This window comes from Dermacentor variabilis, chromosome 7 (genome assembly GCF_050947875.1).
Source record: "Dermacentor variabilis isolate Ectoservices chromosome 7, ASM5094787v1, whole genome shotgun sequence".
NCBI lineage: Eukaryota > Metazoa > Arthropoda > Arachnida > Ixodida > Ixodidae > Dermacentor > Dermacentor variabilis.
This window is the reverse complement of record NC_134574.1, coordinates 39,828,175-40,981,607: the sequence shown is the minus strand read 5'-3', so window position 1 is coordinate 40,981,607 and position 1,153,433 is coordinate 39,828,175. Positions and strand designations below refer to the sequence as shown.

At 45.5% G+C, this 1,153,433-nt stretch overlaps 1 pseudogene; it reads left to right on the top strand.

Moving 5' to 3' along the window:
• Positions 1-712,696: 712,696 nt before the first annotated feature.
• Positions 712,697-712,762, top strand: LOC142589139 (U6 spliceosomal RNA; annotated as a pseudogene).
• The last annotated feature ends 440,671 nt before the right edge of the window (positions 712,763-1,153,433 follow it).

Here is a 1,153,433-nt window from a genome sequence, read left to right as displayed (position 1 = left end):
ACGAAATTGCTCACGCGTTTTCGGACTACTTTTCTTCTGTTTACACTAATAACAACGTACATGCGCAGTTTCATAATACTTTGAGCCGTACGACACAATCATTCTTCTTGTTACCAGCTACACCAAATGAAGTGTGCTCCACGATTGCTAACCTTAAAAATACAGGGCCTGGCTTAGACAATATTTGTGTCAGGCATTTAAAACTGGTTGCGCATTTAGTTTGCGACACGCTCTGTAATATTATCAACCTTATGTTCAAAGAAGGTGCATTCCCTTCATTTTTAAAAAAATGCCAAGATTATTCCTGTTTTTAAAACAGGCGACAAACATACAGCTAATAATTACCGACCAATTGCAATCATATCCTGCCTTAGTAAACTCATTGAGAAATTATTTGTTAAACGTCCTAATAACTATTTAACAAAGTTTAAATTGATAAAGAAGAATCAATTTGGTTTCCGCCCAGGAAGTTCCACGAATTTACCTGTTCTATCTCTAACTGACTACACAAAAAAATCTATTGACTCGGGAAACTTAGTCGTATCTGTATTTTTAGACTTCATTAAAGCTGATGACACGGTTAACCATCAAGCCCTGTTTAATAAACTTGACTCTTATGGTATAACCGGTCCTGCGCTAACATTCATAAAAAATTATTTACGTGAGCGACCATACACAGTACATGCAGCAAATACTTTCTCAGTAACAAAATGTATTAACCAAGGTGTACCACAGGGATCAGTTTTGGGCCCTTTGCTTTTTCTTTTATATATTAATGATCTTCCGGATTCTCTTAACTCTACCAACTGCGTTCATTGCATTTTATACGCAGATGACGCAACCATAGCTTCATCTGACAAATCTGTTACTACTCTTACTTCTAGGTTAAATATTGCACTAAGTAACATTATAAAATGGTATAGCAACAATTACTTAGTCCTTAATCCTTTAAGAACTAAATTTATGTTATTCAAAAGCGCTCAAAGGGCCTTAACTTCTATTCCTGAAGTAAAGCTTGGAAGTCATTCAATTCCCGTTAGCACCGATGTCACTTTTCTTGGCATACATCTGGACCCTAACCTTACATTTCGCTCTCACTTCCAACATCTCAAGCACAAGACTGCGTTTGGAATACGTGCATTAATTAAAGCTCGCCCTTTCTTTTCTCGTGAGGCTCTGCTAGCGTTGTATTATGCGTTCATTCTTGGCACATTAATTACGGCATTGTTTCATGGAGCAACACGTACGCTTGTCACTTATCATCAATCCAACATATCCAAAATCAGTCAATACGCATTATCACTTCTAGCTCCATGCAATCCAATGCCTCTTTGTTACTTCGCGCGTATAATATCTTGTCTATGAATAATTAGTTCCAGTTTAACATACTCGTCTTACTCCACAAGTTGCTTCATGATAACCTTAGGTATCAGTTCATTGCAACTGACCTTTTGCAGAATAAAAATATGACCAGATTTGCGGCTAACAACAATTTCTTGTCACCATGGTTCATACCAATTACGGCAAAAAAACATCTTCCTTCGCTGCAATTTCTCTTTGGAATGAATTACCATCAACCATAAAATCCTGTACTTTTCTTGCAATTTTTAAACATCACCTTAAGCATCATTTACTGCGATTACTTAACTACGATCTAGCGGTGTACCTCTGACATTTATCTCACATGTGATTTGTTGTATTTCATCCATGCTTTTTTCCGACTTTCTGTTATAACTTGCTTTTTCGTGTTTGATTGTAAATGACATGTATAATGATGTATTTGATCTGTAGATGTTGTTTATAATACGCTAATTTGCTGACTATTGATATCACCATCAATGTTGTTATTATTAATCGAGAGTCCCACTACAGTTATTTCACTTTGGGACCCTCGTCTGTATATTTCTCATGTAATTACTTCTTTTTTTTTGGAACGAATAAATCTGAATCTGAAAAAAAAAGTGCTCACTTTCCAAGCTCGCCTTTGTTGGCAGCATCGGTGTGAGCGAAGCAATGATGAGATCGAAGTGGTCAGCGTCGCTAACCGTTCTTTCAAGTGGCGTCCTCGAAAGGTATTCTGCGTCAGCGTACCTTCAGCTGCTCTACTACAGCACAGGAAAGTATTATTCTGGCACGTGGAGAGCCCAACATACAAGACGGCCACGTGTATCTCCAAGGTTTTCAAGTCCGCACAAGTAATGATGGCCTGTGACCACGTGGAACGGACGGCCATACAGATACGGGTTGCATCGTTGCTCAGCAAACATTTGTACCAGAAATTTTTGCTCAGTCCCGATATATTGATTTTCCAGCTCACTCAAAGCAGAGCTGGAATATGCGCTGACGTACACTTTCTCAACACTGTACTGCACTAGAAGCATGCCCATGCCAATGCCACTGGCGTCGGTATGAGCATTTGTCAGTGCACAAATTCCCAAGTGTCGAAGGATGTCCGCACGTGAGCATGTAATTTAATTGTCAGAAGAAATTCTTGCAATCATGGGTTCATAAAAAATGTGATGCTTTCGGCTAGGCGACAGGTCTGGCAAAAAGCAATGTGTACAAATACGGGATGGTTTACAGAACAGAGGCATAGGGAGCTGCGTAACTCATGAACGGAATTAGATGGCGAAAAAGCGCCAACTGCCAATGTCTTCGTTAGACCACATCTGATGCCGCCTGGTGCCGAACACGAGAGTTCTTCGCATTGAGAACTAGGCCTGTATTTGAATATTTTGCAAAGCGTTCCATTTGAATAATTTGTTAATGAAGTGAGCGCAAGTAAGTTTCGACATCAGCGAGATATACGTAAACGTTCCAACTTAAGAAACAAAAATAAGTACCCTTGAATGGTTTCAATGACGCGGGCGCATTACAGGAACTGAATGGTGTTCAGTTGATCCAGGGTTCTGAGTGCCATCTTTTCCTTGTGCACTTTATAAACAGGAATTTACGAGGAACGTGATGGTAACTCGCCTTCAATTCCAGGTAATGCATAAAAATTCCGCAGGTACAGTAAATTGCAAAATGGCGACTGCAAACTAAGGCATAAAAAAACGTCCGTTTTATAGCATTGCGTCTACCTACCTTGCATTGAGCCGCTCTGAGTTGGTATTTTTTTTAGTAGGAAACAATTATTTTTTACACTGAGTACAATTTGGTACAATTGTAACCTGCATGTTCATTTGAGTGCACTTGCTATTCAGAAAAGGTGCGCGTTAGAATCGCGGAAGCACGCCATTGTCGCTGCCTCAAAAACGCGCGCGTGGCATCCGAAACAAGAAGCGCTGAGTGTCGGTGCCTGAGAACACGGGACGTTGTTCGTTCATTTGCAGCACAATCAGTGGCACATACTCAGTGACCGAAGATGGCGACATATTCATCGAAGGGCGACACGTACACCATTCATTCCTTGCGCCCAGTGGCTTCCAGACAAACCCCTTTGACGACCATGCGATTTCGCTTAGAATTGGATAAATTTTCGTATCTGCTTTGTCATTTTAGATCGCCACACTCCCAGTAGCCTATTATGCTGTGGACCCACGTTTTCTTCAAGGAAGCTCACTGTAAAAAGGCATTCATCCACTGTTACATACCCAGCGGCCCAAGTTTCCATACATTTTGTTTCATTCAAGACCAGCACAGACCTAATGGCACATTCGGAGGGCTCAGAGTGGGTGTCGAAGGGTCTCATTGAAAAGCGGCACCTTCAGAGCTCCCATTTACAATGACTCACGAAGGCGGGGAAACCGTTACGTATAGACGATTATGCATGGACAGACAACTGGCCACTAGACAGTGCGTGAAGTGCCTTAACAAAGATAACGAATTAAAATTAATTGTATATAACGAATCGCTTAAAATTACGTCTTTAAGACCTTCATTTGTTTGATGATTATGTGACAATGAACATTTTTTACGCCAACGTTACTCGCTCGGTACTTACTACTAGGTATGAGCTGCTCTTAATTGTAGCTGTTTCCTGCGATTTTGGTTGACTGCGTACGTGTCGTTCACGAGTGAAACTACAACACCGACTTCGGTCGTTGAGCTTGGGTCACTGTACATAGTCCGCTCTTCAAATGTAGGAATCGCAATCTTTTGCCAATGCTAGGTGGAAGCTAATCTGCATCCTATGTGCAGCCAATCTTGTATGAACATATGTGCACCTACGCGTGACACGTGTGGGCACATATTTTTTACGCAGGCACAGCTCAATCAGGCAGTGTGTCTGGAGGAAAGTGCGATAGAAAAGCGCTGCCGCACAAACACTTCACGTAAGAAGAGCTTGTACAGTGGTAATACGTCGTGTCACTACATTGCTTGTACACTATCTTTATAATCGCCCACAATAATTTCAATATGGGTTCTGCCGTATTTCACATTCTCCAAATTATACTAATTACACGGGCGTGCATTCTTTGTGTACATTCATGATTTGCATGATTAAGTTGATAACTGGTTAAGGATGGGGTGCATCTATACGCTGACGCGCAATGAAAGTTCAATTCCTCCTTTGCTCCATTTGAGGGGGGGGGACTCTCAGAACGAACGTGTGATGGTTTTGTAATCTGATGACTAGTTCTATCTTTTCGAAACTTCAAAATTACGGTGTACACGACGTGACATTACTTTCACATTTTTCTTTTAGCCAATTTCAAAGCTGTATATGGTAAGTACATATTTTTCATTACAACGTTTTATCGATGGTCTAGTCTGTGTGATTCATAAACAATTTTCCTAGCTTTCACATTCTGCACTATATTGTCCTTAGCATTCCTTGTAAGCAAGCACAACTGTGTAATTCGCATGAGATTCATCATTGCGCAGAACCGAATGATTTAAGCTTATAAGTAGGCGTAGAACATACAATTAAATGGTATTTATTAGATCTTTGCCAAAGAAAAAAATATTCTGAAATATACGACCATAAAAACGATCTGTTTTGATACCATTATATGAATCACAACATGTAATAAATGCCAAGAACAAGAAAGGGGCTGACAGATGGAGTAGCACACTGTGATATAAAGTTTGTAAACAGGGGTAAGGTGCCTCAGAAATGCTGGCCAACGTTTCGATAGGAGGACCTATCTTCGTCCTCGTCGGCCTCGTCGTCCTCGGCGTGTTAGTCTTAAAGGGTTAGTGCAGTGACGTCACGTGCGGGTGTTGTCGCTGGCGGCTGGTTTTAAAGAGAGAGATTACCAGAGGAAACAAGCGCTGTCCACCGTCGTCTGCGAGCATGATTCCCAAGACGAGGGGACAAGAGCGTGAGAGTGGACACGCGGGGAGAAAAGAAAAGAAATAGAAGCAGAAAAAAAAGGGGGGGGGGGAATCCATGGCGGCACCAAGACAGACAAAAAATAGGGGCGGGGAGAGTGAAAGAAAAAGAAAGAGAAAAATGAATTTTTTTTAGGAAATACGGGAGCGTGTTGGGGATGCGAAAGGTTAGCAGGTATTCAGGAGGAGTCGTTGGCGGCATGTTTTTGAGGCATTAGAATGGCCGGTCAAGCTGTCAGTGCACGAGTAACACAAAAGACAAAAAAAGAAAGACAGACACTAAAAAAAAACCATGAGTTGAAAGTGACTTGAGTAGCATAGCAGCAATACGTCGAGTAATTTTGAAATAGTTAAGACGGCGACGAGGAGTCTGCGGTGCAATGTATGAGGTTACGGAAAGGCAGCGGCATGGTCTTTCAAGGGGCACTGCCCCAGTCGCTCATCGTAGGTGTCGTTACGGCGGCATCCAGAAATGGCGATACTCTGGGTTGAGGCACCGAAAAAGGCATATTGACTTCGGAATGTGTTGATTAGGGGGTTTAAAAAAAATATAGATTTAAAAAAAGGGGGGGGATGGGAAGGGAGAGGGGGAGGGGGACCGAAATCGGAATAACAAACAGGAGGGTGACGCGCGCAGAAGCGGGCGGGGGCAAGTGTACATGGAAGAACGGGGTTGTACAGTTGGTATAGACGTAAAAACCTCAAAGAGTACAATAAATTGAGTAGTGGGCAGGAAAAAAAAATTTTTCCGAAATGGAAGAGTAGGTGAGGTTAGGAATTAAAGTTAGCTGGTGGCCCAATGTGTTTTGTGTCTTGGTTGATAATATGAGAGTTTCAGATTTAAGTTACCGCTTTTAAAGATTCTAAGTTGCCGCGTGCAAAATTAATTCCTGTCGGGTGTAGGCAATTAAACTTGTGTATGAGGTATGATTCCGTATACTTCCTTTCGCGAGGGGAACGGAAATTTGTTTGTACTATATAGAGCCTTGCTTTGTCAAATATATTACCATGTTCATTAAAGTGGCTGGCTACTGCTTTGGGTAAATTTTGTTTTGTGTCCGCGCGGTGAACATTGAGTCTTGTATTAATTTGTTGGCCAGTCTCACGTATGTATTGTTTGCTACAAGCGGCGCATTCTAGACAGTAGACTACGTTGCTGGATGTGCAGGTGAAAGCCGAAGTTACCTTGTGCGTGTAATTCGACGCTGTACTTTTTACTGCAGTAGTAGATTGAATGTGTTTGCATGTAGAGCACCTGGGGCGGCCACAAGGATTGGTTCCCAACTTCCTATTTTTCTGTAGTTTGCCGTGCACAAGAACATCTTTAAAATTAGTGTTGCGTCTGTAGGCTACTCTGGGAGGGTCGGGAAAAATCTTCTTAAGTTTCTGGTTGCTGGTGAGAATTTGGTAATATTTACTTAGGATGTTATGCACGTTTGGAAGTGCGTTTGGGAATTTAGTAGTAAGAAGAGGTGTTGTTGTTCTTGTGATCCTCGGGCGGGGCTTGAGGACCTCGGCTCGATCAAGCTTGGTTGCAGCAATGTAGGCTGTTTGAAGGTCACTGTTTGGGTGGTTCCTGTTTGATAGCGTTTCTTTAAGGTGATCGAGTCTATCCATGTAATCTTGGTTTTCAACGCAAATGCGACGTAGTCGTGTGGCTTGGCCTTTAATGATGCCTTGTTTGCAATGTCTGGTATGGTGGCTGGTATATTCTAGGTACTGTTGTATGTCGAAAGGTTTCCTATGCAGCGTTGTCTTTAGCTCATCATCGTCAATGTATATTGTTGTGTCCAGAAAGTTTATGCGCTCAGTTGAGGATTCGGATATGAATATTATTGTTGGGTGAACAGAATTTAGAAAGGCTACATCTTTATCTAGACTGTCTTGACCACGTCCCCAGAATATGAGTATGTCGTTTATGTATTGTAGGTATGTGTGGGGCTTGGTAGTGCAGCGCAATAGGAAATCTGCTTCTAGAATCCCCATAAATATTTTCGCGTAGGTTGGTGCAAAAGGCGTACCCATGCTTGTACCATGTTTCTGTAGGTAGTAACTCTCTTCAAATTCAAAGTAGTTATGTGTTAGAACTAATTCAAGGAGAGACAAGTAGACTTCAGTAGAGTGTTGTGCATTGTGTTTAGACACCGTTTGTTTTATCGAAGATAAACCATCAGGGATTGGAATGTTGGTGTACAGCGCCGTATCGTCTAGTGTTGCGAGAATTGTGTTGTGGGGTAGTGTGCCTTTAGTATTAATGTCCTCTATAATTCTGAGCAGTTGGGGCGTATCTTGCACAAATGGCGAAAGTGCTTTTGGCAAGTCACCAAGGTAGTGGTTGAGGAATGTGGAGATGCTCTCTGTCGGGGTGTTGTTGTTTGATACTATCGGGCGGCCTGGGATAATAGCAGTGTATAGTTCAGCGGATGGAATTTCATGAATTTTCGGAAGGAGGCAAAAACGCCCGGCAGTTTTGTTGCTTGGTTTAAGAAATTAGTATTCTGACGGTGTTATCAATTCATCAGCCAAAAGTGATTTCAGCCAGTTGGTAATTGTCACTGTGTAGGACAAATGTCGGATCGTTATCTAGTTTGCGGTAATGTTCTGGGTTGTTTAGTTGTCTGTAAGCCTCGTGCTTGTATTTTTCTATTGGCCAAATAACTATACTTCCACCCTTATCTGCTTCCTTAATAACAATGGCATTCCGGCAACTCAGATTTGAAATGATATGACTCTCCGACGCAGTTATGTTTTTAGGTCGCTTAGGTGTCTTGGATTGGCTTATAATTTCTTTAGTGACAGTTTTAAGGTATATGTCAAGTTCTATGGCTTCTTCTGGTTCGGGAGTCCAAGTGGATTGGGCTCTAAGTGGGGTCGTCCCGGTGTCCCGGTGAGAAAAGTGTATAACAGCTGTGTCTTACCAGTACTTACGCACGGGGCTGAGACCTAGAGGCTTACGAAAAGGGTTCTATTTAAATTGAGGACGACGCAACGAGCTATGGAAAGAAGAATGATGGGTGTAACCTTAAGGCACAAGATAAGAGCAGATTGGGTGAGGGAACAAACCCGAGTTCATGACATCTTAGTTGAAATCAAGAATAGGAAATGGGGGGGGGGGCATGGGCAGGACATGTAACGAGGAGGGAAGATAACCGATGATCATTATGGGTTACAGATTGTATTCCAAGGGAAGGGAAGCGTAGCAGGGGGCGGCAGAAAGTTAGGTGGGCGGATGAGATTAAGAAGTTTGCAGGGATGACGTGCCCACAATTAGTACATGATCGGGGTAGTTGGCGAAGTGGGGGAGAGGCCTTTGCCCTGCAGAGGGCGTAGTCTGGCTACTGCTGCGGCTGCTGCTGATGATGATGATGTCGATGATGATGATGTCGATGATGATGATGATGGTGACAGCAGTCTAGAATACCTCAGAGGCCCATCCACTACCAGGAGCATTGACGTAACCTTCGTAACAAGTTCTGTTCACCGAAACTTTGCCTCGTGTACCGAAATTGAAAGCATGCAAGCGTGACGATTAGACAATTCTTTTATCAGTTGTCTGTGTGCAGGTGTTACCAAGGAAATTCCTTACAAAATCTACAGATGACGATGCATACAATTACTCTGCAGGCAGGGGAACTACTGCTGCAACCCAGGACGAGGTATTACTTACTACAACGGCTCGTTTTTGAGCAAACGCACTAGAGTTTCAACTAAAAAGACAGCTTACCCCCAAGTGACCAGAAATTTAAAAGTCTGTGTGTCATTCGCAGACGAGCTGGAAGGAAAGTATTACGCATAAATCGGCCAAGACGGTGCGACTTTTGTTCCACGTTGCATGTGCGTCAACGCGTAGCCCAAATCTGGCGCATCCTTGGAGGTATGCGCACGCCGCCCCAACAGATTCACCCCTCTGCTACACTCTCTCTTTGCATGAACAACATTCTGTCAAATAAATCTTGCATGAATACTGCAGACTATTATCAGCGGGTTCAAGGCCTTCGATTCTCTCGACAGATAGTCAGTCTGGCATCCCATAGGCGGCAGTGCCAGCTTCACATCTGCCTTTCACAATTAATCTCACTACTACTACCACTGAATCAATCATACATCTCGGGCCATGAGAAAATAAGCTTTGAAGCCATCGCAACGCCCCCCCCCCCGCACCTCCCGACTTCAACATATAGAATTTTGACAGCTGTACTTATTTATCGTTATTGGGTGACCAGGTTTCACCGCCTAACACATGCTATCGCACAGCGCCGGATGCTACGGCATTCTTCGGAAGTTTCTGAACTCTGATCGATGGTTCCATCCGCTGTGTCACCGGACCTTGTGTAATCTGATTTCCTGTATGCGAGACGCGAAAGGTGTAGAACTTTGTGCAAGACACGCGGGTCTGAGCGATTATTCTGGTACATTCGACAACTGATGTATAAAAACTGACGCGCTTGACCCGCTGATCAGATTTTCGACACCGTCGATTGTGTTCCCCGCTATTGCTATCCTTTGAGTGTAACTTGCTTTTCTGGGCACAAGTTCGCCCATTAAAACGCTAGTTTCGCTATTCAACGTTTTGCTTTCTTCACCGTCACTACCACGTGACATCTGGTGGAGGTGCTTGTTCGTTCGTTTACCGGACGCCCACGACAAGCCGTATTCCAAGCCCGGACCGCAAAGACAAAACCAACGTCGTCCCAGATCATCGAGCAAACCGTCGACTACAACAGCTGTCCCCGGTGCACAGACTACGTCAAACGATCAAGAAGTTCGGGGCCAAGACAACCGCAATGGCCACGCAAGTGGCCCCCATTCTCTTGCAACAACCTCGGGACCCTCCAATCTTCCTTGGATCAGCGACTGAAGACCGGAATTCTGGCTGGAGACCTACGAACGAATCGTCACTTTCAACAACTGGGATTCCGACGACAACCTCTGTATTGTATATTTCGTCTTTGAATACGCCGCGAGCACGTGGTTTGAGAACCGAGAGTCGACCTGGAACACGTGGTACATATTCCGTAGCGAGTTCCTGCGGGCCTTTACGAGCGTAGTGGGGATGGAAAGGATCGAATCTATGCTAAAAACCCGAGTGCAGGTGCCAAATGAAACTGTTACCATCTTTAAGCAGAAATGAACCGCCTAATCCGCCACGCCCACCGGGAAATGTCCGAGCAGAATAAAGTCCGCCTACTCATGCGTGGTATGAAGGAGGAACTTTTCGCCGAAATGGTACCAAGCCCACCGAAGACCGTCCACGAGTTTCTTCACGAGGCCACCAGAATCGAGACGACGCTGGAAATGCACAAACGGAAATTCAACCGCCGCACGAACTCAACAAGCCACGCCGGGGTTCAGTCATTAACCACCGACGACCTGCGCGGGACTATACGTGTGGTCGTGCGGGTCGAGCTACAGAGGTTGTTCCCTTCACCATAGCCTCAAGTTGCTTCGATTGCCGACGTCTTACGTGCGGAGCTCCAACAACAACTCAGAGTAGCCCCTGAATCGCCGCAGCCTCAGCCGCAAGCGATCACGCACGCCACTGTAGCCCACCGTCACGTTGCACCTCCGCGCCCACGGCAGGGCGCAGTGACGACGCAGTTCCGTGGTCCGCCACCTCCCCGCCGCCAGCACGCCAAATCACCACCCACGCAGCATTCCAAGGAAGACTAACGTTTGGCGCGCCCCCGACCTCGGTCCACTTTTCTATTATTGCGGAGAAGCCGGGAAAAATCTACCGCCGATGCCCTTACTGCGGGATGGGACTGCTAGGGTTCGCCATCAACGCACCGCACCCACAGCAAAGTGAACGCCCAGATGGTATCGCCTACTATCTCGCTGCCACACAGTGGAACCCTCGACGACCGTCCTGTTCGCCGTCGCCAGGGCACTACCTGTCGTCGCAGCACCGTCGCTACACTGACCCAGCCCGGCGCCGGTCGGTCAGCCCATATCCTGAAAATAAAGGCAGCAACTGTGGAGGTGTGGTTTCTGTTCATCGAACTGACGAAAATCTTCCGCCGCCGACCAAGACGCCGAAAAGACGATCTCAATGATATATCAACGAAACGCCGCCTTGCCGACGAAGCCATTATGTAAATATTAGGCCGAAGAAAGACAACTTAAAGACGCGGCCTTTCAGCTTCAGTTCAATATGACGCACCCCTGATCCGACGCCAAGACCTAACTACAACGCACGACAAAGAACCACCGATCTGGACGTGCTTGCTGGCACCGCGTTAGTCGATACAGGAGCGCACTACTCCGCCATAAGTGGACCCTTCACCGCCCAGTTGAAGAAGGTGAAGACTGCATGGGAAGGCACTGAAATTCGGACCGCTGGAGGACACATCATAACGCCGGCTGGAATCTGCACCGCAAGAATTAGACATCAAGACCGGACCTACCCAGCCACCTTCCTTAACCTCCAGCATTATTGACGAGACGTTATTATCGGCAAGGGCTTCCTGAACCAACACGGCGCAATAATCGACCCAAAGTCGAAGTCGATAACGCTGACAGAAGATGAAGCGATACCGCCGGAGAGCTGTCGTAGTCACCGCGCCTAGAACGTGCTCGAATATCAAGTCAGCATCCCACCCCGCTCCAACATTCTCATTTCCGTCAGCACCAAAACACTTCCATTCGTAGAAGGCGTCATCGAAGGCGACCAACGTCTACTACTCGACCGTGAAATTAGGGAGGTAAGAGGGATCGCGCGACTGTACGGAAGAAAGACGAAAGTGTTGCTGACAAACTTCAGCCAGGAGCTCAAGCACATCAAAAAGCAGAACTTTTTGTTGGACTAGTTGGTGCATGTTACGGAAGTACTAAAGCGCCAAACAGATGACACAAGAAGAGACACGGACAACCATCGTGTCCCTTCTTCTGTCGTCTGTTTACTTTAGTACTTCACTAGCATCAACAAGGGAACAACGATTGCATACATCGAGGAAATCCTGGAAACAAGCAATGTGTTTGTACTCCCGCATTCTGCCTCATCTACACAAACGACCGTAGTTCTCGAGCCAGGCTTCCACATAAATCCAAGTCTCCTCGTGATTAAGCAGCAACAGCTCAGAAATCTGCTTCGATGATACAAAGACTGATTTTCGACGTCATCGTGGATTCGACAAACACCAGCCACAAAGCATCGCACGATAACCGAAGAGTGCGCTCTACCACACCGCTAGAGCCCTTAGCGACTTTCCAAGCGAGAGCGTGAAGCCATAAGACAACAAGTCGATAAAGTGCTGCCCGACGACGTCGTCCAGCCATCTAAAAGCCTGTGGGCATCCCCTGTTTTACTAAAGAAAAAGGACGGAAGCGTACGCTTTCGTGTCGATTATCGTCCACTGAACAAGAAGGACGTATACCCCCTCCCATGGATAGATGATAGATTTGATCGGCTCTGCAGCGCTAAATATTTCTCGTTGATGGATCTCGTGTCTCGTTACTGGCAAATAGAAGTCGACGAGAAAGATCGCGATAAGGCCTCCTTCATTACGACAGCTGGCCTCTACGAGTTCAAGGTCATGTCATTCGGACTTTCCTCGGGGCCTGCAACGTTCCGGCGCGTCATGGACACGGTGTTAGAAGGGCTGAACTGGTAGACCGGTCTTGTTTATTTGGCCGACGTCTTCTTCATCGCCGGAAATTTCAACGATCACCTTAGGTGGCTTCCGACAGTGCTGGAGGCCATCAAGTCATCAGGGCTGACTCTGAAGCCGGAAAAGTGCCGCTTCGCTTACGATAAGCTTCTGTTCCGGGCCAAGTCATCAGCAAATCTGGAGTCATCTCCGACCCACAGAAGACAGACGCCTTCGCAAAGTTCCAGCAGCCCATCGAAAAGAAGACAATGCGCAGATTCCTTGGCATGTGTGCGTACTACATGCACTTTGTCAAGAAATTTTCAGGCATCGCTGAGCCATTGACACATCTAACTAAATGTGATGTCGAGTTCAAGTGGGAAACGCCGCAGGCCAACGCATTTTAAAAACTCAAATGGGGCATGCAGTCGCCACCGGTACTTGCGCACTTCGACGAGTACGCCGATACAGTGACCCATACCGACGCCAGTAGCATAGGACTCAGTGCCGTTCTAGTCCAAAGGAAAGACGGATTCGAACGGGTGACAGCTTACGCCAGCCGCTCACTGTCAAAAGCGAAAGGCAATTACTCTACGACCGAAAACGAATGCCTCGCCATCGCTTAGGCTACATGAAATGTTCCCCGTTGCCTATATGGCAGGTCATTGAAGGTCGTCACAGACCACCACGCGTTGTGTTGGCAAGCGAATTTAGAGGATCCTTCAGGACGGCTGGCGCGGTGGAGCCTCAGGCTGAAATAATACATCACTGCAGCCTACCAGTCCGGGCGAAAACACTCTGATGCCGATTGCATATCACCCGCGCCCATTGACTCGCCCATTGACTGGAATAATAAGCGGGGACGGCTTCACTGAACAGCAACGAGCCGACCCGGAGTTAAAAAGCCTCGTAGAGTATTTCGAAGAGCGCACCGACGGTGTCCCCAAGGCATTCAAGTGAGGGTTGTCTTCTTTCTCGCTTCAAAACAACATACTAGTAAAGCAGAGCGTCTCAGCAGTCTGCTACAACTACCTTCTTATTGATCTCCTAGTGCTGCGTCCGCATGTAGTTCGCGCCCTCCATGACGATCCAACTGCTCGACACCTTGGTTTCTCCCGAACGCTATCTAGGATACAGGAATAGTATTACTGGCCGCGCCTGAACGCCGACGTCACCCGTTACTTCAATAGATGCGGAGACTTATAGCGCCCCAAGAAAACACCCAGAAGGCCTGCGGGATTGCTACAGCTGATCAAGCCTTCTTGCTGACCGTTTCAGTAGATCGGGATGGGCTTGTTGGGACCCTTTCCGACGTCAACAACCGAAAGTAAGTGCATTGTCCTGGCGACGGACTACCTCACTCGCTTAGCTGAAACAAAACCTCTGCCGAAACGTAGCGCAGCCGAAGTGGCGAAATTCGTCGTCGAGAACATCCTGCTGCGACATGGTTCCCCAGAAATCCTCATCACCAACAGAGGAGCGGCGTCTACAGCAGCGCTCGTGCAAGCCATTCTGCATTACAGTCAGACAAGGCACAGGAGGGCAATGGCCTACTTCCCACAGAGGTCTCACGTAGCGCCTGAATAAGACCCTCGCCGGCATTCTAGCATTGTACGTCGACGCCGAACCAATCACCTGGAATGTCATCCTGCCGTACGTAACCTTGGCTTACAACACCGGGGGGCAAGAAATAACACAGATCACGACGTTCAAGCTGGTTTGCGGCAGGAACCCGACGACGACTCTCGACGTCATCCTGCCGCACGTCACCAATGAAGATAATCTTGACGTGGTCACCTATCTCAAGCGTGCAGAAGAAGCGCGACGGCTTGCTCGCCTTCGGATCAAGAACCAGCACCGTACCGAGAGCCGACACTACAACCTCCGACGACGGTACGTCAAGTACCAGGCCTGCTACCTTGTTTGGGCTTGGACCACGATACGCCGACGAGGACTCAGTGAGAAACTATTCTGACGCTATTTTCTACGCTACACGATCATCCGACGAATTGGCGAACTGGACTATGAGGTCGTGCCAGACGGCATTTCGCATTCACTGCGGCGCCGCGCGCGATATGAAATTGTCCACGTTTTACGTCTTAAGCCCTTTACGCACCCTGGTGAACTTCCTTACTTTGTTGTTTTTTGATACAGGTGTTTTTGTTCATTACTATCGTTTGTTTGCAGCATCGGGTCGATGCTTTTAAAGAGGGGGTATCACGATCTACCCGGGGTCGTGAACAAGGGAGGGCTTGTGGCACCCTCCGTTAGACAGACGCTCCGCAGCGTGGTGGTGCTGAATGATGACTGACCGGCGAGCAGCCGTGCTCGTCGGTGTTTATTGTAGTGCGGTGACCAATGTTGCCTGCCGAGCTTTAGCAGGCCACCGAGCTTGGCGGGCGAACCAAGATTATGCCCGAGGGGGCGTCACATACTTGCTACACCCCCTTACCCCAAGTTTGTTTGTTAAATGGAAAAGAAACGTCCATGTTCACACTATGAAGCTCTGCCTCCACCCGGGTTGACTGTGCCTGCTACCCAGGCGAATAACGGCATGTTGGCCTCCACCGTCGAGTACTCCGCCTGGGCACCGGTGTTGACGGGTCGGGTTTGGCAACGCCGGATGCTGCCTGAGCCAGCCCTGCTCCCATCCGGAGGTTTCGTAGTGGTCGGCCTTGCAAGTGGTGCTGGGCTCGACACCGGTACAACGGGCGCTGCACCACTGGCTTCGGTTGCCGCCTCCGAGGTGGGTGGTACTCTGCTGGCAGCGACTGACGCCGCCGCTAGTCTTCCTGCGGGCTGGAACTCGGTGGCAGTCTAGGGTGCTGGCCAGGTCCCGAGGCGAGGCCTGACATGGTCGGCGTGTCTGTGCCAAATCGCCCCATCTGGCCTGCGGACGAGCAGCGATGAGGCGCTGGCAGGAGACACCACCTGTCCCGCAGACCAGTGTGGGCCAGGACGGAAGTTCCTGGCGAAAACGGGAGCTCCCGACTCTGGCAAAGGCCCAGGACGGCATCCTTGGTCAGCAGCCAGCTTCTGCTTCAGCTGCTTGAAAAGCACTGTGGATCGGAGGTCCCGATGCAAGATGTCCTAGGGTGCCTTGACCATCCGACCCAGCAGGAGCTCACAGGTGGCACGGCAGTGACATCGTGAGGCGCGTTCCGGTAGTGAAATAGTATCCGGGCAATCTGCGTCCGGAAATCCCCAGTCTAGCTCTTCTTGAGCTTGTATTTGATGGTTTGCTACACCCACTCAGCTGCACCATTTGAAGCCGGGTGGTACGGCGGAACCATCATCCGGCAGATTCCGTTTTTCGTCAGCGAGGCCATGTACTCTGCGCTGGCGAAAGCAGGACCGTTGTAGGACACGATGAGATCCGGCAACCCCTGGTCGGCGAAGACCTGTCGTAGCTCTGCAATGGTCGCCCCTGCTGATGGAGTGGTGACAGGTATAACCTTCACCCACTTTGAAAAGGCGTCCACCACCACCAGGAAGTAATGGCCCTTGAATTGTACCCCAATATCCACATGTAGGCGGGACCAGGGTCTCTGTGGGAACGACCAGGGGGTGATTTCCATACGACGCGTGGCTCGCTGATTCTCCTGGCAAATTTGGCAGCTCTGCACCAAATGAGCGATGTCTTGGTCCAGGCCAGGCCACCAAACATGGGACCGGGCCACCATCATGGTCTTTTCTATCCCTGCATGACCCGCTGCAGCAACTGCAGAACCCTGGACAGGATACTTTGCGGGATCACCACCCTCGAACCCCACAGTACGCAGCCCTGCTGCAAGCTCAGCTCAGCGGCCTCGTGGCTATAGGCCTGCTGCACCAATTCCTCTCCATGGGACACCGCCTTGACCACCTGAGACACGACTGGGTCTCGGCTTGTCGCTTCAGATACCGCAGATCTGGAGAGCACCTCCGGGTACGTGTGTTCCAGCATGAACCCTTCAGCAGGTTCTGGAACAGCATCAGGCACCTGTGGTAGAGGCAGGCGGCTCAGGGCATCAGCAGGTCCCAGGTCCTTTCCCGGACGGTAAACCAGCTGGTAGCTGTAAGCTGCCAGCCTGAAGGCCCAGCATACCGCTCGAGGCGATGCATGCACAGGAACTGCCTTGTCAGGCCCCAGCAGCCCCAACAGCGGCTTGTGGTCCGTGACCGCCTCGAACTTCCGGCCCCACAGGTACTGGTGGAAGCGTTCGACACCGAACACGAGGTCCAAACCTTCCTTGTCCAGGTGGCTGTAACGTTTCTCTGCAGCATGAAGCCGTCGAAAAGCAAACGACACAGGGTGTTCCTGGCCATCTTTGTCCCGGTGTGCCAGGACGGCTCCCACACGGTACGGCGACGCATCTACGGTAAGGACAACAGGCTTAGCAGGATCGAAGTGCACAAGCACTGGAGCCTTGGTTATTAGCTCATTGCTGCGCTGGAAGGCCTGGTCCTGCTCCTTCTTGCAGACCCATTGTTGACCATCTCGAAGCAGAAGATGGAGCGGCTGTAGATGCTGCGACAGGTTAGGCAGAAAACTTCTGTAGAAGTTGGTGAGGCCCAGGTAGCTCTGAAGCTACTTCTTGTTCTGGGGCCTAGGTGCCTTGAGCACCGCATCAACTTTGCGGGTAGCCGGGGCTAGGCCAGCCTGGGAAATGAAATCTCCCAAGTACTCAACGCTGGCAGCTAGGAAAACACACTTTTCCAGCTTGAGCTTGAGGCCGGCTTCGTGTAGTCGTGCCAAGACGTTGTGCAGGTTCTGCAGGTGGTCTCCGTCGTCACTGTCAGTAACCAGGATGTCGTCCAAGTACACCGCCACGTGCCTCATGCCCCTGAAGAGGTTGTCCATCTCCCTGTGGAATATGGCAGGGGGCCGAGGCCACGCCAAACGGTAAGAGCGTGTACTGAAAGAGTCCGAAAGTTGTCGATATGGTGACATACTTCCGGGAGGCATCCTGGAGCACCAGCTGCTGGTTAAGAATCTCTGACGTTGAACTTGGTAAACTTCTGTCCACCGGACAATGCTGACCAGAGATCTTCAATCCGGGGCAGCGGGTACTTCTCGACGGTAGCGACGGGGTTGATGGTAACTTTGATATCCCCGCAGATCCTGACACTGCCATCACGCTTGAGGACTGGCACGTAGGGAGCGGCCAATTCAGATGTCTTTACGGGCACCAGGATGCCCTCTCGCTGCAAGCGTTGCAGCTGCTGGGTGACCCCGTCCTTCAGGGCGAACGGCAGGGGCGAGGCTTGAGAAAACGTGGCCGGGATCCCTCAGGTACATAGATGCCAGCCGTCGTGCCGGCAAATGTGCCCACCCCTGGCTGGAACAGGGACTTGAACTGGGTCAGGAGGCTGGGGACGTCTTGCACCACATGCAGGCTGGCTTCCTGGTACTGTGGCAGACGAACGCCCAGTGCATGAATCCAGTTTCAGCCCAGCAGCGTCGGCGACGACCCCTTCGTTATGTAAAGGGGAAGGGTTGCCTCCCTGTCGCCAAAGCGAACGCTGACCTGTGTCTGACCCTGGACCTGGGAGAGTTGCCCGGAGTAGCGGCGCAGCATCACGCTCGAAGCCTCGACGGACACGCCGGGGAAGGTACGCTTGAAGAGCTTGCTTGTCATTACAGAAACGCTGGCCCCTGTGTCCAGCCCCATGAAAATGGGGTGCCTGCAGATTTTGATGGTCAGCGTGTATGGCTGCACAGACGACATTAGAAAACTTGTGTGCCACATGCCGAAAATCGGTGTGTCCTCGGCCACGACGTCGAGCCTGGCCACAAAAGAATTTGAGCGTGCTGCCGCATGCCTCCGCCGCGCACCCTTGCGGCGGCTACCCTGGCTGCGGGCTTGGCTGGTACCTGGGCTTGAATCAGGCTGCTGCTGCTGTTTGCTGTTCGTCTTCCCCCTTCGGCATACACTTGCCAGGTGCCCAGTTTTCCCGCCCGTAAAGCATTGTGCTTGAGAGAACTGGCACTGTGAAGGAGAGTGGGCACCACCACAGCGACCGTAGGTACTGCCCTTTGTCGCGAACTGTTGACCACCGCTTCCGCTGACGGTGAGCCAGTCGCACGGGAAATCTCGCCGGCGTCCTTGGCGGCAGCTTCCATTGCCAGCGCTGCCTTCACGGCGTCGTCCAGCGACGGGTAGGGAAGCTCCAGGAATCGCGTTTGCATGGCGGGGTTGTTGATTCCGCAGCTGAAACGGTCCCGGAGCAGCGAGTCCAGTTTGTCCCCGAAGGCGCAGGCACTCGCTAACCCTCGTAGCGGAGCAACGAATTGTGCGAGGGTCTCTCCTTCCCGGCAGCTCCGGTTGTTGAAGCGGAACCACTCCATTAATGTGGACGGTGCTGGATTAAAATGCGAGCGCAGTATGGCAAGCAGCTCACCCAGCGTATTAACATGCGGCGTGGCTGGCTTGAGAAGGTCTAGCAGGACGCTGAAGACGCGGGACCCGCAGCTGGCCAGGAAAATGTCCCGCTGTTTGGCCTCGGGTGTGTCGTTTGCCCGGAAGAACACGTGGACTTGCTCCTCGTAAATTTTCCAGGCGGACCCATCTCCCTCGAAAGGCTGGAGCCTTCCGCGCAGCGGCATGGCGACAGCAACGGGGGGCGGTGTTTCGCCGTTCGCGGCGGCGTGGGACGCTCCGTAGGTACTCGTTGTCAGCCTCGTCAGTGTCACGAGCATCCCATCCTCGTCGCCAGTGTCACGATCCACCGGGGTCGTGAACAAGGGAGGGCTTGTGGCACCCTCCGTTAGAGACACGCTCCGCAGCATGGTGGTGCTGCACGATTACTGACCGGCGAGCAGCCATGCTCGTCGGTGTTTATTGTGGTGCGGTGATCAATGTTGCCTGCCGAGCTTTAGCAGGCCACCGAGCTTGGCGGGCGAACCAAGATTATGCCCGAGGGGGCGTCACATACTTGCTACAGGAGGGTATAGACACGTGTACTTGTTTATCTTTATTGGGCGGCCACATTTCGCCGCTTAACAAATGTTTTCGCACTGAACAGCACACGCCTACATGTATCGGAAGTTTCAGGAATGTTACCGATGGTTTCATCCGCTGTCTGTCAGCGAACCTTGTGTAATCTGATTCCATGTATGCGGGGCGCGAACAGTGTAGAAATCTGTGGCCGACATGAGGGTCCCAGCGATTACTCTGGAACGTTCGACAACTGATGTTTATATTAAGAGTCGACGCGCTTGACCCACTGATAAGATTTTAGACTACCGCCAATCGTGTTCGCCGCTATTGCTATTCTTTAGTGTAACTTGCTTTTGTTGGCAAAATTTCGCCATATAAAACGCTAGCTGCTCCATTCACCGTTTTGCTTTCTTCACCGTCACTACCACGTTACAATATTATGCTCCTTCATGGATGTCTGTCGATGTCCTAACAGGAAGGTCAGGTGGCAAAGATCCTGCCGATTTGGAAGCCTTTTAAACAGCCAACAAGCTAGGCGTCTTTCTGGCGCGTCGCTCTACTGAGCTGTGTTTGCAAGCTTATGGAGCAGATGGTGTGCCAGCGTATTACATGGTTCCTCGAAAGCCAGAACAGGTTTCACCAAGAAATGAACTGCCTCCCCCAAAAGCAGGTCTACTACCGATTATTCCAGCGCCCTCGTGTCCTCACTTGAAGAGAACGTTCACACTGGGCTCATCCCGATTGCCGTTTTTCTTAACATCAAGGCAGCTCTTGTCTACGCTTTTCACGACGCCAATCTCGTAATTTTGGCTGGTCTCGGCATCGGCGAAAAGCTATACAAGTAGATAGAAAACTACTTAGAGGAACGGAACATTGTTATGAGTACTCCAAACGGACCTACACAGTCCTACACTGTAGGGAAGGGCGTACACGAGGGGGCTGTGCTCAGTCTGCTCATACTCAATCTCACCCTGATGCACATAACAAGGAACCTGCCGGCATGAGTACACATCACAATCTAAGTCAATATGTGCATCCGGGATGCATAAAGTTTCGCGCTATATCACCCAACAACCACTTCAAAAAGCTATATTGAACCACTCCTTGTATTTGGCTCTCTGAGGTCCTCACTTCTCGCCAGAAAAAAGCACACTCAAGGTTTTATAAGAACGGAGATAACCAAGTATCCGCTTTTACTCAGTAGACGACCGCTCCCGTATGTACGGTCTCAGCGATTCCCTGGAGTTGTGACAGACAAAAATCTCTCTTGGTGACCCCAGTTAAAAAATACTACGTGCCAGTATCACTACATCATCACAAATTTTCAAATTTATGGCGGGTATACGATGGGGCTACCACTGCCGCTCAATGGTACTACTTGAAAACGCCTATATTGAAGGCGCATTATGCTATTGCCTACCGGTGTTCCAGAGGTTATCACCAGCTAAGAAGAGGATTCTGGAAGCCACGCGGAACAATTGCCTGCCGATTAGCTTTGGCCTTCCGATGGACTCTTCATCCTCAGGAACAGCGGAAGCAGGGTGTCTACCGCTAGATGTCACCGCTTCCCAAGAAACAATCAGGAAATATGTACGGCATGTGCTCTAAGGGAGGGAGCACTTCATGTACCAAGTCCACATGACCCACAGTATGTCTTGCTTCGGCCAAGCTGTGCAAATTCTGCGCCTTCTTCCGATGTTCAGCAACAGAAATTAATGCCTCCAACTTTTCCTCCCCGGACACTTTTGCATCTACATATAAACCAGTTTGTACTCAGTATAAATGGGACACAGAATCGTATGTCACGGGCCGCGCTGCTTCAGACGACTCGCCTCTACTTATACTAAGCATCCCCACATCTACACTGATGCCTCAACCATTTGAAATACTTCATCCTGTGGATTTTATGTGGCCTTTTTTATGTTCCGCAGCACACCGCCGTCTTCGCGTAGACATCGTCCGTGAACTCGGGAAAGGTGAGGCGCCTCTCCAGTGGGACGTTAATTCCAGCGTGTGGGCACACCGAAGACGCAATGGGACTTGAGAGAAGCAAATTTTAGCGTTTGTAATCCCGAGAACTGTATTGCGACAACGGCGGCAACACAGCCGCCAATTGTTTGCGAGCGTGAAATTATCGAACCCTGTCTGGCTGACCGAAGAAGGCGCCACTGAGGGTTAAAGGAGGCATACAATTCCCAACCTACCACCGTTCCGGGCTGCAGGTTAACTCTACGCGTTCAATTACCTCTTCCCTATTTCCTCCTTCTCATGAGCTCTATTATAAGCGCTGTCCAAAGCTGAATAAAGGGTGGAGACGCCATTGGGAGCTTTCAAGGTCGCTCCCTTCGCGCGAGACTCAAAGCGGTAACAATACGGCGACAAAACTCACCATTCTGGATACCCGGGAGCGCTTACCCTTCGGACTCCAAGAGACACGCAGACGCAACGAAGGAATGGCACGCGGCTCGGGGTCTCACTGTAAGCGCTGAAAACGTTTCCCTTTTTATTTTTACAAGCAAATAATAAGCGCTGTTCAATTTTAGCGAACCTATATCGTGTACCTAGACGTGTTCAAGACCGCATGCATGCGTGAGATTTGGGACAAAAGATGCTCGCACCAGGAAGAATGGACACTACATTGTGCAACCTAGGAAAACACGCAAAGGGCGGACAAATCAGCGGATCCCATAGGCACGTAGGCTCCTCTGGCCCTCACTTCTAGGACACAAGGTTGCCTAGCCGTTTGCGGCATTATCTCACTGAGCTATGTCTTATGATTGGTTATGCTACTCGGAAGTTCAAATCCTGCCCCTCCCCTTTTCTTTTTTTTACGATGTTGCATCTGCGTATGACTTACAGCAGTGTACTACATCTGCAGGCTTTGAGTGGCGCCTGACACCGGCGAAATTTGCCGAGAGCGAGTGGCGCTATAATAATACTGGCAAAACCAAATTAAGAAGGCCTACTAAGCTTGAAAAAAAAACACTCCCTGATCAGAACAGGAATTGGCCTCCCTGGTGCAGTATTCGGCCACAACCTCCCCAATGGTATCTACAATTAACTCACGGCCCTCAGTCCCCAGCAGCTGGGGAGCAGCTGTCCAAGGCGACAGTCAGACCTGTAACGCAGCAAAGGGTGCTAAGAATCTCTGGGTCCGGACAAGCCGCCAATGGAAACTGACCCTGACAACTTTTAATTGCCAAGCTCTGTCGAGCAAGGATAGCTTAGCAGTACCGCTAGGGGAACTATCGCACATTGTTTAGGATATCATGGGCTTTCGTGAGGTTACAAGAACTGGTGAGGCCTATATGTGTCGGAATAAAGGCCATATCATCTTCTATAAGGTCTCCTAGATGAGAACTAATATGTGGTTGGATTCATAATCCATAAGGACATAGCAGGCAAGGTTGACGAATTCTTTAGCGTTAATGAGAGGGTGGCCAGCGTCGTACCGAAACTTAAAAAGAAGTACAGATTAAAGGTAACACAAGCCTACGCTCCAACATCAAGCCACGACAATCAGGAAGTAGATAACCTTTATAAAGATGTTGAATTAGCGATGAGAAAAGTGCAAACGAAATACACAGTAGTGATGGATGACTTCAACGCAAAAGTGGGGAAAACGCAGGTGGGTGAACAAGCAAAGCAATTGGCAACTAAGGCGTCGATTTTAGAAACGCTAGAGGAGAAGTGCTGGTATAATTCGCACAAGGGAATAAGATCAGATTAATGAACACCTCTTTCAGGAAGTGTAGCAACAGAAAGTGGACCTGGAAAAGCCCTAATGGAGAAATATAGAATAAAATTGATTTCATATTTTGCGCCGATCGCAGCATAGTGCAGAATGTAGAAGTGATAGGTAGGGCAAGTGCAGTGACTGTAGGTTAGCGAAGGCTAGGATTCTCCTAAATTTGAAGAGAGAAAGAGAAAAACTGGTCAAAAAGAAACAGGTCAACTTAGAGGCAGTAGGTTTAAAGCAAGACAAATTTAGGCTGGTACTTGCAAACAAATTTGCAGCCTTAGAACAGAGAGATGATTTTGATGATGACATATAGCTAAGCAATGAAGGCACAACGAGGCTGGCTTCAAAGGCAGCAATTGAAGTAGAAGGCAAGGCACCAAGGGAAGCAGTAGGCGTGCTCTCCCAAATAACAAAGGACCAAATAAAAACGACAAAGAATGAAAGTGTCCAACGGAAGAGATAAGATAGAATTCGCGGAAGTGTCAGAACTGTTCAACAAGGCGAAAATAAGTGATATTCCAAATTATAACGTGAGAAAGACTGAGGAAGCCGTAAACAGGGTCGCAGCCTCAAATCAGTGAGAAGGAAACTTGGAATAGGAAAAACCAAGATGTATGCACTGAAAGATGAGCAATCTCGAATGTATAATAAATGAAGCGGAAGAATTTTATGCAGATCTGTATAGTACCCAGATGACTCAGGAGAACTCCATTCGGAACGATAATGAACAAGACACAGAAACTCCTCCTATAAGCAAAGATGAGGTCAGAAGGGCCTTGCAAGACATGAAATGGGGGAAGGCGTCAGTAGACGATGTAATGAAGTCGATTTATTAAAAGATTGAGGGGACGTGATGCTTGAAAAACTGGCGGCTCTCTATACGAAATGTCTATCAGCTGCAGGGGTCCCCGAAAACTGTAAGGATGCAAACAATATACGAATCCACATAAAGGGAGACAGTAAAGAACTGAAAAATTATAGGCCTATTAGCTTACTGCCAGCATAACATAAAATATTTCCCAATATAATCTCCAATAGGATAAGGGCAACACTAGACCTTAATCAACCAAGGGAACAGACGGGCTCCCGGAAAGGATTCTCTAGAATGGATCACTCCATGTCATTTATCAGGCTATCGAGAAATCCGCAGAGTACAATAAGTCTCTGTATATGCCTTTCATAGATCACGAAAAAGCATTTGATTCAGTAGAGATAAGAGCAGTCATAGAGGCATTGCGTAATCAAGGGGTACAGACCGCTTACGTAAATACCTTGGAAAATATCTACACAGATTCCATAGCCACCTTATTTCTACCCAGAAAATGTAGGAATATGCTTTTAAACGAAGGAGTCAGACAAGGTGACACAATCTCTCCAATGCGATTCACTGCGTGCTTGGAAGAAAACTTCCGGCAATTAAACTGACGAGCTTTGGGAGTAAGGATCAACGGCGAATACCTCAGCGACCTTCGCTTTGGCGATGACATTGCTCTATTGAACAACGCCGCAGACGACTAACAACGCATGATTGAGGACCTTAACAGAGAGTGTAAGAGTGGGTTGAAGATTAATATGCAGAAGACAATGATAAAGATGAATAACTGGGCAAGGAAATAAGTATTCAGGATCGTCAGTCAGCCTCCAGAGTCTGTAAAGCAGTACCTTTACCTAGGTCAACTAATCACAGGAAACCCTGACCACGAGAATGTAATTCACAGAAGTATAAAAATGAGTTCCATCGCATACGACAGACATGTCGCACTCTTGCACAGACATGTCGCACAGACATGTCGCACTTCTTGCACTCGATGCACTCTCTCTCTCTCTCTCTCTCTCTCGGTCCGTTATGGGAGCGAGAGAGAGAGAGTAAACGTTTATTGTAATAGAGGTTGTTTGGTTATGGTAGGTGGAGCCCCTCCTCCAGAGCACCGGTGGTTAATGCGGCTCGCCGGGCCAGCTCAAGGGTCGCCAGTTGGCTTCCTAATTTCATTTCCGCGAGTCGCGCCTCCCACGACCAGTTATGTAGAGTGTTGTCTAGCAGCGGCGAGGTGGCAGCCGCCGGACGTAATGCGCTGGAATGTCATGTGTTCCAATGTCGGTGTTCCTGTGCACCACGGGCCTTTGTTGCTGTGTTTGTCTGGGTACATATTGTGTAGCCTTTATAAATGTGGGAAATAGTTTGTTTGCAGGCAGCGCCAGTCCCGTGCTTGCCTCTTTCTTACTTCGTGGGCGAGGGGTATGGCCACAGCTTTGGCCGTTGCAACCGATTTCGTGTGTATACATGCTGCTACGGTTGTTCTTTCTTGGCTAGTCACGACTGCTGCAAATGTATTGAAGGTGCCTGTATTCTTTTGATACGAACTCGCGTCTATAAAATAAGTATCCGGATCGCTTCACCGCCTTAGTAAGGTGGCTTACCGCACGCGTCTCCGTGCCGCAGATGAACTGGGTGCGTGTGGCGGGGGATTGGCGCCACGTGGATCCGCTCTCGGATTTCAGATGGCATTAGTTTTGTTTCGTAGCCGCAATATTGTGGTTTCAGTGGATAGTGAAGTCTTTGTAAAACCGAGCGTCTCTGAGGTGTCGTGTTTAGGCGTTCACGCTGCGCCATTAGAGTGGCCGCTGCATATTCTTCGAAAGTGTTCATCATTCCTAATTCGTTCAGTGGGATCGTGCTTGTGCTTTCAGGCAGGTCGAGTGCTGCTTTACAGGCGATTCTTATATGCTTATCCGCATGTTCGATGTCGTTACGCAGCGTGGTTTGGAAAGGCCTGCAAAGGTTTCCGTAGGAACCTTTGCAGGCCCAGAGTGTGATGTCGTCTGCATATATGGCGCAGCCAAGGTCGCGGTTCTTCTGTAAGTCCAGGGCCATTATACGTAAGCCGATGTTAAAAAGAAGTGATGACAATATGGATCCTTGAGGAGTGCCCTTTTCTGGTAGCCGATACAGGGCAGAATGTGCGAAACCCAGTCCAATTTTCGCGGAAAGGCTGCTCGGGCAGTCTTGAACGTAATGAAATACTCTTTCTCCACACTCGACATCTCGTAGTCTATCTAGTATTGTAGTGTGTGACATGTTATCAAATGCCTTATGGACGTCGAGGGCTAGCATGATTCTGTCCATACTGCCCGGAGGAGGATCGAGCACCTCATCCCTTAATAGAAGAAAGGCGTCCTGCGCACAGATTCCCCTGCGGAAACCGAACACGGATTCAGGGAAGAGTGAGTTTCGTTCGATGTGCGCTTCGAGCCGGGTTAGAATCACTCGCTCTAAGAGCTTGTCCATGCAAGAAGTGAGCGATATGGGCCTGAGATGGTTGAGCTCGCGCGGCTTGCCCGGTTTTGGTATGAGCACGAAGTCTGCCTCCTTCCATTCTCGCGGTAGTCTTCCGTCCGGTCGCCAGACCTGCTCACTGAAGAAGTCGACTAAGTGGTGTAGGGCTACGTCACTAAGGTTGCTCAGCATTGCGTTGGTGATTTGGTCGGGTCCAGGAGCCATGTTCTTCTTGAAGGTTTGTGCCGCTGCGTAGAGCTCTCAGAAGGTGAGAGGGGCGTCCAAGCTCGAGTTATCCTGTCCTTGGGTGTCCTGTCCTCTCATAACGCGTGAAGATGTCTGGGCAGCGCCGGTGTCGGTTTGTTTGAGGTGCTCGAGTAGTTCTTGTTCTGAGCCCTTGTATTCTCCTAAGAGCCGTCGCATGACGTTAGACGTCTCTGTGCGCGTGCTAGTTGGGTCTAACATGCACCGAAAAATGGCCCAGGTCTTCTTGGTGCTTAGGGTGCCTCTAAGAGAGTCACAGTAGCTGCGCCAATTTTGATTATTCAGCTCCTTTGCACAGGTGTTAGCTTCGTTTGCCAGCAAGGCTATTGGGCGCCTAAGTTTGCGAATACGCCGCTGCCACTTCCAGTGTTAGGTGAGGCTTCTGTGGGCCCACCGAGGTGGGCGAGATGGCTGTCTAGTGCTGGTGCTTCCGTTGTGGTCTTGATCTCTCTGGTGGTGGCAGCATGGGCATCCTTGTTGTCCAACCTGCGGCCGCGGCTGGAAATGAGGAAGCAGCCTGTTGTCGTTCTCTATACCTTTTCCAATCAGTGAGCCTGGCCACCCCTAGGCGCTGTCGAACTTTAGCTGTGTTACCATTGGCGCACAATAGACAGTGATCACTACCTAGCGTTTCGTTCAGGTTACACCAGGTGACCCCCGTCTCATTGTTGACTAACGTAAGGTCCGGCGTGGTGTCCCCGACAACGCTGTTTCCTATCCTTTTAGGAGCGCCCGGCTGCGTAATCAGTACAAGTTCGTGGGGCTTAGTTTCTCGTAGTAGATTGAAGCCCTTGGCGGTGTCGCGTTGATAACCCCATGCGGAGTGCCAAGCGTTAAAGTCTCCGAGAAAGATTAGTCGGTCTTTCGTTGAGAGCAAGGTAGATACGTAGGTATATACCTCGCCTCTTGTTTGGTAGTCGCAGCCCGTGACGATAGCTTTGGCGAGGGCCGGCCTGCTCATAGTCTTCAAAGGCAGTCCCTGGTGTGGTCGGATAACTAGCTTGAAGTCATCGTGAGGAAGAGGTGAAGGTTTGGGTATGCCTCTTCGTCGTTTCCTTAGTTTCGCGGGGTTAGTGCTGCCCGTTGAGTCCACTTGTCGCTTGTGCTTTCGAGCCTGCTGCTTCTTTTGTTGTAGTGTCAGGACTGTCTGCGAGTCGTGGTCCGTCCGCTTGCGTCCCCCGGCGTTGTGGTGAACGGAGCCTGTTATTCCGTGTTTTTGTTGTGTCTACATTTGTTAGATCCTTGTTCTCTGCTGGTGTGGTCTCACTTTGCCTTGTCGTCGTCGTCGACTGAAGTTCACTAAGCGTTCCTGTAGCCATGCCTAGGCAGAACGGTTGCGGCCGTTCGCGCGTTCCTCACGCGTCGCAGCAGCACCGGCTGTAGCGCCGAGCTGGCGTCGGGGTTATCGACGAAGCCCCGTAGTCCGGGTTTGTAGGATTGCTGGGCTCTACGAGCTTCCCCAAGGGCCACATGAGTAGCACACCCGTGTTCTTTGTATCCTCGTGAGTCGACTGGTATCTCGGTACCGTGGGTGGAAGCACTAGTCTACCAAAAAACACATCGAAACGCAGAGCACGATGCCAGCAGTACTGCACTGCTCGGCGCTCCCTTGCGGCAAATGGGAGCGAAGGCCGTGATCTGAGGCCATATTCTGAAATAATCAACTTCGGCGATACTATCGCCTCGGTGACAGTTCATCGTCAGGCGCGTGCTGATTGGCAGTTGGGTAAAGTCATATAACGTAGCTAATCCAGTATTGCTCAACAACCAATCAGCGCGTGCTTGACGGCTAACTGTCGCCGAGACGATAGTATCGCCGAAGTGGATTGTTTGAAAATACGGCCCCGGTGTGCAACAGTAGCTGCACGTCTTTGCAGCCTTACTTCTTCGAATAGCGATATTTGACGCGCACTATCTTCAGCTTGCATCGTCCTTCACTGGAACAACAAGAGAAGCACTTCGGCTGGAGCAAGCTTCGTCTATGCCTGTTACCCATTTGACGCAGATTGATTTGATGTTCAACTGGAAAGACGCGAGGGGTATAACGGCGGATGAGACCACCCGCACCGGAATGAATACGGCGAGCCTTCAGCATAGTTTTTCCTAATGATAGTCCTCCAAATCGAAGATGTTTGTATATGTTACTAGAAGGTCAGCAGCGCTGAGCAACTTAGTGCGCCAGAAGTTGAGGAACTTGTCGGTAAGCAAACTAGATGAGCTAGATGCAGCAAAGGTGAATGAATGTCAGCTTGAAAAACGGATATGCGTCATGCATGAGAGTGCATGTACACTTGTAATAAAAATGCCTTGCGCTCTAAATTGACTCGAGAAGCTGTATGGGACGAACGGAGTGTGTTCCTGGTTTTCAGTGAGAGTCATGAGAGTGTCTGGTGCCACGACATATCGAGCGAGTAAAACTACACCAATGGTCGACGCTGTGTGTTCATCGCCCTGAACGGATGGTGACGCGAACAAGGAGACACCCGTTAAAGCTCCTGGCTGCAACTGCAGACAACCAATTGCGAGCAAGTTAATCGGCCTTACAACTGGAATACCGGCAAGACGAACAAGCTCAAGTTGAAGTAGGTTGGTTGCAGAGTCGATGAGGGCTGAATGTGCTGACGAAAATACTAAGAAAGAATGAAGACGACAGAAAAACGTTCGAGGACGGCAAATATCACAGTAGTATCGGGACCGGTCATTGTTTCACGGGTGTCGTACATTGACAAGGCTGCAAGGCTTCTTCAGTCTGCGACGCGGATAAAACTAAAAGTAACAGGCATTCATATCTTTTTCATTTGTCCAGTAGAGCAAGAAATGAGCACGCTGGTAATTATGATGGTTCATACAGTTGGAGATCGCGCAGAAGGCGAAACATATCTTCGTGCGTTCCTGCCGTACATCACCTGAACGAGGAGAAATGAAGAAGAAGAACAAAACTTTATTGGTAGGAAGAACTTTGTTGCCCCTAAAACGGAGTAACGCCGTGTAGCGGCATGTAACGCCGGGTAACGCCCTCCCGACGAGCTCGAGCTGATCCCCGAGGACGGAGCTGGATGGCAATGCCTCCCACCTTGCTCTCGTATTATTATTTTCTCGTTGTTCTGTGTGAGCTGTGCACTCCCATGTGATGTGGTAGAGTGTTGGCGAGCTCCCATACCACGGGCATATCTCCTTATATGCTGTTTGGTAGTATATGTGCAATTTATGTAGCTTTATGTATGTGTCCGTTTGGAGCCTGCGTAATGTCGCTGAGTCCACAGCTGAAAGGTTCCTATGCGGGGCTGGGTAGAGCCTTCTGAATTCCCTTTAGTGTCGCAAGATCGCTTTATAACTCGGATCGATGGGTGTCGGGTCCTCCACCATGTTGCCATGTACAGCCCGGCAATTAGTGAAACCTCGAGCCGCGTCATCTGCATGGAGGTTCCCAGTAACACCCTCGTGTACCGGGGCCCATGTTATCGTTTGGCTAAACCTGACGTCAATGTCTGTGCTGATATCAGTAAGTATCCGGCGTGCCCTCGCGCCGATTTGTCCCCTCTGATAGATCCTACATACGGCCTGAGAATCTGTGATTATTGTTAGTGGAGCCTTGCGTCCTATGCCTTCTCTTATAGCTAAGGCGATGGCTATCGCTTCGCCTTCTAAAATGGTTGCTCGGGAAACCGAAGCACAGGCCGTTATTTTCCCTTTACGGTTTACAACTGCCACCACGTTCTTTGCGTTGGCCTGATATGGTGAAGCATTCGTGAATCGTGCAGTGTCCGAGTATTTTGTTGTTTCGTCTATGTATTCCGCTCTAGCTTTTCTCCTTCCTGCGTGTAATGTCGGATCCATGTTTTTTGGTATTGGTGATACCCCTTTCAAAGCTCTAATCTGGCAGGGTAGACCTTTGGCGTTTTGGTATATTTGTATGCATTCTCCAAGGCCGACTCTTTGAAGAAGAGCTCTGCCGCCTGTCGTTGGCACCAATCGACTCCTCTGCGCTATGAGTTGGGCCTCAGTCAGCTCATGAAATATATTGTGGAGGGCGAGGGCTAGAAGCTTCTCATTTAAAGTGTTGCGCGGCAACCTCTGGGCTGTCTTATATGCCATCCTTATTATTTTATAAGCCTTTTCTTCTTCCTCCCTGTTCCTGGTATGGTAAGGTAGGTGTACACTCGTGCGCTAATGACCAGGCTTTTCACCAATATGAGGGTGTCTTGTTCCCCCATACCTGTCCGATCATGAGCCACACGGGCTATCATCCGGTTAAACTGTTGCGTTGTTTCTCTGATCGTGTTTTAAGTGTTTAAACATCTGACATTTGACTGCAGCCACATCCCCAACACTCTTACTATTCACCTCTCAGGAATAATTTCCCTTCCAGCCTTATCTCGAGTTTGAGTCTCGGGTCAGTTCTTTGTTTTTTTGGTTTTTGTGAGGTGAATGAGTTCTGACTTCTCCGCAGAGCACTGGAGTCCTTTTTGTTGCGTATAGTTTTTCGATTATGTTGGCTGCCCGTTGAAGCTTCTCCTCCTTCTCTCCCAAGTTGCCTTTGGTTATCCATATCGTTATATCATCCGCGTATAGGGAATGACGGACGTCGGGTAATTCTTGAAGTTTTTTAGCTAGTCTAATCATGGCTATGTTCAAGAGTGTAGGCGAAATCACCGCACCCTGTAGCGTTCCTTTGTTAGGAGGAAGGATGACTTCAGAATCATCGTTTCGTACTTTGATAACTGCTGTTCTCTGGTTGAGGAAGCTTCGGATGTACTGGGACGTCCTTTGACCCCAGCTGGTCTCTGCAAGTCCATCCAGTATATCTTTGTGACTTACGTTGTCAAGGCCCCTCTTATGTCGACAGCCATGACAATGTGTTCTCCTGCCTTGGGGACGTTCGTTATTACTTCCTCTTTTAAAAGCAGGAGTATGTTATGTGTTGAAAGATGTGGTCTGAAACCAAACACGGTGTCAGGCAGTAAGTTGTTTTCTTCAAGATGACGTTGGAGTCTAGTGTTTACTAATGTTTCGAGCACTTTTCCTAGAAATGAAGGCATAGATGAAATTCCGAGACATTATAGCAGCAGGCGTGATCACTTCCATTTCTCGACGCATGATCCCTACAAGCAGATCTTCAGGCGAGAGCCGTCTTTGTTGTAGGAGGCCTCAGAGGAGCTCAGTGGCCGGGAGAATTGCAATTTATTAGAGTGGCTCTTGAGCAGCTCAAAGCGTCGACATTGCTCAAGGAAGATGTCCACGACCGAGAACAGCAAGAAAATAAAGGCGTCAACTGTTATGCCCTTCAAGGCGTGCCTAACCTTGTCATAATCGCACATATCAGTATCAACTTTCAAACATAGGGCCAATGCGTCCAGAACGTAGCATATATGCAGTTCGGTGTATTTATGTGCAAGGCCCTTTGTGATAGATTTGCGCAGTTTTCTTCCTTGCCGGCATCACCGTTTCCCAGTTCCACCTCGTTGTTGTTAAATTATACATTCGCCTCTTCTTTGTGGTAAAAGAGCGTACTCGCAAGCATGAATATCTGCTTCATGAAGTTTTGCAGACTTACATGTTCATTCAGCAACATAGGAGGTAATTTGCAAAACACCATTGAGGGCCTTAACAGAATGGCTATGCCTCGAACATTGTGCCTTGAGGGGCCAGTCAAGCGGCAACTTAGTGTGTATTCGCTGGCTGCTTTCACACTCGAGAAAAGACTTTTAATATGCGCGTATCAACGAACAGAAAATTGTGTGAGGAATCTTTCTTCCTGCTCTACAATTTTCTCACTGACATTTTTTATCTAAGTAGCTTTTAGAGTACTAATAATTATTACTAATTACGTAAATTGGCGGATTGTTAAACATATTCATAGCATCTCCAAGCCACCAAGGCAAACAACAATATTTTGTTTCGGTCCAGATACAAGGCATTTTCATATTTTTAAATCTTGGTGCGTGATACCTAGAACATCCTGTGTAAAAAAAATGAGAAGCGCAACTTTGCCGTAACATATAGTTTATTTGCTCAGGAGTTTTGGTCTGTGAAGTGACCTTCTTGAAAACATACAGTGAATTCCCTTGGCATTCTCTTTATACATTTACCAAGAGAGATAAAGAGATGGTCGCGAGAATTTACTGCATCTCTTGCAAAAGTTTGGTCCGCCTACCGGAACTGTTGGGTTATATGTCATTGGTGTCTCCTTCCGTCCTGATTCGCTTAGCGCTGTAACCTTCGTTTTTTGAGAAATGTTGGGGTATACAAACCAAGAATAGCCGCGGAGTTGTACTCCTCATAATTCTAAATAAGCTTTGCCATTGAAAAATCATGTCGCTGCATAAACGTTGTGTGCCAGCTAACTTTAGCCAGAGTTTAAAAATAGGCCAATGTGACGTAGCTGGATAGAACAAAGGTAATTTTCTTTGCCCTCGCTTGGAGGTACTGAAATACAATTTTTACCCCGTTTATTTGATATCTAGGCTTAAATAATTATTCAGCTTCACAAATGTTATAATTAGGAGAAAAGTGTCAAGGAGAGAATTGCAAAGCGACATGAAATACTCCTGCTAGAGTTGTCTGTTGCTCAATACGTGCTCCATAAAAGTTTTTCCGAGCGTGAAAGAAGCTCGCAAATACTTGCAAAATGGCTCGAGCGGTCAGTCGCGCGGCGATTTTGCGTCCACATTCGGGATTCTCCCACTAGTCCCCACAGCGTCGTGCCTCAATATCAGACCGTGGGTTCGATACGTATAAACGAATAATTTGATGTAATATAAATGAATATATATATATATATATATATATATATATGTATATATAAATATATATTAATACGGACGAGGCCTGGAGTATCGCTCTTCCCACTTCGCAAGTGATAAGAAATAAAGCCCCTGCGTAGGAGCTTGCGCTCAACTGGAACTGCTAGGGTGCTTTGCAGAGGACCTTACGTTTCTGGCCTTTGCAATAACGGTCCGTACACCCTATAATTTATATATATATATATATATATATATATATATATATATATATATATATATATATATATATATATATATGTGTGTGTGTGTGTGTGTGTGTGTATGTGTGTGTGTGTGTGTGTGTGTGTGTGTGTGTGTGTATAATGCAGGAAGGAACATGTTGCATGTATTCTAACTCGGCATTTAACGTTATGCTGTTACACACCAGCGCTTGTGTGTAATAGCATGGTACAAGAAGGCGCCGGTATGTAATAGCATCACGTTCAATGCCGAGTTAGAAGACATGCAACATTTTCCCTCCTACATTATTTTACATTGCTTTTTCTCGTGCCGCGACCGAATCACGACTGGATCTTTTAATCTTCCCTCAGTTAATAACCTAAGATTGTTTCTGTCGGTTTCACAAGATATACCAACATAAATCACATGTTCATTCTCGCCTCATTTCTGCACATACTTTTATATCGCAGCGACTTGACGAAGTGCCTCAAGTTCATACTCCCCAATAGAAAAAATATCATGAGAAGCGAACTGAATTAAGAAATGCATTCCAATACATTTCCATGCAATACACGTACACGCAGGCAGTGATGCATTTTAATTCATTTTTATCGATTGGCTACAGTGAATGGAATGACCCTGCAAATGACACCATAACCATCAATGATAACTCCGCGTTAAGGCAAACTATGAGAAATATTCTTAGTTTTCTGAAGCCTAAGTGTTGTTTGTAGTTTCACATAACCGATGCTCGTGGCTCATGAGTCAGTACTTCTGTTGAACTTTGTTTCTTTGTCCCCTTTTTCAAACAGTTGTAACCTTGCGTGAATGCTGTTATTACAGATGTCTCAGTATTTCTCATTCTGTACTTTTGTCATCCCTCGGTGTTGAGGTCGCACTATTTTCTTGAAATTTAGTTTCATTCTGTCTTTTTTCTTACTTCAAAAGTGCCTACCAGTGCTACGTACTGATTTGTATTGTGTGACTTGCACGCCCCCTTCTAAAATGCCGTGAGACTCTGACAGTAGAATAATTCAAACTAAATGAATTGTGAATTGTGGATTGTGAAACTGTAGATTTGTGAACCATTTCTTAGCGAAATTTTCACTTCAGACAAAAGTGTTGATTTATTCAATCTATGACTTGTGCCATATGATCTTTGTTAAATTCTGTTCAGAAGAATAAAATATAGATAAAAGACACATTCCCTCTCTTTCAATTTCAGAAGAAAAATGCAAAAGAAACAACTACACGTGTAAGTTGATATTGCATGATTTTCAATATTATTTACATAACAATGTATATCTAGTGGGCATGTTGCTTCTCTGCGCAATGTTCTCCGTCTGTGAGTTTCTTAAAATCAATATTTGACGGTTCAATTTCCAAACACATTGCTACTTGCAAATAAACTAAGGAAGAACTCTTCGCATACTACATTTATAAGCACTTGGGCTAGATGGAAGCTAATGCATGTAAAAATCATGAGCCATTGCACTAAGGGATGGCGGATGTGCAGCGAAGCTATATTGCAAAGTATACAAATGCGACACCGACTTTTGGACAAAGTTATTCGCTCTGGTACCGTCATTTAAATATATATAAATATATATATATATATATATATATATATATATATATATATATATATATATATATATATATATATATATTACGGCATGAGCTGGGCGACGAGAAGACGAGGCTAGCTAGCGCAGCCTCGGGACGCCATCTTTACTTCACCATCAACCTCTTCCTTTAAATACAGCCGGTTCAACATTACCCGCAACCGGTTTCTGGTGGGGGCGCTGAGTACTTCGACAAAGACGACGGAGCAGCTGTAGCAAGTGGCACGCCGGAGCCGACGTCTCGCTCTACTGCCTCCGACACCACTTGAGATCCCTATGTCCCACAGCGGCGACCAACAGCCTTCTCTGGCGGCTCCAGTGCGAACAACCGGGGCCTGGAGGCATCAGATGGAACCGCACCCTTTCTCTGTCGAGCTGAACTCCACGGTTCAGCTCGACACTGTCTTTCTGTTCTTCACAGACACTGTGCTAGTGTGGTTCGAGAACCATGAATATACCTTCACAACGTGGGACAGCTTCGTTAGTGACCTCACAGATGGTTTTCGCGATTCCACCACGAAAAGGAAGCGAGCGGAGGAGACATTGCTTCAGTGTGCTCAAGTCCCAGGTGAGACCTGTACTACTACATAGATGCGATCCAGAAGCTTTGCAAAACGGTCAATCCTCGAATGTTCGAAGAGGAGAAAGTTGAACACCTTCTAAGAGGCATTGCCGAGGATATTTACAATTATTGAATCGGAAAGGACAGTGCCGCCTCGGTCGCCGACCTTCGCAAGCATTGCCGCACATTTAATATCTTGAAGCTGCGCCGTATCACGCCCAAGTTCGGCAGGTTAGGGAATGCAATAACGGTGACAAGCACTGACAATAACGACAACTACAGTTTTCAATTTGACTTTACGGGAACTACAAGGCAAAGTGTCTGCAAAGAACTTGGACGACACACCAAAGGGGCGGATGTCGAACAGCTTGGTTGCGCTTCAAAGCAACCTCAAGAACATGCATCTGCGGTGTCCGCATTATCTGCCTAGCCAGGAATTGGAAACTGTCGAGTCGATCAGCTGCGACAGCACCGGCGAACCTTTGTCGACGACATGACGCATGATCAATGCACTCGTCGAGCTACCAACATGAATCGAGATTCGGAAAACCGCATTTAATTTTCACAGCGTCCTAGGGTTGTTAATATTCACAGCGTCCTCCGGCGCTTACAACGTCGGTCGCGCATCGCCTGTGTTACAGCTGTGGCACCTCAGGCCACATTGCTCGTTTTCGTCGCCGGCGTCGACAGACAACAACATATGGCCCAACACCAGCTTCATCATCATCATCATCAGCCTGGTTACGCCCATTGTAGGGCAAAGGCGTCTGCCACACTTCTCCAACAACCCCGGTCATGTACATATTGTGGCCATGCCATGCCTGCAAATTTCTTAATCTCATCCGCCCACCTAACTTTCTGCCGCCCCCTGCTAAGCTTCCCTTCCCTTGGGATCCAGCCCGTAACCCTTAATGACCATCGGTTATCTTCCCTTCTCATTACATGTCCTGCCCATGTGCATTTCTTTTTCTTGATTTCAACTAAGATGTCATTCACTCGCGTTCGTTCCCTCACCCAATCTGCTATTTTCTAATCCCTTAACGTTACACCTATCATTCTTCTTTCCATAGCTCGTTGCGTCGTCCTCGATTTGAGTAGCCTTTTCGTAAGCCTCCAGGTTTCTGCGTCGTAGGTGAGTACTGGTAACACACAGCTATTATATACTTTTCTCTTGAGGGATACCAGCTTGGCCTAACTTTAAACGTGACCGTTATGGCGACCATTGTCCCACTGACCCTGATACTGAAAACACCACAGGCGCGCCACCCCAGAATACCTTGCGACAATATAGTAGAAGAAGGGGCTCGCCACCTTTAGACGGCAGCCTGACGCCCCCAACCAGTCGCCAACGCCGTTCACCGTCACCACGGCGACGTGCACGTCACCAGCGCCGTCGGGAAACTATCCGGCGCGGCCGATGGAGGTAAGGTTGTCGAATAGTTGACGTCGCTACGAAATACTCCTTTGTCTATTATGATGGTGAAGAACAAAGTGCGTGCGTTCATTGATAGTATACCTGCAACAGCATTAGTGGATACTGGCGCAACCGGTCTTTCATGAGTGTGACTTTCAAAGAGAGGCTGTTATGTTCCTGTGGAATGATGTTGTGACGTTTCCTGGTGTCAGTAAAGAGTGTCTAGTTCCCCTTGGTATTTGTGCTGAAAGTGTTTTACTCGGAGGAGAAGATCCTAAAACAGAATTTCTCGTACTACCGCGGTGCACTCATGACATATTTTCGGGATTTATTTTCCTGAGAATTGTCGTGCATCTGTTAACTGTGGCAAAGGCTAAAATACTTTCAATAGCGCGCTTCTCGCCACCCTTGCCGATACATCCTTACCAGAGAAAAACTATTTTGTTTTTCGAACGATTTGCTGCTAACACCTTGGCCGCTGTCACGTATGCCTGTCAATTTCGCTGCTGCCGACCTTTCATCGTTTGACGCGCAAGTCCAGCTACTTAAGTCGAGCGGCACAAAGAAAGATATACCCCGCTCTCTCGTGAGAGAAGTGAATGGCGCCTCAAATTTGCGGGCTTTCAATTGTTCTTGCATCCCTGCTGTTCTCCCGCGTGATATGAAGCTCGCTGAATTTGACGCGATTACTTACAGCTTCATTACATTTATAGGCGAGGAGTAACAGTTTCATAATAGCGATCCCCACCGAAGCACTTCTGAAGAGCAGATCCTACGGATTATGAACAAGGTGCTGCCCTAACATGAGTGCCATGTTCTCGCACAAATTTTGTGGGCACATCTTTCTGTTTCGATTTCACACACGGTGACAAGAAGGGTTCATTCCCGCGTTCTCGTGATCGCCACAGAATTGACAACGGATCTGCGCACCCCATTCTTCAACAGCCTTACCGCGTTTCTTCAACAGGGAGGACAGTTGTCGCGGAACAGGTGAAATACATGCTACGGAAAAGTGTTGTTCAAGAGCCCTCTAGTCCGTGGCAGCACCACTAATCTTAGTAAAGAAGAGGGATGCATCGTGGCGGTTCCGCATGGATTACTGGAAACTGAACAAGGTCAACAAAAGGATCTGTATCCGCTTCCTAAAATTGAAGATGTCATCTATTGTCGACATTGCCCTGCCTACTTTTCATCCCTGGATTTCCGATTCGGGTGTTGGCAGATACCCATGCACCCACACGATAAGGAGGAAACGGCCTTCGTGACACCAGACGGCCTTTATGAAATTAACGTTATGCAGTTCGAGTTGTGTAACACGCCCGCAACTTTCGAATAATTCATGGACGCTACTCTCCGAGGACCTAACTAGGAAATTTGTTTGTGCTACCTCGATCATGTGGTGATTTTTGACACCACATTCAGTGAGCATAACAGCCATCTCAGTCTTGTTCTGGGTTGTATCAAGCAAGCCGGCTTGCTCCTAAATTGTTTCGGAGAAACCGAGACGTTAGTGGTTCGGCATCTGGTCGACAAAGACGGACTGAGGCCAGATTCACGGAAGATTGAGGCACTCAGCTCCTTCGAAGCACCGAAGTCAGTGCGGGAGTTGAAAAGTTTCTTGTGCCTGTGCTCGTATTTTCGTCATTCGTCCCAAGATTCGCCGACGTGGTGTGTGCCATAACATGTCTTTTCCAAAAAGCCGTCCCTTTTAATTGGACATCGGCTTGCTACGACGCGTTCCGCCAGCTAAAATTTCTACTAACATCAAGGCATATATTGCGTCACTTCGATACATCCTCACCTACGTAAGTGCACGCGGATGCTAGTGGCATCGGCATCGGTGCTGTATTAGAGCAACGTCATGAAGGAGCTTAACACGTTGTCGCTTATGTTAGTCGCTCTTTGACTAGGGTGGAACGCAATTACACTGTGACCGAGCTAGAATGCTTGACAGCTGTTTTCGCTGACCACAAATTTCGGTCCTGTATCTACGGATGCCCGTTCACTATCGCTACTGACCACCTCGCGTTATGCTGGCTGGTGAATCTCCGTGGTCAGAGTGGACGAGTGGCACGTTGGGCTCTTCGACTGCAGGAGTACCACTTCGTTATTTCCTACAATACTGGGCGTCGCCACGCAGATGCAGACTGTCTCTCCCGCCTTCCTCTGATGACGACGGAGTGTGACGAAGAATATTTTGATGACAGTTCTGCCCTCATTTCTTCTACATTCCCCGACTCGATGACTTTCAAGGCAGAGCAGGAAAATGATATTTGTTTGGAACCTGTATTTGGAGCCGCGTCGCATCCTGGAGCCACCGGTCAGTTTTCTGTCCGTGACGGCCTGCTTTATAAAACCAATTATTCGGCTAAAGACGCGCGCTTACTTCTGGTTGTGCCACAGAGTCTGCGATCGGACATACTGAGAGCCATGCACGACAATGCGACCTCTTCATCAGAACTTAGAACCGGACACAGGAGCGTTTTTACTGGCCCGGAATGCGGGACACAGTCAAGCGCTACGTCGCCAGTTGCGAACAATGTCAATGCTACAAGCGCTCTACGACCGCGCCGGCAGGTCTTCTCCAACCTCTGCCGCCGCCTCGCCTCCAATTTCAACAAGTGGGCTTCGATCTTCTGGGCCCATTTCCCCGATAATCTAATGACAACCGATGGGTTATCGTATGTGCCGACCATCTGACGCGGAAACGGCAGCCGTGCCATCTCCAGAGGCTGCGTCCGTTGCAACGTTTTAGCTTCGATTCATTGTTCTTCGGCATGTTCCCCCCCCCCCCCGTGTATTCATTACGGATCTCGATTGTCAGTTCATTGCGGACGCCGTAGAAGAAATGCTTCGTCTCTGCAGTTGCAGTTTCGCCATTGAACGCCTTATCACCCTCAGACAATTGGGCTTGTAGATCGTAGGAACAGAACTATAACATGCTGGCCGTGTACGTATCTTCCGATCACAGAGACTAGGATGACGTACTCCCCTTCATCACCTATACTTATAATACTGCATGGCATGAGACGACCGATTACATTCCTTTTTATCTCTTTTACGCACGTCCACCGCTAAGCTGCATTGACACTATACTACTGTTTGACTTTCACATCGAGTACTATTTTGCCAAACCGCTTTGTATTACCGAAGAAGCCCGGCGTATTGCTCGTTTTCCGTACTGTGGCATCGCAACACTGGTGGAAAGAGTGCTATCACAGCCGACACCAGTCTGTCTCGTACTCGAAAGGAGACCTTGTGTGGTTGTGGACTCTGGAACGTAAACATGGCTTATGCGAAAAGCTGTTACCCCAGTTGACGGGCCCATTCATCGTTGTGGATTGCTTGAGTGACTGGATGTACGCGGTGGCACGCTTGACGTCCGCTGGCTGTCGCTCTAGCAGGCCCAGTTAGTACATGTTGCTCAGGCGTTTGTCAGACAGGTGTTTGTCATCGCAATTAGCCCAGGTATAGTGCGTAGTCATGAAACGTTCGGGGCTATGAGCCATTGCATTTTTGCTTGCTTATGGAGGCATGAGCCTTTGATGATATAAGCTTTAATCATGTTTTTGTATGTTCTATGGGTGATTAGAAAGAATGGAAGCCCGGTTAGCTTCATTTGGCTAAGTGACTGTTGGCCTTGCTTTGTGGTAATGTGGGCGATTGTAGTTTTTGTTTGTTTAAGGGGGATTCAGTACTTACGGGGATATGAGCCATTGATGGTGATAGCTTTTGTTCACGGAAAACGAAAATGCACCGAACCCTAGCCATATACATCCTCGCTGTAAAACTCAGGGCATGTCGTTGTCTTCATCTCGAAACCGCTCTCTTTTACACCGAGTGTTAAGTGGTACAAGCACCAGGAGGCAGAAGCGGCGTCTAGGTGTGTTTGAGGAGCTGCACTTGACGAAGGGCAGTAAATTTTGGGCCATGAAACGTAGACGACATCTCAGGGCAACCAGTCAGAAGACGTAGTCAGAAGACATCGTTCGCTACGTCAGTAACTTCTCGAAGGACGCGATGTAAGCCAGCGCTTCGAGAAAGCAGCTTTGAAAAAGCTCCACGTGATGGGACGGGGAGCACTATTGTTTTCTCTTTGCAGCCAAGAAGCTATGATCAAAAGAAAGGAAGAGATGGCACTTGCAAGGTACCGTACTTAGCGCTACTCTGAGGGCCTGGCAGCCGGCGCTTTTACTTCCTTGCGGTTGGGAAAACCAAGACGATGCATTATGCAAGACAACGTTACTGAAAACCTTTGTAACACGTCGTGGCCGCACTTGCGAAACAGCAATTACCCATCGTGTGTACGTGGTGGAAGAAGCACTGGTCACAACGTGGTCCGGTTATCGCGTTTGAATGTCTCAGCATTGTGGGTACTTAAAACATAGAAAGAGGCTGTAAAATAATTAACAACATACATATACACAAAATTCTAAACATGTTAGTCGCAGAAAATTCTCCTTGGCATTGTGTGGAAATGCTCAAATTTAACTCGGCATATATAGGTCACTGTTTTCTCAGTATTAAACAACAATATCCAATCTTCTCAGACTCAAAATCATCATTCATAGTCTTTTCACGAAAATCGTAAGTTAAGCACCTAAATCTACATATCATACCTTCACCATGTAATATCTAATGCTGGGCATGTTATAGCATTCCAGTTGCTTCCCTTTTAACGCGATAGTCTTAAGGGCACAGTGCCGCAAAATATCCGGTGTCCGCGTCCGGCATCGGCGAGGCCTATTCGCTAGTAAAAATTGCCGTATATAATTACGTTTATTCATTTACGATATTTTGATATATGACGTGGGCTAAATGCGGGTTATGCTGCCACATCACTCTAACACTCAAGCTGCTGATACCCTGTCTTACACTCTTTAGAACGTTATTGCTCGGAATTTGGATGATAGCCCACAAAGAAACGCCATGAAGCAAAACACCAACAGCGCATGCCTTATATATTAAATCTTCTCAGCCTGAAATATTAAAAGAGCGAAAAAATAAAGGAAAGCTGCAAATTATGTTAATACATTGGCGCGGCTGTTCACTATCTCCGTTATCGGCCAGAGATTGACAACGGAGAGAGGTCGCTTTTCCAATGGAATGGTCGCCTTCACGCTTCGCCTTCACTGCCAGCGGTTCTCGGTAAACATCACGGTTACATTAGCTGCAACAGCCGGGAAGCTTGAGGAACCATCAGGGATCTCCGAACGCGTTCGCGATCCAATCATAAAGGAGAAGCTTAAGCCATTTTCAATTGTTTTTCCTACTTCAGCCATTTTCATGCTATCTATCTATCTATCTATCTATCTATCTATCTATCTATCTATCCGTCTATCTATCTATCTATCTATCTATCTATCTATCTATCTATCTATCTATCTATCTATCTATCTATCTATCTATCTATCTATCTATCTATCTATCTATCTATCTCATCATCATAAGCCTGGCTATGCCCACTACAGGGAAAACGCATCTCCCATACTTCTGCAACTACACGGTCATAGACTACTTGTGGCCATGTTATCCATGCAAACTTCCTAATCTCATCTGTCCACCCAAGTCTCTGCCGCCACCTGCTATGCTTCCCCTCCCTTGGAATCCAGTCCGTAACCCTTAAAGACCATCGGTTATGTTCCCTCCTCATTACAAGCCTGCCCATGCCCCCGTTTATTTTTCTTGATTTCAGCGACGATGCAATTACCTCGCATTTGTTCATTCACCCAATCTGCTCTCTTCTTATTCCTTAACGTTACACCCACCATTCTTTTTTCCATGGCACGTTGTGTCGTCCTCAATTTAAGTACAACCATTGTCGTAAGCTTCCAGGTTTCTGCCCCATACGTGTCTACTGGTAAGACACAGCTGTTATAAACTTTTCTCTTGAGGGATAATGGCAGTGTGCTGTTCATGATCTGAGCAGGCCCGCGAAGCGCACCCCCAGCCTATTCTTATTATTCTGATTATTTCAGTCTCATGCTCTGGATCCGCAGTAAATTCCTGGCCTAAGTAGATGTATTCCTTTAGCAGTTCCAGTGCCTCGATACCTTTCGTAATTCGTTGTTCTCTTCCGACACTGTTAAACATTACTTTAGTCTTGTGTAGATTATTTTATAAACCCACCCTTCTGCCTTGCCAATTCCAGGTCAGTGAGCATGCATTGCAATTGTTTCCCTTAGTTACTAAGCCAGGCAATATCATCAGCGAATTGCAAGTTAGTAAGGTATTCTCCATGAACTTTTATCCCAGATTCTTCGCATTCCAGGTCTCTGAATACCTCCGGTAATCACGCCGCGAATAGCATTGGCGAGATCGTATCATGCTGCCTGACGCCCTTCCTTATTGGGATTTTGTTGCTTTCTTTATGAAGGACTACGATGGCTGTGGTGCCACTATATTTATCTTTCAGTACTTTTACATACGGCTCGTCTACACACTGATTCTGTAACGCGTGCATGACTGCTGAGGTTTCGAATGGATCAAACTCTTTCTCGTATTCAATGAAAGTAATATATACAGGTTGGTTATTTTCCGCACATTTCTCTATGACCTGAATGATAGTGTCAATATGATCTATTGTTGAGTAGCCTTTACGGAATTCTGTCTTGTCCTTTGGTTGACAGGAGTCTTTCCTGATTCTATTGGCGAGTACCTCAGTAAATACTTTGTAGGCAATGGACAGTAAGCTGATCGGTGCGTAACTTTTCAAGTCTTTGGCGTCCGCTTTCTTGAAGATTAAGATTATGTTTGCGTTCTTCCACGATTCCGGTGTGCTCAAGGTCATGAGGCATTGCGTATACAGGGTGGCCAGTTTTTCTAGAACAACCAGCCCACCATCCTTCAAGAAATCTGCTGTTACCTGATGCCCACAGCTGCCTTCCCCCTTTGCATAGCTCCCAAGATTTTCTTTACTTCTTCCGGCGTCACTTGTACGATTTCGAATTATTCTACACTGGTACTATATACATCTCTATAGAACTCATCAGTCACTTGAACGATCTCATCTATATAAGTAATATTATTGCCAGCTTTGTCTTTTAACGGATATATCTGATTCTTTGCTATCCGTAGTTTCTTGATCACTGATTTGAGACTTCCTCCATCTTGAGAGCATGTTCAATTCTATCCATATTATACTTCATTATGTCATCTGTATTACGCATGTTGATTAATTTGTAAATTTCATTCAGTTCTATTGTAGCTGTAAGGTTAGAGGGCTTTATATATTGGCGTTTCCTAATCAGATCTTTCGTCTGCTGTGATAGCTTAGCGGTATCCTGTACAACTAAGTTACCACCGATTTCTATTGCACACTTCCTAAAAATGCCCATATGATGGTCGTTCATTGCTTCAACACTATGATCCTCTTCCATGGTTAAACACGAATAGCTCTTCTGTAGCTTGATCCGGAATTCCTCTATTTTCCCTCTTACCACTAACTCATTGATCGGCCTCATATGTACAAGTTTCTTCCGTTCACTCCCCAAATCTAGGCTAATTCGAGATCTTACCGTCCTACCTTGCCGAGCGCACCTTGCCGAGAAGGTTCAGATGTTGTATATGGGCAGGGTAAACGCAGACTATGAGGTCCATTTCATTTCTAGTCTTGCCATTTCTGCTCCTCCACGATCACTTTCGGTTATCCCGCTTGCCGAAGAAGGTATTCATTATCCGCAAGTTATTCCGTTCTGCAGGCTCTGCTAACAACTCACCCCTGTTGTTCCTATAACCTATGCCATATTCCTCCACTCACTTGTCTTCAGCCTGCTTCTTGCCTATCCTGTCCTTCAAGTCGCCCATCAGTATAGTGTATTTTGTTTTGCCTTTACCCATCGCCGAGTCCACGTGTTCATAGAAGCTTTCGAGTTCCTGGTCGTCCTGACCGGATGTGGGCGCGTAGATCTGTACGACCTCCAATTTTACCTCTTAGTTTCACAACAAAACCTACGACCCTGTCGTTAACGCCATAGCGTTCCTGTATGTTACCGGCTATATCCTTATTGACCAGGAATCCGACTCCTGGTTCTCGTCTCTCCGCTTTTTAACGCTGTATATGCTTCTTTTGTCCTCTTAACCTCACTGAGCCCTATTATATCCCGTTAGAGGTCTGCCCGCCGCCTTGGTCAGACACTCCACAGCTGCTGGGGACTGAAGGCCATGGGTAATTGCAGGAATCATTCATGAGGTAGTGGCCGAATGCTGCACTATGGTGGCCAATGCCTGTTTAGGTAACGGCCTTAATTGATGCTTAGTGGGCCTTCCTAATTTGGTAGTACCTGGAATAGTATAGCCCCAGTGGCTCTCGGCACTTTGTGCCGGTGTCAGGGGTCACTCTAAGCCAGCAGACGTAACATTTTAACTTGGCGGCGTACCACTTGGCTGGTCGCAAGACGCGTAGAGGCGTTACTAACTGGCCTATTTCCCCTAGAAAGCAGCAAATTCACGCGCACACGTTGCTGAAACACCAATAAAGTGTGTTCATTGTGCATTATCCTGAGGTCACGGAAATGAATCTGCGGTGAAGCTTGGGCTGAGCGCTAGTGCAACGTACTGAGTTGTATTGGCTAGGGGCGTTTATATTAGTGGAGCAACATCAAACCGGTTTTGCGGCAAAACCGGTTATCCGGTTATTCGATTCACCGGTTATTTGAATTTGAAAAGCGGATAACCGGAGTAACCGGAGTAATAACCGGAGTAACGCCTACAGTACTGCTCCGCTCGTCATCTCTGTCTTCTGCGCAATATCCAAGTCCACGATGACGTCACCAACCACAGTTGATATAAGAAGCCGCCACCGCGATGGTTTCTTCAGTGGGCACGGGACTATCATTGTCAACATGTCTCACGCTCCGCGCTTTTGCGCATTACAGGTGCGTAATGTACGTTTTTACTATGTACGCCAGAAGGAGCAACGACCGTTTACTATTATTGTTCCCGCGCCCACGAGTGCTCCATGATATTGCTGTTGATTGTTTTTCAATTGTTTTTTTACTACTATGCTCTGGAGACATGGAGTCGAAACCAGGACCCGCGACTTGTACTCAGTCCTTCGCTGAACTACAGTCCTTGCCGTGCAAGCAGCAACAAGCCAGTCTAAGATGGTCACTGACACTGAAGCCATCAAAGCCACTCAAAAAAATATTGAAATCAAAATTGGCGCCTTCACAAAAAGACTAGATCACCTAGAAGATAAAATGAATTCACTTTACGAAATTGATCACACAATAGCCACCATCCAGACCTCAGTACAGTCGCTGTATACCAATTTTGCTTCTTTGCAATCACGGTAGACCGAACTTTAAAATTAATCGAGACGCTGCAACCAAATTTTTTTATGGATTAGATGACAACCGGGAACCCTTTTATTTTTTCTTCCGACTCAGCCCCCGACCAATTGGGGGCTGAGTCGGAAGAAAAAGTAAAAGTAGTTTTGACATACGCACTTGACACTCTTCCGGATACAGCCATTCAACGTGCCCATCGCCTAGGTCAGAATTCGCCAGGAAAACAACGTCCAATCAATGTAACATTTACCACCTTTAAGATAAAGAAGATAGTCTTCTCTGCCCGAAAAAAGCTAAAGGACAAAAACGTCACAGTCAACGAAGATTGCTGACCTGCTACACGTCACACTCGAAAGAAATTCACCGAGTTTGCCAAAACTGAATCCGACGGAGGTCCGTATCAGCTTCGATATAACAAATTACTAATGAATAAGAAATACAGCATGTATGATCCCGAATCTAACTGCGTCAACGAGCATAGGAAGCAACAGCCGTCAGCTGATGATCATCCTACTAAATCTGGTAAACAGCACGCGCAGAAACCGCCCTCAACAGATAATCCCATCAGTTCAGCTCACAGCAGTCCGTAGGTATGCGCGAGGGGATGTGGACGTTCTTTTTTGCAGATATTCATTCTTTTTACTAAGACCCGCAGTATCACCACCAAACGTGACTGCCTTAACTCCGCCATCGACACCTGCAGCGCTGATATCATAGTACTAACTGAAACATGGTTGCGTCCTGAAATTCGAGACCACGAACTTTTTCTTATCGCAAATAATTTCTCTATCTCTCGCTGCGATCGCATTGGGTGACAAGGACGAGGTGTACTGCTCGCTATCACGAAAAATTTCGCTTCACAGTCCTTCCATGTCAACACCCTATTAGAAACTCTCTGGGCATGCGTCGCCCTAAATCATAAGAAATTTATTATTGGGATCTGTTAGCGGCCCCTTACATATACAGAGAACTTCGTAAATGAATTACACGGTGTTGTAAACATCATTTCATCCCGTTACCCCAACTGCCTATCACTTTTGCTTGGGGATTTTAATATGCCAAACATAACTTGGTCGAACACGGTCCCCACGATACATCAACCTTCCATGCTAGCTAAAGAATTTTCAGGAATGTGCTCAGTTTTTTTCTCTAGAGCAGCTTCTAACTGAACCGACTAGAACCACACACTCTTTTCCTAATACCCTTGACCTCGTTCTCGCTTCACAACCCGACCTAGTTTCCAACATCACTCACGTTCCCGGAATGAGTCTCCACTCTTTACTCTTTTTTGACTTAAATCTCGCACAACCTAAACATGTCAAAAGATCTGTAACCATCCGTAATTACAATAAAGCCCACTTTGACGCAATTAATATAGAATTATGTTCATTCATTGATGTTTTCCTCCAGGACTTCGACTACCGTACAGTAGAAACTCACTGGGCAATCTGCGTAGAAAAGGTTACTTACCTAACCAACAAGTACATTCCCGTTCGCAGTGTAACTAGGAAACCAGACGCTCCCTGGTTTAATGTTCATATCAGACGCGTATAAAATAAAAAGAGTCCATTGTACAGGTCGGCAAAGTTTTCCTCGAGTGAAGCTCATTAGAGTGCCTACCGATTGGCTTCAAGCTAATATGTATCAGGACTAAGAAACGCCTATCAGACAGTCAATAACTTTATTGAAGTCCTTAGCAGTTTCAAGCCGTTGGAGATCCCACACGGGAACTCCTCCGGCCGAAACGGTAGGCGACGCCCAAGTTGGGAGGGGAACTTGGTGACACTCCGCTAGTTCTTGGGCCCTCTGGACGGCCTTGAGTAGGAATTTGAGGCCCGGGCTTTTCAGGGATTCTTCCCATTCGGGCTCACTGGTGACAGGGCCCTTTGGTAACGCAGTACATTGCCATAGCATGCGCGAGAGTAAGCAGTAACGTTCTGGGCAGTCTGGGTAATTTGCCGGGATTTCTGAGTTGTAGTGGCTTGGTGGGCCTCGTGCCGGCTACGAGTCCGTTCGTAGCATTCGAAACGCGGGCGCCTGCACGCTTTCGAGTTTAGCGTGTGGGAGCGGGAATTTCGTTCTACCTTTTCAATAGTGTCTGGTGATTTCTTGGTATGTTAGCAGCGGGTCATTAAATTGAAAGTTCAGCCCCTCGGAGGCCGTCGGACCGTCGCGGCGGGCAAGTTCTCGCGCACGGTCGTGGGCCGTTTCATTTAGGTTAGCTTTCTTCGGGTGAATGTCTTTCCACATCTGAGCGGGGAACCAGGAGATGCACCGTTTGCTCTCTTTCGAGCTCGTTAGTAGTATGCGCGCTACTTCTTTAGATATGCTGCCCCATTCGTAGGCCCGAATTGCGGCACGCGAGTCCGTGAAGACGTGAGTAAATGTGGAGTCTGCCATGGCGATGGCGACGGCTATTTTTTCTGCTTTAGTGGTGGTGCTTGTTTTAACCGATGCGGATGATCCTAGCGTTCCGTTGCCGTCTACGACTGCTATTGCGAAAGTGGATGTGTTCCCTTACTGGGCCGGTCCACAAATGCGGTGGCTTCGCGATCCCCGTCGATGCGGTCGAGAATCGCGCGGGCGATGGCCCGGCGCCTACCACGTTGTGTTGTGGGTGGACGTTTCTGGGAAACGGTGAGACATTGTAGTTGGGGTGTCTAATTTCGCTCTGTAGGCTAACCGCGTGCTCAAGATACGGAGAAGGGGAGACATTGGCTTCGTTTAGAATTAGCCTACCGGTTTATATGCTGTGATCCAGCACGGGTCGTTCGCGTCTTCCGGTGATATTGTCTCACCGGTGACGATTGCAATGGTGGTTAGGAATGACTTGCGGCGTTAGCCCTAGCCCTACCCGCCTTGGCACGCCGAGGATGAAACTTCGAACTCAGAAAATGTTGAGAAAGGGTCCTACCACCGAAAAAAATCCGGTATCCAGGGAATCCGTGTAACTTGCTGTTTTCATTGGTGCGCAATTCAATTCGATTTAGGGTGAAAAACCTCGGGAAATCATTGATAATATTGGGAGCCGATGTTTCCTTGTCCGCCCTAGTCGGCGCCCCTCTACCGGCTTCCTAAGAAACGCCAGAAAGAATTCATGTCGCGCGCCGCCGTCTAGGGTAACAAATCATGCCATGAAATTCTGGCTTGTTATAAACCAAAAAGATGACGACACCATACCTCTTGTAAATAACACTGGGAATGCCATACCCTGTGATCATATCGCGTCTGTCCTCAATGAAACATTTATGTAAAACTTGTCTCTAAACTGCAATGTTTCCCCACCCACTGCACCTTTTTACCAGGCTGCACCGTTTACCAGGCTATGTTTCCAATTACAATTGAACCATGTGGCGTCGAAACGGAGAATAAATCATTGCGCCTCTCCTGTGCTCCTGGCCATGACCTAATTTCCGTGAAATTTTTGCACAGCACTGTTGTTTATTGATCTATTTTACTAGCAAAACTTTTTCAACAATCGCTCGACACAGGACACCTGCCCCTTGATTGAAAAGTCGGTAAGGTGATTCCACTTTATAAATCAGGTGACAAGCATTCTCCTCTCAATTATCGGCCTAATTCACTAACCAGTATCCCATGCAAAATATTAGAACATATCCTATATATACAGCTTGCTAACTTTCTTGAGTCAAACTCATTTTTTTAGGTTCAGAGCATGGCTTTCGAAAATCATATTCTTGTGAAACGCAGCTGGCTTCCTTCATACATAAGCTAAACCTTATTCTTGATACGTGTTCAATGGCAGATTGCATTTTGCTGAATTATTCCAAAGCCTTAGATAAAGTGTGTCACAAATTGCTACTTCACAATCTACCGAGCTCATGAACATAGACTCCAAATTCTTGCTTAGATTGTGTGTTTCCTTAATAACCGTTCGCAATACCTGTCAGCTAATAATCTTAACTCTCACTCAAAACATGTTCATTCCGGCGTCCCAGAAGGCTCTGTCCCCGGGCCTCTTCTTTTTCTAATTTACATAAATGATTTGCCTTCTGTTTCCTCTCATATCCATTTATTTGCGGATGACTGCGCAATTTTCCGAGAAATAACAAGCAGTGACGATGCAACCGCTCTTCAGTCTGACCTGAGCGCTATATCATTGTATTGTAAATCATGGTTAATAGAACTTATCACAAAATGTAAATCTATTCGCGTATCGAGAACTTGCAACAGTATCCCCCCTTTATTCCTTAGATCATGTCCTCTTATAACTGGTAGGCTCGTACATGTACATTGGTGTACACATCACTTCCACTCTCACTTGGTCTGTACATATCACATTAATTATATCATATTAATTAACAATGCTAATCGAATGCTTTGTTAAATCCACCGCAACTTTTCTCAAGCCCCTTCAAACCTGAACCTTTACAGTACCTGTTGTAAAAACGGTAATACGCCCGAAACTAGAATACGCCGCATCTATCTGGGACACTCATCATGAAAACCTAATACATTCACTAAAAATGGTCCAAAATAACTCGGTTCGCTTCATTCTTTCCAACTATAACAGGACCGCTATCACATCTTCAATGAAATCAAGATTTAATCTACCAGCCCTAGCCTCACGTCGCAAAGCGTTTCCTATCTGTCTGTTCCATAAGATGTTTGATCATCCACACTTGCGTAGCGAATTAAACCCCCCCTCCCATGTCACCTATCATCCCGAATAGGTCATGCTTACAACGTCGGTGTCCCATTTTGCAGAACTAACGCTATCTTTCAGTCATTTATACCTCGTACAGCAGCAGAGTGGAATCACCCTCCCGCACTTACCGCCACCATCAAAGATTACTAGCTTTTCAAGAATGCCTTAGCTAATATTGTATGAGTAGACAAACCTGATAACATTTTATTGCAATACTCCTATTCCTTGTATCACATTTCCTATTTTTTTGTTTTCTATGCCTGTAACCACACCCCTCTCCAATGCCAATAGCCCTGAGGGTACATGAAATAAATAAATAACCAAAATAAATATTAATCAATTAATAAATAATTATTCGGGTATTCGCTTGGTTTTGTGATCTATTCGTATTCGTGATCTGAGATCACGTGGAAGAGGGTGTTACGGGATCTCACGTCATATTCGTCAGCATATTCCTGTCATCCATATTGACATGAATATTAAGCGATCAGGATAGGAAGCAGCTGTGTCATGTACCCGTGAAGGGCACGCTAGACCACGTGGTGCAGATTGTCACGTGACCTTGCGTAACTTTCGCAAGCTCACATGTAATTCACAAACGCAGTGAGATGCGTGTCAAACGAACGGGAATCGCAAGAGCTATGCGATGCTACGCACGTGGCAAACGTCAAATCTTTGAAGTAGTAACTTAGCGCGAATAAAACCATGCAAACAAGAAAGACGGACAAGGACAAGCGCTACTTTAAATGTGGACGACGAACAAGCCCAACATTCAACTCTTCTAAATGTCAAATCACGTGGGAGACGCTGTCCAGTGACCTCACGTATATTTCGCTGCCCGGTACGAGATTCCCAATCAGACTGACGGGGATATAAAACGATCGGGCTTCGAACAATGCCTGCGATGGCGCACTCTTCACGTACGTAATACCACGCGAAAAAGAGTCACGTGACATCACGTAACTTAAGCCAGGCCATGGGTAATTACGAACCATCCCGGCATGGATATCAAACGATCGGGAATATCAAAAGCTGTGCGATGGTGTACACGTAGTTAATGTGAAATCACGTGGTAAATTGTCACCCGATCTAACGTACATTTTGTTAGACCATGCATGATCCCCAACCATACTGGCATGGATATCAAACGATCGGGCTTCGGACAAGGTCTGCGATGGCACACTCTTCGCATACGTAATACCACGCGAAAAAGAGCCACGTGACATCACGTAACTTAAGCCAGGCCATGGGTAATTATGAACCATGCCTGCATGGATATCAAACGATCGGGAATATCAAAAGCAATGCGATGGTGTACACGTAGTTAATGTGAAATCACGTGGTAAAGTGTCACCCGATCTACCGTGCATTTTGTTAGACCATGCATGATCCCCAACCATACTGGCATGGATATCAAACGATCGGGCTTCGAACAAGGTCTGCGATGACGCACTCTTCCCGTACGTAATACCACGCGAAAAGGAGTCACGTGACATCACGTAACTTAAGCCAGGCCATGGGTAATTACCAACCATGCCGGCATGGATATCAAACGATCGGGAATATCAAAAGCTATCCCATGGTGTACATGTAATTAATGTGAAATCCCCTGGTAAAGTTTCACCTCATCCCACCTAGATTTCGCTAGACCATGCATGATCCCCAACCATACTGGCATGGATATCAAACGATCGGGCTTTGAACAAGGTCTGTGATGGTACGCGCTTCGCACACTTCAGACGAGGTGGAAAAGAGTGTTATGTGACCTCACGGGACTTTCTTCTGTCACTGGGTGATTCACAGACGTACTGGTATGTAAACAAAAGGAATGTGAATGAAACAGGCAGGGTTACTTGTGCCACACAATACCACGAAAACAGAGGTAAAACGCGCATCACGTGACTTCACATGAATCTGTGTTGAAAATGATTAACTGCTGAATCGGTGGCCGTGAATATCACGGTGACCGGAATTTACATTGAAAGTGATGTGGTACTGATGGAAAACATGAATTGGTAATGCTTGCCATAATTTTTTTCTTGCACACGCACAGCACGACTAAAATACTTGCAAATTCTGGTTTCGGTAGTTGCTGTTCACACATTAGCGATGTTATAAAATTGATGTAATGGCCTCTTTCATCCGGATGCTGTGCTACATTGTGCGTAATTACTGCAAACTCAGTCCGGATATTCAGGGGACATGTTTGCAAACATCGCGAATGCATTGAGTGCTAATAAAATTTATTTTGTCTGCCACTTCAACTCGAAAAGGTAACGTTTACCCCAGAAATGGATTTTCGGTGTTGGGAAATGTAGCTGTTAGGAAGCTGAGGCAGTCGTCGTAAGCGATAATTTGATATAGACATGTTACCTAAACAAATTTGCTAAAGGTCGGTGGTGCCTGCTACGTAGATCATTGTGTAAATGGCACTCTGTCTAGATTTTTTTCTTTGTGCGCACCTTGGCTAACTTAGCAAGTTGCCCCAAATGAGCCGCATGTGCTCTGGAGAAATCTCGAAAAAGTTGTCACGAGAAAGCGCATAGATACAGGTGAGAAAATTATCTGACTTGTATTCTTTCGATGTACATGGAGTATGGTATGACACCTTCTTGCTATTTTCGTACCTCAGTGCGTCGCGAAGCGCGCATATATATTAAGATGGCGAACTGAAATATTAGAAAAAAAATTAGAAAAGATATAGTACAGCGTTACATGAGTTCAAGCATTGCGTTGGTTGAAGTAGAGAAATAATACCAAGACAATTCTCGCAGAGTTTATTCTGTTCACATATTCCATCCCGTCGAGTGCGAATTCCAGTGAAAGTTGGCGCTCAACTTGTTCTAGCCAAAGTCAAATGGCGAGTACTCGAAAAATACATAGAAATGATCGTTATTATCTATTACGCCTAGTCATGTTTTTGCTCACCCAGGGTTCGGAAAGGTGCGTATCTCTCTTCACATATTAAGGAATTTCGTTCAGTGATAACGTACAAAGCAGCCGAGTATTCCCAACCACGAGTCCATAACAGTTTTTCCATAGCATCGTTAATGGGTAGAGGGAGAGAAACTACCGAAGCAAGAATTGACAAGTATTTCAGGCTTCTTGCGTGTGTGCGAGGAAAGCAAAAAATATGGCAAGGTTTACCAATTCATTTCTTCTATCAGTACCACATGGCTTTAAAGGTAAATTCATCTAACTGTGACATCTACGTCAATCCCTTCAGGAGTCATTTCAATGCATAATTACGTAAAATCACGTGACGCGCTTTTCACGTCTGTTTCCGTGGTTTTGCGTGGCAAAAGACGCACTGGCTGTTTATTTGCGTTTGTTTAGTACGCATGTTGTCACGGTTCACTGTATGCGGCTATAAATGAAATAGATGCCAAGAACCTGAGATCACGTGCCTCATCGTCACGATCCTCAGCATGAAAATATTTGTCCGTTGGGGGTGTGTGACGGGATTATGCAGCAGTGCAAACCCCACTTTTCTTCGTTCTACGTTCTCTCTCTCCACGCCAGGAAGTGGTATCGCTTCGAATTCCTATGTGTGGGTTGGCCAGTTGGTTGACCAATGTGTTGACACGACGTGACCAATGCTCTCCACCACTACATCACTGAGTTGTATCTCCCCGTATTCCTCTGTGTTGATTGCCAGTAAGTGGTTTTTCCTTGCATTCCTCTGTTTTCCGTGTCTCTGCCACTTGTTTCTTTCGCATTTTCTTTCCTATTTCTTCGCTTCCTATCTTCTTCTCCTCCTCCCCTTTCATTCCCTCGTCCACAAGGAGTTGGCGGGCGATGTGCCCCTCTCGGTAGCAGTTGTCAGCTTGCTTCCGCCCTGTTTCTTTTGTGTGTATGCATGTTTCCATGACTAATAATAATGATGTTAATACTGTGTGGGCTAGCTAATGTGCTGACAACGCCCTCTACCAGGGAAAAAGAGAGAGTGAAGTTTCTGGGATAGTGCAGCGTATAAGAAGGTAAGCGAAACGCCAAGAACAGATCTTCTCTGTCCATGCGTGCAGGAGCACGCACGCAGAACGTTCGCTCACCCGTAATGATGCATTAAACTTCTGATAATTATTTTTACATCATATCGTATTTGCTCCCGGCCCTCTCCGACGCTCATTCCGGTTCGAACTCTAAGCATACACTGTTGAACCTAACCGACACTCTGTCCACGTGACGTCTTTGTCTGTGAATCACCCGTCCCGTGAGTGTACGTGACACTCTTTATAACGTGGTATGACGTGTTATGAAGTGCAGCGGTGACGTAGAGGTAGACCACGCGCCTCGCGTGCAAGAGGTCCATGGTTCGAATACTGGTGCCGCGCAATTTTCCACCGGATAAAAAAAAATCGGCGTGTTGATAAAATTGCATAAAGAGGCCTGGAGTGTGGCCTGATGCCGGTGACCAGAACCGGTAATGCACTGCCTCACCAGAGCAGGATTGGCCACACTGGTGCAGTAATTGGCCACAACCTCCTATATGAACAATACAATAAAACCCCGGCACTCAGTCCCCAGCAGCTGCGAAGCAACTGACCACGGCGGCGGTCAGACCTGCGACGTAGCAGAGGGTGCTAAAGATCTCTGGATCGGGACAGGCCGCCATTGAAATGTGAACCTGGCAACGTTTAATGCTAGAACGTAATCTAGTGAGGCGAGTCTAGCAGTGCTATTCGAGGAATTAGAAGGCAGTAAATTGGATATATTAGGGCTCAGTGAACTTAGCAGGCCAAAAGAAGCATATACAGTGTTAAAAAGCGGGCACGTCCTGTGCTACTGGGGCTTAGCGGAGGGACGAGATCTACCAGTCGAATTCCTGATTAATAATGATATATCTGGTAACATACAGGGATTCTATAGCATTAACGAGAGGGTAGCAGGTCTTGTTGTGAAACCTAATAATAGGTAATTATTGAAGGTCGTACAGGTTTACGCGCCTACATCCAGTCATGATGACCAGGCAGTCGAAAGCTTCTATGAAGACGTGGAATCGGCGATAGGTAGAGTGAAAACAAAATACACTATACTGATGGGCGACTTCAATGCCAAGGTAGGCAAGAAGCAGGCTGGAGACAAGGCAGGGGGGGAATATGGCATAGGCACTAGGAATAGCAGGGGAGAGTTATTAGTAGAGTTTGCGGAGCAGAATAATATGCGGAAAATGAATACCTTCTTCCGCAAGCGGGATAGCCGAAAGTGGACGTGGAAGAGCCCGAACGGTGAGACTAGAAATGAAATAGACTTCGTACTTTGCGCTAACCCTGGCATCATACAAGATGTGGATGCGCTCAGTAAGGTGCACTGCAGTGACCACAGGATGGTAAGTACTCGAATTAGCCTAGACCTGAGGGAGAAAGGAAGAAACTGGTACATAAGAAGCCGACCAATGAGTTAGCGGCAAGAGGGAAAATAGAGGAATTCCAGATCAAGCTACAGAACAGGTATTCGGCTTTAACTAATGAAGAGGACCTTAGTGTTGAAGCAATGAACGACAATTTGTGGGCATCATTAAGGAGTGTGCAACAGAAGTCTGTGGTAACTCCGTTAGACAGGATACCAGTAAGCTATCGCAGGAGACGAAAGATCTGATCAAGAAACGCCAATGTATGACAGCCTCTAACCCTACAGCTACAATAGAACTGGCGGAACTTTTGAAGTTAATCAACAAGCGTAAGAATGCTGGCACAAGGAAGTGTAATATGGATAGAATTGAACATGCTCTCAGGAACGGAGGAAGCCTAAAAGCAGTGAAGAAGAAACTAGGAATTGGCAAGAATCAGATGTATTCGTTAAGAGACGAAGCCGGAAATGTCATTACTAATATGGATGAAATAGTTCAAGTGGCTGAGGAGTTCTATAGGGATTTATACAGTACCAGGGGCACCCACGACGATAATAGAAGCGATCAGTCTAGAGGAATTTGAAATCCCACAGGTAACGCTGGAAGAAGTAAAGAAAGCCTTGGGAGCTATGCAAAAGGGGAAGGCCGCTGGGGAAGATCTGGCAACAGCAGATTTGTTGAAGGATGGTGGGCAGATTCTTCTAGAGAAACTGGCTACCCTGTATATGCAATGCCTCATGACGTCGAGCGTACCGGAATCTCGGAAGAACGCTAACACAATCCTAATCCATAAGAAAAGGGACGCCAAAGACATGAAGAATTATAGACCAATCAGCTTACTGTCCGTTGCCTACAAAGTATTTACGAAGGTAATCGCAAACACCAATCAGGAACACCTTAGACTTCTGTCAACCAAAGGACCAGGCAGGATTCCGTAAAGGGTACTCAACCATAGACCATATTCACACTATCAATTAGGTGATAGAGAAATGTGCCGAATATAACGAACCCTTATATATAGCTTTCATTGATTACCAGAAAGCGTTTCATTCTGCTGAAAGCTCAGCAGTCACGAAGGCATTAAGGAATCATGGCGTAGACGAGCAGTATGTAAAAATACTGAAAGATATCTATATCGGTTCCACAGCCACCGTAGTCCTTCCTAAAGAAAGCAACAAAATCTCAGTAAAGAAAGGCGTCAGGCAGGGCGATGCGATCTCTCCAATTCTATTCACAGCGTGTTTACAGGAGGTATTCAGAGACCTGGATTGGGAAGAATTGGGGATAAAATTTAATGAAGAATACCTTAGTAACTTGCGGTTCGCAGATGAGATTACCTTGCTTAGTAACTCAGGGGACCCATTGCAATGCATGCTCAATGACCTGGGGAGGCAAAGCAGACGAGTGGGTCTAAAAATTAATCTTAAGAAACCTAAAGTAATGCTTTATAGTCTCGGGAGAGAACAGCAATTTACAATAGGTAACGAGGCACGGGAAGTGGTAAGGGATTACATCCACTTAGGACAGGTAGCGACGGCGGATCCGGATCATGAGATGGAAATGATCAGAATAAGAATGGGCTGCGGTGCGTTTGGCAGGCATTCTCAGATCATGAACAGCAGTTTGCCATCATCCCTCAAGAGAAAAGTGTATAATAGCTGTGTCTTACCAGTACTCACCAACAGGGCAGAAACCTGGAGGCTTGAGAAAAGGGTTCTATTTAAATTGAGCACGACGCTACGAGCTATGGAAAGAAAAATGATGGGTGTAACGTTAAGGGATAAGAAAAGAGCAGATTGGGTGAGGGAACAGACGCGAGGTAATGACATCTCAGTTGAAGTCAAGAAAAAGAAATGGGGGGCGGGGGCATGGGCAGGACATGTAATGCAGAGGGAAGACAACCGACAGTCATTAAGGGTTACGGACTGGATACCAAGGGGAGGGAAGCGTAACAGGGGGCGGCAGAAAGTTAGGTGGGCGGATGAGATTAGGAAGTTTGCAGGGACGACATATTGTCACTTGTACTTCTTTATCTTTATCGGGTGAACCACATTTCACCAGCTAATATATTTTATCGCACAGTGAAGAACGCGCCTGCATGTAAAAGAAGTCTGGAATGTTATCGACGGTTCCATCCGCTGTCTTTCCCCGCAACTTGTGTAATCTGATTGCGTGTATGCGCAACACGAATAGTGCAGAACTTTGTAGAAGACACGCGGGTACCTGCCGTTCCTCTGGAACATTCGACGACTGATCTATAAAAGCCGACGCGCTTGTAGAGCTGATCAGATTTTCCACGATCGCCGACCGTGTTCGCCGCTATCATGGTGCTATAAGTGTAGTTTGTTTTTGTGGGCACAGGTTCGCCCAAGAAAAGTTGGTTTTGTTGTTCACATTATTGCTACTGTGTTCTTCAACGTCCCCACAACGTGGGATCTGGTGGAGGTGCTTTACATGCATGTACCGGACGCCCCCGACAAGCCGTAATCCAAGGCCGGACCCCAAAAACAACACCAACGTCGTCCCGGAACACCGAACAAGCCGCCCGGTACAGCAGCTGCCCCCGGAACACGGTCTTCTACCAGATATGACCAACAAGACAGTCCTAGAAGATCCTCCAGAAACGACCAAGAAGACATCCCCGATGGCAGCCTCAACGGCCCCAATAATTATTCAGCAGCCCAGGGAACTATCAACGTCCCGTGGTTCCACATTTGTGGACCCGGAAAGCTTGCTGGAAACGCATGAGAGGGTCGCTACGTTTAACTGCTGGGAAAGCGATGACAAGCTGCGACATGTCTATTTCGCATTGGACGCCGCCGCCAGGACGTGGTTCAAGAATGGAGAAGCCACCTTGACGATGTGGGACCTGTTCCGAAGCGGCTTCCTGCAAACATTTACAAGCGTCATCCGAAAAGAGCTACCCCACGTTTTACAGGAGACCAGAGCGCAGCTGCCGAATGAGACGATCGCGATCTTACTGAGGAAATGAGCCTTCCGTTCCGCCACGCCGACCCGGAAATGTCCTAGGAGAAGAAACTCCGCCTACTGATGCGTGGTGTAGAGGAGGAACTTTTCGCCAGAATGGTAAGAAGCCCACCGAAGACCATGAACGAGTTTCTTCATAAGGCGAAGAGCACCGAGAAGACACTGGAATTGCGGAATCGGCAAATCGACGGCCGCACCAAGCCAACAAGCTACGCCGGAGTTCCATCAATGGCCACCGACCACCTCCAAGAGACCATCAGGGCCATGTGCGCGAAGAAATGCGCAAGTTCTTGCCTTCGTCACAGCCTTTAGTTGCTTCGATAGCTGACATCGTGAAAGATGAGGTTCAGCGATCACTGGGAGTTTCTGAGGTGCAACCTCAATCACCGCATCCCCAGCCAGAAGCGATGACCTACGACGCCGTCGCACGCCGTCAAGGTCCCCCTCCGCGACCGCGCCAGGGCCCTGTAACGCCGCAATTCTGTCGTCCGCCGCCACCAGCACGGCCACTCTTCGCCCACCGCACCTACCTGAGGAAGACAGACATTTGGCGCGCCCCTGACCACCACCCACTCTGCTACCACTGCGGCGAAGCTGGCCAGGTACTGCCGATAACCATACCGCGACCAGGGGTTGCGAGGCTTCGTCGTCAACGCATAGCGCCCTAGCGAAGGTGAACGCCATCGTTACACAGCCGACGACTTTGCTGCTACTCAGTGGAGCCCTCGACGACCTTCCCGTTCGCCGTCACCCGGCCGCTACCTGTCGCCACAGCGCCATCCATACACTGGCGCAGCCTGAGGCCGGTCAGCGAGCTCATATCCGGAAAACTAAAAGCAGCAACCGATGGTTCGTCGGTTGCTGCTTCATCGTACTGTTCGTCGAACTGACGAACAGCAACCAACAACCAACCAACAGCAAGACGCCGAAGAAACTACCCCGACGACATAACGACAAGCCGCCGTCCCGACGAAGTGTGGAAGCAAAGACTACGGCGACGAAAGACGATCTGACGACGTCCCATACCAGCCACAGGTCAACGCGACACAGCCGTGATCCGACGCCAAGACCTAACTGTAATGCAAGACAATGATCGACCGACTTCAACGTGCTTCACCACGGCCACGCAGTCACTGCCTTAGTCGAAACAGGTGCCGATTACTCCGTCATGAGTGCACACATCGCCGCCCAGTTGAAGAAGGTTAAGACTTCGTGGGAGGGCCCTCAAATTATGACCGCTGGAGGAGACCTCATTACGCCGACTGGAATCTGCACAGCAAGAATTACCGTTCATGACTGGACTTACCCTGCCACCTTCGTTACCCTCCAACAGTGTTCCGGAGACGTCATTCTCAGCATGGGCTTCCTGAAACAACACGGTTCAGGAAGAACGAGCAGGTATAGTGACGTAGACTGTCGTCTATGTCACGCCTTGCGTGAGAAAGCCGTGAATTCCTGTACCCATTTCCAAAGATATCAACTTCTGAGCATCGATAGGGAGCCCTACGAATGGCAACATTGTTACCGAGAGGAATGTGATGCACTTCACTAGTGATGTACCAAATTTCACTCCATGATTTGGGAACAATCTTGTCGTACTTGTGGACAGGCTCTTCCAATGCCAACTTCTCGGTATATTTTAGATGCACTAAGCCACTAACTTCAACTTTCTGCAAACAAGCACACATGTCAGCCATGTAATGGCTTTGTGGGCAACGGTGGAGGATTTCGTTCCCTTAGCATAGAGTGAGGGTATCAAGATACAGAGACTAGGTAAAGAGACCGGCATTGTTCAAACGAAGAAGTATGTTGCTCTTCATGACTTGTAGAAGATGCGCCTGTACTTCCTTTGTGATTTTTTTATCAGCTTCTTTAGATTAGGCGTAATAAAACTTTGATAGAAGATGTAAATTGTTGAACATTGATGCATGAATGTATCATTATTTGTAGGTGAAGAGCCACCCATACTGCCTCGCTGATTCAAGTAATCGTGGCCCACCGTATCAAGAGAGGTCTAACAGAATACCCGGTTCTGAATGCATCAAATTGAACAGAACTTTGGGTCACCCTTACCGTTTCCTTAGTTGGTAGCGAGGGCAGAAATGCTTCAGTGTGCCAGTGCATTCGTCTAAATATGTCACTCATTGCGCTGTGTCTGTATACGGGCGTGGGTCTTTGTTTCGATTTACTAGGTCGCCGCTGATGGGCACTGCCCCTTGCTGCGTTGATCTACGTGTTTTAATATGGTGGACCACGCTGTGACTAAACTCGTTTCAGCGCCGCTGAATGCCACGTGCGTGTCATAGGTGGGATTATCCCAGAAAGAGCCGTCTCCATATTTGTGGGAAGGCGGTCGATGAGCACTGATATAAGGTGCACGTCCTTTAAGTCGTCAAAGTGTCACAGATATTTTTGTTTCATTGTACTAGTCCTTCAGACTCTGGCCAGGCTTCAGTCAACAATTGGCGGACAACTGGTGGAAAGGATCCCCTTTCAGCCGACAACTGACGAAAAAGATCCGCGAAGGCACTTGTAAAGCACTGCGTCATGCATAAATTGAAGCTCTTCCAAAATGCGTCAGTGTCAACACCTCGGTAAGGTACTATCGGAAGGACTCAGCTTCAAAGTAATCGTAGAAATTGCACACCTTGTCTCCTGCCGTCCATACAGCGGCCGCAGTCTTCACCCTCAAGAGCCTGAGCCAGCTTTGAAAGGGCACGTTCTCGGGTGCTCCTGAGAATATATATATATATATATATATGTATATATATATATATATATATATATATATGCATATATATATATATATATATATATATATATATATATATATATATATATATATATTGCTACGGCACAGTATGTGCGATCACGAAAGGCGAGCAGTGTGAAGACGACGACGACGATTAGAAGCTAGCGCGGGCTGTTGCCTCTTGGCCAAGCGCAGCGTATTGCCTTGTAGCCTTGTAAATATACTTGTAAATAGCTTTTCGTCGGTGTCTTCCTACGTAACATATCTGGTGGAGGTGGACGTTCCCTGTACCTCGTCACGGAGCTTCGCAGTGGCCGGTACGTCGTGCCTTCCTTCATGGCTCCCGGCGACGACAACCCGACCCCGCCGGCTCCGACACCTGCTGCCACTTCGACGACCTACATCACTCTCCCCGCTCCTTGTGATCCTGGCGTATTCTCAGGCAAAGATGGGGAAGACGTCGATGACTGGATCAGCCTGTATGAACACGTCAGCCGCAATAACCGGTGGGACCCTACTATTATGCTCGCCAACGTAGTCTTTTACCTCGGTGGCACACCTCGAGTTTGGTATCGCACGCACGAAGATGAGCTCACCAGTTGGGATTCACTTAAGACACAGCTTCGAGACTTGTTCGGCAACCCCTACGGTCACCAACTTGCCGCGAAGAAGGCGCTTTCCGGCCGTGTGCAGACGTCAACAGAGCCCTATGTCACGTACATTCAGGACGTCTTGGCTCTGTGCCGCAAAGTTGACACCCACATGACTGAGTCAGACAAGGTTTCCCACATCCTCAAAGGCATTGCCGATGACGCCTTCAACTTGCTCGTGTGCAACAACGTAGCGACGGTGGATGCTGTTATAAAAGAGTGCCGCCGCCTGGAACTCGCCAAAAGCCGACGTATTGACCCGAAGTTTGCCCGTCTGCCCAACACCCCAGCGACATCTTTCTGTGCCGACGCTCCTCGTCCCAACCACACTGCTGATGTTACCAGGATCGTCCGGCGTGAGATCGAGGCCGCCTATCCGGCTGCCTTCGACTCCAGTCCCACCAACACATCTGCAGTCACGGTCTCACTGATCCAGGCAGTTGTCCGCCAGGAGTTCGAAAACATTGGTCTTCACACCATCTGCTCGGCCCATCGCCCTGATACCCGCCCGGCTTCTTCCATTCCGCCCCGTCCCGCATCTTCTTACCCACCACGTTTCCGCAACCCATCTGAATGGCGCACTGCTGACGACAAGCCCATTTGTTTCTACTGCCATCGAATCGGGCACATTTCTCGGCACTGTCGCAGTCGCTGGAGTTCCCCGATCCGATCTACTTACACTGCCTACTCTCGCTCCCCAGGTGGCCCTTCTCGTCCCTATGCCGCACCTTCCGATAATGCCGCCACTGATTCTCCTGCAACGACCCGCCCCTATTCTCGTTCGCCTTCGCCCCAACGACGACAATCTCGCTCTCCCCAGCCCCGTCGCTCCTATTCGCCAACTCCCTTCGGACGCCGCTCCCAGCCGGAAAACTAGACGATGCAGCGCCTCGAGGTGACGCTGCATTGTACCCTACGCCGCCAAATCCTCTACTGACCTTGCCCACTCATCTGAACCTTCTTGACGTGCAAGTCGACGGTGTTTCTGTGTCTGCACTCACAGACACTGGGGCGCATTTGTCCGTAATGAGCGCTGACCTTCGTAACCGGCTCAAGAAAATTATCACGCCCGCCACGACGCCTGTTGTCCGTGTCGCCGATGGCGGAACAGCCCCCGTTATTGGTATGTGTACCGCCCGCGTCTCCTTCGCCCATCGCTCAACAATCGTGCTATTCACAGTCATCGCCCACTGTCCCCACGACATCATCCTCGGCTTAGACTTGCTCTTCGCACATTCTGCTCTCATCGATTGTTCCGCCAGTACTCTCCGCCTTGACCTGCCTGTTCTCGATCCTGCTGAACCACACCCCAGTCGCCTCAGTTCCGCCGACTTCGTTCGCTTGCCACCTTCGGCACTGACCTACGTTGACCTAGTGTCATCCCCACCAGTCCCCGACGGTCACTACATCGCGGCTCCTATGGAAGACGTCCTCCTTACACACGGGATCACAGTACCTCATACAGTTTTATCTATTACGGCGAATTGCGTCTGCCTGCCAGTGGTCAACTTTGGCTTGACGACACAAGTGCTGCCGCGTGGGCTGTCTCTGGCCCACCTTTGCTCATTCGAGGATCACTCAGTAGCATCCATTGCAGTTGACGACACTTCATCCGATACTCCTCTACCATCGCAGTCGGCAAATTGTACCATCGCTGACTTCCAGAAAATGATTGCCCCCGACTTGCCGTCCGAGCACGCTCGTGAACTCTACCGCGTTCTGTTTTCCTACCACGATATTTTTGACTTTAACGATCGTCCTTTGGCCCAAACTATAGCTGTCAAACATCGCATTAATACCGGCGATGCCCCACCTATTCATCGCCGCCCGTATCGAGTGTCACCAGCTGAGCGTCAAGTTATTCACGCAGAAGTTCGCAAAATGCTTGCCAAGAACATTATTGAACCATCACATAGTCCATGGGCGTCACCTGTAGTACTGGTCAAAAAGAAGGATGGCTCATGGCGCTTTTGCGTGGATTATCGGCACCTTAATAGGGTTACCAAAAAGGACGTGTATCCCCTACCTCGGATTGATGACGCCCTTGACTGCCTCCACGGTGCTCGCTATTTCTCCTCTATTGACCTTCGCTCCGGCTACTGGCAGATTGCCGTGGAGGATCTCGACCGCGAGAAGACTGCTTTTGTCACACCCGACGGTCTTTATCAATTCAAAGTGATGCCGTTCGGTCTATGTAACGCCCCTGCCACTTTTGAACGCATGATCGACTCCCTTCTTCACGGATTCAAATGGTCCACGTGCCTGTGCTACCTGGACGACGTTATCGTATTCTCCCCAACGTTCGCTACGCACCTCGAGCGCCTCTCAGCAGTCCTGGACGTTTTTCGTCGAGCCGGTCTGGAACTCAACGCATCGAAGTGCCAATTCGGCCGTCTCCAGATTACCGTCCTTGGACATCTCGTTGACGCGAACGGAGTGCAACCGGACCCAGGCGAGATCCATGCTGTTGCGCACTTCCCTGTTCCGAAGTGTGTCAAGGATGTGCGCAGCTTCATCGGCCTTTGTTCGTACTTCCGCCGTTTCGTGAGCAATTTCGCCGCCATAGCACGACCACTAACCGAGCTTTTGAGAAAAGACGCCCCTTTCCAGTGGGGCGATAACGAGGCCTCTGCATTCTCCCATCTAATCGACATTCTCACAACGCCTCCCGTTCTGGCCCATTTCGATCCTTCTGCGCCTACCGAAGTCCGTACTGATGCCAGCGGTCACGGAATTGGCGCGGTACTGGCACAACGTCAGCGTGGCCACGACCGGGTTATCGCTTATGCCAGCAGGCTCCTCTCACCCGCGGAGCACAACTATTCCATCACTGAGCGTGAGTGTCTGGCCCTAGTTTGGGCGGTTGCGAAATTCCGCCCATACTTATATGGCCGATTCTTTTCTGTTGTCACAGACCATCACGCGCTTTGCTGGTTATGCTCACTGAAAGATCCTACTGGCAGACTTGGTCGCTGGGCCTTACGCCTCCAAGAATATTCGTATACTGTCACCTATAAATCTGGCCTACTACACAAGGACGCTGACTGCCTGTCTCGCTACCCGGTCGACGAGCCTGACGACGCCGACAGTAGTAGCGCCAACGGCATTTTCTCTGTGTCTGCCTTCGCTTACATCGCCGATGAGCAGTACCGAGACCTCTCGCTGCGAGCACTTATCGAGCGTCTGCGTTCTACACCTACCGACGCATCCGTTCGCCGATATGTCCTCCAGGGCGGCATTCTGTATCGAAGGAACTTCCTCCCTGACGGCTCTGACCTTCTTCTTGTCGTGCCAAAACAACTACGACTGACTGTGCTCTTTGAGATGCATGACGCACCCACAGCAGGACATCTTGGAGTAACCCGCACGTACGACCGCGTCCGCCGCCGCTTCTATTGGCCTGGTCTCGCTCGCTCCGTTCGACGCTATGTTGCTGCCTGTGATCCCTGCCAGCGTCGGAAAACACCTCAGGTGCTACCTGCCGGTCATCTCCAGCCGATCACCATCCCTGTGGAACCGTTCTTTCGTGTTGGATTAGACCTGCTCGGTCCCTTTCCCACGTCATCCTCTGGGAACAAATGGGTAGCCCTCGCGACTGATTACGCCACCCGATACGCTATCACTCGGGCTCTCCCTACCAGTTGCGCCACTGACGTCGCGGACCTTCTCTTGCGTGACATTATCTTGCTTCATGGCGCCCCGCGACAGCTCCTTACTGACCGTGGTCGAAACTTTCTCTCGAAAGTTATCGCTGACATTGTGCGTTCCTGCTCCATTCAACACAAACTGACTACCTCATACCATCCTCAAACCAATGGCCTGACAGAGCGGTTAAACCGTACTCTTACCGATATGCTGGCCAAGTACGTTTCCAAGGACCACCACGACTGGGACATTGCCCTTCCTTACGTAACATTTGCGTACAATTCTTCCCGGCACGACACCGCTGGATTTTCTCCCTTTTATCTACTGTACGGTCGCGAACCTACGTTGCCCTTAGACACGGCACTTCCTCCTGCTTCGGTCTCAACAAGCGAGTATGCGCGCGACGCCATCGCCCTCGCCGACCATGCACGCCAGCTTGCCCGTGCTCGACTGACGGCCTCACAAACCACTCAGCAGTGCCAGTACAACGCCCGCCATCGTGACGTACAGTTTTCGCCTGGGGCGCTCGTGCTCCTGTGGTCGCCCACTCGTCACGTCGGACTTTCAGAGAAGCTCATTTCGCGATACACAGGGCCCTACCGCGTGCTGCGCCAGGTGACGCCTGTGACTTACGAAATTGTTCCTGTGGGTTCAACCTCGTCCACTCCTCTGGCACCTAGTGATGTCGTACACGTCAGTAGGCTCAAGGCCTACTACACTGCTTCCGAGTCCGATCTTTAGTCGCTCCGGGACGGCGCTTTTGCCGCCGGGGGTAGTGCTACGGCACAGTCTGTGCGATCACGAAAGGCGAGCAGTGTGAAGACGACGACGACGATTAGAAGCTAGCGCGGGCTGTTGCCTCTTGGCCAAGCGCAGCGTATTGCCTTGTAGCCTTGTAAATAGCTTTTCGTCGGTGTCTTCCTACGCAACAATATATATATATATATATATATATATATATATATATATATATATATATATATATATATATATATATATATATATATATATATATATTTATATAGTTTAAAGAAAAGTGATGTGGGTCCGGCTCATAGGTAGTTGAAGAAACGAAGGGGCCCACTCACGAACACTCCAAGTTTCATGTTTTCACGTTTCGGCTATAGCACGGGCTTCGTCTGAATAAAAGCAGATGCAAGCGCGCACCGGTTTTATGGGCATGCACACCTGGGCATAATCAGATGTTCATGCATGTGTAGACTTGCAAATAGTAAAAGAAAATGTTGTACCTGCAAGTACAACTTAAGCACAAGAAATGTACGATAGATTATTACGGTGCCACGATGATTGTACAAGAAGTTACAGAATGATATCGATTGCGACATGGCAAAACTAGGAAAAAATTGATTTCACATGCTTTCTCAATTCTGTACAAGAATATACACTTCAACATCTGGCAGAAAGACACGACAGTTTTACTTCGTTCTCGTTGATACCAGACGACAAAGTGTTAAATTTATGAATGAGGAAGGATTCTCGTACTGCTCATTATGCCTACGTGAACATGCCCATAAAAGCGACTGCGTGCTTGTATTTCTGCTTATTCTGATGAAGGCCGTACCACGGCCGAACCGTTAAAACACTGACCCTGCGATTTTCGTAGTTGTGCCCCTTCGTTTCATCAACAATATATATATATATATATATATATATATATATATATATATATATATATAGAAGGTCAGTTGTTCTATTGAAGGACATGGTGCAATTAGGCATTGACAAACAGTGGGAATAATGGAATTGCGGCATTTATTACTCATTTTAGAGTTAAATTTTAATAAAAGAAGTGACTTATTTCTTGAAAATTTGACTGGTTCCCATTCGAAAATTATTTAGGAATAACAATATAGCAGAAACTAATATGACGTCCCTCTTTTTGTTTAGGGTGTAACTTTACCTGCACTGGAGGTAAGTAGAAATATTTCTCGAAATTTTCTGTATATGATGTATGTTTCAGTGTTATTATTTATCTCTATGTTTGTGGTTTTTTGCGATTGTTGTGCTCCTGGGATGTACCATCATAGCACATATCTCCCAACAGTCTCACCGTAATTTGTAGTCAAAACACGTAACCTGAAAAAGTATTAAAATGTGCACGCGTTCGTACAACCTACTACATATAGCTTTCGTTTGTGATAAATTAGACTAGCCGAAAAAAAAACGTTATTTCTAATTAAAGATATTTTCTGCCTTTAATCATGCTATTACATAAAAAAACAGACACCATCTTCAGTATTACCCTCGGGTATCGCACATAGTCCACAATTCACTTTCTACGGAAGCCAATACGGGGCTTGCAGATCCTTTCTCGTGCAGTTGCCATAGCGACGATTGCGCTACGCTACGCACCTGCGCATCCATCTACCAAACTGCCGAGAGAGCCAAAAAAAAAAAGATATCACTTTTAGAACGGTAAATATAGCACTGAATTCGGTTGATGACGGTTAGGTTAGGATTGTTCTTGTAGGTGAAAGAACGAAAGCACGAGTATTACTAAGCAGACAGAAGAAAGCTGGAGTTCCATAAACGTTTTTAATGTCAAAAACAATTCGACGGATTGCTGCCGCGCATGCGCGAAGAACATGTGCAAACTGAAAAGAAAAAAAGAGGCTTAGGAAAAAAAATTACGCTAATAAAGCCGCTCAATTTTTTGCAGTAAAAGTGGTGAGTTACCATGTCCTATTTTACTGCCTCATTTCCTAGGCAACTGCGAAGCGCTTTGAAAGGAAACGTAAGGGGGCAGCTCGTGCCCTATGAAGCTCGCAACCTCGCGGCTGCTTATATCATTGGCGTTTGAAGGCGATGATGCTGGTTGTTGGACAAGTTCAGTTCGCATGCCCTGTTTTGCGTAGAGTGTCACGTGCGCTAGCAGAGGCCAATGCGCAGCCGTGATACACGAGGCGCAAGGCGCTGGCACAAAGCCATTTAAAGTCGACAGCGTGACCTGGGAAACGAAAAGAGGAGCTTGTTTATCGTGACTTCGCCCATGCCCTTAAATGTCGCGCAAAACCATCCGCGCAAACGCAAAAAGTTTGCGCAATTTCTGTTCTGCATATGCATTGTCTGCAGCTTCGCTTTTTTCGCAGCACGTGCTAAACATTGGTGAGGAAATGTCACTGAACTCAAAAGCGAAGTTTAGCGCATCAGAACGTGGTCTAAAAAGCTGTAGTTTTATCGCTTGCTACGACATAATACTGTGAGGGAACCATAACATTGCCTATATAGGAAGCCCATGAAAAGATTGACACACTTTTTTTTCTAGGGCTTGATCTAGGCACAGGGTTAGCATAAGCGGTGTATAATTATCAATCTTGTAGCGTGCACCACCTTTACTTGGGCGAGTTTTTTCTGGCATTCTTTAATACTAGTTGAAATATGCCACTTTAAAAAGCCGTGTTCATAAGTGTTAACAAATTAATCTTTAATAATTCGAAATTATTTCTTATATCAACAACGTCAACACATGAACTCTCGGGAACACTATTAGAATAAATGAAAATAAATGTTGGCCAAACTTCGTCTTCTTACAGAAAAGCAACGATGCCGGCATGTCAACACCTGCTACCCTAGAAAAAAATATTCTTCAGCTATGCTTTTATCGCTCCTGCGAGCCTCTGTTAGCAAGGATGGCTCAATATTGGTGACAAAGACTAACTTTTCCGAATGTCAAGTTGTATAGTTGAGAACTTAAACCGAAAGTGAATGTGTTTACCCGATCATATCAGTGCATTTTCTTCATTCCTAGCCTCTTCATATTTCAACCTTAGCGCCACGCAACGAGAGGCACGCTTGCATTGGTCTCCTGCTGAGTATTTATTTATTTAATTTCGACGAGAATTTTTTGAGACATCCACTTTAGTTATAATTTATGCTGCTGAAATATAAAAGTTCGAGTCGCTTGTCCACTTTTATTTCGGCTTGCTAAGGATGAACATGGCGCTAAGGTGCCCCACACCCACGTGAGCTGAAAAATAAACGAAGCGAGTGATCTAGGCACGAATGCATTGCAGAAAATGCAACAAGCCAGCAATATATATTATCTCAATCGACCCTTGCACGTCAGCGTCAATTTGTGTGACTAGACGTAATTACAGCAAACACGGGGAAGGCGCGAGATGGAAATTCAAGACGGTGAGCTAGACGAGAACAAGGTGAAAGCAGGAGCCAACGTTTCGACAAGTGGACATGTCTTCGTCAAGGCGACATATGCTTTAGTCGCCACAGTATATACAGGGGGGGGGGGGGTTCTTCTGAAGTGGAGAGCGTGTATGGCGGTTGGGTGCGGCAGCGAATGAAGGTGTGTTAGCATGTCGAATTGAGAAAAAAGCAGCGCTGTCGAAAAGCCAATGACCCGGCCGTCTGTGAATCACGTGTCAACACCCGAGTTCTTCTGCAGTATGCGTTAGGGCTGTGCACTAACGTACACTGCACTGTTGTTGCTGCTATTGTTTTTCTCTGTTTCTGTGCTCATATTGTGTTCAGTATTTAGCCATCCTCTTAATGCCAACGAATGCTGAACTTTGTATGCGGATGGGCGAGCTAGGAGCTACATTACATCGGTTGAATGAATTATTCCACCGGCTTGTGATTAGCATACAAACTAAGCTTCAGGACACAGGTTTAGACTTCGGTGCGATGAGAACTGAAGTTGGTCGCATGGATGACAGCCTAAAGCTTCTAAACGAAGTAGTCTAGTCAACCTGATCTCAACAGCTTGAGTTATCTGCGGCAAACCACGCTCTGAAAACAGAATACGAGGCCCTTAAAAAAAGTCGCTGACCTTGAGCAATACTCAAGATGATACAACTTGGAAATAAAGGGGATGCCCTGTGTCCAGGGGGAGGATTTTTCCGCAATCCTGATCCCCATCGGCGACAAAATCAGCTGCGCAGTCTGAGCCGCAGATGTTTACACAGTTCATCGCGTACCAGCAATGTCTGGTCAAAAGAATATAATCGTGCGGTTTTGCTCTCGTGCAAAGAAAAAAAATTAATTCTTGAAGAAGGCGCGAAAGGCCCGACTGAATACCTGAAGTTTAGGGTTTTCACAAGAGCAGTCGCAGGCGATATTCGTCAATCAGCATCTATCGCCAGACAATAAGCGTTTGCTCTCCAGGACGCTTGTCTTAAAGGAGGAAAAAGGTTGGCATTTCATCTGCACGGAAAATAGTCAGATCAAAGTGCGGAAATCTCCCGATAGTCGGGTATATCGCATCGCTTCTGATTCTGATCTATCTATCATTACCTAACTTTGCATAAGCCTTCGATCTTTCAATGTTTAAGTAATGTTCAACGGCTACTTACTTTTTAGCTGAAGAACTTGAGGCTTATTTTTCATCGCACTGCCGTTCACTAATCCATTTCAATGCGCGAAGTCTTAAAAAAGAAACATGGATGGAATCACAATTTTTTTATCTACCCGCCATAATTTCTCTGTTGTTTGCGTTATTGAAACCTGGCTCTCCGCATCCCACAATAACTTGTATTGCTTTCCTTCGTACTCATCCCAATACTGCCACCCTGATAACAGTAATCAGGGTGTCGCTGCTATTTTTGTACCCTCAGAGCTGCGTTTTCATAGGCGATCTGACTTGACACTCAACGTGGCGAACTGTAAATTTGTCTGGGTCGAATTTGATGACACGTTCCTTTCACAAGATAAGAAAAACCTAATATTTGGCTGCATCTATCGTTCACCGAAATTATAGACCGATCAGCTTACTGTCCGTTGCCTACAAAGTATTTACTAAGGTAATCGCAAATAGAATCAGGAACACCTTAGACTTCTGTCAACCAAAGGACCAGGCAGGATTCCGTAAAGGCTACTCAACAATAGACCATATTCACACTATCAATCAAGTGATAGAGAAATGTGCAGAATATAACCAACCCTTATATATAGCTTTCATTGATTACGAGAAAGCGTTTGATTCAGTCGAAACCTCAGCAGTCATGGAGGCATTACGGAATCAGGGTGTAGATGAGCCATATGTAATGATAATGGATGATATCTATAGCGGCTCCACAGCCACCGTAGTCCTCCACAAAGAAAGCAACAAAATCCCTATAAAGAAAGGCGTCAGACAGGGATATACGATATCTCCAATGCTATTCACAGCATGTTTACAGGAGGTATTCAGAGGCCTGGAGTGGGAAGAATTGGGGATAAAAGTTGATGGAGAATACCTTAGCAACTTGCGATTCGCTGATGATATTGCCTTGCTTAGTAACTCATGAGACCAATTGCAATGCATGCTCACTGACCTGGAGAGGCAAAGCAGAAGAGTGGGTCTGAAAATTATTCTACAGAAAACTAAAGTATTGTTTAACAGTCTCGGAAGAGAACAGCAGTTTACGATATGTACCGAAGCACTGGAAGTGGTAAGGGAATACATCTACTTAGGGCAGGTAGTGACCACGGATCCGGATCATGAGACTGAAATAACCAGAAGAATAAGAATGGGCTGGGGTGCGTTTGGCAGGCATTCTCAAATCATGAACAGCAGGTTGCCACTATCCCTCAGAAGGAAAGTGTATAACAGCTGTGTGTTACCAGTACTCACATATGGGGCAGAAACCTGGAGGCTTACGAAAAGGGTTCTGCTGAAATTGAGGACGACGCAACGAGCTATGGAAAGAAGAATGATGGGTGTGACGTTAAGGGATAAGAAAAGAGCAGAGTGGGGGAGGCAACAAACGCGGGTAAACGACATCTTAGTTGAAATCAAGAAAAAGAAATGGGCATGGGCCGTACATGTAATGAGGAGGGAAGATAACCGATGGTCACTAAGGGTTACGGACTGGATTCCAAGGGAAGGGATGCGTAGCAGGGGGCGGCAGAAAGTTAGGTGGGCGGATGACATTAAGACGTTTGCAGGGACAACATGGCCACAATTAGTACATGACCGGGGTAGTTGGAGAAGTATGGGAGAGGCCTTTGCCCTGCAGTGGGCGTAACTAGGCTGATGATGATGATGATGATCGTTCACCCTCATCATCTGGAAGCGCGTTTTGCTCAGCCCTAGGTAATTTGCTACATAATTTAATATTCGAACAGAAAAATGACATTATCATGGGCGATATTAATATTAACCTTTTAGATACAACCAACACACTACATAATGATTAGGTTAGCTGCCAAAATTGGTTTGGATATGAAAACCTAATTACTCTTCCAACTCGTTGTCCCATAGATAAATAGGGCACGCTTGTCGATCACATGGTATACAATCTTCTTACTAACCCTGACTGTGGTGTTGTCGAAGCTTGAATAACCAATTATTACCCAACATTCATGCGCTTAGCTTCTACTGCTGGCACTACCAATGCTAGCTTCACCAGAAAGAAGTTTAATTCGTCAATCTTTATTGAAATATAGACCCCGCTTTAGACTGGTCCCCAGTAATGGTATGTGATAAGCCTGAGACCGCCTATAATGCATTCTCACAAATATTTTCTAATACTATCTCAGATTCCACGATAATAATGAGTTCTAAAAAACGTTTTCAGCTCCTCGTAACCCATGGTTATCCACTAGTTCGCTAAATTGCTTAAGGAAAAAAGATAACCTTTACCGGAAAACGAAAAAACAGGCATTTAACACAGTACTTCAGGAAAGGTATAATAAATATTCTAACTTACTAGGAAAACTACTCAGAGGGAAACTACTCGAAACGACGTATTATGAAAATGAAATTAAGTCTGCAGCTAATGATTCCAGAAAGCAATAGAAAGTATTAAACTCTTTTTTAGGTCGATCGAATCATAATTTTGAAATAACTGTGATACAATTGGGGCATCTTCTCCTTGGTAATCCCTTGGACATTGCAAACTCATTCATTAATTCCTTCTGTGCAGATACTGAAGAGTGCGAAGATTCATTGACCGAGACTTACCCCCGTGTGCCGCATAGCTTTTTCGTTCATCCCGCAACACCTGAAGACATAGTCACAGTTATTTCCAGTCTAAAAAATACAGGTTCTGGTCTCGACAACTTCAGCCCCTCTCTCATAAGAATGATAGCGTACCTAATATCCGATATATTCTGTCACATAGTGACCCTTATCTTTAAAATAGGAGTGTATCCAAATTCTTTGAAGAAAGCCAAATTATCCCTGTTTTCAAGAAGGGAGATAAGCATCTAAAATCTAACTACCGCTCTATTTCCACACTTTCATTCTTCAGTAAAATTATCGAAAAACTTATCGTAACACGCTTATCAAGCTATTTATCAAAATTCTGTATCCTATCACCGAATTGCGTGCAGAATCAATTTGGGTTTCGGGAAGGTTACTCAACTCATCTCACACTAATATTTCTAGCAGGCAAGATTCGGCAGGCAATTGATACTGGAAATTTCGCTGGCGCATTATTTATTGACCTTTCTTAAGCATTCGATTTACTTGTTCATAACTTTCTTTTTGCTAAATTAGACTCTATTGGTATAACCGACCTGGCACGTAACTATTTGAAAGATAACTATTTGAAAGTATATTTGAATATACTGTATCGATCTCCAGCACTTACTCGCACCGTAAACCAACTAGCATTGGTGTACCACAAGAATCTATATTAAGACCTCTCTTGTTTTTTAATATACAATAATGACCTCCCAAAGTACCTAAAGTCCTCCGACTGTATCCTTTACGGTGACGACACTACCACCTTCTCCTCAGACAAAATTCTTGATTCATTGATATGTAAGCTTAATCACGACGTGGCTAATATTGTAACCTGGTACGGCTTAACAGAATACACATTAATACTGCCAAATCTAATTTCTTTATCTTCTCAGCTAAACAAAAGCATATTTCAGTGTATCCATCGCCAACCTTTGCTTCCAGTGCACTTTATCCTACTGATAGTGTACTGTTTCTTGGCGTCATTTTAGATAAACACCTAAAATTTGACGAGCATGTTTTATCGTTAAGAAAGAAGGCAGCATATGGAATTACAATATTAATTAATTTTCGCAATTTCTTTAGTATAAAGAAACTCTTCTCCCTCTACTACGTTTTTATTCACACGCATAATAATTATTCCATATCATCATGGGGAAACACGTATCCCACACATTTGTCTCCACTACAGCAAAACGCCGATGGGAACGTGACATACACTTTTACACATTGCGACGGAAAGCGCTACAGTCGCGGCCTCAGATCTGATGTCATTGCGATAGCAAGTGGAACATTCATAACGCCACGACCGAAGGTGTGTTTCATCGCGACACAGAGCTCCTGTTGCCACGTATGAATCGCTGTCGGAATGGAAAGTTGTTGCGATTGCAGAACTTTTGTTGTCGCGACAGAACGTTTCCGTTGCGACTGTCTAACTCTTGGTTGTCGCAACAGAATGTTTCTGTTACGAAGTCAGAATTTCTGTTGTAATGTCAGAATTGCTGTCGCAATCGAAAATTGTTGCGACTTCAGAACTCTTGTCGCGACAGAACGTTTCTATGGTGACTCTCTAACTCTTTGTCTTCGCTATAGAATGGTTCTCTTCCGACGTCGGAATTTTTGTCTTAACGTCAGAAATGGACCTCTAAACTACAGAAACGCCAGGAAGATTTGTTCTGCGACAGAAAATTCTCTAATCGCAAGAGAAATGTTTGTGTTTGCGACAGAAATTTCTGTTGCCATTATCAACTGGGTATCCATCAACATATTATTGTGCTTGGCCTTTTGTTATGTTTCGGAAGAAATTTTGAAACCGTGAGACACGAACTTATGTTACACCTATGAGAAAGTATAGATTGCCGAAGTCCTCACTAGGAATATTTAAATGAATTGCACCTAGGCTCTATAAAGAAGATATATATTTTCGAATAACGTATGTTAAATAGGTGTACCTAAGAGGTTGGTTCTCATAAACCCTCATAACACTGGTAGCCCAGAGATATGCACGGTTGTCAGTGGTTTGGCCGCCTATGCACGTACAACGCTATCCCCTTCCGTTAACTACCTTGAACTTTTTCTTTATCGCCATATGTGTGGCATGTTCACATTTAGTAGGTAAATAAACGTTTACGAATGGTAGCAGTGCATTTACACACACCTAAATTTAATAGCCCCGGTCAGTTGTGTAAGCTAGCTTTAAATGCCCTGGGCCAATCTGTACTCTGATATGGTAACTTGCTTTCGTGTCCCTTGCGCACAAAGGAAAGTAGATCCAGTGGGTAATCTGCTGCATAGAATAACTGCAAACCCACTCTACGTGCTGCTTTTGATTGCTCAGACGCTAACGCCATAATTGTTATTGCAGGTCTTTAATCTTTACCACTCTGTTTGTATAAGTAATACTTCGCGATATTGTCTCGCATCACCACCACAAAAAAGCAGCCAGAGATAATCTACAGTTCTAAGAAAAACATACCTTTATAAGTTACTGCGTATACGTACGTACTACGGTACAAGTGTCGTGATTGTTATGTTTCATATTTTTTATCTCGTTCCTCAAAAATAATAATAGTATGCTGTCAAGCATTATGCTTGACAATTATCTCCTATTCTTCTACCAAAGATAAATCATGATTGCTTTAGCGTTAAAATAAATGCTTTTGTATTGTGTTCTCTTTAAGTTGTTGCTATTACTATTTAACTACTGTCCTGTAAAAACACACATTGTGCTATATTCTAATTTTACTAGTTTCCGCCATAAATACACCGACAGCATAGAAGAAAAGAAACGAAATCAATGTTTATTTGGTTGAAATATTTATAGGTATTGTTCTCTTGAAACCCACCGTGGTTGCTCCGCGGCTATTGGGTTAGGCTGCTGAGCACGAGGTCGCGGGATCGAATCCCGGCCACGGCTGCCGCATTTAGATGGTGGCGACATGCGAATACACCCGTGTGTTTAGATTCAGGTGCACGTTAAAGAATCCCAGGCAGTCAAAATTTCCGAAGTCCTCCACTACGGCGTGCCTCATATTCAGAAAAGGTTTTGGCACGTCAAACCCCATTATTTAATTAATTTTATTCTGTTCTCTTGAAGCAGTTGTTATATGTTTAATATAAATTGTAGCCATCTCTTGTAAGCGGCGAGCTGGCGCCTCATGTCAGCCGCGACCAATCTTCAAACGACTCGCGCTTAGCGAGCACGAAAAGCGAATATGGTATGAGCCGCGGAATTTAAGATGTATCTATCCCTAAAAGTGCGTGTGCGTGTGACTAACATTTGGTGTTAAGATATAAATTTGTGCATTCCTTGTCCATATTTTGTGATAGACTAGCCCCCCCCCCTTATGGCCTTCCTTGGTAATGTAGTGAAATGAGTAAAAATAAATTTTACATCGCCACGAAAATACACAGCAGGCTTGCTCTCAGAAGGTGACGAAAGAAGAAAGTCGGCAAATCTGAAAGTGGTTCCGAAAAAAATGTCATCAGAAGAGCGCGGGTAGATTACCGGCTGGAGCTAATCGAGCGAGCACTGTGCATTTCCGTGTTTTTGTGGGGCTGGGCAGACGGCATGACAATTAGTTTAGTCAATGCTTACCGCACGCTTCAAATGGGATGACAAGTGCCAAGGTGAACGATAGCTTTCTTTAGATTGTTAGCAGTCGTAACAATATATATTAGCTTTAATTAACTAGGTCCAAACTAATATATATATATATATATATATATATATATATATATATATATATATATATATATATATATATATATATATATATATATATATATATATATATATATATATATATATATATATATGTGTGTGTGTGTTTTATGGCGCAGCATTTTTTCTGCTTTCTGTAGAAGCGAGTGTGTGCGCGAATATTTAGCGCTTTAATGTCCTCTCCATGTAAAAAAAAGAAAATTTGTGTGACATGTTCTCATTACTCGTTCCATCATCAAAATGTTAGATGCAAGCTCAGCGCATGTTAAAAAAAATATAAATTGAACCTAACCACTAGTGTACAACTGAATTTTTCACGCACAACGATTGACAGCCGAAACATTGGGTTTTGGCGAAAACGAGAACATCGTCGTTTTCAGACGTGCTAAAAATAAATATGTGGTTTTGCGTGCCAAAACCACGATCTCATTATAAGGCACGCCCTATTGCCGGACCCCGGATCATATTTGACTACCTGGGGTTCTTTACCAAGCACCTAAATCTATGTACACGGGTGTTCTCGCCTTTCCTCCACATCGATACGCGACCGCCGTTGCCGGGACGCAATCCCGCGATATGGTGCTTTGCAGCCCAACACAAAATCACTAAGCAACCGCGGCGAATTAAGGCTATCCGTGGCTCGACAAATTGTGTACCAGCGCAGTTTTCCTCAGATTTTTTCGCTGCAAGAGCTAGCACGATGTCTCTTGTTCCGAGACCAAAGTAATTTGTGACAATCATAGTAGCCACGCGCAAATTCGAGTTGCCCAATGAGGGCCCACAAGGTGGCGTCGCGGCGTTGCCTACTAGCCATGTCGCGAAATTTGGGAGATGGAGAAAACACTGTCGGCAGCTCTGGTGTCATCGATCTTTTACCACGCACACGCCTTCACGCGCGCACAAGTTGACGTCTGCACACGTTGCGCCTTCCTCACCTATTGAGGAATCTCTGTTTCTATATGTGCGTGCGCTAACTCTGCTCATTCTTAGACGCCTTGGATGGATGGATGGATGGATGCAAAACTTTAATGAAGGTCCTGAGGTACGCGACTCTGCGCGCTGCGGGCCGCTCCCACGTTGGGACAGTCAGGCCATGCCCGACCACCGCATCGTGGGCCCTCTGGAAAGCCCATAGTTTCGCCCCGGCATCGGGGCTCTTGATAGCGGAGAGCCACTTGTCCTACTATTGTGTCACGTGGCAGTAAGCAGCTCATCCGAGAAATAACTGAAGCGCATATGATTGCAATATTGGGCGATAAGTGCGTTAATGTGCCTTCACTGGCTCTCACAGAAGAAGTTTTTTGTCGGCGGCATCACATGACTCGTAATTATGCTACACGAATGCGGAGTTCGCTTTCATATGGATGCATGCGCAGTCTACACTGCTTCACATGTATAAAACCGATTCAGTGGTACAATAAACTTTGTTGACAGTTTGCGCTTGGTGTGTTTTCTACTCTTACGTCCGTGTTGTTTTTTGTTGCGCAGTATTGCTTGAATAATGAATTATCAACTTGCCCGGACTGCTGATCTCATTATGTATGAATGGCACTCGCAATTTATATAAACCAAAACGGAGTGTATGTGTGTTTTCAATGACCCACATTGAAAAAGAATGGTTTGGTTCTTTAGTTTCAAAGTCACAAAACAACCCTGGGTGCTATCAAGTACGCTGAAGTGAATGTCCTAGGAAAGATTTGACCGAATGTGGTTTAGCAGTGTTCAACACATCACATGCAAATTTCAAAGAAAAAGCACATTTTATAATGAAGGGTGTTCGCGCATTGCGAATTGGGTATGAGTATTGCATTGCAATTGGGTATTGGGTATTTGCCAGTCGTAAAAAGCTTTATTTCCTTGGGGAGGGAGGTTGATCGTTTCTACTACCTGTGTTTTCTAGTGAAAAATACTTTAACAAGTACAATCGAAAGTTAAACATTGCTTCTTTGTTGCTTATATTCTAGAGGGGGGCCCCAAGCCTTGCCGTGCTCTTAGTAAGTATACCCTCTTGTAATAAATGTTGAGGTAACGAGGCAATTCTTTCTGAATATTATCAAATATCTTAATAGATTACTGACAATTTAGGTGAAATAATATGTCAATGTCTCTGTAGTGGGCACCATATGTGTGTCATAATGTCTTCATGAAATGTTCTGCACTAGACACCATCACAACATCCCACTTCACGTTCATCCCTTTTTTTGAGGACGTGACGAGCTTTAGGCGAATAGATAAATGAAAATAATGGCAGCACTGATCTATCTAGTTCCCACTAACACCAAAATATATGGCAAACAAACATAATCTTTCTTTATATCTGCCATTATATACAGACAAGTATCCTAGAAATTACCCTGTGATTACATATAGAGGAACTGAACTAGTTCTTGCATGTTGGTGCATTACACGGGATCAGTTTGGACCAGTGACGCTTTCAGTAGGCTTTCGCGCAAATGTACCGGCATGTGACATCCGGGCACGGCGAAACAGGTACAGCCGCTAGCTACGTTGGTCGCATATGTTCCATTGCTTCTTCAGTTTTTGTTGGACAAATCCCATGTAGACATACAGCTCCACTTTTAGAGTGCGTATTTCCGGTGCAAGGTCAAAATCTCAATAATAATTGACGCTGGTGAGGCCAGTCAGTTCCATAGCATTTCACCACGGCCTAGCCAGATCGAACGCCTAAATAACAGATGTTGTGGTATGTACATTTCTGACGCTGCATTCCTTTCCTCGATTTTATCATCATCATCATCATCATCATCATCATCATCATCATCATCATCATCATCATCATCATCATCATTATTATTATTATTATTATCATCGTCATCATCATCATCCCATTTTATGTCCACTGAAGGACCAACGCCTCTCCCTGCCCTCTCCAATTACCTCTGTCCTGGGGCAACCGATTACAACTAGCACATGCAAATTTCCAATTTCGTCGCACCACCTATTCTTCAGCTATACACTACTGCGCTTTCCTTCTCTTGGTACCCTTACTCTCACCCTAGTGCTCCAACGGTTATCTATTCTGCGCATTGCCTGACCGGCCCAGCGCCATTTTCTTCTCTTATTGTCAATTAGAGTACTGTCTATACCCGTTTGCTGTCTGATCCAAGCCGCTGTCTTTTTATCTATTCAAGTTATGCCTAAAATTCTTCGTTCCATCGCTCATTGTGCGGTCCTTAACATGTTATCAAGCTTCTTTGTCAGTCTCCAAGTCTCTGCCACATATGTCAGCACCGGCACAATGCGCTGATTGTATGCCTTCCTTTTTAACGATAACGGTAAGCTTCCAGTAGGGAGCTCACGATGTCTGCCGTATGCGATCCAACCCATTTTTGTTTTTCTTTGAATTTCCTTCTCATGTTGAGGGTTCCCTGTGATTGGTTGACCTAGGAAAACGTACTCCTGCACAGACTCTAGATGCTGAGTGGCGATCCTGAACTCTTGTTCGCTTGCCTGGCGATTCATAATTATCTTTGTCGTGTGCATATTAATCTTCCACCCCACTTTTACACTCGCTACTAAGGTCCTCAATCACTTGTTGTAACTTGTCTGCAGTGTTGCTGAATAGAACAATGTCGTCGTCCAACCGAAGGCTGCTGAGATATTCGCCGTCGATCCTAAGCCCTCCCAATCTAATAGCTTGAATACTTCTTGCAAGCACGCAGTGAATAGCATTGGAGAGATTATTTCTCCTTGTCTTACCCCTTTCTTTATTCTTATCTTCCTCCTTTTCTTGTATGGAATTAGGGTGGCTGTGGAATCTCTAGATATTTTCCAATGTATTTACTTAAGTGGTCTGTACTCTTAATACGCAGTGTCTCCATGACTGCTGGTATCTCTACTGAATCAAATGCCTTTTCGTAATCTAATAAATCCATAAAGAGAGGCTAATCGGACTCTGGGGAATTTTCGATTACCTGATTGATGACATGGGTGTGCTCCACTGTAGAGCATCCCTTCCTAACTTGCATGTTCTCTTGGTTGACTGAACTGTTGCCATTATTCTATTCGAGATTATTTTTACCAATATTTTATATAATACTTTGAGTAAGCTAATGGGCCTATAATTTTTCCGTTCTTTAACGTCTCCCTTTTTGTCAATTACTAAATGTTTGCATTCTTCCAGTTTTCTGTGGCGCTTGCAGTCAAAAGATACTTCGTATGGGGAGCCGTCAGTTATTCATGCTCTATGTATCCTCCGTCTTTCAGTAAATCGACTGTTATTCGATCGCCTCCTGCCGCTTTTCGCTGTTTCACGTGTTGCAAGCCTTTATGAACTCACCTCTAGTTCTAGGAGGAGGTTCTGTAGCCTGTTCATCATTGTTTTGAATGGAGTTTTCCGGAGCCCTCTGGGCGCTGTACAGTTCAATATAGAATTCTGCCGCTGCTTCTACTATACCTTCGAGATTACTTGCTTATCTTCCAGTACATACAGCTTGGTTTCTCCCCTGCTAAGTTTCCTTCTCACTGATTTCAGGCTACGCCCATTTTTTTACGACTTCTTCAGTCTTTCCCACGTTATAATTTCGAATATTACTTATTTTCGCTTTGTTGATCAGTTTTGACAGTTCCGCGAATTCTATCTTATCTCTTGAGTTGGACATTTGTATTCTTTGATGCTTCTTTATTAAGTCATTTGTTACTTGAGAGAGCTTGCCTAATGGTTCCCTTTTGCCTTGCCTCCCACTTCAATTGCTGCCTCTGAAGCCAGCCTCTTGACGGTTCCGTTCATTACCTCTATGTAATCATCATCATCATCATCATCATCATCATCATCTCGATGTTCTAAGGCTGCATATATGTTCTAAGGCTGCAAATTTGTCGGCTTTTAACCTTACTGCTTCTAAGTTGACTTGTACTTTCTTGACCACTTTTACTATTTCTCTCTTCAGATTCAGGTGAATCACAGCACTCACTAACCTATGATCACTGCACTTTACCCTACCTAGCACTTCTACATCCTACACTATGCTGGGATAGGCAGAAAGCATGAAATCTATGTCATTTCTTGTTTCATTACTACGGCTTTTCCAGGTCCATTTTCTGTTGCAAGGTTTCCTGAAAAAGGTGTTCATTATTCACAGCTTATTCCTTTCTGCGAATTCTACCAGCATGTCTCCTCTAGCGTTTCTAGAATCGACGCTGTAGCTGCCAGTTGCCTGTTCACCCGCCGGCGTTCTCGCCCCTATTGCAATGAAGTCACCGAATACAACTGTATACCGAATTTCCACTAGTATCATAGCTAATTCAGCATCTTCATGAAACTGATTCACTTCCTCATTGTCGTAACTAAATTAGGAACGTAGGCTTGTACAACCTTTAATCTATAGCTCTTACTAGGTTTGATAACAACTACAGCTACCCTCTCATTATTGCTGTAGAATTCGTCAATGTTGTCCACTATGTTCTTATGGATTAGGAATCCTGCCCCATATTGCTTCGTGTCAGGGAGACTTCTATAGCATATGACATGGCTGCTATTCAGCAATGGGCAAGACTCGCCAGTTCTGCTTATCTCGGTAAGGCCGATGATATCCCAAACAATGTCTGATAGTTCCTCTAACAGTACTGCTAAGCTAGACTCAGTCGACAGAGTTCAGCTGCCAAAGGTAGACAGGGTCAGTTTCCATTGGCGGCCTGTCCGGACACTGAGATTCTTAGCACCCTCTGCTGCATTACAGGTATGACCGCCGTCTTGGTCAGGTACTCCACAGCTGCTGGAGACAGAGGGCCGCAGGTTATTTGTAGGTATCATCAGGCAGGCTGTGGCCGAATGCTGCACCAAGGAGGCAAATTCCTGTTGTGGTGAGGATGCGTCTTCGTTCAAGTTCAGTGGACCTTCCTAAATTGGTTGTACCTGGATTAGTGTAGCCCCACTCGCTCTCGGCATCTTTCATAGCTGTCAGGAGTCATTCCCAGCGTGCAGATGTGGTAAATAAACGTAAATAAAGGAGCTGTTCATTCCGAACATCGAGTTCAAGGTAAATTGTGTCTTCACATCTGGCAATGTGACAGCACAGGAACTTGGTCACTTATGTCGCACGCGCGCATTCATCGTCGTATTTTGTACTCCTGTCAGTGGCCCACTCTTGTTTTACAGCGGAGTTGTTATACGCTAGGTTCGTGCTGTTTGTCTGCGTAGGCAAAAAGTGGGCGGCCACTCCAGAGGCGAAATAGCTAAAGCATCCAACAAATGCGTGTCTCTGAGTATGCCACTGCTGCATTTGATCACGAGGAGTATCCAAACGTACTGTCATAAAAATAACACGATAAAGAAAGTAATACGGAAATCTACACTTATCATTATGAAATGGGGCTTGACATTAGGGCTCTCTAGGCAAACGATGCAACTTATCGCAGTTCCCTTCCACCCGTGCAATGGGTAGGCCGGGCGCGGTGTGGACTGCGTAAAAGCAACGCGCCTACGATTGCACCGTCGTGAACAGTAGCGGGATTGCGCGTGACGACGGTGGGCAGCACGTATTACGGACCAAGATGGTGCTGCAAACGTGAAGCATATGTACTTTTGGTTAGATTGCCCTAACGACTCCACTGCCATCGTAATTGTGGCTGATGTCAACATAGACGTGTCTCAGCCAGACGGAAAGTGGTTCGGCGTGTTTCCCTTGGCAACTCTCAACATTCATTGTTACAAAACATCAGTGGGTCCACAACACAACATCGGTCATGTATAGGCCTCACATTTGCGAAGAGCCTTTCCAGTGCCGCCACAGAACCGCTATTCATACATTGTATTGATAATAAAGCGATGGACAAATTAATAAGTCCAAAAAAGCAAACAAGAGAAGGTTAAAATAAAGAAAATCAGTACGCATTTATTATACGACAAAAATCGTAAAGAAGAACGAACTTCATGGTGGTATGCGTCTTATTTTCAGTCAAGATATTTACTATCACCATATTTACCACGCTACATACCACTCGCTATCATCCACCTTCACATGTGCAATGGCTTTGGACTTTTTAGGCTATGTTTTTCTTCTTCGCGCTCCAGAGCTCTGGGCCCGCCACTTAACCGATTCTGCCTGCTCTCCATCGACGGCGAACGCCAACACATTGAGTGGCGCTCTCACAGTCGCGGGGAACGCCAGTCTTACGCCTGCTCCGGCCTGGACTGAATATTTGGCGAGATATTGATACATTAAACTGGTGATAGTCCAAAATGGGGCTAAAAAATGGGCGCGCACCGACACATTTGTGATTGGCGAACAGTCCGAAAAGCAAACAGAAACGAGCTTTACGTCTCTATTCGTATGTATTTCTTGTTCTTCTTCGCCAGCCATTATTAATGGTCACGCATTGAGCAAAACAGCGTCGGCAAAATAACTTCTCGAGTTGTGCGTTTCAGTGTGCCGAACTGAGGTTTGTTTTCGGGGTGCATTTGCATCGCAGTTTGCGGTCATTATCTGCTTCATATGCCACCTGATACCGTGAATCTACCTTGTGTCATATCAGCGCGTAAGTTTTTCATAAACCGGCGCACGAAAAAGATTTTTATGGCTAGTCAGGCATTATGAACTGCACACGAAATCACTTATAAGGTCGTGTGCGCCTTGGCCTCATCGCCTGCATGGCACTGCTCCTAGCGGCGCTGTTCACGGTACTCATTGCCAGCGTACTGCTACCACCTTAAGACTGGCGCCCTGTTCATGTGACGTAATTTGCTGTTTTCCCCGCCTGTCTGGAAATTTTGAATATTTATACAGAGATTTTCTTGTTATGGTATATAGGGAAAACGCAGGCTAACTTCTTTTTCGCTAAACATATAGTACATGGTGTAATCTAGTAAAACATAGCAAATCGATATACTAGTCAAGCGGCTCATGATATTTCTTTCATAATAGTACAAAATCTGTGAATGCGAAAATTCTGTGATTTCCTTCGTGTACAAAGCAAAAATATGCTTCAAGTCGCATTTTTGTGTAGCGCATTTGAATATTTTATAACTTGGTTATGCTCATGTAGGTAACCCTATTAGAAAACTTACACAAAGCTTGCAATCATGTGCCCCTGAAACGCCCCTATATTTTTGACACATATTGTCACGGCTAATAAAAAAGGAGGATCAAGCATGCGGCTGCCGGCCCTGGTGTGTTATCTTTATTTATACGTTTATTCCCCTATGTTCGGTTCCCAATGTCGGTCCTGAATGCATGTGATAGCAGTGAATATCACAGATGAAACAAAAGTTGGTGCACTGGTGGATAAGTAAGGGCTTGTGTTACAAGGTACGCATAAGTATAAGTGAATAAATAGATTCGATACTATTTATCCCCAGAAACGGTAAAAAAAAGAAAATAAAATAATTTGGGTCATAACATCAGAGCACACCCCCCAAAACGACCTGAAGCTTCAAAGAATGTTCTGGCCGTTTCTAATTCGACATATGGTTGGGCTTCCATTTCCAAGGTTTTTTTTTTCTCGTTGAAGAAAATTTCGTTGACACAGTCATTACGCGTTATTGGAGAGGGTATGCATACGCTGTGTCGGCATCATGTGCCTCTAGAGGTCTGATATGAAACTGGAGGGTGTGCGTAAAATCTTAAGCACCAAATTACAGATTTGAAGCAAAGTGCCATCCCCCACCTTGTCCAGATGCCACAGGAGCGCTTTAGCATTCCATATTGCAGGTCTGCTTGTCTTAATAAGTCGAAAGCCTTTAGTGCCTCATTGGTAGAAAAACTTGTTCTCTGGTGTTGTCAAAAAATTTCCCCTCTGGTGTTAGGGCACAAAAACTCAATTGCACCAAAATTGATTGCGCCACCCACGACCATTGGTGGCACTCGATTCAACGACCTTCGATGAGAGTTCAACCCACGAGCATAGGTTGGGTTTTAACTAATGACCTTTCGTGTTGTAAGGCAAAGTTAAGGCACTCCAACCTTCTAGCTTTGCCAGAAATCAAACCCCCTGCTATTGTTGGGACCGAAATTCAATGGTATGAAAAGTAGTGGTGCTACCATTGACGGTCGAGCCCTCGACCTTAAGTGGTTTTCGACCCCGCATCCTTTGGTGCTAATTATTTCAAAGTTATTTAGGCGCCAATAATTTATAGGGTTAAATATGGCTCTGGAGCCCACAACTATAGGTGGCAGTCGAACCCATGATCTTCAAGGTTAACTAAGGTAATGTTTTTAAGGTACGCGAAACTACGACTTTTGGTGACAGTCGAAGCATCGATATTTGGTGTGACCAAAATTCAATGACACAATAATTGATGATGCCACCATTGATGGTGGAACTCACGGTCTTTCGTGGGAGTCGTACCCTGGCCCTTTGGCGGAAGTCAAATCTACCTCCTTTGGTGTTAATTTAGTGGAAGTTATTGAAGGCAGGGTAATTTATATCGCGTAATTTAGCGCAATTTATAGGTGAGCAAGGTAATTTTTATGAACCCGCTTGAACCCTCTACTATTGGTGGGAGTCAAGCCTTGGACCTTTGATGAGAGTGAAACCGAGGACCATCGTGGTTCAATAAGGTGAAGTTAATTATGGTAAGTTAATATAGATTTATTAGGGCACTCGAACCCAGGATCATTGGTGGATGTCGAATTCGCCACCTTTCATGTTAATTAGGCAAGTTAAGACACAGTAACTAAGGTAGAGGTAAATAATAGACTCCAACACACCACCTTTAGAGGGAAATAACAAGTAATTGGAAGTCATGACGCATTCAGTGAGAATTTCAGGTAATATTACAAAATAGCTCGGAAGCTCAGGTTTTCTTCTTCATCCTCTTGAGGATATGGCAAAGTGACTGTCAACATTCTGCACTTTGCTTGACGCCAGTAGATCTGCGAACAACGAAATCTTAAAATTAACCCAAGCAGTGCACGAAACGCTAGTGAGGGAAAGCACACGAAACGCCCTTATCTCGTGTGGTAGTGTTGCAACCTGAGCGGTTGCAGCGCAGCGCCATAACCGGATCACCAGCGCAGCAGGCTCTTAGAACAGACTACCGTGTGCAATGCTTGCGCCGCGAGCCTGCGCCACCAAACTTGATAGTCATCGTATTTTGTACTGCCGACCGAAAACGCCAACCTTTAGTTTCCACGTGTAGTGACATCAGTGGGCATACAGGGCCCCCGTCAAACGGAACGGCGAAATGTACTCGTCGACGAAGTGGATATGTTGCTGTCTCGGTTACAAGTAGATCCCCAGATACGACGGCGACATCCGCGGGGAGCTCCGTGGGAGGCGCCTCGAGCTAGGGTAGCTTGACGCGGTCTAAGGAGACTACATCTTCGCGACCATTTAATAGTATGGTGACGGACTTCGGTCTCTTGTCGAGGACGCGGTGTGGTCTATCGTAGGAAGGTATAAGAGGTGCTTTTACAGAGTTTCATCAGAGAAAACGTGTGCCGAATGGGCCAGGTCTGAAGGCACAAAGATGTTATCGTTCGAAGATCCAGGCGGGATGGGACGCAGTTGCTTAATGGAGTTCTGTAGGTACTGAAGGTACTACAGCGGCTGGGGCGAGGGGTCCGATGAAAGTAAGTCACCAAGAAGCCGCAGAGGTGCACCATAGGTGAGTTCGACGTGGGAACCGCCAAGGTCGTGACGTAGGACAGCGTGTAGGCCGAGAAACACTATAGAAAGATGGCCAACCCAGTGCTCCCAACCAGGCGCACAGAGAGGGCAGCCTTCAGGTATTGGTGGAGCCGCTAAACCATACTCTTTGCACAGGGATGACATGCACTGGTACGGCAGTGTTTGGCGTCAGACAGGCGAATGAGGGAAGTGAAGAGGGTCAGTTGAATTGCCGGCCCCGATCAGTGGTCACGAGGCTGGGGCAGCCGAATCAGAAAACGCAAGCTCGAGCGAAGGCTTTCGCGAGCGTTTCCGCAGTGATATCAAGAATGGGCACAGCTTCGGGCCAACGATTGAAGTGGCCATTGTTATAATGTACCGGCAGTCGTGAGAGGATGCAAGTGGTCCAAACAAATCCATAAAGACGTGGTCAAAGCGAAGACCACGTGTAAAGGAAGGCTGCGTTTGGGTCTTCGCGTGGTGGGTCATTTTGGTGGTCTGGCACGTGAGGTACGAACGTGACTACTGGCGAACGTTGCTGTTTATAGAGAGGTAAAGCTCAGCGAGCCAACGGGCCCGCGTAGTGGCACTATGCGCACTGGCACCTAGGTTAGCCCGCTAGGCCCACTGGCTCGCTGTGCTGTAGCTGTCCTATGCATGGACAGGTTTCGCGCTGCGTCACGAGCCGTTGTGTGACTCGGATGCTGGGATGACAGATGTCGAGAAAGGATGAGAGCACAGCATGACGGAAAGCTGCAACAAAGCCACAATGAAGGAGCGAGGTGCAGCCATTGGCATGTCACACAAGAATGAGCCAGGCACAATCGAGTAAAGAACGAGTGTCAGGTAGAAGAGGTGCAGGAAATGCATGCTAGAAATTGGTGGTCTGTTGGTGGCACAGACTCATCCCATCCCTTCCTGTAAAGATAAAGCAATCAAAGGGTGGTGTGAAGGTGGTAGGCCTAGTACCTGACCCAAAGAGACAAGTTTTATTAGCGGCTCGCGTTAGCATTACGGAAGCAAAGACTAATTGTTTATGCAAAACAAGTCTTTTATGTGTGTGATATGTGGCGAAGTCATTTCGCTTTCAATTTCAAGTGTCATCTGACACCAAAATTCATGAACTTACGTGGCGCAAGACATAATGAAGAGAAACTATGGTTTTCCTTCAACATAATCCAATAATAGGTAGTTTCCGCTAACCTGCATTCGCAAATTTAGCCCCGTCGACTAGATTTCTTTTATCGAGCATATACACTCTCATTCTAAGCATCCGCTAAGGCAACGTGGCCACCAGACTTTTTATAAGCCTAAGCCATAAAACTGCACCTGTGTAATGTGAAAACTCTCCTTACTTAGGTATAACCTAACCAACACTCTGGAGCAATGGGAGGCACAACTCGCCAGCTCAGACCCGAAGGTGCAGAAGGCCTTCTTGGTCACGTTCGGCTAGCGGCAGAAGCCAGTGGAGCCCTGGACTTGGGGCACCACCCATCAAGCTCCTAATCTCCTATCCCCATTTCCCTAATTCAATACAGTTATTCTCTCTCTCTCTCTCTCCTTACAGTATACAGCCGAGTCTTATCCAAACTTTGTGATTTCGTGGAATCCCTTTTAGTGTACCAGAGCCCTTCTGTAGCTACTAGGGAAGGAAAGATACCAGTACTGCTTGTGCTATATCGCAAAGATGCATAATCACAAATATTTTTCCGCATTTTACCGCCGACTTGTAGTCTTTGATGAGAAGTCATATCCCAGTTTATATCACATTGACTGTATCCTTGCACTTTTTCTTTTCCGGGCGAGTATCAGGTAAGTTCTCCTTGTTGGCTGATTTGATGCGCTCGTCGTGTTTTGACTTATCTGTTCCTGTCGAGATTTTCATACAGCTTTATTTCGATCCAATCTGTCCTGTTCCTCGTAAGATCTGTCAAGGTTCAGTTCCTAATACACCACGTGGAATTGAGTTATCACTGGTTAATAAATATTTCTAATATTTATTGGGACATTTAACGCTTGTTCTATTTAGTTATTTATTGAAAGTGTCGTATTTGTTCTTCAGTGGCAGGTTTCTGTTTACCTGACAACCATTTTTGTTTACGTATTCAGGTAACCATACACCTGTATATCCAGGGGACGTTAGGTTAATTAATTCCACTGAAACGTACATAAAGGAGGTACCAGTACATGAAGGGAACAAAACTCTATATGGTACTATCTATACTTTTATATCTTCACTATGCAATTTATTTTCTAAGAAAAATGCCGGCTAATCTTCACATGCAGCAAGCTCTTCGATAAATTCAGGATGTCTTTTTGTGTCCATGTGAAACTTCTGAATTTTTTTGGTGGCTGTAATGCAAACAACTAGGCATACACTAGTATTTTGCTAAATTCACATCCACTTGTAGTTGCAAGCACTTAACGTATAAGCCTAATTGCTGAGAAAACTCAATACACAGAATACCAAATTTAAGTTGAATGATATTTGCCATACGCTCGCTCCATGGTGAAGCTTGGGAACGATATGAAAGTGTGACCAGGAACTTACCTTCATTTAGTCCATTCATTTTCAGACACACATGAGGGCATTTTACGTTTATATAAAAAATGTTTTGCACCGATCATTACTTTTTTTCAGATGGCCCGTCATACGAGGTGCGTGTCGATGATACTCACAAGGAAAATGTGTCGCAAGATTGTAAAGACTATTATGACAATCAAAGAAAACTGTTTGAAATAGATCGTGACTACGAGGTTTACAAAGACTCATGTAAAACACCAGCAGCAGCGAATAGTCAATGAAATGTCGTCGATTTATTAACAAAGATATTAGGCTTTTTTGAGCATGAATAATGGACTGTAGAAGATCTTTTCTAAGGTTATTTTAGGAAATGGATCATATAGCTACCATAATAAAAAGATGTTGTAAATATGTAGTTTGCAATTGTCTCTGTGTTGGGAACATTTATTTATTCTTAATTAAGAATCTCAAGGAAATCTGTGCAAAGGTGCAGTGAGGAGAAATCCCTAAGTGTGAAATTATTTTTTTAAACCTTCATTGATGCATTCTTTAGAAATAAAAGTCATAGCAATAATCATCCGCACATATCCGCCATGTCATGTAAAACCACAAATACCACAACAAAAATAATTTTTATGTACGGAAAAAGAATATCTCATACAATAGAGGCGTTCCAAATTGAATAGGGAATTTGCGCGCCCGAATCATGGCATGTCTGCATTTTTAGGGGTGAATCATTTCGAGTTGCTCTATCTCGGCGCTTTTTCAATACATACTACTTAGTATTCAGAGGAATTTTCACCGTGGTATAACGTCGTCAAAAGCAGAAAACGTTTTAACTCTAAAAAGAATGTTGAGCAAAAGATATGTTACGTTTCATAGGTGGATAGTCAACAAGAAAGTAGAGCATGGGAGCGGATTACAAATAAACTCGTTTGTGACTTATGCCACGACTGCTTCGTTATAGTATGCCGGCAGGATGAGCATCTCTAAAAAGATGATCAACCTGTCCAAGTGCCCCAGAGAAGGAGACGATGTCCCTGCGTAGAAAAACTTCGCCTGTTTGATATAAAACTGGCCATCACGACATCGACGGAGCGAGATCGCATGAACCTCATCACCAAGCATATGTAAGGTGAGGCGTTCCGCTGCTACCTGACCGATATTTGCACGCATTTGCCTGTGGGAATGCATAAAAAAAGATGGGGTTAGAGCGCGTTGCTATGAGCATCGGATACTCATTCCTTCAGTGCGCACACTGGTGGCTGTACAAAGAGCAACAAATCAAGAACTTCTATGAAGAATAGACGCGTCTTGGTCGCCTCACTGACCTCAAGAATGCTCATATACCATCAAGTCTAACCGATGGTCTGACTGAGAAAATTGAAACGCGTCTCAGTGGATTCTACGCCAGAAGTCCGCTTGCTGCTGCGCTTCAAGCAGAATCGTATTTCGAAAGCTGCGCTTTTCAGTGCTCCTCACGGCGAGAAATGGTACTAAGGCAGTCTCTCCCTACGCGGCCAGGGAATTGCGCAGGATCTACGCGCACTCTTAGCGCTGACTGCCGAAGGTGTGCATAGGCTGGTTTCCCAAACCAGCTTCTCTGGCACAATGATTTCCCTAGTCGTGGAGTTTTTCTCTGTTCTTGGTGAGGACCACGGAAACGAGAAAGGCGATCAAAAGCTGCGTTCATACGGTTAGGTGCTCCGGTGAATGGACACGTAGTGAACGCGGCTGCACATAAAGGAGCAACTATAACCTGCATGGGTGTCGTTGTGTGTATAGCTCTCAAGCTGCCCCTCCCCCTCCCCCAAGTTACTGAAACAACCATGCATCAATATCCTAAAGTAAGCTCAAGAAAGTCAAATTTTCTTCACGTACAAAGGCATTTGGAGATATGAACAGAAGGTAGTCCTAGCACACGTTCTCCAGGGAAGAAAGGCGAAGGTCTGGCTAGGCCTGGACAATGCCTCCTTTTAAATCTTTCTTGGAACATGAACACCATGACGTTGCTTCAATTCAACGAAGTTCTTCACACCTCCTCTGCATACTGAAATATCGCTCTCAGTGCGGCCGAGTCCACGCTACAGTTCATTGTCGTTACGCAAATTGCGGCTCCACAGGGAATGGCTTTGAGGGACGTGCACCGCAATAACGAGGACACATTTTTCATTGGCAGACATGGAATTGGCATGTATTGCGAATTAGTAGCATCAAGTCATTCTTCACAACAGCATTTACAGACCGCCGTATCACTGCTCACCGGCAGAAAACGCGGTAATCTTCATGCAGGTGCAATTCCTCATAAAGCAAGCCATAGTGCCACCCTCTTTCTCAGCGTACGCGACACCTGTTATTCATACAGAGAAATGCGCAAGGCGTACACGGTTATGAATTCATTACTACAAGCTCACTCCTGTCACTGTGCCAGGCTCCCCGACTATTATACGCATTGACGACGTGCTTTAATATCGGGGAATATTAAAATATCTTTCAACATTATACATTTCATCATACTTTTTGCACGTAAGAATGCAACCCCCCCCCCCCCGGCGACATTCTGAAAATAGCCTTTTTCACGCCAAATGGCCATAGCGAATGGCTTTTGACGTATTTCAGCATGAGGAATGCCGTAGCTACATTTGAGAAAGCTGTCAAGTCAGCGATTAGGGAACAAAACTTGAAGAATGTCCTTTACTACTGTGAGGACACCGTAGTGCCCTCCTAAACATTTTCTGAACACACTTTCTGCTTTTATTGTAATCCCTGAAAAATTGGAATGCCAAACTAAAGCTGCAAAGCTGTCAAATTCGCCAAAATTCTATTGACTATCTGGATCACATAGTGTCGCAAGGCACCGTGTCACTTAAAAGGAACCAATGCAGAAGGGATATAGCGAATTTGAAAACAAAGGTGTGCCAGAGAGCTGCAGTGAACTTTGGGTACCATCACTATTATCCGAGAATCCATTCTTCCTTTCAATGACATATTTTTCTCCCCTACAAAATTACTCAAGAAACACATACCATGGGATGGCGATTTTGAGTACCATCAAATTTATAGGAAATGTAGGAACGTCTTAGCAAAGAACTCATCCTCATAATATATTCTTGTAAGAAACCTTGTATACATTACTGCCACAGGTCGAACATATCAGTGGCGCAGTCCTAAAAGAAAGACATCATGCAGGCACATATTACCCGGTTGCTGACAGAGGGCGAAAACTGCTGAAACACGAATTGATCTCTGTCCCAATTGAGCTTGAGTAGCTTGTCATAGAGGACGGCGTTGATAAGTGGCACTGCTCCCTCCATGGCAAAGCGTTTACTATCGTGTCCAAACACATGGCCCTATAGCCGATGAAAAACAGGAAACACCAACAGGATTACATTTTTCGACGAATCTTGTAGCTTTCCATGTATAACGTAAACATTCAACACCTCAAGACCGCCGAGAACATCGAAGCAGACGCATGTTCTCAAAGCACAGTGATTCAACGCTTCTCTTTAACAGAACCTCAATGTCACCGCAATGATGCCACACAAGTCAAACACTTGTACACTACTTAAAACGCCGTCACTTCATCACAAAGAAAGTAATCCGCAAAATTTACGTTTCTCCCAATTTTTCACTGGCCATTTGCAGGAAGCACACCATCAGTTAAGATATGTTGGGGTAAAGACATTTCTGAGGTTGTTTTCACCTCATCCATAATCGCCAGAATTCATCGACTGCGTTTTGCCTTGCATCCTGCACATTGAAATATGCCAAAGCTGCAAGAAACCTAGAACCAAGAGATTGAGATCGCTGGAACTGCCAACATCCACAGAGTAGCCATTCGACGTTCCCGCAATGGACACAACGAGTTTCATTTCTGGGTACGGCTCCTCAAAGAGACTTACTTAATTGGCGAGGAATCTTGCTGTGCTGTCTCTATGGGCACTTGCCCATAAAAACGAAACTTGGGACGCATACATCTTTGTCACAACACCACCCTCGCTGCAGGGAACCCAAACAAATTCTTTGCCGATCGTGGAGCAGCACTAACTGGAGGCAAGCTCTAGCACCTCCAAACAAAATATCCACTAGCTATTCACATTCTCCTAACACCCCGGCGCAAATGCATGAATGAACACATGAATCAAACAATTTCAACCCGAACCAAGTGCATAATTAATGAAGAACCACAGAAGTCCTGGCTAAAACATCCTTCAGATTTTCATCAGAAGTACAGCAGAACCTCACACGAGGTGACCAGGTATCAACCATCATATCAAACGTATGGTATAGGTTCTTACACACCGTTGTTAGATACCACGTGTAAAGCGTGGACGAAGCAAGGAAGACTGGAGTACGAAATACCTTGGCACCCAAAGGCAAGCTATGTTAGAATATAAAATGACCACCTTCAGTTAAATTCGAGCGCGATCGATGTGTGAAATCGTTAAACACAACTACTAATATTGTGCACGTCAGCAGACTCCGCCGGTACTATTGTGCCTACAAGCAGTCCCACTCTAAGAGAGGGGGAGCGTCTTGGTTTGTTATGGAGAGCGACTTAAAATAATATCGCTATCCACGTTTTCTATTCAAATGAAGGATGAGAGCGTCTGATTTCAGAAGTGAAATTAGAACGTATGTTTACATATTGCAAGTAGAAAGAAAACATAATAAAGAAATGATAGAAAAATAAAAGATAAAGAGCACTCTACACTGCCTATAACAAACACAGTTCTCATTAATCTAAGTTACAATCATATAGTTAATTCTGTCCCAATACACAATGACAATACATTGAAATTGGGGTCATCATCATCATCAGCAGCAGCAGCCTGGTGATGCCCACTGCAGGGCAAAGGCCTCTCCCATACTTCTCCAACAACCCCGGTCATGTACTAATTGTGGCCATGCCGTCCCTGCAAACTTCTTAATCTCTTCTGCCCACCTGACTTTCTGCCGCCTCCTGCTACGCTTTCCTTCCCTTGCGATCCAGTCCGTAACCCTTAATGACCATCGGTTATCTTCCCTCCTTATTACATGTCCTTCCCATGCCCATTTCTTTTTCTTGATTTCAACTAAGATGTCATTAACTCGCGTTTGTTCCCTCACACAATCTGCTCTTTTCTTATCCCTTAACGTTACACCTATCATTCTTCTTTCCATAGCTTGTTGCGTCGTCCTCAATTTGAGTAGAACCCTTTTCGTACGCCTCCAGGTTTCTGCCCCGTAGGTGAGTACTGTTAAGACACAGCTATTATATACTTTTCTCTAGAGGAATAATGGCAACCTGCTGTTCATGATCGATCTGATAATGCCTGCCAAACGCACCCCAGCCCATTCTTATTCTTCTGATTATTTCCGTGTCATGATCCGGATCCGCCGTCACTCCCTGCCCTAAGTAGATGTATTCCCTTACGACTTCCAGTGCCTCGCTGCCTATTGTAAATTGCTGTTCTCTTCCGAGATTGCTAAACATTACTTTAGTTTTCTGCAGATTAATTTTTAGACCCACTCTTCTGCTTTGCCTCGCCAGGTCAGTGAGCATGCATTGCAATTGGTCCCCTGAGTTACTAAGCAAGGTAATATCATCAGCGAATCGCAAGTTAATAAGGTATTCTCCATTAAATTTTATTCTCAATTCTTCCCAATCCAGGTCTCTGAATATCAGGTCTCTGATTGAGGTGCGGCTCACCAACAGTTCTGGCTAATGGTCGCTTAGGCGAAGATTGCCGTGCCATCGTCGACGGAAGGCACTGGTCGCTCCTTGGGCGAATTCCAGATTGTCACGTGATGGGACTTTGTACTGGCTCAGGTGGTGACGCCGCCCAGGTTCTGCCTGTGAAAATCTGCAAGCTCGAGCCCGTGGACCGACAGCTCACTCTAGTCACGCGTCGGAACCTTGTCCTAGTTCCGGAGGCTAGGAAGACCAGGTTCTGCTGGTAGGAGTCTGGAAGCTGGGGCCAACAGCCGGTCGTCTTACTCCCACTCCCGGCGGACGCTGACTTCTTCGGCACTCACTTGTGTCCGAACACCACGATGCAGTTCTAAGGTCTCGTCCTCATCTCTCCTTCGGCCATTTTCTTATGCGTCATCCATCGTGTACTGCACTTCACGGTTCCTTTCTACTTATTATTTTGTTTTGAGGACGCGTCAGATATCACGCGAGTCAATTCTTCGTGGACTTCTTCCACCCACCCTTTCGCTCACGAGGTTAGGTTGTCTTCGCCGCACCGCTCCCTTTATCGACGACACACTGGCTTCGCGCACTGTCACACACTAACACAAAACAGGGAAAAAGCATGTGCCGATTCACGAAAGTATGAGGGAAGATAACTGGCGGGGATTGTAAATAAACTGCTGTTCTAACGGACGCCATGACTGATTCGTCACAAATTTACAAGTTTATGGAGAGCTGCATTGGAGCATGGCATTTGGGGAGAAAAAAGAGGCAATATTAGGACCATGCAAATGAGACCAGAAAGCAATGTTTCCAGGTCAATGCATATTTTAGGAATTGAATGCGTCATGAAATTCTATTAGTTACGAACTAAAGAGACACTGACATTTTGGCCACACACACTTTGTCGGCAGTGAGGCTATCTCCGCCCCCCCCCCCCGCGGCTGCAGCTAGCGCTGCTACGCCACCCGAAAAGAAGGGACCATCGACCTGCGGGTCGGTGGCCTCAAAGTCTCGTCCGCTGTGGCGAAGCCTTCGCGTCAAATTCAGCACTCAGAAGAGCGCGAGGTCAGCGCCTCGCAAGAGGGGATGCATACAACAACCAGCCAGACGCCGCCACCAGGCCCTAAGAAGCGGCGGTCCTCTCTCGACAGGTGCCAAAAAGAGAAAAGTCGAGTCACGGGGCCTGCAAAGACCCGTGAGCTAAGCTTCTTCTCTTAAACACTCAGCACTAAACACATTTATCATAATGGGTGCAGAAATAATACAGTGGAATGTTAGAGATGTCTTTGATAACCTCAACGACACAACAGAACGAATTATCGACAAAGCTCACAATATCACTACTAATATGGATACGTTAGTTGTAGTGGCTTAGGAGTTCTACAGAGATTTATACAGCACAAGTGACACCCACGAAGATAATGAAACACGGAACAGTCTAGACGAATTTTAGATCCCACAAGTAACGCCGGAAGAAGTAAAGAAAGCGTTGGGAGCTATGCAGAGGGGGAAGGCAGCTGGGAAGGATCAGGCAACACCAGATTTGTTCAAAAATGGTGCGCAGATTGTTCTAGGAAAACTAGTCACCCGTTGTACGCGATGCCTCATGACCTCGAACATACTGGAATTTAGGAGGAGCGCCAACATAATCTTAATCCATAACAAAGGGGACGCCAAAGACATGAAAAAGTATGTACTGATCAGCTTACTGTTCGTTGCTTACAAAATAATTACTAAGGTGGTCGCAATTAGAATCAGGAAGACCTTAGACTTCTGTCAACCAAAGGACCAAGCAGGATTTTTTAAAGGCTACTCAATGGTAGACCATATTTACACTATCAATCAGGTGATAGAGAAATGTGCAGAATATAACCAAGCCTTAGATATAGCTTTCATTGATTGCGAGAAAGCACTCGATTAAGTTGGAACCTCAGCAGTTATGCAGGCATTACGGAATCATGGTGTAGTCGAGCCGTATGTAAATATACTGAAAAGTATCTATGGCAGCTTCACCGCCACTGTAGTTCACCCTAAAGAAAGCAACAAAATACCAATAAAGAAGGTCGTCAGGCAGAGAAATACGATCTCTCCAGTGCTATTCATAGCGTGTTTACAGGAGGTGTTCAGAGACCTGGATTGGTAAGAATTCGCGATAAGAGTTAATGGAGAATACCTTAGTAAGTTGCGATTCGCTGATGATATTGCCTTGCTTAGTAACTCAGGGGACAAACTGCAATGCATGGTCACTGGATTGGACAGGCAAAGCAGAAGGGTCGGTCTAAATGTTCTTCTGCAGAAAACTAATGTTTAACAGTCTCGGAAGAGAACCGCAGTTTGCGATAGGTAGCGAGGCACTGGAAGTGGTAAATGAATATATCTACTTAGGGCACGTTGTCACGGTCTCAGGGTGGTAAACACGACGCAAGGAACGTTTGTATTAGGAAAAAGCCTTCATGGAGCATGATCATAGTAAAAATACAAATATCCAGAAAGCACGCGTTGCCTGCCCAGTGGCATAACCCTAACATGCGACAAACTATATAAAAATGTAGTTAATTGAAAATATTGTCTTAAGTCCTCGCACACGACGTATTATTAAGTTGAAAATATGAACATAAAGTCTATCGACGTGGCCACGTCACCTCGTCATCGCTACTTCCGACGACACGTCGTTAGGCCCGCCAATGCATCGTAGACTCGACGTCGCTGTATTGGACATTCGGTCCACGGTTGGCAGGGTCAGGGGGTCAGGAGAGTGAAGTGACCTAGGCGCCTAGATCGCCCGGTCAACTCCGCAAGCTGTGGATCGTAGCCGCAGGGAATCCGGGAAGCAACGCCGTCAGCCTCTAGCTACGGCTTTCGGTGGGAAGTCCACTCGGCTGTCGGGTCGTGGCCACGGCAGCTGAAGAACTTCTTCCATTGGTCTACCGCCGCGTCCGCGATCCGCCCGTCCTGCTCGGCCTCCAGCACCTTCTCCCCTCTTTCATCCCATTGCGTAGCTGCGCCGCTCTCCTCGGCTACGTGTCCTTTTTCACATTGGCCACATAGCTGCACGTGCACTTGTGCGCTTCTTCTGCTTTCATATTGTATTCTTTTTTATTCGTACGCTCTTATTTTCTATCTTCTTTTTTTATTTCTGCCATCGATTCCTCGTTTCTTCCTGTTTTCTTTTTATCTTCGGCTTTTTCTTCTTTCTTTCGTCCTTTATTGGATCATGACACATGTAGTCACCGCGCATCCGGATCGTGAGATTGTAATTATCCGAATCAGAAGAATGGACTGGGGTGCGCTTGGCAGGCATTCTCAAATCATGAGCAGCAGGTTGTCATTATTCCTCAAGAGAAAAGTTTATAATACCTGTGTCTTACCAGTACCCATCTACGGGGCAGAATCCTGGAGGCTTACGAAATTGAGGACGATGAAATGAGCTATGGAAAGAAGAATGATGGGTGTAGCATTAAGGGATAACAAAATAGCAGATTGGGTGAGGGAACAAACGCGAGTTAATGACATCTTAGTTGAAATCAGGAAAAAGAAATGGGCATGGGCAGGACATGTAATGAGGAGGGAAGATAACCGATGGTCATTAAGGGTTTCGGACTGGATCCCAAGGGAAGGGAAGCGTAGCAGGGGGCGGCAGAAAGTTAGGTGGGCGGACGAGATTAAGAAGTTTGCAGGGACGGCATGGCCACAATTAGTACATGACCGGGTTTGTTGGAGAAGTATGGGAGAGGCCTTTGCCCGGCAGTGGGCGTAGCCAGGCTGATGATGATGATGCTGATGATGATTAGGATGACACACAATCCAACGTTGCCGTGTGTTCTAGAGACACATCTGAAACCTACGAACACTAAATTTCTTCGTAAGTACGCCATCTTTCGGAAATACCATGACGAGCCTAACGCATCTGTCGCTGAAGCAATAGCAGCCGACAGGTCTCTCGGTTGCCGACCCGTCGCCCTTCAGACGCCCCTCGAAGCATTGTCAGTTCGCGCCATTCTTTTTAAGAAATTACTAACTGTGTGTTCCATTTATATACCCTCGAAGTATTATCTCGACAAAGCGGTCCTTTACAACCTCAGTGGTTAGCTTCCATAGCCTTACATTTTCGTGGGAGATTTTACCGCTCATAACACGATATGGGGAGACTCACGATGGGAAGCGAGAAGACGATTCATTGACAACTTCCTTTTAAACTCCGGTGTGTGCCTCTTCATTAAGAAGGAACCAACGCTCTATCATCTTCACTATAATTCATACGCTTTAGTAGACCTGTCGATCGGCTCCCCTACTATCTTCCATGATTTATAATGGTGTCTAGCAAAAATCCTTTCGGAAGTTATCACCTTACAGTAACTCTAAACCTAGTAAAACAACATGACTTCCCTCCACAGGTAGCTGGCCTTAGCTTACTTGGACCTTTTCAAGGAATGCAGCTACTTGTCACGAGATTTTATAAATATTTATACTCTACCTTATGCCGTGTCATATTTTACCGCTTTCACCATTGCCACATCAGAAAAGTTGATCCCTTAAACAAAGGGTCGTTCACGTCGAAGACGCGTTCCCTTGTAGAACGATGACTGCAGACAAGCGCGGGAAAAGCGAAACAAAGTATGGGATATTCTGTGCCGATACCCAACGGCAGAAAACCTTGTTCAATTACAATAAGTTTAAGACATTGCAACCAATAGGCACAAACGCTTTTTTTCTCCTAGCATCGGTTTCTCCCGCTCCTTCTATTATCTGTTCCAGACACACGATAGCGTACGACCACCAGTGAAACATGCAATAGAGGGCTGCTGTGCACACCGTTCACACGCCGGCTGGCACATGGGCGTTGACACGTGACTGACAGAAGGCCGATTGACATACCTTGGCTCGCTGCCGCACGCACCCCCCTTACGCCCTCTCCCCTTTAGAAGAACCCCACCTATATATACTGTAGAGAGGAAAGCATATGTCGTCTTGAAGAAGACAAGTCCGCTTGTAGAAACGTTGGCTCCTGCTTTCAGCTTGTTCTCGTTTTGCTCATCGTCTTGAATCGCCATCTCCCGCCTTCCCGGCGTTTTCCTTGGATTTCTACCGCCGGTATGATGAAGGAACAAGGTGGGCGCCTTTTGCTTTCCTTGTAACACGTAGCAATAATTGGAGACAGTCACTACAAGTACACGCACGAACACTTGCCACCACGGCAACACTTACCATACATTAGCTTTAAGGGCGGCGCCACAACAGACACTATCCAAAACCTAATTGAGACGGCATCACAGCACATCATACATTTTGTCATTCCCTGCGGGACTAATGACTTTAATCACGACGCAGGTGACAACACAGTTACGGCCATGAAAACGCTCATAAACAATTTGCACACCAACACATCAAACGCAGAAATCACCCTGACAGCAGTACTACCCAGGATGGCAAAGAAACAGAAGTCTCTTGCTCAACAATCACTGACACTCCTAGCTCACGCTCTAAGGAAACGAAAGCTCACTGATTTTCTTCTGGACATTGGAAACCAACACGAGAACGTCGATGTAATCCACCACGCTGAAATACACCAGGAACCCAACATTCTGCTCGCCCTGGACGGATTATACGGCAATTTTTTTGGCGTCAAGGTAATGGTTAACAACATCAAGTACAGGCTCATAAACTCTTTTAAATTGGCGCTACAAACAACACCAATAAATCCTGCGTCCCAGTTAGCTTCAGTACAGAAGCACATGCCAGAAATTTTCAACACCAGCTCACACGCACTGTTGCGCCAAAGCTAGAACGCAAGAAGCATCCACACAGACAGTGGACGCGGAATTAACACCACCCTTGACATACCCGCTCATACAGAAGCCCACAACCACCCACGAAGCCTTCATGCAAGCAGCTCCGTACACTAATAAGCAGACCGATACACAGGCAGACATCAGGGCAGGCCTCGACAGGAAAATTAAACGTAAAAAGACACCACCTGAAGATTTTGCGCCCGAAGGTCTGCCCGAACCAAACAGAAGTGTGACTACCACGCACGACGGATACCAGACGCAACAACAAATCCCACCCTATCCTCCAATCCTGAAAACTAGCCGCCAAACAAAGAAATTACAGATTCCACCTACAAACTTACGCTAGCTGCATTAAGGAAAGGAAAATCCCAAAAGTTCTCAGAATTAAGGTTAGGTGTGCCCTCGGTTCTTTGCCCTCCATGCTAGTAGTGAAGAGGAATGCTGACCTTGAAAATGAATCGCTCTCTTTTATTGATATTCTCGAAGAACACTGCAAGGAACAACTTACGATAATTGCTGGTCAACTCGGCAGCATAAATTTACCTCAACAGGAAAGAAGAGAAATTGAACAATTCATTCAAACTAAGCAGGAAAAATTACTAGATAAATAACCAGTGCAAGAATGTTAGAGCTGCTGATCCACCCAAAGAACTACTGTCACCACTGCGGTACGTAGCTCCACTTATAGCCCTATAGGCGAGCATCCAAAGCACTGCAGCAATGTAATAGACGTATCCCAGAATCTGAGCCCCGAGGAAGTTCATCTTCTGAAACGTGGTCCAACGTTTTGTCCGACGAACAACGGAGTAAACGAATACGAACTCCACAAAGATATAACAGAGTTTTCAAGATTCATGAATTGAATTGAATTGAATTGAATTGAAGTTTATTCAAAATGAAAAGTACACAGGAAATGTTGTACAGGACATCTGGATCCCTAGCTCAAGGCTAGTTGGGATCCATGCTAGTTATTAATTCACAATCATAACATCAATACGAAGAAGTATAAGTAAGTCAAATATACATAAACATTCAATTAGAACACAAGGCAGGGTACGTGTATTAGCTACGAGAAACCGACAGAAAGGAATTTGTATTTAGTAAATTATACACTGCAAGTGAAAAGGGTAAACATGTGTACACAATCCAGATGAAAACTATGCAGATAATAGTAGTGAGTGATAATGGGTTTTCACTGATAGTGAAAAACATTTTGCTTGTTTCACTTCTGTTGGTAAGTTGTTCCATAGGAGTGCTCCAGTGTTGCTTAACCTTCGCCTTCCATATACATTATTCATTTTTGGCAAGAGAAAATTTCCCTTAAGTGCGCTGCATGTATTGCTTCTGGAATGTAAAAAATGTGATACCCTCAAAGGACAGTTAGTGGTTATGCTGTTATGAGTATGCAATATAGTTTTAAGATTCAGTAATAAATTAAAAGGCAGTATATTTAAACTTTGAAACAGCGGCATTGATTTAGCATTGTAGTCCGAAAAAGTCAGAAATCGCAAGGCCCTTTTTTGAAGAAGTATGATAGGTTCAACGTATGAAACGTACGTATTACCCCAAGATGCAATACAGTAGGATAGATGGCTATGGAATATGCTAAAGTAAATTGTTCTCAGAGTGGCAGTGTCGAAGTAATAACGGCATTTATACAGCATAAAACAAGCCTTGCTCAACTTTTTACACAGCAATGCAATGTGAGGCTTCCAATGAAGATGCTCGTCTAGTGTGACACCCAAATATAGAATTGAACTCACCCGCTCAAGGATATTATGGTTTAGAGAAAGCGAATGACAGTCTTTTAGTGGTGCTTTCCACGAAGAAGTAAAGAGAATATATTTAGTTTTCTTGATATTCAGAGTTAGCTTATTTGACGCGAACCACTGGTTAACACTCCGAAGTTCATTATTAGCCACTTGAAATGTTTTGTCCAAGGAGTCTAGCGCACAAAGTAGAACAGTGTCGTCTGCATACATCACAGCAGAAAAGTTTTCTAAGGTATCAGGAAGATCGTTTACAAATAAAGAAAAAAATATTGGTCCTAGTACTGACCCTTGTGGGACCCCTGTAACAATGCCAGAAACGTCGGATTTGGTATCTGCAATGGAAACTAGTTGTTTTCTGTTATTGAGATAGCTGCGGAAAAATTGAAGAGTTAGACCTCGGAAACCATAGCATTCTAACTTATTTAGTAGTATGTCATGATCCACAGTGTCAAACGCTTTCCTCACATCTAGAAATATGCCTAGGACACTTTTGTTGTTGTTCAAGTTAGAATTTATGTAGTCAGACAGAGCTAATACCGCTGTGCTTGTCGATCGTTTAGCTCGAAAACCGTGCTGGCAATAAGATAAAATGGATTCACGTTCAAGAAATGAAGTGATTCGTTGGACGATAAGTTTTTCAAAGACGGTGTTTAAGCAACTTAAGACGGATATAGGACGGTAGTTTTCTAATAAGTTATGGTCCCCATTTTTGTAAATTGGAATAACCTTAGCGATCTTTAGTAAATCTGGATATGTAGCAGTATAGAAAGAGAGATTGAATATTTTTTCTAATGGCATGCACAATATATCAATGCAATGCTTTAAGGCCACTGTGGATATTCCATCGTGACCAGTAGAATGTTTGAATGGCATGCCGTTAACTACAGACACTATCTCCTCCGCTGTAATGTCCACAAAACCAAATGAGTTTGTCGACCTTTCTGGGTAAGTAATGGCTGAAACAAGAGGTACGTTATTAGATATTGCTTGGCCAATCGTACAGAAGTATGAGTTAAACGACGAGACTAAGGATTCCATAGATATTCCTAAGATTTTCAAGTCTGGCATTGTATATTCTGTAACCGATGGCTTAATTACCGAGTTGATAATGCGCCATGTTGCCTTTGAATTACCAGAATTACGGAGTATTAAATTTGTGTAATACTCTTTTTTACGAATACGTATAGCGCTAGTTACTACATTTCGAGCTATACGAAATTTTTGTTCATAATATTTGTTACCCCTATGCGACTTTACTTTAGTGTGCCAAAAGTCTTTATCTTTAATTAATTTTAGCAGTCCTTTCGTCATCCAGGGACAGATAGGAGTGCTATAATATCTTTTTTCGAAGGTGCTTGACGATTGCGCTAATGCACCACACAACGCTTTGCTAAAACTGTCAAATTGCTGATTTGAATTTGTCTGCGCATCTATAGTTAAAGAGCAAAGGCATTCACGTAATACTGGGTAGTTAACTCGATGAGAGATATGAGAATGGCCCTGAGCATGAGTGGATCGATGAAAAAAGATGGCAGCAGCAGAGTGATCTGTTACAGCCGAATGATAAACATTACACCAGCTTGAATCGGTGTTAAAGTTGCACAATATATGATCGATCAGTGTCGATGTCAGTGAAGTTATACGTGTTGGGGTTTTAATGACGTTATGGAACCCATATGATCTAACAAGATTAAAATAATCGCTGTCATGTTCCTTTATAGCATCAATGTTAAAGTCTCCACATATTATTATTCGTTTATTTATATGGGTTAAATAAACTAATAAATGTTCAAAATGTTGCATGAAAGCTGATTTGTTCTTGTTAGGAGCACGATAAATTACCGCTGCAACGAAGCATTGAGAATTCACAACAAGCATATCAAATTCATTCGCGTATGAGTAAGAGTACTCTTTAACGACTGAGCACGGTAAAGAAGACCTCACAAATAAGGCAACGCCGCCACCCCTAGTTCCCGTACTTCGAGGAGTGGAGAAGAATGCATATCCGGGTATATGGTACAGTTCGTCTGAACGCAGCCATGTTTCGGAGGTAGCAATAACATCAAACGGGAAATTATGTAATGACAGAAGAGAGCAAAGATTGTCAATATTTTTGAGCAAGCTACGCACATTACAATGAATTAAAGTATAACAGGAGGAACTGTTCAGGAAGTCATTAGCAGACTGAACTATGGTAGCCATGTTAATGCAAAAAACTAACAAATAAGTGATAGGTCGTTGTCATTACGAATATTGACAACCCGTGCATTCTCAGCCTTTCGGGCGAGAATTTTTCCGTTTGCTACCCAGACAAATTTCCAGTTGTTTGTCTTTTTCCTGGTGATAGCTTTCCCTAATAGTGTTTTCATTTCGGGGCAGAGGTGCTCGTTAATGTACACATTCGCTGAGCCATCGTATCCAAAATCCTGAGGGCTTATCTTTTTCTTTTTGAAACCTTTAATTATGCGTTCACGAATAGAACGAGACATGCACTTAACTACAACATTTGGTCGATCCTTATCTTTACTTGGAACACGATGAATCACATCAAAGTCTGTTTCACTAACAGAAATGTCATGCTTTTGACAAACAGACGTCAATACTTCGACGAGGTTTTCGTTTCGTTTTAAGGGAAGTCCCTTGATTTCCAAATTTTGTTGTCGTGTATATTGCTTCAGCTCAATTATTTCATACCGGGTGCTTTCAAGCTTACTTCGTAGTTCAGTATTTTCTTTTTTTAGCAACGCTTGTTCTTTCTTCATAGCATCAACTGCTGCCTTGAAACTTTCAAAGTGAGAGTTCAAGAAATGAGAGGATTCCCTTATCTGTTGCATCTCATCTCTCAGAGTAGATCCATGCGAGTCAACCTTGCCTGATAGATCAGTAAGCAACTTTGCCAATTCCTTAATTGTAGCCGGTGGCTTGTCCGTCATTATCAAAGGCAATTTGCACTGGACAGACAGTCAAAGAAACGCGCTAAAAGAGCAGTCACGGAGCGATCCAGGCACTTCTGGTGGTTTATTATGAAAAGATCCAAGTTGATTTACCTGCACGATTTGAAGAAAACGATTAACGTTTGCCGATGCTTCCAGTTGCCTGGACCGCTCCGTACTGACAATTTTCGCACTTGTTACAGCTCCTTTTATAGCTGATGCGAGGGGGCGTCCATGATTTGACGATCAGAGCGCCATTCCATGACGCAGGCGCAGTCGGTAGCTACCATGGTGGCAATCTTGAAGATGAGGTCTGGTATAGTTGATCGGATGAAACAGCTGGTCGTTTTATGACTGTACAACCAGCAGCGAATTGGCCCCGGAATCTGCACGATTTGAAGAAAACGATTAACGTTTGCCGATGCTTCCAGTTGCCTGGACCGCTCCGTACTGACGATTTTCGCACTAGTTACAGCTCCTTTTATAGCTGATGCGAGGGGGCGTCCATGATTTGACGATCAGAGCGCCATTCCATGACGCAGGCGCAGTCGGTAGCTACCATGGTGGCAATCTTGAAGATGAGGTCTGGTATAGTTGATCGGATGAAACAGCTGGTCGTTTTATGACTGTACAACCAGCAGCGAATTGGCCCCGGAATCTGCACGATTTGAAGAAAACGATTAACGTTTGCCGATGCTTCCAGTTGCCTGGACCGCTCCGTACTCCGTACTATGCACATCATGACTTTCTTTTTCGGTAAGCCAGACGTAGGAAAACAAGATAGATACTCTCTTAGGCCACCTAGCACGCGGAAACCGGAAACCGAACAGTGCACAGACCTGGATTTATACATAAAGCTGATATCAAAGGAAATTCTAGAGTCCGCTCGACATTGCCGGAAACGCAAAAATTTGTTCCCCTCTCAACATCAAATCCTTAGAGAACTTGAGAAAAGGAATGATATTGTCATAAAACCAGCAGACAAAGGCGACAGTATCGTAATTTGGCCTATAGAACAGTACAAGAATGAGACCTCCAAACAACTCAGCAACCATTCCCATTACAGAATACTCGACTCTAACTCAACTTTAGATTACAGCAATGCTAAGAAAAACACAATGGCGAAGGTACTGCGCTGGAAACTAATCACGCGATCTGAGTACCGCTTCATGACTCCCACGAAAAGAAAGCAGGCTCCCATTATCTTCTTCCTGAAATACATAAAATTACGCTTGAGGAAATATTTACAGCAGGAATCGCAGGTCGGCCTATTGTGTCTTATAACAATACACCTACTGTGTCACTATCTAAATTCTTAGATCACCACCTGTCAAACATCCCAACCACCCTCCCATCTTTTGTTCAACACAGGCCGCAATTCCTTCGAATTATCGACGGCGTCAACGCCAACTAAATGGTTTCCGACCGCACTATTCTAGACACTTTGGTTGTTTCTGCCATTTACACCAACAAACCCATGAGTGAAGGAATTAAAGCCGTTTCTAAATTCCCCGCAATTAATCCCCAAGCGCACGCTCGTGAAGTTTACGTGTGGCTCCTTACGTTAGTTCTCACGCTCAACTATTTCGAATTCCATTCTATTCAAAACCTGCAACCTTTCGTCAGTAGCATGGGAACACCACTTGGTTCCACGTATGCGAACATTTGGTGGGGCAGCTTTAAGCAGAAATCGTACCCTTTAAAACCCCCCACCTATCTTCGTTACATTCACGACATATAATACGGCAACACGGCACAAGCCAAGCGCGTAACAGACGTACTCAACCGTTTCAATCTTTTTCACCCGAGTATTAAATTTACTTCTCACCGCTCTCCTAGTAAGATCAACTTCCCGGACGCGAGGTTCTACATAGAAGACGGAAACCTGAGGACGACACTTTACCGGAAGCCAAAGGACAGCCAGCCATATTTCACTACAACAGTCATCACTCGCGACACTGCGAGCAAGGAATATTTGTCGGACAAGCAAAACAAATACGAAGAATCTGCAGTGATGACCACGATTATATCCATCACCTAAATGATGCTAAAACAACGCTAGCAGAAAGGAACTATCCTCACGTTGTCTTCGATAGAGCTTAAGATGTCGTGTCCAGATTGGAGAGACTGTCGGAATTGGCGAATAAACAGCCTACACCAGAATGTGAGACACCGCCGCCATTTATAACAGGATATTCTGATGCACTCCCAAACAGAAACAACATCCTACGAAAAGACCACCCAATATTATCATGTAACGAGCGTGTGAGAAAAGCGTTAACAGGTGTAACTAGAGTTACCTATTGCCGCAACAGGAACATTCAAGACATCTCAGTGCACGCAAAACTCCGCCAACAGCATCCCGCGTAAAAAAGTCATGTTGTCGCCACCGGTGCAAACCCTGCAGGCACCTCCAAAGTGACATTAAAATTGAAAGCACCGCAATAGCTATCTACATAAAGTCAAATCTAGCTTCACTTGTACAAGTTCGGGTGTGATTTATAAGCTTGAATGTTCCTTCTGTAAGAAACAATATATCCGTGAAATAGGACATTTAATGAACATCAGATTAAACGGACGTCGCTCGGACACACCTAAAAAGCTCCCAAAGAAGGTCAGAACATCTGATGAACTTAAACTCTACATGTTACCGGCAAATTTCTTTTCTGAAAGAAAAAAAATACAAAGAATTATACGTTTTCAATAACTTCAAGACATTGCAACCAATAGGCATAAACGTTTCAATGGGAGCTTTAGAATTTATTCGCTACGCAAAATTTCATGCTATAGGCAACAACACTTAGTTTGGTCTTATAGTGTTTTTTTCTTTTGTTTGTTTCCTTCTCTTTCTCTTTTTTTCTTCATCTTCTTTCCGTTTCTTTTTTCTCCATTACTGATTTATTCATGCCATTTCAGTATTTCCTCTTTTTTTTACAAGCACCGATTTGTGCCGCTCCTTCTATTATCTCTTCCAGAGACACGATAGCCTACGACCACCAGTGAAATAGGTAATAGAGGGCTGCTGCGCCCGCCGTTGCCATGCAGGCTGACACACCGGCGTTGACATGTGATTGACAGACGGCCGTGTCCCTGGGCTTGTGCGCCGCACTCCTTCATTTAGATTCGACACATTGACACTCCTTCGCTCGTTGCCGCACCCACCCACCTTACGCCCTCTCCCATTTCGAAGACCCCACCTATATATACCGTGGCGAGAAAAGCATATGCCGCCTTGAAGAAGACAAGTCCACTTCTCGAAACGTTGGCTCCTGCTTTCACCTTGTTCTCGTTTTGCCCATCGTCTTGTCCAATTCCGGAAGTTTAAAGCACAGTGAAGGCGCACGCGACGACAGACTAAGAGAGAAAGCTCGGAGAAGTTTCTTTCGGGAATCAACTCGCATACCCAGGAGACAAAAGTATGGAAGGCGCTCAGAGAGCTAACAGGGCAGCAAATTGATCAGTTGGTTCTGTTGAGCGACCAAGAGAATACCTCGCAAGACCAAGGAGACTTTCTTAGGGAACACATTGAGCGTGTGTCAAACCCAGTCCACTATTCTCAATCCTTCCTTAAACCCAAACAAATAGAAAAACTTAAGCCAGTCGTACGTAAATGCAGACAGAATGAACCGCATAACCGGCCTTTCAGTATTTTGAGTTGGGAGCTGCCTTGAACGCATGCAAGAGCTCTGCGCCGGGATGTGACAGAGTCATGTATGACGGGATCATAAACTTATACGACGACACAGAAGCTACACTACCCTCACTTTTCAAGACTATTCGGGCTGCGGAATACATTCATCCACATGGAAAGAAGCGATTGTGGTCCCTGTTCTTATGCAGGGTAAAGATCATTCCTTGGCAGCAAGTTATCATCTCATTGCTTTTACAAATTGTCTGCGTATTTTTTTTTGAATAAGTGATGAATCGTAGACTCATATATTTCCTTGATCTCAACAATATGCTCGATCCCTATCAGTGTGGCTTCAGAGAAGGGTGGTCCACCACCGACCATCTTGCGAGTAATCAAGAATATATCCGCAATGCACTTATACATAAACATTTCTTGGGATTGATATTGCTCGACATTCAGAAGGCATACGACACAGCGTGGCGTTTCGGGATCCTGCAAGACTTATAGGGAATTCGCATACGTGGAAGTATGCCAACCGTAAGAGAAAGTTATTCGTCGAATTGTATCTTGCTCATAAAAATCAGCAACGTATTATTGCGACCTTTTGTAAAAGAAACTGGTGAACCCCAGGGAGGCGTACTCAGTTACACACTCTTTATCGCTATGATGAACACACTTCGTGCTTCCCTATCACCGGTCAATTTTTATTCCATCTACGTGGACGACCTTCAAATAGGCTTGAAATCGTGCAACCTTGCAGTATGCGAGACAGGTGCATCAGGGCTTGAACAAGGTGTCGAAGTAGGCAGATATTAATGAATATAAAATCAACTCCCAGAAAAGTTATTGTATTCTTTTTACCAGAAAGAGATGGCTGGTTCCAGATCCGCGCGTAGAATTGTGTGCACAACAAATATCTGTCTACAAAAAGCATAAATTTCTAGGTGTAATAGTTGACTCCAGGCTCACTTTCATTCCACACATTAAATATCTTAAAGCAAAATGTCTAAACAGAATGAACTTACTGAACATCCTACCCCCTTACAACATGGGGTAGAGACAGGAAGTGTTTATATATTCCTCACAGGAGCCTTATTCAATCACGGTTGGACTATGGTGCTGTCGTATATCACTCTGCTGCCTGAGTGCGCTAAAGATGTTGGACCCCGTTGATGATCTGGGTGGTCGCCTGGCCATTGGCGCATTTAGAACAAGCCCTGTAGAATGTAAATACGTAGAGTCAGATGAGTGGTCACTCCATTTTCAGAGAACATACATCAGTTTCACCTATTTTCTCAACGTGCGCTCTAATAAGGAGCATTCGTGTTTCACAACCAATAATGACTTTACGCGTGAAGCGATTTTTCGAAATATACCCTCTATGGAACTTCCTTTGTTACAGCGTGCCAGAGAACATCGCGAAAAAATAGATGTCCCGATTCTCGAACGTCGCGTCAAGCCTCCAGCTAAGCTATTATCGCCCTGAGAGTGGCACGTGATATATTGTGATGTATACTTTGTAGAGGTCCCAAAGCACGCTCCTGACTTCGAAATCGCTATGCATTTCCGTGAACTTCAATTGAAGTACGCCTGCTCCGAATTCTACACAGACACGTCAAAACCACATGCTGGCGTATATTATGCTGCTGTTGTTCACTCTTTTTCTAAATCTGACGTATTGAACCCCCTAACAAGTTTCTTCACTGCAGAAGCCTATGCAGCACTGTGTGCAGCAAAACATATTAAAGAAAAATAAAACTTCACAGAGAAATATTATTCACAGACTCGTTAGGTCTTGTAAAAGCATTAATTTTTTTAGAAAAGCATACAAATACTGTATGCATTGAACTTTGCTCCCTCTTATGCAACGTTTCTATATCACATAGAGATGTAGTAATATACTAGATACCTGGCCATAGAGGCATCGGGGATAAAGAACTAGCTGACGAAGTGGCCACATCATTCACATCACTAGCTATTATTCCTATGGCTGCTATCTTTGTCCCAGATCTGAAGCCTTTCTTGCGTAAGAAACTGCGAAACCACTGGCAACGCATGTGGGACACAGAAAGAAATTATAAACTGCACGTTATAAAGCTACAGTGAGGCTTCTTTGGCCCTCCGCAACAAAATCGCGGCGAACAGATGTCCTGAACGACAGAAAGCTGAGCTAGTTGGTTAGGATTCATTATGCAAAATAGAAGTGAGTCGTGCAGACAGGACACAAGAGTAGAGAAGTGGACAACACGAACGCCGACTATCAACTGAAGGGAGCACTGGGGCGAAAAAAGAAAGAAGACACAAAACTCATCTGCGCATGCTCAGGAATGGTAACACCACGTGTCGATCGAGTACACGTGCCGGTCTACGTGAGAGATAACTGCTAAGGCACTTAATCTCTTCCTTATTTAAAGTAATCAAAGGCTGACTCACGCACGCACTTCCACTATTATAGATATGCCATGCCTCCACCATAGGACGCGTATCTTCATTCTTATGCCTCTACAATAACACGCAGTCATCTAACTCTGGCGTGCAGTTACAATCTCGGCAATGTAGCGAAAGATTAGAAGGCGATCCACCGGTTAACGACCTTTTATGTTCTATTAGCCTCTGATTGATACACCGTGCCGTTTGTCCTCGTAGAACTGGCCACAGCTAAGGGGAATTTTAAACACCACGCCCATACGACAGTCAGTAAAACTGTTGTTCTTATTGTGCTTTACTGGACAAATATCTCTTCGTTTTCACCGTCGAATATCGCCGTCGAAAATATCGTTCACCGTCGAATAACGTACTAGTTCTTGGAGACGCCATTGTAAGTGATAACTATAGAAAAACTTTTGCTTTAGGTTCTAAGCACTGTTTTAATCCTAACATAAAACCTGTGGACGTTTTAAGCATACCGCGCTGCATAACCAGGTTCGTCCCGGAAGAAGAACGCTCACAATGTATTTCGGATTGCATTGCTAGCATTAAACAATGAAATTCTCATTTTAGGAAGCCTGACCCTGTACGACAGTTAGTTGATTACCTTGTTGAGCATAAACTTAGACCAGTAACATCTGACAAGGAAGGTTATTTCGTAATCATGCCAGATGACATGTTTTAAGAAAAAGCGATTTCAGCCACAAAAAAGAATTTGCAGCCAGTAAAGCTCAAGCCTTCGGTAGTTAAGCAACGTGCGGTTGACCTCTTGTCAAAGCATAATCTTGATAGGCTTCTCAGTAATGTCAAAAAAGCTAAATCCCTCACCTTAGCACTGTTTTTCTCGGCCAAGCCCCATAAACAAGAAATTCCTTTTCGTGCTATAGTGTCAGAGAAAGGGGCGTGGCAGGTCTGTGTCGCTAGTTAAATACAGAACTGCCTAGCTTCACTAGTTTTTTCAGACCCCTGTTGCCTACGTAATTCTCAGGCATTAGTTCAGTATTTTAGAGAGGAAAATCCTGGTGATTGTAAAGCTTTTAGTATCGATATCGAGGACCTGTATTAATCCTTGCCGCATGACGGGTTGCTAAATTCCGTAAATGAGTGCATTAAAGAACAAGTGCAAGAGTCGGCTTTTATTGGCAGATGCGGTGTTTCCTCGGGAGCTTTTCTAGAAATTCTTTCAATGTACTTGAAGTCGACGCTGATTGGGTGGCGAGATGGCGTTTTTCTGCAGAAATCAGGCATATGTATTGGCTCAAAGGTTGCCCCTATTCTTAGCAACATTTACCTGAGTAAGGTTGACAACTGCTTAGAGAAAGCCTTAGGTGATAGCGTTATCAAGATATTTCGTTACGTTGATGATTACCTGATTTTCTGCAATAGGGAAGAATTCGATTCCGCTGCTACCTCAGTAAGTGAGCAATTTAATCTTTATGGGGGAGGATTAAAGTTTACCAAGGAATTTCCTCAGCGACGCGTAATTCATTTTCTCGACATTTCCTTGATCTTCGAACAAAATCATGTTTGTTGGCAGTACCCCCCAAGATCTTCGAAGCCGTTGCTAAACTTTCAATTCAAGCATTCTAAATTAGTAAAAAAACGGAATTGCCATGTCGTGCCTTAAGTCTTCCCTCACCAGAACCTCCATGCAAAAAATGAGCGCCAGTTTTAATGCGCAGGTCCGGCGCCTATTAGGAGCAGGTTATCCTATTGTAGCGGTGGCCACTGTGGCTGAGCGCCTAAAGAAGTCGGTTTCGAGAGGGACGGAAGTGATTACAGAAAGCAGTAATAGCAAAAGAAGAGTAGTGGCTATTCTGTATATTTATTCAGTGTCGCACAGGCTTAAAAAAGTTGCTAGTAGATATGATGTTAGTTTTGCTTTCACTGCTTCCAATAAGCTAGGTAAGATATGCGCTGCCGTACAGAATAAAAAGGAGCGGGTAAAAGGCAAAAAACGAACAGATATTTGTCCAGTAAAGCACAATAAGAACAACCATTTTACTGACTGTCGTATGGGTGTGGTGTATAAAATTTCCCTTAGCTGTGACCAGTTCTACGTAGGGCAAACGGATGCCTCCACCATAAGACGTGTATCAGTCAGAGGCTAATGGTACATAAAAGGTCGTTAACGGGTGTTTCGCCTTGTAATCTTTCGCTACATTGCCGAGATTGTAACTGCACGCCAGAGTTAGATGAATGCGCGATATTGTACAGGCATAAGAATGAAGATACGCGTCTTATGGTGGAGGCATGGCATATCCATAATGGTGGAAGTGCATGCGTGAGTCAGCCTTCAATTACTTTACATAAGAAAGAGATTAAGTGCCCTAACAGTTGTCTCTCACGTAGACCGGCACGTGTACCCGATTGACAAGCGGTGTTACCATTCCTGAGCATGCGCAGATGAGTTTTTTGTCTTCTTTTTTTTTTCGCTTCAGTGCTCCCTTCAGTTGATAGTCGGCGTTCGTGTTGTCCACATCTCTACTCTTGTGTCCTGTCTGCACGCCTGACTTCTATTTTGCAGATGTCCTGTTCTGTCGTCACAGAATATGACACACATTTGGCACCGACAACTTTCTGCTTACTGGAAATGAACCTCCAACCGGTGGTTGATGCGCTGAGAGGCTGACCCTTCTCCACGTGCTCCTTCAGTGTCTGAAAGCCGAAGCTAAGGGTACGAAATATTTTCTTTTTGCATACCACTATTGCGTCCCTCTTTACCCATGTATGTTTCTTGTTAAGGAACCGTTTTTTAACACCAAAGCAGGCCTCGATTTCTTGAATGATGTTGTCCTACGTGTTAAAAGCCCACTAAGTTCATACCGCATCGTCTTTCCAGAGGATGCCGCTGCGATAGCTGTGTTGCATTGCACATGCCTCCAGGTGGTTGTTCTAAAGGGCAGTGGTGCTCTTAACATGTGTAATATTTTGTATGTCTTATCATTTGTTCACAACGCATCTTAATGCTGATAGTACACGTCATTTGCCCTCGCAATAATCTAATTGGCATAGACTTTAGGCAGTTTAGAGCGACCATGTTCAAGGCCCCTTTAGGCCACGTCACATCAATTTCATATAACTCTTATCTACACTGCGAACTCATTACCACGTACATGATGCTCTGTGGCTATACCTGGTCATATCGCCATTACACATCAAACATTCGCGTGCTCTTATTTCATAGTATCCCAGGGGATGCTGCACTGTCCAGCACTTTTGTAGTTTTAGCTTCCAGGGAATGACAATGAATGTCGTAATCGAGTGGGAGTCATAGGCAGCCAAGATGAATAGTTACACTTGAACTATGTTTCTTGTTCTGACCAGGAATGCAGACCATATATGCTGAAACTTTATCAAAGCAATTATTTATAGCGCTCTACAAAACTGCATTTTTTTTGAAAAAATGAAAAACAAAATAATTTTTTTACAAAGAACATTTGCAGAAACTACATAAACACTTGACATGCGCATTGTGTAACCTTGAGAAGAAAAAAAAAACAAAGGGAAAGGACAATTCAATGCCATTTCACTCTTATAAATGCTATTTTGCTCATCTCAATAAACATTCTTGTGAAACTCACACTGGTAAGTAAATGCCCACAGACATATATCATATGAGCTAACCAATTATTCCTAATTTGTAACACCGAAAGAGACCAGCTTTTTCCTAACTCACTGAGTAACAGCCATATTACAGCGCAAGCAACTTTTTACAACCACTAGCAGTAGGCATGTCAGTTGCCTGTGAAAAACACACATCTAAATTTGCACTCGATCATTTCAAGCGATGACCACATGTATCCCTTTCAAACACATTCTGAAAATGATTGATCGAATGGTCCCATCACGCGCAGCATTTTACCGGCACATCAATGATTGTAATGAGTGCAGTGCTGCACATCAGTGCGAATGATGCGTAATAGGCGCATCACCCGTAATGTTGATTCATCATACCTATATATATTTTTAGTTCCTATAATATAGTATTCCCAGAGCCGCAAGCTAATCCGTTCTCTAAACACATGTACAGTTAAGCACGATTTCCAAACTTTAGTCCTACAAATGGCCTAATACATCCAAAAAGCGTGAAATTTGCATACATATCATTCAAAGCCTGATTTATATTTCTTCGTAATATATTCAAGTAAATTTGTTTGCGTCACCTAGGATATTACCAGCGCCTCGTAAAGTGAATATTAAGATGAAGCAAACAAGGACAGAAGAATTATTTTAACAAATTTTAACCAATTGCCGCGAGTATTGGCATGTCACTGGTGTACACTTAATAAGAACTCTGTCACCCAGAGTTCTGACAGGACAATGCTAACCGTAGCGGACAACGGTCGTCTATCACATTCGACGAAGAATTTTACAAGTGCTGTAATGCATTCACACATATATCTGTTTTCATGCTAATGCAAGTGGCCATAGTTTGCCAATATTATCACCGAAATTGGCCATGGTGGCAGTGTAATTTTTATCCAGTTTTTTTGGCAGACGCACACAATATTACTGCCCTTTTGAATGCGCAATTTGCAAGAAATTTTGTAATTAGTCGACATAATTTTAAATTACTCATTCTGTTTGTACTGAATATAAAAAGGGCCTGCACTTGCCACAGGAGATACAGAGGGTAACCTACCGAGCCACTTGTATTCTGAGTGAAAATATAGAGATATATTTGTGAAACTTTTAGGTCATTTCAAACATTTTTACCACATATCGCAATTTATTTAACCATTCATTTATTAAAAAGAAGCACGATTTGAAGAGTCGTTTTAATAGCGGCAGTCGAAAATAGCGAATAACGTCGACTGAACACTTTCAGTCATTCGGGTAAAGACGCGTCCAAACCAGCCCTTTCGACGATGAATTTATCAGTTTCGGTCGATATTTCTTGCGTCGCCTATTTAGTGTGATGCAGCTGTGAACGGCATGATACAACAAGAAAAATATTTATTTGGTATTTGTACAAAATTACAGGTATGGTTTCAAATGACACAATCGGGGCTCAAAGGTTGTGAATGAACACGTATTATGTGGATTGAAAGCGCAGAATTTTCTTTTATTTCATATTGCAGGAGCTTGTAAAGCTGGGTTCTATGTGCGCCAAACGTAATATTGATTCTTGTAATATTAAAACAAGAAAACAGCACTCTGCCAAATGAAAACAATGTTGTCACAGGTGCCGCGCACCATTAGCTTTCAAGTGAACCAGAAATATTCAAGGAACGTATGTGGCACCACCGAGCGATCAGCGGCAATGGCAGATTGATAACTGCGCGGTCGCTAATTTCCCACTTCGCTGTACACCAACCGCACAATTGGTGCCGGTATCATCCTCTGTATGGCCGGGAAATATCGCCATTCGCGAGGAAAACCGCCGTTGAAAGTGAACCTCCAGCGGCAAACGGCGTGCGGCGCGTTGCCGCGCTGTTATCATGTACGCCTTTTTGGACCTTTCTTCAAGGCCTCTTAATAACTCGCACTCTAAACTTCCCTCCGATTTACACCGTATAAAGTGACCTTTAGTGGTGCAAATTGATTTGTGCCGCACGATGCCGTCTTCAAGTTAATTGGGCACACTTCTTATGCTGTTTATAATATCAATGTCAATGTTTCGCTATGTCTATTCTGTACTTTATTCATGTTTGAAACAACGCGTCAAAATACAATTATAGAGTAATAACAACTAATAGAGATGTTGTATTGTATTTTCGTACCAAAGATCCAAGAAATATAAATCTGCAAGCATACCAGAAAGCCTCAAAGCATCGTATGCAATATTATGCAACATGTCTACGGCCCGCTTTACTTTCACTACCAGGGCGCCTCTGTGTCACGACAAAGCAATGGGATGGGCTGTAACGCCGACGCAGGCTAACGCGACGCTAAAGACAATCCAAGCAGGGGCAACCTAGGTTATAAAGAACGGAATTGTGCCCAACGCGGTGGTACGAATTAACACTAGTCTGTCGTACATGTTCCGTTGACTAGTTACTACAACATACGGGCATAATAAGCATGCAAAGAAGAAATAGGTTTTGCAGTGACCATTCCGCTGATGTATTTCGCATCCTCGACATTCCATTTCTTCCACCGAAGTCGCCTCATCATTCAGCCGTTCCACTCATGTTTTACTTGACACTTCACATCATCCACGGTATTGGTGCACGAATCTCCTGAAGTAATATATAACGATGTTTTTATGGCATTGGTGTGAAGCTAATTTGCTTGGCTTACGTAATATCCGGTGTATGCCAGCTAACATTAGCCATGCTATTTCCGAAAAGCAAACGCAAGGAAAGAAACATGTGGCGTTCTGTCAATATATGTGCGATAACCGAACACTTCAGGACCTATGAATACTTCTTTCACCGTATTTTTTAAATATTTTTTACTGAGCTTTGCTAAAGCTCGCTGGGGTGCCCTACATAGTCAGAATGACACCTCGTTGCTTATATAAGCTGCTTGGCCATGAAATGACCAGGATATGGTCATTTGAAGTCTCGTAATATGTTGCCTTGTAATAATGAGTTTCCTCGTTCAATGTAAGAAACTTTGATGGAAAATGCAGTACTGGTGAAGTTTCTCCTCAGTTTTCGTTCATTCCTGAATAGCTATTTTGTCTAATAACTCAATAACATTATCACATTGTAGAGACGTGGTGTTTCAGGAAACCACCAAATATACGAGAAGCCAAACAAAGGCGAGTGCTGTTAGTGCGGTTGTGCTGCTTCACAGAACCTTCTACAGCAAACTTCATGCAGCTTGATGGGGTGACACAAGCGTGCATACAGTTTCACTTTCCTGAAAAGACGCTCACCTAAAGTATAGCCTTTGTAATTACAAAACGTGGGAAATCTCTGTACGCTAACCTACATTTCCTTCTCACTCATGCTCTCAACATTGTATTCTAAAATGATGTTCATAGTCGCGTACCATGAATATATGTGTTGGAGGATATATCGCTTTTAGAGGTAAATAAAGACATGGAATCTTCTTTTTGTGACCTAATGTTGGTGATCCTGTAGCATTAGTCAATTGGAACTGGATGCGCGTGTGCCCTAATTTGATTGTCATACTTCGGAAACTCTATTTACCGTTTTTCCGCCAGAAGGAGTCAGTCATTTTCTATGGTCAGTTGGGCACAATACAGGACTGTTGCCCTGACACAAGTGTGAAACCTACCATCGGGCAAGGCTGGGTAATTAGGTACCTTCCGCTTTTCAAGTAAAACCTTTCAAGCTGACTTCAGTCCATTTCTATGTACCACTGAGTATCAGTCTCTCATCTGTGAGCCTATCTGATGTGAACTTTTATAACTAGGTGTGTACCATCCCTGATTGAACTCCTTTGAAGACAACTTGCTTATGTGCCGCTCCTCAATGATAATGAAACGCTAAAACATGATCTGGTTCGACGCAGGTTAAAATGCATGTCATATATACTTAGCGAACTTTGTACTGAGTATGCGGGCTGTATTTAGAACTTATGAATTTTCTATAGTTTGCCTTTGGCCGATTTATTTCTAGCCATTGAGCTGAAATACTCAAGGAAGGGGACTATTTCTTCACAAGAAATCAACATGCTCAGTGGAGTAATTCACATTTGTTAACCAATTAATTTTTAATGCGCTAGCATACTTAAGCAACTTCAGGCTCGTCTCGGGGCTATGCATCTATCTTTGTATCCTTGTGTCTATATACCGGTACCTATGTATCTATACATTATATCTAAGTATATATTCGAAAGCGAACACTTGTGAACGGGCTTGGCGCGGCCGAGGGTAAAGAACAAGCAGAGGGTGACGCTGAAGTCATCGACCTGCTGACCACTCTTGCACTCACCTTCGCAACCTCAACTAAACGGCCCCTTCATGCGTAAGGGTCACAAACGGTTCCCTTTGCGCGTAACAAAGTTATGAAGAGACGGGGTAGCGCTAACAACAACGGAACCATCACTTCGGCAGCTGCGTCGAAGCCGTCGAATTGCCGGCACCTCGTCATCAGCCATGACCGTCGTCGATATGCCAGAAGTAGGAGCGGCTCCGAGGGCGGCGCCTAGCAGTCCACTGCCATACTACCTAGTTCCACCCACCTTCGCGGGCAAAGCGAGGGAAGATGCCGACGAGTGCCTCGTCCACTACAAACGAGTGAGCTAGTCGAACGGCTGCGATGCAACCACTCCCCACTGTGCTGTTCTCCCTGACCGATACCGCACTAGTGTGGTAGGAGAACTAAAAGGACGCGCTTACGACGCGGGAACTTTCTGTTGATGAGGTAAATGGTTTTTTTTGGGACACAGTCGCCAAAAAGAAAGCGTAGGCAGCAGACACTGTCGCAACGGGTGCAGCTACCAGGTGAGACATGCGCGAGATATAGTGAAGAAGTGTTAAAGCCACGCAAGGTGGGCAGTGCTCACATGTCGGAAAAAGATAAAATTGGACATTTCGTGAACGGAGTGGCTGATGTGTAAAATGTTCAAATCAGAAAGAAAAGCCTCAGTTCTGTGTCCGACGTCATTCGGTATTGCAGAATTTTTGAAACGCACAAGATGCGTTGGATTACGTAAAGGTTTGACTGGCTGGCAAACGTTGCGACGGTTAGCAGCCCTTGCCTCGACCTTGCTTCTCTTAACCGACAGATTGTCCGCGAGGAACTTTCCCGCCGCGAAGAGATGTTGCATTCAACTGAAAAAAAAAATTATGGGGTTTTACGTGCCAAAACCTCTTTCTGATTATGAGGCACGCCGTAGTAGGGGACTCCGGAAATTTCGACCACCTGGGGTTCTTTAACGTGCACCTAAATCTAAGCACACGGGTGTTTTCGCATTTCGCCCCCATCGAAATGCAGCCGCCGTGGCCGGGATTCGATCCCGCGACCTCGTGCTCAGCAGCCCAACACCATAGCCACTGAGCAACCACGGCGGGTTGCATTCAACTGATGACCTCCATGGCGTGTACGTGTCACGTGAGGCTATGACTGCGCCACATTGGGCCCCGTTGCAAGCGATGGTTAGTGGAGCGGCTGTAGAGTACAGCGCAGCCCCACAGTCGAGGATGAGAATGCGCCCTGCGACTCCGCGCTATGGCCAACGCACTAAGCGCACGCCTTCTCGACGCCCGATGTGTTTTTGTGGCACACGCCACAAGCCAACCCACTACACGAGGGAAAATATTATTAATATTCGGTTCATCGAAGAACAACCAAGGTTTCGACCTTTCCTGGTCTGTTATTCTTGCGGTGTCCCGGGCCATATAACGCGGTTTGGCAATGAGCATATGACCACGTAGTATGGCCAGCCGCTAGAGGTCTCACGGTACTCTGAACGGCCCCACGGTGCCCCGTGGCCAGCACAAATATTATCTGGGAACGAGTGTGGGCCAAGCAGCTCGCGGAATCGCTCCGCAGCATCTGAGAGGAGTTTGATAGCCCCACCGCCCGCAACGTCCTGCTCCCCGTTCTCCCTCACCGCTGCGTCGCACCGCGTCCCCTTGGTCACCGAAAAACTAGCTAGCGCGGCCTATGGAGGTGAGGTCACTGGGGACGTGCTACTGACAGAAAAGCCTCATGTTTTGATGCTTAAAAACAAAGTGCACGTTCTTGTAGATAACGTGCCTGTGATGCCTCTGGGGGACACAGGCGCAGCAATTTTGGTCATGAGTGTCTCTTTTATACACTTGTTAGGGCGAAAGGTTTTGTTTAAACGGGATGAAGATTAAAAGTTCTGTGGAGTGAGTAGCGAGCCGTTGCGACCTATTGGTGTGTGTGGTGCTGACGGGTTTTGGGGATGCCATCTTATCAAGACACAGTTTGTAATCATTCCGTGGTCGACCCATGATGTTATTCTCGGCATGGACTTCTTGCGGAAGTGTGGTGCTACTGTCAACTGCTGCACACAGAAGGTATTCATAAGCGGTAGAATTCCGTCGAGCCTCAAGGAGAACGCTGCAAGTCGCGAACCTACACTCTGTGTTTAATGCGATGCGGTCCTACCTGCAACATCTACCGTTTCTGTTCCCGTTTTCTGTTGCGGCGCCAATTCCGACAGCTTCGATGCTATCGTAGAGGCGATGTACATTACCTGTGAAGAACAACGTGTTGGTGCTACATTGGGTGGTGTCAATCAAAGGCGGACGCACGGGCTTTTGGACCATAAACTGTTCTAAGGAGCTCGTTGTGCTTCGCCAGGGAACATGCGTCCTTATCAGTGGTTGTACTCGCAGATATGCCGGAAAAGCCTGATGACTATAGTGCCGAAATGGCCAATTTCTCAATGTTAAATAAATCGCTCAGCACGATTGAACGCCGAACGTTAGTGGGTGTGCTTTCGAAGCACGTTTCGGTATTCGACTTTTCGCAGAAGGACAAAATACCTGCAATCCCTACGTCTGGAACACGGCATACCATCAACACGAGTTCGGCAAATTCGATTAGACAAAAGCCATATCGCGTTTAACAATCAGATTGTGACATTTTCACCGAACAAGTGCACGAAATTATAAAAAAGGGAGTCGTACAAGAGTAAGCTAGTCCGAGGACAGCTCCAGTGATTCTTCTTAAAAGAGAGATGGATCTTTGAAAATTTGCGTCGACTAACGCCGTTTAACTGCTGTAACAAAAAGACGTGTACCCACTCCCACGTATTGATGACGCAATAGACAGCCTTCATTCCGCCTGTTCTTTTCCTGAGTAGATTTACGATCCGCCTATTGACAAATTCCGACGCATCTTGAGGACAATGATAGAGACTCTTTTGTAACCCCTGACGGGGTCCTTGAATTTAACGTGATGCTATTTGGACTGCGGAGTCCTACGGCAGCTTTTGAGAGAATATTGAACGCTTTTCTGCGCGGCTTGAAGTGGAACATTTGAATATGATTCCCCGACGAATTTGTCGACTTTAGCCGCACCTTCAGCGAAAACAACTCGACTCTGAATATTGTTCTCAACTGCATCAGAAACGCTGGCCTAGCTTTAAACCCCTATAAATTTCACTTTGGATACCATGAAACCCATGTGCTTGAGCACCTTGTTAATTAGGATGGCATCCACTCTGATCCCCAGAAAACAGCAGCTCTAGGAGCGTTCAGTGCACCGGGCTCTGTCAAGGGACTCCCAAGTTTTCCGAGGCTTTGTTCCTATTTCCGTTGCTTTAAGCCTAAATTCCCCGACGTCGAGTATCTGCAGACATGCCTGCTACGAAAGGACATCCCCTTTGTGTAGGTTCCCGAATGCGACTCTACGTTTTCTCAGTTCAAGCTTCTACTGACCTCACGACCGATTCCTCAACACTTCTGTCGTTCAGCTCCGACGGAACTCAATACAGATGCCAGTGGCACAGGTATTCGTGCTTTCCTAGTTCAACGCTACGGTTACCGTGAACATGTGACCGCATATGCAAGTCGCTCATTAAGTAGGCGCGAGCATAATTACACTTTTAAGGAACAACAATGCCTCGTGGTAATATTTGCGGATCAGCGGTTTCGTTCTCACTTGTATGGACACCCTTGTACAGTTGTCGCCAAGCACCACTCATTGTGTTAGCTTGTGAATATTCGTGATCCTTTGTGATCCCCTCGGCGCTCCGACTGCAAGAATACAGCTTCACCGTCTCTTAGAAAAGGGGCCGAGGACACGCTGAGGTGGACGGCCTCTCGCGTATGCCACCTAGCTCTACGGACTGTGACGCCGACGGCTACGATCATCTCGCTCCTGCTGTGTCGCCGCGACTTCCACACTTCGACTGTTTCAAAGCCGAACAGCGAAAAGACGCTAAATTAACACCGCTCTTCACCGCTACGACCGCCTAGACGACATCAAACCACTTCTGTGTACGTAATGGACTCCTGTGTAAACAGAAGGTTACCAGCCCAGGCGCACGTTTTCTCCTAGTGGTACCGGAGAGCCTTCTCACAGCGATTCTGAGTGCTGCGCACGACGACCCGACGTCTGGCCATTTATGTTCGACGAGGACGCTCTACCCGATTCACGAACGCTCTTATTCGCGTTGAATGCGACAGTCTTTTGAGATGTATGTGGCCCGCTGCATGCAGTGTCGGCACCGAAAATGCCCATTTACTGCACCAGCTGGTCCGATCCGCCTCCAAGCACGCCTTTCCAACAAGTCGGCATTGACTTCGTGGGCTTTTTATCCAAAATTAGCCAAGGGAAATCATTCGATAGTTGTTTGCGTCGGCTGCCTCACACGCTACTGCGAGACAGTGGCCACGCCCTCCGCAAATGCCAGTCAGGTTTCAACATTCTTGCTTCAATATGGCATCCTCCAAAATGATCAGGCTCGCGTGAACATCAGAGACCGTGGACGGTAACTCACAGCGGATGTCGTAGAGCAGCTACTTCGCTTGTGTGAATCTCACTTGCGTCACTCGACGCTAAACCACACAAAAATGAATGGGCTTACGAAAGCACCAACCGAACAATTGTAAACATGCTATCCATGTATGTTTGATCCGACCACAAGAACTGGGATGGCGTACTGCCTCTTAACTGAAGCACAACCACGAGGAAGGTTTACAAACCAGTTTGCCATGCAAAGAGAATTAACGTGGCATGGATCATGCGCAATGTGCAAACACCACAAAATAATATGGCAAATAAAAAGCGAAGCACAACCAGGCACAGTATTGCAATCTGTTACAAAATGGGAATGGAATAAAAAAGCAAGCAAGTGATAGTACACGAACAAAATTATCTTCTATAGCATAAGCCATCCCTTAGACCAAGACAACTGGCGCACATTTCAACGGTTATTGCCAGCAAATATTAGGAAAGGAAATACATTGTAGAAGTGCAGGAATCTAAGAAAAGGGAACTAGCGTTCAAATGAGAGAGGATGCGTGGCAATGGGGATGGTACTAGAGGTTGGATGCACGTTCTAGCTGTGCATTAAAAGCGGACACTGTTTCGGCGTCCATGACATCGGGATTTAAAGGGAAGCTGAAGAGGCTATCGATTTCAATAAGACGCTCATATACGGATTCGGGAACCTTATAAACCACGAAGGTTACATTTTGGGGGCGATTTTTCACTTAGGAGCGACGCAATCGCCGGTTAAAATTGCGTTGTAGCTCCGCTCCCCGTCGAGCGCAGCGCGCTGCTGCTGACGCTGACGATGCGAGCGGAGACCGGAAACCGCGGCTTAGTGACGTCAACACTGGTGTTCCGCTCCTTCGCAGTCTCCGCGACCATGCCTGACCGGGCTTATTTCTGCGTGCGTGCCGTCCTAATCTGCTTTGCTCGACCCTACATTGCTTTATTTGTGTGTATATAGAAGCGGTAAGTGTCGTGCGCAGCATCAATTGAACTTTTAGGTTGATCATACCGGCGTTCTGTGCATCCTACGCTTGCACCAACACCAGCGACCGCGACGATGTTCCAGTGTTCCATTAGTTCCTGCAAGACAAGAAGCTTTCAGCTAAACAGGAGGCTGCTGTGAAGCGAAACAACTTCAAGCGCTCAAGAACAACTGTTGTGCTCTAACCACTTCCGTGACGATTTCTACCGGAGTTTGTCAATAATGCGTGCTTTGCTTTCTCCTAAGAAAGTGCTAGCTCGCTGAACGGAAGGTGCATGTTTATCGCCAACCCTTGACGCAGGTCTCATCGCCAAGAGCCACGAATTTTCTATTCGCACGTGTGTTGTGAAACAGCCTGCATGCAGCTACCATAACGCTGTGCAAGCGTAAAATGTGCATGTGTTGGAAAGCCTGTTCACCCCAAGACGCTACGCTCCCCCTTCTCTCGCACACATAAGGAACCGACCATCTCACGTTGCCGACGGAATTCGCCGGTTACGGGTAGAGTGCGGATGGCGCGCTGATGAAGGTTCTATACTACACGTGCTACAACAGCCGGTAAACTTTTCCCGCGTTTAAACCGTCTGTGTAGATTGCCGACAGCTTAGGGGCAGCGCACAAATGCTGAAGATCGCATCCCCGCTTACGTTCTACGAGGAGCCATGCAGGAACATAACACTACAGTTGTTTGCCCGGAAACGTACTCACTGGAACGCTGAATGCAGCTTAGCAAAAAACATACTGGCCAAAGAACATTTCCAACACGAGGAGATGCGAACAATTCGCCTTCGTTCGCGTGGAAAGCAGTGCTTGCACCACCATATTTTGCTTCTTTGAGAGGCCGGCTTTTCGTAATCGGCTCGTACATGTAGTATTAACAAGTATGTACATTCAACAGCAAAAGTTTGCGGGATGTGCGAGCGCGTGGCAAAGCGACCCTCCTCCCCTTCTAGCGGTGACCCCTGGTGTCGAGACCGACGCTTACACGCATGCGCTTCCCTCCCAGACTGCAAGCGTGCATATTTCCGCGCTTCCTCCTTGCGCGCCGGCGATATACGAATGTAGCCGCGAGGTAGTCCTCTTGCGATATGCGCTGTGGTGGCTTCGACAAGCGAAACTGTGTGAAACGTGTTTAGAAGCATGAACTTGCGGCCGCTTTTTGTCGAGTCACGAGCGCTGACGCATAGGGCAGGCCCGGTGGCGAATGCAACAAGTCATTTTTCTTTTCCTGGGCTGCACATTCTCGTGGCCAATTTTCGTTGTTTATTTCTTTTTACGAACGGTGCGTTCTACCGCAGAAGAGCGTGGCAGAAGACGCGCTATATAGAAGTAGACCGGCAAGACAAAAATGAACAATTGATTTCCGTTGTATGCTAAACGAAGTTCTGCCCGTCGAACCCGCCACGGCGCATAACGCAAGTGGGCTACCTCGTGGCTACATTCGGATATCGCCGGCGCGCAAAGAGGAAGCGCGGAAACATTCACGCTTGCAGTATCGGAGGGACGCGCATGCGTGCAGGCGTTGGTCTCGGCACCAGGGGTTCACCGCTAGAAGGGGAGGAGGGTAGCTTTGCCACGCGCTCGCACATCCCGCAAACTTTTGCTGTTGACTGTACGTACGTGTAGTATGTACAAGTATAAACCCCTTACAAGTGATCTTGCACGCACAGCGACAGCGCTACAAGCGAGGCGATGGCTGTCGCGTTCACTCGTCGTCTGCAAGCCGAAATCCACGCGAGCGACGCCTTTTAGCGATGACTTCGCGGTATGAGGGCAGCAATATACGCGCCGAAACTAGCGTGACGCATGCTTTATCAATTGAAGTTGATGTATTTTACTGAAGAAGGTGCATAAAGTATTTCTGAAAGTCTTGCACTAGGTTCTTATTCTTGCACGTGTAAAATTCAATAGTTTGCTCGTTCCGTGCGACAAACAGCAGTATTTGAGTTATGTACATCCAGTTTCGGCTTCACACAATTGGCTAGTCGCTCATAGCATTTCTGGGTGACGAGTTTTAGATTTCTAGAATCGAGCGATCGAGCGAGAACACCGAGCGATTTCTTCAAGCGACGGCCCGTTTTGTCGTTCGAAGCCGTCGACCGTCTCCGTCGCGCGCAAAATCGCTCTCGTAGAGTTTGGACTTAACGCCGAACGCCTAAGAGAAACGCAAGCTCTCGAAAACTTCCATGACCGTCTCAGCAAAACACCACCAAACTATTTTGCGCCGTGCTTCGCGTGTAGCGGCAGCAGTCGGTCCGGACAAACACCATTGTTGACGTCAAGAGGCGCCCGAGCAATCACAGGCGGAAACGAGGCGCGCGAGCTGGGCGTTTCTGCTGCTGCACTTTTCGTAGAAATAAAATATGTTTGCGTTTTCTTTCGTTCAATTTCGATGCGATATTCGAATTCAGAGGGTTGAGAACCTCGGCGTACTGCTTTTCACTCATTTTCTCTGCAAAAGCTTTCAGCTTCCCTTTAACCGATTATATTCGCGTATCGCAAGTGGAAAAAACGATTGCCCGAACGACTCGTTGTTGAAAGAATATTCCGTTAATGTTTATTGATTCTTATGACGAATCGAGCGCGACTGTGAAAACGCGATATACTTAGACGCATCTATCTTATGGATGTCATGCAGCAGTTGGTACAAAAACTTGAGACGTGCCTGCTTTGCCCTTGTGGATAGAGCCCTAATGCCAGAAGAAGCTCGAAGGTACTGTTTCTGATTTAACACCTTCGAAAAACACGAACCGTCAGCGGTTTGTTAAGAAATGTTGTATCCATGAAAGAACGGGTCTCTGTCTGATTACACTTTATAGTTTTGCGATTAATTTACAGTGAAATACGCAATGAAAGACCTTTGATAAATCAACTGAAATTATGTCCATTGGGCCGCGAATATTGTTGTTAAGTGCGAGGTCATTAACTACCTCGGTTAGCTGGGTAACTGTGAACAAACCGATACGAAATATATGCTGATTAGGGGTATAAGGACTTCAGTTTCTCAAGAAAAAGACGGTTATGTATTTTAGGATAATGTGTTCGAATAACTTACACCAAATGCTAGTAAGAGATAACAGACAGTAATTTGGTACTGAAGACGTATCTCCAGATTTGCGAATGGGTATTATTTTTACAATTTTCCAGTCGTCTGGTAGTTGAGACAAAGCAAGTGATTCACGGAAGATTAACCGAATATGCCTACTACAAAATTCCGCATATTTTCTGAAGAACTCGTTTAGAATATCGCCTGTCCGCTGGATTTTTTACGATCGAAATTAAGCAGTAGGTTGAGTATTCCTGCGTTTGTGACTTCAAGGCAATCTATGCTTGATTGACCAAACGACAAAATGGGAGGGATGATATCGTAATCTGTGGTGAAAACTGAGCGGAGAAAATTGCTGTATGAATTAGCTTTGTCCTCTCTTTCCTCAGGACTCGTCTTTGACACCGTGCTACTATTAGTATGAAGGTGCGTCCAAAACCTGTTAGGATTGCTTTTAATAAAACTACGAAGGGTGACGCTGAAGCAGTATTGTTTGGTATTTCTTGCCTTCTGTCGGAACTCTGGTATGGCGCAGTCTAGTTTATGCCAAATGGAAGGCTGACAGTTAGTGTTTTTCACCACCCTGCGCAGCCTTCTTATTCTTCGTTTTGCCTGAATCACTTCACGTGTTATCCAAGGATTGTTATCACTGTTGATTTCCTCAGTTTCGTTGGTATGAAGTTAGTAATACAGTGGATAACAGAACATTTGAACCTGAGCCAATGTAGATTAGTATTTACTGGTTGCGTCGGAAGCTAGATTTGAAAAAAAGTTCAAGCTCGTAGGCGAGATAGGTTAGCACACTGTTGTCGTTTGCCCTCTTAAAATCTATTACAGTTGATCCGCGCTGTTGATCTGCTAATCTAAAGCCGAGCGGCAGCAAGCAGATAGGTATGCTATGGACAGATATGCCCTCAACTACATCAGTTTGAACCTGGTCTATTGAAAAGTGCTCATTTATAGGTATGAAGTCAAGTATATTTTTAGTTCTATTTATCTGTCGCAGATGAAACGGAATGACGGTGAGGAGCTCGGACCCGTCGGGGTGCATGTTGCGGTGATACAGGATGCCATTTTGTAGTGCGAACAGGCGAAGGTATGGGTCAGACGGATCACAGAGCAGGCGTTCTATAATGGGGTGTAAGGACTCATCGAGTCATTGTTCAGCGCCAATGTCTTGCAAGGCAGAGAGCGAAAGAACGCAGATCGGTGCGACATACACAAAACCGTCCGGTGCATCGACGGGATGACGAGACAGGCAGTCGGCGTCCTGATGTAGACGACCTGACTCGTAGACCGCAGTGTATCTGTATTCCTGCAGCCATAGGGACCAGCGACTGAGGCGCCCGGTGGGACCTTTGAGAGAGCAAAGCCAACAAAGGGCGTGGTGGTCCGTTGTAACTAAATGGTCGACCAGATATGTAGGGACGGAACTTGCCCACCACCCAAATGAGGTCGAGACGCTCGCGCACTGTAATCGAGTGATTGCGCTCTGCGGAAGAGAGGAGGCGGCTGGCGTAGGCGGGGCAGTGGAAGGGATGGGCGGTTGTGCCCACATTATGCTTTGAGCTAAAACTGCGCCGATGCCATAGCCACTGGCGTCAGCGCGGATTTCTGTCGGAGCGGAGGCGTCGAAATGGGTGAGAACAGGAGGTCTGGTGAGCAGCGTGATGAGCTGCGAGAAAGCCGACGCTTCTTCAGAGCCCCAACAGGAAGGAACGTCTTTCTTCAGGAGGTCAGTTAGGGGACGGGCAACATGGGCGAAATTTCCCACAAACCTGAGGAAGTAAGAGCAAAGGCCACTAAAACTACGAACATCTTTGGCACAGGTTGGAACGGACAAATTTCGCACTGCAGGAATTTTAGCGGGGTCGGGGCGAATCCCTGACGAATGAACGAGGTGCCCAAGCATGGTTATATGGCCGTGAACAATGTGGCACTTGGATGAGTTGAGCTGCAAGCCAGCGGTGCGAAAAGAAAGAACAGGTGAAAGTCTTTCAAGATGAGTAGCAAAAGTTGAAGAGAATACGATGACACCATCCAGGTAGCACGAACAGATGGACCATTTCAAACCACGCAAGATCATCTGTATCATACATTGAAAGGTCGCCGGGTCATTGGCCAAGCCAAAAGGCATTAGTCGGAGCTGATATAGGCCGTCTGAAGAGACTAATGCGGTCTTTTAACGGTCCATTTCATCCACGGCAATTTCCCAATATCCCGAGGGAAGGTCTATAGATGAAAAATAAGTACCACTGTGGAGAAAATCAAGAGCATCGTCACTGCGGGGAAGTGGATATACATCTTTCTTGGTGAGCGTGTTTAGATGACGATAGTCAACGCATAATCGCCAGCTGTTATTCTTCTTTTGGACGATACCAAGAGGTGACGCCCAAGGGCAGGAAAAGTGTTCGATAATTTCTTTGGCAAGCACCTTGTCAACCTCGCTCTGGATAACTTGTCGCTCAGAGGGCGACACCCGGTAAGAGCGACGGCGAACAGGTGCTGCATCGCCAGTATATATACAATGCTTCACGGCCGTAGTTTGACACAAACAGTGCTCGTTCAGGTAGAAAATGTCGGAGTTGGACTCGAGGAGGCCTCGGAGCTCTGCGGCTGGTTGGGTTGAGAGGTCCGGGGTAAGCATCCTTGTACAGTCGTCGGTCGGGGCGGATGCAGAAGGCATAGAATGATCATTGGTCGAGGACGGCGCTACAGATAGAGCGGAAATGTGGCAGGTGTGCGTCGGTAACAACCTGGCAAGAGACATGCCTCGAGGAAGTACTTGTGGCCACTGTCCCATATTTAGGATGGGAAGACATGTCTGATTGTCCGCAACAGAAACGATGGTGTGTGGGAAAGAGACATTGTGAGAAAGTAGGACGGAAGTCGCGGGAGTAAGGACATAGTCTCCGCCAGGTACAGGTGGGCAGGCTAAAACAGGGATGCAGGTTACTGCAAGAGATGGCAGGCGTATAAAATCCGCGGAACGAAGCTGAGTTGGAGCTTGAGCAGGAAGGTCAAGGAACAGGATTCGGGTAGGTCAAGTTGTACAACACCGGCGGAACAGTCAATCAGAGCAGAATGGGAGGTCAAAAAGTCGAGTCCGAGGATCACGTTGTAAGCACACCGTTCGAGCACACTAAACAAAACGGACGTGTGGCGACCGGCGACACTGACACGAGTAGTACGCATTCCAAGCACAGCCGGAGTACCACCATGGGCGACCTGGAGCAGTCTAGTCGGAGCAGGAGTACTTTCTTCAAGCGCGTTCGAAGCTCCCCACTCATGATGGAAATTTGGGCTCCCGTGCCGATGAGTGCTGTAACGGGCAAATCATCCACGTCCACGTCGAGCCGGTTCCGATTAGTACGCAGGGTCAGCAGAGGAATTTCAAGCCGGGGTTCTAGAGCAGCGTCACCTCGAGGAGCTGCCCCAGTTAGTTTCCCGTCGGGGAGCGGCGACGGTAAGCTGGGGATGGAGAGCGACGCAGCTGGGGTGAACGGGATCGGCGACTATCTGGTGATGACGAGCGGCTGGTCGCTGTGGCTCGAACGTTGTCCAGCGCCTCTTCAACCTTGATGGAGAGTGATGGCGGGCGCGGTTTCAGTGTGGAGCGGCGGTAGGCGGGAAAGCTTGGTCGAGTGTGGGCTGTCCAGGAACGTCGACAGTGGAGAGAGAAGTAGCCCACACGTCCACAGTAAAAGCAGATGGGTCTATCGTCATGTGTGCGCCATTCGGCCGGGTTGCGATAGCTCGGATATGGACCGTATTGTCTCCGGTGAACAGGGGCAGAGGCAGCAGATGTAGCAAAGACAGGTCGGCTGGCGGAGCAGGTGGACGGAAGACCCCCATTGGCAAGCACATTGGCATGGGTCAGGATGACCGTTGGTGGCGACAACGGAGCCGTGGTAGAGCTCTCTCCTTCGGATGATATGGCGGCCAGGTTAAGTCCGCTGCGGAGCTCCGTCTTGCGCAAGTGATTACCCGCACTTCCACCAATGATGTTACGGGAAGGAATAAGCGGGAAGGAAGAAGCGGGAAGGAATCCGTCTATTTACAGATGGCTTTTAATGGCTGAGCCAACAAGCGTTGAACTCTTTTTCGTCGTCTCCAAGGACACCATCAGCGTCCTCTTCTTCCCACATTAGTGGGCGCGGGAGTGGCAACAGCATCATGGCTCACCTCCCGCCGTTTGGCACTTCGCAGGCATTCCTGGCATCCTTTCTTCTGTGGTCGGCGCTTGCCTCTGATGACTTAGCTTAGACCAACCCGTCGGCCATCACTTCCCAGACAACTACTCCCTACTGAACACATCCGGACTGCCCTGCCCAATCTACTGCGCATTTACGTCATCAACGGTGACGTCAACCCTGGTGCCTACCTATACTCCCGGCCGTTCGACACCGTCTTCAATGGGCGCGGGACTGGCAACAGCATCATGGCTCACCTCCCGCCTTTTGGCACTTCGCAGGTGTGTAAGAGTTTTTCCCTGTACGCTAGAAAAAGCGATGATCTCTGCTTGCTGTTACTTCCACGCCCACACGTGCTTTGTGATACTATTTGCGAATGTTTCCATATGTCTCTGTTATTACTTTGCTGTGGCGACATCGAATCTAATCCTGGGCCTGCCACGCGTTAAGAGCATTTTCTTGATACACAGGCTTTACCTGATGAACCCTCGGAACAAATGGCCGTCCTCTTCCAGCTTCTGAAAGACGTTCAATTGCGAGCGGTTCAGTCCTCAAAGCATCAGACAGAATTGGTTGCTGATGTTATAGCAATCAAAGGCAGCCGAAAAAAATATTGAAAGCAAGATTGGCTGCATCCAAGAAAGACTGGATGCTCTTGAAGATAAAGCTAATTCACTAGATCAGCTTAAGGAACACGTCACAGCCCTCCAGAAATCTGTAACGACGTGCAACACTCAGCTTATTTCTTTGCTATCTGGGTTCAACGACCTAGACGACAGATCGCGAAGAAACAATTTAATTTTTCATGGCATCCCTGATTCTCGTGAATCATGGGAAGAATCTGAGGCGCACATCATTAACACGCTAGCAACTATCATCGGCAGTTTACCCGACATGGCAATTGAACGCGCTCATCGTCTCGGTTCCTATTCACCTGATAAAAGCCGCCGCATTCTAGCGAAATTCAGCAACTACAAAGTAAAGGAAAACGGGCAAATCATCCACGTCCACGTCGAGCCGGTTCCGATTAGTACGCAGGGTCAGCAGAGGAATTTCAAGCCGGGGTTCCAGAGCAGCGTCACCTCGAGGAGCTGCCCCAGTTAGTTTCCCTTCGGCGAGCGGCGACGGTAAGCTGGGGATGGAGAGCGACGCTGCTGGGGTGAACGGGATCGGCGACTATGTGGTGATGACGAGCGGCTGGTCGCTGTGGCTCGAACGTTGTCCGGCGCCTCTTCAACCTTGATGGAGAGTGATGGCGGGCGCGGTTTCAGTGTGGAGCGGCTGTAGGCGGGAAAGCTTGGTCGAGTGTGGGCTGTCCAGGAACGTCGACAGTGGAGAGAGAAGTAGCCCACACGTCCACAGTAAAAGCAGATGGGTCTATCGTCATGTGTGCGTCATTCGGCCGGGTTGCGATAGCTCGGATATGGACCGTATTGTCTCCGGTGAACAGGGGCAGAGGCAGCAGATGTAGCAAAGACAGGTCGGCTGGCGGAGCAGGTGGACGGAAGACCCCCATTGGCAAGCACATTGGCATGGGTCAGGATGACCGTTGGTGGCGACAACGGAGCCGTGGTAGAGCTCTCTCCTTCGGATGATATGGCGGCCAGGTTAAGTCCGCTGCGGAGCTCCGTCTTGCGCAAGTGATTACCCCGCACTTCCACCAATGATGTTACGGGAAGGAAGAAGCGGGAAGGAATCCGTCTATTTACAGATGGCTTTTAATGGCTGAGCCAACAAGCGTTGAGCAGGAAAACACTAAACTCTTTTTCGTCGTCTCCAAGGCCACCATCAGCGTCTTCTTCTTCCCACATTAAGGGGCGCGGGAGTGGCAACAGCATCATGGCTCCCCTCCCGCCTTTTGGCACTTCGCAGGCATTCGTGGCATCCTTTCTTCTGTGGTCGGCGCTTGCCTCTGATGACTTAGCTGACCGTTCCAAATATGCTGCACCACCAGACCAACCCGTCGGCCATCACTTCCCAGACAACTACTCCCTACTGAACCCATCCGGACTGCCCTGCCCAATCTACTGCGCATTTACGTCATCAACGGTGACGTCAACCCTGGTGCCTACTTATACTACCGGCCGTTCGACACCGTCTTCAGTGGGCGCGGGAGTGGCAACAGCCTCATGGCTCACCTCCCGCCTTTTGGCACGTCGCAGGCATTCCTGGCATCGTTTTTTCTGTGGTCGGCGCTTGCCTCTGATGACTTAGCTGACCGTTCCAAATATGCTGCACCACCAGACCAACCCGTCGTCCATCACTTCCCAGACAACTACTCCCTACTGAACCCATCCGGACTGCCCTACCCAATCTACTGCGCATTTACGTCATCAACGGTGACGTCAACCCCTGGTGCCTACTTATACTCCCGGCCGTTCGTCACCGTCTTCAGTGGGCGCGGGAGTGGCAACAGCATCATGGCTCACCTCCCGCCTTTTGGCACTTCGCAGGTGTGTAAGCGTTTTTCCCTGTACGCTAGAAAAAGCGATGATCTCTGCTTGCTGTTACTTCCACGCCCACACGTGCTTTGTGATACTATTTGCGAATGTTTCCATATGTCTGTGTTATTACTTTGCTCTGGCGACATCGAATCTAATCCTGGGCCTACCACGCGTTCAGAGCATTTTCTTGATACACAGACGTTACCTGATGAACCCTCGGAACAAATGGCCGTCCTCTTCCAGCTTCTGAAAGACGTTCAATTGCGAGCGGTTCAGTCCTCAAAGCATCAGACAGAATTGGTTGCTGATGTTAAAGCAATCAAAGGCAGCCGAAAAAATATTGAAAGCAAGATTGGCTGCATCCAAGAAAGACTGGATGCTCTTGAAGATAAAGCTAATTCACTAGATCAGCTTAAGGAACACGTCACAGCTCTCCAGAAATCTGTAGCGACGTGCAACACTCAGCTTGTTTCTTTGCGATCTGGGTTCAACGACCTAGACGACAGATCGCGAAGAAACAATTTTATTTTTCATGGCATCCCTGATTCTCGTGAATCATGGGAAGAATCTCAGGCCCACATCATTAACACGGTAGCAACTATCATCGGCAGTTTACCCGACATGGCAATTGAACGCGCTCATCGTCTCGGTTCCTATTCACCTGATAAAAGCCGCCCCATTATAGCGAAATTCAGCAACTACAAAGTAAAGGAAAAGGTGCTTTCCGCGCGTAAGCTCCTAAAATATAAAGACATCACGATCTGTGATGACTACTCACCTGCCACCCGCCATATCCGAAGTAAACTGATTTCCTTTGCAAAACAGTTACCGGGCAAACCCCTGTTTCATCTTCGATACAACAAATTAGTTGTAAACAAGAAGCAGTACACGTACGATCCCGTTACAGACAGCGTGACAGAGTGTACCTCACAACACACGCGTGCTAACACCGAGCCGCGCACTGCGAACACTGAAGATCAATTTCGCTCTTCGAATTTCCCTTTTGACTTTGCGGATAGCTACATCCTTGAACAAAATAACGTTAAGGATGATCGCGCCTAGTTTTCCAGTACTTCTGCGGAACCGATGACTACGAGTTATGAGCATTGTTGAGGAGCCGACACGAAATAAACAAGCGCAATAGTAATTCTGATGGGATCGTGTGGAGCCGACTTAGAAACTTGTCGCGGTCTGATATATTCCTACGGATAAAAAAGTTATGCAATTCCTGTGCTATGATTTTCGATTTCATACTTGAAAATAACAGATAAATTGTTCTGAGGCTCAAACAGAAACATTTTTGCATTGGGCATGTGCCCGCCCCGAGATCGTTTGCTTCCTACCGAGTTCGGCTGCGTGCTATCCTCCCGTCTGTAGTCAGGAATCAACTTGTGTACCGAGGTCAAATACCTCTGAATTTCAGCTTTCGTAGGGGTGTCTTTTAACCAAACGATATTTTGTGTGTCTCTACAGTGTCAGCACAAAAAGCGATGAGCGCCCATATGATTTGTTATACATATGCTTTTATTTGCTGTCGCCGAAAGCTGCCATCCACATTGACTGACGCTTCCCTGGCGCATATGTGCGACTACAAAGACCTTTGGATTCGAACGAATTCTTGAGATAAGAAATCTTGTAATACGCTCGCGCGCAAAGAAATAGCGGCTTTATATCGGCTGTAACAGCCCTAAGAGCGTCCTCGAGCGGTGTTTTCATTATCACTTTATTCGAAGTTAAAAGGTCAAAATACCAATGTTTAAAGCAAAGAGGTGTGGCACTTCTAGGTATACTATTGCATATAGAAAACTTTTTGCTTTCTGACAGAGACGTAAGATTTATTTTTGGGGCAATAGCGCGTCTACCATGTCCTTACGAGTCATTTTTTGTGAAAGTGAAACTGCGCCGGGATATTCACGTGTCTAGTTATTCACATCCTGCCACGTAGCGACATGGGAAAGCTGTAAATTAAGGCCTTTGGCGTCGATAGGCCAGAAGACGGTAAGACCATTGTGATCAGAGACCTTCTCCGGGAGCCCGTGATGTCAAGATAACTAAACATCATTTGTTCAGGTTAAAAATGGTAAACTTGTGCTTTCGCTTGAAAGAATGCTATGCAGATTATGGACTAGTGCGAATCTTTTAAGGTGTAGTGAGCATCTCTACTGCGCATATAATTTCGTTAGAATGAAATTAAGTGGTAATGTTGCATATGAAACTATTGGTAACAATTTTGGTATGAGCCAGTTTGGCTCCAACTATCTGACGATTTCTCCATTCAGAAAGTAGGAAATGTTGCTTAATGTAGCTGTCGTCCGATGATTCTTTAAGAGCATTTATTCTAATGAATATGTACATTATTGTACCTTATTTTTGCATTTCGCCAAACTGCAAATGCGGCGCTCTGGCCGGGATTTTTTCCAGTGCCATTCGGCTTAACACTTCGATGCCAAAACCACTTCGCCACCACGGTATTTGCTTGCAGAAGGGTAGTTTCCAAGTAATTTAGTTGGCTCGACTTGTTCCTGCGGTTTCTTTAGGTACATTTCAGGCTTATTACTTCTGTTGCTTCAATACTCCTAATTACCCTTAATAAAAGAGTGTGTGCATTTGTTTTTACTGTGATAACAGTTGTTTCAGTCTGCGCTAAGGGGAAAGTTACTCCAACACAGTAATAAATTTTTCTATAGGAGTCACAAGCATTACAGGAAAGCACTTATTTCTGAAGAATTTCTTCCGTATCCTATATGTTCTCAATTTTGAAGCGTTCTTACCTGTATTATTGTTGGGCAAACTGTTTTTGCTTTCGTGGTGCCCTTTTTGTGGTGCGCTACAAGATCCCACTCAAGCAACACATTGCTGGGGCCTTTTGTCAGCAGATTGGGTGTATCGAAGCACCATCAGAAAGTTCTGTAAAGATACCTTGCGAGATGCATCACTTGCTCTTGCTTAAAAATGCGAGGACTTCTTTGCTCAAGAAAGCTTGAATTAGGATACAGAGATGTATCCTAACGTATGCTCTCTTATTTACAAGTACAAGCTATTTTCCCATTAATATGAATCTTTACTGTAGAATTGCGATCAAACGATTATAGTGACACACCACTGCAGTAAGGTGAGCCCAAGTGATCGTGCATGTTGTACACTTACAATAATGGTGCGTGGATTATTATAGCAAATTTGAAAATGATGTGCCCGTCTTTTTCCGGGTGCATACTCTCGCGAATTCTTTTCCCCGTATGCGCTTATTGCGCTGACGATGTGTGAGAATCTCGTTGAGCGACAAAACACAGTATCCTAAACACGTGTAGGACGAGAACTTGTTTGGTCTACGTGAATTCGTACAGTCTACTAAGCAATTGTCGTGTGCATCATTTCAACAGTTTTGCTGGAATATTCTTTCAAATTTTGTACCTAAACAGAACATCCGCTAAATGCCGTAGCTGAGATCTCATTTTCGTTTTTGTATTTAGCAGAGGTAGTCAAAATAGACCTTACAGCCTACAAAACGCTTTTGCAAGTCAATCATTTGCATCGTTCTAAAATTACCCTAGGCATTGGGCATTAATTTCTATCACACTGACCTCACAGTTATGGCTATCAAAATGATGGGTAGTGGCTCCCTGTTTCCTAAGGCTTCCACTTGAAAGCGAAATACCGCAGGAGAATACATGCATCGCTTTAGGTTGATGCGCAGAAGCCCCCAGCTACTATTTAAAGCGAGAATGTAGCAGTTGGCATACAAAAGAGCGGATTCCAGCGCCGCCGACAGCTTCTCTCGAGCACATGTCTTCCCACGTATGCAGAATAAAGAATGCGTAGATTTGAGAAACGGCATCGACCAGATTATGACGCTTGTTTCTCCGCATTAAAGCATTAAAGCATTTCTCCGCATTAAAGCATTAAACCTCCCATACACGAGATGGTAACGTCGTGTGCGTAATGGTATGACTGATTCCGTCGATAGCAGAGAGTGTCCTGGATTGACCAATCATGACGAGGTTAGAGGGGGTTGGGGATATGGCTGCCCTTTGTGGCGTCCCCTTAGACCCCAGCTTGATCATGTCTCAAGTCAGGTCCCTGATCTTAAGGGTGGCTTGTTTGTCTGACAGGAAACATCTCGTGTAGGAACGAAAGTGCATCCGCAGGTTAAGGCTCGAGATTGTGTCTAAAAGGAATGAGTGAAGAATGCTATCAAAGGCCTTTTCCAGATCTAGACCTAGTATGGCTCCCGTGTCCCGCGTATTACAGTCAATAATGTGATGCTTGATGAGCTTCATCGCGTCTTACGTCGAGAGTGCGACCCTGAAGGCAATCATGTGTGGGTAAATGTCTTGGTCCTCCAGGTAGCGCGAAAGCCTGTTTAGGATTGCGTGCTCAGCAAGCTTCCCCTCGCACGATGTGAGCGAAATTGGGCGGAGGTTATCGAGGCTGGGTGGCTTGCCTGGCTTGCGCATGAGAATGGTGAATACCTTGTCTAGCGCAAAACAACAGGCACAAGAAAGGCGACCAGGACAAGGCGCTGCTCTCAACTGACATCATTTTATTGCGTCACTCCTTTAAAGAACAGCTGAAACGAGAGGAACATGCGCAGTGACCACCAAGCGTTGGAGCCACCAACATCCGATCCCAAGAGCGCAATCATGCGACATGAGAATGGTGTTGGCCGATTTTCACATTTCCGGGACTTTACCACTGCTCCATGATTGGTTAATGATGTCCGTTAGGTACTCGGTGGACTTCTCCCCGGGTTCCGTAGAGCTTTGTTTGTGATCTTGTGCGAACCCACCCAGGCGGCACGTCAGGTTGGGCCAACGTTGGAAACATATTGGCACATCTTGGCCCAATGACGGCCTAAGATTAACAGCGTGGTTCCAATATTGGCAGTGCCATTCTGATTCCTGGCCCAATGATGGCCTAAGGTTAACAGCGTGGCGCGAATATTGGCTGTGCCATTCTGATAGAGATCCAACGTTGGCCCACATTACCCAGTCAGTAAACAATATGGGCTGTGCCATTCTGATAGAGATCCAATGTTGGCCCACATTACACTGTCAGTAAACAATATTGGCACTGCCGTTCAACAAGGCGGGAATTATTGGACCGACTGTCGTATGGATTTGCCAATATGGGATACTAGTTGGCTTTCTTTGGAGGACATTGGTCCGTAATAAGCCAATTTTCGCCTTGTCGGTTTTTAGTGCTCTGCGACTTGCTGAGATTGAACAACGTGTTTTCAAAACTAACGCACTGATCACAGGCACACTGCGCAGGAACCGGAAATATGTTCTCCCATGTCAACTCCATGCATGGTACACCACCATTTTCGCACTTCTACTTTGCCGAAATGCGTCCCCTAAACAGAAAAGCCAGTGTACCACGTAGCAAGCAGGGGAAGTCGCATAAATTGAGCCGCTGCTTTATTGATTGTGAATAAGAACATGAGCTTTCCATAAGAAGCAACGGTATGACGAATTTGCTTGCGCATTGTATATTTTGCATGCACGCTGCGCGACTTTGGTGGGTCAGGATTCTGAGGAGAATCGAGAATTACAGTGCCTCAGAGCTGATGTGACCGTTTTATATTGCATCGAGATGGAGCGCATATGTATTAGTGAAACTTTTGTTTGTTTGTTTAGCATGCATGGCACGTTGCGGCGACATGATCATCATGCTCCTATTCTAATATATTTGTTTGTTCGTGCATGTGTAGTAAGCTCCTTGTAAGAATGCCCCAGACAGAAAAAAAAAATTAATTGCACGTTTTGGCATTTGCGTGTCAACAACCTCTTGTCTTTGCCTTTAGTAAGCACGGCGCATTGCGGATTTTTTTTTCGGCCTAGCTTTCCGTCCTTCAGCCCCTACTTGACTCTCCCCCACGCACCCACGTGAGCCTGGTCAATGCTATCAGTCAAGCGTTCAGACAGCCATAAGCTGCTGTGTCGAATTGGGTGCTCTCGGAAGCGTGGGGGACAGCGGCGGGGTCACTATTGTCCTCCTTGTCGCCCTCCGTCGCTGCCACTTCAAAACGCGGTCGGGCTAGGTCCAGCGGGGGAAAGTGGTGTTTACGCCATATTCTTCGTTCACCCTTTCCTTTCACTCTTTCCTTCTATGCGTCGCTAGCACGCCGACTGGGTGCCACACCGCCTGAGTGCTTGCCGTCTTGTCCGTTCTTGCCAGCGCACTCCTCTCGTGAAAAATGCTCGCTTGCGGTCGTCAATCCTACTGAGAAGCCTACATATTGAAATACGCAGTAATGTGGCCAAGAATTTTTGTGAGTGTTAGAATTAATATAGGCGAAACAACAATTAGAAAAAAAGTCGGCGCTCATGGCCACCGTCTTCGATGTGGGATGAACTCGGATACACAAAAGCATGGATCTTACAATGGTGAGTGCATTTGTTTTGCGCATGCTATAAGTTTTATAAGGAGCAATATCACCCGAGCAATATCACGCGGTATATTTATTACTAAAACAGGCCTGGCTAATGTAGAGTGCCTATAATTACATATCCCTTTTTATTTGCAGCCTTTGAATAGTGCCCGGAGTAGAACCACGTGTAAATCTCTGTGAATTTCACCCAAATTCCCGGACTACGATTTTATCAAGCCCCGTGTGCGGCCTGATCCTGCTAGTGATACCGAGGAACCACGCTTCTTCTCACTGTTATAGGTCAAGCATCATTTCCAGCCGACAGTATTTCTTTCTTTTCGTGTAATAAATGTATCCTGTACTAGCGTTTCCTGACGGAACTTTTCGGTTTCCACATAAAAATTTCGCACGAAGGCCGCATTGTGTCTACACAGTGTGAAACTAGGCTTTTCATGCTGTAGCAGGTTTTGCTGCAATTTCTTTATTTATAAAGTGCTACGCTGACTAGGTGTGGGCTGTAAACAAGGCGGACGGATCCTGCGCATTTTATGTCTGTTCTAAATATAACGTTACACCTTGTACAAGATATGCCATATATGTCGAAATATTAAGAAGTGTTACCTGACAAATCTCTTGCAAGAAAGTTTCTTGATTAACCCCTTCGAACTCTCTGCTCAGATTGATAATATTGTTGCAGTATGGCGATTTTTCAAACGAAAACGCTGCCACATACATTTGTCATACCAACATCTCTGATAATGTTTCTTTTTATTTTACAGTGCAAGCATTTCCTCCAAGTAATGGTGAAGTCGCTATGGGATATCGTAGCATTATCAACGAAACCACCGTGTTATCGTGGTCCTCGGGGGCCTGATCAGTCCGCCGTCATCCAAGCACTGACCAACTGCCTACCGACGCCAGCTTCCTGCCCTGAAACCCCTGGCCAGCCCACCGTCCTCGGCACCTTGCCCAATTCCTATCCTGAGGGCAGTGTCTGTAAATAAACTGTTTGAAGATAACCGAGCGTCACCCATCTAGGTCCACGCAAAATGCCTGTTTGTGAAAATTTATTCGCAAATAAACTGTCATAAACGTCAATTTCAGTATTCTTTTATTATTATTTGCAAGCATATATGACTTCTGCTTCTTGACACCTTTTTGTCGAGCTTTCCTAGCTACTATTGAGGAAGACGGTAAGGGGACAATTGCTACAAAAAATGCCGCTAGCAAAAGGTTTGCGGAAAGAATATGTGCGTGCTGTAAAGCCAGCGTATCTAGAATATTCGTCATGCAAAGGGCATTGGCTCAAAGCTGGCATTAATAATGGCAACGATATGGCTGAACGCTGGTCCTACGCTGGCAGCACGATGGCTGCTGCATTGGCATAACATTGGTCCAATCTTGGCTTTAACGCTGGTCCTACGATGGCTGCTGCATTGGCATAACATTGGTCCAATCTTGGCTTTAACGCTGGTCCTACGCTGGCAGCACAATGGCTGCTACATTGGCATAACATTGGTCCAATCTTGGCTTTAACGCTGGGCCAGCATTGGATTGGGTTGCACTTTGCCAATATGCCAACATTGGTCCAGCATTGGTACCAATTTCTGCCAGCATTGTGCCATGGTTAGACCAATGCTGGTGTGCTGCCTGGGCAGAGCCGATCTGCCGTTGAGGGCGTGAAGCGCCTGCCTGATCTCCTCAATCCCTAATTTTACGTCAAGCTCAGTGTTCTCAGAGCCTTCGTAGTCAGGGGAACTGGTGTAGGGCCGTATGCCAATGATAGGTACTTCTTCACGAGTTTGGATAAAATCTCCTTTCAAGAATATTCTCGCTTGGCTGTGTGTAGAGTGCGCGCCAGTGTGTTGCGTTGGTTGGTTTTAGTGTTTGTCTCGTCGCGGAGATGTTTTACGAGGTTCCGGGTGCCCTCGTTGTGCATCTGCCCGTCGATCGAGTTACACATCTCATCCCTTTGCTGTTTAGAGAGGGCTCTGCAGTGTTCCTCTATAAATATAACCTCGAAAAATTTAGAGCCCCTCTTTGGAGTTTAAAAACCACATGAGCAACCAAACGTGAGATGGTGCTACATCTGTGCTCATTTGAAAAACCTGTGCGTTTCTGGCGGCTCCTATATTTCAACCGACTCGTACCACATTAGTGGCAGGACGCTCTACTGTTCTACTATCGCGACAATATAGAGGCTTCAGGTGACAACCACCTTTTGGGACGCTGGCAGCACAGGGCTGCCAGGTTCGTTTTATGAGGTGGAGTTTGCACAGCGCTCTCTCCGTGCGCCACTTGGGGAAAGTTCAGCGTCGCGGCCAAATGAAGAATGTGTGAACTCTCGCTTGAACGGACTATGTACGTTTGTTCCCTGTTGGACGCCGTGGCACTTGGATTGTGCGTTCTTGTTCATAACAGCTTTCGTTAGTGTGTGCCCTACGCGGACCAAGTGGCATGGACGTGTGTGTGCGCCGCACGACGGCGGCCGTAGCCTTGTGCAGGCGTGCCAGCAGTAACAATGAGGCCGGCAGAGCTTGTCCCAAGCAAGCACATATGTAGAGATTCGAATGCTTAGCTGAGGGACACTTGGGCCCGATTTCAATTCCTTTGCATTCAGTCTTTATTTTCTCTTAGACAGAGAAGGACACAGAACAAAAAGATTGCAAGCTTGGCAGAGGTCCGGCCCCCTTCATCAACTTGGCAGTACACTGCAGAGGCAGATATTTTCATTCTTTCAAATAAACACTGAAACTAGATAACAAAAATGCTTTGTAAAAAACAGCGCTATTCATTGTAGCACAAACACAGGCATTAGAAAAGCAAGTACAACTTTATGGGGAAAAGAAACAAAAGAAAACAGCTTTAAACTGAGTGCAATATCATCATGTAATTTTGCTAAGAGAAAATTGCTCAAGAGCTTCACTTGAAAGCTGACAAGAGTGAATCAATCCTTTGTTTATTTATTGAATAATACTGCAAAATTATATGAAGAGGAACTGCTCGGTACAATATGCCCTAAGTGTCGGCACTAACCAGATTTCTTTATGTCTACTCTATGTAATATGCGTATTTTTCTGAACTTTTGCCAGATAACAAATATAATTTTCATCACTTCTTGAGGAGCATTTAGAGCTCAATATATGTCTAGAATTGCAGAAAGCATAGAATGGCAGGATTTTAAATTTTTAAAACAATTAATGTTTGGGGGAGCAGTAAGGCAGACCAGCATTACATATTACTGCTCTTTTTTGAAGAACCTGAAGCTTGGATAAATTTGTGACAACCGTAGTGCCCCAAGCGATACAACAATATTGGAAGAGAGAGAACTAATGAGTTATGAAGCAACAGCCTAAATTTGACAAAAATAATGTCGCACCGGCGCAACATAACGCCCACAGCCGAATACTCTAGATCTAACATAGCCAATATGATCATTCCAAGTTAAACGCTTTAAGAATGTAACATAGAACCTACTACTTCAACAGTATCAGAGGTTAATAACACATTCAATGGCCTTGAAATTACCTTCCGTTTGGCAAAGTACAATATTATTGTCGTCCTTTCAGAATTATTTTCATACAATTTCATTTTTTCCATGTACCTAACGCATTTAGTGTTCTGATTGCTTTCTCTGCAATGTCACTTTCTGATCTCCCGGATATGAACACCGAAGTGTAATCAGCGTTGGATCCAATCTTGCCATCACTTACACATTGAACAATGTCATCTATGTAAATTAAAAATAGCAGCAGTGGCAATATCCTTCCTTGGGAACTGCTGCTGTAATATTTTGTGTTGAAGACAATAAATTTTAAGCACGATATATCGCTCTCTGTTTGACGAATAGGATTTTAAAAGGTCTTGAACTTTTACTCTGGCACCACAGTTTGCCAGTTTATGCAGTAAAAGTATATGGTTTAAACAGTTAAACGCCTTAGTCATACATATATATATATATATATATATATATATATATATATATATATATATATATATATAAAGAGAGAGAGATAGTTCCGTCCGCGAAAGACGCTTATTGATAAGCCAGGAAACAGACGCGATTGCCTTGATCAGCTGAAAGCCTATTCAGATTCAGCTAGCCAGCCGCACGCCGTCTTCCTCGTTCACCTCTCTTGGATGCCTCCCATATTGTTAAGGCGTAAACCCACTAGGCACGTAATGGTGCCACAATACATACAAGCATATATATATATATATATATATATATATATATATATATATATATATATATATATATATATATATATATATATATATATATATATAGATGTCAGCAGCTGTCTCCCTACATTAAAGCATATCTGTCATGATTGCTTCTTAAGTCAATAATTTGGTTGCGTTGGCTGATTCTGTCGCAACCCGTCCTGAAAGTCAAGGAGCAGGTTAAGTTTTTTTATACCCTTCGAGAATACCGGCAGTATAGAAATTGAACGATAGTTACTAATCAAATTCTTGTCGACAATTTAAAAAACCGGTGTTACTCGAGCTAATTGCAGTGCCTTTAGAAATACAGCGGCAGATAACATGATTGTAAAGTAAGGTAACAACCAGGCATATTAGGGGAAGAATATGTTTAATCAGCGCTATTTGGGCACCAGTTGCATCTACTGACTAACTATGTTTAATACTACTTATGTACGTGAAAACTTCTGTGTAGTTGGTGGGCGCAACGAAAACAGATGATAGACAGCTGCTTGCCTTCATGGATTCATTGTAATTTTGGCTGCACTTTACATGACTCTGAGATGCCTGTAAAATAATGAAATTGTTGAATGTCTGAGCTAAGCAGATAATGCGTCAGCTAAACTACGGACGAGCTCTCGAAGCCGAAACACTTGTCCTAACCACTCGCGAATGGCAACGGTTCTGCTGAAGGTACTTGATCTAACAACTCCTCGGTTTCTATTAAGCAGTTACATATGTACCCTAGTGGGAGTAAATAAAGCGGTAATTAGCACATCTTAAGTATCAAGCAGTAACATGATTGAAATCATCAAACCTCTCGATGATATGTGCCACTTAGACACGTACCTATTGAAAATATCTAATCATAAATATGACAGGCTTTTTTATATAAGCTGTTTATCATAAAAATAAACAATTGCGAAATTTAACTTATTAGTTGAAGATTTCGTTCAAAAATGACGTTATGCTTATGCGCAATGACCAGCAATATACGCACATCATTTGTTGAAAAGCTGACAATAAAAAACAAATAGTGCGTTCATTGTCCTGCGCTGACAAGACGACGTCGCTGTAGCCAAATTCCTAGAACTCCATGTGTGATGTGGGTTGCTGTGTGGGCTTTTAGATAGATCATGTTCTATGATGTAGCACGGACAGAACGGAACGGGTATAGAAGGTACATGAGACAAGATTCAGCGCAGAATGACCAGCTGCGAACAGCTGCGAGCGGCTGCCATGAGTGCTCGCTTTAGGAACCACTGTTGTGCACTGCAAAACAAATTAGACTACGAAGCGTTCTACAACTGCAATACACACGTATTATTTGCTCCTATTTAACACAGGCCAATAGTAACATAATGCCAGGTACATTCTCATTATATTTAGAAGATTAGCCTGTGTATGCCACAAAACCTGGCACCAAACAACATCAGTCTTGGTACTAGGCGCACAGTTAAAACCGCAGCTGCATGAAATGAATGCTCTAAAGAACATTGCGACGGCTGCGGCTGCACCGCAGTTCTTCGTACCAATTGCTGCATCTTCAGCACCCTTTACGCGTTTCTGATCGTTCTCCCTCAACAGCGCGCCATACACTTCGCAGGTCTCGTGCAGGCTTTTCGGCGGGTCGTATAATGAAGTCACCTATTCTTTACGAAGCAGGAAGGAGGAGTCGCACTGCAGTACACGCTTCACAACTCGTATGAAAGCTTGCAATAGATTTTTTCTCGGTGTTGATTCTATGCTAAACACATTAGCGAATACAGTCCTCGTGAGTTGTGTTCTGCAGATTTTTGGAAAGGTGAAATGTTGACTGCTCTATTCCGTGATTACCGCCTGGGTTCTGTTGTTGAGCCATTGCGTTTAGTACAGTATACAGTGGGTGCAATATTTCAATTATTATATAATGTGCGACTAGGAGGAATACTCTGCTTGCGTTTTCATGTGTCAGCAGCCTATTTACAGAGGCTGCCCGCGTGTCGAGGAAACAGTTTACAGGCACATAAAAACATTTCCTTATTGTCGCAAGCTTCTGAAATGCAGAAAGAACCAAAGCTCACCATGCGCTTTCATCAAAATTGCAGCGCCTTTCTGCTCAGCTTGGTTTGTAAGATATGCACATGAGTGCGTCTAAACAGCTGCATTTATACAGGAAGGTAAGTGTCACGTATAAGGTCACAAGCTGGAAGCGACTAGCATCCGGCATCCCACATTTATTGTAGGCCTGAGCACTCTGATCTTAACAAGCAACGTAGGTTTCGGTACACTGATTCGTCTTACGGCGCCACGTAGCGTGATGGAAAATCAGTTGCTGCGTTTGTTCTCTGCGTCGTAAAAATACCAGTATGTGCACTTAGTGCATCAGACAAATAAAAAGCGGCCCCAGAGCTATGTATACAACGCCAGTAACTTATTTGTAGGCCTCCGTCTAATATTATGCACAAGAGTACCTCGCATGGAGTATAATTAGTAATATTCCTTGGGTTTTACGTGCCAAAGCCACGATTGGATTATGAGGTACGCCATACTGATTGGCATAATTTATTTTTCCCTAACAGGGGACCCCTAACGTGCCCCTACTGCACGGGACAGGGTCATTTTCGCATTTTGTCCCTCATCGAAAGGCTGCCGCTGCGGCTTGAATTTCATCCCACGAATCCGTGCTTAGCCGCGCAAAATGATAGCCGGTAACCGGTTCCGAGACATTTCGCGTGCGATCGTATATGAGTCTCAGGTCTACGTTCATGAAATTGGTATAAAAGAGGCATGCCACTCGATAGCCTACCAATCCCTTGGCGGTGGAAGCCGACTGGGAATAATTACAACATATTCTTAAAGTAGCAAGCCTGTTTCTTCAGCCGACAGTTCTCCCGCAGGGACAGAGGATTCCTTACAGATGTTCGCTTTTCATAAAGCCTGGCAGCGGATATGTCACTCAAAGCAGATTGTCATGGGTGTTCCACATCTATTTTTACCATAAATGCTTCATTCCGCTTCTGTATTCGCGGCCACGTTGCCCGATTCTGTCCCCATCGCAATAGCACGTGATTACCGTCCTATGAGTGACCTCTTACTTTTTGTCGGCGTCGCAACCAACATGATCACGGGAGACGCTGGCCTCCTTACTGCAATAACAGAACGAACCAACAGGCAAATTGCCTCAGCGACTTGCCAGCTGTTGTGTGGAGCCATATGTATTTGAGGTAGTGCGGAACTCGAATATAGCTTGGAACACCTGGGATTCTTTATTGTGCACCCAATGCACCCTACGGGTGGGTTTTTGCGTTTCCCTGCAAACCAAATTCCCCTACTGGCTAAGGAGTGCAATGGTAAAGCCACTACGCCATCACAGTTTTTACTTTGGTCGCAGAAGGGTAGTTACCAAGTAATTTAGTTACCTCGGCCTGTCCGGGCGTTTTTACGGATCATATTTGATTGTTGTTACTTCTCTTGCTTCAATACTAGTATTAATTGTTAATCAAATATTGTAGGTGTCTATTTTTTTACTCTGAAGACACTTGCTTCAGTGGTCTGTTAATTTGACAAGAAAGAAAAAAATCAGTCACAAAAGACAAAATAGAAGAAGAGAGGCTCACGCGGCCATGACTGTTTTCTGCGCCTTGCATGCTTTCGGGCCTGTGCTACCGCATTTCTCGAGGCAGGGCTAGGCACCACGTTTCCACAACGCAGCACGAAAACCATACATGTGTCGCACGGCTTCTGTCTAAGTTCCCTCTCACATGCGAGAGAATTAGGCCAAACCAGTCGATGTAATAATGACCGCCTGCGTGAGCACCACTCCTCCTTGGGGTCCGACAATGGTGCAAACTTGCCTCGCCATTGCCATGAATTTGGCTGTCACTCATTGCGCAGCAGTGCGACGATTCTTCGTAGGTACAAGGTCGAAGAGGAGCCAGAAATCCTAGAAGCATACTGCCTCAGTTTATTAGGTGACGACTGCATTAGTACAACCTCGGCGAGCTTACTTGAAAAAGAATTTGCTCTTTTAGGTCGGTCAGGGTAAATGTGACAACTTCTCTTGTCATACTCTGTGATTAGTGATGCTGTTGTAGCGCATGGTCTGCTGGCCTTGCTGGGAATACACCGTTTCTAATAAAGCTCAGTTGATAAGCAGTCGTTGTGGTGTGAACCTCTCTTCTTGTCTTTTGTGTTTTGTGACGGGGTTTCTTTCCTTCAGCTATGTACCAACTGGGCAGGGTCTCAACCTTTCTGTAATTTGCCAACTTATTCTACCACAGTAATGAATGTTCCTTTAGGAGTCATCCGCATTGCTTCAAACCGCTGATTATTAATAAAGTTTGTTCTGTATCTCATATCTTCTGAGAACTGAACCATACTTATCAATGTGAATATATGCCAGACTGCTAAACTGTTTTCTTCCGTGTTATATAATTGCTAGAGTGAAAAGAAATTGTCGACATTTCCTTGTTTTCAGGTGCCCTCCAAGCTCTCACTGAAGCAACACATTGTAATAGTGTTCTGCAAGCAGACTGGGTGTATAAAAGTAGCATTAAAAGGTCCGCAGAAGAAGGCTTGTATGATGTATGCCTTGCCTTTGCGAAAAGTTCGAGGAATTACTCATATTGAAATCTTTATTGAGTATAGGAAAGAATGTGCGCAAACTATGTACTTTTATTTGCAAGTACAAGCGATTTCCTCACCTCATATTTTCACCTCAAAGTTACGTTTTACTGTCGATTTTCGAATAAAGCAATACAACTACACAACACTGCACTAAGGTCAGTACAAGTGATCATGCATGCACTTCACTTACACGAATTGTATTTGCACTATCATAGTAAACAGAATCAGAAGGAGCCAATCTTCTTTCAAAGTTCGTGCTGTGACAGGTGGTACCAAATCGTTATTAATGGTTGTGAATCCCGTGCAGTGACGAAACCGCAATCTCATACACACGTTTAGCACGACAACTCGTTTAATGTACGAGAAATCATTGAGTGCCCAAGAAATCGAAGTGTGAGAGAATTCGTGAAGTCTACGCGAATTGTTTGTCTTTGAACTAATAATCGCGTAAAAAATGTTTCGCACGTTCTCATAATTTTTTTTCAGTATCATTACGATGATCCCGTTTTTAATCTAAGAATAACAAATTTATTTTTGCTTCCAGAAGCAAGTAAATAGCCAACGAAGCACTAATTAATAGCGCATGCTGCATTTGGCATACCCAATAAAAGTGCCCCTTATCTTTCAGTGCAAGCTCTAACGATTTTTCCTGACTTTACCGACCCTTCCAATGGAGATTGTCTGTCTGACTCAATTTTATCTTAATTAGACTAATATAATCAGCCTTAAAACCTTCTAGAAGGCTATCAGGACGTATTGCATGTTTTAGCGTAGAAAACGAACTTGTATTGCTGGCTGGATATAGAAAGAGAACACATTAACATACCTCAATACTCGGTTTCCTACCAATGCCATAGGGAGGGAGAGGACTTCGTCCTGCAGTGAACCTAATATAGGTTGTTGTTGATGATAATGACGATTATGATGATATTGATAGCTAAGAAGGAGGAGGCAGATATGCTGAGCCTTCCCAATGTTGAATTTTTCCATTCGCGCTACAGCTCTCCTGTCACACCCGTCAAGAAACAGATATATATGGTTTGCATCATTTTTCGAAGGATCAACAATGTGGTGTTTTTTTACGCACAATGAATACCAAGGAGATGTGTGGTGCTTGGAGAGCGTAAAAATGACAGCAAAAAATTCACCTTTTGGAGATAACTTCAGAAGAGATTTCCCTATACATAAAGGTGCCATTTAAAAAACCCATACAATAACGCTTACATTTACAACACTCAGAATAAAGACGGCGTCAGAAATTTGGGGTCGACTAATGTGATGACTGCTCATTGGCGTGACCACAGTGACATGGAGCGAGCATACGCAGAAGCTCCTATGACTGTTCGACGTTATTTGGTCATTGCGACTCATCAGAAAGCCGCCAAAATGTGATACTAGAGACGCAATAGCCACTTTTTTGGAGCATGCCCCAAATATTAAAAGTTTCAAGCTGCGGAAACCAACGTGGAAAAAAATTATCCATGCCCCAAAGGTCCAGCGAAAGATGGAAGTACGCTCGTTCCCAACAGCCGCCACTTGTTGTGCCGTCATTGTCAATCCACGGTTGTCATATAGTCGCCGTTCACTTATCTGTTCGCTATAGTGATTACTTCGTGGTCGTCCAATCGTTGTCGCTCCAGCTTCGCCATATGACTTTCATCAGTTGGTGGTCGTCACACCTTGCATTCCTACCCAGTGCTTTATTCCCTACGCATGCGTTCAATGTCGTCATAACATTGTGGTCGCTTCATCGTCCTCATTCTAGCTTTGTCATCAGACCCTCGTCACGTCACTACATCGCCATTCAACGTTCGTCACCATGCTGCCTTCTTAATTTCATCAACATTAACCTTTATTCACGATTGAATTGCAATCCCAATGTCGCCATTTTATTGTCATTACTCTGCCCTTGCCATAGCCGCAATCGTCACACAGTCAGTATCAGGCCTCCGTTGGCAAGCGGTCATCGAAACGCTATCGTATCCGTTTCATTGTCGTCACTTCAGCTATATTGGCCTACTCCACTCGTGCCATTGTCGTCATGCGCTCATTGTCAGGCCAATGTGAGCATACACCAATCGTCGTCTCATTACCCTCAAACAGGGACTATCATCATTCGTTGTCATACCATCATCGTCATGCTATCTTGCTTACGTCTTCACTTCCGCTGCGTCATCGGATTGCCGTTACACTGTCGTAGTCACTCCACCGTTCTCATACAGTCGACACCGTCTCAGTTATTTATTGTGTTGGACTGCACGTTGTGGTCAATATACCGTTGTCTTTATTTAAGAATCAATGCCGGATGGACCGTCATATCGTCATGTTGTACGCCTTAATACTTCTAGCGATATCATTACCTATTCTTCAGCATGTCGTCACTGCGTCGGCGTCACACTGTCCTCGTCATGCATCTGTGCTCGGTGGTGAACAGGGAACGTGAACGTCATAGCACACTGAGACGATACCGGAGTACGTTGCAGCCGAAGCTACAAAAGTATCCGGCTTACAACTCATAGTTTTTAAACGTGACTTGAGGAGAACACTCTCTCACTAGATTGCTGCACTGCTATTTGTATTACTATGTACAGTAATACGGGGATTCGTGCTGCCACAATTTTTTTAGTAAATTGATATTTGGTGCAGTCTACAGCCACCGTGAGCTACCATCCATATATTTTTCTGATATTCTAATACGTTGCTATCATTGCTAGTGTTTCAACGATCAGGCAATATTGCAAATTTTTCAACTCTCCCCATGTCGGAAATGATCGTTCCTTATTGTATACCTCCAATGATTCATTCGTTTCTTTCCCTATGCGCTTGACGATGCATAAAAGTCGCTGCAGGTGCCTCGAAGGAATAGGTTCTTTATCTTGTTAGTGCATATCCACTTGACAAGAGGGATGATGACGCCTAGAAGAACGCAAGAGTGATATTTAGAACTAGCAAGAAAAAATTGAGAAAAGCATCGCTGATAAGGCTGAGAAGGATATATAAGGTGGTGCTTTCGGATTTTACAGCAAAGCGTCTGCGGCTTGAAAAGCTACAATTGGCTCGTGTGCCTAGAATTGTAGTTGTTGTTGTGGCCATTATTGCAGTGGGACAATCACAAACTCCATGCGCTGAAAACCAAGAGAATCCGTGGAAAACGGTAAGATTTTTTGCGAAAGCAGCTCCAAGAAAGCGGTAATGTTGAATGTGTCAAGTTTCTGTTTTCCATGTGTGCAAATTGCTTATCAATTGGTGTTTAGCGAATAAAAGCGGTGGGCGCTGAAGAATGAGTTGTTCATATCTAAAGCCCTTCAGATTGTATATGAACGAAAAATAAATTCAAATAACCAATATTTAAGGTTATAATTGCTTCTCCTTCCGCCAAATTTCTATTGTTTTAAGGAAATTTAAAACAAATAAGTAATGCGTGCTCGGCATTCAATATTAATTTTTTTTCCGCTGCCCACCAACGCCATTCGATAGATTTAAGAACCCACACACGTTCAATAACATTGCATGTTCTCAACTGATGGAGCGCCAAACATCAAAATATGTATCATAACGTACATTAGCCACTATATGAGCTGGGGTCCTAAACGTAAAACTATTCCTAATGTTTTTATTCCAATCTCCTGACGTCAAACTTGCGGAACCGCCAGCGCAATCATCCGACGCTGACCTGCAGCGCTGCCTCAACAGTCCAATCAAACGCCCTTTAGCTTAGAGTAGGTTACTTGCGTTCAAAACGAATATCATTCCATAGAATGAGAGGTTTTTTGTTTCTAATCGGCTGCCCAGAGTCGAGGAGCATGCTCACGTGAACAGGGTTTCGGTAGGGCCGAGCCAGCGCATTGAATTGACATAACTGAATGAAGTGGGTGGTGCCGCCGTCTACGATTGGTCGACTTTCCCTTAGGTTGGGGGGGGGGGCTGGCCGAAATTCGCGGCGCCGTGCAACGGAAGTAAAAGAATTCCACTAAAATGTATTCTGATCAAGGAAGAGTTGGCAGAGCGAGGTCGTAATTGTGATGATATTGCTCGCAAGCGTTACACGGCCACGCACTAAGTTATATTACGCGCAAGTATACCCATGCTCTCGGCAGGTGCGAGTAGCCAGTGCCTGAGCGATCGACGGCAGCAATGTTTTATTCCTTTTGGAACTGCGCAGCCCGCGGCTATTTAGAAAGAAAAATAGTTTTGTTCGGCATATTAATGAATCGTTCACGCGTACACGTCACTTTGACGCGGTGAGTTTTCGTGGTTTTGTGACGTCGCCCGGCGGACGGGTGAAATATCTGCAGCCTGAAAACATTTCACCAATACGCGTGGGGTAATGGCAAAAAAGCATTGAATGAGAAATAACTATTTTTTATTTCTTCTAAACAATCATGCATAATCAGTGTAACACGTCATATCAGACGGGGAGCTACCGTGGTTTTCGTGACGTTGCGTGACAGACAGGCGAAGTAGGCGGTGGGGAAAAAAGTTTTTGATCAATCGAGGAGGGCTCATTGCTGAATTGAAATAGAAAAGTTTTCAATAGCTTAATATTATAGCGCCCCAAGGTTGCACACAGAAGGGTGGCTGTGAGGGCGTGAAAATATTCAAAGTATCAACGAGAAACCAATTGCACATTTACCGTCTGCCCCAGCTATCGTTAGAAAACTAATTAAAAATAACATTTTGAAAATACACGATACAAATATAACTTGAAGGCCTGCATGCTCTGTTGCAAAAGGTCTAATGAACAAACAGTCACGGTCATATAATCGTATACTGCATCGTGTACCTTTGTTGTTTTCTTTAACAGCTTGGTTAACATTATCTGTGGGCACTTGGTATTAATTCTTTTGAGTACACAGTTATCGATATATATTTATCTTTGGTTCGAAGCATGTGCGTGCCACCGGATTTCTTAAAGCACGTGGAGTGGGCGTATCCTAGCAGACGAACTTTACACCACAGCTGCGGACCCTCCCCCCCCGTCCCCTCGTTGCAGGATCAAAAGGCGCTAGGTGTGTGCAGCGAATTTTACTTGCGTACGGCTGCTATAAGCGCCTGCTCTTTGAGGCACTTGAAGCAACACTTGTCACAACTAGGGTTCAGCATTTTCGCCTCGCTGTAGATATCATAACAAAAAATATAAGTCGAAACGCTGCTCTAAGCGGTAGTGCCTGTGAAAACAAATTTACGCGCTGGCAACAATGACGGTAAGCGCATAGCTGCGCGCCTGCACCAGTTCTCATGCAACAGATGCAAATAAGGTTAATGGCACGCGTTACTTTGCCGTCCATGCTATCGATTTACTTAAATTCGGTTATGTATACAATAGCGCACTTAGATACTTAGCGGTCTTAATATATGGCCTAGCTCCTTCTTTTCCCATCACAAGTATACGGTTAGCGGAGACGTATAAGCCCGGTTGGAACCGCCACTTCTACTGTGGTGCCGTTCTTGTATAAAAATTGCATGTATGGGCCCCGCGTAGCGGTTAGAAAGCCAAGAGGGGCGCGTTCTGCGTTATGCTGCAAAAATGACGAAGCCAATTGCACGTCGCATCACGCTCCCCTCAGTGGTCTTTCCCTAAGCCAAGGAAGCGTTCAGCCTTTCGCATCTGGCAGGCGTGGCGTGCGCACACTGATTGTCACACTTGCTAAGGACTGCTGTGCAGATAAGACCGGGAAACATACACAGGTCTGACGGAAACTAACTCTAAACTTCAAACTAAATGAGTGTAGTTCTCTCATTCATTGTTGCCCAACGCCGATGGTTTTCCGTCTATCGTATCTCGTGTACCAATAATGTGATAGACCGCTGGCGGCTGGGTCGTGCCTGTTGGTAATGAACAAAGCAAAGCTAATATTTGCGCTAACGTGCACAATATAGTCAGGTATCGTTGTGTATATTGTTCAGGCGCGCAGGCTCTGCATATTGATATAAAGTCTCATTCAACGTGTGTTTAATAACAAATTTTGGTTGCGTTACACGGCGGTTTGTCGTGGCAAAGGTGTTACCGTCTATTGCACGAGAATGAAGTGTTGTAGGGAAAAATCTGCAGTTGTGAACCACTTAATTGCGTCATCAAATCAATAAACGAGACGTTTCTCCGCACCAGAACGTTATTTTTCTTACATAATTGTATTTTGCCGTATTTTGGATCACATAAGAAACTCAGCAGGTGAATCCGGCGGACGGTAGCAAACACCGATGATGCAGGTAATAAAATCACGCAGTCACAATGCAAGCCACAAGATTTCAATACATGAAGGGCTGTCTAGTAAGGTGGCTTTGAAATTAGTTTTTACAGGAATTAAAATTCCACCACCACGTGAGGTGCACCTGTGTTTCCTAAACACAGAAAAGTTACGAAACAAACGAAGTTCGCCATTGTCGATATCAGGGTGCAACCATGTCTCAGTTCCCAGCACGATATCCGCTTCACAGCATTCAATGAGTGCGTTGAGGGTGTCTTGCTTGCTAAGTAAACTCCGAAAATTACACATGATGAGTGAAAGTTTTTTATCTGTGCCATGTTTCTTGCGTCAGTCTGAACTAGCATCCGCCTGGTCTCCTGGAAGAAGAATAACTTGCTGAGTTGCAGCATCGAAGGCATATATTTCTTGATTGAAAACAAGTTTATTGAACAGCAATTTGTACTTTTCAACGACGGACTACCGCTCACTGCGTGCAAAATCTCTGAGATTTTTCCTAATTAGTTGAATTCGAGGTGAGAAGTCTTCCTCGATCCAGACACGAGGCGAATCCAAGTCCTTTAATCTAAAGGCATTTTTCAAAACAGTGCTCTTATCCTTAATGTTCAGAAACTTCACAACAATAGGGCGCACATAATCTGTTTTCTTTCGGCCCATTCGTTGAGCGCGTTCGATTTCACCTGTTTGGACACCAAGGTTTTTTGCCACAAATTCGCTTACCAATTTCTCTGTGTCTTTCCATGTCTCTGCTTCCTGTTCAGGGATGTTCAGGGATTCCTGTTCAGGGATTTGTTCAGAGACCTTCGTATGCCGTAGTTTCACGGCAGGGGGAAGTGGCACTAAGAGGTGAATGGAGGACTGGTGGAAGAAAAGTAGGGAACGACAAAAAACGGAGACGTACAAAAGCATACTTCGCAATAGGGGATCAGAAAGTTTGGTTATGGGAGTTTATATTGTTTTTTTTTTCTTTTTTATTGTTTAACCTAGGCAGGACATTAGGCAGTATAATAGCAAGAGCATGGTGGCGCAATACACCGCCCCATTCCAAAGGGGACGCTCATAACATCCATACATCCACCCGGCGAGCATTCGGACCACACAGAGTGGACCAGTGGTAGTTTACAGGTTATGAAATGAGCTGGAAGAAGTATTTCCCTTTCGGCTGGTGACGTTCACAGGCCTGGAGTTTACTAATGCCTCTACCTCATAAAATACCGCCGTTGGTTCTTCTGGCATAATCTTTGCCTTGCCAATATTCTTGCGGAGGCTAGTTCTCACAGTCTTATCAATCTTTCCCAGGATCTGCCCTACCATGCAGCTCTTTCTGCGATGAGCTTCCATTCTATTCTTCTTCGAGAGAAATAGTCTTGTAGCTCACCACTGATCAATGCTCTTACCAAGGAAGCGATTTCCTTTGATGCTTTCTTGAAAGCCTGCGCATCCTCTGTGGATATCACATCAGGAAATCCACGACGCGACACAAGTCGACGAAACGTTAGCAGAAAACTTTCGGCTGACAGTCCGGTGGTTACTTTAAAGTGTACTGCTCTTGTGACGGCACAAGTAAATAACACAATGTAGCCCTTCGACGTACTGTGTTTCATGTAGAAAGGTCAAACAAAATTGATCACTCGGTACTGGAGCAAAAGGCGCGCTGCTGAGCTTTAGGCATGTCTTGATGCAAGCGTTGCATCCTCTGATGACTATCTTTACACTTTCTCTTCCGCGGGGTTCCCGAAATTTTTCTCTAAGCTCGGTAAGGGTATCTTGCACGCCACAGTGAAGTGTACGCTTATTGCAGTCTTTTATGACAAATTTGTCAGTTGATGAAGCGCAGGCCAAAAAATGGGATGTTTAACTTCTGCTTCCTGTGAATAATTGCATTCGTCCACTCACACGCAACCGTCCTTCCTTGTCAAAGAATGGCTTCCATTTATTCGCAGACCCTCTAATCCAATGCAGTGTGGCCTCGGGATCCGTGCAAAAGAATGTTTCTAACGTGTACCTCTCAAGGGCAGTCATCAGAAATTTCGCTAACCTTGCTCTGAGCAAAGCGCCAAGTCGCTCTAGTCTTTGCAAAGTCACTTTCTGGATAGTAGCTACTTGTGACTTTGCCATAATGAGGGGCTGTGGGCACAATTCTCTTTGTCAAGGAATTTAAATTAAGCACAAGTTCTATATGCCCCTTGAGTTGCATCACAACACATATGAAACTGTATGGCGTGACTTTCGATCCCAGTCTTGCAATAACGTGGGATAGTGGTGGAAGTAAGGTGCTGCAGATTTGAGCACTAATTTTCCCAATGTAAGGCAAGGTCCAAAGCCAAATCTGCATCCCAATAACTCCTAAAACAGTATCTTGGCTTGAATGCTGAAGGGTGCAACCATTGCGAGCAGGTAAAAAATCATTTACGCTGCTTGCAGAACATATCTCTTAAACGGCTCTTCATCTTTTCCCAAGAAGGATAACGCTGATTTTGCGGCTACTGACATCTTGTCTGTTAAAGCATCCCACAAGAGTCCCAATACCTTGACAGCTCCCGATGGGGCGATATCTCTTTTGGTTGTGGCAATAAGATCTCTCAGAAGTTTAGAAGTTGATGACTTTTTCTTAGTCGCATTCCAGCGTCTTCCATTATGGCATTTGCTTCTCTGCATACTTTTTGAGCTTAATCCTCACTATCAGCTCCTGGTAGAAGGTCATCGACGTCGAAACAAGCAGCAAGCAACTTGGCCGTTTCTTTTGTTTGAACCTTTACTCTCTTGCGGTGTTGAGTAGGAATGGACTTGCTACTGTTTAAAAAGCTTCCTTGCCATGCCCCTTTCCTCTATATTTTGATTGGGTTCTCTCTTAGTGGGTATATATTTGAACCACAATAATCACAACACATCTCTGTCTTCCATTTTTACACTAATCTACATAAAGGCTTTTTCAATTTCAGTCGTCAGAGCAAAACGATTCATACGAAAACGTCAAGAACAACCAAGTCGGCTAGTATCTTTTGTTCTTTCTCGTCATGGTCTTTGAGGGACGAGGAATAAGGATCCTGTACGGATGCGTCAAAAACTACTCGTAATCGAGTCATTGTCGACTCGCTTCGCACAAAAGCGTGATGCGGCACGTAGTAGAGCATAGAGGGTTGCACATCAATTTGGCTAGGTACTCTTTCGGCGTGACCCATGTTCAAATAGTTCCTGATGGTGGTATCATATTCTACGGCGAACTCTGGATTGCTCTTAATTTTCCTTCCGAGACACATCAGTCACTTCCGTGCTGGCAATTGGTTATCTTCTTGTTGTCCACAGCTTTTTTTCCACGGAAGGGCTACTTGGTAGCGACTATTGACAAAGGCGATAGTGTGTTCAAATTCTTCTAGCACCACATTAGGTTCCTTATTTGAAGTATTGTCGACTGACACAATCCTGATGCTCTTTAACTCCCAGAACCCCCGACGAAGATTTTCGATAGATTCGGTAGACGCACTTACTCGCAATCCACATGCGTTGAGGGCTGCTTCCAAAAAGGTGTTAAAAGAAAGTCGTCTTAGTAACATCCAGCCAAATGCAGAGCCCAGCGCCACCATGTCTGTCTGGCCGTGGTATTGTTTCATTTCTCCGGACACGAATTGCCATAGCTAGTCAGCACCAATTAAAATGCTAATACCAGGAAAAGCAGCCATGCCTGGTAACAAGAGGTTATCTGCAAGAAGGCGTCCGTCGCTTTCAATAGTTTTTACAAAGTCATGCTCGAGTGGTGCTTGAACAACATCCTTGCAGATGAACCGTACGGCCTGTATCAAGTGCTCCCAATTCTCATACTGACTGCAAAATTTTAGTTTGACAACGCGTTGTTGGATTGTAACCGAGTTTGTCATTGCAAAAATATTTAGCCGTAAATTAACAGATCCAAGTTATTTGGAGCAAAATGTCCTGAATATGTCTTCACGAATGGACGCGCGCTGGCTTCTGCTGTCTACAGTACGACGAATGTAAACACTTTGCTTTTTGCCGATTGTCCGCGCCCGAAATGTCTGCAATAAAACATCAGCACCCATGTACGAATGCGATGGGTTATGAAGACTGTTCGCGGCTACGGGACTTTTTTGTTCCGTCTTCTTACGTTTTCACTTGGGATCACACATTGAGGACACGTGTCTTCCTCTGCATGTTCCACATTCGATAACAGTCTTTGGCAAGATGTCCTCTCACGGTGCTTCGATAACATCGGTTCTCTGTGGCTAATTTTTTGAACTTTTCTTCATTGTTAACTCTGCTGTCACAAACGGCAGTTGAGTGCTTTGGAGGCCCACAGAAGAGACGGTCCTTATCTCTGACTTTGGAGGAAAACTGCGGGACAGCTGCTGTTGGTAAGGGGGCGTGCAAATTTCTTCTCTCAGCAGGCGGTTTAGCACATTTCTTTCTTTTAGAGACATGAACTCTACTTGTTTCTCGGCTTTCAGCTTCCAAGCAAAGATAGGTCAAGATTTCTTGCAACTCCTCATCGGCCGTCACTGTAGTTGAGTCTTGCGGTTGTACAGAGCCTGAACTGTCGATAGCCGATGGCGTTGACTTTGAACTGTGTTCTTTTCGGTAATAGCCAATGACAATATCTGCTGTCATTTCCTTCAACAGAATGCCCGTCATCAAAGATGTGTAGTTGGTGAGGCTGACGTGTACACCTTTCAGTCCCCTGATATGGCACTGCACATTTTTCAATAGCCTTCGAAGATTGTATACCTCTTTTGAGGAAGCAACTGCTGGTAGTGTGTGTAGACGGCGTAGATGCTCCTGCATCATGCGAAGCGTATCGCCAAAACGACTCTTTAGAAGTTTGATGGTGTCGTCATAGCACCCGCCTGTCACTTGTAGACCAGAAATTGAAGCTGTTGCTGTGCCGCTGAGAAGATTCTTCAGATTTGAAAATTGTTCTCCTTTCGTCAGCTTTTTGTTTTCATGCACAGACACCCAAGATTGCTCCGAAAAAGCAGGCCAATGAGAAAGCTCTCTTTCGAATGTCTGCAACTGTAGAATTGGAACCTCGATTGACTTGCGCGAGGTGTGATCATCGAGTGCTTGTGATGAACCTGCAGCTGCGGAAGGGGCAGTAGCACAACACTGATTTTGAAGGAGTAACCACTTTGGGTAACCCATTTGGGAGCCTTCAGCTCCCCAAACATTCCTCGCGCAGCATCTTGATAAATCTGCACAGCTTCAAATCCTGCCCGGAACTCGTCCTCAGGGATAGCTTCATCTACCTCGGCGTTAAGCTTGTTCAAGTCCGCATTATTTGCGTGTTTTCGCTCAATCAAACACGAAATCTTTGCACTGTCAGCGTTTTCAAACACGGTTTTCGCTTCATTTATGAAATGCGTATTCATGCGGCATCGCGCCGTTCGCTTCTCTTTGAGGACATTGAGGTGGTTCATCTTGTGTTTCAAGAATCTGTGACCTTACTCACCTTCTCGTATGGACACTGAGTAGTTGTCTTATCAGGGGGAAGGGTAACGACGGACGGTCCAGTCAGGTCGTACCGTCTCGCTTTTAAGGAACTTTTCTCTGCCCTTATTAAGTGCTGTCTTCGCTTTCAATGTTCCCTATGAGCACTCCAGGCGTGTAGAGTCCCGGCGAGTTCCACCGGCGGTTTTCGGCACCCGAATTTAGAATAATTGGTCATTGTCTATGCTGAAACACAACAGTACTTACATTACTCATAGTAATTAGAGCGAATGCAGTCCATGACGGACGCTGTCTTTTCTTCTACTGTGTCGTCTTCTCCGCCCGTGCGCTCTCTCGCGTGCCGTCCAGTTGACTTCTTTTTCTCTACCTCTTCGAAGAAACGTATATGTTGAATAGTGGTTCACCTAAATGACGGGTTCTCTGGTGGAACCAAGAGTGTAGCGATGCGCAAAAGAGGCAGAATAAACATGGCACAAATTGGGCAGCTCGAAAATGCACGAAATCTCATTTAATTTAAACACATGAATAGCAGGGTAGGCGGAAATGGCATCAGGCAAAGAGAAGAAGCTGGATAATGTCCCGCTCAGGTATAACTTAATGCAGGAGGCGAAACTGTGGAAAGAGGTAAGAAGGCTAAAAGGGCAGCAACTCAATTTGTTGCCTCTGATGAGCCGCCAAGGGAATACCTTGGAAAAGCAGATAGACAATCCTGGGAAGCAATACGAGTGTGTGTGTAGCGGAATCCACAAATCAAAAACCTCCATGAAGTAAAAACAACTATAAAATTTAAGGCGCTTGAGCGTGTATCCCAACAAAACGTACCATATAACAATCCTTTCACCATTGTCGAATTGTAAGCTGCCTTGATCGCATGCATGAGCTCTGAACCAGCACCTGATAGAATCATGTGTGACATCATTAAGAACGTACCCACCGGTACACAACTTACACTACACGCACTTTTCAACACTACACTAGCTGCCGGATATGTTGCGTCTGAATGGAAAGAAGCAAATTGTTGCCCAATTTCAAACAAAGTAAAGATCCTTTGGCAGTGGCTAGTTCACGCTCGATACCTCTCACCCTTTGCCTTTGTAAGCTATTTAATAAATTTGATAATCGGGCGCCTCATACATTTCCTTGAATTGAATAAAATACTTGATCCTTGTCAGTGCGGCTTCAGAGCATTACGGCCCACAGCCGATCATCTTGTGCGCATGGAAGAAAGTATCCCTGACTCGTTTGTGCATAAGTTGTTTTTCTTATCTACATTACCGATATGTAGCAGTCATACGACACAACGTGGCTCTACGGCATCTTGAGATCCTTGGGGCGGATGGCCATCTGTGGCAATATACTAAACCTAAAAGAAAGGAATCTGTAGAACAGTACCTTCCCCGTCAAAATTGCCAATAAATTTTCATGTCCATTTATAGAGGAAACGAGCGTACCCCAGGGAGGGGTGCTCAGCTGCACTATCTTTCTCGTTAGGAGGAGCAAACTCCGTGCTGGGATACCACTAGCTTCTTGTTATTCCGATTACGTAGGCGACATTGAAATAGACTTCAGAACTTGTAACCTGGCAGTGTGTGAGAGAAATGTACAACAGCGCCTGAACAATGCGTCTAAGTTGGCAGACAAAAACGGATTGAAAGTCAATTCCCACCAGAGTTATTTTCTTTTTTCACAAGATAAAGAGGCCTGGCTCAAAATCCTTGTGTATAACTGTGTCGACAACAAATACCTGTCAATCATGAGTTCCAGGTATTACACTTTACTCTAGGTTTACTTTCATGTCACACATACTACATTTCAAAGCGAGATGTGTAAAAACAATGAACTTACTAAAAATTCTATCTCACACAATATGGAGAAGTGAGAGCAACTGTTTAATGATAGGTTTATATAGCCTCAGTCGATCACGTATAAACTATGGCGCTGTATTATAACTCACCCAGCCCAAGCGCACTAAAGATGCTGGATCCCACCGACCATCTGGGTATTTGCTTGGCCACCCGCGCTTTCAAACAAGCCTTATTGACAGCTTATAGTTGGAATCGAATGAGTGGTCACTCCATCTACAGAGATTAAACATCAGCTTCCCATATTTCCCCAAAGTGCACTTTAATTATGAACATCGTGTTCTAAAACCATTAATGATTACACAGGCACTACCCTTTACTATAACCGACCCTCTGTACGATAGCCTTTTTCACTGCGTATGCGGAGCTTACCGTGCAAACGAATTTTCCACTCTTCGAACGTCGCTTAATGCGTCCAGCTAACTTCTACCGCCTTGGGAGTGGCAGTTGATAGAAGGTGAGAGGTCCTTTGTAAAAGTTATTGTATTCACCAGAGTTTGAAAGTTTAATGCATTTCTACGAACTCCAATCGAAGTACCCTTGCTCTTAATTTTACACCGGTGCAAAATTTGCATGCTGGCGCATGTTAGGCGTCGGTTTGTCCCTATTTCTCCTAATCAAACCAGTCAACTGTCATAGAAGTATCTTTACTGCAGGACCCTATACAGTACTTTCTGCTGATAAACACATACTGTAATTAAACCTACAGAAAGCAATCATATTCGCAGACTTTCTACGTATTGTAATAGCACTTAGTAAGTCACAAATATCCTGTTTTATTTAGTTTTATTCTTTCTTGTGCAATATTTATTAATCTCGTAGACATGTAGCAATATGCTGGGTCCCTGGCCATTTATGTATCGAGGGTAATGTGCTAGCAGATAAAATGGCCAAATCATTAGATCGCAAGTGCCTAATACTACCGCTCCTATTTCTTCCGCAGATATAAAGCATTTTCAGCAAACGAAACTGCGAAGCCCTTGACAACGTATGCACCACACCGAAATAAATAACACGCTCCACTTGATTCATCCGTAAGCAAGTAAAGAAACGATGAGAGTAGTGGTATTTCACTGGCGGCCACGAGGACCCCGCCGAAACGAGGCCGTATCCCGTGACCTCCCACTGATGCTACACCTCTCATGTCTCTTCACAGAGTCAGACTAGAGTCAAGCTCAACAGGGTCTTCTTTCCCCGCTGATTTTGCCAAGCCCGTTCCCTTGGCTGTGGTTTCGCTAGATAGTAGATTGGGACAGTGGGAATCTCGTTGATCCATTCATGCGCGTCACTAATTAGATGACGAGGCATTTGGCTAGAAACGACTTTTATTCATTTTCCCCTTTGAGATGGTGAAGGGGTAGCATCCGTCCGCCGGTAGGCAAATCGTGGCAAAAAGCCAACGTAACTTAGGGCTGCAGGGATCCTGACGCCACAATTTTTTTTTCCTTGAAACCTTGGTGGTAGGGCCAGTAAACCGACAGACGGCACGAACAGCCGCTTTAGCAGGACATACTAGAAAAAACAAAACACTTAAACGAGAAAAGACAGAAGGCACCAAAAAGAGAAGCACGTAAAAAAAATTTAAATAGACAACGCTCAGGCGGCTTAAAGGGCTAGGGTCGACTTCCACGCTGTATTTAGCTGGAAGCCTCTGTATACATGTTAATATCCAAGCTATTTCCCCAGTTGGGCCATAAAAATTGGCCAGAAGATAATGCAGCATTGTACTGCAAGAATAATAAAAATAAAGTGATAAAAGAATAATAAGCGTAAAGATAAAAGGCGATAAAAAGAAAAAAGAGAGATAAAAGCGTTAAGAGGAATATAGAATACATGTATAAAGATAAAACACATAAAATTATGGCGTGAAAATGGAACGACATGGAAAAAAAAACATGGAATGGAGATGTACGGTCGTGGATGATCAGATGCAAGCACGCAAACGGGCTGCCAACTCCCCGGTCATCAAGCGACGACTTGTTTTGAGAACCGGTTAAGGCAGAATAAACTGCCCACCAGTGTTCTGGCTGCCAACCAAGCCAGTTCCCCTTCCCGTAGACCAATTCCCTTGGCAGCCCGTTTGGTGCTTGGACAAATTAAACCACCTGCACCGAACGCCAGGCCCAGGACCTTTACCTCCTTCTGAGGCTGACGCTCTCGAAAAAGTGACACAAGGGGCAAATATTTGCGCCTCTTGTGGGTGCACATGGCCTCAAGGGTGTCAGTCCTGGCATCCCAAGCAATCGCCACATACACTATGAATGTTTTATCCCTGAGGTCAACCACGATGTCAGGCTGGAGCCTGACACCGTCATGGGCCACAAGGAGGCGTTCACTTGAGATGTCAGCATCTGGATGACGTGCCTGAAGTTTGTTCGTTATGGCTTTCGCAATGAATTTATGCCGTGAGCAACGCGGCTCGTGGACGGCCTCACACACCTGGAGGATATGATAGGTTGTTTCTTGGGCCTTATGGCATCGTCTGCATAGTTTTGCTGAATCATCACTCCTATGCCGATTAGAGAGTGTCCGCGTAGGGAATAGGTTAGACCTCAGTCGAAAGGCCTTGATGCGGTCCCCGTCACTCATAAACTTTGTATTCGGACTGAGCCACCTATTCCCGATTGGATCACTCTCAAAAGCAAAAAGGCTTTTGTTCGTGTATTTTTTCTTGACAATCTCCAAGTGTGATTTTCGGGCTGTACGCAGTGCCCTATCCAGAGACGCAGACTCGACGATCCCCGACGGCACGCCCACCTTCTCCTCTAGCTGCTGCCGTACACCGCCAAGTGCGCCATCCAGAACGGCATCCACGATCGGAGAACCTAGACGCTGGAGTCTCGCGAAGGACTTGACTTGAGATTCGGCCGATACGCGAGAGAGCTCCAAAACGCCCAGGCCACCTACTCGATGCGGGGCATGAACCATGAAGTCAGGAAATGATGCCGGCAGGTGCAAAATTTGCTTGATCGCCTGCCGGACAGACCTATCAATGTTTGCAGAGATAGGTAGAACTGAGAGGGAGCTTGACCTGGCATATAACAATTTCGGGACCAATAAGGTCGAAATGCAATGTAATTTCTGGAAAGGCTTCAATTTGGCCGAATTAATGAATGCCAATTCTTTCTCGATTAGTGTAATTGAAGCCTTCGGAGCTTTATTAACAAAGAGGTCGAGACCCAGATACCTGATAGGTTCATTTCGGCTCTTTGGGCTGACCACAGCATCCCCCAGATGAAGCTGGGGAACGCCGTTGTGGAACCACTTGAGCCGATGGGCCTCGTACCTCCACCCAAAATACTGGGTTTTCTTAGGGTTTAAAGCCAATCCAATCTTTTTGAAGTGTCGTAAAGCAACGTCGAGGTTCCTCACCAGTTCTTCATAGCTAGAAGCCGTTAAAATTAGGTCGTCGGCATAGGCAAGGGCCGCCACAGTCTCGCCCTCCACTTTATACCCGCATCCGGACGAGTTGAGGCTGTGCAGAAGGGGATCAACGGCCAGATTAAACAAAAGCGGCGACAGGGGATCACCCTGTTTGATCCCCCTCTGCACGAACACTCTGATCCCATCGGACCTGCCTCGGTAAGAAAAGGCAGTGGATTGACCGTAATATTGGTCAGCGATCGACAGTACGTAGTCATCATGCGCCCCTCCCTCTCGCAAGGAAGAGAGAAGCGCATGATGACTGACGGAGTCGAAAGCCTTACGAAGGTCAAGCGAGGCAGCATAAAAGTGACGATTGAAGCGTTTAGCATGCTTCATCAATCCTTGCAACAGCAGAAGGTTCGACTGTGCCGACCGATCGCTGGAGAAGCCACTCTGTAATGGGTGAAATTTGTAAGAATCTTGCAATCTGGCCAGAAGCACACCGGAGTACAAACGTAATAAGGCAGATGAGATTGAGATCGGCCTGAGTTCTGATGCAGGGGACACATCGGGTGCTTTTGGTATAAAAACTATGCGCTAGATTCGGAGCTCATCGGGAATGTTGTCGTGAGTGAGCCAATTAGACATTATTAAAGCTAGGGCCTCCGACGGAATCTTTCGTAGTTCGCGCACAGTAATTCCGTCGGGACCAGGGGCCGACGAAGCAACCATACCTTTAAGTGCCAGAACCACCTCCTCTGCTGAGACTCTAGGACAGCTCCGGGGTAGTCCGCCCTTCACACCGACTTCCTCAACACCAGAAGATTCACAGGGGAAAATCGCATCAAAGGTGCCATGTATATCCTCTAGAGTTACAGGTTGCAGAGTGCCGGCGCCAGAGATTAGCTCTTCCATAAGAACTTTTGGGCCCAAGGCATAAAGGCGCTGATGTTCAGCGTACAGTCGCCGTTTAAATGAGCGCGCACTCTCGCTAGGGCGCCTCAGTACCTTAGCATTTAAATCGTCTAGCCTCCCACCCCGCCTCCAGCCGCGTCGAATTTTTACTCCAAAGTACTCATAAATTGAGCGAAGATCGGTCATTGTAACAGGGGAATTGACAAGATTCACTGCTAGGCCATGGTCATCGATGCCACAGGATAAGAGTAATTCCTCGACCTCATCGGTCGAGAGACTCTGGCCGTCAGAGAGCACATTATCAGTGCTGGTGTCGCTCTGTCCGGCATCGTGCACAGTAGACCCCAACGGCGCTGGAGTGACAGCCCGTGCTGACTCCTCGGCCAGAATCTCCCGATACCTAGTTTGCCTCCGCAGGCACTTTATGGCGTCAAGGGACGGGTGGTATATATTGCGGCCAGAGCCGCGTTATCAAGGCGCTCGCCAGGCGGCAACCCAGCCTCGGCCTGGGCCAGAATGCGGATTTGCTGCTCGGTCCACGGTTGGTATGCGCTTGCAGTAGGAACTGCACGGGACCGCGACTTTCTTATCGGTTCCGCCCGATCGCTGGGACTGGCACTCTCGGGAGACGAGCCAACTGGAACCTCAGGCCCATTGGAGAAATCTCTAGTGTCATTGCTGATGCGAACACCTTGTGGCAGCGCATCCGGATCCACCCGATCCCCCTCAGCAAGCTGTGGCAAGCAAACAGTTTCGTCGTCATGCGGCAGGCTGTCAGCCGTTCCTTTTTCGCCCTCCTGTTCCTGAAATTCTTGAGCTTCATAGAAGCGATCCTCTCCCTCAGGTGCCACAAAAACACCTCCCCCATGAAGCCGGTTTGGGGATCTGGTGAGGCGGGCGACGTTGGCCGGGTCCTAAGTCCACTGCACTCTAGCGCGTCCCTCCCGGCAGAGGGCGGCGAGTGCGTTGTAGTAGCACCGTACCCCGGCGACGTACGGCTAGACCCACCACTCATCCCAGTGGGTGGTGACTGGGGAACCCCCTGGCGATCAGCTATGTCCACCTCTTTAGTTTCGCCCCCTGGTGGCACCCCAGCATCGCCGGCAGGGGAAACAGTTTGGCCCTTAGCTCCACAGTTGTCACTGGGTAGCTGCCCAGGGGTGGGTGGCGGCTCTTCCCTGCCGAAAGAGGAGGAGGATGACGAAGAGGAGGAAAATAACGGCATACGAGCATGTAGAGAAGTTTTAAACTTGCAAGATTGCCTGCCGTGAGAGGCTAAGCCAGCATTATTGTTTGGAGGTTGAGGGGGGTCGGATTTCTCTTTCAACGTGCCTTGGGAATAGTCCGCCGAATGCTTTGATCGCAATTGTTTTTCGACTTCTCCATACTGGGCCGAGGAAAGAAGGGCGTCTATCTCCGCGGCAGTCCTCCCAGCGATCCAGAAACTAATGGCATAACCTGTAGCACCAGCACCCAGCTTAAGCCCAACAGAGGCCACTTTGCGCAACTCCGAGGGCCTCCAGTGCCGAGCAGAGGCGTTCGCCCGGAGAGTGCCATCACCAGTAGCTGCCCGAGTATTCCCAGTGCGACCAGGAGGGATAGTCGTAGTACTCATGGCGTCAGCACGACCGTTGGCACTTTTATTGGCCGATGCCCCCCTTCAACCTCCGCAATGGAGGGGGTCTTTTTTCTTCATTTAGAAAAATGCGCGGAGGCCGAGTGGGAGGTTATATAAGTGGCCCGGGAGCAGGATGAACACATCCAGCGAACCACAACGCCATGCTTTTTCTTATAGTGTACCTCAAGGGCCACTCTGGAGGACAATAGCGTAAGACACCGACTACACTCGTTTCTGAGTGGAGGATAAGCTAGAGTAATGTCATTAACACTGGTATTAGAGCCAGGATCAGCTTGTAGTCTCGAGGTAGATAATTGCACTCCCGTTTTGTCCAAGGAGACCTCGTTAACACTATCAACTTGACTAGAGGTCTCGGCTGCAGAACTCGCTCTACTAGAACAGTGCCAACGATGTGTCGCAACGCTTCGCGAGCTCCGAAAAACGCATGCACACACCGAACACTTCCAGTTAATAATAAGGCCGTGCTTCTGCTCATAGTGACGCTCCAGAGATGCCAGCCGACGATCCGAGTACAAACATAAATGACACTTTATATTTTCCAAGGGATAAACGAGAAAGTGAACGTTGCCGGCCATAATCAAAAATTGGGGACCTGTTACTAAACAGAGGCTTCCAAAACAAACAAACAGCGCCCCCGTGCCATACATCAAGGCCCAGCCGCAGAGCCCAGTCCAAAAAGGAAACTAAAGGAATTAATGAAAGAAAAAAAGGGGTACCGAGCTGCGGGATTCGAACCCTCGACCAGCGGATTAGCGATAGCGCAGTCAGCTAATCGCATACGTCCGTAGGTACTTTGTGGGCGTGTAAAAAGCGTCTAGTGAAGTGTATTGTACAGGAAAGAAGCTAGAAATGTCCGCGATAAGGACGGACGACTATGTTCGGACGGTTACTAAGAGAATGGGATTGTTAGCGCCGCTGGCCACTAACGCATACTTGCATAGCTAGAACCTCTGGGCGCACAGTCGTGAACCAGTTACTCCCGACGTTTACCCGCGCTTTTTTGAATTTCTTCACGTCGACATTCAGAGCACTGGGCAGAAATCACATTGCGTCAGCACCGTCAACGGCCCTCTCAATGCTTTGTTTTAGTTAGACAGTCGGATTCCCCCGGTCCGTGCAAGTTCTGAGTTGGCTGTTTTCTGCCGGCCGAAGCAAGGACCTCACGCGTGAAGCCCACGGAAAATGCACAGCTGTGGCTTTCCACAGGAAAGTCCCGACGCTGGTCCGGGCTCGGCCGCACCGCTGTTTACGGCGGCAAGCCTCGCCCAGTCCCGGTGCAGTGCCGGTCCTGCTTCTGGACCCCAGCCCGACCGGATTGGCCCTCAGAGCCAATCCTTTTCCCAAGGTTACGGATCCGTTTTGCCGACTTCCCTTACCTACATTGGTCTATCGACTAGAGGCTGTTCACCTTGGAGACCTGCTGCGCATGTGGGTACGGTCCGGCACGAAAATCACACTCCCTCACTCGGATTTTCAAGGGCCGACAGGAGCGCACCGGACAGCGCAAGAGCCGCACTGCTCTACGGCGCCACCGTCCCTATCTCGGGGTGAACCTATTCCAGGGACTGACACAGACTGTAAATTTTCTATCTACCTATATCAAACATCCAACCTAAAAATGAAAATATCACTACCTGGAATAGATGGAATCGCTCCTCATTTGCTGAAGCCAGATTGTAATTTATTGCTGTCACTTTTTCGCAGCTTTTGTCACAGTTATTGCAACATGCTTCAATGCCCAGCAATTGGAAGGCGGCGAAGGTGATTCCTTTGCATAAACTCGGTGACTCATCTAATCCTTCAAATTACAGAACCACCACTTTGACTAGTATTCCATGCAAGCTTCTTGGACACATTATCGATTTTCATCTAATCGCATTTCTCGAACAAAATATTTCGTTTCACAATAGTCAGTACCGAGATAGCAAACACTACCCATGCGATACTCAACTACGTGTCTAACGTAACTGCGTAACTATCGACCGATTTTCGGCATTTGACAATGGTTCTATTATTGACTGTATATTTATTGATTTCCTAAAAAGCCTTTGCCACCGTTTCTCACAGTTTGATTTTATTAAAACTAAGCATGCTAAATATTGACTCGAACTTATTGCAATGGATTGAATGCTTCTTATCTAACAGAAGGCAGCATGTAACTGCTAAGGGCCATAACTCGCGCACTTGTTGCGTCACATCCGCTGTCAAGGAAGGCTCAATCCTCGGACCTCATATTGTTTTTAATTTGCATTACCGACGTTTGCACCTGAAGTAAATCAACAATCAGGCTATTTGCTGATGATTGTGTCTTCGAACGCATAATATGATTCTTCTCAACTTCAATCTGATCTTGACAGCATTACTTCTTGGTGTTCACTCGGGTCCATGAAATTGGTTGTTTACATTATTACAGATAATGAGGATTTCCCGAAATACTGCTGACTGTACTATCCCTGTTTATCCCATTACTGATTCTCAGTTGCAAATCGTCAATACTTAGAAATACTGAGGTTTGCACATAAATAAAAATGTATCATGTATTACTCATTTTAACTACATCACTAACAACGCGAATCGCACTATTGTTTTCGCTCCTGTTTCCTTAAAACGTCTTTATAATACATTAGTCAGATCGAAACTCGAGTACGCTTCTTCAATTCGGTTTGCTCACTCCTCTACTCTTGTAAACAAATTAGATGCCATGCAAAATCGTTCAACTCGGTCCATTCTCTCTAGTTACTCTCGCACCACCAGCATTACCGCAATAAAGACTTCTGTGGACTTTTCTAACCTTTCCATCAGAAGGAAGCAGGCCCGCCTATGTCTCTTTCATAAATTATTCTTTACTAAACAAGTACTGAAACGCACATTGTTCTCGCCACCTTGTTATATTTCATTCCACGTCGACAAGTTCAAAGTTCAAGTGCTGTTCTGCCAGACAAACATGTACATCCATTCTTATGTGCCAAAGACATCATCCGAATGGAATCGTCTCCTTACCTCAATCGCCAGCAATTCTGACCAAGCAGCATTCAATACTGCCATTTTGAATATGTATAACCACTCCTCTCTGTACGCCGCAATGGCATTGAGAGTATTTAAATAAATAAACAATAAATATGCCAGCGGTAGATGTGGTGGGAAGCTCACCATCCTCCACGTTCTTGTGGAGTTTCGAAAAGCCCAAACAAAGAGAAAGATAAATTTTCCTCTAGCATGCCCGTATTGTGTCCCTCTAAAATGCGCTATTTTTCTTTGTGAAGAAGCACGTTTTAACGCCAAAACTGTTCTAGGTTTCTTGAACAATGCAGTCTCGCATGTTATTATCCCTATATTTGCGTAGCGTATCGTCTCTCCAGAGGATAGGCTACGCAAATATTGGGATATTAACATTCGAGACGAGAGATATTAACACACGACTTTACGTCCTTGTACTTGAAAGGCTTTCCTAAGGCAGTAGTGTTTTGTTTTTAAATTGTTTGTCTCTAAGAAATTTTAGTATGTCGTAATATTTTCACAGTTTATTTTTTATGCCCATAGCCTAATTCACAGTCATTGTTATAATTATATTACTGTAGCCTTTATTCACTTTAAAGCAACCGTCTTTTACGCCCCTTTACAGCCTCGTCACGTCTACTGCTCGAAATTCATTGCTTCTCATCGAACTCATAAACACTGAACTGGCGCTCTTTGGCAATACTTGGCCCTTGCGCCACAAAACATTACATTGCTCATGATCATCTGTGAAGGCGTGTGATGAGCTGTGAGCGCTGTCTTGAAGTGACGGTGCAAATGGCGAGCGACGCCGTTGGATTCTAGGTGGCAGGCTGTTGTCGCACTCACTCAAAGTTCACAGACGACGAAGCAGTTTTGTTCAAGAGGCTGGCCTGAAATTGTAAACCTTGGTCTGTTAATATAGAAGATGGGCAGCCAAACTGCGAAACCCAAGTGAACAAGCTGCCTTAATGGTAGCATTGTCGAACCGAGCAGTCAGGTGCAAAGAAGCAGAGAGGAATGCACCAAGTCATGAACCTGAGCAATAATTAAGGCCAGGCAAAGCTGCTGGAAAGAAGATTCTGCTTCCTCCAAATGCTGGGATGAGACATATTGTAAACGGTATTGAAAAGGCGACAGTGCAGGCGAAGACAAACTAATGGTCGGAGTGAGCCGGCAGAGGTGTCACTGACAATGGTGAAACCACCGACAAAAAGCCGACGTCCTTGAATTGCAGTGGTGCGGATCACCGACGGATAAGGTCAATTTCGCTGTCGTCGTGCAGCTGGTGAGATAGAAGTTACTTACTGGGACTCTCGATGACCGTCCCCTTTGCCGGAACCAGGCCGCTACCTATCGCCGCTGCGCCGACCATTCACAGGCCTAGTGTGGGGCCGGTCTGTTGCAGGCCAATATTCGGAAAACTAAACGCAACTAGCGAAGCAAGTTCGGTTACTGTACGTCGAAGTGTGGACGACCCTCCGCCGCCGACGATGATGCTTCAAGATCTATCTCGACGACGAAGCAACGACATACCGCCATACCGACGGAGCCTTTAAGCCAAGAATACGCCAACGAAAGAGGACCTGATGACGTGACGTACCAATCATAAATCAACATAACGCAGCCGTGAACCCAGGCCAACACCTAAATGCAATAGAAAATCACAATAGAATTGACGTTGTTACCTATGGCGAAAACTTCAACGCCCTAGTCGACAAAAGAGACGACTACTCCTTTGTCATGTCAAGCTGAGGAAAGTAACAACTGTTCGGTAAGGCCGTCAAATCTTGACCGCTGGCGGACACTTGATGATACTACCTCGAATATGCACAGCAAGAATCACCGTCCTTGACTGGACCTACCTTGCGACCTTCGTTATCCTCCAGGAGGGCTCGCCTTTTGGTCGTACGAAAACTGAAGTGCACAAAAATTTGCGGTTGAACCCGAGACCTTTGTTTTTAATTAGGACAATAAAAAATAAGGCACTAGGACGAATAACCTTTGGTACAGTCCAACCCTAAAACTTATCTACGAATACAATTCGATGACACCAAAATTCATGATGCCACGCTTGATCGTGTAACCCACGACTATTGGTGGAAGTCCAGTGCATGACATATGATGCTAATTAAGGCGGTGTTAATAAGGTACAGATAATTACGACAGAGGTTGTTAGGGCACTCTAATCATTGACCTCTGGTGGGAGGAAACAAGCAATCGTAAATAACAATGCATGCCAATAAAACTGTCAACAAAAGGGATGAATGTCTCGTGACAGTGCAGCCTTTCGCCTTCATCCTCTTTCTCAGTATGTTTAAGTGACTATCATCTCATTACTTCTTTCTGACTCCCTTTCTTTGCCTTGTTATGGCCTGTTCTGCGGCTCCCAATGTATGGCAAAGAACCATGTCAAACCTGCTAACGCCCCTGCATTCCCGCTTTTTTTTCACCATTGGCGTTCCAACCAGTTTTGGAGTTGAGGGACAAATCACCATTCCCCTGCTGCCCTTGCTTTCTCTCTCTCTCTCTCTCTCTCTCTCTCTCTCTCTCTCTCTCTCTCTCTCTCTCTCTCTCTCTCTCTCTCTATATATATATATATATATATATATATATATATATATATATATATATATATATTATTATTATTATTATTATTATTATTATTATTATTATTATTATTATTATTATTATTATTATTATTATTATAGGGAACCGTTTAATCCAGCCGTGCTCGAGCTACGACAAAGAACAGGCTGTGTGGCTGATGATGATGAGTACGCATGACAAATTTGTGCAAGTGATGATGATGTGGGGCGATGAACAAGGGTCAGTCATTCGTCGCGCTCACACTAATTCCCTCCGGCAGTTTAAGTGGCCGCCTGGTCTCGCGGCATTATGATGAAACGCGGGGAGTGTACAGTTTTAAGCGAGATATATGCACAAATCCTGTACCACGGCGACGGTGGTCGGAAGATATTCTAACAGGTGAGACGCGATAATTGACCGGAGATGTCAGCTCAATAAATAATAGGACTGGCGAATTTTTCGCATAAACCTGGAACGCGCAGAGGATTCAATAGAAGACCATGGACACCTGGGATAAAAGTGCGAACGCGGTGAGTCGAGTCGTAGCGATGCTTCCGCACATACAGAGCGATGTGGGTGTTAATGCGGGCTCGTTGGCAGCAGTCTTGGAGGCGACAAAAAATTGTTCTGAGAAGAGCGGGCCTAAGGACTTTGGAGCCGTAAGGAACGATACTCCCAGGACGAAACTAGGTGAACGGTCATAGACGAGTAAAAATAGAGAAAAGTCGATGGCGCGTTGTACAGCCGCATTGTAAGCGATTGTCATTAACGGCATGATTACATCCCAGTTAGTGTAGTGGGGCTGATGTACATTGCAATCATATTCGATAGAGCACGATCAAAACACTCTGTCAAGCCGTTGGTCTGCGGGTGGTAACTCGAAGTGGTCTCGTGAACGCTGTTTAAAGCGTGCAGAACTTCGGCAAGAAATGACGAGAGCAAGTCTTCGACGCGTTCGCTGAGGAGAACGCGCGGAACTCCGTGACGTAACAGGATGTTGCGTAGAAAGAAATTGGTGACTTCAGCTGCACTAGCAGGTTGTATACAGGCTGTCTCAGCGTAGCGTGTCACATGGTTTACGGCCATAACAATCCAGCGATTGCCATTGGAGATCTTGGGAATAGGACCACACAAGTCTATTCCAACGAACTCGAAAGGTGACGTCGGACAAGGAAGAGATTGCAAAAAAAAACAGAAGGAGGAGTCGTAGGTCGTTGGCGGCGTTGACAAAGAGGCCATGATGAGATGTACCTGGCTATGGCAGAAGAGAGGCTAAGCCAAGAGCACTGATTTCGTATTCTGTCGTATGTCTTGTGGTATTCGAGGTGACCTGCCATCGGATCGTCGTGGAAGGCATCAAGCACCTCACCTTGCAGAGAACGTGGTATGATGGGTGCCTATTTGCTACAACAGATATGATAAATATAGCGATGCAAAGCGCCATAGAAAAGCTTGAATTGTATACGTTTTCGATAGAGTCGGGCGTTCGGAGGTGAAGCAGAGCCTGGCACGCGGTCGAACATTGTTTGGCAGTATGGGTCGGCACGTTGGTGGGACACAAGTACAGTTTGATGATTAGGATTCATCCAGTCGAGCGTGGAGACGGACATGGATAAGTGGCTTGAGCTGTACATCAATACGCTTAAGCAATGCTGAGTCATCATCGCTCCGCAAAGGGGAACGAAATAGAGCATCTGCATCTTGTTGACTCTTGCGAGACCTGTAGTTAACATGTAATTATATTCCTGTAAACGGATAACCCAGCGACCAAGGTGACCAGACAGGTACTTTAGTGACCGTAGCCAGGACAGTGAGTTATGGTCGGTGACGACTGTAAAGTGCGGGCCGTGGAGGTATGTCTGAAACGTTTGCATTGTCCAAACAAAAGCGAAGCACTCTTGTTCGGTGAAGGTGTAATTTTTCTGAGCAGCAGTCAGCGCCCTACTGGCGTAAGCAAGGACACGTTCACGCAAGGTGGTGTCACCTTGCAGTAGAACAGCACCGAGACCATGACTGCAGGCGTAATTGTGAATGATAGTAGCTGCACTTTGGTCAAAGAGGCGCAGTACCAGGTCGGACGAGAGCGCCTGCTTGAGCTTCAAAGAGGCACCTTGACCATCGCCGGACCTAATGAAGGGCGCGTTTTTTGAGAGGAGTTGATGAACCGGAGACGCAAGTTCACCTAAGTTGCGTATGAAGGGCTGGAAGTACGAAGCCAGTTCGAGAAAGCTGCGCAGCTATTTTGGGCTCAGAGGACCAGGAAACTCAAGGACGGTAGAGGGTTTCTCAGGATCCGGTCGATTGCCATCCTGGCTGACTATGTGCCCCAGAACATTGATATTCTCTCTTGCGAAAGCACATTTTTTTCGTGTTGAGCTGTAGGCCAGCGTTTGCGATGCAGCTTAGCACCTGTTCAAGATGGTGCAGGCGTTCTGCGAACGAGTTTGAAAACATTACTGTGTCGTCAAGATAGCTAAGACAGGTCTTCCAATTTAAACCACGCAGAAGACTGCCTATCATGCGTTCGAAGGTGGCAGGCGCATTGGAGATACCAAAGTGCATCATGTCGTTACGGTGAAGAGAAGGAAGAATTTGATTTTGAGTAGAGGAAGACGAAGTCTGGCCGTTGCCTGAACGCCATATACACAAGTTGTAAACATACTATATTTCACATTTGTGGAACTGCTTTCTTCCTGCAACAATCTGGTGGAAGGTGCGGGGTACAATCACGGAACTTTGCAGGAGACGTCATCTACCTGCCGCCACTATGGCACACAACCGACAATGCCTCGGCAGCCCGTGCCAACGGTCATCCTCACTCATCCGCGGGACTCAGGCACATATTGTTGCACGGACAACGCCGACGTCAAGGACTGGCTTACGATGTACGAACGAGTGTGCGACAACAACATGTGGGAACCAACAATGATGCTTGCAAACGCTATATATTATCTGAGAGGAACTGCGAAGCAGCGGTACGACACACATGAAGCTAACCTAACGACCTGGGATGTCTGAAAAAAAATGCGACACCTGTTTGGCAGACCTTTTGGTCGTCAGTTGGCAGCAAAAAAATAGAACTTGCGTGCCGCGCTCAGGCGTCCACAGAATCTTGTCTTCTACATACAGGATATGCTGGCCCTCTATTGCAAGGCTAACAAGAGGACTGAGGCAGGCAAGATTGGTCACATATTGGAAGGTATTGCAGACGATGCCTTCAATCTCCTGATGTGTAAGGATTGTGCTACTATGGAAGCAATTATAAAGGAGTGCCGGCGTTTCGAACAAGCGAAAGGCCGCTGCATCACTCAAAGTTTCAAGTGATTTCCGAATACCGCCGGGACATCTATTTGTGAGGACCCGCCGCGGTTCATTCAGCCGACAGGACCGGAAGATATAACGCGCATCGTTCGCTGTGAGCTTGAGGTCATGGCTCCGGCTCCAGTTCGTTCCGACTGTCGGAAAAGCATGCCCGCTATCCTTGTACAACTGGATATGCCGCTTCCTCCCGACGCAACAACTTGTGCTTCACACCACTTATGTTCTGCTGAGTTTGCAAAGATGTCTCCACAACCGACTACAAATGTCCTCCTGACGCTCTGTCCTTCCGTACCTGGTGGCGAGTAGGTCGTGTCGCCGTTTATTGACGTGGTTTCGTCACCCAATATTGCCCTACCAAGCACCTTAATCCAAATCCTCGAAAACTGCGCTCGTGGGCCCATCCTCAATTTTGGATTTTCGTCGCATTTGCTGCCACACGGTATCGCCATAGCGCATATCACTCCTTTGGAAGAATTTCAGATTTCTTCTTTGACCTCTGAATCCTTCCTCAGTACCAACGAACCTTTGTCACCCACTCCTCCGTACTCGACGCTTGCGGACGATGTTTCTATGATGATCGCCCCTGACCTTCCTTCCGAGCAAACAACAGCTCTTCGTCACCTCCGATCATCTTTTCGGGACATCTTTGATTTGGACAACCGTCCACTTGGTCAGACATCTGTTGTCCTGCATCGCATCTACGCCGGTGACGCAGGGCCCATTCATAGGCGGCCATATCGTGTCTTCGTAACAGAAAGGTCCTTTATAAAGACAGAACTCGACAGGATGATGGACAAGGACATCATTGAACCTTCCAGTAGACCATGAGCATCACCGTTTGTCTTAGTAAACAAAAAAGACAACTCGTGGCGCTTCTGCGTAGACTACCGTCACCTCAACAGGTTAACAAAAAAGGATGTTCAACCACTCCCTCGCATTGATGACTCTCTTGACTGCCTTCGCGGATCCCAATACTTCTCATCAATTAACCTCCGCTCCGGGTATTGGCAGATTAGCATCGATGAGATGGACCCTAAAAAACCGACTTCTTCACACCGGATGGTCTGTACCAATTTAATGTTATGCCATTTGCATTATGCAATGCGCCGGCTCCATTCAAGCGCATGAAGGACTCTCTCTTGCGCCGCTTGAAGTTCTCTACGTGCCTCTGTTACCTCGACGATGTGATTGTGTTTTTGCCGAACTGCGATGAGAGCCACCTGCGATGCCTCACTACGATACTCTCCGTGTTCCGCAGGGCTGCCCTTCAGCTGAACTCCTCCAAGTGCCATTTCGGTTGCCGTGAAATTAACATGCTCGGCCATCTTGTAACCGCCGGAATCTGACCTGATCCACAGAAAGTTCACACCGTGCGAAATTTTCCTGTGCCTTGTTGAACAAACAATGTCCGTAGTTTCCTGGGCTTATGCTCTTATTTCCGGCCATTTCTGAAAAATTTTGCCGACATCGCTCACCCTCTCACTAACCTTCTTAAGAAAGACGTCTCTTTCTCCTGGGGACCACTGTAGGAGATAGCCTTCTCTGCCCTGATTGAGCGGCTTGCAACTTCCCCGATTCTGTCACACTTTGCTCCTTCTGCGCCCACTGAAGTACGAAGTGGCACGAGTGGTCATGGTATCGGCACTGTCATCGCACAGCGTCAACAGGGCCAAGAACGTGTCATCACGCCCATTACTTATGAGCGTGATGAAATTACTCAATTATTGACAGAGAATGGCTGGCTCTCTTATGGGCGGTCGGGATATTTCGAACGTAACTTTTAGGTTGGAGCTTCGGCATCGTAACCGATCATCACGTCCTCTGCTGGCTCTCCTCTTTGCAGGACCCGACTGGACGACTTGCACGTTGGGTATTGCGCCTACAAGAATATACATTTTCTATTATGTGTGAGTCAGGGTGCCTGCATAAAGACGCTGACTGCCTTCCCCGTAATCACGTGGATGAACCGGGCGATAGCGATGCAGACTGGGACATCAGTGTTCTATGCCTCTCCGGCTTCCTCCATATTGGCGACGAGCAGCGCAGAGATCCTGTTCTTCGAACACTTATGGAACGCCGAGGCTCCTCGCCCAATGACCAGTCCCTCCGTATGGTCACCTTGCGCGATGGAAATTTATACCGTTGTATCGTTTGTCCTGACGGCCCGGAGCTCTTCCTTGTCGTTCCCAAACACCTTCGATTCGCCGTGTTCAAGCAAATTCACGATGCTCCTACTTTAATTATTCATAATCTCAGCACAAGACAAGCAGGTATTGCGGTTACATTGCTGTTATCAAGCTAGACATAGTAGATGTTTAAAAAATTGAACAGAAAGCAACCAGGATAGGAAGACGCAGCATGTAAACAAATCTACAGCAACAAACAACATGAGTTACAATTATTAGGTTATAGCACTATATGGGTCTAACGAAAACGTAATGCGCCGAAACAACTGCAACCGACAAACAGCTAACAATAAAACGCATTCTCAACCGTTTACAAGAAATTTGTAACAGCCTTTACAAAAGATTGTAAATCAGTGCATCCTACTATATCATGTGGCGAGTTGTTCCAATCGTCTATGCTTCGAACCAGCAACAAATTTTTGAATGATTCTGTTCAATAATTGGTTTAATATGTTTTGACTGCTTTGTTCGGGCGTTAGCAGGTCTCTCTAATGTGATGTGTTTTTCTAAGTCTACTTTATAGTCTCCGCTTTATACGTGAAAAAGAATGTCAGCTTGTTAAACTGCATTCATTGCTTGACAGTAATGAGGCCAGTTCTATTTGTAAGTCCGGGGACGGACTTGGTTCCAGCGTATATGTTAAAAATAACACATACGCTAGAACCCAGTTCTGCTGGACCTCTGGGCATCACTCGTACTTACGACCTTCTGCAGCGCCGCTTCTTCTGGCCCAGCATTTATTGCTCTGTGCGCCATTATGTCGCTTCTTGCGACATGTGTCAGCGCCGGAAGACGCGTGCTATGCCTCCTGCTAGTTTGCTTCAACCAGCTGATACCCCTACAGAGCCCTTCTTCCTTGTGGGGCTCGACCTCTTTGGCCCAGGTCCCATTTCCATCAAAGGAAACATATGGATTGCTGCAGCAACCGATTATGCCACGAGATATGCCATCGAACGAGCGCTGGCAACCAGCAGCGCTACAGATGTCGCCGACTTCTTCTATAGACATCATCCTGCACCACGGCACCCCTCACCAGTTGCGGAGGGATTGCGGCCGCTACTCTCTATCGATGGTCGTCGATGATCTGCTCCGCTCCTGTTCTACAGATTACCAAATTGCTACCGCGTACCAACCTCAAACGAACGGCCTCACCGAGCCGACTCAACCGCACACTAACTGAAATGCTGGCCATGTATGCTTCCGACGATCACCGTGACTGGGACCTCGCTTTCAATACATCACTTTCGCATACAACTCGTCCCGTCAAGACACTGCCGGATTTTCACCATTTTACCTTTTGTAAGGCCGTGACCCCTCCTTGCCCTTTGACACGTTCCTACCTACCGAGTACAATCACCCAACACTGGTTACGCTGGCGATGCTATTGACTTAGCTGCCCAGGCCCGAGATGTCGCCCGTTATCGCCTCACAGTATCGCAGGCTTCGCAAAAGCGACCCTACGACCTTCGGCACCTAGACCACCATTTTTCACCTGGTTCCCTTGTCCTTCTCTAGACGCTTTCACGTTGCGTCGGTTTGTAGGAAAAAGTACTTTCCCGGTATTCTTGTCTGTACTAGATCTTACGCCAATTGACCGACGTGTTTACGAGATCGCCCCAGTCGTTCAGTCATCAGTGCCTACCAACGTCACCAGCAATTTCGTTCACGTCGCCAGGCTCAAGCCCTATGTCCCCCCATTAAGTGGGGCTCTACAACTTGCACCGGGACGTAGCTACCCTGCCGGGAGGGTGATGTTACGGTGACGGGAAGGAACATGTTGATTTGGACTAGAGGAAGACGAAGTCTAGCAGTTTGCTTAACACCATATACACCAGTTGTAACTATACTATATTCTACGCTCGTGGGCCTGCTTTCTTCCGCCAACAATATTGTGACACGCTGACGAAGAAGAGGCTTTCAGCTTGGTCGGAAGAAGACCACGCTCTGGACTTCGCGCGCTGTCTACCATCTTCTCAGCTGCTACAATTATGGTAAATATCCTGTAAATATACGTCTGGTTTTTTTAACCCCGTAACATTTTTCGTGGAGGTTGCACGACTATTATCAAGACTGATTTACACAGCGGGCTGTCCTTGGCTGCATCTACAATGCCAGCTCTAGGCGAGGATGCTTCGGACCCGTCGGCACCCACGCTCACCGCCATTCTAGCACAAACCGGCGATTCTGGCACAGAAGACACTGATGTTGAAGCATGGCTTTAACTATATGAGCGGGTGAGAGCCAGCAGCCACTGGGACCAGACTATCATGCTCGCTAATTTGATATTTTAGCTCGCGTACAAAACACGCGTCTGGTTTCAGACACACGAGGAGGAACTTACCAGCTGGGACACTTGTACACAGAAGCTTAAAGATTTGTTTGGCAAGCCTGTTGGACGTCAGCGCACCAACCAAAAAGACATCGCTTCGCCTGTCCAGACATGCACAGAATGTTACCTCGCGCACATGCAGGACGTGCCCGCTCTGTGCCGCAAAGTGAAACTGAAGATATGCGAACCTGATAAAGTTGCACATGTCATAAAGGCATAGCAGATGATGCCTTCCATCTCTTTGTGTTCAAGAATTCTTCCACTGTGCGATCCATTATTACCGAATGCGAGCGATTAGAAGAAGACAAGAGTCGCCGCATTTCCCAGCCATTTCCCCGCCTTCCCAACACGGCTGTTACGCCCACCTGCAAAGACATCCGCAGTCCGCCCACGCCCAGTCGCTCTGATGACATCCCACATATCATCCGACGTGAAATAGAAGCCGCATCTCCTGTCCCGACCCCAACAGATGGCCCCGACGATTGTTAGGCGACTGTCTCATTTATCCAGTCCCTCGTGCGTCAAGGATTCTCCAACGTTGGCTTGACCAACGTCTGCTCATTTAATCGGCCTGACTATACTCCTACGCACCCGCAGCCTGAATGCCCCAACGTGGTATCGCAACCCTGCCGAATGGGCTACTCTAGACGACAGGCATACATGCATATATGCGTAACTTGTGGCCATATCGGTCACATTTCACGTCACTGCCGGTATTCGTCGAATTCGGCTCCCCTGGCCCTTCCTCCCCATCCCACGGCCCTCATTGTGCTCTTCGGTTCCCCACGCAAACGCCGCCGGTAAATTCTAGCCACACTTCTCTTCCTACCCACTCTAGCCACTCTCCTCCGCCACCTCGCCACTCCTCGCGATCGCCCCGATCTCGTCGATCAACATCCCCTAGCTCCTTCCGGCGCGCTCTTCCGGAAAACTAATGGGTGCAACACCTGGAGGTGATGCTTCCAAATCGACCTGACGCAAAAATTGTGTTGACCTTGCCCACACATCCGAACCTCATTAAAGTGTACGTGAATGGTGTAGCTGCTACGGGTCTGATTGACACTGGCGCACATTTCTATATGATGAATGTTCAGCTTCGGAATCGTCTAAAGTAAGTCCTACCTCCTGCCCCCTCGCCTTTGATCAAAGTCGCCGACGGTGGAACACCAGCCTGTTCTGCTGGTGTTGTGCAACTCGCTCTAACGGCTGCTATTGACCTTCCCGATAGTGCTGTAATAGGGTTGTTTACCGCAGTGTATATTCCCATCCCTCACAGTGCCGTTACCTACATAGGTGTCGCCCCCGTCCCACCTGTACCAGACAATGACTGCATCGTGCCCCTAATCCAGATGTCCTGCTCTCGCATAACGCCGCTTTTCGTCACACCGTCATTACCCTTTCGGACAACATGTCCTGCTTTCTGCTTGTGAACTTTGGACTTTGTAATGAAGTACTCCCGCGCGGAATATCCCTGGCGCAATTAACGCCAGCCAGAGACTACCACATTTCGGCTTTAACTTGTGACGAGTCCTCGTGTTGAACTCTGGCTTCGCCCCCTTTCCCATCAAGCTTGAATGCCCTAACAAAATTATTGCTCCCGACCTTCCACTGCAGCGTGCTCGAGAACTAGGTTGCCACCTTGCCTCATACTGAGACATATTCGATCATGGAGAACGCCCTCTAAGGCAAACATCTGTCGTAAAACATCGAATAAACACCGATGATGCGATCCCGATCCATCGATGACCCTACCGCGTCTCGCCTACTGACCGACATATTATCCCACATGAAGTTCACAAGATGCTTTCTCGAGACATCATCGAACATTCTTGTAGCCCATGGGCATCCCCTGTTGTACTAGGTAAAAAGGAAAACAGTTGGCGATCTTGCGTCGATTATCCTCATCTCAACAAGCTAACAATAAATACGTCTATCCGCTACCACGCATTGCCGATGCCCTGGATTGCCTGCATGGAGCACAATATTTACCGTCCATCGGCCTTCACTCCGGCTACTGGCAAATTGCAGGGCGATAACATGGACCGCGAGAAGACAGCCTTTATTAATCACGATGGCCTGTATCAGTTCAACCCGCCGTGGTTGCTCAGTGGCTATGGTGTTGGGCTGCTGAGCACGAGGTCGCGGGATCGAATCCCGGCCACGGCGGCCGCATTTCGATGGGGGCGAAATGCGAAAACACCCGTGTGCTTAGATTTAGGTGCACGTTAAAGAACCCCAGGTGGTCAAAATTTCCGGAGTCCTCCACTACGGCGTGCCTCATAATCAGAAAGGGGTTTTGGCACGTAAAACCCCAAATATTATTATTATTATGTATCAGTTCAAAGTGATTGCTTCGGTTTATGTAATGCCCCGGCCACATTTAAACGAATGATGGACGCCCTCCTACAGAATTTCAAGGGGTCCATCTGGCTCTGTAACCTGGACGACGTGATCGTTTTTTCTCCGAGTTTTGTGACACGCTTCGAACGCCCATCGACCATCCTAGCTGTTTTCTGTCTGGTGGAGCTACTAAATTCGCCCAAGCGCCACTTCGGTCGTCTTGAAACTTCAGTTCTCGGGCACCCCGTCGGTTCTTCTGATGTATGCCCTGGCGAACGTTGCACGCCCTCTCAATCATATCATCAATAAAGACGCTGTATTCATTTCGGGACCTGAAAAAGCTGGTGCGTTCACCGAGCTGATTGGGCTGCTTACGTCCCCGCCCATTCTCGCTCACTTTATTGCGTCAGCTCAAACAGAAGTCTGTACCGATGCCAGTGGCCGCGGTATTGGAGCTATCTCGGCATAGAAACAACAAGGGTGCGGACGTGTTATTGCTTCGCAAGCCGCCTTTTTTCCTTTTGTGAGCTCAATTATTCTATCGCCGAAGGCGAATGTCTGGCTCTCGTTTGGGCAGTGGGTAAATTACGCCCCTATTTGTACTGCCGCCAATTCATTCTTCCCTGATCACCACGCTCTCTGTTGGCTTTCGTCCCTGAAAAATGCTTCAGGGCGACTTGGCCGCGGGGCACTGCGCCTTCAAGAATACCACTATACAGTTGTATACAAGACCGACCGGTTGCATCAAGATGCGGACTGCTTGTCGCGCCATCCTGTCGACCGTCCTGACGTTTCTGGGGCCGGCATGCCTGTCACCATTCTCTCTCTGGCTGCTTTTCGCGATACTGGAGCAGGATAACGTCGGGATGCTTGCTTGCAACACCCTATTCAACGGCTCACTTCAACAACGCCCGATCATTCCCAAGTTCAAGATGGTATATTTTACCGCTATAGCATGCGCCCAGATAACACTTACCTACTGTTCGTTGTGCCTGAGCCCAACGACGAGTAGTCTTTTGACCTCGACGACGGTTTTTAACCTGGTCGATACCATGGCGTCTGCCGTTATATCGCTGCGTGCGACCTTTTTCAACGACCCAAAAACCTACTCACACCCTGCTGGTCACCTTCAACCACTTGACGTACCATCAGAACCATTCTTCCGTGTAGGTGTTGATCTCTTAGGCCCTTTTCCTACGTCTGCTTGGGGAAACAAGCGGATTGCTGTAGCCACAGACTACGCCACCCAATGTGCAATCACATGGGCTCTTCCGACAAGCTGTGCAACCTATGTCGCCGACTTCCTCCTAGAAAACGTCATCCTTCACCACGGCGCCCCTCGACAGCACCTTACTGACCGAGGCCGTTACTTTCTTTCTAAAGTTGTCAATGACATTCTACGCTCGTGCACGACTAAATACAAACTTGCTAATGCTCACCACCTACAAACGAACGGTCTAACCGAGCACCTTAACCGGACCCTTACTGACGCGATGTCCATGTACGTCTCCGCTGACCATCGAGACTGGGATATTCAGCTGCCGTTCGTTACTTTCGCCTATAATTCGTCTCGCCATGATACCGCAGGCTTCTCCCCATTCTTCCTCTTGTATGGCCGCGACCATACGCTAACTTTTCACACCGTTCTGCCTGCTACTCTGAATTCCCCATGCGAGTGCGCCCATGAAGCCATGCTCAAAACACAAAAAGCACGCCATCTTGCCCGACGTCGACTTGTGGAGTCGCGTGAGAATCAGCGGCGCCTCTATAACGTCCACCATCGTGACGTCCATTACACACCGGGCACCATGGTTCTCCTTGGGTCGCCGTCGTGACGCGTTGTCCTCTCGGAGAAGTTACCGTCACGCTACTCCGGCCCCTACCATGTCTTGCATGAAGTAACTGACGTCACGTACGAATTAGCCGCTCTTGAGCTAACCGTGGCTGAGCATCGTTCCGACGTGGTCCACGTCGCGTGTCTTAAGTAGTATCACTCGCCCGCCTCGTAACCCGCACCGAGCCGGTGCTTCAGCCGCTGGGGGTCATGTAACACGCTGACGAAGAAGATGTTTTCATCTTGATCGGAAGCAGACAACCCTCTGGACTTCGCGCGCTGTCTACGATTTTGTCAGCTGCTACAATTATTTTAAATATCCTGTAAATATAGGGCTGACTGTTTTTAACCCCATAACATCATTAAACTCGTATAGCCCATCTGGGGTGACAAAAGCGAATTTCTTTTTGTCGGACTCAGGCACCGGTATATGCCATTATCCGGATCTAAGATTAAGACTAGAAAAACAATCGGCGCCCTGTAAATTATCTTGTACATCGTCGATCCGTGGCAAAGGGTAAACATCCTTGTGCTTGATTTTGTTCAGGGCATGGTAATCGACACGAAAACGCACTGAACCGCCTTTATTCTGCAATAGAAAAACTGAAGTGGACCCGGGGCTCCAGGCAGATCGTATTATATTCCGACAAAGTACGTCCGATACATTTTCATCGACGTTCTTGCGCGGCTTTTGAGGCAAGTGCTATGCTCGCAAGTAAACAATTCTGGAGCTGTCACTAAGTACGCGATGATTCGCAGCAGCCGTCATACTGAGGGCTGGCGAATTGATGTGGAATTAGGAGCGGTGTTTTCTAATAGGGCGTGCAGATTGCGACTCTGGGCAGGTGCCAGTTCAAGGCTTATGGTTGCTGATAGCGGTGGGAAAGTGGCGACGACGTTGACTCTGGTACCACAGACAAAAGGGCAACCACTCCATTCAGCTGCGTATCAGCAGTGCAAGTGCCGCTTGATTCATGAAGTAACAGTCGAGGTTTAGTAGTTTGGTTCAACGCGTTGAGGAATGGAGGGCCATGAGATAAGCGAACAAGGTGAGGAGTAATAAGAATCCCTCTATATAGCTACGACCATAGGGAAGAATGAGAACGTCGCCATCCTGAATGTCTCTAAAATTTGCACATATAATTTCTTCTCTTGATGGCCGAGGAACATAACTGGAGGAGGTGACGAGGCGCATGCATTCTTCATAATCCGGAAGAGAGGAACGGGTGGGATTCAGGCGTAGGAGTCGCTCACGAGAAGAGATAGCAGCGGACGGAAATGAACACAGCAACAACAATGTGATGACGTATTTCGACAATGAATACTGTAACTGTACATTGCGCGATGTACATTTACATTTATCTTACCTAATTGTATTTTGCCAGATTTTGGAGCATATCATCGGGGAACAGCCACTCACGTTCCCGCGTCAATGTCGCGTATAGTATCACCGGTGGCTATTGTGTCTAGGAAGCGGACGTCGGTCCATGACATCTCTATTTTCAAGACCACCGACTGTAGGATCGACACCTATACAGCAGCCAGTACGATTCCATTTTTACCAGAACTCTCTACCGACAACATATGGCTACTCAACAAACAGTGTTTCTCAGTGATTCTTGAAGTGGTGGTACGAAATTAAGTTTCAGATGGCAGAGGCAACGCACGAAAAATTTTCTTGCATATCCCTCTGGACAGTGGTCCCAAAATTGTTATCTACGACGTGGACGTCTCTATCTCAAGAGCTGACTTGCCAATTCCAGTGAAGCCAGCTGCTCCTGACGCCGGTATAACTAAAGTGTCTCGCTTTGGCACATGATGCCTTTTGAAAATATTTTCAAAGTTGAGTCTATCCATTCACACGTTAGGGTGGGACAATTCAGGGACTCCAGCAGCTCAAACACTGCAGGCCACTCCAGCGGCGCAAGTGCAAAGAGGAACTCGTGAGCGCCGTGTGCCAGAACAGAAAACTTTAAGCACACTGCAGCGAGCCCCGTGCTGAAGGCCCCAGTGTAGTCGTGGTTCTCAAGTGCTCGTTTCTCCTCGGGTCTTATGACGCTTGCTGGAAGGACTGCCACAATTTTCAGGAGGAAGTGGTAGTCTTGAAACAGGTATTGAGAGACCGTTTGTCTCGTCAGGAAGCTGTCAATGCCGTCAAAAAATGACGCTCCCATCGCCATCGAGTTCAAGAAAACATCAACGCTGCTGTTAAGAGCACGGCACGCACAAGGATTCCTCCTCGGCCCCCTAGGTGTGCCGTAATCCAGTACAACTATGACAGCAAGGTATTGCCTGGAACAAAAATACTGAACCTTGACCCCTGTTAGGAAAGCTGCGGAAACAGCCAGCCTATGCCACAGGTGAATCCACAGCGGGTACCACTATAGCTTCAAGGGATACAGCGCACCACGGCAGAGTTTACAGCGCTGACTTCCGACAGCACACATTGGCGGGATTCCTTCCGGCATAATTGCAATTTGTATTTGCTGGGGCCCGTGCTCACGCTAAAAGGTTTGCAACGACGTTTATGAGTTTAAAACCACAGTAATGTACGATGCCGTAACATTGTTGAGCACATCACTGTCTGCCGCTGCCTATGACAACATCAAGAAATCGATGCTGCAATGCAGAATATGTTCAAGTTCTCTCGCATTCAGTAGCTACGGTGATTCAAAAAAGGAGGGGAATACTGCCCTAGTGAACTTTTGTACTTGATACATTTTCTTAGTAAGAACGCACCGTTCCATCGACGTTGCGCTGTTGTGGGAATCGCTCTTGCATAGGCTACCAGCGAGCGTGCAGATGGCCCTGGCGGTAGCTTCTACTATGGATCTAAAGCAGGACTTGCCTCGTTGGCCGGCAAGAATAAGGAAGCAGCCACTGCAAGCATCACAACCTCCATATTGTCTATAGCAGGTAATTCAATCGCGTAGCTTATGCTTTCCCGATCTGCGCCAGCACAATCTTCTCGCTACTCTCTTTATCAACGTTCTAATCTTATCATCTGCAGAGTGGATCGCCATCGCACGGTATGTTGTCATGCGCACAGTTCCTACAGGTTCAGCTATCTGACGTGATTCTAGCGACCACCCAAACGTCTGGCTTTTGTTTATATCACTACCATTTCACGAACCATGTGGTGGCGAGTTGTCCACTCAAACTACAATTCACCATTTAGACACAACGGGCACAACGTCAAGGCAGCAATATATCGTGCGTGTGTGAATCGATCTAAGCATATTTCTTGACCAACACTACGACAGTAAATCAGCGCTTGTTTCTTTATTTCAAGCATTCAAGCGCGCCACATTTCTAATGTTCTCCTCACTCTCCACCATTACCAGTCTTGACCGTAAACGAACATTCGAATTAATTTCTATTGTAACCCATATCCAACGTGCCTTCACTAGAGCGAACTTCCGGCAAAACTACGGACCCCTTGTCTCACTGTGGCCACATACTCATGGTGGCCACAATGTGTGCGCCTGCTTCGTGCTTTGGAACTTCAAGGTTTTGTTGATGTTGTCGCTTAGCCTCGACCGTATGTTCCAGCAGCACCACGTTGGCGCACCTCAGACGCTGAACTGCAGCGTGCGCACACAAACAGCAGCACACTGCTTCTGCATCTGAGCTAACGAAGCTGTCTTTCTGCGTATGCGGACCCAGTTTTGTTTCGCTGTGTTTAACGTTTCGCTGAAACTTCTCGGTCCGCGTTGCAGCAAACAGCGGGGGCATGTTTGCGCGATGTGATGGACGCGAAGCTTCACCAAGAACAGGCATCGCGAGGTACAATTCTAGCCACAATACCTTTGGCTACTACGTATGAGAAAACGATGACACAAGCCGACAGGGTGTGCATCGTCTGCGTAGGCTATGCTACAGTCCGTTACAGCAGGGAGAGTTGTCTTACTGGAGGTGGAAGACTACAGCAGCTTCTGTGTACCAGCCTTTGCTATTGAAAGATAAAGGCCTTGACATATTTCGCCACTGGATGTTCAAAATCTGACGCAGAGGGAAAGTGTACTCTTAATGACAACAGTGTCATTAGAATACATAACAAACCGCCTCACAGGCTTCAGCAGGAGTATTGCGGGAGGGGGGATTAAACAATATAAATCTTCATAAGTCGAAGCATTACCAGGAATGGAAAGAGTTCGCGAGTATATAAGACGCATACTAAGTTAGATAAAACAAGGTGACGCTACGTAACGGTTAGCGGAAGGCAATATACACTATCGGTATCAATGAAAAGAAAAAGAATGTAAGGGTACATTATATAACGCCGTCATATTTTATAGAACTAAGCTCTGACCAAAGAAGCTAGCGAAAAGCGTGTACAACTGAGAAAATAATTGGAAGTAACTGGTAAAGAAAGAAATAGTGCTTACTTCATGACGAAACTTAACAGGGTCGTGAATGTCGACAACATTATCAGAGAGACTATTCCATAGTTCAATTGCTAGTAGCAAGGCTGATGAATTATAGGCGTTTGTTGTCCCAAATATGTGTTTGAAGGTGCCGTTGTGTAAACGGCGAAACCTTCACAATGGTTGGGAGAGAGGGAGAGCGGTTTGGTGCTGAGGTTTTGTTATTTTTCGAAATAAGCAGTTTAGAGGAATCTCTCGGCGTGATTCTAAGCAGGACAAGGACGCAAAAGATTTAATGTTAGTAAGACTGCAATGACTGCTGTAGTCTTTGGAGATGAAAGGCATGGCGCGATTTTGAACACGTTTAGGAGCGTTGATTAGATAGGTTTGATGAGTTTACCAAATTAATGACGCGTATTTAAGTTGAGGATGGACGATTGTTAAATATCAATTTTATTCATTTAGCCTAAAGGCCCTTTTAAAGGCATTACATAGGGGGTTACATAACATCACATAACATATTGCAGTGAAAATAATGAAAACGAGTGTCATATGCTGAGAACAGAACTTGATATAACACACTGAAAAATACACTGCAAATATAAAGAGCATACTAGAAGAAGTAGAACTAAAATGGTAGTGGCAACAATGGAGAATAATACAATTCTAAGCACTCAGCAAAATACAGTTCTAACAGTCGGCCCGCAATAAGCTCTTCAGTATGCAAACAAAAGCGTCCTGGTTATTGACGGAAACGATTTCCGCAGGCAGCTTATTGTAATGGTAAATGGCAAGGAATAATGACGAATGACGCATGAGCTTGGTACGAGTGATCTTGGGTTGTACTTTAAAGCCGTGTTTTAGTCACGGAAAGATGCAATTTATAGTCCATTCCGGAGACGGGCAGTAATTAGCTGCGCCTTCAAAGGATTGTCATAAGTCTTGAGCTCCAGGATGTCCGTGGTTATTGGTGAATACCTTCTGCACCTTCCGCATACCGGCTCAGTGCGTTGCGGCAACGTTAAACAAAACAAATCTTGGAGTTTAACGTGCAAAAAACTAAGAACTGATTATGAGGCATGCCACAATGGGGGAGTAACGTGTACTCAAACCTATGTACACGATCACTTCCGCGTTCCGCTTACACCGAAAGGCGGCCGCCGTGGCAGGGATCCAACCTCGAGCTCAGCAGTGCAACGCCATTGCACACCGCTGCGGGTGCCGGTGCCGCACTCTTGCGTGTTCACAGGCCAATAAACGGGCTTTACATAATTGATGGCAGCAGTGGCACAGCACCGAATGTGTTACGTGGGCCACACGTAATTTTTGCGATAGTCATACCGGCTGTAAAAATGGCGCTTGGTGTGTCGTCTTCGTAACATATCCCATAGCAATTGCTGCTTGTTATCCGCTGTTATTTTGGTGTTTGTATTACAATGAATTCTATAAAGTTGAAGCTTCCAATGCAGACATAGGTACCTTAGTAGTAGCGGCCGCAAGTGTGGTTCTTTTTCGCGCGTACTTCCGAGTTTGCCTTGGGACTTCGTTGCTCGATCCAGGCTGGAGATACTGCCGGTACCATTTTCGCAGATACATTTCCTAGGCTTCCTACGTCGACCAAGGATAGGTGGATGAATGCTATTAGCGCCCCCTTTGGAAAGGGGTATTGGGTTGCCCCACCAAGCTCTTGTACCATACTGTCTGATTCCCTATTGAGAACTTCGTTCTTGTGCACCGCAGTTGTTTGTCGTTTGCCTAATTTTTTTGCACCGATCTGTGAATCGCCTCTTAATAATCTCGATTGCCGACGTGTTTACTCTCCCCTTGCTCTCGCTGAACCGAAGCGCTTCAAGAGGGGGAAGAAAAAAACAGGCAAGTGCCCTCGTATGCAGCGGATGAACTAAAGCCTTCAAAGAAATGTGCGCTTTATTCTTGATGTAAATATGTTTGCTACGAACCGTATTCTTATGCTCGTTGCACTGCAAACATTTTACTGCTATTCTACAAAAAGCTCTTATATCCACGATGGTGCTTGAATATGGATACAAAATATCACTAATAATTTTGGCGTTATCTGTAAACGATGAACACCGGCAAATTTTCTTCGTGTACATCCTGATATGGGCTCCTGGCCTGAAGGTTATCGTAACTCACTCTATCGTAACTTTGGATACCACGTGCGCGCGTGTGTCAATTAAGTATTGACTGCGTTAGGAAGTCATTGGCATTAATAAAAAACATCACATTACAATTTTGATGGCAGCTGTAGTTTCTCAGACAAGCCATAGGTACACGCTTGCTTTTAATCGTTCCTTTAAATACGTATCCATACACTTCAATCGCACACAAGCAAAATTATCGCAATAAACGTCATGTTGCTGCATGACCGCGCAAGCTGCAAGCTTTTGAACTAAGGTGCTGAACGCCTGCCTCTGGATAATGTAGTTTTGTGCATGCTGACACATTTACGGCTGGGATACAAGCCACGACTAAGAGAAGTGGTGCCGTCGAATGCCACCTGCATTCCTCGTTTTATGATGATGTGCTGGTGGAGTAGTTGCGTGGAGGAAAGAAAAGGGGTTTACGACAACGTAGGACACATGGAAGCACGAAAAAAAGGTTAAAAATGGCCAGAATAATGAAAAGGATGAGACAATTAAACGCCCGCGTCTGTCTTGCCCTTTTCGTTACTCATACCTGTGCTTGCACGCCTGCCTTTCAGTGACATGATTCATTACCAACGAGCTCGAATTTATTTCAGTGGTGAAAAGCTTTTCCCTTGTCCTTTTGAGCGGATGGAGAGTGGGGGTCGTGGTGGATGCCGTCAAGGTCGCACAAGAACACGCTATGTAAGCAGCAATGGTTTGTAATGTGTTCCATATATTGCGGCTTGCCCAGCATTCTGCCTTACTGCAACACTCTGCATGTTCGGTCTCTCCAATCCCGAGAACTAAGTCCAGCGTGTAAATGTAAAACAATAAAGTGGTATATGGCTTCTAGTGATGTATGATTACTGCTTTTAAAATACTGAGCTTTTGGTGCGTAAAGTTTCGTTTATACAGATCAACGACCACTAGGAGCGCGATTGTAATGGTTAGGATTTGAACGGTTTCCCGAAGTCGTATCCATAGCTCGACTCTGTATTTGTCTATGGTGGCTTTGTGCGACGTGCACCGTGTACATTTGTGTTTTGTTTGAATTGTCCTCCTCTGCACGAACTTCTATAAAACACATTCGTCACGATCTTGTAGTGTGCTTTCCCCGACAAAACGCTGGTGCCTACTGTACGAGGTCGACTCGACCACTCAGGATTATGAACCCGGTGCCATAAGAGATGTTATTCTGACAAGCGTTGCCGATTTCGATGGCGCCAAATATTACGAAGCATGGTGGACCGGCGATGACTGTGTCTCTGGAGGATACTATAAAGCCAAGGTACTCCACATTTCAGGTAAGCTGTGACACAAACAGCACTGTGTCGGTGTATTGTAATAGAGGGTTGCCGAAAAGGCTAAATAAAAGAAAACATTGACTTCGATGGGAGTTTTCAATGGGACCCAATTGCGCGCAGTTGGAAATCACTGCAGGTATAATTTCGTTGACTTGAACATCATTGGGGTTTATAATGTCAATTGGACAAAATTTTGTAGTCACTGGGTCAGCAACCTTGTGAAACAACAAAATTTGATAATCATAAAAGCGTAATAATAATGTTAGCCTTCAAATTTGGAGAGAAGCATTTGGCCATTTTGGAAGTTAAATATCTACCTTGGAACTTTACCCTCTTCTTTCAATTACTGGCATCATTTGGTCAAGAAATTTCGCTTACATATATAGCATCTGACATAGTGAACCAGTGTTTGGTGGATATGCCATCGAAGGGAATTGCCATTGCGTGTTCATGCATGACTAAGCTTCTCGAATGGAGTTCCAAGTGTACCTGCAGCATGTCAAAGTTAACACCCATCTAGGGCATTTTATCTTTCACATTTCTCCCAACAAGTCCAATACGAGAACAAGTGATCGATCCAATAGATGCAGTTGTGCTAAAAAATATATACAACTGGGCCAATTTCAAATCATAATAATTATTTTTTGATAGTAAAAATGTCACAAATTTCCTGCATGGGCTGTAAAAGTGCGAATGTTGATGCGGTCCTCTGAGAGGAACAGTTGTGATTTACAGAAATGCGATTACAAGCTTCGCACGCCCATTGAAGTGAGACAAAAGAACAAAAAGAGAGCAATAGCTTAGTTGAGGGTGACACCTCGCATAACATAGCGGACATTTATTTAAAGTTGGTATGGCATTACACTTGTCTGTCTAACACACATGCGCAATGCTAGTTATGTTAATATTCTCTTAGGCAGTTCTAGCAGGTAAAAATTGAATGGCCTGCAAATCTTGCCATTGTCTGTAATTCCAATGTTTGTCAATAATTTAATATCATGCCCAACAAGAATTGTGAAAACTTAAGTGCAAGCTTTACTGTAATGTTACATTTGTGTTCGAAGATACCGAAAAGAGAAAAAGTTGTAATCTAAACTGTCAGTGTTGTGTATGCATTATTCAACATTATTTCATTTCTGTGCTCAAACGTCACTGCTTTCTGGTGCCGTGCAGAAGCATTGGAGAAAATGGAATTGTTCCTGAGCAAAAGGCCTAGAAAAACAATGAACCGCAATAAGGAGAAAGGGAAGCAGAGGACAAAAGGGAACGTATGATTACCCAACACTTCTTTTTTGGCACTTATGTATCAGACTACGCTGGGACACATACTACTTGGTCTGCTCGATGAAAGCACATAAATACTGCCAAATGAGTCTATGCATGGAATACACTTGACCATCATCACGTGCCAACTTTGATTGCACATGTTGTACAACCTGCAATTTGCTGTACCGAAAAATATGGTTGAGAAAGTGAAGTGGAGAAGCAAAGCTTCAATAACTGTTCAGTTGAGCTTAGCTATCTTGTTTGCTTATAACTTACAGAGTGCCTCAGTGAAATATTGCCGGCCTGTGTGATTTTTTTTTACTTTGCACTTGCCGCTTCAGTGTTCTGGGAACCGTATGAGTGTTAGCATAGAATTATTATTACGATCTTGAAATTGAAAAGCACAATGTGATGTTAGGAGTTAGTCAAGAAAAACAAAAAGCCATTTTACCTGCTTTCAGTCTTGATAAAATATGTGAGCTCCAATTACAAAATCACAAAGCGTTTAAGGCCTGTTAAAAGACTGACAACCAATTTTTATGGTACGTTTTCTTTAGTGCAACGGAAAGCTTACCGATCAGTGTCTAGTCATGAAAAACACGGGGAAAGTGGGAGATTGAAAGTGAAGAGGTTGAACAAAACGAGAACATGGTAAAATCGGGTGGCAACATTTCGACAAGTAAAGTTGTCTTTTTCTATGCGACATATGCTTTCCTCGACACAATGTACTATCTAGGTAGGGCTCTTCTAAAGGGGAGCGCGGCGACGGTGTAGCATTGAAAATAAAGGGATGAAGTTCAACGTTAGTGAGGGAATGTGCGGCAGCGCCGTGTGTCAGCCAACCGTGTGTTTTTCTGTGGCAGTGGTCTGGACTACATGGCAGAGGGGAAGACTACCGGCCCCGCTGGAGGTCAGTGAGCTATTGTCTATCTGAAAGAGAGAATAGGAGAAGCTTTTCTTATTCTCCCTTTCTGAGAAATGATAGATCACTGACCTGCCGTGGAATAGATAATCACGGCCTTCGTCGTTGTCACAAGCCGTTTCTTTTCTTTCTACTTTTTATAATGAAGAACTCTGAGCTCAGGAATTATGCTGGAGAGTTCTATGTGATATACTCACGGACAACTTTCTGTGGCAGTGTAGGGAAAGCTACGCAGGCAAAGTACGCACAAGTGAGAGCACTTCTGAAAAGAGTCCTGTGTTTTCAGCCACATTAGCTTAAGCTGGGGAAATGAAAACATAAACACAATATTAGGAACTGTTAAATTACATAAACACACCACTGAATGTAAAAGTTCACTTATGTTGCGGCTTTTCCCTTTCGCGTCTGGTCAAACGCGAAACATTCGCATGTGAAGCTGCATTGATTCACCACCTGATCCGGGCAACAAGAAACACTAAAAACCAAACGGTGGTGGACTATTTGGCGCTGTAATAGATGTGCAGCTGCCTCGTGCCCGTAGCGTTCCCCTCATTGCCACAGAAAATTGTCCGCGAGTGTACGGTCTACATGTCCAGAAATGGAATTTGCTTTATTGTCACTTTGACAGCGATAAAGCAATTTATTTCTCATGTTGCTTGCAAGGCATTACATTTATTGTATATTTGCTATATATCATGTTGAAGGTAGTAGAAACGCTGTTGTTGGCACATTATCATTGCAAACTCAGGCCTGCACTCTCGCAGCAGACCGTATTCTCACACGAACTCTGAGAGGAACTCACACCCTGTGGGTAAGGAAATATCTTGTGCGGTTTAAAATTTGCTAGCACATTCAAATTATTTTAACTTTTATAACTGTATCAGTGCTAGCGTTTTTCATCCACACTGGAATAACTTATTGTTAGTATAGTTATCAGGAACCACTGCAGCTTCGGCTTTAGACGACGCTGTGGCGGAGCGTGTATTACAGCATTTTGATGAGAAATATTCTATATGCCACTCCTTGCCTAGGTATTTCTATAAATTGCTTGTCATTTGCTTTTAGAAAGTTTCCATCTGAAGGTGCTTGGATGGAAATATTTACCGGAGTTTAAATTTGTTGCATCATAATAAGGTAAAACTACAGTAAAACTTCTGTAGGGGTGACTTGGTACAGGTCAACCAAAAGAAAATTGCGAGAACCAGGATGACCGAAAAATGAGAGACACAGACACAGAAGTACTACTAACAACTACTTTATTCACTGCCGCAACATACATCTACAGGATGTCCCACATAATTTGAGCCAAGAAGTTAAAACTCAAAGGCGCATCCGAAGCGAATCCAACTAAACGCACAGTATTCGCAATAACCTAAAGTAACTCACACAGTATTTTTGTTTTCCCCATAACTCACTAATTAATTCAGTTTAATTACCCAACTTCTTGATTATTGGCTGAGGGCCCCAAGTATGATACGCAGATTTGTAGAGCAGCTTCCAAAACCACCGATCGAGTTGTTTCCTTTACGATACGTCTCACGTAGTCCTTTTTTCCGGGCTGCAATTTGAGCCCGCGAAATATGAAAAAGCAACGTGACGGAGCACTACTACAGAGATATTGTGCTGCTCTTCAGTATGCGTTTGGTGAACAATGCCGGCTGCATTGTGACTGGCGATGAGGAAGCGGCACGGAGTTCTTTATTTCATCGGCAACGCTCATCCAGCAGCAGGCGTTATTCATCCAGCCGACGTTATTAACCGAACGCACGGTTGAAAGCAGCACGATACACTGCGCAGGTAGTCCGTCATGTGGCTTTTTTCATATTTCGTGGGCTTTCTTTGCAACCCGGAAACAAAGACTATGTGAGACGTATCATAAAGCAAACAACTCGATCAGTGGTTTCTGAAGTTGCTCTACAAATCGGCGTGTCTCGCTTGGGGTCCTCAGCCAATAATAAAAAGTTACGTAATTAAACTTAATTAATTAGTGAGGTACGGGCAAAATAATAAATTGTCTTACATACTATAGGCTGTTGCAAATAGTATGCGTTCGGTTCAGTTCGCTTCAGACGCACCTTTCATTTTTAAATTCTTGACTGAAGTTATGTAGCACACCCTGTATACACCATGGCCACACATGTGCAAAACGTAATCAAAATGAACACATCACTTACGCCAGGCAGTTCACAGATATGCGAGCTTAATAACTGATACTCTGCAGGTAAAGAGATAACGATGTGTCACTGACACAGTCATCTGCGTTTTTATTCATGTGATAAGCTTTAGTACTAGTCGGGCTTGCTTGCTTTTGCTTCGCCCCGGAATCAAGGTCTTATGAAAGCCTGGTGGACAATTGAAGAAGGAAAACTTTTAAAGGTTTTAGATACATCGATAACTATTTAGTATTTTGCGCGTGACTACTCCTAGCTAGATACTGTTAATGAGGTTTTAAGCATTTTTAATCAATGTTGTCAGGAACGAAGATTTACCCACGAAATACACCAGGGTAATCATTCCAGTTCCTCGATCTTAACTTAGAGTTCTGTGAACGTCATGTTTATTGGATTTACCTTCTTCGGACAAAAAAGGAACTTTTATCTTTCAAGTCGGAGCATTCAAGAATTGTCAAAAGAGGCATAGCATATCAATGCATGGAATCATCTCTCAATAATTCGTGTGTTCATAAAATGCAGGCAAGATTTGATAATCAGGTTCGCCGGCTTTCGGCAGCAGGGTTCCCTATGACGTTTTCGACAGCTGTAGCCGCAAGTCTATTACAAATATTGAAAATCAGAAAGCCGAGTACGAGTTTGGCGAAAGAACGCGAAAAGTTCAGACCTGTGGTGGTACCTTCTATACATGAGGTTCCCACAACCTTAAGAAGGTCGCAGGTAGTCACGTCATCCCTCTGGATTTTTCTGCTCCGAATAAGCTCGCAAAATGTGCCTGCACATGCACTGATAACAGGCGAGACTGCCAAATTAGGCATGGGATATCATACGTTCCCTATGCAATCGGAGGGGTTTATGACCTACCTTTATCATGTGGCAAGACGTACGTCGGTCAGAACGGGTGATGCATCAACGAGCGACTGAGGGAAAATGCCAGAAAAGGAAGCAGTAATGCTGACAGAGAGGCACAGTTTGCGTCCCATTTGAATATTTGCCGCAATTGTGCATCGCGCTTTGATGAGTACTTGATTCTGGGGCGAAGCAAAAGTTAGGGAACACGATTATTACTAAAAGCTTATCAAGTAAACAAAAGAAGCAGATGACTGTGTCCGTGACACATAATTATACTCTTACTCTGCAGAGTGTCAGTTATTAAGCTCACATATCTGTTAACGACTGCCTGGCGTAAGTGATGTGTTCATGTTGATTACATTTGTGCAGGTGTGGCTATGGTGCATATATGTGCGTTGTGGTGAGAGAATAAAAGTAGTTGTTAGTAGCGCTTCTGTGTGTGTCCCGCTCATTTTGTGATCATCCTGGTTTGCACTAATCTCTTTTACCTGATAATAAGGTACTTCAGGCCCGTAAATAGGTGCCAGACTGTGTCCAGCAGTGCCCAAAGAAAGTGTGTAGTTCACACGATATCATCGTGGTTGCTTTTTGGCTTTGGCATTGTGCTGCTAAGCATGTGGTTGATAGTTCGATTGCTGGCAATGGCAGCTTCATTTTGAAGGGGCGAAATGTAAGCACACTCATGTTTTTAGATTTAGGTGCACATTAAAGAACTCATGTGACAAAATTATTCCAGAGTTCTCCACTATGGCATCTCTCATAGCTGCAATGTTTCTTTGAGGTGTTGAGCCTCATGAATCAACCCATAGGAACACTGTCATGTTAAAAGCACAAACATGGCCTTTGATGCTCTGTGCTTGCGTCAGGCATTGCCGGATGTAGTGGCCTGCCAACTTGGGTCAGTAGTACCTATTTACCGATAAACACATTTTCCTGACAGTAAATGGCTCACAAGAAGCTCCAGGTTGAGACATTATGAACAAATGCGTACAAGTGAAGATCATGTCTAGAAAATAGTAGATAGGTATGTGCTTAAAACAGGTGAAAATTCAAGCAAAAGCCTGCGCAACACCTAATTAGTATTCAGCACAACTCTTGCTTACCATGGCTTTGTCTGCAGTGCACAAGTTGGCAGAACCCCGCGGGTTTTCTGTGAAATGCACCTGAGCAAATTTGGAAATATTGCATGCAGAAAAAAGGGAAGAAAAAGGTGGTGGAGCTTTTAACATTAACATATCATGTGCTCTTGGCTCTATTATGGGACAAGGCAGGGGAAGAACGTTGTGAATGCTCTTCAAGGCAAACAGAAAGTTTTCTCTGGAGTGGTTTAGTTGTTCAAAGTCCAAAAGAAGGTAATTAGCCATGTCATTGTAAATTGCTGCATCGACATGTTTACCTTGTAATGTATGAAAGTAATATACAGATTTGTCGGTGTGTTATCAGCGGAGAAGCTGGTGACAGGCTATCCGGTGTCAGCAGGTCAAAAGCTTTCCAGCATTCGAGTAAAATAATACTTCATGGACAGGGCCAGTTCTTCTTGTTTGCCATCCTCGTGTGTGACTGTTGTTCAGCCTTAAATATAGTTGAAAGTGAAAAAAAATTGTCTTCCACCCAGCAGCAGGACAAAGCTACAAATTTGCTCTGGTGCTTCATGCTACTGTTGGGAGCATGACATTTTTTTCACTTTCATGAAGCTTCCTCTTGTTCGTGAAGTTTTGCAGCACAGATTTACAATACTATTGCTTGTGCAATATCTTCAGGATGCAGCAATGCTGCCGCGTTCTTGCAGAGGCCCACAGTGTTCCTGCCAGACAAGCTTGGTAAGATTTCTCTGACACCATTGCTTAGTTCACAGGAACCGATTGTGAGACACTTGATCTTTCTAACTAAAATTTTTTGTGCGCACTCGCTAATACTTATCGAGTCACTTTCTCCGAAACGCACCTACATACCTCCAGCACTTTTCAAAGCACTAGTTCACACATTTATAATGTTCGCGCCCATCTGTGTGGAAAACTTGCAGATAAGCGCAGCCTTATCCCAATGTGCCTTGACTATTTCCAAGCCGACCATTTTTTTTCAGGAAACCATCACTAGTCTCCATTTTTATGCCTAATTTTTATAGTTCGCTTTCGTTATTACAATTAGAGCAGTTCATTTGATATTTGCCGTTGTCTGTCTGTGTTTCTAAGTTGCAGATAGGTATTTCCACATAAACTGTCTATTTAAAGTTTGACATTTCTTGGAATAGAGGTAACATACGACACAATATTTTTGGCACTGTGATAATAGGAAACCACAGAGGTGCCAGCGGCAAAGAATTTTCATTGAGCCACATTCAACTAGCCAGGCCAACAGAGATTTGTACTCTTACTCGTAATCGACAGTACTAAGTTGAAGCTCTGAACATGCCCCACTAGAGTTATCTAAGCCTAATTATTGATTTGAAGTCAGGAAACATCGAAATACACAGTGATTTTGACATTGAAAATGGTGGCGGTTGTCAATAGAGTCGCCTAACTCCACACTACAATCTATAAAACCCTAGGGAGCCAGATGTGCAATTAATTTCTGTAAACTGCAGCCAGTGAAAGTTTTTTTTTTGAAGTGAACTCATGGTTCACTTCAGCGAAAGGCACACGATTTGCAGGTTGGCGACCATGTTGCAGGCTTGCTTGGCAAGGGCATCCTATTGGTGAGCGGAGTCCTGCTGCCGAGTCGCTTTGGCGAAGGTATGAGCATTTTGGCCCGACTCTGTGGTGTCTTGGCCAGCCAGTTGCAACGCACTCAGCTTCAATAATGCAAGTGGCAGGGTTCGCAGCTTGCACTGCAAACGTGCGAAGACGTTCTGTTTCATGCTGGCGTGTCTCTAGCCAGACTAAAGCGAGATTCACCCATCAACGTTGTTACCTTTCTGAGCCGCTTAGTGCAGCAGTTTTGCCAGTTTGTGCCATCATGAGCGAATCAGTCGGCGGTGTGTAAGCACTGATTATGCGTGTTGAAGCTGCACTCCATAGGCGACGAGGTGTCGCAGGCTAATCGGACAGGAAAGATAAACCATGTGCGGAAGCTGTGTAGTCACCTAAGCCGAAGGCCTACACTGCCTACATCAAGCTGAAGGAAAAAAACAGAAAAGACCGGAAGAGAGGTTCAAACGACAGCGACTGGACTATCAACTGAGCTTTGTTAGAAAGGCGTAGTCCCAGCAAGGCCAGCGGAGCATACGCAACAACAGCATCGCTAATCACAGCACGAAAAGTGAAGTTATTGCATCTATGGTAACCGATCTAAAGAGGCAAATTCCTTTTCAGGTAAGCGCACAGATGTTGTACAAATACAGCCGTAACCTAATAAACTTATGTAGTAGGCTTCCAGGATGTCTCGCTCTTCTTTGATCTTGCCCCTACCAAGAATCGTTGCATTGCTGAACAAAGGGTAAGAGCCACATGCATTGCAATGGCGAGGCAAGTTTGCACCGTTATTGGACCACGGGAGGAGTGGTGCGCACGCAAGCGGTCATAGATGCATCAACCCGTTTGGCCTATGTATACTCTTTCGCATGTGAGAGGGATCTAATGCAAAACCCTCTGACACATGCCGTAAAACGGTTTTCACGCTGCGTGGTGTAAACGTGCTTCCTTGCCCTGCTTCGATAAATGTGCGAGTACAGGCCCGAATGCTTGCAAAGGGCAAAAAACACTGCATTTACTCCCTGCAATGCGGCAACCTTTTTTATTATCTGGCTCACCTTATGCTCATACGGCATGACCTCAAGTTTCCTAGGTTCTGTTGCCCCAGCTTCTGCCAGCTTCGTACGTTCTTTCTTAAGCCTCTGAAGCAGCGATTCAGCCACCGCTTTCAAAAGGGGCTGAGGGAACCTTGTGGCTTCCAAACGTTGGAATTGTGCGTCAAAGCTACTTTTATTAGCGTGTTGACAGATTCGTTCGAGTGCATTGCGGGAACAATTCACCGCATTCCCTCTTTTTACAATCTTCTGATGTGAAGAACCAAATGCTAAAAGAGCTTTCTTGCCTCTAGGTGAAAACATCCAGCACAAATGCCCGTCATCAAAAAATGTTAATTTCAGTTCCAGAAACCTGATAGAATTGGTGTTAGGAAGTTCATGAGTGAAATTAAGAGTCCGTGAAAAAGCTTTAACACCGGCAATACATCGTCTACTGCTGCGGGAAGAGTGTCATTAGGTAAAAGCTCTAGTATTTAGGTATGTGGACGATCTTGTAGCACTTTTAAAGCTTATGCTCCATGTAGAATAGTAGTCCTTGAAGTCGTAGTAGTGATTTGTGCCCTCGACAATGTCACTGAAATTATTTATTTTGACAAGTAGGTTTTTATGCAGACTTTTTTGTACTGGTCACATTAGTTTCAGGGACTGTGGTCACGAAGTTTCAGTGTTTAAATTGCATTTTATCTATACTGTCAGTGGTTTACGCTCTATGCAGTATGTGCAAGGAAATCTGATCAAAGAACTTACCCTCAACCATTCATCTGGAGATGATGGTGTTGCAATGTATATAGGGCCAAGCACTTCCCAAATGGCCAGGCACACCTCTGAAATAAGGTTGCACGTAGTGCACCTGCTAGCCAAGAAATTAAAGACAGACGACCGCAGGGTGGCGCCAATGGCCAAAAGATGGAAAGAGATGGGACAAACGAATTCAGCTACACTCGCTAAGTAAATCTTCATGTGTACTGCGGTTTCAAAGCGATGGATCCAATCGCCTTTAGTTCCAGCAGCAGGTCTTCACTGTATAAAATGATAACACCAACCGTAATCCACATGAAGCTCAAGAACCAACTCATCAGGCGCCGAAATACTGAAAGAAAATGCGCGGTAAATTCCTGGCATTCCTTCAAGTTATGCTGTATCCATTACGAGCTTCACAGTAACTCTGATATGACTAGTAGTCTGTTTTCAGAGCAAAACAAAAAGCAAAGCAATATTGCAGCATGTGCACAACAGGGCGTGCACTACATCAAAAATATGTTCCCATCACATAACTTGCGCCAGGCGGTTGTCTGAAGGTATATCCTTGCGAAGCTGCGTTTCTTTTTTCGCGATGCGGCGGTCAAGGAGCTCCATCAGTGTGTCAAAGCTGCTGGGTGGCATGCGCTGGAAGCTGCCGAAAGAGAACCGGCAGTTAGAACAAAACACATATAACGCCTTTGTGTGCTCGATCACGAGTGTTGCAACGCCAAACATATACCGTGAAATGCTTCTCTCCTTTAAACCGCTCAATTATTGGCGTTTAAATTTGGCGCAGAGATGGCATACTACAGTCTTGTTTTTTAATACCACACATTGGTGATGTACTTGCCTGATTTCATCAGAATTACTAAGAAATCAGCCCCTGTGCAGCATAGGCGACCTCAAACAGTCAGCTTACGAAAAGGTGATACCGGTAGTGCCATTCGGTGCCTATACATATTGCAGCTTCAAAGGTAAATTGTTCCAGAATAGACAAAACAAGAGTTTCTCGGAAAGCACCACCAGAATACGCGACAGCTGCTCGTTTAAGGTCGCCGATGCTGCAGGCAACAAGGATTTCTAAGTAATTCTCATCGATTCAGGCAAGTACATCTCGCAAACATGGTACTTAAAAAGCAAGACTATCGTATGCCACCTCTGAGTCACATTTCAGCACGAATAAGTAGCGGTATAAACAGAGCGGCATTTTTCAGTGCGTTTAGCGCTGCAACATTCATAGTGAAACTTTGGTAAAACACCATGTACAGACACGTATACTTGCTCTCTGTAGTACTCGACGTCTCGATCGCGAAACAGTGGCAAGAGATCGTTCGCCTGTCCCAACCTGTCACGCTCCTGCAAGGACGGGCTGATCCTCCACCGTCGTCGCCGCCGCCGCCATCTTGGTTGCTCAGCCCGTCGCAGCTCTTGAAGCATAGCCATCATTGAGTTGCAGAGGAGAATCGTGACAATTTCTTCTTCTTCCAATATTTCCTCGTTTTTTGTTAAAGCTCGACATCATGCTGTGCTCAGTATCTCGCAGTTGGAAGCCCAGTAACGGCGCAATACAAGCAGACGCAACAAAAGCCCGCGAACGAGAGGCACTCACGTGAACTCCCGTCTCGTTCGCGAAGTCGCGAAACCAAAAAAGAAACTGCCGCGAGATTTCGCTGTCGTCGCGGAACAGAGAGAAGCGGCGGGGGATCTGCAGATGCGCGCGTCAACAGGTAGGAACACGCTTTTCGTTTCCGGCAAACCAATCCGCTTCGCTCGCCGAATTTTAGTAGTAGGGTGAAGGAGCCTTTAGGCTGCCGCTCCTGCTGCGAGCGTGGGCGTCGGCGGCGTGACGGCGTAACTGGGCTACTGAGCACAGCGAAATATGAAAAATTGAACGCGGAGCGAGGTATGAATGCTGCGATCGCGAAGACCGATGAGAACGGCCCATTCTAGGACGTTTGCGCAAAAAACTGCTGTCATGCAAAGCCGACTGCCCGCACGATGCCAACCAAAATGGCCTGAGCTGGACCGCTCGTGTCGTATTAACATCTTGTTTGCATGGTTAGGACTCGAGCGCGCTTGTTTCAGTTGTCATGGCTTGTAATCGTTTGAAAGCGCAGCTCTTAAGCGGATTTTCCTGTGGCGAGCGTCGGCGGTGCCGGGGACAACGAGTGAACCAGCACATAACCGAGCAAACGAACAAACGGAGAGGAGGGTGTGGCGACGATGGCTACGAGATGGCGCTAGAGTAACGCGCGTCATCAGATTCATTTGTCAGAGGCAGCTGCTTCGAGTCGCGCCCACGCGTCACCGACGCGCAGGCTCTCGCGATTTCCAGATTAGCGAGGCAGTCGCGCCACACTGAACTCAGTATGCAACGCGCTGCACGAGGCAGATTGCCGGCGCTAGCCAATATATCGCGGTATGAAAATTAGCATACATCTGCGCTGTTATCGCGCTTTAGGGTCTAATGAAATGGCCTGTGAATAGAATTTTTCCTAATGCTTTGGCGGCTCAAGATGCTTCACAATAAGCGAAAAATTTTATCAACAAACGGGCGCCCGCAAGCTTTAGCACACCATCCGCGCCATGGGTAACGCATTATAGCACCGAGCTTTGCACTTAGATCTAACTTGCTACCGTTCGTACACCAATCTCTTCGAGAAGGCAGTATCCACGGCCTTCTTCTCTCAGTTTACAGTGCCTCTGCACCAAAGGCTCTGTGAAGTGAAGAATTAAAAAAAATGCTCTCGCGTTCGGCTCGATGGACGAGCCGGAACAAAGCGACTTAAAACGACCCTGAGCCAGAAAACCTGATGTTCCTAGTAGAATTAAACGAGTCAGGCATGAGGAGAACGGCAGGACGGAAACTGATAATGGAATAGTCAGTTGCTAAACCACATACGTAATCGGATTAAAAGAACAATCTTCGTGATACCAACATCGTATTAACTCAATGAAAACTGCATTGAATGATTCGCCGTATCACAGCCCACACGAATACTCGAAGCCGATCTGCTATATTAAGGCGCAGCGCAGAAAACATTGCGAAAAAATACCACGCACCAACAGCCTCTTGAGCGAGTAGAAGACCCCCTAATAAAGTAGGATGCACAGAGCTAATCAAACAAATTATCGAGTTCACTGCTGTCATGAATTTTCCGAACAATGACCAATTGGAGGATGGCCGGGTGCTAACTCCGCATTAATTAAAGCACAACATGCGCATCAAGAACCTAAATTCTCACGCACCTGTATCAATATTTGGCGTGCTGTGCGGTGTGATCTGGCAACTCTGCTCATACCCACACAGTATAAAATGGTGGTAAAAGCAATAAATAAAGGTAGTTCTTCGCGTGCCAATCTAAATGTCGGCGTCCTGTGACTCGACGCATTGTGTCAAAAGTTCGCCGCGTTAAGGCTTAACGACCTAATCTCGCCACAACATTGAACGCGACGCCATAAAACAAAGGCTGGAAGAAAGTACGATGGAAGCGTTTCCGCCTCCTGAACCACTCATCCTCTCGGAGAACGCAGTGAAGAGCGGCAAGAAATTCAACGAGCACGTCGAGCTATATTTGAAGGCAACAACCAAGGAACCCACGAGGGCCGACAAGGCTGCCATGTTTCTTCACATAGCCGGTCAAGAGGATATCGACATGTTCAAGACCGTTGGCCTAGCTCAACACAACAGAAGAACTACGATGCTATTGTCCAGAAGTTAATAATATATGGGGTTTTACGTGCCAAAACCACTTTCTGATTATGGGGCACGCCGTAGTGGAGGACTCCGGAAATTTAGACCACCTGGGGTTCTTTAACGTGCACCTAAATCTAAGTACACGGGTGTTTTCGCATTTCGCCCCATCGAAATGCGGCCGCCGTGGCCGGGATTCGATCCCGCGAACTCGTGCTCAGCAGCCTAACACCATAGCCACTGAGCAACCACGGCGGGTCGTCCAGAAGTTCGAAGACTTTAGCACACCACAGCGCAACGAGATGTTTGAAAGGTCTTGCGTTGTCGAATGCAGCATGAGTATGAACTGTTTGAGAAATTCTTGCGAGATGTTCAGATAAAAGCAGATACATGCAATTTCAGAAGCCTGAGAGACTCGCTAAAATGCGGCCAGCTTTTTTGCCTGGTACAAAAGGCAGAGAGCTGAGAGCTCAACTTCTCAGGGAAAGAAAACTGACCCTTCCGCAAGCCATAAACTTTTGCAAAGCAGCGAATCTTGACGCGAGTCACACGCAAGTCTGGGAGAAAGAGCATGCAGCAAAAGCGGGCGATGTCGAAAAACGCGCTCGCGGAGCGCGAGACACATGCGGTAGAGACGCGCTTGCACGACGAGTTCTGGAGCGTCCTGCACTTTGATGCGCTTTCTGCATGAAACGTCAGCCACCCAGGCGGTACCCGGCGTGCGAAAACTCTGCACAAGTTTCGAAAACATTATTGTTTTGCCATTTGCTGTAAAGCAAGAAACGTAGTGAGAGTTGACCGCCTGATGATTCGTCCCAAGAAGAAAGCGAGCTCAATGTATTGGTAGTGCGAATCTGTGACGTCGACAGCGGTAAGGACATGCCTTGTCAATCGACGCTGCAGTGGAAAGACGCACAGTGACTTTAAAAGTGGACACTAGAGCTGAAGGAAATTTATTCCCGCATTCTCTGTTTGAAAAACTTGCCCCATGCGACGAACATATGCCCAAACAAAATGCTACTGACGAGCTACGAGGGAAATATCATTGTCGTCTTTGGGACCACCTCTTTACCAATTCCGGTAGATGATAGAAAAGTGCTAGCAAATTCTTATCGTGAAAAAAACGCATGCTGGCATTGTTGGAACTCCCGAAGTGTAAGGGTCTCGGTCTCGTATCTAGCGCTCCAGCGTTTTCGATTTAACCAAATCTGAAGCAGCAGATTGCCTTCGAGTTTCCGCACTTGTTCAAGGGTTTTGGATACGTCAAGCATCATTATTTGATAAACCTGGAGGAAACAGCAAGGCCTGTAGCTGCTCCTTCAAGACATATTTCTCACACGAGGCAGGCTGCTCTCCACAAAGAATTGCAACGCTTGGGAACCAAAGGCATAAAGTGAAAATGGAGGTGCGCGTGGAACGGGCGAGTCCGATTGTTATTTTTCTAAAGAAAGGCGGTGGCATTCCCATCTTCACACCTTCAACACATCAATGATGAAATCAAACGCGAGAGGTGCGAGCTTCCTAAAAGCGAGGTTATCGGGTTTGAGTAGGCTGTCGCCACTCATTTCAGCAAACATGACGCCAATAATAGATTTTACCGGATGCCATAAGATGAACAGTCGTCGAAAATCTGCAGATTAGGTGCACCACATGAGTAGCACGGGTTACCGAGATTACCGTTGGCCTTGAGGAAAATCAGTCGAGCACTGCACATACTGCCTTGCGTAACAGCGGCGGGTAAGCATATACACGCACGTAATCATTCGTTGTGTCATGCCACAGACCAAATTAAAAGCATGATTACCCTGCCAAAAGTCCCGAGGCATTAGCCAAAGGAATACCAAGCAGAAAATTCTGCAGATGATTATTGATGGGGTTTTAAGGTGCAATGACCACTGAAGGTCCAAGAGCGCCAGACAAAGTTATCAGAAATTCTATGTAGTGGTCGATTTCAAGTGATGTATGTAACGCGTCTGATGTGGCCTAGAAGCATTTGATGTAAAATGCGTGAAATATGCGTTCATAGAATTAGCCTAAAAGTGATGTATGAAGCGTACACTGGCATGGTGGACGAAAATGAAAAAAAATACGCTACGAAGACGTAATCTACTGAAATCTGTGAGTGGTCAGAAGGAACACTGCCTCATCAGGGCCCTTAGACAGTAAAGAACATGAGGCGTGCGTTGTGCCAAACGCTACCATTGAACAGTGTTTTGTCAAGAGAGGTCGCGTAACGTGTTTCTCGAACTGACAGCGTGTTGGAAGGAGCCTTCATTAGAAAAATCAAATAACCTTTTCCTGTTCAATAGTGCTTCTTTACCAAGAAATTTTGATGGATGCACAGGGAAATGTTTGTATGCCAGAGGGAAGTGGTTTTCCTTCTTTTTCATCCTTTCAGGTTCTGCTTCTTGGCACTCGTGTAAGACGCGGATGAGCGCCTTGCACGAGTGAATGCCAATTTCTTGTATAAACGGGCTGGAGAGATGATCGCCGATTCTGGTACGTGATATGCTAATAGACAAATACCTTTCTATAAATTTAAACAAGTTTCCGCCAATACCCATATCAGACATATCTCGCAATATACCGTAGCGCTACGTCGTGTCGTACGCATTTCCGATGTCGAGAAATATAGATAAAAATTTCCGTTTTTCCGTGAAATATGTGACTCCATTCATACGAGAGGGTTCGCTGTACAATGAGTCTCCCTGAACCCGCCCTGATAGGGCTCAAGGATTTTGTTACTTTCGAGAAAATGTATCAGAAGACGATTTATCATCTCCAATACCTTGCAAAAACCACTTGCAAGTGCCATTGCAAGGTAAATGATAATTCAAGATAGATCTTTACATTGTTTCCATATTTGAACTACAATAGCCTCTCTATAACTTGAAGGTATATATCCAGAATCCCGAATGGTGTCAAAAACTAGAACTGGCGTTACTTGTGTGTCTGCGTGCGGTTCGCGATCATGTCATGCAAGATCCTATATGCTACGGATTCAAAGCTCTGACATGCGTTGAACGACACTCTCAGCTCGGCAATCCTAAAACAAAGCTTATGACTCATTCGGTTTGCATTTCCGACCACGTGCTTCACGTTCCGCTATTTATTTATATGTGGGAAACGACTTGGCATAAACAATTGAGCTAGAGACGCACTCAAAGTGTTCCCCGAGGGTGTCTGTCTGCCTGAACTTTCAAGGTGTTCCCATATTCGCCGCCAATGGCTAGTGGATGGCTTTCCTACGTATGAAGGCTACTAAGCGCATTACAAAATTAGCCACCTGTGTGTAAGAATGTATGCTGGAAACAAAATTCCTCTAGCTCATTCTCGGAGCTTGCAGCTGCATCCGCCTTCACTGGTTATAAATCTGTTTGAAGAATATCAAATGTTCAGCGGTTGGCGATTGTCAGATTATGGCCCTTGCTTTGTTTTTTGTGCACCTGCATGCAATCTTCGTTACGTAAAGCAATTTGTTTGTACAAGTGGCAACGTGTTTAAAGAGTGCATTTCTCTCCTCCGTCAATAATTAAACAGGTAAAATAAGGTACAGAGGTATCTCTAATAAATTTTATGATAGAATCGCTTGATAAACAGTAAATTTTTTGAAAGGTGTCCAGTAGCCAGATGCTAATTTCCAGCTTGGGGCATGAGGAGGGGGGGAGCCTTCTTGTTTTACTCAGTTTAGAGCTAAAGGAAAGTCGTCTCTTACGAAATAATTTTTTGATCACCTTCTACTGTATGTGACGAAATAGGGAAGCGCACCTTATCAACAAGTCTACTGATAAATATGAATTTTTCTTGAGATATTTATTCATTGGCTCCATCTTACTGAAGTTTTCTCTCAGTGGGCCTGTCGCGTCGCGTTCATGAAACTCCCCATATAGTATAGTTGGCGTTATTATCTCCGCAAGAGTATGTAATGCTCGCGAAGCAGATCAATAGGATTATAGAAGCCTGTTTTTGGCATATCATGATTCGACACTATATAAATGGAACATATACTTACCAACTTGCTCTAAAGAATGCTCCGAACTGACGGTGTTTCAAGGGGCATGTGAATGGTAACTTGTTGACAAGCTACTCACTTGTAGGCATATTTTGATACGCCGCCACACGAGGGGCTAACATTGTCACGGTCTTTAGGATAGATGTTATTGTGACACAGAATTTTGTTTTCAGGTTTCAGATGAGTCCCTTGAACACGTAGCAGGTTTATAATACGTTCATGTAGGAGCTCTATAATGTCCTCGAGGCTTTCAAGAAATCCTCTGGTGTTCTATTCTAGCGTTTGTGTTTGCATTACGTGAGAAGTGTTTTCTTCTTTGTGCTTAGTAGATGAATATTCTATAACACGTCTTTTCCAGGCGTCATCTGGTGAGGTTTGTCTTTGTTGGAGCGGTCACGAGAATCTCGCCGGTCCTTACACGCTGGCGGCACCATCGAGCTAACTGTTACATCCATCGCCTCTCGTTAGGCTCTGGGCACACGCTCTTGCGAGAGCTGTGTTTGGAATGCAGGCCTTGACGCGTCGGACGAGACCTTAGATGACACTAGCCCATAGGTCGATGGCCCTTTTCGCTGGGTTGGTGGAGCAGCGCTAGCTGCAGAAACCAAGGCTGCTGATGGCATCACTGGCGGCTCACTGCGTGTGGTCCGGACAGTCGCCGGAAGCCGGTGTGCTTCACCCCCTAGTGCGCCACTTCGGCAAAGTTGCTCTTTCATGGGTATTACAACCACTTGCGTGCCTCTTTGAATAACACTGTGGTATAAAGCTTATCAACAGGGTTAAGGTGCCTCTGAAAGGCTGGCCAGCGTTTCTATACGAGAAGCAATGTTCGTCGAAGGCGGCCTCGTTATCCTCTGCAAGTTGGTTTTAAATGATCAGTATAGTGACATCACGTGTGGTCGTTGTCAGTGGCATCTGGCTGTAAAGCGGAGACTATAAAGAAAATGAGCAATGTCGTCTGACATCTCTAGGCGTGGTTTCTAAGACCAGGGGCAAGAGCGTCAGAGCGTGTAGGGGGAGAAAAAAAAGCAAGAATAAAACACCAAGTAAAAAAGTGCGATTGAAACAAAAAAAGAAAGACTCTATTCCCGCACAGTCCAATACAATATGACTGAGAGCATCATCCGGATCCTTAGCATATGTAGCTAGACTTGAATCCATATAGAAAAGTCAGCATAAATAGCAGCCCAAAGTAAAAGCAAAACAGTTATCTTGTATAAATGATTTGGAACATGGAACAGCATTGGAAAATTTTCTTATGAAGCTGGGTATTTCATTCCAGATTCTTTCACCGATAAATGATAGTGAACGTTGACCGCACACGTGAGTATTTGGCAAGAAGAAGAAGAAGAAACTTTAGTAAAGAATAGTCCGGCAGTTCTTGATGTGGTGGCCTCAGGTGACGGCTCGAAGTTCTTGGACTCGAGCGGCATCTTTGGCTTGCCGGACGGCCCAGAGCTGGTCTGCCAGCTCTGAACTTCTGATAGCCGCCTCCCAGCGGCGGTGACGCCTACGGAGAAGGTCCCCGGCGGCTCCCGCATCCGGGGCGGCGTCGGGAAGAACGGAGCTCGAGCCTTCTCCTACTCTGGCAACAGCCGCTATTCTGGACGCGTCGCCAACGGAGCTGCTTTGATTACCGTTGTTGCCGGCACACTCCCAGAGCATGTGTCGCAGCGTTGCTCTGTGTCCGCATGTTTTACACGCGTCTGTTGGATACAAACTCGGATAGCAGTGGTGTAGGATAGCGGGGCTAGGGTAGGTGTGTGTCTGGAGCAAGCGTAATGTTACGGCCTCGTTCCTGTTCAATTTATCGTGCGGTGGCGGGAATGTGCGTCTTTCGAGTCTGTAGTGTTGGGTGAGGTCTCTGAACGTGGTTAGGCGATCGCCCCACGCCCAGTGTGTTTCTTGTTGCTGTGTTTCTGTTGTAGTGTCCCGATCCGGCAGATCCAATGCCCCGCTCTCGGGGGCGGAGGCGGCCTCATAATCAGCGGCGGCTCGGCGTGTGAGACCTCGAGCCGTGGCGTGGGCCGCCTCGTTTCCCGCGAGCGGAACATCGGTGTGTGCCGGGGTCCAGAGGAGGAAGACCGTAGAATTTTGGGGTTGCGAGGGCGAGTCGCCGTCGTCAGAAATTTGGAGTATGCGGGCCGCTTCCCGCGAGACACGACCACGCGCGAAGCCGCGGATTGCCGCCTGCGAGTCGCTGATCACGATCGCAGCGTTCGGCACCGCGACGAGTGCTAGGGCTATCGCGGCTTCTTCGGCCGCCTCCGTGTGTCCCGTGGTCACCGTGGCGCTCGCGAGGCACCTACCCGAGCGGTCTACAACCGCTATCGCGTGTGCGCTTCTCCCTCCTCCATATCGCGCCGCGTCTACGTACACCGCCTCGTTGCTGTTACCAAACTTCTTCTGAAGGTCGCTTGCTCGTTTGTTGCGCCTCCCGGCGTGGTGCGTCGGGTGCACGTTTTTGGGAAGCGGCGGGATGATCAGGCGGTCGCGAACAGAGGCGGGAACCGCCGTCTTTTCTCCATGCTGAGTGTGGTACGCGATGCTGACCGACTCGAGGATGCATCGACCTGCCTTTGTCCTTGATAATCGTTCGTATTGCGCAATGTCGTGCGCCTCGATTAACTCGTTGAGGGAGTTGTGAACTCCGAGCTCTAGAAACTTGTCGGTGCTCGCGTTGAGTGGAACGCCGACCGCCCTCTTGAAAGCCTTTCGGATCATGCATTCGACTTTGTTTTTTTCGGACCCGATCCACCTCAGGTAGGGGCCAACATACGTTATGCCGCTTATCGCGTACGCCTGCACGAGACGGATCGCGCATTCTTCACGCATACCATTGCGTCTATTCGTGATGCGACGCAAGAGTCGGATCGTGTCATCTATCGAACGACGAAGTATTCGCGCCGTCTCTCCGTTATGGCCATTTGCCTGTAGGTGTAACCCTAGGATTCGAATTTTCTCTACGTGCGGTACGGGAGTACCATCTGCCAATGTAATGCGTATTTTAGAATATTCCCGTTCCTCTTCGCGCAGGGTTTTACGACCTCTCCTTGTGGGTTTGTAGAGTAAGAGCTCGGACTTGGTTGCCGAGCACTCGAGGCCCGTTCCACGCAAGTAATTCTGAACCGCATCTACTCCTGCCTGCAGCGTTCGCTCGACGTGACCGTCACATCCTCCTCCGGGAACCCAGATGGTGATGTCATCCGCGTAGAGACTGTGATGTAATCCTTCTACTTCTGTTAATTTCTCGGGTAGACCGAGTAGAACTAAATTAAATAGTAATGGTGATATGACGGACCCTTGCGGCTTCTCTAGTGTCCGTTGTATGTATGAGGAATATTGATGAGAGATCTAGCTTGCACGTGGTTTATATTCTGCGGAGTAGTATAGCTGCGTTATAGTAGCGAGATTTATATAGTGGCATTAAATTTAACTGTACAAACAACTCTGCAGAGGGTGCGTCCTTTGTGGCCCGTGTGATCATTCCCACAGCGCGTTCTTGAATTTTGATTAACCCATCGATGCACGAGGCGTAGGTGAATCCCCAGGATTCTATGCAATATCTCAATTGGTAATGAAAAATGCTGAAATAAATCATGCATAATGTTTGAGGATAGAAATATCTGCGTACCTTTAATAAGGTTTAACAACCAAAACTATGGAGTTTCTTATTCAATACGTGGTGCCCGGTGTACTGACGAGCCAAGACTTGTTCCTAGGTATTGAGGACTACTAATTTGTTGGATTTCTGCATTTCCGAGGTACAAGTTACACTTTGTAGTAGTAGGAAGTTTGTATACAGGGATAAGGTGCCTCAGGAAGGCTGGCCAAGGTTTCGATAGGAGGACCTATCTGGGGTTAAAAGCAGCCTCGTCATCCTCGACATGTTAGTTTTAAAGGGTTAGTGCGGTCACGTCACGTGAGTTTGTCGGCGGTGGCGGTTGGTTATACAGGGAGAGACCTCATATGTAACGAGCGCTTTCGTCTGAAGTCTGTGAGGGTCATTCCCAAGACGAGGGGACAAGATCGAGGGAGAGGGAAGTAGGGGAGAAAAGAAAAGAAAGAAAAGCAGACAGAAAAAACGGGCGAGGGGACACCAAGAGCAGAAAAAAAGGGGGCCAAAAGAAGAAAAAAAAGGAAGAGGCCATGCGAGTGCATTGGGGAAGGGAGAAGTTAGGGAGCATTCATAGGCGTCGTTGGTGGCATGTTTTTTTGGGATTAGAAGTACAGGTTAGGCGGTCAGTGCGCGAGTTACACAACAGGCAAAAAAACCTGAGTTGAAAGCGTGACTTTAGTAGCATAGCAGCAATGTGGCCTGTAATTTCTAAGTTGTTAAGATGGTGACTAGGTGCCTGGGATGCAATGCATGGCGTAGCTGGAAGTCAGTGGCGTGGTCTTTCAAGGGCCCCAGTAGCTCAACGTAGGTGCCGTTACGGAAGTATACAGAAATGGCGATACCCTCTGTGGCTCAGGCGCCGAAAAAGGTATAATGACGTCTGGGACTTCGCAATTTATTGGTGAGGGTGTTTCAAAAACATATAATAGAAAACAGACAAAAAAAGATAAAGGAAGGGGGAACCGAAACCAGAATAACAAATAGCAGGGTGACGTGCGCGGAAGCAGGTGGGGTCGATGTACATGGAAAAAGGGCTTCGTACAGTTGATATAAACGTAAAAACATGAAAGAGTATATTAACTTGAGTAGTAAGCAGGAAAAATTTTTTGAGATAGAGGAATAGGTGAGGTTAAGAATTAGGGTTAGCTGGTGGCATAGTGTGTTTTGTGTCTTGGTTGATGATATGAGAATTTCAGATTTAAGTTGCTGCTTTTTAAGGTTCTAAGTAGCCACGTGCGAAATTAGTCCCGTCGGGTGTAGGTTGTTAAAGTTGTGTATGAGGTATGATTCCGTATATTTCCTTTCGCGAGTTGAACGGAAATTTGTTTGTAGTGTATAGAGCTTTGCTTTGTAAAATATATGACCATGTTCATTAAAGTAGCTGGCTACTTATTTAGGCAAATTATGTTTTGTGTCCGCGCAGTGACCGTTGACTCTTGTATGAATTTGTTATACAGTCTCACCTATGTGTTGTTTGCTACAAGTGGCACTTTCTAGACAGCAGACTACCTTGCTTGATGTACAAGTGAAAGCCGAAGTTACCGTGTGTGCGTAATTTGACGCTGTACTTTTTACTGTAGTAGTAGATTGAATAAGTTCGCATGTAGAGCGCCTGAGGTGGCCAAAGGGACCGGTTCCTAGCTGCGTCTTTGTTCTTAGTTTGGCATGCACATGAATATCATTGAAATTAATGGTAAACTAAAACGCAATTTACCTAAAGGATAGCCAGCCAAATAAATGAACGCGGTCATATATTTGACAATGCAAGGCTATATATACTACAAACAAATTTCCGTTCACCTCGCGAAGGGAAATATACGGAATAATACATCATACGTAAGTTTAACTGCCTACACCCGACGGGAATTATTTGGCGCGTGGCAACTTTGAATCTTTAAAAGCGGTAACTTAAATCTGAAATTCTCATATCAACCAAGACACAAAACACACTATGCAACCAGCTAACTCTAAAGGGACATTAAAGCGACCCAATAAATCATTTATACTAATGAAGTATTGTTTGAGAACCCTGCAGGCAGTCATTTAAAAAAATAGTTTGATTATTAGATGAGAAAATGAAGGTAAAAATATCATCATTTGCATTTCGCGCCGAAACCCCAGCGCCGGTACCTCATTTTGACGTGAGGCATTCCAAACTATGTTTTCGCATTTGGGCCTCATTGGCTGAATAAAGGTTCCCGAAACTTGGCATGTTTCCTATTCGGTTTCTTTAGAAGACAATGTAGTCAATCTGTACCGCTATATTTAATTAGTGGGCCCTAGGAGATGCCATCAAAATCCAAGACGTCACAGCCCCCAGGTGCGGGAACTTAAGTAGACGTCGCCACCCGTATTTCGTTGTTGCGCTTTTTCTGTCTTACGAAACGTCTTATCGTTGTAAGAGTGTCGTTTTTGGTGTTGTTGAACGGTAATTTACTGATGCGAAACAAACCATTTTTCCCTTCAGCGTCCCTTTAAGTTTTAACCTCCACCTTATTCCTAAATTTCCAAATTTTTTGCCTGCCTAATAGTCAATTTAATATACTCTTTCACATTTTTACATTTATATCAACTGTACGACTACCTTTTGCCTTCTACACCGACCCGTGCCCGCTTCTGCGCACGTTACCCTCCTATTTGTTATACCGGATTCGGTGCCCCACTCCTATTTCTTTTTTTTTTTGTTTTCTATTATATGTTTTTGAAACACCCCCACCAACACATTCCGAAGTCCCAGATGCCATTATACCTTTTTCGGCCCCTGAGCCAAACAGGGTATCGCCATTTCGGTATACTGCCGTAACGACACCTACGTTGAGCTACTGGGGCTAGCGGCACTTGAAAGACCTTGCCGTTGACTTCCAGCTACACCATACATTGCATCCCAGACTCCTTGTCACCATCTTAACTATTTAAAAATAACTCGACGCATTGCTGCTATTCTACTAAAGTCATGCTTTCAACTCAGGTTTTTCTGCCTCTTGCGTTACTCGCGCACTGACCGCCTAACCGGTTCTTCTAGTGCCACAGAAACATGCCATCAACGACACCTTTGAATGTTCCCTAACCTCTCGCTTCCCCAATGCCCTCCTATGCCCCCTTCTATTATTTTCTTGTTCTTTCTCCCCCCTTTTTTCCCTGTTGATGTCCATCCCCGTTTTTTTCTCCTTTTCTTTCTTTTCTTTTTTTTCTCGCCTTCCCACTCCCCCGCTGTTGTCCCCTCGTCTTGGGAAGGACGCTCACAGACGTCAGACGACAGCGCTCATTACATCTGAAGTCTGTCTCTTCATAACCAACCGCCACCGACGACAAACGCAAGTGAAGTCACTGCACTAACCCTTTAAAACTAACGTGCCGAGGATGACGAGGCCGCCTTTGAGCATGATAGGTCCTCCTATCGAAACATTGGCCAGCCTTTCTGAGGCACCTTATCCCTGTTTACAAACATTATACCACAGTGTGCTATTCCTTCTTTCAGCCCCTTTCTTGATTTTGGACTTTGTAGTAGTAGTAGTTTTCTGTTCGAAGCAAATGGACCGTGTTGGGGGAGCCAGACATCATGCTGCCTTCAGGCGTGTTATGGGCAGCTTGCTTTTGTGGCTTTACAAGAGGCGGTCTGTCCATCAATGCGTGAGTAACAAAAAGACATGATTTCAAAGAGTTACTTCTCATTTCCCTTGAGCGTGACAGTTTCGGGTAGGACTTCGAGTACGCTGCGTGCTTGCCCTCACAGTTCAGACAGTGGAAAGTGTTTTCACACGATTCAACAAGGCGCCCATTTGCACTACAATTTCGCATAATTGTCTCGGCCTGGGCAATTTTCTGAACTTTGGCTAAAACAATGGCACCAAGAGCATCACAGAGAGTTCGTGACACGGTCTGACCCCTATCTTGATATACTCGATCTCGAAGGTGTCCGTCAACCAACTTGAGGCAAAGGTGAGAACAAATTGCTTTGTCTAGATTTGTTTTTCTTTGCTCCAAGTCTCAATTATTTTCGCATTGACTACAATTTGCTCTTTCCAACCTTCCAAAAGTTCGACCTCAGTCAATACCACCAAATCGTCATCCGAAATATTGCCACGGATGGTGTTCATTGTTTGATGTGGGGTCACCTTAACTGGAATGCTCCAGTTACCATGACTACCTCTTCATGCTGCTTCTTGTATTGCTGTTCAAAGACAAGGTCACCAGTTCCCACTTTAGTATATTTGTAACCTGGACCTAAGGCTTCGCTGACACAGTTTGTGGCAAGCAAATGCGAGATGACTCTCACTTTCCTGGCTTTTCAGAATGCACCACATGATACGTGGCAAAGTTCACCCTCGTATGGCCAAAAAATTATCGAGGGCCATCAACAACCTTCGAAAAAGAACTGTGCAAGAAAGATTTTCAGTTTTCGGCAGGAATGCTAGCCACGCACCTAGGAGCCCAGAAAGGGGGCGCTGCTGGGAAATGTAAGTCAAATCCTACAAACACGAGCAGTATGTAACTACTGTAACCAAATATGGCATACCAAGGTTGATTTAACCTCACAAGGTTAACCCTTGCTGCAGGCAAAATCGAAAGTAAATAGGAGTGAGTAGAAGACAGGAATTATTGAAAGTAACAGTGAAAGAGGAACATTTTAGAAGAGGACAGCAAAATGCGGCCAATCAGTCCGGGGTTGCTCTCTACATCAACCCAAGGAGGAAGGGGGGGGTTGCCTTCGCGGAGGGGCCTCAAAGCTCAAAACACTCAATGACGGCAAAAAACCGACATGCCCAAGCTACGCTGAGGTAAACAGGGGCTGGGCCAACCCCCATGTGCTCGGGTCCGTGGTGTCGCAACAGAACCAATGCGTGGTGACGCCCTCGCCTCTGCAAGGAAATTCTCCAGAAATACGTACCATGTTTCCCTCCCCGTATGCACTTTCGCACAATAAACCTTTTCCATATGCCAAGAGGCTCTTTCTGGCATCTTGGTGCGATTTTTCGCTGTCAGACATATGCAAATTCCGATCAAAGTAAGTGTAAAGTCTATGCTCAAACTGCTTTCTAGGCTTATTGTCTTTCAGTTTATATTCTAAAACATGAAGTGGCCCTCCGGCAAAACAGGCTCAGTGCTGCTGCGCGCTCTCCTCTAGCCTAGTAGACCTAGGGTAATTATCTGAAATATGTGTATTTATGTATCAAATCCTGTTGTTTTTTCAGAAGATAATATTATTCATTATGTTCCCTAATTATATTGGGCGTGGTACTGGCATTTCTTACGGAGCCGCCTGGCCTCTGTATGGTTTTTGCCGTTTTGAAGGAACCAGTGTGTGCCTGGAGAAAGTGGAAGGTTAACTTTCACGCTTCCGTAGAAGAGGCGACGCTCCACGAGAAGGCCCCGGCTGCGAATTAGCAGATTGTACTTTTCGGTTCGCCAACATGAGGCACACAGTCGAGAAATTCAACCCAGGGCCTATCAGGAAGTGTATCGTGTAGCTGAAGTGGAGCATGTGTAGTTAAGCAAGGAAAATTCATTAACATTAATAACACTATTGCGCCGTCGATTGTGCAAAATGGAATGTATCCATCTTTCTTTTTCACGAGGACGACAGGAGATGACCGTGAACTCCTTGACTTTTCTGTTTCGCCACAGCGAAACACGTCATCAACAACTTGCTTATCTCCTGTGGCCTGCAAAATAACTATGTCGTAGCTGCGAGTGGATGGACGGGAAATCTCAAGTATTAATCCTATCATATAGGACGTCTGTGGATGGTTAAATTTATCAGGATCTCCTTACCGCGTATTCGAAGATGCATCCCAATGTTCTGCTAACGAACGCTTGGGCGTCCTATGAATCACCCTCCTGCAATGCAATCCGCACATTCTTGCCAGGCTGTTAAATGAAGCAACGTTGTATTGCGCAGTTCAGCTTAGGGTCCTATATCTCGAAAGTGTCGCTTTTCTTACGTCACCTGCTATAAAATTACTTCACTATTCCTCAACTATTTTGTTTCACTATAAAAACTGCTCCTCAAAGAGGAAACATTCTTTTTTAGCACTTTCCAGGGGGTTCGTTAAAATAACGTCTCCATTTTTATGCTGATAATGTCCATCCAGCCACGCAATTTCACTGCAAAGGCAGAATGGGCCTGGTGGTGACAGCGTTATTTTTGAAAAATATGATCTGCAAGAAAAAAAGGAAAACCTGGCACATCATGGAACGGAGGTATACCTCGGCTTCCTTAAACGACCGAATCAGAAGCACCATACATCATCTAGAGGCCTTTAGACAAGTCATACGTTCTCAAGCATTTTAAGACCACTGCGGGTGTTTTTTGACTATATGCCTCGATGGCGACCTGAAAATACGCTCACATATTTACCGATCTATATTACCTTGCAGCTTCATAAAATTTCCAACTGACATCAGATGTGCCACGAGATTAGAGCCATCGATAGACATATTTACGTGTGAGCACCCGCTGACATTGTGAAAAAATATTACGAAACAGAATTTGTTGAATTTCGCTGTCGCGCTACACTCACCCATCACGTGTATGCCCACGAAGAATAAATTGCTGCGATATCTTACTTATGACGCATCCTCTGCGCATGTTAATGCTTCGTATCTCGCTTCAAGCTATTTTCGCTGGGATAATTGATAATACAGATTCATTCTCAGTAGCATCGCTGAAAAGTTCAGCTTCTAGAAACGCTATAGATTGGTAGGTAACTTTTTGTCTCCAGCTGCACTAACTCTAGGATCGGCACGCATTATTCAATGATGTTGTAGTTGTACTTAATGCTACTTCGACAATGTGTGAGGTTGCATCGCCTTCGTGACAAGCCCAGGTTCATAAAGTTTTGTCATTTCGTCGCAGAAGTACAAATGATGTCTTTGTTGCAGCTTACGCTATATGAACTAAACACAGATTTGTGCGACTGAATATATAGCTTTGCCACCGATCACATAGAGAAGAAGAGGAAGCGCCGAGCAGTGCAGACGTGGAAGCGTCGGCTCCGTTTCTTTTTCCATGCTCCGCTCGTCCGTTTTGAGAGTGCAACGAAAAGAACACATACCACTGGATCCGCAAAGCGACGGCGGATCTACTGACACCAAGATTCGAGGTGGGGCTTGTTTTTTCACAATCTTACGGAACGTTTTCTGCTCCTTAGTGAGGAGTAGGGCCTTTGTTGGGCCTATTAAGCCCACCTGACCGCAGCCATGCCGGATACAAACATGGAAGATGAAGATTTTACTGGACATGAAGGAAACAATGGTCAGGACGACTACGGCTGGCAAGTTGTGGCTGGCCGAAGATCACGAGCTAGCAGAAAGGCTGTGGATCAGGACAGCACATTGCCGCGTAATCAGCGAGAGCATGCAGTCAAGGGAACCGCTGTTGGTGGAATTGTCAATAATCGGATTATGAAAGGTTCGAGGATGCCTCAACTGCCCGAGGAGCACAGACAAATCATTATACGACCTCGAGGAGGGCTCAATTTGAACAAGGTGAGCACCACCGCGATTGGTTCCGCAGTCATCGAGGCGTCCGGCCTAACGGAAGAGGAGGCCCGTGAAGATGTTGTCTCCCGAACTTCACTCAAAATATCATCGTAGTCAGCACACCTAAGCCCGAACATGCTGCGAAGTACGTTAGAATCAAGTCTTTCAAGATTATGAAAGCGGAATACGAGGCAAATGCACACGAAGCGGCACCACATGCCACATGCAAAGGCGTCATCCGAAGAGAGGACATCAGAGACTCGCAAGCTATAATAACAAGAAACATCGTGGATGACTTGAACCCGCTTGCGCTGGCTGCCAAGCGCATCAAGACGTCGGGATCGGTCACCGTACTTTTCGATGGACTCAAAGTGCCCAATTTTGTCAGGTACGGATCCACACTAGTGAGATGCTACCTTTACAGGAAGTCATTCGACGTCTGCTTAACCTGCGTAAGGGTCAGGCACCGATCTGATGTGTGTCCAACACCTGACTTTGTTCAGTGCAGGGGATGTGGAACTCGCAACCCAGGAGATAACCATGTGTGCGTACCTAAGTGTAAGTTTTGTGAAGGCGATCACCCTAACGGCGACAAGTTTTGCAAGCAAAGATTTCAGATCGCTTACGTCGTACGACTTCGTCGAAGAGAGCGCAACAGCTGGCGCCCAACCATCGCCCCGAGGACACGGAGCACTCCCGCTCCAGGAGACGCGCCAGATCCAGACATCGCTCACTATCCAGGGAGAGAAGACGCTCCAAGTCAAAGGAAGCGCAGGTGCGCTTCGTGCAAAGAGACTCAATACCTGGCGAGAAGACGACGCAAGGAACCACCTGGGCTGACAAAGTCAAATGTATGGCGAGGGTTGTTGGGGGCACCTCGGCGGCTGTGGGTGATGGCAATGATGCCAGAATAGAGCAGTTAATTAAAGAAGTAGCTTCTTTAAGAAAAGCTAATGAAGAATTGACCAGGCAGGTAGTAGAGCTTCGTAAAAAAGACCAGTCGAGCCCTGCTAGAGTAGAGATAGATAGACCTGCAAGCAAAAGCAGCGATCCAGGAGAATCCAGCTCTCCTGCCTCTAAAGAGAGGGCGGTGAGTTCCGAAGATAAGTCAGTCTTCTCAGCCCTCAGTGAAATAAAAGATGCAATTAAAGCGATAAGAGAGACATTGGAAACGACCAACTTTAAAGTGGATAAATTGTGGAAATGGAGACTAACGGCGGCGAAAAGACGTAGGAAAAATGAGACGCGAAGGGATCACGACGATGAGTATCTGCCATCGGCGGCGGATAGTATAAGGTCCATTCCTGGATTGTCGGGGGCCATCACAAAGAGGAAAGTAGTGGGTAATAGAAAGGCAGCCTCACCTAATAGCAATGGACAGTAATCACAGATTTAACGTGTGGCAATGGAATTGTCGCGGGTTCCAACCCAAAAAAGCAGCACTGCGACAGGTTATCAGGTCATCTGAGGCCAGGCCAAAAGTAATTATGCTGCAGGAAGCTTTAGCGGACGAAATTATGCTTACTGGGTACAAAGTTATATGTAGAAACAAAAAACGGGGAGGGGGTTGGCGACCCTCGTTGACGAAAATGTTGCCATACATTGAGCATGATATTCATCTTAGACATTCCAGGTTTTAATTTTTTCTAGTTGAGATAATACTTAAAAGGAACAGAGGTAAGACGCAAAGCATTTTCTGTTTGAATATATACAGCACTCCTAACGACATGAGACAGAGGTTTAGAGCACTCTTCAACAAGGTGCTTTCGGTTGCCAAAAACTCCCCGCTCATTATTGGAGGGGACTTTAATGCTCCCTTTCACACATGGGGATACACTTGGAACAAAAAGAAGGGAGAGGAGCTGTGGAGTCCTGCCATGGATTTGGGGTTATGCTTGATTACTGATCCGGCGTATCGCACCCGTTGTGGTACGTCCACAAGCAGGGACTCCACACCAGATCTTACTTTCGTAAACAACTCAAGAGGAGCGAATTGGGAAAATTCAGACACAGATCTCGGGAGCGATCATTATATCATGCACATAACCATACGCATACCGAGACAGGAAACTAGAATCTTCAAATTCCCTGATTGGGATCAGTTCAGAAAAATCAGGACGAACAGAAGGAAAGTGGGGCCTCTAGATGCCGAGCAGGATCCCCTTCAGACGTGGGTCACCCAGCTCAGAGAGGACGTCAAAGAGGCCACTAAAGAAATCAGGACAGAGGAAAATATGGAGGCTATGGACCGCAGGCTGGCGCATCTGATTGAGGCCAAACAGTCTATATTACATAGATGGAAAACGCAGAGACTTAACAGAAGGCTAAGGAAAAAAATTGCGCAATTAAACAGAGAAATTGATGATCACTCGACGACTCTCGTGAAGCAACAGTGGGATGAGATCTGTAATTCGGCTGATGGTAGACTCAAGCATGGAGGTAGCTGGAACATCCTCAAGCACTTGCTCAACGAGAATGAAACAAGGACAAGCAAGAGAACAGCTATATCTAAGTTGGTTCATCAGGAAAGCCAAGATAAAACACAGAAGGATACCATGGATAGTCTCGCAGCCAAATATCTCCCACTTAAACAACCAAACGAAGAAGACGAGAGCCCCGAATATACGGGAGGCATATGTGAAGAACTTGACCGGGACTTCACTGAGAGTGAAGTGAGGGCGGCTCTTCACAGTCTTAATAGTAGTTCGGCGGCTGGACCTGAAGGAATAACTAACAAGATATTAAGAAATCTGGATGATGAATCAATTTATTATCTAACTGAACCTTTCAATGAGTGTTGGAGAAAGGGGTATACTAAGAGGAATGGAGGGTGGCCAATACTATCCTCATACCAAAGCCAGGAAAACAACTCACTCTGGACAACCTCCGTCCTATTTCCTTAACGTCCTGTCTAGGCAAAGCTATGGAACATGTAATCCTAAATGGACTCACTAAATACGTTGAGCAGAACGACATCCTCCCATACAACTTGATCGGCTTTCGTCCCGGGCTGTCAACTCAGGATGCTATACTGCTGATCAAACACCAACTTATACAGGCCAGCCCAGCGCATACGAAAGCACTTTTGGGATTGGATGTGGAAAAAGCTTTTTGTCGTATAAAGCATAAGGCAATACTCGGCGTCCTCTCGGAGATGGGGTTAGGTAAGAGACTTTTTAACATGATTAAGGACTTTCTTAGAAATCGAACTGCACAACTCATGCTGGGTGAGCTTAAATCAGAAGCTAAGAATTTGGGAAATAGGGGCACTCCACAAGGGGCTGTGCTCTCACCCATGCTATTTAATTTAGCAATGTCCAAGGTTGGAAGAAATCTGGCGAAAATTGAGGGTATACATTATGTGGTATATGCCGACGACATAACCATATGGAGTGCCAAGGGTAATGTAGGACAGACAGAGACCAGATTACAGGAAAGCTTATATGTTGTAGAGAACACACTGAAAGACATGGGGTTGAAATGCTCGGCACCCAAATCAGAACTCTTGGTCAATAAACATCACAGAAAAAGTCGCAAACCAAGAGGTTACATTCCGGAAGGTGAGCCAAGAGTGTGCTTATACACTCATGAAGGATCCGCAGTCAGGCTAGTTGAAACAATCAAGGTTCTTTGGAATCACATAGACGGAAACGATGCTAACTATAGACCAATACGAAATATCTCGAATAAAACAGATGAAGTCATTAGGTTACTAAGGAGAATTACCAATAGACACAGAGGCTTAGGAGAGGACAGCGGTTTGAGGCTAATACACGCCTTTGCTCTCTGTCACTTCACTTATCTGGCTGGATTATTCAAATGGAAGCAGGCAGAACTTAACAAACTCAATCTAATGCTCAGGAAGCTTGTTAAAGTAGCCCTAGGGATACCCAGTAACGCTGCCACTGACAAACTCATGGTCTAGGGGTGCAGAACACAATGGAAGAAATCGCGGAGGCCCAACAGCTAGCGCAACACGAAAGATTGACAAAATCACGAGCTGGCAGGAATATATTACAGGCAATAGGTGCAGAACTGAATACATCAAAGAGTCCAATAGAGGCTGAAGTAGAATTAAGGACAGACGTTAGGAATAAGATCAGAACCAACCCTCTCCCCAGAAACATGCATGCAGAATATAACGTCGAAAGGAGAAAGGGAAGAGCTAAAGCACTCTTGCAGGAAATAGAACAGCAGAACCAATTGGCAGCTATAGTTGATGCAGCCTGGGTGAAAGGTAAAGAAGCATATACAGCAGCAATTGTCTCGAATAATCAAGGGAAGGTGCAAGATGCTATGACTATTTTTACCAAGGACCCCATGGTGGCGGAACAAGTGGCAGTTGCTCTAGCCATCAGGAGTAATAAGAGGGCCTGCATTTACAGTGATTCGAAATCCGTTATAAAGTGTTTTGATAAAGGCTACGTAGCTGGTGTTGCAGCTAAACTTTTTGAAAACATTGGGATTGTGAGAACTGAAATTCGATAGTTTCCTGCGCATATGGAAAAAGTGGACGAGACTCGGATAAACCTCAATAAGGTTGCTCGTGACTTGGCACGAGGACTCGCTAACCGTGACAGTCACAACCGAGCCGTTCACCATCAAGCCAGGGAATCTAGTGATCATTTAATAACATACAATGACATTACCAAACACTACTATTTGGGACGCAGGCAATTCCCATTGCCACATTAAAAACTGAACAGAGTTCAGGCAGTCTCACTGCGCTTATTGCAAACAGGTGCATATCCCACACCGTACACCATTAATAAAATATATCCAGAGAGGGAGATTAAGATGGAGTGCAACGATTGTAATGGCATCATTGGAATCAGACATATGCTGGTGGGGTGCCCCGCGACTCTCCCCAACCTCGTTGAAGAACGGACACAGTGGGAGAAAAGGATTCAAAGCCCATTGTTTCAGGACCAACTAAGGGCTGTCCAGAGGGCCCATGATGTCGCTGAAAGGCCTAGCCTGACAGTGCCAACGTGGGAGCGGCCCGCCTTGACTTAAGAAGTCGAGCCTCCGGACCTCATTCCAATAAATGTTTTCACACAAACACACACCGATCACATAGCAATGAGCTTTCCTCACGCTAACGATTCAACTTTTCTGGCCTATATTAAGGGATGTGGCGGAGAATTTTAATGTATTCGATAAATACTTATTATGTGCAACGATAATTTAACCTTCAAGATTACGTCCTGCGTAAACATGCCGACGCATATAAACGATCCTTGCGCTGTATGCTCGGAGAGGGTGATGTAAATGTTCTTGGCGAAAGTGGTAATGTAATTTATTGTCGCATTCTGGTGAAGGTTGACAATTAACTCCTGGTAAACGGTTCCAGTTAGAAATCTAAATGTTCATTTCACGTACTTGTGAAAAGACACACAAGTAGCACTTAAGCCCAAAGCATGTGTCGCCGAATCTTGCCTCATTCGCTAGCAGCTGCATCTTCTACCTATACAGTCTCATGGTGTATTCCGGAGCGTGTACTGCTCGGCGCCTCGTGATGAGGCAGACCAGTCATCATGAAGAATGGACGACACCCTTGAAACAATTTGAAATAGTGTGCGGTATTCTTCCTTGAACTGACAACGGAATAACAGAGATAGTCTGATGCAACAAACACCGGGAAGAGGCAAGCATAAAACGTCTGGCGAAGCAGTCCCCTATGAAAGCATCTTGCTTATTCTACAAGGGTACATGGAAGCATAAAAAGAACGGAAAAATATGACAAACCAAATAAAAAATAAAAATTATTTTTCCCCACGAACGGGAAGACGTGATACGATGAGGAATTCACTCCCCGCACCGTGGCGCGCTAACAATGCGAACCCGTCTCACACGACATCGTAGTTACGTAGACCAAGCCGGTGTAATATCGTGTAATGCACTACATAACTTGCGAGACTGTCGGTATTTTTGACACAATAATCGCTGGCTATGGTGAAGCAGGCCAATAACAGGTCATTTGCATCCTCGAAAACGTTCGGTAGAATCTGACGTGTGCTGCCGTTGCATTGTCTGTGAGATGTTTCACGACGGACCACCATAGAGACGACATCGCGGGAATGTAATGCCCGCGGGTTGTTGCAAAGTTCTGTGTTTTAGATGCACTGTTTCCGTTATTCAGATGTCAATTCAAACAAAAATCACATGCAGCATTTGAAATTGTTTCAAGGGTACCTCCCATTTGGTAGCAATATTGGTCTTCCTCATCACGTTGAACATGCACGGTGATTAGTGTGAGTCATACTCGAATGTTGGAGCCGATCAACATACGCTCTCTAACACACCGTGAGACAAGTATAGGTAGAAGATACAGCTCGTTAATCAGGCAAGATTCGGCGACAAGTGATTTCGAAGTGAGTGTTGCTTCTTTCTTTACACCCAAGTACGCGAAATAAATATTTAGGTTCCTACGTGAAACATTAAGCAAGGCTTACTTCTTAGTCTTCAACAAAATGCAACCATAATTTACTTGAACAATTTTCCCACGAACATTTATATCGTCCCCTGCAAGGAAGCATGGTTAGCTCAGTTTATGTGCATCGAATGCAGCTGTAGAAAGTTATCTTGGAGGGAAAACTATGGTCGCCTGAGCAAAAATATTTCACCACTAAACGAGAATACTTGACCTTATTCATTAAGATGGGCCAGAAATGCTGAATCATTACCATGAGAAACGAACATTGTGGCGTCATCGGTAAGAACGTATTATAAAATCGTAGAAGCCCACGTTAGCGACATGCGTTGTATGTTAAAACAAAAATAACATGTGTACTCCCGCTTTGAAATGATCAAATCCAATTTACCCGGGCTTATCATCAGAGCGATGAAACGCCTTACAATATTCACGTAGTGTTACTGTTACGACAACAGTTCTGTATAAAGCAGGCTGATCCAAGAGATAGTGCAGCCAAATGAATCGACCGAAGCGCCAGTGTCCCGAATGCAGAAGACGAGAAAGTGACACGAGGAACACGTGCGGATCATCTCAATGACCTTGTCGACTTTGGTATGACTGGAGTATGTGTGCAGTGGTGGCACAGTGGTTAGAGCATTAGGCTGCCCTGCTCGAAGGTGGATGTTAGATGTTCGAAACATACTGAGACAGAAAAAAATGTTACCTACCTGTCTAACGAACTATCACAAAGTACCTTGACTCAGGCAAATAATGGTTCACATTAGCATCTATAGGAGCTGCACAGTTTCTCCCAGACCTCTGATAAAGGAATCTTTGTTATCCATTCTCCCAGGGAAAGTGGTTTCAAGCTATATAAAGAACATGAACATGCGCTAGGGGTGAGTCGCAATAAAAGATCACAGCTGCTGATGGATTCTGCGAATACGCGTGATCGAGGAGTGAAGTAAGACAGCGATATCCTCAAAATTCTTTTCGTTACTTTTTTTCAAGAATGGTAGAAGGTGCTTCTACGTAAATATATCTATCGATTACTCCAATTTCGTGCCGCGTTTGATATACAATGTATATTCTAGGAAGCTGCAAACTAACATGAATCTTTAAATACCTGAGGTGACGTTGAGGTCGTTGGCGTGTGCACTGTAGTGAAAAAACACGCCCGAGCGACTTTAAAATGCTTGAGAAGGTGTGACATGTGTAAAGGAGTCTGAATGATCTATAGAGTTTCTTATTACGTCCATTAAGATAAAACAAGGGCCAGACCTGTGGTATTCAGGTACCAAGGAGTACGAAAGGCTGCCCGTGAGCATACCAGCCGGGCATTCCTGCCATCCACACTAGGCCGGCCACCAACGTTGATTACATCGTCCTCAAGTACTCGATGGCTCTGTAACACCACCGACTCAGCAAAGTAACCTACGCTTCACCACACAAGAAGCTGAGCAAAGGGGAAGAAGTCATTCTGCGCCGCCTATAGCCGAACACCTACGCACACGGAATAATCATGCACCAGACTGTATCCCAAGCAGTACTCGTACAATGCCCCCCATGCTTCGTCCTACACACCCTGCAGCACATGGTCCAGGATTGCCCACTGCGTCACACATCCGCAGACCCTACCTCACAACCTCTACAAGACGACTCCAAAGAATGCCGCCCCATAGAATGCCAAGAACAGCGCCCCAACTCACCGAAGATTCATAGGACAACTGGAACGTGGAGCGGAACTACTCTATTACCGAGCACGAATGTTCGGCCGTTGTGTGGGCGGTGGCCAAATTCTACCCCTATGTATACGGCAGGCCCTTTTGTATTGTAACGGACCACCACTCCCTCTGTTGGCTTTCGTTTTTAAGATATCCCACAGGGAAGCTTGACGAAGGGCTTTGCTGCTACAAGAGTATTCTTATTCGGTGGTGTATAGGTCTGGTCGCCTACACAAGGACGCCGACTGTTTGTCCCGTTACCCAGTACACACGCCCGCCAGTGAGGACATGGACGGTTACGTAAGTGTTCTTACCATTTCCCAGCTTTTGCAAATGGCCAACGAGAAACACCGTGACACTATTTTGAGAGCCTCATTGGCCGAATGGACTCTCCTCCTACTGATCCATCGTTACGGTGGCTCATTCTCAACTACGAGATGTTGTACCTACGCAGTTTTCATCCTGACGGTCCTCCCCTTCTTCTTGTCGTTGATCAACACCTCCGCTCAACCGTGCTTCAGGAGCTTCATGACGCCCCAACTTCCAGACATCTTGGCTTTGCTCGCACTTACGACCGTGTGCGCCGCCGCTTATATTGGCCCCGCCTCGCACGCTCCGTAGGGTGCTTCTGTAGCTACTTGCAAGCCCTTTCCACATCACAAAAAGCCAGCAACACTTCCTGCCGGGTACTTCCAACTGATCGACATTCCACCTGAGCCATTCCATCGCGTGGGTTTGGATGTCCTTGGCCCTTTCCCCGAGTCCAGCTCTGGCAAGAGGTGGATCGCTGTCGCTACTACGGATTACGTGAAGCACTATGCCATCACTCAGGCAATTTCCACGAGCTGCGCAAGCGACATTGCAGATTTCCTACTCTGGGATATTATTTCAATACATGGCGCCTCGCGAGAGCTCCTTAATGACCATGGCCGCACTTTCCTCTGCCAAGTCATTGCCGATATCCGGCGCTCATGTTCTACCAAGCACAACCTGGCCACCTCCTATCATTCCCGGACAAACGGCCTTACTGAGCGACTTAGTCGGACCATTACTGACGTCGTATCGAAATACGTTTCACCCGGCCACAACCCTTACTGTACCCTTACCTAAGGACCCGTCTGAAGCACCAGGACTGCTTTTTTTCTGGCAGGGGTCATGTTACGGTGGGAAAAGAGGACAAGGTCATCGATGGAGAAGACGACGAAGTGGCAACAGCCTCTCGGGATTCTCGGATTCTGTCTATATACGCCTTGTAAATACGTTTCGTAAATAGTTGTGTACCAGCGACAATACTGAAAACAGGAAGCGCCATGCAGGAGGTACGTTGTCACAAAAATGACCGCCCCTCGGAACTGCCTCTGCAACGTAACGACTGCAGTTTGGCATCATCATCATCATCAGCCTTGTTCCGCCCACTGCAGGGCACAGGCCTCTCCCATGCTCGTCCAAGAACCCCGGTTATATATATATATATATATATATATATATATATATATATATATATATATATATATATATATATATATATATATATATATATATAATTATTTTTAGTTACAATTATTCGTTCATTCACCAAAGTAGGCGAAATATATGAGTACTATTATGTTTACCATATATGTAGGCAATCAATATGTGGTTTGTTTCATACAGGTGCATCTAGCTATTTTCGTTTAGTTCTTCGCGTGACACACGATGTCTTCGAGACTAACGTTACGTGAGTGTGGCCACACTTGGGAACCATGATAGAGATTACTTTTACACCAACAACTTGCTTACACCAGTGGGAGAAATGTTGCAAGTACTGCACAGTTGCTTCAAATGGATATTAACATGATGCTTCCTGCTCCGGTTCTAACTGCCACATCCCGAGGCGCCGCAATATTCCGCAAAGTTGGGGTTTAATTGTAATTATTTTTCAAAAACATTTACATTCAAGCAGACGAATTAGTTAATACGCAGATTACCTCATAACCCCAATACATCGTCACGAGAATAGATCTTCTCGTTAAATCATTCTTCTGCGAGCTATTTTGAAAGCGGGACATCAGTTGTAAAATTGTTTCGCTCAAGTAAGGGAAATGTGTTCTCTTGTCTATCCTTTTGAAGCAGCTTCGCTCTAAATCATAGACCAAGGAAACGCACATAAAAATTATTTCTACATAAGGTTGACTGCTTGAGCATTACCGCTTATGCTATATGGCTTCACTAAAGCATGCGACGCAGAGCAAGCTTTGCTACCTGAGAAAATACGTGGTGCAGAGGAAATATGAAAGAAAATGATAAAAAACGAGGTGGGATCAAATTACGAGCATAACGCATTAAACTTACCCACATGAACGCAGCTACATGATGACATGATATTTCAATTAAATTTTCTACTGTAATAGATATTTAAAAATATTTTTGCGTTAGGGTGTTCTTAAAACCGCAACATGGAAGTTACAGTGTATAAAAATATTCTTCGACACCTTGTGGAGATTGTTTAAGGGCCGCTAATCCATACCTAATATTACTATAAACAGTATTGTGATCGTCTTGACGATCTCCTTGTATTCTATAGGAAGAATGACGGAACAGTGGTAGGGTTGCGAACTACCCAATGGATAAAGAATGTACTGGGCAGAGGCGGCTGGCGACAACCGTGTCTGTCTATGCCAAGACCCGCCAGTTTGTACTTGATAGATAATTGAAGTATATCTTTTAGCTATGGCACGTCAAAATTTAGGACATGAATGGCGCAATGATTACCTTACTAGCCCATCTACATATGCGTTAGAGCAACTGTGAACGGTTTGGGCCTATACAGGATCAGAATTGGGGAAAAGGAAACCACCTTCAAGTTTGTCACAATGTACACTCCACAATAAAGACGAATGCGCCAATGAGCTGTCAGGCGTGATAAAAATAAATAAGCTGCTTATATTTAGTCACTAAAACCTGAAGAAAAAGTCGGTATATACGGCTGTCCCGACGGTGTCAGCAGGAGGCACATGATATTTACACCAATATCGAGGCCGTCCGGCTAAATTCGGGACGGTTGGCCACGCCTAACAGTCTGCGCGTCCGTGCGCTCTTATGGTATTTACTTGAACGCTTCATTTGAAATTAAGATGAAATTCTAAGTGTAGCTTCCTTCTTTGTGGACAATCTTTTGTCAGCTACTGGCTTCGACGAATGCACAGTTCTGTCATCGATTCTTGCTGTTAACTGAATAATATGCGCAGAGAAATGTAACAATCTAGTCCCGTGCTTCACGCCGCCACTGAGATCATGTTGACTGTCCAAGAGTAAGGACTTTCCACATCAACAGATTACCCATCCAAAGTAAGATATGTAGATATTCAATTTACCAAGTAGGGTAGAAAGCCATAGTTGCCAATTTCTCGTATCAAAGCAGCACCAGAGAAGGTTCTGGAATCTTCACACAAATAGAGAAATATAGCATTCATCTGATCTCATTTTTAAAGAGCTGAGGGAAATCATGAGCGGTAAAGTATAGCCAAATAGGCGCGTAAAAACGATGACAAAGTATGACGTGGTTATATTCAGTCTACTTAGAAGTTTGAAACATTTTGCCCTAGAAGCTCCCACAATTTCCGGGCTAGTAATATATGATAATATTTTGTTGATAAACCAGTGTCACCTTTTCAAAAACAGAAACGACATGAGAGACACTCCAGTACAAGAGAAAAATGCTGCAAAAAGTTCTTCTGACAACTGCCTAGAACAAAATCGTCTGCCATTCGGCATATCGACAAAGGAAAGGATTAGCAATATTGTCAGGCCCTCTTGCCTTTTCTCATTTCAGATGTCATGGCCCAAAAAAGGCGCCCTAGAGTGTAAAAAAAATGTGCAAACTTTTCCTGCGTTGTCCCCAAGAAGCGGAGATTAGGATTTGATTCAATGAAGCTAGACTAAAATTAGTGAAAAAAATGGGAAACATGTTGCGTATTATGTAGTATCCGTTAATAAATTTTAAAGGGTATATTGTTTAGGGCTGAATTCAGTTCATTTGGCACTATGTATTCGCAGTGCGATTTCAACAGACTGTTCGACATGTAAAACGCACAAACCTACGATCAGATTTGTCATCTTCAGTGGTAATACGCATGCCACTCAAGTATCTGCTGTGAAACATCGTGGCTCGAATAGAAAAGGAATCTATATTGTAGCCACCAGGAAAGCAGGAATCAAATGTACGTCTTTGTTTCTTTGTGAACCCTTGTCCCGGGGTATGGCTTCTAGTTCCGCAGTTTCGTTCACCACAATTTTTGCATCCATGTTTAATGATACAGATTCAGTCATGAAAAGACACGCGGTTGTCAAAAGCTACCTGCCTAAATGTGTACCGCTCAAAACTTTATAAGTCCGTTGTTGTTTTTTGTTCCTTGCGTCAATGCGCAGCTTGTCGTTTATGCTGAACACTTTTTCCACCTGATGTATCACCACGTATTTCGTACAGCAACGAGCGCCGGACCAGAGCGCAGGACCAGAGGGAGTACACTAGAGAGATCGCGGCATAAGAGCTCGGATATATTGCACGAACCATGGTTTTACTGCCATGAAGATGGACGTGCCTTGTCTAGCTGGAGTACCTGGCTGGTAGTGGAAGCTCCACTGGCTACGTTTGTGTGGCACAGGTTCCAGTACGCAAGGATTATAGGCGCCATTGAACATGAAATGCTTGATAGGATTTCACTGACAGATGCTTGGCTCCTGTCATGAAAAACGCTATATTTTGGGATTTTAAAGGTATCTTGTGTTGCCCCTTGAAATGAAGGTTCGCCTACTCTGTTTATGCATGCACTTGTGACACCGAACATCAATTTTCCTCTTCGCATTTTCCCTTTGACTGTGCGTATAGCTGCATCCTTGAACAAAATGACGTTAATTCAGATAGCGCCTAGTATATTAGTACTTTTACGGAACCGATGACTGCGAGTTATAAGTATTCTTGAGGAGCCGACACAAAATAAACAAGCCCATTAGCCATGCTGATGTGCTCTAGCGGACCCTACGAAACCTGTCGCTGTCTGATATAATCCTAGGGATGAAAAAGTTCAGCAAAACGTGCGCTTTGACTTCCCCTTGCGTACTGAAAAAAAAACAGATAAATTGTTCTCAGCCTCAAATAGAAACATTTTCGCATGCACCATGTGCCCGCGACGAGATCGTTTGCTTCCTACCGAGTTCGGCTGCATGCTGTCTGCGCGTCTGCGGTCATGAATCAACATGTGTAGCGAGGTCAAATACCTCTGAATTGCAGTATTTGTGTGGGGGTCTTTTAACCAAACAATTATTTTTTTATCGACAGTGTCAGCGCCAAGTAGCGATGAGCACCCATATGACTCGTTATACACATGCTTTTATGTATCCACATTGACTGAGGCTTCTCTGGCGCATATGTGCGTGTACAAGGAGCTGTGAACTGAAACGAATTTTTGAGATGAGAAATCTTGTAATACACTCGCGCACAAAGAAATCGCGGCTTTAAATCGGCGGTAACAGCCCTAAGAACGTCCTTGATCGGTGGTTTCATTAATAGGTTATTCGAACTTAACAGGTCACAATAGCAATTTTTTAAAGCAAATCACTGCCTTGGCACTTCTAGGCATTGCGTACGGAAAACGTTTGGCTTTGTGACAGCGACGTAAGATTTATTTGTGAGACGATAGCGCGTCTACCATGTCTTTAGGAGCCAGTTTGTGCGAAATTGAAACGGCGATGGGACACTGACATGCCTAGTTATTGGCATTCCACCACGTAGCAACGTGGCGAAGCTGTAATTTACTGGCCTTTGGCGTCTATAGAGCAGACCACTGTCTGATAAGTGTTACCAGATAACTTCTCCACGAGCCAAGATAATTCAAATCATTTGTGTAGGTTAAAAATAGTAAGCTTGTGCTGTCACTTGAACAAAATATGGACTAGTGCGAATTTTTAAGGTGTAGTGAGCTTCTCTTCCACGCGTATAATTTGGTTATAATGAAATTAAAGCATAATGTAGTGTATGAAACTAGTGGCAACAATTTTGGTATGAGCCAATTTTTGCTCAAACTATCCGATAATTTCTCCACTTAGAAAAGAAACATTTTGTTATATATAGCAGCCATCCGACGATTCTTTATAGGCATTTGTCGTTTTGCATATTATATTTGCTTTAAATTATATAAATCCTGTGGTTTTATGTGCCACAAACGCAAAATGATAATGAGAGACGCCGTTGCGGGGGACTCCGGATTGATTTCCTGCACCCGCGCTTCTTCAACGTGCACCCAATTTGCCTTATTTTTCTATTTCGCCAACATCGAAATGCGGGCGCTGTGCCGGGATTTCATCTAGCGCCATTCGGCTTAACAGTTGAAGGCCAAAACCACTGCGCCACCACGGTATTTACTTTGCTCGCAGAAGGGTAGTTTCCAAGTAATTTAGTTGGCTTGACTTGTTCCCGCGGTTTCTTTAGGTACATTTCAGGCTTATTGCTTCTGTTACTTCAATACTCGTAATTACTCTCACTCAAACAGTGTTGTATTTGTTTTTACTGTGATAAGAGTTGTTTCCGTCCCCGCTAATGGGAAATGTTACTCAAACGCAATAATGAATCTTTCCTTGCATTGCAGGAAAGCACTCATTTCTGAAAAATTTCTTCAGTATGTTATATGTTTTCAATGTTGAAACATTCTTACCTGTAATAATGTTGGGCAAACTGCTTTGGCTTCTGTGGTGCCCTTTTTGTGGTGGACTGCAAGATCTCACTCAAGCAAGAGATTGCTGGGGCCTTTTGTCAGCAGAGTGGGTGTATCGAAGCACCATGAGAAGGTCCAGTAAAGACACCTTGCGAGATACATTACTTGTTCTTGCTTAAAATGGGAAGACTTCACTATTGAAGAAAGCTGGAATGGAGATTCATGAAAAGCTGCCTAACGTATACTCTTTTATTCACAAGTGCGAGCTATTTTACGCTCAACATGAATCTTTACCGTAGAAATGTGATCAAACCATTACATCGACACAACACTGCAGTAAGGCGAGCACAAGTGTTCTTGCATGTAGTACAATTACAATAATTGTGCTTGAATTATTATAGCAAATATGAAAAGGCTGTGCCAGTTGTTCTCTGGGTGCATACTCTCGCGAGTTCCTCCACCTCGTATGCGCTCAACTGCGTTCGTGATGTACGAGAATCACGTTGAGTGACGACAACAGATTGGCCTACAGATGTGTAGGCCGGGAACTCTTTGGGTCTACGTGAATTCTTAGAGTGTGCGAAGCAATGATCGCGCGCAACATTTCAACAGTTCTTCTGGAATATTTCTTCAAATTTTTCGCATAAAAAGATCTGCGAAAGGCCGCAACATAGATTTTATTTTCCTTCTTTATTTTTTGCATAGGTAATCAAAATTGACCTTACAGCATACAAAACTCTTTTGCAAGTTAAAAATATGCATCGTTCAAAAATTCCCCTACGCATTGGGCATTGATTCCTCCCACAGTGCCCTCACAGTTATGGCTATGAGAGAGAGAGAGAGAGAGAGAAAGCTCTTTATTAGAAAATCAGAGAATTTTGCCGGCGCATATATAACCGCTGGCATGCTACTCTGTATAGCAATGGGGAATGGGATTAAAAGATTCCAGGACAGAGTGGGAGAAAGAGAGGATAAAAATTATTATGAAATGTTCGAGTGGACTGGATACTAATATTTACAGGTGGCATGGTGGGTAAATTTAGGCTTTTGTATATGAAGGGTGCGAGTGTTGAAGCTTTCCTATTAGACCAATTTCTGATAGGTATTTGAACAATAAATCCAAAACCCGTCGCCGTTTTGAAGGGCCAGTCATTGCACCTAAGATGCTCGGTAGCGTTAACGGTTCGTGGCAAATCATGTCCATTTGTTGCTCAAAAAATTGTATCTCGTCGCGGTTCGCGGGGCATTCTAGTAATATGTGCTCAATTGTCTCTATGTTGCGACAGTTATCATAGTATGGGTTAGTGGTAAGTCCTATGCGGTACAGATAATTGTTCTTGTATGCTACGTTCAGTCGAAGACAATGGTACAATGTCTCTAAGTGTCGAGGAAGTTGTCGTGGAATTTTCGGTCTCATTTCTGGGTCATTGTAACGCAGGAAGTTAGCTTGGTGAAGCAGCAGATTCCAGATGTGGTCTTTTTCTTGATAGGCCACGTTTGAAGCGTCGGCTTTTGTAAAAAAGGTTCTTTTGAACTTGCGGTATTGGAGTCCATTTCTGGCAGCTTCATCCGCTCTTTCATTTCCCAAAATGCCGGCATGGCCAGGCATCCACTGGAACTTTATGCAATGCAGAGCAATCTTAGTCCTGTGGTGAAGATAAGCAATGTCAAATGCTGCAGGTTGATTATTCGAACGCTTGTGCCTGTTCCACATACTTTGTAGGGCTGCTTTTGAATCTGTGAAAATCCCCGACGTCTTTGGTGGCTGCTGTCGAAGGACATACACAAGGGCCTCCTTAATGCCATATAGCTCCGCTGAAGCAGATGATGTCGCTCGCTCAAGGCGAAACGAAAATCGTCGCCATGTAGAGGGAACAAAAAGTCCGCATGATGAACGATTGTGGAGTTGTAGAACCATCTGTGAAAATGCGCGTTGCGGCTACGTATTCTTTGTGCATATATTCCAAAGCTATCTGATAAGTCGCTGCTTGAGGCATTTTCTTTTTCGCACTGACTCCAGGTATATAAGACACGCTTTCCAGTGGGGACAGTGTCCATGGTGAAATGTTTCGTGGCGTTATTTGTGACGCCTGAGCAGGAATCGAAATAGATATGCATTCGACGGCCTGCCCAAAGCTAGATGTAGCACGGGTTCTAGAAATATCCATTAAAAACTGATCCTTCGTATGAATGACGTGGCGGAGGTGAATGTGAAGTGTCTCCTGCGAAGATAGTACTTTGAGAGGCAGGCATCCAGCTTTTGCTACAGTTCCTGAGCGGGACGACCCTTTCGGAAGGCCAACACATACGCGAAGGCAGTTGTTTCGTGCTGCCTCAAGTTTTCTCTTGCTTGTGGGAGACATTTTCTGTGGGATCTGGAGGTAATAACGTATGGTTCCGTCGACGTAGGCCTTATGGAGGAGCACCATTGATCGACAGTTGCTGCCCCACTGTGATCCGGCTCAAAAACGTAATACGTGCGATGCCGAAGAAATCTTCTCACTCAGTTTTTTTTTTTTACTTCGGGCGACCATGTGAGCTTGCTATCGATCGTCACTCCAAGAAACCTTTGCGTTTTGACGTATAGAAGGGCACGACCACCCAACACTAGTGGGTATTTTCCGTACACCTCCGCGTGAAAGCCATGGCAACGCTTTTGTCGGGGGACAATATCAGACCCCTTGGATTTAGGTAGGCCGATATATTTGGTAGCGCTCTCTGGAGACGTTGTTGGGTGGTACTGGGGGAACGCACTGCACTCCAAATGCAGATGTCGTCCGCATACACTGCGATTTTGACGCCGCGGGGCAGGTTTCTTCTCAGATGGATGAGGACTAAATTAAATAATACCGGGCGTAACATAGCTCCTTGTGGCACTCCCTTCTAGACGGCATAAAGAGCCGTGAGGCCATCCGGGGTACACGTGAAAAGTTGGCGTCCTTGAAGATAGTCTTCAATCCATGCGTAAAGCCGTCCTCGAAGACCAAGGGGTTGCAAAGCGTCAAGTATTGCTTTATGAAAGACCGAATCATATTCTGCATTAATGTCTCACAATAATGCAGTAGGTATGTTTCCAGAGACCAGTTCCTCTTCAATTGATGAGACCAAGGCAATGAGGTTATCAATTGCGGACCTATTTTGCCGGAAGCCATTCATTTCCTCCGGGTAAACTTTTGTAGTTTCCAGGAACCAATTTAGTCGTTTGTAGATCATTTTTTTCGAATAGCTTCCCTACGCAGCTAAGCTAAGATATGGGTCTGAAGCAGACGTAATTTGTTGGCTACTTCCCTGGCTTCAATATAACAATAACTTTCGCAAGCTTCCACTCTGTGGGTACCTCCCCAGTTATCCATGAGGCGTTGTAGTACTCCGGAAGGCGTATGCCAGATGTGTGGCATAGATTTGCGAGCGCTTCATAACTTAGGCCGTCATGGCTAGGTGATGATCGCTTGTTTAAGTCGCTGATTGCTGCCGTTAGCTCTTCGATGGTGAATGGTAATTCTAAGTCAGGAAGGGTTGCTCGAGGTGGACTAGGCAGATGACTTGCAATTTGCCGGAAAGGTTGTACCCCGTTGGAAAGCAGCCTGCAGTACTGCTCTGCCACCTCTTTCAGGGATGCGCGCTCATGTAATGAGAGGGCGATAAAAAGATAAAGCTGTTGCGGCTCTTTGCGAATGCCTCTGACGACTCGCCAGATTTTGCTCAGCGGTTGTCGTATGTCCATGGTCCCACAAAAGTCCCTCCACCTTTTTCGGTCCAGTTTGGTGAGGTAACGTCGTATATGTCTTTGTGCCCGTCGACAAGTTCTGAGGTCTTCGATATTCTTAGTACCTAGAGCCTTCCTTTCGGCACGCCTTCGAATGGCACATAACCTTTCAAACTCCTCGTCGTTAGTTGGTAGATTACAATGCTTAGTGGCAGAGCGGGTACTTTGTTTGAGACAATGAGCTATTGTCGGTATTAATTCTGCATTCGTAGTCGAGGCTGTGATCCCTTTGTCTACGGCTTCTGTGTAAGCTTCCCAGTCTAACGACTTCAGTTTCACTTTCTGGGCGACGTCCGAAAATGAAGGACAGAGTTTAGGATCGGGTAGTGATCGCTACCTCGAGTCTCGAAATCTGTACACCATCCGAACATAGGGGTCACTTGACTTGATACGAATGTGACGTCAATGCAGCTAACAGTCTTCGGATTTTTCAGGTATGTTACGCTGCCATCGTTCAAGGGCTGTATGTTGTATTTTGCAAACAGCTTCGCCAGCTTAGCATCCCGAGCACATGTATGTGAACTGCTCCAGATCTCGTTATGTGCGTTGAAATCACCACAAATAATATGTGGAGACTGAGTGTTTGTCATCAAGTTTTCCAATCTTGTCACGTCGAAAGGTGATCGTGGTTCCAAGTAGACGCCGATCAGGGCAAACACTTTGGATGCAATCGCTGTGGTTGCGCAAATATATTCGTTCTTGTCATGTGGTGCTACGTCAATCGCAGAGGCAGGTATGTCGTTGCGAAATCCAATGAGCAATCGGCTAATTCCATTTTTGTTGCCTTGAATGATGAAAATATTTACCCTTTATCCTAAACTGCTCGTCGACGCGAGACTCGGAAATGACCATAAAAGAGAATCGGTACACTCGCGCAAGATGCTTAAAGTCTGCTAACTTCGAGCGCAAGCAGCGAGCGTTCCACTGGAATAGAGTGCATGTGCAGAAGTGTTTGTTTGTGGACCCGCTTGTGAGACGATTGTTGGCGAAGCCATCGCTGCTACTGCGAAGAATCACGGCTTTGCGCCGGGAAGGAAGACGACCCCAGCGGTTCCAAAGCCAGGACGGCCTCTACCTCAGGGATGCCCTTAAACTATGGGCTGGCACGGAGTATAGCGTTGATTGCGGCGAACATCATGGGAATCATTATACTTGATATTTCATTTGCAGTGATACCATCGAACTGCTTTTCTTGGTTCTTCCTGTTCTTCTGCTGCGACCTTAAGGACACTTGTTGCTGTCGTGGGCTTGAGGTTATATCACTTGAGGGCTTTGACGGACTCTGCAGTTGAAGGCCTTGGCTGGTTTTCTTTCACGACTGAGGCGAAGGACTTTTTCAAAGGCGTGTCGCTGCCCTGTACTGCGTCGTGTTGCTTTTGGTTTGTCGATGTATATATCACATCCGGATTCGGTGGTGGTTCTCGTCGTTTCCGCACTTTTTCTTGGATTTGCTCCATCTTCCGTGCAAGAGTGGCTGATTTCTTTTTAGGACACCCTCCGTATGACGCAGCATGCTCAGCTCCACAGTTTGCCCACCGAGGCTGGGAACGTGACGTACACTCCTTATGCGTATGCGGACCAGCGCATATCTTGCAGCGGATGGGGCCTTTACAATATTTCGCTATATGTCCATGTCTTTGACATCTGAAACATTGAGTAGCCGACCCCATGCATTCCGTCACGGGACAACTGCAGAATCTAAACGACACTCGGTTTGGTAAAGGGGTGTCCTCAGAGAATTCTAGGATGACCGAGCGTCTTCGGGTTTCCGTTACTCCGCCATCTTCGTTAGGGACGTACAAAACTCTCTCCTTACATATCTCCTTGTTCGCTCAAATACTCATTGAGGTCGTCATCCGAGTACTCAACAGGAACATCCTGTATCCTCCCGTACGTGGCAGAGTAGGAGTATGCAACTCGAGCTTCTACAGGAATACCCGATAGATCTGTCATTGTGAGAAGACGATTGGCTGCAGGAAGTGTAGACAGTAACCATGAGGCTGCCATCCTTGTTGAGACGGTGGCTGAGTATCTTTTCTTGGGCTGTTGTCACGACCGCAGAAACCAGAAGATTTGGGTTCACTTTCCATAAGGTGCTGACAGGCGGCTTGAATATAACAGGAGCACCTGCGGCTCTTTTCTTTTTGTAAGAGACAACAGTTAAGGCTGTCTGGTCCATCGCTTCGTTGTCTCCTGTAGATTCCCTTGTGTCGATCTCATCTTCACGTAGCCTTTTCCTTGCTTGCTCATCTTCTCTGTGGTCTACAGAAGCAACATGCTGACCTGATTATTGATTGCTTGTGACGGATGCTATCAGGGCATCATGAAGGGCGGTCCGACGGCGGAGGCTCGCCGCGCTGCTTCGGTGCGGTGCGCTTCGGGAGCCGCCTGCTGTGGTTCTCTCGCAGGACGGTGAACCCCAGACAGGCGTTCGGTGAGAGAGAGGCACAAAGAGTAAAAATGAGCCCTACACTTACTAAAAAAGACTTAAAATTACATACGGGCGTTTGGAAGTGTGCGTATCACTTGTTGTCTTCATCCTTTTCTTATGGCTATGAAAATGATGAGTAGTGGCGCGCTGTTTCCAAGGGCTTCCACCTGAAAGCGAAATATTGCAGGAGAAGAAATCTATTGCTTTAGGTTGCTGCGCACAAGCACCAAGCTACTATTTAAAGCGAGAATGTAGCAGTTTCTATGTAAAAGCGCGAATTTCAGCACCACCGGCAGCTTCTCCAAAGCACGTATCTCCTGATATATACAGAAATAAAATGCCTAGATTTGCCAACTGGCATCGACGCGATTATTATGACGCTTGTTTCTCAAGCGTCATAACAAGCGTCATTATGACGCTTGTTTGACAGTTTTATTATTGTAGGCTGAGTGCGATCTTGGAATACATAGTTAAGTATATGTGTGAATATATACACCAAAAATATAAAGTTAACGTGTCACGTCTGTTGGCGGTCCGTGATGTTGTCTGTGATGGTAAAATATTTCTGCGTAAATAATTGTTAAGTAGCGGTGAATGTTAATAAGTACTGTAATATGTCCCAGTTAAACAAAGAAATTACTACAGCTACGTGGGTAACGAAATAGAAGGATAAAGAATTAACAATGATTGCAGGGAGTAGAGTCGTCGGTTGCAGATAGTACTCTACCGGCAATAGACGGCGAGCACTCTCATGGGAACATTCATACATGCGAGAATGTAAACCAGTAATCATGGCACGCGTGCTTTATAATTTCACACGACTGTATTGTTACAGAATGGGCAAAAACATCCAAAAGAAAGAAAAGTGTAAAGCAAGTGTCGTTTTATGAAGAATACAAGCTCGACGAATCTATGTTCAGATTATTTTATGATTGTATCTTGAGTATACTTAACTATTCTGGCTGATTACCGCGTTATTGTTAGCTTGTTTTTGTATTAAACGCGCAATTACAATGATGCCTATCGAGTTTACTTCGCCGTCCTGCAGCGATGGGGACAGGCGTTTTATTCCTACGAATTTGTGTTGGCCGACTCTCTTTTGCAACGGCACCCAATCGCTGATCGGCATCCTGCGGCCCTATCCGTCAACGATAAGAATCAAGCATTTGGCCGAGGCAGGCCTGACGAGCTTCCGCCATAGTCATGGAGCAGCTGGCGCGTGTTTAACGCACGTCGGCAAATCATTGGCCAGTCTTGCAGTTAGCGTCGACGGGTTCCTTCTGACACAGCGGCTATTCGGCGTTAGAAATCCCTCCGGGGCATTTATTATTATGGAGTTTTAAGCGTGAAAGGCTGTGGCCCGGCTCTGATGTGTTGCATTCGCGTGTTGCGGAACGATATGGAGATGGTCTGGCTCCTGCTTGGTGAATTTCGCGTGATGTGAGTTCATACGAAGTTATTGAATAATTGCTGTTTAGCCTTTTGGTGCAGCGGTAACTACAATATGCGGTAATTTTTCTTGCCTGCCTAAGTGACACGCCTCATTAGCTGCGGCACCTGTATGTGTTGTAAACTATTTCGACAGTAGTGACTTTTGTTACTCTGAGCACAGCAGCCTCTTTCGCAATTTCCAACGCCGATGTTAAATTGGTGTCGCTATGATCGGTTGTCGGAAGAACCAAAACATCACAATCAGAATGTCTTTGTATAGGAATATATGAATTCATCATTCTTCTGGTGCTGAGGCGGAACGTGACGAATTGAGACACCTGACTATGCCTCTAGCATCATGCGCCATTTGCACAGAGGCAAAGAAAAAATACAAACACCTTGCACACCAACAGTATTGCAGAAGACTGATTGCAGCACAGGACAAGACAATATAGGCAATGCAATGATGTATACATTTACAGGAAAGTTACCCAATAAATTTGTTAAACAAAGATATTGACACGGGGATGAAAGAAAGGAGGGGGGGCACATATTGTGTGAAAGAACAGAAAAATACAAATATTAGAAAATAAGAACCATTTACAATATAGGAACCACAATGGACGGTAATAAAGATGCAATGAAGCATTGTGCGGGTGGTTTTATGTGTTCGTTTATACATACACAACACGAATGTAAACTGCTTTTGCCCTAAATTATGAAGACAGAAAATTATCTCTCTCCCTCGCTATATATATATATATATATATATATATATATATATATATATATATATATATATATATATATATATATATATATATATATATATATATATAGGGTGCGCGATCAGCGGAATCAGCGGAATCAGGCTTCCGCCTGAATGAGTGGGCTCGTCTAACAAAAATGTAACCTGTGGACATCAGGCACCAGCGCCTCTGTGGTTTTTCTTCATCCTCAAGTCGGTGACTTCGGTTTTCGCGTCATCGATCTCAGCTGCGGATGCCTCATCCGCTTCGCTGGGCTTGCAGCCGCAACGAGCTCGATGCCGCTGTCTTCGCATTCCGCCTTCTCTATCCAGTTATTCATGGTCTAACTGAAACATTTTCCTAACTCAATTATTTCGCAGGAGCCAGCTGTTCATCTTAACAAGAATGTGACAACAGTTTACAGCGAACACTTTGATACCAACATTTATATCACTACAAGCCTGCGAACATAATATGCGTCCTCAGTGTGCGTCTGGATTTAGCCGTAGGCCCTAATCTTGATGCGTAATTTTAATTTCCGTATAAACGTTAATATTACACGAATAAACGAAATTGCATCGTCGCATGCTGCAAAGCCAGCCGGAAAAATTGAATCTCCAGCGCGAGAAACATGAATTTCGACGTTATCGGCGACTAAGTGCTTTACAATGGTAGAAATAAATGTTTATGCCGTGCGTTCTGAGGTAAAACAAAGATAGCATTTGTTCCCCTGCGACAAAATGGCGAAACCTGATGAACCCGTGCTTATCGCAAAAGGGATGCAACGCCGCACCATTTCGACGTAGCGCTATCTACTACAAGAAAAGTAGGAAGCAGGGTGGGGCGATCCCAGAGATGGTAACGGAATGGTCTAACGAATCAACCAAAGCGCGAGCCGTGCGGAGACAGAAGGTGAGCAAGTGGCTCAAGGAACGCTTGCTAACAATCTAAATCAGCTTTCCGGCTTTCGCACGACGCGAGCATGTGTTATGAGTTGGCACCGTGGTTACAGCAATTGATGGTCTGCTTAAGGCAGAGGTTCCATTCCGCTGTTTGTCAAGCATTTTTATTTAAAACGTTCGTAGTGTGGTGACATAGAAAACGAATTACTGCAAAATATCACGAATGAAGCAGATAATGCTTCCCATCAGGAATTATAACAAGGCGCACTATTTGTCAGCTGTATTTTATAAAGAAATCTGGGTTGTATATACTCCTGCGGAAGATGGTTTGAAGCCTTAGAAAATGCATTAGTATGCAATGAGGACGCGTCTTAAATAAACTATCAGATTTGTTGCACCTGCGAACAACATTGATGGGTGAGTGTAGTGCGTCAGCGAAATTCTCAAATTTTTCTGATATATTTTAAATGGTAGCGAGTGCTTCTATGAAAATATGTCTATCCACAGCTCGAGTGTTATGCCATGTCTGATGCCTTAGTTTACTTTGAGATCGTTGTCGTAGGTACCATAGTAGAAAACACGTGTAATGACTTTCAAATACTTGAGAACGGTCGACGTGTATAAAGGTTTCTAAATAATGTATAGCGCTTTTTTATGTTTTTAAAGAACAAAGAGCGAATCCTACGTTTCTTGATGTACAAGGAGTTTTTCCTCCCTTGTGAGCATGCTTGGTAAGCGCCGTTTATATGCGTAGGCATGCCGCTGTAGGAAGCGATTTTGAAGTGTAACTTATTGTTGCAGCTTAACATAAATATGTACCAAATAATCGAATATACTTCGCGTCATCCCTTTATTTAGGTCAGAGAAGCTAAAGCATCAGCCCGAGAAACGCGGATTGGGATGTGATTGGCGACAAAGTATTATACAATCCTGCAAAACAATGTTTGCGTTATCCGCTGTATTATAAGATAACATTATCATTGTACTCCTGCATCGAAATGATCAAACCTGAGTAACCCGGCCTTATCATGAAAATGATGCAACTCCGCACCATTTGGATGCAGCGTTATCTGCTACGATAACAGTTCTGAATAAAGCAGGCTGATCCCACTGATAGTGCAGCCAAATGGATGGGCTGAAGCGCTAGTGTCACGAAGACAGAAGAGGAGAAAGTGACACGGGGAACACGTGGGGATGATCTCAACAGCATTGTCGGCTTTGGCATGACCGGAGTATGTGTGCATGGTTGCCACAGTGGTTAGAGCACTGGCTGCTCTGCTCAAAGCTGGAGGTTCGATTGTGTTGTTTAACAAGCTTTTTTATTAAAATGTTCAATATGCAGTGAAACACACAGAACTGTTACCTGTGCATCTAAGAAACTACCGAGAATCACTCGCAACGAGACAAATAATGGTTCACATAATGAGCTACAGAAGCTGCAACATTTGTTCGGTGCTTCTGATAAAGCAATCTATTTTATCTATTCCCCAAGAGAATGAGGTCTGAAGATAAAGAAAAAGCGTGAACACGCGCTGAGGATGCGTAACAAGTAAAATATCCCAGCTGTTAATTGTTCCTGGGCGTGCACGTGATGGTTGAGTGCAGTGCGACAGCGAAATTCTCGAAATTCTTTTTCGTATTTTTTTTTCAGAATGTCAGCGGATTTTTTGAAGTAAATGTGCCTGTCGATGGCTCTACTCTCGAGCCGCGTCTGAGCTGAAAGGATAAATTCTGGGCAGCTGCAGTGTCAAATGAATCGCTAATGCAAGAGGTGCCCTTCTGATCGATGTCGTAGGTACTTTATTGAAAAAAAAAACACGAGCGGAGCGACATCAGAATGCTTCAGAATGTTTGAGGTCTATAAAGGTCTCTAAACGACCTATGATGCTTCTGATTATGTCCTTTAAGAAAAACAAGAGCCAGACCTCCGTTTGTTGAAGTACCAGATATTTTTTTTTGCGAAGCATATTCAAGACAACCCTGTCCCACCTCCATTCCTCCCCCTTTTGCCAGGAAACTACATGGCCAGATGGATATTGTCGGCAAGAAAATGGAGGAATTTGTGTCGCGAATCACCTGCAAAATGGTAAAAACGATTGTGCTTTCTCTGTTGAGGGCACCTGTCGATATCGGAAGCAAATACCTGGGGAGTAGTGAAGTATTTTCCTAGCAGGTGAGGTAGGACTAGCAGCTCTTTCGATATATATGACCCCAAAATGTTCTGCGTAATACCATGCTGTGTAGAATAAATGTTTCCTAAAAATGAGGGTATTGCATTGCTTTATAATGGTACCTGGGACTCGCAAGCATTTTGAGCTAAGCATGCGGATGGATATGTGGAATGCTCGGCTAGCAGATAATGAAAAAATTACCCAGAAAAGACGTGGTAAGAGACAAATGTAGCATTGTTTTAACGTGTTTCGACAAGTTTATTTTGCCGACTGCCGTAAGTTATGGAGGAAGTCGATGACATGCTTTGCAGGGACGCCATGAAATCGTCATGATATCCATGGTCATCTGCTGCGCTCGTGAAAAAGAAAGATGGATCCATTCGCTTTTGAGTTTACTATGGATGGCGGAACAATATCACTAAGATGTACGCATAATCATCATCAGCCTGTTTACGCCCACTGCAGGGCGAAAGCCTCCCCCCCTAATTATTTAACTGCCCGGGTCATGTACGAATTGTGGCCATGTTGTCCCTGCAAACTTCTTAATCTCATGCGCCCACCTAACTTTCTGCCGCCACCTGCTACTCTTCCCTTCCCTTGGAATCCAGTTCATAACCCTTAATGACCATCGGTTATCTTCCCTCCTCCTTACATGTCCTGCCCATGCTCATTTCTTTTTCTTCATTTCAACTAGGATGTCAATAATTCGCGTTTGTTCCCTTACCCTATCTGCTCTTTTCTTTGAATTATGGTTACACCCATCATTCTTCTTTCCATAGCTCGTTGCGTCGATTTATTTAAGTAGAACCCTTTTCGTAAGCATCCAGCTTCCTGCCCCGTAAGTGAGTACCGGTAAGGCACAGACACCTTTTAAACACTTTTCTCTTCAGGGATAATGGCAAACTTCTGTTTATGAGAATGCCTGCCAGACGCACCCCTGCCCATTCTTATTCTTCTGATTATTTCAGTCTCATGATCCGGATCTGCGGTCACTACCTGTCCTAAGTAGAGTTATTTCCTTACCACTACCAGTGCCTCGCTACATATCGTAAACTGCTGTTCTCTTCCGAGACTGTTAAACATTACTTTAGTTTTCTGCAGAATAATTTTTAGACCCACCCTGCACCTTTGCCTCTCCAGGTCAGTGACCATGCGTTGCAGTTGGTCTCCGGAGTTACTAAGCAAGACAATATCATCCGCGAATCGCAAGTTAAAAGGCATTCTCCGTTACCGCTTATCACCAATTCTTCCCACCCCACGTCTTTGAATACCTCCTGTAAAAACGCTGTGAATAGCATTGGAGAGATCGTATCACCCTGCCTGACGCTTTACGTTTTCGGGATTTTGTTGCTTTCTTTATGGAGGAATACAGTGGCTGTGTCGCTGCTGTAGATGTCTTTTAGCATATTTACATACGGCTCGTCTATAGCCTGATTCCGTAATGCATCCATGACTGCAGAGGTTTCGACTGAATCAAACGCTTTCTCGTAATCAATGAAAGCTATATATAAGGGTTGATTATATTCTGCACTTTACTCTGTCACCTGATTGATAGTTTAAATATGGTCCATAGTTGAGTAGCCTTTAGGGAATCTGCTTGGTAATTTCGTTGACAGAAGTCTATGGTGTTCCTGATTCTATTTGCGATTGCCTTAGTAAATGCTTTGTAGGCAACGGACAGCAAGGTGATCAGTCTATAATTTTTCATGTCTTTGTCGCCCCTTTTTTGTGGATTAGGATTATGTTAGCATTCTTCCAAGATTCCGGTACGCTCCAAGTCATAAGCCATTGCATATAGAGGGTGGCCAGTTTTTCTAGAACAATCTGCCCACCATCCTTCAACAAATCTGCTGTTACCTGATCCTCCCAGGCTGCCTTCCCCCTCTGCATAGCTTCCAAGGCTTTCTTTACCTCTTCCGGCGTTACTTGTGCGATTTCAAATTCCTCTAGACTATTCTCTCTTCCATAATCGTCGTGGGTGCCAATGGTACTGTACAAATGTCTACAGAACTCCTCAGCCACTTGAACTACCTTATCCATATTAGTAATGATATTGCCGGCTTTGTCTCCTAACGCATATAACTGATTCTTGCCTATTCTAAGTTTCTCTTCTTGCCTATTCTGAGCAATCAAGAGCGCGAGCCGAGCCGAGCCACGCTTTGGCGATGCGGCTGTGCCGCGAGGCGTGTCTTCTTCTTCACAATCTCCCTCCGGACAACAAGAGCCATCCTGGTGCCTTAAGAATCGGGAGGCAGAGGGTCGTAGTAGGGCTTGAGACGCGAGACTTGGACAATGTCACGTCCGCACCGGTGCAAGTCTTCAGGTGCTGACAGGGGCTCAACGAGAAAATTCACCGGGTATGTTTGCTCCAAGACTCGGTAAGGCCCTTCGAATTTTGGGACGAGTTTCCAGGAAAGCCCCAGCGTTTGGAAAGGTACGGACAACCACATAAATCGCTTGGAGCGTAGGTGGTGTTTGGAAGCGTGTCGACGCGGTTTTATTTCTGGCGCTGCTGTTGCTCTGCCGCAAAGGAGCGCGCTAGCCTGCGGCATTCTGCGGTTTATCGGGCACAGGTAGACACTCGGGCACAGGGCACAGGTAGAAGTTGGATACAGGTAGACACTCGGAGGCTCAAGACGGTATCGAAGGAGCGTGTGGATGGTATGCGTGGGCTCGCGGCCATACAGGAGGAAGAAAGGTGAAAATCCCGTAGTGGCCTGGATCGCAGTGTTGTACGCGAACGTGATGAAAGGAAGGATGTGGTCCCAGTTACCATGATCAGATGACAAGTACATAGAGAGCGCTCTGTGTGCCCGTTATTCTGTGGGTGTAAGCCGTGCTTGTACGGTGAATAACATGGGATGCCGAAAGCAAACTTTCGACGACTTCGGAGAGGAAGGCGCGACCTCAATCGCTGAGGAGTTCTCAAGGTGCGCCGTGTCGAAGCACGAAGCGATATAGGACGAAAGAGGCTACATCCCGCGCTGTAGCACTTGGTAAAGCAGCATTTTCGGCGTAGTGTGTCAAATGGTCAACAGCAACTACGATCCGGCGATTGCCGACAGGCGTGATAGGAAGCGGGCCATATATCGATGCCTACGTGATCGAAGGGTGTGGCAGGGCCCGGGAGCGGCTGCAAGGCACCAGGCGGGCGTAGAGGCGGCGATGTGCGGCGGTGACAGTAAAGACAGCACCGAACAATCTTGTGTGCAAAATTGAACATGCCGCGCCAGTAGTAGCGGTGTTGAATTCGTGCGTCTTGAAGACTACGGCGTGGCCACACTGCGGATCGTTGTGGAAAGCGGCACATATTTGAGACCTTAAGCTGCGGGGAACAACCAGAAGCCACCGACGACCTTCAGGAGTGTAATAGCATCGGTGCAGCAGCTGGTCACGAATGGCGAAATAAACTGCTTGGCGTCGGAGGGTTCGGAACAGAGGGATGGTCGATGATCCAGATAGATAGTCGAAAAGAGATCCACGGGTCATAAGGTTGTGTGGTGGCAAAGGAGTCCATGTCGAGAGATGACCCGGAGTGTGCGGAAGTTGTACTGCAGGCCGAGTGTGGAGGTAAAGGTGAACGAGACAGGGCGTCTGCGTCTGAGTGTGTGCGCCCGCTGCGTTATAGGCCACGAATATCGTACTCCTGGATGCGTAGTGCTCAATGGGCTAGGCGGCCAGTGGGATCTTTCAAGTTGGCCAGCCAACAAAGCGCCTGGTGATCTGTGACCAAGTTGAATGGGCGCCCGTACAGGTATGGTCGGTACTTGCAAAGTGCCCATACTAAAGCCAAGCACTCCTTTTCGGTCGCGCTGTAATTGGCCTCAGGCTTCGTCAGCGTGGACTCGCATAGGCGACTGCGTATTCGGGGTATTCGGGCTTTCGTAGGGCGAGGATGGCGCCGAGACCGACCCCGGTGGCACCTATATGTACTTCTGTTGCAGCTGACGGGTCGAAATGGCGAAGAATAGGTGGGGAGGTGAGAAGACGACGCAGCGTAGCAAAGGCGGAGTCACATGCAGGGGACCAGCAGGAGAGGGTGGCGTCACCGCGTAGAAGCTGAGTCAATGGCGCCATGATCGATGCGAAATTCCGAACAACGCGCCGGGAATATGAGCATAGGCCCACAAAGCTTCAAAGTTGTTTGATCGTCTGAGGTTTCGGAAACTCAACAACTGCTGGAAGTTTTGCAGGATCAGGTAGAACGCCGTGATTGGACACAACGTGGCCAAAAATGGTAAGCGCTCGCACGGCGATGCGGCGCCTCTTGAGGTTGAGTCGAAGGCCAGGGTTCGTTAGGCAGGTCAAAACATATCTGAGGCGGAGCAGGCGAGTAGGGAAATCAGGCGACAAAACCACGACATTGTCGAGGTAACCATATAGACCACTTGGGGCCACGTGGCATGTTGTCCATGAGTCGTTCAAAGGTGGCAGGGGCGTTCCATAGCCCGAAAGGCATCACCTTAAATTCATATAAGCCGTCAGGCGTACTGAATGCGGTTTTCTGGCGATCGGCTGCAGCCATCGGTCCCTGCCAGTACCGTGAACGCAAGTCAAGGGACGACAAGAATTCTGCTCCCTGAAGACGGTCGAGGGCTTCGTCGATGCGCGGCAAGGGATAGACGTCTTGGCGCGTTACCTTATTTAATCGACGGTAGTCGACGGATAAGCGAATAGACCCGTCCTTCTTGCGAACGAGAACGACAGGAGCTGCCCAGGGAGTTTGCGAAGGTCGAATAACATCATTACCACCCATATCTTCGACATGGGTGGTAATGGCACGACGCTCTTCGGCAGAGACGCGGTACGGTCGTTGGCGTAACGGCTGATGTGAACCGGTGTCAATGTAGTGCTGCACTTCCGACGTGCGACCCAGGTGAGGCTGTGAAACGTTGATTGAACTTCTAAACTTGTGCAGTAGATGAAGAAGGCCGGCGCGTTCGGCAGGTGTGAAGGTATCGGCGATGGCATTCGAGAACGCATCCCTTGACATTTTTTCAAGCGCAAAACTCAAAGATGGTTGGCCGGAGTTGACGTAAAGAAAGTCTCCGGGGACGTCAACCAAAGACGAAGAGTTGAGGAGTTCCACGAAGCCAAGGCATTCACCAACGAGCAAGCTAATAGGCGCACAGAGGGGATTGTAAAAGTATTTATTGCTGCAGCCGCCAGCCATGTCAAGCGTCGCGAAGGGCAGAGGGAGAGATTTACGTCTCATGAAGACGTCGGACGGTGTGAATAGGACCGTTGCATCAGCGACGCCATCGAAAGAGACGGGTACGAGGGCGAAGGAGCCAGGTGTAGTATATGTGTCCTCGCGCATAATAAGTTTAGAAGGGCGGTCACAATCTTCGTCCAAGGGTGCGTCACAAGGGGAAAATTCAACTTCGGCGGGTGCGCAGTCAATCACGGTTTGATGACGGGATAAGAAGTCCCATCCGAGGATGACGTCAAGCGAGCAGGTGGGAAGAAAAATACACTCGACGACGTAAGCAATGCCATAAATAAGCACACGTACAGTACAGGCTACGAGTGTAGTGACGTGCTACGCCCTGGCCGTACGAAGCGACAGTCCAGAAAGCGGCGTTGTCACTTTGCGCAGCGAACGGCACAGTTTGGCGGCTATCACATAAACGGCTGCGCCGGTATACACAAGAGCGAATACCGGAACACCTTCTACACAAATTTTGACCAGGTTAGCAGATGAGGTGCGAGGATGTTCTTGCTTCTTGAACTGCGACATTCAGTTTTCGTGGTCAGGTGGTGCGGGTCGCCGACGCATTGGGGAGAGCGAGCGTCGGCGAGGGGATGGCGAGTGACGCGAAGGAAATTCTGGTATGTGTGCAGGAGCGTACGATTGAGGGGAAGGAGCGGCGTATTGGCGAAATGGCTGGCTGCCGTACTGGAAGGGCCGAGAGGCGTCGCCAAACGCTTGAGGCCGACGACGGCAATATCGGCGACGTGTCCGGGAGTGTAGCAAGAATAACAGATGGGTTGATTGTCAGGTGTTCTCCAAGGATTAGCTCGCGGTGGGGTCGAAGATGCAGCATGGGCTTCCATTGGCACCGATTGGGACTGGGTCTGGAAGCCTGCGTACTGCCTGCGCGTACGTAAAGAGGCGCGGCCACAGGCCGGACTGGCTGCGCATTAGTGAGAGGCGTGGAGACAGGCTGCACTGCCAGCGCAGAGTTGAGATTCGCGGCTGGAGGCGCCTGATGGTAGGCGGAAGGGACAATTTGAGCGACCTGGTCGGAAATGTGAGTCCGGTGCGTGTTTGGAAGACAGGAGGTGGGCTCCTGAGTGAAGGGGACTAAAGAAAGTTGGCGGGCGACTTCCTCACGCACGAAGTCCTTGACCCGCTGAAAGAATGACGATGGGTCGCACATGTTGTCAAGGCTCGCCAACAAGTCGTCGCTTCCGAGAGCCGAGTTGAAGCGCGTTGCTTCCTTAACTCATCGTAACTTTGGCATAGGCTGACGACTTCGGACATAGGGCGCGGATTCCCGGCTAGGAGCACCTGGAATGCCCCGTCATCGATCTTTTTACTATATGGTGAATACACTCAGTTTCGGACATTGCGGCGCTGATTCGTTTAGAAAGGACCACAATGTCTTCGATGTAGCTCGTAAACGTTCCGGCCGTCTGCTGTGCTCGGGCGCGCAAGCGTTGTTTGGCACGCAGCTTGCCAACAGCGGGTAGGCCGAACACTTCCGTAAAGGTTGTCTTGAAGAGTGACCGCGTGGGTACGTCACGTTCGTGGTTGTGGAACCAGAGTTGGGCAACACCAGCCAGATAATAGATGACGTGGGTTAACTTGGATGGATCATCCCACTTGTTGTGTCCCATTTATGACAAATATGTTGTCATAAATGTGACAGGCTTCTACGTCTCCGTCGTCTGCATCGCTGAAAATCTTGGGGTCCCGTTGTCGTGGAACGCCGGTGCAAGTGACGGACTGTGGCGTCGGCGCCGTTTGGGCTGAGCTGTTGGTCATGGCGGGCGGTAGCGTTCTTGATCGCAGCTCCAGGGTTTCAAGCAACGGGGTTTGAGTCCCAGCACGTCCACCAAATGAGAAGAGGTTTATTGGCGGGCCCTAATGCGAATGCACACCGACCGCGAACGGAGAGGCAGCCCGAACCACTGTCCAAAAGCACGCCAGCAATCAACAGCGCGAGTCGAAACGAGCCGGGCGTTGGCTGTGCGGCTGTGCCGCGAAGCGCATCTTCTTCTTCACACTTCCTTATGTCAGCTGTCTTACACTTCTTGATTAATTTGGAAAGCTCTGCCAGCTGTATTCTACCTCTAGGGTCAGAGGCTTTCATACAGTGGCTTTTCTTGATCACATCTTTTATCTCCCGCGATAGCTTACTGGCATCCTGTCTAACGGAGTTACCACCTACTTCTATTGCAAAATTCCTAATGATGCCCATAGTATTATCGATCATATGTTCAACACTAAGGTCATCTTCCTGAGTTAAGGCCGAATACCTGTTCTCTAACTTGATGTTGAATTCCTCTATTTTGCCTCTGACCGCTAACTCATTGTTCGGCTTCATATGTACCAGTTTAATCCGCTCCCTCCACAAGTCTAGGCTAATCCGAGCTCTTACCATCCTATGATCACTGCAGCGCACCATTCCGAATAGGTCCACATCATGTATGATGCCAGGATTAGCCCAGAGTACAAGGTCTATTTCATTTCGAGTCTCGCTATTCGAGCTCCTCCACGTCCACTTTCCGCTATCCCGCTTGCAGTAGTAGGTATTCATTATCCGCATATTATTCTGTTCTGCAAAGTCTACTAATAACTCTCCCCTTTTATTCCTAGTGCCTATGCCGTATTCCCCTACAGACTTGTCTCCAGCCTGTTTCGTGCCTACCTTGGCATTGAAGTCGCCCATCAGTATAGTGTAATTTTTTATTTCCCAATCACCGATTCCACATCTTCATAGAAGCTTTCGACTTCCTGGTCATCATGACTGGATGTAGGGGCGTAGACCTCTACGACCTTCAATCTATACATCTTACTACGTTTCACAACAAAACCTGCCACGCTCTCGTGAATGCTATAGAATTCTTGTATTTTACCAGCTATATCCTTATTAATCAGGAATCCGACTCCCAGTTCTCGTCTCCGCTAAGCCCCGGTAGCACAGGACGTGTCCGCTTTTCAGCACTGTATATGCTTCTTTCGTCCTCCTAACTTCACTGAGCCCTATTATATCCCGTTTACAGCTCTCTAATTTCTCCAACAGTACTGCTAGAGTCGCCTCCCTAGATAACGTTCTAGTGTTAAATGTTGCCAGGTTCAGATTCCAATGGCGGCCTGTCCGGAATACGGAATTCTTAGCACCTTCTGCTGCGTCGCAGGTCTGACCGCTGCCGTGGTCAGTTGCTTCGCAGCTAATGGGGACTCAGGGCCGAGATTTTATTGTTGTGTTCGAATAGGAGGTTGTGGCCAAGTACAGCTCCAGGGTGACCAATCCTGCTCTGGTGAGGGAGTGCGTTACCTGTTCTGGTCACCAGGATCAGGCCTGTTTATGCAATTTTTATCAAGACGCGGATTTTTTTTAATCCGGTGGGAAATTGCGCAGCACAGCGATTCGAACCATATACCTCTTGCACGTGAGGCGCATGTTTTAACTCTACGCCACCGCTGCGTATTTGCGAAATGCGTAATCAATGCAAAACCCATGCGTTTCTGGCGGCACATATGTTTCAATCAGGTCCAACCACATATGTGACGGGGCGCTCTATAATTTCACCCTCGCAATGATCTAGACGCTTCAAAGGACAACCACTGATTTGGAAGCTGACGACATAGCTCCACTAGACTCGTTTATTGAGGTAAAGCCATGCACCGCGCCCACGCGGTATGCCACTTGGGCATGCTTAACAATCGCGGCGAAAGAAAGCTTGTGCGAACTGTCGTAGGATCGTACTACGCACGTTTGTTCCATCTTGCCCACGGCTGCACTTGGATTGTGCATTCTTGTTCAAAACATCTTGCGACTGTGCGTGTCCTACATGGACCAAGTGGCATGGAAGTGTGTGTGCACCGCACGAGGGCTGTTGTAGCCTTTGTGCACGCGTGAAAACTGTGGCGCATAAGGGTCCAGTGTATGCGGAAGCAGGCTCACTGGGCAGTGTGCCGATGTATCACTCCAGTCTGAGCCGTGACGGCCGAGGATAATCCATTTCCAGACAGCGCGGTCGTTCAAAACGTACCCTCGAGTGAAACAACGGGTCCAGCAGAGCTGGTCCCAAGCTAGCACGTATTAAGAAATTCGATCACGTGGTCGAATAACGTGGTCGAATGAACGGCGGTTGTCCAACGAACCACCTCCAGAAGTCGGAGTGCCCGCTCAAGGCACTAGAGATTGGCTGTGGTTCTGCTAAGCATACATGACCTTTCATCCAGTCGGTTTCCATTTAGCAGTTACGTATGTAATCCAACGTGAGTAAATAAGGTGGTAATTTGCATATCCTATCTACTAAGCAGTATTATCGTTGAAATTTTCAAAACGTCTGAAAGGTATGCGCTCCTTAGCCAGGTACCTATGTGAGAAATATGTTGTCATAAATGTGACAGGCTTCTTTTTATATAGGCTGTTTGCCATAGAAGATAAACATCTGCGAAATTGATCTTGTTAGTCGAAGACTAATTTCACAAATTATATTATGCTTATGCGCAATGACCACCAATATACGCACATCATTTCTTCAGAAGCTAACGCTAAAAAAACAGTGCGAACATTGTCCTGCGTTGACAAGACGACGTTACTGGAACCAAATTACGAAAGCTTCACATGTGATGCAGCCAGGTCGGGGGTGGTGTCGTATGACACGCTGTTCCCTTGCTTGGTCGGTGCGAATGGATCTTTGAGGAGTATTAAATTGCACTATATCATGGCGTCCCATAATTCCCTCGCCTTTATCTGGGAGTGGTTGTATCCCCATGCTTGGTTTGGCGCATTAAAATCCCCTTCTATTGCGAGACGCTGCTGCCCTTGTGCCAGTACTTGTGCTTTGGCAAAGAGCTCCCTGAAGCCACATCCTTTCCTTAGTTTAGAAGAGCTGCAGACGCTGAGGACAAGTAGGCTGCGTTTTTTTTTCCTCTTTTGCTGTATAATCGCCGTTAACACATAGTCAATCTGCGTGCATCCTACATCATCCTGCATGACGGTGATATTTCGCATGACCAGGGTAGCAGTCTAAGTGTTTGGCGACCTGCCTGGGTACGTTTTGTATCCGTTCAGTTTAGCATTTTTTCCACACTCTTGCAGCGCGATGATGTCGGGACCATGGCGTTTCGCAAAGTAAGCTTGGAAAACATTTTTTTTTGTGAAGACCCTACAGTTCCGATGCCATATTGTGTTTGCCGTAGTGTTGAGTCTGGCCATGAGTCAACCGCAGAAGGATTTGTTTTTGCTGTTCTGCGAGTTGGTTCCTTCTAGTTCCCATTGCGGTGGCTAATTGGCTGAGCTGGGCTGAGAGTGGGTGCACCCTACCCGCGTTACGCTTGGTAGCTATGACCACCTGTTTTACTACCTCTTTGATTTCCTGCATGTCTACATCAAGTTTCTCTACCCTGCCCTCGGCCTTCTCAAGGCCGCGAATAGGTCTTTTAATCTCGCTTTTTTCTTTGGCGGTGCAGCCGCATCTGGCTCGGTTGCGGACGACTTATCGTCCGTGGCTTCCTGATGCGCTTCCGGTTGTCTGAGTTTAGCTTTGAGCGCATTGTTCTCCCTTTGTAGCTCGATAACGTGATTACACAGCTCTTGCATCTGAGCTTGTTGGCTTGTGCTAAAGCTTCCATTGCCCTGTAAGGAAGAAGAAGTGCGCCGAGCAGAGCTCCGCAGCCGGATCGCCGATGCTACCCAAGTGGGGCTCGGGCTAGACGTTGTTCCTTCTGCGACTGGCTAAGCCTACGCTGTTGCGTCTTCCTGCCGGCGTCTTTCCTGTAGTCCACAGCTGTGTCGGACTTCTTTGCCATAATTGGTGGAGGTGCCGGGGTACGAACCCGGGGCCTTACCCCGGGTGGGTTAGGTGGTTTAACACCACCGGTTGCTCTCCAGTTCTCCGTATGGCCCAGCGCACTCCGTCAGCGGGACACTCCCATCATCAGCTGCACTGAAGACCACGACGTTGATGACTAGCTATCATCTTACGAACGCGTCCGTCTGAACAACAAATGGGATGAAATCACGAAATTGACCACTGACCCTTTTTAGCTCACCGGAATGGCCCACTTGTTCTTTTGGAACCACGAAGTCCCCAGCTGGACGGTGTTCAAGACAACGTTCAGGGTGGTCTTCGGCCGCCCTGCTGTTTAAAAGCTTCGTGCCGAACAGCATCCGCATTCGCGCTCTCAGCAGCCTGTTGATACCTTTACCAGCTGCATCGAAGATGTCATCGATCTTTGTAAATGCGTCGATGCATCCATGACTGAGGGCAATTATATCATGCATATAATGAAGGGTATCGACGAGGATGCATTTCAGATGCTCAATTCAAAGAGCCCCTCTACTGTTGCCGAAGTTATTGAGCTGTGTCAAAGTTATGACGAGTTCCACCGTCAACGCATCCTCACTCGCCGTCCCATTCCCCATCAGGAATCGTTGTTCGGCTTGACCTCCCCTTTTGAACATTCCACCATTCACTCGCACATGAAGGCTTTCGGCTGGCAAGTTGCTCGCCAGCTCTCCCTCATCTCCAACCAGCCGGAGTCAAGTTCGTTCCTTTGTCCAAACCTACGACACGTTATAGAAGAACAAGTGTCCGAGGTCCTTCCTCTGAGACTTGCGCCTCAACTCACCGCCCCATTGACTTACGCCGACGCCGTCGCACGACCACGACTGCCGACCTTCCGGGCTCCGCCTCCAATGCCTAGCCTTGTTTTTGTCCCCACGCCGCCACGACGACCTCCCGCCCATCGAGTAATTAATCCCTGGCGCACACCGCACAATCGGCCCATCTGCTGTTCGTGTGGTATTTCCGGACACGTTTCACGCCTGTGCCGCCGCTGTCTACTTCATCCACGTGACGACTCACACACAGCCGCATACGACCATCCGTTGTCCTACGCTCCAGACCAAGATTTACCCTTTGCCCGCCCAAGCCTTCTCTTAATTTCCGACCGCCGTTGTACTCCTTCTCCTCGTCGTCGCTCGCTCTCCCCGATGAGTCGACGTCCCTCTACCGCTGTCACGGAAAACTGAATGGCTCAGTTCCGAGGAAACAACCGCGTCATCGTCACAACCCTCCAGCCCTCTTCTTTCGCCGCCCATCGTTATTGATGCCGCTATTGAAGGTGTCTGTGCTTGCCCTCATTGACACAGGTGCCGCCATATCTGTAATTGCCGAAAAACTGTGCCGCTCAATGGGAAAGGTCACGACGCCTTTCTTCGGTCCTTTACACCGCACGGCCACAGCACAGGACGTTCAGCCGGTGGCTGCGTGCACCGCCAGACTTGAAATACAAGGAGTGCTCGACGCAGTCGAGTTCGTCGTTCTTCCCCACTGTTCCCACGATATTTTTTAGGTTGCGACTTCCTCTCCCGTCAGCAAGCTGTCATTGATCGCTCCCGTGCAGAAGTCGCCTTCTCTTCGCTTGGCAATGCCCTATCTAATGACGTTTCTTTTTCCTGCACTCAGTGACACTGGCCTCCAGCTAAACCTGAAAAAATGTCACTTCGGGGCACGCAAGCAGACAATTCTCGGACATGTCGCGTCGAAGGACGGCGTTCTCCCTGGTGCCGCTAAGCTCCGAGCTGTTAAAGAATTCCCGAGGCCAACGTCTCTAAAAGACTTGCGCCATTTGATTGGCCTCTGCTTCTACTTCCGCCGCGTTATTGAAAATTTCGCTTCGATTCTCGCACCTCTGACAGAGCTTCCTCGGGGAGACCCCCATATTTCCGCGGGGTCCCCGACTTGCGATGATGCGTGCGTGACGCTACATCGCCTGCTCACAACAACACCGATACTGCGCCATTTCGATCCAACTGCTCCCACGCCAATCCATGCGGATGCTAGCGTTGGTGGTCTTGGTGCGGTGCTCGCCCAGAGAAGGCCCGGCTGTCAAGAATATGTTGTTGCTTACGGGAGCCGCACTCTCATGAAAGCTGAAGCGAACTATTCAGTCACGGAAAAAGAATGTCTAGCGATCATCTGGGCCATCCCAAAATTTCTTCCATACCTGTACGGCCGGCCCTTCGATATCGTTACCGATCACCACGCGGTTTCTGGTTGTTCTCTCTCAAGGATCCCTGCGGCCGCCTAGCCTCGTGGGCACTGTGGCTCCAAGAGTACGATATCCGGGTTTTCTACCGCTCAGGCAAGACACACGCCGATGCCTATGCTCTTTCGCGCTCACCTGTCAACGCCGACATTGTCAGTGTCTCTGTCTTAGACGACCCACTTCTCCAATTCGCTTCTGTCGACATGGCTTTGGAGCAGCGCAAGGACTCCTGGATTTCATCTTTGATAGGTTACGTCTCTGATTCACCTGCGTGCACACCATCCCGGGCATTACGCCGACAAGCTTTGCACTTCGCCATCCACGACGGAATCGTCTATCGCCGTAACTACCTTTCCGACGGCCGCATGCGGCTGCTTTTAATATTCCGGCAGCTCAGCACTCATGTATGCGCCGATTTACACGCCGACTCTCAGTGCGCACACGCTGTTCTCTTCAAGACCTACACCAGACTACGTCACAGGTTTTATTGGCACGGTATCCACACAATTGTGCAAAAGTACATTCGCTCTTGCACAGAATGTCAACGCTGCGAGCCTGATCCTTGCCGCCCTTCTGGACCAACACAACCTTTGCCGTGCCCTTCGCGACACTTGACCGGGTTGGGATAGACCTATACCGACCTCAGCCATACACAGCTGCTGGCAATCGTTGGGTCATTGTAGCTATAGACCATCTCAGGAGGTATGCAGAAACGGCCGCTCTGCCGGCCGCGACGGCTCGTTACGTTGTCTCCTTCCTCCTTCAACGCTTTGTTATAGCTCACGGCGCTCCCCGCAAACTCCTCAGCGAGCGTGGCCGCGTCTTTCTCGCCGATGCCATTCAAGAACTCGTCGCTGAATGCTGCGTTATTCATCGCTGTAGCACCGCATATCACCCGCAAACTAACGGATAGACAGAGCGCTTTAACCGAACCAATGGCACATGCTTTCGATCTATGTCGCCTCCCATCACACCAACTGGGACCTCGTCATGCCTTATGTCACATACGACTGCAATACGGCACCCCAGTCAACGACGCGTTTTTCTCCCTTCTTTCTGCTATATGGCCGTGAACGATCACTTCCCATTGACACCATTCTTCCGTAACGTACGGACTTATCAGAGAGTACACCGGTTTCCGAAGCCGCTCGTTATGCAGAAAAATGTCGGCAACTATCTTGCTCCATACAATGCAAGAACAAGTCGTACAGAAATTTCGTCATGACGACGGGCGCCTCCACCACCAGTTTTCGCCTGACGCGCTCGTTTGGTTGTGGGTGCCTCCTACTTCGATACCTGGTGTCTTTCCAAATTCGTATCCCGATACCACGGACCCTACCGGGTTCTACAGCAACCTTCTCCGGTGAACAACGTCACCGGACCTCTGACGCCCCCTACGGACCTGCGTGGCCAAGGCCGCGAAACTGTGCACTTCAATTGGATCAAGCCGTATCACGAGCCCTTCGTCCTCACGACGCCTTAGGCCTCCTGTGCGGCTCCGTCTTCAGCGAGGGCGCAAGTTGTAAGGAAGAAGTGCGCCGTACAGAGCTCCGCAGCCGGATCGCCAATGCTACTGAAGTGGGGCTCAAGCTAGACGCTGTTCCTGGTGTGACTGGCTAAGTCTACGCTGTTGCATCTTCCTGACGGCGTCCTTCGTGTCGCCCACAGCTATAACGAACTTTTTGTCATAGCTCCTGATGCTGTTTCATCATTTCGAATTGTTGTTTCATTTCCTCTTCGAACTCCCTCACTATGTCCGAGTCATGGGATTTCCCCGCTTCCCAGCCTACCGTTTTGGTGGGTTGTGCTCCTTGCTTCTTGGGTGGGGTGGTGGTGGCCTGCTGCAGTGCCTCGAGAATGATGTGGACTGCAGTCGCACCTTGCTCGTGGCCCAAGTCTTGCTTTCGGCCCGCATGCTGCGATGTTCTGGTAGTTGCTTCTGCTCCTGCTCCTGTTGCTGGAGCTTCTCCCATTGTCGTTTCTTAACCATGTGTGGGGTTCGAAAGATCTCCGGAGGGATGCGGCTGGCGGCACAGCTTACAGGTGGGGTTTGAGTTGTGTCCCTCGATTGGGTTGGGGATGCCGGAGCCCCTGCTCTCCTCCTTGCTCTCGTATACGTCGGATCGGTGCCTCAGGTCTCCGCACTTATAGCATACGTCGCACTTTTTCTTATGCAAGTGAGACTTCAGGATGACACCTAGGCATTTGATTTTCCTCAGTACCTCCTAGCTGGTGAATGTGAGCATGGTGTCTTGCTGTGTCCTAGTTGTCTGACCTTCACTACCTTGGGATTCTCCTGATGTTCTGCTATCGTCTGCTTGATCTTATGCAGTGAGGTATTGAGTCCTCTCCCGTGGATGACTCCTATCTAGAAGTCGTCGGGTACTGCCAGGTGAACGGTCATCCCGTGCACTTTCCCTTCAATGTCCAAGTGTGTGAGCTGTATGAGCTTGTCTCTTGTGTCCGTGCTGGGAGTGAAGACAAAAATTACTTGCTTCTCGTTTTTGACGAGCTGGCACGCCTTGTTCCATTCAATGTTCGCAGTTACATGCATGGCTGCGGTCAGGGTCGGTCTATCGTACTGTTTGACTACCATGCCTCCATTGAGGCGCAAAATGATTCTCCAGCCATTCTCGGGAAGATTGACTTGCTTCGAAGCGATCGATTTCTCCGCTTGCTCTTTACCGTCGCGCTATGGTAATGGTGGTAGGGTGCCTATCACTTTCGCCTCTCCGGAGGCGAGCTTGGCTTTCCGTGCCCATTTCTCCTCGAGTTTGTATTTTTTGAGTACTGTGATCCAATCCGCGGCGCCGAGCTCGCCCTTTTCGGCACTGCGACCTTGCGCGGTGATATTCATACTGCCTGTTGGCTGCCGCATGGCGGACGCGGCGGTAATGGGGCCTCGATGAGCCTCGGCACTCGTATGGCCTAGTGGCCGGCGTTAGGGTTAGCGCGTCGGCACCACGGCTGGCCGACTTTTGGCTTTCAAATGGCGAAAAATCCACCTACGGACAAAGTGCTGGTATCCGCAGCTATTGACAATTTTACGCAGTTATGGCCGATCCGACATTTGCCGCTAGAAATTACTGCAGGAAGAGAGAGCCGACGTGGGGTACGTGGGCTAGCCGTTGTCTTCTTCCTTCTACGCTTTGCTGGAGAAAATCCGGTTGTTCCATGAGGAGACTTTACTGCCCCACACACCACGGGGGGATACTTATATACCAGAGCGAAACAAAGGGACTTGTGTAACGACTCGCATGAATTAGGCCTCACGCTTGTCACAGACCGCGCCGCTACAACCACAGTAGGTACGACACTAAACAAGTACACAATCCCAGACCTAATCTTCTCCAAGGTTAGAGAAAGGTGCCGTTGCACAAAACATAGAAGGACTTGGGTAGCGACCACCGCACACAGGCGCTACATGACCGAGAAGGACCGAATAGAGCCAAGAAACGAAAGATCAATTTAGTGGACTGGGAACTATTTCGTAGAACGGGAGATTCGACACAGCAACGATCAATCGCAAACATAGAACCATGGACTAAGGAGCTCAGCGATGACGTCAAAGCTGCCAAAAAGATAGCACCTCTTTTATCAAACTTCGCGAAATGCAACAGCAGATTTCTCGACATGTGGGAAGCTAAGCAGTCGCTTCAGAATAGAATTGGTGGTCAGAAGCACAGCAGAAAGGTAAGAAAGCGCATAGCGCTCCTCAAAAAAACATAGTACATGGTAAGCTATTGACCAAGCAAAAAAGGGATGAGATATGTAATTCCATCGACGGACAAAACCTGGCACATGATCAGGTTCCCGCTTGACCGGGAGAGTAACAAGAAAAATCACATGGAAGCTACTAAAAAGGTAATACACGCATATGAGGGCACAAAAGAGGAATTTCTCAATGAATTGGAGCAGAGATACTTAAAACAGCTACCACGTTGTAGCTATTGTAACTACAACTGGAATACAAACGCAAAATTATACGAGGAAGTGACCGAGGCAAAAATTCACGCGGTCCTACAAAAGTTAAACAATAAATAAGCCCCAGGCCCGGACAGTGTAACCAACAATACTCTCAGGACCCTCTCTGATGAATCAATCGCCAAACTAACCGGATATATAAAGGAGTGTTGGGTAAAGGGAGAAGTGCCAGCTCAATGGAAGAAAGCGACGATAACGCTCATTCCGAAACCTGACAAGGTGCTTGAGATCGACAACCTCAGACGAGTCTCGCTGACAACCTGCGTCGGAAAATTAATCGAACGTGTAATTTTAAACAGAGTAGATAACTTATTAGAGGATAGTAACATATGCTCATATACAATGGTATGACTTTGCAAGAACCTTTCAAAACAAGATGCGATGCTTCAACTTCAGCATCAGATAATCGATTATAAAAAGCGCTCTACAAAGGCCCCACCTGGGGCCTCGATCTTAAAAAGGCTTTCGATAATGCCAACCACACGACCATATTGGCAAACAATTAACAAATAGGACAAGAACAACGAACGTATAACTACATCTAGAGCTTCCTAGCAGATAGGAAAGCAGTCATCTCCGTCGGAGGGATCCCGTTGCCAGAGATCGACATAGGGGGCGGGGGGCAGGGCACGCTGCAAGGCGCAGTCATCTCGCCGATGCTGTTTAATCTCGTCTTGATGGGACTCCCCGAAAAATAAAATCACATAGAGTCCGTCAATCACGCAATCTACGCGGAGGATATTACTATCTGGACATGTGATGGCAGTAATGAATCAGTATAACGACGCGACATTGCAATTAACACAGTAGAGGAACACCTCATAGGAACAGGCCTCACATGTTCTGCAGAGAAATTTAAGTTCCTGTCGTACCACCCCATACTTAGGGGCAGGCCTCCCAAAGGATACGACAGAAACAATGCTCATGAGGAAATGAACCTACGCACCATGAACGGCTGGAATATCCCAATAGTCAACCAACTCAAGGTGCTGGGTCTGGTAATCGAGAACAAAGGCACAAATGGGGAAACCATAAAGAACTTAGGCACAAAGGTAACAAAGACCTTGAGATTAATCAAACGAATTACTAACAAGCACCTAGGTATGAAGGAAGAAAGTATCATACGTCTCATACAATCATTCGTAATCAGTCAGAGCACATACATAGCAGCCTTCCACAATTGATTCAAACCTGAAACGACTAAAATAGCAACCTGATAAAAAAGGCATACAAACTAGCGCTAGGGATTCTAATCAGTACGAGCATGGATCTCTTGCTAAAGTTAGGACTCCACAGCACAGTGGACGAACTCATAGGAGCCCAACAAATAACCCTGGCGGAAGGCTAAACAAAACCAAAACGGCATGGCGTGTACTAAGCAAACTAGGAATCAATTACCACAATCTATACTGGGAAAAGAGGACGACAACGAATGAAATTCATGACAATCTCCTGGTACCAAATATACCCAGGAACATGCATCCAGGTTACAACGACCGCAGACGGAAGAGTAGAGCCGAGAAAATGATCCGAAGCTTTGAGTCTGACAACAGAGCAACCTTTGTCAAGGCGGCTGAATAGCAGCACAGCAATAGCTACGTAGCAGTAACCGTAGATCACACCCAAAACCCCTTACAAGCGCATCATTAAAAACCAAACATTCCGACACAGCAGAGCAGGTAGCCATTGCACTAGCATTGGTCTCCACGAATGCTCAGTACATCATAAGCGATTCCCAAGTGGCCATTAGAAATTATGCAAAGTGTAGGATCTCTCCTGAGGCATGGCACATCATCAGAGTTAATGGAGAAAAATTCTCCAAAACAGAGAAGAACGGCAGGCAATTGCTCTGGTTCCCAGCGCATAAGGCATTCCCGCAATCAACCTCAACGAGGTAGCACACCGCTAAGCACGAGGTCTTACTAGCCGAACTGAACAAAGAGTGACTTCCATCGGTCAGGAGAACGCGGAGGAGCAGATGAGGAGAGAAAAGGATAGATTACCAAGATTTAGCGATATTACAGATTTCTATCGAAATCGGAGGCGAGCATTACCACCGCCTCACACAAAACTGAACAGAGCTGAGTCTATTACTTGGAGGCTATTACAAACAGAAACCAACAGAAGTCCCATGCAACTACAATACTTTCTACCCGGATACATACAAGATCAATATGTGCAAGCTATGCAAGTCTGTTAAAGCCGCCCTTCAACACACGTTGTGGGGTTGTGAAATATACCAAGATAAAATGGCAGTCTCCCCGGCAAATTTACGAGCGCGGTGGGCGGCCATGCTGCTCAGAACTCCAAGACCAACTTTGGGCCGTCCAGCGACCCAAGGAGGCCGCACGGGAGCAGCAGCTCCCAAGGCCCATCTAGGCGACCCGGGTCTCCTAATCACCGGATTCGAAATAAAGTTATCGCGCGCACGCGCGCGCACACACACACACACACACAAACACACACACACACACACACACACACACACACACACACACACACGCACGCACGCACACACACACAGACACAAACGATATGAGTTGACACCAAAAGCATGAACCACATGCCAGTTGCAAAAGCAGAATCAATTCTAGAATTACCGTTATCTTCGCGCAAGTAGTGCGCAGAATTGAAATGGAACCACGCGTTCGCGATGCCTCAGGCGATAAGTTGGGTGTTTGAAAACATTGTGCGGGGTTGGAGGAAGGGACGCCGTCTTGAGCAGAGAAATGCTTGTGAAAGGGAATACACAAAATGGCTGAACAGACTGGGCGCTTTGGCTGATGAAGTAGATAATGACGATCTGCATTCGAATCACCTTTGAAACAAGGTGCCGACAAATAGCTGCCCTGCTTTGATTTATTAACTTGTGGCGGCATAAATTGGCATGCACAATTTTGCCTATGCTAGATTTGTCTTTACCATCCTCAATAAAAGGTCTTCCAGTTACCTATGCTATACCGCTGCATTTTTCCAGCATTACAGTAAACTCACAGACACCTCGCCTACTGATCAGTTAACTGTCACTTAGTTTTATCCTGACGGTTTTGCAAAACAGGCATTGCCTATGAGGGTAGCCGTGTGCACATGTGGATAGCCGCCTGGATATTACCAAACAATGTACTGAATGCTTTCAGGGATTTAGTTTCACCAAATACCTGACTCATTGTGGGGCACATATTTGTGTAGGAACCTTTTTCTCCAATGGTAGCCATCTCGGGCCTCATATAGCAGCATTATCTCTTTTGTATTATAAAGAGGTGCTTTCTTTATATTTACCGTGTTGCTGCGTTATTCAATTATCCATATGTCCATCCAATTTTAGCTCACTTTCACGCACTTTTGTCTTTGGTGTTTTCTGGATTTCTAATTACACTTGAATTTACCTTATTCTTCGTCACCAAATTTTTTGACTGATCCTCCATTCGCCATTCATAATCTCGAAGAACAAATATTTGCGCCCTTTGACGAGGGCCTATTGTCATCCACCTTGCTGAGTCTTCCTTCAAAATTAAATTTTCTATGTGTTTATCAGACTTCAAAAGAAGTCGTACCCATATAATCCTGCACTGCCTCGCTGGTGGTTGCACCATGGGCCCCCCATTGCGAAACGGCCCAATAATCATTCTAGACTTTTCAATCCCAAGACTGTTTGTTTTATTTACCATATAATAGTATTTGAGAAGGTTAGCCCTAGTGTCACTACATCTGTAAAAATTTCTAGCTCTACCTCATATTTATCTAACCTCAATATAATGGATCTTTCAATAAGGGCTAATTCCACTTCCTATATTTTTTGGTATATTTGTAGCTCCTTGTGTAGATCGTCGTTTCGTTCATGTTTACTCCTAGCCATTTTCCTTGTGGACGGCAAGTATAATTTGTTTTTGAAGTGATACCACGATATTTATTTGAACACACAATCCTCGCTGTATGTTTTGCAAAACATATGACAGAGAAATTCACCCTTTTATGGGCACACGCAGATAATCGTACATACTTGTTCGAAGTCAACGAGCGCTTTCACGTCACCTACGTGCTGAACATAGAACGGCAGCAATTTTTGGCGCAGGAAAGCGGCATCGTTAGCGGTGATGATGTGAAGCATCAACCATTTTCCTACGGTCCGCGGCACGTCCTGACAGGCTTCGTACAATAGTCAAGTCGCCCCTTAGATTGCGCTTCGAAGTCAGCAGCAGAATCATCGGCTAAAGTAATACTGTTATTAGAGTCCTAGATTTCACTACTGTTCTGCTTACAGTGTGTAACCCCAAATGTGCTGATGGATTTTAAAGCCCATGTCGTCTACAGTAACACCTGCCCCTATATTTGTCAGCGCACTCGCTACGTTCAATCGAAAAAAGATGCGCAACACTATAGCGCACGAGCACAGTCAGGTGTATCTAAATTAAATGAGCATTCTTTGTCTACATTACCTTTTTTACCCCTGTCTAACTATCTAGCTGTCTTGCCTCTTACGCCGAACCAGTGGTCCAAGTTGTCTACCAGCTTGGACCATTTGGTATATGCTCGTATTCGTGATGCCACCACTGTCATTGCATTGTGATTATTCTAGCTTCGCGATCTCAGTGTGCTCAAGTATGCAGTAGGCAAACCTTCCGCTTCAAACCTGTGGCGCATATCGCCGATTACCATGTGCCGCAGTGTATGGGCTCATGATCGTTATACTGTTGTGGCCAATTCATTGTTACTCCAGCTTTGTCCTCTGACCCTCCGGAAGCTGTCGTCGTCACGCCATCATCGTCACACTTTCACCGTCAAGCCGTGCTGATGACGCTTTCGCTCGGAAATTATTATCACTTCTGTAACTCAATCTCGTCATGCCGTCCAGATTATACAGCCTTCGTCGTATCATCGAAATCTTTCATACAAATTTATTCGTGATGCAATGTGGTCATCCTACCGTCGTTATGCCATGGTCCTCCTGACATCATTGTCCCCAGCTGAAATAATGCCTCCGCTTTCAAATCGTTTTCGTCATGCAGTCATGGTCATGCGACCGTCGTCACTCCACCTTCATCTCCGATCATGCTGTTATCTTCAGGCCATGGTCCTTACGCTATTGCTGTCATACAGATTTCGAGATACAGTCGCCGTCACCCAGTCGTTGTATACCTACTGTACACTGTACATTGTAGTCAATCCCCCGACCATTTTCATGCTATCAACATCATTGAGTAATGTTCAAGGATACGTTCTTATACCGTCACTGTGATGTGATCGCGGTTGTACGATCGTGACATTCTAACTACATTATCCGACCATCATCATCTCACCTTCCTCACGATATCGCTGTTACAGATTCGACGTTATACTATTGTCGTTGTCGAGATGCTATCATCTTACCATCGTCATCTTTTCAGCCATGCCGTTGTCATGTTCTCGTCATCATACAGCGTTCGCCAGTTTATCCACGTCACGTCTTACTTGTCAGGACATCGCGGTTATGCTGTCTAGATAAAATTGTGATTATGGTGCCGTTGTCAGGGCATCGTTATCATTGCGTCATCGCCAGCGATTCCCCATTATGCACGTTTTGTTATCCTAACTTCGGCAAGCCGTCTTGAGAATGTCATTGTAGTGATCCATCTAGGTTCCGGTTTTCGTCAAACCCTCGTCGTCGGGTCATCTTCATATACTTGTTGTCATCATATAGTCATACTGTCGTCGTCGTCACTGTGAAGTCGTTACGTAGTTATCATTATTTAGGAATCGTCTTTCGATCGTCATCGCATCTTCAACGCAGTACCTAACTATATGTTGCCTCGACGTCATTACTTCGTCGTCCTTCTGTAGTTCTCACTGTGTCTGCGTAGTAGCGGACTGTTGCTGACCTTCGCGAAGGAGAGCAATGGCAAAGCGGAGGTTATCACAGTCCGCCGCACATACCAGAAGCAACAGATGTCGCAGAATAGCCATTAAAGTGAAAGAAACAAGCATTCAGAATAACGACTTGTCCCTGCATTGCTCGTATTCAAATCGCATTACCGCAGACAGCCATTGCGATATTTTTGTTTTGTTTTATGGCCTTTCAGTACATATTAAAGAAAGGAAGCACCATGCAGGAGGTACCTTGCCACAAAAAACACGGCATCTTGGAACCGCCTCTACAACGTCATGACTCAAGTTTGGCATAAAATCAATTAAGATGATTTTTCGATGTATTGTTTCAGTCAAAGTAGGTGAACTATGTAATTAACATGATGGGTGCTATATGAAGGCAAGCAATATGTGGTTGGTTTTAGCCAGCTGCACCTAGCCATTGTCATTTAATTCTTGGCTTAAGATACGTGAAACACACGGTGTTTTCGAGACTATTGTTACGTTAGTGTGGCCGCATTTGTGAAACCCTGGTAGAGATGACTTTTCCACGAACAACTTCCTAACCCCAGCAGGAACGACACGCTTAGTACTGCACAGTTACTTGCAACGACTTTTAACATGACGCTTCCTGCTCCGATTCTAACTACCATGTCTTGAGGCGCCGAAATTTTCCAAGAAGTACGCGTTTTAATGCAAAATTTGAAAAAAGAAGTTATATCCACGCAGACGACTTATTTAGTACGCTGTATACTTGATATCCCCAATAGATCGCCGAAAGCTTGAGCCCCGCTGTCCTCGCAGTCCGCCTTCTATCCAGTAACTCATGGACTCGGATTGTCCCCATCAAATTCTGCCGTTAATGCCACTACCTTGTGATCTCGAGGCATCCGCTCTCTAGCACCTCCAGTTATGGTCGTCGGGCTCGGAGCTTTGGTTTCTTACCTTCGAATCGTTGTTCCGTCGGCACCGGCTCAGTTCGCAGTTGACCACGTTTGAGCACGTCGCTGGAGTGCTTCCACCTACTTCTGCTGCGATTCTACGCGATGTTCTACGATCCCCGGCCATCGGGGAGGTGGGCGGTGAAGTCTTGACAAAGAAAACGGTCGGCACATTCGGATGGCAGCAGCTTCTGCTGTCCATCGCGCTACTTGATGTGCATGCTCCTATTTAGCTTGGAGGAGACGCGCATAGCTGTCGCCAGCAGCTGCACCATGGGACAGAGCGCAAGAAGGGAGATGAACTCTAGCGTCCAGCAGCACCTCTTACGCGCCCCGCAAAATCAGGCAGCTCACCTGAATTTCTGAATACACCAGTGACATTCTTTACGTCATGAGAAAGTTAACACCATTGCCATCGCACTTCCTAGTGCCAGCAACCATGCAACAGACCACCGCCTGCCGGTAATCGACTTCAAGGCGATGGCTACCGCCCGGTGTGTCAACGCCGAGCTCCAGCTGCTTAGAACGAGTGGTACCTTTCTGGTGTTTGAATATCTTGCTTCCACACTGCGACGTCTCCCTGCTTTGTGGTATGTCGACCGGGCGTGCTCGGCCTTACGCGCATCGCCAATGCCACCGGGCCATCTTTAGTGCTCTCCATTCTTCGATCATCCTGGCATTTGCGTAATACAGTGACTCGTCCCTTCTCGTTATGTGGGACCTAGTATTAACGTAGACATCCGTCGCTGTATATGGGCCGGTCTCAAGTGCCAACAGTCTAAAGTGAATCGCCACACTGCAACTCTTCTTGGCATAGTCCTGACCCCGGACGCCAAGTTCAGTCATCTGCACGCTGAAATGGTTGGCCCCCTTTCTCACTGCGCGAAAATCCGTTGGTGCCAAAGGGATCCAATTGGTTCGGCACATAACGTGGGGGAAAGGGGAGATTAGTTCGATTATGCTTCCACCGCCACGGACCACTGAAGAATGACATATTCTTACTAGTAATTCAATTATTTCTAAAATATTCATTCTTGTATAATTTTGCAGCTCTTGTTCATGATTGGGCGACGGATACGCAAGCACGGAGCCTAGACTTGATGTATATCATCGCTGCTGGGCATGGTACTGCGAAGACGCAAACCTCAAATTAGGTGCGCGCTAGTGACAAGAGCCAACTTCTCACGAGGGAGAAATTTTTCTTCGCCACTGCGAACTCCCTAACGGCCGCTATCATCCCGTTCAGCCGTGAGCTTAAGCGGCAGGTAAACACATCAAGATACGTAATCATCCCGTTTGTCTATACAAAGGACCATTTATAAGGAAAATTCTTCGACAAGAAGACCCGAGACATAAGCTAAAGGCCTATTTAGCGGCATAATTGTGCAGATGATGATGAATAATGTAGATTTATGTGCCGACGCCCACGAAAGGACAAAGACCGCAAGACAAAGGTATGCTGTTTCTACTTAGTGGTCAATGTCAGGTGATATACAGTGTCTAACTTCAGCGAAGATTTGAAATCTGAAATTTGAGTCTTAAAGCAAATTTAAGCAAACGCACACATTATGCATTGGGCTATAGTAATTAATTCAGGAAATGCTTTCTTTTCTCCATAACTCAATCATTTGTTTTAGTTATCCAACTTTTTAGGAATAGGCTAAGGACGCCAAGTGTGACAAGCCGATTTGTTGAGAACCTTCATAAACTACCGATCAAGTTATTTCTTGTACGATACGTTTCGCGTATTTCTTCTTTTTGCCTTGCAAATAAAGCTCACGAGATATGAGCAAAGCCACGTGACGGAGCGTTTGCTGAGGGGCATCGCGCTACTCACAAACGCGCGTTCGGTGAACAAGGTCGTCTGCGTTGTGACTGGTGACGGGAAATGGCGACGGCCGACGAGGATGTTGTTCAGAGATAAAAAGGAAATATGCTTCACACCTGTACGAGAACTCGTTGAGTCTCTGAGAAATCGTACAACCAACGAAGCAATATCGCGTACATTTCTGGTACATTATCGTTCACGTTTTTCGATTGCGTCGATATAGCATTCAGGGTGGCTACCCACCGAGAAAGCCGGGAATTCTCAGGGCGTTTCAATAGGCTGTAAATACTCTGGGAAACTTCAGGGAAGTTATGCTTCTTTCAGGACAAATTAGCCTTAGTTTGGTTGAAAGGCAACGAAAGTCGCGCTAATGCAAGCTTGAGTAAAGGAGAGAAATAGTAAAGAATCATCTTTGACGCCGTGTCGTCGGCTAGAGAAGTTGCCAGTGTACACGACTGATTTTCCGGACACCCAATTTTTGTGAAATGCCCGATAATATAGATGGGTTCACGGCACCACCAAGTACGCCATAGAGTCAATGTATAAGAACGTATGCAATTTCGGACGCAACAACCCTTCGCCGTCCGATTTTGCAGACTTTTTACCGTGACCGCATGTCTGAAATGGCATAATTCAGAGCCATCACCGCAGCCAGCTTGATTATCTTGCCGCCTCAAACCTGCGCTGTCGCACGCAGATCAGCTGGCAGCCGAAGCCACCACCGCGGTAACTCTAGGCCTAGCTACTTAGACGTTCGCTATTGTTAGCAATTCGCCGCCGTTAGGAATGGCGGGGACTCAGTCTTTCTAATCCTCGCCAATGGCATCGAAGCGCGCAAAGCGCAACAAGTTGTATTATACAGGTTTTCAGAACTAGGCTCTTTCTCCATACAATATTGTTACGCGGTGACGCATAGGCAAATCATTGAGGTGAAGCTTAACAAGGGTGGGAAGGGCAACTGTCACAGGGCTTAGTATAATTTCCTCATGTTTCTATGGGTGGGCAGCGCAACCCAGATGAAGGATGAGAGGAAGTACACAATACAAGCGCAGACTGACAACTGGTTCAATATTTCAAGCAATGGACCATAATAAACAGAACTTGTAAACACGTGTAAACTGACGTTTCCAAGGGTGTTAGCCTATCTTGCCATTCAAAAATTCAGTTTCGTTATCCTGCAGAGTGATAGAAGTCTGGCTGACGCACGCGCTTGAGTTCACATGCATGAAGTAGGCATCTACAATCTCACGGTCAATTTGATGCATATTTTTATATAATATGTTCGTTTGTTCAAACATGCGTTTGCATGAGCAAACTCTACAATGCGCGACCAGATTAGAAGCTGTTTTATTCCTGATCGCACCTTGGTGTCCCCTAAGGCGGATGTTAAGGCAGCGTCCCGTTTGCCCAAAGTAAATTTTGCCGCACGTAAGTGGAATGACGTAGACCACTCTCACCGAGCATGCCACAAGCTGTCCCGAGTGTTTGACGCGGCATGTAGCTTTGGAGACCGGTTTAGGTCCATTGACAAGATTGCAAATATTGTTTAAGGAGTTCTTTGCTGAAAAGATTACTTGAACACCATATTTCATGGCTGTCTTATTTAACCCATGCCCCATCTGATACACACAAGGGATTTCTGTGTACTTTGTAACTTTTAGATCTATGTTTGGGGTGCATCCGTTTTTTTTATTTTCTTCACTCGCCCTTCACATACTGAAACGATACTAGATTTAGGAAAACCGGCCTTCTCTAGACGATTGAGTTGTAGCGAAAAGCTCAGATTGGCGAGGCGGTGGCCTGGCTTTCTAAGTGCGTTACCCAAACACCTCATAGCAATTCCTCTTGTCACAAGTTTTAGTGTGCCGAGCAGAAGTTTAGAATTGGTTTGCTTGTCCTGGCGTTATATTTCCAACAAATATGTTGTGCTGTTAATGTTTACTGCAAATCCAAAAATTGAATGTCATTGTTACTAGGCAGTTCATGAGTAAATCTTTCTTTCTTTCTTTCATTATTGATTTATTTAAGACAATGAACAGATTGTTTTAGGCAACACGGCTGAAGGCAAACATTTGCCTGACTGCGCCGTGCCACCCGTACATTGGCAGCAAAATGGCAGTGGCAGGCTTTAAGGAAGTCTCACATGAAATTAAAATATTACGCATTTTCCAACACTTGAGTACACAATTCACGTAAGAAGAAAGAAAGAAGGTTAAAGTTTATGCAGTTTTCTAATCACTTGAAGCACAACAACAGCAGAAAAAAACATGTACGCAATTTTCCATGCCTGCATTGAAAGGTTAAAGTTCCCACAGTTTTCTAAAAACAACAACTGAGACCTATTGTGTGACCTACCTGTGACCTATTTGAGACCTATTTCAGACCTATCTGAGACTTATCTGAGACCTATTCTGAGACAAATCTGAGACCTGTTCCTTCTTTATCATATGCTGCGAGAATATCTCCAATATCTTTGGAACTGTGTTAAGAGCGGATAACTACCAGGTAGTTGTCAACACACCTGAAGCACTTGATGAAAGACCTGCCAAGACGCTCTCGAGTGCCCGGTCAACAGTGTCGAGAATGACCTCGCTAAGAATTGGTGCGACCTCAGAGCCAATGCAGACTCCCTTCTTCGGAATCATACTTTCATCATCCCAGATAACGAACGTGGAATTTAAATAGAAAACCAAGAGTTCAAAAAAAGACTGAACCGGGACGCCACAATCATTCCTCAACTTTAACTCGCCGTTTTCCATAATGCAATCTTCGATTGTCTTGATCAGCTGATTTCTAGGAAGGGAATTGTATAAATCAGTGACGTCGATGCTGAACGCTGTACATGCTGGATACACCCCTTCTTGTAAAATCCTAATGACATCTTCCGAATGTTTTACTTTGAATGGGTCTTCTACCTGGAGCCCTGTTAAGTTCTTCTGAGTATAACCAGAAACTACGTTTTCCCATGTGTTTGTTTGAGACACAATTGTACGTAAATGTTGGTCAGGTTCATGCGTTTTTATCGTAAAGAAAACCTTAACGTTCAACCCCTGACTTTTGTTTACTGCACCAGATAGACACTCAAGGTTCCATTCCAGCAACAATTTTTTTGCGTGATATTTGACTTTCTTAGGTTGAACGTGTGTCTTCTTGAAATTTTTTTGTTACAGCAGCTGAGGCTTTCTCAGAAAACTGCCCTTCCGTTAGGAGGATGAAGTACCCTTCTTCATCAGCGGTCAGTACTTTCACTTCGTTTTCTCTTAAAAATTGCACAAGGGGTTGACTCTTTCGCACTCTGCCATTCTGGTTTCCTCTATGTCTGACTAACACGTCAACGCACTCAGAAATGTACCTGAATTTTTCATCTTCTGCATGCTTCACACTGATTTAACGGCGGCTATCTTATTGACAGAGTTTAGGCACGGCTCTAGGCAGAACTTTGGGCCTAATGCAAGAATGTTCGTGTGCTTATCATGGACGACGATATCGGTTAGGTTCAGTTCATTGGTCGTGGGCTTATGTTTCTTCTCCCTGGGGGGTAGGGTGCACCGGACGTTGTTTTAGAGGAATTCCAGCGAAGACTGGCTTGACCTAGACCACTCGTAGTATCGACAGCGCTCTTGTTGTGTTTCATTTCATAACACCCTACACGTACTTGAGGCAGCCTCTCAGCAACCTGGCCTGGCTCGTCCATTTGGACCGCCTGCAAATCCTTCTGGTGTGGCCAAACGAGGGGCAGAAAATTCCGCGTAGAACCATAACTTCTTCTGGACACGTACCATGGCGAAGATGCCAAGACGCCCCCCTTGCACGGCACTCACACATGCAAAGAAATTGTTGCTGGAATTGAACCATGGGCGTCTATCTGGTGTAGTGCACAAAATTCAGGGGTTGAACCTTGCGGTTTTCTTTTCGATAAAAATGCATAAACCCAACCAACTTTCGCGCACAATTGTGTCTGAGAGAAACACAAGGCAACACGTAGTTTCTGGTTATATGCAGAAGAATATTTTTACTTATTTATTTATTTGAATACCCTAAAGGCCCAATGCGGGCATTACATAGGGGGGGGATTCATCAAAGAAAACTTATAAATATACAACACAGGTTATAAGCGGCTGAAGAAACAAAAAAAAAACAAGTTAAGAAGCCAGGTACAAGTTATTAAGAAAGAAATGGCTAGGAACAGGAACTGCAAAATTGCACATGTAGCAAATTCCAGAAGACAAAAAATAAAAAAAGCACCTTCAGTAGTTGCAAAACGTGGCATCTAACATTTCACGGAACGATACGGCCGGAACGCAAAAAAACAAAAGAAAGGAAAAAACAACGACGCACATCATTTTACGTTGCAATTTTCTAAGTATGGGACCAACAAGCCGTTTGAAATAAGGATGTTTCAGCGATAGTCGCGATGCTGGAAGGAAGCGAATTCCACTCTCCGATAGCCAGTACCAAAGGTGAGCATTTGAATCGTTCTGTTCGAGTGAAAATGGGTTTAGTCTTCTTCATATGATCTACACGAGCCGATGTGTGCGTCGCCGAGAAAAGATGTGAACTTGCAAATGGTGTGTTATTGTGGTAGAGAGTGTGGTAAAAGGATAAACGGCTGAATTTTCTGCGCATGACCAGAGGCGGGAGATGGAGCGATATTTTCAGTGATGTTACACTTTGATACCGAGAGTTACGGGAAAGGATGAATCGTGCAGCCTTTGTTTGTATAGATTCCAACATGTTAATAAGATAGGTATAATGAGGGTTCCAGATCACTGACGCGTATTCTATCACAGGCCTTATTAGCATGTTGAATGCGTGAAGTTTTGTATCCTGGTTGGCTTTGTGTACTCGGTGTTTAAGAAGACCAAATTTTTTAAGGCTTTGGTAGTAATCAGTTCAATATGAGTGCTCCAGGATAAATTAGAGGTAAAATTTACGCCGAGGTATTTTACCGACGCTGCAGTTTCAACGATAGTATTATGAACTGTGTAGGCATTAGTACTTGTGTTAGCAGTGGAAGGAAACTTGAGATGTTTACTTTTGTCTGCGTTAATAACCATTTGCCACCTGGCGCACCAATGAGTTAGTTCATCAAGGTCACTCTGGAGAGCAATGATGTCGCAAGGGCTCTATATTGCTCGGTAAACTACGCAGTCATCTGCAAATAGCCGTATTGTTGATTTTATGTTCGACGTGATGTCATTAATATATATTAAGAGAAGCAGTGGACCCAGCACCGAACCCTGGGGTACCCCTGAAGCAACACCTGTACGTCTTTATAAGAAGCTCCCTAACTTAACTGACTGAAAGCGGTTTGTTCGAAATGCGTTGATCCACTGCGTAGTACGTTGGTCCAGCTGCAGGTTGCGTATCTTTATCATCAGGCGGTTATGAGGCACGCGATCAAAGGCTTTAGATAAATCAATAAAGATGGAGTTAATGTAGAAGGAAGAGTCGATTGCTTGATGAAGGTCCGTTATTAACTCAAATCACTGCGTCTGACACAATAAATGTTTGCGGAAGCCATGTTGGTTGTTATGAAGCAAGTTTTTCTGGTTAATATGAGTCATAATGTTAGTGTATAATATGTGTTCGAGTACCTTGCAACATATCGATGTTAGTGAAATTGGCCTGTAATTATTAGGAACGGATCTGTCACCAGATTTAAATACCGGCATTACATAAGCGGATCTCCAATCTTCTGGCACACATGTCGTATCAAGTGACTGTTGGAAAATGAGAGATAGCAGGAAAGCTGTGTGTTGGCAGGTAATTTTTAAGAGTTTCGCGTTGATACCATCGGGTCCTGGGCTAGTGTGGTGAGGTAGGCGTTCAATTGCAGGAGCCACGCCAAGCGCAGATTTGTGAATGGGTGAAAATGAAATCTGTATATCGGCCTCAGGAAGCAGCAGTGGATTGTAAAGGGGCAATTCGTTTGTAAAAACTTGTGAGAAGTGGCTATTTAATTGTTCTGCGTGCTGTTCGTGGGCGTCCAAAAGAACAGGAACCGTACTAGCAGTTTAAGGATTAACAGTGTTCCAGAATTTCTTAGGGCTGGTTTTTATCAAACTAGGAAGTGTAAAATTAAAATATTTGGCTTCAGAAATAATTTTTTCAGCTATTTTGGAAATGCTTTTATAGTTTTCCAAGTCTGTAGCTTCCTTTCATCGAACCGCTTTATTAAATGCTCTTTTTTCCTATTTAGTGCCCTGTTGACACCTGTGATGAACCAAGGATCGTTCGTACGTGTACTTATCATTAGTTCTGGCACACAGGAATCTTCAATTTTTTTTAACTTGTCACGAAACAACTACCAATTTTCATTAGTCGCACGGTTATGAAAATTGGCCGGAAAGCTATTTGTGAAAGTTTCCGGCAACAGGTTCATTTTTTCAACATCCGCACGTGCGTAGTTGTAGATAAGCTTCCTGGTTTTTGTTTTGTCGGTCCGTGGAAGTAGAAGAGAACAGTGCACAACTTTGTGGTCACTTATTTCTTCCAAGACGTGAATGTCTGAGAGCTCAGGACGGGTTGTAAGGATAAGGTCCAGGTTGTGTTTACCGCTAGTGGGCTCGTGAACAATTTGGGTGAGCTGGTGATATTGAAGTAAATGAAGAAGGTAATGCTCTCCTGTCGGTTATTATCGGAGCCAACGGTTAGCGTCGTCTAGTTAATCGCGGCAAAATTAAAGTCGCAAGCTAAAAATAGGAGGCAATTCGGGTGCCTAAGAAGGATCTGCTCGACAGAGTCATTTAACAGTTCAATGAATTCAGGTTGGCTATTTGATGGCCTAGAACAGGCGCTAATAATGCAAAACTTATGACTAAGTTGAGCAGAAACCCAGAGTATTTCTAAGGGAGAGTCGATAGGGTTAAGAGATGCATGGAAGTCTTTATTAATCGCAATGAGCACTCCTCCTCCCCGTCGAGAATCAGCCCTATCCTTCATGAATAAAACGAACGATGATGGAAGCGCGTTGTCGTGCAATGCAACGTCTTCGGTTAGCCACGTTTCCGTACCCATGATGATATCAGCTGAGCAGGTATGTACTATAGCTTTGAGTGCGTCTACTTTGTTATGTATGCTGCGGAAGTTTGCCAAGACCAAGGAGATTGGTTTGGTGTTGTTATGGTTGACTTTCTTTGGGGTAGATTGTCAATTCCTGGGGGGCGAGTGCCTGGAAAAAAGTTTTTCACGCTATCTGTTGCCGAATCATACCGATAAACAAATTTTTTTATGTGAAGCTTATCAAATCTTACGGAATAACGCTCGTTTTCTCTGATATTGGCCTTGGCGAAGTCGCGCAGCTTTTTCCGTGCATGTAGGACCTTCGGGGAGAAGTCTTTGTCTAGCCAAACTTCTGGTTGGGTGAGATGTTTTAGTTTAAGTGCATTTTGAAATGCTTCGAGTTTAGATTTAAAGTTTAGAAATTTAACTATATTTTGTCGAGCTTGATCAGCATGTGGGCGGCCAAGGCGATATGCGCGTTCGATGTCACCACACTGTATCTTAAGATGCTCGCTAAGGAAGTCCTTAACTATTTTTCTCTTTCTGCATAACCTTCGTGTTCTTCTTCAGCGAGTCCTTTGATAATCAAGTTGCTCCTTCTCATTCTGCTGTTCATGTCTTGGACTACACCTGTAAGTTCATCGTTTTTTTTGTGTATATTTGTCTTGACGGCTGCTACAGGAGAAGACACGGTGTCGAAGTTTTTCTTCATATCAAGTACAGCGGACATACTTTTCACTACCCCAGCAACGCGGCCCTGGATGTTGTTTACGTCCTGTATGATTTGTTTTAGCGTGTTTGACGTCTCAGCATGATATTCTTTTAACAGTGCGAGTACTTCATCAACCTTTGATCCAGGGTTTGCTTCGACATCTCCCGCCCAAAGCAAAAGTAGGGTCAGACATGTAGAAAGCAGGAATGAAGTGGGTCTCGGGCAAAGTTCACGGACTAGTCGTGCCCCGGGTCTAAATGGATAGACTTGTTCACACACATGTACGTGAGAGGAAGAAAATGAGCTGCTGCGAGCGCGATACGTGCACAAATCCACACCCATTGAAACGCAGCAATTTGGATCCGCGGCCAAAGGAATATTCTGAAAAGTGATCAATAAGAAAAAAGGCCTACCTAGAAAGCAAAGTGCACAAGTCACCAATATGCTCTCGCGGCCGCGAATCCCAGAAATTCGAAGCCGGAGGGTGGCTTTATAGGCATCGCTGCTTGTGAGTCTGCTCCAGGCGGCGCCGTCTCCGTTAATGACGTCACAGGATGGGTCCCGTTCCGTGGTGTCACGCAACGGAGGCACAAGTAGACAATTAAGGCGCTCGATGATACGATGGGGTGAAGGGACGATGGCGAGAAGCTTGGCGGCGCCCAGTCTTGGTAAGCCGCGGCCGGATATGAGTATCTATAAAGCAAAGTGCACAAGTCAGAAATATGCTCTCGTGGCCGCTAATCCCAGAAATGCGAAGCCGGAGGGTGGCTTTACAGGTGTCCCTGGCGGTGAGTCTGCTCCAGGCGGTGGTGTCTCCGTTTATGACGTCACAAGATAGGTCCCGTTCCGCGGTTTCACGCAACGGAGGCACCAGTATACAGTTAAGGCGCTCGATGATACGATGGGGTGAAGGGACGATGGCGTGGAGCTTGCGCGGCGCCCAGTCTTGGTAAGCACGCGGCAGGATACGAGTATCTAGAAAGCAAAGTGCACAAGTCACCAATACTCTCTCGTGGCCGCGAATGAGGGCTCCAGGTAGAAGACCCATTCAAAGTAAAAAACTCGGAAGATGTGATTAGGTTTTTACAAGAAAGTGTATATCCAGCATGCACAGCGTTCAGCATCGACGTCAGTTACATATACTATTCCCTTCCTGGAAATCAGCTGATCAAGACAATCAAAGATTCCATTATGGAAAACGGCGAGTTAAAGTTGAGGAATGATAGTGGCGTCCCGGTTCAGTCTTTTCTCGAACTCTTGGTTTTCCATTTAAATTTCACGTTCGTTATCTCGGATAATGAAACCAATTCTTAGCGAGGCCATTCTCGGCACCGTTGACCGGGCACTTGACATAGTCTTGGCAGGAACTCTGATCAAGTCCTTCAGGCGTCTTGACGACTACCTGGTAGTTCAGCTCTCAAAACATTTCCAAAGATATTGGAGGTATTCTTGCAGCCTTTGATAAAGTAGGAATGGGTCTCAGAATTTCTCATGAACTGCCCAGTAATAATGAAATTCAGTTTTGGGGTTTGCAGTTAAGATTAACAGCGCAACATATTTGATAGCAATATAACCCCGGGACAAGCAAACCAATTCTAAGCTACGCCTCGGCATCTCAAAACTTGTGAAAAGAGGAATTGCAATGACGTGTTTGGGTTCCGAACTTAGAAAGTGATGCCACCACCTCGTTAATCTGAGCTTTTCGCAGCAACTCAATCGTCTAGAGAACACCGGTTTTCCTAAATCTATTATCGTGTCAATATGTGAAGGGCTAGTGAAGAAAATAAAAAAGGGGAAGCACCCAAAACACAGATCGAACATGTTAAAAAGTACGCAGTCATCCAATAGGTACATAAGATGGGGCATGGTTTAAACGAGACAGCCATGAAATATGGTGTTCATCTAATCTTTTCAGCTAAGAACTTCTTAAACAAAATTTCCAATCTTGTCAATGGACCTAAACCGGTGTCCAAAGCTACATGCCGCGTCAAACACTGGGGCAACTTGTGGGTTGCTCGGTGGGAGTGGTCTACGTCACTCCACTTTCGTGCGGCAAAATGTACTTTGGGCAGACGGGACGCTGCTTTAACATCCACCTTAGAGAGCACCAAGGTGTGATCAGGAATTAAACAGGTTCTAATCTGGCCATGCATTGTAGCGTTTAATCATGCAAACCCGTGTTTGAGCGAACGGAAATATTGTATAAGATGTGAATCAAATTAACCGCCAGATTGTAGAGCCCTACTTTGAGCATCTGAACTCAGACGCATGCGTGAGCCAGACTTCTATCACTCTGCAAATTAAAGAAACTGAATTTTTGAACGGAAAAATAGGCTAACACCCTTGTAAACGTCACTTTACACGTGTTTACATTTTCTATATAATATAGTCCGTTGCTAGAAATAATAAACCAGTTGTTAGTCTGCTCTCGTATTGTGTACTTCCTCTCGTCCTTCGTCCAGGTTGCGCTGCCCACCCACAGAAATATGTTCAATCACCGACTCGCCCAGCTTGCCGTTAGAATTCAATGTATTCCTTAATTATAGACGTGTGCACCCACTGTCTCCTGTCATAGTCCGATCACCGATATGCCTAATAAGTGTACTGGTAGGCCTTCAGAGCATTTTCGGATGTGCCTGTGGCGTCTTGAGCCCTTAAGGACAGTAAGAGACATCCATTCATTATTTCGGACTGCCCGATTTTACGGACGTTTTCACGGCCCCTTGGGAGCCCCAAAAATCGGACGTTGACTATATAAATGACCAAGGGGATGCTTCAAATGGTCCGTGAGGAGAACGTGCAGTGGAAGGCGGACGAGAACAGAAAAGGAAAATGAACAGGAAAGGAAGTGTGCCGCCGCTTCTTCAAAGCAGCTCGAGCTCGAACTATGAAGTGTTGGCTGACGCCGAGATGCAGGTGTCCCGCATTCAAACGAAAATAAACTGTTGAAAGCAGTGAAACGCAACACTGAAGTGGTGTGCGCAGACTGAGACTATGTTAGGACAGTTGAGGTTAAGTTTCATGGTGTTTTGAGATAGTCTCACCTATGGGAAAGTTTGGACTTCATACCATTGAGCTCGCTATCAGTTGATAGAACTAGCTCGTATATGAAAATATTTGTTTCTTTATACATCTAATTTTTGTTTGTATATAAATATGTTCGACTCTATTTGCAACAGGTTTTACCTTTTCTTTCGAAGATATTTTATTCGCTGTGTGTTTTACTAGCCCCTCCCTTGTTTTATTTATTTTTTTAACATGCTTGAGAGTGACAACATCGGGTGGCATGGTGTCAGCCCGTCTTGACATATAACGAAGTTCTGGGTCAGGAAATTTTGCAAAGGCACTCAATGAAATCGTGTAAAACACTGGAAATTTGGAAATGTCAACTTGGTAGACACTCTGGAGAACGTATGATATTTCTGACGCAAGAACACTCTACCGTCCGACCGCTGGTCCGGAATGGCGTTAATCAAAGCCACCACAGCCGCCATCTTTATTTCCTCGCCGACTCGAACCGGCGCTCTCGCACGCATATCTGCTGGCAGCCGCAGCCACCACCGCGGCAACGTTCGTTATTCAGCTTCTTGCCATTCTCTTCCTTGTTTTTTCATTGAAAGGATTCGCCGCTGTCAGCAATGGCGCCGACTCCGTCTTCGTAATTTTCGTGATTAACTTCGAAGTTTGGAAAGCACGGCATATTGCATATAACGCTGGTTTCCGAAAGTCAGCTTGGCGTCAGTAGAACAATGTTACATGGCGACGTGTACGCAAAAGCGTTGCGATGAAGCTTAACAACAGTGGAATTGGGCAATTTTCATGGGACACAATATATGTATTCTTTATTTATACACGCGTGCACGTGCCATCTCCCGTCACAGAAAGCACCGATATGCCTAATAAGTGCACTGGCAGTCCTTCAGAGCCTGTTCGGATGTGTATGTGGTGATTTGAGACCTTATGGACGGTAAACGACACGCATTCATTTTTTCGGACTGCCCAATTTTTCGGGCGTTTTCCCTGCCGATAGGGACTTCAAAAACCGGACGTTGATTGTACAAGTGACCAAAAGGATGCTTCAAATGGTCCATGGGGTGAGCGCGAAGCGAAAGGAGCACGAGAATAGAAAGGACCTAGCATTGCGGAATGACCTGGATAGCAACCTTGCCGCCACTTCTTCAAAGGAACTTGCGCTATAAGAAGAAAGCGTTGGCTGACGTCTAGATGCAGGTGTCCCTAATCGAAATCAAGATAAAACTCTTTAAAGCAGCGAAACGCAACACTGAGGCGTTGTGCGTGTGCTGAGAGTATGTCAGGATAGTTGAGGTTGACATACGAGCTGTTGAGAGAAAATACACTTCCGACAAAGTTCGAGACTCATAGAATGCAATAATGAGCTTGCTATCGCTGTTAAAAAAAATCTCATATTCGAAAATATTTGCTTCTGTATGGATTTCCGTTTTATTCGTATTTCAAAATGTTGGACTCGATTGGCAATGGCTTCTCCTGTCTTTTTTTCGAAGCTATTTCATTCAATGTGCATTTAACTAACGCCTCTCTTCTGTTTCCATTTTTTGTAAACACTCCTCCTTATATTAAAACTGAATTAGGCCGGTTTTTATTTTCTAAAATGCTTAGTAGAAATTGACAGCATTGAGAGACATGGCGTCAGCCCGTGTGCACATAAAACAAAGTTCTTTGTCACGCACGACATTTTGCAAAGGAATTCAGGGAAATTATGGAAGGCTCAGAAAGCTTGCAAATCTCAACTCGGTAGGCACCCTCAACCCAATGCGTTTTCTGAAATTCCCATATTGGAGAAAAATCTCAATATGCCGTAGCGCCACGGCTTGGCGTACGCCTTTTCATTACGATGAATATGAACAAAGTATCCTTTGTGAACGAAAACATCACGGATGCACGATTCTACGAAAAATTGATGGCCGGTTGTAGAGCGACCTTCCCTGAGACTACATTGATACGGGTCAAGCATTGTGTTCGATTCGAGGAAGTGTAAGAAATGGCAATTTATCATCTTTTCAAATAGCTTGCAAAGACAACCTGTAAACCCTATCGTACGGTAGCTATTACTTGAAAATGAATTTTTCCCCTGTTTCAATATTAGAACTATAACAGAATTTCTCCATGATAAGAAGGTGGGCATCAGGAAGCCGAAATTATCTTATAAAGTGCAAGAAGTCATATTTGTGCGTCTTTCTGCAAGTTCTGAACAGATCGTATACGATCCTGTCAGCTTCGGGTGCATAGCCGTGATATGCGGTTAATGAGGCTTTCTGCTCAGCAATGTTCAAAGGACCGTTAAAGCATTCCTTCGTCTGCAATTTCGATCTAGTCTATTATCTTATCCTATTCATTTATGTCAAAGGAATGGCCTAAAATATTTGATGGAGCTAGAAACGTTCTCGAAGTTCTCCCCAAAGGCGTCTGACTGCTCTTCCAAGATATTCGCTTGACCATCGCGATTGTGGAGAAATGGCCACGTTAGAACACATGCTCAAGGCGGTGCGCGCGGTTGCACTCCATTATCGATAACTGCTATTCTGCTTTTCGAGTTTTGCAGTGTTGGTCTTAGTGCGGATGTCCTCGATTGGATAGGAGCGTATTTGAATGATCGACAACAAGCTGTCACAGTGGCATGTGCTATGTCAGAAAATAATGAGGTCTATTCGGGCGTCCCGCAGAGTTTCGTACTGGGGCCACTACTTTTTCTGCTGTACATTGATGATATTTCAGCGGCTGTACAATCACATGAAAAAATTTAGCTTCTCGCAGATGATTGCCTAATTTGTTGTCCGGTAACATGCAGGGAAGATCAATTTGAAATCAACCAGTGCCTTCAAAACTTAAGCTCGTGGTGTCAAAAATGGGATATGGAAATTAAATAAAAAAAGAACTTACACACACATGACACAACGAAGGGAAGTGATGTCGCTCACATATAGTATTGTCGATATTATACTGGTAAAGGTATGTAGTTTCAAATATATTTGTATAAGTATACCAGATAAATTGTACTGATATCCTGCTGTTGAAAATTTTTGTCAATGAACATAGCAGAGGTTGTGCTTCCTGCAAAGTAAATTGAGCCAGGCGACGAAAAAAGTCAAGTTGATTGCATACAAACATATATCCGTCCTAGCCTGAAATACGCTGGTGCTGTGTGCAGCCCCAATCAAGAAGTTTTAAGACATAAACTAGAATGAATTCAGAGAAATGTCAGTTCACTTTATTTGCTCTAAATATCAACGACGTGAGTCGGTAACTGAAATGTTCAATATATGTAACTTGGAACCACCGCAATCAAGAAGGCTGAATCAGCGATTGAAACTGATTTTTTCAAAGATTACACACAGAGGTGAAAATAAACAAGGCTGATTATCTAACGCTCTTTCAAAAAAGGTTCACACGAACAACCCGCAGTAGATTTCTGCAACTAACAAGAGCGCGAACAGATTTATTCCGCTTTTCTTTCTTTCCTGACGCTAATAAACTGTGGAAGGAATTGCCGAATGGTGTGGTACGAAAAATACTGAGTGGGTTTGAGGTTAATCTTGATAAGTATTTCAGATCTAACTTTATAAGGGTTCATAGAGTTTATACAGCTCAATCCGTTCATGTGACTGTGTTTTTTCTACAAATGTTCTATGTGTTACAAATGTTCTCCTACAAATGATCTTCCATGTTTGTTCTATGTACAGTTCAATTACTGACCCTCCCTGTAACGACCCTCAAGTGAGGGTCAAAAGTATGACTAAATAAACAAATAAAAAAAGAACAGCTCGGACAGATGGGAGGTGGTTTTTCGCAGCCCTCTTCTGGCTGACCAACTCTGGGCCCACGATAAGGCCCACGATGTGTCCCAGAGGCTCGGTCCTCCCATTTCTACGTGGGAGAGGCCCGCTTCGTGAAAACTCAAGATCTGCAGGACTTCAATAAAGTTTTACCATTCCAGTGCATCTCGATCACTGGGTTACCTGCGACGTAAACTTTGGAACTCACCTCCACTTATCCGCAAATTGGCATTTCAAACATTTGTTCGCCCTCGACTTGAGTTCGCCGCTCCAGTCTGGTCTCCTCGCCAAAATTACCTAATTACCATGCTGGAATCAATCCAAAATAGAGCCGCACGTTTCATTTCCCGAAATTATGACTACCGTTCTAGCGTAACTCAAATAAAGATTCACCTTTCACTTCAGCTGCTAAGTAATCGTCGCGACATAGCCATTTTGTCATTATTTCATAAATACGCCCACCACTCTAACAAACGTTCCTTACACCTAGAAACGTCATCGCACACGTCGCACCGATTATACAATCATCATAGCTTCACGCGCATTTATGATAAAACAGAAGCATTTAACTCGTGTGCAATTCCACGTGCCACTCGGCTCTGGAACAGCCTCCCCGACAACATAGTTGCGGAAAGTGACCGTGAAAAATTCAAGCAATCACTGAACTCGCTTAACCCATGTTAACCATTATTATCACACTCACTGTTCTGTGTAATCTTTTTCTATCTTTTTTTGCACTCTAATACGTTTGTTACAAACCTATATTGTTCCTTTTTATTGTAATCATATGCATCTTTATGTAGCTAATATGCTTCTCTGACTTTTACGCTGTGCACTTGGCTGCTGATTTCATTTGTTATTGTTGTTAATAGATTGTATGTTACTGATTGTATGCCCCCCTTACTCAATCCCCATGTAGGGGCCTTGTAAGGTATTTTACAAATAAAATGAAATAAAAAATACCATCGACCAAACGTAATTACTGCGTCTGCCACCTGTCAATCCTCCTAAGCCCGTTCTACACTTTCGCCTCATGTGTGCAGGAATAAATGCTTGAGAGATGTCTCTGCCAGATCTTTATCCAGGCCTATCACCTCCTCCGCTTTCCCTGAGCTAAGATGGGCTGAAATTGAGCGCGATTTTCAGCAAATTTTACGAAATTCAACGCGATCAAGGCAGTGTGCTCCGTCCTTACTTTTTCTTTATGCACCTGCTCGCATTCATCATTCTAAAATGGAACGCATAGTCTACGTGGACGACAATTCGTATTGGAACGCAATTTTCTGAGGCGTAAATACTAAAAAAAGATTTAAAGTAGGTTCCATTTGGCCATATGTTGTGAACGTGAAGCTGCTGTACCAACTTAGGTATTGTAGAGAAGTGGTTATTTCCTACTGGATCTTCGATTGCCACCCATTTCAGGTCATTATTTAGTGAAGCGGAGCCAATGCCAAGATCAATGAATGAGTATCGGGTATGTGCGAAGTTAGAATCAGTTTCTTTAATATATATATGAAGGACCTGAACCAGAGTATACAAGAATTTTTTTGACGAGTTGCCCTCCAGTGTGAACCACGCCTGCCGAGAGGCTGATGTGGGTATTGAAATCACCTACGATTATTTAAGGTCCAGAAAGTAGATCCACTAAGCACAGGAAATCTGCTTTTGTTCAGTTGTTCATTAGATGGAAAGTCTAGCGAGCAGATTGTAACTGCCTTGGTAGATGACATTGCTTGTGTGGCGACTGCCCCAAGAGGCGTCCGAAGTTAAAAAGTCCGAAGTGCTACATGCTTATTAACTACGTTGGCTTCACCACCGGACGAGGCGTTAGCATTGTCACAAGCTTTCCGAAAATTGGTGTATTCTCAGAGAAAGCTTGTATGTGTAGCCTCCATGTGGGCCTCTTGGACACAAAGAACTTTCACGTTCTATCTATTGAGGGGTTCTCTGATATCATGTAGGCTATGAAGAATTCCACTGACATTAGATTGTAATATTTCTATTTGCACAATAGGATAAGTATTAGTGCTGCCTGTTGGAAAAAAACAAAAGTAAGCTCACGGGGCACGTTCCAGGTGCCATGAAAGGAAGTTTGTCTTTTTTGGAGTAGTTGAGAGAATTACGCCCCTGCTTAGGCACTCAGTGCTCCATCATGCTTGGTGGCGTGTCCATCGCCTCTTACAAAGCGCTGGACAAACGCTAACTGTGAATGACCAGACGACTTCGTCTCAAGGGACGAGGCCCTGGTTGGCAGCAGCGCGCAGGTCGATGGCCGTTTTCTGGGATGGTGTATCAGTACTGCATGCAGTCGCCAAAGGGGTGGTATGGCGTTACCGCCGGCGCGGTCTGGTTGTGCCGGACAGCTGCCGGGGGCAAGGTGGCGTGGCCCTTCAGCAAACTATTTTTTTGGCAGGTTTGACGGCGGCCTCCATGCCTCTCTATGTGAAATATTCTCTTTTACTATATAGATATAATTTCCTTCTGTTCTTTCAAAAAATGCGCTTGACCACGAGTGTGGGGCACGCTCTCCATCACAGTTCACACAGCTAAGAGAGTTATCACAGCTTTCAGATGTTTGGTTCTACGCACAACACTGCATACGTCAGTGGGCTTCGACAATATTGTGAACTGTGGCCGAATATTTGGCACATCAAGCATCGCAAAGGGTTAGGAGCGCACGGCTTCACACGAATTTTGATGTACGCAACCTCAATGCTCTCGGGTAAAATACCCAAACAGTAAGAGTTACGTAGTTTGTTCTAATCTCTTACTATCGCGCCTCATCTTTATTCGTTTTGCACTCAAAACAATTTGTTATTCTATTCCTTCCTGAAGTGCGCCGTCGACCAGCTCCAACCAGTTTACGTTGAAGATAGCAAATCTTGCAATGACTTAAAGCAGCTGCTGGGTATAATTCAGCGTAAAGCACAAAGGTACACACTGATAACGGGGATTAGATAAACTTCTCGTGTTTGTCCTCACTTTCTCCATGTGTTTGTGCTTCACGCCTAATTCCACTTCATGGTTATAAAGAAGAGCTATCCCAAAATTGTGTACTGTTGAGGGGTGGCTCCCCGAAATGCGGTGTAGTCAGACTTACAAAGAAAGCCTTAAGAACCTCAATCCCAGGATTGCGTTGCAAAAAAGGAGCCGCACGGTCAAGTGGCACAAAAATATCGTAATCACCGATCGCTCATTGTCCCTACGCAACAACAACAACAAAAAAAAAAACAATGGCTCAACCATCTCGTAATGCCTAGGCTACAAGCATTCTAATGACGCATTCAACGTACGCATAGCGGCGTCTAATCGAGTGGTAAAAAAAACCCTGTGACCTACTTAATAGGCAATAACTGTGTAAGCAGTGGCTCATACGCCCGTGAGGATGTGCCTAAAAGCGTTCATATAGGAGAAGCATACGTTTCAGCCCCCTGCCGAGATAACGCACGCAGAATCGAAGAGAATCGTCATTGGTGCGAGTCTGACACGGCTATCCGAGCGTGAGTAGCCCTAGCTAAGACTCGAACACGAACCAAGAAGTCGAACTCGAAAGCGGGAACGCGGCGATGCCAGACCCGTCATTACCAACTGTGCAGCAGGCTTTCACCTTCACATGTTACAGTTGTGTAACATCCTGCCGAACTTTTCGAATTTTTACAGCGCGGCTCTTAGGCGCCCGTTCCTGCGGCGATTGTCGGCGTCGGCGGCGTAACCGAGCGAACGACCCTGGCGAAGGCGTAAAGATTGAACGTGGCACCTCAGACGAAAGGCGCGAATGGTGCACACCAATGACATGGACCCGTCAGGGACGTGCGTGCAGGAAAGTGGCGGGATTCGAACCTGTCCGACCGATCGACGCGTACTCGTACCTGGCCTCAGCAGGACTATTTTTTTCCTACTATCGTCTCCTCACGCCAGATCTCGCTCGCACTTGTTTTGTTTGCTTGGTTTGGTCTCATTCATGATAGTTTCGATTGTCATAAGCTGCGGTTTTTTAAAGAGCAGCTCCTAAGACTCATTCACACTAGGACAACACAACACCGACATCGGTCTTCCAACTGTTGGCGACAGCGTTTTTTTTTCCCTGATTGTAGGCACCTCTGTCACACTGTGCCGTCGCAGAGGTCTCCGGAGACCGTCGACACATTTTCGGAGTTGGTTGAGTGTGGCACAAGCCAAGACACAAAGAAAAAAGAACGTTGTCGCTGATAGTCAAAAGACGGAAATCGGTGACGTCTTGACCTACAGAGAATAAACCTTTAGGCGCCTGTTCCGGCGGCGATCATCGGCGGAGGTGGGGTATCCAAGCGAATAAGCGGAGAGGAGGGCGGGGCGACGATGCCAATGAGATGGCCGCAGAGTAGCGCGCGTCGTCTGGTAGAGTTGTCGGAGGCGGCTGCTTCCAATCGCGCTACGGGTTATCACATGCTGGTTCTCGCAATTTCCAGGTTAGCGAGGCAGTCGCAGCACATTTTACTCGGTTTTCAAGTTTTTTGTCAGCCCCAGCCAATGTATCGCGAAATGAAAACATGTATACAACTACGCTCAAAGTTTGCTTTCGGAGTATGGTAATCGTCGGTGACTATTTTTTTCCTAATACAGAGTAATCAAAGAGCGGGAGCCCGAAACCTTCAGCACACCAACCACGCCACGGCCTCAAGCATTATAGCATCTAGTTTTGCACATGACAACTGACTGGCTGCCGATCATACACCTAGTCTTTCGAGGAAGCAGCAGCCACGGCTTTCTACGCAGAGCCATTCGTGCCTCTGCACCAAATGCTCTGCGAACTGGAAACACCAAACCATGACAAATTGGAAGGTTTTTCTTACAATTCAAAAGATAGCTCTAGCGTTGGGCTCAAACGACGAGCGGAGCGCACCGGAGCAAAGCGGCTTTGAAACTAGCCTGATCCAGCCAAGCTGAAGCTTTGCAGAATCAAACGAAATCAGGCCTCAGAAGAAGGGCCGAACATGGGGACAATGAACCTGGAATATGCATTCGCAAAACCACCATGAAAGCGAGATTAGAAAAAAGGAAACTTCGTGGTAGTTACAATCCTTGTAAATCACTAGAGGCTACGTGAAACTTTCGCCGTCACACAGCCCACTGTCATGCTGCAATACAATCGGCTATATTTCGGCGCAGCACAAAAAACAAATTGCGAAGAAATACCAAGTACGAACAGCCTAGACTTTTTGGGGAGAATCAAAGGGCGGAAAACATCTAATAGAGTAACATGCACAGTGCTAATCACTCAACTTATCGAGTTCACTGCTGCCATGAGTTTGCTGGACGATGACCAGTTGAACTATAACTCACCCGCTAACTTAGGATTAATTAAAACACAACACGCGCGTGTAGGACCCATAATCTTACTCAGTCTTCTCAACTTCTAAATAAGAAAAACATAGCGATAGAATTGCGCGTTGCTCGGCTCATTCAATACATTATGTAAGTAAGTTATTAAGTAAGTAAGTAATTAAGTAAGTAAGTAAGTAACTGCAGTATACAGTAAGCAATTTATGATGCTCACTTAGTTATCAACCTGTTTCTCGACGTCGAGGATACAAAAGGTGACAGCGACGACACAATCTTCTTTGGCCAAACGCCAACCACTGCCTCAACGAGTGCTTACAGATTGGTGGCAGGCATCGTATTTTTGAGGGGATCATATTCCAAAGCGTTCGCAGCCTTGAGCATTCCACAAGAATCTCGTGCTTAGAGCATCTTGGAAAACTTATTCACCTAATTCCGAAGTACATGAAACGTATACCACTTATTCCCACTTCACTAGCAACATCGTGCATACGGATGAGTCACGTAACTAGAATTTATAGGACACTGATAGCTTCAAATGAGTAAAATATTTCAAACTATTTTCGGATGTGCAGTAACACCCAGCACTACCACCATTCACAAAAAGATCCCAACTTTGTGCACTAAACCCATCACATTGCACTTTTTTCGCAAGAAACGAATGAACCCGGTGCTTGGCCCCGTGCATCGCATTTTGCAAGAGTCCACAATTTGGGCCGCTGAACAAACAGTTGTCTTTTGCGTTTAGGAGAAGTAAACGAATGGGGCAGAAACGTTTGATGGCATTTGTTTTATTTATCCTTTTCCATTGTTAAACTCAATTCGCGTTTCCGTAATTATAATTAATCACGGTAATGAATAATCTGGCTCGGTTGTCCTCGTGCGTTTCTGGAAGCATAATATTTATTATACAATAGTACGAACTATTTGGGCTGTATTATTTTGAGGCTTACGAAAACACAGTAGATTGAAATGTTCTGTGTATGAAATTAACTCTTCATATTCCTCTTATGAATTGGTACAGAATCATGACCCAAACCAGGCAAATTCTCATTTGAAGTGGTGGTAAATTTCGTGGTTGTTGTTGCACGAAAATGACATACCATACTCATGAATGAATAATAAACGATGTGGTCGGGGGTCACCTTGCAATATTCCTACAAACCGTCTTTACTTGTGCTTTGTCTGGTGCATGAAAATTCAGCATGCATAACTCGTCTCTATTCAGGTGAATACCAAAATTAAACGATAGACTATATCAACTATAAGGACAATTGTACTTTAAAAACGCTAAGCTAGTTTATATGTATATTTTGATCCTAAGCATAAACTCCGCCGAAAAAGAAAGTGCTCGTTTCATCCGAAAGGTGAAGCACTGATTGCGATAGAAAATAATCGGACAGCTATTCAAATTAAGGTTAGTATTTGTATACGCTGAATAAATTGTTGGAAACGTGCCCGACAAACAGAAGACTACGCAATGAACAGATGTGCCTTGTTTTCCGCAGTGTCTTTCTGCTCGTCGTGGCCTATTTTTACATTCTTTCACCCACGTAACCAATTGCTAAAAAAGAATATTGCACTCTAAACCTCAACGAAGGCATCGATGACGACGTCCATTTCAAAACAAATAAACTAAATTCAATGTGACTCATCTGTGAACAAAATTTATACGCAGACAGATGTGACGGAGGTACAGTTGCACATGACTGAAAGTAAATGATGTGTATATTTGGAAAAAAAGCTCAACGTACTTCAACTGATTTGGGCATATGCGAAATTGTTGTTGTAACTACATAGACATAATACTGTATGCATACCTATAGCAAATCATGAAATCTGAAAATCCAAATTTAAGTCTGCTACCGCAAGACAGCCCTATTTCAAAACATCAGCCTTCTATTGCTCACCAATAAAAAACCAGCCAAATTTTTTTACACTGGATTGCGGTGGACACGCTGACGCTCACTGCGACCCACTGGTACACTTGAGAAATCGCTGGATAAAAGGCTGGTTATACTGCACGAGCCGTGGTTTTACTGTTATGACCCTGGATGCGCCTTTTCTAGCTAGAGTTCCTGGCTGGTATTGGAAACTGCGCTGAGTGCGTGTGCGTGGCAATGGCTCCAGTACGCAATGAGTATGGGCGTTATTGAACATCAAATTCTTGATAAGATTTCATCGGCAGATACTTGGCTCCTGTCACGAACAACGCGATATTTTGGGGTGTTCTGGATGTTAGTTAGTTAGTTAATTCGGGTTTTATGGCGCAAAAGCAACTAAGGCCATGCTGCGCCAGCCACAGGATATTAAGGATTCAAATGTTAAACAGTGGAAGTAGCGTTATTTTAGAGTCTGTGTAAAAAACCGGTTTCTTCTAGAAAGCTGAACAAGTCAGCGAAAGGTACTAGCGGTTCATCTCCGACTATTGAGGCAGGGTGTAAAGGTATGTGTAAGTTATAGAGATTCTGTAAGAGCTTGTGTCTCTGTGTTTGAATACTTGGACATGTCATAATAATGTGCATAACGGTGAGTGGTTCATGGCACTTCTCGCAAGTTGGCGGGTTTTCGTTCTGGAGTAGAAAATTGTGGGTCAGGTGCGTATGCCCGATTCGGAGTCTACATAGGATCACCTCATAGAAGCGTTGCTGGTGACAGCACGACTTCCATTCTCTAAGCACGGGTTTTATTGTGTGTAACTTGTTATTTGTGCATGTGTCCCATTCTAGTTGCCACTTTAATGTCAGGGCCTTATGAATAGCTCGGATACTGTCTTGGTATGGAAGTGTTGTTTGCGTTATACCTTTGTGTGCTGCCATGAACGCGCATCTATCTGCTGCTTCATTCCCTGGAATCCCGACATGGCTTGGGACCCAGCATAATCGTATTGTTCTTCCATATTCGTTTTAAGCCAACATGTTTAGGATGTCACCAAGTAGGGGTTCGGACGCGGAGTTAAGGTTTAGAGCTCTGAGTGCGCTTAACGAATCGGTATATATGATAGCATTCGTCTGCTTGTCACTGGTAATTTTTTTTACTGGCGTCCATATTGCGAAAACTTCGGCGGTAAACACTGAAGAAAAGTTGTTGATCCGAATGCTATTTTGCCAATTTTTCGTAATTATTCCGACACCTACGTATTCTTGTGTTTTGGAGCCGTCGGTGTAAAATTCCGTGTAATGTTTATATTTTTCTTGTATAGCTCGAAACTCTTGTATTATGTGTTCTTGTGGGATGTCTTTTTTCTTTAGATGTGTTAGTGTCCAGTCACATAGCTGTGAAAAGTTGTACCATGGTGGCAATCTTGGTGGCCTTTCAGCAACCTGCAGGACCTCGTGAGGAACATCATAAGCCTGACAGTATTCTTCGTATCGTAAGATTAGTGGTCGAATCATGTTCGGTTTGCTTGTGTAGTGTATCCTTGATATGTACTGTGTAACGATCTTGTAGCATATATGTTGTGGTGATGATCGAACTCGTAGTACATAGGAGAGTGTAAGCAGTGCTCTGCGTTGCTGTAAGGACGGCTCATTGCAGTCAACATATAAACTTTGGACAGGCGATGTTCTGTAGGCACCGCTTGCCAGTCGTAGGCCGAGATTATGAACTGGATCGAGTCGCTTGATGTATGACTTCCTAGCTGCACCATAAACTACACTACCGTAGTCGAGGATGCTACGTACGAGGGACCGGTATATACGTAGTAGACAAGTTCGGTCAGATCCCCAGTGCTTGTGTGATAGCACCTTGAGGATATTTAATGCTTTACTTGCTTTAATTTTAGTTGTGTTAATGTGGGCCAGGAAGTTCAGCTTTGTGTCAAACGTTACGCCTAGAAATTTATAGTGTTCTTTGACCGGCAAGGTTGTACCATGCAATGTGAGAACTGGGTTCAAGTGTAATCCTCGTTTCTGGGAGAAGAGAACTGTAACAGTTTTGTCTGTTGAAAAACGGAATCCATTTTTGTCAGCCCATTGTGTAAGGTTATTTATGGTTATTTGTAGTTGTCTTTCGCAAGTGGACAGATTTGAGGCGCGGCAAGCAACTTGCAGATCGTCGACATATATAGAGTGCATAACAGAGGATGGTATGATCTTATTAACAGAGTTCATTTTGATTATGAAGAGTGTCGTGCTCAGAATACAACCCTGTGGAACGCCATTTTCCTGTGTAAATGTGCGTGAAAGTATTGCGCCGAGACGCACCTGAAATGTTCTATTTGCCATAAAATCAGATAGACAGTTTAGCATTCTGCCACGCACTCCCAATTCAGCCAGGTCTCTTAACATTCCATACCGCCAAGTGGTATCATACGCTTTCTCTAGATCGAAAAATACTGTGAGACAGTGTTGTTTGTGTAGAAACGCGTTACGTATTTCATGTTCTAGTCGTACGAGGTGGTCAGTTGTTGAGCAGCCCTTTCTGTATCCGCACTGGTGCACGTCTATTAGATTCCGTGATTCAAGGATGAATGTGAGCCTTATGTTTATGATACTCTCGTAGGTTTTGGCTAGACAGCTTGTTAAGGCGATGGGTCTGTAGCTGCTTGGGGACGTTGAGGATTTACCTGATTTCAAAAAAGGCACTATTACTGCATTTTTCCAGTCTGTGGGCATTATTCCAGATTCCCAGATCTTGTTGAAAAATTTAAGAAGTGTTTCTGTTGATGCTTGAGAGAGGTGTGCCAACATTGTGTAGTGGACACGGTCAAGGCCTGTTGCTGTTTTTTTACCGGCAGAGAGAACCCTGTTCAATTCTTGCATTGTGAGGGCGTTATTATAAGGTTCAATTGAAGCCCCAGTAGTGGGCAGTCTCTGTTTCTCCGCCGACATTTTATATTTTAAGAAGTCACTTGAGTAGTTTGCTGAGCTTGAGACCTTGTAAAAATGTTCGCCTAATAAGTTCGCCTGGTCCTGCAGTGTTGTTTGTGTGCCTGGACATGTGAGTAGTGGAATTGTGTATGATGTGTACTCTCCTCTAAACTTTCTTACCTGGTCCCACATTCGTTTTGACGTGACCGTATTATTAATTGAGGATACATATTTTTGCCATGACGATTTCTCTGCCTGCCTTCGAATAAATCGTGCTTTGGCTTTGGCCTGTTTGAAATTTAAAAGGTTGCTATAAGTGGGGTACCTACGTAGGATTCCCCAGGCCTTATTTTGTTTCTTTTTGGCTTCGGTACACTCGTTCGTCCACCAGGGATTTAACCTTTTGTGTACAATACCGGATGACTGGGGTATTGCCTTTTCTGCTGCAGAGATTATTACTTCAGTGATTTTTTGATTAAGTTCATCAATGCTTAGTTCTTGTGAAAAGACAACTTCCAGTCTCGCGTTTTCCGTGAAAAGCGGCCAGTCAGCGAGCTGTAATTTCCACTGGCGTGGCCCTGTGATTAAGGTTGGTGGTAATGATAAAAATTTGATGACTGCGGGCAAGTGATCACTGCCATAAGACTTGTCGACGGTTTCCCATTTAAAAGCATTAAAAAGAGATGGTGAGCAAAAAGCTAAATCTAAACAACTAAAAGTGCGGGAAGTTGGTGAAAAGTATGTCGGTGCACCTGAATTTAAAAGGCAGATATCATTGGATAGAATAAAACCCTCGACCATTTGCCCTCTTTGGTCAGTTTTGATACTGCCGCAAAGAGTACCGTGAGCATTAAAATCCCCCACTAAAACAAATGGCTCCGGTAATTGAGCTGTTATATTTTCTAAATGTTTAGTAGTAAAATGGGTGTGGGGTGGGATATACAGCGAGCAAATGGTGATGGTTTTGTGAGTTATAACAGTGACAGCAACGGGTTCTATGTGACTGGTAATCGGAACTTATCTAACTGCAATACCGCCCTGCACAATAATGGCTACACCACCCGAAAGCCGGTTCATCTGAGTGCGGTCGCGCCGTACAACAGTGAAACCTTTTAAAATATGTTTGTGTTTTTCACCTAGGTTTGTTTCCTGTAAGCATAAGGCCACAGGAGAGAAGTTAAATAACAGGTCTTTAATGTCACCTAAGTTATGTAAAAGACCTCTACAGTTCCAGTGAATAATAAAAACCATTATGGAATTGAAGGGTAAAAAATAGCTTTAACAGTTGAATAGGAGGTAGGTAAGATATTAGGTGACGTTGATCTCAGGAAGGGTGATACAAAGGAGCGATAACCTTCAGGTTATCGCTTTCTTATTTTGGGTGGTTATTGGGATCTTGTCCCTCTTACCGCGCTCAAGAGAGCGCTTGTCCTTCGGTGTCAATGACACCGGGTTTTTTGTGTCGACCTCCATCGCTCTCTCTGAGGCGCTGGGGGACCGAGAGTTAGGCGCCGAGACACGTGCCTCGGGCCTTGGGGTTCGTTTGATTTTAGGGCCCTGCGGGGCTGGTGTCTGCAGGGCCGTCGAAGAGGGTGGAGCAGTACTAACTGCTTCCACCACGGGGGCGGGAGGAGTCACTGCGGCACCACTGCGCGTGGGCTCGGAGGACTCCGGAGGCCTCTGTGACGCTGCCCCCGCCTGCGTCACTTCGGCATAACTTCTTCGGGGAAGGTACGACAGTCTTTTCCTGGCTTCGAAGAACGAGATTTTTTCTTTAACAGTTAGTGCAATGACTTCTTTTTCTTTTTTCCAGCAAGGGCAGGACCGCGAATAAGCTGGGTGATCTCCCTTGCAGTTAACACAATGTGGCGAAGAAGTGCAATTCTCTGATTGGTGGTCGTTGGAGCTGCATTTAGCACAAGTTGTTTGTCCTCGGCATGCATGTGAAGCATGTCCAAATCTTTGGCACTTGAAACATCGTCTAGGATTCGGGATATACGGTCTCACATTGACTTTGACATAACCTGCATCGAGTGAAGTAGGCATTGCGCTTGTTCCGAAGGTGATTATAACATGTTTTGTGGGGAATTCTTGATCGTTTCTGCGGATTACTATTCTCTGTACTTTGGTAACATTTTGTTCCTGGAAACCTTCCAGCAGTTCCTCGTCGCTTAATCCAATAAAATCTTCTTCAGATATTACTCCCCTGCTTGTGTTGAGTGTTCTGTGGGCTGAAACAGTCACTGTCGCCTCGCCAATACTGGTAAGTTCAGACAGCTTATCTGCTTGATCTTTACTATTCAATTCTAGGAGGAGGTCCCCGCTAGACATTTTGGAGGCTTTGTATGTCTGTCCGATTTTATCTTTCAGGCATTTGGCGACCAGGAATGGAGAAAGCTTTCTAATAGGCGTGTTACTTTCACTGTGGACTACATAGTATTTGGGGAAAGATGGAGCGTTGCTTCGAAAGGAGAATTGAAATGGTACTTCGGTGCGGCATCTTTTGAGACGCCGATCATGGACAACAGAGATTTCAGCTGCCATAGGAAAGTGTGTGTGTTCGGCAACAGCGCCGACCGCCCACCACGGAGCCCAACGAGGGGACGCGGCAGGGCTTGTGTCCAAGCCTGCACGACGCCAGCCGTACGCCGTCACTATAACCAAATATGGTGTACCCAAGGTAGGATATCCACACAAGGTTAACCCTTGCCGCCATGGAGAAAGGAAGTAAATGGAAGAGAGAAGAAGACAGGAAAGATGTAAAGTGAGAGATAAAGACGAAGGTTTGAGAAGAGAGAGACAGGAAAAGGCGACTACCGATTTCCCCCGGGTGGGTCAGTCCGGGGGTGCCGTCTACGTGAAGCAGAGGCCAAAGAGGCGTGTTGCCTCCGCCGGGGGGCCTTAAAGGTCCGAACACCCGGCATCGGCTCAACCCCCAGGATCTCCCTTTCCCCGGACACGATTAAGCCGCGCACGGCTACACGCGGGAGGGTCCAACCCTCGTGTGCTCGGGTACGTGGTGTCGCAACACTAGCAACTGCGCCATGCACTGTGATTTTACTTGAGTGATAAACGGCACATCTAAACTAAACACACAGAAAGTTTCTTTCATTGACAAAGCACAGCCAACATAGTCAACCTTACACATGCAAGGGGCTTCGTGGTCCAATACTTCAGCATACTGAATTCCTATAATTGATCAACATTGCAAGGTTCAAAAATCTAAATAAATGAACTACCCACTCTTCGGCCACCTCAGTTGAAACAGTAGTTCACTGAATTGAAAGATTTTACTACGTGTCACAGTATAACATATAAATGCACCACATGGCAAACCTTTTAGTGAGGCCACCTACTCGGGGGTAAATGTGGGCCTCGGCTTCATCCGCCCCTTTTCCCCGCTTTTATTGGACAGTATTGCTCTCACGTTGCGGCGCCTCAGTTGATCTGGCATCCAATAGACAGTGGTTGCCATGTAACAAACAGGGGATCCACTGAGGCCCGAAACAGCATGCCCCAGCCTCCTTTTCGAGCCACCGGTTGCACCAAGCATAGATCTGGAATATAAAGAATTGCATTAGGCACTATATTTAAGCATGCACAATCAACACCATTAAGAATATCCTGAAACAGCATGAGCTGCATATGCCTGTGTTAGTGGACATTACATCTGAGAGTTCTGGCAATTGACCCTTCTGTTTTTTCTTAAATGAAAGCCCACCACGGAAATAGCACAAACAATGAATTGTTATGCGAAATCCTCTGTATGACTAAGGCCAGGCAAAAAAAATTGTCTGTGCAGAAAGCCTAGCCTAAAGCAACATAGCCAGGCAAAATTTGGCATGCTAAATACAAGAGAAAAAAAACGCTAGCACGAAAACAAGGTTGATCGCTCTTTCATGGGAATCAGTGGAACACAAAAGTGCAACATGTCACAGAAGCGGTTGCATGTTTATAGTACATGAAGAATTAGGTTGCAAGTTGGCATCAACGGCACCCTACACAGGGTGTCTACCAAGTTAACATTTCCAAATTCCCAGAGTTTTCAAGGTTTTCCCTCAGTGCCTTTGCGAAATTCCGTGAGTGATCCAGAACTATGTTTTATGTAAGGACGGGCTCAAATCATATCGCCCGATGCTGTCACTCTCTAGTAAGCACATGGAAAAAATTAAAAGAGAACAACTTAATCTGATTTCAATACTGAGGAGTAGTGTTTATGTTGCTCAAAACGAGAGTAGAAGGGAGGGGTTGGTAAAATGCGCAGCAAATAAGATGTCTCCGAAAAAAATTGCAAATGCAATTTGACATTCTCAAATACGAATAAAAAGGAGATGCATAATGAAGCAAATATTTTCGTATAAGAGCTATTTCTATCATCTGATAACAAGCTCAGTGGTATGAGGCTCGAAATTTGTCACAATTGAGATTCTCTCTCAGCAGCTCGTAAGTCAACCTCGACTGTCCTGACATACTCTCAGCCTGCGCAAGACGCCTCAGTGTTGAGCTTCACTGCTTTAAAGAGTTTATTTTCGTTTGGATGAGAGACACCTGTATCTGACGCCCATATCTTTGACGCCCGAGTATGCGCCGGCAAACGACTGAAGAATTGCTTTTAATCTTGCCTTGATTTTCTTTGATGCCTGCGGGTGCGCAGTTATATAAATATGAATGTGTGTTCTGAAGTAAAATAGTTGCGAGTGCAGCGAGTGTCGTCTTGTGTGTCTTCTCTGTGTCCGTGTCAGTGCGCTGCTTCACCAGCAAGGTATGATAATCAATCACCAACTAGCCCAACTTTCCAAAACACTTGCGATGCGCTCAGCTTCGAGAATGTAAGTGGCAGAGTTCGTAGCATGCAGCGCAAACCTACAAAGGCGTTCTGCTTCACACTGGCGTGTCTCTCGCAAGACGAACGCGAGATTCGTCCATTGACGTTGTTGCCTTTTTGTGCCGGTTAAAGCCACAGTTTTCTTAGTTGGTGTCATCACAAGCAAAGCTGCAGGGAGCTTGTATTCACTGCTGATACGTGTTAAAGCTGCACTCCGCAGGTGGCGAGACGTCACAGGCTAATCCGACACGAAAGATAAACAATGTGCAAAACTGTTTTAGAAGTGAAAGTGTTTTATGCCGGGGTACACAATCAACCTTGTGTAACTGGTGTGTCGTAGGCGTCAACACGTCAAATATGCTCTCTGGTGACAGGGATGGCTCCGCCATGTAGGAGCGGCGAAACAAAGTACTGCATTATGACACTAACGAGCACCGATAGTGAGCGTTTCAGTAATCTTACGGCAGCAGAGACTTGAACACCGTGTAGCCTGATGTAAGCAGTGTAGGTCTTCAGCTGAGGTTGCCATGCAGCTTCTGCACAAGGTTTGTTTTTCCCGTCTCATTAGCCTGTGACACCTTGTCGCCTATGAATTGCAGCTTCAGCATACATCATCAGTGCATACACACTGCCTAATGCTTCGCTCATGATGGCACCAACTAGGAAAACTGCTGCACTATGCGGCTTAGACAGTTAATGACGTTGACAGGTGAACCTCGGTTTAGTCCGGCTAGAGACCCGCCAGCATGAAACAGAACGCCTTAGAGTGTTTGGAGCACAAGCTGCGAATCCTGCCACTTCCATTTCTGAAGCTGAGTGCGTTGCAACTGGCTGCCCAAGACACTATAATCGGGCCAAAATGCTCATATCTTCGCCAAACCGATTGGGCAGGAGGACTCAGCTCACCAATGGGACGCCCTTGCCAAGCAAGCCAGAAACATGGTCGCCAACCTGCAAATCGTGTGCCTTTCGCTAGAGTGGACCATGAGTTCACATGGCACACATAGAAGAGCTTCTGTGAAGACACACCTAACTTTCGTGTTCTACAAATTCCTACGAATAAGGAATGAACCATATTTGTATACTAAAAGTGAAAATGCCGCCACTACTACTTGTCTAGCATGACCCCTGAGATTAGGCAGTGCCCACGATATGGTATATTATCTTGAAGAACCTGTGTAAGGACTTGTGTCATAGCTGTCAACCCTCAGGTGCATGCATCAGCTGCTTAGGTGGTGTTTTGAGGCTGCTAATACAAAAATTACGCGATCAACAGGGCTCTTGTTTTGTCAAGTAAGCAGACACAAGAGATGAGTGCAATGGAACGCTTTCAAAAATGTAAGCGTACCTCTAAATAGCAGGCTGCATGGCCTAGCTCACAAATTCAGGCTTTCATGCACCCAAATCTCTTGCCACGAAGGAAAAAGGCATACCCCAAGGCATAATGAAATTATTTTCCATTCTCTCTCTCACTGTCGATCAGTCTGGATGCCCTCTGGCAGTTCGCTCATGAGAGCGTCCTCTAGCTCCTGTTAGGTCCAGGTTTCTCCTACAATGACAAGCGTTAATTAAGGACAATAATTGGACACAGATAAAAGCAAAGTACATGTTACGTAGTACCCACTGTAAATCAAAGTAGCTACACTAGTAAAAATTTTAAAAGAAATGAATGCAACTTTGCCAAAATTAGAAAGCCTGACGATACCTCTCAAAGTAATAAAAGCAGTGAAAGTGTATTGCCATGTTTTATCCTGAAGCAATTGTTCGTGCAGTTTTCAACATGCTCTTTATTTTTTGCTTTGCACTCATTGGAGTCACTTTGCTCGAGGCTTCCACTTGCACAGCCTATAATTAAAACCTAGTAGTGGCGCATTAGTTTGAGATCAGACTTCAGTAAAGCGAAAGGAAGTTGTGATGTAGAACAGCTGTACAGACTACTAGAGCTCAAGTACTATGTTCGTAATTTTGCAATGCTGCTAGCTGTGAACACTGATATTTAAGTATTCGAAATAATTTATTACAACCTGCAAGGTGTTGTTGATGTGTGACCATTCATTCTACAGCACTACATTAACTAACAAAGCAACCAATAACCAGGCTACTTCCTAATAATTCAGTATAACGGCAGAACAACCCAACTCTAGACAAGAAAGGAAGTGCGTGGATGCTAACTCTTAATGGTGCTCTGATACACGAGACGTACCTGCAATATCTCTTGTGCATGTGCATAGAAAGAGATTTCAAACAAGAAAGTATAAATGCGTGATTAATAACTACTGGCTTTTACAAGTTACAAGCCACGCTGTAGGTACAGGTTAAACTCTCAAGCTACCTATCATGCAGCAGGGAATAAAATTATGCACACGAGACGGGAAAGGAACGCGGCAAAACTTCCAAGAAAGTTTGTTGAGTGATACTAATAGCGCCATTATCACACAGTGATTTTGTGCCCTTCATGTGACGGAAATGGCATCGAATAGAGGCATTATGATCATTCATAATGCTCAATTTATTCCATGCTCAATTTATGATCGCACAATATTGCTAGTACTGTGAAAAAAGTATCATATGCATGAAAATATATATGCATATAAAGAGCATCCTTAAGAAATCATCTTCCACCGAGCTCATCTGGAACCATCTGCTCACCGCTGTTGCATGGCAGTACATATTGAGGCAACGGAAAATTTATTGAATTAGCTCGTCTGCCGATTCTTAATTGATTAGTCTTATTTAAACAACGGCTTACACACAATCATGCTAATTATTCAAGAAATGCGTCAACTAAGTTATAACAAATGAATTGAGTCTCACTCATCCAACGGCTTTCTTCTATCTACAGAGCACCAAAAATACAAGGCACTAATTTTATCACATTTTGGGTAAATGCTGCGCTCTAGATGGCCCCAGTTTTCCCCAAAAGAAATTTTCTGTGGCTGCAGCTTGTGGAAAATAATTGTAAATCTGGCTCCCCAGGGGTTTAGAGATTGTAGCGTTGATTTGGACATCTGTATTCACAACCGCCTCCTTTTTCAATACCAAATTCGTTGCGCATTTTAATGTTTCCTCACTTCAAATGAACAATTAGGCTTGTATAGCTCTAGTTAGGCATGTTCAGAGCTACAACTTAGTACTGACGATTACGATGAATAGTACAAATCTCCGGTGGCCTCACTAGCTTGAATGGGGTTCAATGAAGATGGTTTTCCACTGGCACCTCTGTGGTTCCCCATATTCACAGTGCCAGAAATAATTTTTCATATGTGACCTCTATTCGAAGAAATGCCAGGCTTCAAATAGACAGTTACTGTGAGAATGTCTATCTGCAAGTTAGGACGATGAGCAAAATGAGAACACGGTGAAAGCAAGAGCTAATGTTTCGACAAGTGGACTTGTCTTCTTCAAGGCGAGGTATGGTTTCCTCACCACAGTATATATAGGTGGGGTTCTTCTAAAGGGGAGAGGGTGTAATGGGGTGGGTGCAGCAAAGAGCGAAGGTGTGTCAGTGTGTAGAATTGAGAAAAAAGGAGCGCTGTGCACAAGGACAGTGACCCGGCCGAATGTTAAGCACGTGTCAATAACACGTGTTATCCGGCGTGTCAACGGCGTCTGACACACCCGCTGGCAAGAAAAAGAAAGAAATCTAAGCAACCAAACTAAGTGATGTTGTCTATAGTTTGAAATTTAGCATAGCGAATAGATTCTAAAGCTCCCTTTGAAATATTTATGCCTATTGGTTGCAATGTCTTGAACTTATGAATAAGTCAAGATTCGCTGTATTTTCTTTCTCCTTCAGAACGACAATTTGTCTGTAAGATGTAAAGTTTAAGTTCATCAAAGTTAAGACCTTGTTGGTTGAAATGCTCGGCGACGGCTTTGGTAAGCTTTTTAGGTGTGTCCGCGCGATGTGTGTTTAATCTGACGTTCATTGATTGTCCTGTTTCACCGATATATTGTTTCTTACAGAAGGAACATTGAAGCATATAAATCACATCTGAACTTGCACTAGTGAAGCTAGATTTTGCTTCGTGTGTATAATTATTTGCGATGCTTTTAATTTTAATGTCACCTTGAAGGTGCCTACAGGTTTTGCACCTGGGGCGACAACATGCTTTTATTACAGGGGAATGCTGTTGGCTGACTTTTGCGTGCACTAACATGTCCCTAATGCTCCTGTTGCGGCGATAGGTAACCCTAGGTACATCCGGGAACGCTTTCCTCAGGCGTTCCCGGATGTATTGATGATTGATAATATAGGGTGGTATTTTGGTAAGATGTTGTTTATGTTTGGGAGTGCATTAGAATATTTTGTTATAAAGGCCGGCGGTCTGTCAGATTCTGGTGTGGCCTGTTTCTTCGACAATTCAGTCTGTTTCACCAATTTTGATGCTGCATCATAAGCTCTATCGAGAGCAAGTTGGGCATAGTTATTTTCCCCAAGTTTTAAGTGACCTTAAAAGAACGCTAGCAGAAAGGAAATATCCCCAAGTTGGTCCCGATGGAGCTTATGGTGCCGCGTAAAAATTGGCGAAGAAACAGGCCACACCAAAATCTGACAGTTCGGCGGCCTTTATAACAAAATATGCTAATGCACTCCCAATCATAAACAACCTCCTATGAAAATACCACCCAATATTATCAAGAAACCAGTGTCTGAGGAAAGTGTTCCCCGATGCACCTTGAGATCTGCATCGCCGCAACAGGAACTTTAACGACATGTTGATGCACGCAGCAGTCAGCCTACAGCATTCACTCGTAAAAAAAACACGATGCCGCCCCAGTTTCAAAACCTTTAGACAAGTTCAAAGTGACATTAAAATTAAAAGCACTGCAAATACTTATACAGTTGCCGACCATCTATTCGGACCTCAGGGAGACTGCGGAAATCTCCGAATAAACAGGTGTCCGAAAAAGCAGATTAAGGAAAGGAAAGAAATCATTTATTTTCAGGCGCTTATTCGGGCTCCACTGTAGGCTTGAACAAATCGCGAATGCACGGCTGCACGTTGTTCCCTTTACGTGCAATCAGATAAGTCTGAATCTCGCAGGTGGTCATACGGTTACTATAGGCGGCTGAAAGCACAGTCACCGCTTGTGTACGTCTCGCATGCGACGGCGGCGTAGCACATGGTGCGTCAGCTTCCGACTCCGAGTCATCGTCTACAGGCCCGAGCGCTAAACTCCCGGGCCAACGAGGAGCAGGCAAGTGGATGGCAACCCATCACAAATTACAGAGATATAGTCAAATATTACAGGGACGGCAGGAAGACATTCCCGCACCCCCACCACTCCTTGACCAGAGCCGAACAAACAATATACAGGCAAATCTAGGCAGGATCCTTTCCCCACCCCTGCCTCCAGAACAAAATATACCCAGAGAGATACAAGAACACATGTCTTCACTGCAATGCATTAGGCACCGTTCAGCACGTCATAGGAGAGTGCAATATTTCCATTGACCACCCCCCCCCTATACCCATAAGTAACCCCCCTGCTATCCCCACCCTTTACGAGCGATGGGAGATCATGATGTCCAGCCCCGCCCTGGAAGATCAGCTCCGACTGATCCACAAGGGCCGGGCGGCCCTGGAAGTATATGGAGCTTGCGAAGAGGGAGCCACCCTATCAGACGCTTAACGCGTTTCATTTCATAATGGACCAGTCAAGTTGTTTCTCTCTCTCTCACTCGTCCGGCGGTGGAGCAGAAACCTGACGAATGGTCTCACCGTCATCAATTACAGCGCATGTCAGTATAGCAGTGTGAGCACTTGTGAAACTGTCAAATGAGAAGGTGTCCGGAACCACTGCACAGGTCTCAGCAGAACACATTCGGCGACAGAAGGGTGCGCATCGGAAGGCGACAAATCCTAGGCCTCCTGGCACCCGCTTGCTGGCATTCCTCAGCGCCGTCTTCGCGGGCACTGTCGGAGCCATTAGACACTTGACGCGATGTTTGCGTATGCCACGTTGCATCACCGTAACCTCGACACAGAACACAAAGCGAACATCACCACGCCGTCATGCCGATATCAGACGCACAAGCGAAAAACGTGGCCTACTCGCAGCGATGAACGATGAAACAAACAAATCAGCTGCTGGATTGTCTTGGCATGGCTCACTAATCGGATACCGGAACTGCTGTAGCCACGAACCAGGCAGAAAAGATGATGATAAGTGGTGAATTGCAGTAGCGTCACATCGAGGGGCAGCAAGGAAGCTCCGTTCAAAACAAAAATGGCGTTCAGCAAGTCGAACCATGCACTGGTTAGAGTGGGTGCATGGTGCTTTCGATCGAGTTCGCTCAAGAAGTGTCCGAAAAAGCCGACGAGAGGTTGCAAGGTGACCGAACTTTCAGCAGTTGTTATACATTATGGTCTATGGGACAATGGCGGTGCAGTAAAACAGACCGAATAATCGAGCATGTCCGAATTTTCGGAGTCCGAATAATCAGTCAGCAACTGTACGCACGAAGTCAAATCTAGCTTCACTTGTACAAGTTCGAATGGGATTTATAGGCTTGAACGTTCCATCTCTAAGAAACAATATATCGGTGAAACAGGACAATCAATGAACGTCAGATTAAACAGACATCGCGCGGACACAGCTAAAGAAAGCTTCCCAAAGCCGTCGCCGAGCCTTTCAAGCAACTGATCATAACTTTGATGAACTTTAACTCTACATCTTACAGAAAAATTTTCGTTCTGAAGGAGAAAGAAGATACAGAGAATCATACCTTATCCATAATTTCAAGTCATTGCTATCAATAGGCATAAACGTTTCAAAGGAAGCTTTAGAATTCATTCGCTATGCTAAATTTCAAGCTATAGACAACAACACTTGGTTTGGTTGCTTCGATTTTTTTTTTTTGCTTTTTCTTTCCAGCCGGCGTGCCAGACGCCGTTGACACGCCGCCTAACACGCGGACGTAAACACGTGCTTGACATTCGGTCGGGTCACTGGCGTTGTGCACTGCGCTTCTTTATTCTCAATTCGACACACTGACACACCTTCTCTCGTTGCCGCACCCACCTGCCTTACACCCTCTCCCCTTTAGAAGAACCCGACCTATATATACTGTGGCGAGGAAAACATAAGTCGCCTTGAAGAAGACAAGTGCACTTGTCGAAACATTAGCTCCTGCTATCACCTTGTTCTCGTTTTACTCATTGTCTTGAATATTATTCTGCCGCCTTCCCCGCGTTTTATCTGCAACTTGGTAACAGTGACAGACAGCAGAAACTATCAAGTGAACTCCTCATATTGCAATTATGAACGATACATACAAATAATAACCATAAAAATGGAGAATAGTGATGCTTTTCTTAAAAAAAGGCTCCCTTAGAAATAGTCAAGGCACATCTGGATAAGACTGCTTATATGAAAGTTTTCCACACTTATGGGTGTGAACATTATAAATGTGTGAGCCAGTGCTTTGAAAAGTGCTAGAGGTATGCTGGAGGGTATCGCTGAAAGTGACCCGATAAATATGAGCGAGTGCACACATACCATATTGGTTTACAAGAGCAAGAGTCTCACAACCTCTTTCTGAAAACTAAGCAATGGTGTCAAAGAAATCTTACCAAGCTGGTCTGGCAGGAACACTGTGGGGCTGTAAAAGAAAGCAGTAGTAGTGCTGCATCCTGAAGATAATGAACAAGCAATGTGATTGCACATCAGTTCTGCAGGAATTCCCGAACTAGAAGATGCTTCATAAAAGTGAAAAAAAAAATGTCATGCAGCCAACAGTAGCATGAAGGTCCGGAGGAAATTTGTAACTTTGTACTGCAGTCGGGTGGAGGACAATTTTTTTTTTACTTTCAACAATAACACTGAACAAGACTCACACACGAGGATCGCAAACAAGAAAAAAAATGGCCCTCTCCATGAAGTATTAAGTTACTCAAAGGCTGGAAAACTTTTGACCCACTGACACCAGATATCCTGTCACTAGGTTCTGCAATAATAACACAAGTCGTTGTATATTGCTTTCTTACATTATAAGGTAAACATATCAATGCAGAAACTTCCATTGACATGGCTAATTAACTTCTTTTGGACATTGAACAAGTAGCCCACACGAGAGCAAACTTTCTCATTGTCTTGAAAAGCATTCACAACGTTTTTCCTCGGCCTTGTCCCATATGGAGCCAAGACCCCACGATATTGTGACACGCTGACGAAGAAGATACTTTAATCCTGATCGGAAGAAGACGACGCTATGGACTTCGCGCGCTGTCTCCCATGTTGTCAGCTGCTACAGTTATTGTAAATATCTTGTAAATAAACAGGTCTGACTGTTTTTAATCCCGCAACATTTTTGGTGGAGGTGCGTGAAGACGCATTCACGCAGGGGGCGCTCCTTGGCTGCATCTACAATGACAGCTCAAGGCGAGGAGGCTCTGGGCCTATCGGCACCCACGCCCACCGTCATTCTAGCGCAACCCCGCGACCCAGGAACCTTTTTTGGCACCGACGACACTGATGTTGAAGACTGGTTTCAACTATATGAGCGAGTGAGCGCCAGCAACCACAGCGGCCAGACCATCATGCTCGCTAATGTGATGTTTTACTTCGAGGGCACGGCACGCGTCTGGTTTCAGACCCACGAGAAGGAACTTACTAGCTGAGACACTTGCAAACTGAAGCTCAAAGATTTGTTTGGCAAGCCTGTTGGACGTCAGCGCGCCGCTCAAAAAGACCTCGCTTCGCGTGTCCATACGTGCACTGAATCCTACCTCACGTACATCCAGGACGTGCTCGCTCTGTGCCGCAAAGGGGATCCGAAGATGTCCGAACCTGATAAGGTTGCACATGTCATTGAGAGCATAGCAGATGATGCCTTCCATCTCCTTGTCTTCAAGAATTCTTCCACTGTACAAGCCATCATTACCGAATGCAGGCGGTTTGAAGAAGCCAATAGTCGCCGCATTGCCTAACCATTTCCCCGCCTTCCCAAAACGGCTGCTACGTCCACCTGCGAAGACCTCCGCAGTTCGTCCACACCCAATCGCTCTGATGACATCCTCCATGTCATCCGACGTGAAATAAAAGCCGCATCTCCTGTCACGACCCCAACCCATGGCCCCAACAATGGCCAGGCGACCGTCTCATTGATACAGTCCGTCGTGCGCCAAGAGTTGGCCAACGTTGGCTTGACCAAAGTCTGCTCAGTTATTCGGCCTGACTACACTCCGTCCAGCACTGTCATACGCACCCGCAGCCTGAATGCCCCAACCTAGTATCGCAACCCGACCGAATGGCCTACTACGCACGACAGACCTATATGCTTCACTTGTGGCCGTATCGGCCATATTTCACGTCACTGCCTGTCTTCGCGGAATTCGACCCCAGGTCCTACCACCCATCCCATGGCGCTCATACTGCTCCTCGGTTCCCCCCGCCAACGCAGCCAGTAAATTCTGGCGACACATCTCTGCCTACCCGCTCTAGAAGCTCTTCTTCGCTACGTCGCCGCTTCTCCCGATCGCCATCATCTCGCCGATCACCATTCCCTAGCTCCTTCCGACGCACCTTTCCAGAAAACTAACGGGTTCAGCACCTGCAGGTGATGCTGCTAAACCGACCCGACACAAAAATCGTCGTCTGACCTTGCCCATACATCGGAACCTCATTGCAGTGAACGTTGGTGCTCTACCTGTTATGGCTCTGATTCACACTGGCGCACACGTATCTGTGATGAATGCTGAGCTTCGGAATCGTTTCAAGGAAGTCCTTACTCCTGCTGCGTCGCCTGTGGTCCAAGTCGCCGACGGTGGAACACCAGCCGTTATTGGCATGTGTCCGGCTCGCGTGAGTGCCGCCAGACATCATACTTCTGTTTTATTTTATGTTCTAGAGTATTGCCCTCACGATCTCATCCTGGGCCTTGACTTTCTGTCTACACATTCCAGTTTGATAGACTGTTCTGCTGGTGTTGTGCAACTCACTCTACCTGCTCCTATTGACCCTCCCGATAGTGCTCCGATACGGCTATGCTCCACAGAGCATACTCGCCTCCCTCACCGTGCCGTTACCTACACAGGTGTCTCCCCCGTTTCACCTGTACTTGACAGTGACTACATCGTATCCCCTAATCCGGGTGTCCTGCCCTCGCATAACGTCGCTTTTCCTCACACCATCATCTTGGACAACACATCTTCCGCCTGTGAACTTTGGACTCTGTACACAAGTACTCCAGCACGGAATATCCCTTACGCAATTAACGCCAGCCAGAGACTAACACATCTCCGCTTTAACTTGTGACAGCTCCTCGTGTTCAACTCTTGCTTCAGCCCCTGTTCCTTCCGACTTGAATGTCCTAACAAATTATTGCTCCCGATCTTCCGCGCCAGCATGCTCAAGAACTACGTTGCCTCGTTGCCTTATACTGGGACATATTCGACCTTGGAGAGCGCCCTCTAGGACAAACATCTGTCGTAAAACATCGAATAAACATTGGTGATGCGAGCCTGATCCATCGGCGACCCTACCGCGTCTCGCCTACTGAGTGGCATATCATGCAACATGAAGTTGAAAAGATGCTTTCTCGAGACGTCATCGAACCTTCTTGCAGCCCATAGGCATCGCCTGTTGTATTAGTGGAAAAGAAAGACAACAGTTGGCAATATTACATTGATTATCGACACCTCAACAAGGTCACAAAGAAAGACGTCTATCCGCTACCACGCATTGATGATGCCCTGTATTGCCTGCATGGAGCACAATATTTTTCGTCCATCGACCTTCGCTCAGGCTACTGGCAAATTGCCGTCGATGACATGGACCGCGAGAAGACAGCTTTCATCACTCCCGATGCTTATATCACTTGAAAGTGATGCATTTCGGTTTATGTGATGCCCCGGCCACACTTGAACGAATGATGGACGCCCTCCTACACGGTTTCAAGCGGTCCATCTGCCTGCGTTACATGGTCGACGTGATCGTTTTTTGGCCGACTTTTGCGACACACCTCGAACGCCTATCGACGATCCTTTCTGCTTGCCGTCAGGAGGGGCTACAATTAAATTCGTCCAAGTGCCACTTGAGCCGTCGGGAAATTTCTGTGCTGGGGCATCTCGTCGATTCTTCTGGTGCACCCCCTGATCATGATAAAATACGGGCCGCGAAAGACTTCCCTGTGCCAACATGTGCCAAGGATGTTCGCAGTTTCTTGGGCCTTTGTCCTACTTCCGTCGGGTTGTCCGCAATTTTGCGAACGTCGCCCGCCCTGTCAATCAGCTGCTCAAGAAAGACGCTGCCTTCATTTGGGGCCCTGAGCGAGCTGGTGCTTTCAGCGAGCTGATTGCGCTGCTTATGGCCCCGCCCATTCTCGCTCACTTTCATGCGTCAGCTCCAACAGAAGTCCGTACCGATGCCAGTGGCCACGGTATTGGCGCTATCTTGGATCAGAAACAACAAGGACGAGAACGTGTTATTGCCTACGCCAGCCGCCTTCTTTCCTCTGCTGAGGGCAATTATTCTATCATCGAACACGAGTGTGTGGCTCTCGTTTGGGCACTGGGTAAATTTCGCCCTTATTTGTACAGCCGCCAATTCACAGTCATCACTGACAACCACGCTCTGTATTGGCTATCGTCCCTCAAAGATCCTTCAGTGCCCCTTGGTCGCTGGGCTCTGCGCCTTCAAGAATGCTACTATTCAGTTGTGTACAAGACCGATCGGTTACATCAAGATGCAGACTGCTTGTCGCGCCATCCTGTCGACCCTCCTGATGTTTCTGCGGCCGGCATGCCTGTCACCGTTCTGTCTCTGGCTGCTTTTCCCTATATTGGAGCCTCCTTACAAGACCTTATTCAACGGCTCCCTTCAACGACGGCCGATCCTTCCCTTCGCATGTTCGAACTTCAAGATGGTATATTGTACCGCTCTAACGTGCGCCCGGACGGCCTTGCCCGACTCTTCGTAGTGCGTGAGCATCTGCTCGCCCAGATCATGGTGTACCGGCTGGAGATTACCTTGGCGTGTGACGGACTTATGACCGCGTTCGTCAGCGCTTCTTTTGGCCTGGTCTGTCCCTCAACGTCTGCCTTTATATCGCTACGTGTCACCTTTGTCAGCGACGCCAAAAAGCCGACCAAACTCCTAGCTGGTCGCCTTCAACCACTTGACGTACCATCAGAACCATTCTTCCGTGTGCGTGTAGATATTTTAGGCCTTTTTCCTACGTCTCCTTCGGGAAACAAGTGCATTGCTGTGGCAACAGACTACGCCACCCGATATGCAATCACACGGGCTCTTTCGACAAGCTGTGGAACCGATGTCACCGACTTCGTCCTAGAGAACGTCATCCTTAACCGCGGCGCCCCTCGACAGCTCCTCGCCGACCGAGGCCGTTACTTTCTAAGGTTGTCAACGACATCGTACAGTCGTGCGCGACTAAACACAAAGTGGCTACTGTTTACCATCCACAAACGAACGGTCTAACCGAGCGCCTTAACCGCACCCTTACTGATAGGCTGTCCATGTATGTCTACGCTGACCATCGCGAATGGGACGTTACGCTCCCATTTGTTACTATCGCCTATAATTCGTCTCGCCATAATACCACAGGCTACTCTCCATTCTTCTTCTTGTGTGGCCGCGACCCTACACTACCTTTCGGCACCACTCTGCCTGCTTGTCTGAATTCCACAACCGACTACGCTCGTGAAGCCGTACTCAAAGCACAAGAAGCACGCCATATTGCCCGACGTCGACTTGTGGAGTCGCAGGTCAATCAGCGGCGCTTATATCGTCTTTTTCTTTCTCTATGCTTATATGACGCCCGCCATCGTGACGTCCATTAAACACCGGGCGCCCTGGTTTTCCTTTAGTCGCCGTCGCGACGCATTGGCCTCTCGGAGAAGTTACTTTCACGCAGCTCTGGCCCTTACCGTGCCTTGCGTCAAGTAACTGACGTCACGTACGAAATCGCCCCTCTTGAGCCAACCATGGCTCAGCAACGCTCCGACGTGGTCCACGTCGTGCGTCTTAAGTCGTATCATTCGCCCGCCTCCTAACCACCACCAAGCCGGTGCTTCAGCCGCCGGGAGTTATGTGACACCCTGACGAAAAAGTTGATTTAATCCTCGTCGGAAGAAGACGACTCAGTGGACTTCGCGCGCTGTCGGCCATGTTGTTAGCTGCTACAATTATTGTAAATATCTTGTAAATATACACGTCTGACTGGTTTTAACCCCGTAACAATATTAATGTTACAAGCTCCAGCACTTTCTATCTTTCCTTTCTTCTGCATGGAATATTTCCAAATTTGCTCGGGCGCATTTCACAGAAAACCCGTGATGTTCTACGAACTAGTGCACTGCGTACAAAACCATGGTAAGTAAGGGCTGTGCTGAGTGCTGACTGAGTGTATTGTAAACTTTTGCTTGAAGTCTCGTCTGTTTTAGTCACATGAGTATGCACTACTTTCCAGACATGATCATCACTTGCACACATTTGTTCACAATGTCTACACCTGGAGCCCTTGGAGCCCCTCGTGAGCTACTTACTGACAAGGAAATGTGTTTATCGATAAACAGGTACTCCTGACCCGAGTTGGCAGGCCACTGCATCCCGCAATGCCTGATGGAAGCACATAGCAAACACAGCACAAAAAGCAAACATCACCACGCCGTCACGCCGATATCAGTCGCACAAACGAAAAACGTGGCCTACTCGCAGCGTCATGAACGAAGAAACAAACAAATCAGCTGCTCGATTGTCTTGGTATGGCTTACTAATCTGAGACCGGAACTGCTGTAGCCACGAAACAGGCAGAAAAGATGATGATAAGCGGGGATTTGCAGTAGCACCACATCGAGGGTCAGCAAGGATGCTCCGTTCAAAACAAAAATGGCGTTCAGGAAGTCGAACCATGCACTGGTCAGTGCATCATGCTTTCGATCGAGTTCACTCAAAAAGTGTCCGAAAAAGCAGACGAGAGGTTGCAAGGTGACCGAAATTCCGGCAGTTGTTGTACATTATAGTCTTAAGGGAGAATGGCAGTACAGTGAAACAAAACGATTAATCGAGCATGTCCGAATTTTTGGAGTCCGAATAATCAGTCAGCGACTGTACGCACGAATCAAATCTAGCTTCACTTGTACAAGTTCAAACGGGATTTATAGGCTTGAACGTTCCTTCTCTAAGAAACAATATATCGGTGAAACAGGACAATCAATGAACGTCTTATTAAACAGACATCGCGCGGACACAGCTAAAAAAAGCTTCCAAAAGCCGTCGCCGAGCATTTCAACCAACTGATCATAATTTTGATGAACTTAAACTCTACATTTTACAGAAAAATTTTCGCTCTGAACGAGAAAGAAAATACAGAGAATCATACCTTATCCATAATTTGAAGACATTGCAACCAATAGGCATAAATGTTTCAAAGGGAGCTTTAGAACCTATTCGCTATGCTAAATTTCAAGCTGTCTGCTCACTGGGTGGATTGTAAACTTTTGCTTGACTTCTCGCCTGTTTTAGGCACATGCCTATATACTATCTGCCAGACATGATCATCACGTGTACATATTTCTTCACACTGTCTAAACCTGTAGCCATTGGAGCGCCTTGTGAGCTATTTACTGACAAGAAAATGTGTTTATTGATAAACAAGTACTCTTGACCCGAGTTGGCAGGCCATTGCATCCCGCAATGCCTGATGCAAGCACATAGCATCCATGGTCATGTTGACGCATTCAACATGACCTTCTTCCAATGTGTTGATTCATGGGCTTCAACACCTCAAAGCAACACTGCACCTATGAGAGATGCCTTAATGGAGGACTCTGGAATAATTTGGCCACATGAGCTCTTCAATGTGCACCTAAATTTAAATACATGCGGGTGCTTGCATTTCACCCCCTTCAAAATGAAGCTGCCATGGGCAGGAATCGAACTATCAACCACATGCTTAGCAGTACAATGCCGAAGCCAAAAAAAGAAACCAAAGTGAATCTCGTGTTAGCTACACACTTTCTTTTGGACAAGGCTGGACACAGTGCGGCACCAATTTACGGGTCTGAAGTTCCTTATTATCCAGAAAAATAATAATAGCGCAAACCAGGACGAGCACAACATGAGACGGACACAAAGAGAAGCGCTAATAACAACTACATTATTCTCCCACCACAACGCACATTTATACACCATGGCCACACATGCGCAGATATAATCGAAATGAACACATCACTGGTGCCAGGCAGTTAACAGATATGTGAGCTTAAAAACTCGGACTCTGCAACTTGAAGAGATAAGGATGTGTCACTGAAACTGTCATCTGCTTTTTTTATGTGATAAGCTTCTAGTACTAATCGCGCTTGTTCGATTTCGCTTCGCCCCAGAATCAATGTCTTATCAAAGCGCGGTGCACAATTGCGGCAAGTATTCAAATGGGACGTAAGATGTGCCCCTATGTCAGCATTAATGTTTGCTTTTCTGGCATGTTCCCTGACTCATTCATTGATGCATCACCCTGTCTGACACACACATGATAAATGTAGGGCATAATCAACTCCGATTGCATATTAAACGTATGATATCCCATGCCTAATTTGGCATCCTCGCCTGTTACCACTGCATGTGCGGGTACAGTTTCGCTAACTTATTCGGAGCAGAAAAATGCAGAGGGGACACTGTGCCTACCTGCAACCTCTTACGGTTGTGGGAAACCTCATGTATATAAGGCACCACCACAGGTCTGAACGCTTCACGTTCTGTCGTCTAATTCGTACTCGGCTTTCTGATTTTCAAACTCTGTAACAGACTTTCGGCTATAGCTGTCAAAAGTGTCATAGGGAAACCTGCTGCTGAAAGCCGGCGAGCCTGATTATCAAAAATTGCCTGCATTTTATTGCACACACGATTTATTGAGAGCTTATTCCATGCATTGGTATGCTATGCCTCTTTTGAAATTCTTGAATGCTCCGACTTGAAAGGCAAAAGTTACATTTGTGCCCGAGGAGGGTTAACCCAACAAACATGACGTTCACCGAACTCTAGGTTAATATCAAGGAACTGCAAATGATTACTGTGGGCTAGTTTGTGGGTAAATCTTAGTCGTTGACCACATTGATTAAAAACTCTTACAACCTCATTAACAGTATCTAGGTAGGAAGAGCCACACGCTAAAAACACTAAAAACTCGTCGACGAGTTTAAAAACCCTTAAAACTGCTCCCTCTTTTATTGTGCACCACGCTTTCATGAGACCTTGATTCTGGGGTGAAGCAAAAGCAAGTAAGCGATATTACCACTAAAGCTTATCACTTAAAGAAAAAAGCATACTACTGTGTCAGTGACACATCCTTATCTCTTTACGCGGTAGATTGTGTTTTGAAGCACACACGTCGGTTAACTGCCTGGCATAAATGATGTGTTCATTTTGATTACGTTTGTGCGTGTGTGGCCATGATGTATACAGGGGGTCCCACATAAATTCGGTATGTGGGACACACAGAGCCAAGATCTTAAAAATGAAAGGCGCGTCGAAGCGAACTGAAATGAACGCATACTATACACAGTAGCCTATAGTAACTCAGACCAGCTTTTGTTTCCCCATAATTCGCCTGGTCATTGCCTCGCCCACCCGCCTTAACCCCTCTCCCCTATAGAATAACCATACCTATATATACCGTGCCGAGGAAAGCATATGTCGCCTTGAAGAAGACAACTCCACTGGTCGAAATACTGCCACCCTCTTTTACCTTCTTCTCATTTAGCTCATCGTGAATTTCCATCTCGCACATTCGCCATATTTTCCATGTTTAGTCACTCTGCTCGGTAAGCTTTCTGTTGCACTGAAAGATAGGCACCAAGAAAATTGCTTGTCAGTCCCTTTAACAGGCCTTATATGCTTTGTGATTTCATAATTAGAGCTCACATACTTTTATCAATACTGAAAGAAGGTAAAATGGCTTTTTGTTTTTTGTGACTACACGAAACACGAAATAAACAAGCCCAGGAGTCGTTCTGGTGTGTTGGGGCGTACCCCAGGAAACCTGTCGCTGACTGATACAGTCGCAGGGATAAGAAAGTTCAGCAAATCGTGAGCTTTGAGGTTCAGTTGCCACACTGGAAATTAATAGATAAATTGTACTGAGGCTCAAATAGATACATTTTCGCATGCGCCATGTGCCCGCGCCGAGATCGTTTGCTTCCTACCGAGTTGGGCTACTTGTTATGCGTGCGTCTGTAGTCAGGAACCAAGATGTGTAACCAGGTCGAATACCTCAGATTTTCAGCTTTCGTGTGGGTGCTTTTAAACAAATTATTATTTTTTGTGTCTGCAGTGTCAGCACAAGAAGCGACGAGCGCCCATGTGATTCGTTATACACATGCTTTTATGTGCTGTCGCCGAAAGCTGCCACCCACACTTACTTAGGGTTTGCTGGCGCAGATGTGCGACTACAAAGACCTGTGGACTTAAACGAATTTTTGACATACGAAATCATGCAATGCGTTCGCGCGCAAAGAAATAGCAGCGTTATATCGGCGGTAACATCCCTACGAGCGTCCTCGATAGCTTGTTTAATAATACTTTATTCGAAGTTAAAGGTCACAATACGAATTTTTAAAGCAAATCAGATTTCAGACACTTCTAGGCATACTATCGCATACGGAAAACATTTTGCTTTCCGACAGAGACGTATGATTTATTTATGGGCCAGTAGCTCGTCTACCATGTCTTTACGAGCCATCTTGTGTGAAACTGAAACTGTGCCGGGACATTCACATGTCTAGTTATCCGCATCCCGCCACGTAGCTACGTTGAAAGCTGTGAATTATTACCTTTGGCGTCTATAGGCCAGACCACGGTCAGACCATTGTGACAAGAGATATCCGAGAGCCCGTGATGAAGTTAAGCCATAATATTGCATATGAAACTAATGGCGACAATTTTCTTGAGCCAATTTTTGCTCAAACTATCTGACGATTCCTCCATTTAGAAAGTTCAAAATCTTGATAAATGTAGTTGCCGTCCGATAATTATTTATAAGCAGTTGTTCTAATGCATAGGCACCTTGTTGTACCTTATTTTTGCATTTCGCCTACATGGAAATGCGGGCGCTGTGGCCGGCATTTTTTCCAGAGCGATGCGGCTTAACAGTTCAATGCCAAAACAACTACGCGACCTCGGTATTTACTTTGCTTGCAGAAGGGTAGTTTCCAAGCAATTTAGTTGGCTCGACCTATTCCTGCCGTTTCTTAAGGTACATTTCACGCTGAATACTCTTGTTGCTACAATACTCGTTATTACCGTTATTGAAACAGTGTGTGTCTGTTTTACTCTGATAACACTTGTTGCAGTCCCCGCTAATGGGAAATGTTGCTCCAACACAGTAATAAATCTTTCCTTAGGAGTCATAAGCATTGCAGAAAAGCATTTATTCCTGAAAAATTTCTTTAGAATGTAATATGTTCTCAATGTTGAAGCGTTCTTACCTGTATTAATGTTGGGCAAACTACTTTGGATTTTGTGGTGCCCTTCTTGTGGTGCACTACAAGATATCACTCGAGCCACACATTGCTGGGGCCTTTTGTCAGCAGAGTGGGTGTTTCGAAGCACCATGAGAAGGTCCAGTAGAGACACCTTGCGAGATGCAGGACTTGTTCTTGCTTAAAATGGGAGGAGTTCGCTGCTAAAGAAAGCTTGTATGGGGATTCAGGAAAAGCTGCCTAACGTATACTCTTGTATTTACAAGTACGAGCTATTTCCCCTCAAAACGAATCTTTACCGTAGAATTGCAATCCAACCATTACAGTGACACAACACTGCAGTAAAATGAGCACAAGTGATTGTGCATGTATACTACACTTGCAAGAATTGTTCTTGCATTATTACACCATATATTAAAAGGATGTGCCAAGATTTCACAGGTTGCATGCTCTCACAGGTAGTACTAGTTCGTTCACCAGGTATGCTCTCACTGCGCTAATGATGTGCGAGAATCTCGTTGAGCGACAAGAACACAATATCCTACACACGCGTAGGACGGAAACTCGTTGAGTCTTCGAGTTCCTAGATTCTAAGAAGCAATTTTCACGTGCAACATTTCAAGCTATGCTGTAATATTTCTTCATTCCCCATATAAATAACATCTACGAAATTCCGTAACTGAGATCTCATTTTCCCTTTTTCTATTCGGCAGAGGTAATCAAAATTGACCTTACAGCATACAAAGCTCTTTTAATGTCACACATTTGCATCGTTCTAAAATTCCGCTCCGCATTGGGCATTATTTCCAACCACAGGGACTTCACAGTTATTGCTATGAAAATGATGATTAGTGGCTCCCTGTTTCCGCGGGCTTTTCACGTGAGAGTGAAATACTGTAGGAGAATACATGCATCGCTTTTAAGTTGCTGCGCAGAAGCCGCCAGCTACTATTTAAAGCGAGAATGTAGCAGATGCTGTAAAACGAGAATTTCAGCGCTGCCAGTAGCTTCTCTCGAACACGTATCTTCCTAGTGTGCAGAATAAAGAATGCGTAGATTTGTCAAATGGCATCGAACCGATTCTATATGACGCTTGTTTCTTCGCATTAAACCGCAGATTTAGAAAGAAGTGCCATCCTGATTGTCGTATGAGAAGGATTTAGTAATGTGTGCAAAATTTATTCATGGCGTTTGCTTTTAGTGGGGACGTTGAGAAGCGAACACGCATTGCTTTTGTTAAGACAATGTTTACGCTTATGACTGGTCTTTTTGTACTTCACTGTATTATTATTGTAGGCTGACTGCGATTTTGAAGTATATAGTTAAGTATATGTGCGAATATATACACACAAAAAATGTACAATCAACATGCCACGTCTGTTGGCGGTCGGTTTTGTTAGCAGTGATGGTAACATATTTCTGCGTAAATTAATGCTAAGTAGCGGTAAAGGTGAATAAGTGCTGTAATAGGTTCCAGTTAAACGGCGAAACTGTTGCACCTACTTGGGTCACGAAATAGACGGAGAAGCAGTAAACACTGATCGCAGGAAGTACAGTCGTCGGCTGCAGAAGGTACTCTACAATTAATCGAAGGCGACGGCTCTCAGGGGAACATTGATACATTCGAGAATGTAAAACACTATTCATCGCACGCGTGCTTTCTAATTTCGCATGACTATATTGTTATGGAACGGGCAACAACTTTCACGACAAAGAAAAAAGCAAAGCAAGTGCCGATTCTAAAGACGACGAGCTCGACGATTCTGTATGTTCAAATGACTTTGTGATTATATGTTGAATATATTTAATATTCTGTCTCATTACCGCGTTATTTTTAGCTTTTTTGTTCTATTTAACGCGCGATTACTATGACGCCCATAGAGTCTTCCTCCCCGTCTTGCAAAGACTTTGGGTCCTATAACGTAAAACTATTCCAATATGGTTCTATTCCAATCTCCTGACGTCAAATTTGCGTAACCACCAACGCAAGCACCGGGCGGTCGCCCGCAGGGTTGTCTGAACAGACCAATCAAACGCTCTTCTCGTTCATAGGAGGTCACTTTTGTTTGCTTGAAAAACGAATAACATTGCCTACACTGAGTGGCTTGTCGTATCTAATTGGCTGACAAGAGGCGAGGAGAAGGCTCAAGTGGAGAGGTATTCGATGGGGCCGAGCCACTGCACTGAAAGTCGATAACCAGATGAAGAGGGTGGTGCCGGCGTCTACGATTGGTCGGCTTTCCCTTACTTAGCTTGCAGTGGCTGGTCGAAAATCGCGGCGGCATGCAACGGAAGCTCAAGAGTGACGCTAAAACGGAGCCTCAGCAAAGAAGAGTTGGCAGAATGAGGGGGTAAACGTGCCGAAAGTGCTCGAAAACGTTACACGGCCACGCGAGATGTTTTATTATACGCAAATACACCCATGCTCTCCGGCAGGTGCGAGTAGCCAGCGTCTGAGTGATCGGCGGCAGCCATCTTCGATTCCTTTCGGAACGGGGCAGCATGCGGCTTTTCCGAAGCAAATTCACTTTTGTTCGGCATATTAATGCATCTTTATCGCGTACACGTCACTTTGACGCGGTGAGTTCTAGCGGTTTTATGACGTCGCGTGACAGGCAGGTGAAGTGGGTGCAGCCCGAAAATTTTTTAACAATAGCCGAGGGCTAATGGCGAAAAAGGGTCGAATCAGAAACATCTGTTTTTCTTTTTTCTGTCAAATCATGCATAATCAATAATTCTAGGGCATTAATTACTATGGAGTTTAATGTGTGAGAGGCTGTGGCCTGGTACTCATGTGTTGCAGTCAAGTGCTACGGAACGATATGGAGATGTTCTGGCTCCTCCTGGGTGAACGAGGTTACCTCTGTGTAAGCGTTCAGTCCAGCGGTAACTAGAGTATGCGGCAATTACTCTTGCCTGCTGAAGCAACACGCGTCGTAAGCTGAGGCACCTGTGTGTGTTGTAAACTATTTTGACAGTGGTGACTTTTTTTACTCTACGAAGAGCAGCCTGTCGGGCAATTTCCAACGCGAATTTTAAATTCGTGTCGCTATGATCGGTTGGCGTAGAAACTAAAACATCACAATCACGATGCGTTTATACAAAAATATATATATTCATCATTCTCCTGGTGCTCAGGCGAAAGGTGACCGCCTGGGACACGTAACTAGGACCCTGGGGTCATGCACCGTTTGTGCAGAGGCCCAAAAAAATACAAAGAACAGGTACACTAACAGTATTATAGAAGACTGATTGCAGCGCAGAACAAGACAATAAAGGTTATGCAATAAAGTATACATTTACAGGAAAGTGCGAGCCTTGCAAAGACAAAAGGCGAGCAAGTGGCTCGAGGAACACGTTCTAATAATTTAAATAACCTTGTTGGCTTTGTCTTGACCCGTCTATGTGTGCTGTGTTCGCACAGTGGTAAGAGCAATAAACTGCTCTACTTAAACGAAGAGGTTCTATTTCACTGTTTTCCAAGGCATTTTATTTGGAATGTTCGAAGTGTAGTGACACATGAAGCGAACAACTGTAAAATACCAGGAATAAAGCAAAGAATGCTTCGCATCTGAAATTATAACAAGGGGCAGTATATGTCAGATGTATTTCATAAAGTAATCTGGGCTTGCTATTCTCCTGAAGAAGATTGTTTGAAGCCAGAGAAAATGCACTAACATGGGCTGAGGATACGTCCTCACTAAAATATTACAGTTGTTGTACCTACGAATAAATTGGTGGGTGAGTGTAGTGAGAAATATTCAATTTTTTGCGATATTTTTTTAGAATGGCAAGGAGTGCTTCTTCGTAAATATGTGCATCAACAGCTCGATTTTCATGTCATGTCTGATACACAAATTTACTTTGACATCGTTGTCGTAGGTGCCATAGTGAAAAAGACGTGGTGCGGCTTTCAAATGCTTGAGAAAGTTCGATGTGTATTAGGGTTTGTAAACAATCTATAGTGCTTTTTTGGTTTATTGACCGAAGAGCGAAGCCTACGTGTATTAACGTTGAAGGAGTATCATTTTTGATGCGGAGCAAACTTTTCAATACCACGCTATCAAAACCAGGCCCCTCCGGACTTTGCCGACAAACTACGTGGCTAACTGCGTGTTGCTTGTGTGTATTAAGACAAGTACGCGAAACAAATATTTAGGCCCCAAACCGAAACAGATAGCAGGCCTAAGTTGTTAATCTACACCAATAAAGCGACCAAATTTACAAAGAACAATTTTGGCACGCCCATTTTACCGCCTCTTTGAGCATTCGTGTTAAGCGCCGTTTATATGCGTCGGCATGTCGCTGTAGGAAAGGATCTTGAAGGGTAAATGATGATTGCGCCTAAACATATATATTTACCGAATGAACGAAAGTACTTCGCCTCATCTCTTCACTTAAGCCAGAAAAACTAAAGCATTAGCCTGAGAAACGCAGATTGTGATGTGATTGGAAACAAACTATTAGACAATCGTACAAACCCATATCTACGTCATGCGATGTTTGTTAAAACAATGATATCATTTCCACTACTGCATCGAAATGATCAAACCTGATTAACCAAGCCTTATCACAGAAGTGACGCAACACCGCACCATTTCGACGCAGCGTTATCTGCTGCGATAAGAGTTCTGAATCAAGTGGGCTGATCCCACTGATCGCTCAGCCAACTCAATCGGCCGAAGCGCTAGATTCAGGAAGACAAAAGACGAGAAAATGACACGAGGAACACGTGGGGATGATCTCAACGACATTGTCGGCTTTGGCTGGACCGAAGTATGTGTGCATTGCTGGCACAGCGGTTAGAGCATTGCGTTGCTCTGCACGAATGTTGATGTTCGATTGTATTGTTTATCAAGCCTATATATTTAAATGATCGATATGCATTGAAACACAAAAAAATTTTACCTGGGTATCTAATGAACTACCATGAATCACCTAGAATGAGGCAAATAATGGTTCACATAACGATATATAGAAGCTGCACTATTTGTATTATGCGTCTCATAATGCAATCTATTTTATCTATTCTCCTGAAGAAAGTGGTTTTAAAATAGAGGTAAAAGATGAGCATGTGCTGAGGATGAGTCCCAAGTAAATATCCCAGCTGTTAATTTTTCCTAGACAGGCAACTAATCGGTGTGTGTAATGTGACAGCGAAATTCTCGAAATCCTTCTTGGTATCTTCTTTTGCACAAAGACCGCGGATGCTTCGACGTAAATGTGCCCATAGATGACGCTAGTCTCTAGCCGCGTCTGAGGAGAAATCGTGAATTCTGGGCAGCTGCAAAGTCAAATGGATCGCTTATGCATGAGGTGACCTTCAGGTAGATGTCGTAGGCTTTTTATTGAAAAAACATGGGTGGATCGACATTAAAATGCTAGAGAACGTTTGACGTCTATAAGGGTCTCTAAACGATGTATGATATTTTTTTATTATGACCTTTAAGAAAAGCAAGAGCCAGACCTCCATGTTTTGAAATACCAGGGATTCCTTTTTTTTTGGGAGGGGGGAGGGACATATTCAAAGCAACCCTGTCACACTTAGATCCCTCCAACGTTTGCCAGGAAACTGCGTGGCCAGATAGACATTATCGGCAAGAAAATGAATGCATTAGTTTCGCGAATCATCTGCAGATTAGTAAACACGATTGTGCTTTCTCTGTTGAAGACACGTGCAGATATTGGAAGCAAATAACTTAGGAATAGTAACGTAATTTGTGAGCAGGGCACGTAAGACTAGCAGCCATTTCGATATATAAGACCCTAAAATGTATTATGTAATATAATGCTGTATGTATTAAAAGTTTCCCGAAAACGAGGGTATTGCCTTGCTTTATAATGGTACCTGGGACGCGCAAGTATTCTTTAGCTTCACATGCCGATGGATATGTGGAATGCTCGGCTACCAGATGATAATAAAATTAACTAAAATAGACTTGGTTAGACACAGATTTATACATATTTCGACATCTTTCGATATGTTTCTTTTGCCGACTGCAGTCAATTTTGGAGAAAGTTGTCGGCATGCTTTGTAGGGACGTAACAAAATCGTCAAGTTATCCATGGTCATCTGCTGTTCTAGAGAAAACGAAAGATGGATTGATTCGCTTTTGGGCAGACTATCGATTTCGAACCAATCACACTAAGATTTACGTATATGAGCTACCTACGTTTACGTGCGCCACCTCGGCTGGACGATAGCCTTGATCGTGTGCATGGAGATGGATGCATCCACTCTGGACCTTATGTCTGCCAACCGGATAGCTGAACTTTATTAAATTACCGCCATGGCCTCATGCGAGTGTGTCCAACTTGACTGTGGCAGGGCAAGAGTTTGCTTTGCATCACCTGCGGGTACCCAGTGGACCGCTAAATACCGACAAAGCTGTACCCCAGCGGGGCGCATGGCTGTCTTTATATGTGCTACGCTTGAAAAGAAACCGGCACCCTGAAGAACAATTGCGCGCAACATATGCACAAAAAAGGATGTCTGGCAGCTCCACGGGCCAAATTCACAATAGGTAGGTATCTTTCCATCGTTTGCAACTTGTGTAGTTGCCGAGAAACAATCTGCCAGCACGTTTGTATCTCTTATTGGTAGTTACGCCACCGCAGCAGCAGCGGATGCTGCACAGCAGGACAGAAGGGCCGCCCAGAGAACCTCAGATACTTTAGAGCCCCTTTGAGAGTTGGAAACCGACATGAACAACCAAACGCCACATGGTGGGAAATGTGCAATCATTGCAAAAACCTATGCGTTTCTGTCGGCACATATATTGCAATCAAGTCCTCTCACATATGTGGCGGCACGCTCTACAATTTCAACATCGCAATGATCTAGCCGCTTCGAAGGACAACCACCGAATTGGAAGCTGGTGACATGGCACCACCGTACTCGTTTTATGTGGTGATGTCATGCACCGTGCCCACTCCATCTGCTACTTGCGGAAGGTTCACCTTCGCGACGAAATGAAGCTTGTGCGAACTCTCGCTACATCGGACTACGCACGTTTGTTCCCTGTTCCCCGCAGTGGCCCTTGGATTGTGCGTTCTTATCCAGAACAGCTTGCGGCAGTGCGTGCCCTACACGGGCCAAGTGGCATGGACGTGGGTGTGCACCGCACGAGGGCGGTTGGCGCCTATCTGCGCGCGTGATAATTGTGGCGCAAAAGAAGCGTCCAGTGCAGGCGGATGCTGGCTCACTGGGGAGTGCTCCGACGTATCAATCCAGTCTGAGGCGTAACGCCGAGGATAATCCATTTCCAGGCAGCTTGGTTGTTGAAAACGTACCCTCGAGGGAAACAACGAGGCCTGCAGAGCTTGTTCCAAGCGAGCACGTATGCGGAAATTCGAACGCCTGGCCGAAGAACCCTTGTGCCCGAGTTCAATTCCTGTTGGTTCCTGATGGTGGGTTTCCAACGAACCACCTCCCAGAGCCAAAGCGCTCACTCTAACCACTACGGATTTGCTGCGATTATGCTAAGCATACATCACCTCTTATCCACTCGGTTTCTATTTACCATTTACGTATGTAACCCAACGTAAGAAAAGCGGTAATTAGTACATCTCAAGTAGTAAACAGTATTATCGTTGAAATTTTCAACACGTCTAGAAGATATGCACCGCTTAGCCATGTACCTATGCAAGAAATATGTTAGTCATAAGTATGACAGACTTCTTTTTATATAGCCTGCTTCTCATAACAGATAAACATGCGCGAAATTGAAGTTGTTAGCTGAAAATTTAGTTAAAAATAAGATAATGCTTATGCGCAATGACCAGAAATATACGCGCATGATTTCTTCAGAAGCTGACGAAAGAGAACGTATAGTACGTGCATAGTGCTCCCTTGACAAGAGGACGTAGCTACAGCCAAATTCTGAAAAATCCATATGTGTGCGGGTAGTTATATGGGCTTTTTGATAGTTATGTTCATTCTTGTCGCGCAGGCATAACGGAACGGATATAGAGGGCGCATCAGAGGAGGTACAGTGCTGAACAATCAGCTGCGAACAGTTGTGAACGCTTGCCATGAGTCCTTGAAATCAACTTCAACAACCACATTTGCGAACTTCAAAACAATTTAGGCCACGAAGCATTCTTCAACTGCAATACACACGTATTTTTGTTCCTAATAAACACAGACTAATAATGTCATATTGCCAGGTACTCCGTCATTATATTTCGAAAATTAGACTGCGTATGCCACAATACCTCGCACTAAGCAATATAAGTCTTGGTGCCAGGCGCAACCTTAAAATTGCAGCCACGTGAAATGAGCACTTTCAAAATTGCTTTGCGATGACTGGGACTGCACCACATTTTTTCGTTCCAGTTGCTGCATGTTCAACAGCCTTTAGGTGGTTCTGATCATTCGCCCAACGGCGCGCCATACACTTCAGACGTCGCGTGTAGGCCTCTCGGCGGCTCCATTGAAGAGGTCACATCTTCTTTAGGAACCAGAAAGGAGGAGTCGCAATGCATTACACACCTCTTAACTCGTATGGAAGATCACAAGACAATTTGTGCCTATATTGATTCAATGCTTAACGCATTACCCAAGGTAGTCATCGTGTGTTGTATTCTGCAAATTTTTGGGCAGAATAAATGTTGACTGGTCTTTCCCGCATACGCCGCCAGGGTTCCCTTGTTGAGCCATTGTCTTCAGCTCAAAACTCACTGGGTGCGAAATTAAAATTATTATGTAAAGTGCCATTAGGAGCAACATTCTGCGAGCATTTTCATGTATATGCGGCCTATATACAAGGGACGCCTGCGTGTCGAGGAGACATGGTACATGCATATGAAAACATTTCTTAAGTTTCCTAAGCTTCTTAAAACAAGTGATAGCCATAGCTCACCATGTGGTTTCGTCAAAATTTTAGGGCCTTTCTGCTCAGCTGGGTGTAAGATATGCGTGTCTGTGTGTCTAAACACCTGCACTTAAAGTGTAAGGTATATGCTACGTGAGAGGCCACAAACGTAAGGCGACTAGTATCCGGCATCCAACGTTTGCTGTAGGTGTGAGCACTCTGGTAATACGCCGCAAGGTAGGTTGCGCTACCCCGATTTTTCTTTTCGTGGCCAGGAAGCTTAATTGAAAAGCAGTTGCAGCGCTGGTTCTCTGTGCTGTGGAAATTCTGGTATGCGGAATTAGCGCATACGACATTGAAATAGCGCCCATAGCTGCGTATACAACACTAGCAAGAAATTGGGAAGCTGGCTTCTAATGGGATTGACTGCTGTTGACAATAATTCTGGGGTTTGACGTGCCGAATTCGTGATTTGGTTATGAGGTCTGCCGTACTGAGGGACCCAAATTTATTTTTTCACTACCAGGGGATTTCTAAGGTGCCCCTACTGCCCGGGACCACATACGTTTTTGCATTTCGCCCCTAATCGAAATGCTGTTGCTGCGGCTAGTATTTGATTTCGGAAACCAGTGCTTACCACCGCAAGGACAATAGCCGTGAAGCAACTGCAGCTGATCGCGTGAAGTTCGAAGTGCGATTGTATATGTGTCAGAGGTTTGTGTTCATTAAATTTCTATAATACTGAGATGACACCCTATTGCCTACCTCTCCCAAGGCGGTAGAAGCCGAATGCAAATCATTGCAATATTTTCTTGAAGTAGCACGCCTCTTTCTTCAGGTGACGCTTCTCACGCAGGGACAAATGAGTCCTTACAGCTGTGTGGTTTTGATGAAGCCGGGCAGTGGATATGTCACTCATAGTCGAATGACACGGGTGTTTCACATCTATTTGTACCTTCAGCGAATAGGATCAACCTGAATGCACTCTTTGGATTTGCAGGGTTCATTCATACGACTCACAATATCTACTTTCTACAAGGCTAGTTCTAAAGGCGCATGTAGCACGACGAATACATATAAGGTGGAAGGGCGCTTGCACCTTTAAAGCAGTCGGAGCTGCAGGCTCATAAACAATTGCACCGTAAGCAAGCCGTGACCGTAAAAGGCTTTTGTATAGTCTAAGGAAGCATCTCCTGTCGCTTCCCCGTAAGAGCTTCAGAAAATTCATAGGTGCCGGGCACTTCCTTTTCGAATACTTCGGTTGGGGGACAAAAGTTAGCTTCCTGAATAAATGTTACGTAAAAATGCGTGTTCTCTGACCACAGATATTTGTTCTCCGTTGATACATATCGCAAGGTCTGGCAGTTTATGTCTTTTGTAACAAAAGAGCACGTACACGCTTTTCGAGGTTTATTTAAATTCATTCTCATCTGCCTATTCAGACAGTTTGGTTATGCCAATCAGTTATCGTCTTTCGCCAACCCGCACACTACAAGATTTCTCACCGATTGGTACATCATACACATCAAGAAAGTAACGTATGGTGCGTGGTATGAGAGTATAAAGAGATTTTATTTTTACAAGTAGAGTACAACTCTGCATACCAGCTTGTGGTACAATAGCGTACTGGGTAAATGAACGAGAGAAGACGATTTCAACTTGTACACAGAATATGCAGTACGGGAGTTCATTTTGAAACTTGTGCAGCGAGTTGCCTCGGACGCCTTTTCCAGCCAGATCACGGATCCCAAAGCGCTAAGCGGTCTTTAATGCTTTGTGCATATATAAATATACCGGTGACAAAACGTGTTTATGCACAAATGCATGACGCAGATTTCTCTCGATGCGGACAAGGTGATGTATGGTGGACCTACTTTGCGAGAACCAGCTTTCTTTTTGTTGCTTTGAAGAAAAGGGACCAGGCGTAGGTTCGTCACTTTCCCAAAGAGATTGCACATAGAGATTGCCCAAAGAGATCAGAGCTATAGGCTTTTACCTGCTGGTTAAAGTCGCGGCTTTGCCGTCTCCTCTGAATAGATATTATTATTGCCATTTTCCAGTCAACTGGCGTGTACAGAATTGTTTTGTAGTTTTGAAGGTGAAGTCTAAGTTCGTCATGTCGTAAGCTATTCTGTCTCTTCCAGGCAAAGACTTATTATAGCTCAGCTGCACGATTAGGTGCGCCATTTTGCATACACAATTATGGGGTTCATTATCTGTTATTTTCTAATCGCGGAGCAATCCCTCTGCGTGCCGCTAGTATCGTATAAATATGTTTGTGCAATGAGCCAAAATTGGAAAGGAACTCAAGAATGGGCACCTTGAATATCAGCCTCTTCTTGAAGAGTATTTCCGTAGGTGTTCCCAACCATTTTCATTCAAGCCCTTCAGTTTCTGTTGACTTACATGTATTTGTGCTGTCAGCAATTTCTTCCTGGCTTGTTAAATCAGCTTTAGGACGCGAGGTCACACTACTGATGTCTGCAAGAGCAGATTTTTCAAGATAAGGTTTTTCACTTTGCTAGTGTGACTGAAGAAATGGTGGTACACAGGTGGCTAATACAGACGTGAGTGAAACGAACCAGCAAATCTTGGTTATATGTTGTCCGTGGTGCTGTAGGAGTTAGTCAAGGGTTTGAAGAAACTCATATCGTTAGTAACATCGTGATAGTCACTGGGTCAGTGACGTAACCTTTCCTACGATGTAAATTTTTGTTGAATCCTTGCGATCTCCTACATAAGATAGAGACCAAAGATTCTAACCAAGACCCACTGCTCTGTCTCACTGGCTTCTTGAATATAAAGATATAAGTGCCACCTTTCCATCTAGCATACTTGTTCAGCAAACAACCTTATCCCGAAAATCCTGTACTTGAAGACATCAGTAGTGTCAGCGTGGTGCCTTTTCCTAAACTTGCCAGAGAGGAAGTAATAATTGGCAGCAAGAACGCTGCAATACCAAGGGTTTGGAAACGGAGGCATTGTTCACAAGGTGCAAACTATAGGAGACCATTTTTGATGTTCTTCTGGAAGTGCGGCTAAATGTCAACATCACGGTAACACTAAGCGACTAGATGTGCACACTGCTGCAATGAAGCTTGATATAATAAAACTGAAACAGCACATTCATACCACCAAGTTATGTTGAGCATGTCTTCCTTAAAACTCCACATCATCATCATCATCATCATCATCATCATTATCATCATCATCATCGTTGCGCCTACCGCAGGTTAAAGACCTCTCCCGTACTTCTCCAACTACCCCAGTCGTGTACTAATTGTGGCCATGTTGTCCCTGCAAACTTCTTAATCTCATCCGCCCACCTAATTTTCTGCCGCCCCTGCTACGCTTCCCTTCCCTTGGAATCCAATCCATAACCCTTACTGACCATCGGTTATTTTCCCTCCTCATTACTTGTCCTGGCCATGCCCATTTATGTTTCTTGATTGAACTATGATTTCTTTACCTCGCGTTTGTTCCCTCACCCAATCTGCTCTTTTCTTATCCCTTAACGTTACACCCATCATTCTTACCCTATCTCGTTGCGTCGTCCTCAATTTAAGTAGAACCCTTTTCATAAGCCTCCAGGTTTCCGCCCCGTACGTGAGTTCTGGTAAGACACAGCTGTTATACTCTTTAGCTCCACATACGTGCATCAGACTGCCATTCTGCGCAAAGGAACTAACTTCACTGCCCCTTCACCCAACCTTGACTAGAATTGCCTGAGCTGCACCGTGAAACGCGGCTGTTTACGCTGCTGAGCAGGAGTTCTTTTTTCTTCACTTGGTCAGTCACAACATAGGTATAATTATTAAACCGTATGTTATAATAGTTGCACATTCAGGGTAATGTCTTTATCTGCATAGTTTACTGACAGAAAACTGATAAAATAGGGCCCCATTTGACTAGTGCTTCTGCCCAGGGGTCTGTGATGCATGGAAGGGTAAAAATAGTTTCCATAGGCTGAGAATAGAGAAGGAAACTAGTGCTGTTGCTTCAAACACTGCCATGCGATAAATTTCGAGATTGCGATTGATATTTAGGCGTAGTCAGAACCTGCACTACATATACATTATTGCGTAAAAAGAAGGTAATCCAGGATGGAGATGTTAAACTGAGGACAATAATAATGGCATTAGTAGGTTCTTGCTCAAACAGAATTACAATTTCTTGCTTGGGGAAGTGTAACATTTTCTAAATGTAGCTGCTGTCACATATTTCCGTAGTAACGTTTGGCCTAATGCATATACTCTTTGGTTTAAATTAATCAATATGGGAGGTTTTATATGCCAAAACTGCAATATTGTTACGTCAAAGCCACCGTAAGGACGGAAGTAGAGGAGAAATCTGCTTGTCCTGGCAGTGGCTCCATGTTGTTGCGGTGAAACTTCCCACCTTTTCCTGGATTTATCTATAAATAAACAGACCCCATTATAAGAGTTTCGATGGAGGTGCGGAGTAAAACAACGGCGTCACCAAAGAATTAGGACGAACAGGTTGCATAGACGCAATCCGAGAAGCTTCATCGAAGTCGCCGCATTGCTGGTCTGCAACGAGAGGTGGTTTCCGAGGGCGACCATCCGACACCGTCTTCTAGCGTCCCGTGGCTGCCCTATGGCAAGCCACGAACATTCGCCCAAAAAGGCGGCGATGATACGGTCGAATGGCCCAGCTTTTATCCAACGAGGACGTCAGATCAATGGCTGGAATTCAAATCGCCAAGTTTAGGATCGTTGTCTTCTTCCTGAGTGCAACCATGTCTTTGTGGTTTGAAAATCACGAAGAAACCAAGAAAACGTAGGAGAAGTTCGTAAAAGAAATCAAGAAGCGGGTCGGAGATCCGGCAGCTAAAAAGATGTCTGCAGAGCAAATGTTAATATGGCGAGCCCGATTACCCGGAGAAATCTGCACGAAGTACATCGAGCATATGGTCAACTTGAGCAAGGCCCTGAACCCTCAGATGATAGAAAAGGAGAAGGTTGATCATCTTCTGAAATGGATAGCTGAGGACGTGGGCCAGTTCCTGATGAGAAAAGGGCAGTCTGGAATTCGTAAGTGACTTTGTTCGGCACAACAGCACATATGAAGCATTCCAAGCACGGCGTATCACACCTAAGTTCGGCTGCCCACCCAATGTAACTTACGTCGCGTGTGTTGGCAGTGGCCAAGCATTATCCGCCCTCGCACTAGTGAATCTTCAAGTGGTGCGCGAAAAGCTTTGACCGGCGTGAGGCGGTTTCGCTCTAAGGTACCCGGAATCTAGAGCTTTTTTTGTGTGTGAAGGTGGTGAGATCACTGCCACCCTCGTAGGCGCCTACAACTTCACGCCTCATTTAAGAGTGCAAATCGTCCTATGAAAGCGCATCGCAGCTATCATTTCCAAGACAGTTGCTTACGAAGATGAGCTGCAGACCTTTAATTGGAGGAAGGCCGTTCTAGCTATCTTTCTGATGGCAATTGGGGTACGGCCAGTAAGTGCCCGATTTTATTCAACTGCTTTATTCGCGACCACGTCAACCGATTCTCTCCACATCACCGTATTGCGGCACCACCGTCTTATGAGCGACCTCGTAATTTAATCGCCGTGGCAATTGGCACGATGACGGGACTCGCTGGACTCCTTACTACGATAACCAGACGAACCAAAAACAAAATTGCCGTAGCGACTCACCAGCTTTTGTGCGGTACTTGACGCCACTGCCTTCACGGCAGCGCAGGTCTCCATCTCAGCGACGACGTCTCGCGCCATATGTTTGTCATGTAGTGCGCTAGTCCAAACTACCTTGGAACATCCAAGAGCCTTTATATGTACCCTATGCAACCTACAGCTGTGTTTTGCATTGTGCAGCCTACAGAGTTAGACCTCCGGCTTAGCGGCGCAATTGAAACGCCAATACGCCATCACAGCTTTTTATTTTGTTGGCAGAGGGTTAGTTACCAAGTAAATTAGTTAGCGCGATCTGTCCGTGCTTCTTTCTAAACGTAGATTTAATTTTTGTTACTTCTGTTTCTTTAGTTCTTGTATTTGTTGTTAATAAAAAAATTTGCGTCTTTTTTTTTACTGTGATGACACATGTTTAAGCTGCTTGCTAACATGACAACTTATTCTACCACAGCAATGCATGTTCCTTTAGCAGTCATATGCATTGCTCGAAAGCAGCCATCTTTAATAAATTTGTTCAGCATTTCATATGTTCTGTTTATTGCGCTGTAGTTATCTATATGACTAAGGCCAAACTCCATAAATGCTTTCGTTTCGAGTTATATTATTGCTTGAGTGAACAGAAATTGTCGATATTTCCTTATTTTCAGGTGCCCTCCAAGCACTCACTCAAGCAACACGTTGTAATGGCCTTTTGCAAGCAAGCTCCATGTATGAAAGTAGCATTTAAATGCACGAGGAAGAACGCTTATATGATTCATGTCAGGTTATTGCTTACAATCGGAGGGTTCCACTAATAATGAAAGCTAGAATAAGTGTGAGGAAGAACGTCTGTACACTATATACTTTTATTTACAAGTACAGGACATTACTTCACCTCATGTTTTTCACGTAAAAATTACGCTTTTGGACCCAAAGCATTACAGCAATACAACACTGTGATAAGCCCAGTACAAGTGGTCGTGCATGTAGTGCACTTACAGGAATTGTATTTGCAGTATCATAGTAAGATTTAAAAAGTGACGCCAATATGTTTCAGGGTGCGTACTGCTACAGGTCATACAAACTCGCTAATGATGTTTGGGAATATCTTGCAATGTCAACACCGCAATCTCATACACACGTTTAGTAAGAGATCTTCTCCAAAGTACGAGACATTGTTGAGTGTACGAGGAATTGAAGTGTGCGAGAATTCGTAAAGTGTGCGCCAAATATTTGTCTTGCAACCAAAATAATTGCGTAGAAAATCTCTCGTACCTTCTCGTTTAGATTCTTTTTCAGTATTGTTACCATGATCATATTTCCAATATATAAATAGGAAATTTATTTTTGCTTCCGGCATCACCTAAATAGCCAACAATGTAGCAAATATTACCACATACTACACTTGGAACACCTAATACAAAAAAAAAAACCTTATCTTCGTGCGCAAGCTCTAACGATTTTTGATGATTTTGACGAGCCTGGACATGTCCCCTGTCAATGAACATTGAATGAACAATCTTATCCTGAATCAACATGATCCTAATTAGGGTAATATATTGAGCTATAGGACTTTTTAGAAAAGATCAGGACGTGTTTTGTGTTTTTGCGGAGAAAACGACCGTGTTGCATTGCCGTCTTGTTGCACCCGTCAATAAACATACACACATTTGGCTTATGTCAAAGGCGTGAGATTTATTTGTGGGGAAATGCTGCGTCTACCAAGTGTTTACGAACCATTTAGTGTGAAACTGAAATTGCGGCGTATAGAAGTTGTAAATTACTGGCCTTTGATGTCTGTAGGCCAGACCGCTGTCAGACCAGTGTGCCCAGAGATCTTCTATAGAAGTTCTTGAGGTCAAGATAATTGAAAATCATTTGCAAAGGTTTAAAATAGTAAATTTGTGCTGTCGCTTCTAAGAATACTAGGCAGATTATGGACTAGTGCGATGTTTTGGGTGTAGTGAGAATTTGTACAGCGCATATCATTTCTTTATAATAAAATTAATGCATAATATTGCATACGAAACTAATGGGAATTATTTTGGTATAAGCCTATTTTGCTCAAACTTTCTGACCGTTTCTCTATGTATAAAGTACGAAATTTTGGTAAATGTAGCTGCCGTCCGATGATTTTTTATAAGCATTTGTCCTAACGCCTATACTATTGGCTCTAAATAATATAAAACCAGGGGTTATATCAACCAAAAGCACAAAATGATTTTGAGAGATGCCGTAGGACGTCTCCGGATTGATTTGATACACCCGCAGCTCTTTAACGTGCACCCAGTGCACCTTGTTTTTGCATTTCACCATCATCGAAATGCGGACCCTCCCGCCGAGATTTTAACCTGCGCCACTCGGCTTAGAAGTGCAATTGCAGGGCCACAGCACCACCACGGTTTTTAGTTTGCTAGAAGAATGGCAGTTTCCAAGTAATTTACTTAGCTCGGACAGTTCGTGCTGCTTTTAAAAGTACATTTTAGGCTTGTTGCTTCTCTTGCTTCAGAAGAATAATTGTTATTCAAATAGGGTGTGTATATTTCTTTTTACTATAATTAGAATGGTTTCAGTGCGCTCCTAATTTGACAGGTTAATCGACCACCTTAATGTCTCTTTCTTTGAGCATTAAGCATAAGCATAAGCATTGCGTTTAAGCATAAGTATTGCAGGAAATCATTATTTCTGAAAATTTCTTCACTATGTCACATCTTCTCAGTGCTAAAGCATTCTTACATGTAATAGTGTTAGCGAAACTGCTTTGGCCCATGTGTTATCCTATTGCATGAGTCGAACGAAATTGTTGGCTTTTATTTTCTTCTTCTCGTGCCTCGCAAGCTCTCACTCAAGCAACACATTCCAATGGGTTACTGTCAGCAGACTGAGTGTGTCGAAGCTCCATGAGAAGGTCCGGTAAGTACACCTTGTGAGATGTATGACTGGCTCTTGCTTAAAATCGGAAGACTTCACTACTAATGAAGCTTGTATATTGACGCTGAAAAAGCTGCCTAACGCATTCTGTGTTTATTACAAGTACAAGCCATTTTCCAATCAAAATTGCTCTTCCACTCTTTGCTCTAGAATTGTTGTCAAACCATTACAGCGTCACAACACTGCAGTATTATCAGCAGAAGTTATCGTGCAGTAAGTACACTTACAAGAATTCTGCTTGCAAAACTAATTTGAGTATGAAAAGAATGTGCGAATCTTATTCAGGGTACATACTTTCGAGAGTTAGTTCACATTGTATGCGATCAACTGTATTCATGATGTGCGAGAATCTTGTTGAGTGACGACAGCACATTAGCCTGCAGATGAATAGGCCGGCGAATTGTTGAGCCAAAATTCCTACAGTGTACGAGTCAATTATCGTGCGTAACATTTTAAAAGGTTGGCTGGAATATTTCTTTAAATTTTCCACATAAAATGAACATGTGCCAAGTGCAGCAACTTTCATTTTAATTTCCTTTCTTTCTCTCAGAGATAATCAAAATTTGCCTTGGAATATACAAAGCTGTTTGACATGTCAAACGTTTGCATCGTTCTAAAATTCCCCGCTCATTGAACATTAGTTCCTGCCAGAGGAACCCCACGGTCGTGGCTATGAAAATGATGGGTAGTGGCTTTCCGTAGCACCCAGTTAGATGGGTAGTAGCATCCAGATGCGTAGTAGCACCCAGCTACCATTTAAAGCGAGAATATTGCAGCTGCTATAGAAAATCGAGAATTCCAGCACCGCGAGCAGCTTTTGCTTAGAACGTATCTTCCCACGTATGCAGAATAAATATTGCGCACATTTGTCCAAAGAAGTCGAGTCGATTCTTTATGACTCTTGTACCGGCGCAATAAATCGCTGGTCTAAAAAGAAGTACTGTTCTGATTCATCTATGAGAAGCGTTGGCAATGTGTGCGGAATTTTCTCGTGGCGCACCGGGTTCGTGCATTGTATTTCTTCTTTTACGTTCGGCCTTTATCAGGTTTTCGCGCTTTATAAGGGGACATTTACAATCGAACACGCATTGCTTTTATTGACAGAATAGTGATGTTTCTAGCTGGCCTTAGTGTACTCCACAGCATTATTCTTCTAGGCTGACCTTGATTTTGAAATATATTGTCAGGTGTACATGCGAATATACACACAAATAAAATTTATAGAATTCACGGGCCACGTCTGTTGGCGGTCTGTGATATTGCCAGTGATGACATGCATTTCTGCGTAAACGTTTGTTAAGTTGCGGTGAAGGTAAAAAAGCACTGTACAATGCCATAGTTAAACCGCAAAATTTTACACCTACTTGAGCCCCACGGCGCTGCACCCCGAACGGTTCCCAAGCCCGGACTTCCCTCTGTGTGGTGATTATGCGGACTTCGAACATGTCCTGTGGGGCTGCGCCTCTGCCGGTCCCCCTTTCACTCTAGAGGAAATGATGAATCTTATTAGGGCCCAGGATCAGGCCTCCCAAATCCTGGCAGTCCAGAGGGCTCGCGAGAGGGCCGTCAGGTTTCACCTGATGGTCCCCGAGTGGGCCTAGCCAGGTGACGTGGAGTTTGCTTACGTCTATAGTGGACCAAATAAAGTTGTTTCACTCACTCACACACCTACTTGGGCAGAGGAATAGGACAAGCAAATAACAGTGACCGCAGGAAGCACCGTCATCCTTTGCAGAAAGTGTATTACAGGCAATGCAAGTCTCACGAACATTCGACGGCTCTCAGGGGAACATTCGAATATTCTACAATCTCAAACAGTATCCATGGCACGCCCGCAATATAATTTCATAGGACTATAATGTTAGAGATTCGGCAACAAAATTCGAAACAAATAAAAGTATAAGTCAAGGGTCGTATAACGTGAAACTTTTCAAACATGTTTTTATTACAATCTCCTGGCGTCAAATTTGTATAACCGCCAACGCAAGCATCGGCTGGTCACCCGAAGGGTTGTATGTACAAACCAATCAAATGATCCCCTCTTTCATTGGAGGTCACTTTTGTTTGCTTGAAAAACGAATAACGTTGCCTGCACTGAGCGGTTTGTCTTATCTAATTGGCTGGCAAGAGGCGAGGAGCATGCTCCGGTGGAGAGGGATTGGATGGGGCCGAGCCACTACACTAAATATAGATAATCGGATGACGAGTGTGGCGGCGGCGTCTGCGATTGGTCTGCTTTCTCTTTCTTAGGTTGCGTTGGCTCGTCGACAATCGCGGCGGCAGGCAGCGGAAGCTTAAGAGTGACGGTAAAGCAGATCCTCAGCAAAGAAGAATTGAGAGAACCAGGTCGTAAACGTGCCGAAAGTTCTCGAAAGCTTCGCACGGCCACGTAAAAAGTTTTATTACGTGCAAATAAACCCATGCTCTCGGCAGGGGCGAGTAGCCTGTGCCGGAGCTATCGGTGGCACCCATCTTTTATTCATTTCGGAACGGCGCCGCCGGCGGCTTTTCAGGAGAAAATTCAGTTTTGTTCGGCATATTATTGCATCTTTAGCCCATACGCGTCACTTGGTCGCGGTACGTTTTTGCGGTGTTGTGACGTCGCGTGAGAAATAGGTGAAATGGGTGCAGCCGGAAAACCTTTGACCAATAGCCGAGTGCTAATGGGAAAAAGGCGATGCATGATAAATAACTATTTTTGTTTTGTTTGGTCAAATTATGCATAACCAGTGTGTAGACGTCATATCAGATAGGGAGCTATCGCAGTTTTCGTGACGTCGCGTGACAGACAGGTGAAATGGGGGTGGTCGAAAAAAGATTTTGACCAATCGCGGTCGGCTGATTGCAGAATTGGAAGAGCAAAGTTTAGAATAGTTTTACGTTAGAGCGCCACAAGTTTAAATTCTAAAGAAGAGAAGCTCGACTGTTCTCAAATGTTCAAAAGTTCAAATGTTCAAAAGACGTTGTCATTTCATGTTCAATATGTTTAACTATTTTGTCTGATTACCACGTTAATTGTTAACCTATTTCTCACATTTCTTATATTGTGTTCAACACGCAATTGCTATGATATCCAATTGGTCTCCTTCGCCGTCCTGAAACGATGATGACGGGTGTTTTAGTCCTCCGAATTTGTGTTGGCCCAGACTCTCCCACTAAGGCACCCAATCCTTGGCCGACATCCTGATGCCCATCACTCTAACGTTAAGAATCAAGCATTTGGGCCAGGAAGGCTTGACGAGCTTCCACCGTCGTCATGGATTGGCGGGCGCGTACTTAACGCACGCCGGCGCTCTCATTGGTCGGTCTTGCATTTAGCGTCGACAGCTTCCTTTTCACGCAGCAGGCATTTGGCGTTAGAAATCCCTCTGGGGCATTAATTATTATGGAGTTTCAAGTGTGACAGACTGTGGCCCGGCTCTGATGTGTTGCAGTCAAGTGCTGCGGAACAATATGGAGATGTTCTAGCATCTCCTGGGTTTACATTACGTAATGTCTGTTTATGCGAGGTTACCGCTGTGTAGGCTTAGAGTAGAGCGGTAACTACAGTATGCGGCAGTTTTTCTTCCCTGCCGAAGTGACACCCGTCATGAGGAGGGGCACCTGTGTGTGTTGTAAACTATTTAGACAGTGCTAGTTTTTTTACTCGAAGCAGAGCAGCCTGTCAGACAATTTCAAACGGGGATTTTAAAATCGTGTCCCTATGATCGGTTCGCGAAAGACCTAAAACATCACAATCACAATGCGTTTATATAAAAATATAGGAATGCATCATTTTACTAGTTGTGAAGAGAAAGGTGGACGACTTCAGACACCTGGCTGGGCCTGTAGCATCATGTGCCATTTGTACACGGGCTGAGAAAAAATACAAATAAGTTGTACACTAACAGAATTGCAGAGCAATGCTTGCTGCTCATCACAACATAATATAAGGTTTGTGATAAGGTATACATTTGCAGGAAGGTTACGCAATATCTGTGTTAAACAATTAGTGTAACAACAGAATGATGAAAAGTGGTGGCAACATATTTCGTGGATAAATAAAGACAAATACAATTTTTAATATACGCAAAATTAGCAACGTAGAAACCGCAATGGTTGGTATTACCCATGCGATCAAATATTGTGAGGTTTGTGTAATGTATTTGTTTATACATATACAACACGAATGTTGACAAGTTTCGCCCGCAACTTTCATGGCAGCATATTATATATATATATATATATATATAGTTCGATGAGAAGGTCTCTAATTCCGGTGCCTAGGTAGTTTTAGAAACCAAGGTGCACACTTGCGAAGCTTGCATCTTTAATGGTTGTAACGTTTCAGCCGTGGCACGGCCTTCGTCGGAAAACTGTATTCTGACGAAGGCCGTGCCACGGCCGCAACGTTAAAACCATAAAGGTGCAATTTTCATAATTGTGCACCATCGTTTCTAAAACGATATATATATATATATATATATATATATATATATATATATATATATATATATATATATATGCGATGCATCAGTCGAACAGAGGTGTCCTTGCACAGCTACTAGCCGACTCTGTAGCCTTAGCTCACAGGCGCACACACGAGCAGGCGACATACAACATCCCTTGGCATCTCCCGTGAGCAAGTAGGGGCGTTAAGCGGTATGGCGCGTTCTCTGGCAAATCGCTTATAATAACACTTCATGCAATTTGCGACATCGTAGACTATTACTCGTAAAAGTACGTAGCACACGACTACGTGCCACTATAGTCCGGTTAAAAAAGGCGACGAAGACACGCCAAGCACGGTAACGGCGCGCGATCAGCGGAATCGGCTGAATCAGGCTTGCGCCTGATTGAGAGGGCTCGCCTAAAAAAATATGATTTGTAGACACCATGAACCAGCGTCTCACTGGTTTTTCTACATGTCAAGTTCCTGACTCTGCACGTCACGTCATCGCTCTTAGCTCCGGATGCCTCATCTGATTACCTGGGCCTACCGCCGCAAAGCGTTTGATCCCCGCTGTATACGTACTCCGCCTTCTATCCTGTGAGTCATGGCCTAAAAAAACATTTTCCTAACTGTAGCATTTAGCAGGATGTAGTTGTTCATCTTGACCAGAATGCGACAATAGTTTACAGCGAACAATTTTGATACAAACATTTACATCACCTCCATCCTGCGAACATTATATGCGCGCTCTATACGTGACGGCATGCCAAAGTAGGACCTAATCTTGACCGGTAATTTTAATTTGCGTATAAGCGTTAATCCTACACGAATAAACAAGAATGTATCTTCGAATTCTTTAAGGGAAGACAGAAAAATTGAATATCGAGGACGAAAAATACGAATTGCGACTTTATCAGCAACTAAGTGCTAATGATTAATGACTATTGACTAGTGACTAATGTCGTGTGTTCGGTGATAAAACAACCATAGCATTTTTACTCCTGTGACGAAATGGGAAAGCCTGATGAACCTGTACTTATTACGAAAGGTATACAATGCCGCGCCGTTTTGACCTAGCGCTAGCTACAACTACACAAGTAGGGAACAGTATGGGCCGATCCCAGAGACGGTGCGCTCTAACGAATCAGCAAAAGCACCAGCCTTGCAAGGACAGAAGCCGAGCCAGTGGCTCAAGGAACACTTGCTAATCATTCAAATCAGCTTTTCGGCTTTCGCTTGACCCCAGTAGGTGTGCTGTATTGGCAGAGTGGTTAGAGCAATGCACTGCTCGGCTTAAGGCAGACGTTCGATTCTGCCGTTTGCATTAGAAATGCTCTAAGTCTAGTGAAACAGAGAACGAAGTACTGTAAATGCCTGGGAATGAGGAAAAGAATGATTCTCCTCAGAACTTATAACAGGCGCACTATTTGTCAGATGTATTTGCTAAAGGGTCTGGGTTGTAAGTTCTCCAGCACAAGATTGTTTGAAGCAAGAGAAAAGACATTAAAATGTGTCGAGGATACGTCGTAAGAAAAATATCGCAGTTGTTGTATTTGGGTATAAAATTGATGGGTGAGTGTAGTGCTGTAGCAAAATCCTGCATTTTTTCTAATATTTTTTAAATGGCAACGAGTGCTTCTGTGTAAATATGTCTAGCGAGAGCTGAAATGCCATACCTTGTCCGATGTACAACTGAAAATTCTAGGAAGTTGCAAAGTGAAATGGATCGTTTAATGGCTTAGTTGACACTGACGTCGTTCTCGTGCGTAAAGCAGTGAAAACACGGGGAGCGACCTTAAAATGCTTGAGAATATTTAATTTGTATAAAAGTTTCTAAGTAATCTATAGAGTACTTTTCACGTTTTTAAAGAACCGAGGGCCAAAGCTACGTTTATTATTCTAACAAGAGTTTCATTTTCTTTTTGCGGATCGTAATTTTAAAAACAAGTCTGTCGCAACCATGCCCCTCCTGGATTTGCGCATAAACTACGCGGTTATCTACGTGTTGCTTGTGTCTCTTGACGCAAGTACACAAAACGAATATTGAGATCCCTAACTGAAACATATAGCAGGTGTTATTTGTTAATCTACACCAAAAAGCGACCAAATTTACAAAGAAATGTTTGACACGACCATTCTGCCTCCCTTGTGTGCATGCTTGGTAAGCGCCGTTTATATGCGTCGGAAACGATCTTCAAGTGTAAATTATGGTTGCGCCTTAACACAAATATTTATCGAATAAACGAAAATCATTCGCCTCATCCTTCAGTTAAGCCAGGAAAGCTAAATCATTAGCCAGAGAAACGCAGAGTGCGACCTGATTGGCGACAAAGTATTATACATTCGTACAAATTCATGTTTACGTCACGCCACGTATGTTCAAACAACGATACCATTAGTGCTCATGCATCGAAATCACCAAACCTTATTAATCCGAGCTCGTCATCAAAGCGATTCAACGACACACCATTTCGACGCAGCGTTATCTCCAACTATAATGATTCTGAATAAAGCGGGTTCATCCCACTGACAGCGCAGCCAAATGAATCGGCCGAAGCGCCAGTGTCAAAAAGACCGAAGACGAGAAAGTGAGACAAGGAACACGTGGGGATCATCTCAACGAGCTTATCAGCTTTGGCATGACCGGAGTATGCGTGCATTGCTGCCACAGTGGTTAGAGCATTCGCTACTCTGCTCGAAGATTGAGGTTCGATTGTATTGTTGATCAAGCTTTTTTTAATAAAATGTTCGATATGTAGCGAAACAGGCAAAAATGTTACCTGTGCATCTAACGAACTGCCACGAATCACCTGGAATGAGGAAATATTGGTTCACATAATGTACATAAACTCCACCATTTGTCCTATGTTTCTGATAAAACAATCTATTTTACCTATTCTCCTAGAGAAACTGGTTTGAAGATAAAGGAAAAGCATGGACGTGCGCTGAGGATGGGTCACAAGTGAAATAGCCAAGCTGTTATTTGTTCCTAGGCATGCACATGATGGGAGAGTGTATTGCGCCGGCGAAATTGTCGAAATGCTTTTTGGTATTTTTTTCCAGAATGCCAGCGGATGCTTCGACATAAATGTGCCTATCGATGGCTCTACTCTCGAGCCGCGTCTGTGTAGAAAGGATAAATTCTGGGCAGCTGCAGTGTCAAATGAATCGCGAATGCAAGAGGTGACCTTCTGGTCAATGTCGTAGGCACTTTATTCAAAAAATACCGGCGGAGCGACCTTAAAATGCTTGAGAACGCTTGACGTCTATGAAGGTCTGTAAACGACCTTTGACGTTTCTGATTATCTCCTTTAGGAAAAACAAGCGCCAGACCTCCGTTTGTTGAAATACCAGGGATTTTTTTTGCGGAGCATATTCGAAACAACCTTTACACCTAGATCCCCCTCCCCCTCCCGTTTGCAAGCAAACTACGTGGCCAGATGGACATTGTCGGGAAGAAAATGGAGACAGTAGTTTCGCGAATCATCTGCAAAATAGTCAAAATGATTGTGCTTTCTCTTTTGAGGACACGTTTCAATATTCGAAGCAAATATCTGGGGAGTGGTGTAGTAGTTTTTTAGCAGGAGAAGTAAGACTAGCTGCGCTTTCGATATATAAGACCCTAATATGTGGTACGTAATACAATGGTGTATAGAATAAAAGTTTCCCAAAAAATAGGGTATTGTAGTTCTGCGTAAGGGTACATGGGACGCCCAACCATTTTTTAGCTAAACATGGGGATAGATATTTGGAACAATCGGTACCAGATGATGAAAAAATTAACCATGCACATACGTGGTAAGTCACACATTTTGACATGTTTGGACATGCTTCTTATGCTGACTGCATTAAATTTGCTTTGCAGGGACGTAATAAAATTGTCAAGTTATCCATGGTCATCTACTGTACTAGTGAAAAAGAAAGATAATTCCATTTGCTTTTGCGTTGACTATTGATGGCGGCAAAACGGCACTAATGTCTAAGCATATCACCTACCTACCTTTACGTGCCCCGCTTCGGCCGGACAATATTTTTGTTAGTGAGCATAGAGTTGGATTTCTCCACTCTGGACCTTGGGTCTGCCAACAGGATAGCTGAACATTAATAAATTACAGCCGCGGCCTCGTGCCAAAGTGTCCGCCTTGACTGTGGGAGGGCGAGATGTTGTTTCGCATTGCCTCCGGGTACCCCATTGTCCGCTAAAAACCTGTGCCCCAGACTGGCGTTTGGCTTTCTTTATGTGTGCTACCCTTGGAAAGCATCCTGCACCGTAAAAAACTATTGCAAACAACATAAGCACAAAAAATGTCTGGCCGCACCGCCGGGTCAAATTCACAATAGGTAGGTATGTTCACATCGTTTGGAACTTCCGTAATTGCCGAGCAACATGCTGCCAGCACGTTTGTACCTCTTACTGGGAGGTACCCCACCGCAGCAGCAGCGGATGCTGGAAAGAAGGACAGAAGGGGGCGCCCAAAGAACCTCGGAAACTTTAGAGCCCCTTTTAGAGTTGGAAACCGGCATGGACAATCAGATGCCATGTGGTGGGAAATGTGAAATCATTGCAAAAACGTATCCGTTTCTGGCGTCCCACAATACATATGGCGGGACACTCTACAATTTCACTATCTCAAGCATCTTTACAATTCAAAGGACCAGCACCGTTTGGCAAGCTGGCGACATGGCACCAACATACTCGCTTTACGGGGTGAAGTCATGCACCGCGCCCTCTCCGTGTGCCACTTGGGGAAAGGTTCACGGTCGCGGCGAAATAAAGCTTGGGCGAACTCTCGCTATATCGGACTAGGCACGTTTGTTCCATGTTGACCGTGGTGGCACTTGGATTGTGCATTCTTGTTATGAACAGCTTGCAGCAGTGTGTACACTACATGGACCAAGTTACATGCACGGGCGGCTGGCGCCTCGTGCAGGCCTGACAATTGTGGCGCATAAGAAGGGCCCAGTGCATGCGGAAGCAGACTGCGGTAGGCAGTGCACCGACCTATCAATCCTGTCTGAGCCGTGACGGTCGAGGGTAATCCATTTCCAGGCAGGATGAATGTTCAAAACGTACCCTCGAAGGGAACAACGGGTCCAGCAGAGCGTGTCCCAAGGGAGCACATCTGAAGAAATTCGAACGCGTGGTCGAGGGACGCTTGTGCCCGACTTGAATTCCTGTGTGTTCCCGACGGAGGGTTTCCAGCAAACCACCTCCTGAAGCAGAAGCGCCCGCTATAACTTCCAGGGGTTGGCTGCGGTTCTGGTAAGCAAACATCACCTCTCGTCTACTCGGTTTCTTTTTGGCAGTTACATATGTGACCTTACGGGAGCGAATAAAGCAGTAAATATCACATCCTAAGTGATAAGCAGTATTTTCGTTGAAGTTTTCAAAACATCCGGGACATCTGCACCGCTGAGTCAAGTACCTATTCAAAAAATATGTAGTCATAAACACGACAGGCTTCTTCATAAATAGGCTGTTTATCATAAAAATAAGCATGTTCGAAAGTGAACTTGTTAGATGACGCTTTAATTCAATACCGATATTATGCTTATGCGCAATGACCCGCAATATACGCACATAATTTCTTCACAAGCTGACGCTAAAGAACTGATAGTGTGAGCTTTGTCATGCGTTGACAAGACGACGTCGCTGCAGCGAAATTCCGAAAGCTCACTGTGGTGATGCGAATGCATTATATAGTTGTATAGTTATACAGTTATATAGCTTATATAGTTTTATGGGTTTGTTGATAGATGAGGTTCATTCTTGTTGTGACGCAGGCAGAACGGAACGGATATAGAAGGCACATAAGAGAAGCTACAGCGCTTAATGACTTGCTCCGAACAGTTGTCAACGCCAGCCATGAGTCCTCGCAATGAACCTCGGGAACCACTTTTTCGCACCGCAAAACAATTTAGGCTACGAAGCGTTCTTGAACTGCAATAGATACGTATTATTTGTTCTTAATAAACACAGGTCAATAATACCATAATGCACAGGTACTTTGTCATTTTATTTAGAAGATTAATCCGCGTAGGCCACAAAACCTGGCACCAAGTAAGGTAGGTCTTGGTACCAGGTCAATCGTTAAAATTGCAGGCGCGTTAAATGAACTCTCTCAAAATCGCTTTCGACTGGTACAACTGCACCGCATGTTTTTTTCTTGCATTAGCTGCATATTCAGCAGCATTTACGCGGTTCTGATCGTTGACCCTGAACAGTGCGCCATGCGACTCGGAGGTGGCGAGCAGGCATTTCGGCTCCTCCATTCATAACGTCACATCTTCTTTAGGAAGCAGAAAGGAGGCTTCCCAATGCATTACACGCCTCTTAACTCTTATGGAAGGTTGCAATACGTTTTTTCCGCATATTCGTTCAATGCTGAACGCATTACTGAAGATAGTCATCGTCATTTGGGTAGCACGCCTCTTTCTTCAGGTGACGCTCCTAGCGCAGGGACAAATGCGTCCTTAGAGATGTGTGGTTTGATAAAGCCTGGCAGCGGATATGTCACTCATAGTGAAATGGCATGGGTGTTTTACATTGGTTTTTACCTTTAGCGAATAAGATAAACCTAAATGCACTCTCCGGAAGAAGCAGGGATCATTCATACGATTTAACATATAGGCATTCTACAAGGGTAGTCCTGAAGGCGCATATAGCAAGACGGATACACAGCTGGTGAAAGGGCCTCGGCTTCTTTATAGCAGTAGGAGCGACAGGCTTATAAACTTTTACACCGTAGGCAAGCGGTGACCGTAAGAGGTTTCTGTGCAAGCAAAGGAACCCTCTCATGTCGGTTCTCCGTTATGTACGGGACAAAGGTTTCGGGAAATTGATAGGCATCAGGCACTTCTTTTCCGAATATTTTAGGTGGTTGACAAAAGTTAACTTTTAGATCATATGTTACCTAAACATGCGGGTTTTCTGTCCACAAATATTTGTTCTCCGTTAATACATATCGCAAGGTCTGGCAGTTTATGCCTTTTGCAACAGAAGAGCCCGCACATGCTTCCCAAAGTTTAGTGTAAATTCATTCTCATCTGCCTACTTAGACAGTTTGGTTATGACAATCAGTTATTATCTCTCGCCAACCACCGCATTACGAGATGGCTCACCGATTGCTACATCATCCACATCAAGAGAGTAACATGTTGTGCGTGGTATGAGAGTGTGGAGAGATTTCAGTTTTACGAGTACAACTATGCACACCAGCTCGTGGTACACTAAACTACTGGCTAAATGTACAAAGGAATACGATTCCAACATTTACACAGAATATGCAGTTCGGGAGTCAACTTTGAAACTTGTGCATCAAGTTGCCCCGGACGCCTATTCCAGCCAGATCGCGGATTCCAAAAGGCTAAGTGGTGTCTAATGCTTTTTTTCCATATATATAAATACAGATAAAAAAACTTGCTTATGCGCGAAGGCATCACGCATATGTGTCTTCATGAAGGCAAGATGACCTATGGTAGACCTACTTTGTCCGAAACACCTTTGTCTTTTGTTTCTTTGAAGAAAAGGGACGAGGCGTAGGTTTGTCTCTTTCCCAAAGAGATTACACATAGAGATTGCCCAAATAGATCAGAGCTATATGCTTTTACCTGCTCGTTAAGGTCGCGGCTTTGCCGTCTCCTCTGAATAGAAATTATTGCCTTTTTGCACTCATCTGAGATGTAGAGAAGTTTATCTTGGTTTTGAAGGTGAAGTGTAATTTCATCATGTCGTCAGCTATTCTGTCTCTTCCTGGCAAAGACTGGTTGCAGCTCAGCTGTGTGATTTGATGCGCCATTTTACATACACAATTGCAAGGGTCACTATCCATACTTTTATAATCGCGGGGCAATCCCTCTGCTATCCGCTAGTATCGTATAAATATATTTCTGCATTAGGCCAAATTAGAAATACACTCAAAACAGGCACCTTGAAAAGTAGCCTCTTCTTCAAGGGTATTTTCGTGGCTGTTTCCAGTCATCAGCATTCAAGCCCTTCAGTTTCTGTTTGCTTACTTGTACTTGTGCTGTCAGTAATTTCTTCTCGGCTTGCTAAATTAGCTTTAGGCCCCGCGCTGACACTGCTGATGTTTTCTAGTGCACACTTTTCAAGACAAGGATTTTCGCTTTGCTAGTGCGGTTGAAGAAATGGTGGTACACAGGTGGCTATTCTAGACGTGAGTGGAAAGAATCGGCGGAGCTTGGTTATATCTTGCCCATAGTGCTGTAGCAGTTAGTCAAGGGTTGCAAGAAAACTCGTCTGGTTGGTAACATAGTGATAGTCACTAGGTCAGTGACGAAATCTTTCCTAAGATGCTACCTTACGAAGTTAATTTTTGTTGAATCATGGACATCTCCTAACTAACGTATGGACAAAACATTGTAACCAAGACCCGCTCCTCTGTCTCACTGGCGTCAGTGACTTCTAGCATACTTGCCCAGCAAAGAACCTTATCACGAGAAGCTTTCACTTGAAGGCATCAGTAGTGTCAGCGTGGCGCCTGTAGATAATGTTGCGAGATAGGAAGTATTTATAAGTCGCAAGAATGCTGACGCAATAAGAAGGTCTTGGAAACGGGGACATTGTTCGCAAGGTGCAAACTATAGGACACCATTTTTGATATTCTCGGAGAAGTGCACCTAAATGTCAACTTCACGGATACACTAAGCGAGTACATGTGCATACTGCTGCAATAAAGCTTGACATATTAAAAGCAAAAGAGCACGTTTAAACCCCGCAGTTATCTTCAGCATGTCAGCATATACATGCATGAGACTGCCATTCTGCGCAAAGAAATGAACTTCACTGCCGCTTCACACAAACTTGACTAGAATTACCGGAGCTGCACCGTGGAACGCGGCGTCAGTAAGGTCCGTCCGAAGTAACAGGAAGGCCTGCGGGCTTAGCACCATGGTGTAGCCCTGCAACCTGTTTCCGCTCCGGAGCAGGAGCTTTTTTAGCTTCAATTGGTCAGTCACAACAAAGTCATAATTATTAAACAGTATGCCTTAAGAGTGGCAAATTCAGGGTAATGTATTTATCTGCATTATTTCCAGGAAGGAAACTGCTGAAAGTGGGCAATTTGACTAGTGCCTTTGCCCCGGGGTCCGCGATGTATAGAAGATTGAACATCATTTCCATAGGCTGACCAGAGCAAAGAAAAGCTGTGCTGTCGCTTGAAACAGGTTACCGGAATTCCGGTTAATATTTAGGTGTAGTGAGCACATGCACTGCACATCTATTATTGCTTAAAAAGAATGTAATTTAGGAGTGACCTTATTAATGTGAGGGCAATATTATGGGCATTTGTAGGTTCTTGCTCAATCCAAATTACAATTTCTTGTTTGGGGAAGTGTAACATTTTCTGAAATGTAGCTGCTGTCAGATAATTCCGTATTGGCACTTGGCCTTATGTATATACTGTTTGTTTTAATTTAATCAAAATGTGGGGTTTTATGTGAAAAAGCGCAATATTGTTACACCAAAGCGACCTCATGTGCGGAAGAAAAGGAAGAAGTCCGCTTGTCCTGGGAGTGGTTCAGTGTTGGCGCGACGACCCTTCCCACCTTTTCCTGGATTCACGAATGAATAAACACACCCCATCCTTACAGTTTCAGTGGAGATACGGGGCAAAACAGCGGCGTCGCCAAAGAATTAAGACGAACTGATTGAAGAGACGCAATCCGAGAAGCTTCGCCGAAGTCACAGTATTGCCGGTCTGCCAACAGAGGTGGCTTCCGACGGCGACAACCCGACACCGTCGTCTAGGGTCCCATGTCAGCCCTACGTCAGGCCACGAACATTCGCCCGAAAACCCGGTGAGGATGTGGACGAATGGCCCAGCTTTTACCAACTAGGAAGTCCACCCAATGGCTGGAATTCCGTCGCCAAGTTTAAGAAGATCGATTTCTTCTTCAAGGCAACCATGTCTGTGTGGCTTGAAAATAACGAAGAAAGCAAGAGAGCGTGGGAGAAGTTCGGAAAAGAAATCAAGAAACATTTCGGAAATACAGCAGCTAAATACATGTGTGCAGAGCAAATGTTAATATGGCAATCGCAATTTCCCGGAGAAACCTGCACCGGGTACACTGAGCATGTGATCAACTTGTGCAATGCCGTGTATGTTCAGATGACAGAAACGGGGGATGTTGATCATCTTCTGAAATTGGTCACCGAGGACGTGTGCAAGTTCCTCATGGGAAAAGGACAGTCTGGAGTCCGTAAGTTACGTTTTTCTGCACTGAAGCGCATTTGCAGCTCTCCAAGCTCGGCGTATCACACCCAAGTTCGGCGGCCTGGCAAATATAACTAACGTCGCTAGTGTTAACACGGGCCCAGCTTCATCCGCCCTGGCCCTAGTGATTCGGCAAGTGGTGCACGAAGAACTAGACCGACGTGAGGCGCTTTCCTTCACTGCTCCCCGCATTCGAGAGCTTTTTTCTTTGTGTGAATGTGGTGCGATTTTCATCACTGCTGCCTTCGTAGGTGCCTACAACTTCGCGCCTCATATAAGAGTGCCAAATCCTCTCATGAACGCGCATTGCAGTTAGCATTTCCAGGACAGTTACCCACGCTGATGTGCTACCGTATTTTGTTAGTGGGAAGGCCGTGATAGTTATCTTTCTGATGATAACTTCAGTACCGCCCGTGAACGCCCGATTTCATTGCTCTGCTTTATTCGCGGCCACGTCACTCACCGTCCCATGAGGGACCTCGTACATTTTATCGCCTTGGCAATCGGTTCGATGATGCGACGCGCTGACCAAAAAGCAAATTATCGTAGAGACTCACCAGCTTTTGTGCAGTGCTTGACGCCATCGCCTTGACGGCAACGCAGGTCGCCATCTCAGCAACGATGTCTCGCGGCATATCTTTTTCAGGTAGTGCGGGGCTACATAGTACCTTGGAACATCCGAGGGTGTTTATGTGCACTCAATGCTACCTACGGGCATGTTATGCCTTTCGCCACCAACACAGTTCAACTTCCAGCTTAGCAGTTCAATTGAAAAAGCACTACGCCGTCACAGTTTTTACTTTGATGGCAGAAAGGTAGTTACCAATTAATTTGACTAGCTCGAAATATCTGTGCTTCTTTTTAAATGTAGACTTTATTCTTATCAGTTCTCTTGCTTCAGTACTAGTATTTGTTGTTATTCAAATAATATGGGTGCCGTTTTTTTTACTGTGGTGACAATTGTTTAAGTGGCTTGCTAACTTGAAAACTTATTCTACCGCAGTAATGCATGTTCCTTTAGCATAGGATAGGATAAGCAATAAACTTTATTCGACCAACGTTTATTCATGTTGGTGCCCGGGTCTAGGCTGCCAGGAGTCCATAGCCCTAGGAAAATCTTTCGAGATCCTCGGCAACGGCCCTGGCCTGCTGGACGGCCCACTCCTTGTCCAAGGTGCCTCGCTCAGGAGGGCGGCTTGCCATATCTCATTGAAGCGCCCCGCTTCAGCAGGTCTTGCTGTTGTCTTCCCCCTTCCTCCTTGTCGTTCTTCCTCATGGCGTTGTCATTCCCAAAGCACATGGGCCATATCGGCTGGTTCGTGCTCCCACCACGGGCAGCCGGGCGACGGGTGCAGCACGGGCCACAGGCGGTGCAGGTGGTAGGGTAGGTGAAAGTGCCCGTCTGCAACCGTCTCAGGTCGACCGCCTGGGACCTGTCCCGGCGCCCATGGGGTTGTGGATATTTTCTTCGTTCTTTCCTGTAGTGGCGAAGCATTTCTCTGTAAGATGCCGGAAGCTCCTTGACATCGCAGTCGGCGTCCGCGTGATCCCCAGCTCCGTCGCCGCGATTTATGTTGTGCTGGTAACGACAGCGGCCGCGCCAGACGGGGTGGCTGCCGCCATCGCTGTCACTCCTCCGCTGGGGTCCCGCACAACAAAGGCAGCTGCTGCCCTCTGGGGGACCGCGCCGCAGTGGGTAAGCTGCCTCGAGACGAGCTGGGCGCGCTCGTTGTGGTTGGGTGGAGTGTCGGCGCGTCTTCGGCCGTTAGCCTTGTTGTTCTCATTATTGTCGCGGCTGTTGGTGTTGTTATTGCCAAGCTTCCCGATGTGCGCGGGGAACAACTTGAGGGACTTCTTTGTAATCGCACCGGATCCGAAGTCCCCAACCCGAGCGTTGAGCATGCGCGCCACATCCGCGGACACCCAACCTTTGGTGTAGTTCCGAGTAGCTGATTAGGAGTCGCTGATGATCAGGTTATCCTAAGCACCTCCATGGAATACCGCGAGGGCTATGGCCATCTCTTCCGCTGCTTCGGCTGATGGCAGCCTCGCTGTTGCCGTGACTTGGATCGTTTCCTTTGTATCTACGACTGCCATGGCGAAGGCGGGCGTCGCCACCGTCGGCCGGCCGTGTGGATGTTGCCATTTTTGTCGTAATAGTAGTAGTGATGGTGGTGCTGGTAACTGCGGTTCGTCTCGCACATTCCCTTGTAGCGGCGGGGGTGGTCTACGTCCCTCGTCGGCATCAGAGTCACCGACTGGCCGCTGGTACCTGGTTGAATCTACGAAGACGACGCCTTCTCGTCTTCCGTGCTTCTCGAGGATTGCTACCGCCCTGCGTATACGTCTTTGCACGCCATGCACCGGGTGCACATTCTTCGGCATGTTTCCGTCTGTATGGCTTCCCTGACTTCCGGTAGCAGTGATTCCTTCAGTCCACGCGCCTCGTGATATCAAATCCCATGCAAGTCTAGGATTCGTCTTCCCGTTACGGTGCTCGACAGCCTCTCCAGCTGCGCGATTTTCTGCGCCTCGGCGATCGCCTCGAACGTGTTGTGTACGGCCAACTCGAGGAGCCTATGGGTTGGCGTGTACTGGGGTACTCCCCAGGCAGCACACCAGCAATCGTCCAACCATGGCCCAACGCTGGCAGAAATTGGTACAAATGTTGGACCAATGTTGGCATTTTGGCAAAGTGCAACCCAATCCAATGCTGGCCCAGCGTTAAAGCCAAGATTGGACCAACGTTATGCCAATGCAGCAGCCATTGTGCTGCCAGCGTAGGACCAGCGTTAAAGCCAAGATTGGACCAATGTTATGCCAATGCAGCCGCCATCGTAGGACCAGCGTTAAAGGTAAGATTGGACCAATGTTATGCCAATGCAGCAGCCATCGTAGGACCAGCGTTAAAGCCAAGATTGGACCAATGTTATGCCAATGTAGTAGCCATCGTGGTGTAAGCGTAGGACCAGTGTTGAGCCATATCGTTGCCATTATTATTGCCAGCTTTGAGCCAATGCCCTTTGCATGACGAATATTTTAGATACGCTGGCTTTAGAGCACGCAGACATTCTTACCGCAAACCTTTTGCTGGCGGCATTTTTTGTAGCAACTTCACCCCCCCCCCCCCATACCGTCTTCCTGAATAGTAGCTAGGAAAGCTCGACAAAAAGATGTCAAGAAGCAGAAGTCATATATGCTTGCAAATAATAATAAAAGAATACTCAAATTGACGTTTGTGACAGTTTAGTTGCGAATAAGTTTTCACAAACAGGCATTTTCCGTGGACCTAGATGGGTGACGCTCGGTTATCTTCAAACAGTTCATTTGCAGGCACTGCCCTCAGGATAGGAATTAGGCAAGGTGCCTAGGACGGTGGGCTGGCCAGGGGTTTCAGGGCAGGGAGCTGACGTCGGTAGGCAGGTTGGTCAGTGCTTGGATGACGGCGGGCTGATCAGGCCCCCGAGGACCGCGATAACGCGGCGGTTTCGTTGAAATTGCTACCATATCCCATAGCGACTTCACTACTTGGAGGAAATGCTTGCACTGTTAAAGAAGAAGAAACATTGTCAGAGATGTTGGTATGACAAATGTATGTGGCAGCGTTTTCATTTGAAAAATCGCCATACTGCAACAATATTATAAGCCTGAGCAGAGGGTTCGAAGGGGTGAATCAAAAAACTTTCTTGGAAGAGCTTTGTCAGGTAACACTTCTTAATATTTCGACATATATATGGCATATCTTGCAGACGGTGTAACCTAATATTTGGAACAGACATAATATGCGCAGGATCCGTCCGCCTGGTTTACAGCCACACATAGTCAGCGTAGCACTTTATAATTTAAAAATTGCAGCAAAACCTGCTACAGCACAAAAAGCCTAGTTTCAGACTGTCTAGACACAATGCGGCCTTCGTGCGAAATATTTAATGCGGAAACCGAGCAGTTCCGTCAGGAAACACTAGTAAAAGAAGCATTTATTATACGAAAAGAAAGAAATACTGCCGGCTGGAAATTATGCTTGACCTAGAACAGTGAGAAGAAGCGTAGTTCCTCGGTATCACTAGCAGGATCGGGCCGCGCCCATGTCTTGATGAAATCATAGTCCTGGAATTTGGGTGAAATTTACAGAGATTTACACGTGTTCTACTCCGGGCACTATTCAAAGGCTGCGAATAAAAAGAGGTATGTAATTACAGGCACTATACATTAGCCAGGCCTGTTTCAGTAATATATATACCGCGTGATATTGCTTTGGTGATATTGCTCCTTATAAAACTTCTAACATGCGCAAAACAAATGCACTTACCATTGTAAGATCCATGCTTCTGTGTATCCGAGTTCATCCCACATCGAAGACGGTGACCACGAGCGCCGACTTTTTTTCTAATTGTTGTTTCGCCTATATTAATTTTAACACTCACAAAAATTCGTGTCCACATTGCTGCGTATTTCGAGATGTAAGCTTCTCAGTAAGAATTACGACCGCAAGCGAGCATTTTTCACGATATGAGTGCGCTGGCAAGAACGGACAAGATGGCAAGCACTCAGGCGGTGTTGCACCGAGTCGGCGTGCTAGCGATGCATAAAAAGAAAGAGTGAAAGGAAAGGGTGAATGAAGAAAATGGCGTAAACACCACTTTCCCCCGCGGGACCTAGCCCGACCGCGTTTTGGGGTGGCAGCGACGGAGGGAGACAAGGAGGACAATAGTGACCCTGCCGCTTTCCCCCATGCTTCCGAGAGCACCCAATTCGACCCAGCAGGTTATGGCTTTGTGAACGCCTGACTGATAGCCTTGACCAGGCTCACGTGAATGCGTGGGGGAGTGGCAAGTGTGGGATGAAGGACGGAAAGCTAGGCCGAAAAAAAATCTGGAATGCGCCATGCCAACTAAAGGCAAAGACAAGAGGTTGTTGACACGCAAAAGCCAAACGTGCAAATAATTTTTTTTCTGTCAGGGCATTCATACAAGGAGCTTATTACACATGCACGAACAAACAAATATATTCGAATAGGAGCATGATGATTATGTCGCCGCAACATGCCGTGCATGCTAAACAAACAAACAAAAGTTTCACGAATACATATGCGCTCCATCTCGATGCAATACAAAGCGGTTCCATCAGCTATGTGGCACTGTAATTCTCGATTCTCCTGAGAATCCTGATCCACCAAAGCCGCGGAGCGTACATGCAAAATATACAATGTGCAGGGAAATTCGCAATACCGTTGCTTCTTATGGAAAGCTCATGTTCTTGTGCACGATCAATAAAGCAGCGGCTAATTTTATGCGACTTCCCCTGCTTGCTACGTGGTACACTGGCTTTTCTCTTTAGGGGACGCATTTCGGTGAAAGAGAAGTGCAAAAATGGCGGTGTACCATGCATGGAGTTAACATGGGAGAACATATTTCTGGTTCCTGCGCAGTGTGCCTGTGATCAGTGCGTTAGTATTCAAAACACGTTGTTCAATCTCAGCAACTCATCATCATCATCATCATCAGCCTGGTTACGCCCACTGCAGGGCAAAGGCCTCTCCCATACTTCTCCAACAACCCCGGTCATGTACTAATTGTGGCCATGCCGTCCCTGCAAACTTCTTAATCTCATCCGCCCACCTAACTTTCTGCCGCCCCCTGCCACGCTTCCCTTCCCTTGGGATCCAGTCCGTAACCCTTAATGACCATCGGTTATCTTCCCTATTCATTACATGTCCTGCCCATGCCCATTTCTTTTTCTTGATTTCAACTAAGATGTCATTAACTCGCGTTTGTTCCCTCACCCAATCTGCTCTTTTCTTATCCCTTAACGTTACACCTATCATTCTTCTTTCCATAGCTTGTTGTGTCGTCCTCAATTTGAGTAGAACCCCTTTAGTAAGCCTCCAGGTTTCTGCGCCGTAGGTGAGTACTGGTAAGACACAGCTATTATATACTTTTCTCTTGAGGGATAACGGCAACCTGCTGTTCATGATTTGGGAATGCCTGCCAAACGCAACCCAGCCCATTCTTATTCTTCTGATTATTTCCGTCTCATGATCCGGATCCGCCGTCACTACCTGCCCTAAGTAGATGTATTCCCTTACGACTTCCAGTGCCTCGCTGCCTATTGTAAATTCCTGTTCTCTCCCGAGACTGTTAAGCATTACTTTAGTTTTCTGCAGATTAATTTTTAGACCCACTCTTCTGCTTTGCCTCTCCAGGTCAGTGAGCATGCATTGCAATCGGTCCCCTGAGTTACTAAGCAAGGCAATATCATCAGCGAATCGCAAGTTACTAAGGTATTCTCCATTAACTTTTATCCCCAATTCTTCCCAATCCAAGTCTGTGAATACCTCCTGTAAACACGCTGTGAATAGCATTGAAGATATCGTATCTCCCTGCCTACGCCTTTCTCAGCAAGTCGTAGAGCACTAAAAGCCGACAAGGCGAAAATTGGCTTATTACGGGCCAATGTCCTCCAATGAAAGCCAACTAGTGACCCATATTGGCAAATCCGTACGAAAGTCGGTCCAATAATTCCCGCCTTGTTGAACGGCAGTGTCAATATTCTTTACTGACTGTGTATTGTGGGCCAACGTTGGATCTCTATCAGAATGGCACAGCCAATATTCGCGCCACGCTGTTAACCTTAGTCCATCATTTGGCAAGGAATCACAATGGCACTGCCAATATTGGAACCACGCTGTTAATCTTAGACCGTCATTGGGCCAAGAAGTTCCAATATGTTTCCAACGTTGGCCCGACCTGACGTGCCGCCTGGGTCCCAGGGCGGTCTTGAAGGCCCTGCGGATCGCCACGTTCAGCTTGTCGGTTTCGCTCCTGTTCCAGTCGGCGTACGCGGCGACATACGCTACGTGGCTCAGCGCGTACGTCTGTTCAGCCTCGAAGCGTTGTGTTCCTTCATTCATTTCCTCCTGTTCGCCACTCGCCGCACGAGATGTGCGGCGGCGGCCACTTTCTTCTGCAGTCGGGAAACCAGCTCGCGGTTGGCACCGTTCTCTTCCAGCCGCGCGCCGATCACTCGCAACTTGGACACCGCCGGTATTCGGGTCCCCTCCCTCGTCATGACGCGGACTCCCAAACGATGGGCGTCTAGCACGCCCTGCAGAAGGGGCCCTTTCTTGCGCGGCATGTGGAGCAGGATATCTGACTTGTCGGGTGAGCCGACAAGTCCCGTTTCTTTGAGGTGCCGCTCCGCCCTCCTGGACGCCCCGCTGCAGTGGGTCTTGCATTTCGCCGATGCTCATGTTCTCCGTGGTCCACCCAGCCACGTCATCTGCGTATATCGTATGATTGATGCCCTCTATCGCGTCAAGGCGCTCCGGAAGGCCGATCATAATGAGATTGAAAAGCATGGGGGAGAGTACGGAGCCCTGCGACGTCCCTCACCACCCATTCAGACAGTTCGTGGTTGGCCCCCGTCGATCTTGACTGTCGCCCGCCGCGCACCCAAACAGGAAGCTTCTCCTTCTCCACCCGGGCGATCCCGGGTGAAGGTGGAACCTCCACCCGGGATCGAGTCGGCTGAGCTTGTCCAGTATGACCATGTGCTTCACAGTGTCGAAGGCGCTCTTGAGGTATAGCCCGAGTAGGGCAGGCACGTGCGTGCTCGCAGCGTTCACGACCTGTTCCTTGATCAGCAGCATCGCTTCTTGCGTGGAAAGTCCCTTCCGGAAACCAATGATGATGTGGGTGCCGAAGGCGTCCTGCTTCTCGATCAGCGTCGTCACCCTGTTAAGGCAGGCATGCTCCATCACTTTCCCTACGCACGACGTGAGGGAGATCGACCTCATGTTTCGGACCGCCAGTGGTTTGCCCGGATTTGGTATGAGTATAACGTGGCTATGGTGTTGGGCTGCTGAGCTCGAGGTCACGGGATCGAATCCCGGCCACGGTGGCTTCATTTCGATGGGGGCGAAATGCGAAAACACTCGTGTACTTAGATTTAGGTGCACGTTAAAGAACCCCAGGTGGTCGAAATTTCCGGAGTCCTCCACTACGGCGTGCCTCATAATTAGAAAGTCATTTTGGCACGTAAAATTCCATAATTTAATTTTTTTATCAGTATAACGTGCGCGGTCTTCCACTCTTGCAGATTTGGGCCCTCCTGCCAGCACGCGTTGATGTACTCGCAGAGCTTCTCGATGGCGTCGTTGTTCAGGTTCCTCAGGATTTTGTTGGTGATCCTGTCAGGAGCGGGCGCCGAGTTGGTCTTCAGTAGCCGGAGGACTCTTCCAATTTACTGCACGGAAAAGTCCGCGTCCAGCTCCTTGTTGGGAGCCCGGTGGTGCTCTGGGTGACTCTGCCCTTCTGGGCGTGCGAGTTGCGTCTGCACGATCTCTTCCGCGAAGGCCTCAGGGTCATCCTTGTACTTGTGTCGCAGGTTTTCCATCTCTGTATGGGTCGCCGCTCTTGTGCTTGCCGGGTCGACCAGGTGCCTGAGAATTTTCCAGGTGCGTCCACCGCTCATGTTCACATTCATCGTGTCGCACAGCTCCTGCCATTCTTGCTCGCACAGGCGGGCGCAATGCGTCTCGATCTCCCGGTCTATTTCGGTGATCTTCTTGCGTATCTCCCTGTTGAGTTTTTGTCTACTCGCTCTCCGTTGCATGGATTTCTTGGCCGCCATGAGATGTGCCAGCCGGCTGTCCACTGTGGACGACTGGGGAGCGCCGTCGTCCACGGCTCCGCGGGATCTGTCTGCCTCTGCTTTGGTTGATACTTGTCGCCAGTCCGTCCATTCGATCTCATCGGTTACTTTCTCTATGTCCGTGAGTAGTACTCTGCAACATTTGATGATGTCTTCAATCGGACCCTCCTTCTTGTCTTGTTCTCTATTTTTCCGGAATCAGTCCCAGCCTACAATTCTGGCCTTTCGGCCGACGTCCTGGTCACTTTCATCCTCTCCCATGGTCGCGCACTGGATCCTGTGGTCACTCCCCTGGTCCTCGAAGGAGTTCGACCAAGTGACCACGCCCGCGCCTGACCAGACGGAGAGGTCGGGGGATGTGTCACGGCACACTCCCTGTCCAATCCTGCTGTGCGAAGCCGGTTCGTTGTGTACAGTCAGGCCGAGCTCGTCCATCAGTCCGTCTAGCCTCTTCCCTTTCGGCGAGTCGGCTCCATATCCCCATTGCGTGTGCGGCGTATTGAAGTCTCCATATATCAGCAAGGGACTGGAGGCGGCCTTGGACATCGCTTCGCGAAAGAGGGCGTCGAAAATGCAGTCCTCTAAACCACTCATTTTTGATAAAGTTTGTTCAGTATTCCGTATGTTCGGTTTGCTGCACTGTATATATCTATATCAATATAAGCAAAACTGTTAAACTGCTTTCCTTTCGTGTTATTGCTTGAGTGAAATAATTTGTCAATATTGCCTTACTTTTCAGGTGCCTCCAAGCTCTGTCTCAAGCAACACGCTGTAATGGCGTTCTGAAAGCAAACTGGGTATATGAAAGTAGCACAAGAAAAAGCCCGAGGAACAATGCTTAGATTATTTATGTCAAGTTTTTCTTAAAATCGGAGGGCATCCCTAGTAATGAAAGCTAAACTTGGGCTATTGAAGAACGTGTGTAAAGTTCTTTACTTTTGTTTCCAAGTACAGGCAATTACTCCACCTGGTGTTTTTGACGCAACAGTTACGCTTTACTGTACATTTTTGCACAAAGCACTAGAGCAATACAACCCTGCAGTAAGGCCAGTACAAGCGAGTGTGCATTTAGTGCACTTACATAAATTGTATTTGCTTAATCATAGCAAACAGAAAAAAGACGGCAATCATTTTTAGGGTGCGTATTGCGACTGGTCATAAGAAATTGCTCATGATGTTTGAGAATCTTGTGCAATAGCAGCATCGTGATCTGATACAGACGTCTAGTAGGAGGATTTGTCCAATGTACGATAAATTTTTGAGTGTACGAATAATCGAAGTATGCCAGAAACCGTAAAGTGTACGCGAATTATTAGTTTTCGACCCAATAAATGCGTGCGAGATGTTTCATACACTTTTGTTTAGATTTTTTCAGTTGTGTTACCATGATCATATTTACAATCTATGAATACAAAATTTTAATTTTGTTTCCGGAACTACATAAATAAAGTAAGCGCTTGTGGTGTCGTCCTCTCCTCTCGTGTCTCATCTACGTTTTTCGCTGTTAACACAAGGATATGCAGATGATCTGGCTCCTTCTGGGTGAACATTAAGTGATGTCAGTTCATACGAGGTCACCGCTGAGTAGGCTTTGAGTGCAGCAATAACTTCAGTAAGCGGTTATTTCTTTTGCCTGTCGAAGCGTCACGCTTCATAAGCTCCAGCACCTGTATGCGTTCTAAACTATTTTGACAGTGGCAGTTCTTTTACTTTTGCAGAACACCCTCTTGGGCACTTTCCAACGTGGATAATAATATGATGTCGCTATGATCGGTTGGCGTAAAAACTGAAACTTCACAATAACAATGAGTTTGTATAAAAATATATTAATGCATCATTGTCCTGGTTGTGAGTGGAAAGGTGACGACTTCAGACACCTGACTAGACCAGTAGTATCGTGTGCCATTAGTACACAGACCGAGTAAAAATACAAATAACTCGTACACTAACAGTATGGCAGAAGATGGATTGCAGCACAGTACAAGACAATATATGTTTTGCAATAAGGTATACATTTGCACGAAGGTAACGCAATAGTGTGTTAAACAATGGGTTTAACAACGAAATGAACAAAGGCGACGCAACATGTTGTGTAAAAAAAACATAAATACAAGTTTATCAACATAGAGATAATTTACTATATAGGTACGGCAACGAATTGTATTATTTCATTTCCTTTCATTTCATTTTACTACTTTAAGACCCCTTGCGGGGTATTACATAAGGGGTGGGTGGTACAAAAATACAGGTGGTTGCCCACAATGTTATTTTATAGACAGAGCACTCGTTACTTCTTCCACGAAGGCAGATGAGGTGGCGATGGCTGCGACGTGGTGGGGAAGGGTGTACCAGTCTTTAGCTCTACGATGAAAGAATGATGACGAGCAGGTTACAGTGCGTGCGCTAAGGCGAGAAACATTTAGTGGCTGTCCTTTGCGCAGCGATATGCGTGAAGGTGGTAAAATGTAAGGTGCAGGGCGAAACGAACTGGTGTAGAATTGATGGAATAATGATAAGCTCGCGATACGGCGACGGTGCACTAGTGTGTCCAAACCAGACTCTGGTGATACACTGATAACATATGAGTATGTCGAGTGAATGTATCTTACGGCCCGGTTCTGTATGGATTCTAATGCATTGCTGAGGTAAATCTGGTGAGGATGCCATATGGGTGATGCGTATTCGAGTTTTCGCCTAGCCAGTGTTTTATAAGCTAGTAGTTTTACCTGTTGATGAGCATTGCGGAGGGTGCGTTTCAGAAATCCCAAGGTTTCGTTAGGATATCATATGATGTTTGGTATATGCGAGCCCCAGTTTAAATCATGCGTGATCGTAATACCCAGGTACTTTATAGAGCTTACAGTGTCGATAGGGATGTCATTAATTGTATAGAGGTAGTCATGCCGATTACGGCTGCGGGAGATTCACATAGATTTACATGTATTATTATTTAGTACAATTAACCAGTTATCACACCAGGCTGTAATGTTGTTCAGGTCATTTTGAAGATAAATGCAGTCATTACTATTAGTGATAGTTTAATAGACAATGCAATCATCAGCAAACATACGAATCTGAGAGGAAACATACAATGGAAGATCGCTAATGTATATTCGGAACAGGAGGGGACCTAAGACTGAACATTGGGGTACGCCTGATGTTATGGGAAGAAATTCTGAGGTAGTATTGTAAACACTGACAGACTGTGATCGGTTACTAAGAAATTCTTTTATCAATGTTAGGACATTGGGGTGGAAGTTCAAGCGAGCAAGTTTTAATAATAAGCATTGATGAGCTACTTAGCCAAACGCCTTTGCAAAGTCAAGAAAATGATATCGGTCACAGTGTTAGTACCGAAATTTAGGTGTAGGTCATTAAGAAATGTAGCTAATTGAGTGTCACAGGACAGCCCTTTACGGAAGCCATTTTGCGACGGATGAAAAAGTTATTACTGTCTAGGAAATTTATTACGTGTGAGTAGATGACATGTTCCATTATTTTGCAGGGAATACTAGTTATGGAGATTGGACGATAATTTAGGGGTGAAATACGGTTACCTGATTTGTTGACTGGAAGGACCTTGCTCTTTTTCCACTCGTTAGGGAGCGTGCCAGATGATAGTGATTGGGAATAAAGCAGTGTTAAATACTTGGCAGAGATGCGCTTTGTGTTCTTAAAAGCTTTGACGTGATATCATCAACACCAGCTGATCAAGATAACTTATGTTTATCAATCAGTGCGGATGTTCTATCTGGTGAAAAAATAATATCCGGCATTGGAGCGATGACAGCAACAGGGAAAACAGGAAGAGGCACGTGTGGTTCGGTAGTGAAAACAGATGAAAATGCTTTGTTAAACACTTTGGCACAGTCAATATCAGGCAAAATTTCACCATCTTTCGAAATTCTGACACCAGGGAATGACTGGGGATTGATAACCTGCCAAAATTTTTTGGAATTACTGCTAAGCATGCGGGGTAGGTCTGAATGAAAAAAATGAGTGCTTCTGTTGCCGCATAGCTATCAGGTAGGCGCGTTCAGATACGTAGTACTTTTCCCAAGAGCTGAGGCTTGGCCTCAGTTTAGTTGAGCGAAATATACATTTCTTTTTGTTTTCTTGTTTTTGCATTGCGTTCGTGAACCATGGTTTATTGCGATTAGAGCGAAGCAAGATAGTTGGTATAAACTGCGCAACGAGGTTAGTCATCCTATTTTGGAAGAGTAACCAGTTTTCTTGTATTGAGCGATTTTCAAAACTAATCCAAATGATTGATATAATGCGACTAGTTCATTGTTTATGGTGGTATAATTCTCTTTTTCGTACAGGTGAATTTTTTTCTGATCCGAATGACGTACTATAGGTGAAAATAAGAAAACAGCGTGGATTACTTTGTCATCACTTATTTCGCGTAGGTACCTAATGGAGGACATGCTTTCAGGATGAGTGGTTAGTATGAGGTCTAGTATGTTAGCCGAGCCATGAGTTGCACGCGTTGGCTCTGTTATCATCTGGGAGAGGTTGAAATTGAGGGAAATATCTAAGAATTCTCTAGCTCCTGACATGCCAGTAACTGTGCTAGAATAATTAGACCAATTGATATATGGGTAATCGAAATCCCCAAACAGCAAGATGCAAGCGTTCGGGAATTTTTTTGTTAAATGGTTCATGGTTTATTGAGGTGCCGGGGGAAGTCAGGATTAGTGTTGGGAGGGCGATAACAGACGCCAAGAAGTAGTAGCTGCGGGTTAGCGCGAATGGTAAGCCATAGAACTTCTAGGTCAGTGGCCACATTGACTGTGGAGCACATTAGATTTTTTTTTACTGTGACAAGAACGCCACCGCCCCGAGTAGCCTGCCTATCTTTACGAAAAAGATTGAAATTCGGTAGGTCACTCAGAACTTCACTGTCAGTGACACCATCGGTAAGCCATGTTTCGGTTAATATAAGTAGGTCACTGCCAGACGAGGACACTAGATCTGATACTTGTTCTCTTTTCGGAAGAAAGCTTCTTATGTTAGTAAAAATAACAGACATTGAAAAAGATTCTCGGGGGCAGGCAAAGCACGTCGGGAAGAATGCTGGTGACAACGCGGTAGCTATAGTTCTTTCTCGGATTGGGATGCTGGATCGAAAATGTAGCGTTTTGAACCTATGAATAATGTTTTAAAGCGAAGTGAAAAAAGGAACTGATTGGCTTCGTGCAAAAGCGACCAGATGTTTTCAAGAGTTCTGTACCGGCTTAGAAAAATCCACACCCATGCTGTACGAAGTGTTTTTAAGCTTGCGGCCATTCGACAAGATGACTTCTTTTGTTTTAAAAGAATGAAAGTTTGACAATGATGGGCCGGTTACGACCAGGGATGTATCTACCAAGGCGATGCGCTAGCTCAATTTTCCTTGCCTCTAGGGAAACATTTAACTGTTCAGAACACAGCCGAATGACCATTTCTTCTCACTAAGCAAATGATTCAGATTGGTTAGTATCAGTAATGCCATAAAAGATCATGTTATTGCGCCGAGAGCGATTATCGGCATCATCAAGGCGAGCTTCAACGTTACATATCCGATGAACCGTCTCAGCGGTGTCGCTTTGCACGGTTCCGAGCTCCTGCCTAAAGGGTACAATTTGCTGGCAGTTTGCTTCAACGCTTGTTAAACGTTTACTCAGTTCGTTCAGGGCGTCATTAGTTGCCAGGAGTTGATGTTAAAGATCATGGACTTCCGAGAGAAGTTTAGACGGCCCAGAAGATAATTTCTTTAGCTCCTCTAAGACTGCCGCTGCATGGGGTCCACGATTCAGCTCAATATCGCCTGATTGCAGGAACAGGAAACGCGCAACAGCAAAGCATTCGCACACATAGAAAAGTTGGCACCCTGAGAGTTTTGTAATGTAGTTGTTTATGCATATACTACACGGATGTCAACTACGCTTACCCACAGCTCGGACGACGCTAAATTATATATATATATATCCAATGCAGGACTCTAACAGAGGTCCCCTTGCACGGCAACCCGACGCTGCATCCACGAGCAAGTGGAAATACAACATCGTTTGGCTATTCCCGCGAGCAAGCAAGCGTGTGGAGAGGCAAGGCACGTTCTTTGTCCAATTACTTAGATGAACATTCCCTGCAGTCTTTCGCCATCCTCGATTATTACTCATCAAAGTCTTTAGCGCTCTACTAAGTTGCACTATGGTCCGGCCACAGAAGACGTCAAGGACACGCCCAGCAGGCTGACGGTGCGCGAGCAGTGGAATCGGAGGAATCAGACTTCCGCTTGAATGAGGGGCTCGGCTAAAAAGAGATTTTGTGGACACCAGACACCACCCTGAGAGTGCCAAAGTGGGAGCGGCCCACCTTGGCTTAAGAAGTCGAGCCTCCGGACCTCAATACAATAAAAGTTTTCACCCACACACACTGTGTCTGGTTTTTCATCACCCGCAGATTAGTGACTCCAGATTTCGCGTCATGCTCTCTAGGTCCAGTTGCCTTAGCCGCCATCACGGCCTACCACCACCGAGAACTTGAGCCCGACTGATTTCGAAATCTGCCTTCTATCCCGCCAGTCATGGACTCCGATTCTCCCGATCAAGTACTGCCCTAAACGCCACTACCGCGCCATCCATAGGTCCTCACTCTCAAGCTCCCGCAGTTCTGGTCTTCGGGTTCGGAACTTTGATTTCTTCTCTTCGAATCGTTCTTTCGTCGGCACCACCTCAGTTCGCAGTTGACCCCGCTCGTGCACGCCACTGGAGCGCTTCCATTTGCTTTTGCTGCAATTCTTCGCGATGTTCTATGCTTCTCGCTCATCAGGGAGATGGGGCGGCAAGGTCGTGACGAAGAAAGTGGCCGGCGTGTTCGGATGGCAGTGGCGTCAGCTGGCAGTCGGGCCAGTTGCCGTGCAGGCTCCTCTTTAGCTTGGAGGTGACCCGCTTAGCTGTCGCGAGCGGCTGTGCCATGGGACAGAGGGTCAGGACGACTGTGAGCTGTGACCACGATAAGAAAGGCGACTACAAACCACTAATTTCTGTCCTAGCGTCCAGTAGCACCTCCTACGAGCCGCGCAAAATCAGACAGCTCGCGTACATTTCCGATTACACCGGCGACATTCGTCCACTCAGCGGAAAATCCAATACCGTTCCCAACGCACTTCCTAGCGCGGCATCCACGCAACAGATCACGGCCGACCTGTGATCGAATTACCGCCGATGGCTACCACCCGGAGTGTCGACGCCGAGCTCCAGCTGCTTCGAACGAGCGCTATATTTCTGGTGTTTCGATATATCTTGCTTCCTCACTGCGACGCACCTCTGGTTTCTGTTCCGTTGACTAGGCGCCTTGGGCATTACGTGCATCGCCCATACCGCAGGATCACCTTTGATGCCCTCCATTCTGTGGCTCATCCTGGCATTCACAAAACGCATCGACTCGTCCCTTCTCGTTATGTGTATCCCAGTATAAGGGCAGACGCCCGTCGTTGGTGATGTGCGTGTGTAAACTGCCAACAGTTTAAAGTGCATCGCGAAACTGCGACTCCTCTTGGCATACACCGGTTCTAGGACGCTTAGTTCAGCATGGGACATATATGGTTGGCCCGCTTCCTCACTGAGGGAAAATAAGTTGCTGTGAAATGAATCGAAGTGGCTCGAAAACATTAGTTAGGTGCTCCCTAGCGACGCGGATGAATGGCTGATGAGAGGAAAATTTCGCTTCGCCATCACGAAATCCGTAATGGCCCCTATTATCCCGTTCACACGGGAGCTCAAGCGTCAGGTAAACACATCAACGCACGTAATCATCTCTTGTGCCTAGGTAAAAGTTAAATGTAAAATTCGTCTGAAAAAATCTCTAGACATTCGCTAAAGACATATTTAGCGGCAAAGCTCTCCAGGTGATGATGAAAAATGTAGTTTTATGGCGCAAGGGCCACGGAAAGACAAAAGCGCAAGACAAAGGTGTTATGTATTCAACGTAGTGGTCAATGTCAGGTGGTATACAGTGTTGAACTTAAGGCAAGATTTGACATATGAAAGTGGAGTGCTGAAGCAAATCTAAACAAACCGATACTATTTGCATTGGGCTATAGTAATTAACTGGGGCAGTGCTTTCTTTTCCCCATAACACACTGATTATGTTCATTTGTCGAACTTTTTAAGTATTGGCTAAGGACCCCAAGTGAGGACCCCAAGTGAAGGCTAAGGACCCTGAGTGAGGATCTTCAGAAACCACAGATTAAGTTGTTTCCTTTAAGACATGTTTCGCGCATTTATTTGTGCGTTGCAAAGAAAGCCCGCCAGAGATGAGCAAAGGCAAGTGACAGAGCGCTTGCCGAGTGGCACGGTGCTTCTCTCAAGCGAGCGTTCGGCGAACGAAGTCGGCTGCGTCGTGACTGGCGACGGGAAAGGGCGACTGGCGACGAGAATGTCGTTCAACGACAAGAACGAACTATCATACAAACGTGTAGTACGAGAACTCCTGAGTGTACCAGAAATCGTACAGCCTATGAAGCAGTAATCGAGTACATTTCTGGTACATTATCGCTCAGATTTTTTTCGATATGGTTGCTATAAGACTACGCATGTTTTCTCAAATACCCATGTTCGAGAAATATCTCAATATCCCCTGGTGACACGTCTTGGCATACGCCTTTCCATGTCGACGAATATCGACGAAGTATTTTTTGTGAACGAAAGCATCAGGGACGTATGGCTCCATGCGTACTTGATGGTCGCTTGTAGAGCGACCTTCCCTGGCACTATACTGATACGGGTCGAGCATTGTGTTCAATTCCAAGAAGCGTACCAAACGCTGATCTATCCTCTTTTCAAATAGCTTGCAACGCAAGCTGCAATCGCTATTGAACGGTTACCTGAAGATGAATCTGTGCCATGTTTCATTGTCTGAACTAAACAGCCTTTCTCTGTGTTGAAGGGGGCATCAGAAAGCCGAAGTATTGTTATAAAGTCCAAGAAGTGATATTTCTTTGTCTTCCTGCAAGTTCTTCAACATATTGTATACGATACTGTCAGCTCCGGGTGCAGAGCTCTGACGTATGTTTAAGTAGGCTTTGAGTTCGACAACGCTGAAAGGACGGTTAAAGGATTCCTTCGTCTGCATTTTCGATCTAGTGTTTTACGTTCTCAAACTTCCTTATGTCATAGGAATGACCTAATATAAGTCATGGAGCTTGGAACACTCTTGAACTATTCTCCAAGAGGCGTCTGGCTGCTCTTACGAGGTATTTGCTTGACTATCGACCAGAGATAACTGCTGTGTCTGCAGCCTTTCAAACCTCCTAAGCCTATTCCATACTTACGCCTCTTGTATGCAGTAATAAATGCATGAGAGAAATCTTTCTCGCCTCGTTCACCAGGTTTGCGGTTTCGTCCACATCCCTTGCAATTACATGAGCTTAAATTTGGCGCGATTTTCGGCGAAATTCGGGAAATGCAACATTTCTACGCATTTTAATATGGCACATTTCCGAAAGCAATGCAGGCAGCTAAAGTACCTCTTATTTTTAAACGTGGTGTAGGAACCTATTGTTATCGAAGCACAAGCCAATATCGATCTTACCCACCTTTCCTAAATGTTTCGAAAAATTATTTATTGTTAGAATGGTTTCGTCCTGTGCAAAAATCACATCCTTACGGACGGCCAATTGGCTTCAGGAAAGGACGCTCTACGGAAATGGCACTCTTGACCAAAAAATAATTTCTACTTAACGCATCTGAAGAGAATTTATTCACACTATGAGAATTCATAGACTCCCGCAAGGCTTTCGATCGGATTAACCATGAAACCTTATTAGGAAAGCTCCAAACCTATGGCTGCAGAGGCGTACTTTTAAGTATTATAAAGCGCTGTCCGAAGTGCCGATGTCAAATGGTTGTAATAGGAAACCATACATCAAATCTTAAATCAGTAACAAGTGCGGTGCCTCAGGGGAGCATTCTTGGGCAGCTATTATTTAATATTTATAGTAGCGATATAACAAACATTACTTCAGCGGCCAATTATATTTTCTATGCTGACGATACCACAATATTATTCAGGTCTCGCAGTTCTACTGAAGTTGTGGCTTGGGCAAGCTCAGCACTAAAGAAGCTTTATAGATGGTGCCGAGTGAACTCATTAACCATTAACGCAAACCAAATAAAAGCCATTCTTTTTCAATCTAGAAATTCGATGGCTTATATTACTGAGCGCATAATTTTAGGAAACTTGCTTGTTGATTTAATCTCCTAGGTTAAAAGCCTTGGCGGCATTATTGACGAACATTTAATCTGGAATAAACATTTAGAGATGCTCAGCGTTAAACTTGCAGGTGTCGTTGGTGCCCTTGCAAATGAACGCTTTTCTCTGCGCACTTCTCTTAAGCTATTTGTCTATAACCCTCTCTTTTCATACCTAAAATATTGTCACCTTGTCTTGGCTAATTACAAGGTGAAACATTACTAAGCTTACTCTACTACAAACTGGCTGTGCGTGCGATTAGCAACTCAGCCTATGACGAACACACTGAACCCCTTCTTAAGAAATTTAAGATTGTTCTTTAAACATACTATTCAATGAATTAATCGTGAAACGGTACCTTACAGAAAGAAAGCGAGGAAGTCACTTTATTGAACACCTATCAAACCTACGCAAAAGCATAAAAATAATGTACTCGTCATAGTGCGACCTCGTTCATATCCCGGACACACACCTATTATGGAACACAACTGCTTTCTTCCTCATTACTGTCCTAGTTAAATTCCCTCGGATTTTGATTACGCAATTCCTTCCTGATGTTTCTGCAACAATGATGAATGTACATTGTATTACGTTGCTTTGATTACAATTATTCACTGCGTATATTAAGATTCATCCCTTGTCATGTTTGAAATGGTGCCTAACAATTCCCGATTGCTGTTGCTAATTCTTGTTTTCCTTTTATTTTGTACACAATCTTGAAATTGGCGCAGATCTTTGTCAAGCTAAATTGATTTTGGCTTTTAGTTTGTGCCGTCTACATCATGTACAGATTTGAAATTAATTTGATTAGATTTGGTGATTTCATTTGATCAGGGCAGTGTGCGCCGGCCTTGATTTTGGTGTTTTTCGCACCTGGTCTGCATTCGTCATTCCACAATGGAACGCGTAGTTAACGTGAATGAGAATTTCTTCTTGGAATTCATTTTTCTGCGGGGTCAATATTAAAAAAAGATCTGAAATAGCTTCCATATGCGCACATGGCGGGATTGTTATGTTGGTCTACTAACTTAGGTAGTGTAGAGAAATGGTCGCTTCACAGTGGGTTATTGATTACCTCCCATTTCAGGCAAGAAGCTATTGAAGCAAAGGCACTGGCCAGAGCAATTATTGAGTATCGCGTATGCGTGAAATTAGAATAGGTTTTTTTCAGACAAGAGGCGTTCAACCAAGCTTACAAGATATTTTTATACAAGCTGACCTTCATTGTCCACCGAGCCTCTCTTCAGAGGCTATTGTGGGCATTCATATAACCTACGATAATATAAGATCGAGCATGTGGATTCATTGAGCAATAGAAATCTGCTTTTGTACAGTTGTTCATTAGGTGGAAATTCTAGCGAGCTGATTGCAACTGCCTCACAAAATAAGATTGCTTGTGGCGTCCGAAGGTCAAAAGAGCGACATGCTACCTTCTTATCAACTACGTTGACTTCACCACCGGACGCGGTGTTAGCGTTTTCACGACCTTTCCAGAAAATGGTGCATTGTCAGAGAAAGTTTGTATGTGTAGCCATCATGTGCGCCTCTTGTACACACAGAATATTCGCATTCTACCAATGGAGGAGTTATCCGATACCCGTAGGCTATGGAGCATCCCACGAACATTGTTTTGTAGAATTGTACTTGCACAATAATATAAGTTTTAGTGCTGCCAGTTGCAGAAACGAAAATAAGCCCACGGGGCGCTTTCCCGGCGCCATGAAAGGAAGTGTCTTCCTTGGAGTGGTTGATAGAATCGAGCTCATCCTTAGGCACTGGATCTGCCGTCAGGCTCGGTGCTGTGTCCATCGCCCCTTACGAGGCGCTAGACACATGCTAACTGTGAATGACCGGACGGCTTCGCCTCAAGGGACGAGACCCTTACTGGCACTATCCCGCAACTCCATGGCCCCTCATCTGGAATGGTGCACCAGCGCTGCATGCAGTCGCCAAGGGGGCGGTACGGCATTACCACCGGGCGAGGTGCTGTTGTGCCGGATAGCCGCGGGGGCAGTGTGGCTCTGCCCCTCGAAGCGCCACTTCAGCAAAGTTTTTCTTTGGCAGGTTTGACACCCGCCTGCTGAGCCCGTTTAAATAAAATATTCTCTTTCACTTTGATAGTACCAATTTCGTTTCCTTTTATTCAAAAATGGGCTAAAGCGTGAGTATGTGGCGTGCTCCCCATCACAGTTCACTCAGCGAATAGAGTTTTCACATGATACAGAGGTTTGTTTTGAGGCACAACAGTTTGCACACGTCAGTGGGCCTCGAAAGTTCTTTGAACAATAGCTGAATCTTTGCCACTTCAAACATAGGAATGGGTTAAGAGCTTACGGCTTGATATGAATTTTGAGGTACCCAGCCTGAATGCTCTCGGGTAGAACACCTAGAGTAAACGTAAGAATTATGTGTTTTGTTTGAATATCTTTAATATAACGTCTGATATCTATTCGTTATAAATTCAAAACTATTTCTTCCTTAATTCCTTACAGAAGTGCATTCATCGACAGCTCGATCTTGTCGTCAATATACAAGACACTGTGGTGCTTGTTCATGTTCCGGTTCGGGGTCGCAGCAACAGCAAAAACTCGAAACGACACCAGATCCTATATTTAACCTGTTTCTCATCACGGAGTTCCTATAGCAGATCAACGTTGGCTATCCTCTGCGGCTTGTACACTGGTCCTATGGTCTGTTTATATGTCTTTGCAGCAGCAAACTGTGAGATCACTCTCACTAGCGTTTCCGATTTTTAACTATGCATCACGTGGTAGCGTGGAAATTTCTGTCTGCGAATACTGCATTGGGAAATATTACCTCTTCGGTGCGGCCGCTCTTTTGGACTTGATGACAATACATGGGAAAAAATAAGCCATGCGAATGTTAATGTTTCTGCTGGAATGGCAGCCACACACCGTGGAGTCAAACATGGGGACGCAGTATGCCGTGCAAACACAAGCCACACAAACTCCAGGTGAATATTTCAGCTTTAACCAAACATGGTATACGAAGGTAGACTGCCCACTCAAGGTTAATCTTCGCTGCATCGAAGATTGGAGGTAACGACAAATAAAGAGAAGACAGGAAAAAATTGAAAGAGAGGAAATTGAAGATTTTGAGAGCAGTACAGCAGAAGGCAACATGGGTGTGTCCGTTTGGGGTGCCGTCTAGGCATACCGAGGACAAAAAAATTGGAGGACGCTTAAGCTTCGCCTTCAAGAGTGGAACGCGACAGCGTTCCCGTCGACCCGCCAAGGGGTGTAAGACAATGGGCTACGGCGCAGCGACTACGCGCCCCGCATGGGACGCGGTGAGCGTCGAGCAACGCATCGTTCGGCGCGACAACGAAATGTGCGCCTGAGCAAGCGACGCACGCCTGAGCCTTAGAAACAGCTCGTTTCTAAGGCAACACCGCGTTCACTAGAGGCGCTTTTGTACCGCTTTGATGCATCGAACTCGTGGCTCAGTGGTAACGTCTCCGTCTCACACTCCGGAGACCCTGGTTCGATTCCCACCCAGCCCATCTTGGAAGTTGCTTTTTATTTATGAAGTTCCTGCCGTGATTTATCGCTCACGGCCAACGCCGCGGACGCCGACGCCGACACCGACACCGACGCCGACGACACCGGCTTTTCTGCGACACGAGCTCCTTAACGCTATCGCGTTAAAAGGTTTGTTGCCTGCGCCGGTTGGCCATTTTGGTCCGGGTGCCCGGTGTGGGCTCCAGCCCCAGAATCACCTTTTCCCCGGACACGGCTAAGCCATGCACGGCTACAAGAGGGTGTTCCAACTGGGTCGTGCTCAGGTGCGTGGTGTGGCACCCCACCAAGCGCCTCTTAACGTAGATACGCCTTTAAGGAGGGTGGGAGGGAGGGCTGGATATTTTTTTCTACAATGGATTACCCAGTTTGGAACTCGTAATCCCAAGAGCATGTTAGAAAAGCCTGATTTTGCGGCTACAACATCACATTTAGGCGACTTTCTCTTGACACCCAAAGGCCGAATTCGATCGAAGAGTCATTGTGGCGTCTACATGTGCTCGTTGGAGGTTATTGCCATGCGGCCACTCAGCGGTCATCGCGTCATTCGGATACACATTGAAGACACAGTCTTTATTCCGAATGTAATACCACTGACTTATTATTTAGTGGTATTATCTTCATTGTTTGAGGACGCCTTCTTAGTTGGGAAATGTGTTTTTTTTTTGGAGGATACGAGGAAATAATTTTTGACTCACGCTTTTACCAACTGCAAACACCAGATACCTCCATCGTGTTCGCTATTCGTCACAATACATCACCTTGTTAGTAGTTCAAAAATTATCACATGCCTGATAATTAAGGATATGATGATTGATGATTAAGGATATGATTAAGGATACGGATATGATGACGGAGTAGTATGGTGAATGGCAAGATTCAATATTGGCAAGCCTGAGCATATCGGGCATCTCCTTCTCTACTATATGGTACTGATTGGGCGTCAGTGTATTCTGTTGTCGTTTTCTCAAGACGGCAATGTAACAACTTCAATTTCACTGTGAATCCAGCGAACACGTCGTCGTATGCTTCTAGAAGGTGTCGGAGTTCACCATGTTGAACTTAGTTAAGATTAAGATCATTCTGTGGAGAATGTTCTTCGCAAGGTTCGACACAATCTTGAAAAATGCTGCAAGTTGCTATAAAGTAAGGGTTGATGTTGTTTTCTGTTTACTGAGAGCGATGTCTACAAAAACGTTGTACGTAGTTCGCTATTTAGGTGTCTTCGGAAACACCCACCGTGGTTGCTCAGTGGCTACGGTGTTGGGCTACTGAGCACGAGGTCGCGGGATCGAATCCCCACCACGGCGGCCGCGTTTCTATGGGGGCGAAACGCGAAAACACCCGTGTACTTAGATTTAGGTGCACGCTAAAGAACCCCAGGCGGTCAAAATTTCTGGAGTTCCCCGCTACGGCGTGCCTCATAATCAGAAAGTGGTTTTGGCAGGTTAAACACCATAATTTATTTTTTTAGGCATCTTCGGAAACAAAAACATATTTTTTATCATAGATTCGTGTGATAATTATGATAAGTGTTGTGCTGCCAGGCCTTTCAACGCAAAATGGTCGAACTTGCTACAAATACAGGTTGTTTATTGTAAATGTAACACAAGCTATAAATTTTCTTGACAATTTGTAACTTCTTATATATTATCCCAAAATTTGGCAGTTATCTCGTCAAAGGTTGAGGAAGTAAAGAGTTACTTGATTATGGATTGTTTTTCCAGATTTTTGCGAACTTGGTAGATCCTGCTGTTCGCTCTAAGCCTCACATTTGCAGCAATAAAGCTTGTGTTATGGCGATGAAATAAAAATAAGCGATAATTTGCAGGTTTTGGTATGCGTTGGATATAAGTTTATTCATACATATGCTGAAAAAAAGTGGTGTGCGACATTTACTCTAACACCTAGGCCTTCAATTAGCGCACGTCTATTTAACGTACGAAATTCGTTTGTTCAGTAATACTCACTCATGATTTCAGGTCTTAAGCCAACTGCGAAATGATTGTGAGATTTCCTTGATAGCACGTGAAAGCTTTATGTATTTTCGTGATCCCTGAACATTCCTCTCAATTCCTCTGAATTCCTCCGTGATCTCTGCAAATTCAGCTTTTCCATAGCAGGTATCTTCCAACGCACGCAGAGTAAAGATGCCGTAGATTTGTCAAATGGCATCGACCCGATTCCTTATGACGCTTATTTCTCCGCACGAAATCCCTGATCTACAAAGAAGTGCCGTTCTTCATATGTTATAAAACATTCGACAGTGTTTGTTGATTTTTTTGTCGTTTGCCGATGTTACAATGTATTTCTACATTAACGTTCGGGCTATATCAATTTTTCTTTCTATCTGCGGGGGGAGGTTTTCAAGTGAACAAGCATTGATTTATTATGACAAAAGTGACGTGTATGGGTGGTCTTAGTGTACTCTAATGTATTATGATGGTATACTGACTTCCATGTTCAAATATACGGTGAAGTATATGTGCGAACATATACAGAAATACAATTTATGAAATGCATGTGGCTCGTCTGTTGGTGGTCTGTGATATCGCAGTCATGTCACATATTTCTGCGTAAATGTTTGTTAAGTTGCGGTGAAAGTGAATAGGCACTGTAATATGTCTCAATTATACAGCAAAATTATTACACCTACTTAACAATGATCTCAGGAAGCGCAGTCGTCGGTTGCAGGCAGCATTCTACAGGTAATACAAGTCTCACGAACCTGCGACGGCTCTCAGGCGAACATTCACACATTCGAGAATGTAAAACAGTATTCATACCACGCGCGCAATCTAATTTCACACAACTATAATGTTACAGAATGGGCAACACTCGAATCAAACAAACGTGTAAAAGAAGATTCAATTGTAAAGAAGAAAATCTCGACGAATCTCTATGTTCAAATAACTTTGTGATTATATGTTGAGTGTATTTGTTGAATATATATTGAATATATGTTGAATATGTGTTGAACCTATTCTGTCTGATTACCACATTTGCTGTTAACCTAATTGTCACGTTTCTTTATTGTATTTAACGCGAAATAATTAGGACGTCCAACAGGTCTCACTCCCCGTACTGCAACGATGATGGCGCGCGTTTTATTCCTCCGAATTTGTGTTGGCCCACTCTTCCGCTAAGGCACGCAGTCGCTGATCGACATCCTGCGACCTTTCCTAGCAACGATAAGAATGATGCATTTGGGTGAGGCAGGCCTGAAGAGCTTCTACCGTCGTTATGGAGTTGCTGGCGCGTGCTCAACGCATGTGAGCACTCTCATTGGTCGGTCTTGCATTTAGCGTCGACAGCTTCCTTTTGACGAGGCAGCCATTTGGTGTTAGAAATCGCTCTGCGGCATTAATTATTGTGGATTTTCAATTGTGACAGGCAGTGGCCTGGCTCTGATGTGTTCGAGTCGCGTGCTGCAGAGCGATTTCGAGATCTTATGGCCCTTTCTGCGTGAACTTTACGCGATGCCATTTCTTACGAGGTTATGGAAGAATTGCTGTGGAGCCTTTGAATTGCAGCGGTAACTACAGTATGCGGTAATTTATCTTGCCTGCTGAAGCGACACGCGTCATAAGTTGCGGCACCTGTATGTGTTGTAAACTATTTTGACAGTGGTAACTTTTTTAAGTCAACACAGAACAGCCTGTCGGGCTCTCTCAAACGTGAATTGGAAAAAAAAATTGTCGCTATGATCGGTTGGCCTGTAAACTAAAACATCATAATCGCAATGCGTTTATATAAAAATATACGAATACATCTTTCTCCTCGTGCTGAGGCAAAAATTAAGAATTTGATACACCTGACTAGGGGCGCTATAAAGTAAAACTATTCCAAACCTTTCTATTCCAATTCTGCAATCAGCCCACCGCGATCGGACACAAACTATTTTTGGACCACTCCCACTTCACCTGTCACACGACGTCACGAAAACCACGATAGCTCCCCATCTTATATGACGTGTAAACACTGATTATGCATAATATGGCCGAACAAAACAAAAATACTATTTTCTGATTCGACGCCTTTTTGTCATTAGCCCTTCGTCTATTGGTCATAAGCTTTCGGGCTGCACACACTTTACCTGCCTCACGTGACGTCCGAAAAAATTCAAAAGTCACCGCGTAGAAGAGACGCGTACGCGTGAAGCATGCAATAATATGTCGAACAAAACTGAATTTACTTATGAATAACCGCAGGCTGCCCCGTTCCGAAATGAATAAAAGATGGCTGCGACCGATCGCTCCGGCACTGGCTGCTCGCTCCTGCCGATAGCATGGGTTTATGTGAGCTTCATAAACTTTTTGCGTGGCCGTGCAATGTTTTAGAGAACTTTCGGCACATTTACGACCTCGTTTTCCCAACTCTTCTTTGCTGAGGATCTGCTTTACCGTCACTCTTAAGCTTCCGTTGCCGGCCGCTGCGATTGTCGACGAGCCACCGCAACCTAAGAGAAAGCAGACCAATCGCAGACGCCGGCACCGCCCTCTTCATCCTGTTATCGGTATTTAATGCAGTGCTCGGCCCCATCGAATCCCTCTCCACTTGAGCATGCTCCTCGCCTCTTGTGAGCCAATTAGATAAGACAAGCCGCTCAATGCAGGCAATGTTATTAGTTTTTCAAGCATACAAAAGTGACCTCCAATCAAAGAGGGGATCATCTGAATGGTTTGTTCAGACACCCCTGCAGGTGACCGCCCGAAGCCTCCGTAGGCGGTTACGGAAATTTGGCGTCAGGAGATTGGAATAATTTTACGTTATACGGCCCTGGGACCCTAGCCTCATGAGCATTTGTACACAGGCCGATAAAAAATACAAATTGCTTGTAGACTAACAGTATTGCAGACCACTTATTGCAGCGCAGAACAAGATAATATAGGTTTCGTAATAAGGTATGCAATTAGAGGAGGTTTACGCAGTTCATGTGTTAAACAATGAGTTTAACAACGGATAAATATACATAAATATACATAAATAAAGACAAATACAGGTTTTAAAGGATAAGGAATATTGACGATAAATAGGAACCGCAATGTATGGAATTAACCATAAAATGAAGCATTGTGAGGTTTGTGTAATGTATTTGTTTATGCATGTACAACACGAATGTAAACAACTTTTACCCACAACTCTAACGACAGAAAATTATAAATACGTATACAAACATACATAAAGCTGTCCTGTGCAGCAGTCGAACATAGATGGACTTGCACAGCAACCCGACGCTGTACCCTAGACCACAACGAACACACGAGGAGGCGGAATATAACGTCTTTTGGCATCTCCCGCGTGCAAGCATGGATGTTCAGGGGTATGACGTGTTCTGTGGCAAATGACTTATAATAACGCCCCCTGCAGTTTTCGACGTCATCGATTATTACTCCTAAACGTAGGTAGCACACCACTACGTGTTACTATGGTCCGGTCAAAAACGACGACGAGGACACGCCCAGCAGTCTGAAGGTGCGCGATCAATGGAATCAGCGGAATCAGGCTTCCGCGACATTTAGCGGGCGAAACTAAAAAAATGTAAATTGTGGACGCCAGGCACCAGCGTCTCTCTGGTATTTCTTCACCCTCAAGTTGGTCAATCCGAATTTCACGTCATCGCTCTTAGCTCCAGATGCCTCATCCGATTCGCTGGGCCTACCGCCGCAAAGAGCTCGATCCTAGCTGTCTTCGTACTCCGCATTGAAACATTTTACGAACTGAAAATGAAACATTTTCCTAACTGAAACGTTTAGCCTGAGGTACTCGTTCATCTTGACCGGAATGCGAGAATAGTTTACAGCGAACAATTTTGATACCAACATTTGTATCACCACCAGCCAGCGAACATTATATGCGCCTTCTAAATGTGCCAGTATGTCAACGTAGGACCTAATCTTGATGGATAACTTTAATTTTCCAATAAACGTGAATGCTACACATATAAACGAGAATGTATCGTCGAATTCCTTAAAGCAGGCCAGAAAAACTGAATCTCTAGCGCGAGAAACACAAATTGCGATGTTATCGACGAGTAAGTGCTATAAACTGGTACAAATTAAAGTTGATGTCGTGCGTTCGCTGTTAAAACAACGATAGCATTTGTACTCCTGCGACGAAATGGCAAAACCTGATAAATCTGTGCCTATCAGGAAAAGGTTGCAATGCATCACGGTTTTTATGTAGCGCTATCTACTACAGGCAAACTAGGGACGAGTGTGGGCCGATCCCGGAGGTGGTGCACTCGAACGAATCGGCCAAAGCGCGAGCCTTGCGAAGACAGAAGGCGAGCAAGTGGCCCGAGCAACACGTACTAATCATTTAAATCAGCTGGTCGGATTTGTCTTGACCGAAGTATGTGTGCTTTGTTGGCCCAGTGGTTAGAGCAACGGACTGCTCTGCTTAAAGGCAGAGGTTCTATTCCGCTGTTGCCCAAGCATTTTTATTTAACATGTTCGCATTGAAGTGACACAGAAAACGAACTACTGTAAAATTTCACGAGTCAGGCAAAGAATGCTTAGCACCATATATTACAACAAGGCACACTATTTGTCAGATGTATTTGATAACGCAAACAGGGTTTTATATTCTCCTGGAAAACATGGTTTGAAGACAGAGAAAAAGCATTAAAATGCGCTGAGGATGCGTCCTAAATAAACTAGCATAATTGAAGCTGTGCATGGCATTGATGGGTGAGTGTAGTGCTATAGCGAAACTCTCCAATATTTTGCATCTTTTTTTAGTATACAACTAGTGGCTTCTACGTAAATATGGCTCTTCATATCTCAAATGTTAAGCCATGTCTGATGTACAACTGGAAGTTCTGGGAAGTTACAAACTTAAATGCATCGTTGAATAATTAGTTCACGTTGACTTCGTTGACGTAGATACCATAGTGAAAAGCACGTGGAGCGACAGTAAAATGCTTGAGAAAGCTTCACCTGTATAAATGTTTCTAAATAATCTATAGCGTTTGTTTTACGTTCTTAAGGAACCAAAAGCCAAATCTACGTTTCTATCACAGGTCTCATTTTCTTGCGGAGCATAATTTTTACAACAACGCTGTCACGTCCAGGCCCTTCCTGGCTTTGCAGGCAAGCTACGTGCCTAACTACGTGTTGCTTGTGTCTGTCGGCAAAAGCATGCGAAACGAAAATTTATATCCCTAACTGAAACATTTAGTGAGCGTTAGTTGTTAACCTACACAAGAAAGCCACGAGATATACATAGCCAGACAATTTTAACACTATCATTTTTCTTCCCTTGTGAGCATGCTTGGTAAGCGCCGTTTATATGCGTCAGCATGTCGCTGTGGGAAACGATCTTGAAGGGTAAATTATGGCTGCGCCTTAACACAAATATTTAGTGAAGAAACGAAAATACTTCGCCTCATCCCCTCAAATACGCCACAAAATCTGAATCGCTAGCCTGAGAAACGCGCATTGTGACGTAATTGGCGACAAAGTGTTATACAACAGTACCAACCTACGTTTACGTCATGCAGTGTGTGTTGTACTCCTACATTCAAATGATCAAACCTGATTATTGAAAGTGATGCAACGCCGCACCATATGGACGTAGCGTTATCTGCTACGATAACAGTTCTGAATGAAGAGGCCTGATCCCAATGATAGTGCGGCCAAATGAATCTGGCGAAGGGGCATGGTTGCGGAGACAGAAGACGAGACAATAACACGAGAAACACGTTCCAATCATCCCACTGAGCTTGTCGGCTTTGGAATGACCAGTGTATGTGTGCAGTGTTGGCACATTAGTTGGAGCATGTGGCTCCTGTGCTTGAAGGTGGATGTTCGATTCTATTGTATATCCAGCTTCTTACTAAAATATTCGAAATGTAGTGAGCAAGACATAAATGTCGTCTGCCTATCTAACGACCTAACTTTAATGTACCTGGAATGAGGCAAATAATAGTTAGCTTAACGATCTATAGAAGCTGCACTATTTGTGCGATGCTTCAGATAAAGGAATATATTTGATCTATTGTCCTCGAGAAAGTGGTTTGAAGCTGGAGAAAAAGCACAAACATGCGCTGAGCAAGCGTCAGAGGTAAAATATCGCAGCTGTTGTTTGTTCGTGGGCGTACTGGTGATGGGTGAATGTAGTGCACCAGAGAAATTCTCAATTTGTGTATTATTTTGTAAGAATGACAACCGATGCTGCTACGTTAATGTACCTATCGACGGCTCTAATTTCGTGCCCCGTCTGGTGTACAAGGGCTCATTCTGGGAAGCTCCCAAGTCAAATGCATCGCTAAAGCATGAGGTCACATTGAAGTAGTTGTCGTGATCACTTTAGTGAAAGGAGCGACTTTAATATGTTTAGGAACGTTTGACATGTATAAGGCATCTAAGCAATTTATGGTGTTTTTGATGATGTCCAATGACAGCATATTTTGACAGCACAACAACGCTGTCACAACCAGGTCCCTCCCACCCTTCGTAGTCAAACTGCGTGGCCAGAAGGACATTATCTGAAAGCAAATGGAGACAGTAGTTTCACGAATCATCTGGAAAGTGGTAAAAGCGATTGTGTTTTCTGTTTTAAGGGCACGTGTCATGATTGGAAGCAAATAACTTGGGAGTAGTGAAGTAGTTTTTTTAGCAGAGGACGTAAGACTGGTAGCAGTTTCGATATATACGACCCTAAAATTTACTACGTAATGTAATGCTGTTTAGGTTAAGAGATTCCCAAAAACGTGGGTATAACATTGCTGAAGAATGGAACATAGGAAGACGAAGTATATTTTAGCTTAACATGGGGATGAATACCTCGAATACTTGGATACTATATGCCGACAAAATTGACCACGCAAAGGCATCGTAATTCAAAGATTTGATACCTGAGACCAATCGCCCATTCAATCGCCACCATGACACGTTTCTTTTGTCGACTGCAGGAATGTACGAGGAAAGTTGATGACATGCTTCGCAGGGGCGTAATAGAATCATCAAGTACTCCATGGTCATCTTCTGCGGTGCTCTTGAAAAAGAAAGATGGATCCATGCCATTTTGCGTTGACTATCCATGGTCGAACAATTGCACTAAGATCTACACCTATCCCTTATTACTTTGCGTGCCCTGCCTCGGCCGGACGGTATCTTTGATCGTATGCATGGAGTTGAATTGCTCCGCTCTTGACCTTATGTCTGCCAAATGGATAGCTGAACTTGAATAAAGTGCCGCCAAGGCTACGTGCCAGAGCCTCCACCTTGACTGTGGGAGGGCGAGGGTTTGATTGCCATCGCATCTGGCCACCCAGTGGTTCGCTTAAAACGGACAAACAAGCCGGGCGCTTGGGTTTCTTCAAGTGTTATATGCTTGGAAAGTAATCGGCACCCTAAAGAACCATTGCAACCTACTTAAGCACAAAAAAGGATGTCTGGCAGCACCATGGCACCAAATTCACAATAGGTACGTATCTTATCGTATGGAACTTCCCTATTTGTCGAGCAACAGGCTGCCAGCCCGTTTGTAACCACAACGCAGCAGCGGCGGATACTGCACAGTTGATCCTGGTGGGATAGGAACAAGGGGCCTCTCTTTAGAGTTTAGGGAATTTAGAGCCTCTTTTTAGAATTAAAAAATTACACCAGCAACCAAACGCAAGATGGTGCTACATCCGTACTGATTTGAAATAACCTGTGCGTCTATGGCGGCTCCTAAGTTTCAACCGACTCCTACCACATAACGGGCAGGAAGCTCTACTATTCTACTATCGCGATGATTTCAGGTGACAACCACCTTTTGGGAAGCTTGCACGGGACCGCCAGCCTCATTTTACGACTGGAAGTTTGCACAGCGCTCTCTCCGTGTGCCACTTGGGGAAGGTTTAGCGTCGCGGCGAAATGAAGCTTGAGCGAACTCTAGCTAGATCAGGCTACGTAAGTTTTTCCGTGATGGCCACCGTGGCACTTGGATTGTGCCTTCTTGTTCAGAACAGCTCGCGATAGTGTGTGCTCTACACAGACCAAGATCGCTATAACGCAAAACTATTCCAAACTTTTCTATTCCAATTTTACAATCAGCCTTCTGCGATTGGACAAAAACATTTTTGGACCACCCCCCTTTCACCTGTTTGTCACGCGACGTCACATAAACCGCGATAGCTCCCCATCTGATATAATGTGTAGACCCGGATTATGCATGATTTGACCGAACAAACGAAAAATAGTTATTTCTGATTCGACGCCTCTACGCAATTAGCCCTCGGCCCTTGGTCAAAAGTTTTGGGCTGCGCCCACTTCACCTGCCTCCCACGCGACGTCACAAAACCGCAAGAACTCACTGCGTCAAAGTGACGTGTACGCGGTAAAGATGCATTAATATGCCGAACAAAACTGAATTTTCTTGTGAATAGCCGCAGGCTGCCCCGTTCCCCAAAGAATAAAAGATGGCGGCCGCGGATCGCTCAGGCACTGGCTACTCGCACCTGTCGAAGGGCATGGGTTAATTTGCGTGTAATAAAACTTTCTACGTGGCCATGTAAGATTTTCGAACAATTTCGGCCCATTTACGACCTCCTCCTGACAACTCTCCTTTGCTGAGGATCCGTTTTAGCGGCATTCTTATGCTTCCTTTGCAAGCCGCCGTGATTGTCGACGGGCCACCGCTAGCTAAATAATGGGAAGTGGACCCATCGCGACGCCGGCACCACCCTCTTCTTCCGGTTATCAATTTTCAGTGCATTGGCTCGGCCCTATCTAATCCCTCTTCACTTGAGCGTGCTCCTCGCCTCTTGTGAGCCAATTATATAAGACAAGCCACTCAGTGTAGACAATGTTATTCGTTTTGCAAGCATACAAACGTGACCTCCTATGAAGGAGGAGAGCGTTTGATTGGTCTGTTCAGTGAACCCGGCGGGTGACCGCCCCTATGCTTGTGTCGGTGGTTACGCAAATTCGACGTCAGGAAATTGGGATAAAAACACATTGCAATAGTTTTACGTTATAGGGCCCCAAATTGCATGGACCTTTGTGTGGGCACCGCATGGCGGCGGCCGTCGCCTTGTGCAGGCGCGACGACTGTAACAATGTGGCCAGCAGAACTTGTCCGAACCAAGCACATATGTATAGATTCGCATGCTTATTTAAGGGACCCTTGGACCCGATTCCCATGGATTCAGTCTTTTTTTTGGTTTAGACAGAGATGTACACATAACTAAAAGTTTGCAAGCTTGGCAGAGGTACAGCCCCTTCATCAACTCGGCTGTACAGTGCACAGGCAGATATTTTCATTCATTCAAATAAACCCTGAAACGAGATAACAGAAATGCTTTGTAAAAAAAACAGCGCTATTCATTGCAGCACAAACACAGGCATTAGAAAAACAAGTAATATCTTATGGGGAAAAGAAAAAAAGGAAATAGCTTTGAACTGAGTGCAATATCATCATGTAATTTCGCTAAGAGAAAATTGCTTGAGAGCTTTATTTGAATGCTGAAAAGAGTCAGTCAATCGTTTGTTTATTTATTTAATAATACTGGAAGACTATAGGAAAGAGACTGCTTGGTGTAATATGTGTTAGGTGTCGGCACTAAGCAAATTTATTTATGTCTACTCTATGTTATAGGCTTGTTTTTCAGAAGTTTTTCCAGATAACAAATATAATTTTTGTCACTGCCTGAGGAGCATTTATAGCTCATTACTACTCTAGAATTGCTGAAAGCATAGATTGGCAGGATTTCATATTTTTCAAACCATTCATGTGTGGGGGAGCAGTAAGGCAGACCAGCATTACATCTTACAGCTCTTCCTTAAGGAATCTGAAACTTGGACAAATTTGTGACAACCGTAGTGCCCCAAGCGGTACAGCGGTACATTGGAAGAGAGAGAGAACTAATGAGCTATGAAGCAACAGCCTAAACTTTACAAAAATAATGTCGCACCGGCGCAACACAACACCCACAGCTGAATACTAAAATCTGACATACTCAATATGATCATTCCAAGCCACACGCTTTAAAAATACAACACAGAATCTACTAATTCAACATTAGGAGAAGTTAACAACACATTCAATGGCCTTAAAATTATGTTCCCTTTTTCAGAGTACAATATTACTGTTGTCTTTTAAAGATTATTCTTCAAACAATTTCATTTTGCCCATGTACCTAACGCATTCAGTGTTCTGATTCCTTTCTCTTCAATGTCACTTTCTGATATCGCGGATATGAACACTGAAGTGCCATCAGCGTAGGATCCAATCTTACCATCACTTACACATTGCACAACGTCATTTATAGAAATCAAAAATAGGAGCGTTCGCAAAATCCTTCCTTGGGGGACTGCTGCCGTAATATTGTCTGTTGAAGACGATAGATGCTAAGGACGACATATGGCTCTCTGTTCGACGAATAGGATTTCAAAAGGTCTTGAGCGTTTCCTCGGACACCATAGTTGGTCAGTTTATGCAGTCAAATTCTGTAGTGTTCTTCTGTCAAAAGCCTTCGTCATATTTATATATATGTATGTATGTATATATATATATACATATATATATATATATATATATATATATATATATATATATATATATATATATATATATATATATGTCCGCGCAATACGTTGATTGATAAGCCAGGTATCATTAGACACGATGGGCTTCATCAGCTGAAAGCCTATTGAGATTCAGCTAGCCAGCCGCATGTCGTCTTCCTCGTTCACCTCTCTTGGTTGGATGCCCCCCATGCTGTTGAGGCGTAAACCCACTACGCACGTAAGCGTGTCACAATATATATATATATATATATATATATATATATATATATATATATATATGCCAGCAGCTCTTTTTTATTCTGTAGAAGGATCGACACTTGGGCGAGTTGGTACTCGTTGAACATATTGAAGGAGCCGCGCAAAACGACGATGACAGAAGGTAGGAACACACAGGACAGCGCTGAACTCACAACTAAGTTTATTCGAAGGCATACTCACACTTAATTGCGTTAAATTTGCATGATAGTGAATTTGAATTTTTAAGCCGCTTCATAGCGTAGTATTAGTCCGCTTAGTCACGTACCTAGGCAAAAATATCGTCATAAATAGGACAGGCTGCTTTTGAAATAGGCTGTTCATCATAAAATTTAACATTTATGAAATTCAACTTGTTACTTGAAGACTTGGTTCAAAAATGAGATTACGCTTATGCGCAATGAACTGAAATTTACGCACGTCAATTCTCACAAGCTTACGTTAAAAACAGATAGTGCGAGCAATGCCCTGCGTTGACAAGACGACGTCGATATAGCCAAATTCAGGAAACTCTATATGGGCTGTGGGTTGCTGTACGGGCTTGTTGATAGATCATGCTGTATCTTGTTGCGCAGATAGACCGGAACGGATACAGAATGTACATCAGAGAAGATACAGCGCTGAACAACTAGCTGTGAACAGTTGTGAACGCCCGCCGTGAGTCCTCGCTTGAGGAACCGCTGTTGGCCACTGCAAACCAATTCAGTCTGCGAAGCCTTCTTGAACTGCGATACACATGTGTTATTTGTTCCTATTAAACGCAGGTCATTAATAACATAATGCCAGGTACATCCTCATTATACTTAGAAGGTTAGCCTATGTATGCCACAAAACCTGGCACCAAGCAAGCCAGGTATTGGTACCAGGCGCATTGTTAAAATTGCCGCCGTATGAAATGAACGCTCTAAAAAACGTTTTGCGACGGCTGCGGCTGCACCACAGTTCTTCGTTCCAATCATTGCATGTTCAGCAGCCTTTACGCGGTTCTGATTGTTCTCCCTCAACAGCGCCCCATACACTTCGCAGGTCTCGTGCAGGCTTTTCAACGGCTCCATTGATGACGTCACCACTTCTTTAGGAAGCAGGCAGGAGGAGTTGCACTGCAGTACACGCTTCATAACTCGTATCAAAGCTTGCAATAGGTGTTTTCCCTGTATTGATTCTATGCTAAACGCATTAGCGAAGACAGTCCTCGTGAGTTGTGTTCTGCAGATTTTTGTAAAGGTGAAATGTCGACTGGTCTTTCCCGTAAGTGCCACCTGGGTTCCGTTGTTGAGCCATTAACTTTAGCTCAATATACATTGGGTGAAATGTTTCAATCGCTATGTAAACTGCGAATAGGGGCAATACTCTGCTTGCGTTTTCATGTATCAGTAGCCTATTTCAAGAGGCTGCCCGCATGTCGAGGAAACAGGTTACAGGCACATGAAAACATTTCATACAAATCGTAAAATTATGCAAAGGTAAATGAAAAATAGCTCAAGATGCGCTTTAATCTAAATTGCAGGTCCTTCCTGCTCAGCTTGGAGTAAGATATGCGAATCGGTGTGTCTAAAGAACTGCATTTATATTTTAGGGTAAGTGCTACCATATAAAGTTCTGAAATATTAAGAAGAATGGGCTGGGGGGTTCGTTTGGCAGGCATTCCCAGATCACGAACAGCACGTTGCCAATATCCCTCAAGGCAAAAGTGTATAACAGCTGTGCTTTACCAGTACTCACCTACATGGCAGAAACTTGGAGGCTTACAAAAATGGTTCTACTTAAATTGAGGACGACGCAATGTGCTATGGAAAAAATAATGATGGGTGTAACGCTAAGGCGATAAGGAGAGAGCCCATTAGGTGAGGAAACAAACGAGAGTTATTGACATAGTTGTTGAAATGAAGAAAAAGAAATGGGCATGGGCAGGACATGTAATGAGGAGGGAAGATAACCGATGGTCATTAAGGGTTACGGACTGGATCCCAAGGGAAGGGAAGCGTAGCAGGGGGCGGCAGAAAGTTAGGTGGGCGGATGAGAAGTTTGCAGGTATGGCATGGCCACAATTAGTACGCGACCGGGGTTGTTGGAGAAGTATGGGAGAGGCCTTTGCCCTGCAGTGCGCGTAACCAGGCTGATGATGATGACTGTGAACGACAAAACTAAATTTTATTGGGCGAAACAGTGCCCACAAAACAGGCTACACTTATAGCACAACGATAGCGGCGAACACGCACGGCGATCGTCGAAAATCTGATCAACGGGTCAAGCGCGTCGGCTTTTTTACAGCAGTCATCGAAACGTTCCAGACTAATCGTTGGGACCCGCATGCCTTTTAGAAAGTTCTACACCATTCGTGTCGAGCGATGGAATCAGATAACACAAGGTTCGGCGACAAGAGACAGCGGATAGAAGCACCGATAACTTTCCAGAAACTTCGGATACATGCGGGCGCGTCCTGCGCTGTCCGATAACATTTCTTAGGCGGAAAAACGTGTCGCCCGATAAAGACAAGTACACGTGTCAGTAAATGTAAGTTCGAGAAGGTTCCCGTTTGCAGCCTCCGCCAACTACCTGCTTCTTGCTGTGTTAAGTCTTTGTGTGGCGGGGATTATCTAATTCTCTTGCCTCTGTGGTAGTTCAGTAACTATGAATAGCCGATCTCCACGGTGAAGTGCTGTTCCAGGGTGTGTGGCAGCTCGACTCGGTACGCCATTTCGCGAGCCAAGCTGTCTGCCCCTTCATTTCCTTTTTCCCCGTGTGTTCCAGAATGCAGATTAGTTTGTGGGTTGCGGTGTGTCTGGGGTGTTCTGCCTTGCGGAGGGTAGCTAAGGCAGCCATGTAGATTCTACCCTTTGTGTAGTTCCTACAAAGTCTCTTTTGAATCCGTTAAAATGATCATTGATTTGTCTTTTCGATAGCCCTCAGTCGCTGCCAGCGCAACAGCGACCTCCTCCGCTTCCACTATCCTGGCGTTACGTGTAGTTGCGCAGGTGATTAGCTTGCCTGCGTTGTCAACCACTACCAGAGCTGCCCTAATGTAATTTGTATGTCTATTTCATCGATACAGCGTTGCATCCGTGCAAACCGTGTTTTCTAGTTTGGCTAAATGCCTTTCCACATAATCTGCCCGCGCCTGGCTTCTGGCCCCGTGGAAATTTTGTTCATGTTTTCGGAATGGGAATGACCAGCAGGGTCTTACGGATCTCGTCGGGTTTATCGGCGTATCGATCGACATGCCTCCCTGGGTCGCAACCTAACCTTGTCAGGTTAGGTCGTGACCCAGGGAATCGAGGGCATCGCGTGCTGGATGCCTTGGATTCTGCTGAGTCTTTCTGCTGGGCCGATCATCGCCAGATTAAAGAGTATGGACGAGATGACCGAGCCGAGGGGTGTGCCTTTGCTTGAGGTGCTGAAGACATCACTCCTCAACTCCCCTAGTCCCACTGGGGCTGTTCTGTTGGTCAGGAAGTCTTTGACATAGTCATGGATTCTTCTCCCACAGTTGGTGTTATTTAGCCCCTCCAATATAGCAGCGTGGCTGACGTTGTCAAAAGCACCTTTTATATCAAGTGTCATAACTATGTTTTCCCCATTCTTGGGCATTGTCTCCAGGACATCTTTAAGTTGCAGAAGCACGTCCTGTGTCGAGAGGTTCGCCCTGAAGCCGAACATGGTGTCTGGGTAGAGCCTTTTGTTTTCTAGGTGTTGGTGGATGCGTTTCTTGACGAACCTCTCGTATAGCTTTCCCACGCAAGAAGTGAGGGAGATTGGTCTGAGATTCTCGATCTGCAGGTTCTTGCCTTGTGTGGGAATCATGACTACCACAGCATGCTTACACTCAGCTGGTATCTTTCCTTCTTCCAAAAGCTTGTTGAGGTAGGCCGTCAGCTGATCTACTGCCTCATCGCTAAATTTGCTTATGAGAGAATTTCTAAGTCGATCTGCTCCTGTCGCTGTGTTTTTCGTGATGGCTCTCATTGCCGCGGTGACTTCCTCTCTGGTGATAGGCTTGTCCATATTTGAGTTTTCTTCTCTGAGATAATCTCCTTCATATCCCTTCGGTTCATCAGAGCCGTAGCATTTGGTTCTGACTTCATCGAGGAGCTGCTCCGCTGTTCCCTGATCTTGCTGCACTAGCCTTTGAATTGCCTTGACGCTTCCTGCTGTAGGCTTGGTAGGGTCCATTAGAGCCTTAAGAAAACGCCGTGTTTTAGCCGTGCTAATTGACCCATCCAGCGAGGTGCTGAACCGTTGCAACCGTTGCCTGGCTAGGTGCGTTGCGTACTCTTCTGCATGGAGTGTTACCGCAGCTATTTTCTCCCGTAACATATTAAATTTCTGCCTTTTCCACCGTCTTGTGAGACCGCGTCTTGCCTCCATAGCTGGAGTAGCCGCTTGCCTACCTCTGGTGTTTCTTCGGTTCTATCTATATCCTTGGTACACATTTCCTGTATTTGTTTAAGTTGTTGGCACCACTCCCCTATCGAGGTGATGTGGCCCTCCAGCTGTCGGCTGTGGTATCTAAAGGCGCCCCAATCCGTGAGGCGAGGTGTGCCGATCTTGCTCTTGACATTTTCAGCTACGGTGCTTATTTTTATAATGTGATGGTCACTACCAAGGTTTTCTAGTAGGTTCTCCCATTCCACTTGCTTTGCTCATTTGACGAAGGTTAGGTCAGGACACGTGTCTGGGCTAACGCTGTTGCCCTGTTTAGTTCGTTGATTCTCATCCGTAAGGAGCTCGCATCTGATGCTCTCTGCAGCTACACAGATATTTCGCCCCTTCTTTTCGTCTTTGGGGTAGCCCGAGCTCGGACTCTTAGCGTTAAAATCTCCCGCTATAATTAGGGTGTTCTGCCCGGCCAGCTTGCTCGCCCCGGTGAAGAGCTTAATTAAATCTGCTCTCTTCTGCCTGGGGGGCTGTATAAGTTTACTATGAAGGTGCTCCTGTCTTTCCTTTTCTTCTTAGGTATAACCTCTGTTATTACATGTTCCATCTGTGTATCCTCAATGTCGTCATGAGATATGGCTATATTTTGTTGCCAACGAGTGTGGCGGTTCGTCCGCTCTCTTGGCACTTGTACCCTTGCAGAATGGGTGTGCAAGTAGTTTCTTGAAGCATATTTATATCTGGTGGTGTGCCTTTGAATAAATTAATTGCTGCACGAGTCCCTGCTTGCACCTGGAACCCCTGCAGTTCCATTGCAATATGTCTAATTGGTTTTGTCCTGCCATGTTGTGGAGTTACTAGCATTTGTCCGTGGGGTTCTGATCCAAATCTTCTTTCGTTATATAGCCTATCTCTTGCATCGTTAATGGTTTTGTGGCCCGAGGCAGGCAGCCAATATCACAGAGGCAGCACCCCGTTTACAAGATTACAGGCAAGATTACAGACGGAAAAAGAAAGCCAGGACTGGGAAATCGCATGTCTAGAAGGCAAAAAAGGCGGCAACGAGATATCGGAAAAAGCGACCGTATGGCGGCAAGGCAATTCAATAGACGAGGCAATGAGCGCAGCTGGCGCGCCAGCTACGCCGAAGCAGCGAGGAGAAGCGTTGTGGAGAACCCTACCTCCGCTCCCGAAGCACAACCTGAAAATTGTACTCTAGCCGAAGGTGCTCATCGTTAGAAATCTACAAGCACACCAAGTCACTCGGGTGGTCGTCGCGGCCACAAGCTCGAGATGCAAGGCAGAAAACTTGATTATAAGACTACGTATAGGATCCAACATCACAATTATTAGCACCGACAGTGAAGAAGCGGCACAGGTCCTACGGCAGATCACCCGGCTGACGTTCGGGGACCGCACCTACAAAGTCAATGCTCACGTTGCGGCGCCGGAAGGCACGCAGCGAGGAGTTATCCATGGGGTGGACCCAGGGACCACGCCGGAGGAGCTCAAAGCAAATCTACGAGTCAGGATGCAGGGAGTCAAGATCCTTGCAGCCCGCATGCTGGGGAAATCAAGTACCGCGGTCTTAACCTTCGACAGGCCCCACCACTCCCAAACAAGTTCTCTACTATGGCGGCGAAATGTGGTGCTACCCATATCGTCCAACAAGACAAGTATGCTATATCTGCTGCCAGCAAGGTCATCGGTCAGATGTCTGCCCGACTCGCGAGACCAAGGCTTGCAAGCAGTGCGGCAAAAAAAAATCCAATGGAGCAGCACCAGTGCAGTTCCAAGTGCCTGATCTGTGGGGGAGACCACGTGACGGGCACCCGGGACTGTAAGCAGCGCGTCAAAACGGCCGAGGAGCTGCGGAGAAGACCGACTAAAAAGGCCAATGGCGCAGCTGGAGCCGAAGTCGGAGCCGAGCACGGAGGCCACGTTAGTCAAGGGGCAAAGCCTCGGACCAGGGCCAGGGCGGCGGTGGCAGCGGACAGAAATCACGGAGCCGAAGCCGCAACTGGAGCAGGAGCTAGAGCAGAGGCGTCATCAGGGACGAATGCTACCCTCCCTTGGCGAAGCAGACTGGCGGCGCGGGCCAGCAGCAGGGGCAGCAGCAGCAACTGCAGAAGAAGAGGAGCGGAGTCAAGGTGAGCTGGGGATCAGGCCCTCCCAAATCGCTAGCGCCGCACTCGGGGAAAAACACCCACAAACAAAACAACAACATGCAGGAAAACTTCGATAGGATCATAGAGGAAAACAAGACGCTAAAGCCAGAGCTAGAGCTCAGCCGTGAGGAGACGCGCCAGCTTAAGAAAAGAAGTGACGACCTAATAAGGGAGATGCAATGGCAAAGGCAGGCAGGGTGTTCGCCCGTAAGGTCGCCGCCGACGGCTGAGCAGACCGCACAACAGCAACAATTAGAGGAGCAGAGCTTCAAAGATGAAGTGCGCAATTTCATGGCAGTTATGCAGAACCAAGCTCAACAAATACAACAGAAGGTAGCGCTGCAAGATCAGAGCTTCCGTAATTACATGAAGAGTCAAAACACCCAGAAAACCTTCTTGGAAGATGCCTCAGGTATTAGAACCTTCAAGCTGTGGAACCCACTGTGCAAAGAATAATGCATGCTCCAGAGCCGACACTCGTGGTGCCGCCATTCACTTGTCTCTTCACTTTAGTGATTACTTCGTTGTCGTCCAATCGTTGTCGTTGCAGATTCGCCGTATGACTTTCATGAATCGGTTGTCTTCACGCCGTCTACTCCTACTCAGCACTTTATCTTGGCTTATATTAAGGCATCTTCACATGCGTTCGATGGCGTTATGCCCCTATGGTCGCTGCATTGTCCGAATTACAGCTTTGACATTAGACCTTCCTCACGCCGTCGTCGTCACTACATCTTCGCTTAACAGTCGTCATCGTGCCGCCTTTTTCATTTCATCGACATTAGCCTTTATTCACCATTGAATTGAAATCATTATGTCTTCATTCTATTGTCATTACGGCGCCCTTGTCACAGCGTAATCATCACACAGTCACTATCAGGCCTCCGCCATCATCGTCAATTCAGCTATATTGCCCTAATCTACTCATGCCACCGTTGTCAACCTTGTTACGTGATGCAGTCATCGTCAGGCCAATGTCAGCATAAACCAATCGTCGTCTCATTCCACTTAAACAGAGACTGTCAGCATACGTTGTCTTACCATCATCGTCATGCCATCTTGCTATCGTCCTCACTTCTGCTTCGACATCCGATTGTCGTCATCCCGTCGTAGTCAGCCTACCGTCCTCGTACAGCGTACACCTGGGTGACTTATTGTCTTGGACTCCACATTGTGGTCGATATACTGTCGTCATTATTTAAGAGAAAATATCGTATGGCCTGCATATCGTCATTGTTATACGCATTGTAGTTCGATCAATATTATTACTTCTTTGTCATCATGTCGTCACTGCCTTGGCGTCATACTGTCATCGTCATGCATCCGCGCTCGGTGGCGAGCCGCCATCCTGAACATCATAGCAGAGGGAAACGATACTGAAGTATGTTGCATATAGCTAAAGCTACGAAAGTCTCGGACCTATGACACGTGGTAATTAAACGTGACTTGTGAAATATACGCTGTCGCTAGATTGCTGGACGGCTATTTGTATTGCTATATTCAGTAATACGGGGACTACTACTGCCGCAATTTCTTTAGTGTATGCATAAGGATTTTGTCTGATATTTTGTGTAGTATTTCAACCATCAGGCGATAGCGAAAATTTTTCAACCCCTCCCATGTCAGGAATGCTCGTTCCTTATTGTTTCCCTCCAAAGATTGATTTGTTTACTTCCCTACGCACTTGACGCTGCATAAAAGTCGCTGCAGGCGCCTCGAACGAGTAGATTTTTTATCCTGTTAGTGCATATCCATTTCACAAGAGAATTAATGACGCCTACAACAACGTAAGTGCGATATGTTAGAACTAACAAGAAAAACAAGAAAAAGCTGCGCTAATCAATCTAAGAAGGATATATAAGCTGGTGCTTTCGGATTTTGCAGCAGAGCGTCTGTGGCTTCAAAAGTGACAAATGTCTTGTGTGGCTAGAATTGCAGTCGTTGTTTTGGCCATTATTGCTGCGGCGCAATCGCAAACTCCATGCCCCGAAGAGAATCCCTGGAAAACGGTAAGATTTTTTGCGAAAGCAGCTCCAACAAAGCGGTCATGCAGAATGTGTTAGGTTTCGGTTTTCCATGTGCGCATATTGCTTATTATTATTTCATCATCATAATCGTTATCATCATCAGCAGCAGCAGCATCATCATCAGCCTGGTTGCGCCCACTGCAGGGCAAAGGCCTCTCCCATACTCCTCCAACAGCTCCGGTCATGTACTAATTGTGGCCATGTCGTCCCTGCAAACTTGTTATTCTCATCCGCCCACCTAACTTTCTGCCGCCCCCTGCTATGCTTCACTACCCTTGGAATCCAGTCCGTAACCCTTAATAACCATCGGTTATCTTCCCTCCTCATTACATGTCCGGCCCATGCCCATTTCTTTTTCTTGATTTCAACTAAGATGTCCTTAACTCGCGTTTGTTTCCTCACCCAATCTGCTCTTTTCTGATCCCTTAACGTTACACCCATCATTCTTCTTTCCATAGCTCGTTGCGTCGTCCTCAATTTGAGTAGAATCCTTTTCGTGAGCCTCCAGTTTTCTGCCCCGTAGGGGAGTACTGGTAAGACATAGCTCAGACATAGCCTGCCAAACGCACCCCAGCCCAGTCTTATTCTTCTGATTGTTTCCGTCTCATGATCCGGATCCGCCGTCACTACCTGCCCTAAGTAGATGTATTCCTTTATACCGAATTCCCTATATTTACCGAATAATAGCGGTAAGCACTGAAGAACTGAGCTGTTGATATACAAACACCTTCAGATTGTGTATGAATGAAAAACAAGTCCAAATAAGCAAAATGTAAGGTTTTATGTCCTTCTCGTGTTCTAGCGAAATTTCGAGTGTTTTAGGAAAATTTTGAACGCAAAATTAATGTGTGCTCGGCACTGAATATTCAATTTTTTTTTTGTCCGGGCCCTCCAATGCCACTCGATAGCTTTAAAAACCCACACAAGTTCAATACCTCTACTCTATCATATCTTGGAACCCGCTTCTTACAAAATATTCTCTGGACTGGAAGGAGCGCAAAACATCATCATATGTATCATAACGTAGATTAGCCACGATATGAGCTGGGGTCCTAAACGTAAAACTATTCCAATCTGTTTTTATTCCAATCTCCTGACGTCAAATTGGCGGAACCGCCGACGAAAGCAGCAGGCGATGACCTGCATCGTTGCCTAAACAGTCCAATTAAACGCCCTCTTAGTTTAGAGCAGGTCACATTGCGTTCAAAACTAAAACAATTGCAAAGATTGAGCGCTTCTTTGTTTGGAATAGGCTGCCAGGAGTCGAGGAGCAAGCTCATGTGCACACGATTTCGATGGGGCCGAGCCAGCGCACTGAAATTACATAACCGAATGAAAAGGGTGGAGCCGCCGTATACGATTCGTCCGCTTTCCCTTACTTAGATTGTGGTGGCTGGGGAAAAATCGTGACGGCGTACAACGGGAATTAACAAAAGCCACAAAAACGGATTCTCATCAAGGCAGAGTTGGCAGAGCGAGATCGTAAACTTGCTGATAGTAATCGAAAACATTACACGTCCACGCATAAAGTTGGGCAATACGGAAATAAGCCATGCTTTCCGCCAGGTTCCAGTAGCCAGTGCCTGGGCGATCGGCGGCAGCAATCTCTTATTACTTTCGGAACAAGGCAGCCGGCAGCTTTTGAGGAAGAAATGTGTTTTGTTCGAGATATTAATGCATCTTTAACACGTACACGCCACATTTACGCACTGTTTTCGTGGTTTTGTGAGGTCTTTTGACAGGCAGGTGAAATCAATACAGCCTGAAAACGTTCGCCGATAGGCACGGGCTTATGGCGAAAAGAGATTAAACGTGAAATAACTACTTTTCTTTTGTTCGGTCCAATCATTCATAATCAGTGTAACACATCATATCTTACGGGAAGTTACCGCGGTTTTTGTAACGTTGCATGACAAACAGGCGAAATGGGCGGTGGTCCAAAATAAGTTTTTAACCAATCGTGGAGGCCTGATTGCAGAATTGGAATATAAAGGTTTGGAATAGCTGTACATTATAGCGCATCAAGGTTGCACACCGAAGGATGCTGTGGGGCCTTGAATATATTTAAAGTTTAAAGTACCAACGAAACGCCATTGCACCTTTACCGTGCCTACCAGCTATCGTTAAAAAACTGTTTAAACAATAAAATTGAAAAAAATGCAGGATAGAAATTTGACTATGAGGCTTACATGCTCTGTTGTAAAAGGTCTAATGAAGAAACAGCCATGGTCGTATAATCGTATACTGCATCGTGTACCTTGAATATTTGGTTTAACAACTTGGTTAACATAATATGTGGGCTCTTGGTAATAATGTTTTTGAGAACGCAGTTATCTATATATATAATTCTTTCGGTTGGAGCATGTGCGTGCCACCGACATTCGGAAATCACACGGAGCGGGCGTATCCTAGCAAACGAACTTCACAACACAGTGGCGTTAACCGTGCCCCCCGCCCTCCATTTGCAGGGTCAAAATGGCTGTAGGGGAATGCAGCGAGTTTTAATTGCGTACGTCTGCTACAAGTACCTGCTCTTCGCGGTGCTCGAAGCAATACTGATCGCAACTAGCGTTTAGCATTTTCATCTCACAGTACAAAACACAACAAACGGTATACGTAGAAAAGCTGCTGCAACCGAAAGTACCAGTGAAAAGAAATTTTCTCGATGGTGACAACGATGGTCAGCGAATAGCTGCGCACCTGCATCAGTTCTCATGCAACAGATGCAAATGAAGTTAATAGCACGAGTTAGTTTGCCGCCCATACTATTGATTTATTTAAATGGGATCTAAGAATGCAATAGCGCATTTTGACAGATAGTGGTCCTAAAACATGTCGTGGAGGCGTATAATTCCGGCCAGAAGCATCACGGCTACTGTCGTGCTGTCCTGGTGTACAAATTGCATGTATGGGCCGCGCATATTTGTTAGAAAGCCAAGAGGGGTGCGCGCTACGGTATACAGAAAAAATGGCGAATACAATTGCACGCAGCCTCACGCTGCGCTCAATGGTCTTTCCTTAAGCCAAGGAAGCATTGAGCCTTTCGCTGCTGGTAGGAGGGTTGGGCGCGCACACATTAGCGCACCGGCTGAGGAATGCGCTGCAGGTCAGACCGGGTAAAATACACAGGCCTGACGGGAACGAACGCTAAACTTCTAACTAAATAAGTGTAATACTCTCACTCGATGTTGCCAAACGCCTATGGTTTTCCGTCTGTCGAATCTCGTGAAGTATTAATGTGATTTACCACTGGCGGCTATGTCGTTCATGATGTTAAGGAACTAGGCAAAGATAAGACTGGCGCCAACGTGTAAGATATATTCATGTATGTTTGTGTATATTGCTCAGGAGCCCAGTCCCTGTGTATTGTTACGCAATACCGTCTCATTCAACGTGTTTTCTATTACAAATTTTTGCTTTTGCACGGCGCTTTGCTGTTGAAGGGGTGTTACCGTGTACTGAATGAGAGTAAAGTGTTGTAGGGAAAAAATCTGCTGCTGTAGACCCGTTAATTGCGTAATCAAGTAAATGAACCAGAAGTTTCTCTGTACGAGAACACTGTTTTTCTTACCTAATTTTATTTTCCCGGACTTAGAGAAGTTCTCCGGGGAACAGTCATTGTTTGTGAACATGGTTGCATGGACGTCCTTCTCGCGTCAATGTCTTGTATGTGACACTGGTAGCTACTATGTCTAGGCAGTATACGTGCGTCCATGGACCTCTCTCTGGTCATGCACACCGAACGTAGGATCAACACGGATACCGCAGTCAGGACGATTCCATTTTTACCAGAACTCTCTGCCGACAACGTACGGCTACTCAACGCACTGCGTCTCAATGCTCCTTGAAGTGGTGGTACAAAATTAAGTTTCACATGGCAGAGGCAGCGCACTAAAATGGTCTTTTCGCATATCCCTCAGGACAGGGATTCTAAAATTGGTGTCATCTACGGCGCGACGTCTCCATCTCTAGAGCTGACTTGTCAATTCTATTGAAGCCAGCTGTTTAGAGCGTCGGCATAACTAAAGTGCCTCGATTTCGCATATGTTGCTTTGTAAAAATATTTTCAAGGGTGAGCCTCCCTTCACACGTTAGGGTGGTACACTTCAGAGAGTCCAGGGGCTCAAGCACTGCAGGCCACTCCTGCGGTGCAAGTTCATAAGACGACCTCGTGAGCGCCGTGTGCCAGAACTAAGCGCATACTTCACAGAGCCCCGTGCTGCAGGCCCCAGTATAGCTGTAGTTCTCAGATGTTTCTTTCTCCTCGGGTCCTATGGCGCTTGCTAGAAGGACTACCCCTATTTTAAGAAGGAAACAGGGGTCTTGACACAGGTAGTGAGAGAGCTTTTGTCTCGTCAGAAAGCTCTTGATGCCGTTAGAAAATAACGCTCCCATCGCCATGGAACTTCAACAAACGTCAATGCGGCTGTTGAAAGTACACCACATGCGGCGATTGCTCCTCCTCTGCCCCTAGGCGTGCCGTAATCCTGTATAACTCTGACAGCCAGACATTTCCCGCAAGAAATATACCGAACCTTCACCCCCGTTAGGAAAGCTGCGGAAACAGCCAGCCTATGCCATAGCTGAATCCACAGCCGGAACTACAAAAGCTTCCAGCGATACAGCGCACCACGGCAGAGTTTACAGCGCCGACTTCCGACAGTACACATTGGCGTGATTTCTTCCGTCATAATTGTAACTGAAACTCGCTGGCGCCCGTGCTCAAGCAAGAAGTTGTGCAGCGATGTTTATGCGTTCTAAACCTGAGTAATCGACGACGCGGTAAGCTTATGGTGCACATCGCTGTCTGCCGCGGCCTATGACAACCTCAACAAATACATGCTGCAGTGCAGAATATCTCCAAGTGTTTTCGCATTCAGTAGCTACGGTCATCTAAAAAAGACGGGGATCACTGTCCACTGCGCTTCTTGGTACATTTGCTTAGGAACAAGGCATGCATCCACCCACGATGGGCTGTTGTGCGAATTGATCTTACATAAGCTGCTGGCTAGCGTGCAGGGGGCCGTGGCGGTAGCTTCCACTATAGATCTAAAGCAGGACTTGCCTCGTTGGCCGGCAAGAATAAGGAAGTAGCCACTTCAAGCATCACAACCACCACATTCTCTTTAGCAAGCAATTGATCCACGTAGCTTAGGCTTTCCTGGTATGCGCCAGCACAAGCTTCTAACTACTCTCTTTATGAGCGTTTTGATCTCATCGTCTGTACAGCGGAATGTCATCGTACGTTATGCTGTCATGCGCACAGTTGCTGCAGGTCCAGACGCTCAGACTCGATTCTAGCGACCACACCAACGTCTTAGATTTTGTTTCTATCACAAACATTTCAAGAACCACGTGGTTGCGAGTGCTTCACTCAAACTACGAATCGCCATTTCGTCACAACGGGCACAGTCTTGAGGCAGCAATACATCGGGCGCATAGGAGTTGATCGAAGCATACTTCTTGACCAACACTCCGACACTTTAACGGTACTTGTGTCTTTATTGCAAGCTGTCAAGACCAACCTATTTCTAATGTTCTCCTCCCGCTCCTTCATTATCCGCCCTGTCCGTCAACGAACATTCGAAATAATATCTAATGTACTACTAATGTACTAATGTACGTACCTTTAGTAGAGCAGACTTCCTGCAAAACTATGGACCCCTTGTTGACTTTAGGTTCTGCAACACGATCACGGTGGACACAATGTTTGTGTCTGCTTCGTGCTTTGGTACTTCAAGGTTTTGTTGACGTTGTCGCTTAGCGTAGACCTTCTCTTACAGCAGCAACACGTTGGGGTGCATCGGGCATTGAATTGGAGCGTGCGCAGCACAAGCAGCATCACACTGCTTCTACATCTTAACTAAAGAGGCTATGTTTCCGCGTATGCAGGCCCACTTTTGCTTCAATGTGTTTATCGTTTCGCTGGAAGTTCTCGGCCTGAGTCCTGGCAACAAGCGGGAGTGTGTTTGCGCAATGTGAGAGACACGAAGCTTCGCCAAAGATAACAGACATCGCGAAGTACAATTCTAGCCACCATACCTTGGCTACTACGTGTGAGAAAACGATGACAGAAGCCGACAGGGTCTGCATGGTCTGGGTAGGCTGTGTTACAGTTCGTTCTAACAGGCAAGGTTGTCTTACTGGAGGTGCAAGAATGCAGCTGCTTCTGTACGGCGGCCTCTGCTATTGAAAGAGAAATGCCTAGACATATTTCGCCACCTGACGTTCAAATTCTGTCGCAGACGGAAAGTGTACTGTTAACGACAACAATATTCATCAGAAAACATAATAAAAGTAAGAAAATCATTATTTATTTATTTATTTATTTATTTATTTATTTATTTATTTATTTATTCAGAAAACCTCGCAGGCTTCAGCAGTAATATTGTGGGAGACGGGATTACACAATATAAATCTTCATTAGTGGAAGCATAAGAAGGAATGGAAAGAGATGACATGCATACGAGACGCATAACTGCGAGTCGGCCTAGTTGGAACATATTCATATTTATACTTTTTGTGCGCAAACAAACAGGGACGAAGAATAGGGGCAACACAAGGACGAGCGCTCGTCCTTGTGTTGCCCCTACTCTTCGTCCCTGTTTGTTTGCGCACAAAAAGTATACATTCGAGGCGTTTACTGAAGTACATAAAATGAGGTGACGTTTCGTAATACTTAGCGGAAGGCAACATACACTGTTGGAATGAATGGCTGCATACACAATGTCAGGATACATTATGTGACACCGTCATATTTTACAAAAGTAAGCTGAGGGCACATCGCTTGACATTGTCAACTACAGAAGTTAGCGAAAAGCGTGTGCCTAGGAGAAAATTGTTGAAAGTAACTGATAACGAAAAAATAGTGGTCACTTCATGACGAAATTTAACAGGGTCATGAATGTCGACAACATTATTAGGGAGAATATTCCATAGTTCAATTGCTAGTAGTAAGGCTGATGAATCGAAGGCGTTTGTGTGCCCAATGATATGTTTGAAGGAGCGGTTGTGCAAACGGCGAGACGTTCGTAATGGTTGGAAGACAGGACAGGCGGTTTGATGACGGTGTTTTGCTATTTTCAGAAATGAGCAGGCTAGAGCAATCTTTCTGCGTCATTCTAAGGAGGATAAGGACAGAGACGATTTAATGTAACCCTGCAATGACGGCTGTTTTCCTTGGCGAGGAAACACGCGTGGCGATTTTGAACACGTTCAAGATCGTTGATTACATAGGTTTGATGAGGTGACATAATAATGCGTATTTATGTGGAGGATTGAGGATTGCTAGATATCTTTTCTTATCCATGTACCCCAAGGGACCTTTTACACGCATTACATAAGGGGTTACATAACATGACATAACATATAACGGTGAATAAATAATGAAAACTAGTGTCAATTGCTGAGAACCGAACTTTGTATAACATACTGAAAAACACTGCAAATATTAAAAACATACTAGAAAAATTAGAACTAATATTGTAATGGCAACAGTACAGAATAATACAATTCTAAACAGTCAGCACAATACAATTCTAACAGTCGGCGCGCAATAAACACTTCAGTTTGCTAAGAAAAGCGTCGTGGTCATTGACAGGAACAATTCCCGCAGGCAGCTTATTCCTATGGTAAATGACAAGTAAAAATGGCGAATAACGCATCTGCTTGGTACGAGTGATCTTGAGTTGTACTTTAGAGCCGTGGCCTAATCGGGGAAAGATACGATGGGCTGGTTTGATATGAAACACTGGTAATGGCGCGTGATTGTAATAATGCCGGTGAAAGTGAGATAGAAGGGTAAAGCATATTAGCCTTTCCAGTGAACATCACTTTAGACGCGATTTGATGTGTGTAATTCTGGAATATCAGAAATGCTGGTTATGCTAGTGATTTGGTCGAATTAGGAGCGTCGTGAAGGTTACGTTTAAGGAAGCAGAGAGTGCATAATGCATGCGCTGTGACTTTAGCTATATGAGTTGTCCATGAAAGTGTGGGTGAAAGATGCACGTCAAGGCACCTTCAAGACGTTGGGCGTGCTACGTAGCAGTGATTAGGTGTGTAGTTAGGCGCTGAACCTGATTTCTTTCGGGTGAAGGTCATTAGTTTATAATTGTTGGTATTAAGAGACATTTGCAGCGTGATCACCGATTACTTACGATATCCTGGTCCTATTGGACAGCTATATGATCAACTGAAGGATAGATTTTTGAGCAGGTTTCGGAATCGTCTGCAAAAAGTCGCATAATAGAGGAAATACCCGCTGGCAGATCGTTTATGTCAATTGAATATAACAAGGAACCCTGAACACTAGCATGGGGGACCGCGGAGTTGGCATCGTTAGGAGTAGAGAGAAGGAATTGGTAACGGTGTATTGTTTACGGAAAGAATGAAAATGTCTCACCTAGAATAATGTTAAAGATTTCAAATTAAGGGACCAAAGTTTAGATGTTAGACCACAACCCGGAATGACATCGAATACTTTAGAAAATTAATTGTTGTCACGCGTCATATTAGATGGGGAGCTATCGTAGTTTTTGTGACGTCCCGTGACAGCCAGGCGAAGTAAGGATGGTCCAAAAAAGCTTTTTTAACCAATTGCGTAGGACATATTGCTCAATTTGAATAGAAAAGTTTGGAATAGCTTTACGTTGTAGCGCCCCTGGTTACATGGATCAGGTCACAAAAGCTTTCCGGCTGTAGAGACTATCTGATCGATTGGATCATGGGGAGACGTCTGATAATGTGAAGCAAATTTCATCTCTAGTAGGGCCCATAAGAAAGAATATTTTGTAGAGAGTTTTCTCTTTCTCGGCTATAAGTTTCCGCCTTACTTCAAATCACATGCAGGCACCATCACCAACTTTTGCTTTTCTCTTCGTGACAAATGTCTGACCATTACACAGGCTACGGACAGTCAAGACAAAGTTCGCCCGGCCCAAATGTACCAACTTCCTGTTTCTCTCATCATCCCAGGCATTCGTGGGGTTTGATTAGCAAGCGGCCCAGCTGTGACTTCATCTCGCTGAATTTTATCGGTCGTTCTGTCGTAGGCTAACTAGCAAGCTTGCTGAGTAACAGCAACTACGTCGGTGCATTAGTTTTTCGCAGAACGTCATTCTTTTCATCGGCCCACTGTAATGAAATCCTGTATTTTTAACGGCAGGGAGTCTATTCTCTGCACGAGCTGGACCGTACAGACAAAACCAATGATGAAAGTCAATCTCATAGCGCCCGGCTTATTCATATCTATGATCTGTATAGCTAAGTTTTTTCGTGTGGTGTTTCCAGATATCGACCAAAACTTTATTGTTCCTGACGGCTTTCTTGATGCTGGTTATAGTATCTTCTCTCGAATGAACGTCATTTCGCTACATTTCCCAGAGAAGGGTAGGCTGCTATGTAACCGCACACGACCACGATAATATCACGCTTTGACCTGGCTGACCCAGTATTTTTTCCAAAACTGCTAGTCAATAGCTCACCATATTTCTTAGTCAGGCGGCTCTTGTACACTTACACGGGAATTTTCTGTATACTCTCTTTTGGTGCCGCCAACGATTCCGCCTCCTCATCTTTGCCTAAGGCTTCAGGTGGATTTCCTGATAAGCGCAAGGTTCCCTGGTTACTGCGTACGTGACGCTTCAAATTTGCCTCCTGCGGATTCAAACGTTTCGGCGGCAGCAGTGCAGGGGCTTCTGCAGTCGACTTCGTTAGTCATTGTTTCCTTTTTGCATGTTCAAAAGTCTACAGTACTTTTGCCACCTCATACGGTTTAAGCTCACTTCCACATTTACGCGAAAGAACATATTTCAAGTGCCTTGAGTTTGGACTTGCTTTGCTTGAGTGAACGAAAATAATCCATGCCACCGCTTCTTCTCTGTTCCCATATTGAAAATGAACGTATTCGGCAGCAGAAGATATCTAACAAGGTTTCTTCGCTGGCAACGTTATGCTCCACCATTAGGGGTCACCACTGTAGAGCTGAGGGCGATAGAAAAGGAATCTTTGTTAAAGTAAAAGTCAATCTACTTTATTTCTGCTGCTCCAAAGTCTTCCTGTCTCCAAGGGCTCTGTCAGCGAAGGTTTACTCAAGTGCCATGCTACAGTCACTTTGGGAAGGTGCACGCTGGAATGATGTCCTACTCAATAAAAAAACTATTTGGTTGTTTAACGCTAGACGAAATAATATAAGCATGATGCAACGTGATTATCCGAATCATATATATTTAAAAGTAAAATCCTGAAACGCCGCAAAGAAAACAAAAGCATAAGCATTTGACTAAACGAATGCGAGGAAAATGTTCTATAGCGTGATGCGTTCCAACTAAAGTAATAATTCCGGCCGAACCATTATCACAATGAATGTCAATGTTGAGCATTAAAGCAATGTATCGATACATCAGATTCCCAGTGCCGAACGTGTGATGCTTCTGTCGTGCATGCCCTCCCCCCGTCCAAACTAGGCTTCTCTCTCTGTCGCGCATCCTAGACTTATTGTATAGGCTTCCTTTGGGAACCCAGAGTTGCTCCACTTCATTCCGCGGGCCGTTCTCACCGCCGCCAGCTATTCAATCGCAGCTATCTTTAGCACCATAACGTGGTTACAACAGCTCCTCTGCATTGCGGTAAGACCAATACTTCGCAGGCGACGCCAACACTTTGCAGGAACAGGCCGATAAAGCGCAATTGGCATCGGCATTTTTATTATAATATCGGATAGCATTCTTTCCCCACTTCAACACTTTTCAGCCTATGTATCGATGTATATTTATAAGTTTATTTCAGGAGTACTGCCGTCCCCTCACATGAGCCCTGAGGCAGGAGTGGGTCACGAATAAAAATCACATATGGTAATACAACAGTACAAGTACTGGATGGCAAGTCCACAGATGCCGGCGTTACCAAGAACTTCATTCATCATGGAGCACCATTGCTTGAAACTTAACAGTGTGTTTCCTAGGAACAATTTCAACTAAAACGCTAGTAATAATTCATTTCTTAAGTATTTTGCATGTGCACACAGGACTAAAAGAAAAGAAACATACGAATATCTCAGTATCTCAGATCAAGTATCTCAGAATGCGGCAAGATCAGTATCCTTTCAAAATACAAACCGCATAAATACGCGCTAATGCAATGGACGCCAATCAAATTATTGAAGCATAAAAAACACAAGAAATTGAAAGACAAATTGAAACGTAGTACTCGTGTGTTATGTGAGCCGAAATGCTGGAAGGAAATAGAATAAAAGCAATGAGCCATTGCACTATGTAAAGGTGAATGGCCGATGAAGCTGTGTGGCACTCGACAAAGAGGTGACACATTGTTTTGCACAAAAGAACAAACGCATTTTATGTCTTGATGCGTGGTGGTCGTGACAAAAGTGCGCATCCATTTCTTTATATACATCCGCTTGCATTTGTCTTATACAATCGGTATATACATTTGTACTTTTTTCATTTCGATATTTATTGCGGCAAAGAACTCGAAACCGCAATCACTGCACCGAGTGGCAGTGTGCCAGTGTCATCCGCACATTCACAGGAGGGGGGGGGGGGCAGTATGGGAACGCTGGCATAATGAATGGCAACACAGCCAGCTGTGGAAGAAGATGAAGGCGCGAGCTAAATATTGATGCAAAGAATTTTATTCCAAAATCAGCCTGCCAACAGATAGTGGGCCCGTGCCGTCAGCGCCTTCTCAGAGGGAGGGGTAGTATGGGAATGCTGGCGTGATTAGCATCAACGGAGCCATCTGAGGAAGAATACGATGACCACGAACGTGCAAGCTGTGGTACGAGGTCAGCATAGCGACACGCACTCCTAATTCTGCCGGCACGTCTTGACACGTGAGCTAGGCGTCGCAATGGCAGACCGCGCTACGAAAGCCGCGTGTGGCAGCGACAACCGCTTCAGAGAATACTCCCACGCGGGAGGGAGCGACACGCGAGGAGGGCATGGAGGCCCCCAGCAAGCGATAGCCTACATGCAAGCTTCAATATATGCTGGGGGCGGCCTTTGTAAGAGCACTTTCCCCCGCTTGCTAGAGTGGCCGGTTAAACTTTCATAAAATTATAAAATGTGGGAGACAGAATCCCGAAAAACCAGACCAGAGACCACGTTTCCCGCAACTCTTGGTGACGTGAAACAATTTTCTAAAATAAACTTTTGCTTCAACAGTTAGATACATATATCATGTGTGAGCGCAGTATGCGGTGCGTCTACGTTTTAGTGAAACACATTGGTAAGCAAAGTCACTGCTACAGCACACTTCGAAGAACACCTTTATGCATTATGTGCAAACAGAAGGCAACAAAAATACTAAATGCAGTTGAAATTCTTGACGTGACATAATACTGACGCGAGCTGCCTACCATGCCTTATAACTTGTTGCTGTATACGTGGCGCCCGACATGCAATCGAAAAAAAAGGTTAATGTGTTCAAACAAAAGGAAAATGTCTTTAGTCTATTAAATATGTATGCTGGTTTCGCCTGCGCATTGGTATAAAACTAGATTAAAGAAATTGTACAGATGGCGTGCCAACATGCGTGTGTGAGAGCCTGACAAAAAGCAACAACAGATACAGAAATAAGCCGTGAATTCTTAGAGACTGGAAGGCCAAAATGCTACTCAACAAGTATGGCGGTAAATATTGGGCAATATTTTGGTGTCGTCATCACATTAAAACATAGCTTGCATATAGGCTCCCTACACGCCGTTAATGTCCCTGAATAAAATTAAATGTGCCGATATTCCTCCTCGCCCGGCCTGTCCTTCTTCTAGCCTTCTTGCGGCTCGCTGTTTCTCTCATAGCTCGCGCTCGCACTTTGATCATCCGCTCGGAAGCCGCCGTAGATTTACAAGAAGTGAGACATCAAAAATTGTTGTTGGGTGTCTGCGCATGAATTTTCACCGTTTTTAAGGTTTCATTATTGTGCGTTGTGCTAGGTGAGATGATGGAACGCTATGAAACTGGCAGAAGCCGATGTGAGTTGCGCTGTTTCGGCGCGAAACTTCGCGCTTGTTTTGTGGCTTCGGGTTGGCTGCCAGCTTCTAGTTAGAAAAAGGCTTTTGAGGCTGGTTCAGTCAACAAATTCTGTTTAGTGTCGAATAATAGTACAAGATCAGAATTTTTTGTCTCGCCAATAATATATACGTCATATACATGTTTATATACACGCCAAAGCTTTGTTTTCGTGTTATGTCGTACACGGCCGCGTATTGTACGCGAACGAAAAAAACACTGTTGCGGCTTGCACAGGTCCACCTACTTCCGGAGTTGTTTCTATTGCATTGATCAGATTCTTCATTTACCTTTCTAAAGACGCCTGCCCGGCGTGAAAGGGCTGCGATGAAGGTGTCGTCGATACACGCAAAAGGCGATGCGCTGGGGTATGTGCAGCACTATGCAGCTGCTGATTCAACAACTCGGACTCGTTTGCGCGGCTCGAAGTGCGTACATGTGTACCTGCGTCTACCCAATCGACTGCCCTTTGTGCAGATTGTGCACTTTCATAATTTAATCATCTTAGTACCATTACGACCGAACGCAAAGCGCATGTACATATTCGCCTGAATAACGTGAAGTTCATGTAGAAACGTGCACGCTGAAAGCGGAGCATCTCAGCTATTCTCGTCGTTTCTTCATGATGCTGCGATCTGTTTATGGAGTGAAACTGGTCCTATGCTTTTATAACAAACAGGTGCTCAATGCAGACATCAGATATCGTCGGCTCTCAAATGCAGACATCACAGAAGAACATATACTGGCCTCGCGGATCGCACTTGACGGGATCAAAGCGTCCGCTGTCCAGCTAGATAATGGGTAGAACGCAGTTGAACATTAAAACAAGCTTTAATTACACTAAGAAGGTCAAAAAGCAAGTGAAAAATATAAAGAAAGTTGTTTTAGCCCGTAAAAAATTGGTCCTGTCTCTAGGGCCGGTGGGGTGAGCATGCCCATCCAGCGCTTTTCCAACTGCAGTTTCCATCCCCGTCGCCATTCCCCAGCCCCGGCAAACATCACCCGACACCTCGAAGCGTCATTACTGGGTCACTTCCAGGAACCAAACAGAGGGAGGGGGTCCTTTCTCTCGCGCACAGCTAGGAGTCCGCCGGAGGCCAGTGAAAGAGAAAGCAATAAAAGTAAGGAAGGCTCGCTTCCCTCTTGAAAGAAAAGTCCGGGAGTGCATTCGTGATGCGCACAGAACACTCCCCGTCTGGTGTCTTTCGTTGTTAAGACGCCACCACTAAATCACGGTGACAGCAAATGCACATCATCTGTCGTAGGTCGGAAGAATGCTTTCACGATCCCGTCTTTGGCTGTTTTCAGCTCGACCTTGCGCACCCTTCCTTCCTCGCTGGGCACTCCGACGGGCCAGTCGTTGCGGGTTGCCTCTGTATCCCTGAGTATCACGACGTCGGCTTATTTGAGGTAGGGTTTTGCTGCTTGCCATTTTCGGCGTTCCTGCAAAGTAGTGACATACGTTGTGCGCAACTGCTTCCAGAACTTGTCAGCCACGTTTTGCACTAGGGGCCAATGCCGTTTGTAGGGGTTTCTTGTGTCTAATTGCTCAGTTGTTATAGATGCGCCTCCGTGTTTTTCGGTTAAGAGTGTCGCAGGAGTTAGGATTGTGAGATCTTCGGTCTCAGACGTAGTGGAAGTTATGGGCCTGATATTAATGGTGGCCGCAACTTCTGCCAAAAAGGTTGCAAGAATGTCATGCCTGAGCCGTTGATGACGGGACTGCATGGGCATTGAGTCAAGAATGCGGGGTGGAATGCCGATCATCCGCTCCCACCCACCGCCCAGATGGGACGCGTGCATAAAACTGAATATCCATTTGCAGCCGTTTCCGCTGAGGAACTTGCCTATTTGTGAGCGATGAAAGCTCTCTCCGCTGATTCCAACTTCTCTGCACGCTCCTATAAAATTGGTCCCGCAGTCAGAGCCCATTACATTGATGGGCCCTCGCACTGCTCGGAACCTTCGTAAGGCATTAGTGAAACTGGACGTATCCATTCATTCGATCAGCTCAATGTGCACTGCGCGAATGCTTAAGCAAGTGAACATGACTGCCAAGCGCTTGCTGTTTGCAGCACCACCTCTCGTTCGGCGAGAGGCAATCAATCCAGGGACAGAAAACAATTCCAACATTCTTGAACGGAGGATCTGTACTGATTCGGTCTGCCGGATGGTAAGCCATCTTCCGGTTGGGCAAGCGCCCTCGTAGTTTCTTGCATCAAATGCATGCTTGCAGCACGGATGAGATGCACCTTTTACGTTCGACGATCCAATACCCAGCAGCTCGTGCGGCTCCTTCTGTGAAGTGTTGGCCCTGGTGTTGCACGCATTCATAGTGGTAGCGCACGAGAAGCGTCGCCACATGGTGCGACTCGGCATCAAGAGAGGGTGTTTCTCATCGTCCGGAAGGTCGCTTCTGTTCAAGCAGCCGCCGATGCGGATCAAGCCCATGGCGTCTAAGAATGGGTCAAGCCTTCGAAGCGAGCTTGTCTTGTGAAGCTGCTCTCCTCTCTGGACACAAAATGTGTACTGCGCGAATGACGAGGAGCCTGGCTTTGGAGAGCGCCTCAATGGGAGCTACCTCTTCTTGTAATGCGTTTTTCGCGTGATGGGCAACCTCGATCAAACTTGCCACAGCACGAGTGAGAGATTTCCAGTTCGAGAACCTATGAAAGCGCTCGGCTCCGAGTCGCTGTCGTTTGCTCATCTCCGTCGCCAGAGTGCAGACTTCAGGGCATTTTTCTTTGTCTTCGTCAGGATTTAGGAGGATGAAGCTCGACGACCGTGTTTCCTCTCCTCATGATTAGAGAAAGTCAGGTCCGGACAACCAGTTCGTGCTCTTAAGCTGTGCCGCTAGAATCGCTCTAGTGGCGTGGTCTGCTGGAATTTCGTCTGTGTGAACGTATTTCCATTGTTCAGGTAGCACACTGCTACGTATCCGCTGCACCCTGTTGGCCACATACACGTAGAACCTTCTTGTTTCGCAGTATATGTAACCCGAAGCCACTTTGCTATCCGTTAGAACGTCACCGAGTTCGGCTGGAAGTCTAATTCTCGTTGTATGGAATTGGCCAACTCTACAGCAAGCACTGCTGCACAAAACTCAAGCTGTTGAAGGGTGTCTTCTGGTTGGGGAGCAAGCTTGGCATTTCCCATGACAAATCCGACTTGTCTGTTTTCTTGCTTGCCAGTCATGCGCAGGTATGCCACCGCTGCAACGGCCCTTCTCGACGCGTCTGAAAATACATGAATGTCCCTACTCTCGGCTTCAAGCCTCGAGACTGGCGCATATGTTCTTCGCACGTGAAGGTGCTGTACCATCTAGAGAGAGTTCTTCCACTCGCCCCATATCTGCTTCTTCTCGTCCGAAACCGGCGTGTCCCAGTCATAACTCTTCGTCACGAGGCCACGGAGAAGGTACTTGCCTTGAACCCTTATTGGAGTCAGAAACCCTAGTGGATCGTAAAGGTGATCGACAGTACTCTTCACCGCGTATATGGCCTGTCCTAAAGAGGAGCCCTGAAGACGAAGCTGTCGTTGCCTATGCCCCACAGTATACCAAGACTACTCTGCGTAAGCGACGCATCTGTGCCGAAGTCGATGTTCTTCCGTCCCTGGGCGTGGTCCTCTCGAGGAAATGAATTCAGAACATTCTGCCTATTCGAAGCTATCTTGTGCAGCCTTATGTTAGCTCTTGCAAGCATTTTCTGTGTTCTTTGCAGCAGACAAATGGCGTCTTCTTCTCTCGGAAGATATTTAGGCGCATCATCGACGTAGAAATCTTTAAACGAGCTTCCTGCATCTTCACCAAATCGTGGGGCAGCTTATTGGGCAGTCCGTCGGAGGCAATAGTTGAAACAGCTGGCGATGGGCTGTTGCCGAAAACGTGAACCTTCATTCGGCACTCTATGATTTCTCTGGAGATATCGTTGCCTTTAAACCAGAGGAACCTTAGGTAGTTCTGATGGTCCTCGTGAACCATAAAACTGTAGAACATTTGCTGGACATCTGCTGTAAACGCCACTGGTTCTTGCCAAAAGCGTGTCATAATCCCCACAAGGTTGTTTACGCCTTGTGCGGATACGCCTTCGTGCTGAGCGCTGGAGTCGAAAACGACTCGAATTTGAACAGGTTTCTGGGGCTGGTGAACGTCGGAGATGGGTAGATACCGGCATTCTTCTTCCACGTGGAGTGGTGAAGCTTCCTCTGCATGACCCTTGATGAAGAGCTCGTTCATGAAGTTTACGAAACGTTCCCTTGTCTCTTGATTTTTTCGCAGGGTGCGACGTACCGAATGCACACGAGACAGAGCTGGTTCTCTGGTGTTCGGAAGCCGACTTCTCGGGGTGCGAAATGGGATAGGGGCGACCCCATTGTTTAATTTGTCGTGGGTGAATTCACTATTCGTTATCTTGAGGAATGTATTGCCTTCGATGGACAGATCACGCTGGTTGTCAAGTTCTGTTGTTTGCAAAAGATTCGGGGCCAGGGTGTCATTCAATGTTGTTGTCAATTGTAAATCTTTAGGGCCCTTCTCCACAGCGTAGAGAATTGGCGCCTCTCTTACAAAGGAATGTCTTGAGCATGGCTCAAAAAGAAATGGTGGTCGACAGTCCACGACATTGGTCTTGAACACATTGGCGCTGGCCGCTTTCCACGTACGGCCAACGCAATCTTCCGAGGTCGAGCTTCTGAACATACGATGCGTCGTGGGGTCCGTTGATTGTCTAGCGAACATTGTGAGCTCTTAGTGTGTCTCGGCCAAGGAGGAGCATTATTCCAGCCTCCTCAAAAGGCGAAATGTGATTTGCTACAGCCTTCAAGTGCGAGTAGTTCCGTGCAGTGTCGTGTGTTAGAATTTCGTCTCTGTTTTCGGGATTTGCCATGGACTCGAGGAGAGGCGGAAGAGGGAACTTGACTTTGCCTGACACGCTTCGCACGAAGAAGCCATGATGGACTCTTCCAAACACTTCGGTACTGCCGGAGCAAGTGCGGAGCGTGTATTGCGTAGGCGTCCCCTTCACATTGGAATCGTTGAAATGTTCTGGCCTAACCAAAAAGCGATTACTCTGGTCATCAAGAATCGCGTACACTCGAGTGTCTTCCGAGGCTGAGTCTCATGGGTCAGCTCTACGAGGCCAATTTTAGCAGACGACTTTGTGTCGTTGCCAGCGTTTGCCACTTCAGTACGTCTAGATGTGACCCTTGTTTCTGAGTGATCTGTGGTACTGTCATCAGGCCCACTAGCCGTTGACGACTCTAAGGTTGGCGATGCAGGGTGAAGCACTGTGGCGTGATCGGCGCTGTTGCATACGAGGCATATCACAAATGCCTAACATCGCCACGGCCTGTGGTTTTTGGAGCAGCATCGTAGGCAGACCCCTTGCTTCTTTATGAAAGATAGCCGCTCTTCTAAGGTTTCTTTCAAGGAAGGCGTGACACCTTTCTAAAGGGTGAAGTTTCTTGTGATGCGGGCACCACCTCTTGGAGCTCTTCGATTCTGGTTGCTGTTCGTTAGTTGTGACCTCTTGATTAATCTTGGCAGAAGGAGGATCCTCTTCTGTTTTTCTCGCTGACACAGATGACCTTTGCCGCGTGGTTTTCGAAGCATTGTCTTCCTTTCTTTGATTGAGTTCAGACGAGGCATTTTGTCGGTGCAAGGTGAAATTCTTTTGGTTCGGCATGCTGGCCTGATCTCCAACAAATTTGCAAAAGAAAGAAAAGGATGGAAATGCAGTGTTGTGATCTTTCTTGTCTTTCCACCCCGCCGGCATTAAGTTTTCTTGAAGTCCAGATGGCAACTTCCAGACAATTTCGTTCACCCCTCTTGCGGTATCCAAAACGCCAAGACCGGCAAGATACGGGTCAGTTTCCGCAGCCTGGAGCTCTAGCAGGAGGTCGCCAATTCTTGGAGTCTCGTATTTTCCTGGTAAGATATGTTCGGGAAGTCTTCCAGCCGCTTCAGTAATGCATCCTCAATTGCCTCAGGGCGCCCGAAGACGTCGTCTAGCCGTTTGCACACAACGTTCAAGCCGGTTGAAAACTTATCGACGTGCACCGATTTCAATCTCCGAGCCTGAAGTGACGATTCAGGACCAATCCATTTGAAGAGAAAGTCGAGCTCTCCCTGGGGAGAGACTCAGATCTCTGACCACACTTTTGAACGATGACTTCCAAGCGCGAAAGTTCTCAGGCCAATCATCAAACTTGATCAGACCGCTTAAAACAAGGTCTTTGCGGCACAGGAATTTAAGGACACCGGCTAGGTCTGAGCTTGAACTGTTCTGGGCGGGGCGTACAGAAGTGGCTGCGGATCAACTCGTAAGTCCCTAGGACGACTCGTAGCTCCAGCATGCTTATAACTTGGGTTGTTAGGGGCAGCATGGTAGTCAGGTGGCCATTCATGAACTCGCAGACACATCGAATTATTCGCAGCTGCGTTAGCCCCCGGCGGCGAGTGATCATTGTTTACGTCGCCACTAGAGCTGGTAACAGCTACCTCAGTAAACACAAGCGCAGAGTTGCGCAGGCTGTTCATCCATATAGCTCTTAGTCTGCTGCGTTCGGTTCATAGAAAGGAGCGTGCCCATGCCCTCCCCGCCATCCTCCTACACGGCTGCCTCGAGCGCATTCGCCTGTGCATTTGCAGCTGCCGCTTCTTTTTTGTGCTGCAAAATATCCAATTCAGCCTCAATCCTTGCCTTCTCAATACGCATCGCGGCCTCTCTACGACCAAACTCTGATCTGGTCCGGGCGGCTTGAGCTTGCGCGCGTGCTTGTACGGCGGCTAGGCAGACGTTGACAAGCCCAATCGTTGTGACATTGGAGAAACGCTTGAGTGGGTCGATAGAGAGTGCTGCGACATTACCTCTTGTAAGCGATCGTGTTTTCGTTCTGTAGCCTCACGTAACTTGTTGCTTAGTCAGATAACGATCTGCGTCGATTGCTTTATGAAGCTCTAATTCCTGCTAGGTTTCATGTGTGCTCATTTTGGTGAGGAAGGTACCGTATCTGGCGGCGACATGCTTGTACCGCTCATAGCTTGCACGAAGCTGCGTTGCGAGGCTGTTAATGTCTTCCTCTTTCGCACATGGCACTTTGGTGATAGCGGTCTGCACGCTCTTCCAAGGAGCGTCTATTTTCCAGCAGTGCCCTTCGCGGCTCGTTTCATACGTTTCTTTAGCTTTCATGGAAAAATGTAGTTGCTCCTTGTGGTCAAATATTTGCCATGGAAGCCTAATGATCTGCTGTCATAACTTGAAAAGTTTCAGGCGTCAGCTTGTCCTGATCCATTTTGTCGTGCGTGCTTCACGACGTATCTCACCCAAAGCGGACCTATGTGGTGTAGCCTACTAAGCTTCGCAATGAAATTTGAAACGAGCCCACCTTGTCGTCGCCCTGTGCGCCGTCAGCTGCTCAACTTCTAGGCGATGCCGTCCGCTTGCAGTAGGCGGATCTCATGGTCAAACCGGAGGTCTTGCCGGGTGACGCATTCCACTAAAGCGCATATTGGTTCACGGCCGATGGCAGTCGACTTCACTTTTTTACTATACTGGCCTCGCGGATCGCACTTGACGGGGTCAAAGCGTACGCTGTCCAGGTAGATAACGGGTCGAATGCAGTATAACATTTAAAAGAAACTTTATTTACACTAAGGATGTCAAAAAAGCAAATCATCATCATCATAATCATTACCATCAGCCTGGTTACGCCCTCTGCAAGGCAAACGCCTCTCCCATACTTCTCCAACAACCCCGGTCATGAACTAATTTTGGCCATGTCGTCCCTGCAAACTTCTTAATCTCATTCGCCCACCTAACTTTCTTTTGCCCCTGCTACGCTCTCCTTCCCTTGGAATCCAGTCCGTAACCATTAATGACTATCGGTTATCTTCCCTCCTCATTACACGTCCTGCCCATGCCCCATTTATTTATCTTGATTTCAACTAAGGCGTCATTAACTCGCGATTGTTCCCTCACCCAATCTGCTCTTTTCTTATCCCTTAACTTTACACCCATCATTCTTCTTTCCATAGCTCGTTGCGTCGTCCTCAATTTCAGCAGAACCCTTTTCGTAAGCCACCTGGTTTCTGCCCCATACGTGAGTACTGGTAAGACACAGCTGTTTTACACTTTTCTCTTGAGGCATAGTGGAAACCTACTGTTCATGATTTGAGAATGCCGGCCAACTCCCCCCGGTCCATTCTTATTCTTCTGGTTATTTGTCTCATGATCCGGATCCGTGTGCACAACCTGCCTTAAGTATATGTATTCCCTTACCATTTCCAGTGCCTCGCTACCTATCGTAAACTGCTGTTCTCTTCCGAGACTGTTAAACATTACTTTACTTTTCTGCAGATTAATTTTCGGACCCACCCTTCTGCTTTGCCTCTGCTGGTCAGTGAGCATGCATTGCAATTGGTCTCCTGCAGGGCAATATCATCAGCGAATCTCAAGTTGCTAAGGTATTCTCCATCTACTTTTATTCCCAATTCATCCCACCCCAGGTCTCTGAATACCTCCTGTAAACATGCTGAGACTAGCATTGGAGAGATCGTATCTCCCTGTCTGATGCCTTTGTTTATTGGGGTTTTGTTGTTTTCTTTATTGAGGTCTACGGTGGCTGCGGAGCCGCTATATATATCTTCCAGTATTTTTACACATGGCTCATCTGCACCCTGGTTCCGTAATGCCCACATGACTGCTAAGGATTCGACTGAATCAAACGCTTTTTCGTAATTAATGAAGGTTATATATAAGGATTGGTTATATTCTGCACATTTCTCTATCACCTGATTGATAGTGTGAATATGGTCTATGGTTGAGTAGCCTTTACAGAATCCTACCTGGTCATTTGGTTGACAGAAATCTGAGGTGTTCCTCATTCTATTTGCGATTACCTTAGTAAATACTTTGTAGGTGACGGACAGTAAGCTGATCGGTCTACAATTTTTGAAGTCTTCGGCGTCCCCTTTTTATGGTTTAGAATTATGTTAGCGTTCTTCCAAGATTCCCGCACGCTCGAGGTCATGAGGCATTGTGTATATTGGGTGGCCAGTCTTTCTAGCACAATGTTCCCACCATCCTTCAACAATTCTGCTGCTACCTGATCCTCCCCAGCTGCCTTCCCCCTTGGCATAGCATCCAAGGCGTTCTTTACTTCTTCCGGCGTTACCTGTGGAAGTTCAAGTTCCTCTAGACTATTCTCTCTCATATACACACAATACACAAAACATTCAGTTTTAGCCCGTAAAAAAGTGGTCTTTTCTCTAGGGCCGGTGGGGCGAGTCTGACCGTGCCGCTTTCCCACCGTTGTTTCAATATCCGCCGCCATCATCCAGGCCCAGGAAACACTCGACACCTCGAAGCGTCGTCACTAGGTCGCTTTGAGGAACCGAAAGGAGGGAGCGGGTCCTTTCTCTAGCGCACAGCTCGGAGTCCGCGGGGGGTCAGTGAAAGCGAAAGCAATAAAAGTAAGGAAGGCTCGCTTCCCTCTTGAAAGAAAATTCCGACCATGCATTTGCGATGCGCAACAGAACATGTATTTCATTTGTGAAAAAAGCGCATGCAAGGACGAAAGTTACTCACAGAAATGGTTTCCATCAATGAGAAGTTTCGTCCTTTTCCTTAATCAGTTCCAAGTGAATATGAGCCAACAAACTCCTGCACCACTTTATCCTTTTGAGACAGCGAAGTGGAGAAAGCCTACTCACAATAGTCAAAACCATTTCCATTGGTAGTGAACAGCTTGCCCTCGCAAAATTTATTTGCAACGCCTAACAAAAGCATGTAGCCCACTCTCACTACTCCAACTATAACACATGTTACGTTTCTAGCATAATACATGACAGAACAAAGCCTACGCACTCTATAGCTACATGCGCCTGCTGACGATGGCGCGATAAGGGCCCTATAACGTAAAGCTACACCAATATGTTTTTATTCCAATCGGCTGACGTCAGATTTGCGTAACCTCCGACGCAAGCATCGGGCGGTCACACGCAGGGCTGTCTCATCAGACCAATCATACGCTCTCCTCGTTCATAGGAGGACACTTTTGTTTGCTTGAAAAACGAATAATATTGCCTACACTGAGCGGCTGGTCTTATCTAATTGGCTCACAAGAGGCGAGGAGCACAGCTCAAGTGGAGAGGGATTCGATGGGACCGCGCCAATGAACTGAAGATAGATAACCAGATGAAGAGGGTGGCACCGGCGTCTGCAATTGGTCCACCTTCTCTTGCTTAACTTGCGGTGGCTCGTCGACAATCGCGGCGGCATGCAGCGGAAGTTCTAGAATCACACTAAAACGGATCCTCAGTAAAGAAGAGTTGGCAGAACGAGGGCATTAACGTGCCGAAAATGCTCGAAAACGTTACACGGCCACGCAAAAAGTTTTATTACACACAAATAATCTTATGCTATCTGGCAGGTGCGAGTAGCCAGTCCTTGAGCAATTGGCGGCAGCCATCTTTTATTACTTTCGGAACGGGGCAGCCTGCGGCTATTCAGAAGAAAATTAAGTTTTGTTCGGCATATTAGTGCATCTTTAACGCGTACACGTCACATGCACGCTGTGAGTTTTTGCGGTTTTGCGATTCGCGTGAGAAGCAGGTGAAATGGGTGCAGCCCGAAAACGCTTCACTAACTGCTGAGGGCTAAAGGCGAAAAGGTGTAAGATCAGAAATAATTTTTCTTCTTTTGTTCGGACAATTCATGCATAATCAGTGTGCACGTCATATCAGATGGGAAGCTATTGCGGTTTTCGGGACGTCGCGTGACAGACAGGTGAAGTGGGGGTGGTCCAAGAAGTTTCTGTCCAATCGCGGAGGTCTGATTTCAGAATTCGAATGGGAAAGTTTGGAATAGTTTGACGTTATAGCGCCCCAGGAAAGCAAATCTGAACGAGCACCGAAAATATTACTCGTGCTTAAGAATACACATGCCTAAGCTCCGTACCTCATCAACAAAGAAAAAGGCTCTGTTCCTACACGCTTGCCCTTTGAGTACTATTAAAATCAATCACTAACATAAAATAAACACTTTTCATTGACACTTTTCATCTAACTATAGTATTTTATTTGATAAGTTGATAAATAATTAAGAATATATTATCTAATTCGACGAAATGAAAAAAAATAGCTTGAGTATCTCCAAGATAAGGCAAACAACTTTACCTTAGTTCTGTCCAGTTACATGGCATTTGCATATTTTTTTTAATTCTGGGCAATATTGGTTCGACGCCCTGTATATGATGCGTGTCCTAGCAGCTCAGCACAGGATACCACTTTTTACAAATGCCTAGTTGCATGAACCCAGTGAGCCCAGCTGGCGTCAAAGAGGTTCGTAAAGTACAGCACATAGCCGGTGGCGCAAACTTAGTAAGCTCATGTTCGCGTCAAAAAAGTTCATTGAAGAGCAGCTTATAAACATGCTGGTGTCAAAGAGGTTCGTAGGAGAGTAGCACTTACGTAGTGTCACATACGCAGTCACCTACTGTAGTTCGACGGTTGGTTTAAAACCCCATTGCCTCACTACAGCAGCCCAATTAGCCACTCATTAGATAATTGATTACCCTGTGAGTTAAGTTGGAGGAAATACAGATAGAGCTCCACACTGACAAAAATGTTACCAGGGAAAAATATAGACACCGCAACGCACGTTATACAATGATAATGAGACAGTATATGAAAGTATATCCTTGAAATTATACACAGGAAACAACACAATAATATCCCTAGCAACAATGAGTGTCTGAAGTGCTCAAACAATCCCTGCGAACGAATCGTTTGGTAAAGACGCCGAGTGGCCTAATCTTGCTTGAAAATATGAAGTGCCAGAGCACTTTGCAACAGACTGCGTTGCACAATTTTTGCCTTACAACAGTTCAGTACCCGCACGCTATACAAATTGTTCACTACGGGTGCTCTACGATGAACACGCGCATTGCCAAAAGATGGAATAAGTAATGGTGGAGGATGCCTCATTCGAGTTCACACGCACTCACAAGGCAACAATTCTTCTAGTGTTTGTATGTACAATCCAAAAATGTTTTTTCTCCTTACGATAACCAGTCGAATATATTGCAACATTTTCCCTCAAACTTATTTTAATACATACTTGTTAATTATCTCAGTGTCAGGGAATCTCAATGTTTGTAAAACCAATGAGTTCAACGCTGCGCGAAAGTAACAATTTATATTTAACTTATAGAATGACTCTTCCGCCAGTAGCTTTGTTGAGAGCACAGAGTTGTGGTGTCGTGTTTTTCAGGAAACAGTTTTGTGGTACACAAGTTGTTTGCAAAACATGAGCTTTCAAAATCAAAGGGATATTGCAAAACCATTAAGCTTTCAAATCGCAGCACCATTGCAAAGTGATAGACAATTCGCAGAAATGTTTCAAATGCCGCTTTCACAGGCAAAAGTGGTAGGTACCGAAATATATCCTTGCTACCTTGTACAAGGAACCGTTCATGCTCACTTGCTCAAGGTTGCTCCTACGTTTAGTCAGAAGTTTGTTAGGGATCTTTCGTTTACTTTGTTTAATTACTGTTATGAGACTGTTTTTTATTTTTCTTGTACTTTTTATTAATTCCGTGATGTTTTGTGATAAGTCTGTTTTTAGTTATGTTGTAAAGTATTCAATGAAGGTCTTTCTGCAAATTGGTAGTCGTAAATTAAAAACTATTTGCACTTTTGTCTCGAAATATCAGACTAGAATGTTACACTAATTTTGTTGCAAGAAGGCCACAATAATGGTTCGTTGATTATTTACGAAAAAGACGTTATACCTTAAGCACAAGAGGCTAATTAGTTACATATCCAAAGAACGTAAACGATCATAACGTATTTGTGCAGTACGCAATATATACCATATTTACTACACCGCTGTAAACTAGTCAGCCAAATAGTAAAAGCCTAAGTACAACAAATCCTGGTCTTTGTCACATTTGATACGGTAGCGAAAATATAGCAAATGTGATCATACGAATGCACTACCAGTACTGGTAAATATGTTTTCAAGAAATGCTTTTAAATTAGGTTTTAACCTAATTAACATAACACCGTGGTTTTCTAATATTTTTGCAGTTTTGGGAGAAACATCATCGTGTGTGGACGGTCCGAACAACTGAATTTTTTTTCCAATATCGATGCAGACGGAATGAATATAAAGATAGAAATACAACTGGTATCTTGCTCACCATGAAATATATGTTTTATAACGAAACGTAAGTTATAGAAGTAAATAATTCTGGACAAGTTGGTATTCAATTCTGAGGAAGAATAGCCCTCGTGTTGTGTTTCTCTATCGTCCCTTGTTAATCGCGCAATTATGTGTCAGTACGCAAGCTATAATACTTTTCACTTTTCGTTAGATTATTATTTTTCTTTGCTTTTTTCGTTTGCAGCAAATCGGAAGACGACTTTTGGAATTTTGATACAGACGGTTCAATATTTACTGTACTCAGAAACCGTGAGTGTGATTGATTATTTTCCCATCCATATGAATCACGCAAAATATATCTTGCAAATGATCTGTATGTGAAGCCCGCTTTTATTTATTTCATATGTGTTTATTTATAAAATCTCTGTCAGCATGCAAAAAATTTGCTTGAATAATATCTCCTTTATAGTTAACATTTGTTGTATAGTTAAAATAGTTGAAGACAGCGATGCGGTCCCAATGCAAATCACACCATTCACAACAGTACGTGCGACAAGTACGTTCGTGGCAATGCCCCGTGCTTTTATTCTTTGAGTCTAGGTCTTTCCAATGAACTTCGTTATTACGCCGTGTAATTTCTTCTCTAGGACCGTCACGTATATTTTGTAATCAACATTGGCGAGGCCTATTAGGCAATAGGAACTCCCCCCCCCCCCCCCACACAACAATGGCTTGCCTGTGTCATCTGGTTTTAGCATCAACATTATGTGTGATGTGGTGAATGGCCGTGGTACTTGGTTTCGTTCATACGCCTCCGCCAACTAGGAGCCTCAGCAACTGAGCGTCTATGTGTTTAAATTCCTAGTAAAACTCGACACCTAGTCCTTGAGGTCCTGGCACTTTACCAGTTTGTAGGTCTTCAATTGCTGGCTCAATTTCGTTTTCAGTTATGAGCATTTAAAGACGCTCCTTTTCAGTGTTCTCAAGCCTTGGCAGGAGAGACAGAAAATCAGAAGAGAAAGCATTACCCATTTCTCTCGCAAGACCAAGAAGGTCGTTGAAGTGCTCTTTATATACGTGGTGAAATAAATTATGATCGCTTGTAATTTATTCACCGTTTCTTATTTTCCTGATTTCATTTTGGCAAGCGTACCGCTTTTTATCTGTTGGTGTTCGCTTCGCTGGCATTCCACTGGCCCACAGTTTCACTGCGCTTGCGCATATTACTGTTGCTTTACACTTGTGACTGTCTATTCTTTTAAGCTGGCTTTTCCCCTCCCTTATATCCTTCGCAAACTTTCCAGGCTCGGTGCTTTCCATGCTTATTAAAAACTGCAGTTGCGCGCCCGCTGCTTATCGTTCTTGTTTTCATTGCCTCGGTTGGAGCAACTCTTTTCTATTGCTTTACTTTTTATCCACTTTTTGAATTCTTTTCACTGAACGGCAAAACGTCTGAACCGCTCCTCGAGCATCTTGTGCATTTCATTTGCGATGTCCTTTACGAATCAGTCGTTCTCCAAGAGTTTTGCATTGAATACCCTGAGATTCCAGTTGAACTGCGTACTCCTTTGTTTTAAACCAAAGCTTCCAATCACCAGGCAATGATCGCTAAAAGCTGCTGGTTCAACTTTATAACCTGTGGAAACAAGTAGAAGTTCAGCGGATGCGTAAATCAAATGCAAAATGTTATGGCTATCACGTTGATTGTGTGCGTATTGAGGCCTATTACCCAAGGTGAATATACTGCCAATACCCTCCAAGTTGTTGTCATGAATCACGAAGCAGATAGTTTAAGAATCACGCACATGCGGACGCTTAGCTTGATCGGCAGCGGCTCACACACGGTTAAAATCGCCCTCGACCAACAAGAGCTTGTCGCAAACAATGAAAGACTCCAAGCAGTCAAGAAATTCCAGGCGTTCAGAGTCAATGTTTGCTGAATACACGCGTACAATGCACCAACATAACTTCGAAAAGGAACAATCAACCACGAGAAGTCGTCCACTTTGACAAGAAAAAATTTGCTCCACAATAATGCTTAAATAATTGCGGAGAGATATGAGGCATCCGCCCGAGGTGCCAACAGAACAGCAAACACAAACAATGAATGATGTACGAAAGGTGGACATCATGAACTACATTCATCGGTTTTGATCTTCATCTCCTGGATGGCTACGATGTCTATCTCTTTGTCAGCGAGAAGGTGATAAACTTGACATTGATGGCTTCAAACTTTAAGGCCATTGACAGTCACTGTTGGTACGCGCAAATCTGCGTCAAGTTTCATCGCCATACGTTCGATAAAAGAACCTGTCATCTACAGTACACACAATAGTTGTGCATCAACGTTTACAGACTCAGAGGGTGCACTATATGGCGTCGCTATTCCTGGAGTCCGTGTGCAGGAGTCGAGAAGAAGCGATGGTCAGTCCTTCGCCAGCAGTTCCAGACCCGTGCACACTGATAGATACGTTCTCCCACAATCGAGGAAAACAAACGCACGCGCACACACACACACAAATGCAAGCAATTTTAAGACTGCGAAGGCGGCTTCTCCGCCTGCCGTTTCCCGACCACGATGTTAGGCTGTGGTCGTAAAGCCGAGCGCCGAATTGCCAGGGTTTTGGCAGCAGCTCGTCACGGCCGCCATGTGGCTGTGGTTTCTTGCCGATGCTCTCCACATTGCAGCGCCTCTTAGTTGTCAGAGCGGCCACCTCCTAGATGAAATTCATGGTCTTGTTGTGCCTAGGCTCACTGTTGTCGAGGGTTTCAGCCGCAGCAGTCATCGCATCCTCTGGCGGGACGTGGGATTCCGGTTGAAATTACTCTGCCCTTGTACGCCCGCCGCTACTCCAGTGGACGCCGTCGCACCGTGCTTTCTTCAGCGGCGTTAATGTAGGCCCATGCTGTGTCACTGGTTGCCCAGTTTCACTGGCCGTTTCCTCCCAATCCGCTTCGTCCCTTAGCAGCTCAGACGAGCCTTCACTACTCCTTTTCAGTTATGAGCAATTAAAGACGCTCCTTTTCATTGTTCTCAAGTCTTGGCAGGAGAGACAGAAAATCAGAAGAGAAAGCATCACCCATTTCTCTCGCATGACCAAGAAGGTTGTTGAAGTGCTCTTTGAATACCTGGTGAAATAAATTATGATCGCTTGTAATTTATTCACCGTTTCTTATTTTCCTGATTTCATTTTGGCAAGCGTACCGCTTTTTATCTGCTGGTGCTCGCTTCGCTGGCATTTCACTGGCCCACAGTTTCACTGCGCTTGCGCGTCTAACTGCTGCTTTACACCTATCACTGTCTATTCTTTTAAGCTGGCTTTTCCCATCCCTTATATCCTTCGCAAACTTTCCAGGCTCGGTGCTTTCCATGCTTATTAAAACTGCAGGTGCGCGCCCGCTGCTTTTCGTTCTTGTTTTCATTGCGTCGGTTGGAGCAACTCTTTTCTATTGCTTTACTTTTTATCCACTTTTTGAATTCTTTTCACTAAATGGCAAAACGTCTAGACCGCTCGTCGAGCATCTCGTGCATTGGCCGTGTTCGTGGCCGAACTGTTGGTACGCTGCGCAGCGTGGGACCCGACACTCTTTTCGGATATTGCCCCTACTCCGACAGCGAAGGCATAAGGGAGGCCTGCCTGGTGCGAAGACAAGTGCCAACTGCCTGGTAACGTTGAGCTGCTGCGAGAAGTCGCCGAGCTTGAGGCCAGCTTTCAACATCAGGGGGACGAGCACCGTGTCGGATTCCTTGTCTGACATACCCCGCACACGCCAATGCTCCCAGGCGACTTCCGTGACTTTTCCGCATGACTCAAAGGCCGCACGTACCTCTTAGTCCGGTACGTCGTGTATCAGCCTGTGAAACTTCAGTTGCACGTCCTGGTTAGCCGGGTCATTCACCAAGCAATAGCTTTCTTTCGCAAGCAGCTCGCTGGCGCTGATAATTTTCGTTACTGCTTCCGAATCCTTGAGAGTGACATGGGTCATCCGGTACGCCCTCACGGCAATAACGTCGGGGAGAGGGTCATGCTGAGCTAACGCGTCTCCGAAATCTTCGACTGGATACGGGAGGGTGCTGATTGCTGAGCCTATTTATAACGAAACACCCTGTAGGCAATCCCGGCAAAACAAATATTTTCCTCGAGTAGCCCTGTTACCACGGCCAGGCATGGCTGCCGAAGCGGTTCCTACAGAGCCCGTCATCGCCGGTCTGTTCGCTGCTGTGTCCAGCCGGTCACTTAGCCACTATAGATTCATCATTCGGCCTCTTTTATGAGGGGGTTTTATATTCATGGAATAGGCGCAGCGCAAGGCCTGAGCCAATCACAGGCATCCCCTCCCTCTGGTGGAGGCAAAGTGTTTGTGATCGTGTGTTCATTCGCTTCGCGCCCGTGGTTTCCTGCCAGTTCAGGACCGGCAGTCAGATGGGAAGGCCACGTTTGGTTCGTTCTGTCGAATAGGAAGCTGTGTTGAAGGAACGCCAGTGGAAGCATGCCACGGGTCGTAAGTTCGGCAGAAGAAAAGGCGGCGTTTCATGAGCGCCACTGGCAAGTCACTTTAGAAAGGGCTCGTCGTCAACGTACCCACCTCGCCGTGAGGGAGCTCGAAGCCGAGGCCTTACGACAACGAAGAGCCGCTGATCCCTAGCTGCGCTTGCAGCCCTTTTCACAGTAGAGGAAGGGCGGTCATTTCTTTTCTTTCTTGCTCTTTTTTACCAATACCACTTTCACGCTTTCGGCCTATTGAGCATCCGTGTCATGTATAACACGTTTACACAAGCGAAAAGTATGCGTAAACTAAGAAACAACGCTATAAATTTCAGGTTGCCACAGGTAAATAGATGGAAGATGTGCGAGTCTCGATTTGGGGTCATTCTGTAACCGTGTGTGTAAGGTATCTGTGGGGATATTATTGGTTTTTTTTAGCGTGTGCGGTTCGTCAGAAACAAAGTTTCGTAGTCCAACATAGAACGGGATATCAAAAGCCAAAAACTCTTCTTTTTCTTTTTAGCGTTTTTCGTGAGCATGCTTACCGGAAACACAACAGAGCATTGTCAGGAATGGGTACACGATCTCAAGCATGCGAAATGAATGAACTACTTCACCGGAGAGAGTGCGATGTTAACATTCCTGATGAGTTTTGCAAACTCATCAGAAATTATTCCTGCTACTCGCAGAAAATTTAAATTCGGTCTGAGAGTCCTTCCAAGGTCTGATTTTTGTGCGTGCCTGATTTGCTGTGAAACATCAAATAAAGAAATAAGTTTAATTAGTAGGCACGCTCACAAAAAGAAAGGTGATTGCGCCTATACTGTCCCCAGCACAAAGAAGTGTTGCGTTGCGTACAGGTGGTTTTATGCCGTGACGCATAGGAAATTTGTAAGTTATCGTCATGGCTTTTCACATTTCGATTCCAATGTAGCAAGAGGTGCACCCTCACACTCAAATCAGAATAACGTACTTGGTATGGTTTTGTTCCTGACCTAGATAAAGCATATGCCTTGTGCGAGAACAGCCACAACTTTCGCTATTTTCTAACAAGCACAACTTCTTAGGCACAGCAAAGCTGGTTTACATATCCTCGGTTAGTTTGTAAAGATCGTAGATAAGCACTGCTAAAGTTGATTCTTGGATTAGCTGGTACGACATGCTTCTTGTTTGATCTCTCGCGCTGTTGAAATTTGAATTACGTCATACATACAACATTTTATCTTGCATCAGCAAAGTTGTTACATTCGTCAATAATTCCATCGATTAGTATTTGGTGTTATTCTAAAAGTCGGTGTACTTTCGAAATATTAACATCGCATTACACATGTACAGATTTTATGCCATAGTTTATTGCTTCATTACCATGAAACGAACAGTGTTTACTTCCATTAATTTGTAACTCTTTAAGCCATTCAGACAAACGAGAAGGTTTTGATGCAGGCTATCCCGATAAACATAATAGAAAAATTTAGGCGCTGCGCCTTTCTTCATAACCCGCGCGCACATGACAAAGCTCGCGTCCCGCTAATGATAAGAGTTTCTACAAAGAATACTACTCAAGCGACGCTTGTATTCGCTCACGAGATTCAGTGGCGAAATAGTCACGCACAAAACCCACTTGCTCAGAGAGTAGAGCAGCTGCGGGAAATGGCAGTTAGATGAGTAGACGGCTACGTTGACGCCGCATCATGAGTCATTAGCGAAGATTCAAGCTGTATACGCGCGTGCTCACGCCACTGCGCAACTCATCAAAGCCGTTTCGCTTCCGCCGGGGAGGGAAAGGGCATGAAAGGGTTTCGCACGCGCTGAGCTGGCTTCGTTTTCGTTTAGTTCAGTCTCGGATAACGAAGGGTTCGGTCACGTGGTGTGGGTTCTCCCGAAGAACGGGCAGCGTTCGATGAGTGGCTGCGAGAACTCGCACGTGAAAGGACTTGCCTTGGGCTGGCCGATCCAGCCGTAAGATCGGCCCGCGCCCTTGAATACGACAAAAGCGAGAAGATCCCGAGCTGAGGGAGAGGGAGGCCGAAAGGACCCGGCACCTTTACTTGTGGGTTACTTAACCGTGACGAAGTTCAGGCGCACGCAGGCCAAGTTTCGCTTACCCTCTTTCTCCGGTAAGCGAAAGGTTGAAAATTTGCTTACAGAATAAGTTTACAAAGCAATGATAGCGCTGACAAATATAGCTAACCGCTAAATCTAGTGGGCCTAATTTGCAGTTTTCTTCTTGAGGGCACTGCGCACATAGTTCAGCGGGCGAACGCGCGTAGGAATATTGCCAAAGGAAGAGCACCGTTCTTCCACGTCTGAATATTTGCGGAAAAGGTAAAAAGCTAAGGTTTGAGGCGTGCGACATTTAAAATGTCACTGCACTATTGTACAGCCTAGGTAGCCGTTTGCACTTAAGGTCTGAAGTACGCGGCATCAGTCTTTTCTGAGAGCCCTACTTCACTTAACATGAACGAAGCCGATGAGTAATAGAGAACTAGGCGAAGAGGCACGCGTCTGGGTGGCCGATTGCACAAATTCTGCTGGTTCTTTTGGGAAGTTGAGGACGGCCCTGGGAAATACGTCGTGTTGGGCAGCCAAGAGAGGGCGCCTTTGCATATTCGCTGGGCAGGTCGGGTACAGATAGAATAGACATGCCCAGTGGTAGCAATGAGTTCTTGTCCGATAAACAGAAAGAATGAGGGGTCACAAGCCGGTACTTGGCACGATGATTTATACACAAATGTGACATAGGATAGGGTGAGATCCAATTCCGGGAGGTCAGATAAGAAATATTTCAAAGACATATCTGCAAGGATCTTTAAAGACGCTCCGTGTTACCATTAGTCAGTGATGCTAACAGCTTGTGGCTAGTTTAAATGGAATGCCGAATATTCGAGTAATTGAGCAGATTGTGGCGAGAGCGAACCACTTGTTGCTAGAAAGTTGTACAGGAAAGGGAAAACTAAGCCCGAGCCATGGGGAACGAAATTTTCATGAAACTAAACAGCGCCCTCACTCGCGTCTCTATACAATCGACGGTATTAAAGTAAAGAGGAACAGGTTTTCTTCGCTTAGAAAGATAGGATCATGAGAAAATTGAAGGGTTGGAGTTTTTATGCTTTATGTCAGAGCGCTGCTCTAGATTTAAGTCAATCTCCATTGCTCAGACATGCCATGCGAGGGGCTGAGTTTTCAACAGACTACATATGGCTTGACCGGATGGAAGTCCTACGCTGGGCAATCCTCGTTTTACGTAGACTTAGGCTGTTCACTTGGAGTATTGCATTCTTTCATTAACTCATCAGTCTTCTGGGAACGCATAGTCATCACTTGGGTGTGACTTGCGCAATGCAGTCATACAGTTCACTACGTAGATGCCCGCCATTGGCAAGGAAACTTCTTGCCGGCCAAAGCGCTGTAGGGCAATGCACGTCTTTTTCGATAGCTTGTAGGCGCGGCGATATGCCTCTATTTTGTACGCGGTCGCCTTTAGGTCCCTGTCACGGTAGCTTTTTTCATTCTTGCAAGGACGCTCCGCTATAGCGAATGCGGCAAAACTGGTCGGAGGTGGCTGCAATGTTAGTACTACAGCTTTTATACTATTATTCCCACAAGCAGGCGTTCTTCATCCGTGACTGGAGACGTACATAAACTTCATTGCAAATAAATTGTCGCTGCGGGTGCAGTGGTATCGAAGAAGTCTGGTGAAAGTGTTATAACACTTTGAGGAGTGCAGAACTGCTGTCTTCGTTTGCATTATGATCTTCTCCATGTCCGCAAACATACCGCGCATAAGGTTCCGCAAGTGGTCCTCTTCTGTCATGGACGGATAAGTTCTTGCGCACAGCTATATTATATTGAAGAAGTAGTGCTCGGTTTATTGTGATGGCAAGTGCGCCAACCTTAACAGTTTCAAATTGAATCTACTTTTATTTTCCTGAAAATTCTGCTATAACCACATGGCCTAATAGCTGCCGTCAGCAGCTTCACAACAACCCAGGAGTCATAGTTATTGTCATCATAATGAAACGGTATCTCAATCCGCATTCTCTCATGTAGTGTAAGGGGCGTTGAAGTCGCCTTGGACCAGGACTACATGGTGTTACAAATAACAATCCAAACGAGGCAAGGCTCTAGCAAAGGCAATGGAGGACGAAAAAATGGCGCTCCTTAATGAACCAGGCGTCGTCACTCGAAAGGGAAACAGCATCAAGAGGGACACCACCCTGACCTGTCGTGGATGGCGGGCTCCCTAGAAGTGGCCTGGCGGAACAAAGACGTAGACCTGGGCTCCGACCACAGCATCATAAGTGTAACGATCAATGGACCAAGGTTCCGGGCGGCCCTCGGCAAAGCCCGGATCACCGACTGGGACCGAATGCGCAATCCCACGGACGAAGAAAACGAGACCTCCGGAGAAAACGCGGAGGAGGGCAGACATCAAACGTACGCAGAATGGGGGCGAAAACAAAAGATCTTGCTCGACAGATTTACTCAATAAGTTGTGGCAACGATGTAGACGCCCTTCGTCGACGCGAAGCTAGCGCACATGTGGGCGGCACGGCACTCGCTCATGCCAAGATGGAAGCGTCAACGTCGAAACAAGAAGCTCGTCAAACGCATCGCGCTCCTCAACAAACCGATCGCTGAATACGCAACTAAGCTGTGCCGAGAGAACTGGATGAGTACGTGTGATGGGCTTCAGGGAAAGCTGTGGTCGCACAAGACCTGGTGCCTGCTCAGACACCTGATCGACCCGTTGAGCAGCAAGACTGCAACCAACCGCAACCTCACCAAAGTTCTTCACGCTTACGATGGCAACGGCGAAACGCTCATTGAAGACCTCAAGGTGATCACCTCAAGACGGAGAGAGCGCGATTTCCGATACCGGAGGAGTACGAGGGACCGGAAAATCCGGTATTGGATGAACCGTTCATCAACACGGAGTTATTTACAGCTATAGACGAAAGTAATAAGGCGAGCGCACCCGGAATGGACGCTATTGCATACAAGCTGCTCAAAACAATAGTGATGCAGTGGCACGGGGGCTCCTGGGTCACATCAACAGAACCTGGGAAAGCTCGAAGTTGCCCGCAGAATGGAAAGAGGCCGAGATACGGTTCATACCTAAACCCGGCGAACCTCGGACGATCAAGAACATACGCCCTATCTCGCTTACGTCCTGTGTGTGCAAGGTCATGGTACGCATGGTTCTCAGAAGACTTCAAGCACACCTGGACGAGACGAATGTATTGATTCCGCCAGCACCCGAGCACCCAAGACATCCTGATCCAATTACATGAACTAGTGATTAAAAGAGTAACGAGGCACGCGCCCCGGGGTATACTGGCTTTAGACCTCAAGGTGGCCTGAGACAACGTGTCCCACGCCAGCGTGCTCGAGAACCTGCGAGAGACAGGGTGTGGCCGCAAGACCTACGGCTATATTAAAGATTTCCTAAAGAATAGAACGGCAGCTATCCGGATAGGAAAGGAACGGTCAGAGCCTGTGGAGCTCGGAGACAGGGGTATCCCACAGGCGTCGGTCCTGTCGCCTCTGTTTTTCAACCTAGCACTCCTGCTCCTGCCCGAACTACTGAACCAGATCGAGGACGTGGACGCGTTCTATGCCGACGATATACCGTGGGAACGAACCGCGCCGGGTCTGATGCCTGGTCGGAGGAAGCCCTGCAGAGAGCGGCACCAACCGTCCACGAGTATGCCACGACCTGCGGCCTGAGCTGCGCTCCACAGAAATCGGAGCTGCTCAAGGTACAGCCCGGAAGACCAAAAGAAAAACAGCCGCCGCCGAACATAATTATCACCATCGACGGCACAGAGATCAAGCCAACGCAGCACATCCGGATACTGGGCCTGCCGTTGCGCAGCGACGGCAAGGCGCACGCAGCTATCAACAAAATCAAGACCACAACAGGGCAGGTCCTGAGCATGATCCGGAGAGTCACCAACCGGAACAGGGGAATGAAAGAAGAAGACGCACTGCGCCTGGAGCAGGCATTCGTCATGTCACGCGTGACGTACTCCGCCCCGTACCTCCAGCTTGCGAAGGTGAACCGCCAGACGCTGAACACGACGATAAGGAAAGCAGTCAAACTCGCCATGGGCATCCCAGTCTACTCGTCAACGCAGAAGCTGCTGGAAATGAGTGCGCACAACATGGTGGAAGAGCTGGTGGAAGCGCACCTATCCCACCAGAGAGTAAGGCTGAGCCGAACAGAGCACGGTCGGGCCGTCCTAACGCAAGATAGGATGAAAAATTGAACAGCAACCGACAACCGAGCCGGTCTCCACAACGTGGAGAGACATTATTAAGACCAAGCCCCTCCCTCGGAACATGCAGCCTGGGAGGAACGACGAGAGATGCTCTGCTCGGGCCAAGGCACTGACTCGACAGCTAGAAGAGGACACCGAGATTCTCTACGCGGACGCCTCGCTTCCCAAGCACGGAACCAGAGCAACGGCGGTCGTCACCACCATCGATAAACTGGTCACAGGTGCGTCGATACGGAAGACGAATACAGCCGAAATAGAAGTGGTCGTGGCCCTTGCACTCGCACAACCGGGAGTGAGGAACGTGGTCACAGACTCCCAGACCGCCTACGCAACCTACCGCAAGGGGAACATCTCTCCCGTGGCACAAGCGATCCTCACCAAATGCCAATCACCGGGATGGGCCGTTGAGCTCGTGTGGGTCCCGGCTCACTCGCAAGTGGAAAGCAACGCACTCACCGACCGCTATGCCCGAGAATTGTCAATCCGGGCCGAGGACGAGCCAGAGTTTCCGCACGCCGTGGCAAGTTACAAAGAAATCACACGAATGTACAGAAGCGGCAGATGTAGGCTTCCCCGTCCGCATCCGCAGCTCAGCCGAGTGCAGCAAACGATCGTGCGACGCAAGCAAGCGGGGTCGCTAGCGCATCCCGTGCAAGATGTTCCCACCAGAGCATGACACTTCATGCCCGTTTTTCAGACGATCAAAAGGCACTCTAGCACACATCATTGCAGAGTGCACTAAGCTCAAGAAATCGCCACCATCCCTACCCCGCCACCCTCCCCAGCCCCAACCCACCCAAGCGATGGGAGACCTTGTTGTCCAGCCCCGACCTACCGACCGTGCTCGCGCTGGCGGCTAGGGGCCAGGAACTGCTGGACGCATATGGTACCTGAGATGAAGGTTCGACCCCATCTGCTGCCAGCGCGCACCAACCGTTACTAAGGGCTCAGTATAAAACTTGATTCTCTCTCTCTCTCTCTCCGCATTCTCTGGTGTCCGGGATGTCCAATGCTGTATTTTATATGGAAGGACAGTCCCAGCAGCCGCCTAGGGGAGCGAGGGAAGCTGCCGCCGGCCATATTGCTAGATGAAAAAGATCATGCGCCTACAGCATATGCGGCAGCGCTGTACGCGTCGCTCTCCCTGCGTTTCCGGTTCCGCTATAAAAATTAAATAATTCACTTTCAGAAATATTTCAGTCGGCGGATGTGTGTCGCTGATGCCGATAAAAAATACGCCTGCACCGATTAATTGCCGCAGGCTTTGAGCACAGTATCAGCAGACGGATTTGCCAATTGCAGTTCCCTCGCTGGGTTATATCATGAACGGTCTCTCCATGCAACCTAAACATGTGTCATGTAACTGCTTAAGATTAACCGCTGTTTACCCACTATTTCACGCGAACGAACGTGAGATACCTTACGCAAAGACTGAATACATTGCCCTTCCGTCCACGTTTGACTAAATGGTGCTACGACGATTTAATCTTTCGTAACCCATGTCACATTATTGTCGACATTTGGAGAAACTACTGAAAATTTCGTATTTATTGCAGGTACGTCCGAAAAGCGTTGCCGCAACTGTAGCCCTTGTACAAATTACAATATTACATTACCGCATTTACGCGAACATAACGGGAGATCGCAGTATATTCGAATTCATAACACATATATAACGCGCCTTTCGTTTCTTTTCTTATTACTATCGCCTGCTCTCCATGCAATGTGATGGGATTACACTGCCGATGATTTTGCCAGGCGTGGAAGTAAAAGAATCGCTTCTTTTGAATTTTCCAATGCAGTTCGCACTTTTGTTTTACAGCGAGGAGGGCTGTCTGTCTTCCGGCGAAGAAAGAAAAATTGAAGGAAACTTATAAATACGTATGAAATCACGCTGTTCGCCCAACAAGCTTCTCTGCACAATGTAGCCTGCACTACAGATTACATGTCTACCACGTTTTCCACTGTTTCTGCTGTGCCAAAGAATGAATCTGCGAACAACTGTGGACATCGCCAACACGGCACAGCTAAGGGTGCAGTTGAACTTAAGACAGAGTGCACCGCTATTTTATGCATTTCATACGTACTGGAACTAAGGCAACAAATGTGAACAATATGCCGGCTTCTATAAGGCTTCTGGTATAGCAATATAATTGGAGTGCTAAAACCAGCCTTTTGAAAGCCGCCAATGCTAATCTTTCTAATCGCAATGTCATATACTATTTTGGATTATTTTAATATTCATTTGTAAATTTGTTTTGTATGAACTGTATATTATTGTTTAACTATATTGAAAATTTTATTACTGTTTGGTTGAGAGGCTTCTGGAAGATCGACGCATAAGTAAAACATGAGGCAATGTCGAAATTGCACTCAAGTGATTTGCACCGGTAAAAGAAACAAACAAACAAAAAAGAAATAACAGACGCGTTTCTGGACCCTGTAGTGCGCATCTATTTACGCTTCAAAGTCGATGGCCATCTTTTTTTGCGATATCTTAAAGTGCGGTTGTTGGTGACCGAGAGCTGCTAAGCGACAAAAACACAAGGGATTCATGTACTCTAGCTGTTCAACTTAGGGGCAAGTGCGAAAGTAATGCCCCAGGTTCACAACACGAACATAGATGCAAGATGCAACTAGGGCAGCTGACAAGCACAACCGGTTCTGGTGACGAGTAGGTGATCGAGGCGTGGCTGCCACATAAAAAGTTTTGGTCCTGCTGTTACGCAGCAGGACCAAAACGACTTAGTTTGCTTGCGTGATCAGTCAGGGCACTTCCCCACGAACATGTAGATTTCTGAGAGATCGCATCTTAAGCTGAAAATATATTCATAGGAAATACGGTATGCTCCTGTCGACAGAAAATGACGGGGTGAATAGGTAGCGGTGTAGAGTGAGGTATGGCACGCGAATTTCACCAAAGAGAGGAGCACGGTCTTATCCCGGAGATAAGCGAAAATCCTAATCGACAGCATGTAGACTATCATGTAATTGATACTTCATTAAGGTCGTTGGGTGATTGTCTTGTGCGTAGCATGTTCGAATAGTATATGCTACAGCATTGGAGAGAAAGTGGTTAGCGATGTCCACGCAAAGTACTCGAGGATCACTGAGCATCAGTGCCGACTTCGAGAAACTGTGCGGCTTCAGTTTCTGTGGAGGCCACGAAGGCTTGACTGGCCTATTTGGTAATCACAGCAATAGGCGCAAATTTTGCAAAAGTAAACAGAGGAAAAATGCCGAGTGAGCTGAGAATGAGAATAATGAAAAAAATTGTAAGGTACATCAAGAGACTGAAGAAGACAGTGAGGATAAATGGATGGCTTTTCAAGCTTTGGCGGATTTATTATGTGGCGACGTAAAGACGCACAGAATGATATTGTCACGTGGTAGTAACGGTTGAGGACACAGAAGCAAAACTGCGAATGGTTAAATATAACTTTATTGGGTGAGGAGGGAAAGAGATAAGAAGAAGGCAGGGAGGTTAACCAGAATCACGACCGGTTGGCTACCCTTCACCGGGAGAATGGGAAAGGGGGAAAACAAAGATAACAGGGAGAGAGAGGAGGGAAGTAAAGAAGAAGATTGCAGCGAGTTCGCTGACGTGTGTGGCCTTACAAAAATTGCATTAATAGGCACACAGATGGTCGCACAAGCCCGTCGTCCTTAAGAAGCACAAAAGTGCCTTCACCGCTTTATGGGCCGACGGGCGATGGAGGCGGTGTTCCAGCAGCACCTCCACAGAAAGCGGCCGATTGTCCAGTTTTTGAAAAGCTTTGGCAAGTTCTTGTCTCTCAGGGGTGTATCGTGGACAGTGGCCCAGCAGGTGGTCGATGTTTTCTTCCGTGCCACAGACCTCGCATGCTCCACTGTCAGTCACTCCAATTAATGTAGAGTATGGCTTTGTGAAGGCAACTCTTAACGAAAGGCGACAGAGAAGCGTAGCTTCACGTCGAGGAAGTCCGAGTGGAGGCCGGAGTTGCAGGGAGGGGTTTAGTCAATGCAGTCGCGTAAGTCGTAAGTTTGGCGAGCTCCACTCGGTCAGTGTGAGACTGCGTGCCAGGTGTCGAAGCTGCCTAGCGGCGTCTGTCTTAGAAAGCGGAATTGGAACGCTCTGCTCTTCATGGTGTGCTGTGCGAGCAGCGTTATCGGCGGAAGTATTGCCACTGATTCCACAATGGCCAGGTACCCGATGAAAAACGACCTCGTGACCTTTTTGTTGGACATGATGGTAAAGTTTCGCGATTTCGTATGTCAGTTGATCATGGCATCCGTGTCGGAAAACTGACTGCGTGCACTGTAATGCCGGTTTTGAATCACAGAACACAGACCATTTTCTAGCTCTTTCATCATCATCATCATCATCAGCCTGGTTAAGCCCACTGCAGGGCAAAGGCCTCTCCCATACTTCTCCAACAACCCCGGTCATGTACTAATTGTGGCACTGCCGTCCCTGGAAACTTCTTAATCTCATCCGCCCACCTAACTTTCTGCCGCCCCCTGCTACGCTTCCCTTCCCTTGGGATCCAGTCCGTAACCCTTAATGACAATCGGTTATCTTCCCTCCTCACAGCATGTCCTGGCCATGCCCATTTCTTTTTCTTGATTTCAACTAAGATGTCATTAACTCGCGTTTGTTCCCTCACCCAATCCGCTCTTTCCTTATCCCTTAACGTTACACGTATCATTCTTCTTTCCATAGCTCGTTGTGTCGTCCTCAATTTGAGTAGAACCCTTTTCGTAAGCCTCCAGGCTTCTGCCCCGTAGGTGAGTACTGGTAAGACACAGCTATTATATACTTTTCTCTTGAGGGATAACGGCAACTTGCTGTTCATGATTTGGGAATGCCTGCCAAACGCACCCCAGCCCATTCTTATTCTTCTGATTATTTCCGTCTCATGATCCGGATCCGCCGTCACTACCTGCCCTAAGTAGATGTATTCCCTTACGACTTCCAGTGCCTCGCTGCCTATTGTAAATTGCTGTTCTCTCCCGAGACTGTTAAGCATTACTTTAGTTTTCTGCATATTAATTTTTAGACCCACTCTTCTGCTTTGCCTCTCCAGGTCAGTGAGCATGCTTTGCAATTGGTCCCCTGAGTTACTAAGCAAGGCAATATCATCAGCGAATCGCAACTTACTAAGGTATTATCCATTAACTTTTATCCCCAATTCTTCCCAATCCAGGTCTCTGAATACCTCCTGTAAACACGCTGTGAATAGAATTGGAGATATCGTATCTCCCTGCCTGACGCCTTTCTTTATTGGGATTTTGTTGCTTGCTTTATGGAGGACTACGGTGGCTGTGGAGCCGCTATAGATATCTTCCAGTATTTTTACATATGGCTCATCTACACCCTGATTCCGTAATGCCTCCATGACTGCTGAGGTTTCGACTGAATCAAACGCTTTCTCGTAATCAATGAAAGCTTTATATAAGGGTTGGTTATATTCTGCACATTTCTCTATCACTTGATTGATAGTGTGAATATGGTCTATTGTTGAGTAGCCTTTACGGAATCCTGCCTGGTCCTTTGGTTGACAGAAGTCTAAGGTGTTCCTGATTCTATTTGCAATTACCTTAGTAAATATTTTGTAGGCAACGGACAGTAAGCTGAGTGGTCTATAATTTTTCAAGTCTTTGGCGTCCCCTTTCTTATGGATGAGGATTATGTTAGCGTTCTTCCAAGATTCCGGTACGCTCGAGGTCATGAGGCATTGCGCATACAGGGTGGCCAGTTTCTCTAGAACAATCTGTCCACCATCCTTCAAAAAATCTGCTGTTTTCTGATCCTCCCCAGCTGGCTTCCCCCTTTGCATATCTCCTAAGGCTTTCTTTACTTCTTCCGGCGTTACCTTCGGGATTTCGAATTCCTCTAGACTATTTTCTCTTCCATTATCGTCGTGGGTGCCACTGGTACTGTATAAATCTCTGTAGAACTCCTCAGCCACTTGAACTATCTCATCCATATTAGTAATGATATTGCCGGCTTTGTCTCTTAACGCATACATCTGATTCTTGCCAATTCCTAGTTTCTTCTTCACTGTTTTTAGGCTTCCTCCGCTCCTGAGAGCATGTTCAATTCTATCCATATTATACTTCCTTATGTCAGCTGTCTTACGCTTGTTGATTAACTTCGAAAGTTCTGCCAGTTCTATTCTAGCTGTAGGGTGAGATGCTTTCATACATTGGCGTTTTTTGATCAGATCTTTCGCCTCCTGCGATAGTTTGCTGGTATCCTGGCTAATGGAGTTAACACCGACTTCCATTGCACACTCCTTAATGATACCCACAAGATTGTCGTTCATTGCTTCAACACTAAGGTCCTCTTCCTGAGCTAAAGCTGAATACCTGTTCTGTAGCTTGATCTGGAATTCCTCTATTCTCCCTCTTACCGCTAACTCATTGATCAGCTTCTTATGTACCAGTTTCTTCCGTTCCCTCCTCAGGTCTAGGCTAATTCGAGTTCTTACCATCCTGTGGTCACTGCAGCGCACCTTGCCGAGCACGTCCACATCATTTATGATGCCAGGGTTAGCGCAGAGTATGAAGTCTATTTCATTTCTAGTCTCGCCGTTCGGGCTCATCCACGTCCACTTTCGGCTATCCCGCTTGCGGAAGAAGGTATTCATTATCCTCATATTATTCTTTTCTGCAAACTCTACTAATAACTCTCCCCTGCTATTCCTAGTGCCTATGCCATATTCCCCCACTGCCTTGTCTCCAGCCTGCTTCTTGCCTACCTTAGCATTAAAGTCGCCCATTAGTATAGTGTATTTAGTTTTCACTCTCCCCACCGCCGATTCCACGTCTTCATAGAAGTTTTCGACTTCCTGGTCACCATGACTGGATGTAGGGGCGTAGACCTGTACAATCTTCATTTTGTACTTCTTATTAAGTTTCACAACAAGACCTGCCACCCTCTCGCTAATGCTATAGAGTTCCTGTATGTTACCAGCTATATTCTTATTAATCAGGAATCCGACTCCTAGTTCTCTTCTATCCGCTAAGCCCCGGTAGCAGAGGACGTGCCCGCTATTTAGTACTGTATATGCTTCTTTCGGCCTCCTAACTTCACTGAGCCCTGTTATATCCCATTTACTTCCCTCTAATTCCTCCAATAGCACTGCTAGACTCGCCTCACTAGATAACGTTCTAGCGTTAAACGTTGCCAGGTTCATATTCCAATGGCGGCCTGTCCGGAGCCAGTGATTCTTAGCACCCTCTGCTGCGTCGCAGGTCTGACCGCCGCCGTGGTCAGTTGCTTCGCAGCTGCTGGAGACTGAGGGCCGGGGTTTGATTGTTTTGTTCATAGGAGGTTGTGGCCAAGTACTGCACCAGGGTGGCCAATCCTGCTCTGGTGAGGGATTGTGTTACCGGTTCTGGTCACCGGGATCAGGCCACACTCCAGGCCTGTTTGTGCAATTTTATCAACACGCGGATTTTTTTTTAATCCGGTGGAAAATTGCCGGCACCGGGATTCGAACCACGGACCTCTTGCCCGCGAGGCGGGTGTTCTACCTCTACGCCACCGCTGCCCCTTTCAGATTCAATGAATTCCAGTGCTCGGCGCAGGGCCGTTAGTTCTGCCGTCGTTGAGGTCGTGACATGCGATGTCTCGAAGCGCAGTGTCATTTCTCGAGTTGGTATCACCACGGCACCACCGGAACTGCACGACGTAGTTGATCCATCGGTATAGATGTGCACGTGGTTGCTGTACTTTTCATGCAAAAGAAGTAAGGTCAACTGTATTAGAGCAGAGGCCGGTAGATCTGTCTTCTTCTGTAGTGCTGGAATCATTAGATGTACTTGTGGAAGGCTCAAACACCACGGAGGAAACGCTGGCTTGGCCGCATGTGAACATTATTGGGTGAACCTGTGCCCAAAAAAAAGCAGACTACTCTCAATGATCAACGAAAGCGGCGATCATCGAAAATATGGTCAGCGGGTCAAGCCGGTCAGCTTTTGTACAACAGTCGTCGAATGTTCCACAGTAATCACTGGGACCCGCATGTCTTTCACAACGTTCCACACCATTCGCGTCGCGCATACATGCAGCAAAATTGCACAGGAGTCGGTGACAGACACCGGATGGAACCATCGATAACATTCCAAAACCTTTCGATACACGGAGGCGCGTCCTGCCCTGTGCGATAACATTTGTTAGGCGGTGAAATATGGTCGCCCGATATAGATAAACAAGTACACATGTCAATACCCTCCCCTTAAAAAGCATCGACTCATGCTGCAAACAAACGGAAGTAAAAAAAAACACCCGTAGCAAAGAAACAACAAAATAAGGAAGTTCGTTAGCGTGAGTGAAAGGTTTCAAGAAGCACCACGTGGACCACTTCACATCGTGCGGGGCGCCGCTGTGAATGCGAAATCCCATCTGGTATGACCTCACAGTCCAGTGCGCCAATACGTCGGATGATCTTGTAGGGCCCTAAATAGCGTCGCAATAGTTTCTCACCGAGTCTTTGTCCGCGTATCGGGGTAAAAACCCAAACACGGTTGCCGAATTGGTACTCGACTTAGCGTCCTCGGAGGTTTTAGTGTCGGCTGTCGGCACGCTGCTGGTTCTTGATGCATAGGCGGGCGAGCTGTCGGGCTTCTTCGGCGCGCTGAAGATAGGTGGCGACGTCAAGATTCTCTTCGAAAGGGACGCATGGCCGCATGGCGTCGAGCGTCGTCGTCGCGTTCCTGCCGTAAACCAGCTTAAACGGCGTGATCTGCGTTGTTTCTTGCACCACCGTCTGGTACGCGATGGTTACGTACGGCAGGACGGCATCCCAGGTTTTTTGTTTGACGTCAACGTACATTGCTAGTATGTCGACGAGGGTCTTACTCAGGCGCTCAATAAGACCGTTCGTCTGTGGGTGGTAGGCAGTTGTCTTCCTGTAGATTGCGCGACTGTACTGCAGAATGGCTAGGGGGAGCTCCGCTGTAAAGGTCGTTCCTCTGTCGGTGACTAGGACTTCAGGGGCGCCATGTCGCAGGACGATGTTCCGGAAAAATAATTTCGGCACTTCGGTTGCGCTACCTTTCGGCAGAGCTTTCGTTTCAGCGAAGCGGGTGAGGTGGTCCGTTGCCACAACGATCCACATATTTGATGTTGTTGGAGTCGGAAAACGTCCCAACAAGTCCGTCCCGCTCTGCTTAAATGGTCGGCAAGAAGGCTCGATTGGCTAAAGTAGTCCCACTGGCCTTGTCACTGCTGTCTCGCATCCCTGAGAATCTCAGCGTATCTTGACGTAACGGGAGACGTCGGCGGTCACGCATGGCCAGCAATACCTTTCCTGTATCCTCTATAGCGTCCGGAAGAATCCGACGTGTCCAGCAGTCGGATCATCATGTAGGGCGTTCAGTACATCCGGACGCAGCGCTGTGGGAACAGCAAGAAGGTAGTGCGTGAACTGGTGATAAGACCTTCTTTACGAGTTGGTTTCCGTTTATGAAGCGAGATTGAAGACAATCCTCGCATAAATACACTAGGCACAACGTCGGTGGGCCCTTCCAAATCATCGGCGAGGCTGTTTAGCTCCGAGTGTGCTCGTTGCTGTTCAACGAAGTCTTCGGCGCTTATTGTTCCAAGGAATGCTTCCTCATGCTCGTCATCTTGTGGCGGCGGCTCAATGGGGGCGCGTGATAGGTAATCGGCATCAGAGTGGTTTCGTCCGCACTTGTAGGTTACAGTGATATAAAATTCTTGCTGTCTTAGGCTCCACCGCGCCAGCCATCCTGACGGTGCTTTAAGTTCGCCAGCCAACGTAAGGCGTGATGGTCACTGACGACTTTGAATGGCCTGCCATAGTGGTAAGTGCGAAATTTTGCTGTAGCCAGAACGACGGTGAGGCATTCTTTCTCGGTTGCAGAATAACTGACTTCCGCTTTTGACAGCGACCGGCTAGCGCAAGCTATCACACGTTCAAGTGCGTCTTTTCTCTGGACTAGGCCGGCGCCGAGCCCTATGGTGTGGCTTAATGACTTTTTGAGCAACATGGAGAGGTGCCGTGCTATTGTTATGAAGTCTATCGAAAATCTCCCAAAATATGAACAGAGGCGGACCAAAAGGGTGGATTAAATCCATTGAAGTTGTATAAGTATTCATAAATGCACACGCCCAAATTTTAGTTAGCCCACCCCATAATTTCAAGTTGCACTACCTTCAAATTTGATATTTCCAGTTCACCACCCTTAAAATTCACGTTCCCGCACCTCTAAATTTCCACATCGCTCATTCCGGAATTCAAGGCGGGCCACGCACAAACTTTGAGTTGGCCCACCCCAAATTTCACTTAGCCCACCCCTAAATTTATGTTGGCCTACCCGCAATGTTGAGTTAGCCCACCCTTAAATTTCAAGTTGATCCAACTCCAAATTTCAGTTGGACCACCCCTAAATATCAAGTTGGGCAACTCCCAAATTTCAGTTTGACGCACCCCCAAATATAAAGTTGACGCACAGCCAAATTTGTGGACCGAAGCCCAAATTTCAAGTTGATTCACCTTCAAGTTTAAATTCGCCCATCCCCCAAGTTGAAGTTTGACCACTCCTAAATTTAATTCGGCCAACTCGCCATTTTCCGTTAGCCTACATCAATAGTTCAGTTGGTCCACCCGAAATTTGACTTACCAACCCCTATTGTAGGCTTTCCTATGCAGATTCTAGGGATCCCTGTCTATCCCTAAGGATATGCTGATATCTCATGATATGGATATTCTCTTTAATCAATTCTTCTTTTTAATGTTCCTTGTTGCTTTCAATGCTACAAATCATTTACATTCACACAACTATAACATTAAAACATCAAAAATTGGCAAATTACGCACTTTTGTACAGTTACAAGGCATTACACTATTTGCGTGGCATATTTTGCTGTGGTACTTGCCAAACAAGGCTTATGAATTAACGTGGGGGCATCTCGGCAAATGTGAAATCGCTGGAAATATCAGGACGGCATTAAAATATAAAAGATACTTTAAGGATAAAAGAACCATAACATTGACAGGGTGGCAAAATTTCGAGACGAATTAAATTGAAGCTGTAGGACTAGTTCAGCTGATACCTAATTGTGCGAAATAAGGTGGGAATTGACGCCAAGGTTGAATAAAGGTCCACTAGGTCTTGTGGCCCTGCGCCAGCGCCCGCTAACTGTGCGGTGACTGCAGATATAAGCTAGCTGCCTGGTATTCAGTCGTTACAGGGTAAGTCAGGTCAGATATTTGACGGCGGACTCCATCACAATATAGATAATGCAATCTGCGGTGCCATCCTTCGAAGGCTGGTAGCGATTCTCGCGCAGTGAGAATGCGGACATAATATCTCATGTGCCAACCGTCGCTTTCCTCGAAGTGCAAACATTCCTAATGATGTCCTTGACAGTCGCACAACCGTTGAACAAAAGTACGCGTGAGGAGTTGTGCGGGAGGCCTTTGCGTGCGTGGGCAGCCAATTTGGCACTCGATATTTGCTAGTCTACAATGTGGCTGCATTATAAATGCGGATGGGCAATCTGGTAGACAATATGGAGAACAGACAATTACCGCGTGTATTACTGTACAATCATCCTAAATACCAGTCTTCTCTCACGCACGTTGACAACCGTGATAGGACAGTACTTTGACAACTAACTGCAAGTATTGTATATGTCATGTCCAAAGTGTGCCTGGTTCGATGGCCAATAAAGGTACGTCACATTGTGAGCACCTTCGAACCTAGCACGTTTACGGAAGACTACTGAGATACAGTTGGCACAATTCTTGTGTCGTGCCTTTTGCCTGAAGGTGCAAAACCAACTTATCCCTGTATCCGTCTGAATACTTAAGCACAGGTCCACTGGATGGCAAAGTCACTAGGGAAATAACTGAAGGCACCTCAATGAAACCGATTGGTCAAAATGAAAAGCAGTCCATGACGGCGTCCTTTGTAGACATTGTGCGAAGTTCGCATCCTAAGACTATTTGCCGACTAAATAAATATGCCACGGAGTGCTACCGGCGAGGCCCTAGCCCCTTTACTGGACAGTATAAAATGAAAAAAATGAGGTTGCCTTCACAAAGCCTCTAAAAAATCCAGAATGAATCATCGCTCATCGTCACTTAAGGTTCCCAGGATGATAAGTCATTTTCAGACCAAAAATGGCTACGCTTTGTCAAGAACACTGATAACCTTGGCGGGGCAAGCTTTGCGATGAATTTCAGGATATAGGGATAGTTTTTACTTTTAATATTCGGCTTTCGCTGACGTCAACAGAATATCATCATGGCAAGGTTGAAAAGTTTGACGTGGTGGCACTTATGGTAGCACGCTAGGCGGTGGCACTCATGCGAACTAATCCGGGATGTCCAGTAAAGCTGGGTACGTTGAGCTGGAGCGAGCCAGCCCGCGTGGTGTGACGTAGGTGACAGCACGTCGCGTGAAGCGAAGGCCTTGTCAAATATATAGGTGTTGGGGTACTACACTTTAACACCGGCGTCTCACGTTTCTGGAATAGGTCGGCAAAATAAACGGAACCCCCGATTATATTATGAACACGGCTAAATTATGTTTCATGTCTCATTATTACCCTTAGGAATCGGGGCTACTGCGTATTTGCCACGGGCAGGCGCGCCTCACTCAGCAGCACATAACATATGAGAGTTAGCTCATTCAAACCCAGACTCAGCAAAATTCTATTTAGCCGGGCTCAATGTGACTCAAGGGGTGGTTCTCAGTTTTAGTTAACCAACTCATCAGCTAGTCCGGTGATGTACGCGCACTTTTAGGCGGAATCTGGCCCATGCTTGTGATTTGAGGTGGAATTCACATTTGCATACCTGTATTTCCTTATGTACGCAGTTCAAGTGACAGAAAGGTTGGAATATGAAAACACTACCGCGAACTGTTCCGTTGTTCGGGTGGAGGAGTGGTATTTTGGCAATGGTAAGCACTTTACATTTCTTTGTTTTATTTCATCAAAGCTGTATAAATAATTATATGTGACGACCTGCAAACTCAGTATGTGCTCAGCGCACAAAACTCTAAAAAGCACAGCAACATTGTGGTTTGCGTGAGAACTGGCAAAGTGTTTTACCGTACCCACTTGGAAAACAACAGAAAATTTCAGTCTGTCGTATTTTGTGACGTTGTTTCTGTCGTTCTGTTGTTTGCCGTTTTGTTGTCTGACACTCTGTTGTCTGTAGTGTGACGTCCTGTAGCCGAATGTTCATTATATCTTGATTATTATTTAATTAAAAATTTACAGAGACTTCTTTAAGGCTATGCAAACTTGTAAGTACAAAAGAGAAAAGTATAAAAGTAAAAAAAGGAACTGCCCCGCCGGGGATTTTATTTTGGACCTGGGTGTCATGAGTCCAGCATCTTAAGTCTGCACCAAGCCGAACATGTCTCCAAGTGTAAGAATCTCTGTCTGCGTTGAAGCTTTCATGTGTATTTTAAGAGCCAAGATGCACTTACACTCCACCGCGTGAACTGCCGCATCTATAGAAGAGAAAAAGTGTTGTTACCATCGACAGGTACATCGTGGAATGCTAGAACATCGATTTTGCTGTACGATATCCAAATAAACTAAGAAATTCAGAAGTAGACAATGGTGACAGGGGACGCTGTTAGGGTTGTTACTGCTAATTTCGACAGCTTTCACTGGCTTTTTACACTTTAGAGCGCGCATATATTTCGTGTGTTCAATGCAAAATAGCTGCATAAACATTCATGGATGAGTCTTCATTCTGACAGCATATTGGCTTCTGACGGCAGCGCTGTACCATAATGATGAGACCCGAACGAGATAGCATTTCACGCAACTTTGCGCCACAACCCAAAGCTTCTTTCTCGCTTCGCAAAAGCTTATGCAATATTTCTAGGAAATTAACTAATGTGTCAGTGTAACGACACATGTGTGTCCACAGGCCGGCATGAGTCATGATGAGCCGGTACGATGGTATAATTTTGATCAACAGCCAACTTTAAGAAGGCCGGTAGGCCGGTAGGCCGTTGCTGGTGCCTCGTCGTCGCGGCACAATTTGAAAAAAATGGGAAGGTTGGCTTTTATACTGGTGTCGATGCTATAAGCATTGCCGGCTTCAGAGAATCACGATTGAATAACGCCCAAGAGAAAAGTACAGTGTACACCACCAATGCGGAACTGACACACAATTTTAAAGCGTCGCGAAGGAAAGCGGTTCTATCACAGCGTCAGAACTTATATCGCTGCTGCAGAAAGTGGCACATTTCTAACAACACAGCAGAATATGTGTAGTCTCGACAGATAATTCCTTGTGCTACGTCTGAGTCGCTGTCGCGATGGACAGCTGTTGTTGCGACTTCAGAATTCTTGTCGCGACAGAACGTTTCTGTTGCCACTTCAGAAGTCTTAGTCTTCGCGACAGAATGTTTCTGTAGCGAAATCATAATTTCTGTCCCAGCGCCCGAAATGTCTGTAGTTGCGACAGGAATTCCAGTTGTCTTTTTCAACTGGGTTGTACGCAATATTAAAATAAAGCCTGCCTTGTTATGTGAAGCAAGTTCGTGAACTAAATAATTTGATCCCCAAATATGCAAAATATCTTAGTTTAATGATCGCATATTTAACCCAGACAACTTAGACTGTCAGAGACCACAGCATGTTTAATTGTAAATGGTGCCTTTTAACTAATTGCCTATATAGCTTGTTTCGTTGAGCCTAGTTGATGTTGAGTTTCTAAGATATCTCCTGGCAATAATAACAGGCACACTAATTCAATAATCTCGTTTTATTTTCTCAGAAGCTAAAATATGTTTTGAACAGTTCTCTGATTTGTTTTCATATGAAACGTGTAGAAGAAATGGTCGTGGTCGGGGAATAAACACAAGGTACTTACAATATTGGAACGGTAACGAAGAACACCACAAGTAAAGGAGAAGAAAAAGAAGGGCAAGCAGAAGGATAGTGCAGCAGGGGGTCAAGGGAATATTTCTGGGCGTGTCGTGAAGTGCTTGGAGCCCATTCAAGGCGCCGGACTTCCGTTACATTTTAGTGGCGGTGGTAATGTTAAACCTCGGCAACACGTACCCCAGTACGTATCGTTACCGCAATATATGTCACCACACTTACCGGACCCTCAACTGGACCACGCCCTTTTCGCGAGCGACACCACCACTACGCAATCGTCGCCGCTATCTCAGGGTTCAGATTCTGGAACGATGCCTTGACACATTCCCCCTGGCAATTCGAATTCCATGCGCCGTCAACCTGCACCTCACTTAGCGGCTCTCCTGGGCGCTTTACAAGGGCGACTTTAGCAGCGACTACTCTCCCTTGAAAACTTATTAGTACAGCGTATGTGTTCCGCGAATAGTCAGATCAAATGTCTCAGCACCTCAATATGCCTTTCCTAATTTCGTCACGCCTCAATATCAGAGTTCCTTCCCAAGTCCACCTGCCTTTCACGGTGCAACGTCATGACCTCCTTTTGGTAAGCTGTTTCAGTGTGTCGCTGCGCTCCACTCCTGGTCACCTCACCACGAAGCTCAACTTCTCGTTGGTCCCAATCGTTTTACTGCCGCCGAATGTTTGGAATTCCTCTTGTCATCCGACCGCTCCAGTGCCCTGTTATGATGATGCCCATCTTACGGAATTACACCACGTGCAACAAGGTCACTGCAGCCTGCAAGAGCTCGCAGCTCATGTCGAGCGCCTGTCGTAGAACTCCCTGGCTGGTTGTACGAATCCACCATCGGCTTCATTGCTGCCAAAGCCTTTATCGACGTCATAACTTACATCAACCTTCAACGCTACATCTACCTCGCGCGCCCGTCTACATTTCACAATGCCTTAGTTCTTATGTTTCAGGCTCACATTGTAGAACTCACTGCTGCAGTGCCCTTCCCTAGCCTTTATCCAAGTCAACAAACGCCAGCAGGCTAAGCCAGTCGCTCCGGCACATACCGTCAGTGCTCGCTAATGATGAGCTGTTATCATTGCAGCGAGATCGGCCATTACAGACGGCACTGTGTGCGTCATACCCTTTCCTCGGAAAAGTTCACCGCTGGCCGCGAGGGGCAGGGTACCAAGTACGTCGCTCAGTTTGTATCCTGTCACTGGGCCCCTTTAAATTTATGTCCACTTTGCCAGTCAAGCTAGGTGAGCCACCGGAAAACAGTGAGCCCTAGTGAACACCGGCGCAGCTGTCAATTTCATGACACCAAATTTGCTTCCCATACAGTAAAATCTGAAGAGGATTACGGTCGCACCAGCTGGCCTCCTCCTAGTTTGCGCAACTCTTCCACCATCGTTTGACGAAATCTCGATCACTGTGACTACTTTCGGAAAAAGTGTGAGTGTCCTGTTTCTTCAGGTGCAAAACCTCTTGTACCGTTAAGCTTGGGGTGCAACTTGTGCTCAACACTGGGCATATGCCGGGTGTATAATAGAATAATTGACGATCTGGCACCTGACCTGGCATGCAAAACAGTCCCGAATAAAGCACTGTCCTCGCTTGTGCACTCTATGATTAAGTTGACCAGGGGCTCGGTTCAGGCGAACGCTCCTTATTGAGCAACGTCACTTCGTCATTGCGTAAGAATTTATCCTACTTTCCTACGAGAGCGCGCGTCCTCTCACCATGAATAGGTGCACTAATGAGCATGCTCCTACCGAAGTGCCTCAAAAATGAACATGTTCGCCCACCACCACAGCTTTCATTTTCTGTACTTGCAACATCTACATCCCCATTCTCGCTTAATGATGAAACTTAGCCGGCTTAACATACATGGTAAAATTATAAATTGGATCTCAAGTTTTTTAACCAATCGCTACCAATTTGTTTCCGTAAATGATCACTTTTCCGCTTTAGCACAAGTTAAATCTGGCGTTCCTCAGGGATCCGTACTTGGCCCAATCTTATTCTTAATTTACATTAATGACATCAGTAACAACCTGACCTCAACAGTTCGATTGTTTGCAGATGACTGCGTTCTTTACAGACAAATTATCACCTCTGAAGACACTAATATTTTACATGCCGACCTAAACAAAATTTCACTTTCGTGCGAGCAATGGCAAATGGAAATTAATGTTTCTAAAACTAAAACAATGACATTTAGCAGAGCCAGTAACGTTCACTTAAGTTCATATTTTATGAACAGCATATGCATAGAGAATGTGTCTACATTAAAATATTTGGGAGTCCATTTAACTTCTAACCTTACATGGAATGATCACATTGATGAAATAATTTCGAAAGCAAATAAAACACTTGGATTCATTAGGCGAAATTTGTATTTAGCAAAGGAGTCAACTAAATTATTAGCTTACACAGCTCTAGTTCGCTCAAAGATTGAATACGCTTCCATAATATGGAATCCAAATCAGACTTACCTAATAAACAAGCTGGAATCTTTACAAAATAAAGCAGCACGCTTCATCACTAAAACATACTCTAGAACATCCAGCATCACGGCTATCAAACAGTCCCTCCAATTACCGTCTCTAGAAACACGACGACTGTTAGCACTGCTTTCCCACTTCCACGGATTGTATCATACCCCGTCATCCTTTACAGCATCCCATATCAAAACCCCACAAAAAATTTTTCCCCGCCTCGACCATTCCTTCAAAGTGCGTCCCATGTTTGCACGTACGAATCTCCTGCGACAATCACCACTCTTTCTAGCTATTCATCACTGGAATAAGCTGCCAAAAGAAATTACTTCTATACGTGATCATTACTCATTTGTTAGTAATTTGAAGCGCAGTTTTACGCATGTTGGGTAAAAGCAGAATTTTATGCCTTTGACGCATTGTAAGTGTATCTACATGCTTTGTACGGAGTGTTGTTGTTGTTGTTGTTGTTTTCATCATGTATGCAATTCTCTTTCCTTTTTTTCTTTTTATATTTTCTTGTTGTATTTGGTGATCTTTACCACGGTGTTCTATATTGCCTTCCCCCCTAATTGTGTTTGACATATCCTGTTGTTAACCCCCCCCCCCCCCCCTATGTAATGCCCATAAGGGCCTTTAGGGTATCTGAATAAAAAAAAAGTACGCCTTCTGCTCCGTGGGTACCAGTTCGGTGAGACATAGGCGCCTGCTCAGATGCAGATATCTTTGTTGACTGAACTATCTGCCACACCCGAGCAATCGATTTGCTTCTCCCTCTTTTAACTGAGCTCCTCCTCTTGTGCATTTGTTGTCTGATAGCTAAACCTATCAGACAGCGCTATGCGCCTGTACACTGTTGAACTTTGTTGGCGTCCAGGGAAGCCTTCTGCCTTCTTAAGTCCTCACAACAGTGCAGCACTCCACTTCAGAGATTGACAATGGCTTCATCGATTAGAATGTGTTCCTGTTCGGGCCAAAAGTAATTTCATCGAAGAAGTCCAATATGCAAGAATTCCTGGTGACATTTGGAAGGTGTTTGCGTTGTGAGCGACTGATCTTCGCTGTCCTGCCCTTGTTCCTTTGAATATCAACACTAGCCCCCATGCGCCCCTTCGAGAACAACCCTCGTCGTTTTTATGCCTGTAAATGGGCTGGCATTACAACTCAAGTAGAAGATATGCCGCAGCCTTGCATCATTTTGCCCTCCTTCAGTCCTTGGTCATCCCCAGGAGCTCTTGTGAGAAAAAAGAAGGCGCCGAGGAAATTGCCTAGCTTCATTCCGCCTAAATAGCATTATCAGCATCAGCATCAGCATTATATGTACTTTGTTTTCTCTATGCACGATAAAGATTGTATTGTATTGTAAAATGTGTACTCCCTTTGTGGCCTTACGCGGAGAAGACTGCTTAATCCACCCCCCGGGCGGCGTGTACCATTTTAATCGCCTTTGTTTGGACTCTTTTGCACCTGCAACTTTCCCACGACTAATGGACTCGATGCTTGGACACTTGAAGTGGTCAGTGGCGTTGGTATATCTCGATGACATCATCGCTTAGGCTGCTCCGTTTTCAACACCAACGGCGTTTGGAGCTCCTCTTGCGCGCTCTAGATGAAGATGGGCTCCGCATGAAGCACACACAGTGTGTCTTCGGTTATTCAGTATTTACCTAACTGCATCATATTGTGAGTGCCCTAAGCATCAGCCCTGGCCCTTCGAAGCTACAAGATCTAGCAAGCATCCCGCCTCCTTCCAGAAGATTAGGGTGCCCTGACGGCTTCACCGACACTCTCACACTATCAAGAGGTAACACAACATCATCCACATCGGCTCCAGTGGCCTTGGCCTTTGGGTGATTTTTCTTTAATCCGACTCCGAAAGGAACGAGAAGCCCATTGCCTAAACCAGCGACCGTCTCAATGAATCCGATAGTCGGTACTGCGCTTCAGATCTATGAGCCATTGAGGAATTGTGATCCTATGTGCACGGCAAGCTTTTTCTTTAATTACTGCCAACGTTGAACTGCGTTGGCTCTTGTAAAAAAGATCATAATGCCAAACATGCCTGATGGGTCATCAAAGTTCAGCACTATTCCTTCATGGTGGTTCATCGCTGTGGTTCTTCTCATCAAGACGCGGGCGACCTATCGCGCACCCCTGTCGTTACTAACTACTCTGCGCGAGAATTTGCAATGCTCGATCTCTGAGCTGCACATTCAAATGATAACGAAATCTGTGACATGATCCGGTGCCTCTCTGGGGATGCCAGTACACGTAAAGGCTACCTCGAGAAGCTTTTATCAATTCATACAGACCGAGATGACAGCCTTTATCATTAACACACAGGAAGTGGACCGTACCTGCCTGCGGTGTCTCTGCTCATGCGTCTATCCATACTTTTTAGGTGTCATGTGGCCGCCCCTGCTGGCCACTTGGGTCAGCAGAAGAATGGCTCGCGTTAAGGAAATATTTTCATGATATGAGCAATGACAATATTACAAAGCTGGACATAGAAGTACTTTTTAAAGCAGCATAGGACGAGATATTCAGTTAGATTGTCAAATGTGATCGTTTAGTATTTGCGGAAAGTTTGTCGGTGACTGCACGTGACTGTATTATCCAGTAGGTTGTTCCATAGGGCTATACCTTGGCGAAATAATCAGTAATTCAATGCTGAACTTCGGCCGTTGATTGGTGCTAACGGGTGACTGGTTTATGCGGGATGAAGTCCGATATCCTAATTGCAGGAGGACGGGTGTCGTGATTGAGGGTTATAGAAAAACCGTGGATAAGGAACAGTCAGGAATCGATACAACGAGATTCAAGTGACGGCAGATGCAGTGCTTCTTTCAGTGCGTCGGTGCTGGTATTGTTTGAATACTGGGACCATATAAAATGGGCGGCGCCGTTTTGGATCCTTTGTTAATTGTTAGTGAGATAAGTGTATGAGGGGTGCCAAATTAAACAAGCATACATTAGTTTCGGTGGCACGAAGGTTTGATAAGCTAGCTTTTTGTCTCCGGTGATGCTAATTTCAAGTTGCGGCGAATGTATCGGAATGTGCGCGAGGTTTCTGCGCAGATGGATTGAATATGAGTTGAGAATGATAGAGAAGGTGACTAATGCGCACCGAGATGTTTGTATGACGATGTACGGCTAACCGGAAATGACCTGATCCTATAAGTGCTATGTCGTGCGCTGGTTTATCGAGTGAAAGACATCATCTTACATTTAGTAATGTTTAATGGCATGAATGATTTTTCACACCAAGTGGCAATTAATCCTAGATCATGTTGAAGTGTAGTGCTGTTGTCTGGATTACGGATGGGAAGATATAAAACGCAATCATCGGCAAAAATCTCAACTTGGTTAGTATTTGAGTGGGCAAGTCATTTACGTATAGTAGGAAGAGAAGCGGGGAGAGACAGGCACCCTGTGGTACTCCTGACGTTACGTACGTCAGAGAGAGGCGACTCAAAGTTATTAGCGTTTGTGAATTGATTTCAGTTTTTTTTAAGAATTCTAAGCAGGAAATTATATAACGAGGGATTCCTAAGTTGCACAGTTTTAGAGAGTAGTTGGTCAGGAGGGACGTGGTCGAATGCCTGAATAAAATCTAAAAATATTGCGTCAATTTCAAGTTTTTCGTCCATGTAATATAGCATATCACGTGTGAATTCTGCCAGTTGAGTTTCACACGACAACTGTTACCTAGAACCTAATTAGCGATGAAAGAAAAAATTTATGGATTCCAGATAGGTCATTAGGTTTGAAGCTATGATATGTTCAAGCATTTTCGATAGTATGCTAGTTAAGGATATATGAGGGTAGTTTGGTGATCGCCAGATGGGGTCCTGTTTTAAGAATGGAGATAACCTGAGCTTACTTCAAATCGTCAGGGATGTTTCCTGTTTGTAATGACTGCCTGAAGGTCAAGTGTAGTATCTGGGCTTGAGACTGATATGATCCGTTTTAGAAATTTGCTGTTAATATTGTCACAGCCGGCTGATGATCAAAATTTGAGATCATTAATCAGTTTAACTATTCCTTCTGGGCAGATTTCAATTCCAGGCATTGCTGTAGAGGCTGAGTCAGACAAAATTTGTTACGGCTTGTTTGAAGTATTCGTGGTGCGTCGTTGGAAAATAATTTGCTTTTTGCAGCTTTAAGATTGTTTAAGTATTATTTAACGCATAAGCGGTACCGCTCGCAAGCAGTTGCCCTTTGGCTTAGGTGAGCCGTTCTGTAGAGGTGCTTCTTGCAGTTGCATAGTATTTTAAACTGTCTGTTAAGCCATTGGCAGTTATAATCGGATATAATGAGTATAGGAGGGGTTATTTGTTCTTGAGGTTGAGCGTTGTAGTCTTCAACAGTTCGAAATTAGCACTGACAATTCGAGTTAGGTATGTATTCCTGAAGTTAACTAAGAAATTGGGGAGTTCAATATTATAGGAAACAAAATTTCCTTGTTTCCAAAAAGCCTTGTACCCATTGTGGACAAGGCGTCTCATTGTGAGCAAGGCTTCCGTTGTGAGGGCGAAACGCCTTTTAGATTTGCTCCTTTTTAGTACCTATTTTTGTCGGTGTCCGTGGTTTATTGCGTCATGCTACATCCCGACAAGACGAGCGTCATTCCAACAACTCGACTTCAAAACCGTAAAGCATGCAGCAACGACCCGATGTACCTGCGTGCTGCGACGCCTAGTTATCGAGATACATCGATATTGAAAGCTAACGTACGCTGTGGGCTGTCTGCATATAGATCGCAAAGTGTAGGCTCATGAAATATTACTTACGTCTGCTTCTCCAAAATGCTCAAAACTGCTTACGGTGAAGCCAATTTAGTGTAATAGCACGTCATTCAATAAAATGCAGTCGTATTGTTTTGCGGAATGTAAGGTTTCTTATTTGTTTAGCAGTCGGCAAATGGGTTACGTCAGTATTTGCATTTTTTCTGGTGATGGATGAAGCGAACCTTTCGCTTGTTCCTACCTTTGACATTCCTAAGCAATAGCCTCGACCGTCGTACATACCTTGAAGACTAGTAGGTTATGCGCGTCATCGGCTATCCTTGAAAATGTGGGATGTCTTCTCACATCCCGTTCTTTTGTGTCAGATATTGAATAAGGACCCAGCACGTCCTTTGTGTAATCAACGTACGATTAGGTGCACGTGTGAACGCGAGTTCTCAGCTCCTATTTAGGGAACTGCTGACGACGAAATGGCCTGCGAACAACTGACAAATGCTTACAAGCATCCCAAGTGACTAAATACATTCTGTGCACCTGGTACGATATGCGTGCCGTTCCTATCATGTACAATGTTACGTTCCGTAAAACAGCCGTTTCAGGTTGCTGACGGGCTCCTATACTCAGATCGAGTCCAGGACATCCAAGCTATCCGCCACAGGAAAAGTTCCCGTGTTCTGTAGGTGCGAAATACTCAAAGGAACCTGTAGCTTCTGCGCGAATGTCACCTGATTGATCATCGCGGAGCAACCAAGGCAGCTTCCGGTTCAAAGTTCCGATCTTGGTTGACAGAGCGGACACGAAGCGCAGGCTTGGTCACCGATGGCAGGAAAAAATAGAGCACAGAAATAGCGTATATTTCAAATGACAACTTCATACAAGGTGACAACTGCCACATGCAGCGGCGATGGATGCAAGGCACTGGACTGCTTCTGGTCACTTCGACTTCGAACGACCGCACAGTTTCTTCACCATCTCTTTATATATATACATATATATATAAACGAGAAGAAAGGGGGTTAACCGAGGGGCCCGACAATAATTAGTCATATCTTGAGAAGGCAACAGCCACTGACACCAAGGACAACATAGGGGAAATTACTTGTGCTTAATAAATGGAATGTAGAAACGAAAGGGTAATGGAAATTAAAGTGGATGACAAAACAACTTGCCGCAGGTGGGAACCGAACCCACAACCTTCGCATGTCGCGTGCGATGCTCTACCAATTGAGCTACCACGGCGCTGTTTTCGCATCCTCTTTCTTGGGTATTTATCTGTACTAGTAAAACCCTGGGAGTGTTAACCAGCGCCACCACTCACAGACCTTGGCGGCGGACGTGGAACGTCCTTGTTGCCGCAGGCGTCACGAGAACGTGATCTTTTTGGGTGAAGGCAACTGTTCAATAAACCCACATATGTTGCCTTCAGGTTCTCGTAATTTCCTCTGTGTTGTCCTTGGTGTCAGTGTTTGTTGGCTTCTCATGATATTACTCTATATAATATATATATATATATATATATATATATATATGTGTGTGTGTGTGTGTGTGTGTGTGTGTGTATAATGTTGATATTCGACGGTTGACCAAGATCACGCTGAAGCACATTTACCCATTGCCACGCATCAATGCTCTGGACTGTTTGCAGGAGCCGAATTCATGGCTGGATTTGCGGTCAGGTTACTGGCAGGTTCCGATGGCAGGAGCAGAACGGCCGAGAACTCTCTTTGTTACACCAGCCGGTTTGTATGAATTCAGCGTCACCGCATTCGGACTTGGCAACGTACCTGCTATGTTCGAAAGAATAATTGATACAGTTCTGCGTGGCCACAAATAGCAAATCTGTCTTTGCTATCTTGATGGCATTGTGGTGTTCGCCCCTGATTTTGCAACGCACCTGCACCGCCTCCAGCACGTACTCACATGCTTGACCAACGCTGGGTTGCAACTCAATCTAAAGAAGAGTCCATTTGCAGTACGTCAGCTCACAATTTTAGGCCATGTCGTGTCAAAGGAGGGCATTCGCCCGGATCCCGAGAAGCTACGTGCTTTTACTGCGTTCCCACAGCCTACCACTATGAAAGAGCTGCGCGGCTTCATCGGCCTCTGCTCTTACTTCCGGTGATTCGTTCGAAACTTCGCGTCAATTATATCGCCTCTTACTCAGCTCCTAGGTGGTACTAGAGATGGCTCATCATGGTCGCCAAGTGTGACGATGTCTTCACAACCTTGCGCCGTCTTCTCACGACGCCTCCCACTCTTCGTCATTTTCACCCTCAAGCGCCAACCGAAATCCATACCTATGGAAGCGCTGTAGGCCTTGGCGCTGTGTTGGCATAGCGTAGACTTGGCCACACAGAATACGTCGTATCATACGCGAGTCGCACGTTAACCAATGCGGAGACCAGTTAAAGCGTAACAGAAAAGCAGTGTTTGGCCATTGTGTGAGCGCTTGGGTAGTTTAGTCCCTATTTATAGGGCCGACCACCACGCACTATGTTCGCTGTTAACGCTAAAATGCCCATCGGACCGTCTTGCCTGCTTAGCACTGCGAATTCGAGAGTATGACATCCCCATGGTTTGCCGCTTCGGGCGAAAGCACTCCGACGCTGACGCGCAATCCCGATCACCGCTTCCTCGGCAGGCCAGTCACGATTCCTCATGCGAGTGCACATTGTCCTCTCGGAACTTTGACACTATCGCCACTGCACAGTGTAATGATCCATAGACTTCATCCCTGTTCGCCTTTCTCTCGCTTACATCGAATGTTCCAGCGTCAGGAACGCTTCGGCGTAAAGTTCCTCATTGTGCTATTCGAGACCACCTGCTGTATCGACTTAACTATGTCCCAGAGCGACGCACCTGGTTACTCGTCATTCCGAGAACTAGAGCTCTGATCCTCTTTCCACGTCGACCCTCAGTGTGGCCACGCAGGAGTCCTCATGACCTACGAAAGACTTAGACACCGCTATTACTGGCGGGGAATGCACAATTTATTTCGAAACTTCGTCCGCTCTTGTCATGAGTGCCAACGCCGCAAAGCGCCACCGCACAACTCCGCCAGTGAACTCCAGCTTTTACAATGCTCATCCCACCCCTTTGATCGCTTGGGCATACATTTCTACGGATAACTTACGTTGACTCGTACCGGTAACAGGTAAATAATTGTTGTGGTAGATCACTTAACACGTTATGCAGAGACGGACTCTCTAACAAATACTACAGCGCAGGAGGTCGCTAATTTTACACTACGCCATTTATCCTTCGTCATGGAGGCCCACGTGAGCTTTTGAGCGACAGAGGCCGCGCATTCTTATCTGGATTCCTTGGACAGCTGCTTGCTGAATGCGCTAATGTTCATCGTAAATTCACAGCTTATCATCCACAGACTAACAGTACCTTGCGTTTGCCACATACGCCTACAACACTGTGACTCAGGCCACTACCGGATTTTCACACTTTTACCTTCTTTACGGCCGCCATCCTTCGCGCGCAATCGACACCATTCTACCCTACCGGCCTGACCCATCCGAATACCTGTCGATCTCGGAAGCCGCCAGACACGCCGAAGAATGTCGCCGGCTGGCCCGCCGATTCACCTCGAACGACTAGAACGGTAAAAAGCCGTTCATGAGGCCCAAAACTCGACTCCCACTTTTCTCCTGGGCGCTGTCGTCTGGTTGTTAGTGCCACACCGCAGGCCTGGGCTCGTTTCAAAATAACTTCCGAAGGACGGCGGGCCATACAGCGTTTTCGAGAGAACATCACCCGGTGATTACCTGGTTGAGCCGCTAGCGCCGCCATCCGACATGCGACGTCGTGCCCGCTAAGTCGTTCACATTTTGCGTCTCAAGCCATATCACCATTCTACCGTTCTTCCAGGAAATGAGTCACCAGGACGGCTCCTTAATTTCGGCGGGGCTGTTGCAAGGAAGAAGGAACGTGAGCGCAGAGTCAGTAGCATCGGCAGCATCAAGCGTGCAGCAGAGGGTCGAGCTAAAGGACTGTGCTCTGTCCTCCCTGGAACGGGCTGTCACTATGAACCTCAATAAATATCTTTTATTATATATATATATATATATATATATATATATATATATATATATATATGTATATATGGGGGCAGATTATGTTACTTTCACGGTAGTTATTTATTTGAAAAGGTAAGACGACGAGTACCACACGTGAAGTTACAGAATCATCTTCACCTTTCACCAGCCCTTAATTCTTCCTCCATCCCGCACACTATGAGATATTGACCTCCTCGCCGACAAAGCAAGGGGGACGAGGAATTATGGTACATTGTGTCAATGAGGACTGAATAGCTTAAGGCGTGCCGTATACGTCAGCCCAGTCTTGGCAGAGCGTTTTCCACTAGCAGTGAGAACGCTAAGCGGTAGTCATCTGAAGTTGGACTGTCAATAAAAACAAATGGTCCCTTACAGTTTCCATACCCACATCAGGTAACCAAGATCATGTGTAATTTACCGATGCTTGATGTAGTAACTTGCATTTGATCGACTTTCCGGTGCCATTGTATCGAGAAGACCAAGAACAAATGCTTCTTCGGTGATACAGAAAGTTTGTGGGGGCGAATGCGAAAGAGAAAAAAAAACTATACGATGTAGTTTCGTTCATGTTGGCCACTAATAAAGCCCCACAATGATTGGTAATACGTCGTCCCAGCTCTTATAGTTAGACGCGGAGTACGCGAAAGCATGTTCACATGTTGTGCTTATTGCACTCCGTGAGGTCATTCCACTTCAGGTGGCAAAGGGTCGAGTGTTAAAATTCTGAAGCAGAGATACGGATGAACTGTTTAACAACATTAGCGGTAAATTGGCATCAAGGGTTGCTTAATAGGACTGGAACAGAGCCGTGACCCCATAGAATGGAATATACCTTGGAAAGGGATACGTGGTTGGCAGTTGCAGATGGCAGGGCCACCATTTCAAATTATCAGCAGGGACTAAGATCCAGCATTTGCATTTAGAAGAGCGCAGGTAAGGGCCGATGAGGTCGATGACGACATGATCGAATGGAGATCTGGGAAGCCTGTAGCGTTTGGCGTATTGCGATATTGCTGTACCTGCCGCAGGATGCAACTAGCCACGCACTGCTCAGTCTACTTGTGAATGCATGGACATTGGAGATTGTGAGGGTACCGGGCCGACGTCAGGTGCCATAGAGTCGCAAACACGAGACATTATCACCTGTGTGGGGCGGGGAGTGACAACGTGGAAGGCGTGTGTGCACGGTCGGCATGCGGGGAGCGCGCGACAACGAACTGAGTGATTAAAGTATTCGGTGGATCAAGCCGCGTGCGGTGCGTCGAGACGCAACGCAGATTGCGTGTGTGTGCGTGCGCCGAGGATTTCCAGAAATAAAGAACGTACACAACAAGTGGGCGCTCGTCCGACCATACCTAACGTGGAGGATCACGAATCGCCTAGTGCCACCCAGCCAGTTGCACAGCCTCCGCAGCCTTCTTAGATCGTACAAGGGCTGTTGACCTCGACCGCCGCGACCACAATGGAAAGGGAGAGACTAGTGGCTGATGCACCTCAGATTCTGCCCTCCACGCCGCTCAACGACACGGTTAGGACTGACGAGACAACCGGCATGACTAGGCCAGAAGAGACATCCGGTGCGGAGCCAGAGCTCAACATCAAAGGTGCGCCCGTCCCACTACCGAAGTTCAGTAGCTACCGGGACCGACACTCGCCGCAAGACTTTCTGGAGAAGTACTCAGAGTACTGCATTATTGCGGAGATCCCTCCTGACCGCCGTTTGCAGTTGCTTCCAGCAGCGTTGGTACGGTTAGCCAAGCAATGGTGGCGCTTCTCAGGTGTGCAGCCTACCTGGTAGTCTTTCGCGTCCGAATATATGACGGAGTTTTCCACGGTCGACTGCAAGTGTAAACCAAAAGCATTCAGCGCACTCAGCATAAGGCACAAAACTTCAAGCGTGTTGTTCACGTCATTGCCGAATAGTATACCCTATAGCGAGACCTGTTTCAGATGCCGAAAAGGTGGAACGAGTGCACACACAAATGCAACCAACATTCCAAGACCTAAGAGCCACCATCAGCTTCGCAAACGGGCAACAAATGGCGAAGGCGGCCAGCCCTTTTATGGAACGCGCTTGGCATCACTTGCGCTACGCGCCACTGCCATCACCGCGTATCACATGAGGAGCAGCTGATTTGGCCTTCTTCTATTCAACTCCACACACTATTGCAACACCCAACCAAACCTTACGGGCCGACGGCTACACGACTTCCCTGTAAATGCTCGCAAAATCTGGACATAAAGAATCACTGCTGGAACTGTTGATTGGTAATAGTGTCCTTTATGCACTCATGGACACTGGGCTGAGCGTGAGCTTAATAGGTAGCCGTGCCATCGCAGCGGCCAAGTGCGCGTATGCCACCTTCAGGGAAGAGGCACGAACCCCGAGGCTTGCTTAGGTCTGGTCACAAACTGTAAATTTGGTTCGCTGTCGTAGTCGTTGGAAAGGTGCGTAGAGGAGTCAGCGTTTTATTCTTCTGCCAGAGCTGTGTCATGATGTTGTCATTCGGTTGGATTTTCTTAAGGTGGCCGGTATTTCTCTCCATATGGGCCTTGGTGAATGGTCACTGCACTATTACCCATATAGCCTCGTCAAATTTAAAAAGGCACCGAAGCGGCCATGTGCGTCGAATGCTGGACACCGACCCCTGTCAGTCTGTAAGACAGTGTTGCAGGGTAATAACCAAGGTCGAGAGCCTGATGAAAGTCTGGCCAGGTCTCTAAGCACTTTTTGCAGATGTGCAGGATGTACGCCACAATACTAGTGAGAGTGGTGAGTGTAGTCTAGAGAACCTTCGGCAGGAGCAGAAGCAGGAACCTAATACCATCCTTGCAGACCATAACCATATTTTTACCACTCTGCCAAGTTTCACGTCCGTAGTTCTTCACAAAATAGACATAGGCAGCCACCCGCCAGTTAGATGCATACTGTGCCCGGTTAGCAGCCAAATTAGGGAAATTCTTGATAGGCATATCAATATGTACTGGACCAAGACGTGCTCCTGGTACAGTTCCTGGTCCAGCGCCCCTGTATTATTAAAGAACGAAACTGGAGGATATTGTCCTGCGGTCGACTACAGATCCTTAAATGCAATCACAGCTTCGTCAGTATATCCCATGCCCTGCACAGACCGGGTACTGGCTGAGCTCGGCCGTGCTAGGTGGTTCATGAGCCTCGACCTTCTTGAGGGCTTCTTTCAAGTGTCGGTTGCTCCTGAAAATAAACTACAGACTGCATGCCTCTGCCATAGAGGAGTGTTTCAATTTAAGTGAGCGCCATTTGGGGCATCAGGTGGCCCTGCAAAATTTCAGTCTCTCATGGAGAAAGTGTTAGAAGGAAAAAACACAACTACTGCATCGCATTTTTTGAAGATGTTCTCATTTATTCAGAAAGTCTTGAGGACCAACTCCAAGATATCGATGAGGTACTGCTAAAGAGTTGGCTCTGCAGGTCTTACAATCAATGTCATCGTAGTTACATGCTGTGAACAGGCATTAAAGTCCCTTGGAGATAATATCTCTAGGCAAATGTCAGCCTGACACAGACTAGGTGCGAGCGGTTGCAGAGATCCCATGCCCTCAAAAAGTCAAGGAGCTCCAAATATTTTTGACCCTGTGGGATATTACAGCAATTTTATAGCCTGGTTTTCGGAAAAAGCCACACCCCTGACAGCTCTCCTGAAGAAATGAGCCAATTCGGTTTGGGCTGCCGAGCAACAGAAAGTATTCAACAGGGAAGCTAACGCTCTCAGGAGAGGTAGCTGTGGTATTGCCTGACCTGAACAGGGCCTTTGTGATTGAAACAAATGCCAGTGTCACTGGCATATCGGCAGTGTTGTTGTTGCAGGAAAGCGAAGGTGAACTCAGGCCTGTGTGATTTATAAGCAGGACCCCACGCACAGTTGAAAAGAACTATATTGCCCATGAATGGCAATGCCTCGCTGTCGTGTGGGATTTGACAGATTCCAACGCTCTGTAGAATTGGTCACCCGTAGTCCAGTAGGCCTTTTCACTACGAACACTACGAATAAGGTACCGAGAGATTTTTTTTTGTCTTTTTTGCAACTGAATTGGATACGTTCCACTGCAGCACCAACAGCGTCGAGGTAAATCTTGGAACAAGCCGCCAGAATGCATACACTTGAGAAGGCCCCGTCAATACTACCTTGTAGTGGAAAGGAACACGCCATCTTACTGACCGACTTCTTAATCAGTAGTTGAAGAACACGCATGCCTAAATACACCTCTTCATTTCTGCAGTAAACACTGCCACCAAACATATTGTCACGTGGTGGTGACGTTGAAGAACACAGTAGCAAATACTGTGAAAGACAAAATTAACTTTTATTGGGCGAAACTGTCCCCACAAAAACACGGTACACTTATAGCACAACGATAGCGGCGAACACGGTCAGCGATCGTGTTCGCCGACAGTGTCGCTCAGGTCAAGCTCGGGTGAGCGGGTCAAGTGCGTCGGCTTTTATACAGCAGTCATCGAATGTTCCAGACTAATCGTTGGGACCCGCATGCCTTCCACAAAGTTTTACAACATTTGAGTCGCGCCATGAAATCAGATAACACAAGGTTCGGCGACAACAGACAGCGGATAGAAGCATCGATAACTTTCCAGAAACTTCGAATACATGCAGACGCGTCCCGCGCTGTGCGATAACATTTGTTAGGCGGCGAAACGTGGTCGTCCGTTAAATATAAGTACACGTGTCAATATGAATATAATCAATGCCTAAAATGACGTCATGAGTGCTTCTTCGAAGAGTCTCAAATTATGTCATTCAATTTAGTGACCTAGCGATGTTTCCGCAGTGGCAAGATCAGTACGCAAAAAGAGCTGCCACCCATGCTACAGAATGCTGTTGCCGTATACAACGGAAACAACGGAGGCCTCCAATGTCAACCAACATATTTGAAACAGTACACTTTCAAACAGGGTCATTCAAGTCACACAACCAACAAGCACATGTACTTTCTCTTTAACCTAGACACTGGCGGAGGTACCTCTGCAGGCAGTCTCCATCAACCTCACCTCCCATTGGCCGCGCTGTCTATTTTTTCCTGGAGTAGTGACAAGGAGAATCGGGTTGCAAAATAGATCAGTGAAAACGAGTTGCTGGAGGTGGCCTCACACTTCTATCAGATAGGGTAGTAGTTGCTGGAGTTGCTGGAGGTGGCCTCACACTTCCATCAGATAGGGTAGTAGTTCTAAGTTTTCGTTCAGAAGCTGGTACTGGGACGTGACTAGGTGAACTATCCTGCTTGGAAAAAAAGGACACTCCCCTGTTTCAACGTCGCCCTTTCTGTGGGGTGTCATGGGTAACATAGAACGTGCCACAAATTGAAATATCTCAATATGTGACCTCTCACATCGCAGCTGTCGCACATTGGAGCGGGACCAACTCATAGCTATTCTTCGACGTGTCCTGGTACGTTAGCCTATAGGTGAGAGTTCACTAAATTGCGAAGTATATTCCCTCGACCATTCCAGGAATGAACGATCAAAAAGGCAATGATAACCGAAGCTGGACCTCGGCCGGTCGGTTAAACCCAACTGCCTTAAGAGTCTGGATTCAACAATATCAGTTGCCAAATGCGCAAGATGCGAGGTTGCTGTATACTTCTGAAAGTTGTTTTCAGAGGCATCTCTTCTGCCAGATGACATTTGTTTCTGTCATAGCGGCACTTCTTGAGGGGAATAGTTTTAAATCGGAGTGGATGTTAAATGGTAGACCCTCCGTATCTAAGGCGGGATGTCCTCGAGCAGAATCGTGTTGATAGGTAGTGCAAGTCTACACTCAAATCTCCAGACATTATAATGTATAAATAGAACAGTTTGAAGAAGATCTATAAGTAGCGAGTAGAAAGGTACAAACTCGGTGTATTGCAGTCAGAGGTGATTTCACTGCATTGATGAGGAAAAACCAGGCTGACGAAAACGCAGTTGCGCAATATAAAAAGCGCATTAACAGGATCTCGAATTGATAAAGCTGTCACGAAGAGACAAAATAATAAATAAATTCCCACTATCTCCCGATTCCAGTATAGTTCAGGATGTAGAAGAGTGAAGTAGGACAAAGGACAGCGATGATACGATAGTGACGTCTAGGATTGATCTCCATTTGACCAGAGAAAGCAGTATTCGTCAGCAAGAAAGAAGCCAACCTAGATGCAGGAATGGTAAAAAACATGTTTATTCAGGCGCGCAAACAAATATACAGCTTTAGAAAAGCAAGATTAGGAAAGCATACATGGAATCGATAGATCCGTGTATAGGCTTATTTCGGAAGAAGGAATTAAAGTAGGACAAAAGGCACCAAACCAACCACTAGATAAGTTTTCCCATGTAGCTAAGGACCAAATAAAGAAATAACAATGGATAAACGTCTCCAACTCAAGAAATGAGATTGAATTCGCTGAACAGTCAAAGCTTATAAAGAAAAGGGAAGTAGGAGATATTCGAAATAATAACGTCGGCTAAATTGCGGAAGCAGTAATGCTGGCAGGTGAATTGCAAGGTATTACGCATTCCACAGCCGTGGTTGCTAAGGCCCCTATGGTTTTTCGCTGGTAAGCATGAGGTCAGGGGATCAAATTTCCGCTCCGGCGGTTCCATTTAAATGGAGGCAAAACTTGAAAACATCCGGGCAAATAAATTAGGTCTGCATTGAAGAAGTCCGGGTGGTTCGAAATACCTTGGAGTCCCCTACTGTGGCTTGCCTGATAATTATACCGTGCTATGGGCCCGTTATACCCAATAATATCACCTATTTACCTGTGTCAGTTATTATACCATTTCAATTTGTGTCTGGATAAGCAAATCTAAAGCACTTACCTGTTTCAGTACGGAATCACATGCCACACACTTCACTTGCAAGAATACCTACTGAACAAAGAATTGCGACTAAGATGCTAATTAAGTAATCAAATGGCTAAACTAGCCTGCATAACGTTTACTTACACTATTTTAAGGAAGCATGTTCGCATAATATAGCATTCGTTGTAGGAAATGAATCGTTATGTACGCTTATGTAGCATCGGTGTGCTTTTAATACTTACACCACCGTAGCATTTGAAAACCTAAAGTGCACATATTCAAATTTGACAATGAAGCTTCTAGTTTTTATTCAGCACTCTTGCGTTAAGGCAATAGAGAAATTTGATCATCGGCTCACCATTTGCCTTCACGGCAGTATGCTGAAGATCTGCAGTACTTGTGGGACACTGCAGAAATTGTTGATCTATTGTAGCCTTATTGGAGGGACACTGGTAAAGACATCGATTCACAGTATGTCCTCTGTGGAAACAACCATGTAAATTCAATCGCGCCTTACCGTGACTGACATAGGTCAGTAGATCAACGATTACACATGCACTCTTAAGTAGCAAAATGATAAGGTATAAACCTCCCAACCTTCTCAGTGCACTGACGTGCCATATCAATTATGTTCACTTCCCCATTCAATCACATAGGTACAAGGACACCAGATATATTACTCGCGATCTTTGACATTGTTACAAATTGCAAATCTATGAAAGAGAATGTTGCCGCCATGATTGACAGCTACAGTGTGGTATATCTCTGATTAAGCTAGTGCTCCTAGATACCTGATTATTAGCTTGTTGTGGGAGTAAATGAGCACGATTGCACTATAGGCAAACGTGACAGGTGTTGTATTTAATATCTCGCTCCCCTCTTTCAATCACCTCATACAAAGCAAGTAGAGTATTTCATATTAAGGAGCTTCTGTGTGGGCCTGAAGGAAGAAAGACTAAGAGTATTTCGCCAACTACAGTGTATGCAAGATGTGGGATGTGTATTGTAGAGTCTTCCATTATAGCAGCAAATGACAAGTGTTTCACAGGCCTTGAAGTCAAGAAATATAGAACAGTAATCCAAAAAAATCGAATGTGTGAGCGAAAAATATTTGTTGTAATCACAATGCAATAGGGTAGCAGGTGCGGAGCAGATCAAGTCAGAAATAATAGTATCCAATAGATCTATACAAACCATTACGTTAAGTGAGTACGTTAAACGCAGATGAAAAATAGGGAACTAATGAAAGGAATCTTCATTACAAACTCTATTGACGCCAAATACTTCAAGCTATCGCTCGGACGGCGGCGACAATTTGGCAGGCAAATACAACACGACCTAGTGCTGAAGCAGCGTTTGGCTCACGATAACATGCCTGAAGAAGACTACTGCTGTGGGCTGGTAACACAGCTGGGCGAGATTATTACGTCTAAGTTGTAATAATAGCCCACAAACAGCACAAGTGAACTATTTCCTCAGCAATCGCTCCAGAGTAGCAGCCGCGACCACCGATGTGTTTTTCAGGTATTCGTGATACAACACCAAAACGGACGTCTTCAACGAAGATAACGTGATAAAATGTAGCACCACAAGTACGATATTACCAGAATTGTTTCCTTCGTTTTTCATTGTCTACGATACGCACCAAACACGCGATCAGTACACGTGGGGGCTGTTCCAAACTTAACGTGTTCGGTAACAATAACTAGCATAGTCTTCTACATAACTTACAAAAAAGCTCTCAAAACGTGGCGGATCGTTTCAATATTTCAAGCGCTCTTAGTTCATGAGTGCGCTATACGCAATGAGCAAAATTTTTCAACGACATCGCGGAAGCTGTGCCTGCCAGGATACTAGATCTTGTTGCCATCTCTAAAGGCTGCAGAGGAAGCGTAGCGCCGCTCCCCTATAAGCGCGAAATAGAAAAAGCGACGTTTACGCCGAACAGTTGTCCAAGGATTATTTTCTGATAACCTTGTCTAATGTAATAAAGAGCCATATCTATTTCACCGGTAATATAGGACTCTAAACTCTCTTAAGTGGTGAAAACTTACGCATAAACTGTCTCACAATGACTGTAGACGGCAATTCGCGTAGCACTGAATCATTCAATACAGCGGTATTTCGTGCTGTCACCTTGTAAAGAAAGATTTCTATAAGGTGCGTACTTCAGCAGGACCCCTCTCGCGCGCTTCCGTAAGAACTGTCGGCGCCATAATGCACTGCCACTGCCAAGCCTGCGCGTTGTCTCCGAAATGCGTGGCGCGTCTTTGCCTATGAACACTTTCCTAAGGCATCATCTGGCAACTAGGCTCCATTCACGCACAACTGTCTGGACGCTGTGCATTGAATACCTTATTTGCACAATTGTGCCGCACCCCGATTGTAACGTGCTGGTATATTAGCAGCCAAAGTATAAAAAATACCTTATTACCGATTTTACATCGCCCATGAAGGAAGGAAACCTGAGTCGGTGCGAACCGTTCAGAATCAACTTTATGGGACAAAAAATGGCATACCGACGCACACACAGCTAAATCTGAGTGGATAGTTGCTATCGGAGTGTGACGCGCACTACCGAGTACAGACAACTATTTTCAGTTCGATCGAATGTATTAGAAATGCCGAACGTATAGGAAACTTTAACATGGCGTCTGCAAGCTGAGGCATAAACAACAGCGTCCGTTCTATGGCACTGTATCTAGCTACCTTGCATTGAGCCGCTCTGGGTTTCTTTTAGTAAGAAGCAATGAGATTTTTTATATTGAGTAGAATTAGTTACGATTCTAACGTGCATGCTTACTTGAATGCACTTGTTATTCAGAAAATGTGTGCGTTAGAATCATGCAAATACGGTAAAGGCGCTGCCTGAACAACCCGCGCGTGGCATCCGAAACGAGAAGCATTGCGCGTCGGTGCCTGAGAGAGCTGAGAATTGTGCTTTGATTTGCCGCACAATTGGCGGCACATACTCAGTGACTGAAAATGGCCACATATTCGCTCAGGAGCGGCTCATACACTGTTCAATACTGGCGTAGCTCGCTAAAGTGTTGGCGTGAAGCACGTTCGCTGAAAAACGGCGCATTCACAGTTCATTTCTCGCACCCGCTGATCGACTATCGAGATATTGTGCCTGAAAAGCCCCTATAACGTGAGTGCGATTCGGCTTAGAATTGGTTAAGTCTATGGTATCTGCTTCGTCATCTTAGAGCGCCACACACTCACTAGCATATTCTCCTGTCGACTAACGTTTTCATCAAGGAAGTTCACTGCAAAACGGCACTCATCCACTGGCACATAAACAGTGACTAAATTTTCCATCAAATTGTTTCACTCAAGACCAGCACACACCGAGTGGAACATTCACAGGGCTTCGAGTCGGTGTCGAAGAGCTTCATTGAATAGCGGTTCCTTCCAAACCCCCATTTACAGTGACTCATGAAGGCGCCAAGAGGGTTCGCTGAAGAGGGACACGTTTGTACACACTGCCACACAGTCAGCGATCCAAATTTGTCCGATGCTTGGTTTCGTACCCTGCTACTTCGGTACAACTGCTAGCTCCGCTACCGATTCGGCCATGCCCCATATAGGAGGGAAACCGTGACCCACAGACAAACATACACGGATAGACAGCTAGCCACTGGACAGTGCGTGAAGTGCCTTAAGAATGATAACGAATTAAAATTACTTTCCTATAACGTATCGCTTAAGCTTACGTCTTTAAAACCTTGATTTCTTTTATGATTATGTGGCAATCAACCTCTTCCACGCCATCTTTGCTCAATCGGCATTTGCCACTGGTTATGTGCCGCTTCTAACTGCAGCTGTTTCCCGCAATTTTTGGTCACTGCGTACGTCTCGTTCACGGATGGAACTATAACGCCGACTTCGGCCACTGGGTTTTGGCCACAGAGCAGAGTCTGCTCTTCAATGGCAAAAATCGCAATGTGTTGCCAGTGCCGCGTTGAATCTAATGCACTTGTTATGTGCAGCCAGTGCTATGTGAACATATGTGCACACACACGTGACGCGTGTGCGCACATATCTTCTTTTATGGCGGGACCACTCAATGACGCAGTGTGTCTAGTGGGAAGTGCTATAGAGAAGCGAGGCCGCACACACGCCTCATGTATGAAGACTTTGTGCAGCGTCAATACAGCGTATCGCTACGTTGCTCGTAGAATATCTTTATTATCATCGACAATAATTGCAAGATGGGTTCTGCCGGAATTCATATTCTCCAATTTATATTTGATAGGCATGCATTCTTTGTGTGCATGCATGGTTTGCATAAATAAGTGCATTGACGAGCTTTTAAATTTCAATACCTTCTTTGAACCATTCGAGGGAGCAACTCTTATAAAGAACGTTTTATGTCTTTGTAATCTGTTGACTCGCTCATTTCTTTCGAACGTTGAAAATGACGGTGTACAACGTTTGTCATTATTTTCTCACTTTTCTTTCAGAGGAAAAAAAGGAGAAAAGCGGTAAGCAGATGTTGCATATTAGAAGCCTTTCTAGTTGTTATATTCTGTGTTATTCATTGACAATTTTCCTAGCTTTCACGTTCTGCAACATATTGCGCTTCGAATTACCTTTCAGTAAGCATAAGTGTGTAATTTGTATGATATTCATCGCTCTTCAGAGCAGAATGATGTATGCTTATAAGTACGCCTAGAGCATTTAAGTAAATGTTATTCATGGGAACTTCACCAAAGAAAACAAAAAAATCCAGAAATATACTACTCAAAAAGCCAATCTGTTTTTATACCATTATGTGAATCCCAACATATGAAGAACGTTTCCTTGATTGCAAGGTGTTACCCTATACAAGGAAGGGATGTTTCTTGCGTTTTGACAGCAGTGCAGGTGTTTCTCGAGGTCACCTTTATTCACCATGCGATAAAAGAACGTCGATACCACGTCTTATTTATCAAAATAAATATAACGAAGTTTTCTCACGGCACACAATAGACAAATGTGGTCTATGGCATATTTTGTCTTTTCATCGCTTGCTGATTTTCTTAAGACGCTAGTAATGATTCAGCAATTGAAATAAAGGTATTTCCTGCTCAGTACATGGTCCTTTACATAGGTCTGCTACTTCGTTTCGAATTTTTTGCAATTTAACTAAGTTACCTTCAATGCGTGATCACCAATAACGTCCTTAACAAATATATGCCAATATTTGTAGTTTGTAATATTTACTGAACCACATCAGACCTTTCATTGTCTGTACCTACAACACATTCAAATATATTAGAACGCTGGATAAAGTGACCGTAGTGAGCCCGCATACCGGGCATGCATGATTCCGATAATGTTGCGTCGAAGAGAGATAACGCTGATTTTTCGCCCCGATTTCGAGGGATTACTAGGACAGGTTCTAACTGCTGGGCGGCTAGTTAACCCTGATTCCAAATCTGTTTTAAAGTGCAGCTTTCTCTACTAACCTTTCCTGTTTTTCCTAAACGCGGCTTAACAAAATTACGGCAGAAACAGTCCTCGATGATTGTTTATTTCGATGCGAATCGTTTTATACAGGTGCGCACAGAAATGCGTGGACAAGGCCACGTGCTCCCGGGTAATCGCTCATTGGGAGACTATGTATTTGCTAAATGCTTGTAACCGTATAAAATAATTTATGCTGCATTAGGAAAATCAGCTCTTGAAGCAGTCTTTATACTATACGCGAAGTAGCGCGTACATACTGCTAAGTGCCTTGACGATTATCGAGGTCTAATGTGAAAGTCTTATGTTGAATTTTTACGTGGTGTTGGACAGAAGTTTTATTCATACTTATACAATTCTATTTTCGGTATCTATAATTTAGACGAGGTTACGTAGTGTTAGGCCAAGGTGAGCATCGCGAAATTATTAAGCACAATTTACACCCAAGTGGGTGCATGAACCGGAATCTCAGCAAGGCACATGGGATGCTCTACTGTGGAGCTACGTCGGGGTATGTCTCCCATTTCAACGTATTAACAATTTGTTTACGTGTAGCAAACCAAGCCTAGGAAGTATTAGTGAGCGTCCATCCAGGCCACTGACGCCAATGCGAAAAATATAATCAATCACCTTTGTAACCCAAATCCTTAATGTGGATGCAGGAAAAAAACAATAACTTTCTCATGGGACCCTAGCGCATCAATCGGCTTAGGGTATAGGTTATTTGTTAGTAGCATTTTGAACAAGCTAACCCAACAAACAATGAGGCAAAGGATAGCAAAGTAGTAAGGTTTTTGCTTTCAAAAGATGAATCGCCAACAGTGACAGCACACTAAGAATGAACAAAGACAGGAATCGCCTTGTACCCTCTTTCTACCTGCTTAGTGTGCTGTCACTGTTGGCGCTTCATCTTTTGAAAGCTATGCCCCAGCTAGTCCCACAACGTGTTTTACAGTAAAGATTTTGTTTCAAGGGAGATGTATTATTTATTATTGATCGTAGGTAAACGAAAGCAGAAAGTAAAGGAGTTTGTCAGCAGGAGCTACCGAAACCAACTCGTCATTCTGCCCGAACACGATAACTTGCATGTGTTTATAACCTTCGCGAAATAGCACGAGTGATTCTTTTTTCGCGAGACCCAAAAATACTAAACAATTTGTCGTTGGTTGTGTAAATATTTGTCTAATTGTTGTGATCGTTGTTGATAGATGATGATCGTTGTAATCGTAGATGATAGTAAGAGACGTGAAAATGGGGGGGGGGTGCATTCACCATGGTTAATATCACGTGCTTACGTTTTTTTACGAAAGAAATAAAATAATCACACGTAAAAAAGATCACGTGGCCACACTCACAGGAGCACGAATATCAGCGCCATCGAACAGATTCGAGGACAATCCATCCGTTCTTAAGGCTTGGCGCTAGGAACTGCGCATTTCATTTAGATTTGTTGCTACAGGAGGCAGAAGTATTGACCTGCCGTAGAAATGACATGTTTGATGTTATATTTGCTAGTCGGGGTAGAAACAAATGAACAGACTTACTTGCCACTGAAGTTGTTTGCCTACTTATCCAAATCCAGCGGCGTTGTCGCATAGTCAGATTCACACGTTCTACACTTCGCATACTGCCCCTTCTTCTAAACAGAATAACCATACGATGACTTTAATACGCATGCGGTGAACATTTATTACATCTAAGAACAAAATAATGATATATTAATGACAACTTTGGCATTAAAACATGGCGTAAGTTCGCAGGAAATTTGAGTTTTGGTAGGATAAGCAGCAGTCGAACAAGGAATCTCATTGGAGCGACAGTTTTGAGAATTGAACTTGTATTCACAAGGGCAGCAGGTGCTTCCCGTAGCAGTGTCCTTATGTATGGCTAGCCATCCCCAATCAGTCAGTGAGTAAGCAGAATAATAGGCCTTAGCGTAGAGTACGAAAACTGGAGTCATATTTCAATGAAAGAATGGGAACAGAAAGGGGGGGAGGGGGGTGACGGTCATTCTTTCTTTGATAGAAAGACCAAATGAAGGTAATGGTGACGAGTCTTTCAAAGAACAGCCGAAAAAACCTACGAGCGAAAAAACTAGAACGCGTATAAGCAGGAGTTGCTAAATAATTGTTCTAATTTTCAATAAAACAGTAAGTATGCATGTAACTGGCCCTAATCTTTAACAGAAAAAGGTGAGAACTGGAGTGAGAAGTAAACCAGGTCTAGGAAACTTTCGTCTAGCAATATGTTCTGGCTAAAAATATAACCGAAAACTGAAATTACACAGCCAGCATACAGAAACCATCGGGGGATAACAGGCATAGTAAGAATTCCGAGGGCATCTAAGGACTACTTATGATTTGAGAATGCAACACCATTATTGTCCTACTGTACGCAGCTGAGCAGGTCTTCGAGTTAGGAACCGCCAGTTGGCAAGCGAGCCTGTTGACACATTTTGATTTCGTATTACCGACGCGCATTTAGAACTGTGGCAAGAGCTTGCGCGGACAAGGAAAGCGCGGATAACAAAGGCTTCCGAGAGGGAGGGTAACGTGGTGTCACGGCGATGCCCTTTCTCCTCATCAATTGCTGCCGCGCTAAGCGGCTACAGGTGTTAATATTCGCCCGCTATGTTCCGTCAAACCGCGATCGTGGCGGGCCGTTGCAGCCAATGGGAAGTTACATGCTGTTTCACTGACACAGACTACAGACGCTGGCTTTTTCACTCAAGGGTGCATTAGACGTTTTCGCATCAAAAAGCCGAGAAAGATAGGCACTGACCTAACACTAAGGGAGTTGCACTCCGTAAAAATTAAAATTGGTTATGATAGTAAAAGAATAAAACGTGGCATAAAACGAAGTAGGATTATTTGAATAGATCGAAAAAGGAATAAATTAGTGAAGGAGGAGTTATAATCATTCAAGATATACCTATCGCTAGAACCGCATAGTTATACTTAAAATAAATTGATAATAACTATCGAAATACTGGTTAGTGTTCTGTTATTAGTTTAGTGAAAATGTTCCTGTGCATTTTCACGCATTTATGTCACCTTGCTAGAGTGTTTTACACATGTTGATTAGATAAGAATCTCTATTTTCGACTTCTCGTTGAACTAAACTTTCACTGTGGAACAAAAAAAAATATATTTTCGTCAATATTGCTACCAGATATATTGAAGTGCTGTACCACTGTTTTTTGAAGTTTAATCTAAATACATTGGGTTTCCTGTATCGTCGATGTATAACTTGCGGTGCACTGAAGATTTCAGCACATAAATATTGTGTAAACAAGTGCAGGCAAATTTCATGCGCCAAATCAACGGCAGTGCTTTGCATTTATGTGCATTTCGAAGGCGTTTGCAGAACTGACCCTTAGAGCGAGAATGCATGGTTAAACTCATGGTAGACTGTAGGTTTACCTTTGCATATACCAACAAGCTTTTAGGGTGCCTACTTTCACGATACACGAATCATCGCGTCTTCGAGAACAATTTTCTAAAGCGCGGATTTTTTGATAAATATTGTATAGGATTTCCGTAGGATGTAATTTCTGTTTGAGAGCATAACGGTTTAGTTTAGCACGAATGATAGGGGCTTGTTACATTGCTTTGTAATTTTCTCCGCATTATAATTGTTGAGACTTTAATGCTCGCAATAGAATGTGGGCAGCTCAAACACATGTGCACGAGGAGCCAAGCCGGAAGAAGTTCTCTCAAACCATTCAATCGAACCTCTAATTACGGCAGTATAACCTTCCGCAGAGGCTTGACGACTGCAAGCAGCATTGACGTAACCTTCGTAACAAGTTGTGTTGCCCCAAACTATGCCTGGTGTACCAGCTTAGAAACACGCAGGAGTGACCAGTACCCAATTCTTATATCAATGTTCTGTATTCAGATGTCACCAAGGAAATACCTTACAAAATCTACAGATTAGGATACATACAAGAACGGTGTAGGCAGGGGAATTACTGCTGCAACTAGGGAGGAGAAATTGCTCACTACAATAGCTCTGTCTGAGAAAATGCACACAACTTTCAACTAAGAAGGACAGACAGCTTACCACCAAATGACGAGGAATTTGAAAGACTGGGTGCCATTTGCAGTCGTAGTCGGCAAAGATTGACATAGTCGGCAGAGATGGCGCGACTTCTGTTCCACTTTGGACGTGCGTCAACCTGTAGCCAAAATTTGGCGGATCTTTAGAGGTAAGCGAGCACCGCCCCAACAGCTTCACTCCCTCGCTGCACTCTCTCTGCATGAACGAAATTGCCTCAAAGAAATCTCAACTTGAATACTGTATACTACTCTAAACAGGTTCAAGGCATTTGATTTTCTCCACAGGTAGTCAGTTTGGTGTTCCACAGGTGGCAGTGCCAGCATTGGATCTGCCTTTCACAATTGAAGAGCTCACAACCGGAACTGCTGAAACAAAGAGGCACACATCTCCGGGTCATGACGAAATAAGTTATGAACCGGTCGCAAAGCTGCCCCGCACCTCCAGCCTGCGGCTCTTGCAATATTATAATTTTTCGTGAAAGTGTGGTGCGGTCCCAAAATAATGGAACCTGGCAAAAATCGTGCCGATTCTGAATACTTTTAAGCAGCCTACAGGCTACGCGTCTTTCCGGCCCATCGTCCTCCTGAGCTGTGTAGGCAAGATTATGGCGCGGATCATCTACAGATGTATTACACTGTTCATTGAAATCCACAATAAGTTTCCCCAAGAAATCAACGGCATCCATCAAAGCAGATCTGCATTCATTATGTAAGCACCCTCGTCTCTTCACTTGAGGGCATTCGTGCATGGCGCATCCCGACCACCGCTTTTCGTGACATCAAGCAAGCTTTTCAATCCGTTTTTCACCAAGCTATTCTCGCAGCGTCGCCTAGTCTTGGCCTCGGAGAAAACCTATACAAGTGCATAGAAAACTTTTTAAGTACCCCGAATGGACCTACACCGTCTACTCAATCTTACCCTGATGCACATAAAAAGAAACCTGCCGCAAGGAGTACAAATCACAATCTATGCCGATGATATATGCATCTCGGGCGCATCAAGTTCGCGCTATATCACCCAACAAGGACATCAAAAAGCAGTACTAAACCTATCCTTGTATTTGGCTCGCCGAGGTCTTCAGCTCTCCTCAGATAAACGCACAGCCATGGTTTTCACAAGAAAGCAAATGAACAAACATCCGCTCTTACTCGGTGGACCGTCGCTGCCTTATGTACGATCTCAGCGATTCCTTGGAATAGTGACAAACAGAAATCTCTCTTCGTGACCTCAATGAAAAAAGAAAAACTACGTGCGTGGATTGCTGCAACGTAGCCAGTTTTCAAATTCATGGCTGGAACACGATGGGGCTGAAACTACTGCTCGATGGTACTACTTGAACGCGCTTATATTGAAGGCACATTGTGCTATTGCCTACCGTTGCTTGAGAGATTATCATCAGCAAATAAGAGGACTCCGGAATCCGCGCGGAACTGCCTGCAGATTTGCCTTGGCCTCCCTAAGGGCTCTCAAGCTTCGGAAACAGTAGCGGAAGCAGTATATCTACCGCTAGATGTCATCGCTTGCCAAAAAAACTATAAGTAACCATTTTCGTCGTGTTCTCCAAGTGTAGCATCACTTCATGTAACATGTTCATGCAACCCATAGTAAGTGTGGATTTGGCAAAGCTGTTCAAATCCTGCACCTTCCTCCAATATTGAGACACAGGAATCACTGCCTCCGACTTTTCCACCATATAGAGTTTGTACCTAGAATAAATGGGACACCCAGTGTAAATGTGTCACAAGCCAAAGGCCGCGCTGTTGTAGACCACTCACGCCTACTTAGCTAAGAAACATACTCAGCACACCCACATCTACACTGATGCCTGCACCACCCGGGACACATCCTCCTGTGGCTTTTATGTACCCTCAACCAGAGAAATACTTTCTTACAGGCTGAAGCCAAGGACATCCTCAACGACTGCAGAGATTCACGGTATCTAAGAAGCTCTGCTCTATGCTCTGCGCCGAGCGCCTGACCATTGGGTGATTTTCCCGGACGCTAAAGGAGCTCTACGAACGTTATGCAGTCTGTTAAAAAAGCAATCATCAGTCGTTTTCTTTCGACATTGCGTATTTACATCACTTGTTCATTGCATTAGGCCAACATATCACATTTCAGTGGATACCGGCTAATTGTGGTATTCTGGCCAACGAAAAAGCAGATGAGGCAGCACGCAAAACTGTTCAGCACCAAAACTATAGGTGGATTTATTTCACTAGATCTGATGCTTGCCAACTGGTTAAAGATTTCCTTCTGAAGAAAACGATTGACTTAGGAGCTTGCCAACCCAACTACTAAAACGACCCAAACCTCAGATCCATACTGCCATCCAGTATTCCTCGCTATTAGGGAACTCTATATCATCGTCTTTCCTGAACACCGCCTATGGCAACGGCATACGGTACCGCTTCGGTCCAGTGACAAGTCCACACTGCAATAACCGGCTCAATTGAAACCGTGGATCATATGATGTTTGAATGTCGAGCCTATGCCGACTAGCGCACGTGTTATGAACATTGCATGCATTGCTTTACAGTTACCTTTTTCATTTGACTGTGTCTTAGGCCCTTTAGCCTGCCTCAAAAAAACGAGGCGTTGGATGAACTTTTTATTCGCATACTTAGAAAACATTGGTCAACCCGACTAACTTTAGTTCCACTCTGTCACCTCCATGAACCTTTCGCTCAGCGAATTCTGTTAGCTCATTGTAGGACGGGGCATACAGTGAAGGGCTTTGCCATTGCACGCCGTCGCTCACGACTCAGAAAACTCGGTATCCAATTTCATTTTTAACTTATTCCTTTTTTTTGCGCCTCTCTCGTTCTATATTTCTCTCTCTAATTCACTTCCCCACGCCGAGGAGATAGCTCGGTTGAGGGTGGCAGGGTACCCGAGCAACCTTCTTGTCTCAGTCTCGGAGAACTTGCGTAGTAAGTTTAGCACCGATCCTCACAGCTTTGAGCTTCAGGTACATGATCGAAGATACAAAACTGCTCTTACCCCGTATGTTCGGGGAATCTCCCACAAACTTAAAAAATAGGACAAATAGCAGGTATCGACGTTGTTTTCTATGCTCCAAAAAAAACTTGCCCAGCTTTGTGTCAGAACCAATTCTGTTTCTAAGCAACGTATTATTTGCAGTAGTAATCATAGGAAAAAGTATACAGTTTGTTCGAACGGTGCTGTGTATAAGATACCACTGAAATACGGTCAGTCTTATATAGGGCTGACAGGTAGATGTCTTAACGTTAGGTTACAAGAACACAGCAATAAATTGCTCAAAGGGCGCGAAAGGTTTCTTGGTGTTCATTGCGCACGATTCGGCTGTATACCGCTTTTTGAAGAAACCACTATCTTAGCTAGGCATTCTAATGAATGCAGACTTACCATTGAAGCAGCAGCGATTGCCGATGGTGACTCAGTAAGGCATAAATGGCATTAACTGACAAGGAACTGGTTTTTCAGAGGTCGCAAATGCGCTGTCGTTCATTTTAATACGAATGTTGAATGCATACTCATGTCGGGTTGATCCTTTGTAGGGGGCGTTTTTGTCGTGGTGTCTCTCTGTATATATATGCTTGTTTCTCAAAATAAAAATCAGTTGGAAGTCAGCGCTTGTCTTCATCGCCGTTTTTTCCCTCGTCTATGTATGCGCTGCAAGTGACCATTGATTCCACTCAGACGCTGGAGTCGGCTCCTTTTCGCCTCCCACTACCGTACACTTCGACGACCGTCGCGCCACGCGCAGTAATCAGCTGTCGACCAGCCAGGAAGGCTAACCACGTCGTCGCTCGCAGTTCCCGTGACCTGTGCGTTATAATTCCCCAGACCGCCAGAGTTTCACCACTGACGTCGGCAGGTGTTTTCGCTCCCATAGTCTGTCCCGGGGAAGCTAACGGTCGCGTCCCCAGGGAGGAAGGTTACCCTGTGTCGAGCGGGCAAAAATACCCCCCACGCTGCCCGAGAAGACGACATGACGACCACGAACGCTAACGCCGACGACCACGATCACGACTAATACTCACGCCGACGAAGTTGCCCGTGCCGATCTCAGCATTTTGGTGGATGGGCATTACGTCACTGCACTTGTTCACACTGGTGTAGACTTCTCGATTATGCGGTAATAGCTGGCCGACCGAATAAGGAAATTGAAGACGCCATGGACAAGGCCCTACATCAGAAATTGCGGGGGTTGGCTAATGACTCCAACGGGAGCATGAACCGCCCGAATCCACTTCGGTAACTCTAGCTTCGTTGCCACTTTCGTTATTCTCCCAGAGTGCTGCAATGACCGGATCTTGAGGATGGATTTACTGCGAGATCACGGTGCAGTCATAAACATTCCGGCACGTATGGTGACATTTTCTGCCAGTCCACACGGCGACACGATGAATGACGGGCAACGTGGAGGTTTGCGAATCGCAGGTGATATAACCATTCAGCCGCGATCCTGCCGCCTTGTATCTGTATCATGCAGGATGGCCTACCATGGGGATGTTATCGCGGAGCAAATCGTTGCAGTATTGCTCACGCAAGGCGTTTCTGTTGCTGGAGGCGTAATCGACATTACTCATGGTCATGCGGAAGTCCTTCTCACGAATTTCAGCAGCGAACCCCATCACCTCCACAAGGGTACCGCAATCGCGTACTGCGATGACATCACCCCAAGTTACACGTTCTTTCTCTCTACAAGCAGCGACAGTTCCGTCCTCGAAGGCTTTGTCCCTCAACGTCAGCTTCACCCTCTCACCTTCCGAGCGGCAGCGCCTATTGGAACTGATACACTAGTTGGAAAATTGCTTTTCGACTTTGTCAAAGGTCACACAAACACCACTGACCAAGCACCGTATCATCACGGTTGACACTACGCGGCCGATTCGACAATATGCCTACCGTGTAGCCCCAAAGTAAGGCGAGGAGATCCAAATAAAGTGCAGAAAATGCTCGAGCATGATGTGATACAGCCTTCGAAAAGTCCCTGGTCGTCATCCGTGGCCTCAGTCAAAAAGAAAGACGGCAGTTTACGATTCAGCACTGATTACCGAAAATTAAACCAGGTCACGAAGAAAGACGTCTATCCGCTGCCACGCATCGACGATTTGCTGGACAGGCTGCTGCCTGCACGTTATTTTTCATCGATGGATCTACGGAGCGGGCATTCGTAGATCCGTGTCAATGAGAGAGATCGTGAGAAAACTACCTTCTTGAACACCAACTATATTTAGGAATTTAAGGTCCTTCCTTTTGGTTTCTGCTCTGCGCCCGCCTCTTTTCAGCGTTTAATGGACACCGCATTATTATGCCAGAACTGGCAAACATGTTTGGTTTATGTAAACGACGTCATAGTGTTCTCAGCTAGATTTGAGAAGCGTCTAAGCCGGTTACTCACTGTTCTCCAAGCTATACGCTCGGCTGGCCTGACGTTAAAGCCCGAGAAATGTTATTTTGGCTTCAGTGAACTGTGCTTCCTCGGCCACGTCTTCAGTCACGAGGCTGTACGATCTGATCCAGCCAAAATAGGCGCTCTGGCAATGTTCCCCAAAAATGCGACAAGAAGGCAGTGAGGCGCTTCTTCGGACAATGCGCGTATTACCGACGCTTTATTGCGAATTTTTCATGCACTGCTGCGCCATTAAAACGCCAGATACGAGACAATGTTCGATTTTTATGGGGGCAAAATTGGCACGTAGCATTTAGCGAACTACGCCAACGCCTGCAAACGGCTCCTATTCTTGTGCACTTCGACCAATATGCCCCTACAGAACTTCACACTGATGCGAGCAATGTTGGTATGGGTGCCGTACAGGTGCAGTGGCAAGACGGTTCCGAAAAAATAATCGCCTACGCTACCCGAACTCTCTCGTACGCAGGAAAACTACTCAACTGCCGAGAAGGAATGCCTCGCCGGGGTGTGGGTCGTTAGCAAATTTCGCCGGTATTTATACGGCCGTTCATTCAATGTTGTCAGTGATCATCATTCTGCATGTTGGCTGACTAACTTGAAAGACCAATCTGGCCGTCTGGTGCGCAGGAATCTTAGACTTCAGAAGTTCAAAATGACTATCATTTACACGCCAGCAAAGAGGCATACCGACGCCGACTGCCTTTCGTTGTCACCCGTCGACTCTGCAGGCAAGGATGACGTGGACTTGGACGGAGCATTTTTGGACATCGTCGGAGCCATCCCACAGGAGCAGCGCCATGACCTAGAGCTGCTCCTACTCATTAATTTCTTGGAAATTCGAAGTAAAGACGTTCCACGACTATGTGCTAAGGGACTACCGTCATTTTGTCTCCGGAACGATGTTCTATATAAGAAGAATTTTCTGCCAGTGGCAAAACGTACCTGCTTGTCGTACCGGCATCACTTCGAAAAGAATTACTAAAATCATGTCACGAAGAAATCACCGCAGGTCATCTAGGTTAGACGAGAACATTGACCCGACTCCGACGGAACTACTACTGGTTGAAGCTACCCGCTGGTGTAAAGAGTCGCGTTCAAACATGTGTGGACTCCCAAAGACGCAAAGCTCCTCCCGGCAAGCCCGCAGATCTCTTACATCCGATCGAGGTATCAGGCCAGCCATTCGCCCAAGTTCGAATGATTTCCTGCGTCCATTTACAACTTCTGCAGCTGCCAACACATGGATCATTGTTGTCGCTGACTATCTGACGCACTATGCGAAAACTGAAGCTAGCCAGCGGGGCACAACAACCGAAGCAGCTCATTTTTAAACGAACACATCGTCCTTAGGCACGGCGCCCCAAAAGTACTCAGGCGAAGTGCCTTCACCCCTGAACTTCTTGACTCGCTTCCCAGACTCAGTGGTGCAAGCCATCGCAAAACAACCGCTTATCATGCCCAGACGAACGGACTAACCGAGTGTCTTAATACGACCCTCGCAGACATGCTCTGCATGTATGTCGACGTAGAACATAGGAACTGCGATCATATTTTGCCTTACGTTATGTTCGCTTACAGTAGCGCCAGACACGAAACTACTGGAATGGCACCGTTCACCTTTGTCTACGGTCGCGAAGATAAGACAACGCTGGATGCCATGCTGCCGCACGAGTTTGATGACCTACCTGTCGACGTTGACGAATTCATCAGCGCACCGAACAAGGCAGACAGCTTGCTTGTATGCGTATCTGCATTCAGCAAGACCAAGATGCAGCACGGTACCATCTTCAACACAGGCCCGTTTTCTACATTCGCGGCGACAAACTATGGCTCTGGATACCCATACGCCGTCGTGGACTCTCCGAAAAACTCCTCAGATGGTACTTCGGGCTGTACAGAGTGATCCGCCGCCTTAGAGACGTGAATTACGAGGTCGTTCCCTACAGTGACAATAGCTCTAGTCATCGGAAGCGGTTGCCCGAAGTGGTACATGTGGTACGCATCAAACCGTACCTGTCCACCTAACTTTCGGTTTTTTGTTGTCGTATTTCTGTGTGTGTGACTCTGTCCTGTTGTACTCTGTCCAATTATGCCGTTGTCACGCTTAAATTACGCATCGGGGCGATGCTTCTATTGGGGGGACGCAAATGCCGCGCCTGTACTCTGACGAAGAAGAGGATGACGTGCATAGGCATGAGCGTTTTGGTCAAGGCGCAGTGAAGAAGAAGGCGCAGTTTCGCTCGGTATTAAAAAGGCGACCCTCCGCTGTGCCTCCTGACTAGCGCTCTAGGTCCCCTGTTTTTGACATTGCGGCACATATGCTAACAAAAAGCTCGGTTTTTTTAAACGCCACATACAAAAAGCTCCTCCCCACGTAAAACTACTAGCATACAAATCCTTCACGAGATCTAAACTTTAATACGCTTCTGCTATCTTGTGGCCGCATGAAATTTACTTTATTAGCGCTTTTGAAGCCGTACAAAATCACACTGCTTGATTCAATACCTCAGCATATTCTTACATCGGCGCATCATTCTTAAAATCAGACTCCTGTTTACAAGCTCTTTCGTATAGCCGTCGCATCGCCAGTTTATCATTATTTCAAAACTTTTGTACAGGCCGCTCGCCATCGCACTATACATTTCACTGCCGGCTCAAAGATCACGTCGTACTGGTCATTCATTAAGTGTCGCTCGCCCCGAAACGCGCGCTATCCCTTTTTCGACCTCGTTTTTCCTTTTTGTAGTTGTAGACTGGAACGACCTTCCGTATGACATCGCTGCCATCACCAGTTCATCTGCATTCAGGGAAGAAGTGTCAGCGATTCTCTCACCCTAACTAATATTGTTTTAACTATTGTTGTAATCCCACCCTTTATGTAATACCCCCGTGTGGGGTCTTTAAGGAAATATAGAAAATGAAATAATGAGATATTTTAGATCATTTTTTCGGCTGTCTACAACAAATAGAATGACGCTGCAAAAGACATCATAACCATCACTGATAAATACAAATTCAGGCAAACTATAGCAAATATTCTTAGTTTTGAGAAGCCGTAGTGTTCTTTGTAGTTTCCCCTCACTGGTGCTCATGATCCTTTAATTAATACTCGTATTGAACTTCGTTTCCCTCGCCCGCCGTGGTTGCTCAGTGGCTATGGTGTTGGGCTGCTTAGCACGAGGTCGCGGGATCGAATCCCGGCCACGGCGGCCGCATTTCGATGGGGGCGAAATGCGAAAACACCCGTGTGCTTAGATTTAGGTGCACGTTAAAGAACCCCAGGTGGTCAAAATTTCCGGAGTCCTCCACTACGGCGTGCCTCATAATCAGAAAGTGGTTTTGGCACGTAAAGCCCCAAATATTATTATTATTATTCGTTTCCCTGTGCCCTATTTTAAACAGTTGTAAACTTGCTTGAACGGTATTATTCCAGATTTCTCAGCATTCTTCATTTTGTACTTCTGTCTTCACTTGAGTTTGGCTTTGCACCCTTTTCTTGACTTTTTGTTTCATTCTGCTGTTTCTTAATTCAAAAGTGCCTACCTGCTCTATGTACCCATTTGTATTGTGTGGCTTGCATGGCCCGTTCTATATAGACGCTAGGCCCTGAGAGTATAATAAATGAGAATAACGAAACTTCAACTTTATATTTGTGACCCATTTCGTAGCGTAATTTTCTCCTCACAAGAAAAGTATTTTATTTATTCATACTATGAGTTGTGTCATGTGCCTTTATTTGTAAATTTCGATAAGGCTAATAAAGTAGAGATTTATAGCATATTGACTTTCTTTGTTTTTCAGAAAAATTCTGCAGTGAGCGGAACCTTACGTGTAAGTTGATATTGCATGGTTTTCAACTTTATTTACTTAACAAAGTATTTCTAGTTGGCACGTTGCTTCTGTGCGTAATGTTCTCTATGAATTTCTCAAAAACAATATATGACGGTTGAATTTCCAAACACATTGCTACGTAGAAGTAAACTGAGGAGAAACTGTTTTCGTACTATATTTACAAAAATCACTAGCACATGGGCTAGATGAAAGCCAATTCATGTAAAAATCATGAGCCATTCCACTCTGTGATGGTGGATGGCCTGCGAAGCTGTTTAGCACGCTACACAAACGTGATACAACGGCTTGAACAAAGGTATCAACTCTTGTATCGCCATCTTTATAAACAATATATATATATATATATATATAAACACCGTACAGGCCCCCCTTGACGAGGCATTGAGTAAAGGAGGGGGTGAAAAAGGGCAAAGTACCTCGCCAGAATACAAACACATGGCTCAAATTTGCGATTTATACAAAGAAATGGAGGAATCGATGAAAAAGTGGTTTCAGGGCAATATAAGGTTTTGCAGGAAAGAGGATAACACGAAAATATGTACTGGCTGGCATTTTGCATACGGCAAAACTGCACACAACCGCTAATAAGTATGCCAATCGCAATGACGACAGTAAAAAGAAAAGAAACTATAACGTAAAATAGACAGCCAAATGTGCGGTTTCCAGGCGCAGAAACAGTTGGCAGTATTTCAAGGACGCACAACGGTAGGCCATAATGAAAAACGAAGGTACTAATCGCGATCATAGTAAAATCAGTTTTCACTATAAAAATATGCAATCGCGCCCAAAGTAGGATACTGGAAAAAAATAAGAACCGAAAACACGTGTAGTGGTACAAAGAATGACGGATGTCTTTGGTCTTAAAACGGTAAAATACCAAATAAAAAATAAATACATAGGTGGGATACAGGACATGGCACAAGAATTAAAACAAAATTCGAAAAACTAGTGGTAAGTTTTTATTGCGAAAAGAAAGAGTTAAGAAGCTGACGGAAACTATTGTTGTCTGGTTCGGATGCGATGTTGTCTAGAAGACCATCCAACGAACGTATGGCGAGAGGAAGAGCAGATGAGTTGAAAGCATGAGTTCACCCATATAATCGTGTTAAACTTAAGTAATTACGCAACCGAGGTTATGTAATGGAAGAAGCATCAAGGTAAAGTGGGAATGGTCTGTTGCTTAATGCTTATTTGTGAAAAAGGCATAAAAGGACAATGTCGCGACGAGCACTAAAGGGTTGAAGTGAAAGATTGAGCTTAATTTGCGCTATGCTCTTATGGTTGTCATAATTCCATGAAATGAAACAGGCGGCCCTATTCTTAACCGCTTCAAGCATGTAAATAAATAGTTATGGTAGGGGGACCAGATAGATGCCCCGAATTCAAGCTGCGCGTGAACGAAGGTGTGATAAGCTAGTTGACGAATATTAGTGGGACAGTTATGTAAATTTCTACGTAAATATCCTCAAGATTTCGAAGCTTTTGCGCATACGGTGGTAATATTGCTACGGCATGAGCCGGGCGAGCAGAAGAGGAAGAAGTCGTTAGCGTGTGCAGCCTTGGGACGCCATCTTGACTTCACCATCAATCTCGTCCCTTAAATAAAGCCGGTTTAACATTAACCGTAACAGTTTTGTGGTGGAGGTGTGGGGTACTTCGACCAAGACGACGGAGCTGCTGCAGCAAGCACCACGCCGGAGCCGACGCCTCGCTCGACTGCCCCCAACACCACTTGAGATCCCGATGTCCCACAGCGGTGACCAACAGCCTTCTCTGGCAGCTGCAGTTGGAACAACCGGCGCCTGGATACATCAGATGGAGCCCCGCCCTTTCTCAGGAAAATTGGGCGAGGACGTGGAGGAATGGCTCACCCACTACAAGCGTGTGAGCAAGTACAACGGCTGGAACTCCACTGCTCAGCTCGACAATGTGGTTCTGTTCCTCACAGACACTGCGCTAGTGTGGTTCGAGAACCATGAAGATATCTGCACAACGTGGGACAGCTTCGTTACTCACTTTACTGATTGCTTCGGCGAGTCCACCACGAAAAGGAAGCGGGCGGAGCAGACATTGCTTCAGCGCGCTCAAGTTCCAGGTGAGACCTGTACTACGTACATTTAGGCAATCCTGAAGCTTTGCAGAACGGTCAATCCTCGAATGTCCGAAGAGGACAAGGTTGGACACCTTCTTAAAGGCATAGCCGAGAATGTGTACAATTATTGAATCGGAAAGGAGAGTCTCGTCTCGGTCGCCGACCTCATCAAGCATTGCCGCACATTTGAGGCCTTGAAGCTGCGCCGTATCACGCCTAAGTTCGGCAGGTTAGCAAATGTGACAACGGTGGCAAGCGTTGAAGACAATGACAACTACAGTTTTCAACTAGACTTTGCGGCAACTATAAGGCAAATTGTTCGCGAAGAACTTGAAAGACACACCAAAGGGGCGGATGTCGACCAGCTTGGGTGGGCTCCCAACCAACCTCAAGAACATGCATTTGCTGTGTCCGCATTGTCTGCCATGCCAGGCGTTGCAGAGTGTCGAGCAGATCAGCTGCGACAGCACCGACGTACCTTCCCGACGACGTGACGCACGATCAACGAACTCGTCGAGCTACCACCACGAATCGGAATTCGGAAGATCGCATTTATTATTCGCAGCGTCCCAGGGTTGACCCCCAGGTTTAGAACGTCGGTCGCGCATCGCCTGTGTGTTACAGCTGTGGCGCCTCGGGACACATTGCTCGTTTTTGTCGCCGGCGCCGACAGACAAGATATGGCCCACCACCAACTTGGCCTACTTTTGAACGTGACAGTTATGACGACCGTTGGCCGACAGACCCTGATAGTGCAAACACCACAGGCGCGCCACCCCGGAATACCTTCCGTCAATATAGTAGAAGGAGTGGCTCGCCAGCTTCAGACCGTAGCCTGACGCCCCAACCAGTCGCCAACGCCGTTCACCGTCACAACGGCGACGTGCTGCGTCACCACCGCCGTCGGGAAACTAGCCGGCGCGACCGAAGGAGGTAAGGTCGCAGGACAGTCTGCGTCTCTGCGAAATACTCCTCTGCCTATTATGATGGTGACGAACAAAGTGCGAGTGTTAATTGATAGTATACCCGCAACAGCATTAGTGGATACTGGTGCTACCGTTTCCGTCATGAGTGTGACATTCAAAGAGAGGCTGGATCGGAAAGTTATGTTCCCGTGGAATGGTGGTGTGACGTTTCGTGGTGTCAGTGGAGAGTGCCTAGTTCCCCTTGGTATTTGTGTTGCAAGTGTTTTGTTCGGAGGAGAAGATCTTATAACAGAATTTCTCGTACTACCGCGGTGCACTCACGACGTGATTCTCGGGATTGACTTTCTTCAGGATTGTGGTGCATCCATTAACTGTGGCACAGGCGAAATTACTTTGAATAGCGCGCTTCTCGCCACCCTTGCCGACACATCCTTACCAGTGAAAAACTATTGTGTTGTTTCGAACGATTTGCTGGTACCGCCTTGGTCGCTGTCACGTATCCATGTCAACTTCGCTGCTGCCGACCTTTCATCGTTTGACGCGCAAGTCCAGCCACTTACGTCGAGCTGCGCAAAGAAAGATGTACTCGTACCACGCTCTGTCGTGAGAGTAGTGAATGGCGCCTCAAATTTGTGGGCTTTCAATTGTTCTTGCGTCCCTGCTGTTCTTCCGCGTGATATGAAGCTCGCTGAATTTGACGAGATTACTTACAGCTCCATTACAGTTCTAAGCGAGGAGGAGCAGTCTCGGACTAGCGATCCTCACCAAAGCACTTCTGAAGAGCAGATCCTATGGATGATCAACAAGGCGCTGCCCTCACATGAGCGCCACGTTCTCGCAGAAGTTTTGTGGGCACATCTTTCTGTATTCGATTTCGCACAAGGCGACAAGCAGGCTTCACTCCCTCGTTCTCGTGCTCGCCAATGAATTGACACCGGATCTGCGCATCCCATTCGGCAAAAGCCTTACCGCGTTTCTGCAACAGAGAGGACAGTTATTGCTGAACAGGTGAAAGACATGCTGCGGAAAAGTGTTGTTCAAGAGTCCTCTAGTCCGTGGGCAGCACCAGTAATCTTAGTAAAGAAGAAGGATGGATCGTGGCGGTTTTGCGTTGATTACTGGAAACTGAATGCACTCACCAAAAAGGATGTCTATCCACTTCCTAGAATTGATGATGTCATCGATTGTTTACATTCCGCTGCCTACTTTTCATCACTGGATTTGCGATCAGGGTATTGGCAGATACCCATGCACCCAGACGATAAGGAGAAAACGGCCTTCGTGACACCAGATGGTCTTTATGAATTTAACGTTATGCCGTTCGGCCTTTGTAACGCGCCAGCAACATTCGAACGATTCATGGATACTATCCTCCGAGGACTTAAATGGAAAATTTGTTTGTGCTACCTCGATGATCTGGTGATTTTTGGCAGCACATTGAGTGAGCATAACAGCCGTCTCAGTCTTGTTCTGGATTGTGTCAAACAAGCCGGCTTGATCCTAAATTCCACGAAATGTCGTTTCGGGGAAACGGAGACGTTAGTACTTGGGCATCTGGTCGACAAAAACGGTGTGAGGCCAGATCCACGCAAGATTGAGGCAGTCAGCTCCTTCGAAGCACCGAAGTCAGTGCGGGAGTTGAGGAGTTTCTTGGGCCTGTGCTCGTATTTTCGGCGCTTCATCCCAAGGTTCGCTGACGTGGTGTACCCCCTAACATGTCTTCTCCAAAAAGCCATCCCCTTCAACTGGACATCGGCTTGCGACAACGCGTTCCGCCAGCTAAAATTTCTACTAACGTCAGGGCCCGTATTGCGTCACTTCGATGCATCCGCACCTACGGAAGTGCACGGTGATGCCAGTGGCATCGGCATCGGTGCCGTACTAGTGCAACGTCATGACGGACCTGAACACGTTGTGGCTTATGCTAGTCGCTCTTTGACTAAGGCGGAACGCAATTACACTGTCACCGAGCAAGAATGCTTGGCAGCTGTTTTCACCGTCCACAAATTTCGGCCCTATATCTACGGACGCCCGTTCGCTATCGTTACTGACCACCACGCGTTGTGCTGGTTGGTGAATCTCCGTGACCCGAGTGGACGACTGGCACGTTGGGCTCTTCGACTGCAGGAGTACGACTTCGTTATTTTCTACAAGTCCGGGCGTCGCCACGCAGATGCGGACTGTCTCTCCCGCCTTCCTCTGACGACGACGGAGTGTGACGCAGACAATTTTGATAACTGTTTTGCTCGCATTTCTTCTACATTCCCAGACTCGACGACTTTCAAAGCAGAGCAGGAAAATGATATTAGTTTGGAACCTCTATTTTTAGCCGCATCGCGTCCTGGAGCCACTGGCCGATTTTGTGTCCGCGACGGCCTGCTTTACAAGACCAATTATTCAGCTAAAGGCACACGCTTCCTTCTGGTGGTGCCGCAGAGTCTGCGAACGGACATACTGCGAGCCATGCACGACGATGTGACCTCTGGCCATCTAGGATTCATCAGCACTTTGAACCAGACACAGGAGCGTTTTTACTGGCCCAAAATGCGGGACACAGTCAAGCACTACGTCGCCAGTTGCGAACAATGTCAACGCTGCAAACGCCCTACGACCGCTCCGACAGGTCTTCTCCAACCTTTGCCGCCGCCTCGCCTGCCATTTGAACAAGTGGGGATCGATCTTCTGGGCCCATTTCCCCGATCATCTAACGACAACCGGTGGGTGATCGTATGTGTCGACCATCTGACCCGTTACGCGGAAACGGCGGCCGTACCATCTTCAACAGCTGTGTCCGTTGCAACGGTTTTGCTTCGATTCATTATTCTTCGACATGGTCCCCCCCGTGTCATCATTAGCGATCGCGGTCGTCAGTTTGTTGCGGACGCCGTAGAAGAACTGCTTCGTCCCTGCCGTTCACAGTTCCGTCATTCAACGCCTTATCACCCTCAGACAAATGGGCTTGTAGAACGTACGAACAGAACTCTAACTAACATGCTGGCCATGTACGTATCTTCCGATCACAAGGACTGGGATGACGTACTCCCCTTCATCACCTATGCTTATAATACTGCAAAGCATGAGACGACCGATTACAGTCCTTTTTATCTCCTTTACGCACGTTCACCGCTAAGCTGCATTCACACTATACTACCGTTTGACTTTCACAGCGAGTACTCTGTTGCCAAGACGCTTTGTCTTGCCGAAGAAGCCCGGCGTATGGCTCGCCTTCGTACTGTGGCATCGCAACACCGACCGAAAGAGCGCTATGACAGCCGACACCTGTCTGTCTCGTACGCTAAAGGAGACTTTGTGTGGTTGTGGACTCCGGAACGTCAACGTGGCTCATGCGAAAAGTTTTTACCCCAGTACACGGGCGCATTCGTCATTGTAGATCGCTTGAGTGACTTGACGTACTTGGTGGCACGCTTGACGTCCGCTGGTCGTCGGTCTAGCCGGACCCAGTTAGTACATGTTGCCCGTCTTAAGCGGTTTCACCCGGCGCTTTCCGAGTGATTTGGACTTGCCCAGCGGGCTTCGTCTGGCAACCGGGGATTGGTACGGCATGAGCCGTGCGAGCAGAAGAGGAAGAAGACGTTAGCGTGTGCAGCCTCGGAACGCCATCTTGACTTCACCATCAATCTCGTCCCTTAATTAAAGCCGGTTTAACATTAACCCAGGAGCCCAGGAGAAGCTATGTGTGAAATGAATATCAAGGCACTTATTAGATGATGCCCGCGACACCTGTGCAGTGTGGACCCCAGTGTGACGTCGTGGACTGTCTGAACAACTTCGCTGCCGATACTTCGGCCCTTACGAAATACTTCGTCCTATAAGCGACGTCACTTAGGAAGTGAAATCCACTGGACACGAGAGCCAAAGATGGCGCAACTCCACAGAAGTTGTGCATGTTGTCCTCATGAAACCCAACCACGAGAGGTCATGAAAAAAAAAAGTGAGAGCCCAGAGGAACCAAGCCTTCCTCTAGCGCATCGGGCCAATGCGGTAAGGAGGGGGATAAGGAGGACACTGTGTGGTGAGGAGGACACTGTGCACTTCGTACACAGTTGGCATGCGAGCCAGTTAAAACCGGCCCGCATGCGCCACGCGCACGAAGTATATCACGCGACAAGAAAGAAGATGGTCCGAGCATAGTTTTAGAACCCGACTAACGGGGATTTCTTCACGACCGCGGTGACTTTTATTGTAGGGACAGGTACCCCTTAATAAATATCAATGTTTTGTTGACCAATGTTGCTCAACATCGTTACAATATTCCGACGCTGCTGTCAATTTCTTTGTATGATCGTATGCGGTCTTTCAGTTTACTGAGTTTACCATGGTTGGGGTGCCATGGTGTTTCGTATAGAACAAATAGCGCCACTTGAAGGTCTAAGGGAAGAAATGTCTTCTCGTTTATGAGCTTGCTTGTCTAATGATACGCTAGAGAAATGCGGACCGCAACATCAAATGCAACAGCAAAGAGGACACACGTCCATGGTCTTGGGGTTCGTCGTTGATGCTGCAGCGGAGGCGAGCTATTATAGACTTAGCGCACTTATTTAAGCCATAACACTGTGGACATTGTAAGCTAGTAAAAAGGCGGTGAGTGTTGTGTTGAGGCAATTGCTCAGATTTTTCGCCGGTCAATACCGTGATCGGGGTCGGAAAGAAACTTCCGAGTCGTACTAGCAATGAAGATTTCCTTCAGGCAGGAATAGTGAGCGTAGCATCTTTCATGTCCTGGTGCAAAAGCGCACGCATAACAGGTGGAAATGTCAACGGTCAAGTGAATAACTCTGTCGTAGCAACCACCGATAGTGTCCTCCGATAGTGTCCATGGTCACTAGATCAAATGGTTGTTGCGGTGGTGGATCCAAAACTCCAAGGATCCAAAACGTTTGGCTTTTGTATTGATGGTGAGCTGGCAAGTATCGTCGTGTCGAAGGTATTAGGAAACGTAGGTGACGATGTCGAGCCAATCATACTGTGGAGAGAGATGTCGGAATGTCTTCTTTATTCCGACAACACCGCAATCATCAAGAGCCTTCCAGTGAAAAGAAGACCGGAGGGCAAATAGAACGTAGACTTTTCGCGTGCATAAGCATGTTAGTATGGTCATTTCATTCTCAATGGCATGTCGTATGTTTGCTCTCGCAGTTGTACAGCAGATGGAAGCAGAATAATAGAAGTGGAAGGATTTGTCGGTGGGCTAGTTAGTGTTTTTAGCCGAGCTAATGTAGCACGGAGGTATTATTACAAAGTAGAGACACCGAACTTCTCACAGGCACTACTGACTACATTATTTGAAAGACAGCGGGAAGAGAAAATACACTGTTCCCAACACGCAGGCCCACATACCACTACCAATGGCGATTATCACTGCTGGCAAACTCACTTGGTACATTGAAGAAAGTAAGCTCCGCCTTCTGCAGAACAACAGAAGTCTAGCTTACACAAGCACTATTTTTATTTTATGTAAAACACTTCTAATATCTCACGGGCAGGTTTATCATTACTTCTTATCAGGATCTTCACATCATTAAATATCTACTTAGAAGGGCAGACGTTGCAATGAGGTGAAAGATGCGCAGTGAAATGCTTCTTCAAATTAATGGCATGAACCCTCACTCGGTAATAGCCGCAGCGGCTTTTTGTCCTATATAGGCTCTTCCACTAGACAGGGGGATTTCATAAACCATCCCAACTCACATTAGTTTTGACGTGTTTTACTAGGCAGCGTATCTTCTAGCTGCTCTTTACGCGGGAAAACAGTTAGATCACCCTGTTTGGAGCGGAGAACACAGCAGGCACTCCGTACTTCTTTGTGCTTTTGTTTTAAATTGCGTCTCCTCTTAGGCACACACGGCACAAGTTCCGGCCTTAAGCGACTACGCTCATCGGCTGTTGCCTTATTTATGGAGTGCCTTCCTTAAGCTTCTGTTGGAGGTATGCAACCACTGGTGTCAACACCAAGCGAGTGTAGCCGGCTTTTGTAAGTCTAATGAACTGCTGGTCAAAACTGTCCTGCATCTTGTGTTCACGGAACCTCTTGCGTGCTGACTCCTGGCACAATGAACATCTATTATGACAAGCTTAGAGAGACTGCAGGCATAACGTAAATGTTCTTGTTCTTTGTTTGCGGTGAATAATAAAAGTAAACATTGTGCTTTGGGAACATGAGGCTTACATTCAAGAACAACAAGGTATTGTCTACAGAGAGTTCAAAAGTGAATGACAGGCCTTACCCGAAATATTTGAAATGATCTAAAATCGTTTTAACATGAAAGCAGATGAAAGCACCTGCTTGGGCTATGACAACTAAAAAAAATATTCAACGTATTTAGAAATTTATAAGCATGCAAACCGTGCAGGCTGTTAACAAAAGCTTTGATTATTTTTGACAGGAATATGAAACGCAGTAAATGTTCTACGCACATTTACTCAAGAGAGATAAAACTATTCTTCAAGTGCACAGTGCGGTGACGTAGACAGTCGTGTCGCGCCTTGCGTGAAAAGTTTGTGAGCTCGTCTGTCCATTTCTAACGCTATCGGCTTCTGAGCATCAATAGGGAAGCCCTGTGAAGGGGAACATTGTTGATGAGTGGAATGTGATGCATTTCGCTATTGATACACCCAATTTCTGTCCGTGATTTGGAAACCATGATGTCGTTTTTATGGACAGGCTGCTTGAATGTCAACTTCTGAGTATAATGTTGATGCACTAAACAGCAAACTTCAACTTCCTGCAAACAAGCATATATGTGAGCCGTGTATTGGCTTTGTGGGTCAAGGTGGAGTGTGGGATTCCCATACCGCAGAGTCAGGTTCTCAAGATACAGAGACAAGTTAAAGAGAAAGGCACTGTCTGAGCCAAAATGTAGGTTGCACATCATGCCTTGTAGTACATGTGCCTGTATTTACTTTGTGAATTTTATCTGTATCATCAGACTGACGCGAAATAATGTTTTGGTAGATGAGACTTGTCGAACATTGGTATATGAAAGGCTCATTATTTGTAGGTGAAGAGCCGCCCGTATTGGCTTGCTGATTAAGGTAATCGTGGCTCCCGCATCAAGAGTAGAGCTGAGAGGGGGCCAGTTTATGAATGCATCAAATTGAACTAACAGAGCTTTGCTTCGTCCTATTCATTTTCCTAATTAGGAGCGAGAGCAGAAACACTTGCTCGCCTTAGATATTCGTTGTGCCAGTGCATTCGTCGAGGTAAGCCACTCATTGCGCAGTGTCTTTATTCGGACGTGCATGTTCATATCAGCTTATTAGGCGGACGCCGATGGGCGCGGCCGCTTGCTGTGTTTATCTGCGTTTTTTCATATGGTAGACCTCGTTGTGACTTTACTTGTTTCAGCGCAGCTGAAAGCCGCGTTGCTGGCATAGGTGGCTTTATCCTAGAAACATCCATCTCTATATTGGTGGGAAGGTGGTCGATAACCACTGATATCAGGTACGCGTCCTTTCCGTCCGCAAAGCGTCAGAGACATTTTTTTCGTGGTACTAGTCCTTCAGGTTCTTGCCCGGCTTCAGCCGACAGTGAATGAACTGATGGAAAGGATCCGTGAAGGCGCTTGTAGACCGTTGTGTCGGGCCTAAAGTGAAGCTCTCCCAAATGCGTCAGTGTCAAACCCTTCAATAAGGTACCAACGGAAGGCCTCACCTTCAGAGTAATCGTAGAAATGACACAGATTCTCTCTTTCTGTCCGTGTTGCTGCCGCAGCCTTCAACCCGAACAGCCGGAGCCATTTGTGAAAGGGGACGTTCTCGGGTGCTCCAGAGAACTTTGGGATGTTGATGGCGTTCTTGGATGTTGTCATGATATCAACTAGTGTAACGCAGCAGACACGGCGGTAGTGCGGAGCACATGGCCTTTGTGTGGTGCGTATATATATGTAGGTATATATATATATATATATATATATATATATATATATATATATATATATATATATATATATATATATATATATATATATATATATATATATATATATATATATATATATATATAGTAGCGATGTTATTAAAACAAGGATATTTATTAAAGGCGAACTTGTGCCCAGAAGTGAAAGTCACTGCGGTCGTGCAGAGATCCGCGGCAGTCGCGTTCTCCAACTGGGATCGAACCGTCTTCCTCTTTCTCCTCGCGTGACACCTCGTGCGCGTGGCGCATGCGAGCCGGGTCCAACTGGCTGCCCGTGCCACGAACATCGCTGCCTGTTGTTGCTGAACAACACCACTGTACGGCGTGCACAGTGCCCAATGCAAAGGGCGCGCAACTTGAATGTCCCCAAGTTTGTCGTGGCATTATCCCCCTCTTTACCGCATCGGCCCGATGCGTGAGAGGAAGTAGCGGTTCCTGTGGGCTCTCACTTTTTTTTGTTGTTGTTCATGACCTCTCCTGGTAGGGTTGCATGCGGACAACATGCATAACTTCCGCGGAGTTGCGCCGTCTTGGGCTCTCGTGTCCAGCGGATTTCACGTCGTAAGTGACGTCGCTTATACGACGAAGTATATCCTAAGGGCCGAAGTATCGGCACAGGAGCTTTTCAGACAGTCCGCGGCGTCGCACTGGGGTCCATACCCACACCTTGTCACCGGGCTGGTAATGAGCTTCACTACGGCGCTGGTTGTACCGGTTGGAGTCGATGCGTTGTTGGCGGCGTATTCGGTACCTTGCCATCTGTCGTGCCTCCTCGGCTCGTTGCAAGAAATCATCTAGGTCAGATGAGTTATGGTTTCCTTCATCTAACGGCAACATAGCATCCAAAGTTGTGGTTACTGCTCGGCCGAATACAAGTTCAAACGGGGTGACGCGTGTTGTTTCCTGAACGGCCGTATTATATGCGAATGTGATGATGAATTTCGTCCCACAGCCTATGTTCAACGTCGACATACATCGAAAGCATGTCGGTCAGTGTTCTGTTAAGGCGTTCAGTTAAACCGTTTGGCTGAGGGTGGTACGCCGTAGTTTTCCTATGATCAGTATGTGTCATTTGCAACAAGGATTTCATTAGGTCCGCAGTAAAGACCGTTCCACGATCGGTAATAACAACTGTGGGAGCGTCATGCCTGAGCACGATATTCTGGAAAAAGAATTTTGCAACTTCGACAGCCGTTGCATTGTACAGGGAATCAGTTTCTGCGTAACGGGTCAGATATTCCGTGGCCACAACAATCCACTTTTTCCCTAAAGATGATGTTGGGAAGCATCCAAGGAGGTCCATACCGACTTGTTAGAATGGGGCTTTTGGTGGCTCTATTGGCTGGAGGAGGCCGGCCGGTTTTACGGATGGAGTCTTGCGCCTTTGACACTCGCGACAAGTCTTGACGTAGTGCTGCACTGATGCTAATAATTTGGGCCAGTAGTATTTCAGACGAATCCTGGCGACTGTACGGCTCACGCCCATGTGTCCAGACGTCGGCTCATCGTGACATGCGTGCAAAATTTCTTCTCGCATAGATGTTGGTACGACAAGTAAGAACTTTGTCTCGCTGTTCTCGAAGTTTCTTTTGTAGAGGACACTTCCTCGGAAACAGAACGAGTATAGCCCCCAAAAGAAAATACGCGGCAGTTGAACGTCGAGTACCACCAGGCGCTGTATAAGTGGAAGCAATTCCGGGTCATCTCGTTGTTTTTGAGCAATTTGTGACGCTTCAACTATGCTACGGAACGGAAAACCCTCTTCTTCTGACACAGTTGTCTCGACGGGTGCGCGCGACAAGCAGTCGGCATCGCTGTGTTTCCCCCCGGATCGGTATACGACAGTAATGTCATACTCTTCAAGCCTAAGGCTCCATCTTGCTAGTCGTCCGGACGGATGCTTGACATTCGCCAGCCAGCAAAGCGAATGGTGATCGCTGACTGCTCTGAATGGTCTACCATAGAGGTAGGGTCGAAATTTACATATTGCCCAAATGACAGCAAGGCACTCTTTCTCGGTTGTGGAGTAGTTTGCCTCTGGTTTCGAGAGCTTACGGCTGGCATAAGCAGTTACTTTCTCCTGGCCGTTATTCCACTGCACTAGATTGGCACCGAGGCCGACGTTACTAGCATCGGTATGAACTTCAGTGTCGGCTGTCTCATCAAAATGGGCAAGGATTGGAGAAGCTTGCAGGCGTTTCCTTAACTTGTCAAAGGCGTCTTGTTGTTCGCTTTTCCACATGAAAGCTTGATCTTCTCTTGTCAGTATTGTAAGGGGCTCAGCAATGTTTCAAAAGTGTTCCACAAATCTTCTGTAGTATGCGCATAAAGCTAAGAAACGTCGCACTGACTTTTTGTCTGTGGGTGTCGGGAACCTCGCAACAGCTGCTGTCTTTTTGGGATCTGGCCGAACGCCTTCAGCACTGATGACGTGTCCGAGAAACCGAGGTTCATCGAAGCCGAATTGACGGTTTTCCGGCTTAATTGTCAAGTCTGCTGTGCGAATAGCTTCTAATAGTAGTCGCAGGCGCTCTAGATGTTGGTCAAATGTAGCGGAAAATACGACCACATCATCCAAATACACTAAGCATGACTGTCATTTCAATCCTGGAAGCACAGAGTCCATCATTCGCTGGAACGTTGCGGGAGCGGAAGAGAGGCCGAATGGAAGTGCTTTAAATTCGTAGAGGCCATCAGGGGTTACGAATGCTGTCTTTTCACGGTCCCGTTCATCCACCTCTATTTGCCAATATCCACTCTTGAGATCCAGGGAGGAGAAAAATTTTGCACATCGGAGCCGATCTAACGAATCGTCGATACGCGGAAGGGGGTACACATCCCGCTTGGTTACGCTGTTCAGTTTACGGTAGCCGACGCAGAATCGAAGTGTGTTATCTTTTTTCTTAACCAGCACTACCGGAGACGCCCATGGACTGCTGGAAGGCTGAATAACGTCATCTGAAAGCATCTCCTCTACTTGCTTCTTGATGATCTCCCTTTCTTTTGGTGACACTCGATACGGGTGCTGGCATACCGGTCTTGTGGCGTCCTCTGTTGTGATTCTGTGCTTCGCAACAGACGTGCACCGTACCTTCGAGGACGTGGAGAAGCAGTCAGAAAAATCCTTCATCAGGGTATATATCTGTTTCTTTTGGGCTTCAGGGAGTCTCGGGTTGACGGTAATTGATCTGTCGACACTGCAGCTTCCTGGCAGGGCAGTTGACGTAGTTGGGCTGCATAATTCGGTCGCTTCACAGAACTCGTGGAAAGAGGCAATAGCTGTTCCTTGTGCGATGTGTTGGAATTCTTTTCCGAAATTTGTAAGTGCGACATTTGCACGGCCATCGCTTAACTGCACAAGGCCCCGAGCCACGCAAATGCCTCTGTTGAAAAGGAGCTCTATGTTTCCATCCGCTATGCCTTCGCGGTCGAAAAATATTTCATTCTCCACAAGAACCATTATACTGCAGCGTGGCGGCACAGTTACGTCATCGTCAACGACGCGCAGTGCAGCGAGACATCGCTCCTCCGATTCTTCCACAGGTATAGCTTGTTTTCTCGAGAAAGATACACTGGACCTACGTAGGTTAATTATGGCGCCGTTAGCTTGTAGGAAATCCATTCCCAATATAAGTTCCCGTGAACGTTCTGGCAGTACAATAAAGTCAGAAACGTAAGTGAAGCCTTTTGTCTTAAGTCTTGCGGTGCATCGGCCAAGGGGCGTAATAAGATGGCCGCCTGCCGCGCCTATCTGCGGACCAGTCCAGTTCGTCACAACTTTTTTAAGGTGCTTCGCCATATTGAAGCTTACTACCGAATAATCAGCGCCGGGGTCGACTAAGGCATTCAGCTCGCATCCGTCTATTATCAACCGCAAATCTGACGTAATCGTTTCGTTCCTGCACCTGTAGACTGGAATTATCTCGTCACCGCACTGGAATCGCGTTGGAGGATCTTCGTAACTCTGGTTATCAGCAGCCTCACCTCCACAGGTCACTTGCTTCAGTTTTCCTGGTGTGGGCTTGGTGAACGACGCCTAGGCAGTCTTGGAGACGCGCGTGGGCTAGGCGATCGGTAGCGCATGTGCGGCGGTGATAGCGGTTGACGTTGGCGAGGAGTAACGGGGCTTTGGCGCGTCGACAAGTATTCTTCGATCTCCGCTGGCCGTTCACCGTTCAGAGGGCATGGTGCGCTTAAGGGAAAACCCCTTAACCCAACTTGACGGTACGGGCAGAACCTATACAGGTGACCCGCTTCTCCGCAGTGGAAACATAGAGGCCTGCGCTGCTGGTCACGCCAGACGTCACTTTTCCGGGGCCTTTGTTCCACAAAACGAGGTGCACTACGTGCTGGAGGCGGATAGGCAGCCGGTGGTTCCAATAGACGAGGTGCACTGTGTACTGTCGACGGGTAGGGAACCGTCGCCGCAAGTACTCCACTACTGTGTACCGCGGGTTGCCTCAGTACGTCGGCGTACGTTGGGGTGCGCCGCGTCGGTAGTGGCTCACGCTCTGGATCCCGTATGACGTTCCTGAGTTCGTCCCGGACAACCTCGACGATAGATAGTGCAGCTGGAGCCTGAGGTATCAGCAACTTGTTGAGCTCTTCCCTGATGACTGAGCGGACAAGCTCCCGTAGGGCTTGCAGGTCGTTTGGCAGGCCTCCAGGGAAGACATGGACAGGTGCTCAGCTTGCCTCACGGTTGTATTCACGAGCCCGCTGTTCCAGCGTCTTTTCGATGGTCGTTGCTTGACATCTGAACTCGGCGACCGTGCGCGGTGGGTTGCGGACGAGAACTGCGAAGAGTTCCTGCTTTACTCCACGCATGAGATGGCGCAGCTTCTTATCTTCACTCATGGTGGGATCAGCACGCTTGAACAGGCGGGACATGTCCTCGATGTACATCGCCACGTTCTCGTTTGAGAGCTGATTCCTGGCTTGAAGTGCGATTTCCGCCTTTTCTTTACGATCCGTGCTGGCGTACGTTGCTAGCAGCTGTCGTCTAAATTCCTCCCAAGAGCTCAAAGAAGGTTCGTGGTTTTCATACCACGTTTCTGCGAAGTCTTCCAACGCGAAATATATGTTACGGAGCTTCTGTCTCTCATTCCATTCATTAAAGCTCGCCACTCTCTCGAACAGTTCCAACCAATCTTCCACGTCTTCGAACGAGTCACCATGGAATGTTGGCGGCTTGCGAGGTCGGCTTACGACTAGCTGTGCCGGTGTTACCTTGGTAGTCATTGTGGCGGCGTCCGTTGTGGGAGTTTCTCTTGGTAAGAAGAGAAGAGGGCCAAATTCGGGTGAGTCACCTCGAAGACGGCGGCTGGTCCGCTGGTGTATAGGTGTCAGTTCCACGGGATGGACTCGTGGGTTGTCGGGGCTACGCTGACTTTCGTTCGTGGGGCTTCGACTCATACCCCGCATCTCCACCAGAAATGTAACGATGTTAGCAAAACAAGGATGTTTATTAAAGGCGAACTTGTACCCACAAGTAAAAGTCACTGCGGTCATGCAGAAATCCGCGGCAGTGGCGTTCTCCAACTGGACTCGAACCGTCTTCCTCTTTCTCCTCGCGTGACACCTCGTGTGTGTGTGTGTGTGTGTGTGTATAGTCATATCATGCGAAGCCAACAAACACTCACACCAAGGACAACATAGGGGAAATTACTTGTGCCTATTAAATGGAATGATGAAACGCTATATAATGGAAATTAAAGTGGATGAAAAAACAACTTGCCGCAAGTGGGAACCGAAACCACAACCTTCGCAATTCGCGTACGATTCTCTACCAATTGAGCTACCGCGGCGCTGTTTCTCCATCCACATTTATGGGTATTTATGTTTACTAGTAAACCCTGGGAGTCGGGCCTCTTGGATAATTTCGCCCGTAACTTACGCTTGCGCGAATACTTCCATGACCGCTCCAATTCAAACGATTTGAAACACGAGTTACCCTCTGGCAAGCGCTGGGTCCCTCCTACACAGCGGAATAGCTTTTTGGACATGTATATCAAAGCAGTACAACGAGACGTTCAAGAATTGTATCAAAAACAAGCGCCCTCCCGCCGTAATTTGTCCGCTAGCGAAATGAAAGCAGTGGATCCCCTGTCCTCTCGCAAAGACATCGTCATTAAGCCTGCTGACAAAGGTGGTGCCGTTGTCGTAATGAATAAGTCCGATTACGCCGCAGAGGCCCACAGACAACTAGCAGACGCAACGTTTTATAAACGCCTTGATCATGCCCCCACTGAGCAATATAAATCTCTGATCAAAAGCACAGTGCTAGATCTCGTCAAGAAGAAAAAGTTGCCTGACAATGCGGTTCATTCTCTAATTCCACTGAGTCCTGTTGCTGGTCGTTTTTACCTTTTAACTAAAATTCATAGGATAAACAACCCAGGTCGCCCCATCATTTCTGGTATAGGTACACTCACAGAAAATTTGTCCAGCTACGTAGATTCTCTGATTAGTCATATCCCAGCTACTTTGCCTCTTACGTAAGAGACACTACCCACTTCCTGTCGGATATATTCGATCTCATTATTCCTCAAAGTTCTCTTTTGGTCACACTTGATGTAGCATCTTTGTATACTAACATTCCATATTCTGATGGCATCACGGCAGTCGTGAATGGCTACGAATGTACATCACCCGAGAAACTCATCGATAGCGACACATTGGCAACTTTGCTAGCCCTTATTTTAGAACGAAGCAACTTCGAATTTCAAGGACAGCACTATGTGCAAGTTAGTGTGACGTCTGTGGGTACGCGAATTGGCCCGAACTACGCCAATATATTTATGGGTCAGCTAGAAGATAAATTTTTGCTAACCAGGACGTTAAAACCTTTTTATTACAAACGTTACATTGACGATGTATTTCTGATTTGGCCTCATGGGGAACAAGAACTGCTTTCTTTCATATCTGACTTTAACAATGCCCATCCATCTATATCATTTTCTCACACGTATTCTGCATCTACTATTAACTTGCTTGACGTCAGCGTTTCAGTGCTAAATGATAAAGTATCTACTGCCCTATACAAAAAGCCGACAGATAGATGTCAATATTTGCACTTCGATAGCAGTCACGTTAAACATTACAAGACTAGCGTTCCTTATAGCCAAGCCTTACGTTTTAAAAGAATTTGTTCTGAGCAATCAGAGTTTCAAAAGAATTGCGGTAGCCTAGAAAACGCTTTAGCCAAACAAAATTACCCACCACAATTAATTGACGATGCAATAAAACGCGCAGACGTGCATGACCGAAGGACGCTTCTTTGCATTAAGAACAAACCGACTCCCTCGCCCCAGACAAATCTTGTGCTAACCCAGAGTGCGTCAGTCGCAAGTGTTTCGCATGTATTAAGGAAACACCACAATATTTTAATGCAAAGTGAAGGCCTCAAAAACATTTTCTCTGAACCGCCTAAAGCAGTATACCTTAAAGCTAGAAATATTCGAGACATACTAGCATCATCATCTAAGACTGACTGCCCTGATGCCAACGGATGCCATCCTTGTCGAAAACCGCGATGTAAAGTATGCCCCTACATGATCACATCGCAACAGGTTAGTAGTACGTCTTCAAACTTTTGTTTAAAAATCAAAAGCAATTTCAACTGCGACACAAAAAACGTAATATACATGCTTGAATGAACGCTCTGCAAAAAAACGGTACATCGGACAAACAGAAGGGCCTTTCAGATTCCGTTTAACAATCATAAATCCCACCCTAACACGTTGTCCAACCTGCCCATCTCAAGACACGTGCATCTTCCTGACCACTCATTTGATAAACTGAGAGTCACGTTGCTTGAATCTGGATTTCGCTCAAATTATGATAGAGAAGCCCGCGAATCCTTCCTTATATATAAGTTTGATACCGTCGCGTGTGGTATGAATGAATGTGTAGGAAAATTGAGTTGCCTGTCTTTGTAGCCCATCACTTGTCCCTTCTGCTACTAATACGTCGCTACTCCCCTTTTTCTGTGTCTGTGTTTGCTTGATAACATAGCACATATTGAGCACACATTGACGTTTTGTTTCACGTGGCGATTGCTTTTTACAATTCATTCCGTTGCGTTTTTATGCTTTGTATTTCAGATGATATGTTTGCAATCGCCATCGGTCTATACACGTGTCAGCAATCCTTTGAACGATTCAGATGCATTTTGTTCGCCCATTTTATTCGTTTTTCATGTAAACGTATCTTCATCTGGTCGATAAGCACATGTATATTAACTGTGCTGACACCATGCAATGTATTCTGATGAAGGCCTGACCCCGGCCGAAACGTCAATAAACCGCTTCATACGCGCGTCTACTTCACTGTGAATATTTACCCGGACCCAGAGCTGCTTTTTTTCTGGTATATATCAAGAAATCGAGAGTTTGACGTCCGTTGAATTAGCACAGTATCTTTCACTGACATTTTGGCTGGTAGACCAGCCTTTGCCTATGTACTTTGACGAGGTTTGGTCCACAAGGCGGAACGTCAATGAAAGACGGTGATAAATGAATGTACATCGTACTCTCTTATCTTCGTGTTACTGCCGCCGCCGGCGTGATTTCCGCGGCTACACACACACGCGCACACTCATATATATATATATATATATATATATATATATATATATATATATATAATTTGTTATTGATTGCTTGTACGTTGAAAACGTCTCTTATTGAATCGCAGGAGGTGATAAAATTGAGCATTGTCGAAAAGCATTTGCGGCATTTATCTTAACTAAATTGTTAGCTACATTTTAGCAAAGGAACTAATTTATTTCTTGAAGATATGAGTCTGGTTTCAATTTGAATATTGCTTATGCATAACAATATAGAATGAACTAATATTACATCCCCATTTTTGTTTAGGGTGTAACTGTTCCACGAGAGCTGGTAAGTAGATATCTATCTCGCAATTTTCTGCAAATGTCTCGGCGTTAATATTTTGCAATATATTTGCGGTTTTGTGCGATAGTGGTGTGCGGTAATTTACGTTCATACTGCATATCTCCCACCGCTCTCTACATCGTTTGTAGTCAAACCGTGTAACCTGAAGTAAGAAATGCAACATGCACGTGTTTGTACACGTACATGTAGAATTTATTTCTAAAAAATTCAGCTAGGCAAAAAATTACGTCTAACGAAAGGTGTTTTCTTGCCTTTAATCTTGCCATTATATGAATGACAACATATTCAGTATTGCCCTTGGGTATCGCACATAGCCGAAAATTCATTTTATACGGAAGCCTATAGGGGACTTTCATTTCATTTATGGAGCAGAGGCCATATGGACGAATCCTTTGGGCGACGAACCTGCATGTCCGTCTAGCAAACTGCCGAGGGAGTCAAAATGAAATATATTCACCTTACAATGGTACAAAATTCCGTTACTTGTGGTTAAGATAGGATTGTTCTAGCAGTTGGTAGAACATGATGACAAGTAAAAGTAAACCCGCCGTGGTTGCTCAGTGGCTATGGTGTTGGGCTGCTGAGCACGAGGTCGCGGGATCGAATCCCGGCCACGGCGGCCGCATTTCGATGGGGGCGAAATGCGAAAACACCCGTGTGCTTAGATTTAGGTGCACGTTAAAGAACCCCAGGTGGTCAAAATTTCCGGAGTCCTCCACTACAGCGTGCCTCATAATCAGAAAGTGGTTTTGGCACGTAAAACCCCAAATATTATTATTAAGTAAAAGTAAGCAGACTGAACAAAGCTTCACTTCCATAAACGTTTTTCAATGGCACAAACTATTCGACGGATTGCTGCCGCGATGCGCAAAAATAATTTTCAAACTGCAAAAATATAAAAGGCCTATAGAAATACATCCACGCTATTGAAGCCACACACATTTTTAAAGTAAATTTGGTAACTTACTATTCCTATTTCACTCCCTCATTTCGTAAGGAACTCTGAAGCCCCCTGAAGGGCAATATAACAGAGCAACTCGTGCCCTGTGAAGCTCGCGACGCTGTGGATATTATATTTTGACGCTTGAAGGCAATGGTGCTAGCTGTTGTACAAGTTCTGTTCGCATGCCCTGTCTGGCGTAGGGTGTCACGTGCGCTAGCAGAGGCCCATGCGCAGCCATGTTGCACGAGGCCTAATATTGTGGCACAAAGTTGTTTATAGACCCCAACGTGACCTGTAAAAAAAGAGGAGCTTGTTCACCGTGACTTCCCCCTCCCCTCAAATGTTGCGCAAAACCATTCGCGCGAATGTGAAAAAAAGTGCGCAAATCCTGTTCTTATATGCATTGTCTGGAGCTTCGCTTTTTCCTCCGCACGCGCTAAACAAAGGAAAGAAATCTTAGTGCGCTTAAAAGCGTACCTTAAAGAGCTGTAGTTTTATAACTTGCTACAACATAATACTGCAAGGGAACCATCATACAGTGCCTATGTAGGAAGCCTATGAAAATTTTGACACGTTTTTCTAGACACAGATCTAAGCACAGGTTTAGCAGAAGCGGGGTGAGAGAGAAGGAGGAAAGCACTTTATTTGCACCCGTCGGTGAGTATGGGTGATGGGGGTGAGACTCAGCTCCCCATTTCAATGTCTACTTCCCCCCTAGACGTCGGCCGGAATTAGTTGGCTTCCAGCGGCGGCCTGTGCTTGACCGATCAGTTGTTTTGGGCTTGTTCTTTTTGGCTACGGAAGGACGATTCCCATGACTCTTTGTTCCCATGTAGACCCTTTAGCGCTGGGCAAGACCAGTGCATGTGATTTAGGGTCGCTATGCCTTTACACTTTTTTGCATTTGAAAGAGTGCGCCTCAGGATGCCATTTGTATAGGATATACGGGTTTTGGAAGGTACCCGTCTACAGTTTTCGCCAGATTACTTCTTCCTTCTTTCGGAAAGATCTATGGGAGGGGGAGGGAGGGTTCTCGTTCTCATTCTATAGTGTTCTAGACGCTCTCGGTCTGTGGTTAAGTCTCGCTGTTTGGACATGCCGTAGTCTGCCTTTGCTGGGGTGCGGTAAGTGAGCCCTTGGGCGACCTCGTTGGCAATCTCGTTCCCTGTGAGTCTACTATAGGCGGGCGCCCATATTGTTCTAATTAGTTCTTTCGGTACGTCCTCCTTGCCTGCCTACAGAATTTCGCCAGCCTCTTTGGACACCTTGCCAGTGTCCTAGGCTTTGATTGCAATTTTAGAATCGGCGATAATTATTCTGGTTGATGTGTTCGTGATTTCTAGGGCAATCGCTGCCATCTCTGACTCCTCTGGTGAAGAGTGTCTTACGCTAGAGCTCGAGATTACCTCATCTTTGACGCTCGCTACTACTGCAGCGTAGTGCCCTTCTGGATACTCTGCCTCATTGGCGTATACTACCCCTTGTTTTTGGAAGAGGGAGCTTTGGAGTCTTTGGACTTCTCCTGCGTTCCTCGTTGTTTAAGGCGTGCATGTTTCTTGAGATGGGGGGGGGGGATACTCTTAATCTGTTAGCAATTTCTTTGGAGATGGCGGTTATCCCCTCCTGCGATTTCGGGCTCTGGTAGCCCAGTTTTCTAAGGATGTAGCTGCGCGTATTGATGCCAGTTAGATTGACATTATGTGCCGCGATTTTCGCCATGAACATTTTCTTTTGGCTGTTTGACACTCCTAGGTTGAGGATCGTCTCGGTTGATGCGCACGGTGGTAAACCTAGGGCTGTTTTGACGCATTTACTGATGAGAATGTCTACCTTGTCTCTCTCTGCTTTAGATTTTTTTTATGTACGGGATAGCGTAGGCGATTCGGCAAATGATGAAAGAGTGGACAAGCCTAAGTAAGTTCGCCTCCTTCATTACTGCATTTTTGCTCGCTATCCTCTTGTGAAGCCTGCAAGTTTGGTTGGTCGTGGCTTCTTGTCTGTTTATCGTTTCAGTGTTTCTCCCATTTTCCTGTATCCACATACACAGTATCCTGATCTTGTCCACACATGGGACTGGGTGTTGTTGACCAGGAGCTTTATATTGACCTGCTGCTTGCCCTTGATTAGCATCTCCCATTTTCCCGCGAGAATTTTAGCCCTATGGGTCTCAGATAGCTTTCTGTTTCCAAGACTGCCCGTTTGTCTTCTATTTGGCCATCGCTTCCGCCTCTGTCGACCCAAAGGGTGAGGCCGTAGCGTAGAGAGTGTCGCAGAGGTCCTCTAGCTTTCTCAGACCGTCTGGCAGCCCGATCATTGCAATGTTAAAAACGGTAGGGGACAGCACCGATCCCTACGGTGTTCCATTGTTGCCTAGCTTAATGTTTTATCCTATTGTGCCCCTAATTTTTATGATCACCGCTTGGTCCGTGAGGAAGCTCTTGATATAGTTGTATAGCTTGCGTCCTACATTTAGGTAATTGAGGTGAGACAGGATCGCTTCGTCTCTAACGTTGTCTAACGCTTTTCTCACGTGCAGTCCCACCATGACTCTCGAGTCACTAGTCTTCCTTTTCAATACATGTTCTTCGATTTGCAGCATGACGTCGTTTGTGTATAGTTGTTCTCTGAATCCAACCATGCTGTCTGAGTAGCATTCCTTACTTTTCAAGTATCCGTTGAGCCTGTTCTGTATGACGTGCTCCACGAACTTGCCCACAGGGTAGCTTAACGATATTGACATAAGGTTCTGTAGTTTGAGTTCCTTCCATCGTTTAGGGATGAGGACTAGATTTGCTTTCTTGCACTCCCCGGATATGTCCCTCCGCTCCCAACACTTTTGCATGAATGCCGTTAGTTACTGGAGGGAGTTGTCATCGAGGATTCTAATAATCTTGTTGTTGACCCCATCTGGGCGAGCCACGGTTTTTCCTCTGACCTTGTTTAAGGCAGCTAGGACCTCTCTTATGATGATTGCTTGGTCTAGCTCCTCTTTGTTTTCTCCGCTATAGTCGGGTAATGTTTCGGTGTTTGTTTCCCCTATGTGCCTCTCCTTTATATGGTTTATCATATTGACAAGTGTACTTATCTTTACCGGGCGACCACGTTTCGCCGCCTAAGAAATGTTATCACACAGCGCGAACGCGCCTGCATGTATCCGAAGTTTCCGGAAAGTTATCGATGCTTCTATCCGCTGTCTGTTGTCGCCGAACCTTGTGTTATCTGATTTCATCGCCTGACGCGAATGGTGTAGAACTCTGTGGAAGGCACGCGGGTCCCAACGATTAGTCTGGAACATTCGATGACTGCTCTATAAAAGCCGACGCGCTTGACCCGCTGATCAGATTTTAGACGATCGCCGACCGTGTTCGGCGCTATCGTTGTGCTATAAGTGTAGCCTGTTTTGTGGGCACATGTTCGCCCAATAAAGGTTAGTTTTGTCGTTCACAGTATTGCTACTGTGTTATTCAACGTCACCACCACGTGACATCAGGTGGAGGTGCTTTACGTTCATGTATCGGACGCCCCGACAAGCCGTAATCCAAGCCCGGACCACAAAGACAACACCAGCGCTGTCCCCGAACATCGAGCAAGCTGCCGGCCAAAGCAGCTGCCCCGGAACACGGAATTCTACCAGAGACGACCAAGAAGATCGACAGAGAAGTTCGTACAAAGACGACCAAGAAGACAGCCCTAATGGCAGCCGGAGCAGCCCCAATAGTTCTGCAGCAGCCCCAGCAGCCACCCACGTTCCGCGGTTCAACATTTGAGGACCCGCAAAGCTGGCTGGAGACGTATGAGAGGGTCGCTACGTTTAACAGTTGGGACAGCGACGACAAGCTGCGGCATGTCTATTTCGCATTGAAAGACACCGCCAGGGCCTGGTTCGACAATCGAGAAACCACCATAACGACGTGGGACCTGTTCGAAGCGGCTTCTTGCAAACATTTAGAAGCGTCGTGCGAAAAGAGCGAGCCCATGCACTACTAGAAACCAGAGTGCAGCAGCCAAACGAGACGATCGCGATCGTCACGGAGGAGATGGCCCGTCTTTTCCGGCATGCCGACCCGGAAATGGCGGAGTAGAAAAAAGTCCGCTTCCTGATGCAGTGTGTCAAGCAAGAACTTTTCGCCAGACGTATTCGTAATCCGCCAAATTCCATAGCTGAGTTTTCTGCAGAGGCATCGATGATCGAGAAAACTCTGGAGTTGCGCACCCGGCAATATAACCGCGAGGGCCTCACGCCGTAGTACGCCATCCAAGGACTAGGTTCCGGCGACCTGCAAGAAACCATCAGGGCCATTGTGCGCGAAGAACTGCGCAAGACCCTGCCTTTGTCGCAGCCTGAAGTGGCCTCGATCGCCGACATCGTGAAAGATGATGTTCAGCGATCGATTAGAGTTCCAGAGGTGCAATCTCAGTTACCGCAGCACCAGCCAGGATTGATGACATACGCCGCCATCGCACGCCGTCAAGGCACCCCTCCGTGGCCGCGCCAGGGCCCTGTAACGTCGCAATTCCGTGGTGCGCCGCCGCCGCCGCTAGCACGCCCACCCGTCGCCCAGCGCCCCTACCCGAGAAGAACGGAAATTTGGCGAGCCCCCGACTACCGCCCGCTCTGCTATCACTGCGAAGAAGCCGGCCATGTGTATCGACGATGCCCATACGGCGACTTGGAACTGAGAGGGTTCGCCGTCAACGCGCCGCGTCCACAGCTTGGAGAGCGCCCACGTGACATCACCGACTACCTCGCCGCTACTCAATGGAGCCCTCGACGACCGTCCCGTTTGCCGTCACCAGGCCGCTACCTGTCGGCGCAGCGCCGACCATACACGGGCCCAGTGTGGGGCCGCTCTGCGAGCCCATATCCAGAAAAAGAACAGCAACCGGTGTAGGTGCGGTTGCTGTTCGTCGAACTGACGAAGATCCTCTGCCGCCGACGAAGACGACGAAGAAACCATCTCGACGACCTAATGACGACACGCTGTCCCGACGAAGTCAGGAAGCGAAGACTACAGCGACGAAAGGCGACTTGACGACGCGACGTTCTAGCTTTAGTTTAACACGACGCAGCCGTGATCCAACGCCAAGACCCAACTGCAACGCCAGACAAAGAACCACCGACCTCGATGTGATTCTCGACGGCCACGCAGTCACTGCCTTAGTCGACACAGGGGCCAATTACTCCGTAACGAGTGGACACATCGCCGCCCAGTTGAAGAAGATTAAGACTGCATGCGAGGGCCCCCAAATTCGAACCGCTGGAGGGCACTTCATTACGCCGACTGGAATCTGCCCGGCAAGAATTACCTTTCATGACGGGGCTTACCCTGCCACCTTCGTTATCCCCCAGCAGTGTTCACGAGACGTCATTCTTGTTATGGACTTCCTGAACCAACACGGCGCAATCACCGACCTGAAGTCGAAATCGATAACGCTTTCGCAAGATCAAGCGATACCATCGGAGAGCTTTCGTGGTCACCACAGCTTGAGTGTGCTCGAAGATCAAGTGAACATCCCGCCGCGCTCCAGCATTGTTATTTCCGTCGGCACTAAAACATCCGCTGGCGTAGGGGGTGTCATCGAGGGCGACCAGCATCCACTACTCGACTGTGAAATTTGCGTCGCAAGAGGCATCGCCCGACTCCACGGTGGGAAAGCGAAATTGATGCTAAAAAACTTCTGCCAAGAGTTCAAGCACATCAGCAAGGGCACGACAATCGCGTACATCTTGGAAATTCTGTAAACGAGCAATGCCTGTGTCCTCTCAGATTCTGCCACATCTACCCCGTTGACCATAGTCCCCGAACGAGATTTCGACGTAAATCCAAGTCTCCCCATGAGCAAGCAGCAACAGCTCAGAAGTCTTCTCCGTCGATACAAAGGCTGCTTTTCGCCGTCATCGAGGATTGCACAAACACCAGTTGCAAAGCATCGCATCATAACGGAAGAGTGCGGTCGACCACTCCGCCAGAGCCCTTACCAAGTTTCGACGCGAGAACGTGAAGCTATTAGGCAACAAGTCGACGAAACGCTGCGCGACGACATCATCCAGCCGTCGAAAAGCCTGTGCGCATCTTTTGTTGTCCTGGTGAAGAAAAAAGAAGAAAAAGTACGGAAACCCACATTTCTGCGTCGATTATCGTCGTCTGAAGAAGTTCACGAAGAAGGACGTATACCCCTTCCGCGAATAGACGATGCATTGGATCGGCTCTGCAACGCTAAATACTTCTCGTCAATGGACCTCAAGTCTGGCTACAGGCAAATAGAAGTCGACAAGAGAGATCGCGAAAAGACCGCCTTCATCACGCCAGACGGCCTCTACGAGTTCAAGGTCATGCCATTCGGACTGTGCTCGGCGCCTGCAACGTTTCAGCGCGTCATTTACACGCTGTTAGCAGGATTGAAGTGGCAGACTTGTCTTGTTTACTTGGATGACGTCGTTGTGTTCGCCGAAAATTTCCACGACCATCTTAGGCGGCTTGCGACAGTATTAGAGGCCATCAAATCATCGGGGCTCACTCTGAAGCCGGAAAAGTACCGCTTCGCTTACGATGAGGTTCTGTTCCTAGGCCACGTCATCAGCAATTCCGCAGTACGCCCCGGTCCGCAGAAAACAGCTGCCATCGCGAAGTTCCCGCAGGCCACCGACAAGAAGGCAGTGCGTAGATTCCTTGGCATGTGTGCCTACTACAGGCGTTTTGTCAAGGACTTTTGACGCAGTGCTAAGGCGCTAACGCATCTAACCAAATCTGATGTCGAGTTCAAGTGGCAAACACCGCAGGCCGACGCATTTCAAGAACTAAAACGAGGCATGCAGTTGCCGCCGGTACTTGCACATTTCGACGAAGATAGCGATACCGTAATCCACACTGAGCCAGTAGCCTAGGTATCGGGGCCGTCCTTGTCCAGTAGAAAGAGAGCCATGAACGGGTCATATCTTATGCTAGCCGGTCGCTGTCAAAAGCGGAAGGCAATTATTCTACGACTCAAAAGGAATGCCTCGCCATCATTTGGGCAACAGCAAGATTCCGCCCTTACATATATGGCAGGCCATTCAAAGTCGTCAGTGACCATTACGCGTTGTGTTGGCTAGCTAACTTAAAGGACCGTTCAGGACGGCTGGTGCGGTGGAGCATCAGACTGCAAAAGTATGACGTCACAGTAATATACAAGACCGGAAGAAAATACTCTGATGCCGACTGCTTATCACGCGCCCCCATCGATCCCCCGTGGCAAAACGACGAGGACGACGACGCCTTCCTTGGAATAATGAGCGCGGAAGACTTTAGTAAACAGCAACGAGCAGACCCGGAGCTAAAAGGTCTCGTTGAGTATTTGGAAGGGCACACCCACGTTGTCCCTAGGGCATTTAGGTGCGGATTATCTTCGTTCACGCTTCGAAACAACCTACTCGTGAAGAACTTCTCACCACTCCGCGCCAACTACCTTCTTGTTGTTCCGTCGGTGCTGCGTCTGGAAGTACTGCATGCCCTACATGACGATGCGACCGCTGGACACCTCGGTTTCTCCCGGAGGATACAGGAAAGGTATTACTGGCCGCGCCTAACCGCCGATGTCGCCCGTTACGTCAAGACATGCCACGACTGTCCGCGACGCAAGACACCAACGACAAGGCCAGCAGGATTACTGCAGGCGATCGAACCTCCTCGACGACCATTCCAGCAGATCGGGATGGATTTGTTTGGGCCGTTTCCGACGTTAACATCCGGGAATAAGCGGATCCTCGTAGCGACGGACTATCTCACCCGCTTCGTTAAAACTAAAGCTCTACCAAAAGGCAGCGCAGCCGAAGTGGCGAAATTTTTAATCGAGAACATCCTGCTGTGACATGGTGCCCCAGAAGTCCTCATCACCGACAGAAGAACGGCTTTCACAGCAGAGCTCACCCAAACCATTCTGCAATATAGGCAGATAAGCGACAGGAGGACAACTGCCTACCTCCCGCAGACCAATCGCCTCAAGGAGCGCCTGAATGAGAACCCCGCTGACATGCTAGCAATCTACGTCGAAGTCGAGCACAAGACGTGGGACGCGGCCCTGCCGTATGTAACCTTCGCTTACAGCACGGCGGTGCAAGAAAACACAGATAACGCCGTTTAAGCTGGTTTACAGCAGGAACCCGACGACGACGCTCGACGCCATGCTGCCGCACGTCACCGACGAAGAGAATCTTGACTTCGCAACCTATCTCCAGCGCGCCGAAGAAGCCCGACAGCTCGCCCGCCTACGGATCGAGAACGAGCAGCGTACCACCAGCTGACACTACAACCTCCGACGACGCTTCGTCGAGTACTAGCCCGGTGACCGTGTTTGGGTTTGGACACCGATACACCGACGAGGACTCAGTGAGAAACTACTTCGACGCCATTTCGGACCCTACAATGTCATCAACATTGTATCAATGGCGCGCTGGACTATGAGGTCGTGCCAGACGGCATTTTCCATTCACAGCGCCGCCGCGCACGATCTTAAGTCGTCCGCGCGGTGCGTCTTAAACCTTTTTTTCGGACGCTGACGAACTTTATATGTTGTTTTCTTTGCTACGAGTGCTTCTTTATTACTTTCGTCGATCCCGGCCACGGCGGCCGCATTTCGATGGGGGCGAAATGCGAAAACACCCGTGTGCTTAGATTTAGGTACACGTTAAAGAACCCCAGGTGGTCGAAATTTCCGGAGTCCTCCACTACGGCGTGCCTCATAATCAGAAAGTGGTTTTGGCACGTAAAACCCCAAACATTATTATTATTACTTTCGTTTGTTTGCAGCATCGGGTTGATTCTTTATCATGAGGGGGGTATTGACACGTGTATTTATCTTTATGGGCGACCTCGTTTCGCCGCCTAACAAATGTTATCGCAGAGCGCGGGACGCGCCTGCATGTATCCGATGTTTCTAGAAAGTTATCGATGCTTCTATCCGGTGTCTGTTGTCGCCGAACCTTGTGTTATCTGATTTCATCGCCCGACGCGAATGGTGCAGAACTCTGTGGAAGGCGCGCGGGTCCCAATAATTAGTCTGGAACATTCGACGACTGCTCTATAAAAGCCGACGCGCTTGACCCGCTGATCAGATTTTCGACGATCGCCGACCGTGTTCGCCGCTATCGTTGTTCTATAAGTGTAGCCTCTTTTGCGGGCACAGGTTCGCCCAATAAAAGTTGGTATTGTCATTCGCAGTATTGCTACTGCGTTATTCAACGTCACCACCACGTGACAATATCTTACTCCAACCCCTGGAAATTTTTAGTTTTTGCATCTTCTCCTAGTCTCAGCTTTGGTGTTGTCTGGGTCCAGGAGGTGTCTCAATAGTTTCCAAGTGGTTGCAGAGCTTAATTGCTCGTCTAGTGAATCGCAGATGTCGTTCCAGTGCTGTCTGTTTAGTGTTTGGGCATGGCGCTCATTTTGCTTGTTGAGAGCTGATATTATCCTTCACAGGTTACGGTTGCCCCTTCTTTTGGCGAGCTCGGTATCTGCCTCTTTATTTCTTTTGCCACAGTTGTCTCAGTCAACCCAGTCTTGTTCCTCATCTAATTATTTTTACTCCTCAGCCTCTTCGCACGCTTGCTTGATGCTATTGGTCCATTCAGCTATGTCGGTGATCTTCCCGCAATCTCCTCCGTTGTCGCGAAAGGATTGCCAATTGATGGATTTGAGTGTTTTCCTTTCGCTTTTGGTTTTCACCCCGTTTCGGACAACGATCTCTTTGATTATGTGATCGCTGCCTAGGTTCTCTCTCGTGTTGTGTCATGAAGTCTCAACGTCCGCTCCGATCATGGCCAGGGTGGGGGTGGTGTCCTATGACACGCTGTTGCCATGCCTCGTCGGTGCAAGTGGATCGTTGAGGAGCGTAAATTGCAGTGTAAAATGGCGTCCCTTAATTCCCTCCCCTTTATCTGGGAGTGGTTGTACCCCATGCTTGGTGTGGCGCATTAAAATCTCCTACTATTACGAGACGCTGCTGCCCTTGTGTCAGTGCTTGCGCTTTGCCAAAAAGCTTCCTGAATCCACAACCTTTCATTAGTTGGAAGAGCTGTAGACGTTCAGGACTACAGGCTGCGTTCTTTCCTCCTCTGCGGTATATACTCTGTTAACACGTAGTCAATCTGCGTGCATCCTACCTCATGATACGTGGCGGTGATATTTCTTGTCACCAGGGTAGCAGTCTGAGTGTTTGGCAACCGGCCTGAGTACGTTTTGTATCCCCTCAGTTTAGCAATTTTTCCACACTATTGCACCACGATGACGTTGGGACCATCGCATCTCGCAAGGTAGGCTTGGAGAATTTTTTTTTGTGAAGCTCCCACAGTTCCGGTGCTATATTGTGCTTAACCTAGTGTTTAGTCTGGCCATCATCAACCAAGGAAGGATTCGCTTTTGCTTCTCTGTCAGTTGGTGCATTCTTCTTCCCGTTTGGCTGACTAGTTCGCTGAGCTCTGCTGGGAGTTGGTCTACCCTCTCCACGTTACGCTGTGTAGCTATGGCCACAAGTTGTGCTACCTCTAAGTTGTTGCATGTCTACTTCAAGTTTGCCTACCCTGCCCTCGGCCTTCTCAAGGCCCGAATCGGCCTTTTAAACTCGCTTTTTGGCGGTACAGCCGCCTCTAGCTCGCTTTCGGTCGACTTATTGTCCATGGCTTCCTAATGCGCTTTCAGTTGTCTGAGTTGAGATTTCAGCTCATTGTTCTCCCTTTGCAGCTCGATAACGTGATTACGGAGCTCCTGCATCTGAGTTTGTGTTTACTCCTGGTAAAGTTTTCACTGCTCCTGTTGCTGTTTCATCATTTCGTGTTCTTGTTTCATTTGCACTTTGAGCTCCCTCACTATGTCTGAGCCATGGAATTTCCCCGCTTCCCAGCCTACCCTTTTGGTGGATGGCGCCCCTTGCTTCTTGGGCAGGGTGGTGGTGGCCTGCTGCGGTAGCCTTGGAAGGATGTGGATCAGAGTCTTGCTCGTGGTCTGCGTCTTGCTTTCGTCCCGCCTGCTGCGATGTTCTGGTAGTTTCTTCCCCTCGTGTTGCTGGAGCTTCCCCCATTGTCGTTTCTCAACAATGTATGGGGTTCTGAAGATCTCCTTCCTGGTTCTGTCCCCGGTGGGGTAAGGCTTGCCGTACAGATTTCAAGTGGGGTTGCAGTCATGTACCTTGTTTGGGTTGGGCATGCCGCAGCCTGCACTTCTCCTCGTTTTTGTCGCATACGTCGGATCAGTGTCCCAGATTACCGCACTTGTAGCATACGGCGTGCTTTTTCTTGTAAAAGTAACAGTTCAGGATGGCACCTAGGCATTTGATTTTCCTCAGTACCTCCTAGCTGGTGAATGTGAGCATGATGCCCTTGCTCTATCCTAGTTGTCTGACCTCCAGTACCTGAGGATTCTCCTCATGTTCTGCTATCCCCTGCTTGATCTTTTGCAGTGAGGTGCTGAGTCCTATTCCATGGATGACTCCTCTCGAGAAGTTCTCGGGCGCTGCCAGGTGGACGGTCAACCCGTGCACTTTCCCTTCAATGTCCAGGTGTGTGAGGCGTAGGAGCTTCTCTGTGGCCTCCGGGCTGGGTGTGAAGAAGACAAAAATTCCTTCTCGTTCTTGACGAGCTGGCACGCCTTGCTCAATTCTGTCTTCGCCGTTACATGTATGGCTTCGGTCAGGGTCTGTCCATCCTACTGTTTGACTACCATGCCTCCCTTAGGGCGGAAAATGATTCTCCAGCCATTCTCGGGAAGCTTGACTTGGTTCGAGGAGATCAATTTCTCCGCTTGCTGTTTGCCGTCGCGCTTCGGTGATTGTGGTAGGGTGTCTATAACTTTCACCTCTTCTGAGGCAAGCTTGGCTTTCCATGCCCATTTGTCCTCGACGTGGCAATTGTTGAGCAGTGTGATCCAATGCGTGGCGTCGAGCTCGCCCTTTTCGGCGCTGCGACTTGCACCACCTATTGGTATATTCATACCGCCTGTTGCCTGCCGCGCGGTTGACGTGGCGGCACCGGGGGCTTCGATAAGCCTTAACCCTCGTTTAACCCTTAACCCTAGTGGCCCATGTTAGGGTTAGCGCGTCGGCACCACGGCTGGCAGATTTTGGCTCTGAAATGGCGAAGAATCCACTTACGGACAAAACGCTGGTGCCTGCAGATTCCTCTCCGCTTCCGATTGACGATTTTAACGTTTTCCGCTAGAAATCGCTGCAGGAAGACAGAGCCGATGAGGGGTGCGTGCGCTCACCGTTGTCTTATTCTCCGAGAGTGATAAGCGGGGTAAATTTTCAATCGTGTAGCGTGGGCCGCCATGATTTGGGCGGTTTCTTTCTCGCATTCTTCATTACCTTTAAAATTATGCAGCTTTAAAAGGTTGTGTTTATAATTTTTAACAAATCAATCTTCAGCGATTCGGAATTCCTTCTTAGATTGAAAAGCGCTAACACCATGAATTAGCTGAAGTGAAAATGAGAATTTTCCTAACTTCGTCCGCTTACGCAAAATTAACAATGGCTCAATCCACAGTTCTGGTGCGTAAAGTGCGCGCATATGATAGCTCAGTGTGAACACATGCTATCATAGAAAAAATTTTCTTCTTCAGCTATGCTTTTATCTCCACTGCGAAACTTTCTAAGCAAGTATGGTTCAACACTGGTGATAACGACCGCCTTTTCTGAGTGTTTTGTACATTTCAGAACTTAGGTCAGAAGTGAGTGTTTTCCCGAATATATCAACGCATATACTCCATAACTAGCCTCTCCATATCTTAACCTTAGCATCTTGCAACAAGAGGCACGCCGGGATTGTTCTCATAAAAAATTTCATGTATTTAATTTTGGCGAGAATTTTTTTAGACACCATCTTTAGTTATAATTCACACTACTGAAATTTGCAAGTTAGAGTCGCTTGTCTATTTATAGTGTGGCTTGCTAAGAATGATCGCGGCGGTAAGGTTCCACCGACCCACATGAGCTCAAAAATAAACGAAGGGAGTGATGTAGGTACGAATGCTTTGAGCAAATACAACAAGCCATCAATACCTACTATCTCTATCGACAGTTTCCTATCACTGTCAATTTGTGTGACTTGACATAACTACAGTAAGTTCAGTTCCACACAATCAAAAGTCCGCCTTTGAAAAAACAATTAAATTGTTGGGTTTTACGTGCCGAAAACCATTTTATGATTATAAGGCCCGCTGTAGTTCACTACTCCGGAATTTTAGACCACCTTGGATTCTTCAACGTGCGCCTAAATCTAAGTATACGGTTGTTTTCGCATCTCGCCCCATTGACATGAGGCTGTCGTGGCCGGAATTCGATCCCGCTACCTGGTGCTCAGCTGCACAACACCATACCCACTAAGCAACCACGGCGCGTTAGTACGCATCTTTAAAGGCATACATGGCACATGGTATACACGTATATACATAGTATACATACATAGTATATATCTTTAAAGGTATACATGCGGTTATTTGGCTAAGAAACAGCAGACGCGCACTTGATCTTCAGCTATTAGGTTCCACATGCAACGAATTAAAGTGACAAATTATATTGGGAAAGGTAAATGACCTTGATCTGCCACCCATGAGCTCTTGGTAATACAAGTTTAAATACACGGGCATAGAAAGTCCTCTAGGCGAACTTATACCATAGTGCGAGTCGTTATTTGAGGCTGCCATGGCAAAGCAGCTCATATTTGGTCTAAAAAGAACTTGGACTTCAATAAAACTACTTAAATACGATGCCGTTAGGAGAGAAACACTACCAGTTTTTTTACTCAGTGATATGAAAGGGCTAAGGAAGTTGTAATATGCACCTCCAGATAAGGGTCCTATAGCATAAAACTATTGTACGTCTTTTTCTTAGAACCTCCTGGCGTCGAATTCACGTAGTTACCAACCCAAGCATCTTGGCGGTGACCAGAAGAAAAGTTTCAATCGTTCAGTCAAACGCTATCCTCGTTTGGAGTAGGTTGCTGGTCTGAGATAGCGCTGTGAATGTAGATAACCATATAAGAAGGGTAGCTTCCAAGTCTATAGTTATTCCGCTTCCCCTTTACTAGCTTGTGGTGGCTGGGCATCCAATGGGAGGCTCAAATTGTCGCTAAACGCATCTTCAATGACCCAAAGTTTGTACAGTGATCTTTTATATGTGCCAGAAAGGCTTGACAACGTAATTATGCCGTGCACGGGAAGTTTATTGCACGCGGAGGAACCCGTTCTCCGCGGCTTCTTGAAGTAGCCAGCGTCAAATCAATTGAGGCGGCGCTATTCCTTACCTTTTTGCAAAATGGGGCAGTAGCCCACTATAAAAACATTCGGTTTTGTTCGGCAAGTTGTGGATTTTATGTTGATGCTTGTCACTTTGACGTGGGGAGTATTGGCCATATTGTGACTAAGGATGATAAAAAGGCAAAGCGGGTGCTGACCGATCAACACTTAGCAATAGCTCCAGGTCAATGACCAAATAATCTCAAAATAGAACATACTTGTTTTCATTATGATTGGCCTAATCATGCATAATCAATGAAGACGCCTCATATGACACGGGGAGTTCTCGCGGCTTTAATGAAGTCGCAACAGAGACACGTGGGATGGAACCCAGCACAACTTCTTGTACAAGTTGGCTGATATGTATTTAAACCATTGTAGTGCAAACAAACGCGCACAAAAAAAGAGAAAAGGACACTACGGGCGCTATATAGCATGGTGGTCTTCGGACTGCAACTACAGCGCTACAACGCTGTAACTGTAGCAACTGTGGTGTCCTGCCCTCGTCTTTGTCCGTGTTTATTGTTTGAGCTAGAGTGGCTATATTAAGTGAAGTGTACGTGGCCCTACAAGTATTTTGCCAACTGTAGAGGGCTAGCGGCACAATAGAATAGAGAGGAATTGGAACAGCTTTCCGAAAAAGCTGTCCTGCTATGTAACATTTGAGTATAAACCGGTTACCTGAAAATGACATATAAAGAATATATATATATATATATATATATATATATATATATATATATATATATATATATATATATATATATATATATATATATATATATATATATATATAGGGGTTTTCTTCAAAGTTCAGCACGCTGGACCCGACGTAAAATACGCAGGAAAGAGACGACGAACTTTTTGGGAGACTTCTTTTTCTTACTTAACGTTTTCGGCTGGTGGACCAGCCTTCGTCAGAGTACAGTCACTGTACTGTACTCTGACGAAGGCTGGTCCACCAGCCGAAAACGTTAAGTAAGAAAAAGAAGTCTCCCAAAAAGTTCGTCGTCTCTTTCCTGCGTATATATATATATATATATATATATATATATATATATATATATATATATATATATATATATATATATATATATACGTATATATGTGTGTGTGTGTGTGTGTGTGTGTAAGTTCGGCGGCGCAAACGCTACGTCAAGAGGTTTCCCGCTCGAAGTGCGCGAATAATGTCTAACTGATCGCAGACAGAAGCTTACGCTGTAGCTTAAAGGAGGCGTCGTATAAGCGCTTTCCTACCACAGAGCAAGGCCGCTTCCAAGGTTGCATATTTTACGCGCCGCTCAGGACTATTGTCGGGTGGCCCGTCTCGCCACTGAGAATTAGCCTCTGAGCGAAAGTCTCAGCCAATGCACCCTCCTCACATTCGACGTCTAAGCCTTGCGCGGCGCATCAAGACCAGGCTGGTTTTGTTCAGAAAGACTTCTCCGATGCATTCGACAGCCAGCCGAGACTGTGAGTTGTTTGGTGTACCGCCTTGAACACAGTACAAGTGAAGTCCAGGGAAGCGCTGAAAATTTTTATTTCTTCTCATTTTCTTTTTTTCCACACTGCATTTAGGTATTATTCAACTTCGCCGAAAATGTATCGTATATCTAGCCGCTTTCATGGCCGCGTGCGTACGGGTGACTCCGAAACCACGATGTTGGCGCCATTGATCAATACTAGGCCGTGTCACCTGCGCACGTGCGACTCCGCGATTATGCGGCTGCAACTGTTTAGAAGTTGTTCTATATTGAGTTACACATCGCGAACAGGAAAATATTTCTATCGCGGGCGTATCAAAGACGTTTTTAGGCTTGTAGGGTCCTCGGGGATCTACTTATCGGCGATAAGGTAGCCTCCCCGCCTGCGCGATTGTCTGACAGAGCTATGGCGAATGCTCGGTTGCCATAATCGAAGTTGGGATCCCACTTTAAGTTTTTTTAAATATGATGGTGAGCTTGAAATTCACCTCCTCCAGTGCACCTCTGCAGGCTTGTAGTGACGCCTGACAGCGGCAAAAGATGCTGAGAGCGAATGGAGCTATACTAATCCAAGTACAATCAAATCAGGAAGGCTCCCAAAGCTTCAACATGACACTTCCTCACCAGATCAGGAATTGGCCTCCCTGGTGCAGTATTCGGCCACCCCCTCCCAAATGGCTAACTCAATTACCCAATGGGCTTCAGTCACCAGCAACTGCGGAACACCTAACCAAGGCGGTGGTCAGACCTGTAACACAGCAGAGGGTGCTAAGAATCTCTACATCCTGACAGGCCACCAATGGAAACTGACACTTGCACCGTTTAACTCAAGAAACCACACAAACACAAAACACAAAAGTGAGGCTAGCATAGCGGGACTCTGAGGAATTATCAGACTTTGAGATATCATCGGCCTTATTGAGACTACAAGAACTGGTGAGGCTTATACATTTCTAAATAACAGACATGCCCTCTGCTACAGAGGTATCCTAGATTAGAAGCAGTACGGGGTAGGATTCATAATCCATAAGGACATAGCGAGCAGCATTGACGAATTCTACAGCAATAATGAGGTTAGCTTCAGTCGTAATAAAACTTAATAAGAGGTATAGATTAAACGTAGCACAAGCTTACGCTCCAATATCCTGTCACGATGATGAGGAAGTAGATCAGTATTATTAAGATGTTGAATTAGCGATGAGAATAGTGAAAACTCAATATAGCGTACTAATGGGTGATCTCAGTGCAACATGGGAAAAAACAGGCTGGTGAACAATCAATTAGCAACTACGGCGTTGATTCTAGGAACGCTAGAGAAGAGATGCTGGTAGAATTCGCAGAAAAGAATGAGCTTCAAATAATGAATACCTTTTTCAGGAAGCGTATCAACAGAAAGTGCACCTGAAAAAGCCCTAACCGTGAAATAAGAAATGTAATTGACTCCACACTTTCTACTGATGCCAGCATAGTGCAGGATGTAGAAGTGATAGGTAGGGTAACGTGCAGTGATCATAGGTTAGTGAGGGCTAGCATTCACTTTACTTTTGAGATAGAAAGATCTAAATTGGTCAAGAAGAAACGGGTAAACTTAGAGGCAGTAAGAGTAAAACCATAGAAATTCGGGCTGGTACTTGAAAACAAATATGCTGCGTTAGAACAGAGAGATGATGATGACATAGAGCTCATGAATGAAACCTTAACTAGATTGGCTTAAGAGGCAGCAATTGAAGTGGTAGGCAATGGATCAAGACAATGAGTAGGCAAGCTCTCCCAAGTAACAAAAGACCTAATAAAGGAAAGACAAACAGTGAAAGTGTCCAACTCTAGATATAGGATAGAATTAAAGGAAATGTCAGATCTGATGAACAATGCGAAAATAAGAGATTTCTGAAACTATAACGTCATAAATCCTTAAGAAGCCGTAAAAAATGGACGCAGCCTGAAATTGACGAGAAAGAAACTTGGCATAGGACAAACCAAGATGTATGCACTGAAAGATAAGCAGGGTAATATCATTATCATTCTCGTAATCTCGTAATCAATGAAAGCTTTATATAAAGGTTGGGGGGTTACAAGAAAGCGTTTGATTCAGTGGAAACCTCAGCACTCCTGGAGGCATTAAGGAATCAGGGTGTAGACGAGCCGTATGTAAAAATACCGAAATATATCCATAGCGGATCCACAGCCACCGTAGTCCTCCATAAAAAAAGCAATGAAATCTCAATAAAGAAAGGCGTCAGGCCGGGAGATACGATCTCTCCATTGGTATTCACAACATGTTTACAGGATGTATTCAGAGACCTAGATTGGTAATAATTGGGGAGAATATTTAGTGGAGGATATCTTAGTAACTTGCGATTCCCTGATGATATTGCCTTGCTTAGTAACTCAGGTAACCAATTGCAATGCATGCTCACTGACCTGGAGAGTTAAAGCAGAAGGTTGGGTCTAAAAGGTATTCTGCAGAAAAATAAAGTAATGTCTGCCAGTCTCGAAAGAGAACAGCAGTTTACGATAGGTAGCGAGCTACTGGAAGTGATAAGGGAATACATTTACTGAGGGAAAGTAGTGACCGCGGACCCGGATTATGAGACTGAAATAATCAGAACAATAAGAGTTGACTGGGGTGCTTTTGGCAGGCATTCTCAGATCATGAACAGCAGGCTGCCGTTATCCCTCAAGAGAAAAGTTTATAACTGCTGTGTCTTAGCAGTACTCAGGTATGGGGTAGAAACCTCGAGGCTTAACAAAAGGGTTGCATTTAAATTGGGGATGACGCAATGAGCAATCGAAGGAAGAATGATGGGTGGAACGCAAAGGGATAAGAAAAGAGCAGATTAGATGAGGGAACACACTCGAGTTATTCACATCTTAGTTGAAAGCATGAAAGAGAAATGGGCATGGGCAGGACACTTAATGTGGATGGAGGATAACCGATGGTTATTAAGGGTTACACACTGGATTGCAGTGGAAGGGAAGCGTAGCAGGGGGCGCCAGAAAGTTGAGTAGGCGGATGAGATGAAGTTTGTAGGGACAACATCGCCACAATTAGTACATAACTGGGGCAGTTGGAGAAGTATGGGAGAGGCCTTTGCCTTGCCGTAGGCATAACCAGGCTGATGATGATGGCGATCATCATCATCAGCAGCAGCAATCTCGAAGATAGTGTAAAAGTAGCGAAAGAATTCTATACTGACCTGTACCGTACCCAGAGGAGTCAGGATACCTCAATTAAAAACACTAATAAACAGGATACAGGAACTGCTCCTATTATTAGCGATGAGGGCAGAAGGGCCTTGCAAGACATGAAACGAGGAAGATTGGCAGGAGAACATGAAATAACTGCCGATTTAACCAGAAATAGAGGAGACGTAATGCTCGAAGTACTGGCGGCTCTTGGTACGAAGTGTTTACTCACTGCAAGAGTCCCAGAAGACAGAAAGAATGCAAACATTATACTAATCCACAAAAAGGGAGACATTAAAGAATTGAAAAAACTGGCCCATTAGCTTACTCCCAGTATTATATAAAATACCTACCGAAATACTCTCCAATATAGTAAGGACAACACTGAACTTTAGTCAGCCAAGGGAAAAGGCTGGCTTCAGGAAGGAATACTCTACACTGAATCACATCCATGTCATCAAGCATGTCATCCAGAAATCCGCAGAGTACAATAGGCCTCTCTATGCAATTTTCATAGACTAAGAAAAGGCATTTCACTAAGTAGATATACCAGCTGTCATTGAGGCATAACGTAATCAAGGAGTACAGAATGCTTACGTAAATACCTTGGAAAATATCTAGCGAAGTTCTGCAGCTACCTTAATTCTACACAAGAAACGCAGGAAATACCTATAAAAAAGGGCTCAGACAGGGTGACACAATCTCTGCAATGCTATTTACTGTGTGCTTAGAGGTATTCAAGCTATTAAACTGGGAAGGCTTAGGAGTAAACATCGACAGCGAATATCTCAGCAACCTTTTGTTTGCCGATGGCATTGTTCTATTCAGCAACAATGCAGACGAGTTACAACAAATGATTGAGGACCTTAACAGAGAGAGCGTAAGAATGGGGTTGAAGATTAATATGCAAGGAGACAAAGATAATGATAAATAGTCAGGCTAAGGCACAAGAGTTCTGGACCGCCAGTCGGCCTCTAGAATCAATGAAGGAGTACGTTTAACTATGTCATTTATTCAGAGGGAACCCTGATCATGGGAAGGAAATTCACGGAAGAATCAAAATGGGTTGTTTCGCATACGGCAGACGTTGCCAGTTCCTGACTGTAAGCTTACCATTGTCATTGAAGAGGAAGGTTCCCAATCTGTACTTTCTACCAGTGCTGACAGATGGGGCAGAAACTTGGAAACTGACAAAGAAGCTTGAGAACAAGTTATGGACCGCGCAAAGAGCAATGGAACGAAGATTGCTAGGCATAATGCTAAGAGACGGAAAGAGAGCGTTTTGGATCAGACCGCAAAAGGGGTATAGGCGATATTCTAATTGACATCAAGAATAAAAGAATAAAAAAATAGAGCTGGGCAGGTCATGTAATGTGCCGGTTATATAACCGTGGCAGTATTAGGGTTACAGAATCTGTACCGAGAGAAGAAAAACGCAATCGCGAACAAGAAAAGACTAGGTCGGGGGAGCTAGTTAGAATGGGTTGGCGCAGGACAGGGGCAATTGGAGATCGCACGGAAAGGCCTTCGTCCTGCAGTGGACATAAAACAGGCTGATGATATATATATATATATATATATATATATATATATATATATATATATATATATATATATATATACATTGTAATGAAGCAGACGCACCCCTTTATATGTGCCGTCTGAAGAGGAAGACGAAGGGCCATGCCGGGATCGCGAGCGAGCCACGCACTACGGACAGCGCTTGATGTGCCTTGATTTACCTAGCGTTCCACAACATTGTGAACGACAATAAACCTCTTCGAGTTGGTAGGAACATCGAGGTCGTCGACGTAATCGACCACCTGGAAATAACCTACGGTCACTCCACGCAGCATGCTGATCGGGTACTGGTAGTAGTTGGTGACCAGCAACACAGTTGACCCAGATGTTAGAGTAAGCACGGCAAAGGAAAGAATAATGCCTTTGCTTTGAGCAAACACATCGTACGCTGTGAACACTGCAGTGGCGTCAGATGCGGCATCAGACGACAAGACAACATTCATCGATGACTCAGGAGGTATGGTTGTTCCGGCATCAACAGTGAGTTTGTCGGCAAAGTGAGGAGAGCTGGTCGGCAGTGATTCACACAGTGGGAAAAGCGACACTTCTGCACGCGAACCGTCAATGACAGCATGATGACGTGACATGAAATCGCAACCAAGGATGAGGTCGTGAGAGCACGATGGTAGCACGAAACACTCGATTATGTACGGAACGTCGTTGATAACGACACGGGCCGTGCATACAGCTGAAGGGTGAATTTGCTGCGCGCTGGCAGTGGCGAGCACATGGCCAGATCGAGCTGTAGTCACTTTTCGCAGCTTGCGGCAAAGGCTCTTGTGAATGACGGAAACGGCTGCTCCGGTATCGACTGGTACGACTGCTGGTACTCCCTCTACAAAAACGCTAATAACATTTTGCGGGAAAGATTGAGGTCTTGAGAACGTCGTTGTATTTGCAGTTCTTGCCTCAGGAACTGCAGCAGTCAGTTTCTCTCTTCAGTGGGAACTCGACGACGCAGGGGTGAAATCGAACGCCGACGAGAGGAAGGGGAGTGCCGAGTTTCCGACCGGCGATCAGAGACATCGCGGTGAAAATGGAGGCGTGGCGGCGTATTGTGGTGCGTAGCTGGGCGTGTCAAAGCTGGTACGCGCAGTTGGGGCGCGGCGGCGACAGAAGTGCGCCACCTGGCCAGCAATGCCGCAGGCGAAGCAGATAGGCCGGTTGTCGAGAGTGCGTCACGTCTCGGTGGGAAGAAAAAACCGTGGTGATGGTGGGGCTACTGGATATGAAGCCGGATGCACGGGCGATAAAAAAGGAGCTGTCGGCGCAGGTGGCCGTGCAACCACGGCTGCATAACTGAGCAGCAGTGACGTAGGGTGAGTGGCAAAATTGGTATGGGCCAGCGGCGCACTCATAGGATTGGGTGGGGGGTCGTAGGAGCTGCAGGAAGCGCTTCGGATATCTGAGTCCGGATTGCTTGCTGCAGCATTGGAGGCAAAGCTGTCGGAGGTGCGTCGCTGTGAGGCAGCAGCGAGAGCTGCCTGGCCACCTCTTCACAAATAAAATCTTTAATATGCCGCGAGAGGGTCGACTTGCTTATGTCAGTAGAAACCGCGATGCTCGAGATGGAATCAACATGCTGAATGTTCTGGCAGGCGATGGAACGTTAGCGGCGCAGCTCGTCAAAGCTCTGGCAGAGGTTACTGAGGACTGACAAGCTAGTTAGGCTTTTGGCCAGCAACATCTGGAATGTGCTGTCCTCGATGCCCTTGAGGATGTGTTTGATCTTGTCATCCTCTGACATGCTGGGATTTACCCGCTTGCACAAATCGAGAACAACCTCGATGTAGCTGGCGAATGTCTCTCCAGGCTGCTGTGCGCTCTGGCGTAGACGCTGTTCAGCGCGTAGCTTACGCACAGCGGGGTGATGAAACACTTCCGCGAACAAAGTTTTAAACGTGGGCCAGCTGGTAAAGTCTGATTCGTGGTTGAAGAACCAAAGTTTGGCTACATCGGTTGGTAAAAGGCACGTGGGTCCGCTTGGACTGGTCATCCCATCTGTTATGGGCACTTACACGTTCGTACGACGACAGCAAGTCTTCCACGTCGTGTTCGGCGGTCCCACTGAAAATGGGTGGGTCGCGTTGACGACGGACGCTGGCGCAGGTGACAGTGGCAGCCGGTGGTGCAGGCAATGAGGTGGCAGGATCAGGCATAGTGCAAAGCGATCTTGGTGGCAGGGTTCGAGTGCGGAGCTCCAGGACGAGGCGAAGGATCTCAGCAACCTCCACCAAATGCGACGTGGTTTATTGTCGAACACAACGTTGTGGAACGCTAGGTAAATCAAGGCACAGCAAGGGCTGTCCATAGCGCGGGGCTCGCTCGCGATCACGGCATGGCCCTTCGTCTTCCTCTTCAGACAGCACATACGCAGGGGCGCGTCTGCTTCATTACAATAAATATATATATATATATATATATATATATATATATATATATATATATATATATATATATATATATATATATATATATATATATATATATGTATGTGTGTGTGTGTGTGTGTGTGTGTGTGTGTGTGTGTGTGTGTGTTTGTAAATATATAACAGATATTAGCCATATCTTAACTAAACACTAGGTTATATTTCTAAAAGTTGTACGTCAAACCTTGATATACAGCAAGAATACTTAGCCGCATTAAGACGTAAACAGCAAAACTAAACGGGACCTTTTCACGACGTCGCAGAGACACAACAAGCACTTGAGGCTTGCCAATTAGTTGGCTAGACAACCTTAACGGAAAAGTCTGTATGATTGCTCGCTGGAAACATTTGCGCCAGCAAAGTGATTGGATATCGCTAACTCGTTTAAACATCCGTTGGAGCTATCACTAATAAAACTTATACAGTATTTTACCGGCACGCCATTTCTAAATTTCATTCCATAAGTCAGGCGATTCCAATCTCGGGTATTCAACTGTCAAGTTACACTAGTGAGCTACGGAAGTAAAATAATTGTCATAAATAAATCTGGCACGGTATGAAACAATAAGGGCGCGAAACATAAATAGACTGTTTTTAACCGGCAACGTGTGTATTGTTGATCATGTAAGAATGTTTTGAAAGAGGCTTATTTCCGCAAGGTTCAAAAATATCAGTAATTAGGCCAATGCCGAAGAAAGGTAGTAAACTCGATGATACCTACTGGCGCATTGCGACCGATAAGGTACTTACACATTCATCGAAGGAGCTTCTTTGATATTGTGATAAATTTGATACTATATTTGATTTGCCATACGGTTTTACATGTGGTCTAACTGCAATTTAGTTGATCATGTAACGATTATGTGAGAGGATATTCACAGTTGAAAAACACAACAGGAAATTTCAGTCTTTCATACTTTGGGACGTTCTGTTTCTGACGTTCTGTTGTTTGACGTCCGGGAGTCAGTCTAGTAGTTCTTGATCAATATTTTCCTGAGAACAGCCATAGACCTCTTTAGGGCTATGTAAATTTGTTAGTGGAAGAACCAAAAAGCGAAAAGTAAAAAAAAAATTACCGCGCGTGAATGGAACTTGGGACGCGGCGATCCTGATCCCAGAATTTTACCACTGCGCCGCGTTGATTTTTTTATACAGAAAACATAACTGAAGCTATATTATACAGCGGACACAGCTACAAACATTAAAAAAATTGGGCAAACACATAAATGCGTCCAAGTGCATCCAGTCTGGCGGCGGTTCCTGTGAAGCGTATACACTTCTCACTTATGCGGCACTTTCGCAATAGAAAGATGTTGTAGATCACGGGCTTTCGGCATGTCGATCACACAGTGTACATCTCCATGGGCGTCTTGCGCTGGAGTTTGAGGTATAGTAGCGGCGCCTGGTGGCGGCGCGCGAAACGTTATCTGGGTAGTACCAGCTTGGGTAGTATTGAGCCCTGGCTGTGGCGAAATACGTTTCTAGCCCGAGTTCTCCGTCGATTCGCACTTTGTTCGGCCCTGTTGCGAGTGCGAGAAGGCTCGTCACTTCTCACAGACCACGCCGACCCCGCTGCGAGCTAGCCACAGCCTACAGTTTAACGAAAACGGACTCTCCGTAGGACGTAATGCTGGAAGAAGAAGGAATCGGCGACGCCGATGTGGAGAGACCGAGCTAAGCGCCGACAAAGCGTCACGGTCGTTCCTGCTGTGTCGTGGGCGGCTATGAACAAGAAGACCTGACTCCCAACAGCAGAGTCTACCGTTTTCCTTCAAGGCCCCGGGAAGCGGAGAGTAGGGCGCGCTGGATAGCTGCAGTTCGTCGCGCTGGGTAAGCAAAACTTCGCGCCAAGCTCACTGCTTCGCCTGTCTTGAAGCTTGCTTGATTATCTGCGTTATAAAATTCGGTATTTGGCACCTACCGCCCGTAACCTGAAACGTTAGTAACCTAACTGAATACGAGGTGATGGCAATGTCTTTGCTAAGCGTCCGTTGGAGACTGTCCCAAAAATACAGCATCCCTGCAATCTATGAAACAAGGAATTATAGTCTCGGCACGTGGACAGAGTCGATAGTTGGTTGACCGCCGCGCAAGTAAGCCCCTCGAATTCAACCACGTTTTAACACGGAGTGTTTCCGGATGTACTTTAAAGAAAAATGTTTTCACTCCAGAAGGCGCACACATTTTTCGGACGCGCTTAAGTACATCCTGATAAGGTCGGCCTAAATAAGGAGCACGATACAAAGGGGCTGGGGAAATAGAGTCCACCAGTGCCGAGGAAATTGCTTTTCGACTCGCAGCGAACACGCACTGCAGGCTGACTCCTACTTGCAAGAAATGAAATGTGTCAACAACCTGCTTAAGGAAGTCCAGCCTGTAGGACATCGGCATTTGATGACACTACTATATTAAGAAGATATAGAACTAAATGGAGTTGCAGAATTTCACGCAAAGACGGATGGTAACAGTCTCGAAAGAAAAACAGGCGAGAAACAATTTGCCTGATGAAGAGATGGAATAATCCTAGAACACGGCGTTCACGTAGTTGCACGTGTACAGTTTAACCATGGGAAAAGTAAGAATCTCCGTCTGCGCTAACGTTTACATTTTTTTTTGTTGAGAGCCAAGGTGCGCTTTCACATCTCCACGTTAACTGGCGCCTCTTTAGAAGAGCAAAAGTGTTGTTACCATTGAGAAGTAGTTCGTGAAGTGCTAAACCATCGATTTTGCTATATGGTATTTCTATCAAATAATAAATTAACAAATGGACAACGGTGACCGGAGCACTGTTAGGGTTATTCCTGCTGACTTCAACTGTGTCTCCCGCTCTTTACACTTTCGAGCTTGCGTATAATTCATGTGTTCAGTAAAGAGCCATATAAACATTCGTGAATAAGGGCTGATTTAGACAGCATACCGGTTTCTCACTGCAACGCTGTGCCAGAAAACTGACGCCCCAGCGAGACAGATTTTCGCGCAACTTTGTGCAACGACTAATTTTTTTTTCCGCTTGGCAAAAGCTTATGCAATGGTTCTGTTAAATGAAGCAATGTGTCAGCGTAACAGCACGTGTAAGTACACAGGCCTGTGTGCCACATCATGCTAAATGAAACAAAATCGATACGCAGCCATTCCAGCAGGTGCCATGATTTTGATGAGCCGACAATCTTAAGGAGGGCAGTAGGGCCAATGCTGGTGCCTCATCGTCACGGTAAAATTACAATTGGCCATGTGGGCTTTAATACTGTTGTGGGTGCTATCAGCACTGCCGAATTCACAGAACGCTCCAGTGAATACAGCGCATGCGAAAAGTACAGTATATACCGCCGACGTAAAACTGACACACAATTTCAAAGCGTTACGACTGGCGCTCTTTGGCCACACTTGGCCCTTGCGCCAATAAACACTACATATCATCAAAGCGTTGCGACTGAAATTGCTTCTGTCGCGGCCTCAGAAGTGATGTGGTTGCGATAGCAAGTGGAGCATTTCTAACGCTACGACGTAACGTGTCTGTCACCGTGACAGATAGTTCCTCTTTCGACGTCAGAATCGCTGTCGCAATCGCCTTCCATAAATTTGTATGAAAGAAATATATGTAACCAAACATAGCTCGTTGGCGTTATGTGTGACTTTCGTGCGAACTCTATGTTTCTACGAAGCTAGTTCTAAACGCTTATTCATGTCGTTTTGAGCCAAATAAATACTGTAGCGTAAATACTGTAGTACTATTTCTGTTTTTGTTTCCTGATTCCTATGTTTGGTACCGAATGTGTACTGTTGCAAATCGTGACGGTAAGAACTGAAATTACAGTACTACAAATATGGTTAATTACCCTTTTTTATTGTTCGCCCAAAGTGTTGTTCATGGTGTGCTTTAGTTACACATCGTGTGCTTGTTTTCCTGCATTGTAGTGTATAATTTTTTTCTCTATCTTGCAACATGAATTCCTTGCTCGAATCGCCCCTCTTCTTTTTTTCTTTCCTCCTAATTCTTACGCTGTCCTGATTGATTCGCTGGACCGCAGATTGTACAGGTGTCAGGGCCTCAGTCAGGTCATGCTAGCGCCTTTAGACCTGATTTTTCCCATTTTCTGTAAGCAAATTAGAAAACTTGGGAATAAAAAAAAAGAATGTTTTTGCGATTCCAGGACAGTTCTTGTCGTGACAGAACGATTCTGTTGCGACTTCCGAGCTCTTGGTTGTCGCAACAGAATGTTTCTTTTGCGAAGCCTGAATTTCTATCGTAACGTCACATTTGCTGTCCGAATCGCAAGTTGTTGTGACTTCAGATTTTCAGAACGTTTCTGTTGCGACTTAAGAACTTTTGCTCTTCGCAACAGAATGTTTGTGTTCCGACGTCAGAATTTCTATCTAAAGGTCACAAATGGCTCTTGCAACTACAGGAACGTCAGGAACTTCTGTCGCACGACAGAAATTTCTATAATCGCAAGAGAAATTTCTGTATTTGCGACACAAATTTATGTTGTCCTTTTAAACTGAGCATCGATGAGCATATTATTGTGCTTTGGCTTCTTTTAGGTTTCCGAAGAGATTTTCAAGCCGTGAGACACAAGAATATGTTACAAATACGAGAACTTATTGGTTGCCGAGGTCCTCAATAGGAATTTTTTAAAATAAATTGCACTTAGTCGCTATAAAAAGATACGTATTTCGGTATTACTGATGTTAGATATGCATACCTCAAGGCTCGGTTCTCATAAACCCCTCCAACACAATTAACGCAGATTTGTCTATTTATTTAAAAGGTTCTCTGGTTTGGGTGCGATGTTTGCAATCAATACGTAATAAAACGTTTACGAACGGTAGCAGTGCCAGTTACAGACACCTAAATTTAATAGCTCTCGTCAGCGCTGTAGGGTAGCTTTAGATGCCCTTTGCCAGTCTGTACTCTGATATGGTAATTTCGTTTCCTGTGCCTGCGCACAAATCAAAGTAGATCCAGTGGATAAGCTATTACATAGAATCTCTGCAAGCGCACTCTATGTACTGCTTGTGTTTGCTCAGACACTAAGGCCAGATTATTATTGCTAGTGCCTAATCGTTTTACACTCTTTTTGTTCAAGTAATACTTCTGCGCAATTTTTTCTCGCATCTCCCTCCCCCCCCCCAAAAAAAAGCACGCACACACACACACACAAACACAGAGATAACCTACAGTGCTTCCAAAAACATACCTTTATAGGTTGCCACGTATATGTGCGAACTACGGTAAATGTGTCGCGATGGTTATGTAGCATATTTTATCTGGTTGCTCAAAAATAATAGGAAAACATTGTCAAGCATTACCCTTCACAATGTTCACCTGTTATTCTCGAAACAAACGTATTAATGCCGGGTTGATTTCCCGTTAAATTATTTTTTGTATATTGTGTTCTGTTTAAGTTGGTGCTTTTATTATTTATTCACTATTGCCCTATAAACAACAAACGTGTTGTGTTCTATTATAATTTTAGTAGTTACCGCCCAATATAGTGGGACAGCCTAGAAGAAAAAAAAATGAAATCGATGTTTGTTTTGTCGAAATATGTAATGACATTGTTGTCTTCAAGCAGTTGCTATATGTCTAATATAAATTATGTTCCTGCATTGTAAGTTGCGAGGTGGCACCTCATGTAAGCCGTGACCAATATAGAAATGGCTCGCGGTTATACGACCACAACATGAGAATATGGTATGAGCCACTGAAATAAAGATGTATGTATGTATGTATGTATGTATGTATGTATGTATGTATGTATGTATGTATGTATGTATGTATGTATGTATGTATGTATGTATGTAAGTTTGTATGTATGTATGTCTTAAAGTATCTGTGCGTGCGCGCGTAACTGACATTCTGCGTTAAGATGTACATTTGCGTAATCCTTGTCCATGTTTTGTGATAGACTTGTCCCCCGTTATTGCCATCCGTGATAATATAGTGATATGAGTAAAAATAAATTTTATGCATTCTTCGTCGACACCACCAAATATGGCTGCGAAGGCAGGTTTGCAATCACGGTTGTTGGCGCGCATAACACTTATCAGCGCCGCATCAATCTACTCTAAACACGCGAACGAGAAGGAGGAAACGGCGATAGCCTTGGCTCTTCAAGCCGCAAAGGGCACGACGACTATTTTCTCCGACTCGCGCACGGCGGTCAGGGCTTTCTCGTCCGCTTTAGTTTGTAAACACGCAGCCAACTTCGTCAACAGATCCTTCCGTATTACTACGCGAGAACACACTAGAGGTCATACCATAGCGTGGTTCCCAGCCCACGCGAACGATGTAACTAACCAAGTGGGTTGCAACCCCAACGAGCGGGCCAACTGCCTGGCGCGTGAATTCATGAACCGCGCCCGAGCTAACGGTCTGGCTCTCCCGCAGGGTTGCCCCTTCTAAGGTAATCTAACGACCTTTCACGAAAATACGTCGCATTACAGACACAGCAGGAGGAAATTCCCTCCCCCCAGCCCGAAACTGAACAGGGTTGAGGCTGTTACTTTCAGGCTTTTACAGGCGAGATCCTACCACACCCCGAGAGCGCTTAGTTGGATAAACCCGAACTTCCCGAAATTGTGCTCCAAGTGCGGCCATGCATGCTGCTCCTTCCACCACATGCTCTGGCTGTGCCCGTACAACGCGGGCTCTGACTTTAATAACAAGTCCAAGTGGGACGCCTTGCTGAAGCACTCGGATTTCACAAACCAACTACAGGCCGTCCACAGGGCCCGCGACGTCGCGAAGAATCGCCACCTACCTGTCTCGTCGTAGGCGAAGCCACAAACTTGATTGGGGAGCGTTCGGTTACCCGAAATCGAGTCCCTCGGGACACTTTAAGAAAGTTCTTGTCACTGTCACTGTCACATAGTAACCACAGCACACAGCACACTTTCACTCAGAAGATGGCGAAAGAAGAAAGACTCAAAATCTGAAAGTGGTTTCCAAAGAAATAGAAGGAAAGGGAGCGAAGGAGTTTAAGGGCTGAACGTAATGGAGCGAGCAGTTTGTATTTCCGTGTTTTTTATGTGGTTGCGCAGACGCCATGAGAACTTGTTTACAGGATGATGAGCGGACGCTTGAAATTGGATGACAAGCGCGAAGCTGAAATATTTATTTCTTTAGATTCGTCATTCGAATAGCCAAACAACCTTAAAGATATATATATAAGTTTTAATTAGGTAGGTCAAAACTAAACAAAGATATGTATTTTATTGTGCTGCATTTTTCTTGCTTTCTATGAATGTGAATGTGTGCGCGAAAATGTACCATTGTTATGCCCTCTCCGTGAAAAAGAAATACTGATAATTTTTGTGACCTGTTCTCGTTACTCTTTTCATCGTTAAAATGTTAGATGCAAGCTCAGCGCATGATAAAAAAATATATAAATTGAACCTAACCAATTGCAAAGAATTTTTCAGGAAGATTTATCCGTGGCCGAAACATAAAATTTGGACCAATACGAAAACATCATCGTTGTCAAAGGTGTTAAAAATTATATAATGGGGTTTTGTGCGTCAAAACCACGATCAGATTATGAGACACATTGTAGTGGGGCACTCTGGATGATATTTCACCACCTAAGATTCTGTAACGTGCACTTAAATCTAAGTAGCCGGGTGCTTTCGCATTTCGCGCTCATTGAAACGCGGCCACCGTGGCCCGGATTCAATCCCACGATCTCGTGCTTTGCAGCCCAACTTGAATGGCACTAAGCAACGGCGGTATGTTTGAAACCAATTATCTGTGGCGCGAAGCATTATATAAGAGCGCAGTTTTCTTCAGATTTGTGCGCTGCCAGAGCTAGCACAACATCTCTTGGTTCCGAAACCAAAGTAATTTGTGACAATTAGGGAAGCCCCCCTCAAATTTGGATCGCTCAATGAGGGCCCACAAAGTGGCATCGTGGCGTTGCTTAATGGCCATGTCTGAAATTGGGGAGATGGTGAAAACACTGTCGGGGGCTTCCCTGTCATCGACCTATTCACCACGCATACGATTTCACTTGCGCGCAAGTTCACGTCTACGCTCGTTGCGCCTCCGTCACCTATCGAGGAATGCCCGTTCTCATGTGCACGAACGACGCGGGAGAGCGCGCGCTAACTCAGCCTATGTGTACACGTCTTGGCCGACACCATTTCTTTCTCGCATTCAAAATACTTTAATATGCTTGAATATTTATAAACGTCATCCTTTGATTACCGCAACTGTCAGAGTAGTGCAAATAGAACAGCAAAAGCACTTTGTCGCATTACAAAAATATGTCTCACTTGGAGTTGATTGTACCAGACCGTAGTTTCGAAGCTAGGTGAGCTGACACGATAGCAGCCCAAGGGCGGGATATCACAGAGATGTCGGTCGCCGGCATCGCGCCGCGACTACAGTAGTATTAAGCTGTCTAGATAAAGCGAACAATATTTTACGTAGGGACTTTAAGCCGTACGAGCTGCTTTGTAACCTCTGCGCCTGTGTGGTTGCGCAGACTCGAGCTTACACGCGTCGGAAAGCGTACGTGTAGTTTGGCCTTAAGAGGACAAGTAGTGGGCGTCACAGTGCAGGCATCTAAGTGGTAGGTCACCGAAAAGTATACCACTGCTGCCGTATAATCTATCGCACAAGCCACCCTGTGGGGCGTTTCAAAGGGAAAGGACATCAGAAAGCATCTTTATATCGTGTTTCATAGTTTCATCGCCAAGTACTTTGAATACTTTGAAAATAAAATAAATATATTCGTCTTTCACACTATACCTGAAACGTGTACATAGGAGGTTTATGGTGATATCCTAATAATCTTAAATTCGACATTCATAAACCTTTTGTGCTTACCTTGTGATGTCTCGCATTGAGAAGGCAATACGCGTATATATGTACAAAATTAACGGTGACGATTGAAAAGAACCAGCCAAATAAGTAGGGAGTGAAGTTTAGACACAACGAGACCAGAACCTGATACATACGCTTGGTAATGGAGAAGTTTCCCTAAAGAGGAGCCGGAAGAGTGCTGCCATCCGCTATTACACGGCCATTATCGAGCTGGACTTGCACCAAAACAGCATCAATTTTTGGCTACTAGCATAGGTGCTCACTCATGTAGGTGACGAAGCATCGAAATACCAAAGAATATTTGAAATGGTGAACAAGTTCATCAGAAGAGAGAAGCTATCGGCTAGAGAGGAACACCAAGAAAAAAGTACACCTTTATAAAAAATGGCTGCGAAAGTAAAATAATTTAACGAAGGAACAAAATACGGGCAAATGCCGACGAAGTTGCCGGCAACGTTTAGTGACGTTGTAACAGGAAAGTGTTAAAGTGCGGGAATTTACCCTGCATCACGTTACATTCCAGAAACGTTGACAATAATACCAAGCACTGTATTCTGAATGTGAACAAAGTAGCATATTTTTTTAGCTAGGTGATAATAAAGCCTCGCGCAAAACACAACTAGCGGCTGAATAGTGCAAAAGGTGTGCGCCGGACGTAGTCGATAAATGTATAACTTCATCAAGCTACAAGGTATTGTTCACCAACTAACCACTAGGAGCAAAGGGTGCATCGTGCGCAAAAGCGTGTCTGATGCGTTGCATAAGTCAAAAACAAAACCTTGATTGGATGGTGTCTCTCAAGCGATATCATGCTCTCTTATTACGGTGGAGATCATTTGCAGCAATTTGCCGATAGGCGGACCAACGATCGGTGCACAAGATGCGCTGGGCACGACAAAGGAAATCGAGCGTGGTGTCATTAAAAGATAGTGGGCAGACATCCTTATTTGCGTTGCGAATAAGGCGACGATAGTGAACTCAGAATCACCACTTGCTATCGTTTGTTTGCACTAACCCTTAGTTGACGCCAAAAGAGCTTAAGATGACCAAATTATTTATTTTGCTAGCATAAAGTCTACTTGTGCTTCTATGCCTTGGTGCTCTGTATTGGCTGAGCGTCGCTGGGGTTGGAGCGAAGTTTAGCAGTCAATATCTCGCCCTAAGGACAGTCATTACGGTCGAAAATCTATCTGCAGGAAAGCTACGAGTAACAGAGAGCTTCATCCTCACCGTGAAGAATATCTGGGACAACTAGATGTGCGATGTCACCGTCAGGACATCTAGCAGATTCAACCAGAATTCATATACGATAAATATCCAATTATGCGAATAGTCGAAAAGCGTTATGTAAGTGGCATACCCGGCTCTTTCCTCATGAGTTTTCTTTTTTGGACACGCTGCGCCTTGCCGTTGCACCACAGTGAAGTCTACGCATACCAAATCACACATACACAGTTAACCAAGATGTACCCGGCAAGCACCTAGTGGTACATACGCAATTTCGCGTCAACGTGCTTATTGGAAGACGGGCACATGCCCAATAGCACATTACCACGTGAATGGCACACATTTTTTTAGAACGCACCACCTTCGGAATTTGCCCGAGCTATCGCCCCTCCCCTTCGCCGGGATCTGCCCAGATTTTTGGTGTAATAACTGGAAACCTACATACGGTAGCTAATGAAGGTAGCATGCTGCTGTCTGTCGACCTGATTGATACCTAGAAAGCGAGCACAGTTTCTGTTTGAACTGGTGAACGAGCTTGTGAACGCATTTTCAAGTGCGCCAAAACCGAAATCGCTGGGTTCCGCCCCTGTAGAAAATGACATCGCCTAACCAGCTGTTCTTCAACATCAATGTTGACAAGGCCACAGAATACGGCGGGTAAACTGGTTAAATAAGGGCAACGTACTGAGGAGCCGACGATGCTGGCGCAGAGAAGCTATCGTATCCGAGACGCGATGTCAAAAGCTGGATGTGGCGACCCCTGCCGCGCTTCTTTGCTAAGGCGACGTGTAGCACAGCACCTCCAATAATTTTTACCCTTATGAAACCCTTTCGGGGTTGTATTTACCCATACATCTCGTCGATTGAGCCGCAACAGAGCCCAGCTAGGCTGTGTTGAAACTTTGTCGCCTTTATTTTAACCCCACACGCTAACAAGCACCAAATGGAAGAGGATGCACGGTGAAGCACAGTGAATCGATGTAAACACGGTCATGGGTACGAATGGCGTTCGCAATATACATAAACAAAAGAAAGTGTGTGTGTGCCTTCAATGACCAACAGTGAAAAAAAAAATTGTTTGGTTGTTTAATTTCATAGTCCCAAAGCAACCCTGAGTGCTATCAGGAACGCTGAATTAGATGCCCTAGCGAAAAATTTTCGGGAATAGGTTTCCATAATGTTCAACACAAAACAGGGTAAATTTCAAAGAAAAAAAAGCCTATTTTGCAATTAAGGGTATTCTCGCCATGAAACTGGGTTTTTAATTTGCTAGTCGTAAAAAGTGTTGTTTTCTTGGGGAGGAACGTTAATTGTTTCTGCGACATATTATTTCTAGAAGAAAACTTCTTAACAAGTTTATTAAAAAATAAACCGTTACTTCTACTTTGCTTGTCTTGTAGATAAGAAATGGCCTTACATCTGCCTTGGTAAGTACATTCTCGTTTTCGAATCTTGAGGCAACGTGCCGATTCTCTCTCGATAATTGTCAAATGTCTTAATAGCTGCCCGAAATGTCAGGGCAAAGAGTGTAGCAATGTCTTTGTAGCGGGCACCATACGTGCGTCATATTGTCTTCATTAAATGTTCTCCACTAGAGGTGACCACGAAATCTGCTTTCGCATTCCTTTTTCCGAAGAGCTGACGAGCTCTGCGTGAATAAATAAATGAAAATAATGGCAGCAGTGATATATGTAGTTCCAACTAACATAAAGATATATGGCCAACAAACATGCACTTTCTTTATATCTGTCATTATATATATAAAATTCTATCATGAATTGCCCTTTGATTACATGTACATGAAGTGAACTAGTTCCAGAATGTTGGTGCCGGGCACGGGATCAGTTTAAACGAGTGATGCTTTCATCCGGTTGTAGAGGAAATGTATTGGCATGTGACGTCCGGGTAGGTAGGTACAACCGCTAGCTACGTTGGCTGAATATATTCCGTAGTTTGTTCCATTTTTCGTTGAACGAACCCTATGTGAAACAACATCCCTACAAACATAGTGCCCATTTTCAATGCGAGGGCAAATTCTCAATCATAACTGAAGCTGGTGAGGCCATTCAGTTTCAAAGGTTTTCATTGCGGCCTCACCAGATCGAACGCATAATTAACAGAATCTTAGGGGTCTCTAAGTTGTGGCATGTATGTACATTTCTGGTGCTGTTTTCCTTTTATCGACTTGTCCTAACGTAAATAAAGGAGCCGTTCCTTCGCAAGAATATCGGCTTCAAGGTAAATTGTGTCCTCACTTGGGGCAGTGTGACAGCTCTGGAGCTTGCGCACTTTTGTCGCACGCGTGGATTCCTCGCCGTATTTTATCTTCTTTTCAGCAGCTCAGTCTTGTTTTACAGTAGATCTGTTACACGATAGGTTCAGGCTGTTGTGTGCGTAGGAAAAAAAGTTGGCGGCTACCCCAGAGGCAAAATAGCTAAAGCATGAATTGAAAGTGTATCGCTGAGTTTCCCCAGGTTCCTTCAAGCGCGAGAAGTGTGAAAACGTATTCTCATAAAAATATCGTGATAAACTAATAAAATGGAAATGAACAATATTTAGTAGGGTTAGCGGTTTGACATCAGGGACTCTCTAGGAAAACCACGTAATATTTTCTCAGTACCTTTGCAAACGGGCAACAAGTAAGCTGTGTATGGTGAGGACTGCGCAAGAGCAGCGTGCCTATGAACAACACCGTCATGAACAGTAGCGGCAATGTGCGCTACGACGACGGGCGACACGCAATACGGGCGAAAATCGTGCCGCAAGCGCCAAGCGTAAGCAACGTCGGTTGGATCACCCCTATCGACTCCGCTGCCATTGTAATTTTGGGTGATTTCAATACACACGTGTCTCGTTCAGGCGTAAAGTGGTTCGGGCGTTTCCCTAGGAAACTTTCGACATTCACTGTTACACAAACACTCAACGACGCGTCATTAGCCCTGTATAGACGTCCAATTGGTCAAGAAGCTTTCCACTGTCGCTACAGAGTCACTGGTTGTATATTACATCAATCAGACAGGGATAGTCCATTTCGTGACCAAACAATAAATAATAAAAAAGAGGGTAAAAAGAAAAATAATTCAGTATGCAGAAAATAACAGTACAAATAAAATCGTCAAAAAACGAAATTCATTGTGGTATACTTTTACAATTAGCATATCTGTTGCATATATATATATATATATATATATATATATATATATATATATATATATATATTTATATAAATATAATGTACAGCTCTGCTGGTCATCCACCTTTACAGAGTGGCATGGCTTTCAACTTCTTTAGTCTGTTTCCCTTCTTCGTGCGTCTCCGATCTAGGCGCGCCGCTTACACGATTCTGCCCGCTCTCCTTTGACGGCCAATGCTAACGCATTGAGCGGCGTGCTCACAGTAGCTGGGAACGCCAGTCTTACGCATGCAGCTTCATAGACTGAAGATTGGGCTAGATAATAAACCAATATTATTGGCGAAGCATCAAAACAGAGACAGAAAAAGACAACCCATTAACCCATGTGCGATACGCGAAACAGTACAAAAAAATGTTTTTCCCTCTTCTTGTCTGTGGTTTATGTGCTACTTCGCCAGTCATGGTGAATAAAGACATGACAATGTTAACGCCGCCCCCCCCCCATACCGTAAAACAACAAATAAAAATCGGTCTAGTATTGACCTCACATTGGCCAATAACCACTCCTAGCTTTGCGCGTTTTAGGTAGCCGAGCTGAGCTTTGTCTGTGTTGTGCATTTTCATTGCAGTTTGCGCTCATTAACTGCTTCAAATGCCACCTCATACCATGAATTTACCTTTTGTCATATTATCGGATAAGTTTTTCTACAGCAGGCACACAAAGATGATCTTATGGTTCGTCAGGCGTTACGAACTGCTGCAGGGAATCACTGAAATCTCCGTGTGCGCCTTCGCCTCATCGCCTGCATCACATTGCACTGCACTTAGTGCTGCTATTCATGGTAATCTTCCCCAGCGCTTTGCTGACAACTTAAGATGGCCGCCCGGATTATATGAGGCCATTTGCAACTTTTTTCCTGTATGTCTAGAAATTATGGATATTTGTCTCTCCAGGTCAGTGAGCATGCATTGCCGTTGGTCCCCTGAGTTACTAAGCAAGGCAATATCATCAACGAATCGCAAGTTGCTAAGGTATTCTCCATTTACTCTAATCCCCAATTCTTCCCAATCCAGGTCTCTGAATACCTCCTGTAAACACGCTGTGAATAGCATTGGAGAGATCGTATCTCCCTGCCTGATGCCTTTCTTTATTGGGATTTTGTTGCTTTCTTTGTGCAGGACTACGGTGGCTGTGGAGCCGCTAGAGATATCTTTCAGTATTTTTTCATACGGCCCGTCAACACCCTGATTACGCAATGCCTCCATGACCGCTGAGGTTTCGACTGAATCAAACGCTTTCTGTAATCAATAAAAGCTATATATAATGGTTGGTTATATTCCGCACATTTGTCTGTCACCTGATTGATAGTGTGAATATGGTCTATTGTTGAGTAGCCTTTACGGAATCCTGCCTGGTCCTTTGCTTGACGGAAGTCTAAGGTGTTCCTGATTCTATTTGGAATTACCTTAGTGAATACTTTGTAGGCAACGGACAGTAAGCTGATCGATCTATAATTATTCAAGTCTTTGGCGTCCCCTTTCTTATAGATTAGGATTATGTTAGCGTTCTTCCAAGGTTCTGGTACGCTCGAGGTCATAAGGCATTGTGTATACCGGGTGGCCAGTTTTTCTAGAGCAATCTGCCTACTGTCCTTCAACAAATCTGCTTTTACCTGATCCTCCCCAGCTGCCTTCCCCCTTTGCATAGCTCCCAAGGCTTTCCTTACTTCATCCGGCGTTACTTGTGGGATTTCGAATTCCTGTACACTATTCTCTCTTCCATTATCATCGTGGGTGCCACTCGTACTGTATAAATCTCTATTGAACTGCTCAGCCACTTGAACAATCTTATCCATATTAGTAATGATATTGCCGCCTTTGTCTATTAACGCATACATCTGATTCTTGCCATTTTCTAGTTTCTTCCTCACTTCTTTTAGGCTTCCTCCGTTCCTTAGAGCTTGTTCAATGCTATCCATATTATACTTCCTTATGTCAGCTGTCTTACGCTTGTTGATTAACTTCGAAAGTTTTACCAGTTTTATTCTAGCTGTAGGGTTAGAGGCTTTCATATATTGGCGTTTCTTGATCAGATCTTTCGTCTCCTGCAAAAGCTTACTGGTATCCTGTCTTACGATGTTACCGCCGACTTCTATTGCACATTCCTTAATGATGCCCTCAAGATTGTCGTTCATTGCTTCAACACTAAGATACTCTTCCTGAGTTAAAGCCGAATACCTATTCTGTAGTTTGATCTGGAATTCCTCTGCTTTCTCTCTTACCGCTAACTCATTGATCGGCTTCTTATGTACCAGTTTCTTCCGTTTCCTCCTCAGGTCTAGGCTAATTCGAGTTCTTACCATCCTGTGGTCACTGCAGCGCACCTTATCGAGCACGGCCACATCTTGTATGATGCCAGGGTTAGCGCAGAGTAGGAAGTCTATTTCATTTCTAGTCTCGCCGTTCAGGCTCCTCCACCTCCACTCTCGGCTATCCCGCTTCGGAAGAAGGTATTCATTATCCGCATATTATTCTGTTCCGCAAACTTTACTAATAACTCTCCCCTGCTATTCCTAGTGTCTATGCCATATTCCCCCACTGCCTTGTCTCCAGCCTGCTTCTTGCTTACCTTGGCATTGAAATCACCCATTAGTATAGTGTATTTTGTTTTCACTCCACACACCGCCAATTCCACGTCTTCATAGAAGCTTTCGACGTCCTGGTCATCATGACTGGATGTAGGGGTTTAGACCTCTGCAACCTTCATTTTCTACCTCTTATTAAGTTTCACAACAAGACATGCCACCCTCTCGTTAATGCTATAGAATTCCTGCATGTTACCAGCTATATTCTTATTAATCAGGAATCCAACTCCTAGCTCTCGTCTCTCCACTAAGCCCCAGTAGCACGGGACGTGCCCACTTCTTAGCACTGTGCCTTCACTGAACCCTATTATATCCCATTTAATGCCCCCTAGTTCTTCCAATAGCACTGCTAGACTCGCCTCACTAGATAACGTTCTAGCCTTAAACGTTGCCAGGTTCATATCCCAATGGCAGCCTGTCAGGAGCCAGGGATTCTTAGCACCCTCTGCTGTGTCGCAGGTCTGACCGCCGCCGTGTTCAGTTGCTTCGCAGCTGCTGGGGACTGAAGGCCGGCGTTTGATTGTTGTGTTCATATAGGAGGTTGTGGCCAAGTACTGCACCAGGGTAACAAATTCTGCTCTGGTGAGGGAGTGCGTTACCGGTTCTGGTCACCGCGATCAGGCCACACTCCAGGCCTGTTTTTGCAATTTTATAAACACGCGGATTTTTTTTTAATTTTATCCGTTGGAAAATTCCGTGGCACCGGGATTTGAACCACGGACCTCTCGCACGCCAGGCGGGTGTTCTACCTCTACGCCACCGCTGCACCTCTGCAAATGTCTTCTGACGTCAAAATTCACGAAATTACGTGGCGCAAGACATAATGAAGAGAAACTATGATTTTCATTCAACAATAATCTATAATAGGCAGCTTTCCATAGCTTGGATTCGCAAGTTTAGCCATGTCAAACGGATCTTTTATTTAGCTGCCATAGAGACTGTAGTTCTAAGCATCCGCTGAGTCAATGTGGCCACCAGATTTTCTGTAGGCGTAGCCCAAAAACCGACACCTGTGACATGCCCAAACTTTTCTTACTCTATACAGCCGAGACTTATCCGAACATTATGATTGTGTGCAGTCCTTTTCAGCGTATCAGAGCCCTTCTCTCCCCACCAGGGAAGGAAAGATACTAGTTCTTCTTGTGCTATATGTCAAAAATACATAATGACCAACTTGCGGTACGCATTTTACTGAATACTTGTAATCTTTCATGGAGGCTTATCGTAGTTGCTATCATACTTGCTGCATCTTTGAATTTTTTCTTTGGGAGAGTACCAGGTAAGTTCTCCTTGTTAATTGGTTTGATGTGTTCATCGTATTTGTGCCTACTTATTCCATTCAATATTTTCATACAGCATTCTTTCGCTATGAAACGTCCTGTATCTCATAAAATTTTTCAAGCTTGAGCTCTAAATTTTCCGCGTCGAATTCAAATATAAGTGGTCAAATATTTTAGGAGAATACCTTACGCTTCTGCTTTTTACAAATATTCATTGAAAGCTTCCATTTGTTCCTGAGCGTCTGGCTACTATTTACCTAACAACCATTCTTGTCCACGAATTCAGATAACCATATACCTTAATATCCTGCGGACATTACGTTTATTAACACCCCTGAAACATGTAGAAACTAGGTGCCAGTACATAATGGGAACGAAATTCCATACGGTGCTATCAACAGATTATCTTCGCTGTGGAATGTATTTGATATGGAAAATTGCAGCCATTCTTCACATGCAAGTTCTTGCAGCAAGCTCTTCAATAACTTCAGGTTTTTCTTTTATTCCATGTGAAATAGCTGAATATATTTAATGCTTTTAATGCAAACAGGTGTGCTCAACCTAGTATTTTGGTATTTTACTAGCACTTGCAATTACAAGCACTTAACGTAATTAAGCCTTATTGTCGACGAACTTCGATACACAGAATATCAAATTCAGCAGTTTAATTACATTTGCAACGTGCTCGTGCAGTGCTGATACTTGGGCACGATGTCAAAGCGCGATCAGGAATTTACCTACATTTACCCATTCATTTTCAGACCCGCTTGAGGGTTTTATACGAGTGCATGAAAAAATATATTTGGAAGACTGATCGATCGTTACTTTTTTCAGAAACGCCGAATTACGAGCTGCGTGTCGATGAGACTCACCTGGAAAATGTGTCGGGAGATTGTCAAAAAATATATGACGAAAAAAGAAAACGGTACAAAGAAAAGGACTACGAGGTCTACAGGAACGAATGTACAAAATTATCGTGACAATTCGATAGTCACAAAATTATCATCTCTTTAATACCATAGATATCAGGTTTTATTCTTTAGCATTATTGAGTGGCTGTACATCTCCCTCCATATTTTTTTTCTAGGAAATGGGCCTTATAGTTACCATGATACAGAGATGTAATAAAGAAGTTTTGCAGTTGTCAACATTGTTTTTTTTCTTAATTAACAATCCCAAGCAAATATGCCGAAATGTGCACTCACGAGAAATCTCTCAAAGCAAAATTTTCTTTTGAAATTTTCATTGACACACTCTTTAGAAGAAAATCATAGTGACGGTCATCCGCACATTTCCGTTATGTGATTTAAACCTACAAATATCCCCACGAATATGAACGCTTATGTACGAAAAAAAGAAGTATCTCTTAAGAATATGGGTGTTCCAAAATAAAATGCGACATTTGCCTGCCCAAATCATGGCATTTCTGTATTTCTTAGGAGCGAATTATTTTTAGTTGTTCTCACACTGTGCTTTCCTTGGTAGATACTACTTAGTTCTAGGCGGAAGTTTAACTGTGGTATAACGTCTTCATTATACGAAAACGTTCTACCTCTAAAAAGAACGTTGAGGGAAAACATATTAAGTTTTATAGGTGGATGGTCAATGAGAATATAGAATATGGTCACGGATTGCGAATAAACAGGTTCCTTACCTATGCATTCACTGCTTCGTCATAGTAAGCCAGCAAGATGAGAATCTCTACAAAGACGATCAACCTGTCCAAGTGCACCAGAAAAGAAGACGATGCCCCTGTATACAAGGACTTGTCCTATTTGACACAAAACCAACCATCACCACATGTACGGAGCAAGATCGCATCGACCTCATAAGCAACGCTGTGGAAATGAAAGCCTATTTAGAGCCAACAAACAAGGACAGAAAGGAGACGACCCCACAATGCGGTAACTTCCACAACGTGATCTTCAAGAAACACGCACCTATTTCCCCCCTTCTATGGGGCGCCACGTCATCCCAATTTTAACCATCCAAAAAGCCGCCTCCTTATCTAACAAGTCGACCGAAGGTACACTAACACACGTATCACTATTCCGGCAGATAGCCTGAGCCTCAATAATCTCTCGCACATCTTTATCTTTGTGCTTTGCCAGAACCCGGAAGGATCCATACACCGGCGCGCAGCCGCCGTCCTGAAATTGAGTGGGCAGATGACCATATTGTTTAATTTTCACGTTTAGGCTATGTTCCCGTAATCGGTCATTAAGACATCTTCCAGTCTGTCGGATGTATTTTTCCCACCGGACAGCGGGAGCTTATAAACAACAGCTTCTACGCAACTCACTGGTGTTTTACGATGATTCGTAGAGCATCCGACACCTGGCTTACGGTACGGGTCCGTCAATCGACATATCTTTGCCAGCTTTTCTGGCGCTGAAAAGACCACATTTGTGTCCACCCGGCTAGCCATTTTCTTAAGACCGTGGGCCGTTCTATGCAGGTAGGACACTACCGCTAACTTCAGTCTGCGTTCCGTCCGTTGATTGGCCGCGTCCCGAATTGTGATATCTGATCCGCACCTTTTTAGCAGGCCCTCTACGGCCGCAACATGCAGTGATTCCAAACACCCTGCTGCTGATAACCTTGCCGACTGATCCGTAAGCCTCGTATAGATCTTATGGTGGCAAGACCTTTTTTATGCATTTCCAAAGCACAAGTTGGCGATGATCCTCTTGACAATCTTCGAGTGGACTGACCGGTACGGCAATAGGGGCTTATTAGCTCTAGGTTTATACTCACAACACGTGTGCTGTTCCATGAACTCGAGCTGAATATCTAAAATACGCAGCACGTTATTCCTAAGCTGTTCCTAAACAGAACAATATCGACCAGCTATTCACATCCTCTCAACACCTCGGCGCAAAGGCATGAATTAAAGCATGAATCAAACAATTGTCGCCAGAATCAAATGCATATTGAATGAAGAACCACAGAAGTCCTGGGTAAAACATGCTTCGGATGTTCTTTATAATTACAGCAGAACCTCACACGATGTGACCAGGTATCCACCATCATATCGAAGGTGTGGGATAGGTTATTACACACCGTTGTTAGATGACACTCTCGAAAGCATGAACGAAGCAAAGATTTCCGTATGAAATGCCATGGAACCAAAACAAAGGAGAGCTAAGTTCGGTTATGAAAGAACCCTTTCATAACCGAACAATGAAAGAAGAATTTCATTGAAATTCGAGAGTGATCGATGTGACACTGTACAGCATAACTACTATTATAATGCACGTTAGCAAACTACGCTGCTACTATTGTGCCAACAAGTTGCCCCTCTACCAGAGAGAGGAACAAAGCACGTATTGATTCACGGAACTGTGAGGGAACCCCCCCCCCCCTCATGATAGGCCGGATTATAAATAAACTGTTTTTCTGACCGACGGCAAGAATGATGCGTCACAAATTTACAAGTTGTGGAGAGCTGCATTGAAGGTTGCATTTGCGGTGAGGAAGGAGACAGTCTGAGGAAAATACAAATGAGAACCAAAGCAATATCTCCTTGTCAATGCATCCTTTAGGTACTCAAGAGGCGATGAAATTCTATTAGTGATGAACTAAAGGAGACAGTGGCATTTTGCCCTGAAAAGTTTCAAGTTGAGCACGTCTTCTGATTTCACAGTAGTCCACGTGATGCTGCACTGCCTAGCACTTTAATAGTTTCAGCTTCCCTGGAATTACAATGAATGTCGTAATACACCGGGAAACATAGGCAGCCAAGAAGAGTAGTTGCACTTGCACTACGCTCTTCATTCGGGCCAGGAATGCAGACGATATATGCGGAAACTTTATCGCAACAAATTTATATTCAGTGCGCTACATAATTACCTCTTGTGAAAAAATAAAACAGATACTAATTTTCTACCAACAGCATTTGCAGAAACAAAATAAACACTTGGAATATACAATGTGTAATATTGCGAGAAAAAAAAACAAAGTGAAACGAAATTGAAGAGCCAGTTCACATTTAAAAAGGCTTTTTTTGCGTTACTCATCTCGAATAACATTTTTGTGGAGCTAACCCTGGCAGGTAAGCGCACACAAAGATATCTCATAGGAGCTAACCACGTAGTCCTAATTTCTAAGAGCGAAAGAGAACAGCCTTATCAGAGCTCGCAGGATAACAGCCATGTTACCGCTCAAGATAGTTATTTTTTCAAGCAGTAGCAGTAGCGCTCTCAGTTGCCTGTGAAAAAAAAATTTAAAAGTGCACTCAGTCATTTTAAGCCTGGCCACATGCAACTAGTTTCCATCACGCGCAGTTCCATCACGCGCAGCATTTTCCCTGCACATCAATGAGGTTAATCAGCGTAGTGTTGCACATCAGTGCGAATGAGGCGCAACAGGCACTCACCCGCAATCTTGATACATGAGACTTATAGTTAATATTGGTTCTTATGATATAGTTCTCCCAGAGCTACAAGCTCATCCGTTCGGAGCGCGCCTGTACAGTTAAGCAGCATTTCCAAGCTTAATTCCTAGAAATGCCTTAACACATCCACAAAGCGTGAAATTTGCCTACGTATAAAGCCTGACATCCATTTTTCGTAATATATATAAGTGAATTTGTTAGCTTCGCCTAGGACATTACGAGCGTCTTGTAAAGTGTATATTAAGAGGAAGCAAACAGCGACAAAGTAAGAATTTTCAACGTGTACAGCCTACAATTGGTAATCAATTGCCACAAGTATTAACATGTCTCCAGTGTACTAAAACCAAGAGCTCTGTGACCTAGAGTTCCAACAGGACAATGCCAACCATACCGGAAACGGGCGTTAATGCATTCGAAGAAATATTTCTTAAAGAATTGCCAATAGCTGTTATGTATTCACAGAATTTTCCGTTTTCATGCCAATGCAAACGGCCATATTTTTGCACTATTACGGCCAAAATTGGTCATGGCGGCAGGGTAATTTACATCAGGTTCTGTGACATACGCACACAATGGTACGGACCTTTTTGAATGCGCAATTTGCAAGAAATATTGTAATTAGTCGGCATAATTTTAATTTCTTATCCTATTTGTACTGAATATAAAAAGGGGTTGCACTCGCTGCAGGAGATACACTGGGCAACGTACCACGCCACTTGAATATTGCGTGAAAATATACAGATATATTTCCCAAACTATTAGGTCAGTTAAAAATTTTGAGTACGTAACGCAATTTAGGTAACCGTCAATTCATTCAATACAAGCACAATGTGAAGAATCGTTTTCATAGGCACGGCTAAAAATAGGAATGACATCGACAAAACACTTTTATTCATTCGGGAAAACACGTGTCCACGCCAGCCCTTTCAGTCCTGAATTTTTCAATTAGGGTTGATATTTCTTGCGTCGCATATTTAGTGGGAAAAAGTTCTGAAAGGAATGATACAAAATGAAAAAAAAACATTTTGATATTTTTACAAGTTTACAGGTAGGGTATCAAATGACATCATCAGGCTGAAAAGGTGTGACAACACGAAATATGTGCCTTGAAAACTCAGTTTTCTTATATTTCATATAGCGGGAGCCTAAAAATTGGGGTTTCACGTCTGCCAAACGTTATTTTCGCTCTTCAAACAAGAAAATTTAATGGCACCAAATAAAAAGAAGGTGATCACAGATGCTGATGAGATATCCGGTTCTAAGCAGCAGTTTGCGCTAAGTTCTTGATATAACAAGGCACAGCTTATCGAAGCTATATTATTTTCTTCTTCATCTCATCAACAGGTTGGGCCCCCATGTTCATTGATTCTTCTCAGTTTATTTTAATGGATTACAGAGATGCAGTAGAAAGTCCTACGGAACATTAAAATATTTTCAGCTAGATAACTATCCTCAACGAGTTATTGTGAAGCAAAACAACATAAATGTCCACTATCAATATATAAACAACTTCGGGAACACGAGTGAAACAAAACAAATTGGCTACACCCTGGTGGCGTCATTGCCGCGCTGGGCGCAGTGGACTATTATATGAGTCGTGATTATCACTTCTCTGATATTTTTTTGAACTGCTATACAAGATATCGGTATTGCACAGTAATATGATCAAACCAGACGATCAATTTGTTTGGCGCTAACCACGTCCTGAAGTGAAATAAAGACTGTGACTGCTACTATTGCTTTTCTTACATTTTTCCACAGAAAGGTGCTTGTCTTGCACCTTTGACCTAAACTTCTGGAAATTGCCTCGATGAAATGATGGTTTTATATCGAGATCTGGACGTTTTCTATTCACATTGTTTGATTAGTTGTGTGGGACGTTTACGAAACTTGAGGCTGAAAGAGCAGAGGCAAACGAACAGTGGCGGCCCGCCGGCCTCCACAGAGGCAGAAGCACTGCCGCGCGAGAGGTGTCCGATGTATACGGCAGTTCGGATGGCCCCGCCTGCCGCATGATCTGCAGGCCTGTCGACGACCGCGAAGCTACATGCCGTCATCACCGTCTTCGTGTCTGGTGCCACAACCATCAGCTGCATTTCCTATTCAAGGCAAAATCCCTACAGCTAGATAAAGTCATACGTAAACTGCACTATTCATGAGAATCAATACCCGATGCCAAGCGTTAAACACCAATCAGATTTCCGGTAATTGTGGAGGTCTTCCCCAGCGCACGGCTACCGATAGCGATCGACAAGCTTGACCGGCTCGGCTGTGCTTGTATCGCTGCGGATGATGCCGTTAGCATTATCCTATAATCCTGTTTTTCCAAATTATTGCAAGAAGCGTCAATGACGGTAACAAAATATTGCGCTTTGTGAGAGTTGTTATTCGTGCCAAAGCGGCGCCTCCTTTAGCTTTGAAGTAAACCAGAAATAGTCAAGCGACGTATATGGCACCACCGAGCGATCAGCGGCTGTGAGGCAGCCGGCTGTGTCATAGTGATATCTCCTCGGTCGCCCATTGACCACTTGGCTTTACAGCAGCCGCACAATTGATCCAGGTATAATCCTCTGAATGGCCGGGAAGTATCGTCGATCGTGAGCGAAATCTCCATCGAAAGCGGCCCACAAATCGCAAACGGCGTGTGGCGAGTTGCCGCGTCGCTAACCTCCAGGAGCCTTGGACCTTTCTTCAGTGCCTCTGCTTTCTTCGCTGCTGACTCTGCTCAAACTTCCACTGTATAAAGGGCCTTTTATTGCTGCAAATTTATTTCTGCGGCCGATGCCTTCTTCGAGAACGTCCGGCCCAGTTATGCGGTTTGTAATATGCGTTTTAAAGCACTTAAACACTCGTATCGCCGCATTCCAAAAATGCGGCACAGAAAGGCGTATTGAAAAAAGAATGTTTGGGGAAGTTGGTGCTTAGCCTTGCAGAACATTTTTGTTTATGGTGCATGAATGAGAACGCGAGAAAAAAGGCAAAGCAGACAGTCCTTCACAGTGTCTCTTCTGTGCCTTATTGGTGTTCGAAAACACGTGCCAAAATAAAATTGTAGAGTAATAACCACTATTAACGATAATATATTGTATTTTGTTACAAAATATTCAAGAACTACAAATCCTAAAGGATACCAGAGAGCATCAAATCATCGTAAGCAATTTTATGCAGCAATTCTACTGCCAGTTTCAATTTCACTACAAGGGTGCGTCTGTGTAATGACAAAGCAATGGAGAGGGTGGTAAAGTGGAAACAGGTCCAGGACCAGCAACCTCACTTATAAAGAAAAAATTGTGCCCAACATGGTGGTGCCAGTCAGCTCTAGTCTGTTGTATAAGTTGCGTTGATTAATGACTACAAAATTCCGGCCTCATGAGCATGCGAACAAGAAATAGACCTGGCAGCGACCATTCCTCTAATTTATTTCGCATCCTCGACATTTCCCTCTCTTGCACTCAAGTCGCCTTATCATTTACAATGTACGGCAATCGCACTAATATTGAACTTGACACTTCACATGCTCCACGGTTTTGATGCACGAATCTTCAAAAATAATATACGTATAATGATGTTTTTATGGCACTGCCATCTAGCTAGTTTGCGTGGCTTACGTAATATACCGTTTTTTGACTTAGTTCTGCGGAAACCCGCAAGGTGGAGAGAAGTATTGAATAAAGGGAAAATCAGACATCCACCCTTTCGTAGAAATTGCTACAAAGGAAACCCATACGGGTTCCTCGAAAGAAAAGCCTCATAGTTGAAGAGAAATTCGTCCTGGTCAGGGACTCGGGACCACCGCCTTTCCGGGGCAGCCGCTGTACCATCTGAGCTATCCAGGCGTCTTGCAGATGGCAGGGCGAAGTCGAATTTGTCGACAACACGAAGCAAAGGCAAGAGTTTGACGTAGTTCTGCGGAAACCCGCGAGGTGGAGGGAAGTAATGAATAAAGGGAAAATCACACATCCACCCGTTCGTAGCAATTGCTACAAAGGAAACCCAGACGGGTTTCCCCTATGGAAACTCCTATGGATTTCATACAAAGGAAACCCCTATGGGTTTCCTTTGTAGCAATTGCTACGAACGAGTGGATGTCTGATTTTCCCTCTATTACAGAAAAAGGGACCAAATCCTGCCAAAGAAATCGGAATGCTTATTCGAGTAATTCAAGTTGTTGACTAATAAAATTTCGATGCGTTAGCATCCTTAGGCAACCTCAGGCATGTCCCGGGGCTATGCATCTATCTTGGTATGTTTGTATCTATATATACTGTGTACTGATGGGGAATGCCCGGCGCTATATATATATACATATATATATATTTATATATATATATATATATATATATATATATATATATATATGTGTGTGTATATAACCGTTTTTACCTGCTAGGGTGCTAGGATCACTGTCTGGCCCGTGGTCGAAACGTTAGCGCATTGGGCTCCTCTCCTGAGGTCACAAGATGCGACACGAACCATTGGAGCAACTTGTGTCATTGAAGATGTGGAAATGTCTGCATATGTGCCGCTCTTCAACTAAGCACTGTCACGCCGACATGCGCCACGCTAGATTCGGGATCGTGTAGGCACCACTATTGCAAGAAACTCTTTGGCGTCGACTTGGAGCACTGAGTATGAGCCACTCAATTTGTGCTGGCCTTCAATTAACCACTTTTCCGCCAGCTTGAGTCACTGGGTAGGTGTCGCTAGGTGTGTGCAACTATTAAATCAACGTCTTTGAGGTAAACCTCGGTAACTAGGTATGTCCCACTGGTACTGTGCCGAATTTCCTGGATGACACCAATTTTGAGATACCATTTCCCGAAGTGTGAGATGAAGTACATGGGCGTTCCAGTTCTTTTGTGCTTCAATGTATGATAGAGCATTTGCTAAGAATGTAAGTGGACCAACAGTGGATTCTTACGGTGATTTTGTTGTCGCATATTCAAAGTGGTGTCATATTGAAAATTCTTTCCAAGTGAATGGGCCTCATAAACGCACCAGGTACTAGATGTACATTGCTATGGCTGGCGAAAAGTTATTATTTAGAAGAAAATTACGAAATTTATGGTAATTTGAATACGTATTTTCCTTTTTTGTGCAAGTAATATCCCCTTATCTGAGAAATCCATCTGAAGGACTACAATTGTGTCAACTTCAACACACGATTTTTAAGAGCTCCATGAAGCCGAAAAACGATAACAATCACCCGTTATTTAGCATTTGGCCATATGTAAATATTGTTTCCCTCAAAAATTGATGACCACAATATCGCTATGGCGCACGCCATAGTGGGGGCTCCGGAAGAATTTTCAATATCTAAGGTTCTTTACGGAGGCATCCAAGCAGTGCTCATTAGCAGTGTCTTTTTGACGCAAAGGCGGCAAATGGTCCATTGATTCATAATTACGGCGTCTGTCATCTGTAGAAACGAAATTACACCAGAACTCGCATCGCCATTGGCTTCGGCGCCATGCGACGAGCACCCGAAAGGGAACACCTGCGGCCGCAATAGCGCACCAGGTGTAGCGTGAAGGGGAGAGGCTATCGCCGCAACGCCATGTGACGCTCGCGATTTCTCGCGGAAGCCTGTGTTATCCATGTGTTCCTTGTGCGGGCAAGCTCTCGCCAGCGTTTTCACTGCGCCTCGGTAAGGGCAAAAAACAAAAAAAAAACGCGCCGAGCGTCTCGACGCGCTGAATTACCAGCGAGGAGCTCATAACTGGAAGGACTTCCCAGCGGTGTTCAATCGGGCAGTAATGCTTTCGCATTCACAATTCATAAAATTGTTTAGGCGTCCTAATATTTTTAGCATTTCGTCTCCCTGTAAGCAGGGCAGTCGTGGCCGCGATGCCATCGCGTACTCTTGGACTTAGCAGCGCAACGACACAGCCACCACGCCACCACAACAGTTGCTTTTTCGCCAGAATGGTGCGATTTTAGTTACCTCCTGATATGCAGGCTTGTTTTGAAAAATAAATTTTAACGCGATAGCATTAAGAGACCCGTGTCGCAGAAAACCCGGCGTCGGCGTCCAGCATCCCTCGTCCATCATCGGAAGTCACTTCGGCAAAAAGAATTTCGAACCACGCATACTGAATCACGCAGGCCCTCAATGTGGCGCCGGGAAATTACGGAGCTAATTTAAATTCTCAAGGAAAATACGTAGGAAGAATTCAAACACGAGATGCACACAACCTGCAAACATGGTAGCGTCGGTTTGTAATTTCAATATACGAGAAAACATAAACCTGCTACGCGCAAAAATCAAACAAGAACCGCTTTTTAACGCTACAGCGTTTTCCAGCTGCCGCTTAAGGCCCATTTTAGTAGAAGCTGCACGGCCCTCTCGGTTCCTTGCGCACCATCAAAAAAAAGGAACCACAAATCCTGCCTTGGTGCACAGCGTTCCCCACAAGCATTTACCGGTGAACATTACGGTTACATAAGTTGCAGTTGCAGGAAAGCGTGAGAAGCACTCGGGCATCTTTGAATGCTATATCGTTCCAGTCTTAAAACCGAAACTTAAGCGTATTCCAATTTCTTGTGCTTGTATTATTCGTGTTTCTTTAATACTAGTAATTCCTGTTGTTCAAGTCATGTGCGCGCATTTTCATTTAAATGACACTTGTTTTAGTGTTCTGGTAATAGTTACAGCTTATTCTATCACAGTCATGCATGTTTCTTTAGGAATCATAAACTTTAAATGAAGTGAAGTATTTTTTCGATTCGATTTATCCAGTATCTCCTATGTTCTGAAGACAGAATCATTTATTAGTTTGAACCGTGGCCAAACTCCTTCGACCTAGTGTAAACTCATAGCGTGAAAGAAAAGAAGGCATTGGTTTTCTTCCCTCTTTACTGGAGCCCTGAAAGCTCTCACCCAAGGGGCGCACACAATGGTTTTCTGTCAGCAGTCTTGGTGTGGTTAAGTACCATGAGAAGCTTATACAGCAATGTTTTTGAGATATTTGGCATGCTTGTGAGCATAGCAAGGATACCTATTACTTCACCTGACAGTTTGGAACCAAAATATTGTTACGGAGGAAGACGCAGACGAAAAGCTATGTACAAGTATATTTACAAGAAAATACGCTGCGCTTGGCCAAGAGGCAACAGCCCGCGCTAGCTTCAAATCGTCGTCGTCGTCTTCTTACTGCTCGGCTCTTCGTCATTGGAAATACTATCCCGTAGAACTACCCCCGGCGGCAAAAGCGACGTCCCGGAGCGACTAAAGGCCGGAGTCTGAAGCAGTGTAGTAGGTCTTCAGCCTACTGACGTGCACAACATCAGTAGATGCCGGAGTAGATGGCGAGCTTGAGCTCACAGGAGCAATTTCGTAAGTCACAGGCGTCACCTGGCGCAGCACGCGGTAGGGCCCTGTGTATTGCGAAAGGAGCTTTTCGGAAAGTCCGACGTGATGAGAGGGCGACCACAGGAGCACGAGTGCACCAGTTGAAAACTGTACCTCACGGTGGAGGGCGTTGTACTGACGCTGCTGCATGGTTTGCGAGTCAGTCAGTCGAGCACGGGCAAGCTGGCGTGCATGGTCGGCGAGGGCGATGACGTCGCGCGCATACTCGGTTGTTGAGATCGCAGCAGGAAGAAGTACCGTATCAAGGGGCAAGGTCGGTTCGCGACCGTAGAGTGGATAAAATGGGGAAAATCCGGCGGTGTCGTGCAGGGTAGAATTATAAGCAAATTTGACATAAGGAAGGGCAACGTCCCAGTCGTGGTGGTCCTTCGAAACGTACTTGGACAGCATGTCGGTATGAGTATGGTTTAACCGCTCTGTCAGGCCATTGGTTTGAGGATGGTATGAGGTAGTCAGCTTGTGTTCAATAGAGCAGGAACGCACAATGTCGGCGATAACTTTCGAGAGGAAGTTACGACCACGGTTAGTAAGCAGCTGTCGCGGAGCGCCATGCACTAAGATGATGTCACGCAAGAGAAAGTCCGCGACGTCAGTGGCGCAACTGGTAGGGAGAGCCCGCGTGATAGCGTATCGGGTGGCGTAATCAGTTGCGACGGCTACCCATTTGTTTCCAGAGGATGACGTGGGAAAGGGACCGAGCAGGTCTAATCCAACACGAAAGAACGGTTCCACAGGGACGGTGATCGGCTGTAAACCGTAAGGTAGCACCCGAGGTGTTTTCCTACGCTGGCAGGGATCACGGCAGCAACATAGCGTCGGATGGAGCGAGCGAGACCAGGCCAATAGATGCGGCGGCGGACGCGGTCGTACGTGCGGGTTACCCCAAGATGTCCTGCAGTGGGTGCATCAGGCATCTCAAAGAGCACAGTCTGTCGTAGATGTTTTGGCACGACAAGAAGAAGATCAGAGCCGTCAGGGAAGAAGTTCCTTCGGTACAGAATGCCGCCCTGGAGGACATATCGGCGAATGGATGCGTCGGTAGGTGTAGAGCGCCGACGCTCGATGAGTACTCGCAGTGATAGGCCTCGGTACTGCTAATCGGTGATGTCAGCGAAGGCAGACACAGAGAAAATGCCGTCAGCGGTACTACTGTCGGCGCCGTCAGGCTCGTCTACCGGGTAGCGAGACAGGCAGTCAGCGTCCTTGTGTAGTCGGCCACATTTGTAGGTGACAGAGAACGAATATTCTTGGAGGCGTAAGGCCCAGCGACCAAGTCTTCCTGTAGGATCTTTCAATGAGCATACCAGCAAAGCGCGTGACGGTCTGTCACAACGGATAAGGGTCGGCCATATAAGTATGGGCGGAAGTTCGCAACCGCCCAAACTAGGACCAGACACTCACGCTCAGTGATGGAATAGTTGCGCTCCGCGGGCGAGAGGAGCCTGCTGGCGTAAGCGATAACACGGTCGTGTCCACGCTGGCGTTTTGCCAGTACTGCGCCAATTCCGTGACCGCTGGCATCAGTACGGACTTCGGTAGGCACAGAAGGATCGAAATGGGCCAGAACGGGAGGCGTTGTGAGAAGGTCGATTAGAAACGAGAATGCGGAGGCCTCGTTATCGTCCCACTGGAAAGGGGCGTCTTTTTTCAAAAGCTCGGTTAGTGGTCGTGCTATGGCCGCGAAATTTTTCACGAAACGGCGGAAGTACGAGCAAAGGCCGATGAAGCTGCGCACATCCTTGACACACTTTGCAACAGGGAGGTGCGTAACAGCATGGATCTTGCCTGGGTGCGGTCGCACTCCGTTCGCGTCAACGAGATGACCAAGAACGGTAATCTGGCGACGGCCGAATTGGCACTTCGATGCGTTGAGTTGCAGACCGGCTCGCCGAAAAACGTCCAGGACTGCTGAGAGGCGCTCGAGGTGCGTTGCGAATGTTGGGGAGTATACTATAACGTCTTCCATGTAGCACAGGCACGTGGAGCATTTGAAACCGTGAAGAAGCGAGTCAATCATGCGTTCAAAAGTGGCAGGAGCGTTACATAGACCGAACGGTCTCACTTTGAATTGATAAAGACCGTCGGGTGTTACAAAGGCAGTCTTCTCGCGGTCGAGATAGTCCACGGCAATCTACCAATAGCCGGAGCGAAGGTCAATAGAGGAGAAAGAACGAGCAGCGTGGAGGCAGTCAAGGGCGTCATCAATCCGAGGTAGGGGATACACGTCCTTTTTGTTAGCCTTGTTAAGGTGCCGATAATCCACACAAAAGCGCCATGAGCCATCCTTCATTTTTACCAGCACAACAGGTGACGCCCGTGGACTACATGACGGTTCAATAATGTTCTTGGCAAGAATTTTGCGAACTTCGATCGGTGTGAATAACTTGACGCTCAGCTGGTGATACTCGATACGGGCGGCGATGAATAGGAGGGGCATCGCCTGTATTAATGCGATGTTTGACAGCTGTTGTTTGGGCCAAAGGACGATCGTTCAAGTCAAAAATAGCTTGGTAGGAAATCGGCACGCGGTAGAGCGCACGAGCGTGCTCGGAGGGCATGTCGGGTGCAATCACTTTCTGTAAGTTGGCGATAGTACAAGTTGCCGACTGCGACGGTAGAGGAGGATCGGTTGAATGGTCGTCTACTGAAATCGATGCTACAGAGTGATCCTCGAATGAGCAAAGTTGGGCCAGAGACACCCCGCGTGGCAGCACTTGCGCCGTCAAGCCAAAATTGACCACTGGCAGGCAGACGCAATTCGCCGTAATAGATAAAACTGTATGAGGTACTGTGATCCCATGTGTAAGGAGGACGTCTTGCATAGAAGCCGCGATGGAGTGACCGTCGGGGACTGGTGGTGATGACACGAATTCAACGTAAGGCAGTGCCGGAGGTGGCAAGCGAACGAAGTCAACGGGACTGGGGCGAGTAGGGTGTTGTTCAGCGGGATCCAGAACAGGCAGGTCGAGGCGGAGAGTACTGGCGGAGCAATCGATGAGAGCAGAATGCGCGGAGAGGAAGTCTAAGCCGAGGATGATGTCGTGGGGACAGTGAGCGATGACTGTGAATAGCACGATGGTTGAGCAATCGGCGAAGGAGACGCGGGTGGCACACATACCAATTACGGGGGCTGTTCCGCCATCGGCGACACGGAGAACAGGCGTCGTGGCGGGCGTGATAATTTTCTTCAGCCGGTTACGAAGGTCAGCGCTCATTACGGACAAATGCGCCCCAGTGTCTATGAGTGCAGACACAGAAACACCGTCGACTTGCACGTCAAGAAGGTTCAGATGAGTGAGCAACGTCAGTAGAGAATTTGGCGGCGTAGGGAGCAATGCAGCTTCACCTCGAGGCGCTGCATCATCTAGTTTTCCGGCTGGGAGCGGCGTCCGAAGGGAGTCGGCGAATAGGAGCGATGGGGCTGGGGAGAGCGAGATTGTCGGTGTTGGGGCGAAGGCGAACGAGAATAGGAGCGGTTCGATGCAGGACAATCTGTCGCGGCATTATCGGAGCGTGCGGCATAGGGACGAGAAGGGCCACATGGGGGGCGAGAGTAGGCAGTATAAGTAGGCCGGGTCGGGGAACTCCAGGGACTGCGACAGTGCCGAGAAATGCGCCTGATTCCATGGCAGTGGAAACAAATAGGCTTGTCGTCAGCAGTGCGCCATTCAGATGGGTTACGGAAACGTGGTGGGTAAGAAGATGCCGGACAGGGCGGAATCGAAGAAGCCGGGCGGGTATCAGGACGATGGGCTGAGCAGATGGTGTGAAGACCCATGTTTTCGAACTCTTGGCGGACAACTGCCTGGATCAGTGAGACCGTGACTGCAGATGTGTTGGTGAGACTGGATTCGAAGGCAGCCATCCGGCTGCCTTCGACTCCATCCGGCCTGAATCTCGCGCCGGACGATCCTGGTAACATCGGCAGTGTTGTTGGGACGAGGAGTGTCGGCACAGGAAGATGTCGCTGGGGTGTTGGGCAGACGGGTATACTGCTGGTCAATACGTCGGCTTTTAGCGAGTTCCAAGCGGCGGCACTCTTTTATAACAGCATCCACCGTCGCTACGTTGTTGCAAACGAGCAAGTTGAAGGCGTCATCGGCAATGCCTTTGAGGATGTGGGCAACCTTGTCGGACTCAGTCATGTGGGTGTCAACTTTGCGGCACAGAGCCATGACGTCCTGAACGTACGTGACATAGCGCTCTGTTGACGTCTGCACACGGCCGGACAGCGCCTTCTGCGCAGCAAGTTGGTGACCGTAGGGGTAGCCGAACAAGTCTCGAAGCTGTGTCTTAAGTGAATCGCAACTGGTGAGCTCATCTTCGTGCGTGCGATACCAAACTCTAGGTGTGCCACCGAGGTAAAAGACTACGTTGGCGAGCATAATAGTAGGGTCCCACCGGTTATTGCGGCTGACGTGTTCATACAGGCTGATCCAGTCATCGACGTCTTCCCCATCTTTGCCCGAGAATACGCCAGGATCACGGGGAGCGGGGAGAGTGATGTAGGTCGTCGAGGTGGCAGCAGGTGTCGGAGCCAGCGGAGTCGGGTTGTCGTCGCCGGGAGCCATGAAGGAAGGCTCGACGTACCGTCCACTGCGAAGCTCCGTGACGAGGTACAGGGAACGTCCACCTCCACCAGATATGTTACGGAGGAAGACGCAGACGAAAAGCTATGTACAATTATATTTACGAGAAAATACGCTGCGCTTGGCGAAGAGGCAACAGCCCGCGCTAACTTCAAATCGTCGTCGTCGTCTTCCTACTGCTCGGCTCTTCGTCATTGGAAATACTATCCCGTAGCAATATTATGCTTTACTGTTGATATGCGCGCATTGACAGCAACACAACAGCGCAGTAAGAACAGTACATGTGATTTTACATGCAGTAAAAAATTCGGCAGATGAATATTGTTAGCACCGCAAGCTGCTATTGCTTTTTTGCACGGGCAGCACGTACCGCCATGCAGCCTCAAGCATCTACATCGTCGGCGGCCATAGCCATCGCAGAAGCGAAACGTGGCCGTCCACGCTGGTACGCCGCACACGAACTAAAGGAGTGAATGAACTACACCAAAGAAGACATCGTCGGCTTGACTCTTCGCAGAGATGTTAGCGAAAGCAGTGCGTAAAAATAAATGCACTTGATTTCACAACAATATCGTCCAAATGATTCCGTTCTAAAGTGAGCATGTTAACCATCAAAATGCAAAAAAATTACCTACACTATGTTATTGGCAAAACTCGATAACATACCCCATAGGAAAAATAGAAAACGGTATTCACATCGCACAACTCGAAGGATGGTTGAGGGGTGTTCAATTGGGTAATAATGTGTTGGCATTCACAGCGCATACAATTGATTAGGCATCCTCGGATTTTTTTTTAAACGCAGGCAGAATACAGTGCAGATGGCCTTCGATTTTATAGATCAATACACAATATACACGACCACACAAAATAGCGGACAAGAATTTACAGCTCTGGCCCACCTAAGCGTCCTTTTATAAGTCATGCAGGACGCTTCCTATATTCTTCTACACAGAAATTCACCATCTTTTACAGTTTGTACCAACTGTACGCGGACCCCACTATTCACATGCTGGTGCCGGCGATGAGGTATGGTGCCGCCACAGCTATGTACCACAACGCAATTCTGGCAGTAGGGCGCACTAAACGGCCCAATCCTCCCTCCTAATTTCATCTAAATTTGCCAGTTCTTTCCCATGATTCTAAATCAGGCCCAGATGTTTTAAAAATTTATACAACGCTCTCCCAATCTCCTGTAAAGATATATAGGCTTTGATTCATTTTTTATCCTGTAAAGGAATACGTTAGGCTTATTTATCTTTACATTCTTTACTTCTTTATATCTGTATCCTCTTGTACATAGCAATAATTAGGTTTTATTTGAGTCCTTTCCTGAATTCGCAAATTGGTATCAGTCTTAAAGTGACTGGTGGCTCTTTCGTTCACATCAAAGCAATTACATCCTGAAGAAAGCGAGCAACAGCGCTTAGCAAAAGGATGTGAATGAGACAGACGAAGCCCTGAGTTACCACCAATATTTTAATGCGCACACAGCAATATACACAGGGGCTTGAATAGGCACGAGGAAGAGCAGAGTATATCATACTAGGAATACATTGTCGACAACATAGCCATGATGTAGAACATAGAAACGGCCCAACTAAATCGTCGACATCATTCACGTGCAAGATATGCAAGCTCATTACGCAAAAAAACGTGAGGCGTGCAGGCAGGACACAACAGAAGAGAAGTGGACAACAATTCTCTTCTCTTGTGTCCATTTCTCGTGTCCACTTCTGTTGTCCTGTGTCCTGTCTGCGCGCCTCACCTTTTTGCATAGTGAATTCATGCCAACTAGCTCAGCTTTCCGTCGTTATACGCGAGTTACTTCTTGAGGAGCGATAACGAAGCCGCACTACGCACATATCGCCTTTGTTGTCGATGCAAAGGGCCTCCTATTTGTGACGTGCACGCTGGTCAGCATAGCGCCTTAGCACTTTGCATCTGTCAAAGAATGCGTGACAACGTAAACTGGAGCCCATACAAAAAGGCTTCTTACTTTCTTTAGAACTGTTATCAACTTTCTTTCAACTTTAGTAACATCCTATAGATTTTATTTTTATTAACGTTTGTCAAAAGAAAGTTGGTTATTTTTTTCCAACTTCAGTATGTTAAAAAGAAGTCACTAGAATGTTAATACACACTATTTTAACTTTTTAGAAACACCATTCAGTAGGAAGTCAATAAAAATAATCATGCTTTTTAAGGTGCGTAACCCAAGTTACAGAACATGCATGAATATTGTCTCCACTGGATGCCACGTTGCCGTCACCTCTCTCTGATATCATCCACGTCAGCCGTCTCAAACCTTACGGTTCTCAGACCGATGAACCGCGCCAATAAGGTGCTTTTTCCGACGGTGTGCTGTCACAGTCGGTAATGTGGGAAGAGGAGGACGATGATGGGGGCCTTGGAGACGACGAAGAAGAGTTTAGCATTATCGCTGCTCTACGCTTGTTTCCTCAGCCATTAAAAGCCATCTGTATATAAACGCACGCTTCTTCCTTTCCGTAACAATATTATTACATAAGCTTATAATTATTCAGTGAACACGGCTGGTGCAAGACAGTCTTGTTTCATGCACAGGTGCAAATTTGCTTCATTTTCAATTAACTTTCTAGTAACACTGGTTATTAGAAAATTTATAAAAATGATTTATTCGAAAATGAACCGATGACATAATCTTAATTATGAATGAATATGCAAAGACTGGCTGCTTTTAAACATCTTTTGTACAGTAACTATTTACCTAATTTTTAATCAACTTCCTAGTAACACATGATAGTAGAATGTTCAGAGAAAAGAATTGCGTCTAATACCGGACGCTCAGAGGAACTATGGTCACACCAATTCAAGATGAGGGCAAATATTCTCGAAAACACGAAAGCTAGCGCCGTAGTAAGCGTGTATATGAGTGGCGATCATGAATTTCTGCTCAGTAGGTGTCAAAGAAGCCCGTATGCCATCCACCATTGCAGGCAGGCGAAGCTGCATGGACGGCGTGCTGATCGGCTCGTGTTCTCCAATTAAAACGGAAGACGCACGGTCCGATTCGGTGTCGGATCCGAAGTCCGACGCGCCTGAACGGCAGCGGGAATCGAGGTGTTTTGCCGTGCCGAAGCGCCAGATCAGACGTCCGGCGTGTGACAAACGGGGCAGATTTTCATCCTCCGACGCGTCCGACCACCGCACCGTCATTTGGCCGCAGCCAATGACAGCGCGGCTGACATGTGACGTTCTCTGATGTTCTCTCCACGGAGGCGCCACTGGCAGGCCGGTTTCTCGCCGTCTCTTTTTTTTTTCTTGCCTGCTTCAGTTTGTTACCTGCGCGAAATTGTTATTAGTTCAATAAAATTATCTATAACGTGTGCTTATTAGGCAAAGCAGCGCCTAGTACACTAGCACTAAACTACTGGCGAAATCGGAAGCCGCGACGCGAGGGCATTTCGCGGACAGACAGCACACACCGACTGTCTGAGCGAGGCTGCTCGCTTCGCTTAGACGTTTGCCCTTCGCAACGACTGCGTCAAGTAAGCCAATTGTATTTAATTGCGGGCAACCTAAGCGTAAAGTCATAATTGTTTTGGCAAAAATAAGCGCTCTTCGACTAGCTCGGGCTGGATCGCAAGCTCCGTCGCCCGCAGCGCCCGCCTAGTTAGGCCTACTGGCCTTATCGCTGGCTGGTATAGGAGCCATCAGTGGAGAACGCGCCGTCGTGAAGTGTTCTGTCACTCGCAGGGGCATAATTGTATTGACAGTGTTCGCGTAAAGCGAAGCAGTGTTGTGCAGAATAGTTCATATTGCGTTTTTCGACGCGGATATGAACTGAACCCGGGGGCTGCATCTGGGTGTAGCTTACATGTCGCTCGATCTTTCGGATGCGCGCACCGTGTGCCCCGAATCGCCGCATGCCACATGCCGGAGCATGCAGTGCCGCACGCCGTACCGTGTGTCTCCTGCTTAAAGCTCGCTCATGGTTCGGCTTAAGTCCATGTATATGCCTCATAGATACGGAAGCCTACCTAGGCACTGTAAACCCAATAATTGGGGCCTAAATGCCTGCCCTCCTCCCAGCCACGGCTTCCTTTGAGTGACAAAGTCTGATCTCGAAGACCGTGGTTTTGCAAACTGCATGCGCCTGAGGCGGTTGCGAATCTTGAAGGCAACATCCGCTTTGTTTTTTTATATACATTTCCTTAAAATTCGTATCACAAAGCACAATGTACATATTTTTACAAAGTACACACTTTTGGACCCAAGAAATTTGTTAAAGGGTCCGTGACGATTGTTATTAGGAAAAAATACGTAATTTTCACAAGGAATTTTTTCTAAAAACTGGAGAGTGGCGCTACTGCAGCATTTGTTTGGTCAACAGCCCACGTTGGTTGTACTGAATGCTGCTTGCAGTAAGGCGGTAGTTGAATTATGTCTCAGAAATACATTGACAAAATATGCTCCTTGTCGTGGGCTTTAACCATCGCGAACCCTCCGGACTCACGTAACGCTATTAGTTCGCCGTTTGTTTCGTGCGATCCACCAGTGCCGACAGTGAGTGTCTTACTACACCGCCCGTCCTAGCTGCCTTTGTTCTGCCGAGCTGCCTGCCCGCACTCTCGTGAAAAGTCTGGTACGAATCTTAGTGTATGGAAGACTGTTGAAGGTTGTGCTTTTGTGGAGCTAGAGTTCATCGGAAGTTCTACAGTGCTTGCGCCAGAAAAACGTCGGTGCCGCGGTACCTACGAGACGAAGGAGCGTTTTCCAGTCTTGAAAGGTAAACAAGTTTGGCGCTTGCGCGCATTCTTGAAGCTTATGGTTAACGTAATGAGCGTTGTGTAACTAGCTAGAGCGAAGGGCTTTCAGATCGTATGTTGGCCATGTTGCTGTGCACATTTAGCAAGCAATTTCATGAAGGCTTGCGCTGGTGCTAGAGCGTACTTGCATTCCGCTGTGAAATATAAGTTACCCGCCTTCATTGCTATACCTGAATGAGCACACAGTTATGAAAACTCTGAAAGTTGCTGTTCGTTCGCTACTTTCCTGGCAAGAAGTTATTCTTTATAGAGGCATTCCCGCAAGTACAGTACATGTTTAATGTATACGACGATGTATCATGGGCTTCGCGCGTTGGCACACGATTGCTATGTTTGACGCTTAAACAGTTCGCTTTGGAGGTCCACGTCGCGAGAACCTGTGTGTATTGTTTATATTCTTGAGTGTCTTCGCATATTTGTCTTCTATGTTGCAGAGGGGATATATGCTGATATTGTCACGTGGTGGTGACGTTGAAGAACACAGGAGCAAATACTGTGAAAGACAAAACTAACTTTTATTGGGCGAACCTGCGCCCACAAAAACAGGCTACACTTATAGCACAACGATAGCGGCGAACACGGTCGGCGATCGTCGAAAATCTGATCAGCGGGTCAAGTGCGTCGGCTTTTATACAGCAGTAATACAATGTTCCAGACTAATCGTTGGGACCCACATGCCTTCCACAAAGTTCTACAACTTTCCAGTCACGCGATGAAATCAGATAACACAAGGTTCGGCGATAACAGACAGCGGATAGAAGCGTCGATAACTTTCCAGAAACTTCGGATACATGCAGACGCGTCCCGCGCTGTTCGATAACATTTGTTAGGCGGCGAAACGTGGTCGCCCATAAAGACAAGTACACGTGTCAATACCCCCCTCTGAAAAAGCATCAACCCGATACTGCAAACAAACGAAAGTAATAAAAGAAGAGCACTGCTAGCGTTTACTGCCAAGGTTACTCACTTGGCAGCAGCAGCCGTAGCAACAAGGACACACCACTGAGCAGTACTTTTTGGTTACGCAGATCGGAGCACAGTAATCGGCAAGCGTTGATTTCCACCGCCGTTGTGCTGACAAGCATACGGCTATCTTGGCACGTGGACTTCACGTCCACCATCCCCGCCAGTCGATATCACCGTGGCCACCTGGTGACATCTCGCAACGCTACCACTGAACTGGAGCGCTCCGTGGCGCCGCCAGCACTACAAAAAAGGGATCCGTTCGGTCCTGCGCTTCACTTGGCAGCAGCAGCCGTAGCAACAAGGACACACCACTGAGCAGTACTTTTTTGGTTACGCAGGTTAGTCTTCTGTTTTATACGGCGTTTACAATTTTGTTCTTAACTTTTGTCGCGCCTGCTGCTGCCAAGGTTACTCTCGCGGTTTTTTAGCAATGCCCAGTAACGCAGAACTTGCTCGCGATATTGACGCCCTTCGGAAAGAAATCGCAGAAATGCGTGAAAGTTTGCGCATGATGAACCACCTGTACGAATAATCGAAGGGAAAATGTGACGCTGTGAATGCAGAGAACAAAACACTCGCAAAGGAAAACGAAAAGCTGGCTAGAAGGGTAGCGGACCTCGAGCAGTATTCTCGTACAAACAATGTCGAGATCCGGGGCGTGCCGTCCACACAGGGCGAGAGTTGTGTCGCTGTTCTCCAAAAAATCGGCGACAAGATTGGCTGCCCTGTGGCACCATCTGACTTAGACATTGTTCACCGCATCCCTGCGAAGAAAGATAAACATATAATTGCACGCTTCTGTTCCCGCACTAAGAACACTGATTTCATAAATAAGGCCCGAAAAGCACGACTAAACACTACTACTCTCGGCTTCCCTCCATCTGCAGAGGCGAAGGTCTTTATTAACGACCACTTAACACAAGAAAACAAACGTCTGTTCGCTCAAGCCCTCGAACTAAAAAAGCAGCACAACTGGAAGTTTCTATGGACGGACAACTGCCGCATCAAAGCACGAAAGACAGAAGGAGGCCGCGTGTACGTTATTTCTAGCACACGCGACCTTTCGCTAATCGCCTCGTAGCTGTCCAAGCCTTCCGTTTTTACATCTAATCAAATAAATATTCTAAACAATGTATTTTTCTTCAGAAGAACTAAAACGTTCACTAAATAACAGCAGGCTCACCCATAAATCCCTGATACACTTCAACATACGTAGCCTCTCAAAGAACTATGATAACATGATAGATTTCTTTTCTAATCTAAATAACCCTTTCACTATCATTTGCCTCTCAGAAGTATGGTTGACAAACGCTGATAGCAAGCTATTTGGTATACCCGGATACACAATGGAAGTATGTGTCCGTAAGGATGTTCGGTATGGTGGTTCAGCAATTCTTGTCCAAGATAACCATCCATATCACCGTCGCCATGATCTATCTTTCTCTTGCCCTAACGTTGAATCTGTATTTTGGAATTCGATAAAACTTTTATTTCAGCTAACAGTAGAAACACAATAATTGGATCAGTATACCGTTCCCCATCATCTTGCTCTGCAAACTTTTGTTCTCAACTAGATGCTATCTTGAACATCATTACAAACGAAAACAAGAATGTCGTCATCCTCGGTGACATAAACATAGATATTACTAACCCCAATGATAGTCACTGCTCTAATTATACCAACTGCTATGCGGGATATGGCCTAGATTCATTAATAACCGTACCCACAAGATGCCCTCCGTCCGGATCTCACTCTTTAATAGATCATGTATTATCAAACTTACACCTAGAGCACTGTGCTGGCGTAGTCACTGTTCCCATAACAGACCACTATCCCATATTCGTTCTATTAAAGTCTATTAACACACCGTACCAACGAAACATAACAACGGCAAAATTTCACACCACTGAGTTCATTAGTCAAATTGCTGAAATCGACTGGAACCCGATTCTTTCTATAACAGACCCAATCCTGGCATTCGAACAATTTTACAACAAAGTTAAAAGCGTGTACTCGCAATGTACTAGCCTAACACAAAATACTCACTGGTACTCCGCGCCTAGAAACCCATGGATAACAGAATCCCTCTTAAAAAGTATTAAAAAACGTGATAACCTCCATAAAAAATTAAAACGCCAACCTTTTAATGTAACTTTAAAGTCTCGGTACATAACTTATTCTAACACACTTACCAGACTCTTGAAAGAAGCCAAGCGTTCCTACTTCGAGAAAACGATTGTTAAACACACAAATAACACACGCAAAACCTGGGATACCATTAGGTCCTTTCTTCATCTGTCTTCACCAAACCACGCACTGAGTCAACTTAATACAGGAACAAGGGTAGTAACGGAAGCCACTGATATCGCAAATGAATTCAATACTTTCTTCTGTCCTACACATGATCATTCACTAGACAGTATACCACAGCCAGTGCTCAGGCAAACCCCTTATTCATTTTACTTGTTCCCTACATCACCCAAAGAAGTATCCGATTCAATCGCTAGTTTACGAACTACAGGACCTGGCTTTGATAATTTACAACCTTCTAAAATCAAATTAGTATCATATCATATCGCCGATGTACTCGCGCACATTGTTAACTGCATGTTCATAACAGGCGTTTTCCCCGATGAATTAAAACACGGTAAAATAACTCCTATATTAAAAAAAGGTAACAAAGAATTAATTTCAAACTACCGTCCTATCTCCATGCTATCTTTTTTTAGCAAAGTCATTGAGAAACTACTTGTAACCCGCTTAACAAACTACTTTCACAAATTTAATCTTCTCTCGCCTGAACAACACGGGTTTCGAAAAGGTTATTCGACTGAAACAGCTATAACATCATTCACTGACAAAATAAAACATGCCCTTGACAACTCCCATATTGTTGGCTCAGTTTTCATTGACTTTAGTAAAGCATTTGACACCATCTGTCATAACATCCTTTCTTACAAGTTAGAAGCTCTGGGCATTCGTGGCCCAGCTCTTACGCTCATCCGCAGTTATTTGACTAACAGAACTCAAGTTGTGAATTTTGGAGGTTCACTTTCACGTGCTAAACCAGTCACTAAGGGTGTCCCACAAGGCTCACTTTTAGGCCCTTTACTCTTCCTAGTGTACATTAATGATCTTCCTCACTGTTTAACCAGTACTTCATCTATTCTATATGCTGACGACACGACTATATTTACTAATAGCAAATGCATAAATACTGTAATAAAACGACTAAATTCTGACCTAAGTAACTTATCTGCGTGGTGCACAAGTAACAAACTTCAGATCAACCCTTCGAAAACTCAGTTTATGCTTTTTCATACACATAAACGCGTCATCGCTCCCGTGCCACCGCTCGTCTTACAAACTCATGTTCTCTCACCTGCACACGAAGTTGTCTTCCTTGGCGTCAAACTTGACCCCAACTTAAATTTAACTTGCATGCTGACATGGTTTCAAAAAAAATTGCCTTTGGAATAAGAGTACTAATCCTAACGCGCTCGTATTTTCCACAAAACGTCAGAACTTCACTTTATCACGCATTTGTTCACTGTCACTTACAATACTGCATCTCAGTTTGGGAAAACACACATCGCTCGCACATAATACATCTACAACATTTACAAAATCAAGCTTTGAGGATCATTAATTTCTCTAGTTACATGTCACATGCTGTACCAATTTTCAGTTCCTTAAAAATACTACAATTACGTTACATACTCCAGCTCAAATTGGTTTTACTAATATACCGCACACTAAATCATGAAATAATTTTAGATGCATTTAATAACTCTGCTCTCACCAACACTAACAACACGAGATTTTCCTCTAACAATTTTTTACTTCCTCGAATAAACACTAATTATGGAATGTTTACTTCCCTTTTTACGGCCAGTAAATACTGGAACAATCTACCATCCCATATTAAAGCCTGCCGCACAACATTAACATTCAGGAGAGAGACGAAGAAATATTTACTAACGACACTACTGGCTACTGATTCGTTACTATAAGTATATATTGTGTACAAATCTATTTCCCAGTTTTCAATGGTTCTGTACTTACCTATTGTATCGACAGCCTTTATTTATTGGTTATTCTATATGTTCCTTTGTCTTCTTTTTTCTCCTTTCTTAGGCATTTCAAAGTTTTTGTCGCATAGTATATATAACATTTGTACTTTGCGTATTGTAAGCATATATTTATTTCTAATTATCTGTTACATTAACCCCGTGTTCTTTGACATGTGTCATTCCTATGTTCCATAACGTGTCAAACACTACATATTTATTTATTCATACGCTGTATCGTTTTCATTTGCTTGTTTTGAACTTCAATTATTGTAAGCAACCTTTTGTAATTGTTTGTTTTTTTCATTAACTTCGCGTTTTCTGATGTCTGTCGCTGCTATGTTGCCAAAATGTATTAATTCATGCAATGTTAAATTACTAATAGGAGGTTCCCCTGACAGTTCTTGTAACTCCGGGACCTCCTTCTGTACTAATGATGAATCACGAAATAAAAAATGAAAACAACAAAATAAGGAAGTTCGTCAGCCTCCGTAAAAGGGTTTAAGACGCACCACGTGGACCACTTCAAATCGCGCGGCGTCGCTGTGAATGCGAAATGCCGTCTGGCACGACCTCATAGTCCAGTGCGCCAGTACGTCGGATGACCTTGTAGGGTCCGAAATATCGTCGCAGTAGTTTTTCACTGAGTCCTCGTCGGCGTATCGGGGTCCACACCCAAACACGGTCGCCGGGATGGTACTCGACGAAGCGTCGTCGGAGGTTGTAGTGTCGGCTGTCGGTCCTCTGCTGGTTCTTGATCCGCAGGCGGGCGAGCTTTCGGGCTTCTTCGGCGCGCTGGAGGTAGGTAGCGACGTCAAGGTTCTCCTCGTCAGTGACGTGCGGCAGCATGGCGTCGAGCGTCGCCGTCGGGTTCCTGCCGCAGACCAGCGTGAACGGCATGATCTGTGTTGTTTCTTGCACTACCGTGTTGTAAGCGAATGTTACGTACGGCAGGACGGCATCCCAGGTCTTGTGTTCGACGTCGACGTACATCGCTAGCATGTCGGCGAGGGTCTTATTCAGCCGCTCCGTAAGACCATTCCTCTGTGGGTGGTAGGCGGTTGTCCTCCTGTGCCTTGTCTGACTGTATTTCAGAATGGCTTGGGTGAGCTCCGCTGTAAAGGCCGTTCCTCTGTCGGTGATGAGGACTTCTGGGGCGCCATGTCGCAGCAGGATGTTTTCGATAAAGAATTTCGCCACTTCGGCTGCGCTACCTTTCGGCAGTGCTTTTGTTTCAGCGAAGCGGGTGAGGTAGTCCGTCGCCACGACGATCCACTTATTTCCGGTTATTGACGTCGGAAAGGGTCCCAGCAAGTGCATCCCGATCAGCTGGAATATTCGGCAAGGAGGCTCGATTGGCTGTAGTAATCCGGCTGGCCTTGTCGGCGGTGTCTTGCGTCGCTGACAGTCTCGGCATGTTCTAACATAACGGGCGACGTCGGCGGTCAGGCGCGGCCAATAATACCTTTCTTGTATCCTCGATAGTGTCCAGGAAAATCCGAGGTGTCCAGTGGTTGGATCGTGATGTAGGGCATGCAATACTTCTGGACGAAGTCCTGACGGGACAACAAGAAGGTAATTGGCGCGGACTGGTGAGAACTTCCTCTTCACGAGTAGATTGTTTTGAAGCGTGAAGGAAGATCATCCGCGCTTAAATGCCCTGGGGACAACGTCGGTGTGCCCTTCCAAATATTCGACGAGGCCTTTTAGCTCCCGGTCTGCCTGTTGCTGTTCAGCGAAGTCTTCCGCGCTTATAATTCTAAGGAAGGCGTCGTCATTCTCGTCATCTTGCGGCGGTGGGTCAATGGGTGCGCGTGATAGGCAATCGGCATCGGAGTGTTTTCGTTCGGACTTGTAGGTTACAGCGATGTCGTATTCTTGTAGTCTGAGGCTCCACCGCGCCAGTCGTCCTGAAGGATCCTTTATATACGCTAGCCAACACAACGCCTGATGGTCACTGACGACTTTGAATGGCCTGCCGTAAAGATAAGGGCGAAACTTAGCTGTAGCCCAAACGATGGCGAGGCATTCCTTTTCGGTCGTAGAATAGCTGCCTTCCGCTTTTGACAGCGACCGGCTAGCGAAAGCTATCACCTGGTCGACTCCGTTTCTTCTCTGGACTAGAACGGCACCGAGGCCTAGGCTACTGGCGTCAGTATGGATTTCTGTATCGGCGTACTCGTCGAAGTGCGCAAGTACCGGCGCCGACTGCATGCGTCGTTTGAGTTCTTCAAATGCGTCAGCCTGCTGCGTTTCCCACTTGAAGTCAACATCACATTTAGTTAGACGTGTGAAAGGCTCGGCGATGCGTGAAAAATTCTCGACAAAGCGCCTGTAGTAGGCACACATTCCAAGGAATCTACTCACTGCCTTCTTGTTGTTAGGGTGCGGGAACGGTGCGATGGCAGCTGTCTTTTGCGGGTCTGGACGGACAACAGATTTGCTGATTACGTGGCCTAGAAACAGAAGCTTATCTTAAGCGAAGCGGCATCTTTCCGGCTTCAGAGTAAGCCCTGACGACTAGATGGCCTCTAGAACTGTCGCAAGCCGCCTGAGGTGATCGTCTAAATTTCCAGTGAAGACGACGTCATCCAAATAAATGAGACAGGTCTGCCACATCAATCCTGCTAACACCGTGTCCATGACGAGCTGGAACGTCGCAGGCGCCGAGCACAGACCGAATGACATAACCTTGAACTCGTAGAGGCCGTCTGGGGTGATGAAGGCCGTCTTTTCGCGATCTCTTTCGTCGACTTCTATTTGCCAATAGCCAGACTTGATGTCCATCGACGAGAAGTATTTAGCGTTGCAGAACCGATCCAATGCGTCGTCTATTCGCGGGAGAGGGTATACGTCCTTCTTCGTGATCTTGTTCAGACGACGATAATCGACGCAAAAGAGTAGGGTTCCGTCCTTTTTCTTTACCAGGACAACAGGGGATGCCCACGGGCTTTTCGACGGCTGGATAATGTCGTTGCGCAGCATTTCGTCCACTTGTTCTCTTATAGCTGCATGTTCTCGCGGCGAAACTCGGTAAGGGCTCTGGCGGAGTGGTCGAGCGCACTTCTCAGTGATTATGCGATGCTTGGCGACTGGTGTTTGTCGAATCGTCGATGTCGTCGAAAATCAGCCTTTGTATCGTCGGAGCAGACTTCTGAGCTGCTGTTGCTTAATCACGGGGAGACTTGGATTAATGTCGTTGTCTGGTTCGGGAACCATCGTCGTCCGGGTAGATGCAGCGGAATCCGAGAGGACAAATGCATTTCCGGTTTCCCGAATTTCCTTGATGTACGCGATCGTCATGCCCTTGTTGACGTGCTTGAACTCTTGGCTGAAGTTTGTCAGCAACCTTCAGTTTTTCCTCCATGCAGTCGAGCGATCCCTCTTGCGACGCAAATTTCACCGTCTAGCAGTAGGCGTTGGTCTCCTTCGATGACGTCTTCTACGTCAGCAGGTGTTTCGGTGCCGACCGAAATAACAATGCTGGAGCGAGGCGGGATGCTAACTTGATCTTCCAGCACACTCAAGGCGTGGTGACTACGAGGGCTCTCCGGCGGCATCGCTTCATTTTCCGACAGCATTATTGACTTCGACTTCAGGTTGACGATTGCGCCGTGTTGATCCAGGAAGTCCATACCGAGAATGACGTCTCGTGAACACTGTTGGAAGATTACGAAGGTAGCAGGGTAAGTCCGGTCAAGAATAGTTATTCTTGCCGTGCAGATTCCAGTCGGCGTGATGAGGTGTCCTCCAGCGGTCCGAATTTGACGGCCTTCCCATGCGGTCTTAACTTTATTCAAATGGGCGGCGATGTGCCCACTCATGACGGAGTAATCAGCCCCTGTGTCGACTAAGGCAGTGACTGCGTGGCCGTCGAGAAGTACGTCGAAGTCGGTGGTTCTTTCTCTGGCGCTGCAGTTGGGTCTTGGCGTCGGATCACGGCTGCGTCGTGTTGAACTAAAGCTGGAACGTCGCGTCGTCAAGTCGTCGTTCGTCGGTGTAGTCTTGGCTTCCTGACTTCGTCGGGACGGCGGCGTGTCATGATTAGGTCGTCGAGATGGTTTCTCCGTCGGCGGCGGAGGATCTTCGTCAGTTCGACGAACAGCAACCGCACCTCCATCGGTTGCTGCTTTTAGTTTTCCGGATATGGTCTCGCTGACCGGCCCAGGGCTGGGCCATTGTATGGTCGGCACTGCGGCGAGAGGTAGTGGCCTGGTGATGGCGAACGCGACGGTCGTCGAGAGCTCCACTGAGTAGCGGCGAGGTAGTCGGCGATATCGCGAGGGCGTTCACCTTGCTGCGGGCGCGGAGCGTTGACGGCGAAACCTCGCAGTCCCATCTCCCGGTATGGGCATCGGCGATAGACATGGCCGGCTTCTCCGCAGTGATAGCAGAGCGGGCGTTGGTCGGGGGCTCACCAAATGTCCGTCTTCCTCGCTTAGGTGCGCTGGGCGACGGGTGGACGTGCTGGCGGCGGCGGCCGCGGACGACGGAATTGCGTCGTTGCAGGACCTTGGCGTGGTCGCGGAGGGGGACCTTGACGGCGTGCGACGGCGGCGCATGTCATCGCTTCTGGCTGGGGCTGCGGTAATTGCGGTTGCAGCTCGGGAACTCCAAGCGATCGGTGCACCTCTTCTTTCACGATGTCGGCGATCGAAGCCACTTGGGGCTGCGACGAAGGCAGGACCTTGCGCAGTTCTTCGCGCAAAATGGCTCTGATGGTCTCCTGAAGTACGCCGGAATCCAGTCCTTTGGTAGCGTACTGCGGCGTGAGATCCTGGCGGTTATATTGCCGGGTGCGCATCTCCAGAGTTTTCTCGATCGTCGATGCCTCTGCAGAAAACTCAGCTACTGTCTTCGGCAAGTTACGAATAAGTCCTGCGAAAAGTTCTTGCTTGACGCCCCGCATCAAGAAGCGGACTTTTTTCTCCTCTGACATTTCCGGGTCGGCGTGCCGGAAAAGACGGGCCATCTCCTCCGTGAAGATTGCGATCGTCTCAATTGGCAGCTGCACTCTGGTTTCTGGTACTGCTTGGGCTTGCTCTTTTCGCACGATGCTTGTAAACGTTTGCAAGAAGCCGCTTCGGAACAGGTCCCACGTCGTTAAGGTGGCTTCTCGATTCTCGAACCAGGTCCTGGCGGCGTCTTCCAGTGCGAAATAGAAATGCCGCAGCTTGTCGTCGCTGTCCCAACTGTTAAACATAGCGACCCTCTCATACGTCTCGAGACAAGTTTCCGGGTCCTCGAATGTTGATCCGCGGAACGTCGGAGGTTCCCTGGGCTGCTGCAGCAAAATGGGGGACGCTGGGGCTGCAATTGGGGTTGCCTTGTCCACGATCTTTTTGGTCTTCTCAGGTAGAAGTCCGTTCTCCGGGGGCAGCTGTTGAAGACGGCGGCTTGCTCGATGCTCCGGAACTACGTTGGTGTTCTCTTTGCGGTCCGGGCTTGGATCACGGCTGGTCGGGGGCGTTCCGTACATGAACAAAAACACCTCCACCAGATTTCACCTGGTGGTGACGTTGAAGAACACAGGAGCAAATACTGTGAAAGACAAAACTAACTTTTATTGGGCGAACCTGTGCCCACAAAAACAGGCTACACTTATAGCACAACGATAGCGGTGAACACGGTCGGCGATCGACGAAAATCCGATCACTGCGTCAAGTGCGTCGGCTTTTATAGAGCAGTCATCGAATGTTCCAGACTAATCGTTGGGACCCACATGCCTTCCAGAAAGTTCTACAACATTCGAGTCACGCGATGAAATCAGATATCACAAGGTTTGGCGACAACAGACAGCGGATAGAAGCGTCGATAACTTCCCAGAAACTTCGGATACATGCAGACGCGTCCAGCATTGTTCGATAACATTTGTTAGGCGGCGAAACGTGGTCGCCCATTAAATGTAAGTACACGTGTCAATTATACAATAACGAGGTTTATTTTTAATCGAGACATTTCAATCAGACGCCGTCCTTTAAGAAAGACATAGAGCAACTAAATCTTAAGAACGGGATGTCAGCTCTTGCAATCGTAGGTTACGGCAGTGCGTAATAAAGTAACGACTGCGATTATATAGCAATACTTACCCCTCGATTCTATACCACTCTTGTCGCCCAGCGCTAATGGTCGTCTGTTCTAGTACGTAGCTCGGGCCTGGGCGTCGGTCAGACCACTAACGAATAGCAATAAGGAGTAGCATCGCTACAAAATCGCGGTGTAGCTTTAAGAATGCTTTTCATGCGCTCAATATTTATTGTTTATTCCAATGTTCTATGTTTTACTACACATTTGTATTTTGTTGTTGATTGTCCAGGTAGTCCGTTGTTGCAGCTGATTTCATTCTTTCCTGAAATTTCACTTGTTACAAAAAAGCAGTGTAACCTCATGAGATATAACAGAGACATTTGTACAACCTGACGCAAACCTGCTGTGGTTGCTCAGTGGCTATGGTGTTGGCCTGCTGAGCACGAGGTCGCGGGATCGAATCCCGGCCGCGGCGGCCACATTTCGATGGGGGCGAAATGCGAAAACACCCGTGTTCTTAGATTTAAGCGCACGTTAAAGAACCCCAGGTGGCCAAAATTTCCGGAGTCCTCCACTACGGCGTGCCTCATAATCAGAAAGTGGTTTTGGCACGTAAAACCCCAAATATTATTATTATTAACCAGACGCAAATTCACGCACCTGGCTGTGAGAGGGTCTCTTTGTAATTCCACATGACACTGGTGAATGACACATTTTCAGGTTCACAGCGCAATAAATTAAACATTTCTTACTTTTGAAGGCTATGCGGATTCTGGAGGCATCCCGACATCCCGCATGAACCTGCTGCAATGCTGGAAGCTGGACAGCATGACGAGAAAGCACCTGATCTGTGTGCTTTCACAAAGGTGCGTACAAAACTGGCACTGCCTTTCGAGATGTAGGATACATTTTTGGAATAGGCAATATGTTTTACTGTATTGCCATTTTCAGGATTTCTAGTGGCTGATCACAAATTTTATGTTTGGTAGAGCGCCCTCAGTTTAATCAATTTACCTAAAGTAGCCTCCACTGAGTTAAATATTATTGGGGCTTGGAGGAATTATGCCAGATATGCTTCATATAAACTCTATATTAATCTAGCCAAATTGCCTTTTTAAAAACACACAAATTGAGGTTTCTTGCTGTGAGTAACGTGCTCAGGAGCGTCTAGAAAAATGTGTTCTGCCACCAAAAGACATGGTTCAGGCAAAAGTACCTTAAGCAAAGCTTTCGCACAAAAGTTGTATCATCAGTAGTCTCACGGAAGCCTGTGTGGTCGGTATGAAACATGACAACGAAAGACATTGAACAACCAATTACAACATTAAAAGCAATACATTTTGACTTCCATGTGGAAGCCTTGTGCACAATGGGGCGAAAAAAGTAGAAGTACATATTTAAGTACGTTTTGGCATAAGACGGGGGTGGGCTCCTTAGTTTCAGATGAGCGTGAGTCATGTTGATTGCATCTCTAGGGAATCCGTGTATAGGCATGGCTCCGAATTTCTTTCCTTGCTGATTATGCTAGGCACTATCCAGTCAATATTGTGTTTAGTCATTGCTGCATGCTCTGCCAAAGCATTTGATGCCGCTCTTTTCTTATCCACATTGTTCTGATGTTGGCGTAGCCAATGTTTATAGTTGCCCATCGCCCTAATGTAGATAGCATTCGCATACACATGTTATGTTTCAAATGTCAGAATTCATGTCAGTAAAATGTTTGATACGGTTTGTTATTGGGATGGCTATCTCGTTGGTTTAGCATGGCTTGTCATTAGGAATTCTCTCTTGTTTGTTTAGCTTCTTGTCGGGTACTTATGGATTTGATTTTGTACGCAATGAGATGTTACAAACACACCTTGCATATACATGAAAAAAAAAGGTTTACCACAGAGATAGCATATATGTACGGGCACAAATATTTGTCAGCAAAATACTGGAGCCTCATTTTTTGCCTACAGAAGAAGAAGCTATTTCTCCTCGAGGGCATGGCAGCTTTCAAAAATGAACCTCCAAGTGAAGGTTTTCTCGAATCTATATTTTTGATATTTAATGTTTATGCGGCATGTTCAAACAGCTTGCATCAATTTATCTTTGGGATGAGCTGCATAGAATGTAATTTTGAGTAATAAAAACAATAATTAACTCATTTCACCTGTCTTCCAATGACTCTAGAATTCTATGCTTCTACCTTGCCAAACCTTTTATGAAATTAGCTTGATGAGGCCCAATATACAGGGCTTTATAAATTGAAGGTATCAGGACATATTAAAGACTATGCTAGCGTTGAAAATGCTGCTTGTGCATGTGGTTTATTCACTTTGTCAGACAAAATGTTTACACCCAAAAGCAGTTAGTAAATTGAAAACTGTGTGTCTGCAAGGGGAAGTCAGACAACTGTATTCGAAGACAATTGCATCTTGTTTGATAGTTCTCAAGCACTTGTGCGTCACTAATCTAGCACAGCTTGACTCTTGGCCCAATACTCAATCAGGCGTGAAGCTTTCGATGTCGGCTAATCGCTAGAACAGCACAATATCTCACTCTGTGTCAAGGAGTGGCACACATTTGCTTAGATCTAGGCAGATGCATGTCTTTATTTCGCATTGTATTTCCCAATACATTATAACCTTAGGTGAAAGCAGACAGCTCAGCACAATACATGTATGGTATAAGTAAGGCTGCTTTGGTCTTTAAACTGAATCAACAAGAAGCAGCTATTTCCTTTTTTGCAAACCTTACCCCATTTCCTAACCATTCCTTGATAAAAACTGTATAAAATGAACCTGTGCTTGTTCTCTTGTTTTACGGGTAGGCCTCGGTGACGTTGTGTATATTGAAAAGGGCCTGCTGAAGAAGCTGCGCCTGGATGCTAACGACTCCGGTTTTCAGTTCATAGGGGTCTCCTTAAAAAGCTCCTTTTACAAAAGAAAAGGTTGAAGGGAGGTCCTTCTTTGGGGGGCCGTCAAATGCCTTCCATAGAAGGATACGTTGGATTGGAAGAAGGTGAACACCATACTCGGTACGTGTTTGACAAAGAAGCATCTTAATGTTCTCTGTGCACTTTTCAACAAAACTCATTTCATGGCAATTTCAGTGTGCTACCTTGGGGTAGTGCTTTCTTTCCTGCTAAAATAGCTATTAACCTGATTATAATAGCCTATAATATTGCAAGCTCTCTCACCATAACTACAGAGTTGTCATTACTGTTGGCACATGTATTTTTGTGATAGAGGCCCTCGTCATATGACTGCACTGATAATATATTATACTGTCTTGTGGAAAGCTAACCTGTTTAGTAACATGCTCACTTTGACAATTTCCGCCTACACAGCAAAGGCATTTTATAATTTTGCTGTAGAACGTCCATAATGCCTGTTCAACTGCTTACATGGTGCTTGTATAAGTTCTTGGTTCCTAAGTGCCACACATAATTCAACTCGTCTCTGTGCCTGTGCCCAAACAAAGCTGCAGCACAGTTTCCACTGGCACCTTGCCTTTCCTAAGACAATTCACACATCAAATTTCCATGTACTCGTCACGATACGAATATCGAACTTCATTAAGCTGAAGTTGATTTACAGCTTTTGTTTGTAGAGGACAATTGGTATGATAGAGCTTATGTGTCGTGCATCTGTTGGGGTTACGCACATACATCACGCTCCCAGCTCTAATGCACTATTTCAGCCATTTCATGCATTCTAGGACTTTGCACAAAACAGGTGATGTTTAGAGCTCACTGGTTTGAAAACTTCTGTCTTGTGCATTCTATTTTTCAGAAGCAGATGCACGGTGTGTTGCATTGTAACTGTAGCAAAACCAATATATTGCCTTTTTTTCTTCTCTTTTCTAGACTACACAACGCAACATTTCAGCGTACTTCCAGGACAGCTGAAGAACTCGTCCTCATTACTAGTGCGGTGATATTAAATGGATGTGTTCAAGCACAAATGTAAACCTGTCTTCTTCTGTTGCATGCCACACCTAGCCACTTCGCCACCGCTATTCGCCACAGACAGATAGTTGACAGGATGTTACTAGCAAGTTGTTAGGGTGTATAAATAGGGTGAATAAATAGTCGCTTCACAGTTTTTATGAAGTACATAAATATGTTATTCAGAGATGAAAGGTTATTTTCGCAACATATAATTGCAAAAAGTATATATCTCTGAATAAAATTTTTATCTACTTCCTAAAAACTGAAGCGACTATTTATTAACCACCTTTATACATACTAACAACTTCCTAGTAACATCCTGTCAACTATCTGTCTGTGGCGAATTGTCGACAGGATGTTACTAGCAAGTTGTTAGGATGTGTAAAGATGGTTAATAAATGGTCGCTCCACAGTTGACACATTCTACCGACATAACGTAATAGGCAGTCGGTAAGAATTCTATCAACATTTTATATCTATATTTTCAATTCAATATCGGTGGCCAATAGTCAGTAGGAGGTTACTAGGGAGTTGTTGCGGTGTCTAGAGACGGTTTATAGAATGTCGATATGTTTTAGTATCATTTGTCTACAGACGCTTTATTCAATGTTACTAAAATTTTTGGAAGGGGGAGCTGTGCACTGCTAGGTGGCTTCCAATGCACCCTTTCATTTAATTGTAATATCCTCTGAGGAGGTCATTACTAAAATGCTCTTTAGCGCTATCACTTGTTTTCTTCAGACATGTACCAACCAGCCCAAGTTAGCACTTTAGCGCAGTTACCTACGTAAGAAACCGAAATTGCATGATTTTCTCAAACACTTCGTTACCGGGACTTAAAATACCTTGTCCAACTACACGCCTTCAAGTTCGAAGTGCGCTCCCATTTCTCCAGCAACCAAGCGCACTTGTGCTGTCGAACGAAAGCTCAAGAAGCAGTAAGATCAGCGACAACATTCGAATGGAAAGGAACAGCGCCTTCCAGAGTCTCCCACCACAAGAAGGTTGAAAGGCAATGAACGGATGCGACTGAAGCGACTCAACAGGTCTCCTTGGACGAAGGCTAAACGGCAGAACACAAGCGACAACAACGCCTTCCGAACAAGCTCCAGCAACAGCAGCAACAAGACCCTTCAAGATGCGTATGCCAGCTCCCAGATTATCCCAACACCAGAAGATTGAAGATCAACGAGAGAAAGCACCTAAAGTAACTCAACGCGTCTCCCGGAACGATCGCTAAAGAGGCAGAACACAAGCGACAAGAGGGGTTGGCAACAGAACCACAACCAAGTACATCATCGGAAAGAGGGGCACCCGTTTCAAAGCGCCATTGTCACACAATTACTGTCTCCGAGACTGCAGTTTGCTGCAGCGACGAACTACTTCAACAAGCATTTCGTTCACAACGCGTTTGGTGCTTCACTGGTCACGAGCGTCAAGAAGACATCTTTCTCTGTGACAACTTTGAAGCAGAGGCGGGATTCACAGAAGAACATTCACCAGTCGAACCAGACAAAAGAGCAAGTACCCGTCGAATTAGCGGCGAATACATGATTTACTCAACATCACAGTGTATTTCAATCGAAGAGGGCAGTTCAGACAACAGCAACAGCGGCAGTCATAGAAATGCTTTCGGCTACCGCAGTTTAGCTCAGCAAAGTGTCCATACTCTTTAAGAGATAATTCTAGCAGTCAACCACACCACTTTTCTTGGGGTCACACCCCGAGAAAGTGGGAAACCCGGCTGCATCCGTGAATTTTCCACACTATGTAGTGCTTTTTTTTTCAATATATGTTCCATTACTCAGCCGCACCATTGCCCTCATGGTGTTCAGACGGATAGAGCCTAAGCGAGCGGCCTAGACATTTATTCACTAACTCTGGCTTTTAAACTGTAAAGTTTCTCCGTTCGTCAGAACAGATCCTTTCCGGTACTCCTCTAAGCCTTAGAGTTTAAACTGAAGTCTCTCGTATGGTCCTCACTGCAAATAATCGCAGCCGCAGTAACTCGGCCCCTCTAATAAACATAAGTCCTAGGGGAAAAAACGTATGTGTGGCTTAATCCATGACGGCCTGTCAATAGTTCCTAATATGTCTACATTCCTGGGCTCAAATGTGCCTTCTGGTGACATGGACGGCGTTAAAGAAACTTTCCAGCTGTGATAAATATCTGATCGATTTGATTGTGGCGAGACGTCGGAGAGGGTGATGCAAATTTCGGCTCTAGTAGGGCCCACACGAAAGAATTGTTTGCAGAGAGTTTTGTCTTTCTCAGCTCTAAATGGCCACCTCACAACAAATCATGTGGAAGCTTCAGCACTAACTTTTGCTTTTCTCTTCGTAAGAAATATCTGACCATCACCCACGCTACGGAAAGTCAATAACACAAAAGTTCGCCTGGCCCAATATTCCAGTTTCCCGTTTCTGGCATTCTCCCACGCATTCGTCAGGCTTTCATTAGCAAGCAGCTCAGCTGGAATTTCATCTGACTGAATTTTATCGGTCCTCCTGTCGTAGGTTAACTTGCAAGCTGGCTGAGTAAGCGCAGCTACTGCCGTGCGTTACTTTTTCAGGGAACCTCATTCTTTTCATCGGACCACTGTAAGGCAATCATGTATCTTTTATGGAAGACAGTTTTTACACTGCACGATCTCCACCGTACAGAAAAAATCGGTCATCAAAGTCAATTTCATAACCCCCGGCCTATTTATATCTATGATCAGTATAGCTAGCTGGTTTCGAGTGGTGTTTCCTGCTATCGACCAACATCTTACTGTTCCTGACGGCTTACTCGATGGTGGTGTATGTATCTTCACATGGATGAACGTAATTTCACTACTTGTGCAAAGAGAAGGTTAGGTTGCTATGTCGACGCACATGACTGGGATAATGTCACGCTTTGACCGGCGTGACCTAGCAATTTATTCTCAAACTGCTAGTGAAAAGTTCAGCAAAATTCCGTTTCTGGAGTCTGTTGTTTACTTACATGCAGCCGACGATTACGCCTTCCGATCTTTGCCTAAAGCTTCAGGTCGATCTTTAGAACAGTGCAAGTTCACGGCGTACGTGATAATTCAAATTGGTCTCCTCTGGGTTCGACCGTTTTGAGCGCAGCAGTGGAGAGGCTTTGGCCGCCGACTTCGTTACTCGTTGTTTTCTTTTCGAAAGAATTAATTTCAGGCGTTTTGAGTTTAGACTTGCTTTCTTTGCGTGAGTGAAAATATTCCATTTCACCGCTTCTTCTGTGTTTGCATGTTGAGATTGAACGTATTCGGCAGCGGAACGTTTCAAACGCGATTTCTCCTCTGGAAACGTTGTGCTCGAAAATTATAAGTCACCACTGTAGAGCTGAGGGTTGTAGAACACGAATCTCTGGCAAAGTAACAGTCAATCCACTTTATTGCGGCTTCTTATTGACAGCGAAGGTTTGCTCAAGTGCCGCGCTACAGTCACTTCAGGAAGGTGCGCGCTGGAACATTCTCTTACCGAATAATAAAAAAAATCGCTTTGGTTCTTTTTTTACGACGAAATAAAAGAGGCATGATGCATCGTGATTAGCCGATTCATATATATCTAAATAGTCAAATGCTGAAGCACCGCAAAGAAAACATATGCATACACTTGTGACGAAACTTCTTCGAGGATATTGTTCTAAAAGGGGACGCATTCCAACTAAAGTAAAAATTCTCTCCCAACCGATATCAGAATAAATGCCAATGTTGAGCATTAATGCAATGCATCGATACATCAGATAGCCAGCGACGAGCGTGTGATGCTTCAGGCGTGCGAGCGCCCGCCCTCCTCCAATAGGCTTCTCTGTTTGTCGCGCATCCTGGAAAGTTACTGTAAAGGCTTCTTTAGGAACCTAGAGTTGCTCCACTTCATTCGGTCTCGGCGCCTGCAGCTATAAATTGCAGCTATTTGATGAGCACCATCACGTGGTTACAACAGCTCCGCTGCATTGCGGAAAAAACAGCACTTCATCTGCGACACCAACACTTTGTAGGAACAGGCCGATCAAGTGCAATTGACAGCGGCATTGCGATTATAATAGTGGATAGCACTCTTTACCCACTTCAGCAGTTTTTAGCCTGTGCACCTATTTGCATTTATTTCTTCATTTCAGGAGTACTGCCGCCTTCTCGCATTAGCCTTTTGGCAGGAGCGGGTCATACATAAAAAATCAGAAATGGTAATACAACACTACAAGTACTGCATGGAGATACACAGGTATAGATGTTACGAAGAACTTCATTCATTATGGAGCACCATTGCTTTAAACTTAACACTGTGTCGCCTTGGAACAATTGCAACTTAAACGCTAATACTTACCCATTCCATAAGTATTTTGCGTATGCACAAAGGACAAAAAGAAAAGAAAAGGAACATAAGAACAATAACCATAACAAATATCTTTTAATGCAGCAAGATCAGAACCATTTCAAAATACAATGCCGTATAAGTACACCATTATGCAATGGCCGCCAATGAAATCCTTTGAGCATACAAAAGCACAAAAGAAGTGAAAGACAAATTGGAACGAAGTACGCGCGCGTTATGTGAGTTGAAATGATGGAACGAAACAGTATAAAAGCAATGAACCATTGCGCTCTTTGAAGGAGGATAACGAACGAAGCAGTGTGGCACACGACAAAGAGGTGACACATTGTTTTGCACAAAATAATGAACACATTGATTTTGCAAAAAAGAGAGCTGAGGTGTGCAGACAGGACACAAGAGTGGCGAAGTGGACAACACGAACGCCGACTATCAGCTGAAGGGAGCAGTGAGGCGAAAAGAGAAAGAAGACACAAAAGTCATCTGCGCGAGCTCAGGAATGGTATCACCACGTGTCAGTCAGGTACATGTGCCAGTCTGCGTGACAGATAACTGTTAAGCCACTCAATCTCTTCCTTATGTAAGGTAATCGTACATTCATTCAGTGTCGCACAGGCTTAAAAAGTTATATGTAGAACAGATATGACATTACTGTTGCTTTCCCTGCTCCCTGTAAGCTAGCTAAGATATGCGCTGCCGTACAGAGGAAAAAGGAGCAGGCAAAAGGCAGAAAAGAACAGATATTTTTTCAGTGAAGCACAATAAGAACAAAAGTTTTACCGACTGTCGTATGGGTGTGGTTTACAAAATTCCCCTTCGCTGAGCCCAGTTCTACATAGGGCAAACGGGACAGTGTATGAATCAGAGACTAATGTAACATAAAAGGTTGTTAACCCGTAGATCGCCTTCCAATCTTTCTCTACATTGGCAAGATTGTAACTGCACGCCAGAGTGAGATGAATGCGCGATATTGTACAGGCATAAGAATGAAGATACGCGTCTTATGGTAGAGGCATGATAGTTGTGGAAGTGCGTGCGTGAGTCATCCTTCCATTAGTTTACGTAAGGAAGAGATTAAGTGCCTTAACCGTTATCTCTCACGTAGACCGGCACATGTACCCGACTGACACGTGGCGATACCATTCCTCAGATTGCGCAGATGAGTTTTGTGTCTTCTTTTTTCGCCTCAGTGCTCCCTTCTATTGATAGTCGGCGTTCGTGTTATCCACTTTTCTACTCTTGTGTCCTGTCTGCACGCCTCACCTCTCTTTTTTGCATAATGGATCCTTACCAACTAGCTCAGCTTTCTGTCGTTGTAAGCTACATTGATTGTCTTGATGAGTGGTGGTCATGACAAAAGTGCGCATCCATTTATTTATATACATCCACATGCATTTGTCTTATACATTCGTTATAACATTTTCTTTGTTTTTGTTTTCCATTTCGCGAACTATTGAGGCAACGAATTTGACACCGAAATCACCTCACCGAGTGGCAGTGGGCCAGTGCCGCAAGCGCATTCACAGATGGCTGGGGAGATCTGTATGGGAACGCTGGAATAATGACCCGCAACGCAGTCAGCTGCGCCTGAAGACGATGAAGGCGCGTGCTAAATGTTGGTGCAAAGAATTTTAAACCAAAATCATGGTGCCGACAGGCAGTGGGCCAGTGCCGTCAGCGCCTTCTCAGAGGGAGGAGCAGTATGGGAAGGCTGGTGTGATTAGCGGCAACGGATCCAGCTGTGGAAGAAGGCGATGACGAGGAACGTGCAAGCTGTGGTATGAGCTCAGCGCAGTGACACATACTGCAAATTCTGCTGGCACGTCCTGACACGCAAGTTGGCTGGGGCAATGGCAGACAGCGCTACGAAAGCCGGGTGTGGCAGGGACAACCGCGCCAAAGAATACCCCCGCGCTGCAGTAAGGGACACGGGAGGAGGACATGGAGGCGCCGAGCAAGAGATTAGGTAGCCTACATGCTAGCTCTATTTTAGGGTGGCGGCCGCCATTGTAAGGGCACTTGACCCAGCCTGCTACAGTGCCCGGTCAACCTTTCAGAAAAATTATAAGATGTGTTGACGTGGTGAACGATGTGGTGAACTCTTCGTGACGTGAAACTCAGTATGTTTAATAAACTTTTGCTTCAGCAGCGAGAGACATATAGCATGTCTGAGCGCAGTATGTGGTACGTCTACGTTTTAGGTGAACACGTTTGCAAGCACAGTCATTACTACAGCACAAGTCGAACACCTTTATGCATTACGTGCAAAGGGAAGGCAACCTCAATTCTCCATGCAGTTCAAATTCTTGACATTAGATAATACTGAAGCGAGCACTCTAGCATGCCTTATAACTGTTGATGTACACGTGGCGCCCGACATGCAAGCGAAAAAAAAGGTTAACGTGTTCACACAAAAGGAATATGCCGTTATTATATTAAAGGTGTAGGCTGGTTTTACGAGCGCCTCGGCATAAAACTAAATTGAAGCAATTTGATAGATGGCGCGCCAACATGAGTATATGAAAGCATGATGAAAAACAACAACAAAAGATACAGAAATGCGCCGCAAATTCTTTAGAGACTGGGTGGCTAAACGCTTACTCAACAAATCTGGCGGTAAATTATGGTGAAAATTTTGGTGCCGTCACGACATTAAAACATATATTGAATGTAGGCTCCCTACACGCGGTTAATGCCCCTGAATAAAACTAAAATGTACCTCCTCCTTCCTCCTCGCCAGGCCTCTCCTTCTTCCAGCCTTCTTGCAGCTCGCTCTTTCCCTCGTAGCTCGCGCTCGTAGTTTGATCGTTCGCTCGATAACCGCCCATAGATTTACATGAAGTTATATATTAAAAATCATTCTTGGGTGTTTGCGCATGAATTTTCAGCTTATTTAAGGCTTGAATATTGTGCGCTGTGCAAGGAGAGATGATGGAACGCTATGAAACTGCCATAAGCAGATGTCATTTGTGCCGTTTCGGCGCGTAACTTCACGCTTGTTTGTTGGTTGCCGGCTTCCAATTAGAAGAAAGTTCTAGAGGCTAGATTGGTGAACGAATTCTTTTTAGTGCCCAATACTAGCGCAACATCAGAATTCTTTGTGTCGCCAATAATGTATAGGTAATGTACACGATATCTATATACATGCCAGAGGTCGCTTTCAGTGTTATGTCGTCTACGGCTGCACATTGTACTCGCACGCAAAAAGACTATTGTGACTTGCACAGATCAGTTTCTTCATTTGGCTTTCTAAAGATGCGATTCCTCAGGACCATCAATAAAGTTCTTTATTTGTCTGACACTTGCCCGGGGTGAACGGGCTGCGATGAAGGGTTCGCCGGCACATCCCAAAAGCGATGTGCTTGCGGATGTCCAGCCCTACGTAGCTGCCGTTTCTACAACTCGGATGAGTAGGCGCTGCTCGAAGCGCGTGCATGCGTACTTGCGCGTACCTAATCAACTGCCGTGTTTTCAGCTTGCGTACCTTCATAATTTAATGATCTTAGTACCATGACGACCGAACGCAAGGCACGTGACATATTCGCCTTTGCCCATTTACTGCCCATTTTACTGAGATTTGTAGCTACAAGTGCCTGAAGTATCGGCGTGCTGTAGAAATGACAAGCTTGATGTTATTTTTGCAACTCGTCGCAGAAACAAATAAACATATTAACTTTTCCACTGATGTGGTTCTTCTAGTGATCCACATCCAGCCGCGTTATCGCATTGTCGGATGTCACATTCTACACTTCGCATACTGCCTCTTCTCCTGAACACAATAACCTCGCGATGACTTTCATAAGCAGGCGGCGAAAAATTATTACATCTAAGAACAAAATATTAATATATGAATGACAACTTTGGCATTGAAACATGGCGCAAGTTCGCAGGAAAGTTGAGTTTTGGTAGGATAAGCAGCAGTCGAACCAGGAATCTTATTGGAGCGAGAGCTTCGAGAATTTAACTTGTATTCGCAAGGGCAGCAGCTGCTTTCTGTAGCAGTATTTTTATGCATGGCGAGCGATCTCCCCCAACACTCAGTGGGTAAGTAGAATATTAAGCCGGAGAGTAGAGTAAGAAAACTGGAGCCATAGTGCCATGAAAAAGTAGGAACAGAAAGGGGGGGGGGGGCATTTCATGCTTTGATAAAAAGAATAAATGAAAGTGCTGGTGACGAGTTTTTGTAAAAAGCAGCCGAAAAACCTACGAGCCAGAAAAGTTGTACGTGTATAAATAGGAGTTGCAAAATAATTGTTCCTATTTTTATTAAAACAGTAACTATGCATGTAATTGGCCCTAATTTTTAACAGAAAAAGGTGATAGAAACAGTGAGAAATGAACCAGGTCTAGAAAACTTTCATCAAGCATTATGTTCTGGCTAAAAATATAACCGAAAATTGAAAGTACACAGCCAGCATAGACAAGCCATCGAAAGATAATAGAAATAATAAGAATTACGAGGACATCTGAGGACTTCTTATGATTTGAGAATGCAATACCATTATTGTCCAACTGTGCGCAACTGAGCAGGCCTTCGAGTTAGGAACCGCCACTTGGCAAGCGAGCCTGTTGAGACCTTTTGATTTGGCCTTAACTTTGGCGAGCGCATGTGCAGACAAGGAAAGCGCGGATAACAAAGGCTTCCGAGATGGAGGGTGACGTGGCGTCGCGGTGATGCTCTTTCTCCTCAAGCAATACCTGCCGCGCATAGGGACTGCGAATGTTCCTATTCGCTCGCTCTGGATCGTCGAAACGCATCGTGACGGGGCGTTGCTGCCAATGGGAATTTACCTGTTGTTTCGCTAATACAGACTACAGACGCTGGATTTATCGCTCAATGGTCCACTTGACGTTTTCGCATCAAAAAGCCGAGACAAATAAGCGCTGGCCTAATACTAAGAGAGTTCCGCTCCGTAAAAATTGAAATTGGTTATTTTAGTAAATTAGTAAAGCGCCGCCTAATGCGAAGTAGGAATATTTGAATAGATCTGAAAAGCAAGAAATTAGCCAAACGGGAATTATGATAATTTCATATTAAATATATATATATATATATATATATATATATATATAAAACCGCGTAATCTTATTCGAAATAACAAGATAAACTCTCTCTAAGATAGTGGTTAGTGCTCCGCTGTTAGTGTGTTGAATATATTCCTGAGTTGTTTCACCCATTTATATCACCTTGTTAGTGTGTCTACAACATGAGGATTACATAAGACTGTATTTTCTACTTTTGGTGCAAGGAAAGTTTGACTATAGAATGAAAAAAAAACATATTCCCTCAATATTGCTACCTGATATGTTGAAGTGCAGTAACAGTGTTGTCGGAAGTTTAATCTAAAATACATTGCCTGTCATGTATCGACGATTTATTCCTTGCGGTACTTACAACATTTCAGCATATAAATATTTTTTGAATAAGTCCAGGTAATTTTGACGAGCCAAATCAACGGCACTGCTTGGTGTTTATATGCCTTTTTCAAGGAGTTTGCAGAACTGACCCTTACAGCGAGAATAGATTGTTAAGCTCATCGTAGGCTGTATGTTTACCTTTGCATGTAAAAACAAGTTTTAGCGCATCTACTTTGGCAATAGATGAATCATGGCGCCTTCGAGAACACTTTTCTATAGTACTGATAGTACCGATAATATTGTATAGGATTTCCGTGGGATGAAATTTCTATTTCAGAGCACAATGGCTTAGTTTGGTGCGAATGCTAGTGGTTAGTGGCGTGGTTTTGTAAGCTTCTTCCCATAATATTTCTGGACACTTTAATGCTCGCAGTGAAAGTTGGGGCAGCTCAAATACATGTGTACGAGGAGCCAAGCTCGTAGAGCTTGTCTCAAGTCATTCAATTGAACCTCTAAATGACGGCAGTGTAACGTACCTCAGAGGCCCGACTACTGCTAGCAGCACTGATGTGACCTTCGTAACAAGTTCTGTTGCCTCAACCTTTGCCTGGTGTACCCACTTGGAAACACGCGGACGTGACCATTACCGAATTCTTATATCAGCTGCCTGTATGTAGATTTCAGCAAGAAAATTCCTCACAATGTCTACCGATTACTATGCATGCATGGATGGTGCAGGCAGGCGAATTACTTCTGAAATCAAGTACGATGAATTAGTTACCAAAATGGCTCATTGTCTGAGGAAATGCACACGAATTTTAACTAAATGTGACAGCTTACCGCCAAATGGCGCGAAATTTGAAATTTCAGGTGAGCTGAAAGAAACTTTTACGCACGAAATGCCTCGAAGACCTTCGTACCTGCCGACGGACAGAACGTCATATCCGTCGATACCTGGATAACCATAGTCGGCAAAGATGGCGCGACTTCTGTTCCACGTTGGATGTGCGTCAATCTGTAGCCGCAATTTGGCACATTGTTAGAGGTATGGGCACGCCGGCGCAACACCTTCCTTCACGTCTTTGCTACACACTCTTTGCATGAATGAAATCCCCTCAAAGAAATATCAGATGAATACGGCGGGTTGAAGGCCTTCGATTTTCTGCATATATAGTCAGCCTACCATCCCACAGACGGCATTGCAAGCGTTGGATCTGCCTTTCACAATTGAAGAGCTCACCAACGTTATCGCTGATTCAAACAGGCACACATCTCCGGCCCATGACGAAATAAGCTATGAAGACATCGCAAAGCTGCCCCACACCTCCCGCCTGCGCCTCCTGGATTATAAATCTTTGTGGATATCCGGTTTCGAACGTTTACAACGAAATGTAAACTGGCGAAAATTGTGCCGATCCTTAAGCCTTTTAAGGAGACAAGCTACGCGTCTTTGCGGCCCGTCTACCTACTGAGCTGTGTAGGCAAGCTTATGGAGCGGATGATCTAGAAACCTATTACATCTTTCCTTGGAAACCACATTAGGTTCCCTAGCTTAATGAACTGCCTCCGACAAAGCATTCTGCTATTCATAATGTAAGCACCCTCGTCTCTTCACATGAGAGCCAGTTTCCAGGCAGTCGTTTCCCTTGACATGAAGGCAGCTTCTGACTCTGATTTTCACCATGCCATTCTCGCAGCTTTGGCTTGCGTTCACCTCGGAAGAACGCTATAGAAGTGGACAGAAAATAATTTAACAGAGTGGTAAATATTTTAGGAAGGGACCTATACAGCCTTACGCAGTGAACAAAGGCCTACCCCATGGTCCTGTGCTCAGCCCGCCCCTACTCTATCTCACCCTGATACACATATCAAGAAACCTTCCGTGAGGAGTACACATCACAATCTATGCCGATGGCATGGGAATCGGGGGTGCATCAAGTTCGCGCTATATCCCCCCACAATGACTTCAAAAAGCATTGCTGAACGTCTCGATGTATTTGGCTGTCCGAGGCCTTCACCTCTCGCCAGAAAAAAGAAACACAACGTGACTTTCACAAGGAAACAAATGACCAAATATCGTCTCTTGTTCGGTAGAAGACCGGTGCCGTATGTACGATCTCAGCGATTACCTGGAATTGTGATAGACTAAAATCTCTCTTAGTGATCACAGTGAATGTATGCAGAGCACTAATACTAGACGGCTTCATTGCATCTAATTGACATCCACGAAGGGAGAGTATTTTTGATGTTAACAATGTTAAGTGGAGATTGCCGGTCGGAAATGCGAGAAGTTTCTCGCGTGTGGAAGAAAAGCAGTGACAGAAACGAAAAGAATTCTATTGCTCCTGTTTTGTTTTAGGAACAGCAGCACTATGCAACAAATGCGCAATAACGTGGCCTTGCAATGTGTCTAAAGGGATTTCCTAGTGTTCCACGAAAGAATTATGCCGCAATAATTCATCATATGAAGCCGGCGACGATCCATAGCGGTTTTCAAATAAAAGAAACCTTTGAATCTTGCTGCTATATAAAACAAAACTTAGAAAGAACATCCAGAATAAGCCATTTTGGATCAACGACGCGAGACAATCGGCAGACATGTTTAGGTGAATTGTGCTGTGTCCTGCCAGCCAGATAAAGCGAACTTCAGTCCACTTATAAAATGGAAAATATACTCAGCAAGTGTGACCGTTTACTGGAAGTAAAATCTTTTGCGACGCAAATTTCGTCTGTGACAAGTATTACTTTAGATTTATGAGAACCCAATTTTCTGATCACCGTGATACTTTCCAGACAATGTGCGACAAATATTGGTGTGTAATCGCTTACGCACTATTTGGATACCCGGATTCGACAAGGAAACTTGGACTCACGTCCCTCCTATAACATTTTGACCACTTCTTAGTTATGGAGAATAGACGTTTGTGAGGTCTCTGGGACGGCCGGTTCGGGACGGCCGGGATTGGCAGCAGTGCATGTGGGTTCTACAACACTCACCAGTCATTTTTTTGTACAGGTGCACTCTTGCTCGGCGCGATCCATCGGCTTTTGCGTGGCTGAAACTGCGCAAGGAAGGCAGTTACCTGACGAGGACAGGCGCCGTTTTCGACGGCTATCTCTGCACTGCTATCCCCCAGGATCAGCTAGTGTACGCCGACGTCCCCGCGCCTGCGCTGTGACCCACCAAGCTACTGGACGCTGCCTATATATACTGACTGCCCTGCGTATTTCCTCCAGTTTGGCAGCAGTGCGTGTGGGTTCTACAACACTCACCAGTCATTTTTTTGTAGAGGTAAGATCGCATTACCTTTTCAAGTCCTGCCATTGTTTCTGCATGCACTGATGCCAAACAGGAGTAACATTGTTTCCCCTGAATATTTTGTCATGGCAAGCGGGAGGGATCTGGGTAAAGCATTCGAGGATTTCAAACGTGAAATCCGTGCTGAACTTCGCTCCTTCAAACAAAGTGTGAAACATTGCAGTGAAAGCTGTGACAGTGTCAATGCGCTCACCTTGGAAATGAAGACTTTACGTGAAGAACTTCTCGCAATGCGAAACAGCAACGAAAGACTCGCTGCTGAAAATAAACAACTACAGACGAAACTTGAAGAATTGGAGCAATACTCACGGGCGAACAACCTTGAAATTAAAGGTGTGCCTGATGAGGGAGAGCCTTTTGACACTGTCCAAGAGATTTGTGCAGCCGTGGGTGAGCCGTTGGCTCGTGATGAGGTTGACATTTGCCACAGAGTTGGAACAACTAAGACTAGCGTAAAGAACATTGTGGTACGTTTTGTGCGGCGGGACAAGCGAAATGCTGTGCTGGCCAAGGCGAAGAAGGCACGCCTGTCTACTACAGTACTTGGCTTTAGAACAACTGGCCCTATATATGTCAACGAGCACCTAACAAGGCAGGGTAAGCAGTTACTGGGAGCCGCAAATGCAAAAAAACGAGAAGTAGGATGGAAATTCGTTTGGCCGCATGGCGGAAAAATCTTCGCAAGGAAATCAGAATCATCAGACATGTTAAACATTGCTGCCGAGAAGATCTGGATAAAATACAACGTTAAGGTTGGCGTTGATATAACATTTGTTTTTTGTACGGTATAATCTAACAGTCATAGCTGCCATGGCAGAATGTAGATACTATGACATCGAAAACTTCAACACTGACGTGTCGTCTACTTACTTCAGTGCATTCCATTTAAACGCTCGTAGCATTAAAGGGAAGCTAAAAGGTTTTCCAGAAAAAAATGAGTGAACATGTGTACATAATGGTTTTCAACCCTCCAAATTCGAATATCGTGTCGAAATTGAGCGAAAGAAAGCGCAAATATATTTTATTTCGACGAAAAGTGCGGCTGCGGACACGCCCAGCTCGCGCGTCTCGTTCCCGCCTGTGATTGGTCGGGCGCCTCGTGACGTCAACTCTAGTGACCGACCGCTGCCGCTACACATGAAGCGAGGTGCCAGGTAGTTTGGTGCTGTAATGGAAAATTAAGAGGTAATGGAAAATTTAGAGAGACGGCATTTTTCTGAGGAGTTCGGCGTTACTCCCTACATGTACGAGCCGAGTGCGAAGAGCCGGCCTCTCGAAGAAGCAAACTATGCTGGTGCGAGCAGTGCTTTCGACGCGAACGAAAGCGAAGTCTTGAGATCTCCTCGTGTTGGAAGTGCTCTTTGGTGAGTATGTTTTTTGCAAAGCGATCTAGTGATCTCGCCGATCTTTCGCCGATCTAGTGAGCTCGTTTCCTGTCAAACAACTGTAGTGTTGTGTTCCTGCACGCCTCCTCGTGTAACGTAAGCGGGGATGCGATCGTCGGCATTTGTGCGCTGTCCAAAGCTGTCGGCAATCTACAAAGACAGTTTAAACGCGTGAAAAGCTTCCCGGTTCATGCAGTACGTGTAGTGACCTTCATCTTTGCGCCATCCACACACTACTCGTAACCGAAGTCGTAAAGCCGGCGAATTCCGTCGACTACGTGAGACGGTCGGTTTCTCGCTGTGCGCGAGAGAAGGGGGGAGCGTAGCGTCCTGGCGTGCGCCGGCTTTCCAGCACATGCAAACTGGCCTTGACAAAAGTTGAAAGCTCGCCTTGGCAGCGGTGACGAGCTCCTTGTGTACGCGAACACTGACGGCACTGCGCCGGGCCTTAGACGAGCCGACTTGACTGGCAAACCCAACGCACGTTTTAATGATAAATTCTCGTGATAATCGTCGTCACGGGAGTGGTTGGAGCACAGCACTGTTGTTCTTGAGGGCTTGAAATTCTTTCGCTTCACAGCAGCCTCCCACTTCGTTAAAACCTTCTTGTCTTGTGGGAAGGAATGGAAACAACATCGTCACGGCCGCTGGTGCTCGTGCAACCGTAGGCTGCACAGAAAGCCGGCATGATCGGCCAACCACTTCAGTTGATGCTGCGCACGTTGACTACCACTCTACATACACGCAGACGCACCAACAAAGGAATGCAGGGTCGGTCGAAGCAGATTATGATGGCACGCACGCAGAAACAGGCACTGTCAGGCACGGTTGCGCAGGCTGCGAAGGAACAAAACACTAGAGTTGACGTCACAACACAGCGGTTTCTGGTCTCCGCTCGCATCGTCAGCGTCAGCAGCAGCGCGCGGCATTGAAAAAAAAAACCAAAATTTTACCTACATGGTTTATAAGGTTCCCGCATCCGTATATGAGCGTCTTATTGAATTCCACAGACTCTTCAGCTTCCCTTTAAAAATAAAATGAACAGCTTACGCATGTTTTTTGATAGCCTATCGATAAAATTTGATGCCAGATTGTTCACAGAATCCTGGCTTCCTGCAAACGATAACCCACCAAATATACCAGGATATAATTATCACGGAATTACGCGGTCCACTAACCGTGGAGGAGGTATATCTCTGTACATCAAAAATTGTATTGCTTGTGATGTTGTTGATGAACTAACTTGTATTACAGCCGATGTAGAGTGTCTAGTAGTAAGACTTACGAATGTTGTTATTGCAGCAGTTTATAGGCCACCATTATGACTTAAGTCCGAATTCTTTGAGCTCATGGAAACTTTGCTGCCTAGTCTACACTCAATGCGCCCATCCTTTTTAGTAATTGGCGATGTGAACATCAATATGCTCAGTGGTGACGCATCCAGTGAACATTTCGAAAATATCGTTCGTACTTTTGCCTGCGCAAATCTGATTACGTTACCTACGCGTATTACTGGAACTAGCGCCACACTTCTTGATATCAGTATCGCCAGCCTTCCTTGCGACAAGTACTTAACAGGTGTTTTTTCCCTTGATATCACTGATCATCTCCCGATTTTCACGTTTACACTAGTAGCTCCCAAATAGCACAAAAATAACAACCCACGTTATCGCCACATTAACTCCGCTTTGCTCAACAATTTTTATTCTGATACTGAAATGATAGCATGGGACAATGTTTATCCCCAAAAGTGATCCCGATCAGGCCTAGCGTATCGTTCTCAAGAAAATCATAGCCTCCTATGAAAAACGTTTCCCTTTGATACATAACACAAAACGAAGCAAAATAATACGCAAGCCTTGGGTTACAAACAGCTTGCATAAAAGAATAAAAGCCAAAAACAAAATGTACTATAGATTCGTTCAATCACGTGATGCTGCCTTGTTCACAGAATTCAAATCATATCGTAATACATTAAACGATGATTTAAAAAAGGCTAACATCTCCTTCTATCAGTTCCTGTTTGCTAAAATATACAACAGTCCAAGAAAATTATGGCAGGAAATCCATAATTTGTCTAATAACTCTAAGGTTCCGTGTTGAATTAATATTGCAGCTTTTGCTCAAGGCAAGACAAATGAAGACGCCCTAACAGAAATGAACGAATTTTTTTCCAACGTTGGCGACTACGTGTCTCCGAATAGCCATAGTGATTGTACTAAAACGCCACAGTTTGCACGTACAGTACTGGCTAGTTCAATTATTCTTTCACCGGTTACTGCACAAGAAGTCACAAATTTCATTTCCAGAAATAAAAACAACGTCGCCACCGGGTTGGATGGCCTGAGTGCTGTCCCTATTAAGCATGTGGCGTCTACTATAGCCTTACCGCTGACATTCATAATTAATCAAATGTTAGAGACTGGTATATTTCCCTCTGACCTTAAACTGGCACGTATAACCCCTGTTCACAAAGGTGGAGCCGTCAGTGATATAGCAAACTACCGACCAATATCTGTTCTGCCCATCTTGTCCAAAGTTTTTCAGAATGTCATTCATACGCGGCTCGAAAACTTTCTTACTGAATACCGCGTTGTCAATGACTCACAATACGGCTTCCAAAAAGGGAAATCTACCGAAATGGCAATATTACTAATCAAGAATGAAATTCTTAGCAACATAGAAAACAGACTTTTTACTGCGGGATTGTTCATTGATTTAAAAAAAGCATTTGATTGTGTAAATCATAATATTCTGCTGTTCAAACTGCATGACTACGGCATACATGGCGTCGCCCATGAACTCGTAAAGAACTATTTTTACAATAGAGAGGAGTGTGGGACAGTCGATGGCTTGTCATTTCCGACTAGTGTGGTAAAACATGGAGTGACTCAGGGGTCGATTCTAGGACCCTCATTGTTTATACTTTATATCAATGACTTATGTGATGTGCCTAATTCGCCCAAACTGGTCATGTATCCTGATGATACTAATATTTTCTTTTCCGCACCAACTTTAGCCCACCTAAACACAACAATAAACAATTACCTAATTAACCTTGAGCAGTGGTTGAACTCTAACAGATTAACCTTAAATATTTAAAAAAACTAAATATATTAATTTCAAACCTCTCGACGAACAAAGCGATTTCGAACTCACCCTAAACTTTCAAGGAATGGCCCTGCAACGCCTTGCATCTGAAAATTTTTGGGGGTTTGGTTCGAAGAAACAAAGTCTTGGAACATGCACGTTACTAAGCTCACGATTGAATTAGGCAAAGCAGTTAGTTGCCTCTACAGACTGAGGGAATTCCAATTAGACTAAAGAATGCAATATATTATGCTAATTTTACTCACGTCTTTCATATTGCACTTTAGTTTGGGGCACTACAACAACCACCAATTATAAAAAACAGGAGCGGCTCCAAAAGAAGGTATTAAGAATCTTTGAGAACTTTAATGAACACCCCAGCCCATTTCCCACTGGTCCCCTATTAATTAAACATAATATGCTTAAAGCGTCTAAGTTATATGGCTATAAGCTATCTCTCTATATGTATAAAAATAAACTCCCACACTACACAGAACATTCCCCGTATGACTACATCATACGTAACAGGCTAATACCAGTGCCGCGTACACGTACAAATTACGGTAGATCTAGGCTGGATTACTGCATACCAACACTATATAACCTCTTAAAAAATCACTTTAATTTCAGTGCCCCACTCGGCACATTTAAATCGGAGGTGCGTGATTACCTGATGAAGCAATGAACTTTTTTCTCTTTTCCCCTGGCTGCTACATTTCCTGCACTGTTTATGCATTCTGTGATAGTGTCCACCTTGTATGCTGCATCTGTATGAAACAAGTTCATTTCTTCTTTATAATGTCTGTATCTGTATGCTGCATCTGTATGCTGCAATGTCATAATCTGTATGGTGCATCTGTATGAAACAAGTTCACTTCTTCTTCATAATGTCTGTATGTATTTACAATTGTTCGAATTTGTGAAATCCACTGCCTGCAGCTCTCTGTAGGCCCCCAGGTCCCTTCAAGCTGTCTGCGACAGCTTTTTGCCTGGGAGCCCCCAACTAATGTGTTGGAAATAAAGTGGATTCTGATTCTGAAAAAAAAAAAATCTCATGCCCAGCGCTATATATGAAACCTGGTTTTAACCTTCTTATGATTTATTTTATTCTACGAGTTAACGCAGGTTCTCTGTGAATTGCTCTAATTTGTTGGTTGTTCTCGAAGGAACGAGCTTTCTACACTGTAATTCATCATGAAAATATTTATTTTCGGAAATGCGAAGCTCTCTGCATTTCGAAATATATCAGGAGCTGGTGTGTAAGTTTGTATATTTGATGCCATAGTGTACATTGTGTGAAGTTCGAAAACATTCCGGTAAATACGAATTGTTTAGGCTCAGTAATAGTGGAGTAGAGTTGGTGCTTTAACGAAACATATTCTCTCTCTCAAACAAACTCTCAGTACGAAAAATGTTCTAGATGTGTTCTTCAGCCTGAAAGTGATGCGTCTCCTGAGTGATTTTTTTGTTCTACAACGAACCTCCATTTTCTTACTAGCGGAGTCGTATAAAAGTATTTAAAGCAGCAAGCTGCGCCGCTAGAAAAAAATAGGCGAGGCAGGCGTACACGCGAAATAGGTAAGCTAAGAAATTATGGGCTCAGCTCAAGGTTTTTCTTGGGCTGATCCCATAATTTCTTAGCTTTCCTTTTCTTTGATTTCTTAGCAAGGAGGACGAAACAGGTTATCAATAACTAGCTTAGGACGCTAGGCAGCCTGTTGACATTCCAGGGAGCTTCACAGAAAAGCCACAGAAGCGCAAACGAAAATTGAGCGCAATGTCAAAGCATTGCGACAGCCTCTTTCGCGTACCCGCAAGGACGTCCGGAGGAGCAGGGCGCTGCTACTAATTGAGAAGTCGAAGGTTAGTTCGTCGGAGCCTGCGACAGAGCTTGCTGAAATCACCGCACCGACTGCGAGCGCCGCGACGCGCGCCGCTATACATGTACCTGCCACCTGTGCAGTCTTTCTTTGCGACCACGTGACTTGTTCGTCCACCAGTGCTCTCTCATTGAAGACAACGCACGTGGCGTCGCGTGCACTTCGAACACTGAAAGCATCTCCTGGTGTGCGCTCTGGTTCTGTGAACGCGGGATCTTTTGTACCATCTCCGCCCACACCGAAGGATTTCCTGCATCATAAGCCATATAATACTTTCCCGTCAAAAAAGGTCAACAGAAAAGCACGGGATACCCTAACTCTACAGTTGCTTCTGCGAACATTGGTGGCGCTGCAAACGTGTCCGGAATGCTGCGTGCATTTATTGTGGTTACCCAGTTCACGGCGTAATCATTATACAAACCGCATAAAGTCAATGCACACTTCAATCTTGACACCATCACGACGCTATCTGCATTAAAATGTCGCCGTTTCCCCGAAAAGCCTAAACACAGCGTCAGAAGAAACGTAGGTAAATAAACAAAGCTTACAGTGTGTGGCATTGCTTCCGCACGTGAAACTAAAACAAGTAAAACACAACCATAATTTTTGGATAACATGTGTTTACTTCACCTGGATTTATTCGCACTCCCGTTATCGCGCAAGCGCAGCTCGATGTGCTCTCTAAGTGCTCAATTCGTTGCCAAATACTATTACGAGGTTTGATGACCGCACTCCTACTCCGGGTCTCATAATACAACGCAGGTACTGTTGAGCAAGACTTTAGGGCGGCTTTTGATTTGCCCCATTCTCCCGATGGAATACACAAATACAATTGGTGGGAGGTGCACTGCAGAACTTCGTGGGAAGAGATGAACTGGTGACGTCGGCATTGAAGTCCTAAGCCGGATGGGGACAGGCATTGCACCGTTCTTTCCTGATCCTCTGCATACCACGGCTGTGCACTATTGTTTCTGACCAATGCTCGGTCTGAAGACAACGGCCCCACTCAGTAATAGGGGGGGGCAACCTCTCCCATGCCCAATAAACGCTAAAACAGCCCTGTGCTACACTATGGTGGTACCGCGGATGCAGCATATGCAAGTGGCATTTACTGCTAAAATGCTATGTTCCATTTGCTCTGAAGATACAGAAAATGCAGTACTGTACTGCGCTCCGGAGGAGGACGAAGTGAGGTTAATCATCTGCTAGCTTTTTTGTTGCTGCCCCACTATACCCTCCTTGTACGTAGTGTAAATAAACACATTTTTCTGCACACCATAACGCCAAGGTGGAGTTGCGGGGTGCATCACCAGCACATTATGAAATTTCGCTGTCGACATCTAGTAAGCTATTCGACCATATCGACTGAGAGACCGGCTAAGTCGGCTTCGGCTACACCTACACCTATTGTCTGAACCCAAGTCCGAGACCACGGCACCTTCTCCCGCACTGACACCATGACATTGGAGACTGGCTAATCCAGTACAAGCTATCCAGCAAGAATAACCGGTAGGGCCCTCCTGTAATGCGGACTAACAATAGTGTAACAATGTTAATAAAACAGCAATAATTATTAAGGGCGAACTTGTGCCCACAAGTAAAAGTCACTGCAGTCGTGAAGAAATCCCCGGCAGCGCGTTCTAAAAACTTGCCTCGAACCATCTTCCTCTTTCTCCTCGCGTGACACCTCGTGCGCGCGGCGCATGCGAGCCGGTCCAACTTTTCGTAAGGGGCCAAGTATCGGCACAGAAGCTTTTCAGACAGTCCACGGCGTCGCACTGGGGTCCATACCCACACCTTGTCACCAGGCTTGTAATGGCCTGATCTATGGCGCTGGTTGTACCGGCTGGAGTCGATGCGTTGTTGGCGGCGTATTCAGTACCTTGCTATCTGTCGTGCCTCATCGGGTCGTTGCAAGAAATTGTCTAGGTCAGATGAGTTATTGTTTTCTTCATATAACGGCAACATAGCATCCAAAGTTTTGGTTAATGCTCGGCCGAATACACGTTCAAACAGGGCGACTCGTGTTGTTTCTTGAGCGGTCGTATTATGGGCGAAGGTGACGTACGGCAAAATTTCGTCCCACAGCCTATGTTCAACGTCAGCATGCATCGAAAGCATGTAAGTCTGTTCTGTTGAGGCATTTTTAAAACGTTTGTGTGAGGGTGGTACGTCGTAGTTCTCCTATGATCAGTATGTGCCATTTGCGACAAGCATTCCATTTGGTCCGCAGTAAAGGCCGTTCCACAATCGGCAATAACAACTGTGGGAGCTCCATGCCTGAGCTCAATATTGTGGACACAGAATTTTGCAACTCTGACAGTCGTTGCCCTCTACAGAGAATCAGTTTCTGCGTAACGGGTCGGATAGTGCGTGGCCACAACTATCCACATTTTGCCTAAAGATGATGTTGGGAAGGGTCCAAGGAGGTACATACCGACTTGTTGGAATGGGGCTTTGGATGGCTTTATTGGCTAGAGGAGGCCTGCCGGTTTTACGGATGGAGTCTTGCGCCTTTGGCAATCGCGACAAGTCTTGACATAGTGCTGCACTGATGCTAATAACTTGGGCCAGTAGTATTTGAGATGAATCCTGGCGACTGTGCGGCTCATGTGTCCAGACTTCGGTTCATCGTAACATGCATGCAAAATTTCTTCTCGCATAGATGTGGGTAGGACAAGTAAAAACTTTTTCTGGCTATTCGCGAAGTTTCTCTTGTAGAGGACGCTTCCTCGAAGACAGAACGAGAATAGCGCTCTAGAGAAAATACGCGGGAGCTGAACGTCGAGTCCCTCCAGGCGCTGTATAAGTGGAAGCAATTTCGGGTCACCTCGTTGTTGTTGAGCAGTTTGTGACGCGTCAACAATGCCAAGGTACGGGAAATCCTCTTCTTCTGACACAGTTGTCTTGACGGGTGCACGTGGCAAGCAGTCGACATCGCTGTGTTTCATCCAGGAACGAAATACGACAGTAATGTCATACTCTTGAAGCCTAAGGCTCGTCTTGCTAGTCGTCCGGACGCATCCTTGAGACTCGCCAGCCAGCCAAGCGAATGATGATCACTGACTGCTCTAAATGGTCTACCACAAAGGTAGGGCCGAAATTTACATATTGGCCAAATGACTGCAAGTCTCCCGTAGTGCTCGTTGCAAGACTGCAACGAGCACTATGGGAGACTTTCTCGGTTGCGGGGTAGTTTGACTCTGCTTTCGAGAGCTTACGACTGGCATAAGCAATTACTTTCTCCTGGCCGTTATTCCACTGCACTAGTATGGCACCGAGGCCGACGTTACTCGCATCGGTATGAACTTCAGTGTCGGCTGTCTCATCAAAATGGCCAAGGATTGGAGAAGCTTGCAGGCGTTTCCCTAACTCGTCAAAGGCGTCTTGTTCGCTTTTGCACATGAAAGGTTGATCTTCCCTTATCAGTATTGTAAGAGACTCAGCAATCTTTGAAAAGCTTTCCACAAATCTTCTGTAGTATGCGCATAAACCCAAGAAACGTCGCACTGAGTTTTTGTCTCTGGGTATCGGGAACCTCGAAACAGCTGCTCTCTTTTCGGGATCTGGCCTAACGCCTTCAGCACTGATGACGTGTCCGAGAAACCGAAGTTCATCGAAGGCTAATCGACATCTTTCTGGCTTAATTGTCAAGTCTGCTGCGCGAATAGCTTCTAATACTAGTCGCAGGCGCTCTAGATGTTGGTAAAATCGGGTAGAAAATACGACCACATCATCCAAGTCCGCTAACGTCAATGCCATTTCAATCCGGCGAGCACAGATTCCATCATTCGCTGGAACGTTGCGGGCGCGGAACAGAGGCGGAATTGAAGTGCTTTAATTTAGTAGAGGCCATAAGGGGTTGCGAATGCTGTCTGTTCGCGGTCTGGTTCATCCACCTCTATTTGCCAGAATCCACTCTTGAGATCCAGGGAGGAGAAAAACTTTGTACATCGGCGCTGATCTAACGTACCGTCGATATGCGTTACACATTGCGCTTAGTTACGCTGTTCAATTTACGGTAGTCAACGCAGAATCGAAGTGTGTTATCTTTTTTCTCAACGAGCAGTACGGGAGACGCCCATGGACTGCTGGAAGGCTGAATAACATCATCAGAAAGTATCTCCTCAAGTTGCTTCTTCATGATCTCCCTTTATTTTGGTGAAACCCGTCTGGTGGCGTCCTCTTCTTTAGTTCTGTGCTTTAGAACAGACGTGCACCGTACCTTCGAGGTAGTGGAGAAGCAGTCGGAAAAATCCTTGATCAGGGCATATATCAGTTTCTTTTCGGCTTCCGGGAGTCTCGGGTTGACGGTAATTGATCTGTCAACACTGCAGGTCCCTGGCAGGGCAGTTGACGTTGTCGTTAGGCTGCATAATTCGGTCGCTGCACAGTATTCGTGGAAATAGGCTATAGCTGTTCCTTTTGCGATACGTTGGAATTCATTTCCGAAATTCGTAAATGCGACATTTGCACGGCCATCGTTTAGGTGAACAAGTCTCCGACTCACGCAAATACCTTTGTTGAAGAGGACCTCTTTGTTTCCATCAGCTATGCCTTCGCGGTGGTAAAATGTTTCATTCTCCACAAGTACTATTACTCTGCAGCGTGGCGGCACTGTCGCATCATCATCAACGATGCGCAGTGCAGCAGGACGTCGTTCCTCCGACGATTCCACAGGTATAGCTTGTTCTCTCGAGAAAGACACACTGGATCTACGTAGGTTAATTATGGCACCGTTAGCTTGTAGAAAATCCATTCCCAATATAAGTTCCCGTGAATATTCTGGCAGCACAATAAAGTCAGGAACGTAAGTGAAGCTTTTTATCGGATGTCTTGCGGTGCATCGGCCAAGGGGCGTAATAAGATGACCGCCTGCCATGCGTATCTGCGCTCCAGTCCACTTTGTCACAACTTTTTCAGGTGTTTCGCCATCTTGAAGCTCATTACCGAATAATCAGAGCTGGTGTCGACTAAGGCATTCAGCTCGCATCCATCTATTATCAACCGCAAATCTGATGTAATCGTTTCGTTCCTGCACCTGTTCACTGGAATTATCTCGTCATCGCACTGGTACCGCGTTGGAGGATCTTCGCAACTCTGGTTATCAGCGGCCTCACCTTCACAGGTCGCTTGCTTCAGTTTTCCTGGTGTGGGCTTGGTGAACGACGCCTAGGCAATCTTGAAGACGCCCGTGGGCTAGGCGATCGGTTGCGCATGGGCGACGGTGACCGTGGTTGATGTTGGCGAGGAGCAGTGGGTCTTTGGCACGTGGACAAGTATTCTTCGATCTCTGCTTGCCGTTCACCGTTTCGGGAGCATGGTGCACTTAATGGAAAATTCCTTTATCCAGCTTGATTTTACGGGCAGAATCTATACAGGTGACCCGCTTCACCGCAGTGAAAGCACAGAGGCCTGCGCTCGTGGTCACGCCACAAGTCACTTTTCCGGGGTCTTTGTTCCACAAAACGAGGTGCACGACGTGCTGAAGGCTGATAGGCAGCCGGTGGTTCAAGTAGACGAGGAGCACTGCGTACTGTAGGCGGGTAGGAAACGGTCGTCGCAACTGCTCCACTACTGTGTACCGCGGGCGTCGGTGTAGGTTGGGGTGCACCGCGTCGGCTGTGGCGCACGCTCTGGATCCCGTATGACGTTCCTCAGTTCGTCCCGGTAACGTCGACGATAGATAATGCAGTTGGAGCCTGAGGTGCCCGAAACTTGTTGAGCTCTTCCCTGATCTCTGACCGGACTAGCTCCCGCAGGGTTTCCATGTCGTTTGGCAGGCCTCCAGGGATGACATGGGCCGGTGCGCATCTTGCCTCCCGGTTGTATTGCCGAGCCCGCTGTTCCAGCGTCTTTTCGATAGTCGTTGCTTCGCATCTGAACTCGGCGCCCATGCTCGCTGGGTTGCGGACGAGGACTGCGAAAAGTTCCTGCTTTACTCCACGCATGAGATGGCGCAGCTTGTTACCTTCACTCATGGTTGGATCAGCACGCTTGAAGAGGCGGGACATGTCCGCGATTTTCATCGCCACGTTCTCGTTTAAGAGCTTCTTCCTGGCTTGAAGTGCAATTTCCGCCTTTTCTTTACGATCCGTGCTGTCGTACGTTACTAGCAGTTGTCGTCGAAATTCATCCCAAGAGGACAAAGAGAGTTCGTGGTTTTCATACCACGTTTTGCTTATGACTCTCATTACATTCATTAAAGCTCGTCACTCACTCGAACAGTTCCAACCAATCGTCCACGTGTTCGAACGAGTCACCATGGAATGTTGGTGGCTTGCGATGCTGGCTTACGACTAGCTGTGCCGGTGCTACCTGGCTAGTCATTGTGGTGGAGTCCGTTGTCTGAGTTTCTCTTGGCATGAAGAGAAGAGGGCCGAATTCGGGCGAGTCACCTCGAAGACGGTGGCTGGTCCGCTGGTGTACAGGTGTCAATTCTACGGGAAGGACTACCTGGTTGTCGGGGCTACGCTGACTTTCGTTCGTTGGGCTTTGACTCATAGCCCGCTCCTCCACCAGAAATGTAACGATGTTAATAAAACAACAAAATTTATTAAGGGCCAACTTGTGCCCACAAGTAAAAGTCACTTGTGAAGTGAAGTGAAGTGGAGAAATCCCGGCAGTCGCGTTCTTAAACTGGCTTCGAACCGTCTTCCTCTTCCTCCTCGCGAAAAGACGGGGAATGCGGGAGATGGGAAATTCCAGACGATGATCAAAACGTGAACAAGTTGAATCCTGGAGCCAACGTTCCAACAAGTGGACTGGTCTTCTTCATGGCGACGTATGCTTTCCTCGCCACAGTATATATAGGTGGGGGTTCTTCTAAACGGGAGAGGGAGTGAGGCGGGAGGATGCGGAAACGAGGGAAAATGTGTTAGCGTGTCGAATTGAGAGTATAGGAACTCTGTGTACAAGGTCAAAGCCAGCCCCCTACCCCGGTCTGTCAACGCACGCGCGTTAGCCGGCGTGTCAAGGCCGTCTGACACGCCGGCTGACAAAAAAAATAAATGAAAAGGAAAGGAAAGGAAAGGGGAAAAAGAAAAAAAAAACAACGGGGGGATACGCCAAGAAATCAAACTAAATGTTGTTGCCTATAGCTTGAAATTTAGCATAGCGAATAGATTCTAAATCTCCCTTTGAAACGTTTAAGCCTATTGGTTGAAATGTCTTGAACTTATGGATACGGTATGATTCTCTGTATTTTCTTTCTCGTTCAGAACGAAAATTTGACTGTAAGATGTGGAGTTTAAGTTCATCAAAGTTATGATCTGGTTGGTTGAAATGCTCGGTGACGGCTTTGGGAAGGTTTTTAGCTGTGTCCGCGCGATGTCCGTTTATTCTGATTTTCATTGATTGTCCTGTTTCACCGATATATTGTTTCTTACAGAAGGAACATTCAAGCACATAAATTACATCCGAACTTGTACAAGGGAAGCTAAATTTGACTTCATGTGTATAAATATTTGCGGTTCTTTTAGTTTTAATGTCACTTTGAAGGTGCCTGCAGATTTTGCACCTAGGGTGATAACATGCTTTTATTGCGGGGGAATGCTATTGGCCGACTTTTACGTGCACTAACATGTCTTAACGTTGTTGTTGCGGCGATAGGTAACCCTGGGTATATCGGGGAACACTTTTCTCAGACGCTGGTTACTTGATAATATTGGGTGGTATTTTCTTAGGATGTTGTTTATGTTTGGGAGTGCATTAGAATATTTTGTTATAAAGGACGGCGGTCTCTCAAATTCCACTGTGGGCTGTCTCTCCTATCTTGACGCGGCATCATAAGCTCTATCGAGAGCAACTTGGGTGTAGTTCCTTTCTGCTAGCGTTGATTTAAGGTCGTGGTCTTCGCTGCAGATTCTTCTTATACGTTTCGCTTGTCCAACAAAAATTCCTTGCTTGCAATGTCGCGGGTGATGACTGTGTAGTCTAAATATTGCTTGCAATCTGTAGGCTTCCGGTAAAGTGTCGTTCTTAGTTATCGTTTTCTATATAGACCTTCGTGTCCATGAAGTTGATCTGACTAGAAATTTGGTTAGCAGTAAATTTAATACTCGGGGGAAAGCGATTGAAATGGCTAATTGAGTCGGCTAAGGCGCTTGTGCCGTGTTCCCATATTATGAATATGTTGTCACTGTAACGAAGATAGGTGTGGGGTTTTAAAGGGTAGGATTTCAGCAGGTCTGCTTCAAGCTGTCCCATGAAAATGTTCGCATACGTGGGAGTGAATGGCGTACCCATACTAGTGCCAAAAATTTGCAGGTAGTGTATAGAATCGAATTCGAAATAGTTGAGCGTTAGAACTAACCTAAGGAGCGATAAGTAAACTACAGGAGCGTGCGCTTGGGGATTGATTGCGAGGGATGTAGAAATGGCTTCAATTCCTTCACTCATGGGAATGTTGGTGTAAAGGGCAGAAACATCGAGAGTGACTAGAATAGCGCGGTCGGAAAGGATTTGGTTGGCGTTGATGCCATCGATAATTCGAAGTAAGTGCGGCGTGTCTTGAACAAAAGATGGGAGGGTGGCGGGCATGTTTGTCAAGAGGTGATTTAATATTTTAGATAGTGACTCACTAGGTGTGTTGTTATTAGACACAATAGGCCGACCTGGGATTTCTGCTGTAAATATTTCTTCGACCGGAACATTATGTATTTTAGGAAGAAGATAAAAGCGGCCTGCTTTTTTGTTCTTGGGCATCACGAAGCGATACTCAGATTGCGTGATTAGTTTCCTGGACAGGAGCTCCGCTATTGTTCTTATCACGATATTGCTGTAATCTAAAGTTGGGTTAGAGTCGAGTTTTCTGTAATGGGTGTGGTTGCTCAGCTGTTCAGAGGCCTCATTCTTGTACTTTTCTATAGGCCAGATTAGGATACTGCCGCCTATGTCTGCTGGTTTTATTACAGTATCATTCCTTTTCGCAAGTTCTTTAAGAATTTGGTGTTGAGCGGGGGTCAAATTTTTGCGTTTCCCACAATGCCGCCTTAACTCTACAACTTTCTTTGATATTAGTTTTTAGTATAAATCGAGGTCTGGTCACTGCTCGGTTTCCGGTGTCTACGTGCTAGGTGGTCTAAGAGAGTCTCTATCTTCTTAGATCTTAGACCCCCTAGCACGTGGACACCGGAAACCGAACAGTGCCCAGACGTCGATTTATACTTAAAACTCATATCAAAGAAATTCTAGAGTCAACGCGGCATTGCCGGAAGCGCAAAAATTTGACCCCCGCTCAAGACCAAATCCTTAAAGAACTTGCGAAAATGAAAGTTCCGGTCGAAGAAATATTGACAGCAGAAACCTCAGGTCGGCCTATTGTGTCTAATAACAACACACCTACTGAGCCACTATCTAAATTCTTAAATCACCACTTTTCAAACATGCCCACCACCCTTCCATCCTTCGTTGAAGACACGCCGCACTTCCTTCGAATTATCGATGGCATCAACGCCAACCAAATCCTTTGCGACCGCGCTATTCTAGTCACTTTCGATGTTTCTGCCCTTTACACCAACATTCTCATGAGTGAAGGAATTGAAGACATCCCTCGCAATCCATCCCCAAGCGCACGCTCCTGAAGTTTACTTATCGCTCCTTAGGTTAGTTCTAACGCTCAACTATTTCGAATTCGATTCTGTACACTACCTGCAAATTCTCGGCATTAGCATGGGTACGCCATTCGCTCCCACGTATGCGAACATTTTCATGGGACAGCTTGAAGCAGACCTGCTGAAATCCTACCCTTTAAAACCCCACACCTATCTTCGTTACAGTGTCAACATATTCATAATATGGGAACACGGCACAAGCGCCTTAGCCGACTCAATTAGCCATTTCAATCGCTTTCCCCCGAGTAATAAATTTACTGCACACCACACTCCTAGTCAGATCAACTTCCTGGACACGAAGGTCTACATAGAAAACGAAAACTGAGAACGACACTTTACCGGACGCCTACAGATAGCAAGCAATATTTAGACTACAACAATCATCACCCGCGACATTGCAAGCAAGGAATTTTTGTCGGACAAGCGAAACGTATAAGAAGAATCTGCAGCGAACACCACGATTATATCCACCAATTAATGACGTTAAATCAACGCTAGCAGAAAGGAACTATCCCCAAGTTGCCCTCGATAGAGCTTATGATGCCGCGTCAAGATTGGAGAGACAGCCCACAGTGGAATTTGACAGACCGCCGGCCTTTATAACAAAATATTCTAATGCACTCCCAAACATAAACAACATCCTAAGAAAATACCACCCACTATTATCAAGTAACCAGCGTCTCAGAAAAGTGTTCCCCGATATACCCAGGGTTACCTATCAACGAAACCACAACTTTAAAGACATGTTAGTGCACGCAAAAGTCAGCCAACATTATTCCCCCGTAATAAAAGCATGTTGTCGCCCTAGGTGGGAAACTTGCAGGCACCTTCAAAGTGACATTAAAATTAATAGAACCGCAAATAGTTATAGACATGAATTAAAATGTAGCTTCACTTTTTCAAGTTCGGATGTGATTTATATGCTTGAATGTTCCTTCTGTAAAAAACAATATATTGGTGAGGGGCGGTGATCTTCCGAAGACTACAGACTGGCACATTCCTGCATGGCACCCTGCTACACGCCATGTATACTACGAGCTGTACTCACAAATGCGCCTTCTGCTCTACGCCCAATACCCTCTACCACATGGTCTGGGAATGTCAACAAAACCCACCGACAACGCACATCACCGGACCAACCGTCGAGCAGTGGGAGGCCCAGCTGACAAGCTCGAGCCCTGAAGACGAGCATCGCCTGGTGAGCAGGGCCAAGCTATCAGCTCAGGCCCACGGCATCCTGGACTAGGGACGCCGCCCACCTCGGACGATCTTACCGTCGGCTCATTTCAACTAATAAAGTTTATTCCTCCTCCTCGGTGAAACAAGACAATCCATGAACATCAGATTAAACGGCCATCGCGCGGACACAGCTAAAAACCTTCCCAAAGCCGTCGCCAAGCATTTCAACCAACCAAGTCATAACTTTGATGAACTTAAACTGTACATCTTACAGTCAAATTTCCGTTCTCAACGAGAAAGAAAATACAGAGAATCATACCTTATCCATAGGCTCAAGACATTGCAACCAATAGGCATAAACGTTTCAAAGGGAGCTTTAGAATCTATTCGCTATGCTAAACTTCAAGCTATAGGCAACAACACTTAGTTCGATTTGTTGGCGTATCCCCCCCCCATTATTTTTCCTTTTTTTCCTTTCCTTTCCTTTCCTTTTCTTTTATTTTTTGTGTCAGCCGGCGTGTCAGACGTGCGTTGACAGACCGGGGTGGGGGGCTGGCTTTGATCTTGTACACAGAGTTCCTTTACTCTCAATTCGACATGCTAACACATCTTCCCTCGTTTCCGTATCCTCCCACCCCACAGCTTCTCCCCTTTAGAAGAACCCCACCTACATGTGCTGTGGCGAGGAAAGCATGCGTCGCCTTGAAGAAAAGTCCACTTGTCGAAACGTTGGCTCCAGCATTCACCTTGTTCACGTTTTGATCATCTTCCTCCTCGCGTGACACCTCGTCCGCATGGCGCATGCGAGCCGGGTCCAACTGGCTGCCCGTTACACGAAGATCGCTGCCTGTTGTTGCTCAGCAATACCACGCTACGGCGTACACACTGACCAATACGAAGGGCACGCAACTTGAATGTCATGAAGTTTGTTGCGGCAATATCTATTACCTCAATTAGGCTTATGTTTTGTTCCAAACACACGAGGAAGAATTGAACACTTGAGATACCTGCAAGCAAGAACGGCAGGAAATATATGGACAGCCCGTCGGAAGTCAGGGAGGCGCTGGAAGGAAGTTTGTTGCCGGCCATAAACATCTACTTAACCATACGTTGTGTACATTAAAAATGTATCAGCACTCTGTCGGCGGTTCGGGGACAAGATTCCAGAAGCTGACAGTCAGTTGCTATCATGTAGGCATCGCCGACGACGCCTTCAATTTACTAACATACAAGGATTGTTGGACCGTCGACGACATTATAAAAGAGTACCAACGCTATCAAATAGCAAAGGTTCATCGTGTCTCAAAACCATTATTTCGGCTCCCAAATACCTCCGCTACTTCATCGTATGAACACGCCCAGCAACCTGGTGCTGGGAAAGCGCTGCATTTGTGGGGCGCTTGATGGTGGCTGCATTTTCATGGGTTCCTCAGGCCTGTTCTTACGTCGAGTCCGGCGTAGCAGTATCTTTGGTTCAAGCTGCCTAACGCAGGCATCCTTGTCGTCTGTGATGCAATTTCTGATGCAATTTCTTTCGACCTTCCGGCCCACGATCGACTTATCTCTGACACCACGACCCAAACGAGGGGTGTCTGACAGAGCTGGTGTTCTCACTCACCGATTCCTATCCTTCGCCGTCGCTATACCCTCGCCAGTTCTCTTTTCGAAACTGACCGGTGGAGCTCCCGGGATGAGGTCGCATTGGCCATCCAATGCGCAAATCCGCTGTTGGCTCTGGCCATTCCGGCAAAATCTTTTGTACATGGAAGTTCACGGTGTGTCTGTTTCGGCGCTAATTGACACGGGTGCAATGATCGGTTATGAGTGCACGTTTTCTTGTCGGCTCCACGAGGTTCTGACACAATCCGCGTCGCCTGTCACCCGTGTAGCCGACGGTGGCACATCAAGCGCTGCTGACCCCTGACCCCTGTTGCATTGGCTTTATGCACCAGTGTCCACATGAATTCATCATCGGGCTTGACTTCTTGAGTATCGAGCACTCGTCCGGCCTTTTACAGTTATAAATCCCTTCTCTAAATGATCACAGCACCGAGTCACCAATGGGTTTGTCTGTTGCCGAGTTTGTTCACATTCGACGAGCTACGGTGGTGGATTACGTTGATCTTAGATCCATTTACTTGTGACGGCGAATAACTGATCTCTCTTTCCCCGTACGCTCTTTCAACAAGGCGTTAGCCCTCCCTTCTGCTACTGCGACTGTTTCTGCAAATAGTGCATGCATGCCTATTCTTAACTTCGAACGCCAGCCACTGTTGCTTTCAGAAGAGATGATGCTAGGAAGCATGGCGCCTTTACAGGCATACGAACCTCTAGACCTTAGTATCGATACTCCGCCGTGTCTTGAAAGCCAGGATACCAACACTTCATTAGGCACACAATTTAAACTACTGTTTGCCCGACAACCGCAGCTCATCCAGACGACCTTCGTCGTTTGTTAGCCGCACACAGGGCTGTTTTCACTTTTGCTTCTTCACAGCTCGGCCAGAGAAAAATTTTTACTCATCGCATTGGCACCAAGAATACCAGGCCCATTCGTAGCCGTCCTTACCGAGTGTCTGTGGCTGAACAGAGCGTAATCAAAACAGAGGTCGGGAAAGTACTCACAAAGGACATCATCGAACGATCTACGAGCCCTTGGGCGACCCTCTAATGCCGCCCCTCCCCAATAAATACGACACGTGGCGGTCTTGCGTCGACTACCGGCACCTGAACAAGACGACAAAGAGGAATCTGTACGCTTTGTCGCAATTTGACGGCGTGCTCCACTCTGTTTACGGCGCACAGTATTTTTATTCGATAAAAGGCAAATCGCCGTTGAGGATGAAGGCCGCCTTTATAAAAGCGAAGGGCTCTAAGTGGTCAAACTTATGCTTATTGGCTTATGAAATGCTCCAGCAACATTGGGACGAATGATGGACTGACTCCCTTCTTCGCGGCTTCAAGTTGTCTACTTCTCTGTGCTATTTCGATCAATTCAAGATTTCCTCGCCTCGGTACTCCAATCATCGACATGGACTCTCGGCTCTTCTGCGCATCCTTTGCAGGGGAAGTCTTCAGCTTTACTCTGCGGAATGCCGCTTCGATCCCTATGAGATTACTTTACTTGGTCACCATGTCAGTGATAAAGGTAGACTGCCTGACTGTGCCAAAGCGATCGTCGTTAGTTACTTTCCGACACGTTGTTCGACTAATAATGTCCGTTCCTTTTTTGGCCCTTGTTCTTGTTTTCCGTGGTTTGTGAATAACTTTTGGAGAAATAGCATCGACCCTAACCTGGCTCTTTAATAAAAAGGTGTCTTTTTATTGGTGTCCTGAACAAGCGTGCGCCTTCTCATAGTTGGGTCCCTTCAACATAAGACTATTGCAATGTGTTTTTATTCCAATCTCTTAACGTCAAATTTACGTAACCTCAGATGCAAGCGTTGGATAAATAACCTATAGCATTGTTTAAAAAGCTCAATCAGTCCTGCGTCTCATTTGTAGGATGTCACTTTCTTTTGCTTTCAAAGGTAGTGCCATTGTATACATTAAGCAGTTTTTTTTGTTGAGAAAAGGTGAGGAGTCCGGGCTACTGAACAGAGTTTCGTTGGGGCCGAGCCAGGGGCCGTAATCTGTAACGTATCGCTTTAGAACCGCTTCGCTATCATGACCGCTTATGGTCGGCGCTTCGATGTCATCATCCCTCGTGGGCTTGACTACAAATTTTGTTGTCGCCACAGAGATTGTCACTCATCTGGATTGGAACACCTCGTCTGCTGCGAGAGGAACCGCGGAGAAGTGGTTCGCTCGATGGTATCGAGGGTCGCGCGCGTCCACGAGCATGATATCGAGGGTTGCGAGGGCAGTCGTGACCGTCTGCTAGTCTTCCACTGGCCTGCGTGACGAGAGGGACGCCAATAGTGGCTTCTTTACTTGTGTTCCGGGCGAGAGTCTGCCAAATGCAACCATTGGACGAGAGGCAAAGGCGCGAAGCATTATACATGACTGATGGCGTGTTCAGAAGCATTTTAGGCATCCCAAAAAAGAATGCGATGAATTTACGACGAGCTAGACTATCGCTGACAACAAGATTTAGTAGCGCTCACACTGGGACATAAGTGCTGTGTGCGCTGTGTTTTCTCTTTTCTTTTTCATACGTCTTGTTTTCAACAGTGCGTCTGAAATGTCGAAGCTATTCGGTTGTCGGAACCGTCTGTTAGCCGCATTATTGCCGCCGTCACTAGGGTGATTATGATTTAGACGAAAAAAATTGTGTGAAATTCCCCACCATGCTCCAGGCCACAGTAAAGAACGTGACCTTGATCACTGGAAGATTCACAGAGTTGTGGGATTTCAGGGCAGAACTCTCATGGCAATCGTCCGCCCTAAGAATCTCAGCCACTGTTAAACGAAATAATATTAGAGCGGCGGACTACGCGCTGAAAACCGCTCTAATTGCGTAACGTATGGCGCTCCACCTAGCCACAATGAAATAAATAAAGCAATGCAGATAAAAAACCCACCAGCTGTCCATGGTGTAAGCTCAGTTATTGCTGGAAATAAAATGTGCAAGTTTTGTATACAAACAATATTTTACCGAAGTAGCAACCTCTTTCAATTACTATCTCGTCATTAATGAACAAACAGAAATGATGACGCCACCTAGCGCCAGAACGCCGCTTGTTCATTGGTCTCCATCGCGCCTCGACGTTCCACTCTTTCTCCGAGTGACATAACGCAAACGCAACATCCAGACCTAACCGGTTCCAAAGGGAACCGTTACAAAACACGGCCCCAGCACAGTGGAAGTAGATACCCCGATGAGGAGGGTGGTGCCGGCGTCTGCGGTTGGTCCACTTCCGGTTACTTAGCTTGTGCTGGCTGATGGAAAATCGTGGCGGCATGGAAGAAAACTTAAGAAATGCCGTTTAAAGAGATCTTCAGCAAAGACGACTTGGCATAATGAATTCGTATACGTGCCGAAAGGTATCGATAATGTTATAGTGCCACCCAACTTTTTTTATTGTGCACAAATACATCCATGCTCCGTGCAGCTTCGAGTAGTTAGTTCCACAGTGATTACTTTCAGGATGGGTCAGTATACGAGAATTCAGAAAATATTTCAGTTTTGATAGGTAGATCAGTGTGCCGTTAAAGCGTACACGTCCCTTTGACGTGGTGAATTTTCGCGTTTTTGTGACACCGCGTGACAGACTGGCGAAATGGGTGAAGCCCAATAACATTTCACCAATAGCAATTAATCAAACGATGTCTTTCTCGCTTATGTCGGAAAAGGCATCGAAAGAGCAACTATTATTTTTGTTGCGCTTGGTCTCAATCATGCATAATCAGTGTTCACATATCATATAAGATTGGGCTTCTACGCGGAATTTCTGACGTCGCGTGACAGACAAGCGCAGGGGTGATGGTTCTAGAATTTTTCGGCCGGTCGTGCAGGGCAGAGTGCATAATTGGAATAGAAAGGTACAGAATCGCTTTACGTTATCGCGACCGTGACTGTGCCACAGATATCACCACTAGTGTTGGCTCACTTCGACAAATCTGTAGACACGGAAATCCGTGCCCACGGCAGTGGCCACGTAATCGGCGCATTTCTAGCCCAACGCCAGCATGGTCAGGATTGCCACTCTGCTTATTCGAAACCCCTCTTTCCCTCTGCTGAACTAAGCTATTCAATCACGGAGAGGGAGCGTTACACTCTTGTGAGGGTCATCGCCAAGTGTCGCCCTTGCCTCAATGGCCGACCCTTAACTATTACTGACCGCCATGCTTTCTGCTGGCTGTCTTCGCTCAAAGATCGCACAGGTCCCGTTGATTGTTGAGCACTGCGACTTAAAGAACACTCATTTACTGTTCCTCTGTCCATTCACTGTCCTAACACTCCGCTCCAATGTCCTGGCGCAGCTTCACTACTCGCCAACGAAGGGACACCTCGTCCTATCACGCACATACGAGCGCGCACACCATCGTTTCTATTGGCTAGCAATGCCCCGCTCAATGCGCCGTTATGAGGGCTCGCGCGAGCTTTGTCAGTGCCGGAAAAAGTTGAAACTACCGCATGCAGGCAATCTTCAGCCTCTTGGCATTCTGTACGAGCCATTTGACCGCGTCGGCCTTGATTTACTTTGTCCGTTTCCCCTTCCGCCTCTTGAAACAAGTGGGTCATCGTTACCACAGATTTTGCGAAGCCGTTTGCCATTACGCATGCACTTCCCCGCTAGCTGTGCTGCTGACGTTGCGAACTTCTTAGTACATAACGTCATATACCAGCACGGAGTTCTTTGGCCACTAATCACTGACTACGGCAGACAGCTCCTCTCGAGGGGAACGATGACATTTTAACTCCTGCTCGATGGAGCATAAATTGACTACTGCCTACTTGGCAGTAGTCATACATTGGCAGAACGCCTGAGCCTACCCGCCGTTTTTGCTTAATGCCTACTATGTTGGGCTCCTGAGCAAACGTTCACGGGATCAAATCGAAAATCGCGGCGAAATGCGAAAATACCCGCGTAGTAGGATATACGCGCACGTTAATATACCCCAGGTGAACCAAATTGATCCGATGTCCCTCACTACGACCTACTTCGTAATTCTATTGTGGTTTTGGTGCATAAAAACCCATGATAATTTTTTTAGAACGCCTGAACCAAACACTTACCGACATGTTAGCAACGTATATGTCTATAAGTCTATGACTATATGTCTATATAGTTCGGCAGCGGTGCTTCGAAAGACGCGCAAGTTAAGGGATCTTGCTGTGCCTTACAGCCATCGCAAGACAAACAGGTGTGGTTCCGTGGCATCGCAAAGCGGAAGGGAGGCTTCTCGTGACCAGTGCCAGGAAATCGTCGCGATACTAGCCTGCGTGCCTGGCGGACCTGCTCGGCGGATCTGCGCAGAGACGACAGCCAGGAAGGCTACCAGGGAACAGACAGCAATATATAGCTGCAACAGCGTGTCTATCGCTTAATTCGGCAGCGGTGCTTCGAAAGACGCAAGTTAAGGGATATTGCTTTGCCTTACAGGTGAGAGATTTGTTTCACAAAAATCTTTTGGTGTTATTTGCTTTCTGCGCACTGCTGCCGAACTTAGCGCAAAGTGTTTGTAAAAGTGTTTGCGATGGCGAAGAGAGTTGCAAAAGAGGCCGGTGGCGATTCTGAAAAAGATGCACTGGATATAAAAGACCTCCGCGAATTAGTGAGAGCATTTGACATTTTTAAGCGAGACTACAGGTCAGATATTCGGGAACTGAAGGACAGCGTATCCTTCTGTACGGACATTTGCAATGACGTAAAGGGCATAGCAGATGACATAAAACCGCTCAGGGAGGAAATGCATGACATTGTAAACCAGAATAGCGCACTGAAAGCGGAGAACGAAAGGCTAGTTCAGAAGTGTGAAGAACTGGAGCAATACCAGCGCCTCAATAATGTAGAAATAGAAGGATCACTGGCGGGAGAAGATCCAGTGAACACAATAAAAGAAATTGGGAAAGCGTGGGTGAGATTGTCCAAGAAGCCGATCTTGATACGTGTCACTGGGTACGTGGCTCGCTGCTGGGTGCACAGAGCATTATTGCTCGTTTTGTGCGACGGAGCAAACGCAACGCGCTCTTGTCTAAATGCAGAAAACAAAGGATAGACAGTTCAGTGCTTGGAAGTACGACGAAGATGCCTGTTGACGTAAACGAGAATCTCACGCATGCTAATAAGGCGCTGCTTTCAGCCGCAATCCAAAAAAAGAAAGCTGCAAACTGGACATTTGTCTGGACAAATGGCGACAAAATTTTGGCAAGAAGAGATGAAGGCGCGCCTGTAATCCGTGTCGCCACACAAGCAGACCTGAGTAAGATATGTGCTGATACGGCTGGGCATTCATAGTGGCTTACTTTCGAGCGTAGCGTCGTCTGAAGATTTCTGGCCCTCATTCTTGTCATGGCCGTGCTAGAAGATGAGATAAATTATTACACGATTGATGCTTTTAATTCTAAATTCTCCCTCTCCAAAAATAATTCTTGCTTTCTGCATGTGAATAGCAGGAGCATCAGCAATAAAGTTGATGACATTACCCACTTTCTAGGCTCCTGTACTGTATCATTTGACGTGCTAACGTTCACAGATACCTGGATTCACGGAAATGAAGTACCCTGTCTCCCTGGGTACCATTCTGAGCATTTGTGCCGTAGCGTAAGGAAGGGAGGGGGCCTTGCTATATATTTTAAGGACACACTTACACGTGAAAACCTGCCTCACCTATCCGTCATGAATGACGATGTGGAATGTTTAACCTTACTCGTTGGCAAGATACTAACAGTAGTTGTCTATACGCCACCGCTAGGTAAAAAAGAAAATTTTCTTCATTTCTTTGAGACACTGTTATGTGACAATGCTTTCCATAGGGGCACATTTGTCATTATGGGCGACATAAATATTGACCTGAAATCCTCAGACCCGTACTCTAGAGAATTTACGACCCTGTTGTCAACGTATGCCTGTCAAAATTATATAGATATACCCACTAGAATCACAACACGTGCTACGTTATTGGATGTCTGTATAACAAACCTCAGTGCAGAATATAAAAAACCGGATGTTTTTTCTTCCGATATTTTCGACCATCTGCCACTGTTTCTACTAACTACTCAATATAAAAATGAGGCTGATGAGCAGCTATCATTTCTACCAAACTTCAATGATAGCTCACGCGAGGCATTCGTTAACCTAGTTCAAGGGCAGAACTGGAGCGTTATATTAGAGCAGAGCGATGTCGACATTGCATAGGATATGTTTTTTCGCATGGTCTATAGCTGTTTTGACAAAGCATTTCCATTCAAGAGAATCGTGGTGCGTAGAAATAAAAAATACAGAAAACCTTGGATAAACAAAAATCTATATCAACGTATACAGGATAAGAATAAATTATACCACGAATTCCTTGGCTGCCGGGATCCTGAAGTGTTTCGTAGATACAAAAAAATCCGAAATTCTCTGAACAATGATTTAGGAAAAGCTAGAAATAATTACTACACATCAAAATTTGAGAACATTTATGACAACCCTAAGAAGGTGTGGGAAATGGTAAATGCATTAACAAATAGAAAATAAAACAGTTTGGTTATATAAAGGAAATGACTATAAATGGTAGAACTACTTGTGGTGAGGATCTGGCTAACTCAATCAATGCCCATTTCATAAATGCAGGATGTTATAAAGAGCCTAATGCCACTGAATGTGAGACTAATATTACAGCTGTACCCATGTTAGAACAAACAATATTCATGCAACCGACATCTCCTACTGAAGTGGAAGCGTCCATAAGGCTGCTGAAAAGTAACATCGCCCCTGGAATTGACGAAATTGGCTCCAAAGAATTAAAACAAATATCTCATTTTGTTTCGGGGACAATTGCTCACATTATTCATCTCATGCTAACAACTGGTGTTCTCCCACATAAACTTAAGATAGCACGAGTAAGAGCTATATTTAAAGGAGGTGATTGAAATAATTTATCAAATTACCGACCGATATCGGTGCTCCCCATTTTCTCCAAAATCTTTGAAAGTGTGATTAACCAAAGGCTAATTTCTTTTTTTTTGACAAACACAAGATCTTGTCTACCAGCCAATCGACGGCTAAAGTTGCAAGGATTCCGCCGATACCAAGTTTTCAACGGTGGGTGAGCATTTTCCCAATCGCTCAAGGACCTTTCTGTGCGACCTCTGCCCGGCAAAGGCTCGGCGGGCGAGCTCAGCGCGGTTCCGCACGCTCAAGCCACGATATTTACAGCTATGCAAATCACCATTGAGGGTGAGGATATCTCTTCCGACGAAGTCAATGAAAGCGCTGGGTGGACCACGGCATTACACAAGCGAAAACCGGTCATCCAGCACCCACTCGGGCAGGGCGGCCGAGTCACCGACATGCGACGCCGCGGGAATAGAAGCCAGGCTGCGGCGAGTGTCAAGACACGGCTAACGACTGCTTCGAGATTGCCTCGCCTACCGAAAGAGCATGTTCGAATCATAATCCGTCCCCGTGGAGGACTGGACATCAAGAAGATGGGCCACTTCAGAGTTGTCCAAGCCCTCACTACCGCTGCTAGACTTACGGAGGCGGATACGGCGGAGGATATTATATGTCCGAACATGGTGCAAAACATATTGGTGGCAAGCACGCCATCAAAACGCAACGCCATGGCCTACGCCGATGTGAAAGCTATACTCATTGGACAAGCAAGCTACGAAGTTAGTACTTATATCGCAGCCCCCCGAAAACTCATGCAAGGGAGTTATTCGTGACATTGATCCTACCATCGATCGAGAGGAGCTCAAACGCCTTATCATTCAACCCAAAAATCCAAGCGCCCTCGAGGTGAGACGAATCAAGAACACAAGCACGGTAGTCATCCTGTTTGATGGACTCAAAGTCCCGGACTACGTAAAATGCGGTCCCAATTTAATCAAATGCTCACACTATCGCAGACAAACTGACGTTTGCTATGCATGTGGAAAGCTTGGCCATAGAGCTGACGTTTGCCCAGCCCCTGAAAATGCCATCTGCCGCGGCTGTGGTGCGAGCGACCCGGACGATAAGCACAAATGTACACCGAAGTGCACCCTCTGCGGAGGCCCTTATCCCACGGCAGACAGAACCTGCAAGCAAAGGTTCCAAATTCCGTTTGTAGTTAGACAACGGAGAAGAGAACGGCGCAACCGCGACCAATCCAAACAACCAACTGGGTCACCAATGCCTCTCAAGCCGGCCCTTAGCAGCTCGCACAGATCCAGGAGCCGATCCCGAGACCCTGGCGGCGAGGATAGCGGCTACCAGGAGCGCGTCCTTTCTAGGGGTCGCTCGACAGAACGCTCGTCTTCCAGAGGCCGCAAGGCCCTCGGGACCCGCTCCCGCTCCAGAGGCCACTCTCGTTCCAGGGGGCCTGCAGTTCAGATCCAGGAGCCTGCTCATCGTGGTACCACATGGGCTGACCGGGTCAAGCAATCGCCGAAAAAGGTAACGGGGGGTCAATCGCCAGAGCACGACAGGCTTGCACAATTAGAAAGAGAAAACGCTTCGTTAAAATGCGCAATGGAGCAGCTAAAAGCAGAAATTGCAGAACTAAAGAAAGCCAGCAAGCGAGAGTCAGTTCAACCCAGTCAGCCCCTGCAGTAGAAACGCCCATGGAGATCCCCGTAGCGGAACCGACTGCCAATGGTTTGCACAAAAAGAGGGCGCTGGCAGTTCAAGCCATAGACAAGAGCGCCAGTGTTCGAAAATTGGGAAAAACGATAGATAAAATTGATGAATCCCTCGAAAAAGTTCAAATTGTTATTAACAAACTTGCGCAGGCGGTCAGAGCACTAGGAATCAGATTCGATGATCTGGAACGCCACGTTTCTACAATGGCTTCAGTTACACCGTTGGAAAAAGTGAATAACACCGACACTGAAAGGCTGGCAGCGGCTGCGCTCCGCAGCACTTTATAATACAAGCTCTTTACTACGTCCCACCATGGCGGCACATCACAGGGTAATTACCATCTGGCAGTGGAACTGTAGGGGATTCCATCGTAAAAAGAACGTCTTCCAACCGTTCATTCAGACCCACTCGGAAAAGCCACATGTAATCTTATTACATGAAACGCTCACGGATAAGGTCACCCTTCCAGGCTATAAATCGCATACCCAATATGCTGATGGGAAGAGGGGAATAAGCACATTAGTCACGAACAAATGTGCGTTCATAGCCCACGATCTGAATCTTGAATCCAATAACGTTGAACATTTGCTTGTTGAAATCATCCCCAGCGGACCATTCAAGCCAAGTATATTTATGCTTAACATATACAGTACACCCAAAGACCTCAGGCAAAGATTCGCGGAAATTATTAACAGGGCTACAAGCAAGGCCAAGACATTTCCACTCCTGGTGGCCGGAGACTTCAACGCCCTGCATCGAGCATGGGGGTACCAACAAGCTACAGTCAATAATAACCTCACGATTATAACAGATCCGGCTTTTCAGACCAGGATCGGCCACTCCTGCTCTATGATACCACACCCGATCTCTTTATCATACGGAATGCGGAATCGGCATCTTGGTCCAACCTCCAAGTTGACCTTGGCACTGATCACAACATCCTGGCCACCTCCGTCAACGTGAGAAGCGGGGACCTCAAAGAGTTCATTATTACAGATTGGGATTACTTTCGCAAGATTCGGGAAGAGCGAGCACAAACGCATGACTCAACACTTAGCCTGGAGCAGTGGGCTGAACAGTTAAAGGAGGACATCAGCGCGGCGACAAAGAAAATCCAGACTGAACTGGGGGTGGACAGGATGGACAGCCGCCTCGCTCATCTTCTAGAAGCTAAAACGTCACTATTGAAACGATGGAAAGGGCAGAAACTCAACCGAAGGCTCCGAAAAAAGATCGCGGAGCTCAACAGAACTATAGAAGATCACTGCCAAACCTTGAGCAGACAACAGTGGGATGAGGTCCGCAATTCTGTGGATGGCCAGATGAGAGTTGGAGCTAAATGGAACCTACTCAAGCATCTGCTCGATGATACCAATATCAAGTCAAACCAAAGACAAGTTATAGCGAAGGTTCTACACCAGGCATCATAATCAGAGACATTGCAGACCATACTCGACAGATTAGCTCGCAAGTATCTGCCACTGGGCAACTCGAGTGACGAAGACTATCCCCCCTACAAAGGCTGATGTTGCCCCGAGCTAGATAACCCCTTCAAGGCATGCGAAGTAAGGGAAGCTCTCCAGAATCTAAATGGCAGGTCTGCCCCTGGTCCTGAAGGCATCCCCAACCGCACCCTCCGAAACCTGTACGACTGCTCTATAGAATGGTTGACAGAGGAGATTAATGGAATATGGTAACGAGGGGTTGTCCCGGAGTCCTGGAAAATGGCCTCGGTCATCCTCATTCCAAAGCCTGGAAGGTCCTCGAGTCTCTCAAACCTCAGACCCATTTCGCTCACGTCCTGCGTGGAGAAAGTTGCGGAACATGTCATACACAATCGAATTTCTAAGCACATCGAGAAACAAGGATTGTTTCCGTACAACATGATCGGCTTTCTTCCGGCCCTGTCAACGCAAGACGTCATGAAACTCATCAAATGTCAAATCATTGACAACACCACAAGATATATAAGAGGCATCATTGGCTTAGACCTAGAGAAAGCCTTTGATAATGTATCCCATGCTCACAATCTGAACTCCATCTCAGAGCTAAATTTGGGAGACGCCTTCCACAGATACATAAGCTCGTTCCTACGCGATCGCAAGGCCACGCTCAAAATCGGTGACCTCAAGTCCCACAATTTCAGTTTGGGCCCCAGATGCACGCCACAAGGAGCGGTAGTCTCACCACTGCTTTTTAACATCGCCATGAAGAAATTATCGCAAAGGCTCTCCAACATAGAAGGGATCAATCATACGCTCTACGCTGGAGGAAGCCATGGAGCTGTTGAATTAGGCTTACAGGAGGCTGTAGATCAAACGGAGATGTACCTGGGAAATACGGGGCTTCGATCCTCCCCGAGCAAGTCTGAGCTCCTCCTCTACAGGCCAGTCAGGAGAGGTCCCAAACATAGAGGATGGAAACCGTTGTCTGAAATAAACATCAAACTCCACACTAAAAGCGGCTGTACCATCCCCAGAGTAGACACCATTCGGGTCCTTGGCATGTTCATCGAATTCAATGGCAGTAATAATACTGCGCTCAACAAGCTCACAGCCAAGACTGAGAACATGAGACTCATCAACAGTGTCTCGAATAGGCGTGGAAGCTCAAAGAAAGACAACCTCCTCCGGTTGTTCCACGCCTTCCTGATGAGTCATATAGTTTATGTAGCAGCCACGCACAACTGGTATAACTCCGAGAAAAAACGATTAAACACTCTCATCAGGAAAAGTATAAAAAAAGTACTAGGCATTTTGTTACGGGCGAGCGCGGACCTTCTTATGCAACTAGGAGTGCACAACACATTGGACGAGATAATCGAGGCCCAGGAGTCAGCCCAACTGGCCCATCTATCCTGTACCCCGGCTGGAAAGAAGATCCTGGCAGTTCTTGGGATCAACCCTATCCTCATTCGAAGAGCGGAAATATAAAATATCAGAAAATCAAAGGAACAACATACGAGTTGCACCGTTTCCCCGTAATGTTTATTCTCGACACAACGTAGGCAGACGCAGGACAAGAGCCCTCGCCCTCCTCAAGCGTACCAAACACGATCCTTACTCGGCATGTTTTGTCGACGCAGCCCAATATGGACAGTCGTCTAACTTCGCCATTGCCCTCGTTGACCACAACGGACAGATAGTGAATGCGGCTTCCCTGAAGTGCTCAACACCAACCAGAGCGGAGCAGGTCGCACGTGCTATAGCACTATTAGACAACAGCACATCACAAATCTTCACTGATTCGAGATTGGCGGTCAGGGCTTTCGCTTCAGGATCCATCGCTGAGGAGGCTCACAAGATTCTCAAGGACAAGATAATCTCTCCGCACACCATCACGTGGTTTCCGGCTCACCTAGACCCCCAGCTTGACTCGTTTCCCAATCTTAATGACATTGCCCCCTCCGAAGCGCGCGCACTAACCCACCGCGCGGGAGCAAGATTGAGCTCAGACTCCAGGGTTCTGGAGTTTCGGGACACTCTCACTACTTTCAGCGAAATTACTACGCACTATCACCTGGGTAGGAGGACTTATCCTCCCCCTCACTGCAAACTGGCTAGACCTCTGGCGTCCACTTTACACATGCTTCAGACGCAGTGCTATCCGAACCTGGCCCTTTTCCACACGATCACTCCACAGGCTTCCAGCTCTACTTGCCCCGACTGTGGGGCTGTTAGCAATCTCGCACACATGCTCTGGCGATGCCGCTCGTTACAGGGACCCAATCGCATCACAGAAGAAGAATGGAGCTCTGCCATCCGGAGCTCAGAATATGCACGTCAAACATGGGCTTTCCAGAGAGCCCACGATGCGGCGGTTAGGCTCGGCCTACCAGTCCCCACGTGGGAGCGGCCCGCAGCTCTGCCCTAGGGCAAAGCTTAATAATAATAATAATGTTTGGGGTTTTACGTGCCAAAACCACTTTCTGATTATGAGGCACGCCGTAGTGGAGGACTCCGGAAATTTTGACCACCTGGGGCTCTTTAACGTGCACCTAAATCTAAGCACACAGGTGTTTTCGCATTTCGCCCCCATCGAAATGCGGCCGCCGTGGCCGGGATTCGATCCCGCGACCTCGTGCTCAGCAGCCCAACACCATAGCCACTGAGCAACCACGGCGGGTTAGGGCAAAGCTTCTCAGGACCTTGTTATTAAAATTCTTTGTCTGTCTGTCTGTACTTACACACATTGACAGTAAAAAATTTACACTTCGTTTATTTCTCGACTTAAAAAAAGCATTTGACTCAATGAAATACGATATCCTACTGCTCGAACTGTCTAGATATGGTGTGCGGGGACTTCTACTAGAGCTCGTTAAAAATAATTTAGTGACCACTATCAAATCGTGCAAATAAGACACCACATCATCACAGCTAAAGTTAACACAAGGAGTTCCACAGGGGTCAATATTAGGACCGTTTTTATTTCTTGTTTACATTAGTGACATTGTAACTATACCCAACTCTCCTGAACCTATTATGTATGCCGATGACACTAATATCTTTTTTAATTCCACAGATTTAACAGATTTAGAAAGAAGGGCCAACACTTACCTTGCGTCCCTCGCGGCCTGGCTCCGGAAAAATACGCTGCAGCTTAACACAGCGAAAACAAAGTACATAATCTTTCGTGCACTTAACAAACCACTAAGTAGAGCAATAGTTTTAACTTTTGAAGGGCAACAGATAACCAGGGTTAAGGAGCAAAAGTTTCGTCGTGTTTGGTTCCAAGAGCACCTTTCATGGAATGTACGCATTAATAAAATTGCTACCGAACTCGCCCGATCTGTTGGATGCTTGTATAAAATTGCGCACTTAATACCTATTTGGCTGAAACAAAACTGATATACTTCACTGTTCTACTGCAAATTATCGTACGGCATATTGGTATGGGGTACCACAACAAAAGCTAACTACAACAGGCTCATTATTCTACAAAATAAAATTTTGCGCATTTATGAAAACTATCAGGGACCATGTCATGAACTAAGCACATTACCATTATTTTTTAAATACCGAATGCTTAAAGCTAACGACGTTTACGATTTTAAAATACTGCAGCAGATATATAAAAATGCACTATATATACACGAAAACATTAATGAAACTCCTTACGATATGAGACTAACAAGAAAACGTACCCTAAACACAAGGACCAAGTATGTTACATAAACAACCAGGTACCAAGTACTAACAATCCTAAACAAGCTAGAAGATAACACTGATTTCAGTGTGACTAGAAACGCCTTCAAAAACCATGTGAAGGAATTGTTACTAACACAGTGTTTGAGAGAGTGATTTTTGCAACATAAATATATTATAACCCGCTTTTTTTCCTGTTTTTCTGTTTTACGTGGATACGTGCATGTTCATGGGTATATGCTGCACTTAAGTGTACTATGGTAATTTACCTGTGTAACCTGTACGTTATTGCCTGTGAACCGGGAGAGGAAAGGGGAAGAGGGGGGAAAAGGGGAACACTTTTTTCTTATTTCACCGTCTATATTAGTAAACAAACTGTAATCCAATAATTTTGTTAATTCTGTTCTCAGTTTGTGTAAACTCGTGTACAATGTGTTAAAATATGTAACGTTATGTGTGTCCGCTCACTACCAATGAACTACCACTAAATAATGTATAATAATAGCGTATATTGGGGGTACAGGGGCCCCTGTCAGGCGCTGTGCGCCTTTTGCCCCTGCACCTTTCTTGAAAGTGTATTCAAGATGAAATAAACATTCATTCATTCATTATTAACCACAAGGACCGCGACCGCCATTGCCTTTATTGACATGCCCGTACAATACTCCCAGTTATGAGACCGTTGGTTATTCGCCGTTGTTTCTCTTATACGGTAGCCACCCTACATTACCCACAGACACCCTGGTGCTTTCTTCTTGGCACTCGCCCACTAAATATGCTCTAGAGATTATTGTCCGTGCTTGCCATGAACGTCAACTTTCTCTCAATTGAGTTTTTGTGTCCGAGATCCACTAGCAGTCTCGATACAACAGCCACCACAGGGCCGCCGACATTGTCCCTATTTATCTCGTCTTGCAGTGCTTCCCAGCACAACATGTCTGACTATCCGAAAAACTTATCTTCCGGCGCTCCATTCCATATAGCGCGTGGCGAGAAGTGACTTATGAAATCGCTCCGGTGTTGTCTTCATTCGCTGCTCAACCTGACTCGGTCATTGTTCACGTTGTCCATCGCAAGCTGTATCCTACCGCAGAAACTCCTTAATACTTTGTGTGCTAGATATTTCATCTAGCGATTGTTCATGTGGAGGAAGATGGTGTTTTCTTGCCGTAGGGTAGTGTTCTTAGCCAGTTATCCTCAGATATAGGAAGGCGATGGCGAAATGTACAGCGTACAAGGGGAGGACGAATGGAGATCTGTCGCCCACAATTTTTATTCTTGCTGGCCCATTTATACCCTCCTTGCGATGGTATAAATGCGAGCACCATGGGCCTGCCTGAGAATACCCTGCCAGTGCAGTGCGCCTATGTTGGATTTTTCACGCATTGCAATGATGTGGCTTTATAGACCTAGCGGTAGATTCCCATTTGAATAGGTTTCACGGTAACACGTGAACACGAAACAAAGAACTTTTTACCTTCCACAACATGCTGGTAGCCAGTGAAATGATTAGAAGGATGCGAATAAACGAAAGCTTTTCCAAAATAACTACTTGACAAGTTTCACGCATTTGCCTCTTCACCCATGAGATGCTCGTGACAAGAAGCCACAGTATCTTGGCTAAGTAGAGAAAAGTAATCATGGCGCCACCTAACTAAGCGATTTGTCGATAACTTTTGCACGCTCCCTGGTTTGGGAAGGGGGCAGCTGGCAGGCAACCCACGCCACGTAGAAATCGTTCTCCGTAATCAAATAATCAGCACCCGTGAAAACATAGCTTCCACAATTGCAAAGGTACATAAATGCGCCTGTGACAATTCACCTTTCGTAGTTGCCTGGCGGTAATCAGCTTGGTCACGCAAATGAAAATGGAAATAGGTACTCGGCTTCGACCTAACGCCACCTCATTCGCCTAACAGGGCGGATCGGGTGGGCGCTGTTAAATTTTTTGAGCGCAACCTAGGAGGCGCGACCGGAAGTTGTCGTTACCTTTAGAAGATATTGAAGCTTTTACAAAAAAATTCTGCTCAGCGGCTCTACGGATATTAGACTGTCTAGGCTGTGCTTGAATGGCAGACAATATTCGGTTATCTTGTAGTGTTCTATCAGTTATTACGAACGGTGTAATAAACGTGTTTTAGTCGCGAGGTTGTCTGCCTACTTATATAAGGAACCTAATCCTATGCGCTACCCAAATATATAGAAAGCTTATGTAATCATTTTGCCATCATTGAAGCATGAGAAGTGCAGTTTTTTCTTTCGCTATATGAAGGATTAGTCACATCAGTGGAAAATAAATGACACGGTCATAACAATAACAGCAGTAAAATCCGGACAATCCCTAACAAAACATAGCTTAAAGAACGCGCTGATACGGGCAGGAAAAAGGGACACCAGAAAAAGAAAAGCCAGATACTGATGAAATTAGGATTCAAAAAGTTCAAAAAAATCGCATTCGTAAACATGGAGAACTGCAACTTTCTTGCCCTCGAGTAGAAGTCACAGTATCCACGCACTTGTTAATGTGTCGCTTGTTAAAAATTTTGCAATAATTTTGTAGTATATTGTATCACGTGCTCTTTCCATAACCCCAATATTATCTAAATGTGCGGAACAGCTGCTGCCCTACTCGCCCTCCCAATCGGAAGCTGCTATCCCCCACCACTGTTAGTTCTTACGGCCACACTGTGCTCTCGTGTGCGGTCATTAACATATGAACATTTTTGTCGTATTTGCGTTTTGCCGTAAGGTAATAGAAAACAGAAAACAGCACCCCTGTCACAACTCGTGAAGTTATTTACATGCCTCTTTGAACATTCCGTCGTCTTTTGACATTTGTGAACATACTCGTATTTGTCTCTACTTGCAAAGAGCTAAGAACATGGCGTTAATCCCGCAAACGTGCCATTGTGGGAGATTGGGCACTCACGCGATAAGTTTTACTGGCCCTTTATTCGATTCTTTCAGCTTATGGTTGCAGTCCTTGGACTTTTCTAGTAGATTCTCACGCGTGGTTGGCACTGCCGCTGCACGCAGTCGATTCACTTGGGCCTTGAAACGTCACTGCATTGGGTATCGAAATACGTTTTTGAGGACTACAGAGCCGGATATGAAGCTCTTATGACCTGTTGTGGCGATTTCGCATCATACCAGTTTTAAGCTGCACCACCAGAAGAAAACATCTGTAGCCGCTACCCCTGTGCTCAGAAGGTATCCACAGATGTCTGGCAACGCCATTTGTTGGGCGTGTTGGTAAATTGAAAGCATAGTTAGCGCCAGCCAACAAGGACGGAAGGGAGACGACAAGCGCATTGTGTTGTCGTCTCCCTTCCGTCCTTGTTTGCTGGCGCTAAAAATGCTTTCTATATCTGGCAACATGTGGAAAAGCAGCGCTATCTACCCTCTATTCAGTAAAGAGCTGACGGCTGCCATTTCCCTAGTTGATGCCGACGAAGAACATTTCTCAGTATCCATCCATTGAGATCCATCTCTATTGAAGGTTTGTAAATATATTGAATATAAGAAGTTGTTGCATAACGGGCACTTAGTTGAAAGAATGCACGCAGATCGCGTGAATAATTTGTTTTTGAAGATTAGATTTTCTTTCAAGCGTGCGTCGTTTTGTCCAGTTTTCGCATGGTCAGGCTGTAACGCCCCGTTTATTGCACAACTTCATCTTCCTTGGGATGGCCTCAAACAACTAGTAATTGTGGTTTTTTGCAGTTTAATGCTTTTCGTCCGTGATTTGCTTCTGAGGATTAGTAGTTTTTTGTTTTCTTTTTCAAACGCGCGTGACTTTGTCGCGTTTACGCTGCAAGATATAGTGTCGCTGTGCGCACAACTCATCTTCCTTGGGTTGTGGTCATAAACCTAGTAATTGATTTTTATCCAGTTATTCAATGCTTTTTGTCGTGATGGACTTCAGAAGGCTCTACGGAATCGGAGTTCCACCCGTTAAAGAAAGCGAAGAGAGCTGCCTTAGCGACATCGATTCAGAACACAGCCCTGATACAGAACATGCTGCCGCAGGAGATCAATCTTGGCAGTCTGGGAATGACACAGGTGTGCAAATGTCGGGGAGGGGGGAGGGTGGCGGAGGCCAGTTGCATTCGGCTACAATGTAAAACGCTGTCAGCGGTCCTTCGTGTTGTATTGCAGCGGCACGTCTTTTCCTTTTTCAAGCCAAACTTGTATGGCTTCTCAAATGTGGTATGCCGGCCTCGCAATAATTTCTTTTTCTTTTTTTTTGCAGATGACTAAAGAGAAACGGAAGATCCGTCAACGTCAAGTACAAGGAGTTTCCTTTGGAAGCAAGTGAACCACCCGCGGACATGCCACCCTCAATGGGAAGACGGTCTTCCACACCCTCTAGATGAGCCGAAAGCTCACATTGAGTACTTGCAGTATTTTTGACGACAAACTTCTTGCCGAGATTACAGACAAGTCCAATCTTTATGCAGTACAGAAGAATGCCAAAAAAGCATTACGCCTAACAGGCGCTGAACTAGGGCAGGTTCTTGGCGCCACAATGTTTGTGTCCATATAGAGGCTTGCGCGATCGCACATGTACTGAAGCTGCGAGATGCGAGTAGAAAAAGTAGCAGAAGTAATGTCACGAGACAGGTGGCAAGCCATAAAGAACAGCCTTCATTTGAACAACAGCAATCTCCTACAAGCGAATGCTGGCAAAGACAGCTTCTTCAAAATTCGACCGTTCATTGACAATCTGCTGCCGAAGTTTTAAATTCTTCCAAAGTCAGAGATGCTGGTGGTCGACGAGCAAATTGCGCCGTTCAAAGGCAGCTCGTCACTCAAGCAATACGTCCCTTGCAAACCTACAAGTGGGGCTAGAAGATTTTTGTACTTTGTGACATCCACGGACTTGTCTATGACTTCTCTATTTTCACAGGGGACACCCGCCCTGTTCCTGGATTACCTCATCATGGAGCAAGCTCTAATCTTCTCAAGCTTTCGCGCTACATCCCACACAAAAAGAGCTACTTGCTCTTTTTTGACAACTGGTTCACGTCCACAAAACTGCTGGTTAATTTGCATCAGCGCGGCATTCCAGCCATGGGAACTGCGCGCGCAAACAGAATTTCTGGATCCCGATTGCCCAGTGATGCAGAAATGAAGAAGAACGGAAGAGGAAGCTACGCGGAGAGCCAGGCTACTATTGAAGGGGTCGAAGTCCGAGTAGTAAATTGGTACGGCAGCCGGGGAGTGAATATTGTCGGCACTTTCGGGAGTGCCGAGCCCCTAGGAAGCTGCCAGCGGTATGACCGCAAGAAGAAAGAAAAATGTGAAGGTCAGCAGCCGGCCGTTGTGAAGACTTACAATGCCTTTATGGGTGGAGTTGACCTTCTAGATGGGGTGATCGCGTACTACATAATTTTTCTAAAGTCGAAGAAATTCTACCTGCAGTTTTTCTTCATTTTGTTTATATAACTGTTGTGAGCAGCTGGCTGCTCTACCGCGGGGATTGTGATGCACTAGCAATGCCAAAGAAAGAGCAACTAGATCTTTTAACATTCAAGGCTTCTCTAGCCAGCTGCCTCTGTAATCAGAACAAGGACATGATGAAGAAGAGGGGCCAGCCCTCCCTTTCCGGGGGAGCAGAGCTTGAGAAGAAGAAAAGAAGAGGACCAACAGCTCCAACACCTAATCCTCAAGTCCGTCATGACAATGTTGGCCACTGGCCTGAAGTGTCGCAGCAACGACAACGGTGCAAAATGCCGAGTTACAAAGGCCAACCTGTTACTTTCTGCACAAAGTGCAAAATTAATCTGTGTATAAAAAAAGTTCAAATTGTTTCGTTTCTTTTCACAAGAACTGACACACAAATGCGCTGAACTCAAGGAAATGAGTTTTGAAGTGTGTTTGAATATAAACATTTTCTGATAAATTACGACCAGGGGTGTAGCCAAGGCGGGGGGCTTATGGGGCTTCAGCCCCCTTCCCCCCCCCCCCCCCCGAAATTTTTTCGTGCTGCCTTGCACCGGCGACCAAAACAACTCCCGGCGCCGGAAAGCATGCTCGATTTTGTCTAGAATGACCTTTTCATTCTCGAATAGACTATTTAGCGCGAACACTGCGAAATCGGGCTGGATTTCGCGGTCACGCCCATTCATTGGGATTCGCGTATCGTTACGCAAGGCGCCCCACTGAGCACAAAGTTCCATGGGCGTTTTAATGGCGAGCGGGCTCCACTCAGTATCTCGCGTCGGCCGTGAAATCTTCGCAGCGCTTGGAATTTAATTTTGAAACTTTATGGGTATAAAATTATCATAACCTTTTGATGGCAAAGGTGCATTGACATTTCCAAAGTCGTGCTTTAGTTTGCGATTCCGGAACATTGTGGGTTTAATGCTGTTATAAACATTTGACGCCAAAGGTGCGATAACGTTTCTAATGTCGTACATCGGACCAACAAAGAGACAAGTCAAATCAACACACTATCAGAGAAGCTCACAAATCACGCAGCGAGGTCCAATGAGGCGAAGCGTTGGGGTGGTTAATTTGTGCGGTCATGTCGCAGAAAAGGATATCAACATTTTTTTTGTTCAGCGCCAAAGCATTCAAGTCAAGACACTAAATCCAGCAAAGGTATCTAAGTTCTTATTTATTTTTCTACTCGGACTTTTATTCGCGAGAGCACATTGAGCCTCTTTTTCTTTTCCTTTCTTTCTGTTTTTTTTGTTCTCGCTAGCGGCGGGCTGCCGATCCAGCCAGAGCGCATGAGTTTTTCTCATGCTGCATCGACCACAACGCGGCACACTTCACTGAGCGTTCGTTTTTCTCTGGCCGACTGGATTTCGCCTGGCAGAGTTTTGGATGCTTTCTAGCTAGCATAGCAGAAAAAGAAACAATGCGCAGTCGCTCGCCGCCAGCACTGCGGAGACTCGACGGATTGCAACGCGATCGCTTGAGCCCAACCTCTCCGCAAAATTTTGTTTCACCGGTGTAGTATACCGAGCAGTATGCGTATGGTTCTCTGTGGATGAAGTGTCTCAAGTTTTCTTCGATATTCCTTCTTTAGCCACACTAGCGTTATTTCATTTCGGAGCCCCCGCACCAACAAACAAAAAAGACATTCTTGCGGCGCAGCGAATTGTCGCATGGTGAAAGTTCGATTTCGTTACGTCTTTTGCGGTATGTAATGGTCCACGGGATGCTTCACTTGCCGGATACTCTCATTATATTATTGGGATAGCAGCTATATGGAGACTCCAGGCACAATAATGCTGCCGCCGTCGCCCTCATGTTCCGTTTAAATAAAGTCCAAGGGCGATAACATCGTGACCGCTCGCCGCATGCTGTATGTGGGAGTGAAAGTGTAAGGGCGGAGTCGGCATGGGTGAGCCGATGATGGTGGTTCGGTCTTGTGTGCGCAAGGGAGAAAAGCGGGGAGGAAGCGCGCCGCCTTTCGTCGCGCGCGATACATAGGGGGAGCGGTGGGAGGAGGGTCTGTGATCTGTGAATCAGTGGTTGCGCAACATGTTTATTGGCCTTGTTTCACGCATCATATATACTGACTTTTTCTTAGCTACGTAGATTTATTCGAACCGTATACGTATATTAAATATTTTGTTGTGAGGTTTTGTGTATATGCGCAGTGAACTTTGTTTCCAGTGACATTTTTTGCCCTTTATCTGGCTGTATCTTCACATGTGTATGTTCTATTCTATCTTCGCATTTCTAATGTAAGAGTGCGAGTGAAATGAAAGTGAGCTAACAAACCCCGCGCAATAATGGTTCCGTACATTATTTGCGAGGCATGGGCAAAGCACATAGACATCTCATCTACAAAAGTAACGTGCAGGGGTGAGAATAAATGTTCTTTAGTGCTCTCATACAGTGGGTTGAGCATGGTTACGTGACATAATGGACACTCCATAAGTTGAACAGCGTGGTGTCGTGAGGTTTTTGACCGATGAAGATGTTTGCCAAAAAGAAATTATTCGCCGTATGGCTGCCGTGTGCGTTGAACATTGCATTTCATTGGCCACTATGACGCGTTGGAACAAACAGTTCAAAGCAAGACGTGAAAGTTGCAAACGTGATCCATGCGGGGCCAAAGCCACCACACAATCACCCTCAACACAATTTTAAAGGCTGGTTAGACAAGAACGGAGGATAAGCATCGATGAATTGGCAGGGCCTGTGAAGATCAGTCACGGTTCGGGTCACACCATAATTCATTACCATCTCGGTTATCGGGTCGTGCGCGCGCAATGGATGCCCATGATTTTGAACCATCGCCAGAAGACGGAGTAGTTCGGCGCTGCCTTGACTCATCTAATCCGTTATTACGTTGATGATGATGACGACTTTTTGTCTGCACTTGTGACTGGTGACGAATCATGGTTCCGCTACTACTAGCTTGAAACACTACGGCGAAGCGTACAATGGAAACATTTGAATTTACCACCGCAACGAAAGCAAATGACATCATTTCTGCCGGAAATATGTTGTTGACATTTTTTCGATGATCAGGGCCCATTATTGATCGAACTCGCTAAACTCGGAAAGACTACCAATTGTTTCTGATATTTTGAAACGTTGGATCGGCTGTGCGTCGCAATCAAGCACAAACGACGTTGAAAATTGAGTAATAAGATCATCTTGCTCCACAACGCTACAACATCCACAATACAGTTCAGACCTGTCGCCTTGCGACTTCCACGTTTGCGAGCATTTTAAATAACTGCTAAAGGCAAGCAGATTCGTGTCGGACGATGACGTAGAGTCAGTTACAGATTTTTGAGGCAGCAACCCAAGGAGTTTTATGAGAGTGGAATTTCGCGACTCGTAAGTCAGTGGGACAAACGTCTAAATGCCCCCGGAGACTACTTTTAAATAATGTACCCCGTTTGTCATACATATTCCCATTGGTTCACTTTGATTTGACTCGTCCTCGTATATTTTGCAGAACTCCTGCTTTTTATGTGTGCTCTCTGTTGCGACTATAATTTCGGAGCAATTACTTACAATACACGAGCAGTGACAGCTGCTCCTGTGCAATACATTTTAACCAAGGACAGCGTCATTGAGATTTTTCCCTGGTCGTTGCATATGTACAATAATGTAAACGAGGTTCCTGAAAGACAGAGAGAGAGAGATAGAACGGGGAGGGAGGTATGCAAATGAGGGAGAGGCTTGGAGGCTAACAAATTTTCATTAAAATATTTGTCCTCAACTTGTACATTTCATGCTTTTACACTTTTCATGTCAGCGGCATCCACTGCTTTGCTGGTTTCAAACTGATATAGTCCTAATGTTCGTGTAACATTTGCTTCACTTAGTAAATATACAGAAAACATGGAAGCATTGATATCAGTTATTTCGGGCACAATTTTGAGACATACGAGTGCATTCTTATATGAAAAAATACATATTTTACTTCTTTTGAAGTCGTTTGCAGCATCTTTGGCAATGGGAACGCAGTTATTATTAATCTTGATTCTATTTTATCCCTCGACTATTTCTATAAGGAGAAGGCCAAGCTGCAAAGTGAGCCCCCCTACCCTTCGCCCCCCCCCCCCCGACCGGAATTTCTGGCTACGCCACTGATTACGTCCTGTTGTTGTGTTTCCGCCACATAGCCGTAGCTTTGTTCCTAAACCCCTGATATGCATAAAGGTTGATGTGTAACTTCCTCATAAACAGACTATAAAAAGCCACAGCAAAAATATTTTTTGTGCCGTACGCTAAATTCAAGGTAGAAGAGGTTAAGACTATAGCACTTTTTATAAGCTGGAATGGGAACTTTTGTATGGCAACAGGCCTCTCATTTATTTTGGCTCCAGTAGATAAAGCTTTCATATTAGACCAACTTCTGACATATCTTTGAACAATACATCCAAGACCCACCTCTGTTTTGAAGGGCCGAGCATTGGACCTAAGATGCTGGGTAATGTAAATGGATTGTGGAAAATCATGTCCATTTGCTTCACAAAAAATTCTCTCGTCGCAGTACGCGGGGCATTCTAGTAATATGTACTCCACTGTCTCTACGTTGCCACAGTTATCACAGTATGGGTTATTGGTAAGCCCTATGCGGTACAGGCAATTGTTCGTGTATGCGACCTTCAGTTGAAGACGATGGTATAATGTCTCTAAGTGTCGAGGAAGTGGTCGTGCAATCTTCGGTCTCATTTCTAGGTCAGTGGAACGCAGGAAGTTATCTTGTTGAAGCGGCAGATTCCTGATACGTCTTTTTCTTAATAGGCATATTTTTTGCCACGTTTGAAGCATCGGCTTTTCTAAAAAAATTTCTTTTGAAATTACGGCATTGGAGTGCATTTCGGGCAGCTTCATCCGCTTTCGTTTCCCGAAATACCGGCATGGCCAGGTATCAACTGGAACTTGATGCAATTCCCAGCAATGTTAGCCTTTTGGTGAATATAAGGTATGTCAAATGCTGCAGGTTGATTATCACAACGCTTGTACCTGCTCCACATACTTTGTAGGGCAGCTTTCTAATCCTGAAAATCGCCCATGTCTTTGGCGGCTGCTGTCAAAGTACATACACAAGGGCCTCCTTAACGTGGTGTAGCTCTGCTGAAGTAGATGATGTCGCTCGCTGAAGACGAAACGAGAATCCTTGCACTGTTGTAGAGCCGTCTGTGAAAATGGGCGTTTCGGCTGCGTGTTCTTTGTGCATATATTTCAAAGCTATCTGTTAAGTCGCTGCTTGAGGCATTTTCTTTTTCGCATTGATTCCAAGGATATACGGGACAATTTAAAGTCTAAATTCACCCGCCATGTTACCTGTAGAGATTAGTGTCAGGTCCACTTGCACATTTCATATTTATTTTTATACTCTTTTTCTCCCACTCTCCTCTGGAGTATTTAATCCCATTCCCCATCCCTATACAGAATAGTATGCCAGCGGTTGTATACTGCCGGCAAAATTCTGTTTTTCTTATAAAAAGCATCTCTCTCTCTCTCTCTCTCTCTCTCTCTCTCCAGGAGATACGTTTCTCGACGAAATGAAAGCTCAAATTCAAGAACTTTATTTTGTTATTGAGAGGTAATTCGGGGGTAAATTTTAGTCAATTTTATTGCCTGATGAAGGGCTTCCAAAAACTTGCCATACCCATCCTTTAATTTGTCGTCAAGTATGATACCCTGCCTGCCCAAGTAGACGTCAGCATACGTGAAAGCTCTGAGAACATTAAAATGAGACGAGTCTTGTCTCGAGCGCTTGTCAAAGGTTGCCAAAAGGTATCGTACAGGAATGGCACAAGACCAGAATTGATAGTAATTTGAGCTTTCTTAGGATAACAGTTGTCTTGTGTCTGATGTCTACTGAGTCGAGATGCGAAACATGAACAGTGAACATGCAAAACCTATCTTGAGCATTCAGCTCCCGAAGTTCCTCAATTGCTTCCCTAGTAGCTTCAAGAAAATTCAGTGCCATTTCCCTCTGTGAAGGTGTATGACTGGCGAAGCAGTGTATGTGGGCAATCCACCTATCAATGGAGGACTGTCCATTGCCGTGCGACAAACGCCGTATGAATATATCGTGCAAAATAGGTTTCACACCTTAGGTACAAATAGAACCCGTATGTTATATTTAGCTGATAAGAGCAGATACTACAATTTGACCCGCGACGTTCTCACTGCCCTCTCGTTGTCAAAGCTCATTTTTGGTAAAATTTGGTGAAACAATGCAAAGCGGTTAATCTGTTTCATGCTGGAAAGGATTGGAGTGAAGTGTTACAGTGAAGTGAATGTCCCGACCGCGCGTCACTGTTTTTCTACCTATCTGACATTCGGCAAGAACGTGGCTAGTCTGCAAGTGCAACAGGTTGCAGTGTATCGCAATGACCACAACACAATGGTCACCGTTGAGACGAAGTAAGAGAAATAAACGACGAGAACAACGAACATATTTGTATGTGTCTTTATTCAACCAAAGTAGTTATCACGCACTACAGCTTTGCCGGTCATCCTTCTTCAGAGTGGAAGGGCACTGAATTTTTTCCCACAAGCTAGCCGTATACAGCTTCACTGTGAAAGTCGCAGTTCAGCTTGCAAGTCGAAACATCGATTGCGATGGCAAATTAGTGTATAGCTATTCGAAGTCAGGAAATTAGTGTTATTGGCCGTATAAGCTTGGAAACATTCACTTAGTAACACAAATAACGAGCTTGATGTCAGCGCGCCCATGCAAAGATGAAGACATCACACTTGATGACAGCCGAAACTGTGTGTCAAAACGCTGACGTGAGAAAGCACGGCAGCAGCACCGTGCGAAGTCAGCTTCACGCTGTCTCTTGCTTCAGCGCAAACTGAGCGGCGGGAACACGCAACGCACAAGGATTTGAGCCGTGTGCACATCACATTAAATATGCGGCGCGCATGAATGCGCGCGGCAGCAAATATACGCTATATGTGTGCTTGCAACATTTACATATAAAACTATCTTGTGTTCACTTGGCGAAAGAAAAAAATACAGCTTCGAAGGGGTAACGTCAGACTTTATTTCATGACATTATTTGCGTGAAACGGCCTTAAGAATTGCATTTTAGTTAACGGTATGTGAAATAAACAAGGTGCCCGCAAATATTGTGAAATGTATGTTTATTTTTTGCAATTAAGATTCAATGCCTTTTTTCAAGTCATTTTACTTTATTGTGCCTGAGCGGAAAGTCTGGCATAATTTACTTTTATGAAGAGCAATACCACTTGTTTTCACTTTATTCACGACATTTGTGAGAGCATTGCGACCGCTGAGGTCGAGCGGCTTGGTGAGATAGTTTTGGGGGGGGTGGGAAGGGACATTTTAGAATGCGAATATAGATGTGCAATAACAATGAGCCCTAATTGTGGTAATGGGAGAGTTATGCAAAAGTTGAATGTAGGATAAATCGCGCACAATACGTAAAATATCTCACTCATCACAATAACTGTCGATTGTAATGCAAATAGCAGTCGTGGAACATAGTGACAGACCCCATTCCTCAAGTTATGATGATTTGTCACAAGTTGTAGTTTTGATATTTTCGTTATTTCGGATTTATGTTACATACTCAGATGTCGCCTCACTTTGCTGTGGCCCTCGCTTGCCGAGGTCACTCATGAACAAGGAAGCATGGCGATGACTGTCTCATGCTGGTGTAGTGACGATGGAAAGAAGAATAATGATATCGACGAAACAACAAAAGGGCACAAGGACGATGGTGTACCGACAATGAAATGTCTATTCCTAATAACGACGATTTTGTAACGACGACGATGGCATGAGGACAACAGGATGAATTCGTATGACAAGTATCGCATGCCTAAGACGGCACAATGACGACAGTATTAAAATCAATATGTGATAGTGTCTGTGTGATCACATAACGATCGCGATACCATGAGAAGAGACTAAAGAAGACACACAACTCCTTCTTCTACACTGTAGAAATGATAATGCTGCCGCAAAAACCTTCCAGAAGAACTACATGGCTTGGAAAAGTTTTAGGCTCATGGCCAACAGAAAAGTTACAAGGCATTGCTGCTCGCTCCTAGGGCAATTTTCGGGAGCCCTAATAAATATCACAAAAATACCAAGTCATACAATAGTTGTTCCTCGCATTGTTTTTTCAAAAGGCACCCTTAATTACTTGTTCATTGTGTCTCCGGATTCATGGAGCATTTGTGTTTGCTGTATTTAGAGTGCGACATTCAGTTGCCCGACATTTTCTGTCTGAATATATTGGTTCTGTTAATATTTGTGCTGTGCGAAATCACGTGTAGCCTGTGAACACTTGGTTTTTTGTGAGTATTTATACTTCGTGAACTCTAGCGGTGCGTGAACATTTATTTATGTTGTAGTACTCAGACGTAATATGTCAATGGTCATGTGTGTGTTTATTAGTGCAGTTTCGTGACTGTTAATAATTTCCTGACGATGACTACCATGCAAGCCAAAATCTGTCGCCAGCATCAAAGATGGACACCAACGTCAGCTTAAACATGTTTAATAAATATGGCATCCGAAATGTGGCATAATCACGTTTGAATGGCAACAGCATGATTACAGTAGAATGACAAGAAGGAATAACGTCGATGGATAAACAAGTGTGTCGACTCGTCGACGTCATCCCTTTTGATCGCTTAACGACTATTGGATGGTTGTACTGAATTGAGCGCAGTGGGGAAAAGGCAGTGTGACGACGAAGGCATGAAGAAACAGCATAACGACAGTAGCATTTCGACGCTATAATCATGACGATGGAATGACCGCGAAGGCATCCTGATGGCGGTATGACGATAACTGTGTGACACTGATGGCACGAGAACGGCATCAATAGGATAACGACGAGTTTACGAACGTGGTCGCTATAACGATACATGTACGGCAACGACGGCGTTACAACTACGACAGGAAGCAAGTTGGATGAAGACACTGTTGCGACGACGATAACATGACGACGAAGTTATGACAACGGTCTTAGAACGGAGACGTGGTATTTAATGCCTAATGCATCGCAAGGACAGCATATTGAAGATTAGATAACACCATTGCGGTTACAACACAATAAAGAAAAAATATTGACGTGAATCGAATTACGAAAGTGCCATGAAAATGATGGCATGACGACAGTAGATATACGTTACTGAAGTGATGACAATAATATGATGTTGGCGTGACGACGAGGAATGACGGCGACTGTGTGAAGATCATGGCGTGATTTCTGCGGGATGATGAGAGTTGTATGACAAAGCTGGAATGATGACGATGAAACGACCACGACGGCAACGCCAGCGTGAACACACACCAAGTCGCCAAAGCTGTTACGAATATTGGATGATTGAGTCCGTGTTGTGACGATGATAGCACGAAAGAACATGATCCCGAGTCCAACATAACGGTTATTGAGCGAACACGTCGGCATCTCTTAGGCGGTGTGACAAGTGCATAACGATTATTTGGCGACAGATGGGCAGACGACGATATCATGATGGGTGACCGATAACATAGCTATAATGACGGTGATGCAACGTACATGATGACATGGGAACACCGATCGCATACATAGTGACCCATACTATTCGACAAGTTGAGCCACTGTATTGGCATAGATGGCCTAAGATGATGAAGCTAGAATGACGACATCAGAACGACCGTGACGGCATCACGACAAGGAGCTCACGCCTAGTCGCCGAAGAAGGCACACATCTTGAGCCACTGGTTCGGCGTAAGAGCCAGTTAATAGATACATAGATACAGATATATATATATAGATAGATAGATAGATAGATAGATAGATAGATAGATAGATAGATAGATAGATAGATAGATAGATAGATAGATAGATAGATAGATAGATAGATAGATAGATAGATAGATAGATAGATAGATAGATAGATAGATAGATAGATAGATAGATAGATAGATAGACAGACAGACAGACAGACAAACAGACAGACAGACAGACAGGCAGACAGACACACAGACAGAGAGACAGACAGACATGTTAAAAAGAGCTGAATTAGGCAAAAAATGCTAATCGCATTAAAAATTGAAAATAGAATTAGGAGAGACCAGTGACCACTCGTACGCGGCATCAAGTCTTGTATATTGTTTGGTATACTGGGAAACAGCTGTGGTCGACATTTGAGTTTTCCTGTGAAAGCGGTCACCGCAGAAAGATAGACAAGTGCACGTGCCATGATGAAAATTGATGGAAAAAACCAACGCGTTAATACATGCCTCTGAAAACGTTGAAATAAATAATATACCGCACAATTATCCCATCTCCCTGTTTATTGAAAGTACTTGATGGAAAGCACAGTGATTTTATGCTGGTACTCTGACTAGACCACGTACAAAATCTCTTAGGCCTATTATAAAGCCCAGAAACCCACTTTACGCATACGCCAGCCATTCTTGTTACTACGTGACTAAGAATTCAATTGCATCCTTCTGCTTGCCCTTTTCTTCCTTCTCTTTTAGTTGCGGTGTTCTTCGTTACTGTTTTTATATTGTAAGCACCCTTGTGTTGATTCCTCGACCATGAACATTTCTTCAACGAGTTTCATCTGAACAGAAATAAGACAACCGTTCAACATATATTTAAGCCAATGAGACAATAAGACTAAAAAAGTTAAAAATTATGGGGTTTTACGTGCCAAAACCACTTACTGATTATGAGGCACGCCGTAGTGGAGGCCTCCGGAAACTTCGACCACCTGGGGATCTTTAACGTGCACCTAAATATAAGTACACAGGTGTTTTCGCATTTGGCCTCCATCGAAATACGGTCGCCATGGCCGGGATACGATCCCGCGACCTCGTGCTCAGTAGCCCAACACCATAGCCACTGCGAATCCGTGGCAGATAAAATAAGACGAGAAGATCATTGAATTAGTTTGCCTTTTACGATTGCCAAGAGATATATTATAATCTCAACATGAATTAGGATCAACGAAAGAAGCTATATCGACAATTAGTCAAATGGCAGCATTTAAAATTAAATATGCAGTGGTCTCTTACAATCTATGTTATCTGGGTTAAAGATGAGATCAGTAAACTAAGATATTCTGTATATATAAGGATCAAACTATTTAGTTCACGAGCTTCGTTTGGATAGCGCCGCAGACATTCTTTTTATATCTGCGTACTACCCAGATGAAAAAGAGAACAGAAATTCCTGTCGCAACTACAAATATTTCTGCCGCGACTACAGAAATCACTGTTGGTTGACAGAAGTTCCAGATGTATCCGTAGTTGCGACAGACATTTCTGACGTTACGACAAAAATTATGATGTCGCAACCGAAACGTTCTGTCCCGAAGATGAAGAGTTCTGATGTCGCAACAGAAACATTCGGTCGCGACAACGAGATTTCTGAAGTCATGACAGCAGCTTTCTATCGTGACAGCGTTCTGACGTTACGACAGAAATTCTGTTGTCGCAACAAAAATATTCCATCGCGACAACGAAGACTTCTAAAGTCGCAACAGAAACGTTCTGTCGCGACTACAAGAGTTCTGAAGTCGCAACAACAGTTTTTTATCGTGACAGCGACTCTGACGTTACAACAGCAATTCTGATGTCGCAGCAGAAACATTCAGTCGCTACGGCTAAAAGTTCCAAGGTCGCAACAGAAACGTTCTCTCTCGACAACAAGAGTTAATGAAGTCGCAACAAGAACTTTCTATTGCAACAGCGATTCTGATGACGCAACAATAAATCTGTGTCGGGACTACACATTTTCTGTCGGGGCGTTAGAAATGTGCCACTGCCTGTCGCAGCGACATAAGTTCTGACACCGCGACAGAAGCGCTTTCCGTCGCGACGATTTAAAATTGCATGTCTGTTTAGCATCCCTGGTGCACACTGTACTTTTCTCTTGCGCGGTATTCAATCATGTTTCTCTGAAGCCAGCAATGCTGATAACACAAACAACGGCATTAAAGTCAACGTGGCCAATTGATATAATTGTGCCGTGACGACGAGGCACCAGCAATGCGCTAACGGCCTCCTCAAAATCAGCCGCTGATCAAAACCATACCATCTGCGGAAATTGTTGCGTATCCGCGTTGTTTTATTTGGTAAGACGTGGCACACAGGCCTGTGGACTTACATGTGCCGTTACACGGACACACTAGTTAATTTCCCAGAAATATTGTGTAAGCTTTGGCCGAGCGAAAAAGCAGTTTTGGATTGTTCCACCAAGTTGAGGAAAATCTGTCTCGCTCGGGTCTTACTATTCTGGTACAGCGCTGCCATGAGATGCCAGTATGCTGTCAGAATGAACACTCATCCACGAATGTTTATGTAGCTATTTTGCATTGAGCACACGAATTATGTGCGTGCTCAAAAGTGTAAAGAGCGAGAGACAACTCTCAAAATTAGCAGTAACAACCTTAACATTGTCTCCGGTCACCGTTGGCTATTTCTGAGTTTCGTATTTATTAAGAATATCATACAGCAAAATAGATGTTCTAGCTCTGCCCGAGGTACCTATCGATGGTAACAACACTTTTGCTCTTCTAAAGATGCGGTAGTTGACGCGGTGGAGTGAAAGCGCACCTTGGCTCTTAAAATTTACACGAAAACATCAACGCAGAGAGAGATTCTTACTGTTGACTTAGCCAAAATGTACACTTACAATCATGTTCGGCGTGGTGCAGTGGTAAGATGCTGAGCTCGGGATACCGAGGTTTCCAAAGTTCGAATCCCTGGCGGGGAAGTTCTTTTATGTTTTTCCTTGTTGTATTAACAAATTCACATAGCCTTAGAGAGGTCTCTGTCAATTTTTCATTAAATATTGATCAAGAACTACAAAACTTTCGACTACAGGACGTCACACTACGGAAAACAGAGCGTCAGACAACGGAACAACGTCCCGAAACACGACAGACTTAAATTTCATGTTGTTTTTTAAGTGGGTATGGTAAGCAACTTTGCCAGTTCACATGCAAACCACTCAGTTGCAGCGCTCTTAGAGTTTTGCGCGCTGAGCACACACTGAGTTTGTAATTTATGCAGCTTTCCATGAAATAAAACAAAACAATTTAAAGTGTTTACCATTGCTAAAATACCATTCCTCCACCCGAACAACGGAACAGTTCGCGGTAGAGTTTTCATATGCCAACCTTTCTGCATCTTGAACTGCTGGCATAAGAAAAGACAAGTATGGAGATGTGAATTCTATCTAAAATCACAAACATTGGCTATAGTCCGCCTGAAAGTGCGCGTAGACCGCCCGACTAGTTGATGAAGTGGTGAACTAAAACTCATACCAACCCTTGAGTCACATTGAGCCCGGCTATATAGAATTTTGATGAGTCTGCGTTTGAATTAGCTGACTCTAATATTTTATGTGCTGCTGGGTGAGCCGCGCCTGTCCGCAGCGCATGCGCAGTAACCCAGTTATCCTAGGAATATTAATGAGACATGAAATATAATTTACGCGATTTCATAATATAATTACGCGTTCCGTTTATTTTCTTGACCTATTCCAGGAACATAAGACACCGATGTTAAAGCGGAGTACGCCAACACCTATATATTTGACAAGGCCTGCGCCTCACGTGACGTGATGTCGCCTACGTCACACCACGTGGGCTGGCTCGCTCCTCCTCAACGCATCCAACTTTTCTGGACATCACGGTGTAGTTCGCATGAGTGCGACAATCTAGCGTAGGGACCCCAAGCTTTTCAAGCTTGCCTTGATGACGTTGTGGTGACGTCAGCGAAACAAAAATAAAAAAAATTAAATCTGTCCTTGCACACCGAAATTCGCCACAAATCGTGCCTACCAGCGTTATCAGTGTTCTTGAGAAAGTGCAGTCACTCATCGGCTGTAAATGACAAATTATCATAAGAACCCTTAGTGACGAGGAGCGATGATTCATTCTGCAGTTTTTAGAGACTTCGTGAAGCGCAACCACATTTTTTTATACTGCGCTGTAAAGGGGCTAGGGCCATCGTCGGTAGCACTCCGTAGCATATTTTCTTCAGTCAGCACACATTCTTAGCATTCGAACTTCGCGCAGTGTCTATGAGAGACGCCGTCAGGGACTGCTTTTGATTTTGACCTATTGGTTTCGTTAAGGCGCGCCAGGTATTACTCCAGCGATTTTGCTATCCAATTGATATGTGCCTAAATATGCTGATGGATACATGGACAAATTGGTTTTGTGCCTTCAGGCAAAAAGCACGACACAACAATTGTGCAAACTGTCTCTCAGTAGTCTTCCGTTAACGTGTAAAGTTCGAAGGTGCTCAAAATATTACGTACCATGTACTGGCCATCGGGCCAGGTACGCTTTGGGCATGACATATACGGTACTTGCATTTTGTTGTCGTCAAATTGCTGTCCTGTCACGGTTGTAAACGCGCGTGAAAGAAGATTGGCATTTAAGATTATTGTACAGTAATACAGGCGATAATTGTCTGTTCTCCATATTGTCTAACATGTTGCCAGTCCGCCTTTATAATATAGCCGTAGTGTAGACTAGCAGAAATCGAGTGCCGAATTGGCTGCCCACATACGCAAAGGCCTTGCACACAACTCCTCACACTTACTTGCGTTCAAGGTTTGTGCGACAGTCAAGGACATATATTAGGAACGTTTTCAAGTCGGGGAAAGCGACAATTCGCAGATGAGATAATATGTTCGCATCCTTATTGCGCGAGAATCGGTACCACTCTTCGTAGGAAGATGACACGGTAGTGTGCATGTATTTATTGTGATGGAGTCCGCTCCCCTCAAATTTGAGACACGGCTCACCCAATAACGACTGAAAACCAGGCAGCTCACTTATATCTACAGTCGCCAGACAGTTCGCGGGCGCAGGCGCAGGTCACGTGAACTAGTGGACCTTTCTTCAATATTTGCCGTCAATCCTCATCTTATTTCGCACTATTAGGTATCAGCTGAACTAGTCATACAGCCCATTTAATTTGTCTCAACATTTTGCCTCCCTGTCAATGTTATGGTTCTTTTAACCGTAAAGAAGTTTTCATACATGAGTGCTGTCCCGGTATTTCCAGCGATTTCACACTTGTCAAGATGCCCGCATGTTGATACATTGATTTAATGCTCAACATTGATATTCATGGTGATATCGGTTCGGCCGGAATTTTTACTTTAGATGGAATGCACCATTCTATATAAAATTTTCCTCACATTTGTTGGGTTTAAAGCTTATCCTTTTGTTTTCTTTGCGGTGTTTCAGCATTTTTCTATTTAAATATATATGATTCGGATATACACAGTGCATTATGCTTATTTTATTCCGTCTAGTAAGACATCATTTCAGCGTGCACCTTCCCGAAGTGACTGTAGCGTGGCACTAGAGTAAACTTCGCTGGCAGAGCACTTGGAGAGAGGAAGATTGTGGAGCAGCAGACATAAAGTAGATTGACTTTTACTTTAACAAAGATTCCTTTTCAATCGCCCTCAGCAGTACAGTTGTGACCCCTAATGCTCGAGCACAACGTTGCCAGCGAAGAAGCCGCGTTAGAGATCTTTTCCTGCCGAATACGTTCAGTCGCAATATGCAAACACAGAAGAAGCGGTGACATGGATAATTTTCGTTCACGCAAAGAAAGCAAGTCCAAGCTCAAAACACTTGACGTATGTTCTTTAGCGTAAATATGGAAGTGAGTTAAACAGTATGAGGTGGCTTAAGTGCGGGAGACTTTTGAGCATGCAAAAAGGATACAACGAGTAATGAAGTCGGCTGCGGAAGCCCTCCAGTGCTGCCCTGGAAACGGTCGAATCCACAGGATACTAATTTGAAGCGTCACGTACACCGTAATGGGGAACCTTGCGCATATCTGGAACTCGACTTGAAGTCTCAGGCAAAGGTGAGGAGGCGGAATCGTCGGCGACACAAAAACAGAGTATACGGAATATTCCCACGTACGTGCACAAGTGTCACCAGACAAAGAAATATCTTGAGCTCTTACTCGCAGATTTGTGGAAAAAAATACTGGATCAGAGAGGTTAAAGCGCAACATTATCAGGGTCATGTGCAGCGACATAGCAACCTAGCCTTCTCTGGGCAAATGTAGCGAAATGACGTTCATCCGTGAGAAGATACTGAAACCAGCATCGAGTGAGCCGTCAAGAACAGTAAAGTTTTGGTCGATATCTGGAAACACCACTCGACACAACCTAGCTACCTAGACCACAGATACGAATAAGCCTGGCGCTATTGGATTGATTTTGATCCTTGATTTTGTCTGTACGGTCCAGCTCGTGGAGAGAATAGACTGTCTGCCTTAAAAAATACAGGATAACGTTACAGTGGGCCGATAAAAAGAATGAGGCTCTGCGAGAAACTAATGCACCGAAGTAGATGCTGTTGCTCAGCGAGCTTGCTAGTTAACGTACGACAAAACTACCTATAAAATTCATCGGGATAAAATTAATGCTGGGCCGCTTCGTAATCAAACCCTGACGAATGCCTGGGATGATGAGAGAAACGGGAAGTTGGAATATTTGGGCCGGACGAACTTTTGTGTTATTGACTTTCTGTAGCCTGTGTAATGGTCAGACATTTCTCACGACGAGAAAATCAAAAGTTCGTGCTGAAGCTTCCACGCGATTTGTTGTAAGGCGGACACTTTATAGCCGAGAAAGACAAACCTCTCTACAAGGTATTCGTTCCTGTGGGCCCTAAAATAGATTAAATTTGCTTCACATTATCAGACGTGTCCCCAGATCAAATCGATCAGATAGTAATTACAGTTGGAAAGTTTTTTGACGCCATCTATGTAACCAGGGGCGCTATAACGTAGAACTATTCCAAAATTTTCTATTCCAATTCTGCAATCAGTTCTACGTAATCGGTTAAAAGCTTTTTTGGACCACCCCGCTTTCACCTGGCTGTCACGGGCCGTCACAAAAACCACGATAGCTCCCCATTTTATATGATGTGTGCACGCTGATTATGCATCATTTGACCAAACAAAAGCAAAATAGGTATTTCTGATTGGAGACTTTTCGCCATTAGGCCTCTGCTATTGGTGAAAGGCTTTCGGGCTGCGCCCACTTCAAGTGACTGTCACGCGACGTCACACAACCGCTAAATATCGCCGCGTCAAAGTAACGCGTACGCGTTAAATATGCATTAATATGCCGAAGAAAACTCTGTTTTCTTCACGATAGCCGGAGGCCGCTCCGTTCCGAAAGGAATGAAAGATGGCTGCCGCCGACCGCCCAGGCACTGGCTGCTTGCACTTACCTGAAAGCATGGGTTTATTTAGGTATAAAAAATTATTTTGCGGGGCCACGTAACGTTTTCGAGCACTTTCGGCACATCTGCGACCTCGTTCTGCCAAAGATTCTTTGCTAAGGATCTATTTTAGCGTCATAATTAAGCTTCCGTTGTATGCCGCCGCGATTTTCGACCAGCCACCGCGATTTAAATAAGGGAAGCGGACCAATCGCAGACGCCGGCACCACCCTCTTCTCCGGTTATCGATTTTCAGTGGAGTCGCTGAGAGCAATGAAATCCCTCTCCACATGAGCCTGCTTCTCGCCTCTTGTCAGCTAATGAGATAAGACAAGCCGCTGAACGTAGGCAATGTTATTCGTTTTTCAAGCAAACAAAAGTGACCGCCTATGAAAGCAGACAGCGTTTGATTGGTCTGTTTAGACAACCTTGCGGGTGACCGCCAGATGCTTGCCTCAGTGGTTACCAAAATTCGACGTCAGGAGTTTGGAATAAAAACACTTTGGAATATTTTTACGTCATAGGGCCCAACAGGACACATTTGAGCCCATGAATGTAGATATAATAGGGAATATTGACAGATCGCGAGGGATTGAGCCACATGAGAGACTTTAGTGGAAACTCTCAGTCTTGCAGGTGTACCGGACATAATCTCTTATGACAAAAATACAAACGTTACATTTTAAAAGCCACAGCTATTTAACAAATGTCTAGGCCATTCCCTAAATCCCTATACGTCTGAGCACCCTGAGAGCAATTGTGCGGCTGTGTAACGGAACATAGATTTGAGAAAAAAAAGCCCTGCATAGTAATGAAACTTCACTGACGCCGCCAGTTTCCCAACTTTCTCTTGGTGTTACGCTGAGACAGATGGTGTGGTTCACATCTAGACTTATGTCTTAAAAATAGTCAGTATACCGAAATATAAATAAATTATGGTGTTTTACGTGCCAAAACAACTTTCTGATTATATGGCGCGCCGTAGTGGAGGACTTCCGAAATTTCGACCACGTGTAGTTGTTTAACGTGCACCTAAATCTAAGCACACGGGTGTTTTCGCATTTCCCCCCATCGAAATGCGGTCGCATCGCCGGGATTAGATCCCGCAACCTCGTTTTCAGCTGCCCAACGCCATAGCCAGTGTGCAACCACGGCGGGTAGTAGGCAGAAATGAAAAAGAACGGAAAGAATTAAAACAAGCTATACCCCCCTTGTTGTGAGCGTTCCGCGAAATTGCGCACTTTAATTCATAGGTGGTTTCATTGATGCTACTGGAACGGAGAATTCTGAGCGTGCCATTATTAATTTTACAGCTAATTTTGACGGGTAGCGTCATGGTGCCAGTGACTGTGAGGGATTAGCTGTGAGAGTTCAGCGTGTTTGAAGGACTTCATGCTAGCTATACATCACAGCTTTCCCCGGGTAGTTCTCCCTTGTGTTGTGCAGCCATATAAGCGATAAGCTTGCAAAACATTTGCAGCAACTAGAACTAGTTGGAACTATTGTTGATGCAGACGAGTTCCGCACGCTGGGATAAATATACTGAATTGTGCAGTAAAAGAGCTCAAACCAAAAAAATTTGGATATGGGGAAAATACCTCCTGTTCCATACAGTCTGCCTGACGAAGATGATGGCCAGGTGGCACGTCATTGAGTAATTCTGAGAGGGTAGGAAATGCCACTTTTATGGGTTGTTTCGCCTTAAAAAATAATAGAGAGTTTGGTGAAATACAATACGCGCTGAGAGCAGTACCCGCTTCTGCGAGTGAGCAAGCAATATTTCAGTAAAGGTAACTCTTTCAGGGTAATATGTTTGCTTGGGAATTGAGATGGTGTTTCGTAAACATTGCTTCTTGAGGGAAAACCTCGAATGACTCAAGAAGATCGACATCGGACCTAGCTGGATGTAAAATATAAAATGAATATAACATTTTCCTACGCTTTCAGACATACGAGGGATAAAAAAATGGCATGGGCAAGGCAAAGTATTTCTTGAGTTGGGTCTTATATTTATGCTAAAAGCATTTTGCGCTCTCCGTCATCTGAGATGGTAACAAAAACGGATGAACGAACATGCGCGTCAATTATACAACGCATTCTGCTGTCCCTAGAGTGGTGCATTTTCGACGACAAATCTACGAGAGTTGATCTTAAGTTCGGCATTCACATTTCATAGCTGTTGCTGATCAGAAATCCGGGTACCGGCGAATAGAGCTGCAGCAGAAGCATCTCACGGCATTTGTTACTAACGACGATCACTTACACATGACAGGTAATGTATTAGTGGTGGAAAACTGTGCTGCGCCCTTTCAAAATATTGTTATTATTTGCAGGCTGCTCGCCGAGCCTACGCGTCAGCTGTCCTTCTCGTGATCGGTGACAGAACCTCCACATGTATAATGAAAGCTCGTGCCGAAGGATTTTACCGCGCGAGTCTGAGGCAGCTACTAGTGTGGTCAATCCGTCATTCAAAAGACGGCATGACAGGAGACGCCAGATCGCGCCAGTTTACTCATATTGAAGAGCGCTAGGAGCGCTTCGCTAGGAGGCTGTGGAAGGCCAGCGCCGCAAACACTTCTGCTTGAGGTGTGTACAGCGCTGAGGTGTACATTGTGCCTATGTGCTTGACGATCATTTTGAACTTTTGTCGAGTGTATGGTATTTTTGAGTTTATGTAAAACTGCTTTTTTATTGTTCGAAGGCCTACGTTACAGGTACTTACCTTTGGCGGTGTACTGCTACATGATCACAAACAGCAGTGATGACGCTTCTATTCGCGCCTTACGCCGTTCATTGTTCGCCAACGGAAGCGCTCACCATTAAAAGACTTCAGTCCTCAGTGCTGCATAAAGGTAGTACCAAGAAAAGATGGAAGTGCTCGAATGCAAAACAAAGTTAACGCAGGCATGTAGTGCCTCCAAGAAGCGTGGGACAGCTCATTTGAGAGCCACCGCATAGAGCGCGAGGCTTACGTCGAAGTACCTGAAGGACTTTGCGGCCAGGAAACCATGAAGTTGACTATGATAAAATACCCAAGGCCGATAAGATAAAAGAAGTGAGCAGTCTAAAGCCGACATTGTTCTATACGTCATAGGAAGGAAGAATATTGAGCGTAACTGAGTTTTTGCGTGCTGGCGGCTTCAGTAATTTGACGCCGACAGTCGCCTGCAGAGAAGTTCGCACAGATCTTATCAGAAGATATCGACTGTCACATCAAAGCAAGTATAGTTATGTATGACGACCGGGAATTAGTGTGTTTAATAGCAACTATTTGTATGTATTTAACACCGTCACCCATAGGTACGCCTGACTAACTTTGTTAGCAACGTCCCCGTGGACAACAAGTTAGACGTCGTTCTTATTGTTTCGGTTAGTGTCCGCAGCAATAACTACGCAACGGAATTGTGCGTTACCACTCATAATGCTAGCCTTCCAACCGCAAATGAATATCGACATGCACTCTCTGACAAGGGTCGCTCAACTTCGTGCTGGGAACCGCCTTCCCAAGGCTTGGGAAAACATAGAAACAGCGTTCGACGAACCCGTACTCTATGGTGGTAAATTGACGCGAGCGTCAAATTAGCGGTATTTTTGACAAGGAAAAAACATTTTGGGGAATGAAATTGTTTGAAACATGAACGCACGTGCGGCAGTATGCATACATCACGGTATAGCCTAACCAGAAGTGAATGTAGCAAAATAATGAGCCATTCCACGCGGTGATGGTGTTTGACCAATGATTATTTTTAGCAAAGGAGACGCAGATGGCACATAATTTTGAACAGAGGTACAAAGTCATTTCTTGTCTTGTGGGCGTCAATCGTGACGAAAGGTGAACCCACTCATTTATTGTCTTGACCGGTGGTGAATAGTTCACTCACTACTGCAATCACATTCTCTGACAATGTCAAATCGACGCACGCACGCCTCTGGGTGGCCGGTTGGGCCGGATCGGTGTGGCATCAAAAGTGATATGTCTGCAAGATGGAACGCGTGAACGGCTCCCTTTTCCATACCAACACATCCACATTGAAATAAAAGGCAATGACAGCAAGGGTAGTGTCATCGCATGTTATTCACGCAAAGTCAGTAGCCATGAACCTTACGGGACTATGAGTCACTGCATGTTTGCTTGCTTACTGGGCTAGGAGCCATTGCTCACGGTGGTATGAGCCACTGCTCACATTGTGGGAAGCATTGATGGAGATGGTTTTCGACATGCTGTTCTTTGTGTTGTATGCGTGATTAGAGAGAATTTCGGCACGTTTCGCTTCACTTTGCTGAGTGCTTGTAGCCTCTGTCTTACAATAGTACTTTTTACATGGTTACGGCAGCATGAATGCTTACGGAGGTATGAACCATTGACGATGATAGTTGTTGTTTGGTAATAACAAGAATGCATGAAACCCTAGCCATATACAGCTTCGCTGCAAAAATCAAAAGAATAAGTCAGTTGTCAGAGTATAGGCAAAGTGAAAATGAGCAAGCCATCATAGCATACACCGAATGCAAAGGTGGCGGAAACATCAAATTCCGGCATCGATGGCAGCACAACAGCACCTCATTGGCTGAGGGTAGTTGCTGTCGCTAGCGCATTATTGTGACGGAGCAACTCGTGTGACTGAACTCGTGAACATGCCGTACCATCGTGCATGTACAGCGGAGAAGTTATATCAAAGTGGCCACACCACAACGCCGAGAAACTGGTGGGCCAGTGCCGCAAATGCGTTTGCCTAATGGTTGTTCCACACCGAAGTTCTGGACAACTGCCTATGTACTTGAACGATTGCTTCTAAACATTTACTGAGTGTCTGATAATTTGAAGTTTAAATATTAAATGTATATTTGTTATTTCAAGGCGTACGTTACTGGTGGTATCAGTTGATGGGGGGCTGTGCCGTGACCCTGAAAAGAAGCGAAGACGTTTTGACTTAGATTATATGGCATTCCTAATATTTTCAGACCCGTGAAATGCCATTTGCACCATGCCTAAGCTTCTAAGCAGTGCTGAGGTGAAGGGCATGTCCAAAAAAATGCCACGTGACGTGAACACGCATCACCTATCTTGAACATCTGTTTGACACTGCATCCCTTTGGAAGTACAGGACATTTGCGAGCTTTTAGACTTCTGTTTGAGCAACACCTATTTCACTTACGGCAAGCAGTTTTACTGGCAGATCAACGGAACTGCCATGGGTGCTTTCATTTTCGTTAGTACCACCAAGTTGGTTATGCAGGTCATTGAAGAAAAGGCCCTCGTTGACTTCGCTCTCGCGGCGAAGGTCTTCATCCGCTACGTCGACCACTGCTTCTGCATTGTACGCAGGCAGGACGCTTCACGCCTCCTACGTCTTCTCAACTCAGCAAACGCAGCCATACAACTTACTGCAGAATACGAGTGCGACAATAGCCTCCCCTTCATTGATGTCCTCGTGCGGCGAAGTGGAACGAGACTCCCTTTTGCCATGCATAGGAAGGCGATTTATACAGTTCAGAAGTTCAGTTCATGTCACCCGGCTTGCCACAAGCAATCCGTTGTCTCATCTCCAGTGACGGGGGCCAGTGACAGTGGCAACAAAATGCAGAACGAACTAAAGAAGATTCGGCACGAATTATACAGGAACGGGTACCCCAAGAAGTTCATTAAGAAAATGGAAGCTCGTGTCCTCCATCCAAAGCCATCTCAAGGCAAGTAGTTTGCAAAACGCGCTGGCGTTCCATATGTGCCTGGCGCCAGCGACGCTCTTAGCCGCGTATTCTCAAGATACGATCTTAGAATAGAACACATATCATCCAACAAGCTGAGAAATCAGCTTGTTCACGTAAACGATTGACTTCAAAGCAAGAATTACCCCGGTGTCATTTACGAGGTACTATGCGCAGACTGGAGCTTCAGTTACATCCGCAAAACCGGCAGTTTGATGAGAAGATTAAAACAACACCAAAGGGACGTCTTCAAGAAGAAATAATCTCGAACGCCCTTGTCGAACACGCCGATAATCATAGTCACCGCATCGATTGAGAAAATGCTGCTGTAATAGCTAAGGAAAAAAATCCGATGACAAGACGCTAGTTAGAATCTTTATTGATTCAAACTGCGGACAACACTATTAACAGGACTGATTGAAATCTGCCTGCCAACTACACACGTTCCCTATGTCACAATTTGGCATAAAAACGACTTGCGGCTCTTTCCCACCTTTAGAGTGATCAAGGAAACCGTACGGGTCCCGAAACGTCTCTGTGTTATTTTCACCTTGACTCGGTCAGTAACCGCAATTTTTTCAATAATCATGTTACCTGACCACACGAGCTTTCGCCGAACTCTTGACTACACTGCAGCCAATAGACCGGGCCCTGAGAAAATACCTGTTATGGAACGCTTTGTGCCACTCACACAGGCATTTTCTCGGAGCAATGGACACTTTTAGGAGAATTATCACGATTATATATGAAACTATGCCGATGGGGTAAACCCCACAGCTTTGAGGAAGCAAGGGGACCCTAAGTGAATTCCTTGAGCTCGTACAGGCCCTTTTTCAAAAGTACCCTTTCGAAAGTCTAAGATGTCTGTATTTTCAGCTGCCAGTATGAAGGCTCGGTTTAACGTGACGCACGTGATACGAGTAACATAACATAACACGACGCAGGCAAACTGATCATCACTTTCAGTAGAGGCCTCTTCTATTATTTGGGCACTCTTGAAATTCCTTTACAGGCTCTTTGTAGCACTGCATTATGCATTGTCATACGTTGTCATATTGTCTACCAGATACATTTTGGGAACCAACTACCTAGGTAGACGTTTACACCACAGCCCTCACATGTCTGTCTTTGTCATCGGAAAGATGTACCCATTGCCAATGATCATGCATTATCAATGCTTTTCAATTCCTCATAAGAGCCAATACAGTAAGGAAAAGCCATGCTAGCTCGAAGAGGTGCGAATATTCCAGTGTACCCAGTAAATGATGCACGCGGAAGATTTGGTGCATGGTATTTTTTATTCTAACACTGTGTGGAAAACAGTTGTATATTGGTTGAAACGTTGTTTTCGACCAATGTTTGAATCTCTTTATACATCCATATAATTTTACCGATTGTATCTTCTGATAAACTCTACCATATGCCCCCCTCACGCTTTGCCTCTTCGTAGGCCCGTGAAGTGTTTCTAAATAAGAAAATAATAAAAATCATCTTAACACTATAAATTTTGCTGCGCTATGGGTATCTTGCCACGCAATTAGTAGAGAGGTGTCTACTGTGCCAACATAAGCTGGCTTGCTTGCATGCAGCCATGAATATTTAGAACTCAGGCCTACTTGTCACTCTGTATTGTAAAGTTGTTTGTCAAAGCTGTCAATACATAAAGGAGCTTCTCAATGAATGAAATAAACGACATACGTTTCATCATCATCATCATCAGCCTGGTTACGCCCACTGCAAGGCAAAGGCCTCTCCCATACTTCTCCAACAACCCCGGTCATGTACTAATTGTGGCCATGCCGTCCCTGCAAACTTCTTAATCTCATCCGCCCACCTAACTTTCTGCCGCCCCCTGCTACGCTTCCCTTCCCTTGGGATCCAGTCCGTAACCCTTAATGACCATCGGTTATCTTCCCTCCTCATTACATGTCCTGCCCATGCCCATTTCTTTTTCTTGATTTCAACTAAGATGTCATTAACTCGCGTTTGTTCTCTCACCCAATCTGCTCTTTTCTTATCCCTTAACGTTACACCTATCATTCTTCTTTCCATAGCTCGTTGTGTCGTCCTCAATTTGAGTAGAACCCTTTTCGTAAGCCTCCAGGTTTCTGCCCCGTAGGTGAGTACTGGTAAGACACAGCTATTATATACTTTTCTCTACGTTTATCCCCGGAATAAACACAGAGAGACGAGACTCTATAATACAGCAACCTTTGGTTGTAGCGTTATAGCTAAGCACCGTTTCTTCCCAGTCTAAACATAATAATGGACACGCAAGACCACATTCGTTATTCGTTCCCCCGTATTCAGAAAGGCCTTTTAACTTGCCGCCCATGATAAAGTTGATTTGAAGCCTCTGGCGAACGTACCAAATGATAATGAATGGGCTTACTCGGCTGGTTCGCGTTAGGCGTCATTTAGATTAAGCAAAGCGTGACGTCAAGTTCAGAAGCATTTTCACAGTTTCACAGCTTCACAAGTAACTCACGTGTGTTGTGTGCGGGGAAAGGGTGAAATCACCTTTGCTTTCGAGCGCTAACCTCATCATCTATTGCGACAGCAATTTTATGGTCGCCCCAAGCGGATTGTTGCCTTTTTAGTCGTAACCATTGTCGTTGCGTGAGGTGCCGCATATCGTTAGCTATATTCATGCGATATTACATCCTACATTTGTGCGATATATGGTCAGATTATCCATCACTAAAATGTCTCATGCGAGGTTTCACATTCTTGAAAAAATAATGCCCCGAATTTCTTTAATGACTGCCGACAACACATTTCATGAAAGATACTACTGGTAGCGCATGCCTTTTACTTAAAATATTTTCAGACTATTAATAATAAAAATGCGAAAAAATAACACAGCGCCTCCCTTGAATAAGGTATTTTACTGGCGCGCGTCTTCTTACGCTGCACTATCTTTTAGATCAGCCCCAGAAAGAGGTTTTAGGCTTTATTAACTGCATAATCGGGCCAGGAAAGTGGTTTGATACATAACCAAATCGAAAAACTAATCGTGTGTCCCTAAGCAAACCATGCCATTATTAAATAAACCTAAATAAATTTATCTGACGGCAGGATTCAAACGCTGTACCCCTAGCACGATCATCTAACCATTATCCCACGGGCGGATGCCACAGTAAAGGGAATAGAACATGCATCATATTTTCCCCCGTTCAAGCCAGTGCGTTGAGAGGCTGGACGCATTTGACGAACACCTCACGCGGCATTTTGTACTTCATCAATATTTACACATAAAAAAGAGTTAGAAGCGCTTCAGATCTGGAAAGCGTCAGTTGAAGTGGAACCTAAACAGCTCTCAGCCAGAGCACGCGCATTCGAAGCCGACGTCATTGCCTTAAAACGAACCCCGTGGCTACATCGTTCGCATCACCAGCATATTACACATAACTTTTTTCGATAACTGAAACCTATTGAACAACGTTCTGATAATGCCGAAAACAGACTACGTCATTCAAATTTGTGATTCTTTGGAATTCCCGATCACCTGTTAGAATCTTGGTCCATGTCTGAGGGCCACGTAATCAATTTATACTCGAAGTACCTTGACATCTCGTTAGCATCACCTCAAATCGACCGAGCGAACCGCCTAGGTCGATACCACGACAAAAATGCAGACCTCTCATCGTCAAGCTTGGATGTTTCAAAGATTAACAGCGCGTGATAAAAAACTGTTTTAAGCTCAAAGATAGCCCACACACAATACGAGAGGATTTCTCTCTGTAAGCACGTGTAGCTAGGAAAAAGCTCCGGGAGTTTGCAAGATCAAAAAACGTCGCATGCATGCGCAGTGTTGACGGAATGCGAATGCTTATACGCACGATGCCGCAACCGATACCGCAAGTAAATTACCCCGATAGCTTGCGCGGCCTTCTAAACAACGTCCTCCCGTTACACCCTTAACCTCATGCGCAGCTGCAGTAACAAAGTTATCCGTGTCATTTACTAATGTACGAAGCCTCTTTCCAAAGAGGATATAACTATGATCCTATTTACATAATAGTGACTGCGATATTCTACTGCTATGAGAAACCCAGCTCCATACAGATATTGCGAACTCTGTAGTAATAGGGGACACAGATGAACACACCATACATCGGAAAGACCGAGATAGTAGATAAGGCGGAGGCGTGGTCATCGCTATAAAAGACTTTTCTTATTTCCTTGTTGATGTCAACAGCGCATTAGAAATTCCTTGGATCCACATTGCTCCATGTGCTTCTCAATCTCTCTTCGGTGTGCGCTAGCAACCGCCAAATATTTCTGTTTCCTTTCTTTTCGATCTTTACAAAAGCCTTGCCTCTATGCGACATATATTGGCACATATTTCCCACAGCTACATTAAACTATTTGGCGACTTGAATTACCATGATGCGGATTAGACCGACCTAACGCCACGCTCAAGTACCACCGACGATTTCATTTATGTTGCCCTTGATTTCTCAGTTACTCAACTTGTTTACGAAGCCACACGTCAAGCGAACTATTTAGATGTTATTTTCACATCTGCGCTCGACAGCGTAACATCTTTACAGTATAGCGGTGGGTTTAGTGACCACCTGCTTCTCTGTGCTGTGCACGAGATACCGGCATGTTGGCGTAACGTTGTACAATAACATATTCTCAACTATAACAAAACAACAAACCTTTGATGCTATTACCCAGGGCCTTGAAATCTTTTGTAAATCCTTCCTTCAATCGTTCTCCTCTCGCTCAGTCACAGAAAGCTGGTTTGGAACTCATTTCGTTGAGGCGCACATACCAAGTATCTCGTTCAAAATGAACCATCGTTCAAAAGATCGCTACGCGCAATGAAAAACAAAAAGAAGCGGCTCCTTAAGAGGGCAATGATCAGGGGTATGCACGAATCTTGTATAAAACAAAAAGCTGTGGAAGAAGTGTGCTGTTGTGCTCTTCTCACCGCAAAACACCAATTTAGGTCATGTGACCTTGAATCGCTTATTCAAAGTAACCCTAGAATGTTTTGGAAATCAATTTCACCTACCGACCAACATTGCCGTTGAGATCATTTCACTGGTGAATAATGACGGGACAAACGTTAAACTGGAGGATTGCGCTGCTTTATTCAATAATTGCTTTACAAGTGTTTTTACAAGGGAAGACCATTCCAGCATGCCATATGCGGAAGAAGTCGAGTATAGATACATGGATCCCACATTCATAACTACTACCGGAATCGCAGCATTGATTAACAACCTTAAAGTATCAACATGCGCAGGAATTGATGATATTATTACCAAAATGCTTAAGTACACAGTCGCAACAACTAGTCTTATACTAGCCCACATCTTTTAAGAATCGTTATGAACGAGTTAAATACAGCATGAATGAAAAATCGAGAGAATCACGACAATATTGAAATCACGCAAGAAATCTAATGTTAGTGGTGATCATCCAGCATCTTTAACGAATGTCCCATGCAAAATACTCGAACATGCCATTGCTTCCAACATCGCTCAGCACCTAGAAGCCAATATTTTTTTCCCTGAACCAATACGGCTTTACAAACGGTTTCTCATGTGACACGCGACTCTTAGAATTTACTAATGATTTAGTTATGCACAAGAATAATAACCAAGGTATCGACTGCAGATTCATCGACTTTTCTAAAGCATTCGAGCGCATCCCGAATTGTGGTCTAATATCTAAACTTTCGTAACTTAATTTGGAAACCTTAACATTATCTTTGGTGAGACATTTTCATTTCTTCCTCAAACAATACACCGTTAACAATTCCTTTTCTCTAATTTTAACGATGTCAACTCCGGCGTCCCCTCGGGTAGTGTTTTGGGTCCCTGTTATTTTAAATTTACATAAACGATCTCCCAGCGGGTATTTACTCTAACATGAGACTTTTCGCAGACGATTCCATAACTTGCTTTAAAATCTCGCGTTCAGCTGATCATCTTGCTCTCCAACAGGTCTTGTATCTCGTAAGTATTCGGTGCTCACGCTGAATATGTCTGTTTATACCAATATATATAAGCTAATGACCTCCACCCGCAATAAATCTGCTACAGCATCTAACTACACTCTTAAGAGCTGCTACGTGGCACGCACAACATCTGGAAAGTACATTGACGTGCATCTTTCACCCAAACTTTCATGGACAACTCGCATAGATGAAGTCACAGCGCAGGCATTATATACTCTCGGCTACCTTAAACGTAACCTTCACGATGCTCCTACTGCTACCAAGTCAATAACATATCCAGCATTACTGATATCAAATCGTGTCGAGATTTAAGTTCACTGGAAACGCGAATACTTGTTACCCTGCAATCCCACATTCGCTGGCTTTGTTACAATTATGCCCCATTCACAGTATCTCATATCAAACCGGCCCATCGTATCGTTCCCCGTTCAGACCACGGCTTTAAAGTACAAACCAAGATCGCTCCTACCAAGCTTACGCGTCATTCGCCATTGTTACTTCCCATGTACCATTGGAATAAGCTGCCTGCGGAAATCGTTCCTGTCAATGACCACGACGCTTTTGTTAGCAAACTGAAGTGCTTCGGCGCGCCGACTGTTAGAATTGCGCTGAGTGCTTAGAATTGCATTATTCTCTATTGTTGCCACTGCTATTTTAGTTATACTTCGTCTAGTATGTTCTTAATATTTGCAGTGTATTTTTCAGTATGTCTTATCAAGTTCTGTTCTTAGCAAATGGAACACGTTTTCGTTATTTATTCACCGTAATATGGTATGTAATGTTATGTAAGCCCCTATGTACTGCCTGTAAAAGGGCCTTTAGGGTGCATGAATAAGGAAAGATATCTAACAATCCTCCATCCTCAACTTGAATATGCGTGAGCTTGAATATTTGGTCACCTCATCAAACCTATCTATTCAACGCTCTTTAACGTGTTCAAAATCGCGCCTCGCGTTTCCTTACCACGGACTACAGCCTTGATTCCAGTGTCACTCACATTAAATCTTCTCTGTCCTTGTCCTCCTTAGAATCACGCAAAAAGATTACTCTAATCTGCTTATTTCGGACAATAACAAAACGTCAGCACCAAACCGCCCGTCTTCTCTTCCAACCAATACGAACGTCTCGCCGTTTGCACAGCTGCTCTTTCAAACATATAATTGGGCACACAAACGCCTTGGATTCATCAGCCTTAATACTAGCAACTGAACAATGGATTAGTCTACCTGATATTGTTGTCGACAGTCACGATACTGTTAAGTTTCGTCACAAAGTAACCACTAGTTTCTTGTTATCAGTTACTTTCCATTATTTTCTCTTATGTACACACTTTTCGCTAACTTCTGTAGTTGGCAAGGACAAGCGATATGCCCTCAGCTTACTTTTGTAAAATATGACGGTGTCACCTAATTTAGCCTTACATTGTGTATGTCGCCATTCATTCCAACAGTGTATATTTTCGTCCTCTTAACTATTATGGAACGTCACCTCGTTTTGTGTACCTTAGTATACGTCTCATATGCTCGTCATTTATTTCCATTCCTTGTTCTGGTTCTACTTATGAAGATTTATATTGTATAATCCCCCCCACAATGTTACTGCTGAAGCCTGAGAGGTTTTCTGAATAAATAAATAAATAAATAAATAAATAAATAAATAAAGGTTGATTTCCTTAGTTCATTGTGTTTTCTGATGAACACTGTTGCCGTTAACAGTACGCTTTCCATCTGCATCACAATTTGGACCTCAGGTGGCGAAATATGTCAAGGCACTTATCTTTGAATAGCTGAGGCTCGTGCACTGAAGCAGCTGTATTTTCGCACTTCCGGCAATAAAACTTTGCCTGCTGGAACGAACTGTAGCATAGCCTACGCGGACGATGAAGACCCTGTCAGCTTCTGGCATCGTTTTCTCACACGTAGTAGCCAAGGTATGGTGGCTAGAATTGTACTTCGCGATGTCTGTTATCTTTGGCGAAGGTTCGTGTCCCTCACATTGCGCAAATACATCCCCGCATCTTGCCAGGACGCAGGCCCAGAAGTTCCAGCGAAACGCTAAACACAGTGAGGCACAAGGGGGCCCGCATACGCGGAAAGACAGCTTCGGTAGTTCAGATGTAGAAGCAGCGTGCTGCTGCTTGTGCTGCGCATGCTCCACTTCAATGCCTGAAGCACCCTAACGTGTTGCCGCTGTAAGAAAAGGTCGAGGTTAAGCGACAACGTGAACGAAACCTTGAAGTGCCAAAGCACAAAGCAGAGGCACACATTGGGCCCACGATGAGCATGTTGCCGAACCTAAAGTCATCAAGGGGTCCATATTTTGTAGAAAGTCTGTTCCAGTGAAGGTACGTTAGATATCTGCTACAACAGAAATTAATTCGAATGTTCGTCGATGGCCAAGACTGATAATGATGGAGCGTGAAGAGAACATTAAAAATATGTGCCCCTTGGCTGCTTGCAATAAAGACACAAGCGCCGATTTACTGTCGGAGTGTTGGTGAAGAAATGTGCTTAGGTAGACTACTATACGCACGGTATATTGCTGCCTGGATACTGGGCCCGTTGTGTCGAAATGGTGATTTGTAGTTTGAGTGGACAACTCGCTGCCTCATTGTTATTGAAAAGGTTGTAATAGAAACAAAATCCAGGACGTTGGTGTGGTTGCTGGAATCGGGTCTCAGCGTGTGAACCTGGAGGAACTGTGCGCATGACAACATAACGTGCGATGACGTTCCACTGTGCAGACGATGACATCAAAACGTTCATAAAGAGAGTAGAGAGAAGATTGTGCCGGCCCAAATAAGGAAAGCATAAGCTACGCAGTTGAATTGCCTGCCGGTTGCCGGTTGTGATGCTTGAAGTGGCTACTTACTTATTCTTGCCGGCCAATGAGGCAAGTGCTGCTTTATATCCATAGTGGGAGCTGCCACCAAGGCCATTGGCACGCTAGCTGGAAGCATGTGCAAGAGCAATTGGCACAAAAGCGCATTGTTGCAGGAACTGTGCGTTATTGCTAAGCAAATGTATCAAGAAGCGTAAAAGCTCACTAGGGCAGCCTTCCTCGTGTTTTTAGATGATTGTAGCTACTGAATGCGAGAACACTTGGAGATATTCTGCGCCGCAGCATGTATTTGTTGAGGTTGTCATAGGCAGCGGCAGACAGTGATGTACACAACAAATTTACCGCATCTTTGATAACTGCGGTTTAGAACGCCTGAACATCGTTGCAGAACTTCTTGCTTTAGCACGTTTCAGTTGTAATTATGCCGGATGGAATCATGCCAATGTGTGCTGCCGGATGTCGGTGCTGTAAACTCTGCCGTGGTGCGATGCATCGCTTGAAGCTGTTATAGTAGTGGCTGTGGAATCACCTGTGGCATAGGCTGTCTGTTTCCGTAGCTTTCCTGACGTGGGTCAAGGTTCATTATTTTTCTTCCAGGAAATACCTTGCTGTCACAGTTATACTGGATTACGGCACGCATAGGGGGTAGAGGAGGAGGAATCGGCGTGTGCGGCGTGCTCTTAACAGCAGAATTGACGTTTTTTGAAGCTCCATGGCGATGGGAGCGTCATTTTCTAACGAAATCAACAGCGTCCTGACGAGACAAATGATCTCTGACTACCTGTTTCAAGACTCCCATTTCTTTCTTAAAATAGGGGCAGTCCTTCGAGCAAGCGTCATAGGACCCAAAGAGACAGGAGCACCTGGGAACTACGCCTACACTGGGGCCAGCAGCATGGGGCTCGGTGCAGCATGAGCAAAGTTTCGTGTCCTGACACAAGGCACTCAAGAGTCTTATGGACATGATCCGCTGAAGTTGCCTGCAGTGTTTGAACCACTGGAGTCTCTGAAGTGTCTCACCCTAATTTGTGAAGGCTGAGACTCACCTTTGAAAATATTTTCACAAAGCAACGTGTGGAAGCGAGACACTTTAGTTATGCCGGCTCCATGAACAGCTGGCTTCACTAGAATTGGCAAAGTCAGCGCTAGAGATTTTGGAATCACTGTGCAGAGCGATATGCGAGAAAACCATTTTTTTGCGTTGCCTGTGCCATGTGAAACTCAATTTCCTACCACCACTTTTAGCAGCACTGAGAAACCGTGTGTTGAGTAGCCGTAGGTTTTCGACAGAGAGTTCTGGTAAAAATGGAATCGTACCGACTGCTGTATTCGTGCTGATCCTGCGTTCGGTCTGCTTCACCATAGAGAGGTCATGGTTGCACGTCATCTTCCTGGACACAGTCGCCACCAGTGTCACCATACAAGACATTCATTCGGGGACGTCCATGCAACCCTGTTCACAAACAATGGCTGTTCTCCGGACGTATTCTCCAAAATCCGGCAAAATACAATTATGTAATAAAAAGGCGTTCTGGTACGAAGAAACGTCTGGTTCATTGACTTGATGACGCAATTGACTGGTCCACAACTGCAAATTTTTCCCTACGACACTTTACTCTCATTAAGTAGGCTTTAGACTTTACTCTCATTAAGTAGGACAAGAAGCAATCTTGTTAACTACTGTGAATTGTTGATGATTCCAAAAAAAAATTACGAAGCCATGATAGAGTGAAGGAGACAACTAAAAGTATAGTTAACTTTGCAATAAGGCGATAATGGACTACAGGATCAAATGTTTTCGAAGAGTAAAGGAAAATGCAGTCGTTCTGCTGATTATTGTTCATTTTAAGGTGCAGGTCAGTCGTGAATTCAAGTACCGGTGTCTGACATGATAATCCCTTCCTGAAACCATGTTGATGGTGAAAATAAGAAATTACTGGACTCTAGGTGATTATAAATACGAGAAGCAATTATATGTTCGAGCATCTTGCAGCAAATGCAGGTCAGTGAAATTGGATGCTAACCTTCCGGGGAGTTCTTGTTCGCAGTTTTAAATATGGGTATGATTTGGACCATTTTACAGTTAGGGGGTAGTCGTTTATCTTCACCAGAATGCGACAATAGTATGCAGCGAACAATTTTGATACCAACATTTATATCACCACCAGTCAGCCAACATAATATGCGCCCTCTATATGCGTCGGCATGTCACCGTAGCAGCTAATCTTGACGGGTAACTTTAATTTGCGTGTAAACTTTTCTCCAACACGAATAATTGAGACTGTATCATCAAGTTCCTTAAAGCAAGCAAGAAAAATTGAATCTCAAGCACGAGAAGCACAAATCGCGAAGCACGGATCAGTGGAATTGGCTGAATCAGGCTTCAACTGGTTGGGAGGGCTCGTTCAAACGAATATAATTTGTCGACACCAGGCGGCAGCGTCTCTGGTTTTTCTTCACCCTCAAGTTGGCTACTCCCGACTTCACCTCATCGCTCTCAGCTCCGGGGGCCTCATCCGCTTTGCTCGGCCTACAGCCGCAAAGAGCTCGAGCCCCGCTCTCTGTGTGCTCCGCTTTCTACCCAGTCAGTCATGGCCTAACTAAAACATTTAGCAGGAGGTACTTGTTCATCTTGACCAGAATGCGAAAATTGTTACAGCGAACAATTTTGATACCAACATTTGTATCACCACCAGTCAGCGAACATAATATGCGCCCTCTATATGCGTCGGCATGTCGCCGTAGGACCTAATCTTGATTGGTAACATTAATTTGCGCATAAACGTTAATCCTACACAAATAAAGGAGAATGTATCGTCGCATTCCTTAAATCAAGCCAAAAAAAATGTATCTCTAGTGCGAGAAACATGAATTGCGACGTTATCGGTGACTAAGTGAAATACAATGGTAAAAATGAATGTTTATGTCGTGCGTTCTGTGTCAAAACAAAGATAGCATTTGTTCTCCTGCGACGAACTGGCAAAACCTGATGACCCTGGGCTTACTACAAAAAAGATGCAGCGCCGCACCGTTTCAGCGTAGTGCTGTCTACTACATGAAAACTAGGGAACAGTGTGGGCCAATCCCAGAGATGGTGCACTCTAACGAATCGGCTGAATCGCGAGCCTTGCCAACTCAGAAGACAATCAAGGGGCACACCACGTGCTAATCATCTGAATAAGCTTGTCATGATTCGCATGACCTGAGCATATGTGCTCTGTTGGCGCAGTGGTTTGAGCAGTGAGCGGCTTGGCTTAAAGGCAGAGCTTCTATTTTGCTGTTTGTAATGCATTTTTACTTAAAATATACGAAGTGCAGTGACACAGAAAACGAACTACTATTAAATACCAGCAATGAGGCAAAGAATGCTTCGCATCAGAAATTATAACAAGGCGCACTATTTGTCAGATGTATATCATAATGGAATGTGGGTTGTATATTCTGTGTATCTGGGTTGTATATTCTATGCAGAAGACGGTTTGAAGCCAGGGAAAAATATTACTATGGGCTGAGGATACGTCCTCACCAAAAAATTACAGTTGTTCCGCCTACGAATAAAATTGATGGGTGAGTGTAGTGCGAAAGCGAAATTCTCCAATTTTTCGGGATATTTTTTCAGACTGGCAACGATTGCTTCTACGTAAATATTTCTCTCGACAGCGCGAGTGTCATGCCATGTCTGATACCCTAGTTTACTTTAACATCGTTCTTGTAGGTGCCATAGTAAACAACACGAGTAGCGACTTTCAAATTCTTGAGAGCGTTCGACGTGTATAAAGGTTTCTAAGTAATCGATATTGCTTTTATTTTTTTAAAGCTCGAAGAGCCAACTTACGCTTATTGATGCACGAGGAGTTTTCCTCCCTTGTGAGCTTGCTTAGAAAGCGCCGTTTATATGCGTCGGCATGTCGCTGTAGGAAGTGATCGTGAAGGATAAATTATGGTTGTGCCTAAAGAAAAATATTTACCGAACAAACGAATAGACTTCGCGTCATCCCTATATTTAAGCCAGAAAAGCTAAAGCATTAGCTCGAGAAATGCGGATTTGGACGTGATTGGCGACAAAGTATTATATAATCGTACAAACCGAAGTTTGCGTGACACGGTGTATGTTAAAACAACTATACCAAATGTACTCCTGCATCGAATTGATCAAACCTGACTAACCCGCGCTAATCATGAAAGCGATGCAACACCGCACCACTTCGACGCAGCCTTATCGGCTACGATAACAGGTCTGAATAAAGCGGGCTGATCCCAGGGATAGTGCAGCCACATGAATTGGCCGAAGCGCCAGTGTCACGAAGGAAGAAGACGAAAATGTGACACGAGGAACACGTGCGGATCATCTCAATGTGCTTGTCGGCTTTGGCATGACAGCAGTTATTGTGCATTGTTGACACAGTTGTTAGAGCATTGAGCAGCTCGGCACGAATGTTCATGTTCGATTGTGTTGTTAATCAAGCTTTCTTTATTATATGTTCGGTATGTAGTGAAAAAGACAAAAATGTAATCTGTGCATCTAATGAACTAATATGAATCACCTGGAGGCAGGCAAATAGTGGTTCACATAATGATCTATAGAAGCTGCACTTTTTGGCCAATGATTCCGATAAAGCAATCTATTTTATCTATTCTCCAAGAGAAAGTGATTTGTAGATCAAGGAAAAGCATCAACACGCGATGAGAATGCGTCAGAAATAAAATACCAGCTGTTAGTTGTTCCTAGGTATACATGTGATGAGTGAGTGTATTCCGGCAGCGAAAATTTTGAAATTCCTTTTGGTATGTCTTTTTTTTTCAGAATGACAGCAGATGCTTCAACGTAAATGTGCCTGTCGAGCCGCATCTGAGGTGAAAGGGTAAATTCTGGGCAGCAGCAAAGTCAAGTGAATCGCTAACGCATGAGCTGACCTTCAGGTCGTTGTCGTAGGATTGAAAAAAAAACATGGGCGGAGCGATAATAAAATGATTGAGAACATTTGACGTCTGTAAAGGTATCTAAACAACCTATGATGTTTCTGAATATGTCCATTAAGAAACACAAGAGCCAGACCTCCGCTTGTTGAAATATCAGAGATCTCTTTTTTTTTTTGCAGAACATATTCAAAACAACCCTGTCACACCTAGATCCCTCATCCCTTTGCCAGCAAACTACGCGGGCAGATGGACATTATCAGCAACAAAATGGACGCAGTAGTTTCGCGAATCATCTCGAAATAGCAAAAACGATTGTATTTTCTCCGTTAAGGACGCGTGTCGATATTGGAAGCAGATAACGGGGCAGTAGTGAAGTAGTTCTTAGCAGGTGACGTAAGATTAGCAGCTCCTTCGACATATAGGACGCTAAAATGTACTGCGTAATACAATGCAGTATAGATTAAAGCTTTCCCAACAACGAAGGTATTGTATTGCTTTATAATATTACCTGGGACGCGCAAGTATTTGATAGCTAAACATGGGGATGGATATCTGGAATGTTCAGCTACCAGATGGTGATAAATTTAACCAAGCGCAGACGTGCTAAGTCACAGATTGCGACATGTTTCGACATGCTTCTTTCGCCGACTGCAGTAAATTTCGAAGAACGTTGACGGCATGATTTGCAGGGACGTAATAAAATTGTTAAGTTTTCAGTCATCTGCTGGTCTATTGAAAAAAGAAAGATGGATCTATTCGCTTTTGCATTTCCTATCGATTGCGGAACAATGGCACTAAGATCTACACATATCACCTACTTAGCTTTTCATGCCCCCCTCGACCGGATGATACCCTTGATCGGGTGCATGGAGTTGGATTTCTCCACACTGGACCTTATGTCTGTTAACCGGATCGCTGAACTTTAATAAATTATCTGCCGCGGCCTCATGCCAGAGCGTTCACCTTCACTGTGGGAGGGCGACTGTTTGTTTGGCATCGCCTCCGGGTTCCCACTGGTCCACTAAACACCGACAAACCTGTACCTCAGCCGGGCACTTTGCTTTCCTTTATGTGTGCTACGTTTGGAAAGGAACTGGTACCCTAAAGAACCATTGCAACCAACATGAGCACAAAAGAGAATGTCTCGCAGCACCACCGGGCCAAATTCACGATAGGTAGGTATCTTTCCATCGTTTTTAGCTTCCGTAGTTGCCGAGCAACAGGCTGCCAGCCCGTTTGCACCGCTTATTGGTAGGTAGCCCACCGCAGCAGCAGCGGATGCTAGACAGGAAAACAGAAGGGGCGCCCAGAGAACGTCGGAAATTTTAGAACCCCGCTTAGAGTTGGAAACCAACATGAACAACTAAACGCCACATTGTGGGAAATATGTAATCATTGCAAAACCTATGCGTTTCTGGGGGCACATATATTTCAATAAAGTCCTACCACATATGTGGTAGACACTCTACAATTTCACCATCGCAATTATCTAGACGCTTCAAAGAACAACTACCGATTTGGAAGCTGGCGACATGGCACCACCAGACACGGTTTATAGGGTGAAGTCATGCACCGTGCCCACTCCGTGTGCCACTTGGGGAAGGTTCACCGTCGCGGCTAAATGAAGCTTGTGCGAGTTGTCGCCAGATCGGATACGCATTTTGGTTCCGTCTTAGCCACATTGGCTTAGAAATAGAGTACAGCTCTGCATACCAGCTTGTGATACACTACCGTACTGAGTAAATGGAGGAGAGAAGATGATTTCAACTTGTACACAGAATATGAATATACAGTTTGGGAGTTCACTTTGAAACTTGTGCAGAAAGTTTCCTCGGACACCTATTCCAGCCAGATCACGGATTCCAAAACGCTAAGCAGTGTCTAACGCTTTTTCAATATATAAACATACCGCTGACAAAGCCTATTTATGATGCCGGACTTTCTCTTGCGTGACATTATCTTAGTGCATGGCGCCCCGCGACAACTGCTTACTGACCGTGGTCGTAACTTCTTCTCGAAAGTTATCGCCGACATTGTGCGTTCCTGCTCTATTCAACACAAGCTGACTACCTCATACCATACGCAAACCAATGGCCTGACAGAGCGGTTAAACCGTACTCTTACCGAAATGCTGTCCAAGTAGGTTTCGAAGGACCACCACGACTGGGACGTTGCCCTTCCTTACGTCACATTTGCTTATAATTCTTCCCGGCACGACACCGCCAGATTTTCTCCATTTTATCTACTCTACGGTCGCGAACCGACCTTGCCCCTTGATACGGTACTTCCTCCTGCTGCGATCTCAACAACCGATCTCAGCAGCCGTCAAACAGAGGTCAACTTGCACAGCACAGGCGCACACACGAGCAGGCAGGAATATAACGTCCTTTGTCATCTCCCGCGTGAAAGTAAGGGCGTTAAGGGGTATGGCGCCTTCGGTGGCAAATCACGTATATGAACACTACCTGCAGTTTTCGTCGTCGTAGATTATGACTTGTATAAAAGTATGCAGCACACCACTACAGGCCACTATGGTCCGGTCAAAAAAGACGACGAGGACAGGTCAAGCAGGCTCACGGTGCGTGATCAGTGGAATCGGCTGAATCAGGCTTCAACTGATTTGTGGACAATATAATATAATATATATTTTTATATAATTGTATAAAAATATAATTTGTGGAAACCACGCAGCAGCGTGTTTGTGTATAAACGTCGTGTATAAACGCTGATCCTCCACGAATAAAAGAGAATGTATCGTCGCATTCCTTGAAGCAAGCCAGAAAAATTGGATCTCTAGCGCGAGAAGCACGAATTGCGCCGTTAGCGGCGACTTAGTCCGATACAATAGTAGAAATCAATGTTTATGTCGTGCGTTCGGTGTTAAAACACCGATAGCATTTTTACTCCTGTCTCGAAATGGCAAAGCCTGATGAACCTGTGCTTGTCGCGAAAGGGATGCAACGCCGCACCCTTTCGGCGTAGCGCTACCTACTACAAAGAAAGTAGGGAACAGTGTGGGCCGACTGAAGCGGCTGAAGCGCGAGCTTGGCGAAAACAGAAGGCGAGCAAGTGGCTCGAGGAACACGTGCTAATCATCTAAATCAGCTTGTCGGCTTTCGCATGGCCCGAGTGTGTGCTGTGTTGGCACCATGGTTAAAGCAACTGATGCTCTCCTTAAGGCAGACGTTCAATTCTGGTGTTTGCCAAGCACTTTTATTTAAAATGTTCGAAGTGTAGCGACAGAGGAAACGAACTATTGCAATATCCCAGGAAATAACCTATAGGTTTCCAAATAACCTATAGAGTATTCTTTTCACGTTTTTAAAGAACCAAGAGGCAAGCAACCTTTGTTACTGTACTAAGAGTTTCATTTTCTGTTTACGTATTATACCTTTCAAAACAACGCTGACACAACCATGCCTCTTCTGGCTTTGCAGAGAAACTACGTAGCTAACTACGTGTTGCTTTTGTATCTTGCAACAAGTACACCAAAGGAATATTTAGACTCCTAACTGAAAGATATAGCAGGTGTTAGTTGTTATTGTACGACAAAAAGCGACCAAATTTACATAGAACAATTTTGTCACGACCATTTTTTTCCTCCCTTGTGAACATGCTTGGTAAGCGCCATTTAGATGCGTCGGCATGTCGCTGTAGGAAACGATCTTGAAGGGCAAATTATGGTTGCGCCATAACATATTTACCGAATAAACGAAAATACTTCGCCTTATCCTTCATTTAAGTCAGCAAACTAAATCTTTAGCCTGAGAAACGCGTATAGGGACGGGATTCGCGACAAAGCGTGCAGTCGTACAAACACAAGTCTTCGTCTCACGACGTATCCTAAAACCACAATCGCACATGTACTCCTGAATTGAAATGATGAAACCGGATTAACATGGACTAATCAAGAAAGCAATGCAATACCGCGTCATTCGGACGCAGCGTTATCTGCTACGATAACAGTAATCAATAAAGCGGGCTGATCCTAGGTATAGAGCAGTCAAATGAATCGGCCGAAGCGCTAGTTTCACGAAGACAGAAGACGAGAAAGCGACACCACGAACACGTGTGAATCGTCTCAACGAGCTTGTCAGCTTTAGCATGACCGTAAGTGTGCGTTGTTGCCACAGTGGTTAGAGCATTGGGTTGCTCTGCATGAATGTTGATGTTCGATTGTATTGTTTATCAAGCTTTTTATTTAACTGTTCTATATGTAGTGAAACAGACAAACATGTTACCTGTGCATCTAATGAAGTAATATGAAACACCTGGAGAGAGGCAAATAATGGTCCACATAATGATCTATACATGCTGCACTTTTTCCTCAATGCTCTTGCTAAAGCAATCTATTTTACCTATTCTCCAAGAGAAAGTGGTTTGAAGATCGAGAAAAAGCATGAACACGCGATGAGAATGCGTCAGAAGTAAAATACCAGCTACTAGCTGTTCCTGGGTATACACGTGATGATTGAGTGTATTCCGACAACGAAAATTTTGAAATTCGTTTTGGTATTTTTTTTCAGAATGGCAGCGGATGCTTCGCAGTAAATACGGCTATCCATGGTTCTAATCCCCATCTGCTTCTGAGGTACAATCGCAAATTCTGGGCAGCTGCAAAGTCGAATGAATCGCTAATGCATGAGTTAACCTTCCGGTCGATGTCGCAGACACTTTGGTGCAAAAACACGCGGATCAACTTCAACATAGTTGAGAACCTCAGACCTCTATAAAGGTCTCTAAACGACCTATGATGTTTCTGAATATGTCCTTTAAGAAAAACAAGAGCCAGGCCTATGTTTGTTGAAATATCAGGAATCTCTTTTTTTGCGGAACATATTCAAAACAACTTTGTCACACCTAGATCCCTCCCGCGTTTGCCAGCAAACTACATGGCCAGATGGACATTGTCGGCTAGAAAATGGATGCAGTAGTTTCGCGAATCATCTGCAAGATAGTATAAACGATTGTGCTTTCTCTGTTGAGGACACGTGTCGTTAGTGGAAGCAAATATCTGGGGAGTAGTGAAGTAGTTTCTTAGAAGGTGACGTACGACTAGCATCTCTTTCGATATATATGACGCTAAATTTACTGCGTAATATAATGGTGTATAGATTAAATGTTTCCCAAAAATGAGGGTATTGCAGTGATTTATAATGGTACCTGGGACGCGCAACTATTTTTCCTAAACATGGGGATGGATATCTGGAATGCTTGGCTACCAGTTGATGATAAAATTGATGATAAACGCCGAAAAGACATGGTAAGACACAAATTTAGACATGTTGCGACAAGTTCCGACATATTTCTTTTGCCGACTGCAGTAAATTACGGAAGAAGTCGATGGCATCCGCTGCAGGGACGCAATAAAATCGTGAAGGTATCCATGGTCACTCACTGTGTTTGTGAAAAAGAAAGATGGATCCATTCGCTTTTGAGTTCCGAATCGATGGCGGAACAGTGGCACCAAGATCTACGCATATCCCCTGCCTACCTTTGCGTGCGGCGCCTCGGCCGGATGATACCCTTGATCGCGTGCATGGAGTTGGATTTCACCACTCGGGACCTTATGTCTGCCAACCGGATAGCTGAACTTTAACAAGTTGGCACCGCGGCCTCGTGCAAGGGCGTCTACCTCGACTGTGGGAGACCGAGAGTTGGTTTCGCATCGCCTCCGGGTTCCCACTGGTCCGCTAAAAACATAAAAACCTGTACCCCAGCCGGGCGCTTTATTTTCTTTACGTGTGCTACGCTTGGAAAGGAACCGGCACCCTAAAGAACCACTGCAACCAACATAAACACAAAAAAGGATGTTTGTTAGCACTATGGGGCCAAATCGACAATAGGCAGGTATCTTCCCCATCGCTTGGAACTTCCGTAGTTCCCGAGCGACAGGATAGCAGAACTGGTATGTACCCCACCGCAGCATCATCGGATGCTGGATAGGAGACAGAAGGGGCGCCCAGAGAACCTCGAAAATTTTTGAACCCCTTCTATAGTTGGAAACTGACATAAACAACCAAGCCCCACATGGTGGGAAATGTGTAATCATTGCAAAAACCTATGCGTTTCTGGCGGCGCATATATTTCAATCAAGTCCTACCACACACATGGCGGGAAGCTCTACAATTTCACCATCGCAATGATCTAGACGCTCCAAAGGACAACCACTGATTTTAGAAACTGGCGACATGGCGCCGCCAGACTGCGTTTATGAGCCGAAGTCACGCACTGCCATGCGCCCCTTGGGCAAGGTTCACCGTCGCGGCGAAAGGTAGCTTGTGCGAACATTCGCTAGATCGGATACACACGTTTGTTGCGTCTTAGCCACAGTGGCACTTGGATTGTGCGTTCTGTTTAAGAACAGCTTGCGACTGTGTGTGCCCTATACAGACCAACGAGAAGGAAGGGGGTTAACCGAGGGGCCCGATTTTTATTATTGATATCATGAGAAGCCGACAAACACTGACGCCAAGCACAAAACAGGGGAAAGTACTTGTGCTTAATAAATGGAATGTAGAAACGATAAGTTAATGGAAATGAAAGTGGGTGAAAAAACAACTTCCCGCAGGGGGGAACCGAACCCACAACCTTCGAATTTCGCGTACGATGCTCTACCAATTGAGCTACCGCGGCGCTGTTTTCCCATACACTTGTTGGGTATTTATGTGTACTAATAGAACACTGGGAGTGTTAGCCAGCGCCACCACTCACAGAACTTGGCGGCGGACGTGGAACGTCCTTGTTGCCGCAGGCGTCACGAGAACGTGATCTTTTTGGGTGAAGGCAACTGGTCAATAAACCCACATATGCTACCTGAAGGCATCAATGTTGCCGGATTCGAGACCCTCGTTATGTAATAAACGAGAAGGAAGGGGGTTAACCGAGGGGCCCGATTTTTATTATTCATATCATCAGAAGCCGACAAACACTGACACCAAGCACAACACAGGGGAAAGTACTTGTGCTTAATAAATGGAATGTAGAAACGATATGTTAATGGAAATGAAAGTGGATGAAAAAACAACTTGCCGCAGGTCTGTACAGTTGGTCTATACAGTCTATAACACTTGGTCTATACAGACCAAGTGGCATGGACGTGTGCGTGCACCGCACGAAAGCGGTTGGCGCTTTTGTGCACGCGTGATAACTGTGGCGCATGAGAAGGGTCCAGTGTTGGTGGAAGCTCGCTCACATTGAAGGGCAACGATGTATCATTCCAGTCTGAGCCGTGACGGCCGAGGATAATCCATTTGCAGGCAGCGTGGTTATTCAAAACGTACCCTCGAGGGAAACAACGAGGCCAGCAGTGCTTGTTCTAAGCGAGCAGATATGAAGAAATTCGAACGCCTGGCCGACGAAAGCTTGTGCCCGAGTTGAATTCCTCTGGCCTCCCGACGGTGGGTTTCCGAGAAACCACCTCCCGGAGCCGGAGCACCCGCTCTAGCTGCTAGAAATTGCCTGCGGTTCTGCTAAGCATACATGACCTCTCATGCACTCCGTTTCTATTTAGCACTTACATATGTAACCCAACGTAAGAAAAGCAGTAATTAGTGCATCTTAAGTCCTAACCATTATTATCGTTCAAATTTTCAAAAATTGTGGAAGATGTGCGCGGCTTAGCCACGTACCGACACCGTAAAAATCGTCCGCTCTTTTTACGAAAATTCAACCGTCAGTTTTGGCTGCCAACTTGTTCCCGTAAAAATTACGGATCTCAGTTATTCTTAGTCACGGGCCTTGCTTGTGAAATTCACACCTTTCCCGTAAATATAACGCAGACCTGTATTTTTTTACGGGTACCGTCAGTAAAATTTACAGCTCCTCCTGAAAATCACTCGTGAGTTGTTTTACTTTGTTATTAAATACCACCGTTACGGCATCGACTTTGCCGGCGAAAATGAAGCTAGACACTGCACAACTGCATCTCTAATTTCAATATTGAACATACTGTCCCTTAAAAACAATTATTTGCGTACTGTACTTTTAATCGCTAGGTTTCACGCGGGCTGACTGTTCCAAATCTGAATGTTCTAGTCAGGGTAGTCGGGATGCGGAACTCTTCCTTTCCTGCGAGAAAATATATGGCACTTGCTCACTGAAGCTGAAATAGGCTGCAACACAACTAAGAACCTATGCAGTGCAAATATCGCATCAGAGAAAATATCCAGTATACTGAGACAGCTGCCAGTAATTTGCAGGTAATGAGGGGCACCATAATCATGGCCACTATTTTGCAGCGATGCCTTATTCTTTCCTATTCTTATATTCCACCACAAAACGGCTGTCTGATCCTATTGATAATGAGTGCAGATGTCGCTCTGACCACTGGCCAAGCACGAAAAGCCCGAAATGTACAGAATCGGAAAAGGCATCGCTACAAACTATCAGCGCTGTCAACGGAACAAATAGAAATAAAGTAAGCGAGCAGCTTAACTCTTTGTAATGGCCAGCTCACTTCTTGAAACACCACTGATCCAGTGATGTTTTATAATGAACAACAAATATTTCAAAACACTTTATTGCACTTTACGTAGCATTAAAATAATTTCTTGTGTAGATGACTTGGTGAAAGGGAACCATTTCTGTAGTTCACATTGCAAGGTTCTGGGCTGCTTCGCAGACGAAAAAGTATCCCTGCGTGTGGTCAACTAGTTCATGCTGTGGGGCAAAGTAAAAAGAATGACTCAATGGGCTTCCAAATGCTATAAAGAGGTGCTTACATAGAATGTGAGTGCTCTTGAAAAGAGTGGTTTGCATTTTATGATAGGTAGAATGACTTAAAACATATTTTCAAAGTTAGCACAAAACAGAGAAGGCAGGTATATGGGGCATATTTAGCTAGATGTCCCATTCACACTCAGTTATGCGCTGCACCAAGGCAAGAAATTTCTTGCTGACCGCCACATTTCCTTTTTTTGACCTTCCTTCCACGGTCTGGGTTTATGCCAAAAATGCCCTAAATGCCCCCCATGAAGAGAAGGCAAGCGTAATTGCAATAAAGCCTATATATAACGGCATTAAAGAAATGATTCCGCTAATGTGGAATTTTTTTGAATGCCACAGCTCACACTGATTTCAAACATGACATAGAAATTATACGATTTTTTGTTTGTTTTAAAGAACACCAGCCTACGACAGGCTTCAAAGTTGGACAAGTTGTTTCATGAGCAAGTTGAATAGGAATCAGCCCAAAAAAAAGCTAGTAACCGACAAAGCCTGCCGTGTACTTCTCGTCTTGTCCCCGATTCTCGTGCACCGTTTCTCCACCAAACACCCAGGAGATGTGACTTTTGACTTTAATCATGTAGGTGCATCTGGTGCAAGGTGCACGTGGGAGGTCTGATTGACTTTCATCATACAAAAAAACCAGAGATGGGTTTTGCTTTTAGATGCAACAAATCTCTAAAGTATGTTTATTCTTTAATGTGAACACATTTTACCTAAGGACATTTTAGATCTGCTTATTACCTTGGGTGCTTGCAAACTGAATATAAATCTCGCTGCTATAAATATGAGAGAGAGCAGCTTGACCTTCCGATTAACTCCAATAAAAAATGGTAGCTCGCAGCAGGAACCGGAACGCATTACTTTTGTGTAATTTGCAACTTAGACCTCAACATTTTTCAGCTTTACAGACGTGTACTGTGAAGCTGAAAAAAAGTGGACTAAGCTTCAAATAGTGCTGTGTTATTTTTGATAACACAGAAGCAATGTCTGCTGGTTTCTGCTGCTAACTACCGTCCATTTCTTGTGTCAAGCAAGGACACTGAATGTACAATGTCCACAGCACTGTTAAAGGTGCTTGTATACAGTTTCTTTGTCTTAAGGGCAGTATAATATGCTATTAATTCGCATGATGCAAAACAAATACAAGCATAAACAGAAAATAAAATATACCTTTGTATGAATTCAAGTGTGCATGACGCCTTCTCTGCTTAACAAATGTGGGAGCAGGAGTAAACTGCAAACAGCATGCAGAATGCTAGCTTAAACATTTTTGCTGCTGCCACAACATGGCCGTCAACAAGCAATAGGTACTCTTAAGGCATCCAGATGTCATCACTTAAGCAAAATGAAGAGTACTTGTCACTTTTACATGATAGGGCTGACTGCTGCATCAACTGTTCTGTACCAGTCATATGCAAAGTATATGCATTCGAAAAGTTACGTTCTAGGGCACTTTCTAATTTTCACTGAGTGTCGTGTGCCACTTGTTCCGAAACCAGCAGGTCTTTAGCTTTCTTTCAACCACAAAATAGTGTTGCAGAAAAGAAACTCTAAATAGCTTTTGAAAACTATTTTGGGCAAAGTTGTGAAGAGTATTTAACTAAATAGATGTGAAACTATAGGCATCCTCGAACAAAAAGAGCGCGTACCATGTGCATAGCCATTCAGACATAAATTTGCGACAAATTTGGCCCGATTTTTTTTACCATTCCTGTATATCTGTGCTTTTAAACTTGACTATGACTCATTTGTATACAGTTAGCGGTTTACAAGCCATTGCTATACAGTTGCTTGTGAAGACTACTGGCACATAAAAATTGCAGATACTGGCTCTCTGGCAGCATACTGAATAACAGAAAATCACCTGAATATGAAGGATATGACCATGTAGTTGGCAGATTGTGTAACCGATGCAACTGCTATATAAAATATAAGGAAGAACATTAAAACTGCAATTCTGGAAAAAAAAGTTTGCATATTTCAAAAGCAACCGGCTCAGTGATCAAATGTATGCTCTTTCACTTGTTTTCAGTCAAATTAACTATATAGCATGCTCATACTTCCCTACGTGGTGCGTACGAAGATCACAGTTTAAAGGGAATTAAAACACATTTTGGGTGCATTTTGTTGTGCTGAAAAGACTGTCCTGAGAAAACTGAGTACTAAATGTTAATTTTCGCTGTTGTGTAGTAAGCTCTGTCGTTAAGATAATGAGATACTAACATACTGGCAGCATAGGATATCCACAGGATGACGTTAGTTATATCTTCAATGGCAGGTTTCATGGGTTATGTGGAAATTATAGGAATGGTGCCAGTGAATGTTTATTGCAAGTCAATATTTGTAAAATTCAAGAGAGAGATCATGCGGTTTAAAACAGTTGTCCTGAAATATCGGCTTCAAGTATACCAATATTCCATATTGGTTTATAAACCCTTGCATATGGAGGTCTTAGTTGCAGAACCATACGGAATGCTAATGTATTTGGCACCAACAGTTCCAGCCAAATATTTCGAACTAGGTGCTTGCCTTAGATATTTCCAAAAATGCGCCAGCCTAAAACAATAACTAGTCCCAATCCTCCGATCACTATACTTGGTGTAAAACAGAAATAAAGTTACATATTTTAGTTTATTACACCGTCTTAACGTTCATTTCGCATTATGTTGACTTTTCTCAATAACTAGACTGTAAACACCAAATTTTAATGGTCTGCTGTTCCGTAAATAAAAGAGGCCGGTACAACGATGCAATCATCACTACTGCCTGCTTTCTGTATTATGGCAGTGTAAAGGACAGCCCATAACTGCAAGTGCCTCATGTAATTCCTTAAGGTAAATCATCAAAACACTCTGGGCTATACGGCTGCTACATTACAACTTCTTTAAGTAATTACGCTATAAAAATTAAGCTTTTTGGCAACATTTATAGTCAACCAAATGCCAAATATACTTTGAATGCACGTACCAGCTGCGATTATGGAGGGAGAAAGCGGTGTGTCCTGGCAGCTTTCTATCTTCTCTGAGCTCATGTGGGCCTGCAAAGAGACAAAATGCATGCGATATATGTAGCACCCAGGGGATGGAGTCAGGACTTCCACTGAGCTGGCCATCACACATAAATTTTGGGGGTAAACATACTTATTTACTCTGAATGAGTCCATCTCGCTCTTCTTGAAACCATGCCATGATGAGCAAGAGAATGCAAAGGAATTCAGCTTCTTCCTGCGTTGAACAAGGCGCTTCTCTCCGTGCACGCATGATGTTTGGTTTGCCATGTTTTTTCTTTGTCGAAGAAGTCTAGGATCACCCTCTTGTTTCGGAGTGAATGATCCAACGTTTCTCTAACATTTACACCAAGAAGAAGTTCAACGTGACTCTCGAGCCCCCTGAGCATAAACAAAAATGGCCAAGCTTTATTCAGCCCCGTAATAGAAATGCCCAGCTTGAAGTGCAGTTGTTGAAGCCGGTGGGTTGATGCCATTAGCACATGTGCGTCTTCAGTGTACGAAGAGTCAGCCTTAAACATCGTTTGTAGTGCTCCCTGCTCCCTTCGCATTTCCGCATCGTCCTTTGTGGACGTTTCTTGTTCTGGGTAGCGTATGCAACTTGACCTTTTTTTCGCACACCGCATCGTGCACATCCTCCCTGTTTACATTTTCAACCCGGCGCAGGAGTTGGTTAAGCAAAGAGTCAAAGCCAGTTCCAATTACAGTGCTATCAAATACAACTTTGAAAGAAGAAGGGTGCAGTTCGACGACTTTCCTAGCAACAACGGCGAGGTGTTTCCGTACTGGTTTTGGGCAGACCTTCTTGACACTATCTATGATTACTCGAACCATCTTCCTACGGTCTCTTGGTGCCGGACGCTTACTTTTCTGCAAAGCCTCCAGCAGGGTTTTTGGCATGCTGTCCCAAGGTATCTCGAACGATTCTACCCAGTTGGAATTCAGGAAAGGATAGCCTTGTTTAATTTGTTCCAGCCCGCCATGTGCTCTCGATGGTGTTTCAGGTTCGCTTTCGTCTGTTTCAGTTAGATCCACAGTGCCTGTGAAAAGAATAAAACACAGATTAAAACTGAAGTATAGTTCGGTTAAAATTTATTCGAGTCGAGAGTGAAATTGCAAAATATAAGTAAGGTCTTGAAATGCCAAACTATTAAGAAAGATTTATTGTAAAGAAATTAAAATACACACCGGAACAACACAGATGATACAAACTGTAGCGATGGGGTGCCGATTATTTGACCCACTAAGTTTGTTCGACGTGTATCCATATTTTGTGGACACGAACATTCTCGTATTTCGCCTGCATCAGAGATTGACAGTCCTCGCAGTCGGGAACCAAACCTGCAAACTCCGGATGAACAGTAGAACGCAACAGCTCCTGCGACATCGCAGAAGTTCATTAATTTTATGGGCGCTTTATGATCTCAATGCACAATATTCTGTAAAAGCCTGTATTTTCAGCCAACAAAAACCCTTGTTCGCACCAACATGCAATTGCGAGTAATAAACATACATTTACTTCATTCACCGCATGAATGAAGAGACGGTTCGCTACTGTAGGTACTTGTAGATTTTGTACAATTGAACTGCATGCATACCTTAAGCGAACCCAATAAATTCGCCTGCAATTTTTCTGATATTTCAGGACCATGTTTTCCATGCAGAAATACACAAGATTTATTTGACTTACTTTTACTTTTGAAGTAGGTGATGTGCTTCCCTGCTTGTATAGGTTTCATCACGTCACACAAGTCTTGTTCAATCAGCAAACAGAGGTCATCACACGACTATACACCGAGGTCCAGCAGCTTGCTCATGACATTCTGTAGAATTTCAGCACTGAAGTTCGGAAGAGCATTCACCACTTGCAGGTGCACTGCCTACATGGTGACCGTGAATCATGTGCTTAAACACGATGATCTGTGCGCGGATATCATAAGCAGGAAGTGGGAAGTAGTCAGCAATGTCACTCATGGGTAATGCACTGCACGTGTTGGTCTCTCGCAGCACATAGTAATGAAGATTCGGCAAAAAGTTGGCTTGAAACACATTAACAGCAACGAACATGCTAGCCCTGTTTTTCACAATAAATAGGGAGATTTCCCCGAAGCATAGCTCTTTGTATAAATTCAATGCTACGAAATCCCCAACTGTGTAGTTCGTGCCGTTTCACACAACTGACCGACTTGCTACAGAAGTACCAGGCTCCAGGTTGAACTGAGCAAGGCAAGCCTGAACATTGGCACTATATTCTCCAGCACAAAACGGAATAGCAGATTTCAAAGAGACATCTGGTCCAAAAAATGCTTCACTATACAAGAATGCTTGCAACAGTTGGCGTTTTTCTGCAAGGGTTTTATCAACTGCCTTAAAATTCTTTGAGGATCGAACACAATTTTTGAAGGAGTGCGTACTCTCAAATCTGAGGGTCCATACATTTATCAAGGGCCCAAAATGAATCTGCATGCTTGCATAGTGAAGCATGTAGTGGTGCTTTGGCTTCAAAGGCTCCGAAGGAAACAGTTCCCATCTGTACTCCAAGTACTCCTGAATAATAATACTCAAGTGCGCTGATTGCCTTTCTGTGATTACAGGTGCACACACAATGTCTACTATTTTCCTCAAGTACAATCTCCACACTGGATCATTGACGTTTTGAATCTTATGGCCAATCATGGCAGGCAGTAGACGAAAAAAGACCCATGTTCTTGCAGCTTCACCACCTAACTTATTGCTGCGTGCGTTCACTTCACAGGGTTTGCTGTGTGCATCTGCTCCTTTGTATTTGAAATTCATTATATGATAGTTGAGGTACTGAAGAGTAAGCCAGCGTTTCTTTTTAGCAAAGTACTTTATAAACAGCAACGTGTCATAAGAAACTACGCCTTCAAAAAGATCGTGACCAATACAGGGTGGAAGGCCTGGGTTAGAAACATAGAAGCTGTCTAGTTAAAAATACTAGCACACTTAACACCTTCGAATGGCAACCCACTGTTCTCAGCCTGAGAAACAGCCTGGTTATAGTTAGCTGGCGTTCTTTTATCCCCAGTTAGGTAAGGCTTTTGTTGAAATTCTAGACATGTGATTAGGCAGTAACGGCAGTAGCAGTTAGACAAGCTAAAATTTTCTTGTATGTGTAGTGACTTTTGAAGGAGAGTAAGGGAGAAGTGCAGTGCCGTAACTGTCTCTCAGAGGAGGACACCTCAACAGCACTGCACAGGGAAAGGGGAGTGGGGCGAAAAAGATCAGGGAGAGAAGGAAAAGAAGGCTGTCCCACAGGGCAGTCCCACACGACGGTATGATGCAAACAGCGCAGTGCGCTCAACATCGAAGGCCGGGCAGCGGAGGAGAAGGTGCTCAAGCGTCTCCTCCTCGCCGCCATCCAAGCACGCGGGGCTGCCTCTTCCGTTCAGTCTGTGCATTCTGGCGGCCGTGTTGCAGCAGCCGACGCGCAGCCGAAGAAGAAAGGAGCGGTCCCAGCGGCAGAGACCCGCGCGGGGAAGGAGGCGAGGGGGCGTACCAGCAGCAACGCGCGGATCTGGATGCTGCGCGCGGAGGATACGCAGTATCTCCGTCTTGGCAACGTCGAAACGGGTGACGGAGCTGGCGAGGGGGAAGCGAGTCGAGAGAGCTTGCTTGGCGAGGCGCCGGCCGCTTCGTTCCCGGGCAGGCCGATGTGCGCGGGGACCCACTGCAGTGCCAAATCGCAGCCCTGATTTACGAGATGGCGCAGTTTTGATCCCACGCGCTGCATAAGCGGAAGACCAGCATTGTCCTCCCTCAGCATGCGCAGAGCAGCACGCGAGTCCGACAGTATCGCGGCAGACGAGACACCGTGCTGCTGAAGAAGTAGGTCAGCCGCGAGGTCAATCGCCGCACCTTCGGCGACTGTCGACGAGGCAGGAAAACGAAGGCGGCACTGTCGAGACGCGGAAATGTCCGGTGCCGTGCACGCGGCAGCAGCGGAACCGTCACTGGACAGGGATCCGTCAGAGTACACTAGGAGTCGGTCGCGTAGATCTTCGAAGATCAATGCAGCCGTCTCCTGTTGCATGGCAGACAGTGGTGTTTGTCGCTTGCTCTTGACGCCAGGGACGGTGATGTTTACGTTGAGGATCGCGGAGGCGTGCGGCGAAGGCGGCAGGGGAAGGAGTTGAAGCAAAGAGGCGATGCGAGTGCTGAACTCGGTGGCACGCTGGGCCATGCCCGAGCCCTCAAGGGTGTGGAGGCGGCACACGAGACGCTGACCCTGTGGCGACCGTTGCAGACGCTCGATGTGGTGAAGCGCTTGTTTCCGCGCCCGAAGTGAGGGCGGCCAATTTACCGCTTCGGCGAGAGTTGCCCCCACTTGCGAGAAGCAGGGAAGCGCGTACATTTGGCGAACTGCGGTGCGGTGCTCGAAGTCGACGGCCTTCCAGTTGGCTGCACTGGCGTTGGTGAGTGGGAGAGCGTAGAGCGCTCGCGACGTTCCGATCGAGTTGTAAACTCGGAGCGCAAGATGCGGTGTGCAGCCGCGGACTTGGGCGAGCAGGGAGCGTGCGCCTGCGACTTTCCTGGGGTCCCTGCAGACTTGTGTGGTGGCCGCGTTAAAGTTGAGGCGGCAGTCGATGAGGAGGCCGAGGTATCGGACTTTCCTCTGCCACGGGAGGGGGCTTCCGCGCAGCGAGAGAGTTGGCATTTTGAAGCGTGCACGGCTCGCACGGGGGTGAATTAGTAGCGCCTCGGTTTTTGACGCCGATAGCTGAAGCCCTATGCTGCCGAGATATTCGTCCACGGCGTTGATCGCCGACTGAAGTGATTGACGCACTTGGTAGCCATGGTCCGTGGGCCCGCAAGCAAAAAGAGCGATGTCATCAGCGTAAATCGCCACACGGACTTCGAAGGCTGTCAGCTTCGGGATGAAATCAGGGAGCCTTGCCAGCGCCAAGTTGAAGAGGAAAGGGCTGAGGACACTGCCCTGAGGAATACCAGAGGTCACGCTACGGGGGGTGCTGAGCGCGTCACCCACGCGCACTCTGAGCGTTCGGTCGTTAAGAAAGCCCGAGACATAGTCCAGTAGGCGGCCGGTGATACGCAGCTCGCGAAGCGCTTGAATGATGGTACCGTGCGGCAGGCCGTCGAACGCGCGTTCCACATCGAGCAGCACCAGGTATCCGGCTTCGTGGCGGCTTGCCGCGTCCTCGAGTGTAGCGACAACGTCCGCGATGGAATCAGCTGTCGAGCGCAGTCGGCGGAAGCCGCTTTATTCAGGGGCAAAGGCGTCTAGGGCGGAGGCAATCCATTCAAGGCGGTGCAAAGCCATGGACTCCATTGTTTTGTCGGGTACCGAGGTTAGCGATACTGGGCGATAGGAGTTGATGTTCGAGGCTGGTTTGCCGCGCTTGAGAATGGGAACGACGATCGCCTCTTTCCAGTCGGCAGGAATGATGCCGATGCACCAGACCGAGTTGAAGACCTCGAGAAGTGACGGAAGCTGAGCTGCGTCAATGTACCTCAGGACTTGATAAGTAACGCCGTCGGAACCGGCAGTGGAGCGACGTTTGCGTCTGTTCAAGACGATGCGCAACTCGCTGAGCGTGAACTCAGCAGAACACAGCACTTCTACATGCTCCAGAATTGCGCTCGTTGGGAAATAGCGCATAGGAGCGGGGCGTTCAACCATGTTGTGTGGCGGAAGTTCGACGGCGGCTGTGACAGGGCACACAGACGGCGGAGCGAACGTATCCGCGAAGAGTTCGGCTAATTGCTCGGCACTCAAGCCCCGGGCCACTGCAATGGAGAGTGCAGGGCGGCGGGGATCTTGGGACTAAGTAGGGCGGCGAGAATGCGCCAGGGGCGTGCTTTGTCGCGAGTGTCCTCCAAGAAGAGGCAGAGACTCTGCCAGCTCTGGTTGCGACGCTGCCTGGCATGACGACGGCACGCGGCATCAAGGCGGTTGTAAAGTGTCCAGTGCTCCACCTTGTCGCTTTTAATGGCGCGGCGTTCAGCGCGTCAGCGTGCCGTGCGTAAGTTCAGAAGTTTGATGTCGGGCGCCGGCGTTTTAGCGGGCACCGTACACGACTTGTTCGAGGCGAAAACGCACCTCGAAATGTGCGTGAGGAAGTCGGTGTTTGCCGGAAGGGGCGTGGCGCAGAGCGTCCGGAACAGAGACCAGTCGGTGATGCGAAAGGTACAGGTCCGGTCGCGGCTCAGACCGAGCGGTTCAAGCGAGATCGGATAATGATCCGACCCCTGAGTGTCAGGGCTGCGTACCCACTCATAGTGGCACCGTTCGCTAACCAGCGATAAGTCTATCACACTCCCGCGTACCTTCCGACGCACGAAAGTGGGACTGCCGGTGTTGATGATCTGCAGACCAGAGGAGTGGATTGAGTTCAGCTGGTTCCTGCCATTAGGCTTACAGCGGCTGCTGCCCCATGCCGTGTGGTGAGAGTTAAAGTCGCCGCACACAACACAGTCACCGTTGATGCGCGCGGTAAGGCTCTCCACGAAGGATGTATCCTGTCGCTGCACGGGTTGCACGTACACGCTGGCGACACAAGTGTCGGCCCCCCCAACGCGCACAGTCACAGCCACACACTCTACGGAGGTGGGAACGATGTCGGCCACACGAACGACGGCTTGGCCAAGGCGCTCACGGACATAAATAGACGCGCGGGAGCGATCGGGTGGATGGAGCGGATCACAGCACTGCACGTTGGCGCAAGTCCGTAACTCGCAGGTGGTCGCACTGTGGTATCCCACGAATCCCGGAAGGTTGCACTCCCTGTCGCGCGTGTATGTCTCTTGCAACGTGAGCACGTCGTACTCGTGCAGGAGTAGGTGTTCGGACAGTTCGGCGTGTCATCGGCGCAGCGAGCGCACGTTGCATTGCAGGATGCGCGGCGACGTTTGGCTGGGCGACTAGCCGTGGTGATTGTGTCGCTGTTGACATGCCACTGCCTGCAGGCAGATGGCCCGGAGCGGATGGTCAGCTGGCAGCATGGTGCTGACTGCTTGCATGGTGAGCAGCAGGTTTTCTACCAGCTGAACCATAGTAGTTTGGACGGGTGGAGCAGCAGTATCCTGCGTCTCCTGGCGTTGAGAGGCACGAGGGGCTGGTACCGGATGCCTGGGTGCAGGGCTGGGGCCTTTCAGCACGCTCGCATAGGACCGCGCCGAAGATGAGGAGGACTGCTGCGGCTGCTTCTCCTCCCGGACTGCTGCCCTGACAGCACGCCTCGACAACGCCGAGGTGGAGGAAGCCATGATGGTGGCCACCTCCCGTTCTTCCTGCCATTTGGGGCAGGCGGGAGTGTCGGCCCTATGAGGACCCCCGCAGTTCCTGCAGCGGACTTTCTGGCAGGAGGCGCCCTCCGCGTGGCTCTTGCCGCATGAGATACAGTCGGTCGGCCATCTGCAGGACTCCAGCACGCGCCCGAAGCGGTCGCACTGCCGACATTGCACCGGTCGGGGCCTGGCGGGCCTCATCCTGAACCCGAGTTTGAAGAGGCGCACGTGTTCAGGGGGGACCCGTGCCGCGAATCGGATGGTGATGGTGCTCTCCTCCCTCGTTGCCGACAGCACGGGAACGCTCGACTCGATGGCTCCCAGCAGGTCTGTGTCCGCCGGTAACCCGACTACACCGTGCAGCAAGCCGGTGCTCTTGCCGCGCTCGGCTGGCAGTCGGGCAGTCACTGGGATTCCGTGCAGCTCAGTGACTCCTAGCAGCTCCTCCAGGCACACCCGGGTGGTAGTATCGGCTGCCACGATGTTGCGTTTATGGTTAACGCGAACCACTGGAACACCGGGCCGCGAAGAGAGAGTTGCAGCGAGTGAGAGGCGCGGTGCTCCTCGGAAGGTTCCACCGGGCGCCGAGGGACAGAAGAGCACCGTACCGACGACTGCAGAGTCAACCGGGAGTGCAGCAGTCTTCAGGGCTCGTGCACGCCGCCGGTCCCTCTTTGACTGCACCAGCGTGAAGTCGTACGTGGTGGACTCGCGGGCGGATGGTGTCGCTCTCTGTACTGCGGCTGTAGGCACGCTGGGCGTGACCAGGGTAGCGGGTGGGCGCCGCGAGTCGTCCGTTGCCCCGGGAGACGAACGGGAGACATGGGCAGGCTCCTTCCTCTTCTGCTTCTTCTTCTTTCCCTCTGGCTTCGGTCGCGAAGAAGGCTGGCATGGTGGGTCCTTCAGAAACCGCGCCGCGGGGTTATCAGGGCCATGATTTGACGAAACAGTGGGTGTTGCGTCCGTAAGCTCCATCTCGTCGGCAGCGCTTTCGTTTGCAGCTGGTTCGCTAGCAGACGCTGGAGTGGACGCGCCGCCATCAGGAGCAGACGGCGCGTCGAGGATGGTACCGGGCGCGCCCTTGCTCGGGGGACGCGGAGGAGGCGGCTGTAGATTCGGCGGGATGTCGGGAGGTGACGCTCACCCTTTTTTGAGGGCCTCCGTCTTGGGCAGCAGGCGGAGAGGGTGTGACGGCTGTTTCGCCCGAGTGTGGCGAAATGGCGCGGCCGTGGTCTGGTTGCTGCGCGTGGCAGCTGGCTGCCGTGTGCTGCTCCGGGCTGGGGGGAGAGCTCGACGACTGCTTACATCGCCCGGTTGGCTCCTCGTTGTCGTTCTCCGTCTCGCGGGCGCGTTTCCGGGAGCTGCACATATCTATGTCCTCGTCGTCGGAGGGCGGGAGTGGGACCGAAGCATGGGGCTCCTGTACTGGGGGGCCGTTCTGGAGAGGCTTCGAAGCGGTAGTAGGCAGGGGGGGAGCCACAGGGACATCGATGGCGGTGGCCCGCTGACTGAGCCACTGGCCCAACGTACGAGTGGCACGAAGTTCCAGGTCCTCCCTTGCCCGCAGTTCGTCGAGGGGTGCAGGGCCGAGTGTCACCAGGCTCAAACTGGCATGGCGACGGTGGCGAACGTGTGGCGGGCGCTCTCCGGGTGAAGCGAAAACCATCTTGGCCCGAGACTTCAGAACGGCACGCCGCCTATCCTATCTTCCGCGAAACAACCCTCGGGCGTTGCACGCGTCGGCTTTGGCTCACAGTGCACGTGCAACACTTGTTGCTCGTGCGGCATCGAGCGGTGTCGGACTCCTTTCACGTGTCGTGTGCCTGCTGCACGTGCGACAGGTGTTCTCCCCGGCCGACCACCGTGGTCTTGCGCGGCGTTAGGCGTAGTAAGGCGCGGGGTGGTCGGCGAAGATGGAGCTCGAAATCTTGACCAAAACGCACTCACATTTAATGTAGGTGGTATCCGCTGGTTCCTTGAATCATGCCGATTCTATCGGTGCGAAATGAAAGGGGTGGGCGGCGTTTCTTGTGTAAATGAGCGCATGACGCAGGAGCCCATGTGAGGCACGTCAGTACTCCACGGCCCCCTAGCGGAGAATGCTAAAGTTTTCTTGAAAGCCGCCAATGAAGTGCGATTCCACATTCTCACCCAGTACTGCTATTACTGTTCCTTTTACACGACTGTCACTGTGGTGAATTCCATCATTTTCCTGGGCTACAAGATCGTTCAGCAGAGGTCCAAAAATTTTCTCAGGACCAAACTGCTTGAGATCGGATTCCAGACACAAAAGCGCTAACTGAATGTGATATCTGCTTGATCGATTGTGAATACTGAAGTTGGCGAGGGTATAGTACTCCCCTGCAAGCTTGTGTTTTTTTGGGCAGAGCCAAGTGGGTTGGCCACCTCGGAGGCATCCTGATACAGCACGATTTGAAGAATATTTTCAGAGGTGAGACATTTGTTAGACTTGCAAATTAGTCCATCAGTTATATCCGCCAGCTCCCCTCTAACTCCTGGAGGCTGCGGGTCGTACAAACACTGTGATACTTTGCTGGTCAATAGCTTTGCTAGTCTCCAAGATCGGAATGTACTGAAAACTTCTCTCCATCCGGTATTTGTCACGACCAAGCCTGACATTTTTGGTTTCAACATATGCAAGTTTTTCGTTAAAGTATGCTTTTCGCCTATCATCATCATCATTATCATCAGCCTAGTTGCGCCCACTGCAGGGCAAAGGCCTCTCCCATACTTCTCCAACTACCCGGTCATGTACTAATTGTGGCCATGTTGTCCCTGCAAACGTCTTAATTTCATCCGCCCACCTAACTTTCTGCCGCCCCCTGCTACGCTTCCCTTCCCTTGGGATCCAGTCCGTAACCCTTAATGACCATCGGTTATCTTTCCTCCTGATTACATGTCCGGCCCATGCCCATTTCTTTTTCTTGATTTCAACTAAGATGTCATTTACCCGCGTTTGTTGTCTCACCCAATCTGCTCTTTTCTTATCCCTTAACGTTACACCCATCATTCTTCTTTCCATAGCTCGTTGCGTCGTCCTCAATTTCAGCAGAACCCTTTTCGTAAGCCTCCAGGTTTCTGCCCCATATGTGAGTACTGGTAACACACAGCTGTTATACACTTTCCTTTTGAGGGATAGTGGCAACCTGCTGTTCATGATTTGAGAATGCCTGCCAAACGCACCCCAGCCCATTCTTATTCTTCTGGTTATTTCAGTCTCATGATCCGGATCCGTGGTCACTACCTGCCCTAAGTAGATGTATTCCCTTACCACTTCCAGTGCTTCGCTACCTATCGTAAACTGCTGTTCTCTTCCGCGACTGTTAAACAATACTTTAGTTTTCTGCAGATTAATTTTCAGACCCACCCTTCTGCTTTGCCTCTCCAGGTCAGTGAGCATACATTGCAATTGGTCTCCTGAGTTACTAAGCAAGGCAATATCATCAGCGAATCGCCCGTTCCTAAGGTATTCTCCATCAACTTTTATCCCCAATTCTTCCCACTCCAGGCCTCTGAATACCTCCTGTAAACATGCTGTGAATAGCATTGGAGATATCGTATCTCCCTGTCTGACGCCTTTCTTTATAGGGATTTTGTTGCTTTCTTTGTGGAGGACTACGGTGGCTGTGGAGCCGCTATAGATATCTTCCAGTATTTTTAAATATGGCTCATCTACACCCTGATTCCGTAATGCCTCCATGACTGCTGAGGTTTCGACTGAATCAAACGCTTTCTCGTAATCAATGAAAGCTATATATAAGGGTTGGTTATGTTCTGCACATTTCTCTATCACTTGATTGACAGTGTGAATATGGTCTATTGTTGAGTAGCCTTTACGGAATCCTGCCTGGTCCTTTGGTTGACAGAAGTCTAAGGTGTTCCTGATTCTATTTGCGATTACCTTAGTAAATACTTTGTAGGCAAGGGACAGTAAGCTGATCGGTCTATAATTTTTCAAGTCTTTGGCGTCCCCTTTCTTATGGATTAGGATTATGTTAGCGTTCTTCCAAGATTCCGGTACGCTCGAGGTTATGAGGCATTGCGTATACAGGGTGGCCAGTTTCTCTAGAACAATCTGACCACCATCCTTCAACAAATCTGCTGTTACCTGATCCTCCCCAGCTGCGTTCCCCCTTTCCATAGCTCCTGAGGCTTTCTTTACTTCTTCTTGCGTTACCTGTGGGATTTTGAATTCCTCTAGGCTATTCTCTCTTCCACTATCGTCGTGGGTGCCACTGGTACTGTATAAATCTCTATAGAACTCCTCAGCCACTTGAACTATCTGATCCATATTAGTAACGATATTGGCGGCTTTGTCTCTTAACGCACACATCTGATTCTCGCCTATTCCTAGTTTCTTCTTCACTGTTTTTAGGCTTCCTCCGTTCCTGAGAGCCTGTTCAATTCTATCCATATTATAGTTTCTTATGTCCGCTGTCTTACGCTTGTTGATTAACTTAGAAAGTTCTGCCAGTTCTATTCTAGCTGTAGGGTTAGAGGCTTTCATACATTGGCGTTTCTTGATCAGATCTTTCGTCTCCTGCGATAGCTTACTGGTTTCCTGTATAACGGCGTTACCACCGACTTCTATTGCGCACTCCTTAATGATGCCCATGAGATTGTCGTTCATTGCTGCAACACTAAGGTCCTCTTCCTGAGTTAAAGCCGAGTACCTGTTCTGTAGCTTGATCCGGAATTCCTCTAGTTTCCCTCTTACCGCTAACTCATTGATTGGCTTCTTGTGTACCAGTTTCTTCCGTTCCCTCCTCAAGTCTAGGCTAATCCGAGATCTTACCATCCTATGGTCACTGCAGCGTACCTTGCCGAGCACGTCTACATCTTGTATGATGCCAGGGTTCGCGCAGAGTATGAAGTCGATTTCATTTCTAGTCTCACCATTCGGGCTCCTCCACGTCCACTTTTGACTAACCCGCTTGCGGAAAAAGGTGTTCATTATCCGCATATTATTCTGTTCTGCAAACTCCACTAATAATTCTCCTCTGCTATTGCTAGAGCCTATGCCATATTCCCCCACTGACTTGTCTCCAGCCTGCTTCTTGCCTACCCTGGCATTGAAGTCGCCCATCAGTATAGTGTATTTTGTTTTGACTTTACTCATCGCCGATTCCACGTCTTCATAAAAGCTTTCGACTTCCTGGTCATCATGACTGCATGTAGGGGCATAGACTTGAACCACCTTCAATTTGTACCTCTTATTAAGTTTCACAACAAGACCTGCCACCCTCTCGTTAATGCTATAGAATTCCTGTATGTTACCAGCTATTTCCTTATTAATCAGGAATCCGACTCCTAGTTCTCGTCTCTCTGCTAAGCCCCGGTAACACAGTACATGCCCGCTTTTTAGCACTGTATATGCTTCTTTTGTCCTCCTAACCTCACTGAGCCCTATTATATCCCATTTACTACCCTCTAATTCCTCCAATAACACTGCTAGACTCGCCTCACTAGATAGCGTTCTAACCTTAAACGTTGCAAGGTTCAGATTACAATGGCGGCCTGTCCGGAGCCAGGTATTCTTAGCACCCTCTGCAGCGTCACAGATCTGACCACCGCCGTGGTCAGTTGCTTCGCGGCTGCTGGGGACTGAGGGCCGGGGTTTGATTGTTGTATTCATATAGGAGGTTGTGGCCAAGTACTGCACCAGGGTGGCCAATCCTGCTCTGGTGAGAGAGTGCGTTACCGGTTCTGGTCACCGGGATCAGGCCGCACTCCAGGCCTGTTTGTGCAATTTTCTCAACACACGGTTTTTTTGTATTTTCCGGTGGAGAATTGCGCGGCACCGGGATTTGAATCACGGTCCTCTTCCACTGGAGACGGATACTCTACCGTCTCCGCAGGAGTTAAATTAAAAATTGAATTGTGGGGTTTTGCGTGACAAAACCACTTTCTGTTTATGCACGCCGTAGTGGAGGACTCCGAAAATTTCGACCACCTGGGGTTCTTTAACGTGCACCTAATTCTAAGTACACGGGTGTTTTCGCATTTCGCCCCCATGGAAATGCGGCCGCCGTGGCCGGGGTCCGATCCCGCGACCTCGTGCTCAGCAGTCTAACACCATAACCACTGAGCAAACACGGCGGGTCCCGCAGGAGTTGTACGCCTCATTTAACCTACAGTGGTGCCCGATTTGATCAGTCAAGGTGGACCAATCTGAGCTCGGTTATACCGCATGGATGGCACTCGGCTAGAGAACCTGGTATTTATGACCTGCACATGTGTGGCCACACATAATTGAGGATATATAATTTTTAGGAGGGTTTCCGTACAGTGATAAAATGAAGGAAAATACATTAAAAAGAAAGAAAAAAAGGGGGGAAAAAGGAACACACATGTGAGTTGAACTCGTGATCCTTCAATATTGCCCGGAAAGGTAGCTCAGTCGGTTGGTTCGTCAAGCCAACGGTTACTTTCAAGCGCCATAGCTACTGCTCCGAGCCTCACACTTATGTTCAAAGGGACTGATGTTGTCCGCGACAGTCGATTCCAAGTGGTTGGAAGGTATACTTTCTTGGAGAGATTGCCGCCCGAGGAAAAGAGCGGACTTGAGCGGCTTTAGAGACTAGGAAAACTGCCTTAAAATATTTAGACTTGAGGGGAAGCTTCATTAACAAACTATAACACGGCAATCAGCACTCGAATACGACGAGAGAAATTATTGAGACGTGGAAAATTCCCTTGAAATAAATCTGGTTTGCGAGACAAATGCTTGTATGTATTGAATCTCTTAAAAGATGAGGGGGGAAATATGCGCTCACCGAGAGGGCATCGTCAGCACGAGACCACCACCAGGCACCTTACTGAGATGTAGAGAGCTTCGCGGCCGGAACGAAGTCTCCCCTCTCCGCCGGCCAAGAGTGGAAAACGCGCGTTCCGATCGCTCAAGGTTGCGCGGACATTGTATAGCTCTAGCGTCTACGAAAAAGCTTAAACAGGTGCGAGGGCGGCACGCATAGCGTGGGAAGCTAGCCGCCGGAATAGATATCTCATGTACTGCTGCTGGCGAGGGCGAAACACCTTCGTGTAATTATAATAACCCTAATAGGACTTCTTTCAAAGAAAAAAAAAGAAAGAAAAAAAAAGGAAACGGCTCAGAAGGCTACACTACGAGAGCTATGACTGATACTTTTCTGTATATATGTATTCATCTCATCTATGGGATCGCATGCGCGCGCTGTTGCTTGGCTCTGCGTGTAGTAGTTAAGAGAGCCAGTTTAAGGGCGGAGAAGAAGGAAGGAGAGGAAAGCGAACTTTCAGCGCCGTGGTCTTAAAGCGCAACCGTAGTAGGGAAACGGAAGGCGGTATAAGCATGCGTGTCCATGATACGCACACGACAAACTGCCTTACATTATTTAGACTTGAGGGGAAGCTTCGTTAACAAACTATAACACTGCAATCAGCACTCGAATATAATTATAACCCTAATAATAATTGTAAATATTCATCTCATCTATAGGATCTAAAGCGCGCGCTGTTGCTTTGTCTGTGCGTGTAGTACTTAAGAGAGCCAGTTTAAGGGCGGAGAAGAGGGAAGGAAAGGAAAGTCTCTGAAGCAAACTTGCAGCGCCGTGGTTTTAAAGCGCAACCGTGGTAGAGAAACGGAAGGCGATATAAGCATGCGTGCGACACAAAGTTACTAATGTATAAATCTCTAATCCGCCCTGTTCTTGATTATGGATGTGTAGTTTGGAGCCCGCATAAGCAGTTAGAGATTAATAAACTAGAAACTATACAGAAAAAAGCTGTGCGATTTATATGTCATCGTTACGATCGCGACTTTTCGCCCTCTCGACACTTTCTTCCTTAAACTAAACACGCTCTTTTCTCGTCGCCGTGTCGAATCATTAAAATTCTTGCATTGCATTGTCAATTCTTTAGTTAGGCTCTCAAATGGTAATTACATTCACTTCGCGCCGGGATCATCAACGAGAAGACATCATGACCTAAACTTGATACCGTACTACTCACGTACAAACATGTTCAAATTCAGCTTTTTTCCCCGCTCAATCGAAGACTGGAATTCATTACCTGGGTCCATTCGCTCATGCTCATCCGAAATTTTTGCAACCGCCATCGCTTATGCATAATCGTGCTCACCCATGTCTGACAGCATTTGTATAACTTCTTGTGTATTTTTCTTTGATCAGTGCTCTTTTTGTAAAAGTGTTCACTTGTGTATTTTCCTTTCATCAGTGCTTTTTAAAGATGTTCACTTGTGTCTACCGCTCTATACTCCAATGTATTTTCAGTACCTTTTATTAACCCACTCCTGCTATAGCGGAAATGGCGCTGCAGTATGTATAAATAAATAAATAAATAAATAAATTAGTATAGCCCCACTTGCACTGGGCATCTTTTGCCGGTGTCAGGCGTCACTCCAAGCCTGCAGATGTTTGCGCTGGAGGAGGTGCATTTTAAGCTCACCAACGTCAATTTGAGGAAAGAGGAGCCAACCATATAGAAGAATTCGAACTTCCGATTATGGCAACAGGGCATTCCACACATCTGCCAGGTAATCCCGTATTTGGCGAGCTACCTTATCACCTGCAAGTACAGCCCAGAGGGACGTACGTGCCTAAAAACTTCTTTGAAATATCTCCAATAGATATCTTTTGGATAATTCAATATAGAGCACTTGTAAACGCTTCTGGTCTTGTAGTTCTGGAATTTCACGTGCGCAGGCGGCCGTTAACTCGGCTAGGCGATCTATACAAGGGTACTCACGACCTTTCGCAGCATCGAATAGATAATCGTGACTGCAGGAGTACAAATGGAAATGCAAGAAAAAGAATATCAGTGCAAATGGTAGAAGAAGAAGTAGAAGAAATGGTATATTAGTCACGTATGGAGGGAGGAACACAAAACAGTTCATGTTCTCGGCTGCCTGTCTCATGCATCGGAGAGCTCTTTCCTAACGAGATGGCACTGGTGCTATTACTAGGTGTTTTGCAGAATAGAGTAAGTATTTGGGGAGATACCTCGAAGAAAGAGATACAAGCCGTATCTATATTACGTTATAGTAGGCGTCCTGGCCCGCATGAGATATGGAAGCCCGATGAATTGTCAAACCAGATTGTCCTCGATTAAACCAGCAGTGGTACTGGTAGCTCTGAGAACGACGAGAACGCACTGGATCAGTTACACCAAAAAAGTGCACTCACTTCTTTATCATAAGCAGTCAGTCCACTCAACCGGCGGAATTCTCCCAATGACGGCTTGCGCGAACGCAGCCTAAACCGCGGTGTGTCTTCAGACAGTGATGACGGTGACGCTACAAGCACGAAAACACAGGACTGCAGTTACGGGAACAGCGAAAAGACCGATGACGCTTACAACGACCAAGGAACGGAGGAAGCTCAACAAGGAGAAAATAAACTGTTTAGTATCTAATCAACTTCAAGTTTGAGTGCCTCACCACGTGTTTCTACTGCCTTTGAGCGTACCACACACGCACGATACACTGTTTTAAAGTGAACAACCTACTTGGCATCGCAGAGCATTGAAGTGTGCACGATAATAAATTCGAGCATATATATGCAAATGGTCGTGTCCTATAACAGTAGCACTTAGCTACTAAACACGCCGCAAATTCATTGGCTGCGGTACTATTGTCAATGTCGGCCGACGAAAACGGATATCAGCACAGATAGCACAATTATTATTGCTATACTTAGTACACTAGAAATTACTATATAAGAAAAATAGCGCAGTTAAAATTCCGAACATTTGCACCTGCCGCGATTCCCTCTATTTAAGTTCTTAATGCATAAAACCTTGCTTATACAGATCTACAAAACGTATTCGGGAAACCTAATAGCGAGTCGATGTTGGTACTACACATTCATAATGCTAAAAACGTCGAAGAACTTGTCCACAACAACTTACGAGGCGCGCTGCCAAAACGGGCTCTCATTGAGGATGCGAAATTTCCGCGCAAGAGGTACAGAGAAAAATGACGGGATGGTTTTTGTTTACAGTACTCACGCAAAAAACAATAGAAAGCAAGTGGAATCGACACCTAGCTGTAAAGTTAACGCAGATTTACAGAACGCCAGAACGATCGTATATGCGTCCATTCTTTTTGTCTACATCTGCAGTTATTCTTTCTTGCTTATTTTTGTGTCTATTCTCGAAAATTGTACTGCGACTACGGCGGTAGCAGAGGCGTCAATTTTAATCAAGCCCGAAATTTTCTAACCATGTCTCACTGACCGAAGGAGGCACCACTGTGGGGTCAAATGAGCTATAGAGTTCTCAACTCCCCAGCGCTTACGCTGCAGCGTTCCCAGAGAACTACGGGGTCAGTTACCCCCACCCCCTATTTTTTCCTTATCAATAGCTCTAGTATAACCGCTACCCAAAGATGTAAAAAGGCTGAAGACAGAACTGGGACCTGTCAAGTGCGCCTGTTTTGTGCTAGGCCCAGAGCGCTATTGAGACGGCGGCGCGACTTACCATTCTGGATAGCCAGACGGGAACACTAGTTTTCGGACGCCAAGGGATACGCGGCCCGGGACCTCCCGGCAAGCGCTGAAAACGTTTCCATTATTTATTTTTACACGCAAGTGTTAAGTGATGTTCAATTTCAGCGAAAATATATTGTGTACCTAGGCGCGCCCAAGAGCGCGTGCGCGCATGAGATTCGGGAAACAAGATGTTAAGACCAGGAAGAATTGATACCATATTGTGCAGCCTTATACCCGAATACATATAACCTGATACCATATAGTGCAAAACTCTCAAAAGGCGCACATATCGGCTGACCTCTTAGGTGTGTAGCGCCCTCTGAGCTGTTCTTTTCGGCCGACGTAGCCTAGCCGCGTGCGGGATTATGTTACTGAGCAATGTCGAATGCTTGGTTGCGGTAGGCAGAAGTTGAAATCACCCCTCTCCCTCTCGTATTTTTTTTACATTCTCCATTGCACTTGTTCTGCAGACTCGCAGTGACGCCTGAATCCGGAGAGAGATGCCGAGAGCGAGTAGGGCTATACTAATCCAGCTACAACGAAATTAGGAAGACACACGAAGCTGAAACTCCCTCAGCAGAACAGGAATTGGCCTCCCTGGTGCAGTATTCAGCCACAACCTCCATTAGGATACCTTCAATTAACCAATGACCCTCAGTACCGAGCAGCTGCGGAACAACTGACCAAGGCGGTGGTTAGACTTGTAACGCAGCAGAAGGTGCAAAGAGTCTCAAGGTCCGGACAGGCTGCCAATGGAAACTAGCCCTTGCAACGTTAAACACCCAAACCCTCTCAAGTAAGGTTAGCTTAGCAGGACTGTTCGAGGAACTATGAGACATTGTTTGTAACGTTATCGGCCTTAGGGAGATTAGAAGGACTGGTGAGGCTTGCACATTGCCGACTATAGGTCATATCATCTGCTATAGCGGTCTGCTTGATAATAAGCAAAACGGGGTAATATTGCTAATGCCTAAGAACATCGTGGGCAACGTTGGCAAATTCTACAGCAATAACGAGAGGGTAGCAGTAGTCGTAATCAAACTTAATAGGAGGCATACTAATAAGAGACCTGAAACCTAACAAGAATAAAGGTAGTACATGGCTACGCTCCAACATCCTGTCACGACGAAGAGGAAGTAGATCACTTTTATGCGCAAGCTCGGTATACAGAAGTGATGGGTGTCTTCAATGGAAAAGTGGGGAAAAAGAAGGCAGGTGAATATGCAATTGGCAACTACGGCGTCGATTCTATAAATGCTAGAAGAGATGCTAGCAGAATGAGAATAATGAAAACCTTTTTCAGGGAATGTAGCAACAGAAAGTGAGCCTTGAACAGCCCTAATGGTAAAAAAAGAAATGAAGTTGGTTTGGTAATTTGTGCCGATCCCAACATAGTGCAGGATGTAGAATTGATAAGAAGGGTAAGGTCATGGGTGAATGAAGGCGAGAATTCATCTCCATTTGAACAGAGAAACCGTAAAATTTGTCAAGAGAAAAACAGGTCAACTTAGAAGCATTAAGGTTAAAATACGACAGATTTAGGCTGGTACTTGCAAACAAATATGCAGCCTTAGAACAGCGAGATGATGATGATCATGACATAGATGTAATGAACGGAACCGTAAAGAGGCTGGCTTCAGAGGCAGCAATTGAAGTCGGAGGCAAGGCACAAAGGCAACCAGTAGGCAAGCTCTCCCAAGTAACAAAGCGCGTAATAAGGAACCGACCAAGAACGAAATTGTCCAACTCAAGCGATAAGGTAGAAGTAGCGGAACCTGTCAAAACGGTTCAAGAAGGCGAACATAAGTGATATTCGAAATTTTAACGTGAAAAAGACTGAGGAAGCCGTAAAACTATACGCAGCCTGAAATCTGTGAAAAGGAAACTTGGCATAGGACAAACCAAGCTGTATGCACTGAAAGATAACCAGGGTTATATGATCAGCAATTTCGAAGGCATACTAAAAACAGCGGAAGACTTCTATATTGACATGTACAGAACCCAGAGGACACATGAGTATTCTATTTAAAACAATAATAAGCAGTATACAGAAACACCTCCTATAACTAGGCATGAGGCCACAAGGGCCTTGCAAGGCATGAAACGGGCGAACGAGGCAGGAGAGGATGGAATCACACTCGATTTAATCAAATTTGGAGGAGAAAAAATGCTAGGAAAACTGGCGGCTCTCTATACGAAGTGTCTATCGACTACAAGGGTTCCAGAAAACTGGAAGAATGTAAGCATTATAGTAATCCACAAAAACGAGACGTTAAAGACTGAAATATTATAGGCCCATTAGTTTACTCCCAGTATTACTCAAAATATTGACCAAAATAATTTACTATAGAATAAGGCGAACACTGGACTTTAGTCAACCAAGGAAACAGGCTGGCTTCAGGATGTGATACTCCATAATGAATCACATCCGTGGCATTATTGACGTTATCGAGAAATCCGTAGAGTACAATCAGCCTCTCTATATGGCTTTCATAGATTACGAAAAAAGCATTTGATTCAGTAGAGATACCAGCAATCGTAGAGGCATTGCCTAATCAAGGAGTACACACCGCTCACGTAAATACCCTGGAAAATATTGTTGCAGGAATTAATTATAACTGCTGTCTATTTACAAAGTGTATTTACAAGGCATAATGCAACGCTGGGCCAGTCCATTGGACAGCTCGGCAGCCGGAGAGCGTTTGTCGTCTTCGTCGGGGCGCCTGCGTGCATTGCCAACAAGAAACACGCAATATGCATGTATCGTTATCCCGGGCGGCGGAAGCACCGTTCCGGTGCGCGTAAATATTGGTGATAACCGGGCGGTAATATGGTTTGAGGCGTGTGACATGCACAACGTCAGTGGAATTCGAGGCAGGTGAATCTGTGTAACTGACTGGGGCGATTTCGTACGTAATTGGAGCCATGGCACGCAGCACTCGATATGGGCCTGTGTACCGAGACAGGAGCTTTTCAGACAGGTCAATGTGTGGACTCAGACCACAGGAGTACCAGATAACCAGGCGAGAAGTGTACGGCTCTGAGTTGGCGGTCGTACAAACGCCGTTGATTCGCTTGCTAGGTCAGGAGGTGAGCGTGGGCAATTTCGCGTGCTTCGGCTGCCCTTGTGATGACGTCAGTTGCCTACTAGATGGTCTCTACTGCGGTGGTTTGGAGGGATACACCCAGTGGCAATGTTCTCCGCCGAACAACAAAAATAACGGGGAATAACCGGTAGTGTCGTGACGCGAAGAATAATACGCAACAGTGACATGGAGTACAGCAAGGTCCAAAGCTGTGTGGTCAGACGAGATATAATTTGTAAGTATGTCTGTTAGGGTACGATTCAGACGCTCCGTGATGCGATCAGTCGGTAGATCGTAAGACGCAGTCAGCTTGTGCTTGGTTGGGGGGGGGGGGAACTGCAGGATTTCGGCGATGACTTTACAAAGAAATCTCCGACCGCGGTCAGTGAGCAATTGGTGTGGAGCGCCATGCTGAATCACTTCGCGTGAAAGAAAATCGACCACATCTGTGTCGCAAATTCCTGGAAGTGTTCTGGCGATGGCGTAGCACGTGGCGTAATCTGTCATCACATTGAGCCACTTGTTGCCAGATCTGGATAGAGGGAAATGGTTAAGTAGGTCCAAGTCCAAGCGAAAGAACGGCTCCGAAGGAATGTCGAGCTGTTGAAGGGAGGGAGCATCGATGGTGCTCACACGCCGCAGCGTTTTTCCGGACGGAGCGGGCAAGGCCCGGCCAAAATAAAGGATCGGCGTATCCGGTCGTAGGTGCGGTAGACGCCAAGGTGACCTGCTGCTGGTAAAGTATGAAGTCTTTGTAGAACAGCTGACCGGTGGTGCTTAGGAATGACGACGAGCATGGCAGGGCTGTTATGGCGTACATTGTGGCTATATAATACACCATCCTGCAGAAGAAACAGCTGAAGGGAAGAATCAGAAGGTCAAGATTCCAAGCATTACATGATGGCGCGCAAGGCGGCATCATGGCGTTGCTCGTCGGCAACCTGTTGCAGGTGAGAAACGGAGAAAACGCTAGCGTCGGCATCGGGGTCAAAGTCTGCAGGTGGTTCATCCACTTGACAGCGTGATAGACAGTCTGCCTGTTCATGTAATCGGGCCTACTTGTATAATACTGCATAGGAATATTCCTGCAGCCGCAGAGCCCAGCGACTGAGCCGGCCGGTAGCATCCATGAATGAGGGAAGCTAGCAGATTGCGTAGTGGTCCGTGATTACAGAGAACTGCGTGCCATACAAGTACGGGCGGAAGTAGTAAACCGCCCGGACGATCTCTAGGCATTCGGGATCTGTAGTCGAATAGTTGCGCTCCGCTGCCGTGAAAAGGTGGCTAGAGCAGCCGTTACCACGATTTTGACCCTGTTGGCGCTGGGCTAAGACGGCTCCGATACCGCGACCACTGGCGTCGGAACCTCCACCGAAATGTTATGCGAACGAAGGCATAAGAACTAGAGACTATTTAAAAAGTGTATTTATAAAGGATAAGATATCTCGATAGCGTTAGTCGTCTTCGTCGGGGCACCCGGATGCGTCGGCCACAATAAACACGCATCATGGACATGTGAATGTATACATAAGAAAAGCAGGAAGATACCTATGAAGGGGTCAGACAAGGAGACATAATCTCTCCAATGCTATTCACTGTCCGCTTGGAAGAAGTGTTCTAGTTATTAAACTGGGAAGGTTTATGAGTAAGGAAAGACGGCTAATATCTCAGCAACCTTTGGTTTGCCGATGACATTACTCTATTCAGCAACAATGTAGGTGAGGTACAACAAATGATTGAGGACCTTAACAGAGAGAGTGCAAGAGTGGGGCTGAAGGTTAATGCGCAGAATACAAAGATAATGATGAATAACCGGGAAAGGAAACAAGAATTCAAGATCGCCGGTCAACCTCTAGAGTCTGTGAAGGAGTACCTTTACCTAGGTCAACTACTCACAGGGAACCTTGACCATGAGAAGGTAATTCACAGAAGAATAAAAACGGCTTCAATCGAATACGACCGACCTCGTGAGCTCCTGAATGGAAGCTTACCGTTATCATCGAAAAGGAAGGTATACTATCAGCGCATTTTATCGGGGTTGACACCGACTTGTGAAGTTAAGGACTGCGTAAAGAGCGATGGAACGAACAATGCTAGGCATAACTTCAAGAAACAGAAAAAGAGCGGTTTGAATCAGCGAGCAGATGGCGATAGACTATATCCTAATTGATATCAGAAGATAAAATGGCGCTTGACAGGTCATGTAATGCGCAGATTAGATGATCGATTAGATTATCTAATCTTCGCATTCTCTAATGCGATTACATTATCGGCATTAGATAATGATCGGCATTAATAGATCGGCATTGATAAGATCGGCATAATGATCGGCATTAGAAAAGATCGGCATTAGATAATCTGCGATTATCTAATGCCGATTAGATAATCGGCAGAAGTCTAGTTGGTGCGACGAAATTAGGAAATTTGCGGGTGCTATTTGGGATCGGCAGGCGCAGGACAGGGGTAACTGGACATCGCAGGGAGACGCCTTCGTCCTGCAGGGGACGTAAAATAGGCTGATGATGATGACCGTGATGATAATGCATTAACCACCAAGAACCGTGTCTAGAAAGCGCCGATTATTTTATTGCACGCCGGAGTAAGAACATTTTAGCTTGCTAATGTGTGTGACCTGTCTGTGAAATTTACGATTTTTGTGTAAAAATTCCAAAAGGCGAGAAACGTGTGCCAACGTTGCCCTAGTAGCTTGTCACTTTCAGTGCTTTTGCCTAATATTCCGAAAGATATTAGCAATTTAAAAGCAATATGAAAATTATGTGGATGACCATGCCTTCTTATAAGAAGCCAACATGTAGTGACACAAAGGAAAGGATAGCTCAAATTATTTGTAGTTTTAGTGGAAGGGAACATATTTTAACTACGTTGTGTAAATGGAAATGAAAATGGATGAAAAGTGCAACTGGCTGCAGGTGGAATACAAACCCTTGTCGTCACGTTTCTCATGCGATGCTTTAACTGAGTTACGCGCTGCCGTTTGTCCATCGACTTTCTTGGATATTTATGTATTTTTATGTATCTATTTTAAAGTTGCAGATCGTGCATTGTTGTTGAAACACCCGAATGACGTCGCCGTCTTCAATACTGTCGTGCACCTCCATGCATAGCTCGGCATACTCACTCACAAGCACAATTGTTTCTCACAAATGAAGGCAGTGCGAAAAAAAGTTATTCTAGCTTTGGTGGCGTCGCACCTTATTTATGAAATTACTCGTGCCTAATAAATGAAATAAGGAAACGGTAAATTATTGCAAATGAAAGTGGAACTTCATTTCTGCCGTAGGCGTCACGGCAAGGTGACGCCGGCGGCAGAACGTGAATGAGATCACGTTTTCGTGACACCTGCGGCAGGAAGGATGTTCCACATCCGCCGTCAAGGTTTTTGAGTGGTAGCACTGGCTACCACTCCCAGGGCTCTACTACGAAACATAAATACCCAAGAAGTGGATGGGAAAACGGCGGCACGGTGGCTCAACTGGTAGAGCATCGCACGCGAAATGCGACTGCTGAGGGATCGTTCCCCATCTGCGCCAACAAGTTTTTTTCACCCCCGTTCATTTCTATTAATTTATAGTTTCTTTATTGCATTTATTAGGCACAAGCTTTTTCCATATGTTGTCCTCGGTTTCTTTGTTTGTTGGCGCTTCTCATGATACCAATAATATAAGTCGAGTCCCTCCGTTGCCTCCCTTTCTTCTCCTTCAAACATATATATATATATATATATATATATATATATATATATATATACATCTAGATATACATATATCTATATATATGGGGTGTTCAAGATTAACCTTTATGCATCTTCTAAAATTAGACACTGAGAGGCATGCGAAGACAACCTGTGCAAATAAGGTATTCACCCGACAGCGTTAAGGCGCTCGTGTCGCAGAAAAGTCGGCGTTGGCGGCCGTGAGCGAAAAATCCTTCAGGCAATTCAAAAAACAACTTGCAATATGGGCTGGGTGGGAATCGAACCAGGGACTCCAGAGTGTGAGACGGAGACGCTACCAATCAGCCAGGCGTTTCTCTTTTTTTTCTTTATTGTCTCGCTTGACACAGAGTTTAAGTGATTTGAAGAACAGATTAACAAAATCATAGTACCGAGAACCGTCAGCTGTTTGCTGACTACAAGTCATCAGTATCTCGGCATCTGCAACAACATTTCTAATCTTGGAAACCACTCTTGTACATACAACTGCACCTTCAGCGCTTCGACAAAATACTACACCGATTCGCGAAAAAATTCGCGTACTGGTCTAGTACTTCCAAAGTACATATACTAAAATTGGAACGATACAGAGAAGATTAGCATGGCTCCTGCTCAATCAGCCACGAGTTCGATGGTTCAAAGCGGGACTAAAGCGCCTCTAGTAAATATGGTGTTACCTTAGAAACGTGCCGTTGGAAGTTACACTGCGTTGTGTATCAGTAATTACGACCATGTAAATTACAGAAGTCGCAGTTACACCAGTAGCGAAGAATGTTTCCGATACATTTCTTCTGCGCTCTGCGCACATGCAGATCCATCTTGCGGCAAACACAGTAAAACCCCTCCTCTCGCAATGTACGGCGCCACCCAGGCACGTGCCGCGCCACTCGCGTGAGCGACGCGGCTCCTCTATGCGGGACGCCTCTGACGTAGACGCTATAGCGCGTCTGGTGGGAAAGCGCCCCTTGCGATGTGTGCCGTGCTGCTGCCGAGGAGGCATGCGTCTGAGTGGTGCTTGCAAGCGAGATGGAGGACGATCCCATCGAGGCGTCAGCCCCATAAGCGCGTCCGCCTTCATGGCGCGTCCCGGTCCGGTTGTCCGTGCCAATTACAAAGTTTGACTCGCGTAGATTGGTATGAGTGGGCGGTGCAAATTGGGTGCGATGACGCTATCGCGTTCCACTCTTGAAGTCGAAGCTTAAGCTGCCTCCAATTTTTTTGGCTAGGGGACACAAAATGACACTTTAATTAGCGCTGTCAGCAGCCCAATAACTTAAAATTGCCTAATTATTTTCAGTGCAGTAAGTGGGCATGTTTGTATTGAAAATTTAGATGCAGTCGTGTTTCGACACAGTATCAATTGGAAGAATTCTTCTAGCGTGTCTGTGCTCCGAGATATGCGACTCGCAATTTTAAGTGTCGTTCGCATGATTACGCATGTAAGAGAGGCTCGACGCAACGTTTATCCCACACGCCGTGGTTGCTTAGTGGCTATGGTGTTAGGCTGCTGAGCACGAAGTCGCTGGATCGAATCCCAGCCGCGGCGGCTGCATTTCGGTGCAGGCGAAACCACCCGTGTACTTAGATTTAGGTGCACGTGGAATAACCCCAGGTAGTCCAAATTTCTTGTGTCCGCTACTACGGTGTGTCTCATAATCAGAAAGTGTTTTCGGCACGTGAAACCTCATAATTTTTCTAATGTTCCTCCCTGATGTGACGCGACAGTTGCGAGTGGTATTTAGTCTGACAACGAGACGAAGAGATCTGCAATGGCGATAACTGTCGCCCTTCCCCTCTCAGCTAGTGAAATAAAGAAACTGAAGAGCTGGGAACCACTGTGGTAACCCTCGACCACTCAGCCTCTAACGATGGGGGCAGTAGCCATGCCGACATAATGACGCGAGCAGAGAAGCCGAAGGGCATTTGGCCTGCGTAATGATAGCTAGATATGTGGGCACTGTCCTTGCCTGCGCTACGCATATCAAGTTAATGCTGATTTCCATCTATTCCAAGGTTTATTTAAAGCAAGAGCAGCAACTGTACAGCACGCCGCACTGTGATATTTTGATTTCGCCAGCCGAGAGCGGAAGGGGAAGACGTATCATATTTGCCTTTGCATCCGCCCTGTTGTCAGGCTAAACGCCGCAGGCAACAGACACGTCAAGTAAGTGCGGACGTATACGCCGATCCTCACACTCTTGCATGCGTCATCATGCGAACGACAATTAAAATTTCGAGCCGGATATGTTGGTGCACCAACACGCTTAACGAATTCTTCCAACTGAGACTGTGTAGCAAGACGACTGCCTATAACCTTTCAATGTGGAGTATAATGTTTTTGTTATACTCTGACTATACTACACTATAATGCTATACTATACTATACTATAATAATACTATATACTTATACTATAATGTATTTGTTATACATACTAATGTGTTATAAAATGGCTCATACCCTTCTCGAGGACAAATTACGGCCATCAAATGGTCGCAAATACCTTGCCACGGCTACTAAATTCTTACCTAGAAGCCGGTATTGATATCCATGCCCTGACACCATCGGAGCTCATCTGTCTGGTGAAAACTACCATTTGAATCGCCATGATTCCGTAAAACCATATGCATTCAATGAAAAAAATGTAATTTATTTGATGTAACCCACTGTTCTTTACTTTTTTCATTTCTGAAAGTGTTCTTTGCCACCGCTCTGCCAATATGTAAAGGGGGCCAGGGACCACTCAAGCTGCCAAAAAGCAGCTTTTACCTTGCCCCCCTCCATTTGCTTGTAAATGGGCACAAATAAAATGGAATAAAATAAATAAAAATAAAATGTGGAGTATAATGTATAGCTTTTCAATGCGGATGTGGAGCATCCTTCCTGCCGCAGGTGTCACGAAAACGTGATCTCATTGACGTTCTGCCGCAGGCGTCACGTTGTCGTGACGCCTACGGCAGAAATGATGTTCCACTTTCATTTCCAATAATTTACCGTTTCTTTATTTCATTTATTAGGCACAAGTAATTTCATAAATAAGGTGCGACGCCACCAGAGCTAGAATAGCTTTTCGCACTGCCTAAATTTGTGAGAAACAATTGTGCTTGTGAGTGAGTATGCCGAGCTATGCATGGAGGTGCACGATAGCATTGAAGACGGCGACGTCATTCGGGTGTTTAAACAACAATACACGATCTTCAACTTTACCATAGATATATACAAATACATAAATATCCAAGAAAGTCGATGGACAAACGGCAGCGCGTAACTCAGAGCATCGCATGTACATGTACGTAGCATCGCACATTCCCACTTACTGCAGTAAAAAAACCTATTATTCAATTTTACCAGAATGGGCTGCCTTTAACTGCCTAATTTCGAGAAAACCATAAAACACAAACTGAAACACCCGGTATATATATATATAAATATAAATATATATATATATATATATATATATATATATATATCTTCAGAGAGAGAGATTGCCTGCCTCCTCACTCGAAAAATATTTGGTATGCCACTGTCGACGGCCTGACTTCCTGCACGTTGTACTCGATAAGCTTTCACGTTCCAGAATAAAGAAGGGAACCTCAAGCGGTCACCCTCAGACAAACGGCCATACCTAACGATTGAATTGACCCATAGCCGCCATGCCTTCCATGTCGGTTTTGAGCGACGACCGCGACTGGGGGGCTGAATTACGCTTTTTATATTGGCCATTTATTCTATCACTCCATGATACTTCAAGCTATCCACTGTTTAATCTTTTTGACCGTAAACCTTTACTACCCATGAATACTTGCATAGCAGCCGTTCTACAAAAAGCATCGAAGGACAGCCAAATTGCCTTCTTTAGGGCAAAATATGCGCGTCTTGTCACGCATAACCGCCTTATGATGTCTCAGGCGTCGAAAAAGTTCCGTTGCTGTGGCTGTCGTAAAGATGTTCTTTACTGTCTTGTCTCCGTAGCTCATCTTATCGCCAATTAGAAGTGTTGGCCTTCAGCGAAACTTGTTTTACGGTCCCTTGCACACATTGCGCGAAGTCACCGAATAGACGAATGATATTGCACAACCCTAGGCAGCACATTGTTAGGTAGTTCACTTTGCCCGGCTGAAGTCGCATGAGTCGTTTGCTGATGTTGTACACTGATTTGCCAGGGTGGTGCGAGTATTATCACCCAGGGGGTAATGCAGCAAGACAGAACATGGAACTAATAGGCAGGGACCGATGCAGAAGAGGTAGAGGCTGCCCCTCGCCATCATGTATGCTGTGACGACTGTTCTTCTCGCCGTATTTGTAAACGTCTCTAAGTATACATTTATATGAAAAATATATCATCTGTTCCACATCTAGAAGTGGTAATGAACGTTTGACATGGCTTACATTTTATTGCGATATGGTTAGTGAATTAGCTCACATTGTGTGCTGCAAAAAGGCCCCACATTTACTGAAGTGTGAAGATCTTGAGGTAAAATAACATTGCGGTTTTTCATGAACATACACCTCCATCAGCACCTCCATGCATGCAGACTTCTAGAATACACATACAGGTAACTGTAATGCAATACCTCGAAATAGTTAAACTAACACCCATACTTCTTTCACTTTATCCTGCTGCTTTTTTTACCAGCTAATGAATGTTACACGTTATCTATCAGCGCAAGACGCCTGCATCATTCGGAACTTACTCGAAGGTTATCGTTGTTTCTCTCTGTTGTGTATGTCCTCACCGAACCTTCTGTAATCAGAATGCATGCGGGACATAAATAGTTTAGTAGTTCTTGGGAGACACGCGGGCCCCTGCGATTAGCCTGGAACGTGCAACGAGTCATGTACTAAAGCTGACGCTCTTAAGCTGCACATGAGATTTTTGACGATCGCCGACTTTGCTCACCCCTATCTATACGATTAGGTGTTACTTTTTGCTGGGCGCAAATATCCCCAATAAATAGTTACATACAGCTTTGACATTGTGCCGTTCTCACCCTAACAACAATGTTACCTCTGGTGCATATGCTTTTGCGTTCATGCACCGGACGCCTCCGCCAAACCCACACTCCAAAGAAAACGCAAGTTTCATTCCGGACCATCGAGCAAGCCGCTGGTTGAAAAACTTGCCCCGGAGCAGGGTCTTCTACACGCGCCCACAAGTACTACCCCCACCAAGAGAGTAGCCACGATCACATGCCCAGCATGGCCTGTTCTGCGGGGGCAACTTCGGGAACCCCCGACCTTCTGTGGATGATCGGCTGAAGTCTAGGAAACCAATATGGAAACCTACTCGATAAACGCGACATTCAACAACTACAACTCCGAAGAGAAGATGTGTCGTATATAATTCGCTTTTGAAAACGCCACCAGGACGTGGTTTGAGAAGCGAGAGTTTTGCCTTGAGGACAAGAGGCCTCTTCCTTAACATTTTTTTTGCAGAACTCTACGGATGTCTTGCGCAAGGAAAGGGATACAGCTTTGCTGGAATCCAGAGCCCAGCTCCCCAAAGAAAATGTGTGCTTGATCGCTGACATCGTAAGAGAAGAAATGCAACCATTATTGAAAGCGCCCGAGGCGCAACCAAAGCACCACAGGCCCAGCATGAAGTGACTACCTACGCCACCATCGCCTGCAGTCAAAGTACCCCTCAGCGCCCGCGCCAAGACCCGGTAACGCCGCATTTCTGTCGTGCGCCACCACCAACTTGCCTAACTGTCGACCAGCGCAACGACCTAAGGAAGAGAGATGTCTGGTGCGCTCCTGACCACCGCTCTGCTACCCTTGCAGAGAAGCGTGCCACATCTACCACCACTGCCCATGCTGAAAAATGGGACTAAAAGGGGTCGCTGTCAACATGCCACCCAAAACAAGGTGAACTATCTGGTGATATCACCGACTCCGTCCATGCACTGCAGTGAAGACCCCGACGACACTCTCGTTCAGCGTAACCAGGATGCTACCTGTCGCTGCAGCGCCGACCATACACTGGCAAAGCCCAGGGCCACTTCATAAGCATATATAGGGAAAACTAAAAGCACCAACCAACGGAAGAGCGTTTGCTGTATGTCGAAATGATGAAGATTCCCCGATGCCGTGGATATAGATATAGATTCCCCGATACCGGCCCACAGCTTCTCGGCCCGTGCACGAATACCCGCCGCTCTGTACATTTCTGCATCAATTCTGTCCAACTGAATTTTTATGTTCCTTAATTCGTTGGTGTAAATACCTGGTTGGGAGCATTCTATACTCTTAAGAAATTCAAGTTGCGCACGAAGCAGTGTTTCGTTTCTTTTTTCTACATTACGCAATGTGCTACTTCTTTCGCTGGCTTTCATTTTTACTAATTGCTTAAACTCCTCCCACTCTACACCAATACATAAAGATTGCACTGCGAATAGCTTCTTTAGTTTCTCATCTACACCCTTAACGAAACCCGGATCCTCCATCAATTTCGCATTAAGTTTCCAAAGTTCCCACTTGAAGTTCTTTTTGTGTTATTTTTTACCAAAGGTTGCAATCACTAGACAGTGGTCACTGAAAGACACTGGCTTAACATCGTACGATGTGCATAGCGGCACAAGTTCAAGCGACACGTATAGCCTGTCCAATCGTGCATGGCTATCGGCTTGAAAACGTGTTAATTGCGGACGCGTACTATTTGTGACAACACTTCCCCTATCTCCTAGGTTGTGGTCGTGAACTAAAACATCCAAGACCTCCGCACTCTTATCTCCCACTGGCAAACATTTTACATGGTCTACCGCGATGTTCGAATGAAGCTGCACTGGCTCCTTCACACCGTACCAGACGAGGACGTGCGTCTTGCTTTCTCGCCATTTGGGAAGGTGACGGACGTCTCAAGAGAGCTATGGCGCACTCAAGGCGTGTCTGATAAGTGGTCAACTACGAGGACGGTGAGCTTGAAGTTGAACGCCGGCGTGAAGCTCGACGACCTGCCGTCCCAGATGAACGTAGCTGGAGAGCTGGCGATTATTGTCGTATAGGGCAGGCCACCTCTGTGCCTTCGCTGCCGTGGTACAGGTCATATTCGGCGTGATTGCCAAATTCCAGCGTGTGGTTCATGCCGTCGCTATGGACACGACGAGGACCAGTGCGCACGGACGTTGGGTAACAAAAATTCTCCACCAAATTAGCGCCCCATCTCATTGACAAGCGCTCCCTACAAGATCATGGAGCGTGTGATCTACTTTCATATTATGAACTTTCTAGACGCTAACAACTCCTTTCATCCTTCGCAGCACGAGTTCCGTAGGGGCCGATTTCTTGAGACCCAGCTTGCACTATTTCTTCATGATATACATGCTAATCTTGACAGTAACATACAAAGAGACGCCATATTTTTGGACTACGCGAAAGCGTTTGACAAAATATCTCATCAACGCCTATTACTAAAACTTTTTCGTTTCCATTTGCATCATCGTATCCTCAGGTTGCTTAAGAAATTTTTAAGTAACCGCTCACACTATGTCTCATTTATTAACCACGCTTCTAACATTCACTCGTCACATAAGGCGCACCACAGGGGTCCGTCCTTAGCCCCCTTCTTTTCTTAATTTACATTAACGGCTTACCCTTGCATTTGTCCTGCCTATCCATATGTTTGCCGATGACTGCGATATTATCCGCAATGTGAATACCATCACTGTCGAAGCAACTCTTTAATGTGGCCTCAACCGGGGGCAAGAATGGTGTGATCTTTGACTGATTCCGATCCACGCGAGGACACTTCAGTTTTTTGGCTGCGCAGACCACGCTTAGAGACACGGGCTCAAGGCTTCGTTGAAAGGTCGCCCTTCATCCTGAACGTCACCTTTCTGATGGAAGTGCGGAGTAACCTCGGCCTACGCAACATACCCCTCATAGCAGAAAGAACATCAGCACCATACCGGAGCTGACAACTGTGCACCGTGTAAGCCGGAGAATTCGGCGACTTGCCACTGAGATCGTACCATCATCATGGAGGACATTGACCACACTGGAAAGTCATGGATGCGACAGCACCTACTCATTACACACTGTAGAACCAGCGAGTGCCAAGTTACTTCCACGGCGACCTTTTTGAAGAAGTTGAAGACTGGCTGGACAACTTTGAGAGAGTAGCAGCTTTGAATGAGTGAGAGGACAACGCCAAGTTAAAGCTTCTGCATTTCAGCCTCGAGGTTAGCGCTCGCGTCTGGTTTCGGAACCGCGAAGTGAACCTGACGTCAAGGCATGAATTACGTCGGCGAGTTTTGTAGTCCTACGTATGCCGTAATCGCCGATAGGGGGCAGAATGGTCCGTACAAATGCGCGCTGAGAAGCCTAATGAAAGTGAAACTATGTACGTGGAACACATTAAACGTTTCTTCAGGCGGGCCATTTTAAGCGCGCCGGAAGAGAAGAAGATCTGTCATTTGATTCGGGGTGTCAATGAGCAGCTTTTCTGTGGGCTTGTTGATACTGCGCCGAGAACGGTGTCCGAGTTCCTCACAGAAGCAGTTGCTACGAAAAAATGCTGCAGGCGTTGTCGATCCAGTACAATCGGCCAGTAAATGCGCTTCGACAACATCGGTCTGGGAGCTTACGCTGCGGCTGCTATGGATGTACTCTTCAAGATAATAATTTTGGTAGGCCGCAATGAACTCCAACAGCTGCACCGGGCGCAGAAGTCTACTGTCAACTACATCGCCGACATCGTTCTTGAGGAAGTGCATGATTCAGTCGGAGCACCTGAACACAACATAGAAAATGCACCACTGGCCAGTGTCTTTCAGCGCACGCCTTACGCTGATGTGTTGAGGTGCAGCGTCCCTACATCGGCAGCATTACTACTCGCGGTGAGCGATATCGAGCGTCTGTCCTATGGAGACACATTGAGGCACTCCATCCGTGCATCAGAGCCGCAATCTCCCGTTACCCTCCACGGTGCCCCACTTCCGGAACCGGCGTATCCTTACTTTCAAGGCAACCACACTGTCATACGTAAACCTGAAATATGGCGCAAGCCCGACCGAAAACCGCTTTGTTATTAGTGTCGTGAGTTGGGTCACGTATATCGTGAGTGCCAGTACCGCCTACTTAGAGTGTAGGGATTCGCTGTCAATTCTCGTGAACCGCGGTTAGGACAGAGGCCGTGCGAAATTGAAGAGATGTTTGCCCAACAGCGTGCGCCACAGTCACCGAGGCACCACTCGCGATCACCAACGCGGCGGCGATCCTATCTAAGGTCAGGCAAGAACATCGAAGATGACGCAAGGACCGTCACCCATGCGTGGCCTGGAAAACTAACGTCATGAAACTTTCGTGGCAAGGCTGCTGATGCGCAACGTGCTGAAGACCTCCAACCGACGTGGTCTCGACCAGGTGATTCCGCGACGCCTGTATCAAGAGATTTGCCATTGCCCCTACCTCAGCCTGGAGACAAGTTCTTAATGGACATAACTGGGCTTGCCGATGGTCGAATTGTCTGCGCTAGTAGACACTGGTGCTCAATACATGATTATTGGCGGAAAATTGGCGCACCTTCTTTACGAAACTTGGACTGACACGCAAATTCGCACAGCTGGTTGTAAACGTTGTCACACCACTTGGTGGAAGCACCGCTAGGGTAAAAATTAGAAATGAAATGTTTCATGCCAGCTGCACTTTTATGCGCCAATGCTCCCACAATCTATTTTTCGAATGACTTTTTCCTCAAGTATGGTGCCATCATTGCCATCATTGACCTAATATATATATATATATATATATATATATATATATGAGAAGAAAGGGGGTTCACATAACTGATGGGCCCCATTTTTATCCGTCATATCGTAAGAAGCCAACAAACACGGACACCCAGGACAACATAGGGAAAATTACTTGTGCTTAATAAACGGAAGAAAGAAAACATACAAAATGTAAATTAAATTGGATGACAAACAATTTGCCGCAGGTGGGAACTGAACCCACAACCTTCGCCTTTCATGTCCGATGCTCTTCCAATTGAGCTACCGCGGTGCCGTTTCCCCATCAACTTTCTTCAGTATTTACGTGTCCTAGTAGAATCCTGGGAGTGTTAGCCAGCGCCTCCAAGGCTGTGGGTTCTGTTCCTACCTGCGGCAAGTTGTTTTTTTCATCCACTTTAATTTCCATTAGTTTATCGTTTCTTTATCTCATTTACTAAGCACAAGCAATTTCCCCTATGTTGTCCTTGGTATCAGTGTTTGTTGACTTCTAATAATATATATATATATATATATATATATATATATATATATATATATATATATTATTAGAAGTTTTTTAAGAGACAGCAGGACAACGGTGTGGATAAAATAGCAAACGGGAATAGCCCGTTTTATTCTAGACATATTTAGAAAAAATGGAGATGGGCAGGCCATCTACTTTGCAGGGTAGATAATCGGTGGGAAAATAGAGTTACAGAATGGTTGCAAAAGGAAGGAAGGAAAGAAGAGATAGGGAAGTACGGTAGAAAATTGCGTGGGGTGATGGAATTATGAAATAGGCAGTGCAAGTTGGAATCAGCTGGCAGAAGGAAGGTGTAGCTTGAGATCTCTGGGAGAGGCAGTCGTCGTGCAGTGCGCATAATGGGCATTATATATATATATATATATATATATATATATATATATATATATATATATATATATATATATATATATATATACATATATTGTAAGTTAGTTAGATCAATGGGGCTTAACGGCGCAAAAGCGGCTCAGGCGATGCTGCGCCAAACACAAGGTGTTTTAAAATTCAGTTTTTGAAGGAAAGGGCTTTGTTAATCCATATTTAATGTACAAAGCCAGTGTCATTCAGAAAATTACGGACGTCACATAATGGTACTAGTGGACCATCACCTCAAATTAGAGCAGGGTGTAAAGGTATGTTTAGTTGATATAATTTGTGCAAAAGAGCTCGTCTGTGTGTTTCAATATGCGTGCATGTCAGTAATATGTGCACAACTGTTAGTGGTTCTTGACATTTCTCGCATGTTGGTGTGTCTTCTTTTGTAAGTAAGTAATTGTGTGTGAGGTGTGTGTGCCCAATGCGTAGTCGGCATAAAACTACTTCGATGAACCGCTCCTGATCATAACATGTCTTCCACTCACCTACTATGGGTTTAGTGAGATGTAGCTTGTTGTCGGCACAACGGTCCCATTCGCGTTACCATTTTGCCGTTAAGGCTTTTTAATTCGCACGGATGCTATCTTTTTATGGAAGTGTTGTGTTTGTTATCTCTTAGTACGCTGCCATCGATGCACATCTATCAGCTGCTTCGTTACCCGGTATCCCAACATGGCTTGGAACCCAGCAGAAACGAATTGACCTCCCGTACTTGTTCAGCGCCAACATGTTCAAAATGTCTGCTATCAGTGGTTCACACTCAGATTTCAGCTGTAGAGCCTTCGGTGTGCTTAAAGAGTCAGTGTATATGACTGCATGTTTGTGTTTATCAGTGATAATCTTTTTAACAACAACCCAGATAGAGTAAACTTCGGCCGTGAGAATACTTGTTTCCCAATATTAAGCTACGGCCCCCACACCCACGTGACCTTTTGTTTTAGAGCCAGCAGTGTAATATTGCATGTTATTTTTATATTTATCCTGAAGAGCATGGAATTCTTGTGTAATGTGTTCGCGTGGAGTGTCTCTTTTCCTTAAATGTGTTAATGTCCAGTCGCACAGCTGTGCGAAATCGTACCACTGGGCCGACCGTTGTGGTGTCTTGGCAACCTGGAGGACTTCACGGGGAATGTCCTAATCCTGATAGTATTGCTCATACCGCAGGACAAGTGGCCAAATCATGTTCGGTTTATTTGTCTAGTGTAAGCGTGAGTTGCATTGTTTGAGGATGTTGCAGCATATGTGTTGCGGCGATGACTGAATTCTGAGTACGTTGGAAAAAGTGAGTAATGATCTGCGCTGCTGGAAGGAGGGTTCGTTACTCTCGACATATAAACTTTGAATAGGTGAAGTTCTGTAGGCACCACTTGCCAGTCGTACTGCAAGTTTATGTACTGGATCAAGTCGTTGGATGTAGGACTATCTGGCTGAGCCGCAAACCATGGAGCCGTAGTCTAAAAGGCTACGCACAAGAGACCGGTAAACACGTGAAATGCAGGTTCGGTCAGAACGCCACTGCTTATGGGACGAAATTTTAAGGATATTTAGAGCTTTCTTTGCTTTAACCTTTAGTGCTTTTATGTGAGTTAGGAAGTTGAGTTTGGTGCCAAAGGCTACTCCTAAAAAATTATGGTCTTGTTTCACCGGCAGTATGGTGTCGTTCAATTTTAGGACTGGATCGATGTGTAGCTCACCTTTCTGAGAGAACAAAACAGTAACTGTTTTCTGTGTGGAGAAACGCAAACCATTTTTGTTAGCCCATTGTGTAAGCTTATTTATTGGCATTGGAAGCTGCCTCTCACAGGTTGGCAAATTTGAGGCGCGGCAAGCCACTTGGAGATCGTCTACGTTGACGTTGCCCAACAGGATGCTCTATGTGGAGTAAAAAAACTACCACAGTCAAAATAGTTTACAACAGATATAGGTGCCGCTGCTAATCAGGAGTGTCGCTTCGGCAGGCAAGAGAAATTACAGCATACTGTAGTTACCGCTTCGCCGAAAGTTTACAAAGCAATTCCTCGTTCACGCAGAAGGAGCCAGAACATCCCTGAATCGTTCTGTAGAACTCGACAGGAACATATTGTAGCCGAGCCACAGCCTGTCACACTTGAAACTATTGTAGCGGCAGCAGCATCGACGTCGCACGAGAGATGACGCAGACGCTCGCGTCTACACTCGGCTCGAGCGGCTGGCACGCTCCGGCACGGGCTAGAGTTCCAAAGGAGATTGATGAAAAGAATGCTACGCTAAGAGATCGAGTGTCGGTTCTTCATCTCCTGCGAGAGCCCGAGACTTTACCGGTCTACGTGGTCGCTCGTCGCCACAGTTTGGTGACTCCGGACGGGATACTGCCATACGCTCCTGTGGTAGAGACGACCATGGGCCAGACCAACGCTACGAGAGCTCAAGGCCAGAACGCTTCCGAGGAACGCGGTGAGCTCTCCTGTTCTGCCATCGCTGTCCGCCTCCTACAGTACTGGGACCAGCATCCTTCGGCGTGGTTTCTTCAGGCCGAAGCGCAATTTCAAGTCGCTGGTATCCGCTCTCAAGACTCGAAGTGCGCCACCACCAACTTGCCTAACTGTCGACCAGCGCAACGACCTAAGGAAGAGAGATGTCTGGTGCGCTCCTGACCACCGTTCTGCTACCCTTGCAGAGAAGCGTGCCACATCTACCACCACTGCCCATGCTGAAAAATGGGACTAAAAGGGGTCGCTGTCAACATGCCACCCAAAACAAGGTGAACTATCTGGTGATATCGCCGACTCCGTCCGTGCACTGCAGTGAAGACTCCGACGACACTCTCGTTCAGCGTAACCAGGATGCTACCTGTCACTGCAGCGCCGACCATACACTGGCACAGCCCAGGGCCACTTCATAAGCATATATAGGGAAAACTAAAAGCACCAACCTACGGAAGAGCGTTTGCTGTATGTCGAAATGATGAAGATTCCCCGATGCCGTGGGATATGCCAAAAAAAAAAACATCTCGACGACGTAGCCACAACACACCGCCATCCTGACGAAGCCCGGAAGCTTAGAATACGCCGACAGAAGAAACCATGATGACTCGACTTACCAGCCGCATGTCAAAGCGACACAACAGTCATCAGACGCCAAGAGGTAACTAGAACACAACACAAAAAATCCACCGACCGCGACGCGCTTCTCGGTGGCCACGCAAACACCGCGTTAGTGGACACTGGAGCCAACTAACACGTTATGGATTAACACATCGCTAACCAGTTGAAATTTAACACCGCATGGGAACGCCCTCAAATTCAGATGGATGGAGGCACCTAATAAACAGAGTGGAACCTGCACGGGAAGAATTACCATTCATGACGGGACCTACGCTGCCATATTCGTAATCCTCCAACAGCGTTGATTCAAATATTGTACTTTTTTGACAGATTGAGAACAAGGAGGGGACTGGCTTTATTCCACAGTAAAATAGGTTTGCCGAGTGGAGGTAGTGGCACCCCTGTCGCGAAGCCACCTATGGTCCCATGAAAGGGCAGGGGCCATGACCAGCACGTGGAGGCCAGGCGAAGTACCTGAATTTCACAGAAGCGGGAGATAAATCACACTAACAGGTGCGTGCCACAAGGCCACCCCCTCCCCCCCTAGAATACCGGAGGCTTATGTGCGAATGGTGGAAGAAATGAAGCGCAAATGTTCACAATAAGGGGGTTGTACGCAGCTGCACGACACTGTCTCTTTGCCGCAAGCGTAAATTTTCATGGTTTTATCTGAACACGAAATGACACGAAAGAGGATTTCATAGGAAGGTGTCAACGGTGGGTGACTTGATAATTTCATAGGAAGGTGTCAACGGTGGGTGACTTGATAAAGCAGCGCCACCGGAAGACGTGTCTGGTAACTTCAATTACCGGAAAACCAAACGCACGCTTCCCGATGGCAATAAATGGGGCGTAGGTCGATGCGGGTCAAGCCAGGAATGTAGCCTCTATAACTTCTGCACTGCCGCTGGCAGAGTGCCTTGCTGAGTGCCGCAAAACTGGCCTAGAACGTGGATTCCTGATCCATATGTCACCCTTGATTGTTGTCCGCAGCTCTACTAGTGTTATGGGGTATTCATTCTACCCAGTGCTGTCTGCCGAACGTGGCCGTCAATGACACCTTCAGTTGTCGGTGGAGACGCTTTCCTATGCCGTTGCTATGTGGGTGGTAAGTCGTGGTTTTATGCAGTTGCGTGCCGGGAATTCTCCACAGTGCAGAAAAAAAGCGAGCTTTGGAATGACCAGCCTCGTTCAGTAGTTATTAGCAAACGGCAACCGTACCGAGATACCAACGTAGCAACAAATTCTTTCGCTACTGTTTCGACCGTGATGTCTGGTAGAGGTGTCGCCTCAGGCCTCTCTGAGTACGGGTCGACACGCGTGAGAAGGTGCCCGAAACCTTGGCAGGGCGCAAGAGGTCCCACAAAGTCTAAATGCGCGTGGTCCAGACCACAATTCCGTGGTCGAAACGGCTGCACGGCTGGCCCTGTATGCCGGGTAACTTTCACAGCTTGAATGATTTGGCAGCTTCTCGCGCAGCTTCGACCATCTTTGTTGATCCCTGGCCAGCCGAAGTGGTCTGTGATAAGCCCTACCCTATGTCACTGTGGCGTATAATTCATCGCGTCACGGCACTACCGGTTATTCCCCATTCTTTTTGCTGTTTGGCCTAAAACATAGATTGCCACTGGACGCATCCATCCAAACCGCCGCGGCAGAGACCATAGAGCAGGCAATTGACGTCATCACCAGGGCATCCGAAGCACGCGAAATTGCCCGCGCTCGCCTCCTGACCTCGCAAGCGAAACAACGACGTTTGTACGACCGCCAACACAGAGCCGTCCACTTCACGCCTGGATATCTGGCACTCCTGTGGTCCATGACTCTACGCGTTGGCCTGTCACATAACCTCCTGTCTCAGTACACGGGCCAAATCGAGTGCTGCGTGCCATGACACCAGTTACGTACGAAATCGCCCCAGTCAGTTACGGCGCCTGATCTGCCTCGAATTCCGCTGACATTGTGGAATACCATATCCCTCTTCTATTATCAGCGATATTTAGACGCACCGGAACGGTGATTCTGCCGCCGGGGGTAATGATACATGCATATTGCGTGTTTTTTCTGGCCAATGCACGCGGACACCCCGCCGAAGACGACAAACGCTCTCCAGTTCTCGAGCTGTCGGAGAGACTGGCCCACCGCTGCACTGTGCTTTGTAAACACACTTTGTCTGCCGTTGTTATTACTTCGTTCGTGTAACAATATTTTCCCGGGTATTTACGGAAGCGGCCTGTACTCCTTGATTACGCAATGCATCTATGACTACTGATATCTCTACTAAATCAAACGCTTTTTCGTAATCTATGAAAGCCATATAGACAAGCTCATTGAACTCTGTGGATTTCACGATAACCTCATTATCCACACGGATGTGATTCATTGTGAAGTATTCTTTTCTGAAGCCAGCCTGTTCTATTGGATGACTAAAGTCCAGTGTTGCCTTATTCTATAGGAGAATATTTTGGTAAATATTTTAAATAATTCTGGGAGTAAGCTAATGGCCCTATAATTTTTCAGTTCTTTATCGTCTTCTTTTTTGTGCATTAGTATAATGTTTGCATTCTTTCAGTTATCTAGGACCCTTGCAGTCGATAGACAGTTCGTATAGAGAGGCGCCAGTTTTCCTAACACTATGTCTCCTCCATCTTTGTTTAAATCGGCTGTTATTCCATCCTCTCCTGCCGCTTTGCCCTGTTTTATGCCTTACAAGGCCCTTCTAAACTTCTCCCCAGATATAGGAGGAGTTTCTGTATATTCTTCATTCTTATTTCAAATAGAATTCTTCTAAGCCCTCTGGTTTCTGTACAGGTCAGTATATAATTCTTCAGCTATTTTTATTACGGCTTGGAAATTGCTAATGATAATACCCTGCTTATTTTTCAGTGCATAAATCTTGGTTTGGTCCTATGCCAAGTTTCCTTGTCACTGATGTCAGGCGGCGTCCATTTTTTACGAATTTTTCAGTCTTTCTCACGTTATAATTTTGAATATCACTTATTTTCGCCGCGTTGATCAGTTTTGACAGTTCCGTGAATTCTATCTTAGCTCTTGAGTTGGACACTTTCCTTCTTTGTCGTTTCTTTATTAGGCCCTTTGATACTTGGGAGAGCTTCACTACCGGTTGCTTTGTGCCTTGCCTCCCACTTGAATTGCTGCCTCTGAAGTAAGCCCCTTTACGGTTCCGTTCATTACCTCTATGTCACCATCATCATCATCGCGCTGTTAAAAGGTTGCGTATTTGTGTGCAAGTACCAGAATAAATTTTGTCGGAGTTTCACCTTAATCTTTATAAGTAGTCCTGGTTCTTTCTTGATGAATTTTACTCTTTCTCGGTTCAAATGGAGATGAATTCTAGCACTTACTAAGCTATGATCACTGCACTTTACCCTACTTATCACTTCTACATCCTGCACTATGCTGGGATCGGCACAAAGTACGAAATCAACTTCAATTCTTGTGTTACCATTGGGGAGATTGAAAGTTTCCTTTCTGTTGATACGTTTCCTGGAAAAGGTGTTTATTATTTTCATTCTGCCAGCATCTCTCCTAGCATTTCTAGAATCGACGCCGTAGTTGCCAATGACCTGTTCAACCACCTGCTTGTTTAAGAAACTGTAGAAACAATGTCTGAAAGTTCCTCGAAGAGACCTGCTTAGCTAACCTCACTTGAGAGGGGGCAGGTGTTTAACGTTGCAACGAACATTTTAAACTGGCAGACTCTCCTGAGCCACAGATTCTTAGCACACTCTGCTGCGTTACAAGACTGACCACCGCCTTACTCAGCTGTTCCGCTGCTGCTGGGGACTGAGGGTCATTTGTTATTTGAAGGTATCATAAGGGAGGTTGTGGCTGAATACTGCACCAGGGAAGCCAATTCCTGTTCTGCTGAGGGAGTTTCAGCTCGGTGTGTCCTCCTAATTTGGTTGTACCTGGATTGGTATTGCTCCACTCGCTCTCGGCATCTTTCGCCGGATTAAGGCGTCACTCCAAGCCTCCAGATTTAGTGTAATGTAGAATGTAAAAAAAATACGGGAGGGGGGTGGGTGATTTGAACTTCCGCCTACCGCAACCAAACATTCGACTTAGCTCAGGGAGGTAATCCCTCAGGCAGCTAGGCTACGTCGTCGGCGAAACGTACTGCCAAGAGGGCGCTACATACTGAAGATATCCGCTGATATGTCCGCCCTTTGCGGGTTTTGCACTATATGCTATCAGGTTATATGTATTCGGGTGTCATGCTGCACAATATCGTATGAATTCTTCCTGGTCTTAACATCCGGTTTCCCGAATCTCGTGCACGCACGCGGTCTTTAACGCGCATAGGTACACGATATATTTTCGATGAAATTGAACAGAACTTAACACGTGCGTGCAAAAATAAAAAAATGGAAAAATTTTCAGCGCTTACTCGGAGGCCCCGGGCCACGTATCATCTGCTCGTCGCATCTGCTTGTCCCATATAGCGTCCGAAAACTAGCGCTCCCGTGTAGCTACTCAGAATGGTAAATCTGCCGCCGTCTCAATGCCACTCAGGGCCTGGCACAAAGGAGGCGAACTTGACAGCTCCCAGTTCTGTCTTCAGCCTTTTTCAACTTTGTGCAGTGGTTATACTAGAGCTAATGATAAGGAGGAAACAGGGGCGGAGGGGGGGGGGTGTAAGTGACCTCGTAGTTCTCTGGGAATGCTGCGGCCTAAGCGCTAGGGAGTTGAGAAATATATGGCGCATTTAACCCACAGTGATGTCTTCTTCCGTCAGTCAGACAAGGCTTGAACATTTTGCGCTTGTAAGAAATCGGTGTCTCTGATACTACTAAAGTCGCGATACAATTTTCGGGAGTACAAACGAAAATAAGCATGAAAGAATACCTGCAGATGTAGACGAAAGGAATGAACGCATATGCGATCATTCTGACGTGTTGATTATCTGTGTTAACTTTACACCTACGTGTCAACGCTACTTTCTTTCCCCTGTTCTTTGCATGCATAATGTAAACAAAAACTGACCCGCCATTTTCTCTGTGCCTTTTGTGCGGAAATGTCGCATCCCCGAAGAAAGCCTGTTTTGGCAGCGTGCCTCGTTAGTTGCTGCGCATCAGTTCTTGGACGTTGTTAGTGTTATGAGCGTGTAGTACCAACATTTACTCGCGTATTAGGTTCCCCGAATACGTTTTAAAGATCTGTATAAGCTAGCTTCAAGGAATTATAGGCTTAAAGAGAGGGATTCGCGGCAGGTGCAGATATTCTGAATTTTCCAGCGGTATTTTACTTGTATAGTAATTTCTAGTATAGTAAGTATAGCTATATTAATATTCGGTTTGGTGTACCGACATTCACAATAGGTGCCACAGCCAATCAATTTTCGGCGTGTTCATTATTTCGATGCTACTGTTATAGGACGCGACCATTTGCATATATGCGCTCGATTATATATCGTGCACACTTCAGTGCTCTGCGATGCCAAACAGGTTGTTCACTTTAAACCAGTGTGCTGTGCGTGACGTGGTATGCTCAGACAAAGTCAATAGGAACGCGTGGTGGGGCACTAAAGCTTGAACTTGCTTAGGTACCAAACAGTTCATTTTCTCCTTGTTGAATTTCCTTCGTTCCTTGGTCGTTGTACTCGTCGTCGGCCTTTGAGCTCTTCCTGTAATACAGTACTCTGTTTCAGTGCTTGCAACGTCACCGTCATCACTGTCTGAACACACACCGCTGTTTAGGCTGCGTTCGCGTAAGCCGTCTTTGTGAGAGTTCAGCCGGTTGAGTGGGCTCACTGCTGATGTTACAGAAGCGACTGCACTTTCTTAGTGCAACTGACCTCATTATTTCTCTTCGCTCTCAGAGCTACTGTTACTGCTGCTGAGTTCATCGGGGACAACCTGGTTTGACAATTCAGCAGCTTTCCTTCTATATCTCATGCGGGCCAGGAAGCCTGCTACAGCGTCATATAGAAAATGCTTGTATGACTTTCTTTAACGTATCTCCCCAAATACGTACTCTCTGCAGCAAAACACTGAATAATAGCACCACTTCTATCTCCTTAGGGAAGACCTCTCCGATACACGAGAGAGACAGCCGAAACCGTGAACTATTTGGTGTAACTCACACCATAGGCGAATAGTGAATTCGCGATAAGCGTGAATATCTTTTCATTTTCATGTTTTCTTCTTTTCCATACTACATCAGGGTGCTGTTCAAATTCACCGAAAATATATCGTATATCTAGCCGCGTTCATGGCCGCTTGTGTACTGAAGGCTGGGAAACCGCAATGTAAGAACCATTGAGAAATACTATGCCATGTCACCTACCACGATCACCGAAACCCGCGTACCGCGGATAATTTAGGCATGTTTTCAGGCATTCGATTTATATTAAATTGAATTAAACTGGCTCTACCGACGTGCCGAAGAGACGAAGAAGAGACATAGCTAAAAGAAGAAGTGATAAAAAGACTTAAAGTATCACGCAAATAAGGAGAACAATTACGTAGCGACAACCGTTGCAACGTTCACATCCACATTTCCATGAAGTAAAAAATCAAGGTTGCAGTTTCCATTCGTATACTTCTTCTACCATTTGCACTTATATTCGTTTTCTTGCATTTCCATTTACACTCTTGTAGATCTCGAGCATGTATTCGCTAATGACAAGGGTCGTTACAACGCTTGTATGGTTCGCCTAGCCGAGTTTACGGCCGCCTGCGCATGTGAGATTCCGGTACTACAAGGCCAGAACCGCTTAGGAGTCCTTCTATTTAGAGTTACCCAAAAGATATCTATTGCGGATAAATCAAATACGCTTTTAGGCACGTACGTCTCTCTGGGCTGTACTTGTCGGTCATACGTCAGCTCGCCAAATACTGGATTATCTGACAGATATGTCGAATTCCCAGTTGCCCTAGTCGGAAATTCGAATCCTTCTATATGGTTTACTCCTTTTTCTTTAAATTGACTTTGGTGAGCTAAGAACGCACCTCCTCCATCGCAAACACCTGCAGGCTTAGCGTGACGCCTGACAACCGCAAAAGATGCCCAGGGCAAATGGGGCTATACTAATCACGGTACAACCAAATTGGGAAGGCCCACTAAGCTTCAACAAAGACACTCCCTCACTAGAACACGAGTTTGCCTCCCTGGTGCAGTATTCGGCCACTACATCCGGAAATATTCCTACAGTTAACACATGGCCGTGAGTCCTCAGCAGCTGCTGATTACCTCACCAAGGCGGCTGTCAGACTTGTAACCCAGCAGATGGTGGTAAGAATCTCTGGTTCCGGCCAGGCCGCCTATGTAAACTGACACTTGCAACGTTTAACACCCGAACCTTCTCAAATGAGGCTAGCTTAGCAGGACTCTTCGAAAAACTGTCAGATATTGTTTGGAACATTATCCGCCTCAGTGAGATAAGAAGAACTGGTGATGCCTCTACATCGCTGAATACCGGACATGTCCTCGGCTATATAGGTCTCCCGGATAAGAAGCAATAAGGGGTAGTATTCCTAATTCATTGGGACATAGCGAGCAACATTGAATTTGGCAGCAGTGGCAACGGAGCCTACATATTTGCTTACTTCGATTATCCTACACACATGTTTTGCTGGCCTCGAGGCGCAACGACTTTGGCTGCCACTTTGAGGGATTCACGGCTGCATCTGCGCAGGATTGTTCCCGTTTTGCTCCATCATTCATCTTCGGTTGGGTGGCATGCGCACATACGGGTGACGTAGCTTTCCGAGTCGCATCAGCGCCCCATGACCTTCGACCGGCACTGCGCTTTGTTATTACGGACTTGCATCTTTTGCCTGACCGGCACTTCAGCGGCAGTGGTGGCGCAGCTGATATATTTACTGATTTTGGACGTCCTGCACACAGGTTTTGCCTGATTCCAGTAGCAGCGACGTCGACTTCCAGTTGGGGGCTTCATGGCTGCGTCTGCGCGGGATTGTTCCCGTTTTGCTCCATCACACCGTCTTCGGTTGGGTGGCATACGCACTAACAGCTGATGTAGCTTTCCAGGTCACATCAGCGCCCCATGACCTTCGACTTGCACTGCCTCTGGCTATAAAGGACGTGCATCTTCAACCTGACCGGCACCTTTGCAGCAGGGGCGGCGGAGCCAACATAGTTATTTATTTTATCGTCCTACACACAGGTTTTACATGCCTCGAGCCGCAACGACGCCAATTGCGACCTGGGGGCTTCAGAGCCGCGTCTGCGCGGGATTGTTCCCGTTTTGCTCCATCATACCCTCTTCGGTTGGGTGTCATGCGCACATACGGGTGATGTAGCTTTCCGAGTCACATCAGCGCCCCATGACCTTCGACTGGCACTGCGCCTGGCTGTAAAGGACCTGCATATACTACCTGACCGGCACTTTGGCAGCAGTGGTGGCGGAGCAGATATATTTACTTACTTTGGCTGTCCTACGCACAGGTTTGTGCGGAATCATGTATATTTCGTCTTCTTACTGCGTCGCTGCTGCCAAACGGGAAGTGTAAATGACCGATACTAACGTGACGCGTGAATTAACGAAGTTCCAAAAAGACATGCAGCATGAAATGCATTGCATGCAAAGCGCCATTGAAGAATACCTCCGAATGGAATTCAAACATATGAACTATTATAGTGATTTATTCAGCACCCAGTTTGATTCAATGATGGCACGGGGTGCTGGAACTGAAAAAGAAAGTTCTTCTTGAAAAAGGAAAAAGAAACTGCTTTGATAGCCAAATGTCCGGAACTTGGAGATCAAATGTCTGGCCTTGAAGTGAGTTTGACAACCGAGGAACAGTACTCCAGAAACAGAAACGTTGAAATTAAAGGTGCGCCATTCATTGAGAATGAAAGTCTTTTTGCAGTTGTTGCGAAGCTCGGCTGCCTCATTAATGAGCCTGTCTGTGACGCAGGCGTCAATGTTTGTCACTGTGTGCCCCTGGAAGACGGTGGCTGTCCGAATATTATGGTTCAGTTTTGTTTGCGTTCAAAGCGTGATGGGCTCATTGAAGAAGCGGGAAAAAAGCGCATATCCGCCACTGATCTGGGTAAATCTGGTCATGCATTGATTTTCCTAAATGAGCACCTGTGTCCCACAGTAAAGAAGCTTCTTAGGCAAGTTGTTGCGCTAAAGAATGGCAAACAGTGGAAGTATGCGTGGACTCGGGATGATAAAATTTTGGCAGGGAAACCTGACGCGCCACGGGCACTACGCATATCTGCAGTTTAAGACCTTGATGAAATGGAGTAAGCGCTTGCAATTTTGCATCCGACGTCGTCCTTACTGCAGCTGTTAAATATGGCTGAAAGACTGCTACACCAAACCAACATTGGTAAAATATTTGTTAAGAGAAATATGCGCACGTCCTTTTTACATTTAAACACGCAATCTGTACGCGATAAGGACTATGATTTCAACGCATTGCTGTCTTCTTTTGGTTTTTTATTTGATATTGTTACGCTGTGCGAAACATGGTTTCGCAACTAAGTATTGGAAATATCACAGTATATCTCTCATTGCCTGAATCGGTGAAATAAAAAAGGCAGAGATGTTTTCTTGCTTACAAGAACCAATTGGCATTGCGAATTGTTGAAAGACTTTACTAAAAATACTGCTGACTTTGAAATTTTGACTGTTCGTCATGGTCACAGCATTTTTTCTGGGGCATATCGCCCACCGGGAGGGAATGTGGTTAATTTTCTTAAATACATCGACAATCTGCTATCCTGGGTTAACGGTAACGACTACAGTTTATTTTTGGGTGGTGATATTATTATTAACTTGTTGCACAATAGCCCACTACGTAGACACATTGCGGGTAGTTGAATCAAATGATTTTAATAATACAATTACTGCTCATACTCATATTCAGGTAAACTGCGAAAGTTTACACGATGTTTTCATTACGAATTTTGACGCACAAAACGTTCAATCAGGCGTCATCACTGCTCACGTGAGTGAGCACTTGCCTATCTTTCTACTTGTTAATTCGCCTGTGTTGACCTCGCGTCTTTCTAAAGATTAAGACTTCGAATTTCAGGATAGTAACCCATTCACACTCGAGAAATTTTGCAACGAAATATTGCCCATAAACTGGCAAGACGTGTATCACGAAAAAGACTGTGACACAGCGTATGAGTTTTTTTATCCTTTATTGAGAGAGCGTAAACAAAGCAATTCAAACGCAAAACAGAAAAGCCACAAAACCAAGAATCATTTCGATTACTGGCAGTACGTTGAAGTTGAACAAACAAAAGATGCGCTTTTCAGACAATTCTTAGGCACAAGCGACGCAACAAATTTAGGAGAGTTTAAAAAATTCCGGGATAAAGTTGATGGTACTCAACGGGTAGCGAAGGCGAAATATTTCGAGAAATTATTTAATGAAGAAGCAATAATGCGAACCGATAGCACATGGAAAATATTATACAGATTACTTCGTGTAAACAATCAGCCAGAAAAGGCAGGTTTAGTAATAAACTATCAGCTGACATCAGGCACGGCATTGGCTGGCGCCTTCAACAATCACTTTGTATCGCTGCTGAATATTTTCTACGTTGCTCGTTGCACAGAATACGTATATTCAAAAGTCGTCGAAAGTGCATTACTAAGTCCCACTAAAACTCATGAAATCTAGAGCACGTTTCTCAGGATTCGAAATAGCAAATGTTGCGATATCGATAATTTGAAGATTCGCCCAGCTAAGCATGTTCTAGACCTAATCTGTCCTGTCTTAGAGCACGTGTAGAATCAGTCGTTTGCGAATAGTATATTTCCTCGGCACATGCAAATAGCGAAGATAACAAAACTTTTCAAATCTTGCGACAGAAACTAGCTCTCAAATTATAGACCAATATCGATCCTGCCTATTTTTTCTAAATGTCCCGAGAAATTGAATAATACAAGAATAACCACTTTTTGTGAAAAACACAATGTAATGACAGGTTACAAGTATGGGTTTATTAAACTTCGTTGAACAGAAATAGTTCACTGATGCAGAAAGAAAAGATAACCTTGCGTGGCTTTGTAGACAATTTAGTTACTCTCAGCGTCTTTATTGATTTTTCGAAAGCTTTTGACACCAATAATCACAATACTCTACTAACAAAACTTGACATTTATGGCTTTAGGGAAACATTCCTGAACTTAATTAAAAGTTATTTGCAATGCAGGTATTAGACCGTTGTCGTAGGTAACAACTGATCAAAAAAGGTTTCCGTTATTCGCTGGAGTTCTTCAAGGAAGCGTACTAGAACCACTATTGTTTCACCTGTATATAAATAAAATAACTAAAATCAATACGAATGCACAACTTGATATCTATGCAAACGCAACAAGTTTATTCATAACTTCTATGAACGTGATAGAATTGCTGTGCTGGTAGTGATACACTAGCCCAAATAAAGAAGTGGAGCTTTTTCAACTCATTACCTATTAATACTACCAAATCAAAAGGCGTGGTTTTTCAGCCAATAAAAAAAAATTTTGCATTGACGGACATCTAAGAATACGTACTTTCTTCATAGACATAGTACGATGGATTAAAAGCTTAGGTGTCATATTCCAAGAGAATATGCTACGTAATGATCCTGTTAACATTATTGGTAACAAACTTGCACGAGCTGTTGGAATACTAGTAAGATTACGCTTCCTTTTACCATTAGGAATGAAGCTCCTACTTTATAATTCTCCTTTTTGTCTCATGTTAACTATGGTCACCTCGTATGGGGCAACAAGACTAGCAATAACAATAACATTCTGTATTTATTGCAAAAGATAGCCATCTGTGCAAATTCAAACTCTTTATTCGGTGCGCATACTGATCGTCTTTTTTGTCAAAAAGATATAGCGCCCATAAAATTAGTCTAAAGTACAATTTTGCTAAAACGCTTTTTAATAGAAAGAAAAGGTACCACTAATTTTCTAGAGCGCTTCTCAAGGCTAACATTACGTACAAGCACTTTCAGTACACGTTACAGAGAAACTTGGCCTATTCCGGACTCAATAACTAACTACAGGAATGAAATGAGGCGCCATGCACTGTCACCTCTACTTAACTCTTTTCATTAATCGGCATACTTATCATTTCTATTAAATGCACAAACTAGACACTCATACTGTCATTCACGTGTATGTTTAGTGCCTTTCTTAGTGTTTTGTTTTGATGAGCGTGCATTCTAAGCTGAAATTGCATAGTGATCTATTTAGTTTTCTCTTTCTGTCATTGTTGCCTGAAAATGAAAAGGTATTTATGTTGTATGCATTTTGTTGTTTTCCTGTTCCTGTTTTTGGCAACTTGTATGACGATAACAATTACTGCATTCATGTCAATTTTTCACCGCTGTGCACAAGTAACTTTGCATAAATAGTGTCATTTTACCACACATTGTTTATTTTTATATTGGTTTTCGAATGCCTGTGTTCTCTTTGCATTTACGCACGCATTGCTCCGTGTTGCCAAAGAAACCAATAAGGCACATAGACCCAGTCAAGCCAATTTTATAACTTTTCCCTGTGCCGATGTCATCTGTAACTTGTAAAGTACGAAATAAAATTTAAAGTTCAATTCTACAGCATCAACGAGAGGGTAGCTGTAGTCGTAATCAAACCTAATAAGAGGTATACAATAAATTTAGTACAAGCCTACGGTCCAATATTCAGCCACGATAATGATAAAGTAGATCATTTTTATGAAGATATTTATTAGCGATGAGAAAAGTCCAAACTCGGTATACTGTAGTAATGAGCGATTTCATTGCAGAAGATGGGGAAAATCAGGCTGGTGAACAAGCAATGGGTCACTACGGCTTTCAATTTAGGAACGATAGACGAGAGATGCTGGTAGATTTCGCCGAAAGGAATAGGCTTCGAATAATGAACACATTGTTCAGGAAGCGCTGCAACAGAAAGTGGACCTGGAATAGCCCTAATCGTGAAACAAGAAACGAAATTGATTTCATGCTACATGCTGATCCCGGCATAGTGCAGGATGTAGAAGTGTTAGGTACGCTAAAGCTCAGTGAGCACAGGCTAGTGAGGGCCAGGATTCACCTCAATTTAACCTTTACTTCACCTTGTTGAATTTACCGAACATTCTGACGAATGACCTTAAAAACAGAAGCAAAATATGTTTCAAGCTGCTGGTACACGCTGTTGCATTTCCGCAACATTTGTCTAAAAAACGCCGCCTTGTACTGACGTCTGGGCTAATCCTTCGTATCTTCTAGCAAACCAAACATGGCAGAGGCTGCACGCGCCCGCGAGCAGTGATACATGTAAGTTTTGCCAATTGTAAATGTATTTCTCCATAATACAAAGCGCAACTTACGCTAAGCTTCACATCTTCCTCACTCTGTAGATTCAAAAAAACTTTTTTATGTCGGAATAGTTTGTTCCTGGCGACGGAACGTTGATACGTTGCGCAAATAGAACAAGGTGTACATGGGTTACTTTCTCCGGTAAAGGGAAATGGCTCCCAAACACTTTTATGGCCAAGCAATTCCTCCTTACCGTTAAGGCAGCGACCTTTCCAGGACTGAAGAACACCAAGAGACTAAGTCCGTTTCGATTCAATACGTGCGCAAAATGTTTTATAGTCGAATTTTCTTTTTTATTTTCAAAAAGATGCGGTGCATCCGCACGTTGCCGTGTCCCGTCGTCACGGGCACAACCTTACGTCTGTGTTTCTATGTTATCAATTTTGATGATGGCGCAAAAACATTGCATTGTTTCCTGGCTGCATGCAAATATGCATGACGTGGGGGAACCACATGTGCTGCAAAAACAAAAGCAATTGCTTCTTTTTGCTCCAAACTAAAACATCAGTGCACCAACGATCGTTACGTGGAAATAAACATCTGAGTATGAACCGCACTAAGTCCTATCTTTCATCTTCAACTTCTTTATTTGCACGTTGTTGCAAATATGCAACATACCTTTTCTGCAAATTCAAACTACAGAAATTCGCAAAATTTTGTTTCCAGGGGAGTGCAACTACTTTTATTCTTCCTTACAACTCCATGAATAATATATTGAGGAAACAAAATATTGGGCAGTAAAGGGTCAAAGAGAGAAAAAGTAAAATTGGTCAAGCGAAAACGTGTCATCCTAGAGGCAGTAAAGGTAAATGCAACCAAATTCAGGCTAGTACTTGCAAACAAATATGCAGCCTTAGAACAGAGATGAAGATGACCTAAGGGGTTTGAATGAAACCGTAACTAGGCTGGCTTCAGAGACAGAAATTGAAGTGTGAGGCAAGGCACCAAGGCAATCAGTAGGCAAGCTCTCCCAAGTAACTAAGTTAAACGTATATGGTATAACCTAGGTGGGATACTCACACAAGGTTAACCAGTGCAGCCTGGAAGAGCGGAAGTGTTACAATAATGACTAGTATACAGCAAGTATGGAAAGTAGGAGAAAGACGGCGATTGGAGAAGGAAATGGCAAAAGGCAACTTCCGATTTCCCCCAGGTTGGTCAGTCCGCAGGAGCGTTCTACGTTAAGCCGAGGACAAAAGGGCGTGTTACCTCAGCCGAAGAGCCCTAAATGTCCTAACACTCAGCGTCAGCTCCACCCGCAGGCGCCCTTTTTTTCCCGGATCCGACTAAACCACGCACGATTAGACGCGGGAGCATTCAACGCTCGCGGGCTCAAGTACGTGGCGTCCCAACACACCACACACCTGCTGGAGCAGATGCCCATCTGGGACTGAAACTTGACATGTATGTCTTATATATCATCCACCAATGACATGCGCACACATTGTGGCCGTCTGCGAAAGTCTGGTTCAGCATTGTTTCGTGGAACCAGTGGTTTCCGAGGTTTTCCCAAAGAGGCGTATGACTGGAATGGAAAGCACGAAAGTTTTGGCAGAACGCCTTCAAGCACCGCATCAGGCTGACTGCATGGCAATTACTTATAACATGTGAGCGCCACCTCCGTTTTCGGCAGCATGAATTGCCTCCACTTTCATGTCCAATGCCTGCTAAACATAGTGCGTGTTTTGATCTCGTTGGGTAAATAATTTGCGGTGCTATTGACTAATCGAAGCATCGCATCCTAATAATGCAGTCGACAGCCCAAAAAGATATTTCATAATGCTTTAGCGTGGTGTAAAGTGCATCAGAGCCACGAATTTGGCACTTCTGAGGAGCATTTCTGGGCGAGACCTGCTGTTGTGGCAAAGTTGTTATGGTGCCATGCTGGTCACATCCTCAATTCCGGTCATGATAGCAGCCCTTCAATGGGGCAAAGTGCGATAATGTTCAAGCACTTAGATTCAGGCACACGTAAAGGAAGCCCTGGTGGCCAAAATAATTTTCCTGTTCCTCACACTAGCGCGCATAGTAGTTATATGTAAATTTTGATACGTAAAACCCCACAGCTTATTCTATAATCCCATTGTGCTGTTTTCGAAGCAGGGCATCATCTTGTCGTTGTCACGTATGAGTTTTTACTAGACTGCTATAGTTCCAGAAGCTCGGAGAAAAGAAATGAAAACCAGTTTGTTAGACAATGTCCATATCTTGCAAAATTTCATACATATCTCTGCATGCACCGCTTTTGCTATTCTATGTAGTTTCGTATACGATGGAAGGTTAGAATCTTAGTATATTTTGGAATTGCTTCTAAAGTTCCCGGGAAAACCACCTTTATGTCTGCTTTTCTCACGACATCACAGCTTTTGGTTATTTTGCATCTCTCTATGCACCAATTGTACATTTTACTGTGTCAAATTCTTTAGAAGTACTTCTTCATTTACATATGCATGCAGAAAGGCCTTGCCGTACCAAATATTATAAACTTAGAAGTGTAGCCTAATGTAAACCCAATAATTGGGCTTGTAGTGTCACATATTGAAATATTCTTCCCTCTGTATCTGCATGCAGCATTCTCAAATATAGAAAAGCTCACAGCTCCAGTCCCTAGACCATGTTCCAGGTATGGGTACTTCTTCAGCAGCTGGAACGTGTCTGGAACGATGAACGCTGTCTGTTTAAAAATCTGCAAACAAAATTTTCTCCTCAATACACTCGCCAGTAAAGACGGCATCCTGCAACATCCTGTGATTGTTAAACCAAGCAGCAGAAGTAATGCGCTACCACACAGAAAAACAATACAACTTCAGTACAATTGCCTTACAGTTGAAGAAAATCTGTGGCTGAAAGTTACTGCTAAAGACCACTACTTTGTGAAGACCGCTATAAAAAAGCAATGAAACTTCATGTAGGCTACACAATGAGAAATGACGGCTTTTCTCAAGATATGCCATACAATTCGACATCAGAAAGAAATGACAGCTGTCAGTATTCTGCTGCAGAGTGAAAATTCCCGCTACGTGCTCTGCTTCATTTTCTGATGTTGATAATCCATTTCGAGGCGCCCAACTGACAGGCTGTATTTTTACTTTGGTGTGCTCACCGAGAGCCGAGTCAAAAATTTAGAAAAGAAGGTCTCATACTTTTAACGTGAAAGCGTTAAGGAGCTCGTGTCGCAGAAAAGCCGGTAGGCGTCGGCGGCCAACGCCGCCGACGCCACCGGCTTTTCGCGGCTGGTGAGAACGGTCAACGCCATGGTCGGCGGCGTGAGCCGCCGACGCCACCCCCACCTTGGAAGATTGGCTGGGTGGGGATCGAACCAGGGTCTCCGGAGTGTGAGACGGAGACGCTACCCCTCAGCCATGAGTTCGTTTTTTTGTATTTATTGCCGGCTTTGACATACACAAACAATACAAAAAAAGCAGACGTGTCAACGAAGATTTTGCTGGCACGACATATTAAAATTTTTTCAATGCTGCAAGCTTATCTAGCATGTCAATCTATATTGGTTGTTCAGGGAGTGCCCGCTGGACATCCCTGAACCTTACTACAGACTCAATGAAGTGATCACGTGTAGGTCGCCAATTGACATCAGCATTCCTGAACTGCGTTCTAGCTTTCGACTAACTGTGGAGGCCCACGAGCATTATAGCGTCATACGGGAAAGCCTTCGTTTCTACCGGTAGGAATCTTATTCCATGTGGATCTAAAGGTAACTCTTTCTTTAAAGTCCTTTGTGGCACATCCCAGAAAGATATGGGGTCCCAGCAATCTAGAAACGCATGCTCTATCGTTTCAGGTTTCTTGCACAAGAAGCAGTTAATAGACCATGGGACAAAAATACCCCTGTTATACATCCATGTTTTAACTGATATTGTGTTAGTCTGTAGTTTAAAGAAAAACATTTTTACCGAAGGGTGTACTAGCATTCTTCTAACCCTTTTGAGGACATCTCCTGGGCCTTCACGGTTTGACAGACGGTAAATCGGTACAGGGAGCATAGTGTCAATAAGGTCCGTATACAGTTTTTTCCTAGTAATATTGGCTAGATATTTCACAGAAAACCGCACATGCAACATTCTGTACGCAAGCACGAATTCTCTCAGGTAACCTTTAACGGCACCATGCATTGCTTCACACGAGCATACAACAAATCCTGGAAGGTGACGGCATAAAAGCACTTGGATGACTGTGCGAAGGAACACATCATTCTGATCGCGGAGGTACATAAAGCGCGACACAACTTGTCGCACAAATAAATGTGCCAACCCAAGGCCCCCTTTCTTTACTGACAAGAACAAGTTTGTGCGGCTGGTCCTTTCCCAAGTCGATGCCCATATGAAAACGGCGAAGATGCGGTGGATTTTTTGGATGCTTATCCGCGAAGCACACAGCACATTCATGACATACCATATCTTGGACGTAAGAAATAGGTTAAAGACTGTGGCGCGTGAGAACATTTACAGTTGTCGCCCCTGCCACGCGTTAGCCTTTTCCTTTGTTCTCGCCACTTGTTCATTCCAATATGGCTCAGGGTCGCGATAAGAGTCGAGAGGCATGCCTAGGTAGGTTGTTGCAGTGGCTGACCACCGAAGTCGAGCGAAGTAATCCGGCGTTTCTTCCCATTCACCATGCCAAAACCCATAACTCTTCTCCCAGTTTATTTGCGCCCCGGTGCACTTGCAAAAGGATTCAACTACCGCCACGGCCTCACAAATACTATTTCTATTTGAACAGAATATGGCGATGTCATCGGTATACGCCAATATTTTCACCTGTGTTGACTGTAACCTGAAGCCAGTTATCCGTTCATTGTTTAGGATGGCCTTGCACAAAGGCTCAAGGTAAGCCGCGAATGGCAGGGGCGACAGCGGACATCCCTGCCTGACAGAAGACAGTACTTGCACACTGACTGTCAGGTCCCCGTTTACAATCACCCGAGTTGAGCAGTTAGCCTATGCCATCCTGACACCGTCGGGTATTACGCGTCCTACGTTGGAGTGCTCTAATATGGCGAAGAGAACATCGTGGGAAACACGGTCGAAGGCTTCAGCGAGATCCAGTTGCATCATAGCCACTCGATCGCCAAATACATCACAACATTCAAGCACACTTCGAGCTACGTGTATGTTCGTGGCGATGCTTCTACCCTTTATACCACAGGTCTGATGCGTGCCAACCAGCCTCGTTATCACACCCTGCAATTGTTGGGCCAACACCTTCATAAATATCTTGTAGTCGACGTTAGTAAGGCTTATCGGGCGATAAGACCCCACCAACTGACGTTTTTCAGGTGCCTCAGTTGTTGGGATGACAACGATGTGCGAAGTTGTGAAGGAGAGTGGTATACGTTTTTCCTGATACCAATCAGCGACAACTTTGAGTGGAATCTCGGCTATAATTGGTTTGAATGTTTTATAAGATGCTACTCCTAGGCCGTCAGGGCCGGGTGCTTTTCCAACAGGTAGTGCATCTATTGCATCATCTATTTCTTTCATGGAAATTGGCTGTTCCAGACGCGTTCTTTCTTCTTCATCCAGCTTTGGCACTAACGACAGAAATTCCGCTTTAAAGCGCCGTATAATGGTGCACGGTTCACCGAGCAATTCTTTGATATGATCAGCGACGACGCGTTTGATTACATTGCGGTCCTACGAAACGTCATTCCCGCTTCTTATTTGCCGTATTTCCTTATTGCAAGCGTGCCGTTTTTCGTCCGATAACGCACGTTTTGTGGGCGTTTCACCGGCCCACAGCTTCTCGGCCCGTGCACGAATACCCGCCGCTCTGTACATTTCTGCATCAATTCTCTCCAACTGAATATTTATGTTCCTTAATTCGTTGGTGTGAATACCTGGTTGGGAGCATTCTATACTCGTAAGAAATTCAAGTTGCGCACGAAGCAGTGTTTCGTTTCGTTTGTCTACATTACGCAATGTGCTGCCTCTTTTGCTGGCTTCCATTTTTACTAATTGCTTAAACTCCTCCCACTCTACACCAATACATAAAGATTGCACTGCGAATAGCTTCTTTAGCTTCTCATCTACACCCTTAACGAAACCCGGATCCTCCATCAATTTCGCATTAAGTTTCCAAAGTTCCCACTTGAAGTTCTTTTTGTGTTCTTTTTTACCAAAGGTTGCAATCACTAGACAGTGGTCACTGAAAGACACTGGCTTAACATCGTACGAGGTGCATAGCTGCACAAGTTCAAGCGACACGTATAGCCTGTCCAATCGTGCATGGCTATCGGCTTGAAAACGTGTTAATTGCGGATGCGTACTATTTGTGACAACACTTCCCCTATCTCCTAGGTTGTGGTCGTGAACTAAAACATCCAAGACCTCCGCACTCTTATCTCGCACTGGCAAACCTTTTACATGGTCTATCGGGATGTTCGAATGAAGCTGCACTGGCTCCTTCACACCGTACCAGACGAGGACGTGCGTCTTGCTTTCTCGCCATTTGGGAAGGTGACGGACGTCTCAAGAGAGCTATGGCGCACTCAAGGCGTGTCTGAGAAGTGGTCAACTACGAGGACGGTGAGCTTGAAGTTGAACGCCGGCGTGAAGCTCGACGACCTGCCGTCCCAGATGAACGTAGCTGGAGAGCTGGCGATTATTGTCGTATAGGGCAGGCCACCTCTGTGCCTTCGCTGCCGTGGTACAGGTCATATTCGGCGTGATTGCCAAATTCCAGCGTGTGGTTCATGCCGTCGCTATGGACACGACGAGGACCAGTGCTCACGGACGTTGGGTAACAAAAATTCTCCACCAAATTAGCGCCCCGTCTCATTGACAAGCGCTCCCTACAAGATCATGGAGCGTGTGATCTACTTTCATATTATGAACTTTCTAGACGCTAACAACTCCTTTCATCCTTCGCAGCACGAGTTCCGTAGGGGCCGATTTCTTGAGACCCAGCTTGCACTATTTCTTCATGATATACATGCTAATCTTGACAGTAACATACAAAGAGACGCCATATTTTTGGACTACGCGAAAGCGTTTGACAAAATATCTCATCAACGCCTATTACTAAAACTTTTTCGTTTCCATTTGCATCATCGTATCCTCAAGTTGCTTAAGAAATTTTTAAGTAACCGCTCACACTATATCTCATTTATTAACCACGCTTCTAACATTCACTCGTCACATAAGGCGCACCACAGGGGTCCGTCCTTAGCCCCCTCCATTTGTTAATTTACATTAACGGCTTACCCTTGCATTTGTCCTGCCTATCCATATGTTTGCCGATGACTGCGATATTATCCGCAAAGTGAATACCATCACTGTCGAAGCAACTCTTTAATGTGGCCTCAACCGGGGGCAAGAATGGTGTGATCTTTGACTGATTCCGATCCACGCGAGGACACTTCAGTTTTTTGGCTGCGCAGACCACGCTTAGAGACACGGGCTCAAGGCTTCGATGAAAGGTCGCCCATCATCCTGAACGTCACCTTTCTGATGGAAGTGCGGAGTAGCCTCGGCCTACGCAACATACCCCTCATAGCAGAAAGAACATCAGCACCATACCGGAGCTGACAGCTGTGCACCGTGTAAGCCGGAGAATTCGGCGACTTGCCACTGAGATCGTACCATCATCATGGAGGACATTGACCACAGTGGAAAGTCATGGATGCGACAGCACCTACTCATTACACACTGTAGAACCAGCGAGTGCCAAGTTACTTCCACGGCGACCTTTTTGAAGAAGTTGAAGACTGGCTGGACAACTTTGAGAGAGTAGCAGCTTTGAATGAGTGACAGGACAACGCCAAATTAAAGCTTGTGCATTTCAGCCTCGAGGTTAGCGCTCGCGTCTGGTTTCGGAACCGCGAAGTGAACCTGACGTCAAGCCATGAATTACGTCGGCGAGTTTTGTAGTCCTACGTATGCCGTAATCGCCGATAGGGGGCAGAATGGTCCGTACAAATGCGCGCTGAGAAGCCTAATGAAAGTGAAACTCTGTACGTGGAACACATTAAACGTCTCTTCAGGCGGGCCATTTTAAGCGCGCCGGAAGAGAAGAAGATCTGTCATTTGATTCGGGGTGTCAATGAGCAGCTTTTCTGTGGGCTTGTTGATACTGCGCCGAGAACGGTGTCCGAGTTCCTCACAGAAGCAGTTGCTACGAAAAAATGCTGCAGGCGTTGTCGATCCAGTACAATCGGCCAGTAAATGCGCTTCGACAACATCGGTCTGGGAGCTTACGCTGCGGCTGCTATGGATGTACTCTTCAAGATAATAATTTTGGTAGGCCGCAATGAACTCCAACAGCTGCACCGGGCGCAGAAGTCTACTGTCAACTACATCGCCGACATCGTTCTTGAGGAAGTGCATGATTCAGTCGGAGCACCTGAACACAACACAGAAAATGCACCACTGGCCAGTGTCTTTCGGCGCACGCCTTACGCTGATGCGTTGAGGTGCAGCGTCCCTACATCGGCAGCATTACTACTCGCGGTGAGCGACATCGAGCGTCTGTCCTATGCAGACACATTGAGGCACTCCATCCTTGCATCAGAGCCGCAATCTCCCGTTACCCTCCACGGTGCCCCACTTCCGGAACCGACGTATCCTTACTTTCAAGGCAACCACACTGTCATACGTAAACCTGAAATATGGCGCAAGCCCGACCGACAACCGCTTTGTTATTAGTGTCGTGAGTTGGGTCACGTATATCGTGAGTGCCAGTACCGCCTACTTAGAGTGTAGGGATTCGCTGTCAATTCTCGTGAACCGCGGTTAGGACAGAGGCCGTGCGAAATTGAAGAGATGTTTGCCCAACAGCGTGCGCCACAGTCACCGAGGCACCACTCGCGATCACCAACGCGGCGGCGATCCTATCTAAGGTCAGGCAAGAACATCGAAGATGACGCAAGGACCGTCACCCATGCGTGGCCTGGAAAACTAACGTCATGAAACTTTCGTGGCAAGGCTGCTGATGCGCAACGTGTTGAAGACCTCCAACCGACGTGGTCTCGACCAGGTGGAGATTCCGCGACGCCTGTATCAAGAGATTTGCCAATGCCCCTACCTCAGCCTGGAGACAAGTTCTTAATGGACATAACTGGGCTTGCCGATGGTCGAATTGTCTGCGCTAGTAGACACTGGTGCTCAATACATGATTATTGGCGGAAAATTGGCGCACCTTCTTTACGAAACTTGGACTGACACGCAAATTCGCACAGCTGGTTGTAAACGTTGTCGCACCACTTGGTGGAAGCACTGCTAGGGTAAAAATTAGAAATGAAATGTTTCATGCCAGCTGCACTTTTATGCGCCAATGCTCCCACAATCTATTTTTCGAATGACTTTTTCCTCAAGTATGGTGCCATCATTGACCTAATATATATATATATATATATATATATATATATATATATATATATATATATATATATATATATATATATATATAGATATGAGAAGAAAGGGGGTTCACATAACTGATGGGCCCCATTTTTATCCGTCATATCGTAAGAAGCCAACAAACACGGACACCCAGGACAACATAGGGAAAATTACTTGTGCTTAATAAATGGAAGAAAGAAAACATACAAAATGTAAATTAAATTGGATGACAAACAATTTGCCGCAGGTGGGAACTGAACCCACAACCTTCGCCTTTCATGTCCGATGCTCTTCCAATTGAGCTACCGCGGTGCCGTTTCCCCATCAACTTTCTTGAGTATTTACGTGTCCTAGTAGAACCCTGGGAGTGTTAGCCAGCGCCTCCAAGGCTGTGGGTTCTGTTCCTACCTGCGGCAAGTTGTTTTTTTCATCCACTTTAATTTCCATTAGTTTATCGTTTCTTTATCTCATTTACTAAGCACAAGCAATTTCCCCTATGTTGTCCTTGGTATCAGTGTTTGTTGACTCCTAATAATATATATATATATATATATATATATATATATATATATATATATATATATATATATATATATATATTAGAAGTTTTTTAAGAGACAGCAGGACAACGGTGTGGATAAAATAGCAAACGGGAATAGCCCGTTTTATTCTAGACATATTTAGAAAAAATGGAGATGGGCAGGCCATCTACTTTGCAGGGTAGATAATCGGTGGGAAAATAGAGTTACAGAATGGTTGCAAAAGGAAGGAAGGAAAGAAGAGATAGGGAAGTACGATAGAAAATTGCGTGGGGTGATGGAATTATGAAATAGGCAGTGCAAGTTGGAATCAGCTGGCAGAAGGAAGGTGTAGCTTGAGATCTCTGGGAGAGGCAGTCGTCGTGCAGTGCGCATAATGGGCATTATATATATATATATATATATATATGTATATATATATATATATATATATATATATATATATATATATATATATATATATATATATATATATATATATATATATATATATATATATATATATATATTGTAAGTTAGTTAGATCAATGGGGCTTAACGGCGCAAAAGCGGCTCAGGCGATGCTGCGCCAAACACGAGGTGTTTTAAAATTCAGTTTTTGAAGGAAAAGGCTTTGTTAATCCATATTTTATGTACAAAGCCAGTGTCATTCAGAAATTTATGGACGCCACATAATGGTACTAGTGGACCATCACCTCAAATTAGAGCAGGGTGTAAAGGTATGTTTAGTTGATATAATTTGTGCAAAAGAGCTCGTCTGTTTGTTTCAATATGCGTGCATGTCAGTAATATGTGCACAACTGTTAGTGGTTCTTGACATTTCTCGCATGTTGGTGTGTCTTCTTTTGTAAGTAAGTAATTGTGTGTGAGGTGTGTGTGCCCAATGCGTAGTCGGCATAAAACTACTTCGATGAACCGCTCCTGATCATAACATGTCTTCCACTCACCTACTATGGGTTTAGTGAGATGTAGCTTGTTGTCGGCACAACGGTCCCATTCGCGTTGCCATTTTGCCGTTAAGGCGTTTTAATTCGCACGGATGCTATCTTTTTATGGAAGTGTTGTGTTTGTTATCTCTTAGTACGCTGCCATCGATGCACATCTATCAGCTGCTTCGTTACCCGGTATCCCAACATGGCTTGGAACCCAGCAGAAATGAATTGACCTTCCGTACTTGTTCCGCACCAACATGTTCAAAATGTCTGCTATCAGTGGTTCACACTCAGATTTCAGCTGTAGAGCCTTCAGTGTGCTTAAAGAGTCAGTGTATATGACTGCATGTTTGTGTTTATCAGTGATAATCTTTTTAACAACAACCCAGATAGAGTAAACTTCGGCCGTGAGAATACTTGTTTCCCAATATTTAGCTACGGCCCCCACACCCACGTGACCATTTGTTTTGGAGCCAGCAGTGTAATATTGCATGTTATTTTTATATTTATCCTGAAGAGCATGGAATTCTTGTGTAATATGTTCGCGTGGAGTGTCTCTCTTCCTTAAATGTGTTAATGTCCAGTCGCACAACTGTGCGAAATCGTACCACTGGGCCGACCGTTGTGGTTTCTTGGCAACCTGGAGGACTTCACGGGGAATGTCCTAATCCTGATAGTATTGCTCATACCGCAGGACAAGTGGCCAAATCATGTTCGGTTTATTTGTCTAGTGTAAGCGTGAGTTGCATTGTTTGAGGATGTTGCAGCATATGTGTTGCGGCGATGACTGAATTCTGAGTACGTTGGAAAAAGTGAGTAATGATCTGCGCTGCTGTAAGGAGGGTTCCTTACACTCGACACATAAACTTTGAATAGGTGAAGTTCTGTAGGCACCCACATGAATCGCCGGAGAAGTCGGTCCTGCATATGCCCCACGTCTTACTTGGCATCAGAGCCGCACTCAAGGGCGACCTAGGTTGCTCCTGTGCTGAGCTAGTTTACGGCACTCACTTACGCCATCCGTGCGATTTCTTTGTCGCCACCCCCAAAACGCCTATGCCATCACCTGCCGAATACGTCACCGAACTGCAAGCCTTCTTCAACCAGATACGCCCCGTGCCTACACGTTCACAAGAAGCAAGGTCCCCGTACGTTTCTCCCGCACTCACCTCTGCTACCCACGTTTTCGTGCGTAACTGTGCCGTGCGGAAGCCTTTGTAGCCGCACTACTCCGGGCGATATTGTGTTCTAGAGCGTCGTCATACGACGTTTGTTGTGAATGTCAACGGCCGATCAGACACGATTGCCCTGGAACGTCTCAAACCCGCCTACATCGAAGCACCCGCGCCATCAGCTCCACCAGTATGCGACACAATCCTGCTGCATCCTTTGCTGCCTCCTGCGCACGTGACACCCTAGACCAGCGCCAAGACACGCCGCGTCTCGTGCACTTTCCATCGTTCGTCGAACATTCCTCCTCCCTAGGGGGTAGCCCTCTGTAGCGGCAGCAGCATCGGCGTCACACGAGAGATGACGTAGACGATCGCGTCTACACTCGGCTAGAGTGGCTGGCACGCTCCAGCACGGGCTAGCGTTCCATAGGAGATTAATTAAAAGAATGCTACGCTAAGAGATCGAGTGTCGGTTCTTCCTCTCCTGCGAGAGCCCGAGACTTTACCCGTCTACGTGGTCGCTCGTCGCCACACTATCTAATAATTAATGCCTCACAGGCATTTCTAACGCCAAATGGCTGCCGTGTCAAAGGAAGCTGTCGACCCTAAATGCAAAACCGGCCAATGAGAGTGCCGTCGTGCATTGAGGACGCGCTAGCCACTCCATGACAACGGTCGAAGGTTGTTCGGCCGGCCTCACTCAAATGCGTCACTCGTATCGTTCCTCGGAAGGGACGCAGGATGCCGACCAGCGATTGCGTGCCTTAGCGGAAGAGAGTGGGCCAACACAAATTCGGAAGAATAAAACGCACGTCATCATCGTTGCAAGACGGGGAAGGAAACTCGACGGGCATTATAGTAATTTTGCGTTAAATACAATAAAAAAGTTGAGAATTAGGTTAACAATAAACGTGGTAATCAGAAAGAATAGTTAAATATATTCAACATATAATCACAATCTCATTTGAACATACAGATTCGTCGAGCTTGTCTTCTTTAGAATTGGTACTACCTTTAAACTTTTCTTTGTTTGGAATATTGTTGTCCATTCTGTAACAATAAAGTCGTGGGAAATTAGATTGTACTCGTGGCATGAATGCGGTCTTACATTCTCCAATGTATAAATGTTCCACTGAGAGCCTTCACATGTTCGTGAGACTTTTATTGGTATTGGCTGCAGAATACTGTCTGCAACCGGCGACTTTGGTTCCTGCAATCATTGTTAATTGCTCGTCCTTGTATATCTTGACCCAAGAGGGAGTAATAATTTTGCTGTTTGACTGGGACACATTACAATAGTCATTCACTTTCACCGCAACCTAACAAACATTTACGCAGAAATGTGTGCCTTCACTGCAGGTATCACAGACCACCAACAGACGTGCCACATGCATTTCATAAATCTTAATTGTGTATAGGTTCGTACATATACTTTAACGTATATCTGAAAATTGAAGTCAGCCTACAATAAGAATACAGTGGAGTACACTAAGACAACACATAAACGTCACTATTGTCTTAATAAATACAATGCGTGTTGGCTTGAAAAGCTCCCCAAGAAAAGGAAAAAAAAACTTGATACAGGCCTAATCTAAAAGTAGAAATGCAATGTACAAAGCGGAAATGCCACGAAGAAATTCCGCAAACATTGCCAAACGCTTCTCATCGGAGAATCGGGGCGGAACTTCTTACACCAGTGATTTATTGCGGAGAAGCAAACGTCATAACGAATAAGGTCGACGTATTTTGACAAATGCACACGTGCTTTATTCTGCGCGCGAAGATACATGCTCGAGAGAAGCTGCCGGTGGCGCTGCAATTCTAGCGTTTTATAGCAGCAGCTACAATTTATTTATTTACGTATTTATTTATTTATTTATTTATTTATTTCAGTACTCTCAGGGCTAGAGACATTACAGAGAGGAGGGGCATCCAAATCGGTGGCAGTTTTCTTAAATTTGTTGACGTGGGTGATGGCAGCCATGAAGGCAGGGAGGTGGTTCCAGTCATTTCCAGTGCGAGGAATAAATGAATTTATACAAAGGCTATTTCGGCATTGCCGTATTCCTACCTTGAAGTCGTGGTCAATGCGTGAAGATATATAAGATGGAGAGAGGAGTAACTTATCTTAGAGAATAGGGTTCGTATAATAAACTCTGTGAAAAAGACATAAGCGAAAATATTTACGGCGCAGAGAAAGAACGGGAAGACCGAGTGCAGATTTTATTGCAGATAGGCTCGCTGTTAGGGAATAATTTGAAACAATAAAACGGGCGGCGCGATTTTGAACAGAATCTATAGCGTTAGTTAAGGTTATCTGATTAGGATCCCAAATGGAGCAAGCATATTCTAGTTTAGGTCTGATTAACGTCCTATATAGTTGAAGCTTAACAGTGCTGTTAGAAGCTATGAAATGGCGCCGTAGGAATCCGAGCGTGCGGTTAGCCTGGTTAGATGTGTAGTTGACGTGCATTTTCCAGGACAGATTGTGTGTTAAGTGAATACCCAGGTATTTGTACGATGAGAAAGATGATCGAGGGGTGTATTCAGGAGGACGGCTGGAGGTACGCAGGTGTTTGCACTTAGTGGTGTTCAGTGCCATGAGCCATTTGATGCACCATGAAGAAATTGCATTGAAGTCCGATTGCAAACATGCTTCATCTGAGGGATAAGTAATTAAACCATAAAGCCCACAGTCATCTGCGAAAAGATTTATATGGGAGATAACGTTATCAGGAAGATCATTATAGTAAATTAAAAACAGTAGAGGACCTATCACGGAACCTTGAAGTACTCCAGAAGCTACGGAAACAAGAGGCGAGTCATAATCATTAACTGAGACATATTGACTATAGTTGGAAAGAAAACATTTAATCCAGCCTATTACCTGATCGTTAATCTCACTTTAAATAGCAGTTGTGTGCTTCTGCGCAGCAACCTGAAGTGAGGCACGTTTTTTCCTGCAATATTTCGCATTCAAGTGGGAGCCTTAGGCAACGGTGAGCCACTACCTATCATCTTCAAAGACATAACGGTGAGGTCACTCTGGTAGAAACTAATGCCCAATGTGCAGGGCAATTTTAGAACGATGCAAACATTTGACCTCTCAAACAGTTTTGTATGCTCTAAGGTCACTTTTGATTATCTCCGTAAAATAAAAAAAATGAGAATGAGATCTCAGTTGCGGCGTTAACACATGTTCTTTTTATGTGGGAAGAAGAAGACGACGGTGATAGGCTCGCTTCTGAACGCCCGTCTGTAATTTTGAGCCCTTTTTAGTAAATTTACAGTTTATTTTTGCTTTTCGTGCCTCTCTCTCACCGAACGCCGGTCTGGGGGTCAACATCCCGCGAGAGAGGAACAGCAAGCGGCTCCCGAAGCGCACTGGTTCGAAGCAGCGCGGCGAGCCTCCGCCGTCGGCGGCCCTTCATGATGCTCTGATGGCACCCTTCGCAAGCGATCAGCAATCAGGTCAGTACGTTCCTTCTGTAGACCACAGAGAAAATGAGCAAGCAAGGAATAGTCTACGTGAAGAAGAGATCGACGCAAGGGAATCTACAGGAGACAACGAAGAGATGGACCAGACAGTTTTCACTGTTGTCTCTTCCAAAAGGAAAGAGCTGCAGGTGTTTTTGTTATATTCAAGCCAACTCAGCCTGAGAGCAGCTTATGGAAAGTAAACCAAAATCTTCTGGCTTCTGCGGTCGTGACAACAGCCCAAAAAATATTCTCAGCCACCTTCTGAACAAGCGTGGTAGCTTCATGGTGACAGTGTCTACACTTCCTGCAGCCCATCGCCTCCTCACAGTGACAGATCTATGTTGTATTTCTGTAGAAGCTCGATTTCCATACTCCTACTCTGCCACGTACGGGAGGAAACAGGACCATCCAGTTGAGTATTTGTTTGACCACATCAAGGAGTGCTTGAGCGAATAAAGCCACATATATGGTAAAAGGCAAGTTTTGTACGTTCCTAACGAAGATGGCGCAGTAACGGAAACTCGCCGACGCTCGTTCATCCCGGAATTCTCTAAGGGCTCCCCTTTACCATATCGAGTGTCGCTTGAATTCTGGAGTTATCCCGTGACGGATTACATGGGGTCTGATACTCAATGTTTCAGATGTCAAAGACATGAGCATATCGCCAAATATTGTAAAGGCCCCATCAGCTGCAAGATATGCGCGGGTGCACATACGCAGATGGAGTGTACGTCACATTCCCAGCCTGAGCTGGGCATGTTGCATCATACGTTGGGTGTCCTAAAAGAAATCATCCACTCTTGCACGGACACTGGAGCAAATTGAAGGAAAAGTGCGGAAACGACGAGAACCGCCACCGAATCCGGATGCGATATATAAATCTACAAACCAAAAGTCTCACGACACGGTGAAGCGCAGTGACACGGCTCTTCGAAAGTCGTTCACCTGAGTCGTGGGAGAAAACCGGCAAAGGAATTCAACTGCAAAGAGTCAATCAAAGCCCTCAAATGATATAACCTCAAACCCACAACAAGTGTCCCCAATGTCGCAGAAGAACAGGAATAGACAAGAAAAACTGCTAGATGGTAGCACTGTAAATGAGAAATCCAGTAGGCTGATTTCCCTGATGTTCGCAGCAATCAAGGCTATTCTTCATGCCAGCCCATCGTTTAAAAGCATTCCTAAAGAAGAGACCGTCCTGGCTTTTGAACCGCTGTTGTCTGTTTTCACGGCGCAACGCCTTGATTCTGCGCAGTAGCAACAATGGCTTCACAAACAATCGTCTCACAAGCAGTGTCCACCAACAAAAATTTACGCACACGCAATATATTCCAATGGAACGCTCGCGGCTTGCACTCGAAGTTAACAGATTTCAAGCACCTTGCGCGAGTGTACCGATTCCCTTTTATGGTCATTTCCGAGTCTCGCGTCGAGGAGCAGTTTAGGATAAAGGGCTATTAGTATCAAGTCCACTTGGACATTTTATATTAATTTTTATTCTCTTTTTATCCCAGTCTCCTCTGGAATCATTTAATCCCATTCCCCATCCATCTACAGAGTAGCATGCCAGTGGTAATATAAACGCCGGCAAAATCCTCTGTTTTTCTAATGAAGAGCCTTCTTTCTCTCTCTCTCTCTCTCTCTTATGTGCAAAATTTAAAGAAATATTCCAGCCAACACTTTGAAATGTTGCGCGCGACAATTTCTTCGTGCACTGTACAAATTCTCTTAGACCCAACGACTTCTCGGTCTACCCAACTGTAGGCTAATGCGTTGTCGTCACTCAACGTTATTCACGTACATCATGAACGCAGTTGAGCGCATACGAGGTGAAAGAACTCGTCAGAGTATGCACCCAGATAATGATTCGCACATTTTTTTTTCACATTCAAAATAATTTTGCAAGCACAATTCGTGTAAGTATATTACATGCACAATCAGTTGGACTGACAATAATGCAGTGTTGTGTCGCTGTAATGGCTTGATCACAATTCTACTGTAAATAGGTATTTTTGTAACTGCTATTTCTGATTCTCATTAAGCATATAACCTTAATGGACTCCTACTACTGTAACATCAAACTGTTTGCTGATAACTGCATTATCTACCAAACAATTAACACCTATGAAGATCATGTTTCGCTTAACAATACACTAGACCAGATTAATTAATGGTGCAAAAAATGGCAAATGACGATAAGCACAACTAAATCAGTTTGCATGACGGCAACAAAAAAAAACAACCTTACGATTTCACGCACTTCATTAATGGGACAATGCTAACAAAATTTCACCAGCATAAATACTTAGGCATCACTCTAAATTATGAGTAGAGATGGGACGCGCACTTTGCCAACATGGCCTCGAAGGCATTACGCAAGCTATTTTATCTCCGAAGATCTCTCCGCCCCGCACCCGCGTCGAATAAGCTTCTCACGCATACTACTTTCGTTAGACCGCTTTTTGGAGTACGCTAACACAGCTTGGGGGGGGGGAGGTTCCCCACTCAGTAACTAATATAATGAAACTGGAAAAAGCACAGCGCAAAGCGCTGCTGTTTATTTACAAGTATGAGCGCACATATTCCCCGACTAATCGTGCGGCTATATTGGGGTTAGCGACACTATCGTCTAGAGCGAAAGAAGCACGGCTCAAATATTTATTTACCTTAATTATGAGAGATACCTAACAAAATAGATATGTTTTTCGCAGTAACAATCATCGAGACACAAACACGTACATGATTGAACATAATATTCATGCCAGAATGTCAAATTCATGTACTCTTATTTCCCCCGTGATAAGGGAATGGAATCGCCTCAATCCTTCAGTCATTTCTGCAGGCTGATTATCTCAGTTCATATCACGGTTATAATCCGTATCAAGCAATCAGTAACGTAGTCTTATTCACATAATATGCTTTGCAACTTTTGTAAGCCATGCTAATCATCCTGAAGGTGTTTACTGTTATTTTTGTTCACGTTCGCTGTGCTTTCATGATGTATTCTCTGTATTGGTGCGCGTGTCTCCTAGACATGTGATATCTATATCTGTTTTCTTTTTATGTATTCTTACCTTGTTTCTTTGAGCTCCTTGTTTGGCCCATTGATACGTTATTTGTACGTGCCGGTTTGTTACCATGTATTTCATTTTTGTATGTCCACTTAGCTGCGGTGGTCCTTGATGGGACTGGCCCCATAACTAATAAATAAATAATTAAATAAATAAATAAATAAATAAATAAATAAATAAAAAAGTAGGTAAATAAATAAATAAATTTTGAGTGGAAAATGGCTTCCACTTGTAAATAACAGAGTATACGTTAAGCAGCCTTTTCTGCATCATTACACAACCTTCATTAGTAGTGAAATACTCCGATTTTAGTCAAGAGCTAGTCATACATCTCACAAGGTTTATTTACTGACCTTTTCATGGAGCTTCCACACACTCAGTATGCTCACAGAAGCCCACTGGAATGTGTTGCTTGAGTGAGAGCTTGCGGGTGCCAGAAGAAGAAAATAAAAGCCAACAATTATTTGACTCATGCAATACCATAACACTGGGGCCTAAGAACTTTAGCGAACATTATTGGAGGGAAGAATGCTTCAGCGGCGACAACAAGTGACATACTAAACATTTTTCAGAAATAATGCTTTCCTGCAATGCTTATTACTTCTAAAGAAAGAGACACTACGGTGGTCGATTAGTCTATCACATTAGGAGGCGACTCAAACAACGCTACTTACAGTAAGAAAAAAGACACACACTGTCTGAAGAACAATTATTACTTGTATTGAAGCAACAAAAGCAACAAGCCCTAAATATAATTTTAAAAGGAGCACGAACAGTCCGACCTAACTAAAATCTTCCGTACTACCATTCTGCTAGCAAAGTAAAAACCGTCGTGGTGTAGGGGCCCGGCAATCGCACTGCTAAGCGGATCGGCGAAGGTTAAAATCTCGGCGAGAGGGCCCGCATTTTGATGATGGCGAAATGCAAAAATAAGGTGCATTGGGCGCAGGTTAAAGAAAAATTTATCCGGAGTCCCCTGCTTCAGCGCCTCTCAAAATTATTTGCTGCATTTGGAAGATAAAACCCTTGATTTTATATTATTTAGAGCCAATAATATTTGCGTTAGGACACATGCTTATAAAGAATAATCGGATGGCAGCTAGATTTACCGAAATTTCGTACTTTCTAAATGGAGAAATGGTCAGATAGTTTGAGCAAAAAGTGGATTTTACCAAAATTATGAACATTAATTTCGTAGGCAGGATTATGTCTCAATCTCATTTTAACCAAAGATATGCGCTGTACAGATGCTCACTGCACCAATTAATCGCACTAGTCCATAATTCACATAGCATTCTTTCAAGCGACAGCCCAAGTTTTCTATTTTAAACCTTTCGAAATAACTTTCAATTATCTTGACCCCCCGGGCTCCTGGAGAAGATATGTGGTCCCACTGGCCTGACGGCGGTCTGGCATAAAGACGCCAAAGGCCAGTAATTTACAGCTTCGACACGCCGCAGTTTCACTTTCACACAAATTGCTTTGCAAAGATATGGTAGACGTGGTGTTGCCCCGCAAATAAATGTTACGCCTCCGAGATAAGACAAATATATCTACGTTTCTTGACGGGTGCGATAGGAGAGCCGTATTGTGGAAGGAAAGATTCAAGCTTGACAAGCGTTAGCATATCGTGCGTCGTGGTCACGGAGTGTTGCGGTGTGTTAATGAGTTCTCCTGTTATCTCCGGACGGCAATGCCACGAGTTCGTTTTCTTCGCGAAAACATCAAACACGTCGTGATAGGATTCTAGAAAGTATTGAAGCTCAATATATTACCCTCAATATATATCAATATAGCCCGTCGGCCTTTTTGTTACTTTGCAAGGACCTTACTCAGCCGCGTTTGACGATGCAGCTCAGGTAACTCTAGTCAAGGTTGGGAGAAGTGGCAGTGAAGGTCGTTCCATTGCGCAAAATAAGAGTCTCATGCAAGTATATGGAGCTTTTAGGAAGACATGCTGAATATGACTGCGCGGTGTAAACGTGCAGTTTTGGTTTTAATACATGAAGCTTTATTGCAGCAGTACGCACATGTAGCCACATAGTGTCTCCGTGAACTTGACATTTAGGTGCACTACTAGGAGAATATCGAAAATGGTCTCCTATAGCTTGCTCTTTAGGAACAATGCGTCCATTTCCAAACCCTTGGCATATCGTCAGCATTCTTGCTACTAATATTTACTTCCTATCTCGCAAAATTATCTACAGGCGCCACGCTGACCCTACTGATGTCTTCAAGTGCCGGCTTTTCGGGATAAGGTTCATTGCTTGGGAAGTATGCTAGAAAAAAAGATGGCATTTACATCTTTATATTCTACAAGCCAGTGAGACAGAGCAGTGGGTCTTGGTTACAATATTTTGTCCATACGTTATGTAAGAGATATCAAGGGCTCAACAAAAATTAACTTCGCAAAGTAACATTGAAGAAAAGTGTTCGTCACTGACCCAGTGACTATCATGATGTTACCAATGAGATGAGTTTTCTTCAAATCCTTGACTAAGCCCTACAGCACTACGGACAAGATATAACCAAGCTTCGCCGGTTCGTTTCACTCACGTCTAGAATAGCCACATGTGCAGCACAATTTCTTAAACTGCACTAGCAAAGCGAAAAATCCTTATATTGAAAAGTCTGCACTTGAAAACATCAGTAGTGTCACCGCGGGGCCTAAAGCTAATTTAGCAAGCCGAGAACAATATACTAACAGCATAAATACTTGTAAGTCAAAAGGATCCCAATGGCTTGAATGCCGATGGGTGGGAGCACCAACGGAAATACTCTTGAAGAAAAGGCCAATTTTCAAGGTACCTTCTTTGCGTACATTTCGTATTTGGCTCAAAGCACAAATATATTTATACGATACTAGCGGCAAGCAGGGGCATTTCCCCGGGATTAGAAAATAATAGATAATGAACTCTGCTTTGGGTATGTAACATGCCGAACCTAATCGCGCAGCTTAGATATAACAAGTCTGTGCCACGAAGATACAGAATAGCTTACGACAGGACGAAATTACACTTCACCTTGAAAACCACAAAGCACTTCTCTACATCCCTGCTGACAGGAAAACGAAATAATAATTTCTATTCAGTGGTGAGGGCAAAACTCACACTTTCACCAGCAGGCAAAGACTACAGCTCTGATTTCTTTGAGAGATATCTATGTGCAATTTCTTTGGAAAAGTGACGAACCTATTTTTTTTTCAAAGCAACAACAAATGCTCTCTCCGGAAAAGTAGGTCCACCATAGATCACCTTGTCTACATCGAGACAAATGTGAGTGATGCTTTTGTACATAACAAAGTTTTGTCATCAGTACATTTGTATATGGACCAAGTATTAGACACCACCGGGCCTTTTGGAATCCGTGATCTTGCTGCAATAGGCGTCTGAGGCGACTTGCTGCAAAAGTTTCAAAGTGAAATACAGAACTGCATATTGTGTGTACAAGTTGGAATCAACTTCTTTCATCCATTTACCCTGTAGGATACTGTACCACAAGCTGGTGTGCAGAGTTGTACACTATTCGTTAAAATGAAATCTCTCCACACTGTCATACCGCACACGATATGTTACTCTCTTGATGTAGATGGTGTACCAAACAGTGAACAACCTGGTAGTGTGGTGGTTGGCGAGAGATAATAACTGATTGGCATAACCAAACTCTCTAAGTAGACAGATGAGAATGAATTTAAACTAAATCTCGGAAAGCATATGTGTCCTCTTCTGATTCAAAAGACATAAAGTGCCGGACCTTGCGATAGGTATCAATGGAGAACGATTATCAGTGGTCAGAGAACATGCATTTTTAGGTAACACTTTTTCTGGATGTTAACTTTTGTCGCCCACCTGAAGTATTCGAAAAGGAAGTGCCTGACGCCTATCAATTTCCTGAAGGTCTTGCCACGCACATTAGAGGTAGCAACAGGAGATGCTTCCTTTACTTATACAAGCGCCATTTACGGTCACGGCTTGCCTACGGTGCAGCACTGTATAAGCCTGCAGCTCCTAATCCTTTAAAGGCGCCACGGTCCTTTCACCAGCCGCGTATCCGTCTTGCTACATGCGCCTTCAGGACTACCTTTGTGGAAGACCTGAATGTTGAATGATATGAATGGTCCCAGAATCTCCAAAGTGTGCATTTATGCTTATCATTTTGCCTCAAGGTAAAAAGGGATGTGAAACACCCATGCCATTCCACTATGAGTGACATCTCTGCTGCCAGGCATTATCAAAACGACAAATCTGTAAGGACTCATTTGACTCTTCGTGAGAAACGTCAGCTGAAGAAAAAGGCTTGCTTCCCAAATAACGATGACTGTCTTCGGTAATGCGTTTAGCATTGAATGTATATAGTGAAAAAACGTATTGCAACCTTCCATACGAGTTATCAGGCGTGCAATGCATTAAGGACTCGTCCTTCCTGCTTCCTGTAGATGTGACGTTATCAATGAAGCAGCCGAAAAGCCGGCGCGGTACCTCCGAAGCGCTTGGCGCACATTGGCTATAATTTAAACGATGCGCCTGGTACCAAGACCTACCTAGCTTGGTGCCAGGTCATGTGGCAAACGCTGGTTAATTTTCTAAATATAACGACTAAGTACCTTGCAATATGACATTATTGACGTATGTTTATAGGAGAAAATAGTACGTGTGTATAGCAGTTCAAGAGCGCTTCGTAGCCTACACTTTTTGCCTTGCGCAAAAGGGGTTCCTGAAGTTCAAGGCAATGAGTCTTGGCAGGCGTTCGCAACTGTTTGCAACTGGTATTTCAGCGCTGTACGTTCTCTGAAGTGCCTTTTATATCCGTTCCGTTCTCCCTGTGCTACTACAAGAATGAACATCATCTAACGACAAGCCCATATAACTATCCGCATCACATGGAGTTTTCAGAATTTGGCTGCAGCTACGTCGTCTTGTCAACGCAGGGCAATGCCGGCAATATCATTTTTTTATCGTCAGATTCTGAAGAAATTATGTGCGTATATTGCTGGTCATTGTGCTTAAGCATAACCAAATTTTTGATCTAAATCTTCAACTAATAATTTAAATTTCGCAGACATTTTTTATGATAAACAGCCTATATAAAAATAAGCCTGTCATATTTATGACTACATATGTTTTGCACAGGTACCTGCCTTAGCGGCGCATATCTTCCAGACGTTTTGAAAATTTCAACGATACACTGCTTAGTACTTGAGATGTGTGCTAATTACCACTTTTCTTACTTTTGGTTACATATGTAACTGTTAAATAGAAACCGAGTGCATGACAGGTCATGTATGCTCAAGCGCAGCCAATCCCTTGTGGTGAGAGCGGGCGCGTCAGCTTCTGGAGGTGGTTCATTGGAAAGCCACCGTCGCGAACCCACAAGAATTCAAGTCGGCCACAAATGTCCTTCGACCGGGCGTCCGAATTTCTTCATATGTGCTCGCTTGGGACAAGCTCTGCTGGACTTGGTATTTCCCTCGAGTATGGGTTTTGAGCATCCACGCTGCCTAGAAATCAATTATCCTTAGCCACGACGGCTCAGACTGGATTGATACGTCGGTGCACTGCCCACCGTAGCCTACTTCCGCGTTCACTGGACCCTTCCTATGCGCCACACCTATCACGAGTGCAGAAGGCGCCGACCACCCTCGTGCGGTGCACACACACGTCCATGCCACTTGTTCCGGGTAGGGCACACAATATCGCAAGCTGCTCTAAACAAGAACTAACAATCCAAGTCCCGTCGCGGCCAACGGGGAACAAACGTGCGTAGTGCGATCTAGCGAGTGTTCGCACAAGCTTAATTTGCAGCGACGGTAAACCTTCTCCAAATTACACACGGAGAGGGCGCGGTGCATCACTTCACCCCATAAAACGAGTCTGTTGGTGCCATGCCTCCACCTTCCCAAATGGTAGTTGTCCTTTGAAGCGTCTAGATCATTGCGATGGTGAAATTGTAGAACGTCCCACCACCTATGTGGTAGGACTTGGTTGAAATATAGGTTAGGTTACGGATAGATTTGTGCAAGGATTCCACATTTCCCACCATGTATGGTTTGTTTGTTCATGTTGGTTTCCAAATTTAAACGGGGCTCTCAAATTTCCGAGGTTCTCTGGGCGCCTCTTGATCCTGCTCCCCCTTTGATCAACTGTGAAGCATCCGCCGTTGCTGCGGTGGGGTACGTACCTGTAAGAGGTACAAACGTGCTGGCAGCCTGTTACTCGACAAACAGCGAAGTTCCACACGATTAGAAGGTACCTACCTATTGAGAATTTTGCCCCATAGTGCTGCCAGACATTCTTTCTTGTGCTTATGATGTTGGCAATGGTTCTATAGGGTGCAGGTTCTTTTCCAATTGCAGCGCACATAAACAACGCCAAGCGCCCAGCTGGGGTACAGGTTTGTCGGTCTTTAACATACCCATGGCTAACTGAAGGTGATGGGAATCAAACCCTCGCCCTCCGACAGTCAAAGTGGACGCCCTGGCACGAGGCCGCGGTAGCAATTTATTAAAGTTCAGCTATCCGGTTAGCGGACATAGGGTCCATAGTGGTGAAAACCTACTCCATGCACACGATCAAGGGTATCATCTGGGGGAGGCGGCTAACGCAAACGTAGGCAGGAGATATGCGTAGATCTTGGCGCCATTGGTCCACCATCGATAGTCAAAGCAAAAGCGAACGGTTCCATTTTTCTTTTTCATGAAAACAGCAGATTACCATGGAAAACTTTATTTTATTCTGCCACTGCAAAGCTAGGCATCATGTTTCCTCGAAATTTACTGCAGTCGGCAAATTAAACACGTGGAAACATGTCGAAATCTGTGCCTTATCATGTCTGTGCATGGTTAATTTTATCATCTCGTAGCCGAGGATCCTAGATATCTATGCCCATGTATAATTAAAAAGTTGCTTGGGCGTCGCATGTGCCATTATACAGCAATGCAATACCCTCGTTTTTGGGAAACTTTTATTCTATACAACAATGTATTTTGTAGTACATTTTACGGTCATATATATCGAAGGCGCTGCTAATCTTACGTCACCTGCTAAGAAAGTACTTCGGTGTTCCCCAGTCATTTGCTTTAAATATTGACACGTGTCCTCAAAAGGGAAAGCCCAATCGTTTTTACTATTTTTCAGATAATTCGCCAAACTACTGTCTTTATTTTCTTGCCGATAATGTTCATCTGGCCACGCTGTCTGTCTGAAATTGGCGGGGGGGGGGAGTTGTGATTGGAGGATATAGGTGGAGGATATAGTTGCGACGAGGTTGTTCTGAATATGCTCCGCAAAAAAAAAGTAATCCCTGGTACTTGAACAAACGCAGGTCTGGCTCGTGTTTTTCTTAGAGGTCATAATCAGGAATATCATAGGTCGTTTGGAGACCTTTATACACGTCAAAAGCTATCAAACAGCTTGATGGCGATCCGCATGTTTTTTGAGTAAGGTGCCTACGACATCGACCTGAAGGTCACCTCATGCATTAGCATTTCATTTTAGTTTGCAACTTCCCAGAATTTACCCTTGTACCTCAGACGCGGCTCGAGATTTGACCCATTAATAGGCACATTTACGTAGAAGCAACCGCTGCCCTTCTGAAGAAAAAGATATCAAAAAGGATTTTGAGAATTTCGCTGTCGCAGTACAGTCACCCTTCACGTGTATGCCCACGACCAATTGACAGCTGGCAATATTTTACTTCTGACGCATCCTCAGCGCGTGTTCATGCTTTTCCTTTATCTTCAAACAACTTTCTCTGGGAGAATAGATAAAACAGACTCATATATCAGTAGCATAGGGCTAATAGTAAAGCTTCTAGAGATCATTATGTGAACCATTATTTGCCTCCTTCTAGGTGAATCATGGTAGTTCGTTAGATGCACAGGCAACATTTTTGTTTGTTTCACTACATATTGAACATTTAAATAAATAAGCTTGGCAAACAATACAATCGAACGTCAACCTTTGAGCAGAGCAGCGATATGATCTAACCACTGTGGCAGCAATGCACGCATACTCCGGTCATGTCAAAGCCCACAATGTCGTTGAGATGATCCCCACGTGTTCCTCGTGTCACTTCCTCGTCTTCTGTATACTTAAACTGGTGCTTCGGCCAATTCATTTTGCTGTACTATACCTTGGATCAGCCGGCTTTATCCAGAACTGTAATCATAGCAGATAACGCTGCGTCGAAATGGTGCGGTATTGCATCGATTTCATGATTAACCCGGGCTAATCAGCTTTCATCATTTCGATGCTGGAGTACATTCGGTATAATTTTTTTTGCATACACCATGTGACGCAAACTTGGGTTGTAGGATAGTTTAATACTTTGTCGCCAATAATGCCACAAGCCGCGTTTCTCAGGCTTATCATTTAGCTTTTCTGGCTTAAATGAAGGATACGGTGAAGTATTTTCGTTTAATCAGTAAATATTTATGTTTACGCGCTACAATGATTAACCCTTCATAATCGTTTCCTACAGTGACATGCAGACGGACACAAAAGGCGCTTACCAAGAGTGCTTTCAAGGGCAAAGTAGCTCTATGGCAAATTTTGTCGCTTTTTGGTGTAGATGAACACCTAGCGCCTGCTATATGTTTCAATTAGGAATCTAAATATACCTTTCGTGTACTTGTGTCAAGAAACGCAAGCAACACGTAGTTAACCACGTAGTTTGTCTGGAAAGCCAGAAGTGGCATGGTTGTCACAGAGTTGTTTTGGAAATTGTGATCGGCAATAAGAAAATGAAACTCTTGGTATAATAATTAACGTAGTTTTGGCTCTAGGTTCTTTACAAACGTGAAAAGAACTCTAGATTATTTAGAAGGCCTTACACACATCAAACATAGCCAAGCATTTTAATGTCGCTCCGCGTGTTATTCACTACGGTACCCACGACATCGATGTCAACGTTAAATAAGGCTCAAAACGATCTATTTCACTTTCCAACTTCCCAGAACTTCCAGTTATACATCAGACATGGCATGATATTTCAGCTGTTGATAGGCATATTTACGTAGGAGCACTCATCGCCATTCTAAAGAATAATAAGAAATTGCAGAATTTCGCTATGTACAGATACAACTGCGATATATTACTTTCGCGTTATCCTCGGCGCATGTTCATACTTATTCTCTGGCTTCAAACCATCTATCCAGGAAAATATAGAACCCAGAATCCTTCATGGAATACATTTGGCAAATAATACGCCTTGTCATATTTTCTGAGGCGAACCATTCTTTGCCTCTTTCCTGGGATTTTACAATACTTCATTTTCTGTGTCCCTAGACTTCGGACATCCTAAATAAGGATGCTTGACAAATAGCGGAAAGGAACCTCTGCCTTTACGCAAAGCAGCCCATTGGTCAAACATTTTGCCAACACAACACACATACTCGAGCCATGCGAAAGCTGACAAGCTGATTTAAATGATTACTACGTGTTTATGTGACACTTGCTCGCCTTCTGTCTTCGCAAGGCTCACGCTTTGGCCGATTCGTCACAGTGCGCCATCTCTGGGATAGGCCCACACTCTTCTCTACATTCCTTGTAGTAGATAGCGCTACGTCGAAATGGTGCAGTTTTGCATCATTTTCGTTATTCGCTCGGGTTAATCAAGTTGTGTCATTTCCTCGCAGGAATAAAAATGCTATTGTTGTTTTAACACCGAACGCACGGCATAAGCATTGATTTGTACGATTGTAAAGCGCTTAGTCGCAGATAACGTCGCAATTAGTGTTTCTCGGGATAGAAATTCAATTTTTCTGGCTTGCCTCAAGGCATTCGACGGAACATTCTCGTTGATTCGTTTAGTATTACCGTTTATACGCAAATAAAGTTACCCATCAAGGTTAAGTCCTACGGCAACATGTCAACGCATATAGAGGGCGCATAATATGTTAGTTGGCTGGTGGTGATACAAATGTTGGTAGCAAAATTGTTCGCTATATATTATTGTCTAATTGTGGTGAAGATGGCGGGCTGCTTCCTGCTAAATATTTCATTTAGGCCACGACTGACAGGACAGAAGGCGGAGTACGAAGACAGTGGGGCTAGAGCTTTTGCGGCTGCAGGCCCAGTGAATCGGATCGGGCACGCGGAGCTGAGAGCGATGACGGGAAGTCCGGAGTCATTTCACCCACAGTTTGTTGGTGAAGAAAAACCAGAGAGACGCTGTTGCCTGGTGTCCACAATTTTTTTTAGACGAGCCCTCTGAATCAGGCCGAAACATGATTTAGCCGATTCCACTTCTCGCGCACCGTCAGCGTGCTGGGCGTGTCCTGGTCGTCTTTTGTCACCGAAACAAAGTGGCAGGTAGTGGTGTGCCACATACGTTTACGAGTAATAATCTACGACGTCAAAACTCCAGGGAGTGTTATTATAAGTGATTTGCCACAGAACGCATCATGCCTCTTAACACACACGCGGGATATGCTAAATGATGTTATATTGGGCCTGCTCGTCTGTGCGCCTGTGGTCCAAGGCTACAGCTACGGGTTGCTTTGCAACTTGCGGCATCGGATATCTTTATGTATATATATATATATATATATATATATTTTATCACCATCACCCTGGTTAAGCTCACTGCAGGGCAAAGGCCTCTCCCATACTTATTTAACAACCGCGGTCATGTACTAATTGTGGCCATGCTGTCCCTGCAAACCTCTTAATCTCATCTGCCACCCCCTGCTACGCTTCCCTTCCCTTGGAATCCAGTCCGTAACCCTTAATGACTATCGGCTAACTTCCCTCCTCACTACATGTCCTGGCCATGCCCATTTCTTTTTCTTGATTTCAACTAAGATATCATTAACTCGCGTTTGTTCCCTCACCCAATCTGCTCTTTTCTTATCCCTTAACGTTACATCTATCATTCTTCTTTCTATAGCTCGTTGCGTCGTCCTCAATTTAAGCAGAACCCTTTTCGTATGCCTCCAGATTTCTGACCAGTACGTGAGCACTGGAAAGACACAGCTGTTATATACTTTTCTCTTGAGGGATTATGGAAACCTGCTGTTCATGATCTTAGAATGCCTGCCAAATGCACCCCAGCCCATTCTTATTCTTCTGACTATTTCAGTGTCATGATCCGGAGCTGCAGTCACTACCTGTCCTAAGTAGATGTAGTCCCTTACCACTTCCAGTGCCTCGCTACCTATCGTAAACTGCTGTTCTCATCCGAGACTGTTAAATATTACTTTAGTTTTCTGCTGATTAATTTTTAGACCCACCCTTCGGCTTTGCCTATGCAGGTCAATGAGCATGCTATGCAGCTGTTCCCCTGAGTTATTAAGCAAGGCAACATCATCAGCGAATGGCAAGGTACTAAGACATTCTTCATTAACTCTCATCCCCAACTCTTCCCAATCTAGGTCTCTGAATACCTCCTGTAAACACGCTGTGAATAGCATTGGAGAGATCGTATCTCCCTGCCTGACGCCATTCTTTATTGGGATTTTGTTGCTTTCTTTATGGAGGACTGCGGTCGCTGTGGAGCCGCTATAAATATATTTCAGTATTTTTGCATACGGCTCGTCAACATCCTGATTCCACAATGCCTCCATGATTGCTGAGGTTTCGATTGAATCAAACGCTTTCTCGTAATCAATGAAAGCTATATATAAGGGTTGGTTATATTCCGCACATTTCTCTATCACCTGATTGATAGTGTATATATGGTGTATAGTTGAGTAGCCTTTACACAATCCTGTCTGGTCTTTGGTTGACCGAAGTCTAAGGTGTTTCTGATTCTATTTGCAATTACTTTAGTAAATACTTTGTAGGCAACGGACAGTAAGCTGAACGGTCTATAATTTTTCAAGTCTTTGGCATCCGCTTTCTTATGGATTAGGATTATGTTAGCGTTTTTCCAAGATTCCAGTATGCTCGAAGTCATGAGGCATTGCGTGTACAGGGTGGCCACTTTTTCTAGAACAATCTGCGCACCGCACTTCAACAAATCTGATGTTGCCTGATCCTCCCCAGCTGCCTCCCACTTTGCATAGCTACCATGGCTTTCTTTACTTCTTCCGGCGTTACTTGTGAAATTTCAAGCTCCTCTAGACAATTCTCTCTTCTATTATCGTCGTGGGTGCCACTGGTACTGTATACATCTCTAAATCCCCAAAACCACTTGAACGATCTCATCCATATTAGTTATGATATTGCCGGCTTTGTCTCATAACACATACATCTGATTCTTCCCTATTCCTAGTTTCTTCTTCACTGTTTTTAGGCTTCCACCGTTCCTGAGGGCATGTTCTATTCTACCCATATTATACTTCCTTACGCCAGCTATCTTACGCTTGTTGAATAACTTGAAAGTTCAGCCAGTTCTGTTCTAGCTCTAGGATTAGTAGCCTTCATACATTGGCGTTTCTTGATCAGATCTTACGACTCCGGCGATAGCTTACTGGTATCCTGTCTAACGGAGTTGCCAGCGACTGCCATTGCAGATGATGCCCATAAGATTGTCGTTCGTTGCTTCAACACTAAGGTCTTCCTCCTGTGTTAAGGCCCAATACTTGTTCTCTAGCTATATATATATATATATATATATATATATATATATATATTCGCCACTAGATTTGTGGGTGAACGTTGTTGACATTCTCATTGTATATGTACCGACAAAGACAATACACAACTCTCACAATGCTTGATTGCATGGTCAATACAAGCCGTTGCGGTTCCTATATTGTAAATTGCCTTTTTGACAATAACTTGTATTTATCTGTTTTTACCCACAAAATAAGATGCCCCCACTTTCGATCATTCCGTTGTTAAATTCATTGTATAACACAGTTATTGCATAACCTTCCTGTCAATGCATACGTTATTACAATGCCCACATTATCTTGTATTGCGCTGCAATCAGTAGTGTGCAATACTGTTAGTTTACAACTTATTTGTAATTTTTTGTCAGCCTGTGAACAAACGGCACACGATGCTACTGGCCTATTCAGGTGTCTCGTGTCGTCACCTTTCCACTCACTACCACAACAATGATGATTTCATATATTTTTCCATAAACGCATTGTAATTGCGATGTGTTAGTTATTTCTCAAACCGATCGTAGCGACGCAATCTGAAAATTCATCTTGGGAATTGCCCGACAGGCTGCCCTGTGTCGAGTAAAATAACAACCACTGTCAACATATTTTACAACTCAAACAGGTGACCCAGCTTATGACGCGTTTCGCTTCGGCAGGGAAGAGAAATTACTGCATACTGCAGTTGCCGCTGCACCCAAATGCTGCTCAGCCACTCTTCGATAACCTCGTATGAACTGACATAACGTAAAGTTCACGCAGAAGGAGCAGAAACATCACCAAATCGTTCTGCAGAACGCCACTTGAACACATAATAGCCGGGCCACAGACAGCCGCACTAGAAACTCCATAATAATTATTGACCCACAGTGATTTTTAACGCTCAATGGCTGCCGCGTCAAAAGGAAGCTGTACACGCTAAATGCAAGACCGGCCGGTGAGAGCGCCGACGTGCATTGAGGACGCGCTAGCCACTCCATGATGACGGTGGAAGGTCGTCAGGCCTGCCTCGCTTAAATGCGTCATTCGTATCGTTGCTCGGAAGGGTCGCAGGATGCCGACCAGCTATGGCGTGTCTTAGCGGAAGAGAGTGGCCGAACATAAATTCGGAAGAATAAAACATCATCATCGTTGCAGGGCGGGGAAGGAGACCTGAGAGGCATCATAGTACTTTCGCGTTAAATACAATATAAGAAAGGTGAGAAATAACAATAAACGTGGCAATCAGACAGAACAGTTAAACATATTGAACATATATTTCCAAAGTCATTTGAACATACACATCAGTCGAGCTTGTCCTCTTTAGCATCTACACTTGCTTTACGCTTGTATTTGTTTCAAATGTTTTTGACGATTCTCTAACAATACAGTCCTGTGAAATTGGAATGTAGGCGAGCCATGAATACTGTTTTACTTCTCGAATATATTAATGTTCCCCTGATAGCCGTCTGATGATCGTGAGACTTGCATTCCCTGTAAAATACTGTTTACAAACGACGACTTTGCTTCCTTCATATATTGTTAACTGTAGTAATTATTATGTAGTAAGAATAATAACAGTATTATTAATAATAATAGTAATCTTAATAATAGTAATATGTTATTGTAGTTAATTGGTCTAGTAGTTTTGCTGCTAAAGTAGAACATTTTGCAATACTTAATCGCCCTTTCCATAAGTTAAGAAAAATTTACGAAGAAATGTGTGCCATCACTGCCACTATCACAGACCGCCAACAGACCTGGAATGTGCATTTTATAAATTTTTGTGTGTATATTCGCCCGTTTATTTAACCGTATGTTTCAAAATCAAGGTCAGCCAAGAATTATAATACAGTGGTGCACGGTAAAACAAGCCATACACGTGACTATTGTCCTAATGAAAGCAATGCGTGTTCGCTTGTCAACCTACCCCCCAAAAGACAGAAATCTTGATAAAGGCCGAATGTAAAAGTATAAATGCAATGTATCAACCGCAAGCGCCACGAAGAACTTCCGCGAACAATGGCAAACGCTTCTCATAGGAGAATTAGGAAGACATTTTTTTAGACCAGCGATTTCTTGCGGAGAAACAAGCGTCATGACAAATCGAGTCGTCTTTTGAGAAATGCACGTATGCTTTATTCTGCGTGAGAAGATACGTGCTCGAGAGAAGCTGCGGGAAGCGGGGAATTCTCACTTCTTATAGCAGCTGCTACATTCTCGCTTTAAATAGTAGCTGGGTGCTTCTGCGCAGCAACGTAATGTGATGCATGTATTCTGCTGCAATATCTTTCTTTAAAGTGGAAGCACTAGGAAACGGCGAGCCACTACCCATCAATTTGATAGCCATAACCGTGAGGTCACTATGGTAGGAATTATTCCCAATGTGGACAGTAATTTTAGAACGATGGACACGTTTGACATGTGAAACTGTTTTGTATCTTCTCAGGTAAAATTGAATTATGTCTGCAAAAAAGGAAACTTAGATCTCAGTTTCGGCATTTAGCGCATGTTCTTTTTATATGAAAAATTTAAAGAAATATTCCAGCCAACCATTTGGAATGTTGCACGTGATAATTGCTTTGCACAATGTGGGAATTCTGACTCAACGATTTGCTGGCCTATACATTAGTAGGCTAATGTGCTGTCGTCACTCAACAATATCATTGTACATGATGAGCGCAGTTGAGCGCATACGAGGTGAAGGAACTCGCGAAAGTATGCACCCTCAAAATGATTCGCACATTCTTTGCATATTCAATATACTTTTGCAAGTGTAAGTGTTCATTCTTGTAAGTGTTCTACATGCACGAGCACTTGTGGTGACAATACTGCAGTGTTGTGTCGCTATAATGGTTTGATCACAGTTCTACAGTAAAAAGTAATTTTGAGTGGAACATGGCTACTACTTGTAAATAACAGAGTATACGTTAGGCAGCTCTTTAAGCATCCATTAGTAGTGATGTCCTCCGATTTTAAGTAAGATCCAGGTATACATCCCACAAGAGGTATTTACTGGACCTTCTCATGAAGCTTCGATACACACACTTCTGCTGACAGAAGCCCACTTGAATCTCTTGCTTGAGTGAGAGCTGGCAGGGCACCAGAAGAAGTAAATAAAAGCAACCAATCTCTTTTGACTCACCCAATAGGATAACACATAGGCCAAAGCACTTTCGCCAGCATTATTATAGATAAGAATGCTTCAACATTAAATACATCTGACATACTGAAGAAATTTTTGAGGAATAATAATTTTCTGCAGTGCTTCTTACGTCTAAAGGAAGAGGCATTACTATGGTCAATTAACCTATCACATTAGGAGGTCACTAAAACAATGGTTATTACAATGAAAAAGAAAGATACACACCCTGTTCGAATAACAATTACTACTTGTATTGAAGCAACAGAAGCAACAAGCCAAAATGTACTTTTCAAAGCAGCACGAAAAGTTCGAGCTAACAGAATTACTTGGAAACTGCCATTCTTCTAGCAAAGTAAAAACCGTGGTGGTGTAGTGGCCCTGCAATTTTTCAGGTTTGGCAGATAAAAACCGTGATTTTCTATTGTTTAGAGCCAATAGTATATGCGTTAGGACAAATGCTTATAAGGAATCATCCGATGGCAGCTACATTTAACAAAATTTCGTACTTTGTAAATGGAGACATGTTCGGAGAGTTTGAGCGAAAATCGGCTTATACCAAAATTACTGCCGTTAGTTTTGTATGCAACATTATGCCTTATTTCATTTGAACCAAATTATATGCGCTGTACAGAATCTCGCTCCACCAAAAAATTGAACTTGTCCATAATCTGCATAGGATTCTTTCAAGCGACAGGACAAATTTACTATTTTAAACCTTTTGCAAATGATTTTCAATTTTCTTCACCTCACGGGCTGCTGGAGAAGTTCTCTGATCACACTGGTCAGACGGTGGTCTGGCCTACAGACACCAAAGGCCAGTAATTTACAGCTTCGACACGCCGCAGTTGCAGTTTAACAAAAAAATGGTTCCTAATGAGTAGGTAAACGCAGTGCTGCCCCACAAATAAATCTTATGCCTCTGATATAAACCAAGTAGATCTATGTTTCTTGACGGGTGCAACAAGACAGCAAAGCAACAAGTTCATTTCTCCGCGAAAACCTAAAACACGTCCTGATATGTTTCTAGAAAGTCCTAAAGCTCAATATGTTACCCTAATTAAAATAAATCTGAGTTAGGATACAGTATCTATTGACAAGGGACATGCCCAGAGGTGTTAAAATCATCAAAAATCGTTGGACCTTGCGCAAAAAGATATGGGGTGTTTTTTGTATAAGGCGTGCCAAGTGTGGTAGGTTCTATTAATTAGTACTTTGTTGGCAATTTAGGTATTCCCGGAAGCAAAGATCAATTTTCTATTCATATATTGTATCTATGATCATGGCAACACTTCGGACAAAATGTAAACGAAAATGTCCGAAGCTTTTTGTAAGCAAATAAAGGTTCGAAGACTAACAATTCGTGTACATTTCACGAATTCTCGCACACTTAGCTTTCTCGTACACTCAACAATTTGTCGTACATTGGACAAGTTCTCATAGTAAATGTCTATATGAGAACGCGGCGCTGTCGTTGCAAGAGATTCTCAAGCATCATGAGCGATTTCATATGGCCTGTCGCAGTACGCATCCTGAAAAAGACTGGCGCCTCTTCTTTATGTTTAGTATGATAGTGCAAATGCAATTCCTGCAAGTGCAGTACATGCATGATCACTTGTACTGACCTTACTTCAGTGTGGTGTTGCTGTAATGCTTCTTGCACAAATGTACAGTAAAGCGTAAGTTTTGCTTGAAAAGCATCAGGTGATGTAATGGCCTGCACTTGTAAATAAAAGTAAATACTTTACACACGTTTCTTTCCGACACCTGTTCTAGCTTTATTTATTAGTGAATCCATTCGAACTTAAACAAAAATTTGACATAAATCATATAAGCGTTCTTCCTCGGGCCTTTTACTGCTACTTTTATACACCCAGTTGGATTGCAAAAGGTCATTGCAATATGTTGGATGAGTGAGAGCTTGGAGGGCACCTCAGAAGTAAGGAAATGTCAATAATTTCACTCACGCAAAAATATAACACGAAAGGAAAGCAGTTTAGTAGTTTGGCATATATTCATATAGATAACTACAGTGCAGTAAACAGATCATATTAGATACTGAAAAAATTTTGTCAAAGATGAGTGCTTTCGAGGAACGCATATGAGTCCTAAAGGAACATGCATTATTGCAGTAGAATAAGCTGTCAAGTTAGCAAGCCACACGGGTGTCATCACGGTAAAAAAACGAACATAAATATTTAATTGATAACAAATGCTTGTACTGAAGCAACAGAAGTAACAAGAATGAAATCTACTTTTTAAGAAGAAGAACGCGTTGGTCGAGCTAACTAAATCACTTTGTAACTACCCTTCTGTCAACAAAATAAAAATTCTAATGGCGTATTGGCGATTGAATTGCACTGCTAAGCCGGATGTCGAACTCTGTTGGTATCGAAATGCAAAACACACCCGTAGGTTGCATTGGGTGCACATGCAGGTGGTCTGGAGTCCCTCAATACCTGAAAAACATATTGCACGAGACGTCATTGCTGAGATGTAGAGCTGCACTGCCGTGAAGGTGGTGGCTTCAAGCACCGCACAAAAGCTAGTGAGTCGCTACGGTAATTTGCTTGTTCGTTCGTCCTGTGATCGTAGTAAGCAGCCCAGCGTGTCCCGTCACCGTGCAGATTGCCACGGCGATAAACACTACGAGGTCGCTGAACGGACGGTGGTGACGCAATATGACGATGGGGAGAGAATTCGGTGACGTGGTGGCAAATAAAGCAGTGGAATGAAATGGGGCGTTAATGGGCCGTTGTGAAATTATCAGTAAGATAACTGGCACAGCCTTGCTACTATTAAATATCTGGAGCTCATCTGCGTGGGTAACCATCGTAGAAATGATAACTGCGATACGCATTCATACGACGATTTGGCACATTTAAACGAGACGCGAAGTTGTAAGCGCTTACAAACACGGCACTGATGGACATTTCACCTCATTCGCACAAAAATAAAGCTCAGTAACCAGGGGAACTTAGAGGGAAACCGCCCCATATCGGTCAAGCTCTTCGTGCACCACTTGCTGAATCACTAGTGCGAGGGCGGATGAAGTAGGGCCCGTGACATCACTGGCGACGTTAATTCCATTGGCCAGGCAGCCGAATTTCGGTGTGATACGCCGAGCTTGGGATGCTTCAAATATGCTGTAGGGCTGAACAACGTTACTTACACTCTCCAGACTGTCTTTTTCCTATGAGCAACTAGCACATGTCTTCGGCTATTCATTTCAGAAGATGACCAACATTCCCATTTTCTGTTATCTGAAGAGTCAGGCCCTTCCACAAGTTGACCACATGCTCGATGTACCTGGTGCAGGTTTCTCCGGGAAATAGCGCTCACCGTAGTAACATTTGGTCTGCACATGTCTTTTAGCTGCCAGATCTCCGAAACGCTTCTTGATTTCTTTTACTAACTATGCCATGTTGTCTTACTTTTTTCGTGATTTTCAAGCCACAGAGACATATACACATATCTGTATATACATATACACATATCCGTTGTTGTGCATATACACATACACACATATGTGTATATACATATACACCTATCCGAAAATTGTTGTGCTACCACAACAATTAACATCCCTTATCAAGAAGCCGCCACAACTACCCGCATCACATATGGAGTTTTCGGGATTTGGCTGCAGCGACGTCGTCTTGTCAACGCAGGGCAATGCTTTGACTAAGAAGTCAAAACTTTAACTAAGAAGTTAAAATTTACAGACATTTCTTTTGTGATAAACAGCCTATATAATAAGAAGCCTGCCATATATATGACTACATATTTTTTTCATAAGTACTTTGCCAAGCGGCGCATCTCTTCCAGACGTTTTGAAAGTTTCAACGATAATACTGCTTCGCACTTCGGATGTACTAATTACCGCTTTATTTACTCACCTGAGGTTGGATTTGTAACTGCAAATAGAAACCGAGTGCATGAGAGGTCATGTATGCTTACCAGAATCATTGCCAATCCCCAGTGGTTGGAGCGTGCGCTTCGGCTCCGGGAGGAGGTTCATTGGAATCCCAGCGTATGGATCACCCAGGGAATTCAAGTCGGGCACAAGCGTCCTTCGGCCAGGTGATCGAACTTCTTTATATGTGCTCGCTTAGAACAAACATTGCTAGTCTCGTTGTTTCACTCGAGGGCACGTTTTCAACAACCACACTGCCTTGAAATGGATTGTCCGCGGCAGTCACGGCTCAGATTGGATCGATACGTTTTTGCACTGCCCAGTCAGCCTGCTTCCGCATACACTGGGCCCTTCTTATGCACCACACTTATCACGCGTGCACAGGGCACCGACCGCCCTCGTGTGGTGCACACACACGTCCATGCCACTTGGTCCGGGTGGCGCACACACTGTCGCAAGCTGTTCTGAATAAGAACGCACAATCCAAGTACCACCGCAGCCAACAGGGAACAAACGTGCGTAGTGCGATCTAGCGAGAGTTCGCACAAGCTTAATATGCCGCGACGGGGATCCTTCCCCAAGTGACACACGGATTGGGCGCGGTGCATGAATTCACCTCATAAAACGAGGCTGTTGATGCCATGTCGCCAGCTTCCAAGTCGGTGGTTGTTCTTTGAAGCGTGTAGATCATTGCGATGTAGAATTTGTAGAGCGCCCCGCCATATATGTGGTGGGAATTTATTGAAATATATGTGCCGCAAGAAACGCATAGGTTTTTGCAAGGATTCCACATTTTCCACCATGTATGGTATGGTTGTTCATGTTGGTTTCGAAATTTAAACGGGGCTCTAAAATTTCTGAGGTTCTCTGGGTGCCCCTTGATCCTGCTCCCCCTTCGATCAACTGTGAAGCATCAGCCGCTGCTGCGGTGGGGTGCCTACCCGTAAGAGGTACAAACGTAAGAGGGCAGCCTGTTGCTCGAAAAATAGGGAAGTTCTATACGTTGAGATGATACCCACCTATGGGGAATTCGGCGCCATAGTGCTGCCAGACATCCTTTTTGTGCTTATGATGTTTGCAATGGTTCTTTATTGGTGCCGGTTCCTTTCCAATCGTAGCACACATAAAGAAAGCAAAGCACCCGGCTGGGGTACACATTTATCAGTTTTTAACATGCCCCTGGGTACCCGGAGGCGATAGGAATCAAACCCTCGCCCTCCCACAGTCAAAGTGGACATTCTAGCATGAGGCCGCGGTGGCAATTTATTAAAGTTCAGCTGTCCGGTTGGCAGACATAGAATCCATATTGGAGAAATCCAACTCCATGCACACGATCAATGGTATGATCCGGCCTAGGGGAGTCACGCAAAGGCAAACAGGGGATATACGTAGATCTTGGTGCCATTGTTCCACCATCGATAGTCAAAGCAAAACCGAATGGTTCCGCCTTTCTTTTTCGAGAGAATAGCCGACTGCCATGGAAAACTTCACGATTTTACTGCGTCCCTGCAAAGCTAGTCGTCAAGTTTCTTCGAAATTTACTGCAGTGGGCAAAAGGAACACGTGGAAACATGTCGGAATCTGTGACTTATCACGATGGTGCATGGTGAATTTTACCATGTGGTAGCCGAGTATTCCTGATATCTATCCCAATGTTTAACAGAAAAAATGCTTGGGCGTCTCATGTACCATTATGCAGAAATCCAGTACCCTCGTTCTTGGGAAACATTTAATCTATACAACACTGTATTACGCAGTAAATTTTAGGGTCTTATATATCAAAAGTGCTGCTAGTCTTACGAAAACTGCTAAGAAAGTACTTCAATGCTCCCCAATTATTTGCTTTCAATATTGACACGTGTCCTCAAAAGGGAAAGCACAATCGTTTTTACTATTTTTCAGATGATTCGCCCAACTACTGTCTTTATTTTCTTGCCGATAATGTCCATCTGGCCACGCAGTCGGTCTGAAATGTGGGGGGCAGTAGTTGTGATTGGGGGATATAGTTGCGACAAGGCTGTTCTGAGTTTACTCGGCAAAAAAAAAGAGTAATCCCTGGTACTTCAACAAACGGAGCTCTGGCTCCTGTTTTTCTTAAAGGTCATAATCAGGAATAACATAGGTCGTTTGGAGACCTTTATACACTTCAAAAGCTATCAAGCAGCTTGATGGCGATCCGCGTGTTTTTTCTTTAGTAGAGTGCCTACGACATCGACCTGAAGGTCACCTCATGCATTAGCATTTCATTTCAATTTGCAGCTTCCCAGAATTTACCCTTGTACCTCAGACGCTGCTCGAGATTAGAGTCATTGATAGGCACATTTACATAGAAGCGACCTCCGTCCTTCTGAAAAAAAAAAGATACTAAAAAGTATTTCGAGAACTTCGCTGTCGCAGTAAACTCACCCTTCACGTGTATGCCCACGACCAATTACCAGCTGGAAATATTTTACTTCTGACGCATCCTCAGCGCGGGTTCATGCTTTTGCTCTATCTTCAAACCACTTTCTCTGGGAGAAAAGATAAAATAGATCTATTTATCAGTAGCACAGGGAAAATAGTGCAGCTTCTATAGATCATAATGTGAACCATTATTTGCCTTCTTCCAGGTGATTCATGGTAGTTCGTTAGATGCACAGGTAACAGTTTTGTCTGCTTCACTACCATATCGAATATATAAATAAAAAGCTTGGCAAACAATACAATCGAGCATAAACCTTCGAGCAAAGCCGCGATATGATCTAACCACTGTTGCAGCAATGCCGCGCATACTCCGGTCATGTGAAAGCCGACAGGCTCATTACTATGATCCGCATGTGTTCCTCGTGTCAGTTTCTAGTCTTCTGTCTTTGTGACACAGGCGCTTCGGCCGATACATTTGACTGCACCATCAATAGGATCAGCCCGCTATATTCAAAACTGTTATCTCATCAGGCAACGCTGCGTTGAAATGGTGCGGCGTTGCGTCGCTTTCATGATAAGCCCGGTTAATCAGGTTTGATCATTTCGACGCAGAAGTACAAATGATACCGTTGTTTTAACACTCATGGGATGTCGTAAACATGTGTTTGTACAATTTTATAACATATTGTCGCCAATCAAATTACAATCCGCATTTCTCAGGCTAATGCTTTAGCTTTTCTGACTTAAATGAAGGAATGAGGCGAAGTATATTCGTTTATTCGATAAATATATGTTTAGGCGCAATTATAATATACCCTTCAAGATCACTTCCTACTGAAACATGCCGACGCATATAGACGGCGCTTACCAAGGATGCTCAAAAGGGAAGTAAAAATAGTGATGGCAAAATTGTTCTTTCTAAGCTTGGTCCCTTTTTGGTGTAGATTAACACATAACGCCTGCTGTATGATTCAGTTAGGCATCTAAACATTCATTTGCTTACTTAGCCACGTTGCTTGTCGGCAAACGCAGCAGGGGCCTGGTTGTGATGGCATTCTTTTGAAAATATTCTAAAAAAATGAAACTCATTGTACATCAATAAACCTAGGTTTCGCACTTCCTTCTTTAAAAAATGAAAAAACACTATAGATTATTTACAAACCTTTATACACGTCGAACGTTCTGAAGCTTTTTAATGTCGCCCCATATGTTTTTCACTATAGTACCTACGACAACGATGTCGAAACTAAGGTATCAGACATGCCATCATATTCGAGCTGTCGATAGACATATTAACGTAGAAGCACTCGTTTCTATTCTAAAAAAATACTACAAAATTTTGAGAATTTTGCTGTCGCACTACACTCTCCTCATATGCGACATCTCAGTCATGCGCGACGCATCAGTACTAGGTCCTTCTCGTTCGGAAAGACTTCTCCAACGCATTGGGCAGGCAGCCGAGACCGTTAGTTGTTTGGTGTACCGCCATGAACACGCTACTAGTAAATTCCCGGGAAGCGCTGAAAGTCTTTATTTCTTCTCATTCCCATTTTCACTACATTTAAGCATTAGTCAAGTTCGACGAAAATGTATCATATATCTAAACGCGTGCATTGGCGCATGCGTACGGGGGACTCCCAAACCACGATGTTGAAACCATTGAGAAATACTATGCCTTGTCACCTGCGCACTAGCGACTCCGGAACTACGCGGCCAGAACCGTTTAGAAATCGTTCTATATTCAAGAAGTTTTTCAAAGAAAGTTTATAAAAGCAGTTTATCAAAGAAATCAAAGAAATTTTTGGGCATGTAGAGCCCTCGGGGCTGTACTTGTGGGCGATAAGGTAGCCTTCCCGCCTGTGGGAATATTTGACTGAGCTATGGCGAATGCTCGGTTGCCGTAGTCAGAAGTTCGAATCCCGCTATAAGTTTTTTATATATGATGGTTAGCTTGAAATTCATCTCCTCCAGTGTAAAACTTCTGCAGGCTTGGAGTGATGCCTGTCATGGCAAAAGACTACGAGAGCGAGTGAAGCTATACTAATTCAGGTACAACCAAATTAGTAAGGCCCTCGAAGTTTCAACAAGACACTCCCTCAGCAGATGGGCCTACCTGGTGCAGTATTCAGCCAAACCATCCCAAATAGTGAACTGAATTGCCAAATGGCCATCAGTCCCCAACAGCTTCGGAGCACCTGATCAACGCGATGGTCAGACCTGCAACGCAGCAAAGGCTGCTAAGAATGTCTGGATCCGGACAGGCCACCAGTGTAAACTGACCCCTGCAACGTTTAGCACACTAACCTTCTCGAGTGAGGCTAGCTTGGCAGGACTCTGTGAGGAATTATCAGACATTGTTTGGGCCTTAGGGAGATTAGAAGGACTGGTGAGGCATCTACGTTGCTGAATAATGGAAATGTCCTCTGGTATAGAAGTCTCCTAGATAAGAAGCAATTGATTGTTGGATTCCTTAACTATAAGAACATAGTAGGCCACATTTACCAATTCTGCTGCGTTAATGAGAGGGTAGCTGTAGTCGTAATCAAATTTATTAAGACGTATATATTAAAGGTAATACATGCCTTCGCTCAAACATCCAGTCACGATGATGAGGCAGTAGATCAGTTTCATGAAGATGTTCAATTAGCGGTGAGAAAAGTGCAAACTCAATATACTGTATTATTGAGCGATTTCAATGCAAAATTGTGGAAAAACAAGCCTGGCGAACAAGCAAGTGGGAACCATGGGACCAATTCTAGGAACGCAAGAGGCCAGATACTGGTAGAAGTCGCAGAAAGGAATAAGCATCGAATAATTAACATCTTTTTCAGGAAGTGTAGCAACAAAAGTGCACCTGGAAAGTCTTAATGGTGAAACAAGAGAAACGACAGTGACCTCATACTTTCTGATGATCCCAGCATAATGCAGGATGTAGAAGCGATAGGAAGGGTAGCGTGCAGTGAGCATAGGTTAGTGAGGGCTAGGATTCAGCTCAATTTGAACAGTTAAAGTGTAAAATTGGTCAAGAAAAAGCAGGTCAACTTGGAGCCAGTAAGGGTAAAAGCTGGCAAAATTATGCCGGTACTTCCAAACAAATATGCAGCCTTAGAACAGAGATATGATGATAACATAGAGGTAGCGAATGAAACCGTTACAAGACTGGCTTCAGAGGCAGCAAGTGAAGTGGGAGGCAAGGCACCAAGGCAAGCAATAGGCAAGCTCTCCTGAGTAACAAAGGACTTAATAAAAATGACAACTAATAAAAGTGTCCAACTCAAGAAATAAAATAGAATTAGCGGAACTGTCAAAACTGATCAACAAAGCGAAAATAGGTGATATTAGAATTCATAACGTGAGGAAGACTGAAGCAGCGGTAAAAAATGAACGCAGCCTGAAATTAGTGAGAAGTAAACTTGTCATAGGACAAACCAAGATGTATGCACTGAAAGATTAGCAGGGTAATATCGTCAGCAATGTCGAAGATATAGTAAAAGCAGCGGACAAATTCTATACTGACCTGTACAGTACCCAGAGGAGTTAGGATACCTCAATTAGAAACGGTAATGAACAGGATACAGGAACTGCACCTGTAACAAGCGATGAGGTCAGAATGGCCTTGCAGACAATCTCCTGGTACCAAATATACCCAGGAACATGCATCCAGGTTACAACGACCGCATACGCAAGAGTAGAGCCGAGAAAATGATCCGAAGCTTTGAGTCAGACAACAGAGCAACCTTGGTCGAGGCGGCTGAATACCCGCACAGAAATAGCTACGTAGCAATAACCATAGATCACACTCAAAACCCCTTACAAGCGTATCATTTAATACCAAACATTCCGTCATAGCAGAGGAGGTAGCCATTGCACTAGCATTGGTCTCCACGAATGCTCAGTACATCATTAGCGATTCCCAAGCGGCCATTAGAAATTATACAAAATGTAGGATCTCTCCTGAGGCATGGCACATCATCAGAGTTAATGGAGCAAAATTCACCAAAACAGAGAAGAACGGCAGGCAAATTCTCTGGCTCCCAACACGTAAGGTTCCAGGCATTCCCGCAATCAACCTCAACGAGGTAGCACACCGCGAAGCACGAGGTCTTACTAGCCGAGCTGAACAAAGAGTGACTTACATCGGTCAGGAGAACGCGGAGGAGGAGAGCTGGAGAGAAAAAGATACATTAACCAGATTTAGCGATATTACGGAATTCTATCGAAATCGGGCGTGAGTATTACCACCGCCTCACACAAAACTGAACAGAGCTGAGTCTGTTACATGGAGGCAATTACAAACAGAAACTAACAGGAGTTCCATGCAAAAAAAAAAACTTTCTACTCGGATTTATACGAGATCAATATGTGCAAGCTATGCAAGTCTGTTAAAGCCGCCCTTCAACGCATGTTGTGGGGTTGTGAAATGTACCAAGATAAAATGGCAGTCTCCCCGGAAAATCTACGGGCGCGGTGGGCGACCATGCTGCTCAGAACTCCAAGACCAACTTTGGGCCATCCAGCGAGCCAAGGAGGCCGCACGGGAGCAGCAGCTCCCAAGGGCCATCTAGGCGGCCCGGGTCTCCTAATCGCCGGATTCCAAATAAAGTTGTCGCGCGCGCGCGCACGCACGCACGCACACACACACACACACACACACACACACACACACACACACACACACACACACACACACACACACACACACACACACACACACAAACGATATGAGTTGACTCCAAATGCATGAACCGCATGCAAGTTGCAAAAGCAGAATAAATTCTACAATTACCGTTCTCTTCGCTCAAGTAGTGCTCAGAATAGAAATGGAACCACGCGTTCGCGATGCCTCAGGCGATAAGTGGGGTGTCTGAAAAAAATTGTACGCGGTTGGAGGAAGGGACGCTGTCTTGGAGCAGAGAAATGCTTGTGAAAAGGGATACACAAAATGGCTGAACAGACTGGGCACTTTGGCTGATGAAGTAGATAATGACGATCTGCATTCGAATCACTTTTGAAACGGGGTGCCGACAAATAGCCGCCCTCCTTGATTTAATAAGGTGTTGCGGCATCAATTGGCATGCACAATTTTGCCTATGCTAGATTTGTCTTTACCATCCCCAATAAAAGGTCTTCCAGTTACCTATGCTATACCACTGCATTTTTCCAGCTATACAGTAAACTCACAGAAACCTCGCCTACTGATCAGTTAACTGTTACTTATGTTTATCCTGACGCTTTTGCAAAGAAGGCGTTGCCTATGAGGGTAGCCGCGTGGATACGTTTTCATTACCAAACAATGTACTGAATGCTTTCAGAGGCTTAGTTACACCAAATACCTGACTCATTGTGGGGCATATATTTGTGTAGGAACCTTTTTCTCCAATGGTAGCCATCTCGGGCATCGTATAGCAGCATTTTCTCTTTTGTAATATAAAGAGGTTCTTTCTTTATATTTATCGTGTTGCTGCGTTCTTCTATTATCCATATGTCCATCCAATTTAAGCTCACTTTTACGCACTTTTGTCTTTGGTGACTTCTGGATTTCTAATTACACTTTATTTACCTTATTCTTGGTCACCAAATTTTTTTTCTGTTCCTCCATTCGTCATTCATGATATCGAACAACAAATATTTGCACCCTTCGCCGAGGGCCTATTGTCATCCACCTTGCTGAGTCTTCCTTCAAAATTAAATTTGCTATGTGTTTATCAGACTTCGAAAGAAGGCGTACCCATATAATCCTACACTGCCTCGCTGGTGGTTGCACCATGGGCCCCCCATTGCGAAACGGCGCATTATTCGCTCTAGTGTTTTCACTCCCAAGAATATTTGTTTTATTTACCATAGATGGGGTTTGAGAAGGTTAGCCCAAGTGTAACTACATCTGTAAAAATTTCTAGCCCTACCTCACATTTATTCTAACCTCAATATAATTGATCTTTCAATAATGGCTAATTCTACTTCCTATATTTTTTGGTATATTTGTAGCTCCTTGTGTAGATCTTCGTTTCGTTCATGTTTACTCCTAGCCATTTTAGTTGTGGATGGCAAGTATAATTTGTTTTTGAAGTGATACCACGATATTTATTTGAACACACAATCCTCGTTGTATGTTTCGCAATACATATGACACCGAAATTCACCCTTTTATGGGCACACGCAGATTATCGTACGTACTTGTTCGAAGTCAACGAGCGCTTTCACGTCGCCTACGTGCTGAACACAGAACGGCAGCAATGTTTGGCGCAGGAAAGCGGCATCGTTAGCGGTGGTGATGTGAAGCATCAACCATTTACCTACCGTGCGCGGCACGTCCTGACAGGCTTCGTGCAATAGTCAAGTCGCCCCTTAGATTGCGCTTCGAAGTCAGCAGCAGAATCATCGGCTAAAGTAATACTGTTATTAGAGTCCTAGATTTCACTACTGCTCTGCTTACAGTGTATAACCCCAAACGTGCTGATGCATTTTAAAGCCAATGTCGTCTACAGTAACACCTGCCCCTATAGTTGTCAGCGCACTCGCTACGTTCAATCGAAAAAAGGTGTGCAACTCTATAGCGCACAAGCACAGTCAGGTGTATCTAAATGAAATGAGCATTCTTTGTCTACATTACCTTTTTTGCCCCTGTCTAACTGTCTAGCTGTCTTGCCTCTTACGCCAAACCAGTGGTCCAAATTGTCTACCAGCTTGGACCATTTGGTATATGCTCGTATTCGTGGTGCCACCACGGTCATTGCATTGTGATTATTCTAGCTTCGCGATCTCAGTGTGCTCAAGCATGCAGTAGGCAAACCTTCCGCTTCAACCTTGTGACGCATATCGCCGATTACCATGTGCCGCAGTGTATGGGCTCATGATCGTTATACTGTTGTGGCCACTTCATTGTTATTCCAGCTTTGTCCTCTGACCCTCCGGAAGCTGTCGTCGTCACGCCATCATCTTCACACTGTAACCGTCAAGCCGTGCTGATGACGCTTTCGCTCGGCAATTATTATCACTTCTGTAACTCAATCTCGTCATGCCGTCCAGATTATACAGCCTTCGTCGTATCATCGAAATCTTTCATACTAATTTATTCGTGATGCAATAGTGGTCATGCTACCGTCGTTATGCCATCGTCGTCCTGACATCATTGTCCCCAGCTGAAATAATGCCTCCGCTTTCAAATCGTTCTCTTCATGCGGTCATGGTCGTGCGACCGTCGTCACTCCACCTTCATCTCTGATCATGCTGTTATCCTCAGGCCATGGTGCTTACGCTATTGCTGCCATACAGATTTCGAGATACAGTCGCCGTCACCTAGTCGTTGTATACCAACTGTACACTGTACTTTGTAGTCAATCGCCCGACCATTTTCATGCTACCGACATCATTGAGTAATGTTCAAGGATACATTCTTATACCGTCACTGTGATGTTATCGCGGTTGTACGATCGTGACATTCTAACTACAACATCCGACCATCATCATCTGATCGTGCTCACGATATCGCTGCTACAGATTCGACGTTATATTATTGTCGTTGTCGAGATGCTATCATCTTACCATCGTCATCTCTTCAGCCATGCCGTTGTCATGTTATCGTCGTCATATGGCGTTCACCAGTTTATCCACGTCATGTCTTATTTGTCAGGACGCCGCGGCTATGCTGTCTAGATAAAATTGTGATTATGGTGCCATTGTCACGGCATCGTTATCATTGCGTCGTCGCCAGCGATTCCCCATTATGCACGTTTTGTCATCCTAACTTCGGCAAGCCGTCTTGAGAATGTCATTGTAGTGATCCATCTAGGTTCCGGTTTTCGTCAAACCCTCGTCGTCGGGTCATCTTCATATACTTGTCGTCATCATATAGGCATACTGTCATCGTCGTCACTGTGAAGTCGTTACGTAGTTATCATTATTTAGGAATCGTCTTTGGATCGTCATCGCATCTTCAACGCAGTACCTAACTATTTGTTGTCTCGACGTCATTACTTCGTCGTCCTTCTGTGTTCTCACTGTGTCTGCGTAGTAGCGGACTGTTACTGACCTTCGCGAAGGAGAGCAATGGCAAAGTGGAAGATATCACAGTCCGCCGCACATACCAGAAGCAACAGATGTCGCAGAATAGCCATTAAAGTGAAAGAAACATGCATTCAGAATTACGACTTGTCCCTGCATTGCTCGTATTCAAATCGCATTACCGCAGACAGCCATTGCGATATTTTTGTTTTGTTTTATGGCCTTTCAGTACATAGTAAAAAAAAAGGAAGCACCATGCAGGAGGTACCTTGCCACAAAAAACGCCGCTTCTTGGAACTACCTCTACAACGTCATGAATCAAGTTCGGCATAAAATCAATTAAAATGATTTTTCCATGTATTGTTTCAGCCAAAGTAGGTGAACTATGTAAGTACTATGATGTGTGCTATATGAAGGCAAGCAATATGTGGTTGGTTTCAGCCAGCTGCGCCCAGCCATTGTCATTTAATTCCTGGTTTAAGATACGTGAAACACAGGGTGTTTTCGAGACTATTGTTACGTTAGTGTGGCCGCATTTGTGAAACTTCGGTAGAGATGACTTTTCCACGAACAACTTCCTGACCCCAGCAGAAACGACACGCTTAGTACTGCACAGTTACTTGGAACGACTTTTAACATGATGCTTCCTGCTCCGATTCCAACCACCATGTCCTGAGGCGCCGCAATTTTCCAAAAAGTACGCGTTTTATTGCAAAATTTGAAAAAAAAGTTATATCCACGCAGACGACTTATTTAGTACGCTGTATACTTGATATCCCCAATACATCGCCGAAAGCTTGAGCCCCGCTGTCCTAGCAGTCCGCCTTCTATCCAGTAACTCATGGACTCGGATTGTCCCCATCAAATTCTGACGTTAAAGCCACTACCCTGTGATCTCGAGGAATCCACTCTCTAGCATTTCCAGTTATGGTCGTCGGGCTCGGAGCTTTGGTTTCTTACCTTCGAATCGTTGTTCCATCGGCACCACCTCAGTTCGCAGTTGACCACGTTTGAGCACGTCGCTGGGGCGCTTCCACCTACTTCTGCTGCGGTTCTACGCGATGTTCTATGATCCCCGGCCATCGGGGAGGTGGGCGGTGAGGTCGCGACAAAGAAAACGGTCGGCATGTTCGGATGACAGCAGCTTCTGCTGTCAATCGCGCTACTTGATGTGCATGCTCCTATTTAGCTTGCAGGAGACGCGCATAGCTGTCGCCAGCAACTGCACCATGGGACAGAGCGCAAGAAGGGAGATGAACTCTAGCGTCCAGCAGCACCTATTACGCGCCCCGCAAAATCAGGCAGCTCACCTGAATTTCTGAATACACCAGTAACATTCTTTATGTCATGAGAAGTTAACACCGTTGCCATCGCACTTCCTAGTGCCAGCATCCATGCAACAGACCACCGCCTGCCGGTAATCGACTTCAGTGCGATTGCTACCGCCGTGTTTGTCAACGCCGAGCTCCAGCTGCTTAGAACGAGCGGTACCTTTCTGGTGTTTTAATATCTTGCTTCCTCACTGCGACGTCCCCCTGCTTTGTGGTATGTTGACCGGGCGTGTTCGGCCTTACGCGCATCGCCAGTGCCACCGGGCCATCTTTAGTGCTCTCCATTCTTCGGATCATCCTGGCATTTGCGTAACACAGTGACTCATCCCTTCTCGTTATGTGGGACCTAGTATTAACGTAGACATCCGTCGCTAGATATGCGCCGGTCTCAAGTGCCAACAGTCTAAAGTGAATCACCACACTGCCGCTCTTCTTGGCATAGTCCTGACCCCGGACGCCCACTTCAGTCATCTGCACGCTGAAATGGTTGGCCCCCTTCCTCACTGCGCGAAAATCGGTTGGTGCCAAAGGGATCCAATTGGTTCGGCACATAACGTGGGGGAAAGGGGAGATTAGGTGGATTATGCTTCCACCGCCACGGACCACTGAATAATGACATATTCTTACTAGTAATTCAGTTGATTCTAAAATATTCATTCTTGTATAATTTTGCATCTCTTGTTCATCATTGGGCGACGGATACGCAAGCATGGAGCCTAGACTTGATATATATCATCGCTGCTGGGCATGGCACTGCGAAGACGCAAACCTCAAATTAGGTGCGTGCTAGTGACGAGAGCCAACTTCTCACGAGAGAGAAATTTTTCTTCGCCACTGCGAACTCCCTAACGGCCGCTGTCATCCCGTTCAGCCGTGAGCTTAAGCGGCATGTAAACACATAAGCATACGTAATCATCCCGTTTGACAATGCAAAGGACCATTTAAAAGGAAAATTCTTCGTCAAGAAGGCGCGAGACATAAGCTAAAGGCCTATTTAGCGGCAAAATTGTCCAGATGATGATGAATAATGTAGATTTATGTGGCGACGCCCACGAAAGGACAAAGACCGCAAGACAATGGTATGCTGTTTCTACTTAGTGGTCAATGTCAGGTGATATACAGTGTCTAACTTCAGCCGAGATTTGAAATCTGGAATTTGAGTCTTAAAGCAAATTTAAGCAAACGCACACATTATGCATTGGGCTATTGTAATTAACTCAGGAAATGCTTTCTTTTCCCCATAACTCAATCATTTGGTTTAGTTATCCAACTTTTTAGGAATAGGCTAAGGGCCCCAAGTAAGACAAGCCGATTTGTTGAGAACATTCATAAACCACCGATCAAGTTATTTCTTGTACGATACGTTACGCGTATTTCTTTTTCTGCGCTGCAAAGAAAGCTCACGAGATATGAGCAAAGCCATGTGACAGAGCGCTTGCTGAGGGGCATCGCGCTACTCACAAAGGTGTGTTCGGTGAACAAGGTCGTCTGCGTTGTGACTGGTGGCGGCAAACGGCGACGGCCGACGAGAATGTTGTTCAGAGATAAAAACGAAATATGCTTCACACCTGTACGAGGACTCGTTGAGTCTCTGAGAAATCGTACAACCAACGAAGCAATATCGCGTATATTCCTGGTACATTATCGCTCACATTTTTCGATAGGGTTGATAAAACATTCAGGGTGGCTACCCACCGGGAATGCCGAGAATTCTCAGGGAGTTTCAATAGGCTAGAAATACTCATGGAAAACTCAGGGAAGTTCTGTTCCTTTCAGGACAAATTAGCCGTAGTTTGGTTGAAAGGCAACGAAAGTCGCGCTAATGCACGCTTGAGTAATGGAGAGAAATTGTAATGAATCATTTTTGACGCCATGTCGAAGGCTAGAGATATTGCCAGTGTACACGATTGATTTTCCGGACGCCCAATTTTTGTGAAATGCCCGATAATACAGATGGGTTCGCGGCACCTCCAAGTACGTCATAGAGTCAATGTTTTTTTATTTGAATATACTGCAGGCCCTTCATGGCCCATGCAGGAGTGGTACATAGATGCAATAAAAAATAATAATTACAAGTCAATAGACTGAATGCAGTTATTAAAAGAGTCGATGTTATTGCAACACACAATATCGTTAGTTAACTTGTTCCACTGGGAAATGGCCGACGGAAAAAGGGAATGCTTGTGAACATTAACACGACTTGGGGGAAGATAGATTGTTTTGGAGTGATTAAGTCTGGTTGAACGTTTTGGAGGACTTTGCAGGTAGTGAGAACGTGCTATTTGGAAATGACCATGGTATAATTGATAGATGAATTTTAGTCGCGAAATTGCTCTTCTCTGCGAGAGGGGTTTTAGGTTAGCCCTTGCTAGCAGACCCGAGACACTGGACTGCCTTTTGTAGTCCGAATATACAAACCTAATTGCTAATTTTTGTATGCGTTCTATTTTATTTATAAGGCATTTTTGATGAGGGCTCCAGATTAGATCAGCGTATTCTAGGCATGGTCTTATTAGTGTTTTATACGCATTTAGTTTGAGGTGTGGTGGTGCAGCGCGCAGTCTCCTTTTTAAAAAGGACAGCTTGCCTATGGCTTTTTGACACATGGTCGAAATATGAGGCTCCGAATTAAGGTTAGGCGTGAGTTTAATGCCTAGGTATTTTACCTGGTTGCTTTTGTTGATTGTTGACCTTCCGATCGAATATGAAATGTTAAGCGAGAGTTTCTTATTTGTGAAAGACATGTAATGTGTTTTTGATGTGTTCAGTTTCATGCCCCAAGTGTTGCACCAAGAGTGAATTGTTTGAAGTGAATTATGAAGTTCTATCTGGTCTTCTTGGTTGTGTACGACTGTGTACACGACACAGTCATCAGCAAACAGGCGCATCTGAATTGAGTTTTTAACGCAAAACTAGATGTCGTTTATGTACATCAAGAACAAAAGTGGTGCCAAAACTGATCCTTGAGGTACTCCGGAGTAGACATCGAGTGGTTGTGAAAGATTATTATCGATTGAAACGCTCTGTTTACGATTGGTTAGAAAACTGTTGATCCAGGATATTATTTTATTACTAATACCGAAAGCCGATAATCTTGTGATTAAATCCTGGTGCGGAACTACGCCAAACGCTTTAGAAAAGTCTAAGAAAACTGCATCTAATTGGCCATCATTATTAAGTACGTTAGCTATGTCATGAGTTAACTCTGCTAGTTGGGTTATGGTTGACAGGCTTGATCTGAAACCATGTTGTTGTTTATATAGGAGTTCGTTTGTTTCTAGGTGAGTTATTATGGCCTTAAATATTACGTGTTCCATTATTTTGCAGCATGAGCTTGTTAATGACACTGGACGGTAGTTATTTAAATCTAAATTCGAGCCCGATTTATGTATTGGAATTATTGCAGCCTTGCGCCAATCGTCTGGTAGCACTGATGTTTGAAGAGAAAGAGTGAATATTTTAAATAGATACTTTGATGTCCAACTTGCGTACCGACTTAAGAATGAGTTAGAAATTTGATCGGGGCCAATAGATTTCTTAAGATTGAGCTTATGCAATAGAGGCAGTATGCCCTCTTCACTTACAGTTAATTCTTCCATTGGTATTTTGACATCGTAAGGTGTTAAAGCAGCATTTGTAGCAAGTTTCGTAAAAACTGTCTGAAAGAAGGTATTCATCTGTTTTGCAATGTGTTCAGGATCCTGAATAACATGATCCAAGATTTTGATTTGCGTTATTTTTTCTCGTTCATCTGACAAATATCGCCAGAATTTGTGAGGGTCATGTGCCATAAACGAAGGTAATGTAGTGTCGAAGAATCGGGCTTTTGCTTCCGATATCTTTTGTTTGAATGTACCGATAAGGTCATCTGACGTGCACGCGGTTCCCTTTTTCCGCCATGTGCCGTATGCCGCCGTATAAGAACGTATGCAATTTCGGACGCAACAACCCTTCGCCGTCTGATTTTGCAGACTTTTTACCGTGACCGCATGTCTGGCATTATTCAGAGCCATCACCGCAGCCAGCTTGATTATCTTGCCGCCTCGAACCGGCGCTCTCGCACGCAGATCCGCTGGCAGCCGTAGCCACCACCGCGGTAACTCTAGGCCTAGCTACTTAGACGTTCGCTATTGTTAGTAATTCGCCTCCGTTAGCAATGGCGGGGACTCAGTCTTTCTAATCCTCGCCAATAGCTTCGAAGCTCGCAAAGCGCAACAAGTTGTATTACGCAGGTTTTGGGAAGTAGGCACTTTCTCAATACAAGATTGTTACGCGGTGACGCATACGCAAAGCATTGAGGTGAAGCTTAACAAGGATGGGAAGGGCAATCGTCACAGGGCTTAGTATATTTTCCTCATGTTTCTATGGGTGGGCAGCGCAACCCAGATGAACGATGACAGGAGGTACACAATACGAGCGCAGACTAACAGCTGCTTTAATATTTCAAGCAATGGACCATAATATACAGAACATGTAAACACGTGTAAAGTGGCATTTCCAAGGGTGTTAGCCTATCTTGCCATTCAAAAGTTCAGTTTCTTTATCCTGCAGAGTGATAGAAGTCTGGCTGACGTACGCGCTTGAGTTCACATGCATGAAGTAGGCATCTACAATCTCACGGTTAATTTGATGCATATTTTATACAATATTTTCGTTTGTTCAAACATGGGTCTGCATGAGCAAACTCTACAATGCGCGACCAGATTAGAACCTGTCTTATTCCTGGTCACACCTTGGTCCTTGGTGCCCCCTAAGGCGGATGTTAAGGCAGAGTCTCGTTTGCCCAAAGTAAATTTTGCCGTACGAAAGTGGAATGACGTAGACCACTCCCATCGAGCATGCCACAAGCTGTCCCGAGTGTTTGACGCGGCATGTAACTTTGGGCACCGGTTTAGGTCCATTGACAAAATTGCAAATTTTGTTTAAGGAGTTCTTTGCCGAAAAGATTACTTGAACACCATATTTCATGGCTGTCTTATTTAACCCATGCCCCATCTGATACACATAAGGGATGGCTGTGTACTTTGTAACTTTTTAGATCTATGTTGGGGTGCTTCCGTTTTTTATTTTCTTCACTAGCCCTTCACATACTGAAACCATACTAGATTTAGGAAAACCGGCTTTCTCTAGACGATTGAGTTGTTGCGAAAAGCTCAGATTGGCGAGGTGGTGGCTTAACCCAAACACGTCATAGCAATTCCTCTTTTCACAAGCTTTAGTGTGCCGAGGAGTAGTTTAGAATTGGTTTGCTAGTCCTGTGTTATATTGCCAAAAATTATGTTGCGCTGTTAATTTTTACTGCAAATCCAAAAATTCAATGTCATTGTTACTAGGCTGTTCATGAGCAAATTTCTCTTTCTTTCTTTTTTTTCTTTCTTTCTTTCTTTATTGATTTACTTAAAACAATGAACAGATTGTTTTAGGGAACACGGCTAAAGGTAAACATTTGCCTGACCACCCCGTGTCACCCGTACATTGGCAGCAAAATGACAGTGGCAAGCTTTAAGGAGGTCACACATGAAATTAGAATAGTAGACATTTTCCAACACTTGAGTACACAATTCGCGTAAGAAGAAAGAAAAAAGGTTAAAGTTTGTGCAGTTTTCTAATCACTTAAAGCACAAGAACAACAGGAATAAAAACATGTGCGAAATTTTCCATGCCTGTAGTTTAAAGGTTAAAGTTCACATAGTTTTCTAAAAACAACAACTGAGACCTATTCTGAGACCTATCTGAGACCTATTTGAACCTATCTGAGGCCTATCTGAGACCTATTCTGATACAAATCTGAGACCTATTCCTTCTTTATCATATGCTTCGAGAATATCTCCAATATCTTTGGAACTGTTTTAAGAGCGGATAACTACCAGGTAGTTGTCAACATACCTGAAGTACTTGATGAAAGTTCCTACCAAGGCACTCTTGATTGCCCGGTCAACAGTGCCGAGAATGACCACGCTAAGAATTGGTGCGACCTGAGAGCCAATGCAGACCCACTGCTTCTGAATCATACTTTCATTATACCAGATTTAAATTTAAGTTTAAATAGAAAACCAAAAGTTCGAGAAAAGACTGAACCGGGACGCCACTATCATTCCTCAACTTTAACTCGCCGTTTTCAATAATGCAATCTTCGATTGTCTTGATCAGCTGATTTCTAGGAAGGAAATAGTATAAATCAGTGACGTCGATGCTGAACGCTGAACATGCTGGATACACCTTCTTGTAAAATTCTAATGACATCTTCCGAGTGTTTTACTTTGAATGGGTCTTCTACCTGGAGCCCTGTTAAGTTCTTCTGAATATAACCAGAAACTACGTGTTCCCATGTGTCTCTTTGAGACACAATTGTACGGAAATGTTGGTCGCGTTTATGAGTTTTTATCGTAAAGAAAACCTCAATGTTCAACCACTGACTTTTGTTTACTGCACGAGATAGACACTCAAGGTTACACTCCAGCAACAATTTTTTTGCTTGATCTGTGACTTTCTTAGGTTGGACGTGTGTCTTCTTGAAGTTTTTTTGCTACAGCAGCTGAGGCTTTCTCAGAAAACTGCCCTTCCGTTAGGAGGATGAAGTACTGTTCTTCATCAGCGGTCAGTACTTTCACTTCGTTTTCTCTGAAAAATAGCAAAAGGGGTGGAATCTTTCGCACTCTGCCATTCTGGTTTCCTTTATGTCTACCTAACACATCAACGCACTCAGAAATGCACCTAAATTTTTCATCTTCTACATGCTTTCACACTGATCTAACGGCGGCAATCTTATTGACAGAGTTTAGGCACAGCTCTAGGCACAACTTCGGGCCTGATTCAAGGATGTTCGTGTGCTTATCATGAACGAGGATATCGGTTAGGTTCAGTTCACTGGTCGTGGGCTTATGTTTCTTCTCTCTGGAGGGTAGGGTGCACCGGACGTTGTTTTAGAGGAATTCCAGCGAAGACTGGCTTGACCTAGACCACTCGTATTATCGACGGCACTCTTGTCTTCATTTCATAACACCCTACACGGACTTGAGGCAGCCTCTCAGCAACCTGGCATGGCTCGTCCATTTGGACCACTTGCAAATCCTTCTGGTGTGGCCAAACGAGGGGCAGCAAATTCCGCATAGAACCATAACTTCTTCTGGACACGTACCATGGCGAAGATGCCAAGACGCCACCCTTGCACGGCACTCACACATGCAAAGAAATTGTTGCTGGAATTGAACATTGGGCGTCTATCTGGTGTAGTGAACAAAATTTAGGGGTAGAACCTTGAGGTTTTCTTCACGATAAAAATGCATAAACCCAACCAACCATTGGGCACATGTGTGTCTGAGAGAAACACGAGGCAATACGTAGGTTCTGGCTATCTTCAGAAGAATATTCTTATTTATTTATTTATTTCAATAACCTAAAGGCCCAAAGCGGGCATTACATAGGGGGGGGGGGATTCATCAAAGAAAACATATATATACAACACAGGTTATAAACGGCTGAAGACAGAAATAAACATGTTAAGAAGCCAGGTACAAGTTATTAAGAAAAAAAATGGCTAGGAACAGGAACTGGCAAATTGCACATGTAGCAAATTCCACAAGACAAAAAATAAAAAAAGCACCTTCAGAAGTTCCAAAACATGGCATCTAACATTTCACGGAACGATACGGCCGGCACGCAAAAAAAAAGAAAGGAAAAAACAACGACGCACATCATTTTGCGATGGAATTTTCTGAGTATGACCAAATTGCTGTCCGAAATGATGATGTTTCAGCAATAGCCGCAATGCTAGAAGGAAGCGAATTCCACTCTCCGATAGCCAGGACCAAAGGTGAGTGTTTGAATCGTTCTGTTCGAGCGAAAATGGGTTTAGTCTTCTACATATGATCTACACGAGCCGATGTGTGCTGCGCCGGGAGGAGATGTGAACTTGCAAATGGTGTGTTATTGTGGTAGAGAGTGTGGAAAAAGGATAAGCCTTGTTTTGCCTTGTTTTGTATAGATTCCAACATGTTAATAAGATAGGAATAATGAGGGTTCCAGATCACTAACGCGTATTCTATCACAAGCCTGATTTGCATGTTGACTGCGTGAAGTTCTGTATCCTGGTTGGCTTGGTGTAGTTGGTGTTTAAGAAGACCAAGTTTTTTTAAGGCTTTGGTAGTAATCAGTTCAATATGGGTGCTCTAGGCTAAATTAGAGGTAAAATTTACGCCGAGGTGTTTTACCGACGCTGCAGTTTCAATGATAGTATTATTAACTGTGTAGGCATTAGGGCTCGTGTTAGCAGCGGAAGTAAACTTGAGATGTTTAGTTTTTTTCTGCGTTAATAACCATTTGCCACCTGGCGCACCAATGAGTTAGTTCATCAAGGTCAATCTGGAGAGCAATGATGTCGCAAGGGCTCGATATTGCTCGGTAAATTACTCAGTCGTCTGCAAATAGCTGTATTGTTGATGTTATGTTCGACGTGATGTCATTAATTAAGAAAAGCTTTAAGAAAAGGAGTGGACCCAGCACCGAACCATGGGGTACTCCTGAAGCAACACCTGTACGTCTTGATAAGAAGCTCCCTAACTTAACTGACTGAAAGTGTTTTGTTCGAAATGTGTTGATCCACTGCGTAGTACGCTGGTCCAGCTGCAGGTTGCGTATCTTTATCATCAGGCGGTTATCAGGCACGCGATCAAAGGCTTTAGAGAAATCAATAAAGATGGAGTCAATGTAGAAAGAAGAGTCGATTGCTTGATGAAGGTCCGTTAGTAATTCAAATAGCTGTATCTGACGCGATAAATATTTCCGCAAGCATGTTGGTTGTTATGAAGCAAGTTGTTCTGTTTAATATGAGCCATAATGTTAGTGCATAATATGTGTTCGAGTACCTTGCAACATATCGATGTTAGTGAAATTGGCCTGTAATTATTAGGAACGTATCTGTCACCAGATTTAAATGCCGGCATCACATAAGCGGATCTCCAACCTTCTGGCACACATGTCGTATCGAGTGACTGTTGGAAGTAATTTTTAAGAGTTTCGCGTTGATGCCATCGGGTCGTGGGCTAGTGTGGTGAGGTAGGCGTTCAATTGCACGAGCCACTCTAAGCGCAGATAAGTGAATGGGTGAAAATGGAATCTGTATATCGGCCTCAGGAAACAGCAGTGGATTGTAAATGGGCAATTAGTTCGTAAAAAATTGTGAGAAGTGTCTATTGAATTGTTCTGCACACTGTTCGTGGGCGTCCAAAACAACAGGAACCGTACTAGATGTTTTATTATTAACAGTGTTGCCGAATTTCTTAGGGTTGGTTTTTATCAAACTAGGAAGTGTACAATTAAAATATTTGTTTTTGGCTTCAGAAATTAGTTTTTCAGCTATTTTAGAAATGTTTTATAGTTTTCCCAGTCTGTAGCTTTCGTTGATCGAACCGCTTTACTAAATACTCTTTTTTTCCCTAATTAGTGCCCTGTTGACATCTGTGGTGAACCAAGGATAGTTGGTACGCGTACTTATCATTAGTTTTGGCACGCAGGAATCTTCAATTTCTTTGAGTTTGTCACGGAACAGCTACCAATTTTCATTAGTCGTACGGTTATGAAAATTGGTCTGAAAGCTATTTGTGAAAGTTTCCAGCAACAGGTTCATTTTTTCAACATCCGCACGTGCGTAGTTGCAGATAAGCTTCCTGGTTTTTGTTTTGTAGGTCAGTGGAAGTAGAAGAGAACAGTGCACAACTTTGTGGTCACTTATTTCTTCCAAGGCGTGAATGTCTGCGAGCTCAGGATGGGTTGTTAGGATGAGGTCCAGGATGTGTTTACCGCGAGTGGGCTAGTGAATAATTTGGGTGAGCTGGTGATATTGAAGTAAATGAAGAAAGTTAATGTTCTCCTGTCGGTTATTATCGGAGCCAACAGTTAGCGTCATCCAGGTAATCGCGGGAAAATTAAATTCGCCAGCTAAAATAGGAGGCAATTCGGGTGCCTAACAAGGATCTGCTCGATAGCGTCATTTAACAGTTCAATGAATTCAGGTTGGCTACTTGGTGGCTTATAACAGGCGCTAATAATGCGAAACTTAAGACCACGTTGAGCAGAAAACCAGACTATTTCTAAGGGAGAGTCGATAGGGGTAAGAGTTTCATGGAAGTATTTGTTAATGCAATGAGCACTCCTCCTCGTCGAGAATCAGCCCCATCTTTCCTAAATAAAACGAACGATGATGGAAGCGCGATGTCGTGACATGCAGCGTCTTCAGTTAGCCACGTTTCCGTACCTACCATGATATCAGCTGAGCAGGTATGTGCTATAGCTTTGAGTGCGTCTAGTTTGTTATGTATGCTGCGGAAGTTTGCCAAGACCAAGGAGATTGGTTTTGTTTTGTTATGGTTGGCTTTCTTTGGGGTAGACTGTCAATTCTCGGGGGGCGAGTGCCTACAAAGGTTTTTTCACGCCATCTGTTGCTGAATCATACCGGTAAACAAAATTTTTTAGGTGAAGCTTATCAAATCTTACAGAATAACGCTAGTTTTCTCCGATATTGGCCTTGACGAAGTTGCGCAGCTTTTTCCGTGCATGTAGGACCTTCGGGGAAAAGTCTTCGTCTAGCAATACTTTTGGTTCCGTGAGATGCTTTAGTTTATGTGCATTTTGAAATGCTTCGAGTTTAGGTTTAAAGTTCAGAAATTTAACAATAATTGGTCGAGCTTGATCAGCACGTGGCCGGCCAAGGCGATGTGCACGTTCGATGTCGCCACACTGTGTCTTAAGATGTTTGCTAAAGAAGTCCTTAACTATTTTTTCTGTTTCTGCATAACCTTCGTGTTCTTCTTCAGCGAGTCCTTTGATAATCAAGTTGCTCTTCTCATTCTGCTCTTCATGTCTTCGACTACACCTGTTAGTTCATCGTTTGTTTTGCGTATATTTGTCTTGACGTCTTCTACAGAAGAAGACACGGTGTCGAAGTTTTTCTTCATATCAAGTATAGCGGACATACTTTTCTCTACCACAGCAACGTGGCTCTGGATGCTGTTTATGTCCTGTTTGATTTGATTTAGCGTGTTTGACGTCTCAGCATGACATTCTTTGAACAGTGGAAGCACTTCATCAGCCTTTGGTCCGGGGTTTGCTTCGACATCTCCCGCACAAAGCAAAAGTAGGGTCAGACATGTAGAAAGCAGGAATGAAGTGGGTCTCGGGCAAAGTTCACGGACTAGTCGCGCCCCTGGTCTAAATGGATAGACTTGTTCACACACATGTGCGTGACAGGAAGAAAATGAGCTGCTGCGAGCGCGATACGTGCACACATCCACACCAATTGAAACGCAGCAATTGGGATCCGCGGCCACAGGAATATTCTGAAAAGTGATCAATAAGGAAAAAGGCCTACCTAAAAAGCAAAGTGCACAAGTCACCAATATGCTCTCGTGGCCGCCAATCCCAGAAAGGCGAAGCCGGAGGGTGGCTTTACAGGCGTCCCTAGCGGTGAGTCTGCTCCAGGCGGCGCTGTCTCCATTTATGACGTCACAGGATGGGTCCCGTTCCGCAATGTCACGCAGCGGAGGCACCAGTAGAGAGTTAAGGCGTTCGACGATACGATGGGGTGAAGGGACGATGGCGAGAAGCTTGTGCGGCGCCCAGTCTTGGTAAGCACGCGGCAGGATACGAGTATCTAGAAAGCAAAGTGCACAAGTCACCAATATTCTCTCGTGGCCGCGAATGAGGGCTCCAGGTAGAAGACCCATTCAAAGTAAAAAACTCGGAAGATGTGATTATGTTTTTACAAGAAAGGGTGCATCCAGCATGCACAGCGTTCAGCATCGACGTCAGTTATTTATACTATTCCCTTCCTGGAAATCAGCTGACCAAGACAATCAAAGATTCCATTACGAAAAACGGCGAGTTAAAGTGGAGGAATGATAGTAGCGTCCCGGTTCAGTCTTTTCTCGAACTCTTGGTTTTCCATTTAAATTTCACGTTCGTTATCTGGGATAATGAAAGCATGACTCAGAAGCAGGGGGTCTGCATTGGCCCTCAGGGCGCACCAATTCTTAGCGAGGCCATTCTCGGCACCGTTGACCAGGCACTTGATAGAGTCTCGGCAGGAACTCTGATCAAGTCCTTCAGGTGTGTTGACGACTACCTGGTAGTTCAGCTCTCAAAACATTTCCAAGGGTATTGGAGATGTTCTCTGCAGTTAAGATTAACAGCGCAACATATTTGCCGGCAATATAACCCCGGGACAAGCAAATCAATTTTAAGCTACGCCTCGGCACCTCAAAACTTGTGAAAACAGGAATTGCAATGACGTGTTTGGGTTCCGAACTTGGAAAGTGATGCCACCACCTCGTCAATCTAAGCTTTTCGCAACAACTCAATGGCCTAGAGAACACCGGTTTTCCTAAAACTACTATCGTCTCAATATGTGAAGGGCTAGTGAAGAAAATAAAAAAGGGGAAGCACCCAAAACACAGATCGAACAGGTTAAAAAGTACGCAGTCATCCAATAGGTACATCAGACGGGGCATGGTTTAAAAAAGACAGCCATGAATTATGGTGTTCAACTAATATTTTGAGCTAAGAACCCCTTAAGCAAAATTTGAAATCTTGCCAATGGACCTAAACCGGTGCCCAAAGCTACATGCCGCGTCAAACACTAGGAGCAACTTGTGGCTTGCTCGGTGGGAGTGGTCTACGTCACTCCACTTTCGTGCGGCAAAATGTACTTTGGGCAGACGGGACGCTGCCTTAACATCAACCTTAGGGAGCACCAAGGTGCGATCGGGAATTAAACAGGTTCTAATCTGGCCGCGCATTATAGCGTTTAATCATGCAAACCCGTGTTTGAACAAACGGAAATATTGTATAAAATGTGAATCAAATTAACCGCCAGATTGTAGAGGCCTTCGTGCATGTGAATTCGGACGCATGCGCCAGCCAGACTTCTATCACTCTGCAGGATAAAGAAACTGAATTTTTGAACAGAAAAATGGGCTAACACCCTTGTAAACGTCACTTTACACGTGTTTACATTTTCTATATATTATAGTCCGTTGCTTGAAATAATAAACCACTTGTTAGTCTGCTCTCGTATTGTGTACTTCCTCTCGTGCTTCGTCCAGTTTGCGCTGCCCACCCACAGAAATATGTTCAATCACCGAATCGCCCAGCTTGCCGTTAGAATTCATTGTTTTCCTTAATTATACACGTGTGCACCCACTGTCTCCTGACGTAGTACGATCACCAATATGCTTAATAAGTGTACTGGTAACCCTTCAGAGCATTTTCGGATGTGTGTGTGGCGTCTTGAGCCCTTAAGGACAGTAAGAGACATCCATTCATTATTTCGGACTGCCCGATTTTACGGACGTTTTCACGGCCCCTTGGGAGACCCAAAAATCGGACGTTGACTATATAAATGACCGAGGGGATGCTTCAAATGGTCCGTGAGGTGAACGTGCAGTGGAAGGCGGACGAGAACAGAAAGGACTGCCGCATTGAGGAATGAACAGGAAAGCAAGTGTGCCGCCGCTTCTTTAAAGGAGCTTGAGCTCGAACCACGAAGTGTTGGCTGACGCCGAGATGCAGCTGTCCCGCATTCAAACGAAAATAAACTATTTAAAGCAGTGAAACGCAACACTGCGGTGGTGTGCGCAGGCTGAGACTATGTTAGGACAGTTGAGGTTGAGTTTCCGGGTGTTTTCAGATAATCTCACCTATGGAAAAGTTTGGAATTCATACCATTGAGCTCGCTATCAGCTGATAGAAGTAGCTCGTATTTGAAAATATTTGTTTCTTTATACATCTAACTTTTGTTCTTATTGAAATATGTTCGACTCTATTTGCAAGAGGTTTTACCTTTTCTTTCGAAGATATTTTATTCGCTATGCGTTTTACTAGCTCCTCCCTTGTTTTTTTATTTTTTAACATGCTTGAGAGTGACAACATCGGGTGGCATGGTGTCAGGAATTTTGCAAAGGCACTCAATGAAATCTTGTAAAACTCTGGTAATTTGGAAATGTCAACTTGTTAGACACTCTGGAGAACGTCTGAAATTTCTGACGCAAGAACACTTCACCGCCCCACCGCTGGTCCGGAAGGGCATTAATCAAAGCCACCACAGCCGCCATCTTTACTTCCTCGCCGCCTCGTACCGGCGCTCTCGCACGCATATCTGCTGGCAGCCGCAGCCACCACCGCGGCAACGTTCGTTATTCAGCTTCTTGCCATTCTCTGCCCTGTTTATTCATTGAAAGAATTCGCCGCAGTTGGCAATGGCAACGATTCCGTCTTCGTAATTTTCATGATTAACTTCGAAGTTTGGAAAGCACGGCATATTGCATATAACGCTGTTTTCCGAAAGTCGGCTTGGTGTCAGTACAACAATGCTACATGGCGACGTGTACGCAAAAGCGTTGCGATGAAGTTTAACAACATTGCAATGGCGCAATTTTCATGGGACACAATATATGTATTCTTTATTTATACACGCGTGCACGTGCCATCTCCCGTCACACTAAGCACCGATATGCCTAATAAGTGCACTGGCAGTCCTTCAGAGCTTGTTCGGATGTGCATGTGGTGATTTGAGACCTTATGGACGGTAAACGACACGCATTCATTTTTTCGAACTGCCCAATTTTTCGGACGTTTTCCCTGCCGATAGGAACTCCAAAAACCGGACGTTGATTGTACACGTGACCAAAATGATGCTTCAAATGGTCCATGGGGCGAGCGCGAAGCGAAAGGAGCACGAGAATAGAAAGGACCTAGCATTGCGGAATGACCGGGATAGCAACCTTGCCGCCACTTTTTCAAAGGAACTTGCGCTATAAAAGAAAGCGTTGGCTGACGTCTAGATGCAGGTGTCCCTTTTCTAAATCAAGTTAAACTCTTTAAAGCAGCGAAACGCTACACTGAGGCGTTGTGCGTGTGCTGAGAGTATGTCAGGATAGTTGAGGTTGACATACCAGCTGTGGAGAGGAAATACACTTTCGACAAAGTTCGAGACTCATAGAATGCAATAATGAGCTTGCTATCGCTGATAAAAAAAGCCCATATTCGAAAATATTTGCTTCTGTATGGATTTCCGTTTTATTCGTATTTCAAAATGTTGGACTCGATTTGAAATGGCTCCTCCTGTCTTTTTTTCGAAGGTATTTCATTCAATGTGCATTTAACTAACGCCTCTCTTCTGCTTCCATTTTTTTTGTAAACACTCCTCCTTATATTCAAACTGAATTAAGCCGCTTTTTATTTTCTAACATGCTTAGTAGAAATTGACAGCATTGAGAGACATGGCGTCAGCCCGTGTGCACATAAAACAAATTTCTTTGTCCCGCAGGACATTTTGCAAAGGAATTCCGGGAAATTATGGAAAACTCAGAAAGCTTGGAAAACTGAACTCGGTAGGCACCCTGAACCTAATGCGTTTCCTGAAATTCCCATATTGGAGAAAAATCTCAATATCCCGTAGCGCCACGGCTTGGCGTACGCCTTTTCATTACGATGAATATGAACAAAGTATCCTTTGTGAACGAAAACATCACGGATGTATGATTCTACGAAAAATTGATGGTTGGTTGTAGAGCGACCTTCCCTGAGACCACATTGATACGGGTCAAGCATTGTGTTCGATTCGAGGAAGTGTAAGAAACGGCAATTTATCATCTTTTCAAATAGCTTGCAAAGACAACCTGTAAACCCTATCGTACGGTAGCTATTACTTGAAAATGAATCTTTCCCCTGTTTCAATATTTGAACTATAACAGCATTTCTCCATGATAAGAAGGTGGGCATCAGGAAGCCGAAATTATCTTATAAAGTGCAAGAAGTCGTATTTGTGCGTATTTCTGCAAGTTCTGAACAGATCGTATACGATCCTGTCAGCTCCGGGTGCATAGCTGTGATATGCGGTTAATGAGGCTTTCTGCTCGGCAATGTTCAAAGGACCGTTAAAGCATTCCTTCGTCTGCAATTTCGATCAAGTCTATTATGTTCTCCTATTCATTTATGTCAAAGGAACAGCTAAAATATTTGATGGAGCTAGAAACGTTCTCGAAGTTCTCCCCAAAGGCGTCTGACTGCTCTTTCAAGATATTCGCTTGACCATCGCGATTGTGCAGAAATGGCCACGTTAGAACACATGCTCAAGGCGGTGCGCGCGGTCGCGCTCCGTTATCGATAACTGCTATTGTGCTTTTCAAGTTTTGCAGTGTTGGTCTTAGTGCGGATGTTCTCGATTGGATAGGAGCGTATTTGAATGATCGACAACAAGCTGTCACAGTGGCATGTGCTATGTCAGAAAATCATGAGGTGTATTCGGGCGTCCCGCAGAGTTCCGTACTGGGGCCACTACTTTTTCTGCTGTACATTGATGATTTTTCAGCGGCTGTTCAATCACCTGAAAAAATTAAGCTTCTCGCAGATGATTGCCTAATTTGTTGTCCGGTAACATGCAGGAAAAATCAATTTAAAATCAACCAGTGCCTTCAAAACTTAAGCTCGTGGTGTCAAAAATGGGATATGGAAATTAATTAAAAAAAGAACTTACGCACACATGACAAAACGAAGGGAAGTGATGTCGCTCACATATAGTATTGTCGATATTATACTGGTAAAAGTATGTAGTTTCAAATATATGGGTATAAGTATATCAGATAAACTGTACTGATATCCTGCTGTTGAAAATTTTTGTCAATGAACATAGCAGATGTTGTGCTTCCTGCAAAGGAAATTGCGCCAGGCGACGAAAGAAGTCAAGTTGATTGCATACAAGACATCTATCCGTCCTAGCCTGGAATACGCTGGTGCTGTGTGCAGCCCCAATCAAGAAGTTTTAAGACATAAACTAGAATGAATTCAGAGAAATGTCAGTTCGCTTTATTTGCTTTATTTATCGACGACGTGAGTCGGTAACTGAAATGTTCAATATATGTAAATTGGAACCACCGCAATCACGAAGGCTGAATCAGCGATTGAAACTTATTTTTTCAAAGATTACACACAGAGGGGAAAATAAACAAGGATGATTATCTAACGCTCTTTCAAAAAAGGTTCACACGAACAACCCGCAGTAGATTTGTGCAACCAACTATAGTGCGAACAGATTTATTCCGCTTTTCTTTCTTTCCTGACGCTAATAAACTGTGGAAGGAATTGCCGAATGATGTGGTACGAAAAATACTGAGTGGTTTTGAGGTTAATCTTGATAAGTATTTCAGATCTAACTGTATAAGGGTTCATAGAGTTTATACACCTCAATCCGTTCATGTGACTGTGTTTTTCATACAAATGTTCTATGTGTTACAAATGTTCTCCTACAAATAATCTTCCATGTTTGTTCTATGTACAGTTCAATTACTGACCCTCCCTGTAACGACCCTCAAGTGAGGGTAAAAAGTATGACTAAATAAACAAATAAAAAGAAGAACAGCTCGGACAGATGGGAGGTGGTTCTTCGCAGCCCTCTTCTGGCTGACCAACTCTGCGCCCACGATCAGGCCCACGATGTGTCCGAGAGGCTCGGTCCTCCCGTTTCTACGTGGGAGAGGCCCGCTTCGTGAAAACTCAAGATCTGCAGGACTTCAATAAAGTTTTACCATACCATACCATCGACCAAACGTAATTACTGCGTCTGCCACCTGTCAATCCTCCTAAGCCCGTTCTATAGTTTCGCCTCATGTGTGCAGGAATAAATGCCTGAGAGATGTCTCTGCCAGCTCTTTATCCAGGCTTATCACCTCCTCCGCTTTCCCTGAGCTAAGATGGGCTGAAATTGAGCGCGAGTTTCAGCGAATTTTACGAAATTCAACGCGATCAAGGCAGTTTGCTCCGTCCTTACTTTCTCTTTATGCACCTGCTCGCATTCATCATTCTAAAATGGAACGCATAGTCTACGTGGACGACAATTCGTATTGGAACGCAATTTTCTGAGGCGTAAATAATAAAAAAGATTTAAAGTAGGTTCCATTTGGCCATATGTTGTGAACGTGAAGGTGCTGTACCAACTTAGGTATTGTAGAGTAGTCGTTACTTCCTACTGGATCTTCGATTGCCACCCATTTCAGGTCATTAATTAGTGAAGCGGAGCCAATGCCAAGATTAACGAATGAGTATCGGGTATGTGCGAAGTTAGAATCAGTTTTTTTAATATATATATGAAGGACCTGAACCAGAGTATACAAGAAATTTTTTGACGAGTTGCCCTCCAGTGTGAACCACGCCTACCGAGAGGCTGATGTGGGTATTGAAATCACCTACGATTATTTAAGGTCCAGAAAGTAGATCCACTAAGCAAAGGAAATCTGCTTTTGTTCAGTTGTTCATTAGATGGAAAGTCTAGCGAGCAGATTGTAACTGCCTTGGTAGATGACATTGCTTGTGTGGCGACTGCCCCAAGAGACGTCCGAAGTTAAAAAGTCCGAAGTGCTACATGCTTATCAACTACGTTGGCTTCACCACCGGACGAGGCGTTAGCATTGTCACAAGCTTTCCGAAAATTGGTGTATTCTCAGAGAAAGCTTGTATGTGTAGGCTCCATGTGGGCCTCTTGGACACAAAGAACTTTCACGTTCTATCTATGGAGGGGTTCTCTGATATCATGTAGGCTATGAAGAATTCCACTGACATTAGATTGTTATATTTCTATTTGCACAATAGGATAAGTATTACTGCTGCCTGTTCGAAAAAACAAAAGTAAGCTTACGGGGCACTTTCCAGGTGCTATGAAACGAAGTTTGTCTTTTTTGGAGTAGTTGAGAGAATTACGCCCCTGCTTAGGCACTCAGTGCACCATCATGCTTGGTGGCGTGCCCATCGCCTCTTGCAAAGCGCTGGACAAACGCTAACTGTGAATGACCAGACGACTTCGTCTCAAGGGACGAGGCCCTGGTTGTCAGCAGCGCGTAGGTGGATGGCCGTTTTCTGGGATGGTGTATCAGTACTGCATGCAGTCGCCAAAGGGGAGGTATGGCGTTACCGCCGGCGCGGTCTGGTTGTGCCGGACAGCTGCCGGGGGCAGTGTGGCGTAGCCCTTCAGCAAACTATTTTTTGGCAGGTTTAACGGCGGCCTTCATGCCTCTCTATATGAAATATTCTCTTTTACTATATAGATATAATTTCCTTCTGTTCTTTCAAAAAATGTGCTTGACCACGAGTGTGGCGCACGCTCTCCATCACAGTTCACACAGCTAAGAGAGTTATCACAGGTTTCAGATGTTTGGTTCTAGGCACAACACTGCATACGTCAGTGGGCCTCGACAATATTGTGAACTGTGGCCGAATCTTTGGCACATCAAGCATCGCAAAGGGTTAGGAGCGCACGGCTTCACACGAATTTTGATGTACGCAACCTCAATGCTCTCGGGTAGAATACCCAAACAAAAAGTAAGAGTTACGTAGTTTGTTTGAATCTCTTACTATCGCGCCTCATCTTTATTCGTTTTGCACTCGAAACAATTTGTTATTCTATTCCTTCCTGAAGTGCACCGTCGACCAGCTCCAACCTGTTTAAGTTGAAGATAGCAAATCTTGCAATGACTTAAAGCAGCTGCTGGGTATAATTCAGCGTAAAGCACAAAGGTACACACTGAAAACGGGGATGAGATAAACTTCTCGTGTTTGTCCTCACTTTCTCCATGTGTTTGTGCTTCACGCCTAATTCCATTCATGGTTATAAAGAAGATCTATCCCAAAATTGTGTACTGTTGAGGGGTGACTCCCCGAAACGCGGTGTAGTCGCACTTACAAAGAAAGCCTTAAGAGCCTCAATCCCAGGTTTGCCTTGCAAAAAAGGAGCTGCACGGTCAAGTGGCACAAAAATATCGTAATCACCGATGGCTCATTGTTCCTACGCAACAACAACAACAACAACAAAAAACAATGGCTCAACCATCTAGTAATGCCTAGGCTACAAGCATTCTAATGACGCATTCAACGTACACATAGCGGCGTCTAATCTAGTGGTAAAAAAAACCCTGTGACCTACTCAATAGGCCATATCTGTGTAAGCAGTGGCTCATACGCCCGTGAGGATGTGCCTAAAAGCGTTTATATAGGAGAAGCATACGTTTCAGCCCCCTGCCGAGATAACGCACGCAGAATCGAAGAGAATCGTCATTGGTGCGAGTCTGACATGGCTATACGAGCGTGAGTAGCCCTAGCTAAGACTCGAACACGAACCAAGAAGTCGAACTCGAAAGCAGGAACGCGGCGATGCCAGACCCGTCATTAACAACTGTGCAGGAGGCTTTCACCTTCACATGTTACAGTAGTGTAACATCCTGCCGAATTTTTCGAATTTTTACAGCGCGGCTCTTAGGCGCCCGTTCCTGCGGCGATTGTCGGCGTCGGCGGCGTAACCAAGCGAACGACCCTGGCGAAGGCGGAAAGATTGAACGTGGCACCTCAGACGAAAGGCGCGAATGGTGCACACCAATGACATGGGCCCGTCAGGGACGTGCGTGCAGTAAAGTGGCGGGATTGGAACCTGTCCGACCGCTCGACGCGTACTCGTACCTGGCCTCAGCAGGACTATTTTTTTCCTACTATCGTCTCCTCACGCTAGATCTCGCTCGCAATTGATTTGTTTGCTTGGTTTGGTCTCATTCATGATAGTTTCGATTGTCATAGGTTGCGGTTTTCTAAAGAGCAGCTCCTAAGACTCATTCACACTAGGACAACACAACACCGACATTGGTCTTCCAACTGTTGGCGACAGCGTTTTTTTTTCCTGATTGTCGGCGCCTCTGTCACACTGTGCCGTCGCTGAGGTCTTCGGAGACCGTCGACACATTTTCGGAGTTAATTGAGTGTGGCACAAGCCAAGACACAAAGAAAAAAAACGTTGTCGCTGATAGTCAAAAGACGGAAATCGGTGACGTCTTGACCTACAGAGAATAAACCTTTAGGCGCCTGTTCCGGCGGCGATCATCGGCGGAGGTGGGGTAACCACGCGAACAAGCGGAGAGGAGGGCGGGGCGACGGTGCCAATGAGATGGCCGCAGAATAGCGCGCGTCGTCTGGTAGAGTTGTCGGAGGCGGCTGCTTCGAATCGCGCTACGCGTTATCACACGCTCGTTCTAGCAATTTCCAGGTTAGCGAGGCAGTCGCGGCACATTCTACTCGGTTTGCAGGTTTTTTGTCGGCGCCAGCCAATGTATCGCGAAATGAAAACATGTATACAACTACGATCAAAGTTTGCTTTTGGAGTATGGTAATCGTCGGTGACTATTTTTTTCCTAATACAGAGTAATCAAAGAGCGGGAGCCCGCAACCTTTAGCACACCAACCACGCCACGGCCTCAAGCACTATAGCATCTAGTTTTGCACAAGACAACTGACTTGCTGCCGATCATACACCTAGTCTTTCGAGGAAGCAACAGCCACGGCTTTCTACACAGAGCCATTAGTGCCTCTGCACCAAATGCTTTGCGAACTGGAAACACCAAACCATGACAAATTGGAAGGTTTTTCCCACAATTCAAAAGATAGCTCTAGCGTTGGGCTCAAACGACGAGCGGAGCGCACCGGAGGAAAGCGGCTTTGAAACTAGCCTGATCCAGCCAAGCTGAAGCTTTGTAGAATCAAACGAAATCAGGCCTCAGAAGAAGGACCGAACAAGGGAACATTGAACCTGGAATATGCATTCGCAACACCACCGTGAAAGCGAGATTAGAAAAAAGGAAACTTCGCGGTAGTTACAATCCTTCTAAATCACTAGAGCCTACGTGAAACTTTCGCCGTCACACAGCCCACTGTCATGCTGCAATACAATCCGCTATATTTCGGCGCAGCACAAAAAGCATATTGCGAAGAAATACCAAGTACCAACAGCCTAGATTTTTTGGGGAGAATCAAAGGGTGTAAAACATCAAATAGAGTAACATGCACAGTGCTAATCACTCAACTTATCGAGTTCACTGCTGCCATGAGTTTGCTGGACGATGACCAGTTGAACTATGGCTCGCCCGCTAACTTAGGATTAATTAAAACACAACACGCGCGTGTAGGACCCATATTCTTGCTCAGTCTTCTCAACTTCTAAATAAGAAAAACATAGCGATACAATTGCGCGTTGCTCAGCTCATTCAATACATTATGTAAGTTATTAAGTAAGTAAGTAAGTAATTAAGTAAGTAAGTAACTGAAGTATACAGTAAGCAATTTATGAAGCTCACTTAGTTATCAACCTCTTTCTCGACGTCGAGGATACAAAAGGTGACAGCGACGACACAATCATCTTTGGCCAAACGAAAACCACTGCCTCAACGAGTGCTTACAGATTGGTGGCAGACATCGTATTTTTGAGGGGATCATATTCCAAAGCGTTCGCAGGCTTGAGCAGTCCACAAGAATCTCGTGCTTAGAACATCTTGGAAAACTTATTCACCTAATTCCGAAGTACATGAAACGTATACCACTTATTCCCCCTTCACTAGCAACATCGTGCATACGGATGAGTCACGTAACTAGAATTTATAGGACATTGATAGCTTCAAATGAGTAAAATATTTCAAACTATTTTCGGATGTGCAGTAACACCCAGCACTACCACCATTCACAAAAAGCTCCCAACTTTGTGCACTAAACCTATCACATTGCATTTTTTTCGCAAGAAAGAAATGAACCCGGTGCTTGCCCCGTGCTTCGCGTTTTGCAAGAGTCCACAATTTGGGCCGCTGAACAAACAGTTGTCTTTTGCGTTTAGGAGAAGTAAACGAATGGGGCAGAAACGTTTGATGGCATTTGTTTTATTTATCCTTTTCCATTGTTAAACTCAATACGCGTTTCCGTAATTATAATTAATCACGGCAATGCATAATCTGGCTTGGTTGTCCTCGTGCGTTTCTGGAAGCATAATATTTATTACACAATAGTACGAACTATTTAGGCTGTAATATTTTGAGGCTTACGAAAACACAGTAGATTGAAATGTTCTGTGTATGAAATTAATTCGTCATATTCCTCTTATGAATTGGTACAGAAGCATGGCCCAAACCAGGCAAATTCTCATTTGAAGTGGTGGTAAATTTCGTGGTTGTTGTTGCACTAAAATGATATACCATACTCATGAATGAATAATGAACAATGCGGTCTGGGATCACCTTGCAATATTCCTACAAGCCGTCTTTACTTGCGCTTTTTCTGGTGCATGAAAATTCAGCATGCATAACTCGTCTCTATTCAGGTGAATACCAAAATTAAACGATAGACTATATCAACATTAAGGACAATTGTACTTTAAAAACGCTAAGCTAGTTTATATGTATATTTTGTTCCTAAGCATAAACTCCGTCGAAGAAGAAAGTGCTCGTTTCATTCGAAAGGTGAAGCACTGATTGCGATAGAAAATAATCGGACAGCTATTCAAATTAAGGTTAGTATTTTTATACGCTGAATAAATTGTTGGAAACATGCCCGACAAACAGAAGACTACGCAAAGAACACATGTGCCTTGTTTTCTGCAGTGTCTTTCTGCTCGTCGTGGCCTATTTTTACATCCTTTCACCCGCTTAACCAATTGCTAAAAAGGAATATTGCACTCTAAACATCAACGAAGGCATCGATGACGACGTCCATTTCAAAACAAATAAACTAAATTCAATGTAACTCATCTGTGAACACAATTAGATACGCAGACAGATGTGACGGAGGTACAGTTGCACATGACTGAATGTAAATGATGTATATATTTGCAAAAAAAGCTCAACGTACTTCAACTGATCTGGGCATATGCGAAATTGTTGTTGTAACTACATAGACATAATACTGTATGCATACCTATAGCAAATCATGAAATCTGAAGGTGCAAATTTAAGTCTGCTACCGCAAGACAGCCCTATTTCGAAACATCAGCCTTCTATTGCTCACCAATGAGGAACCAGCGAAATTTTTTTACACTGGATTGCGGTGGACACGCTGGCGCTCACTGCGACCCACTGGTACACTTGAGAGATCGCTGGATAAAAGGTTGGTTATACTGCACGAGCCATGGTTTTACTGTTATGACGCTGGATGCGCCTTTTCTAGCTGGAGTTCCTGGCTGGTATTGGAAACTGCGCTTATTGCGTTTGCGTGGCAATGGCTCCAGTACGCAATGAGTATGGGCGCCATTGAACATCAAATCCTTGATAAGATTTCAGCGGCAGATACTTGGCTCCTGTCACGAACAACGCGATATTTTGGGGCGTTCTGGATATATATATATATATATATATATATATATATATATATATAGCACAAGGTGCTTTCAAACATTCTTCATCCTTCTTTTCTGGACTTTTTCGCGCGCACATCGCTGCCCATGTATCACTGCCCAAGAGAGCTGCAAGTAAAAAGCAAGGAGCAAATTCAAAAACATGTTTATTAATGCAGTTGGAATGTATATGTATACAGTGACGTGTTCCATAAGTATGCAAAAGGCTGTAGTGCTATAACACGTGTTTGAACGATTTTAGTCAATGCTCGTGCAAAGTGAATTAGGTGGTATGTTGGCAAAGAATGCAATGCAGATGTGAATACAACCAGCATTATAGGGGTTGGAAGAGGCAAGCTGGCTTTCTGCACTATTTTCTTGGGGGCACCCAGCCATTCCTAAGAGGCACAGATGTGACCGTCCACATGGATGCGCCGCCCCACAGACAAATAAGAGCCATTCAGCGATAACGCGCAAGCAGCAGCCACCGTCGGCAAAAGAGGTCCGGGCAGGTTCACTAAGAAAGCTTCACTTGAGAGAATTATGTGGATATCGTACACATCTGTGCGAATCGATGCAACTGCTCATTTGTGTTAAATAGCAACACACGCTTCATTATTCTCTTTTTATGTGGTTACAATCTGTCATCAAGCAGCTCTATATGGTGCAGACTCTACCCTTAATGTCTACACTGGAGCCCAAAAGGTGGCAGACATTGAGTCTTGCATACTAACCCATGGCCACTGAAGTGTTTCAGAGAAGTGTCTCTCTGTTCATTTTGCCAGAGAATGTACATTGTGTGCATACATTTATCGGTAGCGATGCCATGACATGGACAAAATACCGATTGGCCAGGTAGCATGCAAGCGCATGTGCATGAAACAACGTATTCACAAGCATTTTTGGGTACTTCTGGAATATAACTTCCTGGCACATTCATGATTTCAGATTCGTGATTATTGGGACGATTAGGCACCGGCCACCAAGAAATACCAACCCTACGCTCAACGGCAGAAACAATAGCAACTGCGCCATGCACTGTGGTTTTACTTGAGTGATAAACAGCACCTCTAAACTAAACACACAGAAAGTTTCTTTCATTGACAAAGCACAGCCAACATAGTCAACCTTACACATGCAAGGGGCTTCATGGTCCAATACTTCAGCATACTGAATTCCTATGATTTATCAACATTGCAAGGTTCAAAAATCTGAATAAATGAACTACCCACTCGTTGGCCACCTCAGTTGAAACATTAGTTCACTGAATTGAAAGATTTTACTACGTGTCACAGTATAAGACATGAATGCACTACATTGCAAACCTTTTAGTGAAGCCACCTACTCGGGGGTAAAAGTGGGCCTCGGCTTCATCTGCCCCTTTGCCCCGCTTTTATTGGACAGTGTTGCTGTCACGTTGCGGTGCCTCAGTTGATCTGGCATCCAATAGACAGTAGTTGCCATGTAGCAAACAGGGGATCCACTGAGGCCCGAAACAACATGCCCCAGCCTCCTTTTCGAGCCACCGTTTGCACCAAGCATAGATCTGGAATATAAAGAATTGCATTAGGCATTATATTTAGGCATGTCCAATCAACACCATTAAGAATATCCTGAAACAGCATGAGCTGCATATGCTTGTGTTAGTGGACATTACATCTGAGAGTTCTGGCAATTGACCCTTCTGTCTTTTCTTAAATGAGAGCCCACTATGGAAATAGCACAAACAATGAATTGTTATGCGAAATTCTCTGTATGCCTAAGGCCAGCCAAAAAAAATTTGTCTGTGCAGAAAGCCTAGCTTAAAGCAACATAGCCAGACAAAATTTGGCATTCTAAATACAAGAGAAAAAAACACTAGCACAAATACATGGTTGAACCCTCTTTCATGGGAATCAGTGGAACACAAAAGTGCAACATGTCACAGGAGCGGTTGCATGTTTATTGTACATGAAGAATTAGGTTGCAAGTAGTCATCAACGGCACCCTAAACAGGGTGTCAACCAAGTTCACATTTCCAAATTCCCTGAGTTTTCCAGGTTTTACCTCAGTGCCTTTGCAAAATTCCCTGAGTGATGCAGAACTATGTTTTATGTAAGGATGGGCTCAAATCATAGCGCCCGATGCTGTCACTCTCTTGTAAGCATATGAAAAAAATTAAAAGAGAACAACTTAATCTGATTTGAATACTGAGGAGTAGTGTTTATGTTGCTCAAAACGAGAGTAGAAGGGAGGGGTTGGTAAAATGCGCGGCAAATAAAATGTCTCCGAAAAAAATTGCAAATGCAATTTTACATTCTCAAATACGAATAAAAAGGAGATGCATAATGAAGCAAATATTTTCGTATTAGAGCTATTTCTATCATCTGATAGCAAGCTCAGTGGTATGAGGCTCGAAATTTGTCACAATTGAGATTCTCTCTCAACAGCTCGTAAGTCAACCTCGACTGTCCTGACATACTATCAGCCTGCGCAAGACGCCTCAGTGTTGTGCTTCACTGCTTTAAAGAGTTTATTTTCGTTTGGATGAGAGACACCTCTATCTGACGCCCATATCTTTGACGCCCGAGTATGCGCCGGCAAACGACAGAAAAATTGCCTTTAATCTTGCCTTGATTTTCTTTGATGCCTGCGGGTGTGCAGTTATATAAATATGAATGTGTGTTCTGAAATAAAATACTTGCGAGTGCAGCGAGTGTCGTCTTGTGTGTCTTCTCTGTGTCCGTGTCAGTGCGCTGCTTCACCAGCAAGGTATGATAATCAATCACCAACTAGCCCAACTGTCAAAAACACTTGCGATGCGCTCAGCTTCGAGAATGTAAGCGGCAGAGTTCGCAGCATGCACCGCAAACCTACAAAGGCGTTCTGCTTCACACTGGCGTGTCTCTCGCAAGACGAACGCGAGATTCGTCCATTGACGTTGTTGCCGTTTTGTGCCGGCTAAAGCCATAGTTTTCTTAGTTGGTGCCATCACAAGCAAAGCTGCAGGGAGCTTGTATTCACTGCTGATACGTGTTAAAGCTGCACTCCGCAGGTGGCGAGACGTCACAGGCTAATCCGACACGAAAGATAAACAATGCGCAAAACTGTTTTAGAAACGAAAGTGTTTTATGCCGGGGTACACAATCAACATTGTGTAACTGGTGTGACGTAGGCGTGAACACGTCAAATATGTTCTCTGGTGACAGGGATGGCTCCGCCATGTAGGAGCGGCGAAGCAAAGTACTGCATTATGACACTAATGAGCACCGATAGTGAGCGTTTCAGTAATCTTACTGCAGCAGAGACTTGAACACCGTGTAGCCTGATGTAAGCAGTGTAGGTCTTCAGCTGAGGTTGCCATGCAGCTTCTGCACATGGTTTGTTTTTCCCGTCTGATTAGCCTGTGACACCTTGTCGCCTATGAATTGCAGCTTCAACATACATCGTCAGGGCATACACACCGCCTAATGCTTCGCTCATGATGGCACCAACTAGGAAAACTGCTGCACTATGCGGCTTAGACAGTTAATGACGTTGACAGGTGAACCTCGCTTTCGTCCGGCTAGAGACACGCCAGCATGAAACAGAACACCTTCAAGTGTTTGGAGCACAAGCTGCGAATCCTGCCACTTCCATTTCTGAAGCTGAGCGCGTTGCAACTGGCTGCCCAAGACACTATAATCGGGCCAAAATGCTCATATCTTCGCCAAATCGATTCGGCAGCAGGACTCAGCTCACCAATGGGACGCCCTTGCCAAGGAAGCCTGAAACATGGTCGCCAACCTGCAAATCGTGTGCCTTTCGCTAGAGTAGACCATGAGTTCACATGGCACACTTAGAAGAGCTTCTGTGAAGACACACCTAACTTTCGTGTTCTACAAATTCCTCCAAAAGAGGAATGAACCATATTTTTATACTAAAAGTGAAAATGCCGCCACTACCACTTGTCTAGCATGACCCCTGAGATTAGGCATTGCCCACGATATGGTATATCATCTTGAACGACCTGTGTAAGGACTTGTGTCATATCTGTCAACCCTCAGGTGCATGCATCAGCTGCTTAGGTGCTGTTTAGAGGCTGCTAATACAAAAATTATGCGATCAATAGAGCTGTTGTTTTGTCAAGTAAGCAGACACAAGAGATGAGTGCAATGGAACACTTTCAAAAATGTAAGCGTACCTCTAAATAGCAGGCTGCATGGCCAAGCTCACAAATTCAGGCTTTCATGCACCACAACATCTCTTGCCACGAAGGAAAAAGGCATACCCCAAGGAATAATGAAATTATTTTCCATTCTCTCTCCACTGTCGATCAGTCTGGAGGCCCTCTGGCAGTTCGCTCATGAGAGCGTCCTCTAGCTCCTGTTAGGTCCAGGTTTCTCCTACAATGACAAGCGTTAATTAAGGACAGTAATTGGACACAGATACAAGTAAAGTACATGTTACGTAGTACCCACTGTAAATCAAAGTAGCTACACTAGTAAAAATTTTAAAAGAAATGAATGCAACTTTGCCAAAATTAGAAAGCCTGACGATACCTATCAAAGTAATAAAAGCAGTGAAAGTGTATTGCCATGTTTTATCCTGAAGCAATTCTTCGTGCAGTTTTCAACATGCTGTTTATTTTTTGCTTTGCACTCATTGGAGTCACTTTGCCCGAGGCTTCCACTTGCACAGCCTATAAATAAAACCTAGTAGTGGCGCATTAGTTTGAGATCAGACTTCAGTAAAGCGAAAGGAAGTTGTGATGTAGAACAGCTGTACAGACTACTAGAGCTCAAGTACTATGTTCGTAATTTCGCAATGCTGCTAGCTGTGAACACTGATATTTAAGTATTCGCAATAATTTATTACAACCTGTAAAGTGTTGTTGATGTGTGACCATTCATTCTACAGCACTACTTTAACTAACAAAGCAACCAATAACCAGGCTACTTCCTAATAATTCAGTATAATGGCAGAACAACCCAACTCTAGACAAGAAAGGAAGTGCGTGGATGCTAACTCTTAATGGTGCTCTGATACACGAGACGTACCTGCAATATCTCTTGTGCATGTGCATAGAAAGAGACTTCAAACAAAAAAGTATGGATGCGTGATTAATAACTGATGGCTTTTACACGTTACAAGCCACGGTACAGGTTAAACTCTCAAGCTACCTATCATGCAGCAGGGAATAAAATTATGCACACGAGACGTGAAAGGAACGCGGCAAAACTTCCAAGAAAGCTTGTTGAGTGATACTAATAGCGCCATTATCACACAGCGATTTTGGGCCCTTCATGTGACGGAAATGGCATCGAAGAGAGGCATTATGATCATTCATTAAAATTCCATGCTCAATTTATGATCGCACAATATTGCTAGTACCGTGAAAAAAGTATCATATGCATGAAAATATACATGCATAAAAAGAGCATGCTTATGAAATCATCTTCCACCGAGCTCATCTGGAACCATCTGCTCACCGCTGTTGCATGGCAGTACATATTGAGGCAACGGAAAAATTATTCAATTAGCTCGTCTGCCAATTCCTAATTGATTAGTTTTGTTTAAACAACTGCTTACACACAATCATGCTAATTATTCAAGAAATGCGTCAACTAAGTTATAACAAATGTTTTGAGTGTCACTCATCCAACGGCTTTCTTCTATCTACAGAGCACCAAAAATACAAGGCACTCATTTTATCACATTTTGGGTAAATGCTGCGCTCTAGATGGCCCCAGTTTTCCCCCAAAGAAATTTTCTGTGGCTGCAGCTTGCAGAAAATAATTGTAAATCTTGCTTCCCAGGGGTTTAGAGATTGTAGCGTGGATTTGGACATCTGTATTCACAACCGCCGCCTTTTTTATTACCAAATTCGTTGTGCATTTCAATGTTTCCTTACTTCAAATGAACAATTAGGCTTGGATAGCTCTAGTTAGGCTTGTTAAGAGCTTCAACTTAGTAGTGACGATTACGAGGAAGAGTACAAATCTCCGGTGGTCTCACTAGCTTGAATGGGGTTCAATGAAGATGGTTTTCCACTGGCACCTATGTGGTTCCCCATATTCACAGTGCCAGAAATAATTTTTCATATGTGACCTCTATTCGAAGAAATGTCAGGCTTCAAATAGACAGTTACTGTGAGAATGTCTATCTGCAAGTTAGGACGATTAGCAAAATGAGAACAAGGTGAAAGCAGGAGCTAATGTTTCGACAAGTGGACTTGTCTTCTTCAAGGCGAGGTATGGTTTCCTCGCCACAGTATATATAGGTGGGCTTCTTCTAAAGGGGTGAGGGTGTAAGGGTGTGGGTGCAGCAACGAGCGAAGGTGTGTCAGTGTGTCAAATTCAGAATAAAGGAGCGCTGTGCACAAGGACAGTGACCCGGCCGAATGTTAGGTACGTGTCAATAACACGTGTTATCCGGCGTGTCAACGGCGTCTGACACACCCGCTGGCAAGAAAAAGAAAAAAATCTAAGCAACCAAACTAAGTGCTGTTGTCTATAGTTTGAAATTTAGCATAGCGAATAGATTCTAAAGCTCCCTTTGAAATATTTATGCCTATTGGTAGCAAGGTCTTGAACCTATGGATAAGTCATGATTCTCTGTATTTTCTTTCTCGTTCAGAACGACAATTTGTCTGTACGATGTAGAGTTTAAGTTCGTCAAAGTTAAGACCTGGTTGGTTGAAATGCTCGGCGACGGCTTTGGTAAGCTTTTTAGCTGTGTCCGCGCGATGTCTGTTTAATCTGACGTTCATTGATTGTCCTGTTTCACCGATATATTGTTTCTTACAGAAGGAACATTGAAGCATACAAATCACATCTGAACTTGCACTAGTGAAGCTAGATTTTGCTTCGTGTGTATAATTATTTGCGATGCTTTTAATTTTAATGTCACCTTGAAGGTGCCTACAGGTTTTGCACCTGGGGCGACAACATGCTTTTATTACAGGGGAATGCTGTTGGCTGACTTTTGCGTGCACTGACATGTCCCTAATGTTCCTGTTGCGGCGATAGGTAACCCTAGGTACATCCGGGAACGCTTTCCTCAGGCGTTCCCGGATGTATTGATGATTGATAATATAGGGTGGTATTTCCGTAAGATGTTGTTTATGTTTGGGAGTGCATTAGAATATTTTGTTATAAAGGCCGGCGGTCTGTCAGATTCTGGTGTGGCCTGTTTCTTCGATAATTCAGTCTGTTTCACCAATTTTGATGCTGCATCATAAGCTCTATCGAGAGCAACTTGGGCATAGTTATTTTCCCCAAGTTTTAAGTGACCTTAAAAGAGCGCTAGCAGAAAGGAACTATCCCCAAGTTGGTCCCGATGGAGCTTATGGTGCCGCGTAAAAATTGGCGAAGAAACAGGCCACACCAAAATCTGACAGTTCGGCGGCCTTAATAACAAAATATGCTAATGCACTCCCAAACATAAACAACATCCTATGAAAATACCACCCAATATTATCAAGAAACCAGTGTCTGAGGAAAGTGTTCCCCGATGTACCTAGGCATCTCTATCGCCGCAACAGGAACTTTAACGACATGTTGGTGCACGCAGCAGTCAGCCTACAGCATTCGCTCGTAAAAAAACACGATGTCGCCCCAGGTGCAAAACTTTTAGACAAGTTCAAAGTGACATTAAAATTAAAAGCACCGCAAATAGTTATACAGTTGCCGACCGTCTATTCGGACCTCAGGGAGACTGCGGAAATGTCCGAATAAACAGGTGTCCGAAAAAGCAGATTAAGGTAAGACAAGAAATCATTTATTTCCACGCGCTTATTCGGGCTCGACTGTAGGCTTGAACAAATCGCGAATGCGCGGTTGCACGTTGTTCCCTTTGCGTGCAATCAGATAAGCCTGAATCTCTCAGGTGGTCATACGGTCACTATAGGCGGCTGAAACCACAGTCACTGCTTGTGTACGTCTCGCATGCGACGGCGGCGTAGCACATGGTGCGTCACCTTCCGACTCCGAGTCATCGTCTACAGGCCCGAGCGCTAAACTCCCGGGCCAACGAGGAGGAGGCAAGAGGATGGCAACCCATCACAAATTACAGATATATAGTCAAATATTACAGGGACGGCAGGAAGACATTCCCGCACCCCCACCACTGCTTGACCAGAGCCGAACAAACAATATACAGGCAAATCCAGGCAGGATCCTTTCCCCACCCCTGCCTCCAGAACAAAATATACCCAGAGAGATACAAGAACACTTGTCTTCACTGCAATCCATTAGGCACCCTTCGGCACGTTATAGAGGAGTGCAATATTTCCATTGACCCCCCCCCCCCCCTATACCCATAAGTAATCCCCCTGCTGACCCCACCCTTTACGAGCGATGGGAGATCATGATGTCCATCCCCGCCCTGGAAGATCAGCTCCGACTGATCCACAAGGGCCAGGCGGCCCTGGAAGTAAGTAAGTAAGTAAGTTTATTTTCCAGGTTCAACTGGAGGGTTTTCTGGCAAAAAGCTGCATGAGCAGCTTGACTATGTCCAGAAAACCCCTACAAGCAGTAGCACACGAGTGGTACAGAAATCAGACACACATACAATAGTTGTAGTCAATAAAGAGAAAACATTCACCAGTTATACATACAGAGTGTAACAATCTATTGCAAAAAATAAAATTAAACAATAAAATCGTAAATAGAGACGCTCAAATGGTCATACAAATGTTCAGAATAAAATAGGAATAGTCAAGCAAAACATAAAGGACAAAATCACATTTCAACAAAATATTTCCGCAGCTCAGCTTTAGTATATCCTATTGTGTGTTTATATGTGTTTAGTACATGGGGCAGGTTGTAAGACAACATTTGTGATTTATAGTTAGTACGAAAACGTGGAATATTCCAAGTATTAATAGTTCTTGTGTGTATGTTAGCATGACGCATGTCCAAAGATGCCAGAGTCTAATAAAAATCGGCAATGGCTGCCGTCGAAAAATACATTTTTTGTAACAACTTAAAGTGATACAAATGGTTGACCCGGATAATGTTATGTGTTTCAAAAGCATACTTGGAGGTAGTTGTATTATCAATATTGGCAATTATTCGAACAATTTTCTTTTGCAGTACGAGAATCTTATTTAGGTTCGTTTTGGTGATTGTGGCCCAAACTAAATTGCAGTAGTTAAGGTGAGAAAAGAGAAGTGCGTAATAAACCTGTAATTTACATTTTAAAGGTAAAGTTTCACGACATCGCGATAGAACCCCGCAGACGGAAGAGAGTTTCGTGCAGACAAAGTCAGTATGGGCATCCCAGTTTAAATAGCAGGAAAAATGTACTCCAATTATTTTGTGCACTTCAACTATTTCTATCTGGTGATCTTCAAAATGAAGCATGCAATGCGGTAATATCGGTTTGTTTCTGGCGCGAAATATTATAGCCTTGAACTTTGTAGGATTAATTCTTAATTTATTCATCCTTGACCACCTAGACAATTTAATCAGTAGGTCATTACATTTCACCATTAAATCATTAGGGTTAGGGCCTGAAAGAAGTAGTGTGCTATCATCCGCGTATATTACAAAATCAATGGAAGGATCTATGCTTACAATATCATTTATGTACGTATTGAACAAAAGGGGTCCTAATATGCTCCCTTGTGGGACACCACAACTGATAGGCAAAAGAGATAAGAGTTCATTATCTAAAGACACCTACTGGCTTCTGTTTTGGAGATATTCTTCAAGCAATGCGAGTGGTCTACGACGGATTCCGTACATTTTAAGTTTGTTAACAAGAATGGTGTGATTTAAGCAGTCAAAAGCTTTACTAAAATCAAGGAAAAGGCCCATCGTATACAAATTCTTATTATTATTATTCAAAATTATTTCCTTCATTGTTAATAACGCTGTTTCTGTAGATTTACCGGTTCTGAAACCAAACTGTGACTCAGATATTACTTTATGTTTGTCAAAAAACTTACTTATTCTTGAAGAAATGACTTTTTCCAGACCTTTGGAAAACGCAGGAAGTACTGAAATCGGTCTGTAATTTGTTGGTACGTTTTGGTCGCCCCCTTTAAAAATGACTGATACTTTTGCAGTTTTCATTGCATTGGGAAAAACCCCGCACTCAAATGCAAGATTGTAGATGTGTGAAATCAAGGGACAAATTATGGGTAGCACATATTTCACTGGTTTCATCTGCATACTGTTGATATCTAAGGCTTTACTGTTACTAATTCCCATGTACACGTTATAAACTTCATTTGCATCAGTAGGACTATCCTAGCTGACAAGGATAAGTGGTGATTGTAATGTCGCCGAGGTCTTGAGATGAAACGTTATTAAGAAAATGCTTGTTAATGTATTCTGCAAGTGCCCTCCCTTTTATTTTGTTGCCATTTACTAGCATAGATTTTGCGACAGAGTTATTCGCGTGGCGACCTAGGACATCGTTTAAAACTTTCCAGGCAATCTCTGGTCTCCTTGAACTGACGTTACAAAAGAGCTCCTGATAATATGATGTCTTTGCTTTCCGTAGCTCACAGTTCAATCGGTTTCTGAACTTTTTAAAGTTAAGTAGTGTATCCACTGCACGTGTTCGAAGGAACGTTTGATAGAGACGACTTTTGTCCTTTATCATTTTGAAAAGTTCTTTTTTTACCCATGGTTTTCTTATCTTTTTCGTATTTTTCGTGTACGTTTCGACTGGAAAGTGCTTGGAATAGAAACGAAGGAAATGGTGAAGAAAAAGGTCGAACGCATCATTGACATCACTTTTCTGCAGCACACAGGACCAGTCGAAGTTCATGATGTCGTGCTTAAAGGCTTCCAAAGAGGCATCAGTTATGCGCTGCACAGTAACAGATTCTTTAACAGTATTTCGCTTAGCGTGCTCATGCCGAAAAACGACAAATACCGGACAGTGATCGCTCACATCAGAAGCAATTGTACCAGCAGAGAGCACACTCGTTTCAATGTTCGTAATTATTGAATCTAGTGCCGACGCAGTAGCGCATGTCACACGTGTTGCTGTTTCTATTATGTTGACAAAACCACAGGAGAGAATCTTCATGTTGAAATCATGTACAGTGGCGTTATGGTCTAGAATATTAATATTAAAATCACCGCTGCACAAAAACAAACATTTGTTTAGTGACGCATATTCTAGAATCTGGTCAAAATAATCCGTAAAAAGTTTAATGCTACCATTTGGGGGGCGGTATACCACTGAAATGATTTGATTTCGATTTTATATTGTTAGAACTTCATAATCATCGGTAACGTCACTAAGGTTAGGCAGAATGTGGCACCGTTTGCACGCGAGAGTATAAATAGCAACACCGCCACCGCATTTGTTAAATCTGTTAAGGAAAAACATTTCGTAAGCAGGCAGCTGTAGCATCTTGCTATCAGATTGATACCACGTTTCGGTGAGCATAAAAACCGTAAACTCGAAAGAGAATTGTTTTAGAAGTAGAACGATTTCGTCTTGCTTGTTGCCTACCGAGCGGGCGTTAAGGTGCAAAGCGGTTTCACAGTTTGGGTCTATTAGCTTCACCTGTTGTGGTAGGGCTAATTCGTGATAAGTCATTTTTGTTTGTTTGTTTTGTGATCAAAGAGCAGAACGACGACAGATTTCAATTGCCAGGTGAGCCATGATCATCGCCTATTACTGGCTCTGCACGACTGCTTTCCAGCGAGAAGAGCTTGACAAGGTCTCTCTCGCTGGCTATCGGCACAACCGTTGAGCCATCGGATTGCCTCATGAAAATCTTTCCATTCTGTGACCACACAGACTTCCAATGATGCTCATACTTTTTTTTAACAGCGAAAGCAAGCAGTTTCTTTTGTGCCGGGCAGAGGTGCTCATTGACATATTCAGGTTCAGAATTTTCCAGTCCAATGTCAGCGTTTTTCAGCCTCATCTTCTTGGCTTTCTGCAGGACAGCATCGCGTTTGGCTCGAGACCGGAACTGAACTATAATATTTGACTTATCTGCTTTTCGTGTTGGTACCCGATGACAGGATTCGATGTCACATTCTTGAATTGACTCAATGATTGCATTTCCTATCTTTGAGACTATGTCAACCATAGATTCGCTGTCACTTTTGACGACTCCTTGTATTTCAAGGTTCGCCCTTCTTGAATATTGCTCGGACAGAACAAGTCGCTTGTCCAAATCGAGCACCTTTCTTTCCAGACTGATGTGCATCGATCGAAGCGTCTCATTTTCAGCAGCAAGGTTGTTGCTTTTAGCGATTTCCGCGTTTAGTTTTCCCTCAAGCTCTTTAATAGAGTAATGTACAAACTCGAGGCTTTTAACTAAGCCTCGCTTTTCATTCTTTAGTTCTCGAATTTCATTTCGCATTTCCCGCTCTACCCTTTCATGAAATAGCTTGATTTCAGCTTTGGTTTCTTCTTTGAACTTTGCGAAATCAGCTTTGAAATCCTCTTTCATTTTTGCCACTTCCTTGCCAGTCATTTTAGAACTTGTGTCCCCTCCTCCTACAGCCAAAGAAACACACTCAATAAGTTGGCGTACAAAATAACAAAAGTTGGCGAAACACATGGCAGCAGCGACAAGCGACTAATAGCAATGCGTATAATGAACGGGTTCTTTGCACTAACCTGCGATGAAGGCAAGACGATATTAGGGTGCTTCCGACACGCTCGTCGCTACTGCCAAGTGCCGCAAAAGTCGACGAAGGTGCCTCTTTTGTAAGTGTGAAAGGTCACGTGGGAGGCAAAGTAGCAGGTCACTGCGCAGCCGACGGTGGCGCCTTCCCGCACCAGGTGGGTTCAGCGTAGTCCGTGTTTTCGCAGCGGCAGGCTACAGGATGAATCAAGGCTGGCGCCCAGTGCGGCTGCGTGGGTGTTCCCTGCGATGAAGGCAAGACGAGATTAGGGTGCTTCCGACGCGCTCGTCGCTACTGCCAAAAGCCCGGCGTGATATGGAGCCCGCGAAGAGGGAGCCACCCTATCAGACGTTTAACGCGTTTCATTTCATAATAGACCAATAAAGTTGTTTGTCTCTCTCTCAGTCGTCCGGCGGTGCAGCAGAAACCTGACGAATGATCTCACCGTCATCGATTTCAGCGCATGCCAGTATAGCAGTGTGAGCACCTGTGAAACTGTCAAATGAGACGGTGTCCGGAACCACTGCACAGGTCTCAGCAGAACACTTTCGGCATCAGAAGGGTGCGCATCGGAAGGCGACAAATCCTAGGCCTCCTGGCACCAGCTTGCTTGCAGTCACCAGCGCCGTCTTCGCGGGCACTGTCGGTTCCATTAGACACTTGACGCGATGTTTCCGTATGCCACGGTGCATCACGCAACCTCGACACAGAACATAAAGCAAACATCACCACGCCGTCCCGCCGATATCAGACGCACAAGCGAAAAACGTGGCCTACTCGCAGCGATGAACGATGAAGCAAACAAATCAGCTGCTGGATTGTCTTGGCATGGCTCACTAATCTGAGACCGGAACTGCTGTAGCCACGAACCAGCCAGAAAAGATGATAAGTGGGGATTTGCAGTAGCGTCACATCGAGGGGCAGCAAGGATGCTCCGTTCAAAACAAAAATGGCGTTCAGCAAGTCGAACCATGCACTGGTTAGAGTCGGTGCACGGTGCTTTTGATCGAGTTCGCTCAAGAAGTGTCCGAAAAAGTCGACGAGAGGTTGCAAGGTGACCGAACTTTCAGCAGTTGTTATACATTATGGTCTAAGGGACAATGGCGGTGCAGTAAAACAGACCGAATAATCGAGCATGTCCGAATTTTCGGAGTCCGAATAATCAATCAGCAACTGTACGCACGAAGTCAAATCTAGCTTCACTTGTACAAGTTCGAATGGGATTTATAGGCTTGAACGTTCCATCTCTAAGAAACAATATATCGGTGAAACAGGACAATCAATGAACGTCAGATTAAACCAGACATCGCGCGGACACAGCTAAAGAAAGCTTCCCAAAGCCGTCGCCGAGCATTTCAACCAACTGGTCATAACTTTGATGAACTTCAACTCTACATCTCACAGAAAAATTTTCGTTCTGAACGAGAAAGAAAATACAGAGAATCATACCTTATCCATAATTTCAAGTCATTGCTATCAATAGGCATAAACGTTTCCAAGGAAGCTTTAGAATCCATTCACTATGCTAAATTTCAAGCTATATACAGCAACACTTAGTTTGGTTGCTTAGATTTTTTTTGCTTTTTCTTTCGAGCCGGCGTGTCAGACGCCGTTGACACGCCGGCTAACACGCGGGCGTTGACACGTGCTTGACATTCGGCCGGGTAACTAGCCTTGTGCACTGCGCTTCTTTATTCTCAATTCGACACACTGACACACCTTCTCTCGTTGCCGCACCCACCTGCCTTACACCCTCTCCCATTGAGAAGAACCCGACCTATATATACTGTGGCGAGGAAAACATAAGTCGCCACAGTATTGTCTTGAATTCTACTCTCCCGCCTTCCCCGCGTTTTATCTGCAACTTAGAAACAGTGACAGACAACAGAAACTATCAAGTGAATTGCTGATATTGCAATTATGAACGATACATATAAATATTAACCATAAAAATGGAGAATAGTGATGCTTTCCTTAAAAAAATGCTGCCTTAGAAATAGTCAAGGCACATCTGGATAAGACTGCGCTAATCAGAAAGTTTTCCACACTTATGGGTGTGAACATTATAAATGTGTGAGCCAGTGCTTTGAAAAGTGCTAGAGGTATGCAGGAGAGTATTGGTGAAAGTGACCCGATAAATATGAGCGAGTGCACATATACCATATTGGTTTACAAGAGCAAGAGTCTCACAATCTGTTTCTGAAAACTAAGCAATGGGGTAAGAGAAATCTTACCAAGCTAGTCTGGCAGGAACACTGTGGGGCTGTCAAAGAAAGCAGCAGTAGTGCTGAATCCTGAAGATAATGAACAAGCAATGTTATTGCAAATCAGTTCTGCAGGAATTCCCGAACTAGAAGAAGCTTCATAAAAGTGAAAAAAAAATGTCATGCAGCCAACAGTAGCATGAAGCTCCGGAGGAAATTTGTAACTTTGTACTGCAGTCGGGTGGAGGACAATTTTTTTTACTTTCAACAATAACACTGAACAAGAGTAGCACACGAGGATCGCAAACAAGAAAAAAAAATGGCCCTCTCCATGAAGTATTATGTTACTCAAAGGCTGGAAAGCTTTTGATCCACTGGCACCAGATATCCTGTCACTAGGTTCTGCAATAATAACACAACTCGTTGTATATTACTTTCATACATTATAAAGTAAACATATCAATGCAGAAACTTGCATTGACATGGCTGATTAACTTCTTTTGGACTCTGAAGAAGTAGCCCACACGAGAGCAAACTTTCTCATTGTCTTGAACAGAATTCAAAACGTTTTTCCTCGGCCTTGTCCCATATGGAGCCAAGACCCCATGATATTGTGACACGCTGACGAAGAAGATATTTTAATGCTGATCGGAAGAAGACGACGCTATGGACTTCGCGCGCTGTCTCCCATGTTGTCAGTGGCTATAGTTATTGTAAATATCTTGTAAATATACACTTCTGAATGTTTTTAACCCCGCTACATTTTTGGTGGAGGTGCGTGAAGACGCATTCACGCAGGGGGCGCTCCTTGGCTGCATTTACAATGACAGCTCAAGGCGAGGATGCTCCGGGCCCATCGGCACCCACGCCCACCGTCATTCTAGCACAACTCCGCGACCCAGGAACCTTTTTTGGCACGGACGACACTGATGTTGAAGACTGGTGAGCGCCAGCAACCACAGGGGCCAGACAATCATGCTCGCTGATGTGATGTTTTACTTCGAGGGCACGGCACGCGTCTGGTTTCAGACCCATGAGCAGGAACGTAGCGGCTGAGACATTTGCAAACTGAAGCTCAAAGATTTGTTTGGCAAGCCTGTTGGACGTCAGCGCGCCGCCCAAAAAGACCTCGCTTCGCGTGTCCAGACGTGCACTGAATCCTACCTCACGTACATCCAGGACGTGCTCGCTCTGTGCCGCAAAGTGGATCCGAAGATGTCCGAACCTGATAAGGTTGCACATGTCATTAAGAGCATAGCAGATGATGCCTTCCATATCCTTGTCTTCAAGAATTCTTCCACTGTACAAGCCATCGTTACCGAATGCCGGCGGTTTGAAGAAGCCAATAGTCGCTGCATTGCCTAGCCATTTCCCCGCCTTCCCAAAACGGCTGCTACGTCCACCTGCGAAGACCTCCGCAGTTCGTCCACACCCAATCGCTCTGATGACATCCTTCATGTCATCCGACCTGAAATAAAAGCCGCATCTCCTGTCACGACCCCAACCCATGGCCCCAAAAATTGCCAGGCGACCGTCTCATTGATACAGTCCGTCGTGCGCTTAAAGTTGGCCAACGTTGGCTTGACCAATGTCTGCTCAGTTATTCGGCCTGACTACACTCCGTCCAGCACTGTGATACGCACCCGCAGCCTGAATGCCCCAACCTAGTATCGCAACCCGATCGAATGGCCTACTCCAGACGACAGGCCTATATGCTTCACTTGTGGCCGTATCGGCCATATTTCACGTCATTGCCTGTCTTCGTAGAATTCGACCCCAGGTCCTACCACCCATCCCATGGCGCTCATGCTGCTCCTCGGTTCCCCCCGCCAACGCAGCCAGTAAATTCTCGCGACACTTTTCTGCCTACCCGCTCTAGAAGCTCTTCTTCGCTACGTCGCCGCTTCTCCCGATCGCCCTCATCTCGCCGATCACCGTTCCCTAGCTCCTTCCGGCGCACCTTTCCAGAAAACTAACGGGTGCAGCACCTGGAGGTGATGCTGCTAAACCGACCCGACACAAAAATCCTCTTCTGACCTTGCCCATACATCGGAACCTCATTGCAGTGAACGTTGGTGCTCTACCTGTTATGGCTCTGATACACACTAGCGCGCACGTATCTGTGATGAATGCTGAGCTTCGGAATCGTTTTAAGGAAGTCCTTACTCCTGCTGCGTCGCCTGTGGTCCAAGTCGCCGACGGTGGAACACCAGCCGTTATTGGCATGTGTCCGGCTCGCGCGAGTGCCGCTGGACATCATACTTCTGTTTTATTTTATGTTCTAGAGTATTGCCCTCACGACCTCATCCTGGGCCTTGACTTTCTGTCTACACATTCCAGTTTGATAGACTGTTCTGCTGGTGTTGTGCAACTCACTCTACCTGCTGCTATTGACCCTCCCGATAGTGCTCCGATACGGCTATGCTCCACAGAGCATACTCGCCTCCCTCACCTTGCCGTTACCTACACAGGTGTCTCCCCCGTTTCACCTGTACTTGACAGTGACTACATCGTATCCCCTAATCCGGGTGTGCTGCCCTCGCATAACGTCGCTTTTCCTCACACCATCATTATCATCTTGAACAACACGTCTTCCGCTTGTGAACTTTGGACTCTGTACACAAGTACTCCAGCGCGGAATATCCCTGGCGCAAATAACGCCAGCCAGAGACTACCACATTTCCGCATTAACTTGTGACAGCTCCTCGTGTTCAACTCTTGCTTCGCCCCCTGTCCCTTCCGACTTGAATGTCCTAACAAATTATTGCTCCCGTTCTTCCGCCCCAGCATGCTCAAGAACTACGTTGCCTCGTTGCCTTATACTGGGACATATTCGACATTGGAGAGCGCCCTCTAGGACAAACATCTCTCGTAAAACATCCAATCAACATTGGTGATGCGAGCCCGATCCATCGGCGACCCTACCGCGTCTCGCCTACTGAGTGACATATCATCCAACATGAAGTTGAATAGATGCTTTCTCGAGACATCATCGAAACTTCTTGCAGCCCATAGGCATCGCCTGTTGTACTATTGAAAAGAAAGACAACAGTTGGCAATATTGAATCGATTATCGACACCTCAACAAGGTCACAAAGAAAGACGTCTATCCGCTACCACGTATTGATGATGCCCTGTATTGCCTGCATGGAGCACAATATTTTTTGTCCATCGACCTTTGCTCAGGCGGCTGGCAAATCGCCGTCGATGACGTGGACCGCGAGAAGACAGCTTTTATCACTCCCGATGGTTGTATCACTTCAAAGTGATGCCTTTCGGTTTATGTAATGCCCCGGCCACACTTGAACGAATGATGGACGCCCTCCTACACGGTTTCAAGCGGTCCATCTGCCTGTGTTACATGGACGACGTGATCGTTTTTTGGCCGACTTTTGCGACACACCTCGAAGGCCTATCGACGATCCTATCTGCTTGCCATCAGGAGGGGCTACAATTAAATTTGTCCAAGTGCCACTTGAGCTGTCGGGAAATTTCTGTGCTGGGGCATCTCGTCGATTCTTCTGGTGTACCTCCTGATCATGATAAAATACGGGCCGCGAAAGACTTCCCTGTGCCAACATGTGCCAAGGATGTTTGCAGTTTCTTGGGCACTTGTCCTACTTCCGTCGGTTTGTCCGCAATTTTGCGAACGTCGCCCGCCCTGTCAATCAGCTCCTCAAGAAAGACGCTGCCTTCATTTGGGGCCCTGAGCGAGCTGGTGCTTTCAGCGAGCTGATTGGGCTGCTTATGGACCCGTCCATTCTCGCTCACTTTGATGCGTCAACTCCAAAAGAAGTCCGTACCGATGCCAGTGGCCACGGTATTGGCGCTACCTTGGATCAGAAACAAGGGCGAGAACGTGTTATTGCCTACGCCAGCCGCCTTCTTTCCTCTGCTGAGTGCAATTATTCTATCATCGAACGCGAGTGTGTGGCTCTCGTTTGGGCACTGGGTAAATTTCGCCCTTATTTGTACCGGCGCCAATTCACAGTCACCACTGACAACCACGCTCTGTGTTGGCTTTCGTCCCTCAAAGATCCTCCAGGGCCCCTTGGTCGCTGGGCTCTGCGCCTCCAAGAATACTAATATTCAGTTGTGTACAAGACCGGTCGGTTACATCAAGATGCGGACTGCTTGTCGCCATCCTGTCGACCCTCCTGATGTTCCTGCGGACGGCATGCCTGTCACCGTTCTCTCTCTGGCTGCTTTTCCCTATATTGGAGCCTCCTTACAAGACCTTATTCAACGGCTCACTTCAACGAAGCCCGATCCTTCCCTTCGCATGTTCGAACTTCAAGATGGTATATTGTACCGCTCTAACATGCGCCCGGACGGCCTTGCCCGACTGTTCGTTGTGCATGAGCATCTGCTCGTCCAGATCATGGTGTACCGGCTGCAGGTCACCTTGGCGTGTGACGGACTTATGACCGCGTTCGTCGGCGCTTCTTTTGGCCTGGTCCGTCCCGCAACGTCTGCCGTTATGTCGCTACGTGTGAACTTTGTCAGCGACGCCAAAAAGCCAAAACTAGCTGGTCGCCTTCAACCACTTGACGTACCATCAGAAATATTCTTCCGTGTGCGTGTTGATATTTTAGGCCTTTTTCCTACGTCTCCTTCGGGAAACAAGTTCATTGCTGTGGCAACACACTACGCCACCCGATATGCAATCACACGGGCTCTTTCGACAAGCTGTGCAACCGATGTCGCCGACTTCGTCCTAGAGAACGTCATCCTTCACCGCGGCGCCCCTCGACAGCTCCTCACCGACCGAGGTCGTTACTTTCTTTCTAAGGTTGTCAACGACATCCTACACTCGTGCGCGACTAAACACAAAGTTGCTAATGCTTACCATCCACAAACGAACGGCCTAACCGAGCGCCTTAACCGTAGCCTTACTGATAAGCTTTCCATGTATGTCTACGCTGACCATCGCGAATGGGACGTTACGCTCCCATTCGTTACTATCGCCTTAATTCGTCTCACCATAATACCACAGGCTACTCTCCATTCTTTTTCTTGTGTGGCCGCCACCCTACACTACCTTTCGACACCATTCTGCCTGCTAGTCTGAATTCCACAACCGACTACGCCCGTGAAGCCGTACTCAAAGCACAAGTAGCACGCCATATTGCCCGACGTCGACTTGTGGAGTCGCAGGGCAATCAGCGGCGCTTATATCGTCTTTTTCTTTCTCTATGCTTATATGACGCCCGCCATCGTGACGTCCATTACACACCGGGCGCCCTGGTTCTCCTTTAGTCGCCTTCGCGACGCTTTGGCCTCTCGGAGAAGTTACTTTCACGCAACTCTGGCCCTTACCGTGCCTTGCGTCAAGTAACTGACCTCACGTACGAAATCGCCCCTCTTGAGCCAACCATGGCTCAGCAGCGCTCCGACGTGGTCCACGTCGCGCGTCTTAAGTTGTATCATTCGCCCGCCTCCTAACCAGCACCGAGCCGGTGCTTCAGCCGCCGGGAGTTATGTGACACCCTGACGAAGAAGTTGTTTTAATCCTCGTCGGAAAAAGACGACGCTGTAGACTTCGCGCGCTGTCGGCCATGTTCTTAGCTGCTACAATTATTGTAAATATATTGTAAATATACGCGTCTGACTGGTTTTAACCCCGTGACAATATTATTGTTACAAGCTCCACCACTTTCCATCTTTCCTTTCTTCTGCATGGAATATTTCCAAATTTGCTCGGGCGCATTTCACAGAAAACCCGTGATGTTCTGCGAACTAGTGCACTGCGTACAAAGCCATGGTAAGCAAGGGCTGTGCTGACTGCTGACTGAGTGTATTGTAAGCTTTTGCTTGAATTCTCGCCTGTTTTAGTCACATGTCTATGCACTATTTTCCAGACATGATCATCACTTGTACACATTTGTTCACAATGTCTGCACCTGGAGCCCTTGGAGCCCCTCGTGAGCTATTTACTGATAAGAAAATGTGTTTATCGATAAACAGGTACTCCTGACCCGAGTAGGCAGGCCACTGCATCCCGCAATGCCTGATGCAAGCACATAGCAAACACAGCACACAAAGCAACCATCACCACGCCGTCACGGCGATATCAGTCGCACAAACGAAAAACGTGGCCTGCTCGCAGCGTCATGAACGAAGAAACAAACAAATCAGCTGCTCGATTGTCTTGGCATTGCTTACTAATCTGAGACCGGAACTGCTGTAGCCACGACCAAGGCAGAAATGATGATGATAAGTGGGGATTTGCAGTAGCACCACAACGAGGGGCAGCAAGGATGCTCCGTTCAAAATAAAAATGGCGTTCAGCAAGTCGAACCATGCACTGGTTAGTGTCGGTGCATCATGCTTTCAATCGAGTTCGCTCAAAAAGTGTCCGAAAAAGCAGACGAGAGGTTGCAAGGTGACCGAAATTCCGGCAGTTGTTATACATTATGGTCTATGGGGAGGATGACGGTACAGTGAAACAAAACGAATAATCGAGCATGTCCGAATTTTTGGAGTCCGAATGATCAGTCAGCGACTTTACGCACGAATCAAATCTAGCTTCACTTGTACAAGTTCGAATGGGATTTATAGGCTTGAACGTTCCTTCTCTAAGAAACAATATATCGGTGAAACAGGACAGTCAATGAACGTCAGAATAAACAGACATCGCGCGGACACAGCTAAAGAAAGCTTGCCAAAGCCGTCGCCGAGCATTTCAACCAACTGATCATAATTTTGATGAACTTAAACTCTACATTTTACAGAAAAATTTTCGCTCAGAACGAGAAAGAAAATACAAGAGAATCATACCTTATCCATAATTTCAAGTCATTGCAACCAATAGGCATAAACGTTTCAAAGGGAGCTTTAGAACCTATTCGCTATGCTAAATTTCAAGCTGTCTGCTCACTGGGTGTATTGTAAACTTTTGCTTGACTTCTCGCCTGTTTTAGGCACATGCCTATCTACTATCTTCCAGACATGATCATCACGTGTACACATTTCTTCACACTGTCTAAACCTGGAGCCATTGGAGCGCCTTGTGAGCTATTTACTGGCAAGAAAATGTGTTTATTGAAAAACAGGTACTTTTGACCCGAGTTGGCAGGCCATTGCATCCCGCAATGCTTGATGCAAGCACATAGCATCTATGGTCATGTTGACGCATTCAACATGACCTTCTTCCAATGTGTTGATTGATGGGCTTCAACACCTCAAAGCAACAATGCAGCTTTGAGAGATGCCTTAATGGAGGACTCTGGAATAATTTGGCCACATGAGCTCTTCAATGCGCACCTAAATTTAAATACATGCGTGTGCTTGCATTTCACCCCCTTCAAAATGAAGCTGCCATGGGCATGAATCAAACTATCAACCACATGCTTAGCAGCACAATGCCGAAGCCAAAAATAAACCACAGTGGGTCTCGTGTTAGCTACACAATTTCTTTTGGACAATGCTGGACACAGTGCGGCACCAATTTACGGGTCTGAAGTTCCTTATTATCCAGAAAAATAATAATAGCGCAAACCAGGACGAGCACAACATGAGACGGACACACAGAGAAGCGCTAATAACAACTACATTATTCTCCCACCACAACGCACATATATACACCATGGCCACACATGTGCAGATATAGTCCAAATCAACACATCACTGGTGCCAGGCAGTTAATAAAAATGTGAGCTTAAAAACTCGGACTCTGCAACTTCAAGAGATAAGGATGTGTCACTGAAACTGTCATCTGCTTTTTTTTATGTGATAAGCTTCTAGTACTAATCGCGCTTGTTCGATTGCGCTTCGCCCCAGAATCAAGGTCTGATCAACGCGCGGTGCACAATTGCGGCAAGTATTCAAATGCGACGTAAGATGTGCCGCTATGTCAGCAATAATGTTTGCTTTTCTGGCATGTTCCCTGACTCATTCATTGATGCATCGCCCTGTCTGGCACACACATGATAAATGTACGGCATAATCAACTCCGATTGCATAGGGAACGTATGATATCCCATGCCTAATTTGGCATCCTCGCCTGTTATCACTGCATGTGCGGGTACAGTTTCGCTAACTTATTCGGAGCAGAAAAATGCAGAGGGACACTGTGCCTACCTGCAACCTCTTACGGTTGTGGGAAACCGCATGTATATAAGGCACCACCACATGTCTGAACGCTTCACGTTCTGTCGTCTAACTCGTACTCGTCTTTCTGATTTTCAAACTCTGTAACACACTTTCGGCTATAGCTGTCAAAAGTGTCATAGGGAAACCTGCGCCTGAAAGCCGGCGAACCTGATTATCAAAAATTGCCTGCATTTTATTGCACACACGATTTATTGAGAGCTGATTCCATTCATTGGGATGTTATGCCTCTTTTGAAATTCTTGAATGCTCCGACTTGAAAGGCAAAAGTTACTTTTGTGCCCGAGGAGGGTAAACCCAACAAACATGACGTTCACCGAACTCTAGGTTAATATCAAGGAACTGCAAATGATTACTGTGGGGTAGTTTGTGGGTAAATCTTAGTCGTTGACCACATTGATTAAAAACTCTTAAAACCTCATGAACAGTATCTAGGTAGGAAGAGCCACTCGCTAAAAAAACTAAAAAGTCGTTGACGAATTTAAAAACCCTTAAATCCGATCGCTCTTTAATTGTGCACCACGCTTTCATGAGACCTTGATTCTGGGGTGAAGCAAAATCAAGTAAGCGATATTAGCACTAAAGCTTATCACTTAAAGAAAAAAAGCATACTACTGTGGCAGTGACACATCCTTATCTTTTTACGCGGTAGATTGTGTTTTGAAGCACACACGTCGGTTAACTGCCTGGCATAAATGATGTGTTCATTTTGATTACGTTTGTGCGTGTGTGGCCATGGTGTTTACAGGGGGTCCCACATCAATTGAGCCAAGATCTTAAAAATGAAAGGCGCGTCGAAGCGAACTGAAATGAACGCATACTATACACAGTAGCCTATAGTAACGCAGACCAGTTTTTGTTTCCCCATAATTCGCTTGGTCATTGCCTCGCCCACCCGCCTTAACCCCTTGCCCCTATAGAAGAACCATACCTATATATACCGTGCCGAGGAAAGCATATGTCGCCTTGAAGAAGACAACTCCACTGGTCGAAATACTGCCACCCGCTTTTACCTTCTTCTCATTTTGCTCATTGTGAATTTCCATCTCCCACCTTCGCCATATTTTCCATGTTTAGTCACTCTGCTCGGTAAGCTTTCTGTTGCACTAAAAAATAGGCACCATGAAAATTGCTTGTCAGTCCCTTTAACAGGCCTTATATGCTTTGTGATTTCGTAATTAGAGCTCACATACTTTTATCAAGACTGAAAGAAGGTAAAATGGCTTTTTGTTTTTTGTGACTAAGTTATAACATCATATTGCGCTTTTCAATTTCAAGATAGTAATAATAATTCAAAGCTAGCATTCATACTGTTCCCAGAATTTTGGAGCAAGACAAAGAGCAAAATAAAAATAAATTGACAAAGGCCGGCAATATTTCACTCAAACACTCTGTAACCTATAAGCAAACAAAATGGCTATCCTCAAACGAAGAGTTATTGTAGCTTTGCTTCTACACTTCACTCTCTCTACCATGCTTTTCTGTACATCAAATTGCACATTGCATTACATATGCAATGAAAGTTGGCATGTTATGATGATCAAATGTGTCCAATGCACAGACTCAATTGGCAGAAGTTTTGTGATTTCATCGAGCAGACCAAGCAGTAGGTGTCGCAGTGTGGTCCGATACATAAGTGCCGAAAAGGAGTGTTGGGTAATCATACCTTCCCTTTTGTCCTCTTCTTCCCTTTCCCCTCATTGAGTTTTATTTCTTTTCTAGGCCTTTTGGTTAGGAACATATAAATTTCCTCCTATGTTTCTGCACAGCACCAGAAAGCAGCGACCTTTGAGAACAGAAATGAAATAGTATTGCCTTATTATACACAACACTGATAGTATAGATTGCAATTTTATTCTTTTTTGTGTCTTGTAACACAAATGTAACATTACAACAAAACTTCCACCTAAGTCATCCCTAGTCTTGTTAGACCTGATATTCAACCATTTACAAGCATTGGAATTATATACAACGGAAAGATTTGCATGCGATTCAATTTTTACCTGCTAGAACTAACTAAACGAATAATAACCTAACTAGCGTTGCGCATGTGGGATGCCAAGTGATGCCAGTAATTGAAAAATGAGGGTAAAATTGCAAGGCAGATTTTTAACTTCCCAAAAGGCTAAATGCTTCTCTACAAATTTGAAGGCTCACACTATAATTATTTCTAAAATTATCACATTTTTCTCTTTCACGAGATTGGTCATCCAGTGACTTCAAATTTGGTCCAATTGAAATTTTAAAGGCCAAAGGTGTCCATTTGTACTAACTTACACTTGCAGTGATCACCAATTGCGAGCAATTTGGTTCCATTCAAAACTCCAATTGGACTCAAAGTTTTCTTTCATTTAGCCTTTCCGGCAACCGAATATAACTATCCACCAACACAGTTCTGTTTCTGTAACAGCCTACCTGCCATGTGGAGTACCTTGACTTTATAATATCCACCGGAAACACTGTCGTCGCCGGTCCACCATGCTTCGTAAGATTTGGTGCCGCCAAAATCGGAAACGCTGGTCGGAATAATGTCTCTGATGACAGCCAGTCGATAAACCTCAGTTGTTGAGTCAAACTCGTACTGCACGTACCAGCATTTTGTCGGGGAAAGAACACAACAAGTTCGTGACGAATTTGATTAGTAGCAGTTGGTGCAGAGAAACAAAAATACGCACACAGCGTGAGCTGTGGATACGACTTCAGGGCAAGCGATCAAATCCAAACCATTACAATCGCGCTCCTAGTGGTCGTTGATCTGTATACACAAAACTTAACACACCAAAAAGCTCAGTATTATAAACGCAGTTTTCATACACAACTTCAAGCCATACACCTCTTTATTTTTTACATTTATACGCTAGATTTAGTTCTCTGCATCGGAGAGGCCGCACAGATAGAGTGTGGCCGTGAGGCAAATTGCTGGACTAGCTGGAATAAATGGAACATACTACAAAGCACTGCAAATTATATGGTGTGTTGTTGTCCGAGCACGACCCTCGCTCTCCATCCACTCAACATGATAAGAGAAAAGCTTTTCGCCACTGAAATAAATTAGAGCGAGTTGGTATGCATTCATGTCACTGAAATTGCAGGTGTGCAAACCCAGGCATGAATAACGAAAAGGGCAAGACAGACGCAGCCGTTTAATTGCCTTATCCTTTTCATCCTTCTGGCCATTTTTAACCTTTTGTGTTTGCATGTCTGACTTAGGTTGTCTTAAAACTTTTTGCTTTCCTCCATGAAACTAGTTCACCAGCAAATCCTTATGAAACGAGGGATGCAGCTGGCATTAAACGGTTCCCCTTCTTTCACTCCTGGCTAGTATCCCGGCCGTAAATGCGGCAGCATATCATGCAGAGTCAGGTGTTCATCACCTTAGCGCAAAAGCTTGCAGCTTGTGCGGTCATGCAGGAACATGACGTTTATTGCAAGAATATTGCATCTGTGTGATTGAAGTGTATGGATATGTATTTAAAAAAACGATGAAAAACAAGCGTGTGCCTATGGCTTGTGTGAGAAAGTACAGCTGCCAAAAATTGTCATTTGATGTTTTTCTTTAATAATGCATATGACAGCCTAAGATAGTCAATACCTCATTGACACCTGCGCGCGTGTGGAATCCAAAGTTACGATAGAGTGAGTTACGGTAACCTAAAGGACAGGAGCCATATTAGGATGCGTATGAAGAAAATTTGGCGATGTGTAGCGTGCGCAGATAACGCAGAAACTATTAGTGATATTCTGTATCCGTATTCATGCATAATCAAGGATTTATCCCATTTTTGTAGAATACCAGCAAAATGTTTTCACTACAACGAGCATATAAATGCCGTTTGTAGTAAACATATTACCATGAATAATAAAGGCCACATTTCTTTGAAGGCTTTCGTTCATCTGCTGCATGCGAGGGCCTTGCTTGTTGTTTCCTTCGTCCTCTTGAAGCGCTTGGGTTGAACGAGAGCAAGGGGATTGTAAACATGTCTGCAATAGAGATTAGTAAGAGGCGATTTGAGGATTGGTCGAAGAAAACTAGGCAAACGACAAGCAACGGCGGTGCACAAAAACGAAGTTCTCAATAGGGATTCAGAGAGTTTGGTACAAGGACTTCGTGGCGCAACGCATTACCCCGTTTCAAAGGGAACACTCATAGCATTCATCCACTTATCCTTGCTCGACGTAGAAAACCTAGAAAACAATGACATCTATCTGCGCATCAAGCTTGAAATGACCCATCCCGCTGCATGACGGACGCACGTTCGGCCGCTAGACCGAAATATAGTAGTGCATGAAGTGTCGCAAATAATGCGAAAACGTTACCGGCACTATCTGCCTCCTGGATCGAGCAACCAAGTCCCAAGGCAAACTCGGAAGTACGCCGCAAAAAGAACCACACATGCCGCCACTACTACTAAGATACCTATGTGTGCATTGGAAGCTTCAACTTTATAGAACTCATTGTAGTAGAAACACCAAAATAAGAGCGGATAACAAGCAGCAATTGCTATGCGATATGTTACGAAAACGACACACCAAGCGCCATCTTTTCAGCCGGCCTGACTATCGCGAAAATTACGTGTGACCCAAGTAACATTTTTGGTGCTGTGCCACTGCTGCCATCGATTATTTAAAGCCTGTTTATTTGCCTGTGAAGCACGCAAGAGCGTGGCACCGGCGCCCGCAGCGGCAGGCAATGGCGTTGCACTGCTGAGCTCGAGGTTGGATCCCGGCCACGCCGGCCGCATTTCGCTGTAAGCGGAACGCGGAAATGACCGTGTACCTAAGTTTAAGTGCACGTTACTCCCCACTGTGGCATGCCTTATAACCAGATCTTAGCTTTTCCACGTAAAACTCCAAGATTTATTTTGTTTAACGTTGCCGGTACAGCGCTGAGCCGGTAAGCTGAAGGTGCAAAAGGTATTCACCATTAACCACGGGACATTATGGAGCTGAAGACTTATGACATTCCTTTGAATACGCAGCTGATTACTGCCCGTTTCCGGAATCGAATATAAATAGGAATTTAAGGAATCGGACGCAGCCGACTCCGCATGTTTATCATGGTGCTATGCATAAGATTTACCTTGCACAATTTAGTTAGTGTGCGTCAACATTCCTCAAAACATCATTGCAAGCAGCATTTGCAGATAGAACACTTGAGTTTCAAATGATGTCAGTGTGATAATATCCCATTTTTCATTTGCTCCATGTGGTTTCACAGCACGCCAGCGAGCCTCCACAAACCTCCCATAGATGCCGCTTGTGGCATTTGCAGTGAAGACGATCGTGATGATTCAAGGCAAAACAGCTCCACCCTTGCAGGGATATATGCTGTTGGGAATACGGGTGCAACTACCAGTTCTGTGTAAGAAGAGGAAACTAGTCAAGTTACAAGTGAAACAGATGTTCTTTGTGATGACGGTGCAACACGCTTCAGTGGCAGTGAACTCAATTTTGCTTTTGAGTTCAGCTCCGAAGGGATCCTGTTCAAGAAACAGATTAAATAGGCAGCAATGAGGAAGAAAGTGCACAGATGCATGGTGCTGAAGGAAGTGGGTGTGAAGCTGCAGGAGATGATTTTCGTGACTTTTTCGTGATTTTCGTGAAATTCATGACTGCTCTCTTGCAGCAAGCGACTTCAAATAAAAAAATTTTCTATTCCAACAAGGACTGCTTTTCTTCTTGTGGTTTTTACCGCTTTGAGAAGTGTAGGCAGTTAGTTGGCTCCATTTTCATATGAACGTAGATGTTTAGCTAGATGTGACTAAAGCAGCTCACACTTCTGGTATGGAAAAGCAAAAAGTATGAATGAGCAAATTTAACCGAATTATGCAAATTGAATTAATTGGCTTTAAATACATTCACAACATAGTGGGCCAACCAAAAATTTTAGATTTTTTTATTGAACTTAGAGTACGAAATATCAATTTGAATTGTAATGAATTTACAGTTCTGTCAACATGTGTCATATGCCCAGCTGTAGTTTCGTCTCAATACCAGCTGGTTCTGTTTCATCACGCTGATGGTCACAGGGTCCACTTGCCTCCGTGTTTGTGTTCTCTGATGACGGCAGTACACTGCTTGCATAGTTGCTTGCAGCAGTAGGTGGACATGTAAAACTTAAGTGGAGGACCACTTGGAATACGGAGCAAAACATAAAAGCACATGGCAGTGCAGACGACATTTTGACTAGCGCCTGCCCGTGTCTCTCTAGCAACGGCTGCCTAAAACCAGTGTTGCTTGGCAGGGTTGTGGGTTTATGGCTTCAATAGAGACCTAATCGGGCTTGCCACTTCGCTGTGTGATGTGTTCAGTGTGCCAGAAGCAGTAAATAAAATGCTATTTAGGAAGTCTTTTGAACGACATTCATACAAAGATCGTATAGGAGAACCATGAATAATAAAGGTGCATCAAAGATGTAAACAATATTTTGTATCCCAGCCACGGCAGCTGCATTTCAATGGGGGCCAAATGCGAAATTGCCCTTGCCCCGTTCATGGGGGGCACGCTAAAATTTTCCTGGTGGTAAAAATTAATTCGGAGTCCCCCGCTATGGCGTGCCTCATAATCCAATCATGGTTTTGTCACGTCAAAGCACAGAATTCCAGAATTCCAAGTTTCGAGAGGGAATTATCCACTTGAATCTTGATATTGTTATTCGAACTTTCGCACGAAGTGCAAGGATTGATGTAGAAGAAAATTTGCTGTTCTGAGATCAGTGTTTAGTATGTTTCTCTACTCTACACACAGGTGTTATAACTTTTCCGCGAGCGTAGATTACTGACCAAATCAGTAGCCATACTATAACATGACCTAGTCCGACATCATGCTTCTTAGATAATGAGAGGCAAGTCACCCACCTGACAGTAGCATGAAGCTCTTGGTTGCATGACTTATTGGTTTTATAGAATGTTCTCCCCCTTTTCCATTTCTGCTGAACAGATTTGCCACTTTTTGCTCAAGTACATGAAAACAATGGTTTTGGAAATTGTGATGTTGCAGTTCTTATTGTTTACTATATTTTATGAGTAATTAGTGTAGAATTATGTTCCTCAGCATTGCTGCAGTAATAAATGGGAAGTGAAGCTTGTTCATGTGTAATTTTGATTTTCTTGTACCCTTCTCGGAATTAGTCTCGGAGGAAGATTTTGTGCAATGGACTTCACTGTGACTCTGCTTAGTGAATAGCTGTATGATTCCCACATGCGCAGTCATGCTGGCAGCTTTCAATGCCTGAGTTGTGTGTGTATGTGCATATATATATATATATATATATATATATATATATATATATATATATATGTGCCATGATTCATCATCATCATCATCAGCCTAGTTACGCCCACTGCAGGGCAAAGGCCTCTCCCATACTTCTCCAACTACCCCGGTCATGTACTAATTGTGGCCATGTTGTCCCTGCAAACATCTTAATTTCATCCGCCCACCTAACTTTCTGCCGCCCCCTGCTACGCTTCCCTTCCCTTGGAATCCAGTCCGTAACCCTTAATGACCATCGGTTATCTTCCCTCCTCATTACATGTCCTGCCCATGCCCATTTCTTTTTCTTGATTTCAACTAAGATGTCGTTTACCCGCGTTTGTTGCCTCACCCAATCTGCTCTTTTCTTATCCCTTAACGTTACACCCATCATTCTTCTTTCCACAGCTCGTTGAGTCGTCCTCAATTTCAGCAGAACCCTTTTCGTAAGCCTCCAGGTTTCTGCCCCATATGTGAGTACTGGTAACACACAGCTGTTATACACTTTCCTTTTGAGGGATAGTGGCAACCTGCTGTTCATGATTTGAGAATGCCTGCCAAACGCACCCCAGCCCATTCTTATTCTTCTGGTTATTTCAGTCTCGTGATCCGGATCCGTGGTCACTACCTGCCCTAAGTAGATGTATTCCCTTACCACTTCCAGTGCTTCGCTACCTATCGTAAACTGCTGTTCTCTTCCGAGACTGTTAAACAATACTTTAGTTTTCTGCAAATTAATTTTCAGACCCACCCTTCTGCTTTGCCTCTCCAGGTCAGTGAGCATGCATTGCAATTGGTCTCCTGAGTTACTAAGCAAGGCAATATCATCAGCGAATCGCAAGTTGCTAAGGTATTCTCCATCAACTTTTATCCCCAATTCTTCCTACTCCAGGCCTCTGAATACCTCCTGTAAACATGCTGTGAATAGCATTGGGGATGTCGTATCTCCCTCTCTGACGCCTTTCTTTATAGGGATTTTGTTACTTTCTTTGTGGAGGACTACGGTGGCTGTGGAACCGCTATAGATATCTTCCAGTATGTTTACATATGGCTCATCTACACCCTGATTCCGTAATGCCTGCATGACTGTTGAGGTTTCGACTGAATCGAACGCTTTCTCGTAATCAATGAAAGCTATATATAAGGGTTGGTTCTATTCTGCACATTTCTCTATCACTTGATTGACAGTGTGAATATGGTCTATTGTTGAGTAGCCTTTACGGAATCCTGCCTCGTCCTTTGGTTGACAGAAGTCTAAGGTGTTCCTGATTCTATTTGCGCTTACCTTAGTAAATACTTTGTAGGCAACGGACAGTAAGCTGATCGGTCTATAATTTTTCAAGTCTTTGGCATCCCCTTTCTTATGGATTAGGATTATGTTAGCGTTCTTCCAAGATTCCGGTACGCTCGAGGTTATGAGGCATTGCGTATACAGGGTGGCCAGTTTCTCTAGAACAATCTGACCACCATCCTTCAACAAATCTGCTGTTACCTGATCCTCCCCAGCCGCCTTCCCCCTTTGCATAGCTCCTAAGGCATTCTTTACTTCGTCTGGCGTTACCTGTGGGATTTCGAATTCATCTAGGCTATTCTCTCTTCCACTATCGTCGTGGGTACCACTGGTACTGTATAAATCTCTATAGAACTCCTCAGCCACTTGAACTATCTCATCCATATTGGTAACGATATTGCCGGCTTTGTCTCTTAACGCACACGTCTGATTCCTGCCTATTCCTAGTTTCTTCTTCACTGTTTTTAGGCTTCCTCCGTTCCTGAGAGCCTGTTCAATTCTATCCATATTATAGTTTCTGATGTCCGCTGTCTTACGCTTGTTGATTAACTTAGAAAGTTCTGCCAGTTCTATTCTAGCTGTAGGGTTAGAGGCTTTCATACATTGGCGTTTCTTGATCAGATCTTTCGTCTCCTGCGATAGCTTACTGGTTTCCTGTATAACGGCGTTACCACCGACTTCTATTGCGCACTCCTTAATGATGCCCACGAGATTGTCGTGCATTGCTGCAACACTAAGGTCCTCTTCCTGAGTTAAAGCCGAGTACCTGTTCTGTAGCTTGATCCGGAATTCCTCTAGTTTCCCTCTTACCGCTAACTCATTGATTGGCTTCTTGTGTACCAGTTTCTTCCGTTCCCTCCTCAAGTCTAGGCTAATTCGAGTTCTTACCATCCTATGGTCACTGCAGCGTACCTTGCCGAGCACGTCTACATCTTGTATGATGCCAGGGTTCGCGCAGAGTATGAGGTCGATTTCATTTCTAGTCTCACCATTCGGGCTCCTCCACGTCCACTTCGGCTAACCGCTTGCGGAAAAAAGGTGTTCATTATCCGCATATTATTCTGTTCTGCAAACTCTACTAATAATTCTCCTCTGCTATTCCTACAGCCTATGCCATATTCCCCCACTGACTTGTCTCCAGCCTGCTTCTTGCCTACCCTGGCATTGAAGTCGCCCATCAGTATAGTGTATTTTGTTTTGACTTTACCCATCGCCGATTCCACGTCTTCATAAAAGCTTTCGACTTCCTGGTCATCATGACTGCATGTAGGGGCATAGACTTGTACCACCTTCAATTTGTACCTCTTATTAAGCTTCACAACAAGACCTGCCACCCTCTCGTTAATGCTATAGAATTCCTGTATGTTACCAGCTATTTCCTTATTAATCAGGAATCCGACTCCTAGTTCTCGTCTCTCTGCTAAGCCCCGGTAACACAGTACATGCCCGCTTTTTAGCACTGTATATGCTTCTTTGTCCTCCTAACCTCACTGAGCCCTATTATATCCCATTTACTACCCTCTAATTCCTCAATAACACTGCTAGACTCGCCTCGCTAGATAGCGTTCTAACGTTAAACGTTGCCAGGTTCAGATTCCAATGGCGGCCTGTCCGGAGCCAGGTATTCTTAGCACCCTCTGCAGCGTCACAGATCTGACCGCCGCCGTGTCAGTTGCTTCGCGGCTGCTGGGGACTGAGGGCCCGGGTTTGATTGTTGTATTCATATAGGAGGTTGTGGCCCAGTACTGCACCAGGGTGGCCAATCCTGCTCTGGTGAGAGAGTGCGTTACCGGTTCTGGTCACCGGGATCAGGCCGCACTCCAGGCCTGTTTGTGCAATTTTCTCAACACACGTTTTTTTTGTATTTTCCGGTGGAGAATTGCGCTGCACCGGGATTTGAATCACGGTCCTTTTGCACTGGAGACGGATACTCTACCGTCCCCGCAGGAGTTAAATTAAAAATTGGAGAATGGGGTTTTGCGTGACAAAACCACTTTCTGATTATGCACGCCTTAGTGGAGGACTCCGAAAATTTCGACCACCTGGGGTTCTTTAACGTGCACCAAATTCTAAGTACGCGGGTGTTTTCGCATTTCGCCCCCATCGAAATGCGGTCGCCGTGGCCGGGGTCCGATCCCGCGACCTCGTGCTCAGCAGTCTAACACCATGACCACTGAGCAACCACGGCGGGTCCCGCAGGAGTTGTACGCCTCATTTAACCTACAGTGGTGCCCAATTTGATCAGTCAAGGTGGGCCAATCTGAGCTCGGTTATACCGCATGGATGGCACTCGGCTAGAGAACCTGGTATTTATGACCTGCACATGTGTGGCCACACATAATTGAGGATATATAATTTTCTTTTAGGAGAGTTTCCGTACAGTGATAAAATGAAGGAAAAGACATTAAAAAAAGAAAAAAAGGGGGTAAAAAAAGGAACATAACTTATGATTTGAACTCGTGATCCTTCAATGTTGCCCGGAAAGGTAGCTCAGTCGGTTGGTTCGTCAAGCCAGCGGTTACTTTCAAGCGCCATAGCTCCTGCTCCGAGCCTCATACTTATGTGGAAAGGGGCTGGTGTTGTCCGCGACAGTCGATTTTTGCTGAGTGGTTGGAAGGCCTAATTTCTTGGAAAAATGGCCGCCAGAGGAGCAGCGTGAACCCGAGCGGCTTTAGAGACTAGGAAAACTGCCTTAAAATATTTAGACTTGAGGGGAAGCTTCGTTAACAAACTATAACACGGCAATCAGCACTCGAATATAATTATAACCCTAATAATAATTGTAAATATTCATCTCATCTATAGGATCTAAAGCGCGCGCTGTTTCTTGCCTCTGCGTGTAGTAGTTAAGAGAGCCAGTTTAAGGGCGGAGAAGAGGGAAGGAAAAGAAAGCAAACTTGCAGCGCCGTGGTTTTAAGGCGCAACCGTGGTAGAGAAACGGAAAGGCGATATAAGCATGCGTGGCCATGATACGCACACGACAAACTGCCTTACAATATTTAGACTTGAGGGGAAGCTTCGTTAACAAACTATAACACAGCAATGAGCACTCGAATATGACGAGAGAAATAATTGAGACGTGGAAAATTCCCTTGAAATAAATCTGGTTTGCGAGACAAATGCTTGTATGTATTGAATCTCTTAAAAGATGAGGGGGGAAATATGCGCTCACCGAGAGGGCATCGTCAGCACGAGACCACCACCAGGCTCCTTACGGGGATGTGGAGAGCTTCGCGGCCGGAACAAAGTCTCCCCTCTCCGCCGGCCCAGGGTGGAAAACGCGCTTTCCGATCGCTCAAGGTTGCGCGGACATTGTATAGCTCTAGCGTCTAGGAAAAGCTTTAACAGGTGCGAGGACGGCACGCATAGCGTGGGAAGCTAGCCGCCGGAATAGCTATCTTCGAGAGCTATTTTATATTATATTATGTTATACTTCGAGAGCTATGACTGATGCTTTTCTATATATATGTATTCATCTCATCTATGCGATCGCATGCGCGTGCTGTTTCTTTGCCATGATTAGTGGCCGCTGAATGTAAGAAATGATGTCTGCAGCGGTGTTCTTTTTTGCATAATCTCTGTTACATATTGAAAGCGATACTTTTGTGTTAGAATAAAAGATGAAATGACAAAAGTGAAATGCTTGGTTTTGCAGCAGTTTTGATTCACTTACTCTTTTAGACACTACTGCTGGATAGAAATTCACAGTGGCGTTATGGCGAGAAATCTTGTGATATCCAGTGTCATAAACAAATGCATACATATGCACTGTGTTAGGATAATGGAAGAAGGAAAGATCAGGAGAGGCCTCAAAGTTTCTGTATGCTTAAGGAAGTGTGTGGTGGAAGCCAAGTGGTATTTTAGGCTTCTCTGTTTTGGTTTATGCAGCAAATAGCAATATCTAAGGGAGCTAATCATGCTCTCTAAGATCTCCTTGGTGCAGTGCAATGTGTGAGGCAGCAGCGGTTAGCTACGAAATGAGAAAAGGCGGGTAGAGAGGAAGAGCTGCTATAAAAGTTGAAGGTGCTGGTCTGAGAATCAGCTGACACTTGCATCGGACTTTTATTTTTTTAAAGTGGAGCTTTCTTTGCCTCTTCCTTTAACTTTCCCACTGCTGCTGTCTGGCACACGGCATCGGGATATACATCGAAGAAGCGTGGCAGAGAAGAAAGAACTGATGCAGTCGCGAAACGAGCCTTGCCACTCTTTACTCGCGGTTCCCATACAAGGGAATGGGGGTTAGGGAAAAGGTGACGGGAGAACGCAAGGAAACGCTGCTGTAGAAAGAAAATGTGCTAATGCACTTAGATATAGGGACACGTTAAAGAAAGACTACAGTGTCAAAATTAATCCAGAGTCTGACACTACGGCGTGCCTCATAATACAATTGAAATTTTCGCATGTACAGTCCCATAATTTAATTAAAGTTTAATAGTTAAACCATGATGCAATGTGCCACGTGACGCAATGAATAAGTTCAAGTCTGTCTGTGAGGTCATGAAGTACGGTGGAAAAGACCATCTCAAGCAATTGCCTCTCCTTTGTGTTTTCTTTACCATGCAGACAAAGAGCAGTGGTCCATGCAAGGTAATGTTTAACATCAACTAGCCTTCATCATTACTGCTAATTATCGTCGATCAAAGCAAGCTGCACAGAAAGCTTGGCTTACATCGATTCCCACATTGCATGGGATCTGCATTATATGTATTCCTGCATGGATGAAGCTGAAAACTCACGTAAAACCTATTTTGCATATTGATTTCTATGATGCTACTGGCCTAGTTTTGAACATTTGGCTCGGTTTTCAGGCGTTGCATAGCTTTCGAAATCCACAGCGAGAAGATGGCAATTCTTCAGTTACCTGGTAGCTGAGCAGCTTGAAGAGTATGCCAACTTAGTAGTAGAGTAGCACTCTAAAGAGCAATGTAAACGATTTGAGCGGTAAGGTATAAATGATTATTTTCTTGATTTTTCTGTTGCTCAGTAGGATCTCTAAGAGTATAGACAGTTGTGAAACTTTATCCATGATTCTATGATCTGTTGCGTGGATGTTCGTTACTAGGTTATATGTTCGTTACAGGTTATATGTCTTTATGACCACTACGAACTCGGTATCGTGCAAAATATGGCAGACAATTAATAAGATATCATAAATAACTTACGAATTACCAATTATAGAGGAAACATTTCAATTTGGGAACGGAGGACCAAATTCATGTCATAAATTCAACAAAAACTTCTTTTCTAAACAAAATTGTCCTGGGTGCTAGAGCATGCAGTTCTTTGGCACTGTGGGCTGCCCAATATTGCAGTACCGAAAGAAATATGTAATAGTGCACCGCTAGCTTCGATCTCTCTATCCTCTCCCTTGCCAGTGCTGACCAGCAGTAGCACAAGTTTTCTCTGGGAGTGCCATCATAGTGGACTTCAAGCTTTTTGCATGGTGACGCCAAGAATCGGCGCGGAGAGTGTCCTATTGTTTCCGAACTTTTGGCAGTACACCAGCTCGGATAATCACGTTTGCCAATAACAGCAAATAAAGAAAGGCTTTATGGATCAGCATGAAGAGAACTCGTAATTGTCATAGCGTTGACACGTGCTCAGCAAAGCAAGCAGGTCTTCTGTTAAGGTGGGGAGATCAGCGTCACTGACACGCTATACAATTTTCCTTTTGGTTCAGGGTTGGTGACAGCCAAAATAAAGTACGCCGTAGTATAGCTACGATAATTTTTGGGCAGTTAAATTTTAAATAAAGTAAGATATTATATCTAGTCTGCGGTGAAAAGGCAAATATACTACGCGCTTATTCATTCCCGGTATGTTACTGTTTCTTAGTATGGTCAACAACGACTAAGACTAGCGTAGACTGTCTTTTTTTCCTTGCAAAAGCGAGCAGTACGCGCAATGGGAAATTTAGAACTTTCTGAAGGCACGATACCACTTTTTAAATGAAATAAAATACTGCCTATTCGTAAATTGTATGAATATAAACTGGCCCTAGAAATATTGCATCAGCCCCAAACAACACCTTTCCAAACCAAATATCAAGTTAAACCTGGTCGGTACTGCCTACGAAAGAATTTAATACCCAGGCCACGTTCTCGTGCAAAATATGGTGATCAAAATCTAAGTTTTATGATACGAGACCTTCTAAGCGAATATCCGGAAAAAGCTGGGGCACTCGTTACAGCTACCTCAGTGCACATCTTCAGAAAAATGCTCAGCAATTTTATCCTTAACACAGACTAAAAATCGTCCTGGACTGATCCCACTTGGTTTCCGCTTACTCTGTGTCATGGCTTTTCTTTGTGAAAGTCCGATATAATTTCTGTACCCGGACGACTGCTGTTTCGACATACATACCTGTACAATGTATCTGATTGGGTCTGTATTTATGTTATTGATATGAAAAAGAAAATACTTATTTATGTTTAAGTTTTACCGTGTTTCAAATTGCGGCTATTGTATTCTATACTTTTTGTTATTCATTTATGTGCTTGTGTGACCGCAGCTTCCAAGGGTGGCGAGACCCAGTGAGGCCCATTTAGTGCCTTTTGTTGCGTCTCCCAAGGCATTTCTGTAAGGAATGCCTTGAATAAATGAATAAAGAAAAGAAAAGAAACTTGTTGGTCAACATGTGATTGTCTGGCTTTAATTTTGCACATGCAATACTACCTCTAAAATCGCTAATTAAAACTTTATTTGTATTGGCTGCCAAGCCGCACAGTCTGACAGCATATGTCATGACAGCATATGACAGCGTATGCGACTATCACAAGTAATCAGTGCAGAGCCCTAGCTGTGGTATTTGGTGCGGAAAATTCAAGAGCCTGCATAACTGCTACATTACGTGATCTCTGGGAATGAAAGCGAAAAGGGGAGGGTCAAAGGCGCTTCAGGCTGGTGCTGAAACGCCACCCCACACTCCCCGGAAAATTTCGGTATCCTCGCCCTCCTTACTACACCGGGGAAGGGGGGTGAAGGGGAGCTGCAACGTTAGAGGACCTATGGGCGTCGCGTACCAGACGACCTAGGTACACCACTGCCAATTTATTAAGCAAAATTAAGTGTTTTCATGCCTCATTGGCTGTAGTTCGGACGTATAGGGACCGTACGATATATTTATATGGCGTAAGTTTCGAGAACGGTTTACTTCAAAAATCGATATCGCAAAGGTACGATTATCGCGGTAGTATATCGGGCAGTGCACCGAGGGAATGGCACAGCTACCTCGCGCATTTGGCGCCCGCTGAGATCGTCAACGAAGCTGCACATCAGCAGCATTTCGCAATCAGAAAGTGCAAGCAAATTCGCGAATAAAACAAACTGGTTAACATCAGTTTCTTGCATGATAACGTGTAAGAAACATCAAAACAATGCCATCTATAGTAGCTCTGCGCCGTAGAAGTGCGTGCTCGATCGAGTCGAAATCTAACATTCAGATCGAAGTGGTTTTCACGAGCGCACTCATTATTGAAAAGCGAGGCGGCTGTGTCAAATGACCGTCGCTTGCTGACTGTGTCGCGTATATTAAAAAGCAACCACTGTATCTGAAAAGCTAAGTTTGTCAGCATAACATTGCGCAAAAATACAGCCGTCTACACAGCAACATTTCATTCAGCGAAGTCCCGCGGCGATGGAGTGCCACGTGCCACGCCGTGTTGCCGCTCCTCGCTTGCACAGTGCGAAGAAAGATGTCGTCATCATCATCATCGGCGGCGGCGGCGGCTGCGGCAGCGGCAGCAGCGGCGGCAGCAGCGGCGGCGGCGCCAGCGGCAGCAGCAGCCGCCGCCGCCCGTAACCCTTATTGACCATCGGTTATCTTCCCGCCTCATTACATGTCCTGCCCATGCCCGTTTTTTTTCTTGATTTCAGTTAAGATGTTATTAACTCGCCTTTGTTCCCTCACCCCCCAATCTGCTGTTTTCTAATCCCTTAACGTTACACCCTCATTCTTCTTTCCATAGCTCGTTGCCTCGTCTTCAATTTAAGTAGAACCCTTTTCGTAAGCCTCCAGGTTTCTGCCCCGTAGGTGAGTACTGGTAAGACAGCTATTACACACTTTTCTCTTGAGGAATAATGGCAACCTGCTGTTCATGAGCTCAGAATGCCTGCCAAACGCACCCCAGCCCATTCTTGTTCTTCTGATTAATTCAGTCTCATTATCTGGATCGGCGGTCACTACCTGCCCTAAGTAGATGTATTCCCTTGCCACTTCCAGTGCCTCGCTGCCTATTGTAAACTGGTGTCCTCTTCTATGACTCTTAAACATTGCTTTACTTTTCTGCAGATTAATTTTTAGACCCACTTTTCTGTTTTGCCTCTTCAGGTAAGTGAGCATGCATAGAAATTGGTCTGCTGAGTTACTAAGCAAGGCAATATCGCCAGCGAAGCACTAGTTACGAAGGTATTCTCCATTAACTCTTATCCCCAATTTTTCCCCATCCAGGTCTCTGAATACCTCCTGTAAACACGCTGTCAATAGCATTGGAGAGATCGTATCTCCCTGCCTGACGCCTATCTTTATTAGGATTTTGTTGCTTGCTTTATGGAGGACTACGGTGGCTGTGGACCTCCTATAGATATCTTTCAGTATTTTTACATAAGGATCCTCTACACCCTGATTCCGTAATGCCTCCATGACTGCTGAGCTTTCGACAGAATCAAACGCTTTCTCGTAAACAATGAAAGCTATATACAGGGTTTGGATATTTTCCGCACATTTACCTATCACCTGATATATAGTGTGAATATGGTAAATTGTTGAGTAGCCTTTACGGAATCCTGCCTGGTCACTTGCTTGGCAGAAGTCTAAGGCGTTCCTTATTCTATTTGCGATTACCTTAGTAAATACTTTGTAGGTTACGGACAGTAAGCTGATAGGTCTATAATTTTCTAAGTCTTTGGCGTCCCATTTCTTATGGATTAGCGTTCTTCCAAGATTCTGGTACGCTCGAGGTCATGAGGCATTGCGTATTGAGGGTGGCCAGTATCTCTGCAACAATCTGCCCACCATCCTTCAACAATTCTGCTGTTACCTGGTCCTCCCCAGCTGCCTACCCCCTTTGCATAGCTCCCAAGGCTTTCTTTACTTCTTCCGGCGTTACCTGTGGGATTTCGAATTCCTCTAGACTACTCTCTCTTCCATGATCGTAGTGGGTGCCACTGGTACTGCATAAATCTCTATAGAACTCCTCAGCCACTTGGACTATCTCATCCATATATATAATGATATTGCTGACTCTGGCTCTTAATGCATACATCTGATTCTTGGCAATTCCTAGTTTCTTCTTCACTGCTTTCAGGCTTCCTCCGTTCCTGAGAGCATGTTAAAGGAAGACGTGGTCTGTTTCAAATCGCTGCGACTGCCAACTGAATCGTAAAATCAGTTGTCAGTTGAAATCCGCCGGTGGCGTGCGTGTACGAGTTCGTTGACTGCGCTACATACATATACTTTGCTGAACGTAAAAAACCTGATCGAAGTTTGTCCATTCCAACTCTTGAGGAATGGTTTCATTCTTTCGGACCATGAGAAAGTATAAATATAAGCGTAGGCGTTGGGGAAATTGCGCTGTCGATAAACGGTTGATATCTGGTACGGCACTCAATCGGCAGTTTCATCGGCATTGCATAGCTGCTCGCCGAAGCCCGCACATTGCGAGGACTCGCGTTCGTCAGTCACATCGTTGTCGGCCTCTTATGACTACATTAAGTGGTCTGCCTACTCATTTGTTTGTGAAATGTGTTTAACAAGCCCAGGAGTGCTCAGCATATACGAGGCGCATATATGATTCCGCAATCGTATTGTGGTTGGAAGGGGTCCTGAAGCGACATGTTCAAGAATCGTGCTTTTGTTGGAGGATCGCCTACAAGCTTGAGGGACCTTCAGGAATCTTGTTGGTGTGGGAAGCGTTCCCACAGGCTGTCCTGAGGGAGCATGAGGAATCTTGTCGATTTGCAAGGGCGCCAGCAAGAACTCCTAAAGGACCGTCAAGATCTCTGTGGCTCCAACAAGATATATATATATATATATATATATATATATATATATATATATATATATATATATGTATGTATGTATGTATATATATCGCCCCTTGAAATTAAACTTAGTGATCTACTCCAGTTATGCGTGCCTTTGTGACCCTGAACACCAATGTCGTTTTTTGCTGTGCAGATAGCTACATCCTTGAAGAAAATGAAGTTAACGAAGATGGCGCCTAATTTTTTTGTACTTTTGCGCAACCGATGTCAGCGAGTAATAACTATTATTGAGGAGTCAACACAAAATAAACAAGCCCAGGAGTCATTCTGGTGTGTTGGAGCGTACCACAGGAAACCTGTCGCTGACTGATACAGTCCCAGGGATAAGAAAGTTCAGCTAATCGTGAGCTTTGACGTTCGGTTGCATACTGGAAAATAATAGATATATTGTACTGACGCTCAAATAGATACATTTTCACATGCGCCATGTGCCCGCGCCGAGATCGTTTGCTTCCTACCGAGTTCGGCTACTTGTTATGCGCCCGTCTGTAGTCAGGAACGAAGATGTGTAACCAGGTCAAATACCTCAGATATTCAGCTTTCGTGTGGGTGTCTTTTAAACAAATTATTCTTTTTTGTGTCTGCAGTGTCAGCACAAGAAGCGACGAGCGCCCATGTGACTCGTTATACACATGCTTTTATGTGCTGTCGCCGAAAGCTGCCATCCACACTTACTTAGGGTTCGCTGGCGCAGATGTGCGACTACAAAGACCTGTGGATTTAAACAAATTTTTGAGATACGAAATCTTGCAATGCGTTCGCGCGCAAAGAAATAGCAGCGTTATATCGGCGGTAACTGCCCTACGAGCGTCCTCGATAGCTGGTTTAATAATACTTTATTCGAAGTTAAAGGTCACAATACCAATTTTTAAAGCAAATCAGATTTCAGACACTTCTAGGCATACTATCACATACGGAAAACATTTTGCTTTCAGAGAGAGACGTAAGATTTATTTTTGGGCCAGTAGCTCGTCTACCATGTCTTTACGAGCCATCTTGTGTGAAACTGAAACTGTGCCCGGACATTCACATGTCTAGTTATCCGCATCCCGCCACGTAGCTACGTTCAAAGCTGTGAATTATTACCTTCGGCGTCTATAGGCCAGACCACGGTCAGACCATTGTGACAAGAGATATCCGAGAGCCCGTGATGTCATGATAATTAAAAATCATTTGTCCAGGTAAAAAATAGTAAACTTGTGCTTTTGCTTGAAAAAGTGATATGTAGAATTTGGATTAGTGCGAATTTTTAAGGTGTAGTGAGCATCTCTACGGCGCATATATTTTGGTTGTAATGAAATTAAGCCATAATATTGCATATAAAACTGATGGCAACAGTTTTGTTATGAGCCAATTTTTGCTCAAACTATCTGACGATTCCTTCATTTAGAAAGTACCAAATCTCGCTAAATGTAGTTGCCATCCGATAATTATTTATAAGCACTTGTTCTAATGCATAGGTACCTTGTTGTACCTTATTTTTGCATTTCGCCTACATGGAAATGCGGGCGCTGTGGCCGGGACTTCTTCCAGCGCGATGCGGCTTAACAGTTGAATGCCATAACAACTACGCGACCACGGTATTTACTTTGCTTGCAGAAGGGCAGTTTCCAAGCAATTTAGTTGGCTCGACCTATTTCTGCCGTTTCTTAAGGTACATTTGAGGCTGATTACTCTTGTTGCTGCAATACTCGTAATTACCGTTATTGAAACAGTGTGTGTCTTTGTTTTACTCTGATAAAACTTGTTACATTCCCCGCTAATGGGAAATGTTACTCCAACACAGTAATAAATCTTTCCTTAGGAGTCATAAGCATTGCAGAAAAGCATTTATTGCTGAAAAATTTCTCCAGTATGTAATACTTTCTCAATGTTGAAGCGTTCTTACCTGTATTAATGTTGGGCAAACTGCTTTGGCTTTTGTGGCGCCCTTCTTGTGGTGCACTACAACATATCACTCGAGCCACACATTGCTGGGGCCTTTTGTCAGCAGAGTGGGTGTATCGAAGCACCATGAGAAGGTCCAGTAAAGACACCTTGCGAGATGCAGGACTTGTTGTTGCTTAAATAGGGAGGACTTCGCTGCTAAAGAAAGCTTGTATGGGGATTCAGGAAAAGCTGCCTAACGTATACTCTTGTACTTACAAGTACGAGCTATTTCCCCTCAAAATGAATCTTTACCGTAGAATTGCAATCCAACCATTACAGTGACACAACACTGCAGTAAAATGAGCACAAGTGATTGTGAATGTACTACACTTGCAAGCATTGTTCTTGCATTATTACAGCATATATTAAAAGGATGTGCCAAGTTTTCACAGGTTGCATGCTCTCACAGGTAGTACTAGTTCGTTCACCTGGTGTGCTCTCACTGCGCTAATAATGTGCGAGAATCTCGTTGAGCGACAAGAACACAATATCCTACACACGCGTAGGACGGAAACGCGTTGAGTCTTCGAGTTCCTAGATTCTAAGAAGCAACTATCACGTGCAAGATTTCAAGCTATGCTGTAATATTTCTTCATTCCCCATAAAAATAACATCTACGAAATTCCGTAACTGAGATCTCATTTTCCCTTTTTCTATTCTGCAGAGGTAATCAAAATTGACCTTACAGCATACAAAACTCTTTTTATGTCACACATTTGCATCGTTCTAAAATTCCGCTCCGCATTAGGCATTATTTCCAGCCACAGGGACTTCACAGTTATTGCTATGAAAATGATGAGTAGTGGCTCCCTGTTTCCGAGGGCTTTTCACTTGAGAGTGAAATACTGCAGGAGAATACATGCATCGCTTTCAAGTTGCTGAGCAGAAGCCGCCAGCTACTATTTAAAGCGAGAATGTAGCAGATGCTGTAAAAACGAGAATTTCAGCACTGCCAGTAGCTTCTCTCGAACACGTATCTTCCAAGTGTGCAGAATAAAGAATGCGTAGATTTGTCAAATGGCATCGAACCGATTCTTTATGACGCATGTTTCTTCGCATTAAACCGCAGATTTAGAAAGAAGTGCCGTACTGATTGTCGTATGAGAAGGATTTGGTAATGTGTGCGAAATTTATTCATGGCGTTTGCTTTTAGTGGGGACGTTGAGAAGCGAACACGCATTGCTTTTGTTAAGACAATGTTTACGCTTATGACTCGTCTTTGTGTACTCCACTCTATTATTATTGTAGGCTGACTGCGATTTTGAAGTATATAGTTAATTATATGTGCGAATATATACACACAAAAAATGTAAAATCAACATGCCACGTCTGTCGGCGGTCGGTTTTATTAGCAGTGATGGTAACATATTTCTGCGTAAATTAATGTTAAGTAGCGGTAAAGGTGAATAAGTGCTGTAATATGTTCCAGTTAAACGGGGAAACTGTTGCACCTACTTGGGTCACGAAATAGACGGAGAAGCAGTAAACATTGATCGCAGGAAGTACAGTCGTCGGCTGCAGAAGGTACTCTGCAATTAATCGAAGGCAACGGCTCTCAGGGGAACATTGATACATTCGAGAATGTAAAACAGTATTCATCGCACGCGTTCGAATTTCGCATGAATATATTGTTAAGGAACGGGCAACAACTTTCACGACAAAGAAAAAAGCAAAGCAAGTGCCGATTCTAAAGACGTCAAGCTCGACGATTCTGTGTGTTCAAATGACTTTGTGATTATATGTTGAATATATCTAATGTTCTGTCTCATTACCGCTGTATTTTAGCTTTTTTGTTCTATTTAACGCGCGATTACTATGACGCCCATCGAGTCTTCCTCCCCGTCTTGCAAAGACTTTGACACGCGTTTTATTCTTCCGAATTTGTGTTGGCCCACTCTGTTCCGCTAAGGCACCCAATCGCTGGCCGACATGCTGCGGCCCTTTCCGGCAACGATAAGAATCACGCATTTAGGCGAGGCAGGCCTGTCGAGCTTCCACAGTCGCTATGGGGTGCCTGGCGCGTGCTTAACGCACGTCGTCGAAGTCATTGGACGGTCTTGCATTTAGCGGCAACAGCTTCCTTTTGACGCGGTGACTATTTGGCGTAAGAAATCCTTCTAGGGCATTAATTACTATGGAGTTTATTGTGTGACAGGCTGTGGCCTGGCTCTCATGTGTTGCAGTCAAGTGCTACGGAACAATATGGAGATGTTCTGGCTCCTCCTGGGTGAACGAGGTTACCTCTGCGTAAGCGTTGAGTCCAGCGATAACTAGAGTATGCAGCAATTACTCTTGCCTGCTGAAGCGACACGCGTCGTAAGCTGAGGCACCTGTGTGTGTTGTAAACTATTTTGACAGTAGTGACTTTTTTTACTCTACGAAGAGCAGCCTGTCGGGCAATTTCTAACGCGGATTTTAAATTCATGCCGCTATGATCGGTTGGCGTAGAAACTAAAACATCACAATCACGATGCGTTTATACAAATATATATATATATATATATATATATTCATCATTCTCCTGGTGCTGAGGCGAAAGGTGACCGCCTGGGACACCTAACTAGGACCCTAGGGTCATGCACCGTTTGTGCAGAGGCCCAGAAAAAATACAAAGAACAGGTAGACTAACAGTATTACAGAAGACTGATTGCAGCGCAGAACAAGACAATAAAGGTTTTGCAATAAAGTACACATTTACAGGAAAGTTACGCAATAAATTTGTTAAAAGGACTTTGACGCAGGGACGAACGAAAGAGGGGGGGGCACATATTGTGGGAACAAAGGCAAATATAAGTAATTGACAATAAGGACAATTTACAATATAGGTACCGCAATGGATTGTGTTAATCATTCAATCAAGCATCGTGATGGTGGTGTGATGTATTTGGGTATAAATATACAACGCGAATGTTAGCAACTTTAGCCCACAGATCTCATGGCGGAAGTTATATATATATATATATATATACATATATATATATATATATATATATATATATATATATATATATATATATATATATAAGTGTCCAATGTAGCAGTCGAACAGAGGTCAACTCTCACACCACAGGCGCAGACACGAGCAGGCTGAACATAACATCCTTTGGCATCTTCCGCATCCAAGCATGGGTGTTAAAGGTTATGGGCCGTTCTGTGGCAAATCACTTATAACACCGCCTGCAGTTTTCGACGTCGTAGATAACTACTCGTAAAACTATGCAGCATAGCAATTCGTGCCACTATGGTCCGGTCAAAAAAGACGACGAGGACACGCCAAGCCCTTTGACGGTGCATGATCATCGGAATCAGGCGTACGCGTCACTGAGCGGGCTCAGCTAAAAATATGTAATTTGTGGGCACCAGGCATCATCGTCTCTCTGGTTTATCTTCACCCTCAAGCTGGTGACTCCTGACTTCCCGTCATCGCTATCAGCTTCGGGTGCCTCAGCCGCTTCCGTGGACCTACAGCCGCAAAGTGCATCAGTCCCGCTGTTTTCGTACTCCGCCTTCTATCCTAACACTTATGGCATAACTGAAACATTTTCCTAAATGAAATATTTAGCAGGAGGTAGTTGTTCGTCTTCACCAGCATGCAAGAATAGTTTACAGCGAACAATTTTTCTAGAGACATTTATATCAAAATCGGCCAGGGAACATAATATGCGCCCTCTATGTGCATCGGCATGTCGCCGTAGCACCAAATCTTGATGGTAAACTAAATTTGTGTACAAACGTTAACCCAACACGACCAAATGAGAATGTACCGTCAAATTCCTTAAAGCAAGTCGGACAAATTGAATATCAGCGCGAGAAACACGAATTGCGACGTTATCGGCGACTAAGTGCTATACAATGCTAGAAATCGATGTTTATGTCGTGCGCTCAGTGTTAAAACAACGATAGCATTTGTACTCCTGCAACGAAACGGCAAATCCTGGTGACCCTGTGCTTATCACTAAAGGGATACAACGCCGCACCGTTTCGACGTAGCGCTGACTATTACAAGAAAAGTAAGGAAGATTGTGAGCTGATCCCAGAGATGGTGCACTCTAACGAATCGGCCGAAGTGCGAGCCTTGCAAAGACAAAAGGCGAGCAAGTGGCTCGAGGTACACGTTCTAATAATTTAAATAACCTTGTTGGCTTTGTCTTGACCCGTCTATGTGTGCTGTGTTCGCACAGTGGTAAGAGCAATAGACTGCTCTACTTAGACGAAGAGGTTCTATTTTACTGTTTGCCAAGGCATTTTATTTGGAATGTTCGAAGTGTAGTGACACAGAAAACGAACAACTGTAAAATACCAGGAATAAGGCAAAGAATGCTTCGCATCAGAAATTATAACAAGGGGCAGTATATGTCAGATGTATTTCATAAAGTAATCTGGGCTTGCTATTCTCCTGAAGAAGATTGTTTGAAGCCAGAGAAAAATGCACTAACATGGGCTGAGGATACGTCCTCACTAAAATATTACAGTTGTTGTACCTACGAATAAATTGATGGGTGAGTGTAGTGAGAAATATTCAATTTTTTGCGATATTATTTTAGAATGGCAAGGAGTGCTTCTTCGTAAATATGTCCATCAACAGCTCGATTGTCATGTCATGTCTGATACCCAAATTTACTTAGACATCGTTGTCGTAGGTGCCTTAGTGAAAAAGGCGTGGTGCGGCTTTCAAATGCTTGAGAAAGTTCGATATGTATTAGGGTTTGTAAGCAATCTATAGTGCTTTTTTGTTTTAATGACCGAAGAGCGAAGCCTACGTGTATTAACGTTGAAGGAGTATCATTTTTGATGCGGAGCAAAATTTTCAGTACAACGCTATCAAAACCAGGCCCCTCCTGACTTTGCCGACAAAATACGTGGCTAACTACGTGTTGCTCGTGTGTATTAAGACAAGTACGCGAAACGAATATTTAGGCCCCAAACAGAAACAGATAGCAGGCCTAAGTTGTTAATCTACACCAATAAAGCGACCAAATTTACAAAGAACAATTTTGGCACGCCCATTTTACCGCCTTTTTGAGCATTCGTGTTAAGCGCCGTTTATATGCGTCGGCATGTCGCTGTAGGAAAGGATCTTGAAGGGTAAATTATGATTGCGCCTAAACATATATATTTACCGAATGAACGAAAGTACTTCGCCTCATCTCTTCACTTAAGCCAGAAAAACTAAAGCATTAGCCTGAGAAACGTGTATTGTGATGTGATTGGAGACAAACTATTAGACAATCGTACAAACCCATATCTACGTCATGCGATGTTTGTTAAAACAATGATATCATTTCCACTACTGCATCGAAATGATCAAACCTGATTAACCCGGGCTTATCATAGAAGTGACACAACGGCGCACCATTTCGACGCAGCGTTATCTGCTGCGATAACAGTCCTGAATAAAGTGGGCTGATCCCACTGATCGCTCAGCCAACTGAATCGGCCGAAGCGCTAGATTCAAGAAGAATTCAAGGAGCGGCGGTGGCGTAGAGGTAGAACACCCGCCTCGCGTGCAAGAGGTCCGTGGTTCGAATCCCGGTGCCGGCAATTTTCCACCGGATTAAAAAAAATCCGCGTGTTGATAAAATTGCACAAACAGGCCTGGAGTGTGGCCTGATCCCGGTGACCAGAACCGGTAACGCACTCCCTCACCAGAGCAGGATTGGCCACCCTGGTGCAGTACTTGGCCACAACCTCCTATGAACACAACAATCAAGAAGACAAAAGACGAGAAAATGACACGAGGAACACGTGGGGATAATCTCAACGACATCGTCGGCTTTGGCTGGACTGAAGTATGTGTGCATTGTTGGCACAGTGGTTAGAGCATTGCGTTGCTCTGCACGAATGTTGATGTTCGATTGTATTGTTTATCAAGCCTATACATTTAAATGATCGATATGCAGTGAAACACAAAAAATTTCACCTGGGTATCTAATGAACTACCATGAATCACCTGGAATGAGGCAAATAATGGTTCCCATAACGATATATAGAAGCTGCACTATTTGTATTATGCGTCTCATAATGCAATCTATTTTATCTATTCTCCTGGAGAAAGTGGTTTGAAAATAGAGGTAAATGATGAACATGTGCTGAGGATGAGTCACAAGTAAATATCCCAGCTGTTAATTTTTCCTAGGCAAGCACCTAATCGGTGATGTAATCTGACAGCGAAATTCTCGAAATCCTTCTTGGTATCTTTTTTTGCACAAAGACCGCGGATGCTTCGACGTAAATGTGCCCATAGATGACGCTAGTCTCTAGCCGCATCTGAGGAGAAATCGTGAATTCTGGGCAGCTGCAAAGTCAAATGGATCGCTTATGCATGAGGTGACCTTCAGGTAGATGTCGTAGGCACTTTATTGAAAAAACATGGGTGGATCGACATTAAAATGCTAGAGAACGTTTGACGTCTATAACGGTCTCTAAACGATGTATAAAATTTTTTTATTATGACCTTTGAGAAAAGCAAGAGCCAGACCTCCATTTTTTTAAATACCAGGGAGTTCTTTTTTTTTGGGGGGGGGGGGGAGGGACATATTCAAAGCAACCCTGTCACACCTAGATCCCTCCAACGTTTTCCAGCAAACTACGTGGCCAGATGGACATTATCGGCAAGGAAATGAATGCAGTAGTTTCGCGAATCATCTGAAAATTAGTAAACACGATTGTGCTTTCTCTGTTGAAGACACGTGCCGATATTGGAAGCAAATAACTGGGGAATAGTAACGTAGTTTGTGAGCAGGGCACGTAAGACTAGCAGCCATTTCGATATATAAGACCCTAAAATGTACTACGTAATATAATGCTGTATGTATTAAAAGTTTCCCGAAAACGAGGGTATTGCCTTGCTTTATAATGGTACCTGGGACGCGCAAGTATTCTTTAGCTTCACATGCCGATGGATATGTGGAATGCTCGGCTACCAGATGATGATAAAATTAACTAAAATAGACTTGGTTAGACACAGATTTATACATGTTTCGACATCTTTCGATATGTTTCTTTTGCCGACTGCAGTCAATTTTGGAGAAAGTTGTCGACATGCTTTGTAGGGACGTAACAAAATCGTCAAGTTATCCATGGTCATCTGCTGTTCTAGTGAAAACAAAAGATGGATTGATTCGCTTTTGGGCAGACTATCGATTTCGAACCAATGACACTAGGATTTAGGTATATGAGCTACCTACATTTACGTGCGCCTCGGTTGGACGATAGCCTTGATCGTGTGCATGGAGATGGATTCATCCACTCTGGAGCTTATGTCGGCCAACCGGATAGCTGAACTTTAATAAATTACCGCCATGGCCTCATGCGAGTGTGTCCACCTTGACTGTGGGAGGGCAAGAGTTTGCGTTGCATTACCTGCGGGTACCCAGTGGACCGCTAAATACCGACAAAGCTGTACCCCAGCGTGGCGCTTGGCTGTCTTTATATGTGCTACGCTTGAAAAGAAACCGGCGCCCTGAAGAACAATTGCAAGCAATATATGCACAAAAAAGGATGTCTGGCAGCCCCACGGGCCAAATTCACAATAGGTAGGTATCTTGCCATCGTTTGCAACTTGTGTAGTTGCCGAGAAACAAGCTGCCAGCACGTTTGTATCTCTTATTGGTAGTTACGCCACCGCAGCAGCAGCGGATGCTGCACAGCAGGACAGAAGGGCCGCCCAGAGAACCTCAGATAATTTAGAGCCCCTTTGAGAGTTGGAAATCGACATGAACAACCAAACGCCACATGGTGGGAAATGTACAATCATTGCAAAAACCTATGCGTTTCTGTCGGCACATATATTTCAATCAAGTCCTCCCATATATTTGGCGGGACGCTCTACAATTTCAACATCGCAATGATCTAGCCGCTTCGAACGACAACCACCGATTTGGAAGCTGGTGACATGGCACCACCACACTCGTTTTATGTGGTGATGTCATGCACCGTGCCCACTCCATCTGCTACTTGGGGAAGGTTCACCTTCGCGACGAAATGAAGCTTGTGCGAACTCTCGCTACATCGGACTACGCACGTTTGTTCCCTCTTCGCCACAGTGGCCCTTGGATTGTGCGTTCTTATCCAGAACAGCTTGCGGCAGTGTGTGCCCTACACGGGCCAAGTGGCATGGACGTGGGTGTGCACCGCACGAGGGCGGTTGGCGCCTATCTGCGCGCGTGATAATTGTGGCGCAAAAGAAGCGTCCAGTGCAGGCGGATGCTGGCTCACTGGGAAGTGCTCCGACGTATCAATCCAGTCTGAGGCGTAACGCCGAGGATAATCCATTTCCAGGCAGCTTGGTTGTTGAAAACGTACCCTCGAGGGAAACAACGAGGCCTGCAGAGCTTGTTCCAAGCGAGCACGTATGAGGAAATTCGAACGCCTGGCCGAAGAACCCTTGTGCCCGAGTTGAATTCCTGTTGGTTCCTGACGGTGGGTTTCCAACGAACCACCTCCCAGAGCCAAAGCGCTTACTCTAACCACTACGGATTTGCTGCGATTATGCTAAGCATACATCACCTCTTATCCACTCGGTTTCTATTTACCATTTACGTATGTAACCCAACGTAAGAAAAGCGGTAATTAGTACATCTCAAGTAGTAAACATTATTATCGTTGAAATTTTCAACACGTCTAGAAGATATGCACCGCTTAGCCATGTACCTATGCAAGAAATATGTTAGTCATAAGTACGACAGACTTCTTTTTATATAGCCTGCTTCTCATAACAGATAAACATGCGCGAAATATGTTGTTAGCTGAATATTTAGTTAAAAATAAGATAATGCTTATGCGCAATGACCAGAAATATACGCGCATGATTTCTTCAGAAGCTGACGAAAGAGAACGTATAGTACGTGCATAGCCCTGCCTTGACAAGAGGACGTAGCTACAGCCAAATTCTGAAAAATACATATGTGTGCGGGTAGTTATATGGGCTTTTTGATAGTTATGTTCATTCTTGTTGTCGCGCAGGCATAACGGAACGGATATAGAGGGCACATCAGAGGAGGTACAGCGCTGAACAATCAGCTGCGAACAGTTGTGAACGCTTGCCATGAGTCCTTGCAACCAACTTCAGCAACCACTTTTGCGCACTTAAAAACAATTTAGGCCACGAAGCATTCTTGAACTACAAAACACACGTATTTTTGTTCCTAATAAACACAGACTAATAATGTCATAATGCCAGGTACTCCGTCATTATATTTTGAAAATTAGCCTGAGTATGCCACAATACCTCGCACTAAGCAATATAAGTCTTGGTGCCAGGCGCAACCTTAAAATTGAAGCCGCGTGAAATGAACACTTTCAAAATTGCTTTGCGATGACTGGGACTGCACCACATTTTTTCGTTCCAGTTGCTGCATGTTCAACAGCCTTTAGGTTGTTCTGATCATTCGCCCAACGGCGCGCCATACACTTCAGACGTCGCGTGTAGGCCTCTCGGCGGCTCCATTGATGAGGTCTTCTTTATTGATGACATATTCTTTAGGAACGAGAAAAAAGGAGTCGCAATGCATTACACACCTCTTAACTCGTATGGAAGGTCGCAAGACAATTTGTGCCTATATTTATTCCATGCTTAACGCATTACCCAAGGTAGTCATCGTGAGTTGGATTCTGCAAGTTTTTGGGCAGAATAAATGTTGACTGGTCTTTCCCGCATACGCCGCCAGGGTTCCCTTGTTGAGCCATTGTCTGCAGCTCAAAACACACTGGGTGCGAAATTAAAATTAATATGTAAAGTGCCATTAGGAGCAACATTCTGCGTGGATGTTCCTGTAGATGCGGCCTATATACAAAGGACACCTGCGTGTCGAGGAGACATGGTACATGCATATGAAAACATTTCTTAAGTTTCCTAAGTTTCATAAAACAAGTGAGAGCCATAGCTCACGATGTGGTTTCGTCAAAATTTTAGGGCCTTTCTGCTCAGCTGCGTGTAAGATATGCGTGTCTGTGTGTCTAAACACCTGCACTTAAATTGTAAGGTATATGCTACGTGAAAGGCCACAAACGTAAGGCGACTAGTATCCGGCATCCAACGTTTGCTGTAGGTGTGAGCACTCTGGTAATACGCCGCAAGTTAGGTTGCGCTACCCCCATTTTTCTTTTCGTGGCCAGGAAGCTTAATTGAAAAGCAGTTGCAGCGCTGGTTCTCAGTGCTGTGGAAATTCTGGTATGCGGAATTAGCGCATACGACATTGAAATAGCGCGCATAGCTGCGTATACAACACTAGTAAGAGATTTGGAAGCCGGCTTCTAATGTGATTGACTGGTGTTGACAATAATTCTGGGGTTTGACGTGCCGAATTCATGATTTGGTTATGAGGTCTGCCGTACTGAGGGACCCAAATTTATTTTTTCACTACCAGGGGATCTCTAAGGTGCCCTTACTGCACGGGACCACATACGTTTTTGCATTTGGCCCCTAATCGAAATGCTGTTGCTGCGGCTAGTATTTGATTCCGGAAACCAGTGCTTACCACCGCAAAGACAATAGCAGTGAAGCAACTGCAGCTGATCGCGTGAAGTTCGAAGTGCGATTGTATATGTGTCACAGGTTTGTGTTCATTAAATTTCTCTATGACTGAGATGACACCCTATTGCCTACCTCTCCCAAGGCGGTAGAAGCCGAATGCGAATCATTGCAATATTTTCTTGAAGTAGCACGCCTCTTTCTTCAGGTGACGGTTCTCACGCAGGGACAAACGAGTCCTTACAGCTGGGTGGTTTTGATAAAGCCGGGCAGTGGATATGTCACTCCTAGTGGAATGACATGGGTGTTTCACATCTATTTTTACCTTCAGCGAATAGGATCAACCTGAATGCACTTTTTGGATTTGTAGGGTTCATTCATACGACTCACAATATCTACTTTCTACAAGGCTAGTTCTAAAGGCGCATGTTGCACGACGAATACATATAAGGTGGAAGGGCGCTGTCACCTTTAAAGCAGTCGGAGCTGCAGGCTCATAAACAATTGCACCGTAAGCAAGCCGTGACCGTAAAAGGCTTTTGCATAGCCTAAGGAAGCATCTCCTGTCGCTTCCCCGTAAGAGCTTCAGAAAATTGATAGGTGCCAGGCACGTCCTTTTCGAATACTCTGGGTGGGGGACAAAAGTTATCTTCCTGAATAAATGTTACGTAAAAATGCGTGTTCTCTTACCACAGATATTTGTTCTCCGTTGATACATATGGCAAGGTCTGGCAGTTTGTCTTTTGTAACAGAAGAGCACGCACACGCTTTTCGAGGTTTTTTTTTAATTCATTCTGATCTGCCTATTCAGACAGTTTGGCTATGCCAATGAGTTATCGTCTTTCGCCAACCCGCACACTACAAGATTTCCCACCGATTGGTACATCATACACATCAAGAGAGTAACGTATGGTGCGCGGTATGAGAGTATAAAGAGATTTAATTTTTACAAGTAGAGTACCACTCTGCATACCAGCTTGTGGTACACTAGCGTACTGGGTAAATGAACGAGAGAAGACGATTTCAACTTGTACACAGAATATGCAGTTCGGGAGTTCATTTTGAAACTTGTGCAGCGAGTTGCCTCGGACGCCTTTTCCAGCCAGATCACAGATCCCAAAGCGCTAAGCGGTCTTTAATGCTTTGTGCATATATAAATATACCGGTGACAAAACGTGTTTATGCACAAATGCATGACGCAGATTTCCCTCGATGCGGACAAGGTGATGTATGGTGGACCTACTTTGCGAGAACCAGCTTTCTTTTTCGTTGCTTTGAAGAAAAGGGACCAGGCGTAGGTTTGTCACTTTCCCAAAGAGATTGCACATAGAGATTGCCCAAAGAGATCAGGGCTATAGGCTTTTACCTGCTGGTTAAAGTCGCGGCTTCGCCGCCTCCTCGAAATAGATATTATTATTGCCTTTTTCCAGTCAGCTGGCGTGTACAGAAGTGTTTTGTGGTTTTGAAGGTGAAGTCTAAGTTCGTCATGTCGTAAGCTATTCTGTCTCTTCCAGGCAAAGACTTATTATAGCTCAGCTGCACGATTAGGTGCGCCATTTTGCATACACAATTATGGGGTTCATTATCTGTTATTTTCTAATCGCGGGGCAATCCCTCTGCGTGCCGTAGTATCGTATAAATATGTTTGTGCAATGAGCCAAAATTGGAAAGGCACTCAAGAATGGGCACCTTGAAAATCAGCCTCTTCTTGAAGAGTATTTCCGTGGGTCTTCCCAACCATTTTCATTCAAGCCCTTCAGTTTCTGTTGACTTACTTGTATTTGTGCTGTCAGCAATTTCTTCTTGGCTTGTTAACTCAGCTTTAGGACGTGAGGTCACACTACTGAAGTCTGCAAGTGCACATTTTTCAAGATAAGGTTTTTCACTTTGCTAGCGCGGTTGAAGAAATGGTGGTACACACGTGGCTAATACAGACGTGAGTGAAAAGAACCAGCGAATCTTGGTTATATCTTGTCCGTGGTGGTGTAGGAGTTAGTCAAGGGTTTGAAGAAAACTCATATCGTTAGTAACATCGTGATAGTCTCTGGGTCAGCGACGTAACCTTTCCTACGATCTAAATTTTTGTTGAATCCTTACCATCTCCTACATAAGATAGAGACAAAACATTCCAACCAAGACCCACTGCTCTGGCATTTGCAGTCAAGACCATCGTGATGATTCAAGGCAAAACAGCTCCACCCTTGCAGGGATATATGCTGCTGCGAATACGGGTGCAACTACCAGTTCTGTGTAAGCAGAAGAAACTAGTCAAGTTACAAGTGAAACAGATGTTCTTTGTGATGATGGTGCAACACGCTTCAGTGGCAGTGAACTCAATTTTGCTTTTGAGTTGAGCTCCGAAGGGATCCTGTTCAAGAAACAGATGAAATAAGCAGCAATGAGGAAGAAAGTGCACAGATGCATGGTGCGGAAGGAAGTGGGAGTGAAGCTGCAGGAGATGATTTTCGTGACTTTTTCGTAATTATCTTGAAATTCATGACTGCTCTCTTGCAGCAAGCGACTTCAAAAGAAAAATTTTTCTATTCCAACAAGGACTGATTTTCTTCTTGTGGTTTTTACCGCTTTGAGAAGTGTAGGCAGTTAGTTGGCTCCATTTTCATATGAACGTAGATGTTCAGCTAGATGTGACTAAAGCAGTTCACACTTCTGGTATGGACAAGCAAAAAGTATGAATGAGCAGATTTAACCGAATTATGCAAATTGAATTATTGGCTTTATATACATTGACAACATAGTGGTCCAACCAAAAATTTTAGATTTCTTTAAATGAACTTAAAGTACGAAATATCAGTTTGAATTATAATGAATTTACAGTCCTGACAACATGTGTCGTATGCTCAGCTGTAGTTTCGTCTCAATACCAGCTGGTTCTGTTTCATCACGCTGATGGTCACATGGTCCGCTTGCCTCCCTGTTTGTGTTCTCTGATGACGGCAGTGCACTGCTTGCATAGTTGCTTGCAGCAGTAGGTGGACATGTAAAACTTAAGTGGAGGACCGCTAGGAATACGGAGCAAAACATAAAAGCACATGGCAGTGCAGGCGACCTTTTGACTAGCGCCTGCCCGTGTCTCTCTAGCAACTTCTGCCTAAAACCAGTGTTGATTGGCAAGGTTGTGGGTTTATGGCTTCAATACAGACCTAATCGGGGCTTGCCACTTCGCTGTGTGATGAGTGAAGTGTGCCAGAAACAGTAAATAAAATGCTATTTAGGAAGTCTTTTGAACGGCATTCATACAAAGATCGTATAGGAGGACCATGAATATTAAAGGTGCATCAAAGAAGTCAACAATATTTTGTATCCCAGCCACGGCAGCTGCATCTCGATGGGGGCCAAATGCGAAATTGCCCTTGCCCCGTTCATGGGGGGCACACTAAAATTTTCCTGGTGGTCAAAATTAATGCGGAGTCCCCCGCTATAGCGTGCCTCATAATCCAATCATTGTTTTGGCACGTAAAAGCACAGAATTCCAGAATTCCTAGTTCCGAGAGGGAATTATCCACTTGAATCTTGATATTGTTGTTCGAACTTTCGCACGAAGTGCAAGGATTGATGTAGAAGAAAATTTGCTGTTCTGAGATCAGTGTTTAGTATGTTTCCCTACTCTACACCAAGTGGTATATTTTTTCCGCGAGCGTAGATTACTGACCAAATCAGTAGCCATATTATACCATGGCCTAGTGGGACATCATGCCTTTTGGATAATGAGAGGCAAGTCACCCATCTGACAGTAGCATGAAGCTCTTTTTTGCATGACTTATTGCTTTTTTAGAATGTTCTCCCCCTTTTCCATTTCTGCTGAACAGATTTGCCACTTTTTCCTCAAGTACATGAAAACAATGGTTTTGGAAATTGTGATGTTGCAGTTCTTATTGTTTATTATATTTTAAGAGTAATTAGTGTAGATTTATGTTCTTCAGCACTGCTGCAGTAATAAATGGGAAGTGAAGCTTGTTCATGTGTAGTTTTGATTTTCTTTTACCATTCTCGGAATTAGTCTCGGAGGAAGATTTTATGCAATAGACTTCACTGCGACTCTGCTTAGTGTACAGCTGTATGATTCCTACATGCGCTGTCATGCTGGCACTTTTCAATGCCTGAGTTGTGGGTGTGTGTACATATATATATATATATATATATATATATATATATATATATATATATATATGCCATGATTAGTGGCCGCTGCATGCAAGAAATGATGTCTGCAGCAGTGTTCTTTTTTGCATAATCTCTGTTGCATATTGAAAGCGATACTTTTGTGTTAGAATAAACGATGAAATGACAAATGTGAAATGCTTGGTTTTGCAGCAGTTTTGATTCACTTACTCTTTTAGACACTACTGCTGGATAGAGATTCACAGTGGCGTTATGGGGAAATATCTTGTGATATCCTGTCTCATAAACAAATGCATACATGTGCACTGTGTTAGGATAATGGAAGAAGGAAAGATCAGGAGAGGCCTCAAAGTTTCTGTATGCTTAAGCAAGTGTAAGCCAAGTGGTATTTTAGGCTTCTCTGTTTTGGTTTATGGAGCAAATAGCAATATCTAAGGGAGGTAACCATGCTCTCTAAGATCTCCTTGGCGCAGTGCAATGTGTGAGGCAGCAGCGGTTAGCTACGAAATGAGAAAAGGCGGGTAGAGAGGAACAGCTGCTATAAAAGTTGAAGGTGCTGGTCTGAGAATCAGCTGAGACTTGCATCGGACTTTTATTTTTTTAAAGTGAAGCTTTCTTTGACTCTTCCTTTAACTTTCCCACTGCTGCTGTCTGGCACACGGCATCGGGATATACATCGAAGAAGTGTGGCAGAGATGAAAGAACTGATGCAGTCGCGAAACGAGCCTTGCCACTCTTTTCTCGCGGTTCCCATACAAGGGAATGGGGGTTACGGAAAAGGTAAAGTGAGAACGCAAGGAAACACTGCTGTAGACATGGGGGTGTTTGCAGGCTAATGGAATAAACTTAAGTTCAAGGTACGGCTGCTTCCAAGCTGCCTCGACTGCCGAGGGACACTTTTCGCATTATTATCAGACCACGCGACGGCCTAAATGTCAACAAGGTCAGTAAAATACGCTTTGAGCAAGCCTTGGCCATGGCGGCATCCTTGGCTCCGGCCGCAATCGAAGAGGACACGATGTGTCCCAATGGAGTTCAGAACATTTTTGTCGTGTGTACGCCTCACGAGAAAAACGCGGACGCGTACGCCCGAGTGCAGCAAATCATGCTGGGTGAAGGCACGTTTGGGGTGGCGGCGTACCTGGCTCCACCCGAGAATACGTGTAGAGGAGTCATAAGAGGAGTCGACGTGGAAGTCAGCGAGGCTCAACTCAGAGCGAGAATTGTAAACTATCGGAATCCGGGCGCTTTGGAGGCCAGGCGGATCAAGAACACTACAGCGGTGGTGGTACTTTTCGAGGGAATGAGGGTGCCCAACTACGTGGCATGCGGCGCGAGCATGTTTCGCTGCACGCTGTACCAACGCCACACGGAAGTCTGCTACGGTTGCGGAGGACTGGGACACCGGGCTGACGTGTGTCCCAACCCTGGAAGCAAGTGGTGTCGCACCTGCGGCAAACGATCGCCGGCGGAAGATCACCAGTGCGATCCGCAATGCACTTTGTGCGGTGGTCCGCACCCCACAGCGGCCAAAGAGTGTAGGGACAAATTTCAAGTTCCATATGTTGTCAGAAGAAGACGGCGGCAGCGGCGTCGACGCGCCGTGCAGCTGAAGCTGGGAACCGACGTCATCACGGCGGGCGGCAGGAGCCGCTCGCGTACACCAGCTGTGCAGGAGCGCAGCACCGAATGAAGCCGCTCTCGCACGCCAGCTGCGCAGAAGCGCGGTGCAATCAGGCAGCGCTCCAGATCAAGAGGGCGCTCGGTGTCCAGCGTGCGGATCCAGGAGGAGCCTACCTGGGCAGATTGTGTCAAAGGGAAGAAGAAGAAGGAGCTACAGAGACCGACGGAGGTAACGCGGTCGGCTTCGCCAGAGCATGGTAGTAGGTCGCACGTGGACGCATTACTTAAGGAAGTTAAGGAGCTTAGAGAGGAGGTACGCCAACTCAAAGCCGCCAAGGCAAACCTAAAGTCCTTTGAAATAGAGGCGTGCGACCAGACGCCACAGGTAGTCGAACATATACCCCGCGTAGGGCTCACTAAAGCAAAGCGCAAGGCCCCCCTTCCTAACGACGAGAGCGACTCGGAAACGTCTGAGGGAGAAGTCCAGCAAAGAAAGATGTTGGAGGAACTACTTAGGATAAGTAGAGAAAATCAGGAAAGCGTAAAGCTTTTGGTCCAAAGAGTGACCGTACTAGAAAAAAAGGCGGAGATTAAGGCCAAAGCCAAGGTCCGAGCGCAAAGCAAGGCAGTGAATCACTCCGAGGTTGCTCCGGCTGTGGAGCAAGGTATGTTGTTGTAGCATCTTGGCGGGCGATCACAAAGAGCTGGTAATACGGCAGTGGAACTGCGCTAGTTTTCAAAGGCGCAAGGCTCCGCTACGGCAATTTTTGGCGAATGAGGTGGAAAAACGGCAGATTTTGTTATTGCAGGAAACACTATGTGACGACCCTACCCTTTCTGGCTTCAACACTGTGTCGGTCAGGAACGAGGGAGGCAGAGGACTAGCTACGATGATAAAAAAAAATCTAGCCTTTATTGAACATCCAATCCAGTCTGGACGGGGTAAGGTGGAGGCCCTTTTCGTGGAGGTTATACCGCACGGGCGTCTCAAGCCGAGCGTCTTTGTGCTTAATGTCTATAGCCCGGCGTCGGACCAGAGACAGACGTTTAACTCCCTGCTTAGGAAGGCGACTTCGATAGCCAAACACTCTCCTCTGATAGTTGCTGGGGACTTTAACGCCCCTCATAATGCATGGGGCTACGTCAGACGCTCTGTAAAAGGAGAGAACCTGGCGAGGATCCTGGATGATCTTGCGTTTTCGGTAATCACGGACCCAGGGTTCCCCACTAGGCTGGGCACGTCAGTTGCGCGAGACACAATGCCTGATTTGGCCTGTGTAAGGAACGTAGGTAATGTAACGTGGGCCAATAAGCAGGAGAACCTGGGCAGTGACCACTTCATAGTAGCGGTAACATTGACGGTGGAAGCCCGACCGGCCAGGGTATTTCGAGTCAAGGACTGGGAGGAGTTCAGGAAACTTAGGAAGGAGCGAACGAGCACATTTTCCTCGTTTGACGAGGCTATCGAATCGCTAACAGAGGACGTCGAGAGGGCTACTAAGGTAGTACAAACAGAAGCGGAGGTCCCAAGAATGAATCCGCACCTAGCGCATCTGTTGGAGGCGAAATCGTCAATTCTGATGAGGTGGAAAACACAAAGGTTAAATCGTAGGCTGAGGAAAAAGGTTGCGGAGCTTAATAGAGATTGAGAGATATTGTGCGGAGCTCAATAGGCTACAATGGGACGAAGTCTGCGCGGCAGTAGGCGGGTCCATGCGCTCAGGGGGAAAGTGAAACCTCCTCAATTACCTGCTTGGTGACGCGCAGACAAAGCATAATCAAAGGCAAACACTTAGTAGAGTCATACACCGGCACAAACAGGACGGAGGTACTGAAGAGTCACTTTTGAATGCGATCGCGGATAGATACCTTGCTATAGGGCCGACGCAGGAAGAGGATTATCCGCAGATCGAGTGCGCGACGGTAGAGGAACTGGACGCTCCTTTCACAGAATCAGAGATCAGGGCGGCGATCTACAATTTAAACAGCAGATCGGCTCCGGCTCCGGATAAAGTTTCTCACAGGCTATTATGAAACCTGGACGATAAAGCAGTGGAACTACTTACTAAGGAGGTCAACAGGGTATGGGAGACAGGACAGGTGCCTGACGGATGGAGGTCGGCTATAGTGACGCTCATCCCTAAACCAGGAAAACCTCTTCATTTGGACAACATGAGGCCAATATCACTAACCTCTTGCATAGGCAAGGTAGCGGAGCACGCGATCTTGAACAGGGTTTCCGGGTACATAGAGCGCAAAAACCTCTTCCCACATAATATGGTTGGTTTTCGGCCCGGCCTATCGACGCAGGAGGTTATGCTAATGCTAAGGAAGCAAATCTTTGATAGCGGCACCCGGGACGTGAGAGGGATTCTCGCCCTGGATCTCACTAAGGCGTTCGACACAGTGTTTCATAGATACATTCTGCAAGCCACGGCCGGGATAGGCCTGGGAGTCAAATTCCAGGCCTTCGTCAGGTCCTTTCTCATGAATAGAACTGCTACTATTCAGGTGGGGCAGATTCGGTCGAGCGTGTACGAATTGGGAGCTCGGGGTACCCCTCAGGGATCAGTCATCTCGCCACTGCTCTTCAATATAGTCATGAAGGGTCTATCAGATAGGCTGGGCAGCCTCCAGGGCATAGATCACGCACTTTACGCAGATGACTTCACGATCTGGTGCCCAAGGGGCTCCCTAGCTGAAATGGAGCAAGCTCTACAAGCGGCCTTCGATGAGACGGAGGCTTACCTCGCGGACACGGGTCTCAAGCTGTCTACGAGTAAATCGGAGCTGTTGCTTTACAAACCCGCAAGGCAAGGGGTTCGAGGTCTGACACCCCTCAACCAGCTACCCGTGGCATTATACGCGAATAATGGCCAGAAAATTCCTAGAGTCGACTCAGTTAAGATCCTAGGCCTGCTTATAGACGCGAGGGGCTGTAATGCCACAACAATTACCCACGTTACAGCCAAAACAGAGAATATGTTGCGGCTAATTGCTAGGGTGTCCAACCGAAAGAAGGGGTTAGGTGAAGACAATCTCCTTCGGATGTACAACGCGTTCCTCATGAGCCATATTAACTATGTGGCGTCGGCTCTAGTGTGGACAAAAACGGAAAAGACCAAATTAAATACACTCATACGCAAGAGCATCAAGAAAGTGCTAGGCTTGCCTATTTCCACGAGCTCCGACAGGCTAGATCAACTCGGTATGCACAATAGCATAGACGAGTTCATAGAGGCACAGGTGACTGCCCAGGTGGTTAGGCTATCGTCGACCCAAGCTGGCAGGCGAATTCTCGACGAGGTTGGCATGGCTCCTAGGATATTGGAGGACCGGCGTATAACATTGACACGAGAAACGAGGGCAACCTACCTGGTGAGGCCCTTCCCGCGGAACGTACATCCTCAGCATAACGAGGGTAGACGCAAAGCCCGTGCGCGAGCCATATTGAAGAAAGTTAGAGATGACAGAGACTCCGTGCTCTTTCTCGATGCGGCGCAGTACGGGAACAGGGGAGTGCTCGCGCTGTCGGTTGTAGACGGACGGGGGGTGCTTCGGTCCTCGGCCTCGGTCAGAGCGGCCACCGCGAGTATAGCAGAGCAAATTGCGGTTGCGCTGGCCTTGTGTGATACAGAGCGTTCCTACATTTACACCGACTCGAGAGACGCAATCAGAGCTTTCGAGTCGGGTAACCTCGCACGAGAAGCGGCCTCTATTTTAGAGAAAAGGGCTTACCCCGGTTTTCATTATATCACGTGGTTCCCCGCACACGTGGGGACGAACGTTCTCGAGGGATTCCCAAACCTCAACGAGCTTTCCCACGACCGTGCGCGAGAACTAACGCGCCGCGACGGTCTGGAGGCTCCGGAGGGGCAGGAAGGGCCTCAGCAGAACGATCCACTCCTCACATTTAATGAAATCACTAAACATTACCAACTTGGTCGGAGAATTTATCCTCTGCCTCACCCGAAGCTCAGTAGAGGTCAGTCAGCTACACTTAGAATGCTGCAGACGGGATCTTTCCCGTCGCGGGGATTCCTCAGTAGGATGTACTCGGATGTGGACCCTAGTTGTCCCGACTGCACTGAAACCTTTTGCTCATTGGCTCACATGCTCTGGCGATGTCCCGCGTTGCCTAACGACTTCCTCTCCAGCGAAGCCGAATGGGAGGAGGCCATCAGAAGCACGGTACTCCGAAAGCAAGCCCAGGCTATCCAGAGGGCCCAGGAAAGAGCGGAGCGTCATGGCGTTCTTTCCTTTACGTGGGCGCGGCCAGCGGCTACAATGGCCTCCCGTTTGGAGGTCCTGGTAGCTCCTCAGGATTAAATAAAGTTCGTTGTCTGTCTGTCTGTCAAGGTACGGTACGTTTCTGCTATTTCTGGAAAATACGCACGATGCAAATTTGTCAAGTGGACAACTTACTCGGGGTGTGCTGAAGCAGAGCCGTGTTAAAGCACACCTTAAGGGTAAAGGCGACAATACGGAAGTAGTCATACGTCAAATCAACATTTTAGTGCCCGCTGCAGTACCTTTGCGGCTAGGGCAGCGCTTGAGGTCATGGGTTTGATCCTGATCGCGGCAGCTGCATTTCGATAGGGGTGAAATAAAATGTGCTAATGCACTTAGATATAGGGACACGTTAAAGAAAGACTAAAGCGTCAAATTTAATCCAGAGTCTGACACTACGGCGTGTCTCATAATACAATTGAAATTTTCGCATGTACGGTCTCATAATTCAATGAAAGTTTAATAGTTGAACCATGATGCAATGTGCCACGTGACGCAATGAATAAGTTCAGGTCTCTCTGTGAGGTCATGAAGTACGGTGCAAAACAACATCTCAAGCAATTGCCTCTCCTTTGTGTTTTGTGTACCATGCAGACAAACAGCAGTGGTCCATGCAAGGTAATGTTTAACATCGACTAGCCTTCATCGTTACTGCTAATTATCGTCGATTAAAGCAAACTTCACAGAAAGCTTGGCTTACATCGATTCCCACATTGCATGAGATCTGCATTATATGTCTTCCTGCATGGATTAAGCCGAAAACTCACGTAAAACCTATTTTGCATACTGATCTCTATGATGCTTCTGGCCTAGTTTTGAACATTTCGCTTGGTTTTCAGGCATTGCATAGCTTTCGAAATCCACAGCTGGAAGATGGCAATTCTTCAGTTACCTGGTAGCTGAGCAGCTTGAAGAGTATGCCAACTTAGTTGTAGAGTAGCACTCTATAGAGCAATGTAAACGAGTTGAGCAGTAAAGTATAAATGATTATTTTCTTGATTTTTCTGTTGCTCAGTAAGATCTGTAAGGCTATAGACAGTTGTGAAACTTTATCCATGGTTCTATGGTCTGTTGCGTGGATGTTCGTTACTAGGTTATATGTTCGTTACAGGTTATATGTCTTTATGACGACTACGAACTCGGTATCGTGCAAAATATGGCAGACAATTATTAAGATATCATAAATAACTTATGAATTACCATTTATAGAGGAAACATTTCAATTTGGGAACGGAGGACCAAATTCATGTCATAAATTCAACAAAAACTTCTTTTCTAAACAAAATTGTCTTGGGTGCTAGAGCATGCAGTTCTTTGGCACTGTGGGCTGCCCAATATTGCAGTACCGAAAGAAATATGTAATACTGCACCGGTAGCTTCGATCTCTCTATCCTCTCCCTTGCCAGTGCAGACCAGCAGTAGCACAAGTTTTCTCTGGGACTGCCATCATAGTGGACTTCAAGCTTTTTGCATGGTGACGCCAAGAATCGGCACGGAGAGTGTCCTATTGCTTCCGAACTTTTGGCAGTACAGCATCTCAGACGATCACGTTTGCCAATGACAGCAAATAAAGAAAGGCTTTATGGATCAGAACGAAGAGAACTCGTGATTGTCATAGCATTGACACGTGCTCTGCAAAGCAAGCAGGTCTTCTGTTAAGGTGGGGAGATCAGCGTCACTGACACGCTATACAATTTTCCTTTTGGTTCAAGGTTGGTGACAGCCAAAATACTGTACGCCGTAGAATAGCTACGATAATTTTTGGGAAGTTAAATCTTAAATAAAGTAAGATATTATATCCAGTCTGCGGTGAAAAGGCCAACGTAGACTGTCTTTTTTTCCTTAAAAAACCAACAGTAGCGCAATAGGAAATTTAGCACTTTTTGAAGGCGCCATACCACTTTTTAAATCAAATAAAATACTGCCTCTTCGTAAATTGTATAAATATAAACTGGCCCTAGAAATATTGCATCAGCCCCAAACAACACCTTTCCAAACCAAATATAAAGTGAAACCTGGTCGGTACTGCCTACGAAAGAATTTAATACCCAGGCCACGTTCTTGTACAAAATATGGCGATCAAAATCGAAGTTTTATGATACGAGACCTTCTAAACGAATATCCGGAAAAAGCTGGAGCACTCGTTACAGCTACCTCAGTGCACATTTTCAGAAAAATGCTGAGCAATATTTTTCCTTAACACAGACTTAAAATCGTCCTGGACTGATCCCACTTGTTTTCCGCTTACTCTGTGTCTTGGCTTTTCATTGTGAAAGTCCGATATAATTTCTGTACCCGGACGACTGCTGTTTCGACATACCTGTACAATGTATCTGATTGTGTCTGTATTTATGTTATTGATATGAAAAAGAAAAGACTTATTTATGTTTAAGTTTTACCGTGTTTCAAATTGCGGCCATTGTATTCTATACTTTTTGTTATTCATTTATGTGCTTGTGTGACCGCAGCTTCCAAGGGTGGCGAGACCCAGTGAGGCCCATTCAGTGCCTTTCGTCGCGTCGCCCAAGGCATTTCTGTAAGGACTGCCTTGAATAAATGAATAAACAAAAGGAAAGAAAAGGAAGTTGTTGGTCAACATGTGATTGTCTGGCTTTAATTTTGCACATGCAATACTACCTCTAAAATCGCTAATTAAAACTTTATTTGTATTGGCTGCCAAGCCGCACAGTCTGACAGCATATGTCATGACACCATATGACATCGTATGCGACTATCACAAGTAATCAGTGCAGAGCCCTAGCTGTGGTATTTGGTGCGGAAAATAAAAGAGCCTGCATAACTGCTACATTAAGGGATCTCTGGGAATGAAAGCGAAAAGGGGAGGGTCAAAGGCGCTTCAGGCAGGTGCTGAAACGCCACCCCACACTCGCCGGAAAATTTCGATATCCTCGCCCTCCTGACTACACCGGGGAAGGGGGGTGAAGGGGAGCTGCAACGTTAGAGAACCTATAAACCTCGCGTACCAGACGACCTAGGTACACCACTGCCAATTTATTAAGCGAAATTAAGTGTTTTCATGCCTCACTGGCTGCAGTTCAGACGTATAGGGACCGTACGATATATTTATATGGCGTAAGTTTCGAGAACGGTTTACTTGAAAAATCGATGCCGCAAAAGCACGATTATCGCGGTAGTATATCGGGCAGTGCACCCAGGGAATGGCACAGCTACCTCGCGCATTTGGCGCCCGCTGAGATCGTCAACGAAGCTGCACATCAGCAGCGTTTCGCAATCAGAAAGAGCAAGCAAATGCGCGAATAAAACAAACTGGTTAACATCAGTTTCTTGCATGATAACGTGTAAGAAACATCAAAACCATGTCATCTATAGTAGCTCTGCGCCGTAGAAGTGCGTGCTCGATCGAGTCGAAATCTAACATTCAGATCGAAGTGGTTTTCTCGAGCGCACTCATTATCGAAAAGCGAGGCTGCTCTGTCAAATGACCGTCGCTTACTGACTGTGTCGCCTATATTAAAAAGCAACCACTGTATCTGAAAAGCTAAGTTTGTCAGCATAACATTGCGCAAAAATACAGCCGCCTACACAGCCACATTTCATTCAGCGAAGTCCCGCGGCGATGGAGTGCCACGTGCCACGCCGTGTTGCCGCTCCTCGCTTGCACAGTGCGAAGAAAGATGTCGTCATCATCATCATCGGCGGCGGCGGCGGCGGCGGCGGCGGCGGTAGCAGCAGCAGCCGCCGCCGCCGCCGCCGCCCGTAACCCTTATTGACCAGCGGTTATCTTCCCGTCTCATTACATGTCCTGCCCATGCCCGTTTTTTTTTCTTGATTTCAGCTAAGATGTCGTTAACTCGTCTTTGTTCCCTCACCCCCCCAATCTGCTGTTTTCTAATCCCTTAACGTTACACCCATCATTCTTCTTTCCATAGCTCGTTGCCTCGTCTTCAATTTAAGTAGAACCATTTTCGTAAGCCTCCAGGTTTCTGCCCCGTAGGTGAGTACTGGTAAGACACAGCTATTACACACTTTTCTCTTGAGGAATAATCGCAACCTGCTGTTCATGAGCTCAGAATGCCTGCCAAATGCACCCCAGCCCATTCTTGTTCTTCTGATTATTTCAGTCTCATTATCTGGATCGGTGGTCACTACCTGCCCTAAGTAGATGTATTCCCTTGCCACTTCCAGTGCCTCGCTACCTATTGTAAATTGGTGTCCTCTTCCATGACTGTTAAACCATGCTTTACTTTTCCGCAGATTAATTTTTAGTCCCACTCTTCTGTTTTGCCTCTTCAGGTAAGTGAGCATGCATAGAAATTGGTCTCCTGAGTTACTAAGCAAGGCAATATCACCAGCGAAGCGCTAGTTACGAAGGTATTCTGCGTTAACTCCTGTCCCCAATTTTTCCCAATCCAGGTCTCTGAATACCTCCTGTAAACACGCTGTCAATATCATTGGAGAGATCGTATCTCCCTGCCTGACGCCTCTCTTTATTAGGATTTTGATGCTTGCTTTATGGAGGACTACGGTGGCTGTGGAGCTCCTATAGATATCTTTCAGTATTTCTACACAAGGCTCCTCTACACCCTGATTCCGTAATGCCTCCATGACTGCTGAGCTTTCGACGGAATCAAACGCTTTCTCGTAATCAATATTTATATTTTCCGCACATTTCTCTATCACCTGATATATAGTGTGAATATGGTATATTGTTGAGTAGCCTTTACGGAATCCTGCCTGGTCACTTGCTTGGCAGAAGTCTAAGGTGTTCCTGATTCTATTTGCGATTACCTTAGTAAATACTTTGTAGGTCTACTGATAGGTCTATAAATTTTTAAGTCTTTGGCGTCCCCTTTCTTATGGATTAGCGTTCTTCCAAGATTCTGGTACGCTCGAGGTCATGAGGCATTGCGTATTGAGGGTGGCCAGTTTCTCTACAATAATCTGCCCACCATCCTTCAACAATTCTGCTGTTACCTGGTCGTCCACAGCTGCCTCCCCCTTTGCATAGCTCCCAAGGTTTTCTTTACTTCTTCCGGCGTTACCTGTGGGATTTCGAATTCCTCTAGTCTACTCTCTCTTCCATTAACGTAGTGGGTACCACTGGTACTGTATAAATCTCTATATAACTCCTCAGCCACTTGAACTATCTCATCCATATATATATAATGATATTGCTGACTCTGTCTCTTAACGCATACATATGATTCTTGGCAATTCCTAGTTTCTTTTTCACTGCTTTTAGGCTTCCTCCGTTCCTGAGAGCATGTTAAAGGAAGACGTGGTCTGTTTCAAATCGCTGCGACTGCAAACTGAATCGTAAAATCAGTTGGCAGTTGAAATCCGGCGGTGGCGTGCGTGTACGAGTTCGTCGACTGCGCTACATACATATACTTTGCTGAACGTAAAAAGCCTGATCGAAGTTTGTCCAGTCCAACCCTTGAGGAATGGTTTCATTCTTTCGGACCATGAGAAAGTATAAATATAGGCGTTGGCGTTGGGGAAATTGCGCTGTCGATAAACGGTTGATATCTGGTACGGCAGTCGATCGGCAGTTTCGTCGCATTGCATAGATGTTCGCCGAAGCCTGCACAATGCGAGGACTCGGGTTCGTCAGTCACATCATTGTCGGCCTCTTATGACTATATTAAGTGGTCTGCCTACTCATTTGTTTGTGAACTGTGTTTAAGAAGCCCAGGAGTGCTCAGCATATACGAGGCGCATATATGATTCCGCAATCGTATTGTGGTTGGAAGGGGTCCTGAAGCGACATGTTCAAGAATCGTGCTTTTGTTGGAGGATCGCCTACAATCTTGAGGGACCTTCAGGAATCTTGTTGGTGTGGGAAGCGTTCCCACAGGCTGTCCTGAGGGAGCATGAGGAATCTTGTCGATTTGCAAGGGCGCCAGCAAGAACTCCTAAAGGACCGTCAAGATCTCTGTGGCTCCAACAAGATATATATATATATATATATGTATATATATATATATATATGTATGTATATATATCGCCCCTTGAAATTAAACTTAGTGATCTACTCCAGTTATGCGTGCCTTTGTGACCCTGAACACCAATGTCGTTTTTTGCTGTGCAGATAGCTACATCCTTGAAGAAAATGAAGTTAACGAAGATGGCGCCTAATTTTTTTGTACTTTTGCGCAACCGATGTCAGTGAGTAATAACTATTATTGAGGAGTCAACACAAAACAAACAAGCCCAGGAGTCATTCTGGTGTGTTGGAGCGTACCACAGGAAACCTGTCGCTGACTGATACAGTCCCAGGGATAAGAAAGTTCAGCAAATCGTGAGCTTTGACGTTCAGTTGCCATACTGGAAAATAATAGATAAAGTGTACTGAGGCTCAAATAGACACATTTTCACATGCGCCATGTGCCCGCGCCGAGATCGTTTGCTTCCTACCGAGTTCGGCTACTTGTTATGCGTCCGTCTGTAGTCAGGAACCAAGATGTGTAACCAGGTCGAATACCTCAGATTTTCAGCTTTCGTGTGGGTGTCTTTTAACTAAATTATTCTTTTTTGTGTCTGCAGTGTCAGCACAAGAAGCGACGAGCGCCCATGTGACTCGTTATACACATGCTTTTATGTGCTGTCGCCGAAAGCTGCCATCCACACTTGCTTAGGGTTCGCTGGCGCAGATGTGCGACTACAAAGACCTGTGGATTTAAACGAATTTTTGAGATACGAAATCTTCCAATGCATTCGCGCGCAAAGAAATAGCAGCGTTATATCGGCGGTAACTGCCCTACCAGAGTCCTCGATAGCTGGTTTAATAATACTTTATTCGAAGTTAAAGGTCACAATACGAATTTTTAAAGCAAATCAGATTTCAGACACTTCTAGGCATACTATCGCATACGGTAAACATTTTGCTTTCCGACAGAGACGTAAGATTTATTTGTGGGCCAGTAGCTCGTCTACCATGTCTTTACAAGCCATCTTGTGTGAAACTGAAACTGTGCCGGGATATTCACATGTCTAGTTATCCGCATCCCGCCACGTAGCTACGTTGAAAGCTGTGAATTATTACCTTTGGCGTCTATAGGCCAGACCACGGTCAGACCATTGTGAGAAGAGATATCCGAGAGCCCGTGATGTCAAGATAATTAAAAATCATTTGTGCAGGTAAAAAATAGTAAACTTGTGCTTTTGCTTGAAAAAGTTCTATGTAGATTATGGACTAGTGCAAATTTTTAAGGTGTAGTGAGAATCCCTACGGCGCATATAATTTGGTTGTAATGAAATTAAGCCATAGTATTGCATATGAAACTAATGGCAACAATTTTTTGAGCCAATTATTGCTCAAACTATCTGACGATCCCTCCATTTAGAAGGTACAAAATCTTGCTAAATGTAGTTGCCGTCCGATAATTATTTATAAGCATTTGTTGTAATGCATAGGTACCTTGTTGTACCTTATTTTTGCATTTCGCCTACATGGAAATGCGGGCGCTGTGACCGGCATTTTTTCCAGCGCGATGCGGCTTCACAGTTCAATGCCAAAACAACTACGCGACCTCGGTATTCACTTTGCTTGCGGAAGGGTAGTTTCCAAGCAATTTAGTTGGCTCGACCTATTCCTGCCGTTTCTTAAGGTACATTTCAGGCTGATTACTCTTGTTGCTGCAATACTCGTAATTACCGTTATTGAAACAGTGTGTGTCTTTGTTTTACTCTGATAACACATGTTGCAGTCCCCGCTAATGGGAAATGTTACTCCAACACAGTAATAAATCTTTCCTTAGGAGTCATAAGCATTGCGGAAAAGCATTTATTGCTGAAAAATTTCTTTAGTATGTAATATGTTCTCAATGTTGAAGCGTTCTTACCTGTAATAATGTTGGGCAAACTGCTTTGGCTTTTGTGGCGCCCTTCTTGTGGTGCACTACAAGATATCACTCGAGCCACACGTTGCTGGGCCGTTTGTCAGCAGAGTGGGTGTATCGAAGCACCATGAGAAGGTCCAGTAAAGACACCTTGCGAGATGCAGGACTTGTTCTTGCTTAAAATGGGAGGACTTCGCTGCTAAAGAAAGCTTGTATGGGGATTCAGGAAAAGCTGCCTAACGTATACTCTTGTATTTACAAGTACGAGCTATTTCCCCTCAAAATGAATCTTTACCGTAGAATTGCAATAGAACCATTACAGTGACACAACACTGCAGTAAAATGAGCACAAGTGATTGTGCATGTATACTACACTTGCAAGAATTGTTCTTGCATTATTACAGCATATAATAAAAGGATGTGCCAAGTTTTCACAGGTTGCATGCTCTCACAGGTAGTACTAGTTCGTTCACCTGGTATGCTCTCACTGCGCTAATGATGTGCAAGAATCTCGTTGAGCGACAAGAACACAATATCCTACACACGCGTAGGACGGAAACTCGTTGAGTCTTCGAGTTCCTAGATTCTAAGAAGCAATTATCACGCGCAACATCTCAAGCTATGCTGTAATATTTCTTCATTCCCCATAAAAATAACATCTACGAAATTCCCTAACTGAGATCTCATTTTCCCTTTTTCTATCCTGCAGAGGTAATCAAAATTGACCTTACAGCATACAAAACTCTTTTAATGTCACACATTTGCATCGTTCTAAAATTCCGCTCCGCATTGGGCATTATTTCCAACCACAGGGACTTCACAGTTATTGCTATGAAAATGATGAGTAGTGGCTCCCTGTTTCCGAGGGCTTTTCACTTGAGAGTGAAATACTGCAGGAGAATACATGCATCGCTTTTAAGTTGCTGCGCAGAAGCCGCCAGCTACTATTTAAAGCGAGAATGTAGCAGATGCTGTAGAAACGAGAATTTCAGCGCTGCCAGTAGCTTCTCTCGAACACGTATCTTCCAAGTGTGCAGAATAAAGAATGCGTAGATTTGTCAAATGGCATTGAACCGATTCTTTATGACGCTTGTTTCTTCGCATTAAACCGCAGATTTAGAAAGAAGTGCCGTCCTGATTGTCGTATGAGAAGGATTTGGTAATGTGTGCGAAATTTATTCATGGCGTTTGCTTTTAGTGGGGACGTTGAGAAGCGAACACGCATTGCTTTTGTTAAGACAATGTTTACGCTTATGACTGGTCTTTGTGTACTCCACTGTATTATTATTGTAGGCTGACTGCGATTTTGAAGTATATAGTTAAGTATATGTGCGAATATATACATACAAGAAATGTAAAATCAACATGCCACGTCTGTCGGCGGTCGGTTTTATTAGCAGTGATGGTAACATATTTCTGCGTAAATTAATGTTAAGTAGCGGTAAAGGTGAATAAGTGCTGTAATATGTTCCAGTTAAACGGCGAAACTGTTGCACCTACTTGGCGCACGAAATAGACGCAGAAGCAGTAAACATTGATCGCAGGAAGTACAGTCATCGGCTGCAGAAGGTACTCTACAATTAATCGAAGGCGACGGCTCTCAGGGGAACATTGATACATTTGAGAATGTAAAACAGTATTCATCGCACGCGTGCTTTCTAATTTCGTATGACTCTATTGTTATGGAACGGGCAACAACTTTCACGACAAAGAAAAAAGGAAAGCAAGTGCCGATTCTAAAGACGACAAGCTCGACGATTATGTATGTTCAAATGACTTTGTGATTATATGTTGAATATATTTAATATTCTGTCTCATTACCGCGTTATTGCTAGCTTTTTTTGTTCTATTTAACGTGCGATTACTATGACGCCCATCGAGTCTTCCTCCCCGTCTTGCAAAGACTTTGGGCCCTATAACCTAAAACTATTCCAATATGTTTCTATTCCAATCTCCTGACTTCAAATTTGCGTAGTCACCCGCAGGGTTGTCTGAACAGACCAATCAAACGCTCTTCCCGTTCATAGGAGGTCACTTTTGTTTGGTTGAAAAACGGATAACATTGCCTACACTGAGCGGCTTGTCGTATCTAATTGGCTGACAAGAGGCGAGGAGAAGGCTCAAGTGGAGAGGGATACGATGGGGCCGAGCCACTGCACTGAAAGTCGATAACCGGATGAAGAGGGTGGAGCCGGCGTCTACGATTGGTCGGCTTTCCCTTACTTAGCTTGCGGTGGCTGGTCGAAAATCGCGGCGGCATGCAACGGAAGCTCAAGAATGACGCTAAAACGGACCCTCAGCAAAGAAGAGGTGGCAGAATGAGGGGGTAAACGTGCCGAAAGTGCTCGAAAACGTTACACGGCCACGCAAGAAGTTTTATTATACGCCAATACACCCATGCTCTCCGGCAGGTGCGAGTAGGCAGCGTCTGAGTGATCGGCGGCAGCCATCTTCCATTCCTTTCGGAACGGGGCAGCATGCGGCTATTCCGAAGCAAATTCAGTTTTGTTCGGCATATTAATGCATCTTTATCACGTACACGTCACTTTGACGTGGTGAGTTCTTGCGGTTTTATGACGTCGCGTGGCAGGCAGGTGAAGTGGGTGCAGCCCGAAAATTTTTTAACAATAACTGAGGGCTAATGGCGAAAAAGGGTCGAATCAGAAACATCTGTTTTTCTTTTTTCTGTCAAATCATGCATACTCCGTGTGTACACATCATATCAGATGGGGAGGTATCGCGGTTTTCGGGACGTCGCGTGATAGAAAGGTGAAGTGGGGGTGGTCGAAAAAAGTTTTTGACCAATCGTGGATGGCTGATAGCAGAACGGAATACGCTTTGACACGCGTTTTATTCTTCCGAATTTGCGTTGGCCCACTCTCTTCCCAATCGCTGGCCCCAATCGCTGGCACCCAATCGCTGGCCGACATCCTGCTGCCCTTTCCGGCAACGATAAGAATCACGCATTTGGGCGAGGCAGGCCTGTCGAGCTTCCACAGTCGCTATGGGGTGCCTGGCGCGTGCTTAACGCACGTCGTCGAAGTCATTGGCCGGTCTTGCATTTAGCGTCAACAGCTTCCTTTTGACGCGGTGACTATTTGGCGTAAGAAATCCTTCTCGGGCATTAGTTACTGTGGAGTTTAATGTGTGACAGGCTGTGGCCTGGTTCTCATGTGTTACAGTCAAGTGCTACGGTACGATATGGAGATGTTCTGGCTCCTCCTGGGTGAACGAGGTTACCTCTGTGTAAGCGTTGAGTCCAGCGGTAACTAGAGTATGCGGCAATTACTCTTGCCTGCTGAAGCGACACGCGTCGTAAGCTGAGGCACCTGTGTGTGTTGTAAACTATTTTGACAGTGGTGACTTTTTTTACTCTACGAAGAGCAGCCTATCGGGCAATTTCCAACGCGGATTTTAAATTCGTGTCGCTATGATCGGTTGGCGTAGAAACTAAAACATCACAATCACGATGCGTTTATACAAAAATATATATATTCATCATTCTCCTGGTGCTGAGGCGAAAGGTGACCGCCTGGGACACCTAACTAGGACCCTAGGGTCATGCACCGTTTGTGCAGAGGCCCAGAAAAATACAAAGAACAGGTACACTAACAGTATTACAGAAGACTGATTGCAGCGCAGAACAAGACAATAAAGGTTTTGCAATAAAGTATACATTTACAGGAAAGTTACGCAATAAATTCGTTAAAAGGACTTTGACGCAGGGACGAACGAAAGAGGGGGGGCACATATTGTGGGAACAAAGGCAAATATAAGTAATTGACAATAAGGACAATTTACAATATAGAAACCGCAATGGATTGTGTTAATCATTCAATCAAGCATCGTGATGGTGGTGTGATGTATTTGCTTATAAATATACAACGCGAATGTTAGCAACTTTAGCCCACAGATCTCATGACAGAAATAATATATATATATATGCATATATATAAGTGTCCAATGTAGTAGTCGAACAAAGGTCAACTCTCACAGCACAGGCGCAGACATGAGCAGGCTGAACATAACATCCTTTGGCATCTTCCGCATCCAAGCATGGGTGTTAAAGGTTATGGGCCGTTCTGTGGCAAATCACTTATAACACCGCCTGCAGTTTTCGACGTCGTAGATAACTACTTGTAAAACTATGGAGCATAGCAATTCGTGCCACACTTATGGCATAACTGAAACATTTTCCTAAATAAAATATTTAGCAGGAGGTAGTTGTTCGTCTTCACCAGCATGCAAAAATAGTTTACAGCGAACAATTTTTCTAGAGACATTTACATCAAAATCGGCCAGGGAACATAATATGCGCCCTCTATGTGCATCGGCATGTCGCCGTAGCACCAAATCTTGATGGTAAACTAAATTTGTGTACAAACGTTAACCCAACACGACCAAATGAGAATGTACCGTCAAATTCCTTAAAGCAAGTCGGACAAATTGAATATCAGCGCGAGAAACACGAATTGCGACGTTATCGGCGACTAAGTGCTATACAATGCTAGAAATCGATGTTTATGTCGTGCGCTCAGTGTTAAAACAACGATAGCATTTGTACTCCTGCAACGAAACGGCAAATCCTGATGACCCTGTGCTTATCACTAAAGGGATACAACGCCGCACCGTTTCGACGTAGCGCTGACTATTACAAGAAAAGTAAGGAAGATTGTGAGCTGATCCCAGAGATGGTGCACTCTCACGAATCGGCCAAAGTGCGAGCCTTGCAAAGACAAAAGGCGAGCAAGTGGCTCGAGGTACACGTTCTAATAATTTAAATAACCTTTTTGGCTTTCTCTTGACCCGTCTATGTGTGCTGTGTTCGCACAGTGGTAAGAGCAATAGACTGCTCTACTTAGACGAAGAGGTTCTATTTCACTGTTTGCCAAGGCATTTTATTTGGAATGTTCGAAGTGTAGTGACACAGAAAACGAACAACTGTAAAATACCAGGAATAAGGCAAAGAATGCTTCGCATCAGAAATTATAACAAGGGGCAGTATATGTCAGATGTATTTCATAAAGTAATCTGGGCTTGCTATTCTCCTGAAGAAGATTGTTTGAAGCCAGAGAAAATGCACTAACATGGGCTGAGGATACGTCCTCACTAAAATATTACAGTTGTTGTACCTACGAATAAATTGATGGGTGAGTGTAGTGAGAAATATTCAATTTTTTGCGATATTATTTTAGAATGGCAAGGAGTGCTTCTTCGTAAATATGTCCATCAACAGCTCGATTGTCATGTCATGTCTGATACCCAAATTTACTTTGACATCGTTGTCGTAGGTGCCATAGTGAAAAAGACGTGGTGCGGCTTTCAAATGCTTGAGAAAGTTCGATATGTATTAGGGTTTGTAAACAATATATAGTGCTTTTTTGTTTTAATGACCGAAGAGCGAAGCCTACGTGTATTAACGTTGAAGGAGTATCATTTTTGATGCGGAGCAAAATTTTCAGTACAACGCTATCAAAACCAAGCCCCTCCTGACTTTGCCGACAAACTACGTGGCTAACTACGTGTTGCTTGTGTGTATTAAGACAAGTACGCGAAACGAATATTTAGGCCCCAAACCGAAACAGATAGCAGGCCTAAGTTGTTAATGTACACCAATAAAGCGACCAAATTTACGAAGAACAATTTTGGCACGCCCATTTTACCGCCTTTTTGAGCATTCGTGTTAAGCGCCGTTTATATGCGTCGGCATGTCGCTGTAGGAAAGGATCTTGAAGGGTAAATTATGATTGCGCCTAAACATATATATTTACCAAATGAACGAAAGTACTTCGCCTCATCTCTTCACTTAAGCCAGAAAAACTAAAGCATTAGCCTGAGAAACGTGGATTGTGTGTGATTGGAGACAAACTATTAGACAATCGTACAAACCCATATCTACGTCATGCGATGTTTGTTAAAACAATGATATTATTTCCACTACTGCATCGAAATGATCAAACCTGATTAACCCGGGCTTAGCATAGAAGTGACGCAACGGCGCACCATTTCGACGCAGCGTTATCTGCTGCGATAACAGTCCTGAATAAAGTGGGCTGATCCCACTGATCGCTCAGCCAACTTAATCGGCCGAAGCGCTAGATTCAAGGAGAATTCAAGAATCGGCGGTGGCGTAGAGGTAGAACACCCGCCTCGCTATGAACTACCATGAATCACCTGGAATGAGGCAAATAATGGTTCCCATAACGATATATAGAAGCTGCACTATTTGTATTATGCGTCTCATAATGCAATCTATTTATCTATTCTCCTGGAGAAAGTGGTTTGAAAATAGAGGTAAATGATGAACATGTGCTGAGGATGAGTCACAAGTAAATATCCCAGCTGTTAATTTTTCCTAGGCAAGCACCTAATCGGTGTATGTAATCTGACAACGAAATTCTCGAAATCCTTCTTGATATCTTTTTTTGCACAAAGACCGCGGATGCTTCGACGTAAATGTGCCCATAGATGACGCTAGTCTCTAGCCGCGTCTGAGGAGAAATCGTGAATTCTGGGCAGCTGCAAAGTCAAATGGATCGCTTATGCATGAGGTGACCTTCAGGTAGATGTCGTAGGCCCTTTATTGAAAAAACATGGGTGGATCGACATTAAAATGGTAGAGAACGTTTGACGTCTATAACGGTCTCTAAACGATGTATGAAATTTTTTTATTATGACCTTTGAGAAAAGCAAGAGCCAGACCTCCATTTTTTTAAATACCAGGGATTTCTTTTTTTTGGGGGGGGGGGGGTGAGGGACATATTCAAAGCAACCCTGTCACACCTAGATCCCTCCAACGTTTTCCAGCAAACTACGTGGCCAGGTGGACATTATCGGCAAGGAAATGAATGCAGTAGTTTCGCGAATCATCTGCAAATTAGTAAACACGATTGTGCTTTCTCTGTTGAAGACACGTGCCGATATTGGAAGCAAATAACTGGGGAATAGTAACGTAGTTTGTGAGCAGGGCACGTTAGACTAGCAGCCATTTCGATATATAAGACCCTAAAATGTACTACGTAATATAATGCTGTATGTATTAAAAGCTTCCCGAAAACGAGGGTATTGCCTTGCTTTATAATGGTACCTGGGACGCGCAAGTATTCCTTAGCTTCACATGCCGATGGATATGTGGAATGCTCGGCTACCAGATGATGATAAAATTAACTAAAATAGACTTGGTTAGACACAGATTTATACATGTTTCGACATCTTTCGATATGTTTCTTTTGCCGACTGCAGTCAATTTTGGAGAAAGTTGTCGACATGCTTTGTAGGGACGTAACAAAATCGTCAAGTTATCCATGGTCATCTGCTGTTCTAGTGAAAACGAAAGATGGATTGATTCGCTTTTGGGCAGACTATCGATTTCGAACCAATGACACTAGGATTTAGGTATATGAGCTACCTACATTTACGTGCGCCTCGGTTGGACGATAGCCTTGATCGTGTGCATGGAGATGGATTCATCCACTCTGGAGCTTATGTCGGCCAACCGGATAGCTGAACTTTAATAAATTACCGCCATGGCCTCATGCGAGTGTGTCCACCTTGACTGTGGGAGGGCAAGAGTTTGCTTTGCATCACCTGCGGGTACCAAGTGGACCGCTAAATACCGACAAAGCTGTACCCCAGCGTGGCGCTTGGCTGTCTTTATATGTGCTACGCTTGAAAAGAAACCGGCACCCTGAAGAACAATTGCAAGCAATATATGCACAAAAAAGGATGTCTGGCAGCTCCACGGGCCAAATTCACAATAGGTATGTATCTTGCCATCGTTTGCAACTTGTGTAGCTGCCGAGAAACAAGCTGCCAGCACGTTTGTATCTCTTATTGGTAGTTACGCCACCGCAGCAGCAGCGGATGCTGCACAGCAGGACAGAAGGGCCGCCCAGAGAACCTCAGATAATTTAGAGCCCCTTTGAGAGTTGGAAACCGACATGAACAACCAAACGCCACATGTTGGGAAATGTACAATCATTGCAAAAACCTATGCGTTTCTGTCGGCACATATATTTCAATCAAGTCCTCCCATATATGTGGCGGGACGCTCTACAATTTCAACATCGCAATGATCTAGCCGCTTCGAAGGACAACCACCGATTTGGAAGCTGGTGACATGGCACCACCACACTCGTTTTATGTGGTGATGTCATGCACCGTGCCCACTCCATCTGCTACTTGGGGAAGGTTCACCTTCGCGACGAAATGAAGCTTGTGCGAACTCTCGCTACATCGGACTACGCACGTTTGTTCCCTCTTCGCCGCAGTGGCCCTTGGATTGTGCGTTCTTATCCAGAACAGCTTGCGGCAATGTGTGCCCTACACGGGCCAAGTGGCATGGACGTGGGTGTGCACCGCACGAGGGCGGTTGGCGCCTATCTGTGCGCGTGATAATTGTGGCGCAAAAGAAGCGTCCGGTGCAGGCGGATGCTGGCTCACTGGGGAGTGCTCCGACGTATCAATCCAGTCTGAGGCGTAACGCCGAGGATAATCCATTTCCAGGCAGCTTGGTTGTTGAAAACGTACCCTCGAGGGAAACAACGAGGCCTGCAGAGCTTGTTCCAAGCGAACACGTATGAGGAAATTCGAACGCCTGGCCGAAGAACCCTTGTGCCCGAGTTGAATTCCTGTTGGTTCCTGACGGTGGATTTCCAACAAACCACCTCCCAGAGCCAAAGCGCTCATTCTAACCACTACGGATTTGCTGCGATTATGCTAAGCATACATCACCTCTTATCCACTCGGTTTCTATTTATCATTTACGTATGTAACCCAACGTAAGAAAAGCGGTAATTAGTACATCTCAAGTAGTAAACAGTATTATCGTTGAAATTTTCAACACGTCTAGAAGATATGCACCGCTTAGCCATGTACCTATGCAAGAAATATGTTAGTCATAAGTATGACAGACTTCTTTTTATATAGCCTGCTTCTCATAACAGATAAACATGCGCAAAATTGAAGTTGTTAGCTGAATATTTAGTTAAAAATAAGTTAATGCTTATGCGCAATAACCAGAAATATACGCGCATGATTTCTTCAGAAGCTGACGAAAGAGAACGTATAGTACGTGCATAGCCCTGCATTGACAAGAGGACGTAGCTACAGCCAAATTCTGAAAAATACATATGTGTGCGGGTAGTTATATGGGCTTTTTGATAGTTATGTTCATTCTTGTTGTCGCGCAGGCATAACGGAACGGATATAGAGGGCACATCAGAGGAGGTACAGCGCTGAACAATCAGCTGCGAACAGTTGTGAACGCTTGCCATGAGTCCTTGCAATCAACTTCAGCAACCACTTTTGCGCACTTAAAAACAATTTAGGCCACGAAGCATTCTTGAACTACAAAACACACGTATTTTTGTTCCTAATAAACACAGACTAATAATGTCATAATGCAAGGTACTCCGTCATTATATTTTGAAAATTAGCCTGCATATGCCACAATACCTCGCACTAAGCAATATAATCTTGGTGCCAGGCGCAACCTTAACATTGCAGCCGCGTGAAATGAACACTTTCAAAATTGCTTTGCGATGAATGGGACTGCACCACATTTTTTCGTTCCAGTTGCTGCATGTTCAACAGCCTTTAGGTGGTTCTGATCATTCGCCCAACGGCGCGCCATACACTTCAGACGTCGCGTGTAGGCCTCTCGGCGGCTCCATTGATGTGGTCTTCTATATTGATGACATCTTCTTTAGGAACGAGAAAGGAGGAGTCGCAATGCATTACACACCTCTTAACTCGTATGGAAGGTCACAAGACAATTTGTGCCTATATTGATTCCATGCTTAACGCATTACCCAAGGTAGTCATCGTGAGTTGGATTCTGCAAATCTTTGGGCAGAATAAATGTTGACTGGTCTTTCCCGCATACGCCGCCAGGGTTCCCTTGTTGAGCAATTGTCTGCAGCTCAAAACACACTGGGTGTGAAATTAAAATTAATATGTAAAGTGCCATTAGGAGCAACATTCTGCGTGGATGTTCCTGTAGATGCGGCCTATATACAAAGGACACCTGCGTGTCGAGGAGACATGGTACATGCATATGAAAACATTGCATGTCCCTACTGCACGGGACCACATACGTTTTTGCATTTCGCCCATAATCGAAATGCTGTTGCTGCGGCTAGTATTTGATTCCGGAAACCAGTGCATACCACCGCAAAGAGAATAGCAGTGAAGCAACTGCAGCTGATCGCGTGAAGTTCGAAGTGCGATTGTATATGTGTCACAGGTTTGTGTTCATTAAATTTCTCTAAGACTGAGATGACACCCTATTGCCTACCTCTCCCAAGGCGGTAGAAGCCGAATGCGAATCATTGCAATATTTTCTTGAAGTAGCACGCCTCTTTCTTCAGGTGACGGTTCTCACGCAGGGACAAACGAGTCCTTACAGCTGTGTGGTTTTGATAAAGCCGGGCAGTAGATATGTCACTCATAGTGGAATGACATGGGTGTTTCACATCTATTTTTACCTTCAGCGAATAGGATCAACCTGAATGCACTTTTTGGATTTGCAGGGTTCATTCATACGACTCACAATATCTACTTTCTACAAGGCTAGTTCTAAAGGCGCATGTAGCACGACGAATACATATAAGGTGGAAGGGCGCTGGCACCTTTAAAGCAGTCGGAGCTGCAGGCTCATAAACAATTGCACCGTAAGCAAGCCGTGACCGTAAAAGGCTTTTGTATAGCCTAAGGAAGCATCTCCTGTCGCTTCCCCGTAAGAGCTTCAGAAAATTGATAGGTGCCAGGCACGTCCTTTTCGAATACTCTGGGTGGGGGACAAAAGTTATCTTCCTGAATAAATGTTACGTAAAAATGCGTGTTCTCTTACCACAGATATTTGTTCTCCGTTGATACATATGGCAAGGTCTGGCAGTTTGTCTTTTGTAACAGAAGAGCACGCACACGCATTTCGAGGTTTTTTTTTAATTCATTCTGATCTGCCTATTCAGACAGTTTGGCTATGCCAATCAGTTATCGTCTTTCGCCAACCCGCACACTACAAGATTTCCCACCGATTGGTACATCATACACATCAAGAGAGTAACGTATGGTGCGCGGTATGAGAGTATAAAGAGATTTCATTTTTACAAGTAGAGTACCACTCTGCATACCAGCCTGTGGTACACTAGCGTACTGGGTAAATGAACGAGAGAAGACGATTTCAACTTGTACACAGAATATGCAGTTCGGGAGTTCATTTTGAAACTTGTGCAGCGAGTTGCCTCGGACGCCTTTTCCAGCCAGATCACAGATCCCAAAGCGCTAAGCGGTCTTTAATGCTTTGTGCATATATAAATATACCGGTGACAAAACGTGTTTATGCACAAATGCATGACGCAGATTTCCCTCGATGCGGACAAGGTGATGTATGGTGGACCTACTTCGCGAGAACCAGCTTTCTTTTTTGTTGCTTTGAAGAAAAGGGACCAGGCGTAGGTTTGTCACTTTCCCAAAGACATTGCACATAGAGATTGCCCAAAGAGATCAGGGCTATAGGCTTTTACCTGCTGGTTAAAGTCGCGGCTTCGCCGCCTCCTCTGAATAGATATTATTATTGCCTTTTTCCAGTCAGCTGGCTTGTACAGAAGTGTTTTGTGGTTTTGAAGGTGAAGTCTAAGTTCGTCATGTCGTAAGCTATTCTGTCTCTTCCAGGCAAAGACTTATTATAGCTCAGCTGCACGATTAGGTGCGCCATTTTGCATACACAATTATGGGGTTCATTATCTGTTATTTTCTAATCGCGGGGCAATCCCTCTGCGTGCCGCTAGTATCGTATAAATATGTTTGTGCAATGAGCCAAAATTGGAAAGGCACTCAAGAATGGGCACCTTGAAAATCAGCCTCTTCTTGAAGAGTATTTCCGTGGGTCTTCCCAACCATTTTCATTCAAGCCCTTCAGTTTCTGTTGACTTACTTGTATTTGTGCTGTCAGCAATTTCTTCTTGGCTTGTTAAATCAGCTTTAGGACGTGAGGTCACACTACTGATGTCTGCAAGTGCACATTTTTCAAGATAAGGTTTTTCACTTTGCTAGTGCGGTTGAAGAAATGGTGGTACACACGTGGCTAATACAGACGTGAGTGAAAAGAACCAGCGAATCTTGGTTATATCTTGTCCGTGGTGGTGTAGGAGTTAGTCAAGGGTTTGAAGAAAACTCATATCGTTAGTAACATCGTGATAGTCTCTGGGTCAGTGACGTAACCTTTCCTACGATGTAAATTTTTGTTGAATCCTTGCCATCTCCTACATAAGATAGAGACAAAACATTCCAACCAAGACCCACTGCTCTGTCTCACTGGCTTCTTGAATATAAAGATACAAGTGCCACCTTTCCATCTAGCATACTTGTTCAGCAAACAAACTTATCCCGAAAATCCTGTACTTGAAGACATCAGTAGTGTCAGCGTGGTGCCTTTTCGTAAACTTGCCAGAGAGGAAGTAATAATTGGCAGCACGAACGCTGCAATACCAAGGGCTTGGAAACGGAGGCATTGTTCACAAGGTGCAAACTATAGTAGACCATTTTTGATGTTCTTCTGGAAGTGCGGCCAAATGTCAACATCACGGTGACACTAAGCGACTACATGTGCACACTGCTGCAATGAAGCTTGATATAATAAAACTGAAACAGCACATTCATACCGCCCAGTTATGTTGAGCATGTCTTCCTTAAAACTCCATATCATCATCATCATCATCATCGTCGTCGTCGTCGTCGTCGTCGTCGTTGCGCCTACCGCAGGTTAAAGACCTCTCCCGTACTTCTCCAACTACCCCAGTCGTGTACTAATTGTGGCCATGTTGTCCCTGCAAACTTCTTAATCTCATCCGCCCACCTAATTTTCTGCCGCCCCTGCTACGCTTCCCTTCCCTTGGAATCCAGTCCATAACCCTTACTGACCATCGGTTATTTTCCCTCCTCATTACTTGTCCTGGCCATGCCCATTTATGTTTCTTGATTTAACTGTGATTTCATTACCTCGCGTTTGTTCCCTCACCCAATCTGCTCTTTTCTTATCACTTAACGTTACACCCATCATTCTTACCATATCTCGTTGCGTCGTCCTCAATTTAAGTAGAACCCTTTTCATAAGCCTCCAGGTTTCCGCCCCGTACGTGAGTTCTGGTAAGACACAGCTGTTATACACTTTAGCTCCACATACGTGCATCAGACTGCCATTCTGCGCAAAGGAACTAACTTCACTGCCCCTTCACCCAACCTTGACTAGAATTGCCTAAGCTGCACCGTGAAACGCGGCTGTTTCCGCTGCTGAACAGGAATTCTCTTTTCTTTACTTGGTCAGTCACAACATAGGTATAATTATTAAACCGTATGCCATAATAGTTGCACATTCAGGGTAATGTTTTATCTGCATAGTTTGCTGACAAAAAACTGATAAAATAGGGCACCATTTGACTACTGCTTCTGCCCAGGGGTCTGTGATGCATGGAAGGTAAAAAATAATTTCCATAGGCTGAGAATAGGAAAGGAAACTAGTGCTGTCGCTTCAAACACTGCGATGCGATAAATTTGGAGATTGCGATTGATATTTAGGCGTAGTCAGCACCTAAACTACACATACATTATTGCGTAAAAAGAACGTAATCCAGGATGGACATGTTAAACTGAGGACAATAATGATGGCATTAGTAGGTTCTTGCTTAAACAGAATTACAATTTCTTGCTTGGGGAAGTGTAACATTTTCTAAATGTAGCTGCTATCAAATTATTCCGTAGTAACGTTTGGCCTTATGCATATACTCTTTGGTTTAAATTAATCAATATGGGAGGTTTTATATGCCAAAACTGCAATATTGTTACGTCAAAGCCACCGTAAGGACGGAAGTAGAGGACGAATCTGCTTGTCCTGGCAGTGGCTCCATGTTGTTGCGGTGAAACTTCCCACCTTTTCCTGGATTTATCTATAAATAAACAGACACCATTATAAGAGTTTTGATGGAGGTGCGGAGTAAAACAACGGCGTCACCAAAGAATTAGGACGAACAGATTGCATAGACGCAATCCGAGAAGCTTCATCGAAGTCGCCGCATTGCCGGTCTGCAACGAGAGGTGGCTTCCGAGGGCGACAAACCGACACCGTCTTCTAGCGTCCCGTGGCTGCCCTATGGCAAGCCACGAACATTCGCCCAAAAAGACGGCGATGATGCGGTCGAATGGCCCAGCTTTTATCCAACGAGGACGTCAGATGAATGGCTGGAATTCTATCGCCAAGTTTAGGATCGTTGTCTTCTTCCTGAATGCAACCATGTCTTGTGGCTTGAAAATCACGAAGAAAGCAAGAAAACGTTGGAGAAATTCGTAAATGAAATCAAGAAGCGTGTCGGAGATCCGGCAGCTAAGAAGATGTCTGCAGAGCAAATGTTAATATGGCGAGCCCGATTACCCGGAGAAACCTGAACGAAGTACATCGAGCATATGGTCAACTTGAGCAAGGCCCTGAACCCTCAGATGATAGAAAAAGAGAAGGTTGATCATCTTCTGAAATAGATAGCTGAGAACGTGGGCCAGCTCCTCATGAGAAAAAGGCAGTCTGGCATTCGTAAGTGACGATGTTCGGCACAACAGCATATATGAAGCATACCGAGCACGGCGTATCACACCTAAGTTCGGCTGCCCGACCAATGTAACTCACGTCGCGTTTGTTGGCAGGGGCCAAGCTTTATCCGCCCTCGCACTTGTGAATCGTCAAGTGGTGCGCGAAAAGCTTGACCGGCGTGAGGCGGATTCGCTCTAAGCTACCCAGATTCTAGAGCTTTTTTTGTGTGTGAAGGTGGTGAGATCACTGCCACCCTCGTAGGCGCCTACAATTTCACGCCTCATTTAAGAGTGCAAATCTTCCTATGAAAGCGCATCGCAGCTATCATTTCCAAGACAGTTACATACGAAGATGAGCTGCAGACCTTTAATAGGAGGAAGGCCGTTCTAGCCATCTTTCTGATGGCATTTTGGGTACGGCTAGTAAGTGCCCGATTTTATTCAACTGCTTTATTCGCGACCACGTCAACCGATTCTCTCCACATCACCGTATTGCGGCACCACCGTCTTATGAGCGACCTCGTAATTTAATCGCCGTGGCAATTGGCACGATGATGGGACTCGCTGGACTCCTTACTACGATAACCAGACGAACCAAAAAGAAAATTGCCGTAGCGACTCACCAGCTTTTGTGCGGTACTTGACGCCACTGCCTTCACGGCAGCGCAGGTCTCAATCTCAGCGACGACGTCTCGCGCCATATGTTTGTCATGCAGTGCGCTAGTCCAAACTACCTTGGAACATCCAAGAGCCTTTATATGTACCCTATGCAACCTACGGCTGTGTTTTGCATTGTGCAGCCTACAGAGTTAGACCTCCGGCTTAGCGGCGCAATTGAAACGCCAATACGCCATCACAGTTTTTATTTTGTTGGCAGAGGGTTAGTTACCAAGTAAATTAGTTAGCGCGATCTGTCCGTGCTTCTTTCTAAAAGTAGATTTAATTTTTGTTACTTCTGTTTCATTAGTTCTTGTATTTGTTGTTAATCAAAAAATTGCGTCTTTTCTTTACTGTGATGACACATGTTTAAGCGGCTTGCTAACATGACAACTTATTCTACCACAGCAATGCCTGTTCCTTTAGCAGTCATATGCATTGCTCGAAAGCAGCCATCTTTAATAAATTTGTTCAGTATTTCATGTGTTCTGTTTACTGCGCTGTAGTATACTATATGACTAAGGCCAACTGAACAAATGCTTTCGTTTCGAGTTATATTATTGCTTGAGTGAACAGAAATTGTCGATATTTCCTTATTTTCAGGTGCCCTCCAAGCACTCACTCAAGCAACACGTTGTAATGGCCTTTTGCAAGCAAGCTGCATGTATGAAAGTAGCATTTAAATGCACGAGGAAGAACGCTTATATGATTCATGTCAGGTTATTGCTTACAATCGGAGGGTTCCACTAATAATGAAAGCTAGAATAGGTGTGAGATAGAACGTCTGTACAGTATATACTTTTATTTACAAGTACAGGACATTACTTCACCTCATGTTTTTCGCGTAAAAATTACGCTTTTGTACCCAAAGCATTACAGCAATACAACACTGTCATAAGCCCAGTACAAGTGGTCGTGCATGTAGTGCACTTACAGGAATTGTATTTGCAGTATCATAGTAAGATTTAAAAAGCGACGCCAATATGTTTCAGGGTGCGTACTGCTACAGGTCATACAAACTCGCTAATGATGTTTGGGAATATCTTGCAATGTCAACACCGCAATCTCATACACACGTTTAGTAAGAGATCTTCTCCAAAGTACGAGACATTGTTGAGTGCACGAGGAATCGAAGTGTGCGAGAATTCGTAAAGTGTGCGCAAAATAATTGTCTTGGAACCAATAATTGCGTACAAAATGTCTCGTACCTTCTCGTTTAGATTCTTTTTCAGTATTGTTACCATGATCATATTTCCAATATATAAATAGGAAATTTATTTTGCTTCCGGCATCACCTAAATAGCCAACAATGTAGCAAATATTACCACATACTACACTTGGAACACCTAATACAAAAAATAAACCTTATCTTCGTGCGCAAGCTCTAACGATTTTTGATGATTTTGACGAGTCTGGACATGTCCCCTGTCAATGAACATTGAATGAACAATTTTATCCTGAATCAACATGACCCTAATTAGGGTAATATATTGAGCTATAGGACTTTTTAGAAAAGATCAGGACGTGTTTTGTGTTTTTGCGGAGAAAACGACCGTGTTCCATTGCCGTCTTGTTGCACCCGTCAATAAACATAGACACATTTGGCTTATGTCAAAGGCGTGAGATTTATTTGTGGGGCAATGCTGCGTCTACCAAGTGTTTACGAACCATTTAGTGTGAAACTGAAATTGCGGCGTATAGAAGTTGTAAATTACTGGCCTTTGATGTCTGTAGGCCAGACCGCTGTCAGACCAGTGTGCCCAGAGATCTTCTATAGCAGCTCTTGAGGTCAAGATAATTGAAAATCATTTGCAAAGGTTTAAAATAGTAAATTTGTGCTGTCGCTTGTAAGAATACTAGGCAGATTATGGACTAGTGCGATGTTTTGGGTGTAGTGAGCATTTGTACAGCGCATATCATTTCTTTATAATGAAATTAAGGCATAATATTGCATACGAAACTAATGGCAATTATGTTGGTATAAGCCTATTTTGCTCAAACTTTCTGACCGTTTCTCTATGTATAAAGTACGAAATTTTGGTAAATGTAGCTGCCGTCCGATGATTTTTTATAAGCATTTGTCCTAACGCTTATACTATTGGCTCTAAATAATATAAAATCAGGGGTTATATGTGCCAAAACCACAAAATGATTTTGAGAGATGCTGTAGGACGTCTCCGGATTGATTTGATACACCCGCAGCTCTTTAACGTGCGCCCAGTGCACCTTATTTTTGCATTTCACCATCATCGAAATGCGGACCCTCCCGCGGAGATTTTAACCTGCGCCACTCGGCTTAGCAGTGCAATTGCAGGGCCACTACACCACCACGGTTTTTACTTTGCTAGAAGAATGGTAGTTTCCAAGTAATTTACTTAGCTCGGACAGTTCGTGCTGCTTTTAAAAGTACATTTTAGGCTTGTTGCTTCTCTTGCTTCAGAAGAATAATTGTTATTGAAATAGGGTGTGTATATTTCTTTTTACTATAATTAGAATGGTATCAGTGCGCTCCTAATTTGACAGGTTAATCGACCAACTTAATGTCTCTTTCTTTAAGCATTAAGCATAAGCATAAGCATTGCGTTTAAGCATAAGCATTGCAGGAAATCATTATTTCTGAAAATTTCTTCACTATGTCACATGTTCTCAGTGCTAAAGCATTCTTACATGTAATAGTGTTAGCGAAACTGCTTTGGCCCATGTGTTATCCTATTGCATGAGTCGAAAGAAATTGTTGGCTTTTATTTTCTTCTTCTCGTGCCTCGCAAGCTCTCACTTAAGCAACACATTCCAATGGGTTACTGTCAGCAGACTGGTTGTGTTGAAGCTCCATGAGAAGGTCCGGTAAGTACACCTTGTGAGATGTATGACTGGCTCTTGCTTAAAATCGGAAGACTTCACTACTAATGAAGCTTGTATATATTGACGCTGAAAAAGCTGCCTAACGCATACTCTGTTTATTACAAGTACAAGCCATTTTCCAATCAAAATTGCTCTTCCACTCTTTGCTCTAGAATTGTTGTCAAACCATTACAGCGTCACAACACTGCAGTATTATCAGCAGAAGTTATCGTGCAGTAAGTACACTTACAAGAATTCTGCTTGCAAAACTAATTTGAGTATGAAAAGAACGTGCGAATCGTTTTCAGGGTACATACTCTCGAGAGTTAGTTCACATTGTATGCGCTCAACTGCATTCATGATGTGCGAGAATCTTGTTGAGTGACGACAGCACATTAGCCTGCAGATGAATAGGCCGGGGAATTCTTGAGCCAAAATTAATACAGTGTACGAGTCAATTATCGTGCGTAACATTTTAAAAGGTTGGCTGGAATATTTCTTTAAATTTTCCACATAAAATGAACATGTGCCAAGTGCAGCAACTCACATTTTAATTTCCTTTCTTTCTCTCAGAGATAATCAAAATTTGCCTTGGAATATACAAAGCTGTTTGACATGTCAAACGTTTGCATCGTTCTAAAATTCCCCGCTCATTGAACATTAGTTCCTGCCAGAGGAACCCCACGGTTCTGGCTATGAAAATGATGGGTAGTGGCTTGCCGTAGCAACCAGTTAGATGGGTAGTAGCATCCAGATGCGTAGTAGCACCCAGCTACCATTTAAAGCGAGAATATTGCAGCTGTTATAGAAAATCGAGAATTCCAGCACAGCGAGCAGCTTTTGCCTTGAACGTATCTTCCCACGTATGCAGAATAAATAATGCGCACATTTGTCCAAAGACGTCGAGTCGATTCTTTATGACTCTTTTACCGGCGCAATAAATCGCTGGTCTAAAAAGAAGTACTGTTCTGATTCATATATGAGAAGCGTTGGCAATGTGTGCGGAATTTTCTCGTGGCGCACTGGGTTCGTGCATTGTATTTCTTCTTTTACGTTCGGCCTTTATCAAGTTTTCGCGCTTTATAAGGGGACATTTACAATCGAACACGCATTGCTTTTATTGACAGAATAGTGATGTTTCTAGCTGGCCTTAGTGTACTCCACTGCATTATTCTTCTAGGCTGACCTTGATTTTGAAATATATGGTCAGGTGTACATGCGAATATACACACAAATAAAATTTATAGAATTCACGGGCCACGTCTGTTGGCGGTCTGTGATATTGCCAGTGATGACATGCATTTCTGCGTAAACGTTTGTTAAGTTGCGGTGAAGGTAAAAAAGCACTGTACAATGCCATAGTTAAACAGCAAAATTTTACACCTACTTGAGCCCCACGGCGCTGCACCCCGAACGGCTCCCAAGCCCGGACTGCCCTCTGTGTGGTTATTATGCGGACTTCGAACATGTCCGGTGGGGCTGCGCCTCTGCCGGTCCCCCTTTCACTCTAGAGGAAATGATGAAGCTTATTAGGGCCCAGGATCAGGCCTCCCAAATCCTGGCAGTCCAGAGGGCTCGCGAGAGGGCCGTCAGGTTACACCTGATGGTCGCCGAGTGGGCCTAGCCAGGTGACGTGGAGTTTGCTTACGTCTATAGTGGACCAAATAAAGTTGTTTCACTCACACACCTACTTGGGCGAAGGAATAGGACAAGCAAATAACAGTGACCGCAGGAAGCACCGTCATCCTTTGCAGAAAGTGTATTACAGGCAATGCAAGTCTCACGAACATTCGACGGCTCTCAGGGGAACATTCGAATATTCTACAATCTCAAACAGTATCCATGGCACGCCCGCAATATAATTTCACAGGACTATAATGTTAGAGGTTCGGCAACAAAATTCGAAACAAATAAAAGTATAAGTCAAGGGTCGTATAACGTGAAACTTTTCAAACATGTTTTTATTACAATCTCCTGGCGTCAAATTTGTATAACCGCCAACGCAAGCATCGGCTGGTCACCCGAAGGGTTGTGTTAACAAACCAATCAAATGATCCCCTCTTTCATTGGAGGTCACTTTTGTTTGCTTGAAAAACGAATAACGCTGCCTGCACTGAGCGGCTTGTCTTATCTAATTGGCTGGCAAGAGGCGAGGAGCATGCTCAGGTGGAGAGGGATTGGATGGGGCCGAGCCACTACACTAAATATAGATAACCGGATGACGAGGGTGGCGGCGGCGTCTGCGATTGGTCTGCTTTCTCTTACTTAGGTTGCGTTGGCTCGTCGACAATCGCGGCGGCAGGCAGCGGAAGCTTAAGAGTGACGGTAAGGCAGATCCTCAGCAAAGAAGAATTGAAAGAACCAGGTCGTAAACGTGCCGAAAGTTCTCGAAAGCTTCACACGGCCACGTAAAAAGTTTTATTACGTGCAAATAAACCCATGCTCTGCGCAGGGGCGAGTAGCCAGTGCCGGAGCTATCGGTGGCAGCCATCTTTTATTCATTTCGGAACGGGGCCGCCGACGGCTTTTCAGGAGAAAATTCAGTTTTGTTCGGCATATTATTGCATCTTTAGCCCATACGCGTCACTTGGTCGCGGTACGTTTTTGCGGTGTTGTGACGTCGCGTGAGAAACAGGTGATATGGGTGCAGCCGGAACACCTTTGACCAATAGCCGAGTGCTAATGGCAAAAAGGCGATGCATGATAAATAACTATTTTTGTTTTGTTTGGTCAAATTATCCATAACCAGTGTGTACACGTCATATCAGATAGGGAGCTATCGCAGTTTTCGTGACGTCGCGTGACAGACAGGTGAAATGGGGGTGGTCGAAAAAAGATTTTGACCAATCGCGGTCGCCTGATTGCAGAATTGGAATAGAAAAGTTTAGAATAGTTTTACGTTAGAGCGCCACAAGTTTAGATTCTAAAGAAGAGAAGCTCGACTGTTCTCAAATGTTCAAAAGTTCAAATGTTCAAAAGACGTTGTCATTTTATGTTCAATATGTTTAACTATTTTGTCTGATTACCACGTTAATTGTTAACCTATTTCTCACATTTCTTATATTGTGTTCAACACGCAATTGCTATGATATCCAATTTGTCTCCTTCGCCGTCCTGAAACGATGATGACGCGTGTTTTAGTCCTCCGAATTTGTGTTGGCCCAGACTCTTCCACTAAGGCACCCAATCCTTGGCCGACATCCTGATGTCCTTCACTCTAATGTTAACAATCAAGCATTTGGGCCAGGAAGGCTTGACGAGCTTCCACCGTCGTCATGGAGTGACGGGTGCGTGCTTAACGCACGCCGGCACTCTCATTGGTCGGTCTTGCATTTAGCGTCGACAGCTTCCTTTTCACGCAGCAGGCATTTGGCGTTAGAAATCCCTCTGGGGCATTAATTATTATGGAGTTTCAAGTGTGACAGACTGTGGCCCGGCGCTGATGTCTTGCAGTCAAGTGCTGCGGAACAATATGGAGATTGTTCTAGCATCTCCTAGGTTTACATTACGTAATGTCTGTTTATACGAGGTTACCGCTGTGTAGGCTTAGAGTGGAGCGGTAACTACAGTATGCGGCAGTTTTTCTTCCCTGCCGAAGTGACACCCGTCATGAGGAGGGGCACCAGTGTGTGTTGTAAACTATTTAGACAGTGCTAGTTTTTTTACTCGAAGCAGAGCAGCCTGTCAGACAATTTCAAACGGGGATTTTAAAATCGTGTCCCTATGATCGGTTCGCGAAAGACCTAAAACATCACAATCACAATGCGTTTATATAAAAATATAGGAATGCATCATTTTACTAGTGGTGAAGAGAAAGGTGGACGACTTCAGACACCTGGCTGGGCCTGTAGCATCATGTGCCATTTGTACACGGGCTGAGAAAAAATACAAATAAGTTGTACACTAACAGAATTGCAGAGCAATGCTTGCTGCTCATCACAACATAATATAAGGTTTGTGATAAGGTATACATTTGCAGGCAGGTTACGCAATATCTGTGTTAAACAATTAGTGTAACAACAGAATGATTAAAAGTGGTGGCAACATATTTCGTGGATAAATAAAGACAAATACAATTTTTAATATACGCAAAATTAGCAACGTAGAAACCGCAACGGTTGGTATTAATCATGCAATCAAATATTGTGAGGTTTGTGTAATGTATTTTTTTATACATATACAACACGAATGTTAACAAGTTTCGCCCGCAACTTTCATGGCGGCATAATATGCATCAGTCGAACAGAGGTGCCCTTGCACAGCTACTAACCGACTCTGTAGCCTTAGCTCACAGGCGCACACACGAGCAGGCGACATACAACATCCCTTGGCATCTCCCGTGAGCAAGTAGGGGAGTTAAGCGGTATGGCGCGTTCTGTGGCAAATCGCTTACAATAACACTTCATGCAATTTGCGACATCGTAGACTATTAGTCGTAAAAGTACGTAGCACACCACTACGTGCCACTATAGTCCGTTTAAAAAAGGCGACGAAGACACGCCAAGCACGGTAACGGTGCGCGATCAGCGGAATCGGCTGAATCAGGCTTGCGCCTGGTTGAGAGGGCTCGCCTAAAAAAATATGATTTGTAGACACCATGAACCAGCGTCTCACTGGTTTTTCTACACCTCAAGTTCCTGACTCTGCACGTCACGTCATCGCTCTTAGCTCCGGATGCCTCATCTGATTACCTGGGCCTACCGCCGCAAAGCACTTGATCCCCGCTGTATACGTACTCCGCCTTCTATCCTGTGAGTCATGGCCTAAAAAACATTTTCCTAACTGTAGCATTTAGCAAGAGGTAGTTGTTCATCTTGACCAGAATGCGACAATAGTTTACAGCGAACAATTTTGATACCAACATTTACATCACCACCATCCTGCGAACATTATATGCGCGCTCTATACGTGACGGCATGCCAAAGTAGGACCTAATCTTGACCGGTAATCTTAATTTGCGTATAAGCGTTAATCCTACACGAATAAACAAGAATGTATCTTCGAATTCTTTAAGGGAAGACATAAAAATTGAATATCGAGGACAAAAAATACGAATTGCGACTTTATCCGCAACTAAGCGCGAATGATTAATGACTATTGACTAGTGACTAATGTCGTGTGTTCGGTGATAAAACAACCATAGCATTTTTACTCCTGTGACGAAATGGGAAAGCCTGATGAACCTGTACTTATTACGAAAGGTATACAATGCCGCGCCGTTTTGACCTAGCGCTAGCTACAACTACACAAGTAGGGAACAGTATGGGCCGATCCCAGAGACGGTGCGCTCTAACGAATCAGCCAAAGCACCAGCCTTGCAAGGACAGAAGCCGAGCCAGTGGCTCAAGGAACACTTGCTAATCATTCAAATCAGCTTTTCGGCTTGCGCTTGACCCGAGTAGGTGTGCTGTATTGGCAGAGTGGTTAGAGCAATGCACTGCTCGGCTTAAGGCAGACGTTCGATTCTGCCGTTTGCATTAGAAATGCTCTAAGTCTAGTGAAACAGAGAACGAAGTATTGTAAATGCCTGGGAGTGAGGAAAAGAATGCGTCGCCTCAGAACTCATAACAGGCGCACTATTTGTCAGATGTATTTGCTAAAGGGTCTGGGTTGTAAGTTCTCCAGCACAAGATGGTTTGAAGCAAGAGAAAAGACATTAAAATGTGTCGAGGATACGTCGTAAGAAAAATATCACAGTTGTATTTGGGTATAAAATTGATGGGTGAGTGTAGTGCTGTAGCAAAATGCTGCATTTTTTTGTAATATTTTTTTAAATGGCAACGAGTGCTTCTGTGTAAATATGTCTAGCGAGAGCTGAAATGCCATATCTTGTCCGATGTACAACTGAAAATTCTAGGAAGTTGCAAAGTGAAATGGATCGTTTAATGGCTTAGTTGACGTTGACGTCGTTCTCGTGGGTAAAGCAGTGAAAACACGCGGAGCGACCTTAAAATGCTTGAGAATATTTGATTTGTATAAAAGTTTCTAAGTAATCTATAGAGTATTTTTCACGTTTTTAAAGAACCAAGGGCCAAAGCTACGTTTATTATTCTAACAAGAGTTTCATTTTCTTTTTGCGGATCGTAATTTTAAAAACAAGTCTGTCGCAACCATGCCCCTCCTGGATTTGCGGATAAACTACGTCTCTATCTACGTGTTGCTTGTGTCTCTTGACGCAAGTACACAAAACGAATATTGAGATCCCTAACTGAAACATATAGCAGGTGTTATTTGTTAATCTACACCAAAAAGCGACCAAATTTACAAAGAAATGTTTGACACGACCATTCTGCCTCCCTTGCGTGCATGCTTGGTAAGCGCCGTTTATATGCGTCGGAAACGATCTTCAAGTGTAAATTATGGTTGCGCCTTAACACAAATATTTATCGAATAAACGAAAATCGTTCGCCTCATCCTTCAATTAAGCCAGGAAAGCTAAATCATTAGCCAGAGAAACGCAGAGTGCGACCTGATTGGCGACAAAGTATTATACATTCGTACAAATTCATGTTTACGTCACGCGATGTATGTTCAAACAGCGATACCATTAGTGCTCATGCATCGAAATCACCAAACCTTATTAATCCGAGCTCGTCATCAAAGCGATTCAACGCCACACCATTTCGACGCAGCGTTATCTCCAACGATAATGATTCTGAATAAAGCGGGTTCATCCCACTGGCAGCGCAGCCAAATGAATCGGCCGAAGCGCCAGTGTCAAAAAGACCGAAGACGAGAAAGTGAGACAAGGAACACGTGTGGATCATCTCAATGAGCTTATCAGCTTTGGCATGACTGGAGTATGCGTGCATTGCTGCCACAGTGGTTAGAGCATTCGCTGCTGTGCTCGAAAATTGAGGTTCGATTGTATTGCTTATCAAGCTTTTTTAATAAAATGTTCGATATGTAGCGAAACAGGCAAAAATGTTACCTGTGCATCTAACGAACTGCCACGAATCACCTGGAATGAGGAAATATTGGTTCACATAATGTACATAAACTCCACCATTTGTCCTATGTTTCTGATAAAGCAATCTATTTTACCTATTCTCCTAGAGAAACTGGTTTGAAGATAAAGGAAAAGCATGGACTTGCGCTGAGGATGAGTCACAAGTGAAATAGCCAAGCTGTTATTTGTTCCTAGGCATGCACATGATGGGAGAGTGTATTGCAACGGCGAAATTGTCGAAATGCTTTTTGGTATTTTTTTCCAGAATGCCAGCGGATGCTTCCCCATAAATGTGCCTATCGATGGCTCTACTCTCGAGCCGCGTCTGTGTAGAAAGGGTAAATTCTGGGCAGCTGCAGTGTCAAATGAATCGCTAATGCAAGAGGTGACCTTCTGGTCAATCTCGTAGGCACTTTATTCAAAAAATACCGGCGGAGCGACCTTAAAATGCTTGAGAACGCTTGACGTCTATGAAGGTCTGTTAACGACTTATGACGTTTCTGATTATCTCCTATAGGAAAAACAAGAGCCAGACCTCCGTTTGTTGAAATACCAGGGATTTTTTTTGCGGAGCATATTCGAAACAACCTTTACACCTAGATCCCCCTCCCCCTCCCGTTTGCAAGCAAACTACGTGGCCAGATGGACATTATCGGGAAGAAAATGGAGACAGTAGTTTCGCGAATCATCTGCAAAATAGTCAAAACGATTGTGCTTTCTCTTTTGAGGACACGTTTCAATATTCGAAGCAAATATCTGGGGAGTGGTGTAGTAGTTTTTTAGCAGGTGAAGTAAGACTAGCTGCGCTTTCGATATATATGACCCTAATATGTAGTACGTAATACAATGGTGTATAGAATAAAACTTTCCCAAAAATAGGGTATTGTAGTTCTGCATAATGGTACATGGGACGTCCAACCATTTTTTAGCTAAACATGGGGATAGATATTTGGAACAATCGGTACCAGATGATGATAAAATTAACCATGCACAGACGTGGTAAGTCACACATTTTGACATGTTTGGACATGCTTCTTATGCTGACTGCATTAAATTTGCTTTGCTGGGACGTAATAAAATTGTCAAGTTATCCATGGTCATCTGCTGTACTAGTGAGAAAGAAAGATAATTCCATTTGCTTTTGCGTTGACTATTGATAGCGGCAAAACGGCACTAATGTCTACGCATATCACCTACCTACCTTCACGTGCCCCGCTTCGGCCGGACAATATTTTTGTTAGTGAGCATAGAGTTGGATTTCTCCACTCTGGACCTTGGGTCTGCCAACAGGATAGCTGAACATTAATAAATTACAGCCACGGCCTCGTGCCAAAGTGTCCGCCTTGACTGTGGGAGGGCGAGATGTTGTTTCGCATTGCCTCCGGGTACCCCATTGTCCGCTAAAAACCTGTGCCCCAGACTGGCGTTTGGCTTTCTTTATCTGTGCTACCCTTGGAAAGCAACCTGCACCGTAAAAAACTATTGCAAACAACATAAGCACAAAAAATGTCTGGCCGCACCACCGGGTCAAATTCACAATAGGTAGGTATGTTCACATCGTTTGGAACTTCCGTAATTGCCGAGCAACATGCTGCCAGCACGTTTGCACCTCCTACTGGGAGGTACCCCACCGCAGCAGCAGCGGATGCTGGACAGAAGGACAGAAGGGGCGCCCAAAGAACCTCGGAAACTTTAGAGCCCCTTTTAGAGTTGGAAACCGGCATGGACAATCAGACGCCATGTGGTGCGAAATGTGAAATCATTGCAAAAACATACCCGTTTCTGGCGTCCCACAATATAAATGGCGGGACGCTCTACAATTTCACTATCGCAATCATCTTTACAAATCAAAGGACCACCACCGTTTGGCAAGCTGGCGACATGGCACCAACATACTCGCTTTACGGGGTGAAGTCATGCACCGCGCCCTCTCCGTGTGCCACTTGAGGAAAGGTTCACGGTCGCGGCGAAATAAAGCTTGGGCGAACTCTCGCTATATCGGACTAGGCACGTTTGTTCCATGTTGGCCGTGGTGGCACTTGGATTGTGCATTCTTGTTATGAACAGCTTGCAGCAGTGTGTACACTACATGGACCAAGTTACATGCACGGGCGGCTGGCGCCTCGTGCAGGCCTGACAATTGTGGCGCATAAGAAGGGCCCAGTGCATGCGGAAGCAGACTGCGGTAGGCAGTGCACCGACCTATCAATCCTGTCTGAGCCGTTACGGTCGAGGGTAATCCATTTCCAGGCAGGATGAATGTTCAAAACGTACCCTCGAAGGGAACAACGGGTCCAGCAGAGCGTGTCCCAAGGGAGCACATCTGAAGAATTTCGAACGCGTGGTCGAGGGACGCTTGTGCCCGACTTGAATTCCTGTGTGTTCCCGACGGAGGGTTTCCAGCAAACCACCTCCTGAAGCAGAAGCGCCCTCTATAACTTCCAGGGGTTGGCTGCGGTTCTGCTAAGCAGACATCACCTCTCATCTACTCGGTTTCTTTTTGGCAGTTACATATGTGACTGCCAAATAAAGCAGTAAATATCACATCCTAAGTGATAGGCAGTATTTTCGTTGAAGTTTTCAAAACATCCGGGACATCTGCACCGCCGAGTCAAGTACCTATTCAAAAAATATGTAGTCATAAACACGACAGGCTTCTTCATAAATAGGCTGTTTATCATAAAAATAAGCATGTTCGAAAGTGAACTTGTTAGATGACGCTTTAATTCAATATCGATATTATGCTTATGCGCAATGACCCGCAATATACGCACATAATTTCTTCACAAGCTCACGCTAAAGAACTGATAGTGCGAGCTTTGTCATGCGTTGACAAGACGACGTCGCTGCAGCGAAATTCTGAAAGCTCACTATGGTGATGCGAATGCATTATATAGTTGTATAGTTATACAGTTATATAGCTTATATAGTTTTATGAGTTTGTTGATAGATGATGTTCATTCTTGTTGTGGCGCAGGCAGAACGGAACGGATATAGAAGGCACAAAAGAGAAGCTACAGCGCTTAATGACTTGCTGCGAACAGTTGTCAACGCCAGCCATGAGTCCTCGCAATGAACCTCGGGAACCACTTTTTCACACCGCAAAACAATTTAGGCTACGAAGCGTTCTTGAACTGCAATATATACGTATTATTTGTTCTTAATAAACACAGGTCAATAATGCCATAATGCACAGGTACTTCGTCATTTTATTTAGAAGATTAATCCGCGTATCCCAGCAAACCTAGCACCAAGTAAGGTAGGTCTTGGTACCAGGCCAATCTTTAAAATTGCAGGCGCGTTAAATGAACTCTCTCAAAATCGCTTTCGACTGGTAAAACTGCACCGCATGTTTTTTCTTACATTAGTTGCATATTCAGCAGCATTTACGCGGTTCTGATCGTTGACCCTGAACGGTGCGTCATGCGACTCGGAGGTGGCGAGCAGGCATTTCGGCTCCTCCATTCATAACGTCACATATTCTTTAGGAAGGAGAAAGGAGGCTTCCCAATGCATTACACGCCTCTTAACTCTTATCGAAGGTTGCAATACGTTTTGTACGCATATTCGTTCAATGCTAAACGCATTACCGAAGATAGTCATCGTCATTTGGGTAGCACGCCTCTTTCTTCAGGGGATGCTCCTAGCGCAGGGACAAATGCGTCCTTAGATATGTGTGCTTTGATAAAGCCTGCCAGCGGATATGTCACTCATACTGGAATGGCATGGGTGTTTTACATTGGTTTTTACCTTTAGCGAATAAGGTAAACCTAAATGGACTCTCCGGAAGATGCAGGGATCATTCTTACGATTCAACATATAAGCATTCTACAAGGGTAGTCCTGAAGGCGCATATAGCAAGACGGATACACAGCTGGTGAAAGGGCTTCGGCTTCTTTATAGCAGTGGGAGCGACAGGCTTATAAACTTTTGCACCGTAGGCAAGCGGTGACTGTAAGAGGTTTCTGTGCAAGCAAAGGAACCCTCTCCTGTTGGTTCTCCGTTATGTACGGGACAAAGGTTTCGGGAAATTGATAGGCATCAGGCACTTCTTTTTCGAATACTTTAGGTGGTTGACAAAAGTCAACTTTTAGATCATATGTTACCTAAACATGCGTGTTTTCTGTCCACAGATATTTGTTCTCCGTTAATACATATCGCAAGGTCTGGCAGTTTATGCCTTTTGCAGCAGAAGAGACCGCACATGCTTTCTGAGGTTTAGTGTAAATTCATTCTCATCTGCCTACTTAGGCAGTTTGGTTATGACAATCAGTTATTATCTCTCGCCATCCGCCGCATACAATATGGCTCCCCGATTGTAACATCATCCACATCAAGAGAGTAACATGTTGTGCGTGGTATGAGAGTGTGGAGAGATTTCATCTTTACGAGTACAACTATGCACACCAGCTCGTGGTACACTAGACTACTGGCTAAATGGACCAAGGAAGATGATTCCAACATTGACACAGAATATGCAGTTCGTGATTCCACTTTGAAACTTGTGCATGAAGTTGCCTCGGATGCCTATTCCAGCCAGATCGCGGATTCCAAAAGGCTAAGTGGTGTCTAATGCTTTTTTCCATATATATAAATACAGATAAAAAACTTGATTATGCACGAAGGCATCGCGCATATGTGTCTTGATGAAGGCAAGATGACCTATGGTAGACCTACTTTGTCCGAAACACCTTTGTCTTTTGTTTCTTTGAAGAAAAGGGACGAGGCGTAGGTTCGCCACTTTCCCAAAGAGATTACACATAGAGATTGCCCAAATAGATCAGAGCTATATGCTTTTACCAGCTCGTTAAGGTCGTGGCTTTGCTGTCTGCTCTGAATAGAAATTATTATTGCCTTTTTCCACTCATCTGAGATGTAGAGAAGTTTATCTTGGTTTTGAAGGTGAAGTGTAATTTCATCATGTCGTCAGCTATTCTGTCTCTTCCTGGCAAAGACTGGTTGCAGCTCAGCAGTGCGATTTGATGCGCCATTTTACATACACAATTGCAAGGGTCACTATCTATTCTTTTATAATCGCGGGGCAATCCCACTGCTATCCGCTAGTATCGTATAAATATATTTCTGCATTAGGCCAAATTAGAAATACACTCAAAACAGGCACCTTGAAGAGTAGCCTCTTCTTCAAGGGTATTTTCGTGGCTGTTTCCAGTCAACAGCATTCAAGCCCTTCAGTTTCTGTTTACTTACTTGTACTTGTCCTGTCAGTAATTTCTTCTCGGCTTGCTAAATTAGCTTTAGGCCCCGCGCTGACACTACTGATGTTTTCAAGTGCACACTTTTCAAGATAAGGATTTTCGCTTTGCTAGTGCGGTTGAAGAAATGGTGGTACACAGGTGGCTATTCCAGACGTGAGTGGAAAGAATCGGCGGAGCTTGGTTATATCTTCCCCATAGTGCTGTAGGAGTTAGTCAAGGGTGGCAAGAAAAGTCGTCTGGTTGGTAACATCGTGATAGTCACTTTGTCAGTGATGAAATCTTTCCTACGATGCTACCTTACGAAGTTAATTTTTGTTGAATCATGGACATCTCCTACCTAACGTATGGACAGAACATTGTAACGAAGACTCGCTGTTCTGTCTCACTGGCGTCAGTGACTTCTAGCATACTTGCCCAGCAAAGAACCTTATCCGAGAAGCTTTCACTTGAAGGCATCAGTAGTGTCAGCGTGGCGCCTGTAGATAATGTTGCGAGATAGGAATTATTTATTAGTAGCAAGAATGCTGACGCAATAACAAGGTCATGGAAACGGGGGCATTGTTCGCATGGTGCAAGCTATAGGACGCCATTTTTGAAATTCTCGGAGAAGTGCACCTAAATATCAACTTCACGGGGACACTAAGCGAGTACATGTGCATACTGCTCCAATAAAGCTTGATATATTAAAAGCAAAAGAGCACGTTTAAACCCCGCAGTTATCTTCAGCATGTCAGCATATACATGCATGAGACTGCCATTCTGCGCAAAGAAATGAACTTCACTGCCGCTTCACCCAAACTTGACTAGAATTACCTGAGCTGCACCGTGGAACGCGGCGTCAGTAAGGTCCTTCCGAAGTAACTGAAAGCCCTGCGGGCTTAGCTCCATGGTGTAGCCCTGCAACCTGTTTCAGCTCCAGAGCAGGAGCTTTTTTAGCTTCAATTGGTCAGTCACAACAAAGTCATAATTATTAAACAGTATGCCTGAAGAGTGGCAAATTCAGGGTAATGTATTTATCTGCATAATTTCCAGGAAGGAAACTGGTGAAAGTGGGCACCATTTGACTAGTGCCTTTGCCCCCGGGTCCGTGATGTATTGAAGATTGAACATCATTTCCATAGGCTGACCAGAGCAAAGAAAAGCTGTGCTGTCGCTTGAAACCGGTTACCGGAATTCCGGTTAATATTTAGGTGTAGTGAGCACATGCACTGCACATCTATTATTGCTTAAAAAGAATGTAATTTAGGAGTGACCTTATTATTCTGAGGGCAATATTATTGGCATTTGTAGGTTCTTGCTCAATCCAAATTACAATTTCTTGTTTGGAGAAGTGTATCATTTTCTGAAATTTAGCTGCTGTCAGATAATTCCGTATTGGCACTTGGCCTTATGTATATACTGTTTGTTTTAATTTAATCAAAATGTGGGGTTTTATGTGAAAAAGCGCAATATTGTTACACCAAAGCGACCTCATGTGCGGAAGAAGAGGAAGTAGTCCGCTTGTCCTGGGAGTGGTTCAGTGTTGGCGCGACGACCCTTCTCACCTTTTCCTGGATTCACGAATGAATAAACACACCCGATCCTTACAGTTCTAGTGGAGATACGGGGCAAAACAGTGGCGTCCCCAAAGAATTAAGACGAACTGATCGAAGAGACGCAATCCGAGAAGCTTCGCCGAAGTCACAGTATTGCCGGTCTGCCAACAGAGGTGGCTTCCGACGGCGACAACCCGACGCCGTCGTCTAGCGTCCCGTGTCAGCCCTACGTCACGCCACGAACATTCGCCTGAAAACCCGGTGAGGATGTGGACGAATGGCCCAGCTTGTACCAACAAGGAAGTCCACCCAATGGCTGGAATTCCATCGCCGAGTTTAAGAACATCGATTTCTTCCTCAAGGCAACCATGTCTGTGTGGCTTGAAAATAACGAAGAAAGCAAGAGAGCGTGGGAAAAGTTCGGAAAAGAAATCAAGAAACATTTCGGAAATACAGCAGCTAAATACACGTGTGCAGAGCAAATGTTAATATGGCGATCGCAATTTCCCGGAGAAACCTGCACCGGGTACACTGAGCATGTGATCAACTTGTGCAATGCCGTGTATCCTCAGATGACAGAAACGGGGTTGTTGATCATCTTCTGAAATTGGTCACGGAGGACGTCTGCAAGTTCCTCATGGGAAAAGGACAGTCTGGAGTCCGTAAGTTACGTTTTTCTGCACTGTAGCGCATTTGCAGCTCTCCAAGCTCGGCGTATCACACCCAAGTTCGGCGGCCTGGCCAATATAACTAACGTCGCCAGTGTTAACACGGGCCCAGCTTCATCCGCCCTGGCACTAGTGATTCGGCAAGTGGTGCGCGAAGAACTAGACCGACGTGAGGCGCTTTCCTTCAATGCTCCCCGCGTTCGAGAGCTTTTTTCTTTGTGTGAATGTGGTGAGATTTTCATCACTGCTGCCTTCGTAGGCGCCTACAACTTCGCGCCTCATATAAGAGCGCCAAATCCTCTCATGAACGCGCATTACAGTTAGCATTTCCAGGACGGTTACCCACGCTGATGTGCTACCGTATTTTGTTAGTGGGAAGGCCGTGCCAGTTATCGTTCTGATGATAACTTCAGTACCGCCCGCGAACGCCCGATTTCATTGCTCTGCTTTATTCGCGGCCACGTCACTCACCGTCCTATGAGGGACCTCGTACTTTTTATCGCCTTGGCAATCGGTTTGATGATGCGACGCGCTGACCAAAAAGCAAATTATCGTAGAGACTCACCAGCTTTTGTGCAGTGCTTGACGCCATCGCCTTCACGGCAGCGCAGGTCGCCATCTCAGCAACGATGTCTCGCGGCATATCTTTTTCAGGTAGTGCGGGTTACATAGCACCTTGGAACATCCGAGGGTGTTTATGTGCACTCAATGCTACCTACGGGCATGTTACGCCTTTCGCCGCCAACACACTTAAACTTCCAGCTTAGCTGTTCAATTGAAAAAGCACTACGCCGTCACAGTTTTTACTTTGATGGCAGAAAGGTAGTTACCAATTAATTTGATTAGCTCGGAATATCTGTGCTTGTTTTTAAATGTAGACTTTATTCTTGTCAGTTCTGTCGCTTCAGTACTAGTATTTGTAGTTATTCAAATAATTTGGGTGCCTTTTTTTACTGTGATGACAATTGTTTAAGTGACTTGCTAACTTGAAAACTTATTCTATCGCAGTAATGCATGTTCCTTTAGGATAGGATAGGATAAGCAATAAACTTTATTCGACCAACGTTTATTCATGTTGGTTCCCGGGTCTAGGGTGCCAGGGATCCATCGCCCTAGGAAAATCTTTCGAGATCCTCGGCAACGGTCCTGGCCTGCTGGACGGCCCATTCCTTATCCAGGGTGCCTCGCTCAGAAGGGCGGCTTGCCATATCTCATTGAGGCGCCCCGCTTCAGCAGGTCCTGCTGTTGTCTTCCCCCTTCCTCCTTGTCGTTCTTCCTCATGGCGTTGTCATTCCCAAAGCACATGGGCCATATCGGCTGGTTCGCGCTCGCACCACGGGCAGCCGGGCGACGGGTGCAGCACGGGCCACAGGCCGTGCAGGTGGTAGGGTAGGTGAAAGTGCCCGTCTGCAACCGTCTCAGGTCGACCGCCTGGGACCTGTCCAGGCGCCCATGGGGTTTTGGATATTTTCTTCGTTCTTTCCTGTAGTGGCCAAGCACCTCTCTGTAAGATGCCGGAAACTCCTTGACATCGCAGTCGGCGTCCGCGTGATCCCCAGCTCCGTCGCCGCGATTTATGTTGTGCTGGTAACGACAGCGGCCGCGCCAGACGGGGTGGCTGCTGCCATCGCCGTCACTCCTCCGCTGGGGTCCAGCACAACAAAGGCAGCTGCTGCCCTCTGGGGGACCGCGCCGCGGTGGGTAAGCTGCCTCGAGACGAGGTGGGCGCGCTCGTTGTGGTTGGGTGGAGTGTCGGCGCGTCTTCGGCCGTTAGCCTTGTTGTTCTCATTATAGTCGCGGATGTTTGTGTTGTTATTGCCAAGCTCCCCGATGTGCGCGGGGAACAACTTGAGGGACTTCTTTGTAATCGCACCGGATCCGAAGTCCCCAACCCGGGCGTTGAGCATGCGCGCCACATCCGCGGACACCCAACCTTTGGTGTAGTTCCAAATAGCTGATTTGGAGTCGCTGATGATCAGGTTATCCTAAGCACCTCCGCGGAATACCGCGAGGGCTATGGCCATCTCTTCCGCTGCTTCGGCCGATGGCAGCCTCGCTGTTGCCGTGACTTGGATCGTTTCCTTTGTATCTACGACTGCCATGGCGAAGGCGGGCGTCGCCACCGTCGGCCGGCCGTGTCGATGTTGCCATTTTTGTCGTAATAGTAGTAGTGATGGTGGTGCTGGTAACTGCGGTTCGTCTCGCACATTCCCTTGTAGCGGCGGGGTTGGTCTACGTCCCTCGTCGGCATCAGAGTCACCGACTGGCCACGGGTACCTGGTTGAATCTACGAAGACGACGCCTTCTCGTCTTCCGTGCTTCTCGAGGATTGCTACCGCCCTGCGTATACGTCTTTGCACGCCATGCACCGGGTGCATATTCTTCGGCATGTTTCCGTCTGTATGGCGTCCCTGAATTCCGGTAGCAGTGATTCCTTCAATCCATGCGCCTCGTGATATCGAATCACACGCAAGTCTAGGATTCGTCTTCCCGTTACGGTGCTCGACAGCCTCTCCAGCTGCGCGATTCTCTGCGCCTCGGCGATCGCCTCGAGCGTGTTGTGTACGCCCAACTCGAGGAGACTATCGGTTGGCGTGTACTGGGGTACTCCCCAGGCAGCACACCAGCAATCGTCCAACCATGGCCCAACGCTGGCAGAAATTGGTACAAATGTTGGACCAATGTTGGCATTTTGGCAAAGTGCAACCCAATCCAATGCTGGCCCAGCGTTAAAGCCAAGATTGGACCAACGTTATGCCAATGCAGCAGCCATTGTGCTGCCAGCGTAGGACCAGCGTTAAAGCCAAGATTGGACCAATGTTATGCCAATGCAGCAGCCATCGTAGGACCAGCGTTAATGCCAAGATTGGACCAATGTTATGCCAATGCAGCAGCCATCGTAGGACCAGCGTTAAAGCCAAGATTGGACCTATGTTATGCCAATGCAGCAGCCATTGTGCTGCCAGCGTAGGACCAGCGTTAAAGCCAAGATTGGACCGATGTTATGCCAATGCAGCAGCCATCGTAGGACCAGCGTTAAAGCCAAGATTGGACCAATGTTATGCCAATGCAGCAGCCATCGTAGGACCAGCGTTAAAGCCAAGATTGGACCAATGTTATGCCAATGCAGTAGCCATCGTGCTGTAAGCGTAGGACCAGTGTTGAGCCATATCGTTGCCATTATTATTGCCAGCTTTGAGCCAATGCCCTTCGCATGACGAATATTTTAGATACGCTGGCTTTAGACCACGCAGACATTCTTACCGCAAACCTTTTGCTGGCGGCATTTTTTGTAGCAACTTCACCCCCCCCATACCGTCTTCCTCAATAGTAGCTAGGAAAGCTCGACAAAAAGATGTCAAGAAGCAGAAGTCATATATGCTTGCAAATAATAATAAAATAATACTGAAATTGACGTTTCTGACAGTTTAGTTGCGAATAAGTTTTCACAAACAGGCATTTTCCGTGGACCTAGATGGGTGACGCTCGGTTATCTTCAAACAGTTCATTTGCAGGCACTGCCCTCAGGATAGGAATTAGGCAAGGTGCCGAGGACGGTGGGCTGGCTAGGGGTTTCAGGGCAGGGAGCTGACGTCGCTAGGCAGGTTGGTCAGTGCTTGGATGACGGCAGGCTGATCAGGCCCCGAGGACCGCGATAACGCCGCGGTTTCGTTGAAATTGCTACCATATCCCATAGCGACTTCACCACTTGGAGGAAATGCTTGCACTGTTAAAGAAAAAGAAACATTGTCAGAGATGTTGGTATGAAAAATGTATGTGGCAGCGTTTTCATTTGAAAAATCGCCATACTGCAACAATATTATAAGCCTGAGCAGAGAGTTCGAAGGGGTGAATCAAAAAACTTTCTTGGAAGAGATTTGTCAGGTAACACTTCTTAATATTTGGACATATATATGGCATATCTTGTAGACGGTGTAACCTAATATTTGGAACAGACATAATATGCGCAGGATCCGTCCGCCTTGTATACAGCCCACACATAGTCAGCGTAGCGCTTTATAATTTAAAATTGCAGCAAAACCTGCTACAGCAGAAAAAGCCTAGTTTCAGAGTGTCTAGACACAATGCGGCCTTCGTGCGAAATATTTAATGCGGAAACCGAGCAGTTCCATCAGGAAACACTAGTAAAAGAAGCATTTATTATATGAAAAGAAAGAAATACTGCCGGCTGGAAATGATGCTTGACCTAGAACAGTGAGAAGAAGCGTAGTTCCTCGGTATCACTAGCAGGATCAGGCCGCGCCCGTGTCTTGATGAAATCATAGTCCTGGAATTTGGGTAAAATTTACAGAGATTTACACGTGTTCTACTCCGGGCACTATTCAAAGGCTGCGAATAAAAAGAGGTATGTAATTACAGGCACTCTACATTAGCCAGGCCTGTTTCAGTAATATATATACCGCATGATATTACTTTGGTGATATTGCTCCTTATAAAACTTATGACATGCGCAAAACAAATGCACTTACCATTGTAAGATCCACGCTTCTGTGTATCCGAGTTCATCCCACATCGAAGACGGTGTCCACGAGCGCCGACTTTTTTTGTAATTGTTGTTTCACCTATATTAATTTTAACACTCACAAAAATTCATGGCCACATTGCTGCGTATTCCGAGATGTAAGCTTCTCCGTAGGAATTACGACCGCAAGCGAGCATTTTTCACGATAGGAGTGCGCTGGTAAGAACGGACAAGATGGCAAGCACTCAGGTGGTGTTGCACCGAGTCGGCGTCCTAGCGATGCATAAAAGGAAAGAGTGAAAGGAAAGGGTGAATGAAGAAAATGGCGTAAACACCACTTTCCCCCGCTGGACCTAGCCCGACCGCGTTTTGGGGTGGCAGCGACGGAGGGAGACAAGGAGGACAATAGTGACCCTGCCGCTTTCCCCCATGCTTCCGAGAGCACCCAATTCGACCCAGCAGCTTATGGCTTTGTGAACGCCTGACTGATAGCGTTGACCAGGCTCACGTGCATGCGTGGTGGAGTGGCAAGTGTGGGATGAAGGACGGAAAGCTAGGCCGAAAAAAAATCTGGAATGCGCCATGCCAACTAAAGGCAAAGACCAGAGGTTGTTGACACGCAAAAGCCAAACGTGCAAATAATTTTTTTTTCTGTCAGGGGCATTCATACAAGGAGCTTACTACACATGCACGAAAAAACAAATATAGTGGAATAGGAGCATGATGATTATGTCGCCGCAACATGCCGTGCATGGTAAACAAACAAACAAAAGTTTCACGAATACATATGCGCTCCATCTCGATGCAATACAAAGCGGTTCCATCAGCTCTGTGGCACTGTAATTCTCGATTCTCCTGACAATCCTGATCCACCAAAGCCGCGGAGCGTACATGCAAAATATACAATGTGCAGGGAAATTCGCAATACCGTTGCTTCTTATGGAAAGCTCATATTCTTGTGCACGATCAATAAAGCAGCGGCTAATTTTATGCGACTTCCCCTGCTTGCTACGTGGTACACTGGCTTTTCTCTTTAGGGGACGCATTTCGGTGAAAGAGAAGTGCAAAAATGGCGGTGTACCATGCATGGAGTTAACATGGGAGAACATATTTCTGGTTCCTGCGCAGTGTGCCTGTGATCAGTGCGTTAGCATTCAAAACACGTTGTTCAATCTCAGCAAGTCGTAGAGCACTAAAAGCCCACAAGGCGAAAATTGGCTTATTACGGGCCAATGTCCTCCAAAGAAAGCCAACTAGTGACCCATATTGGCAAATCCGTACGAAAGTCGGTCCAATAATTCCCGCCTTGTTGAACGGCAGTGTCAATATTCTTTACTGACTGTGTAATGTGCGCCAACGTTGGATCTCTATCAGAATGGCACAGCCAATATTCGCGCCACGCTGTTAACCTTACGCCATCATTTGGCAAGGAATCAGAATGGCGCTGCCAATATTGGAACCACGCTGTTAATCTTAGGCCGTCATTGGGCCAAGAAGTGCCAATATGTTTCCAACGTTGGCCCGACCTGACGTGCCGCCTGGGTCCCAGAGCGGTCTTGAAGGCCCTGCGGATCGCCACGTTCAGCTTGTCGGTTTCGCTCCTGTTCCAGTCGGCGTACGCGGCGACATACGCTATGTGGCTCAGCGCGTACGTCTGTTCAGCCTCGAGACGTTGTGTTCCTTCATTCATTTCCTCCTGTTCGCCACTCGCCGCACGAGATGTGCGGCGGCGGCCACTTTCTTCTGCAGTCGGGAAACTAGCTCTAGGTTGGCACCGTTCTCTTGCAGCCGCGGGCCGATCACTCGCAACTTGGACACCGCCGGTATTCGGGTCCCCTCCCTCGTCGTGACGCGGACTCCCAAACGATGGGCGTCTAGCACGCCCTGCAGAAGGGGCCCTTTCTTGCGCGGCCTGTGGAGCAGGATATCTGACTTGTCGGGTGAGCCGACAAGTCCCGTGTCTTTGAGGTGCCGCTCCGCCCTCCTGGACGGCCCGCTGCAGTCGGTCTTGCATTTCGCCGATGCTCGTGTTCTCCGTGGTCCACACAGCCACGTCATCTGCGTATATCGTATGATTGATGCCCTCTATCGCGTCAAGGCGCTCCGGTAGGCCGATCATAATGAGATTGAAAAGCATGGGGGAGAGTACGGAGCCCTGCGACGTCCCGCACCACCCATTCAGACCGTTCGTGGTTGAGCCCCGTCGATCTTGACTGTTGCCCGCCGCGCACCCAAACAGGAAGCTTCTCCTTCTCCACCCGGGCGATCCCGGGTGAAGGTGGAACCTCCACCCGGGATCGAGTAGGCTGATCTTGTCCAGTATGGCCATGTGCTTCACAGTGTCGAAGGCGCTCTTGAGGTATAGCCCGAGCAGGGCACGCACGTGCGCGCTCGCAGCGTTCAGGACCTGTTCCTCGATCAGCAGCATGGCTGCTTGCGTGGAAAGTCCCTTCCGGAAACCAATGATGATGTGGGTGCCGAAGGCGTCCTGCTTCTCGATCAGCGTCGTCACCCTGTTAAGGCAGGCATGCTCCATCGCTTTCCCTACGCAGGACGTGAGGCAGATCGACCTTATGTTTCGGACCTCCAGTGGTTTGCCCGGATTTGGTATGAGTATAACGTGGCTATGGTGTTGGGCTGCTGAGCACGAGGTCACGGAATCGAATCCCGGCCACGGTGGCTTCATTTCGATGGGGGCGAAATGCGAAAACACTCGTGTACTTAGATTTAGGTGCACGTTAAAGAACCCCAGGTGGTCGAAATTTCCGGAGTCCTCCACTACGGCGTGCCTCATAGTCAGAAAGTCATTTTGGCACGTAAAATCCCATAATTTAATTTTTTGATCAGTATAACGTCCGCGGTCTTCCACTCTTGCAGATTTCGGCCCTCCTGCCAGCACGCGTTGATGTACTCGCAGAGCTTCTCGATGGCGTCGTTGTTCAGGTTCCTCAGGATTTTGTTGGTGATCCTGTCAGGAGCGGGCGCCGAGTTGGTCTTCAGTAGCTGGAGGACCGTTCCAATTTCCTGCACGGAAAAGTCCGCGTCCAGCTCCTTGTTGGGAGCCCGGTGGTACTCTGGGTGACTCTGCCCTTCTGGCCGTGCGAGTTGCGTCTGCACGATCTCTTCCGCGAAGGCCTCAAGGTCATCCTTGTACTTGTGTCGCAGGTTGGCCATCTCTGTATGGGTCGCCGCTCTTGTGCTTGCCGGGTCGACCAGGTGCCTGAGAATTTTCCAGGTGCGTCCACCGCTCATGTCCACATTCATCGTGTCGCACAGCTCCTGCCATTCTTGCTCGCACAGGCGGGCGCAATGCGTCTCGATCTCCCGGCATATTTCGGTGATCTTCTTGCGTATCTTCCTGTTGAGTTTTTGTCTACTCGCTCTCCGTTGCATGGATTTCTTGACCGCCACGAGATGTGCCAGCCGGCTGTCCACTGTGGACGATTGGGGAGCGCCGTCGTCCACGGCTCCGCGGGATCTGTCTGCCTCGGCTTTGGTTGATACTTGTCGCCAGTCCGTCCATTCGATCTCATCGGTTACTTTCTCTATGTCCGTGAGTAGTACTCTGCAACATTTGATGATGTCTTCAATCGGGCCCCCTTCCTGTCTTGTTCTCTATTTTTCCGGAATCAGTCCCAGCCTACAATTCTGGCCTTTCGGCCGACGTCCTGGTCACTTTCATCCTCTCCCATGGTCGCGCACTGGATCCTGTGGTCACTCCCCTGGTCCTCGAAGGAGTTCGACCAAGTGACCACGCCCGCGCCTTACCAGACGGAGAGGTCGGGGGATGTGTCACGGCACACTCCCTGTCCGATCCTGCTGTGCGAAGCCGGTTCGTTGTGTACAGTCAGGCCGAGCTCGTCCATCAGTCCGTCTAGCCTCTTCCCTTTCGGCGAGTCGGCTCCATATTCCCATTGCGTGTGCGGCGTATTGAAGTCTCCATATATCAGCAAGGGACTGGAGGCGGCCTTGGACATCGCTTCGCGAAAGAGGGCGTCGAAAATGCAGTCCTCAAAACCACTCATTTTTGATAAAGTTTGTTCAGTATTCCGTATGTTCGGTTTGCTGCACTGTATATATCTATATCAATATAAGCAAAACTGCTAAACTGCTTTCCTTTCGTGTTATTGCTTGAGTGAAATAATTTGCCAATATTGCCTTACTTTTCAGGTGCCTCCAAGCTCTGTCTCAAGCAACACGCTGTAATGGCGTTCTGAAAGCAAACTGGGTATATGAAAGTAGCACAAGAAAAAGCCCGAGGAACAACGCTTAGATTATTTATGTCAAGTTTTTCTTAAAATCGGAGGGCATCCCTAGTAATGAAAGCTAAACTTGGGGTATTGAAGAACGTGTGTAAAGTTCTTTACTTTTATTTCCAAGTACAGGCAATTACTCCACCTGGTGTTTTTGACGCAACAGTTACGCTTTACTGTACATTTTTGCACAAAGCACTAGAGCAACACAACACTGCAGTAAGGCCAGTACAAGCGAGTGTGCATGTAGTGCACTTACATAAATTGTATTTGCTTAATCATCGTAAACAGAAAAAAAGACGGCAATCATTTTTAGGGTGCGTATTGCGACAGGTCATAAGAAATTGCTCAAGATGTTTGAGAATATTGTGCAATAGCAGCATCGCGATCTGATACAGACGTCTAGTAGGAGGATTTGTCCAATGTACGATAAATTTTTGAGTGTACGAATAATCGAAGTATGCCAGAAACCGTAAAGTGTACGCAAATTATTAGTCTTTGACCCAATATATGCGTGCGAAATGTTTCATACATTTTTGTTTAGATTTTGTCAGTTGTGTTACCATGATCATATTTACAATCTATGAATACAAAATTTTAATTTTGTTTCCGGAACTACATAAATAAAGTAAGCGCTTGTGGTGTCGTCCTCTCGTCTCGTGTCTCATCTACGTTTTGCGCTGTTAACACAACGATATGCAGATGAACTGGCTCCTTCTGGGTGAACTTTAAGTGATGCCAGTTCATACGAGGTCACCGCTGAGTAGACTTTGAGTGCAGCGATAAATGCAGTAAGCGGTTATTTCTTTTGCCTGCCGAAGCGTCACGCTTCATAAGCTCCAGCACCTGTATGCGTTCTAAACTATTTTGACAGTGGCAGTTCTTTTACTTTTGCAGAACACCGTCTTGGGCACTTTCCAACGTGGATAATAATATGATGTCGCTATGATCGGTTGGCGTAAAAACTGAAACTTCACAATAACAATGAGTTTGTATAAAAATATATTATTGCATCATTGTCCTGGTTGCGAGTGGAAAGGTGACGATTTCAGACACCTGACTAGACCGGTAGTATCGTGTGCCATTTGTACACAGGCCGAGTAAAAATACAAATAACTTGTACACTAACAGTATGGCAGAAGACGGATTGCAGCACAGTACAAGACAATATATGTTTTGCAATAAGGTATACATTTACACGAAGGTAACGCAATAGCGTGTTAAACAATGGGTTTAACAGCGAAATGAACAAAGGCGACGCAACATCTTGTGTAAAAAAAGCATAAATACAAGTTTATCAACATAGAGATAATTTACTATATAGGTACGGCAACGAATTGTATTATTTCATTTCCTTTCATTTCATTTTACTAACTTAAAGACCCCATGGAGGGTATTACATAAGGGGTGGGTGGTACAAAAAAACAGGTGGTTGCCCACAATGTTATTTTATAGACAGAGCACTCGTTAATTCTTCCACGAAGGCAGATGAGGTGCTGATGGCTGCGATGTGGTGGGGAAGGGCGTACCAGTCTTTAGCTCTACGATGAAAGAATGATGACGAGCAGGTTACAGTGTGTACGCTAGGGCGAGAAACATTTAGTGGTTGCCCTTTGCGCAGCGATATGCGTGAAGGTGGTAAAATGTAAGGTGCAGGGCGAAACGAACTGGTGTAGAATTGATGGAATAATGATAAGCTCGCAATACGGCGACGGTGCGCTAGTGTGTCCAAAGCAGACTCTGGTGATACGCTGATAACATATGAGTATGTCGAGTGAATGTATCTTACGGCCCGGTTCTGTATGGATTCTAATGCTTTGCTGAGGTAAATCTGGTGAGGATGCCATATGGGTGATGCGTATTCGAGTTTTATCCTAACCAGTGTTTTATAAGCTAGTAGTTTTACCTGTTGATGAGCATTGCGGAGGGTGCATTTCAGAAATCCCAAGGTTTTGTTAGGATATCATATGATGTTTGCTATATGCGAGCCCCAGTTTAAATCATGCGTGATCGTAATACCTAGGTACTTAATAGAGTTTACAGTGTCGATAGGGATGTCATTAATTGTATAGAGGTAGTCATGCCGATTACGGCTGCGGGAGATTCACATAGATTTACATGTATTATTATTTAGTACCATTAACCAGTGATCACACCAGGCTGTAATATTGTTCAGGTCATTTTGAAGATAAATGCAGTCATTACTATTAGTGATAGTTCAATAGACAATGCAATCATCAGCAAACATATGAATCTGAGAGGAAACATGCAATGGAAGATCGTTAATGTATATTGGGAACAGGAGGGGACCTAAGACTGAACATTGGGGTACGCCTGATGTTATGGGAAGAAATTCTGAGGTAGTATTGTTAACACTGAGAGACTGTGATCGGGTACTAAGAAGTTCTTTTATCAATGTTAGGACATTGGGGTGGAAGTTCAAGCGAGCAAGCTTTAATAATAAGCATTGATGAGCTACTTAGCCAAACGCCTTTGCAAAGTCAAGAAAATGATATTGGTCACAGTGTTAGTACCGAAATTTAAGTGTAGGTCATGAAGAAATGAAGCTGATTGAGTGTCACATGACAGCACTTTACGGAAGCCATTTTGCGACGGATGAAAAAAGTTATTACTGCCTAGGAAATTTATTACGAGTGAGTACATGATGTGTTCCATTATTTTGCACGGGATACTAGTTATGGAGATTGGACGATAATTTAAGGGTGAAATACGGTAACCTGATTTGTTGACTGGAACGACCTTGCTCTTTTTCCACTCTTTAGGGAGCGTGCCAGATGATAGTGATTGGGAATAAAGCAGTGTTAAATACTTGGCAGAGATGCGCTTTGTGTTTTTAAAATCTTTGACGTGATATCATCAACACCAGCTGATCAAGATAACTTATGTTTATCAATCAGTGCGGATGTTCTATCTGGTGAAAAAATAATATCCGGCATTGGAGCGATGACAGCAACAGGGAAAACAGGAAGAGGCACGTGTTGTTCGGTAGTGAAAACAGATGAAAATGCTTTGTTAAACACTTCGGCACAGTCAATATCAGGGAAAATTTCACCATCTTTCGAAATTCCGACACCAGGGAATGACTGGGGATTGATAACCTGCCAAATTTTTTTGGAATTACTGCTAAGCATGCCGGGTAGGTCTGAATAAAAAAAATGAGTGCCTCTGTTGCCGGATAGCTATCAGGTTGGCGCGTTCAAATACGTAGTACTTTTCCCAAGAGCTGAGGCTTGGCCTCAGTTTAGTGGAGCGAAATATACGTTTCTTTTTGTTTTCCAGTTTTTCATTGCGTTCGTGAACCATGGCTTATTGAGATTAGAGCGAAGCAAGATAGTTGGCATAAACTGCGCAACGAGGTTAGTCATTCTATTTTGGAAGAGTAACCAGTTTTCTTGTATTGAGCGATTTTCAAAACCTAATCCAAATGATTGATATAATGCGACTAGTTCATTGTTTATGGTGGTATAATTCTATTTTTCGTACAGGCGAATTGTTTTCTGATCCGAATGGCGTACTATAGGTGAAAATGAGAAAACAGCGTGGATTACTTTGTCATCACTTATTTCGCGTAGGTACCTAATGGAGGACATGCTTTCAGGATGAGTGGTTAGTATGAAGTCTAGTATGTTAGCAGAGCCATGAGTTACACGCGTTGGCTCTGATATCATCTGGGAGAGGTTGAAATTGAGGCAAATATCTGAGAATTTTCTAGCTCCTGACATGCCAGTAACTGTGCTAGAATAATTTGACCAATTGATATGTGGGTAATCGAAATCCCCAAACAGCAAGATGCAAGCGTTCGGGAATTTTTTTGTTAAATTGTTCATGGTTTATTGAGGTGGCGGGGAAGTCAGGATTATTGTTGGGAAGGCGATAACAGACGCCAAGAAGTAGTAGCTACGGATTAGCGGGAATGATAAGCCATAGAACTTCTAGGTCAGTGGCCACATTGACTGTGGAGCACATTAGATGTTTTTTTCTTACTGTGACAAGAACGCCACCGCCCCGAGTACCCTGCCTATCTTTACGAAAAACATTGAAATTCGGTAGGTCACTCAGAACTTCACTGTCAGTGACATCTTCGGTAAGCCATGTTTCGGTTAATATAAGTAGGTCACTGCCAGACGAGGACACTAGATCTGATACTTGTTCTCTTTTCGGAAGAAAGCTTCTTATGTTAGTAAAAATAACAGAGATTGAAAAAGATTCTCGGGGGGCAGGCAAAGCACGTCGGGAAGAATGCTGGTGACAACGCGGTAGCTATAGTTCTTTCACGGATTGGGATGCTGGATCGAAAATGTAGCGTTTTGAACCTATGAATAATGTTTTAAAGCGAAGTGAAAAAAGGAACTGATTGGCTTCGTGCAAAAGCGACCAGATGTTTTCAAGAGTTCTGTACCGGCTTAGAAAAATCCACACCCATGCTGTACGAAGTGTTTTTAAGCTTGCGGCCATTCGACAAGATGGCTTCTTTTGTTTTAAAAGAAGGAAAGTTTGACAATGATGGGCCGGTTACGACCAGGGATGTATCGACCAAGGCGATGCGCTAGCTCAATTTCTCTTGGATCTAGGGAAACATTTAACTGTTCAGAACACAGCCGAATGACCATTTCTTCTCACTAAGCAAATTATTCAGATTTGTTAGTATCAGTAATGCCATAAAAGATCATGTTATTGCGCCGAGAGCGATTATCGGCATCATCAAGGCGAGCTTCAAGGTTACATATCCGATGAACCGTCTCAGCGGTGTCGCTTTGCACGGTTCCGAGCTGCTGCCTCAAGCGCTCAATTTGCTGGAAGTTTGCTTCAACGCTTGTTAAACGTTTACTCAGTTCGTTCAGGGCGTCATTAGTTGCCAGGAGTTGTTGTTAAAGATCATGGACTTCCGAGAGAAGTTTAGACGGCCCAGAAGATAATTTCTTTAGCTCCTCTAAGACTGCCGCTGTATGGGGCGCACGATTCAGCTCAATATCGCCTGCTAGCAGCAACAGGAAACGCGCAACAGCAAAGCATTCACACACATAGAAAAGTTGGCACCCTGAGAGTTTTGTAATGTAGTTGTTTATGCATATACAACGCGGATGTCAACTACGTTTACCCACAGCTCGGATGACACTAAATTATATATATATATATATATATATATATATATATATATATATATATATATATATATATATATATATATATTCAATGCAGGACTCTAACAGAGGTCCCCTTGCACGGCAACCCGACGCTGCATCCACGAGCAAGTGGAAATACAACATCGTTTGGCTATTCCCGCGAGCAAGCAAGCGTGTGGAGAGGCAAGGCCCGTTCTTTGTCCAATTACTTAGATGAACATTCCCTGCAGTCTTTCGCCATCCTCGATTATTACTCATCAAAGTCTTTAGCGCTCCACTAAGTTGCACTATGGTCCGGCCACAGACGACGTCAAGGACACGCCCAGCAGGCTGACGGTGCGCGAGCAGTAGAATCGGCGGAATCAGACTTCCGCTTGAATGAGGGGCTCGGCTAAAAAGAGATTTTGTGGACACCAGACACCACCCTGAGAGTGCCAAAGTGGGAGCGGCCCACCTTGGCTTAAGAAGTCGAGCCTCCGGACCTCAATACAATAAATGTTTTCACGCACAGACACTGTGTCTGGTTTTTCATCACCCACAGATTAGTGACTCCAGATTTCGCGTCATGCTCTCTAGCTCCAGGTGCCTTAGCCGCCATCACGGCCTGCCACCACCGAGAACTTGAGCCCGACTGATTTCGAAATCTGCCTTCTATCCAGCCAGTCATGGACTCCGATTCTCCCGATCAAGTACTGCCCTAAACGCCACTACCGCGCCATCCATAGGTCCTCACTCTCAAGCTCCCGCAGTTCTGGTCTTCGGGTTCGGAACTTTGGTTTCTTCTCTTCGAATCGTTCTTTCGTCGGCAGCACCTGAGTTCGCAGTTGACCCCGCTCGTGCACGCCACTGGAGCGCTTTCATTTGCTTTTGCTGCAATTCTTCGCGATGTTCTATGCTTCTCGCTCATCAGGGAGATGGGGCGGCAAGGTCGTGACGAAGAAAGTGGCCGGCGTGTTCGGATGGCAGTGGCGTCAGCTGGCAGTCGCGCTAGTTGCCGTGCAGGCTCCTCTTTAGCTTGGAGGCGACCCGCTTAGCTGTCGCGAGCGGCTGTGCCATGGGACAGAGGGTCAGGAGGACTGTGAGCTGTGACCACGATAAGAAAGGCGACCACAAACCACTAATTTCTGTCCTAGCGTCCAGCAGCACCTCCTACGAGCCGCGCAAAATCAAACAGCTCGCGTACATTTCCGATTACACCAGCGACATTCGTCCCCTCAGCGGAAAATCCAATACCGTTCCCAACGCACTTCCTAGCGCGGCATCCACGCAACAGACCACGGCCGACCTGTGATCCAATTACCGCCGATGGCTACCACCCGGAGTGTCGACGCCGAGCTCCAGCTGCTTCGAACGAGCGCTATATTTCTGGTGTTTCGATATATCTTGCTTCCTCACTGCGACGCACCTCTGGTTTCTGTTCCGTCGACTAGGCGCCTTGGGCATTACGTGCATCGCCCATACCGCAGGATCACCTTTGATGCCCTCCATTCTGTGGCTCATCCTGGCATTCACGAAACGCATCGACTCGTCGCTTCTCGTTATGTGTATCCCTGTATAAGGGCAGACGCCCGTCGTTGGTCATGTGCGTGTGTAAACTGCCAATAGTTTAAAGTGCATCGCGAAACTGCGACTCCTCTTGGCATACACCGGTTCCAGGACGCTTAGTTCAGCATGGGACATATATGGTTGGCCCGCTTCCTCACTGAGGGAAAATCAGTTGCTGTGAAATGAATCAAAGTGGCTCGAAAACATTAGTTAGGTGCTCCCTAGCGACGCGGACAAATGGCTGATGAGGGGAAAATTTCGCTTCGCCATCAAGAAATCCGTAATGGCCCCTATTTTCCCGTTCACACGGGAGCTGAAGCGTCAGGTAAACACATCAACGCACGTATTTATCGCTTGTGCCTAGGTAAAAGTTAAATGTAAAATTCGTCTGAAAAAAGTCTCTAGACATTCGCTAAAGACATATTTAGCGGCAAAGCTCTCCAGGTTATGATGAATAATGTAGTTTTATGGCGCAAGGGCCCCGGAAGGACAAAAGCGCAAGACAAAGGTGTTATGTATGCAACGTAGTGGTCAATGTCAGGTGGTATACAGTGTGTAACTTAAGGCATGATTTGACATATGAAAGTATAGTGCTGAGGCAAATCTAAACAAACCGATACTATTTGCATTGGGCTATAGTAATTAACTGGGGCAATGCTCTCTTTTCCCCATAACATACTGATTATGTTCATTTGTCGAACTTTTTAAGTATTGGCTAAGGACCCCAAGTAAGGACCCCAAGTGAAGGCTAAGGACCCCGAGTGAGGATCTTCAGAAACCACAGATTAAGTTGTTTCCTTTAAGATATGTTTCGCGCATTTATTTGTGCGTTGCAAAGAAAGCCTGCGAGAGATGAGCAAAGGCGAGTGACAGAGCGCTTGCCGAGTGGCACCGTGCTTCTCTCAAGCGGTGCGTTCGGCGAACGAAGTCGGCTGCGTCGTGACTGGCGACGGGAAAGGGCGACTGGCGACGAGAATGTCGTTCAACGGCAAGAACGCAATATCATACAAACGTGTAGTACAAGAACTCCCGAGTCTACGAGAAATCGTACAGCCTACGAAGCAGTAATCGAGTACATTTCTGGTACATTATCGCTCAGATTTTTTTCCATATGGTTGCTATAAGACTACGCATGTTTTCGCAAATACCCATGTTCGAGAAATATCTCAATATCCCCTGGTGACACGTCTTGGCATACGCCTTTCCATGTCGACGAATATCGACGAAGTATTTTTTGTGAACGAAAGCATCAGGGACGTTTGGCTCCATGCGTACTTGATGGTCGCTTGTAGAGCGACCTTCCCTGGCACTATACTGATACGGGTCGAGCATTGTGTTCAATTCCAAGAAGCGTACCAAACGCTGATCTATCCTCTTTTCAAATAGCTTGCAACGCAAGCTGCAATCGCTATTGAACGGTTACCTGAAGATGAATCTGTGCCGTGTTTCAATGTCTGAACTAAACAGCCTTTCTCTGTGTTGAAGGGGGCATCAGAAAGCCGAAGTGTTGTTATAAAGTCCAAGAAGTGATATTTCTTTGTCTTCCTGCAAGTTCTTCAACATATTGTATACGATACTGTCAGGTCCGGGTGCAGAGCTCTGACGTAAGTTTAAGTAGGCTTTGAGTTCGGCAACGCTGAAAGGACGGTTAAAGGATTCCTTCGTCTGCATTTTCGATCTAGTGTTTTACGTTCTCCAACTTCCTTATGTCAAAGGAATGACCTAATATAAGTCATGGAGCTTGCAACACTCTCGAACTATTCTCCAAGAGGCGTCTGGCAGCTCTTACGAGGTATTTGCTTGACTATCGACCAGGGATAACTGCTGTGCCTGCAGCCTTTGAAACCTCCTAAGCCTATTCCATACTTACGCCTCTTGTATGCAGTAAGAAATGCATGAGAGAAATCTTTCTCGCCTCGTTCACCAGGCTTGCGGTTTCGTCCACATCCCTTGTAATTAGATGAGCTTAAATTTGGCGCGATTTTCGGCGAAATTCGGGAAATGCAGCATTTCTACGCATTTTAATATGGCACATTTCCGAAAGCAATGCAAGCAGCTAAAGTACCTCTTATCTTTAAACGTGGTGTAGGAACCTATTGGTATCGAAGTACAAGCCAATATCGATCTTACCCACCTTTTCTAAATGTTCGAAAAATTATTTATTAGAATGGTTTCGTCCTGTGCAAAAATCACATCCTTACGGACAGCCAATTTGGCTTCAGGAAAGGACGCTCTAGGGAAATGGCACTCTTGACCAAAGAATAATTTCTACTTAACGCATATGAAGAGAATTTATTCACACTATGAGAATTCATAGACTCCTGCAAAAATTTCGATCGGATTAACCATGAAACCTTATTAGGAAAGCTCCAAACCTATGGCTTCAGAGGCGTACTTTTAAGTATAATAAAAGCGCTGTCCGAAGTGCCGATGTCAAATGGTTGTAATAGGAAACCATACATCAAATCTTAAATCAGTAACAAGTGCGGTGCCTCAGGGGAGCATTCTTGGGCAGCTATTATTTAATATTTATAGTAGCGATATAACAAACATTACTTCAGCGGCCAATTATATTTTCTATGCTGACGATACCACAATATTATTCAGGTCTGCCAGCTCTACTGAAGTCGTGGCTTGGGCAAGCTCAGCACTAAAGAAGCTCTATAGATGGTGCCGAGTGAACTCCTTAAACATTAACGCAAACCAAATAAAAGCCATTCTTTTTCAATCTAGAAATTCAATGGCTTATATTACTGAGCGCATAATTTTAGGAAACTTGCTTGTTGATTTAATCTCCTAGGTTAAAAGCCTTGGGGGCATTATTAACGAACATTTAATCTGGAATAAACATTTAAAGATGCTCAGCGGTAAACTTGCAGGTGTCGTTGGTGCCCTTGCAAAGGTACGCTTTTCTCTGCGCACTTCTCTTAAGCTATTAGTCTATAACCCTCTCTTTTCACACCTAAAATATTGTCACCTTGTCTTGGCTAATTACAAGGTGAAACATTACTAAGCTTACTCTACTACAAACTGGCTGTGCGTGCGATTAGCAACTCAGCCTATGACGAACACACTGAACCCCTTCTTAAGAAACTTAAGATTGTTCTTTAAACGTACTATTCAATGAATTATACGTGAAACGGTACCTTACAGAAATAAAGCGAGGAAGTCACTTTATTGAACACCTATTAAACCTACGCAAAAGCATAAAAAAAAATACTCATCATAGTTCGACCTCGTTCATATCCTGGACACACACCTATTATGGAACACAACTGCTTTCTTCCTCACTACTGTCCTAGTTAAATTCCCTCGGATTTTGATTACGCACTTCCTTCCTTATGTTTCTGTAACAATGATGAATGTACATTGTATTACATTGCTTTGATTACAATTATTCACTGCGTATATTAAGATTCATCTCTTGTCATGGTTGAAATGGTGCCTAAAAATTCCCGATTGCTGTTGATAATTCTTGTTTTCATTTTATTTTGTACACAATCTTGAAATTGGCGCAGATCTTTGTCAAGCTAAGTTGATTTTGGCTTTTAGTCTGTGCCGTCTACATCATGTACAGATTTGAAATTAATTTGATTAGATTTGGTGATTTCATTTGATCAGGGCAGTGTGTGCCGGCCTTGATTTTGGTGTTTTTCGCACCTGGTCTGCATTCGTCATTCCACACTGGAACGCGGAGTTAACGTGAATGAGAATTTCGTCTTGGAATTCATTTTTCTGCGGGGTCAATATTAAAAAAGATCTGAAATAGCTTCCATATGCGCACATGGCGGAATTGTTATGTTGGTCTACTAACTTAGGTAGTGTGGAGAAATGGTCACTTCACAGTGGATAATTGATTACCTCCCATTTCAGGCAAGAAGTTATTGAAGCAAAGGCACTGGCCAGAGCAATTATTGAGTATCGCGTATGCGTGATATTAGAATAGGTTTTTTTCAGACAAGAGGCGTTCAACCAAGCTTACAAGATATTTTTATACAAGCTGACCTTCATTGTCCACCGAGCCTCTCCTCAGAGGCTATTGTGGTCATTCATATTACCTACGATAATATAAGATCGAGGATGTGGATTCATTGAGCAATAGAAACCTGCTTTTGTAGAGTTGTTCATTAGGTGGAAATTCTAGCGAGCTGATTGCAACTGCCTCACAAAATAAGATTGCTTGTGGCGTCCGAAGGTCAAAAGAGCGATATGCTACCTGCTTATCAACTACGTTGACTTCACCACCGGACGCGGTGTTAGCGTTTTCACGACCTTTCCAGAAAATGGTGCATTGTCAGAGAAAGTTTGTATGTGTAGCCATCATGTGCGCCTCTTGTACACACAGAATATTCGCATTCTACCAATGGAACAGTTATCCGATACCCGTAGGCTATGGAGAATCCCACTAACATTGTTTTGTAGAATTGTACTTGCCCAATATTATAAGTTTTAGTGATGCCAGTTGCAGAAACGAAAATAAGCTCACAGGGCGCTTTCCCGGCGCCATGAAAGGAAGTGTCTTCCTTGGAGTGGTTGATAGAATCGAGCTCATCCTTAGGCACTGGATCTGCCGTCAGGCTCGGTGCTGTGTACATCGCCCCTTACGAGGCGCTAGACACATGCTAACTGTGTTTGACCGGACGGCTTCGCCTCAAGGGAGGAGACCCTTACTGGCACTATCCCGCAACCCCATGGCCCCTCATCTGGAATGGTGCACCAGCGCTGGATGCAGTCGCCAAGGGGGCGGTATGGCATTACCACCGGGCGAGGTGCGGTTGTGCCGGATAGCCGCGGGGGCAGTGTGGCTCTGCCCCTCGAAGCGCCACTTCAGCAAAGTTTTTCTTTGGCAGGTTTGACACCCGCCTGCTGAGCCCGTTTAAATAAAATATTCTCTTTCACTTTGATAGTACCAATTTCGTTTCCTTTTATTCAAAAAATGGGCTAAAGCGTGAGTATGTGGCGTGCTCCCCATCACAGTTCACTCAGCGAATAGAGTTTTCACATGATACAGAGGTTTGTTTTGAGGCACAACACTTTGCACACGTCAGTGGGCCTCGAAAGTTCTTTGAACAATAGCTGAATCTTTGCCACTTCAAACATAGGAATGGGTTAAGAGCTTACGGCTTGATATGAATTTTGAGGTACCCAGCCTGAATGCTCTCGGGTAGAACACCTAGAGTAAACGTAAGAATTATGTGTTTTGTTTGAATATCTTTAATATAACGTCTGATATCTATTCGTTTTAAATTCAAGACTATTTGTTCCTTAATTCCTTACAGAAGTGCATTCATCGACAGCTCGAACTTGTCGTCAATATACAAGACACTGTGGTGCTTGTTCATGTTCCGGTTCGGGGTCGCAGCAACAGCAAAATCTCGAAACGACACCAGATCCTATATTTAAGCTGTTTCTCATCACGGAGTTCCTATAGCAGGTCAACGTTGGCTATCTTCTGTGACTTGTACACTGGTCCTATGGTCTGTTTCAATGTCTTTGCAGCAGTAAACTGTGAGATCACTCTCACTAGCGTTTCCGATTTTTAACTATGCATCACGTGGTAGCGTGGAAATTTCTGTCTGCGAATACTGCATTGGGAAATGATACCTCTTCGGTGCGGCCGCTCTTTCCGACTTGATGACAATACACGGGAAAAAATAAGCCATGCGAATGTTAATGTTTCTGCCGGAATGGCAGCCCCACACCGTGGAGTCAAACATGGGGACGCAGTATGCCGTGCAAACACAAGCCACACAAACTCCAGGTGAATATTTCAGCTCTAACCATGGTATACGACGGTAGGCTGCCCACTCAAGGTTAAGCTTCGCTGCATCGAAGATTGGAGGTAACGACAAATAAAGAGAAGGCAGGAAAAAATTTCAAGAGAGGAAATTGAAGATTTTGAGACCAGTACAGCACAAGGCAACATGGGCGTGTCCGTTTGGGGTGCCGTCTAGGCATACCGAGGCCGAAAAGGTTTGTTGCCTCCGCCGGTTGGCCATTTTCGTCCGGGTGCCCAGTGTGGGCTCCAGCCCTAGAATCACCTTTTCCCCGGACACGGCTAAGCCATGCACGGCTACAAGAGGGTGTTCCAACTGGGTCGTGCTCAGGTGCGTGGTGTGGCACCCCACCAAGCGCCTCTTAACGTCGATACGCCTTTAAGGAGGGTGGGAGGGAGGGCTGGATATTTTTTTCTACAATGGATTACCCAGTTTGGAACTCGTAATCCCAAGAGCATGTTAGAAAAGCCTGGTTTTGCGGCTACAACATCACATTTAGGCGACTTTCTCTTGACACCCAAAGGCTGAATTCGATCGAAGAGTCATTGTGGCGTCTACATGTGCTCGTTGGACGTTATTGCCATGCGGCCACTCAGCAGACGTCGCGTCATTCGTGTCCACATTAAAGACACAGTCTTTATTCCGAATGTAATACCACTGAATTATTATTTAGTGGTATTATCTTCATTGTTTGAGTACGCCTTCTTAGTTGGGAAATGTGTTTTTTCGGAGGATACGAGGAAATAATTTTTGACTCACGCTTTTACGAACTGCAAACACCGGATACCTCCACCGTGTTCGCTCTTCGTCACAATACATCACCTTGTTGGTAGTTCAAAAATTATCACAAGCCTGATAATTAAGGTTTCTTGACGGATATGATGACGGAGTAGTATGGTGAATGGCAGGATTCAATATTGGCAAGCCTGAGCATATCGGGCATCTCCTTCTCTACTAAATGGTACTGATTGGGCGTCAGTGTATTCTGTTGTCGTTTGCTCAAGACAGCAATGTAACAACTTCAATTTCACTGTGAATCCAGCGAACACGTCGTCGTATGCTTCTAAACGGTGTCAGAGTTCACGATGTTGAACTTAGTTAAGATTAAGATCATTCTGTGGAAAATGTTCTTCGCAAGGTTCGACACAATCTTGAAAAATGCTGAAAGTTGCTATAAAGTAAGGGTTGATGTTGTTTTCTGTTTACCGAGAGCGATGTCTACAAAAACGTTGTAAGTAGTTCGCTATTTAGGTGTCTTCGGAAACACCTGCCGTGGTTGCTCAGTGGCTATGGTGTTGGGCTACTGAGCACGAGGTCGCGGGATCGAATCCCGACCACGGCGGCCGCGTTTCTATAGGGGCGAAACGCGAAAACACCCATGTACTTAGATTTAGGTGCATGCTAAAGAACCCCAGGCGGTCAAAATTTCTGGAGTTCCCCACTACGGCGTGCCTCATAATCAGAAAGTGGTTTTGGCAGGTAAAACACCAGAATTTATTTTTTTAGGTATCTTCGGAAACAAAAACAACTTTTTTATCATAGATTCGTGTGATAATTATGATAAGTGGTGTGCTGCCAGGCCTTTCATCGCAAAATGGTCGAACCTGCTACAAATACAGGTTGTGTATTGTAAATGTAACAGAATCGTTAAATTTTTCTTGACAATTTCTAACTTCTTATATAATATCCCAAAATTTGGCAGTTATCTCGTCAAAGGTTGAGGAAGTAAAGAGTTACTTGATTATGGATTGTTTTTGCGAATTTGGTAGATCCTGCTGTTCGCTCTAAGCCTCACATTTGCAGCAATAAAGCTTGTGTTATGGCGATGAAATAAAAATAAGCGATAATTTGCAGGATTTGGTATGCGTTGGATATAAGTTAATAATACGTACGCTGAAAAAAAGTGGTGTGCGACGTTTACTCTAACACCTAGGCCTTCAATTAGCGCACGTCTATTTAACGTACGAAATTCGTTTGTTCAGTAATACTCACTCATGATTTCAGGTCTTAAGCCAACTGCTAAATGATTGTGAGATTTCCTTGATAGCACGTGAAAGCTTTATGTATTTTCGTGATCCCTGAACATTCCTCTGAATTCCTCTGAATTCCTCCGTGATCTCTGCAAATTCAGCTTTTTCCTAGCACGTATCTTCCAACACATGCAGAGTAAAGATTCCGTAGATTTGTCAAATGGCATCGACCCAATTCCTTATGACGCTTATTTCTCCGCATGAAATCCATGATCTACAAAGAAGTGCCGTTCTTAATCTGTTATAAAACATTCGACAATGTTTGTAGATTTTTTTTTGCCGTTTGCCGATGTTACAATCTATTTCTACATTAACGTTCGGGCTATATCAATTTTTCTTTCTTTCTGCGGGGGAGGTTTTGAAGCGAACAGGCATTGATTTATTATGACAAAAGTGACGTGTATGGGTGTCTTAGTGTATTTTAATGTATTATGATGGTATACTGACTTCCATGTTCAAATATACGGTGAAGTATATGTGCGAATATATACAGAAATACAATTTATGAAATGCATGTGGCTCGTCTGTTGGTGGTCTGTGATATCGCAGTCATGGCACATATTTCTGCGTAAATGTTTGTTAAGTTGCGGTGAAAGTGAATAAGCACTGTAATATGTCTCAATTATACAGCAAAATTATTACACCTACTTAACAATGATCTCAGGAAGCACAGTCGTCGGTTGCAGGCAGCATTCTACAGGTAACACAAGTCTCACGAACCTGCGACGGCTCTCAGGGGAACATACACACATTCGAGAATGTAAAACAGTATTCATACCACGCGCGCAATCTAATTTCACACAACTATAATGTTACAGAATGGCCAACACTCGAAACAAACAAAAGTGTAAAAGAAGATTCAATTGTAAAGAAGAAAATCTCGACGAATCTCTATGTTCAAATAACTTTGTGATGATATGTTGAATATATTAACCTATTCTGTCTGATTACCACATTTGCTGTTAACATAATTGTCACGTTTCTTTATTGTATTTAACGCGAAATAATTAGGACGTCCGACAGGTCTCACTCCCCGTACTGCAACGATGATGGCGCGCGTTTTATTCCTCTGAATTTGTGTTGGCCCACTCTTCCGCTAAGGCACGCAGTCGCTGATCGACATCCTGCGACCCTTCCGAGCAACGATAAGAATGATGCATTTGGGCGAGGCATGCCTGAAGAGCTTCTACCGTCGTTATGGAGTTGCTGGCGCGTGCTTAACGCACGTGAGCACTCTCATTCCTCGGTCTTGCATTTAGCGTCGACAGCTTCCTTTTGACGAGGCAGCCATTTGGTGTTAGAAATCGCTCTGCGACATTAATTATTGTGGATTTTCAATTGTGACAGCCTGTGGCCTGGCTCTGATGTGTTCGAGTCGCGTGCTGCAGAGCGATTTCGAGATCTTATGGCCCTTTCTGCGTGAACTTTACGCGATGCCATTTCTTACGAGGTTATGGAAGAATTGCTGTGGAGCCTTTGAATTGCAGCGGTAACTACAGTATGCGGTAATTTATCTTGCCTGCTGAAGCGACACGCGTCATAAGTTGCGGCACCTGTATGTGTTGTAAGCTATTTTGACAGTGGTAACTTTTTTAAGTCAACACAGAACAGCCTGTCGGGCTCTCTCAAACGTGAATTGGAAAAAAAAATTGTCGCTATGATCGGTTGGCCTGTAAACTAAAACATCATAATCGCAATGCGTTTATATAAAAATATACGAATACATCTTTCTCCTCGTGCTGAGGCAAAAATTAAGAATTTGATACACCTGACTAGGGGCGCTATAAAGTAAAACTATTCCAAATGTTCTATTCCGATTCTGCAATCAGCCCACCGCGATCGGACACAAACTATTTTTGGACCACTCCCACTTCACCTGTCACACGACGTCACGAAAACCATGATAACTCCCCATCTTATATGACGTGTAAACACTGATTATGCATAATATGGCCGAACAAAACAAAAATAGTATTTTCTGATTCGACGCCTTTTTGTCATTAGCCCTTCGTCTATTGGTCATAAGCTTTCGGGCTGCACCCACTTTACCTGCCTTACGTGACGTCCGAAAAAAGTCAAAAGTCACCGCGTAAAAGGGACGCGTACGCGTGAAGCATGCAATAATATGTCGAACAAAACTTAATTTACTTATGAATAACCGCAGGCTGCCCCGTTCCAAAATGAATACAAGATGGCTGCGACCGATCGCTCCGACACTGGCTGCTCGCTCCTGCCGATAGCATGGGTTTATTTGCCCTTCATAAGCTTTTTGCGTGGCCGTGCAAAGTTTTAGAGAACTTTCGGCACGTTTACGACCTCGTTCTCCCAACTCTTCTTTGCTGAGGATCTGCTTTACCGCCACTCTTAAGCTTCCGTTGCCTGCCGCTGCGATTGTCGACGAGCCACCGCAACCTAAGAGAAAGCAGACCAATCGCAGACGCCGGCACCACCCTCTTCATCCTGTTATCGGTATCTAATGCAGTGCTGGGCCCCATCGAATTCCTCTCCACTTGAGCATGCTCCTCGCCTCTTGTGAGCCAATTAGATAAGACAAGCCGCTCAATGCAGGCAATGTTATTAGTTTTTCAAGCATACAAAAGTGACCTCCAATCAAAGAGGGGATCATTTGAATGGTTTGTTCAGACACCCCTGCAGGTGACCGCCCGATGCTTGCGTAGGCGGTTACGAAAATTTGGCGTCAGGAGATTGGAATAAAAAGTTATAGGAATAATTTTACGTTATACGGCGCTGCGACCCTAGCCTCATGAGCATTTGTACACAGGCCGATAAAAAATACAAATTGCTTGTAGACTAACAGTATTGCAGACCACCTATTGCAGCACAGAACAAGATATATATATAGGTTTCGTAATAAGGTATGCAATTACAGGAGGTTTACGCAGTTAGTGTGTTAAACAATGAGTTTAACAACGGATAAATATACATAAATTGTTCTGATAAATAAAGAGAAATACAGGTTTTAAAGGATAAGGAATATTTACGATAAATAGGAACCGCAATGTATGGAATTAACCATAAAATGAAGCTTTGTGAGGTTTGTGTAATGTATTTGTTTATGCATGTACAACACGAATGTAAACAACTTTTACCCACAACTCTAACGATAGAAAATTATATATACATATACAAACATACATAAAGCTGTCCTGTGCAGCAGTCGAACATAGGTGGACTTGCACAGCAACCCGACGCTGTACCCTAGACCACAACGAACACACGAGGAGGCGGAATATAACGTCCTTTGGCATCTACCGCGTGCAAGCATGGATGTTAAGGGGTATGACGTGTTCTGTGGCAAATGACTTATAATAACGCTCCCTGCAGTTTTCGACGTCATCGATTATTACTCCTAAACGCAGGTAGCACACCACTACGTGCTACTATGGTCCGGTCAAAAATGACGACGAGGACACGCCCAAGTCGTCTGAAGGTGCGCGATCAATGGGATCAGCGGAATCAGGCTTCTGTGACATTTAGCGGGCAAAACTAAAAAAAAATGTAAATTGTGGACGCCAGGCACCAGCGTCTCTCTGGTATTTCTTCACCCTCAAGTTGGTCAATCCGAATTTCACGTCATCGCTCTTAGCTCCAGATGCCTCATCGGATTCGCTGGGCCTACCGCCGCAAAGAGCTCGATCTTAGCTGTCTTCGTACTCCGCATTGAAACATTTTACGAACTGAAAATGAAACATTTTACGAACTGAAACGTTTAGCATGAGGTACTCGTTCATCTTGACCGGATTGCGAGAATAGTTTACAACGAACAATTTTGATACCAACATTTGTATCACCACCAGCCAGCGAACATTATATGCGCCTTCTATATGTGCCAGCATGTCAACGTAGGACCTTATCTTGATGGATACGTTTAATTTTCCAATAAACGTGAATGCTACACATATAAATGAGAATTTATCGTCGAATTCCATAAAGCAGGCCAGAAAAACTGAATATCTAGCGCGAGAAACACAAATTGCGATGCTATCGACGAGTAAGTGCAATAAACTGGTACAAATTAAAGTTGATGTCGTGCGTTCGCTGTTAAAACAACGATAGCATTTGTACTCCTGCGACTAAATGACAAAACCTGATGAATCTGTGCCTATCAGGAAAAGGATGCAATGCCTCACGGTTTTGATGTAGCGCTCTCTACTACAAGCAAACTAGGGACGAGTGTGGGCCGATCCCGGAGGTGGTGCACTCGAACGAATTGGCCAAAGCGCGAGCCTTGCGAAGACAGAAGGCGAGCAAGTGGCCCGAGGAACACGTACTAATCATTTAAATCAGCTGGTCGGATTTGTCTTGACCGAAGTATGTGTGCTTTGTTGGCCCAGTGGTTAGAGCAATGGACTGCTTTGCTTAAAGGCAGAGGTTCTATTCCGCTGTTGCCCAAGCATTTTTATTTAACATGTTCGCAGTGAAGTGACACAGAAAACGAACTACTGTAAAATATCACGAGTTAGGCAAAGGATGCTTAGCATCATAAATTACAACGAGGCGCACTATTTGTCAGATGCATTTGATAACGCAAACAGGGTTTTATATTCTCCTGGAAAAGATGGTTTGAAGACAGAGAAAAAGCATTAAAAAGCGCTGAGGATGCGTCCTAAATAAACTAGCATAATTGAAGCTGTGCATGGCATTGATGGGTGAGTGTAGTGCTATAGGGAAACTCTCCAATATTTTGCATCTTTTTTTAGTATACAACTAGTGGCTTCTACGTAAATATGGCTCTTCATATCTGAAATGTTATGCCATGTCTGATGTACAACTGGAAGTTCTGGGAAGTTACAAACTTAAATGCATCGTTGAATAATTAGTTCACGTTGACATCGTTGACGTAGATACCATAGTGAAAAGCACGCGGAGCGACATTAAAATGCTTGAGAAAGCTTCACCTGTATAAATGCTTCTAAATAATGTATAGCGTTTGTTTTATGTTCTTAAGGAACCAAAAGCCAAATCTACGTTTCTATCACAGGTCTCATTTTCTTGCGGAGCATAATTTTTACAACAACGCTGTCATGACCAGGCCCTTCCTGGCTTTGCAGGCAAGCTACGTGGCTAACTACGTGTTGCTTGTGTCTGTTGGCAGAAGCATGCGAAACGAAAATTTATATCCCTAACTGAAACATTTAGTGAGCGTTAGTTGTTAATCTACACAAGAAAGCCACGAGATATACATAGCCAGACAATTTTAACACTATCATTTTTCTTCCCTTGTGAGCATGCTTGGTAAGCGCCGTTTATATGCGTCAGCATGTCGCTGTGGGAAGCGATCTTGAAGGGTAAATTATGGCTGCGCCTTAACACAAATATTTCGCGAAGAAACGAAAATACTTCGCCTCACCCCCTCAAATACGCCACAAAATCTGAATCGCTAGCGTGAGAAACGCGCATTGAGACGTGATTGGCGACAAAGTGTTATACAACAGTACCAACCTACGTTTACGTCATGCAGTGTGCGTTGTACTCCTACATTCAAATGCTCAAACCTGATTAACCCGGGCTTATCATGAAAGTGATGCAACGCCGCACCATTTGGACGTAGCGTTATCTGCTACGATAACAGTTCTGAATGAAGAGGCCTGATGCCAATGATAGTGCAGCCAAATGAATCTGGCGAAGGGGCATTGTTGCGGAGACAGAAGAGGAGAAAATGACACGAGAAACACGTTCCAATCATCCCACTGAGCTTGTCGGCTTTGGAATGACCGGTGTATGTGTGCAGTGTTGGCACATTAGTTGGAGCATGGGGCTCCTGTGCTTGAAGGTGATTGTTCGATTCTATTGTATATCCAGCTTCTGTACTAAAATATTCGAAATGTAGTGAGCAAGACATAAATGTCGTCTGCCTATCTAACGACCTAACTTTAATGTACCTGGAATGAGGCAAATAATAGTTGGCTTAACGATCTATAGAAGCTGCACTATTTGTGCGATGCTTCTGATAAAGGAATATATTTGATCTATTGTCCTCGAGAAAGTGGTTTGAAGCTGGAGAAAAAGCACAAACATGCGCAGAGCAAGCGTCAGAAGTAAAATATCGCAGCTGTTATTTGTTCGTGGGCGTACTGGTGATGGGTGAATGTAGTGCACCAGAGAAATTCTCAATTTTTTGTATTATTTTGTGAGAATGACACCCGATGCTGCTACGTTAATGTACCTATCGACGGCTCTAATTTCGTGCCCCGTGTGATGTACAAGGGCTCATTCTGGGAAGCTCCCAAGTCAAATGAATCGCTAAAGCATGAGGTCACGTTCACGTAGTTGTCGTGATCACTTTAGTGAAAGGAGCGACTTTAATATGTTTAGGAACGTTTGACATGTATAAGGCATCTAAACAATTTATGGTGCTTTTGATGATGTCCAATGACAGCATATTTTGACAGCACAACAACGCTGTCACAACCAGGTCCCTCCCACCCTTCGTAGTCAAACTGCGTGGCCAGAAGGACATTATCTGAAAGAAAATGGAGACAGTAGTTTCACGAATCATCTGGAAAGTGGTAAAAGCGATTGTGTTTTCTGTTTTAAGGGCACGTGTCATGATTGGAAGCAAATAACTTGGGAGTAGTGAAGTAGTTTTTTTAGCAGAGGACGTTAGACTGGTAGCAGTTTCGATATATACGACCCTAAAATTTACTACGTAATGTAATGCTATTTAGGTTTAAAGATTCCCAAAAACATGGGTATAACATTGCTGAAGAATGGAACATAGGAACACTAAGTATATTTTAGCTTAACATGGGGATGAATACCTCGAATACTTGGATACTCTATGCCGACAAAATTAACCATGCAAAGGCATCGTAATTCAAAGATTTGATACCTGAGACCATTCGCCCATTCAATCGCCACCATTACACGTTTCTTTTGTCGGCTGCAGGAATTTACGAGGAAAGTTGATGACATGCTTCGCAGGGGCGTAATAGAATCATCAAGTACTCCATGGTCATCTTCTGCGGTGCTCTTGAAAAAGAAAGATGGATCCATGCCATTTTGCGTTGACTATCCATGGTCGAACAATTGCACTAAGATCTACACCTATCCCCTATTACTTTGCGTGCCCTGCCTCGGCCGGACGATATCTTTGATCGTATGCATGGAGTTTAATTGCTCCACTCTTGACCTTATGTCTGCCAACTGGATAGCTGAACTTGAATAAAGTGCCGCCAAGGCTACGTGCCAGAGCCTCCACCTTCACTGTGGGAGGGCGAGGGTTTGATTACCATCGCATCTGGCCACCCAGTGGTTCGCTTAAAACGGACAAACAAGCCGGGCGCTTGGGTTTCTTCAAGTGTTATATGCTTGGAAAGTAATCGGCACCCTAAATAACCATTGCAACCAACTCAAGCACAAAAGAGGATGTCTGGCAGCACCATGGCGCCAAATTCACAATAGGTAGGTATCTTATCGTATGGAACTTCCCTATTTGTCGAGCAACAGGCTGCCAGCCCGTTTGTAACCACACCGCAGCAGCGGCGGATGCTGCACAGTTGATCCTGGTGGGATGGGAACAAGGGGCCTCTCTTTAGAGTTTAAGGAATTTAGAGCCTCTTTTTAGAATTAAAATATTACACCAGCAACCAAACGCAAGATATTGCGACATCCGTACTCATTTAAAATAACATGTGCGTCTATGGCGGCTCCTAAGTTTCAACCGACTCCTGCCACATAAGGGGCAGGAAGCTCTACTATTCTACTATCGCGATGATATAGACGCTTCAGGTGACAACCACGTTTTGGGAAGCTTGCAGCACGGGACCGCCAGCCTCGTTTTACGACCGGAAGTTTGCACAGCGCTCTCTCCGTGTGCCACTTGGGGAAGGTTTATCGTCGCGGCGAAATGAAGCTTGAGTGAATTCTAGCTAGATCAGACTACGTAAGTTTTTCCGCGATGGCCGCCGTGGCACTTCGATTGTGCCTTCTTGTTCAGAACAGCTTGCGATAGTGTGTGCTCTACGCACACCAAGGGCGCTATAACGCAAAACTATTTCAAACTTTTCTATTCCAATTTTCCAATCAGCCTTCTGCGATTGGACAAAAACATTTTTGGACCACCCCCCTTTCACCTGTTTGTCACGCCACGTCACATAAACCGCGATAGCTCCCCATCTGATATAATGTGTAGACCCGGATTATGCATGATTTGACCGAAAAAACGAAAAATAGCTATTTCTGATTCGACGCCTCTTCGCAATTAGCCCTCGGCCCTTGGTCAAAAGTTTTGTGCTGCGCCCACTTCACCTGCCTCCCACGCGACGTTACAAAACCGCAAAAACTCACTGCGTCAAAGTGACGTGTACGCGATAAAGATGCACTAATATGCCGAACAAAACTGAATTTTCTTCTGAATAGCCGCAGGCTGCCCCGTTCCCCAAGGAATAAAAGATGGCTGCCGCCGATCGCTCAGGCACTGGCTACTCGCACCTGTCGAAGGGCATGGGTTAATTTGCGTGTCATGGAACTTTCTACGTGGCCGTGTAAGATTTTCGAACAATTTCGGCCCATTTACGACCTCCTTCTGACAACTCTCCTTTGCTGAGGATCCGTTTTAGCGGCATTCTTATGCTTTCTTTGCAAGCCGCCGTGATTGTCGACGAGCCACCGCTAGCTAAATAACGGAAAGCGGACCAATCGCAGACGCCGGCACCACCCTCTTCTTCCGGTTATCAATTTTCAGTGCATTGGCTCGGCCCTATCTAATCCCTCTCCACTTGAGCGTGCTCCTCGCCTCTTGTGACCCAATTAGATAAGACAAACCACTCGGTGTAGACAATGTTATTCGTTTTGCAAGCATACAAAAGTGACCTCCTATGAAGGAGGAGAGCGTTTGATTGGTCTGTTCAGAGAACCCGGCGGGTGACCGCCCCTATGCTTGTGTCGGTGGTTACGCAAATTCGACGTCAGGAAATTGGGATAAAAACACATTGCAATAGTTTTACGTTATAGGGCCCTAAATTGCATGGACCTTTGTGTGGGCACCGCACGGCGGCGGCCGTCGCCTTGTGCAGGCGCGACGACTGTAACAATGTGGCCAGCAGAACTTGTCCCAACCAAGCACATATGTATAGATTCGCATGCTTACTTGAGGGACCCTTGGGCCCGATTCCCATGGATTCAGTCTTTTTTTGGTTAGACAGAGAAGTACACATAACTAAAAGTTTGCAAGCTTGGCAGAGATACAGCCCCTTCATCAACTCGGCTGTACAGTGCACAGGCAGATATTTTCATTCATTCAAATAAACCCTGAAACGACATAACAAAAATGCTTTGTAAAAAACAGCGCTATTCATTGCAGCACAAACACAGGCATTAGAAAAACAAGTGATATCTTATGGGGAAAAGAAAAAAAGAAATAGCTTTGAACTGAGTGCAATATAATCATGTAATTTCGCTAAGAGAAAATTGCTTGAGAGGTTTATTTGAATGCTGAAAAGAGTCAGTCAATCGTTTGTTTATTTATTTAATAATACTGGAAGACTATAGGAAAGAGACTGCTTGGTATAATATGCGTTAGGTGTCGGCACTAAGCAAACTTATTTATGTCTACTCTATGTAATATGCGTGTTTTTCAGAAGTTTTTCCAGATAACAAATATAATTTTCGTCACTGCCTGAGGAGCATTTATAGCTCATTACTACTCTAGAATTGCTGAAAGCATAGATTGGCAGGATTTCATATTTTTTAAACCATTCATGTGTGGGGGAGCAGTAAGGCAGACCAGCATTACATCTTACAGCTCTTCTTTAAGGAATCTGAAACTTGGACAAATTTGTGACAACCGTAGTGCCCCAAGCGGTAGAGCGGTACATTGGATGAGAGAGAGAACTAATGAGCTGTGAAGCAACAGCCTAAACTTGACAAAAATAATGTCGCACCGGCGCAACACAACACCAACAGCTGAATACTCCAATCTGACATACTCAATATGATCATTCCTAGCCACACGCTTTAAAAATACAACACAGAATCTACTAATTCAACATTAGGAGAGGTTAACAACACATTCAATGGCCTTAAAATTACGTTCCCTTTTTCAGAGTACAATATGACTGTTGTCTTTTAAAAATTATTCTTCAAACAATTTCACTTTGCCATGTACCTAACGCATTCAGTGTTCTGATTCCTTTCTCTTCAATGTCACTTTCTGATATCGCGGATATGAACACCGAAGTGCCATCAGCGTAGGATCCAATCTTACCATCACTTACACGTTGCACAACGTCATTTATATAAATGAAAAATAGGAGCGTTCGCAAAATCCTTCCTTGGGGGACTGCTGCCGTAATATTGTCTGTTGAAGATGATAGATGCTAAGGACGACATATGGCTCTCTGTTCGACGTATAGGATTTCAAAAGGTCTGGAGCGTTTCCTCGGACACCATAGTTGGTCAGTTTATGCAGTCAAATTCTGTAGTGTTCTGTCAAAAGCCTTCGTCATATATATATATATATATATATATATATATATATATATATATATATATATATATATATATATATATATACGCCCGCGCAGTACGTTGATTAATAAGCCAGGTAGCATTAGACGCGATGGGCTTGATCAGCTGAAAGCCTATTGAGATTCAGCTAGCCAGCCGCATGTTGTCTTCCTCGATCCCCTCTCTTGGTTGGATGCCCCCCATGTTGTTGAGGCGTAAACCCACTACGCACGCAAGCGTGTCACAACATATATATATATATATATATATATATATATATATATATATATATATATATATATATATATATATATATATATATATATATATATATATATATATACATATATATATATATGCCAGCAGCTCTTTTTTATTCTGTAGAAGGATCGACACTTGGGCGAGTTGGATGGATGGATGGAGTAACTTTATAGAAAGGCCCTGCGAGCTTCGGGGCGCAAGGTCCCATAGAGCGGGCTACTCCCACGTTGGGACCGGGAGTTGTAACGCCCTGGCCGCATCGTGGGCTCGCTGGACGGCCCAGAGCTGCTCCGCCAGGTCCGTGCTGCGTAATGCGTCTTGTAGCCTGGAGGAGTCTTGATCCTTGTTTGCGTGGGTCCGACCACACGGCCAGAGCAAGTGATGTACGTCTAGTGTGCTATGGCAATTTTCGCAATATGATGTTTTGTATAGGTCAGGCATGTAGTGGTGTAGTCTGTTCTGCGTGAGGTACGTGTTTGTTTGAAGCATTCGAGTTGGAACTGGTTGAACATATTGAAGGGACCGCGCAAAACGACGATGACAGAACGCAGGAACACACAGGACAGCGCTGAACTCACAACTAACTTTATTCGAAGGCATACACACACTTATTTGCGTTAACGTTGCATGATAGTGAATTTGAATTTTTAAGCCGCTTCATAGCGTAGTATTAGTCCGCTTAGTCACGTACCTAGGCAAAAATATCGTCATAAATATGACAGGCTGCTTTTGAAATAGGCTGTTCATCATAAAATTTAACATTTATGAAATTCAATTTGTTACTTGAAGACTTGGTTCAAAAATGAGATTACGCTTATGCGCAATGAACTGAAATTTACACACGTGAATTCTCACAAGCTTACGCTAAAAACAGATAGTGCGAGCAATGCCCTGCGTTGACAAGACGACGTCGATATAGCCAAATTCAGGAAACTCTATATGGGATGTGGGTTGCTGTACGGGCTTGTTGACAGATCATGCTGTATCTTGTAGCGCAGATAGACCGGAACGGATACAGAATGTACATCAGAGAAGATACAGCGCTGAACAACTAGCTGTGAACGGTTGTGAACGCCCGCCGTGAGTCCTCGCTTGAGGAACCGCTGTTGGGCACTGCAAACCAATTCAGTCTGCGAAGTGTTCTTGAACTGCGATACACAAGTGTTATTTGTTCCTATTAAACGCAGGTCAATAATAACATAATGCCAGGTACATCCTCATTATACTTAGAAGGTTAGCCTATGTATGCCACAAAACCTGGCACCAAGCAAGCTAGGTATTAGTACCAGGCGCATTGTTAAAATTGCCGCCGCATGAAATGAACGCTCTGAAAAACGTTTTGCGACGGCTGCAGCTGCACCACAGTTCTTCGTTCCAATCATTGCATATTCAGCAACCTTTACGCGGTTCTGATTGTTCTCCCTCAACAGCGCCCCATACACTTCGCACGTCTCGTGCAGGCTTTTCAACGGCTCCATTGATGACGTCACCTCTTCTTTAGGAAGCAGGCAGGAGGAGTTGCACCGCAGTATACGCTTCATAACTCGTATCAAAGCTTGCAATAGGTGTTTTCCCTGTATTGATTCTATGCTAAACGCATTAGCGAAGACAGTCCTCGTGAGTTGTGTTCTGCAGATTTTTGTAAAGGTGAAATGTCGACTGGTCTTTCCCGTAAGTGTCGCCTGCGTTCCGTTGTTGAGCCATTAACTTTAGCTCAATATACATTGGGTGAAATGTTTCAATCGCTATGTAAACTGCGAATAGGGGCAATACTCTGCTTGCGTTTTCATGTATCAGTAGCCTATTTCAAGAGGCTGCCCGCATGTCGAGGAAACAGGTTACAGGCACATAAAAACATTTCATAAATATCGTAAAATTATGCAAAGGTTAAAGAAAAATAGCTCAAGATGCGCTTTAATCTAAATTGCAGGTCCTTCCTGCTCAGCTTGGAGTAAGATATGCGGATCGGTGTGTGTAAAGAACTGCATTTATATTTTAGGGCAAGTGCTACATATAAAGTTCTGAAATATTAAGAAGAATGGGCTGGGGGGTGCGTTTGGCAGGCATTCCCAGATCACGAACAGCACGTTGCCAATATCCCTCAAGGGAAAAGTGTATAACAGCTGTGCTTTACCAGTACTCACCTACATGGCAGAAACGTGGAGGCTTACGAAAATGGTTCTACTTAAATTGAGGACGACGCAATGTGCTATGGAAAAAAGAATGATGGGTGTAACGTGAAGGGGATAAGGAGAGAGCCCATTGGGTGAGGAAACAAACGCGAGTTATTGACATAGTTGTTGAATTCAAGAAAAAGAAATGGGCATGGGCAGGGCATGTAATGAGTAGGGAAGATAACCAGTGGTAATTAAGGGTTAGGGACTGGATTCCAAGGCAAGGACAGCGTAGCAGGGGGCTGCACAATGTTAGGCGGACGGACGAGATTAAGAAGTTTGCAGGGACAAACCGGTGTAGTTGCATGACCGGGGTAGTTGAAGAAGTATGAGAGAGGCCTTAGCCTTGCAGTGGGTGTACCAAGGATGAGGATGATGATGATGATGATAAGGTCACAAGATTGAGGCGACCTGTATCCGGCATCCCACTTTAACTGTAGGCCTGAGCACTCTGACCTTAACCAGCAACATAAGGTTCGGTACACTGATTTGTCTTACCGCGCCACGTAGCGTAATTGAAAATTAGTTGCTGCGCTTCTTCTCTGCGTCCTGAAAATGCCACTTTGTGCATTTAGTGCATCAGACATATAAAAAGCGCCCCAGAGCTGCGTATACAACCCCAGTAGCGTATTTGTACGCCTGCGTCTAATATTATGCACAAGAGAACATCGCATGCAGTTGAATTATTAATACTTCTTGGGTTTTACGTGCCAAATCCACGATATGATTATGAGGTACGCCATAGTGAGGGGGCATAATTTATTTTTCACTAACAGGGGAGCCCTAACGCGCCCCAACTACAAGGGACACAGTCATTTTCGCATTTTGCTCCTCATCGAAATGCGGCCGCAGCAACTTGAATTTCATCCCTCGAATCCGTGCTTTAGCAGTGCAAAGATCGTAGCCGCTAAGCGGCTCTGAGACATTTCGCGTGAAGTTCGAAGTGTGATCGTATTTGCGTCTCAGGTGTGCGTTCATGAAATTGCTATAAAAGAGACATGTCACTCGATAGTCTACCACTCCGGAGGTGGTGGAAGCCGAATGGGAATCATTGCAATATATTCTTGAAGTAGCAAGCCTGTTTCTTTAGCCGATACTTCTCCCGCAGGGACAAAGGAGTCCTTAGAGATGCGTGGTTTTGATAAAGCCAGGCAGCGGGTATTTCACTCATAGCAGATAGGCAAGGGTCTTTTACATCTATATTTACCTTGAATGCTTCATTCCACTTCTTCATTCGCGGCCACGTGTCCCGATTCTAACCCTATCGCCATACCACGTCGCCACCGTCCTATGAGTGACCTAGTATTTTTATCGGCGTCGCAATCAACACCATGACGTGAGACGCTGGCCTCCTTATTGCAATAACACCATGAGCCAACAGGCAAATTACCGTATCAACTCCAAAATCCAGTACGCTATCACAGTTTGTACTTTTGTGGCAGATATGTAGTCACGAAGTAATTTTTGTACCTCGACCTGTCCGTGTTCCTCTTTTGAAGCAGATTTTATTTCAGCTATTTTTTGCTTGACTACAAGTATTCTTTGTTAACTAAATATTGTGGTTGTCTATTTTTTTTACTGTGATGACACTTGTTGCAGTGGTCTGCTAATTTGACAGGGAAGAAAAAAAACCAGTCCTAAAAGACAAAACACAAGAGAGGCTTACACCACGGTTACTGTTTTCTGCCACTTACAACCTTACGGGTCTGTGCTCGCGCATTTCTCGAGACAGGGTTTGCACAACGCAGCACGAAAACTATTTCACGGCATTTGTCGCACAGGCTCTGTATAAGTTCCCTCATATATGCGAGAGAGTTTCTTTCCTCCCTGGGGTCCGATAACGGTGCAAGCTTCCTCGCCATTGCAATAAATGCGGCTGTTCCCCATGGTTCAGCAATGTAACGATTCTTTGTATGGCCAAGGTAAAAGAAGAGCGAGAAATCCTGGAAGCGTAATACATAGGTTTATTAGGTGATGACGGCATTAGTACAACCTCGGTGCGCTTAGTTGAAAAAGAATTTTCTTTGTTTGGTTGGTCACTATAGATATGATAACTTGTCTTTTCATGCTCTGTGATTAGTGATGGTGTTGTTACGCGTGCTCTGTTGACCTTGCTAGGACTACGCCGATTCTAATAAAGCTCCGTTGCTGACCTTGCTGACATAGACTGGCCCACAATGCATCATAGGTCAGAAGCCTCAGAAGTGCTAATAGATTTAATGCTAAATTTTAACCTACATCAACTTGTCACTCGTCCTACTTGCGTCAAGGCTCAACGAAAAACATCCTCGACCTCATCTTTCTTAGCAACCATTTTTCTACAAGTCAAGCACAAATGCACATTATTGAAGGGATATCTGATCACAATATACCTATGTGCACATTCCAGCTTGATCATTCTGTTACTACCCTGTCTACAGTAAAAAGTTCTTTTAACTTTCATAAAGCAGATGATGCCAGCATACTAACCTATCTATCGCATGAATTCGATTCTTTTTTGGAAAAGCATCTCAGGAATCTACTGATGCAGATGCATTGTGGCTACATTTTGAGAGCCTTGTCCTGCACTGTATACCTAACTATATTCCAATGCCAAAGAAAAAAACAGCACCTTAGGAATCCATGGATCACATGCGAAGTCATCCATGCTAAATGGCGTGCAAATCAGCTTCGTAAGGCAAACAAAAATAATCCAAAACCATCTACAACATTTAAGTTAAAATCTGCAGTTAAGCATTTCAAGCAGAAGCTAAAAGAATCGAAACAGTACTACCACAGTGTCACTCTTGCTAGCTTACTAAAATAACCCACAAAGATTCTGGAAATATCTGCGCAGTACCGAGCAGACAACAACCAAACTAAAGGAAGAAGAAAAAAATTGCAACGGCAAATAAATATAACGATTTCTTCAAGTCAGGCTTTACGGAAGACAATGGCACACTTCCCCCTGTTCCACCATCTTGTACGTCAGTGCTTGATCCCTTAATAATAAGGGACGCCGGAATCCATAATCTTCTCCTCAACATTGACCCTAAGAATGCAAATGGCCCTCATGAAACTTCAAACGAATTCCTAAAAAAAAATCTGCTGAGTGGTGCAGTAGATATCTGGTACACATTTTTCGTAAGTCACTAGCAACTTCTAATCCTCCACACGACTGGAAAAAGGCTAAAATAATACCGATCCACAAGAAAAGAGACAAAAATAATGTTGCCAATTTCAGACCCATATCTCTAACCAGCACTTCAAGCAGCATAGTAGAACACATCATTCTAAAACACATGACCGTGTTTCTAGAACATGAAAATATCCAATCGCCTCACCAGCACAGTTTTCGATCTGACTTATCAACCATCACTGAACTAACAGAGGTAGTTCATGACCTTGCTCTGAATACTAATAATCGTTCTATAATTGACATGATCTCACTTGACTTATCCAAAGCTTTTGATTGCGTGAGTCACACTAAGCTAATTGCAAAAGTAGAGCAAGCCATAGGGAAGCGAGAAGTTTCTCCTTGGATAACAGCTTTTTTAACACACCGCTCACAATTTGTTATGCTTGACCACATTACATCTGATGTCGTTCCTGTCACATATGGAGTACCACAAGGCTCGGTACTCGGGCCGCTGTTATTTCTGATCTTTATTAACGATATCACCAATAATATAGCGTGCAAAATCAAACTCTTCGCGGATGATTGCGTGATATATAATGAAATTACCAGCCATAAGGACCATCTCGATCTTTCTGATTCCCTTAACACGCTAGCCGAGTGGTTCTCCCAGTGGCAAATGTCTAATAACGTCAATAAATCAGGAGCAATGAGAGCAACAAGAAAGAAGCAATCCTCTCATTTCACCTATATCGTTAATGGCACGCCACATCCGATGGTTGAGCAACAGAAGTATTTCGGGGTAACGCTGACATCAAACATCAATTGCGAAACTCACATAACTAATATTACAACTACTGCACTGTGAAAGCTATTTTAACTAAAAAGACGCCTAAAGATCGCTCCAACGAACACTAAGCTTCTGGCCAACAAAACATTTATGAGACCTATTTTAGCATACGCTAACGCAATTTGGTTTCCTTACACACCAACTAACCTAGCTAAACTTAAAACCGTACAAAGAAAAGCCGCAAGGTTCATTCATAGCAAATATCGTTCTACTGACCCACCTTCACGTCTCAGCTTCCTCAGGCCTCAACACATTATCGACGAGAGCGAAGCAAGGTCGACTAAAATTCCTGTTTCGTATTCTGCACCGTCAGCATAAAATTGATATCACCCAGTACATTTCATATACGCAATCTAGAATAACACGGCATCAACACCAGCGTACGCTAACTGAGTGTTCCTTTTCTATTGACGCATTCAGGTACTCATTCTTTCCTCGGGTAATCAGACAATGGAATGAACTTAGCTCGTCATTAACAGCGACAAACTCTGTATCCCTGTTCATTTCACAGCTGGAACTCATCACAAGAGATTATTAGCGACTTCTCATGTTTGTTCCCGATTCTCTTTATGTTAAACTTACAGTACTTAGAAAAAAAGATTGTATACACTTGTTTGTTCCCATATATTTCACGTTTTTGCTTTGTCTATGATGTGCCCTGGTTGTTGTTCATTTTATTCTGCGTTGTTTATTGTTCTGTTGTATACCTCATCTACTTTATCTTTTGTATTTCGTAGAATATCGTTGCTTTTTTATTCTTTGTGTAGCTCTCACGTGTATTTATGTACGGAAAAGAAAGTGTATATGCCCGTATGCTAGGCTCTCGGCTGAGAACGGCAGTATTGTAAAATAAGTAAATAAATGAGCAGCCTTCGTTGTACGAACTTCTCTTCTTGTCTTTTGTATTTTGTGACAGTTCTTTTCCTTTCCTTCAACTATGTACCAATTGGCCGGGATCTTAACCCTTCTGTAATTTAATAACTTATTCTACCACAGTAATGCATGTTCCTTTAGGAGTCACCCGCACTGCTCGACGCCGCTCAATTTTAATAAAATTTGTTCAGTATCTCATATGTTCTGATTTATATATCGGCCAATATAGGCCAATATAGGCCAAGCTTCTAAACTTTTTTTCTTGGGTCTTCTATATTTGCGTGAGCGAAACGAAATTGTCGACATTATCTTACTTGCAGGCGCCCTCCAAGCTCTCACTGAAGCAATACATTTTAATAGTCTTGGGCAAGCAGACTGGGAGTATCAAAGTAGCATTAATAGGTCCGAGGAACAACGCTTGAAAGTTTTATGCCAAGCATTTGCTCCAAATTCTAGGACTCCCTGATAGTGAAACATTAACGGGTAAAGGGAAGAATGTGCATAAAATATATATCTTTGTTTACAAGGGCTAGCCGACTACCTCACCTGATGTTTTTCACCTCAAAGTTACGCTTTACTGTAGATTTGTGAACAAAGCAATAAAGCTACACAATACTGCAGTAAGAACAGTGCAAGTGATCGTGCATGTACTTCACTTACAGGAATTGTATTTACACTGTCATTGTAAACATCAAAAAGAGGGGCCAATATTTTTTTAGAGTTCTTGCTGTGACAGGTGATGCAAAATCGTTCATGATGTTCGTGAATCTCGTGCAGTGACAAAAGCGCGATCTCATACAGACGTTTAGTGCGATAAGTCCTTTAATGTACGATAAATCGTTCTGTGTAGGAGAAATGGAAGTGTCAGAGAATCCGTGAACTGTACTCGAATGGTTAGTCTTCGAACTAATAATTGCGTACAAAATGTTTCATACATTCTCGTTAAAATTTTTTCAGTAGCGTTACTATAGTCATGTTCTCAATCTATAGATAGGAAACTTGCTTTTATTTCCAGAACCAACTAAATTGCCAACAAAGTACTAATAAATAGCACACGCTGCATTTGCAACACTTAATACAAAATACCCCTTAGAGGGCAAGCTCCAACGATATTTCCTGATTTTGCCGACTCTTCCAATCGACATTGTCGGCTGATTCAGGTTGATCTTAATTAGACTAATATAACCAGTTTAAGACCTTCAATGAATGTATGGTGTTTATTAGCGCAAGGACCATGTATGGCCAAAGAGCGCCACTTTAAGAACTTCTAGAAGGCTACCAGGACCGTGTTTTATGTTCTCGCATGGAAAACGACATGTATTGCTCGCTAGATAAAAAAAGAGAACTAATTAACAAACCTCAATACTTGGTTTGTTTTCAATGCCAAGGGGGGCCACCTTCTTGGAGAGAGAGAGAGAGAGAGAAAAGTTTATTTGGTCCATTAAGGGTTTAGCGTTGGGCCTTCGTCTTCATCGCTGCAGATGCTTGACTTTCTTAGCAGGGTTTGGCCCCTAGTCCAGGACTCCACTGAGCCGCGCTCCGCTGAGCCGTGCTAGCGTTGCACCATTGCCCTTTGGGCAGCGAGCTCTCAGCTGATTAGCCGGCTCTCCCACTGCTCTGCACTCGGGGTTCTTCTGCTGGTGGAATGTGTAGCTACGTTTACACTCCCAGGTTACCTCGTGTGACTGGAACCATCTTCCCGCCGAAGTTGTAGGCCTTATTAATTATGAACAGTTCCGTGAAGCCTTAGCTAATATTGTATATACAGGTTCCATTTAAACACTCATGTAACCAACTGTCTTTGCCTTTTTGTATTCACCACTACCCCTCTGTAATGCCCTTGGCCCTGAGGGGCATAATAAATGAAATGAAATGAAATGAAATATGGAAGCGTAGGGGTTGCCCCGCACCACGGGCATGGGTTCCTAAATTGTGTAGGATACATCTTGGTTAGTATTGACACGTGTAGTTGTCTTTATCGGGCGACACGTTTTGCCGCCTAAGAAATGTTATCCAGATGTCACGTGGTGGTGAACTTGAATAATACAGTAGCAATACTGTATTATTCAATATATGTATTATGTATATAGCAATGTATATTATGGGGACGCCAATACTGTACTGGCGTCCCCATAATAAAGGGGACGCCAAAGACTTGAAAAATTATAGACCGATCATCTTACTGTCCGTTGCCTACAAACTATTTACTAAGGTAATCGCAAATAGAATCAGGAACACCTTAGACTTCTGTCAAGCAAAAGACCAGGCAGGATTCCGTAAAGGCTACTCAACAATAGATCGTATTCACACTATCAATCAGGTGATAGAGAAATGTGCTAAATATAACCAACCCTTATATATAGCTTTCATTGATTACGAGAAAGCGTTTTATTCTGTCGAAACCTCAGCAGTCATAGAGGCATTAAGGAATCAGGGTGTAGACGAGCCGTATGTAAAAATACTGAAAGATATCTATAGCGGCTCCACAGCCACCGTAGTCCTCCATAAAGCAAGCACCAAAATCCCAATTAAGAAAGGCGTCAGGAAGGGAGATACGATATCTCCAATGCTGTTCACAGCGTGTTTACAGGAGGTATTCAGAGACCTGGATTGGGAAGAATTGGGGATAAAAGGTAATGGAGAATACCTTAGTACCTTGCGATTCGCTGGTGATATTGCCTTGCTTAGTAACTCAGGGGACCAATTGCAATGCATGCTCACTGACCTGGAGAGGCAAAGCGGAATAGTGCGTCTAAAAATTAATCTGCCGAAAACTAAAGTAATGCTTAACGGTCTCGGAAGAGAACAGCAATTTACAATTGGCAGCGAGGCACTGGAAGTCGTAAGGGAATACCTCTACTTAGGGCAGGTAGTGACGGCGGATCCGGATCATGAGACGGAAATAATCAGAAGAATAAGAATGGGCTGGGGTGTGTTTGGCAGGCATTCTCAGATCATGAACAGCAGGTTGCCATTATCCCTCAAGAGAAAAGTATATAATAGCTGTGTCTTACCAGTACTCACCTACGGGGCAGAAACCTGGAGGCTTACAAAAAGGGTTCTACTCAAATTGAGGACGACGCAACGAGCTATGGAAAGAAGAATGATAGGTGTAACGTTAAGGGATAAGAAAAGAGCAGATTGGGTGAGGGAACAAACGCGAGTTAATGACATCTGAGTTGAAATCAAGAAAAATAAATTGGCATGGGCAGGACATGTAATGAGGAGGGAAGATAACCGATGGTCATTAAGGGTTACGGACTGGATCCCAAGGGAAGGGAAGCGTTAGGTGGGCGGATGAGATTAAGATCAGAAAGTTAGGTGGGCGGATGAGATTAAGAAGTTTGCAGGTATGGCATGGCCACAATTAGTACATGACCGGGGTTGCTGGAGAAGTATGGGAGAGGCCTTTGCCCTGCAGTGGGCGTAACCAGGCCGATGATGATGATTGTGAACGACAAAACTAACTTTTATTGGGCGAAACAGTGCCCACAAAACAGGCTACACTTATAGCACAACGATAGCGGCGAACACACACGGCGATCGTCGAAATTCTGATCAACTGGTCAAGCGCGCCGGCTTTTATACAGCAGTCATCGAATGTTCCAGACTAATCGTTGGGACCCGCATGCCTTCTACAAAGTTCTACACCATTCGTGTCGAGCGATGAAATCAGATAACACAAGGTTCGGCGACAACAGACAGCGGATAGAAGCACGGATAACTTTCCAGAAACTAACTTTCGATAACTCCAGAAACTAACACCGATAACTTTCCAGATACATGCGGGCGCGTCCCGCGCTGTCCGATAACATTTCTTAGGCGGCAAAACGTGTCGCCCGATAAAGACAAGTACACGTGTCAGTAAATGTAAGTTCGAGAAGGTTCCCGTTTGCAGCCTCCGCCAACTATCTGCTTCTTGCTGCGTTAAGTCTTTGAGTGCCGGGGATTATCTAATTCTCTTGCCTCTGTGGTAGTTCAGTAACTATGAATAGCTGATCTCCACGGTGAAGTGCTGTTCCAGGGTTTGTGGCAGCTCGACTCGGTACGTCATCTCGCGAGCCAAGCTCTCTGCCCTTTCATTTCCTTCTTTCCCCGTGTGTTCCAGAATGCAGATTAGTTTGTGGGTTGCGGTGTGTCTGGGGTGTTCTGCCTTGCGGAGGATAGCTAAGGCAGCCCTGCAGATTCCAGCCTTTGTGTAGTTCCTACAAAGTCTCTTTTGAATCCGTTAAAATGATCATTGATTTGTCTTTTCGATAGCCCTCAGCCGCTGCCAGCGCAACAGCGACCTCCTCCGCTTCCACTATCCTGGCGTTACGTGTAGTTGCGCAGGTGATTAGCTCGCCTGCGTTGTCGACCACTACCGAAGCTGCCTAATGTAATTTTTATGTCTATTTCATGGATACAGTGTTGAATCCGTGCAAACCGTGTTTTCTAGTTTGGCTAAATGCCTTTCCACATAATCTGCCCGCGCCTGGCTTCTGGCCCCGTGGAAATTTTGTTCATGTTTTCGGAATGGGAATGACCTGCAGGGTCTTACGGATCTCGTCGGGTTTATCGGCGTATCGATCGACATGCCTCCCTGGGTCGCAACCTAACCTTGTCAGGTTAGGTCGCGACCCAGCGAATCGAAGCCATCGCGTGTTGAATGCCTTGGATTCTGCTGAGTCTTTCTGCTGGGCCGATCGTCGCCAGATTAAAGAGTATGGACAAGATGACCGAGCCTAGGGGTGTGCCTTTGCTTGAGGTGCTGAAGACATCACTCCTCAACTCGCCTACTCCCACTGGGGCTGTTCTGTTGGTCAGGAAGTCTTTGACATAGTCATGGATTCTTCTCCCGCAGTTGGTGTTATTTAGCCCCTCCAATATAGCAGCGTGGCTGACGTTGTCAAAAGCACCTTTTATATCAAGTGTCATAACTATGTTTTCCCCATTCCTGGGCATTGTCTCCAGGACATCTTTAAGTTGCAGAAGCACGTCCTGCATCGAGAGGTTCGCCCTGAAGCCGAACATGGTGTCTGGGTAGAGCCTTTTGTTTTCTAGGTGTTGGTGGATGCGTTTCTTGACGATCCTCTCGTATAGCTTTCCCACGCAAGAAGTGAGGGAGATTGTTCTGAGATTCTCGATCTGCAGCTTTTTGCCTTGTGTGGGAATCGTGACTACCACAGCATGCTTACACTCAGCTGGTATCTTTCCTTCTTCCCAAAGCTTGTTGAGGTAGGCCGTCAGCTGATCTACTGCCTCATCGCTAAAGTTCCTTATGAGAGAATTTCTAAGTCCATCTGCTCCTGTCGCTGTGTTTTTCGTGATGGCTCTCATTGCAGCGGTGACTTCCTCTCTGGTGATAGGCTTGTCCATATTTGAGTTTTCTTCTCTGAGATAATCTCCTTCATATCCCTTCGGTTCGTCAGAGCCGTAGCATTTGGTTCTGACTTCATCGAGGAGCTGCTCGTCTGTTCCCTGATCTTGCTGCACTAGCCTTTGAATTGCCTTGTCGCTTCCTGCTTTAGCCTTGGTAGGGTCCATTAGAGCCTTAAGAAAACGCCATGTTTTAGCCGTGCTAATTGACCCATCCAGCGTGGTGCTGAACTGTTGCAACCGTTGCCTGGCTAGGTGCGTTGCGTACTCTTCTGCATGGAGTGTTACCGCAGCTATTTTCTCCTGTAACATATTAAATTTATGCCTTTTCCACCGTCTTGTGAGACCGCGTCTTGACTCCCATAGCTGGAGTAGCCGCTTGCCTACCTCTTGTGTTTCTTCGGTTCTATCTATATCCTTGGTATACATTTCCTGTATTTGTTTAAGTTGTTGGCACCACTCCCCTATCCAGGTGATGTGGCCCTCCAGCTGCCGGCTGTAGTGTCTAAAGGCGCCCCAATCCGTGATGTGAGCTGTGCCGATCTTCCTCTTGACATTTTCTGCTAAGGTGCTTATTTTTATAATGGGATGGTCACTACCAAGGTTTTCTAGTAGGTTCTCCCATTCCACTTGCTTTGCTCATCTGACGAAGGTTAGGTCGGGACACGTGTCAGGGCTAACGCTGTTGCCCTGTTTAGTTGGTTGATTCTGATCCGTAAGGAGCTCGCATCTGATGCTCTCTGCAGCTACACAGATATTTCGCCCCTTCTTTTCGTCTTTGGGGTAGCCCCAGCTCGGACTCTTAGCGTTAAAATCTCCCGCTATAATTAGGGTGTTCTGCCCGGCCAGCTTGCTCGCCCCGGTGAATAGCTTAATTAAATCTGCTCTCTTCTGCCTGGGGGCTGTCATCATCATCGTCATCATCAGCCTGGTTACGCCCACTGCAGGGCAAAGGCCTCTCCCTTACTTCTCCAAACACCCCGGTCATGTACTAATTGTGGCCATGCCGTCCCTGCAAACTTCTTAATCTCATCCGCCCACCTAACTTTCTGCCGCCCCCTGCTACGCTTCCCTTCCCTTGGGATCCAGTCCGTAACCCTTAATCACCATCCGTTATCTTCCCTCCTCATTAGATGTCCTGCCCATGCCCATTTCTTTTTCTTGATTTCAACTAAGATGTCATTAACTCGCGTTTGTTCCCTCACCCAATCTGCTCTTTTCTTATCCCTTAACGTTACACTTATCATTCTTCTTTCCATAGCTCTTTGTGTCGTCCTCAATTTGAGTAGAACCCTTTGAGTAAGCCTCCAGGTTTCTGCCCCGTAGGTGAGTACTGGTAAGACACAGCTATTATATACATTTCTCTTGAGGGATAGTGCTAACCTGCTGTTCATGATTTGGGAATGCCTGCAAAACGCACCCCAGCCCATTCTTATTCTTCTGATTATTTCCGTCTCATGATCCGGATCCGCCGTCACTACCTGCCCTAAGTAGATGTATTCCCTTACGAATTCCAGTGCCTCGCTGCATATTGTAAATTGCTGTTCTCTCCCGAGACTGTTAAGCATTACTTTAGTTTTCTGCAGATTAATTTTTAGACCCACTCTTCTGCTTTGCCTCTCCAGGTCAGTGAGCATGCATTGCAGTTGGTCCCCTGAGTTACTAAGAAAGGCAATATCATCAGCGAATCGCAAGTTACTAAGGTATTCTCCATTAACTTTTATCCCCAATTCTTCCCAATCCAGGTCTCTGAATACCTCCTGTAAACACGCTGTGAATAGCATTGGAGATATTGTATCTCCGTGCCTGACGCCTTTCTTTATTGGGATTTTGTTGCTTGCTTTATGCAGGACTACGGTGGCTGTGGAGCCGCTATAGATATCTTTCAGTATTTTTACATATGGCTCATCTACACCCTGATTCCGTAATGCCTCCATGACTGCTGAGGTTTCGACTGAATCAAACGCTTTCTCGGAATCAATGAAAGCTATATATAAGGGTTGGTTATATTCTGCACATTTCTCTATCACTTGATTGATAGTGTGAATATGGTCTATTGTTGAGTAGCCGTTACGGAATCCTGCGTGGTCCTTTGGTTGACAGAAGTCTAAGGTGTTCCTGATTCTATTTGCAATTACCTTAGTAAATACTTTGTAGGCAATGGACAGTAAGCTGATCGGTCTATAATTTTTCAAGTCTTTGGCGTCCCCTTTCTTATGGATTAGGATTATGTCAGCGCTCTTCCAAGATTCCGGTACGCTCGAGGTCATGAGGCATTGCGTATACAGGGTGGCCAGTTTCTCTAGAACAATCTGTCCACCATCCTTCAACAAATCTGCTGTTACCTGATGCTCCTCAGCTGCCTTCCCCCTTTGCATATCTCCCAAGGCTTTCTTTGCTTCTTCCGGCGTTACCTTCGGGATTTCGAATTCCTCTAGACTATTTTCTCTTCCATTATCGTCGTGGATGCCACTGGTACTGTAAAAATCTCTATAGAACTCCTCAGCCACTTGGACTATCTCATCCATATTAGTAATGATATTGCTGGCTTTGTCTCTTAAAGCATACATATGATTCTTGCCAATTCCTAGTTTCTTCTTCACTGTTTTTAGGCTTCCTCCGTTCCTGAGAGCATGTTCAATTCTATTCATATTATACTTCCTTATGTCATCTGTCTTACGCTTGTTGATTAACTTCGAAAGTTCTGCAAGTTCTATTCTAGCTGTAGGGTTAGATGCTTTCATACATTGGCGTTTCTTGATCAGATATTTCGTCTCCTACGATAGTTTGCTGGTATCCTGCCTAACGGAGTTACCACCGACTTCCATTGCACACTCCTTAATGATGCCCACAAGATTGTCGTTTATTGCTTCTACACTAAGGTCCTCTTCCTGAGTTAAAGCTGAATACCTGTTCTGTAGCTTGATCTGGAATTCCTCTATTTTCCCTCTAACCGCTAACTCATTGATCGGCTCCTTATGTACCAGTTTCTTCCGTTCCCTCCTCAGGTCTAGGCTAATTCGAGTACTTACCATCCTGTGGTCACTGCAGCGCACCTTGCCGAGCACGTCCACATCTTGTATGATGCCAGGGTTAGCGCAGAGTATGAAGTCTATTTCTTTTCTAGTCTCGCCGTTCGGGCTCCTCCACGTCCACATTCGGCTTGCGGAAGAAAGTATTCATTATCCTCATATTATTCTGTTCCGCAAACTCCACTAATAACTCTCCCCTGCTATTCCTAGTGCCTATGCCATATTCACCCACTGCCTTGTCTCCAGCCTGCTTCTTGCCTACCTTGGCATTAAAGTCGCCCATTTGTACAGTATATTTAGTTTTCACTCTGCCCATCGCCGATTCCACGTCTTCATAGAAGCTTTCAAATTCCTGGTCATCATGACTGGATGTAGGGGCGTAGACCTGTACAATCTTCATTTTGTACCTCTTATTAAGTTTCACAACAAGACGTCCCACCCTCTCGTTAATGCTATAGAATTCCTGTATGTTACCAGCTATATTCTTATTAACCAGGAATCCGACTCCTAGTTCTCTTCTCTCCGCTAAGCCCCGGTAGCACAGGACGTGCCCGCTATTTAGCACTGTATATGCTTCTTTTGGCCTCCTAACTTCACTGAGCCCTATTACATCTCATTTACTGCCCTCTAATTCCTCCAATAGCACTGCTAGACTCGCCTCACTAGATAACGTTCTAGCGTTAAACGTTGCCAGGTTCATATTCCAATGGCGGCCTGTCCGGAGCCAGTGATTCTTAGCACCCTCTGCTGCGTCGCAGGTCTGACTGCCGCCGTGGTCAGTTGCTTCGCAGCTGCTGGGGACTGAGGGCCGGGGTTTGATTGTTGTGTTCATAGGAGGTTGTGGCCAAGTACTGCACCAGGGTGGCCAATCCTGCTCCGGTGAGGGAGTGCGTTACCGGTTCTGGTCACCGGGATCAGGCCACACTCCAGGCCTGTTTGTGCAATTTTATCAACACGCGGATTTTTTTTTTAAATCCGGTGGAAAATTGCCGGCACCGGGATTCGAACCACTGACCTCTTGCATGCTAGGCGGGTGTTCTACCTCTACGCCACCGCTGCACCCTTATAGCTGTATAGGTTTATATATGAAGGTGCTCCTGTCTTTCCTTTTCTTCTTAGGTATAACCTCTGTTATTACATGTTCAATCTGTGTATCCTCAATGTCGTCATGAGATATGGCTATAATTTTGTTGCTAACGAGTGTTGCGGTTCGTACGCTCTCTTGGCACTTGTACCCTCGCAGAATGGGTGTGCAAGTAGTTTCTTGAAGCATAATTATATCTGGTGGTGTGCCTTTGAATAAATTAATTGCTGCACGAGTCCCTGCTTGCACCTGAAACCCCTGCAGTTCCATTGCAATATGTCTAATTGGTTTTGTCCTGCCATGTTGCGGAGTTGCTAGCATTTGTCCCTTGGGCTTCTGATCCAAATCTTCTTTCGTTAAATAGCCTATCTCTGGCATCGTTAATGGTTTTGTGGCCCGAGGCAGGCAACCAATATCACAGAGACAGCACCCCGTTTACAAGATTACAGACAAGATTACAGACGGAAAAAGAAAGCCAGGACTGGGAAATTGCCATGTCTAGAAGGCAAAAAAGGCGGCAACGAGATATCGGAAAAAGCGACCATATGGCGGCAACGGCAATTCCATAGACGAGGCAATGAGCGCAGCTGGCGCGCCAGCTACGCCGAAGCAGCGAGGAGAAGCGTTGTGGAGAAGACTACCTCCGCTCCCGAAGGACAACCTGAAAATTGTGCTCTAGCCGAAGGTGCTCATCGTTAGAAATCTACAAGCGCACCAAGTCGCTCGGGTGGTCGTCGCGGCCACAAGCTCGAGATGCAAGGCAGAAAACTTGATTATAAGACTACGTAACGGATCCAACATCATAATTATTAGCACCGACAGTGAAGAAGCGGCACAGGTCCTACGGCAGATCACCCGGCTGACGTTCGGGGACCGCACCTACAAAGTCAATGCTCACGTTGCGGCGCCGGAAGGCACGCTGCGAGGAGTTATCCATCGGGTGGACCCAGGGACCACGCCGGAGGAGCTCAAAGTAAATCTACGAGTCAGGATGCAGGGAGTCAAGATCCTTGCAGCCCGCATGCTGGGGAAATTAAGTACCGCGGTCGTAACCTTCGACAGGCCCCACCACTCCCAAACAAGTTCTCTACTATGGCGGCGAAATGTGGTGCTACCCATATCGTCCAACAAGACAAGTATGCTATATCTGCTGCCAGCAAGGTCATCGGTCAGATGTCTGCCCGACTCGCGAGACCAAGGCTTGCAAGCAGTGCGGCAAAAAAAATCCGATGGAGCAGCACCAGTGCAGTTCCAAGTGCCTGATCTGTGGGGGAGACCACGTGACGGGCACCCGGGACTGTAAGCAGCGCGTCAAAACGGCCGAGGAGCTGCGGAGAAGACCGGCTAAAAAGGCCAATGGCGCAGCCGGAGCCGAAGCCGGAGCCGAGCACGGATGCCACGTTAGTCAGGGGGGGAAGCCTCGGACCAGGGCCAGGGCGGCGGTGGCAGCGGAGAGAAATCAGGGAGCCGAAGCCGCAACTGGAGCAGGAGCCAGAGCAGAGGCGTCATCAGGGACGAATCCTACCCTCCCTTGGCGAAGCAGACTGGCGGCCCGGGCCAGCGGCAGGGGCAGCAGCAGCAACTGCAGAAGAAGAGCAGCGGAGTCAAGGTGAGCTGGGGAGCAGGCCCTCCCAAATCGCTAGCGCCGCACTCGGGGAAAAACACCCACAAACAAAACAACAACATGCAGGAAAACTTCGATAGGATCATAGAGGAAAACAAGACGCTAAAGCCAGAGCTAGAGCTCAGCCGTGAGGAGACGCGCCACCTTAAGAAAAGAAGTGACGACCTAATAAGGGAGATGCAATGGCAAAGGCAGGCAGGGTGTTCGCCCGTAAGGTCGCCGCCGACGGCTGAGCATCCCGCACAACAACAACAATTAGAGGAGCAGAGCTTCAAAGATGAAGTGCGCAATTTTATGGCAGTTATGCAGAACCAAGCTCAACAAATACAACAGAAGGTAGCGCTGCAAGATCAGAGCTTCCGTAATTACATGAAGAGTCAAAACACCCAGAAAACCTTCTTGGAAGATGCCTCAGGTATTAGAACCTTCAAGCTGTGGAATCCACTGTGCAAAGAATAATGCATGCTCCAGAGGCGACACCCGTGGTGCCGCCATTGACTTGTCTCTTCACTATAGTGATTACTTCGTTGTCGTCCAATCGTTGTCGTTGCAGATTCGCCGTATGACTTTCATGAATCGGTTGTCTTCACGCCGTCTACTCCTACTCAGCATTTTATCTTGGCTAATATTAAGGCATCTTCACATGCGTTCGATGGCGTTATGCCCCTATGGTCGCTGCATTGTCCGAATTCCAGCTCTGACATTAGACCTTCCTCACGCCATCGTCGTCACTACATCTTCGCTTAACAGTCGTCATCGTGCCGCCTTTTTCATTTCATCGACATTAGCCTTTATTCACCATTGAATTTAAATCATGATGTCTTCATTCTATTGTCATTACGGCGCCCTTGTCACAGCGTAATCATCACACAGTCACTTTCAGGCCTCCGTCATCATCGTCAGTTCAGCTATATTGTCCTACTCTACTCATGCCACCGTTGTCAACCTTGTTACGTGATGCAGTCATCGTCAGGCCAATGTCAGCATAAACCAATCGTCGTCTCATTCCACTTAAACAGAGACTGTCAGCATCCGTTGTCTTACCGTCATCGTCATGCCATCTTGCTATCGTCCTCACTTCTGCTTCGACATCCGATTGTCGTCATCCCGTCGTAGTCAGTCTACCGTCCTCGCACAGCCTACACCTGGATGACTTATTGTCTTGGACTCCACATTGTGGTCGATATACTGTCGTCATTATTTAAGAGAAAATATCGTATGGTCTGCATGTCGTCATTGTTATACGCATTGTAGTTCGATCAATATTATTACTTCTTTGTCATCATGTCGTCACTGCCTTGGCGTCATACTGTCATCGTCATGCATCCGCGCTCGGTGGCGAGCCGCCAACTTGAACATCATAGCAGAGTGAAACGATACTGAAGTATGTTGCATATAGCTAAAGCTACGAAAGTCTCAGACCTATGACACGTGGTAATTAAACGTGGCTTGAGAAATATACTCTGTCGCTAGATAGCTGGACGGCTATTTGTATTGCTATATTCAGTAATACGGGGACTACTCCTGCCGCAATTTCTTTAGTGTATGCATAAGGATTTTGTCTGATATTTTGTAGTATTTGTCGATATTTTGTCTGATATATTGTAGTATTTCAACCATCAGGCGATAGCGAAAATTTTTCAACTCTGCCCATGTCAGGAATGCTCGTTCCTTATTGTTTCCCTCCAAAGATTGATTCGTTTACTTCCCTACGCACTTGACGCTGCATAAAAGTCGCGGCAGGCGCCTCGAACGAGTAGATTTTTTATCTTGTTAGTGCATATGCATATCCATTTAACAAGAGAATTAATGACGCCTACAACAACGTAAGTGCGATATGTTAGAACTAACAAGAAAAACAAGAAAAAGCATCGCTAATCAACCTAAGAAGGATATATAAGCTGGTGCTTTCGGATTTTGCAGCAGAGCGTCTGTGGCTTCAAAAGTGACAAATGGCTTGGGTGGCTAGAATTGCAGTCGTTGTTTTGGCCATTATTGCAGCGGCGCAATCGCAAACTCCATGCCCCGAAGAGAATCCCTGGAAAACGGTAAGATTTTTTTGCGAAAGCAGCTCCAACAAAGCGGTCATGCAGAATGTGTTAGGTTTCGGTTTTCCATGTGCGCATATTGCTTATTATTATTTGATCATCATAATCGTTATCATCATCAGCAGCAGCATCATCATCATCAGCCTGGTTGCGCCCACTGCAGGGCAAAGGCCTCTCCCATACTCCTCCAACAACTCCGGTCATGTACTAATTGTGGCCATGTCGTCCCTGCAAACTTGTTATTCTCATCCGCCCACCTAACTTTCTGCCGCCCACTGCTATGCTTCACTACCCTTGGAATCCAGTCCGTAACCCTTAATAACCATCGGTTATCTTCCCTCCTCATTACATGTCCTGCCCATGCCCATTTCTTTTTCTTGATTTCAACTAAGATGTCCTTAACTCGCGTTTGTTTCCTCACCCAATCTGCTCTTTTCTGATCCCTTAACGTTACACCCATCATTCTTCTTTCCACAGCTCGTTGCGTCGTCCTCAATTTGAGTAAAATCCTTTCCGTGAGCCTCCAGTTTTCTGCCCCGTAGGGGAGTACTGGTAAGACATAGCTATTATACACTTTTCTCTTGAGGGATAATGGCAACCTGCTGTTCATGATATGAGAATGCCTGCCAAACGCACCCCAGCCCAGTCTTATACTTCTGATTGTTTCCGTCTCATGATCCGGATCCGCCGTCACTACCTGCCCTAAGTAGATGTATTCCTTTATACCGAATTCCCTATATTTACCGAATAATAGCTGTAAGCACTGAAGAAGTGAGCTGTTGATATACAAACACCTTCAGATTGTGTATGAATGAAAAACAAGTCCAAATAAGCAAAATGTAAGGTTTTATGTCCTTCTCGTGTTCTAGCGAAATTTCGAGTGTTTTAGGAAAATTTTCAACCCAAAATTAATGCGTGCTCGGCACTGAATATTCAATTTTTTTTTGTCCGGGCCCTCCAATGCCATTCGATAGCTTTAAAAACCCACACAAGTTGAATACCACTACTCTATCATATCTTGGAACCCGCTTCTTACAAAATATTCTCTGGACTGGAAGGAGCGCAAAACATAATCATATGTATCATAACGTACATTAGCCACGATATGAGCTGGGGTCCTAAACGTAAAACTATTCCAATCTGTTTTTATTCCAATCTCCTGACGTCGAATTGGCGGAACCGCCGACGAAAGCAGCAGGCGATGACCTGCATCGTTGCCTAAACAGTCCAATCAAACGCCCTCTTAGTTTAGAGCAGGTCACATTGCGTTCAAAACTAAAACAATTGCAAAGATTGAGCGCTTCTTTGTTTGGAATAGGCTGCCAGGAGTCGAGGAGCAAGCTCATGTGGACACGATTTCAATGGGGCCGAGCCATCGCACTGAAATTACATAACCGAATGAAAAGGGTGGACCCGCCGTATACGATTGGTCCGCTTTCCCTTACTTAGATTGTGGTGGCTGGGGAAAAATCGTGACGGCGTACAACGGGAATTAACGAAAGCTGCAAAAACGGATTCTCATCACGGCAGACTTGGCAGAGCGAGATCGTAAACTTGCTGATAGTAATCGAAAACATTACACGTCCACGCATAAAGTTGGGCAATACGGAAATAGGCCATGCTTTCCGCCAGGTTCCAGTAGCCAGTGCCTGGGCGATCGGCGGCAGCAATCTCTTATTACTTTCGGAACAAGGCAGCCGGCAGCTTTTCAGGAAGAAATGTGTTTTGTTCGAGATATTAATGCATCTTTAACACGTACACGCCACATTTACGCACTGTTTTCGTGGTTTTGTGAGGTCTTGTGACAGGCAGGTGAAATCAATACAGCCTGAAAACGTTCGCCGATAGGCATGGGCTTATGGCGAAAAGAGATTGAACGTGAAATAACTACTTTTCTTTTGTTCGGTCCAATCATTCATAATCAGTGTAACACATAATATCTTACGGGAAGTTACCACGGTTTTTGTGAGGTTGCATGACAAACAGGCGAAATGGGCGGTGGTCCAAAATAAGTTTTTAACCAATCGTGGAGGCCTGATTGCAGAATTGGAATATAAAGGTTTGGAATAGCTGTACATTATAGCGCCTCAAGGTTGCACACCGAAGGATGCTGTGGGGCCTTGAATATATTTAAAGTATAAAGTACCAACGAAACGCCATTGCACATTTACCGCGCCTACCAACTATCGTTAAAAAACTGTTTAAACGATAAAATTGAAAAAAAATGCAGGATAGAAATTTGACTATGAGGCTTACATGCTCTGTTGTAAAAGGTCTAATGAAGAAACAGCCATGGTCGTATAATCGTATACTGCATCGTGTACCTTGAATCTTTTGTTTAACAACTTGGTTAACATAATATGTGGGCTCTTGGTAATAATGTTTTTGAGAACGCAGTTATCTATATATATAATTCTTTCGGTTGGAGCATGTGCGTGCCACCGACATTCGGAAATCACACGGAGTGGGCGTATCCTAGCAAACGAACTTCACAACACAGTGGCGTTAACCGTGCCCCCCGCCCTCCATTTGCAGCGTCAAAATGGCTGTAGGGGAATGCAGCGAGTTTTAATTGCGTACGTCTGCTACAAGTACCTGCTCTTTGCGGTGCTCGAAGCAATACTGATCGCAACTAGCGTTTAGCATTTTCATCTCACAGTACAAAACACAACAAACGGTATACGTAGAAAAGCTGCTGCAACCGAAAGTGCCAGTGAAAAGAAATTTTCTCGATGGTGACAACGATGGTCAGCGAATAGCTGCGCACCTGCATCAGTTCTCATGCAACAGATGCAAATGAAGTTAATAGCACGAGTTAGTTTGCCGCCCATACTATTGATTTATTTAAATGGGATCTAAGAATGCAATAGCGCATTTTGACAGATAGTGGTCCTAAAACATGTCGTGGAGGCGTATAAGCCCGGCCAGAAGCATCACGGCTACTGTCGTGCTGTCCTGGTGTACAAATTGCATGTATGGGCAGCGCATGTTTGTTAGAAAGCCAAGAGGGGTGCGCGCTACGGTATACAGAAAAAATGGCGAATACAATTGCACGCAGCCTCACGCTGCGCTCAATGGTCTTTCCTTAAGCGAAGGAAGCATTGAGCCTTTCGCTGCTGGTAGGAGGGTTGGGCGCGCACACATTAGCGCACCGGCTGAGGAATGCGCTGCAGGTCAGACCGGGTAATATACACAGGCCTGACGGGAACGAACGCTAAACTTCTAACTAAATAAGTGTATTACTCTCACTCGATGTTGCCAAACGCCTATGGTTTTCCGTCTGTCGAATCTCGTGAAGTATTAATGTGATTTACCACTGGCGGCTATGTCGTTCATGATGTTAAGGAACTAGGCAAAGATAAGACTGGCGCCAACGTGTAAGATATATTCATGTATGTTTGTGTATATTGCTCAGGAGCCCAGTCCCTGTGTATTGTTACGCAATACCGTCTCATTCAACGTGTTTTCTATTACAAATTTTTGCTTTTGCACGGCGCTTTGCTGTTGAAGGGGTGTTACCGTGTACTGAATGAGAGTAAAGTGTTGTATGGAAAAAATCGGCTGTTGTAGACCCGTTAATTGCGTAATCAAGTAAATGAACCAGAAGTTTCTCTGTACCAGAACACTGTTTTTCTTACCTAATTGTATTTTCCCGGACTTAGAGAAGTTCTCCGGGAACAGTCATTGTTTGTGAACATGGTTGCATGGACGTCCTTCTCGCGTCAATGTCTTGTATGTGACACTGGTAGCTACTATGTCTAGGCAGTATACGTGCGTCCATGGACCTCTCTCTGGTCATGCACACCGAACGTAGGATCAACACGAATACCGCAGTCAGGACGATTCCATTTTTACCAGAACTCTCTGCCGACAAAGTACGGCTACTCATCGCACTGCGTCTCAATGCTCCTTGAAGTGGTGGTACAAAAGTAAGTTTCACATAGCAGAGGCAGCGCACTAAAATGGTCTTTTCGCATATCCCTAAGGACAGGGATGCTAAAATTGCTGTCATCTACGGTGTCACGTCTCCATCTCCAGAGCTGACTTGTCAATTCTATTGAAGCCAGCTGTTTAGAGCGTCGACATAACTAAAGTGCCTCGATTTCGTATATGTTGCTTTGTAAAAATATTTTCAAGGGTGAGCCTCCCTTCACACGTTAGGGTGGGACACTTCAGAGAGTCCAGGTGCTCAAGCAATGCAGGCCACTCCAGCGGCGCAAGTTCATAAGACGACCTCGTGAGCGCCGTGTGCCAGAACTATGCGCATACTTCACAGAGCCCGTGCTGCAGGCCCCAGTATAGCTGTAGTTCTCAGATGTTTCTTTCTCCTCGGGTCCTATGGCGCTTGCTCGAAGGACTACCCCTATTTTAAGAAGGAAATAGGGGTCTTGACACAGGTAGTGAGAGAGCTTTTGTCTCGTCAGAAAGCTCTCGATGCCGTTAGAAAATAACGCTCCCATCGCCATGGAACTTCAAGAAACGTCAATGCTGCTGTTGAGAGTACACCACATGCGGCGATTGCTCCTCCTCTGCCCCTAGGCGTGCCGTAATCCTGTATAACTTCGACAGCCAGACATTTCCTGCAAGAAATATACCGAACCTTGACCCCCGTTAGGAAAGCTGCGGAAACAGCCAGCCTATGCCATAGCTGAATCCACAGCCGGAACTACAAAAGCTTCCAGCGATACAGCGCACCACGGCAGAGTTTACAGCGCCGACTTCCGACAGTACACATTGGCGTGATTTCTTCCGTCATAATTGTAACTGAAACTTGCTGGCGCCCGTGCTCAAGCAAGAAGTTGTGCAGCGATGTTTATGCGTTCTAAACCTCAGTAATCGACGACGCGGTAAGCTTATGGTGCACATCGCTGTCTGCCGCGGCCAATGGCAACCTCAACAAATACATGCTGCAGTGCAGAATATCTCCAAGTGTTTTCCCATTCAGTAGCTACGGTCATCTAAAAAAGACGGGGATCACTGTCCACTGCGCTTCTTGGTACATTTGCTTAGGAACAAGGCATGCATCCACCCACGATGGGCTGTTGTGCCAATTGATCTTACATAAGCTGCTGGCTAGCGTGCAGGGGGCCGTGGCGGTAGCTTCCACTATAGATCCAAAGCAGGACTTGCCTCGTTGGCCGGCAAGAATAAGGAAGTAGCCACTTCAAGCATCACAACCACCACATTCTCTTTAGCAAGCAATTGATCCGCGTAGCTTAGGCTTTCCTGGTTTGCGCCAGCACAAGCTTCTAACTACTCTCTTTATGAGTGTTTCGATCTCATCGTCTGTACAGCGGAATGTCATCGTACGTTATGCTGTCATGCGCACAGTTGCTGCAGGTCCAGACGCTCAGACTCGATTCTAGCGACCACACCAACGTCTTAGATTTTGTTTCTATCACAAACATTTCAAGAACCACGTGGTTGCGAGTGCTTCACTCAAACTACGAATCGCCATTTCGTCTCAACGGGCACAGTCTTGAGGCAGCAATATATCGGGCGCATAGGAGTTGATCGAAGCATACTTCTTGAACAACACTCCGACACTTTAACGGTACTTGTGTCTTTATTGCAAGCTGTCAAGACCAACCTATTTCTATTGTTCTCCTCCCGCTCCTTCATTATCCGCCCTGTCCATCAACGAACATTCGAATTATTTTCTAATGTAGCCTTCCAACGTACCATTACTAGAGCAGACTTCCTGCAAAACTATGGACCCCTTGTTGACTTTAGGTTCTGCAACACGATCACGCTGGACACAATGTTTGTGTCTGCTTCGTGCTTTGGTACTTCAAGGTTTTGTTGACGTTGTCGCTTAGCGTAGACCTTACAGCAGCAACACGTTGGGGTGCATCGGGCATTGAATTGGAGCGTGCGCAGCACAAGCAGCATCACACTGCTTCTACATCTTAACTAAAGAGGCTATGTTTCCGCGTATGCAGGCCCACTTTTGCTTCAATGTGTTTATCGTTTCGCTGGAAGTTCTCGGCCTGAGTCCTGGCAACAAGCGGGAGTGTGTTTGCGCAATGTGAGAGACACGAAGCTTCGCCAAAGATAACAGACATCGCGAAGTACAATTCTAGCCACCATACCTTGGCTACTACGTGTGAGAAAACGATGACAGAAGCCGACAGGGTCTGCATGGTCTGGGTAGGCTGTGTTACAGTTCGTTCTAACAGGCAAGGTTGTCTTACTGGAGGTGCAAGAATGCAGCTGCTTCTGTACGGCGGCCTCTGCTATTGAAAGAGAAATGCCTAGACATATTTCGCCACCTGACGTTCAAATTCTGACCCAGACGGAAAGTGTACTGTTAACGACAACAATCTTAATCAGAAAACATAATAAAAGTAAGAAAATCAATATTTATTTATTTATTTATTTATTTATTTATTTATTTATTTATTTATTCACAAAACCTGGCAGGCTTCAGCAGTAATATTGTGGGAGACGGGATTACACAATATAAATCTTCATTAGTGGAAGCATAAGAAGGAATGGAAAGAGATGACATGCATACGAGACGCATAACTGCGAGTCGGCCTAGTTGGAACATATTCATATTTATACTTTTTGTGCGCAAACAAACAGGGACGAAGAATAGGGGCAACACAAGGACGAGCGCTCGTCCTTGTGTTGCCCCTATTCTTCGTCCCTGTTTGTTTGCGCACAAAAAGTATACATACGAGACGTTTACTGAAGTACATAAAATGAGGTGACATTTCGTAATACTTAGCGGAAGGCAACATACACTGTTGGAATGAATGGCTGCATACACAATGACAGGCTACATTATGTGACACCGTCATATTTTACAAAAGTAAGCTGAGGGCACATCGCTTGACATTGTCAACTACAGAAGTTAGCGAAAAGCGTGTGCCTAGGAGAAAATTGTTGAATGTAACTGATAACGAAAAAAATAGTGGTCACTTCATGACGAAATTTAACAGGGTCATGAATGTCGACAACATTATTAGGGAGAATATTCCATAGTTCAATTGCTAGTAGTAAGGCTGATGAATCGAAGGCGTTTGTGTGCCCAATGATATGTTTGAAGGAGCGGTTGTGCAAACGGCGAGACGTTCCTAATGGTTGGAAGACAGGACAGGCGGTTTGATGACGGTGTTTTGCTATTTTCAGAAATGAGCAGGCTAGAGCAATCTTTCTGCGTGATTCTAAGGAGGATAAGGACAGAGACGATTTAATGTAACCCTGGAATGACGGCTGTTTTCCTTGGCGAGGAAACACGCGTGGCGATTTTGAACACGTTCAAGATCGTTGATTACATAGGTTTGATGAGGTGACCAAATAATGACGCGTATTCATGTTGAGGATTGAGGATTGCTAGATATCTTTTCTTATCCATGTACCCCAAGGGACCTTTTACAGGCATTACATAAGGGGTTACATAACATGACATAACATATAACGGTGAATAAATAATGAAAACTAGTGTCAATTGCTGAGAACAGAACTTTGTATAACATACTGAAAAACACTGCAAATATTAAAAACATACTAGAAAAATTAGAACTAATATTGTAATGGCAACAGTACAGAATAATACAATTCTAAACAGTCAGCACAATACAATTCTAACAGTCGGCGCGCAATAAACACTTCAGTTTGCGAAGAAAAGCGTCGTGGTCATTGACAGGAACAATTCCCGCAGGCAGCTTATTCCTATGGTAAATGACAAGGAAAAATGGCGAATGACGCATCTGCTTGGTAAGAGTGATCTTGAGTTGTACTTTAGAGCCGTGGCCTAATCGGGGAAAGATACGATGGGCTGGTTTGATATGAAACTCTGTGAATGGCGCGTGATTGTAATAATGCCGGTGAAAGTGAGATAGAAGGGTAAAGCATATTAGCCTTTCCAGTGAACATCACTTTAGACGCGATTTGATGTTTGTAATTCTGGAATATCAGAAATGCTCGATATGCTAGTGATTTGATCAAATTAGGAGCGTCGTGAAGGTTACGTTTAAGGAAGCAGAGAGTGCATAATGCATGCGCTGTGACTTTAGCTATATGAGTTGTCCATGAAAGTGTGGGTGAAAGATGCACGTCAAGGCACCTTAGAGACGTTGTGCGTGCTACGTAGCAGTGATTAGGTGTGTAGTTAGGCGCTGAACCTGATTTCTTTCGGGTGAAGGTCATTAGTTTATATTTGTTGGTATTAAGAGACATTTGCAGCGTGATCACCGATTACTTACGATATCCTGGTCCTATTGGACAGCTATATGATCAACTGAAGGACAGATTTTTGAGCAGGTTGCGGAATCGTCTGCAAAAAGTCGCATGTTAGAGGAAATACCCGCTGGCAGATCGTTTATGTCAATTGAATATAACAAGGAACCCTGAACACTAGCATGGGGGACCGCGGAGTTGGCATCGTTAGGAGTAGAGAGAAGGAATTCGTAACGGTGTATTGTTTACGGAAAGAATGAAAATGTCTCACCTAGAATAATGTTAAAGATTTCAAATTAAGGGACCAAAGTTTAGATGTTAGACCACAACCCGGAATGACATCGAATACTTTAGAAAACTAATTGTTGTCACGCGTCATATTAGATGGGGAGCTATCGTAGTTTTTGTGACGTCCCGTGACAGCCAGGCGAAGTAAGGATGGTCCAAAAAAGCTTTTTTAACCAATTGCGTAGGACATATTGCTCAATTTGAATTGAAAAGTTTGGAATAGCTTTACGTTGTAGCGCCCCTGGTTACATGGATCACGTCACAAAAGCTTTCCGGCTTTAGATGCTATCTGATCGATTGGATCGTGGGGAGACGTCTAATAATGTGAAGCAAATTTCATCTCTAGTAGGGCCCATATGAAAGAATATTTTGTAGAGAGTTTTCTCTTTCTCGGCTATAAGTTTCCGCCTTACTTCAAATCAAATGCAGGCACCATCACCAACTTTTGCTTTTCTCTTTGTGACAAATGTCTGACCATTACACAGGCTACGGACAGTCAAGACAAAGTTCGCCCGGCCCAAATGTACCAACTTCCTGTTTCTCTCATCATCCCAGGCATTCGTGGGGTTTGATTAGCAAGCGGCCCAGCTGTAACTTCATCTCGCTGAATTTTATCGGTCGTTCTGTCGTAGGCTAACTAGCAAGCTTGCTGAGTAACAGCAACTACGTCGGTGCATTAGTTTTAGAGCGCAGCTCTTTGGCGTCCGTTCCTGGGTTTCGCGTCGTCGTCGGCGTTGTCGTCGGCCTCGTAACCAGCTCCGCCCCCCTTTCATCCCCCCAGCGCTAGCAGCGACCGACTGATACCGCTGGATGCCGCTGACGCCGCTAGAGAGTCAAGATAACGTGACTGCATAGAACACCGTCGCCGCCATGCAGAAAGAGGAGGAAAGGGTCCCCCCCCCCTGTTCTTGTGTGGCGGATAGGGTGCTCTTCAGTTGCCGACGCGCCGGTTATTTCACGTAGGCCCCGGCACGTCGACGAATACGTGACCACCTTCCCACGGCTAGACCTGGTTCTTAGCGCTGCGGAAGCGAGGGTATCATATTGTTTGTGTCGGCATCGGCGGCGTTGTCCCTGAAACCAACTCCGCAGCTGGGGTTGACTCACTATCGGCGTCAGCGGCATTAGTCAGTCGCTGCTATCTCTTCCCTCCTCCCTTTATCGTGTTGTCCGCTTGCTGCGCGCGCTTCTGTCCCCATCGTTTGCCGCTGGGAGTACACGCCGCCCCCCTCCCCCCTCTTCCTGCGAGTCTCCGGTTGTCAAAGCGCCGGCTCGAACTTAATTCCTTTCTTCGCTCCTCCTCCAATGCAACCCCTGTGCGGTGGCAATCAGAGAGCCAGATCGGTGGCGGCGGATCTGTATATGTGCACCGCCCGAGCCGAAATTGCCGCTGCCGTTCGCCCTGTGCGGTGGCAATCAGAGAGCCAGATCGGTGGCGGCTTGACATAAAGACAAACAGCAATTTCCTAACACTTATGCGGGAGAACATCCCGTTCCTCTCGTTCGTAACGCGTCCCACGGCTGTGACAACCTCGCGAGGCACTTGTATAGATCTCGTCTTCGAGAATCAAGCATTGGTGTACCAAGTCGAACGTATATCAGTCTATTTCTCCGACCACAAAGCTTCCTTCATGACTGTCAAGAACTGTTAGTGGAGTCTTTGTTAAAGGAATACGTGTGAAAAATAAAAAAAAAATTCTGTGATAGCGCATACATGTGTTGCTCGATTTCTTTGCCTCAATCTATCGAAAAGGTGAAACAGCTTATTTGCTGCGCTCAAATTTCGCATTAGGAAGTAACGTTATCGTCGGTAATTTTTTTTCGCAGAACGTCATTCTTTTCATCGGCCCACTGTAATGAAATCCTGTATTTTTTACGGCAGGAAGTCTATTCTCTGCACGAGCTGGACCGTACAGACAAAAGCAATGATGAAAGTCAATCTCATAGCGCCCGGCTTATTCATATCTATGATCTGTATAGCTAAGTTTTTTTCGTGTGGTGTTTCCAGATATCGACCAAAACTTTACTGTTCCTGACGGCTTTCTTGATGCTGGTTATAGTATCTTCTCTCGAATGAACGTCATTTCGCTACATTTCCCAGAGAAGGGTAGGCTGCTATGTAACCGCACACGACCACGATAATATCACGCTTTGACCTGGCGGACCTAGTATTTTTTCCAAAACTGCTAGTCAATAGCTCACCATATTTCTTAGTCAGGCGGCTCTTGTAGACTTACACGGGAATTTTCTGTATACTCTCTTTTGGTGCCGCCGACAATTCCGCCTCCTCATCTTTGCCTAAGGCTTCAGGTGGATTTCCTGATAAGCGCAAGGTTCCCTGGTTACTGCGTACATGACGCTTCAAATTTGCCTCCTGCGGATTCAAACGTTTCGGCGGCAGCAGTGCAGGGGCTTCTGCAGCCGACTCCGTTACTCATTGTTTCCTTTTTGCATGTTCAAAAGTCTACAGTACTTTTGCCACCTCATACGGTTTAAGCTCACTTCCACATTTACGCGAAAGAACATATTTCAAGTGCCTTGAGTTTGGACTTGCTTTGCTTGAGTGAACGAAAATAATCCATGCCACCGCTTCTTCTCTGTTCCCATATTGAAAATGAACGTATTCGGCAGCAGAAGATATCTAACAAGGTTTCTTCGCTGGCAACGTTATGCTCCAGCATTAGGGGTCACCACTGTAGAGCTGAGGGCGATAGAAAAGGAATCTTTGTTAAAGTAAAAGTCAATCTACTTTATTTCTGCTGCTCCAGAGTCTTCCTCTCTCCAAGGGCTCTGTCAGCGAAGGTTTACTCAAGTGCCATGCTACAGTCACTTCGGGAAGGTGCACGCTGGAATGATGTCCTACTCGATAAAAAAACTATTTGGTTGTTTTACGCTAGACGAAATAATATAAGCATGATGCAACGTGATTATCCGAATCGTATATATTTAAAAGTAAAATCCTGAAAAGCCGCAAAGAAAACAAAAGCATAAGCATTTCACTAAACGAATGCGAGGAAAATGTTCTATAGCGTGATGCGTTCCAACTAAAGTAATAATTCCGGCCGAACCATTATCGCAATGAATGTCAATGTTGCGCATTAAAGCAATGTATCGATACATCAGATTCCCAGCGCCGAACGTGTGATGCTTCTGTCGTGCATGCCCTCCCCCCGTCCAAACTAGGCTTCTCTCTCTGTCGCGCATCCTAGACTTATTGTATAGGCTTCCTTTGGGAACTCAGAGTTGCTCCACTTCATTCCGCGGGCCGTTCTCACCGCCGCCAGCTATTCAATCGCAGCTATCTTTAGCACCATAACGTGGTTACAACTGCTCCTCTGCATTGCGGTAAGACCAATACTTCGCAGGCGACGCCAACACTTTGCAGGAACAGGCCGATAAAGCGCAATTGGCACCGGCATTTTTATTATAATAGCGGATAGCATTCTTTCCCCACTTCAACACTTTTCAGCCTATGTATCGATGTATATTTATAAGTTTATTTCAGGAGTACTGCCATCCCCTCACATGAGCCTTGAGGCAGGAGTGGGTCACGAATAAAAATCAGATATGGTAATACAACAGTACAAGTACTGGATGGCAAGTCCACAGATGTCGGCGTTACCAAGAACTTCATTCATCATGGAGCACCATTGCTTGAAACTTAACAGTTTGTTTCCTTGGAACTATTTCAACTAAAACGATAGTAATAATTCATTTCTTAAGCATTTTGCATGTGCACACAGGACAAAAAGAAAAGGAACATACGAATATCTCAGTATCTCAGATCAAGTATCTCAGAATGCGGCAAGATCAGTATCCTTTCAAAATACAAACCGCATAAATACGCGCTAATGCAATGGACGCCAATCAAATTACTGAAGCATAAAACACACAAGAAATTGAAAGACAAATTGAAACGTAGTACGCGTGTGTTATGTGAGCCGAAATGCTGGAAGGAAATTGAATAAAAGCAATGAGCCATTGCACTATGTAAAGGTGAATGGCCGATGAAGCTGTGTGGCACTCGACAAAGAGGTGACACATTGTTTTGCACAAAAGAACAAACGCATTTTATGTCTTGATGCGTGGTGGTCGTGACAAAAGTGCGCACCCATTTCTTTATATACATCCACTTTCATTTGTCTTATACAATCGGTATATACATTTGTACTGTTTTCATTTCGCTATTTATTGCGGCAAAGAACTCGAAACCGCAATCACTGCACCGAGTGGCAGTGTGCCAGTGTCATCCGCGCATTCACAGGAGGGGGGGCAGTATGGGAACGCTGGCATAATGAATGGCAACGCAGCCAGCTGTGGTAGATGATGAAGGCGCGAGCTAAATATTGATGCAAAGAATTTTAGTCCAAAATCAGCCTGCCAACAAATAGTGGGCCAGTGCCGTCAGGGCCTTCTCAGAGGGAGGGGTAGTATGGGAATGCTGGCGTGATTAGCATCAACGGAGCCATCTGAGGAAGAATAGGATGACCACGAACGTGCAAGCTGTGGTACGAGGTCAGCATAGCGACACCCACTCCAAATTCTGCCGGAACGTCTTGAAACGTGAGCTAGCCGTCGCAATGGCAGACCGCGCTACGAAAGCCGCGTGTGGGAGCGACAACCGCTTCAGAGAATACTCCCACGCTGGAGGGAGCGACACGCGAGGAGGGCATGGAAGCCCCCAGCAAGCGATAGCCTACATGCAAGCTTCATTATATGCTGGGGGCGGGCTTTGTAAGAGCACTTTCCCCCGCCTGCTAGAGTGGCCGCTTAAACTTTCATAAAATTATAAAATGTGGGAGACAGAATCCCGAAAAACCAGACCAGAGACCATGTTTATGCAACTCTTGGTGACGTGAAACAATTTTTTAAAATAAACTTTTGCTTCAACAGTCAGATACATATATCATGTGTGAGCGCAGTATGCGGTGCGTCTACGTTTTAGTGAAACACATTGGTAAGCAAAGTCATTGCTACAGCACACTTCGAAGAACACCTTTAGGCATTATGTGCAAACGGAAGGCAACGAAAATACTTGATGCAGTTGAAATTCTTGACGTGACATAATACTGACGCGAGCTGCCTACCATGCCTTATAACTTGTTGCTGTATACGTGGCGCCCGACATGCAATCGAAAAAAAAAGGTTAATGTGTTCAAACAAAAGGAAAATGCCTCTAGTCTATTAAATATGTGAGCCGGTTTCCCCTGCGCATTGGTATAAAACTAGATTAAAGAAATTGTATAGATGGCGTGCCAACATGCGTGTGTGAGAGCCTGACAAAAAGCAACAAGAGATACAGAAATAAACCGCGAATTCTTAGAGATTGGAAGGCGAAAATGCTACTCAACAAGTATGGCGGTAAATATTGGGCAATATTTTGGTGTCGTCATCACATTAAAACATAGCTTGCATATAGGCTCCCTACACGCCGTTAATGTCCCTGAATAAAATTAAATGTGCCGATATTCCTCCTCGCCCGGCCTGTCCTTCTTCAAGCCTTCTTGCGGCTCGCTCTTTCTCTCATAGCTCGCGCTCGCACTTTGATCATTCGTTCGGAAGCCGCCGTAGATTTACAAGAAGTGAGACATAAAAAATTGTTGTTGGGTGTCTGCGCATGAATTTTCGCCGTTTTTAAGGTTTCATTATTGTGCGTTGTGCTAGGTGAGATGATGGAACGCTATGAAACTGGCAGAAGCCGATGTGAGTTGCGCTGTTTCGGCGCGAAACTTCGCGCTTGTTTTGTTGCTTCGGGTTGGCTGCCAGCTTCTAGTTAGAAGGCTTTTGAGGCTGGTTCAGTGAAAATTCCTTTTAGTGTCGAATAATAGTACAAAATCAGAATTTTTTGTCTCGCCAATAATATATACGTCATATACATGTTTATATACAGCCACAGCTTTGTTTGAGTGTTATGTTGTCCACGGCCGCGCATTGTACGCGCACGCAAAAACACTGTTGCGGCTTGCACAGGTCCACCTACTTCCGGAGTTGTTTCTATTGCATTGATCAGATTCTTCATTTACCTTTCTAAAGACTCCTGCCCGGCGTGAAAGGGCTGCGATGAAGGTGTCGTCGATACACGCAAAAGGCGATGCGCTGGGGTATGTGCAGCACTATGCAGCTGCTGATTCAACAACTCGGACACGTTTGCGCGGCTCGAAGTGCGTACATGTGTACCTCCGTCTACCCAATCGACTGCCCTTTGTCCAGCTTGTGCACTTTCATAATTTAATCATCTTCGTACCATTACGACCGAACGCAAGGCGCGTGTACATATTCGCCTGAATAACGTGAAGTTCATGTAGAAACGTGCACGATAAAAGCGGAGCATCTCAGCTATTCTCGTCGTTTCTTCATGACGCTGCGATCTCTTTATGGAGTGAAACTGGTCCTATGCTTTTATAACAAACAGGTGCTGTTGGCTCTCAAATGCAGACATCACAGAAGAACATATACTGGCCTCGCGGATCGCACTTGACAGGATCAAAGCGTCCGCTGTCCAGCTAGATAATGGGTAGAACGCAGTTGAACATTAAAACAAGCTTTAATTACACTAAGAAGGTCAAAAAGAAAGTCAAAAATAAAAGAATGTTGTTTTAGCGCGTAAAAAATTGGTCCTGTCTCTAGGGCCGGTGGGGTGAGTATGCCCATCCAGCGCTTTTCCAACTGCAGTTTCCATCCCCGTCGCCATTCCCCAGCCCCGGCAAACATCACCCGACACCTCGAAGCATCATTACTGGGTCACTTCCAGGAACCAAACAGAGGGAGGGGGTCCTTTCTCTCGCGCACAGCTAGGAGTCCGCCGGAGGACAGTGAAAGAGAAAGCAATAACAGTAAGGAAGGCTCGCTTCCCTCTTGAAAGAAAAGTCCGGGAGTGCATTCGCGATGCGCACAGAACACTCCCCGTCTGGTGTCTTTCGTTGTTTAGACGCCACCACTAAATCACGGTGACAGCAAACGCACATCATCTGTCGTTGGTCGGAAGAATGCTTTCACGATCCCGCCTTTGGCTGTTTTCAGCTCGACCTTGCGCACCCTTCCATCCTCGCTGGGCACTCCGACGGGCCAGTCGTTGCGGGTTGCCTCTGTATCCCTGAGTATCACGACGTCGGCTTATTTGAGGTAGGGTTTTGCTGCTTGCCATTTTCGGCGTTCCTGCAAAGTAGTGACATACGTTGTGCGCAAGTGCTTCCAGAACTTGTCAGCCGCATTTTGCACTAGGGGCCAATGCCGTTTGTAGGGGTTTCTTGTGTCTAATTGCCCAGTTGTTATAGATGCGCCTCCGTGTTTTTCGGTTAAGAGTGTCGCAGGAGTTAGGATTGTGAGATCTTCGGTCTGAGACGTAGTGGGAGTTATGGGCCTGATATTAATGGTGGCCGCAACTTCTGCCAAAAAGGTTGCAAGAATGCCATGCCTGAGCCGTTGATGACGGGACTGCATGAGCATTGAGTCAAGAATGCGGGGTGGAATGCCGATCATCCGCTCCCACCCACCGCCCAGATGGGACGCGTGCAGAAAACTGAATATTCATTTGCAGCCGTTTCCGCTGAGGAACTTGCCTATTTGTGAGCGATGAAAGCCCTCTCCGCTGATTCCAACTTCTCTGCACGCTCCTATAAAATTGGTCCCGCAGTCACAGTCCATTACATTGATAAGCCCTCGCACTGCTCGGGACCTTCGTAAGGCATTAGTGAAACTGGACGTATCCATTCATTCGATCAGCTCAAAGTGCACTGCGCGAATGCTTAAGCAAGTGAACATGACACCAAGCGCTTGCTGTTTGCAGCACCACCTCTCGTTCGGCGAGAGGCAATCAATCCAGGGACAGAAAACAATTCCAACATTCTTGAACGGAGGATCTATGCTGATTCGGTCTGCCGGATGGTAAGCCATCTTCCGGTTGTGCAAGCGCCCTCGTAGTTTCTTGCATGAAATGCATGCTTGCAGCACCGATGAGATGCACCTTTTACCTCCGACGATCCAATACCCAGCAGCTCGTGCGGCTCCTTCTGTGAAGTGTTGGCCCTGGTGTTGCACGCATTCATGGTAGTGGCGCACGAGAAGCGTCGCCACATGGTGCCCACTCGGCATCAAGAGAGCGTGTTTCTCATCGTCCGGAAGGTCGCTTCTGTTCAAGCAGCCGCCGATGCGGATCAAGCCCATGGCGTCTAAGAATGGGTCAAGCCTTCGAAGCGAGCTTGTCTTGTGAAGCTGCTCTCCTCTCTGGACACAGCATATCTCTTCAAAAATGTGTCCTGCTGTACTGCGCGAATGACGAGGAGCCTGGCTATCGAGAGCGCCTCAATGGGAGCTACCTCTTCTTGTGATGCGTTTTTTGCGTGATGGGCAACCTCGATCAAACTTGCCACAGCACGAGTGAGAGATTTCCAGTTCGAGAACCTATGAAAGCGCTCGGCTCCGAGTCGCTGTCGTTTGCTCATCTCCGTCGCCAGAGTGCAGACTTCAGGGCATATTTATTTGTCTTCGTCAGGGTTTAGGAGGATGAAGCTCGACGACCGTGTTTCCTCTCCTCGTTATTAGAGAAAGTCAGGTCCGGACAACCAGTTCGTGCTCTTAAGCTGTGCCGCTAGAATCGCTCTAGTGGCGTGGTCTGCTGGAATTTCGTCTGTGTGAACGTATTTCCATTGTTCAGGTAGCACACTGCTATGTATGCGCTGTACCCTGTTGGCCACATACACGTAGAACCTTCTTGTTTCGCTGTATATGTAACCCAAAACCACTTTGCTATCCGTGTAGAACGTCACCGAGTTCGGCTGGAAGTCTAATTCTCGTTGTATGGAATTGGCCATCTCTACAGCAAGCACTGCTGCACAAAACTCAAGCTGTTGAAGGGTGTCTTCTGGTTGGGGAGCAAGCTTGGCATTTCCCATGACAAATCCGACTTGTCTGTTTTCTTGCTTGCCAGTCATACGCAGGTATGCCACCGCTGCAACGGCCCTTCTCGACGCGTCTGAAAATACATGAATGTTCCTACTCTCGGCTTCAAGCGTCGAGACTGGCGCATACGTTCTTCGCGCGTGAAGGTGCTGTACCATCTACAGAGAGTTCTTCCACTCGCCCCATATCTGCTTCTTCTCGTCCGAAACCGGCGTGTCCCAGTCATAACTCTTCGTCACGAGGCCACGGAGAAGGTACTTGCCTTGAACCCTTATTGGAGTCACAAACCCTAGTGGATCGTAAAGGCTGTTGGCGATCGACAGTACTCTTCACCGCGTATATGGCCTGTCCTAAAGAGGAGCCCTGAAGACGAAGCTGTCGTTGCCTATGCCCTACAGTAGACCGAGACTACTCTGCGTAAGCGACGCATCTGTGCCGAAGTCGATGTTCTTCCGTCCCTGGCCGTGGTCTTCTCGAGGAAATGGATTCAGAACATTCTGCCTATTCGAAGCTTGTGCAGCCTTATGTTAGCTCCTGCAAGTATTTTCTGTGTTCTTTGCAGCAGACAGATGGCGTCTTCTTCGCTCGGAAGATATTTAAGCGCATCATCGACGTAGAAATCTTTAAACGAACTTCCTGCATCTTCACCAAATCGTGGGGCAGCTTATTGGACAGTCCGTCGAAGGCAATAGTTGAAACAGCTGGCGATGGGCTGTTGCCGAAAACGTGAACCTTCATTCGGCACTCTATGATTTCTCTGGAGATATCCTTGCCCTTAAACCAGGGGAACCTTAGGTAGTTCTGATGGTCCTCGTGAACCATAAAACTGTAGAACATTTGCTGGACATCTGCTGTAAACGCCACTGTTTCTTGCCAAAAGCGTATCATAATCCCCACAAGGTTGTTTGTCAGGTCAGGGCCGGTCCGAAGAAGGCTCTTCAGAGATACGCCTTCGTGCTGAGCGCTGGAGTCGAAAACGACTCGGATTTGAACAGGCTTCTGGGGCTGGTGAACGTCGGAGATGGGTAGATACCGGCATTCTTCTTCCACGTGGAGTGGTGAAGCTTCCTCTGCATGACCCTTGATGAAGAGCTCGTTCATGAAGTTTACGAAACGTTCCCTTGTTTCTTGATTTTTTCGCAGGGTACGACGTAGCGAATGCACACGAGACAGAGCTGGTTCTCTGGCGTTCGGAAGCCGACTTCTCGGGGTGCGAAATGGGATAGGGGCGACTCCATTGTTTAATTTGTCGTGGGTGAATTCACTATTCGTTATCTTGAGGAATGTCTTGCCTTCGATGGACAGATCACGCTGGTTGTCAAGTTCTGTTGTTTGCAAAAGATTCGGGGCCAGGGTGTCATTCAATGTTGTTGTCAATTGTAAATCTTTAGGGACCTTCTCCACAGGGTAGAGAATTCGCGCCTCTCTTACAAAGGAATGCCTTGAGCATGGCTCAAAAAGAAATGGTCGTCGACAGTCCACGACATTGGTCTTGAACACATTGACGCTGGCCGCTTTCCACGTACGGCCAACGCAATCTTCCGAGGTCGAGCTTCTGAACGTACGATGCGTCGTGGGGTCCGTTGATTGTCAAACGAACATTGACAGCTCTTAGTATGCCTAGGACAAGGAGGAGCATTATTCCAGCCTGCTAAAATGGCGGAATGTGATTTGCTACAGCCTTCAAGTGCGAGTAGTTCCGTGCAGTGTCGTGTGTTGGAATTTCGTCTCTGTTTTCGGGATTTGCCTTGGACTCAAGGAGAGGCGGAAGAGGGAACTTGACTTTGTCTGACACGCTTTGCACGAAGAAGCCATGATGGACTCTTCCAAACACTTCGGTACTGCCGGAGCAAGTGCGGAGCGTGTATTGCGTAGGCGTCCCCTTCACATTGGAATCGTTGAAAATTTCTGGCCTAACAAAAAAGCGATTACTCTGGTCATCAAGAATCGCGTACACTCGAGTGTCTTCCGAGGCTGAGTCTCATGGGTCAGCTCTACGAGGCCAATTTTAGCAGACGACTTTGTGTCGTTGCCAGCGTTTGCCACTTCGGTACGTCTAGATGTGACCTTTGTTTCTGAGTGATCTGTGGTACTGTCATCAGGCCCACTAGCCGTTGACGACTCTGAGGTTGGCGATGCAGGGTGAAGCACTGTGGCGTGATCGGCGCTGTTGCATACGAGGCATATCACAAATGCCTGACATCGCCACGGCCTGTGGTTTTTGGATGAGCAGCAACGTAGGCAGACCCTTTGCTTCTTTAGGAAAGATAGCCGCTCTTCTAAGGTTTTTTTCAAGGAAGGCGCGACACCTTTCCAAAGGGTGAAGTTTCTTGTGATGCGGCACCACGTCTTGGAGCTCTTCGATTCTGGTAGCTGTTCGTTAGTTGTGACCTCTTAAATAATCTTGGCAGAAAGAGGATCCTCTTCTGTTTTTCTCGCTGACACAGATGACCTTTGCCGCGTGGTTTTCTAAGCATTGTCTTCCTTTCTTTGATTGAGTTCAGACGAGGCATTTTGTGGGTGCAAGGTGAAATTCTGGTGGTTCGGCATGCTGGCCTAATCTCCGACAAATTTGCAAAAGAAAGAAAAGGACGGAAATGCAGTGTTGTGATGTTTCTTGTCTTTCCACCCCGCCGGCATTAAGTTTTCTTGAAGTCCAGATGCCAACTTCCAGACAATTTCGTTCACCCCTCTTGCGGTAGCCAAAACGCCAAAACCGGCAAGATACGGGTCAGTTTCCGCAGCCTGGAGCTCTAGCAGGAGGTCGCCAATTCTTGGAGTTTCGTATTTTCCTGGTGAGATATGTTCCGGAAGTCTTCCAGCCGCTTCAGTAATGCATCCTCAATTGCCTCAGCGCGCCCGAAGACGTCGTCTGGCCGTTTTCACACAACGTTCAAGCCGGTTGAAAACTTATCGACGTGCACCGATTTCAATCTCCGAGCCTGAAGTGACGATTCAGGACCAAGCCATTTGAAGAGAAAGTCGAGCTCTCCCTGGGGAGAGACTCAGATCTCTGACCACACTTTTGAACGATGACTTCCAAGCGCGAAAGTTCTCAGGCCACTCATCAAACTTGATCAGACCGCTTAAAACAAGGTCTTTGCGGCACAGAAATTTAAGGGCACCGGCTAGGTCTGAGCTTGAACTGTTCTGGGCCGGGGCGTACACAAGTGGCTGCTGATCAACTCGTAAGTCCCTAGGACGACTCGTAGCTCCAGCATGCTTATAACTTGGGTTGTTAGGGGCAGCATGGTAGTCAGGTGGCCATTCATGAACTCTCAGACACATCGAATTATTCGCAGCTGCGTTAGCCCCCGGCGGCGTGTGATCATTGTTTACGTCGCCACTAGAGCTGGTAACAGCTACCTCAGTAAACACAAAACGCAGAGTTGCGCAGGGCTTGCTGTTCATCGATATAGCTCTTAGTCTGCTGCGTTCGGTTCATAGAAAGAAGCGTGCCCATGCCCTCCCCGCCATCCTGCTACACGGCTGCCTCGAGCGCATTCGCCTGTGCATTTGCAGCTGCCGCTTCTTTTTTGTGCTGCAAACTGTCCAATTCAGCCTCAATCCTTGCCTTCTCAATACGCATCGCGGTCTTTCTACGACCACACTCTGATCTGGTCCGGGCGCCTTCAGCTTGCGCGCGTGCTTGTACAGCGGCTAGGCAGACGTTGACAAGCCCAATCGTCGTGACATTGGAGACACGCTTGAGTGGGTCGATAGAGAGTGCTGCGACATTACCTCTTGTAAGCGGTCGTGTTTTCGTTCTGTAGCCTCACGTATCTTGCTGCTTAGTCAGATAACGATCTGCGTCGATTGCTTTATGAAGCTCTAATTCCTGCTAGGTTTTATTTGTGCCCATTTTGGTGAGGAAGGTAGCGTATCTGGCGGCGACATGCTTGTACCGCTCATAGCTTGCACGAAGCTGCGTTGCGAGGCTGTTAATGTCTTCCTCTTTCGCACATGACACTTTGGTGATAGCGGTCTGCACGCTCTTACAAGGAGCGTCTATTTCCCGGCAGTGCCCTTCGCGGCTCGTTTCATACGTTTCTTTAGCTTTCATGGAAAAATGTAGTTGCTCTTTGTGGTCAAATATTTGCCATGGAAGCCTAATGATCTGCTGTCATAACTTGAAAAGTTTCAGGCGTCAGCTTGTCCTGATCCATTTTGTCGTGCGTGCTTCACGACGTATCTCACCCAAAGCGGACCTATGTGGTGTAGCCTGCTAAGCTTCGCGATGAAATTTGAAACGAGCCCACCTTGTCGTCGCCCTGTGTGCCGTCAGCTGCTCAACTTCTAGGCGATGCCGTCCGCTTGCAGTAGGCGGATCTCATGGTCAAACCGGACGTCTTGTCGGGTGACGTATTTCCTCAACCGCATATTGGTTCACGGCCGATGGCAGTCGACTTCACTTTTTTACTATACTGGCCTCGCGGATCGCACTTGACGGGGTCAAAGCGTCCGCTGCCCAGGTAGATAACGGGTCGAATGCAGTTGAACATTTAAAACAAACTTTATTTACACTAAGGAGGTCAAAAAAGCAAATCATCATCATCATAATCATCATCATCAGCCTGGTTACGCCCTCCGCAAGGCAAAGGCCTCTCCCATACTTCTCCAACAACCCCGGTCATGAACTAATTTTGGCCATGTCGTCCCTGCAAACTTCTTAATCTCATTCGCCCACCTAACTTTCTTCTGCCCCCTGCTACGCTCTCCTTCCCTTGGAATCCAGTCCGTAACCATTAATGAGACGCGGTTATCTTCCCTCCTCATTACACGTCCTGCCCATGCCCCATTTATTTATCTTGATTTCAACTTAGGCATCATTAACTCGCGATTGGTCCCTCACCAAATCTGCTCTTTTCTTATCCCTTAACTTTACACCCATCATTCTTCTTTCCATAGCTCGTTGCGTCGTCCTCAATTTCAGCAGAACCCTTTTCGTAAGCCACCACGTTTCTGCCCCATACGTGAGTACTAGTAAGACACAGCTGTTTTACACTTTTCTCTTGAGGCATAGTGGAAACCTACTGTTCATGATTTGAGAATGCCGGCCAAACGCCCCCCCGGTGCATTCTTATTCTTCTGGTTATTTCAGTCTCATGATCCGGATCCGTGGTCACTACCTGCCCTAAGTATATGTATTCCCTTACCATTTCCAGTGCCTCGCTACCTATCGTAAACTGCTGTTCTCTTCCGAGACTGTTCAACATTACTTTACTTTTCTGCAGATTAATTTTCGGACCCACCCTTCTGCTTTGCCTCTCCTGGTCAGTGAGCATGCATTGCAATTGGTCTCCTGAGTTACTAAGCAGGGCAATATCATCAGCGAATCTCAAGTTGCTAAGGTATTCTCCATCTACTTTTATCCCCAATTCATCCCACTCCAGGTCTCTGAATACCTCCTGTAAACATGCTGAGACTAGCATTGGAGAGATCGTATCTCCCTGTCTGACGCCTTTGTTTATTGGGGTTTTGTTGTTTTCTTTATTGAGGTCTACGGTGGCTGGGGAGCTGCTATATATATATCTTCCAGTATTTTTACACATGGCTCATCTGCACCCTGGTTCCGTAATGCCCACATGACTGCTAAGGATTCGACCGAATCAAACGCTTTTTCGTAATAATGAAGGTTATATATAAGGGTTGGTTATATTCTGCACATTTCTCTATCACCTGATTGATAGTGTGAATATGGTATATTGTTCAGTAGCCTTGACAGAATCCTACCTGGTCATTTGGTTGACAGAAATCTGAGGTGTTCCTGATTCTATTTGAGATTACCTTAGTAAATACTTTGTAGGCGACGGACAGTAAGCTGATCGTTCTATAATTTGGAAAGTCTTCGGCGTCCCCTTTTTATGGTTTAGAATTATGTTAGCGTTCTTCCAAGATTCCGGCAAGCTCGAGGTCATGAGGCATAGTGTATATAGGGTGGCCAGTCTTTCTAGGACAATGTTCCCACCATCCTTCAACAATTCTGCTGCTACCTGATCCTCCCCTGCTGCCTTCCCCCTTCGCATACCATCCAAGGCGTTCTTTACTTCTTCCGGCGTTACCTGTGGGATTTCAAGTTCCTCTAGACTATTCTCTCTCATATACACACAATACACAAAACATTCAGTTTTAGCCCGTAAAAAAGTGGTCTTTTCTCTAGGGCCGGTGGGGCGAGTCTGATCGTGCCACGCTTTCCCACCGTTCTTTCAATATCCGCCGCCATCATCCAGGCCCAGGAAACACTCGACACCTCGAAGCGTCGTCACTAGGTCACTTTGAGGAACCGAAAGGAGGGAGCGGGTCCTTTCTCTAGCGCACAGCTTGGAGTCCGCGGGGGGTCAGTGAAAGCGAAAGCAATAAAAGTAAGGAAGGCTCGCTTCCCTCTTGAAAGAAAATTCCGACCATGCATTTGCGATGCGCACAGAACATGTATTTCATTTGTGAAAAAAGCGCATGCAAGGACGAAAGTTACTCACAGAAATGGTTTCCATCAATGAGAAGTTTCGTCCTTTTCCTTAATCAGTTCCAAGTGAATATGAGCCAACAAACTCCTGCACCACTTTATCCTTTTGAGACAGCGAAGTGGAGAAAGCCTACTCACAATAGTCAAAACCATTTCCATTGGTAGTGAACAGCTTGCCCTCGCAAAATTTATTTGCAACGCCTAACAAAAGCATGAACTCACAAAGTAGTCCACTCTCACTACTCCAACTATAACACATGTTACGTTTCTAGCATAATACATGACAGAACAAAGCCTACGCACTCTATAGCTACATGCGCCTGTTGATGATGGCGCGATAAGGGCCCTATAACGTAAAGCTACACCAATATGTTTTTATTCCAATCGCCTTACGTCAGATTTGCGTAACCTCCGACGCAAGCATCGGGCGGTCACACGCAGGGCTGTCTCATCAGACCAATCATACGCTCTCCTCGTTCATAGGAGGAACCTTTTGTTTGCTTGAAAAACGAATAATATTGCCTACACTGAGCGGCTGGTCTTATCTAATTGGCTCACAAGAGGCGAGGAGCACGGCTCAAGTGGAGAGGGATTCGATGGGGCCGAGCCAATGAACTGAAGATAGATAACCAGATGAAGAGGATGGCTCCGGCGTCTGCAATTGGTCCACCTTCTCTTGCTTAACTTGCGGTGGCTCGTCGACAATCGCGGCGGCATGCAACGGAAGCTCTAGAATCACACTAAAACGGATCCTCAGCAAAGAAGAGTTGGCAGAACAGAGGGCATCAACGTGCCGAAAATGCTCGAAAACGTTACACGGCCACGCAAAAAGTTTTATTACACACAAATAATCTTATGCTATCTGGCAGGTGCGAGTAGCCAGTCCTTGAGCGATTGGCGGCAGCCATCTTTTATTACTTTCGGAACGGGGCAGCCTGCGGCTATTCAGAAGAAAATTAAGTTTTGTTCGGCATATTAGTGCATCTTTAACGCGTACACGTCACATGGACGCTGTGAGTTTTTGCGGTTTTGCGACGTCGCGTGAGAAGCAGGTGAAATGGGTGCAGCCCGAAAACGCTTCACCAACTGCTGAGGGCTAAAGGCGAAAAGGTGTAAGATCAGAAATAATTTTTCTTCTTTTGTTCGGACAATTCATGCATAATCAGTGTGCACGTCATATCAGATGGGAAGCTATTGCGGTTTTCGGGACGTCGCGTGACAGACAGGTGAAGTGGGGGTGGTCCAAAATGTTTTTGTCCAATCGCGGAGGTCTGATTTCAGAATTCGAATGGGAAAGTTTGGAATAGTTTGACGTTATAGCGCCTTAGGAAAGCAAATCTGAACGAGCACCGAAAATATTACTCGTGCTTAAGAATACACATGCCTAAGCTCCGTACCCCATCAACAAAGAAAAAGGCTCTGTTCCTACACGCTTGCCCTTTGAGTACTATTAAAATCAATCACTAGCATAAAACAAAACACTTTTCATTGACACTTTTCATCTAACTATAGTATTTTATTTGATAAGTTGATAAATAATTAGGAATATATTTTCTAATTCGACGAAATGAAAAAAAATAGCTTGGGTATCTCCAAGATAAGGCAAACAACTTTACCTTAGTTCTGTCCAGTTACATGGCATTTGCATTTTTTTTTTAATTCTGGGCAAAATTGGTTCGACGCCCTGTATATGATGCGTGTCCTTGCAGCTCAGCACAGGATACCTCTTTTTACTAATACCTAGTGGCATGAACCCAGTGAGCCCAGCTGACGTCAAAGAGGTTCGTAAAGTACTGCACATAGCCGGTGGCGCAAACTTAGTAAGCTCATGTTCGCGTCAAAAAAGTTCATTGAAGAGCAGCTTATACACATGCTGGTGTCAAAGAGGTTCGTAGGAGAGTAGCACTTACGTAGTGTCACATACGCAGTCACCTACTGTAGTTCGACGGTTGGTTTAAAACCCCATTGCCTCACTACAGCAGCCCAATTAGGCACTCATTAGATAATTGATTACCCTGTGAGTTATGTTGGAGGAAATACAGATAGAGATCCACACTGACAAAAAGGTTACCAGGGAAAATAATAGACACCGCAACGCACGCTATGCAATGATAATGAGACAGTATATGAAAGTATATCCTTGAAATTATACACAGGAAACAACACAATAATATCCCTAGCAACTATGATTGTCTGAAGTGCTCAAACAATCCCTGCGAACGAATCGTTTGGTAAAGACGCCAAGTGGCCTAATCTTGCTTGAAAATATGAAGTGCCAGAGCACTTTGCAACAAACTGAGTTGCACAATTTTTGTCTTACAACAGTTCAGTACCCGCACGCTATACAAATTGTTCACTACAGGTGCTCTACGATGAACACACGCATTGCCAAAAGATGGAATAAGTAATGGTGGAGGCTGCCTCATTCGAGTTCACACGCACTCACAAGGCAACCATTCTTTTAGTGTTTGTATGTACAATCCAAAAATGTTTTTTCTCCTTACGATAACCAGTCGAATATATTGCAACCTTTTCCCTCAAACTTATTTTAACACATACTTGTTAATTATCTCAGTGTCAGGGAATCTCAATGTTTGTGAAACCAATGAGCTCAACGCTGCGCGAAAGTAACAATTTATATTTAACTTATAGAATGACTCTTCCGCCAGTAGCTTTGTTGAGAGCACAGAGTTGTGGTGTCGTGTTTTTCAGGAAACAGTTTTGTGGTCCACAAGTTGTTTGCAAAACATGAGCTTTCAAAATCAAAGTGATATTGCAACACCATTAAGCTTTCAAATCGCAGCACAATTGCAAAGCGATAGACAATTCGCAGAAATGTTTCAAATGCCGCTTTCACAGGCAAAAGTGGTAGGTACAGAAATATATCCTTGCTACCTTGTACAAGGAACGTTTCCTGCTCACTTGCTCAAGGTTGCTCCTATGTTTAGTCAGAAGTTTGTTAGGGATCTTTCGTTTACTTTGTTTAATTACTGTTATGAGACTATTTTTTATTTTTCTTGTACTTTTTTATTAATTCCGTGGTGTTTTGTGATAAGTCTGTTTTTAGTTATGTTGTAATGTATTCAATGAAGGTCTTTCTGCAAATTGGTCGTCGTAAATTAAAAACTATTTGCACTTTTCTCTCAAAATACCAGACTAGAATGTTACACTAATTTTGTTGCAAGAAGGCCACAATAATGGTTCGTTGATTATTTACGAAGAAGACGTTATACCTTAAGCGCGAGAGGCTAATTAGTTACATATCCAAAGAACGTAAACGATCATAACGTATTTGTGTAGTACGTAATATATACCATATTTACTACTCCACTGTAAACTAGTGAGCCAAAAAGTAAAAGCCTAAGTAGAACTAATCCTGGTCTTTGTCACATTTGATACGGTAGCGAAAATATAGCAAATGTGATCATACGAATGCACTACCAGTACTGGTAAATATGTTTTCAAGAAATGCTTTTAAATTAGGTTTTAACCTAATTAACATAACACCGTGGTTCTCTAATATTTTTGCAGTTTTGGGAGAAACATCATCGTGTGTGGACGGTCCGAACAACTGAAATTTTTTTCCAATATCGATGCAGACGGAATGAATATAAATATAGTAATACAACTGGTATCATGCTCACCATGAAATATATGTTTTATAACGAAACGTAAGTTACAGAAGTAAATAATTCTGGACAAGTTGGTATTCAATTCTGAGGAAGAATAGCTCTCGTGTTGTGTTTGTTTATAGTCCCTTGTTAATCGCGCTATTATGTGTCAGTACGCAAGCTATAATACTTTTCACTTTTCGTTAGATTATTATCTTTCTTTGCTTTTTTCGTTTGCAGCAAATCGGAAGACGACTTTTGGAATTTTGGCAAAGACGGATCAATATTTACGGTGTGGAGCATCCGTGAGTGTAATTTATTATTTTCCCATCCATATGAATCACACCACATATATCTTGCAGATGGTCTGTCGGTGAAGCCCTCTTTTATTTATTTCATATGTTTTTATTTATTAAATCTCTGTCAGCATGTGAAAAAAATTGCATGAATAATATCTCCTCTATAGTTAAAATTTGTTGTATAGTTAAAATAGTTGAAGACAGCAATGCGGTCCAAATGCGAATCGCACCATTCACAACAGTACGAGCGACATGTACATTCGTGGCAATGCCCCGTGCTTTTATTCCGCAAGTCTGGGTCTTTCCAATGAACTTCGTTATTACGCCCTGCAATCTCTTCTCTAGGACCGTCACGTATATTTTGTAATCAACATTGGCGAGGCCTATTAGGCAATAGGAACTCCCACACACACAACAAAGGCTTGTCTGGGTCATCTGGTTTTAGGATCAACATCATGTGTGATGTGGTGAATGACCGTGGTACTTGGTTTCGTTCATACGCCGCCGCCATCACTGAGCCTCAGCAACTGAGCGACTATGTGTTTAAATTCCCAGTAAAACTCGACACCTAGTCCTTGAGGTCCTGGCACTTTACCAGTTTGTAGGTCTTCAATTGCTGACTCAATTTCGTTCTCAGTTATGAGCATTTAAAGACGCTCCTTTTCATTGTTCTCAAGCCTTGGCAGGAGAGACAGAAAATCAGAAGAGAAAGCATCATCCATTTCTCTCGCATGACCAAGAAGGCCGTTGAAGTGCTCTTTAAATACCTGGTTAAATTAATTTTGATCGCTTGTAATTTATTCACCATTTCTTATTTTCCTGATTTCATTTTGGCAAGCGTACCGCTTTTTATCTGTTGGTGTTCGCTTCGCTGGCATTCCACTGGCCCACAGTTTCACTGCGCTTGCGCATATTACTGCTGCTTTACACCTATCACTGTCTATTCTTTTAAGCTGGCTTTTCCCATCCCTTATATCCTTCGCAAACTTTCCAGGCTCGGTGCTTTCCATGCTTATTAAAAACTGCAGTTGCGCGCCCACTGCTTATCGTTCTTGTTTTCATTGCCTCGGTTGGAGCAACTCTTTTCTATTGCTTTACTTTTTATCCACTTTATGAATTATTTTCACTGAACGGCAAAACGTCTGAACCGCTCCTCGTGCATCTTGTGCATTTCATTTGCGATGTCCTTTACGAATCTATCGTTCTCCGAGAGTTTTGAATTGAATTCCCAGAGAATCCAGTTGAACTGCGTACTCCTTTGTTTTAAACCAAAGCTTGCAATCACCAGGCAATGATCGCTAAAAGCTGCTGGTTCAACTCTATAACCTGTGGAAAGAAGTAGAAGTTCAGCGGATGCGTAAATCAAATGCAACATGTTATGGCTATCACTTTTATTATGTGCGTATTGAGGCCTATTCCCCAAGGTGAATATGCTGCCAATATCCCCCAAGTTGTTGTCTTGAATCACGAAGCAGATCGTTTAAGAGTTGCGCACTCTTATCACGCACATGCGGACGCTTAGTTTGATCGGCAGCGGCTCACACACAGTTAAAATCGCCCACGACCAACAAGAGCTTGTCGCAAACAATGAAAGACTCCAAGTAGTCAAGAAAGTCCAGGCGTTCAGAGTTAATGTTTGCTGAATACACGCATACAATGCGCCAACATAACTTCGAAAAGGAACAATCAACCACGAGAAGTCGTCCACTTTGACAAGAAAAAATTTGCTCCACAATAATGCTTAAATAATTGCGGAGAGAAATGAGGCATCCGCCCGAGGTGCCAACAGACCAGCAAACACACCACAATGAATGATGTACGAAAGGTGGGCATCATACGCTACATTCATCGGTTTTGATCTTCATCTCCTGGATGGCTACGATGTCTAGCTCTTTGTCAGCGAGAAGGTGATAAACTTGACATTGATGCCTTCAAACTTTAAGGCCATTGACAGTCACTGTTGCTACGCGCAAACCTGCGTCAAGTTTCATCGCCATACGTTCGATAAAAGCACCTGTCACCTACAGTATACACAATAGTTGTGCATCAACGTTTACATACTCAGAGGGTGCACTATATGGCGTCGCTATTCCTGGAGTCCGTGTGCAGGAGTCGAGAAAAAGCGATGATCAGTCCTTCGCCAGCAGTTCCAGACCCGTGCACACTGATAGATACTTGCTCCCACAATCGAGGAAAACAAACGCACGCGCACACACACACACACAAACGCAAGCAATTGTAAGACTACGAAGGCGGCTTCTCCGCCTGCCGTGTCCCGACCACGATGTTAGGCTGTGGTCTTAAAGCCGAGCGCCGAATTGCCAGGGTTTTGGCAGCAGCTCGTCACGGCCGCCATGTGGCTGTGGTTTCTTGCCGATGCTCTCCACATTGCAGCGCCTCTTAGTTGTCAGAGCGGCCACCTCCTAGATAAAATCCATGGTCTCGTTGTGCCTAGGCTCCCTGTTGTCGAGGGTTTCAGCCGCAGCAGTCATCGCATCCTCTGCCGGGACGTGGGATTCCGGTTGAAATTACTCTGCACTTGTACGCCCGCCGCTACTCCAGTGGACGCCGTCGCACCCTGCTTTCTTCAGCGGCGTTAATGTAGGCCCATGCTGTGTCACTGGTTGCCCAGATTCTTTGGCCGTTTCCTCCCAATCCGCTTCGTCCCTTAGCAGCTCAGACGAGCCTTCACTACTCCTTTTCAGTTATGAGCATTTAAAGACGCTCCTTTTGATTGTTCTCAAGCCTTGGCAGCAGAGACAGAAAATCAGAAGAGAAAGCCTCACCCATTCCTCTCGCATGACCAAGAAGGTCGTTGAAGTGCTCTTTGAATACCTGGTGAAATAAATTATGATCGCTTGTAATTTATTCACCGTTTCTTATTTTCCTGATTTCATTTTGGCAAGCGTACAGCTTTTTATCTGTTGGTGCTCGCTTCGCTGGCATTTCACTGGCCCACAGTTTCACTGCGCTTGCGCGTATTACTGCTGCTTTACACCTATCACTGTCTGTTCTTTTAAGCTGGCTTTTCCCATCCCTTATATCCTTCGCAAACTTTCCAGGCTCGGTGCTTTCCATGCTTATTAAAAACTGCAGTTGCGCGCCCGCTGCTTTTCGTTCTTGTTTTCATTGCGTCGGTTGGAGCAACTCTTTTCTATTGCTTTACTTTTTATCCACTTTTTGAATTCTTTTCACTGAATGGCAAAACGTCTAGACCGCTCCTCGAGCATCTTGTGCATTGGCCGTGTTCGTGGCCGAACTGTTGGTAGGCTCCGCAGCGTGGGACCCGACACTCTTTTCGGATATTGCCCCTACTCCGACAGCGAAGGCATAAGGGAGGCCTGCCTGGTGCGAAGACAAGTGCCAACTGCCTGGTAACGTTGAGCTGCTGCGAGAAGTCGCCGAGCTTGAGGCCAGCTTTCAACTTCAGGGGGACGAGCACCGTGTCGCATTCCTTGTCTGACATACCCCGCACACGCCAATGCTCCAAGGCGACTTCCGTGACTTTTCCGCATGACTCAAAGGCCGCACGTACCTCTTAGTCCGGTACGTCGTGTATCAGCCTGTGCAACTTCAGTTGCACGTCCTGGTTAGCCGGGTCATTCACCAGGCAATAGGTTTCTTTCGCAAGCAGCTCGCTGGCGCTGATAATTTTCGTTACTGCTTCCGAATCCTTGAGAGTGACATGGGTCATCCGGTACGCCCTCACGGCAATAGCGTCGGGGAGAGGGTCATGCTGAGCTAACGCGTCTCCGAAATCTTCGACTGGATACGGGAGGGTGCTGATTTGCTGAGCCTATTCATAACGAAACATCCTGTAGGCAATCCCGGCAAAACAAATATTTTCCTCTTCAGTAGCCCTGTTACCACGGCCAGGCATGGCTGCCGAAGCGGTTCCTACAGAGCCCGTCATTGCTGGTCTGTTCGCTGCTGTGTCCAGCCGGTCACTTAGCCACTATAGATTCATCATTCGGGCTCTTTTAGAGGTGGTTTTATATTCATGGAATAGGCGCAGCGCAAGGCCTGAGCCAATCACAGGCATCCCCTCCCTCCGGAGGAGGCAAAGTGTTTGTGATCGTGTGTTCATTCGCTTCGCGCCCGTGGTTTCCTGCCAGTTCAGCACCGGCAGTCAGATGGGAAGGCCACGTTTGGTTCCTTCTGTCGAATAGTAAGCTGTGTTGAAGGAACGCCAGTGGAAGCGGGCCACTTGTCGTAAGTTCGGCCGAAGAAAAGCGGCGTTTCATGAGCGCCCCTGGCAACTCACTTTAGAAAGGGCTCGTCGTTAACGTACCCACCTCGCCGTGAGGGAGCTCGAAGCCGAGGCCTTACGACAACGAAGAGCCGCTGATCCCTAGCTGCGCTTGCAACCCTTTTCACAGTAGAGGAAGGGCGGTCTTTTTTTCCTTTCTTACACTTTTTTACCAATACCACTTTCACGCTTTCGGGCTATTGAGTATCCTTGTCATGTATAACACGTTTACACAATCGAAAAGTAGCGTAAACTAAGAAACAACGGCTATAAATTTCAGGTTGCCACAGATAAGTAGATGGAAGATGTGCGAGTCTCGATTTTGGTTCATTCTGTAACCGTGTGTGTAAGGTAGCTGTGGGGATATTATTCGTTTTTTTAGCGTGTGTGGTTCGTCAGAAACAAAGTTTCGTAGTACAACATAGAATGGGATATCAAAAGCCAAAAACTCTTCTTTTTCTTTTTAGCGTTTTTCGTGAGCATGCTTACCGGAAACACAACAGAGCATTGTCAGGAATGGGTACACGATCTCAAGCATGCGAAATTAATGAACTACTTCACCGGAGATAGTGCGATGTTAACATTCCTGATGAGTTTTGCAAACTCATCAGAAATTATTCCTACTACTCGCAGAAAATTTAAATTCGGTCTGCGAGTCCTTCCAAGGTCTGATTTTTGTGCGTGCTTGATTTGCTGTGAAACATCAAATAAAGAAATAAGTTTAATTAGTAGGCACGCTCACAAAAAGAAAGGTGATTGCGCCTATACTGTCCCCAGCGCAAAGAAGTGTTGCGTTGCGTACAGGTGGTTTTATGCCGTGACGTATAGGAAATTTGTAAGTTATCGTCATGGCTTTTCACATTTCGATTCCAATGTAGCAAGAGGTGCACCCTCACACTCAAATCAGAATAACGTACTTGGTATGGTTTTCTTCCTGACCTAGATAAAGCATATACCTTGTGCGAGAACAGCCACAACTTTCGCTATTTTCTAACAAACACAACTTCTTAGGCACAGCAAAGCTGGTTTACATATCCTCAGTTAGTTTGTAAAGATCGTAGATAAGCACTGCTAAAGTTGATTCCTGGATGAGCTGGTACGACATGCTTCTTGTTTGATCTTTCGCGCTGTTGAAATTTGAATTACGTCATACGTACAACATTTTATCTTGCATCAGCAAAGTTGTTACATTCGTCAATAATTCCGTCGATTAGTATTTGGTGTTATTTTTAAGGTCGGTGTACTTTCGAAATATTAACATCGCATTACACATATACAGATTTTATGCCATAGTTTATTGCTTCATTACCATGAAAAGAACAGTGTTTACTTCCATTAATTTGTAACTCTTTAAGCCATTCAGACAAACGAGAAGGTTTTGATGCAGGCTATCCAGATAAACATCATAGAAAAAATTTAGGCGCTGCGCCTTTCTTCATAACCCGGGCGCACATGACAAAGCTCGCGTCCCGCTAATGATAAGAGTTTCTACAAAGAAGACTACTCAAGCGACGCTTGTATTCGCTCACGATATTCAGTGGCGAAATAGTCACGCACAAAACGCACTTGCTCAGAGAGTAGAGCAGCTGCGGGAAATGGCAGTTGGATGAGTAGACAGCTACGTTGACGCCGGAGCATGAGTCATTAGCGAAGATTCAAGCTGTATACGCGCGTGCTCACGCCACTGCGCAACTCATCAAAGCCGTTTCGCTTCCGCCGGGGAGGGAAAGGGCATGAAAGGGTGTCGCACGCGCTCAGCTGGCTTTGTTTTCGTTTAGTTCAGTCTCGGATAACGAAGGGTTCGGTCACGCGGTGTGGGTTCTCCCGAAGAAGGGGCAGCGTTCGATGAGTGGCTGCGAGAACTCGCACGTGAAAGGACTTGCCGTTGGCTGGCCGATCCAGCCGTAAGATCGGCCCGCGCCCTTGAATACAACAAAAGCGAGAAGGTCCCGAGCTGAGGGAGAGGGAGGCCGTAAGGACCCGGCACCTTTACTTGTGGGTTACTTAACCGTGACGAAGTTCAGGCGCACGCAGGCCAAGTTTCGCTTACCCTCTTTCTCCGGTAAGCGAAAGGTTGAAAATTTGCTTACAGAATAAGTTTACAAAGCAATGACAGCGCTGACAAATATAGCTAACCGCTAAATCTAGTGGGCCTAATTTGCAGTTTTCTTCTTGAGGGCACTGCGCACATAGTTCAGTGGGCGAACGCTCGTAGGAATATTGCCAAAGGAAGAGCACCGTTCTTCCACGTCTGAATATTTGCGGAAAAGGTAAAAAGCTAAGGTTTGAGGGGTGCGACATCTAAAATGTCACCGCACTATTGTACACCCTAGGTAGCCGTTTGCACTTAAGGTCTGAAGTACGCGGCATCAGTCTTTTCTGAGAGCCCTACTTCACTTAACATGAACGAAGCCGATGAGTAATAGAGAACTAGGCGAAGAGGCACGCGTCTGGGTGGCCGATTGCACAAATTCTGCTAGTTCTTTTGGGAAGTTGAGGACGGCCCTGGGAAATACGTCGTGTTGGGCAGCCAAGAGAGAGCGCCTTTGCATATTCGCTGGGCAGGTCGGGTACAGATAGAATAGACATGCCCAGTGGCAGCAATGAGTTCTTGTCCGATAAACAGAAAGAATGAGGGGTCACAAGCCGGTACTTGGCACGATGATTTATACACGAATGTGACATAGGATAGGGTGAGATCCAATTCCGGGAGGTCAGATAAGAAATATTTCAAAGACATATCTGCAAGGATCTTTAAAGACGCTCCGTGTTACCGTTAGTCAGTGATGCTAACAGCTTGTGGCTAGTTTAAATGGAATGCCGAATATTCGAGTAATTGAGCAGATTGTGGCGAGAGCGAACCACTTGTTGCTATAAAGTTGTACAGGAAAGGGAAAACTAAGCCCGAGCCATGGGGAACGAAATTTTCATGAAACTAAACAGCGCCCTCACTCGCGTCTCTATACAATCGACGGTATTAAAGTAAAGAGGAACAGGTTTTCTTCGCTTAGAAAGATAGGATCATGAGGAAATTGAAGGGTTGGAGTGTTTATGCTTTATGTCAGAGCGCTGCTCTAGATTTAAGTCAATCTCCGCTGCTCAGACATGCCATGCGGGGGGCTGAGTTTTCCACAGACTACATATGGCTTGACCGGAGGAAGTCCTACGCTGGGCAATCCTCGTTTTACGTAGACTTAGGCTGTTCACTTGGAGTATTCCATTCTTTCATTAACTCATCAGTCTTCTGGAAACGCATAGTCATCACTTGGGTGTGACTTGCGCAATGCAGTCGTACAGTTCACTACGTAGATGCCCGCCATTGGCAAGGAAACTTCTTGCCGGCCAAAGCGCTGTAGGGCAATGCACGTCTTTTTCGATAGCTTGTAGGCGCGGCGATATGCCTCTATTTTGTACGCGGTCGCCTTTAGGTCCCTGTCACGGTAGCTATTTTTATTCTTGCAGGGACGCTCCGCTATAGCGAATGCGGCAAAACTGGTCGGAGGTGGCTGCAATGTTAGTACTACAGCTTTTATACTATTATTCCCACACGCAGGCGTTCTTCATCCGTGACTGCAGACCTACATAAACTTCATTGCAAATAAATTGTCGCTGCGGGTGCAGGGGTATCGAAGAAGTCTGGTGAAAGTGTTATAACACTTTGAGGAGTGCAGAACAGCTATCTGCGTTTGCATTATGATCTTCTCCATGTCCGCAAACATACCGTGCATAAGGTTCCGCAAGTGGTCCTCTTCTGTCATGGACGGATAAGTTCTTGCGCACAGCTATATTATATTGAAGAAGTAGTGCTCGGTTTATTGTGATGGCAAGTGCGCCAACCTTAGCAGTTTCAAATTAAATCTACTTTTATTTTCCTGAAAATTCTGCTATAACCACATGGCCTAATAGCTGCCGTCAGCAGCTTCACAACAACCCAGGAGTCATAGTTATTGTCATCATAATGAAACGGTATCTCAATCCGCATTCTCTCATGTAGTGTAAGGGGCGTTGAAGTCGCCTAGGACCAGGACTACATGGTGTTACAAATAACAATCCAAACGAGGCAAGGCTCTAGCAAAAGCAATGGAGGACGAAAAAAATGGCGCTCCTTAATGAACCAGGCGTCGTCACTCGAAAGGGAAACAGCATCAACAGGGACACCACCCTGACCTGTCGTGGATGTCGGGCTCCCTAGAAGTGGCCTGGCGGAACAAAGACGTAGACCTGGGCTCCGACCACAGCATCATAAGTGTAACGATCAAGGGACCAAGGTTCCGGGCGGCCCTCGGCAAAGCCCGGATCACCGACTGGGACCGAATGCGCAAGCCCACGGACGAAGAAAACGAGACCTCCGGAGAAAACGTGGAGGAGGGCAGACATCAAACGTAAGCAGAATGGGCGCGAAAACAAAAGACCTTGCTCGACAGATTTACTCAATAAGTTGGAACAACGATGTAGACGCCCTTCGACGACGCAAAGCTAGCGCACATGTGGGCGGCACGGCACTCGCTCATGCCAAGATGGAAGCGTCAACGTCGAAACAAGAAGCTCGTCAAACGCATCGCGCTCCTCAACAAACCGATCGCTGTATACGCAACTAAGCTGTGCCGAGAGAACTGGATGAGTACGTGCGATGGGCTGCAGGGAAAGCTGTGGTCGCACAAGACCTGGTGCCTGCTCAGACACCTGATCGACCCGTTGAGCAGCAAGACCGCAACCAACCGCAACCTCACCAAAGTTCTTCACGCTTACGATGGCAACGGCGAAACGTTCATTGAAGACCTCAAGGTGATCACCTCAAGACGGAGAGAGGGCGATTTCCGATACCGGAGGAGTTCGAGGGACCGGAAAATCCGGTATTGGATGAACCGTTCATCATCGCGGAGTTATTTACAGCTATAGACGAAAGTAATAAGGCGAGCGCACCCGGAATGGACGCTATTGCATACAAGCTGCTCAAAACAATAGTGATGCATTGGCACGGGGGCTCCTGGGTCACATCAATAGAACCTGGGAAAGCTCGAAGTTGCCCGCAGAATGGAAAGAGGCCGAGATACGGTTCATACCTAAACCCGGCGAACCTCGGACGATCAAGAACATACGCCCTATCTCGCTTACGTCCTGTTTGTGCAAGGTCATGGAACGCATGGTTCTCAGAAGACTTCAAGCACACCTGGACGAGACGAATGTATTGATTCCGCCAGCACCCGAGCACGCAAGACATCCTGATCCAATTACATGTACTAGTGATTAAAAGAGTAACGAGGCACGCGCCCCGGGGTATACTGGCTTTAGACCTCAAGGTGGCCTGAGACAACGTGTCCCACGCCAGCATGCTCGAGAACCTGCGCAAGACGGGGTGTGGCCGCAAGACCTACGGCTATATTAAAGATTTCCTAACGAATAGAACGGCAGCTATCCGGATAGGAAAGGAACGGTCAGAGCCTGTGGAGCTCGGAGACAGGGGTACCCCACAGGGGTCGGTCCTGTCGCCTCTGTTTTTCAACCTAGCACTCCTGCTCCTGCCCGAACTACTGAACCAGATCGAGGACGTGGACCACGCGTTCTATGCCGACGATATACCGTGGGAACGAACCGCGCCGGGTCTGATGTCTGGGCGGAGGAAGCCCTGCAGAGAGCGGCACCAACCGTCCACGAGTATGCCACGACCTGCGGCCTGAGCTGCGCTCCACAGAAATCGGAGCTGCTCAAGGTACAGCCCGGAAGACCAAAAGAAAAACAGCCGCCGCCGAACATAATTATCACCATCGACGTCACAGAGATCAAGGCAACGCAGCACATCCGGATACGGGGCCTGCCGTTGCGCAGCGACGGCAAGGCACACGCAGCTATCAACAAAATGAAGACCACAACAGGGCAGGTCCTGAGCATGATCCGGAGAGTCACCAACCGGAACAGGGGAATGAAAGAAGACGCACTGCGCTTGGTGCAGGCATTCGTCATGTCACGCGTGACGTACTCCGCCCCGTACCTCCAGCTTGCGAAGGTGAACCGCCAGACGCTGAACACGACGATAAGGAAAGCAGTCAAACTCGCCATGGGCATCCCAGTCTACTCGTCAACGCAGAGGCTGCTGGAAATGGGTGCGCACAACATGGTGGAAGAGCTGGTGGAAGCGCACCTATCCCACCAGAGAGTAAGGCAGAGCCGAACAGAGCACGGTCGGGCCGTCCTAACGCAAGATAGGATGAAAAATTGAACAGCAACCGACAACCGAGCCGGTCTCCACAATGTGGAGAGACATTATTAAGACCAAGCCCCTCCCCCGGAACATGCAGCCTGGGAGGAACGACGAGAGATGCTCTGCTCGGGCCAAGGCACTGACTCGACAGCTAGAAGAGGACACCGAGATTCTCTACGCGGACGCCTCGCTTCCCAAGCACGGAAGCAGAGAAACGGCGGTCGTCACCACCATCGATAAACTGGTCACAGGTGCGTCGATACGGAAGACGAATACAGCCGAAATAGAAGTGGTCGTGGCCCTTGCACTCGCACAACCGGGAGTGAGGAACGTGGTCGCAGACTCCAAGACCGCCTACGCAACCTACCGCAAGGGGAACATCTCTCCCGTGGCACAAGCGATCCTCACCAAATGCCAATCACTGGGATGGGCCGTTGAGCTCGTGTGGATCCCGGCTCACTCGCAAGTGGAAGGCAACGCACTCGCTGACCGCTATGCCCGAGAATTTTCAATCCGGGCCGAGGACGAGCCAGAGTTTCCGCACGCCGTGACAAGTTACAAAGAAATCACACGAATGTACAGAAGCGGCAGATGTAGGCTTCCCCGTCCGCATCCGCAACTCAGCCGAGTGCAGCAAACGATCGTGCGACGCAAGCAAGCGGGGTCGCTAGCGCATCCCGTGCTCTTGCACAAGATGTTCCCATCAGAGCATGACACTTCATGCCCGTTTTTCAGACGATCAAAAGACACTCTAGCACACATTCTTGCAGAGTGCACTAAGCTCAAGAAATCGCCACCATCCCTACCCCCCACCCTCCCCAGCCCCAACCCACCCGAGCGATGGGAGACCTTGTTGTCCAGCCCCGACCTACCTACCTTGCTCGCTATGGCGGCTAGGGGCCAGGAACTGCTGGACGCATATGGTACCAAAGATGAAGGTTCCACCCCATCTGCTGCCAGCGCGCACCAACCGTTACTAAGGGCTCAGTATAAAAGTTGATTCTCTCACTCCGCATTCTCTGGTGTCCGGGATGTCCAATGCTGTATTCTATATGGAAGGACAGTCCCAGCCGCCGCCTAGGGGAGCGAGTGAAGCTGCCGCCGGCCATATTGCTAGATGAAAAAGATCATGCGCCTACAGCATATGCGGCCGCGCTGTACGCGTCGCTCTCCCTGCGTTTCCGGTTCCGCTATAAAAATTTAATTAATTCGCTTTCTGAAATATTTCAGTCGGCGGATGTGTGTCGCTGATGCCGATAAAAAATACGCCTGCACCGATTAATTGCCGCATGCTTTGAGCACAGTATCAGCAGACAGCTTTGCCAATTGCAGTTCCCTCGCTGGGTTATATCATGAACGGTCTCTCCATGCAACCTAAACATGTGTCATGTAACTGCTTAAGATTCACCGCTGTTTACCCACTATTTCACGCGAACGAATGTGAGATACCTTACGCAAAGACTGAATACATTGCCCTTCCGTCCACGTTTGACTAAATGGTGCTACCACGATTTAATCTTTCGTAACCCATGTCACATTATTGTCGACATTTGGAGAAACTACTGAAAATTTCGTATTTATTGCAGGTACGTCCGAAAAGCGTTGCCGCAACTTTAACCCTTGCTCAAATTACAATATTACATTACCGTATTTGCGCGAACATAACGGGAGATCGCAGTATATTCGAATTCATAACTCATATATAACGCGGCTTTCGTTTCTTTTCTTATTACTATCGCCTGCTCTCCATGCAATGTGATGGGATTACACTGCCGATGATTTTGCCAGGCGTGGAAGTAAAAGAATCGCTTCTTTTGAATTTTCCAATGCAGTTCGCACTTTTGTTTTACAGCGAGGAGGGCTGTCTCTCTTCCGGCGCAGAAAGAAAAATTCAAGGAAACTTATGAATACGTATGAAATCATGCTGTTCTCCCAACAAGCTTCTGTGCACAATGTAGCTTGCACTACACATTACATGTCCACCACGTTTTCCACTGTTTCTGCTGTGGCAAAGAATGAATCTGGGAACAACTGTGGACATCGCCAATACGGCACAGCTAAGGGTGCAGTTGAACTTAAGACAGAGTGCACTGCTATTTTATGCATTTGATACGTACTGGAACTAAGGCAACAAATTTGAACAATATGCCGGCTTCTATAAGGCTTCTGGTATAGCAATTTAATTGGAGTGCTAAAACCAGCCTTTTGAAAGCCGCCAATGCTAATCTTTCAAATCGCAATGTCATATACTATTTTGGATTATTTTAATATTCATTTGTAAATTTGTTTTGTATGAACTGTATATTATTGTTTCATTAAATTGTAAATTTTATTACTGTTTGGTTGAGAGGCTTCTGCAAGATCGACATATAAGTAAAACATGCGGCAATGTTGAAATTGCACTCAAGTGATTTTCACCGGTAAAATAAACAAACAAACAAAAAAGAAATAACAGACGCGCTTCTGGCCCCTGTAGTGCGCATCTATTTACGCTTCAAAGTCGATGGCCATCTTTTTTTAGCGATATCTAAAAGTGCGGTTGTGGGTGACCGAGAGCTGCTAAGCGACAAAAACACAAGGGATTCACGTACTCTAGCTGTTCAACTTAGGGGTAAGTGTGAAAGTAATGCCCCAGGTTCACAACACGAACATAGATGCAAGATGCAAATAGGGCAGCTGACAAGCACAACCAGTTCTGGTGACGAGTAGGTGATCGAGGCGTGGCTGCCACTTAAAAAGTTTTGGTCCTGCTGTTACGCAGCAGGACCATAACGACTGAGTTTGCTTGCATCAGTCAGGGCACTTCCCCACGAACATGTAGATTTCTGAGAGATCGCATCTTAAGCTGAAAATATATTCATAGGAAATACGGTATGCTCCTGTCGACAGAAAATGACGGGGTTAATAGGTAGCGGTGTAGAGTGAGGTATGGCACGCGAAATTCACCAAAGAGAGGAGCACGGTCTTATCCCGGAGATAAGCGAAAATCCTAATTGACAGCATGTAGACTACCGTGTAATTGATACTTCATTAAGGTCGTTGGGTGATTGTCTTGTGCATAGCACGTTCGAATAGTATATGCTATAGCATTGGAGAGAAAGCGGTTAGCGATGTCCACGCAAAGTACTCGAGGATCACTGAGCATCAGTGCCGACTTCGAGAAACTGTGCGGCTTCAGTTTCTGTGGAGGCCACGAAGGCTTGACTGGCCTATTTGGTAATCACAGCAATAGGCGCAAATTTTGCAAAAGTAAACAGAGGGAAAATGCCGAGTGAGCTGAAAATGAGAATAATGAAAAAAATTGTAAGGTACATCAAGAGACTGAAGAAGACAGTGAGGATAAATGGATGGCTTTTCAAGCTTTGTCGGATTTATTATGTATCGACGTAAAGATGCACAGAATCATATTGTCACGTGGTAGTAACGGTTGAGGACACAGAAGCAAAACTGCGAATGGTGAAATTAACTTTATTGGGTGAGGAGGGAAAGAGATAAGAAGAAGGCAGGGAGGTTAACCAGAATCACGACCGGTTGGCCACCCTTCACCGGGAGAATGGGAAAGGCGGAAAACAAAGATAACAGGGAGAGAGAGGAGGGAAGTAAAGAAGGCGATTGCAGTGAGTTCGCTGACGTGTGTGGCCTTACAAAAATTGCATTAATAGTCACACAGATGGTCGCACAAGCCCGTCGTCCTTAAGAAGCACAAAAGTGCCTTCACCGCTTTATGGGCCGACGGGCGATGGAGGCGGTGTTCCAGCAGCACCTGCACAGAAAGCGGCCGATTGTCCAGTTTTTGAAAAGCTTTGGCAAGTTCTTGTCTCTCAGGGGTGTATCGTGGACAGTGGCACAGCAGGTGGTCGATGTTTTCTTCCTTGCCACAGACCTCGCATGCTCCACTGTCAGTCACTCCAATTAATGTAGAGTATGGCTTTGTGAAGGCAACTCTTAACCAAAGGCGACAGAGAAGCCTAGCTTCACGTCGAGGAAGTCCGAGTGGAGGCCGGAGTTGCAGGGAGGGGTTTAGTCGATGCAGTCGAGTAAGTCGTAAGTTTGGCGAGTTCCACTCGGTCAGTTTGAGACTGCGTGCCAGGTGTCGAAGCTGCCTAGCGGCGTCTCTCTTGGAAAGCGGAATTGGAACCCTCTGCTCGTCTTGGTGTGCTGTGCGAGCAGCGTTATCGGCGGAATTATTGCCCTGATTCCACAATGGCCAGGTACCCATTGAAAAACGACCTCGTGACCTTTTTGTTGGACATGATGGTAAAGTTTCGCGATTTCGTATGTCAGTTGGTCATGGCATCCGTGTCGGAAAACTGACTGCGTGCACTGTAATGCCGGTTTTGAATCACAGAACACAGCCCATTTTCTAGCTCTTTCAGATTCAATGAATTCCAGTGCTCGACGCAGGGCCGTTAGTTCTGCCGCCGTTGAGGTCGTGACATGCGATGTCTTGAAGCGCAGTGTCATTCCTCGCGTTGGTACCACCACGGCACCACCGGAACTGCACGACGTAGTTGATCCATCGGTATAGATGTGCACGTGGTTGCTGTACTTTTCATGCAAAAGAAGTAAGGTCAACCGTTTTAGAGCAGAGTCTGGTAGATCTGTCTTCTTCTGTAGTGCTGGAACCATTAGATGTACTTGTGGAAGGCTCAAACACCACGGAGGAAACGCTGGCTTGGCCGCAGGTGAACATTATTGGGTGAACCTGTGCCCAAAAAAAGCAGACTACTCTCAATGATCAACGAAAGCGGCGAACGCAGTCGGCGATCATCGAAAATATGGTCAGCGGGTCAAGCCGGTCAGCTTTTGTACAACAGTCGTCGAATGTTCCACAGTAATCACTGGGACCCGCATGTCTTTCACAACGTTCCACACCAGTCGCGTCGTGCATACATGCAGCAAAATTGCACAGGAGTCGGTGACAGACACCGGATGGAACCATCGATAACATTCCAAAACCTTTCGATACACGCAGGCGCGTCCTGCCCTGTGCGATAACATTTGTTAGGCGGTGAAATATGGTCGCCCGATATAGATAAACAGGAACACGTGTCAATACCCTTCCCTTAAAAAGCATCGACACATGCTGCAAACAAACGGAAGTAAAAAAAATCACCCGTAGCAAAGAAACAACAAAATAAGGAAGTTCGTTAGCGTGAGTGAAAGGTTTGAAGAAGCACCACGTGGACCACTTCACATCGTGCTCGGCGCCGCTGTGAATGCGAAATCCCATCTGGTATGACCTCACAGTCCAGTGCGCGAATACGTCGGATGACCTTGTAGGGCCCTAAATAGCGTCGCAATAGTTTCTCACCGAGTCTTTGTCCGCGTATCGGGGTAAAAACCCAAACACGGTTGCCGAATTGGTACTCGACTTAGCGTCCTCGGAGGTTTTAGTGTCGGCTGTCGGCACGCTGCTGGTTCTTGATGCATAGGCGGGCGAGCTGTCGGGCTTCTTCGGCGCGCTGAAGATAGGTGGCGACGTCAAGATTCTCTTCGAAAGGGACGCATGGCCGCATGGCGTCGAGCGTCGTCGTCGCGTTCCTGCCGTAAACCAGCTTAAACGGCGTGATCTGCGTTGTTTCTTGCACCACCGTCTGGTAAGCGATGGTTACGTACGGCAGGACGGCATCCCAGGTTTTTTGTTTGACGTCAACGTACATTGCTAGCATGTCGACGAGGGTCTTACTCAGGCGCTCAATAAGACCGTTCGTCTGTGGGTGGTAGGCAGTTGTCATCCTGTAGATTGCGCGACTGTACTGCAGAATGGCTAGGGGGAGCTCCGCTGTAAAGGTCGTTCCTCTGTCGGTGACTAGGACTTCAGGGGCGCCATGTCGCAGGACGATGTTCCGGAAAAATAATTTCGGCACTTCCGTTGCGCTACCTTTCGGCAGAGCTTTCGTTTCAGCGAAGCGGGTGAGGTGGCCCGTTGCCACAACGATCTACATATTTGATGTTGTTGGAGTCGGAAAACGTCCCAACAAGTCCGTCCCGCTCTGCTTAAATGGTCGGCAAGAAGGCTCGATTGGCGAAAGTAGTCCCACTGGCCTTGTCACTGCTGTCTCGCATCCCTGAGAATCTCAGCGTATCTTGACGTAACGGGAGACGTCGGCGGTCACGCATGGCCAGCAACACCTTTCCTGTATCCTCTATAGCGTCCGGAAGAATCCGACGTGTCCAGCAGTCGGATCATCATGTAGGGCGTGCAGTACATCTGGACGCAGCGCTGTGGGAACAGCAAGAAGGTAGTGCGTGAACTGGTGATAAGACCTTCTTTACGAGTTGGTTTTCGTTTATGAAGCGAGATTGAAGACAATCCTCGCATAAATACACTAGGCACAACGTCGGTGGGCCCTTCCAAATCATCGGCGAGGCTGTTTAGCTCCGAGTGTGCTCGTTGCTGTTCAACGAAGTCTTCGGCGCTTATTGTTCCAAGGAATGCTTCCTCATGCTCGTCATCTTGTGGCGGCGGCTCAATGGGGGCGCGTGATAGGTAATTGGCATCAGAGTGGTTTCGTCCGGACTTGTAGGTTACAGTGATATAAAATTCTTGCTGTCTTAGGCTCCACCGCGCCAGCCATCCTGACGGTGCTTTAAGTTCGCCAGCCAACGTAAGGCGTGATGGTCACTGACGACTTTGAATGGCCTGCCATAGTGGTAAGTGCGAAATTTTGCTGTAGCCAGAACGACGGTGAGGCATTCTTTTTCGGTTGCAGAATAACTGACTTCCGCTTTTGACAGCGACCGGCTAGCGCAAGCTATCACACGTTCAAGTGCGTCTTTTCTCTGGACTAGGCCGGCGCCGAGCCCTATGGTGTGGCTTAATGACTTTTTGAGCAACATGGAGAGGTGCCGTGCTATTGTTATGAAGTCTATCGAAAATCTCCCAAAATATGAACAGAGGCGGACCAAAAGCGTGGATTAAATCCATTGAAGTTGTATAAGTATTCATAAATGCACACGCCCAAATTTTAGTTAGCCCACCCCATAATTTCAAGTTGCACTACCTTCAACTTTGATATTTCCAGTTCACCACCCTTAAAATTCACGTTCCCGCACCTCTAAATTTCCACATCGCTCATTCCGGAATTCAAGGCGGGCCACGCACAAACTTTGAGTTGGCCCACCCCAAATTTCACTTAGCCCACCCCTAAATTTATGTTGGCCTACCCGCAATGTTGAGTTAGCCCACCCTTAAATTTCAAGTTGATCCAACTCCAAATTTCAGTTGGACCACCCCTAAATATCAAGTTGGGCAACTCCCAAATTTCAGTTTGACGCACCGCCAAATATAAAGTTGACGCACAGCCAAATTTGTGGACCGAAGCCCAAATTTCAAGTTGATTCACCTTCAAGTTTAAATTCGCCCATCCCCCAAGTTGAAGTTGGACCACTCCTAAATTTAATTCGGCCAACTCGCCATTTTCCGTTAGCCTACATCAATAGTTCAGTTGGTCCACCCGAAATTTGACTTACCAACCCCTATTGTAGGCTTTCCTATGCAGATTCTAGGGATCCCTGTCTATCCCTAAGGATATGCTGATATCTCATGATATGGATATTCTCTTTAATCAATTCTTCTTTTTAATGTTCCTTGTTGCTTTCAATGCTACAAATCATTTACATTCACACAACTATAACATTAAAACATCAAAAATTGGCAAATTACGCACTTTTGTACAGTTACAAGGCATTAAACTTTTTGCGTGGCATATTTTGCTGTGGTACTTGCCAAACAAGGCTTATGAATTAACGTGGGGGCATCTCGGCAAATGTGAAATCGCTGGAAATATCAGGATGGCATTAAAATATAAAAGATACTTTAAGGATAAAAGAACCATAACATTGACAGGGTGGCAAAATTTCGAGACGAATTAAATTGAAGCTGTAGGACTAGTTCAGCTGATACCTAATTGTGCGAAATAAGGTGGGAATTGACGCCAAGGTTGAATAAAGGTCCACTAGGTCTTGTGGCCCTGCGCCAGCGCCCGCTAACTGTGCGGTGACTGCAAATATAAGCGAGCTGCCTGGTATTCAGTCGTTACAGGGTAAGTCAGGTCAGATATTTGACGGCGGACTCCATCACAATATAGATAATGCAATCTGCGGTGCCATCCTTCGAAGGCTGGTAGCGATTCTCGCGCAGTGAGAATGCGGACATAATATCTCATGTGCCAACCGTCGCTTTCCTCGAAGTGCAAACATTCCTAATGATGTCCTTGACAGTCGCACAACCGTTGAACAAAAGTACGCGTGAGGAGTTGTGCGGGAGGCCTTTGCGTGCGTGGGCAGCCAATTTGGCACTCGATATTTGCTAGTCTACAATGTGGCTGTATTACAAATGCGGATGGGCAATATGGTAGACAATATGGAGAACAGACAATTACCGCGTGTATTACTGTACAATCATCCTAAATACCAGTCTTCTCTCACGCACGTTGACAACCGTGATAGGACAGTACTTTGACAACTAACTGCAAGTATTGTATATGTCATGTCCAAAGTGTGCCTGGTTCGATGGCCAATAAAGGTACGTCACATTGTGAGCACCTTCGAACCTAGCACGTTTACGGAAGACTACTGAGATACAGTTGGCACAATTCTTGTGTCGTGCCTTTTGCCTGAAGGTGCAAAACCAACTTATCCCTGTATCCGTCTGAATACTTAAGCACAGGTCCACTGGATGGCAAAGTCACTAGGGAAATAACTGAAGGCACCTCAATGAAACCGATTGGTCAAAATGAAAAGCAGTCCATGACGGCGTCCTTTGTAGACATTGTGCGAAGTTCGCATCCTAAGACTATTTGCCGACTAAATAAATATGCCACGGAGTGCTACCGGCGAGGCCCTAGCCCCTTTACTGGACAGTATAAAATGAAAAAAATGAGGTTGCCTTCACAAAGCCTCTAAAAAATCCAGAATGAATCATCGCTCATCGTCACTTAAGGTTCCCAGGATGATAAGTCATTTTCAGACCAAAGTGGCTACGCTTTGTCAAGAACACAGATAACCTTGGCGGGGCAAGCTTTGCGATGAATTTCAGGATATAGGGATAGTTTTTACTTTTAATATTCGGCTTTCGCTGACGTCAACAGAATATCATCATGGCAAGGTTGAAAAGTTTGACGTGGTGGCACTTATGGTAGCACGCTAGGCGGTGGCACTCATGCGAACTAATCCGGGATGTCCAGTAAAGCTGGGTACGTTGAGCTGGAGCGAGCCAGCCCGCGTGGTGTGACGTAGGTGACAGCACGTCGCGTGAAGCGAAGGCCTTGTCAAATATATAGGTGTTGGGGTACTACACTTTAACACCGGCGTCTCACGTTTCTGGAATAGGTCGGCAAAATAAACGGAACTCCCGATTATATTATGAACACGGCTAAATTATGTTTCATGTCTCATTATTATCCTTAGGAATCGGGGCTACTGCGTATTTGCCACGGGCAGGCGCGCGTCACTCAGCAGCACATAACATATGAGAGTTAGCTCATTCAAACCCAGACTCAGCAAAATTCTATTTAGCCGGGCTCAATGTGACTCAAGGGGTGGTTCTCAGTTTTAGTTAGCCAACTCATCAGCTAGTCCGGTGATGTACGCGCACTTTTAGGCGGAATCTGGCCCATGCTTGTGATTTGAGGTGGAATTCACATTTGCATACCTGTATTTCCTTATGTACGCAGTTCAAGTGACAGAAAGGTTGGAATATGAAAACACTACCGCGAACTGTTCCGTTGTTCGGGTGGAGGAGTGGTATTTTGGCAATGGTAAGCACTTTACATTTCTTTGTTTTATTTCATCAAAGCTGTATAAATAATTATATGTGACGACCTGCGAACTCAGTATGTGCTCAGCGCACAAAACTCTAAAAAGCACAGCAACATTGTGGTTTGCGTGAGAACTGGCAAAGTGTTTTACCGTACCCACTTGGAAAACAACAGAAAATTTCAGTCTGTCGTATTTTGTGACGTTGTTTCTGTCGTTCTGTTGTTTGCCGTTTTGTTGTCTGACACTCTGTTGTCTGTAGTGTGACGTCCTGTAGCCGAATGTTCATTATATCTTGATTATTATTTAATTAAAAATTTACAGAGACTTCTTTAAGGCTATGCAAACTTGTTAGTACAAAAGAGAAAAGTATAAAAGTAAAAAAAGGAACTGCCCCGCCGGGGATTTTATTTTGTACCTGGGTGTCATGAGTCCAGCATCTTAAGTCTGCACCACGCCGAACATGTCTCCAAGTGTAAGAATCTCTGTCTGCGTTGAAGCTTTCATGTGTATTTTAAGAGCCAAGATGCACTTACACTCCACCGCGTGAACTGCCGCATCTATAGAAGAGAAAAAGTGTTGTTACCATCGACAGGTACATCGTGGAATGCTAGAACATCGATTTTGCTGTACGATATCCAAATAAACTAAGAAATTCAGAAGTAGACAATGGTGACAGGGGACGCTGTTAGGGTTGTTACTGCTAATTTCGACAGCTTTCACTGGCTTTTTACACTTTAGAGCGCGCATATATTTCGTGTGTTCAATGCAAAATAGCTGCATAAACATTCATGGATGAGTCTTCATTCTGACAGCATATTGGCTTCTGACGGCAGCGCTGTACCATAATGATGAGACCCGAACGAGATAGCATTTCACGCAACTTTGCGCCACAACCCAAAGCTTCTTTCTCGCTTCGCAAAAGCTTATGCAATATTTCTAGGAAATTAACTAATGTGTCAGTGTAACGACACATGTGTGTCCACAGGCCGGCATGAGTCATGATGAGCCGGTACGATGGTATAATTTTGATCAACAGCCAACTTTAAGCAGGCCGGTAGGCCGGTAGGCCGTTGCTGGTGCCTCGTCGTCGCGGCACAATTTGAAAAAAATGGGAAGGTTGGCTTTTATACTGGTGTAGATGCTATCAGCATTGCCGGCTTCAGAGAATCACGATTGAATAACGCCCAAGAGAAAAGTACAGTGTACACCACCAATGCGGAACTGACACACAATTTTAAAGCGTCGCGAAGGAAAGCGGTTCTATCACAGCGTCAGAACTTATATCGCTGCTGCAGAAAGTGGCACATTTCTAACAACACAGCAGAATATGAGCAGATAATTCCTGTTGCTACGTCGGAGTCGCTGTCGCGATGGACAGCTGTTGTTGCGACTTCAGAATTCTTGTCGCGACAGAACGTTTCTGTTGCCACTTCAGAAGTCTTAGTCTTCGCGACAGAATGTTTCTGTAGCGAAATCATAATTTCTCTCCCAGCGCCCGAAATGTCTGTAGTTGCGACAGGAATTCCAGTTGTCTTTTTCAACTGGGTTGTACGCAATATTAAAATAAAGCCTGCCTTGTTATGTGAAGCAAGTTCGTGAACTAAATAATTTGATCCGCAAATATGCAAAAAATCTTAGTTTAATGATCGCATATTTAACCCAGACAACTTAGACTGTCAGAGACCACAGCATGTTTAATTGTAAATGGTGCCTTTTAACTAATTGCCTATATAGCTTGTTTCGTTGAGCCTAGTTCATGTTGAGTTTCTAAGATATCTCCTGGCAATAATAACAGGCACACTAATTCAATAATCTCGTTTTATTTTCTCAGAAGCTAAAATATATTTTGAACAGTTCTCTGATTTGTTTTCATATGAAACGTGTAGAAGAAATGGTCGTGGTCGGGGAATAAACACAAGGTACTTACAATATTGGAACGGTAACGAAGAACACCACAAGTAAAGAAGAAGAAAAAGAAGGGCAAGCAGAAGGATAGTACAGCAGGGGGTCAAGGGAATATTTCTGGGCGTGTCGTGAAGTGCTCGGAGCCCATTCAAGGCGCCGGACTTCCGTTACATTTTAGTGGCGGTGGTAATGTTAAACCTCGGCGACACGTACCCCAGTACGTATCGTTACCGCAATATATGTCACCACACTTACCGGACCCTCAACTGGACCACGCCCTTTTCGCGAGCGACACCACCACTACGCAATCGTCGCCGCTATCACAGGGTTCAGATTCTGGAACGATGCCTTGACACATTCCCCCTGGCAATTCGAATTCCATGCGCCGTCAACCTGCACCTCACTTAGCGGCTCTCCTGGGCACTTTACAAGGGCGACTTTAGCAGTGACTACTCTCCCTTGAAAACTTATTAGTACAGCGTATGTGTTCCGCGAATAGTCAGATCAAATGTCTCAGCACCTCAATATGCCTTTCCTAATTTCGTCACGCCTCAATATCAGAGTTCCTTCCCAAGTCCACCTGCCTTTCACGGTGCAACGTCATGACCTCCTTTTGGTAAGCTGTTTCAGTGTGTCGCTGCGCTCCACTCCTGGTCACCTCACCACGAAGCTCAACTTCTCGTTGGTCCCAATCGTTTTACTGCCGCCGAATGTTTGGAATTCCTCTTGTCATCCGACCGCTCCAGTGCCCTGTTATGATGATGCCCATCTTACGGAATTACACCACGTGCAACAAGGTCACTGCAGCCTGCAAGAGCTCGCAGCTCATGTCGAGCGCCTGTCGTAGAACGCCCTGGCTGGTTGTACGAATCCACCATCGGCTTAATTGCTGCCAAAGCCTTTATCGACGTCATAACTTACACCAACCTTCAACGCTACATCTACCTCGCGCGCCCGTCTACATTTCACAATGCCTTAGTTCTTATGTTTCAGGCTCACATTGTAGAACTCACCGCTGCAGTGCCCTTCCCTAGCCTTTATCCAAGTCAACAAACGCCAGCAGGCTAAGCCAGTCGCTCCGGCACATACCGTCAGTGCTCGCTAATGATGAGCTGTTATCATTGCAGCGAGATCGGCCATTACAGACGGCACTGTGTGCGTCATACCCTTTCCTCGGAAAAGTTCACCGCTGGCCGCGAGGGGCAGGGTACCAAGTACGTCGCTCAGTTTGTATCCTGTCACTGGGCCCCTTTAAATTTATGTCCACTTTGCCAGTCAAGCTAGGTGAGCCACCGGAAAACAGTGAGCCCTAGTGAACACCGGCGCAGCTGTCCATTTCATGACACCAAATTTGCTTCCCATTCAGTAAAATCTGAAGAGGATTACGGTCGCACCAGCTGGCCTCCTCCTAGTTTGCGCAACTCTTCCACCATCGTTTGACGAAATCTCGATCACTGTGACTACTTTCGGAAAAAGTGTGAGTGTCCTGTTTCTTCAGGTGCAAAACCTCTTGTACCGTTAAGCTTGGGGTGCAACTTGTGCTCAACACTGGGCATATGCCGGGTGTATAATAGAATAATTGACGATCTGGCACCTGACCTGGCATGCAAAACAGTCCCGAATAAAGCACTGTCCTCGCTTGTGCACTCTATGATTAAGTTGACCAGGGGCTCGGTTCAGGCGAACGCTCCTTATTGAGCAACGTCACTTCGTCATTGCGTAAGAATTTATCCTACTTTCCTACGAGAGCGCGCGTCCTCTCACCATGAATAGGTGCACTAATGAGCATGCTCCTACCGAAGTGCCTCAAAAATGAACATGTTCGCCCACCACCACAGCTTTCATTTTCTGTACTTGCAACATCTACATCCCCATTCTCGCTTAATGATGAAACTTAGCCGGCTTAACATACATGGTAAAATTATAAATTGGATCTCAAGTTTTTTAACCAATCGCTACCAATTTGTTTCCGTAAATGATCACTTTTCCGCTTTAGCACAAGTTAAATCTGGCGTTCCTCAGGGATCCGTACTTGGCCCAATCTTATTCTTAATTTACATTAATGACATCAGTAACAACCTGACCTCAACAGTTCGATTGTTTGCAGATGACTGCGTTCTTTACAGACAAATTATCACCTCTGAAGACACTAATATTTTACAGGCCGACCTAAACAAAATTTCACTTTGGTGCGAGCAATGGCAAATGGAAATTAATGTTTCTAAAACTAAAACAGTGACATTTAGCAGAGCCAGTAACGTTCTCTTAAGTTCATATTTTATGAACAGCATATGCATAGAGAATGTGTATACATTAAAATATTTGGGAGTCCATTTAACTTCTAACCTTACATGGAATGATCACATTGATGAAATAATTTCGAAAGCAAATAAAACACTTGGATTCATTAGGCGAAATTTGTATTTAGCAAAGGAGTCAACTAAATTATTAGCTTACACAGCTGTAGTTCGCTCAAAGATTGAATACGCTTCCATAATATGGAATCCAAATCAGACTTACCTAATAAACAAGCTGGAATCTTTACAAAATAAAGCAGCACGCTTCATCACTAAAACATACTCTAGAACATCCAGCATCACGGCTATCAAAGAGTCCCTTCAATTACCGTCTCTAGAAACACGACGACTGTTAGCACTGCTTTCCCACTTCCACAGATTGTATCATACCCCGTCATCCTTTACAGCATCCCATATCAAACCCCCACAAAAAATTTTTCCCCGCCTCGACCATTCCTTCAAAGTGCGTCCCATGTTTGCACGTACGATTCTCCTGCGACAATCACCACTCTTTCTAGCTATTCATCACTGGAATAAGCTGCCAAAAGAAATTACTTCTATACGTGATCATGACTCATTTGTTAGTAATTTGAAGCGCAGTTTTACGCATGTTGGGTAAAAGCAGAGTTTTATGCCTTTGACGCATTGTAAGTGTATCTACATGCTTTGTACGGAGTGTTGTTGTTGTTGTTGTTGTTTTCATCATGTATGCAATTCTCTTTCCTTTTTTTCTTTTTATATTTTCTTGTTGTATTCGGTGATCTTTACCACGGTGTTCTATATTGCCTTCCCCCCTAATTGTGTTTGACATATCCTGTTGTTAACCCCCCCCCCCCTATGTAATGCCCATAAGGGCCTTTAGGGTATCTGAATAAAAAAAAAAAGTACGCCTTCTGCTCCGTGGGTACCAGTTCGGTGAGACATAGGCGCCTGCTCAGATGCAGATATCTTTGTTGACTGAACTATCTGCCGCACCCGAGCAATCGATTTGCTTCTCCCTCTTTTAACTGAGCTCCTCCTCTTGTGCATTTGTTGTCTGATAGCTAAACCTATCAGACAGCGCTATGCGCCTGTACACTGTTGAACTTTGTTGGCGTCCAGGGAAGCCTTCTGCCTTCTTAAGTCCTCACAACAGTGCAGCACTCCACTTCAGAGATTGACAATGGCTTCATCGATTAGAATGTGTTCCTGTTCGGGCCAAAAGTAATTTCATCGAAGAAGTCCAATATGCAAGAATTCCTGGTGACATTTGGAAGGTGTTTGCGTTGTGAGCGACTGATCTTCGCTGTCCTGCCCTTGTTCCTTTGAATATCAACACTAGCCCCCATGCGCCCCTTCGAGAACAACCCTCGTCGTTTTTATGCCTGTAAATGGGCTGGCATTACAACTCAAGTAGAAGATATGCCGCAGCCTTGCATCATTTTGCCCTCCTTCAGTCCTTGGTCATCCCCAGGAGCTCTTGTGAGAAAAAAGAAGGCGCCGAGGAAATTGCCTAGCTTCATTCCGCCTAAGTAGCATTATCAGCATCAGCATCAGCATTATATGTACTTTGTTTTCTCTATGCACGATAAAGATTGTATTGTATTGTAAAATGTGTACTCTCTTTGTGGCCTTACGCGGAGAAGACTGCTTAATCCACCCCCCGGGCGGCGTGTACCATTTTAATCGCCTTTGTTTGGACTCTTTTGCACCTGCAACTTTCCCACGACTAATGGACTCGATGCTTGGACACTTGAAGTGGTCAGTGGCGTTGGTATATCTCGATGACATCATCGCTTACGCTGCTCCGTTTTCAACACCAACGGCGTTTGGAGCTCCTCTTGCGCGCTCTAGATGAAGATGGGCTCCGCATGAAGCACACACAGTGTGTCTTCGGTTATTCAGTATTTACCTAACTGCATCATATTGTGAGTGCCCTAAGCATCAGCCCTGGCCCTTCGAAGCTACAATATCTAGCAAGCATCCCGCCTCCTTCCAGAAGATTAGGGTGGCCCTGACGGCTTCACCGACACTCTCACACTATCAAGAGGTAACACAACATCATCCACATCGGCTCCAGTGGCCTTGGCCTTTGGATGATTTTTCTTTAATCCGACTCCGAAAGGAACGAGAAGCCCATTGCCTAAACCAGCGACCGTCTCAATGAATCCGATAGTCGGTACTGCGCTTCAGATCTATGAGCCATTGAGGAATTTTGATCCTGTGTGCACGGCAAGCTTTTTCTTTAATTACTGCCAACGTTGAACTGCGTTGGCTCTTGTAAAAAAGATCATAATGCCAAACATGCCTGATGGGCCCTCAAAGTTCAGCACTACTCCTTCATGGTGGTTCATCGCTGTGGTTCTTCTCATCAAGACGCGGGCGACCTATCGCGCACCCCTGTCGTTACTAACTACTCTGCGCGAGAATTTGCAATGCTCGATCTCTGAGCTGCACATTCAAATGATAACGAAATCTGTGACATGATCCGGTGCCTCTCTGGGGATGCCAGTACACGTAAAGGCTACCTCGAGAAGCTTTTATCAATTCATACAGACCGAGATGACAGCCTTTATCATTAACACACAGGAAGTGGACCGTACCTGCCTGCGGTGTCTCTGCTCATGCGTCTATCGATACTTTTTAGGTGTCATGTGGCCACCCCTGCTGGCCACTTGGGTCAGCAGAAGAATGGCTCGCGTTAAGGAAATATTTTCATGATATGAGCAATGACAATATTACAAAGCTGGACATAGAAGTACTTTTTAAAGCAGCATAGGACGAGATATTCAGTTAGATTGTCAAATGTGATCGTTTAGTATTTGCGGAAAGTTTGTCGGTGACTGCACGTGACTGTATTATCCAGTAGGTTGTTCCATAGGGCTATACCTTGGCGAAATAACCAGTAATTCAATGCTGAACTTCGGCCGTTGATTGGTGCTAACGGGTGACTGGTTTATGCGGGATGAAGTCCGATATCCTAATTGCAGGAGGACGGGTGTCGTGATTGAGGGTTATAGAAAAACCGTGGAAAGGGAACAGTCAGGAATCGATACAACGAGATTCAAGTGACGGCAGATGCAGTGCTTCTTTCAGTGCGTCGGTGCTGGTATTGTTTGAATACTGGGACCATATAAAATGGGCGGCGCCGTTTTGGATCCTTTGTTAATTGTTAGTGAGATAAGTGTATGAGGGGTGCCAAATTAAACAAGCATACATTAGTTTCGGTGGCACGAAGGTTTGATAAGCTAGCTTTTTGTCTCCGGTGATGCTAATTTCAAGTTGCGGCGAATGTATCGGAATGTGCGCGAGGTTTCTGCGCAGATGGATTGAATATGAGTTGAGAATGATAGAGAAGGTGACTAATGCGCACTGAGATGTTTGTATGACGATGTACGGCTAACCGGAAATGACCTGATCCTATAAGTGCTATGTCGTGCGCTGGTTTATCGAGTGAAAGACATCATCTTACATTTAGTAATGTTTAATGGCATGAATGATTTTTCACACCAAGTGGCAATTAATCCTAGATCATGTTGAAGTGTAGTGCTGTTGTCTGGATTACGGATGGGAAGATATAAAACGCAATCATCGGCAAAAATCTCAACTTGGTTAGTATTTGAGTGGGCAAGTCATTTACGTATAGTAGGAAGAGAAACGGGGAGAGATAGGCACCCATGGGTACTCCTGACGTTACGTACGTCAGAGAGAGGCGACTCATAGTTATAAGCGTTTGTGAACTGATTCCAGTTTTTTTTAAAAAGAATTCTAAGCAGGAAATTATCTAACGGGCGATTCCTTATTTGCACAGTTTTAGAGAGTAGTTGGTCATGAGGGACGTGGTCGAATGCCTGAATAAAATCTAAAAATATTGCGTCAATTTCAAGTTTTTCGTCCATGTAATATAGCATATCACGTATGAATTCTGCCAGTTGAGTTTCACACGACAACTGTTACCTAGAACCTAATTAGTGATGAAAGAAAAAATTTATGGATTCCAGATAGGTCATTAGGTTTGAAGCTATGATATGTTCAAGCATTTTCGATAGTATGCTAGTTAAGGATATATGAGGGTAGTTTGGTGATCGCGAGATGGGGTCCTGTTTTAAGAATGGAGATAACCTGAGCTTACTTCAAATCGTCAGGGATGTTTCCTGTTTGTAATGACTGCCTGAAGGTCAAGTGTAGTATCTGGGCTTGAGACTGATATGATCCGTTTTAGAAATTTGCTGTTAATATTGTCACAGCCGGCTGATAATCAAAATTTGAGATCATTAATCAGTTTAATTATTCCTTCTGGGCAGATTTCAATTCCAGGCATTGCTGTAGAGGCTGAGTCAGACAAAATTTGTTACGGCTTGTTTGAAGTATTCGTGGTGCGTCGTTGGAAAATAATTTGCTTTTTGCAGCTTTAAGATCGTTTAAGTATTATTTAACGCATAAGCGGTACCGCTCGCAAGCAGTTGCCCTTTGGCTTAGGTGAGCCGTTCTGTGGAGGTGCTTCTTGCAGTTGCATAGTATTTTAAACTGTCTGTTAAGCCATTGGCAGTTATAATCGGATATAATGAGTATAGGAGGGGTTATTTGTTCTTGAGGTTGAGCGTTGTAGTCTTCAACAGTTCGAAATTAGCACTGACAATTCGAGTTAGGTATGTATTCCTGAAGTTAACTAAGAAATTGGGGAGTTCAATATTATAGGAAACAAAATTTCCTTGTTTCCAAAAAGCCTTGTACCCATTGTGGACAAGGCGTCTCATTGTGAGCAAGGCTTCCGTTGTGAAGGCGAAACGCCTTTTAGATTTGTTCCTTTTTAGTACTTATTTTTGTCGGTGTCCGTGGTTTATTGCGTCATGCTACATCGCGACAAGACGAGCGTCATTCCAACAACTCGACTTCAAAACCGTAAAACATGCAGCGACGACCCGATGTACCTGCGTGCTGCGACGCCTAGTTATCGAGATACATCGATATTGAAAGCTAACGTACGCTGTGGGCTGTCTGCATATAGATCGCAAAGTGTAGGCTCATGAAATATTACTTACGTCTGCTTCTCCAAAATGCTCAAAACTGCTTACGGTGAAGCCAATTTAGTGTAATAGCACGTCATTCAATAAAATGCAGTCGTATTGTTTTGCGGAATGTAAGGTTTCTTATTTGTTTAGCAGTCGGCAAATGGGTTACGTCAGTATTTGCATTTTTTCTGGTGATGGATGAAGCGAACCTTTCGCTTGTTCCTACCTTTGACATTCCTAAGCAATAGCCTCAACCGTCGTACATACCTTGAAGACTAGTAGGTTATGCGCGTCATCGGCTATCCTTGAAAATGTGGGATGTCTTCTCACATCCCGTTCTTTTGTGTCAGATATTGAACAAGGACCCAGCACATCCTTTGTGTAATCAACGTAGGATTAGGTACACGTGTGAACGCGAGATCTCAGCTCCTATTTAGGGAACTGCTGACGACTAAATGGCCTGCGAACAACTGACAAATGCTTACAAGTATCCCAAGTGACGAAATACATTCTGTGCACCTGGTACGATATGCGTGCCGTTCCTATCATGTACAATGTTACGTTCCGTAAAACAGCCGTTTCAGGTTGCTGACGGGCTCCTAAACTCAGATCGAGTCCAGGACATCCAAGCTATCCGCCACAGGAAAAGTTCCCGTGTTCTGTAGGTGCGAAATACTCAAAGGAACCTGTAGCTTCTGCGCGAATTTCACCTGATTGATCATCGCGGAGCAACCAAGGCAGCATCCGGTTCAAAGTTCCGATCTTGGTTGACAGAGCGGACACGAAGCGCAGGCTTGGTCACCGATGGCAGGAAAAAATAGAGCACAGAAATAGCGTATATTTCAAATGACAACTTCATACAAGGTGACAACTGCCACATGCAGCGGCGATGGATGCAAGGCACAGGACTGCTTCTGGTCACTTCGACTTCGAACGACCGCACAGCTTCTTCACCATCTCTTTATATATATATATATATATATATATATATATATATATATATATATATATATATATATATATATATATATATATATATATATATATATATATATATAAATATATATAAACGAGAAGAAAGGAGGTTAACCGAGGGGCCCGATATTAATTAGTCATATCATGAGAAGGCAACAGACACTGACACCAAGGACAACATAGGGGAAATTACTTGTGCTTAATAAATGGAATGTAGAAACGATAGGTTAATGGAAATTAAAGTGGATGACAAAACAACTTGCCGCAGTTGGGAACCGAACCCACAACCTTCGCATGTCACGTGCGATGCTATACCAATTGAGCTACCACGGCGCTGTTTTCGCATCCACTTTCTTGGGTATTTATCTGTACTAGTAAAACCCTGGGAGTGTTAACCAGCGCCACCACTCACAGACCTTGGCGGCGGACGTGGAACGTCCTTGTTGCCGCAGGCGTCACGAGAACGTGATCTTTTTGGGTGAAGGCACCTGTTCAATAAACCCACATATGTTGCGTTCAGGTTCTCGTAATTTCCTCTGTGTTGTCCTTGGTGTCAGTGTTTGTTGGCTTCTCATGATATTACTCTATATAATATATATATATCTATATATACACACACACACACACACACACATACATACATACATATATATATATATATATATATATATATATATATATATATATATATATATAGGTGTGTGTGTGTGTGTGTGTGTGTGTGTGTGTATAATGTTGATATTCGACGGTTGACCAAGACCACGCTGAAGCACATTTACCCATTGCCACGCATGATTGCTCTGGACTGTTTGCAGGAGCCGAATTCATGGCTGGATTTGCGGTCAGGTTACTGGCAGGTTCCGATGGCAGGAGCAGAACGGCCGAGAACTCTCTTTGTTACACCAGCCGGTTTGTATGAATTCAACGTCACCGTATTCGGACTTGGCAACCTACCTGCTATGTTCGAAAGAATAATTGATACAGTTCTGCGTGGCCACAAACAGCAAATCTGTCTTTGCTATCTTGATGGCATTGTGGTGTTCGCCCCTGATTTCGCAACGCACCTGCACCGCCTCCAGCACGTACTCACATGCTTGACCAACGCTGGGTTGCAACTTAATCTAAAGAAGAGTCCATTTGCAGTACGTCAGCTCACAATTTTAGGCCATGGCGTGTCAAAGGAGGGCGTTCGCCCGGATCCCGAGAAGCTACGTGCTTTTACTGCGTTCCCAGATCCTACCACTATGAAAGAGCTACGCAGCTTCATCGGCCTCTGCTCTTACTTCCGGTGATTCGTTCGAAACTTCGCGTCAATTATATCGCCTCTTACTCAGCTCCTAGGTGGCGCTAGAGATCGCTCATCATGGTCGCCAAGTGTGACGATGTCTTCACAACCTTGCGCCGTCTTCTCACGACGCCTCCACTCTTCGTCATTTTCACCCTCAAGCGCCAACCGAAATCCATACCTATGCAAGCGCTGTAGGCCTTGGCGCTGTGTTGGCATAGCGTAGACTTGGCCACACAGAATGCGTCGTATCATACGCGAGTCGCACGTTAACCAATGCGGAGACCAATTAAAGCGTAACAGAAAAGCAGTGTTTGGCCATTGTGTGAGCGCTTGGGTAGTTCAGTCTATATTTATAGGGCCGACCACCGCGCACTATGTTCGCTGTTAACGCTAAAATGCCCATCGGACCGTCTTGCCTGCTTGGCACTGCGAATTCGAGAGTATGACATCCCCATGGTTTGCCGCTTCGGGCGAAAGCACTCCGACGCTGACGCGCAATCCCGATCACCGCTTCCTCCGCAGGCCAGTCACGATTCCTCATGCGAGTGCACATTGTCCTCTCGGAACTTTGACACTATCGCCGCTACACAGCGTAATGATCCATAGACTTCATCCCTGTTCGCCTTTCTCTCGCTTACATCGAATGTTCCAGCGTCAGGAACGCTTCGGCGTAAAGTTCCTCATTGTGCTATTCGAGACCACCTGCTGTATCGACTTAACTATGTCCCAGAGCGACGCACCTGGTTACTCGTTATTCCGAGAATCTTGCGATTAGAGCTCTGCTCCTCTTTCCACGTCGACCCTCAGTGTGGCCACGCGGGAGTCCTCAGGACCTACGAAAGACTTCGACACCGCTATTACTAGCGGGGAATGCACAATTTATTTCGAAACTTCGTCCGCTCTTGTCATGAGTGCCAGCGCCGCAAAGCGCCACCGCACAACTCCGCCAGTGAACTCCAGCTTTTACAATGCTCATCCCACCCCCTTGATCGCTTGGGCATACATTTCTACGGATAACTTACGTTGACTCGTACCGGTAACAGGTAGATAATCGTTGTGGTAGATCACTTAACACGTTATGCAGAGAGGGACTCTCTAACAAATACTAAAGCGCAGGAGGTCGCTAATTTCACACTACGGCATTTATCCTTCGTCATGGAGGCCCACGTGAGCTTTTAAGCGACAGAGGCCGCGCATTCTTATCTGGATTCCTTGGACAGCTGCTTGCTGAATGCGCTAATGTTCATCGTAAATTCACAGCTTATCATCCGCAGAATAACAGTACCACGGAGCGCCTTAGTCGAACTCTTGGCGACTCTTGGCTCGCCATGTATGTCTCACCTGATCACTCTAATTGGGACCTAGTCCTAGCGTTTGCCACATACGCCTACAACACTGCGACTCAGGCCACTACCAGATTTTCACACTTTTACCTTCTTTACGGCCGTCATCCTTCGCGCGCAATCGACACCATTCTACCCTACCGGCCTGACCCATCCGAATACCTGTCGATCTCGGAAGCCGCCAGACACGCCGAAGAGTGTCGCCGGCTGGCCCGCCGATTCACCTCGAACGACTAGAACGGTAAAAAGCCGTTCATGAGGCCCAAAACTCGACTCCCACTTTTCTCCTGGGCGCCGTCGTCTGGTTGTTAGTGCCACACCGCAGGCCTGGGCTCGTTTCAAAATAACTTCCGAAGGACGGCGGGCCATACAGCGTTTTCGAGAGAACATCACCCGGTGATTACCTGGTTGAGCCGCTAGCGCCGCCGTCCGACATGCGACGTCGTGCCCGCTAAGTCGTTCACATTCTGCGTCTCAAGCCATATCACCATTCTACCGTTCTTCCAGGAAATAAGTCACCAGGATGGCTCCTTAATTTTGGCGGGGCTGTTGCAAGGAAGAAGGAACGTGAGCGCAGAGTCAGTAGCATCGGCAGCATCAAGCGTGCAGCAGAGGGTCGAGATATAGGACTGTGCTCTGTCCTCCCTGGAACGATCTGTTACTATGAACCTCAATAAATATCTTTTATTATATATATATATATATATATATATATATATATATATATATATATATATATATATATATATAAATGTGGGCAGAATATGTTACTTTCATGGTAGGTATTTATTTGAAAAGGTAAGACGACGAGTACCACACATGAAGTTACAGAATCATCTTCACCTTTCACCAGCCCTTAATTCTTCCTCCATCCCGCACACTATGAGATATTGACCTCCTCGCCGACAAAGCAACCGGGATGAGGAATTATGGTACATTGTGTCAATGAGGACTGAATAGCTTAAGGCGTGCCGTATACGTCAGCCCAGTCTTGGCAGAGCGCTTTCCACTAGCAGTGAGACGCGCTAAGCGATAGTCATCGGAAGTTGGACTGTCAATAAGAACAAATGGTCTCTTACAGTTTCCATACCCACATCAGGTAACCAAGATCATGTGTAATTTACCGATGCTTGCTGTAGTAACTTGCATTTGATCGACTTTCCGGTGCCATTGTATCGAGAAGACCAAGAACAAATGCTTCTTCGGTGATAGAGAAAGTTTGTGGGGGCGAATGCGAAAGAGAAAAAAAACTATACCATGTAGTTTCGTTCACGTTGGCCACTAATAAAGCCGCCACAATGATTGGTAATACGTCGTCCCAGCTCTTATAGTTAGACGCGGAGTACGCGAAAAGCATGTTCACCATGTTGTGTTTATTGCACTGCGTGAGGTCATTCCACTTCAGGTGGCAAAGGGTCGAGTGTTAAAATTCTGAAGCAGAGATACGGATGAACTGTTTAACAACATTAGCGGTAAATTGGCATCAAGGGTGGCTTAATAGGACTGGAACAGAGCCGTGACCCCATAGAATGGAATATACCTTGGAAAGGGATACGTGGTTGGCAGTTGCAGATGGCAGGGCCACCATTTCAAATTATCAGCAGGGACTAAGATCCAGCATTTGCATTTAGAAGAGCGCAGGTAAGGGCCGATGAGGTCGATGACGACATGATCGAATGGAGATCTGGGCAGCCTGTAGCGTTTGGCGTATTGCGATATTGCTGTACCTGCCGCAGGATGCAACTAGCCACGCACTGCTCAGTCTACTTGTGAATGCATGGACATTGGAAATTGTGAGGGTACCGGGCCGACGTCAGGTGCCATAGAGTCGCGAACACGAGACAGTATCACCTGTGTGGGGCGGGGAGTGACAACGTGGAAGGCGTGTGTGCGCGGTCGGAATGCAGGGAGCGCGGGGGAATGCAGGGATGCACTGAGTGATTAAAGTATTCGGTGGATGAAGCCGCGTGCGGTGCGTCGAGACTCAACGCAGATTGCGTGTGTGTGCGTGCGCCGAGGATTTCCAGAAATAAAGAACGTACACAACAAGTGGGCGCTCGTCCGACCATACCTAACGTGGAGGATCACGAATCGCCTAGTGCCACCCAGCCAGTTGCACAGCCTCCGCAGCCTTCTTAGATCGTACAAGGGCTGTTGACCTCGACCGCCGCGACCACAATGGAAAGGGAGAGACTAGTGGCTGATACACCTCAGATTCTGCCCTCCACGCCGCTCAACGACACGGTTAGGACTGACGAGACAACCGGCATGACTAGGCCAGAAGAGACATCCGGTGCGGAGCCAGAGCTCAACATCAAAGGTGCGCCCGTCCCACTACCGAAGTTCAGTAGCTACCGGGACCGACACTCGCCGCAAGACTTTCTGGAGAAGTACTCAGAGTACTGCATTGTTGCGGAGATCCCTCCTGACCGCCGTTTGCAGTTGCTTCCAGCAGCGTTGGTACGGTTAGCCAAGCAATGGTGGCGCTTCTCAGGTGTGCAGCCTACCTGGTAGTCTTTCGCGTCCGAATATACGACGGAGTTTTCCACGGTCGACTGCAAGTGTAAACCAAAAGCATTCAGCGCACTCAGCATCAGGCACAAAAGTTCAAGCGTGTTGTTCACGTCATTGCCGAATAGTATACCCTATAGCGAGACCTGTTTCAGATGCCGAAAAGGTGGAACGAGTGCACACACAAATGCAACCAACATTCCAAGACCTAAGAGCCACCATCAGCTTCGCAAACGTGCAACAAATGGCGAAGGCGGCCGGCCCTTTTATGGAACGCGCTTGGCATCACTTGCGCTACGCGCCACTGCCATCACCGCGTATCACATGAGGAGCAGCTGATTTGGCCTTCTTCTATTCAACTCCACACACTATTGCAACACCCAACCAAACCTTACGGGCCGACAGCTACACGACTTCCCTGTAAGTGCTCGCAAAATCTGGACATAAAGAATCACTGCTGGAACTGTTGATTGGTAATAGTGTCCTTTATGCACTCATGGACACTGGGCCGAGCGTGAGCTTAGTAGGTAGCCGTGCCATCGCAGCGGCCAAGTGCGCGTATGCCACCTTCAGGGAAGAGGCACGAACCCCGAGGCTTGCTTAGGTCTGGTCACAAACTGTAAATTTGGTTCGCTGTCGTAGTCGTTGGAAAGGTGCGTAGAGGAGTCAGCGTTTTATTCTTCTGCCAGAGCTGTGTCATGATGTTGTCATTCGGTTGGATTTTCTTAAGGTGGCCGGTATTTCTCTCCATATGGGCCTTGGTGAATGGTCACTGCACTATTACCCATATAGCCTCGTCAAATTTAAAAAGGCACCGAAGCGGCCATGTGCGTCGAATGCTGGACACCGACCCCTGTCAGTCTGTAAGACAGTGTTGCAGAGTAATAACCAAGGTCGAGAGCCTGATGAAAGTCTGGCCAGGTCTCTGAGCACTTTTTGCAGATGTGCAGGATGTACGCCACAATACTAGTGAGAGTGGTGAGTGTAGTCTAGAGAACCTTCGGGAGGAGCAGAAGCAGGAACCTAATACCATCCTTGCAGACCATAACCATATTTTTACCACTCTGCCAAGTTTCACGTCCGTTGTTCTTCACAAAATAGACATAGGCAGCCACCCGCCAGTTAGATGCATACTGTGCCCGGTTAGCAGCCAAAACAGGGAAATTCTTGATAAGCATATCAATATGTACTGGACCAAGACGTGCTCCTGGTACAGTTCCTGGTCCAGCGCCCCTGTAATATTAAAGAATGAAACTGGAGGATATTGCCCTGCGGTCGACTACAGATCCTTAAATGCAATCACAGCTTCGTCAGTATATCCCATGCCCTGCACAGACCGGGTACTGGCTGAGCTCGGCCGTGCTAGGTGGTTCATGAGCCTCGACCTTCTTGAAGGCTTCTTTCAAGTGTCGGTTGCTCCTGAAAATAAACTACAGACTGTATGCCTCTGCCATAGAGGAGTGTTTCAATTTAAGTGAGCGCCATTTGGGGCATCAGGTGGCCCTGCAAAATTTCAGTCTCTCATGGAGAAAGTGTTAGAAGGAAAAAACACAACTACTGCATCGCATTTTTTGAAGATGTTCTCATTTATTCAGAAAGTCTTGAGGACCAACTCCAAGATATCGATGAGGTACTGCTAAAGAGTTGGCTCTGCAGGTCTTACAATCAATGTCATCGTAGTTACATGCTGTGAACAGGCATTAAAGTCCCTTGGAGATAATATCTCTAGGCAAATGTCAGCCTGACACAGACTAGGTGCGAGCGGTTGCAGAGATCCCATGCCCTCAAAAAGTCAAGGAGCTCCAAATATTTTGACCCTGTGGGATATTACAGCAATTTTATAGCCTGGTTTTCGGAAAAAGACACACCCCTGACAGCTCTCCTGAAGAAATGAGCCAATTCGGTTTGGGGTGCCTAGCAACAGAAAGTATTCAACAGGGAAGCTAACGCTCTCAGGAGAGGTAGCTGTGGTATTGCCTGACCTGAACAGGGCCTTTGTGATTGAAACAAATGCCAGTGTCACTGGCATATCGGCAGTGTTGTTGTTGCAGGAAAGCGAAGGTGAACTCAGGCCTGTGTGATTTATAAGCAGGACCCCACGCACAGCTGAAAAGAACTATATTGCCCATGAATGGCAATGCCTCGCTGTCGTGTGGGATTTGACAGATTCCAACGCTCTGTAGAATTGGTCACCCGTAGTCCAGTAGGCCTTTTCACTACGAACACTACGAATAGGGTACCGAGAGATTTTTTTTGTCTTTTTTGCAACTGAATTGGATACGTTCCATTGCAGCACCAACAGCGTCGAGGTAAATCTTGGAACAACCCGCCAAAATGCATACACTTGAGAAGGCCCCGTCAATACTACCTTGTAGTGGAAAGGAACACGCCATCTTACTGACCGACTTCTTAATCAGTAGTTGAAGAACACGCATGCCTAAATACACCTCTTCATTTCTGCAGTAAACACTGCCACCAAACATATTGTCACGTGGTGGTGACGTTGAAGAACACAGTAGCAAATACTGTGAAAGACAAAATTAACTTTTATTGGGCGAAACTGTCCCCACAAAAACACGGTACACTTATAGCACAACGATAGCGGCGAACACGGTCAGCGATCGTGTTCGCCGACAGTGTCGCTCAGGTCAAGGTCGGGTGAGCGGGTCAAGTGCGTCGGCTTTTATACAGCAGTCATCGAATGTTCTAGACTAATCGTTGGGACCCGCATGCCTTCCACAAAGTTTTACAACATTTGAGTCGCGCCATGAAATCAGATAACACAAGGTTCGGCGACAACAGACAGCGGATAGAAGCATCGATAACTTTCCAGAAACTTCGAATACATGCAGACGTGTCCCGCGCTGTGCGATAACATTTGTTAGGCGGCGAAACGTGGTCGTCCGTTAAATATAAGTACACGTGTCAATATGAATATAATCAATGCCTAAAATGACGTCATCCGTGCTTCTTCGAAGAGTCTCAAATTATGTCATTCAATTTAGTGACCTAGCGATGTTTCCGCAGTGGCAACATCAGTACGCAAAAAGAGCTGCCACCCATGCTACAGAATGCTGTTGCCGTATACAACGGAAACAACGGAGGCCTCCAATGTCAACCAACATATTTGAAACAGTACACTTTCAACCAGGGTCATTCAAGTCACACAACCAACAAGCACATGCACTTTCTCTTTAACCTAGACACTGGCGGAGGTACCTCTGCAGGCAGTCTCCATCAACCTCACCTCCCATTGGCCGCGCTGTCTATTTTTTCCTGGAGTAGTGACAAGGAGAATCGGGTTGCAAAATAGATCGGTGAAAACGAGTTGCTGGAGGTGGCCTCACACTTCTATCAGATAGGGTAGTAGTTGCTGGAGTTGCTGGAGGTGGCCTCACACTTCCATCAGATAGGGTAGTAGTTCTAAGTTTTCGTTCAGAAGCTGGTACTGGGACGTGACTAGGTGAACTATCCTGCTTGGAAAAAAAAGGACACTCCCCTGTTTCAACGTCGCCCTTTCTGTGGGGTGTCATGGGTAACATAGAACGTGCCACAAATTGAAATATCTCAATATGTGACCTCTCACATCGCAGCTGTAGCACATTGGAGCGGGACCAACTCATAGCTATTCTTCGACATGTCCTGGTACGTTAGCCTATAGGTGAGAGTTCACTAAATTGCGAAGTATATTCCCTCGACCATTCCAGGAATGAACGATCAAAAAGGCAATGATAACCGAAGCTGGACCTCGGCCGGTAGGTTAAACCCAACTGCCTTAAGAGTCTGTATTCAACAATATCAGCTGCCAAATGCGCAAGATGCGAGGTTGCTGTATACTTCTGAAAGTTGTTTTCAGAGGCATCTCTTCTGCCAGATGACATTTGTTTCTGTCATAGCGGCACTTCTTGAGGGGAATAGTTTTAAATCGGAGTGGATGTTAAATGGTAGACCCTCCGTATCTAAGGCGGGATGTCCTCGAGCAGAATCGTGTTGATAGGTAGTGCAAGTCTACACTCAAATCTCCAGACATTATAATGTATACATAGAACAGTTTCAAGAAGATCTATAAGTAGCGAGTAGAAAGGTAGAAACGCGGTGCATTGCAGTCAGAGGTGATTTCACTGCATTGATGAGGCAAAACCAGGCTGACGAAAACGCAGTTGCGCAATATAAAAAGCGCATTAACAGGATCTCGAACTGATAAAGCTGTCACGAAGAGACAAAATAATAAATAAATTCCCACTATCTCCCGATTCCAGTATAGTTCAGGATGTAGAAGAGTGAAGTAGGACAAAGGACAGCGATGATACGATAGTGACGTCTAGGATTGATCTCCATTTGACCAGAGAAAGCAGTATTCGTCAGCAAGAAAGAAGCCAACCTAGATGCAGGAATGGTAAAAAACATGTTTATTCAGGCGCGCAAACAAATATACAGCTTTAGAAAAGCAAGATTAGGAAAGGATACATGGAATCGATAGATCCGTGTATAGGCTTATTTCGGAAGAAGGAATTAAAGTAGGACAAAACGCACCAAACCAACCACTAGATAAGTTTTCCCATGTAGCTAAGGACCAAATAAAGAAATAACAATGGATAAACGTCTCCAACTCAAGAAATGAGATTGAATTCGCTGAACAGTCAAAGCTTATAAAGAAAAGGGAAGTAGGAGATATTCGAAATAATAACGTCGGCTAAATTGCGGAAGCAGTAATGCTGGCAGGTGAATTGCAAGGTATTACGCATTCCACAGCCGTGGTTGCTAAGGCCCCTATGGTTTTTCGCTGGTAAGCATGAGGTCAGGGGATCAAATTTCCGCTGCGGCGGTTCCATTTAAATGGAGGCAAAACTTGCACACATCCGGGCAAATAAATTAGGTCTGCATTGAAGAAGTCCGGGTGGTTCGAAATACCTTGGAGTCCCTACTGTGGCTTGCCTGATAATTATACCGTGCTATGGGCACGTTATACCCAATAATATCACCTATTTACCTGTGTCAGTTATTATACCATTTCAATTTGTGTCTGGATAAGCAAATCTAAAGCACTTACCTATTTCAGTACGGAATCACATGCCACACACTTCACTAGCAAGAATACCTACTGAACAAAGAATTGCGACTAAGATGCTGATTAAGTAATCAAATGGCTAAACTAGCCTGCATAACGTTTACTTACACTATTTTAAGGAAGCATGTTCGCATAATATAGCATTCGTTGTAGGAAATGAATCGTTATGTACGCTTATGTAGCATCGGTGTGCTTTTAATACTTACACCACCGTAGCATTTGAAAACCTAAAGTGCACATATTCAAATTTGACAATGAAGCTTCTAGTTTTTATTCAGCACTCTTGCGTTAAGGCAATAGAGAAATTTGATCATCGGCTCACCATTTGCCTTCACGGCAGTATGCTGAAGATCTGCAGTACTTGTGGGACACTGCTGAAATTGTTGATCTATTGTAGCCTTATTGGAGGGACACGAGTAAAGACATCGATTCACAGTATGTCCTCGGTGGAAACAACCATGTAAATTCAATCGCGCCTTACCGTGACTGACATAAGTCAGTAGATCAACGATTACACATGCACTCTTAAGTAGCAAAATAATAAGGTATAAACCTCCCAACCTTCTCAGTGCACTGACGTGCCATATCAATTATGTTCACTTCCCCATTCAATCACATAGGTACAAGGACACCAGATATATTACTCGCGATCTTTGACATTGTTACAAATTGCAAATCTATGAAAGAGAATGTTGCCGCCATGATTGACAGCTACAGTGTGGTATATCTCTGATTAAGCTAGTGCTCCTAGATACCTGATTATTAGCTTGTTGTGGGAGTAAATGAGCACGATTGCACTATAGGCAAATGTGACAGGTGCTGTATTTAATATCTCGCTCCCCTCTTTCAATCACCTCATACAAAGCAAGTAGAGTATTTCATATTAAGGAGCTTCTGTGTGGGCCTGAAGGAAGAAAGACTAAGAGTATTTCGCCAACTACAGTGTATCAAAGATGTGGGATGTGTATTGTAGAGTCTTCCATTATAGCAGCAAATGACAAGTGTTTCACAGGCCTTGAAGTCAAGAAATATAGAACAGTAATCCAAAAAAATCGAATGTGTGAGCGAAAAATATTTGTTGTAATCACAATGCAATAGGGTAGCAGATGCGGAGCAGATCAAGTCAGAAATAATAGTATCCAATAGATCTATACAAACCATTAGGTTAAGTGAGTACGTTAAACGCAGATGAAAAATAGGGAACTAATGAAAGGAATCTTCATTACAAACTCTATTGACGCCAAATACTTCAAGCTATCGCTCGGACGGCGGCGACAATTTGGCAGGCAAATACAACAAGACCTAGTGCTGAAGCAGCGTTTGGCTCACGATAACATGCCTGAAGAAGACTACTGCAGTGGGCTGCTAACACACCTGGGCGAGATTACTACGTCTAAGTTATAATAATAGCCCACAAACAGCGTAAGTGAACTATTTCCTCCGCAATCGTTCCAGAGCAGCAGCCGCGACCACCGATGTGTATTTCAGGTATTCGTGATACAATACCAAAACGGACATCTTCAACGAAGATAACGTGATAAAATGTAGCACCACACGTACGATATTAACAGAATTGTTTCCTTCATTTTTCATTGTCTACGATACGCACCAAACACGCGATCAGTACATGTGGGGGCTGTTCCAAACTTAACGTGTTCGGTAACAATAACTAGCATAGTCTTCTACATAACTTACAAAAAAGCTCTCAAAACGTGGCGGATCGTTTCAATATTTCAAGCGCTCTTAGTTCATGAGTGCGCTTTACGCAATGAGCAAAATTTTTCAACGACATCGCGGAAGCTGTGCCTGCCAGGATACTAGATCTTGTTGCCATCTCTAAAGGCTGCACAGGAAGCGTAGCGCCGCTCCCCTATAAGCGCGAAATAGAAAAAGCGACATTTACGCCGAACAGTTGTCCAAGGATTATTTTCTGATAACCTTGTCTAATGTAATAAAGAGCCATATCTATTTCACCGGTAATATAGGACTCTAAACTCTCTTAAGTGGTGAAAACTTACGCATAAACTGTCTCACAATGACTGTAGACGGCAATTCGCGTAGCACTGAATCATTCAATACAGCGGTATTTCGTGCTGTCACCTTGTTAAGAAAGATTTCTATTAGGTGCGTACTTCAGCAGGACCCCTCTCGCGCGCTTCCGTAAGAACTGTCGGCGCCATAATGCACTGCCACTGCCAAGCCTGCGCGTTGTCTCCGAAATGCGTGGCGCGTCTCTGCCTATGAACACTTTCCTAAGGCATCATCTGGCAACTAGGCTCCATTCACGCACAACTGTCTGGACGCTGTGCATTGAATACCTTATTTGCACACTTGTGCCGCACCCCCGATTGTAACGGGCTGGTATATTAGCAGCCAAAGTATAAAAAATAACTTATTACCGATTCTACCTCGCCCATGAAGGAAGGAAACCTGAGTCGATGCGAACCGTTCAGAATCAACTTTATGGGACAAAAAATGGCATACCGACGCACACACAGCTAAATTTGAGTGGATAGTTGCTATCGGAGCGTGACGCGCACTACCGAGTACAGACAACTATTTTCAGTTCGATCGAATGTATTAGAAATGCCGAACGTATAGGAAACTTTAACATGGCGTCTGCAAGCTGAGGCATAAACAACAGCGTCCGTTCTATGGCACTGTATCTAGCTACCTTGCATTGAGCCGCTCTGGGTTTCTTTTAGTAAGAAGCAATGAGATTTTTTATATTGAGTAGAATTAGTTACGATTCTAACGTGCCTGCTTACTTGAATGCACTTGTTATTCAGAAAATGTGTGCGTTAGAATCATGCAAATACGGTAAAGGCGCTGCCTGAACAACCCGCGCGTGGCATCCGAAACGAGAAGCACTGCGCGTCGGTGCCTGAGAGAGCTGAGAATTGTTCTTTGATTTGCCGCACAATTGGCGGCACATACTCAGTGACTGAAAATGGCCACATATTCGCTCAAGAGCGGCTCATACACTGTTCATTACTGGCGTAGCTCGCTAAAGTGTTGGCGTGAAGCACGTTCGCTGAAAAACGGCGCATTCACAGTTCATTTCTCGCACCCGCTGATCGACTATCGAGATATTGTGCCTGAAAAGCCCCTGTAACGTGAGTGCGATTCGGCTTAGAATTGGTTAAGTCTATGGTATCTGCTTCGTCATCTTAGAGCGCCACACACTCAGTAGCATATTCTCCTGTCGACTAATGTTTTCATCAAGGAAGTTCACTGCAAAACGGCACTCATCCACTGGCACATAAACAGTGACTCAATTTTCCATCAAATTGTTTCACTCAAGACCAGCACACACCGAGTGGCACATTCACAGGGCTTCGAGTCGGTGTCGAAGAGCTTCATTGAATAGCGGTACCTTCCAAACCCCCATTTACAGTGACTCATGAAGGCGCCAAGAGGGTTCGCTGAAGAGGGACACGTTTGTACACACTGCCACACAGTCAGCGATCCAAATTTGTCCGATGCTTGGTTTCGTACCCTGCTACTTCGGTACAACTGCGAGCTCCGCTACCGATTCGGCCATGCCCCATATAGGAGGGAAACCGTGACGCACAAACAAACATACACGGATAGACAGCTAGCCACTGGACAGTGCGTGAAGTGCCTTAAGAATGATAACGAATTAAAATTACTTTCCAATAACGTATCGCTTAAGCTTACGTCTTTAAAACCTTGATTTCTTTTATGATTATGTGGCAATCAACCTCTTCCACGCCATCTTTGCTCAATCGGCATTTGCCACTGGTTATGTGCCGCTTCTAACTGCAGCTGCTTCCCGCAATTTTTGGTCACTGCGTACGTCTCGTTCACGGATGGAACTATAACGCCGACTTCGGCCACTGGGTTTTGGCCACAGAGCAGAGTCTGCTCTTCAATGGCAAAAATTGCAATGTGTTGCCAGTGCCGCGTTGAATCTAATGCACTTGTTATGTGCAGCCAGTGCTATGTGAACATATGTGCACACACACGTGACGCGTGTGTGCACATATCTTCTTTTATGGCGGGACCACTCAATGACGCAGTGTGTCTAGTGGGAAGTGCTATAGAGAAGCGAGGCCGCACACACGCCTCGTGTATGAAGACTTTGTGCAGCGTCAATACAGCGTATCGCTACGTTGCTCGTAGACTATCTTTATTATCGTCGACAATAATTGCAAGATGGGTTCTGCCGGAATTCATATTCTCCAATTTATATTTGATAGGCATGCATTCTTTGTGTGCATGCATGGTTTGCATGAATCAGTGCGTTGACGAGCTTTTAAATTTCAATACCTTCTTTGAACCATTCGAGGGTGCAACTCTTATAAAGAACGTTTTATGTCTTTGTAATCTGTTGAGTCGCTCATTTCTTTCGAACGTTGAAAATGACGGTGTACAACGTTTGTCATTATTTTCTCACTTTTCTTTCAGAGGAAAAAAAGCAGAAAAACGGTAAGCAGATGTTGCATATTAGAAGCCTTTCTAGTTGTTATATTCTGTGTTATTCATTGACAATTTTCCTAGCTTTCACGTTCTGCAATATATTGCGCTTCGAATTACCTTTCAGTGAGCATAAGTGTGTAATTTGTATGATATTCATCGCTCTTCAGAGCAGAATGATGTATGCTTATAAGTACGCCTAGAACATTTAAGTAAATGTTATTCATGGGAACTTCACCAAAGAAAACAAAAAAATCCAGAAATATACTACTCAAAAAACCAATCTGTTTTTATACCATTATGTGAATCCCAACATATGAAGAACGTTTCTTTGATTGCAAGGTCTTGCCCTATACAAGGAAGTGATGTTTCTTGCGTTTTGACAGCAATGCAGGTGTTTCTCGAGGTCACCTTTATTGAGCATGCGATAAAAGAACGTCGATACCACGTCTTATTTATCAAAATAAATATAACGAAGTTTTCTCACGGCAGACAATAGACAAATGTGGTCTATGGCATATTTTGTCTTTTCATCGCTTGCTGATTTTCTTAAGACGCTAGTAATGATTCAGCAATTGAAATAAAGGTATTTGCTGCTCAGTACATGGTCCTTTACATAGATCTGCTACTTCGTTTCGAATTTTTTACAATTTAACTAAGTTACCTTCAATGCGTGATCATCAATAACGTCCCTAACAAATATATGCCAATATTTGTAGTTTGTAACATTTACTGAACCACAACAGACCTTTCATTGTCTGTACCTACAACACATTCAAATATATTAGAACGCTGGATAAATTGACCGTAGTGAGCCCGCATACCGGACATGCATGATTCCGATAATGTTGCGGCGAAGAGAGATAACGCTGATTTTTCGCCCCGATTTCGAGGGATTACTAGGACAGGTTCTAACTGCTGGGCGGCTAGTTAACCCTGATTCCAAATCTGTTTTAAAGTGCAGTTTTCTCTACTAACCTTTCCTGTTTTTCCTAAACGCGGCTTAACAAAATTACGGCAGAAACAGTCCTCGATGATTGTTTATTTCGATGCGAATCGTTTTATACCGGTGTGCGCCGCAATGCGTGGACAAGGCCACGTCCTCCCGGGTAATCGCTCATTGGGAGACTATGTATGTGCTAAATGCTTGTAACCGTATTAAATAATTTATGCTGCATTAGGAAAATCAGCTCTTGAAGCAGTCTTTATACTATACGCGAAGTAGCGCGTACATACTGCTAAGTGCCTTGACGATTATCGAGGTCTAATGTGAAAGTCTTATGTTGAATTTTTACGTGGTGTTGGACAGAAGTTTTATTCATACTTATACAATTCTATTTTCGGTATCTATAATTTAGACGAGGTTACGTAGTGTTAGGCCAAGGTGAGCATCGCGAAATTATTAAGCACAATTTTTTACCCAAGTGGGTGCATGAACCGGAATCTCAGCAAGGCACATGGGATGCTCTACTGTGGAGCTACGTTGGGGTATGTCTCCCATTTCTACGTATTAACAATTTGTTTACGTGTAGCAAACCAAGCCTAGGAAGTATTAGTGAGCGTCCATCCAGGCCACTGAAGCCAATGCGAAAAATATAATCAATCACCTTTGTAACCCAAATCCTGAATGTGGATGCAGGAAAAAAACAATAACTTTCTCATGGGACCCTAGCGCATCAATCGGCTTAGGGTATAGGTTATTTGTTAGTAGCATTTTGAACAAGCTAACCCAACAAACAATGAGGCAAAGTGTAGCAAAGTAGTAAGGTTTTTGCTTTCAAAAGATGAATCGCCAACAGTGACAGCACACTAAGAATGAACAAAGACAGGAATCGCCTTGTACCCTCTTTCTACCTGCTTAGTGTGCTGCCACTGTTGGCGCTTCATCTTTTGAAAGCTATGCACCAGCTAGTCCCACAACGTGTTTTACAGTAAAGATTTTGTTTCAAGGGAGATGTATTATTTATTATTGATCGTAGGTAAACAAAGCAGAAAGTAAAGGAGTTTGTCAGCAGGAGCTACCGAAACCAACTCGTCATTCTGCCCGAACACAATAACTTGCATGTGTTTGTAACCTTCGCGAAATAGCACGAGTGATTCTTTTTTCGCGAGACCCAAAAATACTAAACAATTTGTCTTTGGTTGTGTAAATATTTCTCTAATTGTTGTGATCGTTGTTGATAGATGATGATCGTTGTAATCGTAGATGATAGTAAGAGACGTGAAAATGGGGGGGAGGGCATTCACCATGGTTAATATCACGTGCTTACGTTTTTTTACGAAAGAAATAAAATAGTCACACGTCAAAAAGATCAGGTGGCCACACTCACAGGAGCACGAATATCAGCGCCATCGAACAGATTCGAGGACAATCCATCCGTTCTTAAGGCTTGGCGCTAGGAACTGCGCATTTCATTTAGATTTGTTGCTACAGGAGGCAGAAGTATTGACCTGCCGTAGAAATGACATGTTTGATGTTATATTTGCAAGTCGGGGTAGAAACAAATGAACAGACTAACTTGCCACTGAAGTTGTTTGCCTACTTATCCAAATCCAGCGGCGTTGTCGCATAGTCAGATTCACACGTTCTACACTTCGCATACTGCCCCTTCTTCTAAACAGAATAACCATACGATGACTTTAATACGCATGCGGTGAACATTTATTACATCTAAGAACAAGATAATGATATATTAATGACAACTTTGGCATTAAAACATGGCGGAAGTTCGCAGGAAATTTGAGTTTTGGTAGGATAAGCAGCAGTCGAACAAGGAATCTTATTGGAGCGACAGTTTTGAGAATTGAACTTGTATTCGCAAGGGCAGCAGGTGCTTCCCGTAGCAGTGTCCTTATGTATGGCTAGCCATCCCCAATCAGTCAGTGGGTAAGCAGAATAATAGGCCTTAGAGTAGAGTACGAAAACTGGAGTCATATTTCAATGAAAGAATGGGAACAGAAAAGGGGGGAGGGGGTGACGGTCACTTCTTTCTTTGATAGAAAGACCAAATGAAGGTAATGGTGACGAGTCCTTCAAAGAACAGCCGAAAAAACCTACGAGCGAAAAAACTAGTACGCGTATAGGCAGGAGTTGCTAAATAATTGTTCTAATTTTCAATAAAACAGTAAGTATGCATGTAACTGGCCCTAATCTTTAACAGAAAATGGTGAAAACTGGAGTGAGAAGTAAACCAGGTCTAGGAAACTTTCGTCTAGCAATATGTTCTGGCTAAAAATATAACCGAAAACTGAAAGTACACAGCCAGCATGCAGAAACCATCGGGAGATAACAGGCATAGTAAGAATTCCGAGGGCATCTAAGGACTACTTATGATTTGAGAATGCAACACCATTATTGTCCAACTGTACGCAGCTGAGCAGGTCTTCGAGTTAGGAACCGCCAGTTGGCAAGCGAGCTTGTTGACACATTTTGATTTCGTATTACCGACGCGCATTTAGAACTGTGGCAAGAGCTTGCGCGGACAAGGAAAGCGCGGATAACAAAGGCTTCCGAGTGGGAGGGTAACGTGGTGTCATGGCGATGCCCTTTCTCCTCACCCAATTGCTGCCGCGCTAAGCGGCTACAGGTGTTAATATTCGCCCGCTATGTTCCGTCAAACCGCAATCGTGGTGGGCCGTTGCAGCCAATGGGAAGTTACATGCTGTTTCACTGACACAGACTACAGACGCTGGCTTTTTCACTCAATGGTGCATTAGACGTTTTCGCATCAAAAAGCCGAGAAAGATAGGCACTGACCTAACACTAGGGGAGTTGCGCTCCGTAAAAATTTAAATTGGTTATGATAGTAAAAGAGTAAAACGTGGCATAAAACAAAGTAGGATTATTTGAATAGATCGAAAAAGGAATAAATTAGTGAAGGAGGAGTTATAATCTTTCAAGATATACCTATCGCTAGAACCGCATAGTTACATTTAAAATAAATTGATAATAACTATTGAAATACTTGTTAGTGTTCTGTTATTAGTTTAGTGAAAATATTCCGGTGCGTTTTCACGCATTTATGTCACATTGCTAGAGTGTTTTACACATGTTGATTAGATAAGAATCTCTATTTTCTACTTCTCGTTGAACTAAACTTTGACTGTGGAACAAAAAAAAATATATTTTCGTCAATATTGCTACCAGATATCTTGAAGTGCTGTACCACTGTTTTTTGAAGTTTAATCTAAAAACATTGGGTTTCCTGTGTCGTCGATGTATAACTTGCGGTACACTGAAGATTTCAGCACATAAATATTGTGTAAACAAGTGCAGGCAAATTTCATGCGCCAAATCAACGGCAGTGCTTTGCATTTATGTGCATTTCGAAGGCGTTTGCAGAACTGACCCTTAGAGCGAGAATGCATGGTTAAACTCACGGTAGACTGTAGGTTTACCTTTGCATATACCAACAAGCTTTTAGGGTGCCTACTTTCACGATACATGAATCATCGCGTCTTCGAGAACAATTTTCTAAAGCGCGGATTTTTTGATAAATATTGTATAGGATTTCCGTAGGATGTAATTTCTGTTTGAGAGCATAACGGTTTAGTTTAGCACGAATGATAGGGGCTTGTTACATTGCTTTGTAATTTTCTCCACATAATAATTGTTGAGACTTTAATGCTCGCAATTAAATGTGGGCAGCTCAAACACATGTGCACGAGGAGCCAAGCCGGAAGAAGTTCTCTCAAACCATTCAATCGAACCTCTAATTACGGCAGTATAACCTTCCGCAGAGGCTTGACGACTGCAAGCAGCATTGACGTAACCTTCGTAACAAGTTATGTTGCCCCAAACTATGCCTGGTGTACTTAGAAACACGCAGGAGTGACCAGTAACCAATTCTTATATCAATGTTCTGTATTCAGATGTCACCAAGGAAATACCTTACAAAATCTACAGATTAGGATACATACAAGAACGGTGTAGGCAGGGGGATTACTGCTGCAACTAGGGACGAGAAATTGCTCACTAGAATAGCTCTGTCTAAGAAAATGCACACAACTTTCAACTAAGAAGGACAGACAGCTTACCACCAAATGACGAGGAATTTGAAAGACTGGGTGCCATTTGCAGTCGTAGTCGGCAAAGATTGACATAGTCGGCAGAGATGGTGCGACTTCTGTTCCGCTTTGGACGTGCGTCCACCTCTAGCCAAAGTTTGGCGGATCCTTAGAGGTAAGCGAGCACCGCCCCAACAGCTTCACTCCTTCGCTGCACTCTCTCTGCATGAACGAAATTGCCTGAAAGAAATCTCACATGAATACTGCGTACTACTCTAAACGGGTTCAAGGTATTTTATTTTCTCCACAGGTTGTCAGTTTGGTGTCCCACAGGTGGCAATGCCAGCATTGGATCTGCCTTTCACAATTGAAGAGCTCACAACCGGAATCGCTGAAACAAAGAGGCACACATCTCCGGGTCATGGCGAAATAAGTTATGAACCCGTCGCAAAGCTGCCGCGCACCTCCAGCCTGCGACTCGTGGAATATTATAATTTTTCGTGAAAGTGTGGTGCGGTACCAAAATAATGGAACCTGGCAAAAATCGTACCGATTCTGAAGACATTTAGGCAGCCTACAAGCTACGCGTCTTTCCGGCCCGTCGTCCTCCTGAGCTGTGTAGGCAAGATTATGGCGCGATTGATCTACACACGTATTACACTGTTCCTTGAAAGCCACAAAAAGTTTCCCCAAGAAATCAACGGCATCCATCAAAGCAGATCTGCATTCATTATGTCAGCGCCCTGGTCTCTTCACTTTAGGACATGCGTGCATGGCGCACCCCGACCGCCGCTTTTCGTGACATCAAGGCAGCTTTTGAATCCGTTTTTCACCAAGCTATTCTCGCAGCGTCGCCTAGTCTTGGCCTCGGAGAAAACCTATACAAGTGCATAGAAAACTATTTACCAGAGCGCAAAATGTGTATGAGTACCCCGAATGGACCTACACAGTCTACTGAATCTTACCCTGATGCACATAACAAGAAACCTGCCGCAAGGAGTACAAATCAGAATTATGCCGATGATATATGCATCTCGGGCGCGTCAAGTTCGCGCTATATTACCAACAAGGACATAAAAAAGCATTACTGAACCTATCCTGGTATTTGGCTCGCCGAGATCTTCAGCTCTGCTCAGATAAACGCACAGCCATGGTTTTCACAAGAAAGCAAATGAACAAACATCCGCTCTTACTCGGTGGACCACCGCTGCCTTATGTACGATCTCAGCGATTCCTTAGAATTGTGACACACAGAAATCTCTCTTAGTGACCTCAATGAAAAAAAAAACTATGCGCGTGGATTGCTGCAGCATAGCCAGTTTTTAAATTCATGGCTGGAACACGATGGGGCTGAAACTACTGCTCGATGGCACTACTTGAACGCGCCTATATTGAAGGCACATTGTGCTATTGCCTACCGTTGCTTGATAGATTATCATCAGCAAATAAGAGGACTCCGGAAATCGCGCGCAACTGGCTGCAGATTTGCCTGGGCCTCCCTAAGGGCTCTTAAGCTTGCGAAACAGTAGCGGAAGCAGTATATCTACCGCTAGATGTCATCGCTTCCCAAAAAACCTATGAGTAATCATTTTCGGCGTGTTCTCCAAGTGAAGCATCACTTCATGTACCTTGTTCATGTAACCCATAGTAAGTCTGGATTTCGCAAAGCTGCTCAAATCCTGCACCTTCCTCCGATATTGAGTCACAGGAATCACTGCCTCCGACTTTTTCACCATATAGAGTTTGTACATAGAGTAAATGGGACACCCAGTGTAAATTAGTCACATTGTTGTAGACCACTCACGTCTACTTAGCTAATAAACATACTCAGCCCACCCACATGTACACTGATGCCTGAACCACGCGGGGCACTACCTCCTGTGGCTTTTATGCACCCTCAACCAGAGAAATACTTTGTTTCTGGCTGAAGCCAAGGACAACCTCAACGACTGCAGAGATTCACGGTATCTAAGAAGCTCTCCTCTATGCTCTGCGCCGAGCGCCTGACCATTGGGCGATTTTCCCGGACGCTAAAGGAGCTCTACGAACGGTATGCATTCTGTTAAAAAAGCAATCATCAGTCCTTTTCTTTTTACATTGCGTATTTACATCATTCGGTCATTGCATTAGGCCAACATATCACATTTCAGTGGATACCGGCTAATTGTGGTATTCTGACCAACGAAAAAGCAGATGAGGCAGCACGCAAAATTGTTCAGCACCAAAACTATAGGCGGATTTGTTTCACTAGATCTGATGCTTGCCAACTGGTTAAAGATTTCCTTCTGAAGAAAACGATTGGCTTAGGAGCTTGCCAAACCAACTAATAAAACGACCCAAACTTCAGATCCATAGTGCCATCCAGCATTCCTCCCCATTAGGGAACTTTATATCATCGTCTTTCCTGAGCACCGCCTATGGCAACGGCATGCGGTACCGCTTCGGTCCATACACAAGTCCACACTCCAACAACTGGCTCAATTGAAACCATGGAGCATATGATGTTTGAATGTCGAGCCTATGCCGACTAGCGCACGTCTTATCAACATTGCATGCATTGCTTTACAGTTACCTTTTTCATTTAAGTGTGTCTTAGGCCCTTTAGCCTGCCTCAAGAAACGGAGGCGTGGGATAAACTTTTTATTCACATACTTAGAAAACATTGGTCAACCCGACTAACTTTAGTTCCACTCTGTCGCCTCCATGAACCTTTCACTCAGCGAATTCTGGTAGCTCATTGTAGGACGGGGCATACAGTGAAGGGCTTTGCCATTGCACGCCGTCGCTCATGACTCAGAAAACCCAGTATCCAATTTCGTTTTTAACTAATTCCTTTTTTTGCGCCTCTCTCATTCTCTATTTCTCTGTCTGATGCCCTTCCCCACGCAGAGGAGATAGCTCGGTTGAGGGTGGCAGGGTACCCGAGAAACCTTCTTGTCTCAGTCTCGGAGAACTTGCGTAGTAAGTTTTGCTCCGATCCTCACAGGTTTGAGCCTCAGGCACATGATCGAAGAAACAAAGCAGCTGTTACCCCGTACGTTTGGGGAATCTCCCACAAACTTAAAGAAATAGGACAAATAGCAGGTATCGACATTGTTTTCTCTGCTCTAAAAAAATTTGCCCAGCTTTGTGTCAGAACCAATCCTGTTTCTAAGCAACGTATTGTTTGCAGTAGTAATCATAGGAAAAAGTATACAGTTTGTTCGAACGGTGCTGTGTATAACATACCACTGAAATACGGTCAGTCATATATAGGGCAGATAGGTAGATGTCTTAACGTTAGGTTACAAGAACACAGCAATAAATTGCGCAAAGGGCGCGAAAGGCTTCTAGGTGTTCATTGCGCACAATGCGGCTGTATACCGCTTTTTGAAGAAACCAGTATCTTAGCTAGGCATTCTAATGAATGCACAAGACTTACCATTGAAGCAGCAGCGATTGCCGATGGTGACTCAGTAAGCCATCAATTGCATTAACTGAGAAGGAACTGGTTTTTCAGAGGTCGCAGATGCGCTGTCGTTCATTTTAAGACATGAATTTTGAATGCATACACATGTCGGGTTGATTCTTTGTAGGGGGCGTTTTTGTCTTGGTGTCTCACTATATATATATATATATATATATATATATATATATCCTTGTTTCTCAAAATAAAAATCAGTTGGAAGTCAGCGCTTGTCTTCGTCGTCCTTTTTTCCTTCGTCTACGTATGTGCTGGAAGTGACCATTGATTCCACTCAGACGCTGGAGTCGGCTCCTTTTCGCCTCCCACTACCGTACACTTCGACGACCGTCGCGCCACGCGCAGAAATCAGCTGTCGACCAGCCAGGAAGGCTAACCACGTCGTCGCTCGCAGTTCCCGTCACCTGTGCGTTATAATTCCCCAGACCGCCAGAGTTTCACCACTGACGTCGGCAGGGGTTTTCGCTGTCCTAGTGTGTCCCGGGGAAGCTAACGGCCACGTCCACAGAGAGGAAGGTTAACATGTGTCGAGACGGCAAAAATACCCCCCACGCTGCCCGAGAAGACTACATGACGACCACGAACGCTAACGCCGACGACAACGATATGATCACGACTAATACTCACGCCGACGAAGTTGCCCGTGCCGATCTCAGCATTTTGGTGGATGGGCCTTACGTCACTGCACTTGTTCACACTGGCGTAGACTTCTCGATTATGAGGTAATAGCTGGCCGACCAAATAAGGAAATTGAACACGCCATGGGCAAGGCCCTACATCAGAAATTCCGGGGGTTGGCTAATGACTCCAACGGGAGCATGCACCGCGCGAATCCACTTGAGTAACTCTAGCTTCGTTGCCACTTTCGTTATTCTCCCAGAGTGCTGCAATGACCGGATCTTGGGGATGGATTTACTGCGAGATCACGGTGTAGTCATAAACATTCCGGCACGTATGGTGACTTTTTCTGCCAGTCCACACGGCGACACGATGAATGACGGGCAACGTGAAGGTTTGCGAATCGCCGGTGATATAACCATTCAGCCGCGATCCTGCCGCCTTGTATCTGTATCATGCAAGATGGCCTACCATGGGGATGTTATCGCGGAGCAAATCGTTGCAGTATTGCTCACGCAAGGCGTTTCTGTAGCTGGAGGCGTAATCGACATTACTCATGGGCATACGGAAGTCCTTCTCACGAACTTCAGCAGCGAACGCCATCACATCCACAAGGGTACCGCAATCGCCTACTGCGATGACATCACCCAAGTTACACGTTGTTTCTCTCTACAAGCAGCGACAGTTCCGTCCTCGAAGGCTTTGTCTGTCAACGTCAGCTTCACCCTATCACCTTCCGAGCGGCAGCGGCTATTGGAACTGATACACCAGTTGGAAAATTGCTTTTCGACTTTGTCAAAGGACACACAAACACCATTGACCAAGCACCGTATCATCAAGTATGACACTACGCGGCCGATTCGACAAAATGCCTACCGTGTAGCCCCAAAGTAAGGCGAGGAGTTCCAAATAAAGTGCAGAAAATGCTCGAGCATGATGTGATACAGCCTTCGAAAAGTCCCTGGTCGTCATCCGGGGCCTCAGTCAAAAAGAAAGACGGCAGGTTACGGTTCAGCATCGATTACCGCAAATTAAACCAGGTCACGAAGAAAGACGTCTATCCGCTGCCACGCATCGACGATTTGCTGGACAGGCTGCTGCTTGCACGTTATTTTTCATCGATGGACCTAAGGAGCGGGTATTGGCAGATCGATGTCAATGAGAGAGATCGTGAGAAAACGACCTTCTTGAACACCAACGATCTTTACGAATTTAAGGTCCTTCCTTTTGGTTTGTGCTCAGCGCCCGCCACTTTTCAGCGTCTAATGGACACCGTACTATCATGCCAGAACTGGCACACATGTTTGGTTTATGTAAACCACGTCATAGTGTTCTCAGCTAGATTTGAGAAGCATCTAAGCCGGTTACTCACTGTTCTTCAAGCTATACGCTCGGCTGGCCTGACGTTAAAGCCCGAGAAATGTTAGTTTGGCTTCAGTGAACTGTGCTTCCTCGGCCACGTCTTCAGTCACGAGGCTGTACGACCTGATCCAGCCAAAATAGGCGCTCTGGCAAAGCTCCCCACAAAATGCGACAAGAAGGCAGTGAGGCGCTTCTTCGGACTATGCGCGTATTACCGACGCTTTTTGCGAATTTTTCATGCACTGCTAGGCCATTAAAACGCCAGATACGGGACGATGTTCCATTTTGATGGGGCAAAATTGGAACGTAGCATTTAACGAACTACGCCAACGCCTGCAAACGGCTCCTGTTCTTGCGCACTTCGACCAATATGCCCCTACAGCACTTCACACTGATGTGAGCAATATTGGTATGGGTACCGTACAGGTGCAGTGGCAAGACGGTTCCGAAAAAGTAGTCGCCTACGCTTGCTGAACTCTCTCTCGTTCGCAGGAAAACTGCTAAACTGCCGAGAAGGAATGCCTCACCGTGGTGTGGGCGGTTAGCAAATTTCGCCGGTATTTATACGGCCGTTCATTCAAAGTTGTCAGCGATCATCATTCTGTATGTTGGATGACTAACTTGAAAGACCCACCTGGCCGTCTGGTGCGCTGGAGTCTTAGACTTCAGAAGTTCAAAATGACTATCATTTACACGTCAGAAAAGAGGCACACCGACGCCGACTGCCTTTCGTAGTCACCCGTCGACTCTGCAGGCTACGATGACGTGGACTTGCACGGAGCATTTTCGGACATCGTCGGAGCCATCCCACAGGAGCAGCGCCATGACCTAGAGCTGCTCCTACCCATTAATTTCTTGAAAATCCGAAGTAAAGACGTTCCACGACTATATGCTAAGGGACTACCATTGTTTTGTCTCCGGAACGATGTTCTTTATAAATAGAATTTTCCGCCAGTGGCAGAACGTACCTGCTTGTCATACTGGCATCACTTCGAAAAGAATTACTAAAATCATGTCACGATGAAATCACAACAGGTCATCCAGGTTAGACGAGAACATTGACCCGACTCCGACGGAACTTCTACTGATTGAAGCTACCCGCTGCTGTATAGGGTCGCGTTCAAACATGTGTGGACTCCCAAAGATGCAAAGCTCCTCCCGGCAAGCCCGCAGATCTCTTACATCCGATCGAGGTATCAGGCCAGCCATTCGCAAAAGTTCGAATAGATTTACTGCGCTCATTTCCAACTTCTGTAGCTGCCAACACATGGATCATTGTTGTGACCGACTATCTGACACAATATGCAAAAACTAAAGCTAGCCAGCGGGGCACAACAACCGAAGCAGCTCATTTTCCAACGAACGCATCGTTGGCACGGCGACCCAAAAGTACTCAGGCGAAATGCCTTCACTCCTGAACTTCTTGACTCGCTCCTCAGACTCAGTGCTGCAAGCCACCGCAAAACAACCGCTTATCATGCCCAGACGAACGGACTAACCGAGTGTCTTAATACCACCCTCGCAGACACGCTATGCATGTACGTCGACGTAGAACCTAAGAACTGTGATCAGTTGTTGCCTTACGTTATCTTCGCCTACAATAGTGCCAGACACGAAACTACTGGAATGGCACCGTTCACCTTGGTCTATGGTCGCGAAGATAAGACAACGCTGGATGCCATGCTGCCGCACGAGTTTGATGACCTACCTGTCGACGTTGACGAATTTACTCAGCGCGCCGAACAAGCCAGACAGCTTGCCGGTATGCGTACCTGTATTCAGCAAGACTAAGATGCAGCGCGGTACCATGTTCAACACAGGCCCGTTTTCTACATTCCCGGCGACAAACTATGGGTATAGATACCCATACGCCGCCGTGGACTCTCCGAAAAACTCCTTCGGGCTGTACGGAGTGATCCGCCGCCTTAGAGACGTGAATTACGAGGTCGTTCCCGACAGTGACAAAAGCTCTAGTCGTCGGAAGCAGTTGCCTGAAGTGGTACATGTGGTGCGGATCAAATCGTACTTGTCCACCTAACTATCGCATTTTTGTTGTCGTATTTGTGTGTGTGTGTGACTGTCCTGTTGTACTCTGTCCAATTATCCCGTTGTCCCGCTTAAATTGCGCATCGCGACGATGCTTCTTTTAGGGGGACGCAAATGCCGCGCTAGTACTCTGATGAAGCAGAGGATAACGTGCATAGGCATGAGCGTTTTTTCAAGGCGCCGTGAAGAAGTCGCAGTTTCGCTCGGCAATAAAAAAGGCGACATATTGAATATATTGCGACAAAAGGAGCTTGTACAATGGGCATTTTGCGCAAGTTAAGCAATCGAAAAACAGGCATGCGCAGAAAATCCCTCTTGATGGTATAGAAAATGTACGTTCGTCCGGTGTTAGAATTTGGATGTGCTTTATTCTCAGCTGTTCCTTCATACAAGCTTCGGCCGCTAGTTTTGTTAAAAGGAGAGGCACTACTTCTGTGCTTAGGCCTTCCAAAATACGGTGCAAATGCCGTATTATACATGGAAGCAAGAATCCCACCCATATTATGCCGATTTCACCTTCTGACCATTCAGACCTTCTTAAGGCTATATGAATCACCATTAATCGTCCTCAAATTATTTTCATCTCCGATCCAGAATTTTTTTTTCCTGTTCATTGGCCCAGGTTTCATAGACCACAGATTATATTCTTGCAAACATTACTTAAACCACTAAATGTGCAAGTTCGTGATGTGCTTCCTAATAATACGCATTCAAATTACCCAGAGATCAGGTTCGACGACATTTTCCCGAACCACGCGAAACTACTCCCTTACGGCATCTTAACCGCCATGTTGCAAGACCACCTAAGCACCCTAGAAGCAAACATTATCATTGCAACAGATGCCTCACAGTGCGAGGAAAAAGCTGGCATTGGAATATTTTGTCCTGCTCTCGACTGGTCTTTTTCTTTAAGATGGCCTGATTTTCTGCCTATTTTTCTGGCCGAGTTGTTAGCAGTAATCCTAGCTTTACGTAAACTACACCAAATGATTACAACGGCTGCTATTCTTACTGGCTCCCTTTTGTATGCGCTTGCCTTACCGCTCCTAATGAGCTACTAAAACTCTTCCACTTGCTAGTTCCTGTCCATTTGCAATTTATTCAATTGAATTGGGTGCCTGGTCATAAAGGTTTGTTCTTTAATGAAACTGCCGATTCACTGGCACATGCATCACTAGCGGGCCCTGTTCTTCCTATTTTACCAGTGACAGCACAGATCACGGCGGCAAGATTTCGGATGAGATCAATTAGATCAGCATTATCAAACCCACATTTGACAGCTTCTCCAGAGTATAAACACCTGTCATCTCCCTGGCATAGCGAATCTTGTTACACAAAGATGCTTGACGTCTGCCTCACCAAATTGCGCTGCCCCATTCCCTCCCTAAATTTCTATTTACACAGGTCGGGTTTGGTTCCCTCTCCCCTTTGTTCTTTTTGTGAGGAGGAGGAGACGATACAGCACTTTCTTCTATCTTGTCGCCGCTTTGCTGCGTTAAGAAAAAGATTGTTAGAGATACCTTATCGAAGAATTGGCCTGGACTTGACCGAACCTGCAATTCTTTCGTTCGGGGCGTCCACTTTGGGATTCAGCCACAGGGATGCATGCTAGGCTGTCCAAACATTCCTTACAGAATCTAAACGAATGCCCTGCTAAATTCTATTTTTTATTAGTTTTAAATTATTTATTACTCATTCAACAGCACCTCCTTGATCTTATTTTAACCGGTAATTCAACCCTATTCAATGCTATTCCCATAGATATTAGGAAATTTATGCTCAATATTATTTTGGAATAATCCACCCATTTCTTGGCCAATCCCCCATCGTGGGTAGGAGCCACAAGTGCCACAGGCTACATCAACAACAAGAACAACGACCTCCGCTGTGCCTGCTGACTACCGCTCTACGTCCCTTGTTTTTGACGTTGCGGCACATGTGCTAACAAAAAGCTCGGTTTTTTTTAAACGCCACTTACGAAAAGCTCCTCATCACGTAAAACTACTAGCATACACATCGTTCGCGAGATCTAAACTTGAATACGCTTCTGCTATCTTGTGCCCGCATGAAATTTACTTTATTAGCGCTTTTGAAGTAGTACAGAATCACACTGCTTGATTCAATACCTCAGCATATTCTTACATCGGCGCATCATTCTTAACATCAAACTCACAGTTTACAAACTCTTTCGTATAGCCGTCGCATCGCCAGCTTATCATTATTTCACAATTTTTTACAGACCCCTCGTCATCGCACCATGCATTTCATTGCCGGCTCAAAGATCACGTCGTACTGGCCATTCATTAAGTGTCGCTCGCCCCGAAACGCGCGCTGTCCCTTTTTCGACCTCGTTTTTCCTTTGTGTAGTTGTAGACTGGAACGACCGTTCTTATGACATCGCTGCCATCACCAGTTCATCTGCATTCAGGGAAGAAGTGTCAGTGATTATCTCACCCTAACTAATATTCTTTTACCTATTGTTGTAATCCGACCCTTTATGTAATATACCCGTGTGGGCTCTTAAAGGAAATAAAGTATAAGAAAGAATGAGATATTTTAGTTCATTTTTTTCGATTGTCTACAACAAATGGTATGACGCTGCAAATGACATCATAACCATCAGTGATAAATACAAATTCAGGCAAACTATAACAAATATTCTTAGCTTTGCGAAGCCGTAGTGTTCTTTGAAGTTTTACGTCACTGGTGCTCATGATTCATAAGTGAATACTCCTGTTCAACTTTGTTTCCTTGTGCCCTATTTTAAACAGTTGTAAACTTGCTTGAATGGTATTATTCCAGATTTCTCAGCATTCTTCATTTTGTACTTCTGTCTTCATTTGAGTTTGGCTTTGCACCCTTTTCCTGATTTTTTGTTTCATTGTGCTGTTTCTTAATTCAAAAGTGCCTACCTGCTCTATGTACCCATTTGTATTGTGTGGCTTGCATGGCCCGCTCTATATAGACGCGAGGCACTGAGAGTATAATAAATGAGAATAACGAAACTTCAACTTTACATTTGTGACCCATTTCGCAGTGTAACTTTCTCCTCACAAGAAAAGTATTTTATTTATTCATAATATGAGTTGTGTCATGTCCCTTCATATGTAAATTTCGATAAGACTAATAAAGTAGAGATAAATAGCATATTGACTTTCTTTGTTTTTCAGAAAAATTCTGCCGTGAGCAGAATCTTACGTGTAAGTTGATATTCCATGCTTTTCAACTTTATTTACTTAACAAAGTATTTCTAGTTGGCACGTTGCTTCTGTGCGTAATGTTCTCTATGAATTCCGCAAAAACTATATATGACGGTTGAATTTCCAAACACATTGCTGCGTAGCAGTAAACTGAGGAGAAACTGTTTTCGTACTATATTTACAAAAATCACTAGCACATGGGCTAGATGAAAGCCCATTCATGTAAAAATCATGAGCCATTCCACTCTGTGATGGTGGGTGGCCTGCGAAGCTGTTTAGCACGCTGCACAAACGTGATACAAAATCTTGAACAAAGGTACGATCTCTTGTACGGCCATTTTTATCAACAATATATATATATATATATATATATATATATATATATATATATATATATATATATATATATATATATATATATATATATATATATATATATATATATATAAGCACCTTACAGGCCCCCCTTGACGAGGCATTGAGTAAGGGAGGGGGTGAAAAAGGGCAAAGTACCTCGCCAGAATACAAACACATGGCTCAAATTTGCGATTCATACAAAGAAATTGAGACATCGGTGAAAAAGTGGTGTCACGGCAATATAAGGTTTTGCAGGAAAGAGGATAACACGAAAATAAGTATTGGCTGGCATTATACATATGGCAGAACTGCACACAACCGCTAATAAGTTTGCCAATCGCAATGACGACAGTAAAAAGAAAAGAAACTATAACGTAAAATAGACAGCTAAATCTGCGGGTTCTAGGCGCAGAAACAGTTGGCAGTATTTCAAAGACGCACAACGGGAGGCCATAATGAAAAACTCAGGTACTAATCGGGAGCATAGTAAAATCAGTTTTCACTATAAAAAATGCAATCGCGCCTAAAGTAGGATACTGGAAAAAAATAAGAACCGAAAACACGTGTAGTGATACAAAAAATGACGGATGTCTTTGGTCTTAAAACGGTGAAATACTAAATGAAAAATAAATACATAGGTGGGGTACAGGACATGACACAAGAATTAAAACAAGATTCGAAAAACTAGTGGTAAGTTTTTATTGCGAAAAGAAAGAGTTAAGAAGCTGACGGAAACTATTGTTGTCTGGTTCGGATGCGATGTTGTCTGGAAGACCATCCAACAAACGTATGGCGAGAGGAAGAGCAGATGAGTTGAAAGCATGACTTCACCCATAAAATTGTGTTAAACTTAAGTGATTACGCAACCGAGGTTATGTAATGGAAGGAGCATCGAGGTGAAGTGAGAATGGTCTGTTGCTTAAAGCTTATTTGTGAAAAAGGCAAAAAAGGACAATGTCGCGACGAGCACTAAGGGGTTAAGTGAAAGATTGAGCTTAATTTGCGCTATGCTCTTATGGTTGTCATATTTCCATGAAATGAAACAGGCGGCCCTATTCTTAACAGCTTCAAGCATGTTAATTAAATAATTATGGTAGGGGGACCAGATAGATGCCCCGAATTTAAGCTGCGCGTGAACGAAGGTGTGATAAGCTGGTTGACGAATGTTAGTGGGACAGTTATGTAAATTTCTACGTAAATATCCTAAAGATTTTGAAGCTTTTGCGCATACGGTGGTAATATGGTGAGCCCAGGAGAAGCTAAGTGTGAAATGAATATCAAGGCACTTATTAGATGATGCCCGCGACACCAGTGCAGTATGGACCACAGTGTGACGCCGTGGGCTGTCTGAACAACTTCGCTGCCGATACTTCGGCCCTTACGAAATACTTCGTCCTATAAGCGACGTCACTTAGGAAGTGAAATCCACTGGACACGAGAGCCAAAGATGGCGCAACTCCACAGAAGTTGTGCATGTTGTCCTCATGAAACCCAACGAGAGGCCATGAAAAAAAAGTGAGAGCCCACAGGAACCAAGCCTTCCTCTCGCGCATCGGGCCAATGCGGTAAGGAGGGGGATAAGGAGGACACTGCGCGGTGAGGAGGACACTGTGCACTTCATACACAGTTGGAATGCGAGCCAGTTGGAACCGGCTCGCATGCGCCACGCGCACGATGTATATCACGCGACAAGAAAGAAGATGGTCCGAGCACAGTTTTAGAACGCGACTAACGGGGATTTCTTCACGACCGTGGTTGCCTTTATTGTGGGGACCGGTACCCCTTAATAAATATCAATGTTTTGTTGACCAGTGTTCCTCAACATCGTTACAATATTGTCTTAATCTCCCCAAGTGAATGATGTGAGTCTGGTGACCGAGTGGGGTCACGCTGCCGTCAATTTCTTTGTATGATCGTTTGCGGTCTTTCAGTTTACTGAGTTTACCATGGTTGGGGTGCCATGGTGTTTCGTATAGAACAAATACCGCCACTTGAAGCTCTAAGGGAAGAAATGTATTCTTGTATATAAGTTTGCTTGTCTGGTGATACGCTAGGGAAATGCGGACCGGGTTTTCACGAACTTCCTGGAGGTTCTCAGTAAACTCGGAAAGATGTCGGTAAAATGGTGTGCTATAGATATATAAACAGGGGGAGTAGGCCCGGACATCGCAGCGTATTTTGGTGCACTCTTCTACAACAGCAAAGAGGACACACGTCCATGGTCTTGGGGTTCGTCGTTGATGCTGCAGCGGAGGCGAGTTATTATAGACTTAGCGCACTTATTTAAGCCCTAACACTGTGGACATTGTAAGCTAGTAAAAAGGGGATGAGTGTTGTCTTAAGGCAATTGCTGAGATTTTTCGCTGGTCAATACCGTGATCGGGGTCGGAAAGAAACTTCCGAGGCGTACTAGCAATGAAGATTTCCTTCAGGCAGGAATTGTGGGCGTAGCATCTTTCATGTCCTGGTGCAAAAGTGCACGCATAACAGGTGGAAATATCAACAGTCAAGTGAATAACTCTTTCGTAGCAACCACCGATAGTGTCCCCCGATAGTGTCCATGGTCACTAGATCAAATGGTTGTTGTGGTGGTGGATCCAAAACTCCAAGGATCCAAAACGTTTGGCTTTTCTATTCATGCTGAGCTGGCAAGTATCGCAGTGTCGAAGGTATTAAGAAAAGTAGGTGACGATGTGGAGCCAATCATACTGTGGAGAGAGATGTCGGAATGTCTTCTTTATTCCGACAACACCGCAATCATTAAGAGCGTTCCAATGAAAAGAAGACCGGAGGGCAAATAGAACGTAGACTTTTCGCATGCATCTGCACGTTAGTATGGTCATTCCATTCTCTATGGCTTGTCGTAGGTTTGCTCTCGCAGTTGCACAGCAGATAAGAGCAGAATAATAGAAGTGGAAGGATTTCTCGGTGGGCTAGTTAGTGTTTTTTGCCGAGCTAATGTAGCGCGGAGGTATTATTACAAAGTAGAGACACTGAACTTCTCCCAGGCACTACTGACTACATTATTTGAAAGACAGCGGGAAGAGAAAATAGACTGTTCCGAACACGCAGGCCCATGGCGATTATCACTGCTGGCAAACTCACTTGGTGCATTGAAGAAAGTAAGCTGCGCCTTCTGGAAAACAACAGAAGTCTAGCTTACACAAGCACTATTTTTTTTATTTTATGTAAAACAGTTCTAATATCTCACGGGCGGGTTTATCATTACTTCTGATCAACATCTTCACATCATTAAATATCTGCTTACAAGGGCTGACATTGCAATGAGGTGAAAGATGCGCAGTGAAATGTTTCTTCAAATTAATAGCATGAACCCTGACTCGGTAATAGCCGCAGCGGCCTTTTGTCCTATATAGGCTCTTCCACTAGACAGGGGGATTTCATAAACCATCCCAACTCACATTAGCTTTGACGTGTTTTATTAGGCAGCCTATCTTCTAGCTGCTTTTTACGCGGGGAAACAGCTAGATCAGCCTGTTTGGAGCGGAGAACAGAGCAGGCACTCCGTACCTCTTTGTCCTTTTGTTTTAAATTGCGTCTCATCTTAGGCACACACGGCACAAGTTCCAGCCTTAAGCGAGTCCGCTCATCGGCTCTTGCCTCATTTATGGAGTGCCTTCCTTTAGCTTCTGTTATAGGGATTCAACCACTGGTGTCAGCACCAAGCGAGTGTAGCTGGTTTTTGTAACACTAATGAAGTGCTTGTCAAAACTGTCCTGCATCTTGTGTTCACGGAACCTCTTGAGTGCTGACTCCTGGCACAGTGAAGATCTATTATGACAAGCTTAGAGTGACTGTAGGCATAACGTAAAAGTTCTTGTTTTTTGTTTGCGGTGAATAATAAAAGTAAACATTGTTCTTTGATAACATGAGGCTTACATCCAAGAACCACAAGGTATTGTCTACGGAGAGTCCAAAGTGAATGACAGGCCTTACCCGAAATATTTGAAATTATCTAAAATAGTTTTAACATGAAAGCAGACGAAAGCACCTCCTTGGGCTATGACAACTAAAAAAAAATTCAACGTATTTAGAAACTTTATAAGCATGCGAACCGTGCAGGCTGTTAACAAATGTTTTGCTTATTTTTGGCAGGAATATGACACGCAGTAAGTGTCCTACGCACATTTACTCAAGAGAGATAAAACTATTCTTCAAGTACAAAGTGCGGTGACGTAGACAGTCGTATCGCGCCTTGCGTGAAAAGGTTGTGAGCTCGTCTGTCCATTTCTAACGCTATCGGCTTCTGAGCATCAGTAGGGAAGCCCTGCGAAGGGGAACATTGTTGGTGGGAGGAATGTGATGCATTTCGCTATTGATACACCCAATTTATTTCCGTGATTTCGAAACCATGATGTCGTTTTTATGAACAGGCTGCTTGAATGCCAACTTCTGAGTATAATGTTGATGCACTAAACAGCAAACTTCAACTTCCTGCAAAGAAGCATATATGTGAGCTGTGTATTGGCTTTGTGGGTCAAGATGGAGTGTGGGATTCCCATACCGTAGAGTCACGTTCTCAAGATAGAGAGACAAGTTAAAGAGAAAGGCACTGTCTGAGCCAAAATGTAGGTTGCACATCATGCCTTGTAGTACTTGTGGCTGCATTTACTTTGTGATTTTGTCTGTTTCATTAGATTGACGTGAAATAATGTTTTGGTAGATGAGAATTGTCGAACATTGGTGTATGAAAGGTATATATATATATATATTCCAAGAAACCGATAGTTTGACGTCCGTTCGATTAGCACAGTATCTTTCGCTAACATTTTGGCTGGTGGACCAGCCTTTGCCCATGTACTTTGACAAGGTTTGGTCCACAAGACGTAACGTCAATGAAAGAGGGTGATAAATCAATGTACATCATGCTCCCTTTTTCTTCGTCTTACTACCGGCGCCAGCGTGATTTCCACGGCTACGCACACACGCGCACTCATATATATATACTCACACGCACACTATATACGCACACTCATATATATATATATATATATATATATATATATATATATATATATATATATATATATATATATATATATATATATATATATATCATTTCTTATTGATTGCTTGTACGTTGAAAACGTCTCTTGTGGCATCGAACGAGATGGTAAAATTAAGCATTGTCGAAAAGTGCAATTGCTGCATTTATCTTAACTAAATTTATAGCTAAATTTTAGCAAAGGAAGTAATTTATTTCTTGAATATATGAGTCCGGTTTTAATTTGGATAATCCTTACGCATAACAATATAGAATGAACTGATATTACATCCCCATTTTTGTTTAGGGTGTAACTGTTCCAGAAGAGCTGGTAAGTAGATATCTTTCTCGAAATTTTCTGTAGATTTCTCGGTGTTATTATTTTGCAATATATTTGCGGTTTTGTGCGATATTTGTGTGCCGTGATTTACGTTCATGCCACATATCTCCCATCGTTCTCTACATAGTTTATAGTCAAACCGCGTAACCTGAAGTAAGGAATGCAACATGCACGTGTTTGTACACGTACATGTAGCATTTGTTTCTAATAAATTCAGCTAGGCAAAAAATTACGTCTAACGAAAGGTGTTTTCTTGCCTTTAATCTTGCCACTATATGAGTGACACCATCCTCAGTATTGCCCTTGGGTATCGCACATCGCCGAAAATTCATTTTCTACGGTAGCCTATAGGGTACTTGCAGTTGATTTATGGTGCAGAGGCTATATGGACGATGCCTTTGGGCGACGAACCTGCACGTCCGTCAAACAAACTGCCGAGGGAGTCAAAATGAAAGATATTCACCTTACAATGGTACACACTGTACACAATTCTGTTAATTGTGGTTAAGATACAATCGTTCTAGCAGTTGGTAGAACACAATAACAAGTAAGAGTAAGCAGACTGAACAAAGCTTCACTTCCATAAACGTTTTTAAAGGCACAAACGATTCGACGGATTGCTGCCGCGATGCGCAGAAATAGTTTGCAAACTGAAAAACAATAAAAGGCTTATTGAAATACATCCACGCTATTGAAGCCACACACATTTTTAAAGTAAATCTGGTCGCTTACTATTTCTTATTTCACTCCCTCATTTCGTAGGGAACTCTGAAGCCCCCTGAAGGGCAATTTAACAGAGCAACTCGTGCCCTGTGAAGCTCGCGACGCTTGGGATTTTATATTTTGAGGCTTGAAGGCAATGATGCTAGCTGTTGTACTAGTTCATTTCGCATGCCCTGTCTTGCGTAGGGTGTCACGTGCGCTAGCAGAGGCCCATGCGCAGCCATGATGCACGAGGCCTAATATGGTGGCACAAAGTTGTTTACAGACCCCAGCGTGAACTGTAAAAAAGAGGAGCTTGTTCACCGTGACTTCCCCCCTGCCCTCAAATGTTGCGCAAAACCATTCGCGCGAATGTGAAAAAGTGCGCAAATCCTGTTCCGTATATTCACTGTCTGGAGCTTCGCTTTTTCCACCGCACGCCCTAAACAAAGGAAAGAAATCTCAGTGCGCTTAAAAGCGTACTTTAAAAAGCTGTAGTTTTATAAATTGCTGCAACATAATACTGTGAGGGAACCATCATACAGTGCCTATATAGGAAGCCTATGAAAAGGTTGACACGTTTTCTAGGCACAGATCTAGGCACAGCTTTAGCAGAAGCGGGATGAGAGAGAAGGAAAGCACTTTATTTGCACCCGTCGGTGAGTATGGGTGATGGGGGTTAGACTCAGCTCCCCATTTAAACGTCTACCTCCCCCTGGACGTCGGAATGAATTAGTTGGCTTCTAGCGGCGGCCTGTGCATGACCGATGAGTTGTTTTTGGGCTTGTTCTTTTTGGCTACGGAAGGAGGATTGCCATGACTCTTTGTTCCCATGTAGACCCTTTAGCACTGGGCAAGCCCAGAGCATGATTTATGGTCGCTATGCCTTCACACTTTTTGCATTTGGAAGAGTACAGCTCAGGATGCCATTTGTATAGGATATACGGGTTTGGGAAGGTACCCGTCTGCAGTTTTCGCCAGAGTTCATCTTCCTTCTTTGGGAAAGATCTATGGGAGGGGGAGGGAGGGTTCTCCTTCAAATTATGTAGTGTTCTAGACTCTCTCAGCATGTCAGTCTCGCTTTTTGGACATGCCGTAGTCTGCCTTTGCTGGGGTGCGGTGAGTGAGCCCTCGGGCGACCTCGTTGGCAATCTCGTTCCCTGTGAGTATACTATAGGCGGGCGCCCATATTGTTCTAATTACCTCTTTGGGTGCGTTCTCCTTGCCTGCCTACAGAATTTCGCCAGCCTCTTCGGTCACCTTGCCAGTGTCCTAGGCTTTGATTGCAATTTTAGGATCGGCGATAATTATTCTGGTTGATGTGTTCGTGATTTCTAGGCCAATCGCTGCCATCTCTGACTCCTCTGGTGAAGAGTGTCTCACGCTAGAGCTCGAGATTACCTCGTCTTTGACGCTCATTACTACTGCAGCGTAGTGCCCTTCTGGATACTTTGCCTCATTGGCGTATACTACCCCTTGTTTTTGGAAAAAAGAGCTTTGGAGTCTTCTGACTTCTCCTGCGTTCCTCGTTGTTTATGGGGTGTATGTTTCTTGAGATGGGGGGTACTCTTAATTCGTTAGTAATTTCTTCGGAGATGGCGGTTATCCCCTCCTGCGATTTCGGGCTCTGGTAGCCCAGTTTTGTAAGGATGTATCTGCCAGTATTGATGGCAGTTAGACTGACATTATGTGCCGCGAGTTTCGACATGAACATTTCCTCTTGGCTGTTTGACACTCCTAGGTTGAGGATCGCCTCGGCTGATGCGCACGGTGGTAAACCTAGGGCTGTTTGACTCATTTCCTGATGAGGATGTCTACCTTGTCTCTCTCTGCTTTAGTTTTTTTATGTACGGGATAGCGAAGGCGATTCGGCTAATGTTGAAAGAGTGGACAAGCTTACGTAAGTTCGCCTCCTTCATCCCTGCATTTTTGTTTGCTATCCTCTTGGGAAGCCTGCAAGTTTGGTTGGTCGTGGCTTCTAGTCTGTTTATCGTTTCAGTGTTTCTCCCATTTTCTTGTATACACATACAGAGTATCTTGATCTTGTTCACACATGGGACCGGGTGTTGTTGACCAGTAGCTTTATATTGACCTGCTGCTTGCCCTTGATTAGCATCTCCGATTTTCCCGCAAGCATTTTAGCCGTATGGGTCTCAGATAGCTTTCCGTTTCGAAGACTGCCCCTTTGTCTTCTATTTGGCCATCGCTTCCGCCTCTGCCGACCCAAAGGGTGAGGCTGTAGCGTAGAGAGTGTGGCAGAGGTCCTCTAGCTTTCTCAGTCCGTCTGGCAGCCCGATCATTGCAATGTTAAAAAGGGTAGGGGTCAGCACCGATCCCTACGGTGTTCCGTTGTTGCCTAGCTTAATGTTTTATCCTATTGTTCCCCTAATTTCTATGATCACCGCTCGGCCCTTGAGGAAGCTTTTGATATAGTTGTATAACTTGCGTCCTACATTTAGGTAATTTAGGTGTGACAGGATCGCTTCGTCTCTAACGTTGTGTAACGCTTTTCTCACGTGCAGTCCCACCATGACTCTCGAGTCACTCGTCTTCCTTTTCAATACATGTTCTTTGACTTGCAGCATGACGTCGTGTGTGTATAGTTGTCTGAATCCAACCATGCTGTCTGGGTAGCGTTATTTACTTTTCAAGTATCCTTGAGCCTGTTCTGTATGACGTGCTCCACGAGCTTGCCCACAGAAGAGCTTAGCGATATTGACCTAAGGTTCTCTAGTTTGAGTTCTTTCCCTGGTTTGGGGATGAGGACTAGATTTGCTTTCTTGCTCTCCCTCGATATGTCCCTCCGCTCCCAACACTTTTGCATGAATGCCGTTAGTTACTGGAGGGAGTTGTCATCGAGGATTCTCATCATCTTGTTGTTGACCCCATCTGGGCGAGACGTGGTTTTTCCTCTGACCTTGTTCATGTGCTTGTTGGTTGTGTGACTTGAATGACCCTGGTTGAAAGTGTACTGTTTCAAATATGTTGGTTGACATTGAATGCCTCCGTTGTTTCCGTTGTATACGGCAACAGCATTCTGTAGCATGGGTGGCAGCTCTTTTTGCGTACTGATGTTGCCACTGCGGAAACATCGCTGGGTCACTAAATTGAATGACATAATTTGAGACTCTTCGAAGAAACACTCATGACGTCATTTTAGGCATTGATTTCATTCATATTGACACGTGTACTTATATTTAATGGGCGACCACGTTTCGCCGCCTAACAAATGTTATCGCACAGAGCGGGACGCGCCTCCATGTATCCGAAGTTTCTGGAAAGTTATCGATGCTTCTATCGGCTATCTGTTGTCGCCGAACCTTGTGTTATCTTATTTCATCGATTGACGCGAATGGTGTAGAACGCTGTGGAAGGCACGCGTGTCCCAACGATTAGTCTGTAACATTCGATGACTGTTCTATAAAAGCCGACGCGCTTGACCCGCTGATCAGATTTTCGACTATCGCCGACCGTGTTCGGCGCTATCGTTGTGCTATAAGTGTAGCCTGTTTTGTGGGCACAGGTACGCCCAATAAAGGTTAGTTTTGTCGTTCACAGCATTGCTACTGTGTTATTCAACGTCACCACCACGTGACATCTGGTGGAGGTGCTTTACGTTCATGTACCGGACGCCCCGACAAGCCGTAATCCAAGCCCGGACCGCAAAGACAACACCAGGGCCGTCCTGGAACATCGAGCAAGCTGCCGGCTACAGCAGCTGCCCCCGGAACACTGAATTCTACCAGAAACGACCAAGAAGATCGACAGAGAAGTTCGTCCAAAGACGACCAAGAAGACAGCCCCAATTGCAGCCGGAGCAGCCCCGGGAGCCATCCACGTTCCGCGGTTCCACATTTGAGGACCCGGAAAGCTGGCTGGAGACGTATGAGAGGGTCGCTACGTTTAACAGTTGGGACAGCGACAAGCTGCGGCATGTCTATTTCACATTGAAAGACGCCGCCAGGGCCTGGTTCGAGAATCGAGAAGCCACCATAACGACGTGGGACCTGTTCCGAAGCGGCTTCTTGCAAACGTTTAGAAGCGTCGTGCGAAAAGAGCGAGCCCATGCACTACTAGAAACCATAGTGCAGCTGCCAAACGAGACGATCGCGATCGTCACGGAGGAGATGGATCGTCTTTTCCGGCACGCCGACCCGGAAATGTCGTGTGAGAAAAAAGTCCGCTTCCTGATGCAGGGTGTCAAGCAAGAACTTTTCGCCGCACTTATTCGTGACCCGCCAAAGACCGTAGCTGAGTTTTCTGCAGAGGCATCGTCGATCGAGAAAACTCAGGAGATGCGCACCCGGCAATATAACCGCGAGCGCCTCACGCCGCAGTACGCCATTCAAGCACTGGGTTCCGGCGACCTGCAAGAAACCAGCAGGGCCATTGTGCGCGAAGAACTGCGCAAGGTCCGGCCTTTGTCGCAGCCTGAAGTGGTCTCGATCGCCGACATCGTGAGAGATGAGGTTCAGCGATCGATTAGACTTCCAGAAGTGCAACCTCAGTTACCGCAGCCCCAGCCAGGAGTGATGACCTACGCCGCCGTCGCACGCCGTCCAGGCCCCCCTCCGCGACCGCGCCAGGGCCTTGTAATGCCGCAATTCCGTCGTGCGCCGCCGCCGCCAGCACGCCCACCCGTCGCCCAGCGCACCTACGCGAGGAAGACGGACATTTGGCGAGCCCCCTACCACCGCCCGCTCTGCTATCACTGCGGAGAAGCCGGCCATGTGTATCGCCGATACCCATACGCCGACTTGGGACTGAGAGGGTTCGCCGTCAACGCGCCGCGTCCACAGCTTGGAGAGCGCCCACGTGACATCGCCGACTACCTCGCCGCTACTCAATGGAGCTCTCGACGACCATCCCGTTCGCCGTCACCAGGCCGCTACCGGTCGGCGCAGTGCCGACCATACACGGGGCCCAGCGTGGGGCCGCTCAGCGAGCCCATATCCCGAAAAAAAACAGCAACCGGTGTAGGTGTGGTTGCTGTTCGTCGAACTGACGAAGATCCTCTGCCGCCGACGAAGACGACGAAGAAACCATCTCGACGACGTAATGACGACACGCCGTCCCGACGAAGTCAGAAGCCAAGGCCGTGATCCGACGCCAAGACCCAACTGCAACGCTAGACAAAGAACCACCGACCTCGACGTGCTTCTCGACGGCCACGCAGTCACTGCCTTAGTCGACACAGGAGCCCAATACTCCGTAATGAGTGGACACATCGCCGCCCAGTTGAAGAAGATTAAGACTACGTGGGAGGGTCCCTAAATTCGAACCGCTGGAGGACACCTCATTACGTCGGCTGTAATCTGCACGGCAAAAATTACAATTGTTGACCGGACGTACCCTGCCATCTTCGTTATCCTCCAACAGTGTTCACGAGACGTCATTCTTGTCATGGACTTCCTCAACCAACACGGCGCAATCACCGACCTGAAGTAGAAATCGATAACGCTTTCGCAAGATCAAGCGATGCCATCGGAGAGCTTTCGTGGTCACCACAGCTTGAGTGTGCTCGAAGATCAAGTGAACATCGCGCCGCGCCCCAGCATTGTTATTTCCGTCGACACCAAAACACCCACTGACGTAGAGGGCGTCATCGAGGGCGAACAGCATCTACTACTCGACCGTGAAATTTGCGTCGCAATAGGGATCGCTCGACTCCACGGTGGGAAAGCGGAATTGATGCTAAAAACTTCACCCAAGAGTTGAAGCACATAAGCAAGGGCACGACAATCGCGTACATCTTGGAAATTCTGGAAACGAGCAATGCCTTTGTACTCTCAGATTCTGCCACATCTACCCCGCCGACCATAGTCCCCGAACCAGATTTCGACGTAAATCTAAGTCTCCCCATGAACAAGCAGCAACAGCTCAGCAGTCTTCTCCATCGATACAAAGTCTGCTTTTCGCCGTCATCGAGGCTTCCACAAACACCAGTTGCAAAGCATCCCATCATAACCGAAGAGTGCGCTCCACCACTCCGCCAGAGCCCTTACCGAGTTTCGGCGCGAGAACGTGAAGCTATTAGGCAAGAAGTCGACGAAACGCTGCGCGACGACATCATCCAGCCGTCGAAAAGCCCGTGGGCATCTTTTGTTGTCCTGTTCAAGAATAAGGACGGAACCCTGCGTTTCTGCGTCGATTATCGTCGACTGAACAAGATCACGAAGAAGGACGTATACCCCCTTCCGCGGATAGAAGATGCATTGGATCGGCTCAGCAACACTAAATATTTCTCGTCGATGGACCTCAAGTCTGGCTACTGGCAAACAGAAGTCGGCGGGAGAGATCGCGAAAAGACCGCCTTCATCACGCCAGACGACCTCTACGAGTTCAAGGTCATGCCATTCGGACTGTGCTAGGCGCCTGCAACGTTTCAGCGCGTCATGGACAAGGTGTTAGCAGGATTGAAGTGGCAGGCGTGTCTTGTTTACTTGGATGACGTCGTTGTCTTCGCCGAAAATTTCGGCGACCACCTTAGGCGGCTTGCGACAGTATTAGAGCCCATCAAATCATCAGGGCTCACTCTGAAGCCGGAAAAGTACCGCTTCGCTTACGATGAGCTTCTGTTCCTAGGCCACGTCATCAGCAAATCCGGAGTACGCCCCGATCCACACAAAACAGCTGCCATCGCGAAGTTCCCGCAGCCCACCGACAAGAAGGCAGTGCGTAGATTCCTTGGCATGTGTGCCTACTAGAGGCGCTTTGCCAAGGACTTTTCATGCATTGCTGAGCCGCTAACGCATCTAACCAAATCTGGTGTCGAAATCAAGTGGCAAACACCGCAGACTGACGCATTTCAAGAACTAAAACGACGCGTGCAGTCGCCGCCCGTACTTGCACATTTCGACGAAAACACCGATACCGTAATCCACACTGACGCCAGTAGCCTAGGTCTCGGGGCCGTCCCAGTCCAGTAGAAAGAGAGCCATAAACGGGTCATATCTTATGCTAGCCGGTCGCTGTCAAAAGCGGAAGGCAATTATCCTACAACTGAAAAGGAATGCCTCGCCATCATTTGGGCAACAGCAAATTCCGCCCTTACATATATGGCAGGCCATTCAAAGTCGTCAGTGACCATCACGCGTTGTGTTGGCAAGGTAACTTAAAGGACCATTCAGGACGGCTTGCGCGGTGGAGTATCAGACTGCACGAATATGACGTCACCGTAATATACAAGTCCGGAAGAAAATAGTATGATGCCGACTACTTATCACGCGCCCCCATCGATCCCCCGCGGCAAGACGAGGAGGACGACGACGCCTTCCTTGGAATAATAAGCGCGGAAGAGTTTGCTAAACAGCAACGAGCAGACCCGGAGCTAAATGTTCTCGTTGAGTTTGTGGAAGGGCACACGCACGCTGTCCCTAGAGCATTTAAGCGCGGATTATCTTCGTTCACGCTTCAAAACAACCTACTCGTGAAGAACCTCTCACCAGTCCGCGCCAACTACCTTCTTATTGCTCCGTCGGTGCTGCGTCCAGAAGTACTGCACGCCCTACTTGACGATCCGACCGCTGGACACCTCGGTTTCTCCCGGACGCCATATAGAGGATACAAGAAAGGTATTACTGGCCGCACCTAACCGCCGATGTCGCCCGTTACGTCAAGTCATACTGCGACTGTCAGCGACGCAAGACACCACCGAAAAGGCCAGCAGGATTACTACAGCGGATTGAACCTCCTCGCCGACCATTCCAGCAGATCGGGATCGATTTGTTTATGCCGTTTCTGACGTCAACATCCGGGATTAAGTGGATCGTCGTAGCGACGGACTATCTCACCTGCTTCGCTGAAACTAAAGCTCTACCAAAAGGCAGCGCAGCCGAAGCGGCTAAATTTTTCATCGAGAACATCCCGCTGCGACATGGTGCCCCAGAAGTCCTCATCACCGACAGAAGAACGGCTTTTACAGCAGAGCTCACCCAAGCCATTCTGCGATATAGCCAGACAAGCCACAGGAGGACAACTGCCTACCGCCCGCAGACTAATGGTCTCAAGGAGCGCCTGAACAAGAACCCCGCTGACATGCTAGCAATCTACGTCGACGTCGAGCACAAGACGTGGGACGCGGTCCCGCCGTATGTAACCTTCGCTTACAACACGGCGGTGCAAGAAACAACACCGATAACGCCGCTTAAGCTGGTTTACAGCAGGAACCTGACAACGACGCTCGACGCCATGCTGCCGCACGTCACCGACGAAGCGAATATTGACGTCGCAACCTATCTCCAGGGCGCCGAAGAAGCCCGACAGCTCGCCCGCCTACGGATCGAGAACCAGCAGCGTACCGACAGCTGACACTACAACCTCCGACGACGCTTCGTCGAGTACCAGCCTGGTGACCGTGTTTGGGTTTGGACACCGATACACCGACAAGGACTCAGTGAGAAACTACTTCGACGCCATTTCGGACCCTACAAGGTCATCCACGTATTGGCGCGCTGGACTATGAGGTCGTGCCAGACGGCATTTCGCATTCACAGCGGCGCCGCGCACAATCTGAAGTGGTCCACGTGGTGCGTCTTAAACCCTTTTGCGGACGCTGACGAACTTCTTATGTTGTTTTCTTTGCTACGAGTGCTTCTTTATTACTTTCGTTTGTTTGCAGCATTGGGGTGATGCTTTTTTAAGAGTGGGGTATTGACACGTGTACTTATCTTTATGGGGCGACCTCGTTTCGCCGCCTAACAAATGTTATCGCACAGCGCGGGACGCGCCTGCATGTATCCCATGTTTCTGGAAAGTCATCGATGCTTCTATCCGCTGTCTATTGTCGCCGAACCTTGTGTTATCTGATTGCATCGCCTGACCCGAATGGTGTAGAACTCTGTGGAAAGCACGCGGGTCCCAACGATTAGTCTGGAGCATTCGACGACTGCTCTGTAAAAGCCGACGCGCTTGACCCGCTGATCAGATTTTCGACGATCGCCGACGGTGTTCGCCGCTATCGTAGCGCTATAAATGTAGCCTCTTTTGCCGGCACATGTTCGCCCAATAAGAGTTAGTTTTGTCATTCACAGTATTGCTCCTGCGTTATTCAACGTCACCACCACGTGACAATATCTTCCTCCAACCCCTGGAAATTGTTAGTTTTTTCTATTTTCTCCTAGTCTCAGCTTTGGTGTTGTCTGGGTGCAGGAGGTGTCTCAATAGTTTCCAGGTGGTTACAGAGCTTAATTGCTCGTCTAGTCTACCGCAGATGTCGTTCCAGTGTTGTCTGTTTATTTTTTGGGCAAGGCGCTCTGATTCCTTGTTGAGAGCTGATATTCTCCTTCACAGGTCACGGTTGCCCCTTGTTTGGGCGAGCTCGGTATCTGCCTCTTTTTTATTTTGCCACAGTTGTCTCATGTGGCTATCAACCCAGTCTTGTTCCTCATCTAATTATATTTACTCCTCAGCCTCTTTGCACGCCTGCTTGATGCTATTGGTCCATTCAGCTATGTCGGTGATCTTCCCGCAATCTCCTCCGTTGTGCGGAAGGATTGCAAATTGATGGATTTGAGTGTTTTCCTTTCACGTTTGATTTTCACCCCGTTTTTGACAACGATCTGTTTGATTATGTGATCACTGCCTAGGTTCTCTCTCGTGTTGTGTCATGTAGTCTCAACGTCCGCTCCGATCATGGCCAGGGCGGGGGTGGTGTCCTATGACACGCTGTTCCCCTGCCTCGTCGGTGCAAGTGGATCGTTGAGGAGCGTAAATTGCAGTGTAACATGGCGTCCCTTAATTCCCTCCCCTTTATCTGGAAGTGGTTGTACCCCATGTTGGGTGTGGCGCATTAAAATCCCCTACTATTACGAGACGCTGCTGTCCTCGTGTCAGTGCTTGCGCTTTGGCAAAAAGCTGCCTGAATCCGCAACCTTTCCTTAGTTGGGAAAGCTGTAGACGTTCAGGACTAGCAGGCTGCGTTCTTTCCTCCTCTGAGGTATATACTCCATTACCACGTAGTCAATCTGCGTGCATCCTACCTCATGCTGCATGAAGGTGATATTTCTTTTCACAAGGGTAGCAGTCTGAGTGTTTGGCAACCGGCCTGGGTACGTTTTGTATTCGCTCAGTTTAGCAATTTTTCCACACTCTTGCACCACAATGACGTTGGGACCATCGCATCTCGCAAGCTAGGCTTGGAGAACGTTTTTTTTTTGTGAAGCTCCTACAGTTCCAATGCCATATTGTGTTTAACCTAGTGTTGAGTCTGGCCATCATCAACCGAGGAGGGATTTGCTTTTGCTTCTCTTCCAGTTGGTCCATTCTTCCCGTTTGGCTGACTAGTTGGCTGAGCTGTGCTGAGAGTTGGTCTGCCCTCTCCACGTTACGCTGTGTAGCTGTGGCCACCAGTTGTGCTACCTCTAAGTTGCTGCATGTCTACTTCAAGTTTGCCTACCCTGCCCTCGGCCTTCTCAAGGCCCGAATCGGTCTTTTTAACTTGCTTTTTTTTTGGCGGTACAGCCGCCTCTAGCTCGCTTTCGGACGACTTATCGTCCGTGGCTTCCTAATGCGCTTTCAGTTGTCTGAGTTGAGATTTCAGCTCATTGATCTCCCTTTGCAGCTCTATAACGTGATTACGGAACTCCTGCATCTGAGCTTGTGTTTGCTCCTGGTAAAGGTTTCACTGCTCCTGTTGCTGTTTCATCATTTCGTGTTGTTGTTTGATTTGCACTTTGAGCTCCCTCACTACGGCTGAGCAATGGGATTTCCCCGCTTCCCAGCCTACCCTTTTGGTGGATGGTGCCCCTTGCTTCTTGGGCAGGGTGGTGGTGGCCTGCTGCGGTAGCCCTGGAAGGATGTGGATCAGAGTCTCTTCTTGCTCGTGGCCCGCGTCTTGCTTTTGACCCGCCTGCTGCGATATTCTGGTAGTTTCTTCCCCTCCTGTTGCGGGAGCTTCTCCCATTGTCTTTTCTAAGCAATCTATGGGGTTCTGAAGATCTCCTTCCTGGTTCTATCTCCGGTGGGGTGCGGCTGGCCGCACAGATTTCTAGTGGGGTTGCAGTCATGTCCCTTGGTTGGGTTGGGCATGCCGCAGCCTGCACTTCTCGTTTTTGTCGCATACGTCGAATCAGTATCCCAGGTTTCCGCACTTGTAGCATACGGCGTGCTTTTTCTTGTACTAGTAACAGTTCAGGATGGCACCTAGGCATTTGATTTTCCTCGGTACCTCCTTGGTGGTGAATGTGAGCATGATGGCCTTGCTCTATCCTAGTCGTCTGACCTCCAGTACCTTGGGATTCTCCTCATGTTCTACTATCCCCTGCTTGATCTGTTGCAGTGAGGTGCTGAGTCCTATTCCGTGGTTGACTCCTCTCGAGAAGTCGTCGGGCGCTGCCAGGTGGACGGTCAACCCGTGCACTTTCCCTTCAATGTCCAGTTGTGTGAGGCGTAGGAGCTGCTCTCTGGCCTCCGCGCTGGGTGTGAAGAAGACAAAAATTCCTTCTCATTCTTGACGAGCTGGCACGCCTTGTTCAATTCTATCTTCGCAGTTACATGTATGGCTTCGGTCAGGGTCTGTCCATCCTACTGTTTGACTACCATGCCCCCCTTAGGGCGGAAAATGATTCTCCAGCCGTTCTCGGGAAGCTTGACTTGGTTCGAGGAGATCAATTTCTCCGCTTGCTGTTTGCCGTCGCGCTTCGGTGATTGTGGTAGGGTGTCTATAACCTTCACCTCTTCTGAGGCGAGCTTGGCTTTCCATGCCCATTTGTCCCTCGACGCGGCAATTGTTGAGCACTGTGATCCAATCCGTGGCGTCTAGCTTGCCCTTTTCGGCGCTACGACTTGCACCGTGATATTCATACCACCTGTTCCCTGCCACGCGGCTGACGTGGCGACACTGGGGGCTTCGATAAGCCTTAACCCTCGTTTGGCCTAGTGGCCCGTGTTAGGGTGAGCGCGTCGACACCACGGCTGGCAGATTTTGGCCCTCAAATGGTGAAAAATCCACTTACTGACAAAACGCTGAAGCCTGCAGATTCCTCTCTGCTTCCGATTGATGATTTTAGCATTTTTCCGCTAGAAATCGCTGAAGGAACACAGACCCGACGAGGGGTGCATGCGCTCACCGTTGTCTTCTTCTCCGAGCGTGATAAGTGGGGTAAATTTTCAATCGTGTAGCGTAGACTACCACGATTTGGGTGGTTTCTTTCTCGCATTCTTCATTACCGTTAATATTATGCAGCTTTAAAAGGTTGCGCTTATGATTTTTAACAAATCAACCTTCAGCGATTCGGAATTCCTTCTTAGATTGAAAAGCGCTAACACCATGAATTACCTGAAGTGAAAATAAGAATTTTCCTAATTTCGTCCGCTTACGAAAAATTAACAATGGCTGTATCCAAAGTTCTGGTCCGTAAAGTGCGCGCATCCGATAGCTGAGTTTCAGCTGTGCATTGCAACAGAGACATGATATGAGTACCTTGAATTTCCAGCCGGTGGTGAGTGATATGGATGATGTTGTTATTAGCAATATTGGCATAGAGTCTCTGCTGCATAATCTGAAGATTGGTAAGGCTGGGTGTCCTGATGACTTGCCAAACAAGTTTTATAAATTTTGTGCTCACTCTGTTGCACCGTACTTGAAGATTATTTTCGAAAAATCGCTTGAGGAATCCTGTCTTCCAGATGACTGGAAAATCGCTAGCGTAGTGCCAATTCACAAATCTGGTCCTCGTGACACCGTCTCAAATTATAGGCCAGTATCACTAACTCAGTTGCGTGCAGGACTCTTGAACATATTTTGTATACTAGTATAGTAGCACATCGGACGCACATTCATTGTTTAATCCTAGGCAGCATGGTTTTCGAAGGGGCCTATCTTGTACTACGCAGGTTGACTGAATTTGTGCATGAGCTGGCAGAAGCACTGGACAGGCGTCTTAGCGTTGACTGTGTGTTCTTGGATTTCAAAAAGGTATTTGATACCGTGACGCACTGTTTACTAATAAAAAAATGGCTTTTTACAATATCAGTCCTCAAGTAATATCATGGGTAGAAGATTACCTACGCTTTCGTCAGCAGTTTGTGGTGGTGAATGGTACTCAGTCACAGAAGGTGCAAGTTGTGTCCGGTGTTCCGCAAGGCTCCGTGTTGGGGCCGCTATTGTTCTTGCTGTACGTGAACGATATTAGTGACGGAATAGTGTCTCAAATGCGGTTATTTGCGGACGACTGCGTTCTCTATAGAGTAGTCACTTGTGACCGTGATGCTGAGATCTTTCAGGAAGACTTGAACAGAATCTCAGAGTGGTGCGTCAAATGGAATATGAATTTGAATTTGTCTAAAACTGTTCATATGAAATTTACAAGAAAGAAAAACCTTGATATGCAACCGTATGTTATTAGGAATGTAATGTTGGAACAGGTATTCGAATTTAAATATGTAGGTGTTTATTTTACTCCCGCTTTAAATTGGCGCCGTCAAGTCGATTATGTCACTGCTAAAGCATGCAAAATCCTGGAATTTTTTCGCCGAAATGCAAACACTTTTCCACAGTCATGTAGGGACATCTTGTACAAGACTTATGTGAGGTTAATTCTGGAATACGCTTATACGGTTTGGGACCCGCATACACGTAGATATAAAGATAAGCTTGAGCGGGTGCAGAACATTGCCGCTCGTTTCGTATCTGGCATACGCGGGGCTCAATACAGTGCCTCGCGCACGAAGGAAGCACTCAACTGGGAATTACTAGACATGCGCCGTAAGAAGTTCAGGCTGAAGTTTTTCCATGCTATTTATTATTCAGCGGTTCGGGTTGATCGCGAAAATTTGTGCGAGAGCCTTTTTACAGATCCGATCGTGTTGACTATGATTTTAAGGTCCGTAAATTTGCGTCAAAAACTGAATTGTTTAGAATGTCTTTCTTTCCTAAAACCATTAGGGAATGGAATAGACTGCCGCGTGATGTTGTGAGGGTTGAGTCAAATCATGCGTTCTTTTTGATGTTGTAGATTGTAGATGTGTATTGCTAAGGGCATTGCCTTTTTTTAGAGCGCAGCTCTTTGGCGTCCGTTCCTGGGTTTCGCGTCGTCGTCGGCGTTGTCGTCGGCCTCGTAACCAGCTCCGCCCCCCTTTCATCCCCCAGCGCTAGCAGCGACCGAATGATACCGCTGGATGCCGCTGACGCCGCTAGAGAGTCAAGATAACGTGACTGCATAGAACACCGTCGCCGCCATGCAGAAAGAGGAGGAAAGGGTCCCCCCCCCTGTTCTTGTGTGGCGGATAGGGTGCTCTTCAGTTGCCGACGCGCCGGTTATTTCACGTAGGCCCCGGCACGTCGACGAATACGTGACCACCTTCCCACGGCTAGACCTGGTTCTTAGCGCTGCGGAAGCGAGGGTATCATATTGTTTGTGTCGGCATCGGCGGCGTTGTCCCTGAAACCAACTCCGCAGCTGGGGTTGACTCACTATCGGCGTCAGCGGCATCAGTCAGCCGCTGCTATCTCTTCCCTCCTCCCTTTATCGTGTTGTCCGCTTGCTGCGCGCGCTTCTGCCCCCATCGTTTGCCGCTGGGTGTACACGCCGCCCCCCTCTCCCCTCTTCCTGCGAGTCTCCGGTTGTCAAAGCGCCGGCTCGAACTTAATTCCTTTCTTCGCTCCTCCTCCAATGCAACCCCTGTGCGGTGGCAATCAGAGAGCCAGATCGGTGGCGGCGGATCTGTATATGTGCACCGCCCGAGCCGAAATTGCCGCTGCCGTTCGCCCTGTGCGGTGGCAATCAGAGAGCCAGATCGGTGGCGGCGGATCTGTATATGTGCACCGCCCGAGCCGAAATTGCCGCTGCCGTTCGCCACTGCGAAATTATCTGCCAGTTCTTTCTGAGCCATGAGCGAGACGACCGATGGAAGTCCTCCGTCTGCTGCTGCTGCTGCTGCTGCTAAACGAGCTGCCAGAGCAGAGGCCCAGCGCCGTCGCCGTCAGAATCCAGAGGTGCGTGCCGCCGAAGCAGAAGCTTACCTAGTGGAGTCTTTGTTAAAGGAATACGTGTGAAAAATAAAAAAAAATTCTGTGATAGCGCATACATGTGTTGCTCGATTTCTTTGCCTCAATCTATCGAAAAGGTGAAACAGGTTATTTGCTGCGCTCAAATTTCGCATTAGGAAGTAACGTAATCGTCGGTAATTTTTTTCGTTTTTCCTCTTTTGTTATCTTTTTTAACACTGTACAGGAGCAGAGGTGTCGTATGTATTTCTTCTTGTACCCCTCCCCCCCCACTGTAATGCTTTGGCGCTGTGGGTTCCTTAATAAATAAATAAATAAATAAATAAATAAATAAATAAATAAATAAATAAATAAATAAATAAATAAATAAATAAATAAATAAATAAACGCATGCTATCATAGAAAAATTTTCCTCTTCAGCTATGCTTTTATCTCCGCTGCGAAACATTCTAAGCAAGTATGGTTCAACACTGGTGATTACGACAGACTTTTCTGAGTGTCTTGTACATTTAAGAATTTAGCGCAGAAGTGAGTGTTTTCCCGATTATATCAACGCATTTACATACCTAGCCTCTTCATATCTTAACCTTAGCATCTCGCAACAAGAGGCATGCTGGGACTGTTCTCATAAAATATTTTTTATGTATTTATTTTGGCGAGAATTTTTAGACACCATCTTTAGTGATAATTCACACTGAAATTCACTAATTCACTACTGAAATTTACAAGTTAGAGTCGCTTGTCCATTTATATTGTGGCTTGCTAAGAATGATCGCGGTGGTAAGGTTCCACCGACCCACATGAGCTCAAAAATAAACGAAGGGAGTGATGTAGGTACGAATGCTTTGCAGGAAATACAAGCCAACAATACCTACAATCTCTATCGACAGTTTCCTATCACCGTCAATTTGTGTGACTTGACATAGCTACAGTAAGTTTAGTTCGACGCAATCAAAAGACCGCCTGTGAAAAAACAATTAAATTGTTGGGTTTTACGTGCCGAAAACCACTTTATGGCTATAAGGCCCACCGTAGTTCACTACTCCGGAATTTTAGACCATCTGGGGTTAATCAAAGTGCACCAAAATCTAAGTATACGGTTCTTTTCGCATCTCGCCCTATTGAAATGAGGCCGCCGTGGCCGGAATTCGATCCCGCTACCTGGTGCTCAGCAGCTCAACACCATACCCACTAAGCAACCACGGCGGTTTAAAGGCGTACATGTTACATGGTGTACACGTATATACATATTATACATACATAGTATATATCTTTAAAGGTATACATGAGGTTATTGGGCTAACAAACAGCAGACGCGCACTTGCTCTTCAGCTATTAGGTTCCACATGCAACGAATTACAGTGACAAATTATATTGGGAAAGTTAAATGACCTTGATCTGCCACCCATGCGCTCTTGGTAATACTTTAAATACACGGACATAGAAAGCCCTCTAGCCGAACTTATACCATAGTGGGAGTCGTTATTTGAGGCTGCCACGGCAAAGCAACTCATATTTGGTCTAAAAATAACTACAACTTAAATAAAACTACTTAAATACGATGCCGTTAGGAGAGCCACACTACCAGCTTTTTACTCAGTGATAGGGAAGGGCTAAGGAAGTTGTAATATGCACCTCCAGATAAGGGTCCTATAGCATAAAACTATTGTACATCTTTTTATTAGAACCTCCTGGCGTCGAATTTACGTAGTTATCAACCCAAGCATCTTAGCGGTGACCAGAAGAAATGTTTCAATCGTCCAGTCAAACGCTATCCTCGTTTGGAGTAGGTTGCTGGTCTGAGATAGCGCTGTGACAGTAGATAACCGGATAAGAAGGGTAGTTTCGACGTCTATAGTTGTTCCGCTTCCCCTTTCCCCTTTACTAGCTTGTGGTGGCTGGGCGTCCAATGGGAGGCTCAAATTGTCGCTAAACGCACCCTCAATGACTCAAAGTTTGTAGAGTGATCTCTTATATGTGCCAGAAAGGCTTGACAGTTTATTGCACGCGGAGGAACGCGTTCTCCGCGGTTTGTTGAAGTAGCCAGTGTCAAACCAATCGAGGCTGCGCTATTGCTTACCTTTTTGCAAAATGGGGCAGTAGCCCACTATGAAAAACATTCTGTTTTGTTCGGCAAATTCTGCATCTTAAGTTGATACTTGTTACTTTGACGTGGGTAGTTTTGGCCATTTTGTGACTCAGGGTGAAATAAGGCAAAGTGGGTGCTGACTGATCAACACTTACCAATAGCCCCAGGCCAATGAACAAATAATCTCAAAATAGAACATACTTCTTTTGATTATGATTGGCCTAATCATGCATAATCAATGAAGACGCCTCTTATCATACGGGGAGTTATCAAGGCTTTAATGAAGTCGCAGCAGAGACACATGGGATGGAACACAGTACAACTTCCTGTGCAAGTTGGTTGACATGTATTCAAACTATGGTAGTTCAAACAGACACGCACGAAGAAGAGGAAAGGACACTACGACGCTATATAGCATGGTTGTGTTCTGACGACAACTACAGCGCTACAACGCTGTAATTGTAGTAACCGTCGTCTCCTGCCCTCGTCTTTGTCCGTGTTTATTTTTTGAGCTAGAATGGCTATGTTACGTGAAGTGTACGAGGCCCGAAAAATATTTTACCAACCGTAGAGGGCTAGCGGCAGCAATAGAATAGAATAAATTGGTGCAGCTTTGCAATAAGTCTGTTCTGGTATGCAAGAGTAGCTAACAAATGAGTTGTGACCGGTTACCTGAAAATGACACACACACACACATATATATATATATATATATATATATAAAGATATATATATATATATATATATATATATATATATATATATATATATATATATATATATATATATATGTGTGTATATATATATATATATATATATATATATATATATATATATATATATATATATATATATATATATATATATATATATATATATATATATATATATGTATATATATATGCGCGTGCGTGGGTGTGTGTGTGTGTGTGAATAAGTTCGACGGCAAACGCTACGTCAAGAGGTTTCCCGCGCGACGTGCGCGAACAATGTCTAACTGATCGCAGGCAGAAGCTTACGCTGTAGCTTAAAGGAGGCGTCGTATAAGCGCTTGTCAACCATAGAGCAAGGCCGCTTCCAAGGTTGCATATTTTACGCGCCGCTCAGAACTATTCTGTGGTGGCCCGTGTCGCCAGTGAGAATTTGCCTCTGCGCGAAAGTCTCAGCCGATGCACCCTCCTCACATTCGACGTCTAAGCCTTGCGCGGCGCATCAAGACCAGACTGGTCTCGTTCGGAAAGACTTCTCCGATACATTCGGCAGCTAGCCGAGACTCTGAGTTGTTTGGTGTACTGCCTTGAACACACTACAAGTGAAGTCCAGGGAAGCGCTAAAAATTTTTATTTCTTCTCATTTTCTTTTTTTCCACACTACATTTAGGTATTATTCAACTTCGCCGAAAATATATCGTATATCTAGCCGCTTTCATGGCCGCGTGCGTACGGGTGACTCCGAAACCACGATGTTGGCGCCATTGATCAATACTAGGCCGTGGCACCTGCGCACGTGCGACTCCGGGATTATGCGGCTGCAACTGTTTAGAAGTTGTTATATATTGAGTTACACATCGCGAACAGGAAAACATTTCTATCGCGGACGAATCAAGGACGTTATTAGGCATGTCAGGTCCTCGGGGCTCTACTTATCGGCGATAAGGTAGCCTCCGCGCCTGCGGGATTTTCTGACAGAGCTATGGGGAATGCTTGGTTGCCATAATCGAAGTAGGGATCCGAATATAAGTTGTTTGTTAAATATGATGGTGAGCTTGAAATTCACCTCCTTCAGTGCACCTCTGCAGGCTTGTAGTGACGCCTGACAGCGGCAAAAGGTGCGGAGAGCGAATGCAGCTCTACTTATCCATGTACAATCAAATTAGGAAGGCCCACAAAGCTTCATCATGACACTTCCTCACCAGATCAGGAATTGGCCTCCCTGGTGCAGTATTCGGCCACCCCCTCCCAAATGGCTAACTCAATTGCCCAATGGGCCTCAGTCACCAGCAAATGCGGAACACCTGACCAAGGCGGTGGTCAGACCTGTAACACAGCAGAAGGTGCTAAGAATCTCTACATCCGGACAGACCATCAATGGAAACTGACACCTGCACCGAGTGAGGCTAGCATAGCACGACTCCTTGAGGAGTTATCAGACTTTGTTTGTGATATTATCGGCCTTATTGAGATTACAAGAACTGGTGAGGCTTATACATTTCTAAAGAACGGACATGTCCTCTGCTATAGAGGTATCCTAGATTAGAAGCAATACGGGGTAGGATTCATAATCCATAAGGACATAGCGGGCAGCATTGACGAATTCTACAGCAATAATGAGGTTAGCTTCAGTCGTAATCAAACTTAATAAGAGGTATTGATTAAACGTACTACAAGCTTACGCTCCAATATCTAGTCCCGATGATGAGGAAGTAGATCAGTATTATGAAGATGTTGAATTAGCGATGAGAATAGTGCAAACTCAATATAGCGTACTAATGGGTGATCTCAGTGCAAAATGGGGAAAAACAGGGTGGTGAACAATCAATTGGCAACTACGGCGTTGATTCTAGGAGCGCTAGAGAAGAAATGCTGGTAGAATTCGCAGAAAAGAATGAGCTTCAAATATTGAATAGCTTTTTCAGGAAGCGTATCAACAGAAAGTGCACCTGAAAAAGCCCTAACCGTGAAACAAGAAATGTAATTGACTCCACACTTTCTACTGATGCCAGCATAGTGCAGGATGTAGAAGTGATAGGTAGGGTAAATTACAGTGATCATAGGTTAGTGAGGGCTAGCATTCACTTTACTTTGAAGAGAGAAAGAGCTAAATTGGTCAAGAAGAAACCGGTCAACTGAGAGGCAGTAAGGGTAAAACCATAGAAATTCGGGCTGGTACTTGAAAACAAATATGCTGCCTTAGAACAGAGACATGATGATGACATAGAGCTTATGGATGAAACCTTAACTAGTTTGTCTTCAGAAGCAGCAATTGGACTGGGAGGCAATGCAACAAGACAATCAGTAGGCAAGCCCTCCCAAGTCACAAAGGACCTAATAAAGGAAAGACAAAAAATGAAAGTGTCCAACTCTAGATATAGAATAGAATTAAAGGAAATGTCACAACTGATCAACAAGGCGAAAATAAGGGATTTCTGAAACTATAACGTCATAAAGACTGAAGAAGCCGTAAAAAATGGACGCAGCCTGAAATTGATAAGAAAGAAACTTGGCATAGGACAAACCAAGATGTATGCACTGAAAGATAAGCAGGGTAATATCATTAGCATTCTCGTAATCTCGTAATCAATGAAAGCTATATATAAAAGTTGGGGGATTACAAAAAAGCGTTTGATTCAGTCGAAACCTCAGCACTCATGGAGGCATTACGGAATCAGGGGGTAGACGAGCCGTATGTGAAAATACCGAAAGATATCCATAGCGGATCCACAGCCACCGTAGTCCTGCATAAAGAAAGCAATGAAATCCCAATAAAGAGAGGCGTCAGGTCGGGAGATACGATCTCTCCAATGGTATTCACAACATGTTTACAGGATGTATCCAGAGACCTAGATTGGTAATAATTGGGCAGAATATTTAGTGGAGGATATCTTAGTAACTTGCGATTCCCTGATGATATTGCCTTGCTTAGTAACTCAGGGAACCAGTTGCAATGCATGCTCACTGACCTGGAGAGGTAAAGCAGAAGGGTGGGTCTAAAAGTTATTCTGCAGAAAAATAAAGTAATGTTTACCAGTCACGAAAGAGAACAGCAGTTTACGATAGGTAGCGAGCTACTGGAAGTGATAAGGGAATGCATCTACTCAGGGAACGTAGTGACCGCGGACCCGGATTATGAGACTGAAATAATCAGAACGATAAGAGTTGGCTGGGGTGCTTTTGGCAGGCATTCTCAGATCATGAACAGCAGGCTGCCATTATCCCTCGAGAGAAAAGTTTATAACTTCTGTGTCTTAACAGTACTCAGGTATGGGGCAGAAACATCAAGGCTTACCAAAAGGGTTGCATTTAAATTGGGGACGACGCAATGAGCAATGGAAAGAAGAATGATGGGTGGAACGCAAAGGGATAACAAAAGAGCAGATTACATGAGGGAACAAACGCGAGTTATTGACATCTCAGTTGAAAGCATGAAAGAGGAATGGGGGGGGCATGGGCAGGACACTTAATGAGGAGGGAAGATAACCGAAGGTTATTAAGGGTTACACACTGGATTCCAATGGAGCGGAAGCGTAGCAGCGGGCGCCAGAAAGTTGAGTAGGCGGATGAGATGAAGAAGTTTGCAGGGACAACATGGCCACAATTAGCACATTTATTGGAGTAGTTGGAGATGTATGGGAGAGGCCTTTGCCTTGCCGTAGGCCTAACCAGGCTGATGATGACGACGATCATCATCATCAGCAGCAATCTCGAAGATATTGTAAATGTAGCGGAAGAATTCTATACTGACCTGTACCGTACCCAGAGGAGTAAGGATACCTCAATTAGAAACACTAATAAACATGATACAGGAACTGCTCCTATTATTAGCGATGAGGGCAGAAGGGCCTTGCAAGACATGAAACGAGGAAGAGTGGCAGGAGAACATGAAATAACTGCCGATTTAACCAAAAACAGGGGAGACGTAATGCTCGAGGAACTGGCGGTTCTTGGTACGAAGTGTCTACTGACCGCAAGAGTCTGAGAAGAGAGGAAGAATGCAAACATTATACTAATCCACAAAAATGGAGACGTGAAGAATTCAAAAATAACTGGCCCATTAGTTTACTCCCAGTATTATATAAATATCTACCAAAATATTCTTCAATACAATAAGAACAACACTGAACTTTAGTCAGCCAAGGGAACAGGCTGGCTTCAGGAAGGAATACTCTACACTGAATCACATACATGTCATCAATCATGTCATCCAGAAATCCGCAGAGTACGATAAGCCTCTATATACAATTTTCAGAGACTAAGAAAAGCCATTTCACTAAGTAGATATACGAGCTGTCATGGAGGCATAACGTAATCAAGGAGTACAGAATGCTTACGTAAATACCTTGGCAAATATCTAGCGAAGTTATACAGCTACCTTAATTCTACACAAGAAACGCAGGAAATACCTATAAAGAAAGGGCCCAGACAGGGAGACACAATCTCTGCAATGCTATTTACTGCGTGCTTAGAGGTATTCAAGCTATTAAACTGGGAAGGCTTAGGAGTAAACATCGACGGCGAATATCTCAGCAACCTTCGGTGTGCCGATGGCATTGTTCTATTCAGCAACAATGCAGACGAGTTCCATCAAATGATTGAGGACCTTAACAGAGAGAGTGTAAGAATGGGGTTGAAGATTAATAAGGAAGAAGACAAAGATAATGATCAATAGTCAGGCAAAGGCACAAGAGTTCTGGATCGCCAGTCGGCCTCTAGAATCAATGAAGGAGTACGTTTAACTACGTCATTTAATCACAGGGAACCCTGATCATGAGAAGAAAATTCACGGAAGAATCAAAATGGGTTGTTTCGCATACGGCAGACATTGCCAGTTCCTGACTGTAAGCTTACCATTGTCATTGAAGAGGAAGGTTCACAATCAGTGCTTTTTACTAGTGCTGACAGATGGGGCAGAAACTTGGAAACTGACAAAGAAGCTTGAGAATAAGTTACGGACCACGCAAAGAGCAATGGAACGAAGATTGCTAAGCATAATGCTAAGATACGGAAAGACAGCATTTTGGATCAAACCGCAAACGGGGTATAGGCGATATTCTAATTGACACCAATAATAAAATAATGAAGCTGGACAGGTCATGTAATGTGCCGGTTATATAACCATCGGAGTGTTAGGGTTACAGAATCTGTACCAAGAGAAGGAATACGCAATCGAGGACGACAAAAGACTAGGTCGTCGGCGCTAGTTGGAATCGGTTGGCGCAGCACAGGGGACATTGTAGATCGCATGGAGCGGCCTTCGTCCTGCAGTGCACATAAAACAGGCTGATGACACACACACACACATATATATATATATATATATATATATATATATATATATATATATATATATATATATATATATATATATATATATATATATATATATATATATGCACATTGTAATGAAGCAAACGCGCCCCTTTATATGTACCGTCTGAAGAGGAAGACGAAGGGCCACGCCGGGATCGCGAGCGAGCCCCGCACTACGGACAGCACTTGCTGTGCCTTGATTTACCTAGCTTTCCACGACGTTGTAAATGACAATAAACCTCTTCGAGTCGGTAGGAACATCGAGGTCGTCGACGTAAACGACCACCTGGAAATAACCTACGGTCTCTCCACGCAGTACGCTGATCGGGTACTGGTAGTAGTTGGTGACCAGCATCACAGTTGACCCAGATGTTAGAGTAAGCACGGCAAACGAAAGAATAATGCCTTTGCTTTGAGCAAACACATCGGACGGCGTGAACACTGCAGTGGCGTCAGATGCGGCATCAGAAGGCAAGACAACAGTCATCGACGACTCAGGAGGTATGGTTGTTCCGGCATCAACAGTGAGTTTGTCGGCAAAGTGAGGAGAGCTGGTCGGCAGTGATTCACATAGTGGTAAAAGCGACAGTTCTGCACGCGAACAGTCAATGACAGCATGATGACGTGACATGAAATCCCAACCAAGGATGAGGTCGTGAGAGCACGATGGTAGCACGAAACACTCGAATATGTACAGAATGTCGTTGATGACGACACGGGCCGTGCGTACAGCTGAAGGGTAAATTTCCTGCGCGCTGGCAGTGGCGAGCACGAGGCCAGAGCGAGCTGTAGTCACTTTTCGTAGCTTGCGGCAAAGGCTCTCGTGAATGACGGAAACGGCTGCTCCGGTATCGACTAGTACGACTGCGGGTACTCCCTCTACAAAAACGCTAAAAACATTTTGCGGCAAAGATTGAGGTCTTGAGAACGTCGATGTATTTGCAGTTCTTGCCTCAGGAACTGCAGCAGTCAGTTTCCCTCTTCAGTGGGAACTCGACGACGCAGGGGTGAAATCGAATGCCGACGAGAGGAAGGGGAGCGCCGAGTTTCCGACCGGCGATCAGAGACATCGCGGTGAAAATGGAGGCGTGGCGGCGTATTGTGGTGCGTAGCTGGGCGTGCCAAAGCTGGTACGCGCAGTTGGGACGCGGCGGCGACAGAAGCGCGCCACCTGGCCAGCAATGCCGCAGTCGAAGCAGATAGGCCGGTTGTCGAGAGTGCGTCACGTCTCGGTGGGACGAAAAACCGTGGTGATGGTCGGGCAACTGGAGACGAAGCCGGATGCACGGGCGATCAAAAAGGAGCTGTCGGCGCAGGTGGCCGTGCAACCACGGCTGCATAACTGAGCAGCAGCGACGTAGGGTGAGTGGCAAAGTTGGTATGGGCCAGCGGCACACTCATAGGATTGGGTGGGGGGGGGTCATAGGAGCTACAGGAAGCGCTTTGGATATCTGAGTCCGGATGGCTTGCTGCAGCACTGGAGGCAAAGTTGTCGGAGGTGCCTCGCTGTGAGGCAGCAGCGAGAGCTGCCGGGCCACCTCTTCACGAATAAAATTTTTAATATGCTGCGAGAGGGTCGACTTGCTTATGTCAGTAGAAACCGCGATGCTCGAGACGGAATCAACATGCTGAATGTTCTGGCGGGCGATGGAACGTTGGCGGCGCAGCACGTCAAAGCTTTGGCAGAGGTTAATGAGGACTGACAAGCTAGTTAGGCTGTTGGCCAGCAACATCTGGAATGTGCTGTCCTCGATGCCCTTGGGGATGTGTTTGATCTTGTCATCCTCTGACATGCTGGGATTTACCCTGTTGCACAAATCGAGAACAACCTCGATGTAGCGGGGGATGTCTCTCCAGGCTGCTTTGCGCTCTGGCGTAGACGCGGTTCAGCGCGTAGCTTACGCACAGCGGGGTGATCAAACACTTGCGCGAACAGAGTCCTAAACGCGGTCCAGCTGGTAAAGTCTGATTCGTGGTTGAAGAACCAAAGTTTGGCTACGGCGGTTGGTAGAAAGGCACGTGGGTCCGATTGGACTGGTCATCCCATTTGTTATGGGCCCTTACACGTTCGTACGACGGCAGCAAGTCTTCCACGTCGTGTTCGCCGGTCCCACTCAAGATGGGTGGGACGCGTTGACGAGGGACGCTGGCGCAGGTGACAATGGCAGCCGGTGGTGCAGGCAATGAGGTGGCAGTATCAGGCATAGTGCAGGGCGATCTTGGTGGCAGGGTTCGAGTGCGGAGCTCCAGGACGAGGCGAAGGATCTCAGGAACCTCCAACAAATGCGACGTGGTTGATTGTCGAACACAACGTTGGGAACGCTAGGTAAATCAAGGCAGAGCAAGGGCTTTCCGTAGCGCGGGGCTCGCTCGCGATCACGGCACGGCCCTTCGTCTTCCTCTTCAGACGGCACATACACAGGGGCGCGTCTGCTTCGTTACAATATATATATATATATATATATATATATATATATATATATATATATATATATATATGTGTGTGTGTGTGTGTGTGTGTGTGTGTGAGTGTGTGTGTGTGTGTGTGTGTGTTTGTAATTATATAGCAGATATTAGCAATATCTTAACTAAACACAAGGTTATATTTCTCAAAGTTGTCCGACAAACCTAGATATACAGCAAGAATACTTAGCCGCAGTAACACGTAAATAGCAAAACTAAACGGGACCTTTTCACGACGTCGCACAGACATAACAAGCACTTGAGGCTTACCGATTAGTTGGGTAGACAACCTTAACGGAAAAGTCCGTATGATTGCTCGCTGGAAACATTTGCGCCAGCAAAGTGATTGGATATCGCTAACTCGTTTGATACATGTAAGAATGTTTTGAAAGAGGCTTATTTCCGCAAGGTTAAAAAATATCAGTAATTAGGCCAATGCCGAAGAAAGGTAGTAAACTCTATGATACCTACAGGCGCGTTGCGATAGATAAGGTACTTACACATTCATCGAAGGAGCTTCTTTGATATTGCGATGAATTTGATACTATATTTGATTTGCCATGCGGTTTTATATGTGGTCTAACTGCAATTTAGTTGATCATGTAACGATTAAGTGAGAGGATATTCACAGTTGAAAAACACAACAGGAAATTTCAGTCTTTCGTACTTTGGGACGTTCTGTTTCTGCCGTTCTGTTGTCTGACGACCGGTAGTCAGTCGTCCAGTAGTTCTTGATCAATATTTTCCTGAAAACAGCCATAGACCTCTTTAGGGCTATGTAAATTTGTTAGTGGAAGAACCAAAAAGTCAAAAGTAAAAAAAAGTACCGCGCGTGATTCGAACTTGGGACGTGGCGATTCTGATCCCAGAATCTTACCACTGCACCGCGTTGAGTTTTTTTATACAGAAAACATAACTGAAGCTATATTACAGAGCGGATATAGCTACAAACTCAAAAATTGGGCAAACACATAAATGCTTCCAAGTGCATCCAGTCTGGCGGCGGTTCCTATGAAGCGTATACACTTCTCACTTAAGCGGCACTTTCGCAATAGAAAGATGTTGCAGATCACGGGCTTTTGGCATGTCGATCACACAGTCTACATCTCCATGGGCGTCTTGCGCTGGAGTTTGAGGTATAGTAGCGGTGCCTGGTGGCGGCGCGCGAAACGTTAACTGGGTAGTACCAGCTTGGGTTGTATTCAGTCCTGGCTGTGGCGAAATACGTTTCTAGCCCGAGTTCTGCGTCGATTGGCATTTCCTTCGGCCCTGTTGCGAGTGCGAGAAGGCTCGTCACTTCTCACAGACCACGCCGACCACGCTGCGAGCTAGCCGCAGCCTGCTGTTTAACGAAAACTGAATCTCCGTAGGGTCGGCGCTCAGTGCTCGCCCCGAGCGGACGTGCGCAACGAGAGCTCCACCGAACTCTGAGAGCTCCCTGTCATCGCCGGGCGAACTTTGGCCCGCCGCGCTGCGCCTCGCCTAAACACCGGCGGCCTCGGTCGGCCTCAACTCAGGGCCCCCCGACCCCGCGCCGCACTGCAGGCGCTTCACCGCCGCCGCTGCCATGCTCGGCATGGATCCGCCACCCTCAACAGCTACGACTGCATCGCAGCCTGCGCAATCCACCACGCTGAACCCACAGGGCATGGACGTTGGTGACGCTTCGCAGGGAGCATTTACGTGCCTGACCCCTTCAGCACCACGGCAGGACGAGGCCACCACCATAGTTGTGAAGTTGACAGATGGCTTCAACCTCTCCACAGTAACACCAATCGAGTTGAGCCTACAAATTCATCGGGCGGCCCACCTTGCCAAGTTCGAGAGGCAGGACACAGTCGTGAAAATTCGAGCTACCCAAAACCTGACCGCCAACGACACGTACCGTGCATCGGCCACCACCAAACTGCTCGCCTTACAGTCCGTGGATGTCTGCGGAAAATCGCAACCTGTGAGTGCGAACTGCGCCAACGACCCACAGAACGCCCGCGCCGTCCTGCACGGTGTACCACTCTCCTTTTCTGAAGATGCCGTACAGGAAGAACCCCTTATTCCGGGCCGAAAAATCCTGTCTTTTCGGCGACTTGGCATGACGGCGTCTCTCATCATCACGGTAGAGGGGCCTGAATACCAAAGAGCGCCATCCTGTTTTCAGCGGTCTACCGGCTTTACCCACCCAAGCCGAAATGCCTTCAGTGCTGGCATTGTTACAGCCTGAAACACAGATCTGATGTCTGCCCCAACGCCTCGACATATTCGTGCTGTAGACCTTGGGGGCAACATTTCCCCCCTGGAACTGGCACGTCAACAACTCCTCACGAGTGCGATATGCGCTGCTGCAACTGCGGGGGTGACCACCCGGCTACGGACGCAAACTGCCCACACCGCCGCGCTGCAGAGCAGGCAATTCGCCGACGCAAACCACTGACACGGATCAATCCAAATCACCGTGCAGCCCACCACCTCCCACGACCGCCGACTCGAGAAGACTCCGGTGTGCCAACCAGCAACCGGTTTTCGGCACTTGACACCGACTGCAGCCGTAGCCGTAGCCGAAGTCGCAACCAGAGTCAAAGTCACAACCGCAAGCCCCGTCAAAATAGGCCCAAACAAAAACCGAAGCCCGCCCGCAAGCAGAAGATGGACTTCAGACAGAGCCAGACAGCTAAATCACAAAGTGATCAACATGATCCGCGCCGTCCTTCGTGGCAGCAGCTACCTAAACCCAAGCCTGCTCCTGACAATCCCAACTGGCCTGCGCTACCTAACCAGCGACAGACGCAGTCTACACCTTTAAAGGTGAGTGGTACAGCTCTCCCAGAAACTGCCCCCGCTCCATAGCCCACTCCATTGAGCTCAGACCTTCTGTCAGAGGAGTTAGATGTACGTATTCGTCGCATCGTGCAACAAGCGATCGAATCTACTATCGCAACTATAATTACTGAACAGATACAACGCGCCATTCTGACCGCTCTAACCCCCTTGTCAAACCAATTTGCGCAAATTTCCACCCACCTCCAACATATAGAGGACACTATGCACCCACACAAAGGCCCCATCCCCCATAACCCTTCAGAATCACAACATGGCCACTAACTCTAGGCAAAGACCTCCGATCCCAACCCCACAATCCCCATCTCTCACGATATGGCAATGGAACTGTCGTGGTTTCAGACGCAAGAAACAACATCTCCTGCAACATATGCTATTCATGAAAACAGAACCGCACATTCTTCTTTTGCAGGAGACCCACGGTGCCTTTCCCCTCACTGGCTATGAACATTTTGTTGCTCCTGGTATTACATACAAGCAACGGGGCACGTGAGACCCACTTACTCCTGCAGTGACGGTGACTTACGTCAAGAGCTCCTTGCCCACAATCCAACTCCACACTACGCATATGAATACTTCGACTACTGAGCACGTGAGCACGAGGACAGATGTTTATGGTCACAGTCTAGATATTTTAAACTGTTATTGGACGCTAAAGCAAAATATCTGGCCGTGATCAAGCTACAACCCCTCCCAGCAACGCTTAACACCTCACCATAATTTCCTAATCCTCGAAGACTTCAACTGTCGACACCCCTGTTGGGGATATGACCAAACATCAGTGCTCCGCCGCAAGTTAGACACCTTCATGTCAAACTACAAAGACTCTCTCCTAAACGACATTACCACTCCAACCAGACTGGGGAACTCACGTGAGAAGGACACAAACCCTGATCTCACTTGGTCAATCAGCCGCTCCGCAATCTCCGCAATCACCAACTAAGCCAGAAGGGATTGACTCCGCATTCACACTCCAGGAGCTGCGGTCAGCACTCATGCAGCTCCGACGAAATACATCTCCGGGTCCGGATCAGATAACATATACGATGCTCCGCAACTTGCCCGAAAACCACCAGAAGCACCTTCTACACCTCATTAACCATGCATGGGAGACGGGGAACATTCCACAGTCATGGAAGGAAGCTTTAGTTATTTTCCTCCCCAAACCTGGCAAACCTCCCAACACGCTTAAAAACCTTCGACCGATATCCCTCACATCGTGCGCGGGAAAATTGATGGAAAAGGTGGCCCTGACGAGACTAGAATGGCACCTTGAGAGCCAGGGCCATCTCCTAGACACACTCATCGGCTTACGCAGGCACGTATGCGTCCAAGACGTGTCCCTGCAAATTACCACAGATGTTTACAATCACCCTAGCTCGGCACAACTCCGGACAATTGTAGGCGTCGATATCAAACGTGCCTTTAATAACGTCCTGCACCAAGCCATCATTGACAACCTAGCAGCCACCAAACCCGGAGAACGCACGGTTCGCTACGTCTGCGGCTTCCTCAGTGCTAGGCAAGTGCGCTTCTTGGGTCCGGACACGCAGCCATCCATGTGCTTCTTTATAAACCGAGGGACGCCACAAGCTTCCATTCTGTCACCGACTCTCTTCAACTTGGCGATGAAAGACCTCCCCGCAAAGCTCAACCTCGTTACAGGTTTACGCCATGCAATATACGCTAATGACATCACACTATGGTGTGCCACCGGAAACCCAGGCGAACAGGAAGCCACACTTAAAACCGGCTTAGACATCGTCGACACCTACATACACCAGCTAGGCCTCACATGCTCCCCGGAAAAATCAGAGTACATCGTCGTACTGAATTCCTCTACGCGCAAAGCAGCTGCTGAACGCGCCCACATCACCTTGACTATGACCGGCGAACCTATCCCGCGCAGAAAATCCGTCCGCATCCTCGGATTTCTGTGGCAAGAGAATGGACGTAGTGCGGAGTGGCTACGGCGTATTCTCCATCAGGCAAGTGTGGTCATACACATGATGACACGCGTAAGCAAGCGCCACACAGGCCTGCGTGAACACGAACTCCGTAAAATTGCTGAGGCAGCAATCTACTCCCGAATCCTCTATGGCCTGCCATACGTTGCACTTACACGCACCCAGACCAAACGACTCGAGGCTTCTTTGCGAAGATGTCACGGCATTGAAATCGGTGTTCCCAGGTACGCCCGTAGCATCGACGTTGAACGCGCAACCCTGCACAACACCTTGGATGTGAAGGTCCAAGCACACCGGGAGCCTCAGCATTTGCGTCTGAGCACCTCGTCCCAAGGACGCGCCATCCTGCGAAAGTTGGGACACGACACTTCACCACTTCCACTTCTTTCCATCGACCCTCCACCATGGATAACTATCCCTCGAATCGAAGTCCGACCGATACCCCGTAATGTGCACTCCGAACGCAACGCAGGCAGGTGACAGGCGCGGGCGACCCATCTAACTGACCCAGAGCATGACACCTACTATGTTGACGCCGCCTTATCGCCGACCGCCTCCAAGACGGCAGTCATCGGCCCTCAGGGTGACATCACTCGTTGGCATAGCGGAGTACCGTCTCGAACCGACGCCGAGATCCTTGCCATATCGGAAGCCATTACTATTCCCCCTCACTCCACGCCAACCATAACCGTTCGCTCAGACAGCCAGGAAGCCCTTCGTTCTTTCGCAAACAACTTACTTCCCTCTCATATTGGGGCATCCCTCGCGCTACACATGCAACAACATCCCTCACGACACGTCCTCTTGGAGTGGGTGCCGGGTCATCAGGGGATACAGGGAAATGAGCGTGCTCATTCCCTCGCTCGCGAGTCTAAAATACCGAGCGCTCCTATTCCATGGCCTGACACCTATTGCGCCAGAATGCACCGCGCTGAACACCGCAAGCAAAGCAGTGCTAGGCTCCGCGAACTGCGCTCGTCTGCATGTACCCTTCCGGCCCCCGATCCCTCCTTCACCCGCCACGACGGTTCCCTAATTCGTCAGGCTCAAACTCTAACATTGGCGAATGACGCCATGCAACACATTATTGAACAACGCCGCGGCCACCCGGCATGCCCGGTGTGCGGTGGCTATCCCGACGTTAGCCACACGTACTAGACCTGCCCCCGTGCACAGTCCTCGCCTTACTATCTCCCCACCTCTTCCCTGAGCCCATCTATTCCTTACTGTTGGGAGAGCTGGACCACTCCGCCTGAACCCCACCGAGCCGCTTTTTGGTCGCTCCTTGTGCAACACATAAGGCACGTCCAGGGTGCCACCACACCCGCCGCTCCGGGTGCTACTACATGATCACACGGCACCGAAGCGGCGGACGGCACGGACGAAGAGCCGTTTCAAACAAATTTTTATTCATTCATTCATTCATTCTCTGTAAGACGTAATGCTGGAAGAAGAAGGAATCGGCGACGCCGATGTGGAGAGACCGAGCTAAGCCCCGAAAAAGCGTCACGGTCGTTACTGCTGCGTCGTGGGCTGCCATAAACAAGAAGACCTGACTCCCAACAGCAGAGTCTACCGTTTTCCTTCAAGGCCTCGCGAAGCGGGGCGTAGGGCGCGCTGGATAGCTGCAGTTCGTCGCGCTGGGTAAGCGAAACTTCGCGCCATGCTGACTGCTTCGCCTGTCTTGAAGCTTGCTTGATTATCTGCATTATAAAATTCGGTATTTTGCACCTACCGCCCGTAACCTGAAACGTTAGTAACCTAACTGAATACGGGGTGATGTCAATGTCCTACCTAAGCGTCCGTTGGAGGCTCTTCCAAAAAATACAGCATCCCTGGAATCTATGAAACAAGGATCTATAGTCTCGGCACGTAGACAGGGTCGATAGTTGGTTGACCGCCGCGCAAATAAGCCCCTCAAACTCAACCACGTTTTAACGCGGAGTGTTTCCGGATGTAATTTAAAGAAAAATGTTTTCACTGCAGGAGGTGCACACATCTTACGGACGCGCTTAAGTACATCCTGATAAGGTCGGCCTAAATAAGGAGCACGATACAAAGGGCCTGGGGAAATAGAGTCCACCAGTGCCGCGGAAATTGCTTTTCGACTCACAGCGAACACGCACTCCAGGCTGACTCTTGCTTTCAAGAAATGAAATGTTTCAACAACCTGCTTAAGGAAGTCGAGCCTGTAGGACATCGGCATTTGATGACACTACTATATTAAGAAGATATAGAACTAAATGGAGTTGCAACATTTCCCGCAAAGACGGATGGTAACAGTCTCGAAAGAAAAACAGGCGAGAAACAATTTACCTGACGAAGAAATGGAATAATCCTAGAACACCTCGTTCAAGTAGTTGCACGTGTACAGTTTAACCATGGGAAAAGTAAGAATCTCCGTCTGAGCTAACGCTTACATTTTTTTTTTGTTGAGAGCCAAGGTGCGCTTTCACACCTCCACGTTACCTGGCACCTCTCTAGAAGAGCAAAAGTGTTGTTACACTTGACAAGTAGTTCGTGAAGTGCTAAACCATCGATTTTGCTATATGGTATTTCTATCAAATAATAAATTAACAAATGGACAACGGTGACTGGGGACACTGTTAGGTTTATTACTGCTGATTTCAACTGTGTCTCTCGCTCTTTACCCTTTCGAGCTTGCGTATAATTCGTGTGTTCAGTAAAGAGCCATATAGACATTCGTGATAAGTGCTGATTTAGACAGCATACCGGTTTCTCACTGCAGCGCTGTGCCAGAAAACTGACCCCCCAGCGAGACAGATTTTCGCGCAACTTTGTGCAACGACTAATTTTTTTTCCGCTTGGCAAAAGCTTATGCAATGGTTCTGTGAAATTAAGCAATGTGTCAGCGTAACAGCACGTGCAAGTACACAGGCCTGTGTGCAATATCATACGAAATAAAACAATATCGATACCCAGCCATTCCAGCAGGTGCCATGATTTTGATCAGCGGACAATCCTAAGGAGGGCGGTAGGCCCAATGCTGGTGTCTCATCGTCACGGTAAAATTACAATTGGCCATGTGGGCTTTAATACTGTTGTCGGTGCTATCAGCACTGCCGAATTCACAGAACGCTCCAGCGAATATAGCGCATGCGATAAGTACAGTATATACCGCCGACGTGAAACTGACAGACAATTTCAAAGCATCGTGACCGAAATTGCTTCTGTCGCGGCGTCAGAAGTGATGTCGTTGCGATGGAAAGTGGAGCATTTCTAACGCTACAACGGAACGTGTCTGTCATCGTGACAGATAGTTCCTCTTTCGACGTCAGAATCGCTGTCGCAATCGCCTTCCATAAATTTTTATGAAAGAAATATATTTGACCAAACATAACTCGTTGGCGTGATCTGTGATTTTCGAGCGAACTCTATGTTTTTACGAAGCTAGTTGTAAACGCTTATTCATGTCATTTTGAGCTAAATAAATACTGTAGCGTTTTTATATGTAAGACATAGTAAAGTACTATTTATGTTTTTGCTTCCTGGTTCCTATGTTTGGTACCGAATGCGTACTGTTGCAAATCGTGACGGTAAGAACTGAAATTGCAGTACTACAAATATGGTTAATTAACCTTTTTTATTGTTTGCTCAAACTGTTGCTCATGGTGTGTTTTGGTTGCACATCGTGTGCTTGTTTTTTCCTACCCTGTAGTGTATAATTTTTTCTCTATCTTGGAACATGAATTCCTTGTTCGAATCCCCCCTCTTCTTTTTTTCTTTCCTCCTAATTCTTACGCTGTCCTGATTGATTCGCTGGAGCGCAGATTGTACAGGTGTCAGAGCCTCAGTCAGGCGCATGCTAGCGCCTTTAGACCTGCTTGTTCCCATTTTCTGTAAGCAAATTAGAAAACTAGGGAATAAAAAAAAGAATGTTGTTGCGATTGCAGGACAGTTGTTGTCGTGACAGAACGATTCTGTTGCGACTTCCGAGCTTTTGGTTGTCGCAACAGAATATTTCTTCTGCGAAGCCTGAATTTCTATCGTAACGTCACATTTGCTGTCCGAATCGCAAGTTGTTGTGACTTCAGATTTTCAGAACGTTTCTGTTGCGACTTAAGAACTTTTGGTCTTCGCAACAGAATCTTTGTGTTCCAACGTCAGAATTTCTATCTAAAAGTCACAAATGGCTCTCGCAACTACAGGAACGTCAGGAACTTCTGTCGCACGACAGAAATTTTTCTAATCGCAAGAGAAATTTCTGTATTTGCAACACAAATTTATGTTGTCCTTTTCAACTGAGCATCGACGAGTATATTATTGTGCTTGGGCTTCTTTCAGGTTTCTGAAGAGATTTCCAAGCCGTGAGACACAAAAATATGTTACAAATACGAGAAGGTATTGGTTGCCGAGGTCCTCAATAGGAATTTTTTTTAAGAAATTGCACTTAGTCGCTGTAAAAAGATACTTATTTCGGTATTACTGATGTTAGATATGGATACCTCAAGACTGTTCTCATAAACCCCTCCAGCACAATTAACCAAGATTTGTCTATTTATTTAAGAGGTTCACTGGTTTGGGCGCTCTATGCCATACAACGTTATCCACTTCGGATACCTTGAACTTTATTTTCATCGTGATATGTTGTGCGATGTTTACAATTACTACGTAATAAAACGTTTCCGAACGGTAGCAGTGCCAGTTACAGACACCTAAATTTAATAGCTCTCGCCAGCTCTGTAGGCTAGCTTTAGATGCCCTTTGCCAGTCTGTACTCTGATATGGTAATTTAGTTTCCTGTGTCTGCGCACAAATCAAAGTAGATCCAGTGGATAAGCTATTACATAGAATCTCTGCAAGCCCACTCTATGTACTGCTTGTGTTTGCTCAGACACTAACGCCAGAATTATTATTGCTGGTGCCTAATAGTTTTCCACTCTTTTTGTACAAGTAATACTTCTGCGCTATTTTTCTCTCGCATCTCCCTCCCCCCCCCAAAAAAAAGCACACGCACACACACACAAACACAGAGATAACCTACAGTGCTTCCAAAAATATACCTTTATAGGTTGCCTCGTATATTGGCGAACTACGGTAAATGTGTCGAGATGGTTATGTAGCATATTTTATCTGGTTGCTCAAAAATAATAGGAGAACATTGTCAAGCATTACCCTTCACAATGTTCACCTGTTATTCTCGAAACAAAAGTATTAATGCCGGGTTGATTTCCCGTTCAAATATTTTTTGTATATTGTGTTCTGTTTAAGTTGGTGCTTTTATTATTTATTCACTATTGCCCTATAAACAACAAACGTGTTGTGTTCTATTATAATTTTAGTAGTTACCGCTCCATATAGTGGGACAGCCTAGAAGAAAAAAAATGAAATCAATGTTTGTTTTGTTGAAATATGTAATGATATTGTTGTCTTCAAGCAGTTGCTATATGTCTAATATAAATTCTGTTCCTGCATTGTAAGCTGCAAGGTGGCACCTCATGTAAGCCGTGACCAATCTAGAAACGGCTCGCGCTTATACGACCACAACATGTGAATATGGTATGAGCCACTGAAATAAAAATGTATGTATGTATGTATGTATGTTTGTATGTATCTATGTATGTATCTATGTACGTATGTATTTATGTATGTATGTATGTATGTATGTATGTATGTATGTATGTATGTATGTATGTATGTATGTATCTGTGCGTGCGCGCGTAACTGACATTCTGCGTTAAGATGTACATTTGCGTAATCCTTGTCCATGTTTTGTGATAGACTTGCCCCCCGTTATTGCCATCCGTGATCATGTAGGGATATGAGTAAAAATAAATTTTATGCATTCTTCGTCGACGCCGCCAAATATGGCAGCGAAGACAGGTTTGCAATCACGGTTGTTGGCGCGCGGAACACTTATCAGCGCCACATCAATCTACGCTAAACACGCGAATGAGGAGGAGGAAACAGCGATAGCCTTGGCTCCTCAAGCCGCAAAGGGCCCGAGGACTACTTTCTCCGACTCGCGCACGGCGGTCAGGGCTTTTTTCTCATCCGCTCTAGTTTGTAAACACGCAGCCAACACCGTCAACAGATCCTTCCGTATTACTACGCGAGAACACACTAGAGGTCATACCATAGCGAGGTTCCCGGCCCACGTGAACGATGTAACTAACCAAGTGGGTTGCAACCCCAACGAGCGGGCCAACTGCCTGGCGCGTGAATTCACGAACCGCGCCCGAGCTAACGGTCTGGCTCTCCCACAGGGTTGCCCCTTCTAAGGTAATCTTATGACCTTTCAAGAAAATACGTCGAATTACAGACACAGCAGGAGGAAATTCCCTCCCTCCAGCCCGAAACTGAACAGGGTTGAGGCTGTTACTTTCAGGCTTTTACAGACGAGATCCTACCTCACCCCGAGAGCGCTTAGTTGGATAGACCCGAATTTCCCGAAATTGGGCTCCATGTGCGGCCATGCGTGCTGCTCCTTCCACCACATGCTCTGGCTGTGCCCGTACAACGCAGGCTCTGACTTTAATAACAAGTCCAAGTGGGACGCCTTGTTGAAGCGCTCGGATTTCACAAACCAACTACAGGCCGTCCACAGGACCCGCGACGTCGCGAAGAATCACCACCTCCCTGTCCCGTCGTAGGCGGATACACAAACTTGATTGGGGAGCGTTCTGTTACACCAAATCGGGTTCCTCGGGACACTCTAAAAAAGTTCTTGTCACTGTCACTGTCACATAGCAACCACAGCACACAGCACGCTTTCACTAAGGAGATGGCGAAAGAAGAAAGACTCAAAATCTGAAAGTGGTTTCGAAAGAAACAGAAGCAAAGGGAGCGAGGGAGTTTAATGGCTGAATGTAATCGAGCGAGCAGTTTGTATTCCCGTGTTTTTTATGTGGTTGCGCAGACGCCATGAGAACTTGTTTACACGATGATGAGCGGACGCTTGAAATTGGATGACAAGCGCGAAGCTGAAATATTTATTTCTATAGATTCTTCATTCGACTAGCCAAACAACCTTAAAAAATATATAAGTTTTAATTAGGTAGGTCAAAACTAAACAAAGATATGTATTTTATTGTGCTGCATTTTTCTTGCTTTCTATGAATGTGAATGTGTGCGCGAAAATGTACCATTGTTATGCCTTCTCCGTGAAAAAGAAATACTGATGATTTTTGTGACCTGCTCTCGTTACTCTTTTCATCGTTAAAATGTTAGATGCAAGCTCAGCGCATGATAGAAAAATATATAAATTGAACCTACCCAATTGCGAAGAATTTTTCAGGAAGATTTCTCCATTGCCGAAACATAAAATTTGGACCAATACGAAACCATCATCGTAGTCAAACGTGTTAAAAATTAAATAATGGGGTTTTGTGCGTGAAAACCACGATCAGATTATGAGACACATTGTAGTGGGGCACTCTGGATGATATTTGACCACCTAAGATTCTGTAATGTGCACCTAAATCTAAGTAGCCGGGTGCTTTCGCATTTCGTGCTCATCGAAACGCGGCCACCGTGGCCCGGATTCAATCCCACGATCTCGTGTTTTGCAGCCCAACTTGAAAGGCACTAAGCAACGGCGGTGTGTTTGCAGCCAATTACATGTGGCGCGAGACATTATATAAGAGCGCAGTTTTCTTCAGATTTGTGCGCTGCCAGAGCTAGCACAACATCTCTTGGTTCCGAGACCAAAGTAATTTGTGACAATTAGGGAAGCCCCGCGCAAATTCGGATCGCTCAATGAGGGCCCACAAAGTGGCATCGTGGCGTTGCTTACTGGCCATGTCTGAAATTTTGGAGATGTTGAAAACACTGTCGGGGGCTTCCCTGTCATCGACCTATTCACCACGCATACGATTTCACTTGCGCGCAAGTTCTCGTCTACGCTCGTGGCGCCTCCGTCACCTATCGAGGAATGCCCGTTCTCATGTGCACGAACGACGCGTGAGAGCGCGCGCTAACTCAGCCTATGTGTACACGTCTTGGCCGACAGCATTTTTTTTCGCATTCAAAATACTTTAAAATGCTTGAAGATTTATAAACGTCATCCTTTGATTACTGCAACTGTCAGAGTAGTGCAAATAGAACAGTAAAAGCACGTTGTCGCATTACAAAAATATGTCTCACTTGGAGTTGATTGTACCAGACCGTAGTTTCGAAGCTAGGTGAGCTGACACGAAAGCAGCCCAAGGGCGGGATATCACAGAGATGTCGGTCGCCGGCATTGCGCCGCGACTCCAGTAGTATTAAGCTCTCTAGATAAAGCGAACAATATTTTACGTAGGGACCTTAATCCGTACGAGCTGCTTTATAAGCTCTGCGCCTGTGTGGTTGCGCAGACTCGAGCTTACAGGCGTCGGAAAGCGTACGTGTAGTTTGGCCTTAAGAGGACAAGTAGTGGGCGTCAGAGTGCAGGCATCTAACTGGTAGGTCACCGAAAAGTATACCGCTGCTGCCGTAAAATCTATCGTACAAGCCACCCTGTGGGGCGTTTCAAAGGGAAAGGACATCAGAAAGCATTTTCTATCGTGTTTCATAGTTTCATCGCCAAGTGCTTTGGATGCTTTAAAAATAAAATAAATATATTCGTCTTTCACACTACACCTGAAACGTGTGCATAGGAGGTTTATGGTGATATTCTAATAATGTTAAATTCGACATTCATAAGCCTTTTGCGCTTACCTTGTGATGTCTCGCATTGAGACGGCAATACGCGTATATAAGTACAAAATTAACGGTGACGATTGAAAAGAACCAGCTAAATAAGTAGGGAGTGAAGTTTAGAACCAACGAGACCAGAACCTGATACACACGCTTGGTAATGAAGAAGTTTCCCTAAAAGGAGCCGGAAGAGTGCTGCCATCTGCTATTACGCGGCCATTATCGCGCTGGACTTGCACGAAAACAGCATCAATTTTTTGGCTACTAGCATAGCTGCTCTCTCGTGTAGGTGTAGCATCGAAATACCAAAGAATAGATGAAATGGTGAATAAGGTCATCAGAAGAGAGAAGCTATCGGCTAGAGAGGAACACCAAGAAAAAAAGTACACCTTCATAAAGAAGGGCTGCGAAAGGCAAATAATTTAACGAAGGAACAAAATACGCGCAAATGCCGACGAAGTTGCCGGCAACGTTTAGTGACTTTGTAACGGGAAAGTGTTAGACTGCGGGAATTTACCCTGCATCACGTTACACTCCAGAAACGTCGACAATATTACCAAGCACTGTATTCTGAGAGTGAACAAAGTGGCATATTTTTTTAGCTAAGTGATAATAAAGCCTTGCGCAAAACACAACTAGCGGCTGAAAAGTGCACAAGGTGTGCGCCGGTGTGCGTAGTCCATAAATGTATAACTTCATCAAGCTACAAGGTATTGTTCACCAACTAACCACTAGGAGCAAAGGGTGCATCGTGCGCGAAAGCATGTCTGATGCGTTGCATAAGTCAAAAACAAAACCTTGATTGGATGGTGTCTCTAAAGCGATATCATGCTCTCGTTTTACGATGGAGATCATCTGCAGCAATTTGCCGATACGCGGACCAACGATCGGTGAGCAAGATGAGCTGGGCACGACAAAGGCAATCGACCGTGGTGTCATTAAAAGATAGTGGGCAGACATCCTTATTTGCGTTGCGAATAAGGCGACGATAGTGAACTCAGAATCTCCACTTGCCATCGTTTGTTTGCACTAACCCTTAGTTGACGCTAAAAGACCATAAGATGGCCAAATTATTTATTTTGCTAGCATGAAGTCTACTTGTGCTTCTATGCCTTGGTGCTCTGTATTCGCTGAGCGTCGCTGGGGTTGGTGCGAAGTTTAGCAGTCAATATCTCGCCCTAAGGACACTCATTTCGGTCGAAAATATATCTGCACGAAAGCTACGAGTAACAGATAGCTTCATCCTCACCGTGAAGAATATCTGGGACAACCAGATGTGCGATGTCACCGTCAGGGCAACTAGCAGACTTTAAGATTCAACCAGAATTCATATACGATAAATATTCAATTATGCGAATAGTCGAAAAGCGTCATGTATGGGCGTACCGGGCTCTTTCCTCATGAGTTTTCTTTTTTGGACACGCTGCGCCTTGCCGTTGCAACACAGTGAAGTCTACGAATACCAAATGACACATACACAGTTAACCAAGATGTACCCGGCAAGCACCTAGTGGTACATACGCAATTTCGCGTCAACGTGCTTATTGGAAGACGGGCACATGCCCAATAGCACATTACCACGTGAATGGCACACATTTTTAGAACGCACCACCATCGGAATTTTCCCGAGTTATCGCCCCTCCCCTTCGCTGGGATCTGCCCAGATTTTTGGTGTAATAACTGGAAACCTACATACGGTAGCTAATGAAGGTAGCATGCTGCTGTCTGTCGACCTGATTGATACCTAGAAAGGGAGCACAGTTTCTGTTTCAACTGGTGAACGAGCTTGTGAACGCATTTTCAAGTGCGCCAAAACCGAAATTGCTGGGTTCCGCCCATGTAGAAAATGACATCGCCTAAGCAGCTGTTCTTCAACATCAATGTTGACAAGGCCACAGAATACGGCGGGTAAATTGGAAAAATAAGGGCAACGTACTGAGGAGCCGACGATGCTGGCGCAGAGAAGCTATGGTCTCCGAGACGCGATGTCAAAAGCTGGATGTGGCGACCCCTGCAGAGCTTCTTTGCTAAGGTGACGTGTAGCACAGCACCTCCAAAAATTTTTACCCTTATGAAACCCTTTCGGGGTTGTATTTACCCATACATCTCGTCGATTGAGCCGCAACAGAGCCCAGCTAGGCTGTGTTGAAACTTTGTCGCCTTTATTTTAACCCCACACGCTAACAAGCACCAAATGGTAGAGGAAACACGGTGAAGCACAGTGAATCGATGTAAACACGGTCAAGTGTACGAATGGCGTTCGCAATATACATAAACAAAAGAAAGTGTATGTGTGCCTTCAATGACCAACACTGAAAAAAAATGGTTTGGTTCTTTAATTTGATAGTCCCAAAGCAACCCTGGGTGCTATCAGGAACGGTGAATTGGATGCCCTAGAAAAAAATTTTCGGGAATAGGTTTCCATAATGTTCAACACAAAACAGGGTAAATTTCAAAGAAAAAAAAACTATTTTGCAATGAAGGGTCTTCGCGCCACCAAACTGGGTTTTTAATTTGCTAGTCGTAAAAAGCGTTGTTTTCTTGGGGAGGGACGTTGTTTCTGCGACATATTATTTCTAGAAGAAAAGTTTTTAACAAGTTTATTCAAAACTAAACCGTTACTTCTACTTTGCTTGTCTTGTAGATAAGACATGGCCTTACATCTGCCTTGGTAAGTACATTCTCGTTTTCAAATCTTGAGGCAACGTGCCGATTCTCTCTCGATAATTGTCGAATGTCTTAATAGCTGCCCGATTGTCAGGGCAAAGAATGTAACAATGTCTTTGTAGCGGGCACCATACGTGCGTCATATTGTCTTCATTAAATGTTCTCCACTAGAGATGACCACGAAATATGCTTTCACATTCGTGTTTCCGAAGAGCTGACGAGCTCTGCGTGAATAAATAAATGAAAATAATGGCAGCAGTGATATATGTAGTTCCAACAAACATAAAGGTATATGGCCAACAAACATGGTCTTTCTTTACATCTGTCATTATATATATACAATTCTATCATGAATTGCCCTCTGATCACATGTACATGAAGTGAACTAGTTCGAGAATGTTGGTGCCGGGCACAGGATCAGTTTGGACGAGTGATGCTTCCATCCGGTTGTAGAGCAAACGTATTGGCCTGTGACGTCCGGGTAGATAGGTACAACAGCTAGCTACGTTGGCTGAATATATTCCGTCGTTTGTTCCATTTTTCGTTGAACGAATCCTCTGTGAAACAACATCCCTACAAACATAGTGCCCATTTTCAATGCGAGGGCAAATTCTCAATCATAACTGAAGCTGGTGAGGCCATTCAGTTTCAACGGTTTTCATTGCGGCCTCACCAGATCGAACGCCTAATTAACAGAATCTTAGGGGTCTGTAAGTTGTGGCATGTATGTACATTTCTTGTGCTGTTTTCCTTTTATCGACTTGTTCTAACGTAAATAAAGGAGCTGTTCCTTCGCAAGAACATCGGCTTCAAGGTAAATTGTGTCCTCACTTGGGGCAGTGTGATAGGTCTGGAGCTTGCGCACCTTTGTCGCACGCGTGGATTCCTCGCCGTATTTTATCTTCTTTTCAGCAGCTCAGTCTTGTTTTACAGTAGAGCTGTTACACGATAGGTTCAGGCTGTTGTGTGCGTAGGAAAAAAAGTTGTCGGCTACCCCCAGAGGCAAAATAGCTAAAGCGTGAATCGAAAGTGTATCGCTGAGTTTTCTCCAGGTTCCTTCAAGCGCGAGAAGTGTGAAAACGTATTCTCGTAAAAATATCGCAATAAACTAATAAAATGAAAATTTGACAATATTTTGTAAGGTTAGCGGTTTGACATCAGGGACTCTCTAGGAAAACCACGTAATCTTATCTCAGTACCTTTGCAAACTGGCAACAAGTAAGCTGTGTATGGTGAGGACTGCGGAAGAGCAGCGTGCCTATGAACAACACCGTCATGAACAGTAGCGGCAATGTGCGCTACGACGACGGGCGACACGCAATACGGGCGAAAATCGTGCCTCAAGCGCCAAGCGTAATCAACTTCGGTTGGATCACCCCTATCGACTCCGCTGCAATTGTAATTTTGGGTGATTTCAACATAGACGTGTCTCGTTCAGACGTAAAGTGGTTCGGGCGTTTCCCTAGGAAACTTTCGACATTTACTGTTACACAAACACCAGTGTGTCCACGACGTGTCTTCAGCCCTGTATAGACGTCCAATTGGTCAAGAAGCTTTCCAGTGTCGCTACAGAGTCACTGGCTGTATATTACATCAATCTCACAGGGATAGTCAATTTTGCGACCAAACAATAAATAATAAAAAAGAGGGTAAAAACAAAAAGCTATTCAGTATGCATAAAATAACAGTACAAATAAATTCCTCAAAAAACGAAATTCATTGTGGTATACTTTTCTTTATTTACAATTAGCATATCTGCTGTCAATATATATATATATATATATATATATATATATATATATATATATATATATATATATATATATATATATATATATTATGTACAGCTCTGCTGGTCATCCACCTTTGCAGAGTGGCATGGCTTTGAACTTCTTTAGTTTGTTTCCCTTCTTCGTGCTTCTCCGATCTGGGCGCGCCGCTTACACGATTCTGCCCGCTCTCCTTTGACGGCCAATGCTAACGCATTGAGCGGCGTGCTCACAGTAGCGGGGAACGCCAGTCTTACGCCTGCAGCTTCCTAGACTGAAGATTGGGCTAGATAATAAATCAATATTATTGGCGAAGCATCAAAACGGAGACAGAAAATGACAACGCATTAACCCATGTGCGATGCGCGAAACAGTGCAAAAAAATGTTTTTCCCTCTTCTTGTCTGTAGTTTATGTGCTACTTCGCCGGTCATGATGAATAAAGACATGACAATGTTAACGCATACCGTAAAACAACAAATAAAAATCGGTCTTGTATTGACCTCACATTGGCCAATAACCACTCCTAGCTTTGCGCGTTTTAGGTAGCCGAGCTGAGCTTTGTCTGTGTTGTGCATTTTCATTGCAGTTTTCACTCATTATCTGCTTCAAATGCCACCTCATACCATGAATTTACCCTGTGTCATATTATCGGATGAGTTTTTCTACAGCAGGCGCACAAAAATGATCTTATGGTTCGTCAGGCGTTACGAACTGCTGCAGGGAATCACTGAAATCTCCGTGTGCGCCTTCGCCTCATCGCCTGCATCAGATGGCACCGCTCTTAGTGCTGCTGTTCACGGCAATCTTTGCCAGCGCGCTGCTAACACCCTAAGATGGCGGCCCGGATTATATGAGGCAAATTGCACTTTTTTCCCTGCATGTCTAGAAATTATGAATATTTCTACATAGATTTTTTGGTATGTCTGAAGAGAAAATGCAGGTCAACTTCTTTTTCTCCAAAGATATAGTACGTTATGTAGTCTAGAAAAACAGCAAATCAACAGATAACTGAAGAGGCTCATAATATTTCTTTCATAATGCTACAAAACCACTGAATAACAAAATTCTGTGACTTAGTCTGTATACAAGGAAACGACGTGCTTCAAGTCGCATTTTCATGTGACACCCTTGAATATTTTAAACCTTGGCGGTTTTATTTTAAACCCTCACGCCCATTGGTGGGTGTCGAATACACTACCTTTGATGTTAATTATGGAAGTTAATACACCGTAACTAAGACCGAGGTAAAGAATGCACCCGAACCAGCGACCTTTCGTTGAAGGCAGCAATAAGAAGTAACAATGCATTCAGTGAGAATGTCAGCTACTCTTACGAATGTCACATAAGCACAGGTTTTCACCTTCATCCTCTTTAGCATATGGTAAAGTGACTGTTAACTTTCTAAACTTCGCTTGACGCCGGAACATCTGTGAACAATGATGACTTTAAATTTTAGATGCCCTAAGCACTAACGCCATGGCAAAATGAAATCCGCGAAACATGTGGGAGGGAGAGAGCACAAACGCGCTATATTGTGTGATATTGTTACGGAACAGCCGCCACAGTGTGGCTACACTGAGGAGGAAGAAGACGACGTGGGCGCTCTTGATATAGCGTCGCCTATTTGGCCTTCCGTTAGCGTCCCTGTAAATAAATTGTATATAGCATTGGGCTTCAACTACACGTAACGTTACTTGGTGGAGGTGGACGTTTCCTGTGGCCGTCATAGAGCTTCGCAGCGGTCGCAACGGCGACAGTGCAACTTCGGCTGCTACTGGCGGCACTTCATCTACACAACCGTCTCCGCCTGCAGCCCGGACTTACGTCGCCGTTTCCCCCGCTTGGGATCCTGGTATTTTCAACGGAGTCGGCAGTCCTAATGTTGACAACTGGCGCCGCTTATACGAACGTGTCAGCACCAGTCACAGGTGGGATCCCACTATTATGCTTGCGAACGTTCTTTTCTACCTCGACGGAGCTCCACTTGCATGCTTACACACTCACGAAGAGGATATCTCGAGCAGGGATATCTCCAAAGAAAAGCTCCCCGATTTTTGGCAATCCGTTCGGCCGAGTCGTACGTGTCATACATACTCGACGTCTTGTCCTTTTGCACCAAGGCTGACGCGACCATGTCCGAGGACGATAAGGTCAATCACGTCCTCAAAGGCGTTGCTGATGACGCCTTCAATTTACCGGTGTTTACGAACGTCACCAGCATCGATACGATCATCAAGGAGTGCCGCCGTCTCGATCATGCTGAAAGCCGCCGGGTATCCCAGCACATTACGCGATTTCCCAACACAGCTGCTACGTCCTCCTGTGACGACCTCTTCCACCAATCGTCGCGATGTGACAACTTGACCCGCATCATTCGTCGTGAGGTCGAAGCGGCACAACCGGCGGCCGCTTCATTCCCGTCACCTGATCATTCTCCGGTGACAATCTCCTTGATCCAGGCCGTCGTCCGTCAAGAATTGTCCAACGTCGGCCTGCACTCCATTCGTTGTGTATGCGCGCAACCTCTCTCTCCACGCACGTCCCCTGCGCGCTCTTTTTACTCTTATGGACAGCGTAACCCCTCCTAATGGCGAACCGTGGACGACAAGCCGATCTGTTTTAACTGCCGACGCATTGGACATGTCGCTTGCCACTGCAGCAGCCGCTGGACTTCTCCGACACGCAGTTCTCCTGATTACCACCCTCGCCTCTCTAGCGCATCCTTTTCCTTCGCCCCTTATATGCCCTTTGCTTCTTATGCTTCTTAAGTACCAGTTTCTTCCGTTTCCTCCTCAGGTCTAGCCTAATTCGAGTTCTTACCATCCTGTGCTCCGACCGCCGCCGTGGTCAGTTGCTTCGCAGCTGCTGGGGACTGAGGGCCGGGGTTTGATTGTTGCGTTCATATAGGAGGTTGTGGCCAAGTACTGCACCAGGGTAGCCAATCCTGCTCTGTTGAGGGAGTGTGTTGCCGGTTCTGGTCCTCGCGACCACGCGATCAGGCCACACTCCAGGCCTGTTTATGGAATTTTATCAACACGCGGATTTTTTCTTTTATCCGGTGGAAAATGTTGCGGCACCGGGATTCGAATCACGGACCTCTCGCACGCAAGGCGGGTGTTCTACCTCTACACTACCGCTGCACCTCTGCAAATGTCATCTGACATCAAAATTCGCGAAATTACGTGGCGCAAGACATAATGAAGAGAAACTATGATTTTCATTCAACTATAATCTATAATAGGCATCTTTCCTTAGCTTGGATTCGCAGATTTAGCCATGTCAACCGGATAATTTATTTAGTTCCCATAGAGACTGTAGTTCTAAGCATCCGCTGAGTCAATGCGGCCACCAGAATTTTTGTAAGCCTAGCCCAAAAACCGACACCTGTGACATGCGGAAACACTTCTTACACTATACAGCCGAGACTTATCCGAACTTTATGATTGTGTGCAGTCCTTTTCAGTGTATCAGAGCCCTTCTCTCCCTGTCAGGGAAGGAAAATGCTATTACTGCTTGTGCTATATCTCAAAAATACGTAATGACAAACTGCGTTACGTATTTTACTGAATACTTGTAATCTTTGATGGATGCTTATCGTAGTTGCTATCATACTTGCTGCATCTTTGAAATTTTTTTCTTTAAGTGAGTATCTGGTAAGTTCTCCTTGTTAATTGGTTTGATGTGTTCATCGTTTTTGGGCCTACTTTTTCCATTCGATATTTTCATGCAGCATTCTTTCGCGATGAAACGTCCTGTATCTCGTAAGATATTTCAAGCTTGAGCTGTAAATTTCCCGCGTCGAATTCAAACATAAGTGGTCAATTATTTTAAGAGGATACTTTACGCTTCTGCTACTTACAAATATTCATTGAAAGCGTCCATTTGTTCTTGAGCCTCAGGCTTCCATTTACCTAACAACAATTCTAGTCCACGAGTTCAGATAACCATATACCTTAATATCCTGTGGACATTACGTTTATTAACACCCCTGAAACATGTAGAAACTAGGTTCCAATATATAATGGGAACGAAATTCCATATGGTGCTATCAACAGATTATCTTTACTGTGGAATGTATTTTCTATGGAAAATTGCAGCCATTCTTTACATGCAAGTTCTTGCAGCAAGCTCTTCAATAACTTCTTGTTTTTCTTTTATTCCATGTGAAATATCTTAATATATTTAATGCTTTTAATACAAACAAGTGTGCTCCACCTAGTATTTAGGTGATTTTACTAGCACTTGCAGTTACAAGCACTTAACATAATTACGCCTTATTGTCGCCGAACTTCGATACACAGAATATCAAATTCAGCAGTTTAATTACATTTGCCACGTGCTCGTGCAGTGGTGATACTTGGGCACGATATCGAAGCGCGATCAGGAATTTACCTACATTTACCTATTCATTTTCAGACCCGCTTGAGGGTTTTATACGAGTGCATGAAAAAGTATATTTGTAAGACTGATCGATCGTTACTTTTTTCAGATACGCCGAATTACGAGCTGCGTGTCGATGAGACTCACCGGGAAAATGTGTCGGAAGATTGTAAAACAATATATGACGAAAAAAGAAAACAGTACAAACAACGGGACTACGAGATCTACACGAAGCAATGTAAAAATTATCGTGACAATCCGATAGTCACAAAATTATCATCTCTTTAATACCATAGATATCAGGTTTTATTCTTTAGCATTATTGAGCGGCTGTAGATCTCCCTTTATATTTTTCCTAGGAAATGGGTCTCACAGTTACCATGATACAGAGATGTAATAAAGAAGTTTTGCAGTTGTTAACATTGTCTTTTTCTTAATTAACAGTCCCAAGGAAATCTGCCGAAATGTGCACTCAGCAGAAATCTCTCAAAGCAAAATTTTCTTTTGAAGTTTTCATTGACACACTCCTTAGAAGAAAATCATAGTGACGGTCATCCGCATATTTAAGTTATGGGATTTAAACCTGCAAATATCACCACAAATATGAACGTTTATGTACAAAAAAAAGAAGTGTCTCATACGAATATGGGTGTTCCAAAGTAAAATACGACATTTGCGTGCCCAAATCATGGCATTTCTGTATTTCTTAGGAGTGAAGTATCTTTAGTTGTTCTCACACTGTGCTTTCCTTCGTAGATGCTACTTAGTTTTAGGCGGATGTTTAACTGTGGCATAACGTCTTCATTATACGAAAACGTTCTACCTCTAAAAAGAAGGTTGAGGGAAATATATGAAGTTTCATAGGTGGATGGTCAATGAGGCTATAGAGCATGGTCGCGGATTGCGAATAAACAGGTTCCTTACCTATGCATTAACTGCTTCGTCATAGTAAGTCAGCAAGATGAGAATCTCTACAAAGACGATCAAATTGTCCAAGTGCACCAGAAAAGAAGACGATGTTCCTGTATACAAGGACTTCGCCTGTTTGACACAAAACCAACCATCACCACATGTACGGAGCGAGATCGCATCGACCTCATAAGCAACGCTGTGGAAATGGAAAGCCTATTTAGTGCCAGCAAACAAGGACAGAAAGGAGACGACACCACAATGCGCTAACTTCCACAACTTGATTTTCAAGAAACACGCACCTATTTTCCCCCATCTACAGTGGCGCCACCTCATACCGATTTTAACCATCCAAAAAAGCCGCCTCCTTATCTAACAAGTCGACCTAAGGTACACTAACACACGTGTCACTATTGCGGCAGATAGCCTGAGCCTCAATAATCTCTCGCACATCTTTATCTTCGTGCTTCGTCAGAACCCGGCAGGATCCATACACCGGCGCAGCCGCATTCCTGAAATTGAGTTGGGAGATGACCGTATTGTTTAATTTTCACGTTTAGGCTATGTTCGCGTAATCGGTCATAAAGACATCTTCCAGTCTGTCAGATGTATTTTTTCCCACAGGACAGCGGGTGCTTATAAACAGCAGCTTCTACGCAACTCACTGGTGCTTTACGATGATTCGTAGAGCATCCGACACCTGGCTTACAGTACGGGTCCTTCAATCGACATATCTTTGCCAGCTTTTCTGGCGCTGAAAAGACCGCGTTTGTATCCACCCGGCTTGCCATCTACTTAAGACTATGGGCCGTTCTATGCAGGTAGGACACTACCGCTAACTTCAGTCTGCGTTCCGTCCGTTGATTGGCCGCGTCGCGATTTGTGATATCTGACCCACACCTTTTTAGCAGGCCCTCTACGACAGAAACATGCAGTGATTCCGGAAACCCTGCTGCTGATAACCTTGCCGACTGATCCGTAAGCAAGGCATAAATGTTATGGTGGCAAATTTTTTGTTATGCATTTCCAAAGCACAAGTTGGCGATGATCCTCCTGACGAGCTTCGAGTGGACTGACCGGTACGGCAATAGGGGCTTATTAGCTCTAGGTTTATACTCACAACACGTGTGCTGTTCCATGAGCTCGAGCTGAATATCTAAGAAACGCAGCACGTTATTCCTAAGCAGTTCCTATACAGAACAATATCGACCAGCTATTCACATCCTCTCAACACCCCGGCGCAAAGGCATGAATTAACGCATGAATGAAACAACTGTCACCAGAATCAAATGCATATTGAATGAAGAACCACAGAGGTCCTGGGTAAACCATCCTTCGGATGTTCTTTCTCATTACAGCAGAACCTCACACAATGTGACCAGGTATCCATCATCATATCGAAGGTATGGGATAGGTTCTTACACACCGTTGTTAGATGACACTCTCGAAAGCATGGACGAAGCAAAGATTTCCGTACGAAATGCTATGGAACCAAAACAAAGGAGAGCTAAGTTCGGTTATGAAAGAACCCTTCCATTCCCGAACAATGAAAGAGAATTTCATTGAAAGTCGAGAGTGAACGATGTGACACTGTAAAGCATAACTACTCTTATAATGCACGTTAGCAAACTACGCTGGTACTATTGTGCCAACAAGTTGCCCCTCTACCAGAGAGAGGAAGAAAGCACGTACTGATTCACGGAACTATGAGGGAACCATGATAGGCCGGATTATAAATAAACAGTTTTTCTGACAGACGGCAAGAATGATGCGTCACAAATTTACAAGTTGTGGAGAGCTGCATTGAAGGGTGCATTTGCGGTGAAGAAAGAGACAGTCTTAGGAACACACAAATGAGAACTTCAGCAATATCTCCTGGTCAATGCATCCTTTAGGTACTGAAGGGGGGATGAAATTGTATTAGTGATGAACTAAACGAGACACTGGCATTTCGCCTTGAGAAGTTTCAAGTTCAGCACGTGTTCTGATTTCACAGTAGTCCACGTGATGCTGCACTGAGTAGCACTTTAATAGTTTCAGCTTCCCTGGAATTACAATGGCTGCCGTAATACACCGGGAAACATAGGCACCCATAAACTGTAGTTGCACTTGGACTACGCTCCTCATTTGGGCCAGGAATGCAGACGATATATGCGGAAACTTTATCACAACAAATTTATATACAGTGTGCTACATAATTACCTCTTGTCAAAAAAATGAAACAGATACTAATTATCTACCAACAACATTTGCAGAAACAACATAAACACTTGCAATATACAATGTGTAATATTGCAAGGAAAAAAACAAAGTGAAACGAAATTGAAGAGCCAGTTCACATTTAAAATGCTTTACTCATCTTGAATAACATTTTTTAGCAGCTAACCCTGGCAGCTAAGCGCACACAACGATATCTGATAGGAGCTAACCACGTGGTCATAATTTCTAAGAATGAGAGAGAGCAGCCTCACAATAGCTCGCAGAATAACAGCCATGTTATCCCGCAAGATAGTTATTTTTTCAAGCAGTAGCAGTAGCGCTCTCAGTTGCCTGTGGAAAAAAAAACATTTAAAAGTGCACTCAATCATTTTAAGCCTGGCCACATGCAACTGTTTCAAGCACTTTCTAAAAATTATTGATGAAATAATTCCATCACGCGCAGTATTGTGGCTGTACATCAATGAGGTTAATCAGTGCAGTGTTGCACATCAGTGCGAATGAGGCGCAACAGGCACATCACCCGAAATCCTGATACATGAGACTTATAGTTAATATTAGTTCTTATGATATAGTTCCCCCAGAGCTACAAGCTCATGCGTTCAGAACGCACCTGTAGAGTTAAGCAGCATTTCCAAACTTAACTCCAAGAAATGCCTTAACACATCCACAAAGCATTAAATTTGCCTACGTATAAAGCCTGACATCCATTTTTCGTAATATATATAAGTGAATTTGTTAGCTTCACCTAGGACATTACGAGCGTCTTGTAAAGTGTATATTAAGAGGAATCAGACAATGACAAAGTAATAATTTTCAACATGTACAGCCTACAATTGGTAATCAATTGCCACAAGTATTAACATGTCTCCAGCGTACAAAAACCAAGAGCTCTGTGACCTAGAGTTCTAATAGGACAACGCCACCCATACCGGAAACGGGCGTCTAACGCATTCGAAGAAATATTTCATAAAAAATTGCCAAGTGCTGTTATGTATTCACACAATTTTCCGTTTCCATGAGAATGCAAACAGCCATATTTTTGCACTATTACCGCCAAAATTGGTCATGGTGGCAGTGTAATTTATATCAGGTTCTGTGACATACGCACACAATGGTACGGGCCTTCTTGAATGCGCAATTTGCAAGAAATACTGTAATTAGTCAGAATAATTTTTAATTACTTATCTTATTTGTACTGAATTTAAAAAGGGGTTGCACTCGCTGCAGGAGATACACTGGGCAACTTACCACGCCACTTGGATATTGCGTGAAAATATACAGATATATTTCCCAAACTGTTAAGTCAGTTCAAAAATTTTGAGTACATATCGCAATGTAGGTAACCGTGAATTCATTGAATACAAGCACAATGTGAAGAATTGTTTTCATAGGCATGGCTAAAAATAGGAATAACATTGACAAAACACTTTTATTCATTCGGAGAAAGACGTCTGCACGCCAGCCCTTTGAACCCTGAATTTTTCAATTTGGGTCGATATTTCTTGCGTCGCATATTTGGTGGGAAACAGTTCTAAAAGGCATGATACAAAATGAAAAAAAAAAAACATTTTGATATTTGTACAAGGTTACAGGTATGGTATCAAATGACATCATTGATACCATGGTACCAATGACAGTAACAAAATATTGCGCTTTGTGAAAGTTGTTATTCGTGCCAAAGCGCCGCCACCTTTAGCTTTGAAATAAACCAGAAATAGTAAAGCGACGTATATGGCACCGCCGAGCGTCAGCGGCTGTGAGGCTGCCGGCTGTGCCATAGTGTTATCTCCTCGGTCGCCGATTGACCACTTGGGTGTACGGCAGCCGCATAATTTATCCAGGTATCATCCTCTGTATGGCCGGCAAATATCGTCGATCGTGAGCGAAATCTCCATGGAAAGCGGCCCTCAAATGGCAAACGGCGTGTGGCGAGTTGTCGCGTCGCTAACCTCCAGGAGCCATGGACCTTTCTTCATTGCCTCTGCTTTCTTCACTGCCGACTCTGCTCAAGCTTGCACTGTATGAAGGGACCTTTATTGCTGCAAATTTATTTCTGCGGCCCGATGCCTTCTTCGAGAACGTGCGGCACAGTTATGCGTTTTGTAATATGCGTTTTGAAGCACTTAAACACTCGCATCGCCGCATTCCAGAAATGCGGCACAGAAAGGCGTAATGAAAAAAAAATGTTTCGGCAAGCTGGTGCTTACCCTTGCAGTACATTTTTGTTTTGGTGCGTGGATGAGAACGCGAGAATAAAGGCAAAGCAGACAGTCCTTCACAGTGTCTCTCATGTGCGTTATGCATATTCAAAACCACGTGCCAAAATAAAATTGTAGAGTATTAACCACTATTAACGATAATATATTGTATTTTGTTACAAAAAATCCAAGAACTACAAATCCTAAAGCATACCGAAAGCTTCAAAGCATCGTAAGCAATTTTATGCAACAATTCTACGGCCACTTTCAACTTCACTACAAGGGTGCGTCTGTGTAATGACAAAGCAATAGAGATGGTGGTAAAGTGGAAACAGTTAGAGGACCAGCAACCTCGCTTATAAAGAACAGAATTGTGCCCAACATGGTGGTGCCACTAAGCTCTAGTTTGTTGTAGAAGTTGCGTTGATTAATGACTACAAAATACCGGCTTAATAAGCATGCAAACAAGAAATAGACCTGGCAGCGATCATTCCTCTAATTTATTTCGCATCCTCGACATTTCCTGCTCTTGCACTCAAGTTGCCTTATCATTTACAACGTACGGCAATCGCACTAATATTGAACTTGACACTTCACATGCTCCATGGTTTTGGTGCACGAATCTCCAAAAATATTATATAATGATGTTTTTATGGCACTGCCATCTAGCTAGTTTGCTTGGCTTACGTAATATACCGTTTTTTGACGTAGTTCTGCGAAAACCCGCAAGGTGGAGAGAAGTAATGAATAAAGGGAAAATCAAACATCCACCTGTTCGTAGCATTTGCAACAAAGGAAACGCATACGGGTTCCTCGAAAGAAAGGCCTCATAGTTGAAGAACAATTCGTCCTGGTCCGCGGCTCGAACCCGGGACCACCGCCTTTCTGGGGCAGCCGCTCTACCATCTGAGCAAACCAGGCAGCTAGCAGATGGCAGGGAGAAGTGGAATTTGTCGATAACATGAAGCAAAGGCAACAGTTTGACGTAGTTCTGCGGAAACCTGCAAGGTGGAGAGAAGTAATGAATAAAGGGAAAATCAGACATCCGCTCGTTCGTAGCAATTGTTACAAAGGAAATCCATACGGGTTTCCCCTATGGAAACCCCTATCGATTTCTTTCAAAGGAAACCCCTATGGGTTTTCTTTGTAGCAATTGCTACGAACGAGTGGATGGCTGATTTTCCTTTCATTATTGTCAGGTACTTATGGAGCTTCTTGTCAGGTACTTATGGATTTGATTTCGTGCGCAGTGAGATGTTACAAACACACCTTGCATATACATGAAAAAAAGGTTTACTACAGAGATAACATTATGCACGGGCACAAATATGTGTCAGCAAAATACTCGAGCCTCATTTCTTGCCTACAGAAAAAGAAGCTATTTCTCCTCGAGGGCATGCCTGCTTGCAAAAATGAACCTCCAAGCGAAGGTTTTCTAGAATGCATATTTTTGATATTTAATGCTTTATGTGGTATGTACAAACTGCTTGCATCAATTTCTCATTGGGATGAGCTGTATTTTGAGTAATAATTGCAATAATTACCTCATTTCACCTGTCTTTCAATCACTCTAAAATTCTATCCTTCTACCCTGCCAAACCTTTTATGAAATTAGTTTGATGGGGCCGAATATACAGGGCTTTCTAAATTGAAGGTATCAGGACGTATTAAAGACTATGCTAACTATGAAAATGCTCCTTATGCATGTGGTTTATTCCCTTTGTCACACAAAATCTTTGCACCCATAAGCAGTTAGTAAATTGAAAACTGTGTGTCTGCAAGGGGAAGTCAGACAACTGTATTCGAAGACAATTGCATCTTGTTTGATAGTTCTCAAGCACTTGTGCGTCACTAATCGAGCACAGCTTGACCCTTGGCCCAATACTCAATCAGGCTTGAAGCTTTCGATGTCGGCTAATCGCTAGAACAGCACAAGATCTCACTCTGTGTCAAGGAGTGGCTTAGATCTAGGCAGATGAATGTCTTTATTTCGCATTGTATTTCCCAATACTTTGTAATCTTAGGTGAAAGTACTCAGCTCAGCACAATACATGTATGGTATACGTAAGGCTGCTTTGTTCTTTAAACTGAATCAACAAGAAGCAGCTATTTCCGTTTTTGCAAACCTCACCCTATTTAATAACCATTCCTTGATAAAAACTGTATAAAATGAATCTGTGCTTGTTCTATTGTTTCATGGGTAGGCCTCGGTGACGTTGTGTATATTGACAAGGGCCTGCTGAAGAAGGTGCGCCTGGATGCAAACGACTCAGGTTTTCAGTTCACAGGGGTCTCCTTAAAAAGCTCCTTTTACAAAAGGAAAGGTTGAAGGGAGGTCCGTCTTTGGGTTGCCGTCAAATGCCTTCCATAGAAGGATCCGTTGGATTGGAAGAAGGTGAACGCCGTACTCGGTACAAGTGTGACAAAGAATCATCTTAATAGTCTTTGTGCACTTTTCAACAAAACTTTTTTCATGGCAATTTTAGTGCTATCTTCGGGTAGTGCTTTCTTTCGTGCTAAAATAGCTATCAACCTGATTATAATAACCTATAATAATGCAAGCTCTGTCACCATAACTAGAGAATTGTCATTACTGTTGGCACATGTATTTTTGTGATAGAGGCCCTGGTCATATAAATCCACTGATAATATATTATCCTGTCTTGTGGAAAGCTAACATGTTTAGTAACAAGCTGACTTTGACAATTTCCGCCTACACAGCAAAGGCATTTTTTAATTTTGCTGTAGAACGTCCATAATGCGTGTTCAACTGCTTACACGTTGCTTGTATCATTTCTTGGTTCTTAAGTGCCACACTTAATTTAACCAGTCTCTGTGCCTGTGCCGAAGCAAAGCTGCAGCACAGTTTCGACTGGCACTTTGCCTTTCCTAAGATAATTGAGACGTGAAACTTCCACGTGCTGGTCACGATACAAATATCGAAGTTCATTAAAGTGAAGTTGATTTACAGCTTTTGTTTGTAGATGACAATTGGTATGATAGAGCTTATGTGTGGTGCATCTGTTGGGGTTACGCACATACATCACGTTCCCAGCTCTAATGCACTAATTAAGCCATTTCATGCATTCTAGGACTTTGCACGAAACAGGTGATGTTAGAGCTCACAGGTTTTAAAACTTCTGTCTTGTGCACTTTATTTTTAAGAAACAGATGCATGTTGTGTTCCAATGTCAAAGTAGCAAAACCAATATATTGCCTTTTTTTCTTCCCTTTTCTAGACTACACAACGCAACATTTCCGCGTACTTCCAGGACAGCTGAAGAACTCGTCCTGCATACTAGTGCGGGGATATTAAATGGATGTCTTCAAGCACAAATGTAAACCTGTCTTCTTCTGCTGCATGCCACACCTAGCCACTGGGCCACCGCTATTCGCACAGACATATAGTTCACAGGATGCTACTAGCAAGTTGTTAGGGTGTATAAATGTGGTTATTAAATAGTCGCTGCACAGTTTTTATGAAGTACATAAGTATGTTATTCAGAGATGAAAGGTTATTTATGCAACATATAATTGCAAAAAGTAAATATCTGTGAATAAGATTTTTATGTACTTCCTAAAAACTGTGAAGCGGCTATTTATTAACCACCTTTATATATACTAACAACTTCCTAGTAGCATTCTGTCAACTATCTGTCTGTGGCGAATAGTCGACAGGATGTTACTAGCAAGTTGTTAGGATGTATAAAGATGAATAATAAATGTTCGCTTCACAGTTGACACATTCTACTGACATAAGGTAATATGCAGTCGGTAAGAATTCTATCAACATTTTATATCTATATTTTCAATTCAATGTCGGTGGCCAATAGTCAGTAGGAGGTTACTAGGGAGTTGTTACGGTGTCTAAAGACGGTTTATAGAATGTCGATAGGTTTTAGTAACATTTTTCTAAAGACGGTTTATTCAATGTTACTAAAATTTTTGGAAGGGGGAGCTGTGCACTGCTAGGTGACTTCCACTACACCCCTTCATTTAATTGTAATGTCCTCTGAGGCATTCATTATTACAATGCTCTTTAGCGCTATCACTAGTTTTCTTCAGACATGTACCAACCAGCCCAAGTTAGCACTTTAGTGCAGTTGCCTACGTACCAAACCAAAACTGCATGATAATCTCAAACACTTCATTAGCGGGACTTAAAATGCCTTGTCCAACTACACGCGTTCAAGTCCGAAGTGTGCTCCCATTTTTTCAGCAACCAATCGCGTGTGTGCTGCCGAACGAAAGCTCAAGAAGCAGCAGGATCAGCGACAACCTTCGAGTGGAAAGGAACAGCGCCTTCCAGAGTCTCCCAACACAAGAAGATTGAAAGCCAATGAACGGATGCGACTGAAGCGACTCAACAGGTCTGCTTGGACGAAGGCTAGACGGCAGAACAAAAGCGACGACAACGCCTTCCGAACAAGCTCCAGCAACAGCAGCAACAGCAAGACACTTCAAGTGGGGAATGCCAGCTCCCAGATTATCCCAACACCAGAAGATTGAAGATCAACGAGAGAAAGCGCCTAAAGTAACTCAACGCGTCTCCCGGAACGATCGCTAAAGAGGCAGAACACAAGCGAAAAGAGTGGTTGGCAGCAAAACTACAACCAAGTGCACCATCGGAAAGAGGGGGCACTTGTTTGAAAGCGCCATTGTCACACAATTACTCTGTCTCCGAGACAGCAGTTTGCTGCAGCGACGAACTACTTCAACAAGCATTTTGTTCACAACGTGTTCGCTGTTTCACCGGTCACGAGCGTCAAGAAGACATCTTTCCCGGTGACAACATTGAAGCAGAGACGGGATTAACAGAAGAACCATCACTAGTCGAACCAGTCAAAAGAGCAAGTACCCGTCGAACTAGCGGCGAATACATGATTGAGGACGACGCAACGAGCTGTGGAAAGAAGAATGATAGGTGTAACGTTAAGGGATAAGAAAAGAGCAGATTGGGTGAGGGAACAAACGCGAGTTAATGATATCTTAGTTGAAATCAAGAAAAAGAAATGGACATGGGCAGGACACGTAATGAGGAGGGAAGATAACCGATGGTCATTAAGAGTTACGGAATGGATTCGAAGGGAAGGTAAGCGTAGCAGAGGGCGGCAGAAAGTTAGGTGGGCGGACGAGATTAAGAAGTTTGCAGGGACAACATGGCCACAATTAGCACATGACCGAGGTAGTTCGAGAAGTATGGGAGAGGCCTTTGCCCTGCAGTGGGCATAACCATGCTGATGATGATGATGGTGATGACATGATTTAATCAACATCACAGTGTATTTCAATCGAAGAGAGCAGTTCAGACAACAGCAACAGCGGCAGTCATAGAAATGCTTTCGGCTACCTCAGTTTAGCTCAGCAAAGTGTCCATACATTTTAAGACATAATTCCAGCAGTCAACCACACCACTTTTCTTGGGGTCGCACCCCGAGAAAGTGGGAAAACCGGCTGCGTCCGTGAATTTTCCACACTATGTAGTGCTTTTTTTTAAATCTATGTTCCATTACGCAGCCGCACCATTGCCCTCATGGTGTTCAGACGGATAGAGCCTATGCGAGCGGCCTGGACATTTATTCACGAACTCTGGCTTTTAAACTGTAAAGTTTCTCCGTTCGGCAGAACAGATCCTTTCCGGTACTCCTGTAAGACTTAGAGTTTAAACTGATGTCTCTGGTATGGTCCTCACTGCAAATATTCGCAGCCGCAGTAACTCGGCCCTCTAGGGAAGTCCTATGGAAAAAAAACGTATGTGGGGCTTAATCCATGACGGCCTGTCAATACTTCCTATTATGTCTCCATTCCTGGGCTCAAATGTGCGTTCTGCTTACGTGAAAGGCGTTAAAGAAACTTTCCAGCTGTGATAAATATCTGATCGATTTGATCGTGGCGAGACGTCTGAGAGTGTGAAGCAAATTTCAGCTCTAGTAGGGCCCACACGAAAGAATTGTTTGTAGAGAGTTTTGTCTTTCTCAGCTCTAAATGTCCACCTCACAACAAATCATGTGGAAGCTTCAGCACTAACTTTTGGTTTTCTCTTCGTAAGATATATCTGACCATCACCCTATCTACGGAAAGTCAATAACACAAAAGTTCGCCTGGCCCAATATTCCAGTTTCCCGTCTCTCGCATCCTCCCAGGCATTCGTCAGGCTTTCATTAGCAAGTGGCTCAGCTGGAATTTCATCTGACTGAATTTTATCGGTCCTCCTGTCGTAGGTTAACTAGCAAGCTGGCTGAGTAACCGCAGCTACTGCCGTGCATTAAATTCTCGCGGAACCTCATTCTTCTCATCGGAGCACTATAAGGCAATCATGTATCTTTTTTGGAAGACAGTTTTTACACTGCACGATCTTCACCGTACAGAAAAAATCAGTCATCAAAGTCAATTTCATAACCCCCGGCCTATTTATATCTATGATCTGTGTAGTTAGCTGGTTTCGGGTGGTGTTGCCTGCTATCGACCAACATCTTACTGTTCCTTACGGCTCACTCGATGCTGGTGTCAATATCTTCACATGGATGAACGTCATTTCGCTACTTGTGCGATGAGAATGTTAGGTTGCTATGTCGCCGCACATGACTGGTATAATGTCACGCTTTGACCGTCGTGACCTAGCAATTTATTCTCAAGCTGCTAGCGAAAAGTTCAGCAAATTTCTTTGTCTGGTGGCTGTTGTTCACACACATGCAGCCGACGATTACGCCTTCCGATCTTTGCCTAAGGCTTCAGGTCGATCATTAGAACAGTGCAAGTTCACGGCGTACATGATATTAAAATTGGTCTCCTCTGGGTTCGACCGTTTTGAGCGCAGAAGTGGAGAGGCTTTGGCCGCCGATTTCGTTACTCGTTGTTTTCTATTTGGATGCTCGAAAGTTTCCATCACTTTAGCCACCTCATACGTTTCAAGCTAACTTCCACATTCACCCAAAAGAATTAATTTCAGGCGTTTTGAGTTTAAACTTGCTTTCTTTGCGTGAGTGAAAATAATCCATGTCACCGCTTCTTCTGTGTTTGCATGTTGAGATTGAACGTATTCGGCAGCGGAACGTATCAAACGCGATTTCTCCGCTGGAAACGTTGGGCTCGAAAATTATAACTCACCACTGTAGAGCTGAGGGTGGTAGAACACGAATCTCTGGCAAAGTAACAGTCAATCCACTTTATTGCGGCTTCTTATTGACAGCGAAGGTTTGCTCAAGTGCCGCGCTACAGTCACTTCAGGAAGGTGCACGCTGGAACATTCTCTTACCGAATAATAAAAAAACAATCGGTTTGGTTGTTTTTTTACGACGAAATAAAAGAGGCATGATGCATCGTGATTAGCCGAATCATAAATATCTAAACAGTCAAATGCTGAAGCGCCGCGAAGAAAACATAAGCACACACTTGTGACCAAACAACTTCGAGGATATTGCTCTAAAAGGGGACGCATTCCAACTAAAGTAAAAATTCTCTCCAAACCGATATCAGAATAAATGCCAATGTTGAGCATTAATGCAATGCATCGATACATCAGATAGCCAGCGACGAGCGTGTGATGCTTCAGGCGTGCGAGCCCCTGCACCCGTCCAATAGGCTTCTCTGTTTATCGCGCATCCTAGAGAGTTACTGTAAAGGCTTCCTTTAGGAACCCAGAGTTGCTCCACTTCATTCGGCCTGCTGTTCTCGGCGCCTCCAGCTATTAAATTGCAGCTATTTGATGAGCACCATCACGTGGTTACAACAGCTCCGCTGCATTGCGGAAAAACCAGCACTTCACGGGCGACGCCAACACTTTGTAGGAACAGGCCGATCAAGTGCAATTGACAGCGGCATTGCTATTATAATAGTGGATAGCATTCTTTACCCACTTCAGCAGTTTTTAGTCTGTGCACCTATTTGCATTTATTTCTTTATTTCAGGACTACTGCCGCCTTCTCGCATTAGGCTTTTGGCAGGAGTGGGTCATACATAAAAAATCAGATATGGTAATACAACACTACAAGTGCTGCATGGAGATACACAGGTATAGATGTTACGAAGAACTTCATTCATTATGGGGCACCATAGCTTTAAACTTAACACTGTGTCGCCTTGGAACAATTGCAACTTAAACGTTAATACTTACCCATTCCTAAGTATTTCGCGTATGCACAGAGGACAAAAAGAAAAGGAAAGGAACATAAGAATATTAACCATAACAAATATCTCTTAATACAGCAAAATCAGTACCATTTTAAGATAAAATACCGTACAAATACACTAATATGCATTGGCCGCCAATGAAATCCTTTAAGCATACAAAAACACAAAAGAAGTGAAAGACAAATTGGAACGTAGTACGCGCGCGTTATGTGAGTTGAAATGATGGAACGAAACAGAATAAAAGCAATGAGCCATTGCCCTCTTTGAAGGTGGATAACGAACGAAGCAGTGTGGCACACGACAAAGAGGTGACACATTGTTTTGCACAAAATTATGAACGCATTTATTGTGCAAAAAAGAGAGCTGAGGTGTGCAGACAGGACACAAGAGTGGAGAAGTGGACAACACGAACGCCGACTATCCGCTGAACGAAGTAGCAAGGCGAAAAGAGAAAGAGGACAAAAAATCATCTGCGCAAGCTCAGGAATGGTGTCAGTCAGGTATCAGCCACGTGTCAGTCACCACGTGTCACCACGTGTCACCACGTGTCAGTCAGGTACATGTGCCAGTTTATGTGAGAGATAACTATTAACTATTAGGCACTCAATCTCTTCCTTATGTAAGGTAATCGTACATTGATTCAGTGTTGCACAGGCTTTAAAAAGTTATATGTAAAACAGATATGATGTTAATGTTGCTTTCACTGCTCCCTGTAAGCTAGCTAAGATATGCGCTGCCGTAGAGAGGAAAAAGGAGCAGGCAAAAGGCAAAAAAAGAACACATATTTTTTTTTCAGTGAAGCACAATAAGAACAACAGTTTTACTGACTGTCGTATGGGTGTGGTTTACAAAATTTCCCTTCGCTGAAGCCAGGTCTACATAGGGCAAACGGGACAGTGTATCAATCAGAGGCTAATGGAACATAAAAGGTTTTTAACCGGTAGATCGCCTTCTAATCTTTACTTACATTGGCAAGATTTTAACTGCATGCCAGAGTTAGATGAATGCGCGATATTGTACAGGCATAAGAATGAAGATACGCGTCTTATGGTAGAGGCATGATATATCTATAGTTGGTGGAAGTGCGTGCGTGAGTCAGCCTTCCAATAGTTTACATAAGGAAGAGATTAAGTGCCTTAACCGTCATCTCTCACGTAGACCGGCAGATGTACCCGACTAACACGTAGTGATACCATTCCTGAGATTGTGCAGATGAGTTTTTTGTCGGCTTTCTTTTTTCGCCTCAGTACTCCCTTCTGTTGATAGTCGGCGTTCGTGTTGTCCACTTCTCTACTCTTGTGTCCTGTCTGCACGCCTCACCTCTCTTTTTTGCATAATTTATTTTACCAACTAGCTCAGCTTTCTGTCGTTCTAAGCTACATTGATTGTCTTGATGAGTGGTGGTCATGACAAAAGTGCGCATCCATTTATTTATATACATCCCCATGCATTTGGCTTATACATTCGTTATACACATTTGTTTTGTTTTTGATTTCCATTTCGCGAACTATTGAGGCAAAGAATTTGACATCGAAATCACCTCACCGAGTGACAGTGGGCCAGTGCCATCAGCGCATTCACAGATGGCTGGGGGGATCTGTATGGGAACGCTGGAATAATGACCCGCAACGCAGTCAGCTGCGCCTGAAGACGATGAAGGCGCGTGCTAAATGTTGGCGCAAAGAATTTTAAACCAAAATCATGGTGCCGACAGGCAGTGGGCCAGTGCCGTCAGCGTCTTCTCAGAGGGAGGAGCAGTATGGGAAGGCTGGTGTGATAAGCGGCAACGGAGCCAGCTGTGGAAGAAGGCGATGACGAGGAACGTGCAAGCTGTGGTATGAGCTCAGCGCAGTGACACCCACTGCAAGTTCTGCCGGCACGTCCTGACACGCAAGTTGGCTGGGGCAATGGCAGACAGCGCTACGAAAGCCGGGTGTGCCAGCGACAACCGCGTCAAAGAATACCCCCGCGCTGCAGTAAGCGACACGGGAGGAGAACATGGAGGCACCGAGCAAGAGATTAGGTGGCCTACATGCTAGCTCTATTTTAGGGTGGTGGCCGCCATTGTAAGGGCACTTGACCCAGCCTGCTACAGTGCCCGGTCAACCTTTCAGAAAAACTATAAGATGTGATGACGTGGTGAACGATGTGGTGAACTCTTCGTTACGTGAAGCTAAGTATGTTTAATAAACTTTTGCTTCAGCAGCCAGAGACATATAGGATGTCTGAGCGCAGTACGCGGTACGTCTACGTTTTAGGTAAACACGCTTGTAAGCACAGTCATTACTATAGTACAAGTCGAAGAACACCTTTATGCATTACGTGCAAAAGGAAGGCAAGCCCAATTCTCCATGCAGTTCAAATTCTTGCCATTAGATAATATTGAAGCGAGCACCCTACCATGCCTTATAACTGTTGATGTACACGTGGCGCACGACATGCAAGCGAAAAAAACAGGTTAACGTGTTCAAACAAAAGGAAAACGCCCTTATTCTATTAAAGGTGTAGGCTGGTTTTACGAGCGTATCGGCATAAAACTAAATTGAAGCAATTTGATTGATGGCGCGCCAACATGAGTATGGGAAAGCATGACGAAAAACAACAACAAAATATACAGAAATGCGCAGCGAATTCTTTAGAGACTGGGTGCCTAAACACTTACTCAACAACTCTGGCGGTAAATTATGGTCAAAATTTTGCTCTCGTCACCACATTGAAACATATCTTGAATGTAGGCTACCTACACGCGGTTATTGTCCTTGAATGAAACTAAAATGTACGACATTCCTCCTCGCCAGGCCTCTCCTTCTTCCAGCCTTCTTGCAGCTCGCTCTTTCTCTCGTAGCTCGCGCTCGTAGTTTGATCGTTCGCTCGATAGCCACCCATAGATTTACACGAAGTTATATATCAAAAATTGTTGTTGGGTGTTTGCGCATGAATTTTTACCGTATTTAAGGCTTTATTATTGTGCGCTGTGCAAGGAGAGATGATGGAACGCTATGAAACTGCCAGAAGCAGATGTCATTTGTACCGTTTCGGCGCGTAACTTCACGCGTGTTGGTTGGTTGCCGGCTTCTCATTAGAAGATAGTTTTAGAGGATAGATTGGAGAACAAATTCTTTTTAGTGCCGAATACTAGGGCAAAATCAGGATTCTTTGTGTCGCCAATAATGTAGAGGTAATGTACATGATATCTATATACATGCCAGAGGTATCTTTCAGTGTTATGTCGTCTACGGCGGCGCATTGTACTCGCACGCAAAAACACTGTTGTGGCTTGCACAGATCAACCGCGAGTTGTTTCTTTTGCATTGATCAGCTTCTTCATTTGGCTTTCTAAAGATGCGAATCCTCAGGACCATCAATAAAGTTCTTTATTTGTCTGACACTTGCCCAGGGTGAACGGAGTGCGATGAAGGTTTCGCCGACACATCCCAAAAGCGATGTGCTTGCGGATGTGCAGCCCTACGTAGCTGCCGTTTCAACTACTCGGATGAGTTTGCGCTGCTCGAAGCGCGTAGATGCGTACTTGCGCGTACCTAATCAACTGCCGTGTTTTCAGCTTGTGTACCTTCATAATTTAATCATCTTAGTACCACGACTACCGAACGCAAGGCACGTGACATATTCGCCTGAATAACTCGGGCGTGATGTAGAAACGTGGGCGATCAAGTGGGGCTTCTCAGCTATTCTCGTCCTTTCGTCATGACGCTGCCATCTCTTTATGCAGTGAAACGCTTTTAAGGGAAACTGGTGCCGTTGGCTCTCAAACGCCAACACCAAAGTGAACTATGTACTTCATTTGTGAAGCAAGCGCATGCAAGGACGAAAGTTACACATAGAAATGGTTTCCATCAATGAGCACTTCCCCCTTTTCTTTACGCAGTTCCAAGTGAATGTGAGCCAACCAACCCGTGCACCGCTTTATCCTGTTGAGATAGCGAAGCAGAGAAAGCCTACTCGCAACAGTGAAAATCATTTTTCGCTGGTAGTGAACAGCTTGCCCTCGCAGAATTTCTTGCAACGCCTAGCAGAAGCATAAACTCACAAAGCTGCACCCTCTCAGTACTCCAACTATAACACGTGTTACGTTTCTAGCACGATACATTACAGAACCCTGCCTACGCACTTTATAGCTACATACACCTGTTGACCATAGCGCGATAAGGAGAGTAAATCTGAACGAGCACCGAAAATAGCACCCGTGCTTAAGCTCACACATGCCTAAGCTCCGTACCCTGTCAACAATGAAAAGGGGTCCCTTCCTACTCGCTCGCACCTCCAGTATTGTTAAAATAAATCCCGAGCATAAATGAAACCAATTTTGGTTGGCACGTTTTATCTAAATATAATATTTTAGAAGTTCATAAATAATTAGGAATAATTATTTAATTCGATGGAATGAAAACAAAAAAAGTAATTTGAGTGTCTCCAAGCTACGGCAAATAACTTTACTTTTCCTCTCTGCACGTACGTGCATTTTCAAATTTTTAAACTCGGGCTCAAGTTGGCTGGGACGCCCTGTTTGTGATGCGTGTCCGAGCAGTTCAGCACAGGATACGATTTTTTACACATGTCTAGTTACATGTACCCAGTAAGCCAAGCTGGCGTCATAGACGTTCGTTAAAGTACAGCGCACCTTACATTTACCTGCACAATAAAGTACAGTTAAAGTACATGTTTCAAGTCAAAAAACTTAAATGAAAGGCATTCTATACACATGCTGGAGTGAAAGAGGTTCGTACGGGAGTAGCACTTACGTAGTGTCACCTACGCCGTCACCTACTGTAGCCCAACGGTTGGTTTAGAACCCGATTGCCTCACTACAGAAGCCCAATTATCCACTCATTACATAATTGATTACCCTGTGAATCAAGTTGGCGGAAGAACAGATCCACGCTGACATATGTGTTGCGAGCCATAAAGATAGACACAACCACGCTGTTTTATTTTTAACATAGACATTGGGTGAAGTACCCCCGCAGGAAGTCTCTATCAACGTCGCGTCCTATCGGCCGCGCTGTATAGTTTTTCTTGGAGTAGTGACAGAGATTTGAGGTGGCAAAATAGATCGGTGAAAACTATTTGCTGGAGGTGGTCTCCCACTTCGATCAGATAGGGAAGTGGTTCTACGTTTTCGTTCCAGAAGCTTTTACTGTGACGTGATTAGGTGGATTATACTGCCTGGAAAGGAAGGCCACCCCGCTGATTCAATGTCGCGCTTGCTGTGGTGGGTCGCGGGTAACTTAGAACTTGCGGCAAATTAAAATATCTCAATACGTGACCTCTCACATCACGTCTGCAGCGCATTGGAGCTGGACGAAGTCGTAGCTTTTATTCGAAGTGTTCTGGTACGTTAGCCTATAGGCGAGAGTTCACTAAATTGCGAAGTATATCCCCTCGACTGTTCCTGGAATGAACGATCAAAAAGGCAATGATAATCGCAGCTGCATCTCGGAAGGTAGGTTAACCGAACGGCCATATGCGTCAGGATTCAGCAATATAAGGGACCCAACGCGGCAGATGTGAGACTTTTGTATTCTTCTCAAAATTGTTTTCATAGGTAACGTTGTGCCAGATGACATTTTTTTTTCTACCAGAGCGGTACTTCTTGAACGGAATTATTTTTAATCGCAGTGGTTGTTAAATGTTAGAGCGTTTGTCTCTAATGCGGGAGATTCTCAAGTAGAATCGTGTTGATAGATAGTGCAAGTCTACGCTTAAACCTCCACAGATCATGATGTATAAATAATCAGTTTCAAGAACATCTAGAAGTAGCGACTAGGAAGGTGCAGAGGCGGTGTATTGTAGTCAGGGGTGATTTCGCTGTATTGATGAGGAAATCCAGGCTGACAAAAACGCAGTTGTGCAATATAAAAATTGCGATAAACAGGAACTGGAATTGATAAAGCGCTCATGAAGCAACAACAATACAATTAGATTCCTACTATCGCCCAATTCCAGTGCAGTAGAGGATGCAGAAGAGTAAGGCAGGGCAAAGGGCAGTGATAATAGGATAGTGACGTCTATGATCGATCTCTATTTGACCAGAGAAAACAAAATCCGTTAAGGCGAAGAAGGCATGAAGAAAGTAATGGCAAAATCATACTAATTGAGGCTGGTACGCCCAAACAAATATGCAGCTTTAAATTTTTAATTATGGGGTGTTACGTGCTAAAACTACTTTCTTGTTATGAAGCATGCCAGCTTTAGAAAATCAAGGTGAAGAAAGGATACAGGCAATCCACAGGTTAGTGTATAGGCTTATTCCGGAAGATGGAATTGAAGTAGGACGAAAGTCACCAAACCAACCGCTAGGTAAGCACTGCCATGTAATAATGGACCTAATAAAGAAATTGCAAAGGATAAGAATGTCCAGCTAAATATATAAGATTGAAATCGCTGAACGGTCAAAGCTCATAAACAATAAAGAAGTAAGGGATATTCAAAATGATAACGTCGGCAAAATTGTGCAAGCAGTAAACTGGCAGGTCAATTGCAAAATATGCCAGCCGTGGTTGCTTAAGCCCTACAGTGTTGGGCTGGTAAGCACGAGGTCGAGGAATCAAATTTCGGCCATGTTAGTCCCATTTAGATGGAGGTGAAACTTGAAAACATCGAAATATTTTTATTTAATGCCGCAATAAAGAACCCCGCGTGGTCCGACATTTTATGGAGCACCCCACTGCGGCTTCCCTGATAATTATGCTGTGGCATTGGCACGTTAAACTCCATAATATCACCGATTTAATTGTATCGATTCTTATACCATTTCAATTTGTGTCTGGGGAAGCAAATCTAAAGCACTTACCTATTCAGTACGGAATCACATGCCCCACACTTCTCTTGCAAGACCACCTACCGAACAAAGATTATTTGCGACTAAACTGCTAATTATGTAATCAAATGGCTACACTGGCCTGTATAACGTTTACTTGTACAATTTGAAGCAAGCATGTTTATTTGCAAACTACATCATTCGTTTTAGATGAATTGGTATGTACGCCTTTGTCGCATTGATGTGCTTTTAATAAGTACACCATAGTAGCATTTGAAAACACAACGTGTGCATATTCAAATATGACAATCAAGTCGCTAGTATTCTCTTCAGCCCTCTTGAGTTAAGGCAATGAACAAATTTTGTCATCGGCTGATCATTTACCTTCACGGTATTATGCTCAAGATCTGCAGTATTTGTGTGACACTGGTGAAATTGTTCATCTATTGCCGCATTATTGGGGGGACACTTTGTACTAAAAGTCATCGATTCCAAACACGAATATCTTTGCAAACAATCATGTAAAACCAATCGCGCCTGACCGTTGCTCAGATATGGTTGTAAATCAAGCATCATGCATGCACTCTAAGTAGCAATTTCATAAGGTTTCAACATTGCAACCTTCTTAGTACACTGACGTGCTGCATCAAATATGTTCATTTACCCATTCAATCACTTCGGTAATAGGACACCAGATATATTCCTTGCGATCTTCGACATTCTTGGAAGTCTAGGAAATAGAGTGTTGCTGCCATGATATGCAGATACAGCGTGGTGCATCTATGATTAAAATAGGGTGTTTAGATAGCCGCTTATGAGCTTGTTGCTCATGTAAATCAGCGCGATTGCAGTGTAGGGAAATGTGACTGGTATTGTATTTATCTTTCAATCATCTCATGCAAAGCAAGTACAGTATTTCATATTGAGGAGCTTCTCTGTGGGCCTAAAGGAAGAATTCCAAAGAGCATATCGCCAGTTACAATGCATGCATGATGTGTGATCTATATTTAGGTGTCTTCCACGGTAGTCGTAAATTGCAAGTGTTTCACGTGGCTTGGGTGGATAAATGTGCAACACTAATTCATGAAAAATCGAATGTGTCAGTGAAAAATATTTCTTTTAATCACAATGCAATAGGGCAGCAGGTGCGCAGCAGTTCAAGTCAGAAACAATAGTATCCAACAGATCTATATAAACCATTAAGATATGTGAGCACGGTAAACACAGATGAAATATAGGAAACTAATGAAAGTAATTTTCATTACAAATTCTATTGACGCCCAATACTTCAAGCTATCGCTCGGACGACGTCGGAAATTTGGCAGGCAAAGACAGCAAGTCCTTGAGCTAAAACAGCGTTTGCCTCACCCTAACATTCCTGAATAAGACCACTGCTGTGGGCTGCTAACACTGCTGGGCGAGATCATTCCATCTAGGCTATACTAGTAGCCCACTAACCGCAGAAGTGAACTATTTCCTCAGCAATCATTCCTGAATAGCAGCCACGACTATCAATGTGTACTTCAGGGATTCGTAATACGACCCCAAAACTGACGTCTTCAACAAAGATAACGTGATAAAATGCAGCAGCACAAGTACGGTATTAATACAACTGCTCCCTTCATTTTTCTTTGTCTACGATATGCATCAAACACGCGATCAGTACAAGCTGGGGCTGTCCCAAACCTAACGTGTTCGGTAACAATAACTAGGAACACAATGTATTGTACACAACTTACAAAATAATTCTCAAAACGTGACTAATTGTTTGAACATATCAAGCGCTCTTAGTTCACGGGTGTGCCGTACGCAATGCAGGATATTTTTCAACGACGTCGCAGAAGCTGTGTCTGCCACGGAACCACATCTTGTTGGCTCTCTAAAGTCTGTGGAGGAAGCTTAACGCTGCTGCCACTACAAACGCGACAAAAGAAAAGAACGTTTCGGCCAGAAGCGTTGTCCTAGGAGTGGTTTCTGAAAAGATCGTCTAAATGTCATAAAGAGCAAGATCTATTTCACCGTTTCGCTGCCATTTCGTTTACATATCCACGGCTGACGGAGATACCAATCGTCATCTGGCATGCCGTGGAGTTTCTCAGGGAGCAGTTCTCAGCCCAAGATTATTTAATGTGGCACTCATTGGCCTGGTGAGCGAACTTCCAGCTTACGTCCACATCAGTGAATAGGCAGATGACATTTGCATCTGGGCTTCTGGTACAGAACGCCCACAAGTGATACGAAATTACAACGTGCTGTGTCATCTAATTCACAATACATACCGCGTCAAGGTTTGCTCTTAGCTGCTGAAAAATATGCTGTGGTTGCATGCACCCGCATATCCGTCTGCCGCCATTCGATCTTCATTAACGGTGTTATAATACCTTAAGTGTTCCACCACAGATTTTTGTGCATTATTATTGACCATGGTTTGTCATGTTCCAGGCACGTTGATATGTCGAAGCCAAAACTTAATCTGTTTTGCCATGTTCTCTTGGTAGCAGGCATGGAAGGGGGCACAACGGAAGGCTCATTACTATGACTTTATCAGTCTCTATTCGAGGGCAACATTCCATACAGCCTCCTGATGCTCTGCAACTTGGGTACTTCCTGCTTACGGACCTTAGACAGCATTCAAGCGCAGGCACTGAAAGTTTGCCTGGGCTTGCCACGGCGTGCCTCCAAGAAAGGCGCGATTTGAGGAAGTCCGCGTATGCCCATTATCGGTATACCTGTCCCACGAACCACTTCGTGTATATTTACGCTTACTGACACGACACCGTTGCCATCCATTGACGTCTGTTCTACATGAGTGGCCGGACAGCAGTTTCACGAGTGCACTCCGCTGCCATGTACCCAAACATAACATAAGGCTATCCCCTTCCAAACCACCCCGTCAAACCACCGTGGGTGATGGTTCAACACTGCATATCCGTGCATGTCCCCGGCATACTCAAGAAATCATTGGTTCCTATTAGTGGACTGCAACAACTTGCTCTGGCATACATCTGGTGAGAATACCAGACATATGTTCATGTTTACACAGACGGCTCCGCGTCACCACGTGCATCGACAGAAACTGTGGTGATACCGGCCCAACAGATGACTCGAAGTTTTATTCTAGATCATAATCGTACATCAACCGCTGCAGGGCCTGTCGCTGTTCGGGAATAGATTCGCAACATCTGTGGGGAAAGACCTCAAGTGTGGTGCGTTTTCAGGAACTCAAACCCATGCTGCAAATTTTGGGATGCTTCCTGAGCCACACCGCATATCAGGTTCTTGCACGGCAGATCGCCGAGCTCCGTTCATGCGCTCAAGAAAAACACCACCGCATAGTGTTCCAATGAATCCCGGGACACTGCGGGCTCAATGGTTATGAGATGGCTGATGCTGCAGCATGGCGCGCCCTCAGCTATGGCCTGCGAACTCTAGTGCCATTCTGCAGATTGGGCATCTCATGCCTCCTGTCGGAATTCATCAGGAGTGCGACGAGAAGATACTGGGTCCAGCCAGACGGTCACCACGTACACCTTAAAAGGCTGGATTCCGATATGCAATTTCCTGTTCTGCGTGGAATTACCCGCCCTCGTACATGCCTGGTACACAGACTGCGATTAGGCGTCGCCATAGCGCGCAAATACTAGCACATCTTTGGACGGAGAGACACCCCGGACAGTCAAGTGTGCGGCGTTGTAGAGCCTATAGACCATGTGCTAGTGGTGTGCCCTGAGTATGCGTGCCAAAGACTGACAATGACAGCTACCTTGCGACCTTTATGCCATAGAGCACTGTCGGAGGACCTCTTACAAGGCGCATGGCCACAGAGTTGGCAGACAATAGAGAAAATGCGTGCTCTTTCACGTTTCTTAGGCGACACGGGCCTGGACTCACGCTTTTGATAACATTTATGGAATGTGTCTTTCACCTCGTACCTACATTATCATCCCCCATTGTGACCCTTCTTGTTCCCCTCTTCCACTTTCCTTATGTAAAGTAGCAGGCGAGATGCTCCACTTTCCGGCCGACCTCTCTACATTTTCAAATCATTACACTACTTCTTCTGAAGTGGTTAAAATATACGCATAAAGCGTCTCACAATCACTGTAGACGGTAATGAGTGTAGCACTGAATAAATCAATACAGCGGCATTTCGTGCTGTCACCGTGTGAAAAAAGTTTGTATAAGGCGCGGACTGCAGCAGGACCCCTCTCGTGCACTTCCGTTAGAACTGTCGGTGCCATAGCGCACTGCCACCGCGAAGCCTGCGCCTTGCCACCGAAATGCGTGGCACGTCTGTGCGTACGAACGCTTTCGTAACGCATCATCTGGCGACTAGACTCCTTTCACGCAAAACTTTCTGGACGATCTGCATTGACTACCCTATTTGCATAATTGTGCCGCACCCCCAATTGTAACGTGGAGGTATATTAGCAGCCAAAGTATAAAAAAAATAACTTATTACCGATTCTACCTCGCCCATGAAGGAAGGAAACCTGAGTGGATGCGAAGCGTTCAGAATCAACTTTATGCGACAAAAAATGGCATACCGACGCACACTCAGCTAAATCTGAGTGGATAGTTGCTATCGGAGTGTGACGCGCGCTACCGAGTACAGACCACCATTCTCAGTTCGATCGAATGTATTAGAAATACCGCACGTAGAGGAAACTTGAACATGGGGTCTGCAAGCTGAGGCATAAACAACAGCGTCCGTTCTAAGGCACTGTATCTAATTAGCTTGCATTGAGCCACTCTCTGTTTCTTTTTTAGTAAGAACCAACTATATTTTTTATACTGAGTGGCATTAGTTATGATTGTAACGCGCATGCTTCCTTAAATGTACTTGCTATTCAGAAAATGTGCACGTTGAAATCCTGCAAATGCGGTAAAGGCGCTGCCTGCAAAACCCACGCATTCCATCCGAAACGAGAAATGTTGCCCTTCGGTGCCTGAGAACGCTTAGAATTGTTCATTCATTTGCCGCAAAATCGGCGGCACATACTTAGTGACGAGAAATGGCGAAATATTCGCTCAAGAGCACCTCATACACTGTTCATTACTGGCGCAGATCGCTAAAGCGTTGGCGCGAAGCTCTTTTGCTGAAAAACGGCACATTCACAGTTGATTTCTCGCACGCGCTGATCAACAATCGAGTTATTGTGCCTGACACATCCCTGTGACGTGAGGGCGATTCCGCTTAGAATTGGTTAAATTTATGGTACCTCCTTCGTCATCTTAGAGCGCCACACTCCCAGTAGCATATTATGCTGTGGACCCACGTTTTCCTCAGGGAAGTTCACTGCAAAACGGCGCCCATCCAGTGGCACCTACACAGCGACTCAATTTTCCATCAAATTGTTTCACTCAAGACCAGCACAGACCTAATCGCACATTCACAGGGCTCGGAGTCAGTTTCGAAGAGCTTCATCGAATTGCGGTACCTTCCAAACTCCCATTTACAGTGACTCATGAAGGCACGAAAAGGTTCTCTGCTGAGGCACACGTATGTACACACTGCCACATAGTCAGCGATCCAAATTTGTCCGATGGTTGGTTTCGAACACTGCTACTTCAGTACAGCTGCCAGCTACGCTATCCACTAGGCCATGCCCCCATGCCCCATATAGGAGGGAAACCCTGACGCACAGACAAAGATACACGGATAGACAGCTAGCCACTGGACAATGCGTGAAGTGCCTTAAGAATGATAACGAAATAAAATTACTTTGCTATAACGTATCGCTTAAGCTTAATTCTTTAAAATCTTGATTTGTTTTTTAATTATGTGGCAATGAACCTCCTTGACGCCAACTTTGCTTACTTGGTACTTGCCACAGGGTATGTTCCGTTCTTAATTGTAACTGTTTCCTATAACTTCGGACACTGGGTTTGGGTCACTGGGCAGAGTCTGCTCTTCGATGGTAAGAATTGCAATATGTTGTCAGTGCTGTGTAGAATCTAACCCGCTTCCTATGTGCAGCCAATCTTGTCTGAACATGTGGGCACACACGCGTCACGCGTGTGTGCACATGTTTTTTTTACGGCGGCACCGCTCGCTGACGCAGGGTGTCTAGTGGGCAGTGCTATAAAGAAGCACTACTGCACTCTGTCCTCATGCATGAAGAGCTTGCGCAGTGTCAATACAGCGTGTCGCTACGTTGCTTGCAGCTATCTTTATTATCGTTGGTAATAATTGCAAGATTGCTTCTGCCGGAATTCATATTCTCCAAATTATATTGTACAGCCATCCATTGTTTGTGTGCAAGCTTTGAGGACGCGGTATATTTGTGCGCTGACGCACACTGAATGTTCAATTCCTCCTTTGAGGCATCAGAGGTTTCAACTCTTACAAAGAACGTTTTATGGTTTTTTTAATCTGATGAATAACCGATATCTTTGGAACATTCAAAATGACGGTGTAATAGTTTGGCATTATTTTCCTATTTTTCTTTTAGCGTGAGGCAAGCAAATATACGATAAGCAGAAGCTTTCTATTATAAACCTTCCTAGATTGTGTATCCTGTGTTACTTCTTGAAAGTTTTCCACGCTTTCACGTTCTGCAATATATTGTGCTTAGAAGCAAAACTCTATAATTTGTATGAGATTATTCGTTGTTCAGTACCGAAATGTTTAAACGCATAGGTACGCTTAGAACACACAAATTAATGGTACTTAATCCAGCTTCACCAAAGAAAAAAATGCGGAAATTTACGACTAGAAATCCGATCAGTTTTTATAACATCATGCGAATCACAACATCTAAAGAATGTTTCTTCGATTGGAAGGTCTTACTGTAGATGAGGAATTGTTGATTCCTGCGTTTTGGCAGTAATCAAATTGTTTCTCGTGGTGCTTTAGTAACGTCATGAACTGCGTCTTATTTGCCATAATATATATAAACAAGTTCTCTCGCGACATACAGCAGACAAATATGGTCTATTGCATATTTTGTCTTTTCATCGCTTGCGGACTTTTTTAGGACGCTAACAATGATTGAATAGATAGGTACGTGCTGCTCACTACATTGTCATTTACATAGATCTACAACTTCCTTTCGAATTTCTTAAAATTTAACTTAGTGACCAATACTTTATCATCAGTAACGTCCTTAAAATATATCACAATTTTTGTTTTTTGTTTCCTTTACACAACAGGCTTCTAGTTGCCTACACTTACAACACACTCAAATATATTAGAACGCTGGATAAAGTGACAGGAGTGAGCCCGCATACCGGCCTTGCGTGATTCCGTTAATCTTGCAGGGAAGAGATATAACGCTGATTTTTCGTTGCAATTTAGAGAGATTACAAGGAAATGTTATTACTACTGGGCAGCTAGTTAACCCTGATTCCAGATCTCTCTTAAAGTGCAGTTTCCTCTACTAACCATTAAGTACTTTCCTAAATGCGACTTAACAAATAACGGCAGAAACACTAATCGATGATTGTGTTTCGATGCGAAGAATTTCTCCATAGCGAGCTCAGCAATGCGTGGACGAGCTCACGTCCTCCCGGGTAAACGTTCATTCGCAGACCATGCATGTGCTAAATGTCTGTAACAGTATAAAAACTTTATGCTGCATTAGGAAAATCAGCTTCTGAAGCAGTCTCTATGCGATCTGCGAATCAGCGGATACATAGTGCACAAGTGTCTTGATGATTATCGAGGTCAAATGTTAAACTGTTATGTTCAATTGTTACGTGGTGTTGGACAGAAACTTGATTCACTCGCATACGATTACATTTTCGGTATGTATGATTTAGGCGATGTTACATAGTGTTAGGCCAAGACGAGCATATAGAAATTATTTGGTACCTAATGTATTTCCACTCATATAGATAAAACCATAAATATAAGTGGGAAAGATAATTTGCAGCCCAAGTGGGTGCATAAACCTTAAGCTCAGCAAGGCACATGGGAGGCTCTGCAATAGAGCTACGTCGGCGTATGTGCCCCATTGCAACGCATTGGGGATTTATGTACGTTTAGCAAACCTAAGCGTGGGAGTGTTAGTGAGTGTCCCTCCAGGCTATGGACGCAGTTTTGAAAAATATGATCAATCATCTGTGTCACCTAAATCCTGAATAAAGATGCAGGAAAACCAGAATAAACTTTTGCATGGGACGCTAAAGAATCGCTCGGCTTATGGGAGAGGTTATTTTTTAGTAGCATTTTGAACAAAGCAACGCAACTGACAATGATGCAAAGGATAGTAAAGTAGTAACGCTTTCTTTCACGCGAAATGTATTATTTTTAATCACAGGTAAATGAAAGCAGAAAGTAATAGTGCTTGTACACAACAGCTACCGAAACCAACTTGTCATTCTGAGTGAAAAAGACAACCTGTATGCGTTTTATAACCTTCCTGAAATAGCACGAGAGATTCTTTTTTCATGGCACCCAAGAATATTAAAAAATTTTTCGTTGGCTTTGTAGTTATTTCTATCTGAGTGATCATAGTGATTTGGAAGTCATGTATAATAGCAAGAGACATGACAATGAGATTCAGCAAGATTGACACCACGCGTTTGTGCTTCGTGACAGAAAGAAAATAACAGAAAATACCAGAACAAAGAAAATAACAGAAAGAAAATATTTGATGCCACAGTGCACATTGTGTGAAGTTCGAAAACATTCAGGTAAATACGAATTGTTTAAGCTCAGTAATAGTGGAGTAGAGGTCGTGCTTTAAAGACACATATTCTCTCTCTCAAACAAACTCTCAATACGAAAAATGTCCTAGATGTGTTCTTCAGCCTACCGGATCAGGCGGAAAACGATGCGTCTCTTGAGAGAGTTTTTTGTCCTACCAAGAACATCAATTTTCTTGCTAGCGGAGTCGTATAAAAGTCTTTAAAGCAGCAAGCTGCGCCGCTAGAAAGAAATAGGCGAGGCAGGCGTACAGGCGAAAGAGGAAAGCTAAGAAATTGGGGGTTCAGCTTAAGGTTTTTTCTTGAGCTGAGCCCATAACTTCTTACCTTTCCTTTTCTTTGATTTCCTAGCAAGGAAGACGAAGCAGGTTATCGATAACTAGCTTAGGACGCTAGGCAGCCTGTTGGCATTCCAGGGAGCTTCACAGAAAAGCCACAGATGGGCAAACGAAAACTGAGCGCAAGCAGTAGCGGATGGTGATGCACGAAAAAAATGAAAAAAATTGAAGGAAATAGAAATAGAAAACGGTATAATAATTGAATGGCGTTTAAGCATTCCTATGTGAATGAATGTCAAAGCATTGCGACAGCCTCTTTCGTGTACCCGCAAGGACATGCGGAGGAGCAGGGCGCTGCTACTATTTGACAGGTCGAAGGTTAGTTCGTCGGAGCCCACGACAGAGCTTGCCGAAATCACCGCACCGAATGGGAGCACCGCGACGCGCGACGCTATACATGTACCTGCCACCGGTGCAGTCTGTCTTTGCGGCAACGTGACTTGTTCGCCCACCAGCGCTCTCTCATTGACGACAACGCACGTGGCGTCGCGTGCACTTCGACCACTCAAAGCAACTCCTGGTGTGCGCTCTGGTTCTGTGAACGCGGGATCTTTTGTACCATCTCCGGCCACACCGAAGGATTTCCTGCATCATAAGCCATATAATACTTTAACGTCAAAAAAGGTCAACAGAAAAGCACGGGATACCCTAACTCTACAGTTGCTTCTGCGAACATTGGTGGCGCTGCAAACGTGTCCGGAATGCTGCGTGTATTTTCTGGTGGTTAGCCAGTTCACAGCGTAACCATTATATAAACCGCACAAAGTCAATGCACACTTCAATCTTGATACCGTCACGAAGCTATCTGCATTAAAATGTCGCCATTTCCCCGGAAAGCCTCAACACAGCGTCAGAAGAAACGTAGGTAAATAAACAAAGCTTACAGTGTGTGGCATTGCTGCCGCACATGAAACTAAAACAAGTAAAACAGAACCATAATTTATGGATAACATGTGTTTACTTCACCTGGATTTCTTCGCACTCCCGTTATCGCGCAAGAGCAGCTCGAAGTGCTCGTTAAGTGCTCAATACGTTGCCAAATACTCCTCTTATGAGGTTCGATGACCGCACTCCTGCTCTGGGTCTCGTAATGCAACGCAGGTGCTATTGAGCAAGACTTCAGGGCGGCTTTTGATTTGCCCCGTTCTCCCGATGGAATGCACAAATACAATTGGTGGGAGGTGCACTGCAGAACTTGGTGGGAAGAGATGAACTGGTGACGTCGGCATTGAAGTCCGAAGCCGGATGGGGACAGGCATTGCACCGTTCTTTGCTGATCCTCTGCATACCACGGCTGTGCACTATTGTTTCTGACCAATGCACGGTCCGAAGACAACGGCCCCACTCACTAATATGGGGGGCAACCTCTCCCATGCCCAATAAACGCTAAAACAGTCCATTGCTACACTATGGTGGTATCGCGGATGCAGCATATGCAACTGGCATTGACTGCTAAAATGCTATGTTCTATTTGCTCTGAAGATACAGAAAATGCAGTACTGTACTGCGCTCCAGAGGAGGACGAAGTGAGGTTAATCATCCGCTATCTTTTTTGTTGCTGCTACACTATACCGTGACACAATACTACCTGCAGGAGAGCGAGCTATGAGGCGACGCATGGTGAAAAGGGGCCATCCACACCGAAAAGCACCCCCTCTGCCCTAGAATGACATGAAAATCATTATTAGACCGAAGCCAGGATTGGCGATTCGGGAATTCCGGACGCATGAGGTATCCAGAGCCATAGTCCAGGCGTGTGGCGGACCTGCAAACATAACAGGAGATTATTTCTTGCTGCGGATACGGCCGGGCTCTAACATCGTCATAGCAAGCACACCAGAAGAACGAACAGCGGAACGGATCCTGAGGATCAAGGAGCTGGAGCTGCGAGCCAACCGACATTCTGTGAACACATGCATCTCCACTCCCGACAGCCTCCTTAAGGGAGTGATACATGGACTGGAGCCTGGAACTACAGAAGACGAACTCATCAACAACCTAAGAGTGCGGACGCAAGGGGTACGAATACTCTACGCCCGTATGCTTGGCAAATCGAGGATGGCAGTGCTGACGTTCGATGGCCCCATCGTGCCACGCTACGTATATTACTACGGTGGCGAGACGCCACGTATACCCTACCAACCCACTCGACAATACTGCAAGATATGCCAAAGTCAAGGACATTGGACGGATGTCTGTCCAACACCAACTGTCAAGGTTTGTGCGAAATGTGGCCTCCGCGACCTACCAGCGGACCATGAGTGGGAGCCCATGTGTGCCCTGTGCGGGGGAGCTCATCCTACAGCGGCACAAGAGTGCACCAAAAAACTGAAGCGCGTCCCGCAAAGGGGAAGACAGCGCATGAGACAACATAACCATGTCACAGAGAACTCTGACTCGCGGGAGAGATCCCGCTCGCGTACCAGATCGACCTCCCGAGGCCGATCCAGCTCTCAGGACAGAAAACAAGAGGAGAAGCAAAGCACCAACCTTGAGAAGAACAAGAAACAATGTCCGAAGAATGAAGGCGACAAAAACAAGGTGAGCTGGTCAGCAATAGCCTCCCAACCCACACTTCAAACAACTGCACAGATAACGCGCCTAGAACTAGAACTAGAACTCATGAGAGTTCGCTTAGGCGACCTAGAGCGTGAGAATGCAATACTAAAGCAGATGCAGTCGCAGCAACAGAACACACAGGCTAAACCGGACCAGTCAGAGCAAGCTTCGGGGGAAGCTGTACCAGCACCCCAAAAGCGCCCTAGATTACAGTCGGTCGAAACACTCCAGACACAAATCCAAGAGACTTTCCAACAACTGTTACCATCATTAGCAGAACAGATAACCCAACGGGTGTCAGCCCCAATAACACAACTAATGCAACAAATGACTGAGTTTGAAGTGAAGTCCGACAAAAAACTCCAGGCTCTGCAAATTGAAATCATGAATACGGTGCGTAAGCAAATTACCGGAGCTAACATAAGAGAGAGAGCCGAGAAGCCATACGCCAGACCAGGGCTAGTAGCCATTGCACAGGAAAGCAACCATGCCTAAACATCAACCAAATATAACAGAAAATTGCGAAATCTGGCAGTGGAACTGTCGTGGATACCGACGGAAAAGGGGACTTTTGACACAGCTGGTAAGCTCGCAGAGTGAGCCACCCGCAGTCATAGCCCTTCAGGAAGTCGGATCCCCTCCAAACCTTCAGGGATACGAGGTGTACACACACCCGAATTCGGAGAAAGCAATAGCTACTTTGGTAGCGAAATCGATCACCGCAATCAAATGTGATTTTTTTACTGACACGGATATTAAGCATTTATTAATACAAATCATATATAAAGGCCTGAACAAAAAGAGTGCCTTTATACTAAACATTTACAGTCCACCAGGCCAGAGAAAGACAAAGTTTGACAGCCTCCTCCAGGAAACTGCCCGCCTGGTAAAGGGAAGACCACTCGTAATAGCAGGTGATTTTAACGCCAAAGATCCTAGTTGGGGATACCCAAAACAGGACGCTAAGGGCAGAAACATTCTAGAACAAACGGAACAACTCGACATGACAATTACAACGGATCCTGCAGTGCCCACTAGACAGAGCAACAGTGTGATCATGGATACCAGCCCTGACCTCATGATAGTGCAGAATTGTGAAGATGCGCAACAGATAAACACCCTAAACGATTTAGGGAGCGACCATTACATCATCAGCACCCCCATTCGGACAGGGAAATTCAAACGACACATAGGAATAGCCAAAATTACCGACTAGGTGAAATACGGCCGGATGCAAAGCCAACAAAGCGAAGGCCACAATCGATGAGTTAAGTAAATGGTGTGAAAGTTTAAGAACACAAAAGGATAAAGTCACAACAGAACTAGCCCGCACACGTGAGATACCTGAGATAGACCCTCACTTACTGCATCTCTCGGAGGCAGGCAGAGGACTAACAAAGAGAATGAAGCGAAAGTCACAGAACCGGAAGCTAAAAGTACGCATTGCAGAAATCACCCGCAAAGCGGAAGAGTACCCAACGCAACTAGCTACGTCCAATTGGGAACGCTTCTGTGACTCCCTTAATCACACACTGAGTACCTCAAAAACTTGGCGCATACTAAGAGCAATTATGGAACCAACCAAAACCAAGAACGAGGGCTGTAAAGCGGTGGAACGGCTAATCCATACGTACCCAGGGACAGAACAAGAACTCAAAGAAGAATTATATAACAAGTGCTTCGGAACAGACCCATCTCCCGCACCCTGTGGGACGAAATACGGGGGGGCGCCTCATCCTGAACTCGATGAACCCATCTCCATCGAAGAAGTTAGTGCTGCCACAGTGACAATGACCCGAAACACAGCAGCAGGCAAAGACCAGATAACTAACTCCATGATTAGAAACCTAAGCGATGAGGCTTTAGAGGCATATACTACCTTTATAAAAGAACATTGGCAACAGGGTACTATTCCAAGGGAGTGGAAGCACGATCAAATAGTTTTAATTCCCAAGCCTGGCAAGAAATTAACAATTAGTAACATTCGACCAATCTCCCTAACTTCCTGTCTGGGGAAACTATTTGAAAGAATAGTCAACTCTAGATTACAAAACTACTTGGAGGACAATGAAATCATTCCAGAGACTGTTTGGATTCAGACCCAAGCTCTCAACTCAAGACATCCTTCTACAATTGAAGGAAGAAGTCCTATTAAATATACCAAGATCAAGGGAACACGTTGTCATGGCCATCGACATAAAGGGCGCTTTTGATAACGTAAGCCACCAAGGAATACTCGATGGCCTTGCTGAAACAAACTGCGGGGAGCGGATATACAACTATGTTTGCAGCTATCTAAACCAACGAACCGCTGAGAATAAATTTGGCGCAGTAGAAATCAAGACCTTCAAGGCACCCAACAAGGGCACTTCCCAGGGCGCAGTGATCTCGCCAACGCTATTTAACGTGGCGATGATAGGCCTTGCAAGGAAACTACAAGCCATCCCGGGTATCCAGCATGCCCTATATGCGGATGATATTACCGTCTGGTGTGTCACCGGGTCGCTACGTGAAAAAGAAGAACGATTACAAGCAGCTGCCTGTGAAATCGAGACATACGTGCGAGCCCGAGGGCTGCAATGCGCGTCAGAGAAATCTGAGATTATACGAGTCTGGAGAGAAATGAAGCTTGTGCGAACTCTCGCTACATCGGACTACACACGTTTGTTCCCTCTTCGCCGCAGTGGCCCTTGGATTGTGCGTTCTTATCCAGAACAGCTTGCGGCAGTGTGTGCCCTACACGGGCCAAGTGGCATGGACGTGTGTGTGCACCGCACGAGGGTGGTTGGCGCCTATCTGCGCGCGTGATAATTGTGGCGCAAAAGAAGCGTCCAGTGCAGGCGGATGCTGGCTCACTGGGGAGTAGTGCTCCGACGTATCAATCCAGTCTGAGGCGTAACGCCGAGGATAATCCATTTCCAGGCAGCTTGGTTGTTGAAAACGTACCCTCGAGGGAAACAACGAGGCCTGCAGAGCTTGTTCCAAGCGAGCACGTATGAGGAAATTCGAACGCCTGGCCGAAGAACCCTTGTGCCCGAGTTGAATTCCTGTTGGTTCCTGACGGTGGGTTTCCAACGAACCACCTCCCAGAGCCAAAGCGCTCACTCTAACCACTACGGATTTGCTGCGATTATGCTAAGCATACATCACCCCTTATCCACTCGGTTTCTATTTACCATTTACGTATGTAACCCAACGTAAGAAAAGCGGTAATTAGTACATCTCAAGTAGTAAACAGTATTATCGTTGAAATTTTCAACACGTCTAGAAGATATGCACCGCTTAGCCATGTACCTATGCAAGAAATATGTTAGTCATAAGTATGACAGACTTCTTTTTATATAGCCTGCTTCTTATAACAGATGAACATGCGCGAAATTGAAGTTGTTACCTGAATATTTAGTTAAAAATAAGATAATGCTTATGCGCAATGACCAGAAATATACGCGCATGATTTCTTCAGAAGGTGACGAAAGAGAACGTATAGTACGTGCATAGCCCTGCCTTGACAAGAGGACGTAGCTACAGCCAAATTCTGAAAAATACATATGTGGGCGGGTAGTTATATGGGCTTTTTGATAGTTATGTTCATTCTTGTTGTCGCGCAGGCATAACGGAACGGATATAGAGGGCACATCAGAGGAGGTACAGCGCTGAACAATCAGCTGCGAACAGTTGTGAACGCTTGCCATGAGTCCTTGCAATCAACTTCAGCTACCACTTTTGCGCACTTAAAAACAATTTAGGCCACGAAGCATTCTTGAACTACAAAACACACGTATTTTTGTTCCTAATAAACACAGACTAATAATGTCATAATGCCAGGTACTCCGTCATTATATTTTGAAAATTAGCCTGCGTATGTCACAATACCTCGCACTAAGCAATATAAGTCTTGGTGCCAGGCGCAACCTTAAAATTGCAGCCGCGTGAAATGAACACTTTCAAAATTGCTTTGCGATGACTGGGACTGCACCACATTTTTTCCTTCCAGTTGCTGCATGTTCAACAGCCTTTAGGTGGTTCTGATCATTCGCCCAACGGCGCGCCATACACTTCAGACGTCGCGTGTAGGCCTCTCGGCGGCTCCATTGATGAGGTCACATCTTCTTTAGGAACCAGAAAGGAGGAGTCGCAATGCATTACACACCTCTTAACTCGTATGGAAGATCACAAGACAATTTGTGCCTATATTGATTCAATGCTTAACGCATTACCCAAGGTAGTCATCGTGAGTTGGATTCTGCAAATTTTTGGGCAGAATAAATGTTGACTGGTCTTTCCCGCATACGCCGCCAGGGTTCCCTTGTTGACCCATTGTCTTCAGCTCAAAACACACTGGGTGCGAAATTAAAATTATTATGTAAAGTGCCATTAGGAGCAACATTCTGCGTGCATGTTCATGTATATGCGGCCTATATACAAGGGACACCTGCGTGTCGAGGAGACATGGTACATGCATACGAAAACATTTCTTAAGTTTCCTAAGCTTCTTAAAACAAGTGAGAGCCATAGCTCATGATGTGGTTTCGTCAAAATTTTAGGGCCTTTGTGCTCAGCTGGGTGTAAGATATGCGTGTCTGTGTGTCTAAACACCTGCATTTAAATTGTAGGGTATATGCTACGTGAAAGGCCACAAACGTAAGGCGGCTAGTATCCGGCATCCAGCGTTTGCTGTAGGTGTGAGCACTCTGGTAATACGCCGCAGGGTAGGTTGTGCTACCCCGATTTTTCTTTTCGTGGCCAGGAAGCTTAATTAAAAAGCAGTTGCAGCGTTGGTTCTCAGTGCTGTGGAAATTCTGGTATGCGGAATTAGCGCATACGACATTGAAATAGTGCCCATAGCTGCGTATACAACACTAGTAAGAGATTTGGAAGCCGGCTTCTAATGGGATTGACTGGTGTTGACAATAATTCTGGGGTTTTACGTGCCGAATTTGTGATTTGGTTATGAGGTCTGCCGCACTGAGGGACCCACATTTATTTTTTCACTACCAGGGGATCTCTAAGGTGCCCCTAGTGCACGGGACCACATACGTTTTTGCATTTCGCCCCTAATCGAAATGCTGTTGCTGCGGCTAGTATTTGATTCCGGAAACCAGTGCTTACCACCGCAAAGACAATAGCCGTGAAGCAACTGCAGCTGATCGCGTGAAGTTCGAAGTGCGATTGTACATGTGTCACAGGTTTGTGTTCATTAAATTTCTCTAAGACTGAGATGACACCCTATTGCCTACCTCTCCCAAGGCGGTAGAAGCCGAATGCGAATCATTGCAATATTTTGTTGAAGTAGCATGCCTCTATCTTCAGGTGACGCTTCTCACGCAGGGACAAATGAGTCCTTAGAGCTGTGTGGTTTTAATAAAGCCGGGCAGTGCATATGTCACTCATAGTGGAATGACATGGGTGTTTCACATCTATTTTTACCTTCAGCGAATAGGATCAACCTGAATGCACTCTTTGGATTTGCAGGGTTCATTCATACGACTCACAATATCTACTTTCTAAATGGCTAGTTCTAAAGGCGCATGTAGCACGACGAATACATATAAGGTGGAAGGGCGCTGGCACCTTTAAAGCAGTCGGAGATGCAGGCTCATAAATAATTGCACTGTAAGCAAGCCGTGACCGTAAAAGGCTTTTGTATAGCCTAAGGAAGCATCTCCTGTCGCTTCCCCGTAAGAGCTTCAGAAAATTCATAGGTGCCAGGCACTTCCTTTTCGAATACTTTGGGTGGGCGACAAAAGTGAGCTTCCTGAATAAATGTTGCGTAAAAATGCGTGTTCTCTGACCACAGATATTTGTTCTCCATTGATAGATATCGCAAGGTCTGGCAGTTTCTGTTAAAATTCATTCTCATCTGCCTATTCAGACAGTTTGGTTATGCCAATCAGTTATCGTCTTTCGCCAACCCGCACACTACAAGATTTCCCACCGATTGGTACATCATACACATCAAGAAAGTAACGTATGGTGCGCGGTATGAGAGTATAAAGAGATTTCATTTTTACAAGTAGAGTACAACTCTGCATACCAGCTTGTGGTACACTAGCGTACTAGGTAAGTGAACGAGAGAAGACGATTTCAACTTGTACACAGAATATGCAGTTCGGGAGTTCATTTTGAAACTTGTGCAGCGAGTTGCCTCGGACGCCTTTTCCAGCCAGATCACAGATCCCAAAGCGCTAAGCGGTCTTTAATGCTTTGTGCATATATAAATATACCGGTGACAAAACGTGTTTATGCACAAATGCATGACGCAGATTTCTCTCGATGCGGACAAGGTGATGTATGGTGGACCTACTTTGCGAGAACCAGCTTTCTTTTTTGTTGCTTTGAAGAAAAGGGACCAGGCGTAGGTTTGTCACTTTCCCAAAGAGATTGCACATAGAGATTGCCCAAAGAGATAAGGGCTATAGGCTTTTACCTGCTGGTTAAAGACGCGGCTTCGCCGCCTCCTCTGAATAGATATTATTATTGCCTTTTTCCAGTCAGCTGGCGTGTACAGAACTGTTTTGTGGTTTTGAAGGTGAAGTCTAAGTTCGTCATGTCGTAAGCTATTCTGTCTCTTCCAGGCAAAGACTTATTATAGCTCAGCTGCACGATTAGGTGCGCCATTTTGCATACACAATATATGGGGTTCATTATGTGTTATTTTTTAATCGCGGGGAAATCCCTGTGCGTGCCGCTAGTATCGTATAAATATGTTTGTGCAATGAGCCAAAATTGGAAAGACACTCAAGAATGGGCACCTTGAAAATCAGCCTCTTCTTGAAGAGTATTTCCGTGGGTGTTCCCAACCATTTTCATTCAAGCCCTTCAGTTTCTGTTGACTTACTTGTATTTGTGCTGTCAGCAATTTCTTCTTGGCTTGTTAAATCAGCTTTAGGACGCGAGGTCACACTACTGATGTCTGCAAGTGCAGATTTTTCAAGATAAGGTTTTTCACTTTGCTAGTGCGGTTGAAGAAATGGTGGTACACACGTGGCTAATACAGACGTGAGTGAAAAGAACCAGCGAATCTTGGTTATATCTTGTCCGTGGTGCTGTAGGAGTTAGTCAAGGGTTTGAAGAAAACTCATCGTTAGTAACATCGTGATAGTCACTGGGTCAGTGACGTAACCTTTCCTACGATGTAAATTTTTGTTGAATCCTTGCCATCTCCTACATAAGATAGAGACAAAACATTCCAACCAAGACCCACTGCTCTGTCTCACTGGCTTCTTGAATATAAAGATACAAGTGCCACCTTTCCATCTAGCATACTTGTTCAGCAAACAACCATATCCCGAAAATCCTGTACTTGAAGACATCAGTAGTGTCAGCGTGGTGCCTTTTCGTAAACTTGCCAGAGAGGAAGTAATAATTGGCAGCAAGAACGCTGCAATACCAAGGGCTTGGAAACGGAGGCATTGTTCACAAGGTGCAAACTATAGGAGACCATTTTTGATGTTCT